Source organism: Canis lupus, chromosome X, assembly GCF_003254725.2.
Source record: "Canis lupus dingo isolate Sandy chromosome X, ASM325472v2, whole genome shotgun sequence".
NCBI lineage: Eukaryota > Metazoa > Chordata > Mammalia > Carnivora > Canidae > Canis > Canis lupus.
In genome coordinates this window covers 84,061,369-85,063,513 of record NC_064281.1, presented here as the reverse complement: position 1 = coordinate 85,063,513, position 1,002,145 = coordinate 84,061,369, and the positions used below count along the sequence as shown (strand labels likewise).

The window sequence follows — 1,002,145 nt, the reverse complement described above, 5'->3', positions numbered from 1 at the left end:
TGTTCTCTTATTCTGCCATCTAAATTTGCCCACATGGCTCCAAGTTCAAATCACATAAGCAAAGTGTACATAAAAGCTTATGTCCAACAACAAAAACAAAAACAGCTGACGTCCTTCTATTAAATGTTAGTTCCCTTCTTCATATGTTTGGGTTACAGGCTATATTGTAAAACAGTAGAAAAATCTCCAGGTTAATATTACTATTGTTTCTTGCATTGATGGTCACCAAGAACTGATGTCTCCCTCGGTTGGAAGAGTTTTTTTTATCTTGATGGACGAAATGCTCCGTATTTGAATAAATTTCTGAGTTTGAGGAATTTATGCCTATGTACATAGTAACTAAAAAGCTTAATGAAATATCAAAAACAACCATTTTAACACTGAAATTGACCCAAGGATACAACAAAATGAGAAATTCTGAACTTTAAGTAAGAACAGAGCAAGTCTATATGGTATTCTTGTTTGAATGTGATTGGTTAATTTTATGTGTCAACTTGATTGAGCTAAAAGATGCCCAGATAGCATTATTTCTGGGCAGGTCTGTGAGGATGTTTCTGGGAGAGATTAGCATTTGAATCAATAAACTGAGTAAAGAAGAATGCTAAGGTCACCCTCACCAGTGTGGGTAGACATCATCCAATCCATTGAGGGCCAAAAAGGCAGAAAAGGGCAAATTTTCTCAGCTTGAGCTGGAACTTCCTTCCATCTTCTTCCCTCAGATACTAGTGATTCTGGTTCTTGGTCCTTTAGACTAAAACTTGAATTTACATTATTGGCTTCCAGGACTTTAGGTTTGGACTAGAGCCACACCATTGGTTTTCCTGGACCTCCATCTTGCAGACAGCAGATTGTGGGACTTTTTTAGCCATCATAGTTGTATGAGCAATTGCTCATTATCATATCAGTTCCTATATATCTTTCTTTTTTTTTAAAAAAAAAAGACACATTTATTCAGCGTCATAATCAGACTATTACATTTAGCAATCAACAGCATGGGTACAAAAAAAATCTACATTAAAACCCTTTGTTGGAATGCTTTACACTTTCCACAGAACAAAAACTAAAATAACCTGTTATACAATTCGTCACAAATACAGTCCTTGAGTTTTTTGCCCATACACATGAGTATTGTCTAAAACATGTCTTCTTTGTAGCAGCTAGGCCCTGCCACCACGGTGTTTGGCTGAGTTCACAAATTTGTTGTAACCTGTAGCTTCCCTGTCACTTCTCTGGCTCTCCTCTCCTGCTAAGCTTTGTTTCCTGGCAGTAATTAAAACCTTCTGCCACTGTCATAGCTACTGCTGTTGCTGGAACCACTATAGCCACCTTGGTTTCATGGTTTGGCAAAGTATTGGCCTCCACCACCATAGGGGCCAGAGCCTCTGCCTCCAAAATTTCCTCCTTTCATGGGTCCAAAATTTGAGGATTGATTGTTGTAATTGCCAAAATTGTTATAGCTTCCGCCACCTCCAAAGTTGCTTCCATCATTACCAAATCCGTTATAGCCATCCCCACTGCCACCGTATCCACCACCACCTCGACTGCCACCAAAGCCACCTTGACCACTGAAGTTCCCTCCTCAACCAAAGTTGTCATTCCCACCAAAACCACCTCCACGACCACCACCAAAGTTTCCAGAACCATTTAGGCCTCTTTGGCTGGATGAACCACTAGCCATCTCTTGCTTCGATAGGGCTTTTCTTACTTCACAGTTGTGGCCATTCACAGTATGGTATTTTTGAAGGCCAATCTTGTCTACAGAGTCATGGTCATCAAATGTCACAAAAGCAAAACCTCTCTTTTTGTCACTGCCTCGGTCAGTCATGATCTCAATCACTCCAATTTTCCCATACTGTTCAAAATAATCTCTTAGATGATGTTCTTCAGTGTCTTCTTTACTGTCATCAACAAAAATCTTTTTCACAGTTAAGTGGGCACCATGTTTTTGAGAATCTTCTCTTGAGACAGCCCTCTTTGGTTCCACAACTCTTCCATCCACCTTATGTGGCCTTGCATTCATGGCTGCATCTACCTCCTCCTCGGTGGCATACGTGACAAACCCAAAGCCTCTGGAGCGCTTGGTGTTTGGATCCCTCATTACCACACAGTCCACAAGCGTTCCCCATTGCTCAAAATGGCTCCTCAGACTCTCATCGGTTGTTTCAAACCTCAAACCTCCGACGAAGAGCTTCCGCAGCTGCTCAGGCTCTTTGGGAGACTCTGACCTAGAAATGACGGCGGTGAGAGGGGAGACTTTAACGATGCTTATTTGGCGGCCTATATCTCTATATATCCTATTCATTCTGTTTCTCTGGAGAACCCTAACTAATACTCTGGGTTTAATTCAACTTCCTAACTAACCATTACCATGGCCACCCCCGCCCCAGCTGTATTGGCATAGTAGTTCAACGAAGGTGAGGCAGGCTGTGCAATAAAACCCAGCAGCTTTGCTGCTGCTGCTGCTGCTGCTGCTGCTGTAAAGAACTCACTTGATTTAGAGCATCAATGGTTAGAGTATTGATCTCAGTGGCAAGGAAATAAGGCCTGCTAGCCTGAGATTACAGTACTGTTTGGGGCAGGCAATGGACTAGCAGTGGATGTAACAGGGAATTCCAGGAAGTAAGATATCCATAGTGGACTTGATAAACTGTCCACATACCTTGTGCACATGTCCACACATCCCTGGCCTTCTGCACCTGTGTGAATGTACAGTGGAAAAGCAAGTGAGACCAACAGAAAGTAACAGCTAGAACAGACTTGACGGCAATTTGAAATTTGAATATGTTCTTCAGTTTGCACACAGATCCATCAGCAGATAATGGATACACAGTGGCTGGAGGTGTTTGAGGCAACCTTTAGCTGAAAGCTATGCAGACACAAATGCACCCTTAGGAAGCTAGTTTTTTTTTTTTTTAAATAATGCAGAGGAAAAAAATCTGAGCAGAGGCCTCAGTAGCCACATATTGTAGTAGAGATAGAAGTCATAAACTTGGCTCCGTAAGCTAGTAAACAAACAAACAAACAATAAAAAATAGTAACAAGCATCAGGAGGCAAAATCAGAATGGAGAGTTGTTACAATATATTATCTAAAATGCCTGATATTCACCAGAAAATTAAATAGACAAAAAGTAAAGAAATTGATTCAGCAATTTAAATTCTACCCCACCCCAAAACAGCCCAGGCCCATGTGGATTCTGTGGTAAATTTGATCAAATATTTAAAGAAAGAAAAATCACACCATTCCTTTATAACAACTTTCAAAAGTAGAAAAGGGAATGCTTCCCAACATCTATGAGGCCAGCATTACTCTGATACCAAAGACATCAGAAAAAAGAAAACCATACACTGATACCCCTCATGAATACACATGCAAAAAATCTTAAAATGTATCAGCACACTAAATTCAGTAACATATTAAAAGGATTATAAAACATGGCAAAGTGAGATTTGTTCCAGAAATGCAAGTTGGCGTAATATTAAAAAACAATTAAATGCACCATGTTAATAGAATAAAGGACAAAAGCACACAATCATCTCAATAGACAACAAAAAAGCATTTGACAAAATTTAACACCATCACGAAAAAAATATTCAACAAAGTAGAATTAGAAAGGAGGAAACCGGGATCCTTGGGTGGCGCAGCAGTTTGGTGCCTGCCTTTGGCCCAGGGCACGATCCTGGTGACACGGGATCGAATCCCATGTCGGGCTCCCGGTGCATGGAGCCTGCTTCTCCCTCTGCCTGTGTCTCTGTGCCTCTCTCTCTCTCTTTCATGAATAAATAAATAAAATATTAAAAAAAAAGAAAGGAAGAAACCTTCCTAACCTGATAAGAGCATCTATAAAAAATCTTTAGTAAATATCTTATGCAATCATGAAAAACTGAGTATTTTCCCTCTAAGATCAGAAACAAGAGTGTCCACTGTCATCACTTGTATTCAGTTCAATATTGATTTAGAGCATCATTCAATTCAATATTGAATTGAATACAAGTGATGGTGAGTCTAGCTAGTGCAACAACAAAATTAAAGCCATTCAAATTAGAAAGGAAAGGAAGGCATAAAAACTTAGTTTGCAGATGACGTGATCTTATATTGAGAAAATTCTAAGGCATATACAAAAACACATAACTAGTAAAATTAATAAAAGAATTTAGCAAGGTCACAAGCCACAAGATGCATATACAAAAATTAATTATATTTCTATACACTAGCAATGAACAATAAAAAAATACAATGAAGAAGGCACCTGGCTGGCTCATTCAGAAGAACATGTGACTCTTGATCTCAGGGTTGTGAGTTTGAGCCCCATATTGGGTGTAGAGATTACTTAAAAATAAAATCTTTAAAAAAATGCAATGAAGAAAACCATTAGTAAAACATTTCTAATAACATTAAAAATAATAAAATACTTAGGAACAAATTTAACAAAAGAATTACAAAATGTGTGTATTGAAAGCTACAAAACGTTGCTAAGATAAATTTTAAAAGATCTAAATAAATAGGAGAGACATTCTATGTTGATGAATTGGAAGTCGCAATATTCAGGTATAATTAACATACAGTTTTATATTAGTTTCAGGTGTAAATGATGTATATAATGATTCAACGATTCTATACTTTCCATCATGATAAATGTATTATTAATCCTCTTTATCTATTTTACCCATTCCCCTCACCAACTTCACTTCTGTCAACTTCCAATTTGTTCTCTATATTTAAGAGTCTGTTTTTTGTCTCTTTTTTTATTTGTTCATTTGTTTTGTTTCTTATGTTCCTCATATGAATGAAATCAATGGTATTTGTCTTTCTCTAACTGACTTATTTCACTTAATATTAGACCCTCTAGATCCATGAATGTTGTTGCAATTGGCAAGATTTCATCTTTTTATGGCTGAGGAATATTCCATTGTATATACCAAATAATCTTTATGCATTCACTTATCAGCATCTTGGGTTGCTTCCATGTCTTGGCTGTTGTAAATAAAGCTGCGATAAACATATGGGTGCATATCTTTTTGAATTAGCATTTTTATTTTCCTATAAATAGCCAGTTGTTTTCCTCTATACTGTTTTCCACAGTGGCTATAGCAGTTTGCATTCCCACCAACAGTGCACAAGGGTTCCTTTTCCTCCATATCCTTGTCAACATTTGTTATTTCTTATGAGTTTCTCTTTTTTTTAGCCATCCTGACAGGTGTGAGGAATCTCATTATTATTTTGATTTGAATTTTCTCTAATGATTAGTGATGTTGAGCATCTTTTCATGTGTCTGTTGGCCATGTGTATATCCTCTTTGGAAAAATGTCTATTCAGATCTTCTGATCATTTTTAAATTGGATTATTTGGGTTTTTTGGTTTGAGTTGTATAGATTCTTTATGTATTTTGCATATTAACCCCTTATCAAATGCATCATTTGCAAATATCTTCTCCCATTCAGTAGGTTACCTTTTTGTTTTGTTGATCATTTCCTTTGCTGTGTAAAAGCTTTTTATTTTGATTAGGTCTCAGTAGTGTAACTTTGCTTTTGTTTCGGTTGCCAGAGGAGATATGTCTAGAGCAATGTTTCTGTAGCCAACGTCAGAAAGAATACTGCCTATGTTTTCTTCTAGGAGTTTTATGGTTTCAGGTCTCACATTTAGGCGCTTAATCCATTTTTAAAAACTTTTTATTTTATTTTTAAGTAACCTCTACACCAAATGTGAGTCTCGAACTCACAACTCTCAGATCAAGGAGGCATATACTCTCCCACCTAAGCCAGCCAGGCACTGGAGGTCCTTAACCCATTTTGAGTTTATTTGTGTATGGTGTAAGAAAGTAGTCCAGCTTCATTCTTTTGCATAGTCCAGTTTTCCAATGCCATTTGTAGAAGAGACTTTCTTTTTCCCATTTCCCACTGTATGTTAACTACCTTGAATTTAGATAAAAATTTGGAGAAAAAAAACCTACAGTAATCAAGACAGTGTGGTATTGACATAAGGATAGGCATGTAGATCAATGGGATTGAACTAAGTGTCCAGAAATAAGCCCATATGTTTATGATCAAATGATTTTTTTAGTAAGGCTCCAGGACCACTCAATGAGAGGAGGATAGTCGTTGCAACAAATGATTCTATGTTAATTGAATATATCATGCTAAAAAACAATTTAGAGCCTTACAAACAAAAAAAAAATAAATCTAACTTATAGACTTAAATGTAGAAACTAACACTATAAAAATTTTAGGAGAAAATATTTGTAACCTTTGGTTAAACAAAGCTTTCTTAGATATTATACCAAAAGCATCAGCAAAAATAACAAAAAAGTAAATAGATTAGACTTCATCAAAATAAAAAACTTCGGGCAGCCCTGGAGGCTTAGTGGTTTAGTGCCGCTTGCAGCCCGGGGTGTGAACCTGGAGACTTGGGATTGAGTCCCACGTTGGGCTCCCTGCATGGGGCCTGCTTCTCCCTCTGCCTGTGTCTCTGCCTCTCTCTCTCTCTCTCTCTCTCTCTCTCTCTCTCTCTGTGTGTGTGTGTCTCTATGAATAAATAAAATCTTTAAAAAAATAAAATAAATAAAAAACTTCATTGTTTCAAAGGATACCATTAAGAAAGTGAAAAGACAACATGCAGAATGGGAGAACATATTGCAAATCATTTAACTGTTAAGAGACTTTATCTAGAATATAAAAAGAACTTACAACTCAATAACAAAACCACAAATTTAAAAATGGGCAAAATATCTGAATAGACTTTTTTTAAAAAAGCCATACAAATGGCCAATGAGCACATGAAAAAATGCTCAACATAATTATCCATCAGAGAGATGCAAATTAAAAACATAGTGAGATGCCTATGTATACCCACTAGAATGGCTATATCAAAAAAAAAATACCCCAATAATAGTATTGGTGAGAATATGGAAAAATAAGAATTTTGATACATTGTTTGTGGGGAGGTAAAATGGTATGATCTCTTTGGAAAACAATTTGACAATCTCATAAAAACTTGCAATAAACTTTGTATATGATCCCCCCCCCCAAAAAAAAAAAAACAGCTATGTGATCCAGTGATTGTGCTCTTGGGAGTCTACCCAAGAGAAATGAAAATATGTGTCACACAAAGACTTGTATGCAATATTCATAGCAGCATTATTCATAATAGCCAAAAACTGGAAGCACTTCAACTGTGCATTGTTAGTGAATAAACACAATGTGGTATATTCATACAGTGGAATGTTATTGAGCTATAAAAAGAGTGAAATAATGATGTATGCTACAACATGGATGAACCTCAAAAACATGCTAAGGGAAAGAATCCAGACACAAAAGACTTCATATTACATGATCCTCTTTATATAAAATGTCTAGAATAGCTAATTTATAAAGCAGATTAGTGACTGCTGGGCTTGGAGTTGGGAGTAGAAATTGACTGCAGGAGGAGCAGAGGACATTTTTAAGTGTGATGGAAATATAAAAAAAAAACTAGATTTTGTGATATTTGCACAATTCTTTAAAAGAACTAGAAATCATTGAGTTATACACTCACAATAGGTTGATATTATAGTATATAAATGATAACTCAATAAATCAGAAAAAAAGTAATGTCCACCAATTCCAAGGAAATAACTGTAGTAAGATTCCCTCATCAGTTCATTCATGCCTATGTCATTAATTATTGTTCCACTTGTGTCCATTGCATCTTGGATGAGCAGTTTGCCTTCATGAAATACATCTATTTCTGGACTATAAAGGGTCCTGGAGGGATGCCTGGGTGGCTCAGTGGTTTAGCGCCTGTCTTCCGCCCAGGGTGTGATCCTGAAGTCCTAGAATCAGTTCCCACATCAGGCTCTTGGCGGGGAGCCTGCTTCTCCCTCTGCCTATGTCTCTGCCTCTCTCTCTGTCTCTGTCTCTCTCTTTCTCTCTGTCTCTCTCTCTCATAAATAAGTAAATACAATCTTTTTTTAAAAAAGGGGGTCCTAGAAACTCTGACTCACTCACTCCATTCATTCGGTCTAAAATTCATCTAAGCAATGTCAGCTCAGAAACCTGTAAGCCAGAGTATATTCTTTTTTTTTTTTTTTGCAAGAGTATATTCTTAAAGTAGCAATAGTTCAGTGTCTGATAAGGTCCCATCCACAAGCCTCTGCAACAGCCCTCATTTGTTGTAGACACAAACCCCAGCCAGTACCTTACAAGTAAGATTTCAGGCATGCATCAGGAAACAGAAATCTGTTTGACAAGAGACTGAGAGGCTATGGTTAATCTATTACAGCACCAATAATATTAGAATGAAGGAGAGTAAAATCCTCTATTTGCACACAGCAAGGAATGATTTCATAAGAGTTTGATCAATGCTTTGCCTAAGTGTAAGAACAGTTTTTTAAAGATTTTATTTATTTATTCATGAGACACACACAGAGAGAGAGGCAGAGACACGGGCAGAGGGAGAAGCAGGCGCCATGCAGGGAGCCCGACGTGGGACTCGATCCCCCAAGATCACACCCTGAGCGGAAGGCTGCGCCAAACCGCTGAGCTACCTGGGCTGTCTAATGTGCCCAAGATTGCGAATCCGAGAAACGACCAAGGAGCCGACACCTATGCAAACACACAAGGGTTTATTTACAAGCTCGAGCCTGGGTCCAAGTGTACCCAACACAGCGGAGCAGGGGCTTGGACCCCGAGACTAAGAGGCTTAGCAACCTTATAGGGGCCAATGGCCAATGGGATACGCAGAAAGTTGCACAGTCATGCTGGTCAACTCTCAGGTCCAATGGGATACGCAGAAAGTTGCACAGTCATGCTGGTCAACTCTCAGGTGGCGGATTGAATTACATTTTACCCTAAAGTACCTATTTGAACTGGCCTATCACTGAGCTGATTTCTTTTTTTTTTTTAATTTTTTTTAAATTTATTTATGATAGTCACAGAGAGAGAGAGAGGCGCAGAGACACAGGCAGAGGGAGAAGCAGGCTCCATGCACCGGGAGCCCGACGTGGGATTCGATCCTGGGTCTCCAGGATCGCGCCCTGGGCCAAAGGCAGGCGCCAAACTGCTGTGCCACCCAGGGATCCCACTGAGCTGATTTCTGATTAGGGTGTGCCCTGGGCTTGACTAGGGTGGGGCAGTGCCCTAAGCAATAAGCAGGTTGGCACAAGGCGGGTACAGCACAAAATGGAGTCAGTCCTGCTCTGCTTGTCCAGGGGTAGGGGATTTTTGTTAAATTTCCTGGGTCCCACATGTAAGAACATATTTTTTTTTAAGATTTTTATCTATTTATTCATGAAAGACACACACACAGAGAGGCAGAGACATAGGCAGAGGGAGAAGCAGGCTCCATGAAGGGAGCCCGAAAAAAAAAAAATGAAGGGATCCCGATGTGGGACTCGATCCCGGAACTCCAGGGTCACGCCTTGAGCCAAAGGCAGATGCTCAACCACTGAGCCATCCAGGCGTCTGTGTAAGGGTTTCATAAATGTATAATACATTTGAAATATTTGAAGTTCATTTTAAATTTTTCTGTCATTTAGAGAAATATTAGATTTATACGAGTGCTTATTTATCTATAGATCATAGTTGACCTTTTTTCCCCTAAGATTTATTTATTTTAGAGAGAGAGAGCATGCATGCATGTGTGGCAAGGGGAGAGGCAAATAGAGAGGGAGAGAGAGAATCTCAAGCAGACTCCCTGCTGAGGTCGGAGCCAGACGCAGGGCTCACACTCAAGGACCCTGAGATCATGACCTGAATGGAAATCAGGAGTCAGAGGCTTAACTGATGCCCCATAGTTGACCTCCTTAAATAAATATTATAACCTAATTTATTATTATCCACCACAAGTAGGAAATTATTTCACGCCCATGTGAGAGAGAAAAGATTCTTAGATTTACAGAAACACAGATATAGGGAGAGCTTACTGCTTCAGTTCTGCAACTTCTACCCCAGATCAAGAGTAAACACATAAACACAAAAACTCACAGGTATGGATATGGAAGAGCTGTTCTCTTTCACAATGGGCACAAAGCTCTTAATTGACTTGAATTCACAAATAGGCAAACACAAAGCCCAAACAAACAGGATTCTCTGTTTCTCAACCAACAAAGAATAGCTCCTCACCATCCACCCAATAGAAATTGGTGACCATCTCACCAAATGGTCAGATAATAAATACATATTTACAATCATTGCTACCACCAAGGCAGAATAACTTTTTTGTCATATGCAAACAAGAAATGAAAACACAAAAATATCTAGAGAGAAGAAAATAAAACCTGTAAGAACAGAATAAACAAAGTTCAAGTTCTTTTTTCTAAGATTTTATTTTATTTATTCATGATACACAGAGAGAGAGAAAGAGGGAGAGAGAGAGAGAGAGAGAGGCAGAGACACAGGCAGAGGGAGAAACAGACTCCATGCAGGGAGCCCGATGTGGGACTCAATCCTGGGACTTCAGGATCACATCCTGGGCCACAGGCAGGTGCTCATGCCCTGGGGCAAAGGCAGGTGCTAAACCGCTGAGCCACCCAGGCATCACCAAAGTTCAAGTTCTATTGCTGCTTGAGATTCATGGTGATAGCCAAGAAAAATGTACTTGGGCTCAAACAAGCTTCAAGGGGGCATTTCTACCACAATGCAATTTACTTGTCTCCATCAAGTGGGTCAATCTGAGCTTCTTAATGGACCTCCAAAACTGTCAAAGTACAATTTTCAAACAAGTAAAATCATAACACTCAAGTAAATATAAAAGTAACATACATCAAAGATTTTATTAACTCATTAATTAATGAAGGAACCATTGTGACATCGTGACAGGGCCAAAGACCATTTAAAAAAAATATTAGTAGGAAGATAAGATTGCTGGATTAGATAGAATCTGGGTAATGTCCAACAGAGCTATACGACTTGGGAGTTATACGTCCACAAACAAAAATTATTTGCATTTAGACAGACAAAAATCTACAAGTTAACATGAAATTTTACTAAATTTGAAACCTTAAACCATCAACAGTAAGTTGAATGAGTTATCATCCTAGGTCCCCTAAACTAGGGGTTGGCAAATTACTTGTGGGCCAAATCTGGCCACTCTCTTTTGCTTACATATGATGTATGGCTGTTTTCCTGCTGCAACAGCAGAGTTGAGTATTTATGTGACCATATGGCCCACAAAAGTAAAAATACTACATGGACATTTACAGAAGGTATTTTCTGATAATTCCCTTAGACAATCCTTGGGTGACCTTCACTTTCTTATGACATTGAAAATTAACGGCCCTGCTCTTTTTGCATTATTTTTAAGTTTCAGATAATTTTTAAAGATTTTATTCATTTATTTGAGAGATAGAGTGAAAGAGAGAGCACAAAGAGGGTGGGGGCAGAGGAAGTGAGAGAAGCAGACTCCCTGCTGAGCAGGGAGCCCCACATCCCAAGACTCTAGAATTGAGACCTGAGCCAAAAGCAGACACTTAAGCAACTGAGCCACCCAGGTGCCCCTAAATTTCAGATAATTTTTCTGATACTGCTCTGATTCTACCATAGTGGAAGTGCTCTCTCCCTCTTTTGTGTTCACATATTTATTTGCATCTCTTTTATTATATTATACCATGGTATTGGATCTTCCTTACTAGATTTAAGTTTATTGAGATCATCTTATTCATCTTTCTATCTGCACTTAGCACAGTGCCTTGCAAACAGTAGATATTCAATAAATCTTTGTGGAGATGAATTGAATCAGGACTAAAGTGTGAATGTGAAGCTCAAGGAAGCCTGGAGCTTGGGATTGCTTACAAGTACCACAAGGAAGGGGAACTGACATGTGAATGAAGTCCTATGTAAAATTATATAAATACAAAATATTATAAATTCTTCTGAATTTATCTTGAAAGATATAATCCCTTATCTATAATGTATCATAGTGTCTTCATCTGTGTGATATGAATAAAGTTTGCCAGTCATTTGATTATTTGAAACCTAGCTTTCATCTTTTTTCCTAGCTTGCATTTTATTAGCATTTATTCTTACTAGAAATTAACACATTTGGTCAATAAAAGTTTATACAGTATTTAGAGTGGCAAAATTGTTGAAAACCATGTTTATGTAGTAAACATGTTGTGACAAAAGGAGTTTTTTGTTACTTTCATGTGTAACATGTAGTCTAGAAGATAATAGTTTAGATTACAATGTTTTCCGGGACATATGGATGGTTTATGCAGATAAGCAGGTTGAATGTTACCTTTACTGCCCTAAAAATTTCAGGTTACCATGAAAATTGTACTCTACTCAATAAATATCATCTAATTGAACTTGAAATATGGTTTTATTCTATCATGGAGGATTAGGAGATGGTTAGGCAGCATATTCTATTATTTTTATCCTATATATGAGAAGTTCAGGTATAACCTTTGTCTTGACCCTGGCTCATCTGACATTAGGCTAAATCTTTCTGCTAAGAAACCCTCAAAATATGAAACATACTATTTCATCTTGAGATATTTGTAAAATGTATAATTTTCTAAAGGAAAGTAAATTTAAGTAAACTTAAAATATTGTACTGCCTCTCTTTACCCAAGCCTTTATATTTTCTAAAACTTTATGTTGTGATTGTTCAGTTAATGTCAGATGACTAGCTTTTTTATATTTTAATCCAGCCTCATTTGCCCCCCGTTTTTTAAAGTAACCTCTACACCCAACGTGGGGCTTGAACTAATGACCCTGAGAGCAAGAGTCATATGCTCTACCAACTGAGCCAGCCAGGCACAACCATGAACTAGCCCTTTTTTAAAAAAAACAATTAAAATGGCCAGTTATTTCAGATATTTAAATGAGAATATGATTTGGTTGATTTCACAGTTAATAACTTAACTTCCGTAAAAAGTGACTCTTAGTTTTCTCCATAGGCTTGTCTAACACAAATGAATACCAATTAAAGTATGATCTCTACACTGGGATTTAGACTATCATTTTTCTAATTATGGTATAAATTCCTCGATGGAAAAAAAAACCTCTTCATCTGTAAAGAAATAATTCCCAACAGAAATCTTATATATTATAGAACACTAATTATTATGCCTGTCTCAACACCTTTGCCAAAGGAGTTATGTACCAGTCAATGCATTAAAATAATGGAGGTTACCCCAAAGATACAGATGCAATGAAACGCCAGGACACCTGCACCCCGATGTTTATAGCAGCAATGTCCACAATAGCCAAACTGTGGAAGGAGCCTCGGTGTCCATCGAAAGAAGAATGGATAAAGAAGATGTGGTTTATGTATACAATGGAATATGACTCAGCCATTAGAAATGACAAATACCCACCATTTGCTTCGACGTGGATGGAGCTGGAGGGAGTTATGCTGAGTGAAATAAGTCAATCGGAGGACAAACATTATATGGTCTCATTCATTTGGGGAATATAAAAAATAGTGACAGGGAATAAAGGGGAAAGGAGAAAAAATGAGTGGGAAATATCAGAAAGGGAGGCAGAAGATGAGAGACTCCTAACTCTGGGAAATGAACTAGGGGTGGGGGAAGGGAAGGTGAGTGGGAGGGTGGGGGTGGGGGTGACTGGGTGACGGGCACTGAGAGGGCACTTGATGGGATGAGCACTGGGTGTTATTCTATATGTTGGCAAATTGAACACCAATAAAAAATAAATTTACAAAAAATAAAATAAAATAATAAAATAAAATAAATAAAATAATAGAGGTTAAAGGAAAGATAACTGCATTGGGAATAAGTAAAGCATTAAGTATACAAAATAACTCATTTGGTTTTGTATAATCTTGATTTTGCATCCCTAATTTGGAGTGTTTTTAAATCTGTTTTTGAAAAAAAAATAAAAAAATAAAAAAATAAATCTGTTTTTGGCTGTTGGGCAAAATCAATGAACTTTCCCTATTTCATAAAATGCATTGGACTATTGCTCATTCTCCTTTAGTTTGATGTCTATAAGAAATGGATTTATCACTCATGATATAATTTGGGCAGTAACATAATCTAAGCCCCTAGACTATTGGCTAGGCTTATAAATTATGACTTAACCAGACATTAATAAGGCCATTTCATTCATACTGATCACAATATATTAACTATTTATGTGGTGATTTGTAAAAATGAATTAAGTTGGCTGAAATGAATTGACCTTCATGCTGTAATCCATTCATCTTATTCACATAGATACAGAATATGAGTTCCTCAATTATGATGAAAGTGTGTCACATTTATTTTATTGAATCTACTTAGAATTAGTACAAATACAATTTCTACTGTAAATACAAAGTCACATTCTGAATACAGTAAGTATAAATAAAATTCATTGATTACTATATAAATGATGATTAAAAATTTCCAAAATAGCAATTATCATATATCTCTTTAAGTCAATGCATGTTACCATGACAGAAAGCTATTAATTCCACTTATACATGTTGCTGTACTGGGTATTATTCATAGGCAGTAAGACAAAATGGTTCATGACCCTGGATGTTTATTAGCAGGAAAATCACCACCAACACAGACCTGAATGCTTCTTTACATCAAAGTGTCATCATAATGTCTCAGAATTGGAAGGGAAGTCATCTAGTCCAATTTCTTACTCATTGCAGAAATCTCACCTGTAATTGGACCGATAGGCAGTGTCATATAGAAAACAATGGGCTTCAGAGTCAGGCTTGAATTTAAATTCTAGCTTTAAAAAATAAAAATAAAAAAAATAAATTCTAGCTTTAACATTCATGAGCTAAATGACCTTTTCCCTATTCCTTAACATGGCTCTGCATCTCCTGATCTGTAGAATTGAAATGATGATGTTTACTGTGGCTGCTGTTTACTGAAGCAATCACAATGTGGTAGCACTTGTGTATTAGTCATGCTTCCTCAACTCTCATATTTAGGGTTTCCTAAGGCACAAGTGTTAAGAGTTGTCTAGCATAATCTAAAATGTTTTGTATTGGGGCGCCTGGGTGGCTCAGTAAGTCAAGCATCTTCCTTTGGCTCAGGTCATAATCCTAGGGTCCTGCATTAGGATACCAGCTCAGCAGGGAGTCTGCTTCTCCCTCTGCCCCTCACCCCTGCTTGTATTCTCTCTCTCTCTCTCTCTCTCTGCCAAATAAATTAAATCTCTTAAAAAATGCTTTGTATTTATCAGGCAGAGCTCAATAGGCCAGTGACTAAAAGATATAAGTGTTGAAGTTAGTCTTTAGCACACTCAGTTTCCCCTTCTTGCAAACAGCAAATAGGTAAGAGAGAAAAATAATGATTTTGGCCTAACAGCAGTGTTCTCTAAAATTTTCATTGCAGATCCCTAACAGTAAAAATACTTGGAGTACTCTCCCAAATTTAGTTATAATTCATTTGCACTTATTATTGTGCTGCTTTGTTCATTATAAAACAAACTCAAAAACGAGAAGTTGTAAAACATGATAAAAATAAATATAAATAGAAGGGATTGGTATCAGAATACATAAAGAACTCTTACAACTCAACAGTAAAAAGACAAATAGCCCAATTTTAAAATGGGCAAAGGATCTGATTAGATATTCCTCCAAAGAGACAAAAAATAGCCAATAAATACATGAAAAGCTGCTAAACATTGTCAGTCATCAGGGAAATGAAAATCAAAACCACAGTGTGATACCACTGCACACTCACTAGGTGACTGTAATCAAATAAATAAAAAATAACAAGTGTTGTTGAGAATGTGGAGAAAATGGAATCCTTATACATTGCTGGTAGAAGTGTAAAATGAGGCAGCCGCTATGGAAAACAGTCTGGTAGTTTCTCAAAATGTCAAGTATAGAGTTATCATATGATCCATAATTTCACTACTGGAATATACCCAAGAGAATTGAAAACTTATGTCCACATAAGGACTTCTACATGAAGAGCGGCATTATTCGTATTAGCCCCAAAGTGGAAACAATCCGAATTTTTATCAGCAGATAAATGGATAAATAAAACACGACATATCCATACAATGGACTATTTTCTGGCTTTGAAAACAATGAAGAGCTGATACAGAACCCATAATAAAAGACCACGTATTTTATGATTCCATTTATGTGAGGAAACTCCATAGAGACAGTAGATTAATGGTTGCCTGGAAATGGGGTGAAGACGGAATCAGGGTGACTGCTAATGGGAATGCGGTTTCTTTTTAGAATACTGAAAATGTTCTAAAATGAGATTCTGGCAGTGTTGCACAAATCTGAATATATCAAAAACCATTGACTTTAACATTTTAAACAGGTGGATTTTATGGTGTGTAAATTCGATCTCAATAAAATATGTAAAACAAAATAATTTAGGGATGCCTGGGTGGCTCAGCAGTTGAACACCTGCCTTTGGCTCAAAGCATGATCCTGGATTCCTGGGATCAAGTCCCACATTGGGCTCCCCACAGGGAGTCTGCTTCTCCTCCCTCTGCCTGTGTCTCTGCCTCTCTTTCTGTGTCTCTCATGAATAAGTAAATAAAATATTTTAAAAAATAATTTAAACAAGATAAACTAAAATTCTAAATAAAAATTCTCATTTTCCCTCCCATGCCCCATAGATCATCTTGTACATATCCACTTTGAAAGTCTCGTCTAATAGCACTTCTCAGTGATCCTGAAAATAATACTGTATTGAATTGCAATTACTTAAAATGTAATCCCATCTCTTTTTTTATAATTTTTATTTATTTATGATAGTCACAGAGAGAGAGAGAGAGAGAGAGAGAGAGAGAGGCAGAGACACAGGCAGAGGGAGAAGCAGGCTCCATGCACCAGGAGCCTGATGTGGGATTGGATCCCGGGTCTCCAGGATCGCGCCCTGGGCCAAAGGCAGGTGCCAAACCGCTGCGCCACCCAGGGATCCCGTAATCCCATCTCTTAATGATTGAGAGCCCAGTAGTAAATAAAGGAGGAAAAACTTCAATTTAATACTGATTTGGACCTCAATTGACATCATTTCATTTCCTCTTGTGTCTATTTTCCCAAATAGAGTTGGTGTGGGTTTTTTTTTTTTTTTGAAAAAAAAATTTTAATCATAATCAATGCTATTCTGGCCAAAGGTATTGAATGTGACCCAAGGGATAGTAAATGCATGACCAACCTTTTTACTTATGATTTTTCTAGTGGCTGCTCAAAATATTCAATTCCTATATTCGAATATATATGTATATCCTAATATTTGACATTGCATTGTACTATTCTTCTCAAAGTATCTATATTACTAATTTTCCTTTGGGTCTGTCCAGCTACAATGTTTTAACACTGAACCTTTCTTTTTTTTTAAGATTTTATTTATTTGTTCATGAGAGACACAGAGAGAGAGGCAGAGACACAGGCAGAGGGAGAAGCAGGCTCCCTGTGGGGAGCCCAATGTGGTACTCAACCCCAGGACCCCAGGATCACGACCTGATCCAAAGGCAGATACTCAAACCACTGAGCCACACAGGTGCCCCATACACTGAACCTTTCTTATTGCTATGAATGGGACCTTGCAAATTGCCAAATGAGTCTATATAACATTGTTGAAAGCTGCTAGAAGATATATTTTATAAACATCTACTCAAAGTTTCTATGTGAATTCTATATGCGACTAGTACATTATTTCATTAAAAACATAATCCCAGGGACACCTGGGTGACTCAGTTGGTTAAGTGTCTGCCTTCGGCTCAGTTCATGATCCCAGGGTCCTGGGATCCAGCCCCAAGTGGGGTCTCTGCCCAGCAGGGAGCCTGCTTCTCTCTCTCCCTTGGCTGCTCCCCTTGCTTGTGCTCTCTCCTTTTCAAATAAATATATAACATCTTTAAAATTAAAAAAAACATAATTTCATTAGGGAAATATTGTGAAATTAATTTCTTTCAACAGAGAGCTGTGCCAATTTCACTTACGCAGAGAAATAATCATTGTAAGTGTATGTGTGTCAGACATTAATTTTGTGCCCATAAAGAAAGTAACTGCTATTCAGGAGAATTATGCTCAACCACATGTATCCTGACCAAAGTCTAGGTGCCTGGCCCTTTATTATCTTTTTTCCTTTTAGTTTATGAGTCTTCCTGGAGTTACAAGACCCAACATTATCCCTTTAGCCTGGGTCATACCCAACTTCAGTTTGAGCACATAAACTATGAAGCTGTTATACATATGTACACCACTGGCATTTTAACCCTGGACAAGTTCCTTAGAGTAGACTTTGCAATTCTATCTCATACCAATCACAGCTAAGGCTTAAATTCAACAAGAATACCATTTCATTTACTCTCACAAATATTTTTGATTTTTAGATAGGTGTAATATATTTTAATGCTTTTTATTACTTACAATTATGCACTGAATTTCTAACTGTAATGCATGTAAGCAAACTTTTCAGAAGATAGAAAGTTGAGGAAAGCCTAGATTGAAATATACCTTTTATCCTTAATCTCAGAAGAGTCTAAAATTCATTTTTTAAGAACTTGTCTTCCAAAAATTGCTAAATTCTTTCTCACACATTTTTTAAAGAATGACTGTATGCTTTATTGAAGATCTACTAATTAGTAGTCATTCTCGTGTATTGTATATAATGCTACCAAAATTATAAGGAAAACTTTACTATTACTATTATATAAATGAAGAAAATGGTCCAAAGAGGTTAAATAATTATCTAAGGCAAAATAGTAAAAAAAAGGAGTAAACATAATTATTGTAAATTCAAATCTAGTTGTCTTTCTCTGTATACCAAGGAGTGAGATAAAATGGCTGCCTAATAGATAACTTCAACTGTGCACTAAAGGGGGGAAGTACAGAAACAGAAAATAAGCAACTGGGATCCCTGGGTGGCGCAGCGGTTTGGCGCCTGCCTTTGGCCCAGGGTGCAATCCTGGAGACCTGGGATCCAATCCCACATCGGGCTCCCGGTGCATGGAGCCTGCTTCTCCCTCTGCCTATGTCTCTGCCTCTCTCTCTCTCTCTCTCTCTCTCTCTCTCTCTCTGTGTGACTATCATAAATAAATAAAAATTTTTAAAAATTAAAAAAAAGAAAATAAGCAACTAACTGAGCATGTGCTATGGGGATAGGGTTATCTGACAGAGAATCAAAAAATTAGAAGACAAAAGACAAGGATTTCCCATTGAAAAGTAAATGGGATGGAAGTGTTAGAGCAAAGTGTTTTAGAGCAAAGGTTCAAACTCAAGACCTTCCTTTTTACCTCTAAGCTTATACATACCTTTTAAAATATTTTTCCTTATTTCTGGAATGTTATTTCCCTCTGACTTTTCTTGCAAAATTTTTGCCAGTCTATAAAGTGCCAGACATAATACAACCAAAAGCATTTTATGATCCATTTTCTTTTCCTAGGAGATGGGATCTTTTTTCAGCTGCAGAGTATGATATGAAAAGGCATCAGTACTAGGGTACAGGGGAGTATTGGGGTACTGGAATGGGATTGGGTTGCCTTTGGACATCTTCCTTGGTCAGCTGTCTTGATCAGCTTTTTTGAAATGCTAACATCATGGTCCAGAATCCTTGCATTGACCCTAGACTCAGCTGGCAGAACCAAAAGAGAATTGGGCAAATGTCATCTGTGCAGTCAACCAATTAGGGACCAATATGATAATTTTACATCTCTTACTATCTCTTGCTGAATGTAGATTATTTCTATTTCTGTACTCTAGAGGAAAAAAAATCAAGGCTACTAGGTCTACATAGTTCAGCCTCATGCTTGGATGTTGTTAATGTCTATGCTCCATTCACTTGTATTCCAGAATACTAATCTCATTTAATAAAGACTTATTTGAAAGAAGAAATGAGGGGTCCCTGGGTGGCTCAGTGGTTGAGCATCTACTTTTGGCTCAGGTCATGATCCCAGGGTCCTGGGATTGAGTCCCATATAGGGATTGAGGGAACTTGCTTCTCCCTCTGCTTATGTCTCTGCCGCTCTTTCTGTGTCTCTAATAAATAAATAAAATCTTTAAAAAAAAGAAAGAAGAAATGAAAAGATGAAGAAAGGAAGTATCTCAAATATTCAGCCAATGCTCCTTTATGGCTCCTATATGGAAGGGTTAGTCCTGTACTACCCACTATGATAGCAAACAGGTAATGTGGCTATCAAATACATGAAATATAGCTACTACAAATCGAGATGTGCTTTAAGTATAAATTACACACTGATTTCAAACATGTTGTATGAAACAAGGATGTAAAATCTCTTATCCATTTTTATATTAATTAGATGTTATAAGATAATATTTTCAATATTTTGGGTTATATAAGTCATTAAAACTAATTTCACCTATTTCTTTTTTACATTTTAAAAAAATTATTTATTCATGAGAGACAGAGAGAGAGAGAGAGGCAGAGACATAGGCAGAGGGAGAAGCAGCCTCCATGCAGGGAGCCCAATGTGGGACTCGATCCTAGGACTCCAGGATCACACCCTGGGCCAGAGGCAGGCACTAAACCACTGAGCCATCCAGGCATCCCATTCTTTTTACATTTTAATGTAGCCACTATAATTTTTAAAATTACATGTATGCCTCACATTTGTAGCTTGGATAATATTTCTATTGCGCAGTGCTGGTTTAAACCCTTGTTTTCAGAGTATAGTCCAAAGGGCAGCCTGGGTGGCTCAGCGGTTTAGGGCTGCCTTTGGTTGGAGGTGTGATCCTAGAGACCCGGGATCGGGTCCCAAGTCGGGCTCCCTGCATGGAGCCTGCTTGTCTCTCTGCCCCTCTCTCTCTTTCTGTGTCTCATGAATAAGTAAATAAAATCTTTAAAAAAAGTTTAGTCCAAGGACCAGCATTATTAGCATCATCTGGGAGCTAGTTAGGGTTTACCCCAGAAATACTGAATAAAAAAAAATAAAGAAATACTGAATCAGAATCTGCATATAATTTGATCCATAGGTGATTCCTTTGTGAATTAAAGCTTAAGAAGCACTGTTGTAGACACTCACAAAAAGACTGATTCTTGCCTCAACTGTAAGCCTATGAAAATGTTGTGGGCTGTATAATGGTTCATTTTATGTATCAGCACGACTAGGTTATGGTCCACAGCTGTTTGGTTAAACATGAATTGAGGGGCACCTGGGTGGCTCAGTCTTAAGCATCTGCCTTGGGCTCAGGTCATGATTCCACGGTTCTGGGATTGAGCCCTGCATCAGGCTCCCAGCTCAGCAGGGAGTCTGTTTCTCCCTCTGCCCCTCCCTGCTGCTCATGCTCTTGCTCTCTCTCTCTCTTTCTTTTTTTTTTTAATTTTTATTTATTTATGATAGTCACAGAGAGAGAGAGAGGCACAGAGACACAGGCAGAGGGAGAAGCAGGCTCCATGCACAGGGAGCCCGACGTGGGATTCGATCCCGGGTCTCCAGGATTGCGCCCTGGGCCAAAGGCAGGCGCCAAACCGCTGCGCCACCCAGGGATCCCTCTCTCTCTTTCAAATAAGTAAATAAATAAAATCTTAAAAAGAATCAGTTGAGATGCTTCTGTGAAGGTATTTTTTTATAAAGATTTTATTTATTTGAGAGAGAGAGAGAAAGAGAGCATGAGCAGGAAGAGGAGGAGGAGCAGAGGGGGAGGGAAAAGGAGGGGAAAGAATCTCAAGCAGACTCCATGTGGAGCATGGAACCCAACTCGGCTCAGTCTCACAACCCTAAGATCTTGACCTGAGCTGAAACCAAGAGTCCGATGTTTAACTGACTGAGCCACCCAGGCTCTTCTGTGAAGTTATTTTATACATATGATTAACACTTACAATCAATAGACTTTGAGCAAAGCAGATTACTCTATATAATGCGAGTGGGCCACATTTTAATCAACTGAAAACCTTAAGGGAAAACCTGAGGTTTTCCAAGGAAGAAGCCATTCTGCCTTAAGACTGAAACATAGGGGCAACCTGGATGGCTCAGTGGTTTAGTGCTGCCTTCAGCCCAGGGCATAATCCTGGAGACCCAGGATCGAGTCCCAGGTCGGGCTCCCTGCATGGAGCCTGCTTCTCCCTCTGCCCGTGCCCGTGCCTGTGTCTTTGTCTCTCTCTGTGTGTGTGTCTCTCTCATGAATAAATAAATAAAATCTTTATTTAAAAAACTGTAAAAAAAAGACTGAAACATAGAAAAAACTTTGCATGAGTTTCCTGCCTGTTGGCCTGCACTGCAGATTTCAGACTCAAGACTGCAACATCAACTGTCACCTGCATTTTCAGTATTCTTGCTTGCCCTATAAATTTTGGCCTTGCCAGGCCCCACAATAATGTGAGCCAAATGACTCTCTCTCTTTCTGTTTGCTTGGAGAACCCTAATACAGCCTGCTTCATTTATCATGGTCTTAGGTACCAAATTTCAAATCTGTTCTTTTTCTTTACCCTTTAGTTCTGGCATATCACTCAGGTAGATTTTCAGCCAAGTCTCATTCCTTTTTTTTGTTCCATCCTGGGGTTGACTCCTGAGTCTCCAAAAGATCATCAGTGTTAAAGGATAAATTTCAAAAAGGTAACATCATGATTTATACAAATATAAACACCCATCAAAGGGTTTATTTAATTCACTCATTAATGATTGAACAAGGAAGAAGTTCATAATGGTTCAAAGAAGAATCCAAAGAATAGGCACATATATAATCATAGGAATTTTTGAAGCATTGCAAAACTGATCAACACTCACAGGGAAGTAAAATGTAATGTGTGGAATCATCTCTTCTTTAATTTACTGCATCCCCAACCAGAAAAAAATTGTTTACATCTCTATGGATAAAAATAGTTTGCATTATTATCAATTTACTACACATATAGAATAGATAGATAGCTCAAAGAGAGGTGCAAAGCATAGACCTGAATAGAATCAGATAATCCCTAAAGGTCTGCTAGGCAACACCTAACGTTCCATTGAAAGGACAACTAGTAATATTTTGCCCATTTTTTTTAGTGTTTCACAGTTTTTACGGAGCAACCGGTTGATCAAGTGATGCTAAGTTTATCAGAATTGCTATGGTATGAAAGAAAAACACCATGCCAGTCTTAGTACTGTTCCAAAGTGGAGGAATTAAGGAAGGTTGTGTATATGTTGTTTTAGGGTTTTTGAGCCTGGAAAAGGTGATTTTAAGGTGATTTTGAAGACAGGAATCTGCTACAGATTGGGCAGAGTTTATGACAAAAAACTTACGGTTGGTGAGCATAGCAAGGATGGGGATCTTTTTTTTTTTTTTTTTTTTTAAGGATGGGGATCTTGAAGTGAATCTTGATGATCATGCTATTTTAATCAGCTTATCTCCTAAGAACAAATATATCCTACAGTGAGAAGCTAAGTTTTTATGCCTGGTTCCAGTTTAAGGACAGGAAAGTATGCCTGCTGTTAGTATTATTTAACAGAGGGACAAGATAATATGCCTACTCTTAGAATTGTTTAATATAGGGATGGGGAATTATCTTGGTTTCCAGTTCTCTCTAGTATATGATAACCAATGTGCCTTGCGCAGTTATTTGTATACACCCTTGCTCTGTTTCCTTGTTTTAGAGCAAAAATACATACTCTAACTTTAAATACTGGAACACAGTCCATTCCAAAATGGCTTTTTGCTGTGTGTAGGGACACACTAAGAACCCCATAGTTGGTATAAAGATTATTTTAAGCTGAAGACATTTGAAATTCAACAGATGAAGAACGAAGCCTCCTTTCTCAGAACATCCCTTACCTGCTTCCCTTACAAGCAAAAACTTCTGAGAAATGAAGACTGCCATAAATTCCCTCTTGGGGGAAGCTTCTACTGCCAGGAGGAAGACCAATAGTCAACCTACCATAAATCTCCTCTCAGGGTGAGTTTCATGCCTTCTCTCATGGAGAAGACAGAAAGACCACTCACAGCTTCATAAACAAAATGATCACAAACTTTCTCCTCTAGTATTTGTTCTTTTAGAAACTCATTTATCTTTCCTAAAGAAACCTATTTGTTCTTCCCATAGAAGCCTTTGCCCCCACTCCCTTTTCTAAGTTAGATATATAAGCTCCGAATTATAACTACCCTATTGAGTTACTTATCAATAAGTACTTCCTTGTTAGAGATGCCTGGGTAGCTCAGTGGTTGAGCATCTTCCTTTGGCTCAGGGCATGATCCTGGGGTACCAGGATCGAGTCCCACATCAGGCTCCCTGCATGGAGCCTGCTTCTCTCCCTCTCCCTATCTCTCAGCCTCTCTCTGTGTATCTCATGAGTAAAGAGATAAAATCTTTTTTTAATAAAAAGTGCTCCCTTGTATATGTACATTGTTTTTTCTCTTGCTAATCTGTCTTTTGTCAGTTGAATTCACAAATCCCAAGAGACAGCACCCAAGAGGTTAGAGGAAAAGTTTTTCTTCCCCTATGCTTGCAAATTGAAACATGATGTTACCTACTATTGTGTGTTGCTGCATTTTCCTTAAAATTCTAAGAATCAAAAAAAAAATTCTAAGAATCATTTTGGGTAAACATGTGTTCTGTGAATTCGTACTCTTACTAAGAAAGAAATGAAAATAAAACAAGTCTGAACTTTTTCTTTTTACCCCTTCTCTTACTTGTTGGTATATCTATAGTTCATTCTGTCTACACATTTTCTAGGCTATTGATTTGCAATTGCTTCTCAGTTCTGTGGTGCTCTAGGAAGCAATTCTGCCTTAGCTACACCTTTAGGCCAAATAAAGCAGTAATATCTAAACATAACCTGAGGAATTCGTGGAAAGTACAAATTCCTGTGTCTCACCTCCATATATTCTGATTCACTAGGCAGGAGTGTAAGGATTTGTAACAAGCACCCCAGGTATGAAATTTAAGCATGCTACATTTTATTTTAATTTTTACTTATTTATGATAGTCACAGAGAGAGAAAGAAAGAGGCAGAGACACAGGCAGAGGGAGAAGCAGGCTCCGTGCACCGGGAGCCCGATGTGGGACTCGATCCCGGGTCTCCAGGATCGCGCCTGGGCCAAAGGCAGGCGCCAAACCGCTGCGCCACCCAGGGATCCCCGAATGCTACATTTTAGAAGGGCTGTCAGCAAAACCAAAAATACTTAGACCAAATATATCTAGATAAGACATTCAGAAAATAAAGTCATCTTTTCTTTCTTAATCTCACTCAATGTTCTTTTGATATACCAGGGAGATTTTAATATGGTTTTTACATTGAGAATACAAAAATTAAAAAGGTCAACACTTGTTCTATTAACATCTTTTTGTCAACTAAAGTAGCTATGGCTCGTGTTGGTTTGGAATACATACCTATTTAATTCTTTTTAAAAACATTTTATTTACTTATCTATTTATTTGAGAGAAAGAGAGAGAGAGAGCATAAGAGGGAGCAGAGAGCACAAGTGGTGAGGGAGGGGCAGAAGGAGAGAGAGAAGCAGGCTCCCCACTGAGCAGGGAGCTTGATGTGGGCTCCATTCCCGGACCCTGGGATCATGACCTGAGCCAAAGGCAGATGCTTAATAGACTGAGCCACTCAGGCACCCCAAACCTATTTAATTCTGTATTCAAGACATAAAAGCATCTTGCTTATGGACCTGCTGAAGTGGGAAACCTAATCCATCACCTCACTTCAAGGGGCCGATGAAAATGTTTATTTTTTTAATGCTAATGAAAAAAAATGTACTTTTTTTTGTTGTGATGTAAACATCAGTGTTACATACAGTTTACTTAAGCTGTTCCCTCTGACGAAAATGACCCTTCCCTTCTCCCTGCTTGGTAATTCTTTGACCCTCCCCAAAAGTCTCCTCTTGGGACCAACTTCTTCCACTTTTATTATCCTTCTCTTTATTTCATCATAATCACTTCTCTCTTTGTATTTCCATTACACTTTGTGTATATCCACATTATATGCTTTATATGGTGATTAATTTCTTATATATTTATCTTCCCTGCTAGACTGTAAACTTCTGCAGAGCAGAAATCATGGTGTGATTACTTTTTTTGACCTCAGTCCCTAGCTTATTAATCAAGGAGACATGGCCATGATTTGTTATCTATACACATAAGCACCTCTATCCACAGGACACCAAACCAGCTTTGTGAATATAATCTAAGACTTCATCAGGCAGTTTCGTCTAATAGTGATAAACTAAAGATATATGCATTCTAGCAATTTCTGTTAATGACTACATAAGGGATGGCGTTCAAAGCATTGTTAGACTTCTTTGACAATTGATGAAATCTAAGAGATAATTAAGTTCTCTCTTTTAGGTTGTAAGTGCTAATGAAGAAAAAAACAAAAACAAAAAAAGCCTTATATAACAACTAGGTAGGATAAAGGGATGATTGGGTGAATCTTTTGTGTTCTTAGTCCTAATAAGGTGGAGTTCAACAATATGGCGTTTCTGTCACCTTAAATTTTCTCAAGGCTGCTTTGATTCTGCTGGCTAATGTCAGTCAGTGTTCATAAATTAGGCAGTGTTATTGTTGCTAGGGAACATAGTTACCACCTACTATTCCAATCAATTTCAAGAAAATAATGCAATATTAAAATTTACTTGTGAGTGCATGTTCTACACATTTTAAGCTGAATAAAATAATAATAAATGCTATGTAAGACATTAAGATTGTGACTAGTACATGTCAAGGATATGTGAGTCTGTATTACTCAGATGCCACTCCAATTTACTGCTACATTATGCTGTGAGAGGTCAGCCAGGAAATTGGCCAGGACCTTTTAAAAATCCCAGTGTTCAGCCAATTCTATTAGTTCCAAGTGCTTTGCTCTTTTCCTTGCTAGGATACATCAGCTTAGCATAATAGCTCCAATTTTCAAAAAAAGCTGCATTTGATTTATTTCTTTTGGAAATTCAGCTTTCAGCCAAAAATAAATGAATAAATAAATAAATACATAATGTGCTTGTATTTAAATAGCCAGATTCCCCACACCAAACTGGTAGGTGGAATTATGGAATCAGAAAAAGACTCATTACTGAAGGAGTATTTAAATAATGAACTGTGAAGGAGAATTAACGTATTTTCCCCATTATCCTGATGTTAGGAAGTAAGGTACAGAGTCTAAGGGGACCAAATTCTCTGATTGCTTAAAAACCTGCCTCATAGGCTTTAATACAGTCACTACTTTACCATCATGACTTTACTTAAGTATGCATGATTCAAAAATTGAAAACAGAAACAAGCAGTTTTTAAACATATCAAGCAAGGACGTAGCAAAATACTTGCCACTAAACAGATAATCAATCACAAAAGCTGGCTCATGACATACACAGAAATCCTATGCTATAACTAATTATCATTGCTGAAACTGAATATTTACAATAATTCTTTGGAATTTGAAAGATAAGTAGTGATAAAGGCTAATTTTTTAAAGGTAAAATCATGACAATCAGATCTTACAGATATAAAATGAATGTGGGTTAAAGATTTTACTTAACTCATTAACCAATGAAAGAGCCAGAAAGATGTTAATGGTTCAAGGCTAATTCAAAGAGTAGAAATAGCTTATGAAATGAATTTACAAAGATTCAAAACTGGCTTTGTCCACAGAGAGAGAGGGAAATCAATTTTATTTGCATGTGGAAAAATCATTTGTAGTGCTTTTAGTAGCCTACAACTTAAAATTGTAAAATAATTGAAAGACAATGAAAGGTGGAGATAACCCTGATGGGTAAACTCGACAAGACACCCAACCACTAACACTTTCTTGTCCTTTTTGATCCTTCACAATTTTTCCTGACAATAGAATTTGTATATACTAGAAATAGTTAATTTCATTAAGATGATTTGAGGCTTCCCTTCATCAAACATAATTCTTTATATTGCTATTGTAATTCATAGTTTTATAGTTAATTTTGTGTGTGTAGTTATGTTACAGAACATGCTTCAGTTCTTCTTGTGAGTGAATTGAAGAATAATTAGGAGAGTTTCTTATAATCCTTTAAAGAACCCTTCTGTGGTAGGTGGAATTCTAAGGTGGCCCCTAAGATTCCCACCATCTGGTATGTACACCTCTTGTAATACCCTCCTCTTGATTGTGGGGGGGTTCTGTGAGTATGATGACAAACTGATTTTGCAGGTGTTGCTTTTGAGTTGATCTAAATGGAGGTATTCTGGGTAGGACTGACTTCATTAGGTTAGCCCTTAAAGGAGAGAAGAAACAGCCGGGGGCCTCCTGCCAGCCTTATACACAGCCACCATAAGTTCAACAGATGCAAGGAAACAAAGTTTTCCAACACCATGGGATCTTGGAGGGGGCCTAGAACCTCAGGTGAGTTGTCAGCCCTAGTCAATACCTTGATTTCAGCCTAGCAAGATGATGGTGAGATAAACCAGCTCAGGCTGCCGACCCATTGAAATAGTAGTATTTTTGTAAGCTGCCAAGTTTGTAGTATTTTGGTACACAGCAAAAGAAAACAGACACACTTTCACTTCTTTCTAAGAGTGAAAATAAATAGATGGATGTAGATAACAAATAAATACATGGATGTAGATAACTAAATAAGCAAGCAGGCCAAAACAAAACAAAACCAAAAACAAGAAAAAAAAACCCACAGGAATAACTTGAGATCTTAGTTAGGATAACTGCATGTTTTGAATAACAGTTAAGCCTCCAATCAAATAAAAATAATCTCTGGAGAATATATGTATGTTATTCTTCTTGTTTATGATTTTTTTTGAGAATACAAAAGGAAGACATGTTCATTTTAGAAAATTTGAAAGGCACATTACCTTTTGGAAGCTTCCATATCAGTTTTGCTTGTATGCATATTTTTCACATACCACGATCATCCATCTGTGCCTGTGACTGATCATGAGTTCCTAGAATAGTGCCTGGTACACAGTGGATTCTAAGATAATATTTATTGTGTGTAGAAAAACTAGGATGAATAAACAAGATCTTTTATTACTAGTTAAGGATATTTTATAGTCCTAATTCTTGCAATTCTCTCTACATCAAATATGGTTAATATAATTCCTAAAAAAGTAGTAAGCAATGAGCTGTACAGTATACTGTGTGCAGTAGAAAACCTAAGAGCAACTCACACAAGCCTGTGGCTTCAGCTTCCTGCTAATTGCTACCTCCCTTCCCTTTCTGGTGATATCTGCTATATCGTTAAAAAAAAAAAAAACAGCCTTATGGCAATCTAATCCATATATCATACAATTCACCTATTTAAAGTTACAATTCAGAGGCACCTGGGTGGCACAGTAGATAAGGCATCTGACTCTTGGTTTTGGCTCAGGTCGTGATCCCAGGGTCGTGACATCAAGCCCCACATCGGGCTCCACACTCACTACAAAGTCTGCTTGAAACTCTCTCTCCCTCTCCCTCTGCTGTTTCCCCTGCTCTCTCTCTTTAAATAAATTGGGATGCCTGGGTGGCTCAGCGGTTGAGCATCTGCCTTTGGCTCAGGGCATGATCCCGGAGTCCTGGGATTGAGTCCCATATTGGGCTCCCTGCATGGAGCCTACTTCTCCCTCTGCCTGTGTGTCTGCCTCTCCCTCTGTGTCTCTCATGAATAAGTAAATAAAATCTTTAAAATAAATAATAAAATAAAATTAATTAATTAAAAAAATAAAGCTACAATTTAATGGCTTTTAGTATATTAACAGGGTTGTGCAACCATCACTATAATCTGTTATGTTTTTTCTTTTTTTTTTTTGCTTTTTAAAATATTTTATTTTAATTCCAATATAGTTGATATATAGTGATACAATATTTTTAGGTGTACAATATAGTAATTCTGCAATTTTATACATTACTCAGTGTTCATAATAAACATCCCCTTAATCCCCTTTGCCTATTTCACCCATTCCCCTACTCACTTCCCCTGTGGTAGCCATCAGTTTGTTCTCTATACTTAAGAGTCTGTTTTTTTGGTTTGTCTTTGTTATTTTTTCAATTAAAAAAGAGTATATTTTAGGTTCCTGTTATCCTTGTGAACTCACTCTCTTGACTGGAAACTACCGATTTCTTTTACTGAAGAATTTAGCTTTTTTTTTTTTAATAGCATTAGTGTATCTAATATGAATTGAAAGTGTTTTCCTTAAAATTGTATGGTGCTTACAATAAAATATGATTAGGCACTAAAAAGGAATAAAGTACTGATATATGCCACAACATAAATGAAATTTGAAAACATCATGATAAGTGACAAAAGCCAGCCACAAAAGACCAAGTGTATAATTTCATTTATCCATTTATATGAAATGTTCAGATAGGCAAATCCATAAACACAGAAAGTACATTAGCGTTTGTCAGAAACTGGGAAAGGGTATGTAAGCAGTGACTGCTGATAGGTAGAGGGTTTCTTCTGGGGGTGATAAAAATGTTCTAAAATTAGATTATGATGGAGTGTCTGGGTGGCTCAGTCAGTTAAGCATCTGACTCTTGATTTCAGCTAGGTCATGCTCTCAGGGTTGTGAGATTGAGTCCCATGTGGGGCTCCATGCTGGGCATGGAGCCTGCTTATGGTTCTCTCTCTCCTTCTGCCCCAGCCCCTGCTCACATTCTCTCTCTCTCTCTAAAAATAAATAAAATAAAATGAAATGAAACAAGATAAAATTAGACTATGGTTATGATTGTACAGCTGTGAATATATTGAAAAATACTGAATACTGAATTGTGTAATTTAAGCAGGTGAATTTCATGCTATATATATAAATATATACATTTGTATAAATATTTATATATATTTTATATAAAATTTCCATACAGTTATTAAAATGTATTGGGTGGGTAGGATTTTAATTCTGTCTCATTGAATACAGAGAAAACTAATGATCCTAAAGTACACATTTTAGAAAAGCTATGACTATATGTAAACATTAACCAAACCACAAAAAGTCTTTATGTTTGTTACTTGTATTTTTTATGTTAAAAAAATTATAAGAAAAAAATGTGATTACTGGTGAATTCCATCAAACGTTCAAGGAAAAAATAATATACATTATACAAAAACTCTCTCCCAAAAATGGAGGGAGAGTTCTATGAGGCCAGCATTACTGGTTCTAAGAAGTCATTTTATGAGGCGAGCATTACTCTCATACCAAAACCAAAGACATTACAATAAAAAACTACTGATCAAGGGATACCTGGCTGGCTGTCAGTTAAGCAGCTAACTGTTGATTTCAGCTCAGGTCATTATCTCGGAGTGGTGAGATCAAGCCCCAAGTTGGGCTCCACACTAGGTGTGGAGCCTGCTTAAGATTCTCTCTCCCCTCCTTCTCTCTGCCCCTCCCCCCTCTCTAAAAACAAAAACCAAAAACTAATGATCAATATCCCTATGAACCTAGAGGAAAACATGTTTTTTTTAAAGATTGTACTTTTTTTTAAAGATTGTATTTATTCATGAGAGACACAGAGAGAGGCAGAGACATAGGCAGAGGGAGAAGCAGGGTCCCGGTGGGGAGCCCGATGCAAGACTCGATCCCAAGACCCTGGGATCATGACCTGAGCCAAAGGAAGACACTCAACCACTGACCCACCCAGGTGTCCCTAGAGGCAAACATTTTTAACAAAGTTTTAGCAAAGTGAATCCATAAAGAGGGTAATACATCACAACAAAGCTGGGCTTATGCCAGGAATACTGAGTAGATTTATCATTCAAAAGCAATTGGTGCAACTCATCATATTAACAAATTAATACATACACAAACATATTATGATCTCAGTAGATGCAGAAAAGTCATATGGCACAGTTCAACAACCATTCCTCATTCAAACTCTCAGCAAAACAGCAATCAGAGGAAACTTTCTCAATCACAGTAAGAGAAAAAAATGAAAACATATTAGTAACATCATATTTAATGGTGAAAGACTAAATGATTTCTTCCTAAGACCAAGACTAAGACAAAGGCATTTGCTCTTGTCATTTATTTTCAACATTGGTACTAGATGTTCTGGACAGTGAAATCAGGCCAAATAAATAAATAAGCAAAAGACGTCCATGTTGGAAAAGTAAAACTGTCTTTATTCACAGACAACATGAAAGTCTATATAGAAAATCTGATGGAATCCACAAGAAAGCTACTAGAACTAATATATGAGGGGCGCCTGGGTGGCTCAGTTAGTTGAGCGTCTACCTTTGGTTCAGGTCATCATCTCAGGGTCCTGGAATGGAACACCACTTTAGACTCCCTGCTCAGCAGGAAGTCTGCTTCTCCCTTCCTCTCTTACTTTCCTCCCCGTTTATGCTGTCTCAAATAAATAAACAAAATCCTTTTTTTTTTAAAGATTTTGTTTATTTATTCATGAGAGACACACAGAGAGAGAGGCAGAGACATAGGCAGAGGGAGGATCAGGCTCCCTGCGGGGAGCCTGATGCAGGACTTGATCCCAGGACCCTGGGATCATGCCCTGAGCTGAAGGCAGATGGTCAACCACTGAGCTACCCACATGCCCCAATAAATAAAATCTTTAGAAAAAGAACTGATACATGAGTTTATCAAGTTTCAGGTTGTAAGATCAATATACAAAAATTGATTTGCATTTTTATGTATTAGCAGTGAACAATCAGAGATTGAAACTTAAAGAGCAATGCTATATGTAATAGGGCAGCCCAGGTGGCTCAGCGGTTTAGCGCTGCCTTCAGCCCAGGGCCTGATCCTGGAGACCCGAGATCAAGTCCCACATCAGGCTCCCTGCATGGAGCCTGCTTCTCCCTCTGCCTGTGTCTCTGCCTCTCTTTCTCTGTGTGTCTTTCATGAATAAATAAATAAAATCTTTTAAAAAAAGAGCAATGCTATATGTAATAGCACTGAGGGCACAAAAACAAGATGGTTAGGGATGAATACTTAGGAAGGGAGAAAGCTGTCAAAAGGTGTGTAAGACTGAAGACTACAAAACACTGCTGAGACAAATTAAAGATATCCTTTAATTAAAAGACCCAGTGCATGAGTTGGAATATTCAATATTGGTAATAGGTCAGTTTTCCCCAAGTTGATCTAAGATCCAATGCAATCACAATTAAAATCTCAGTTTCTTGGGCAGCCCGGGTGGCTCAGCGGTTTTAGTGCTGCCTTCAGCCCAGGGCCTGATCCTGGAGACCTGGGATCGAGTCCCATGTTGGGCTCCCTGCATGGAGCCTGCTTCTCCGTCTGCCTGTGTCTCTGCCTCTCTCTCTGTGTGTCTCTCATGAATAAATAAATAAAATCTTAAAAAAAAAATCTCAGTTTCTTTTCTGCAGAAATTGACAGGTTTATTCTAAAATGTATATAGAAATGCAGAGGATCTATAATAGTTAGAACCACTCTGAAAAAGAATAACAAATGTAGGAGATAACAGTCTCTGATTTCAAATTTTATGAAACTATAGTAATCAAGACAATGTGGTCTTAGCATCAAGATAGAGAAACAGATCAGTAGAGTAGAAGAGAGTCTAAAAACAAAGCCATATATATATGGGAGTGTCTGAGTAGCTCAGTCAGTTGAGCATCAGACTCTTGGTTTTTGGCTCAGGTCATGATCTCATGAGTCGTAAGATTGAGTTCTGGGTCAGGTTTCTTACTTAGCCAGGAATCTGCTTGCAACATTCTCTCTCTCTCTTTCTCTCTCTGCCCTCACCCTGCACTTGCTTGCTCTCTCTTTCCCTCTCTCTCAAATAAATACATAAGTCTTTTTAAAAAGCCACATGTATGGGGACACGTGGGTGGCTTAGTGGTTGAGCGTCTGCCTTCAGCTCAGGTTGTGATCCTAGGGTCCTGGGTTGGAGTAGCACATTGGGCTCCCCACAGAGAGCCTGTTTCTCTCTCTACCTATGTCTCCACCTCTGTGTGTCTTTCATGAATAAATAAATGAAATCTTTTTTTAAAAAAGTTAAAAAGCCACATGTATGGACAACTAATTTTAGATAAAGTACAAAGACAATTCAATAAAAAAGATTGAAAGAAGTGGCTATCCATATGCAAAAAAAAAAATCTTTCAATCTAAACCTCATATCATAGACAAATTTAACTCAAAATGGATCATAGACCTAAATGTAAACCCAAAAAATATAAAGCTTTTAGAAGAAAACATAGGAGAAAAATCTCTGTGACCTTTGGTTAGAGAACAGTTTCTTAGATACAACATCATAAACTCAACTCATTAAAAAATAATCAAAGACTTCATGGAAAATAATTTTTGCTCTTCAAAAGATGCTATTAAGAGACTGAAATGACAAGCTAGAAACTGGGAGAAAATATTTGCAAAGGATATTTTTCATAAAAGGCTTGTATCCAGGATACATAAAGAACACTTAAAACTTAACAATAAACAAATAAGCCAATAAAAATAAAAGCCAAAGATTTAAGAAGACATTTCACCAAAGAAGATACATGGATCACAAATAATCACATGAAAAGATGATTAACATCATTAGTCATTAAAGGTATTGCAGATTGAAACCACAATGAAATACCACTTATGCATCTATTAAAATGGTATGTATTGATAAGGATGTGACGGAACTGGGATTCTCATGCTGGTGGGAATGTAAAATGATACAACCATGAGTTGTACAGGTTCTTAAAAATTTAAATGCACAGCTCCAGTTAGATCCACCTATTTCCATCTCTAGATATATACTCAAGAAAAAAAAGCATATGTCCATATAAAAATATCCATATAAAAATTTGTACATGAATGTTTATAGCAACTCTATATGTAGTAGCCAAAAAAGTGGAAACAATCCAGCTATCCATCAACAGGTGACTGGATAAACAAATGGTGTATGCCCATCCATACCATGGAATACTACTCATTAATAAAAAGAAATAAACTGTTGATACAGTAATATGGATGAACCTCAAAATACTTTTGTTGAGTGAAAGAAGCCAGCCCCAAAAGAGCATGTTCTCATGATTCCATTTATACGGATTTTAAGAAAATTCAAACTAGTCTATATTGACAGAAAGCAGATCAGTGGCTGCTTGAGGAAGGGGAGAGTAGAGAAGATTAAGAGAAAAAGATTACCAAGGGACAAGAGAAAACTTGGGATTTTTGGATATCTTCACCATCCTGATTATGGGGATGGGTTCACATGTATACATATGTCAACTCTTAACAAATTTTTTACTTTAAAGAGACATAGTTTGTTTTATGTTACTTTTCTTCAGTAAAGCTATTCTTTTTTTTAAAGATTTATTTATTTATTTTTAAAGAGAGAGAGAGAAAGGGAAAGCACAGCAGGGAGGAGCAGAGAGACATAGAGAGAGAGCCTCAAGCAGACTCCCTTCCGAGCACGAAACATGATGAGGGGCTCAATCTCAAAACCCCACAATCATGACTGGAGCCAAAACCAAGAGTCAGACACCTAATCTACTGAGTTGTCTAGGTGCCCCAGTAAAGCTGTTCTTAAAAACCTAATTGAGCAAAGAGAAAACAAGTATTATTATCTTCACCATCCTTATTGGCATCTGCAGTAATAATACTCTTACTTTAAAATGATCTATTGCGGGGCGCCTGGGTGGCTCAGCGGTTGAGCGTCTGCCTTTGGCTCAGGGTGTGATCCTGGAGTCCTAGGATCGAGTCCCACATCAGGATCCTTGTATGGAGCCTGTTTCTCCCTCTGCTTGTGTCTCTGCCTCTCTCTCTGTCATGAATAAATAAATAAAATCTTTAAAAAATAAATAAATAAATAAAATGATCTATTGATTACAAGGCAAAGTGATTTTCTCCCTTCCTTGGAATAGCTGAACATATAGAAGAATCAATAAATTACGGACCTTTAAACATAGAACCATAAGTATTAATGAATTTTTAGCTGGAACATCTCATGTGTTTACTGGTGGCATTAATGCAGTTAAATCAAGCAAAATATTCCTAATCCTGAATGCTTAAAATTAGGGTTTTTATCAGAACACGCATATATGATGTCAATGTAATCTTCACCCTACCCCTCAGTTATGAAGTTATTTTGACATATACCAATCTATGTTCCCAATCAGTAATTTTAAGTAAGCTTTCTAGGTGTGGAAGGGTTACAGCTTTTCCTCTGAGGTGAAGGGAAGCTATTCCGTGGATAGGTTTCTTACTAGCAAAGAAAAGAATTGTGATCACAAATGGATAATTCTAGAAAATATGTTTTATCCAACAAATGAATATCAAATTAGTAGGACTTAACATGGATGCTTACCTCTGACTTCTTTTCTTTTTGATTCTAACATTATCAATATCAGGTTTAGCATTTTAGTCATGATTCTACTTCTGGCTGGTTATCCAGGTTACAAAGTTCATGATTGATTGTCCTACCAATTATTGCACTGTGCTAGAAGTGATTATTTTGCTGAAGCAACGCATCACACAGCCCTTCAGTATTCAGTAGCTTCCAAAGGGTGGCTTTCTAATTTCTTAAGCAGGGAATATTTATGAACAGCTTGTTTTGGGGAGCCCTGAAATATGGTACTTTGGAAAGGTGGGGATAAGTGGTCTCAGATTTTGAATTACATTTTCCTATATATTTGAGGTTATATAAATAAATTACCCATACTTAAAATCCAGAAAATATAAGACTATAAGCTAGTTGATATGATCACATACTTAGGAATTTATGAATATAATTTAGTCATTTATGTCCTTTTTAAAAATATTTTATTTATTTATTCATGAAAGACACAGAGAGAGAAAGGCAGAGATGTAGGCAGAGGGAGAAGCAGGCTCCAGGCAGGGAGTCTGATGTGGGACTCGATCCTGAGACCGCGAATCATGCCCTGAGCCAGGGGCAGGTGCTCAACCGCTGAGCAACCCAGGCGTCCCTTTTATGTCCTTTTTGTACTCATTCACTGAAAGATTTTCCCTTAATGGTCAGAAAACTTGGGCCAATATAGCATGAAACAATTCCTTGAATATTTCCCCAATTACACTTTGAATCCTTAACACATAAGGTTTATGGACGACTCTTACTTTGTTCCAAAATATAAACACTGGGACTATAATGTCATCATAGTACTGATAAGTCAAGCAACAGAATAGAGAGGCCAGAAATAAACCTATGCTTTATATGGTCAGTTAATTTATGACAAAAAAGGCAAGAATGTACAATGGGGAAAAGACAGTCTCTTTGATAAATGGTGCTGGGAAAACTGGACAGCTACATGCAAAAGAATGAACTGGACCACCTTCTAACACCATGAGCAAAAATAAACTGAAAATGGATTAAAGACCTAAATGTGAGACCTAAAATCATAAAACTATTAGAAAAGAATGTAGACAGTAATTTCCTTGACATAAGTTGTAGCTATATTTTCCTAGATATGTCTCTTCAGGCAAGGAAACTAAAGGCAAAAAACAAACTATTGGGACTAAGTGAAAATAAAAAGCTTTTGCACAGTGAAGGTAACCATCAACAAAATGAAAAGGCAACCCAATGAATGAGGATAAAAGTTTGCAAATGACATATCTACTAAGGGGTTAATATCCAAAATACATAAAGAACTAATACAGCTCAATGTACACACACAAAAATAATCCGATTAAAAAATGAGCAGAGGACCTGAATAAACATTTTTCCAGAGAAGGCATACAGATGGCCAACAGATACAGAAAAGATGCTCAAAATCACTAATCATCAGGGAAATGCAGATCAAGGCCACTATGGGATATCACCTTACACCTGTAAGAGTGGCTAGAGTCAAAAGAACAAGAAATAACAAGTGTTGGTGAGCATGTAGAGGAAAAGGAATCCTTGTGCACTGTTGGTGGGAATGGAAGTTGGTACAGCCACTGTGAAAAATGTATGGGTTTTTCTCCAAAAGATTAAAAATAGAAATACCATATGATTCAACAGTTCCACTACTGAGTATCTACCCAAAGAAAATGAAAACACTAACTTGAAAAGATAAAAGTACCCTTATGTGTATTGCAGCATGATTTACAATAGTTAAGATATGGAAAAAACCCAAATGTACATCAACAGATAAGTGGGTAAAGAAGATGTGGTATGCATATATGCAATGGAATATTACTCAGCCATAAACAAGAATGAGATTTTGCCATTTGTGACAATGTGGATGGACCTAGAGGGTATTTTGCAATGTAAAATAAGTCAGACTGAGAAAGACAAATACTGTATTATTTCACTCACATGGGAAGTCTAAAAAACAAAGCAAATGAATACACAAACCAGAAGCAGAATGAGACCTATTAATACAGAGAACAAACTGACAGGTGCCAGGGAGGTGTGGAGGAATGGGCAAAATGGGTAAAGGAGTGGGAGATATAGGCTTCCAGTAATAGAATAAATTAGTCGCGTGAAAAAAAAGCACAGCATCACTGGGAATATAGTCAATGATATTGTAATAGCACTGGATGGTGACAGACGGTAGCAATGCTTGTGGTGAGCATAGCATGACACGTAGAGATGTTGAACCAGTATGTTGTACACCTGAAACAGCAGGTGTATAAAGCAACAGAGAGCAAACTACAGAGATCAAGATGGCTGCTGCCCAATGGAACCAGCAGCCTGGGCCAGCCACTTTCATAAGCACTGCTGAGGAGGAATGGGGATAACAAAGCTGCTAACCCCAGTCATTCCCCCTTTTCAGAAAGAGAGAAGGAGGAGCTTACTCTTTAGATATAGTCTTGATGGTCTTGTGCTCTTTCATGGTTTTCCCCAATCTCTGCTATTGAATTTCTCCATGCCCACACTCTAGGCAGTGTGGAATGATTCCAAAGCCTCCAGGGTTTGACTGGGGAGTGTAGAAGCTCTGAATGCCACATCTCTTACAGAAACTGTGCTGTGCTTTGTTCTTGTTGTATGCGTATGTGGTTGTACTCTCAGCTTCCTTCAGGAGCTTGAAGAGGGAAGCCAGGACCATGAAGTCTTTATTCTGCTTCTTGCAGATGCTGCAGTTGTGAAGATGCGCACGTCTTCTGAGGCCCAAATGGCAAAGTGAACTGCTCCATAGTAGCAGCTTCCTATGTGGTTCACCAGGGCCTGGTATTCCAAGATGCCCAGCAGCAGTTTGGTGGTACCCTTAATAGTGAGCCTCTGCCATTTCTGGAACACTTCTCAGATTCCCACCCCCATCATTCAGATCCAGTTTGGCCACCAAAGGCGTCAGGGTTGCTAGAGATGGTATAGGTGGTGGCAGTGGCTGCTCATTCAGCCTGCCTCCTAGGCCTCTGTCAACAGACTACCTCACTTGTTTGCTGAGGGTTGCCTTAAGGTGACCTGGCTTTCACCCTCAGCCTGGCCCAAAAGGCAGGGAGTGGGGCCTCAGTGCCTTGGCAGGAGCAGGGCACCACAGGTCCCTGGGCTGCTTGGTAGTCACACTGCTCCTTGAGCATCACATTGTTCTATACAGATTTTTTTTTGTAGTACTGTAATGTATTTTCTCTTCCTTATAATTTTCTCGATAACATTTTCTTTTCTCTTATTTAAATTGTAAGAATATAGTGTATGATACATATAACATCTAAAATATGTGTTAATCAACTATTGACATTATCGGTAAGACTTCTAGTCAATAGTAGTCTATCAGTAGTCAAGGTTTGAGGAGCTAAAAGTTACATGTAGAGTTTCAACTGGGGTGGGGAAGCAGCAGCCCTCACTCACCCTAACCCTGTTCTTAAGGCTCTACTGTAGTACTGAATATAATAGCAGTAAATATTTATATAGAACAAATACCATTTTACCTGTGAACATTAATAAAAGGAAACCTCATTTAGAATGGGGCTGGGAAGCCATCAGGGGTAACCCTCATATCCTACCACTGATGGTCAATTGCAGACTCAAATAGGATGAGACATACCTTGCAGGTCATTACTACTTTAGCTACTACCTTACTACCCCAGGAGGACGAAGAAAGTTTTCCTTTACCCTGGCAACAGCCTAGCCAATGAAAGACTGTCACAACTCAACCAATGAAAAGCTATTATACTTCAAACTCCCAGTTTACTCCAATGGACTATTTGTTTTATAACAGTCTTTGCCAACCCGTCCCTTTCCTCTAGAAGAGAGGGAACCCCTTCTTTGTCCTCTTGGACACCTAGGTGGCTCAGTGGTTGAGCGTCTGCCTTTGGCTCAGGACGTGATTGATCCCAGGTCTGGGGATCGAGTTCCACATTGGGTTCCCTGCGGGAAGCCTGCTTCTCCTTCTGCCTGTGTCTCTGCCTCTCTCTCTCTCTGTGTCTCTTATAAATAAATAAATAAGATTTTAAAAAGAACAAAGTACATGTTCTTTAACAAAAAATTGGGGAGCGGGGCACCTGAGCGGCTCAGTTGGTTAAACACCAGACTCTTGATCTCAGCTCAGGTCCTCATCTCAGGAACACGAGTTCAAGCCCCATGTTGGGCTCTGCACTGAGCATAGAGTGTACTTAGAAAAATGTTTTATTGAAGTATAACTGACATATAATATTATATTAGTTTCAGGTGTGCAACATAACCATTCAATATTTGTGTACATTGTAAAATGATTACAAAAATGTTATTATCCATCACCATATGAAGTTAAGTTTTAGGATTTTCAGACTGCATGCTCTTAATCACACTTCTAAGAGAACAATTGAATCAGAAGAAATCCATGATAAAGCAAGAGGACCACGTGATAAAATAATGGTCTAAAATCTAGAAAAAAAATCAGACTGATTAAATGTAGTTCAGATGTAGTTTAGGGCAAAGAAAGACAGCCAGATTACAGAATCCTCAGGGAGAAAAAGAAACCTTAAATAAATAAATAAAATCTTAAAACAAAAAAAAAGGAAGGAAGGAAGGAAGGAAGAAAGAAAGAAAGAAAGAAAGAAAGAAAGAAAGAAAGAAAGAAAGAAAGAAAGAAACCCTAGACAGACAAAGAGCAGACTGGGGTCTGGGCACTGACTGCAGGGACTCAGTATGTATTGCCTCTTAAAATGAACAAGATTGAACTTTGTATGTGTTCTATTGATCTATAATTGTCTAAATGTTTTATAGCCATGGTTTATTATCTGGCACTACCTATAGAATTATAGAATTTTGCCATTAATTATAACTATTCTTTTTTGGTAATGTAAAAAATGTTAAATGAAGGGGATACCCTTAAAATCTTAGCCATTTCAACTATTAATAGATCAGCATGTCCCCTGAAAAAAATCATTAAATCCCTCTAGGACTTAATTTCTTTCTTTATAAAATGAAAGGTTATCTTAATGATTTATATAACTTTCAACTTATAAACCTTGCTGGGGGCACTTGGGTGGCTCAGTAGTTTGAGCGTCTGACTCTTGGTTTTGGCTCAGTCATGATCTAATGGGTTGTGAGACTAAGATTCCTTCCCTCTGCCCCTCCTCCATTCACCCACACATGTGCACGTGCTCTCTCTCTCTCTCAAATAAATAAATCTTTAAAAAATCTTGCCTGTTTTTATTTTTTTTTATTTTTTATTTTTTTAATTTTTATTTATTTATGATAGTCACACAGAGAGAGAGAGTGAGAGGCAGAGACACAGGCAGAGGGAGGAGCAGGCTCCATGCACCGGGAGCCCCACGTGGGATTCGATCCCGGGTCTCCAGGATCACGCCCTGGGCCAAAGGCAGGCACCAAACCGCTGCGCCACCCAGGGATCCCAATCTTGCCTGTTTTTAATCTGCTAAGCACATAATAGCAAATAAATCAATGTGCATATTGAAAAACTCATAATGTAACTTAGAGAAAAATATAAATCCAAAGATGAAAAGAGGAAAGAATGGGAAGAGCATACACTTAACTGTACTATTCATTTGACAATTATCATGCACCATTTTGTGACTTTACCTCTACGATTACTTGAATCATGTATTAAGTAGCTTTATTATATTCGTTTAATTGATTGAACAAACAATTATCGAGCACCTACTAGTGCCAGGAGCTGTTCTAGACACCAGGTATACAGTAGTTAAAAGTTGAGCCCATTGGTTTTGCCAAAGAGATTAAGATTACTTTGAGGATAAAGAATGTCATAGGTATTTTATATTTGCATTCAATGATGCTTAGCACTTGGTACATCCTCAATTAATTGTTTTGATGCAGTTTTAGCTTTCTGCATAGACAAAAGCTAATATTTGTACTAGAGACTGACTTTTACTAAAAATAAGCACGACAGTATGGCTTTTTATTGGAAACACTGCAACAGATGTGGTGAAATTCTAGAGACATCCTACTCTGGCACTCTGCTCTTGTGGATCATAATAAGATTATCAGATTGTCAAAAATGTCTTGACCACCAAATATGCACAGGTGATGTAGGGAATGTAAAGAAGAATAAAATATCTTCATCTTTGATGCACTTATCATAAAATGAAACAGATGTTACAGAAGATCTAATTAAAAGTGGCTAAATAGTAAAGAAACAAATTTATTTCATATTACATAACAGGAAATCTGGAAGGTGGGGCAGTTTCAGGAGTGATTGCTTGACTCCATAATGTTATTAGGACTCAGGTTCATCATGTTTTTCCAATCTGCTATCCTTAGTAAATTGGTTACTTCCCACATAGTCACAAGATGCATGCAGCAGCCTCAGATATCTTCTATTCACCAAAAATACCTACAGGCTGGAAGAGAGCAAAAGAATGCTCTGTTCACTATGTCCTTTTATAAGCATAAATATAAAATAGATAACTTCTCTATATCTCATTGTCCAGGACTGCTTCACTAAACTATGCCTAGCTCTGGCAAGGGAAATGACTTTATCATGACTGGCTTATACCACTGAATTTTAAACTTTTAAAACCAGAACCCACAGTAAGAAAATAATTTACACATTATCACATAACACACACATGCACGAACATGCACATGCATGCACACACACATAAAGCTTTACAAAATAACTCTTACCCTTAAGGCACATAATGTGCTTTGATGTTATTTATGATATTCTATTTCTTTAATTTAAAAATGCTGATAGTAACCCTTCCAAAAAAGCTGAAGAAGAGGGAACAGTTACAAACTTAATTTTTTTAATAAATTTATTTTTTATTGGTGTTCAATTTGCCAACATATAGAATAACACCCAGTGCTCATCCCATCAAGTGCCTCCCTCAGTGCCTGTCACCCAGTCACCACCCCCCCCGCCCACCTCCCTTTCTACCACCCCTAGTTAGTTTCCCAGAGTTAGGAGTCTCTCATGTTCTGTCTCTCTTTCTGATATTTCCCACTCATTTTTTCTCCTTTCTCCTTTATTCCCTTTCACTATTTTTTATATTCCCCAAATGAATGAGACCATATAATGACAAACTTAACTTTTGAGGCCAGCTTTAACCTGATGCCAAAGGCAGGCAAAGATACTAAAAGAAAACTATAGGGGATCCCTGGGTGGCACAGCGGTTTGGCACCTGCCTTTGGCCCAGGGCACGATCCTGGAGACCCGGGATCGAATCCCACGTCGGGCTCCCGTGCCTGGAGCCTGCTTCTCCCTCTGCCTGTGTCTCTGCCTCTCTCTCTCTCTCTGTGTGACTATCATAAATAAATAAAAATTAAAAAAAATAAATAAAAGAAAACTATAGATCAATATCCCTGATGAATATTGATGCAAAAATCTTCAACAAAATACTGGCTAAACAAATTCAAAAGCACATTAAAAGGATCATAGCTCATGATCAAGTGGGATTTATTCCTGTGATACAAAGGTGGTCCAATACATGAAAAGCAATCAATGTAATACACTACATTAACAGAACAAAAGATAAAAATCACATGTTAATCTCAAATGATGCAGAGAAAGCATTTGACAAAAGTCAGCACATTTTCATGATAAAAGTTCACCAAACCAGGAACAGAAGGAAACTACTTTATCACAAAAAAAGGCCCTAAGAAAACTTTAAGGCTAATATCTTACTCAAAGGTAAAGAACTGAATGCTTTTCTTTTTTAAAAATAAGGAACAAGGGAAGGATGCCCACTCTTGCCACTTCTATTAAAGTATTGAAAATCCTAACTAGAGCAATTAGGCAAGAAAAAGAAAAAGAAGCCATCCAAACTGGAAAGGAAGAAGTTAAAAAGATTTCTGTTCACAGATTATATGATCTTTTATGTAGAAATCCTAAAGACTACACAGACACACACAAACTGTTACAACTAATGAACAAATTCAGTAAAGCTGCAAGACACAAAATCAACACAGAAAAATCAGTTACATTTCTATGTACTAACAATGAACAGTCTGAATAGGAAATTAAGAAAACAATCCTATTTACAATACCATTAGAAAGATTAAAAGGGCAGCCTGGGTGGCTCAGCGGTTTAGCACCGCCTTCAGCCCAGGGCGTGATCCTGGAGATGGGGAATCCAGTCCCACATCGGGCTCCCTGCATGGAGCCTGCTTCTCCCTCTGCCTCTCTCTTTCTCTCTGTGTGTGTCTCTCATGAATAAATAAATAAAATCCTTTTTAAAAAACTTAAAAAAGAATAAAAGACTTAGGAGTAAACTTATCCAAGGAGACAAAACACTTGTATACTGAAAGCTGCAAAACGTTGCTGAAAGAAATTAATGAAGACACAAATAAATGGAAAGACATCTGTATTTATGGATTAGAAGACTTTATATTGTTAAAATGTCAATACTACCCAAAGTGATTTACAGATTCAGTGTCAACCTTATCAATCCCAATGTCATTTTTTTTGCAGAAATACAAAAAGTCTGCCTAAAATTCATATGTAATCTTAAAGGACCCTGACTAGCCCAAATAATCTTGAGAAAGAACAAAACTGGGGGTGCCTGGGTGGCTCAGCCTGTTAGGCATCTGCCATCAGCTTGGGTCATGATCTTGGGTTCCTAGGATAGAGCCCTGTGTGGGGCTCTTTGCTCAGTAGAGATTCTGCTTCTCCCTTTCCCTCTGCTCCTCTCCCCTGCTTGTGCTTACTCTTTCTTTCTCTCAAATAAATAAATAAAAGAAAGAACAGAGCAGAACTGGAGGCCTTATACTTTCTGATTTCAAAACATATGACAAAGCCACGGTAATCAAAACACTATGGGACTGGCATAAAGACAGACATACTGACTGATGGAACAGAATAGAGTGCCCAGAAATAAACCTTCACATATATAGCTAAGTGAACTTTTATAAGAACACCAAGGATACACAATGGGAAAATAGTCTCTTCAATAAGTGGTCCTGGGCAAAGTTGATATCCACATGTAAATGAATGAAGTTAGACCCTTACCTTATGCCATATTCAAAAATTAATTCAAAATAGATTAAAGACCTAAATGTAAGACCTGAAACTATAAAACTTCCATAAGAAAACATAGTGGAAAAGCTTTATGGCATTGAATTTAGCAAAAATTTCTTTAAAAAATTTTTTTAAAAGATTTTTATTTATTCACTACAACTCAATAACCACAACAAAGCAAACACACTGACTTTGAAAATGGGCAAAAGATTTGAATAGACATTGCTCCAAAGAAGATATATACATTAGCCAACAAATATATTGGGAAGATGCACAACTTCAGTAATCATCAGGGAAATACAAACCAAAAACATGATGAGCTATCCCTTTCTACCCATTAGGGTGGCCACTATAAAAAATAAATCAATTAAAAAAATAGAAAATAACAAGTGTTGTAAGGATGCAGAAAAATTAGGACCTTTCCACACTATTGATGGGAATGTAAAATGGTGCAGCCACTGTGGAAAAGAGTGTGAAGTTTCTTCAAAAAATTTAAAAATAGAAGATTGACTTCTGGATATACATCCCAAAGAACTGAAAATTGGATCTCAAAGAGATATCTTTGCACTCATGACCATTGCATTACTCACAACAGCCAAGAAATAGAAGAAGCCTAAATGACCATTAAGGATGAATGAAAAAATGAAATATGGTATATACATAATGAAATATTGCTCAACCTTAAAATGAAGAGAATCCTCTCATATGCTACAACATTGAAGAACCTTGAAGGCATTATGCAAAATGAAAGAAACCAGTTACAAAAAGACAAATATGGGGTGCCTGCATGGCTCAGTCAGTTTGGTGACTGACTCTTGATTTCATCTCACATCATGATCTCGGGGTCTTGAGATCAAGCCCTGCATCAGGTTCTGTGCTCAGTGCATTCTCCTTGAGATTCCCTTTCTCTCTGCCCCTTCCCCCATGCTCTCTCTCTAAAATAAATAAATTAAACCTTTTTTTTTTTTGCTCCCTCTCCCCTCCCTCCTCCCCCTCCCCTCCGCCCGGGGCCTGCACCTCCCTCCCGCCGCTCCCCCTAAACCTTTTAAAAAGACAAATACTACATCATTTTACTGACATAAGGTATCTAAAGTAGTCAAGTTAATGGAAATAGAAGGTAGAATGGTGGTTGCAGGTGTGGGGAAAGGGGTAAAATGGAGAGTTATTGTTTAATAGGTACAGAGTTTCAGTTTTGCAAGATGAAAAAGTTCTAGAGATCTGTTACATATTGTTAACATGAAAGTGCTATTTACCTAAAAATGTCTAAAATGGCTAATTTTATATTATGTGTTTTTTTACAAAATAAGAAACATGTTGACTGAGACTTACTAAACTGGTTTTATGACTCAATGGGTCACAGCCTGGTTTTGAAAAATCCTAGATGGATTCATTAAGATTGACCATCTGTGATGTGACCTATCTTGAGGTACAAGCCTGTCCCATACATGATCAAAATCAGGGCTCTATTAGCAGGCAAAAGGGAAAGGGAAATGAAATATTATTTGGCAATAAAGAGGAATGAAGCACTAAGCCATACTATACCTTGGGTGGACCTTGACAACATGATGCCAGTCACAGAAGACTGCATATTGTATTATTCTATATGAAATGTCCAGAACTGGCAAATCTATAGAGACAAAAAGTAGAGTAGTGGTTGCATGAGGTTGGGGTGAGGAGTCGAGGGAAATGGGGAATGACTGCTAATGGGTACAGGTTTTATTTTTTATTTTTATTTTTTTTGGAGGGTACAGGTTTTTGGGAAAAGAAACATATTCTGAAATTAGGTTGTGGTGATGGTTGTACAACCTTCTAAATATACCAACAACATTGAATTAATTGAACCTTAAATGGCAAACACAAATGCTACTCATAGCTCAGTCACTAAGCATAAAGCTCATCTTCCTACCAAGTCCTTTTCTGATCTAACAGTCTAGTCTACTAGATGGGCTCTTACCTTACTCCTTGTGAATAGGTTTCTATTTTATAGTCCAGTTCCAGTAACAAAATTCTTCTGGGGAGTCCTCACAACTAGTTCTCTTTCTTCACAATAGTGGGTGAAGAAAGTTGCAACAGGTATATTCCTCTTTTCATATTGAGCTAAATTGCTTCAAGGATTTGCATCTAAGTGGCTGGCCATCCCCCTTTATGGACTTTTATTAGTGTTCAAACCTGGAAATTGGAATCAGGTAGACTTAGTTTGAACCCCTACTCTTCGACTAAACTACATTGGGTAAAACACTCTACCTAAGTGTCCTCATTCTGAAAATGGAAATGACAATGTTCATCTCACAGGGTTGTTTGAAGAGTGAGATGCTGTATGATAAGCTCAAGCAAAGTGCCTGAAGCATAAATGTTCAGGAATTGGTAACCGTCCCTTTTTTTCAATCCAGATGAAGTTCACATAGAATTAACCATTTGAAAGTGTACAATTCAGTGACATATAGTACATTTACAGTGTTGTGAAACCATCTCCTCTTTGTAGTTCCAAATCATTTTCATGGTGGCCAAAGGAGATCCAGAGTGATAACTCATTTATAGCTCAAAAATGCTTTGAACTCTGTGGGTGGTAAGGCAAATTCATCACAACGAGAACATTAAGATCACAATCTAGGGCTAAGTACAACACTCCATTCATTGTTCTCTCATCTCTGGTGTGATGCTATTGGGGGAAAGCTCAGCAAAATAGAGATATAATTCCTAGTCTACTTGCTTTGTGGTCACTTGCAGAATTTTTCAACTCACAAAAGGTCAACCTGCAGGGTTTTTATAGCATGGTTGCCCTTTCCACCCACCATCATACCATGAAGTTTCGCTAAAGCACATTATTCAGCCAGGTTCTATGCCAACTTCTTGTAACACGATTTATCATTGACCCAGACTAGGTGTTTGCTAATTCACTCAGAATTAATTGTGCACTTTAATCATTTTCATTGAATCAGTTCCCATGTCTGTAGCCTGTAGTATGTAGCTAGCTGCATACTAATTAAAAATTTCCCATCAGTTGTATATGAGGTATGACTATAAATTTTCTTTTTAATTTTCCTTCTATGACTCATAAACTGGCTCAGAAGCAATTTCAAAAAGGAGTAAAACGTTTGCAAGTGATATGGCATCCATGGAATAAATGGTCTTTTCTTTCCCCTGGGAGAATACATAGATGTATACATTCTTATTTGTTAAAATGGTGTTGTGATACTGCAGTCACAGTTGATATTCTCCCTTTCCACGTGGCTGTTAGACTCTTCATTTTCTGTGAGCATTTTTAGCACATTTGATTTTTAGAGTATGATAGGATATAGACCTTTTGTACATTCAGAGTTTTTTAAAACAATTTTTAAAAGATGTCATTTACTTATTTACTTACTTACTTATCAGAAAGAGCCCAAGTAGGCAGAGTGGCAGGCAGAGGGAGAGGGAGAAACAGGCTCTCTGCTGAGCAGAAAGCCTGATGCAGGGCTGGATGGCAGGACCCTAGGATCATGACCTGAGCCGAAGGCAGATGCTTAACTGACTGAACCAGCTGGGTGCCCCAAAAGAGCAATTTTTAAAGGGAATCATGTGCTGCAGCGGGGAAAATATGCTTTACAAATCGGTAGTGAGAAGAGCAGCTTAGTGTCATTCATAACCCGTGTCAGTTACTTGAATGAGAGAAAACAAGACTAGAAGTCTGTTGGAAGCGTGGATTCTAGTCTTCAGCCTTAAACTAGTAACTCTGTAATTTGGGACAAGTCACAACCTGACACAGGGACAATAGTTTTCTTAATCTGTCGCATCATCATATCTGTCCTATTTACATCATCAGGATGCTGTAAAGACAAACTCAATATGTTCCATGATTACTGATTACAGCCACCATCTCTTCACTCAACCCTCCTCCCCAAATCTTGTCCTTTATGCTCATAATTATCTCATGTCTTTTTTATTCCACTCTCATTATACCAGGTCAGATCCAATTCATCTCAGTTTTCTAAACAGTTACAATAACCTGGCCAGCCTGCCCTCCTCCAAACCATCCTGTCTTTTACAAGAGTTATATACTGAAAACACAGTTTGTGCCATTCCCTGGCTTACCACTTGAAATGGCTCCCTACTGCAAAGTGATAAAGTTTACTTATTAAGTCTTGTATACAAGGTTCATTAGATACAGCTTCATTATACCTTACCAACAATGAGCCCCCATATAAGATGACCAGTATCATTCAAATCTTCAGTAATCATACTGTGGCAGGTGCTTATGGTCCACCATGCCAGATTGCCCAATCCATCTGATTTTAGCTCAGCATGCTAAGAAGCTCAGTGTTTCACTGCCAATTTCCTGCACCAAGCATGAGTCATAGCATTTCTTTGCTATTGCTTTTTTGGAAGCTGCAGAAGGCTTCTCAACCATACAGGTGCAACCTAGAAGTATGTGGAGTTAATGTCCCAGGGATGGAGGACAACTCTGAAGCAAAGGAGGGCAAAAATCAATGGATGAACGTCCCAGCTTCTCTGTTCTCTGGTGAGACCATCTGAAGCCTGTTATATATAGCTGCTCAGAGAGTTGCTAGCAGGATTGAGCTCTAGTTGCTCACAGCAGTTGCACTCTGTTTCTTTGGAGGTGATTCTTGGGACCACTTGCCAAATAAACTACCCATACTAGTCCTTGCTTCAAAGACTGCTTTATGGGTAATCCAAATTAAGAGACCTTATTTTTGTCTGCTTGATTTTTTGATAATTAATATACACATGCTAAAGTCTCCTAGCATGATAGTGATTTCTCCTTACGTTTCTATTGCATTTTACTTCTTTATTTCAAACCTCTCTTATTAGATGCCTAAAGGCTCATGACTCTTATTTTCTTGGTGGATAAAACTACCATGATGTATTCCTCTTTGTCCCGTTAAATTTATTCACCTTGAATTCTATTTTATATGACATTAATATTGATATATCTACTTTATTTTCATAGCATTTGCCTTGTGTAACTTTTTTGATTTTTATTTTATTTCAGTGGTCTCTTATAAACAAAAAAATAAGTGTTTAGATGGATTAAAATCTCCAATCTGCTGGTGAAAATGAAAAGCATTCCAACACCTTCTATTAGTAAGGCTGTGGGGGAATAGTCACTATCATATACTGTTTGTGGTCCTACAAAGTAGTACAATCTTTTTGGTGAGATGTTTGGAAATACCTAAAACTACATATGCATTTGTCTTTCAACAAAACAATCCTGTCCCCAGGAATTTACCCTGAGAACAGATCTACAACAATACAAAATACACATACACAAGATTCATTATAACATTGTGATTTCAAATTACTGGAAACAATGTAAATCCTCATGCAAGAGAGTGCTTGAATGAAGTAAGGTACATCACAGGATGAAATTCTATGCAGATGCAAAAAAGAATGAGGAAGACCTTTATGAACTGACAAGGAGTGACTTCCAGAATACAATGTTAAGTGAAAAAAAGAAAAGTGCAAAGCAGTATGCTACCTTTCACACAAGAAAAAAAGGGATAAATAAGAAAATATAAATGTACCAGCTTATTTATGCAAAAAAATTGTGAAAAGAAACTAGAAACAAATGAGCTGAGTTACCTACAGTGGTCGGGCAGTAACAAGGCAGAAAATAGGGGATATGGAAAAAGGGTAGAAGAAATATGAGTGATCCTTCTGTGAAGGATTTTCTGATTTTTGGAACCAGGTTAATGTTTCACATACCTAAAGATAAGTAAAATCAGCAAGGATGGGCAAGACAAGAAAAATGGAATAGAAATAGAAACAAATGAACCCAACTTTATTTCAAATGAATAACATGAGCACATCAAAGTGTTTGCATGTTTGTATGGGAGACGGGTCATCTAAGACTTAACGTAAGTAACTGAAATGACAAGATTTTGATGATATACTTCATGAAGAACACAGGAAAAAAAAACTGGGCTCCCAATGATGCATGATTTTGAGCCAGCACCCTCTAAGCTTTATTTTCTACCTGCGTCTGTCACCTTCTGCAGCATTCTGATAAGGTTTGCCCCTTCACCCTCACACATCCCATAAGATCATGCATCCTCTGGCTGCCTCTTTAAAATCTCACATTGTACAGGATCCTCTTTTAAATCTTGTGCCAGGGGATCTGTGGGTGGCTCAGCGGTTTGGCGCCTGCCTTCAGCCCAGGGTGTGATCCTGGGGTCCCGGGATCGAGTCCCTCATCGGGCTTCCTGAGTGAAGCCTGCTTCTCCTCTGTGTCTCTGCCTGTGTGTGTGTGTGTGTGTGTGTGTCTGTGCCAGTGGGACTTTTTTTTTAAGATTTTATTTATTCATGACAGAGAGAGAGAGAGAGAGAGGGAGAGAGGCAGAGGGAGAAGCAGGCTCCATGCTGGGAGCTTGAAGTGGGACTCGATCCCAGGTCTCCAGGATCAGGCCCTGGGCTGAAGGCGGCACTAAACTGCTGAGCCACCTGGGTTGCCCCTGGGACTTTCTTTTTATAAATGCCTGTGCAATGCTATTCATTCTCTCTCAGTTCTGGATTTTCTCCTAAAGAGCCACCCACCCTACTTTTTGCCTTGAGGTCTTCCTTACCTTTTTAAATGAAACAGGTTTGTTTTATTCATACCTAAGGACTACCATAATAACCTTGGGAGGGAGCTTTCCCACAACATGGTGAGGTTACTATAATGTAACTTAAAGATAAAGTAGAATTGGAAACAAATATTGTACTCTTATTGGTTGATTTGATTTTTACAGGGGAATGGGGTAGCAATTCTGCAATTACTTTAAGTGAGTATATTGGCAATAATGAGAACTAATAAGTGGAAACAATCCAAATGTCCATAAACTAATGGAAGGGACAAAGGTGGTATAGCTATTAAAATAGAATATTATTTAGCTGTGAAAAAAGAATAATGTCCCTATGTAGTCTATGACAGTAATGGACCTTGAAAACAGTATCCTAAGTGAAAGAACCCAGACACAAAAGACCATATATATGATTCCATTAATATGAAATGTCCTTAATAGGCAAATCCATAAAAACAAAAAGTAGATCAGTAGTTGCTTAGAGTAGGGAGAGAGGTTTTGAAGAGAAATGGGGAGTGGCTACTAAATGACTATGGGGTTTTTATTAGAGTACACAAAACCATTCTGGAATTAGATGGTTGCACAATCTTGTGAATATCCTAAAAATTATTGAATTATACACTTTAAAAGGTGAACTTTATGGTATATGAATTACATTTCAAAGAATTGTTTAAAAAATTATGCCACTGAGGCACCTGGATGGCTCTACCAGTTAAGCAACTGAATCTTCCTTTCCGCTCAGGTCATGATTTCATGGTTGTGAGATGGAGCCCTGCATCGGGCTCCATGCTGGGTGTGAAGCCTGTTTAAGACTCTCTCTCTCTCTCTCCCTCTGCCCCTCCTCCCCTTTAAAAAAATATGCCACTTATTTAGGTTTGTGCTTCAATTAAAATAATTTATTTTTCATTTTTGGTTTTTAAAAAAACAGGTGCACTAATAAACTAACAAAATAATAATGTAAAGAGTGTCTTCTTTTTTTTAGATTTTATTTATTCATGATAGGCACAGAGAGAGAGAGAGGCAGAGACACAGGCAGAGGGAGAAGCAGGCTCCATGCAGGGAGCCCGACGTGGGACTTGATCCCGGGTCTCCAGGATCACAACCCGGGCCAAAGGCAGCGCTAAACCGCTGGGCCACCAGGGCTGCCCTGTGTCTTCTTTTTTAAAATATGAAACAGTGTAGTTGGTTCATAGCTTTGCAATAACTGTTCCTATATGAAAATGACTCCATTTTTGGTTGAAATGATTCTATTATCAGTGGTAGCTGTTAAGCAAGCCAGAAACATGGCCACGTTTACCATTCCTCCATTCTTCTTTCAGGGGACTTTTCTATCACACTGCACTACAATAATTGATAATCTCTCTCCTACGAGGCTGTGAGTTTCCTTTAGGAGACAAATGAAATCTTATTATTTTTGTTTCCTTAGGGTCTAGCTTAGTGCCTGAAGCATCACAGCAATTCATAAAACATCGGTTGAATGATTGAATGAATAAGTGATGAATTATAAGCTCTATCTCAAATAGTGAAAAATTTGCAAATCTATCAGTTCTCTTTTCTTCTTCAGGAATAGCAATGACTGATGCTTCCCGATTCAAAAGAGCTCTGCCAGTCATCCAAAAGTCAGAGCCACATAAAGGTAGGCAATTTTTGCAGAACATAGTCAATTGGAACATACATGAGGCTGCCTAAAATGCCTTGAAATTACAAATATGAAATATTAGTCCTCTAAACATCAAAAAGTGGAAGTTTCCTTTCTTTCCTCATTTTTCAAAATGCACAACTCATCTAGTGTAAAGTGTTAAGCTGTTAAAGTTACTGAATGAACAATTTGGAAGCTGAGAGTGGGAGGGAGTGATCATAGCACGTATATGATAAGAAAAGCTGCATCCTGTTGGGATTCTAATTTTAACCCATGGTGATTTAGTTTGTGGTGAGGCTATTTGGTTTTTAAAAATACGATCAGAGATAAGCCATGATCTATGCCCTGAGCGGGTTTACAACCTAGTCAATTGGGGAGAATCCCTTCTTTCAGTATTTATCGAAACCTACTATGTGCCAGGCTCTGTTCTAGGACCTGGGACTATAGTGGCAAACAGAAACAGCCAAAAAGTCTCTGCCTCACAGAGCTTTCATACCTGGCTGCATCTCCTGGTTTGCTTCCTCCACCTAACCTGCATTAAACATTTTTTTCTGTGTCTCTAGCCAGCCTGCTTCTCAGTAGGGCCCTATTAATCCCTTTGATGATCAGGAACTGGTAAGAAAAAGAAAAGACAAGAGTTGCCCTTTTGAAAACAAGCCCTCTTCTCTCGATGGTACAAACACAGTATTGGGTAATTTGTCAACTAAATACTAAGAGATAAGCTGTTGGTTAAGCAACCTTTTCTTTCTTCATTATCCTCTCCCTCCTAAGAAATATGGCCCATCTGTCATCCACACAGATGGTAAACTCTGCTATTGCTCTTCTTTGATGGACTGACAACAAGAACTCTGGATTTTCATAAAGATTGTTGATATAGAGCTTCTAGAACACACCCTTCTGATTGTTCTTGTGACTGCTCTTCTAACTCCAGGGAAGTGGGTATAAATAAAGATGATAAAGGAATACCATCTCCACTATCTCTTTCAGTAGTCTAACATGCTAAATTAGAGCTATAATAGTGGAATATGTGGAAAATGTAGTACAGGTTTTGCAAGTTGGTTAGCATGTCAGGTAAAACACACACACACACATACACAGACACGTGTGTTTTATGGTCAGAGTGGGACTGTGATGCTGTTGTCATTTATTATACAGAACTGAGTATTTTTCTTAATTCCAATATTTTATGATGAAAATGTTTAAAGATACAGAAAAGATAGAAAAATTTGACAGTGAGCACCCATACTGCCACCTCCCATTTTCTATAATTAACATTTTCTTTTACTTGCTTTATCACATGTCTCTTCACCTATCCATCCCTCCCTCTATCCATCCATCAATCCAGAACTGAGGATTTAAAGTACTCTTCACAGGCTTATTCAAGGGATCAGATGCACAAATAGACCTCCCAATTGCTAGACCCTTGCTCTATCTTCTGCCTTGAATTTAATCTCTTTCATTTGTCCAATTGAATTTAGTTTTCAAATACTGATAGCTCTGTAAAGACTAATCTTTTCTATTAAGCTCTTGTCTAATTAAAGGGGATTAACCTAGGTGGAAGGTTCTGATGATTTATTTATTTAAACATTCTTGTAATTGCTCAGTGTGTGTTCAGAAACTCAGATAAAACACGAATTTCATTCATCTTAATAAGATATGCTTACAATTATTCTATTAAATGTCATTTCTAATCCCCGGACTCTCTTGATTTAATCCAGGAAGGTTCTATTGCTGTCAGCATCTCTTTGTGGACTGTACATGTTAAATTAATTATAAGATTTAAATTTAAATTATAAGATTTAAAATATGGTTATCTTTACTCATATTTGACTTAATCTTTGTCCTTTTCACCCTTTCAATTTGCTTTTGTACAGTCAGTTCTTATTCACCTCAGTGTTATCACTGAGTGTGAAAGGTGTAAGGGTGAGGATTAAACATGGGAAACTTGCAAAGATTATCAATTATATATCCTAAAACATACTTAGGATTTTTAACACACTGAACTTAGAATTTAAATAGAAAAGTAGTCATGGAAATCATATGGGCTTAGAGCATCTCTTACTCCCGTAAGTACTTAGTATGTTTTTTTTTTTTTTTTGGAAAAAAAAATAAATAGGGGAGCAAATGCATTGAGCCAAAGACTTTCCCAGGGGAATTTAGACCTTCAATTGTGGGGTATTTTGTTTTGTTCCCTGTTGTAATAAAACTGTAATATCTCCATAGCAAAGGTAACTGTTCAATTGCATAAAAAAAAAGCCATTTCAGTCAAAATGTCTCAGACTTCCTAAAGTGCTCCTTGAGTGCAAGAACCCCATCTTGTTCACTATTATACACCCAGCACCTATCACACGGAGGTAATATAGTAGGGACTCAGTGAATATTGTTTGAGTATTTTTATTTATTTTATTTTTTAAAAGATTTTATTTACTCATGAGAGACACACAGAGAGAGGCAGAGACATAAGCAGAGGGAGAATCAGGCTCCCTGCAGGGAGCCTGATGTGGCACTCAATCCCAGGACCCTGGGATCATACCCTGAGCCAAAGGCAGACACTCAACCGCTGAGGCACCCAGGCATTCCTATTTGAGTATTTTTAAATAAACAAAAACGTGACCCCTCATATTTAACTTTTTGCATATGGATCATATTTAGTCACAATGACTCTATAGCTCTAGATAAAGGGTCTGGAAACTATGGTCTATGAGTTAAAAATCTGGCCCACTTCCCATTTCTGTAAATAAAGTTCTATTGGAACATAGGCATGCTCATTTGTCTGCATATTGTCTATGGCTGCTTTCATGCTACAATAGCAGTATTGAGTAGTTGTGAAAGAGACTGTGGCCCACAAAGCCTGAAATATTTACTATCTGCCCTTTACAAAGAGATTTTCAAGTTTGCTCTAGGGGGTATGTTTCAGCAAAGGTAGAGGGGGATGTTAGGGGAATACGAATCAAAACCACAGTGAGATACTACCTTACAAATTCTAGAAGGGCTACAATTAAAAGAAAAAACGAAAATAACAAATGTTGGTCAGAATGTGGAGAAACTGGGACCTTAGTACATTGCTGGTAGGAATGTAAAATGGTACAAGTGCTGTGGAAAACAGTTTGGTAGTCCCTCAAAAACACTAAACGCAAAACAAAACAAAACAAAAAAACCAAAAAAAAAAAACAAACAAACAAAGCCCAAAAACCTAAACGAAGAATTACCAATATAAACCAGCAATTCAATTTTGAAGTATATACCCAAAGGAACTGAAAGCAGGGACCTCAGATATCTGTATGCAGCACTGTATTCAATAGCCAAAAGGTGGACACAACATGTGATGTTGTGATTTATTAGAAGCAGCATATATTTGGTCTTCTTCCAGGTTTCCAGAGGCACAGGGCTTCTAAAATCCTTAGAATTTCCTAAGCAATGAGAATCACAAAGGCATGTTTTGTTATGTTAATGACGTGACCTTTGGACTGCAACCTAAATTAGGGGCTGGTAGCCAAGAGAACCAAGCCAAGTGCTTGCAGGCTTGGAAATTTCAGTACTTGCCCCACCCCCCACCTCACCCCACCCCCCCCACCCCCCCCCCCCCCCCCCGCTCTGGGAGGGAAAGAAGCTGGAGGTTGAGTCAATTGTTATTGGCCAATGATTTAATCAATCATGCCTATATACTGATAGGACTGAGAGCTTCTAGGTTGGTGAATACTTGGACATGCCATGCCGGTAGAGTGGCCTTTACACATCCTTCTTATCTGGCTGTTCATCCTTAGGAAAGTAACAAATAGGGCAGCCCGGGTGGCTCAGCGGTTTAACGCCGCCTTCAGCCCAGGGTGTGATCCTGGAGACCGGGGATCGAGTCCCTCGTCAGGCTCCCTGCCTGGAGCCTGCTTCTCCCTCTGCCTGTTTCTCTCTCTCTCTCTCTCTCTCATGAATAAATAAATAAAAATAAGAAACTAACAAATATAAGTGTTTCCCTGAGGTCTGTGAGCTGCCATAGCCAATGAATCAAGCCTAAGGCAGGAATCCTGAGAACTCTCATCCGGAGCCAAGTCAGACAGAAGTTGTGGGTAAGGTGAAGACCTATCGTTTGTGATTGGCATCTGCAATAGGGAGGTAGCAATCTTGTGAGACAGCCCTTAGCCTGTGGGATCCCATACGATCTTCAGATAGTTAGCATTAGAATTGAGTTCAATTGTAGGACACCCAACCAGTATAGGAAACCTAGCTGTCATGGGTAGAAAATCCCACACACATTTGGTGACCTGAAGTGTCAGAAGTGAAGTATTCTGTGTGAGTAGTAAAGGAGACATACAGGACAGAAACACAGAAGATGGAAGACCGAGCTTTTTCCTTTACATAATCCAAGTGCTCATCCACAAATGAATGAAGAAACAAAATATGAAGTATTAATCATCCATTAATAAAAAAAACCCAACATTCTGACATATGCTACAACGTGGATAAATCTTGAAAACATTATGCCAAGTGAGAGAAGTCAGACACAAAAGACAAATGTGTGATCCCACTTTTATGAAATACCTGGATTAGGCAAATTCATAGAACCTGAAAGTAGATTAGACATTATGGTGGCTGGGCCAAAGGGAGATAGGGGAGCTATTACTTAATGGTTATAGAATTTCTTTTTGGGGTAATTTTAAAAAGTGAGAGGCAAGCCAAGAAACAAGACGTTTTTTTCTTGCCCCCCCCCCCACTTTTAAGAAACAGACTCTTAAAAAAAAAAGATTTATTTTAGGTGCGCCTGGGCAGTTCAGTTGGTTAAGCATCTGCCTTCAGCTCAGGTCATGATCTCAGGTCCTTGGATTGAGCATTGAGTCCATTGTCCATCAGGCTCCCTGCTCAGGGGGGAGTCTGCTAGCTTGCATCTCCCTCTCCCTCTGCCCTTTCCCCTTGCTCATCCATGGACTCTCTCTCTCAATATAAATAAGTAATGGGGTACCTCGGTGGCTCAGTCAGTTAAGCATCTGCCTTGGGCTCAGGTCATGATCCTGGAGTCCTGGGGCTGGAGTTCCACGTTGGGCTCCCCAATGGGACATGGGGAGTCTGCCTCTCCCTCTGCTTCTGCCTGTCCTCCAGATGATGCTCTCTTTTTCACATGCACACTCTCTCTCAAATAAATAAATAAAATCTTCAAAAATAAATAAATAAATAATATCTTTTAAAAAATAAATATTTCTTTATTTTAGAGGGGGGGGGCAGAGGGAGAGAAAGTCACAAGCAGACTCCCTGCTGAGCACGGACCTTGAAGCAGGACTTGATTTCAGGACTCTGAGATCTTGACCTGAGCTAAAACCAAGAGTTGGATGCTTAACTAGCTGTGCCACCCAGGCACCCCAAGACTCTTAACTACAAACAACAAACTGAGGATTACCAGAGGGAATGGGTTAGGGAATGGGTTAAATAGGTGATGGGGATTAAGGAGGGCACTAGTTGTGATGAGCAATGGGTGATGTATGGAAGTACTGAATCACTATATTGTACACCTGAAACTAGTATTACACTGTATGTTAACTGGAATTTAAATTAAAATTTAAGAAAAGAAGTTTTGGAAACAGTGACGATGGCACAGCAGGTGAATGTAATTAATACTACTGACTTGTGCAATTAAAATGGTTAAAATGGCAAACTGCAGATTATGTATTTACCACAATTTTTAAAAACTTAATGGAGGGACTCCTTGGTGGCTCAGTGGTTGAGGGTCTGCCTTCGGCTCAGGGCATGATCGCAGGATCTGGGATTGAGTCCCTCATGGGGCTCCCTACAGGGAGCCTGCTTCTTCTTCAGCCTGTGTCTCTGCCTCTCTCTCTGGGTCTCTTATGAATAAATAATTTAAAAAACTTAATGGAGTATGCCAATAAATAATGAATTGTACACACTACATGTATGAATTGTAATGGTATGTGAATTATATCTCAACAAGGCTGTTAAAAACAAACTAAAGTATAGGGGAATAATGAGTGTTTGGGCTCCTGAAAACTCAGATAAGTCTCAGATCACTCATATCACATGATTTATTAAATCAACTTAACATTAACAGTAAGACGTTAGGGCAGAGCAATAGTTATTTAACACATTTAGGATAGGATGCCAGCAGTGGGACCACACTTAGGTTATGCAATGTTGATATGTCCTGTTTCTCTCATCCACATCAGCCTTGCCCACTGATAGTATAATTAGGAAGACCAATGGTGAGGTTTGAGCAAAGAGGCTTTGTGAACGAATGAAGCCCGAAGCCAATTATATACACATTCTCTGTTGGAGAATTGTCAGGGCAAGTGTGCCTGTCCACAGCTGAAACTTGCCATAGCCCAACGGGAAGCTAGGGATTTTTTATTTCTTGTTTCTCTCTCTCTCTCTCTTGCTCTCTCTCAAGCAAATTAAAAAAATCTTTAAAAAATATACTGCTTCTTGGGGTGCCTGGGTGGCTCAGTTCATTAAGCATCCAACTCTTGATACCAGCTCAGGTCTTGATCTCAGAGTTGTGAGTTCAAGCACCGCCCAGCATGGACCCTACCTTTAAAAAAATTGAGCACAAGGGTTAGGTTACTTGTGATTTAAAACATCTCAGCGGGGGACATCTGGGTGGCTCAGCCATTGAGCATCTGCTGTAGGCTCAGGACCCCGGGGTCGGGGTCCCTGCATGGAGGCCTGCTTGTGTCTCTGCCTGTCTCTCTGTGTGTCTCTCATTAATAAATAAATAAAAATCTTTAAAAAATTAAAACATTTCAGCATACTGGAGCACCTGAGTGGCTCAGGCCTTGATCTTGGGGTCCTGGGATTGAGTCCCACATCAGGCTCCCTGCATGGAGCCTGCTTCTCCCTCTGTCTATGTCTCTGCCTCTCTCTCTGTGTCTCTCATAAATAAATTTATTTTTAAAAAGAAAACATTTCAGCATACTTTAACAGTGTGACATTGTTTTTATTAGCTGAGTTACAACCAAGATGCAACTAGTATTCTAGTTAGGAGTTCACATTCCAGAGAGCCAGATCTTTTTAATGAGGTGTTATCTACCTGGAAAGTTGCTACTACAAGTGCTTCCTTTATTTATAGAAACACTATCTATAGCCACACCAGGTGCTTTACTAATTAGCAATTGTGATTTTTGGAGGCTGTTTTTTTTTTATTTTTAAGATTTTATTTATTCATTCATGAGAGACACAGATTGAGAGAGAGAGAGGGAGAGAGACACAGGCAGAGGGAGAAGCAGGCTCCATGCAGGGAGCCCGATGTGGGACTCGATCTGGGGTCTCCAGGATTATACCCTGGGCTGACGGTGGCGCTAAACCGCTAAGCCACCGGGGCTGCTCTGGAGGCTGGTTTTTATTGGTGAAATTCGTGGCTTGTTTTTTTTTTTTTTAATTTTTTATTTATTTATGATAGTCACAGAGAGAGAGAGAGAGAGAGAGAGAGAGAGAGAGGCAGAGACACAGGCAGAGGGAGAAGCAGGCTCCATGCACCGGGAGCCCGACGTGGGATTCGATCCCAGGTCTCCAGGATCGCGCCCTGGGCCAAAGGCAGGCGCCAAACCGCTGCGCCATCCAGGGATCCCCGTGGCTTGTTAATTACGGCATTTTTCTTTAAATAAATTTCAATCTTGTAACAAAAAGTATATTTTGTGGCTCATCAATTCAAATGGTTCATAGCATTTTTCTCTACATAAATTTCAATATTGTGTGGCTGGTTAATTAGCATATCAAACGATAGAAGTGAGTTTTCACTGTTGAAATTCAGGATATTCAAAATTCATGGATTGGCTAAAAGATTTTGAATACACACCTCATTCTTATATGAGTAGGATAAAAAAAAAATCCAGGGAGGTCGGTACCTTTATCATTAGGAAAACCAGAACTGAAATCTAAATGGGATTTAGTGTCCAGCATTTGGAGAATTTCTCATTGCCAGATGCAGACTATAAGGCAAGCAGAATTCTGCCTCTGGAATGCAATCACATCTTGTGTTTGTTGTAGATTTAGTCATTTGAGAAAACATTTATATGCATATGGATTCCAGAATCACTCCTCTAGTTGTGTCCTAGGATCCCAGAGGTCCAGAGTCTACAGCCTGGAAGCCGCTGTTTCACATCTTTGGAGCTTCATTTTAGAAAGATTAATCTGACCTTGGAATGTGTGATGAATTGAATGGGGGAGAAAATCCTCCAGGTGAAAAGTAGTTTAAAAGCATGTGAGGGGATCCCTGGGTGGCTCAGCGGTTTAGCACCTGCCTTTGGCCCAGGGCGTGATCCTGGAGTCCTGGGATCGAGTCCCACATCGGGCTCCCTGCATGGAGCCTGCTTCTCCGTCTGCCTGTGTCTCTGCTTCTCTCTCTCTCTCTCTCTCTCTCTCTCTCTATATATATATATATATATATATATATATATATATATATATGTCTATCATAAATAAATAAAAATATTTTTTAAAAAAAAGCATGTGAGAGGGCAGCCCCAGTGGCCCAGTGGTTTAGTGCCACTTTCGGCCCACGGCATGGCCTGCTTCTCCCTCTGCCTGTGTCTCTGCCTCTCTTTCTAGGTGTCTCTCATGGATAAATAAATAAAATGTTAAAAAAAAAAGTGTGTGAGAACAGAGTGGAGACGTTGGGCTGGAGAGGGCATCCTAGAGAAAGCAGATGCATGCTCAACAACTAAATTAAGATAGGGAGCAAAGGGAGGAGGCAGGATATTTATAACAATCACCTCTTTAGGGTTTATTATGTGCCAGGCATCTTCTAGGTAGTTTGTGTATATTAATGCATTTATTCCTCACAGAAACCCTGCAAGTTAGATGTCTTGCAGATGAACAAAATGAGAGCACAAGTCTAAGTTCAGACTAAGGTCAGAGAGTTGGGATTTAAACCCAGGCAGGCACGCTACAAACTCCTAACTGTTCGACTATACCACTTCAAAGAATTAAATATAACACCTCGGGTTTGAGCCCCTGTGATTAGGAGAATGCTGCGGCTGCTAATCACAACAGAGAAATCAGCAGAAGTATTTGAGTGAAGGAGAAAAACCATATATATACATATGTACTGATCGGACATTCTGCTTTCTTTTTCTCTTTCTTTCCTTTTTAATCCTTTCAGTTTTATTGAGATATAATCAGTGTACAGCACTAAGTTTTTCTGTTTTTGGTTTTTTAAAATAAAAAGCCCTTATTTATTTGAGAGAGAGGGGGAGGGAGAGAAAGCATGAGCAAGGGGAGTGGCAGGCAGAGGGAGAGGGAGAAGCAGACTCCCTGGTGAGCAGAGAGCCCATCACATATCTCCATCTCAGGACCCTGAGATCATGACCTGAGCTAAAAGGCAGATGTTTAACCCACTGAGCCACCCAGGTGTCCCCAGACCTGTGTAAATTTAAGATGTATCTCATGACTTAACATACATATGTCATGAAATGATTACTAAAGTATGTGTAGTTAACACCCATGACCTCATATATTTTTTTCCTTGTGATGAAAACTGCTAATGTTCATTCTCTTAACCACTTTCAAATGTTCCATACAGCAGTGTAAACCATAGTCATCGTGTTGTGTGTTATACCTCCAGTATTTTATCCCCAACATTTATCTTATAGCTGAGAGTTTGTATCTTTTGACCACCTCCATCCAAGTCTTCCACCCTCGCTTCTGGTAACCCCAAATCTGACATCTTCTTCTGTGAGTTTGGGGTTTTTTCATGAAGGATTTGTCTTTCTCTGCCTGACTTCTTTCTTTCTTTTTTTTTTTTTATAAATTTTTATTTATTTATCATAGTCACACAGAGAGAGAGAGAGGCAGAGACATAAGCAGAGGGAGAAGCAGGCTCCATGCACCGGGAGCCCGACGTGGGACTCGATCCTGGGTCTCCAGGATCACGCCCTTGGCCAAAGGCAGGCGCTAAACCACTGCGCCACCCAGGGATCCCTGCCTGACTTCTTTCACTTAGCATAATGCCCTCAAGGTCTGTCCATTTTGTCACGAATGGCAGGATTTATTTCTTTTTCTCTGGCTGAATAGTATTCGTGTGTGTGTGTGTGTGTGTGTGTGTGTGTGTGTGTGTATTCACCACATTTTCTTTATTCAGTTCAAACATTCTAGATGTATGTTTCTTTATTCAGTTCAAACATTCTAGATAACTAAAAACTCTGGAATTCAAAAGTGCCACAAATAGGTAACTATTATTAATACTATTGACTCATACAAAGCATACATTAAAGGAGCCATTCTACTGTAAGCTAAGTGACAACACTCAGGGAATGCTAGAATGTGGAAGGAAATAAAAATGTTATCCTAAAGTATGCCCCTTTGACATAAGAAATTTTTTTTTTTAGCGGAATGCGATAAACACAAGTAGCAGTAAACATTTAACCAAAAAAGAAGCAGTAAACACTGTTTTTTCAACTCCCCCTTTTTAGAGTAAAGGCAAGAAGTACATTCTCCTTTTACTGGGAACAGATTCCAATGTGCCCAGAGATGGCAGCAGAGAAATCCATATAAACAAACCTTGTTAAACTGACCCTTATCTTCTTAGTTACTTCTTTACCATTAATTACCCTAGCCCAAACCACTTTGTCTGGTCTTCACAAACTCTTCACAAATTTGTTTCTTTGTTTAAAAGGTACCAAGAAAATAAATAAATAAAAGGTATCAAAGCTTCCTGTTCCAGTCACTTCTTAGGGTCTTCATTCTCTTGAGAGGGCTCCCATGTACATGTAAAAATTAATAAAACTTGAATGCTTTTCTGTCGATCTTTCCTTTTCTTCCTGTTAATCTTTCCCTGTAAGTTTAACTTCCAGACTCAGCCAGAGACCCTAAGCCAGTGGAGGAAAACTTTTACCTCCCTATCATGTCACCACAGAAGCAAGCCACTGAAGCTAAGACACGAAGGAAAAACAGACCCCACTGATTGCCTTTGACATATCTTATCACGATGTGTCTTAATCATGTTGGCTTTTTTTCTAGCTAAACCCCTTACCCCCAAACTAGCGTATGAGTTCCTTGAAGGCAAGAATCTCCTCTCACTCATTTCTGACCTCACAGCATACATTACATCTCATGGTGCTCATTGGTGCTCAAATATTTTTTGAACTGAAAAGTACTTGGATGCAAAGAAAATTATCTAAATTAATACATCAAGGCCTATTTCTCCCAGGCTAAACTTCTGCTACTATTTGAAAGGGTTTAGTTACAATATATTAATTTGATAATGATGGCACTCGAATCAGAGCCCACCCTATCCCACCCTGGTTATTTTCTAACTGTGATGATAAATTAATATGGAAAAGGAGGACTTTAATTCTTACCAGATCAGCACTTTCTCCCTCATAGATAGACATTTAAATAATTAGGTCAACCATAGTCACACAATTTCAGAAAGCAGCATTCATATGGATTAAGTTGGCAAAGTTTTTTGTAAAGTAAATATTTTTGGCTTTCCTGACTATAGGGTTTCTATTGCAACTAGTCAACTCTGGAACTGTAGGGGGGAAAGCAGCCACAGCTGGTATGTAAATGAATGAGCATGGCAGTGTTCCAATAAAATTTTATTTTCAAAAAAAATGGTTGTAATCTGTATTTGCCCCCCCCCCATAGATTTCCAAACCTTGACAGAGAATGCAGTGTAAATGGTACTTCCTGTAGTTATACAATGTGCTAGCTGTGGACACAATTTATATAGACTAAATCAACTCAGGAATTTTTAATTTTTCTAGAAAAGACCTTAGAGACTATCTACTTCCTACCCATTTTACAGATGTAACCCATTTTACAGGTTAAGAGAGGCATGTTTAAAGTAATATAGCTTATCTGTGTCCAAACTAGATAGGAAACCCAGGTATCCTGATTCCTAGTCCAATGCTGTATGTGGGAGAAATCCCTTACCCCAATGTTAAACTTTACAAAATATTAGCAGTAATTAAGACAGTATGGTACTGGCAGAAGAATACATATATAAATCAATGGAACAGAATAAAAACCCAGAAATAGCTAAACACAAGAATACCCAATTAATTGTTGACAAACGAGCAAAATCAGTTCAATGGAGGAAGGATCGCCCATTTAAGAAATGGTGCCAAAGCAACTGGATAGCTACAGGCAAAAAGAAAAAGATTTTTCACCTACATTTCACACCATATCCAAAAATCAGGTCAAAATGGATTACAGATTTAAATGTAAAATGTAAAACTTAAACCTTTTAGAAAAAACATGGTAGAAAATCTTTGGGGACCAGCACTAAGCAAAGAGATCTTAGACTTGAAACCAAAAGCATGATCCATAAAGGTATTTAAAAAATGAATAAATTGGCTCCTTAAAGTCGAAAACTTTTGCTCTGTAAAAGACCCTGTTGAGAGGGATAAAAAGATAAACTACAGCATGGTAGAAAATATTTGCAAACCACACATTTGACAAAGAGCTAGTACTTAGAATATACAAAGAACTTTCAGGGCAGCCCGGGTGGCGCAGCAGTTTAGCGCCGCCTGCAGCCTAGGGCGTGATCCTGGAGACCCTGGATCTAGTCCCATGCCGGGCTCCCTGCATGGAGCCTGCTTCACCCTCTGCCTGTGTCTCTGCCTCTCTCTCACTCTGTCTGTGTCTCGATGAATAAATAAATAAATAAATAATCTTAAAAAAAAAGAACTTTCAAAACTCAACAGTTAAGGGGCATCTGGGTGGCTCAGTCAGTTAAGTGTCTGCCTTCTGATGAGGTCATGATCCCAGGGTCCTGGAATAGAGCGCCCTCCTCACCCTGTCAAGCTCCCTGCTCAGTTGGGAGTCTGCTTCTTCCTCTCCCTCTGCCCCTCCCACCCTCCCACCACTTGTGCTCTCTCAAATAAATAAATAAAATCTTTAGAAAAAACCTCAACAGTTAAAACATAGACAAAAGATAGGAAGAGACATTTCACTGGAGAAGAGATATACAGGTGGAAAATAAACTCATGAAAAGATGTTTCACCATCTTTTAGCTATCAGAGAATACAAATTAGAACCACAATGAAATATCACTACACAACTGTCAGAATGGCCAAATGAAAAAAAAAAATATAGTGATCACACCAAATGTTGGTGAGGACGCATAGAAAGTGGATCTCGTATATATTGTCAAAGGTAAGAGAAAATGGTGTAGCCATTTGAGAAAACACTATGACAGTTTCTAACAAAACTAAACATGCAACTTATAACCTAGTAATTACACTCCCGGGCATTTATCCCAGAGAAATGAAGACCTGTTCATACAAAAACCTTTGTGTGAATGCTTATTGCAGCTTTATGTAGGACTGCCCCAAACTCACAACAGCCCACATGTCCTTCCAAGGGTGAATAGTTAAACAAACTGTGGTATAGACATACCATGGAGTACTACTCAGCAATCTAGAAAAATAGATTATTGAAGCACACAATTTGAATGAACCCGAAGAAAATTATGCTGAGTGGAAAAAAGCTAGTCTCAAAAAAGTTAGATAGTGCATAATTGCACTTACTTAACATTTAAGAAATAGCATCATTATAGAGGTAGAAAACTTATCAGCGGTTGCCAGGTGCTGGGGACGGGGAGGAGGGGGAGTAGTGGAACTCTAAAGGGGTAACATGAGGGAGTCTTGTGGTGATGACACAGTTGAATATCTCAACTGTGGTGGTGGTTACACAAGGTTGTGTATGTGATCATATTTCACAGAGCTCCCTCACCCCCACACACACATACCAAATTAGTGCATATATAACTTAAAATTTGAATAAGCTCAATGGATTATGCCAAAGTCATTTTTCTGGGGTTTTGATCATATATTATCAAGGTATAAGATGTTGTTAGCATTGAAGGAGGCTAGGGAAAGTGTATGTGGAACTTCACTATGCATTTCTTTTGCAAACTCTTATGAATCTGTAATTATTTCCAAATAAAAGTGTAGATATTAAAATATGAAATATATTTTATTCAAAATCAAAAGCATATATATACACACATATACACACATATATATGACAGAGAGATGTGTGTGTGAGAGAGATGTAAATGAGTGATGCTATCTTCATTTTCATAGTCATTTATTCCATGTCTTCTATAGCCAAGATTGTGGTTAATGCAAAGTTGAATAAATACATTTTCAAAGACCATCCATTCCATTAAAGAGAGTCTTCTTGAAAGGTTCCAATCAAAATGCCCTTAATCTTTCAAAGGGAAACTTACCAGCCAATAACATAAAGTAATTGATATCTATTAGGTTTCCTTTGAAATAGATTAATTATGAGGACTGCATAATTTATTCATCCCTCCACCGCTCTACTAAATTGTTTTTTGTAGAACTACCATGATGTCCTAATTTGCCGAATGCAAGCCCTAGCTGACCTCTGGGCAACATTTGTCGTTGTTAACCAATTTCTCCTTTTTAAAAGTGTTCTACTTTTCCAGCTTTTGTGACATCACTTTTTTTCCTCATTCTTTTCCTATCTCTCAAGACATTTTTATTTAGTTTCCCCCCTCATTTTATGTTTTTCCATAGCTTCAGTAATAAACTCCATGCTAATGGTTCTAACATTTTTTCCAATATCAGTGTTGTCCTTGAATTTCAGAGCCATATTATCAACTACTCATTAATGGTATCCACTTGAATATCCTCCAGAAACCTCCCATTTAACATAATTCTCCCCTCCACTCTTGCATTCTTCTTTCTTACATGTGAGATATATATATATATATATATATATATATATATATATATATATATAGTGGCTGCTCAATAAATATCTGAATTAAAATAGAAATATTCTTCATCATTTTTTGAAAGATTTTATTTTTTTTAAGATTCAATTTATTTATTCATGAGAGACACACACAGAGAGGCAGAGACACAGGCAGAGGGAGAAGCAGGCTCCATGCAAGGAGCCTGACGTGGGACTCTATCCCGGGTCTCCAGGATCATGCCCCAGGCCGAAGGCAGATGCTCAACTGCTGAGCCACCCAGGCTGCCCGAAAGATTTTATTTTTTAAAGTAATCTCTATACCCAATGTGCAGCTCAAACTTACAACTCCAAGATCAAGAGTAATATACTCTACCTACTGAGCCAGCCAGGTGCCCCAAGGTAATCTTGATCTTTTGAATGACATATGACTCTAGCATTCATGAAAATTAGAAAACTCAGTGTAATTATTGGCTTTTCCCCATCACTCTTAAATCTACTTAATTAAAAAATGCTATGGATTTTATCTTAATGTTTTTTAAACATTCCTTCCCTCTATTCTTAATAGCAACTACATTGGTCAAAGTCATCACCATCTCTTACCTAGATTATTGACATAGGTTCCAAACTGATCCTTTCAGATTCATGTCTACAAATGAATAACTAGAGATATGTGTGAGAGTGAGATATATGAAAAGCTAACCACAATGTGAAATCCTAGTCCCCAACTGTGTAGCTTGAGTTGCCAAAAACAACTTGAAAGGGCAATCCCTGGTTGCATAACCAAAGACTTCACGAGGAATATCAAGCTAAGGAAATTGAGCTTGTAAATGATTCATGACAGTTCTTGTGATAAACACTAGCTACCCAAATATCACCACACTGCCTGATGAGACAAAGCTGAACTTGCTTTCTTGGCAGTAAGGGAGAGCACCACCTCAATAGAGACTTTATATCTGTAAGTAGAGAGGGTGAAGTTAGGAGATTCATGAGCTTCTAAAAGTCTACTGTAAGGTGGGCCTTTCAGTTGGGGAAAGGGCTTGATTATGACTAAGAATCATGATACAATAGTTTTAAGATTTGTGGGCCTAGCAGTCCACCATTGGACTTTTAGGTTTGAATATATACAAGTTGAAAACTATAGTTCTTCATGTGCCCAGCTTTGCTACTGCCCTGTATATGACAACCATGGATGTTTTAAACTAACTTATCTCACACATACATTTATTAGTAAACAAGCACAAGAAAGTCTTCCCAGCCATGACAATAAGCTTGGGAAAGTCACATCCCATCTTTTTGAGGACTTTATCAAGCATGGATGAATGTTTCAATCCAAAGTAAATGTTCTCACAGTAGGTTTAGCTAATCTATTTGGGTCACAAAACAAAATCCTTTTTTATTAGCACATGTGTGTGTCTGTGTGTGTGTGTGTGTGTGTGTGAGAGAGAGAGAGAGAGAGAGAGAGTATGTAAAGAAAAGGAGTTCCAGATGTAAGTTGTGAAAGACAAAATGCACCTGACAATGATAGAGGTTATTTAATTCAGTCTATGGCAATAGGGAGAATATTCATTCATGAGGAACATCTCAAAGGAAGGGAATGAGGACTGAAGTTTTACAGAGGCAGATGGACAAGGGAGTTACCCATGAGGCATGTGAATCACAAGGAAGGATGTAGATGGGTCCTACCTGAGAATACATGAGAACAGAGTGGTCCTTTGATGTTAACTGAAATATAAAGTAGTTTATTAACTGTTGCTAAAGACAGAGTTCAGAACATACGACCACAAAATATGGTGCCTTTGCATATTGAATATTTTAAGCTGAAAGAATTTGAGAAATGGCAGGTCAGGAAGGACTCTCTGACCTTTCCCTGAAGCAAGTCCTAGGACCATCATGTGAAAGGTTTGCCATATACCCAAAGGAAAAGTGAGATCCTTATCTCTGAAGATGGAGAGAATCTGACCAAATAGGCCTTGCTAAATATCCCCTAGCTTACTATCCTCAGCTCTGTGAAAATTAATAAGAGGAAACCTAATTTAAAATGGAGTCTGGAGGCTAGAAGGTGGAGCCCTCATGACCTATTTAGACCTGTCAATTACAGACCCCAACAGGAAGAGATGTACCTCCCATTCCCACAGGAGGAAGTCTATACTTCACTACCCCAGGAGGAGGAAGAGATTTTCTCCTTGCCCAGCAACAATGCATCCAATGAGAGATTGCCACAACTCAGCCAGTGAAAAGCCACTACACTTTGAACTCCCAGTTTTTCTGACAGGCTTTTTGTATATAACAGCTGCTCTCAACTCCCCCCTTTACTCTATAAAAGTCCTTCTTTGCTTTTTAATTCAGACTTGCCCATGGTTTTGCCATAGCTTGCTTGTCCTATATTGTAATTCTCTCCTAGTCCTGAATAAACCCATTTTGGCTGATAAAATAACTGACAGTTTTATTTTTTTTAATTACATTACATCAAATTTTTTAAAAAGATTTTATATTTTTATTTATGGGGGTGGGGTAGAAGGAGCAGGAGAGAGAGAATCTCCAGCAAATTCCCTGCTGAGAGAGGAGCCCAACATGGGCCTTGATCTCATAACACTGAGATCATGATCTGAGCCAAAATCAAGAGTTGGACACTTTGCCAACTGTGCCACCCAGGTGCCCTTTAATTTTATATTATTTTATTTAAAAAATATTTATTTGGGATCCCTGGGTGGCGCAGCTGTTTGGCGCCTGCTTTTGGCCCAGGGTGCGATCCTGGAGACCCTGGATCGAATCCCACATCGGGCTCCCAGTGCATGGAGCCTGCTTCTCCCTCTGCCTATGTCTCTGCCTCTCTCTCTCTCTGTGTGTGACTATCATAAATAATAAATAAAAATTTAAAAAAATAAAAAAATAAAAAATATTTATTTATTCATGAGAGACACAGACTGAGAGAGAGAGAGAGAGAGAGAGGCAGGGACACAGGCAGAGGGAAAAGCAGGCTCCTTGAAGGGAGCCTGATGCAGAACTCGATCCCGGATCCTGGGATCACACCCTGAGCCGAAGGCAGGTGCCCAACTGCTGAGCAACCAAGGTGTCCCAACCCTAAAATTTATTTTTTAAGTAATCTCTACATCTAACATGGGGCTTGAACTTACAACCCTGAGATCAAGAGTCACATACTCCACTATCTGAGACAGCCATGCACCCCTGACAGCTGTAATTTTAAAGTCAATCCTTTTGTCCTATCATATTTTTCCATGATTTTCCATTCTTCATCAAGCCTAGTATAAAAACACCCAGGTTTAAGTGTTTTTGTTGGGGGAGGGCATCTTCATTTCCTTATGAAGTCTCTCATGTTTTCTAAAACAAATAAATGTGTATGCTTTTCTCTTATTAATCTGTCTTTTGTTACAGAGACCCAGCCATGAACCTGGAAGGGTTGAAGGAATTTTTTTCCCTACATTGCTTTCCAGGAGCACAGTGTTCAAATAAATTTCAGCATTGTCATAGGCACTCCTTAGGTGTCAGGTTGCTGGGTTCACATGGTATTTATATCCCTTTTTATGCAAGGGTAGACCTTCCTGTGGAATAATTCTAGTTTGTACATATTTTTTTGAACATCAGTGATCAGAATCAGTTGTTTTGAGAAGATTATCTTGTTTTATTTTTAATATTTTATTTTATTTATTTGAGAGAGAGAGCATAAGCAGAGGGGAGGGGCAGAGGGAAAGGGAAAAGCAGGGAGTCCAATGCAAGGTTTAATCTCGGGACCCTGGGATCATGACCTGAGCCAAAGACAGATGCTTAATTGATGGGGCCAACCAGGAGTCCCCAGAAGAGTATTTTAGATAGAACAACCAGGAGAGATCTCTTTGAGGGAAGTCATTTTGGAACCGAGACCTGAATTCATTAAGTGAACAACCCATGTAAAGTTGAAAAATATTTCAGGTAGAAGGTACAGAAAGTGCCAAGAAATTGAGGTAAAGATGAGCATGTGGACATAAATGAGATCACTCAAATGAGAACAAGCAAAGGACTGTTTATTCAAAGATTGCTATAGCAAGGGAGATAGCCACCATTACTTGTGTTTGACAGAGACTCAAAGACAGGTAAGGAGCAGGAAAGATTTATCATGGGAAAAAGGGCTAGCTTCAGGTATACTCTGATTGGAGACTATTGGCATGGGGGAGTTAGATGCGGATATTTGGCATCCTCTTATTGGTCCTTAGTTGGATGCCAGGATAAAGTTAGGGAAGCTGTCAGTTATCAAGTCCTGGCTGTGTTGGGCTGATTGTTACAGAGTATGGCTTTGCTTCCTGGACTAGTTGCTAGAGCCAGTATTATAACTTCTTACGATTCTGACTTACAGAAAGTAAGTTGGTTTCTTGGGATGGTCTTTGCAGATTGTGGGTCAGATTTTTATTTTTAAAAAATTATTTATTATTGAAGTATAATTGACATACAATATTGTATTTATTTCAGGTATACAACATATTGATCCAACAATTCTATACATTACTTGATGCTCATCATGATGGGTATAGTCACCATCTGTAACCATAAAACATTATTACAATATTACTGACTGTATTTGCTATACTGTACTTTTCTTCTCTGTGACTTATTTATTTTATAAATAAAAGTTTGTACCTTTTAATCCCTCTTATCTATTTCATCTATCCTCCCACCCACTTGCCCTCTGGCAACCATCAGTTTGTTCACTGTACTTGAAAGTCTATTTTGGGGCACCTGGGTGGTTCAGTGGGTTAAGCATCCAATTCTTGGTTTTGACTTAGGTCATGATCTCAGAGTTGTGAGTTTGAGCCCTGCTCAGCACAGAGTCTGCATGAAGATTGTCTCCCTCTGCCCCTCCCCTCAACTCTCTCTTAATAAATAAATAAACAAACAAATAAATAAATCTTTTTAAAGTCTATTTTAAAAATTTTGTTCATTTGTGGGTTTTTTTTTAGATTCCACATATAAATTAATTACATGGCATTTGTCTTTCTTTGACTGACTTATTTCAGTTTAGTATAATATCCTCCGAGTCCATCCATATTATCACAAATACAAGATCTCCTTTTCTTATGGCTAATATTCCTGTGTGTGTGTGTGTGTGTGTGTGTGTGTGTGTGAGACTTCCTTATCCATTCATCTATTGATGGACACAGGTTGCATCTGTATCTTTTCTATTGTAAATAATGCTGCAATAAATGTAGGGGTGCTTTTTGAATTAGTGTCTTTGTTTTCTTTCAGCAAATATCCAGGAGTGGAATTATTGGATAGTATGGTGTTTCCATTTTTAATTTTTTGAGGAAACTATATTGTTTTCCACAGTGGTTACACCAATTTACATTCTTACCAACAGTGCACAAGAGTTCCCTTTTCTCCAAAGCCTCACCAACACTTGTTATTTCTCGTCTTTTTGATACTAGCCATTCTGACCGGCATGATGTAGTATCTCATTGTGGTTTTGATTTGCATTTCCCTATGATTAGTGATGCTGAGTACCTTTTTATGCATCTGTTGACCATCTGTATGTCTTCTTGGAAAAATGTGTATTCAGGATCTCTGCCCATTTTTAAATCAGATTATTTGTGGTTTTAGTACTGTGTTGTATGTATTTTGGATATAGCCCCTTCTCAGGTATATGATTTGCAAATACCTTCTCCCATTCACTAGACTGCCTTTCTGTTTTGTTGATGGTTTCCTTTGCTGTGAAAAAACTTTTTATTTTAGTCTGCTCCCACCAGTTTATGTTTGCTTTTGTTTCCCTTGCCTTGGGAGATATATCCATAAATATGCTGCTAAGGTTGATGTCTAAGAGGTCACTGCCCATATTTTCTTTTAGGAGTTTTATGAGTTTAGGTATCCCATTTAGGTCTTTAATCCAACTGGAGTTTATTTTTTTTATATGTTGTAAGAAAGCGGTCCACTTTCTTTGTTTTACATGTGGTTGTCCAGTTTTTCCAACATCATTTATTGAAGAGACTATCTTTTCCCCATCATATATTCTTGCCTCATTTGGAATAGATTAATTGACCATATAGGTGTGGGTTTATTTCTGGGGTCTTTATCCTACTTTGTTGATCTATGTGTCTATTTTCATGCCAGTACCACAGTATTTTAATTACTATAGCTTTGTAGTATATCTTGAAATCTGGGATTGTGATACCTCCAGCTTTGTTCTGCTTTCTGAAGATTGCTTTGTCTTTTTGAGGTCTCTTGTGCTTCCAAAGAAGTTGCTAATAAAGCCAATTAGACCTTTAAATGTACTTAGTTAACTTTGTTTTTTAACAAAACAAACCTTGTTGAACTAACTTGTAACTTCCTAGTTAGTTTTCCACCCAGTTAAATACCCCAGTCTAAGCTTCTTTGCCTTGTTACATTTTTGTAATTTACTACTCTTTGTCCAATTCACTATATAAGTGTTCAACTGAAACCATTTCTTTAGCTCCTCATTTTTCTTGTGAGGACTCCCACCTACATTAAAAAAAATTAAAACTTGTATGCTTTTCTCCTGTTAATCTGTCTCATGTCAGTTTAATTCATAGCCCCAGCTGGAGACTCTATGTGGATGGAGAAGAAATTTTTCCTCCCCTGTGGATGATAGTGGCCTAAATCAGATAATAGCTATGGAAGTGGTGAGAAGTAGTGAATTCTGTACATGTTTGGAAGGTAGAACCATTGGGATTCATTGGTTAGGTTGAATGCAGGGTGAGAGAGATTGATCAAGAACATCTCCTTGGCTCATTCCTTTAGATGGCTGACTTCAGCTCAGGTCATGATCTCGGGGTCCTGAGATAGAGCCCTGCATCAGGCTCCCTGCTCAGTGGAGAGTCTGCTTGTCCCTGTCTGTCTGCCCTTTCCCCTATTCATGCTCTCTCAAATAAACAAATAAAATATTTAAAAAATAATAAAAAAGAACATCTCCAATTTTCTTGACTTGAGAAAATGATGATGCCATTTGCATCAAGATGAAGATTAAGATGAAGAAAAAGTCTGTGAATGCCTTAGGCTCCTTCATGAAATCTTGTCTATCCATGCAGATGACATATGCTACTTGAGGGTAAGGATGGTGCTTAGTCAAGTTTTCCTTCCACTGTGCTTACTAAAGGATTATATATTCAGGACAAACTTAAGGGGATATTTCTGACGGATTCTGCTAAATAAATTGAAAAAAAAAAAGACAGTTTTTGATGCTAGGTCACCAGGCAGTTTCTGATTGAGGTGTTTCTCTTCTATTCTTCCCCGCCTGCCCCCCCAATCCTGCTACTTGAATATAAGAAATGCAGAACAGTTAGCAAATCTACATTTTCCTTCAGGGGATAAATTGACCCGTTTATTGATGTCATTCTAGGCAAATTGGCTAGATGCTATCACCAGATCTCAAAGAATGCAAGTATTTACATTCAGTTGAATCTAGAGTTAAAAAAAATACATTGCAGGGCAGCCCAGGTGGTTCAGCCCTTTAGCACCGCCTTCGGCCTAGGGCCTGATCCTGGAGTCTCACATCAGGCTCACTGCATGGAGCCTGTTTCTCCCTCTGCCTGTGTCTCTACCTCTGTGTGTGTGTGTGTGTGTGTGTGTCATGAATAAATTTTTTTAAAATCTTAAAAAAAATACATTGCACATTTTGCTCCTGGGGGAAAGGACAGAAATTAATAACCACCAGAGAATTATTGCTGAATTGTAGATTAGATACAAATCTGTTGGTTGTGGTCACATCCTAAACTATTTGTTAAGTACCTGAATAGGAAAGATCTGCTATAATTTAAATCTAGAGTTTATTGCTTCCTGTGAATTTGCAAATGCAACATAGGGACCTTTTCTCCCCTTATTCTATCATGATCCTCCTATTAACTACAATGTTATATAGAGATACAAGGGAACAGTAATGCTCTGGTAGTGTTGGGATTTACATATGAAAAGCAAGTGATGCATATTCAATTGTCCCTGATTCCAAATCTCATCATCACATTAGTCACTGCTGTGTAACTACCTTGTTCAGATTGATCATATACATGAATCCAATATAAATGAGCACAGCTGTCATGGAAAAATTTCTTTCCATTACATTCTGAAGAAACAGTCATTAGTATATTTAAACTTTGCTTTTTAAACATTTCCTATGGTTCTTTCCCTAATTATCACATGTATTTGAATGGAAGCAAGTTTTCCTTTGTTAAGTCCATTGTCATTTCTTTTATCTTCAAATTTGTGCTACAAGACTGCGTTTATGACATCACCAATATTTCCATCCCAACCTATTATGATCACAACAGCATGCATACCATTTGATAAATGATCAAGCAAAATTAAAAACCCTGATGTAAAATAAATAGAGGGGCACCTGGCTGGCTCAGTCAGTTGGGCATCCAACTCTTGATTTTGGCTCAGGTCATGATCTTACGGTTGTGGGATAGAGCCCTATATCACTCTCCTTGAGGCATAGACTCACTGGGAAGTCAGCTTGAGATTTTCTCTCCCTCTGTCCCTCCTCCCACCCATGTGTGCATGCGTACTCTCAATCAATCAATCAATCTTTAAAAAAAGAAATTGAGGTATTCACACCCAAATTCCTACTAGCAAATGAAAAAGATTGTAAAGTGGTCCAAAGACATATGCTAGAAGGAAGCACTTGCTTTATTCCAAAATTATTATAATTATCCCTATTTTCCTCAAGTAAAGTAAAATCTCACTAATTTAAGCTCTACCAAATCAGAAATTCTCAGAATTTTACGTGTGAAGAATAGTGAGGAACAGATTTGGTAAGTAAATTAATACATAAAGAACAATGTTACTATCATATTTAGGTGGTGGAGGTGAACAACTTGTTTACTAAAAGTTACCTCCCAATTGTTAAACTAGCATACACTCTCAGTAATGACAACTAAAATGTTTGCAGTACATGTAGGTCTTTCATGTCTTTCAGGATCCAGTTGAGGGTAACCAGGATGAATCGCATCTAGTAGGAGCAGAGTAGGTGAGCCAGGTTATGGAATCAGATCTGCTCCCTGAGCAAATTCAGCTAGATGCACCAGAGAAAATGCAGTATGAGAGTCAACATATGTTATTTAGCCATGTAGTTAGCCATCCAGTGTTATTGAACATCTACTAAGTTCCAGGTTCTGTATCAGTCACTGAAGATGTCAAGATGAATGTCTTTCATCAAGGAGCTCACCTTTTTGCAAACGAATACATCACAATGCAATGATTAAATGCAAGAATATAAGCAATTATATCCACCAAGTTACACAGAGGTGATAGTAATTAACTATGTTCTTGGGGGGGAGAATCAAGAAAAGTATAATACCTTGATATTAGGGATAAATAAAGCTACTTTTTAAAAGATTGTATTTATTTATTCATGAGACACACACACACACACACACACACACACTCACACACACACAGAAGGCAGAGACAGAGGCAGAGGGAGAAGCAGGTTCCATACAGGGAGCCTGATGTGGGACAAGATCCTGGGACTCCAGGATCATGCACTGGGCTGAAGGCAGACACTTAACTGCTGAGGCACCCAGGCATCCTTAAATCAAGCTATTTTGATGCATGAATGGCAGTACATTAAAGGTACAGAGGTGGAAGGGGCTTTACAGGTAAAGGGAGCAGAATGTGATCTGGAAGGTATCATGAAAGAGAAAGTAATGGCTTGTTTTTCATTCTTTTACTGTTGTCTTTTGAAGAGCCAAAGTTTTTAATTTAGATGAAATCCAATTTATCATTCTCTTCTGTTTCAGGTTGTGCTTTTACTATTGAATCTAAGAAATCTTTACCTAATCCAAGATCACAAAGATTCTGTCCTATAGTTAATTCTGTTCAGAATTATTTTGGCTCTTCTAGGTCTTTTGCATTTCCATATTGTTGGGGCCCAGAACAGGCTACCCCTAAATACACCACCATGGCATACTGATTACTTTGAATTGAAGCTACTCAGGAAGGAGGCAGTGCAAAGACACTCAGACTCTCCTCTGTCTCCCTGAAAGTAGGAAACAAATCACCATATCAAAAATTCCCTCAGAGGTGCCTGGGTGGCTCACTTGGTTATTCAGCTTAGGTCATGATCCCAGGGTCCTGGGATCCAGCTCTACATCCCTGCTCAGCAAGGAGCCTGCTTCTCCCTCTCCCTCTGCCCCCAACTCATGCTCATTCTGTCTCTCTAGTGCTCTATATCTCTCAAATAATTAAATAAAATCTTTTAAAAAAGAAAAATAACCTCCCCATTTCAAGAAGGAAGAAGGTGGTTGCCTAGGTGGCTCAGGGTGTGGTCCTGGAGTACCCAGATCGAGTCCCACATCTGGCTCCTTGCATGGAGCCTGCTTCTCCTCCCTCTGCCTGTGTCTCTGCCTCTCTCTGTGTGTCTCTCATGAATAAATAAATAAAAACTTTTAAGAAAAAGAAGGAAGAAGGCATCCTTATCACAAGATATAGGGACTCTAAAGTTGAGAAAGCTATAGAAATAAACCTTGTTACTTTTTACTAATCTACTCCCTCAGCCCAAATTCTACTCAGAATTTCTTACTAATTAAAACTCCCAGGGTGCCTGACTGGCTTAGTTGGTAGAGTGTGCAACTCTTGATCTCAGGGCTGTGAGTTTAAGCCCCACCTTGGGTATAGAGATTAATTAAAAATAAAATCTTTAAGAACAAAAATTAAAAAAAAAAACTTCCCAAACACCTGTTTTCCTTACCCTGTAAATTCCTCACAAGTCTATTATCTCTTTGTCTAAAATCTATACAGACTGCCTGTTCTAGTCATTTCTTTAGGTCCCCATTTCATTATTAGGACTCCATGCATATGTAATAAAACTTTGATTTCTTTTCCTCTTAATCTGTCTCATGTCAATTGAATTCTTAGTACAGCTAGAAGACATTAAGGGGTTGAGAGTAGAGGAAGAATTCTCCAACAACATGAACTTTGGAATCTCCTCATCAATTTCTTAAAAAAAGGCTACCGAAATTTTGATTGGAATAGCTTTGAATTTATCAATAATTTTGGGGGAGGTCACATCTTAATAATATTGAGTTCTCCAAATCATGAACAGGAAGCATCTTTCTATTTACTTCGGTCTTCTATAATTTCTTTCAGCAATGTTAGTGTACAGGTCTTTCACATGATTGGTTATATTTTTAAAAAATATTTTATTTATTTATTCATGAGAGAGAGAGAGAGAGAGAGAGAGGCAGAGACACAGGCAGAGGGAGAAGCAGAATATATATATATATATATATATATATATATATATATATATATTCCAGTTTATCTGCTTCATCTTGAGTAAACTTTGGTAGTTTGTGTCTTTTAGTGAATTTTTCCATTTTGCCTAATTCATCAAATTAATGGGAATAGGGTTATTTAAGTTATTCTCTTATCATTCTTTTGATATCTGTAGAATCATGATATCCCTTCTCTCATTCTAGCTATTTACAAGTTGTTATCTTTTCTCTTTTTTTCCTGATTAATCTTACTAGTGGTTTTCCAATTTTTTTTTAGTTTTCCAATTTTTTAAAGATTCATTCATTCATTCATTCATAAGAGACACAGAGAATGGCAGAGACATAGGCAGAAGGAGAAGCAGGCTCCCTGCAGGAGCCTGATGTAGGACTTGATCCCAGAACTCTGGGATCACGACCTGAGTCAAAGGCAGATGCTCAACCACTGAGCCACCCAGGCCTCCCTCACTTTCCAATTTTATTGGTCTTCTCAAAGAACCAGCTTTTGGTTTCACTGATTTTTCTCTGTTGTTTATGTGTTCTAGTTCATAGATTTCTGCTTTGATTCTCATTATTTCCTTTCTTTTTCAATATAGGCATTTTGTGTTATAAATTTTCCCTAAGTATAGTTTTAGTAGGATCCTATAATTTCTGATAAGTTGTGTTTAAATTTCACTTTGTTATAATTATTATCTAATTTTCTTTTTGATTTGATATGTGCCTTATTTAGAAGCATTGTTTCATTTGCAAATGTTATGGGAATTTTCAAAGATCATTTTGTGGGATCCCTGGGTGGCGCAGCGGTTTGGCACCTGCCTTTGGTCCACGGCGTGATCCTGGAGATCCGGGATCGAATCCCATGTTGGGCTCCCGGTGCATGGAGCCTGCTTCTCCCTCTGCCTATGTCTCTGCCTCTCTCTCTCTCTCTGTGACTATCATAAATAAATAAAAATTTAAGAAAAAGATCATTTTGTTATTGATCTCTAATTTAATTCCATTGTGGTAAGAGGACAAGCTTTGCATGAATTGAATCCTTCTGAATTTACTGGCGTTTGTCTTATGGTCTAGAATATGATCTGTCTTAGTAAATATTCCCTGAGCATTTGAGAAGTACATTCTGGTGTTGTTGGGTGATGTGTTCTCTAAATGGCAATCGGGTCAAGTTAGTTGATAGTGGTGTTCAAGTCTACTATATCTTTGCTCATTTTCCATCCACTTGTTTTACTCATTATTTGTGGAGGAGCATAGAGATTCCTAGATTATAATTGTGGGTTTATCTGTTTTTCCTTTGCTGTTCTATCCATTTTTGCTTCATGAATTTTGAAGTCCTGTTATTTAGTACATAAACATTTATGATTGTTATATCTTCTTGATTAATTGACTCCATTATCATTACAAAAGAAAATACTTTATCTCTGACAATATTTTGCTCTGAAACTGACTTTGATATTAATATAGCCACTCCAACTTACTTTTGATTAATGTTCTCATGCTATATTTTCTATGTGTTGGTTGTAACCTATTTGCATTTTTTATACTTAGAGTGTGTTTCCTGCCAGTAGCAAATAATTGAGTCAATATTTTATTCTTTTTTTAAAGATGTATTTATATATTTGAGAGAGAATGAGAACATGAGCTGGAGGGGCAGAGGGAGAAGCAGAGAGAATCTCAAGCAGACTCCATGCTGAGCATGAACCCTGGTATGGGGTTGGATCTCATGACCATGAGATCATGACCTGAGCCCAAATCAAGATTTGGATGCTTAACTGACTGTGCCACCCAAGTGCCCCCTTAACTTTTTATTCTATGTGACAAATGCTGCCTCTTAATTTAGATGTTTAAATCATTTGCATTTATATTATTGCTATGGTTAGGTTTGAGTCTATCATCATCTTGTTTCTTTTTGTCCCATCTTGTGTTATGTTCACTTTTTCCTTTTTTTGTGAGTTCTTTTGCATTAACCAAATATTTTTTATGATCCCATTTTATCTTATTGGTTGGATACACTTGAGGGGAGATCTCTGAAGGTCTCTGGGGTTCCATTTCTTTCCTATTAACTTTTACTGCATTAGTCTCCCTAGACGCTCAGCTTTATATTTTCAATAGAGAAAGTCCACTGGCCTTTGCCTCAATACCTTTCCCTATGCTACAGCTTTGAAAATCTCTAAAGCTAAGGCCATTATAGGAGTCATTTCATTTGCTTCTCACATCTACAGACAAGTGTCCTTCACTCCCTAATGGCCAGTGGCTTACAAACCATTGTTTCAAGTATTTAACTTATAAAATCATTCACATATATAATTTTATTCATCATTTCATAATGTCCATTATCATGGACATAATGGTCATTAGACTTCTTGAACTCTTTCAACAATATTCTACTCTACAGAAAAAGAAGAAAGAAAGAAAACCAACCAACAAACAGAAATCTGCTGTATTTTGGGGAATCGTTACTAGAAACACAATAAACTAAAATTCTTTGCCAGTAAGCCTTGTTCCCTTTATTTTTTAATTTTATTTTACTTTTATTTTATTTTTTAATTTATTTATGATAGGCACACAGTGAGAGAGAGAGAGGCAGAGACACAGGCAGCGGGAGAAGCAGGCTCCATGCACCGGGAGCCCTACGTGGGACTCAATCCCAGGTCTCCAGGATCGCGCCCTGGGCCAAAGGCAGGCGCTAAACCGCTGCGCCACCCAGGGATCCCTAATTTTATTTTACTTTTAAACTCTACTCCCTTTAAATTCTATTTGTTGCTCCTATCAAACCATACAGATTAAGTCTCTACCACTTCAATGTGGAAATTCTTCAAAGGTTTGAAATCAATGTCTCTTATTCTCCAGAACAATCTCTACCCACAAATCAGAACTCTAGAGAATAAATAATGTTAAAATTAGCTAGCAGATTTCAGCATCACCTACCTATTGATTAGACTGGTGAACAAGTTATTGGATATTCTGGTAATTTGAAATTTTAATTTTTTAAATTGGAGTTCAATTTGCCAACATATAGCATAACACCCAGTGCTCATCCCATCAAGTGCCCCCCTCAGTGCTCGTCACCCAGTCACCCCCACCCTCCACCCACCTTCCTTTCCACCACCCCTTGCTCGTTTCCCAGAGTAAGGAGTCTCTTCTCATGTTCTGTCTCCCTCTCTGATATTTCCCACTCATTTTTTCTCCTTTCCCCTTTATTCCCTTTCACTATTTTTTATATTCCCCATATGAATGAGACCATATAATGTTTGTCCTTCTCCGATGGACTTATTTCACTCAGCATAATACCCTCCAGGTCCCTCCACGTCGAAGCAAATGGTGGGTACTTGTCATTTCTAATGGCTGAGTAATATTCCATTGTATACATAGACCACCTCTTCTTTATCCATTCATCTTTCGATGGACACCAAGGCTCCTTCCACAGTTTGGCTATTGTGGACATTGCTTAAAATGTTAAATTTTGAAGGGCTTGATATAGATGTGTGATTAGACTGTAGGCATCTAATGAGTTTTAGTATCTTAGGTTTGGGGGTAAAAGAAAGCCTTATATTTCTTTTTTTTTTATATATATATATTTCTTTTATTAACCTTTGTAACCAAGTTTTTTCTTTTACCAAATTCACCATTTTTGCTCTATGTTTTACTTTTGGTGTTTGTAGTCCATTTTCCGCCTTATGCCACCACATAAGTTGGCATGGTCCCTTCACTTACCAAAATGCTGATATTTCCAGGCAGCATGGGTTGCAGACTTCAATGAAGGTTTGGGGGTATGGAGGAGGGTTATATTTTAGGCCATCACATCAAAAGCCTTAAGATTGGATGTTAACCATTGCTGTTCTTCAAATTTCTTCTAAGGAAGAATCTTCACTGGTTCTCTCTCTCTTGCTTGGCCCCTAGCCCTCCTGCCATGTTGCTAGGTCCCCTGTCTACTTTGGACTTTCTTACCTATCGTGTCTAGTTCATGCCCAACAACCTTTCGAATACATATTCAGGGACTCCTGGGTGGCTCAGCAGTTGAGCATCTGCCTTTGGCTCAGGGCATGATCCTGGAGTCCCAGGATCAAGACCCACATCGGGCTCACTTCATGGAGCCTGCTTCTCCCCCTGCCTATGTCTCTGCCTCTCTCTCTCTCTCTCTCTCTCTCTGTGTCTCTCATGAATGGATAAATAAAATCTAAAAAAAAAAAACAACAAAAAACCCCCCAAATACATATTAACTTCTTGCTTCTAGCCCAAACCAGCTATACTCTGAGGATTATCTTTCCACAATTAAAATGGCCTATTATAGGTGTTTGACCAGATAAAGACAGTTTTCTTCCAAAGAGGAATTCTGCTCCCAGTCAGCTCCTACAGTAACACTCTACTCTCCATGCTATGCAAACATGGTATAAGGACATGTACATAATGAAAGATCTATGGCATGCATGTTTCCACTATCCTTTCTGCCATAAAACGCATTAATCAACCACAACATGCTTTTCCAAAAATGGCTCAAAATCTTTCTCATCTATGGTTGAAGCTCTTGCCAAAGAGCCCTTTCTGCTAAGGTCCCAGATTTTACCAGGTAGTGTCCTCTGCAGTCTCATGATTCTAGGGACCAAAGAGGGTCCCATCTTCAGAGTTCCCATTGTTTCTTAAACTTTAGAATTGGTGGAGGCTTTCTGCTCCTACTAATCTGTAGGCTCTTTCACTCTTCTCATTTTTCTTTTATCACGTGTCATCAAGCCCTTGCATTAAATTTCTTCCTTTGGAAAGCTTTCAAAATCTGTAGTATATTTTGTCTCTTGTCTGTGAAATCCTATGCTGTAAACATCAAGTCAGATCTTTAAGCCATCCCAACGTGGCTATTTCTGTGTTGGAGATTCCCTGCCTTCTCCACATCCACGTACAAAAGCCTTCTACATCCACTCTGCTCTTTGTTTAGGGGGCTCACTTCTACAAACTGCATTACCTGGGCTTGTGGCAGCCAGGTAGATTCTAACAGCAGAATGGAAGGTGGAGGACAAAGTGGGATATTTAACTCTCTAGCCCCCTACTGGCTTTCTCTTTATCTAAAACCATGGGTTGTTAGTTTCTTCCTCATGGCTACGTGGCATGCCAGATTCCAATCACAATTTCCTCCTCTTCCCTCTTCAAGCCTAGGAGTGGTCACAGTAGCTTTCTGCTGCTCTTTTCCTTGGGTCCTCTTCCATCTGTCATTGGCACTTAATCCAACCCACCTCTTTATAAATAGTCCCTTCTTTAAAGTTTCTTTACTCTTTCTTTTTGAGAATGCCATCTGCTTCCTGCCAGGACCATGACCAACACAATGGCATACTTGTGTCTGACAACCCACCCTTTGTCACCGCAAACTCTCAGGACCCTCTTTGTACTGTGCTAAGGCATAGAATAGGTACCCACACTGCTCCATTGGTTTCTGGCTTCTGATTATTGGCTCTATTTCCTTCTTATATATTGTCCTGCTCCTAACCTTTACACTTAATGTTTGATTTTGGTCTCCCCAGGTTGAAGACTTCCCTCTCCCTAAAGGACTTTGGCTCTGACTCACTCTCTACTTCTTCTGCTCCCAAGTATCCCTGGGCAATCTGTCCTAGTTTGAAAACCCTTAAGCCTAATCTTCTTTCCCAACCTGCTTGACCTAATCATCGCAAAGCAGGGAGGAGCATATTTGGGCCTACTCTGTGTTACATTATTGTCATTCTTTCATTGGTCTACTCTACAGCCCCCTCCCTGGGCAATCTTAACCATTTACACCTCTGAAATTTGTCTTCAGCCCTAATCTCTCATGTGAGCTCCAGATCCATATATTCAATTGTCTACTCAATACTGCATATGGACATCTCCGTAGTACATTAAACTAAACATGTCCGAAAACAAATTCACATCGCCCTTGATCCAATTTCCCTCCAGTGTTCTGTATCTCAGTGGATAAAGCCACCAGACCCTTGTTCAAACCAGTCATTCTAGACTCTTCCTTTTTACTCATCCCACTCATCACTTATGCAATTAATCACCAAGTAATGCTGCTTTTATCCCTTAAATCTATCTCAAAGCTATCTGCTTCTGCTCTTCATCCCTACCTACTACCCTTCTCCCAAACCACTGCCATAGCCTCTCAAGTGGTCTCCCTGCATCCACTCTTGCCACTCTTCAATCTTCTCTGTGCTGAAAATGAAAGAAAAACCCTATAGCATTGTCTACAAGGTCCTGTATGTTGTCCCCGTAAACTATTTCAGCCTTCAGGAGACTTCTCACTACCGTGCTTCTTTAGGTGTGACAGGTTTCTTTGATTTCAGAATCTTCTCATGTGATCTTCTCTCTATGGAAGGTTTGCCCTCTTCTTTCCTTTTACCCATCCATTAGATTTTAGTTTACATGGATGGTATCTCCTCAGTAAGCCTTTCCTGACACTCTGCCTGGCCAGGCAGCATCCCCACCATTTTATATATACCCAAGCACCCTGTACTTCTCCTTTTTTAAAAAATTTTTTATTTATTTATGATAGTCACACACAGAGAGAGAGAGAGAGAGAGAGAGAGAGAGGCAGAGACATAGGCAGAGGGAGAAGCAGGCTCCATGTACCGGGAGCCCGACATGGGATTCGATCCCGGGTCTCCAGGATCGCGCCCTGGGCCAAAGGCAGGCGCTAAACCGCTGCACCACCCAAGGATCCCTACTTCTCCTTTCTAATATTCTACAGTATTCTTTTTTTTAAATTTTTATTTATTTATGATAGTCACACAGAGAGAGAGAGAGGCAGAGACACAGGCAGAGGGAGAAGCAGGCTCCATGCACTGGGAGCCCGACATGGGACTCGATCCCGGGTCTCCAGGACCGTGCCCTGGGCCAAAGGCAGGTGCCAAACCGCTGCGCCACCCAGGGATCCCCCTACAGTATTCTTATAATGATCTGATTGGTGTTGTCTATCCCAGTAGTCTATAATCTTTACCAGGACATAGACTGCCTTGTATTCACTGCTGGCACACACAGGAGGTGCTGAGTAAATGCTGCACTTCCTTTTCTTACTGTATATATGTTCCATATTTTTGTCTCTTTTTCCTGAAGGTACAACAATTCATTTGTTGTTACTGGAGGGAGCTCCTTTAGCCAGTAATTCTCTCCATTTTAATACCATTGCATTTATTATAGAGCACAAATAGAACTGCTGCATACATTTAGAACATGATACAATATTTTAAAAGTACATTATTTTTTAAAAAGTACATTATTTTTACCTAAGAGGAAGTGTTCTCATTTCTATGGGTGAAGGGAGAGATAATCATGCATATGAGGGATTGGCATTGACTGTGGACATTAAGTCAAATGATCAGAGGATTGGGGTTTGTTTTGTGGGTGATAACACATCCATATTTCTGCCTCTTCCCTTCATTCATGTAAATTAAAGCAACAGGATCTGCCTTTGTGTAAAATTTCCTACAGCCTGTTAATAGGCATTGCTGCAACTATAAAAAATTGAAGAGACAGAGGAATTCTTATTTGTTTTGAACTTGGACACAGGGAGTTAATCATCTATAGAGCTCAATTATTGCTGGCAGAACTTGGAGTATTCTAAAATGAACAGCTTTGAAACATCTTTGCATCTTTGCTTTCTGAGCAAAGCATGGTGGGATGAGTACTAAACTAGGAGTCCAAAGACTGGCAGTGTAGTCTTGACTCGGCCTGTGTGTAACCATGAATGCCTCCCTCACCTCTGTGCTCACATAACACAGACTATAATACCTCCACTCAGATACTCACAGGGTCGCTGTAAGAATCAAATAAAGAAAGCACAAAAAGAAAGGTACATTAAAAAAAATATCCTATGAAGGGTGGGAAGTGTTGATAGATAGTGATACTTTAGATGCCTTATCTCACTTTTACCTCAGATCACCTTCACTGGAAGCTGGCATGCATTATCCATTTTTCACATCTTACTACTATAGAAACAAATGCATCAATAAGTTTGCAAGTCAGAAGACAATCAAGGCTGGGCAATCGGGGAATAAGAAGAAATAATGACACCTCAAAATTATGAATCCCACAGTGGTGCCTGGGTGGCTCAGTCAGTTATGCATCCGACTCTTGATTTCAGCTCAGGTCATGATCTCTGGGTTGTGAGATCGAGACCTACATTGGGCTCCATGCTGGGTGTGAAGCCTGCTTAAGATTTTCTCTCTTCTTCTCCTTCTGCCCCTGCCTCCCCAACTCACACACCTGTGTGCGCACTCCCTCTCTAAAAAAACAAAAAAATTAAAAAAATTATGAATACCACAAATTGGCAACTGTTCCAATTTATATCAAGATGAAGAGACTAATGTTCATTACATTCTATAGACAACAGATATGTGTTAACAGCAAACCAGTTTATTTTCCAGGGATCAAAATGACATGCTAAATAGTAATTGAAATATTAGATTTGTTTTTATACAATATGAATCTATTTCAAATATTGACAATTTCAAACAAAAGAAACCCATTTTTTTTTCTTTCACACAGGTCTTCATTTTGTTAGAAAAAAAAGATCCTTTTAGTACAAATGCAGGTGAATAAAATGTATGACTAAATCTAACCATTTAATTGCATTGAGTGGACCCCTTTGACCTACTTAGTAAGTATGGTGGGGTCTGCAGCAGTCCAAGTCAGTTATGAGTCCAAAGCTTCAGATTTGGCATGGATGGAAAGGTTAGGCTGGATGAACCCATCCTTACTTTATTAACCTTAATATTTCCTGCCCCATACATAATATATCAATCTTTTACAATATACCTTGTCTTATACAACCCATGTTTCTGAAGTGTATGCAAAGTATATTTTTAGAAATTGAATTATTTTTAAACATATTAGGTGGGTTTACCATTTAGAACATTCATGTGGTAAGTCCTTTTTCTTAGCTTAAATTACATGAAATTGCTGATAGTTGAGCACTTTTGACCTACAGAAATGGCAATTTCATATGGGTCAGCACAATAAAAAGTGAAGAATCATTCTTTCACCTTAAAACAGAGTACATCTACATATAAATAACCTATTTATATGCATTTAGGCTACTGTGCAACTTTTGGAGAATGGGGATGGGGGAAGGAATTGACAACTCAGCATTTGGATATATGGATAAATTCAAATTATGCCCACTGATTGCCCTAGCTGCCTCTTTGAGCAGTAATATATGTTAATTAATACATTGAGGGGCAGAATATAATTTAATACAAATGGAAACATTCTTGGCTTTACAGTAAGTTTGCTATGATGAAAACATTCCGTCTGTTTTCCTAACGATTAAATAGCATGTGGGTCACCATAATGACACAGCTGCTTAGATGCATCTCCATTTATGTTATCACTGGAAATTATGCATGTGTGTGTGAGGGGGGAGGGTTATGCTACTATTTTAGTGCAGCTGTGCTGTGGGTTTTGGTTAATGCTCAGTGAAGATCTGGCTCCCATGGGGCAGTTGTGATGAAAGAGGGTGGTTGTTTTCTAGGTAAGTAACCTAATCATAAACCAGGACCTTTCCTCCAAGTCAGTGATTAAAGAGCAGTTTTAAAATTCTGGAAATTTGGGTTGGGGAGGTCAGGTGGGCATGAAGAGATTTGTAGTCTGTCTGTTCATCACCGCTGGCAACAAAGCATTGAGTATCTTGCCATTCACTGCTGTTGAAAGTATAATCAGTTCCTTCATGCATCCAGCCACTGACTTCTTAACTGTAAAGTGCATTCAAATACTGTGAGCACAAACAGGAGAGCCTGGAGTGTGGGGATATGTGTGTCCTTAAGAAGTTGTAGGATACACCGCCAGCCTGTGATGAAGTCCATGTAAGGCTGCCAAGAACTAAAATTTTGAAGGGTGCACAGAGTCCGGTCATTGAATGAAGACACAACTTGAAACACCAAATGTAATAATATAAGAGTCACTATGCGTTTTGGAAAATGTAATGCCAAAAGGGAAGTACATGCCCTATCCCAGGCTTAGCCTACCTGCTGATCCCTTCTGAATGGCGCAGAATGCAGCTGACAAATCTTGAGGTCTGCTATTGTAACAGGTGCACCAGAGGCAGGCTTACTGCTAAGTTTAGCTCTGCATGTGGGGATTTCATACTTTGCAGCCCCTTGGAGAGAGGAGTATTGGCAAAAGACTGTGTATAAAAGTAGAAAGCTTTTGGGAATTTCACCACCAAGCTAGATTTAGATCAGAGTAAAGGGGACAGTCTAAATTGGTAACAGACTAGTGAGAGCTGCATGTCTGGTGGAGGTGGCATTAACCTGGCGTCCATACCACTTCTCTCTCACCACCACTGCAGTTCCTGAGGGAGCATCCTGTGAAATTTAATGGCCACCTTTTAGGTGCAAGAGAGAACAAATTCTTTTTTGATGCAGATAGAATTATTTTAAGCAGGTAGAATTGAACACATGTGTGTTAGTTCTTTGGTGGCAAGTAGATGACCAGCCTTCAAATTTCTAATTTGTAAACAATTCTCATCTGCTTTGGTTCCCTTTTGAAACGTTCATTTTTTAAAAACTCCAATTCTTTCTCCACTATTGGCATATAAGGTTCCTTCTGAGAATGGAATTTTTAAAAATATATTTCTCTTTTAGGTAATAAGCGAAACACTTCATCTTTTGGCAGGGATCAGGAAGGGAAACACATTTTCCGGGAAAGACAAATGTGACATTTGAGGACATTGATCTTAATAAGGATTTGTAGGAGGGTGGTGTTTAGTCCTTTCCTCCTTTGTCTTTTTCTCACACTCAGATCTAAAAGGAGCCCAGTGACTAAATAGCTCTCTGATCATTTTTCAGAAAGAAAAACCTGGCACCCAGAGACTTGAATGATTTGTCCAAAGCCACAATCATACAGTGACAGAATGCCAAGATCGTTTCATTTATGCTTTAAAGTATAGTTGTGCCTTTTCTGCCAGGGCCATCTTTAAACAAGATTCATATTTATGTTCAACTCAATCCTGGAGCATGACGGGGAGGAAGAAAAAGGTAAAGAAGCTGCACGTATAATGTAAGGTTCATTGTCATGAGCACATTTTGACTTAATTTTCCCTTGGTTTGGGGGAAGCTCATCATTCTGGATTTTTGCAATACATCTGCCATTCTGAATTTTTAAAAGTCCAGTAATAGTAATAACACAGATATAAAATGCACATTTTTTATCTTTTTCCCCCTCTCTAGATGAATTTGTTGACCAGAAACTTCATTCTGCAAATTTGCTCTTTAAACTGCAATAGTTTTTTTTTTTTTTTTAAATCTCATCTTTGGTTTGGGACAAACCCAATGGCCTTAGATGATAAAATCACTGCTCCTTTGGAAAAGGGTTCGTGGTCCCTTCCATTAATCTTTGACATGATTTAGCTTCAGATCAGCAGAGGCAATTCTTTGGAGTCCAAGTGCTAAATTAAGACTTGTCCTTTTCTTGGGGGTACCCTCTTTGAACAACCAGCCCCTTCAAAAGCAGATTTTTCTTGTTCTTGAAGCTTCCAGGGATCCTATGTTTTTTATGATAGCTGCATATGAATTTCTGTGGTCTGAGGTTTGCTCAAGGCCCAGGCTCTCTTTGGTTACTATGGAAACCTGCCCTCCCAACCAGCTGCCATTTCCTTTATTCCTGGCAAAGAATGAGTCTTAAACCTTTTAGATATCCCACAAGCAGAATCAAGAACACACAAAAAAATCATGAATACCTTGTTAAATAGACAACTTGTTGATTCCCTACATGGGAAGCCACATGCAACAAAATAAGCTTTCCTGGACGTCAACATGCAAGGGTTTAATGAGATCCAAGAAAGCTTATATTCATCCTGGCTTTAAGGAGTGGGGATTCGACTCTGCATCTCTACATCTGTGAATTGAGGAACACTTTCCGTGCTCTCGGAAGTGATGGGTGAGATGACATGTTTAAGCCGAAGAAGCATCGTGAAGAGCAGGATGAGGAGAATGGCCAGGAGGCTCAGGAATAAGCCCACGTACATGTAGAGGTTGGAATACTTATCCGAAGTGTTGTCAACCTCTGTCGCCAGGGTAGGGAAATGGGCCCGGCCAGTGAGATTTCCATGGTACTTGAAATGCACCTCCGTCATCACTCAACACATCAGATGGTACCTGATTCTGTTTGCTTTCTATTGCCCTCGAGGCATTCCACAGTCACTTAGACTATCTCTAAATATACTGGAAGTATTCTAACAATCTCATGCAAAGCAATCACGACCCGAACAAAGTCAGTAGTGCACAAGCCAGAAAATGGTAATGTTCTAATTTGGCAATGGCCACACTCTGTCCTCCAACACAGCACCCCTGTCCTAAATAGATTTTATCAGAAACTCTTTATCATTAAAAAAATAATATATAGATAACTTATGTTCCACAGTTCTACTCTTATACTGATTAAAACAAATATGGTGAAACTGTTTTATAATACTGGTATGGGAACAACAATCTCTGAGTATTAAATCAGACTTTTTTACTCTGTTTTGATATAGGGAAAAAGGCTCTCTGTTCTACCTACAGCTCGTCTAAGTGTGCGAGCTAATTATGTGGATTTAACTGGGTTCTTCTGTGAGGAGACTTCCTAAAAACTTTTGTACATTTCAGGCTCAGCATATCTGAGTTTTCACCCTTCGTGTTGCTCGGAATTTCCCCTAAGGATGGAGGTGGTAAGGTTCCTGCCCAGCTGGCACAGCTTGAGGGCTGTAAGTCTAGAGGACGTGTGTTGATGTGCCTCGCCGTAGGCTGGAGCCAAAGTCAGACCTGGTAATTTTCAGAAGGAGGAAGTCTCAGAGATGCTGACAGCAGTATGTCTAGGCTCAGAAGATGTGACTCTTCAGATTCTTCAACAGATTTATATTCCTGAAAATCAAAAACAGAAATAGAAGATTCAGGTATCTTAGAGAAACAGATGGCAATTTCTTTTGAAATACAAATTAACTGACATATTGCAAAATGTTTGCTAAGGGCAAATTAGTTTTAAAATGATATCCTGGGGGATCCCTGGGTGGCTCAGTGGTTTAGTGCCTGCCTTTGGCCCAGGGCGTGATCCTGGAGTCCCGGGATCGAGTCCCGCGTCGGGCTCCTGGCTTGGAGCCTGCTTCTCCCTCCTCCTGTGTCTCTGCCTCTCTCTCTCTCTATGTCTATCATAAATAATAAATAAATAAATATTAAAAAAATAATATAAAATGATATCCTGAATGCTTTTTTCTATGTGGTAAATGGCTATTAAAGAAAAGAAAAATTCAGATCACTGAACAGCAACTAAGAACTAAGCTAGATTAGTTTTCCAGACTAATTGGTCATAAGATTTACCCAAGGTACTTCATAAAATATAGATCAAGGGTCCTGCAGTAGACTTTCTAAATCATAGTCTCCACAGTAGGGGCCTGGAAACCACTCTAGAGAGTTGGATTTTATTGGTCTAGGGTGGGGTCCAAACCCTGGTATTTTTTTTTAACCCTGGTATTTTTAAAAGCTCCCAAGTGACTCTCAAGTGTGGCCAGGATGAGAAACACTGCTCTGACTTACCCAGGAGATCTTAGTGCTTAAATAAAGAAGACCTAGGGGTGCCTGGCTGGCTCAGTTGATAGAGCATGTGACTGTTGATCTCAGGGTTGTGAGTTCAAGCCCCATGTTGGGCTTGGAGCCTACTTAGAAACAATAAAATAAGGAAGACCTAAATCTAAGGACTCATTTTTCAAATTCCAGGTCCCAGTGCCATGGGTCACTTTAACAAATCATAGAATTTTTAAGAATGCAGCCTTTCCCTAATTTTATTTTTGTGTTTTTCTTTCTCATTTAGGTCTGTGGAGGGAGAATATACTCCCCACCCCAGTATTTGTAGATCGAAAGGAATTAAGAAGGTACTCTGCTCTGAGCAAATAACTGTATATTGCAATAAAGACAGAAACCTTGTCTTTATTGGCAAAAACATTCCAGTGTGTGAATAGGGTCAACTATTTACTGTTGGCATCTTACAAAATGATTTAGCTTGTCATTCTGAACATGAATTTTGAATATTGGTGACTAAAATAAACAATGTAAGCCTCCATCACCTGTCAAACTTCTATGTGCAATAGTAGCAGAGGTGTGACAATGTAGCCTAGTTCTGTCTCTTGTTTAACATACCTGAGGAAAGTTAATAGAAATAGCTCCAATGTTTAACATACCTGAGGAAAGAGAAATAGCTCCAATGTTTAACATACCTGAGGAAAGTTAAGAGAAATAGCTCCAATGTTTAACATACCTGAGGAAAGTTAAGAGAAATAGCTCCAATGATCACATTATTCTTCCAATAACCTGGAATCTTGCCCCCAGCCCTGGAGCACTTAAAGTTTATATTCACTCATCCACATTACTATACTTTCTGTACTTTCTGTAATCTGCATGATTCTTAGTCTACCTATCTACTGCTCTACTGCCCATGTAGAGCCACCTGGTTCACAAGAAACAAGGGCAAAGAGACAGGCTATCTTTTTACTGTCTTTGGAGGGATGGTCTAGGAAACATTTTTCCAAAACTTAAAGGTACATTTATTTTGATTTCTGATTCACTAAGTAGAAAAGACAATCACAGTAGATATCCTTTAGTTCCCTCGAAACGCCATCTCACAAAGGCAATGGTTTATCAGAGCAGCTTGTTACAAATGCAGATTTCAGGGTCTGTTCTTGGGAGCTCCTCCTCCCCAAACCACTTGGTTCTTGACATTGCTTGTTCTCCTAAAACCAGGTTTTCTCAAGGACATGATGCATGGACCCCCTATGTCATTTGAAATGTAGATTCCTAGGCCCTACTTTGGATCTCCTGAATTCTAGTATCTTGGATCAAGGCCCAGGAATATGCATCCTAAGTCCAAGCTTTTCAAGTGGTTCTTTGTACACAGAGCTCTGAAAGGTAACTGTAGGTCTTTCTCTCTAGATATCCCAGCCAAAGAACATAGCTAATCAGCCTTATTGGGGGTTTGGGGCCCTACTTAAAAAATATTTAAAACAGGGGATCCCTGTTTTATTTTTTTTTTTAATTTTTTTTAATTTATTTATGATAGTCACACAGAGAGAGGAGAGAGGCTGAGACACAGGCAGAGGGAGAAGCAGGCTCCATGCACCGGGAGCCCGACGTGGGATTCGATCCCTGGTCTCCAGGATCGCGCCCTGGGCCAAAGGCAGGCGCCAAACCGCTGCGCCACCCAGGGATCCCGGGATCCCTGTTTTAAAGTCAGTTATGGCTCAGTGGTTTGGCACCTGCCTTTGGCCCAGGGCGCGGTCCTGGAGTCCCAGGATCGAGTCCCGCATCAGGCTCCCGGCATGGAGCCTGCTTCTCCCTCTGCCTGTGTATCTCTGCCTCTCTCTCTCTCTCTCTCTCATTCTTTCTATCATGAATAAATAAATAAATAAATCTTTTAAAAATATATTTAAAACAGCATTATGGGTTGAATTGTATCTCTCCAAAACATATATTGAAGTCCTAACACCTTCTACCTGTGAATGTGACCTCACTTTGAAATAAAATCTTTGCAGATGTAATCAAGTTAAAATGAGGTCATTAGGTTAGTCCTCATCCAATATGAGTGGTATCCTTATCAAAGGGATGACAGAGACAGAGATTGGAGTGATCCAGCTACAAGCCGAGGAATGTCAAGGATCACCAGCAAACACCAGAAGTCAGAGGAGGCAAGGAAGGATTTTACCCTACAGACTGCAGAGAGAACATGGCCCTGCTGAAGCCTTGATTTCAGATTTCTAGCCTCCAGACCTAAGAGAATAAACTTCTGTTATTTTAAGCCACCCGGTATGTGGTACTTTGTTTACGGCAGCCCTAGGAAACGAATATACAGAATAATCACCCAGAGTCCCTAGTGTTTTGGAACCTTTGGGGCAATGTTTTTCAACGTGGTCCCAGGAAGTCCCTTCATCAGAATCACCTAGAGATGCTTATTACAAATACAGATTTCAGGGACGCCTGGGTGGCTCAGTGGTTGAGCATCTGCCTTTGGCTCAAGTCATGGTCCCAGGGTCCTGGGATTGAGTCCCACATCAGGCTTCCCGCAGGGATCCTGCTTCTCCCTCTGCTTATGTCTCTGCCTCTCTCTCTCTCTCTCTCTGTGTCTCTCATGAAGAAATAAATAAAATCTTTAATAAAAAAAACAAACAAATGCAGATTTCAAAGTCCTGTCCCTTGTTTTTTAGATCAGAATCTCTAGGGATAGGACCCCGATATCTACATTTGTGTGACAAGTTAGCCACTTCGAATTTCTAAGCACGCTCTGCAAGGAATGGTTTCTAGTCCCTGCTGCCTTCAGGATCAGTTATGAAGCTGTCTGAAAATCTATGTACCCGGGTCCTTCCACCAGACGCTTCGATTCAGTAGGTCTGAGTGGGGCATGAACATCTGTAATCTTAAAGCTCCACAGATGATTTTGATATGCAGCTAGGCCTGAGCAACACCACTCTACAGATACAATAGGGCTCTTCAGATTCAGAACTCTGATAGTCTCAGGCAGCCCCCACAGAGGCAGCACTTCTTCACTTGCCCTCCAGTAGAGAGGTGAAGGAAAATAAACACTCACTGCTGGTGCAAGCCAAGTGGGAGACGCCTCTTTACCATTAGAGTATCTTTTTAGTCTACTATGGGCCTCACATGCACATATTTGGATAAGTCATACTCCTTGGGTTATGGGATATTGTCATCATGGGTGCATCCATGGTCCCTTTTATTTGTTTACTTAATAGCACTCATGGAAAAAAATTAACATGCACGGACAAACATCTGTGAACAAACACCCACCAACTTTAAGATTGAGAACAATTAATCACTTAGATGGACATCTACCTATGCTCCTCCCCATCTCGCCCTACTACCTACGGCTCCCCCAAAATAATCAATACTCCAAATTTTTTAATAATTACCTTGCTTTTATTTATAGGTGCATGTGCACACACACACACCTATGCCTGAACAATATGTTGTTTAGTTTTATTCATTTTTAACTTCATAAAAAAGTGTCAAGCTATATGTCATCTTCGACTTGCTCTTTTTACTTTATGGTCTATTACCATATGATTTCTTTACAACTATTCAAATAGGATGAAAAATGGAGTCAAAATTTGCAGGCCAACATATTGCCTGTGGACTTCTCTTCATTCTCCTTAGCTTGGCATTCAAGGCTGGCAATGCTCTGGTCCTGGCTGATCTATATCCTTCCACTACCCTCCATTCCCAGCAAGCTGGAATGTTCACTGTCACCAGTTCCTGGCCTCCATATTTTTATTTGACCAGTTCCTTTCCTCTTGACATACCTCTGTTTGGGGAAATGCTATCATTCTTTGAGGCTCGGCTCATGAAACTGAACTTAATTTCCCATCCAAGTCCTAATTCCTACATGCTCTGTAACATTCCCAGAGAAGTTACATTTGCCTAATATTATAAATATGTATTTCATGCATTTTCCCTCAAGTGGTAATTTATAAACCCTTGAGGATCTCTTCTCAACATTCTATCCCTTAACCTTGCCCACAGTAGCCGTTGGGTAATTGTTGAATAAAGGCATGGATATGAAGAAATGCACCTGGCAGTGACAATTTGAAGAGAAGCATAGTCTTATTTCTGTTCCAATTGCTAATATTCCTTGGGGAAGAGCCTGAAACTCCTTTTTCTTTTTATTCCTCTTCCCCATCTCTTACTGTGCAAAGGAAACTAGATTCCTTATTATAATCTGGAACTAAGGAGTAATCACTTTGTTAGAAACTTTGCTCTTGAAGGACAAACTACATTGGATGGGTTTACAGCCTTAAATTTTAGGAAGTTTCATTGTGTCTATAGATGCTTTTCAGTGACAATTGATAGTACATTGTCTGCCTCCTACACAATCGACCCTGAATCTTCCTCAGTTCTCAATACTTATTAAATATTTATTAGAGTTCTGTGAAGCTTAGAGAAGTTGTAGACAACAGTGACCTCATGTACAGTTGTCAATTTCTTTACACATTCTGTCTGAGGATTTGGAAAACTAATCACATATTTCTTAGAACCTCTATAGTCTGCAGGAGACCAAACACCCCTGTGAATTCAGAGATGTCTACTGATGTTATTTCTGAAATCCATTAAGGGCTTTGAAATGAGTAAATGAAGAGTTAGGTATTGGGGAATCCTCTTTGTTACTCTGGTCCTGTATCTGTGACAACTTCTCATAACAGCTTTCCAAAGAGGATTGCCACAGCTCTCATTGCTAACTAATTAATGGGTTGCACAGATAATGTGATTGCTCTGTGAAAAGCTCTGCAACATTTGGGCAGAAAAAACACCACGCAATTTCAAACAAAATTGAAATTCTATTGATTCTGAAGAATCTGATTTTCATGGAAAGACCCTGACACAATTTTAGTAGCCTGCAGTCCTTTCTGGGCAGCTCATAAAATAATAATCAGTCTCCAGTCTTTGTAAAAGTGATGGGAAGCTGTTGAGGGATAAGGATGAGAGTGGAGGCTAGGAAAAAGAGTAAAGAATTAGAGGGAAAAGCAGGGGAGATAGAAAGTGGGAGGAAGGAAGGAAATGTGAGGAGTAAGATGATGAGGGATGTGTAATAAGAGGTGGGAGAGAATGGGTGAATAAAAAGCAGAGAAAGATAGGGACACAGGAAAACACTGGGAAAGGAGGGAGAAGAAAGAGGTGGAGGGAAGTTTGGGGAAACCACGGAAAGTGATTAATTTAATAATGGTCCAATTTCCACTATCAGCCTGAACATCTGGTTTTCTTCACTTTTAATGTAAATCAAAATACTCACAAGCGATGTGAGGGCATCTTTGGTTTTCTGATGGCATGTTTTGTCACTAACCTGGTAAATAAAACTCTTGGTAATTAAAGAAAAATTGTTGTGTTTTGGCATGAACGTCAAAATGCCAGGTCTTCGGTAATGTTCGACATCAGCACAGCATATGTAACCTCACAGAGGTAAAATAATAATGTACCCACCCAGATCATGAAAGGAATGTGGAGCTTTCTCCATCCATCAATCCTGAAAGGAAACCCTTGGGCGAAACTTGTTCCTACTAAGAGCAACAAAGTTCTGCCTGGACCACCCAAATCAGATCGGTATTTATTCAGCAAATCTTTGAGTGCCCACCAACTACCAGGCACTCTGCTGAGTGCTCAGGATATACAGAGAAATGTACCCCAATCTCTGTGTTGGTCCTCAAGGAGTTACTTTTGCTTTTTTATTTAACATAATGTTCTGAAAACAATGCACTGGTAATTTTGCATTTTTCTGCACGACACTCGCAATTCCACCAGATAGGTAAGGATAACGATCAGTGGAATAATTCAGAGGATAGAGCCAGAATTATCCATTGCAACAGCTTGCAGGAGTGAAGGCAGGCTTTCTGTTTGTATTTATCTGCTCAGTGTGGGGGCGAGAAAACTAAGGGAGGTAGAAACTGTTAGAGTATCTAGTTTCACATCAGCCCCACGAAAAAACAATTCCAGCAGCAAGTGCTTCTTCAACGGCTAGAGCCATTAAGTAATAAGCTTTCTCAAGTGGGAGCTGCTGTATCTTCTGCTGCAGATGGTGCCTATTTGTCACACCTGCCGATAAATAAGATAATACCGCTCATTTCACCGTGAATAACATCATAATATTTCCAAATCTCTCTTACCTTTCCTGGCTTATGGGATGAATGGGGCTGGCCATTTAAGTATCCCTTTTGAAGCTTGCACCGTCAGCCAACTTGTTCAGGAACATCTCTGGCATATCTGGAAAAATAGAATGAAAGCCTCATTTTGCCAGAGAAGCAGGACTACATTCGCGCAAAGAATGCTTTCTCTTTCATCCTCCTAAAGAGTCAGACCTTTCCAGCGCAAATCTGGAAAGGCACCTTGTATTAGTTACTTAAAATGCTAGTTGCCACTTACAGCTTCAGAGTGCAGTTTCAGATGCCTGCTCCTTAAAAACTCCAAAGAGCCAAGAGGAGTGCCTGTTTGGATGTGCATATACCATCTGGAACACTTGAATGCAAGCGGTCTGAACACTTAAGTCCCCAGGTCCTCTTTCGCAGGCAACAGAGTATGCAGGAAAGGTAGTGATTCAGCTCAGCTCTGCCTTAGCGGTGTGCAGCCCAAGAGGGAGGAGATAAGAGAGAAGCTGAGAAGCAAAGTTTGTATAAGCCTCCACTTTAACCCCTTCGAGGCTCCCTCATGCAGCTGTAGGATTAGCGAAGACTCCCTGTCTTTGTAAATGCTGCTTCATGTGTCATTTAAGAGGATCCGATTGCTCAAATTAAGAGGTCTTAGAGTAATATATGCATGCCAGCATGCAGTGGTATTTAAATTATTTCACCTTCACAAACAGAATGGATGCATATTATGTGTTCCCAGGTTTGGGAAACTTTTTTTCCACCAACTGAATACCTTTATTTTTAATTTTTTTGTGGAAATTTAACATCAGTTTTGAAATCTAGGTCTGAGTTTCTGACTGGGGGAGTCTAAGCATGAGGCAGAATGTCTTTGAATAAAGTGTATGTATCCAGGGTACATGTTCCATTATAAATGGCATGTCCACCTGTACTTTCAACGCCCCTACTGTGTTATATATATTGTTATGTGTGGCAGGAGGAAGGGGATTGACATTTCTTGAGTTCCTATTCTGTTCAAATGATCAATATAGAGAACTTCATTTAACCCTCACAACGATCGTATGACATGGATATTCTTATCCTCATTGTACAAATTAGGAAACTGAGCCTCAAGGAGGAAGGATCTCATGCAATTTAGTAAGCTTGGAGCAAGTGTTTGAAAACAAGGCAGCTCGAGCCCCCAGTTCTCTGCTCTTTTCTCTGGAGCAGTGGTTCTTAATCTTTTATGGGTCTTGGATTCCTTTGAGAACCTAATAAAAGCTGTGGATCTTCCCCTCCTTCAAAAACAGGTGTAGAATTGCCATGCTCTGTGGCCGGCAGGTTAAGAACAGCTGGATGGCGTCACGTTGCTTTTCCAACATTATAACATCACTAGTCCATCATTCATTCAACAACTCATGGTCACAAGCAATTTTTATTACGGAATTGATAAATAATAGTATATGATGATAATAATAGTATAATAATGGTAGTATATAATAATAACCATGTAATGCCAATCTTTAATAAATGACTGTAGTGCTCTTCCCTCTATCCCCCATTTCTTCTTAACAAGCTTTGCATCTTCTATATTTTCCTCATTCTAGTGGTTACAATGGATGGAGGCTCTCCTTCAAATCCTTAACACTTTACTGGCATAGTTTAATACCTTCTGGAATAAGCTGGGGTTGCTCAAATTGGAGTGGTATGCTCAAGGCTCATGAAACTACAGAGTAAACATAATGCATTCTTCTATAGGATTAGTTTTACTTGAAAATTCAGGTAGGGAGGGGCTAGGTAGGGAGGGGCTAGGTAATTTGAGCGATACTTTTTTTTTTTTGAGCGATACTTTTCGATATAGTTTCTATGACAATAAACACATATTGTAGAATAAAATGCAAATTTTGTATGAATTTTTACAATCAAGCGTGAGACTTAAAATTTGTACTCATGGCAGGACCTCTGCCGGCTACCCAGTCTTCTGCAGAAATATATGTTCACTCTATTCTGACATTTCGGATATTTTGGTGGAAAACATTGAAGGTTACAGTGTAACAAACACACCATGGATTTTGAGGTCAGATAGACCTGGGTTTCAGCCTTGACTTTGATCTATATTTTCCAGGCTACCTTAAGAAAGAAAGCTTCTTTGAGACTAAGTTTTCTCATCTGAAAAAGTGGGAAAGACTATCATCACAAGGGTGATATGAGAAAATGCCTCTGAAGCATACACTACATGATGCTCAGTAAAAGTTAATATTGCCATCTCAAATTTTTAGATGTCAGAAGAGAATAAGGCTACTTGAATACAAGGTTTTGCCAGGGGGAGTCTAATTTTTCTTACCTAATTAAAACAAAATAAGCCCTAGGTAACATGATATTATTAAAAGTCAAGTTTCCAGGGAGTCAAGTTTCCATCAATTGCCCCTGCAACGGATGGGAAATTCCGAAGTCAGATCATCATATACAGAATTTATAAAGGAAATGCTCCAGAACAGAGTCCAAGAAATAAAAGGAAGTCAGACTGGGGAGGGGAGTGGGAAGGAAAACTTGTGAAAACATTTCTTTAGAGAGATTTTTTGCCAGGCTTAGATTCCATGCCACCTTCCACAGCAGTGCTGCAGTAGGGGGGATATGTTACCTCCTTCATTTCAACCCTAGCAAGAGGGTGTTTCACTAGAACATGCAGAGAGCTTGACATTTGTTCCCTGCAGTAGAGGCAGAGGATTGGGGCTGTTCTCTATTCTGAGAAAGCTAATATGGCCCTTGGCAGGAGGACAGGGTTGACTATGTTGGGATTGGCTGGCATTCCCAGGTTTTGTCAGGGCAAGGGACGTTTGAATGTTTCCTGGGAATTAAATGGGGGCCATGCAAGAAAGAGAGAGAGCCAAGGTGGGGTCACCCTGGACCCTGTCTAATAGAAACACCTAGAGGGATGGAGAGACCCCAGCAAAAAATAGCTGGAGATAGCTGTCGGTTTCTTAGGGGCTGAGGAAAGAGTTGTAAACTGCCAACCCGAATATAAATGCATCAACCCAAGTCTCCCAAATTGTGCCAGAGGGGTCCCCAATGATGGGGGCCTTTAAAGAACCCAAAGAAGAGCCAGAGACCCAGAAAGTGGGAAGCCATTCATTCTACCAAGGAAGATTTGACTAATCCCTTTACTTGCTTTTCTAGTCCTGCTCTGTCCTGGTGAGGGTCCAAATAGGAGTTGGAAGTGGAGAGAAAAAGAAGAAAACCTATCACCCCTTCCTTCTCCAAAGGCCTTAGCATGGAGTGGGAGAGGGACCTTATCTCTGAGTAAGCCCGAAGAATTTCATTAATATCTTGGACTGAATATGCTCTGATTACTGAACCAAGTTCATGTTTTGTGACTTTGAGTGATCTGATGATTATTGATTCTTGAAGAAATGAACAGAAAAGTCATGTGGTCTGTCCAAATTCCTATCCACAGTCAGAAAAAAATGTACCCCAATGGAGTACGTTTTCTTTGCACATTCAAAACAAAATAAAGCTGTATTTTGATCCTATCATAAATTATACTTTAAAAAATATTGGTTAGACTAGTTAATTCATTCTTTAATTTGACAAACATCTGAATGCCTGTTATGTGGCAGGCATTGGGTTAGGAGTAGGAGACACAGTGAAATGAAAATCAGTCCTCACCTTCAAATTGCTAATTGTCTATGGCAAGGGTAAGCAAACTTTTTCTGTAAAGAACTAGATAGTGAGTATTTTAGGCTTTGTGGGACATGTAAGGTCTCTATTGCATATTCCTTTTTTTTTTTTGAACCAATTCTGTAAAAATGCCAAAACCATTCTTGAGGGCTATACAAAAAGTGGTCATGGGTCAGAGTTAGCACATGGGCCCTAGTTTGCTGGTTCTTGCTGTGAGGAAGAAACAAATTCTTAAAAACTACTACTTACCATACATTTATTATAATGGAAGTTGTGTTTAGTGCACTTGGAGAGGAGACACAGAAGAGCATTGCATAACTCTGACTGGGGAACTGGGACTTCCAGAAAGCAGCGATGTTGATTTGGGACCTGAAGGATGAGTAGGAGTTAGGGTAAAAGGAGGTGAGTGGTATTCAAAGCAGAGGGAGCTGCCCATATAGAGACACCAAAGCTTGACAGAGTTTGGTTTGCTTTAGAAACTACAGAAGGGAATAATGAGTCTTTTTATAGGGATTTTATTTATTTATTAGAGACAGAGAGAAGGGCAGAGGGAGAAGCAGGCTCCCTACAGGGAGCCCAATTCAGGACTCAATCCCAGGACCTCGGGATCATGCCCTTAGCCGAACGCAGATGCTCAACCACTGAGCCACCCAGGTACCCTAGGAGTAATGAGTCTTGCAGAGGTTAAACAGTTTGCTCCAGGTCACACAGCTGGTAAATGATGGAGCCTAATCTCTTAGCCCAGCTGTGTCTGACTTTAAACCCATGCCCTTAGCTCTAAACCCATGTATCATACTCCTGCCCTGTACTGAAGCTGTCTACAATCTCCTTCTTAGTATTTGCAAGTCAGCAGCTCTGTCTAGTTCACTCTTGATTCCCCTGGGGGTGAAAATGTCAAAGTTCCCAAAGGGCTTGAAGGCCTTAAAAAGACAGTGAATCAATAATGTCAGATTGTCTTGATTAGAACCCTAGTTCTCCCTTTTAAAAATAACACTTCCACCCAATAAAACCTAGTATACATTGCTTAAATTCAGAGTTTGCTTATTTCATTCTTACAGAAAGATGGTTATTGTGGGGTTTTTTTTGTTTGTTTTATTGGTTTTTGTTTTTTTTTTTGTTTGTTTTTTGCTGGTAGCTAAGCTCTAGCATAGTGATAATATAATTTCTTACCTTCCTATTACATATTTAGACACTTAGAAGGGATAATACCATCTGGCTTGGACTATGGATGGTGATTGGCCCAAGTACTGCTCCTATCTTCATTGCTCATGTTGATGACCTTGGACAAGTAAATTTACTCAGCACAGATTAAATCTGTCAATTTTGTATTAATTGCCTGATGGGTTTTTATTGAGGTAGCCATGCAGCAAATATTCTCTGAAAATACTCACCTTAAAGCCTCTCCTGTAATCTGAGAGTCAGCAATAATAGGGGTTTAAATGAGGAGGAATGATAATGGGAGTGGCTCCACCTTGCTGTTGCTAACCCTTCAGTGGTCAGTGTTCTTAACCAGGTCTGTGCTTTATTACCTACGGAGCTCTTTCAAAATACAGAATGTTGGCGCTATCCCAGATGTTCTGCAGGGCTAAGAACTGAGAATATGCATTTTTCTAAAATATTTATTTATTTATTTATTTATTTATTTATTTATTTATTTACTTTAAAGAGAGTGAGAATGCATGAACAGGGGGAGGGGCAAAAGGTGAGGGGGAGGGTAAGCAGACTCCCTACTGAGTGGGGAGCCCAATTTAGGGCTCAATCTTATGACCCCAAGATCATGACCTGAGTTGAAACCAAGAGTCAGATGCTTATCTGATGGAGCCACCCAGATACCCTGAGAATATGTATTTTTAACAAGCTCCTCAGGTTAAGAACCACTGCCCTGGGGGAAAAGACAAGTAGATGCCTGATGAACTGACTTTACCAAAACTTTATCAGATACCTTGGTCTATACATAGAAAATCTGCTTATTTTTTTTAAGCAAAAAAATAATAGCAAAAATAGCCAAAATCCTCCAATTAATATAGAACCACAAAATACCATGAATAGACCAAGCAGTCTTGAGAAAGAAGAACAAAGCTGGATGGATCACTCTTCCTGATTTCAAACTATATTACGAAGCTATAGTAATTAATTGGTACTGGCATAAAAGCAGGCACATAGACCAATGGAACATAATCAAGAGGCTAGAAATAAACCCATACCAGAAAAAAAAAGAAATAAACTCATACATATGTGGTCAACTTATATTTGACATGGGAGGTAAAATACTCAATGGAGAAAAGATACTCTCTTCAATAAATTGTGTTGGGAGAATGAAATTCACATGCCAAAGAATAAAACTGGACCGTTTTCATACACCATTCACAAAATTAACTTGAAATGGGCTAAACACTTATATGTAAAATCTGAAAACTCCTCGAAGGAAACATAGAGAAAAAGCTCTTTGACATTGGTCTTGGCAAAGACTTTTTGGGTATGACACAAAGTGCACAAACAATAAAATAAAAGCAGAAATGAACAAATGGGACTGCATCAAACTAAAAAGCTTCTGCACAGAAAAAGAAATGGCCAACAGAATGAAAGGGCAACCTACAGGATAGGAGAAAATATTTTTCAAACCATGTATCTGACAAAGGGTTAATATCCAGAATATATATGGAACTCACACAACTCGTTGGAAAAAACAAACGAGTAATCCAATCAAAAATGGGCAAAGGGCTGGAATAGACATTTTCCACAGAAGATATACAAATGACCAACAGGTACATGAAAACGTGCTCAAAGCACTCATTATCAGGGAAATGCAAATCAAAACGACAATGAGCTATCACCTCATACCTGTTCAAACAGCTATTATCAAAAAGACAAGAAAAAAGTGCTAATGAGGATGTGGAGAAAAGGAAACCCTCTTGCATTGTTGGTGGCAATCTAAACTGGTGCAGCCACCACAGAAACACTACAGCAGTTCCTCAAAAAATTAAAAATACACCTACCATATGATTCAGCCATTCCACTTCTGGGTATATATTTCAAATGAAAAGAAATAACTATATTCACTTGCACCCCCATGTTTATTGAAGCATTATTTACAATAATAAACATGTGGAAATGACCTCTGCTGACAGATGAATGCATAACTATATCTACATATGAAATAGAATACTGTTCAGCCATAAAAAGAAGAGAATCCTGCCATCTGCAAAAATATAATGGCCCTAAACATACATATATATATATAGGCCCTGAGGCCATTATACTAAGTGAAATAAATCAGAGAAAGACAGATACTGTATGATATCACTTATATGTAGAATCTAAACAAACTATGAACTCATATAAACATAACTTGGTGGTTGCCAGAGTGGGCCAGTGAGGAAAATGAATGAAAGTGTTCAAAGGGCACAAACTTCCAGTTATAAGATGAATTAGTCCTGAGGATGTAATGTGTAACATGGTGACTATAATTAACACTCTGTTTGTATACTTGAAAGTTGCTAAGAGTACCTCTTAAAAGTTCTCACCATAAAAATAAAAGTAACTATGTGAGGTGGTAACTATATAAAGTAATGGATATGTTAACTAACCTTAAAATAGTCATCATTTTGCAATATATATGCCTATCAAATCATCATGTTGTACACCTTAAACTTACACATGTTATATGGCAGTTATATTATAACAAAGCTGGAAAATATAAGGAAATTCTGCTTAAGAAGGGAGTATATGGAAGTTTATGGTTGTAATGTTTCATTATTCTGTATAATGGGCTTTTAGTACTAAATCAGGTGGATGCTATTGCAGTAATGAGTATGATATTCTTTAGTGCATGGTGAGAGCTCAGACTGTAATCAAAACAAGTTTATGTATTTCAATAAGTTAAAGATGGCAGACAGATTACATGTGTATATTGCCTGTACATCCCAAAGTGGCAAAGGAATAAAAAAGATATAATTTTGTAATGATGAAAAGAGAATGGGAAAGAGGCCATCAGTGGATAAAGGTTGGATGAATGCTGGAAAGCAGATGGAGGAGTGGTAACTGATAAAGCAGTATGGAAGAAGCCATGGTTTAGAATACTTACAAAGGGGTGAGACAGTGAGAAAGAGTCATTCTTGACTGCATAAATGCTAGGTTTGAAAAAGAGAATGAGTGAGATAGGCACAAGTGGGGAGAATAAATTAGTCCTATTTTTTATAGAGTTGATTCTCCCATGCCCTCCCCACTCTGGTGGACAGAATGCCCTGAAGTCAGATTTTATCTTTCATGAGCTCCAAAAAATGGAGTGTATTCTTTAAAGATATTGAGAGGTCCAAGAGAAAAGTATTTAACATTTTTGCACTTAGGAGTTCCCCCAACAAAATGGCTAGCTCACTAGTCATGTATATGAAACTCCCAATTGTTTTTTTATTGTCTCATTACTTCCATGTGAACAAAAACAACACAACAACAACAAAAAACAATGACCACCAGATATTTGAGGAAAGCTTTCAACATGAAATTTGATAAATAGAGAAAAAAAGAAATACATGATCCTTGAGAGAGGAAAAAAAGTAAAGTGAGGCAAACACTCTAATTAGTATACTCAGAGATATTCAAGAAAACATTGCATTTATATCAGAGGAATAGGATATTTGAAAATGAATGATCATAGAAAAGAAAGATCTCTTGAAATAAAAGTATCATTTCTGAGATAAAATTCAAGGGAAGAGCTGGAAGATAGAGTTGAGGAAATATCAAAGAAAGTAACATAAAAAAGACTAAAAGAAGCAAAACAAGATGGAAAAAAAAGATTCATAGAGGGTAAACCTGAGAGACCCAGCATTTGCCTAATAGGAATTCAAGAGAGAATGAAATAGAATGATCAGAGAAATAATACAGGAGATACTTTCAGAGTATATTTTTGTGGAATTTCAGAACACAAAGTATAGAGACATCCTCAAGCTTTGAGAAAGAAAAACAGATAACCTAGGAAGAAATGAGAATGATATTGACATAGGATTTCTTTTCTTTTTTTAAAAAATATTTTATTTAGTTATTCATGAGAGACACAGAGGCAGAGAAACATAGGCAGTGGGAGGAGAAGCAGGCTCCATGCAGGAAGCCCGATGTGGGACTCGAGACTCCAGGATCACGCCCTGAGCTGGAGGCAGATGCTCAACCGCTGAGCCACCCAGGTGTCCCTGGATTTCTTTTTAAAAAGTAATTAATTAATTTATTTTGGAGAGAAAGTGCGAGTGGGGGAGGAGCAGAGAGGGAGGGAGAAGGAGGGGGAAAGAATGCCAAGCAGACCCTGTGCTGACCACGGAGCTTGACACAGGGCTCAATCCTTTTACCTGGAGATCAGAGATTGTGACTTGAGCTGAAACCAACAAATCAAATGACTGAGACACCCAGGCATCCCAACCTAGGATTTCTTATCAGCAATCTCACACATGAGACATCAGAGCAATGCCTTCAAAGTTCTTTTTTTTTAAAAAAAGATTTTATTCATTTATTCATGGGAGACACAGAGAGAGAGGCAGAGACATAGGCAGAGGGAGAAGCAGGCTCCCTGCAGGGAGCCTGATGTGGGACTTGATCCCAGGACCCCCGGATCACAACCTGAGCAGAAGGCAGATGCTCAGCAACTAAGCCACCCAGGTGCCCCTGCCTTCAAAGTTCTAAAGGAAAATGACTTTCAGTACAACTTGAAATCTGGTACTGTGATGCCCCCAGCTCTGGTTTTCTTTTTTAATATTCCCCTGGCTATTCGAGTCTTTTCTGATTCCACACAAATCTTAAGATTATTTGCTCCAACTCTGTGAAGAAAGTCCATGGTATTTTGAAAGGGATTGCATTGAATGCGTAAATTGCCCTGGGTAGCACAGACATCTTCACAATATTAATTCTTCTAATCCATGAGCATGGAATATTTTTCCATCTCTTTGTGTCTTCCTCAATTTCTTTCAGAAGTGTTCTATAGTTTTTAGGGTATAGATCCTTTACCTCTTTGGTTAGGTTTATTCCTAGGTATCTTATGTTTTTGGATGTCATTGTAAATGGGATTGACTCCTTAATTTCTCTTTCTTCAGTCTCACTGTTAGTATATAGAAATGCCATTGATTTCTGGGCATTGATTTTATATCTTGCCACATTGCCGAATTGCTGTATGAGTTCTAGCAATCTTGGGGTGGAGTCTTTTGGGTTTTCTACGTACAGTATCATGTCATCTGCAAAGAGGGAAAGTTTGACTTCCTTTTTGCCAATTTGAATGCCTTTTATTTCTTTTTGTTGTCTGATTGCTGAGGCTAGGACTTCTAGTACTATGTTGAAAAGCTCTAATCATCAAGGCAGTGTTGTAGTGGCACAAAAACAGGCACATAGATCAATGGAACAGAATAGAGAACCCAGAAATGGGCCTTCAACTCTATGGTCAACTAATATTTGGCAAAGCGGGAAAGACTATCCACTGGAAAAAAAGTCTCTTCAACAAATGGTGTTGGGAAAATTGGACAGCCACATGCAGAAGAATGAAATTGGACCATTCTCTTCCACCATACACAAAGATAAACTCAAAATGGATGAAAGATCTAAATGTGAGACAAGAATCCATCAAAATCCTAGAGGAGAACACAGGCAACACCCTTTTTGAACTTGGCCACAGCAACTTCTTGCAAGGTACATCTATGAAGGCAAGGGAAACAAAAGCAAAAATGAACTATTGGGACTTAGTCAAGATAAAAAGCTGCACAGCAAAAAAAATCAGTCAACAAAACTAAAAGACAACCTACAGAGTGGGAGAAGATATTTGCAAATGACATATCAGATAAAGGGCTAGTATCCAAGATCTATAAAGAACTTCTTAGGGGCAGCCCGGGTGGCTCAGCGGTTTAGCACCGCCTTTGGCCCAGGGCCTGATCCTGGAGACCCAGGATCGAGTCCAGAGTTGGGCTCCCTGCATGGAGCCTGCTTCTCCCTCTGCCTGTGTCTCTGCCTCTCTCTCTCTCTCTCTCTCTCTCTGCCATGAATAAATAAATAAAATCTTAAAAAAAGAACTTATTAAACTCAACAGCAAAGAAACAAACAATCCAATCATGAAATGGGCACAAGACATGAACAGAAATTTCACCAAAGAAGACATACACATGGCCAACAAGCACATGAGAAAGTGCTCCGTATCACTTGCCACCAGGGAAATACTAATCAAAACCAGAATGAAATACCACCTCACACCAGTGAGAATAGTGAAAATTAACAAGACAGGAAACAGGATTGGAGAGGATGTGAAGGAAGGGGAACCCTCTTGCACCGTTGATGGGAATGTGAACTGGTACAGCCACTCTGGAAAACTGTGTGTAGGTTCCTAAAAGAGTTAAAAATAGAGCTACCCTACAACCCAGCAATTGCACTACTGGGGATTTACACCAAAGATACAGATGCAGTGAAAAGTCAAGACACCTGCATGCTAATGTTTATAGCAGCAATGTCCACAGTAGCCAAACTGTGGAAGGAGCCTCGGTGTCCATCGAGAGATGAATGGATAAAGAAGATGTGGTCTATATATACAATGGAATATTACTCAGCTATTAGAAATGATGAATGCCTACCACTTGCTTCAACGTGGATGGAACTGGAGGGTATTATGCTTAGTGAAGTAAGTCAATCAGAGAAGGACAATCATCATATGGTTTCACTCATATGGGGAATATAAAAAATAGTGAAAGAGATCATAGGGGAAAGGAGAGAAAATGAGTGGGAAAAATCAGAGAGGGTGACAAAATGTAAGGGACTCCTAACTATGGGAAATGAACTAGGGGTAGTGGAAGAGGAGGTGGGCATGGGAATGGGGTGACCAGGTGATGGGCACTGAGTAGGGCACTTGACAGGATGAGCACTGGGCGTTATACTATATGCTGGCAAATCGAACTCCAATGAAAAAATACAGAAAAAAAGAGAAAATGACTTTCAGGGCACTGGCTGGCTCAGTCTGCAGAGCATGTGACTCTTGATCTTGGGGTTGTGAATTTGAGCCCCACGTTGTGTGTAAAGATTACTTAAAAATAAAATCCTTTAAAAAAAGAAAATCACTTTCTTCAGCACAGCATGCTATAACCAGTTAAATTATCAGTCAAGTGTGAGTAGAATAAAAGCACTTTTAGATACAGATGTCTTCTGGAATTAATCTGTATCAAATACTTTCAAAGGAAACAGCCCAGCAAAAAAAGAGGAAATAATCTAAGAAAGAGGAAGACATCAATTCTTGAAAAGTGGCTCCAACTCAGGAAGCAATGACTTCATTGCTACCAGCTACCAGGATGGTAGCTGTGAAGTAAGTCTAGAAAGAAACTGGCTCACAGTGGAGTCTATAGTTGAAGGTCTGTGGGAGGGAAGTTTCCAGAAAAATTTTCCATTCATTGCTTGTGATGGAGACTTGGAAAAGAAATCAACAACCAAACTGAGAATGTGATACAGGCAAATAAAATAAGGTGGGGAAAAAAAAGCTATTAGAAACTACAGAAAAGGGGATCCCTGGGTGGCACAGCGGTTTGGCGCCTGCCTTTGGCCCAGGGCACGATCCTGGAGTCTCGGGGTCGAGTCCCGCATCGGGATCCCGGCATGGGACCTGCTTCTCCCTCTGCCTGTGTCTCTGCCTCTCTCTCTCTCTCTCTGTGTCTATCATAAATAAATAAATCCTTAAAAAAAGAAAGAAAGAAACTACAGAAAAGGGATTCCTGGATGGCTCAGCGGTTTAGTGCCTGCCTTCGGCCCAGGGGGTAGTCCTGGAGTCCCAGGATCGAGTTCCACATCAGGCTCCCTGCATGGAGCCTGCTTCTCTCTCTGCCTGGGTCTCTGCCTCTCTCTATCTCTGTGTCTCTCATGAATAAATAAATAAAATCTTAAAAAAAGAAACTACAGAAAAATGAAAAAGCTGGATATGAAAAGAAATATAACCCAATTCTTGGTCCTGAGGTAAATACTATGTATACAGTCACGATAATGTAAACACTGATAACTGGTTTTAACTTTCAGATTAGCCTCCAAAGTACAGAAGACTTAATTATGATTATAGAAAGAGTGCAGAAGAAACATACAGGCATACCTTGTTTTATTGTGCTTTGCAAATATTGCCTTTTTTTTTTTAACAAGTTGAAGGTTTGTGGCCACCCGGCGATGAACAATTCTATCAGCACCATTTTTCCAACAGCATTTGTTCACCTCTCATCTCTATATCACATTTTGGTAATTCACACAATATTTTTTAATATCAAAGAAAACTATATTTTAGTAAAATAATAACTTTAAACAAAATTTAGTTGATGACAATCATCAGAAAAACTTTAATCCAAACAAATATGCACAATTCAATTTAAATTATTTTTATTTTTCAGCCTTGGGATGATGGCTAAGTGAAGATTGCTAAAGCATGGGAAAAGAAGTGCAAATTTTTTTAAAAGATTTTTATTTATTTATTCATGAGAGACACGCACAGAGAGAGAGAGGCAGAGACACAGGCGGAGGGAGATGCAGGCTCCATGCAGGGAGCCTGATATGGGACTCGATCCCAGGACTCCAGGATCACACCCTGAGCCAAAGGCAGACGCTTTAACTGCTGAACCACCCAGGCATCCCACAAGTGCAAATTTGAGCACAACTCTTGCTTAGTAAAATCTTATGAATGCCATCCAACTTTTCAATATGCTGGATCTAGTTATGTGGATTTAGCATATTTACACTGTAATTCTCACAATACGTGGAGCCCAACATGGGACTTGAACTCACAACCCTGAGATCGTGACCTGAGCCAAGATCAAGAGTCAGGCACTTAACCAACTGAGCCACCCAGTCGCCCCTTGACAATATTTTAAATATTTTCATTATTATTATAGTTGTTATGGTGTTCTGTGATCAGTGATCTTTGATGTTACTAATATAGCTGGTTTGGGCCACCATGAACTGCACCCATTTAAGACAGGGAACTTAACTGATAAATGTGTGTGCATTCTGACTGCTCCACTGACCAGCTGGCTGTTCCCCAGTCTCTCTTTCCTTGGGCCCCCCTATTCCCTGAGACACAACAATATTAAAATTAAGCCAATTAATAACACTACAATGCCCTCTAAATATTCAACTGAAAGGAAGAGTCTATCGATGCAGAAAATTTCATTGTTGTCTTTTTTTAGGAAATTGCCATGGTTATCCCAACCTTCAGCAACCACCACTCTGATCAGTGGCAAGATCCTGATTTGAGGCAAGATCCTCCAACCAGCAAAATGACCATGACTCCCTGAAAGCTCCAATGATGCGGTGCCTGGGTGGCTCAGTCTGTTAAGTACCTGACTTGATTTCAGCTCAGGTTGTGATCGCAGGGTAGTGAGATGGAGTCCTACATGGGTTCTACACTGGGCACAGAGCCCGCTTAAGATTGTCCTTCTCCCTCTGTCCTCCCCGTCTCCCTCCTTCCCTTCTCTGGGGAAAAAAAAAGAGAAGAAAGCTCCAATGAAGGTTAGAATTTTTAAGCAACAAAGTATTTTTTAAATTAAGGTATGAACATTTTTCCTAGACCTAATGCTGTTGCACACTTACTAGACAATGGTATACCTTAAACATAACTTTTATATGCACTGGAAAGCCAAAAAATTTGACTTACTTTATTGTGGTATTTGCTTTATTGTCATGGCCTGGAACCCAACTTGCAATATCTCTGAGCAATGCCTGTAACAGATGAAAAAATTCGGGAGGTAAAAGGAAGAGAACTGAAGGCACATGAAATAAAAGCACTACACCCATAATATTTAAAATTCAAAGCAATTATGTAACTATGTTACACAAATGGGGGAGGGAAGAGAGAATGATATAAATGAGACGGAGGGGTATAGGCATTTTATGCAGAGGTAGGAGGAGGTAACTACAAGCAAAAACAGCAAAGTAGATGAAAGAAGTTATCCTGGAGAGCGTAAATATGGGACATGGCGTGGTGGAGCAGAAGCAGCCTGTTGCTTTGTGTCAGAGACCCTCCTGTATTCTACTAGGTTTTAATCCTGTTTGTGTATTACCTTGATAAATACCTCTTAGTTATTTAAGAAATTACACTATCTTTTTCAGGTTTTTGTTCAGTGAAGATGGTCACCACGGCCAAGTGAGATTTATATCAGAAAAAAAAAAAATCAGGGCAGCCCAGGTGGCTCAGCCATTTAGCGCCCGTCTTCAGCCCAGGGCATGATCCTGGAGACCCGGAATCGAGTCCCATGTCAGGCTCCCTGCATGGAGCCTGCTTCTCCCTCTGCCTGTGTCTCTGCCTCTCTCTGTGTCTCTGTCTCTGTCTCTCTGTGTCTCTCATGAATAAATAAATAAAATCTTTAAAAAAATCAGTTAACAAGTACTTGTTGGGGGCACTTGGATGGCTTAGTGGTTGAGTGTCTGCCTTTGGCACAGGTCATGATCCTGGGGTCCTAAGATCGAGTTCTGAGTCCTGCATCAGGCTCGCCGCAGGGAGCCTGCTTCTTCCTCTGCCTATGTCTCTGCCTCTCTCTCTCTCTCTCATGAATAAATAAATAAAGAAAATCTTTTTTTTTAAAGCAAGCATTTGTTGAACAATTATTATGTGCCCAGCACCTGCTGAGAGTACTTAAGACAGTCTCAATCCATAAGAAACTGACAATCTAGTTGGGTGAAACAAACCAGTCCACAAATCAGGGAGCGACATTGCATAGTAAAATGCTGAATCGTTTCGATGCTAATTTTTGCCCACTAGGAAATAATGGAAGCAGGAAGATGAAACCAGTGTAGACGGAAATTTGGGAAGGCTTCAGGTAGTCCTGGGGCTTGTTTCTGGCCATAAAGAATGAAAAAGATAGAAATCAGTTTAGAATAGAAAGGCCTTAGAGGAGACCACGTGAACAATGGCTGGGAGCAGATTTTTTTTTTTGTCCTGCTTAGTTGGTTATGTATTATTAGGTAGAAATTTTTATCCTTTCTAAATGTCACTAAAAAGCTCTTTCTCTTTAAATCTCCCTAATACAACAACTTCCTCTGAGTGGATTATTTTTTTCTTGCTGACAATGCAGTATATTTTCTGTCGCTTTGCAGAATGGGAAGTGCCATTTACTAAATGAGCTCTTCTCTGTTCTGTCCTCCTTTGGTGCCAAGTCTTAATAAAGACAGATGGGTTTCCCCCACTGTGCTGCTGCTTCCCATCTCAGGCTGATGAATATGAGACTGAGAGCCTGACCCTGTCATTGTCAAGTAATATAAAAGGCTTTGTCCTTATTTATTGCCATACTTTAATTACTAGGGGAAAAGTATCAATTAAGAAACAAAGGATTTAAAATCATTTCCACAAAACCAGGATGTCTGAGCAAATGAAAACCCTTTTTTCTTTTCCTTTTTATCTTATTTGGTGGGGAAGAGTGAAAGTGATGGGGTGACTAGAGTTGTTTTGGTTAAATTTAATTAATAGGAACTCAGAGCAGAATGTTCCATGAAGAATAAATATGTCAAAAATCATGTTGTTCTAGGGCTATCAATTCAAATATTTGGGTTCCATTCAGTGACTATTTTAGTCAAGTTATTAGACTCCACTGGTCATTCTGGAAACCCTTCATAGACATGGCTGGCGTCAGTACATAAGACTTTAAAGAGGTTTCCTGGTATGAGCCCTGAAGATAAATTTTATAGTATAGTTGTTGACTCCCTGAACTCTTTGGGAGAAGATATTAATTGCTCCCCACGTGTTGTGATGTAATGTAGGAACACCAGGAATACTCCTCACCTCCAATGCACCCGAAACGATCCCCTCCTTCTTTCTACTGCCCCAAATCTATGCCATTCATTCGTTCCTTGGCGGTAGGATTTCAAGTCTCTAGAGACTGTCTGCTAAATTGCATCTGCCCCTCAGGTCAGACTTTTAAGGCTCCACTCAACTTCTAACCCTTCGATGTGAATGAGTTAATCCGATTGCATGTGTGTGTGTGTGTGTGTGTAATGATTTTTTTTAAGGATGCTATTGATGGGATTCCTGGGTGGCGCAGCGGTTTAGCGCCTGCCTTTGGCCCAGGGCGCGATCCTGGAGACCCGGGATCGAATCCCACGTCGGGCTCCCGGTCCGTGGAGCCTGCTTCTCCCTCTGCCTATGTCTCTGCCTCTCTCTCTCTCTCTCTGTGACTATCATAAATAAATAAAAAAAAATTTAAAAAAAAGGATGCTATTGATGCTTTTTTTTCTGCTGCTTAAAATTTTAATTCTACATTTCTATTCTACATCTATACTGTAATTTATATGTATGAAATCTATCATGTATGTAGAAAAGTGTATATAACATATGTGTGGTATTTAAGTAATAAGAATAAAATAAGCACCTGTCTACTCACTACCCAGCCTAAGAAATAGGATATAACCAAAATCTTTGAAGTACCTTGGGTACTCCTTCATCCTCTCCAGCATTAACCATGGTTCTGAATTTTGCGTTTGCCACCTCCTTGCTTTTCTTTATGTATTTCTAAACAATATTATTTAGGTTGTATGCACGTTTTGGATCTTCACATACATAGACTCACCCTGGGTATATTTTTCTGAAACTTTTTTTTTGCTCAGTATTATGTTTGTGAGATTCACCCACATTGATTAGTTTTTACCACCTAAGTATTTTTGTATAGATACATCAACATGTATCCATTCTCCTGTCAGATTGCTTACTTTGGGTGTAAAACCCTTTTTTTTCAAGACAATACATATTTATTATTTAAAAAAGAACTCTAAGCAATATATAAAGTGAAAATTCTCTCCACTCTACCCCCTCACCTTTAACACTTTAGTTTCTGTATCTCCAGTTTTTCCATGCACTTGTGAGTACATGTCTATGTGTGTGTACACCTATAAGGAATGAGATTACACACATATTGTTCTGTAATTTGTTTTCATTTGACCATGGACTATGGGCAGCCTTCCATGTCATTAGTTACATATGCACCTTGTTTTTTTTTTTTTTTTTTTTTTTTGCACCTTGTTTTTTTTTTAAAGATTTATTTATTTATTTGGGAGAGAGAGAGAAAGAGAGAGCGGTGGAGGGGTAGAGGAAGAGGGAGAGAAAGAATCTCAAGCAGCCTCCATGGAGCTGGATGTGGAGCTCAATCTCACAACGCATGAGATCATGACCTCAGGCAAAACCAAGAATTAGATGTTTAACCAACTGAGCTACCCAGGTGCCCCTCACCTTGTTCATTTAAAAGTCTTCCCTTCATTCCTTATTATGTAACTTAAATTATTATTTTTATTTTTTTATTGGAGTTCAATTTGCCAACATACAGCATAACACCCAGTGCTCATCCTGCCAAGTGCCCCCCTCAGTGCCCATCACCCGGTCACCCCATCCCCCTGCCCACCTCCCTTTCCACTACCCCTTGTTTGTTTCCCAGAGTTAGTTGTCTCTCATGTTTTGTCACCCTCACTGATATTTTCATTCATTTTCTAACCAATATCCTATTGATGAACATCAGGTTGTTTTGCTGTTATAACAACACTGCAATGATTGTCCTTACATGTACCTATCTCAGCACAGAAAAATGAATTGTTGGGTTACAAATATTCCAGCTTAAACATTTTATTGATACAGCTAATTGCCTTCCAAAAGGAGTCACCAGTTTATAGTCCCATCCATACTGTTTTGGTATAATCCTTCTCTACATGCTACCTCTAGTGATGGCTAGGTGGTGATAATGAATGTCTCTTGTTTCTAATTATAAAATACTGTATTTCATTTGTAGATAAAGATGTAAGAGAGAGAAAAGAATGTTAAGAAAAAGTAAAGACCTCTTGTATGCCTATAAATCAAGAAGAACCATAATTATCCACTTGGTGTAGTTAATTTCTACTCTTCTTTACTTTTGTACATTGATGACCTTTGCCATTCAAGGGAAATATGTCCTGAGACATTGACAACTTCCCTAAAGTCTTGAATTCCTCTATAACATATTTTACTCACAAAGCACAATTTATGCAGTGCTGTAGTCCACTTACTAGAACACCATCTAATCACATTTATTTTCATATACATCATACAGTGAACTAGTTCATTTCAGAGATCTACACCATTATCAAATTTGAACAGCTCTACTACACCGTGACTTACTTAAAATTTCTATTTACCAGCTCAGCACTATCTCACATGGTTTCACTCTTTCTCTTCACCTTCCATCACCACCATTAGGCTTTTCTTTTTAGGTTTAAAGAAACTGAAAGCAATGTCTGCTGGCTTTCATTCTGTTATTCTTTTTATTCTATTCATTTCTCTTTGAACACTCGTGTGTTCTGGTATAATAGGACCCTGTAATTCTACATCCTTCCAGATTGCTCTATTCTTTCATGTAGTCAGATACATTTTTCCAAATTCCTAGACCTGAGGTGGTAATGGCTATCAACAAGCTCTTCAAATGTATGGATCATCCTTGTGTGATCCAGTAAAAAACTGAATTTTTAAAAAGATTTTATATATTTATTTGAGAGAGAAAGAGAGAGAGTGCATGAGCAGGGGGAAAGGGCAGAGAGAGGAGGACCAGGCTCCCCACTGAGCAGGGAGCCCGATGTAGGATGTGGGGTTCGATCCGAGGATCCTGGTATCATGACCTGAGCTGAAGGCAGATGCTTAACTGACTGAGCCACCCAGGCACCCCACAAAGCTGAATTTTTAAAATATCAAGTAGTTTTCTCTTCTTTTTAAGGATTAGATCTAATATGCAAATCTGGTCATGTCACTTTTCTACTTTAGGAGTCTTTTTCTTAAACTTTCATAAAAATGGTACCTCATGAGACATATTAGTGCATACTTTGATTCTTAATTTAATAATTCCTTGTAGTAATGCTTCCTATTGAATACATACAGATTTACCTCCTTCTTTTTAATAGCTGGGGAATATTCTACAAGATAATGTCCCATACTTTACTCAACCATTATCCTATTGATGAACATTTATGTTTGTTTTTTTTTAATTTTTATTTATTTATGATAGTCACAGAGAGAGAGAGAGGCAGAGACATAGGCAGAGGGAGAAGCAGGCTCCATGCACCGGGAGCCCGAAGTGGGATTCGATCCCGGGTCTCCAGGATCGTGCCCTGGGCCAAAGGCAGGTGCTAAACCGCTGCGCTACCCAGGGATCCCCATTTATGTTTTTTAACCCCAGTTTTTTGCTTACTATAATCAATATTCCTTGGATCACTAACTTTCGATTTACCTGGGATTTTTCTGGGTTTAGCCCTGAAAGTCCCACATCCTAGGAAATTTCAGTCCTGGCTAGCTGGGACAGTTGCTCACACCACCCCACATCTATTCTTACTTACTGGGACTTCTATTTCTGTCGCATACTTTCCCAGAACTGGGACTTCCAGGTCATCTGATTGCTTTTATACATGGCACTTTGTAGGAAACCGTATTGGAAGGGGGTCCAGGTAAATTCTTTAGTGAGGAATGTGGAGAGCAAGTCATGGGGTATAGTTCTGGTCCATATCAGGAGCCATAATAAAAGACTTTAAGCATTAGGCTATTTGAGTAGGAGAAGGGAGAATCAAGGATAGGGCATGAAGATTGCTGAGTGGATAAAGGAAAATGCAGAAGGTCACAAAAAACAAATCACATCGCCCCCCCCCCGCAATATTTTTGCCTAGAATGAGTGTTGCTAGGGTAGCACTTCTAGTTTAAACACACACACACACACACACAAAAACAAACAAACAAACAAATAAATAAATAAATAAATAAATAAATAAAAACATCACAGTGAATTACAAGTCTGGAGACCTGTCTTGTTTAGTATCTCTCTCTCTTTTTTTCCTATCAAATGGAAAGGACTAAACTTTCACCTCTTTCTTATATCCTAGTGGTATTAGAAAGCTAAATTCCAGCGTTTATAAAAGTACCTTGAGCTACTTAAGCTATTGAAAGGGTTATAAAAATATGAAGTACTTGTCCCAGCACTCCACAGATGTCTTCTTGGCTCATTCGCAGATGCTGGGTTGTATTAGCATCTCTTAATTAATATTGAGCAAACAAAGTTTCAGTAGGCCCATTTAATAGGTACATGTACAGCATCTCCTGCCATCTGAGGTAGTGCATTTCCGAGATAAGATTCTCAATATTGTTTGCCTCATGCTTTCAGTCAGGCAGCAATTAAGAAAGCAAGAACATGTGCCTTCCAGGACCTTGTGCTCATCTGTCACTACTAAAATAGTTTCAAGGCGATTTGTTAGATAGCACCGGCTGAATGATTGGTTTTCTTGTGATAATTGCCAATGTAGTTCCTGTAAGGCCTGAGGGAGAAGATTAGGGGGGAACATTCTAGTCTTATTTATTCTTTATGGTCTTCTTAGATCAGGTCTTCGGGACTTCTTAGCTTGAGAATACCACAAAACAACAGCAGCTAATCCACCAAACCTTTGTGGCATAACCAAAGCCTGAGAAGCTGCCTTTGAGCTACCTATTTGACAGAGGCAGGAACAGAGGCAGGAACTGGGGAAGGCTTGGCAGACTCAGTCCCAAGCCATAGGGGGGTCTCCGTGGAAAGTGGTCAGGTGGCCTGGTAGAAGCCAAGATTGAAGGACCCTAAATTGAGGTCCCGTTCCTGCTGAGTGGCTATGAGGCTTTAGCTTTTTCATCTGTTAGATGTGGTTAATGGTACCTCTTCTACCTGGCAGGCAATGTAAGACAGCTGCCAAGAGCACAGGCCACAGAACCAAAGTGCTTAGTTAGGTTCGAATCTTGGCTTATTTATCATTTATTTGCTATGTGGCCTTGGGCAAATAACTCTCTGAAGCATAATTTTTTTAAATTCTCATTTATTTATTTATTTGAGAGAGAGAGAGAGAAGGAGCAGGAGGAGGGGCAGAGGGAGAGGGAGAAGCAGGCTCCCCACTGAGCAGAGACCCCCCCAACTGGGTGCTGGATCGCAGGACCCCTAGATCATGACCTGAGCTGAAGGCAGACACTTAACCAACTGAGCCACTCAGGCACCCTGAACCACAGTTTCTTAATTGGTCAAATGGGGTTAATGATGGCACTGGTGATCAAGGGTTGTTGGATTGTTATGAAGGAATTCATGTGAAGTGCTTAGAAAAATATCTCACACATTTTGGCCTTGGAAAACTCTACCAAATGTCAGCTGCTATCGTATATGATACAATGATAAAATCATGGGCTCAAGATCTCGTTGGCCTGCCTCCAAATTCTGGCTCTACAAATAAATAACTTTGCAAAATTACTTAGACTCTCTGTGCTTCAGTATTTCTGTCTTCAAAATAGGGATAGTAATGATATGACCTCAGATGATTCTTGCAAGCATTACATGAAACCCTGCATGCAAAGGCCTTCAAGCAGTGCCTGATGCATAGTTAGTGTTTAGTAATTACATATTATTTTTTCCAAGAGTCTTGATGTAGGCCATGCTTATATCCCCTAACCTCTGGTGTTAGCCATCTTCTAAAGTCTAGTATCTTTATCATTTTTTCATCTTTATCAAAAGCTGCTTTCAGGCCCTTTGAAAATGCTGCCTAAAAGTTTAGTTGTCCTTGAGGCCTTGCAACTTAGCCAGGCTGTAAACGGGAACTAAAGGAAATTTCAGATTTCAGATTGAAGCTGATAGGTCCTATTGAGTATTTAGTATTCCACAGTTATTGTGAGAAAAACATGAGCTGTGAATACATGAAAAAAATCCAAAAGTACTGTGCACCAATGGAAGAGACTGCCCGTTACCCTCCAGCTTTTTTTTTTTTTTTCACCCTCCAGCTTTTGTTGACAACTCACAATCACAGATTGTGGGCATTATTAAATGAATGCTTTCTGGGTGCTGGGCCCTACACTATCTCAGTTATGCATTCCACTAATCCTATGCAGTAGGCATTAACTTCAGTTTACTGCTTAAAAAAGAGTATTTACTTCAAGAAATTTAAGTGGTTTATCCCAAAATCACAGTTCGTATGGATGGAGCCAGGATATAAGCCCAGGTTTATCTAATTTAAAATCCCCTGCTCTTTCTCATTATGCCATGTTTACAGAGTTTTTGTTCTCAGAACACAGTGTCACTGAGTGCAAATCACTTTGAGGATTCAGAGGTTGGTCTGGTAGCCTGGCTGAAGATGCAGGGAGACTTCTGAACATTTGTCTTATTACTGCACCTCCCTGGCCAATCTCTTGCCCTATCCAGCCAAGAGGACTGCAGTGACAAAAACCCTGATATTCATTTTGAAATGTTATGTTCTCAGAGTTCAGACTGGGTCCAGACTATAGATTAAACTGTGATTCAAAGTGCTGACGTTAAAGGTTTGGTATTTGCATGAATGTGTCTGCAATAAGGAAAGCAGAAAAGCCAACTGATGAGTGGATAGATGACTCCTCCCTTGAGTGTCCCACTAGACTAGAATAAGAGCCAGATCAGCATAGTGCTCCTCCCGACATCTGTGTGTTGGAAATATGTGGCTACTCAACTAACTTCACCTCTGGGATTGAGGCTAGACATCAATTGATTGTGAAGCTGGCTGATAAGATAGGGAAAGTTATGCTTTGTACATTTCTTAAAAATTCTTTTCCATGGGGAAAGAACAGATGTCGAGGAATAGGTAATAGACACAGACATAGATTTTAGTGGTGACTGGCTCATGTTTGAAGGGTGCATCTTAAGGTGGATTTGCTGTGCTTGCCATACAAACACTCCACTGGATGGAGCACAAGATAGTTCTTTGTTAAGTATAATACTAGTTCATAGCAGATTATGTCTTGAGAGAACTTTTTTTCCTCTGATCAGATTTATTGAACATAAGAAAATTCTATGTACAAAGTGATCTGGACGTGCTGCTTCAAAACATGATCCTTTCTTACTAATATTCTGATAAGTCAGTCCATTGAGTGTGAAAAAGCAGCTTACTCTAAAATTAATAGAAAAGTGCCCAATGCACACTAAATAAATGGCCTAACTACTGGAACTTAAGTCGTTCTACAAGATAATTAACATAGGTAGGATGGAGCCCCTATGGCAGGCTGCTGGAGACTGATGAGACGTTAAGAGGCCATTTTGTGCATGGCCACTGTGATGCTGTCATGTTTCTGGATCATAATATTCCCATTATCTGATTCTAGACATACCACTGGAATATCAGTGGGGTCTGGGGTCAGCTTAGCTGCTTGCTGGGCTAGAACAGATATCACCCCAGCATGCTCATCAGACAGGATCCCATAACAGCCCAGATTAAGTCCTTGTGAATCTGTGCACAGGACTCCAGCAATGGGTGGATTCTTCATTGTATCCTTCAAGTGCTGCTGCAAGGTGGCCTCTATCCCACCGCTATCTGCCCAGCCCGGGATCCTGCAGAGTGTCGCCTTCTCTGCTTGAGAGAACTTAGTGGCTCTGGTCCAATGCATGCTTCATCAATGGGGAATAAAAAAAAGAATGACTGTTTATCTTTTCCCCAAGTAATACGATGGGATGACAACCGCTTTGAAAATGAAGAGTTGAAGAGCCACGGGGACCAGGAAATTTCATATCATGAGCAAAGATGAGCTCACATCAGCTCCCAGACCATAAGTTGCTCACAGTCTTGTGACAGAGATAAACAGGTCAATATGCTTTGCTTAATACGAGGCAGAATGAACTGCGTGCTAGGCAGAATTACCAATACTAACTAAAGAGTCTTGAAAGTATGGAGGAGGGTTAAATTAGTTTTGCCTAAGGAGATTAGGGATAGCTTCACAGAAGAGTTAGCCCTTGACCTGGGCCTTGAAAAATAAATTAAGATTTGATAAAGAAGGTGCAGGAAACGATATATCAGGCTAAGGAAATCCTATGATCAAAGGCACAAACCCATGAAAGCAAACAACATGTTTTCTTTCTTTCCTCTTGACAATAGTGAGTTGTATCACTGTGTAGTGCAAGCACATAGTGTGTACAGCCATCTATGGAAGCTGGTAATTCTGAGTCTGGAAGTGGGAGCCAAGTGATGAACTGCAGTGACATTCATCACTCTAATTCCTGGACCTGGCTTTGGAGGCTAGTGGGGGAAAATGTGATGGAAGAGTTGGAAGCCCTTCTATTATGGACTGAATGCTTCTTCCCCATCCTACCCCCAATTCATAGATTGAAATCCTCACCTCCGTAATGTGATGATATTAAGAGGTGGGGCCTTTGGGAGCTAATGAGGTCATGGGGGTAGAGCCCTCATGAATGTACCGACTCCCCTTATAAGAACATGAGAAAAGCTTCCTTCCTGTCTTTACTCTCCATCATGTGAAGGTACAATGAAATGTTGTATTCTGTTATAGCAGCTCGAACTAAGACACTTTCTGTTCCTAGAACTGGCTCTCACACTTGGAAAAGCTGAGGATTAGGGAGCCAGCAGGCCTTCTATAGAGCACAGTGGAGTTTTGCCATAAATAAACTCTTGATCATAAAGCAAATCATTAGTAAATAGCATATATATATAGCTCTATAATTATATTTTATCTCCTTATTTCATACTCTTTCCTTACCTGATCTTTTCTGTAGCTTCTTTTTTTTAAAAGATTTATTTATTTATTTATTTATGAGAGACACAGAGAGAAGGCAGAGACATAGGCAGAGGGAGAAGCAGACTCCCCCGGGGGAGCCCACTGTGGGACTTGATCTCAGAACCCCGGGGTCATGCCCTGAGCCTAAGGCAGACGCTCAACCACCGAGCCACCCAGGTGTCCCCACTTTTCTGTAACTTCTCAAAAAAAATGCATTTGTTTCCCTTTTTTTTACACTACACCCTCTTATGCCTTTCAAATGGTGGTCCAGGGATCCCTGGGTGGCGCAGCGGTTTGGCGCCTGCCTTTGGCCCAGGGCGCGATCCTGGAGACCCGGGATCGAATCCCACATCAGGCTCCCGGTGCATGGAGCCTGCTTCTCCCTCTGCCTGTGTCTCTGCCTCTCTCTCTCTCTCTCTCTCTCTCTCTCTGTGACTATCATAAATAAATAAAAATTAAAAAAAAAAAAAGATTCAAATGGTGGTCCAGAAGGGAAACAAGGACTCTGGAAACCCACAAACTGGATATGATTGTTTGCTGATACATTAAAGGGGAGAGGTGTAGCATCCAATACATACCTGTGCCAGACCAGAGCCACACACAGTAGTGTGTCTTTGATCACCCTCCAGAGCGTTTAGGAAACGTGATGATTCTCATTGTACATGACTTATTTGCAAGATCTTTTAAATGTGGATTATTGGTATAAAAATTGATGTTAGATTTGTTAATAAAGCTGGTGTTCCTTTAGAAGGATAGACTGTTTTCATTAGCACCAACTATTAATACTTAAGTGTTACAAAGTATATTGTTTATGAAGAATTTAAGTGAAGGGGCTTATTTATTTATAGCAGTGTAGTAGTAGTTTAGATGAAAGTTTATGGCAAATTTGTAGACAGATTTATACACTGTTTTTCTTTTTTTAAGATTTTATTTTTAATATCTACACCTAATGTGGAGCTCAAACTAAATAACCTTGATATCAGGAGCCTCAGGCTAGGGGCACCTGGGTGGCCCAGTTGGTTAAGCATCTGCCTTCCACTCAGGTCATGCTCTCAGGGTCCTGGGATCAAGCCCCACATCAGGCTCTTTGCTCAGCACTGAGTCTGCTTCTCCCTCTGCCTCTCACTCTGTGATCTCTCTGGCTCTCACTCTCTCTCAAATAAATAAAATCATTAAAAAAAAAGAGTCTCAGGCTGTATGGATTGAGCTAGCCAGGCACCACTATACATTGTTTTTCTTTTTTTTTTTATACATTGTTTTTCAAACATGCTAATATAATTGGAATGAATATGACCAAAATAGCAATGAATAAGAATTTAGACCATTTCCTCTGAAAATAGTCACAATGGAATCCTATTTTATTCAGGGATAGATTCTTAATTCAGTATACAGGAAAAAATCAGTGACAAAGACTACTAATTGTCTACCCGATATCCACTTTCCCATTCCTCCTTAGTTATAGAGATTTTTCCTGGATGGTCATATGCTTCTCAAAAACTTGATTTCTTAGCTTCCAGTTTAGCTAGGGGTCGTTAATGAGATCAATGTGGAACTTATTAGGAGGAACTTCCAGGAAAGCTATTTAAGATTGGACAGACTGGGGATGCCTGGGTGGCTCAGCTGTTGAGTGTCTGCCTTTGGCTCAGGGAGTGATCCCAGGCCAGGGATCAAGTCCCACATCGGACTTCCTATGAGGAGCCTGCTTCTCCCTCTGTCCATGTCTCTGCATCTATGTTTATGAGAGATATTGGCCAGTAGTTCTCTTTTTCTGTAGTGTCTTTGTCTGGTTTTGGTATCAGGTGATGGTGGCCTCAGAATGATATAGAAGCTTTCTTTCCTCTTCTATTTTTTGAAATATTTTGAGAACAGATACTCATTCTTCTTTAAATGTGTGGTGGAATTCACATGTGAAGCCATCTGTTCCTGCACTTCCATTTATTGGGAGTTTATTTTTTTATTACTGATTTCATTTCATTGATAGTAAATGGGCTGTTCAAAGTTTTGTCTTTAAGTTTTGGAAGGAAAAGTTTCTAGGAATTTATCCATTTCTTTTAGGTCGTCCAATTTTTTGACATATAATTTTTTATAATATCTCATAATCCTTTGTATTTCAGTGGTGTCAGTGGTTATTTCTCCTCCTTCATTTCTGATTTTATTTGAATTATCTCTATTTTTTTCTTTGATGAGTCTGGCTAAAAGTTTATTATTTTTATTTAGCTTTTTCAAGAATCAGCACCTGGTTTCATTGATCTGTTCTATTGGGTTTTTTAAATTTCTGTTTCATTTATTTCTGCTGTAATCTTCATTATTTCCTTCCTTCCACTGGCTTTGGGCTTTGTTTGTTCTTCTTCTAGCTCCGTTATGTGTAACGTTAAGTTGTTTATTTGAAAATTTTCTTGTTTCTTGAGGTAGGCCTTATTGCTATAATCTCTTAGAACAGCTTTTGCTGCATCCCAAAGATTTTCGACCAGTGTATTTTCATTTTTCTCTATATTCTTAAAATGTTCTCTTTAATTTTGTGGTTGACCCATTCATTAGTTATTTTATTTTTTATTATTAATCTTTAAACAGTAGATGTGTCTAATCTATTTTGTGTGAATAACATATTTCACAATAAAAATGAAAAATAATGCTTTTATAACCCCACTTTAACTATGATAATAGTTTTTCCCTGTTTATAGACTATCTGCCCAAGTGCAGTCTTTGGCTAAGACACACTTTTTTCTAACTTAATGAAAATGATAGTTTTTAATTATTTTTATTGCCATTTAATGTTTAAATCACACTTTTCTTGTTTAGGTGTTTCTGCCAATTTGCCAATGGGCCAGTTTCTATAAATAAATGTTCTTGTTTTATATAAAGCAACAATATAAATCACCTAACTGTGCCTTTTATTTTAACACATAGTAGTGGCATGACTGACACCAACTGGATAGATGCCATTCTTTAAGTGGTTGTGATGTGTATCAGTCTCTGCTGCTAAATCACAGGTGGCCTATGAAAAATTGCATTTGTGCCATTCAACCTTGAAATTGGCCATAAGGCACAGACTCCTACGGAAGTAATATGTCAAACTTCAGAAATTACATGACATTTTGGGAAAAATATGAACAATGTCCAATAGACAGTCCTAGCAGATTAGGTCCTTGACTTGATTTTTTGGAGGATCAAGTACAATGCCCTTTGCTTTATGCTGAAACCTTAGGAAGTGTACTCTAGGAGCATTATAAAGATACCTTCTATGTGGGCAGATGGCTTGTCTGCCCTAAATCCCACTTTCCTCCTCTCTAAATATAAAGGGTTTAACTAAATGATAACTAAAGTCACTTTGATGCCAGCAAGTTTTTATTCCATAATTTGAATGACACTATTTGTCAAAGTGTCTTTGTATTATTCCATTTGATTTCCCAACAACTTTCTGAGGTAGTTAAGGTAAAATACTGTTATTCCCTGTTTAACGATGAGGAAGCCAATGCCCAGAGAGCCTGGTGACTCCAAGGCATGCAATTCAATTCAGACAAATTGACTAATGGGACAGAATAGAGATCCCAGACACAGACCAACACTTATCCTGAAAGTGTCACATAACCCTTGATATATAACAGAAATAGCATTACAAAATAGTGAGGCAAACTTGGACTATTTAATAAATGGTGCTGAAACAAATGATTATCCATATGGAAAAAAATGAAATTGGATCTCGACTTCACACTGTATACAACAATCAATTCCAGATGGTTTAGGGAATTAAGTGTAAAAGACAAAACTTCAGAATAAAATATAGGAGAATATTTTTGTGACTTTGTAGCAGGGAAGGATTTTTTTCAACAAGACAAATGATGTAAACCCTCAAAAGGAAAATATTAAATATGACTGCATTAAAATATAATAAAATAAAACCCAAGTGAATGGATTAAGAAATTAAGGCTTTCATGTATTATTTAAACTTTAAAATTCACTTATATAAAAGCTACAACTAAAGACTGTAACAGAAAGTTCAAGGGAGGGAAAAGGAGAGGTAGGATTAATGAGTTAGGCTCTTGGCTGCATCAAGAGAGAAGATGAGGGAGCCAAACGCATCATGTTTCTTAGTGGGTAGCCTCAATAGATACAGATTAAAGTTGGTAAATCAAGAACTAGAGTCATGGAATTAACATCAAAAGTACCAAATGCAGAAAAGGTCTGAAGGGATTTGCCTGGGAGCAAGGGACAGAGAGGGAACATTTTATTTTTCATTCATACTATTCAATGCTGCTTGAGTTTTTTGTTTGTTTTTTGCTGCTTGAGTTTTTAATTCACGTTCATGTATTTTCCTATATAATAAAAAACCCTTAATTAAATGAACAGGGCAAAGAAATATGACTAGGTTGGAGGCTTTGACCTCATTTTCTAACCAGAACTTTCTATGTTACACAAGAGGATCAAATTGGCAGGTCAAATCTTAAGCATTGCATCTGTTAAGTCTCTGGACAGTTGATTGCATTTTTGAAATAAGGCAGAACCAGGTTGGAAAGTGTTTAAATCCTTCTCTCAAGTCTTCTCTGTTTACATGATTCATAGCGAACAGATGGTCCAGCTGTCTGTACTTAGGAAAAGTGGGTGGTTCCCAGTTTGCAATCAATGAAGCAATAATTACAACAATTTTGAGTAAACTGGACCCCATAAAATGTTGTTTTAATTTGTGAATGAGATGGAGGCACAAAGAGAAGTTAGGTTGATTGGACTCTAATCTGCAACATATTCAGGAAAGGGTCTTTAAAGTTGAAGCAGCTACAAACCTCCCTAGCCCTCCCTCACCAATATACTGGGAAAACAAACTTTGTCCTTGAGTGCTCTTGGACATTAAACCAAACCAATGTATCAGTGTGGCTGCCATTTTGTTCAAAATCCACATATTCCCTTCTCATTGGGGTCCAGGAAACATTACTGCTGCTTAGAGTTGGCTGACCTTGAGAGGGAGAAGAGAGATCTTTATTTCTACCTCCCAATACCCTTAGCATGTTGAAATGCTTGTTCTTTGAATACTGTTAACCCACTTCCTCCTGAGAATGTTTCTTTGTGCCTTCTTTCAAATGAGTGTTGAATAAGTGTGGAGAATAAATGAGTTGCAAGGATTAAAAGCAATGATGAAAACAAATCATGGTCACTTTGTGGGGCTTTGGAACATAGGAATACATTTACACCATTCTTAAGGTGCCTTTTATTGATTGTTTAAGATGTCTTATCAATATGTTAATAGCAGTTTTAAAGGGAGGGATCCTGGTTGGTAATACTTGCCTAATGATCCAGTTTGTTCAATATGGAGCTGCATATTTTAGCTGTGTCTATGATTATAGATGATTTGTCCACTTCAGTTGACCATAGTTTGGTAGGATGATCAGCATTCTGCAGAATGAGCAATGTCAGGAGATGGAATTATGGAAGCCATCTAATTTTTCTGGACTTTCTGTCCCAGGCTGATCTTGGGATATTACAGAAAGGCCTTCTTTAGAAGGAGAGATCAGCTTTTTCCAAGGGAGAAATCTTAGTCTGTGAACTATACATGCAGAGGAGGATGACTGCCAGATAACATGAAAAATTCCTAGCCTGCCACTTCCTGCTGCCCTTCCCCGTACACCCTGTGCTCAAGCCACCCTGAGCTATCAGTGGCCCTCAGTGAGCCTGTTACAACCTTCTTAAGGATGTTTGGAAATGTATGGTAGTGATTTTGGTTGTCATAGAGCCTGGGAACCAGGGAGTTTAAACATCTTGTAATGCACAACACAGTACTGTCCTGCTCAATGGAGTGCTCCATTGAAACACACTGGACCAGTTCCCAAGAGGGTAATATGTTTAAAAGGATTTTTTTAGGGGCAGTCCTGGTGGCGCAGCGGTTTAGCACTGCCTGCAGCCCAGGGTTTGATCCTGGAGACCTGGGATCAAGTCCCATATCAGGCTCCCTGCATGGAGCCTGCTTCTCCCTCTGCCTGTGTCTCTGCCTCTCTCTGTGTCTCTATGAATAAATAAATAAAATCTTAAAAAAAGGATTTTTTTAAAAAAGATTTATTTATTTATTTGAGAGAGAAAGAGTGAGCACAAGGGGGGCTGGCAGAGGGAGAGAGAGAGAGAGAGAGAATACTCTAGCAGACTCTCCACTGAACAGAGAGCCTGACACGGGGCTCAATCCCAGGACCCTGAGATCACGACCTGAGCTGAAATCAAGAATAGGATGCTCAACTGACTGAGCCACCCAGGTGCCCAGAAGGTAATATGTTTTTTTAAAAAAGGCTTTATTCACATCTAATTCACATATTCTACAATTCACCCACTTAAAATATAGAATTTAAAAATATAGAGAATTATTTTTTTAAAGATTTTATTTATCTACCCATGAGAGACACACACACATACACACACACACACACACACACACACACACACACACAGAGAGGCAGAGACACAGGCAGAGGGAGAAGCAGGCTTCATGCTGGGAGCCTGACGTGGGACTTGATCCCGGGACTCCAGGATCAGGCCCTGGGCTGAAGGCGGCGCTAAACTGCTGAGCCACCCGGGCTGCCCAAAAAATATAGAGAATTCAATGGTTTTTAGTAAAGGCCATGTTTTTTTTTTTTTTATACCTCCACACCTCTGCTCAACTTTTTTCTGCCTATGATTTTTCTGTCCATAATCTTTTCTCCTCTCTTGTCCACCTAAAAATGTAAGACAAATTCTAAAAGTTCCAACTTACATGCCACCTCTTTGATGCTTTTTTCCTTTATTCTAAACAGGCTTAGTTTCTCTAGGGTAGGAGTGGTCAAAATTTTTCTGTAAAGATAGAGGTGGTAAATGTTTTTGGCTTTGTAGGCATGGTCTCTATTGTGTCAACTCTGCCATTGTAGCACAAAAATAGCCATTCACAATAAGTAAATGAATGGGTGTGTCTGTGTGCCAATAACATTTTATTCCCAAAAACAGGTGGTGGGCAGTTTGCACACCTCTGCACTACATCACTTTGTTCATACTTTGATTATATCCCTCAACACACTGCAGTCCATTTAGTAGTATATGTATTTGCCTTCTCTGTGACACAGAGACATCTTTTTCATCACAGTAGTCATGATTATTAGTACAGTGTCTAAAACATAGTAGGCGATAAATCCATACTGGTTCATTGGATGAACATCGGTGCAGAAAACACTGGGAGCAGTACTTCTAGATTGCTATTAAAATAACCAAATTTTTTGGCTGTGTTAAATGCAATTGCCTTGTATAAAAACTTATTCATTAGAGCAAATCCTGGGATTTGGCATCAAGTCTAAAGTCCCTGGATTTGGCCAGTTCTGGAGGAATTTTATAATATTGGCTCATGGAAACAAATCACAATCAGGACACTGCTTGACACATAGAAGTCATTCAATAAAAGTGTGTGGAATTGTATTTCACTAATGGAAATTATCCTTGTTGAAACCTTTGCTTGGGACAAATAAAACATATAACAAGCTATGTTTAACTCTCTTCTTGTTATCTCCCTTCCACTGCTTCTTGAAGAAGAGAGAGAGAGAGACGAAGGAAGGAAGGAAGGAAGAAAAAGAGAGAAAGAAAGAAAGAAAGAAGAAAGAAAAAGAAAGAAAGAAAGAAAGAAAGAAAGAAAGAAAGAAAGAAAGAAAGAAAGAAAGAAAGAAAGATTGAGACTCTAGACTGGGAAATAGCAAAAGTTTTCTTAGCATAGGACAAGGGTACTAGTTCATAAGAAATGGAGTCCTAGTTATGTTAAAGAGGAAAGTGAATTTCTCATAACTAAGAAGTGTCTGTTTAATTACCAACATTTTGAGGGGTGAACAAGCCTACAGACCTGAGTAGAAAATCTCCTTTGTGACCAATACTTATCTCTAAGACAGCCTACCCTGGTCTCTGCAGACCAATAGGAAGTGAGAAAAGGAGAGAATATATTGACATCCAGTGCATCCTCTGAGGCCGCACCATTTGCAATTTGGAGAGAGGGTTGATGGGTCTTGAGGCTTGATTATTGCTGTTGGGAAAAGTGACTGAAAGAAGGGATAAGTGGGGTGGAGGAAGCTGGGACAAAGAGAGACTGGGCTGGGGACTGTGGGAAAGGAGAGGGAAGGAGGTGAGCTGGAGAATGAGGTAAGTTCATGTGGGAAACTCTCCAGAGTCCCAGGGATCATGTAGTTTGGACCAGCCTATCCCACTTCCCAGGCCTTGACAATAGGCTCATCCCCCTGTGATGTATGAGACACTGAAGTAGCCAGCCCGAGATCACAGTGTCCAATTTCAGACCCTGACACACCAACTTCAGATGGTTTTGGACCAAGAACTGCTTAAACCTTCCCTGGGGTCCATCAAATAGTTGCTCCAGGGAAAGGCAAAGAAGGTAGCATCTCTTTCTTTCTTGGCCAAATATGGTAATAGGAGCCTCCTTGTTGCAGACTACTAGACAGAGAAGATTATCTATACCCAGACAATAACTAGCTGGAGAACATTGGTAGCTGGTTACACATGCTCTGTGGGATAAGAAAACCAACAACCTACTACAAGAGTTTCACTGGGGTTTGATAGGTTTCTAAAAGGACAACACTGACTAGAACAATATCCTTGCCTTGGAGAGGCTCACAGTATGATAGCAGAGAGACCTGCACATAGGATATTTCACTGCAATGTGGTAGGCATGACAATAAAAGTATACTGCAAAGGGTACTGGAGCAGGTGACGTTCAGTTCAAGTGGGATCTTAAAGGATGGGGAAGTAACTCTCTAGAAGAGGACATTCTAAGCCATAAAGGCCTGAAGGTATGAATTTGGACCCTTCCAATAACATTACATGGCTGAAGCATGGAGTAAGAGTGAAAGGAAGGGAGGAGGAAGAAGAGAAACAGGAGAGGAACCTGGAAATATGACTGGGGTCAGGTAATGATAAAGAGCCTTGCTGAGTGGTTTGGCTTTTCTTCTATAGACCAGACATGGAGACAAGTCTGCAGCATGATCATTTATTATATGAGCAGAATGGTTTGTTGTTGTTGTTTTTTAATTCAATTTTGAATGCCTTTAAGCAGGGCTTGCACTCTCAATTGACCACTGAACTTACCACTGAAAATTGTCTTAGCATCTCACAACTTCACATTTTTGCGTGACCTGTCTTGCCCCCAGAGCCAGTAGGTTCATGAGTTCCTGCTTAGAATGGGGAACCACTGAGGTACTAACAGCAAATAGGTACTTTTCCAAAATATTTCTAATAGCAATAGGAAGATTGGAGGGGATAATGTAGATAAGAACACTGGTTAGAATCCTATTTCAGGGATCCCTGGGTGGCGCAGCGGTTTGGCGCCTGCCTTTGGCTCAGGGCGCGATCCTGGAGACCCGGGATCGAATCCCACGTCAGGCTCCCGGTGCATGGAGCCTGCTTCTCTCTCTGCCTGTGTCTCTGCCTCTCTCTCTCTCTCTCTCTGAGTGTGACTATCGTAAATAAATAAATTAAAAAAAAATGTTTTAGAATCCTATTTCAGGGGCACCTGAGTGGCTCAGTTGGTTAGGTGTCTGCGTTTGGCTCAGGTCATGATCCCAGGGTCCTGGGATCAAGCTTCTTGTGGGGCTCCCTACTCGGTGGGGAGTCTACTTCTCCCTCTCCTTCTGGTCCTCCCCCTACTTGTTTGCTCTCTCTCTCTCTCTCTCTCTCTCTCTCTAGCTCTGTCAAGTAAATAAATAAAATCTTTAAAAAAGAAGAATGCTATTTCAGTGGTTCAAACAAGACATAAGGGGTCTATCAACTGATGAATGAATAAACAGATTGTGGTATATCCTTATAATGAAATACAATTCAGCTATAAAAAGGAATGAAAAGCTAATTCATGCTACAACATGAATGAGCCTCGAAAAACTCATGCCTAGTAAAAAAAAAATGTCTGTTACAGGGATGCCTGGGTAGCTCAGTGGTTGAGCAGCTGCCTTTAGCTCAGGTTGTGATCCCAGAGTACTGGGATCGAGTCCTGCATTGGGCTCCCTTTAGGGAGCCTGCTTCTCCCTCTACCCATGTCTCTGCCTCTCTCTCTCTCTCTCTCTGTCTCTCATGAATAAATAAATAAAATATAAAAACAAGTCTGTTACAAAAGTTCACGTATTGTATGATTCCCCTTATATGAAATGTCCAAAATAGGTTAATTCATAGAGACAGAAAGTAGATTAGTGGTGGCCAGGGCTTCAGGGAGGAGAGAATGGGGAGTGACTGCTAATGGGTGTGGGGCTTCTTTTTGGGGAAATAAAAATGTTCTAAGATTAAATTGTGGGGATGGTTGTATGATTCTTATGAATATACTAGAAACCATGGTGTTGTGTAATAATTAGTGGGTAAATTTTAGGACATGTGAATTATATCCTGATAAAGCTGTTTGTTTTTTAAACATAGATTATGTGGGCTGAATTAAGTCACTAGTGATGGGAATAGAGAGGATAAGACGGTTAAGATGGTGGATGTGTTCAAAAGATATTCAGAGACATGTAAATGAAGCAGGCACAGTACTATAATTCAGATGAAGGCACTCTAAAACAGAAGACAGCCAGAAATAAAGCAGTGTAAAGTGCTAGGCATATAATAAGTGCTCAAAATGCCTTAACCCTAATATTATTCTTCTCACCTATAACTGGAGTGCTCTTCAGAAATTTCTGGATATGGTGCTGGTTTTCATCTTTACTATATATCAAGTGTGTTATAAAGCGGACTTCAAATAGGAAATTTGATTTTTTAAATCTTGATTTATTACATGCTATGTGACCTTGGGAAAATTGAATTACTTCTCTGGGCCTTAATTTCCTCATCAGAGATGACTATAACTGCTTTTTTCATATTGTGCTATGTAGCCACTTCAAGGTCCAAAGAGATGGATCCTTTCTTGCTTTACCAGGTTCTACTGATATTTGTTTAAGACATTGGGATTCTGACTGAAGTTTTGCTTGGAGAAAGAGTTCTATGGTTAGAAAAATTTAAAAACTATTGGAACAAGTAAAATCTCTAAAATTCCTTCCAGGGGGCACCTGGGTGGCTCAGTTGGTTAAGCATCTGACTCTTGGTTGGACTCAGGTCATGGTCTCAGGGTTGTGAGATTGAGCCCCATGTTGGGCTCTACACTAAGCTTGGATCTTGCTTGGGATTCTCTCTTCCTCTCCCTCTTTCCTTCTCCCTTCTCTCTCTCTTTCTCTCTCTCTCTCTCATATAAAAAAATTCCTTCTAGAAAAAAGTATTTCATGATTCATGACATTGAAGTACCTATGCATACATGTACACATAACCCATACATGTGCAAATATTTATAATATACACCGAAAAAAGATGAATGAAGGGACACTGATCCAAACCCAAATATAAATGCGTGGAATGATCCTGCAATGACAGAGCCCAGAAAGCCAAAACCCATAATAACTCAATGATTTTAGAAACTATTAGGAACAACTTCTCCATACCGCCAAAGAAGAATATATGATTGTGGCTTGAGATCAATAATGTAATAGGATAATACTAAAAATATAAGGAAAATATAGAATTGCTCATTTTCCATCTTTTCTGTCAAGGAAAATGACTGTTAGATTTAAGAGTAGACAAACATCAATATGATACAATTAGAAACCAAGAAAGGGATAGAAACTACTAGAGAATGTAGCTACTCCAAAGGGCAAGACATCTGGTTTAAAAGAGGTCAATGTCAGAGTAGTGAGAAAAATTATGCACAGCTCATGAGTGTGATAGAGTGGAAAGAGCATGTCCTCTTCTGTCATGGGCCGGGCTTTGAATCTTAGCTTAGTGCATTTCTATTTCTGTTACTTTGGCCAATCATTAAACTTGCGTGAGCCTCAGTTTCCTTGTCTGCAAAGTGGGGATGATAATACATACCTCACAGAGTTGTTGTAAAGATAAAATTAGTCCAGGTGAGGCTAAGGCAGAGGTCTGCAACCTTGGCTGTGCCTCAAAACTCACCTAGAAAAGTTTCTTTTGAATGTGAATACTCTTATTCAGTAACTATGGGGTGGGGTTAACTCCTCTAGATTTTTTAAAAGATATTTATTTATTTATTTATTTATTTATTTATTTATTTATTTTAGATTGAGAGAGAGAGAGAGAGAGAGCACAAGTGGAGAGAGGAGCAGAGAGAGGGACAAGCTGATACCACGCTGAGCTTGATCCTATAACCCTGAGATCATGACCAGAGCTGAAATCAAGAGTTGGACATTTAACCTAGTATACTACCCAGGCACCTGCACTGAGACTTAAAAAAATTTTTCTTTAGTAGTTCTGATTCACAATAATGTATTTTGGACAGGTGAAAGAGCAGGGTAGATGTCAATGAAGAAATTTAAGAAAGCAATTATTAATAATAAATATCACTGCTTCTATGAAAGATACTAAGCAGCTAAATCCATCAGCATTAAAGACCTTTACAATGTTTTCAGGCAGTGTGCTTTGGAAGTTTTGCAATCTTTCAGTTCATTAACTTTCCCTTTCTCTCTGGTCTTGTTTGGCTGTTCTGTCATACAGAGTGATGGTGATACTTACTTGTAGGTAGTTACCACCCCTGCAAACTACAGAGTGTGTCTCTGTATGGGGGGAAGAGAGTGGTACCAATGATTGGGTGGAAACTCCAAGGGAAAAAGCTTAGGGTAGAGTGTTTCCAAAGCTCAAGCCCAGCCAGGCACTTGCAAATCAGTTAGAGGCCAGCCAGATGGAGCCTCACTGCAGAATCTGTCACTTGTTGTCTGCAGCGAGTTGGCCTGTGAATAATCCTTGCCCATTTCATGACTGTGTGTGTCAATCCAAAGCTGAATTTCACCAACCGTCAGATTGAGAAGGTAAGACAGACACCATCTTCCCAGTTGGCTGAGGCTCACAGTATACACCCAGGGGCTTTCTCTCTTTCCCCCTAAGTTTAGAGCATCTCAAGTTCTAAACTCCACTTTGATGCTTATCTTCTCTTTCATCTCTTACCTACTGCCCTCCTCAAGGAAACTCCAAGACAGGGTAACCATTAGTCTTGGCCAGCTTGCTGTGTAGATATAAAACAGAGAGAGGAGGCTTCCTCCAGGCAGACAGCATCCGGAAAGTTTTACAGGACTCAATAAACAACTTCCAAAGCTCTGATTCTCACTTTCATTTTAAAATCTAATGCTTCAAGGCTTTATGGTTCTGAGTCTGTGGGCTTCTTAAGGTTGCAACCATATTCCCTGCCATGGATGAGTTTACAATTAGAATGTAGTGAACACAGTATGGGCAGAGTTGTGTGTGATCTGAAGGTCACCAAGAAACTCCTTTTTCTCTCCTTTAGAAAAATTCATCAAAAACAGTTTCAAATTTTTCTGCGATTAGAAATTAATTTGGATGAACCCGATCTTCTTTTAAAATGCAATCCTTGGGCAGCCCCGGTGGCGCAGCGGTTTAGCGCCACCTTCAGCCTGGGGTGTGATCCTGGAGACCCGGAATCGAGTTCTGCGTCAGGCTCCCTGCGTGGAGCCTGCTTCTCCCTCTGCCTGTGTTTCTGCCTCTCACTGTGTGTTTGTCTTGAATAAATGAATAAAATCATTAAAAAATATATAAAAATAAAATGCAGTCCTGAGATCATTCGAAAGTTTTCAATCATATCTACCTTAGATTGAATGAGTTCAATCAGATTTCTTTCTACCTTGTATTTAGTTATATTTGCACTATAAAGCCCAGGAATTTTAATGATGATCAGGGGGAAGGGAAGCCTAATTTGTAAACGTTGAGAATGGAAGAACTTTTTGGTGGAAAGATATTGAAACAGATAGAAAACAATTTGGGAGAAGAGAACAAGGAGGTTGAGAGCACAATCTTAGGTTTTAAAAGAAACAAATGCAACTCTTCTCAGGGCTCTCATTAAGTTCTCATCAGCACTTACCAGCCTTTCACTCCATAAAGTATTTTTAATTATTGTCAGCAGTCAACAGAGGAAATAATTTCATCAGAATGTCTCAAATATTTGTAAGAGCATCAGAGCCTCCCTCTAAAGTTGGATTACAAGGCTCCTGCTAGTTTTCCCTGCCTTTGGCTTACTCAAACTCTACTGCTTCCACATGGCTATACCCACATCCAATACCCAGGTTGCTCTGCTAGGCAACACTTGGCCGGCACAAGGGATATGTTGCTATTTGGCTTTTCCTCTCTTGTCCTTTTGTCTCTTAGGTTTTCCATGCTGGGGAATCGAGGGATTTGAGGAGGAAAGATTTCCTATGCAGGGCTTCATCCTTTCAATTTCATTTAAATGCTCAAGTGTCCTAAAGTTCATCCCTCCTCAGTTGAGAGATTGACTAAGTTGTAGAGAGTGTAGAGGTGGGGGCCATACATCAGTTTGTTCTAAGTGAGTTTACTATAGGCCTTCCTAGAAGCTAAGGAATGAACTAGGATACGGATAGCCTGTCGAGGGCCCCTGCAAGCCCCTCAGTCTTCTGGTTGTAAGAAAAATTTCTCTGATTCCTTTCCATGCTGTTATGGGATTGGATGCCTCGATTCCCAGTCTGCTCCCGACTATAGCAATTTCAGAAATTATTTCCCTGAGCTCAAGCTTCAAGAAGGGTAGCAGACAGAATGCTTTACCAGCAATCGATCCAATGCAACCTCCCTAGAACCAGATGCCACCGGGGATCAAATTGTGTCTGAGGACACAGAGACAGGCACAGCATGGATGTACAAATACAGCTCTGACTCTCTCCCCTAGCTGTTTCTAATAAGCTAAAACCTAGAATCAGAGAGAAATAGACTCCTAAGAAAGGAAATGATGCCATGTTGTCGCACTGGTTTTCTATGAAACCATTATCCCAAGCAATCTGCATGTTTCCTATTTAACTAAGAAAGACTTTACTTTGCACAATGTCAAATGCATTTTAGAAGCCATTATTTATCCATATACCCACTCAGGGAAATTGTAGTCTCCAGCTTGCTTTGTGAGAATTTCCATTCCAGTCTAGCTTACAAAGGGGAGTCACTCCAACTCCAAGCAAATGCTTGACTTACTCAAACCATGCAAACCAAGTGACTGGAGGCCATGTCATAAGTATCTGGTTGTAAATGCCAGTGGGTATAGGGCCTTTTTTTAAAAAAAATATTTTATTTATTTATTTATTCATGAGAGACAGAGACAGAGAGAGAGAGAGAGAGAGAGGCAAAGACACAGGCAAAGGGAGAAGCAGGCTACATGCAGGGAGCCTGATGTGGGACTTGATCCTGGGACTCCAGGATCATGTCCTCGGCTGAAAGCAGACACTAAACCACTGAGCCACCCAGGGATCCCCTAGGGTGTAGGGCCTTAAAGCACTTCTATATGATGTTGTAATGATGGTTGGTATTTATTGATGCTACGTGTCAGGCATGCTTCCAAGCATGAATTAATTCATGCAATACTTACAAGAACCCTAGGAAGTAGATACTATTATCATCCCCATTTTACAAAAGAGAAGACTGAGTGCCAGAAAAGCAGGTAACTTTACTAATGGGGTATACACTGGGAATTGAAAACAGGTTGTCTGGCTCTAGAGCCTGCTCCTACCATGGAGCCTATTAAGCACCAACCACACAGTAGGCACTTTATAAATAGGAAATGTTGCTGTTAAGAAATTAAACTGGTTTTGAGATGACCATGAACTGATGTTATTAGAGTTCCTCAGAGTTATCATGTCCAGAAGTTTATAATGCTATAATATAATGCTGTCATAAATAATCCCTTTAAGAAGAATTTTCTCATTTTCACAACAACCCTATGAAATAGAATGACTATTATTATTCCCACTTGAGAAATAAAGCAGATGAGGCCCAGGGAGGTTAAGTGACTTGCATCTCATGTTTATGGATCAGAAGACTTAATATGGTTAAGATGGTAATACTCCCTAAACTGATTTACAGATTTAACACAGTCCCTATCAAAATCCTAGTTGCCTTTTTTTCCTCAGAGGTTAACAAGTTGTAAAATTCATATGGAAATGTAAAGAACCAGAATAACCAAAATAGTCCTAAAAAAAAAGTTGGAGCACTCATACGTTTTGATTTTAAAACATACTACAAAGTAACAATAATCAGGACAGTGTGATCTGGCCTAGAATATAGATATAGACACATAAATCAATGAAACAGAATTAAAAATCTAGAAATAAAGCCTTACATTTGTGGCTAACTGGTTTTTGACAAAGTGCCAAGATAATTCATTGGGAAAGAATGGTCTTTTCAACAAATGTTTCTAGGACAATTGGATATCCACATGCAAAAGAATGAAGTTGGGCCCCTACCTCACACCATATCAAAACTAATTCAAAATTGCTCACATACTTAAATGTAAGGGCTAAAACTCTAAAATTCTTAGAATAAAACAGAGATGCAAGCCTTCATAATATTGGATTAGAAATTTCTTCGATATGACACCAAAAGCATAAGAAACTCAGGGGAAAAATAGATAAATTGGATTTTGTCAGAATTAAAAACATTTGTGCTTCAATGGATATCATCAAGAAAGTGAAAGACAACCCACGGAATGGGAGAAAATATTTGCAAATCATATATTTGATATGGAACTTGTATCCCGAATGTATAAATAACAATTACAATTCAACAATAAAAAGACAAATAACCTAATTTTAAAATGGGCAAAGAATGTGAATAGAAATTTCACCAAAGAAGCTGTACAAATAGCCAAGAAGCACGTGAAAAGATGCTCAACAACGTTAATCATTAGGGAAATGCAAATCAAAACCACAAGATACCATTTCACAACCAGAAGGATACCTTTATAAGTGTCCTATACCTATACACCTATACCTATAGGTATAGGTTTTTTTTTTGTTTTGTTTGTTTTTTGTTTTTAACCAGAAAATGGCAAGTGCTGGAGGACTTGGAGAAATTTGAACCCTTGATGAAATTTGAACACATTGCTGGTGGGAATAGGTTCCTGAAAAACTTAAACATTATAGTTACCATGTGACTCAGTAATTGCACTTCTAGGGATATAGCCAAGATAATTGAAAACATATGTTCACAGGATACATGGGTGGCTCAGTTGGTTTAGCATCCGACTCTTGATCTTGGCTTGGGTCTTGGTCTCAGGGTCATGGGTTTGAGCTCCACATTGGGCTTCATGCTGGGTGTGAAGCCTACTTTTTGAAAAAGAAAACAGAGAGATCAGGACTGGCTGGGATTGCGAAAGGATCAACATACCTCTGGCTAGAGATTTGCTACATCCATCCTTGGAAGAGGAAAAGAAAAAAACAAAAAGAAATGGCTAATTCAATGCCCAAATTCCTATTTTATGGATGTAAAATGTCCAGGTTGCTACAAGATGACCACAGTTTTCAGCCATGCTCAGATGGTGGTTCTTTGTGTAGGCTGTTCAACTGTGTTGTGCCAGCTAACAGAAATAGAGTCCAGACTCACAGAGGGCTGTTCATTTAGAAGAAAGCAACACTAATGATCCGCACAACCTCTTGAATTTGTGTTACATTGCAGAAAGCCTTATCAGTTCAGTAATTACAGTTAATCTACCAAGATAATGTAATTATGTTTAATTTTGTAAGGTTTATAGCAGTGATCTCCTATTTTGGTGTCAGTTTTTCAATAAAGTTTTGATTATGGGCAAAAAAAAAGAAAACATATGTTGACAAAAATACTTGTACATGAAAGTTCATGGCAATATAATTTATAATAGCTAAAAAATGGGAAAAACCCAAATATGCATCCATTGATGAATGGATAAAGAAAACGAGTATGTCTATATAGTGGAATATTATTCAGCAATAAAAAGGAATGATAGATGCTACAACATGGACAAACCTTCAAAACATGCCAACTGAAAAAAGCCAATCACAAAAAAACACATATTGTGTGATTACATATATATGAAATGTCCAGAACATGCAAATACCTTAGTGGTTGCCAAGGGCTGGCAGGTTTGTGGGAACATGGGGGGCCATTGCTAATGGGCATGGGGCTTTTATTCAGAGTAATAAAAATATTCTGAAATTGGTGGTGATGGTTGCATAATGCTGTGAATATATGTTAAACATCGAATTTTGCACTTTATTTTTAAAAAGATTTTATTTATTTATTTGAGAGAGAGAGAGCATGTGTGTGAGAGAGGGCACGAGCAGGGGAGAGGGGCAGAAGGAGAGGGAGAGGCAGACAAACCCGTTGCAGGACTCGATCCCAGAACCTGGGATCGTGACCCGAGCCGAAGGCAGACGCTTAATCGACTGATCCACTCAGGTGCCCAGCCACCCAAAATTAAAAAAAAAAATTGAATCTTGCACTTTAAATGGGTGATCTTTATGGCATGTAAATTATATTTCAATAAAGTGACTTGTCAAAAGTCACAGAGTTAATGCACAACAGAGTTGAGACTCATCCAGCACAGCTGTCTCTCACCTGTATTTTGAATCTTCATTAGTTATTCTAAAAATACAACTCTTGTGATGGCCTTGCTCTGATCAAAATCCTCTGGAGGCTTTCTTATCAAAGAGAAAATCCTCAGCATGACACTCAGCCCTGTTTTACCTGGCAATTTTAATTTCCAGTAATAATTCATACCTTAAACTTTGGCTGAATCCTTATCATGGATACTTCCACAACGGTGGAAAGTTTGTATACCTGTCCTCAAGGATTTAAAGTGGCAGTTGGGTTTATAAACCCCATTCAAATCACTGCCATTAGTTATGTAGGCTACAGTTAAAATGAGGCTACAATTAGTGTTGTGGTAAAGGAAGAGAACTTTCTCTTTTTTTAGATAAAAAAATATATATTTATTTATTTATTCATGAGAGACAGAGAGAGAGAGAGATATGCAGAGACACAGGCAGAGGGAGAAGCAGGCTCCATGCAGGGAGCCTGACGTGAGACTAGATCCTGGGTCTCCAGGATCACGCCCTGGGCTGAAGGCGACGCTAAACCACTGAGTCACCCGGGCTGGCCAGAAGAGAACTTTCGGCTAGTATCCAAGAATATTTGTAGGTAGATGAGGTGGTAGAAGGGAAGGCTTTGTGGAGGAAATAGCATTTGCATTGGGCCTTACCAAGGAAAGTTCTCACTACCCAGCAAAAAGCATAGCCAAAGGCGGTCGATTCCAAGGCAGATTTGAAAAGCAGCAAGTTGTCTGGTTAGGAATAGAGTGGGTATAAAGAGGGGTGGCATGAGAGAAGATGGGAAGGTAAGGTGGAGCCATATCATGGAAGACCTGGATCGCCAACCTAAGGTATTTGGGCTATAGATGGCTGTGGAGTGGAGTGAAAAGACCATGGGTTTGGACACAAACCTGAGTTCAAATCTTGTCTGCATCACTGAGCAGGTCAGTGACTTTCAGTAAATTATTTTTCCTGATTTTATTTTTTTTTAAGATTTTATTTATTTGTTCATGAGAGACACAGAGAGAGGCAGAGACATAGGCAGAGGGAGAAGGAGGCTCCCCGTGGGGAGCCCAGGGTCCAGGACCCTGGAATCATGCCCTGAGCTGAAGGCTGATGCTCAACCACTAAGCCACCCAGGCATCCCTATTTTTCCTCATTTTCAAAGAAGGAATGAAAATAGCTACATCACCTGGGTTGTGAGTAGTGAGTGGAATAAGAGTATCTGTGATGTGTTAGGAGAACCAGTGGTAGATTTGGGGGGGAAGGATGGAGGATCTCTACTTTAGGAAGTCTCATCTGTCAGGAGAGGGAAGCCAAGCTTTAGTTCAAGTGAGAGATTACAGACACTGATGCCAAAACCGCAGCTGCCAAAGGATCCCTTACACTGATGAGATCCCAAAGAAGGGTGGTGATATCCAAAGACTTTTCAGAAGTTGAATCAACGAGACATTTGATGAGCTGCGTGAAGCAAGGGAAAAAGACACCAAAGAGGACCCTGGGCTTTTGAACTTAACTGTGTAAGAATTATGTTGCTGTTAACTGAGCCTGGGAAGTCAGGAGCAGAACAGGTCTGGCATAAGGGTGGAGGAGCTACATTTTGGACTTCTGTGAGGAAATAGTAATTTCATGGAGAGTTGGGGAGAAGAGGAGATTTGGTAGCCATGGGGGAACTGGAGAAGATGCTAAGGTGGTTTTAGGGAGCTGTCAAGTCAGGGGCTTAGGGTAGCCTCAAAGGCACTAGAGCCCTGCCTTGAGAAGGTGCAGAAAGGAAGGTGAGGGTTTTTCAGAAACAATTTGGCATATTGGAAAATGTGCCTCAAGCGGGCAGGACTGTTCCCAAGACAGAAGCAGAAGTTTGAAGAGAAAAACTTCTTCTGGAACTCTTTATTTCCCTATATTACATGGCCCCCAGCAACTAATACAGAATTATAATACAGAACTCCAACTACTAGTGGAGTATCATAGCTCAGCTACATTGCAGGATTTAATACGGTTTTTATGGGCTGGATGGGAACCTGAGAATTAGCGTATAACATTCATTCTACAGGAAAAATGTGTTTTGAGTTCCAAACCACTAAGCCTTTGGAACACATTTCATTTGTGGGACTGCTTGCATTAAAATAATAGTAAGAATCCTGATCCACTGGATTCAGCCTTTCTGAAAAGCTATATGGTATTTAAAGCATATAGGAACCCATCTGTTCTCCATGTGGAGGCTCCAGGATCAGCTTCATCAGCTGGTTGGTGGCTGGTCCAACTGCTCTTGATTAACCCTTGAAGGGATCGTGATTCAGTCTGTTACAGGTGTCAGCTACTTCAGTCATTGCCTCTAGGCTCCCATCTAGGCGGAGGCCCATGGGTCAGTATTTACCTCTCTTCCCCTTCTCCAAAGAAAAGTCAGTTGGTAGAAGGGTGCTTTGGTTTAGTTGCCATTCAGCAGGCCTGGGGGCATCATGGGCATTTAGTACCCCTTTCAAGACCCCTCTATACCTCGATGTACAGAATGGCTCTGTAATGTTTTCTGATTGGCAACCCACCATTTTCTACAGTCCTGCCTTGTCAATTAGTCAATTGGCAAGCACCCCTGGTCTCTCAAGGCCCTTCCTCTTCAACATTAGCTTTCTTGCCACCCAGGAGCTAATCTTAGGCAGTTAACTGATGTTGGGGATCACACTACTCCTGAAGGAAGAAGCAACATCAGTCCATACGGCTTATGTCTTGTAGAGAAGCCATTTGCCTTCTGGTGGGGGTGAGTCAGAAGAAAAACACGGGATGTAGAGTATTTCTCAGAAACATTAAAGTAACTCCTTCTGTCTGGACATACTTGTGTCCAGTTTCCCTTTTTCTTCTGCTAGTTTTACCCTCCAAAGTATATTTCCAGAGAGGTGAAATGGTGCCAGATTGGGCTGACTATAGGTACGAAAATTTCAAGGATGGGGTGCCTGGGTGGCTCCAGTGGTTAAGCATCTGACTATTGATTTCAGCTCAGGTCATGATCTCACAGTCATGAGATCGACCCCAGTTTCAGGCTCTGCACTCAGAGAATCTGCTTGAGATTCTCTCTCTCCTTCTCTATCTGCCCCTCCTCCACTGGCTCCTGTGCACACACTCTCTCTCCCAAATAAATAAATCTTATAAAATTTTTCAAGGACAACAGTAGACATCACATTAAAATTAAAATGATATTGTATTTAAGGAGACACATATCAACTGATCAAGCATCATGGGGATCCTTTGAGATTCCTTATTCTGAAACTAATCTCCTCTACTAGATTATGATTTTGATATTTCATTCATTAATTCCTCTGGAGTTACCAGGCACAAAAGGTACTCAATTCTGTTCAGCAGAACTGGTATATATAACTATATATTATATACTCAACTAAGCACCAGGGGATGAATTAGACATGGCCTCTGTCCTCAGGATGTTCATGGTTTAGTGGCAAAAGTAGAAATGAAAATGGATTTCAATATAATGTGTTAGCAACACACACGAGGTACCATATAGGTGCAGGTTAGAGGTGCTTAGCCCAACCTGGAAATTCAAGGAAGACTGCCTGAAGGAGATGACATATGAACTGATTCTTGAAGGAATATTTAGGACTAGGGAAAGAAAAGAAGATGGGAGAAGGTGCCTATGCAGAGTAAATGATGTAATCAAAGGTAGTAAGCGGGGATCCCTGGGTGGCTCAGCAGTTTAGTGCCTGCCTTTGACCCAAGGCATGATCTTGGAGTCTCAGGATCAAGTCCCACGTCGGGCTCCCTGCATGGAGCCTGCTTCTCCCTCTCCCTGTGTCTCTGCCTCTCTCTCCCTGTGTCTCTCATGAATAAATAAATAAAATCTTTTTTTTAAAAAAAAGGTAGTAAGCATCATGAAGTGTGCAAGCAACTAGAAGTCTGAATTATTGAAGTATACTATAGAGGTGCAGGCACAAATGGCAAAAGGTAGAGCTTAGAAGGTCTGTTAAAGAATTGGAGCTTTCTCCTATAATTATGATGGAGATATTTAAGAATTGAAAGCCACAGGGGTGCCTGGGTGGCTCTGTCAGTTGAGCATCTGCCTTTGGCTCAGGTTATGATCTCGGGGTCCTGAGGTGGAGTCCCAAGTCAGGCTCCCTGCTTAGTGAGGAGTCTGCTTCTCCCTCTCCCTCTGCCCCTTCCCATTGCTTGTGTTCTCTCTGTCTCTCTCTCTCTCAAATAAATAAATAAATAGTATTTTAAAAAACACAAAACAAAAAAGAATAGAAAGCCATGGATTATTTGTTATTCAGAGTCTACATATGAATTTGATGGAAAATTATTCAGAGATCTGATCTGCAAGTCTGAGTGACAGTTTATGGGGGTCAGGAAATCAAGTATATTTACACATACACAGACACATCAGTGCTGTCTGTTGGAAAGATCAGGAACATGGACAGAGACTTATGTAGGATATTGATACAGCATTATTTATAAATGGTGAAAAACTAGAAACCATTTCGATGCCCAGGGATAGGGGAATGATTAAATGAACCAAGATACAGCTACGAGGCAATGAATTAGGCTGCCATTAAAAAGTCATACTTTGGATGGGAGCATTTGAGTGGCTCAGTTGGTTAAATGTCCAACTCTTAGCTCAGGTCTTGATCTCAGGGTTGTGAGTTCAAGCCCTGCATTAGGTTCCACATTGGATGTGGAGCCTACTTTAAAAAAAAGTCATACTATGGAAGAATGGGTAGTGATATAGAAAATGCCAGTGAAATACAACCTGAAGAAAGCAAGATACAGAGCAGCAAATATGGTCTGATCTCAATTTGAGGAAACACACACATACGTATGCACATATATGAAATCCGTGGGACTTGGTCTGATAATAGGAGATTGTTTTTCCTTCTTTTTATTCTTCTATTTTTTGTAGCATGTTCTACTGTGGACATGTACTACATGCTCTCTATAAAAATAGCACTAAATAATATTATTCAGAAGATCAGAGATATAAACAGTGGAAATGGGGGAAAGCTTCCTGTAGACTCATCTTTTCTCATTTTCCTTCTTTTTTATTGTTGGTCATATTCACTCGATCCATGAGAGACATGGATGATTTGGAGAGGCTTTTATGAAGATTAACAGAGTCGATTAAAGGGCTGGCACACAGAGCTTGTTTAGGGATATTTCAAAGGACTGTGGGGAAGAAAACCCACAGAAATGGCATATGACCAGTCACAACTGGAAGAATTTCAATGGGAAGTTGAAAACTAAAGAACAGAAGATTAAATTGCAGCTGGAGGGATTTAGGCTAGAGCTATTGCAAACAGTCTTGGAGGGCAATTTGTTAAACCAGGAAGTGGGTCACCAAGAAAGGATTAGATACTCAGCGGTGTAGGGTGATTTTCAGTGTAGATTTATTTAAAGGTAGGGGGATAGATGAAATGACCTCACACAATCTTTTTTAGCCAAAAACTCCTAACATGTTGGAGCAGGAGATAATGATGGTGACATATTTTTAAAGGGAGAATGGGCAATTAGAAGTGAATGGGAATGTGAGCCGGTTATGTTTTCATTCCAATCTTCTGCCATGTACATTAGTAAAAGATCTGGGTATCACCAGGGCACCATCGAGTATTATCTATCATCAGCATGTAATGATGATAAATGGAGATTCCTTTTTTCACCTTGGTGCAACGAATGAACCTCCAAAGTGTCTTTTCAGATGAGTCCTTTACTAGCTCTTAAAATATACCATCCCCAAGGACTTCTAAGTGACAGAATCCTGCAAATGGTGAGTCTTGGAACTGGAGCGCTGGGAGATTGGCTCAGGCCCAGGGACCCATTTAGCTGATGCTATGTTCCGAAATCACCCTGATTATAAAGCAGAGCTTCTCAGTATTGGATCTCATGCCAACTCAATGACTGGACTCTGCAAAGTTAATAGGAACTCAGAAAGCCTGTTGCAGCCACTGTAAGTTATTGCTGTCGTTCAGCTGGGGAATTGTTACTGTGAGGTACGGGGCTCTGTGCCCCAGATGAAAACACTGAGCCCAAAGGGAGTGGTGATCTTTCAGCAGGGGAAAAAGACCAAGTACCCCAAGAGCACTTGCGGGTGAGGACCTTCAGTAGTGTAAACTCAGGAGCAGTGAGAAAGCCCCCCTTACTTCTGATGGATTTCTGGGAAAGATGAATGGAGACCTGAAGTCTCTCTAACATGGAAAAGGGAATTCTTTAATTCTTTAATTCTCTAACCGAGGCTAGAAATTGTTTGCAAACACTCTTGGGAGGAGGACTAGAGTGATGGCATAACTCAGCTGCACCAAGGTGAACATGTAGGCAGGGGGCTCTAATGGGTAGGCATTTGTGGTGGAAGCTCTACTGTCTCTTCAGGGATGGTTGTTCAACATGGAAGCAGGGAGAGGCACTGGGAGGGTCTGGGGGACCTATTTTCCTTCCAACATTGGCCCCAGGGCAGCACATTGGTGCAAGTGCATGGGTGCTCCTGTTTGAGTGCACATGGGCACAAACTCATTATATTGCAAGATGATGAAAAAATCATAACACTTGCTGACCACCCAAGTACGCCAGACACTGGACACATGTTCTCCCACCCAGTCCTTATAGAGTCATTATTTACCCCCGTAGTGAGAAAATTGTGGCTCAGAGAGATTAAATTGCTTGTTCATGGTTTTAGAATATAAAGGAGTCTGCAAGTAAGGCCAGGTGGGGGCTGGGAGGTGGCCTGGGCTTCCAGCTTCGATTCACAACATCTCCAGATGAGATTATGGAAATAGCAGTCCAGTTCGTGTGTGCATTAAAGGCATTAATTGGTTAAATATAATCATCTAGAATAATTTACACATTTGGTGACTTCTACTGTAATTTCTGTTGGTTTTATTACAACAAGAGTCTTAATAAAATGAACCTGAGCCTCCCTGGCCCTCTGAGAGGCTCTTCCTCTACTGTGTCGGAGGAGAATCACCACCTGGCTGATACATGATTTCTCTGGAATGCTGATCTGATCTTGTCAATTGCTTAAACTCCTTTGATGGCTTCTAATTTCTTCTATTTAAAGACTTCATTCTTTATCCTTGTCTTTAATAATCTCAACTCACCTGACCTGCCTGATCACATCTCCTGCTACTTTACTTCACACATCTTCTGCGAGCCTGGCCGAAACTTGGACTGGCTGTCCCCCCCCCAGTGTGTTATGCTCTTTGGTAACTCTGCTGACAGTTTTGGTCCCTCTGCCTGGGATGTCTCCCCCTACTTCCCCACCTGGATAACTGCCATTCCTCCTCTAAAATAGCTATTTAAAGTGCTGGAAGAAAACCATATCTGAGGGCATCACAATGCCAGATTTCAGGTTGTACTACAAAGCTGTGGTCATCAAGACAGTGTGGTACTGGCACAAAAACAGACACATAGATCAATGGAACAGAATAGAGAACCCAGAAGTGGACCCTGAACTTTATGGTCAACTAATATTTAATAAAGGAGGAAAGACTATCTATTGGAAGAAAGACAGTCTCTTCAATAAATGGTGCTGGGAAAATTGGACATCCACATGCAGAAGAATGAAACTAGACCACTCTCTTGCATCTTACACAAAGATAAACTCAAAATGGATGAAAGATCTAAATGTGAGACAAGATTCCATCAAAATCCTAGAGGAGAACACAGGCAACACCCTTTTTGAACTCGGCCACAGTAACTTCTTGCAAGATACATCCACGAAGGCAAAAGAAACAAAAGCAAAAATGAACTATTGGGACTTCATCAAGATAAGAAACTTTTGCACAGCAAAGGATACAGTCAACAAAACTCAAAGACAACCTACAGAATGGGAGAAGATATTTGCAAATGACATATCAGATAAAGGGCTAGTTTCCAAGATCTATAAAGAACTTATTAAACTCAACACCAAAGAAACAAACAATCCAATCATGAAATGGGTAAAAGACATGAACAGAAATCTCACAGAGGAAGACATAGACATGGCCAACATGCACATGAGAAAATGCTCTGCATCACTTGCCATCAGGGAAATACAAATCAAAACCACAATGAGATACCACCTCACACCAGTGAGAATGGGGAAAATTAACAAGGCAGGAAACCACAAATGATGGAGAGGATGCGGAGAAAAGGGAACCCTCTTACACTGTTGGTGGGAATGTGAACTGGTGCAGCCACTCTGGAAAACTGTGTGGAGGTTCCTCAAACAGTTAAAAATAGACCTGCCCTACGACCCAGCAATTGCACTGCTGGGGATTTACCCCAAAGATACAGATGCAATGAAATGCCGGGACACCTGCACCCCGATGTTTCTAGCAGCAATGTCCACAATAGCCAAACTGTGGAAGGAGCCTCGGTGTCCATCGAAAGATGAATGGATAAAGAAGATGTAGTTTATGTATACAATGGAATATTACTCAGCCATTAGAAACGACAAATACCCACCATTTGCTTCAACGTGGATGGAACTGGAGGGTATTATGCTGAGTGAAATAAGTCAATCGGAGAAGGACAAACATTATATGTTCTCATTCATTTGGGGAATATAAATATTAGTGAAAGGGAATATAAGGGAAGGGAGAAGAAATGTGTGGGAAATATCAGAAAGGGAGACAGAACATAAAGACTCCTAACTGGGAAACGAACTAGTGGTGGTGGAAGGGGAGGAGGGCGGGGGGTGGGGGTGAGTGGGTGGCAGGCACTGAGGGGGGCACTTGATGGGATGAGCACTGGGTGTTATTCTGTATGTTGGTAAATTGAACACCAATAAAAAATAAATTTATTAAAAAAGTAAATAAATAAAGTGCTGGGATAGAATGTGGATGGAGATGGGAAATTCAGTTTAAAGGAACAATATCAGGTTTAACTGCATATAGTCAAAACTGCCCTCGAAATTTACTGAACCATCCCAAAGCACATGTTGCATGGTTTTGTTTATACAGTCTAGTACATAAATATGTATGTGAAAACTATGTATCATTAAACACCAGAATCACATTCAGAGCAGTGCAGTAAAATGCTAAAGCTGTGAGAAGTGGGGAAGGGAGATCCCATGAGGAAACCACAAATATATTTCTGTCTTCTCATGATCACCTAACTCTGGGACTCACTGAATCTTCCTGGTAGCCTGAATGATCAAATTCTCTCTCTCTGCCTCTCTTCCTTCAATGTAGACTCACCATTGTAATGCTATCTCACTATAGCCAAATATTCTGTGAATCTTTTCCTGACTTCCTTAGACAGTATCAGCCTCATAGAATTCTTTTTAAATCCCAGTGTAATTAACATACAGCATCATATTAGTTTCAGGTGTACAATATAGTGATTCAGCTTCATGGGATTCTGTTCCTATCTCTACCAAAGTACCTATCAGGTCTTGTCATAATTATTGAAGTATCTATTCTCCCCAGTGGACTGAGAACTCCTCCAAACATGACCCATATCATCTTTATTTCTCTACTCATAACACCCAGAATGTTTCTTAGCAAAGACAGGACCAGTGAGTGTTTCTCAAAGCATATTCCATTTTGAGCATCACACTCACCTAGGGCACCTCTTAAAATGCCAATTTGTGAAAGAGAAATAACAATTTAAATTTAATTTTTATTTAAGGTTCTGATTCAGCATTCCTTGGGCTGGATCCCAGAATCCCTAGTTTCAAGGCACTTCCCAGGAGATATTGATACAAATGGCCTTTTTTTTCCTATGCATTCTCCATCTATGCCCCTGTGTCCATAGGTGTGATCTCCCCTATTGCCCATAAAGTAAGACATGGGGGAGGTGGGCATCAGAACCGTGATGTAGGGGAGTGTTGATGGCACTGGGAGAGGACAGCTGGGGAGGAATTGGAAGGATGGCTTGAATTTTGCACAGAGATTCTGCATCCTGATCTGTGCACTTGAGTCAGGGTCACTGCAAACATTATATAGTGGCAGTAGTCATCATTCTGGCTCATTCTTTGGTACTCATTTCATCTTTTTCCTATCAAATTGCAGCAAGGCAAGTTGGGAAATTGCTCTCAGCTTAATGTGTAAACCCTATTGGTCTGAGTACAAACCTCTCCCTTTTGCCAGTTATGGTTCAGACACTTTTACCTGCCTGAAATTCAAGTAAAGATTTGTTGGGAATCTTTTAGGAAACATTGTCCTTGCTTTCAAGAGATACGTTGTGGGCACCTGGGTGGCTCAGTGGTTGAGTGTCTGTCTTTGGCCTGGGTCGTGGTCCCAAGGTCCTGGGATTGAGTCCCGCATCAGGCTCCCTGTGGGGAGTCTGCTTCTTCCTCTGCCTATGTCTCTGCCTCTCTCTGTGTCTCTTATGAGTAAATAAATAAAATCTTTTCAAAAAGAGAGAGAGAGATAGGTTGTAAGCCAGAAAATACATGGCTCTGATTGCTTTTGACAATTTTCTCATGACTGTGGGGGAGAATGTAGCCTTATGATAAGAGCAGAAGATCTCTGGATAACAGACTACAGTGATTCAAAGAATCTGGGTCGTTGGTAACATTTTGAAAATTTGTGGTAAAACACACAGAACATAAGATTTACCATCTTCACACCATTTCTTCCTCTTCCTCAACTGAAACTGTATCCATTATCCATAACTCCCCTTTCTCCCTCCCCACCAGCCCTTGACAACCACCATTCTGCTTTCTGTACCTACGAATTCGACTGCTCTAGGAACCTCATATGAGAGAAATCATAAATATTTGTCCTTTTGTGACTGGCTTATTTCACTTAGCGTAATGTTTTCAAGGTTCAACCATGTTGTAGCAGATGTAAAAACGTCCTCCATTGCTAATTCTGAATAAAATTCCATTGTATGTTGATACCACTTATGGTTTATGCATTTATCTGTCTATGGACACTTGGGTTGTTTCCAACTTCTGGCTATTGTGAATAATGTTGCTATGAACACAGGTGTACAAATATCTGAGTCCTTACTTTCAATTCCCTTTGGGTATATACCCAGACGTGGAATTGCTGGATCATATGGTAATTCTACGTTTAATTTTTTGAGGGATCACCATACCAATTTTTATAGCCTTTGCACCATTTTACATTCCCACCAGCAAAAGATGAGGGTTCCATTTTCTCCACTTCCTCACCAACACTGGTTATTTTGTTTGTTTTTCTTTTCAATAATAGCCATCCTTATGGATGTAAAGTGGTATCTCACTATGGTTTGAATTTGCATTTCCCTACTGACTAGCGATTTGAGCATCTTCTCATGTACTTATTGGCCATTTGTATACCTTCTTTGAAAAAATGTCTATTCGAGTCCTTTGTCCCTTTTTAAATCAGGTGGTTTGGTTTTTTATTGTTGAATTGTACTTGATGATATTTTAAACTGCTGACTCAACCAACCTTGAAGCCTGCTCTGACATTTTGCTCCTACTTATGCAATCTTGTAAACCAACTTGTGGTCAACAGAATAATGGCCCATTGTGTTCATGGTAATTTGTTGTAGCAGCTATGAGAAACTAATACACTACCTGATTGGGTAATTTGTTATAGCAGCTATGAGAAACTAATACACTACCTGATTGGGCTTTTTATTTTTACTTTTAAAATTTAATTTTATTTATTTATTCATGAGAGACAGAAAGGTAGAGACATAGGCAGAGGGAGAAGTAGGCTTCCTGCAGGGAACCTGATGTGGGATTCGATCCTAGGACCCTGGAATCACACCTTGAGCCAAAGGCAGATGCTCAATCACTGAGCCACCCAGGTGCCCCACTACCTGATTGTTTAAGTCAGAGCAGCCCTTGGGGTTGGTTGATTCAGCAGTTGAAAGGTATCATCAAGTACAACTCAACAGTGGCAGCTGGATGGCTCGGTCGGTTAAGTGTCCACCTTTGGCTCAGGTCATGATCCAGGGGTCCTAAGATCAAGCCCCATGTTGGGCTTCCTGCTCAGCAAGGAGTCTACTTCTCCCTCTCCTGCCCCTGTTCATGCTCACTCTCTCAAATAAATAAAATCTTTTTTTAAGTCCAATTCAACAATAAAAAAAATTGCCTGATTTAAAAAGGGGCAAAGTTTTTCTGTTATTTATAGTCAGGAGCATCTTAACTGGTACATCAGGTAAATCAACCATAGAATAGCTGATCCCAGGATTTCAGTGAGTTCTAACTGCACAGCAACCATGTTTAGGGAGTTTGATAATAGGCAGTCATTGCATAATAGGGGACTGGTAAGGAAAAGAAATTCTGATGTACATTATGGTTAGAGAACAACTGGAATCACACTCTAACATTTGGTTAATGAACGAATGATTTTTTTTTTGTTTAATTTGATTATTGGTATTTATAATTTCCTCCCCAGTTTAATGATTCTGTCATACTGACCTTCGGGGGCTGTATATTCTTCACTAGACTCTAGGTTGACGTGTGTTTGAGAGTGAATATGCATAGAACTTGATTATTCCCCCAGAGGCTTATCTTATAAACTTAGACTTTTTTTCCAAACGCTCTCTTGCTTCCCTAAGGGACCTTCTCCTTCCCTGTTATTTGTTGTTCAATCACTAGGCTGAGCTTAGTGCCCAAACAACAGATCTTTCTCATCAGGTCCCAGAGGAAAGAAGCCAAGTCCATTCATCTTGGACCCCCAAGTCCCCAGATCATTAATAAAATATACACTGTGTAAGCTCCCCGGGTCCAGGTTCTGATTCCATATTGGATGGGTAGAAGTCCTTGCCTTAAAACAAACCAAAAAACCAAAACAGACAGGCTTGTTTCCCTTGCTCTCTTCATGTCTAGAATTCATGTTAAAATAGGGCTTCCTGTCTTTATTCTCAGATGAGAGTGTGGGAAATTACAGAGGAGTGCTGAAAAGATTATAAAAGACCCTGCAGCTTACTTTGAAGGGAGAAGAACAACCTTCTGGAAAACCTATAAGCCATCCCTGTGCCTAGAAATAAAGCTGTTTCCTGGAATAAGATTTTCCATTAATCAGGTATCTGTCTTCCCATGATGAGCTCTGGTCAACTGGAGATGCAATCATTTTTCTTTCCAGGATAGCTAATGATCCAAGTTGTGAAGCCTTCACACCCCTTGTGTCTCCCCAGTCACCCCAGGCTGCTGGGCTTGTGGACTCCTCACAGCAGGTCAATCACTAAAGCGAAAATATTGTCCTTGACAACTGCCACTCAAAAATCATAAGAAATTGTGTATTTCTGTGAAAACAAGTCTCCTATGACCTGCTTAACTCCAAACTCCAGGGCTCAAGAGGTAAAGCAGGCCTGTGCATGTGGGTCTGCCCCATCACATGTCCTTCAAAATGAACTTCAGATGCAGAACTTAACTATAAGTTTGTGTTTTGAAGGAAGACAGGTGTGGGTTCAAGGTTTGACTCTCGTCCAATACTAGCTGAAAGTCATTTTGAGGTTGTGTAACCATTCCAGGCCTTGATGTCATTATCCATTAAATGGGAATAACAGGATTTACTTCACAGGGTTGTTGTGAGCATTCAATGAGATCACATGTATACAAATACTCAGTAAAGGTGAAGGGAATTGGGAAAATGTTTGTTGTGGTTGCTTGGGGGAAATCATAATTTCTGACTGCAATTTTACTATAAACTCTTGATGAACAGCTCTGGAACTCCAACTCAAATTCTATAAGCAGAGAGCACAGATCTTGCTCTTATAGTATTTTACCAACTCACTGTTTTTCAGTTTTGTTAACTCTGAGTTAACAGATTATTTTAGGGAGAAAGCAGCTTGTCTGCAGCGAAGTAAGTATTAACTCTACCAGGTATCAGGTTACTATTTAATGTAGAGGATCCTACTTCTCATTTGGCCAGTCATTCCATTCCAATTGTGTCATCTCTCATCCCAGTGAACCCCAGGGCTAGCTTGACCAGGCTGGCTGAACAGGTGGCCCCTTCCTCTCCCATTGCTTCATGTGTTATTTTATATCACCTTCATCTTGTGGGAATGTTAAGGTTCAAGGGGAATATGAATCTGTCCCTGCTTGAACTACAGACTATAGAAAGATCAAGGTCTATTCCATTCTACTTCCCAGATAGTCCACTAATATCAGTTTCCTAATCCAAAAGAGGCATATGGGATCATCTAAATGATCACAACAACCTCTAAGAGTGCCTAACGTACACCCCAGAAGTGAGTGAAAAAGAGCTTGGTCTTATCATTCAATAGGAGGTATAATAGACCTTAAATCAATATCAGATCTCAGCACCTGTGCCTTTCTAGCATCACTTCGCCTTAACCTGGTAGTTAGAAAGGAATACATATATATATATATGGCTCAGATGAATAAAAAAGTAGCAAAGACATAAACCCACAAACCCCTCCTACTTGGGATGTTATTTCAGCTACTTGTAACAGAGACCCAAACTGACAGTGGCTTCAAGCAAATAGATGTTTCCTCCTCACGTTATAGTTTGGAGTGGCATTCCAGGCTGCATGGCAACTCTGCCACATGAGGTTGTCTTGGGATCCAGACTCTTACTATCCTGTGGTTCAACCGATCCTAGAGTATTCCCCTGGTCCACATGGCTCACCAAGGCTTGTCAGTCCCCATGAGACTCTTCCAATTGTGAAATCCTTAAAATCCTTTAATAGTGTTTGGTAAGTAGCTACTGTTCTGAAACTCCTACTTATACCCTGGCTGGCCCATCCCCTCCTGTCCTTCACTATACTCCCCATCATCTAGCAACTAAAGGGTTAAGGCCTGACCCTGCTCCAGGGCTAAGCCATGGTTCATCCTAATGGGTTAGAGCAGGCCAATACAGATGGTAACCTATTTTGAGTCTCACTCCTGTGCTAAAGATAAGGGATGCGCCAGCAGGAAGTGGACTCAGGATTTTTCAATTACTTGATCATATATACCTGAGACCTAGGATTAGCAAGCATCCCACAAACCTGGTCATGCCTGACATTTTCATTTCTCTCTAAAATGTGAGAGGTTTTCTTGTAATTAAGTCAGGAAGCAAAAAAAAAACAAAAAAAAAAGTCAGGAAGCTGGCAAGAAAGGGAACCAGTAACGTCATTAATCAGGTATAAAGATACAATGACAAGGAATGACATCCTGATCCAGGTCAAAGGGAAATTTAAGAGAGACTGTTCTAAAAAGGGAACTTGGAGAAGCCATTGAATGATTTTTTAAGAGTTTTATTTATTTATTCATGAGAGACATAGAAAGAGAGGCAGAGACATAGGCAGAGGGACCAGCAGGCTCCCTGAGGGAGCCTGATGTGGGATTTGCTCCCAGGACCCTGGGATCATGACCTGAGCCAAACGCAGATGCTCAACCACTGAGCCACCCAGGTGAATGAGATTTTTAAAGAGAGGATCTAGGGTGCCTGGGTGGTTCAGTCAGTTAAGTATCTGCCTTCCACTCAGGTCTTGAACCTGGAGTCCTAGGGATTTGCTTCTCCATCACCTCTCTTTATGTCTGTCTGTCTGTCTGTCTCTCTCTCTCAAATAAATAAATAAAATGTTAAGAAATATATAATAAAAAAATAATGCCAGGGTCTGGGGCTAGGGCTGGCAAAAGAGAGAGAGAGACAGTCTTCTGCAAGAAAATGTAATGAGAGAATCCAGATGGAGTCTCTAAGTGAAGATATTGGTAAACTTAAAAGACAGAATTATAAATGAGCACATTCCCTCCTCATCCAGGCACAAAGAGGCCTGCTGATTGGCCTCCTCTCTGTTATTTCCCAGAGGAATACCAAACATGCAGTGTGTGTGGAGACTCAAAATAATGTCATAAAGCTAATCACGCCCTGATGCACCCTTTGCCCCATCAATATTCTGTCCTGCCTTCATGTTCCCAAGGAAGCACAAGGAAACCGGGCTCAGGCAAGTTCCTTAGCCTCCCTGAGCTTTGACGATATTCATCTGTACAACCAGGATGATGTTAGCTACCTTTCAAGGTGGTTTTGAGATTTAAATGAGAAAATGCACCGAAGTATCCTGTGGCCCTGGTGAATGGTAGGGACTCAGAAATCTTTAGTTGCCTCTTCCTCACTTCCTGGACATTTCTAGGTCACTGGCTATTCCCAAAAATAAGAATTCAAGCTCAGCACAGACCTCCTACCCAACTTTTCATTCTCAGTCTTTTTTTTTTTTAACTTTTTTTTTAACTTAAAAAAAAAAACACAGCAGTCACTTTACTTTTAGCTTTGCACTTTACAAAACCAAAAGGGAGAAGCCCTTGAGGGAGAGAGGAGTGGGGGTGGGGGATAGTGAAGAGGGGGAAGCCCAGTGTGGGCCCCAGCCCAGCCCAGCAGGGCCTCCCATGTCCTGGCTGTACAGAGCTAGGCCAAAAGACCTCAGGGAACGGCCACAGTCCTCTAGAGACTGTCACGATTTGACATTTAACAGGCACCCACAGGCCTGAGGTTCAGGCAGCCCAAAGAAGGAGGTGGGCTTCCCACCCCTCCTTCCCCCAGGCCAGGGGAAGGCGGCTTGCGACAGGGGTGATGGCTACCCATCCAGCAGCTTTAGGATGCTCTCACGCTCCTTCCGAGTCTTCCAGGCCTGGTCCTTCTCCTTCTTGGTTGGGGTCCGCTTCTTCTGCCGGGCAGCCATGATCTTCCAGAAGGTGTCCATGACCTTGCTGTCTGCCATGCGGACCCTCTGCCTCAGCTCCTGCTGGCTTACCTCCCTTTTCCCAGCCTCAGCATGTCGTGCTTCTCCACACGGTTATGGGCACTGAGTGCCTTCAGCTCGGCCTGCCGTTTGCCAGCTCAGCAAGGATATCATCTTCTGAGTCCTCTGCAGGGCGGTCCTCAGACTCCAGCAGGCCCTGGGCAATCAGCTCCTCCTTGATGCGGCTCTCCAGGGACTTGGTATGTGGCACACTGAAGGGCTTGTTCTGATTGTGGGGAGAGGTGCTTGCCCCATCGGCTCCTGATTCCTTCCCAGACATGTCAGGAATAGGAGAGTCCTCCATAGGGGAAGTGATATTTTCCTTTACTAGGGCCTGTAGGAGGCGCTGCATCAGAGCACCAAAGGGGCACCCATCTTCAGGCTGCTCATGCTGGGCCTCAGACTTCTTCAGCAGGGCATCCAGATCTTTAGTGTGCAGTTGGCTCAATGGCCCCATAAGGCCTTTTTTCTTGTCAGTCACGGCTGCTGCCCAGGCCCCATCCTTCTGTTCCTCCAGCAGGTCCTGCTGTGCCCAACGTTGGGAGTAGTGCTTCCTCAGGGGTGGGAGCTTGTAATGTTCAGCCTCATCTTCTGGGGGTTTCAGTAGTTTCTCTAGTGTGCATACTTTCTCACTGGTGATATCAGCACAGTAGGGCTCTACAGAAGCCCAGAACCTGATCATTCTTGGGGGTCCGTGGCACGTTGTGGGACCCAGGAAATTTAACAAAAATCCCCTACCCCTGGACAAGCAGAGCAGGACTAACTCCGTTTTGTGCTACATCCGCCATCTCCTGTATGACCCCCACATGACTTGCTTATTGCTTAGGGCGCTGCCCCACCCTAGTCAAGCCGCTGGGCACACCCTTACCAGAAATCCGCTCATAACAATGTAACCCCGCCTTGTGCCCGCCAAAACTGCATGTCAATTCTGACCAAAGTCATAGGCCAGTTCAACTGGATACTATAGGGTAAAATGTTATTCAGTTGGCCACCTGCGTGTGGACCTACATGACTGTGCAACTTTCTGCGTAAGTTACAATCCCATTGGCCACTGGCTCCTATAAAGCTGCTACACCTCTTAGCCTTGGGGTCCAAGTCCCTGTTCCGCTGTGTCGGGTGCACTTGGACCCAAGCTCGAGCTTGTAAATAAACCCTCGTGTGTTTGCATCGGTGTCGGCTCCTTGGTGGTTTCTCGGATTCGCAATCTTGGGCACAACGTCAGTTCGGTCATCAGTGAATTCATATTCCTGGATCTTGGGTTGAAGGGTTTTGGATTTGGGCTACCTGGGACCAGGGCCCGGCCCATGTCCCACCTTCCCTTCCAGTTTCTGCTTCTTCAGCTTTTCATATTTGGGGGGAGCTCCGAGCTCATGGTCTCCACCCAGCTTCAGGAATCGTCGATCACCTTTCTTATCCTGCTAGTCAGTGAGGATCTGGGTTTCAGCCTAGAGAACCTGCAGCCGCTGGCTGGCAGAGGAAAGCAGGGTCTCAAGCTCCAGCTGCAGAGTGTCCAGCTCTTCAATGCTGATGCCACCATCCTCAGAGTGGGCTAGCACAGCCTTGTAGTGTGGATGGACCTTCAGGTGGTCCACAGCCTTAAAGTCATGGAACTGCAAGGGGCAGTCCTTCAGTTCACTCATGGCCCAGGATATGGACCCTGTGGAACTCTGAGGATGTTCTGAGGATTATGAAAGGATGCTTGTCAAGAGCCCAGTTCAGTGCCTGGCACTGAAGTGCACCTGTTTAATGACTGGCCCTGCCTGTGGGTCACCCCAGTGACTTGCCTTCAGGGTCCCCTTCCTCTAGGGCCTCAATCTTTCTAAAAGGCTGCATCAAAATTAGCCAAATGTCTGCCTTATAAAACCCAAGCCTGGATCAGGCCACCCCATCTGCCATCCCTGCTCTTTTCCCCAGAGGGGAGAGCTCTGCTGGACTGAACCACACCAGCAAGTCCTTTGGTGCTGCAAGATCTACAAATGATTCCCCAACCTGGGACCACCCTTTGATCTGTCAGCCTCCACAGTCTTTCAACCCCTTAGTCTCTGCCTTACTGCCAGCCTCTCTCCATCACAGAGCACCTCTTCTCTGAGTCACTAAGAAAACAGATACTGCCTACAAGTTAATTGGTATCTGGACTCCACTTTTATCTCTTTGCAACCAGATTTGGCAGAAGAGGAGTCCTGCTTCTTATCCAAACTTGACCATCCCCCTTGTACGTGGATCCCATCCATTTCAAACCTGAGGACCATATCCCATCTTTTATCCTCTTTTTCTCTTGTTTCAAACACTCCCTTTCTACTAACTCCTTCTCATCAGCATTTTAAACATGTTCAAATAGCCACCCTCTTTTCAAAAATGGCAATGTCATTGACATATGAAGTTATATTAGTTTCATGCATACAACAGAACAATTTGGTATTTGTGTGTATTGCCAAATGATCGTCACGATGTCTAGTTAACATCTGTCACCACGCATAGTTAAAATATTTTTTTCTGGTGATGAGCACTTTTAATATCTACTCTCTTTGCAACTCTTGGATATGCAATATGGTATTATTGACTATGGTCTTCCTGTTGTACATTATGTCCCCATGACTTATTTATTTTATAACTAGAGCTTTGTACCTTTTGACACCCTTCCCCATTTCACCCAACCCCTGGCCACCAGTTCAGGCAACCACCAATCTGTTCTCTGTATCCATAAGCCTGTCTTGTTCTTTAGATCCTACATAGAAGTGAAATCATACTGTATTTGTCTTGCTCTGCCTGACTTACTTCACTTTAGCATAATGACTTCAAGATCCATCCATGTCTTTGCAAATGGCAGAATTTCCTTCTTTCCTACTATCTTTAAAAAAGCAAACAAACAAACCTTCACAGTTGATGCTTTGTTCCACTCTAGCCCCTACCTTTTCTTTACAGCTAAGCCTCCTGAAAGAAGCTTCATTTCGTCCCTCAGCCAATTTCTCTTCTGCTCCCAATATTCCACTTTCCAAAGTCACCAATGGCTTCCTTGTGTTTGATCCAAAAGACAATTGTATTTACTTATTCTTTCTCTGCTTGTGATAAAGAAAAAGAATAGGAAAGTAGATAATATTCTTATCCTTATTTTATGGATGAAGAAATGCAGGCTAGCAAGGTTAAGAAATTTCCCAGAGTCCTGGAGGTATCCAAGGCACCACTGGGATTTTTTTTAAAGAATTTATTTATTCATAAGAGACACAGAGAGAAAGGCAGAAACATAGGCAGAGGGAGTAGCAGGCTCTCCACAGGGAACCTGATGTGGGACTCCATCCCAGGACCCCAGGATCATGCCCTGAGCAGTAGGCAGGAGTTCCCACCACTGGGATTTGAACCTAGGTCTGTTGCCTGGCTTTCCAACATCTCTTGCATTAGTATTGTCTGTCTCATTTGCAGGTTTCTTTTCATCATTGGAGTATCCCTGACCTCAATCCTCACCTTATATCTATCTATACTCAGTCCCTGGGTGATCTCTTCTAATTGCATGACTTCAAATATTATAAAGGGATGGCCAACAATTCTTCCCATTATGGTATGTACATGTCGTTCTTCCTATGAGGAGGTGGTGTCTATTTCTCCTCCTTGAATATGGGCTGACCCTGGAACTTGCTTTGACTGGTAGAATGGGGTGAAATGTGTCTTGCACATCTAAACCCACACTAGTATCTGCTTCTTGAAAGACCCAAATTGATCCACCTATCATGTGCTCCATTGAAGGGTCATGGAGATACTGCTAGGATCACTGGACCAACAGAGGCTTGGAAGTTGGACAAAGCCACTGAAGGCAGGAACCACTTGCATGCAGTGTATGTCAGTCCAGAAAGACCAGACCAGCCATCCTGCAGCAAAGACAAGCAGAGACAAGCAGAGTGTGATCCCACTGTCAATTGGTTATCCAAATTCTACTTTCTAGGAGCATCTGTAAACTTTTCCCTATATCACCTACATTCCATTGAGGTGGAGAGCTCCTGAACAAGATTAGTCCAACTACAGTAAATAAAGAGGCCTTATTTTTTATACTTGTTTATGTAGTATAATGATTATTCACATACAGAAAAGAGGACATGAAATAATTACTTTTCATGAAACCATCCAAACCTCTTTATGGTTTTTGGTCTTTCAAGCCAGTGAATTGAAATAAATGAGTTGAAAGATCTGGCTTTAGTCTTATCTTGGCTTTTCACTCGCTTTGAGTGCCTGGAAAACTTGCTGGCCTCAAGCTTATTTCCTCATCCATAAAATAGCATCATCTATTTCCCTGTGCACATCACATGATTATGGTGAGGACAAATCATGTATTTCAGCAGCCATATGTAAATTTATTTTGTTAATTTTATAAAATATTATGCAAGTTTGAGGTTATTTTTAAAAATCCATTATAGCCTGAAAATGTTGATCCACTCTTCAGACTGCTTTTTTTTATCCTGAGTCTACCTCTTATATAATGATGCCCTCTGCTGTTCTCTTATATATCTTTTCTTTTTAATTGAAGTATAATTTACATATAACATTATGTTAGTTTCAAGTGTGCTTTGATACTTGTATACACTATGAAATGGTCACCAGAAGTCTGGTTTCCCCCTGTCACCATATAAATTCACTATTTATGCAAAACAATATTATTACTATAGTCACCATACTGTACATTACATCCCCATGACTTACTTGTTTTATGACTGAACGTTTGTACCTCTTGATCCCCTGTTCCCGCTACTACCACCCCCAAGCCCCTCACTCTGGCGAAGATCAGTTTGTTTTCTGCATCTATGGGTTTTGTTTTGTTTGTTCATTTTGTGTTAATTAGCACAAATTGTGAATTAGTGTTTTCTTTTAGATTTCATATATAAGTGAAATTGTGTGGTATTTGTCGTTCTCTGCCTGACTTATTTCACTTAGCATGATACCCTCTAAGTTCATCCATGTTGTCTCAAATTGCAAAGTTTCATTCTCTTTTATAGCTGAGTAGTATTTCAACTGTGCGTGGGACACACACATCTTTGTCCTTTCATCCATCTATGGATACTTTGGTTGCTTCCATATCTTGGCTGTTGTAAATAATGCTGCAATGAACACAGGGTGTAGATATCGCTTTGAATTAGTGTTTTCTTTTTCTTCACATATATATATCCAGAAGTAGAATTTCTGGATCCTATAGTACTACTATTTTTAGTTTTTTGAGGAACCTCCATACTGTTTTCCACAGTGGCTGCACCAGTTTGCATTCCCACCAACAGTACACAAGGGTTCCTCTCCCTCTGTCCCTCCCCCATCTCGTTCTTTCTCTAAAAATAAATAAATAAATCTTTAAAAAATGTTAAAAAGAATAGAAGAGCTATTGGTGCATGGCATCTACCCAGTCACCCAAGAGAGAAACTCAACGTCAGTTTTAATTCTGACTCAAAGTCAGTTTTAATTCTCTCCTTTATTCACTACATAAAATATGTCATGTGATCTCATGGGGTCTACTTTCTTAATCTATCTCATTGTCTTCTCCATTTGGACTGCCCTCATTTATGCCTCCTGTCTTTTTTAGCCCGTGTTATTTCAATAGCCTCGTAAGTGTTTTAATAGGCTCCAGGTTTGCTTACCTTTCCTTCCTTCAATCACTGGAATAAAATTCTTTGTTAAATGCTGACATATCCCAGACAGTATGCTAGCTATGGAGAATTAAAAGAGAAGCAGACATAGTCTATGCATTATAAGGACTCAAAATCTAGTAGAAAGAGACGAATCTGTAAACAAATGAGGAATTCTGGTTCCTCCAAAATATCACCAAAGCAATCTGTTGATGAGACAAAGCTGAGTTTATTCTCTCCACAGTAAAGGGGAGAACTAGCTCAGAGACTTCATAGCATCTGTAAGCAGTGAAGATGAAGTCAGGATATTTATGAGATTTTGAAGCCTTGTTTACGGTAGATCGTTCAATGGAGAAGGGACTTGGTTATGATTGGATAAGAATCATGGTAAAAGAGTTTAAGATTGGTGGATCTTGCAGGTAAGGATTTTGAGGAGGGGGTTCAAAGAGTCTTTGGGTATAAACTCTTGGTTGGTGTTTTCTATTGATGAGTATATGGTTTTCTCAGTAAGTTCCTGAAATGTACAATAAGGTTTATTTGCAACTTCTGTCTTTCCAGGCAAGAATTTCCTGGAATGGTGATGATGTACATAACAAAGAGTGTGGTGGTAGAGGGGTTCACTTCTCAAAAGGAAAAGCATAATAGACACATGTGCGAGGTACTGTGAGAAATGAAGGAGGATTCAGTGATCCCTGGAGTCAGAATAGGCAGGAATCAAATAAAGTGTTATGAACTTGAACGGTCTCTTAAAAGATGAATATTCCATGGATATACCACATTTTGTTACTCATTTATCAGTTGATAGACTTTTGGGTTGTTTCTACTTTTTTGGCTATTATGAATAACACTGCTATGAACATTCTTGTACACATATTTTTTTGTGAACATACATTTTAATTTCTCTTGGGCCTATACCCAGGAGTGGAATTGTTAGATCATATGGAAATTCTATGTTTAACTTTTTGAGGACTTGCCATACTATTTTCCAAAGAGGCCGCACCATTTTATATTTCCATCATCTTGCCAGCACTTGCTATTTTTCTTAATTATAGCCATCCTAGTGGTGTAAAGTGGTATCTCATTGTAGCTTTGATTTGCACTTCCCTAATAAACTAGTGATGTTGAGCACTTTTTCATGTTCTTGTTAGCCATTTCTAGATCTTCTTTGGGGAAATGTCTTTTCAAATCCTTTGCTTATTGGATTTTTATTTAGGTTATTTGTCTTTCAATTGTTGAATTGTAAAAGATAATTACTCAGGATAAAAGTCCTTGGTCAGATATATGATTTGCAAATATTGTCTACAATACTGTGGATTGTTTTTTCCCTTTTTTTGTTGGTATCTTCTGAAGCACAGAAGTTTTACATTTTTTGTTGATATGAAAGTCACAGAACATAAAATTGACTGTTTTAAAGTGAACAACTCAAGGCCATTTGGTACATTTAATTTCTTTTTTTAAAAGATTTTATTTATTTATTCATGAGAGAGAGAGAGAGAGAGAGAGAGAGAGGCAGAGACACAGGGAGAGGGAGAAGCAGGCTCCATGCAGGGAGCCTGATGCAGGACTCAATCCCAGGACTCCAGGATCACACCCTGGGCCGAAGGCAGGTGCCAAACTGCTAAGCCACCCAGGGATCCCAAGTACATTTAATTTCTTTTCTTGACTAATTGGCTGGACTTGAACTTCTAGTATATTCAACATTTTAAATAGCAGTAGTGAAAACAGTCATCTTGTTCCTAATCTTAGGGGAATACTTTCAGTCTTTTCATGATTATGCTATTAGCTGTAGGCTTTTTATAAATGCCCATTATCATGCTAAGAAAGTTACCTTATATTCTTATTTTATTGAAATTTTCAATCAAGAAAAGGTGGTTGGATTCTATTGCTTTTTCTGCCTTAATTAAATTCATCATGTGATTTTATTTCTTCTTTCTGTTATTGTGATGTACTACATTGATTAACGTTCTTATGCTAAACAACACTTTTTTCCTGGGATGAATCCTACTTGCTCTGGTCCTTTTAATATGCTGATAGATTCAGTTTGCGAGTATTTTGTCAAGAATGTTTGAATCTATATTCCTATAGGATATTTGTCTGTAGTTTTCTTGTGATACCTTTGTGTGACTTTAGTATGGGGGAAAGTTGTCCTATAGAATAAGAGTATGTTCCCTCCTATTTCTGGGGAGAGTTTGAGAAGGATTGGTGTTTCTTTTTCTTTTTTTAAAAAGATTTTATTTATTTATTCATGATAGTCACAGAGAGAGAGAGAGAGAGAGAGAGAGAGAGAGAGAGGCAGAGACACAGGCAGAGGGAGAAGCAGGCTCCATGCAGGGAACCCGACGTGGGATTCGATCCCGAGTCTCCAGGATCGTGCCCGCGGCCAAAGGCAGGCACTAAACCGCTGTGCCACCCAGGGATCCCAGTGTTTATTTTTCTTTAAATGTTTGGTAGAGTGGTGACTGCGTGACTGAGTTGGTTGAACGTCTGCCTTCAACTCAGGTAATGATCTCAGGGTCCTGGGATCTAGCCCTACATTGGGCTCCCTGCTCAGTGGGGAGTCTGCTTCTCTGTCTCCCTCAGTTTCCTCCCCCATGCTCATGCTTACGCTCTCTCTCTCAAATAAATGAATAAAATATTTAAAAGAAGTACACATGTGGCAGAATTCACCAATGAAGGCATCTGGTCCCAGACTTTTCTTTGTTGATAGATATTTTTTTATTACTGATTCAATCTTTCTGTTATAAATATGTTCAGATTTTCCATTTATTCTTGAGTCAGTTTTGGTAATTTGTGTATTTCTAGGAATTCATCCATTTGATCTAAGTTATCTGATTCGCTGGTGTACAAAAGCTTTAAATATTTATGATGTTCAATTTTTCTGTTTTTTCTTTTGTTAGTTATGCTTTTATCATATTTACAGAACTTTTGCCTAATTCAAGACAATGAAGATTTGCTCCAATGTTTTCTTCTAAGACTTTTATAGTTTCAGCTCCTACATTTAAATCTCTGATCAATGTTAATTTTTGTATATCATATGAGATAAGCATTAAGGCTTATTTATTTCTGCTTGTGGATATCCAATTGTTATGGCACCATTTTTGTTTTTGTTTTTTTAATAAATTTATTTTTTATTGGTGTTCAATTTACCAACATACAGAATAACACCCAGTGCTCATCCCGTCAAGTGCCCCCTCAGTGCCTGCCACCCACTCACCCCCACCCCCCGCCCTCCTCCCCTTCCACCACCCCTAGTTCGTTTCCCAGAGTTAGCAGTCTTTATGTTCTGTCTCCCTTTCTGATATTTCCCACACATTTCTTCTCCCTTCCCTTATATTCCCTTTCACTATTATTTATATTCCCCAAATGAATGAGAACATATAATGTTTGTCCTTCTCCGATTGACTTACTTCATTCAGCATAATACCCTCCAGTTCCATCCACGTTGAAGCAAATGGTGGGTTTTGTCGTTTCTAATGGCTGAGTAATATTCCATTGTATACATAAACCACATCTTCTTTATCCATTCATCTTTCGATGGACACCGAGGCTCCTTCCACAGTTTGGCTATTGTGGACATTGCTGCTATAAACATCGGGGTGCAGGTGTCCCGGCGTTTCATTACATCTGTATCTTTGGGGTAAATCCCCAGCAGTGCAATTGCTGGGTCGTAGGGCAGGTCTATTTTTAACTGTTTGAGGAACCTCCACACAGTTTTCCAGAGTGGCTGCACCAGTTCACATTCCCACCAACAGTGTAAGAGGGTTCCCTTTTCTCTGCATCCTCTCCAACATTTGTGGTTTCCTGCCTTGTTAATTTTCCCCATTCTCACTGGTGTGACGTGGTATCTCATTGTGGTTTTGATTTGTATATCCCTGATGGCAAGTGATGCAGAGCATTTTCTCATGTGCATGTTGGCCATGTCTATGTCTTCCTCTGTGAGATTTCTCTTCATGTCTTTGTTATGGCACCATTTTTGAAACAAATAGGACTTTGTAGCCCATTGGCCTTGGGTCCACTGGTCCCCCAAACTCAACGTAGACTTTAGCATCAGACTAAGGATGTTGCTGGGAGTTTTAATTTGGTGTCAGTTTGGAGGAGAGGGGAGTACAGGCTTCTGAGAAGAGCCCAACCCATAAGGCGGCTGAGAACAAGGAAGGACATATTGACATCTTCCTCAGGCCTAGGCCCTAACCTGGGACAGAAGGCTAGCACTTGTCTAACACTTATCTAACATGCATCAGGCCTGAGGCTGAGGCCTTGGCTGCTTGTGGCCCCAAGCATAAATCTTTTTCTTCTTTCTCTTTTCATTCTCTCAAGATTCTACCCTCTGCTCCCCAAAGTAGCTCCAAGTAACCTGAGAGATCAACTAAGATTCCTTTTGTGGTGGTAGTGGTGATGGTGTTGGTGTAACAGTAAGAGAAGGAGAAGGAGTGGCAGCCGCCACAATAGCATTAGCAGCCATAAGAAGAAGAGATGGGGGAAAGTAAAGAAGATGGACTTGGCAGGGGATGAGAGGAATCCAGAAGCTAAAGTACCTAGGAATGAACAAGCAGGGCATCCCAAAACCAAGCAATAAAGCTTTAGCTTTTGCAGAAAGAGAAGGCAGAACGTCAGTAGCTTGACAGCTGGCCACAACAACATACAGGCTGGAGAAGAGGCAGAGGGATGGGCCAGGGAAGAGAGAGCACTCAGATGCATTAATAGAAAGGACACATTTTTAAAAGCCAACTCTCAGCTCACTGTAAAGGACATTTAAGAAGTCTGAACATAGATAAAAGACATTGTTCACGTGCTCCTGGGCCTAATCTTGATCGCTTGGACCTACTAGAAGACCAAAGCCATTCTGATACTCTCAATTCGGTATAAAGGCTGAAGAGAGTGTAATTTGCCCTTGCCCAGATAACGTGCAATTAATTAGGCACTGTGACAGGCCAGTGGAGAAAGACAATTGGGAGAAGACAGTGCATGTCCGTTGCACTATTGAAATTGTACTCTAGGGGGCAGTGTGGTAGAGTCGAAAGAGCCCAAGTTTTGTGGCCAGACAAGGGTCCAAATCTTGGCTCTGCCACTTTATTCCTTTGTGTGCCTTTGGACAAGTTACCTAACCTTTCTGAGCCTTGATTTTTCTCTCTCCAAAATGCACAATTGTATATACCTTCTGGAGTTTTGTGATGAAGTGAGAGAATGTTGGCAAAGCACCTAGAGCAGTGTCTGGTATGGGTACTACAGGGGACCCTGTTTGGGCCACTTCCTTCCCCCAGTCTCTTCTCACTGCATTCCAGGCACAAACTGTCGCCCTCTGCTGCTTCTAAAGATTTCAACCCAATAATCCGACTTCTGATATTCGATCACGGGGAAATCCCCCAAGGAACAGAAAACATTTTGTGGTCAAGGATGTTCATTGTGTTTGTTAATAGTAAAAACTGACAAACGAACAAACAAAACCCTGAATACCCCAAATGTCTAACAATAAAGGAATGCTATTATTAAAAATGACATCCATGAAGACTTTTTTTTATTTTTTTATTTATTTATGATAGTCACACACAGAGAGAGAGAGAGAGAGAGAGAGAGAGAGGCAGAGACACAGGCAGAGGGAGAAGCAGGCTCCATGCACCGGGAGCCCGAAGTGGGATTCAATCCCGAGTCTCCAGGATTGCGCCCTGGGCCAAAGGCAGGCGCCAAACCTCTGCGCCACCCAGGGATCCCATGAAGACTTTTTTTTTGAAGACTTTCAATAACATAGTGAAATGCTTACATTATAGCATGAAGGGAACAAAACCCATAGATACAATCGTATACACAAATATATTATCTTGAACCCATGAAACAACACTGAAATCAAATACTTAAAAATATTAATGATGGTTGCCTTAAGGTGGAGGGTTGTGGAGGGTTATGAGTAACTTAAAAAAAAACTGTTCTACCTTGCCCATAAGGTTGTTTTCCTCTTGAAAAACATAAAATTAATCATTACAGAATAATTTTTAAAAGGCTCTCGAGGAATGCTCCACAGCAAAGAGAATGATCCACAACTACGTGTGACAATATGGATGAATTTCATGAGCATATTTTTGAGCAAAACAAGTCAGCTGCAAAAGAGTATGCAGCACACAATTTGCTTTACATAAAGGACAAAATCAAGCAAAACTAATCTATGCCAGTGGTAATCGGGGTAATGGTAACCCTTGAACTAAGAGCAGAGAGTAATTTGCACATGGCCCCTTTTGCTTGAACAGTACATTTGTGAAATCCATTGTCTGTGGGGAGGGAAATGACTGGAAAGAGGGCTTCTGGGATCTGGTGATGTTCTGTTTCATGATCTGGGTGCTCGGTGGGCTCAGTTTGTGAAAATTCACCACCCTTATGAATAGTGTTATACTTTAATAAAGAATATAAAAGGATGGATGGACAGGTAGGTAGATAGGTAGGTAGAAAATGTACTGAGTGAATGACGATCATCATTGGTGCCTTACCTGAAGGAGAAAGTCATCTTTAGGACAAAAAGAAAATCCCAATTTGGCCGCAAGATGGCGTCATTAGTTGCTTGGAAATCAAATTCCAAGGTGCCCTTCAGCACAATTTAAAAACCAAATATTTGGTGTATTGTCTTAAAAGAAAAAAAGTTAGAGATTTTACAGTCTGGCTTCCTCTAATTTTCCAGATAAAAAAAATAAGGACGTAGAAGGATGACTTGTTCAAGATTACAGTGCTGGTCAGAAGACATAGGCTGAAAACCCAGGTTTCTGGGCTAGCAGCTTACTCTGCCACTCAAAAACTCCTATTTTCAGCTCTGTTTCCTTTCCACCATTGTCTGGAAAAAGAAATTTATCGAAAAGATGGGCCCTTCTTTTTATAACTCCAGAAAACAGAAGTTTCAAAAGGAATAGCAAATCCATGACTAGAATTGGCAGTATTGACAGGCTGCAGTGTGAAATTTCCATATATGGACATTTAGAAACATCATATGGCTGATCCTGCCTGAGCTGGCTTAGGTTTCTACTTCCTTAGATGTGAAAGATAGAAGGATAGACTGGATACTCTGATTTTTTCCCCCTCTCTGCCTCTCTGTTTCTTTCAGTCCACCCCCACTCCTTCCTTCCTTCTTCCTTCCTTCCTGGTCTCCTATCTTTATTTAAACCACAGGAGCCACTGATGCCTCTCAGAACCAAAAGCTCAGAAGCAAATGCTATGGCTTTATTAAACAGACCAGACCTCGGCTCTCTGCATTGCAATTCATTTGTCATTGTTGCTGAGGACTTGCAGGAGAAAACCCATGTGGCAAATTAAAGTGTCATGCTAAGACAAAAGATCTCTGTCCTTGCATCCTGGACCTATGAAGAGGCCCCTTAATGGATGAGGACAAGCCCATCCAGCAGAGGAAGAAGACCATCAGCAGGCTCCAAGGTGTGCACAGCAACCTTTTTTGATAACCTCTAATTAAAAGGTGAGCTCTTGGGATGCCTGGGTGGCTCAGTGGTTGAACCGTCTGCCTTCAGCTCAGGGCATGATCCTGGGGTCTGGGGATCGAGTCCTGCATCAAGCTCCCTGTGAGGAGAATGCTTCTCCCTCTATCTATGTCTCTGCCTCTCTCTCTGTGTCTCTCATGAATAAATAAATAAAATCTTAAAAATTTTTTTAAGGTGGGCTCTTTATATGGGGACCAAATGAATTGGCACAAGGTGGGGGTGATTTGTCCCCTAGGGAACATGTCGCCATGTCTGGATGCATTTTTGGTTGTCACAACTGGGAACGGGAAGAAGGTGCTCCTGGAATCGCATGGGTAGAGGCCAGGGATGCTGCTAAACATCCTATAATGCACAAGACAGCCCCCTCCCCCCTGCCAACAAAGAATTATCCAGCTCCAAATGTCAATAATGTTGAGGTTAAGAAACCCTGGTCTAGGGGAGCCATGGGTGGCTCAGTCAGTTAAGTGTCTGACTCCTGATTTTGCCCCAGGTCATGATCTTGGGGTTGTGAGATTGAGCCCCACATAGGGCTCATGTGCTGGGTGTGGAGCCTGCTTGAGATTATCTCTCTCCCTCTCCCTCTGTTCTTCCCCCACTTCTCTGAAAAGAAAAGAAAATAAAAGAAAAAAGAAAAAAGAAAAGAAAACCTGCTCTATGGAGTGCCTGGCTGGCTCAGTCAGTAAAGCATGACATTCTTGATCTTAGGGTCCTGAGTTCAAAGCCCCATGTTGGGAGTAGAGCTTACTCTAAAAATTAAATTAAATATAAATAAAGATTAGCTAGACCTAAAAAAAGAAAGAAAGGAAACCCTGCTCAATATAAAATTAGATCCTAGTGAAATAGTGTGGTACCTTAGAAGGTCTTTCTGTTTTCTTATGCAACCTAGATACAAAAGAATGAGGAAGAGAATGAGGAGAAAAAAATAAATAAAAGAAGCAGTATCTAACTCCAGTATCTGTCTCCTAAAGATGAACAATGCAGTTGGATTAGGGCCACTCCACATTTTATTATTTATTTTTCTTTTTAATTTCTTCCTAAGCCAGAAGCATTCAAGTCAGTTCTTTTTTTTTTTTAAAAAGATTTATTTATTTATTTATGATAGACATAGAGAGAGAGGCAGAGACACAGGAGGAGGGAGAAGCAGGCTCCACGCCGGGAGCCCGATGCGGGACTTGATTACGGGACTCCAGGATCGCACCCTGGGCCAAAGGCAGGCGCTAAACCGCTGAGCCACCCAGGGATTCCCTCAAGTCAGTTCTTAAAACACTAAGTGCCTGTTTGTAGAAGGAAGGCCCAACAGTGGCTCACCACAGGGACTCCAGAAGGTCTAAGTTATATAGTGGGGAAGTCAACCTTAGCCTGATACTTCCTCTCCTCTGTTCTCTTTCTAAAACGTTAACAGAGGAATTAGAATCTAAATCTCCTCAAAAGAACTACTAAACATTTCCCAGCATCACTCCTATCTCATCTATTACCTGAAGTCATTCCTGACCCCCCTGCCAAAACAGGCTTGTCACCCCACTGTATGGCCCATGGGGTATAGACTCCAGCTGCCCCAGTCCTACCTCTTTCCCCTATACTTGCTTCTGGTCCCCAGCATGCACAAAAGACACAAGCAGACAAGCTTATCAGAGAGAGAAGCCTCAGGTTACCAGAATTCTTGGTGGTGGGAGAAGGCTTCTGATTTATTCACTTTTCTGGGTAAGTAAAGGATAACTGGAAAAACATTGCTTCGATCCTTGTGGCTGAAAATCTTCCTCGTATGTATGTCTTTTTTTAAAGGTTTTTATTTATTTATTCATGAGAGACACACAGAAAGAGGCAGAGACATAGGCAGAGGGATGCGGGACTCAATCCCAGGACTCTGGGATCATGCTGTGAGCCAACAGCAGATGCTCAACCACTGAGCCACCCAGGCATCCCATGTCTCCTTTCTGTGTTAGAAAGTAAGAGAACCTGGAGGACAAGTTTGAAGCCGATAGTTTCATGGCCTCAATCATTGTCTTGCTCACTGGTGACCACTGTCTGGGCCTGGAGATAGTAATCAGAATACAGGAACGTCAGAAGTAGTCCCGCTCCTCATTTTATAAACTAGGGAACTGAGGTCCAGAGAGAAAGGTGAACTCTTGGAGGTCATGGGGGTCACAGAGCTGGAAAGACATAGAACCAGCTTCAGTGTGAGCTTGTAGTTTCTCAGATTGGGAAGGAAAATAATCTTGTTTCAGTTGAAGTTCCTGGCTAGCATAAACAGAAGGCATAAGTTCCCCATACTTCTTCCACTTCTTCTGTAAGTACCGGCCAGAACGCTACTGACAAAGTAAAGGATTGAAGCAATTTTCTGAATCCTTTGGACTGAAACCCCATCGCATAGCTTCGGCCTTTAAATATATGTGGTGTGGCTGTAAAGCAATGTGACCAGTTTCCACAAACCACACAAGAAAACTGGGCACACTATTATATATTCATACTGCATGCTCTGGATTTTCCATGAATACAGGGGACAGGAAACCCAGAAATAACCCCCAAACTTGTTTTGAAGCCAGTTTCTACCTCCACCTTTAACAAATCTGCAAAAAGCAGATTTTGCGGAGAAGCAAAATGCCATTCAGTCTGCCGTTGCCTTTCTTCTTATCTTTTCTCTTTGTGCATGTTTCATTCATCGTCTCCTGGTGCTAATAGCAAGGCAAGTGGCAGGAAAGTCAAAAAAGAAGGGGGAATTCTAAAGAGATGGCAAATGAAAGTCTACTCGTGGAGCAAAAGGCACGAAAGACAGGACGCTGGCCATGTTACTTAGAGTTCAAGAAGAGGAGGATTTATTGGCTCCTCTTCTGAATTATGCCCAATAGCCTTGCTACTTGAGGTGTAGTCCAAGGACCAAGCAGCATTGGCATCACTGAAGAGCTCATTACAGATTTGGAATCTATCTTGGGCCTCCCTGGCATATCTCACATTAGACAAGACCCCTAAGGGATTTGTGTGTGCACATTAATATTTGTGAGGCATCAATGAGAATCACCAGTGAGAATAACTGTGGATCAGAACTTGGAGAACCAGGTTTCTCTTCCTGCTTCTGCTGCTTACTGGTTTAATAAATATATCCAAATTGCGTCCCCTTTCTGAGCTCCTGTTTTCTCATGGGGACAATGAGCAAAATGGACTAGAAGACCTCTTAGTGTCTTTATGCCCTCAAATTCTAGGATTCTGAGTAATCATATACACCTGACCTTGGACACATCCTCGTAGACACCTCAATGTCCTTTGGATTACCAAAATTTATTTATTTATTTTTAAGAATTTGATTTTTAAATTTATTCATGAGAGGCACAGAGAGAGTCAGAGACATAGGCAGAGGGAGAAGCAGGCTCCCTGTGGGAAGCCTGATGCAGGACTTGATCCCAGGACTCTGGGATCATGCCCTGAGCCAAAGGCAGACGCTCAACCACTGAGCCATGGAGGTGCCCCCAGATTACCAAAATTTATGACTGAAAACCCAGATGAGAAGACATTGGCTTCCTTGGTCATTGCTAGCACCTCCTTTCAGTTTGTTCCCACCCTATTGGCCCTTCCAAGGATTCTGAGATGGGATGTCATGCTTATTACCATTCCCAGGTTTTTAGAGTGAGTCCACATGAAGTGACAGAAGGCAGCTGGGGTGATGATGGGAAGGAACCAACATCTGGAGCCCCTCCCAGCAGACAGAGGGAAATTATAAGGATAAGGAGACACAGGGACAGCTTCAGAAGCTGTTCCCACTCCACCTGGCACTTCTTTCTCACAAAATCACATAAGCAGCACAAGTTTTACCTGTAGTGCTTATTTTTTTCTCCTTCTGCTTTTCCATTTCTTGGACCAGGTCAAGTTAGCCGTATCAGTACACAGTGTTTGGCCATAGCCTTGTTTTAGAAAATGGGCTAAAATGAGGCAGAAGAGAAGCATCCCCACAAAGCCAGGGTTATGTTTCATAGAAAGAGATTTGAGTGTGGTATCTTGGGTCTTTCAAACCTCAACTAACCATCTGGAGACCCTAAGTCCTCGTTCCAGTAACAATTGCCAAATAATAAACCACCCCTAACTTAGTGGCACAGCAACAATTTTATTTTGCTCACAGATTCTGTGGTTCAGGAATTCAGGCAGAGCTTGGCTGGGTGATTCTTTTGCTCCTTGTGGTATCATCTGAGGTGATTTGAGATACTTAGGTGATGGATGGGATAGTCAGGAGGATCCAAGATGGCTTCACTTCCATGTCCATGGCCTTTGTAGGAATGGCTGGAAGATTGGATCAGCAGAGCCTATTGCTTGGAGTGCCTAACGTGGCTTCTCCAGCATGGTAGTCTCAGGGTTATTGAACTTCTTTTTTTTAAGGTTTGTATTTATTTATTCATGAGAGGCACAGAGAGAGAGATGCAGAGACATAGGCAGAGGGAGAAGCAGGCTCCCTATGGGGAGCTGGATAAGAGGACTCCATCCCGGGACCCCGAGATCATATCCTGAACCGAAGGCACATGCTCAACCACTGGGCCACCCAGGCATCCCAGTTATCGAACTTCTTATGGGGCAACTGGCTTCCCTCAGAGGGATTATCCTAAAAGAACTAGGCAGAAGCGGCATGGCTTTTTAGTATATGTGCTGCCAAAGCGAGCAGTGGCATGGCTTTTTATAACCTAATATCGAAGTCAATGTAGTGTTGCTTCTGCCGTATTGTATTGATTGAAGCAGTCACAAGGCCACCTTGATTCAAGGAGAGCCAACATAAACTCCATATCTGGTTAGGAGGAGTTTCAATGAATTTGTGGCCATTTTCAAAAATGTCTACCGCACCCAGAGGCTAAAACACCACCGACCAAACACTCTTTATTCAATCCTGGATTGGACCATGTATGATGCCAAGGACTCCTTTTATCCATCCAGTGTGGGGCCCATGTAAGAGGGAAAGCTCAACGGGATGCCGAGGATGCTCTCTGGCCCTTCTCTCCATGGCCCACCCCATACCTTTCTTCACTGGGTCTTACAGCTTGGCCTAAAAAGAGGTAGTAATTGAAGACATGGGAAAAAATGTTCTTTCTTTCCCCTTCTTTTTCACTACCCCTTCCTTTTTTAGAATACCTAGATGGGGTAAGCCTTCCACTTTCCATTTTCTTTCTCCTGGGCTGCCCCTTGATGCTGCTCGAATTTCCAAGAGCTGGGGAATGGTGTCTTACTGCACGGGGCCCTCTGGGATCAGAAAGAATCAAAAGAGCAAATTATGCAGAAAAAGGGCTCCCAGAGAGCCAAAAGAAAGCAAGGGTTTGTTTGCCTTAGGCCAGTTCTATTTATATTTCCTATACTCCACCCTAGCTGGGTGGTCTAATTGTGTGGCTCTGTGGACTCCAGAACTTCATTTTATTCTTGATCTCTACCAGAGCTCATAACTCTGAGTGGGAGGAGGCAATTTCAGTTCCCCACTTCTCTCCTCAAGAGTCACAGCACATGCCACTTAGCTCTTGTGGATTACTTACTCCTTGCCGGTTGCTGTGCCAGGTAAATCAACCATTGTCAGCCCTCCCACATCAGCCATCAAGTACAAATACTCTTCTCTGACTTTCCCAGCCTTCTATATCTATATCTGGCCCCACCTTCATCTACCAACTAGTGTCTCTCCCTGCCCTTGTCCCCAGGAATAACACTGTGATCATTCCTATTTCCTCCTGTTTGGTCACTCAATTCTCCTTTCCTACTACTACCTCTTGTGCTTGTATTGGCCAAGTTAACATGTAATGGCATTCTCAAGACAGGCACCCATTATTTCATGTTACCAGCTTTAACTTCTCAACTATATTGTGATGCTATGATTTATAATGAGAAATGTATGTATGATTTTTGTTCCTGTTTCTGGCACAGAGCTTCTAAGAGCCTTGAAATTTCCTAAATGAGGAAAATGATTAAGGTTTCTTTTGTTATGTCAAAGAGGCCACTTTGGGACCTTCATCTAAGGATCAGGCTGATTGCCAGGAGAACGCACCACATGATTAGTGAGTTGGACTGTTTAGTCCCACCACCACCCCGACCTGGAGGGTGTGTGAGGGGGAATGGCTGAGTGTTGAATCTATCATCAATGGCCAATGGTTTAATCTATCATGCCTATGAAGTAATGCCTCCATAAAAACACAACAGGACAAGGTTCAGAGAGCTTCTGGGCCAGTGAACACATGGAGATTTGGGAATAGTGGCACACATGCAAAGAAGCACAGACTTGTCTGTACCTGCTCTTAGTAAAAAGATTGAGAAAGTCCATTCTCCTTATTAAGGGGGGCTACTTTTGGCTTTACCACTTAAATGTCATGGCTCTTTTCCCATCTTTGTATCCATCTTGATTCTTTCTTATCCCTTCCAAAAAAAAATATCATTCTGTGTCCCATTCCCACAAAGCTTGATCAATCTGGGGGCAGTGGTGATGAGAGTGACTCCTCTTGGATGGGTTCTGTCTATAAATACACATGGATGCTGGCTGATTGGGCTGTGTTCGTTTCCCTCCTTGGTCAACAATCAAAGATATTCTTGATTTATGGTCTCTTATTTCTTCAACCCTGTGGTTCTTGTGTGAAATATGGAAATTAGTAATGAGAAACCTCACCAAAATGGAGTCAGGAGGTTTAGGCAGGAGGAGCTCTCACACTCAACCACTCTTAGTCAACTGTGGATCCAACAAGAACAGATATCCTTGACCTTGCATGGACTTTGACCTTGCACATAGATACAGGACTCAATTACTCCAGCCAGGGGAAGAGACACGTTCCTCATCCCTCACCCTCGGCAACAGTTCAGCCAACAAAAACCCACCTTACTTCAAACTCCTGGTTTACTCCAGTGGCCTTGTAATTCATAACAGCTTTCCTAAAATACCCCTTCTCTCCTTAAGAAAAACATACCTCTCCTTCGTTCCCAGGACTTACTGTAGTTTTGCTGCAGCTTTTCATCCTTGATTGCAATTCTCTTTTATTCCTGAATAAACCCATCTTTTGCTGGTAAAATAACTAGCAGTGTAAGCCTTAAGGTCAACAGAAATAACATTGGCTGTCACACTAGAGGACTGAGAGAGTAGGGCAATGAAACATAAATCAGGTCCAGGAAGATGGAATAGCTGTACATTTCCCTCTTCTCCCACTAAGTCCTGGTAAAACCTCTGAACCATTATATATAGAACAAACATGCCAAAATTCCAAAAGGGAGAGGAAAGAAGGCAAACTGGCCAGGGACCTGAGGACCCAAAGAATGTTACACTGCTGAGTTCCCTGAGTTTTCTTTTCTTCCCGTATTTCCCAGACTTGAAGCTGAAAGGAAACCTGGAAACACCAATGGATATGGAAAAGAAGAAAAAAAAAAAAGCAAAGCTCAGCAAAAGCCTGTTTTTTCTAGGCAAAGGACCAGGAAAGAGACAGATAACATGATAGAAAACATTCATAAAATAATTGTTCTGGGGGGGATCCCTGGGTGGCTCAGCGGTTTAGCGCCTGCCTTTGGCCCAGGGTGCAATCCTGGAGTCCCGGGATCGAGTCCCACCTCGGACTCCCGGCATGGAGCCTGCTTATTCCTCTGCCTGTGTCTCTGCCTCTCTCTCTCTCTCTCTCTCTGTCTATCATAAATAAATAAATAAATAAATACATACATACATACATACATACATACATACATAAATAATCTTTAAAAAAATAATTGTTCTACTCTGGTCAAGCACCACTGAAAAAACCATGACCTCACTTCCACCCACACCACCAAAGGTTAAGTGGGGAGTATATAGACTTTCACCCTCGTGAAGCTGTATAGAACATCCCCTCCATAACATGTCAATGTTGAGAGGTGAAACTTTCATCCCTGTCAGGCAGTAGTGAGCTCTCCTTCCAAGATGATGTCTCAGAGACCATCTGGGGGTGGGGGTCTGGACTTCTAAGCTCATGTAGCTGTAGCAAGGTGTCCCTCGCATTCTGTTCTAGGGTGGTGTCAAAGGTAGCCTAGTCGAGAGTAATGAAACCATATCTCACATTATGTCAGTTGAAGCTGCATAGAGAGCTAGAAGTCCCCTCTCCACACAGCAAAAACAAGGAGCTCCTCCCTAGCAAAGATATCTTTGAGAAGATATCAACAGAGGCCAAGTGGAAAATTTGGACTTCTATCTTCACTAATGAGGTGGTGCTCTCTCCTTCCCCTGCTGGAATGGTGTAAGATAGTCAACCAAAACAGGTTTAAATAAGATCCAGAGACTTAGAACATGATGTAGAAATGTCCACGTTTCAATAAAAGAGTTCATCATCGCAAGAACCAGGAAGATGTTGAAGTGAGTGAAAAAAAAATCAATAGATTTCAATAGTGAGATGACAGAGATGTCAGGATTACTTGACAAGTATTTTAAAGCAGCTATTATGAAATTCTCCAAAACATAATCATGAACACTCGAGTCAAATAATAAACAAAGGAATGTCTCAGTAATGAAACAGAAAAAAATCTCAGCAAGTAAATAGAAGATGTAAGGAAAAAGCACTTGGATATTTTGGAATTGAAAAATACAGTGACTGAAATTAACAGCTGCAGCAGATAAGCTCAACAGTGAAACGGTGTGGGTAGAAGAAAGACTCAGTGAATTGAGAAGTAACATAAGAGTGATCACTGTCTGAAAAAGGAAGAGAAAATGGACTGAAAAAAAGAGCCTCGGGGACATGTGGGACTCTAATAGATGATCTTACATTCATGTCATCGGAGTGCCAGGAAGAAGGCAAGGCTGGAAAGGTAGTTTAAAAAATAATGGCTGAGAACTTCTTAATTTTAGCAAGAAACATTGAGCTACTGAGTCAAGAAGTGAACCCTAAGCAGTATAAACAGAGTAATCTATGCCAAGATGCATAATAATTGAACTAAAAATTATAGAAACAGAGAACAGATTAATGATTGTCAGAGGTTAAGTGGGTAGGTGTATGAAGGAAGTGGATGCAGCTGTAAATGAGCAACATGAGGAATTGCTGCAAGGGATTCTTGCAGTGACCGAACTGTTCTATATCTTGACTGTATCAATGTCAATATCCCAGTGGTGAGCACTGTACTTTAGTTTTGCAGTATGTTACCATGGGGAAAATCTGGGTAATGGTTACATGGAAACTTTTCCTATTGTTTCTTACTAAAACAATCCCATGCGAATCTACAATTATCTCAAAATAATACAATTTAGAAAATCAGAATGCACATGAAGAAAAAAGTTATAAATGGAAATATACTATCTCTGGGTGATCAGATCATTTCTAGCTCCCCCCCACCCCAGTTGGAGCTTTAAAAGGTCTTTGAGTTTGTCTAATATGAACTGTAGTGTTTGTGTATTTATTTGTGTTGTTTTGCAGATGTGTGGGGAATCATCAAAACAGCCCTCCCTTCCTCCCTCTTCTCTTCCCAGTCCCTGCCAGGCTCCCATCCCTCCCTACCCACCAAGTCCCTATCTGCATTTAAATCTTGCATTTTCGCTGTGGCTCCCCCCCCCACCCCCCCACCGACCTAGCTGGGATCAAAGCCTTACCTTAAGGCTAGGATCTGTAAGTGGATTTTGGATTTCAATCTAGGGAAAAGGACAAGAATCGGATTTGGAGGGTTCAGAAAGGGAGCAGGAGGGCCTTTGGTACATCCCTGATAAAATACACAGTATATAACCTAGGAAATGAGAGAAGGACTCCTGGGATATTGTGCTTGTTCTTCTGTTCTTTTTTCTTTGCACTCGCCCAAACAGCTTTACAAATGAATCAGGAAATAGGCACCTGACTCCCTTTTCTTTTTTAGAAATGCTGATTCTTGTCTTCTGAGGAATGACTGTCTTCCCCCCTCCTAAACAATAAATCAAAGCCCTGAAACTCATTTGAAAGGCATCAAGGTTTACCCTTGATTAATTTTTTATTTCATCTTGTTCTTACCCAATGCTGAAAGCACGTGGTGCATTTCAGTTTTAAATGAAAGCTGCTCCTTGGATTCATGAAGGATTGTCTTTGTTTCTCTCTCTCTCTTTCTGAGGTGAAGATTCCAGTCAAAAATTTTTCAGCATTTTATTATGAAACTTTCAGAGATACAGAGAAGTTGAAAGAATGTTTCAGTGAACACTGTATACTCACCACCTATATTCTATAATTTACATTTTATTTAGCTTGCTTTATAATATACCTTTCTATCCAGCCATCTTATCTATAAATTCATCAAAGTAAGTTGCACTTTGTTACACTTCCCCCTAAGCATTTCAGTATGCGTGTCATTAGTTTGAATTCAATAATTGTGTAATGTTCTTTTTTCTTTTGATGTGAAATTTACATATGGCAAAGTGTACATACCTGAAGAGGTACAGGGGCTGAGTTTTGACATTTGACAAATTTATAATCCAAACCTCTGTTAAGATACAGAATGTGATCATCAGAAATTTCCCTCATGCCCCTTCACAGTCATTATTCACCCACAAAAAAGTTTATAGGTAACAGTGTCCTGGAATTACACAGGATGTACTTTTTATGGAGGGCTTCTTTCACACAGCATAATGCTTTTGAGAGTCATCCATGTTGGTATGTATCAGCAGTTCATTTATTTTTATTGCAGAGTAGTATTTCATTGTTTGAGTATACCACAATTTGTCCATTCTTCGACCTGCCCTGTTTCACTTTTTGCTGTTACCAATAAAGCTACTGTCATTGGTTTTTTTGCATTAATAAATATGTTTAATTTGAGGAAATACCCTATAATATTTCAATTGCAGGACTTGGGATGGGGAATGTCTCCCATATGGTGGCCTAGTGAACTGTACTGTAGCTTAGCAGCTGGTTCCCCGAGATGGCAATGGGCGCTAGCCTCCCTTCAGCCCAGAACAAAGAGATACCCATGTCTATGGCTGGATTTCTTCTCAACTCCTAAATTGCTCTGCTAGATTAGATTAGGTGGGGCTGCATTCAAAAATTGCTTTCAGTGGGGTACCTCAGTCAGCTAAGTGTCTGCCTTCAGCTCAGGCCATGATCTCAGGGTCCTGGGATAGAGCCCAGTGTTGGGCTCCCTGCTCAGTGGGGAGTCTACTTCTCCTTTTCCCTCTACTCTACCCCACTCCCCAGCTTGTGCTTACTCTCTCTCTCTCAAATAAATAAGACCTTTTTAAAAATTGCTTTCAATGTGTGACTTAACTGTCAGAAACTCCAATCAGTCAGTTTTTCTCTTTGTCCACAGGCTCCACCCTAACACTAGCTTCCACTGTGTTTAGTGTAGGCAACTGCAGCAGGCTCTTTTGGGTGCTCCATTTTCATTCTGGTCATCTATTATCACAAAGTCACCATGAAACAATTCTAATTTAAATAAATTTAAATGAGCATAAAGTAAAATTGACTCAGAAAGTGTACAGCTCTATGAATTTTAACATTTTGTAGGAAAAATGTGTATTTTAATGGAAAACTATGCATTATTTATAGCACACTCTGCTAGGCTATCTGATTCAGGCCTGTTCATGGTCTGAGAGATTCTACAAAGAGCAACATTCTTTTGTAAATTGTAGGTAATTGCTAGATATATAAACTCTGACTTACCTAGTTGAGTTTTGATTGGCTTCCCTACATTCTGTGGGAAAACCAATTTTGCCTGTATTTGCAAGTGAATTCTTTCATATAAATGTGTGCTTTTTCCACTTTTCCTTTACACCAGTTATAATATCTGCCTGTGTCCTTCCTTTGAGTACAATAAATCTTTTCTTTTAATTGAAGAATAGTTGACATACAATGTTGTATCAGTTTCAGGTGTACAACATAGTGATTGGATATTTATATACATCACAAAGTGGTCACTACAATAGGTCTAGTTACCATCTGTCACCACACAAAGCAGTTACAATATTATTGACTATATTCCCTATGCTGTACATTGTATCCTTGTGTTTTATTTATTTGATAACTGGAAGATTACACTTCTTGCTCTCCTTCACCCATTTCGCCCATCCCTCTGCCCCCAGCAACCACCGGTTGTTCTCTGTATTATTGAATCTGTTTTGGTTTTGTTTTGTTCATTTGTTTTATTTTTTTAGATTGCATTTGTAAGTGAAATCATATGATATTTGTCTTTCTCTGACTTATCTGACTCAGCACAATACCCTCTGGGTTCATCTAAGTTGTTGCAAATGGCCCGAATGCATTCTTTATTATGGCCAAATGATAGTCCACTGAATATTTACATTGCATCTTCTTTATCCACTCATCTATTGATGGACGTTTAGGTTGTTTCCATATTTTGCCTAGTGTAAATAAATGCTTTCCTGACCATGGGCATGCATATGTCTTTTCGAATTAGCATATTCCTTTTCTTCAGATAAATACCTAGAAGTGGAATTGCTGGATCATATAGTAATTCTATTTTTAATTTTTTTTGTGGAAACTCCATACTGTTTTCCAGAGTGGCTGCACCAACTGACAATACCACCAACAGTACACAAGGAGCTCCCTTTCCCCACATACTCAGCAATACTCATTATTTCTTGTCTTTTTGATAAAAGCCATTCTGACAGATGGGAGGTGTTAGCTCATTGTGGTTTTGCTTTGCATTTCCCTGATGGTGAGTGATGTTGAGTATCTTTTCATGTATCTGTTGGCCATCTGTAGGTCTTTGGAAAAATGCCTATTCAGGTTCTCTGCCCATTTTTTAATCAGATTGTTTATTTTTGTATTGAGTTGTATGAATTCTTTATAGGTTTTGGATGTTAATCCCTTATCAGATATATCATTTGCATACATCTCTTCCCATTCAGTAGGTTGCCTTTCCATTTTATTGATGGTTTCCTTTGCTGTGCAAAAGTTTGATGCAGTCCTATCCCTTTTGTTATTCTTGCCTAGAGGAAACTGATCCAAAAAAATACAGCTAAAACCAATGTCGAAGAGCTTACTACTTATGTTTTCTTTTAGGAGTTTTATGGTTTCAGGTCTTATAGTAAGTCTTTAATCCATTTTGAGCTTATATTTGCATATGGTGTAAGAAAGTGATCCAGTTCTATTCTTTCTCATAGAGCTGTCCAGTTTTCCCAGCACCATGTATTGAGGAGACTGTCTTTTCTCCATTTTATATTCTTGCCTCCTTTGTTGTAGATTAATTGACCATATAATCATAGGCTTATCCTTGGGCTATTTTGTTCTATTGATCTATGTGTCTGTTTTTGTGCCAGTACCATACTGTTTTGATTACCCTAGCTACATAGTATAGTTTGAAATCTTGGAACATGGCATCTCCAACTTTGTTCTTTTTTCTCAAGATTGCTTTGGCTACTCAGAGTCTTTTGTGGTTCCATACAAATTTTCAAATTATTTATTCTAGTCTGTGAAAAATGCCACTGGTATTTTGATAGGGACTGTGTTGAATCTGTAGGTTGCTTTGGATAGTATGGACATGAGGAAAATAAATCTTTAACATGTGTTCATTTTTATATCTATATGAGAACCAGGATTTTATTTTTCCTGAAAATTGTGGTTCTTTTCTCATTTTTAAGCTGAAATATGGTTCACATACAATAAAATTCATCCTTTTAAAGGGTGCAATTCAGTGGCTTTTGTGTATTTTAGTATATTCACACAGTTCAGCAATCACCCTAATTCCAGAACATTGACATTTATGTTTTAACATACCGCTGAAGTTTATCAAAGTTGCTGTATGTATCCGTAGTTCATTCTTTTATACTGCTGAGCAGTCTTCCATTGTATAGAGGTACCAGTTCATTTATCCATCACTAATTACAGGACATTTGTGTTTCTAGTTTTTGGCAGTTATGAATAGAGCTGCCATAAACATTCACGAACAGGATTTTTTTCATGTATTGTTATTTAATGTTTTATCTCTTAGTTTTAACATCTCAAATTGTAATTGTTTTTTGTTGGATTTTATAATCAATGGCTATTTATTTATTTTAAAGATTTCATATATTCATTTGAGGGAGAGAAAGGGAGAGAGAGAGAGAGAGCAAGTGGGTGGAGGGGCAGAGGGATAGATTCCCTGCCAAGCAGGGAACCTAATGCAGGGCTCAATCCTGGACCCCGAGACCATGACCTGAGCCAAAGGCAGACGCTTAACCAACTCGGCCACCCAGGTGCCCTTTGATGGCTATTTAGATTTATACGTGGATTAATTTTCTGCATTCCCTGTTGCAGATCATATTTTCCAAAGAGGCAACCATATCTCTAATCACACATGTTCTGTAGTGCGAACTTACCCCATTCAAGACATAGGGTCTAATTCGTCTCATTTTGAATCTGAGATGGCCTTAGCAACTTGTATTAATCAATAGAAGGTGATGGAAGTGACACTGTGTGACTTCTGAGATGAGGTCAGAGAAGGCCACACAGCTGTCACCTGGTTCTCTTGGAATACTCACTCTCTGGACACTCCAATGGAGTGACCATTTGTAGGTGCTATAGCTAACTATAGTTAGTCTCCACTAAGCAGTCTTTGATGTATCTCAGCTCACATGCCATATATATGGGTGAAGAAACCACTAGATGCTTCCAGTCCTCAGGCATCTAAGTCATACACAGACATTCAAAACTTGCCAGCTGAGGCTTCAGACATCAGAAAATGGAGATAAGCCATTCTTGCTGTGTACACAGGTTTTTGTGTGGACAGGAGTTTTCATTTTTCTAGGGTAAGTATCTGTAAGTGGGATTCTTCAGATACATAGTAAGTGTATGTTTACCGGTATTAAGAAGCTACTGAACTGTTTTCTAGAATGGCGGCACAGTTTTGCATTCCGACTGGTAATATAGGAGATCACCAGTTGCTCGCAATCCTCACCAGCCCTTGGGCTTGTCATCATTTTTTATTTTAGCCATTCTAGTAAGTGTGCTCTGATCTCTCCTTGTGGCTTTAATTTGCATTTCCCTAATGGAAAATGATGCAGAACATTTTTTTCACGTTCTTATTTGCCATCTGCATATCATTTTTAGTAAAATGCTCAAGATTTTTGCTGTTTTTTTTTAAATCAGTTGCTTCAGACTGACATTTAAAAAAATCAAATCTGATAACATCACATGTCGCTCCTTCCCTTCACAATGACCCTTATTTCTCATTTTATTTTCCAATCAGTGTTTCTCTTTGGTGTGCCTTCCCTGAATTTTGCAAATGCCTTTACCTGTGGAAACTAAACTCCCATGAAGTGATACAGTATAATCATTACCCTGGAAACTTTCCTCGTGCCCCTTCCAGTCATTCCCTGCCCACTCTTCCCCCCAGAGTAATCAGTGCTCTGCTTTTTTTTCCACCACTGATTTTGCAAGATATAAATGGAATCACACGAAATGTATTCCTTTGTGTAACCCCTCTTTATTTAACATGGTTTGGGGATTCATCCATCTTGCATGTATCGGGACATCCTTCCTGTTTATTGCTGGGTAGTATTCCATTGTCTGAATAGGCCACAGTCTGTTAGTCCATTCCTCCATGGATGAAGCCCTGGGATCTTTCCAGTCTGGGGTATTATGAATAAAGCTGCTGTGAACAATCATATACAAGGCTTTTCCTGGATATCTGTTTGCATTTATCTTGGATAAACACCTAGTAGTTTAATTGCTGGGTCATAAGACAGAGCTAGATGTCACTTTATAAGAAACTGCCATATCTTTTCCCTAATGGAGAGAAATCTTCCGTGCAAGATGCCTTGGGTGCCTCTGACTCCTGAGTTTCCCAGGAATAGAAGTGCCCTTTGTTGTGGAAATTGTGGAGGTGGAATATTCCCACCCCCTTCCTGGATCCAAATTGATTCAAGAATATATGTGCCTCTCCTAGCAGCTCTGCTCTCACAGCTGTCAGCCCTGGTCAGGGGGAGGCGGGGAGGTTTAATTATAATGCTTCTGACAGCTTCTGAGCAGAAAGCCCAGTGCCTGCTGCACCAACAGCTGAGCTCAGCCTGAAGCTGCCGTGCTGAAAACTCACCTCCCCGGTTCTGGCTCTTCTTCAATAGGGCTGCTTAATGCACCAAGAATTTCTTGTTTCCACATGCTGGGTGCTGGTCAGGTGTAGGTTGGAGGCACACTCCAGCTCAAGAGGCTCGTATCACTTCCTTCCTCTCACCATTGGGTTAGCTGCCATGCAGGCTACAGCTTAACACAAATGAAGTTCTCAGAGTTCATCACATTGGAACAGGCACCTCCTGGCTGGCTCTGCTCATGTGCTCTGGGATCCATTTATATGTCCTATGACATCTTTCTCCCAGGGCTAATTTGGAGAGCAGGGGTACAAAGATGCTTTGGGAGAGTGGGGCGGGTGTGGGGGCTGGTGGGGACGGGGAGGATCACTGATCACTTTTGTTTTTCCCTTCCAGAAGTTCTTTTTACTTCCTCTCAGAACACTTCAGCAGTGTCTCCTTTATGGCACTGACCTCTTTCTACCCTGTATCGTCGCTATTTGAGGTCAGGTCATTTGTTTACTTAATGCCCCCACCTTATTCCAGAAAGAATTTGAACTGATTTTGTAAGGATAAATCAAATACAAATAGAAATTTAAAAAGTGGAATGGGAGAAAAATGAGGGAGGGAACATAAATGGAACCAGGAGTGCTATTCTTTTTTTTTTTTTACAGTACTTGAACTTCCTGACAAATAGTGCCATAAGGAAACTATGGTTTTATCCATCTTTGTATTTCATTTTTTTAAAAGTCTACTTCTTTATTTTAGAGAGAGAGAGAGAGAGAGAGAGAGAGAGAAAATCCTGAAGCAGACTGATTCCCTGCTGAGCACAGAGCCCGACATGGGGCTTGACCCCATCACCCTGAGATCATGACCTGAGCTGAAACCAAGAGTTAGCTGCCCAACCCACTGAGCCACCCAGGCACCCCTCATCTTTGTATTTCTAGCAAGGCCTGGCCCATTCTTTTTTTTATTTTCTTTTTAATTTAAATTCAATATGCCAACATATAGTATAACACCCAATGCTCATCCCATCAAGTGCCCTCCTCATTGCCTGTCACCCAGTAACCCCACCCCCTACCCACCACCCCTTCTGCAACCCTTTATTTGTTTCCCAGAATTAGGAGTCTCTCTTGGTTTGTCCCCCTCTCTAATTTTCCCCACTCAGTTCTATTCTTTTCCCTTATAATCCCTTTTACTACTTCTTATATTCCATGTATGAGTGAAACCATATGATGATTGTCTTTCTCCGATTGACTTATTTCACTCAGCATAATACCCTCCAGTTCCATCCACGTCGATGCAAATGGTGGGTATTCCTCCTTTCTGATGGCTGAGTAATATTCCATTGTATATATAGACCACATCATCTTTATCTATTCATCTGTCGAAGGATATCATGGCTCCTTAACAGTTTGGCTATTGTGGACATTGCTCCTCTGAACATTGGGGTGCAGGTGTCCCGGCGTTTCACTACATCAGTGTCTTTGCGGTAAATACCCAGTAGTGCAATTGCTGGGTCATAGGGCAGTTCTATTTTTAACTCTTGGAGGAACCTCCACACAGTTTTCCAGAGTGGCTGTACTAGTTCACATTCCCACCAACAGTGCAAGAGGGTTTCTCTTTCTCCACATCCTCTCCAACATTTGTTGTTTCCTGTCTTGTTAATTTTGCAATTCTCACTATTGTGAGGTGGTATCTCATTGTGGTTTTGATTTGTATTTCCCTGATGGCAAGGGATGCAGAGCATTTTCTCATGTACTTGTTGGCCATATGTATGTCTTTGGAGAAATTTCTGTTCATTTCTTCTGCCCATTTCATGATTGGATTTTTTGTTTCTTGGGTGTTGTTTGGTAGGTTCTTTACAGATCTTGTATACTAGCGCTTTATCTGATATGTCATTTGCAAATATCTTCTCCCATTCTTTAGGTTGTCTTTTAGTTTTGTTGACTGTTTCTTTTGCTGTGCAGAAGCTTTTGATCTTGATGAAGTCACAAAAGTTCATTTTTGGTTTTGTTTCTCTTGCCTTCATAGATGTATCTTGCAAGAGGTTACTGTGGTAAGTTCAGAAAGGTTGTTGCCTGTGTTCTTTAGGATTTTGATGGATTCTTCTCTCACATTTAGATCTTTTTTTTTTAATTTTTATTTATTTATTTATGATAGTCACAGAGAGAGAGAGGCAGAGACACAGGCAGAGGGAGAAGCAGGCTCCATGCACTGGGAGCCCGATGTGGGATTCGATCCTGGGTCTCCAGGATCGCGCCCTGGGCCAAAGGCAGGCGCTAAACCACTGCGCCACCCAGGGATCCCACATTTAGATCTTTCATCCATTTTGAGTTTATCTTTGTGTATGGTGGAAGGGAATGGTCCAATTTCATTCTTCTGCATGTGGCTGTCCAATTTTCCCAGCACCATTTATTGAAGAGACTATCCTTTATCCAGTGGATAGTCTTTCCCTCTTTGTCAAATATTAGTTGACCATAGAGTTGAGTGCCCATTTCTGGGTTCTTTATTCTGTTCCATTGATCTATGTGCCTGTTTTTGTGTCAGTACCATACTGTCTTGATGATCACAGCTTTGTAGTACAGCTTGAAATCCAGCATTGTGATGCCCCCGGCATTGGTTTTCTTTTTCAATATTCCCCTGGCTATCCAGGGTCTTTTTTGATTCCATACAAATCTTAAGATGATTTGTTCCAACTCTCTGAAGAAAGTCCATGGTATTTTGATAGGGATTGCATTGAACATGTAAATGGCCCTGGGTAGCATAGACATTTTCACAATATTTATTCTTCCAATCCATAAGCATGGAATGTTTTTCCATCTCTTTACATCTTCCTTAATTTCTTTCAGAAGTTTTCTGTAGTTTTTAGGGTATAGATATTTTACCTCTTTGGTTAGGTTTATTCCTAGGTATCTTATGATTTGGGGTGCCATTGTAAATGGGATTAACTCATTAGTTTCTCTTTCTTCAGTCTCATTGTTAGTGTATAGAAATGGCACTGATTTCTGGGCATTGATTTTGTATTCTGCCACACTGCCGAATTGCTTTATGAGTTCTAGCAATCTTGGGGTGGAGTCTTTTGGGTTTTCTATGTACAGAATCATGTCATCTGTGAAGAGGGAGAGTTTGACTTCCTCTTTGCCAATTTGAATGCCTTTTATTTCTTTTTGTTGTCTGATTGCTGAGGCTAGGACTTCCAGTACTATGTTGAATAACAGTGGTGAGAACCATTCTTTTTTTCTTAAAGAGGTTTATTGAGATATAATTCATGTATTATAAAATTCACCCATTTAAATGTAAAATTTGACATATTTTAGTATATTCACAGAGCTGTGCAATCATCATCACAATCTATTTTGGAACATTTTCATCACCCCACAAAGAAACCCCATACTCATTAGCAGTCACTTCCCATTCCCCCTACCCCTAACCCCCGGCAACCATTAATTTGTTTTCTGTCTCTATGGATTTGCCTGTTCTGGATTTTTCATATGAATGGACACTTACAATATATGGCCTTTTGTGTCCTCCTTCACTTAGCATACTAGTTTCATGGTGCATCCATGTTGTAACACATATTGGTACTTGATTTCTTTTATGGCTGCATAATATTCCATTGTATGGATATAGCATATGTCATTCATCCATTCATCTATTGATAAGAATTTAGATTATTTCTACCTTTTGGCTATTATGAGTAATACTGCTCTGCATATTTGTGTACAAATTTCTCTGTGTATGTATGTTTACATTTTTCTTGAGTATATACCTAGCTGTGGAATTGCTGGATCATGTAGTAGCTCTACGTTTAATTATTTGAGGAATTGCCAGACTGCTTTCCATAAAGGCTGCACCATTTTACATTCCCATCACCAGTGCATGAAAGCTCCAATTTCACCATATTATTGCCGATACTTTTCATTATCTGTCTTTATGATTCTTCCATTCTAGTGGGTGTGAAGTAGTATCTCATTTTGGTTTTGATATATATTTCCTTAATGACTAATGATGCTGAAGATCTTTTCAAGTGCTTATTGACCATTTGGTCAATTTTTTCTTATTTAGAGAAATGTCTATCATATCATTTGCTCATTTTTAATTGGGTTATTTGTTGCTTTACTTTTTAGTTCAGGAGTCTTTATATATCCTGCATACAAGTCTCTTATTAGCTATATCATTTGCCAATATTTTCTTCTATTCTGCAGGTTGTCATTTTACTATCTCAATGATGTCATTTGAAGCTCAAATGTTCTTAATTTTGATGAAGTCCAAGATATCTATTTTTTCCTTTGTTGTTTCTGCTTTTGACATTGTATGTAAGAAGGTTTTGCATAGGTGGCTCAATTAGTTAAGTGGCCAATTGTTGATTTTGGCTCAGGTTACAGTCTCGAGGATCAAGCCCCACATCAGGCTCCATACTCAGCAGGTAGTTGGTACCTGCTTGAGATTCTCTCTCTCTCTGTCTGCTTCTCCCCTACTTCGGTGCTCTCTCTATCTCTAAAATAAATAAATCCTTAAAAAAAGATTTGTCTAACCAAGATTCACAAATTATCCAGCCCTTTCTTGCACAGACTAGATGTGCAAAATGTTTATTTACAACAGCTACCATTTGTTGCATGCTTGCTTTGTGCTTGACATTATGCCAGGCACCGTGCACAGGGTATTGATATCAGTAATGGGAAGAGTAGTGGCTGACTTTATTGAGCTCTTATATGAATGGTGTCATTTAATCCTTGCAACAAATCTTTGAGGTAAATAGAAATATATCCATTTTAGATACAGAAATTGAGGATTGTAGGCATTATTTGCATATGATGCCTAGAGTTGCTGTATCCATCTTATGGCTGTAAAACAAGGCATTGATATCAAGCTGTGAGGGACAGAAGGAAAATATGGAAAGGACCATCTATTGATGAGATACCAAATAAAAAGTCAAACAATAACATCAAACACCACATTAATAGCTGACATTTATTGAGCATTTAATAAGAATTATCTCAGTTAATGTCACAGCAGTACTTTGAGGAAAAAGTTACTATGACCCCACTGTGAGGCTCAGAAATGCTAAGTACTAAAGCAAACATTATTGGTCCCTTCCACTCTTCTTTGCTAATAGAACCTTGATTTTTTTCACCTTCCTTTGGGTAGTCATGATGTGTGTGTGTGTGTGTGTCTGTGTGTGTGTTTGTGTGTGTGTGTGTGTGTGTAGGAGCTGAACTCTTTCCAATCCTGAGAAGGTAAATCATGCTTAATTTTAGCCAAACAGGGATCTCATTCCTTTTGCCAATAGTTGGTTTCTGCATGGAAATGTACCTAATCCTAGCCAAGGGGACTTGAACAGAGGTCTGCTTAAGGGCTTCTAGGAAAGATATTCACTGAAAATAAAAAAAATGCTCATGGGAAGAAATATCTTTCTTGTTGCTTAAAGTGGATTGTTCTTTACACGATGCTTAGAACATCTGTAACCTTGTGTCTCATACTAGGGGGCATTGATGACAAACTGGGGAGAGCAGAGGGAGTAAATGGAAAGCACTGGTTTCCTGATGAGCCACTGAATTAAGAACCCTGTAATTGTCTGCAGATTTGTTGTTTAAGCCACTTTTCACCAGTTGTTCTTTCACTGGCAGCTAAATTTGTCCTGTGTATTTATCCAAATACATAGTAGTAAATGGCAAAGCCAGGAATCAAACCATGGTCTGTCTGACTCCAAAGCTCATGAGATTAGTTGCTATATAACATGTCTCCTTTTGAATAGGTAAACTTTCAATGCAGGACAAACAGCCAGTGATATTATATCATATAAAATCCTGTAGGGGGCAGCCAGGGTGGCTCAGCAGTTTAGCGCCGCCTTCAGTCCAGGGCCTGATCCTGGAGTCCCGGATTGAATCCCACGTCGGGCTCCCCGCATGGAGCCTGCTTCTCCCTCTGCCTGTGTCTCTGCCTCTCTCTCTCCCTCTGTGTCCTTCATGAATAAATAAATAAATAAATAAGATCTTTAAAAAAAGATCCTGTAGGATAGAAATCATTTTTTAAAAGATTTTTTTAAATTTATTACTCATGAGAGACACAGGGAGAGAGAGAGGCAGAGAGAGTAGCAGGTTCCATGTAGGGAGCCTGATGGGGGAATCGATCCGGGGACTCCAGGATCATGCCCTGGGTCAAAGGCAGACGCTAAACCACTGAGCCACCCAGGGATGCCCTAGAAATCATTTTGTTTGGGTAAAGAGTATATGTATAAATTTGGAAGAGAAACTTAGAATCTCAGATGTCTTGTTCCAAACTCCTACTAGATATAGGACTTCCCTCTCTAGCATCTCTAACTGATGATCCTTACAGTCTACTTAAATATCTCCAGTGGAGAGGCAATAATTATAATGGAGAAAACTCAAGACTTTGGAATCTGACCTGTACCTGAATCCTGACTACTGATACCTTAGCCTTTTTGAGTCTAAATTTGTAAAATGGGCACAATAATAGTCCATCAAGGTTGCAGTAATGGTTAGAACAAAAATAAATATAAAATTTATGACACAGAATACAGTGTAGACAGGTCATTAACTCATAAGGAAGTCATTCTGCTGTTGAATGTACAGTCATTTCCAATGCGAATAAGTTAACCTCTTATCTGAACACCTGGGAAGAGGAAAACACAAGCCTCATTTCTAAAGGCTAAAGAATTTTGAAGGGTGCTAGCCCATACCAACAGTAGCAATTATACTGTTCTATAGGCAGAAGAAACTTTGGGATCCCATCTGACATTTGCTCTTTGAACTTACAAATCTGGATTATATGAAAGACTGTATTTTCCTACAAAACTGCAACAGTATCTCTCACCTCATGTGTTCTTAAACTATGATCTCAATATTCCTCCCACGGATAGGTGGACTTTATGTTTCTTTCCCTCAAAATTGGGGTAGGGGCTTATGACTGCTCCAATCAATTATATACAGTAGAAGTGATGTTCTATTACTTCTGAAGCTAGTTCATAATAAAGATACTTCTTTGACACAGCCACCATGCCGTGAGATAACTCAAACTAGCCCAAGTAGGGAGACCACATAAAGAGGCTCAATATGGAGGGTACCTGAGGCCTCCAGATGACAGCAGTATCAACTCCCAGACATGTGAGTGAGCTAGCCTCTAGGTGGTTCCATTCCCAGCCTCTGAGTATTCCAGTTGAGGTCCCAGACATTTTGGAGCATCCCTGCTGTGCCCTGTCCAAATTCCTGACCCACAGAATCTATGACCATAATAGATGGTTGCTTTACACTTCTAAGTTTTGAGGTAATTAGATATATAGCCATAGTGACTGTAATGGGTGATATACACACAAAATTCAATAACATATCTATAGGGTAATTTTGAACCATAGCTCTATAAATCATTGTTATTATTTAATATTACCACCTACGGGCCCAGAACTTTTATGCATTATTTCATTTAATTCTTGCAAAATTCCTTCAGGGTTGGCTCTTTTAGTATTTACATTTTGTAGCTGAGTAAACCGAAGCTCAGTGAGATTCAGTATTTGCTTGTAGTCATGCAGTTAAAGTCTATACTTTCTTCTATGTCACATGGCTTCTTAAGAGAGAACTCTATTTTAAATATGCAACAACAACAAAAAAATAAATATGCAACAAAAGATAGAATCTCTAGGGTTTGATTACAGAAACCTTACTCAAATTTCCCATGCTTATTGCTCCCAACTTCCACAAAGCCTCTTTTCACTGTATTACAGGATTAGCTTCAAGTTAGTTTCTCTGCTTTCAGATGTTTGGGGTGCAAAGTCTTCCTGTACTCTCTAGCACATTGAGCTTCCTAAAATTCCAATATAGGTCTGTCTTTCACCCATGTCTTTGACTTACTAGCTTCATCTGAAAGCCCCTTTCTTTTCTGAAAGACCCAATGAGGAATGCCAACTCTTCAAAGACCAGGATCTTCCACTTTGTCTTCGTCTTTGCTCCCTTCAGCACCTACACAGAACCTGGCACAGAGCAGAAGCTCAAGAAATATTTTGTGAAATAAAATCTTTTGAGGATACTATTGTATAGGTCAGTTTTCTGCCTTCTTTCATTTTGCTCCATACAAGGTTATTTTAGACCAGGAACGGATCTCTTTCTAGAATTTGTTTCCTGGTACTTAAACTAGGCCAGTGACCACAGACATCCCTCATGCCATTCTAAACTACATAAGCATTCATTATTGCTTTGTTGTTATAGAAGAACGCAATGCGTTGCTTGGTTTGAACAAAATTTACAGGTAATACCTTTCACTGACTTTACACTTGCCAAACCTTCTCAAGGTTGGAGCTAGGTTGCACCTCATATTTTTAAAATGAATTTTCTAATTCTATACACTATACACAAATTATTCAGCATCGTTTCCTTAATACCATTACCTTCCACAAATTTTCTTTTTGCAGAAGTATATTCTCTAATAATTATTTTTAAGAGTTTCTGTGTTGGTAAGTGTTCTGGGCTCTTCTGTGTCCAAAATGGCTTTATTTCTCCCTCCCACTTATATAATAGTTTGATTTGGTATTAAATCTGAGGTTCAACATTATTTTCACTCAACAATTTGAAGATATGTTCCATTGTTTTCCTATGTCTGATGTTGCTAATGGAAGTTTGGTGTCAGACTTATTCTTGTTCCATTGTAGGTGATCTTTATTTTCTTTTTCAAGTTTTTTAGTATTTTCCTGTTATCCTTGATGACATGATGATATGTATAGGTTTAAAGTTTTCTTCATTTTAATTACCATTCTTGTTTTTATAAGTCCTCCCCCTTCTCACTTAAAGGGTCCTTTCAATGTGAATATTCATGACTTCAATTTTAGGAGGGTTTTTTTTCCTATATTTTTTATTGGAGTTCGATTTGCCAACATATAGTATAACACCCAGTGCTCATCCCGTCAAGTGCCCCCCTCAGTGCCCGTCACCCCAAGCCCCGCCCACCTCCTTTTCCACTACCCCTTGTTCGTTTCCCAGAGTTAGGAGTCTCTCATGTTCTGTCACCCTCTCTGATATTTCCCACTCATTTTCTCTCCTTTCCCCTTTAATCCCTTTCACTATTTTTTATATTCCCCGTATGAATGAAACCATATAATGTTTGTCCTTCTCCAATTCACTTACTTCACTCAGCATAATACCCTCCAGTTCCATCCACGTTGAAGCAAATGGTGGGTATTTGTTGTTTCTAATGGCTGAGTAATATTCCATTGTATACATAAACCACATCTTCTTTATCCATTCATCTTTCGATGGACACCGAGGCTTCTTCGACAGTTTGGCTATTGTGGACATTGCTGCTATAAACATTGGGGTGCAGGTGTCTCGGTCTTTCACTGCATCTGTATCTTTGGGGTAAATCCCAGTAGTGCAATTCCTGGGTCATAGGGTAGCTATATTTTTGACTCTTTGAGAAACCTCCACAGTTTTTCAGAGCGGCTGTACCAGTTCATATTCCCATCAACAGTGCAAGAGGGTTCCCCTTTCGCTAGGAGGTTTTTTGTTTTTGCTTTTTGTTTTGCATCTATTCTTCAGATATTGATTTCCACCTATTCTCTTAATTTTTATTCAGTGGAACTCCTATTAGACAAGGTGGAGATTTCTTGATCTGTTCTTTATGCATCTCACCTTTTCTTTACTACTTTCTATCACTCTATCCTTTATCCTATGCTTTGGGGGAATGCATCAGCCCAATTTTCCAGTTCATTGTTTTGATCTCTGTATCCATTACAAATCTTTTTTCAGTTGATTTGCTCACATCTTAATTTTACCTATGGTATTTATTTTTAAAAATCTCTAAGTTTTCGTATTTACCTGTTATTGTTTCAAAACTACTTCTTCTTTTATAGATGTGATATATTTTCTTACTATTCTAAAATTATTCTTATTTTCTACTGATGTTCTGAGAAATTTTTCTCTGAAGACCATTTGTCTGATGAAAAGTCTTCTTTATTTGTTGAGTTTATTGTCTGCATTTAATGGTATTTTCTTTGTTTAAATGTTTGATGATTTTCTTAATATATGCTTCTCTCTGTAGCTGAAATTTCTTTTTAGACTAACTGTTCCCTCTGTTTGTGCAGCCTGTTTCAGAGAATAGAGGGAATAGATAGATGATGTTTTCAATCAGAGTCAGTGAGCTGGAGAACATGCCATGATATGGGCTCCTTGATAAATCTGTGCGCCTATTTCTCATAAATGCTCTTAACTGTTTGGCCATTGCCTGTCACCCAACATACTAGACTATCTCAGTGCCTTCAGCTCCCATACTCATTGCTTTCACTTGAATATTGATCCCTTTGTTACTGCATATGGTGGCAAAAGGAATGGGCACAATTTGAGTCTTCTGGCTTTTCTTCCTGTGATACTGAGTAGTTGCCTCTAAGACAACTCCTTCGTCCTAGTTTTTACTTTCAGTCATGGAGAGCTCCTGTGATGCTTACGTCATCTATAAGAATACTCTACTATGCTCTCCTATTCATGTCCTGGACTGTAGTTTCCTTTTTAAATCAGAACCCATGTACTCACCATCTTTCATGCATTCCTCTCAGTTTTTGGCCCATCAAGAGTGATTTCAAACAAGACCATGTATTGAATCTTTTTTTTTTTTCATTGTATCAGGTGTAACAGAGGAAGTGAAGAAACTGTATATAGCAGTGGCTCAAGAAGATATAAGCTTAATTCTCCATTACATAAACAAAGTTAGTTAAGAAGTTTCTCAGGGCTGATATGGTTGCTCCATAATCACCAGGGCTCCAGTCTATCTAGCTCTGCCATTCTTAATACTTGGCTTCCATTTCCTGATGCAACATGTTTGCTTGCACACAAATCATATCATTCAATTTTTTAACCAGTAGGGAGGAGGAAAAGTAAAGAAGGGTGTCATCCCTCTCTTTGTGGATACTTCTTATAAGTTGTACATGATACTTCTATATTCTGGGAGTCTGGCAAATGTATTTTTATATATACCATGGATACTGCAAGGAACTTTATGTATGATGTTTAATTTATTCCTTAAAACAACCCTTCTATTATCCTTATTTTAGAGATAAACTCCACTAATTTGCTCAAGGTCATGCAAATAATAACTGGGATCAGAAGTCAGATCTGACCCCAATAAGGTAAACAAAGTTTACCTTATTAGGTTCTTTCCACTATGCCAGTGGTTCTCAACTTTGGCTACACATTAGAATTGCTAGGCAGCTTTAAAAAGTACTAATGTTTGGGTACTACACAAGATAAATCAAATCATAATCAAGAATAGTTTGAAAATGCCTCCCATTTGATTCTATTGTGAAGGCAGAGTTGAATACTACTGCACTTTAACTGCTATACTTTTTTCCTTTTTTTTTTTTTTTTTGGCCTGTGTATGCTTTATGTCAAATATTTTGATTACTTGATTGCTAACTCTGCTTAGGTTTTTACTTGTCTGTGTGATTTTTCATTATTTCGAAGAAATGCTTTCAATTCGTAATTGATTCAAACTAAAAAAGGCATCAAGAAATGTATCGATATGCAAATTTATACGGATTTTAAAAATCTATGTATTCAATCATATTAACAGATTAAAGAAGAAAAAAATCACATGATCAAATCAATACATGCAGAAAAAGCATTTGACAAAATTCAACATCCATTCATGGTTTTTTTTTTTTTTTAAAGATTTTATTTATTTGACACAGAGAGAGAGATTCAAAGAGCACAGACATTGAGGAGCAGAAAAGGGAGAAGGAGAAGCAGACTCTCCTCTGAGCAGGGAGCCTGACACATAGGGCTTGATCCTAGGACCTTGGGATCATACCCTGAGCCAAAGGCAGAGGCTTAACCAACTGAGCCATCCAGGTGCCCCCCATTCATGATATTTTTGAAAGGCCTCAGAAAACTCTAAGAATAGAGGAGAATTTTCTTTACTTAACATAAAACATCTACAAAAAAAAAACCCTGACAGTTAATATCACAATGATAAGAGGCTAAATGTTTTCCAACTAAAGATGGGGAAATGAGTTAGGGATGCCCATTCTCACCACTATTCTTTAATATAAAGCAATAGAAGATTTGGTCCCAGCAGTAAGGCAAAAAAACGAAATAAAAGGCATTCTGATTCGAAAGGAATAAAGCCATCTCTATTTGCAGATGCCATGATATATGTAGAAAATCACAAGATAATTACAAAAAACTTATGAAGCTAATAAGTGAATTCAGCACAGTTGCAAAACATCAAGTCAACATACAAAAATCAATTGCATTTCTAACAACGAACATGCAGAAAGCAAAATTTTAGGTACAATATCATATACAATCCTTTCAAAAACACTTAGTATATATCTAACAAGACATGTATAGTATGTGTATGTAGATACTTATAAAACACTGAAGAAAGAAATCAAAGAAGATATAAATAAATGAAGAGACATGTCACATACATGGATTGGAGGACTCCATATAGAAAGATGTGAATTCTCTTCTAATTGGTAGATAGGTTAACACAATTCCTATCAAAAATCTCAGCAAGAGGACTGCCTGGGTGGCTCAGTTAGTTAAGCATCTGCCTTCGGATCATGTTATGATCCCAGGGTCCTGGGATCAAGCCCCACATTAGGCTCTGGGCTCAGTGGGGAGTCTGCTTCTTCCTTTCTCTGTGTGCATACACAATCTCTCTCTCACACATAAATAAGTAAAATCATTTTTCAAAAATCTCAGCAAGATTTTTGATAGATACAGACCAGGTTATTATAAAATTTCTATGGAAAGGCAAAGGACCTAGAACAGCCAAAACAATTTTGAAAAAAAAAAAAAAGAATAAAATGGAAGAAATCAATTTACCTGATTTCAAAGCCTTTTTATAGCTACAATAATCAGGATGGTTTGATATTGGAGGAGGGATAGACACAAAAATCCATGGGCTAGAATAGAGAACAGAGAAATAGACCCACATTAAATATATTTAGTTGACTTTTGATGAAGGTGAAAAAGCAACTCAACAGAGAAAAGATAATCTTTTTAACAAATGGTGCTGGAGCAACCACATATCCGTAGACAAAAAGTATTAACTACAATCTAAATTTAACAGCTTATACAAAAACGAACTCAAAATGGATCATAGATTTAATTGTAAAACATACATCTATAAAATTTTCAGGATATAACATAGTTGAAAATTTTAGGACCTAGACTTTGTGAAGAGTTCTTAGATATGACACCAAAAGCACAATCCGTAAACAACAAAAGACTCCAAATAGCCGAAGCAATCTTTTTTTTTAAAGATTTTATTTGTTCATGAGAGACACAGAGAGAGGCAGAGACACAGGCAGAGGGAGAAACAGGCTCCATGCAGGGAGCCCAACATGGGACTCGATCCCGCGTCTATAGGATCTCGCCCTGGGCTAAAGGTGGCGCTAAACCACTAAGCCACCAGGGCTGCCCTAGCCAAAGCAATCTTGAGAAAGAACATAACTAGAGATGCCATGCTTCTGGATTTCAAACCATACTACACAGCTAGAGTAATCAAAATAGTTGGTGATGGCACTAAAACACATAGACTAATGCAACAGAATAGAGAGCCCAGAAATAAACCCATGCTTATATGGTCAATTAATCTATGACAAAGGAGGCAAGAATATACAATGGGGAAAAGACAGTCTTTTCAGTAAATTGTGCTGGGAAAACAGATAGCTACATGCAAAGTAATGAAACTGAATCACATTCTAACATCACACACAAAAATAAACTCAAAGTGGATTAAAGACCTAAACATGAGACCTGAACTGTAAAAATCCTAGAAGAAAACACAGGCAGTAACTTCTCTGGCCGTGGCAACATTTTTCTAGATAGGTCTCCTAAGGCAAGTGAAACAAAATCAAAACGAAACAAATGAGGCTACATCAAAATAAAAAGCTTAAAAACAAAAACAAAATAAAAAGCTTCTGCCCGGCAAGCAAAGCCATCAACAAGGGCAATCTACTGAATAGGGGAAGATATTGCAAATGATATATCCAGTAAGAGGTTAATATGCAAAAAATCTAAAGAACTTATGCAACTCAACACTAAAATACAAACGATTGGCTAAAAAATGGGCAGAGGGCAGCCCGGGTGGCTCAGCGGTTTGGTGCCACCCTACGGCCCAGGGCGTGATCCTGGAGACCCGAGATCCAGTCACACATCGGGCTCCCTGCATGGAGCCTACTTCTCCCTCTGCCTGTGTCTCTGCCTCTCTCTTTGTCTCTGTGTCTCTCATGAATAAATACATAAAATCTTTAAAAAAATGGGCAGAGTGCCTGAATAGACATTTTTCCAAAGAAGACATACAGATGAACAACAGACACATGAAAAGATGCTCAGCTTCACTAACTGTCAAGGACATTTAAAGCGAAGCTGCAATGAGATATCACCTTACACCTGTCAGAATGGCTCGAATCGAAAAAACAAGAAATAAGCTTTGGTGAGGATGTGGAGAAAAAGAAACATGCACTGTTGGTGGCAATGTAAGTTAGTGCAGCCACTGTGGAAAACAGTGTGGAGTTTCCTCAAAAAATTAAAAATAGAAATACCATATAATCCAGGAATCCCCCTACTATTTACTCAAACTGAATGAAAACAATCTGAAAAGATATAATCACCCTTATGTTTATTGCAGCATTACTTACAATAGTCAAGACATAAAACCAACCTGGGCGTCCATTGATAGATGAATGGATAAGGATGATATCACACACACACACACACACACACACACACACACTAGAGTATCACACATCCATAAAAAAGGATGAGATCTTGCCATTTACAACAATGTGAATGAACCTAGAGCATATTCTGCTAAGTGAAACAAGTCAGACAGAGAAAGATAAATACCATGTAATTTCACTCATGTGGAATCCAAAAAACAAAACAAATGAATCAACAAACACAAAGCAGAATCTGACCTATAAATACAGAGAACAAACTGATGGTTCCCAGTGGGGAGGGTGATGGGGAAATGGGCAAATGGATAAAGGAGAATGGGAGGTACAGGCTTCCAGTTATGGAATTAGTCACGAGAATAAAAGGCACAGCATAGGGAATATAGTCAATGACATTGTAATAGGGCTGTATGGTGACAGATGGGAGCTACACATGTCATGAGCAGAGCATAACATATAGAGTTGCTGTTGGATCACTATATTGTATACTGGAAACTAATATAACATTGTGTGTCAACTATACTCAAATAAAAAATCTTTTTATAAAGCACAATCCAGGGGTGCCTGGGTGGCTCAGTGGTTGAGCGTCTGCCTTTGGCTCAGGTCATGATCCCGGAGTCCTGGGATTGAGTCCTGCATCAGGCTCCCCACAGGGAGCCTGCTTCTCCCTCTGCCTATGTCTCTGCCTCTCTCTGTGTGTCTCAGATGAATAAATAAATAAAATCTTAAAAAATAAAAAGCACAATCCATAAAATAAAAAGTAAATTAAAACTTTGGTTTTATGGAAGACCGTGATAAGAGGATGAAAAAAAAAGCAACAGTCTAAGAAAATATATTTGCAAACCACGTATCTGACAAAGGTCTTATATCTAGAATATATAATAAACTCTCAAAACTCAACATTAAAAAAAAAACATGCAGGTGCCTGGCTGGCTCTGTCGGTGGATCAGGAGACTCTTGATTTTGAAGTTTTTGAGTTTGAATCCCATGTTGGGTGTAGAAATTACTTAAAAATAAAAAATCTTAAAAACAAACAAACCCCAGAAATTCAATTAGAAAATGAGCAAAAGGCACAGAGTCATCCCACTGAAGAAGATACACAGTTGGAAAATAGGCACACGAAAGATATTCAACACTGTTACACATTGGGGAAATGAAAATTAAAACCATAAAGGGATATCATGACACATCAATTAGAATGGCTAAAATAAAAAACCCAATGCCAGTGGGGATGTACGGAAACTGGATCTCTCATACATTGCTGATGAGAAAGTAAAATTTTAAGCCACTCTGGAAGAAAGTTTAGCAGTTTCTTATAAAATTAAACATACAAGTATCATATGGCTCTGCAATTGCACTCCTGGGCATTTCATTACCAGAGAAATGAAAACTTACTGCTGCACGGGAAATCTGTGTACCACCACTTACACTTAACACTCATTTATTCTATTTCACTGTATGTAACATTTCACATATGAATAACCACTAATCAGATTAGTATGCCAATGATGGGCATTTGGATTGTTTTCTTTTTCCCACATTCCAAATAATGCTTTCATAAATATCCTTGTAGCAATCTCTTTGAACTCATGTGTGAACATTCCTCCAGCATGGGTATCTAGAAATGAAATTTCTAGGTCATAGATTGAGACATGCTTTCAACTTTACTAGCTGCTGCCAAAAACTACTCTCCAAAATTGTACCAATTTATGTTTCCTCCAACATTGTATGGAGTTCCAACTGTTTTTTATCTTTGCCTATACTTGCTATGCCATATTAAAAATTTCTACCAAACTAATGGCTGCAAACTATGTAATTTCTGTTTTAACTTGGATTTCCCTAGTTATGTGAAGTTGAGCATATTTTCATGTGTTTATGGCCATCAAGGTTTCCTCTCCTTTTAATTATCTGGACTAATCCTTTGCTCATTTTTTTCTATTGGAGTTTTGCCTTTGCCTTATTGATAAAACTTTATATTATATATTTCAGGACATTAATCCTTGTTAGTTAAATAAGATTCAAATATCTTTTCTCATTTTGTTACTTATCTTTTAATGTTTTAATGCTCTCTTTCACCTTCAGAAGCTTTAAATTTTTATGTAATCAAGTTTACAAATATTTCCCTATGAGATTACTGCTTTTTCATCTTGGTTTTTAAAGTCTTTTTTTTTTCAACTACAAAGATTTAAAGAGAATCTCCCATATTTTAGTCTAATAATTGTAAAGGTCTGTTCTTTATATTCAGGACTTTGAGACATCTGGAATTTACTTTTATGTATGGTGCGAGGTATGGATCTAATTTAATTTTTTCCATATGAAAGTTAATTGTCTCAATACCATATATTGAATATTCCATTCTTCCTTTACTGAATCCACTTTTAAAATACCCAGGGCAGCCTGGGTGGCTCAGTGGTTTGGCACCATCTTCGGCCCAGGTCTTGATCCTGGAGACCCGGGATCGAGTCCCACATTGGGCTCCCTGCGTGGAGCCTGCTTCTCCCTCTGCCTATGTCTCTGCCTCTCTCTTTCTCTCTGTGTCTCTCATGAATGAATAAAATCTTTAAAAATAAAATAAAATACTCAGACCTACTGTGTGTTAGACATTGTTCTAGGCATTTTTATTTTAGTACAGTATTAAAAACAAATAGGGTCATCTGGGTGGCTCAGTTGGTTAAGCATTCGGTTCTTGATTTTAGCTCAGGTCATGATCTCAGGATTCTGGGATGGAGTGCCACATTGGGCTCTGTGCTCAGCAGGGAGTCTGCTTGAGAATCTCTCCCTCTTCCTCTGCCCTTCCCCCCACTCATCCACACATAAATCCTAAAAAAATAAGACAAAATCCTAAAAAAGTCCTAAAAAATAAAAACAAAAATATTACTATTGATATGGTGAACTGTATTTCATTAAAGCTGCTAGAATATGTCTGCCCTGGCAGAGCTTATATTCTACTTGCCAAGATATTTAATAAAAATAATAAATAGGTATATTATATAGTATGTTGGAAGATGATAAACGTTATGGAAAAAATAGAGCAGGATAAAGGAAATTGGGAATGCTTCCTTGAGAGGGAAAGTTCTAACTTTAAATAGAATGGTCTGCGTGGGTCTTGTTTTTTGTTTGTTTTTAAAAGATTGTATTCACTTATTCATGAGAGACAGAGAAAGGCAGGGACATAGGAAGAGGGAGAAGCAGGCTCCCCTTGGGAAGCTGGATGCGGGACTAAATCCTAGGACCCTGGGATCATGACCTGAGCCAAAGACTGATACTCAACCACTGACCCACCCAGGTGCCCCTTGGATGGGTCTTGTTGAAGAGTTGCTATTTGGGCAAAGATTTGACAGAAGTGAAGGAGTTGCTATGTGAATATTTGAGGGGAAAATAAAAACTAATACTTGTATCATATATATTATATGCCAGGGTTTGTTCTAAGCACTTTACATATATTTACTCCTTTAACCCTTACAATGACAGATATCTCACTACAACTGATATTTATGAATTTCACAAAAATTTCTCTTGTGGCTTTTACTGGATTTTCTTCATAAATATAGATTACTTTGGGGGAGGGCTGCTACCCTTACAACATTGCATCTTGCCATCCAGAAGCATGGTCTGGTTCTGTTTGTTTCCGTTTCTCTTATGTTCTTCAATCATTTTATGATTTTCTCAATAAAGATCCTACACGTATTTGTTGGATTTATTCCTACTACGTTACAGTTCTGTGGTCCCTGTAAACAATTTGTATATATTTTCAACTTTGCTGCCTGTTGCTTACCCTGCCCCACCCTAGATCCTACTCTCTGTGTTTTTGATAGGTAATGTGCTCTAGTGATTGTATGTGTGTGTATGTGTGATGTTAATCAGCTGAGTTTGATTAACCCAAACCACAACCTATCAAGAACAATCTAAGCCCTTCCCTTTCATGATTTTTTCAAGATACATATTCTTTTTTAAAAAAAGATTTTATTTATTCGTGAGAGACAGAGAGAGAGAGAGAGAGAGAGAGAGAGAGAGAGAGAGAGGCAGAGACAGAAGCAGGCTCCATGCAGGGATCCCGAACATGGGACTTGATCCTGGGACTCCAGGATTACGCCCTGGGCTGAAGGCAGGTACTAAACCCCTGAGCCACCCAGGGATCCCCCAAGATACATATTCTTGTCCTGCCTCCTCAATAAGTCTTCAAGCTCCTCAGGGGCAGTGAGTGTGAGCACATGGGAATTATTCCAAAAGTTTTTACTGCCACTTTTCCCACAATGGGGTTGCTGTCCTTTTTCTTTGATCTCTTCACTCCATTAAGCCCTCAACCATGATTCTCCCTTCATCTTCAAAGTTGACTTCCACACATAAAGATGCACTTTCTCCCTGGACTTGTGCCTGAGCCTTCTTTTCTGCCAGTTATTCTTCTCCTTTGAGAAAGTAGGAGAAAACTCCTGACGAGTAGCTGAGAGTTCTTTGAGAGGAAATATGTTTGCAAGATGATCTAACTCAGTTTTTGCAAAAGGTTTATCCATGAAACATTAGTCTGTGAGAAGAAAAAGAGGTTCTGAGCTCTGAAAAAAAGCAGGAAGCCCTTTATACTAAATTACCTTTTTGGAGACACATGAGATATTTTAAGTAAATTACAGGAGAAGTTTTATGGTCAAGAAAACAAATTTTGTTTATCCCACCACGTTTTATTTATTTTTTTTCCCACCACGTTTTAAACATTTTTGTCCAAAGAACCATTTTTGTTGGTTTGTTTTTAAAGAACACATTAACATCCACAAACCTCACATGGGGAAACATTGATCATGTTCACCCATCTGCTCCTTGATGTATATAAACAAATGAAATCATTTACCCTAGACTGTCTCCTAAAGTCATTCTACGGCTTCCGTAGTAGTGTTGCAAAGCCTATATCATGAATAAATGCCTTCTAAAATCTATTCTAAATCCTTTATGTTTAAGTTGTGACATCCCATCCATTTTTCTATCCTTCCCAGAAATAAAAAAAAATGGAATTCTGATACAAAACCAATCACTGTTATTTATGAAATGCTTATGATGTGCCATAAAAAATTAATACATTGACCTTGCTGGACCAGGAAGCTACAACCATTGTTCAGAATTCCCGTATTTCCCCACCCCTATTTTTTGATATTTATGTGTCTGCTCTTGACCTGAATAACCCTGATCTTTCTGGAGATAAGTGTATAAGACAGAAACAAATGGAAGAGAATACACCAGACACCTGTGGTCCCCTGAGGTACCTATTTAGAAGCCAGTAGAGCAGCAGCAAGGTGGGCAGCCTTGGCTAGGCAAGTTGCACATGGAGGCCGTGGACCCCACTAACACAGAGAGCTGAGGCTTGAACTAAGATACCTTCAAGAACTCTACCAACACCTTCCCAAGAAGGAATATCATTTTTTTAAAATCCCACTTTGAGGCTTCTTAAGTAAAACACATGCACAAAAAATGCTTACCTATTTGTTATCAAAATGCTATATCTCAAAAGGAGGGCTAATTGTATTAGGAATCGGATAGAAGATCATCACGGAGGGGTGGCTCAGCGGTTGAGCGTCTACTTTCGTCTCAGGGCATGATCCGAGAGTCCTGGGATAGAGTCCCCAAGAGGGAGCCCTGCAGGGAGCCTGCTTCTCCCTCTGCCTATGTCTCTGCCTCTCTGTGTGTCTCTCGTGAATAAATAAATAAAATCTTTTTTTTTAAAAAGATAATCGCGGAGCATTATTAATAGCTCTGAGTTTTCTGAAGCCAAGCGACAATGGAGTCACGGTCGTTCAAGACACCACCTATTAATGCGAGTAGTCTCAGTTTTGAGGATGGTAGACCACCCCTAGTTTACTCTCTCACCTTTCTCTTCTTTTGTCTCATTGCTTGGCCTGATTTCATGAATTTAAGGCGGTTGCTTCCTTCCCTTTGAGAACGTATTTGACACAAAGAAGACATTTAGAAATTTGAGGACCCATTGATATTTACCTTGTGGCCATCAGACTTCACATGGAAAGGTCTTCTGCATTGGATTTGAACTCACGAACTCTCATAGGTAAATGCCACAGATCCCATTCACCAGATCATCGCAGCAAGCTAAATGATCTTTGGGATCCTTTTTAGACATTATCCCCCATGAAATTCTGGAAGTCTTTCCTCCTGTCTTTTCTATTTCTTTCTCCCTCGCAGTCTACTCCACTGACCTTCTTTCAAAAACAGCCAGTTGTTGGATGCATGAACTAAGTAAGATACTTTAAGAACATTCAGATTTGATTGTTTTGTCTCAAGAAGGTGAAAAAAAGGGAGCTACAATTTCTAAGGAGCCTCCTGGTTTGACTGAGTCTGGTCCCCAGGCAGATTAGGCCAAGGTTTTGGCCAAGTGAAATTGCCAATTCTCTTTAAAAAAACAAAAAGGGTGGGAGGTGCGGAAGGGGGAGGGTAGCGCATTGCTCATTAGAACATTCTGTACTTGCCTGTGCAATCTTTTTGCTACCCTGCAATTTCCTGTTAGTTATAAATGAAACCTTTCTAGCTGTTAATGCAGCCTGTGAATTGAAAAAAAAAGCCATGTAATTAATCATAGGAGTTGGGGGGATTCACTAAGCCTGAGTTATAGGGGAGAAGCTGGACAAGGCACTAGGACCTAGAAGGCATCTATCCACCCTGGCAGGAATTTCTTGCTTGGAGCTCAGACAACAAAGGCATAGAGAGATTGGTTTTCTTTCTCTCAGCATCTCCACCCAAACAGCAGAAAACCGGTGAGTGGGGCTTTCCAGTGATTTTCAGGCAGAATGTAACAGATGTCAAACGGGAAAAGCATAAGGCAAAGCGCTCGCTCTAGCTATCTCTCTCCTTTTTAAAAAAATTTTTATTTTGCCTTAATTCTATCGGATTTTTTTCCCTAAGCCTCTACCTGGGATTTTTCTTTGGAAAAGTGAGTTTGCTGTTTCTTTGTTTTCACTGTCATGTTGATTTAGAATTATACCACCCGTGATCCTAAAGCAAAGCCAAGTGTTACTGGCATGCCTGAGGAAATGCTTGCTACTGTCTTGAGGAGGTGGGGTCTCTCACCACTGCAGGTTGTCTGACAGAGACAATGCTGAGCTCAGCATAGGTCATGGTGACATTGGAAGAAAAGAAGGATAGCGCCTGGCAAGCCTTCTAGGCACCAGTCCTCTTTTATGTCCTGTCCTCCTGGACCCTTGCAAATATCTCGATGTGGCAGTGTGTAGCAGCTGAGCTCTCTTCGCTCTGTGAGTCCTTTTATCTCCATCTGTGAGATGCATGTTAATAGTTAGGTTCCTAGGCTGTGGTCACTACCTTGCTAGTGCTTGAAGCTTCTGTTGTGTTTGGTTTCATGTTTTGATTTTTTCTTTATTTCTCATTTTCTTTTCCTTCCTTCCTTCCTTCCTTCCTTCCTTCCTTCCTTCCTTCCTTCCTTCTCTTTCTTCCTCCTTCTTTCTTTTCTTTCTTTCTTCTTTCTTTCTTTCTTTCTTTTCTTTTCTTTTCTTTTCTTTTCTTTTCTTTTCTTTTCTTTTCTTTTCTTTCTTTCTTCTTCTTTCTCTTCTTTCCTTCCTTTCCTTCTGGTTCAACAGAAGGGGGAAAAGCAAATCTGACAAATGACCATCTTTTGCCTTAGCTAATGCATCTGGGCAATAGATAAATTTGGGGGTGAATTGCTACTGTGAGAGGGAAAATGCCCCTTCAGTCAGGGTAGAAATCCAGAACAATGAAAGGTGTGCTTGTTTCCAAAGGTCCCATATGCTTTTCAGGAACTCACTTGGGAATCTTTCAACAATTAAATTAGTCCATTAAGAGGTGGGGCTGCCTCACTGGGGAGGGATAGAGCACATATCAAAAAAAAAGGGGGGGGAAGGATTTTGTGACCAAATGGTACCAGAGGGAAAGCAGAGCTAATAACTTGTTAAATAACTGATTTTTCTAATCCTTTTTTCCCCCAGCTTATTTCTTATGAATGTTAGATAGCTGCACCAGCTTGATGGGGAAAGGGTCTGATGAATAGCACAAAGACACTAGCTATTCCCTGGAGGCTGTGTCCCTTTAAAGGAGAATCCTGGTTTATTGGGGGTGGGGGGTGGGGTGGGGAGGGGATGCACGCATCAGAGCAGGAAAGAGGATTTGGGATAAAATGAAAAACCTTCCCCTCCGAAGTCATATTACCATATTACCGAGGCACAAAGATTGCTTCCTAAACTGGAGATGCTAACCTCAGCCAGCACCTTCTATTCTATTCTCTTCAAGGGGATTTTTGTCAGGCTATGGATTCATTTACAACTGTTAGTCATGTGGGCATGTGTGAAGAAACAGATGCCAGTTTTAATGTATTTAGCCCGAAGTTACATTTTGATAGGAGCCACTGTCAATAAGTCCCAGGATTTCAAGGGATTTCAAAATCCCTCCCTCGCCCCTGTTTGGAACAGTGCCCAGAGTGCCTCCCTCTCTATCTCTCACCCCAACCCCCACCACCGTCTGCACCTCCCCCAGCCCCTCCTTCTTTCTATTAAGATCAATATTCCTGCAGGTCAGGGGCAAGCAGCAGATGGGTCACGGGCTTTTTCAACCAGTTCTTTTTACAAGCAGCAGATTGCAGAACTGGATCTGGCTAATATTTGAATTCCTTTCTTTTTCTCCCCCCCCCACACTTCCTCCCCCGTTTCCTTTGCCTCTTTTCACCCCCTTTTGTCCACCACTCAGGTCTCTGAGGTTCCACCAAAATATGGAACTTGATTTTGGACATTTTGACGAAAGAGATAAGACATCCAGGAACATGCGGGGCTCACGGATGAATGGGCTGCCGAGCCCCACTCACAGCGCGCATTGTAGCTTCTACCGAACCCGAACCTTGCAAGCTCTTAGCAACGAGAAGAAAGCCAAGAAGGTACGTTTCTACCGCAATGGGGACCGCTACTTCAAGGGGATTGTGTACGCTGTGTCCTCTGACCGTTTTCGCAGCTTCGATGCCTTGCTGGCTGACCTGACTCGATCTCTGTCTGACAACATCAACCTGCCTCAGGGAGTGCGTTACATTTACACCATTGATGGATCCAGGAAAATCGGAAGCATGGATGAACTGGAGGAAGGTAATTCGAGGGTGTTGGCTCTCTGTGGGGGAGGTGACATTGTTTGCCCTGGTTACATTTCTTGGAGTACTCTGAAAAAGATTAGGGGGTACATTTGTCAGAATACCAGGCTGATGCAGAGACTGCCGAGGCTAGAGGCATGACAGAGCCATTAGCCATTACCCTTCAGGGCCTTCAGTCTCTGCTAGTGTTGGAGTGTGGATGGTGGTGACAATGCATTGTGCTTATCTGCCAGGGTATACAAAGGAAAATCTGAATCGTGTCATTAACTCTAGATCTTGTTCACAATTCATTCTGAGTAGCATTACAGAGGCAGACCATGAACTCGTTAGGGCTATAAAATGAGGAAGGAACTTTGGTTGGATTAACAGTAAGATAGCCAAATATCCTCTGAGCTGCTGAGAGACCATTTGTGAACTGCAAAGCATGGAAATATGCACCCTAAAAGCAGGACTTCCTGGACATATTCACAAAGGATTATACTTTTAGGTAAGTGGTCATTGCTCAGCTGTCACTTCTAAAAAACCCACTCCAGGGTGTGTCCCTAAGGCTGAGGTCATTGAGAGAAATACCAAAGAAAGCTGTAGGTATGTCTGGTATTTTAATAAAGACTATTCCTATTAGAATAGGAGCTGACTCACTGAACCTAAAGCCCTTTAAAGCCTCTCTAGACTTTGGTTTTATGACTGAATGTTATGACGAGGTTGAAAACCCAGCAACCTGCATACCCACTCAAAAATAAGGGAAGTCACAGCTCTTCCCAAAACTTGCTCATCCATGATGCTTTCTTTGTGGTTATTTAGAAAATACACCTCAGGACACATTCCTAATGTTTTACTTTGTCGAGTCAATTATATTGTGGATGCCTCCCTATGCCCACTTTTAAATGGCTAAAATGTAACCAACTGATAATGCAAATGGCCCTCCCCCAGACCGCTCCCCCCCCCCCCCCCCCCCCCCCCCCCGCTCTAGCCCTACTTCCTCACCCCCTCCATTCCCAGAGTAAAGGTGAGTTTAGAGCAGGCAGATCTCTCGGGAAACCAAATTATGAAACAGCCAACAAGGAATGAGAATCAGCACATTAAATGACTTGGTGTAGGAGTGCCCCGCCTCCGCTTCACTGCTTCCAGGTTTCTTGTGCTCTTAGACAAAGGAACATGAATGCTTCCCTTGTGCGAGACCATGTTCTCGCAAGTAGCTGCTGTTTCTAAAGTCAGATCAAGTGATTTGGGGCCAGTTACTTATAAGACATGGTGTCCCTATGGCTACCAGGTCTGGGTCTCAGGGTTCAAGTCTAAGGTTTTCCTACATAGCTGACCTTGAAAAAAAAACAGTGCTGAGAAGGCTTAGAGTATTGGATCATGTTCTGGGTGGCCAGGCAGTGGTTAATCCTAGGCTTTTTCTGAATATTGAAAGGTTGACTATCCTAGCACACGTGTTAAAGGAGAGTAGGAAAAGTAGAAGGACTTGGAGTGAGGTTGAGGGAGCTGTCCAACAGAGTAATTGAGAGGGTGTGTGTCCCTTTGTCACCGTGAAATCCATATCTTGGGCCAATTTGAGGGATGTCTCTGTAATAATTTTCACAAACAAAGCACCTTAAATCACCCAATGTGTCCTCATTTTCCTTAGCTGCAATTTTTCAAAGACTGTGACAGATGCCAGGGCAGAATTCTGAACCAAGGGATGCTGTATTCAGAGTAGGAATTAGAATATTCTTGTTTTCGATATAAGAGAGATATCATGTACGCATATCCCCCCCAAACCATAAATCCATTTTTAAACATACCTTGCTCAAGGACAAGCCCTTGGTAGTCATTTTTCTTCCTGGATGTGCGTGTGTGTGTGTGTGTGTGTGTGTGTGTGTGTTTTGTGATAATGTCAGGTCAATATAGATAATAATTATAATTTTGAAGACTGCACCCTTTCTCCTGACCCTTTTGAGTCCTGCTAGATTGGATTCCTCCCCTGGTTGCATGGTAATACTTCCTGGGTTATGTAGAATGTAAATAAGGCTCAGTTGCATTTATTCACATATCATCTACAACCACAAGCTGCAGTAGGCCTCAACGCCCTCCCAGGCCTGATTACTGCCCATGCAGTCAAGGAAATTCTGGAGTATCTCTAAGATAGTGTTGAGAAACGTGACCAATTTTCCCACTGCCACACAGTCAGATGGTAAAGGGCACTGGGATAAGGCAGATTTAAGAAAAAAAGGTCTTTTCTCTCCTGTTTTGTCCTTTGGAACTACTCTTCTAGGAATGGAGGACAGAACTCCCTCACTTTGTTCACCATTGGAAGAGGTCGAATGAAAGACTAAAAACATTCATACCCAAGAGACTTCACACTGGAAAAGTTTGGAAAGATCCCTGATGAAGAATCAGAGGCAGTGGGTTCTAGTCTTAGAGGCAGAAGGTTATTGCAGGAAAAGAAGTCTTTGGAATGAGATTTGTTGCCAATTCAAGATCTGCCGCCTGCTAGCTTGTGTGACCTGGGAGAAACCATTTAGACTCCCTAAGCTTCAGTTTTTCATCTGTAAAGTGAGAACAACTGCTTTGAGTATTGAATAAGACAATGAGTATGAAGTGTTTACTCTTATTCCTGGCTTACAGTAACACTCAGTAAAGGGTATCTACGACTGCTGAGTTGTCCTAGATTCTAAAAACTAGTTAGCCACATGACCATAGGACTGTTGTTATCATGTGATATTCTCTTTTTAAAACAGCATTTTTAAGGAAAACAGCAATTTTAAGGTCTAATTTGCATAATGTAAAATCAGCCATTTAAGCATACAATTCAATGATTTCTAGAAAAATTACCAAGTAGTACAACCATCATCATAATCTAATTTTAGATCCTTTTATTCACCCCAAAAAGAAACCCTGTACCAATTAGCTGTCACTGCCCATTTCCTTCATTGTCTCCAACCCTAGGCAACAGCTTACCTACTTTGTGTCTCTACAGATTTGCCTATTACGGACATTTTATATAAGTGGAATCATACACCATGTGGTCTTTTGTGACTGAATACTTTCCCTTAGAAAAATGTTTTCAAGGGTTATTCTTGTTGTACCATGTATCAGCACTTTCTTCCCTTTTATGGGGGGATGATATTCCATTTCATGCATGGACCACATCTTGTGTCTATGTTGTAATATTCTTATCTGTAGCAAGAGACTAGTAACACTTGGCTTCTTCATCTATCAGGGTGGTTGAGAGGATATAATTAGATAATAAAGAAACATGTCGACAAGGTGAAACTATAGCTATAAGGTACTACTGTTAATAATGTAAAAAAAAAAAGGAATAGGGATAATGATGCTAGTCAGGGGTTGGGATGACCAGAGGTTCCCAAGTCTGGCTGCCTTTCAGAAACTTTCAGATATTTAGGAATACCAATTCCTGGGTCACACCCAAGATCTATTGAATCAGAATTTCCAGAGCTAGGGCCTCAGAATCTGTTTTTATAAATCTTCCCAGGTGATAATTATGAGCACTTAAACTTGAGAAATTCTGGATTAGATGATCCTGATGGTCCCGAACTTTCAGCTAACTACAGTTGTGGGAGTCCCTAGGAGTGCAGAAGGCCTTGTTTTTGTTTTTATTTTTTATTTTTTTGCTCTGTGGATCTTAAAGGAATGATGAAGTAGAAAACATGTTGTTTCCAAATGGCCACTTTGTTAAATATTTAGACTAAACTAAAATGAAATAAACCACAATGGGTTAATAATCACTCTGGCCTGTGACACTCCTTGTCTAATGCTTCTAGTCTACTGTCTGTTGCTAGATGCTGAAAGTCGAAAGGGGAACATTTTGGGCCCAAATCGGGTTACTTATATCAGCTTTCCCACAGCTCCTTGGGTATACAAAGAATCTCAGTGAAGCCATGAAGGCTGTTGTCATAGATGTATCAGTCATCTTCCTAGTGGGTCAATGGATGAAATCCACCAGTGATGTTTCCTTTTGTCTTGCTTTCCATCACAAAATAATTCCCCTTCCCTTCCTGCCTAATTCTTTCCCCACTTTCTTGTTTGTTAGTCCCCAGGTCAATCTTAGGGGTATTATTTTGAGCACTATTACATAGGCCACAGGACAAATTATTTACAATTGGGACAGTCTTGTTGGAAAATCTGAGTGGAATGGTGGCCCTAGTTATTTATGATCCAGTTCCTTTGCCATAGCTCAATGGAGATGAGATGAGATGACATCACCTTCTTGCTAATTTATACTGTAGCTTCTAAAGCAGGCACATTGCCAAAGAGAAGGATTTAAAGATACCTGGGAGAGAGATGCATCATTAATACATATGATGATAAAATAAAGTATCATTTAGTCTCTTCCTTCTTGAGTGAGGAAGCCTTGGAAAAGAGGAGGAAGCCCAGGCAGGAGTGTCTTTGTGCTGAGAAAACACAAATGCATTTAATGTTTTTGAAAACAGAGCCCTCCTGAAAGTGAAGGGAGGTAGACATTAGATCATCTCAAGCCCACAGCTTGTTCCTTTCCTGCCCTTTCAGCTGTGCTTCCATGACTTCATTTCCTTACCCCCTCATCTTGAAGCACATTGTCAGTTCCAGCAAATTGTCACCTTGCTTGGCTCTGAAGCTAGCTTTCCTTCTAGGCTCCCAATGGGTGGGAAATAGTCCCTGGAAGCTGTGGCAGGATGGGAACCCAGCTGTGTAAAGGTGTGTAAACACACCTCATCCAGCTTCCAGTGCCAGGCAGGAAGCATGGAGCTCTGGCAGCAGATCTTGCAGACGTTTGCAAAAATCAGAACAAGGAAGTCTTGGTCTAGAGAAGCAGCACATTTGATGTCTTTCCAGTAGTACAAGTGGAGAGCCCTCCGTAGTGGGCATATATTTCTTTAACATTTAATGATCATAACAACTTTACCTCCTACAGCCTTCTGGGGAAAAGAGAAGAAAATTACCTCTTATAGACCTCTAGGACTGGAAGGGACTGAGATGTCAGCTAGTGTAATACCTTCAATTTATAGATGGAAAAGCTGAGACTCAGAGATTAGGTGATTTGCCTGAGGTCACACCATTCATAAAGGCCTGACTGGAACTGGAATTCATGTCTGTCTGACTCCCCGAGCTGCCTCCCTCAACCGCCATAAATGACCTGCCCTCTGGTAGGGGATGTTTGTTTACAGGGGAGGCTATGCACATGTGGAGACAGAGGTCATGTGGGAAATCTCTGTACCTTCCCCTTGATTTTGCTGTGAACGCAGAAGAGCCATAAACAAAAAAATAAAGTCTTACAAAATATCCTGCCCTCAGTGTGCATCAGCAGTGGCAGCAAGTGGCTTCGCTGAGTGTTAACCATAGAGCTCCCATATGTCACATTTTCAGCAACTGGACACCTCCTCTTAAGCAGCAGGAAATCATTATTTTTGAGGCCTGAGACCTGGGCAGTGGTCATGTTCTATAATGACCATAGCTCAGTTCCAAGATGGCTGCCCTTCTTCTTTCTTTTTTCTTTCCTTGGGCTTTTGCTCTCTCTCTTTTAATCTCCTTTCTCTCAACTCTTTCTCCCTCTCCTCTCTGCTCTTTTTTTTCTTGTTCCCTCTCCATTCATTCAGATTAGGGCCTTAATGATCTGTTAGGTGGAATTTATCAAGTGCTTACCAGGCTCTGGGCTCAGTGCTGAGCCATCTGACTCATGCCTCACTCCAACCTTATGAGGTATGTACTGTTATCACCATTCCCACTTCTCAGACAAGTAATCAAAGCCGGGGGGGTTAGGTAACTTGCCTACGACACACAACTAGGTATCGAAGACCCCATTCTGACTGACATCACATCAGCTGTTCTTTTTCCATTACTCTATATTGGGCCAAAAGGAGAGAGTAGAGAGACTAAAATGTACTGTTGGAAGGTGCTCAACATAGATTTGGCCGAGAGCTGGGCCCTCTGGAAAGTTCTTGGTGCCATATGATACTATAGCTGTCTGCCATCATGTTCATTCTCATCTGGGGGTGGTTAATCATACTCATAGTTCAGAGGCTTAAGAGGTTTAAGAGATGGGAGCAAAATAAGTCCAGAGTCCTAATAGGGCTACACAGCTGACTCTCCAGAGGAGACTGTAGATGAGTGAAATCATAAATATATAGCCTCACACATTTCTACACCACCAGTTGTCAGAGTTTTAAAGTACTTGACAAGTTATGGAAAACACCTGACTCAAAGGAACTAACCTCTTGGAAGGTACCTATGAATCTAGTGGAGTGCTAAGGCAAGGGTTATCTAGGGTGTAGAGGAGATTGACTGTGAATAGATAGGGGAATTGAAAGGGCTCCTTCACCATTTTAAGTCACAAGTTAAAGATCCTAGCCTTTAATCACTTGGGTTAGGTTGGATTAGCCAGCAAAAGAGCCAGAGAAATTAGGGTTTCTTTTGGCTGAGTTCTTTGACTACTCCATCTGGGGTGGGTGTGTTTATTTGTGTGTGTGTGTGTGTGTGTGTGTGTGTGTGTATGTTTGCACCAAGTGGGAGAGGATGCCCATGTTCACCTACAAACCATCCCTTGGTCCCCCTGTCAAGATAGAACACTGACAGCCTCTGGGACTCAGGGCAGTGTTGGAAGCCACTCAACCTTCCCCGTCACACATACACATAAATGTCCTCAAAAGTGCCCTAGAGAATCTGACAGAATCTTTTTCTCAGCACTGAGAAATTTATTAATTAACATGACTTAAAGGATTTGGTGCTACAGCAAAGCAATCAATGTTTGCCAAAGGAGTGAATGATTAACCCGGTGTTTCTGATATGTCCCTGTGTGGTTCTCCTGCTGAGACCAAAAGAAGAGCCATCAGACTATGATTGTGTTTAATGCTTTCTTTGCCCTGGCCTGGGTTGACTTATTTATTTAGAGTTATTACTGATGAGTTCAGCCTGATTAATTCCCGCTAGTTTTCTCCAGCTCGACCTCTGGATGAACTTCTGTATACCTTGAGGCTACTGTGTTTTGAGTAACAAATTCAACCTTTTCCAATGCTCTCTCCCCTAGGCTGAGCCTACCTCTCTTCCTCTTTTCTCCAGCTTCTAGTCCCAGGTGTCTAATCCCCCCTGCCCCTTGCCTCTGGCCCCTGTGTTTTTTCCACTGTATTAGTCATTTCCTCTAGCTCAAGGTAAACGTGAAAATTATGCTAGATTTCTCCAATCCATAAATCTGGCTGTCTAATGTATTCTCACATCTCCACCTCATTACTTGTGGCAGCCAAGGGTGATCCCTAGTGAAGATGGCCTTGAACACATACATCTAGTATGTAGCATTTAGGAAAATGGAAAGATGAGGGGTGAGTGGTGGAAACCGAGGAAAGTATTTCTCAAGCAACAGCTAGATTTGCAAACACAAGCGGTGGACTGTGTGTGTGTGTGTGTGTGTGTGCACGTTGTTATTCAGTTTTTCCACTTGGGTGTGGGGTTGAGCAGTAGAGGACAGAGTTATACATACACAACATATATATTCACCACACACACACACACACATACATGCACACACACATTTCACATTTTGGCATTCCACTGCTCAGCCATATACTCTGTGCAAAGGACAGTCTGGCTTCTTGGAAAATATGTACTGTGTGCCCAATATGCAAGGACACTGGGGTCACTTTAACTTGGAATAAAGTATATTAATTGTAAAGTTCTCCTTGGTTTATAATATAACCATGGAATGGGGCTGTGAGGCCAGAAATGGGACAGGAAGATTAAGAAATAGAGACATGTTAAAAACACTCCAGTAATGCCCCCTAGATATTAACAAACATCTGAGAAATTGACATAGGCATTTCCATTGAAGTAAAATCCTATGAAGCTTAAGAACCCTGCTTGTTAGATTATATTTAGATGTGTTCATTGTCCTTGAAATCCTTAGCTTTAGAGGATTTTTTCAACTTAGGTATGCCATCATAATGAAGAATGTTTTGCTGATGACTTGCTCTTGACTTTGAATGAACCAAGTTGTTAGAGGGAGAGCCCAGTTAGAAGTTGTGCCTACAGTTGGTTACTATCACTGTATTTCCAAAAGTCTTACGCCAAGGTCAGCGTGTGCTAGTTTGGTTAGAATAGTTCATGAATCTACTCTTGAACTAATTACCACTTATTTCTTCCCGTAGGGGAAAGCTATGTTTGTTCCTCAGACAACTTCTTTAAAAAGGTGGAGTACACCAAGAATGTCAATCCCAACTGGTCTGTCAATGTGAAAACATCTGCCAATATGAAAGCCCCCCAATCCCTGGCAAGCAGCAATAGTGCCCAGGCCAGAGAGAACAAGGACTTTGTGCGCCCCAAGCTAGTGACGATCATCCGCAGTGGGGTGAAGCCTCGGAAGGCCGTACGTGTGCTGCTGAACAAGAAGACGGCTCACTCTTTTGAGCAAGTCCTCACCGATATCACTGAAGCCATCAAGCTGGAGACTGGGGTTGTCAAAAAACTCTACACTCTGGATGGAAAACAGGTAAGTAGTTTTTTTGTTGTTTTAATAAAAGTACCTGTCTTTTCAGTTATTCTAAATACCTGGATGCCCATGCTGTCCCTGAGGCATCATTTCCAGTTGGGGGACTCTTCCTCTACCTCTCATCATCCCTACCTGTTATTTTATGTCTCACTGGGAAGAAAGGTCTTTTCAGCAGACAAAACAATCCACCAGAAATCTGAGGCTTTGAAATTCAATCTGCTTATGTCTTATCAAGGAGAATGGTCACTTAGCCTCAGCTTTCTTATCTGCTAAGTAAAGGACTGAGTACCTAGGTTTTACACATGCTCGTGAATATGAATTCATCTATGAAGTGATGCAACCTTGATTGTTCAGTGCATGTCACTCGAAGTGAGATTTGTGGGCTCCTTTCTTAGGTGGCCTGATGTTGGTGTTCAGTGTCCATTCTGGTGAAAAGAGGTTGAGGTAATCCCTCATATTCTGAGAGGACTCAGATACAGGGGAAGCACTAATGTCTCTGGTTCGTTGTCTTTGCCTCGCACTAGACCACGTTTTCTCTTTCTCTCTTTTCCATGTGACATAGCTGTCTGAATTTGGTTCCACTGATGGTTTTGTGTGAGAAAGGGACTATTTCAAGATCCTAAAATTAGCCCAAGAAAGATGCTGCCATCTGTTCCTCTCCAAATCAGGTTCTTCATGTCATTGGTTATGCTACTTAAGTACCACCTATATTAATATCTGGGAAAGAATGCAGCCAGGCATCTCCATCAGACAGATGCACCATTCTCTTGAGCATAGGGAGCTGTAAATGTATGACAAAATACTTCCAAAGGATTTGAACAGTGGCTGGTTCTGTTGGCTCTAAAGGGAATTCTGGTCCCCCATCAGCAAAGACAACTGTGAGTTATTATCAGTCCATACTTTCTACTCCTTAAAATACCTTTGGTGTTTGAACAACTATATAGATTCTAAAGAAGTGACTGATGAGCATTCAAATGCAGAACTATGCCTCCTCCCATAATTTCTGACATATACCGTGTGCCTCAAGAATTTAAATTTCTGGTAAAACCTAAACTCATGGATGTGGGAACTTTTCTAAATTTGGGACTTTTATCTGTTCTTCATTTTGTGATGTGAGTGTCACCTGGAGGCATTGGTTATACATGATGTGTGTTGGTTGTACCAAAGCATGGAGTTTACTTGCAATGGGAAAAGTCACAACTCCCAAGCATCTCTCAAAGAGTATCTCTTTCCTGAGAACCAAGTACATAAGAAACAGGCGCTTCCCAGGAATAGTCTTAATCACTGGAACTTTCAGCTCAGAAAAACAGAACCTAGGAATTTTAGGAGCATTGACAGTGACCTGAGAAGTCATGACATTTAATCTCCCACTTATGGCAGTGATATACTCTACAACCATTTCAGTGTTATGAGACAGCCTATTACACTGTTGAAAAGCTGTGAGTTTTAGAAAGATTTTCCTTATTTTGGGCGTAAGTTCCCTTCCCTAATTCATTCAGCCTCTTGAAGTAATGCATGACAAATATGAATCAAGGGCATAAGACTGGGAATCAGAAGACCTGGTTTCTAGTCTTAATATTGCAACTTACTGTGTGACCTTGGGCTAATCACTTAATTATCCAAAGCCTCCTGCTTCTTCATACAAAGGGGCTGATCACACCTGCCCTACCCATGCTCACAGGATTCTCCTGAAGATCAAAAGAAATAATGGATATGAAAGCACTCTAAATTAGAACATAAGATGTAAATATGTATGCATACAATTCATCATTAGATGAGACAAAATATGTAAATTGCCTGGTAATTTACATGTATATCAGTAAATGATAGCTCTTTTAATTCCACTTTCCCTCCATCATTCTTAGCATGAGTTTCCAACATTTTGTGGAGATATACTACATTTCGGTATGCTGGGATTGCTCTTTTGTTTTCTTTATTTTTTAAAAATAATAAATTTATTTTTTAATGGTGTTCAATTTGCCAACATACAGAATAACACCCAGTGCTCATCCCATCAAGTGCCCCCGTCAGTGCCCGTCACCCATTCACCCCCACCCCCCGCCCTCCTCCCCTTCCACCACCACTAGTTCGTTTCCCAGAGTTAGGAGTCTTTATGTTCTGTCTCCCTTTCTGATATTTCCTACACGTTTCTTCTCCCTTCCCTTATATTCTCTTTCACTAATATTTATATTCCCCAAATGAATGAGAGCATATAATGTTTGTCCTTCTCCGATTGACTTACTTCACTCAGCATAATACCCTCCAGTTCCATCCACGTTGAAGCAAATGGTGGGTATTTGTCGTTTCTAATGGCTGAGTAATATTCCATTGTATACATAAACCACATCTTCTTTATCCATTCATCTTTCGATGGACACTGAGGCTCCTTGACAGTTTGGCTATTGTGGACATTGCTGCTATAAACATCGGGGTGCAGGTGTCCCGGTGTTTCATTGCATCTGAATCTTTGGGGTAAATCCCCAGAAGTGCAATTGCTGGGTCGTAGGGCAGGTCTATTTTTAACTGTTTGAGGAACATCCACACAGTTTTCCAGAGTGGCTGCACCAGTTCACATTCCCACCACCAGTGTAAGAGGGTTCCCTTTGCTCTGCATCCTCTCCAACATTTGTGGTTTCCTGCCTTGTTAATTTTCCCCATTCTCACTGGTGTGAGGTGGTATCTCATTGTGGTTTTGATTTGTATTTCCCTGATGGCAAGTGATGCAGAGCATTTTCTCATGTGCATGTTGGCCGCCATGTCTACGTCTTCCTCTGGGAGATTTCTGTTCATGTCTTTTGCCCATTTAATGATTGGATTGTTTGTTTCTTTGGTGTTGAGTTTAAGAAGTTCTTTATAGATCTTGGAAACTAGTCCTTTATCTGATACATCATTTGCAAATATCTTCTCCCATTCTGTAGGTTGTCTTTGAGTTTTGTTGACTGTATCCTTTGCTGTGCAAAAGCTTCTTATCTTGATGAAGTCCCAATAGTTCATTTTTGCTTTTGTTTCTTTTGCCTTCGTGGATGTATGTTGCAAGAAGTTACTGTGGCCAAGTTCAAAAAGGGTGTTGCCTGTGTTCTCCTCTAGGATTTTGATGGAATCTTGTCTCACATTTAGATCTTTCATCCATTTTGAGTTTATCTTTGTGTATGGTGTAAGGGAGTGGTCTAGTTTCATTCTTCTGCATGTGGATGTCCAATTTTCCCAGCACCATTTATTGAAGAGGCTGTCTTTCTTCCAATGGATAGTCTTTCCTCCTTTATCGAATATTAGTTGACCATAAAGTTGAGGGTCTGCTTCTGGCTTCTCTATTCTGTTCCATTGATGTATGTGTCTGTTTTGTGCCAGTACCACACTGTCTTGATGACCACAGCTTTGTAGTACAACCTGAAATCTGGCACTGTGATGCCCCCACCTATGGTTTTCTTTTTTAAAATTCCCCTGGCTATTCGGGGTCTTCTTTGATTCCACACAAATCTTAAAATAATTTGTTCTAACTCTCTGAAGAAAGTCCATGGTATTTTGATAGGGATTGCATTAAACGTGTAAATTGCCCTGGGTAGCATTGACATTTTCACAATATTAATTCTGCCAATCCACGAGCATGGAATATTTTTCCATCTCTTTGTGTCTTCCTCAATTTCTTTCAGAAGTGTTCTATAGTTTTGAGGGTATAGATCCTTTACCTCTTTGGTTTGGTTTATTCCGAGGTATCTTATGCTTTTGGGTACAATTGTAAATGGGATTGACTCCTTAATTTCTCTTTCTTCAGTCTCATTGTTAGTGTCTAGAAATGCCACTGACTTCTGGGCATTGATTTTGTATCCTGCCACGCTGCCAAATTGCTGTATGAGTTCTAGCAATCTTGGGGTGGAGGCTTTTGGGTTTTCTAACGTAGAGTATCATGTCATTGGTGAAGAGGGAGAGTTTGACTTCTTCTTTGCCAATTTGAATGCCTTTAATGTCTTTTTGTTGTCTGATTGCTGAGGCTAGGACTTCTAGTACTATGTTGAATAGCAGTGGTGAGAGTGGACATCCCTGTCTTGTTCCTGATCTTAGGGGAAAGGCTCCCAGCGCTTCCCCATTGAGAATGATATTTGCTGTGGGCTTTTCGTAGATGGCTTTTAAGATGTTGAGGAATGTTCCCTCTATCCCTACACTCTGAAGAGTTTTGATCAGGAATGGATGCTGTATTTTGTCAAATGCTTTCTCTGCATCTAATGAGAGGATCATATGGTTCTTGGTTTTTCTCTTGCTGATATGATGAATCACATTGATTGTTTTACGAGTGTTGAACCAGCCTTGTGTCCTGGGAATAAATCCTACTTGGTCATGGTGAATAATTTTCTTAATGTACTGTTGGATCCTATTGGCTAGTATTTTGTTGAGAATTTTTGCATGGGATTGCTCTTAATGATAAATAAAGCAACACCTCTACCTCCCAGGTGAGCAAGCTTCAGTCCAGTGATGGATGGATTTTTATCCTACAGCAGGCCACAGAGAACAGCATGTTTTCTTTAACTCTTTCAAGCATTGGCTCCCATTTCTTTGGGGAACACATTACAAAATGCCAGTGTATGACACAGTGTGTCTATAGAAACATCGAGGAGCAGTGCTCAGGCATTAGTGCCACTCTATACAATTCATTCTCTTTAAAATGTCTCCCTTTGGGGGCACCTGGGTGGCTCAGTTTGTTAAGAGTCCGACTCCTGAATTCGGCTCGGGTCATGATCTCAGATCAAGCCTGTCTCTGGCTCCACACTGGGCATGGAGCCTGCTTGAAATTCTCCCTCTCCCTGTCTCTTGGTCCCTCCCCCCCCAAATAAAATGTCTCCCTCTGCCTACTTGAGACCCCTAGGAGTTCTCTTTTCAGGCCTGTTTCAAATAAGGCCTGTAAACTTCTCTGTCTTTACTGTGCAAAGTTAAAGCGATCTTAACCATTTTTTTAATGCTCAGCTCCTGATATATTGTGGAATCTCTATGAATGATTGTTGATTGAATCGACTGACATAAAGATATTCTCACATGGCTCAGGTAGATATTCTGAGATGTTCTGAGAAGCCCTCTACTTTCAGTGCCCCAAACACTAGCCTTAGTCTATCAGAAAAGATAGGAGTCTTCCAAAGGAGTGTGTATTCCACTTGGGGAACTCCTTCCTATTTGTTACTTATTTGGAAGTCATGAAGGGCAGACTTTTAAGACAACATTTCCCAAAGTATATTCTAAAAATTGTCCCCGTCTCTGGCTCCCCAGCAGCTTTTCATAAAAGGGTTTTGTGGCCAAATAATGTAGTGAAATGCTGCAAATTATATGCCTTTCTTAGAGATTCAGAGTGCTCATTGGCATATTAAATGTTCTGAGAAGTCCTGCAGAAAGGAAACCCATTTAATTTAGACCCAGGATTTCCCAATTTTATCTAACCACAAGCATTTTTAATGGAATATACATATGTATATGTGTGTGTACATATATTTTATTTATGTATTTCTTTTCTGCAGAGCACACTAGAAAATGCTGTTTACAGAAGATGCTGAATGATTAGGAACTAACTATCCTAACCTCACTGGTAAAATTGGTATGCCTGAGGTAACCCACAAATCAAACATTGTTGTGCGGTTACGGCAAGAACATTAAATAACAAAATTTGGGGGTACAGGGACAAACCTACTAATTGCAATATAGGTGCTGAGTACACTGAAAGTTGGCCCAACTCAAAATTTTGGAGCCCAGTCCATTCCCCAATTCTGGTGATGACAGCTCTAATGTTAACACCTGTCAGTCACTTTGATTACTGGTGGGTATTCTTACTGCTTGGGAATACGATCTTCCTCTGTGCAGGGTGAAGGCACATGTGTTGCAATGGCTTGGACTTGCTTGGATATTCCATGTCTGTCCTTAGTTAAATGTGGCACCAGGCAGAAAGGACAATGTATGGACAAGGCTATTTGTTATGGAACATTTTAATCATGAAATCAAGGCCATCACTTGGTTTTGGCCTTGCTCTGATTGGATCCCAAATAGACAAAAATCATGTGGTTTTCTCCCCCGTTGTTTAAATAATGATCAGTTCAAACAGCCCAGTTGATTATTCCAGATTTATTGTTGCTTCTGACTTTGTGTGTACCATTTGATTGATTGGCTTACGCTGATTGACAAGAAATCTGCAGACAAGGCTGTCTTGTCTTTCTATTTTTATTTTGTTTGGTGGCTTTTGGAACCCTTGGTCTTTTTAGGGCTAAAGGTTTGCCAGTGTAGAAGACAGATTTCCACACCCATTGCCTCTGAGATATTTGTGGCCTGTGTTGACAGGGAAACTAACCGTCATTAGTACAAAGGGGTCCCAATTTATTTCTCGCCTCAATAAGAAGTTGCTAATGAAATAAGGAGCAGTTGGCAGGGCCCTTGCAATTCCTGTGGGCTGTAATGGATTTCTAGGAGAGCAGGGAAGTTATGAAAGGTTAGATGATGATGCATATTAGTTAACTCTCAGGTGAGATTGTTCTTTTGATTCTTTGGCAACTGGAGTGGTTGTTGCAGTTATTTATGAAATTATCCAAATATTAATTTCTATAAGCAAGCTGCACATTTATGCTTAAAGATCACGGATGCATAAAAACTAGAACCCCAATTTCTGGCTTACTTGGTAATAGTAGCATAGTAGTCTAACCCTTAAATTCATTTCAGTAAAGCACAGAGCATGGTGCTTCCATTAAAGATTCAGAGTTTTAATAATAGTCCTTGAGCTTTTTGGCATCTAAAACAGGGGTGCAGCTGGTCTGCACACCATCCATATTCATGTTATACTCATTGGCATCTCTGGTCTCAGTTTTGTCCACATCCAAGGTCTGTGCAGTCAAAGATTTATCATTGCCTCAAGACACATGCCTAAGTGATAAGTATGGCCTTTAGTGTTTGTGTTAGCTTTGTTAGGCCAGTTTTCAAGTGGATGAATTTATTTCATGTCTTTGTCTCTGTCTTTCTAATATCAACTATTTGGATTGGGAATTGTAGATCTCAGAATAACATGAAAGGGTTTTAAGCTGATTCTGAGATTACCCATAGCCTTGGAAACTAGAACAGGAGTTTTAAGAAATGTTTTGAACCATAAGATGATGAAATAGTAAAAATGAGAGCATAGAGGATGTTTGAACGGCTGTTAAGTATTCCAGAAAAAAAACTTGCCCCATCTTGACATACTAAATAACTGGGTGCTGCAAGCACAAAGGCAATCACAGGAAATACAGGAAGACAAGTTGGATTTAACCTTGAAAATGTAGAGTGCATTTCCCAAGGTGACTGTGTCTTTACTTTGCTTGTGTAACCAGTTTTTCTCTCCTCTGCCCCCCATCATCTCTGCCCCCTCCAGCCACATCTGGTCTTACTTATATTCCCTGGCCTTTAGCTCTCCCAGAGTCAACCTCTCTCTTAGTGTTTTGACCCTTTACGCCAACATTGGGCTCAATAGAAAAGGCCACATGGCCATAAATTATGCCCCAAGAGGGAGGTCATTTACCATTGACCTTCTCTTGAGCCAATCAAGGCTGGAAAGATGTTTGTATTACTGAAAGATCCTCCTTCTCCAACCTTCCACAGATTCAATTCCTAGAGACAGGCTTTGGGAAGATTGGCTTGAGCATGAAATGAAAAAGAGCAAAGATGGGGAGCCAGGCTGGGCTCTGTGAAAGGAGACAGTTGCAAACTACCTTGCTATATGTAGTGTATACTTCAAGATATCTCACACTGAGGTAGATTTTGTGATTAAAAGAGGGAATATGATGGAGGTGGCCAAACATCAAATATGCCATCTTTCAGGAGAGAAAGGACTAAGCATAGCCTGGCAATTGGTTATTCCTTCATTAATTTATCCTCTTAGTCTTATTGTTGATGAGATGCTCTTGGCTCAGAGCAGTGAAGAGGTGGGGCTTGGCCATTTCAATCAAATCTTTGGCATAGGGAAGCCCTGGTGGCTCAGCAGTTTAGCGCAGCCTACAGCCCAGGGTGTGATCCTGGAGACCCAGGATCGAGTCCCATGTCAGGCTCCCTGCATGGAGCCTGCTTCTCTCTCTGCCTCTCTCTCTCTCTCTCTCTCTGTGTGTGTGTGTGTATCTCTCATGAATAAATAAATAAAATATTTAAAAAAAAAAAAAAAAAAAAAAAAAAAAAAAAACAAATCTTTGGCATAGAATTCCAGTCTCCCATACTGACTAGTCTGTCAGTATCCAACATTCAGCATATGGAAAGAGCCCTAAACTGAGATTCAGATACCTGAGTTCTAATATTCACTAAGTTCTCCATTAACTATGTGATATGGGGTCAATCACATCTCTTCTCTGGGCCTTAGGTTTTTTTTTTTTTTTTTTTTAATTTTTATTTATTTATGATAGTCACAGAGAGAGAGAGAGAGAGAGAGAGGCAGAGGGAGAAGCAGGCTCCATGCACCGGGAGCCTGATGTGGGATTCGATCCCGGGTCTCCAGGATCGCGCCCTGGGCCAAAGGCAGGCGCTAAACCGCTGCGCCACCCAGGGATCCCTGGGCCTTAGGTTTTGAGATAAGTACATGACTTTTAAGAATATTTCTAGCTCCATGAGAACAGAGCTTTTCATCTCCGTGTTCTTTCCATCTAGATATTTTTTGCCAAGCCACTAGTCCTCTCAATGCCCTTCAATTCTCTGTGTTCCCAGGGTCTCCAATGTGATGTAGTACTCACCTGGGTGGATATATTTTTTCCTAGGATGGTCCCTATAGTATTTGCACTGTTCTTATGTTCAGGTCTTGAAATTTATGTGATGGCATGACCAAGGAATATTTTCAAACTTATAATTTTGATTTGGCCTCTTTTTCTTTCCAGTGGCTGATACGAGGAGTAAAGGGTAGAGGAATAATAAAACAAAACAAGATAAAAGGTGGCCTGCCGAAATTGTGACAGACATTTGACAGTGCCATTATTAAGGTGTCTTCATCATCGTGGTGCTATTTTCATTGTGGTGCTGGAAGGGATCATTACCAATAGGGAAAGTTAGCATCAGAGCTATTTCTTGAGTAAAGTGTAGACAATAATCAAGTGGGTATTGATCCAGGGATGCAGACTCTTCCATTACTAGCCATTGAAGTAACTAGCCTCTTGTCCTTCACCCTTTTCATCCTTCTCATTGTCATTCCCTCAAAGTGGCAAGAAAAGCATTGTCTTAAAATATAGCTTTTAAAAATACTTTTACTGAGATATAATTCCAATACTATACAATTTACCCATTTTAAGTGTACAATCCAATGGCTTTTAGCATATTAACAGAGTTGTATATCCATCACCACAATCAATTTTAGAACAGTTTCATCATCACAGACACACATACCACACACACACACACACACACACACACACAAAGTATACCCCATGGACATCATGCTCCAATCCTCAATTGTCCCATCCCTAGGCAATTTCTTGTCTATTTTCTATCTCTAGGGATTTCCCCATTCTGAACATTTTATATAAATGGAATCATACAATTGTGTGATTTATTGTGGCTTACTTCTTAGCATGTTTTCAGGGTTCATCATGTCATAGCATAGCAGCACTTCATCCCTTGTCATGACTGAATAATATTCTATTGTACAAATATGTCCCATTTTGATTATTAATTCATTAGTTGATGGACATTTGGGTTGTTTCTACTTTCTGGCTATTATGAATGATGCTGCTATGAACATTCATGTTCAGATTTTTATGTTGTCTTCATTTATCTTGGGTAAATACCAAGGAGTGTTATTGCTGTGTTGTATGCTTAAAATTTTAAGAAAATGCCAGAATGTTTTCTAAAGTAGTACCACCATTTTATATCCCTATCAGCAATGTATTAAAATTCCAGTTTCTCCACATCCTTGTCAACAACACTGGTTATCATTTACCTTTTTATTAGGATCATCCTAGTGGGTGTGAATTTGTATGTCATTGTGGGTTTCATTTGAATTTCCCTAATAACTAATGATATCAAGCATGTTTTCACAGGCTTATTGGACATTTATATATCTTCCTTGGAAAAATGTCTGTTTAGATCCTTTGCCCATTTTTAAGTTGTTACCTGTTTCCTTACTCTTGAGGTATAAGAATTCTTTATATATTCTATGGATACAAGTCCTTTATTACATATTTGCAAATATTTTCTCCCAGTCTGTATCATGTCTTTTTATCTTTTGAATGACTCTTTTAACTTTTCAAGGGTATTTTTTTCATTTTGATGAAGTCTAATTTATTAATTTTTCTTTTATGTGGTATGCATTGGTATGCATAGCAAATAATACCTAACACGAGGCCCTCAAACATTTCTCCCATGTTTTCTTCTAGAAGTTTTATAGTTTTATCTCTTATATTTAGGTATCTGATCCATTTTGAGTTCAATTTTGTGTTTGGTGTGAGGTAAGGGTGGAAGTTCACTTTTGGTGTGGGTGTTGGGGGAAATGTATATCAAATTTTCCCTGGGGCAGCCCCGGTGGCGCAGCGGTTTAGCGTCGCCTGCAGCCCAGGGCATGATCCTGGAGTCCTGGGATTGAGTCCCACGTCAGGCTCTCTGCATGGAACCTGCTTCTCCTTCTGCCTGTGTCTCTGCCTCTCTCTCTCTCTCTCTCTCTCTCTCTCTGTCTCTGCATCTCTATGAATAAATAAATAAAATCTTAAAAAAAATTTCCCTGCACCATTTGGGGGTTTTTTTTTGTATATTTTTAATTGGATTTTGGTTTGCCGACATATAGTATAACACCCAGTGCTCATCCTGTCAAGTGCTCCCCACCCACCCAGTGCTCATCCTGTCAAGTGCTCCCCCATCCCCCTGCCCAACTCCCCTTATGCTATCCCTTGTTCGTTTCCCAGAGTTAGGAGTCTCTCATGATCTGTCACCCTCTCTGATTTTTCCCACTCATTTTTTCTCCTTTCCCCTAAAATCCTCTTCACTGTTTTTTATATTCCCTGTATGAATGAAACCATATAATGTTTGTCTTTCTCTGATTGACTTACTTCACTCAGCATAATACCCTCCAGTTCCATCCATGTCAAAGCAAATGGTGGGTATTCGTCGTTTCTAATGGCTGAGTAATATTCCGTTGTATATATAGACCACATCTTCTTTATCCACTCATCTGTCGATGGGCACTGAGGCTCCTTCCACAGTTTGGCTATTGTGGACATTGCTGTTATGAACATTAGGGTGCAGGTGTCTTGGTCTTCCACTGCATCTGTATCTTTGGGGTAAATCCCCAGTAGTGCAATTCTTGGGTCGTAGGGCAGCTCTATTTTTAACTCTTTGAGGAACCTCCACACAGTTTTCCAGAGCGGCTGTACCAGTTCACATTCCTACCAACAGTACCATTTGTTGAAAAGAGAAGACAGTTTTCTTTAGGTTTGAATTTAACATGGCACCTAGAAATAACAATGGCCCATATTCTCCTATCTGGGGGCAGGCACCCTGGCATCAAAAGTTAGCAGCCAAATACTCTGAAGTTTTCTAGAACTTCTCAGAACTGTGGGTGTAAACTAAAGCATGGAAGTTTCTCCTATATAGCTGCTCTGAAATACTAACTCACTCCAAGGCCACTGCTATCCAATGAGGCTGGCTAAGCCTCATTAAGCAGAAAAATACCGAGAGCTTGATAAAAGAAGATAAAAGGAACCATTGTTCCTTAGCCCTGCCCCCTGCCATGCTCTAGACGACTGAAGTCCTCATCCCAGACCCATTCAAACTTGCTTGTTCCATGTTCTATTTTTTAGGGTGATGCTAAGCAGGACTGGGGAAGGGATGTAGGGAAAGGCCCTGAATTGCTCAGGTTACTTTTTTCAGTATTAGCTTAATTGAGATATCAATTTACATACCATATACTTCATTCAAAGTGTACAATTCATGATTTTGAATATATTTATGGATATGTGCAACCATCACCACAGTTAATTTTAAAACATTTTTATCACCTAAAAAAATCCTGTATCTTTTAGCTATTACCCCCTACCTCATATGCCCCCTAGCCCTAAGCAACCACTGATCTACTTTCTATATCTCTAAATTTTCCTTTTCTGGACATTTAATATAAACGAGCCATACAATATGTAGTTTTTGTGACTGGCTTCTTTCACTCAGTATATGTTTTCAGGGCCCAGCCATGTTGTACCATGTATCTGGACTTCATTCCTTTTTATGAATGAATAATATTCCATTGTATGGATTTACCACATTTTATTTATCCATTCATTTGTTGATGGATGTTCGAGTTGTTTCCATCTTTGGGCTATTATTAATAATGCTGCTATGAGCATCTGTGTATAACTTTTTGCGTGGACATATATCTTCTTTTCTCTTGAATATATACTGAATAGTGGAATTATTTGGTGTTGGGGTTTCTCCTGTTCCCCTAACCACTAAGCTCGTGTTCTTAAAACATGTTCCTCAGATACTTCAAAAAATGCATTCTTTTCTCTGTGTAGAGATTTGGCCCACAGTTCTTGCCTACATAATATAGAAGGAAACATGGATATCCCTTTTGTAAGTTTTCTTAAAGCTAGAGTAAATACAAAGAAGTCATTTCTTTTTTCTTTTTACCTTAGTTTCTTCCTGGCCCTTCTAATTCTCCAGAATCAAAGATACCTTCTAAACAGAAGGGACTCTTAGTAGAAAGAGTCACAGACTACTCCCAAAGCATCAAACCTACTTAACTTTAAAAGTTTTATCAAATGGGATTCCAGAATCCCAGTTTATTTTTCCTATATTGAGACTACTTTTATCTTGGTACCATAAACTACCCTTTCCAGGTATTATAATATTAGCTCCTGAAAAAAGCCAGCTTGGGTTTAGGGAACCACAGCATGTCCCTTGTGAACTTCAACCAGGGCAGTTTTTTTCCCCTAGGGGGCATTGGGGAATGTCTAGAGACATTTTTGGCTATCATGAATGGGGGTGGGGTGCTACTGACAACTAGTTGGTAGGGGCCAGTGATGCTGCTAAGCATCTTAACATGTACAGAACAGACATCAACAGCAAATGATCTGACCCAAAATATCAGTAGTGTTATGGTTAAGAAACCCTGTGTTATAGGATAAAGAGCAAGGCATACATAGTAGAAGATGCAGCTGAGAGGCAGTCAACAGCAAGATCCAGGAACAACCTTGTAAATTATGTTACGGAGATTGGATGTTATCCTGTAGGGCTAGAAGCCCCTGAAGGATTTTATTTATTTATCAAAAGATTTTATTTATTTATTTATTCGAGAGAGAGAGAGAGAGAGAGAGAGAGAGAGAGAGCATTAGCAGGGGGAGGGGCAGAGGGAGAGGGAGAAGCAGACTCTGCGCTGAGCGGGGAGCCTGATTCTGGAGCCAATCCCAGGACCCTGAGATGATGACCTGAGCCAAAGTCAGACACTTAACCAACTGACTCACCCAGCCTCCCTGTCACACTGAAGGATTTTAAGCAGAAGAATAACATAATCAGACTTGCAGTTTGAGTAGGTCACTGTGTTGCTTTGGATTTGGGGAAGACAAGACCACTGGGACAAGACAAGACCACTGGGAGGCTACACTGTGTGGTATAGTAGAGGAAGGAGAATAGAAGGTCCCAAACCCAGGGAGTGGCAATAGACATAGAAAAAGAGAAACAGATTCAAGAAATAATTGGGAAGAAGAAACTGGAGAGCTTTGTAATTAATTGAATTTGGGTACATATTTGTTCTCTACTGCTATGTAATAGATTACCATGAACATAGTAGCTTAAAACAGCATCCACTTATTATCTCACAGTTCTATAGGTCAGAGTGAAAGCAGACTTGACTGGATTCTCTGATTAGGGTGTCACAAAGCTTAAGTCAAGAAATTATACAGGCTAGGCTTTTATCTGGAGGTTCTGGGGGTGAATCCAGTTCCAGGTTTCATTCAGGTTTTTGTCAGAATTAAGTTTCTTGGATCTTTGGATCTGAGGCCCCCATTTCCTTGCTGATTATCAGCTGGGAGCCATTTCTAGCTTCTAGAGGCTACTCACATCCTTCTCACATGGTTCTCTCCATCTTCAAGCCAACAAGGTACAGCAAATCCTTCTCATGCTTAGGATCTCTCTAACTTCTCCTTTTGCCACCAGAGCAAACTTTTTGCTTTTAAAGGGCTCATGCAATTAAATTGCTTTCACCTGGATGATTTTCCCTTTGATTAACCTAAAGTCGACTGATTACTAACCTTAATTATGTTTGAAAAGTCCCTTTTTGCCATGTAACATAATTATAGGAATGATACACTCACAGGTTCCTACCACACTCAAGGGAAGGAGATTATAAAAAGGCAAAGGTTATTCTTAGAATTCTGCCTACCACAAACAAGGGAGGGGAAGGATTTAGGCAACTCTGAGGTTTATGACTGAGGTGTATGAGTGAATGATAGAGTCATTCATTGATGTGGGGAAATCCAGAGTAAGAGGCAGAGTTTAGACATACTGAAGTTGAAATGCTCATCTAAGTGGAGTCTCCAGAAGGTAGCAGTATATATGGGTTGAAAGCTCAGGAGACAGGTCTGGGATGGAGATACAGATTTGGGAGTAATTTGCAAGCAATGGAAGTAAAACTCAGGCAAGTAGATGAACTCACCAAGGGTTCATGTATGTGTGAAGTTGCTGTGGGAGAAGACTATGGGGGATATTTTCATTAAAGGGATGGGTAGGAGAAAAAGCCCAGGAACTGGTAGAGCCATGGAGAGCTAGATGAAGATATGTCCAGAGAGGTTAAGAAAATAGTTTGAGGAAGGAGTGTGAATCTGTGTCAAATGTGGCAGAAAAAGTCTGTTTCAGATTAATATTTGGGCTATGAAGCCAATCAAATCTAGGTTATTTGAATAGTCATTATTTCCAGAAATAGATTAGAGGGCAGGGGCTGGCTCAGGAAGACCCTCAAAGGCAAACAGGCAGAGTCATGACTGGGTCAGACTGTGGGATTTGATGTTTCTTGGAGGCTCCCCATGCTCCAGATCTAGCATAACTTGCCTGTCCAGTGTCCCATTTTCCTAGGACCTTATTCTATGCTAGCTCTTGTGCTAGACATGGTTGCTAAAATGCCCTTCTGATATAGCTTATGTTATATATGCATTTTACTATGCAGATCTAATAATTTGTCCACTTGTTCTCCACCCTTTGTTATAACTTAAAGCTCTATACCCAGATAAATCAGTTCTTTTGGGGGGTCCGATTTTCTCAGAGCCTTGATCTCAATTTATGGAGTTAATTGGTAAGGCTCTAACAAATCAATTCTCTCTATATAATGTTAGCTCCTATCAGTTTAGAGCATATTTACCAAACTGAGATATATGTAATACTAGTCTGATCAAATGTTCTTTGATCAAATAAATTTAGTAACATTGTATAGTATATTCCCCTCTCAGAAAAAAAACTCCAATAAGCCCTCTGTAAAGAAACTTGATTGATTTTATTTAGTCCACTGTTCTCCAAACTTGTTTGAACACCAAACCTTTTATTTATTTATTTATTTATTTATTTATTGTTATTTTTGTATATTTTTTTATTGGAGTTCAATTTGCCAACATATAGCATAACACCCAGTGCTCATCCCGTCAAGTGTCCCCCTCAGTGCCCGTCACCCAGGCACCCCAACCCCCTGCCCACCTCCCTTTCCACCACCCCTTGTTCGCTTCCCAGAGTTAGAACACCAAACCTTTTAAAAAACAGAAACAGTGGGATCCCTGGGTGGCGCAGGGGTTTGGCGCCTGCCTTTGGCCCAGGGCGCGATCCTGGAGACCTGGGATTGAATCCCATGTCGGGCTCCCGGTGCATGGAGCCTGCTTCTCCCTCTGCCTGTGTCTCTGCCTCTCTCTCTCTCTCTCTGTGTGACTGTCATAAATAAATAAATAAATAAATAAAATTAAAAAAAAAAAAAAAAACAGAAACAGTGACCATATGGTAGAATGCACTTTGGGAATCATTGCTCTCTGCCTCAGGTATTTATTTGCATTTTAATTAAAAAATCTTGAAAAGAAAAAAACCCTTTAAGGCCCAAAGGAATAATTAAATGGAAAGAAAACAGGAACCATTACATTTTGACAGGGGTGATAAACCGGGGCAAGAGGGTCTTTGTTGATAGAGTATGAGCAATCACCATCAAGGTAACACCTATTCATCCGTGGTCTGAGTCGGGCTTGAGAGCATCTATCATGCTAGAGACTCTAGAGAGAAAAGGGGAAACTGATCAAAAGGGGAGATTTCTCTAGCAGATGCTTCAAGAATTCCCCAAAGTTGTAAAAGGTTAAGAGAATTCTTTCGATGACAGGCGTTAAAGTTTGGCTTCTCTAACCACAGTGGTAAAGAGGCAGTAACATCAGTTGCATTGCCAGGTTTAGAACCTTCACAATAGATTTAGTCCTATAGAAACCAGCACTCCTCCCACTACCCCGTGCTGTGGAGTCTCACTGGAGGAATCAGACAGGTTTACTAATTAGACTTAACTGCCATAAGTAGTGCTTGCCATGTATGTAGACTGCACACTCTCTTTTGCACCAAGTCCATGCTTCTCCAGCTGGCAACAATTTGGCAGACCCTAGGGGTCTGAATGGCTCACCCAGCATGATAATATCCCTTGAAAGAGGTTTTGGGCTAGAGACCAGTACATATTGAAGTCTCTTTGTGTCTGCATATGCATGCCTGTGCCCCTGTTTCTTTTAAGTATTGGCTGTCTCATCTGATGAAGTCGTATATAAATATTTATATGTCAGGACATTTCTGGTCTTATTCACCAGAGACATTACAGCCTTGATAAAAAGCTTCCCTCTGGCGGGCTTTGACTGCACAGTTTATTTAATATGGCAGTTAATAGGTGAACTTCCTCTTGCTCTTTGCAAGGAAGATGGAGCCTTGCCTTGCTTAGAGTTCCGAGTGTTTGGCTTGTCGCCTGCTGGGAACTGATACTTGTGCTTTCCCAGGAACTCCCCTGATTCAAAGAAGTATGGGTTCTCTAACAGGCCATCCTACCCTTTGGAGTTTAGATCTTCAGGAATAGTTGAAATACTTTCAGATGCATTATGACCTATGTGGGCCCTGGACACTATTGCTTTTGTGAACCCTTTCCTCCACTAAAATAATAATAATAATAATAATAATAATAATAATAATAATAATTTTCACTGGTTTGTATAAAGAGGAATATATTAACAATATATATTTAAACATTTTCTTCAATCTAAGTGGCTTTTTAAAATTAATTAATTAATTATTTTTTAGATTTATTTATTTATTTATTTATTTATTCATGACAGACACAGAGAGAGAGAGAGAGAGAGGCAAAGACACAGGCAGAGGAAGAAGCAGGCACCATGCAGGGAGCCTGGCGTGGGACTGGATCCTGGGTCTCCAGGACCACACACCAGGCTGAAGGTGGCGCTAAACCGCTGGGCCACTGGGGCTGCCCCGGTTTTTTTTAATTTAAAAGAAATGAAATCATTTTCATGGGTCCCTAAAAGTACAGTGGGTCCCAGGCACTGTGCCAATGTACCTAATGGATAATCTGCCGTGGATATAGTTGGCTATTTCCTGGGCTGGTTGTGAGCTCATGTGAGCCAAGCAGTGAGAAAGAATGCTGTGACTCAGAATTCAGGTCAAGAGAATAGTAGTTACTTAGGCCTCCCAAGGACTATTTGAGAAGTAGCAAGTAGAACCCTTCATTTGGTTCTAACATATTTCACTCATGGTACAAAGCATGGTAAAATGACATCAGCACTCAGGATTTCCTCTGGCTTGGTGGACTCAGAGTTGGGAAGAGGGGCCTGCTTCCTCATCATCTTTGAGGAGAGACTTCTGGGATTGATGAATGGCGTCATTCATTTCTAGGCTGAAACTGCTGCTGAGGGAAAGAAGGTGTAGAAACTGATTAGCAATGAGATAGATTACTCCAGCTCATCCAGAGTGATCAGGATGGGGGCTGGTTTTAATCCATGTCTATTTTTAGTGGCAGTTAATATAGGCACTTCTATGTCAATCCCAACCATAATCTTCTTTAGCAACAGCTACCTACCTCCAGAATGGGGTTCTGAATGCTCCTGCTATGGTTATGTTGACTGCTAAAGAGTCAATTGGCTAAAGGTGTACCCATAAGCCTCACCCAGAAGTTGGTGGTGGCTGGAATTGGGGATGAACTCATGTAGAAGGTAAGAATTTAGAGGGGTCCCCCTCATGGGGTTTAAGTTACATAGCTACCCTTGCTTTCGAATTTTCCCCCAACTGGGACTAGGACTAGGACTCAGACTCCAGGGGAAATAGCTGTCCCTGGGCAGGCTTAAACATTCACAGCCTCCCCCGCCCCACCACTTGGCTTAACAGTCCTGGCTTTGGTTCTGTCACTGAGTGGTATGGGGTTTGGCTACTCCTCAGGGACCTTGCTGAGACCTTGAGGTCAGATTGAGCAATCTCTCTCCCTCCCTTCTTGTAAATCAAAAAATCTGTTTAAATCAATATGTTTCCTTCCCCCCAGCTGAATGTGGCTTTCAAAGATGACAGCATCTGCTCCATACTGCCCTTGCCCTTGTCAAATCCTAGCCTGAGGTAGAACAGAACGGTGTGGGGTAGCTGGGTTTGTATATGTAACACATACAGCATAAATGCAAAGATAGAGACCCTGGAAATCTTCATGCAAAGGCAGAACTAGTGCGGATACAAAGCAAGAGTGGAATATAATTAGAAAGAATTAAGGTTGATCGGAGTTTACAGTGTCTAAGAAACTTTCCTTTGGAATACAAAGGAGAACTTGATTTTCCATTACTCATAATATAATGGATCAAGGGTCAAAAAACTATGTATAGGTCTAAAAAAGAAGAAAAATATTCAACAGAGACCATTTGGGATCACAAACCCTGGTATATTTATCTGAGGTGATTTTGGGGCCTGGCAAATCTGAACTATGCAGGCAGGTTGGTAGCCAAGAGACCCAGAGAAGAGTTAATGTTTCAGTCTGGTGTCTGAAGGCCCTTTATAGAAAATGTTTGCTAACCCCCAAAATGGAGGCAGGAATAATGGAGAAGATTCTTGGCAAGGGACCTGGAGACTCTTGCTCTGCCACGAAATCACTGGGTAATCTGGAGTAAACCGCTGCACCTTACTGGATCTTGGTTTCTACTTTTGTAGAGTAGATTGCTCCAAGAGTTTCTTCACAAAGCAAATATTGTATGCATTTTAGTCCTTTCTATATATAAAGTTCTATGATTCCGGGCAGCCTGGGTGGCTCAGTGGTTTAGTGCCGCCTTCGGCCTGGGGCCTGATTCTGGAGACCCGGGATCGAGTCCCACATCAGGCTCCCTGCATGGAGCCTGCTTCTCCCTCTGCTTGTGTCTCTGCTTCTCTCTCTCTCTCTCTCTCTCTGTGTCTCTCATGAATAAATAAATAAAAATCTTTAAAAAAAAGTTCTATGATTCCATAACTCAAAACTGGAAGATCCCAAAAGGTGAGTTTAAACTGCTTCCTGTTGCTGTCTGGAAATGACTCCCCACTGGCAAGAAGTGCAGGTATCAGTAAATTTTTATTTTCATGTACGGGATAAACAAAATGACTAATCTTTATCATTTATCAGTGGATTTCTTAATAGTAGTTTCAGTTAAGGACAACTATGACAGTTCTCTATAATCATTAGAGACATCTGTTATTAGCATTGTACAAGGCACTTTGGGATACTTTAAATAAGTACCAGAAAACAGAGTATCTAGTCTTGAGGTGCTTATAATTGAGTTAAGAAGACATATGCCAGGGACGCTTGGGTGGCTCAGTGGTTGAGCGTTTGCCTTCGGCTCAGGGCATGAACCCAGGGTCCTGGGATAGAGTCCCGCATAGGGCTCACCATGGGGAGCCTGCCTTTCCCTCTGCCTATGTCTGCCTCTCTGTGTCTCTCATGAAAAATAAATAAAATCTTAAAAAAAAAGATGTATGCCATTCCTAGAATTAACTCTTAAATCTTGTAGAGTAACATGTACTAACAACTGTTGGTGATGGAGGCATTGGCTTGTTCATGGATGTAGCCTTAGTGTCTAGACAGTGTCTAGTATATGGTATGCATCCAATACATATGTTGAATGAGTGCATGAGTGGAGGATGGCTTAGTGAGTAGTAGGTACTAAAGGAAGGCGTAAATAGATCAGGGCCATGTGGATGCTAATTTTGGAAGGTCTTTTAATGAAGGAGAGGGTATAGTGAACTCAACAGAGGAAAGCTCAATATCTCAAGAGTGATATTTCTGAAATGTGGGGTTTCATTTCTTTTTTTTTTAAGATTTTATGTATTTATTCATGAGAGACACAGAGAGAGAGGCAGAGACATAGGCAGAGAGAGAAGCAGGCTCCCTGGAGGGAGCCTGATGCAGGGCTCAATCCCAGGACCCAGGGATCGTGACCTAAGTCGAAGGCAGACACTCAACCACTGAGCCACCCCGCTGCCTCTGAAATGTGGTGTTTCTATACTTAAAGATACACAGGGCCAAGTCAGGGTTAAGGACCATATGGGTTTTGGACATTAAGCAAACTAAAAGCTACCTGCAACAGAGGTCTAAGCTTTGAGGTAGAAAGACATAGGCTCTATCTTCCACCTTACAACTGACTTAGCTTTTCCTGCTGACAGTCATTAACCTTTCTGTGCCTCAGTTCTATCATCTGTAAAGTACAGATGGTATCTAGACTCAGAATGTCAGAGCTGGAGAAGACCTTACAGCTCATTTGGTCTGATGAGTTTTAGTCCTGGGTGCCCATTAGAAACTCTTGGAGAACTTGCAGAGGGCTCAGTGCTCAGACCTGGCCCTATACCTACTATGTGAAGAATCTTGGAAACTGGGCCCGGGCATCCATATCAGTATTTTCAAAATCTCCCCAGGCAGGTCAATGTTCAGCCCAGGTTGAAAGCCATTGTTCTAGCACAGCCCTTTCATTTTATAGGCAGATAAACTAAGGCCCAGAGCCGGTTGAGGAACATTGTTCAACCTACCTCATGGGGCCATTAGAAGAATAATACAAGACCATAAAATTTTAGAGTTAAAACGATCTTAGGTATCAAAATATCTGTGAAAGTGTTCTATATAATGTAAGACATCATTTGTAAGAGATTATCATGCCAACAGAGCAAGGAAGTATTAATTGGCAACCAGGCAAAACATCCTCTTCATCATGAAATTACACTAGAAGGACACCAGAAGGATGAAACTTGCATTCTTTATTTTCCAGGCCTCCCTGAGTTAGAAAATGAGTAAATGTCCCGTTCCAAAAGCCAAGATAAGGATTATTAGTTTGCATTCTTGGTAAATAAAGATGGCATACATTGCCCTAAAAATTCACATTTTCTCAAGAAGAAATATTAGCATTTTATAAATATAGGAGGACATTGAACCATAGCAGCAAGTGTTGTTTAGCAGAGTTTTGCCTATTTCTAGCCTGTATCATCCATTTGGGGCATGGTCATGCCTGGAGGCAGAGGGATGAGGTTTGGAAATTTTAGCATGCTAAAATGCATTTTTGCCTAGAAGGGTCTTCCTTTGCTCCTGGCTTGAGAGACTTCAGCTTTCATTGAGCTCGAAGATGATTAGCTTTGCAGAGGATGAAAAGCCAGGGTGATTTCCTTTCAAGATACATTTCCCCATTCTCCCCTTCCTTGTTTTAACCAGATCTACTCTTTTTAATTTGTCCTTCCAAACAAGACTGTGAGGTTGGGTGTAAAGTGCATTTTCTAGTTCTCCCATTAAGCCCATTTTTGACATATATGTATTCTTTGTCTCAGCAGTATTTGTTGCATTATTTCCTGGGGAAAAAAAAGGATAAAATTGCGAGATAATTTTTATGCAGGCCGATTTTCTGCCCCTTTGGGGAAGCTTTCTGGATTACTCCAATTCCCATACCTTGTTTCAATATCTATTATACTGAGAATGCCAGAGTTTATTGTTCAACTTTATAATTATTTTAATGTGTTAGGTCTATCCCCCAGTAGATCTTGCCTTCTGCTTCCTTTAACTTTTGGCCTAACACAGGATCTAGAATATTATTTTTTTTCAAAAGCAATGCTTGAGCCATGTATCTGAGCAACTACACATTGCTAAAGGTCTTTTAGAAGCTCAGAAAAATGCTTCTCTGCTGGGGTCATTTACCACTCAGGGAAATTGTTGGGAGGATAAGATGTGTGGACGACAGTATAGAAGGTGGGGGGTTGTAATAAAAATATATTGGGATGGGGTGCCTGGATGGCTCAGTCAGTTGAGCATCTGGCTCTTGATTTTGGCTCAGGACATGATCTCGGGGTTGTGAGATTGAGCTCCGCCTGGGCCCTGTGCTGGGCGTGCAGCCTGCTTGGGATTCTCTCTCTCCCTCTGCCCCTCTCCCTCTGCTCCCAATCCCATCCCTCTCAAAAAATAATATGTTGGGATATCACTAGTCCAGAGCAATGGCTCCCAAAATTGGCAGTGTATTAGAATCACCTGGGAGCTGGAATTTCCAGGGTAGGGGCCTGAGACTATATATTTCAAAGCTCTCCCAAATAATTCTGATGAGCAGCCAGGTCAGGAAACCACCAGACTCATTGTTCTCTGGTGCTTCTCAAACTTTAATTTATACAAGAGTTTGCATTTCTAATAAGTTCCCAAGTGATGCTGATGCTGCTGGTCAGAAGACCAAACAAGGATGCCTGGTGGCTCAGTGGTTGAATGTCTGCCTTCGGCTCAGGCTATGATCCTTGGAGTCCTGGGATCGAGTCCCGCATTGGGCTCCTTGCATGGAGCCTGCTTCTCTCTCTGCCTATGTCTCTGCCTCTCTCTCTCTGTGTCTCTCATGAATAAATAAAATCTTTTTTTAAAAAAAAGATCAAACAAAGTTGTAAGGTAGTGGTTCTCAGCATGTGGTTCCTGGGCCAACAATATCAGTATCACCCAGGAACTTGCTAGATATATAGATTCTAGTTCACATGCTGGATCTACGGAATCCAAAGCTATCTGGATCCCAGTAGTCCTTGTGGGTGATGTCTGTCAGAGTCTGAGAACCCCCGCTATAAATAATACTAGTAATAAGGTATAGGAGAGTGGTGCAGTGGATTTGAAAACAATGGGTTCAAATCTCAGCTCTGTCCCTACTCTCCCTGGACCTCAGTTTTTTCGTCTATAAAATGGGAATAGAAATAATATAAATTAATTCAACAAATACTTGTTTTGCTGAGTATTTAATTAGGTGTTGGGAATATCTTAAGATGAGTAAGATACATTCTCTGTTCTTGAGGAATTCAATATTGCTTTGTCTAATGAACAAGGCTATTATAGATCTTGAATGAGATAGCATGTGTGAAAGTGCTCTGTGAACTCTGAGGTTCATTGCTCTGTGAATTTTGAGGTTCATAATATCAGTTATGGTTCTAATCAAATCTGCCCCCTCTCTTTTTTTTTTTTACATCTTGCATTCATAATAGTTTTCAGTGGTCCTTGATCTTGAGCAGACATTCCACTGGTGAAAGCTGAAAGAAGTAACTTGAGTAGTAATAAAAGTATTTGATTATGATAAAATATTTACTTTCTAATATTTAATTTTTAAATTTATTTAAACATTTTGTACATGTACTTCATGCTTTTAGAAGTTCTTTCACGTCTATTGCCTATTTTAATGATTACCATAACCCTATAAGATAACCTAGGAGGATATGATTATCTCCATTTGACAGATGCAGAATCTGGTATGCAATGAACTGAAGGAACTCACACAAAGTCACAGAACTGATCAGTGGCAGAAGTATAATTAGAACCCAGATCTCTTAACTCCCAGGTCAATGCTCTCTCACCCATTTCATGCTGACTGATCAAGTGAAAGTCCTTTCAGATATTCCCTACATGCTAATGAGGTTACTGTAAGCACAGATGTAAAAACCAACTGAAGCCCTCTTTCAAAATCTTAAACCTGTCCGGCTTTTACTCATCTGCTTGAGTTTAAGCATATAGCCACTCTCAGAGAGACATAGCTAAACTCTGTTTTGAATTTCTATCAGGAGCCTTATCAACTGCTGGCAGGCAGTTGGATTACATGTACATTTCAGGAATCAAAGGCTTGTATTAGCTACAAGATGGAATAATATTCTTGCATCATTGAAAGCCTTTTAGAATGGATTATAAATAAGAACTTATATCTTTTAGTGCAACTGATACTGGAGGCCTCCTCTCCTCTGTTGAATTTTGTTTTTTTTTTTTTGACACATAGCCCAATTTTCAGAGTTAAGTAGATGTTGGGGAGTTTCACCTTTGGACAACCATAGTTACTGGGACTTACATCTCAACATAGACATTTTCTATTTGGAAAAAAATGCTAGACCATGAAATATTTCGCTTGAGCAAAGCTAAAGGATCAAATATGCTTGTTTTCTAAAGAAGATGTTTTTGAAATATGTTCTGGGCAGAGTTGTCCTCTTCATATAGTAGGCAGAACAAATGGCTGCCTGCTGGTGTCTTGAGGGCCTTTCTGCATTCTTCCATGCTAGCTCCCCAACAATCCTATAAAAACCTTACTAAAAGGATGAGGTTTCTTTTTGGGGTGATGAGAATGTTCCAAAATTGATGTGCTGATAGTTGCATACCTCTGTGAATATACTAAAAATCCAATGAATTTTACACTTTATTTATTTATTCATGAGAGACACAGAGTGGAGAGAGAGAGAGAGAGAGAGAGAGAGGCAGAGGGAGAAGCAGGCTCCATGCAGGGAGCCTGACTGTGGGACTCGGTCCCAGTTCTCCAGGATCACGCCCTGGGCTGAAGGCAGTGCTAAACCTCTGAGCCACCAGGGCTGCCCCTAATTGTACACTTTAAATGGATGAATAATAGAATATGTGAATTATAGCTTTATAAAGCTGTATTTTAAGTTTTTTTTTTAATTTTTAAATTTTTTTTTAAAGAGAGAAGGTAGGGAAGGGTCAGAGGGAGAAGGAGAGAAATAATCCCAACCAGGCTCCATGCCCAGGATGGAGCGTGACTCAGGGCTCAAACTCACAACCCCAAAATCATGACGTGAGCTGAGATCAAGAGTCAGATGCTTAACCAACTGAGCCACCCAGGTGCCCCTAAAATTTCTATTTTAAGGACATTCAAACTTGGTAATATGGTTCATGTATGAATTACAATGTACACCTATCAACTAAAAAATTATATATCACAGCTTGTGATGCTTCCTTATTTTAAATTTTAAGCACAAAATCTCCAAATGGCCACATAGAATAATAGAAGGAAAAATGTTACATAGAGGCTGGAGATCAGAGATAGGAGAAATCAGAAAGTTTTCTCCCACTTGTGAAGTTGGGTGTAAAGTGCCGTGTGAACATGCCTGTTAGCTGGTGGCTTCTAGCAACCTGAATAAGCTTGGGAGAGAACCTGGAGCCCAAGTGAGAACTGCATTATAACTGATACACTGATTACAGCCATGTGCAACTCTGAGCAGAGGACCTAGTGAAGCTGCGCAAGGACTCCACACCCCTGAAAACTGTGAGATAATGATGGATGTTGTTTCAAGCTGCTAAATCTGTTATACCACAATAGAAAACTACTATACAAACTTACTGTGAGAATGGGACAGGGCAGCCCAGATGGAGTTAGGGAGTGATCTCTGTTTTGCATCGGAATCTGTGCATTTGCTGTAGCTTAAAGGGCTGTAGGCTAAATAAACCAAGAACAATATAACCAGGATGAAGTCTCTAAATGGGAAGTACAGTCAATTCCAACCTCGTTTCACATTAGTGGACTTGACAGGGACAAAATGGATGCTTACTAGACAGACAACTGTGGATATTGTGGTACAGCAAGCTAGCTAGTAATAACCCCCTGAAGAGGCTCTCCCTGCCCAGAGACAGAAACTGGGCCATTCCTAGTTGGACATATAAAGTTGGAAGATGATTATATGTTAGGAGAAATTGGTGGTGTGGTATGAAGAATATTACTTGATTACACAAACATTTTTTAAGAATGCTTTGTGACAAAAGATACGATAAGCTAATATTTTGCAGTGTTGCACACAGACCCCATCTTGTGGAGAGGTTGTTGGAAATGCAGATTTCCTGGACCTCACCCAAAACCTACTAAATCAGATTTGCTAGTTGGCGGGGCTCAGGACTCTGTTAGATGATTCATCAAAGTGCTACAGTTTGAAATCCACTGAGCTCATCTTTCACCTTTTGCAGCATTGAGAAGTGTTTAACACCTGGGACATTAAAAAAATAAAGATAGTAAGCCCTTGCATCTGTGTTTTTTAAGTGAGAGAGAGACATATATAGACAAATAGAAGAGAGAGGCAGAGAGAGAAAAGAAGCAGCAGCAGCAGCAGCAACAGAAGAAGAGGAAGAAGAAGAGGTGGAGGAGGAGGGGGAGGATGGAGAGGGGAGGAGAGGAAGGAGGAGAGAAGAAAAGCCCAGTAACTGAAGATGTGTATTGAAGATTAAAGATGAGCTCCATTATCAAAGAATACAAGCCATGTGCATCGCATAGAATATTTGACATCTCTGGGAAGAGACTTCATTCTCACTCCTCCCTCAACCCTACCATTTTCACACCCAGGGGTGAGTGCTGGAGCAGGTGGAGGTGACAGGAGGCTGAGCCCAGCCAGCCTGATTTCAATTGAATCAAAACAGGAAGGGGGCTTCAATTCCTGCTTATCGTCTCTTACTGGAATATAGTATTAGACCCCAAGACAAAGCTCAGATTGATTCAGTCCCCACCCCACCCTTCTCCTGGCTTCTTTTCTATAAGTCATGCTTTCAGTGTTTGGAGTCTGGCAGCTGCAAGGCTTGGTTGCTAGGTAACAATTTCCCAGCACAAAGAACCCTCAGCTGAGTAGGTCAGGTCTGTCAGTGTGAAACAGCTGTACAGAATTTTTATTTGTCTTCCTCTTGTTTTGGTTAATCACAGGGCATGGAACCAGAATCAAACTCTTCATAGAAATGAGAAATGCTGGAGGATACTAGTTCAGCTGCTGCTGCTTTTTTTGCTGCTCTTCAAATCACAGTCTTCCTACTCTGGCTCAATAGAGCCACAACAACAAGCCTGGCAGGCTGTACTTGGAGGAGGGTGGTAAAGGGGTCAGGTGTTCTTTAGCCTCTTTAGCATCTGGGCGAGAGAGGGCATAGCTGAACCATGAGCTAAGAAGTTAACTCCCTTCCTTCCCATTGACCAGCAGGTTCTTAGGATTAGTGTCGCCGGATTAAGTATAGGATGCCCAGTTAAATTTGAGCTGCAGATAAATGATGAGAAATTGAAATTGAACTGGGTATCTGGTATTTGTATTTGCTAAATCTGGCAGCTCTACCTAGTTTGCAATCAATCTGCTGTGAATTTCGTGTGGGATGGATATGAACAGACCAGTAGAAATAGGGATGGACCCAATTCTGGAGCTGTTATGGAGGATTAAACCTCAGCCCTGGCTTGGTACACTAGAGGCTGAAGTTGGAGGGAGTTTTGTATAGAGTCACACAAAGGAGAGGCTGAATCAATTTCTATTGATGTCAACTTTCCTTATAGTTATCCATCAGATGCTAGTCTACTGACTAAACCTGGGTGTGGTGCTCTGGAAAAGAAACACATGATTGGAAATTAAGAGGCCTGGGGTGTAGCACTCGATGGTTGGAATAGTAACCAGCTTTTTGATCTTGGGCAAGTCATTGCTATTTTAGGTCCTAGTTGCCTTTTCTATGCCCTAAAGAGGTTGTATTAGAGCATGGTTTTCAAAATGTGTCCCCTCCTCCATCAGCAGCATCAGCAGCATCTGGGAATGTGTTAGAGATGCCGATTACCAGGCCCACACACACCTTCTGAGTCAGGAACTCTGAGGTCAGGGCCTTGCAACCAGTTTTAACAAGCCCTCCAGGTGATTTTTTCCTTAAAACCCTGTTTCCAAAATCCCCTCCCCTGCCCCATTCCTGATTCTTCCTATAGAACAGTATAGAACCCCGCCCCACTGTCTTCATAAATATCTGATTATGAAAGGAGGCAAGCTGAATCAAGAGGAGAGACTCAGGGAGCTAATGTGCTCTGTAGCCAGTTTCTCACAGTAACTGGCAGCCTGTGGTGTTGTCCATGGTGCTGAATGCGGTTGTTTAGCTTAACGTTGTTAACAAGTCTGTGGGAAAAGTCCCCAAAAGGAGAGGAAGTTGGATTGTTGTTGTAATCTGACGTCTGTTGCATCTCCCACTGGAGACAACCTGGTGAATTTGGTAATCACATTATTCAACTTAGTTAGAGTGACCAGGGCAATTATGTTGTTTTATAGGCCAGTGCCTTTCCTCTGATGCTTTCCTAGTGGAGTAGCAAACAAAAGTGCTCCTAGCTTGAGTAACTATCTTACTTTGACACAGAGGACTGTATGTAAAGTGTGTGTTTACTTCAAAGCAATGGATCATTCCTCAAATGTAATTATGAATGAGTGTGGAGAACAGTTAGATATGAAGTTCTCTATCAAGGGCCTACAGTAGGACTCAAATCATTTTAACCATCAAGCAACCATAAGGGTAAGAAAACCCAATAGTACCTTCTAGGTTACTCACAAAAAGCTTTTTAAATCCACTCTGGCCTATGCTCAAGTGGGTGGATAGCGGGACCCAGATAATTAGAAGGGATTAGCTTGATTCTGACACTTTCCAGCCTTGCATACTGAGCCTTGGTTTTCTTTATCTCCTTTGGGGTTCTCATTATGGCATAAGCTCTTCTTCAGTAACTTTTGGAACAAAGTTTTAAGTGCTCATCTGCAAGAGCATCCACTCTCAAACTTCAGTGTACAGATGACCTCAAATTACAACGGTTTGACTTATGATTTTTCAGCTTTACAACTGTGAAGAAGTGATATGCCTTCAGTATAAACTCTACTTCTTGTTTTAAATTTTGATCTTTTCCCAGGCTAACAATATGTGGTATAATACTCTCTTATGCTGCTCCTAGTCAGCTATGTGAAGCATGAGGATAAACTACCAATATATTTACAACTGTTATATTTTTCCGTTTCAGTACAGAATTCAATAAATTACATGAGATATTCAACACTTTATTATAAAATAAGCCTTGTATTGGATGATTTTGCCCAACTGTAGGCTGATTTAAGAGTTCTGAGTGCATTTAAGGTAGGCTAGGCTAAATTATTATGTTCAGTAGTTTATATGTATTAACATTTTTTATTTACAAGAGATATTTTCAACTTACAATAGCCTTATCAATACATAACCCCATTGTAAGTCAAGGAAGGTCTGTAATTTTATGGACTCTATAGTCACTTAGAAGATCAAACGAGGAAAAGAATAGATGCAGGGAGCCCATAGCTGTCACTCTAAGGAGCCTGGGTTTGCCTGGGAAAGAACAAGGCAATTCTAGATCACTTTAAACTGTCACATTTATTTATAGATTGGAACTCAAGCAGATTAATAAGGGTCTTTGAGCCTCAGTTTTATCATCTGTACAATGGATATAGTGATAGTTGTTAGGCACTATTTATGGAGTAGTTGCTATATGCCAGACACTCCCTACTTCACAAAGTTCTTGTGATAGTTAGATATACCTGTTATAAAGTGCCCAGTAGGCACTTTATAATGGCCTCTAGTAAAATTATTATTCATTTTCCAAAAAGATTTTGCTCTACTTATGAGGGGACTTGGATTCATTTGGGCCATGCCTGGTGGATCAGACTCTTTTTGGCCAGGAGTTGATGCTATGTAATATTAGGTGATAGTATATCTGACAGATGTGTCCCAGAAACTGTGATTATTCCTAGAAACAAGAATAAATACAACCAATTCTGTCCATTTCTTGACTCAGGAAAAACCATTTCTCGTACGTGTGTACCAATAATCCTTAGTGAGGCCAGAGCAGTCCTGAAGATACTTGACTTCTTAGGTTGAGAGTCAAAGTATCCACACAAGCAAAATCTCTGAAGGACTTGGCAAATCATTGCTGGTTAATATCCACTCAAATGTCTTGTCGCTTCTGTGGAATCTGGAACCAGGGAAGGGATTTCTTGTGGCTTAAACTTGTTCCCTCTGTTGCTACAGCTCTATACCTAAATGGGGTGCTCAGACTCTCTGGGGCTAGAAGGATAATGATAGAAAGGCCAGCCCTGCTTTGTTTTGCCCACAAGTCCAGTAGCTGATAGCATCAAATAATAGTAGTGATTACTCTGGGGAGATTAACTCCATGGGTGTTGTGATAATGGAACTTTTTTTTTTAATTTTTTTATTTATTTATGATAGTCACAGAGAGAGAGAGAGAGAGAGAGAGAGAGAGAGAGAGAGAGAGAGAGGCAGAGAGAGAAGCAGGCTCCATGCACCGGGAGCCTGATGTAGGATTCGATCCCGGGTTTCCAGGATCGCGCCCTGGGCCAAAGGCAGGCGCCAAACCGCTGCGCCACCCAGGGATCCCTGTGATAATGGAACATTGACCTTCCTAACAGAGGGATTCATTTAATCACATTGTATTATCAGCTTTCCTCTATTGGAAAGAATCCCTTGATTATTGACTCCATCATAACCCCAGACCCTCGTTTGGCTGAATTGCCAGCTCATTCCCTTTTCTTCCCTGGTGTAAGGATCTCTAATAGCTTTCACGTGATTTTTAAAAAGCCTGGCATTCTGAGATTCCAAAGGAGTCACTGAGCTTGAAGGCTCAGCAGCCCTCCCCAACTTGTTCTTGTTGCTGCCTGTCCACTGAACTGAGCTTCTAAATCTTTGAAATTGATTTATCAGTCATTCATAGGTTTCCTGCTGGTGATAAAAGAAGTACTGTTCTGTTTTCAGCTGTCACCAACACTTCCTCTTAAGGCTCAGCCACAGAGTTTACGACTAGACACCCATCTGCTGCCCTGCTTAGAGCTTGCCACTCTTTTTCCTTTGCCAACCAACTAGTGTCATCTCTTTTTTGAGGGAAGGCTGTTAGAAATGAGTGGCCCAACAGGGGAGACTGAAGGGTAGGATAGCTCTGTGGGATTCTGCCTTCCTTCAGAAGAAAATGAACTCTGATGTGCATGAACAGCCACCTCGAATGGGGCGTGGATAATTGTCCAATTTAATGGGATTTTCGTTAGGGGGGAAGAGTAACATAATGTAGCTTGAGTGAGCCCTGCCCATTCTCTGGCTCGGTGGAGATGTTAATCATGCTGCTCCTGGCAAATCTGTTGGAGCTGACACCGATGATGTAACTGATTTTTCCAGCAGGCCTTTTGTCTGAATGACCACAGCACAGCTGCAGAAGAGAGCACCAGGGAGCTGAATGTGTTAATGGGAAAAATGCACTTCCCATAGTTCTTCCTTCCGAAGGGATGTTGTTACTGGAAGCTTTGTGTGTTGGTCAGCGTGGTGTTTCTTAATGTCAGAGCAGAAAGGGCATTGTTAGGAACGCAATAGATATATATGCTCATGCCAAGGTGTAGACTGGCAATGTTGGACTGCTATGATTTCGAAGCTTTGTGTCAGAGGTCCCTTGCCTTCATTTGGACTTTATCACTGAATAACTGAATAAGTTATACAAATAATAGGGATACTAATACATATTATTATATATGTTACATATATAATACTATATATAATACAATATGCATGTAATAAATATATGGCATTTTTAAAAGGAACAGCAAGTTTTATTTTCCTTTTTAGAAAGAGAGAGGGTGAAGGGAGAGGCAGAGGGAAAGGGAGAGAGAATCTTAAGCAGACTCTATGCCCAGCTCGTGAGCCTGGCTTGAGGCTTAATCTCACAACCCCGAGATCATGACCTGAGCCAGTGTCAAGAATCAAGCAACCGATTGAGGTGCACCAAATATGACATTTTTGAGCTATTACTATGTGTGTAAGGCATATAAAAGAAAGTATGGTAGTTAGCAGTGTGGAAGTGTGATCTCTAGAAAGAATCAAGCCACTTTGGGATTATATTCTGGCTTCCAATTATTAGCTGTGTGATTTGAGGCAATGTACTTACCCTTTTTAAGCCTCTTTCCCTGTCATGGGGATCATTACAGAAGGGAGGATTAGATGAGCTAACCCATGTGATTAGCTTAGTGCCTAACAAATTGTAAGCACTTAATAAATGTTAACTTGATGACTAAGTTATTTATGTCGTCTGTTTTAAATCTCTCAATCAACCTGGTATGACAGGTACTATTAAAATCCCTCTTTTATAGATGAAGAACCTGAGGTTTATAGATGTTAATTTGCCCCCAATCACACAAATAGTAATTGTTTCAGCTGGACTTGGCATCAAGGTAGCTGACTCCAGAGCTGTTAACCAACAAGCTCTACTGTCTCAATTACAAAGGGCTGGCAAGTTAGAATTGTTCTACCTCTCTTTAAGGGGTTCATTACCTTGCCTACAAATTGGAATCATCTGGAAAAAATCAGCACAGAACACTGCCTCTTGGGGGTGGAGGCGGATGTTTACCGGGAAGATGCATGAGGAGATTTTTAAATATCTTGATAAGGGTTTGTATTATACAGGTGTATGCACTTGTCAAAACTCATCAAATGGTACACTAACAATTTATGCATTTCACCATATGTTACCTGAAAAAAGAAACTTTAGAGAGATATTGAACTCTAATTAATTATATGCCTGCAAAAGTGTTTAAGGGTAAAATGGATGGATGTCTACAACCTGTTTTGAAATGTATCAAAAAATAACATGGGTTGATGGATAGATAGGTAAGCAGATGCTAATTGTAGAGTTTGGATGCTACAGACTTTATGTTTGAAAATGTTCAGGATAATATGTTGGGAAAGGAAATTAGAATCAGTTGGGGAGCTTTTTAAAAATACTGAAGCCTGGGATCCCCTCAGAATTTCAGAAACAGGAGGATCCCTGGGTGGCTCAGTGGTTTAGTGCCTGCCTTTGGCCCAGGGCGTGATCCTGGAGTCCTGGGATTGAGTCCCATGTGGGGCTCCCTGCATGGAGCCTGCTTCTCCCTCTGCCTCTGTCTCTGCCCCTCTCTCTCTCTGTCTCTCATGAATAAATAAATAGGGTCTTTAAAAAACTTTCAGAAACAAATTAGTCTGGAATAGGGTCGAGGTATGGATTTTTAAAAAATCATTCTAGGTGATTTTCTAAAGAATTTTTAAAACAGCATATTCTGGGTTCTCAAAGCCAGTTCACAGTAAGTGTCCCTGGGTCCCAAGCTGAAAGTGTCCTGATGATGACATGTCAGACAATGGTAGGCCATCCCTCCTTCTCACACATACATCTCTACCTCTTACTCTCTGGTCCTAGCCTCAAATATCTCCTCTAGCTGAAAGCGACACTGGGAAAAAATGCAATAAACAGTATCAGCTAAATTATAATGGAAGCCACTGTCCTGTCCCACTCACTCCCAGCCAACAGATTATTGCCCCAGGTTCTGCCTCACCATGGCCTCCACTTTGCAGCTCCTGGAGAGGCATACACTCATCTTTTGGCTGAGTGGTTGACCAGACAGCTAGAGCTAAATACACCATATGGGATCATGGAAGAGAGAGCTCAAGTTTGCCTGGATTTTAGCTTCTGTTTTGTTGCCTCTTGTTTGTTAGAAGCTGGTCTGGAATTATGATTTCTTTTTTTTAAAATAAAGATTTTATTTATTTACAGAGAAAGAGGCAGAGACACAGACAGAGGGAGAAGCAGGTTCCTCACAGGGAGCCCAATGTGGGACTTGATCCTGGGACCAGGATCATGCCCTGAGCCAAAGGCAGATGCTCAACTGCTGAGCCACCCAGGCATCCCTGGGATTATGATTTCAAACAAATATTATTTAGTTTTCTCCAAGACGAGAAGCCCCAGTATCCAAGTTTCAGTTTATGGGCTCTCCTAGAGCACTTACCATGTATTTTCTGCCAACCCTACTTAGGATTTCATTCTTTTTCTCTCTCTCCTCTACCCTCCCTCCCTCTCTTTCATCCCTACTGGACTGCCATAGATCTGTAATGGCTCATATGCAGGAAAAGAACTCATGCTGTAAATGACCCATGCATTAAAGTCACATCAAAATGATTCCTTCTGCAATCAATGTGCCAGGAGGCGCAGGCTACTGATTCAGCTGATTCATCATCTTTTTATCACTGATATAACTGATACAAGGGATTGTTTCTCCCCTGCATGTGGAAGGCAGCTCTGCCAGGAGAAGCAGGGACTCCTTAATTAGACTGACATATGGCCAAAAAGAAGGGTTATGTGAAATTTGTGTCAGACTACAGTGGAATCATTTTGGGAATCAGTGCAGTCACCAGTAGTTCAGAGTGAGACAAATGAAATTAGAGCCATATGCTAGCTTGAATGAAAATGGCTACTCCTAGAGTCTCCAAAATGCAGGTAGGTACATTGTCCCAATACCCAAACCTACTAAACTAGCCTGGCCAGAAATAAAGTTAGGTAGAAAAATAAAATTGCTTTTAATGGCTCTATTCTTTTTTTAAAAAGATGATTAATTAATTAATTAATTAATTAATTGGAGAGAGGGAGAGTATGAGTGGGAAGAGGGCCAGAGGAAGAGGGAGAAATAGACTTCTTATTGAGCAGGGAGCCCAATGTAGGGCTCCATCCCAAGACCCTCAGGATCATGTCCTGAGCTGAAGGCAGATGCTTCACCGACTCAGCTACCCTTAATGGCTCTATTCTAACTCTAAGCATCACATATTCTGTTAACATTCCTGGCAACTGATATTCTCCCTGTGGCTTGGGCCTGCCCTGCTCCAGAACTATACTCTGGGCCAGGTTCTCTAAAATGTGGTACACATTCCTCCTGTGGTGCATGATTTTTTAAATGACCTTCCTAGATGAGTGTTTTAAAGATTTATTTATTTGAGGGAGAGAGCAGGGGAGAGGGGTTGAGGGAGAGATAATCCCAAGCAGCCCAACATGGGACTCAATCCCATGACCCCAAGATCACCAAATGAGTGGAAACCAAGAGTTGGTTTCTGACTGTGCCACCCAGGTGCCTCAAATGTTTCAAGTTTAATAATTATGTTTGCTTTGATGTATTAGGAAAAAAATGGCACATCAATCCTATTATTTCATCAATATTATTGCCTAGGATGGGGCTAATTTCCGTAGACAAAAAGAAAAAAATGGTTGTTTTAAAAGAACTATATGTGGAGATGGCAAAAATCATGAAGGCAATACTCAAATGACTAAAAACTAGTAAAGGCTGCTCTAAAAAAAAAAAAAAACAAAAAAAAAAAAAAAAAAAAAAAAAAAAAAAAAAAAAAAAAAAAAAAAAAAAAAAGGCTGCTCTAGACCAGTAGTTATCAACCCGGGGTGATTCCCCCATGTCAGGGGACATTTGGCAGTATCTGGAGACATTTTGGTTGTCACAACTTGTAGAGAGGAGTGCACTGGCATCCAGTAGGTAGAGGCCGGGATACTAATAAACATACTACAGTGCACTTGATAGTTCCCCCAGGCCCATGAAGAAAGAATTCTCCATTCCCAAATGTCCCTAGTGCCAAAGTTGAGAAAGCCTGCTATAGACCATCACTTCTCTGCAGTGCATATGAGTTACGTAGGTATCTCATTAAAAGCGCCGCTTCTGATGCAGGAAGTCTAAGGTGAGGTCTGAGATTCTGCATTTCTGAGAAGCCTTTAGGTGATGCCCATGCTTCTGGTCCATGGACCATACACTGAGTAACAAGGACTTCTAATTTCCCTCTTGATCCCTCCACCAGATCCTGCTTATCTAGAGTTCCAACCTCTCGAGGCTTCACTCAAGGTTTGATTATTCTGAGAAACTACTAAGCAGTAATGGTTGAAAATAGATTATTGTGTTTCTTGCAATGATCAGGGCTGCTGAAGCCTTAAAACAAAGATGAACTTGGATGAAAATTTCAGGAGCTGAGCATTGCTAGATAGGTGTGTTTTGTTCTGGGATTCCTTCTGGAGAATAGGCAGAGTTCTCTGTAAAATCCAGGTAAAATCCCTTGGCTGGTTTTGGAGAACTTGTCTTGCATATTTTCCTATGTCTAGTACCCACACAGGGCCTAGCTCAAAGCAGATGCCTAAAACATGTCTGTTGAACCAATTGATACGTTATCTACAGCCCTTTAGATAATGCTAGAGCAGCAAAGCAAGGTGTCTGCTAGGGAAGAACACTAGTCAACCCCTTCAAGGCTAGAAAAAAATGCCCTTCAGCAGCTTTCCATTTGAATGGGTAGCACTAAAACGGTATGCACCTCCCAGACCACTCCCGCCTGAGGTGGCAGCAAGATCACTTAATATTGTGTTTTCTCTCTTCTTTGTTCAAAGTGAGAAATCACTGCACTCTAAGTCTGAAACTAATAATACACTATATTTTAATTGAACTTAAATAAAAAAGAAATCTACAGAGCAGGGTGAGGGTGGTAGGTATGGGGCAGGGAGTGACACTTTACCTGTTCCTTTCTCATAAAGGAAGCTTTGTGGTAAGGACTAAAGATTTAGGCCCTAGGAGAAGGAACTGGGCCAACGAGGGGAATCATCCAGTAGTACTGGGTTAATATGCAGGCAGTGTACCTCTTCCTACACTACCTTTGACTCTTGGAAATGCGTGCTAATAGATTATGTGATTAGAGGTGTGCCAGTACCACCATTGCTACACATGTTCCCTTTCATGGACCTGCCACAGAACCTGAAGGCACTTGAGGAATATCATGTTGGATCATGCAGGTTTTCTAAAGGTTCCTGCTAAAATGTATGGATTACTGGGGTGCTTTGGGTGGCTCAGTCAGTTGGGCATCCAACTCTTGGTTTCAGTTCAGGTCATGGTCTCAGGGTTGAGAGATAGAGCCCTGCATCAGGCTCCACACTCAGCACAGAGTCTGCTTGAGATTCTCTCCCTCTGCCCCTCCCCCTGGTTACATGCACTCTCGCTCCATCTCTCTCTCACTCTCCAAAATAGAAAAATCTTTAAAATATATGGATTACTGTGTATAAAGAGAATAAACTGGTTGGTTGCCTAGGGCTGGGGAGATTGGAGGGAAATGGGAGTGACTGCTAATAGGTATGAGGTTTCTTTTTAGAATAACGAAAGTGTCCTGAAATTGATTGTGGTGATGATTGCATAACTCTGAATGTACTAAAACCCATTGAATTGTACACTTTAAATGAATGAATTATATAGTGTGTGAGTTATATCTCCATAGAGCTATTATAAAAATATATAGGGGCACCTGGGTGGCTCAGTCAGTTAAGCGTTCAACTCTTAGTTTTGGCTCTTGTCATGGTCTCAGGGTCATGGGATTGAGCTCCACATCGGGCTCTGTGTTCAGTGGGAGTCTGCTTGAGATTCTCTCCTGCCCCTACTTGTACATTCTCTTTAAAATAAAACAAATAAAATCTTAAACATAAAAATAAATATAAATATGTGGACTAAATTAGGAGATACAGGCTAATTTAAGAGCTAACCGGGGAAACCCTGGAGTACCACATAGGAGGGAAAAAGATGGCCCCACCAACAGGAAAGAAGAAATACAGGGCAGGAATTGGGAATGTTCCTTAAATTTTCAATTCTTCATAAACCCATTTCTACTCTTTGGAATCCAACTGCCAATGATCCCAACTGTTATCAAGTTGTTCAATGTTAGATTTATTGCTTGGAAAAATAGCCAGGAAATATTTGTACATAGTGAACAAAGAGAGCCAGGTCCCCTAAGATAAAATGACTGTGGCATCATTAATAAAGCATAGGGTTTGACACTGTCCCCATGGTTCTGGAAGCTCTTTAAATTAGATCAAGCCACTGGGGCCATTGTTGCTTTCTATAAAGAGCTGTAAGACCTGAGGCCTGAGAAAAACTGGGGTTTTTTTCATTGAAATGGAGATTGGTTTTGGAAGAGGTGATGTGAAAACCACAATTATCTCATATAGCCTTGTGGCCAAAGTCTCCAAAGCCACAGAGGGAGAACCCTTTTCTCTCCACATGTGGCTTTCCATGAACACTGTAATTTCAGTAGTTTGGTATGGCATAGCTGGAGCATAAAATAGCAGGGCTACTTCAATAAATCTGTTTAAAAAATATAAGTGGCAGGGCCTAGGATCTGTAACCCCCATTCCCAGGCCTGAGCTCATGCTAGCTGGACATCCAAGTGGTACAGTTCCAAACATAGTAAAGATATCTTCTCCTGCCCTCCAACTTGTGGCTTGAAATGCCTTTTGGGAGGAAAAACAGCTATTATTGTCCGTGTTTATTTCCTGCTATGAATGAAGGCTCTAAGGAGTGGGACATGATGGTTTGGCCAACTTGGGAAAAAAATGGCCCACCATTAGGGGATGGGGATGCCAGCTAGGAGGTTGGGGGCTAATGAAACAAATTGGCCTTTTTTTTTTTTTTTTTTTTTTTTTTTTTGGTTTTGCTCTAGGTTTCCCTTGTCTGCAACTATTACTGGCAAGTCCTGGACTTGTGAATATAAATTGAGATGGGGCTGTAACTGGGACCCAGAATTGTGAATCTGCCCTCAAAGGGCCACTGATTTCCCTCCTGCTCAGCACATCATTTGTGATTTGTCACTCCTTTGGGCACTATTAGTGCCAGAGAAGCCCAGGACAAAGGAAGTTCTACAGGAAGACAAAGAGATTGGGTATTCCGTAGAGTTACTACATATGTATTTTGGAGTGACTAATTCTCTCTATTGGATGCCAATTGGAGCTAGTTCAGCGTTTGGCCAGTGATGAACCCTGGTTGCAAAAAAACACCCCAAATTTCAAGACAGCATTGTGGAAACTCCTCTGATTGAACTTATCTCATTCTTTAGAGAACAGTGGGTTATTTATAAGGCATAATGATATCCTGCAATGCTCCCTTTCCTGCTAAGAAGAGATTTTATCATCTCCCCAGATTTCACACCAGGGTTCGTCTCACTTGGCTCAATTTTCCTTGTGTCTGCAGATCTCAAATTGTCACGGAACATCTTGTCAGGAAAAGGCCAGATGGGCAGTCAGGGAAGTGATCCAGCCCCCCCCCCCCACCCTCTGCCCTTGGGAAATAAAGTGCTCAACCTATCTCCACCCTCTCAGGGCACTGGGGAGTGAGGGGCCAGACAGTGACACATGAGAGGGTATCTCCAACTTAGCTTAGAGCTGCAAAAACCGGGACCAGATGAGCATTTTTGGAGATTAGGGAGCAGGAAATTCAGATTTCCATGTTGTAAGTTCACATGATGAAATCTGATACCACCCTCTCCCCTGCTCTGGAAATGAACTCAGTTCTCTCCTTGAATTGGGGGTCTCAGAGCCACAGATGTTCACAATGCACTTTTCGTTCTCCATAGCCTGTGAGAGGCAAAGTGAAACGCTTAGCGCACAGGCGCAGATTGTAATATATGGTCTAATAAAGTGCTCAAAATGAGGGGCGTTCTCACTGCATTTGCATTTTGATTCCCGAGAAATGTTCTCTGGCAATTTTGTAGTAAAGAGATTTTAGACAAGGTCATTCCAGAATCTTCTTGGCATCCTCAGCACCTAGCACAGTGTTCCATAGGTGGTGCCCAGTAAATGCTTCCTTAGAGAGTGAGTCTGACATCCAGTGTTAACCTGCCCCCTTGTCACTTTGGAATTGGAGCACTGAGGTCTCTGTCTCTTGACTGCATCAGGCAGATGCCATCCTTTCTGTGGCCTGTGTCTGTGCTCTGGATTAACTGTGCCCTAGACAATGTCTACATTAAGCAGTCAGGGAAGAGAGAAGCATTGTTAGCCAAGCCACCATGCTTTTGATTCATCTTAGAGCTGATCTCAGGTGAGATCTAGTTGGCTTCCTCCTCTTGGCTTTGGGCTTTAGCTTTGTGGCTTTGACCTACAGCTGTGTCTCTGCACTGATAACTTTCTATAGCCTTATTAACTTTCCTGATTACTCTCTCTCTTCCCTGACCCACAATGTGAACATTAGTTCACAGATGTCAGGGGAAGAGGCTTGGCTCTTATTGTACAATTGCTTTTCTGGTGAGAAGTCAAGAGTATAGTTCTGGGTTGAGGAATTCTGAAAAGTAAAGTAGAGACAACACCCTGGCATTATGTTTGGAAGCGTGGGATAGGTTATGAAGATTCATATCGTGACATTATGCTTACGATGTATTCAACCAATGGTTTTCAACCAGGGGCATTTTTGCCAGAGGACATTTAACAACGTCCAGAGATATTTTTAGTTGGCGTAACTGTGCAGATGCTGCTGTCATCTAGTGGGTAGTGACCGGGGATGCTGCTAAACATCCTATAATGCACAGGATGCCCCCCACCAAAGAATTATCCAATGTAAAATGTCAATAGGGCCAATGTCAAATAACTTTGTATTAAAGACAGATACAAATTATACCTCACAACTCTATAAAACATACAGATGAAAAAAGACTGGAAGGATACACATCACAGTTATAATGGAAAGTGTCTGGGTGGCAGGATTATGCATCTTTTTTTCTCTTTCTCTGGTTTGCAAGTTTTCTAATATAACCACATTGCCTTTAATTTAGATTAATTTTCACCTAAATGATATATGAGCACATTCTGCTGGGAAAGAATTAGAGTACTGCAGACCAACCAGGCTTCTTCCACCTCAGCCTCTTTCTCAGAGGTAACCAGTTTGTGGATATGACCTTACAGAGCTTTATCAACACATTTACACATAGGTTATGTGCAGCTATAGAAAACATATATTATTGGGATCCCTGGGTGGCGCAGCGGTTTGGCGCCTGCCTTTGCCCCAGGGCGTGATCCTGGAGACCCGGGATCGAATCCCACATCGGGCTCCCGGTGCATGGAGCCTGCTTCTCCCTCTGCCTGTGTCTCTGCCTCTCTCTCTCTCTGTATCTGTCATAAATAAATAAAATATTAAAAAAAAGAAAACATATATTATTATTTTTACAGCTTTGTAGTATTTTGCAGTTTCTCTATTTCTCTGCTGGTGGACATGAGGTTGCTTCTGATCCAAGGCTATCACAACGAATGCTGTATTCATGGGACATGCCTCCTTGAGCATACTTGCCAGGGTTTTCCAAAAGTAGGTATGGAAATGAAAATTTCTGAGTTATGGAAAACACGCACTTAAAATTTTTACTACAAATTGCCCCCCAGAGAGCTCACATATTTAATTTTCTGACACCCTCACCAACACCTGATATTTTGTTTTTTCACACTTGCCAATCAGATAGTTGCAAAACAGTATCTTGCTTTTGTTTTGATCTGCATTTCCCTTGTTACTGATAAGATTGAGTGACTCTCCATTTATTTGCTGAACCTATCACATATTCTCTTCTGTGAACAGTGGTGTCTACATCCCTTGCTGACTTTTGTACTATAAGACCTTTCCAATCATTTTGAAGAACAAAAGAGCAGGCTCTGGTTTGTAAAAACACAGAAGTCAGCCTCCCGAGCTGCTTGCTTCTCCTTTCTACCTAAGATAGAGCCTGAATCCCACCCAGGCAAAAATAACCCTTTCTTGTCATTCCTGAAAACCCAAGAAAGCAGCTATATTAGGAAACAAACTAACTGGGCCCATTCTCACCACTGCTCCCTGTTTCCCTGCACTGTGAGCCTCTGCTATGCCAGCTTCCTAACACTGAGTAGCCAGCAGGTACTGCCAGTCAGATTCACTTCAGTCAGATACAAATCTGATATGTGATGAGGCATAAAGGACCATGAAAGGCAGCGTGTGAACTGAATGGTATCTGCTGTCCGTGCAAATGGCAATTAGGACCATTAAATTTCAGTTAATCTTCATTAAGAACATCTGTTGTCTAGCCCACATGAGGAAACTAAAGATGGGGTTGGGTAATTGTGACCATTGTAAATAAGTAGTTGTATCAAATGGTTTCCCACCCCGCAGGCATAAACTGAAAGAGATGTGGCAAGGAAAAATATAATATGCACTATGTAGTGGCTAAGGAAGAAGGCTAGATAGAAGGCTTCTTCAAGACTCTTGGGCATTATTTGAAACCGGGGTACCTATAAGCCATACCCTGTTGTGATAAAGAACATGATTGATTTCATCCTGGTGAATTTCAGGATCAGATGAAGGTGCCCCAAAGACCCAACCAGAGCTGGCCTTTAGCCAGGTTGGATACAGTCAAGTTGGGCCTTACCAAATCTGGCCTTTCTGGTCCCCTTTGTCTATTTTGGTTGCCCCATCCTACATACCCTCCCACTCTGTCCCCTTGGGGCCCCACTCTCTGCTGGGGGACTGTTGATATTAAGCGCTTCAAATCCCTGCTACCAACATGTTGCTTGATTGCCATCCTTCTGCCCTGCAAATGGAGGACATCTACCTCATTACTTTCCCGGTTGGCTTATGTCTGTGGTGGAGTGAACTATTCTCACCAGTTCCAGAAAGATGTTAGGGGAAGGGCAGGGACTTCTGTACCTTTGTCCGAGGTTAGGTAGGTTAAACTTTTCCTGACCACCAACTGCTGTGGTGATGGTCTTCTTTTCGAAGTGAATGGGGGGATAGCTAGGGAGGTAGATAAGATAGACAAGCAGTTTAAATCATATTCCTTTGCATATGTACACATATCTCACCTTGGTAGCCTTACCACAGTTGTGATTTTACATATGTTTGGGTGATTATTTTGTCAACATCAGTCTCCCCTACCAATCTGTAAGTAACATGGGAGCAGGAACCAGGTCTATTTTTGTTGATTACGTATCCCCAGCACCTAACACGGTGTCTGCTACATAAGTGTGAAATAGGATTTACTAACTAAAAGCACCAACAGTTGTGGCTCTGATGTTCTTAGAATGAAAGCAAGCCAGATGTTCAGGCAGGTGGGTGCAGAGAGGCATTTGTGAGGGGTAGGGCATCTCACCACCTCTCTACTCTCACACCAGGGAGATATCTCACCCTGGGAGTCTGCAATTTACCTTTGTAAAAGCTGTCCCCTGATGCAACAGTTCTGAATCTGCCAACAGTTTTCTCATTGAGGAAGGTTGGGAATGATTGAGAATGAAACTTGCCTTTGATAGTTAACTATTCCTGGGCTCTCAAAGCCACTGTCTTCTCCAGGACAGATGCTCATTAGCAGGCACAGGCCCATCTTGCTCTCTGGAGCCTGGTAAAACTGTGCCAGCCAATTGTGGAGCTGGGATGGTGGTAGGCAACCAAGTACCTCAGGGACTGTATTTTCAAAGAATTTGAAACAAGGACATAATGGTGCATCTCTTGAATCCTCACTGCTGCAGCAATCTGCCAATATATCACTCCCTTACCTCTCAAAAAGAACTGACATGGAAGGAGAGGATGAAGGGTGTTGCAAAGATGCTGGAAATGGAGCAAAGGTAGCATTGAGAGCCAACTTTGACTTAAACTTTGATTCAAGAGAATTCTGAATGGAACTGGTGATTCTTTCTCCAATTCTTCTCAACCATCCCATTTAACCTCTTTTTAAATCCTGCTCTTTTCCAAGAATCCTTCTCTTGACCTCTTATCTATTGCCCAGAATCCTTGCAAGGTCTTAATACCCCTGTTCCTCAACAACAAAAATAAGAGTTTAACTGAATCCCCAGGCTCTCCTCTATGACCCAGGATCTTGATGCAGAAATGAGAGGCAAACTAGACACATTTGTACTTTTTCTGCATCAGTTCCTCAGTTGCTACTAACTGGAATAGCTCTTATTCATAAAACCCAGAGATTTCCAGGGAGACCATTGCTAATCTCATAAACTCAAGACATAGAGCAGTTGGCTTGAGTATCACTAATTTCATTTCCATGCTTATGTTTGCTGTCATTCATTCAGAGACAAGAAGTCAGCTATGATAAGAGTAAACTATGGATTAGCATTGCATATTGTAGGTGTAAGTTTTGCTGTAAATGAAATGTACAGATGATTTAGAACCAGTTATAGAAGAAACAGAAGGGACAGATGAGCCTTTGATAGAAAATAACTTCATTATTTGCTTAGTTGGGTATTTGGGATTCATTAATTTTTCACATTTTATAAGGAGATAGATCCCAGTAGGCCCAAGAATTGGATTTATGATAACAAATTAGGAGCTTAGGTGAAATGAATAAACCCAAACTTCAAAATGTGTTGAAATGAAACTAAAGATTTTGAAGTCTAGCTAATTTTTTAGATTTATCTATTTATTTTTAGAGTGAGAGAGAGAGAAAGAAAGAGAGATAGTGTGAGCAGGAGGAGAGGCAAAGGGAGAGGGGGAGAGAATATCAAGCGGATTCCCCACTGAGTGTGGAGCCCAGCGAAGAGCTGGATCTCACAACCCTGAAATCACGGCCTGAGCCGAAATCAAGAGTTGGACACTTAAGCGACTGAGCCACCCAGGCATCTTTGAAGTCTAGCTCTTTTATTTTATTTTTTTAAAGATTTTATTTATTTATTCGCGAAAGACACAGAGACAGAGAGAGAGGCAGAGACACAGGCAGGGGGAGAAGCAGGCTCCATGCAGGGAGCCTGACATGGGACTCGATCCTGGGTCTCCAGCATCGCGCTCTGGGCTGAAGGCAGCGCTAAACCGCTGAGCCACCCGGGCTGCCCAAGTCTAGCTCTTTTAAAGATACTCACAAATTCCTTTTAGAAAGTGATCTTTTCAACTCTGAACATCTCAGAGACAGGAAACTCATTGCTGTTTAGTGTCTTTTGAAAATGCATACACATTATTTGTCCATTATCAATTTTATGTGAGTCAAACAATCCAATAGTACAAAGAGAGTATATCAAAGTCATTTTTCCCTCTTCTCCAGTCACTCTTTCCTCCTCCAGAGGTGACCATTGTTAAGTGTTCAATGTATATACTTCTAACCTTTTCTTTTATTCTAACCTTTTCTAAATAAATTTAAATCAGTGGTTCTCAACCTGAGCAATTTTGTCTTTCAGGGGAACATTTGGCAGTGTCTAGAAGCATTTTTGGTTGTCATAGCTGGGAATAGGATGTTATTGGCACCTACTGGGTAGAAGCCAGGAATGTTGCTAAACTTCCCACAGTTCGCAGGACAGCTGTTCACAACAACAACAAAAAAAAAAAGAAAGAAAGAAAAAATAGAAAGAAAGAAAGAAAGAAAGAAAGAAAGAAAGAAGAAAGAAAGAAAGAAAAAAGAGAAATCCCAAACAAAAAATACCCAATCCTCTGGGGCCCCTGGGTGGTCAGTCAGTTGTTGAACTCTTCATTTTAGCTCAGGTCATGATCTCAAGGTTTTAAGATTGAGCCCCACATTGGTCTTTGCACTCAGTGTGGAGTCTGCTTCAAATCCTCTCTCACCCTCTGCCCCCTCCACTCATGCAAACACTCTTTCTAAAATGAATAAATAAAATCTAAAAAAAATCTGATCCCAAATGTCAACTCACAAAGCTGAGAAACCTGATTTACACATAGAGATGGATATAGAGATAAATATGTCTATTATTCTTAAATAAGATCACACAATCTCCATTTTTCCATAGCCTTCTTTTGCACTATTTGAAGCTCTTTCTCTGTGGGTAGTTACATTCCCACTACATTCTTTTTAACAGCTGCATGGTATTCTCTAGTATGGATACACTGTAGTTCATTAAATAGTCCCCTATTGGTGGATATTTAGGTTGCCTCCAATTTTTGCAGTTACATAAATTTTGCAGTTATGCTGCAATAAGCATCTTTGTACATAAATCATCTATTGGATCCTAGAAGGATAATTACTGGGTCATTGATTATATATAGTTTCTGTTTTGATACATTCTGCCAAATTTTCTCCCTCAAAAGGCTTTATAAATGTTTACTCCCATCCACAGTGTTTAAGAGTGCAGTTTTCTTATACCTTCAGCAGCACTTTTATCACTCTTTTAAAATTTTACCAGTCTGATGGGTAAAAATAATATATAATTGCTGAGTCAATTTGATTGCCCTGAGGCTATAAAAATTGAGTGAGTGAGACTTTTGGCCATTTTAAATTAACTAATTAATTAATTAATTAATTGCTTGTTTATTTACTTTGCCCGTTTTCCTACTGGATTGTTTGTTCTTTTTTTTTTTTTAAAACATTGATCTGATATATTTTAGAAGGTAATCTTTCATTGAATATGTGGCCAGTATTCTCTGTCTTACAGCTTGTATTTATTTATTTGATTTATTTTTTGTAAAATGTTAAATTAAAAGCCCTTAATTTTGGCATAATCAAATTTATAACTCTTTTACTTTGTGGCTCTGTGTTTTAGAGATTGTTGAAGAAGGCCTTCCTTACCTGAAGATGATCAAAACATCTATTTCTTCATTCTTATTGTTTTATCCTCTTAGGTTCATCTCTATATTTTGCGTTTGCTTTGCGCTACAAGGAAGGGTCTACCTTTTTTCCAAAGAGATAGGCAAAGTCTCATCACAATTTATAAAATAATTAATTTTCTCCATGATTAAAAATGTCATTTTGACACTATTCATCTATGATCTCTGTTCCATGGACTTACTTCTACCTGTTCCTGGCATAATAGTACCCTGTTTTAAATACTATAGTTTTTTTTGATGTCTGATGTTGTAAATCCTCACTTGGGATTTTTCCCCCCCAAGATATACATTTTGTCTCCCATTTGAACTTTAGAAACAGATTGTCAATTTTCATAAAAGTGCTACTGAGAGTTTTATTTGGACTGCCTTGAATTGTATATCTAAGTTTAATGAGAATTGACATCTTTAAAATATCTTGAAAATGAAACTATCTTATTTTATTCAGTAAAGACTTGTATAGTTTTTCACCAACCAGGTCCAATACATTTCTTGTAGATTTGTTTCTAGATATAATCATTTTTCTTGCTGTTGTGAATAGAATGTTTCTCCTATAAATTTTTAAATAATTGACCATTGCTGGAGTATAAAACTATTATTCTGTATCTTGATCTTGTATGTGGCCATCTTGCTGAACTTTTTTGGAGCACATGGATTTTTTGTTCATATTCTGCAATTTTCTGAGTAGATAATCATCCAGTATGAAAATAGTGATTATTTAGCTCTGTACAGTGGCAGTATTGTAGTCAATGAGGTTTATCCAAGGCACAATTATTGCCAATTGAAAGTAGTCATAATTTTTTTCTTTGATTTTGCAAAATTTATACCTCATTTTTTGTTCTTATTGCAGGCTCTTTTAAAAGTTCCTTCCTATGGTGAGTCAAGATCTGTTCTGAATTTTTTTCTCCAGCAGTTCCAGTTTAGTGTTCTAGAGCTAAACAGAATAAGGCAAATCATTTTTCTGCAGGATAATCCTTCAAATGTTTAAATATGTTTATCGTATCTCCCACATCTCTGTTTTCCAGGATAAGCACTTTAAGCATCTCTATTGTCATATATATATATATATACCTTTCCCATCCTGAGTCATCTTTCTCCAAATGCACTGTGTATTGGTGATTTCCCTCTTAAAAGACAGTGCCCAGCGTGGAAGAGAGTTCAGATACTGTCTAATCATTGCAGAGTACATATAGAGAAACTAATTTTACTAATTTGCACACAATACTCCTGTCAATGTCCTGAAAGATTGCAATGTTAGAGCCACATGGTTTTAACATACTATTTTTTTGCAATGGAATTTTTATAAATGAAATCTTAGCCACCATCTTAATTCTTAAAGCAGTTAAGAGTGGAGTTTCTCTTGTTGACATGAAAGGAGGGTGGGAGTTTACAGAACCTTCATGTCAACTTCCTACTTGTTCCTCAAGGAAGCCCAAGAAGCATCCCAAGGATCTCAAGAACATAGTTTGAAAACCATGAATTGAGTCCAACTTCTTCAGAGGACAGTGTGGCCCAAAGAGGCAAAGTGACTTACTGAGGTCACATAGTGACTCAGCAAAATAGGTGGAACTCAACTTGGGTCTCTTAACTCCCATTCCAGAGATCTTTTCACTGTTTCACTCTGTTCCTCACTATTAACTCTCATACCTTCGTGACTCATATTAACCTTGGGATGAGCTAAAATCCTGAGGCTGCTATTAATATTCATCTTGCTCCATCAAATACAGTTGATATTTGGAAATAGAAATGTGGAACTTTACATTTATTAAGTTCATTAAATATAATCTCTCCTGGAACTCAAAGGAACATTAGAAATCTTTGCTTTTGGCCCGTAAGTCCTGCTCTTTAAAAAACGTCTTAAACCTTTTCTTTCTTTAAGGTTTTGTTTTCAAGTAACCTCTACACCCAACATGGGGTTTGAACTCACAACTCCAGATCAAGAGTTGCATACTCACTGATTGAGCCAGGCAGGTGCCTCAAAAAACTTTCTGAAATCTTGATTCTGCTGTCATTTAACATCAATCTGTTTCTTTGGGCAGGGCTATTCAAGTAAAGCTACAATTTATTACACTGACATTAAACCCCCAGTTCTTCAGTTTGCCAATAAATGTATAATTAAGGCCTACCTCCAAAAACTTCAAACTTATATTCTATGGCATTTTTCCTCCTTAACTTGGAGAATTCCTACTCATCTATTGAGACCCATTTTTTTGAGGGGGACCCATTTCTAATGTTACCTCCTCTGTGAAGTGTTACTAAGCCCTCATTCTTCCTCTTTGAAGCAGAATTGACAGGTCCCATGTTTATAATATACTAGAATTTTAATGACTAACATTCTTCACTATTTTATGAATTCCTTAAGGGCCTTATGTATTATCTGCATCTACAGATCATGAGCTTGGGATGGCCCAGGGACTACGGTGACTGCCTACTAAGAAGGACTGAACATCAGGGAGGAACTTAGACTAGCATGTCATGAGAGGTTAATGATTTCTGCCATGGTCTCAGAAAGGAAGTATTTTGCCAACACTGGCCCAGGGCATAGTCAGTACACAAAATATGTTTTGTAAAGTTTATTTTTATATCCCACACAGATTTCTAGAAATTTTATCAAAAGAAAAGGTAGCTGGCCATGGCTTGTGCTGACCTTTATTTGTGTTTAGTGATCCTAATTTCTCTTGAGTTCTCACAAACAATATCCTAATAGCCCTTTTGCAATATTTTTCTGGGTATCAGCATCAAGCTAATTATTGCTTTATGTTTTCTGAGATATATTTCTTTCCCTTTTTGAAAAGTAGGACAACATTTCCTTGTCTTTAGCCTTCTGGCGCCTCTTCCATTTTCCAAGAACTTTCCAGGTGGTGGTGACTCATTTGGAGAAAATGGCCCCATTCACTCGGACCTTTCAACAGCATTGTTTGTCATGGTCAGGGGCCATGACTAGGAGAGCTGTTTCTTGGAAAAAGTATATTTAAATTGGGCAAATCAGAGGCTGAAGTCAGGATGGCCAATAAATGTGTTATTGACAGAGGCCTGGCCTAGAAAGACAGCCAAGTCTAGGGAGGCAGTTTTCTCTGAACTGTGGCCCAGCAAGCATTTCAGATGGCTCTCCCTGTCTCTCTTCCCTTCCTCTTCTCTTGGCTCCATGTTCTCTTCTTGCTGTAGTTTGTCTACTCTGAGCTGAATTTGGATGGCTAAAGCATAATCTCAGCACAAACGTGACCCGAAGAATACACATCTGCCCTTGAGTTCCGGATGAGGGCCTAGGTCAGTAACTATTAATGACAGAGATAATAGGCAAAACAGGAAACAGTTTCAAGAAATTGAAGATACTAGGTTAATCGCAGATGTACTTCAGGCTGTATATATGTGAAAAAGAGATGATCAACTATGTACACACAGACACACACACACACACACAGTAAAATGGCAATTCATTGGAATGACAAAAGAAACGTTCTGTGAATCTACTATATGCCCAGTCCTGTGCTAGCCTGGGAAGGTGCAAAGACACGATCCTAAAGATGTTGCAATACTTAAACCGATTTTTCTACCTTGATAAGGGAATAACAGATAGCCAGGGTCCGAAGTTTGGTTGTTTTTTTCTCAAACTTGGCTTGAACAAAATTTGGAACCGAAATATAAGTGAATTTTTTAAAAGGCTAACCTTCAGTGACCGGAAAATGAAATTCATCCAAATGCTCTGTTCCAACCATGTGTTCAGTGACCCCCGATCTACTGTAAATGTGGAGAAAATGAGATTCAAGTGACCATAGCTTGTCCCTCACACCCCACACCAGAGGTTGCTTCGTAGGGGCTGTAACAAGCCTGGTCTTCACTGGGACTGGAAAATGTCATCAAGTGGGTTCAGCCCAGCTAAGGTACTTGTCTCCTCCATGTAGATCTTACCACTTAGGTGAGAGGGACAGTGAGAATTGTCCCTCCAAAGGGTTGTCCTGTTGCTATAAGGCATCTAGATCCTGACTCCTGATCTTAGCCCATGCAAGGGACAAGTGTAAACAGGGGCTGCTTTGCTCTCAGTGGAAAGGTTTGAGTTGAGCTCCTTCCAGGCGATCAGACTGGCTGCCATTTTATACGATCTATTTCTGTCTTCCTGTACACATCCCTCAATTTGCATTACTGCTTAAACTCACCACTAGTCCTGCCTCTCTGTGTGGGAGGTGGAATGGATTTGAGGAGGGAAAAAAAGAAAGGCCTGTTTGTAAGGAGGGGGAGAATGCAGGACTTTCACTAGCTCTTCCTCCTAGATGTCTCCAGGGAAGCATTTTGTCTCCTGGCCTTCTTTCTCACAGGAATCAGCCTTACTTCTTTGTGTATTTGACTTTTAGCTGCGTTTGAGCCACTTTGACCCATTAAAAATGGTGATTGGCATAATGGAAAGATGAATGAAAAGCATGTGGAAATAGAACTTTAAAGATGGTTTACGTGAAGAGAGTGATTTGAAAGGGGCCACCGAAGGCTCTCAGATCTCCTCTACCAAGTCATAAGGGATATGAAATGTCCACTATTAGAGCTTAATTCCTTAGGGTTTAGTTACAGTCCTCTCTAGGCATGACCTACAACCCTGGGCAGGATGCAGATTGAGCTCTGAACATGCTAGCATAAAATAATTTTCAGAAATGAGCAATCAATTCATCCTTTCCCAGCAACCAGTTGGATGGGTTTGCCAATATATTGGACTTGGATTACTTCCCCCATTCTTAAGGGAAACTAATTTATTTGTGTAAGTGTTCAATCTTAACAGGCTCAAAAAACAATTGCTATGAGTCAAAACTTGGAACCGGGAGGTGGTTTAGATGATTGTATAAACAAGGGCCAAAAAGTGAACTTTTCAGACCCTCACATGTAGGTCAGAGGCAAGAAAAGAATTAAATTGTGACAGAAGGGACTCAACCAAGGAGTTTCCACCAGAATGACAGCTTCTCAAGGACAGGAGCTTATTCTTATTCTTTTTTTAAGATTTTATTTATTTATTCATGAGAGACACAGTGAGAGAGAGACAGAGACACAGTCAAAGGGAGAAGCAGGCTCCCTGCAGGAAGCCCAATGTGGGACTCAATCCCAGGAATCTAGGATCGCCCTGAGCCAAAGGCAGCCGCTCAACTGCTAAGCCACCCAGGCATTGCACTTATTCTTATTCTTATTCTTATTCTTATTCTTATTCTTATTCTTATTCTTAGTTGCCTAATGGTTACCATGGTGACTAAATTGTCATAAATACTCAGGGAATGCTATTCAACAAGTGAATGAATTCGGAACTTTTTGACTCAAAGATCAATTCTGGAATGCATTACCAAAATAATGTTAGGGAGTCCTATCTTGTGGAGATTTTATAAAAGGAGATAGGTACAGATATGCCCAGGATGTAGAAATAAAGTGCTCTACTATAGGGGCACGGAAAGACAGTAGATTGATTTTCCTTCCAGTCCTTGGGTGCTGTGAAACAGGATGAAGATTATTCACATAAGATTCTCTGTCTCTCTCTTCCCCACCCCTGTGTGTCTCTACCTCTTCATCTCTGTCTCTCCTCTTTGTCAAACCCTGATTTACTCTACCAGCTTTGCTTGGTGCCACCGTGTCCACCTTCATTTCCTCTTAGGTCACACATCTTTTGTCAAATAATTATAATGATTTGCATCCCTACAGCATCAATGCTTTTCAAGGCACTTTCATAGACACTATCTCTTTGTTCTAAATTGAAAAAAAAAAAAAAAAACTATGATGAGGGCAGCCCCGATGGCTCAGCGGTTTAGCGCCCCCTTTGTCCCAGGGTGTGATCCTGGAGACCCGGGATCGAGTCCCATGTCAGGTTCCCTGAATGGAGCCTGCTTCTCCCTCTGCCTGTGTCTCTGCCTCTCTCTCTCTCTCTCTCTCTCTCTCTCTCTCTGTGTGTGTGTGTGTGTCTCTAATGAATAAATAAATGAAACCTAAAAGAAAAAAGAAGTCAGGATGTGGGCAGTCCTGGTGGCTCAGAGGTTTAGCGCCGTCTTCGGCCCAGGGTGTGATCCTGGAGTCCCAGGATTGAGTCCCACATCAGGAAAAAAAATTAAAAAAAAAACTATGATGAGGCAGTCAAAGTTATAGCAGTTCCATTTTTTAGATGAGGAATAAGGTGTTTGAGTGACTTGCCCATGATCATGTAGCAATGTGTGACTGAACCACGACTAGGAGCCAGTCTCTTTACACAAATATCACCCTGAGTCTCAAAATTCAGAAGCACAGGTTTGTTAGGAAGACAGCAGTTAGTCCTACTTGCCTTCATGGTTATAATCCTCATACTTTTGTGCTGTTTCAAATTTGTTGTTTGTTTGTACTCCTTCCTAGGCATATGAGGCTGACACTTGAGAAATGGTCAAATCAGACATTATCTCAACCATAGGGTCTAAATTTATCCTCAGCTTTTTTTTTTCCTTCAAACATGAAGTACGTGCTTTGATGAGATTTAAAACAACATTGTGTAGGACATCTTTTTGACTCTCCTTAAGCCAGCTGACACAGAAGTCTTCTGAAATGTGCTGCACCAGAAAGCATCTTCCCTGTCTTTCTCTTACAGATTTCTTTGACAGTCACAGAAGGAGTACTTTTTTTACTAATTGATACTTCATTGGGTCTTTTCCTTCCTGGAGCTGGCAACTTTCTCACCCAGATTCAAGAGGCAATAGGTCTAGGGTAATTACCAGCTCAAAACCCATTTGGGTTTTGGAAATGGAATGGAATGAGTAAAGCAGTGTTGTACTGAAACCATGGATGAAGTTGGACCTCAGAGCCTAGGAAAGGTGCCAGGACTAGAGGAGCCAAGGGCTTTGCAAAAACCAGAGGTCTAGGCAGGCTGTGAATCATTAACCAGACAAGCAGTGAGGAACTAGGAAATAAGCTTCTTACTGGGGTTAAAGCAAGGCCAAGGGTCAAAAACTCAATAGCAGTGGACAATAGTAACAACAACAAACCACCCGGGAAATGAGACGAATTCTGCTTTAGCCCAATAGCTTGCTGCAATTGAGCTGGCTCTAGAGAGTTGTCAGCCTAACATCCACAGGTGGAAACAAGGAGGCCATCTTTACAGCTGGGGAGTAGAGAGTATTGTGGTCATAGCAAAGGTAACATCTTGACAGTTGAGAAATGCTCTAGAACAGGGTTTCTCAAGCCTGGCACTACTGATGTTTTGGTCCAGATCATTCTTTTGTTCTTTGTTGTGTGGCTCTGTTCTGTGCATGGTAGGACATTTAGCAGCATCTCTGGCCTCTACCCACTAGATGTCAGCAGCACCCCTGCCCCCAGGGTGTGACATCCCAAAATGTCTCTGGATATTACCCAGTGTCTTTTGGTAAGTTAGAGGGAGGCAAAATGGCCCTGGGCTGAGAACGGCTCTAGAATCTATAGATCATGAAAGCTCATTGGCCTTGAACCTTCTAGGATTTACTGGCTTTCTAATTATCTTTAGAGCAAGGGATTTAACATTGCAGGCATAGGCATTTGCAATCCCATCCTTCCCAAATGTCCTTTCACATCCAGTGCCTAACTCATCTCTTCCATTCAGCACTATGCAGTTCCCAAGAATACGGAACCCTCAGAATTTTCTTCCAATCCTACGTAGTTGCAAACTCAAGGGTAGACCTGCTACTGGTTTTCGTTCTTGGTTTACATGTAAATTGGGACAAATGTGAAAATACATTTTTATTTTTTGCAATTGAGTTCTAAAAGACCTGTTAAGTTTCTGTTTTCTTATTATTTGCCTTGGGCTTTTACTTTCTTCATTTCCATCTCTTTCCTACTTTCATGCTACTACATCCTTCACAGTAGAAGTCTGTAGCTGATGAGGTGAGATATCCAGAGGCCAGAATTCAGGAAGGAGAGAGGATAGGGGAAGAACTGGGTTGAAAAATCTCTGCTCTGGAAAATAGTTGCAAAGAATATTTTACCCACTTATTTATCTTCCAACTCAGTCTGTTTTCGTTCCACCCATCATACCCTTTCTTCAAAATGTGAGGAAGAAGTCCATGCAGTTTAATTTCTCATTGTTGCCCTTGTGATGTATGTTCACATCTGTCAGTAGTAGGAGTCCTATAAAGGCCTGCCAAAGCAGCTTTGTGGACTCTGAAGAGACCACAGGATGTAGTGCAAATGGCCCTAGACTAGGAGTCCAAACCCATGTTCCAGTCTCTGTCTTCCTCTTTATACACATTTAAGCTTGCAAATTACCTTACCTTGGCTGAACTTCAGGTTCCTCACATGTAAACTAGAACTACCCATTTGCCTACATGGTAACTCTAGGGCTCAGATGAGACAATGAGGTGAAAGCAGCATGAAACTTGTGAAGGCTTTTACAAATGCAAAATGGTATTATTATTGCTTAATTGCAGTTCACACCTCTTCAATTATTCTTGCCCAGATGTCACAGGGCCTACTGGATGGATGTCACATTCAAGGCCATAATAACAGTTTGTTTCTCTTGCCTGCAGTAACAGTCCTACACTCCAGGCCTTTCTCTTCAGATTTACTCTCTACTTTCTACCCTATGCCACCCTGCTCCATACCCTGGGAGGTTGACTTATGTCAACAGGCTCCCTTGTCTTCTGAATTCTGGTTGTGTTTAACCAATAGGGAGCCTTGGCAGAGAGGAGAAAAGTAAGGTTAGGCTGTTTACCCCTGGCCCAATGCCTGAGAAGCTGCTGGGTGCCCTTTGATTGAGGGTCACAAAAGCTTCCAATCAGGAAGCTCTTTTCATATAATTTTCTTGCTCTCTCCTTCCTCTTGGTTCTGGTAACTGCTGCCTCCACTCTCCCAGGAATAAGGGTGATTATGGACCCCAATATTACTAGTCCTGGGGTACTTCAGTATCCCCTGTGGCTTCTTTGTACCCTGACCATACTTTTGTAACCAATCCCCTTTCTTAAACTACTTAGTTTATCCACTCTGAGCATGTCATGAGTTTCTTACTGGGACCCTGACTGATGCACCCACCAAATCTTTTTCTTTTCTTCTCCCCTGATCTTTTTTTGGTACTAAAATATAGTCTCACAATGGAGGGGCATTACATAAGAAGTGCAGTAAGTTTATGTTCATTATCATTCTGTGCAGCTATGTTGAGAATCAGCTCCTAAGTCACCAGCTCAGAACATCTGTAATTGAGCTGTATGTTCCTTACCAATTGGGTAGTCAATGCTCTTTGTCCTTTCCCCCAACCAACCATCGAGGCACATTTAGAGGCCAGGACTCTTGTGCCTACTCTCTCCCACAAAGGTCATATCCTTGCTAAATTCCAGCCTCCTGGGAGGCAAGCGTCTGATGCACACTCCAGTCTCTGGTTTGCTGTAAATCCATTTGCACCCCTTTGCTTCCCTTGGACTCAGTTTGCAGAGAATGAGCTTACATCCTTTTGCTTCCCTTGGACTAGAGTCTCAGGAAGCCTGGGAAGGGGGGTACAGTTAAGCCTCTGGGATTCCACCACAGCTGCCAGCATTCTGGCCCTGGTGTCTCTGCTCATTAACTGTGTCCAACTTGGAATGTTTCATAGAGTGTCAGAGCTAGGAGAGACCTTGCAAATCAACTAGTCCAAAGGTTCTTAACTTAGGATCTATAGATGGGCTTCAGAGAAATATTTAAGCCCTGAAATTATATGAAAAATTGGCTATCTATCTACACATATGCATTGCTCTGAGAAGAAGATCCATAGCTTTCATCAAATCCTCAAAAGGGCTCATGAACAAAAAAGACACAGACCTCCAAAGGCTCCAGACCAGCACCCTCACCTTACAGCAGGGGAAACTGAGGCCCAGGGAAGAAGCAGCTTATCTGATTCCACAGGGAGTCAATAGCAGGATTTAACTCAGTATCTAGGAAGACATTAACTTCCTCTTCGAAACAAACCCTTCCTTCCTCTACTGAATTCCAAATTCGTTTTTCCACTATACTTTGTGCATAGTAGACACCAGATAACTCATTTAGTGCAACTGATAACTGCAATGGGCCCTACAAATACACTCTCTTATTTTAATTGACCCCGCTCAACAGAATCTGGAGTTGTGTGGGGCTCAGGGCCAACCTTAGAGCTTAGTGGTGCCAAGGGATCAAGCACGGTTTTTCCACCCCAGTTCTCTCTGATGAATGGAGTTCTGTCTCGTCCCAGGTTCTCTGAGCCAACTTGTCCCCAGGGCCCCGTGGAAGGGCAGGTGTCGGTCCTGGGCATGGACTCAGCAGCCCAACTCCAGCGCTTCTGCAGCTGTTCTCATCCCCATGAGGCCCCCAGTGGGAGCTGACACAGAGACTCTTGGAAAATGGCAAAGAAAAGCTAAGGAAAAAACACCCTTGAGCATTGAGGGGTTGCCAGGCTTCCAGGGGAGCTGGCACTGCCTAGCTCAGGTTATTAAATCACAACCAGCTTCTGGTAAAATAGGGTAGAAAGGCTTGCTCCTTCCCGTCTCCCCTTCCTTGCTCTTCTTGCCCAGGGCACACGTAGTTTCATACTACCCAGAGTGCCCTACTAGATTTCCTCATGCAGGTCTCCCCACCTATGAAGTAAGTGCCTTGGCCGTGTAATGTAGGTATCCAGTGTGTAAGAGGGAAAGGAGTCTTGAGTTCTGGTATCAGCTCTGTAACTGACTACTAGCATTGCAGTCTTGCACAAGTCACTTAACCTGGATGGGCTTTCATGCTTCATTCATTTAAAAAGAAATGCAGCTAATGACCCAAAGGAGGTAGGAGGTGAGATCACTTGACAAATGCCAAACAACAAAGGGTCATTATGAGCTTTGGCCATTTAGAGATAAACTGTGGTAAAGGCAGAAAGAATAATTTGGAGGGCTGATAGCCCAGCTGAGATCTGAGAACCTGGATTTCAGTTTTGTGGAGGAAATTCCAGAATGAAGGTGGAAGGAGAGTCCCTGTTGGCTGTGAGGCATCCGTTGACAGAAACCCAACCTGTTCCTGAAGGTTCACATGCTACTTTACATCCCAGAGACCTGTGAGAAGGCTTCTGAGGACCAGTCACTCTTCACCAGGCAAGGAAAAAGAAAAGCACAGTCAGGTCTAGTGCTGGAGGATCCGAGGGAGTCAGCCTCACTGTGACTTGCCATAGAAATCGGTAGAGCAGATTGCACAGGGGCATAGAACTCCCAGAGGGTGGCACAAGATAGTGGGAACAGAATATCAATCTCTCCCATCATAAGCAACCAGTCAACACTGTTTCCTAAGGCCCTCGGAATGGGTCACATGCTAACCTAAGCAACTTGAGGCAAGACGAAGGAAATTAGAGACATGGTCGGTGCCTTCAAGGAGTGGATGCTTTGATGGAGAAAGAGATAGGACAAAACCTGTAGGGCAGCTAAGGTGCTTAAGAAATGGTCTTCAGTGGGGGAGCAGCTTGATATCTCATTGTTTTATACAAATAACTAGAAAGCAAACAGATCCAGAACTCAGTAAACCGGTCAATCTTCATCTTTTATGACTTTGTCTAAAATGCGGTGTAGAGGACAATGATCATTAGTGAGCTAGAATAACCTTGTCATACTGTAATATTCTTAATTATGAAACTAAAATGTAATTATAAAGATCCTTAGACTCTTGCTATTCTGGATGATACTATTTTTTAACTGTTTGACTTTTTTTACACTTGGATTCAGTGGACAAGATAGATGGGGGCTCTGTTGTTTTGGAGCTTCTGTGGTGGTGGTGGTGGTTCTAGTTGAGATCAGGAGATAAGGAAGCCCTCTCTGAAAAGATGAAAGTTGACTTCTGCCTCTGCAGTATGGCAGACTAAGTATCCTAAAAAGCCTCCCTGCTACAATACAACTAAATCCTGGTTAAATTACAACAAATTATTTTATATTTTTTCTTTTTTAAGCCACTCTGTTGATATATAATTCATATCCATTGAAAATGTATAATTCAATGATTTTTTGATATATTACATTATTTAAGGGTTTTAATTGTGGTAAAATATATATTACAAAGATTTGTCATTTTAACCATTTTATGTGTGCAATTTGGTGCAATGAATTGCACTCACAATGCTGTTCAACAATCACTACTATGTAGTTCAAGAACTTTTTTGTCACCCTAGACAGAAATTATGTAAGTATTAAGTAATAACTGTCCAATCCACCTTTCCCCTAGCCTCTGGGAACCTCTAATCTACTTTGCGTCTCAATGATTTTGTCTGTTCTGGATATTTCATGTAAGTAGAATCATACAGTATTTGTCCTTTTGTGTCTGGTTTACTTCACTTGGCATAATGTTTCCAAGGCCCAGGCTGCATGTATCAGAGCTGCATTTCTTTTGTGGTTGGATTGTATGAGTACAGTGTGATTCCTTTGTATGTATTTTGTTTACCCATCAGACTGTAGATGGACACTTGGATTGTTTCTACCTTTGGGCTATTGTAAATAATGCTCTAATGAACATTGCATACAAGGACCTATTTGAGTCACTGCTTTCAATTCTTTTTTGTATATACCTGGACGTGGATGTGCTGGGTCTTATGGTGTGATACTGTCATTTATAAGAAATATTTATATTTGGTCTTTGTCCTATTTCTGTCAAAGAGCTTCTAAAACCCTTGGGATATAGCCTAAGGGACAAGTGACAGAGGTATCTTTTGTTATGTTAATGAAGAGACTTTTGGAAACTGCCTAAGGAGAGGGCTGGTTGCCAAGAGAATCAACCAGGTAATTAGTCCTGCCCCCAGACTTCTGGAGAGGGAAAAGGGGCTGCATATTGAATGGATCACCAATAGCCAATGATATAATCAATCATGCCTAAGTAAAGAAGCCTCTGTTAAAACCCAAACAGAGTGTTCAAAGAGCTTCTCAGTTGGTGAATACATGGAGATGTAGGCAGAACCGCACACTCAGAAGGCTCAGATGTTTAGTATCCTTTCCCCATACCCTATGCATCTCTTCCATCTGGCTGTTTCTGAGTTATATCCTTTGATCATAAACCAGTAATATAGTGAGTAAACTGGTTTTCTGATTTCTGTGAGCCACTCTAGCAAATTAATCAAACCCAAGGAGGGGGTCATGGGAAGCTCTGATTTCTAGCCAATGCATTGGTCAGAAGTAGCATCTGAAGTGCCAGAATGGGGTAGTCTTGTGGGACTGAGCCCTTAACCTATAAGAACTGATGCTATTCTGGGTAGATAGTGTCAGGGGGGAGCTGAATTGCAGGCACCCTGCTGATGGCTGAGAACTGCTTGTTGGTGTGGGGAACCCCCCAGCATATACCCGTACCCATACATCGGAATTGGTAACCAGAACTCTGTAGTTGGTGTTAGTGACATGGGATTTGTTAGAAGGGACCTGGCTCATGGAAACATATGGTTTGGGAAGATAAGGGTTGGAAAAGGAGTAGATGATTAGCCTTTAATTCTTGGGTGGCCACACAGTCTGAAGGTCTGAAGCAGTCGCTGCACTGTAATTCCATACTTGGGGTGAAAGTTACCAGTGGAAAGTAAAGGTTTTTCCAACCCCTGGGGAATGGTTCACTGATGCATATGGAAGTGCATGCTAATAAGAGAAAGGCAGAGTATTCAGGCCCTTGGTTACCATTATCTATAACAGATAAACTAAAAGTAAAAGACAATAGTGCGTCAGACCTTGATGCTAGACCAAATGCAGATTTCAGTGAATTGGAGCTTGGGCCACTAGCCTCAAAGCTGCTCCCACCCCTGCAAGGTAAAAATTGTGCAAGGACAACGGAAAGCCCCTGTGAGACCTCTGGTCACCAAGAAGGTAGTCTACAGGGGGGAAAGGCAAAACCAAGAAACTACTGAAACCAGGGAATATAGTGTGAAGGGATTATTTCATTTCATGGATCGGTATCATCAGCTTCCTGGGGCGCTTTTACTGAAATGGATTATGAGAGCAACGAATTTAGGAGCTGTGTCTCTAGGTGTGGAATGCTTCTCAGTGCAAGAGCAGGTTGGGTTGATGTGGGACCCACAGCTCACTGTGGAACAATCACAGCATGAAGCAGCTGATATGCTTTGTATATATGCCATGTAGGACCAGCTTTATGATGATCAGGATATTCACTTGCTGAATATACCCATTACCCAGGTCATGGTAAATGCTGTAGTTAAGGGGACCCCTTTTATCTGGGCACCCCATATAACCTTATTGCTGCAAAACCAAAAAACAATCTGGGAAGCCTTAGCAAAAGTGTTATCTAAACCTCCCTTTGGGGGGTCTTACAGATACTAATTAATACATTAGATTCATTAACAAGGGAATAGAAAGTGGCCAAGGGGAGAGTCAAGGGACTCTTTCCACCAAAGTGGAAATTTTGAAATGGTTACAGCAGTTGCTTACCCTCCCTCCCCACCCTGTATCCGTGGTTTCAGTTATCCACTGCCTGTTGTATCATTACAAGCTCAACAATAGCCTAATGCCACATCATAATGCCTACATCATTGACCTCACTTCATCTCAACATGTTGGCATTTTATCATTTCAAAAGAAGGAAGGTGAGTACAGCACAAGGTATTTTGAGAGAGAGACCATATTCATGTAACTTTTATTACAGTATCTTACTATAATTGTTTTATTTTATCATTAGTTATGGTTGTTAATTTCATACTGTGCCTAATTTATAAATTAAACTTTATACCAGGTATGTATTTATAGGAAAAACATAGTATATATAGGGCTTGGTACTATCTGTAGTTTCAGGCATCCCCTGGGGGGTCTTTGAATGGATCCCCTGTGGATAAAGGGGGACTGCTATCCTGAGAAATAAGGTGAGCAAAGCAAATATTGATAGAAACAAAAAGAGAAAGGAAAGAGTCATAGGACTCATCCTGCAGGGTGGAAATCTTTTGATGGTTATCAAAAAGTGGGATGAATAAAATGGCATAGGGTTAAAACAAAGGTTTTCTTTTTTTTAAGAATTTATTTATTTATTTATTTATTTGAGATAGAGAATGAGAGAGAGAGAGAGCACAAGTGGGCACAGAGGGAAAGGGAGAAGCAGGCTCCCTGCTGAACCTGACATGGGGCTCCATCCAAGAACCCTAGAATCACGACCTGAGTGGAAGGCAGATGCTTAACCCACTGAGCCACCCAGGCACCCCAAAACAGAGATTTTAATGCAGTACTACCAATGGTTAGGAGGGCCAAAGGGTCCCCTTACTTGTCTGCCAGTATTAAAGGACCCCAAGCAAGTTTGCCATATTTACCAAAATTTGAGGAAATTTAACCTCTGATTTATAGTCAGTCAATCAGAAGCACAGGTAACTACCTGCACTTGAGACTTGCATCTGGTGTGGAAGGTGAGGGTGAGTGGCGGGGATCTTTGAGGACTGAACCCTTAGCCTGTTGGTTCTGACCTTACCTCTTGATAGTGTCAGAACCCTGCAGGTGTCGGAGCATTGCTTATTGGAAATGCAGAGGAACCCCACCTCTGCCTCCAGCCCCACACATTGAAATTGGGTCCAGGAACCCAATTATATGGCAGATCTACACTTAGTTTTTTGAGGAACCCGCGGCAAACATCTTTAAATGCTTTAGTAAGTTTGCAGAAAAGAAAAGCAGGAGAGGAGCCAGGAACCCACAAGCATTATGGGAAAACATGGCCTTCCCTGGAGGCAAACCCCCATAAGTGGAGCCCAGCACTTTGGATATTCATGGAAATGTTGGGTGTGCAAGGTCTTTGAAGAGCAAGGGACCTGAACCTGCAGTCTTGACATTAGGGGCCAAGATCCTGAAGAGGAGACACATTGGAAACATACCTGGAAACTTGTCTATCTTTGCATGGCTCCAGGTGGGAAACAGAATAAGCCAGAACACTGCTCGTTCTGCTGCCTGGCTGCTGCTGCGAGTCTTGCCTTGAGAGTTTGCAACATTCATTCTGACACTGGCCTGGAGTTCAAATCTCTCCTTTTCATGTCCCCAGGGAAAGCACAGTTGAGAAAAGGTGGCCCCATATTGTTAGTGCCTCCTGGCACCTGGCAGAAGCAAATCCAAGTCTCTTTTTTTTGGAGGAAAGCATTCCCCAACCTAGATCCCCCTCAGGATTTCCCAAGACTTGGTTCCACTGAATAGGAGCTCACAAAAAAAAAAAAAAAAAAAAGTATCAAACATACAAGAAAACAAGCCACCGCAAGAGAGAGTTAGCACAAACAATAGATTTGGATTCCCAAAGGACTTCAGATCCTAGAATTAATCAGATACAGGACATAGAACAACTCCAGATGGATTGTTTCGAGAAACAAAACATGTAATCCAAATGGGATAAGACAAAGAGTTTATCAGCTATGACCAGGCAAATTTTGGGGAGAAATGAAATAGAATTCAGTGAGTGGGCCAAACAGCAAATTAAACACATCTGAAGAGAGAAAAAGTGAACTGGTAGATCTGAAGTTTTTTTTTTTTCCCCAGAATGGAGCACCAAGAGATAAGAAGGTGGAAAATACAAAGGTGAGGTTGAGGCACAAAATACAGAATAGGAAGGTCTAACAAGTGCCTAATTAAAAAATGACCCCAGGGGAGAAAGATCTAAGGTGTAACAAGGAATGGTGAGCAAATGAACTGGTAGATATGTAGCTAAATCAGAACAATATTAACTGCGTAGTCATTAAGACAATAATGACTAATTTGTGGGGGGTGAAATAAATGAATTAAGAGTCTAAGAAACAATAGCCTGTAAGATGAGGGTCACAGGACTAAAATATGTGATTCTTTAGATATGATTGTCCAGAGGCAGCTAGCCCTGTGAACATCTGGGAAGATATTCCACCCTCCGGGTAGAGAAAACTTCCAGAGGAAGGCCCAGAAGCAGGAAAGGTCTTGATGTGTTTGAGTGGCAGAAAGCAGCTGGTCTGACTGGAGCCAGTAAGCATGTGTGGTATAAAAGGTTGAGGGGCACCTAGGTGGCTCAGCGATTGGGCATCTGCCTTTGGCTCTGGTCGTGATCCCCGGGGTCCTGGGATCGAGTTCCATATCGGGATCCCTGCAGGGAGCCTGCTTCTCCCTCTGCCTCTGTCTCTGCCTCTCTCTGTGTCTCTTATGAATAAATAAATGAAATATTTTATAGATAGATAGATATAGATAGATAGATAGATAGATAGATAGATAGATACTGTATAGCCCAGGTCAAAAGTTTGGGGTTTATTCTATCTGTGATGGGCAGGCTGAAGGATTTTAAGCAGAGGAGTGATATGCCTGATTAAAATTTTAAAATACTGCCTTGGCCAGGGTATGGGGAGCAGTACAAGTGTTATAGGTAGGAAGTGGTGGAGGTGTACTGCCAAGAGACTGGTTATGAGGTTCCTGTACTAGATCTTGGACTAGGACGTGACAACAGGGAGCAGAAAATATGACCACTAGTTAACAAATGACTTCCAAGTTTCTGGTTTAGGCAACTGGAGGAATTGTGGTACCTACCATTTAGAGAGGAGGAGGAGAAATAAGAGTTTAATCCTGGATATACTTAAATCTGGGATCCCCATCCCTCCATCTTGGTTAAGCAGAGCTATCAAGCAGGCAGTCGAATATATGAGTCACAAGTTCAGTGATAAGAGGGGCCTAGAGTTATTCATGTATGAGTCATTGGTATATAGATAGTATGTAAGGCCTTGGGGCTGGACATGATTACCTAGTAAATAAGTGGAAATGAAGAAGAGAAGAGATCTGAGACCTAAGCACTGGGGCTTTCTAAAATGGAGTGGTCTGGAAGAAAGAGAATCTAGCAAAGGTGGTTGAGGTAGGAGAAAACACGAAGGCTGTGGGATCCCAGATGCTAAGAGGGGCAGGTATTTAAGGGTGAGGACTTGCTCAGCTTACATCCGGTGTTGCCAGGAGGTTAAGATGAATCCAGAGATATGACCATGGGATTTGATAACATGGAAGTCATTGTTGACCTTGACAAGAGCAGCCTTGGTGAGGCGAGGGGGATGGAAGCTTGATTGGATTGGGTTGAGGAAAGAACTGGAGGTGTGGAAGAGAACATAAGATACCATAAATGTGAAGGTACTTTGAAAACAGTAAAAAATACTTTACAAATGCCAGTGGCACTATTTTATCACCAGAGATTTTATGGAAGTTCAAGACATTGAATAAACATATCTGTGCCAATAGAGGTACTACAGAACCAAGGAGCTGTTTGCCTAGGTAAAAATGTCATGAGAAACCACAAGTAAGACTTCAAGATAACTACGAAAACAACGTTGATAAGATAGCTAGGGCTGTCTCAAAAACAATGTCTCAGCTCACCAAGCCAACCTTGTGCCAACCTCTGGAGCCCAACCAGGGCTACTGGCAGGAAATGTTCCAGAATAAGAATGGTGGTAACTTTTAGAAAATGCTGTATCCATAATGTTTACTGAATCTTTCATTAACTCATTTTGCAAAGCTTTCCAGCCATGTTCTATGCACTGGGCATACCATTGGCAAGATCGGAAAATCGGTGTGGTTTGTGTTACTTCCCACAGGATTCCCTCTTCTTCACCACCAGGGCCACACCTCTTCCCATAGATGCCATCTGTCCTTCTCTTCACCCTGCATTTCACCAGTAGGCAACTGTATGCTTTGTTTGCAAGGCTGGTAGATGGGTCCCGACAATTGCGCTTTGGAGAGTGAGAATTTCTGGGACCGTAGTCAGTAAGATGCCAGTCCTTTTTTCTAGGGCTCATAAGAAAAGACACGTTCCTGCCTTTCCTCAGTTACCTGGAATATACTGGCCATCTCCATCCACCTGTATCCCACACATCCTTCAAGACTCAGATTCTTTAGCATTTCCTCCACTCTCACGTTCTCTTCCTGCTTCTCATGATCAGAATTGTTCTCTTTGTCTTCTGTCCTCGCCTTGCTCTTCTTGTCTTTGTAATAGTGCTAACAACAGTTGGCCTCGTATTCCAATTATTTGTGTGGTTCTGACTTGATTATGCTGGCAACTTGAAAGGCAGAGGCCTTTTATTGTACATGTGTGTATCTCTCACAGAGATCCTTTGCTGCAGTAAATGCTTTCATGAAGGAATATTAGTGGAATTGAACTTTCAGTGAAAATATTTTGCATGTTGCACATGGGTCTCATACATACAGAAGACCTTACTTCCTGAGATAACATTTCTTGCTGAATACTTAGATCATGAAATGTAGAATCTACTCTATAAGAACCAACTTCCAGGGATGCCTAGGTGGTTCAGTGGGTTAAAGCGTCAGACTCTTGGTTTCGGCTCAGGTCATGATCTCAGGGTCTCAGGTTGAGCCCCGCGTTGGGCATCATGCTCAGTGGGGAGTCTGCTTGAGTTTTCTCTCTCTCCTTCTGCTCCTCCCCCATCCCTCTCTCTCTCAAAATAAATAAATAAATCTTTAAGACCTAACTGCCAGCATCTGGACATGTGGAGAGTCTAAACAAGCTTAAATAAAGCCACAAAGTGAATTTGTCATTCTCAGCTAATATTTTTTTAAGGAAGAAAATTGAGTTAATGGTTCAATGCTAATATGAGTTTATTTTATTGATTTTGTGCTGGCAGTTGATTAATTACAAAGACAGGCATCATGCTTTTGTGTTCTTGTCCCTGACTTAAAGACCCACGTGTGACTTATATAAAAGCTGATGTCAGCAAGACCCTGTAAGTGGTATCATAATGATTATTATAATTACCACTTCTGTTGCCACTTAATGATGGAAATTTTATCTAAAAAACTCAGTTGCAAAATTATGCATTTGCCACCTAAGCTAAGGAGGACTTTTTTTTTTTAAAGATTTATTTATTTATTCAGAGAGAGAGGGGCAGAGACACAGGCAGAGGAAGAAGCAGGCTCCATGCAGGAAGCCCAATTTGGGACTCGATCCCAGGTCTCCAGGATCACACCCCAGGTTGCAGGCGGTGCTAAACCTCTGCGACACCAGGGCTGCCCTAAGGAGGACTTTCTGTTGCAGTTATCCCCATGGAATTTTAAAAAGCAGATGTGAGTGTGAGTTTTATTTGGAAATTATTTCTTATACTCCATTCTTCTCCTTCTTTTCTTCTTTCTTCTTTTTCTCCTCCTCCCTTCCTTCTTCTTCCTGTCCTTCTCTACCACATGCTCAGTTGCCAGTTACAGTGGTGAATAGGAATCTTGTTGTCCATAGATTCAAAATATGATTCATACAGATACTCTCTCTTTTCCTTTTTTTTTTTACTTTCTCTTTACAAGCTAGTGAAATATTCTAATGAATATCAGGCATTGATTAGGACAAAGGAGGTCTCTCCCATTTTAGGCTATCTGCAAGCCTTTGACATCAGGGATTTAGGAAAAGCATGTTCTCTCAGGCAATTGAATTGCTTTGCCTTGAATTGAATTAGAACACCTGAATGCTAGTCTCTACTCTGCCATGAGCCATCTGTGTATAACGTTGGGCCATTTTGACTCTCTGTATTGGGTTCCTCATATTTAAGACAGGAGAACCTTCTATTTCCCCAACTTTGTAACAAAGGTAGGGAGGGCTGTTGTGTCTCAGTATCCGAGGCCTTTGGGAAAGCTGGGTATTCACATGCACAGTGTGAACTTGTCTACGTTTGGGAGCCAGTAAAATGTAGGGAGGGATCATTCAAGAAACCTGATGCGGAACAGCTGGATTGCAAAATGAATGTTTTCGAAGCCAGCCACACCATTGTGAGTTTGTCAGAAGCATAGGGGGCTTTGCCTTTCTTAGAAGCTCTCCAAAGGAGGGGTTATCCAAAGGCTTTCCCCAAAGCCTGGGTGGGGACAAAAAGGCTTGGGGTTGGAGGAGGGTGGGTCATTGTAACAGCAACCCCTAGAGCAATCTGTGAGGGCTTTGTTGGCCTACAATAGGAACTCATGGTGTGTCACTGCAATGACTGCTTTAGAGCTTTTGGTTTTTCTTCTTGGGAAGCAATTTCCACAAGCACCTCCAAAATGAATGTTCTGGTGCTTTCTGGGGGCCAGGTTGATGTTTGAAGTGTTTGCTAAATTCTTTTCATGGCCAGTAGTTGGTTGAGATTTTCTAGTTCTTTTTGAACCAATCTCATTATTTACATTTTCATTTAAAATCATTCATTTCATCTAAATTTTAAAACTAATTAGCATTTTTATGCAAAGAAGAACTTCTGAATGCATAATCATTATTCCTTTCTTATTCTTAAATTTGTGTATTTGTGTTACCTTTCAAAACCTTTCAATGCTAGTTCCTATTGTCTGCCAAGATTAATTTCTTTTTTGTTCCAACTTTTCTGCCTTTGTATATCCTTACAAAGCCTCCTTCTTATTTTCTTTACATTTGGTTGAGGCAAAAACAGCCCTCACTCAATTCTCACCATGTGATAAGCACTCTACCAGGAGCCATGGGGAGATACAGAGAGAGGGATAAACTTGGTTGTTACATTCAGGAAGCCTGTGCTCTACTGGGAAGGATGAGGTGAATACTCATGAGAATACAGGCAGGTCTTGAAACAAAGTGCTATACCCTAGAGGCCACTACCAGAGGAACACCCAAGGATGAGGCTTAGCTAAGCCCATGACCAAAACTAAAGTCAGGGCCAGGGCCAGGGCCAGGGCCAACCTTGAACACGAGGATTTGGCAGAGATCTTCAGGGCCAAGGAGGTGCCAGGGGGTAAACAATTTAGAGACACATAACGTATCAGAGTTAAGGGTTCCAGGTTTTCTTGAGCCAAGGTCCAAGACATCAGTTGGAGACTGCAGCAGGGTGCAGAGTCATGTGGCCTGTCATTGGATTCGCTACCAGGACAATATGCAGGATGCTCATTGTACTAACAATGCCAGCCAGTGACTATGTCATTTGAGACTAAGAATTTGAGGGATACCAAGGATTTGATACTAAGAATACCCCATGGCACCTACAGATAACTCCTATCCCAGCATTCATGACACTACACTGAAATGCTACATCCTAGCATTCACAACACTATATTGAGTATCTTCACTCCATCAGATTGTGAGTCCATGAAGTCATGGACTGAGTCTTACACATCTCCATCTCCCCAGTGCCTGAACTATGCATGAGTGCTTTGTATTGCTGAATGGCCTAAAGCATGGGCTTTGGAGTCAGATCTGCCTTTGTTTGGCTTCGTTACTTTCCACCTTAGTAACTTACTTATTGTCTCTGGGTCTCAGCTTCCTTGTCTGTGAAACAGTGATAATAATAATATAGACCTCTAGAGTTTGGTGTGGGAGCAAAATGAGATGAAAGATTTGGAAGTACTAAGCAGAGTGCCTGTCACAGAATAAGCATTCAATTAGTGCTAGCTCTAATTGTTATTCCATGATTGCAGAATGAATGGGAAATGGACAAGTGGGCTGAAGAGGGATGTTGGTCTATTTGATGAGGTCAGGACCCAGGGCAGGGAAGGGGCTTAATAGGAGCAACCCTGGCAGTCCTCCAAGTCTCTCTCCCTTATCTTGGCATCTCCTGGATGCTTGGGAGGCTGAGACAATAGGGATAATCTTTAAGCATCTCTCACTTTGTGTAAATCTTGCAATCTTGGCTGTGGCAGATGAGGATTGAATAGGCCCTGGGTGGAGGATGATGTTGTTAATATAAACATTTTTTCAAATGTGAAATATTGCTCTCTGTACCCAGAAAGCTGTTATTAGTTTGCAAGCACTGTGCCTTTGGAAAGCCATGTTTGGCAGCTTGAATGGGTAGCTTAGAACAATTAGAAGCTTTGAACACTTTCAAGCTAAGGATTGGGATAAGAATGTTTTGACTCTATGGTTTCTCCTGGGATTTCCCTGGTGTGCTAGACTAATTATCAGATGTAATTAGGAGGCTGAGAAGTGGGAAGAAGCAGCAATGCATAGGGCACTAGGAGACAGGAAGGATCCTGGGAATGTGGCTTTACGAGAAGAGCCTCAAGCCTGTGGGGACTCATTGCTCGTGATTAAGTTTTAAGTGGTCAGGACAGCCCCCCCCCCCAGCCTCTGCCCAGCTTCCACCTTGTTCTTGAGGGAGGAATGGTATTCTGGGTCACTTCCCTGTTCTTAGTCTATTTTAGCAAAAGTCCAATTTTTGTGGATCCAAATCAGTAAGGAACCAGTGCTCTTCTTTCAAAACTCATGAAGATGAAGAGAGGAACGTCCACATCTTGCATAGCCACAGAGTCTATCTACTGTAGGCTCTAGATCTTTCTTATCTGCCTTGGCTTACACCATTGGTCCCAGATTTGGGCTAGGAGCACTCTGTCTTTGAGGCTCTGAGAAAAGGTAACATTTGCAGGGCCATCTGCTTGTGAACTTTTATTCAGAGGTGGAGACATTCCCTTTGGACATGGTCTTAAAGCTATTATTTTTCTTCTTCTTCCTCCTCCTCCTCTTCTTCTTCTTCTCCTTCTTCTTCTTCTTCTTCTTCTTCTTCTTCTTCTTCTTCTTCTTCTTCTTCTTCTCCTTCTTCTTCTTGAGAGAGTGTGAGTGGGGAGAGACAGAGGGAGAAGTTGAGAGAATATTAAGCAGGCTCCATGCCCAGCACGGGTCCTAAGACAGGGCTTAATCTCATGACCCTGAGATCATGACCTGAGCTGAAACCCAAAATCGGCTGATTAATTGACTGAGCCACCCAGGACCCATGGGTCTTGAAGTTATTCTTAATGCAATGGAAACAAGACTACCACCCATGAAACATGGAAAGACAATAGCATCCAGTGTATCTTTACTCACAGGGGCTGTGAGGGCTGTGAAGGGGCTGGTAGTTTGCAAAGTAGAGATCCCTGGGGGCTAAAGGTGATGGCCCAAATGTAAAGCTTTTCCCCCTGTCAACATGATATGAAGTTTATGGTCACAAGATAATCACATGTCAATCCAATGTTTCTGCTTCCTCCACAGGTAACCTGTCTCCATGATTTCTTTGGGGATGATGATGTGTTTATTGCCTGTGGTCCTGAAAAATTTCGCTATGCTCAGGATGACTTTTCTCTGGATGAAAATGGTAAGCGCCACCACTGGATTTTATTGTTCCTTTGTTCTCCCTCCTCCTATCCCTTAGGATTTCCATGGAGTCATATGGCCCAGAGAACATCCGTGCATGGACCCTCAAGGGCAACTATTGTTAGTCTTCCTCCTGTATGTTTGGTTACATGAGTCACTAAGTGAAAGGTTGATTGAATGTTGCAGATTCCCAGCGTCCAAACTCAGTAAAACTTACTGTCTATCCCAATAGTGACCATACTTCTTGAACCACATATTGTGTCACATGGGCTGATGGGTGCAATCAGACTATGGGAAGGAACGTTTCTGGTCAGACTTGGATATTATACATATACTTTTTTTCTAGTCAACATCCTCCAGTGACTTGGCTCACGTTGATGATTCCATTTTAGAAAGATTTTCCACTGTGTTTTTAGTGTCAAATCTTTTCCTTCTTCCCACTTTCTGGCTTGCTGCCCCATTCCCCATGCTTTGTGACTCAAGATTCCAGAGGTTGTTAATCTCAGGAAGGAGGTGAACATCTGCCCACCTCCCTTTGCTTGAGTCCAGGCTCCATGTGGAAGTTAATGGTGAATTAGCTCATACAGCAACAAGGTTAGGATATGATCCAGATGAGAAGGCATATTCAAAACATCTTTCCCAAATATAAGGGGCAACGTGTGAGAAAAGCAAACCAGGTTGTATTAATATAGACTTTACAAACCACTCAAGTGACAAGAACCCTGAAAGAGGTGGCATTTTTTCCCTGTGTTCACTTGGAGAAGAGACAAATGGGCATAAAATAGCTTAACAAATCCGAGGCTATTTCCAGTGTTCTATGCCTTCTACATCCTCAGCTCAGTGATCACTGAAGTTCATCAACCAAAACAAGATGTAAAACACACAAAAATGAGCTTTCTGCTTAACTCAATTTCCAAAATAACAAAACAAAACAAAACACCTTGGTTTACCAGAAAAGATCCCCTAATCTTTCTGGGTAATTGGTATTTCAATATGTCTTTAAGTAGGAGGTGTCAAGGAAGTGTCCAAAGACTGCCCACTCTACCTAGCATCATGGCACAGGGTTGAAAAACCTACAATGGAAAGTTTGGGACTTAGGAGACGTGGTTCCTGGTCCTTGTTCTGCTGTTCCCTTGCTCTGTGGCCTTAAGCAAGAGGCTTACTCTTTGTAGTCTCATCAGCAAAGCGAGTATGATAATTCTCCTAATGCATTAGCACAATCGGTGCCCCCAAATGACCACAATAGGGGTCCTGAGTGACCTGCATAGAAAAGGTGCCCCAAGCATAGCAGACTGAGGTTGAGGCAAGTAGCAGAAACATTTGGCAGACTCCCCTACATGCCCAAGAGCTTTCTATAAGCTCCGAGCAACAGAGTCACTGCTGGTTTATTTATTCATTAAACCAGCATACGAATTTGTGATAATGTGCATTGAAAGTCAAAAAGAGATCTCTATAAATGCATGGTGGTGGTGCTGGTAGTAGTGGGAGTGCCTATTTATAAAATGACATGACACCCCTAATATGTCCTACCACAATACGTGGCTTGTAATGAACAGTAAATGGTAGCTCCCTCTTCTTCCTTTAAATTACTCATGGATGTTTCATCTGTGTGGCTGCAGCCCCTGAACTGTCAATCTCTTCTCCGAGGAAATTAATTAATTATGTCAACAGGTGCTATTTGGAGACATGGCTGGGTCGTCCACAAATGGTCGAGTTGACTATTTAATAACCCACCCAACCTGCTTTTCAACTCCTTCTGTTGTTTCCATAATCCAGGGATTTAAACACCTGGCTTGGCCCAGATGACTTTTGTTAAGTTTCTCCCATGCCTCCCCCCTCAGAGCCGTCATTCTTACAGACAAGGACCACCTTGTAGTCTCGAGTTGTTAGGTACTTTGGCCTGTGGTGGTTATCCAGTTTCTAGAAGTTGGTAATATGCCAAGGCTCGTTTCTCCCCTGGCTTTACTAAGCTGTCTGTTCTTTTCTACCAGAATGCCGAGTCATGAAGGGAAACCCATCGGCCACCGCTGGCCCAAAGGCATCTCCAACTCCTCAGAAGAGTTCAGCTAAGAGTCCTGGCCCTATGCGCCGGAGCAAGTCTCCAGCTGACTCAGGTAACGACCAAGACGGTGAGTGCTCTTCTCCTAACTGTGCACGCTGACTTCATTTACAGAGGCCAATACCCTCTGCATGCTGGGGAATGAGTTCCTCATGAACACCACTGTATCTCCATGATATCAGTTCTATCAGTTTAGAGACTAAACAAACTTGTTTGGAGTCATGGAGACACAGCTACGACCCTGAATCTACTCAGATGGATGCAGACCAGAAATCTGGCCTCTTTGCCATGCTTGCTGTAATGCTTATTGTCATGTTTGTTTTCATAGTCATCATCTTCAGCATTATCCAGCAAAGGCATAGCCAAGGAAATAACCAAGTCAAACTTAAATTTGAAGGAGAAAACCAGAATCTAAAACAAAAATGTAAAAAGAAAATTGCCACCCGAAAGTGTCAACATAGTTGATACATTTTAGATTCAAATTTGACTTTGAACATTTTAGAAGTCAAGACAAAAAGAGAAATGAGATATTTGCATCATTCCCACAATGAGAACAAAATATATAGGCCAGGTTCTGAAAGGAAGTACAGAGATTTGTCGCACGGGATTTAATTTAATTAGTGGATAGTGAGTGATCAAAAAAAAAAAAAGTGACCTGTGGATCACTGCCAACCCATGAACTATTTATCAGTCTGTGATAAGATTAGAAGTTCGTGCCAAATGCAAATTATGCCACTAAGCAAACATTTACTTCAGCTGACTCTTTTTTCCTAGCACAAATTTTTTGATAAGGCTAGCATTGTGTTCTTAAGCTGGCACAGGAGCTTGGCACCCACAGTTTGAGTGACGGTGATCTGAAAGGCAAAAGGCCAGAGAAGTTCAAGTTTAGAAGCTCAGTAGAGCCAGGCACAGACAGTTTGAGTTCTTCATGGTAAGGAAATCATATGGTGCAGAAGAATTCCATTCGTCCCAAGGCTCAGGGCTCTCCATGAGAATTCTTCTAGCCTGGGAGTCTGGGAGCCTTGGGGCAGAGAGCACAAATGCTCTTTATCTCTTCTTCAGTTTGAGACAGCTCAGGCAACCGATTGGCTTTGAAATGCCTGTGGCCTAGAAAAACAGCTTGTCCTGCTGGCCTCACACTGCCAGGAGCATGCACATCACCAGCCATATTTTTTTTTCTTGGGAAGAAGGAACTAAATGGTGAAGAAGCAGCTCGAGCTTTTCATACTTCCATGTCTTTGCACATCCCATTTCCCTACACCTGGAATGCCGTCCTTCCAGCCTACTCTTCTCTGCTTGAAAATTTCTACTCATCCTTTAGTACCTCAACTAGAAATAGTTCCATTCTCTGCAGTATCATAGCATGTTCTTCATGTATCTGGGGTAATATTGACCACACTGTGTCAAAAAGTCTGTATTTACCTGTCTACTTCTCCCACTAAATACTGGGCCCCTCAAGGGCAAGGTGTCATGTTCATTTTGAATCCTCAGTGCTGAGCACAGTGCCTGGGTCCTAGTCAATACTCAAATAATGTTTGTGAGTGAACAAACATGTAAGAACACCTATTTCACCTAGCATGGTGCTAAGGACTTAGTTAGCACTTAGGGAATAGTTGCTAAAGGAACAAAAGTGCATGTGTCCAAAACAGCACATACATCTATCCACGCCAATTTATTTTGTTCACTCTATGAATACCTAGATTGTAACACTTGGATGAAAAGCGAAATTACTTGTACAAATTCCAGGCAAGGCCTTGCAAAAAAAAAAAAAAAAGACTCTAAATACTTGATCAAGATTCATAAAGTCTGGCAGTAACTGCTTAGCCAGTCATATTTTCAGAAATGACCATTTCTGGAACTTCTAATCTATATTATTTATCTCTTGCAATGAAACAAATCACCCCCAAACTTAGTGGGCTTAAAAGAACAAACATTATTTTATTGTTTCTGTGGGTTAGGAATTTTGGATTGCTTAGCTCTCTGATGGCAGGATCCCTCACATAGTTGAGGTCAAAGTGTTGGTTGGGACCACAGTCATCTAAAGGTTCAACTAGGACTGTAGAGTCCACTCCCAGGATGGCCCGATCTTCTCCCAGACAGTGACTCAGGAGAATGAACAAGAATTGTAGTGTCTTTCATGATCTAGTTTCCGAAGCCACATACTGTCACTTCTGTTTTAGTCTATTCATTAGAAGCAGTCACTAAGTCCAGCCCACATTCAAGGAAAGAGGAATCAGTCTTCACCTCTTGAAGAGAGGTAGACCTATTTTTACACCGCTAAGAATTTGTGGATCTAGTTTTAACCACCACATAACCTATTAGTGAAATGCTGAGGTAGCAGCAGCTTGAAGTAAATAGATTCTCTGCAGACTGTATCCAGTTGGGTTATCCAACACATGTGAACACAACCACCTGTAATTAAACATGGCTTAAACATATGTCAAATTCTTGATCACCAGCATGCTACCTATAGAATTTCCCTTCAAGAAACCATGCACCTCACTGACTCTAAGATATTAGAAATAGAGAAGGAATACATGAGGACTCAATGAATATTTGTCAAATTAAAAGGAGCTATAATAGATCCCTATGAAGGCAAAGGCAGGTAAGATCTGCTTTTGCTCCTTCAGAACTCCCTTGCTAAAGACAAGGAATGAAGATTATATTCACACACACAAGGTAAAAAGAGTAACCAATTTGAGCCAGGGAATGGGGACTTTACTTGGCAGATACTGGAACTACAAACAGCCTCTACTCCCTACCAGCAAGAAATCTAAAGTGGTATTCTCAGTAGAGAAAATTTAGGTCTTTATTTCAGATAGTTCATGAACATGAATGGAGCCAAACTGTAGTCTAGCTGGCTTAATGGCAATTTCCAGAACATTTGAGCTCATTGCAGATGATGTGTCTAGATCTTCCACATGATTTCAGCCCCAAAGTGTAAAAGGATCTATGTAATGTAACCTTGTCCATTCCATGGTGGTTTAGAACCATGCCCAGGGCATCCACTTAGTGAACATTCCACAGGGGCAAAGCTGATTTCAGGCAAAACAGTACTTTAGGTAAGGTTTGGATTTGACATACACATTTTCCTTTTCCCATTTCCATGTCACTTAGGACCATTTCAAGCTGGGAAGTGGAGGGGATAGGATATGTAAGAGGAGAGAGAGGCATCTGTGTAGGAAGGCCTAGTGATATCACTTCCCGGCTTTTTTACTTGGAACAAGTTTCTTACCTTGTCTAATACTTGGTTTCCATTTTGGTTAAGACAAAAGTTGCTTGTCTACAGGTAAAAATTATTTTCCAATATTATCAGTTATTTCCAATTTACAGAGCTGTGCGATAGCTTTCACAGAATTGGAATAGGATAACCAGAAGGATGAGCTACAGACAATGCATAATTTTGCATCAGCAAGTATAAGGTTTTTCAGAGTGGGGCTGAAATTCTTTGTTTGTTTCTAGGACACAGCAGTGCCACCCTGTTTCCATCCCGAGTTAGTGTGTCTTGGATCTGGGACTTGGGGGATGGATTCACCTTTCTTTTTTTTTTTTTTTCATTCAACCTGAGTAACTTGAGGTTGAGAAAGATAGGCCATTTCCAGGGAATTTTAACTACCTTCCTTTGAAGGCAAACGACAGCCAAAAAAGTTCCTCTGTAGCAGGGACTCAAACCAAACGAAACATTGGCTCAGTTCAGGTCAGTTAAAGGAATGTTTTGATGTTCTAGTTCATTAGAAAATATATAGGTTTGATTCTGGTTTGAGCAAGTTTGCTAGGTTTTCAAATATTTTTTAAAAAGAACAGAGCAATGGAGTTGGGAGAAAGTAAATATTTATTTAAAGCTATGAAATAAAACAAATCTTTCAGAGGAGGGTAATAGTGAATGAATAAGAGAAATTAGTCAATTAGACATCCATCCACATATATATATATGTATATATATATATGTACATCTGATCCAATTCATGGTTCAGTTCATATCTGGGTTCGGTTTGCCTTGAGGTTTAGTAAATTGATGCGATCTGGTCTGTAATTTGCGTCATAATTTGATTCCTTAGTACTTAAGTTGTCTTTTTTTTTTTTCTGTTCTTCCCATGAATAAATCCAAGTTGGTATACTTTATTCCCTTTGAGTTCAGTGCTCACTCCTGCCAATATTGAGAGTGCCCCAAATGGAATGTCTATTGCTAAGCCCTAAATGTAAGTTAAGGGAGGATTCAGTTATCTGTATACTATTGCTAGAAGGAGCTCTCATTCTCGCTGGGCAGAGCTGCTGGACTCAAAGAATCCAAGTCCCATTAGCCATGTCTGCCTTTAAAGTAGGACAGGGAACTGTGGTAAGCAGATCAAATCCGAGGCCACAGGTCTCCTATGGGGCATTTGAAGAAAGCTAGTCCAGTGCCCCCATTTTGATTAACCCAAGACTTGCCATTTTGATAGGCAAAAAAAGGTAAGCCTGGCCTCAGAGCTACAGGAATACCTTTCTAGCATGTTTCTTGCTGTTTCCATTTCAGCCATTAACGTGTTAACTTTTCCTTTGCTACAACTACCCCCCAATTGAATTGAATTCAATTGAATTAAAAGGACAAAGTAGCTAGTTGCTGGGAAGGAATCTTTTCTTTCTTTCTTTCTTTCTTTCTTTCTTTCTTTCTTTCTTTCTTTCTTTCTTTCTTTCTTTCTTTCTTTCTTTCTCTTCTTTTTTTTTTTTCTGAAGGAGTGTCCAAGGATGCTAATTACCCACCCTGGTAGGCTGAGAGAATTGTAATGTGATAATTAGTTTGCTGTTGTTCAGTAAGTCATTGTTGTAGCAACTCACTATTCCCCACCCTCCTTCCCCCAACCTATGCTACCTAGTCTTGAAAGTCAAATCTTCCCTGTTCCCAAAGCCTGGAGGAAGAATGGATTCTTACCAAAAAATACAGCCTTTGTACTGGGAGGTCAAGGGACACAACACAGCGGGGAAGGGGGTGTGTGTGTTCATGGGAGAATTGTATCCAGGAGTACTTCTCAACCCATCAGGCTGCTTTGGGTTGGCTAAGGAGAGACCTGGTTGTTCTGCCCTTCCTGAGTGTGACTCTCTGGACCAGCTCTGTCCAGTAGAAATATAAAATTTTAAATTTTCTAATAGCCACAGTTAAAAAGGTCAAAGAAACAGGTGAAATCTGTTTTGATAATGTATTTGACTCAACTCAATACATCCAAAATATTATCATTTCAACATGTAATCCATGTAAGTAACATTCTAAGGAGATATTTTCCATTCTCTGAAATCGGGTTGTATCTTACAATGACAGCACGTCTCAATTCTGGCTCGCCATGCTTCAAATGTTCAAAAGCAACATGTGACTGGTGGCTACTGAGTACTGTAGCAGCCAGCACAGTAACTTAACTCCCTAAGAGAAGTTCAAGATAACAGTCTTTGACATAGATGAAATGCTCTGCACTTTGCAAAATATTTCCAAATTCATCACCTCAGTTGTCACTCATGATAGCACCATGAACTAGATTGGGGAAGGAAAATCATCCAGTTTTTTTTTTAATTTTAGATTGGGGACTAAGATAGAAAGAGGTTCAGTATTCTGTGGTCTTCTCAATGTCATGCAACTATTTAGCACCCAAGAGACAGAGCCCCGCTGTCCTAACTTCCAGGCGGGCAATTCGTGCACTGTCCTTAAGGCAAGATGTGAAAAAGCCCCAGAGTGGTAAATAGAAAGATCCCATTTGGTTGGTCCTTGCTTCCTTGCTTCTCAGCTTCCTTCCACCTTCCCTCACCTCCAGGCAAGGGATGTGGAGAGGCTGGGGAGTGGAGTGGCATCTGTGTCCTTTGCTTTGTGCTCCATAAAACACAGCTATAAGGAATTAGGCACCTCTATTTCCAGTGCCTAGACATTCCATCGGCTTCCTTACTGTCACTCAAGGGGAAGTGATGCCCTTGGCAAAGCAATGGGAAGAGAAAATGTTTCCTCCATTCTGATTCTAAAACCACAGCTTATGTCTAGTTTCCGTGGGAGAACTACCTTGCATCTAAGGCAAGATTTCCATCATTGTTGGAGAACCACTTAGGAAATTGTGGAAGCAAACAATATAATTGGGGTCACTGAATACCCTGCAGGGCATGGGATGTGGTGGTGGTGACCCATCTCCCTGTAATAGTCGTCCTGTCAACCTGCTGTAGTCTGGGACTTGTGTTTAAATACGATTAAATCTCTATCTCTAGAATTTTGGTGCAATACATAGTAGTTCTAGGTGATATGGGGAAAAGGAAAAAATGAATTCCCTGTCACTCAGAATTGGGGAACCAGCATGCATATATATTTAATAAATTACTTACAAATACATATATAGTTCTGATTATGTGCCAAGTAACTGTTCTTATCACTTTATATGTATAAACCAATTTAATCTTTACAACAACCTTGTGAGATAGGCACAATTACCCCTATTTTGCAGATGAAAAAACTGGAGCATATGAAAGTTGAGTGATCTGCCCAAGACCACACAGCTAATCAGTGGCAGAGCTGTGGTTTGAACCCAGGCAATCTGTCTCCATAGTCCACAATTTAACCATTGCACCATGGTGCTCAATAGAAATGAACAGTAATGGTTTGTTTAAGTGCCCAGTGAATGGGAGAGGTAGGCAGTAAGTGCTAAGGGAAGCCTTCTTGGAAAAACTGAGGCTTGCAGGAGGGTTATATTTCAATCAATATGGAAATGGATTATTTCTTGCAGGGGCAAAAAGCATCAACAAAAGAGCAGGGGTGGTGATGAATGTAACATATGAGGGTACAGGGAGGTGGCTGTTAAGTCTACATTTCCAGCCCAACCTTCATCCGGATATTAATCCCATGAATGCCTATCAGACAGTCCTACTTAAATGTACCAAATACAATGTACCTAAAAACCAAAAACATTTCCTCCTCGTGCTCCCTGTCTGACGATAGGATCAATTCTATTCTATTCCCCAGGTCAAGCCTGTCTTTGAGTTATCTTTGATTCTTCCTATGCTTTAATCCTTCAAGTCCACTATATGCTGCTGTTGTTTGAAACATCTCCACATTACTCACATAAGAGTCCCTTCCTTTCCCTTATCACCTGATGCCAGGATTACTCCATAGACTCCGAAGTAGCATCTCTGTTTCAAATCTCGGCCTCACTATGCATCTGGTGTGGTGCCACCATATTTCTCATCCTAAAACACATTTCCATTGTTTCCCCCTCCCAACAACCCCCCCACCTCACTGCTGCAGAACCTTCAGTGGCTTCACATTGCATTCAGGAACCACCTCCATCTTAATGGCTGAGAGAGTAAAAAGAGAAGTGCAGAGGGCCATGTGCAAGGGCTATGTTTTCAGAAGCACAGCAATAAAATGCAGAAATCAAAAGCAAGGGGCTTCACTCCAGAAAACTTCAGTCCTCTAATGCCTGTCATGGTAGCCAAAGAAAGTCCTCAACCCAGAGATTGAAAAATCATCCCTTTTAAAAGGGGTTTCCTAACTCAGTGCCTATATATTGCATAGCTCCTTCTATCCCTTCATTTCTAGTAGTGGGGATATTAAGAGAAAAAGATATTGTTACAAAGCCCTTTCTATGTACTAAGGCACTTAGCTAAGGATTTTATGGATAGTCTGTCATGTAATCCTCAAAACAACAACTGAGACATGTATTCTGTCCCTTTAAATGTTACAGATGGTCCAATGGAAACCTACAGAAGCTAGGGGACACCCAAGACCACACATCCAGGCTAAGCCACGATTTAGAACCTTGACTGGTTCCAAAACATGTTTAAAATCAGTGCAGTTTTTTCTAGTTTCTACCCCATGAAACCAGGAGTGAGCATTGACAACAGGCTCCCTCCACCAGAAACATGTTCTCAGTAAAACCACCTTCAACAGGAAATAAATATTGTCAGCATTATCAAGTTGCAGTAAATAATCCTGGCACTTCCAGCAGCCTTCTTACAGATGTTCTCTTCTTGCGGGACATTGATCTGTGTCAAAATATTGCAGGAACGCGTGTACATATTTGTTTTGCAAATTCTTATATCTCTCCTTATTTAGTAGAAGATTCAAAGCTGCATGCTGCCCCAAGAGTCTGATGGAAATAGATTTAAAATCCCCATTCCAAGTCCTGAAGCAACAGTATCTCACAACCTGTGATTAAATTTGGCCTGGGAACCAGCCCTAGGATCAGAGCAGTGAAGAACTATTCTGTGCCCTCAGTTCTGGCTTCCCTAACGGATGGGTCTGGGGAGAGGAACACAAGCTTTTCCACCAAGCAGAAACAATTAGTCAAACCAGTCCAGACACCCATCCCAGGGGTTCTATGGAATGAATGTGTGAAAACCACAGGCTCCATCTCTTGGCCATGTTCTGAAGTAAGTTGAAACCACCTTGATTCTACTTGGATGGCCTTCCAGAAAAACTCCCTGTATATATAGGGAGAAAATGGTATGTTTGAATCGGAATGAAGGAACACTTTGAGCATCTCAATATGAGAAAAAATAAAGAAGTGGCTGAATTATGTATTGAGATCTCCCTCTGCAAGGCATTAGGGAATTAAAGAAGACAAGACAGAGAACCAATCAGAGAACAAGGTCATGGTGAGAGGCATATGATATACAAATCCAGGAGGTCACCATCCATTGAGGAGAAGCAATTTATACCCTTTAAGCAAGTCCTAGTCTCTCTGAACCTCTATATTCTTGTGATTAAAAGGAAGCCACTAATTTCTGGCCATCATTTGTTGGGCTTATCAGGAGAATCATGTGGATTCATATATGGTAAATGGTTTGAAAACAATTACAGAACTACAACTGCAATTATTAAGACGGCTCTCAAATTATTGTCATGGCCTTTTTTTAGACTGGGGTTATTTTTAGCAACCAATATTTTGAAATAGACATCCAACCAAAGCCAACAGGCTTGATTTTGAGTTGAGCTCCCGTGTTGGGACTAGAGTGAGAGGAAAAGTCAGAGCTAAGTGACTGAGCATTATCAATTTGGTCTCTTGGCAAAGGTTAGGTACAAAGCAGATGCCAAGCTCCCCCGCTTTCCTTTCTGTGCCATTCTGGCCATCCAAACTTGAACCCATAAAGTATAATGACTTGTCTAACTCACTGCCCAGCCAGTTCTATAATTGCCACACCTGGGGCTACTTACATCCACCTTACACAAGCTGTATCCCAATTTCCAGGGAATCCATAGTCTAGGAGCTCAGCATCAACTCTGCTTGGCTGGTGACCATATTTTGTCCTTGGCTGCCCATGCCAGAAATTGGACTGTCTCCTTGTCCTTTGGGCACTGACTCAACCCATCTTGTTCCTCATTCATGGGAACTCATCTTCCCCCCCTACACTTAAATCGCTGTAAATAGGTAAGTCAGCCTAGTTACCTTGCCAGCCATCTTTTGTTTGGGTTTGTCCTGCTCTGTTCTGACAGAGCCAAGGATTTGAAGACAAGAACTGGGGCAAGGGCAGGCATAATGATTCAGAGAAGCGAGTGAGACAAGCTGTATGCCTGAGCCAAGCTTGGCCATTGTGCTGCCTAGCTGAGGGGCAGCAGTTGTTTGGAGTAACAGACCTAACACAGATACCATCATCCCAGAGAGCTCAGTGGTGTGATGGAAGTTACATGCCATGCTGGCTGCTCTGGCTCTTACTGTTTCATGACATTGTCTATGATACCCAGTCTGTTTGATGAATAAAAGAAGGTTTTTGCTAAATACTTTCTAATCTAAGATAGATAAGTGGAATAAAAACCCAGTAGATGGGCAGAAGCTCTGGTGTCTACTTCTACCTTGTCCTATTCCTCTCTCCTTTCTCCACAACTTTTCTCCCCCCTTTCTTCCTCCAGCAGAAAGTTGTCATAGGAGGGAAACTGAGTGGGGAAAAGTTAGAGAGGAAAACAAACCATGAAACTCTGGGAAACAAACAAAGGGTGGCAGAAGGGGAGGAGGGTAAGGGGATGGGATAACTGGGTGACAGGCACTAAGGAGGGCACATGATGGGATGAGAACTGGGTATTATACTATATGTTGGCAAATTGAATTTAAATAAAATATTTTTAAAAAGAAAGCTGTCATACAAAGGAGTCCCAGAAGCAATTCACCTATAAAAGCAAGAGGGATATAGCAAAAACTGAAAACAAACCGAAATACACATAGACTTTGGAATCAGAAAGATGTGTGTTCAAATCCTGACTTTTGCATCCCTAACTAAAGTGAGCCTCTCTTTCCTCATTGGAAATGAGAATACAACTAAAAGAAGCTGTGATGATGATGATGATGATGATGATTATTATTATTATTATTATTATTATTATTTTGCAGGGGTAGAGGAGAGTACATACAGAGAGTGCCTGGCCTATCAGACACCAAATAAGCAATAATTATTATCTTGGTTTTTATTGATAAGATTGATAAGAAGGCCTAGGAGACTGAGAAGGCCCAGATGCACCTTGTTGTAGAGGGAAAACACTGCCCTGTACAATGAGAAGAAAGGAAGGAAAGGATTTGGACTCTGAGGAAATAAAAGGTGGCCATGGTGAGACAGGGCTATGGTTCTGAGCAGGGGAAGGAGAAAGACAGACAAATCAAAGGGGGCAAAGTCTCCCCTCATGCATCCTCAAATAGCCGCTGTGAACTAGAAGTTCAGAGACGAGCTGAGGACATTTTGTAAAGTAAAATAAAGGATAATGAGGGATGTCACAAGTGGTCTTACTTCCGGCCGCTCTCACAATGAACTATCATGGCTGTCCATGTGGATGGGCCAATGTGAGACTGTGCATGGTTCATCAGACCCTATTAGCATTTTTTTCCTGCTTCTTCTCTTACTTGACATTTATAGGAATTAGCTTCAGAGTCTATATCAAATGGCACCCTGGCAGGTAGTTTTTCCCACAGAATCCATAGAAGAAATGCACATGTGAATGTATTTTTATCTAGTCTAAAAACGTAGGGGCTCCTTCAGCTTGAGAGAACTTGACATCTGCTTGTGCGTGTTATGTTCTCTCATGTCTCTCTATATCCACCTTTGGGTTTTATTCCATCAGGAAGTCTGGGGAAGTGTTTGCATTTCCCAAAAATGCAGTGGGTGGCAGTTAAGGTATTAAAAAATAAATTTTCGGGGCAGCCTGGGGTGGCTCAGCAGTTTAGCACTGCCTTCAGCCCAGGGCCTGATCCTGGAGACCCGGGATCGAGTCCCACATCAGGCTCCCTGCATGGAGCCTGCTTCTCCCTCTGCCTGTGTCTCTGTGCCTCTCTCTCTCTCTCTCTCTCTCTCTCTGTGTGTGTGTGTGTCTGTCATGAATGGATAAATAAAATCTTTAAAAAATAAAAAAAATGAATTTTCAAAACGCTTGGTGAATGTGGATGACAAATAGTCTTTCATTATAGGTAGCTTAAGATTGACTAGCCGGGGAGGGGCAGAAATCAACATAGACAAACACACAGAGACTAGAGAGAGAGGTATTCACAAAATATGTGTTTATGTATTACCCCTAAAGTTTTGGAGTGAGAGACTTTCTGAGGATATTAAGAAAAGCACTGGGAGTTGCACAAGAACCTGTATGTGCAGGTCTATGGCCAATAAATAGGTGGAAACTGCCTCACCTGCAGACATGCTTGTGATCAGTTTTCTCAATTTTGCCAAGACCAGTGGGCCCATCCTCAGCTAGGTAAGAGTGTAGGTGAAAAAGACAGTTGGGAATATAGTAACTACCGCTGTGTAGCATGGCTGACAAATGCTGGGGAATGACAATCCATTGTTGCCAAAGGATGCCTTGATGCCTCAGAACCAAATAATCCATTGTTGCCAAAGGAGGCATTGATCCCGTGGAACAAAATTTCAGAGCTCACCTGAGGAAGTGCCCAGTGCCATGGCCAAGCCTAGCCCCCACAGTCTCCATGCTGGTTGGCACAGATCACACTTTTCTTGGGGTGGCTTACTAGTGCATGCACATAGCACTCTAAGCTTATCTGTCCTCTAGGTCTCTTCTGTTTTGTCCCTTCTCTCCCTCTCCATTGCTTTAAGTCATCATCACCTCTCACCTGGACTAGTGCATGGTCCTCTTTTTTTTAAAAAAAATTATTTTAAATAAGAATTTATACAGAGTAAGGGGAGAGGCCAAGGGAGAGAGAGAATCCCAACTTGGGACTCGATCTCATGACCCTGACATCACAACCTGAGCCAAAATCAAGAGTAGGATGCTTAAGCAACCGAGCCACCCAAGTGCCCCTGGACTAGCACGTTGTCTTCTAACCAATCTCTTTGCTCCTACCCTCACTCTAACCTACCCCATCCCCGTTTTATCCCAGCAATTGGAGTAATAGTTTTAAAATGCAATAGTGATAGTATCACTCTCAGATTTCTTTCACGAATGAAACCCAAGTAAAAGGCCCCACAAAAGGGGGCACCTGGGTGGCTCAGTAGGTTAAGAGTCTTCCCTCAGCTCAGGTCATGATCCTGGGGTCCTGAGATCGAACCCCATGTCGAGCTCCCTGCTCAGCTGGGAGCCTGCTTTTCCCTCTGCCTCCTTCCCCCTGCCCATCCTCTGTCTTTCTCTCTCTCAAATATTTTTTTAAAAAGGCCCCACAAAAGGCCCCCACAGTCTGCCCTTTACGCCATTCCCAATCTCATCTCTTAGAATTCACTGCTGGCACCTGTACTTGAGCCATTTTGAGCTCTTTGCACTTTATAAACGTACTGTATTCTTTTACACCTCTGTGTCCTTGCCCCTACTGGTACAATCCTAGAGTCTAGAATACCCTTTCTGTCCTCTGCCTAACCAGTTCTAATTCTTCTTTTTGTAATGGCTTTTTTGAGCTACAATTCACATTAGGTTGTACTCCTTCAGAATGTGCAGTTCAATGGATTTTAGTTTAGCCACCTAGCTGTGCAATGGTCACCACTATTGCCAGAATATCTTTATCCCCCCTAAAATAAACTCTGTCCCTATTATCACACACGTTTGTTTCTCCCCAACTACCCACTTCAACCCTGGCCAGCCCCTGGCAACCGTTAATCTACTTCCTGTCTCCATTGATTTGTCTCCAATTATTCCAGAGTCATCCTTCAAGATTTTTTGTTCAGGTGTTGCCTCCTCCTATGTACCTTCCAGTCTCCTGATTTCAAAACCTCTCCTTTGCGCTCCAACAATTACCTATGCATGGCTCTGCCATAGTACTTAGCCCACTGTATTCTTGCCCGGCTCACCACAGGAAGTAGTTTACTCATCTCTGGAATCCCAATGTGGCCTAGTTTAGAGAAAGCTCCCTGTAACTACTGGCTAAATGAATGAAAGAGTTCCAGGAAGCCCTGACAGGGAGAAAGGTGTCTCAGTAAGTATGTGGGAGATGCATTCACTAATACACAGCTCAAGCCAGATAAGTGAATACCTATGTGCCCATATTTTAGCTTGCTTGCACTTGGATAAACTCAGTAACCACCCCACTGGTGTCTCTTCCATCTCTATAGTTGGTAACACAGGTTCCAAAACTTAGGGAAACATTATCCTAGGTGGAAGAGAGGACATTAGATTCTCAGAAAATATTCATGATACAACAATTTTAGCTTTCCCTTCCTTCTTGTTTCTCTCCTTCCTCCCTCTCTCACTCTCTGCCCCATGTACCTTTGGGATATTTTTAAAAAGATCTCTTTATTTATAAACCATATTTCAGAGTATCTCTGATTAGCAGTGTTGGTCCTTGGATTTTTAAAAAAAAATTAACTGTAGCAGGAGATGTCTAAACATGAATCCACTCGAGAGCTGTTTAATTGTTCCATTTCCATGCACCACATTTTTTTACATGATTGGATCTTTAAAAAGCTCATTAGCAAAAGGAATATAAAACCATTTACAAACACAATGGAATATCAAGACATTGCATACTAAACCATCTCCTTTTCAGCATTTTGTTGGCCTAGAGAGAAATGAGGGTGCACCCTGCCTCTGACCACCACTGTCTGCCTTCCTCTGTCATTGTGCGTTTCTCCTGGTTTCATACTTTGGCTTTCTTTTCTTCTCCTGACCTCTTACCCTGTCTTCCTCATCTCCCTTCTCCACTCCTGATCTCTTTCTCTCCCTTGTTACTGATTTCCACTTCTGCCCCTCTCCCTCTACAAGCCTTTATGTCTCACACTATTTCTCTTCCACTTTCTTTTCTATTCTCCTTCCTGGGTAGTTTCCTTTCTTTTTTTCTTTCCTTCAGCTCTTTTCAGCCAGGATGAGGCAAGGAAGAGAGAGTAAAGTGTGTGTGTGGGAGGTGAGCAGGAAAATAGAGAGTGGGGAGAGATTGGCTATCCTGTACCTGCCACGGCATTTACCACCAGAGGGGATGCGCCCCTCGTCCCAATCACCCAGATTTCTTCCACTCTAAAGGGAAGGCACAGAACCTCTTTTTGCCTCACTTTTTTTTTTCTGCCTTGTAACATCGAAACAAAATCATATGTTCCCACACTACCTCCCAGAGATGGTGTTAGGGTCAAACTTGGGAATGAATATGAGAAAGGTTTGAAAAGAACCAGAGCCTGTAATTGGAAGCACTCAGGGGAAAGGGTGGGAGGATTACGGCCCTGCACTGCTCCAGGATCTAATTAACTGAGGATTGCTGTTCTGGCCCTTTCTGAGGAATGTGTTTCTTCTCACCTTTGTTCCGCTCATCAAATCACTTGGTTGTCTGTGTACCTTGCTTGAATGTTCTTAGTGTCTTCGGAGGGGAAGGATAACTGGTTCCTTTGTATGCTGTTGATTCTTACCCCTTCCTTTTCTCTTGCCTCGGGCTAGCAAACGGGACCTCCAGCAGCCAGCTCTCTACCCCCAAGTCTAAACAGTCACCCATCTCCACGCCCACCAGTCCTGGCAGCCTCCGGAAGCACAAGGTATTATGTCTCTTATACCTTACTAAACCCCTTTGCACTCGGACTTCTCTGAATGACTGGGTGAAGGTTTGCTCTGCCATCTACTCCAGCAATGCATTAAGGCCAGAATTTCCCTTCATCTGGTCCTTGAGCTTGAAGCCCTGGGAATCCCAGCAGGTGCCAAGCTTCTAGTCACTTTCATTTTGTTCCTTTGACCAACGTCCCCCCAGCCTAACCCCCTGCAATTCCCAGTTACACTTAACCAAAAGGAAGAGGTAACAAAGGTCCTAAATACCTGAGTTACTGGTGTCACCAAATGATGGCTCAGAGGATGAGCTGGAAAGCACTCAGCACAGCAAAGAGGGCATTGAGCACAGCTTATGTCCCCAGGCACCAGTCGGAAGAAGTGACAAAGATAGCAGTCAAAGAAAGTTTGCACTGAGTGACTCCCTTTGGATTTGCTGGATATCAAAACATGAACACACCCTAGTTTCACTATGTATTCATCACTACCAGGCAGTTTCTGGTACATTGTAGGAGGAGAGGACACATATACACCACATCAACCCTGCCTGGGAACCATTTACACCACTAAGTAATTCCAAATAAATATACCTCAAAAATAATACAAGTTTGTAAACTCTCTAGCCCCACTTTCCAAACAGATTCCCACCCAGAAATCTCTTCTGTATAGAAAATCTGGAGCAGTTACTGCCTTGGACCTCACCTCTGAGGCAATGTGAACATGGTTTCTGCTTCGATGGCCACACTCTGGAGCAGATTCCTCTAGAATTCTTTTGTCTTCTCCCTGCTCACAAGACCTGGTGTGAGATGGAAATAGGCAAAAGGCCACAAATGTGGCCAGCTCCATCACTGGACCATAGATGGTCAGAGCTGAAAGATTTTAGATGGAGATAAATTACTTTCATTTGATTGTCTCGATAATCTTGGGAGGTCAACAATTTGCAGGAGAGGAAATGAAGACCCAGAAAGCTTAAGTTAATAGGGTGACATAGCTAGGTGGTGGCAGACATAGAACTAGCACCTGAGTGACTGCCAGCAGTATGCTGGAGCCAGTTCATGCTAGCTCACAAGTGTTAATTGTGTACATCGCTTCTGAGCTCTATGCTCAGCAATTACAGTTTGGTAACAAGAACTCCATCGTGGTGGGAATATTTGCACCACAGAAATCAGTACACACTACAAATCAAGGCTGTGGTCTTCCCCCTCCCATGCCCCCCACCACCGGAAAGTTAGTTTTTACGAATGTAACAGCACACCACTACCTGACATCCATTTTCATTTCTCTACATTAGGACTCTACTTTCTTGGTTAATTGACCATTACCTGTTCCATCATTCCTACTTCCTATTCTGTTCCTGTAATGACCCATTTAGTTTCCAGTGTTGACCCCGACCAGAACCTTCTAATTGTCCTGCTCAGCTATTTGGTTTCCCCAAATGAGGATCTGCTGAACCTTCTGTGCAGCCAGTGTTACGCAGAGGTTGTAGCATGGATGAAAACTACCCTTACCGTCAGCACTCGGTTACTCTTCTGAGCAGCAAAGCTCATTAATTATGGATGCTCCGGGATCCCTGGGTGGCGCAGCGGTTTGGCGCCTGCCTTTGGCCCAGGGCGCGATCCTGGAGACCCGGGATCGAGTCCCACGTCGGGCTCCCGGTGCATGGAGCCTGCTTCTCCCTCTGCCTGTGTCTCTGCCTCTCTCTCTCTCTCTGTAACTATCATAAATAAAAAAAAAAAAATTAAAAAAAAAATTATGGATGCTCCAAGATGGGGAGTAGCCTCCTTCTGTCGTTCCACTCTCCAACAGGAGCTCCTATGCTACATTGCTTCTTACTGTCTTTGCCCTATGCATTTCTGCCCTTATCATCCTTCTGAGGAGATTGACCTACCCCAGCATCTTCATCAAAAGCAATGGGGCAGCTTGGACATTTATTTGGCCTGCTCACTTGAGTCATTCAGCTTTTCACTTGACCTGTTCAGTTCATTTAGGCTGAGGACCCATCGTCCATAAGCCTGTTGAGGTGAGTGCTGGCTTTGTTAAACCATTTCTCCTGGTTGGGTTTGTGGGCTTTTTTGTGTGGGTGTTTTGTTTTGTTTTGACTCAATTCTATGAACTAATTTAACCATTGAAGGACTAGAACAAGCGATAGATGGTGGCACTGCCAGAGCCTCTCTGTGGGATTGTCAGTACATCCTTTTATTTTTAAAATGACTCTTTTTTATGACAGTGAGACAAACACACATGAAGTAACAAATCATATGATTCTCTAGAGCAAATATTTAAAGAATTTGGGTTTTGGTGAACTTCTTACTAACTTTTTAACTTCTTACTTTTATATCATTTCAAACTTACAGGAGAGTTGCAAGAATAATATAAAAAAGTTCTGTACACTCTTTACACAGATTCACCAGTTTATATTTTTGCTCCATTTATTCCTTGTGTTCTCTCACTCCACACCCCCCCCACACGCATGCACATGCACACACACGCACATGCACACACACACACACTTTACCATTTTTTTTTAACATTTGAGATGAAGTTGCACACATTATATCATTTTACCTCTGAATGCTTGTGTGTATTTCCTAACAATAAGGATATTTTCATTCCTAACAATAGCAGAGTGATCAAAATCAGGAAATTTGTACTGGTGAAACACTGTTATATACGCTACAGCTCATACTCACACTTCAGCAATTGCCGTCCAGATTCACACATCACCTGCAGTTGTTACGTTCCTATAGTCTTCTTTAAACTAGAACTTGAGTCTTTCTTTTTGAAGATGTATGGTAGAAATGGAGAATACAGGCCAGTTATTTGGTAGAATGTCCTTTGATTTAAGTGTGTCTGATGTTTCCTTGTGATTAAGTCCATATTATGCATTTGGGGCAGAATTGCCATAGAAGTAATATGTCTCTCTCAGTGCATCTGATCGGGAGGCAACAGCCTCATGCTTGACACTACCAAGATGCAGGGTGAACTGGTTTTTCCAAATAAGCTAAAAAAGTATCTTGTGACCTTGGCTCAGGCCCCCTGGGTCTCAGGCCTCAGCTTCTTGTTCCTCCTTCTACATAGCTACCTGAACCTTAGATAGCACCAGTAAGGTCCTTGGGCAGTGGGCCCAAGCAGTTCTCATCTGAACTTCCATCCAAGTGGACCTGAAAGGTGTGAGTCATGGTGGAAACAGGAAGCAGGTGTCTGAGGCCATGACTTTCCTCCTGCGCAATTGGAAACAAATTTGAAGTCCCAGCATCCCTTTGGTAACTCTTGATGGCTGTGGCAGGGCCCTAAGCTGTAATCAGCCTCTTGGCTTCCCCTCTTAAGCAGCTCATGGAGAATCCTCTTTAATGCAGCTGTGAGGGGGTTAGCCAAAGTCCGCATACTCGAGTGCTAACAATATGGACACAAAGTAAGTCCTTGGATAGTTAATGAGAACAACATTTTGCATTTCCATACTACTTGATCCTTTTGCACATTTTCCTATTTACCCTTGTGATAACACTGCCAAAGAGATAGGGCAGGTAGGTAGCGTTTCCATTTTCCAAATGAGAAAAAGGGGGTGCCAAGGTGAAAGACAACTCCAGTATGATTCAACACTTTGGAGAACATAGTACATTTAAGATGTTCAAAAAGCCCAGAAATATAGGAAAACACTTCTGTTTATTTAAAAATGTTTTCCAAAAAAAAAAATAATAATAAAAAATAAAAAAAAATAAAAAAAAAATAAAAAAAAAAAATGTTTTCCAGGTTGGTAATTGCACTCATTCCTTTAAATTTGGAGATATTTGGCTTGTAAAGTCTTCTAGAGATCAAAGGGAAGTATATTTGACGTATTATTTGAAAATATAACCAACATAATTTAAATACATATTTTCCTCTATGTTTTCAGACCCCTTTTCTGTGGTCCTGTAAGTGCTTGGAGAGATAGTTTGATGAGTAAAGTCGGGTACTGACCCTTAAATCATAGACACCACTCTAAGTGGATTTCGGTAGTGTGATCAAGAGCGGACAAAAGGACTCTAAGAGCACAAAGAGGGGTGGGAAAGGCCTCTAATGGGGTGAGGGTGGGAGATGGAGAAAGTTTTGCAGACTAGGTGATATTTAAGTGGGGCCTTGAAGCCTGGGTAGGCTTTTGATGGCTGGTGAAGAGAATGGGCATTCCAGCATTAAAAAACAAAAAAAGTCAGCAAGAATAAAGCCACGCCATCAGAAAAGTGCAGGGCACATTTGGGAAAAAGCAAACCCAAACTAGAAGCCAGGTTTCTCAAAACTCCTCTCTGACTTCCTTTGGACTATAAGCTCCTTGGACCAGAGACCAAGATTTTGTTTTCTCTAACGCAATAGTATCGCCAGCACAGCTGTATTTGTTACAAACATTTTGTTCTGTAGGGCTCCAAGGGACTAAGCAAATGAATTTCAGGTGCAAATTATTTGTATTGTTAAGCAATATGTGTGTTTCTGTATTTCTACATATCGATCAACAAAAACACAGAGTTGAGATAATTCCTTCTCCTGAACATTGTTCTACCCACACAAGAAAATATCTTTTGAATACGATGTAAGTGGATGGAGGACATAAGTACAGAAATTCATTACTAAGCCTAGTCCTATGGGTTCTCTCCATAGCCTGCCTCTCACCTCACCCATCCCAAGTCATAATGACTACAAGTGCAGCCTCCTTGCGATTCTACCCCTAGGCCTGCACCCCCTTCCTCTGAAATATACGTCTGAAATAATCTTTTATGATTATTTCCACCAGCCAACCAACTACACTGAAGGGTCTGTTACAAGAGTTATTGAGAGCAAGGGTGAATGCTGAAGCCCTGTGGTTCAATGTGTTAGGACTCAAAGTGGCCTCCATAATGAAAAGGCCCTTCTGTGTTGCCCAAAAAATGTGCAGGGTGGTTAGGAACTTGGCAATGTCAGCCTTGTTTCCTTTGCTTTGGTGTAACTAATAAAACATAAAATGCAGTGATCTGACTTAGAGAATTTTAGAACAAGAAGGAACCTGAAAGATCTTGTACTCCACGTCTCCCTCAATATTCAGACAGAGCATCAAAGGCCCTTGTAAGGGGAAATGAAATAGCCAAGATAGGGCTAGAACCTAGGTCTCCTGACTCTTAATCCTGTGCTCTTTCTCTGTAGTGGACTTCTATCGTGTGTAATTTAGACTAATGGAATCCATCGAGAGTCACAGGAGAGTCATGGAACAAAACTACCACAAAACTGTCTTTTTACTTTTGTATACATCATTACATGCTAAATATCACTCTATGCATTAAATGTCGATGCATGCATTTTGCTGTATAGGGCTCCATGCTCAGGAATCATATAATCAGTATTCAGTTGTCAGCCTAAGGTATTTTCAAAGGTACCATTTTTTAAAAAATAACAGCTTATTGAGATGTAATTCACATACTGTAAAATTCACCTTTTAAAAGTATATGCTTCGGTAGTTTTTAGTATAATCATGAAGTTGTACAAGAATATATTCATCACCCTCAAAAGTATTCACAGTCTCTTCTCCCTCCACCCAACCTCTGGCAACCACTGATCTACTCTCTGTTTCTATGAGTTCATATTCTGAACATCTCCTATAAATTTCCCTCTGAGCACTGCTTTAGCTGCTTCTCATAACTTTTGGTGTATTGTTATTTCATTTTCTGTCTTAGAAAAGATAAAAGTCTTTTCTAATTTCCCTTGTGATTTCTCCTTTGACCTATTGGCTATTTAGCAGTATGTTGTTTAATTTCCACATATTTGTAAATTTCCCAGATACCTTTCTGTCATTGCTTTCTAATTTAATTCCACTGCAAAGAACATACTTTGTATGATTTCAACCCTTTTACATTTATTGAGATTTGTTTTGTGACCTAGCATATTGTCTATTCTGCAGAATGGGATCTTGAGAAGAATGTGTGTTCTGCTATGGTTGAGTGGAGTATTCTATAGATGTGCAGTTGTTAGTAGTGTCATTTAAGCTTTGTCTTTCCTCATTGGTCTTCTGCCTGGTTATTCTGTACATTATTGAAGGTGGAGTACTGAAGTCTTCAACTATTCTAGATGAGTTGTTTATTTCTTCCTTCAATTAAGTAATTTTCTGCTTTATGTAGTTTGGTGCTCTGTTGTTAAGGCACATGTATGTTTATGTTCTCAGGTGTATTTATCCCTTTTATCATTAGAAAACATCCTTATTTGTCTCTATCAACAATTTTTTGTCTCAAAGTCTATTTTTTTCTGTTATTAGTATAGCCTCTCCAGCTCTTTTTGATTACTTACTGCATGGTAAGTTTTTTGTCCATCCTTTTGCTTTCAATCAATTTGTGTCTTTAAATTGTGTCTCTTTCAGGCAGCAGAGAGCTGGATCATGTTGTTTTTTGTAAAATCCATTCTGCCAATCCCTGCCTTTTCATTTGAGTGCTTAATCTATTTATGTTTAATGTAATTACTGCTAGGGTGGAGATTACATCTGCCATTTTGTTCTTTTCTATATGTCTTATGTCTTTTTTGTTCCCTTATTCCTCAATGTCTGTTCTTTTTTGTGTTAGATATTTTTCTAATGTGCCATTTGAATCTCCTTGTAGTTTTACTAATTTTATTTTGAGTTATTTTCTTAGTGGCTGCCCTGGAGAGTACAATTAACATCTTAATGCAATCTATTCTGGAATAATATCAACTTAATTTCAATTGAACACTAAAAAATTTACTATAGTACAGTTTTGTCCCTCCCCCTCCTTCTGGGCTCTTATTGACATACAAATTACATCTTTATAATGTAATTAGTCCATCAGCACACTTATACAATCACTATTCCATGCAGTTGTCTTTTGAACTGGTTAATAGAAGAAAGAGTCACAAAAATAAATTTGTACTGTCTTTTGTATTTACCTATATATTTACATATACCAAGTGTTCTTTCTTTTTTATATGGATTTTAACTACCGTCTATTGTCCTTTCAGTCCCTCCACCCCCGCCCCAAAAGCTTCTCTTTAGTATTTCTTGGAGGAGATGTCTGCTAGCAATGAACTCTCTGTCTTTGTTTATCTGAGAATGTCTTGTTTTCTCCTTCATTCTTGAAGGATAATTTTCCTATATTTTCTTAAATGCTTTGATCTAATAAGTTTCCCTGCCTTGGCTGAAACACTGCGTGCGTGCGTGCATGCGTGTGTGTGTGTGTGTGTGTGTGTGTGTTGGGGATGGTTTCAGTGCTCTGTCAGGCAGTTTATAACTTTGCCTCAGCCTTCATTTGCTGCTTGAGGAGGGCCCCAAGGCCAACCAGAGGTGAGAGATTAGGACCTTCTTCGGTCTCTTCTCAGAATACACCCAGTCCTGATCATGTACCATGTCATAGAGATTCCTGGGAATATGTGAATATGTTAGAGCTTTTCAAAGTCTCCTATGGACATTAATTCTGTAGCTTTTCCCTTTTAAGGTTTTGAGCAGCTTCACTTACCCCAACAGTTTCCTCTATGTTAGGCAGCTGTGATTTTAAACAATTGCAGCTGATTAAGCTCCCTGAAAAGGCGGTTCACAGCGAGTGTGCTTTTCGTCAGGTCAAATAAAGAGTCCCATGAGTGGGAGTTTCCAAGGAGCTACTAAACAGGTCAAATAGTGACAATTCTCTGGGAATGGGGGCATTTTGGGGAGCTTCCAACTCATTCTGCACCCTCTGGTCACTGCTAAGTTGCTGTTTTTCAGATACTGTAATTGGGAGGCTGTTGGTTTTCAAAGGTACACTGTAGTTGGGGAGAGGAAAAGGAAATAGAACAAGCTAATGCACTACAAATTTTGATATTCTTACTAAAATTCAGCCATTTTTCTTGAATAAACACGTTTTGGATTGCTGAAAGCTTTTGGTTAATTTCCAGAGTTCTGAAAAAGTTGATTTTGACCATTTTTCCAGTGTCACTGCAGGAGCAGATTTTCAGTCTTTCTTTGCCATTATGGAAGTCTAGAGCTCAAAGATACTTTTGACTATGTTCGATTTTCACTTTATTCAAGTATAAGAGAACTAAAATCCCTTCAGAGATGTGACCCAATTGTGTACCAATTCAATTTTACAAGTTTTTATTGAACTCCTGTTGTTTCCTCAGCCTTGCACTTCTTACCTGTGTATCAGTTTTATAAGAGATGGGTGTTTGGTAGTGTAGAACAAGGGTGTCAAATACTGCCTATGGCCTGGTTGTTTCGGGGTAGTCCCCCGATGTGTAAAAAAAATGTTTCTTATATCTTTAAAGGGGTGTAAAAGAAACAAAACCCAAACAAACAAGACTACATGGAAGAAACCATATGTAACCAGCAAAGAGAGCCCAAAATATTTACTATCTAGCCCTTTACAAAAAAAGTTTGTCAGCCCCTACCGTGAAGGGATGGTGGGTTGATAAGAAGTGAGTCTATTTGCTATAGTTGCCTTTCTTGTGTTTTTTAATGATTAAGTAGTCCCTTGAGGGTCCAAAATAACAGACTGAGAGGTGGAGGGGGACCTTACATATTGTCCTTTCCAATACTAAATTTTCAGGATGAAGACACCAAGAGTCAAAGACTTTTTCAGTGTCACAGTATAGATTATTCAGGACTAAAAGCTCAGCTTTCCGAATATACTTAGCTCCTCTTTCCATTGAAGCTGCCTAAACATTTTCTTACCCCTTCCTTATCAGCAAAAAGTGTTCTTTTTTTCTTTAAAGATTTTATTTTTAAGTAATCTCTTCCCCTAATATGGGGCTCAAACTTACAACCCCAAGATCGAGACTCACATGCTTTACTGATTGAGCCAGCTAGGTGCCCCACAGCAAAAAGCATTCTTAATATTTAGATAAGCAAGTCCCTCTCCTCCTTTTTCTTGTCCTTCTTCCTCATCTTCACTTTTCCCTCTAACTCACAGAGAAGCTATAGGCTCCAGTTTTTTGGACAAGTCTCTACCTACGTTCTTTGTTTCTATTATACCAAGGAGAATCTCTTAAATATCCACAGTTGACCTAAGTTTTTCAGTTCCCTTTAGTATCTTGCTGATAATGTGAATGATAGCAGTGGTTTTCAAACTGCTTCATTTGGTGATGGGTGAAATTCTGCCTTCGCCATGTCTGATTCAACCACAAGAGCTACACATTTATTTATTTATTTAATGTATTGGGCTTCCAAACAAAATTTCATTTGAATAGAGGATTTAGAAGGAGAAGAGAGAGAGAGAGAGAGAGAGAGAGATTGAGAGACAGAGATTTGAAAATCACTGATTTAGATTATGGGTGAAGTAAGTCCAAGAGGAATCAGAAGTACCTCCAAATACAGTTCTGGGGACAGTGGGAAAAACCAATGCCATATCACCTCCCAATCTCCTCAAGACATATAAGCCTTGGACAGCATTGAAGCCATGGATCCTAATTCCTGGTGCAAAATGGAAGAGCATCAGGAAATAAGTTGCAAGTAGGCAAATGAGGTACATTTTCAGGGTTAGGCATTTGTTCAGGACCTGGCAGTTTTCTGGGACCATGAAATGAATTGACATTTATATTCACAACTGATTTTTGACAAAGGCACAGATTCAATCAGTGGAGGAAAGAAAGTCTTTTCAATAAGTGGCGCTGGAGCAATTGAATATCCAAAGGCCATAAAATGACTGCTAACCTAAACCTCATATCTTATGTAGAAATTAACTTTTAAAAATGGACTATAGGTATAAATGTAAAACAGAGAAAAAGGAAACAGAGGAGAATATCTTGTGATCTTTGGCTAGGCAAAGCATTCTTAAGTTTGACAATAAAAGTACCATCCATAAAATAAAAAGAATAATAAACTGGACCTCATCAAAATTAAAAACTTTTGCTTTGTCAAAGACCATGCAAAAGGTATGGAAAGACATGCTACAGAGTGGGAGAAAATATTTGCAGGGCACATATTTAACTAAAGGTATACAAACAACTGTTAAAACGTGATAAGAAAGAAAAAAAAACAGTTAGTAAATTAACAAAAGCCCTGAAGAGGGGTGCCTGGGTAGCTCAGTTGGTTATGTGTCTGACTCTTGATTTTGGCTCAGGTCATGACTGCAGGGTGATGAGATTGAGCCCATGTTGGGCTCTGTTCAGTGTGGAGTCTACTCTGCTTGAGATTCTCTCCTTCTCCCTCTGCCACACCCTCCTCTCGCACTCTGTCTCAAAAAAAAAAAAAAAAAAGACCTAAGGAAACGTTTTACTGAGGAGGAATTACAGATGTCATCTATGGACATGAAAATATGTTTAACACCAGCAGCCATCAGGAAAATGCAAATTAAAACCATAATTAGATATCACTACAAACTCATTAAGAATAATTAAAATAAAAAAGTAGCAAAATCGCCAAATACTGGTGAGAATATGGATAAACTGGATCACTAATACTTTTCTGGTGAGAATGTATGTAAATAGTACACTCACTCTGGAAAACAATACTGCAGTCTACAAATTAAACATGTAATGTCATACAACTCAGCAGTAGTACTCCTGAGCATTTATCCCAGAGAAATGTAAACTTACGTTCACACAAAAACCTGTAGAGGAATGTTTATAGCAAGCTTAATTTGTAATAACCTGCAATGCCCTTCGAGGGTGAATAGTTAACCAAACTGTGGTATAACTGCACTATGGAATGCTGCTCAGCAATATACAGGAGTAAACCTGCTGACATGTGCAACAACTTGTATGAATCCCCAGGGAATTATATGCTAAATGGGGAAGGCCAGTCCCAAAAGGTTACATACTGTATAATTCCATTTGTATACCATTCTTAGAATGACACAATTGTAGAGATGGGAAACAGATTATTGGTTGCCATAGGGTGTTTAGAGGTGGGAGACGGGGGGCTGTAGCCCTAAATTGGGGTAGCATGAGGGAGCTCTTTAGCGACAGTACAGGTCTGTATCTCATTTGTGATGAGGGTCACACAAATATGTACATGTGGTAAAATTGCATAGGACAACATATACACATGCAAGCATATGCACACACATGAGCAAATGGAAATGGCAAGATGTTACCATTGGGGGAAACTGAGTGAAGGGTACATCAGTAGAAGTATACCTCCCTATACTTCAGCTTCCTCTGAAACTATAATTAGTTCAGAATAAAAATTAGAGAAAATACTAATTAGAAAAAAAAAGTCATCCTATTTTGCCCATTTCAGAGCCCAAGATGGCAAGAAAAGGAGTTAACTTTATCTCTTATCTTCTTACAGGATCTGTACCTGCCTCTGTCCTTGGATGATTCGGACTCACTTGGTGATTCCATGTGAAGGAGAAGAGAATGTTCAGAGTCCAGAGTACAAATCCAAGCTTACAGTTACAATAGGGTACTTCTATGCTCAAGTGTCCAACAGGGCTATTGGTGCTTTCAAGTTTTTATTTGTTCTTGTTATTTTTTAAAACACACTGTAATATGTTGGGTTTATGTTCCTGTGATTTCTCCTCTGGGCCACTGATCCACAGTTACCAATTATAAGAGATAGATTGATAACCATCCTTCGGGGTAACTTTCTGGGGATGTAAAATATGCTAATCTGTGACCTTTCTATTGAAAACTTAGGCGCCTGCATTGTTTCTCCCGTTTCACTTTGCTCATACACGACAGTCTTCCTTCTGTAGAGGGTTGTTTACATACATAGCACTTAAAATGCATTTGTGGGAAAGAAACTCATTGGCAAATCCAAGAGTGACAAACACAAGTGCCCCTTGTCTCCCGATCTCAAGAATGCTGGAGGATCTTGGGAGGGCAACAAGGCAGCTCCCACACCTCGCTCTTCACTCCCAATCAAGCCCCCAGTTTATCGTCTCACACCAGTTCTGGCTGTCAAGGGGGAGAAACACCAGCAACTCCTAATTCTGACATCAGATGCTTAGATGAGCCCAGTGCAGGGCTAGACAGAATTGAGAAACACTGTAGACATTTCAGTAGAGTTTCTAAAAGCTCAGTGAATTTCTTGTCAATCTCTCCAAGTGGGGCAATTTGCAATCAATAAGCAATTAAGAGTTGGCGGTGAGGGACTTCCTATACCCAATTCCTCTAGGAGGCTGTCTAACATAGCGAGTTATTACACAAACTGTATGGTATCCATCTATCTCTGTTCTATTGAATGCCTTGTAAACAGCCAACACTGAAAACACTGTGAGAATTTGTTTTCAGGTCTGATACCTTTCAGTCACTTTTTATAGCAAGAAACCAATACCCTTTTTATAAAACTTCATGTCTGTACTTCAGGCTCCTTTTTTTATAAACTGGTGATTTTTCTTTTGTCTAAAAAACACATGCAGAAAATTTACCAAAAAAAAATGCAAAAGAATAACGTAGTTTAGAAATCATGCTGTCACTGCCAAACAGAAACCTCCAGGAGGAAACAAAATGAATAGCAGAGGCCAATTCAATAGAATCAGTCTTTTGATAACTTTTTAACAGTTCTGCTTACATTAATAATTTCAATGTGGACCAGACATTCTAATTATATTTTAAAGGAAATGTTATGGCATATTTTAAGCAACAACTCTTTTTTATCTACAATTCTGATATTTCATACTGAAGACATGGAAACCTTTCGATTGTCTTTAACACTAGAAAGGATTTCTCTTTGCTAAGGACTGATCATTCGAAATAGTTCTCAGTCTTTGAGGCACCAGTTCATAACACTGCTTTTTGTCTGTAATCATAGCCCATAATGGCAAAGACAACTAAATTTAAGGGAAAGCCATGCATGCCAGTTCTGTGTTTGCTTTTAGCAGATATGAAGATTTCCTTATTTCTTTGTAATCCTTTGGATAGTTTGTGAGGTGCAGCATTCAAAGCCAAGCCGCTGTTTGGCTGCTGAGTGACTCGCGGTTGTTTCTCCACTTGAACTGGAACGAGCTTGGGGTGTGTGTATGTGTGTGTGTACTTGCAGTTGCTTCATGATTAGGAGATGCTCCAGAATACCCCTACATGGATCCGTGGCAACCTGGTAGCATTGCTGATGTGCATATGTAGAAGGGGACTCGGTGGCGGAAGGGGTAGCTCGGATGTCCCTAGACAAGCCTCAGATACCTTAGCTATAAGAATTATGCTTCAAGAAAAGTCCTGATGACGGTACTACCAATTCCTGGTTAAGTTGGTCATCAAAGAACCCCAAATCATGAGAATCTCCCTTTGCCCTGCTCCTTTATTTGTAGGCGAGTTTGAAACCAGTATAGACAGGTCTATTTTTAATCTTCAGGACAGACCTCTCAAAGATTCCACTTTCTCCAGATCTCAGCCTGGTTCCTTCAATTTAAGGTGAAACAGAGGCTGAGGCACTGAGGCAACTAACCAAGATGCTGGTAAAGAGCAAGACCAGAGGAGGAATTTGGATTTCCTCCTGTCTAGGCCCTATGCTATCTTCACGAGCATTTCCTCACTGGTGGCGTATGTACGAAATGGACATACTTTCTTTAGAGTGGCCTTTGACCCAACAGTCTTCAGTAATAAAAGTAGATCTTCCATCTTTCTTTGAATCAATTATAGGAGAATGTTTCTGTACTGCCACTTCAGGGGGCTTGGTCTTATTCCAAATTCAAGTGTTTAATGATTACATGTTAAATTGGCCCATTTTCAAGGCAAAAGAAAAAATTGTCACTGAGCGCCTTCACCCCCGTCATTCATTCCGGATTTTGCTCAATCCAGTATTACCACTAAAGTCCCATTGTGTTACCTTCTGCACACTCAGCAAATATCAAGTCATTCAGCGAGCATCTGCCACCGCTCCCCACATCCTCCCTCCCTCTTTTACGTGTGCATGAGCTACGCACGTGCATGCGTACACACACACACACACACACAGTCTATCTGTTGCTTGTTCCTACCTCCTGATTTTTCTCCCTTACAGAAATAGAAATAGGGACAAAGAAGGGCAAAATGTATATATGGGGGCTGGGCTGAACAACTTCATAAGTAGTGTTAACTAGGGATAAATTGAGAGAAAATTTCCTTTTCTCTTCACTGTTTTGGAAAGGATAGCCATTAGCATGACTGCTTTGTGTCCTTAAGGACTTTAGTATTAGCCTAGATTGAATCATAGAGTTTTCTAGCTGGAAGGAACCTTAGGATCACATCATCTACTCCAAATTCCTCATTTTCATGCCAGGAATGGAGATGCAGAGGTAAAGTAATTTCCCCAAGGTCACACAGCTGGCTAGGGGCAGGGCTGGGATTAGAACCCACATCTCCTGGCTCTTTTTCCAGGGCCTTTTCCCACTGAACTGTATTGCCTTCCACTAGGCTCCTGAGAATTCTTTCCCAGGGTCATGTTGCATCTTGGAGCCATATGGTGCTGCCCTGAGCTCAGTGGGAAATCCACCCAGCAACCTAATACGGCCCTTTCTCCCTGTGTTCACATGGTTCCCATCTACATGGACTGCAGATGCCCCCAAAGAGAAGGAGGCATTGAGAACCCACAGGAACAATGAGGTCCCTGACCTTGTCAACTCAACACAGGGGATCACTGCCCCACCTCAAGGAGCCCTCAGGACAGCCCTCTGAGCTCCAGTCCTGTCCAGTGGAGATGGGGGAAGACTGACTTTCCCTGTCAGCTCATTTCATCTCCTACTGGTTGGGTCTTTGTAGGCTGAGAGAAATGTTTCTTGTTCTTAGAGCAGGGAAAGGAAGGAAGAGCAGAACATAGCTTTGTTTGTCCTGATTTTTTGAGATGGCTTTGCAGTATTTTTTAAATGACTGTGACTGCCATTCACTGGCCATAATTTCTTTTAAAATATGGGAGAGAGCCCAGCTAGAAAATAACGGTCTCACTGTGGTGGTTCTCAACTACAATGTTCCCATAGCCATCCTGCCCCAATGGGGACAATTTCCAGGTATAAGCAAGGGGCTTTGTAACTAAAATGCACCCTGGCTGATGTTAAACGTTGGTTCCTTGTGTTTGCACTAAAATAGCAAGCTACGTGCTCTATACCCCATACTCGTCTTCTTGTGTACACTGCTTGGTCCTGTGGCCTTCCATGGCAGAAACCAGGGCAACAGGGTCTGAACACGTGGTTTCCTCATACCATGGCTCCTCCTGGGAACTAAGGGGGGTGTTCATTAGTTCAGGTCCAAGAGACTTCCTTCTGGGCTTACTCCACTTCTCAGGAAATTCTCTCTTCTTCCTGCTTCGCCTCCCCAATTGGAAGTAACCAAGGAACCTTAAAGTGGATGTATAGTTCTAAGAAGAAGGGAAATACAAGGGGTCTGAGCCCCTAGATACTTCTTTGAATCACCCAGCCCAAGTCATAGGGCAGCAATCCACAGTGCTTGCTTTGGACAAAACTGTGTCTACTTCCCTGGTCCCTTCAATACTCTGGAAGGACATGTTCTGATCCCCCTCAGATTTGGTTCTAAATAGCTTTTCTTTTTTAAAAACACATGTCCCTCAGACAAGGGAATAAGCATGCCCATGTGCCCCAAGTGAGCTCTGGCACACTGATGGGACTGTTTTCCAGGATCAGCCTACCTCTGAAACATCTATGCCAAGAGACATCTCCAGACAGATGCCCTGGGACCATGGGGTTTGAACGACCTCCTTTGCTACCCAACTTGCTCTGGGGACTAAAAGGCATTAGAGATTCATTTTTAAAAAAGATTTATTTATTTATTCATGAGAGACAGAGAGACAGAGAGAGAGAGAGAGAGAGAGAGAGAGGAGAGGCAGAGGGAGAAGCAGGCTCCTTACAAGGAGCCCAATGTGGGATTCGATCCTGGGTTTCCAGGATCACACCCTGGACTGAAGGTGACGCCTAACCATTGAGCCACCGGGCTGCCCAGAGATTCATTTTTTTGAAGACAGCCATTGGAACCTGTATGTGGCCACAAAGGGCCGCTTGATTCTCCAAGGCAAGGCCTCAATCATGCATTGCATTAAGGGATTTGGCTCTTAGGTCTAGGCTGGTTTCATTAGTAAACTGTCAGTATTTTGAAGCTCACCTGAGATGAGGGGGCGTTAAGAGTCCTATGTTTTGGGACGTGGAATTGAGAGAGAATGAAATTCCAGACATCGATGTGCCAGAAGTGATCTGAGACCTCCTGTGTAGCAATGGAATTGTCACACTTCTGCCACTGCCCCTGGAAGGGGACCTCTTTATGTAGCGTTGTCCACTGTTCTGTGAATCCATAGAGGGTTTCCTCTTCCTTGTAAGTATGACCACCTTGAGCAAAGATAATGCATTGATTCCCCATGCATACCTTTTGGTAGAAGAGGCATCTCCAACAGGTTCTCTGGCTCTTGGTGGCCCGGACCCAGACTAGTGCTGGTAATATTCAGTGGATTGCCCTAAAGGCTGTAATTATGGGCCAAGACAATGCAGACCATCCATTTCTTAAAAGTGAATTCTCAATTTTATTCTTCCTCCAGTTAGCACTCCTCACTTCCCTAGTAGTTTACATAAAAAAAAGGCTGGAGGTTTTTGTCACAACAGCCAAGACACGGGGTGGGGAGGAAAATGCATTTCTAAACCCACAGAGTGCTGACTCCAGTGGTCAACCTACTATGAGCTGGGTCTGTTAGCAGTTCCTCTTAAGCCCCTTCCATTGTTTCTTTTCAGAGATTAGAAGGCTAACTGTCCCATCGGCTTGCCTTTCAGTATGCCTAGTTGAAGGGACTTTGCCCCTCCTATCTTTTCAGGAAAAGGAGACTGTCTCTTCTGTCTTCTCCACCCTGGTCCCTAGAGCTTATTCAGCATCCCCAAAGGTATAATGTGGCCTTGACATTCAACTTCTTAGTGTCAACATTACTTCCTACTGGTTTCTTATTAAGGATCTATGCAGACATCCCACTTTGGCCTATGTGGTGTGACAGTGGCTATCAAACGACAAGACTCTCGAATCCACTTGTGACTGCCTACATTTGTATCCCTCAATTTCATAGGCTCCGGCATCTTCCAGAATCAGATGCAATCTTATCTTACTTTAGATGCTTGGAGCTGGGGTCTGGGGAGTACAGAATTCCCTTGGGAAATTAAGGCATCTTCCTGCTTCTGATTAGGACAGGCTAGTTGGGAGAGGTTGGAAGGCACAACAGAAGTTAGAACAAACTCCTTGTGAATGAAGGCACAAACGTGGAGATGTGGGAACTTCTCATTTCTGGGTGAATAACCTGAGGAATCAATGTCTTTTTGCCACTCTCTACCTCCCCAGTGTATCTCTTTGTCTTTTCTTTCTCTCTCTAGCACACTAGATTTGCTCTCAATTTTATACTCCACTATCACTCTCTCTTTCCAGAGTACAAACGCCCATCCCTCATCCTCTGCAATTCTCTTGCTTCTTTGATGTCTCCCGTTCTATTCCTTTCTTCCTCCATGTCTAGGTTTTGGGCATATCCCTCTTCTTAGCCCTGGGATTTTGCCTTGGTGATGTGAAGTTATTTCTGGACTTAACCAGTGCTGATCCCACAGTTCAGTCAGAAGTATGGAGGTTGGAATCAATCTGATCCTGACTCTTCTTCTCCATTTTCAGTTGCGATTCCCCAAAGCAGATCTTCACAAGCAGTTTCCTTACAGCCCATCTGTTGTTAGGTCTTTGCCTTCCAAGCGCTGTACAGAAGACTCTGTGGTTCCTTTTTAGTCTGCCATTTTGTGGAGCAGTGAAGTGTGCTCAGAGAAATAATCAGCTGAACAGAAAAATCCACCCATGGATTCCTATCAGCTAAATACTATTAACAGATTTTGTTTGATTTTCTCATATTTTAAAAAGCTGCAATATAATATAATGAGAGAGCACAGGTTATTTCTGCTGTCATTTGGTTTGGCCGGGCAGGGGCGTTAGGTGTGGGGGTGGGGGAGCAACTCGTTTCAAGTTTTACCCACTGACACATTAAGCTGTCTGTAACAATCTTACGTTTGGGGTTTGCCAACTGTTGAACTGTTTTAGCTGAACTGATAGGCAATTGGGGTTGATTTAAATGGAAAGGATAATTAACAAACCCCTACTATAGAAAGAAATACTCACTTAACTAAAATGTATTTGTCCTTATGTTACTAAATTCACCTAAACATTTACTCTGGACTCCAACTGTTCCTATCTCTGTACAGGCAGTCCACATTAAGAGTAATTAATGGGCCTCAAGAAGTCAGCTTGTAGGTGCTAATTTATTCAACATGGTGCACAGCCCTTGGGGATGTCACTGCTTGGCAATGCTATATGGAATGCCCTTTCCAATGGCTTTTCCTTATAAGTTCTCTTAAAGGGATTCAAGCAAGTAAGAAGTTATACCAAAACGTCTCTCATGTATGGTCCTGCAATATATTGCAGCTTGAAGCCAATGATCCCTTATGACTTACACAACTAATGCATGTTTTGATTGAAGTTTGCATTGCTCATGTGTGGTAAGTTCTTTAAAAAAAGTTTTGGGTCACCTTTTTGTGCCATTAAACTTGTACAGAAAATGCTTTTATGGCCATTTTCAAAGGGAGAAAGTTTAAAATGGAAACAGCCCACCCTTTCTGCCCTATAGCCGTAGTTAGAACTCAGTTAAGTGTAGCAAAACAGCTGTAATTGGTGGTTGTAGTATTAGAGGCGTTAGCTTGCTAGTGACTAGCTTTGGAGAGTAAATGCATGGTATTGTACATCACATTTCTTAAATAACTCATTTTAACCTCTGAAAAGAATATATTCTTCCCTGTGGTCCCCCTTCCCTCCCCTTCCCCCTGCTCCCAGGTGTCTTACAGTTGTAAATAACTGATTTGGGGGCCTGATGCTTTTTGCCAAGTAAAGTCAACAAAGAACAAACAGACCAAAAAGGGGGGAAAGGCAATTTCTCAGTCTCTCAGCAGCTAGCAACCATTTCTCAAGGGGTGACATTATGATCAAAGACTCAACTTCCCTTTGCGTAAAAAAATCAGTGGCAGCTTGGGAATGTCTTTGACCACTTGCTTGCATGGCAGAGTTGAATAGTTCTCGGAATTGCATATAATTGAAAGACAGTGGACAATGATGTTCCTTTATCCCTGCAGCAGTTTTGAGGTATTTGGAGACCTCAGAAGGCTCTGCTTGACCAACAAGCAATACTTATTAAGAAAGAAAAAGAAAAATGGAGAAAGACGGCAGATAATTTAGGGACTTTTTAGCTGCCCCCTCAAAAGAGTTACAGCCAGAAAAGACAAGGACATGCATGTATATGCATTGCTGTTGGTTTCCCAGGCAATGCCTAGACCTGCTCTCAGACTATGATTCTAAAGTGGTGTTCCAAGAAGGCACTCTCCTTTTTGGTTTGCTGTTCCTACTTGGACTGGCAGGTTTGATGAGGCCCATGTAAAACCAGCTGGAGCAGACCCTTTTCATCTCCCGTGCCTGTTAATATCCCCCTCCCTCCCTCCACAATTTCATGAGGGCTTTCTTTGGTTAGAGGACTTCAAAGTCTAGAGAAGTTCCCCATGTGTGTAACGTGTTGTGAACTGTGAATGCTGCAGATTCACGGCATTCAATACCAGGCGGCCAAAGAGCTGCTTTTGCAATCATTTTGGCTCTCAAGCTCTGTTCTTCATCTCATTCTCATTTCTGTGTACATTTGCAAGATGTGTGTATGCCATTTTCCAAAAATAAAATTTGATTTCAATATTTCTGGCTGACATTGTATTTTTTGAAGCATTGAACTGATGATCATAAAACCACAAAATGTCCGAGCTAGGAAAAAACTTAGACGTTCATCGGTCCAACCCCTTAATTTTATAGATGAGGAAGCTGATGATCGATGCTCCCTCCCAGAGTCGACCAGGAATCAAATGGCCTCTTTTTATGTATGAGATGCTTTGACCAAGGTTAATCTTGGTTATCAGCATAGGTGGCCACTTCTAGTCCTCTGTTTGCAGAGGCCCAAGAAAGACTTCATGTGGGTTCCATGCAAATACCTCTACCTGCAGTCCCTACCTGCAAATTTTCAACCTGTTGATAGTGCAGCTACTCTCGGGGAGAAGGGATACCTAAATATCTCATCCTCAAGCATAAATGACTATTTTTCTCAGATAAACTTTTATTAACAGGGAGAAAAGGCACTGGGTTTGTGAAGAGGTTGATTGAAAAAGATGGAGAAAAGGTTACAGAAAGAGGAGGCTGAGGTCTTGGAATATAGATTGAGCAACTCACAATGAGGGCCAGCCCTTTAAACACCTGACCTGTGTTTAAAGAAGCAAGGATGCCAGCATCCTGAGTATTCCCAAGGACTGAGATGGTTAAGATTTTTCCTTTCCCCAGCTCAGTATTTTATCAATTAGCTCCAATGCCATTAATCTGGTTGAGACAAAAAAAAAAAAAAGGAAATAAAAATGGGAATTTTTAGTGTTCCTGATTCAAAATATATATATTGGCTACAATCAGACTAGCCCAGGTCAACCTTCCAGCCCACTATTGCAAGACCCTCCTTCTTGCTGATCCTACATGATGTTGCTTTCTCCCAACTTGATCTGTCCTGGTCTCCACTGCAAGTAGAACTTTTCTAAAAGATTTGGACGTTGTCATTCCTGTGACTGGGAATTTATGACAGTTGTCTACTGCCCATCAGATCAAGTCCAACTCCTCTATGTGGTTTTCATCAAGACATATCTGGAGCACTATGTTCCAGGTCCTCTGCCAATTGCAGGGCCTTGGGTTTAAGAGTTTCAGTCCAGGGAAGGCAGACTTGTAAATAAATGAGTCTGTACTACAGGAACACCAATGATGGGATCATTAATGTCCTGGGATGGTCAGGAAAACTTCACGGAACTGGCAGCATTTGAGAAAAGACTCATTTTCGAGGTGGGCAGGAAGTGTTCTCAGCAGAGGGAAGAGCACAAGGAATGGCAGAAAAAGCAAGACCCTCTCTAAACACTGAAAACTACCTGAGGTGGCAAGGTTATAGTTCCATTATATAGGGTTCTGGAGGAAAATACAAGGGCATCATCTAGAATTACAGTTTGGGTGGTTGACCAGTGGTTCCCAAGAGTTGGTATAGCAACCAATGGCAGTCTGTAATAAAGTTTTTACCAGACTGTGGTGAAAAGAGAGAACTAAGGATAATATGGTGTGGAGTATGTTTGTTTTTCATAGAAACAAATTACTCCATGTAGAGGACTAGAAGACAGATGCAGGTTGGTTTTTTAATGTCCTAACAAGGCAAAATAAAAAGTAAAACCAAGAGTGGCTTACATTCAATCTAGCTATCTTAATTTCTTTTCTTTTCTAATTTGATCATCTGTGAAGTTTGGAAGTGTGGCAGCCAATGGTTTAGACTAAAAGAACAGACAAATGGAGAAACCAGTGGGGGCCGAGTTGTAAGGAAAAAGATGTGTGGAATTTGAAGGGACTTCTTTCTCTGAGCCTAAATAGTCTCTCCTGTTAGCCCTCCACCTTCCGCACTCTCCCTTCCTCCCTCTCCCTTCTTCCCTCTCCCCTCCCCACCTCCCTCTCTTTTTATTCTTTTTATGATTTCCTTCTTTCAACAGTTGCTGCTGAAAGCCTTCTCCACCCCAGGCTCTGTGTTAGGGGCCTGCAGATACAGAGATGACACAGGATTTCCTGCCTTCAAGGTGCTCACATTGCAAAGCAGTGCAACAGAACCACCTAGGAACATGTCAGAAATGCAAATCTGTGGGGCCCACCCCACTACACTGGATCAGAAACTCTGGGAGTGGGGCCCAATGATTTCTGTTTTAACAAGCCCTCCAGGGGATTCTGAGGCCCTCCCTCATTTGAGAACCCCTGCTCTTGTGAATTCTACTTCCTTTTCCCCCAGGACTCAGTGAGGACCTAAATAGTATATATGATCTCCTGGTCCATTTGGATTACAGTTTGCATCTTGCCCAGAAGAACAAAGACTCAAGAGGCTAGTGATTCTGGTAAGATCTCTATATGTTTAGTTTTCTGATGAAAGACTGCTTTTTCAAGCTTGAGAAAAATCTTGCATAAGTAAAGACACTGAGAGTGAGTCTTTGCGACTGCTGCAGGAGTCTGGATGGAGACATGAGGGGGCCCAGAATTAAGGCCAGAACAGGGGTGGTAGAGAGGAAGGATGAAGCCAAGGTGCTGTTGATACAGAAGTGTCAGGATTTGATGGACCAGCTGGATACATGGAGGAAATGTGAGAGAAGGGAAGCCCCGACTTGAGTAATTCTGTCCTAGCTTCCTTCCCCTGTTCCTAGACATGGTCCTGTGCTCCGGACAGCTCAGTAGCTTCCCTCTTATCCACCTCCTCCCCTGACTTGGGCCCTGGCTATGCAATGCTCATTCACACTTCACTCTTGCTGACAAGAGTCTACCCTTCTTTCTCTGCCCAGAAAAATACCCTCTGAATGCCCTTCCACATTCTCTTCACCTGTCTAAATCTCAGATGTAGCCAAAACCTACCAGCAACGGAACTTAAGGCATATTTATAAGAAAAACAAATCCAAACATGGAGGAAAACTGGCAATTTTTCTCTCCTGAACTTTTCAGGGCAGTCCTGATCTTATGTAATTTCCCCCCTTTTCCAAATAAAGGTGATTTTAAACATATAACTAACTCCAACTTCATTTTTAGACCTTTCTTAAAATTTTTTTGTATAAATACACTCAAAAATTGGAAAACATCCCTTGTCAGGACACACATCCATACTGAGGGTTTGGAAAATGTGATTCCTTTCTGAGACAGGCTTTCCCCAGGCTTCCTTGTCAACTTGTCTGGCTCCCCTGGCCCCCATCCTCTTGCCAGTGTCAGGAAAGACACTGCCCTTCTATCTCTAATCCTCGCTTTTCGGTACTCCAAGAGGGAATTTCAGATTGTCTGATTATATCAAGACTGATTTCATCAAGGAGACAGTCTTGAGTAAGCAGGTAATTTCTCTTTGAACCTCGGAGACTTGATTTTCTCCAATCAAGAAGACTTGGCTTAAATTGTTGTAATCCCTCTTCCTCTTCCCCCACCTGCATGGCCCTGGATGATTCTGAAAATACTTTACCCAATTTAGAGAGGGCTAAGTCCTAGAGGCCTGCATTATGTACTATTCACTATCGCCAGTAATGAACCACTTGCGCACAGAATTGCAGAACGTCAAAGGTGGAAGGGCCCTTATAAACCACTTGTCCAATGTTTCCCAAACTTCCCCAGGGATGTGAGTCAATTGGGCTCCTTGCTACAAATACAAGTTCTGGGACCCCATCCCATTCCCACTTCATTAGCCTGTCCAGGACAGTGGCCAGGCAAGGTATGTTTAACAAGAATCACAGTGATTCTTTTCATCTGGGAAGTTCATAGCGCTCCCCAAACTTTACTGTGGATGGAATCACCTGAAGATCTTGTTAAACTGCAGCTTCCGATTTACAAGTTTTGGGGTGGGACCCAGATTCTGCATTTGCAACAAGCCAACATGCTCTATGCTCCTACCCTGGCAGACCAGATTTTCGGTAGCAAAGCCTGAAGTTCATTATTCAGAAAAGGAGGAAACTGAGGCCCAGGGCAAGAAAGAAAGATGCCCACAATCAGATACTTGGCCAAGGTAGACTAGCATTGAGGACTCTAGACTCCCAGGCCAGTGCCTTTTCCATATTGACCAGGCTGCCTATCGCCAGCAGGCACTAAAAGCAGCCCAGCTGCAATGGTACTGTTTCCAATCAAAGGCTAATTGGAAAAATGATGTTTCCTGAAAGGGGAGCAGCCCTGGCTTGTTTCAGTAATGAGTGGGCACACTGGCAGGGTGTGTGTGGGGGAAGACAAAGGATGGGGGAGGGGAGAGAATTTACGTCTCCTTTTAATTGAAGAAATGAGCCAAGTTCCCCTCCCCTCACAAGGAGGCCAAGGGTTTAAGGTCACACCATGTCCTCCACGTCCTTCAGGAAAAGCACTAAACGGAAGGAAACTACACCGAACCAACCAACTAAACAAAAACCCATCATCTAGGGCCTCGGGAAAGTGCTGGAACAGAGGTCCTGCAAGGAGCCAGGAGAGCCAGGATGGAGGAGGGGCAGTCTGGCCTCTGGGCTGGGGTGATGAAGGCTGCTAGATATTAGAGTTAGTATAATAAAGCATTAATGATGAAAAATGAGCTAAGAATTACCCTGCCTGGAATAAATCTTCATTTTAATGGTTCCCTTCAGGCCCAGGCTTCACTGAGGAGATGTAACCTGAGCTGAGACTTAAACAAGTTGGAGTTTGTTAGGTGATGAGGGAGGAGGGGAGGATGGGGGGGCATTGTAGCCAGAAAGGCCAGCGTGAACAAAGACAACGAGATGTGAGCTGTGTCCACTGTGTCTGGGGACAGCAAGTCCTCCAGTGAGGTGGAGGGAGCATGGGTGCAAAGAGAAGGGGCCGGGAGCAGATGAAGAGCACGTTGCGAAGGTGAAGCACCTTTCTGTCGTTTGACGGACACGCTCCACGGTCTATGTTGGTCACTGTCCGGGGCTCTGGTGCGGAAATGGGCTGGGTCCCTGACCTCCCAGAGCCCCAAGGCTAGCTAAGGAGGGCAGTAACTATACCAACACCCCCCCCCCCATTCCCAAGTGCTGTGACCTGGGGAAGAGCAAAATGGCAGAGGAAGCATGCAGTCACCTAATTCAGCTTGTGGGATGGGGCAGTTAGAACTTTCCAGAGGAAGTGACATCTTCACTGAGACTTAAAGACGAATACGAGTTAGCCCAGAGGTGGAAGAATGTTCCAGGTCAGAGGAAGAGAATATGGTAAGGCCCTGAGAGAAACACTGCTTGTCGGAGCAGCAGAATGAAGGCTGATATGGCCCAAGTGTGGGGGGTGATGGAGGAGAGGTGGTGAGAGGTGACACCAGAGAGGCAGGCAGAGGCCAGACCGTGCAGGGCCTGTAAGCCACATTAAGGAGTTTGAACTTCCCTCCTGAAGAGCACCCAGGGAGTCATTAAAGAGTTTTAAGCAGGAGAGTGAGATGAGTAGATAAAATGTGGCTAGATCACTCCTGCCGCTGCCAGGAGACTGGACAGGAGGGTCGCAAGAGCCAGAGAGGAGCAGAGCATGGGGGTTGCGGTGGCCGGCGGGGATGTCCTGATCCAGGGACGAACAGGTGACAGCTTGGACAGGGGTAGTAGGTAGCAGTGTAGTTGGGAAGGAGATAAAAATTGGCTCTCTCAAGAGGTGGAATCTACAGGCTTGGGGAAGGATTAAATCTGAGGGAAGGATTAAATCTGAGGGAGAAACCCTTCAGTTCTGGATGGAGGGGGGTGAAAGGGGGATAGGAAAACTCTGGGCCAGGAATAGCTAAGGGTCTCTGAAAGGTGTCACTGAGGGAGGGACATTTGGGGACCTCTCGCCAGTGGCAGACTCTCATAGAGCCTGGGCTTCTTCAAGGCACAGGTCTACCAGAGGTTAGGGGCCAGTGAGAGACTTTTGTTTTCGAGGCCCCTCGGTACTATGTGGCCTCTGAGTAGAATGGGCCCCTGCTGGGCGTACTTCCTTCTGGCTAAAGAGTCTGGGCCCAGAGGGAGGAACTACCCATTGCTGGCCTCTCCCATTGTCTGTCAGACACTGAGTTTGGCACCACACATGCTTTATTCCGAACAAGGCTCACCAAACCCCAGCGAGGTGGATGGTGCTATCTTCATGTTTGCAGATAGGAAGCTGGCTCAGAGAAGTTAAGTGACTTGTCAATAATCACACAGCCAGGAAGTGATGCTCTGATGGTCTTTCCACTCGACCAAATTGGTTCTCAGAGAAATGGTGACACAGCAAATGGACTCTATGCTCAATCCTGCCACCATGGCTACCACAGAATTAGGGTTGAAATGCATCTCTGCCCAGGGTGGCAAAGAGGTTGCAAATGTATTTGAGGCTGTCATGTCACAACATCCAAAGCTGGAGATGCTGCAGGCTAAAAAGGCAGTTCTCACAGCCATGAAGAAAGCAGGAAGAAAGTCATGGGATGTTAGAGGTGGATGGTACTTAGCATAGAGCATGTTCTCTCCAGAAGCAGCCTGGAACTAATAGGGTAAACGCAGTGCAGTATACACGAAACATGGAGCTTGGATGCAGTGTGCACAAAGCCAGAAGGATGGGAACTCAAGAACAGAGAGCTCAAAGGACTTGGAGAAATCATCTGATGTGGCCCCCAACCTGTTAGCTTCATTCTTGCTGGGTTCTTTCTCCATTTTAGCACATTGTCCTTGTCTTTCAAAATGTGGGCCAGAGCACCGAATGGCACAACCTATAGCATGGGAGAAAATCTTTGCAAGTCATGTATCTGATAACGGGTTAATATCCAGAATACATAAAAAACTCCTACAACTTGACGACAACACCAACAAAAATGATCCAGTTAAAAATGGGGAAAGGACTTGAATAGACATTTCTCCAAGAAGATACATGAATGGCCAATGTGCATGTGAAAAGATGCTCAACATCACCAATTATGGAAATGCAAATGCATAACACTAGGAGATATCACTTCACACCTGTTAGGATGGCTGCTATCAAAAAACCCCAGCCAATAACAAATGGTGATAAGGATGTAAGGGAATTATAACCCTTGTGCATTGGTGGGAAGCATGTAAAATGGTGTGGCTACTACAGAGCACGGTCTGGCAGTTGCTCAAAAAATTAAAAGTAGAATTACCAGAAGATCCAGTGATACTATTTATGGATATGTACCCCCAAAGGACTGAAAGCAGAGTCTCCATGAGATATTTCTACACCCATGTCCATAGCAGCATTACTTACGATAGCCAAAAGGTGGAGCAACCCAAGTGCCCACGGACGGACAAATGGATAAACAAAATGTGGTACCTACATAGAATGGAATATTATTCATCCTTACAAAGAAGAAGATTCTGATGCATGCTACAATATGGATATGCGCAGAGGACATTATGCTAAGTGAAAGAAGCCAGCCATAAAAAGGGCAAATACAGTATGATTCCATTTATATGAGGTATATAAAGTAGTCGAACTCACAGAAACAGAAAGTAGCATGGTGGTTACCAGGAGCTGGGGGAGTGGTTGTTTAGTGGGTACAGAGTTTCACTATGCAAGATGAAAAAGTTCTAGAGACCTGTGTTACAACAACAGTGTGAATATACTGAGCATTACTGAACTGTAGGCTTAAAAATGGCTAAGATAGTAAATGTGACATGTATTTGATCACAATTAGAATTTTAAAAATTTTATTTTTATTTTTTTAATTTAAAATATTTTTTTTAATTTTATTTATTTATTCATGAGAGACAGGGAGAGAGAGAGAGAGGCAGAAACACAGGCAGAGGGAGAAGCAGGCTCCATGCAGGGAGCCCGATGTGGGACTCGATCCGGGGTCTCCAGGATCACGCCCTGGGCTGAAGGCAGGTGCTAAACCGCTGAGCCACCCAGGGATCCCCTGAATTTTAAAAATTTTAAATGCAGGCTGGGATCAGTATCTCTGAGAGTTGCTTCTGTCTAGAAACCTCAGCTCCCCTCTCTCCTGTTTTCCTGAGCTCTCCCCAAGCCTCCTCCAGAACACTTTTTCAGACAATGGGAAGAGTGGGAATGATTCTCAGACCAGGCCACTTCCAAACCTCCTCTTCTGTCCCTCCCTCCCCAGCCTGCAGGGTCCCTCCTCCTTTGCTTATACCCAATGGATGTCCTTAGCCTGTTTCCAGCGATGCCATGGAATGTGCCTTCTCAGAGGTCCTGGATGAAGGCTATTGACGAGAAGGAGAAAGGTGTGGACAACTTGTTCTAGCCCTGTAAGTTACAAGGAGCTGTGCGCTTGTCCAGCAATAGCATAGCTTTGTAGATTTCAGGCAAGCATATGCTTCCTCTGAAGTGTCCTTTCACTGCAGGTACAACACAGTAAACCATGATCCAAAAAAACCCTGTCCACCCGTGAATGGCGCTTTGTAAGCCGGTTAATGTATAACACTTTAGAAAGCCGGGCAGGGAGCATGTTTGCTTTTCCAACAGGAACCACATCAGGGGTGTCAGATGCCAATAATCCCAGGATTCTGTGGTCATAGGCTTTGAATCTGCAGCCAAACTTTGGCATCCAGACGTGGAGGCCAGTGATTTCCAACCTTTTCACCACCAAGGATCCCTTTTATTACTTTTTCCCCTGAGGGCCCCATGTTTGGAAAGATTTTTATCTAGCAAAGCTGTTTTATTATGGAATAATTCATTTCCCAATTTTTCACTCCCTCAGAGCTTCTTATCCACATGAGATAACCACACCAAGCTAATATAATTTCAGTCAAAAGCAAAGAAACATGATATTGTACTTAGCTCTTTGTGGCTTTGTCTTGGCTGAATGTACAGTTTCTATTAGCCTTTTTTTCAATATTAAAAAAAAAATCTTAAGGGCACTAGTCACTGCCTTTGGAGACCTCCGTTTCAAGAACTGCCAGTACAAGCTAGTGGGGACAATGACAGGAAGACTATCAGCTTTAGAAGCTTTGAAACCTATGAACCACAAACAGGACAGGATCTACTCTTCAGGAGGCCTCCCTGCTTCATTTATGCATGTTTCATTAGCTTAAGTGACTTTTTGCCATGCAGAGGGAATGATGAAAGAGATCATTCCCAAAACAGAAATAAGCAAATGTTTACCAAGCCCCTACCTAGGTGCCTGGCATGGTGATGGGACAAGTCTCAGACACAAGAGTTGGCCTCCTCCTAGACCCTCTGCTTCCCAACTCCAGGCACACTCCACCTGGATCAAAGATCTTTGGTCATAGGGCATTGGAGAGGTTCATCTAAGCCAAATGTCTCTTGCCACACTGAATACAAATGGACATGTCTACGCTACGGTACGGAATGCTCTTAAGGTCACGGATCTTGTCCTGTTTTGCTCTGTATCTCTGTGTCTCCATCACCGAGTGCAATGCAGTGGCTGGCACTCAACACGTGCAAGTGGAGTAAATGACAGTGAGTTCTAGGCTGGATGAATTGTTGAGCAACTGAAAATGGAAACGAGCTCCTTAAGGGCAGACACTGCATCTCATTTATTTCTGTGTCCCCAGTGCCTGACATAGTGAATGACACAGTGTGGTCCCTCAACAGGGACCTGAGTGAATGAATGAATGGATGGATTCCATAATGCGAGAGCTGGTCCCCTGTGGCTGGACACCCAGTGATGACACATAGACCAGTTATTACAGGCACACAGGTCAGGGGCCACAGGTAGAAGCCTCTTTGCATCACATATTCTTGTAAGTCATCACCCAGTGCCGCCATGTCTCTGGCTAACCCTCGGCTACCACACTCACTTCTGCAAGATGCAGCATATCTCCCCTGGCTCCCTCCTCGCCCTCTTACCTCATCACCCTCCCATCTTGCCATTGATTGCATATATAAATCACACGTGCTCATCTGATAAAAGAACGCGGTTCAGAACCCTGGCACCCCATTTTGGAAAGGGCACTGACTCCTGCTGTAAAAGAAGCTCAGAAAGGACAGAGAATGAATGCAGCCTAGACATGTCTCTCCCTGTGGTGTCACTGGGTGTAATTTAAGCAGAAGCATTCCTGCAGTTGTTACACCCAGGCAAGTGTGGGGAATGAAACAGTTGTCTGTGACTGATTTAAACTGTGGTTTTTGACAACTGTGCCCTGGATTGAAGTGTCCCATCTGTTAAATTTAGTGTCCAAGGGAGCTGTGAACATGAGCTCTAAGAGCAGCAGCTTCAGTTCTATAGGGTCCTTGACAACTCAGGAAGAGTTTCTATCCCCAAACCAAATTGGGCATTTTCTCTGCATCTGAGGGTTGTTTAATTAATACAGTTACTCCTGGCAGGTTCCTGGAATGCAGGAATAAGGTGGGCAGAACGTGGAGGGGGGCAGCAAGGGAATGACTAGAGGGGCAGGGGCAGGGGCAGGGAAGAAGCCTCTTTTCAGACATTTAAGAAATAACCAGGACTATCCTCAGGCAAACGTCACCAAAAATGCTCTCTTTTCAAGTTCCCAGCTCTACCTCCATCTTCACTCCATCCATGTCCCCCTGATCTCTAAGCCTGAAATCCTCCGACAGCCTCTGCTTCTAGCAAAGCCATTGTAGGTTCCCATTGACATTTAAGATTAAGATGTTATCAGCAGCTAACGTTTACTCTGAACTTGCTTATCAGATTTATACTAGTAACATGACAGAGCCCTGAGAAAAAGCCATGTGGTTTGGATGGAGGAAGGAACGGGGAATTAGTAGTGAGAAGAAAAGATACCTCCTTGGGAAGGTGATCCTGGGTGAGACTGCAGGTGAAGAGACCCAAGGCACACGGTTTTGCCATCAGTGGGCCCTGGCTCACCATCTTCATTCCAGAGGAGCTTGATATGAAAGAACTTTCAATATTACCCATCTCCAGGAGCAGCCTTCCAGCTGCCCCAGTCAACTAATCCATGACTGTCTCTACAGCTATATTTGGACAGGCAGGCTCCTGTGTCTACACATACCAGCTTGCGGAACTCACGTAAACTCCTAACTGCTCCAGATTTAGGCTCTACCCAGTCTGCTCTTCCACTGTTTGCTAGCACGAACTCTGAAACTCAGCCCCACCAGTCCCCTTCACTGTTCTTCCCCGAAGCACATTCCCAGCACACACCACATTTTCACTTGACTGACTCAAGGCCTTAATCTCTGTAGATCACTTCCCCCTCACCCCACCCCAAATGCCTACCTTCTCTTAGAGCGCCTTTATCCTTCCAGGCCTAGCCAGAGTCTCATCTATGGCACAGATAAGTTCTTCACAACTCTAAATTCTATAGAACGGAAACAAAAATGCAAAGCACAACTAATGGAGGATATAAACAATAAAATAAACAACATAAAAGTATGATCAGTGGAATACCTGTGCTCAAATTCTGGTCCTGCTACTTAGTAGCTGCGTAAGTATGGATAAATCATACAACTTCTTTGAACCTGTATCCTCATCTGTAAAATGGGGTAATTAGCAGTACTTACCTTACTGGGCTAATGGAAAAATTCAATGAAATAATGCATATGAAGCATCTGGCACAGGGCCTTCTGCTCTGGGACCTTAGACATGATCCAAAAGGCAGTAAGGGTTTATGGAGGGGTTTGTATCTTTCTTTAGGCTCCAGATTCTGTTCGGAACACTTCTGACAGAGAAGCAAAAATACACAGCCTAAGCAAAGTGCCTCTGGGGTGGAGGAGGAGAGAGTGTCTATAGGAGTTTTGGGAAAGGAAGAGGCCTGACTTCCTAGTGGAGATGAACCACAGGGGCTGTTTGAAAGGAACAGTGGGAGTACTATATTGGTTGAAGGCCAAGCTGGGAAGCTCCTTAGATGCCTTCAAAAACTGATATCCTTCACTCTAGGTATTTGGCTTCTTGAGTGCTCTTGTTCCTTGGCTACTGACTATCTTCTCATGGTTCTCTAGCTTCAGGAGGTTTCAGTCTTTAAGTTGGGTTCTAGTTATAGAGGAACAACTCTGCCAAGAATCTTTTAGTCAGAGGTAGCAGCAACACCACCCATCCTTTAAAAAAAAGATTTTTATTAATTTATTCATGAGAGACACACACAGAGAGAGGCAGAGACACAGACAGAGGGAGAAGCAGGCTTCCCGTGGGGAGCCCAATGTGGGACTCAATCCCAGGGATCTGGGATAATGACCGAGCCAAAGGCAGATGGTCAACCACTGAATCACCCAGGTGCCCCAACACCATGCATCCTTGAAACCTACAACTTGACCTCTCCCATGGTCCCTGTCTTTGAGCATAGCCCCTGAGTGGCACCAAGATACAAGAAAACCTGCCTGGCATACGCCTTTGCCTGACCTCACCACTGAGCTTCACTTGGCTCCTAAGGGGTGCACACCAGCCTGTTGCAGGCAGTTTCCTTTGCTACCTTCTTAAAGGAGCCAAGATTTAAACAAACCTTGGGGTAGGAGCAGATCATGAGGCAGGTCTCAGGTCTGTACTCTTTGGGTTTTGGTTTTCTCACAGCCTGATGAGTGTACGGCTCCCCCTTATCTTTTTCCACCCCCCACCTCCCTTAGCTGCTCCTCCCTCCCTATCATATTAAAGCCAGGCTTATCCTTCAAGGCCCAATTCAGACTCCTCATCTGGTGAATCCTCCCACCCATGCTCTATCATTAAGACAGCCTGCACATATTCATTTAACAAACCAGGTTGTAGGAAATGTCACTGTTTCGTTTCTATCTGGCTTGCCCCCGTCCCAGGCAGAATGGAGGCAATCTGAGAGCCAGGGCCAGTCATACCTTCTCTTTTTTGTTTTATATTGTTGCATTTCTTCCAGGAGGAAGCACTATGCTAGCTACTGGGGCTAAAGAGATGAACTTGACACAGTCCTTGTTCTCAAAGCCGGTTAAGTACCTCGAAGAAAGGTGTGAGAGGAGTGCAATGCCATTTGAAATAGCTGGCCAGGGGAAGGTGGCCAAGGTAAAGAAAAGAGCATGTGGAAGGGTCTGGGGAAAGGAGAAGACATGTCTTATTCCAGCAATGATTTGAATGCTGTAGAGTGGGAGCTTTGGCTACACAGTAGGGCATACAGCTGGAGGCAGAGAATGAAAGTCTGGTGTTTGAAATGAAAATAGTATTCATCATATGCTGTAAGTAATGGGAGTCAAAGGAGCTTTCTTGATCTTATCAGCGAACACATTTTATATAAACTCTCTATCCACTTGTCCACTTATGCTACAACAGCGGTTTTCAACCAGAGCCGCCTTTGCCTCTTAGGAGATATTTGGCCACGTCTGTGGATATTTTGGGTTGCTGTGACGTGGAGGATGCTACTGGCATCTAGTCAGTAGAAGCCAGGGATGTTGCTAAACATGGTACAATGTACAGACCGGGCCTCCACAACAAGGAGTTATCCAGCCCCAAATGCCAAAAGTGTCATGGATAAGAAATCCTGTCCTACAAGAATGACTATCATCTGTACGTCTAAGACCCAGCAGGTTCTCAGACATCATGAGTGCTTGAGTGCTTAATATTGAATTGAATGAATGCATGACTGACGTAAGATCCTTTTCTGGGACAAGTATGTATCTAAATAGATATTAGTATATTTAATTACTCTCTTTCCCAACTCATTCTCTGTGTGTCTGTCTTCATCTATTAGAAGGTACCTCCATGAGGGCAGGGACTCTGGCTTGCTCACCATTGTCTTCCCAACAGCTGGCTGAATGCCTGACAGATATTAGGTGCTCATAAATGTTTGTCGAATCCGTGAATGGTAGACTTGATGGGTGGGGTTGGGGATAGAGACCAGAGGAAGCCATGGTTGGAAGTAGTTGGGATTCCTTCTCCTTCCTTGGTTAGATACAGAAAGGGGAGAGTCCTGAAGATCTGTACTGAATTCCTCAAAACCTACTGTCTCTTTTGGACTATGACTTCCAGTTTGGGGAAGTTTCATTATGCTGTTTCTCAGCATGGATTTCTTTAGGTTTATTCGGTTTGGAGCCTACTCGGCCTCTCGAATTTGTAGCTTTATGTCTTTTGACAAATTTGGAAAGATCCTCAGACACTATTTCTTCAAATATTTTTTCAGTCCTATGCTCTTTACTACATCTTTCTGGGACTCCAAAGGTATGCATATTAATACTCCTGTTGTGTTTTTTTTCCTAAGTACAATTTTTATTTAACTCTCCTGTTATTGTTTCACAGATCCCTGAGGTCCTGCCAACTTACTTTTTTCATTCTATCTTGTACCTGTTATTCAGGTTAGGTAAATTCTATCCATCTGTCTTCACATTCACAGAGTCTATCCTCTCTCCACTCTACTATTGAGCCTATTCAGGGAGGTTTTTTTTTTCAGTTACTGTTTCTCAGTTCTATAATTTCCTATTGGTTCTTCTTTATATCTTCTGTGTCCTTGCTGAGATTTTATTTTTTTGTTTTTGGTTTCATGGGAATGCATAATTGCTTGTTGAAGCCAAGGAGCGTCACCTCACATTGACTTATTCAGTGTCCTTGTGACAGGATGGGGTTGGAGACCCAGCACAACACTGCACTGCTCTGAGGAGGGCATTGGAACCCTGATTGTTTCCGCCAGGCAGAGCACAGATGATCAGCTGCCCACTCAGCCCCTCTGAAACCCCAGGGGAGTGCTGTACAGTGGTTGCATTGGTTTTTAGTGGCAGTAGGGTAGATAGTGCCAAAAAATAATATAGGTGACCATTTTCTTAGTCCTTTGGCTAGGGTGAACAGGCTTTCTTGAAACTTTTTATTGTCTGTTCCTTTTGGAAGTTCTGGGTTGGGGATTTCAGTTGCGTCCTATCTGGGATATAGGGGAGATAATAAAAGAACCCAGAAGGATGCCTGGGTGGCTCAGTGGTTGAGCATCTGCCTTTGGCTCATGTTGTGATCCTGGGGTCTTGGGATGGAGTCCCACTCAGGCTCCCTGCAGGTAGTCTGCTTCTCCCTCTGCCTATGTCTCTGCCTCTCTCTGTGTGTGTCTCAACAATAAATAAATAAAATCTTAAAGAAAAAATAACAGAACCCAGAGAACACAAGGCTGTGTTGTTCCTCAGGTCCTAAGGTCCTTGGGTTGTCTGCCTTCTTCCCACCTTTCAGTCTTTCTATGATTGTTCATGGTATCAGGTCTGGTGTTTAGCGGTAGGACGGAGCACCCAGGCGGAAAGAACAGGACTTCTCTAGCTTGGCCAGAATGGAAGATCTGGGGCATGAATTTTACCCCTATTTCTTATTCCAGGCATTAGATCAAGTCAGTCACCACCTGCCAGGAGAGACTTTGGGATGTATATGTCATGATCATGTCTTACATTTGTATAACTCATGAGAGCTTTCAATAATGTGTTCATATCCACGATTTCATCTGGTCCTCACAATGCAATAAGCATATTGTTATAGGATCCATTTTATAGATGAGGAAATGGACACACCCAGAGATTCATTCATTGCTCCAAGAGTAGCAGAGCCCAGGCTTCAAGGCCATAGTATAGTGTTCCTTTCACCATATACATTGGAACGGCCACAAGCTTGATCTGCTTCTCCCTGGCCCAGCCTCCCTCTGCCAGTCGGAACCCAGGGCCTTGCCCTCTATCTTCTGCCTCTGGACTCTCTTGTTCTATCTGGTCTAAGCCCCAGCAGTGCAGCGTCCAGTTCCATGACTTTACAATGAATAAGTCCTGAAAGGCCACTTGGGCCTCTGTCATCTCAGTCAGTCCAGGCTAGCAGGGAGGGGTCAGAAGGGGTGCTTGTCTGAATTCTCTAGATGTTGAAACTGTGAAGATTTAGCAGCAATGTTCCCTGGGGCCAGGACTCATGCAGTCACATGGGCCCCTCCCTGAGGGAGGCCTGGTGCCTGGTTTCATGCTTTGTAGTCACCGTCTTAAAATTCCTTGTACATTTTGAACAAGGGGCCCCTCATTTTCATTTAGCACTGGGCCTCACAAATTAGGTAGCCGCTTCTAGCTGAGGCCTGTCTATGTCAGGTCTCTGGGAGCAGGGTTCAGTCTCCCAGAAAAGAGCAGAAGAACCCGCAAAGTTATGGCCTTGAATGAGAGGCCTCCAAGCGTGAAATCTGTTCCTTCGAATTTCACACCACACTCCCATTCCTTTGCACTCGGTCAGGCTCAGCAAGCCGTGTGAACTTTCTCCCTGAGCTGAGAGTCCCACCACCTCCAAATCTTGGCTGTACTGTTCCGATCTACCAGGTTGCTGCAGCTTCATCTTCAAAAGTGATTTCTGTGTGATTAGATTAATGTATTTGATGTACCTACCAACCTTCCCCCTGCATGTACTCTCTTTTCATATTGAAACATTTGAGATAATTGTTGATTCCCATGCAGTTGTAAGAAGTAGTACAGAGACATCCTATTGATCATGTCCCCAGTCTTCCCCGAAGGGAGCATTCTGCAAAACTCTAGTATATCACAACTAGGATATTGATATTGATAAACTCCACCAATCTTATTCAGACTGCCTGCTTTACTTACATGCTCATCTGTGGGTGGATTTGATTCTATACAATTTTATCATACGTGGGTTCATGTATTCACCACCACGGTCAAGATTCTGAGCAGCGCTGTCACTTCAAGGATGCTTTGTGGTGTGATCCTTCCAAAACCACACCCACCTCCCTCCCGCGACTCCCTTCCCCACCCGCAGCACACACTGGTCTGCTCTCCATTTCTGAACTTGGGGCATCTGGGCTGGTTGTAGGTGTTGCTGTCACAAAATCACCTCTGTTTCTGCCCATGGGTTCTTCGTGGCCTTTTAAATGAATTAATAAAGCAAGATGTACCAAGAAAAGACTTCACATCCCCATGAGTCAATGGTTATTTTCTTCTTTTTAAAGATTTTATTTATTTATTCATGAGAGAGAGAGGGGCAGAGACACAGGTAGAGGGAGAAGCAGGCTCCATCCTGGGAGCCCGACATGGGACTCAATCCCGGGTCTCCAGGATCACACCCTGGGCTTAAGGTGGTGCTAAACCACTGAGCCACCCAGGCTGCCCAGTTATTTTCAATTTTAGAGGCAACACGGTCCAAGGGAAAGCTGGAGGATTTTAGAGTTGGAAGAATTGTCATTTCAAAATAAAACAACAACAAAACAGGGCTCCATTATTTCCTTCCTGTGTGGCCTGAGGCTGGATACTTAATACTCCACCACCATCACCCCACCCTCCACCCAGCATCTCCCCTACCTCTGCAAACTGGGAAGAAGAATTCCCTCCACACGCAATTATTTTTGTGAAGATTAAATGAGATAGCACCTGAAAGCTCCCAGGACTTTGGGGCTTTCTCTGTGGTCCCTTCTTTCTTGGCACCAGCTGAGGTGGAGGGAATGGCTCTAAAATAGCGAGAAGTCGAAATTGTTTTTTCTAAATGCAGTTTTAATACTCGCAAGTATTTACAACAAGGGAAAAACAGGACAAGAATGACTATACAACTGGGACTTATAATTAGCTTAATGAGACTTCTAAAGAGCTCTGGAGGGAACTGGGGAAACTCCTTTTAACTAAAAGCCAAACAAGACCTCGTCCCATCCCCCACTCCCTCTTCCACCATCGACGAGGGCTTAATTAGTTTAGCAGCTCTTTTCTTTCAAGATCTGGCTATAACAAGCTACAGCCTCCCTTAGTTCAATTTTTTCCCCAAAAATCCTAAATTAGCGGAGGCCAGATGAATGACATTTTCCTGGGATTGAAAAAGATTCCTCTCCCCCATGTTGGAAATGCTTCATAGTTCTGTTTGTTTCCAACCCCCTCTCAATCTTTTGCTTCACTCTCAGGCTCAGTGACAGCTCAAGGCTGTCTCGGTCCTTTTTGTTCTAATTCTATAAGCTTTCCCAGCACTTAAGGGGCTGTTTATGGATGTGTAGCTCTGACAAAGAGATACTATCATTTCCTTCAGACCTCCCCTGTTTCTCAAGTTTTGAAATCCCAGGAGACAGGTCTACTTGATGTCCTAAGCACTTTTTGTGAGTTGCTGATGGACCCATCTCGGGGTCTCTTGCTGAGTTGCCACTGACTTCCATTCTGAGTGTTTCTGGAATCCACCGACAAGTGTCTACTGCACTGTGCCTTGCACCAGGAAGGGTGCCAAAGCCAGAGCTGCTGCCTTCAAGGAGTCCACCATGGAAGAAAAACTCTAGCATATACATGAAACAGTTGGACAATGATCAACTAGAACTCTGTGTGAGATGATGCTGACTCAAAATGAGATGGTTATTCGATGGTTGCACCTCAGGAAGGAGGTGTCACAGAGAAAGTAAGGTTGGGGAATCAAAGGATAAGCAAGACTTGGATAGACGGAGGGGTCAGAAAAGGGAATCCCAGTCAGGGGACATTTTGAGCAAAAATGTGGGAGTAGGATTGAATCGTGCCATGCATCCAACACCCAGTTAGAGTGAGTACCTGATCTCTGACATTGCTCTCAGCCTTTGCCTTGCACTATCTGGCTCCATTCCTTCACCATGCATGATACTTCCCAGTCTGTGAGCCCTAGATCATCTCAGTTTCTGACTCCTTGTCCTTCCTTCTGTTTGTGACCTTGCCTACTCTCACTTGGTACCTAATGCTCAATTCTTTGGGGGCTTAAGTCATGGATGACATCTATATCCAAAGCATCATGCCTAGACAAACTTCCCCAGCCCTAAGGTTCCTACCCCAGCACCAGCCAGTGGTGGTTGCATTCCTGAAAATTTGTCTGGTCCTAAGAAATGGAACACAGAAGCAAACTAGACCAGCACCAAGGAGTAGTGGTGAAACCAGTCATGGAAAATGGCTAAAATGACGTCTCTTGGTGGAGGACGGGCCTTGGTGACCAAGTACAGGAGTAAAGATTTGATAGTCAGAGATTAGGAACCACTGTAACCATTTATTTGGGGACAGAGGTTTCCTTTGACTAATATTGAGAAACTAGAGCTCTTTAGTTGACAAGGCAAATGAGTTGCTTCCCTTAATTAAAGGAAGTTCTGCCAACAGCCCAGTGAAACTTATTTTTGTGTTAACCAGACCAACAGGGAAGGCGTCCAATTTGCCCCCTCCCAAAATCTTGGTTGAACTCCACCCCACACTGGCCCAAGGCTATTTGGTTTGGAAGCTGCTGGTCCATCCTCTTCCATGGCTTCTGTTCACACTCTCACTGGCCTTGGGGGATTGTAATGTCAGAATAGGCAAGAACTGCAGTTGGCTGGCCCAGACCAAGGATGCTGCCCCACACTGCCGCCCTGCACTGCACTAATGTGCCACCCCCGCCCCGGTACACACACACACTGGGTGAAGCTGACTTTTCCCCTCAGCAGAACTCAATTTTACAGTCTAGCGTTGGAAAATGCCCGAGAGAAATGATTGGGCTGGGAATGTGGTCAGAGGATGCAAAAAGGCAGAACCCAAGACCTAGGTGAATGCAGAGATGGAATTAGACTCTATAGCATCTTGGAGAGAGTTTTTGGTGACTTGCTCCACAGATCCTGGGCTCTTGGATCAAAGGCTCCTTCCCACTGTCCCCACAAACTCTTAAAGGAGGTCAAAACTTTAGAAGGAGTAAGGAAAACATACCGCTTTACACAGAATATGAACCCCCTCACCCCCCAAAAAAATAATAGTACAGACTGAAAACTTTCACAAAGTCTACAGATGGCAGACCTTTAACTCACTGAGAGCTGAGATCATGTTTCTTTACTGTTCACTGTTATATCTCCAGGTCCTAACATCATATCTGGTGCACAGTAGGAGCTCAGTAAAAGTTTGCTGAATGATAAATGAATCTCAGTAATAATAATAATAATAACAATAATAATGACACTATTAAGATTTATTGAGTCTCAGCCTTACATCAGGCAGTGTTCTAAGTACTTCACATGCGTTAACTAGCTGATGGAATCTTCACGACAACCCTCTAAAGTAGGCCTACTGTTGTTCCCATTTTCTGGAACAGGAAAGCCAGGTTTAGGGAGACTGTGCCTTGCCCAAGGGTATACAGCTAGCAAGCACAGAGCTCTTGACCTTTTGTGGCCTCTTAGTGTTCATAACAATCAACCAAGTGCACTATGAGGCAAGACCTCAGGGAACTATTCTTTATCATTTTCCCTGCCTGAGATGCTATCCTCCATTTCCTCTTAGCATTCTACCGCACATTGCTCCCTTCTTCCTATTCGAATCCTACTCATTCTGAAGGATCCAGCTCAGATTTCACCTCTTTTACTAGGCTTGTGCTGACGACCCTTGCTAGATCTCTCTCCTGCTTTGGAACTCATAGAGCACCCATAGGCAATACCACCCATTTGACACTTGAAAGCTAGGTAGCATGCTGGTTAAGAACCAGACTTTAGAATCAGAGCAAGATTTAACTTCCAGCTCTGCCAATTTACTAGGTGTGCGACTGTGGGCAAGTTACTTAACCTCTCCATCCAGGAGCATGATCTTTGAACTGGAAAGCGAATTACAGCTCAAGATAGATGAAGAGATAATAAGGGAGTATTTAGCTGCCTTCAATGAGTTCAAGTTTCCAGGCCCAGACAAATTACATCCGAGGCTACTGAGAGAATGTGCAGATGTGATCACAGAGCCAGTCTGAGTAACCTTTGAGAAATTATCGCAAAGGGAAGAGGTGAGAGATGCAAAGAGGGAGACAAACGTTCTCCTTTTTAGTGAAGGGAGGAGTGGTGTTTCAGGACGCAAGATGTAGAACCTGGAAACTATAGACCAGTGAGCATGGCATTGGTCTTTGGCCAAAGTATGGAATGCACTATTAAGCAGATGATTTTTAAGGCTTTAGAAAGGGAGCGGAAATCACTAGGGGTAAGCATGAGCTCACTAAAAGCAAGTCATGCTTAACTAAACCCATTTCCTTTTTTGAATGGGTATCTAAAAAGGTAGATGAAGGGCATACTCTAGCATAATATATCTGAATTTCAGCGAGACATTTGAGAAAGCCTTATGATATCCTCACAGAGATAGATGGGAAAATAGGAGCTGGATGGTGGCAGAAACTATATGGACTGCTTCAAGTTTGGACAGCCTTATTGTTTAAAAGATTTTATTTATTTATTCATGAGAGACACACAGAGAGAGGCGGAGACATAGGCAGAGGAAGAAGCAGGCTCCCCGCAGGGAGCCCAATGTGGGATTTGATCCCAGACCCTGGGATCACGCCCTGAGCTGAAGGCAGATGCTCAACCGCAGAGTCACCTGAACAACCGTATTAAACGTGGTTGTTAGTTAAGGGGAGGATGCCAAGGTCATGATGTGGTGTTCTGTCCTGGACCCTAACTCATTCAATAATTGTATTAGTCTGATTGATCAAACATGCTGATAAAAGAATCTTGGTGATATAGATTGTGCACTGTCAGTGGGGGTGATATTACCCCCAAGAGGGAAAATCTCATTCTTGGGGAATGAAAAAATATTTTAAAAGAGAGCACAAATATGCATAGAATACATAAACATGTACAGCATATCCATGCTATGAAACTCTCATGGGAAAATATTAGGAAAATAATGTCTAAAAAGGGTCTTTAGAGGTGTGATCATGAAAAAAAGGGTTAAGAGAAAAAATGGCATAGAGAATATGTTTTATACCAAGGACTCAAGATCTAAAAAAATTCTAAGGGATACATTGAAATAAAAAATACACTGGTGATGGTTCTTGGGAATGTGTGTAACCCAACATCTAGGTTAAAATCAAAGTCAATTGCATAAGCATGGAATCAGGCAAATAATAGTCCATACAAGAAACAGAAGGTGGATTTAATTGAGCTACAAGCTGCACACTGAGCAGATCTGTGCTCAAAAGACAACCAGAATGACAAAGGATCTGGAAAACCGTGTTCCATTAAGTATGGTTTAAGTGAACTGAAGATATTGCACCTGGAAGACAGAAGACTTGGGTTGGTGTGACAAACACTGTAGAAGTCTATCATGTAAAAGAGGAATTCAAAGCAGTTTGTGTGAAGCTGATTTTTGCTCAACGTAAGGAATAAGTTTTTAACAAGTAGGGGATGTTCAAACGCGGAGCAAGCTGTTTTCCAGAGCTTCTTAGATTCTATGATTCCTTATTCATTTGAAAATTACAGAGATGGAAAAGATGGCTGAGGAAGATGACCCCAGAAAAAAAACACACCCCCACCATGCTTGGTTTCAAAGCCCAAATCCCACAACATGGGGGATGCTTGCATGAGAAATCTGTCACTCAAGCACCAAATTGGTTGCCACTATTTAAAGCCAAAATTCTGCTGGGATTTGGCCTTTTGTATTGCCCCTTACCTCTGGCTCAGTTTCCATCTTGGCATTGAGGAGCAGAAGGCACAGAAGGAATTATGGGGAGATGCCAAGAGGAAAGTGTCAGAGACCACAGTCACAGAATTGCTCAGATCTGTTTCATGAAAATACCGGTATGGGGCCGGTGAGGAGAGAGAGCACACTTTCTTTCCTGCTTGGAGTCTTTGCTTGCTTGTTTTTTTTTTCTCCCTCTCTCCCTCTTCCCCTGTCTCCCTCCCTTCCATTAGCCAGGAGGAGACCTGGCACAGGGATAGGGGCAGGGAGTGATAATTTCAGGTCAAGAGGTTGGCACCACATTGGTTAGGCGAGCTGGAGAAGAAATGAGACAGTGAGTCTTCATAGGTTAGAAAACTGAAACAAACAAAACAACGTGGGAATTGTGTCCCTGGGGACTGTGTCCCGGTGATTGTCTCAGGGAGCAGGGCCTTGACAAGGATGCAGCAGAGCATTTTACAGGTATTCCCCTAAAGTATCCCCCTGAAGCCTCATGGTTGGCCTTTCAGAGCAGACACTTACTTGTTCTACTTTATGCCGAACATGGCCAGGTAGAATTGCCATGGCCCCCTTGCTTGAAATCCCTACAACTGCTTTGGCATCAAACCCCACTTGCTTCCCTCTTCTTGCTCCCTTCTCTCTGCCCTTGGCCAAAAGTGACCTGTGGCTTCACAAAGCAATCTTTTCTTCCCTATACCCCCATCAGCTCTGCGTTCTCTCCCACTCACCTGCAGAAGCCCTCACCACCCTCAGAGATCCGTGTACAAGGGCCATGCCTGCAGCCTAGCCCATAAGAACTTTGTCGACACTTCAAGATTTTTCTCTCCATGTCCTCTCTCGAGTAATGTCCACATCTGCACTATTCACCCCGGGACAGAAAAGTCAGAAATCTTGCAGACCTCTCCCTGAAAGTCCTGTTTCTCCTTGGAACAGGAGAGAGCTTTCAAACGTGGCTTCCTGAGTTTTCCAATTTGCTGGTGGGTGGATCTGGAGTGGGCATCCCGTCTGCACATCTGGCAGGGGAGCTTTCCAGATTTTCCTCATGACTCAGGATCAGTTTCTGACTGCTAGGCGGGGCAAAGGCTCCTGAAGTTTCTGCGAGGCACCTCCCCCTGTGAGCAGAGCATGGTACAGCCCAAATAGTTTTCAGGTTAAGAAAGCCTGAATCTTTGTTCAGCCACACTCACTGAACAGACTTTGTAGGGGTTACCTGGTTAAGAGTGGCAGCGGCGGCAGCTGCAGCAAGGCTCCTGGGATAACTCAGGTGAGTAGAGAGGACATTTGCAGCCTTATCCTGGAATTTTATTTGCTGAATAACTTGGAGGCTAGAAGACGTGAAAAAACTTGAACTTTATAGTTAATCAAACTCTGCAGCTATAAGTTTCTGATGTGTCCGAATCCAATATGTGTGCAGAATAGTTTGAAAACTTCAAAATGAATGGAATGATTTTTGATTGGGGGATTGTGTTTGTCTGGCAATGAGATTTTTTTCTGGTGATATCGATCAGTTGTGTGTTGGTTTTTTGTTTTTGTGTGTGTGTGTGTTGCCTTCCATGACCCAAAATACCTGATAAGGAAGAACAAACCTGGAAAGGAGGCATGGAGGGAGAAACCAGGCTGATGGGACTCCCTTCTAGCTTCTGCTGACCCACAGCCGTGGGCAAATTATTGAAATTCAGGCATAATTTTGGATCTACTATGTACAAAAGGTCTTTAAAAGCCCTGGAAGTGGGATGTACAGGCTGCGCACTCTTGCACGAGAGGAAATGGCAGCAGAGGTTGTCCTTTCCACGCAGCTGGGGGTCCTCCTGCCCTGCTGACAGGTATATCTGGATCTTTCATTATTAGCCCCTGGCCAGCATGCTTTGATTCTTCTCCAATTTTTGCTCTAGCTTAAACTTTGATTTGCAGTCGGGGCTCTGTCCCCTTCTTCCCCACTACACTGCCACTCACGAGTTTCAGGGGCTTACGTGGGCTACTTGGCCAGAGTGGGCTGAGTGGGGCGAGGGGCAGGGGCAGAAAAATGTTCAGGGTATTGCAATTGAAAATTAGTTCTGAGGATTTGGAGCTTGAAGTTTGGTGAGAATCATATAGGAAAATGAAACAAATTCTAACATCCTGACAGGCACCTCCTCCCACTTCAGGATAAAGCATCACGGTTTGTATGAATGTTCTATTGGAATATGGCTAAGGTCTCATTTACTAATCTTTGTTGTGAAATTAAGGATATTTTACAGTGTGGAGGAATTAAAAAAAAGATTCTTCTGGTGGGTGCGTGGGTGGGAGACTGCTAATTAACTCTTTCATTCCTCTGGCAGTTTGTGTGCATATGCACGTGTCCACTTGTGAATACTTGGAATTTAAATACTGTTCTTTATTTATCCTTACTGAGTCCCTAGAAAGCCAGGGAAAAAGTCAAAACACTTGCTGTCGTCAGGAATAGGTTAAAAAAAAAAGTCTTTCCATGTCCTTGGGTGTTTTCAGTTCCTAAATTAAAAGCAGAAAAAAGTCCCTTTGTGACCCCAAAACAGTGTTTCTTTGATTAGCCTTGATTTGAAATCATCTCATCTTCTGACAGCTTGCAATTCAAACACAAAACTCCTAAGTGCATTCTTGTGGAGAAGAAGACAATGAGAATTCTCAAAAGCAAGAGGTCTGAGTTTTAGCACCAGCTCTGTCACTAACTGTGTATGTGTAACCTTGGGCCCGTACTTTCACCTTCTTATGAGAGTGAGGAGTGGGGTGTTGTGATTTCTAAGAGTCCTTCCAGCCTATAACATTCTATAAAAATTGGAATTAGATTCTCGCAAAGCTGTAAAATTAGCATTAGAGGATGGGCTTATTAATCCAAGAGGGGGAAAAAACGGGTAGTGGGGCAAGCCAGCCAAAAAGGAGAGGTGGAAGAGAAGGAGGGTATTGAATAGCAGAGGGGCCATTTTAAATCGGTCTTTTAAATGTCAGTGAGTGTCATAGTTAAGGCAGGTGATTTAAAAAAAAATTTATTGGAGTTCAATTTACCAACATATAGCATAACACGCAGTGCTCATCCTGCCAAGTGCCCCCCTCAGTAAGGCAGGTGATTAAATCTCATTTCCCGCTAAGACAGAAGAGAGATTTAATTTGCTAAAAATGAATGCTTTCTAATACTGCCACTGTACATCTTATATTTAACAGTTAAAGGTATGTTTACAAGCTTAATTTCATTAGATCCTCCCAACATGGTTCTCTGAAGTATACAGGACAGCCATCATATTTCCACTGTGCTTATGGGGAAACTGAGGGACAGAGCTGTTACTGACACTAAATGGTGGTATTTGGGACTTGATCCTGGATCTGCTGACTACTTGTGCTCTTTTTATGATTCTGAATTGTTTTGTATTCTTTGATAAAGTTCTTCAACAATGGAATTAAAAGAAATTGTGCACTCTTTTTTTTCTTCTTTGAATTTTTTTGAACTTCTCTCTGGATGGAGTAGATATGTCCGAGATAAGACCAGATCAGAGGACTTTTATGGTCCCGTTCAGACCTCAGGATATCTGGCCAACAACTGGAATCTGGTCAGTTATATGTTCCCTGGTAGATGCGTGTGCATTCATATGGTCTATGACTCTGCCTGTGTAGACATGGACAGCACTATTCACTGGGTCACGTGCCTGTCACACTTGTGCAGGGGCCACGCTAATCTGCTTTGTATCGTCCCAATTTTAATGTATGTGCTGTGGAAGTGAGCACCCTGTGTAACACGGATGCTGAGTTACTCTTACTTCTCCCTCTCCACACCACCCGGCAGGTTCACGTGAGGCTAGAGTGGCCCCTACTTCATGCTTGGACAGAATCCGATCCTTTGCATTCAGTTTGCTCCACAAACTCCTAATTGCTGTTACCTCCTATTTTGCTTCAAGTGCAGCACAAGGAGGAACCAAGGGCAGGGCTGGGGGAGGTGTGGGGGAGAAACCAGCTGGGGACAACACCTCAGGCACCATGCCCCCCCCCACACTTTAAGTGCCAGTCCTTTCTCTCCCACTCACCCCCCAGGGCAAAAGCAGTTTGTAAACTGCAGACTGAATTTCCTTTATCAGAACAGTTCTCTTTAAGAAACTGAGGCAGATTTCATGTTTTAGAGCAAAATCTGGTTTCTACATTAAGGCTGACCCACAGGTGAAGAACAAGTGATTTCTTTCGTAAGCTTTTGCCCAGCTCCCCATGATTTCCAGTTCAGTGAGTAACAAAAGCTCCAACCCCCAACTGAAGCCTTATAGTCTACGTGGCAGGCTCCCTCTACTTCTCCTGGCCATTTCCAACTTTACCCTCCTCTGGACCCATCCCTCCCGCTTGCCTGCATCCACACAGCCTTCTTCAGACTTTATCTCTAAGGCAGTGGGTCCTAATTGAAATAGTACTGCTTGAGGCCGTTGTCTCAATGCAAACCTCCCCCCACTCTGTTTCACCCAACCACTCATGATAGGACCCTCAGGACACAGCGGGAGGAGGGCCTCATCTTAGATGTGCTCATTCCCTTTGTTAGCCGGAGGCACTCTTTGGTTGATTCCCAAAGCCCTAGCTTTGATTCTGTTTACAGACTTTTCTCAATACGCGGTCTTTAGACTAACCCTCTTGTCTTCACAGTTGGGTGCAGTAAGATAGCCAAGAAGGAGCATTCCCTTCTCCACTCTCCTAGGTTCTAGCAGGGCAAGTTGTTTATGACAAACCCAACTAACAAATTTCTGGGTTTCCAGAATTTTTTTTTTAAGACTTAACTCATGAACCCGCAGATGTGAAGGGTTCCAATTCTTTTGTGATCATCAGACCGTGGAAATAAAGAACCTTTTCAATATCCACCATGGCAATAAATCCTAGGCAGAATGCCTCAAAGTTAGGCATCATGTTTGCTTTGGAGGGTTTTCCTCATTTTAGCTTAAAAAAAAAATCCCTTCCTTAAAAAGGCAGTGACCAAAAGAAGCAGTGTAGTGTGAGGGGATGCTGCACACTACATCTGACATTACACAAATCCGGGTTTGCGTCAGTTTTGCCAGTTTCTAGCCACCTCTTCTTCGAGTTGCCATTTCTGCAGATACAAAAGAAAGGACACAGATAATACCTAAGGAACGCAGCTGCCACGAAGAGATTGTGAACCGAAATGTGCTTTTCTTTTTTTTTCTTTTCTTTAAGATTAGTTATTTATTTATTCATGAGACACACACACACACACAGAGAGAGAGAGAGAGAGAGAGAGAGAGGCAGAGACACAGGCAGAGGGAGAAGCAGGCTCCTCTGACATGGCACTCGATCCCGGGTCTCCAGGATCACGCCCTGAGCTGCAGGCGGCGCTAAACCACTGAGCCACCGGGGCTGCCCCCAAATGGGCTTTTCAAATGAGAAATTGCCATACAAACATGAATTGTCTACTTAGGACATTCTTTTGTTCCACAGAAATATCCTGAACGACGGATGCGTGCCCCGCTCTGTGCCAGGCAGTGAGAACACTTAACGATGTGTATCTTGCATTTACAGAGCCCCTTCTACTTATTCAAAGTACTTTTACACTAACTGCCTCATTAGGTACAGGCACAGCTTAAGGAGGGCAGGATAGATAACCCCACTCCCCTGATGAGAAAATTGACTCACAAAGGAACCAAGGTCTCAGCAAATGGAACACAGTTCCCCTGTTACCTGCATTCCCAGAAATGGGGCTCAATTCTGCTCTGTAAGTCCGAGATGAGACTGCAATTTTATTCTAACGAAAGCCTGTCAAATTTCAGGCCGATAGCCTGCTATTCCATATTTACCGTGCGCCCCCAAAATGCAAGTGCCCTCATCCAGAAAGCTTGCCCTGTACGTATCAGCTCGATATTCAGCTCGATATTCTGCCTCGATATTCTGCCCTGTACGTATCAGTTCAATATTCTGCCTCTGAAAGAGTCTACTGGGATCATACTGGTTTTCAAATCAGACCCAATTTTCTTTTCAATTGATGCAGCTTCTGTCTGTAGACAGGCCCTCCTTATATAACAGGGATTCCTTTTGCAGACTCCCGCCTGACTCGCCATTTGACTGAGTAGCAAGGGAGACATGGGGCAGAGGGCCTTCCCAAGAACAGGAAATACCCATTTATCCAAAATGTTCAAGGACTAGTAGGTTCTGGCAAACTAAATACCCTAATTGCCCCAGACTGTCCCCCATTTACAATCCCCAGCTTCTGGCAGTCCACCAAACTTTCTAGGGAAAGCTAGAGGCACAGTAGTGTTTGTTATAAGTTAGAGCATACGTGAAAATTAGGGCCTATTTGTAACAGGCTCCAGAAAGGAGACTGGGCATACATTCAGATTGGCTCTGATACTGCTTAACGGAAAATTATTACTGATACCTCTCATGACTTCAAATACAATGAGATACATTTTTAATATTCAAAATATGTGAACAGAATTAAATCTGATGACTAAAGGCATTTTGGTATTTTGCAGTGTCCCGTAACCTTCAATTTGAAAAACGATTGTCAATAAATAAAGCCATATATATTTTATATATATATATAAAACTTATAGTTCTTTTCAGCTTCTTATTCCTTGGATTCAGAGAAATGGCAAGTTTGTTTTTATATATTGTAGTTTCCAAATAACACTGAATTCAATTTTTTTATGGTTTGCAAATAGGAAGACTTTTTAATATTTTTTATTTTTTTGGAAGACTTCTTTATCAGTAAGTCACTTCAATGTAATACTGAAAGGATATGAAGTAAGACAGTAGAGAGGTCTGATTATTATTTCACTTCTTGTAAAATAGTGGCTCCTTCTTTATTAACTGGAATTTGAGCTGTGTTACCTAAACAGGCACTCTTTAAAGCGCTAATTAGTTTTTTTTTCAAACTTTGCCCACTTTTCAGCACATACTGTGACCTTAGTCAGATTTTCCTGTTCCCACCCGCATGTAACAATGAAATATAGATACAGTTATCAGTAAACTGTATTTTTGAAATATGTAAATTTCACAACCTTCTGCTTACTAATAATCGAGTGTCAAGAGAGAATCATTAAAATCATTATGAATCTATCTTAGTGAATCAAGCAAAGGCATTGAGAACCCTATTATCACCCCAAAACTATTTAAAATCAAAGTTGCCTTTCAAATTATCTTCATAAAAACCAGTTGTTAGGGACATCTGAGTGTGGGGCACTCAGATAGATCATTGCTTGAAGAGCTCTATATTAATTCTCTATTTAGCCATTGCAAATTTTTTTTTTAAAGAAAAGAAAGCAACAATGTAATGTATTGCCATGGGATAAGAATCTATAGTCCATCAAATTAGTGTAATTGAATTTCATAGTCTGCCTTTTAAAGCGGGCTAATGATTGCATGTTAGACTTTGAAGAAGAAAGACACATACAATCTTTCTATCTTTCCTTGTCTTTGGAGGCCATCTGCTGAGCTCTGTTGCTTGCATTAGCCTTCCTGGCCAGTAATAAAAAAAAAAAAGCAAAGCTCTTTAAATGATAAAAGGGAAGGAATTGTGTAAAAAGGCTCCTTAGAAGTGAAAGGGGCCGCTTCTCCTCTCAAGCACAAAGTGTGTGGCCCTTCAGGCACCAACTTCTGAATATAGTAAAACGATTTTTCTCTTTTATCTTTGAATTTCGAATTTTGATTGTCCTTTGCCTGAAACTCCTGTCAATGTAAATGGAAGATTGCCCTTTAAGTGACAGTGACTCAGATTTACCGAGCAATCTTAACATTTGTTATCTATTTTTCAATAATATTGTTAAGGCCCATATCGCCCCATTTGGCAGAGGAAGAAACTGAGGCCCCAAAATGTGTTAGGCACCTAGCCAAAGCCCCATGCTAAACTAATTATTTGCAGAGCCTGGACCCTACTTTCCCTGAAAATCTTCACTTTTCTTTTTTTATTTAAAAATTTTTTAAAAATTATTTATTCATGAGAAACACAGAGAGAGGCAGAGACACAGGCAGAGGGAGAAGCAGGACGTCCTGAGCCGAAGGCAGACACTCAACCAGTGAGCCACCCAGGTGTCCCTTCACTTTTCTTTTAAAGCCAAGCTCCAAGTTCCTAGCTCCAGGAATAAGTCACTGGGATGGCTACTGTTTGTCTAATTTCAGGTCATCTTCAAAAGACTTAAGGTCTTCTTCCTTCAGTGACCACAAATTTTCTCATTCTCAACATAGTTTGGCACTATGGGTCCTCCTCTGAAGCTCTTCAAAAACCAGAAGTACCAGGAACTGAAGCAGGAATGCATCAAAGATGGCAGACTTTTCTGTGACCCAACTTTTCTGCCTGAGAATGATTCACTTTTCTATAACCGACTGCTTCCCGGGAAGGTGGTGTGGAAACGTCCCCAGGTAACTTTGTTGTTTGTTTGTTTTCTACTTTCTGTCTCCCTCTCCATCTCTTTCATCGTAACTCTGCCTGGTCCACTGCGTCTCTTGCACCACCTACTACGGGTAAAGCAATTCAGGAGACAGCTTTAAAATGGCAAGTTTTATGGATCTGTGCTTCTGACTCTAGCTTGAGAAATCTTGTATTTCAGTCATATTGGGTCAGATAGCAATTTTAAAAGAACAGCAACAAAAATAAATGCCAGGCATGTTTTCTTTTGGAAGCGTATTTGAGTAAATGGAGTACCTCGAAAAGCAATTATACTCTTGTCTCTTTTTGAGTTACCTATCATAGCAACCTCAAGATAATCTGAGACCAGTGAGGATGAAAACTCCTTACGTGACCAGCATAAATGAAATGAACTCTACAATGACAAGATGGAGTTTGCACTGGGGAGGGAGACTGCTTTGCTGCTCTTTGCATACCATCACCTGGATCCCCTCACTGTTAGCCAAGTGGGATCTAAGTAAAATGTAGCTCTTTCACTACCTATTAATAGCCATTATGGTTCTCTGGAACAGCTATAGATTGTGTCTCTAAAGCAAGTCTCAGGACCTCTTCGCAAGCCTTGTGTGAGTAGGAGCTCAATGTATAGAATGATAGGATGATGGAATCTGAAGAATAAATGGCAACCTCTCCCTCTCTAATGGGTATAACTGGAAGAAGGATATTATACCTGATCTCCTTCCCAAAGTGGGTGACCAGGGACAAAGACCACAGAGGGTGTTATGAAATGCACATCCTTAGGGGCACCTGGGTGGCTCAGTCAGTTAAATGTCTGCCTTCGGCTCAAGTTATGATCCTGGGGTTCTGGGATCCAATCCCATGTCTTAGGGCTCTCTACTCAGCAGGGAGTCTCCCTCTCCCTCTGCCTGCTTGTGCTCTCTCTCCCTCTCTAATAAATAAATAAAATCTAAAAAAAATCTTAAAAAAAAGAAGTGCACATTCTTGGACCCTCACAATATCCTGAAGGCCTTCTGATCTCATGTATTGATGTATCTTTTTATGCACTCTTATGCAACCACCTCCTTCAGCAACTGGAGGTTTGCTTTCTTCAGTGAACAAACTTTTTAGTTGCAATTTCCACAGTTTACACTCCTAAATGAACTTCTCTCAAGAGCCTCTTCAGTTGATGTAGGTTGCCACCAGGTGGTGCCAAGATACATTGGTCACTTGAAGGCTCTTGTTTTTCCCATGTGACTCAAAGGACATGTCTCAGTGTTTGCCCACAAAATATGATAGCCATTGAGAGTATGAGACTTGGAGAAGTTCTCTCCATCGGAAGGAAGATTACACTCCTGACTTTCCGTGCCTCCAGTTGTTGACATCCCTGCAGATCACTGACCTGCAATAAAAATCTGGGAAACATGAGCAGAATTCACTAGCCACTAATTCGGTATGCAAAGAGGTAAGTTTTGTTTTGTTTTGTTTTGTTTTTTGCAGAAATACATGGTAAAATAGAAATACGTTGTTTGAATGCCACTCTCATGAATGGATGATGAAAATGAGGGGCATCACTCTTTTTTGATGCCTGGATCTGAAGGAAAAGACTGGATGGGGCAGAAATAGCTGAAAAGGAGACAGGAAATTGAGGAAGGTTTTCTGGGGGTTGGGGGAAATAGCTTTTTAAAATAGGACAGACTTGAAAGTATTTCTAGGCCAAGGAGTAAACAGTAAAGAAGAAGAGGTTGAAGACACAGAAGAGAGAAGGAATGATTGATGAGGGAGAGGTCCTGGAGGAGATAGGAGGAGACCCAATGGGCCGCAAAATCGCAAGCTACATGAAGCCATTTCCCAGATGTGAACCAAGCTGACAATGCTTCCTGTACTGGCCGGTCTTTAGGCATGTGCTTCCCACTCTGTCTTGGCTCAACCCTCTGTCCTTTGCCTTCTTCTTCCAAATTCTGTAGACTCAATCCTACATGGATAAGCAAGGAAGGAAAAAGACTTATTAACCATGGCAAAAGTCCATCTTGCCTCTGAAGCAAGCAATGCTCCTTCTAGGGTGAGGGGATGTCAGAAAGAAAGGGTGAATTGGGATGGGTGGGAAAAGAAATCAGCACTTATATCATGCCTACTCTGGTCCTAGAGGCTGTGTTTGGAGTTTTCCAAACATTTTTTTCGTTTCATCTTCATTTGCCATGGCTTGGCAAGGTAGGTATCTTATACATTTCTCTGATGTGATTCTTTTTTTCTGGTTTGAAAAATAAAGGTAAATATTACTACGTCCATTTTATTGATGATGAAACTGCGTCTCAGAGAGAAGGTAAGAATTTACTCGGGGGTCAGACTGCTGACACCCCAGGATTTGAATCCAGGTTTAACTCCAAAGCCCATGTTGGTTTTCATGCTGCCATGCTGCTGTTTCAAGGAGACAGAGTTATTTGTGTGTCTTCGTTTGCTAAAATTAATAAGTTTCCCACCAGTCAGCTCTCACATTCCTCCTCCCTGGGTTGATGCTGTATGTCCATGAACTGATCCATATTCTCCCTTTTGAGAGCATACTGTGAGCCTAGTGTTAAGCCCAAAGGGAGGGTCTTGAGAAGCATTTATTGAGAGCCTATTCTGTGCAGTTTGTAGACACAGCCTGGGGTGAGGCACTCCCATTGTATCTGGAGAGATGGATATGGAGCTATCAAAGAGTTAAATAATAAATTAATGCCTGATATAAGAAATGCTGTTTTCAGGCACACAGACAGTAAATCCTGGAGGGGTTTGAAGAACGGGCAGATCAGCATAGATTGGAGTGGCTGGGGCAGGGGCCTCTTGTGGAAAGTGAGGGAAAAACAAGGTTCTGGACCACCATCTGAGGCTCAAAAAGCTGTGGATTCCTTTCCAGCCAGAATGGAGGCCAAGCCTGTGGTCAACAACCACGTCAAAGTTCTCTGGCCTCCCATCAGGAAAGCCGAGAGACAGCCCTGGGCCTCTCTGAATTGGCTCAGGAAGACCAGATGGGTCGTTGGCCTCACCCACTTCATTGGCAAGGTTGAGAGCCTGGTTTGCAGGGAAGCTTGCAGACATCTTGTCCCTTGGCATGCCACACTGCTTCATCCCCAACCAGGACTATTTTCTGAAGTCTCTAAGATGGAGGAAGCGTGATTAACCTAATAGTTTCTGTTTCTTTTCTTTCCTGTGTTCAAAAGGCTTTATAAGCCTCCATGCCTGTAAACCCCACTGCTTGTTGAACCAAATGACTTCAGCCAAGCCCCCAGTATCCTCAGGCAGGACTGAATTTCCGCTTCTTCCCAATTGCTACCTCCTTTCTGTGTCCTAGGGAGCCACTTTAGATAGAACGGGATTTGGGGAATGTTTTGTAGTTATTCAGGGCCAGCTCATATGCCCATACCCTCCAGAAAAACATCCTTCTCCTAAACTCCTCCACTGGTCCAATGGCCCCAGCTGTTGTCCTAGCTTCCTGGGCACACGAATATATTGCTCAAGATGTGTACTACTAAACTTCCCTGCCCTCCTGGAGCTTCAACATATATAGTCTTAGTAAATTCTAAGTTGTACCAATTTACACTGACTTACAGTGTAAGGCTTCAGGTGAAATTTTTAGGCTAAAATCTGGCTGCCAAATTCCCACAAAAATCCCTTTTCTTGCTTTCTCCAGCCACTCTCCCCTCTTACCCGTCTCTGGCTTTTTTCCTGACTGACTCATACCCAGCTACAGCAGTGTCTTAGAGTCAGACACATCTAATCCCTAACTAAAGTGCAACAAGCCCTCATGGGGATCTGCACAGCCAGCTGTGGGGAAAGCAAGGGCACCTGCACAAGATCTTCTGTCAGCTCTGGTCGAGTTTTGAGTTCGGTTTCTACTCACCATTACCCTTGCCCAGGTCCTTCCATGAGGAATATCCACCCTAGGAGCCATTTCACTACACGGGGTGGGAGGAGGGTGATGAGGGTCTGGATGAAAGGCAAAGTGGTAGGAATGGAGGGAAAGTTTGATGAAAGGAGACATTAGAAGCAGAATGCATAAGCCTCTGTGACAGATTGCCTGGGAGGAAACAGTAAAGGAGAAACACTTTTCTCTGTGATGATAGCAGTTTCCAGCTACCCACTGAATGTGGAACCTCTGTACAATAGTTTTGGCCTAGACTGGTCATAAATTTCTCATCCTCCCCAGAGATCATGACCCCAAACTAATTAGGCCTAATGTTTGCCACTGGTGACACAGTCGAAGAGAGTTGAATGGGCCCATCCTGTTTATCTCCATCTGTCCTGTTTCTTTTCTTTTCTTTTATTTTATTTTGTCCTGTTTCTTTTAAAGTGTGCCTTCTACCAGCTTTATCACAGCACAATTTATATACCCTAAAATTCACCTGTTGTAAGAGTACAATGCAATGATTTTTAGTTGAACTCACAAAGCTGCAAAAACTTCATTACGGTCCAGTTGTAGAACAATCACATCATCCCGTAAGACCTTTTGTGCCCATTTGCAGTGAGTAAACACTGCCTCCCTGCATCACAGGCACTCACTAATCTACTTCAAGTTTCTATCTAGCTTCACCCAGCTCTAGACATTTTACTTGGAACAGAAGAGTAAAAGTAACTGGTTTCTTTTGCTTAGCATAGTGTTTTCAAGGGTCAATCATTTGGCAGCATGTAATCAGTTTGCCCCTCCTGTGGCTGAACAGTATTCCATTACATGGATATGTAAATTCTTCCCAATAAAGCAGTTTAAGATTTATACCTGGAGTCTTCTATCTGAAGTCTAAAGGTTCAAATCAGAAGACAACTCTGTAGTTACTGGTTGCCTACACTGGAAGTGGAAGTTTGGCTTAAGGCCTTAAATCTCAGGCTTCATATTGAGTTTTCCTTGGAGAGGTTATTTTACTGATGACAAACTCTTCATGCAAAAGCGAAATTCCCCAATAGGTAAAGTGAGCTCCTTGAGAGAGGCTGGTCCAACATGGGTCTCTGAGCCCAGCTCCACCTACGAATGCCCTGCCTGGAGATGGTTCAATTTTCTAAGGCTGCTGGTTTTCTCAGCATCCTTTCATTTTACTGTGGTTCTTGAGGTTTACCTGGGACCTCAGTGTGTATTGCCTGCAAATTTCACGTGTGCAAAAAATTGCAAAAGGTACAGATGTGGTAGGTGTAAAGGGAGTCACATAGAATGACATGTATGGGTCTTCAAGGCTTGTAATCGTATGCCTCCTTCCCCCTCAATCTTTCAGAGGTCTCTATGAAGGGAGATGAAGTGAGAACATTGGGAAGGACTCTCAGTGCTCAGCTAAGAGAACATATTTCCTAGAGAAGCTGTTTTGCTTGTAGAAGGCTATGGCTTGGGGATGGGGATATGCAGGGACCATTCCTGGCTTTACTCTTGGTGTCCAACTTCCTAGTTGTGTGTGTTTCCCCCTAAGAAATTATTTTGCCTTGACAAACAGCCCAGTTCAAGGATCACAGCAACTGTGCCAACACAGCTGGGAGCCATTAAGGGCCCAGCATCTCCCCTCCCTCTCAAGCCACCCAAATATGTGAATATGTGAGCTGTGACCTCTCCCCAACTCCATTCCTTACCAGTCCAGCAGAGCTAAGGCTGAAATATCCCATCTGCACTCTTCATCTCAGCTCTGAGTTACAGAAAAATTTCTCCCGCCTTACTTCCTTGCTTCCAACACGAAGACACCCCATTATCCACAACCAGGGAAAAAGTCAATGAATGGCCATTTCATTATTTTCAAATGTGACACCCAAAAGTCCATTTGGCCACTAGATCCACACTGGCTTGTTACCCTTTACCCTTTCTCCCTTCTGAGCTTTCTAGTCTCTGACTTCCTTCAAGAGGTAGAGGATGTGGCATAATAAAGATTTTCCCCCTAGTTTCACGTCAAGGTACTGACACACATAAGAGATTGATTCACATTCAGTGGATTAAATTCAGGAGTTGAAAGACTATTGGTGGTATTTAGCCTGGAACCAAAAGCTACGCTATAACTTATAACTATAACTTTTTGGCAAGTCTTCCAGAAGGATGAAGAGCTTTTGCCTAAAAGGGATAAGCAGAGAGACATGAAGCACTGGAATGGATAACTGACAGAGGTGGTTGCAGTTCTGTTTCTGAAGAGCTGCACAACATTGCCCTTTGTGTGGTGGCCATCGATTAAAATAAAGGCAAAGCGGTGGACTAGCTGAGGTCTTGAGTGTTCTTTCCTAACTATATGTACTTCTGAAGAACCTAAAACTCCAATCCTCAGTCTCCTGCTAACTTAGCCGCATGCTAAGGGGGGAGTTTCTGCCCTTCCCTGAGCCTGTTTTTTCCTTTGTGATAGATGGGTTTAGTAAACAGTCCCCTAAATTTCCTTCAGCTTTGATAACCTATGGCCTGTTAATTTTTCATGCTTTAAAACCTATTGTTAAATGGCCATCCATCATGTATTAAGAAAACAGGCATGGGTCAGTTTACAAAGGGAAATGGAAAATAAGGAACTCTTTTGTCCCAAATTTATATGCTTTCACAATGACATACAGCTACACACACACACACACACACAAATGACCACATTCAGCTTAGATCTACAGGAGAATATTGCTCAGTTTCTCAATTTGAGTTCTGTTTACTGGTATTCACTTGTTTATGTGACCCTTTAGGTCTTGAGTAAAACCTGGCATGCCAAAAGTGTTAGCTGAGCCTGAATCCCTGCTATGAAATGAGAGCCACGTGGAAATCCAAGACACTGTAATGTAATGCCAACCACTAATAACTTTATATAAAACCAGCAAATAATTTGCCTTAGTAATCTAAAAACACACTTTTCCATACATCCATGTTCACTTTATTATTTTTCCATGCTAGGCAACTATTATTTGCATCATCAAAACCCAAGAAGTCATTGTAGACCTTTATGTCTCGCTCCCAATAAAATGGTGACACCTGACCCACAAAGGAAAAGCTGTGTTTAGTTTCATCTTAAAAAGGCCAAAGAAACAATTATAAGAGAAAGAATATCAGGGACTAATTCACCCAACACACCTGCTCTATATTGAGTAAGTGGAAAAACAGGCAACTCTCAACCCATAAATATATATTAAGATAGAAGTCTTCTTCTAAGACCAAAAAAGTAATGATGCGACACTAGGTATGCATCTAAAAAAAAAGAGAAAAGACCAGAAAATCCCAAACTGAAAACCCACCTAACCCTCTCCTTTTGGCAGAGGGATGCCCAATTAATCTTCAGTTTGGATTTGTCCCTGCCTAGAATGCTTATTCCTTTCCAGAGCTATTTTGGCTTTTAAATAATATAGGGAATGTTTCATTCTGTAGACCAGACCCTTCATCAGGGAGAATTATGTCCATTAAAAAAAGAGGTTTGAGAACCAGGAAAATATAGCTGTCTCTATTTAATAAATTTTAAAAGGATATATGTCTAGATTTTCTTTCCATTTGAGACTAGGATTTATTTCTGCTGGGTAAGCAGAATGTCAAGGTACCGGCCAACAGCCTCTTCCACAAAGCTTTCTCCAGCTACTCAAGACTTCATTGGTATTTCCTGCCTTTGAACTCTGCAAGTGCTGATTCTCTGAGTCACACAATCATGTCTTCAATTATGTGATGTTATGTATGCAGCTCTGCCTTTGTCCACCCCTGTCTCTCTACCCATTATGCCTCCATATCTCTCCCTTGTCCAACTGCCTAACGCTAGTCACCACTAAGGCTTCAACTCCAGTATTACTACTGCTATTCAATTTATCCTATCTATCACCAAGGAGACTTTGGGGATCCTTCCTCTAGACACCTATCATACTTGGAAAATTACTCCAGTGTGCCCTCAGACATTTTGTCATCATTATATTATTTGTGTCTCATTAATGGCACAGCTGCTGACATGTTGAGGGAAGAAACACACATATGCCCCAAACAAATGCTACCCTCACTCTGTCTGCTTCCCTCAGAACATCCTCTGTGGGGGAAAAAAAAGTGTGTTGAAGTGCTCCTGTGGGTAGTCTATTACCACCTGCTATTAGTACTGCTGCCATCTTATATTCATCCAAAGATGTGGAAAAATCTAGTTGCCATGGAGACTGCCATTGCCTTTGCTTTATGTTGGGAAGGGGCTTTCTGTACAAGGTCTCCAAACTCATTTTCCCAGGGAGGGAGAAGCATTCATCTCCATAGGGCCTTGTCTTTTGAAATGCAATTACCCTTCCAGGCCCAGGTGCTTCAGAAAATCTCCTCAAGACCAATAGGACCAGAAAGAAATGTGCTAATCTCTAGTTCTCTTCAAAAGCTCACTAATTGAGTGAAAACTCTTCCAAACTGCAATGCTAGCTCTAAGGGCCCCCACTAGCATATCTCAACCTGTCCCATTACATCCTCTTCTTCCGTTTGTCCTGCCACTTCCCCACATAATCCTTTCCCTGTGGCCAGATGATCTCCTGCTTTGTATTTCCACCCACAGACTGCCTCCTGCCCCAGACCTTCCCTTTATCCGACTTATGGAAGTTCTAGTCGCTATCTTCGACCCCACCTCTTCTGTAAAGTCTGCCCTGCCTACCTCAGCTCACACTGACTCTCAGGAAACACTTTTCACACCCTGAGAACCAATTATTGTATCCACAGGACATCTGTGATGACCCCCACCTGATCGTGGGCAACATCAGCAACCACCAGCTGATCCAAGGGAGACTGGGGCACAAGCCAATGGTCTCTGCATTTTCCTGTTTGGCTGTTCAGGAGTCTCACTGGACAAAGGTATCTCCTTCTCTTGTGAAACCTCACTCAGTTTCCACTTTCTTGTCTTTCTTAGTAATTTTGGGAAAAGCCAGGTCGTAAGTTTATTTAGATTTTTAAATTCCTGAATCATGAGAATCTTCTACAAATTATGAGCATTTTTACAAATACAGAAAGTTGAAAGAATTTTGCAGTGAACACCTATATACTCACCTAGATTCTTACCATTAACATTTTACTCTATTGGCTTTTTCACACATTAGTTGTGTGATTAATTTTCTCATTTGCAGCACTTTGACTTATTAGCTCTGCATACTTGTGTTCTCTGCACCGATTGGGGTATAGAGCCAGCAGGGGCCAGGAAGTCACAGATATGAATAACAGAAAAGACATGAAATGTAGAAATAGTTCCTTGAAAAGGTCCTAATAAATTATTGAGTACAAAAATTCCTTTGGCATTTAGGTAGAGTTGAAGGCAAAGAAGTGTTGACTTAATTTGACTTGATTTTTCTTCAGAAAAATAATTTTAGAAGATTAATGTGTAATTGCATATAAAAAGGACGGTTTCCTCAACATAATTTTGTTCAAGGTGTGAATAAAATCTATGTAGAATCTACGTAAAATCTCTAGGATGGACCTTTAAAAACTGAAAGTACAAGGGTCTTGTATTTTCAGTGATTTTATCTTTTAAAATGCCTTACTTAGGTGGTTAAACATACAAGCATGAATATGTTTGTGTAGATGGTTTCTCATGATCGAGTTTATAGTTTACCTGTGGGAAATAATTTAATCCCTAACTGGCTTCCCCCAGTCACCCTGTGTTTATTCAGGGCAGGCATGGTAGTATTATCCTCAGCAAAATTGAACTAGGGAAGCAAAAATGCCCAACCTAAGACTTCCCTACCTAGACCCAAACCAGATATATTTGGTGTGCTTCCTGTTGCCTTATAGATTTGCCGAAAGTCAACCGCCACTCAGTATTTGGATATGGTCTGGTGAAAAACAGTTGTATGAATGTTCTTATATTTCCAGACAATTCCCAACCATAAGGAACAGGAATGGGACCCTCGAAAACTCGATAAATATGCTGGGATATTTCGCTTCCGTTTCTGGCATTTTGGAGAATGGACTGAGGTAGTGATTGATGATTTGCTGCCCACCATCAATGGAGATCTGGTTTTCTCCTTCTCCACCTCCATGAATGAGTTTTGGAATGCTCTACTGGAAAAAGCTTATGCAAAGTAAGGAGGGGAGTTGACCAATCAGTGGTCAGGGTACACAAGGGAGGGAAGGTTACCTTTGTCCTGGGGAGCTCATTCTTTCCCAGCTGGGCCCCTTAGTTTAAATTGGGTAGGATATCAGTCAGATCCAAGGCATTGCTTTGGGCATGGAAATGGCTTCAGAAATCCTGGATGATAGAGAAATTAGCTCTTCTTGTTCCCATTAAAAACCTTCCCTGCTCCTAGGTAGCCCTTCCTGCTTCTCATCTGCAGATCACATGGCATTATGGCCTCACATTTTCTCCTTCCCTAATATTCCCCTGGAGAAGGAAGCTTCTTCATAGACTGTCCTTGTTCAACATAACCTAAGCCTAGAAATCTCTGACTATAATCTCAAAATAAGATATCTTCATTTCATACCTGGAAGAAAAGTCAGCTGGTAAAGGCTGGCTGGGTGGGGACTGTTCTAATTCTTGGGAACAAGATGTACTTGACCTGGAAAAATCATGTTACCAAGATAACCTTGCATATTTGCCCCCAGACTGCTGGGTTGTTATGAAGCCCTCGATGGTTTGACCACCACTGATATCATTGTGGACTTCACTGGCACATTGGCCGAAACCATTGACATGCAGAAGGGAAGATACACCGAGCTGGTCGAGGAGAAGTACAAGCTGTTCGGGGAGCTATACAAAACATTTACCAAAGGAGGACTGATCTGTTGCTCCATTGAGGTTTGTGGTCACCGAAAACAACCACTCTTTGCTCACACTACAAAATTAGTAGGAAATGTCCCCCTTATCCCCAGAGACTCGGGAAAAGGCATTATGGGACTCAGAAAACTGACGTATTGAGTCCTGGATCAGAGGCCCCAGAGCTCTGTACCTTTTCATCCTTTTGTACCAACCACCCTGTTGGGGGCTGATGCAATTTGTGAGCTGGTGTCAATAGCCTCTGCCAGATAATTCATCCTGCCTCTGCCCCTGGATGTGGAGGGTATAGCTGCTTGCTCATACATGGAGCCAGCCCCACCAAAATGTTCCAGTTGTTCATATCAGTGTACTACTGTGGGTAGTTTCAAGCTGAATTGTTTGAATTCTTATATGAAGCTCTTTATTTCCTTTCTTTCATTTGCTTTGTGTCAAGTAAGGTTTCTGGATAAAATTTCTATCTGCTTAGGGATAGGACTAGCTTCCACCACACTGGGGTAAAACAATCAAGGAAAAGGTTGGACCTCCCAGGGATCCCTGGGTGGCGCAGCGGTTTGGCGCCTGCCTTTGGCCCGGGGCACGATCCTGAAGACCCAGGATCGAATCCCACGTTGGGCTCCCTGCATGGAGCCTGCTTCTCCCTCTGCCTGTGTCTCTGCCTCTCTGTCTCTCTCTGTGTAACTATCATGAATAAATAAATAAAATCTTTAAAAAAAAAAAAAAAGGTTGGACCTCCCAGGTCTTGTGGCCTTACATATCTTTCTTTGCTTTCAGTCTCCCAATCAGGAGGAACAAGAAGTGGAAACTGACTGGGGTCTTCTGAAGGGCCATACTTACACCTTGACTGATATTCGCAAGATCCGTCTTGGAGAAAGATTGCTGGAAGTCTTCAGTACTGAGAAGCTCTACATGGTTCGCCTGAGGAACCCCTTAGGACGACAGGAATGGAGCGGCCCCTGGAGCGAAATGTGAGTGACATTTCACTCGGACTGCCACATCTCCAAACCCTGTAGTTCTCAAACACATTCCTCCAGACTGTAAGTGGGCTGTCGATGTTTAGTGACATCTGTGGGCTCTGGGACCCAGCCAGAGGTGAAATAAAGTGGGCCCAATCCTCATGTCTTGTGGTTCTTCGGTGTCCTGCTTACAGGAAGTCAATGGTAAACCTAACGGCTTATCCTTTCATTCGTTTGCCTTCAGTTCTGAGGAGTGGCAGCAGCTGACTGTGGCAGACCGCAAAAACCTGGGGCTTGTTATGTCTGATGATGGAGAGTTCTGGTGAGGATGGGGTCTTCTGCGCTCAGGGCATTGGGGCTCCTGGGTGGAACTACAGTGGTAGGTATTCAGTACCATCTTCATTTTCCTCCTGCCCTCCTCCCATACAAGGATGAGCCTGGAGGACTTTTGCCGCAACTTTCATGAACTGAATGTCTGCCGCAATGTGAACAACCCTATCTTTGGCCGCAAGGAGCTGGAATCGGTGGTGGGATGCTGGACGGTGGATGATGATCCCCTGATGAACCGGTCGGGAGGCTGCTATAACAATCGTGATACCTTCCTGCAGAATCCGCAGGTTAGATTCGTTTTTTTTTTCTTTGCCTCCAACTTCTCAAGGCAATAGGAACTCAGGTCCCACCTTACAGTATTTCTTTGACCTCAGGTTTTCTTTTTTTTTTTTTAGTTTAATATAGTTTTTATTGAGATATAGTTGACATATGACATTGTATTAGTTTTAGGTGTACACAGAGATACACCTGCCAGCTGTCTGGGATCTCTTCTCCTAGATTCTAGATTCTAATAATGCCAACTTCATGCTTCTATTCCTCCAGCTATAGGGTTAGTAGCTTCCTAAACTCAGGAAGCTATGTTAACTCAGTGTACCCTTTTGCCCTTAAATACTTAAATATCTGTTTAACAAATTACTTTTATTAGACCTCAGTTTTTCAATTTGTGTAATATTCAGCAACCAACGTGCCTAGGGATTGGCTCTGACGCTGCAAGTCACGGCAGACTGTGTCCCTTTGCAGAGAAGTATGTTGGCAGCAGTACTCAATCACAGCTATCTCCTCTGGTTGCCTCTCCCCTGGTGCCACATCTCTTGGTGTGGCTCTTTGCAATTGTCCCTCATTGGACAGAAAGAATCTACTCCCAGACACCCTCTTGATTCTTTTTCATTTCTTGGCTGATCAACTGTTCTCTGGGGTGCACATTTACAATATGTATCTTCTTTCTCATGCAGTAAATCTTCTGAATGCCATCATCATGCTTCCCTTTTCTCACCCAGACCCAGGTCATTTTGCCCAGGATTTAAAGCACTACCCTGTCAGTGACCTCATCCCATCCATCTTCCATTACAATGTGATTCCACATGATACGTGATGGGTCAAGCCCAGGCATGCCCCAAAGGAAAAAATCCAGGCATCCAAAGCCCAAATCTATAATTATCTTGACATACTGATGAGGTAACCCACAGGACACAAGAATTCTGACTGTACTGCCACCTTACATAGGTGTGTCTTTTCTTTCCATGGGCTCCTTAGCCAGGCATTTTGAAGGACACTAAGACTAGTAGGCTGATTTATTTAATGCATACATTTCCCCCCATTCTTTCCATCCTAATTCTCTTTAAAGAAAGGAAGGGGAGCTACTGGGTGGCTCAGTGGTTGAGCATCCGCCTTCGGCTCAGGGTGTGATCCCGGAATTCTGGGATCGAGTCTCGCATCAGGGAGCCTGCTTCTCTCTCTGCCTATGTCTCTGCCTCTTTTTCTGTGCCCCTCATAAATGAATAAGCAAAATCAGAAAGAAAGAAAGAAAGAAAGAAAGAAAGAAAGAAAGAAAGAAAGAAAGAAAAGAAAGAAAGAAAGAAAGAAAAGAAAGAAAGAAAGAAAGAAAGAAAGAAAGAAAGACAGACAGACTCCCATTGCGCCACCTCATCCCCACGTACAAACGTGTAAATGTTTCAAATATCAGGCACATCTACCAAGCTAGGGAAATGGGCTTTTGTCTTCACTCTTAACTGTCTGCGTAAGATTACGGGCCTTGTGAACCTATGGTTCTGAATTTATTTTATTTATTTATCTTATTTTCTGCTTCTTGCTAAAGGGAGGGAGAGGAAAAAAGCAGAGAGAGAGAGAGAGAGAGAGAGAACAATCAGATGCCTTTTAGTTTTACTTCCCAACAGCACCATGACTCCCTCAGATGATGTTTCAAAGTCTCAAGCACAGGTCTGCAGCTTCCCTGAAGAGGTGGTAGTGAAGTATCAGTTCTCTGAGGAAGTGCCAGCTCCTCTGGGCTGGCTATAAGAGACTAGCAGAGGGTGATGCTATAGTGTCAGTTTAAGTCAAACAAAAGGGACTTTTCCCTTTATAGATTCTGGAATTTTTCTGCATGCAGCTTTTAAGAGCAAGGGATTTAATATAAAATAAACCCAAGATCTTACCAAGATGTATACCCTCTTTGGCATCAAAGACCTAGGCATGAAGTTGTCTCTCAATCCATGCTAAATGCTATAGGGAGAAGCAATATATGATCTATACTTAGTAGTCCATGAATCATCCGAGGCCTCATCCATTGTCAGGTCAGTGGCAAGGCCCAGAAAATAATCTATTTTTCTTCCCTGAAATCTGAGCTGGCTCATCTGAAACAGAAGTGCTAACTAAGCTCCTTGGTGGCCTTTTTTCCCTTAGTACATCTTCACTGTGCCTGAGGATGGGCACAAGGTCATTATGTCACTGCAGCAAAAGGACCTGCGTACTTACCGGCGCATGGGAAGACCTGACAATTACATCATTGGATTTGAGCTCTTCAAGGTAAGAATGGGTCTCTGGCACAGAGAGAAGAATAGCAAATAGGATCACAGGATGGCCTAGGATTCTGGGGCTGACGATAGATCCCAGGATAAAGAAAGCCGAGGACCTAGGATCTCCTAACACAAACTGTGATTTGAGCAGAATGCAGCATTTCATCCTGTCTCATTTTCAGGTGGAGATGAACCGCAGATTCCGCCTCCACCATCTCTACATCCAGGAGCGTGCAGGGACTTCCACCTATATTGACACTCGCACCGTGTTTCTGAGCAAGTACCTGAAGAAAGGCAACTACGTGCTTGTCCCGACCATGTTCCAGCATGGCCGCACCAGCGAGTTTCTCCTGAGGATCTTCTCTGAAGTGCCCGTCCAGCTCAGGTTCAGCTCCCTGGGCCAGCCCTGCAGACTCCTAGTCTCTGCTTTGCCTCCACTTTTAACCCCCTTGGCCCAGCTCCTCCTCTGCAGATGTACAAAAGGACAACCAGTTCGAGTCAGACTTTGCTGAAATGATGGTGGTAGCAATTTTTCTCAAAATGGTTATGTTCCTAACCATGAAAAATTCCCCAGTAGAGGTCTGAGCTTCAGAGCTCTGAGCTGCCACTTATCTAACCTAAGCTTTTCCATTTATACCTATCTTCCATTCTCTCTGGCGGACCGTATTTTTCTCTTAAACAGCTGGCACTCCTCACTGCTCCTCTATTACGTTCCAAGTGCTGGGTCACCAAAGCTACCTTTTCACCCCAGCCCGGCTTCACTCTTAACTGTCTGTTTCTGATCTTTATCTCCTGGTACTTAATGCCAGGGGAAAGCAAAACAGACTCAAAATACAAGCCATGTCTGAGAAGGAATAGGCTAGGTCACTCAGCATTTCATGCTTTTCAGCAGCAGTGTCTGTTTTGGCAGGCCTATCCTCTCATCGGAGGGCATCCATCATCAGCGGCATGTCTTCTTTTTGCTGTTTCAGGGAACTGACTCTGGACATGCCCAAGATGTCCTGCTGGAACCTGGCTCGTGGCTACCCGAAAGTAGTCACCCAGATAACTGTTCACAGCGCTGAGGGCCTGGAAAAGAAATATGCCAATGAAAGTAAGAACTGCAGAGGTGTCTAGGAAACCAAACTCCAGTTTCCTTTACTGTATGTATGGTTAGAAAAGGCAGTCACGAAGAATTCTCTCCAGGGGTAGTTTCAGTCTCGGGAAGTCAGGATGGCTGTCAACCTGGAATGAGAACAGGTTGTAAACTTCTTTGGGCAAGGCCTATATGCTCTTCGTTTTTATAGAGGATGGAAAAGAAAGGGAATTGGGAACAAAGGTTTAAGGTCATTCTGGTACCCAGGTTTTAGGCTCAAAGTCCCAGTGAAATAGTTTCTCGACTATCTAGGAAGAGAACTGTAATCACTATGTTAAGAGCGGCTGTTGCTTTGTTCCAGCGGTAAATCCATATTTGGTCATCAAGTGTGGAAAGGAGGAAGTCCGTTCTCCTGTCCAAAAGAATACTGTTCATGCCATTTTTGACACCCAGGCGATTTTCTACAGAAGGACCACTGACATTCCTATTATAGTGCAGGTAAGCGTGTGAACAGGGACACCACCTGTCCCTCACCCTGGGATGGCTCTCATTCCATTTCAGATGCTAGCTTATCCCAAATGCCTCAGCTATCCAGGATAGAGAGCAGGGGTCATCCTGGTCTTTGGCTGTTTATTTTTACTCAAAGACACCTCCCACTAAGCACAGACACTGACTTCCTTATTAATTTCCATTGTAAATATCCTCTTCTCTGGAGGTCCCTTTCATTGTGGACGAAAGCCTACATGCTCACAGGCACACATGTTGACATGTACTATGAAATCCCATGAGGGGAAACATAGGCCAGTTCAGGTAACCCTTATCCTGCTGGGTCAGGATGGACCATTATAGTTTGGCTGTTTCCCTGACTCAATGCTTCTGCCCAGCTGCCTTTACAAAGCCATCTCACAGCCTGAGGCTGATCTTGAGCCCTGCTGGCTTGCTTTTCACCTCTACTCTTTGAGGTATCTTCCTGTTAGCCAGAGATGTATTCAGGAAAGATAGTCTCCTGGTTTTATTTTTTTGTTATTTTTATTTTTTTAAAGATTTTAAAAATTTATTTATTCATGAGAGACACAGAGAAAGAGGCAGAGACATAGGCAGAGGGAGAAGCAGGCTCCCCACCGGGAGCCCAATGTGGTACTCGATCTCAGGACCCTGGGATCATGACCTGAGCCAAGGGCAGACACTCAACCACTGAGCCACCCAGGTGCCTCAGTCTCCTGGTTTTAAAACAGACCTTTCTAAGTACAGTGCTGGGTTCTAGATGCCGCTGGGCAAAGTCTGGTCTCACAGAGGGTGGTTCATATTCGCTCTCTCGATTTGTCTTTCCAGGTGTGGAACAGCCGAAAATTCTGTGATCAGTTCCTGGGGCAGGTGACTCTGGATGCTGACCCCAGCGACTGCCGTGATCTGAAGTCTCTGTACCTGCGCAAGAAGGGTGGCCCAACTGCCAAAGTCAAGCAGGGCCACATCAGCTTCAAGGTTATTTCCAGCGATGATCTCACTGAGCTCTAAATCTCCAGCTCTAAGGAGTCCTGACAGAGCTTTCCATCCTTTATATTTTCTGTCAGATGCCAGGTCTTAACTAATTCATAATCTTTTGAAAGAAAGAAACTCACAGTAACTCACTTTTCCTTTCTTCTGAGAAATTCCCCATACCTCCCGATCCAAGTAGCATCAGTAGCTACATAACCTATATACCTCCAGCAGCTGGACAGGGGCAGGTGACAGTCCTATGTGGAGATCATACAGATGTTTGCCATCCAAAGATCGCTGGGGCTTCCGGGGGTGAGATTTCAGCAGGACAACAACAGCATGGATACCCTACAGATGTCTTTGCTGCTTTCAGGTGCCCAGTGTTATCTCTCCTGTAGGGCATGTTAAGGAAGGAGGAGGGGTGATCAAGGCCAAGCTGGTCTAGCCTGACATCCCAGCTCCTGACTTAATACTACAGACTTCCCAGCAACATTTTCACCAGCAGCTAGAGCCTGCTTCTAAGTCCCCAGCCTTTATCACCACCAACACCAGTGCCACCTCCAACCACCACCACTGATCACCACCACCATCACCACCTCCGGAAAGTGTAGTCCTGCCCTAACCCAAGTCACCCCCCACAGTAGGTTTCACCTTCATGTTGAGGAAGCTTCCTAGGTGCTTAATGACGAGCTGAGAGTTCAGTGAGGCCTAGACAGCAAGCAGGGCCTGAGCTCCAGCTCTGTGGAAGCCAGCTGTGTGCCGCAAGAGGGAAAAGTGGAAGAAGCTGCAGTGGGAGACAAAGCCTCGGTCCCCCACCCATCCACACACACCTACACTCACACACGCGCACATGGGCGCGCATGAACTATGGTTCAGGCAGTCAGTGGGCAAGAGGAAGGATGAATCAGTACCACACCCCCCCCCGAAAAGATGAGAAAAATCCACCCAGGCGTAGTCTAGCCAGTTTGGGGCCCCTGACTGCAATGTGAAATCTCCTGCTGCTGCTAGGTTTACAAACAAGCCCATTGTCCTGTGCCTCCTAATATCATTGGTACTGAAGCCCCATTTGGGGGCTTGAGATTTTGGGTCCCAGCCCCGGGCCCCTCAGCTTTTGCTCCGAGTTGGGTAGCTTCACTCCCTGGGGGCGTTTGTTTGCCCTCTTGTGTTTTCAGTATTTCTACAGAATTTCTCTAGAGTCAGTCATTCTAGAATGTTCTTCCCTCCATCTCATCTATCAACAGTCTACCCCTCCTTCAAGGTCCAGCATAAATGCCACCTCCTCCATGAAGCCTTCCCTAACCCATCCCAACCCCCCACCTCTGACAGTTATTTCAATGCTTCTGCAATGATGAAGATAAAACATAGTTGTAGTACTTAGTCTAGTCCAGCACGCATTCATTTACAAATATATTTTGTAGTTTTTTTTTTTTTAGCTCACTCATTTCCTACCATGTTTTTCAGTCTGTGTAACTTCTGCAGTGCCTTCACCACACTGCCTTACATAATCCAAACCACAATAAAGTTCACATTCAATAAAGCGACCAGTCTTGACTTGATTTGTTGGCATAGGAAAGACAGCAGAAATGACCATTTCTTGAGGCTTGTTTTGGAGCCACTAGAGTTGGGAGTGGGGATAGGGGAATCTGTGCAATCTAGGCCTAGCAGGGTGGTGGTGGTGGTGGTGGGGGAATGGAGAGGTTTGGATGATGGGGGGGCTCTTCTATTCCACATTTAGGGATATTTGCATGGTATTTGGGGTTATACGATTTTGAAACCCCTGTGGGATTGGACTCCAGGCCAAAGCCACAGTGGCCATATCTTTCAAGGGCAGACCTCCCAATGGAAGAAAATACCAACTCTTTCCTCCCGGCATCTCCTTTAGAGCCAAATGGACGAGAATATTTCACTCACTTGGTTCTACCCTCATTATCTCATCTGGCAATCTTAGGGTAGCATATGGGGGAAGCTCCTCTCTTTTTCCTCGATCCCTGCCTTTTGACAGGCAATGGTACCGAGGCAGGGGACAGGTCTTCCAGCTCAGCAGAACAGTCCTTCCCTAAAGCCCTCAATCCCCATCCCTACAACACTAGTCCCAAACACACTAGAAAGGACATTTTAAATACAGGTGTTCAGATGCCACTGTAGGGCTTTGTCAGAAACAAACTCTGCAGTACAAGTAATGTAATAGTTCTATGTGGTCAACAGATGGCACTAGGATATTACAATTAAGCTCAAAGAAGCTATTCTTTTTTTTTTTCACGCTGAGAATTTCCCCCTCCTCCCCACAAATCAAATGGTAGAAAGGAAAAGGAACTGACACCTTTTGATGGTTTGCTATGTGTCAGGCTCCCCTCCCAATGCTTTATACTATTCATCTCATTTTAAAGCCCATAACAACCATATAAAGTGCTGTCATTGTCCCTGTTTTCTTAAAAGCAAGAAATTTAAGCCACTGAGAGGCTAAATAGCTTACTTGAGGTTGTTCAGTCAATAATCACATCATGATTATTAGGCAATCATGTCTATTGACTCAGACCTCAAGGTTTTCTAGGAAAATATGCTGGCCCTCAGAAAGTGGAAGTATCTTCCCTACATTTGTAATACCAGCTGTATATCCACAATATTATACCAAGAACTATGCAGTCAGCATATACAAAATGCATCTCTTGGAATCTTTACCTCTCTCATGTATGTGTGCACATAGGTACTTACATGTGCACAGATATAATTTGTCAGTGCACTTTGTCTTCCCAAAAGGGATCCAACAGACTAATGCATGCCACTATGTATTTGATAACACAAATTCATCTCAAAATCCTTATGCTGAGTGAAAGAAGCCAGAAAAAGTGGGCATAACCTGCTTGATTTGATTCATATAATGTCTTGAAAATGCAAACTGCTCTCTGGTAACATGAAACTTATCATTGGTTGCCTGGGGAGGCAAAGAGGGGAGAAAGAAAAGGAATAATACAAAGTGGCCTGAGTCAGCTTTGGGGATTAATGATCACATTCATTATTTTCAAACTACACAGGGCTTGATCCCAGGACCCTCAGATCATGACCTGAGCTGAAGGCAGATGCTTAACCGACTGAGCCACCCAGGTGCCCCTATAAACACATTTTCAAAAGATTTGAGAGAGAGAAAGACTGAGCAAAGGGAGGAGCAGAGGGAGAGGGAGAGAGAGAATCTCAGACTTCCCGCTGAGTGCAGAGCCTGACTCGAGGCTCCATCTCATCACCCTGGGATCATGATCTGAGCCAAAACTAAGAGTCAGATGCTTAAGTGAATGAGCCACACAGGCACCCCTGTAAATACATTTTTAAGAATTAAAGCCTTACAACCACTTTACTCCATGACTGGTCCTTTAAAGTTTCATAGGTGTTATATCTAAATACATTAGAAACTCTCCCAGACAATGTTATAATTTTATTTTTTGCTTTTGGTCATATATATTTTTAAAAACTTATGAGGAGGAAAATTGTCTTTTATATTTGCCATTTTATATTTGTTTCTCTTTATTCCTGAAAGTTCCAAGATTCTCCTTGGTATCATTTATGTTCAGCCTAAAGAACTTCCTTCAGTATTTTATTGAGACCAGTTTTCAAATTCTCTCAAGTTTTCTTCACCTCACAATGTCTTTATTTTGCCCTTATTCTTGAAGGATATTTTCACTGGATATAGAATTCTGGTTTGGCAGTTCTTTCAGCAATTTAATCTTTTTAAGTAAACTCTACCCTCAAAGGGGGCTTGAACTCATGACCCCAAGATCGAGAGACATGCTCTACCAACTGAGCCAACTAGGTGTCACACTCTTTTGGCAATTTAAAGACATTCCTTTGTCTCCTGCTTTCCATGGTGTCTGATCAGAAATCTGCAGTATTTCAGTTTATTATTATCATATGTATTATGTCAATTTTTTCTAGCTGCTCTCAAGATTTTTCTTTATTCGTGTTGAGCAGTTTCATTATCTTCCTAGGAATGATTTTCTTTAATTTTATACAGTTTGGAGTTCACAGAGTTCTTAAATCTGTAAATTTATGTCTATGAGCAAATTTTGGAAAATTTGAAGAAATTGTTCATTCAAAAATTACTTTCTGCACCAATCTCTTTTATGCTCCTTCTGTGCCTTTAATTACATAAATTTTGGACTTTCTTTGTCTTCTGATATTGCCTCAGAGATCTTGGAGGTCTCTTTAATATTTTTTCATTTTTCAGTTAGCATATATGTTTTTAATTTAAAATTTCATCTTAAAAATGTACATAGTGTGAATGATTTGATACACTTAATCCCCCAGGGTCAGGAAAAGCTGGTGGAAGTGATATCTAAGCTAATCTTAATGGGCCAATGGAATAAACCAAATGAAGAAGAGAGGGACCAACAATCGCAGGCAGGAGAATGATGTGTGAACCTGACTTTCAAGGGAGCATGGGATGTTTGGAGAAAAACAATTATTTAGAATTGAAACATACGAAGCCAACTTGGGAATGATGAAAGATGGCGTTGGAGGAGTAAATGGAATGAATCGTGCAAGGTCTTTTATTTCAGGGTAAGCACCTTTAACTCAATCCTGAGGAAACTCTTAGGAGTAAGGATTGTCCTGAGACAACTGGAAAGTGGAAAGTTTTTTTTAAAAAGGTAAATTGAGTTTTTTTCTTTTTACTTTTCTGAATTTTTTCCTGTTTCTACAATGAATATGTATCACTTTTGTATTATAACTGCCTTAGTGAAATATAATTCCTATACCATACAATTCTCCAATTTGAAGTGTGCAGTCTAATGGCTTTTAGTGTATTTACAGAGTTGAACGACCACCACTGTAATTAATTTTAGAACAAGTTCACCTCTTCCAAAAAGAAACCCTGTACCCATTAGCAGTCACTTCCAACTTCCTCCCAGCCTTCCTCCCTTCCACTCTAGGAAACCACTAATCTACTCTCTATAGATTTGCCTATTCTAGACGTTTCACATAAATGGGATCATACAACATGTGGCCTTTCTTGGTCCGGCTTCTTTCATTCAGCATAGTATTTTTAAGTTTCATCATTCATTCATGCATTCATGAATTTTTAAGATTCATATTGTAGCATGAATCAATACTTTGTTTCTTTTTATTGCCAGATAATATTCCAATGTATGGTCATACCACACTTTATTTATTCACTGACCAGTTGATGGAAATTTGAGTTGTTTCCATTTTTTGCCTATTATGAATAATGCTGCTGTGAATATTCATGTACAGGTTTTTGTGTGGACATACGGTTTTAATTTTGTTGGGTATATATAACTAGGAATGGAATTGCTGGATCACATGGTAACTCTATGCTTAACTGAGTAACTGACAGATTATTTTCCAGAGCAGCTACACCATTTTGAATTCACACCAGCTATATATAAGGATTCCAATTTCTCCACTTCCTTGTTGATACTTGTTATCTGTCTTCTTTTTTTCAGTTTTATTGAGAAATAATGGACATATATCACTGCATACATCTGAGGTATACAACATGATGATTTGATGTTTAAGATATACAGTGTGATTTGTACATATTGTGAAATGATTAGCATAATAGGTTTACTTAACATTCATAGTCTTATATACAGTAAAAAGAAAAGTATTTCTCCATGTGATGAGAACTCTTAGGAATTACTCTTTTAACAACTTTCCTTTATATTATGCTGCAGGGTTAACTATACTGTGTTGTATATCACATCCCTACTACTTATTTATCTTATAATTGGAAGTCTGTACCTTTTGACCACTTTCATCCAATTTCCCCTCCCCCAACCACTGCCTCTAGTAACCACGAATCTGATCTATTTTTCTGTTTTTAAGATTTTATTTATTCATTCATTTGAGAGAGAGAGAGAGAGAGAGAGAGAGAGCTGGGGTAAGGGGAGGAGCAAAGGGAGAGGGAGAGAGATTCCCTAGCAGACTCTATGCTGAACACAGATTCCGGTGGGGGGATTGATCTCACGACCCTGAAATCATGACCTGAACTAAAACCAAGAGTCAGATGCCCAAATGACTAAGCCACCTAGGTGTCCCTGATCTTTTTTCCAATGAGATTTGTCTTCTTCATAATTTTCATCCTAGTATGTGATGTTTCATTGTGGTTTTGATCTGCAATTCTTGGATGGAAAATAATGTTGAACATCTTTCTATGTACTTATTAGACTTTGTGCATCTTTTTTGGAAAAAATACCTATTCAGATCCTTTGACCATTTTAAATGGAATTATTTGTCCCTCTATTTTATTTTTTAAAATATTTTATTTATTTATTCATGAGAGACACACACACAGACAGAGAGAGGCAGAGGCATAGGCAGAGGGAGAAGCAGGCTCCCTGCAGGGACCCCGATGTGGGACTCAAACCCAGGACACCGGGATTATGCCCTGAGCCAAAGGCAGATGCTCAACCGCTGAGCCACCAAGGTGTCCCTATTTGTCCTTTTATTAATAAGTTGTAAGTGTTCTTTATATATTCTGGATCTAAGTCATTTAACATATAAGTGATTTGACTTGCAAGTTTTCTCTCCCATTCTGTAGGTTGTCTTTTCTATTTCCTAATGGTGTCCTTTGAAGCACAAAAAATTTTAATTTGATGATTTTTAATTTATTTTTCTTTTGGCATGATATCTAAGAAACCATTGCCTAATCCAAGGTCACAAGATTTATGTGTATATGTTTTTAAGAGTTTTGAAGTTTTAGCTCTTATATGTAGATCTTTGATCCATTTGAATTAATTTTTGTATGTGGTGTAAGGCAAGGATACAAGTTTATCCTTTTCCATGTGGATATCCATTTGTCCTAGCTCCCATTGTTGAAAAGACTATTCTTTCCTCCAGGTGAATAGTCTTGACACTCTTTTTAAAAACGAACTGACCACAAATGTATGGGCTTATTTCTAAGATATCAATTCTATCCCATAGATCTGAAAGTCTATCCTTATGCTAGTATCACACTACCTTGACTATTGTAGCTTTGTATGGAGTTTTGAAATCAGGAAGTGTGAGACTTTCAATTTAGTTCTTTTTCAAAATCGTTTTGGCTATTCTGGTCTTCTTGCACTTCCATATACATTTTAGGATAAGCTTACAATTTCTGCAAAGAAACCTGCTGAGATTTTGATAAGAATTGTACTAAATTTATACATCAATTTAGTGAATGCTGCCATACTATTATAAAATAGCATTTAAATTAATATGGGACATGTATTAATTTCTAAATAAAAGTAAAACTATTATTTATTTACAAAATGATATACTACCCTCCTTGCAGGGCTTTTCTCTCAATGAGCACCCCATATCTCCCTATAGTTTGTCCTTTAGAAACAGAAACAAAGATTTCACTGTTAGAACTGGGCCATATCAAAAAAGGGTAGGTCTAATCCTGAGAATTCTTGGTTTTGCAGACTCACTTTTCATGCAGTCTCAAGCTGGAGAAGAGTAGAGGAAAACTATCATTGATCAAGAGGATACTGTTTGCCAAGTCTTGTACCCTGCATTTCTTCACAATATAGTCTCAATCAATCTTCACAACAACATTTTACATGGGTATAAATATTCCAGTTTTACAGATAAGGAAGTGCAATGCTAAGGAAGTTCACAGAATTGGATCAAATTCACAGGATTGTTAGGTGGCAGAGGTGGGATTTGAATCAAAGTTATTCTAACTTCAGAGCCTTTGATATACCCATTGCTCCCATGATCTGAGACCACCGACAGTCAGAAAGCATCTATCCAAATACCTTTCTAACCCTGTTGCCCAGATCTGGCATAGAGTCTTTTCTCCTTTCTCTGGACTCTTAGGCAATTGAGTTGTTGCCAGAAGTTCTTTAGAGATGTTGAGAGTCACAAGAAAAGTTCATAGTCTGTGCCAGGTTCCTTATCCAAGTTGACCTCGCCCCTGGCAGTGTCCATCTCTCTGCAGGAGCTCTACCCAAAAGAGCATTACCTTTTATCCCAAGGCTGAACTTATAACCAAACTAACAACACTCCTACTTTTGAATTTAGTACAGAACTTCTCAGCTAGTAAACTATTTAGGATGAAGCTCTCAGTGATAATTGTGTAAGAACATTTTACTACATAGTGGAAGATTTCTGTATTTATAGCTCTAGGCCACTATAGGGCTATTTCCAAAAGTTCTGAATATATCAAACCCATCCAGGTTATTTTTCAAGGATCATGCCTCTCAGAGCATCAAAATAAGAGGAGAGTTAGCTTACTTTTCAGGAGGGAGGTTAACCTTCAGCAACAGGAAGGACAAAACCAAACACCATGGAATGGGGAACACTGTATGATTCCTCTGAATGATGCTCACTGCAAAAATGTCTCCTCTTATTCCTAATCAATTTGTGAGTTCTCAGCCTCAGAACTAATTACATCCTTGGGTTTATATATGTTTCCTATGGGATTATCATACAGGAAGAGTTTAGAGTCACAAATGATAGCCAATGTTCTTCACCATTTCTTTTTTTACTTCCTAGTAGCTTAGGGGTCAGTAAGTTTGATGTCATGATGTGACTTTCATATGTGGTTCCCATATCTCTCCAGGGATCTATAATCCAGGGTCATGGTTTCTTGTCAGGGAGTATTAAGTGAGCTCTTGAACTTAAAAAAAAAAAGATTTTATTTACATATTTGAGAGACAAAGAGAGCACGAGTGGGGGGTAAGGGCAGATGGAGAGGGAGAGGAAGACTCCCCGCTGAGCAGGGAGTCTGATGTGGGGCTCTATCCCAGGACCTCAGCTGAAGGCAGACGCTTAACTGATGAGCCACCCAGGTGCCTCAATAAGCTCTTGAACTTTGTGTGAGGACCCACATGAAGGGGATACTCTGAAGAGCAAGAGGTCCATTCTGATGGTGCCAGATAAAGGATTTAAACAGGATTATGATGTAGTCAGATTTACTTGTTAGAAAAAGCCATCTAGCAACAACGTGAATCAGAAGAATGCCAAAAGTGGAAGCTGACTGACCAGTTCCTAAGGCCTTCATTATTTATTTACCTGGATAGCTGCAATATTCCCCAGTAGTCATGAGGTAGAGAGGGTAAAAAGTAAGGGATAGTTTAAGAGTTACTTAACAGAAGGAATCAAGAGAACGTGGTAACTGAGAAAATAGTAGGGAAAGTAAGATGAGGAGAAATTTAAGGATGATGCCTAGATTTCTGACTTGGGTGGTGGTAAGAAAGAGAATGTAAGGGGAGAGAATCTGATATGGTGAATAGGAGATAATGCATTCAGTTTGGGGCAACTTGAGTATCAAATGCTTTTGGGCACATTACTGGAGATTTCAAGTAAGTAGATGGATTTATAATTAGAGTGTGAAGCTCAAAAAAGACATCTGGACAGGAGATAATCATCTGAGAGTTAAGGTATAGGTGAGAGCTGGAGACCTGGGTGTAAATTTAAAAAAAATGAAAGAATCCTGGGGGGACACTTATATGTAAAGGATTGCTAGAAGTAGGATTCTGGAAAGAGAATTGGAAATGTGACAGAGAGGTGAGGGAATGATAAGGAGAGAGTGTTCACAGGACCAAGAGAAGACTGGTTTTCAAGAAGAAAGGAACAGCCAGGCCCCTAGGGTGGCTCAGTTAGTTGAACCTCTGACTCATGGTTTTGGCTCAGGTCATGATCTCAAGGCCCCAGGATCAAATCCCATATTGGGCTCCACACTCAGCACAGTCTGATTGTCCCTCTCCCTCCTCTTTTCCTCCCCCCTCCCCCAACACATGCACAAGTGCATGCTCTCTATCAAATAAATAACTAAGATCTTTTTAAAAAAGAAGAAAGGAACAGTCAACATTTGCTGAGTCAGCTAAGATTTACTGAGTGCCTACTTTGTGCCTGGGGATGCCTCAAGGAATTCAAAAGAAGATACTTACCCTGCTGGAGCTTACATTCAACTAGGAAGAGTTAGGTAATGGAGAAAATAAACAAACAAATGGTAGAGTGTGAAAGAAGTTAATAGCTGTCATGGAAGAAAGGACCAGGGAAAGCATACTAAGAGTTTTGGTCAGGGAAAGGCAGTTGAAATGGGGTAATCAGGGTAGGCCTCATTGAAAAGGAAATATTTGAGCAAAGACTTGAAGGAAGTGAGACACGAGATGTGGATATTTGAAGGGAGAGTTTTCCAGTTAGAGAGAGAGCCATCACAGAGGCTCTGAGGCAAACACATGCTTGAAACATTTGTGGAATAGCCAAGAAACCACTGTGTGTGGAGCTGAATGAGTGAAGGAGAGAACAGAATGGGATAAGATAAGATGGGGATGGTACACACAGTAGAGGGCCATGGAAGTCATTAAAAGGATCTTGTTTTTAAAAGGCATGTGGATCTTCTAGAGAGTTTTGATTTATGTTGAATGTCATGTCAAGACTACAGTTAGGCATGTAACATGCAAAAGGGTAGAGACCAGAAGACCAGTTAAGAGGCTTTTACAGCAATCCAAGCAAGAGATGAAGATGACTTGGATCAGATTGGTAGCAATGAAAGTAGGGAGAAGTGATCAGATTATATATACATACACACATTCACACACGTACACACAGATGCTTACTCACAATCATGTCGCTTCTTTTTTTTTTTTTGAGAGAGAGAGGGAGGGGGAGAGAGAGAGAGAGAGAGAGGCAGGAAAGGGCAGAGGGGGAGAGAGAGAGAGAATTTTAAGCAGGCTCCATGCCCAGTGCAGAGCCAGACCTGGGGCTTGACCTCATGACCCTGAGATCATGACCTTAGCCAAAATCAAGAGTCAGACACTTAACCAACTGAGCCACTCAGGTGCTCCCATGTAGTTTCTTTTTTAAAAATTTTTTATTTATTTATGATAGTCACAGAGAGAGAGAGAGAGGCAGAGACACAGGCAGAGGGAGAAGCAGGCTCCATGCACCGGGAGCCCGATGTGGGATTCGATCCCGGGTCTCCAGGATCACGCCCTGGGCCAAAGGCAGGCGCCAAACCGCTGCGCCACCCAGGGATCCCTGTAGTTTCTTTTTAATCAGCTTCATAGAAGTATATCCTGCCACACTACCAAATTGCTGTATGAGTTCTAGTGATCTTGGGGTGGAGGCTTTTGGGTTTTCTAGGTAGAGTATAATGTCATCGGCGAAGAGGGAGAGTTTGACTTCTTCTTTGCCAATTTGAATGCCTTTAATGTCTTTTTGTTGTCTGATGCTGAGGCTAGAACTTCCAGTCCTATGTTGAATAGCAGTGGTGAGAGTGGACATCCCTGTCTTGTTCCTGATCTTAGGGGAAAGGCTCCCAGTGCTTCCCCATTGAGAATGATATTTGCTGTGGGCTTTTTGTAGATGGCTTTTAAGATGTCGAGGAAAGTTCCCTCTATCCCTACACTCTGAAGAGTTTTGATCAGGAATGGATGCTGTATTTTGTCAAATGCTTCCTCTGCATCCAATGAGAGGATCATATGGTTCTTGGTTTTTCTCTTGCTGATATGATGAATCACACTGATTGTTTTATGAGTGTTGAACCAGCCTTGTGTCCTGGGAATAAATCCTACTTGGTCATGGTGAATAATTTTCTTAATGTGCTGTTGGATCCTATTGGCCAGTATCTTGTTGAGAATTTTTGCATCCATGTTCATCAGGGATATTGGTCTATAATTCTCCTTTTTGGTGGGGTCTTTGTCTGGTTTTGGAATTAAGGTGATGCTGGCCTCATAGAACGAATTTGGAAGTACTCCATCTCTTTCTATCTTTTCAAACAGCTTTAGGAGAATAGGTATGGTTTCTTCTTTAAACGTTTGATAGAATTCCCCTGGGAAGCCATCTGGCCCTGGACTTTTGTGTTTGGGAGGTTTTTGATGACTGCTTTAATTTCCTCCCTGGTTATTGGCCTGTTCAGGTTTTCTATTTCTTCCTGTTCCAGTTTTGGTAGTTTGTGGCTTTCCAGGAATGCGTCCATTTCTTCTAGATTGCCTAATTTATTGGCGTATAGCTGTTCATAATATGTTTTAAAAATCGTTTGTATTTCCTTGGTGTTGGTAGTGATCTCTCCTTTCTCATTCATGATTTTATTAGTAGAACTTTTTTTTTATTGGTGTTCAATTTACTAACATACAGAATAACCCCCAGTGCCCGTCACCCATTCACTTCCACCCCCAGCCCTCTTCCCCTTCCAACACCCCTAGTTCGTTTCCCAGAGTTAGCAGTCTTTACGTTCTGTCTCCCTTTCTGATATTTCCCACACATTTCTTCCCCCTTCCCTTATATTCCCTTTCACTATTATTTATATTCCCCAAATGAATGAGAACATATAATGTTTGTCCTTCTCCGACTGACTTACTTCATTCAGCATGATACCCTCCAGTTCCATCCACGTTGAAGCAAATGGTGGGTATTTGTCATTTCTAATGGCTGAGTAATATTCCATTGTATACATAAACCACATCTTCTTTATCCATTCATCTTTCGTTGGACACCGAGGCTCCTTCCACAGTTTGGCTATCGTGGCCATTGCTGCTATAAACATCGGGGTGCAGGTGTCCCGGCGTTTCACTGCATCTGTATCTTTGGGGTAAATCCCCAGCAGTGCAATTGCTGGGTCGTAGGGCAGGTCTATTTTTAACTCTTTGAGGAACCTCCACACAGTTTTCCAGAGTGGCTGCACCAGTTCACATTCCCACCAACAGTGTATGAGGGTTCCCTTTTCTCCACATCCTCTCCAACATTTGTTGTGTCCTGCCTTGTTAATTTTCCCCATTCTCACTGGTGTGAGGTGGTATCTCATTGTGGTTTTGATTTGTATTTCCCTGATGGCAAGTGATGCAGAGCATTTTCTCATGTGCATGTTGGCCATGTCTATGTCTTCCTCTGTGAGATTTCTGTTCATGTCTTTTGCCCATTTCATGATTGGATTGTTTGTTTCTTTGGTGTTGAGTTTAATAAGTTCTTTATAGATCTTGGAAACTAGCCCTTTATCTGATATGTCATTTGCAAATATCTTCTCCCATTCTGTAGGTTGTCTTTGAGTTTTGTTGACTGTATCCTTTGCTGTGCAAAAGCTTCTTATCTTGATGAAGTCCCAATAGTTCATTTTTGCTTTTGTTTCTTTTGCCTTCGTGGATGTATCTTGCAAGAAGTTACTATGGCCGAGTTCAAAAAGGGTGTTGCCTGTGTTCTTCTCTAGGATTTTGATGGAATCTTGTCTCACATTTAGATCTTTCATCCATTTTGAGTTTATCTTTGTGTATGGTGAAAGAGAGTGGTCTAGTTTCATTCTTCTGCATGTGGATGTCCAATTTTCCCAGCACCATTTATTGAAGAGACTGTCTTTCTTCCAATGGATAGTCTTTCCTCCTTTATCGAATATTAGTTGCCCATAAAGTTCAGGGTCCACTTCTGGATTCTCTATTCTGTTCCACTGATCTATGTGTCTGTTTTTGTGCCAGTACCACACTGTCTTGATGACCACAGCTTTGTAGTACAACCTGAAATCTGGCATTGTGATGCCCCCAGTTATGGTTTTCTTTTTTAAAATTCCCCTGGCTATTCGGGGTCTTTTCTGATTCCACACAAATCTTAAAATAATTTGTTCTAACTCTCTGAAGAAAGTCCATGGTATTTTGATAGGGATTGCATTAAACGTGTATATTGCCCTGGGTAACATTGACATTTTCACAATATTAATTCTGCCAATCCATGAGCATGGAATATTTTTCCATCTCTTTGTGTCTTCCTCAATTTCTTTCAGAAGTGTTCTATAGTTTTGAGGGTATAGATCCTTTACATCTTTGGTGAGGTTTATTCCTAGGTATCTTATGCTTTTGGGTGCAATTGTAAATGGGATTGACTCCTTAATTTCTCTTTCTTCAGTCTCATTGTTAGTGTATAGAAATGCCACTGACTTCTGGGCATTGATTTTGTATCCTGCCACGCTACCGAATTGCTGTATGAGTTCTAGCAATCTTGGGGTGGAGACTTTTGGGTTTTCTATGTAGAGTATCATGTCATCGGCGAAGAGGGAGAGTTTGACTTCTTCTTTGCCAATTTGAATGCCTTTAATGTCTTTTTGTTGTCTGATTGCTGAGGCTAGGACTTCCAGTACTATGTTGAACAGCAGTGGTGAGAGTGGACATCCCTGTCTTGTTCCTGATCTTAGGGGAAAGGCTCCCAGTGCTTCCCCATTGAGAATGATATTTGCTGTGGGCTTTTCATAGATGGCTTTTAAGATGTCGAGGAATGTTCCCTCTATCCCTACACTCTGAAGAGTTTTGATCAGGAATGGATGCTGTATTTTGTCAAATGCTTTCTCTGCATCCAATGAGAGGATCCTATGGTTCTTGGTTTTTCTCTTGCTGATATGATGAATCACATTGATTGTTTTACGGGTGTTGAACCAGCCTTGTGTCCCAGGGATAAATCCTACTTGGTCATGGTGAATAATTTTTTTAATGTACTGTTGGATCCTATTGGCCAGTATCTTGTTGAGAATTTTTGCATCCATGTTCATCAGGGATATTGGTCTATAATTCTCCTTTTTGGTGGGGTCTTTGTCTGGTTTTGGAATTAAGGTGATGCTGGCCTCATAGAACGAATTTGGAAGTACTCCATCTCTTTCTATCTTTCCAAACAGCTTTAGGAGAATAGGTATGATTTCTTCTTTAAACGTTTGATAGAATTCCCCTGGGAAGCCATCTGGCCCTGGACTCTTGTGTCTTGGGAGGTTTTTGATGACTGCTTCAATTTCCTCCCTGGTTATTGGCCTGTTCAGGTTTTCTATTTCTTCCTGTTCCAGTTTTGGTAGTTTGTGGCTTTCCAGGAATGCGTCCATTTCTTCTAGATTGCCTAATTTATTGGCGTATAGCTGTTCATAATATGTTTTAAAAATCGTTTGTATTTCCTTGGTGTTGGTAGTGATCTCTCCTTTCTCATTCATGATTTTATTAATTTGGGTCTTCTCTCTCTTGTTTTTAATAAGGCTGGCTAATGGTTTATCTATCTTGTTAATTCTTTCAAAGAACCAACTCCTGGTTCTGTTGATCTGTTCCACAGTTCTTCTGGTCTCGATTTCGTTGAGTTCTGCTCGAATCTTTATTAACTCCCTTCTTCTCTTGGGTGTAGGATCTATTTGCTGTTTTTTCTCTAGCTCCTTTATGTGTAAGGTTAGCTTTTGTATTTGAGTTCTTTCCAGTTTTTGAATGGATGCTTGTATTGCGATGTATTTCCCCCTTAGGACTGCTTTTGCTGCATCCCAAAGATTTTGAACGGTTGTATCTTCATTCTCATTAGTTTCCATGAATCTTTTTAATTCTTCCTTAATTTCCTGGTTGACCCTTTTATCTTTTAGCAGGATGGTCCTTAACCTCCACGTGTTTGAGGTCCTTCCAAACTTCTTGTTGTGATTTAGTTCTAATTTCAAGGCATTATGGTCTGAGAATATGCAGGGGACGATCCCAATCTTTTGGTATCGGTTCAGACCCGATTTGTGACCCAATATGTGGTCTATTCTGGAGAAAGTTCCATGTGCGCTTGAGAAGAATGTGTATTCAGTTGAGTTTGGATGTAAAGTTCTGTAGATATCTGTGAAATCCATCTGGTCCAGTGTATCATTTAGAGCTCTCGTTTCTTTGGAGATGTTGTGCTTAGAAGACCTATCGAGTATAGAAAGAGCTAGATTGAAGTCACCAAGTATAAGTGTATTATTATCTAAGTATTTCTTCACTTTGGTTAATAATTGATTTATATATTTGGCAGCTCCCACATTCGGGGCATATATATTGAGGATTGTTAAGTCCTCTTGTTGAATAGATCCTTTAAGTATGAGATAGTGTCCCTCTTCATCTCTCACTACAGTCTTTGGGGTAAATTTTAGTTTATCTGATATAAGGATGGCTACCCCTGCTTTCTTTTGAGGACCATTCGAATGGTAAATGGTTCTCCAACCTTTTATTTTCAGGCTGTAGGTGTCCTTCTGTCTAAAATGAGTCTCTTGTAGACAGCAAATAGATGGGTCCTGCTTTTTTATCCAGTCTGAAACCCTGCGCCTTTTGATGGGGTCATTAAGCCCGTTCACATTCAGAGTTACTATTGAGAGATATGAGTTTAGTGTCATCATGTTATCTATTCAGTCCTTGTTTTTGTGGACTGTTCCACTGAACTTCTTCTTAAAGGGGAATTTTAAGAGTCCCCCTTAAAATTTCTTGCAGAGCTGGTTTGGAGGTCACATATTCTTTTAGTTGCTGCCTGTCTTGGAAGCTCTTTATCTCTCCTTCCATTTTGAATGAGAGCCTTGCTGGATAAAGTATTCTTGGTTGCATGTTCTTCTCATTTAGGACCCTGAATATATCCTGCCAGCCCTTTCTGGCCTGCCAGGTCTCTGTGGAGAGGTCTGCTGTTACCCTAATACTCCTCCCCATAAAAGTCAGGGATTTCTTGTCTCTTGCTGCTTTAAGGATCTTCTCTTTATCTTTGGAATTTGCAAGCTTCACTATTAAATGTCGAGGTGTTGAACGGTTTTTATTGATTTTAGGGGGGGATCTCTCTATTTCCTGGATCTGAATGCCTGTTTCCCTTCCCAGATTAGGAAAGTTTTCAGCTAGAATTTGTTCAAATACATATTCTGGCCCTCTGTCCCTTTCGGCGCCCTCGGGAACCCCAATTAAACGTAGGTTTTTCTTTCTCAGGCTGTCGTTTATTTCCCTTAATCTATCCTCATGGTCTTTTAATTGTTTGTCTCTTTTTTCCTCAGTTTCCCTCTTTGCTATCAACTTGTCTTCTAGGTCACTCACTCGTTCTTCCACCTCGTTAACCCTCGTCGTTAGGACTTCTAGTTTGGATTGCATCTCATTCAATTGATTTTTAATTTCTGCCTGATTAGCTCTAAATTCTGCAGTCATGAAGTCTCTTGAGTCCTTTATACTTTTTTCTAGAGCCACCAGTAGCTGTATAATAGTGCTTCTGAATTGGCTTTCTGACATTGAATTGTAATCCAGATTTTGTAACTCTGTGGGAGAGAGGACTGTTTCTGATTCTTTCTTTTGAGGTGAGGTTTTCCTTCTAGTCATTTTGCTCAGTGCAGAGTGGCCAAAAGCAAGTTGTATTGGGAAAAAGAGAAAAAGAGAGGAGAGAAAGAAGGAAAGAAAAGAGAAAGAGAAAAAAAAGGGAAGAAAAAAAAACGAAAAAAAAAACGAAAAAAAAAAAGAAAAAGAGAAAGAAAAAGAAAGGAGAAAAAAAGGGGGTGGAGGAAGGAAACAAATCAAAAAGCAAAAAAAAAAAAAAAAAAAAAAAAAAAAACCACGGGGCAGTATCTTCTGATTCTGTGTACTTTTAAGTCCCTTGGCTTCCTCTGGAAGTTGTCAGTCTAGCTGGTCTTCTGGGGGAGGGGCCTGTTGTGCTGATTTTCAGGTGTTAGCAGTTGGGGGAGCTGCTGTGCCCCTGCCTGGTGCAGGGCTCAGTGGGGGTTGTTTACCCCGTGAGGCCGCAGGAGGAACAGCCCCAGTGGCGGGGCCACCTCTGGAGCCCTGGATTCAGCCCCCGCAGTAACTCCGGAGCTCTCCGTCTGCAGGGCCTGGAGGCTCCGGGGCGGGGCCGCTGATCTGCTCAGCTGGGGCAGGAGCGTCCTCGCTGTCCTGGGCCCTCCCGGCCTCTGCCTGTCCCGGGGGAGGCGGGATCCTGGGCTGTGTCCCAGCGCCCTGTGCTCCGGGGCCTGCGCTGTTGGATTCGCGCTCCCGCCCCACAGCCCCCTCCGCGGAGCCGCCGCCCGAGCCCCTCCGAGCTGCTCCGGGTCCCGCCGGGTCCCCCGAGCGTGCTGCAGCCCTTAGGGAGCTCGGCGCACTCTCCTGGGCGCGCAGTTGCTCTGTTACTGTCTCAGGGAACCCGAGGGCATCCTCGCCCTCCTGGGTCCTGCTCTTACTCCCCACGAGCCCCTTTCCCCCGGGAAGGTCGGTGCAGCTCCTGCTCCTCCGGGACGGGGCTCTCCTGTCCTGGGGACACTCGCCCCGGCCTCAGCCCGGCTCCTCGCGGGGCCCCTCCCCCTTGGAGGCCTTTGTTTCTTTACTTCTTTTTCCCCGTCTTCCTACCTTGATAGAAGCGCGAACTCTTCTCACTGTTGCATTCCAGCTGGTCTCTCTTTAATTCTCAGGCCAAATTCATAGATTTTCAGGATGATTGGAAGGTTTTCTAGGTAATTTGGTGGAGACAGGTGATTTGGAGACCCTGCTCTTCCGCCATCTTGCTCCTCCCCCTCCTAACTTTTTTTTTAAAATTTGTATTTATTTATGATAGGCACACAGTGAGAGAGAGAGAGAGAGAGAGGCAGAGACATAGGCAAAGGGAGAAGCAGGCTTCATGCACTGGGAGCCCGACGTGGGATTCGATCCCGGGTCTCCAGGATCGTGCCCTGGGCCAAAGGCCGGCGCTAAACCGCTGCGCCACCCAGGGATCCCTCATTCATGATTTTATTAATTTGAGTCTCCTCTCTCTTCTTTTTAATAAGGCTGGCTAATGGTTTACCTATCTTATTAATTCTTTCAAAGAACCAACTCCTGGTTTTGTTGATCTGTTCCACAGTTCTTCTGGTCTCGATTTCCTTGAGTTCTGCTCGAATCTTTATTAACTATCTTCTTCTGCTGCTTGTAGGATCTATTTGCTGTTTTTTCTCTAGCTCCTTTAGGTGTAAGGTTAGCTTTTGTATTTGAGTTCTTTCCAGTTTTTGGATGGATGCTTGTATTGCGATGTATTTCCCCCTTAGGACTGCTTTTGCTGCATCCCAAAGATTTTGAACGGTTGTATCTTCATTCTCATTAGTTTCCATGAATCTTTTTAATTCTTCCTTAATTTCCTGGTGACCCTTTCATCTTTTAGCAGGATGGTCCTTAACCTCCACGTGTTTGAAGTCCTTCCAAACTTCTTGTTGTGATTTAGTTCTAATTTCAAGGCATTATGGTCTGAGAATATGCAGGGGACGATCCCAATCTTTTGGTATCGGTTCAGACCCGATTTGTGACTCAGTATGTGGTCTATTCTGGAGAAAGTTCCATGTGCACTTGAGAAGAATGTGTATTCAGTTGAGTTTGGATGTAAAGTTCTGTAGATATCTGTGAAATCCATCTGGTCCAGTGTATCATTTAAAGCTCTTGTTTCTTTGGAGATGTTGTGTTTAGAAGACCTATCGAGTATAGAAAGCGCTAGATTGAAGTCACCAAGTATAAGTGTATTATTATCTAAGTATGCCTTAACTTTGGTTATTAATTGTTAGATATAATAAAATTGCCTGATTTTAATTCTGCAATTCAATTATGGGTCAACCATGTATTAGATGGATGCTATAACGTCTCCTGCTAAATAAACTGAAATAGCTGGGTTTTCCCTAAGAGTATTGTCTTAAGGTTTTAAGAGTATTACACAAAGTCTTTGGCAATATAAGAAGGGACTTGGTAATTAAAAAAAAAAAACTTGATTTCAGCCAAAGATGGATGAGGCTTGAAATACAAATGGGAGGCATGGGCTTGCTCTGCACAGCACAGGACTTTACCAATACAGAAAGCAACTGGTTGCTATACCCACATGCAAGCCAATGATGTTAGTGAGCAAAGATTTCTTGCTTTTGGATATAGATGGGAGAAAAATTGGGATGTTGTCACATTGTCTGCACACTTCACCAACTAGAACCAGCTGCCTGTCCTACACAGGACCAGGTCTCCAACAATGGCTACATGGTTATGGAAGAAACATTTCTCTGCATTTGGACTGCCAACCAAAATTCACTCAGAGTAGTGGCTACTATTGAAGGTGCTTTGGTTGGCCAGAATTTTTTTTAAAGTCTATTAATAATAGTTGCCATTTATTGAGTACCTACTCTATGGCCAAATAAGCATTTTGATAAGTTAACTTTCTATTCTTCACCACTTTGTGATGTATATTTTGTCCTCTTTTTAAAAAAGATTTGTTTATTTATTTGAGAGAGAGTGGGGAGGGGAGGAGTGGAGAGAAAATCGCAAGCAAACTTTCCCCACTGAAGGCAGAGCCAAAGTGGGGCTTAATCCCATGACCCTGAGATCATGACTTGAGCCAAAATCAAGTGGCTTAACTGACTTAGCCACCCAGATGCCCCTATTTTTGTCCTCTTATAATTGAACTTAATGCTTAGAGAGAAGTGAAATGTAGTTCTAGCTCTGAAACCACTGAAGCCTCAACTGTTTATCCCATATGAGCCTAAGGGGGATCCATCATTTAAGGAATTTAAGTGAATTGACAGCACATGATTGAGTCTTGCTGAGGCAAGAGAACAAGAGGTAGTGGGAGCCAGGATGGAGCACTTTGGGTACAGGATTATGATTCTACTAGGTATGATGATTTTACTCTTGTTATTTTATTTTTGGTGGGAAATTCTGCTGCTCAGAGACTTCTTCTATGGGGGAGGAAGTAGGTGGTATGAAGATTTAGGAAGCTGATAAAATATGGAGCTAGATTGAAATGGAAGCTATTGGAAACACACAGCTTGGTCCCCCACAGCATTTTGCAGCCAACTTGAATGGAACTAGCACCAATGCAATGTTAGAATGTGATGACAGGAGGTACATGAAGGGTGCTGAGTGATGTTGCAGAATGTGGGCCATGTTGGTGAGCCCAAAACGATTGCCCTTTCAGGGCAGGAAGAAGAAAAATGGGGTAAACCTATCACAGTGTGCCACAGTGTATACCCCAGCCAATAAGTAATTAAGGGAAAGCCACTGGACCACTGTCCATATGTTGGCAGGCAAAGTAAAGACTCTTCTGGGCAGGGCTCATTCCTTTACCCACTAGACACTTAGAGGCTCAAGAGCCAAACTTGTTCTTGGCCTGGCTCCTGTAGCTGCAGGTGCCAGCTCAGTTGCAAACAAGTACCATGACAATGATGAGGAACAACATGATTGGAAACTATTCATTATATGGCGATGGAGGAGGAGGCAGAAGGCTCCTTCAATTGTGATGTCAAAATGGCAAAGGAAATGTTGGTGGTAAACCCGAGGACCTGAGGAAGACTGAAATGGGTACATGGCATCTTACAAATCATTAAACCTGTGACCATGTGCTGAGCCTCACCTTTACCATAAGAGGAATAATGATTTCTGGAAAGTTAGAGAGAATGCATTGGCCCAGCACAACCAACATTGTGCCCTGCATAGTATAGCTATTAGTGCAGGTGACATCAAGGATTGGGCTTCTTTAATAACCTATAAAATGCTATTGTTGAGATACCATTTAAAGGACGGCCTAAAGTAGGTGTTTATAACCCTCAAACTTATACAAATAATGAGTTAAGAAACATCACAGGAGTGTACCATGGAGCTAAATAAAAAAAGGTTTCATTGGTCCTGGAATGCCTTTGCTACTCTTATGAACAGGAATAAAAGGCAAATGTTCTAGATTATAGATATTTATCCTGATACCATAGGCTAGCTCTGATCTTGATACACATGCCTCTGTCTTTGGTAAACACATGAGTCTAAGTAGAATCTATGTAATTCTGCGATGGGAGAAGCATCTTCCACGAAATTGAAAAATTCATGAAGGTAGCTTCTTGCATGAACCTCTTAAGACTGTCTCCCAATGTGGGAGATAAAACATTGTATTGTTCAGGATTTGGTAATATGGGCCTGCATACTAATGAGCATTTATATCATTTTGATATTAGATGGGCTGGTGTTGGTAAGATTGATGGTAACATACGAAATTCAGATAGTATTTATCTGAAAGAGTTTGAAGACTCTAAATGACGAATGAACAAGATTGGACAAGATTGTCTTTTCCACAGTTGGGTCCTATGAAAGAAATGCCCTGAAAGCAGATTATGACACACACACTTCTGCTTCAGGTAAAAAATAAAAAAATTTACCAAGCACAACACACCCAATATCAGAAAAGAATCATTGCTGAGGGCAGTGATGGACTGATAACACTAGGGATAAAGATCTTCCTGAAGGGAAATAGTTTGGTAATCCCTGCTCTCTACTTGAATGCTAGGGGAGTAACTGTATCACTTAAGTGATTAAAAAGTTTTTTGAATTATGTCACACAACCACTTAAACATGAACAGGATTTAAACTACCATTTGCTAATGTCTGCTCAAAGAGTTTAGAAAGAAAATGTGGAAAAACAGTAGGGCTAATCATTTGTGCCTCTTGCAGGGTTTCAGGACACAAGAGCCTTATTCTGTAGTATGGCACTGCAGGAACATCACACACACACACACACACACACACACACACCGTATTTTAAAGCACGGCAATTCAGTTTTACCTGCTGTAAAATTAAACGTTGTTTCTTGTTATGAATTTTATTCTCATGTGACACCATAGGCTGATGAGCCAACTGATGCCCACGGGGAAGAACTCATAAGCAATGATATCTGAGTTCCCTGCTTCCCTGGTGAGGCCTCAGAAGTGCCTGAAGAAAGAGTGGGAAGTCCTACTACCCAAAGTGAAATGAAATGAGGGAGGAACTTCTTGATACAAGGTGAATGGTCGTTGGCGGTGGAAGTGGGCTGGGGTATGATATCCAGCTGGCATTCTATCTCCTTGCCATGACCTCTGAAATGTCATGATGGAGGTATTGTGGAGTCCATTGTTTTTCTTATTGGAAATTTTTATCAAGATCACTGAAGATTCACACGCAGTTGTAAGAACTAATATAGAGAGATTCTGTGCACCCTTTACCCCGACCTCGCCAATGGTAACAGAGACTGTTTGTTGCTTCTTACTTCATGGAATGTATATCCCTAGGAAATAGGACAAGAATACTGTAGTTAAAACATGAAAGTGCATGTATAATGGGGCCAAACTGCCAATTTCCTTTTCACTCCAAAGTGGGTTGTTTGGGAGAACATGGAGAACTTACAAGTGCTGTTCCTTGTAAAAACTGTGACTCTGAGCTATTCCATGTAACACCAGATGGAGTCCCTGGTCTGAGTTACTTAGTGGCAGAATTCACATGACATTTTCTGCACTGCTCACAAGGCTGGGCATTTCCCTGTGAGCTAGGCAAAATGGCTAGTGTCAAGGGGGTGGGCAGGAAGGAAGGTAACAGAGGACAGAAGTACCAGCTCGTTGATGTTTGTCATTTTTATTTGCAATACTTTAGGTCCAAGTTTCAAACTGCAATATTTTTACACTCAAGACACAGTCATGCACAATCCATAATTCAATTTTCTATTGCTTCAACCACAATTTAAAATAACAATATTGGAAACAAAAGTTTAAAAAAAATCAGAAGCTGAGGTCAGAAGGATGGAACCATACCATCAGCAGGTCTACGAAAGAAATAACTTACTGAAAAAACTCAAACAAACAAAAAGACCATAAATACCTTTAATCCAAAGTTACAGAAGAATTTCACTACACATGGGTTTTACAGGTAACACATTTTAACAAAAGTGATGCACAACCAAATGAGATACAATTCTGATAAAAAAGGAAAATATAGATCCTCCTCAACTTGTTTTGTCTGGATATCATGAGTACAATCCCAGTAGATGTCAGCACCTTGTGATCTGACTCCTCCTGGCTGATGTACTGAGACTTAAAACTCAACCCACTAATGGTTATAGGATTCTGTGAAAGGTCTTATCACTAATGAATATAGTATATGCGGGTCCATAAAGCACACCACACACAAGCACACATACTCAACTTGAATTTCACACTCAGGGCTAGTTGGCACTCTGTTAAGAGGCAGGGCATCGGGACTAGGTGACTTCCAGTTTACCCTCTTTCTGGCAGTCTACTCATAAACTGGCCGCTCACTGTGGGAGTTGTCATCAGAAATGCTATCTTTGGTTCCCAACAAGTGGATGTGTCAACATTCCTTGATGCTAATAGCACATACTTACTTTTTCACTTCTTTGTCTGCAACCTACAAGGGCTTATGTCTGCTCTTACTAGTCCTAGCCATTGAAATGCATGGGTTCTGCCATCTTGTGCCATTTACAAAGTAAAGTCTATAAACCCAACATCACTTTGTAGGAAAGGAAAGGCCCAAACATCGTTCTGTTCTAGCAAGTGTGACAGTGTATTTCTGTTCTAGTAGCACATATTGGCCACAGCTTAATGAAAACCAGACTTCACATACAGAGCATATGGAAAATAAAAACTGGGAACACATCACAGAAAAAGGACATTAAAACAACAACGAAACAAAATGCGAGGATTGGGAAGGCTGCCATAAGTTTTATCAACATTCCCTAGTGTTATTTTCATTTACTTAAGGTTTTTTTCTTCCCCCATCATCTTACATATTTCTACAGTTTAACGGCAACATAAGAAACCCAGGCTTAAGCATGCAATATTTGCCATCAATCACTTTAGCAGGTTGAATTTGCAAGGCAACCTATAGTACCACAGAATGATAGAACTTTTGGAAAGACCTTGGAGGTCATCTGGTCCAATAGCCTTATTTTACAGATGAAGGAACAGCCATGAGAAGGTTAAGTGGCTTGCCCAAGGCCTCAAACGAAGTGAGAAACAGAGCCTATGTTAGAATCCAGGTCTCCTTACTCCTAGGCTGGTCCTCCTTCCACCACGTCTGCTTGCTTCTTTATAACTCCTGCTGACTTCCTCTTAGGTACTAAATCAGGTGAACACAATACTTCCCTCAACTGCTGGTAGGTATTATGGGGCAGCATTCACCTGACAGCAGCTTCCAAAGGAGACTCTGACAGCCTCAACCTGTTTCTATCAGTTTATCCTGCAAGTATGACTGTATTACGTGGCAGTAAATGCTATATGTACGGTAGTATACTTGCACATAGACGTGTGCATGTGGAGGTGACAGCTCCGTTCCCGCATTTGCAGATTCAGTTAGAGATTGTTTAATAATAAACAGACATTCTCAATGCATGAGGAGTTGGGTGATATTCATTTGGCCACTACAGGAGTGTGGGATCAGGAAAGGAGTGACAAAATTAAAGCTAACCAACAGAAAGATGATATCAGAAGCAAATCTCTTATGAAAAATTCTTTCTTAGGGTAAAATATTTCCACTGTTTCCAAGGTACCATTTATTTCCTTCCCAAGCCACATGCAAATATGTTCAGAATTGTGTGTTAAGTTCACTCGAAATCCCAGGCCTATTAGACCATCAATTTACGAATGCTGAGTTGTGGTCCTCTTGCTTAGAGGATGGGAGAAGCTTGCATCACTGGCCATGCCTGTGTTTAACTGAATATTAACTGCGAGTAGCACAGAGAAGGACCATGAGATTTGACCGGGGATGGCAGGGATAAAGAACTCTAATTAAGTATTATTTTCACATTGAGAATGGCAATGAAAAGTGGGTTCTCTCAGTATAAGGTCTGCTCTTGGGGAAACTGAGTCACATCTGAGCCCACTGCATTATAAAACTCATCATCTAAAATTTCTTTGGTGGTTAGAGGAAAATTTTTCTCTCTTGGTACTCTCCCTTTGCCCTTTAAAAATGACAGTAGTTACTGCAATCAACCTATCATCAAGCAGCACAGAATGCACATGGAGGCCATCTCCAGCCAAAGCGAATAGGAGCTGAAGACCAATAGGCAAAGGCAGTTCTAAATATTTGTCTTTATGTTTTCATAGTTGGCTTTTAATTGCAAGTCCTAACTTCTACTGAAATCAAAGGGACTTGTCTACTCATCACTAAAAGGAGCATTGTACCTGAATGATATAACATCTGGTGGAACAAGGACACGGTGGAAGTTGGGGGGAGTCCTCCTTCTGTTCTTCTAAAATCCAACCTGAAAATTTGCTAAAATGAGCCAGAAAGGTGATACCTGAACATCACCCCATCCAATCTAAAGTAACCAAAACATAAACCTCTGCACCATGTCAAAGCAGAGGGCAGCCAATTTTAAAGCAGAAGGATGTGTCTGGAGATCTAATGGCGACATCTCCCTAGCTTCCACTTAGAGATAATAGTCTGCTAAGAAAGCATGTGCCATACCCGAGCGTGTGCCAACCTCAGCACCCAGGCAAATATAAAGCCTATGGAATAATTGTAACTAGCAAATATCTGTGCCCTGCATGCTCTGGGCTCTGGTCAGAAGACATCTGCTTCTGGTGTCTTTTCTATGTTTCTACAGTCCCCTTTCCAATGTTTATTTATTATAAAGCAATATTATAACAGTATCAAAGAAACTTTTTAAAGGAATTTTTTTTTGCATAATCCCACCACTGTAACACAACTGATTTCAACAGTGTTCCCAGTCTTTGTCCGTTATGCACACTTATTTTTCCATAGTTGTAATCCCTCTTTGTGTTATTTAAAAGTGATTTGATAGATTCTCTCTGAGAACTGGCAGCCTCACTAGAAATAAACACGCCACTGTGCAAAGGAATATAGTTATTTACACGATCTTTGAGTGGAGAAATATCCTTTATAGACAAACATCTCAAACTATCAAAACAGTTATACAGACGACAGGAAGCAATTTCATATTTCTTTTTCTTTTAGCAATGGAATGTGCTTCACAGGGGAGGGATGGATGTGGGGGATTAGGTGGTTAAACTCAACATCGGGGTGCAATTCACAAGCCTGAAGAAATCTGAGTAACACAATTAAAGAATAAATACTTGAGTTAAATCTTCTTACATGACTTGGCCATCCAGTAGCCAAAACGGAACATGGACACACAAATATTTACAATGACACATAGACGAGATCAGCAAGAGCGAAGTCATTACCCAACACGGTGACTGATTTGGGGGGATTGTGTCATCCAAAAATCCTCATGGGATTATGACAACGCACCGGATCCTTGCTACAACATTAATGTTCTCTTCTCTCTTAAATAAATAATCTCTACTGTGCTTCTTACCCTTCCCTGACTTTCCCTCTGCCCCATCCCTATCTCAGGACATTTTGCCATCAACACTCCACAACGTGCCTTCATTATTTCTGGGCACACTAGCAATTTTAAGGATCTGGATAGATTCATCTGTGTCAAGATGAGCTTAAAAAAAAAATCCAGAGAAAGGGAATAAACGACCACCTGGAGTCCAAGTTGTTCAAGTGTACCCAATGTGAATCCTTCAGCATCATTTTGGCAGGAGAAACAGCTTCTTGCTAATACTTATTAGAAATATACATAACTCTCCAACGTGGGGGAGGGGTTTTAGAAGCTATTCTCATTTAAAAATTTACATAGATATAAATTTGTAAGAGTAAAGCCTACTGCACTATATTACCATAAAATCTTGGTACAATGGGGGCGCGGCGAAGAAGTACCTGGCTCCTCATTGGTAATATGCAGAACCGAAAGCATAAAAGAGCAACCATTTTTCTGCCTACAGTGATCTCAGGATCACTGCTCCAGGTCTCTCCCCACCCAAAAGGCCTTTAAGACATATAAGAGACGCTAATCAACAACTAGGGCTTCCCAACCAGCTTTGTGATTCTCTCCACTGGCAGGGGCATAGTTAGTGTACTGAATTCTACTCGCACCCCAGGTATTATTTCATTGAATTCCCTGGCACTATGAATGAAACATTAAAAAAAGAACATTTAACTTTAAGTGAAATAAATATTAAGGCCTCTCTCTCTTTCTCTCTTTCTCTCTCTCTCTCTCTCTCTCTCTCTCATTAGAACAGTGTGGCTTTCAAAATTTCAGGCCCAACCACCTTTTTGCCAAGTATAACACAACATGTTTCAAATGAATGTAACCATTTGATCTTCTTTTTGCATGTGTTGTTTTATCTCACTGTGGGTATTTTCTAGGGGGTCAAGCCCTCCCAAATTTTATCGTAAAAGAAAACAATAGGAAAATAGGAAATCCACCAGTGGTGCCATTTCCTAAACATAAACACATGCACTATATGGTTAGCAGAAACTCTCTAAAGAAAGTGCTTGCCTTTTAAGGAACAGATGGATGGTTAAATGGACAGATGTACCTTGGCAGAGAAGAGAGGCTCGGGCCACCAATCTCCTTCTCCTTCTTGCTGAATGTAGATATGTAACATATTGAGAATCTGAATAGAACCTATCAAGAAGCCTTCTATTGAACAGACTGTTTCTCAAAGGCATGGAGAAACCACTTTACAGAGTTTATGAAACTGACAATACATTTGAAAGAGAAGCATACCCATTTTTTCTACACAGACACCCTCCAGATATTTTTCTACTCTAGAAGATTCAGGAAGTGCCAACTGTTGAATTGTTAAGAAGTAGCTACATGATTGGGCTGATACTTCTTGGGATATGATCACAAGCCCTAATTATTTTTTTAAATTTTTTTCCTAATTATTTTTCACTGGAAAATTTCCAGATCTTTCTGAATGCAGTTTTGGAATTCAAAAGCTGAAAGGACAAAGTCTGGCCATACTATATCCTGAAACAGAAACTGATGAGACAGGGAAAATGGGAACAAGTACTTAGAGCCAAATGTTGATTGGGATGTAGTTGTCATGGACCCCTTGTTTCTGACAGGTTTGGATGCTTAGAAATATCTCTGTTCCCCAGTTCTTTTAAGAAATTTAAAAAATGTTATAACTTGTCACATGATTCTGATCGTAAGCAAATGTTGGCTAAGGGGTCTGTTTCCTCCAAAGGTGCTTATTTTACAAGCAAAAGAGAGGATTAAGTTAGGTCTCCTGATCTTTGTTTCCTTTGTCCACCAAAGATCTGTGTCACACACTCATCTTGCTTCCCTTTTGGCTCTCAGAGAAAGTCCCATCTTTGTCTAAGAATGGTTTCTCCCATTGGGATTTCCTAGGTTGAGGACCTGGACCCACCCAACGGGAGTACCACCACTTTCAATGTGTCCTTTGTCAGGCGCCATGAAGATGAATGAGCCAGTTTCTAGAAATGATACATCAACTACCTCTGAAGCGTCGTTGTGAAAATGTGACAGGATTTCACCATTTGAGCTTTATTTAGATAGACGGTTTTGAAAAGCCCTTCCTGAACACACATATTCCTCTCTGCTTTTGGAAAAATGCCTTAAAAGAAACCTTTTCCAATACAAATGCAGAAAAAAAAAAGGCACACAAACCAAGCCACCACTATAGAAGAAGAATAAAAAATTGCAACTCTATTAGGGCATGGACTTCCACATGTTCACACAGTACTTGCTCTGGGGTAATTTTTGTTTGTTTCATTTTGTTTTTGTGTTTTTTGTGTGTGGTTTTTTGTTTTTGTTTTTTGTGTTTTACTTTCTTTTTTTTTTCTTTAAAAAAAAGTTTCGACATCTTTTTTTTTTTCCCCTGGACATCTAATGACAATGCAAGTGAAAAACATCACATTGGGCAAGGAGTTTTGAAGGAGGTTCGAATGCAAGAGGGACTATTCTCTAACTTAAAAACGAACACGACACTATGAAGAGGGAGTGTGCATCTTTGAGAAACCTCTTTTTCTTCAAAGTGAATGCACAAAATGAGGGGATTCACTACTGGCTCTTTCGCTTCACGGTAGAAGTGACCACTTTCTGGCCACGTCGACATTGCTGCCCTGGTCGGGCTGCGATTCGGGCTTACAAATAAATTACATAATCTGAGGGAGTAGGAAAAAGGCTTATAAGAAGTTTCTATTCATTTGAAAGTTAAAGATCCCCCACCCCCTTTGACTGTATTTTCTTCCATGTTTCCTGCAGCAGAATATCAGTTCAGTCTTACTCAGGAGGGAGATGGTGTGGGGTAAGGCTCGCAGTCCTAGCGGCTGCTGTTCTTAATCGCTTCCTTTGCAGCAATAATCAGAGGAGTCAGGCTGGAGAGAGGCTTGGCTAATTTTAAAAACGGATGCTGCAAAAGGAGGGGGAAAAAGAAGAGGAATTACTGGAATCCTTTCCTCCAACAGGTATATCACCTTACATTCTCAAGCAGCCCTTTTTCATTCAAATGTGTACCTTGAGCAGCCAATTAAACACAACTTGATTAAAAATGGTGCCAGCTTTTGGCCTTCAGATGTCCTTGTCATTCGGTGTCATGAAATCCTCTGGCCGCTGACTGGCAGAGCCAGGAACTCAGAGTAGGGGTCACTATGTTTGTAAACAGTCTCATTTTCTGATTTTCTCAAACAAATGCATTTATCTGGAGCAGCTCTTGTGCTTGAAAACGTGTCTTTGGTGGCCTCTGACCCTGAAGCCAATGGTTTCTCAACTGCTAAACCCGGTAGCTGCACCTCCACCATTTCTCTTTTGGCTCCTCTGTAGTACTTAACGTAAATGGATATCCCTTCCTTTTCTGAAATGTTTTCCTCATTGGGGGCCTGTAATATTCTCCCATCCTGGTTCTTTTCCACATGTATGCTCACCGACTCCTCCCCTTCTATCTTCTTCCCTGCTTCCCTTTCCTCTTCCCACCTCCCAGATCCCAGCACTCAGTACTCATTATGTTCTTTTTCTAACTTAATTCCTCTGAGAGCTCACTTTTTTTTTTGAGAGCTCACTTTCTTTCATGGTTTGGACCTTTCATCAGCTTTATGGGGATGACTCCCAAACCAATATGGTATGACCTGATGTCTTCCCTGAAGTCTGCTCCTATTTCTCCAATTGCCTGCTGGGTATTTCCTTCTGAATGTCCTTCTGTCCGCTTGAGTCCAACATTTAAAGAGCTATGTTAAAAAGTCTCCCAAATAGGGTACTCTTGTGTGATGTAAGCTGCAGAGGCTTTGGAATCTGTGCACCTACGTTCAAGTCTCTCCTCTCCTTATTATAATGGTTAGGCGAGGTGACAGTTCCTTGTAAGCTACACAGAGGCAAAGAAATGTTAACCAGTGTATTATCCTTCATCATTTCTGCTTTTCCTACATGCTGCCATTGGTTTGATATTCTGAAATTACTTTTGTCTTCTTCTCTCTTATATTCTACATGTAAGCAGCTACCAAGTCCTTTCTTCTCAATGCCTTCTACCATTATCTCTTGCCTTCCCTGCTTCAGGGCTAATCACCAAACCCTCAACTATAACCATAAATTCTCCCTGATCTTCCTGCTCCCATTTTTTCCTGTTGCTAATTCTTATTGCATACCACCAGATTCACCTTCCTAAGCAAAACTATCACCATGTGTCGCTCAGATATGGTCAGGGTTTCCCCACTGGCTACAGCCCCAATTCTATAGCCTGGTGTTCAAGGCCCTCTATGACCCTATCTCTTACAGCCTCTTGACTGGATGTGTTTACTTCGGCTGTCTGCTTTATTTTCTGTTCACTTAAACTTTGCCTTCATGGCTTTGCTCACACTATAATCCTTCCATCTGAAATCCCTTCCCCTGTTTGTCTCAACCAGTTAAACCTGCTCTGTCCTTCAAGACTCAGAACAACTCTTTCCTGTTTGCAGATAGGTTCTGATCACCACAACTCATAGGAACATTTCTCTAATCAACCATGGCATTTATTGTTTGAATAGCCACTTGGTTTGAATGAGTCTTTAAAACACCCTGTGGTTATTTCTGCCACATACCCAAGGACATTGTAAACTTTTGGAGAGTAGGAATCATGCCTCTAAGGTCTGTATCACCCACTGTAGTGAGCCTTGCAAACAGAAGTTGCTCAAAAATATATCAATCGATGGACAGAGACTTGACTTGGGCCATACAGAAATACACATAAATACTGAAGACCTGTGTCTTTTCTCAAGCCTTCTGGGTGTGTGTGTGTGTAGGGGGTGAATGTCATGCATCCCTCTATTTTCTAGCCCCTGATATGGGCAGTTATAGGCTAGAGTCAGAGAATAGCATTATATGGACTTCAGGCAATATGCAGGATATTGGTAATGTGTAAAATGAAAAGAGGCAACAAATAAATGATTCAATTTAGACTCCAAATATAGTTTTGCGTTACTTATCTGACTGCTTTAGATCAAAGAACTGTCAGGGAAGGAAGCAACTAGGTAGCTGAGTTAATGATCTACCTAGCTGTATAGCTACATTGAGAACCCGTCTCATCACTTATCCTTGGAATGTGTATCAGGATGTGTACGTGGGTGGTGGGAGGGGTGAAGAGATGTGGGAGCGAGGCACTCCAAAGTTCAGGTTTTTCATCTGTAATTTGAAACTGGGTTAAATCGAGGATTACCAAAGAACCATTGCAGATTTGAAATTCTAAGCCCTAGGGAAGCCTGTGAAATGCTCACAGCAGAAAAGGGAGGTGTAGTCTCTTTGATTCCTGGAAATCAGTTTATCCCAGGAGTGATTTGGGTTGGGGTGGGGTATTTTGACTAGGGTGTAGCTCTCCATCTCTGGAGGGGGGGTTCAGGAGCAACAGGAATTATTTTCTTTCTTTCTTTTTTGCCTGGAGCAGACTGAGTCTGTGGGTACCACACTAGATAACCAAATGTTGCACCTTTTGTTTAACTGGATTAAGTGTTCAAAGTCACTTTTCTTAGATGTTACAGGGCTTGATACACGTCCCCGAGAAACAGTCCTCAGCACTGAAGTTGTATGTGTAGTCCCAGGCATGTGTTACTTTATCAATAGAAGTATATATTTTTGTCTCTAAATTGGTTTGTGTGTTTGTGTGGGGGAGAGTCAGACAATCTAGGGCTCAGATCTCAATTCTGTCACTCGATGGCTGTGTAAGCCTCAATTTCTACATCTGTAACAGGAGATAATCACACCTACCCTATAGAGTTGTTTAAAGAATTCAATGAAATAATGTGTGTAAAGAATGTGGTCCACCATTGGTACTAATGATCATCAGATAGACTAATCCCTGAGAGCCATGAAAAGGACAAATGGTTACAGAGGCACTCACCACTGGATGGTACTCACCCAGGCAAGCAGGTGCCTGCCATTTGGCATCACAAGCAAAGGGGCTTTGACCAGTAAAGCATTAGAGTAGCAAATGCCATGGAAATAATTGCATAGTTATGTAGAGAATTACCTCCGGCCAAGAGCACCTGCACACAACATCCAGGGGCACAAGTAAAGTTTAGAACAAAACAGCAACACCAGAGGTTCACAGTTTTCTTTTTCCTCGCAAAATAAGACTCCAGGAAGAACAAAAGAGATTTATAGATTAAACCGCCAACTTCTCAGAAAAAGGGCAACATGCCAGTCAATCATGTATTAGATGCATGCCTATACTTATGTGCCTGCAGTCTAGAATCAAATGGGTTACAGCCCAACTTGAACTAGACATCTCTTGACACAGCTAGACTCTTACTGTCACACGCTGAGATGGAAAAGCTCAATATAATCACTCTCTCTGTGAAATCATCCTATTTTATTTTCACCTGCAAAAGCTCCTTGGCAGATCCTCGCCTGTCCACATCCATCTCAAGACAGCGATTTAAAAAGTCACGGAACACAGCTGACAGTCTCTCAGGATTCTGGAGCTCTGGGGTTCCATTAGTGGCTATCAGATATAATGCCTACAGAAAAGATAAAAAGAAAAAAAAAACAGAAAAATCCATTCAGTGCATACAAATTAGGATCGTGAGTTGGCACAGAAGGTACAGCTCCAGTTTCTTCCAGTTTATACCCTGGGTCTTCAAAATTCCATTTTATAGAATGACACTAACATACATTTCAAAGTTTCTATAACATTTAGAAGTCATTCCTCTCGGCAGTAACTGAGGTGAGATTGAGGGGCCCCACCCAGAAAAACTTGGTAATAAAGTCATAAGGTTGTCCTTTGACAGTTAAGTACGGAAAAGTCCATTTATAATGAGTGCATGATTAACCACCTAGGAAATTAAGCCTAGGGATTGTCTGTGAATCTGTGACTCTGAAGACTTGGAGAACATGCATACACCCAATCACACTGACCTGAGTACAACCTCCAGAAGGTGCGCTTACAAAAGTGATTGTAATTTACTAAGTGTTCATCTTGTTTGATGAATATCTGGGAGCAGATCAGTCATGAACAGAATACATTATAGAATTAGAGAAGCACAAAGAACCAGAGGATGGTAGGGCCTGGATAAGAAGTAACCTGTGAGACCCAAGGACTCAAGTACTTTTGTCCTGTGGCAGGTGTATCCCTGAGTAGATTTCCCATGAAGGTCTACCTATGTGGAGAGAAAATATGTGAAAAGTTGACATTGGTAGTCTTGGAACCTGATGATGATTATGTAGCCTTCTGTAAAAGAACCAGTAGCAAATATATCTCTGAGATCTTTGTTCTGTAAGGCCACCACTGAGAGACCTCGACTGGGTCATTGTGTGCTGACAGAATCTAGGGCCTCCATGGCAAGAGCTAGCCCCAGGTCCCTGGTGAATTCACAAAGGTAAACCCATCTTTTGAAGGCTCATGAGAGGAAAAAAAAAAAAGAAGGTGGCCATTCCTCATGCCTCCTCCTCTAAGGGAACAATACAATTCTAAGTGCATTATGTATCAGGTATTGTATTAGAGACTGGAGACCCAAAGATGAATAAGAGAATGTCCTGCTTTCAAAGATCACACAATTTAGTGAGGGAGTGAGACATAAGTAGCTACAATACAGTGGGACAAGAGCTAATGGAGGGATAGAGCCAGTGTTAAGTAAATACAAGGAGGAAGTAATTTACCCTAGAGCTCAGAGGAAACCTCACAGAGGAGGCTGGTACCTGAACACAGTTTTGAAGTAATAAGTAGGAGTTTTCCCTATGGGTACTGCCACCAGTGTTATGTCTGTCTAGGTGACCAACCCCCTGTTATGAAGACATGCTCTCTCCTGAACTTGCTTGGGCTTTGTAGCAAATTATTACCCCCCACAACTCCTTTTCCCTTGGCCCACCATGGCTCCTACTATAATTATTATAAATATTTCTATCAAAGTCCTTTCCTGGACCAGTTTTCATCAGCTGGTAGGGAAATCTCTCTTGCCTAGAAACTTCCACAGGTGTACTTAAGAGGGGGTTAGACTATATGTTGGCAAATAGAACTTCAATAAAAGAGAGTTAGGAAGGGCTGCTTAATCCAGTGGCTGTCGGGATCCCTGGGTGGCGCAGCGGTTTGGCGCCTGCCTTTGGCCCAGGGCGCGATCCTGGAGACCCGGGATCGAATCCCACGTCGGGCTCCCGGTGCATGGAGCCTGCTTCTCCCTCTGCCTGTGTCTCTGCCTCTCTCTCTGTCTCTCTGTGACTATGACTATCATAAATAAATAAAAAAATATTAAAAAAAAAAATTAAAAAAAAAAAATCCAGTGGCTGTCAACCTCTCACATGCAACAGATTTCTAGATCACCCCCAGAGTTTCTGAGTTAGTAAATCTGGAAGGGGCCCAAAGAATTTGCATTCAAGCAAGTTCCCTGTTAATGCTGAAGCTACTGGTTCCAGGACCACACTTTGAGAACCAGTTTAATCCACCTGGGTAATTAAAGCAATGGACCAAACTAGAGGTTCTCAGACTTGCTTGCACACAGAAATCACCTGGGGAGATTTAAAAGATCCATGTGCCCAGTTCTCACCTCCCACCCCAAACCAATTAAGTGAAAATATCTGGGGGTGGAAGGCAGGCATTGGTATTGTTTAAGGTCCCCAGGAGATCCCAATTTATAGCCAATACTGAGAACCACTAGCCAACGACTTGTGGCCCACTTAACCCAGAATCTCTACATTGTCAGTTCACCAGACATGATATACACAGAATCCCAAAGAGTGAAATTCTCTTACGTGGTGATGGTGAGAATTTCAGTGCTACATGTTTCTATGGAGTGCAATGAAACTTTCTGGGTTTTCCCCCAGTACATTAAAAAAAAAAACCCTACATGTATATTACAACCCCCTTCAAACTAACACCTTCTTTCTCACTACCCCTCACTACTATCTGATTTTCAATTCCGTCATTGCTGAACAGCAGATGCATAGGACAGCTATTGGGACTTCCATGCCAAAATAAAAGTAACTTGCACATCTAGCCTTGCCTTAAAACAAACAAACAAACAAACAAACAGCACAAAAAACCCCAACCAGTATGAAAAAGGAATGTGCTTATAAATTGCTTTTTGGAAATCATCAATCAGGCTGAAATCAAATGGTGCACAATCACAGCAGATACATTATATTAAGTTCAAACAGGGTGTTTTAGTTCTTGGATGATTAGTGCTTGAAGCACCTGTCCTTACAAACCGTCTTTGTTCCCTTAAGAAAATTGCTCACTGCGCGCCTTACATTTGCTGTCTCCTAAAACTCTTATTTCCGTTGGCCACAATTCCACCATGCTCACTGTCCTTTGCTTACTTTTTTTCTGCTCTGTAGACAAACCCAGTCCTAAGCACGCACACGCGCGCACACACACACACACACACACACACACACACCTCTTTGCTCCCTTTCCACGCTCCCTGGATCTGCCTGGATGCTTAGTGCTTTCATTTCCCCAACTTCCTTTCACCATTGTGGCTCAAAACATTCTCCTCCACGTAATCTCATTGCTCATGAGTATGCATAATCCTCCTCACCTCTCTTTAGTTCATGCCTCATTACCTCAGGAAATGCATGCCCCTCTTTCCATTCCATTTAGTAATATACAAATGACCTTCATCATAGCTGTGCAGCCTGAGTAGGGCTGGTGATGCATGGAGGCAAGGGAGCAGAAAGCTCTGTAATCTGAAGGGGAATCAGCGTAAGGAGCCAGTGCCATGAACCTCTACAGCACTTCAGAGAGAATGGATGTCCTCTTCCAAATTTCTACAAAAAGAATAAATCTGGTGTTTGTTGGGGGGTGGGACTGATGTTTGGAGGAGGCAGGGGTCTCAATCGGTAGCCTAACAAGAGGACTCCTGCCTGGTTGATTAGTGCCGATTTGCTTACATGCCCTTACCCCCCATCTAGGTATAACGCACCACTGCCTTGTACTCAACACTAGATCATAAATATTGTTTGATGTTTTACCAAGTTCTTCAGAAATGTCATTTTAAAGGCTGCAGAGTAGTGCATCCTGTGGCATATACCACAGTTAAATCTGCTGGCTCGATTACAAAAATACACAGACTCAGGAAAAGGTTGAAAGGAAACGCACCAGTATGTTAACAGTGGTTCTCTCTGGGTGGCAGGATTACTCGTGACTTCATTTTTCAAGCATATTTTTCGATTTTCCAAATTTTCTACAATGGATATGACTGCTTTTTTACTTAAAAAAAAAAAACACCTCCAAAACATTACTTAAAAAATAAATGTAAAAAGCTATGTATGCCAAACTTACACAGAAATCCTCATGTATGTCTTTTTGTCTTCAGAGGATTAAACCTGCTTTTCATCAAGTACTACCCCTTGAGGGAAACAAAAACCCAGACGATTTTTTTTCCAGCCATTGTTTTCGTTTTAATTGCAACAGTATTATTTCCAACTAATTTCCATTGCAAAAAATCCACACTTTCAGTTATATTAGGGGCTAAACTGGCCTTTGTGGAAGTGGCCTGGGAACCTAATCACCACACATAATGCAGCTTCTATGGGAAAATGCACTCTGAGTTCCAAATGATTAACTTAAAAATGAACTTATGGAACACGTCCTGTGTGTAAGCTGGGGACTATCTTTGTAAAAAGAAAATTGCTACCCACTGCCCTGCTAATGGGAGACAAATACAGTTACAGCCAGTACAACAATCACGGCAGAAAGTGTTTTACTAAAAAAGTCAAGTCTTGCATGAAGAAAGATCAAGGAAAATAGATCTAGGCGTGAAGGATCACATTTTGGTTTTATTTGAGTTAGGGAAAACTGAAAGGAAATGAGCTGGCGGTTAGATCAGAGCTTTTTGTTGGCTCCCCTGTAATCCACGCATGTGGTTTGCAAATTGGACTCCCTCTTCAATCCCCTCAAGGGCAGCTGAGAAGGAAAAGCAGCAGGACAGCGAGATACACGTAGACTCTGAGAGCCTGCGCCCACACCTATCTGTTTCAATTAGAGACATGTTTCTTTTTTCTTTTTTCTCTATTTCTCCATGCTTCCAAGCAAGGTTTCATTTGAACCGGGGGCTCGCTGCAGTCGTCTGAAAACCAGTGGGCCACAGGGCACAGTGATGATCCCTGGGCATGGCATGTACAGTCCTCCATGATTGGGGCCCGTTGTTAGCTTTGTAGTCCTCACTGGGTGCCCCTCTTCCCCTGCCCCCATGTACCTACACAACGGCTGAAACTCACAAACTGCTCAAGCCAATTTCACTCTAGTGTTAAATCTGCTGGCCCCACTTCCCTTTAGTGCCTGGTGGACTCCTGCTTGCCTTTTAAGCTCTAGTTTACATGGCATTTCCTCTTTAAGGCCTTCTCCATCTCTCCAGACAGGGCGACCAACCGCCTTGGTTTTCTGGGGACTGTTCTAGCTTTTAGTATGGAAGCCAAGCAAACCAGGACAGTGGGTTACCCTGCTTGGGAGAGTTAGCCAATGCCTCCTTTGAGCCACCGTGGCTGTTTGTTCAGACATCTATTTTCACATTGTATTGGGAACACCTGTTGCCTGTTTCTAGGCCTGCCTTCCTGGACTGTGAAGGGAGGATTGTGTCATGGGCATCTCTGGATTTTACGGCCACTGGCCCCACACGGGTCCCCAGTAAACATGTTTGTTACTGAATGAGATGAGAGCCTAAATGTGTGAATCAATTTAACTGAGCTGGGAATATCACAGACTTGGATACACAGAGTAGTAAATCTCAGAGCCTAAAGTGAAGTATTAAACATATAAGAAGATATACAGGGGGGATCCCTGGGTGGCGCAGTGGTTTAGCACCTGCCTTTGGCCCAGGGCGCGATCCTGGAGACCTAGGATCGAATCCCACGTCGGGCTCCCGGTGCATGGAGCCTGCTTCTCCCTCTGCCTATGTCTCTGCCTCTCTCTCTCTCTGTGTGTGACTATCATAAATAAAAATTTTAAAAAAATAATAAAAAAAAGAAGATATACAGGGGACGCCTGGGTGGCTCAATGGTTGAGCGTCTGCCTTCGGCTCAGGTCATGATCCCACGGTCCTGGGAACAAGTCTCACATCAGGTTCCCCGCCGGGAATCTGCTTCTCACTCTGCCTATGTCTCTGCCTGTCTCTGAGTGTCTCTATGAATAAATAAAATAAAATCTTTAAAAAAAAGATACACAAAGAATGAGCAAAACACCTTTCCTGGCACATGGTAACTTCTGATGCCCACCCCTCGGTGTGGCAGAAGGAAAAGAGCTCCAGGAACAAACTATGGAAGAGGATGACATCAAAGGGAGGGAAAACTGGAAAAAGGTGGCCATAACATGGTAAATGGGAGGGAAATGGGAGGGAATGATGGTCTCTGGAACTTGAAACATAGTTCAGAAATGGAGACTCCTCTGACCAATCTTGCAGGGGAAAGGCGCTCTTGATTAATCTTTTGCTACATCATTAACCAAGGTCCGTTTGATTCCTCCGATGAGGAAATGCAGGCCCTGTGACCTACTGACCTTGTTTATAATGTTAGAAAGTCCACCTTGGGGCAAAATGTGACTTTCTTCATGGTGATATTCAAATTACCTAGAAGTTTCTGAAGTTTTGGAATTTTTTTAAAGATTTTATATATTTATTTATTAGAGAGAGAGAGAGAGCACACACCAGCAGGAGGGGCAGAGAGAGGGAGAGAGAGGATCTCCAGTAAATTCCCCACTGAGCAGGGAGCCTGACATGGGGCTCGAACTCACGACCCTGAGATCATGACCTGAGCTGAAACCAAGAGTCAGACGCCCAACTGACTGAGCCGCCCAGGCACCCCTTATGTTCTGGGATTTGGAATAATAACTAAATCTTGTGGCGGTAACATAAAAAAATCACAATTTTTGCTGACCCTGATGTGCAACTAAAATTTACCTAAGTACTCCAAGAAAAACTACTCTACCCAGTTGAAGGAATAATTCAATTTACCTTATTGGCAATTTCCTCAGTTAAAAAAGATCAATGCAGTCATCTTAGAAGTTACCACATTTCTCCAAAGAGGTCCCCAAACAATCCATATGTGCCCAATAAATTTTCATTAAGGCAGTTTTGCAACAGGACTAACCATTTAATTAAAAAGCTTCAGTTTGTGACTTAAGTTCATTATAACACTTTATAAAGTTTGGATTAAGATGCTAGAAAACAAACCAGAGGGCTTAAATGGCAATGTGTTAGTAACCATGAGAGGCCCCAGCACTGATATAAAGACTCAATTTACAAAGACAATAGGGTGTGGCACAAACATTTCTTTTGAGGTTTAGTATTTGGGACCCAAAACAATTTTCCCATGGAAATTGTGTTATACATGGTGAACAGGTTCCCAACCTCGCCAACAAAAATCTATTTAACAAAACAATGTAACCAATAAGACCAAGAGAGCTATTCAACTGTGTCTCAGTATCTCTAGAAATACTATGTCCATGGAAAGTATTAATAGTGAACATTTATTTGGTGATTACTATTAGGTGACCTAATCCATATGACAATCCCCTGAGGTAGACTTGATTATGACCCCCAATGGACAGATGAAGGAACTGAGGGCTGTGGAATTAATGTAACTTTGTCCAGTATTGCACAACTAGCAAGGGGGAAGTCAATATCTGAATCCAGGGAATGTGAGTCCAGAGTCTGTGCTCTCGACCACTGCAAATATCGCCTCACACTGTTCCCAGTCTCTGAGGAAGGAATTCTCCTAGCAGGGGCAGACAAGGGCTCTTCAATGAGGCACAGTGAGCAACTTCACCTCTACCACTACAGGGGAAACAGACCCTCCTGAGGTCAATCGTTCTCCACTTGTTTGGAAATGGGGAACAAGAGCAAGACCCTAGTTTAAGGGTTTCACAATATATTCCCCCATGTCTATGTCTGAGAGTTTATAGGCAGCTTGTACTCAGGTTGTTGCCTGCAACCTCCTGTTGTCCTGGTTCCTTTCTCATTTTAGAATTTCCAACTACTTTTGAGTGTTTTATGAGAGTGATTTGGCAACTAGTGACTTGACGCCTTATGGCTTAGTTTACTTGTGACCTGAGATTTCAGAGGTCAGAGGCCAGAGTGTCCTGCCGCCTCTGATGTGTTTATGGATTTCATGAAAGGCCCTGACTTTTCTTTCTTTTTAAGAAGAAAGGGAATGGGACTAAATGTGCAAAAAGAAGTTACTGTAACTAATGTTTTCTTTCACATGTTGACTTATTTGTCCCAACAGTCCAGTGTGACAACTGAATAAGCAGCATGGGATAATTTTATTCCCTACTTGTCTTGCATAGTAGTTCTCATCTGTCACCAAAAAGCAGTGCAGGGGGAGGGGTTCTTGTTGTTGTTTAATCCTTAAAAAGTCATTTAAAATGAACCTATTACAGATCTAGCTCCTTACAGGTTGATGGCAAAGAGTAATTAGGTACCACTGACTGATTAGGTGTCAGCCTAGCTTTAGAGCACCCTTTTCAAACATAAAGGACTGGCCACTGCCAGAAAATAAAGACCAGATGACTCTGACAATGGATTTGCTCACTTTAATCTCTCAGGATTAATAGTGCTTGTCAAGAAACGTGGAGCAGGCTCTGTGTGCTCAGAATGAAACCCTGGGCACCCCAGACAGCAACCCAAGGTTGAGTATCAGAGGGGATCTGGAAGTGGGGATGAGGGAAGGTATAGACTCAGAAAAGATCCCAGAGTGTAGACTACGGATCCCTGCAGCAGTTCTATCACTGCAGTGCTTTTTCCAGGTTTCTCCCCAAGAGTCCTATCAGAGTGGGGAAGCCTGGTTCTACATGCAGCAGGTTTCATTCACATCATGATCAAGTATCTTTGCTTGGTAGGAAAAGGGGGAATCTCCCCCTTCTTTCTGGGATACAGATTTAGTCAGGAGATAATGAAAAAGACATCTCTGAGATGCTTCCTGAAGATTATTTCCCTGAAAGCACTCCTAAAGACAACACACGCTCAAATCATGGCTCTTTTGGCACTCAAGGAAGGCCATAGCCTATTTATAGCCTAAGAACACAGAGTTAGAGATCCACAAGTTTCTCCTTTTACTTAAGTAATGCTCATGTGGAAGCCCAACAGAAAAAGCTAATTAAAGAGGACCTGTTCTGGTGGAATCAAGAGCCATGTGACTTCCCCCTTGGGTTCTTTAAGCCCAAGACACTCCATAGAATTCTAGGGCTTTGTGAATTCCACTGGCAACCAATAATCTCAACAACTTCCACTTGTTTGAAGTAATAAGGAGGTGGAGGCTCAGCAAGAAGTAACCTATGCAAGGCCATGGAATTCCAAACTGGCAGACCAGGGAGTAGAATTCACTCTTCAATTCACATAATGTATACAGCTGGTAGAGATGATAGAAAGCTCTTTGTCTCATCCTCTCACATTTACTGGCCACTCCTGGATGAAAAGCCATGATGAATTTTGCTATCTAAGCACTGGGGCGATTCCTTACAGAAGGAGGAGGAGGAAAAGGAGGAGAAGGGGAAGAGGAGGAAGAAAAAGAAGAGGAAGAGGTGGAGGGAGGGAGGGAGGGAGGGAAGGAAGGAAGGGATAAGAAGCAGCAAAAAGATCAGCCTGGTTCTTGGGATAATGTTAGCACTTTGCCTCTCCCAGCTACAGAGGTAAGACAGCCTTCATCATGTTAAACTTTCTCTGCTGTGAGGCTCACATAAGACATCTCAGAGTACCCTTTTATCAGAATGCAAAGGGTCTTCTAAAATCATGCTGTAACCAGGTTGGAAAATGTGTATTTCCAAATGATGACAAAGGTTAGAAAGGATCTTTAGGTACCAAGAAAACCCTGATTTTCTTGGTGAAGCCATTTTTCATTGGCAAAAACACAGATTTGAAAAGCCATAGGATAAGACATGCCAGTGGGCATTTCACGAGGCAAATGCCCATCATCACACTCTGTATTTGTCTATTTAGAAGGGACTGTGATTTCTAGGGACTTAACTACGTAGTTATAGGTCTGGTACCCATTAGGGCAATAGGCATATGCATCATTGGCTTATTCCCAAGTCATGCTTTAAGGATACTGAGAAATGATAAGATGATATTAGGATAAGGGCATAATTAGTCTTGGCCAACAGTAGGCCAACAACAATTCCACCACATTTCTAATCTTTCTTTCCCTCCTCTTTGCCTGGTCAGAGTCTCAGGTTTTAGATTGCTGTGGAATCAATTTCTTCTTTGGCTGTCTTCTGGGTCGTAACTCACCAGTTTGAACTGTCTGCTTCTGAATTACAATCTAAATGAGACTTGCAGCTTTCCTATGGCTGGGTCCCATTTTCCTATGCTAAATTCCTGACAACCAATGATTCTTAAGAGCTGTCTATCCTTTGACAGGCAATATTTTTTTCTGATTAAAAAGAAGCCTTGTTACTGTTCTATAATTATTTTAGTTGCAGTTGTCCCAACTGCCCCTCCTTCCAGGCATAGGTTTGCCCTCAAAGTAGGAGGAGTGTCAACAAACCATCAATAAACCTTGCTGTTCCATAGTGGTTTATGGAAAAAGAAGGGAATGCTCCCAGCTCTTCCTGAAATACATTCAAAACAATATTGACTGAGTGCTAGCAAAGTATGCTTGCTTCTCTGGCGCTCAGGAAGTTTATGTCTGACTTTAATTCCAAATGAGCACGCGCCATCAAACCCAGACATTCCAATCCACAACACAGGTTCCAGTGGTTGGAGGAGCTAGGAGCACTTTGGCTCTCAGTTGCTGTTTTTTAGTTGCTGGAGATTCTCTTCTGCTTAACTTCCTTCCCTAGACATATAAGCTAATCAGAATTTCCTTAGTTCTATAGTAGTAACTAACATTTGTGTAGTGCTTTAAGTGTGGGGAAAGGGAGAATAAGAAGCCTCGGTAGTGTAGACAGCAGGGCTGATGTTAGATTCCTGCCTTCCCTTCTCTCTGGTCATACAGGTCACGCACACCTAATCACGAATAGCCAGACTGACAGCTTTATTATCACCAATATGTGCTATGTACTCAGCGGTTAGCACGTTTTAATGGTAAACTCCATTTTTTTTTTTAAGGAGAAGTAAAATTGAAAACGAAATAGTATCTCATGGATGTCCATGCTGAGATAATGCCATTTCTTTTTTGACAGTGTTACTGGACTGGTAAGCCAGAAAATGCCATAGAGTGCATCTGGATTTCAACAAGACTGTAACAGAGTGATAAATATGTATGTATGTGTGTGAGTATATGGACAGAATAAGAGTGTGGTCTTTTCTGGTTGAACAACCATGCTCAAAGAGGGTTGCCGAAGAATCATTTCCAGTCTAGACAACATTCTAGATAGGGTGTGCCATAGAGCCTTGTTTCTGGTTTAGTCCTCGGTGTGGGAACCTGTCATCATTGGTTCTTAAAGCTCCAGAGGTGATTCCAGTACAACACCAAGGAGTAGATCCACTGGTACAGGCTCAGTGGTTCACATACTGTGCTACTGTTTTGAGCATTCAGATGTCTCTGATTAATACCAGTAACTGTCTTCCAAATATCCAATGTTTGCTACAGTTTCATCAATGCTTAAAGCAAGGTCAGAAAGACAACATGAAAGTTCCTTTCAATTAGGATAAAGGTTTGGAAAAGTACATATAAAAAAGGGGATCCACCCATAATCCAGTAGGGACATTAAGTAGATGTCAGTGAGACATATCCCAAATGCCAGATTCCATCAAAACCCATTGACTAGAACAGCTCCATTGTGTGTGACTGCGAAGTTCATAAAGAGGCACTGTTTTGGTGTGGAAAAAAAAAACAAAGATTCGTTTTATGGAAATGATTATCCCTTTTTATTGAGAATCAGGTCATTATAATCACAGGTTTTAGAAAACATATCTCCACCTAACAAAAAGGTTAGGGAGATGAGCAGAACACTAACACTGATTTGCATATCCACAAGAGATGTTGGATTTTAACCCTGGTCACTTTGGCAGACAGAAAGAACAAGGCACTTTATTATTGGAGAGCACACTAAAAATGTCCATGGGTTATAGAACAACATGTTCAAGGCCAATTATTTTAAGTGCAAAGACTTCAGGCAGTGGGGGACAGTAAGAAGCTTGTCTCCTCTCTGTCTCTGGAAGAGTACCAAACTTATAACATCAGTACAGCTAATAACTCTATGACCTTTAAAATGGATTTTATGAGCAAATTAGATAAATTAGTACAGAGCAATTTACATTAAAAAAATCTCAACCACTTTACAACTAGCGGGGAGAGTAGCTAATTCCTTGCATCAATGATATGTTAAACTGGCAGCATTCACAAAGGGCTTGCTCAGTTGCAACGGACACAAAAAAGACACACACATAAAACCACAATGAAAGGCAAACAGCCTTCAACTGTATAGTCCATCTTCACCTTTAACCTGTCCTGTTCGGTGTTACCTGTTCCTTGTAATTTTACTGGACGCTGCAGATCCCTCTACTCTTTGCAGGGATCAGAGTATAGCCAGTGAGAAGGGGAAGCTTTAGTAGAAGTGGGGAATCCAATTTCCCTTTACACAGATCCTTTTTTTCTTTTCTCACCCTTCTCTTCATATAATAAATCTCTCCCTCCCTCCCTCTCTCTCTCTCTCTCCATATATATATATATATATATATATATATATATATATATATACCCACACACACACACACACACATATATATACATATACATATATACATATTTCCTACAATGAGCTAGACACTGTGCTAGGTGATTTACATGCATGGCTTTATTTAGTTTTGTTTTGTTTTGTTTTGTTTTGTTTTTGTTTTTAGTTTTTGCAAGACAGGTATTATCCTCATTTGATACAAAGGAAAAATAGGAGGATGTCTGGGTGGCTCAGTGGTTGAATGTCTGCTTTTGGCTCAGGTCATGATCCTAGGGTCCTGGGATCAAGTCCCGTTTTTGGGCTCCCCACAGGGAGCTTGCTTCTCCTTCTGCCCGTGTCTCTGCCTCTCTGTCTCTCATGAATAAATAAATAAAATATTAAAAAAAAGAAAAACAGGTTTATAAAGGTTTTAAGTGACTTGCTGAAAGTCACAAACCTTGTAGGTTCTGGAGTCAAGTCACACCCAGATCCACCTGACTGCATGGGCCGAATTTTTTCACAACAACATGCGACCCTCTCCTCTACTGCGTTGTCTTCCTTCCACTGAATTCTTTCTTTCCTCCCCAAAGCCCAAAGAGGTGGGTGGATGATAGCATTGGAAGGTTTTCAAGGAAAGAAGGACTAACTTGCCTCTCTTTTATACCTCTTCCGAAGCTCTGCAACTTTCCACTTCCCCACACACAGCCTGGTCACCAGGATCCAAGAAAACAGAGGCTCCTTACAGGCTCAGGTTAGATCTTTTTCTCTCCATTCCCTCTATGGGTTCAATGACTACATTTTTCAAATCCCAAATAAGGACATAAAGCCTGAGACTCTGTTTTCTTTAAGTGAACACGAGGGAAACATATCTGAGACCAAAACTAAGAAAGTACTTGGGGCGCCTAGCAGAGAGAAAGGGCTTGTTGATTGATTCACTGGAGGTTGATCACACACGGAGAGTAATGAGCAAAGTTAGACTAAATCTTTATCAGTGGAATTCAACAGGGTGGTCTTTCTGACAGGTCTTTTTCTTACAGCCTTAATGTAGGCTTCCTGAACCTGGTGGCTTGTTAATCTGCAAGTACTTGTTTAGATACAAGACTGTGGATTCTAAGAGACAAGCTGTTCATTATGAGTTCTAATCCTAGGCTAGGAGATGCCTATAAAGATTAGAACTTGTTTCCTTTTTTTCTAACAATTAACAGCCCCGCTAAAGAGCGATCAATTGTAATTGGGGAACTGAAGAAGGTAATAAATGCATTACTGAGACCAGTTGCTTTACAGCACCATTTATTTAATACTTAAATTTTTCAGGTTGTAAATTACTCATTAGAAGGCAGAAAGCAAAATAGTTGTAATCCATTTAGTGCCTCCAAACTCCGAAGACTTAGAGGAGGAAATCCATGGAAAGAAGAGGTCTGATGTGTTCTTTCACTGCTATTTCTTAATAGGCAAAGGTGGTTAAACAATAAGGATAAGCCTCAGTAATTATCCTGATGCGCTTGGTCCATAGGTCAGGGGTGGGCTTGATTAAATTCATGGAGGGCTGACCCATAAACGGTGGGAAAATGTTCCTTCTTTTCCACTCAGCCCCGAGGGCAGCTAATCAATGTGCACATCTCACTTCCAGATTGTTTCATGAGACCAGAGCAATAGCCCGTAGCATTCATTAGGGCATTCAGTCCTATCTGTTGTTTCCTAATTAGTACAGGGACTGGGACAAGAGGCCAAGTGGCAAAGAGGACTTAGGAGGAGGCTGTCCCCTTCTCCATCCATGGGGGCTGCAGCTCCCAATTGCAAAATGTTCAACTGTGAAAACAACTAGATAATCTGTGGGTAGGTTGCTTGACATATTCAGAAAGCCACATATATCTGGTGTGAATATAGATTGTATAAGCTGACCGTGTAAACACTAAACCGTTTCCCAAGGACGATTCTTTTTATATTAAGGATAAAATTCAATTTGAGACTCAGTGGTAATAATGCAAACAATATGCGAGATGCCTTCGGCACTGGCATGCTACATGTGTCCTGAGAGTAGAATGTGAATCTGTGCATATTTCCTTTTTCAGAAGTGGGATGCCCTTTAAATATATGACACAGCTTCCGGCTCATGCTTAGGCAATGCACCCCAAAAGAGGTACTGGCTCGCTTCTGTGCTGAGTAAACATTTCCCCCATTCTCCTTTGCCTTTTACTCTCCCAATCCAGGGCAGCCCGGGTGGCTCAGTGGTTTAGCGCTGCCTTCAGCCCAGGGCCTGATCCTGGAGACCTGGGATCAAGTCCTACGTCGGGCTCTCTGCATGGAGCCTGCTTCTCCCTCTGCCTGTGTCTCTGCCTCTCTCTCTCTCTCTCTCTCTCTCTCTCTCTGTGTGTGTGTGTCTCATAAATAAATAAATAAAATCTTTACTCTCCCAATCCATGGCTTATCTATGAATAAAGATGGTGGGGGTTAGGCTATGACATGGAGCTTCTCTCTTGGCAGAGGTAACCAGACCACATAAGGATCAAACCTCTGTTTCCGCAGTAGCAAATCAAGTTACCCAATAGAAACTATTTCCATTCATTTTCTACTAGACGGTCTAATTAACTTTGTGATTCCACCAGGCTGTGCTGTGTCTATCTCACGCTCCATTCAATACCCACTGCATTGCTGCTGTTTAATAAATCATTACTGACAATGAGACAAAAATCTAATTTAAAAATTATAGGTGTCCTGGAAATGCATTTATTCACTTTGTTAAAGTAATTACAAAGCAAGTGTTTCCTAGATAGATCATTTAGCTATGGCATGTGATAAAAATACTTTTCTTCTCTACATCTTGCTTTAAGAAAGCTGAACTAAAGAATTTTAAAGACCCCTGCCATTAGAAATTCTGATATCGGGGCACTTACAAAATTTCTGGAACACCTGAGAAGATATTGAGGATAACTCAGAGTAATTTGGAGAATCATAACTTGGAGCTTCTATGTCACTTGTCTCAGGAAAAAGCCCGTTCTGGCAACTTTCGGTAGAGATGAGAAATGACACTTGGCTTGGTTCCTGGGGATGAAGTATTTGAGTTTTCTTCTGACTTACCCTGAGTGGATTTTCATTAAGGTAAGGGGGTTCACCTTCCACCATTTCAATTGCCATAATCCCCAGAGACCAGATATCGACTTTCGGACCATAAGCCTTTCGAGTTACAACCTCAGGTGCCATCCAATAGGGAGTTCCCACCATAGTGCTCCGTTTACTTTGCTCGGGGGTGATCTGGGCACAGAACCCAAAATCAGCTGCAGAGAAGAAAAAATTAGTTACAATCAATTCAGATTATTTTTTCACAGTAGGTCACTTTCAGATGTGGCCGTACCTTCCTCTGTCAGACACTGAGCCTCCCCACCTCCTTAGCTCCTATCTATTATTACCTGATCCCTCAGGTGGCCCTGATTTTAAAAAGGTCTGAGATAACTGATTAATGTGATGTCATTTTTACTAGTCCTCAATCTGGTTCCCTCCCCATTACTGTTCCCTCCAACTTATAGGATCTTTTGTTTTTCTAGTTATGTGTTTGTCATCTAGCAGATAGAAGTTCCTAGGAATTCTGAAATGTTAAACCCCCAGAATCAGGCCACGATCTACAGGAACACAGCATTAGAAAAAATTCTTTACTTCAAACTGGGCTCTAACTGCTTTCAAACCAATCACTTTCAATAGGCACTATCTTCTCAAGATAGACAGGAAATGAGCAGAAATCCCCCGATACTCTTTCAAACACCATCTGAACCAAAATACCTACTCAATTTAACAGAGCCATCCATCCCAAGAAGAATATTGTCACTCTTTATGTCTCTATGGATCACTTGGTTTGAGTGCAAAAAATCCAAAGCTTGGAGGCACTGTTGAATCAGAAAACAAGTTCTAATTATATCACAAAGAATTTAAAACAATTTAAGTTTCATTTCTAGATGAATTTCGGGCAAAGGCTTAATTTTACATTGTCAAGTAAAATAGACTACTGTTGTCTTATCATTTTGAAATCATGTTACCATTTACTTAGTCCCGAGTCAGACTAGGACATGAAGATTGAGGGTGTAATAATTGGCACTAAGTCATTAATACAGCCAAACTAACCAATTAATAATCATACTTTGACCTCATTATCTGGAGGGTGTGGATTCAGTTTGATCCTGTACAGGCACAGTGAGCTTCTGCCTCCACCATATTTGATTTGGTAGGCCTAAAGAAGGACCAAGGAATCTGCATTTAAAATGAGTGCCCCAAGCTACCTCTGATGGATGGCCATGGTTGGGAACCACTTCTGGGCTATGAAGTAGCTTTAGCAGCTTGCCTGGAAATGGCTTTGCATTGTGCAAAATGGAAGCCACAGGCTCCGGGTAGAATGATCTCCTACATATTAGAAGTTTGATTCATTGCATGAAAAGAAAATATATATGTTTGGTGGATACGTGTACATGTTTCGGCAGGAGGAAATGGGGACAAGAGGGAAACAAGGCAGGAGGAGATTTAAGCAAACAATTTAAAATTAAAAAACAAGCAGACTACCTGAAGTTATTTATTTTTGTCTTCCGGTAATTGGTTTTAAAGTTTCAGTGGGTCAGAGTCTCTAGACAACCTTACCACAACGAATGGGGTAGATGGTAATTCCTCAAGATGAGACTCCAAAGAGGAGCGTGTTTTTAAATATTGGAAAAAATATAATAAAATGTCCTCAGTTTAGCTTGAAACTAGGGATAGGACATTGTTATGGGACAAGAGACAGACACTCAGAACCACAGGAGGCTTATGAGGGATGTCCAGATTATACTGGAAAAGCAACTACTATCTGGGCCCAGGGAAGATCATGCATGCTTAAATTACCTTCTCAAAAAGGATGGGATAATAATAGTTTTGTATTTTACATGGCTCATGATGCACATGCAGGACAAAATGATTATCATGTAAAAATCCCCCAAATCAGGAAGAACTTCCATAGCACCATCACTATTTCCCATGTTCGCTGAGACTCCAACATGCTTGCTTAGATACGGCACCTAGTGAATGGTGTAATAGAATTCAAAAGAACCAGAGCAAAGGAATTAAATAAACAATGGGCTGGGAAGGGAGGGGTGGGGAAGAGCTAGGAGGAAAGGATGTGAATTGAAGTTAGGCTGTCCAATTTTTGTTCATAGAAAAGATGTGCTATCGTCACTTAGATGTCACACGCATTCTGGATAATCAGAGAGAAAGAACTGCCAGTTTTGTGTCCTCACCAGCTAGAAACGCTCGATTTTCTTACCTCTCTGCAGACAGCTGCTATCTGGCCTTCATCCATGCAGGTCTCTGTGACCACATCAGTCAGAGAGCCACCAGCCAAGTATTCCATGACTACCCATAGTTCGTCACCCACTAAGTAGCTATAAGAAAAGAATAAAAAACACTTTGACTCAGGTCTGAGAAGTGAGGACTCTCCCATATTCCCATTAAAGATGGTAATTTGCCGTTAATGTGCATTTGACCATAAAACAGGAGGAAAATATCAATGACAGTGATATCAAGAAACTTTTGTTAGCATTAGAAGACAATATGCATGAAAATCAAAGGATTGTCATATATAACTGTGCACCATGGAGGAAGTCATTTCACTGTAAAAGCTACTTTCAATGAACAGGATCAGTGACTAGCCATTTTGGATAACTCAAGCCATCGTGTTGATTTCTTGCACTGAACTGGCCCATGGCATACAGATTTATAAGATATTTGTTCAGATCTCAGCATTATTTTTGATGTTACTGAATTAATTACTTAAATGTTTTCAAGCAGTTTCTGAATCAAAGAGAGTCATGTTTGCAATGGATTTACTGTGCTGAGGACTTGGTCCTAATAGAAATCAGTAGTGACAGGTTCATTTTCTTTAGGTAATTATTATTTTTTTTTTAGATTTTCTTTAGGTAATTATTTTTTTTAGATTTATTTATTTATTCATGAGAGACTCAGAGAGAGAGGGAGAGACACAGGCAGAGGGAGATTAAGCTCCCTGCGGGGAGCCCGATGTGGGACTTGATCCCAGAACCCAGGGTTCACGCCCTGAGCCAAAGGCAGATGCTCAACCACTGAGCCACCCAGGTGCCCCTGTTTACATAATTATTGAGGAACATACTCTCAGGTGATCAACCATGAGAAGGTCATCAGAGCCCTACAACTGGGCAAATTCAAAACATCTGGAACCATCCTAAGGCACATTAGCAGCATGATCAGGTCTCTCTTTCCCCCTGCTCAGCAAGAGAGGAATTACAGTGAACAGAATGACCCCAATGATTCCACTGTGCCCTAAGTTCCACATCAATATGAAGCAATACTTTCTATCCAATGTGCTCAAACTACAGCACTTGTGAGATTCACCTGGGAAGCCTATTAAAAATGAAAATTCACAGGCTATACCTTATTAGTAAAGAAAGCATCTGAGAAATCTATATTTTTTTTACGAAGACAATTTTGACAAAATTAAAAAAGCAGAGAAGAGTCACTCTACTACAGGTAGCCCATAAATGGCACTTTAATGAAACTTAGATTTCGACTGTAAAATTTGACTACTTTTTGTTTCTTTGGGTTTGTTTTGTTTCGTTTTCACTCCCCCTTTCCTTTCTCTGGTCCACCTGGCACAAACACAGAAAGCATGATTTTAAAGCTCATTGAGGTTGGAGACCTAGTCTTATTTCCTTTATATCCCCCCAGAGTACACAGCACAGTGGTGCTAAACAAACACTGAAATTGAATGAGACAGATGTTAACCACAAGTGAAGAGTTAGCGCTCTCTTTAAATGCCTATTTATAACCCACTGCTAATACCACTGATGAAAGAGACATTAATTACCTGGTCCAGGAAAAAGGTTTGAGATTAAAGTCTCAATTCCCTAGACCTCACTGTCAGCTAATCACAAAGCACCCATTAAAGTGGGGCCGTTGCAGCCAGCCTTCTTCACTTAGACACCCAGAGACTGCATTGGCTCCAATCACTTGGTGAAATGTTTAAAACACCCCAGCTCTCCCCTATATGCAACGGTCTATTTCCTGCTAACACGGAGTCACAATCCTCAAAAGGAAATTACACAAGCTGCTCATGCTTAGAAGCAGGACCATAAAATGTGTCTTCAAATGTGTGATGTGTGGGCAAAGTTCAGCAGTAGATGTGAGCATTCGAGAAGTATTTGTAGAATGGCTGCCACCCGAATGGATCCTAAATAAAATAATTGTCAAGAAAATGACATTGCATAAAGGAAACCCGTACATGATGAGAGAAAGCACTTACCTATCTAAATAATTAACAATATTGGGGTTCTTATTTTCCCTCATGACCAGAATTTCATTAATAATTAATTCCTTTTTGGGCTGCTGTTGAAGGTTCATCTGCTTTATGGCCACCTGAAGGATGATTAAAATGCAAGAATGAGTCACAGTCATTGAACACGCACATCCATGGGATTTTTTTTTGTTTTTTTTTTCTTTTGGTACACAGGGTAAGGCATGAACATTCTTTATCTTATAGGCTCTTTCTCAGTGCTGCAAACCCATGCCCTTTTCTTTGGTCAATCATGAGTAAATCATCCACTTCGGATAATTGGGACATCAATGAAATAGATTCCCCATGTCAACCCAGTGCCACTCATGTTGTCAAGCATAGCTGCCATCAAAGAAGAAATGTAATCAATATGAATGAAAGGACAGTAAAAATCAGGATTGAATGTGAGCACTCACCTCTTGTCCTGTGGCAATGTCTAGCGCTGTGTAAACAGTACCTGATGCCCTGTGGAGATGAAAGTTAGCAAATGAATAAGCAATCCAAGTGTTATCCATCTACTTTATTTGAAATAAAATGTGTTTATTTTTAGGAAAGGGAAATCGGCGAACTTGAGATTCAAGGACGAAAATAACAGAGGAACAACCCTTTTGTATGATAATTACACTTGAAGCAGTCTCAATGTATCCCTTTTGGTGGGCTAGGAATGCCCATCAGACTTTCTGGCATCAGTCCATGTGCCATGGCATTATACAGTAATGAACTGAGCAAAATGGCCTTGCTCCTTTTAGGAAACTCCTGGAATATTCAGAATCCTTCCTGGATGTTGCAACAACCAACATAGTTTAGGAAAGAATATATCATCTCTTGCTTAGGTAACTATAAATCTATCTTTCCTTTTAGCATATGAACAGTGTGGCTTTTTTCCCATAGATTTCTAATTCTTAAGAATATTTTCACTTAGGGGCACCTGGGTGGCTCAGTCAGTTAAGCATTTGCCTTTGGCTCAGGTCATGATCTTGGTGATCCTGGGATAGAGCCCCACATTGGGCTCCCTGCTCAGTGGGGAGTCTGCTTCTTTCTCTCCCTCTGTCCCCACTGCTTGTGTGCTCTCTCTCTTTCACTCTCAAATAAACAAACAAACACATCAAAGCAAAACAAAACACCAAACCAAACCTAAAAAAAGAATATTTTCACCTAACAATCATTCACACTCAGGGCTGTACTTACCTATTGCTGTCACTATGCAAAGCAATTAACAACATTGGTTTAACGGTCTTTTTTTTCCTTTTTCTAAATTTCTCAGCAGCTTCTACCATGAGGTTTCCCTCCAGCCACCATCCTTTAAAAATATATCATTTCTTAGTCCTTGGTAGTACTCATATTTCCATTCTACTTCAATTACAGGGGTCCTTTGCTTTGCAATTAGCAATGGACTAGTGAAGCTGAAGTCACAGTAAGGTTCTGTGAAACACACATGCATTCTGCTACCTCCCCACCTTATTCGCCAAGAAAAAGGAAAAGCCTTGACAATTTCATTGAAATGTTTGTGGTGAATAAAGGAATAAGGATGGAGATGAGTCCTTGTGATTCACCAGACATTGTAATGCTCCAATATTGCCATTTAAAATTTCTAGTAACTATTGTTTCTCCTTTGCTCTTTATCCCTTGCTCTTTTGATTCCTGGGTCCAGGAATTCTTTTCTTTCTTGTTTCTTTAAAGATTTCTTTATTTTAGAGGCAGGGTAAGGGGGTTGGGCAGAGGGAGAGAGAGAACCTCAAGCAGACTCCCTGCTCAGTGCTCAACCTCATGATTCTGAGATCATGACCTGAGCTGACACCAAGAACCAGATGCCTAACTGACTGAGCCACTCAGGTACTCCTTGAATTCGTATGTCAGCCATTTCTTTGCCATTCTTCTCACTCCTTCTACCAGGATGAACCAAAATATTTCTCACAAGCCTAGAAAGTTTACATTACCTGCTCCAAAGTCATAAAGTGAGTGGAGTAGTATAAGGAATGCTTGACTACTAAGAGAGATTTGAGTTCTAATATGTTTTCTAAAATCAATAAGCTATGTGACCTTGGGCCAGTTACTTCCCCTCTCTGGGCTTTAGTCCCCTCAACTCAGAAAACAGCGATCATAACACTAAAAATATATTGAGCATGTTGTGCATGTTAGAAATTGCACTAAGAATTTCATATAAATCACCTAATGCAATTCTTACCATATTTCTATAAGGCAAATACCATTATCCCCACATTATCTATGAGGAACCTGAGGCTCAGAGAGGTTAAGTGACCTGTCCTAGGATAAACAGTTTTCAATACAAGTCTGACTCTCTGACCTGTAAAATATAGGACACAGACCCCTTTATTTATAAGATTCTTTATTTTAATTATTTTTTAAAATTTCTTTTAATATTTTATTTACTTATTTAAGAGAGAGTGAGCAAGAAAAGGCTGGCAGAGAGAGGGGCAGATGAAGAGGGAGAAGCAGTGCTGAGCAGGAAGCCTGACATGGGGCTCAATCCTGGGACCCTGGGATCATGACCTGAGCCAAGGCAGATACTTACTGACTGAGTATCCCAGGCACCCCTTTTAAATTTCTTTTTAAGTAAGCTCTACGCCATCATGGGGCTTGAACTCACAACTCCAAGAGTCCCATGCTCCACCGACAGAGCCAGCCAGCGCCCCAATTTCTATAGTTCTTTAATTTCATGATATACAATCTACAAATTCTACTGTTTTCTTCGTTCTGCATAGGTATTTAAATATCCATTAGAACAAGACTAAAAAAATTGCCCTTACTCCATAGGTGCCACCTAAAGCAGGACTTGCAAGTTTCAGCAATTCCTCACCATTGAGGCTTATGTTAAACAAATCAGCCTCTCAATTTTGTATGTTTGAGATTCTGGGTTCAGAGCACACAGTTGGTGCTCATTGAGTATTTGCTGAATGAACAAATTAGTAAAAGTCTTGTCAAACAAACATGCAGTTGCAATAAAACCTTTCCTTTCTGTGAACGACACGTGTCTTCTACTTAAATCAGAATAAAACACTTCCCGTGTGAAATAAGCTGTCAGACATTCCTGATTTCAGGGGCCAGTCCGTGACTGGTCCCTCTGAACTCAGGATCCCCTGGGATCAAAGGAACAGATCACCTCGACTCGTTGTGTGTTTCAGCCACAGGAACCCGGAGTAACCAGTTAAACTCTGTTTGCAGAATAAGATTCACAATTGCCTCTACTTGGTTTATTCCTATATATGTAGGCCATGTACACATTTCCTTCAAGTGCCAAACAAGTGACAGTATCTGCAAGATGAGATAACAGTATCTACCTCGTGGGACTCCAGAGAATCAAATTGGCACAATCCATATCAGCATTTTGCCCTGTGCCAGATCAGAGCTGATAATGGACACAGTAAATGCCATTATCATTTGTTGTTGCTGCTGTTATTGGTTTCAGAGTAGAGAATGCCTGATGTCCTCAGTGTTAGCTGGCCCTTCCCAATCTCCCAGCCCAAACATCCCTGCCAGGGTTGTATCTTCTTTCCAAAACGCCATAGGCCAAGGAGGGACCTACTAGAATACCTCTTTTTGAATGAGACCACATGTAAAAACCCTAAATATAAAATGGGAGCTGCTCCAGTTAAAGTGAGTGGGGGGAGGCTCAAACTTCCTGCCCCAGTGGCCTCCCTCTTATTTGCCACCCTGCCCCCCACCCCCAATCCCATTTCCCCTGTCCCAGGGGCTAAAATCGTGATTGACTTGGAGTGCCAAGGGGATTAGTGTTTAACATCTCCAGAGATTTACCTTTCAAATCCTTGGGGGTTTGGCTCCAAACCTCCCTCGGCATTTCATTGTCTTAAATTGCTAGAGTCCTAACCCTTGAATCCCAATATCCTGGGTTTTGTGGCATTCTGTGGTATAGAATTGCCACAAAGCCCTAACCCACAGAGGTTTAAAGGCCCTGAAACTCTAGAAGATTGTTTATTAACTCAAAAATGAACTTTTCTTCTCATTCTCTCTTCTCCTACCTTATTGCAATCATGCAATTGTCTAGCTGGACTCTTGTTCCCAGCCTTAAAATGGTGCTATCCTCCTCTACTCTGCTTCCTGCACTCCACCCATCCCCCCCACCAAACAGGACAGGCGCTTGGAATTTACCACTCTGACTGACAAGTTATTGGTTGGTTCAACTTCTAGCCTTCACAGAATCCTCCACTCAAATGCACAAACTCGAGTACTAACCTATAGAGTGCCCTGTCTCCAACTCTATCTTTGTACCGTGAACACTTCTCCATACCACAGCGCCAATGCCTTCCCATATTCAATCAATTTAAGACTCAACTGGTATAAATGCCAATGTCTCTCTTCTTACTCATTTAACAAAGTGTTCTCTCTGCCCACTGATAGGTTATGAACAGTAGTCCTCACCCTCCTCACCCCCCGTCTACTCAAACCTCCTTGGGTTAAACTCCCACCAGTTCCTAGTTATATGACCCTGGGTAAGTAATGTTACCTCCTTGTAGCTCAGGAATAAAGGATTAAATGTATACACTGGTTAAAGCCAATTCTGGCACAATACATATTAGCAATAACAATCATCATCAACATCCACAGACTACCATTTGGGAGCTTAATGCATATATTAGAGGACAGTCAACCTAACAATAATTTATATAGCCATTACTATTATTAGGTTATTAGGTTGACTGTTCCCTAATATATGCATTAAGTTCCCAAATGGTAGTCTGTGGATCACTAGACATCCCTTTTAAGCATTTGGGAGATTCCAAGATGCTTGATTTCCAAATTCCTAACAGAAATTTTACATTTACCTAAGGTGGAGCTAATTAAAATATCATGTACATTTCTTTTTAGCCAGAATAATACCAACTTTTGATTCCATTGCATAGCTCACTGATCAAAAGCTCTAAGTAGAGGTTACATACTGTTTGCTTAACAAAGTCTGAGAAATAAGCTATTATTTAATAAATATAGTATAAGAGTTGTTATTATTCACAACTTGGAGTTCATAATAAAGACAAATGATTGAAAGGATCCTCGTGGATCTGGGAAGCACTCTCCTTGTAATAGGTGAAACACAGTACTGTATACTCCTAAAGAAATTATCTTTGAGCCAACAACATATCACACTGATTTCCCTAAAAACCGGGCCTTGTAATAGCCTGGGGTATGCCTAAGTATCTCAATGGCTATCTTTACAAAATCAATCGCCTGAATTAAAAAAAAAAGTCAGTATCATGCAGCACTTTAGGACATAAGGATGGCAGGAATCGAACTAAAAAATGTAGAAGTTAAAACTCCCAATTACCTAGTAATATTGGGCTGGTATGCTAAAATGGTCAACATTGTCAATTACATTTTTATGCCATTTAATTATATTGATCTCTATTATCTCTCCATTCTAGTTATACTGAAGCCAGATTGCTGTGGGGAGCACATTTATTTATGATGGGGATTTTGTTTATTCCAAACCTCAGTCACTCAGATGTTATAAAGAAATCATGCCTTATCAGGACTCCAGAGAAAATAGAGATCATCCAGTTTAACCTCATTGCAGATGAGAAATTTGAAGCCAAAAGAGGAGGGGGAATGTGCCCCAAGATGACACAGCTAGTAAGTAACGAAAGCCTCCTAATTTTGAGCAAGGGATATTTCAGTGAACCTACACTATGCTTCAAGAATATTAAACCAATAGATCACTCAACCGTTAGGCCTCATCATCAGTTACAGCATGATAAATACTGCTGGGTTCTTGGCATCACGTTAGATACTTTATCAACAATTTCTTCTTGACCTGGCCAAGCATTAATACTCAAATGGAAACACTGGCATCTAGCCTAAAGGGTCTAGAAAGAAACAAACAATTCACTATTTCTCCCTTTTCATCCCAAGACAAGTTCGTTTAATTATCAGCAATCTTCATCAGGTTTTGATGTTTCCCGCTAAGAGCCAATGTCAAGCCATGATCTTGAGTAGTTGCCAAGGCAACAACCTGGTAAGACTTAAAATTTCGATAAATCACTCCAATTTAAGCATTGAAATGGATTACAGGAGGGAAAGAAAGGCAGGCAAGTGGGGCTAGAAGGAAGCTCACAGACTTGAGAGAAAAGGGAAGAGGGCAAGAGGACTAGAGAGCTCAGTGAGATCCAAGGAGAGCCTTGTGGTAATAAGAGTAGGGAAGGCAGAGCGATAGGGCAATATCCACATTTAAGGTTTTATAAGCAGAAATCTGGTGCTAATGAGGTCACAATCCGGGATCTAATCCACACTGAGGAGGGCTGTTTTTCAGATGTACTCCTACTTCTGCTCCTGCGAGAAAAGGCTATGTCATTTATTGAAATGCCTTACTTTCCATCCTCTCTCTCTAAACTAGGGGATCTCACTTAACACTCGCCCTATTCAATTTTATAAGTGGAGCCACTAGAAGTGGGACAAGGTAAGTAGCCTGCCCAAGGTTACACAATTGGTCAGCAGCTGAACTCAAAACTGCATGAGAGTGACTCCATGGCTCATGCTCTTGACCACCATTTCATGTTCTGTTACAGACCTGTAGCATTTTTACATCAATGCTATGTGCAAGCAGGGTACTTCCGAGAGTCCATGTTTGCATCTACCGTGCTAAAGTGCCTCCCTAAAATATTGCTCTTGTCCCTAATTTCCTGCCCAAATTAGCCCATGTGCCCCTCTGTAAGGCATTTACTTTGTCCCTGGATGTGATATGATTGGTCCCTCTAGCATAACCATAGGAGCCAGTTCTTCTATCTTCTGACTCAGTTAAGATTGCTCATGTGGCCAAGAGTCAACTAGTTCTTAGGATTGGACTTTATATTCTTTTTTTATTATTTTATTTATTCATGAGAGACACACAGAGAGAGGCAGAGATATAGGCAGAGGGAGAAGCAGGCTCCCCATGGGAAGCCCAATGTGTGACTCGATCCCAGGATCCCGGGATCATGACCTGAGCCAAAGGCAGACGCTCAACCACTGAGCCACCTAGGTGTTCCTGGATTTTATGTTCTGTTGAGTATTTAAGATCCAGTTACTACTTGAAGGCCCTTATCCTGCTATATTAATGCACTTGACATAAAAATACCTTGCTATCATAGCGTCCAACACTACCACACTTCTACTTGTTTTGTGGAGGCATCTGTCCTCTGGGGGTTCAGCAATGGTGATGAACAGTGTCACTACTGCCTGCAGTAACTCTTTCAGAGAGAGTTCTGGCATTTCCTTTTGTATCATTTGCCTCAAATGTAAAAAAAAAAAAAAGTATATAGATAAAAGTGTATCACTAAATTTTAAAAAATTACATAAAGGGGGGGAGGAGCAAGATGGCGGAAGAGTAGGGTCTCCAAATCACCTGTCTCCACCAAATTACCTAGAAAACCTTCCAATCATCCTGAAAATCTATGAATTCGGCCTGAGAATTAAAGAGAGACCAGCTGGAATGCTACAGTGAGAAGAGTTCGCGCTTCTATCAAGGTAGGAAGACGGGGAAAAAGAAATAAAGAAACAAAAGGCATCCAAGGGGGAGGGGCCCCGCGAGGAGCCGGGCTGAGGCCGGGGCGAGTGTCCCCAGGACAGGAGAGCCCCGTCCCGGAGAAGCAGGAGCTGCACCAACCTTCCCGGACGGAAAGGGGCTCCCAGGGAGTTGGAGCAGGACCCAGGAGGGCGGGGATGCCCTCAGGCTCCCTGGGACAGTAACAGAGCAACTGCGCGCCCAGGAGAGTGCGCCAAGCTCCCTAAGGGCTGCAGCGCGCACGGCGGGACCCGGAGCAGCTCGGAGGGGCTCGGGCGGCGGCTCCGCGGAGGGGGCTGCGCGGCCCCGGGAGCAGCTCGGGGGGTGGGGGGCTCGGGCAGAGGAAGAGGCTCCGTGCAGAGGGGGCTGCACGGTTCCAGGAGCAGCTCGGAGGGGCTCGGGCGGCGGCTCCGCGGAGGGGGCTGTGGGGCGGGAGCGCGAATCCACCAGCGCAGGCTCCGGAGCACAGGGCGCCGGGACACAGCCCAGGATCCCGCCTCCCCCGGGACAGGCAGAGGCCGGGAGGGCCCAGGACAGCAAGGACGCTCCTGCCCCAGCTGAGCACATCAGCGGCCCCGCCCCGGAGCCTCCAGGCCCTGCAGACGGAGTTCCTGCCAGAGCTGAATCCAGGTTTCCAGAGCTGCCCCGCCACTGGGGCTGTTCCTCCTGCGGCCTCACGGGGTAAACAACCCCCACTGAGCCCTGCACCAGGCAGGGGCACAGCAGCTCCCCCAACTGCTAACACCTGAAAACCAGCACAACAGGCCCCTCCCCCAGAACACCAGCTAGACTGACAACTTCCAGGAGAAGCCAAGGGACTTAAAAGTACACAGAATCAGAAGATACTGCCCCGTGGTTCTTTTTTTTTTTTTTTTTTTTTGTTTTGCTTTTTGATTTGTTTCCTTCCTCCACCCCCTTTTTTTCTCCTTTCTTTTTCTTTCTCTTTTTCTTTTTTTTTTCGTTTTTTTTTTCGTTTATTTTTCTTCCCTTTTTTTTCTCTTTCTCTTTTCTTTCCTTCTTTCTCTCCTCTCTTTTTCTCTTTTTCCCAATACAACTTGCTTTTGGCCACTCTGCACTGAGCAAAATGACTAGAAGGAAAACCTCACCTCAAAAGAAAGAATCAGAAACAGTCCTCTCTCCCACAGAGTTACAAAATCTGGATTACAATTCAATGTCAGAAAGCCAATTCAGAAGCACTATTATACAGCTACTGGTGGCTCTAGAAAAAAGTATAAAGGACTCAAGAGACTTCATGACTGCAGAATTTAGAGCTAATCAGGCAGAAATTAAAAATCAATTGAATGAGATGCAATCCAAACTAGAAGTCCTAACGACGAGGGTTAACGAGGTGGAAGAACGAGTGAGTGACATAGAAGACAAGTTGATAGCAAAGAGGGAAACTGAGGAAAAAAGAGACAAACAATTAAAAGACCATGAGGATAGATTAAGGGAAATAAACGACAGCCTGAGAAAGAAAAACCTACGTTTAATTGGTGTTCCCGAGGGCGCCGAAAGGGACAGAGGGCCAGAATATGTATTTGAACAAATTCTAGCTGAAAACTTTCCTAATCTGGGAAGGGAAACAGGCATTCAGATCCAGGAAATAGAGAGATCCCCCCCTAAAATCAATAAAAACCGTTCAACACCTCGACATTTAATAGTGAAGCTTGCAAATTCCAAAGATAAAGAGAAGATCCTTAAAGCAGCAAGAGACAAGAAATCCCTGACTTTTATGGGGAGGAGTATTAGGGTAACAGCAGACCTCTCCACAGAGACCTGGCAGGCCAGAAAGGGCTGGCAGGATATATTCAGGGTCCTAAATGAAAAGAACATGCAACCAAGAATACTTTATCCAGCAAGGCTCTCATTCAAAATGGAAGGAGAGATAAAGAGCTTCCAAGACAGGCAGCAACTAAAAGAATATGTGACCTCCAAACCAGCTCTGCAAGAAATTTTAAGGGGGACTCTTAAAATTCCCCTTTAAGAAGAAGTTCAGTGGAACAGTCCACAAAAACAAGGACTGAATAGATAACATGATGACACTAAACTCATATCTCTCAATAGTAACTCTGAATGTGAACGGGCTTAATGACCCCATCAAAAGGCGCAGGGTTTCAGACTGGATAAAAAAGCAGGACCCATCTATTTGCTGTCTACAAGAGACTCATTTTAGACAGAAGGACACCTACAGCCTGAAAATAAAAGGTTGGAGAACCATTTACCATTCGAATGGTCCTCAAAAGAAAGCAGGGGTAGCCATCCTTATATCAGATAAACTAAAATTTACCCCAAAGACTGTAGTGAGAGATGAAGAGGGACACTATCTCATACTTAAAGGATCTATTCAACAAGAGGACTTAACAATCCTCAATATATATGCCCCGAATGTGGGAGCTGCCAAATATATAAATCAATTATTAACCAAAGTGAAGAAATACTTAGATAATAATACACTTATACTTGGTGACTTCAATCTAGCTCTTTCTATACTCGATAGGTCTTCTAAGCACAACATCTCCAAAGAAACGAGAGCTCTAAATGATACACTGGACCAGATGGATTTCACAGATATCTACAGAACTTTACATCCAAACTCAACTGAATACACATTCTTCTCAAGCGCACATGGAACTTTCTCCAGAATAGACCACATATTGGGTCACAAATCGGGTCTGAACCGATACCAAAAGATTGGGATCATCCCCTGCATATTCTCAGACCATAATGCCTTGAAATCAGAACTAAATCACAACAAGAAGTTTGGAAGGACCTCAAACACGTGGAGGTTAAGGACCATCCTGCTAAAAGATAAAAGGGTCAACCAGGAAATTAAGGAAGAATTAAAAAGATTCATGGAAACTAATGAGAATGAAGATACAACCGTTCAAAATCTTTGGGATGCAGCAAAAGCAGTCCTAAGGGGGAAATACATCGCAATACAAGCATCCATTCAAAAACTGGAAAGAACTCAAATACAAAAGCTAACCTTACACATAAAGGAGCTAGAGAAAAAACAGCAAATAGATCCTACACCCAAGAGAAGAAGGGAGTTAATAAAGATTCGAGCAGAACTGAACGAAATCGAGACCAGAAGAACTGTGGAACAGATCAACAAAACCAGGAGTTGGTTCTTTGAAAGAATTAACAAGATAGATAAACCATTAGCCAGCCTTATTAAAAACAAGAGAGAGAAGACCCAAATTAATAAAATCATGAATGAGAAAGGAGAGATCACTACCAACACCAAGGAAATACAAACGATTTTAAAAACATATTATGAACAGCTATACGCCAATAAATTAGGCAATCTAGAAGAAATGGACGCATTCCTGGAAAGCCACAAACTACCAAAACTGGAACAGGAAGAAATAGAAAACCTGAACAGGCCAATAACCAGGGAGGAAATTGAAGCAGTCATCAAAAACCTCCCAAGACACAAGAGTCCAGGGCCAGATGGCTTCCCAGGGGAATTCTATCAAACGTTTAAAGAAGAAATCATACCTATTCTCCTAAAGCTGTTTGGAAAGATAGAAAGAGATGGAGTACTTCCAAATTCGTTCTATGAGGCCAGCATCACCTTAATTCCAAAACCAGACAAAGACCCCACCAAAAAGGAGAATTACAGACCAATATCCCTGATGAACATGGATGCAAAAATTCTCAACAAGATACTGGCCAATAGGATCCAGCAGTACATTAAAAAAATTATTCACCATGACCAAGTAGGATTTATCCCTGGGACACAAGGCTGGTTCAACACCCGTAAAACAATCAATGTGATTCATCATATCAGCAAGAGAAAAACCAAGAACCATAGGATCCTCTCATTGGATGCAGAGAAAGCATTTGACAAAATACAGCATCCATTCCTGATCAAAACTCTTCAGAGTGTAGGGATAGAGGGAACATTCCTCGACATCTTAAAAGCCATCTATGAAAAGCCCACAGCAAATATCATTCTCAATGGGGAAGCACTGGGAGCCTTTCCCCTAAGATCAGGAACAAGACAGGGATGTCCACTCTCACCACTGCTGTTCAACATAGTACTGGAAGTCCTAGCCTCAGCAATCAGACAACAAAAAGACATTAAAGGCATTCAAATTGGCAAAGAAGAAGTCAAACTCTCCCTCTTCGCCGATGACATGATACTCTACATAGAAAACCCAAAAGTCTCCACCCCAAGATTGCTAGAACTCATACAGCAATTCGGTAGCGTGGCAGGATACAAAATCAATGCCCAGAAGTCAGTGGCATTTCTATACACTAACAATGAGACTGAAGAAAGAGAAATTAAGGAGTCAATCCCATTTACAATTGCACCCAAAAGCATAAGATACCTAGGAATAAACCTAACCAAAGATGTAAAGGATCTATACCCTCAAAACTATAGAACACTTCTGAAAGAAATTGAGGAAGACACAAAGAGATGGAAAAATATTCCATGCTCATGGATTGGCAGAATTAATATTGTGAAAATGTCAATGTTACCCAGGGCAATATACACGTTTAATGCAATCCCTATCAAAATACCATGGACTTTCTTCAGAGAGTTAGAACAAATTATTTTAAGATTTGTGTGGAATCAGAAAAGACCCCGAATAGCCAGGGGAATTTTAAAAAAGAAAACCATAGCTGGGGGCATCACAATGCCAGATTTCAGGTTGTACTACAAAGCTGTGGTCATCAAGACAGTGTGGTACTGGCACAAAAACAGACACATAGATCAGTGGAACAGAATAGAGAATCCAGAAGTGGACCCTGAACTTTATGGGCAACTAATATTCGATAAAGGAGGAAAGACTATCCATTGGAAGAAAGACAGTCTCTTCAATAAATGGTGCTGGGAAAATTGGACATCCACATGCAGAAGAATGAAACTAGACCACTCTCTTTCACCATACACAAAGATAAACTCAAAATGGATGAAAGATCTAAATGTGAGACAAGATTCCATCAAAATCCTAGAGAAGAACACAGGCAACACCCTTTTTGAACTCGGCCATAGTAACTTCTTGCAAGATACATCCACGAAGGCAAAAGAAACAAAAGCAAAAATGAACTATTGGGACTTCATCAAGATAAGAAGCTTTTGCACAGCAAAGGATACAGTCAACAAAACTCAAAGACAACCTACAGAATGGGAGAAGATATTTGCAAATGACATATCAGATAAAGGGCTAGTTTCCAAGATCTATAAAGAACTTATTAAACTCAACACCAAAGAAACAAACAATCCAATCATGAAATGGGCAAAAGACATGAACAGAAATCTCACAGAGGAAGACATAGACATGGCCAACATGCACATGAGAAAATGCTCTGCATCACTTGCCATCAGGGAAATACAAATCAAAACCACAATGAGATACCACCTCACACCAGTGAGAATGGGGAAAATTAACAAGGCAGGACACAACAAATGTTGGAGAGGATGTGGAGAAAAGGGAACCCTCATACACTGTTGGTGGGAATGTGAACTGGTGCAGCCACTCTGGAAAACTGTGTGGAGGTTCCTCAAAGAGTTAAAAATAGACCTGCCCTACGACCCAGCAATTGCACTGCTGGGGATTTACCCCAAAGATACAGATGCAGTGAAACGCCGGGACACCTGCACCCCGATGTTTATAGCAGCAATGGCCACGATAGCCAAACTGTGGAAGGAGCCTCGGTGTCCAACGAAAGATGAATGGATAAAGAAGATGTGGTTTATGTATACAATGGAATATTACTCAGCTATTAGAAATGACAAATACCCACCATTTGCTTCAACGTGGATGGAACTGGAGGGTATCATGCTGAGTGAAGTAAGTCGGTCGGAGAAGGACAAACATTATATGTTCTCATTCATTTGGGGAATATAAATAATAGTGAAAGGGAATATAAGGGAAGGGGGAAGAAATGTGTGGGAAATATCAGAAAGGGAGACAGAACGTAAAGACTGCTAACTCTGGGAAACGAACTAGGGGTGTTGGAAGGGGAGGAGGGCTGGGGGTGGGAGTGAATGGGTGACGGGCACTTGGGGTTATTCTGTATGTTAGTAAATTGAACACCAATAAAAAAAATAAAAAAATAAAAATAAAAAAAATAAAAAATTACATAAAAATCATGTTATTGAAGTATCACTGGGTTTATAAATCAGAGCAGGGAACTTTCACTTCTTTAGCTAGGGCAGGACTTTTCCCAGAGTGTCCATGCTCATTCAACTTTAAATGGAACTGTAACACATTATGAGTGTGGGGCTAGGAGCTCCATGGGTTATAGTCCAGTGAGAGTGAGGTCACAGTTATAGGGCTTAATCCCTGGAAAGGCGAAATAACTCAATGACTCACTCCAACATGAAGTCTAAGCAGCTGTTTCACAGTGCGTGCCACTGGTTTCAAGAGGGCCTAGGTAGGCAAGGGGGGCAGGCAGCTTAATGCAAGCTCATTACTATGGCCTGGAAAAACAAAGTGCAAACTCTGCTAATGGTAGTTGATTGAGTGGCACCATCTTTCTTTGCAAGAGAGCGCACAACACGGTGCAGTTAAGAGTATTAAGTAGAACAAGGAGCATCTTCCGTTGCTCTATAAACATTGTTCTCCACAAATGCTAATATATTTTCAATCTCCTTCATCCTAAAGCCTATTATAAAGCTCAGACGACAACTATTTAGTGCCTTGTAGGAGTGCTCTACCTTGTATGGCCCCAAATAGATCTGATGAGGAAGCAAATACTTTTTGGGGGGGGTGGTCCTACCCAAAGAATCACTGCTGTAAGCACACTAGACACCACTTCTGCTCTTGCCCATAGTTTCTTGAACAAAGAGAAACAAGTCAGAGGTTTTATTCTCAGCACTTATCCCTGAGTTCCATGCTGTACACTCCTTTGTCAGGTTCTCTAAACAAGCTGTTATTCATTGAGTCCTTTAAGAAACAAGTTTCAAAACTATTCATCTTCAATATGGGAACTTCAGGTCAGAGTAAGAAGAAGAGGGATCCCTGGGTGGCGCAGAGGTTTGGCGCCTGCCTTTGGCCCAGGGCGTGATCCTGGAGACCCGGGATCGAATCCCACATCGGGCTCCCGGTGCATGGGGCCTGCTTCTCCCTCTGCCTGTGTCTCTGCGCCTCTCTCTCTCTCTGTGACTATCATAAATAAATAAAAATTAAAAAAAAAAAAAGAAGAAGAGGGGTCCTCAATGAGTAGCAAAGAGAAGTCTGAAAAATACCTAAGAGGACAGATGTACTTTCTCAAGCCTTAAAACAAACTAATTTAGAGGAACAGGCCTGAAGGCTTGCAAAAAAAAACAAACAAAAAAACCCCCAAGTTTGTCTGCAATTACTGATGGATTGATAGTATCATTATTCCATTTAATTATATAATTGGCAAAGATGCAGATGGGAGACAAAATGCCTTTGGCCAAATGTGTTATCTTTAAGCGCAGGAGGAAAACGATTTCCAGAAATGTTCCCATTGTCACTTTCTGACAAATTGAGCTGTATGGTTGGTCTAATATATGAAGAGATGCAACATACAACCAAGGTACTTTGGTATAACACAGATGTGGACTGTGCTGACCAACAGATCCTTCAGGAGAGCCTTTTGTTTGCTGTATAATTTCTTGTTAGAGTTCCTTTCTTAAACATTTTCCCTTCTGAAAATCAGTGTGGTGATGAGTTTTTATCATAATCTTAGGATACCAAAGAAATGAATACAGCTATGGCAGTAAGGGTGTGGGCAAACCGGCACTCCCGTACCTTGTTAGTGGGCAGGTCAAATGGATCGAGCTCTATGGAGGGCAACTTGGAAATTAAAAATGCACATATCCTCTCATGTAATGATTCCACTTTCAGCAGTTTAACTTAATGATCAATTTGCATATGTATGAAGTGGCTTATTTGTAAAGATCTTCACTCCAGCCTTGTTTATATGAGCAAAATAATGGAAACAAACTAAATAGATGTCTATTGATGGGGGCCTGATTAAATATATTATGGTCCATCAAACAAAAAACACTGCATCCGTTAAAAAGAAAGAGGCACTGATATGGCACTGTCTCTAAGACACAGGCAAATAACAAAATAAAAGATTTATAGTATGTTACCACTTGTGTTAAAAAATAGAGCCACGACACAGAAACACACACACAAATACACACATACACAGAAATGTACATGTCCCCAAATACAAGGTAAGGTAGTTACTCCCCCATCCCTAATTTTTTCCTCAGGAAAAAGGAAAATTGCCTTATATTCGAATCCTTATAAAATCTCTCATGTAATATGGTAAGTCTCCATATTCATTTATTTTTTTCCATGAAGTACTATTTGGGAAAGACACATTAGGTTAAAATGTTCACAGTCAATGCTAGTTCTGGATGCTCATAGAGAGTATCTGTCAGATTTGGAAAGGATGTAAATAAATTATTTCTGAAGGTATGAGCAGAACCTCAAGTGTTAGATGTCATAAATAAGCTTTCTAAAGGTTGCTTTTGAAATTAATGCAGTGAAAAGGGAGCCGTTAGCCAAAGATAGGACAGCATGACCATCAAATACAACAGTGAATACAGCTGGTTGAAACATATTGAAAATATAAAGACCTATGAGCTTATAAATTTTTTAATAAAAGAGGATGCCTCCTTCCCTGACTTAAAATAAAATAGAACACCCCTCATTGGACACTTTTGGAAGTAACTTGGGTATCAACTCCTTTCACTGAAATTGGCAATTATAAACTTAAGCATTTATCTTGTTTTGCCTGTATGAACTATTATTTCAGGGTAACCAAAGACCTCCAGTTGATGAGGCAAAGTTATTTTCAGTCAAGAAAGTGTGGAAGGTAATTCTTAGAAAAGGTAAGTTTTAGAAAAATCACTACTTTGTAATTCCTAATTTCATAATTGATTTGGGCAACAGAGTCATTAATAGACAAAACCAGTAGATGAAAGGCTAATGAGGATCTTTACATCGGAGGGGACAGGAAGTCCTCAAACTTTTTTTATGATTTTATTTATTTATTCATGAGAGACACAAAGACATAGGCAGAGGAAGAAGCAGGCTCCCTGTGCGGAGCCCAACGCGGAACTTGATCCCAGGACTCTGGGATCATGACCTAAGGCGAAGGCAGATGCTCAACCACTGAGCAACCCAGGTACCCCCTACTGAACCTTTTGATCAATCTACTCAGCACTAAAAAATAGAGTGATCAGACACTGTATGCCTTCTGATATAATATGAAATACACAGCACCAACCTGTGAAGAAGGCTTGCCAAAGCTGCACCTGAATATCAAGCTTTTAGAACTAACTTCCATTTATAGGAAATACAGGGAGGGAATAGAGCAGCAACTTAAATGATATCAAATGAAATTAAGAGACAAATCCAGAAAGTAGTAGCTTCTACAAGACAATGACAAGTTTTTTCAATAAGTCAATGGTAGTAGAAAAATCAAGGGGACTGTTTTAGAGTACAGAGATTTAAGACACACGACCGAATGCCATATGTGGATCTTCTTTGGATGCTGATTTGAAGGAATCAACTCTAAAGACTGTGTTTTTGAGACAACTGGGGAACTCTGATAATAGATGATATCAAGCCATTATTGAATTTTGTAGGTGTTATTATGGCATTGTGATTATATTAAAATATTGATCGATGTTGAATCAGGGCAGTAACAATATGCACATTTCCGTACTATTTTTTCTGCTCTTGTATAAGTTTGAATATTTGTAATAGAAGTTTTATTTATTTATTTATTTATTTATTTATTCATTCATTCATTCATTCATGAAAGAGAGAGAGAGGCAGAGACACAGGCAGAGGGAGAAGCAGGCTCCATACAGGGAGCCCTACGTGGGACTTGATCCCGGGTCTCCAGGATCATGCCCTGGGCCAAAGGCGGCACTAAACCGCTGAGCCACCCGGGCTGCCGTGTAATAGAAGTTTTAAAAAGTGATATAGGAGAGAGTTATGTTGTGAAGATGTAAATATACACCTATAAAACCGATTCAGAAAGCAATCCTCTTAATGTTATAGGAATGGGTAACTGCAACCAGAAATAAAATATTTAGGGACAGAATAGTATGTAGATTCAAAAATATTATATTGAAAGATGTTAGATGAAATTCAAATGATGCACTTGGATAACTGTTGGGTGATTCAGAACGGGGCTCTAATGATTACAAAAAAAAAAAAATATGTTGGGATGCCTGGGTAGCTCAGTGGTTGAGCGTCTGCCTTCTGCTGAGGGTGTGATCCCCGGCTCCGGGGATTGAGTTCCGCATTGGGCTCCCTGAGAAGAGTGTACTTGTTTCTCTACCTATGACTCTCATGGATAAATAAATAAAATCTTTTTTAAAATAATGTTAAAGATACATAGGAAGATTTTGAATTATACTCCTCATGAAATGTGAGAGTAGAAAAATCTCTCCCAATCTACACATTACTTTATATAACGTGTGGTTTTAAATATATAAATGAGAGTGATTAACACATTAAATATCATATACATTCATCATTTGGGTATCTAACAGTTTACATATTCAGATAAGTCAAAAACTTGTTTTAAAAGCTATGTCATTGTGTGACCATATATTCACGCACAAATGGTGTGTGCACGTGTGTGTGTGCATGTATGTGTGTGTGTGTGTGCAGAAAATCTATGAAAGCTTTACTTAAGAAGCCAGTACCAAATCTTTTCTGGAGCTTTCCTTTATACAAGATTATAGAGATGGTAAGGCACAAGGCTTGGAGGGACATTTACTTTTCGCTGTCTATTCCTATGACCCTCCTGAGTGTTACACCTTGTCCAAGTATTACCTACTTTATTTTTATTTTTTTAAAGATTTTATTTATTCATGAGAGACACAGAAAGATAGAGGCAGAGACACAGGCAGAGGGAGAAGCAGGCTCCATGCAGGGAGCCTGACGTGGGACTCGATCCTAGGTCTCCAGGACCAGGCCATAGGCTGAAGGCGGCGCTAAACTGCTGAGCCACCCGGGCTGCCCAGTATTACCTACTTTAAATAAATTAAACAAATAAAAATTACAATTCAGCTTGTATCTCTCACTTTGTTTCATGACACAGTCCCAACAGATCTTTATAGCATTATTTCCTGTTATCTCTCCTGCCAAACTGCAGGTTTGTCTATGAGGCAGGTACTGCTGATTTCACTCTTTTGATCTTTTTGATACGCATTCATCAAAAAGTTATTAAGGATTTCCTTTATACAGAAAGGATTAGACGCTGTTGCAGGCCCTAAGGATACCAAAGCAAATATAATCTACAGTCTGAAGGAAGTGCTTATTTGGTTTCCTTCCAGCAAAACTGCCCATAATCCCCACATGTTAAATCCTACACCTCAAATCACGATTCAAATGTACTTTTCTCTAAGGATCCTTCATCATACCTTCTCCCTGGCTATAAACAATCTGTACCTCCTCTCCGTCCCCATGGCTCTTTGTAATTATGTCATGCTACCTGCCTTATTCTGCTCTATAAAATAGTAACTGTGAGCATCTTTCCCCTCTGATGATACTTAGCATTTACCCAGCACTTAGCCATGTGCCATGTTGTGCTAAGCACTTTAAACACATCCTCTCCTTCACTTCTCACAACCTGATGAGGTATATACCTTCTGCTTACTATGAATGAGGAAATGGATGCTCTAGGAAATTAATTCATTTGCCCACAGACCTCTGAGCTCAGAATCTGGGCTCTTTGGTTTTCTTCAATTTTTCCAAAAATTATCCCTTTCTTCCTCCATGGTTTTCTAAGTTTCAAGCAATTTTACATGGCTAGACAAACTAACTTATGAGTGGTTTATGTATGCTGGTGCAGATAGACACTGTAAGGTTCAGGACAGAAGGCAGAAGAGATCAGTTAGGGCCAAGGCAGCCAGGGAGAGATTTGTGGAGTGGAAGGCAGTGAAGAATAGTGTGTGGATAAAATTATGGGAAGAAAGTGCATATGTGTTTGGGATGGAGGGGGGGTCCCCACTGATTTCTTGGTGTAATTTTCATTCTCTTCCTGTTGGATGTTCATAAAGGCAGCAAGCATAGTGATCACTGTGACTCCCAGGGCCTGGTTCTTAACTATGATTTTATGTTCTGTGAATTATATGTGGTAGGCAGTCAGTAAAACTTCACCGATTTAAACAGTCATTCATTAAACTGGATCCAAACTCTCCCTGAACTGCGTCCTCAAAAATAGTTGTCTATTACAAAGTGGAAGAGAGAGCAAGCACGAAACCAGAAGAGAAAAGGGGTCTGTTTTTCAGTGCATTCTCATTGAAGGAAAGGCCTTAAAAATGAATCCAAATACATTAATGAGAAATCTGTGAGGACAGCTGCCGACGCTAGTCAACTCAGCCCTCCGCAACCTCACGGCTACTGCTTCGTTGAGAATTACATAGGATTTGCCAGACAGATTTCTGACAAACTCATGTTGTCAATGATAATCTGGAGGGTGCTAGGCCTTTTTTCTTTCTTCCTTTCCTCTTTTTTTTTAAACTTTACATACATCTGCTCAAAATATCTAGATTTGGTGGCCAATTACAGAATACTTTTCACAGAAATCTGGTGAAATAATGTCGTTTTTTAACACTCGACTCACAGCTATGGCCTCAGATGATTAGACACGCAATTCTGAACTTGATTTATGGAAGATGGAGGCCAGTTCTCTGTCCCTGGGCCTGAATGCTGGGATGGCAGAAACCAATACTGGAAAAATTTGGCTTTCCAAGTAGATGAGGGTGATTAATGGAGAGGTTCTTCTCAAATACGGCTCTCAAGAGTAAGCTACTGTGCTCCCTGAAGCTGAAAAAAGGAATATGGGGGCTGATTATTCCTAGCACCAAATAAATGATTACAGACCCAGGTTTGAATTTCACCATTGTGATAGGTAAAGCAAAACAATAAAAAAAACCACACAGACTTAATGAAAAGAAAATAAAAACTCTATATACTGAAAGCAAAGATGAGTTTGTCTGAGGACAGTAATTCACGGATAAATCCACTGGGAGCAATTTAAATAAAAGGAAAATTAATTTAAGTGGTTTTCGTTTTTGATCTAACAAGAAATAAATCAATATTTTGCTCATTCACTTTAAAAATTATGAACAGAGAGCAAAACTCCACTAAGAATGAAAATACAAAATCAGCAAATTAAATACAAGCTAAAATCACAGTACATAAGTAGATTTCAATTACTAGATGATATCTTAAAAGCTTTCAGAAATGCATCTTGATTTTATATCACAACCATTTGGGTCGAGGGCATCTGTGAAAACGGGCAGTGCATGGTGAAGCCAACACAATGAAAAAGACAGCTGTGCAGCACACACAAGTACCCAAGTGATAAGGAATCAGATCAAGTCACGAGAACAAAAGGACGAAGATATACTGAGACAGAGAGAGAGAGAGAGAGAGAGATAGGGACAGAAAGAGCAAGACAGGCATGTATATACACATGAAAAGACAGGGCAGAAAAGGAGAGCTAGAAAGACAAACATTTTCTTGTTTGTTTCATAGATAGTTCTTGAGGCAAAAACAGATCCAGAATGATGGGAGAGGCAGACAGGAGAAGCTCTGTAGGTCTTTGACCTTGGCCAGGTAAACTCTTGCTGTTGACCGAAATTGTAAAAAATTGTTTCCTTTTTTGGGGGGAGGGGGTAGCTACTAAGCACAAAAGCACCGGAGGGAGGAAGAGACTCCTTCCCCTCTAAGGACTTGTTTATTTTTTATTAATTTTTAAAAAGATTTTATTTATTTATTCATGAGAGACATAGAGAGAGAGAGAGGCAGAGGGAGAAGCAGGCCCCATGCAGGGAGCCTGACGTGGGACTTGATCCCGGGACTCCAGGATTGCGCCCTGGGCTGAAGGCGGCGCTAAACCTCTGAGCCACCGGGGCTGCCCTCTAAGGACTTGTTTATTTATTTATTTATTTATTTATTTATTTATTTATTTATTTATTATTTTTTTTATTTTTATTTATTTATGATAGAGAGAGAGAGAGGCAGAGACACAGGCAGAGGGAGAAGCAGGCTCCATGCACCGGGAGCCCGATGTGGGATTCGATTCCGGGTCTCCAGGATCGCGCCCTGGGCCAAAGGCAGGCACCAAACCACTGCGCCACCCAGGGATCCCTCTAAGGACTTGTTTAAAAGGTGAATTTGGCACATGAGTGAACTATCTATGGGCTTCAACATTCTTTTTTTTTTTTTAATGTTTTATTTATTTATTTAATTTTTATTTATTTGTGATAGTCACACACAGAGAGAGAGAGGGGCAGAGACACAGGCAGAGGGAGAAGCAGGCTCCATGCACCGGGAGCCCGATGTGGGATTCGATCCCAGGTCCCCAGGATCGCGCCCTGGCCAAAGGCAGGCGCCAAACCGCTGCGCCACCCAGGGATCCCTTCAACATTCTTTAAAATGATGAACTAGCTGGGAATTTAAAACGGACCTTTCTGCAGTGGCAGGCAGGAGTTCTGCTTTAACTTTTCAGTTCAGATTATAAAGGTTTTACAAAGTTATGAAGAAATACAACTTTCCTTTTGCACCTTCAGAGGTCAGAGGCATAAATAACCAGGAGGGGAAATCTCTTTGGTATGCAAAGTTGCTTGGCGGCCTAATATTTGTTCTTGGAGAAATCAGTCTTGCTTCATTACCTGGTATCTGGGAGATATTTGAAACCATCTCTTACTTTTTTCTTTTTAAAAATTCAGTGCTCGTTTGGCTCAGTTGGGTCTTAGTGGGAAAGCACGATCAAAACAAAATTATAACATCTTCTACCTCGCACTCCCCAAAACACAACTCTTGAAAAAAAACCCTACTTTTTAAATAAATAAATAGCTTCCATTAAGACCTACAACCAGAGCAGTGCTGCCCATTAGAAGTATAAGGTGACCCATATTTTAAATTTTGCGGAGGGAATAATATTCTAAAAAGGTTAAAAGAGAAAATTAATTTTAATAATACATTGTATTTAACACAATACATGTAAAATATCACTTCAACATGTAACCAAGACATAATTTATTAATGAGATATTTTGCATCATTTTTTCATCCTAAGTTTTTGAAATCAGAGCATATTTTATACTTGTGGCATATCTCAATTTGGAGAAGCCACACACATCAAGCGCTCACTGGTCACAGGGTTACCATATTGAACAGCAACGATCTTAACTGCTGTTTCTCTGTGGATTGTGTATCCCTTCCTATTGTTAGTTCTACCCAAAAACCAACCAGAAGATGACAGTAAGATCGAAAAGGCAACTTTTGCTTTCTAAAGTCCCCTTCATACTGTGTTGTTTTAAGTGGCCTTGAAGTGTTTACCTTTTGGGCATTAAGAAAGCAAATTTAGGTGTATATACGGACTAGAAGGGTACAGCTTCCTTACTTAGAAGTTAAGAAGGGGGACACCTGGGTGGCTCGGCAATTAAGCTGCTGCGTTCGGCTCAGGGCGTGATCCTGGAGTCCTGGGATCGAGTCCCATATCCGGCTCCCTGCATGGAGCCTGCTTCTCCCTCTGCCTATGTCTCTGCCTCTCTCTCTCTCTCTCTCTCTCTCTCTCTTTCTCCGTGTGTGTCTGTCATGAATAAATAAATAAAATCTTGAAAAAAAAAAAAGAAGAAAGAAAATTCCTGGTGGGAAATAATGGCTACAGAAGCCTACCCTGCCCTGCACTCAAGTGGAGTGAGTAGACTTGTCTCAATGTATTTCTTGTACCTTATGTATCCCTCTATCAAGCATTTGCCACTATAGACTCTATGTTCCCCAAGGGCGCATATCATTACCTATCTCTGTCTCTCCAGCACTTAGAAAAGTTCTGGCACATAACTGGCACTCAATAAATGCATGAAAGGCAGATAAATTAAATACATAGTTTTTCATTTGCATTAGACACATTTCAAGTGCTCCAAAGCCACACATGCTACTGGCTACTGTATGGGACAGCACAGATATAGAACATCTCCATCATCACCTAAAGTTCTGTGTAGATAGCCTCGTTCTAGAGCAATGGGCAGAAATACGATTTGACTGGTTAGGTGATGGGGGTCCCTAGAGAAAAAAAACTCTTTTTTTTCCATGAGCAAATAAGAATACCAGTGATAGGAAATGACAAAGAAAGAAGTGAAAGCACAAATAGGTATGTATCTTACCCCCTAGAGAGTCCAGATGCAGCAGCATTATGGTTTCCACTGGAAGAAAAGACTTGGCTATATCTTTCTCCCTGAGCTTCTGCCTCCCTCTTATGATTTTCCTACCTAAGAAAGAAACCAGGCACATTCCCCACAAGTGCCCCAAGACTCTTACTCTCAAGCCAAAATATCTAATGAATGCTTTCCCTTATTTTCTGAGATAAGTCAGCAATTTCAAAAGAAACTTAATACAAAAATCCAAGAAAAAGCAATGAAGTACCTGAAGAAGAAATTTACCATTCCTTTATCTGAAAATAGATTCCACTGGCTGAAGGGCTAGCATAATTCTGTAGGCACATTGGCTGCATCCCTTCCTTCTCAGCCAGGAGGCCTCTGGGGTATTATCTTGGTTCCTGGCATACAGTAATTGATCCATCTAAATATCTTGTCTCCTTCCCCATTTAAGGACACCTCTTAAGAGCACTTCATTTGATTTTAAAAAACAACATTTCCCCGTTTCTAACACTGTAGCCTACTCTCAGTTTCATACTGAGATCTGAGAAACATGCCTAATTAGAGTTGACTTAGAGAACTGATGACTCCCACCCTTAGCTCTAGTGAATGATCTGGCCCTTGGTTCCCTTGTCTAGCTGAGGATCAGGATTTTCTGAGGAACTTTTCCAAAGTTCTAATTCATGGGCCCCACTCCAGACTTCTGAATCAAATCTCTGGCAGTCAGGCCTGGGGATCTTTATTCTTAACAAGCATGCTAAATGAAAATGACGAATTCCATATCATTTAGGGATTATTGATCTGTTTCCTCCTTACTTGAATAGTCAACTCTGCCCTCCTCTGGACTATTCAGTAAGGACTTTCCCTGCCCCTACTCTGTCACTTTACAGTTTGACAATGAAACAGGATCTTAAGCATAACATCCATAGAGATATAGGGGAGACAGGGATAAAGGGGATTTTCATACAAGTTAGAGGTTTTAAAAATAATAAATAAATAAATAAATAAATAAATAATTTATACATGTGAAAAAAAAAAAAACAAGTTAGAGGTTTTTATAACCCTACTACTTTTCCAGGGAAATCAGTGTGAATCTTCTAACTATATAGGATTAAAATGTCCCTAAACAATTTGCTCTTGGTTCAACATTAGTGCAGATTCCAGCAGGATGTGTTCCTCGATTAATTACCATTCTGTCAGCTAGAAAGACCAATATTGAGAACGCAGAACATAAATATAACCTAGGCTATTACTGAATCTGAATGTATATCTCTGGTGCTTATCTTTCAATAATCACTTACCCTTGACCTATTTTTTCAAATCTTGTGTATTTTTTCTTTGGGTCACCGACACTCACAATGCTTCCTGAATTTGGGGGGGTGGAGAGAAGAAGAGAGAGAGAGATTTAAATTGATTGGTTCATTTCCCTTTATTTCATACTAAAATTTGCAATGCTAGAGTCAATGACAAATAAAACACTGAAGCAATATTCCCATGCAATTTCTATAATTTATATGGCTAATAATACATTTTATTAAAGTAACAAACAGTAATATATTAATTAAAGTAGTAGTAATAACCCATGCTGCTTTTATAGTCAAAATTGATGATGTTTGATCAACAAAAAGGACTGGACACAACTCAACATTTAAAAAAGTTCCCAAAAAAGGATACTGTAGATTTGGAGATAAAAACATCTAAGATCTTATATGCACTATTTAATAAAATCACTATCTTGCCTGAATCGGAGCAAAATTGAGCACTACACTACATTTAGTTCTGCTGGACAAGTACCTCTTCAGCAATTACCATGAACCCAGTACTGTGCTAAGGGTGATGGGGTCTAATAAAGAACAAAGTTGAATCATAAAGTAATGAGACTCATGCTTTCTGAAAACCTGCATCCTCAAACCCAGGAGCCTACCTGCACTCCATGTATTTTTTAACAACTTTACTGGAATATGATTTGCACACCATGAAGTTCACTCATTTAAAGGGTACAATTCTGGCAGCCCAGGTGGCTCAGCAGTTTAGCACCACCTTCAGCCCAGGATACGATTCTGGAGACCCGGGAGGGAGTCCCACGTCGGGCTCACTGCATGGAGCCTGCTTCTCCCTCTGCCTGTGTCTCTGCCTCTCTTTCTCTCTCTCGTGAATGAATAAATAAATTATTTTTAAAAAATAAAGGGTACAATTCATCAGTGCTTCCATATATATGAAGCAAACATCGACCAAAGTGAAGGGAAGTATTGGCAGCAATATAAAAATGGTTGGCAACTTTAATAGCTCACTTTCAATAATGGATTGAACAGCCAGAGAGATCAACAGAGAAATGGAGGAAGTGAAAAACACTCTAGATCCACTGGAGCTAATACATATACAGAAACGCTTCACCCACCAATTGAAGAATACACATCCTTCTCCAGTGCATATGGAACATTCTCCAGGGTAGACCACCATTTGCTAAGCAAAACAAACCTTAGCAAATTTTACAGGATTGAAATCGTATAAAATGCCTTTTCTAATCATAATGGATATAAACTAAAAATCAATAACAGAAAGATGATTGGAAAATTCCAAGATAGTTAAATAAAACGCGTGAAAGAAGACACTTCAAGAGAAATTTAAAAATAGTTTGAACTAAATTAGAATCAAATACAACCTATCAAATTGCTTGGGATGCAGCAAAAGCAGTGCCAAATATTTTTGATAAAAAGGAAAAAATCAAGTGTACAATGCAATGGCTTTTAGTAAATTATCTGAGTTGTGCAAATTTATTAAATTTCACCATGGTCTAATTTTAGGACATTTTGGTCATCCCAGAAAGAAACCTGTACCTGTTCGCAGTCACTCTTCATTCCCTACCTGTGCCTGCACCCCACCCTTGGCTTTCCAACCCATTCCTAGGCAATGACCAATCTACTCTGTGTTTCTATAGACTGTTCTAAACATTGTAGAGTAAGGTCATAAGCAAGAAAAACATTAATTTATCATGTGTGGCTCTGGGGGAAAAAAAACATTGGTTTTGTTAATTCAAAATAACAAATCCTGTAGTCAGAGGATGAATCCTTGCCACCACTCAGGACAAATCTGAAATAAGTGCCATTGACTCTTCAACGCAGTGCTCAAATAGGTGCAGAAAAATTCCAGGCCACAGCAGCATCATGGGAATATGGGTTCAGCTTCTCAAGTGGACTGCCTTGAAGGGAATCATTTATTTGGATGCCTGTGGCTCTCCCTTCCTTTTTTTTTTTTTTTTAAAGCAAACATATCAGTATCACTACCTTTGAGTTATATCTTACTATCATGGCTCCTGTTCTAAAGAAGCATAGAGTCAGTAGGGTAAGATTTACACCACGAACTAATCAAGAGAAGGTCTGTAGATTCTACCTTCTCATTGTCGCTCTTATTCATTCCCTCTTCTTCATGCCATGGCTACTGCCATAGCTCCAGGCCCTTGACATTTCTTGTCCAAACAATTGCACTAGTAATTACCTACCTCAACACTCTACCTTCTCTATCTTCTGCAACACTTTTGGAATAGGGTAACCATGTAATTCCCAAAACCAAGACTTTTCCTGGGTAAACTGAGATGTACAGTCGTCCTACTTCAGAGTGATTTCACTCTTAATTGTGATTTCTCAAAAGTTCCTCCTCGCTACAAAATCAAGTTCAAATTTCTTAGTCTGGCATAGAGGGCTCTTTACTCTCTACCACCAACCAATCCCTACCTAACCATACTAATCTCATGTAATTCCTCTACTCCTCATCCCTCCTACTTTAAGTCCTAGTAATGCTATCACTATCCAAGGCTTAGGTCTTTGCAGATGCTCCCCTTTTCCCTTTCCTGGCTAACCCACGAATTCCTATTTATTAAACATTATCTCAAGTCATCCTATTTTGTGAATTATTCTCTCATGCCTCTGAGATTCTCATGTTTCTTCTTGAGGGGAGGAACCTTGTCTTTTCATTCAAGTAACTTTAGTGCCTAGAATAACAGCCATCACTGAATAGGTATTTGTTGACCAAATAAATGAGGACAAGAAAGTATGTATTCAAGTGCTAAACTGTGTGCTACAAACAATACCTGGTGTTGATTCAGAACTACCAGTAGATGGTATATTTTGTTTTTTAAATTTTTTTTTATTTATGATAGGCACACAGTGAGAGAGAGAGAGAGGCAGAGACACAGGCAGAGGGAGAAGCAGGCTCCATGCACCGGGAGCCCGATGTGGGACTCGATCCCGGGTCTCTAGGATCGCGCCCTGGGCCAAAGGCAGGCGCCAAACCGCTGCGCCACCCAGGGATCCCAGATGGTATATTTTGAATTAAAAAAATAAATGTTTCAGTCCTGGGGGCACCTGGGTGGCTCAGTGGTTGAGCATCTGCCTTCCTCTCAGGTCGTGATCCCGGGGTCCTGGGATCGAGTCCTACATCAGGCTCCCCGCAGGAAGCCTGCGTCTCCCTCTGCCTGTGTCTCTGCCTCTCTCTCTGTGTCTCTCATGAATAAATAAATAAATAAACTCTTTAAAAAAATTTCAGTCCTGTACTGTTCATCAAGTTGTTAGATTTGTTGTTGCTGTTGGTAGTGGTGGTTTGTTTTTTACAACAGTAGTCCATGTTTCAGTGAAGTTAAATAAGACATATACAATATGTGAGTTGTTATAATTCTTTTTCTCTTGCATTTCCAATCTCAGTCCATGGTACTGCTATCTGTCTACTCAGTAGCCAGAGTATGAAATCTGGAAGTCACCTCTGTCTCATCCCTCACCTTCACTGACCCCCACGCAGTTGTCCACCAAGTCCTGTGCTTATATCTGTTCACCTCCTAGAGACCTTCTCATTTTGTCCCTTCCTTGTGACTACTATTCTAGTTGGGCCCTCATCATTTTTTGTCTGGGCTATCCCAACATCCTCCTAATTGCACTCCCAACTGCCAGCCCCTTCACACTCTAGTCCAGACTCCACACCTCTCTCTGGTAGGATGCTGTTAAGTGCAAACCCGATCATGAGATTCTCTGGTTTAGGAGTCCTCGATGGCTCTCCCAATGCCTACAGGGTAAAGCTAAACTCCTTGGCATGGAGTACAAGGCTCTTTATATCTGACTCTTGTTTTATTCTCCGTCTCTTATCCTATCCACCCCTTCCCCACTAGACCTTCACTGCTTTGACCATAACAAATTGCAGCTCATGAACAGCTAGCTCTTGCTTGACAGTTGAGCTTCTTCTCTTACGACTCCAGTCCCACCACCTACCACCAATTATATATTCAAGTGATGTTGAATAATTTAGCACTCCTAGACATATGCCTTCATACCTTCTATACTTACTATTCTCTTGCCTGGAATGTCCTTCTTAAATTTCCAAGTTCCTATTTATGCTTCAATTCAGCTTCAATGGTGCCTCTTCAAGGAAGCCTTCCCTGATTTTTTGGAATAAAGTTAATAATTCCTGTTCTCGGGATCCCTGGGTGGCGCAGCGGTTTGGCGCCTGCCTTTGGCCCAGGGCGCGATCCTGGAGACCCAGGATCGAATCCCACGTCGGGCTCCCGGTGCATGGAGCCTGCTTCTCCCTCTGCCTATGTCTCTGCCTCTCTCTCTCTCTCTCTCTCTCTGTGTGTGTGACTATCATAAATAAATAAAAATTTAAAAAAAAAATTCCTGTTCTCTATACTACTGTATCTTCTCTCTCTCTCTCTCTCTCTCTCTCTCTCTCTCTCACCTTTGCACTTACTCTGCTTCTCTACACTTAATACACCATGTACCCATCTCTACATATTTGACATCCTGTTACAGATTGTGTCTTAAAGACAAAAGTCAGGTCTCATTCATTTCTGTATCCTCAGTACCTCCTCAAACAATGTTATGTGAGAAATACATGAATTACTCAATAAATGTCTGTTGAATTGAACTCAAATAAAATTAGGCATTTCCTTTGGTAAATGCCCCATATTTTAAGAGAGAGGTTGGAGAATGTATTTTAATTGAGTTACGACTATAGAATGCCACAAATTTAACAATTTCTGAATTGCCACTTCATCTTTCAAATTGTCTTATAGATTTCTACATCACTGAGAACCGTTCTTACTCAAGTCAGCTATTAATGGATAGGGGCCTGGACACGACGACTACTATTACTACTACTTCTTTGTCGTTGTTGTTGTCGTCTTCTTCTTTTGTAACAAAATGACAATTTTAAAGTCCTTTGAAACCATTGTTTTATTAAGGAGTTTATAGTCTTCTAAGAAAGTTCTACTATTAAGTTGCTGAGCAAATTCTTTTCCATAGACTGAATAAAAGCAAATAAGCTTTAGCCCAAGCCACTTTCTGAATTATGACCAATTTCAATTGGCAGGGTTCAGTCAATGAGGTTTTGTGGTAGTAAATTACTTAACCTTTATTTCCTTGGAATGCAGAATTTAAAAAAAAAACAACCTGGAAATAAATCCTTTCATGAAGATTACCAAAAGACAACAATTTTGATGAGCTTCTGCCTCTGAATTTAACTGCTGTACAAATAAAATGGCGTCTCCACGTCCACTACCCTTCACAGGAGAGGGTGTGCTGCCATCTACTGATGTAAGGCAAATGCACAGGAGGTCTTGTTTACAATTCCCAATCACAAAATAAGCTTTTCAAATGACCTGTTTCATCAGGACCATTGTAATTTGTTTTTATAAATTACACGAAGGAAAGGAGGAGAAGCCACCATGACACAATAGTAGAAAACAGTGACAAGAGGCAGCAACTCAAAATCAAAAGGGGGGAAAATAGCAATGCAAGAACAATTTCCTACTGGGGCAATTTGTTCAATAAGAAACCAACTATTCATTTAAAAGTGTAAGGATTTAAGAAATGACTAAATAGCAGTATTTGAAAATAGGGTTCATGATGCAGTTTCAGTGGCAGAAGAGTCTATCAGTGTCTCTTCCTACGTATGAAACTAAGTTGAACTCTGATCATTAAAAGGATTCCTTTAGCGCACTGAGAAAGTTTTGATTCCTGAGAAAAAGCAAAATAATTCTCTAAATTAGTATTAGTCCTATCTGAGTGGGAGATTAGAAGAGTTCTGAGTGGAGAATGCTGGAGAAAGGGAGGGACAAAAAGAGGAGTTGACTGTGGGACCCAAGACAAATTTCCTGCCTTGCACCATTTTGCTGACAGCGCCTTTTGGAAATTTTCTCTAAAATGTAGGGGTTTCTTTATTTTCCAATAGATTCAGACAGACCACAATGAACAAGCCAGACCCAGGCTATCTGTCTGTATAAAACTGAAATATGATCTGTTTATTTCAGCTATTAATGATCCCATGGTCTGGCCCCCACAATCAGCATTTGCATGGAAGAGGAGTAGCTTGGCGGCTCTGTGGTCTGGGCTTCCAATCTCACAGTAATGGGATCTCTGAGCCTAGGATGATGCTGCCCTCTCCTCTTCACCATGATTATGGTGGGTTCCACTTGGGTATGGGATGTAGGCTATTGCTCTACCTCTGTCTCCTATCTTCCTCTCTTCTGCCTCTCAGTGCAGGCTCCTTTACTCCTTCCCCGAACTCCAACGGGGGCCTTGATTCACTCGATGACTTTCGTATAGGAACCATACATCTTGGCTTATTCCTGATTTCAAATATTGTGTCCCACTGGAAGACTCCACTTTTTTATGTTGCAAAATATGGTTGCTCTCATTTGGCAAAAATTACATAATAAATTTATACTACTATGTACTGTGCTAGGTGCCTTACATACTTTATCCCATTTAGTTCTCGTGAAATCCCTATCACATTGGTACTAATATTATGTCCACTTTTCAAATGAAGAAACTGAAATTCAGAAGAGTTGAGTGATTGGCCTAAGAACACACAGCTAGTCTGGTCCTATGACTAAGACTCCCTTATGATTCATTATAAAGCCTGGCCTAGTGTGTTATCTTACTAAGGCTTTATACTCATGTAGTCATCACCATTTACTGAGCACCTACTGTGTACCAGGGACAGTTTTTATATGCCCTATTCTCATTTAATTACTATTATGCTATGAGGTTGGTACTATTAATATCTCCACATATAAAAATATATATAATAAATTATACATTTATAAAAATAAATATATATAATAAATATATATGTGTGTGTATATATATATGTATATATATATATTTTTTTAGGTGAGGAAAAAGAGGTCAAGGAAAGTTAAGTAACTTGCCCAAGAAACACAAGCAAAGGGCTTGTCATTTGAATCCGGGCCTTTCTGACTCCAATACTACTCTTAGTCATAGTTTGAGCTACATAAAATCTATCTTATAGACAGAGTGCAGTTATGATTCTTATCTCTGTCAGACAGATAAGAAACTGAGGCTCAGAGGGGTGAAATAAATCGTCTGATGTCATACAGTGAGTCTGTGGCAGAGAAGAGGGCACACAGAAGGTGCACACACAGAGGTGCAGCAGAAGCAGGAAAGAATCACTTTGTAGACTTGATGGTATAGCTTTGCCTGGACCTGCTTCATGAAAAGCACTCCCCCATTTTTCTACAGGTTCTCCCTGTCAAGATCTGTAAGTGTGAGGTCAGGCTGGCAGTTACAGGTGGCTTACTGACTGGAGAGAAAAATGAGTCTCCGGAGGCCCGAGCTTTCTCCACTGGAGAAGAAAACACCCAATTCTTAATTTAAAATGTAATCAAAGGCACTTTTCTCCTCTTCATCATGTTGCTCAGTGCAGGGCAGAATAAACAAGCAATGAGAGAAACCATGGATCCAGCACCGCTAGGATTTGCAAGCAAAGCCAGATTTTGGCCCAAGAGAAGAATGCTTCTCTGTCAGTGAATGTAAGAAAAGCATTTTCGTTTTAACAAATCGATTGGGATTTGAAACATACCCATAATAGTCATTGTTTTAATGAAAGCAACACTGTTAGAATTTTATTTTATTTTTTATCCTATTTTGTTTTCTATTTTTTTAAAGATTTATTTTTTTTCATGACAGAGAAAGAGAGACAGAGAGAGAGAGACAGAGACATTGGCAGAGGGAGAAGCAGGTTCCATGCAGGGAGCATGATGTAGGACTCGATCCCAGGATTCCAGGATCACATCCTGGGCTGAAGGCAGGCGCTAAACTGCTGAGCCACCCAGGTGTCCCTGATTTTTAGAACCTAATACAATATCATAGGTCATGTCTACATGGACAAAATAAAGAAAAAAATTGAGGTAACTGTCTGAATAACTGACAGAAATCATCCAGGCAATTCTTTCTTTTTTCCTTCTCTTTTCCATATAGAAACAGATGGGGATACACAGAAGCAAAGTGCGTAATGGAACTAGTGTCACACCTTTGAAGCAAACAGATTTGAGTTCACACTGTCACTCATTAGTTTGGTGATCTGGTCATTTTAGTATTTTGAGGCTTACTTTCACTGATCTGTAGAATGAGGATATTGAAATCTAATGAAAGGTATTATTCTGAAAATTAAACCTCATGGTGTATGTAAAGTGGCCAGCACAGAAAGTGCTCAATAGATGCGAACTATTACTACTGTTATTCTCACTAGAGTCATATTTAATCACATAGAGTCAGTTGGCTGAAGTCTCAGTGAACTCAATTCCAAACACTCACTCCCAGCTGCAGCCCAGACCTTTGCCTTTCCAAATACCTTTACCCCAGAATGTCTCAACCTCAACACTGCTGACATTCTGTGTTAAAGAATTCTTTGTCACAGAGGGGAAAGGAGGGGATTGTCCTTAGCATTGTGAACATTTTAGAAGCATCCCTAGCCTCTATCCACTAGATGCCAGCAGCACTCCCTGTGCTCAGACTATAAACATGTCTTCAGGCATTGCCAAATATTTCCTGAAGGGCAAATCGGCCCCACCACCACCTATGAGTCTCCCTGTGGCTCTCTTCCTTTCCTGAGGTCTTTTAGTTGGAAATTTGCATGAAACAAGACAGCTTCCTGTTCTCTAGTTGTATGACATTACTGAAATTTGTCATCCAAATAAAATTGTAAGTTTCTTGATGGTTGGAAATTGTTTTTCTATGGTTTCCTCCAAAGATTCTTGCATAGAACATATGAGGAGAGACTCATATTTGTTTTGCTCGTTTTTTCATTCATTCACTCAAAAAGCATGTGTTTTTATGCAGCACTTTATCAGAAGCTGGACATAAAGGAAAAGGAGACTCAGTCCCTTCCCTTGAGAAGCTCACAAGTCTAAGGGAAAGAGATCGGACTAGTGTGGTGTGATTTGCTACCATAAAGGCAGTAAAGAGAATAGCCCTTAACTCAGACTGGGAGGGGCAAAGAAGGCTTTCCTGAGAAGGTAACTTTTGAGTTGGGTTTTGAAGGATGAATAGGAGTCAGTGAAGGATGAATAGGGGCACTGATTGCAGATAACTAGCAATTTGTTAGATGTTTCTGTAGTATGAGTTTAATAAATATGCTTCACAGACCTTTGACTCATTTCAGCAATGTATTTTTCTTAAATCTCCTTGGCTCAGAAAGCTAACTGAAAGAGGACTATTTCATGAAACTGGAATGAGTGTGTGTGCACACGATGTACACAATATGATACCGTGGGAGGGAGGTTGCTAGCATTTGCTGGCCCTGCCCCCCTTCTCCACATAGAAATACTCCTAAATTAAGAGAAAAGATGGTATTACTGTGGTTGCTGGTTTTGATTGACTGTGTTGGGCTTTGAGGTTGACTTGTCTATCATGATTGATCAGTTGGGAGACCTTGGGGGATGATCAAAATATATATCATCAGATTATTTTATTCCTTTCAGAGTGTCATCTTAAAATAAAACTCACTGTTTAATCATCGTGTCAAGTTTTCACCTTAATTGACTTTTTCAAGTGAAAATACTTAGTTTCTGTCAGATTCGGAGTGTGGGGGAAGGAGTGATCTGGAATACACAGCAAGTTCAAACCTTTACACCTTTTGACTTCAGGAAGCCTGGAGTTTATGCAAGGAGGCCCAAATTTTAAAGGCTCGGTTCCCATTTTATTTATTTATTTATTTATTTATTTATTTATTTTTAAAAAGATTTATTTATTTATTCATGAGAGAGAGAGAGAGACAGAGACACAGGCAGAGGGAGAAGCAGGCTTTTCTCAGGGAGCCCGATGCGGGACTCAATCCCAGGATCACAACCTGAGCTGAAGGCAGCCGCCCAACCACTGAGCCACCCAGGCGTCCCTCGGTTCCCATTTTAAATGGTTTATGAGACCATCCTATGAAGTAAGTAACGATGGCAAAAACAAAACCAAAAAACAACCAACTCACTTAGCTTTTCTAGGATCTCCTCGTCTGTCATCTTGGATTTTTTCCGTTGCCGATCTGTGTTTCTATACAAAGTACTGGAATTGGCGTTCTCAGCAGAAGGTGGTGTGGCCTCTTTATTTGGTGCTGCTGGTGAAGCTATGGATTCCAGCACAGAGCGGGTGTAGATCTTAAAGATAAGGGAAAAAGTTCTATGATGAAAACAATAGGCCAAGCCTAGATGCTGCCATGTCAATGAGGTTTTATTTTGTAAATTAAGACAAAATTTTAAAGCAGTTTTAGGTTCACAGTCAAGTTGAGAGGAAGGTACAGATTTCCCATCTACACCCTGTGCCCATGCATCATAGCCTCCCCCATTATCAACAGCCCCCCGACCTCAGAGTGGGACATTTGTTACAAGTGATGAACCAACACTGATGCGTCATAAACACCCCAAGTCCATAGTTTACACATAGTTCACTCTTAGGGTAGACAGTCTATAGGTTTGGACGAATGTATAATCTGCCATTATGGCAGTGGAGTTCTGTCATTACTCCAAAAATTCTCTGTGCTCTGCTTACTCATCTCTCCTCCACATCCCAACCCCTACCCCCAATAAGTCTGTAAAGACAAGTGATGAATTAATTATTAAACAAGAACTTTAGGTTACCTCAAATACCCTGTGCTTGAAAGCTGTCAGGACCCAGTCTTCTGAGGTCCCCATACATGTTGTGCTCATTCTGGTCCTGGTGTCTCTACTTAGGCAATTCTTCCTACTTGATTCATGTGGATTTCTTTCTCTAATTTAATTTCTGCAGCAATTCTATACTTTAGCACTTACTTATATATTGTTTGGTATTATTCTCTAATTGTCACATGCTATCTCATATCCCTGAAGAGCAGCCTCAACCAAGGTTGTATCTTATATTCTAGATCTGGGAACATAGTAGATACTCAATAGGGTGGGAGCTGATTCACTAGACTTTGACTCTACAATTGCTCCAGATGACATTTCCTGAACCACTGAGGAGTAGTTATTTGAGACTTACTGATTTTGTTTTGTTTTGTTTTAATTTTTATTTATTTATGATAGTCACACACACACACACACACACACACACACACACAGGCAGAGACATAGGCAGAGGGAGAAGCAGGCTCCATGCACAGGGAGCCCGACGTGGGACTGGATCCCGAGTCCCCAGGATCGCGCCCTGGGCCAAAGGCAGGCGCCAAACCGCTGCGCCACCCAGGGATCCCGAGACTTACTGATTTTGTATGCTCGGGTCTTGGTGCAATGACTGGTGGGGGCTCATTGTCATCTTCTTCTTCTTCCTCTTCTTCATCTTCTTCTTCAGACACAGGAGGAGCCAAAGGCGGCTCTGATGCTGTTTTTGTACTCTTGTGACAAAAACAAAGTTTAGAGACCAGGTATTAACTCTTCATTGTTTTTCTTCAGAAACAAGAAAAGGGAAATAAAATATTTAATCATGTAGGGACATGAGAAAACCGCACCTTTTACAAATGAGCAGAACCATCTACAGTTTGGTGATCAGGACTGCTCACATTCAGAGGTAAATTCAGGTCATGGTTTATAAACATCATGAAAATTTTAAAGATCTTTTCATTTTCCACTGAGCTCAGAAACAGTGAGCTATTCATTTAATATTTGCAAGTTCAATGTTTTTGAAATCAATGAATAATATCTTTTTAAAATGCTATGAAAGCCTTCAATTTGTACTGGGCAGATTGTCAATTCGCTGATTGATAGTTTGTCAACCAGAAAAGGGCTATTTTGTGCCTAAAGATCAGAGCATGCATATGGATATGGTATTAACACAGCTCTGCAAATACTCACTAAGTACAAGCAAGCCCATAAATGTTGCTTCCCTGTTCAGCCTCCTGGAAAGAAGCACTCAGAAAGTAACAGACATGAAGATCTAAGGAATATTCATCAACATAATTATTCAGTCTTAACCAACAGGTATAAATGGTGATTTGCAATGCTAAAAACTGCTACACCACCACCACCACCACCAAAAGTAAGAACGATCATAGTATCTAGGATGGATTCTTATCATTCATATTTATGCAGGGCTTAAATTGTCCCAAAGCTGAATTTTGAAAGAACTATGACCACAGTTCTCAAAGTGTGGTCCCCAGACCAGCATCATCACAGGGAACTTGTTAGAAATGCAAATTCTTGGGTTCTATCCACACTAATGAATCATAACTCTGCGAGTGAGGCCTGATAGTATGTTATGACAAGCCTTCCAGGTGATTCCGGTTCAGGTTCAAGTTTAAAAATCACTGAACAATGACACAGGTCTGTGCTGTCCAATATGGCAGCCACAAGCTGTCCATAGTTAATGAGCAGTTACATGCGCTATAACTTAAGTGGGTACTAAGTTTAAAATACATACCAGATGTTAAATATGAAAAAAAGTTGTAAAATAGTTCCTTAGTGAAAGACATTTCTTTTATGTTGTGTATATGTTGAAATGACAGAATTTTGAGTACACTGGGTTCCATAAAATATCATTAAAATTAATTTCACCTTTTTCTTTTTACTTTTTTTTCAGTGTGGCTACTAGAAAATGTAAAGTTACATATATACCTTTTATGACATTGATTCTGTTGGAAAGGACTATTAAAGATTTTTTAATTTTTATTTTGTGTGTGTGTGTGTTTATATTTGTATTCTGTTGACACCTTTGGGTATACTGGCTCAAGCTAATTCTAAAAAGAATTTTCATTTCTTGAGGACAAAGCTCCTGAGGTAGATACAGGGAGCCTACTAATACACTATTAAATCAAAGGACCTCAGCCTATGATTAAAATTCAACATGGATTTTCTACAATCATGTATAAACTGATGGAAGATCCATAAGGTGTAATCATATATCTAATCAGAGACAGCAAGATTTATCTACTGTAAAAAGGAAGATAACTTAGAATTTATAAGAAAGTATTTGAAAGAATATTTGCTTGCCCTGATATACATACTGAATGGTTTAGACTGAAATTTATATGCTTAGTTAATATTGGTTTTCTTATGTATACACCTATATTTATTCTTAATTTGGCCAAAATACCTACACTATTATATTGTACTGTGGCTGTGTAGAAAGAAACATGTGTTAATGACATTGAGGTTTTAGAAAAAAAATCCATTTCTTCTTTGAAAGACTAACTCTTCAGAGCATTTCAGTGGGCACACTTAGAAATTGCCTTTAGGTTATTGGTGTTTGCTTTGAGATTATTCTGTTCCAGAAAGTTCTGCTTTCTTATGCCAGCGGGGATCAAGAATGCACCTAATCACTGTTCACTGGTGGAAGGGTAGAACCTGCATATAAACTGGCTACCTTTTATATGGTAAAGCTATCTTACAGGCAAGTATTATATAATACTATATATTATATATAGGCAGGCAATATAAACCATGCCTAGAGTAGTTAGCTTTACCCGGGCTTATGAAAATATCTGAAGTAAGAAATAAATCATTGCCTCCAAAATGTGACAAAAAACTATAAAGTCTAAAGCAATTAATGTCTAATTACATGTCTATGAAGAATAACTATAGGTCAACTTCACTTAGTGACTTCTATTTAGTAATTATGGAAATTTCATTAATTAAAAACCAAATTGTAGGGCAAGCCCAGGTGGCTCAGCGGTTTAGTGCCGCCTTCAGCCCAGGGTGTGATCCTGGAGACCTGGGATCGAGTCCCACGTCGGGCTCCCTGCATGGAGCCTGCTTCTCCCTCTGCCTGTGTCTCTGCCTCTCTCTCTCTCTATCTCTCATGAATAAATAAATAAAATATCAAAAAAAAATAAAAACCAAATTGTAGATTAGATTGTCTTCTTCAGCAACAGCTCTTGAGTTGTCAAAATGATTTCCAATAAATTATACCTAACCAAAAATTTAGTGTTACTTATAATCAAATAATTTCAAAATCAATATTAAAAATCACTTAAAAAGTTCATAGCAAAAAATTATTTGGGGTAGAGGAGCCCTTTAATATATTTGATACAATGCATCATGTGGCCTCCATAAATGAGAGTATATGTATTGCCTATAAGGATCTGAAAATTGCCCTGGTGGCAAATATAATGGGCCTAGGTCTAGGCTTCTCAGACTGGTACAAAAACCAATCAGACTGGTACTACTGACCAAAAGGTAACCTGGCACATCTCAATTGTTGCTACTTCACTAAAGAAGATCCACCTGCAAAACTACACTGTTTAGTATTCGTTACTATCCTCACTATTCTCATTTCATATGGGAGACATTCTGCATCCCCGAGGATGGTCTAAGGGACTGTTAGAAAAACTAACATCTTTCATCTTCTGAAGGTTTGTAGGGGAGGAGGGAGACCAATGTTTCTGTTTATCTAAGACTAGACACTATACTGTCACGTTGGCTGGTTGGTTGGAAAGAATGCATGGCCTTCAGTGGACATTGTGTTTTGCATGGTGGTCAGGCCAGAGAGCATTAGCTTATCTAGAACACACCTAGAACACCAGGCGTTGGCACTGAGAACTGAAATCCGCATTATTTCCTGGCCCCGTATTGAGTAAGACCTGGACCAGCATACTTCTCCATCCCTGTGTAAATAATACTGGGGCTAGGCATACTTTCTTTTCCCTGTGTTACACAGCATCAAATGAGAGTATATTTTCCTGTTTTTATGTTAATACTGAGAAGAAGCAAAAATAGCAACTTCTTACTCCATGAAATGCTTGTTCTTGGAAGATAAGACTGAACCAGCTGAAGTATTTTACTTGGTACGAATAACAGCTTGCTCACCAAGACTCTCTTGAAGTCTCTCACTTCACCAATCTAAAGTGATTTCATCATAAACACTGCACAATCCTAACCTGTTCCTTGTCTTGTAAGACCTGCTTTAAAATCACATAGCCATAGGGCAACTGGGTGGCTCAGTCGGTTAAGTGTCTGATTCTGGATTTCCGCTCAGTTCACAATCTCAGGGTCCTGAGATCGAGCCCCGCGTGGAGCTCCACACTCAGTGGGGAGTCTGCTTCTCTCTCTCCCTCTGCCCCTCCCCCTGCACTCTCTCTCTCAAATAAATAAATGAATTTTTAAAAATAAAATAAAATCACATAGCCATGCCCTAAAACCCTGTAAAGTTTCTCCCTGGACATCTCCTTTTTAAGACACTGCTAAAACCCTCTAAAGGGAGGGCTCTTTCTTGGTGCTAAAGTTTAATAAACAGCTTTGCTTATTAACAGGTTTTGCTGGTGGTCTTTTTGGGAGCCACAAGTATAATATTGCTACACTCTTCCTTCTAGGTTGAGATTACTATATCTGTCTAAGCTTGAATACAGATACTTTGGTTGCTCTTCAGATGATAACCAGAGGGGAGGGTGGTGGGGGATGGGTGAAACAGGTGATGGGAATTAAGTAGTGCACTTGTCATGATGAGCACTGGGTGCTATATGGAAGTGTTGAATCACTACATTGTACACCTGAAACTAATATTAATTACACTGTATGTTAACTGTCTGGAATTTAAATAAAAATTCAAAAATAAATCAAAAAAGCCCAAAAAGGAAAAAATAGATGAACAACAAGTAAAAAAATTTTTTTGTCTTATTAAAAATCTGGGATACATTTCTTGTGCCACACAGTGGGGCAAAGGAGGTGATTCTCTACTTGAGCAGGATCCTGGGGTCTTTTAGAATTCTGAAGTGTTTGGACAATCTCTTCAGAAAAATACAGGTAGGTATATGCTTTTCCATATAACTTCAAGGGTTCATAGATTGTAGGAAGCCCATCCGTACAGACTATAAGTTATTAAACCCTGCTCTAGAGCATATACTAGCTAGAGGAATTACCTTAGGAAACTCTTCTTCCTTTGAGCTTCATTGATAATGGCCAAAGGAATTAGAAGTAAGGACCTTGGAGGCTCTAGATAATGCAAAGTGTGGTCTGTGGGCCACTTTTCAAAGGAGGTTAAGATACAGATTTCAGGGCTCCATTCCATTTTGACTTGCACACTGTCCAGGCAATTTTGACACACACTGAAGTAAAAGAACCACTAATATAGATGAACAAAATAAATGCGTACTTCAAATCAAAAGCTCAATCTGTGTCAACTGTACAAGTAGCCTAAAATTGAAGAGTAGGTCCCTGAACAGTATTTAGTGTTTAATACACTCATACCAAAGAAACTACCATGAGTGAGCAGTAAACTAGATGTCACAGGATTATGGGAGGTATTGCTGAATTCAATATTAGTTATGTGGTCATTAGTTTAAAATATCTAGTGAATAAACTGCTTCTATGTTAATTCCCACACAGGCCACTAGAGGACACCAAAACTGATCGGTTTAGGCTATGTCGATTAGGGATAGTCCAATCCTATTAAATCAGATCTTATGGGATAGCTAGGTCTACTTAGGAGTGTTTATAATGCAAGAAAGCATAAGCAGTGTCAAGTGCAATCTCCCCCTGGAACCATAAGGAGAGCACAAGGTGCTTTCAATTGTCCATTCCTAAGTAGCTGAGTCCCACTGAAGAGGTCCAATCTAAATTTGAGCATCTAATCCAGTTCATTCGATCAATACAAACCCAGCCTTAGTTAAACGGTTTAGTGAACAACTACACCTGGAAATCCTGCCAGCCCTTCAAACTCCAAACTGGCCAATAGAAAACTCAGCATCTGCTCACAGAACTTTGTAACTCCTGAAAGATAGCATCCTCACCCTTTTGGCCACCGTCGTACCATTTTAGGTCTGCAATCAGCTTCGACCTTGACCTTTCCTCCAGCATCCCAAAATCCAATCAATAACCTAAACATTTCTGCAATTTGAACCTCATCTCCACTCCTACTGCCACTATCTCCCTCAGGACCACCTTACCTATGGGCCTGGATGCCTGCGCCACTCCTCCAACTGGTCTCCCTTCACCCAGCCTCACCTTCCTCCCCCCCTTTTTTAACTGAGGTTCGATTTGCCAACATACACAGTAACACCTAGAGCTTATCCCATAAAGTGCCCTCCTCAGTGCCCATCACCCAGTTACCCCATCCCGCCGCCCGCCTGCCCTTAAACTACCCTTTGCTCGTTTCCCTGAGTTAGGAGTCTCTCATGTTTTGTCACCCTCTCTAATTTTTCCCACTCATTTTCTCTCCTTTCCCGTAAACTCCCTTTCACTATTTCTTATATTCCCCATATGAGTGAAATCATATGAAAGATCTAAATTAAATGTGAGACAAGAATCCATCAAAATCCTAGAGGAGAACACAGGTAACACCCATTTTGAACTTGGCCACAGCAACTTCTTTCAAGATACATCTATGAAGGCAAAGGAAACAAAAGCAAAAATGAACTATTGAGACTTAATCAGGATAAAAAGCTTCTGCAGAGCAAAAGAAACAGTCAACTAAAAGACAACCCACAGAATGAGAGAAGATATTTGCAAATGACAAATCAGATAAAGGGCTAGTATCCAAGATCTATAAAGAACTTATTAAACTCAACACCCAAGAAACAAACAATCCAATCATGAAATGGGCAGAAGACATGAACATAAATTTCACCAAAGAAGATATACTCATGGCCAACAAGCATGTGAGAAAATGCTCCACATCACTTGCCGTCAGGGAAATACAAATCAAAACCAGCCTCACCTTCCACCCTTAATTCACTCTGGACATGTGCTGTCAGGTAACTGTTCCCAAGGCGTATGCTTTATTTGCCTAATTCTCCTGTTCCAAAAAACTCCAAGGGCTTCTCTGGGAAAAAGCCAGATTGATTGATTGACTGATTTCTTTCTTTCTTTCTTTCTTTCTTTCTTTCTTTCTTTCTTCTTTCTTTCTTTCATTTATTTATTTATAGTTTAAGCTTTACTTAGTTAACATACAGTGCGATATTGGTTTCCGGAGTAAAATTCAGTGATTCATCACCTCCATACAACCCCCAGCGCTCATTACAACATATGCCCTCCTTAATACCCTTCACCCCTCTAGCTGGTACTCCCTGCCCACCTCCCTCCATTAACCCTGTTTGTTTTCTACCTTTAAGATTCTCTTATGGTTTATTTTCCTCTCTCCCTTTCCCCACCCCCTTTCCCTATGTTCAGCTGTTATGTTTCTTCAATTCCACATAGGAATGAGATCATATGGTATTTGTCTTTCTCTGAGTGACTCATTTCACTTAGCATAACACACTCTAGCCCTATCCACATCATTGCAAATAGGCCAGATTTCTTAGAATACCATTTAAGGGCTGCTATTGATTTGGCTCCAAATTAATGCTCAAGGCTTAATTCCTAGGATTCCTTTTCTTGCATCTGTCTTCATTCAAACCACCTTTTTGTCCTCGTGCTCTCCTTACTACTGTGCCCTTTATATGTTTTTCCTTTTGCTTAGAATGCCTTCCTTTCACAGATCCAAATCCTACCTGACCTTCGCAATCTAGCTCAAATGTCACCTTTTCTATGAAGCCTTTTCCTTTAAAAAAAGATTTTATTTATTCATGAGAGACACAGGGAGAGAGTGAAAGGTAGAGACACAGGCAGAAGGAGAAGCAGGCTCCATGCAGGGAGCCCGATTCAGGACTCAATCCCAGGACTCCAGGATCGTGCCCTGAGCCCAAGGTAGACACTCAAAAGCTGAGTCACCCAGGCATCCTTATGATGCTTTTTTCAACTCAACATTCAACATTCAACAAATATGTACCATGTAAGTACCCATGTTGTACCAGGCACTGAGCTTAAGCCCTTCGAGACCAGGGCTTGCTTCCTTTTTCCTCCCCAGCTGAAAGTAATCTCTTGTCTCTGAGTTCTCAAAGCAAATGGACGTATTTTACAGTATGTAACATGGTCCATATTGTATTATGTTTTTTTATATACACACTTCTCTTTCCTTACCAGAATGAGCTCCAGATTTCCTAGTGTTTGTAAGAAGGCACTTGATAAATATATGTGAGAAAAGTAAATATCCAGTTGTTTTATTTCCCAACAGTGAGAACATCATTGTTTTCTGATTTGGTGGAATATTTTGATCATTATGTAGATTTAGTTTAAATTCCACAAACAAAACCAGTAGAAGCAAGCTCAAAAGAAAGGGACAGTATTTCGGGAGATACGAACTATTGACAAAAATAAATATCAATCTAAAGACTGTCCTAGCAGATTAGTGTTTAAAATAACTGACCTACCTACCTAAAAAAATACCAACTATTTCTTTGCCAGAATACCCAGCTAGTATTTATTATACAATAATGATATTAATTAAAGCAAGGGCAGTAAGATAAGTGTAGATCATGTAAGGTTGGCAGTTTTGCTTTAGCTTACATTTAATAAACATAGAGTATGTGCTAGGTGGTATACTAAGTATATTTATGCATTATCACATTAAAAATTCATACAATAAGACTAAACATCTATGTACAGAGCCTTCATACTTTTTTATTTTTATTTTTTGATAAATATTTTATTTATTCATGAGAGACATAGAGAGAGAAGCAGGCTCCCTATGGGGAGCCTGATATGGGACTCGATCCCAGGACACCGGGATCACGACTTGAGCCAAAGGCAGATGCTCAACCACTAAGCCACCCAGGCATCCCTATTTTTATGTTTAATTGTGGTAAAATATACATGGCATAAAATTTACCATCTTAGCCATTTTTATTCTTATTTTTTTAAGATTTATTTATTTATTCATTAGAGACACACAGAGAGAAGCAGAGACACAGGCAGAGGAAGAAGCAGGCTCCATTCAGGGAGCCCGACGTGGGACTCAATCCCAGGACTCCAGGATCAGGCCCTGGGCTGAAGGTGGTGCTAAACTGCTGAGCCACCCAAGCTGCCCTTAGCCATTTTTAAATGCACAGTTCAGTAGTGTTAAGTATATTCACAGTATTGTGCAACCAATCTCCAGAACCCTTTCCATCTTGCAAAAATTGAACTTTGTATACAGAGTAGTCTGTAGATCATATAAATAGAATCATACATTTGTCTTTTAATAAATGGATTATTTCACTTGGTATAATGTCCTCAAGGTTCATCCATGTGATAGCATGTATCAATGTGTCAGAATACCCTTCCTTTTTTTTTAAGGGTGGGCTCCATGCTGAGCATGGAGCTTGAACTCATGACACTGAGATGAAGACCTGGGCTGAGATCAAGAGTTGGACACCCAACCAACTGAGCCACCTGGGTGCCCCAGAATGTCCTTCCTTTTTAAGGCTAAATGATATTCCATAAAAAAATGATATTCCATGGTATGAATATACCACATTTATTTATCCATTCATCTGTTGATGGCCACATGGGTTCCTTCTACCTTTTGTATACTGTGAATAATGCTGCTATGAACACGAGTGTATGAAAATATGTTTTAAAACCTGCTGTCAGGGCACTTGGGTGGCTCAGTCAGTTAAGTGTCTGCCTTCGGCTCAGCTCGTGATCCCAGGGTCCTGGGATCAAGTCCTACATCAGGCTCCCTGCTTCTCGGGGAGCCTGCTACTTCTCCCTCTGCCTCTGCCTCTCACTCTCTGTCTCTCATGAAAAAATAAAATCTTTAAAAAAAAGAGAGAACTTACTGTCAATTCTTTTGGGTATAAATCCAGAAGTGGGATTGCTGGATCCCATGGTAATTCTATTTTTAATTTTTGAGGAACTTCCCCACAATTTCATGGCCTTTACTCTTTACCATTAATGATCTACTACTATCACACTTGTCACCCAGGGTGACATTAAGCAGGCCAGCATCTGTCCTCTATAAAAGGTTGTTATCCATGACTCTTCAAATCAACAGTTAGGAAACTCTCACTGATGTTAATTATTTCACAATAAAATCACACAAAGGTTAGCCTTGTCTAAGATAATTTTCTGTCTCATGTGTATGGATATTCTTGCAGATACTCTATCACTTCTAAGAACTTTGAACTCAAAAAAAAAAAAATAAAAAAAAAAAAAAAAAAAGAACTTTGAACTCAGTTACTTATTTTCTAGGCTCTGATAAAACTATATGAGTTTGGGCAAAGTCACTTCCCCCACTGGATCTGTTTATCAGAACAGGTGACACTCAAAAGTACAGTGATATGACCTCAGATGAATTATTTTACCTCTCTGAAACTCATCTTTAAAATGGAGACAGTGATTAAGACTTACCTAATCTGGTGGCAAGAAAGGTTAAGTGAATGCATACTGTTATTATATCAGTGCCTGGCACATTGTAAGTGTTGAGTAGAGAGAAGCCACTATCATTATGATTATTATTTTCAAGATTCTTTGTGTAAAAGAAATAGAAACATTTATTTACATAAAGATTCATACATGCATGTTCATAGTAGATTATTTACAATAGCCAAAAACTGCCAATGGTCCGGAGAGCCTTCCATGGGTAAATTGTTAACCAGAGTGGCACATCCATTCCATGGAGTACTACTTAGCAATAAAAAGGACAAATTACTGATAACACACAACTCGGATGAACCGTAAGAGCATTATGCTGAGTGAAAAAAAGCCAATCCCAAAAGGTCACATACTATATTATTTCATTTACATGAAATGTCCAGAAAAACAAATCCATACTACCAGATTAGTAATAGCCTGGAGCTAGGGGATGGGGATGGGATGGGGAATAACTGTAAGCAGGCATAAAGGAACTTAGGAGGTGATAAATGTATTCTAAAACTGGACTGTGGTGACAGAAGCACTGGTATATACATTTATCTACACTCATCAAACTGTACGTTTAAAAATGGGTGAATTTTATAGATCTAAATTATACCTTTAAAAACTGTTTTTTAAAAGAGTCTCTATCTAAACTGAATCTGTACAATGGTATCCTATTGGACTGCCAGAAACACTGATCACCCCAAACCATTTTCAATTTTTCACTTACCGAGGGATGGGCAGCTATGTATCCATGTGCGCTTTTATCTGAAAAGAAAAGATAAAGATATCACATTTATTTTATGAAGTCTGCCTCATTTAGAAACCAGACTTAATAAACAATTAAGTTGTATTAATTATTTTGTATTTTGTATTAATTAATTAATTTGACCAGAAGGAAATTCTCCTATTCAATATTGAATAGATGCTATGACAAATGACATCATTGTTCTGAAAATAACTCATATCCTTGCAAGGTTCACCATGTCATTTTATAGACCTTAATAAAGGCCTCCAGCGAATCTCATCTATATGTGTAATATTGAGATTACTTACTCAGATTTAATTTATTTGAGAGAGTGCATGTGTGCATGAACGTGCATGCAAGCAGGGGGAGGGACAGCGGAAGACGGGAGAGAACCCTAGAGCAGACTCCCCACTGAGCAGAGAGCCCGATGCAGGGCTCTATCCCAGGACCCTGAGATGGTGACCTGAATCGGAATCAAGGGTTGGATGCTTAACTGACTGAGCCACACAGGTGCCCCAAGATTACCTACTCCTGATTGGTATGAGTCTATACATATCCAGAATTTCTCCCTTACTTCCTCCTTCCCTCTCCTCCTCCCTCCCTCCTTCCTCTTCCTTCCTCCCTTTTACTGTCCCTTTCTTCCTTTCTCTTTCTCCTCCCCTGCGCTCCTCCCACCCTATTCCTCAGTCTCAACACTAGAACATCCACAGAATGTCTGGTGAGTTTCACTCAGCTCAAATACTAGAATGATGCATTTTTGGTTCTGGTCACCTGTGGTTCTACAGTGGGCCCGGAGGGCAGTTCTAGACTTCTTCACATTAAGCACTGTTTGAAGTATCACTAGGATCTCTGAGACATTTCACTCCACACGGAAAACGAAATACCTAAAAAGCTCTCCTTGATGGCTTTTTTTCCTTTTAGGTTTTCTCCATTAGAGAACAGCCATCAAGCAAAGCAATCTCAGTCAAAAACATCCTGTGGAGCACATGAATTACTATACATTTTAAGTTTGGGCTTTGACATTTGTTAGAACCAAATGAGACACTCCTCCCTTTCTAAGTAAGTCCTTGCACTATTCCTGAAGATATTTCAAGCCTACTCTATATTAAAACCAATGCTGAGAGATAGGGGCACTTTACAGCTGGGGCACTAATGATAGGATTCTCTTCTTTTTTTAGATGTTAAATAATAAGTTGTTCTAGAAAGGCAACCCAGATCATCTTTCTCAAAATGCAAAAATGTTTGGCATATATTTTTCAGTTGCTTACATGGCAAATGTGAATGTTCAAGCTTCAAACAAGGGCTGGGCCTACATGCTAGTAAATGAAGTCAAGATTTTGCCAGAACACAGACATTTTAATTTCTTATAAATAGCCAGGCATAATTTCTTTTTTTAAGCTTGATTTTGAGGTTGGAACAAAATGGCAACCACAAAATGTGTGCTGTATCATCACAGTATAAGTCAATGAATCAAAAGGATAAAATACATTTCAGGAGACCATGTTTTGATTCATACACCTCTTATTTCATGGTCACTTCACAAGGCCTGATTCTAAGTAACTGTCTTCTTCATTCCAGTGCAGAGACAGAACAATTGTGATTGAAACTGACAACCACTGCTTCACTGAGCAATCCCCCTCCTTGAGTTCTAAACACACCCAAGTAGTAAACCTCCTAATGTCAACTTCAACTTCCAGAACATCTTTCAATTTACTGATGTTGATGTCATTTGGGGAAGGAAGTAGAACTGAGGGCAGCCCTGGTGGCTCAGTAGTTTAGCGCCGTGTTCAGCCCAGGGTGTGATCCTGAAGACCCGGGGTCGAGTCCCACGTTGGGCTCCCTGCATGGAGCCTGCTTCTCCCTTCTGCCTGTGTCTCTGCCTCTGTCTCTCTCTCTCTGCATCTTTCATGGATAAATAAATAAAATCTTGAAAAAAAAAAAGGAAGTAGAACGGACTTCAGATGCCCTACAGGCATTCTGTTCTAATCCCAAGGTCCTGAGATAAGAATTACTTCTCTCTTTGATACTTTGGATTTACTCTTACCTCCTGATGTAAAGCTCATGTATTTCTGGTTGTTGACTGTTTCTTTGGAATCATAGAATTTGAGAACATCGAGAACAGCTTGTGGGTTCTTCTTCTGTTCCAGTTTTGTTATGTTGGAGGTTTGGAGTAACCGTGCCCACTGCTCAGGGATCCCCTGTGGACAACCAAAGAGAAAGAATGGAGCTCAGAACATTCAGCAGCTGCATTTTTATGTTCCAGTAAAGTTCTTCACCAAGAAGCCCATGCTACCTGTAGGATTACACTTGGGAAACTGAAGTGACACTCTAGATTTAAAGTTAGTAACTTAATAATGCAATCATTCTCTTTTCTAATTAAAACACATAGGTAAAACTAGGATCCAACTTAAAAAGGGTGGGTAGGAGTATGACTGTGATAGAAAAAAAAAAGCGCATGAAAATCACCTCCATATTAATTCTGCTCATCCATGAAATGATGTTTACGGCTTAGCTTATTTTTTCTGGCGACTCAGGGCAGACATAGCAAGACTTCTCTAAATTTGTGCACAGTGTAGTATAGTGCAGATCAATGGATTTTATATGACTGGAATAACAGAAGCTGTTTCTGGGCATGTTATTAATTGGGGGATCATTCCGAATAAAAGAAAAGCCTCACCCATGGTCAGTTTACACTTTGTGATTACAAAATGCAATTTGGCGGGGTGGGGGTAGGGTGTCAAGGGCTTTAATACAGAGGGGGACTGAGAAGAGACCAAAATAGAATAGTGGAGGAGCCACAGGCACGGAGATGCTAAATAGTCTCTCCTCTCCTCCCTCCATCCCCTCTTTGTTCATTGGCCACATAGAACCTGGGGACTATGACGACCATGCCGAAGCCTGGTGAGAATTGGCAATAATCCAAAGCATTTAGAGCAGAGAGGAGGGAGTATTTGGAAATCTGACCAAGGACAATTGCACGAATTCCACCAGAAGGTTAAGTTTCACATTGAGCATTTAGCATTCTTTCCCTACGTGCTCAGCCTACGGACGTCCCCATTTTGTAATTGTACAGACTCCAAGAGCAACTTGGAGTGAGAAACAGACACCCCATTCCTAAGTGCATCTAGACACAATTTATGTGGCCTGGTCCTACGAAGTCTCGGCAAGACAATGTGTGACGTGGGCCTCCAGAGTTTGGGAATGACAACAAAAAAGTGAGATAAGCCAAGCAACAATTCTACTGCACACACATGAACCTGCTGCTGCAGTGCTATGACATCTCAAAGAAGCACTTTGATGCAAGCTTCTTTTGGGCCTGTGACGCACCTCTGGGAGCTTCCCTGGGCACATCTGTGAGCCATAGAGATCTGGCTGTAATGGACGTAAATAAAGAAAGAAAAGAAAGTTAAAACAGAATGTGGGACAACTTAGAAGGTGGGAGGAGATGAAACCAATGGGTCTGAATGGGGAGGGGGGTTAATCCCTTCTAAAGTGGGGCGGTTATGAAAATAGAAAGGTTTTAACTAACGCGGGGTGGGGGCAGGACAGGATACAGGACAACGGATTTAAGAAAACAGAAAAAAGACAACTTTCTAATGTTTAGACGCATAATTTCCACTTTGGGCCAGATGCTTCCTCCAGAAATACACAATAAGAATTACTGTTAAGTGAGTGACCAGAGAAATTACCAGAAGGCAGAAACATGACTTTGGAGGAAAGAAGGATGGCATCATGAAAAGCTTGGACAATAATTTGTAAGTCTGTATTTACGACTGGGTAATCACAAGTAGCCAATGGCCATGTGATGAACTTACAAATTTCAATTCCCAATTCTGGTGAACCATTTCCGGTTTCACAGTGGAAGTGTCTGTGTGGCTAAAATGGACAGGATGGCAACATGGTGATGCTAAATTTAACTTCATTCTCATTGATGCGACTCTTCCGCATGTTGCACCTAAAGTCGTGACTGGTCTAGGGAAAACTAGATTATTAAGGATTTCCCACGCAGCCAGACTCTACCTTTAAAAAGTTTCTTTAGGCCAGGGAAAGGGAAACCATTTCATTTCAAGCCATATATGAACAATTTCCATTTTAATGCTGCAGTTCTAAAGTCGCACTTCCCACAAAATAAGATCGGATATAAGATAGCAGCTTTGTCTAAAGAAAGATACTGTCTCCAAAGCTACAGAGACATGCTTCGACCCAACTGGTTTGATTTGGGATATAGGTCTTTGATTTCCTGGCATTTGGGGTCACTCCAAGCACAGTGAAACGACACTTTGACATGCATTAATCACGCAATTTGATGCTAAAGCCTTAAGCCACATATTTGAACTCAGGAGCCCATGCATGATCCCAGTTCTGATTCTAAGTGCAATTAATAGCATTTGGTTAATACTGTAATGGCCAAAGGAGTTATTAAGTGTTACAAAACCAGGTATGCGTTGCACATAACCACTAGAGCAGACATCACTGGCATGATCATTACCGTAATCATTAGAATATTTGCAGTTATACATTCTCATGGCACTTCTAAACTTTTGTGATACATAAATGTCTTGTGATCACTAGACAGCAGGAAGACATTCTGTCAATTGCAGAAGATCCTTCAGACAACTATACTTACCACATGACTACACTGCTGACATAGTCTCTTTTTTCTTTGATAAGTTGAGATAAACTAGTCCATCAATAAGACCTGACGCTTAAATTTGAATGTGTGCCACAGAGGCACTTAATCAGAAAGCCATCTCATTGCTCCAAATTGAGGTACAAATCCCAAAAGTTAAGACAGCTAATGGAGACCTAGAAGTATGAGCATCAGAAGCAGGAGCACATATCAATGCCTGACCACATGTACAAAAACAACCAGATGTACAACAAGCTGGGGATTGTCCGGTGTAGCCCAGGAGAATGGCAGCATGATACAACAGGCCAAGCATTTATCTTATCATGAGAAATGATCATTTATATCACTCATACCATTTTTCCCTCTGATTGACTTGAAGCGACCGTCACAGGTCTAGAGGTCTGGAAGGGGGAGTTCTGAAGTATTTAGGACAAAAATGGCAATATAAAGGGTAAGGACTTTTAATACTTTAGTATCCCAAATCTCACCTCCCAACCTACTTTGAATCTCAGGGCCCAAGTGCATACCCAAGCATACAAGGTCATATGGGCCAACTAGCCATAGGACAATCACCAAGCGGCACACCAAATTGGAGTCCAAATATTCACAATGACAGGCCCTTGGAAGACAACTGAACAAGACAGTTCAACAAATTGCTCAAAATGCAACCTAAGCAACAGCAATAATCAAATTTAGTAATACATCCCTCCCCCTCTGTGCACACATTACATTAGTGGTACCGTGGCAAATAGGACCCGATTTTTTTTTTTTTTTTTTTTTTTTTTTTTTTAGGACCCGATTTTAAATGCTACCAACAACATGATTTTAAAAGCTTATTACCATTTGGCATTTTTTAAAGTCTGTAAGTGTAAACCATAGGTAAAAAGAGTTAAAAAGGGCAGAATGTGGCATCTTTAAATATAATGTACGGACAAGTAGTTTCTTTCTTTCTTTTTTTTTTTTTTTGGACAAGTAGTTTCAAAAGACCATCATGAGGGCAATAAGTGCATCAGATTTCCAAATTTAGCCTATGTCTGTCTGTATATTCAAAGGATTTCTAACAACTGCCTGCCTCCAAACAGCTGCTTTATTTTAAATTGGGTGTCAGGGAGGAGGGGGAGCACAGGTTTTGGTTGGATTTGGGTTTAGTTGCATCAAACTGTTGTTCACAATTGGAAAGAGTGTCCATCACATATCCCACCCTTCTAGTTGGTTCTTTAGGTTCTAAACAACAGCAAAGTGAAAATGCAGTCAGCAAGATGATGGTGATTCACTTTTTTTCATTTCCATTCAGAACCCAAAAAGAACAAAGCAAGAGCTAAAGATAGATTAGATCATGAGATGTCAAGCAAGTTGGAAAGAGCGGAAAAAATAAAAAAATTGGAAAGGAACCAGAATGTCACACAAGAATAGTGGAGGAGAAAACTTTCACGTCAGACCACAAAAAGGAAGGAAAAAAATGGTATGACAGCAATAAAATATAAGTTAAAACAGAGAAAAGACACATAGAAAATAAAGAATGTCAAAACTGGAAACATAATGTTCTTAAAACAGGGAAGAGTTATTGGACAAAATTTATAAATTTTAAGTGCTCTTACTGTTTCAAGTGTCAAAAAAGTCATAATATCTTTGCTCAGATTATAAAAACTATTTATTTATTTATTTATTTATTTATTTATTTATTTATTTATTTATTTATTTTGGTGGTGATGGTGTAATGGTAGTGGTGACAGTACTCAAGGCCATTTGAATAAAGTCTTTGACTCTAGTGATGAAATTTGTTAAATCTTACCAGTGTCTCAACTTTATCAATGTTAGTACTTCTTTACATTCTCTTCTGCTTGTTACTGAGAGTACAGAAATAACCAGCTCACATCACTTTACAAGGCCAAGATGTTTAGTCAATTGTGATTTTATTCTCATATTGCGTACTTCCAGAATTGAAAAAAAAAGGGGGTATCTTGGCTGTCAATTCAGAGACATGGTTTGCTTCTTCAAATCCAGTTGATTTGTCCCTTGCCCCCTTTTGGTTCACTGAATCATAGGAGTTTACTTACTAATTGTCAAGTTATGAGACGGAAAATTTAATTATTTAACATCTAAAAGTATCTCTTACACCAAGAACTCAAGAATCGGTGGTGATATTATAGAAGTTTTTTTTCCTGAATGCATTAAAAATTACTCATTATCTCAGAATGTACATTTTTATTGAGATCCTTACTAGTATGGAAAAAGGTAGCTGATCCTCCTGGGGACATATTTCTAGCCACATCTTTTCTTTCATCCATCTAAAAACAAAGATGCCAGATCTTAAAACACACACACACACACACACACACACACACACACACAAAATGACTGAGATCTTGCACTATTTGAGCACTACAAATATCCAAAGAAAGGCTGACTCTATAGCTATGGTCTTTCTGGAGAATTCTTATTGGATTGTATATATGTAAGCACATAACCACTAACGCACACATGACTATCCATAAATATTCTTCCTGAAACATGGGGTTTGTTGTTTTGAAGGCCTATAAAATACACCTGTTAATAAGCCTGAAAATAAGCTACATTCTTAAAATCAAAGGGAAGAGCAAATCAATTTTACAGAATTTTGGTTAGAGTGGTTAGCTGATCTGAGTAATCCAGGTTCCAATGTAAAGCCTGAATTATTCAGATGGACTGTCTTCACTGGCATTCAGATGGACTGTCTTCACTGGCCAACTCGAGTCAATGATTCTCTGATTTCACTTCAAACAATAAAGAAGCTCAACAGTCTACTAGGACTACCTCTCCTGTGCCATGGAAAATTCACATTTTCAACATCAAGTTGAAGACTAACAATGATCAGACATTTTTATGATGGACAAAATAATTTTGTCAGTACTTTTCGTGTGATTGACTAGGCATAGTCCATCTTCCTTGAAATCATCCAAAGCATCAAGCCTGACATTCTGGGACATGGACATGATTTCTTGAAACCTGTTTTCACAAAGGAATTTTTTCATGGCTTGCAAAACACAATAAGGAGCTTACTTACAGTGAACTCCCCGGTGACTGCGTCAAACCCCACATGAATCGTATGTTCAAAGTCTGAAGGAAGAGAGATCTCTGGGCGTTCTTTCTCCTTCTTCTTATTGGCTAAAGGCAAAATGTTGACATGTATTTATTGGGCATATAATTTTATCTTCACTAAGTTGTACAATTAGGTTCATCGAAACAATTACAAAGTTTGAATAATTGATTCCAACACAAGCTTAACAGTATTTAGCTCCACAAATTATAATTTCATCTTGCAGAAGTAGCTGAGAGTTCGACAAAACTGTTACATCCAAATAATTTATACATTTCCAAAATTTGGTTCAAACAAAATTTGTGGTCACACGGATTTATGTCCTTTACCAGTCTAATAATGTAACCAATGGGTACCTAAGTGTATTGTGTTTAATTGGCTTTGTCGGATCAAACAGGACTTATTAAAGAAGAAATTCATTATGCTCAAGTCAAGCTAAGGCTTACTATTAGAATGAAAAAATAGAAAAGTGCTTAAGCTATGTATAAAAGTGTTATGAATTGTTTCCACATTAACCATACTGAAATATCAAGCAGCTAGAGCTTATTTAATTTACATGTGTACATTATGAAGCATATATTAATAGACTCTTGGTCTTCTTTCAGTGAGAATAGCATTGCTAGCCAATAATGTTACACATCTTTCTTTATCATTAAAAATGTTTTTAATCATTTCCTTTGCTAGCAAAAAAAATACAAATTGCTGCTTTTTATTGAATTAATTTTATTTAGTTCTCAGTAACCTCAAATCAATGCCTTGGCTTAGTCATTCCAGTTAGTAGCTATTTTTCCGTGTCTCTAATATATTTTGTCATATTAGCCATTGAAAATCATTGTCCTCAAGTAGCAGATTTTTCATAGTGACACAATTATGAATAAACACATCTATAGTTAATATGTCAAAAGCCTTGAAAGATATTATCACTGGAGAAGTTAAGTTGGGAACAGTATTGAAATTAGTCTATCTTGGAACAGATTCCAGGAGAAAGTTACTATGGAAATGTAAAATGGCATCAAGTAGGTTCCATAATAGACATAGAAGCAGATCAGAGCACGTATCACTGATCAGGGTACATTTCACACTCCAAAGACAATAATAATAACACTCAGTCTCCCAATAATGGGAAAGTCAGCATGATTTGCCCAAATGAAACCAGTCAACCTCAGAATTGCCGGGGCGGCCAATTTAGAACATGCTGGTTCAAATAGATGTTTTCTTGGCCTGAATTTTGGACAGCATTCAATGAACCATATATGGATTACTGGTTTTGTGGGTTATCCAGGATAAATTCTAATTCAAAATCTTTCACGTTCAAATGTCACTCTTATGACTTCTTTTCTCTTTCTATCCTCTTTCACTGCTCCCTATTTCCAGCCAGAAGACAGAGAGATGGGGCAGAAATATGGATGTTCAAGGAGTAAGAAGATTAGGATACAGGATTAGGAAAGAAAGATTCAGAAGTGGGGTTGGGGGTGGAAGAGTAGACAAAGGTCACTCAGGGCCTCTGCCTGGCCATAGAACACATTAGGATTCATTTTGAAAAGTACATGTGTGCCATTCAACTTCACTTCCACATAGATGCGATTATTACAGTAAACCTACTTTACTGAGTATCATCCTAACTGAATAGGGAAGTGCAGAGTTTTTTGTTTGTACTACTACCTCCGCTGTTTTTTTTTTTTTTATTGAAAAGACCTAATTTTATTGCCCATTTAGTAACATGTTTGTTCCACAAACTAATTTCTCATAAAGCAAAGCACAACCTTTTCTTATAAATAATATAAATTATTTTATTTACAGAAACTTGTTACAAAACAGACTATTTATTTCTTCTCTTTTAAATATCTAAAGTAATTTTCTATCCCTTGACATTTGTTCATGTTCTATACAGCAGCCAACACAAAGTCCAGCTGAGATGCCCTTGATTATGTGTACAAATTATCAAACTATTCACACATTTTAACACAGGAGATTGCTTTTATAACCAAGCTCAAAAAACAAAAACAAAAACAAAACCGCAAAATGCTTTTCAAGGCCCTACATTCACACTGACAGTATGTAGTGCTCACTTAAATGATCTGAAAATGTAGAATGTTTTGCACAAAATGTAAAAATGATTATTTTTCTGCTAAACAACGAAACTTTAACAATCATTTTCCAAAGTTTCCTCCCCCACCCCCGCCCTCTCCCTTCCCCGGACAGAATGAGAGATAGTAAGCTATCATTCATATATTGGGTGGCCACCATGCAGGTATCCTAGCTACTCCTGGAACCGTGCGTATCCTTGTTTTTCCTCTCCCCTGCTTTCCCATCCATGTTGGATGAAGTTGGCTACCTCTCTTTTTACTTCCTTCACAATGTGATCTCCTCCTCCTTTGGTGACTGTTCTTTATTTGATTGGCATTTGCTTCTCCTTCTGCCTTTATTAATGCAGTCGTTGACTTTTAATAATCCTTTCCTCATGCTCGTTACTCTTGGAGGGCATCCACTCCCAGATACCAACCCATGCTGGGTAATTCACTAATCTGTGGTTGGCAGGGGTAGATGCAGGTACTGTGGGACCAAACACTTTATACAATTTGAGAGGTGAATGCTCCCTTTAAGGAAAAACAATGCAAGATGGCTAAGGTCCTTTTGAGGGCCCTGGAAGAGCCCCAGGCCAGTGAGGAGCTCTAGGGAAGCTTTATTCGCTTCACAGTTAATATACTCCTAGTGATCCTGACTTTCTTGGGGTCAAAGACTGCTCTGAAAATCTGAAGAAAGCTGTGGAACTTCTTTTTTTTTTTTTTTTTTTTTAATTTTTATTTATTTATGATAGTCACAGAGAGAGAGAGAGAGAGGCAGAGACACAGGCAGAGGGAGAAGCAGGCTCCATGCACCGGGAGCCCGACGTGGGATTCGATCCCGGGTCTCCAGGATCGCGCCCTGGGCCAAAAGCTGTGGAACTTCTGCCCATAAATTGCACTGCACACATCTACACAATTTTGCATATAATTTCAGAGGTTCAAAACTCCCCCAAACTCCAGGTTGAGAACCTGTAGCTCAACTTGCATTCGTGATCTCTCTTGCCAGTAAACAGTCTTTCCTTACTTTCCATTAGTATTGGCTGAATGTTTGAAGCACATTGACTTAGCCATAACCATTCCACTTGGGCTGAGTGGATGGAATCTCTCTAGAAGGCTACCTGATTGCCAGTCCCTTACCAGCCTGATCATGCCATTCCCTTCACTCAGGGCTAAGTGTAACAAAGGCAGGAAGCCCAAACTTGCTCTTCTTCCAATGTCCACATACTCTCAGTGAAATGATACCACTAACCATCCAGATCAGAGAAGGATTCAGGCTTTACACACCTCTTCTTTGGGAGGCCCTGAGCAACGAGAAGATTATAATCCCCTTCCCCAATATATAATTCAAATAAAAACAATACTAAGGCTTAAAAAGGTAAGCAGATCCAAAAAGCTCCTGTACTCCATTGGTGATGAAGTTTTTCTAAAAACTCAATATATAAAGTAAAAATGTGGCCAGTTTTGGGGGCGCCCTGATTTGTGAGGCCTGTAGCACACATTTACTCTGGCTATGGGGTAATTCAGCACTGGACCAACTGCCCAAGCTATAAATTTGGGAGTGTCTTTGACTCCCACTGCATTTCTACCTTAATTGGTCCCCAAGTTCTATTCTATCTCCCAAACTCGTCTTGAATCTACCTTCTTCCTTTTGTCCCCCAAAACCATTACCTTAGTCTAAGGTACCAGTATTGCTCACCTGGTCTTATTGCTTCCAATCTTGTCCCTTACTATCATTACTTTGTGTCCAGAGTAATCTTTGAAGTCTACAAATCTGACCATATTCCTGCCATTAAGATCCTTAAACATGGGGATCCCTGGGTGGCTCAGCGGTTTAGCGCCTGCCTTCGGCCCAGGGTGTGATCCTGGAGTCCCGGGATCGAGTCCCACATCAGGCTCCCTGCATGGGGCCTGCTTCTCCCTCTGCCTGTATCTCTGCCTCTCTCTCTGTGTCTCTCATGAATAAATAAATAAAATCTTAAAAAAAGATCCTTAAACAGCCCCCCATTCTACATATGGCAAAAGTTCATACTCATTAGCATGCTACCCAAGGACCTACATGATTTGCCCCCAGCTTACCTCTCCATTGTCTATTCTTGCCATAGCCCCCACTGTCCCATACCCATGTCATGCTTTCTAAACTGCTGGATATTCTCTTACTGCCAAGACTTTAATGCTAAGCCAAGGCCTGGCAAGTCTTACCTCTTACCAAGATCCCTCATCCCACACTTTGGGTGGGTAACTCCCATCAGTCTTTATTCTTGAAGACTCATTCTTGGGCTTCCTCTTCTTTTACAAGTCTTGTCCTGTCATCCCTCTGCAGACAAGGTTAAATGCCCTTCTCTTCATGCTCTGATAGAACTGTCTGGTACATACTCTGATCTTCGCATATATCAACACTAGATTGTTATTTCTTCTTTACATACCTGTCTCTCTAGCTAAAATTTGAGATACCTGACAGCAGAGACTGTATCTTACTCATTCTTATATTCCCTAGCACCTGGCTTATGTCCACACACTTAATGATTATCATTTATGGAACATGCCCCATGTGCAAAAAGTCCTTCTAGGGTCATCTCATTTCATCTCCACCACAATCTCATTAGGTAAACTTTTTTAGTATTTTATTATTGCTTTATAGATAGGTAAAAGTGAGAGTGAGGTTCAACCACTTGCCCAGGGTTACACAGCTGGCAGGCGTCACAGCCAGAATTTGAATGTAGGTCCCAACTGCATCTATAGAGCCCAAGTTCTTAACAGCTACACCATTTATTATTCAGTAGCATTTTAAAAAGCAACATTTTTGAGCTCTAGACTTCAGTAAATGTTTAGTGATTGAATGGAGCTTAGATGAGAATTTTTTTTGTCTTTCTTTTCCTTTTCTGGAATACTAAAATGTCTATCTCCCCACCAGAAAATTCTGTTGAGCACTGGTTGTTTATATTAAGATTCAGTCTAACTTGAATCTTGGCTTGATAAGACTCAGTCTGATCAGCTCTGGGTTGATGTTTGCAGAGAGCAAAAGCCCAAGTGAGTACCACTTTCTAAGTGTTATCACCCATACCTTACTGGAACATAGAACAAAGGTCACAGATTGCCAACTAGACCACAGACTGCAAAGTGTTTGGCCTTGGGACCCTCTGGGTGTGCATGAGTTCTGGTTATAGCTCTAGGGGCCAGTGAACCTCCCTATAGTCTCTCATCCTGACAGCTTTCTCCATCCCACTATATGTTAAAGAAAGAAAAGTCTCCACCCCAGTCATCTGTTATCTCCTCTATGCCCTACCCCAATCAATGTTCTGCATTTCCCCAGTGGCTGCAGCTTATTCCATTACCAATTCCCTTACAATTCTTTATATAAGATAGAGAGAACCTCATCCCCAGAGATTCAGATTCAGTTAGTCTGGGGCAGACCCCAGCACCCTTAATTTTTAAAGCTCTTCAGGTAGTTCCACTAAGCAACTGGGGTGGAGAAAAACAACTTTTAGATCTACTCTCCAATGAGGGTACCACTGCCTCAGATAATCCTGAAAGATACTGCTTATTCTTCCCCATCCCAAGTTCTTGGGCATAGAGGAATAGGGAAGGGCAGGGTTTTCCCCTTTTAATTCCAAACTGTTGATCTGAGATCAGTACTTCTTCATTTGCCTACAAAAGCCCCTCCTTTGAGGTTACTGCCATTCAATGGTCTCACCCAAGTCCCCTTATCTATTGAGGACTCGACTCCGGCTCCCAGTCTTTCTTCCTGCCCTCAATGCTGCCACCACTCCGTGAAATGTGAGAGATAAATGGACATCGCTTCTACACGTTCTCCTTTTACTTCCTTGACTTCCCTCAGTTCTTTTTTTAAAATATTTTATTTATTTATTCATGAGAAACAGAGAGAGAGAGAGACAGAGAGAGAGACACAAAGAGAGAGAGGCAGAGACACAGGCAGAGGGAGAAGCAGGCTCCATGCAGGGAGCCTGACGTGGGACTCGATTCCGGGTCTCCAGGATCAGGCCCTGGGCTGAAGGCAGCGCTAAACCGCTGAGCCACCCGGGCTACCCAACTTCACTCAGTTCTAATGAATTTCAGCTCCCTTCTACTTCAATCTGCTCCCATGGCCACCACTAACCCAGGGGTTCTCAACCAGTGCTGCTCATGAGAATAATCCATAGAGTTCTAAAAAAGACCAATGCCTAGAGCCCACCCAGAACCTACTATAGCAGGATTTTTAGGGGGTGAGACCTGGATAAATGATCTTCTACGCTCCACAGATGATGTGCAGAGTGGAGGACCACAGGTACCCCAGGCCTTTTCATGATCTGGAATGACCCTCTGCCCATTGCCAACTTCCTTTCCCATTTCTCTCACTGAACATTCCAGAATTTGTCCATTTTGCTCAAACTTCTGCAGCACCCTCTCCTCCTTGACTTTCTGCATATGAAATGTTTTCACTTCACTGAGAAATGGAGGCCATCCATTTGGAACTCCTTTGACTTCACTTCCTGTCCTGCTCCAATTGCATTTTTCTCCAAGAGTAACATCTCATGTCTCACCGGAAGCACTGTCCCCTCCTCTGCCTAAGGTTTATCTTTCCACTGGTACTCCAGCTGCCAGTCCCTCTCACTTCACCAGGGGTCTCACACCACCAGTTATTGTCATTTCTTCCTGTATCTTCAATTTCTCCCTCCCTACTGACACTTTCTATCTGGCCTGCAAGACCTACTGAGTTCTCTTTTGTCCTTAAAAATGAAAACCCTCTGCCATCTCATATCATTTGCTCCATGCTAAATCTCAGCCTTTCCTTCTTGAGCTTAAACTTCTTGAAAAGGCAATCCAGACTTCCTTAATCCTCCCTCCTCAAAGTAGTGCAATGAGTCCCTGAGGTCTCAAATTCATCTCCTACTTGAAAATGCCCACTTTTCAGTCCTTATGACTGTTGATCCTTCAGTCAAAAGCAACATTGCTGACCATGAACTTCATGAAACCAAATCCTTTCTCCCCTCTTTCATGCAATCCTTTTCTGGAGCCTGTTCCTGAATTTCTGGGTCTTCTTTTGACTCTTTAGTATTTCTCAGGAGTTGTCTTCAGTCCTTATCTCTTACCAACATGCCTCTCCCTTCTGCCACCTCATCTACTTGTATGGTTACATTAGTGGCTCTCCGTGTGTATGTCCAGCCCTGACCTCTCTGGGGTACCCTGACCCCATGGGGTTGCCTTCTGAACCCCTATATTTCAATATTTTAAAAATTAAACTAATTTTCCACTGCTTTCTTCCACATAAAACAAGAAATTGCAACTCCTCCTGTGTTCCCTACCTTATCCTTCTGTTTCTCATCATCTGCTTAGTTTCCTAGCTCTGTTCATGCTTCCTGATCAATATTCCCTCTGTATTGTCATCTTCTGCTCTTACTGATACTGGCCCTGAGGCCAGGGTACTGTTATTTCTCACCTACATAACCCCAACAGCTTGATCTGCCTTCTTCCATCCCCCACCCCTACACGATCCAGTCTTCTCTTGTGGCTAGAGTGATATTTTGAAACACAAATATGATAGTGTTCCTCTGCTCCAGTGCATCCCCAATGCCTTCAGAATTGAATTCAAAGCCCTTAGCTTGGAATATATAAGCCCTCTAGGATCCTGTCCCCGATTACTTCCATGGCTCCATCTCCCACCCCCTTCCACTCTCACTCTCTGCATAGCTATTCAGAACTACTTGTGGTTGTATTCACAGAACCTCAACTAATAATGTGTCATGCCTACTGCCTTCATAATGCTGCTCCTTCTATCTGGAATACCATCCATCGCTTACATGGCTAGCTCTATTCCTTCTTTAAGACTCACCTCAGTTCAGGGGTCACTTCCTCCAAGAAGACCTCCCTGACTTCCCCTCAGTCTTGAATAGCTGTCTCTCCCCAGTGCTCACTTCTGTATTGCACTTAGCATGCTCAACTCTACTCAGTGACTGACTTGTCTGTGTCCATCACTGTGCCATCAGTTCCTTAAAGGCAGAAACTGGGACTTACCCGCCTCTGTATCCCAACATCTATCTAACACAGTACCCAATTCAATAAATATTTGATGAATAAGCAAATGAACAAACAAATGAATGCATGAATGACCTTCATTATGTGAAATGAGACCTGATATATGGAGACAGGTCTTGCCTATGTGCCATTATGTGTTCAAGGGTGAGGAGACTATGATCCAGGTTCTCTAAAAAGGCCTTGGGGTGGGAGGGTATGTTTTAAAGTACTCGTTACAGTTGAAGATGTTGATAACAGTACTGTTGCTGTCTTTTCTCAACAGCAGGGATGACTCTGAACTCATTCAGGCATACCTCTTGCGAGGTGCCATTTTGTGGCCAAAAGCATATATTGGCAGTACAGCCGGGCAGGGTTCAAGGTATAGCAAAGTGATCAATTCTCCCTCACATGAAATCCCTGGATGGTGCTATTCTTGCCTTCTGAAAGTGTTTCAGAAAACAGTCACCTGCATCTTCCTTGTAGAAATTCCACTTGTCATCTTCCCCTAAAATTCCTGGAAGTTTTGTTGGGCCTCCTCATTGGATGATGTCATATGGTCACATCCAGAATTGTAAAATACAATTCTCTAAAATAGAGCACCTTCTAGCTCCTTGAAAATAGAGCATGCAGGAAAAGAAAGGGAATGACAGAGGACAGACATAGGAAAATGCTTTCTTACATAAATGTAGCCTAAAAGCACAGGATAATGATGATTTTTTAAAAAGCAATGGAAAGGATGCAAGGTTATAGCATACAGCATTTAAAAAGTGACATTTAAAAAAAAAAATAAAAAGTGACATTTAAAGCCACATTAATACAGAAAGCTCAAAGCAAAATATGGTGTAAAATGCAGAAATAATTTTTTCCAAAGGGACAACAAAACAAAACAAAACAGCCACACACATGGGCTGGCTAGTTCTAAGCAGCAAGCATTTTACAACCGTGGCTGTAAGGAACAACTCTGTCCTGCTACTGTCCCACCTTCCTTTCCTTTGAAAGTATGCACAGAATTGTGGATTGGTATAGTGACAGATTGTGCTGAAGGAACTGAAGGAATATTCTAAACTTGCAATCTGATTAGGGAAACACACCTAGCAAGGAAGAAACAGCAATCAGGGGCACCTAGGTGGCTCAGCAGTTGATCGTCTGCCTTTGGTTCAGGGTGTGATCCCGCAGTCCTGGGATGGAGTTACACATTGGGCTCCCCACAGGGAGCCTGCTTCTCCCTATGCCTATGTCTCTGCTTCTCTCTGTGTGTCTCTCATGAATAAATAAATAAAATCTTTCTGAAAAAAGAAATAGCAATCAATACTGCCAGCCCAAATAAAATTCAGTGCTAGGTTGAAAAGAATAGAGTATAAATGCTGTAGCATATCAAAAGAGGACAGAAAGCTGTGGTGGATGGTGAGGGCTCACTGGAGTAGGTAGGACTCAGGAGATGGTCTTCAAGAATGGAGAGGCAGGAAAGGGTAAAGCACCTAAAGTAGAAAAAAAAATGAAAACAGAAACAAAGCTTGATAAAAGGAACATATAGAGCATATTGATGAGGAAGTGGGAAGACACAAGGGTAAATAGTTAGGGTATAGCTTTAGAAAGCAGGAAGGAAGACAAAATTAGAGACAGCAATAAAGAATGAGCTAGAAAAGGTTTTTGAGCAGGTGGCTGATATAATAGAGAAGGTACTTTCTGGAAGACAAGCCAGGGAGCTATGTGCTGCATGTAAGGCATGGTGGGGGCGGGCTTCAAAATGGTAGCTTACTTCATGCAGGCTGAGACGAAAAATATACAGTGGGGATGGAATAGGGAGAACCTATGTGCTACTGCATGGTTGCCTCTGAGATCACCTACTAGTCATTTCCTATAAACTGTGTGTGTGTGTGTGTGTGTGTGTGTGTGTGTGTGTGTGTGTGTGATCTCTGCAACTAGATTGAAAGTTACAATCCAGGGGAGAGCATAGGGACCTTTGTCTTCCATGTAGGATCCCCCCAAAACACTCAGCACAGAGGTAGGCACATAAAAAGCAGACAGAAGGGACACCTGGGTGGCTCAGCGGTTGAGCTTCTGCCTTTGGCTCAGGGTGTGATCCCTGGGTCCTGGGATCCAGTCCCGCATCGGGCTCCCCACAGGAAGCTTGCTTCTCCCTCTGCCTATGTCTCTGCTTCTGTGTGTCTCCCATGAATGAATAAAAAAAATTTTAAAGCGGACACAAATCTTTTCTGAGTGAAGTGTACAAGTGTACAAGTGCTCCAGGGATGCCTCTATTAACATCCAGTATGACAGTATGACTTGCAGTACTTATATTCCTGGCTTGGCTCTGGGAAAGCCATATTAGGAAGATATGGATGTATTTTTAAAGGGCTACCCACCTCCTTCAGGCAACAACTTTTTCTTTTCCTAATAGATTATACTTAGTGACTTGGTCACCCTTTAGCTGGGTGATAGGTGTTTTCTGTAGTTCATTAATTTCTCTAATTTACTGAGAGGCTGCGAGTCAATGCCCACAAAGATCACTTACAGAATGCTGCCCTTGGGGGATCCCTGGGTGGCTCAGTGGTTTGGCGCCTGCCTTTGGCCCAGGGCGTGATCCTGGAGTTCTGGGATCGAGTCCTGCATCGGGCTCCCTGCATGGAGCCTGCTTCTCCCTCTGCTTGTGTCTCTGCCTCTCTCTCTCTTTCTCTCTCTCTCTTTCTCATGAATAAATGAATAAAATCTTTTTTTAAAAAAAAGAATGCTGCCCTTGTGGCCTTCAAAAATTAAAATGCCTTAGTGCCTACTTAACTACTAGTAAAGTCAAATAGGTATGGGAGTTGTTGCTTTTTTAATTTAAAAAAGTGCCATTCTGCTCCATCCTCTGATATGTGGATCACAGAGCCCACTGTGCCATAATCCCCCAGAGGGAAGCTTTCTGAAGCCTTATACTTGGTAAAGTAAGAATTCCAGAGCAGTTCTGGGATTACAGCTCCTCCTATGGCAACAGCAGCCCTGCAGGTGGTATGAAAGAGGGCAATGGATCCAGAGGGACTGATTTCTGCAAAGATGGTGTTCATCTCTGACACTTCTGCTCTGTAAACAAATATTGTCTGTGGGCATATTACGAGAGCGGATCTGTGATAATTTCTTATTAGTTTCACAAAATGTGCATTTTCCCTTACATGGGGGAGGAAAAAATTCTCTAGTTTTCCTCTATTTTTTTGGGGGGGGCTGGGGGGTGGAAAGAATGTCATTTGTGGGTTTTCAAATTTATTTTTCCCATTGGAAATACCTGAAAGTACTATGTGGTAACTACAGCAGACATTTAGGCTCAAAAACAGATTTTATTCTTGGCCCTGAGTATTTAAAGAAATTGACAGCGCAAGGTGGGTAAAAGATTTAAAAAGAGGTTCTATGTAACAGATGCATTTGTGGCTTAAATCTAGCATCTTGGGCAAAATATATGCTGATCCTGAGCAGAAAAGGAAATTGGTGTTTATTAAACGAGGAAAAAGACCCAAATCTTTAAATACTGGATTATAAGTGAATCGGAAGGAAGGTATGAGAGCTAACTCTCATGTTTTATTTTCCTGTGATTCTTTCATAGCTTAACTGTAAAAGCATGAGTTCTTATTTTTGTAATAGAAAAAGATTTAAAAGCCCCCAGAAGAACACTGGAGTCAGGGAGAAGTAATTAACAACGTTCTTTCTGACAAAGGCTGTTACTTTTCACTAGCCAGTCAGACTCTCAGGAGCAAGTTGTAAAGACAAAGGTAAGACCAGGGCCATCATTGCAGATTGAGAAAAGGGGTTAGATTCACCTGGGTTTCACTCACTTCTGTAAAAATTCCATTTTTGCATATTCCATGTGCTGAAGCCCTATTTTGAAAACAAGTTAGGTAACTCCCATTTTATGACAAGCAGTAGGATGTTCAACCACCACTGGGTAGGAGTTGGGGAGGATGTAAATTCCAGGACTGCCTTGCTTTGTAACTAGTAGTGGGGCAACTCTGTAGAAGTCATTTGCTTCCAAGTCTCTAACCTTTTGCCTTTCTCTATAAAATGGAGGATAATCCTTGCTTCTGTTGTAAGAGACCTGAAGGAGGTAACTAGTATGAAAGCACTTTCAATGCTGTCATATCCCTCTAACTGCCGTTGCAAATACATCATTTTCTTAGGAAATAGTAACAGGGTGACTCCATTTGCTAGAGAACTAATCTGTCACTTTTTACCTAGCACTTTCCATCCTATAAGTGATGTCTCTAAAAACATAACTACCCATAAAGAGGATTAGACTGGGCTGTTCTAAGCACCCACTGCTCTTATAATCTTTTATTATATTAGCAAATCTCTAAGTATACAGTCAGGGAGGCCCAGGGTAGAAGGTTCATTGTCTTGCTTAAGGTAGAACCTGCTAAAGCCATGAGATGGCAAATAGAAGAACCTAGTAAATTTCACCCTTGGTAATTTATAGCATTTAATTAGCACATCTGGAATTTCTTTATGCCTAGTTCATTTCCTCTGGTGAAATAGTAAGCCCGTTTCCTCCCGCCAGGTCTTGGGCGGCTATGGAAAACAATATATATACTCTTTGTAAATTAGCTGCCTTTAATATACAGATTAAAAACTCAAAAGTGGTATTTGATTCTGCAAGAGCAGCTACAAGCCCAATGCATAAGTTGGGTGTTGCACAAGGATGATGGAGGAAGGACATGATGGTCCCATGGGAGTGCTTCCAGTGACCTCCATTCCCACACAGATATCACCTTCAGTGGTATCATCTTTAAAAACATTCAGCAACAGTGATCACTCTGGCAAATCATTAGGACTCTTACCATCTCCTTCCAGGCAACACACCTGCCTCCACTCTCGTTTACACCTGGTTCACACATGCAACAATTTCAATGGAAAATGTTTGAAACAACAACAAAAAAAGAAATGAGTATGAGGCAGTGTCCTAAACCAGACACTCCTGATCATGTGGATAATTATACAGGGCACAAATTTGATTGGGGGGTGGGGAAGGCCTCATTTGCTTTAAGGAGGAAAGGAACTTCATATCCCTTGAGACCCTTCGTTTTCATGTTTGAAACAACTCCCTCATTTTCCCCTCTTCTCATCTGTCCCCAATATCCTCTCTACCCCCTAACCTCCCATCACACTTCCTCTTCCAATTTCAATCTCCCTGTTGCTTCTTTCCTCCAATGGATAAATCTCCCAATCCAGCATTCCACACTGCTCTTGAATCTGACCAGTCTGCTCATTTTATCAGGCCACCATATTGGTGTACCCATTTACTGGCCTTGATGTAGCACCAGCCCTAGCAGACAGAGGGCAGCCCTATCCTGTCTGCTTCCCATTTCAACCATAAGGCCCTTCTAGGGTAAAGGAGGCTCTTTTCCTGGGGCACAGCACTGACCTCTGAGGACAAGCAAGATGCCATGTCCTCCAGGCTTCCCAAAGGGCAGGACTGTGATCTCCAAAGAGCACTCTGCTAAGCAGTTATGGTTTACATTTGCAGCACCAAGAGCAATGTAAAAGCCACTCAGGATGTAGCAGTCTCTGACATCTGGCTGTCTGATAACAGAACCCTCAATTAATTTGGATTCCCAATCATTGCTGTTGCAATGATCATAACCTCGAGTACTGCAAGATCCCAAAGGGTCTCCAGCATCACCAAAGAAAGGTGGCATACTGTTCAGTCTAGTTATCACACTAAGTGTTTTTTATTGTGCATTAATTAGATGAAAGTTAGTAACGTGCGTTGACCAGAACATTTGATTAACGAGACCATAAAAGACAACTGAGAGTCTTCTTTAATATCATTGTTACACAGTCAAGCTTTCCTGTGTGATGTGTATAGAGATGATAGCACACTCTAGGAATCAAAACAACAACTATATATATGTACAATAATAAAACTATATGGCACTTTAAGAACTTTTTCACATATATGAACACACTCATGTACAGCCTTGACTTTCTAAAGCAAGCAATATTTAAGCCCATCAAGTACACACATCAAATGGGAATCTAACCCACAAAACACCCAAATTAAATGTTAGCACATCTCTATTGTCAAGAATATTTTCTCACCATAATTCCTTTGAAAATAAACCAAAACAAAAAAAGAAAAAAGAAAAAGCTTTCTTTCCTTCTGAGCAGTGATTTAAAAAAGTTCCCTTTTCCAAAATTCAGATTATGTTTCAAAGTGCACATAAGGAAAAAATGCCATCTTAAGGAAAAAATGAAAGCCATTGTTGGCTGTTGGGAAGCTAGGAGCATAGGTTACCACATATTTCCTTTGTCCTGTTGCAAGGCTGTATGATGGAACAGAATAAGCATCATATTGGGAGTCAGAAAGACCTGGGAGACTCTTGACTTCCATCAGCAACTACATGATTTTAAGATGTCTACTTAAATGCTCGGAGCTTAAATGACCTCATCTGCAGAAAGGGGATAATACAGAGCAGTTGTAAGGATTAAAACATTCAATACATGGAAAGTGCCTGGCACAGTTTGGCACCCAGGAACTAGTCAGTAAATGGTAGATTACCTCTTGTTCATCTTGACTTGATTTATATCCAACTATCCCCTCGTACTCCTCCCTCCTCCAGGGAGAGGGGCCTTCATGTCATTTCCCAAATCTCTCTGGATCCCCTACAAACAGAGGACATGTAAACTGTGCTCTCTAGTGACCTGGCCCTTCACACAGCATTGCATGTCCTCTGAAACACACAGAATGCTCAAGTGCAGCACGAGACACAGCACACATAAAGCATGCTTCAGAAGACACAGACATCACACAGAACATGTCACCTCCAAATGCAGCCTCACCTGCTTCTTTCCCACACGTTCCTCCAAGCTTCAAGTCCTTAACATTGATTATTTTTAGAGGCACCATGCCATCTGAAGAGTCCTGGCTGATTCACTGGCCTCATTGCATTTGCCCTACTGGTTTATTTATCCATGTGTTTTCTCATATACATATTTATTCATCCACGTATTTAGTCCCCTCCTTGTTCCAAATGGATATAAGACAGCTTACAAGAATACACAAAATGCAGCATGATAGCATAAATTCAAAGTAGGTGAGAAAGTACGAGGGGAAAAAAACCAGTAACAAAGACAGAAACATAAAATAGAGACTGGAAGAAAGCTAATACAAAGTGCATACATACCGTAGAGTCCCATTACAAGCACTACGCATAGGCTATACACTGGGCCCCAAGTTCTCTAGGAGCCGACAAACCTGATTTGTCTCACCCTTCATGGGGACCATAAAATAAAATCAAACCACTTTTCAGGATGTCTTTTTCCTGCTCTACATTCTGCAAATTCTTCTATTGTAAAGTATCATCAAATGGTGGCCAACTGTCTCTCCTAATTTGCTCTGACACAAAGATCCAGCTTCTGGAACAGTCTCCAACAACGACAGATCCTCAATCCTGAAATTACAGCTACAGCTTCTTATTTTGCTTCTGCCTGTCTCTTGAAGCTCTCTTTGGTCAGTGAAATGTAGCTATCAGAGAGAAATTTCTCAAACAAGCAAAAACTTCTGCTGTCCCCAAAGTATTTTCAGTTAACTCAAGAGATAGACAATGTAACGCTATTTATAACAGAAATTTGGAAAGGACCCCAAATGACCAACAAAATAAACTGGTCAAATAAAACATGATGCCACTATATGGTGAAATATTACACACTATCAAAAACGGTGTTTATGAAAACTTTTTTAAATGTAGGAAAATATTCATGATAAAAATTTTAAGTATACATCAATTAAAAAATTAAGATATAAAATTGATTAGGATTTTAACTATGTAAAAAACTGTATATAAGGACTTACTGATATTATATCTCCACAAAACACAAAAAATGTCTGGAAAGAATCCACTAAAACATTAACATTGTTTCTGAGATTTGTGAGTATGGGCAACTTTGATCTTTTCTATCTGTTTGTCTTTAGTTTCCATTTATTATATATGGATAAACAAGTTCTATATGATATGAAGAAGGAGGGCTAGGAGGTAAGCTACCGATCCAGTTGGTTATTTTTAGCTTGTAAAATTATGGACAACTTTCATTTTCTAAAATTGACATGTAAGTTCTAGTTAGGGACAAAGGTACTTAAAAAAAAAGAAGTAAGAGTTTAAAAATCTGTTTGGTTGTTTTGTCCGTAAGGTCCAGAATGATACAAATGTAATAACACCTCACAATTATCTAGCACTTTTTAATTTTAATAGCTAATACTCAGAATTGCATTTGGCTACCAGCGGATCTCTTGTGAGGTAGCCCGGGTATGACTCCCTGCCTTTAACAGGTGCTGAAGCTCAGTGACTGGCCCAAAGTCACAATAATCAGTGGCAGAGCTGGACTCAAACCCGGGTTCTTCAGAGCCCAAATCCAGTGCCCCTCCCATTCATCCAACACTGATGGTGCTATAACCCAAGCAGTCACCAAGAGCAGAAACCCCTCCTTACCTATCGGGTCAAGTTCCCGAACAGCCCCCAAGGTAGCAGAGTTCAGCTGAAGAAAGTACGATTATAGGAGGTTTGCAAAAGAAGGGGGCAGGGGAAGTCAAGTCATGTGCAAACTTTTGAAAGCCTTCACGAATGATTTTTTTGCACAGTAAAACAAAACAATAATAACAGCACATTACATACAAAGAATGAGAGTTTATATAGCTTAAATTTGTAAAAGGTTCTACAGAGTTTCCATTTAGATCCTAAGATGATTTCCAGAGGTGATGAGGATGTGGTGCTCATTATGGTAGTGGGACAATGGGGGTGACAGTGAAGTGATGAACAGAGGTGAACTTTTTAGTTTAAATCATGGATCTTCATATTCTCCCAGTCATCAGAATCCAATCCTGAAATCAGAGCAGCTTGCTTGTGCTTTTAGCCCTATCAAGCAAATGTATTTAAATAGTAAAACTTCATGACTGGCTTTTCTGAAGATGCTGTTTCCTCAAGTCTTTCCTGAAGATACTTTTTAGCACTTCTGTACAGAGTTCAAATTGAATTGTTCACGTTTGGCCCAAAAGTGGCTTCCGAAGTGTTTAGTGCGGGTACTTAAATGGCACTACTTGGAGATTTAGGCTCTTTGGAGGGTGGTTTTTCCTAATATGATAATGTAAAAAGACTCTTAGCACCTCCTTAGAGAGTTCAATGAAATTCATATTTGGTGGGAAGGCAACTTATCAGCTGTCCAATGATATTAAATGGTCCTCCTTCATGACTCAGGTTCTGTGAAAGAGGATTTCTGTCCAATGTGGTATTCTGAAGGCATCACAGCACCTCTTCACAGAGTTCTTCTAAACCACTCAAGCTTTGAACAGTTTACAATTTGATGTGTAAAGGTATCGATTTGCATTACTTTCTGGGAGGAGGTTTTAATCCTAAATTCTAAAGAATCTGCACTTGTTGCTTGTAACTATATTTGTCTCTAGTCCCATGGCTTCCTAATTACCTTCACCATCTCTTAAGATAATCACCTCTGGAGTACTGGAAGCTTCCTTAGAGTCATCCTCTAACAGCATCTTATCATTTGAAGGAGTAGCAACAGGTTCACATTCAACTTCAGCCCGTGAATGCTCCTGCACCAAATGTTCCTCCTCATCTATATAGTCTTCTTGATCCGAAGAGTCTCTGTCTTCAGAACAGATGAATTGAAAGGTATGTCACCATCTCTAGCCAAGTTTTTCATCAGCTTACGTTACCAACAGGCTCTATTAAAAACTGTCTAATGCTTCTTTTATTAAGACAATCTCAGTGACAGTGTCACAATCCCATGCATTAGGATATTCAGACAAAGGAACCTTTGTGAGACTGTGAAGAACAAAGTTATGCATTAGTTTGGCATAAGTCTTCTTGAATGACTAGATCAAGCACTGATCAAGGGCTCAAGGATCTGAAATATGCAACTCGTTATAAAGACAACCTCAGCATCAAGGAGGCACAGTGGCAAATGTATCTGAGGTACCAAAAGGACTGGGGAGAATCAGCAGGACTTTGAATTCACAAATTTTTTTTGTCCTGAACTTCTGTGAGAAAGCACTATTCAACTATTTCAAACCATTTCTTAAGGAGCAAAGGAGTTATCCAGGCTTTTCTGTTTGTGTGTCAGTATACCAGAGACTTGGCTTGAAATTTTTCCCCCCTGAGATGATCTGAGCATAGTTTTGGATCAAGCAGTAATGGTTTCACCATGAAGTCACCCCAAGTATCGGCACAAAACAGAAACATCGGCCTGTTTTTGCTGACCTCATGTTGGCATTGGTTGGCTCTTGTTCTTCAAAAGGGCAAGTAAGGCTAATCAAAGGCTTCCAAAGAAGGGCGGTCTCAACAGCACCAATGACTGGGGCAGGCACATAATCCCCTTCTTCAATCACTTCCTGTAGTTGTGGCAGGTGCAATACAGGAGCTGGAGGATCTCATGGTTCTTTCTTCGGCACCACACTCACTGGAGACCTGGTCTCCAGATCACGGCACACCAGAAATTTCTCAAACTGTCCCTGACTCCCAGCAGAAAATTTTCTGGACCTACTTCGGTGTCTGCAAACCACATCTTTAGAAATCCCTCGTGCATGTTCACAGACCGCATGCATGGAAAGTGATTCATCATTCTTTTGCTTGTTTAAATGCATCGGTTTAACATTGCCATCCTTGGGTTACCAGGGATAAAGCACCTCTTAGGTGACACAGGGGTACAAGAGGCAATCCTGGTCCTAATAAGAGTTTTGCCTTTCTTTATGGTACAAACTGTGGACTCATTCACACCAAGTACTCTCACCTGGAAGGAACAGATGGAGAATGTCCCTTCTCTAAAGAGATCACCCTTCTTGCTTTTATGGCAGCCTGCTATGGTACTTGCTTCATGTTCTTCCACCTCAATAGTCACATGTATAGAAGCTTTGTTTAAGTTTACCCTAATTAATGCAACCTGACCATTATTTACTAGAGATTCTCTTGCCACACCCTCGCCGACCGGTATCACAAATGGTTTTAGGAACAACACATGGGTAAATGTTAATATACTGTTGTGATGTCAGTGCAAATAGGGCTGATGGCTTAGGGGACAACTGGCAGAGGAATGAGAGAAAACAAATGACTCAGAAGGGTCTTCCCACCTTGTGATATGGAGTCAGAGGGACAATCACGTGATGGCTTGGACTGACCATGGTATATGCAATTCAGAATTTTCACAGTTGTCAGAAAGGTACACAGCAGGAAATCCACCTCTACTCAAATTTCCAATAAGGACAAGAAGGGATTACCGTAAATTCCCTGCTAAGTTATCGGAAAGAAAGTCACCATTCACAGATTCAAGACAGTACCATTGCTATGACTTCCCTTGGTGGAACACTACAAATTCAATTTTATGTGAAAGGCAAACACAGCATACATGTATTTTCTGCAAACCTGCCATTAAGTCAATCAAACATTATCCTCTGATGAAACACAACCTCTAAAGGTATAGACAGAAAGGTCAGCCAGGCCCTGCATGCCAATGCTCCAGAAATGACTACCCAAGAAAGAGACAATGAAAAAATAAACTAGCCCCTTTTCAATGCCCGGCCACTGATACTTTACTTTTATCCCCTCCTCCTGGGAAGATAGAGCGAAGCCTGGCTTTCTTATTCTTCTCTTCAGGGGCCATGGGAAGTGGTTTGGAGCTGTGGTTGAGTGCCGAAGAATCTCGGTTGTTACTGTTCATTCTCAGCGGGGGAGCTGGAGGTTTCTCTTCATTATCCAAACTGTCAGACATTTTCACTTATGACTGATTGCACAGCTCCTACAGAACAGGAGGAGAAAACAGGAATTGAGAAAGCAGCAGCCTGAAAAAAAAAAACAATCTGGTAAAATGGGGGTTCTGACGTCTTGGACACCAAAGTACTGGGGCTCGCGCATCATCTCAGGTTTTGTGATGACCATTTGGGGGAGGTTTCTTTTCTAGGGGGAGAGTTTCTACCATTTGCCTCTCTAAAGACCAACGGTATCATTTCCCAAAGAGGAAAGCAGGGGCAATAATTCGTGGCTTTTCAACACATAAACACAAACACAGAAAGTCCCTTCCTTTTCTCAAAGTGAGACTTTATTCTCTGCCATCTGCTCATTGTCTTTTTTTTTTAAGATTTTATTTATTTATTCATGATAGTCACAGAGAGAGAGAGAGAGGGGCAGAGACACAGGCAGAGAGAGAAGCAGGCTCCATGCATTGGAAGCCCGACGTGGGACTCGATCCCGGGTCTCCAGGATCGCGCCCTGGGCCAAAGGCAGGCGCCAAACCGCTGCGCCACCCAGGGATCCCTGCTCATTGTCTTTTAATGAACAATTTACAACCTTCTTTAAAAATTCTGCCCTAGGGGGCACCTGGGTGGCTTAGTGATTGACTATCTGCCTTTGGCTTAGGTCATGATCCCAGGGTTCCGGGATCAAGTCCCGCATCTAGCTCCTTGCAGGGAGCCTGCTTCTCCCTCTGCCTATGTCTGTCTCTCTCTGCGTCTCAAATAAATAAATAAATAAATAAATAAATAAATAAATAAATAAAATCTTTAAAATAATTTTTTAAAAAAGTTCTACCTTGATGTTAGCAATGCTCAGGAAGCACAGCCCCCTCAAAATCTGGAGTTGACAGGTTTGGCTATAGATTTTTAACGCCCCCCAACAGTAGTTTGTTAGCTGCTTTGGCACTGGGATGCCACTGGCATCGGATTCTTACCTGTGCATACAGGACACATAGAACATACTCTACTGTTTTATGAGAAAAAACTGGGGGCTCAATCAAGTGGGCCTGACAGTTTTGGCAGGCTTCGGGTGTAGTGACAGGGAAACAGTGCCCCATTTTCAGGTAGCAGGTAGAAGATAAAGCTGAGCCAGATATCACCATAAGCAAAGAGGAGCTAGCTCCAAGGAAACGACCAGCTCCTGAGAAGACATCATAACCTGACTCCTTGTCATGTTTTATGTCCTGAAATGGGGAACTAGGGAGCTTGGCAAGGTAGTTAACAGGGTGGTCAGAACCAGTCAGGGTTTTGGCAACTTACCTGCTCTTAATTTCATTACTTGTTAGTAGCTTGTGCTTAGGGCTGAATACATTCAGGTTTCATCCCACTGGAAGGTAAAGTGACCTGGAAAAGCAGGGACTCCCCAAGGAAATGTTTCTGCTTCCAACTGATATCCTACTCTAATTCAAGTCCCTCTACTCAGACCCCAAGGAGGCTTGCCATCTCAAGTCATGTCTTAAGGGCATCTTCAAAATGAATCTCCAGTTGGAACACAAGGCAAGTCCAATCCCAGTGCCACAATAATCTATGTAAATTCATCAAGTATTAACTGGAGCTAATTTAGGCACATCAGAGCTCTCCAAAAACGACTTAGCAGATCACTTTATTCCTACAACATTTACTATAAACAAACTTAGGTACAAGAGCAACAAAGGTCTCCTCATCAGCTGCTGTAATGAGAAATAACATGTCATAATGATTTTTATACCTTTGGTGGTCACAATGGGTATATCATTTTCAGTAACAAATTGTTACATCACGTGTAATGCAAAATGCATTAATGCAAAATGCAAAAATTTTCAAAATTTTTCTATGCTCTAAATTTTTCTCCAGTTTAAGTATTCAAGCATAGGGGAGTGCCAACTAATAGTTTCTCCATCTGCACAGGTGATGGCCAACTAACAAGGAGTGGTCTGATCTTCATCTGGGCAAGAGATCTCTTTTCCTTTGCCGAAGTGTCACATCTTGCATTGTCTTAATGAATTTAAGACCCACTGTATTTTTTTCAGTAACCATTCTAGAGGAAACACTCAGTAATAAAATTTTGGTTTTCCAAGACAACTTGATTAACCTCACATTTTCCTACATAGGTGAAACCACACAGAACAAGATAAAGTGAAAAAATTGCAATCAAGGATAAAGTATATTCACAGATACCACTGGTACTAGTAAATATTTTGACTAATATATGAAACTGGGGCCAACGGGTCTGCATTCCCTTTTGCCTTTTAAATTTGGTCCGTCTAAATGCACTGTTTCTCCAGAAGAAAAGTGAGTTTAAGATCGGCTTCATTAGCGGCATTATTCTGTATTGGACAAAAGTTATGAAAAACAGGCATGGGCTCTTTAATAGGATATAAGAAGCTTACCTTACGTAATAAGGCAAGTAAGGGTCTGGGCCATTAGGGTTCTAGTACACCTACGTAATTCAAAATACTAGGCTCCTTTGTTCTTGATAATTAGGTGTGGCTAATGGAGTGTTGTATTTTGTTCCTTTTTTGTTCTCTGGCTAGACTCAACAGGTAGATGCCCTGCTTCTTTTCAAGCTGCCTGATTATTCTGACCTTATTTGGCCAGGTTATATTTTAGGCAGAGGAAAAAAGTGCTACTTGGGATAGAAAGTTCCAATTATACTCCCCTTTATTACACTAGAAATCCCTGATCAAAATTTCACCACCACATGCTTGCTGGTCCATAATACAGGCATTCTGCAAAGGACCCAGCTTATATGGTACCCCTTTCTACTGCCCAGCAAACTGGAATTGTTTTAACTCTATTCAACTCACCCCAGGACTGTATGTAAGAGGTACTGGAAATACACCTTTCAGAGATGGAAAATTAATGGAGGAATCTCTGTCTAGTTCCACACTGAAAATGGGAAGTGTGAAGCAAATCATCATTTGGTTTTACCTAGCCATTTCAGATTTGGCTTTGCTGGAACTGTCCTGATATTACTTCAGGTTTTTATTACTCTTTATAAGGTACAACCTATCTTCATCTCTTACTTATTCCACAGAATTCTGATTTGGTGAAAAAGAATAGTGCAGGAGGCTCTTGTGATCTTTAACTTACCTTCAAAGCAACTGCTTCAAAGCATGCTTCCAGAAAACCAATGGAAAAAAAGTATGGACTTGTAAGGAAGCTCGGGTGTTAATATGTTTGTTTCCCAAGTGGGAAGTGTCTCTGATTATTCCATAAACGTAGACGAATGGGGGATTCTATTATGTTATGTTTGTAAACAATGCCAATTTACTAAACCAGGTCCCTCCCCTGAGGCAGCTTTCTACAAAGGATACTATTAATGGATTGCTGGTTCAATCTGCCTATGATGTCATTATTTCCAAGATCTTGAAAGAGACTATTTTGTTCAGGGTGGCTGTAGGCTCTATTTCAAGAATTGTACAAAAGCACCATTATTCTCCAGGAACCCAATCAAAAAACTGTTTATCTTTAAAGTTTAACTGTTGTTCACTTCTGTGACAGACCAGAAACTGGCAAGTGAGTGGCACACTGGATCTAGCCACAGCCCATTCATGTTACTTCAGAACTTGCCCCTTAGCATTGTGAAGAAACAGCTAACTTTTAATGGACAACCAGCAACAGTTTATATCTACTCACAAATTGATTTACTGCTTGGCTACTAGGTTTTGCAGAGAGAATTGAAGTGGCTTCTGTAGATGGTGTATATTTTTGATGCAGCCCTTCAGACTTAATGTGGCTTACCAATGCTCTGTAATTACAATTGAAATTCATTAGCAATAAGAAATGAGCCTGTTTCAGGAGAGCCAAGGAGCCTGGACACCCCATTTTTCAGAGTGCTAGAAAGGATTACTTCTCTTTTTCCATTCTTTCTTGTCTTTTTTTTCTCTCTCTACTCCACACTCCACCCTGCCCCATCCCAAGTGTGAGGGCAGGCATCCGCACACAGACACACACACATAAACACACATACATACACAGCCTTTTGCTGACTTGCATTTTAACACAAAGATTTGGTACAAAGCACTTTAGAGGAAAACTTTTATCAAGATTGATGGCAATTTTAGAGGAAACGATGAGGCATTACAAAGAATTATCATTAATCTCTCATTCCTCAAAAATGAGCTATCTTAATCAGCACAGCGCTACACCAAACACTCTGTGAACACTCAGTAGATCAAAAGAGAAAGCCACCAACTTACATGTTGCAAGATTCAAGAGGAAGAACAGATGATCAATTAGCTAATGTGGCCAAAATCCATACTTGAACATAGGTGTTAAATTGGATACAATAAAAAATGCCCATTGTGGGACACCTGAGTGGCTCAGTGGTTCAACATCTGCCTTCCACTCAGGGCATGATCCTGGAGTCCCAGGATCAAGTCCCACATTGGGTTCCCTGCATGGAGCTTGCTTCTCCCTCTGCCTATGTCTCTGCCTGCCTCTCTCTCACACACACACATGAATAAATAAATAAAATCTTTAAAAAATGTCCATTGTGCCCATTTGCCATGGGTGCTCTAGCCAGGTGTGTGAAGGGTGAGAATTCAGAAACACTGGCCCTTCAATTTTCAAGGCCTTCTATTAAGTCACAAGCAACTGAAATACATGTTTTCATCAGATCGGGTGCCATCAGAGACTGCCCACATGCTGTATCATTCTGTCGGCTTTCAAAATCTAAATAACTGTTTATTTGCATATTTCCCCAATGAGAAACAAACTAATTCTGGCCTCCCTTCAAAAATAAAAGCCCAGGCCAGCAAATGCATAGCGGTGATCTAAAAAAACCCAGAGGTAGATCTTTCAAACCACCAGCCACACAAGGCTATTACTACAGATCAGTGAGCACACCAATATTTCTTAATACCCTCTTCATACCAAACTACAGGAACTAACATAGAAATGAGATGTAGCCTAGGAGAAATTTTCAGGGGGGAACTTCCTAATGTTTCTTCTGTACATGAAGAATAAGGTTGCAAGATACCTCGAGCTGATCAGATGACATCCAAGCTGACAAGAACACTTAGGAGAGGAGATGATTTTAGAATCCCAAAAATATAGTAAGCTAGTCACAGAACTCTATGTTAAACATGTAATGAGACAGGAGAGTATTTCAAATTTCTAGAATTTGGGAAACCTTGATTAACAAGAACTAGCTCTACAGATCAAGAAATATTGAGTTTTTGATGACAGCTTCCAGACGTGGAGGTATTACGTACATATAGATTTAAAGTCAGCCAATGTCTCCTGAGACAATGGTATCGATGCTGAGCTGTTCTCTGTATTTGCAGATGAGGTTGTTGCTTTTACCTACCAGATGAATGGTGTACACACGGAATTAATACTTTGGTGGTGGGGGAAAAAGGATCCAAGAGTTACCTGCTGGCTCTTTTCCTTGGCTCCCTTGTAAACACAAGCACACATTTTCAAGATGGCTAGCTGAGCTTCCAGGTATGCTTTGCTAACTAGCTTACGCTGATACGAATGAAACCCACTCATCCTAGACACATTACTGGCAACTGGACCAACCAGCTTATGACTGACGGCATAAGAAGATGTAGGGGACTGTTTGTAATTGCCAAAGAACAAGAAAAATCACTGAGTCTTTCACAAAGGAAACAGGGTATTAGACTCTAAGACATTGCTTTGCATTTCTACAGCAATCCGCATTTGAAGGTTTCTAGTGACTTCTCTGAAATTAATTCCCATAATATGCTATGATGACAAAGAGGAGGGAAAGGACATACACCTCATTTGACAGGGAGAATGAGCCACATCTGAGTCTCCCAGCAGCTCCAAACCCACCCTCCTTGCATACCCAAGCTAGGTGGACAAGGGATGGCCCAACCACTAACTAAATGCAGCCAGTGGGCCCAATTTAGCATATTTGTCACCTTGTCTGGAATCGCACATAGTTTTGATATATGTCATTTCCCCCACTCAATCATAAGCTCCTTGAGGATAAGGACCCCTCAGTTATAATTGTATGCTTTCACACTGCCTACTATGGGGCCTTGTTCCCAGCTGGCATTAAATACACATGTGAGGGGGATCCCTGGGTGGCGCAGCGGTTTGGCGCCTGCCTTTGGCCCAGGGCGCGATCCTGGAGACCCGGGATCGAATCCCACGTCGGGCTCCCGGTGCACGGAGCCTGCTTCTCCCTCTGCCTGTGTCTCTGCCTCTCTCTCTCTCTCTCTCTCTCTCTGTGACTATCATAAATAAATAAAAAAAATACACATGTGAAATAATAAACAGAACTGTATACATTCTGTGCATTTATTGTGGCTCTGAGTAAGTTTTTCATAATGTTGCAAAAGTCCGTATGCCTACTCAAAGCAGGTCTGAGTCAAGAAGCCATGTTGGGAAAAACTGACAGTAATCTAACTACCAAGCCATTGGCTTCAGTGTAGATGTCAGCTACCAACTGATGATCCACACCTCATTTTTTTTTCTCCGCAAATGTGTAATGCCCAACAAGTTTCCACGCTTAGTTGAGCTGAACACCATCATGTGAACGAGGGAGTACCATCCCCATCTTCACCAGGAGGAATTTATGGAGCACAAGGGTTGATATACCCAGGGTCACAAAGTGAAAGAGTGGAGATGAAAATCTCAAACTCTCCTCAATTCCCCTTCCGGGACACCCAAATAAACCATCCCCACACGCATACTCCTCATATATACACTTTTATCCTCCCCAAATAGTCATATGACAGTTCCAGCTTTCTCATTCCAACCTGCTGGAGGCCAGTACTTACTGATTTCGCCTGCTTTTTTCATCCGAAGACCCAAGGCTAGGTGATTTACTGACAGAACTCCAACAGGTTGTGTTGGCCAGCAGTACCCATTCTTAAATGGCCTTGTTTTGGAGGTTTTCTGTTCTGGGGCACTCACCAAGGGAACTCTGCTATCAGAGACAGGGGTGTGCTGTTTCAGGGAGCCTCGCCTGGGAGATACCATTACAGTGTGCAATGGAGGGAAGCCATTTCTAAGATCATTTGATCAGGAGGAACTGAGCTACTTGTTAGGCAGATTTGCGGAAGCAGCCGGACAAGCAAGAGAGGCACTCGCTCTTTTTACAGCTGCCTGGTTGCAATCTTAGATCCTGCAAAAGATAGCTCGCTGCTGACATACATACAAGCACAGTCACACAGAATACATTCGTGTTCGCTCTCATACACACAAGCAAACGAGGTCAGTTCTGCTCTAGTCCTGTTCTTTGTTAACATCTTTAATGAGTGACTTCCATTGTTTTCAACAGGAACTTGACATTAATTAAATCCAATAAGCCAGCCTATTATGGTTGCAAATTTCAAAGATGGGCTGCAAATAAGGAAATCAATAGGTAGACCCCAGCATCCAGACCTCATATACTGCGTACGTTATATGGAACCAATAGTCCTTATTTAAATGACTTCTTAAGCTTCTAAATGTATGCAGTGCCACACTTTAATATTCACTGTGTATGCTGCCATGAGCTAATGCCAAGAAAATGCTAATGATCATCTGATGTGTATTTATATTTGCAAACTAATGCATTATTACAGGTTTCAGCTTTTACATTTCCAACACTGATGCTTCTAAGAAGAGAAAATAAGATGCATAAAGAACAGAGGCAGACAATTTCTTAAGCATTAAAAAAACAAAACAAAACAAAACAGAACAACCACCCAAGGTGAATACCCTCAAAGATGCCTCAAAGAAGGAAAAGGAAAGCAAAGCCTAGTAATAAAACATTTCCTAATTCTCAAAACAGAATGTAGTTTACTTGGAAGCATTCAGATGGGGAAAATTAGATGTAGACGGATAGCCCCAGTGAACAAGATATGGTAAGCCAATGTCTTGAGTCTCTGGGGCTTTAGCTGCTCTCTGTTACTATGCCTGGGTGATAATTACACCCTTCCCTGTTCCACTCCAGCAGAAAATCCACAAATTTCCTCAAATTCAGGCCTAAAAATTCAATTCCTGAATTTGCTAAGGCTTTCCATATACCAAACAGATGCTTGGATGTTGTTTTCCAACCCATGTGCCACGGCTCTTCATCCTAGGTCCTTGCTCTGTTATCAGTCTTTCTGTCTCCAAATCGGTTTTCTGCAAGAAGGTAACCACTGCAGGTTTGAAGAGGGGGAGTACAGGAGGTTGACTGAGACCCTCATATCATTTCTTTTTTTTTTAAAGATTTATTTATTTATTCATTCAGAGAGAGCGAGAGAGAGGCAGAGACACAGGCAGAGGGAGAAGCAGGCTCCATGCAAGGAGCCCGATGTGGGACTCGATCTCCAGGATCACACCCTGGGCTGCAGGCGGCGCTAAACCGCTGCGCCACCAGGGCTACCCCTCATATCATTTCTAAAGCAGGAATTTAGATCCATTTTGCAAAGCTCGTATTTCACCAAAATGACTGAACAAATGTATGAATGGCATCCTGTCAGAACTGGAGGTCAAAGCAGTTGAGCTGGCATAAAATGCAGCCAGCCTTTTTTTTAAAGATTTTATTTATTCATGAGAGACATAGAGAAGCAGAGACACAGGCAGAGGGAGAAGCAGACTCCCTGCGGGGAGCCTGATGTGGGACTTGATCCCAGCATACTGGGATCATGCCCTGAACCAAAGGCAGACGTCCAACCACTGAGCCACCCAAGCACCCCACAGCCTGTCTTTTGCAAGCTTTTGCCCTTGACCTAAGTTTCTGTGCCCACATTTTATGAGAGCTGAGCATGTATCTCACCATCTTATTTGGGAGCTATCGTTAAAGAAGAGGAAATGCTATCTATTTAAAAGAAAAGGCTTCCCTCACCGTTAGAAGAATGGGATGTGACAAGATCTCCTTTCCATCTATCCTCCTTCACAGATCAGAGGAGACTAACATCCAGTTGGCCAGAGCCTTGAGTGTTAGAACCCCCCATCTCTTCTCCTTCAACCAAAGACAACATTTTGGTCTTCACCAAACTGGCCATGAGTCTACGAAAAGATCATAACCAACCTGCCCAGAGAAATTCCTCTAGGATCCAAAAACCTGATCTGATGGATGACCTCACAACTAAGCATTCTGCTTTTCCAACTGAACACAAATTCTTCATTTGCAAGTTGTTAGATCTACCAAACAGTTCGTTTTCCGTGCTATCCATGACTCTACCACCTGGTGGCAACTGCCATGGCTCACCAGTGGCTCATGCTGGAGCATATCTGCCCTCCAACACGTGTGGAGGCTTCGTTTCCCCAGAGCTTACAAACATGGAAAAAAAACTACCCCTGTGCCTAAGACTTTCTGTGACACGGGGAAGCTCCTGGGTTGATATCATAGGGCGTGGCCCTCACATCAAGGGAAGATATGGTATCTTGGGAGGAAAACTGCAGATAAAGCAGAAGCAGGCTTTGGTGCAGGGAGCTGAAGTCAGCAGGCCTGAGGGGGGAATCAGGTGGTGGTTCCTATATTCCTCCTATGGGGCCCAGACTGTGGCCTAGCACACATCCAGGACAAAAACTTGGGTAGGATAAAGGGGAAGAAAGCGGGTATTCATAATAAATTATGGAACTCTGTATTATAACTCTGCATCAGACAATGTGTATCTCACAGTGTTCCTTCTGCTTTAAGACTGAGCCTAATATATTGCCTGCATCCGTGGTCCCATAAGCCAACCACCACCTGGTTTCAGCCTTTTGTGGTTTGCCTAGGCATACCCTATCCTATTCTGTGCCTCTTAAGAATGAGGGTCTACAGGTTATACAGCTGTATAAAGACAGTACAAGAAAAGATCTTCCGTCAGCCTAACACTGCTTTTTCAGTTTTCATTTTTTAAGATTTTATTTATTTATTCTTGAGAGACACAGAGAAAGGCAGAGACATAGGCAGAGGGAGAAGCAGGCTCTGTGCTGGGAGCCTGATGTGGAACTCGATCCCAGGACCCCGAGATCACAACCTGAACCGAAGGCAGCCGCTCAACCACTAAGCCACCCAGGCGTCCCTAACACTGATTTTTCTAGGAGAAGAAAATAATTCCACGTGCTCTTCTTGTTGATTTCTGCTTGACTCTTATTTCAAAGAATCCTGAGACCAAAACAGAAACTGACTACCCTTTGAGGGGTCCCATAGTAACTCTAAGAATACACCTCTTAAGTAACCCATCTGTGCCTGCATTCATGTACTGAAACAACAAATACAGATTTAAGCTTATGTGCCAGGTGCCATGGTAGGTGTTGGGAGTGAGATTCTAGGATTGAGCAGTGGGTCTCATCTCTGGCTGCACGTTATATATATAAGACATATATTAAATATGCAAGTAAAAATACAACTACAAACCAAGTCAGGGTGTGTGTATGGCAAAATGAAGAATGCTTTAAAAAAAGGGAGGGACTACAACAGTTCACAAGAAAGCAAGACTCTTTGACTACCATCTTACCACATGAGAAATCAGGGCCAATAATTAGAACTCCGTATGTCAGGGGACTATAGGATATAGGATATCCAGAGAACATCATTGCATCGCCTTTTATCCCCATGCCACCAACATCCATAGGCACCAGGTGCTATGTTAGGTACAGAGGGCATATAAAGAGAAATTAAGAGCAGTCCCTGTCTTCAAAGAGCTCACGGTCCAGTGAGGATGACTGACATTCATAGTAAAGTACAATGCCATGGGACTCTAGGAAGTTTTGGAGGGTCAGAGCAGGGAGGATAGTATGTCCTCAGAGGAGTCAGAGGATACAGCACTTGAGCAGGGTATTGAAGGGTAAGGAGGAGTTTGCCAGAATGTGAAAAGTGAAAAGCATGTGGTTGGTGTGGGCCTTTATTCAATAGTATATTCCAACAAACAAGTATACCCCAAGCATGCTAGAGTAGCCAAATATACCCCAAGCATGCTAGAGTAGCCCTCTTTGCATTAGGCTTCTGTTTCTGATGAGCTAAGTGATGCTGTGTAAAAAAAAAAAAAGCTATGTAAGAAAGAGAACAGGTCTCAGACCTCTGGAAAAAAGGAACCTGGATGAGACTCTTAAAAAACCAAGTGACAATGGGGTACCTGGGTGACTCAGTGGTTGAGCATCTGCCTTCGGCTCAGGGCGTGATCTCAGGATCCTGGGATCAAGTCCTACATTGGGCTCCCCACAGGGAGTCTGCTTCTCCCTCTGCCTATGTCTCTGCCTCTCTCTGGGAGTCTCTCATGAATAAATAAATAAAATCTTTAAAAAAAGCCAAGTCACTGGCTTCTAACAAAGTACAGAAGAGACAGGTATGGTCTGATAAAAAGCATTTTCTAGACCTATAACCATGTATGAGCAAAATGGACCTCTTCTGGGGAATGCATGAAAAAGAGGATACTTGGAAAAAGAAAAGCCTTCCTTTCATAGTTCGTATAAGAACTAAGTTGCACTCTGTCATGCAGTTTTAATTTCAGGGGTTGATTTTTAGCTAGGTCTTTCATAAACCCAAAAGAATGCTCTCCAACAAATGAAGAGTAGCTCATTCCAGTTCTACTGCTGGATCATTCTGTGATCTTGAGGAAATCACTGAATATTCATAAATAAATTCATTCATTCAGCCTTTACAGAGTGTATGCCTAGTATGTGCCCAAGTAGGCAGAGGATGCTTTGGAGCTACAGTGGAGGAAGGGTAACTAATACTGCCCAGAGAAGTCAGAGGGTATAGCACTTGAGCAGGATATTGAGGGATGAGTAGGAGTTTGTTAGCTCCTAGGGCAAGCCGTGAGCAAGGTACAGTCCCTGCCCTTGAAGAAACTTAAAGTGTAATGGGTGCTAACCACGGCAGCTCAGTAAAGGTTAGAGAAGGGGGCACTCAAAAGCATGGAGGAGGCTTCACAAAGGAAGTACACATGAAACATTATGGCATAAGAAACATTATGGGTTAGGGCCTAGAGGAGATTAGAAACAATGTAGTGGACTACAGGAACTAAAGATAAGTTGGCCCAACCACAGTAAATTGGAAGGATAGAAAAAAAGATCAGCAAAGACAAAATGAAGAAAGGTTTTCTAACCTTTTTTTTGGAGTTTAGATTCCTCCTGTCTAGACAAAGATGCTTCAAGCAGTGAGATGGCATGACTAGCTGTGAATTTCAGAATTCTTCCTTGGGTGACAAGGTTGCAGATGTCTAAGGCTGAAGACTTGGGGCAATTTTCCGCCACGGGGTGGGATGTTCTAGGTAGCGACATGGGAATAATTTGGGAGAGAAGACACTGAGAAAGTGAGCCAGGGAAGAAAGCAAGCACATGAGCATGGGACTAGAAAGACAAGAGGAGGGACATTTCAAGAGGGGCCTCTGTTTCGGACATTGGCCAAAGATGACAGGGATGTTAGGCCTGCTATGATTAACTGGTCTCAGGACCCTGAATGGAAATACATTTCTATCCCCAAAGGCCTAGAAGAATGTGGGAGGCCAAATTCTTTTTTATATAAGTCTTTGGGGGGAGGTTTCCAGATTTGCTGGAGGTATAATTGACAAATAAAAATTGTATATGTTTAAAGTGTACCATGTGATAGTTTGACATATGTCTACACTGTGAAGTGGTTACCACAGTTCAAATTAATTGATACATCCATCACCTTACATAGTTACCTTTTTTTGGTGCCATGAGAACATGCAAGATCTACTCTCTCAGCAAATTTCAAGTACACAATTTGGTATGATTAACTATAGTCGCTATGCTGTGTATTAAGTCCCTGGTTTAACCTTTAGTTTCTGTTTGGGATTCCAAATAAAACTGTGTCTCAGTTTCTTTTTTGTTTGGGTTTTATTTGTCTTGGAGGGGTCTTTTTTTCTTAGAAGATTTTATTTATTTGAGAGAGAGAATGAGAGCACAAGCAGGGAGAGTGTCAGAGGGAGAGGGAGAAGTAGACTCCCTAGACTGAGCAGAGATCCTAGAAGTAGACTGAGCAGGGATCCTGGTGCGGGGCTCAATCCCAGGACCCTGAGATCATGAAACGAAACGAAAGTAGATGTTAACCAATGGAGCCACCCAGGCGCCCTAGAGGTCTTTGCAAATAAGAGTAAATGACTAGCTTAGAATGGTGGGAGGAAAAACTAATGAATAAGATGGTATGCTGAAAACAAATATGATTATGTTGGAAGCCCCTCGTACTAGCAGCCATTAAAGCACCAATAATAACCGTATTCCTGTAAGAATAAAAACAAACTGTTCTAATGTTTTTGGCCAATATGACAGCATTTATGATTTTAGAAAAATGTCTTTCAACTTTTATATGAACTCTACTAACAAATCTAAAAATTCTACAAAGACCAATAAGTATTGGCAAATGAACCTCAATGGGTGACTTTTGTAAAAGTCAATATACAAAGAAAAGAGAACACACAAAGTGACAGGTCTATCACAGCAAAATTAGGAATATCTGGTGGAAAGCAAAACAAATATCTAAGCATCTTGACTTTGAGAGGCAGAAACCACATAGCAAGCCATAAAAAGCAAGAGGACACATCAATTCACAGGTGGTGGAAAAAATGTCTTCCTAGCTATCTAGCCCTCTCAATAGAGACACCAAGATTAAAGACAATACATACAAATGTAGCAGCTGTTCTAACATATTGATTTGGCATCATGAAATGGTTCAAGAGAGCTGGGCATGTGTGCTGTAGATATGAATTTGAAGATCTAGAAGAGTACAGAATAAGAGAGAAGAAAAGACTGTTGGGGAACACCACCATTTAGGGGCTAGAAAGGGGAAAGGAACCAGAGATCCCTGAGGAATGTGGTTAAAGAAGTGGAGGAACTCACTAGAAGATTTCATGGAAGCCAAGAGAAGAATACTTCACTTCCGAGTATGGCTATGAGGCCAAAAAAAAAAAAAAAAAAAAGGCTACACAGAGGACAAAAATACTCCACTTTATGTCCTCCCATCTTTTCCCTAGAGTTTACTAAGGTTGATGTCATGTCATCTTCACATCAAGAAAAATGGCCAAGTGGCACCAGAGGTCTGTGGACGTATTTCAGAATGTTTTAAGAAATCCCACACTGTGGACATCTGGTGTTACTTGAGCAGCATGAACAAAACCACACAGCATGCCTGGAGAAAGATTTTCCTTATGGTGGTGAACAGCAGCACCATGGCCATATATTATTCAGCCTTATTGCAAAGCATACTCTTATGAGATCACGTTTGTTGCACTCTTGCAATGTGTCAGACGTAGCACAGGAGACAAAGAAAAAATACAATATGGTTGGGCTAGCAGATAAACCGTAGCTAGCGTTCAACTTTCTTTTTCCACAAGAAGGATTATGCTCAGTTCAAACAGCTCTTATTTGTTCGACGTAGTCTCCAAAGGCTTTGCCAACCAAAGATGCAAATGTTCAGGGTGGACAGGTCCCATCTCAGCCTATTTCTGCTGCAAATCAGCTTCATGATCTTGGATACATCTGTCCCTTAGCCCCTCTGAACCTATTTCCTCATGTACGAAATGTGACTACCTAGCCAAGAAAAAATAAAATAAAATGTTATACCTAGAGGAGATGCTTACAATTACTACCCTAGATTTCACGAGCCATAAACAAAATTGTCAGCATCCATTGAGATCTTATGTCCCAGCCGCTCTGCTGAAAGCTACACCTGCACAAGTGTGTGCCACATGCGTAACCACATTAGCTATTATTATTTCTGTTTTACAGACGAAATGGACATCCAGAGACATCAGGCTGCCTGCTAAGGTTGTAGAGTGGAAGATATGACCACAACTCCATGTCTGTGGGGCTCCAAAGCCCATACTCTGATGTATGCTTCCACAACCACACAACAGTTTCATTGGACATGACGTGTTCTCAGTTACTCACAGCCTTTGCATGGACATGAACATTCTGAGGGATTCACAGTGAACTGTGTCTCCACTGTGGTGCTTGGGACCAAAGCCTGGAAATAGGCAGAACATCTATCCACAAAGCAGACATTTCAGTGTTAGAATCAAGGCCAGAGGAGTGTCTGTAGTTAGACACCAGACTTCTGACTCCACCAGGATCAGGAGCCTCTCCTGTTCCCTTCTTTGAAGTTTCTATACCAGCAAATGGAAGGTGACATCATGGAGGACTTCATCATTTCAAGGGAAAAGTTGTAGGACAAGAGGGGACATGGACACGAACCAGAAACATTGTGGCAATGCCCAGGTAAGCATGTCCCAGAAGGACCTGGGAATGGAGGCAACTCTCCATAGGATAATTCTGTTTTTTCCTTCATCTTCTTAAGTGGGGATGAGCACTACCTCCTAGCTTATGTTTAAGCAGAAATGTAAGGAAAGCAGGCAACAAGTCCTGTGAAACATAGCTCCTTGGTTGCAAAGAACCATCTCCTTTCTCTGCTGTCTCAGGGTCCCGTTCCTTTGAAGGCACCTACCTCATAGAGCTGTGGTAAGGATAAGATCTATCATCTGTTGAGCACTTACTGTGGACTGGACTGTGTGCTACCTGCTTAGATAATCTCATTCCACCCACATAACAACTCGGTGAGGTAGGAAGCTATTAGTGTCCTCCCATTTCAGAGATGAGGAAACTGATCCTTTTTTTAAGATTTTATTTTATTTATTCAAGAGAAAGAGAATGAGAGAGAGAGTGAGAGAGCGAGAGAGAGAGAGAGGCAGAGATACAGGCAGAGGGAGAAGCAAGCTCCACACAGGGAGCCCGACGTGGGACTCGATCTCAGGTCTCCAGGATCACGCCCTGGGCTGAAGGCGGCGCTAAACCACTGCATCACCCGGGCTGCCTGAGGAAACTGATCCTTAAGAGGGATGAGTGGGATCCCTGGGTGGCACAGTGGTGGGATCCCTGGGTGGCGCAGCGGTTTAGCGCCTGCCTTTGGCTCAGGGCCCGATCCTGGAGACCCGGGATCGAATCCCACATCGGGCTCCCGGTGCATGGAGCCTGCTTCTCCTTCTGCCTGCGTCTCTGCCTCTGTCTCTCTCTGTGTGTGTGTGACTATCATAAATAAATAAAAATTAAAAAAAAAGAAAAAAAAGAGGGATGAGTAATTGACTCAAACACGATTCCGCAGCAAGGAAGTGGCCAAACTGCCATTCAAATGCTCATCTACGGACTCCAAAGCTGGTGTTCCTAATTCCTCTATCATAATGGATGAATGGGTTATTAACTGTTTTGAAAAGCAGAAAATACCATATAAATGCACGGGGGTGGGTCTATGCACTTAGCACTTCACAAGGATTTCAAGTGAATTTAGGCAGGTGCATTTTTTTTCCTTCCTAAAATTCACCCAGTCCTCTAAAATTATATAATTTGCTTTGGGTGACTCTCAGCATATCCACAGAAACGACCAAATGTAAACTTGCCAGGCTATTTCTCTAAAGCCATCCCTTGGAGGAGGTGGTGGCTAAATTTTCACTCAGTACAAAACTTCCATTAAGGTCTACAGCTCACTTTCATTCCTCTTCCTTAGGTACAGAGACAAAGGGCTCCTGGAAAGATGGCACATCTCTGGGCTGCGCAAGAGGTCTACGAGGAGGTTTGCCTTGGGAAATGACTCCCCCCACATCCTGGCTGCTGTTCCCAACTACTCATGGACCCTCAAGTTCTCGGGAACCTAAAGAGGACTATAAAGATTCCCCCAATCCCAAGCTTCAAGACTGTTGCCTTGTGCTACTGTTGCATGGTGACGTCCTTTTCCCCACTAGAATAAAAGTACCTCAAGGGCAGGATATGTTTCATACCTCCATCTGAATCTCCTTCTGGGTCTAGCACTCGATAGGGCCCACAGAAGATCCTCAACCTAGGCTGGTAAGGCCATTGGAATTCTGGGATTGAGGAAGACAGGCACTGGATCTGTCCTGACACATTGCGGTCCACCTACCTCTTTCAGTTTTCTTACTGGAGTTTCATAAGTAGATGCTCTGGGCCTGGCATCATGGTAGACACTGGGAATCCAAGATAAGTTACACGATATGGTCTCTGCTTTCAAGAAGGCCTCAATCTAATCACAGGTGTAGAGGGTACTACGTGGTATTTCAGGCTTTTCCCCATGGTGCCAGAATCCATATCAAATGGCCGTGTGGACATATTTTGCACCCGTCTTTACTCCATAGAGACTCCAGCAGGGGAATCTATGGACTAAGGAGGCTTCTGCAAGGTGCTCTCATGTTTCTAATTCTCTCATAGGGAATTGGGGTGGAGCCTGACCCTGACACCAGGTTCTTGATCTACTAGTTCGCTCCTGGGATTTGTGCTTCTTTTTACCCTCTTGCAGGGAAGTCTGCAGTCTGTTTGGAGTGCAAGGAAGTTTTTTCAGTTTGCCTTCATCCGCGCCTACTGAGAAATTTCCTCTGTTAACTTGCTAGTAACAGCTGTTGAAATTCCAGTGGGGTCTATATATGCGCATGCATGCTCACAAGAGAAACTTACTTTATCATCCAGCTAACTCATGAACCTTTCTTTTCTCTTTCTTGAATACCATGGAGTAACACATTCCAGTGTAAACAGGGAAAAAGTAGACCTGGCTAGACTAGAGGTGGCTATGGGAAGCAATGTGGAATTCCAGATCAGAAACAGAAAATAAGAGACACATACTTCTGCCCAGGAGACCACTGGGAGTGCCTAAAGAAACACACACATTTCTTACCTTCCCCTCCCCTTGGGAGGGAAAGATGAGGACAGGTTATGTCATCATCTTCCAGAAAATAAACCATCTAAGCCCCAACCTCCTTTGGATAGGCTGGCTAAGATTCTACTAGAGATGACTTCTGTAAAAGAGAATTATGGCAAAAGGATATAATATTTGATCTGTGGGGAAAAATTAAAAAAAATTGATCTGTGGGTTTGAGCTTTTTCTTTTTAATCCTAGACATAAATTCCACTCCTTTTTGCTCTGGAAAGATCTAGTCCCACTGGTGCCCTGGCTGAGACCAACAGTCTTCCTTTGGCCACAGGTTGCTGTTAACCTTCTAGCAGGTATGAGAAGAGCATTAGTGACAAGTAGGGGAAAAAAGTGACAACTTTTTTGTGATTATGAGCTACCACCTGCAGTGGGTGTGAGATGGTGTGTGTGTGTGTCAGTGAAAAAAATGAGTGGATACGGCAGTATTAGCGTGGGGCCACATGCAAGAGTTTGGGGATGTGTGAGTGTGTGCGCATGTTTGGGGCCACTATAAACACGTGTGAATCACAGATGTGGGTTAGTGGGATCATCTCAGCAAGGGAGCATAGGTCAGTGTCAATGCGTCCGTGTGTGAGTCCAACTAAGAGTTCATGGCCATTCAGGCAAGTATGTTGAGCTAGAGTCAATGTATTTATGCCTTGGTGACTGTGTGGGCACATGAGCCAGTGTGAACAAGTATATCAACCTAAGCGGGGGGGGGGGGGTACTGCAGGGTGGATGAGAGTCTGAGTGTAAGTCTACATGGCCATCTACGGCATCAGTAGCAGGTTGTGTCTAAGTGCATGAGTGCATTTATGGGAATTGAGGGTGACAGTGTTCAATTGTGTGGGTCAGGGTGGTGTGTGCCAACATAACTGCCACTCAGGGACCCTGCAGATCACCACATGTGTACTGGTGCAAATGCATGTAGCTGTGTGAGGGTATGTCAGTATGAGAGTACAAGAGTGAGAATAGGCAGGAATGTAAGCATGCTAGCACCAGTGTGAACACGTGTACTATAGAAATGATAGTTGGACAGTGTGAAGATATACATGTGAATGTGCATGATTGTGACCGTGCACCCCTGGGAATGTGTGGGAGTGTAGGATTTTGAGCATGTGTCTGCAAATGTGAGAATATGGAAAACTGTGCAAATGTATAAACATCAGTATGTGGGCATGGGCATGCCCTAAGTGTGACTGTGTGATGTGAATTAGCATGAGAACTGAATGGGCATATGGACATGTCAGGGTGTGTCGGGATGACTGCATCAGTATGACTCTGAGTACGAACATAGGGTGCTGGGTGTTAGTGAAAGTGTCTAAGTTTATGAAAAGGAGAGTGTGAGACTGTATATCAGGATGCATGCCTGTGAGCTGGAGGAGTGCGATCAGATCTCAGCATGAAGGTGAGCAAATAAACGGGAATGGGTGTCATGATGAGCGTGTTTCCATGTATAAGGGTGACTATGTGTGAGTGTGACAGAGGCAGGGGGGTTACGTCAGTGCTGAGCATGTAATATTGAGGTTAAGATTGTAAGAGGGTCTAAAAAGTGGAAATGAGGGGCAGCCCGGGTAGCTCAGTGGTTTAGCACCACCTTCAGTCCAGGGCCTGATCCTGGAGACCTGGGATCGAGTCCCATGTCAGGCTCCCTACATGGAGCCTGCTTCTCCCTCTGCCTGTGTCTCTGCCTCTCTCTCTCTCTCTCTGTCTCTCATGAATAAATAAATAAAATCTTAAAAAAAAAAGTGGAAATGGGTGAGACTGTGTTCATGGTGGGAGCGTGTATGCGCATGCATGTGTCCCTTCAATGAGTGATGATCTGTGTGTTTTACTGCAAGGAGGAAACCATCCATGACAGCGCAAATGTGTTACAGCATATAACATTGAGGGTGTGTATGGCTATATGAGAAATAGGCAAGGGCAAGTCAGCATGGGTCTGCGTATAAACTACTTGCGATCGTGCAGGAATTTGCAGGTTAAATGTGATTCTATCATTTCTGTGGATGTGAGAAGGTGTGACCAAGAGTGTGTGAGAACATAAGAAAGTATAAAGGTGTGAGTGGGTGGGAATGTGAGGCTGCAGTGTAGGGCGAGTGCAAGCATGTGTCAGTATGAAATGTGAATATAGAAATGTAAGTGGCAGTGTGTGGCAGTATGAGTGTATGCCGGCATGCAGTGTGTTTGTAAATATGTGTGTGAGGGTGAAGGGGTGGGCGTGATGGTCACCACAAATGTGTCCGGTGGGAAAAGTGTGAGCCAAGGAGGCCTAAGGATTGTATGAATGTCCAAGAGTACAGAAGCATGCTTGAGAAAGTATATGTGCGTGTGTGCAACCAGGGAAGAGTACTGATGTCATCTAGGATGCTGAGAAACTCTCCAGGAAGCGTCTTTCCCCTCAAAGCCACCGCATGTGTCCAGTTACAGGCACATTACTCAGCCCCTCCCAACTTCTGTCTCTTTGTGGGCAAAGACAATGATTCTAGTACCTACCTTGAGCTAGTCTCACTTATAATCAGAAACAAAAACAGGAACTACTGTGGGATCAAACGGTCTCCTGCAAGTAAAATGCCTAGCCCAGTGCTGGCAACAGTAGACAATAGATACGGGTTATTATTGGAGCTGTCACAGAACACCCGGAAGAGATCCCGGGGCTCCCTTCTGACTTGAGCGAGTTCTAGTTACCTTCTGTCGCTCCAGGTCTATAGAGGATCCCCTACCACAGCATCTCTAGAAAGCTGAATACATTAGTATCAGCAGGGTTGTAATTTCATACCCTCAATATCATGGCTGAAACTCTGGAGCTTCCCCTTCATGAGGAGGCACCCTAGAAACACCTGCCACTGAGCTACACTTTTCCTTTGTCCTGGGGCCTGGGGCAGACTTTGTGAAAGGGAACTGCACTGTGTACTCCTTATTTTCTCTTTGTTATTCTTGTTGTTAGAAGTGTAGACCAAGAGAAAGAGGGACATTAAGATACAAACAGGTAGCTGGACAGTGACATATGGCAACAGAAGGCTGGAGGGAGCAGCTGACAGCAGAAGCCCTAAAGGCTGCCCGACAGGGAAAGAGGTACATGATCAGAGGCGGGCCACGGAACCTGAAAGAAGTGGAGAGGAAGAGAAGAGCTCAAATTGAAAATCTGCCGGGCAACTGTAGGGCACTCGTGAGAGAGACCAGAGACCTGTAAAATTGAGTCCCTATCCCTAGTTTCTGGTCTAGTTTACCTGCCAAGATGAACACTCCAGAAACCACGCAAGAATTACAGCAGGCAGCAGAGAAGCAAGGGCTACGCAATACTCTACGCACTCAAGTGTTGTTGGAAAGCTGGGGGAGAAGTGGTCCTTGCTTGGATGGGAAGGCAGAGGGAAGGTTCTGGAAGGTTTAAGCCCACCAGGCCCGGAAGCTGGGACAGATGGGGTGGGGGTATGTCTTGAATAGGAAGGTGAAATGAAAGTTGTGGAGCAGGAGAAATTTCAGGAACTGACTGGTCAGACAGTGGCACGTGGCTGAAATGCCACTGTGACATCTGGAAAGCAGGAAGAAAGAGAATAGGCAGCTTGATGGGAAGCGCGTTGGTGGTTACACGGAAGCTCTTAGGTGGTGCTTGATGTTTGTAAAGGACTTGGCCCTATCCATTCTGTTGTTTCTCTTACTCCACAATGTAAGTCACAGCTATCATTCCCATATCAGCAATGGCAGGGAGGGACCAAGAAACCAAGGGTAACTATACAGCCACAGGCCCCCAGAAAGAAAGGGCTATATCCCAAGACCCAGCTAGGGAGGCCTAAGCAGGGTCTGTAACATTGGGAGCTCTTATGAAAAGGTGGCCTTTACCTGGATTTGGAGATGTCTGACTCCCTGCCCTGGAATCCATTACTCACCTCTTACTGCCACCACTGTAGGACCTCAGCACAGATGGGTGCTGCCCATGAGAAGGGGCTGGGCTGCCTTCAGCTCCGACGGACTCGGTGCTGGGCACACCTGCTGCCACAAGATGCAAGGACTCAGATGCTCTTTCTTGGGGACAACCTGCCAAGACAAGCATTGTGGGGGGTGCAGGAACCCCTTGCCCCTCCTGCTACTACTCCCTTAGCCACCCCCCCAAAACCTCACATACACCCTACAGTGGATTTCAGAAAACCCCTTGAGAAGGTAGAGCATCAGAGAGGAGAGAAGCATACAAAGGGCCTTGGGAGGTCAGAGCCCATTTGGGTGCTGGACTGGGGGCTTCAGGTTGAGAGCTGTTGTCATTTCACCACTCACTCTGGCTCTGCTTGCTTGTTGGCAGAGAAGACCTGCCCTAGCCACCCCAGACAAGTGTCAGGAGGACGAGATCAAATAGGACAGATGGGAAATAGCCACATATTCTTAGGAGGTGGTATAGTCCCACGTACAACAGAAAACTGAGAGATCATGGCAAACGCACTTTGGCTCTGAGGACATCTGAGCTTCCCCAAACCCTGGCAATGCTGTTTCACTTCCAAGCTGCCACCTCTACCTCCTCCCCTTCTCAGCAACCCCTTCACTGGGTGGCTGTGGGAAGCACTTGGAGAGTCCCTAATTGGCTATCATCTCATAGCTGTTGAAGGTTGCAGTCTCTGATCCTAACTGGGACCTCCTTCTGCCTCCCCACAATGTCCACTATGGGGAGGTCTGCCACAGTCTTTCTCAGACTTCTTAGGGTGAATATCTACTGGTGTTTTTCTGGGTGATAGTTTGCCCTATTTCCCTACAGAGGTTTCCATGTTCAACTGTGGAGGCAAGGTCTTTAACCCTTCTCTTTTCTGCCTTCACCCACAATCACTCAAGCCTCTCGAAGGAAGCCCACTCTTCCATCCTTCCTACCCTGCCCCCAGCTTCCCTCCATGGTGTCTGTTCTCAAAGAAAAGCAGCACATATATGTTCAATTCCAACAAAGCTGGACCCAGGCTAGTACACGCTCTAATGGCCGATAATGGAATGCAGAAGGTCCTAATCCAAAGACACAGATGGCAGGATATCTAAAGGCGGAGACAGTAAAAAACTGAAGCCTCAGGGAGGCAAGAAAAGCCCCAGGATTCTCACTTTCCCCTTGGTGAACAAGAAGACCAACCCATATCCCAGGTATGCCACTTGCTCTTGGCGAGACTCCAGAACACGGCCACCCATCTGTCCCCCAGGGGCCCTGGCATTCCCTGAGTGCCTCCCACTCGCATCCTCCAAGCAGCCTTTCCAACTGCCACCCACTGAGCCACTAAGTGGTGTGCCAACCAGGTCCTTGGCTGCATGAGCTCATCCTGCAAGGGGGTGGGGTGAGGGTAGGTGAGTAACAGCCACCAAAGCTCCAGAGAGGGGCAGGACTGGAAGGGGGCTCAAGAATGATGGCCACTAAAAGTCTCCTGAGCCTGGGGATGGCAGAAAGCTCCCATGGAGGTGGGGAACAGTGCTAGAACGCAAGATTGAGGGGGGGGGCAGTGGATGCACCAGCCTGGACCAACCAAGCACTTCCAGGTTCCTGTACAAGATTGAGCTTTCCTTCCACCTGTCTCCACCTTGCTTCAGCCTCCCATTAACTGCATGGCAGCCTGCTTCCAATCCACCAGTTACACAGCCCTAGCCAGTGGGGGGAGACTGGCAGGACACAGTGCTCCACCTGGTGGTCTCACTCCTCCCACCCGTTGGGGATGTGTTTTGTTGGGAGTGTGGAGATGTGGCCCTGTGTTTGAGTACGTGCAGGGTGGAATCTGTGCTGCTTCCTGCATCCCACAGTAGCTGTGTGCCCTGCGTGCCTGTGCCCGGTCGTGTGTACGCCATGTCATACTTATCGCTATTTTGTGTGTGTCAAGTCTGTATCATGTTGGGTGTGTGTGTGCAGTCATGTTTTTGTTATCAGGTGCACATATACGGGGTCTGTTATGTACTGTGGATGTGCTGTGGTTCTGAGTATACATGTAAGTGTGTGCCATGTTTCTAATCCATATTCTGTAACACATGTCTCTGCCATATTATGTGTCTGTATCATGTTGTATGTTTATCACACCTTGTGTCTGCACCTGTAGCTTAGCCTCCTACTGGGGCTGGGGTAGGGATCAGTGCACCCATTGTGTGCCTACCAGCACCCCAGCTTTGCTGCATTCCAGCTTCCTGTCAGCATCTCTGACTGGAGACTAGGGTTGCCACTTTTGGGGGAGGGGGCAGGAAGCTATGGCCAACCACTCTCTCTACCGCAGGCCCTCCCACAGCTGGTGCCTGGCCCAGCACTAAAGATTGCAGGGAAAGGAATTCTGGAACCTTTGTGAAGCCCAAAGGAGGAAACTAAGTGCTAGGGAGATGGCACCCTTGCTAAACCCCCGGCCTCATCCATATATGAGAAGGGCCTGCAGGGAGCTGCAGCTGCCTCAGTTTCTCCTTCAGGACATCTGGAAGAACTGGTGCCCTTCTCCGCAGGGGCAGGGAGTTAACAACTGCCCAAGGGATTAGCGCTGGCAAAGGGAGCCGGGCCAGGGGACACATGGGAAGCTCTGCCAAAGGTGTTCCCGCAGAGGCCACTAGAGGGGGCGATTGTGCAGGCAGTTAGGGATAGTGTCTCATAGATGCAGAATTCCAGAAAGTCCACCTGGCTCACAGAGGAGGGAGAAAGAAGAGGATACACATCCTAAACAGGCCTTCCTTCACCCTCATCTGGGCCCTTCGGTTTTGAGGCTGAATCGGGGAGTTGGCACCACTAGTACCTATCTGCACCCCCAACCCCCCCCCCATAAGATCTATATAAAATCCCCACAGAGCTTCTCAGAGGCTGGTTATAGGTTCCCTAGCAGATTCTCCACCTGGGCTTCCCTTCTCCCTCCTGTTTCCCATTGACATGAAATCAAAATAAAACCACGCTGCTCAAGGAGATGGAATGTGTGTCGTGGTTGGAGGTTCATTTTGTATGGATTTCCCCCAGATTGGAGGGTGAGATTTAAAAGGGTAAATGGATTTTTTTGGGGGGGATGTCCTATGGTGGGCCTGCCTTCATGACCAAGAACAAACAGACCCACTTTCTAAAATGTCATGACCATCTCAGAAACCACTTCATCCAATCGCATCATTCAAAAGCCAAGGAAAGTAAGGCTCAAAGAGGGGCAGAAGCAGACCAGACCACCAGCCTCCTGACTCCCAGGGTTTTTGTTCTACCTCAGCTCCCTGTCCTCTAGTCTCTAAAAAAAAACAAAAAACAAAAAACCCCCCAAAACAAAAAACCTTCTTTCTCCAAATACAGCACCCTCCCAGCGTGGCAAAAAAACCTTGCCTCCCTCTCCACTGTGTGAGCTCCAAGACAGTCAGTCAGGCTCTGTCTCAATGATCAGCGCCCCAGGCTTTTCTGTGGCCACACCTTGGGAATGATCTTCATTCCCCACCAGTAAATTGTTCATCTCTTTCGGGCCTTCAAGGTCTACCTCCCCCATTTTGGCTTCCCACCTGCAGCCGCAGCTGGAGTTATGCCATTTTGCCCCTTGTCACGTCCCTCGGGTACAACACAGATTGCCCCAACCTGCAGATAATTGACTGAATGTGCAAATCAGACATGGATCCATTGTCCTGATTAACATTTCCAATTAAACTCTGGGTTAGGCTGTGGGTATTAGTGACTGGAGTAATCACTACTTGAGATGTAAATGCAAATGCCTTCCAAAGTCCTGGGGCCCAGGAGGAATGGAAACAGACTACCAGGCCTGGGGGGAGGGGAGGAGGTGTTCTTTGGTCCTCTAGTACCCCAAAATCAGATTTGAAACGTATGGCTGTTAGTTCATACGAAGGCTCCAGCTTCACACCAGAGGAGGACTCTGGCCCTGATTGCACACCCTTTCCTGCCCCCTGCTGGAGAAATCACATCGTGCAGAGTTGGCAGGCGAGTCCACCCCAGGCCCTGCAGGGGGAACCGCCTAGCCTCTGGCAGTTGGGGAGGTTGGGGCACAACAGGGTACCCCCAGAAGCCTCAACAGCTACACTTACCTTCTAGGGCAGTGGTTTTCACCATCCCTCGCCTGCACGGGGTCCCATGGGCCCCTGGGAAGGAGGGCATTTTTGGAACACAGGCAGATACTCCTACGGCTGCAACAGGGACCACAGACCTGGCCTTGGCCCTCCCCATGTAAAAATAGTCAACCTACCTGTCTTGGGCAGATTCAAAGCTCCCCAAATCTCCTTTGGGGTCAGGCCCAACCCCCGCCCCAACCCTGCCATTCCTTCTCCTTACCCAGCAGGAAAGAGCCATTGTGAAGTCCACTGCTCACTGAGTTTCTTCCCCTTCCTATGACCAAAGCTACTAGTTCCCGAAGGTGGGTTATGCGGATGGGAATGCTATCGATTCCCTACATATCAAGAAAATCATCCCCCTAAGTCTGGGATGAACGACATGTGCCTCGACCACCAAAATTTCACCATCTCACCTGGGAAAATCGGGGCCTTTGGGTTCCCAGTAAGACCACAGCTCTCTTCTTGTTCTCTATGGCTTTGTTCCTACCTGCTCCATCTGATCTTACCTCTTTCTAGATTTCTAGTTCTGACTTCTTTTTGCCTTGGCCACCCTCTTTGACCTCACAGTAGCTTAGTCTCTGACCTCAGAATAACAAAGTCTCTGACAGGGGCAGCACTTCCCCATCCCACCCCATCCCTCCAATTATTCTTCATTTTTCTCACTTGTCACATCTACTATCCTCTCCCCAAAGACCTCAGCATGCCTGTTTGCTTTGTATGCCAATTCTGCCTCCAACCAGAAAATCTGCAACCTGTGGTAATAGTCAGCTAGTTGGCACACCTTTGGGGTGTTGTGACCCGTTGCCTGCAAGTGTATCACAAGTGAACCTCCCTACAAGGCCCGCTTATCTGCCTGGAGGTTGGGGGGGGTCCACTCCTTGACATCTCAAGGTCCTTCTGGCCTCGAGATCTTCAGCTGTTGGCTTTTACCCAGCAAATGTGCCAGTCTCTTTCCATTTTGCCCCATTCATGGAGAAGGGAGGTATGACATTTATATCTAGAAAACAGAGGCTTCCATGGCTCTCCCTCTAAGCCCCAGGCTATTAATCATCCATTACCAGATTGGGCCCCTCCACCCAGAGGTGCCCCTGGGGTAGGGGCCTCAAGTATGAAATCACAGACCTGCCCAATTATAATTTTGCAAATGGCCCAGTGAAAACTGCACTGACCTTTACACCTCAGTCATCCCAGAACAGGGCCACAGTGTTGTCACCGACAGGAATGGACCTCCTTCTGTTCCAACACCTCAGACAGCCATACAGCTGGCCTGGATTTGAGTCTGTAAAACCATGGGGGGAGCAAGACTAGCATGGCTAAAGGCTTCTCTGATGAAAGCCATTAAAAAAAACCCAAAAACACTGCAACCACCCCCTTCATGCTTCCCAAAGCCAAGCCACTCACCCTTCTCTCCTTTGCTTCTACAGACCACAGCCTAGAACCCTCAAGTCCAGAGTCTGCCACTGGATTCTGGAAGGTGGGACCAAAAAAATCAAAAGGGGTCTCTTGCTCCCTCCCTGGGCACCGCCCTCCCACCCCGTCCCTCAAACACCACCTAGGGAAGGAAAACCTACAAGAGTAAAAATCTAAAATGTTCAATCTGCCCCAAAGTGTGGCAGTCATCTTGCCAGAGCCAGTTCACAAACTGAGGGCAAGGCCCACTGTAAGCTGAGGACAGGGTTGGGGGGCAGGGGACCTGATGACCCCTAATGACCCCTGCGCCTCCCCAGACAAAGACAAAGGCCAATGAGGGGTCCCAGGCTTTTTAGGGAGAGTACTGCATCATTCCAATCTTCACATGAAAAGAAATAAGTCGTCCTGTCATTACCCTCCCCCCACCACCACCAAAAAAGAGGAGGAGGGTAAAGAAAAAGAAAAGAAAGGGCGCCCAGAGAGGAAAATCGTCACTTTTTCTGTTTGTTATAGTTGGGCTCTTCCCTCTCCCCTGGACTTGGCCAGGCCGCGGCCACACCTCCTCCCCTTGGTGGTTTTTTTTTGGGGGGGGGCGTCGCTACTGTGGCTGGGGGAGGGGGCGGAAAGATGGTGTAAGTCTAACCGGCTTATGTTGATTTGGGGGCGGATTTGGCCTCCAGCGGCCCAGGCCCCGGCCGGCGAGTCCAGGGCTTGCCCCAGCAACGGGGTCCGGGCCCTGCAGAGAGTGGCCCTGACACACCCACTCGTCCGCGGCCGCCAAGCGCGATCGGGCGAACTGCGCGCCGGGTCTCGGGGCCCCGGGACGCCACGGAGGCGACCCAAGGCTGAAGTGCCGCCGAGAGTGGGAGAGGGGCCCCCGGGAAGGCAGAAAAATTTGCCCGGCAGCGCCACACCCTCCCCCGAGCGAGCTGGGCGCCCTGAGTCGCGGGATTTACCTGCCACTGGTCCAGCCACCCTGTCCAGACCTTTCCTCTACCTCCGAGCGCTCGGGCTGGCGGGGCTGGCGGGGGGGGCCGCAGCCGCAGCCGCAGCCCCGGGCCCGGCCCGCTCACCCCGCCTCTCCTCCCGGCCTCGCACACCTGCCCAGGGCCGGGAAAAGCTGCAGCCCCCCGCGCGAGCCCCCAGACGGTGCGCTGCCGACAGCTGCCCGCCCGCGGCAAAGCCCGGCTCGGCAACCGCTCCCTGGCTCTTGTCTGCTATGACGTCACCTGGGCTCTGCATCGCACGCGGGCCAATCAGAGGGTGAGCAGAAAACTAAAATCGCCCTGAGTGGGCTGCTGGGGACCAATCTTTTGTTTCCAGGCAGGAAGCGCCTGGGAGGGGAAAAAAAAACCTGAAGGGGAGGGAACAGAGAGAGGGAAAGGAAAAGGAGATGGAAACTTCTACACTGTCAGGGTTGTCTAGAAAGAGGTGGGGCCATCGAGAGACAGAGAGAGAGAGAGAGAGAGAGAGAGAGAGAGAGAGAGAAACAGGGACAGGCGCACCTGACAGTGGGGAGGGGTGGGGCGTTTTGTGCATCTTCCTTAAACGGCTCCCCTCAGGAAGATTGGAATTTCAGAATAATTTCCAGGGGAGGAAATCCGTCCAGCTACATGGGCACTCTTTACTGGGGAAAATGGTTTGGGTTTGGGAAACCACCTGTCAGGCCAACAGGTTACACTGATAAGAGTCTCTGGAATACAAAGTAGACTCCGGCAGATATGGCAGTGGCGTTCAGAGATGACAATTTAGACAGGAAAACTACCTTTCTGCTCATGAAACACACACTTCAAAACACGGAGAGTTAGACAAAATAATAATAGTAATAAAACTACGTCAAGTAGTTTATATAGATATATACATATATTTAATTTCATTAAAATGTGGCTCTCCCTAAAACCTTCGGTGTGGCCTCTCATCTTTAACAATAAGTACATGTTTTTACCCATGTGCAAACCTTAAAATGTAACTCCAAAAATCATCCCTTGCTAATCCAAAATCCATATCCACCTCCCACCACCAGGATTTGGCTACATTATATAAATTATGGTAAATTCCAGCAAGGAGACAATAAGCTCTCATCAAAAATGACCAAAAATTGCAAAATACTAATTACATTCAAATTATAATGATGTAAAATACACCCATAGAAATGATCAGAAGAGAACATAAAATTATCACAATTGGGTAAAAGTCTACGGGTAGCTTTCCCTCTCCCCTTGCAAATTTATTTTTATGAAGATATCCTGACATACTTAAATGGTCAAAATGAGTTATGACCCTCCACAGTACACTTTCCTCCACATTTCTCAACACCCCATAACATCTGGCCATCATTGCTTCATAATGCTAGCAAAACAAGTTTCAAGATGGAGGGTGAACTAATTAATATATTTGCGAAGGTCCTTCTAGGAAAAGTCACACAACAGACCTCTAGGTTCACAGAGAAGACATCTGGGGAAGTTGAGAGAATGGGATACCTCTTCGGACTTATTAATTTAGAATTATGCTCATGCTGGAAGTTGAAAAGAGAACAACCATGACCCTTCCAATCTAAGACAAGGCAGGAAACAGGGAGGCAAAGACTAAATAAACTATATACTCCAGATTTTTTAAAGGATCACTTTGCATTTTATCTTTATTTTCCTTAATTGAAAATATGTTTATGCATACATGACTATTACATGAACATGGTAAGAAGTCGCAGAGCTGGAATTTGTATCTGGATCTGAGTCTAAGGCCCATGCTTTTTAAAAATATGAGACACAGTATTATGGGTTTTGTTTAAATACACATTTGCTTTGGGGGGAAAAGGGGTATACTAGATTGGTAATTTTTAAAAATCAGGCATTTTTAAATAGCCTTTTTGTGTGTGTTTGGTGGTTGCCTTCCCAGTGCAAAAACACCCCTCACCCTCCTCCTCAAATCCCTAATAGGTTGAAATCACGATGGTTCTGCTTTCCATGATTTTACAGATATCTTTTTTTTTAATTTATTTATTCATGATAGTCACACGGAGAGAGAGAGAGAGGCAGAGACACAGGCAGAGGGAGAAGCAGGCTCCATGCACTGGGAGCCTGACGTGGGATTCGATCCCAGGTCTCCAGGATCGCGCCCTGGGCCAAAGGCAGGCGCCAAACTGCTGCGCCACCCAGGGATCCCTTACAGATATCTTTTTAATTAACTTTGGGGTTAAAGAAAGTAGCCCATCAAATTGATTTTTTATTTTTACATCATGGTTAAAGTAATTTAAAAATCACTGATCTAAATGAATGAACATTTACTTAATATTACATCTCTGATTTGTAAAGTGCACTTATTTGGGTTATTTTAAACAATAAGAATGTTTTTTTTTTAAGACATAAAACTGGATTTTTTTCTGGCTCATGATTTAACTTGTTCTTCTGCGCTATTGATTTAAATTGTAATTAAAAGGTATTTGATTTCACTCTAATCCTCACATATACCTCAGCAATAACTCAGAGCTATTTATGCAGTCACCACACATGGTTATTTAAGCATTTCGTGTGTGTATTTCTTCTCTCACTGGTGATTATGGAAAGTAGCACAGGGCCAAAATCCTATTAGGTGCCTGACAAATTAAAGCATAGAGGTGTCATAGAAAGAGGACTGGGGGACAGCCCAGGTGGCTCAGCAGTTTAGTGCTGCCTTCAGCCCAGGGCCTGATCCTGGAGACCCAGGATCAAGTCCCACATCAGGCTCCCTGCATGGAGCCTGCTTCTCTCTCTGCCTATGTCTCTGCCTCTGTGTGTGTGTGTGTGTGTGTGTGTGTGTGTGTGTGTCTATCATGAATAAATAAATAAAATCTTTAAAAAAAGAAAGAGGACTGGGCTTAGGAGCCAGGCCCAGCATAGAAGACTTCAGTCTTCCCATCAAAGGGCAATATCCTATATTCTTCTTTTTCTTTTTAAGATTGATTGACTAACTGATTTTAGCGAGAGAGAGAATTCACACGTGTACACAAGTAGAGTAAGGGGCAGAGGAAGAGAATCTTCAAGCAGACTCTCCGCTCAGCACAGAGCCCGACTGGAGGCTCAATCTCAGGACCCACGAGATCAGCCAAAACCCAGAGTTAGATGCTTAACCAAATGAGCCAGTAAGGTGCCCCAATTCATCTTGACACCATAAAGCAGTCTTTGCTACCAATGTGATTTATTCTCCAAGAATATAGGACAATTGCATGGGAACTTTCAGGGAAGCTAAGAATGTCTTAAAGATTTCATCTGTGTAATGTTTCCTACTCAACTCCCACTTTCCCGTTTCCTTCTCCAACCTCACTGATTGGAGAAAGGACATAATCACCACACTAGTTGAATAACCACTTGGCATGTGTATCCTGCTTCTCGGGTTACAAACCACTTTTGGACCTCCTGGCTTGATCCTCACAACAAACACAACATTGTTCTGCCACAATTATGATCTTCATTTCGTTGATAATCAAATGGACAACCACAGGTTTAAAGTAGCCTGTCCAATGCCTCAGAGACATGGTCCTAGAAACTAGATCTCCTACTCTGTTTTGTATTCTTTCTACCACCCCACGTGGCAACTTAAGTTGTATTGCTCCTTTGGCTCTGACCAACCTGACCAGCCTCTAGAGTCACAGAAGAAGCAACAGGCTCTGGGATGGGGCTTATAGCAACAGAAGTAAACTATGACTATCTTCCAAGTCTTCCAGTCAAATCTCAGAGAAGAGGAGCATTGTTCATATACCATGATGGGAGTATAAAATCTTAAAAAAGATTTTAAGTGGCACAGACTTTTTGAAGGGCAAGCTGGCAATACTAGGAAATTTTAAATGCCTGTGCCACTTGACCAAGCAATTTCAGTTCAAGAAATTTGATGATGAATACACTCATTAAAACAGGACAAGATGGGTTCAAGTGTGTTCGTTGGTGAATCTTATGTAAGAAAGAAACACTCATCATATAAAGGCCAAACTAAATGTCCCTCGATAAGGGAACTGTTAAGCAAGATATGGTATATACGTTATCTTAGAATATTATACACCAGCTAAAAAGAATCAAGTGGATTCTTACATATTAAAATAGAAACACATCTTGACACAATCTTGACTGAAAAAGTGGCAGAACAGCATGTGTACTATTTTATTCTTGTTAAAAATGTGCATGCACTTGCACGCATGTGTTTGTGTGTGTGTTTAAGTTGGAATTATACACATCAAACTGCTAATACAGTAACTCTGGGAATTAGAAAGGTGTGAAGGAAGACAAGTGGGTATGTGTGTATGGTGGAGGTCATTAACTGTTTTCTGTATATACTTCTGCATTGTTTCTACATGTTTTATTGTATTTTTTTAAGATTTTATTTATTCATGAGAGACACAGAGAAGCAGAGACATAGGCAGAAGGAGAAGCAGGCTTCCTGAGGGGAGCCTGATGCAGGACTAGATCCCAAGACCCCGGGATCATTACCTGAGCCGAAAGCAGACGTTCAACCACTGAGCCACCCAGGCGTCCCTGTACATGTTTTAATAATAAATATACAGAACATGTAAAAAAAATGAAAATATACCCTTCTTTGGATGGAGACAGAAAGAAAACCAAACAAGCAAACAGAATGAACAAACTGCTACCGTGAAAGGGATCTGAATGTGAGGCGAACGATTCAGATGTGGCAATAGAGCCTCTGCTGCAGCAGGCTGAGCCAAGCCATACCTGGGCAGGCACGCAAAGCAGCCTGGATATCAGGGCTCCCTTCCCACGCCTGCCTCAAGTCCTACAGCCAGAAATCGCTCCCAGTGGTGGACTCTTGAGTATTTGTGGCTGTCTTCAAGGCTTTTGCTAAAGCAGCTGCATTTAAAACAAAAACAAAAACGAAAAAGCTCCCCCTCCTGCTGTGCATACAAAAGAACTCAGCTGGGCAGCTCACGAAAAAGGCATTTGTTCCTTAGCTGAGAGCACCGAGAGCACCATGCCCACTCCTCCTTGGTTGGGCTCTGCTCACTGCACTTTGTGGCCAACATTGCAGGCAGACCCAAATGTGCCCCTTCCTTCCTGCCCCCCAGCTCCCACTCATTAGGGGCTCCAGCTTTTCCGTAGGAGGCAACATGGTAGGGAGCCTGCTAGGCAAAAAGTGAGGAGCCTCAGAATCGCCAAAAAGCTCATCCTAGTTCCCTTAAAAACTGGAGGCGAGAGAAGAGGGAAGACCATTGCTAGGAAATCACCATCTTGGGGCTTCAGAGTTCTGGCCTGGGAATGAGGAGACCCAGATTCCAGTCCAGCTTGTGGTCAGGAAGCCCTGAGCAAGACTCAAATTTCCCTGGGCTTTTGTTTTTTCCCTCTGTGAAACTTGACTTGCTATCCCTGGACTCTTGTACGAATGCAAATGGCTAATGGAACAACAGTGGATTTAACAGATTTCAGAGCTACACAGCTCCTTAATAGACTTGATGAGTCTCCATTTACATATGCTCCCTGTATTGTGGGACCTTGGGAATGGGGTGGGGGTGGGGGAGGACGTCTCTCTTCACCTTCCTTCACTATAATTAGCACTCGTTAGGAACCTGCCCTGTAGAACCTACAAGCTTTCAGGAGCTCGCAGCCTCTGCCCTCCTCCCTTCCACAAGGGAGTTAGCGAAGGAAAAGCAGGAGCCAATTAAATGCAGGTGGCCCTGGATGAATTAATATGAGAATTAGGAAGTTTCTCTCCTCTGACGGTTTTAATTAGCCCCACTTCCACCATGGTCTTACATAAAAAAGCACATTATTTAATTGAGCTGATGCTGTTTGATTTTGCTCCTGAGCGGATCACATTATACATTTCTTCCCCGCACACTCCGATCACTGCACTGCCTGAACTGAAGTCAAACTGCAGAGTAAAGTGAATTTGAAAAGTTAGTTTCGTTGCTCTCACCGTTTCACTAGGAAGAGAAAGGGAGAGAGAGAGAGAGAGAGAGAGAAGAAGAAGAAGTAGAAGAAGAAGAAGAAGAAGGAGGAGGAGGAGGAGGAGGAGGAGGAGGAGGACATGGAAGACCAAATCTAAGGGACAAAGAACCAAGGAGAGAAATAAAAAGACAAATCTTAATTTTTTTGGACCGGTTGGACTATGATGTCATGCTTTCCCAGCTCACCTGTGATTGGCTTCTCAGTTCAGCATCTGCTGAATGCTAAAGGCTGATTATTTGCCAGAGATACAGACCTTTCACAGAAGCTTTGAATCATTGCTGGTTGTCGTGACAACCTGGGCAGTGTCTGTTCCTGATAACCACATAATGAGGTCGTCAGGAACAGAAGTGCCCCCATCCCCACACCCAACCATCCGAGGTGGTAAGCAATGTAATACTTCTTTCAGGAGGTAAAAGGGGGAAAAATCATCAACAGGCATGGTGGAGATCCCCTTCAATAATATATGTCAGCCAGACCCTGGAGAAAATATCCTTCTCAAAGAGTTCCTTACCTACTACCTCCAGGTCCCATCTGAGCCACTGTACTCGCTATAATTCAGAAAACTGAAGGGCAGGTGGTGGAGAGGTAAGGCATCTCTGCAAACCCCCAGCAAAGCTAAACAGAGGGAAGTGTGAGTGGAATGCTAAATTGATTACAGCAAGGCACATTACCTCTTTTCAAAGGATGCCATCATGGCATGGACCAGGAGCAACAGGGGGAGATGTGTTACAGGGCATCGCCATACCCAATCATCAAAACCAGACACAAGGAGAGCCTGAGGGGGATGGGTTGTGTGCTTTTCTGTGGGCTACATTCACTGCCCGGCGGGTAGACACCTCAAACAACGTTATCTCGGGGCTCCAGATGTCATTGAGAGAGAGTATTAATTACATCTTTGTGATATGTTATTCATTCTTAGGACAATTCTATTAGCGCCTAATAAAGTGCTAACAACACTTAAATGCAAAACACACAGCTAGATGCTACAGTTGCTATACAGATGAATCAAACTTAGGCCATCTCCTTAAGGAACCTGGAATCTAGTTGGGGAGAAAAGATGCATATCCAAGTAAGTGGGACACAAGGCAGATAAAGTAAGTACTGCAAGAGAAGTCCAAAGTCCTTAATTTCAGAGAGGAAATCACACCAGACTACCACATTCCAGCTCCATCCCATCTTTCTAGGTTGTTCTCCCACAACTCCTCCCATATGCCCCAATCATCAGCCCCATCAAACTATTGTTTCCCTGATATACTTTGATTTCCGTATCTCTGTGCCTTTCTTTCTGCTGTTCCCTTTGCCTAATACATCTTTCTCCCTCCTTTCCCTACCTGCTGATTTTTTTAAATTCAAGTATTATTAACATATGGTGTTATATTAATTTCCCATGTATACTGTAATGATTCAACAAGTCTATATGTTTATTGCAGCATTATTTACAGTAGCCAAGATATGGAAGCAGCCCAAGTGTCCCCTGATAGATGAAGGGATAAAGAAGATGTGGTATATATATATGCAATGGAATATTACTCCGCCACAAAAAAGAAAGAAATCTTGCCATTTGCAACAATATGGATGGAACTAGAGGGTATAATGCTAAGTGGAATAGGTCAGCCAGGGAGAGGAATACCTACCTAGTGATATTAACGGTTATTTCCAGACTCTACTCAAATGGCATCTTGTGGATGCACAAACTGATCCCAAATTAGTAACCCCTCAGGGATCTATATACATGGTAGACATGGGTATTGACTGATATCACTACTGGTTGCTGTACTCAAATCCAGCAGATTTAAGTCCAGCAATATCTAATAGAACATTGGTACAACAAATTTTGGATTATTCAGGGAAGAGCATAGGTAAAGTCAGACTGCTTTTAAAAAGTCTTATATAGCTATTCAACACAAATCTGTTTTCCCACTGAACATCTTCTGTATTTTTAAAAAATAGTTCAAGGCTCACAAGAAGCTGCAGAAATAGTACAGAGAATCCTTAGATATCTTCCTCAAGTTCCCCCCAATATTTTGATATACTGTATTACTTTTTTATACAGCCACAGCACATTGTCAAAACCCTGGAAATTGACATTGCTGCAATACACTAACTGAAATCCAGGCTTTATTCAGAATCCCCAAGTTTTACATACACTCTCCCATTAAATAATTTACCAACACAGCTGAAAAGGAGCAAACTATTAATAGTTGATCTGAGCACCTTTTTTTTTTTTCTCTCATGTTCATCCCTGCTGAAAAAGGCCAAAACCTGGAAGAGTCAAAATTTCCCTGGGACTGAACGAGAGAAAATCAGCTTGGACTGAGAATAAGCAGCCCTGTGATTAATCAGGCTGAGAGGGTAGACTGACAAAGCCAGTTGCAAAGTTATCAGAAAGCACTGTCTCTCCCAAGGTCACGTGGCCGTTGTAAAATGCCAGAGGGACCCCCACCTCCTTTGAGTGACAATTGCTTTCTTCCCAGTGATGCCCTAGACCCACTTTGCTTTTTCATTTATCCCTGGGGATACCCGATTGTAAGCCACCCCTGCCTCATGACAGCCCCCGATACCTAGTTAATACCCCCTTCTCCGGATCCCACCTCAGAACTGCCATCAATCCAGAACTTATCTCTGCTTTTTTAGATGCTCCTCAGAATCCTTCAGCAGGAACTCAAGTGTTATAAAAGATGATCCCTCCTCCCTCTTTTTTCAAGAAGGGCATCCTGTGGTTCCTCTGGAATGCAATTCCTCCATGCATCAAATCAATAAATTTGACTCTGTCCAACTACAGTTTTGTCTCTGGTTATTTTTGGCTGGTTAAGCTTTGACATGATTGACAACCAACCTACACATATCTGGAAGGTCCCTTGAATTATCCGGACTTAGCCAAGTTTCCTTGAATCTACATAGAATCACACGCTGTGTCTACAACTGTGATTTACAAAGTAGGTACCTAATAAATTTTCACTGAATTGATGTAGGATTATCATGCACCGGATTTGTTGGAACAGTGCCAGATACAGGGACAAAAGCCCAGAGAGACAGCACTGCATGGAAGTTCAACACAAAGACTCTGAAATTAAACTGCCCCTATTCAAATTGCTATTTAACAGCTTTGGGAACTTGGGCAACTTATTTAATAACTTCTCTGAACTTTAGTTTTCTCATCTGTGAAGTGGGGATGAATAGCACCTCCTTAGTAATTGAGAAGATGAAGTTAAACTGCATGTGAAGCAGGAAAGCCTTAAGGCAGTGGTGTTCCCCATTTGCTACACTTGCAAATCACCTTGTGATCTTCATGAATTGCTGGTGCCTTGCCACCCCCACTCCCACCCTGCCCTCAGACATCACAATTTCATTGCCTAGCATGAATCCAGGCATCAGAGTTTTAAAAAATCTTCTCAGGTGGGGGCACCTGGGTGGCTCAGTCAGTTAAGCATTCAGCTCTTGATTTCGGCTCAGGTCACAATCACAGATTTGGGAGATTGAGCCCCGAGTTGGGCTCCACACTCAGTGAGGAATCTGCTGGAGAGTCTCTCTCCCTCTCCCTCTGTCCTCCACTAAAATAAATACGTAAGTCTTTAAAAAAAATCTCCTCAGATTGTAATGTGTAGCAAAATTTGGGAACTACCAGATTAGGAATTTCATCACCTAAAGATTATCTTTCCTCCTCAGGTTTGTGTGAAGTAGAATAGGGAGACTGAGGCTTCCCCCGGCTTTTTCCTACAATCCTCACCCCACGGGCCATATGGTTTGTTCAACTTGTAAAAAAAGAACAGCCTTTTTCTTCCACGTGCATAACAAAATGATGGAGACACTGGGTATTTGGGTAAAGCTGCAGCTGTATTCATCTCTCTCTCTTTTTCCCCTTTCCAAACAACTCACACTTCAAATTAAGTGGTCTCAAGTGTGAATTTGGGAACAGTTAATATGTGCACAAAAGATTGGCTGACCATCACAGATGTGTTTAATAGATGTAGATCTCAATGTGCTTTTGTTCTGTATAATTAAGCACCTGTTGAGCCTCATAATCAATTCTTATTTTGTTATAATCCAGGAACTCGTTACATTCAGTGTTCTCTGGTGTTCACTTGATCAGGTCACTTATGGGGATAGAACATTCGAAACAGGTTGTCCCTCTTCCCTTTTTAAAATATTTTATTTATTTACTGAAGAGAGAAAGTGAGAGAGAAAAGGGGGGCGGGGGAGATGGAGGAGAGAGAATCCTCAAGCAGACTCCCCGCTGAGCAAGGAGCTGGACTAGGACCCTGAGATCATGATCTGAGCCAAAACCAAGAGTTGACCACCCAACCGACTGGGCTACCCAGATGCCCCTACCTCTCTTCCCCTTTTTACTCATCCTAGAGAATACATCCCCCTCCTCAGTAAATAATAGTGAATTCACTGATGAGTTTTAAAGTTAACGTCTAGTTATATAGAAGTTTAAAAAATGGTCATGTTGATTTTTCAATTTTCACAATTTCATCTCCCCACCCCACCTCCCCTTGCACCTCCCCACCCCTTCCTTATTCATTCCAGCTGCTAATATGGAAAATTGAACAGATTATGACATGCTAGGGTAAAATTTACTGCCAAAAAGGAAAGGGGTCAGGTTGCTAGGCAAATTAATACCATAAATATAAGAAAGTGACAGCCTGCTAGGGGAGTGTGCTAACACGCAATTTTAAGCACCACTCTAACTGCTCTTTGCATTCAAATGACCAATATGCTAATTACAGTCCTTATCTGTTTGTTCAAGGCCTTAAGAGTCTCAGTGGCTCAGAGCACAGACCCCAGCAGGCAGTTTGCGGGTTTTTGGAAATAATAACATGGCATTTCTTTAAACATATTTTCAAATTAAAGCTTCTTACTAATCAAGATTGGCCTTTCCCCCATTCAGGGGATTAGTGAGGCTTAACTGTGTTCACTATGGTGCCGGCCCCCACAAACCCCTGCTTATGAAGTCTCTGACTCCTACTCGAGCACTGCCTATTGGGGCAGATTTCCATGGCAATTTGCTGGCCTTCTCTTGAAAGATACAGGGCATCTCTGTAAATGGGAGGGAGGTGTACATTCCCACTAACCTTGGGATCATCATTGACCTTTTTAAATTTTCGCCACCCACGTCAGACCAGAAAGAACACTCATCTCGACTTTTTTTTTTTTTGTAATTTGAAGGAAACGCCCCTAATTCTGTTCTTAACGGAGAGGGGTGGAAAGAGCATCATTCTCTCTACACTCCAGTTGAAATTTTCAGACATTTATCAAAGCTAACTGCTGAGGGCGTGAGGAGCTGAGGATTGATCGCTCCTCCCCCCAGGATGTATTTTGCATTTCCCCAGAGGAGGGGGGCAAAGGTGAAAGTTTCCTGTTCTGGTTATACCCCACAGCCTTCAAATTCTGCAGATTTTTAGTAAAATCTAAATGGTCTAGCATCTTGAAAACAGAAGCCTCAAGTAATACATTTATTTGTTTATTATATTGTACTTTCAAGCACCCCTATACACACATGCATGCACACACTGACATCTGAGTCTTCTCTCTACAGTTTAAGACACTGATCCATGACACAATTACGAACTAATCTTAATACGTCCTCTCCTTTTCTGTGTTCCATCCTTCCTTTCAGCGACTTCCTTCAGCCACCCAGAGGCGTGGTGAACTAAAGGTGTCACCTGTTTCCTTCCTGGGTCTGGAAAGAAAGAAATCTGATTGATTGACTTCTCGGTACAGTCTAAATGATTTCTTTATTGCTAATTTTTGATATCTGTATTTTAGGAGGACCCTTCTGGCATGGGCAATGCTTGAGCCCAAGGAATGAACTGCAGAGATGGATATGTAGAAGCCACTGTAGGCTTTGGGGGAAGGATGAGAAAGAGACTTTGGTGGAGAAACACTGCAAATCACACTGCCGAAAAACTCTTCCCACACAGAGGTTTGGCTCTGCTGCACGCCACCACCAGGGTTCTCTAGGTCATCAGACAGTAATCTGCTCCCTGATTTCAAAGACTCCATATTCATACATGTAAGCAAGACTTTTCATGAACTCCAAGAAGCTTAAGATCAATTCTTTAAACAGAAATTTAAAATACCTTATAGTACTGGTGATGCTCAACTCTCTGGTTAATTGCAATCTGACCATGTTAGGAATCAAGACCAGTCCCTGTCTCAGAGCATCTTTCCTGGCTGCTCTGGATTTTATGTACATTGACTTAGAAGGCTGGGGGTGACAGGGAGTTGGGGAGCAACGTCATGGCTACTTTAGCCTAGCTTTGGGATAACCTGGATTAAAGCAGACTAGCTAAATTGAAAAATCATTTTCTGGTCTGGGGATTTTGTTTGGCTACAATGCACTGCATTATTTTTCATTTTTAAACAATCACACTCTCTTATTTTAAAAATAACATTTAAAAATAAGTCAGCACTTACAGGTAAGTTGGATGCTTTCTGCAACTTTTGGAAAATCTGCTTGTATTACCACTACTATTAATAATAATCAAATATGTTTTCCTCTAGAAAAATTCTCTCTGGTCCATTCTGGATGAACTGTGAGCCCAAAGCTATTTCTACACTGGCGTAGAGAAATGGACCAGACCATTTACCCAATGTGTCACATGCAAAGCCCCTAGAGAAAGGAGTAGTAGTTTTTCAAATAATTTACCATGCCAAAACACACAAAAAAGAAAGGCACAAAAGCCAAAACAAAACCTCCCACAACCCTCAGAGTTAGTAAAGAGATAGTTTCAACATTTCTGAATCAGAAAGATAAATACATTTTAGAAAGACTTAGAAGCTCAATAACTCAGCTGTCAGGGGCACCTGGGTGGCTCAGTTGACTAAGTGGCCACTCTTGATTTTGGAGTGGGTTATGATCTCAGGGTCCTGGGATTTAGCATTGAGTCCAGCTCCGTGCTCAGTGGGGAGTCTGCTTGGGGATTCTCTCTCTCTCTCTCTCTCTCTCTCTCTCTCTCTCTCTCTCCCTCTGCCTCAATAAATAAATAAATAAATAAATAAATAAATAAATAAATCTTTAAAAAATAAATTCAGCTGCTGGACAATATAGTTTGAAACTACTCTGGACATGGGGCACCTGGATGGTTCAGTCAGCTAAGCATCTGCCTTCGGCTCAGGTCATGATCCCATGGTGTTGGGATTGAGCCCTGCATCAGCAGGGAGTCTGTTTCTCCCTCTCCCTGTGCATCTCCTCCCTCTAATGTGCTCTCTCCTTCTTTCAAATAAATAAGCTACGCTGGGCATGAACCATCTCAAGCTTGATACCAAGACTTATCATTTACTCTGCTCAACTAAAAAACGAATGAGTGCCATCCATCCACACCATAGCAAGGGAGGCAGGCCCCAATGAACCAACCTGGAGGAGAACATGATATCTGACTCATAGCTAGAGCTGAGGGGAGAATATTTAAATCCAGAAAGAAGACAGAAAAGAGAAGCAGCCCATGATTAGAATCCACCTCACCACTGGGCTAAATATTTATAGCCTGTGATTAGTTTCATTTCATTTCATTTAACAGTCACAGCTTCTCTTATAAAGTACAGAAAAAATAAAATGAATTAAATCTGGTAAATTGGTAACATCTTGCACACATTATTTTATATGCAATGGAGCGACACGGCTCTGAGCTAGTTTCCCTATGAATCAAGGCAAACAGATCTAGTTCCTGCCCCCCGGATGCTCACAAAGATGGACAATCCAAGAATCAATAGAAATGTATGTGCAAGAAATACTGGACAAACATTATGCAGTATCCCATGGCCCCTTATGAATATTTCATGAACAATTTGAAGGGACCAGCTAGTCAGTTCTCCAGCACACTGTAGGGTTGTTGAATACTACTATATCTCAAGAAATGGGAATTAATTTTTAGCATGAGATTAATCAGGATGGGTACGTCTGCAATCAAAAAGATAAAACATGACTCTGAAGTTGCCTTTATCCATGTAATGGGTAAAAGAGTTGAGTGTTCATAAATGAAATAAATAAGATCAATGCTAGATGGTAAGGCCATGTTCACTGCTGTGTCTGCCATGCTTAGCACTCTGCAAGGCATCAGGAGGTGTGCAGTATTTATGAACCAAGTGAAAGACATGCTGTATAAAGAAAAGAGTTATAAGATCTGAAACCATAAAATTCCTAAAAGAAAACGTAGGCAGTAGACTTAACATAGGTCTTAGTGATTTTTTTTTTTATATCTATCTCCTCGGCAAAGAGAACACAAGCAAAAATAAACAAATGAGACTACATCAAACTAAAAAGCTTTTATGGAGTGAAAGAAATTAACAAAACAAAAAGGCAACCCACTGAATGGGAGAAGATGTTTGCATATCTTACACCTGATAAAGGCTTAACATCTAAAATATATAAAGAATTCACACAACTCAATATTGAAAACACCAATCTAATTAAAAAATGGGCGGAGGACCTAAATAGACATCTTTCCAAAGAAGACATATAGATGGCCATCAGGCACATGAAAAGATGCTCAACCTCACTAACCATCAGGGAAATGCAAATCAAAACCACAAATGAGATATCACCTCACACCTGTCAGAATGGCTGTTATCAAAAAGACAAGAATTAACAAGTGTTGGCAAAGCACCGGTGCACTGTTGGTAGGAGTGTAAATTGGTGCAGCTTTATGGAAAACAATATATGGAAGTTCCTCAAAAAAAATTAAAAATAGAACTAACATATGACCCAGCGATTCCATTTCTAGGTATTTATCCAAAGAAAATGAAAACACCAATTCAAAAAGTCATATGTACGCCTATGCTCATTCTTTACAGCATTATTTACAATAGCTGAGATATGAAAGCAACCTAAATGTCCATTGATAGATAAATGGCTAAAGAAGAAGTGGTACACACACACACACACACACACACACACACACACATACACACACTGGAATATTACTCAGCCATTAAAAATGAACGAGATCTTTCACTTTGTGACAACATGGATGGACCTAGAGGGTATCATAATAAGTGAACAGAGAAAGGAAAATACTGTATGATTTCACTTATATGTGGAATCTACAGAACAAAACAAAGAAACAACACATAACAGAAAATGACTCCAATCCAGAGAACAAACTGGACTCCTGGTTGCTGGAGGTGGCCTGGCAAGGGTGGGGTGGGGTGGGGAGGATGGACAAAATAGGCATAAGGGATGAAGAGGTGCAATTTTCTAGTTATAAAATAAGTAAAATATAGACATGTAATGTACAGCATGGGGAATATAGTCGATAATATTGTAACAGCTTTGTATGGTGATAGATGATAACTAGACTTAACTGTAGTGACCATTTCATAATGGATATAAATACTAAATCGCTATGTTGTATGTCTAAAACAGATATAATATTGTATGTCGAGTATTCCTCAATTGAAAAATATAAATTAAAAGAAATTCTAAGTGAAGTTAAAAAAAAAAGAAAGAGATGGCATACGTGGTGGGGAAAGCACAGGGTGAGAGTGGATACTGCCTGGGTGGGGAATCCCTCCCTCGCTCATTGTCCAAAGCACAGTGTTGCACCTTCCAGAATGAAAAATTCAGAGATGAAGTCTTTTGTGTAGCATCTGATCAAAGAGTTCAGGAGTTGGTTGTGATGAAAATAAAAGGAGGAAGGTGACAAACAAGAATATAATTCTTCAGTTCAAATGTTTAGAGTGTACCTAGAGTGGCAAAGGAAGAAGGCCAGGCACCACTTAGGAGATCAGAGAGAACAGAAAGGGCTCATGTGAATAAGTCAGGGAAAAGAGAAAGAGACCAAAAATGAGCCTTGTAACAAGTGAGAGAGGATATAGAGTGAGTAATGATTCAAGCCTACAAGAGTGGAGCCTTTGTAAAAGTCAGCTTGCAGACAAATGAATAAACTAATTTAGGCAAGTATCAAGTCACAAAAAAGCATCATAAAAAGAGCCATCAACCAGGAGGATGAGGTGAGGGAAAACTTAGGAAATGTGAACCTGCTAAAGCCAGCAGCCACAATATACCAAATTGTATGAAGGAAAGGCTTATTTTTTTTCTTCTCTGGGCTATATTCTGATTTGTGGGAAAGCACTGTCAAAAGCCATGACAAGAAAACTGGGACAACCTCATTCATTTGGTTTCACCCAATTCAGCTTTGAGATAATCCAGCCCTAGGGTAGAATAAAATTATCCTGTGTGTTTTCTACCAAAGAACTGTTTGCTAAGCAAATTATGAGTGTCGATATCAGATTTAATCAGTTTGGGAGAAGATAATTTCTTGTTTTTTGTTTTTAAGTAGTCTCCACACCCCAGGATGGAGCCCAACACAGGGCTTGAACTCACTAAGTTCAAGACCTCAGCTGAGATCAAGAGTCGGATGCTTAGCCGACTGCACCACCCAGGTGCCCCGGAGAAGATAATTTCTTTTAATTATTTCTGTGGCATTGATTTGTGTATCCATGTCCTAATTATCAACGTGTCTCATTCATTTGGTGGACAACTTTTTTATTATTATTAACACCTATTATGTGTAGGAAGCACACTACAGATATATATATATATATATATATATATATATATATATATATATATATAACACTATCTGTATTCTCTCCCTTCAAAAAGCTCATGGTCAGGGATCAGAGGCAGAGAGGGTTTAGTAGGAATCATGATCCATTTAAAAGTCACTATTAAATGTCTACCATATGTCCCAAGAAATGCTGTATATTCCAGATATATGTAACTTGCATTTCCCTACAGTTAGCCAGCACATGGGAGCAAATGAATTTACCTTAAGTATAATAACTCAGGTCAAGCCAGTTTCCTCTTGGTATAATGGAGAACAAAAAAAAAATAATTTCTCTTTTCCTTTTCCCTACAACCAATTACTATTGCCTCTCCCTTCCTCCAAACTAATATCACAAGGGCCAATGGAGTAGCTAAATCCCAAAAAGAACCTGCCAGAAACAGCCCCTGCTCCTCCACCCTCAACCCACCTTGAAGGTCCTCTTTATAATTAGAAAATTTCCAATAGCCACTTGGTGTCTAGCTATCTAATATCCAGAATGCTCCAGAAAATACTCTGAACCTTTGCAAAATGTTAGGTCTCAGGTTTTCTCAAGGCCATACCTGATTGTGACAAGTGAAATCACATGCACTTTAAAACTTGCATATCACTGACTTGTGACCACAACTGCTCAACAGAGGGCCTCCGTCTCCATAACCATCTCTTCAGTTATTTCTGAGACTCCTCAAGAAGAGTCCTTCTATACTATTTTTCTATTCCCTCTCCCCTCATGCATGTCAACTACCAACAAATTAGCTGAACAAATGTCTTTTAGGCATAGATCATGTGCCAGACACTTGCCTGGAGATCCAGTGGAGACCATGGCAGATAAGAGTTCCTTTTCTGAGGGAGCTTCTATTTTCTTTTTTTTTTTTTTTAAATCTTTTTTTTTAAATTTTTATTTATTTATGATAGTTACAGAGAGAGAAAGAGAGAGAGAGGCAGAGACATAGGCAGAGGGAGAAGCAGGCTCCATGCACCAGGAGCCCGACGTGGGATTCGATCCTGGGTCTCCAGGATCGCGCCCTGGGCCAAAGGCAGGCGCCAAACCGCTGCGCCACCCAGGGATCCCGGGAGCTTCTATTTTCAATGAAAGGAGACCAATGGCAGCCCCTGTGCAAATCCACAAAGGGCCGGAGAGTTGCTGCCCTCTCTGCAGGAAGCTTTGGCTGAAGCCACCAATGGGTCTGCCCAGAAGGGTGGAAAAGCCCCCTTTCTGTTCTTTTATCTATTAATTCATGAGAGACACAGATAGGCAGAGACACAGACAGAGAGAGAAGCAGACTCCCTGCAGGGAGCCTGATGCGGGACTCACAACCTAAGCAAAAGGCAGACATTCAACCACTGAACGGCCCAGGTGCCCCGCCCCCCTTCTGTTCTGTTCGACACATTGCCATGGGGACACTGGAGTGACAATGCTTCTACCCTGTGTCTCAGTGGGGCCCCCGTGTAATAAGAGCAGCTTCAGCAACACTCCTCACCCTGAGCCCCCACCATGCTGGCTCAGACTTTCCAACTTGGTCCCTGTGCCTGAAGAACACACTCTGTTGTGTCCTACCAGATTGTTCCTCCACCCCCACAGCCCTGGGTTTCCAACACAGCCCTCCTCATTGCATCTTTTCCTTTCCACAGGTCATCTTCAGCAAACAGACATGCAGGCATCTTTACACACGCATTTGTGGAATCTCAATTCAGGGTCCACGGGGCCCCCTGTTACACATACTGTATGTCACACAACCCTTACAGTGATTTCATGGGGTCAGGTATGATTCTTCAGTCCATCAATAGTTGCGAATTCCAGAAAGCTCTAGGAGCCAGTGTTTTTATAAGTTGTACCGAAACTCATTTTTTAAAAAGATTTATCTATTTATTCAAAGGAGAGAGAGACTGACAGAGAGAGATAATATGAGCAGGGGGAAGGGCAGAGGCAGAAGGAGATAAGCAGACTCCCCGCTAAGTGGGGAGCCTCATGTGAGGATCAATCCCAGGACCCCGAGATCAGGACCTGAGCCAAGATCAAGAGTTGGGACACTCAACTGACTAAGCCACCCAGGCGCCCTTGCCCACCGAAACTTATATGGTGACAAACTCTGTGAGGCTCTTCCAGTGCAAATATCTATATATCTCATGGCAGAGATACTGATGAGATTGATTAATGGATTCTGCTTCAAATTCCACTGAAGGTATCATTATGCACCGTGCAGTCTTTTTTTTTTTTTTGCCTTTTATTTTTTATTTTTATTTATTTTAATTTTTTATTGGTGTTCAATTTACTAACATACAGAATAACCCCCAGTGCCCGTCACCATTCACTCCCACCCCCCGCCCTCCTCCCCTTCTACCACCCCTAGTTCGTTTCCCAGAGTTAGCAGTCTTTACGTTCTGTCTCCCTTTCTGATATTTCCCACACATTTCTTCTCCCTTCCCTTATATTCCCTTTCACTATTATTTATATTCCCCAAATGAATGAGAACATATAATGTTTGTCCTTCTCCGACTGACTTACTTCACTCAGCATAATACCCTCCAGTTCCATCCACGTTGAAGCAAATGGTGGGTATTTGTCATTTCTAATAGCTGAGTAATATTCCATTGTATACATAAACCACATCTTCTTTATCCATTCATCTTTCGTTGGACACCGAGGCTCCTTCCACAGTTTGGCTATCGTGGCCATTGTACCGTGCAGTCTTTATTTTTATTATTTTTTAAAGATTTTATTTATTTAAAAAAAGATTTTATTTATTTATTCATGAGAGACACACAGAGAGACAGAGACACAGGCAGAGGGAGACACAGGCAGAGAGAGGCAAGACTCGATCCCAGGACCCCGGGATCACGACCTTAGCCAAAGACTCAACCACTGAGCCACCAAGGTGGCCCCCCCGTGCAGTCTTTTTTAGATGAAAAAATGCTGAATTATGAAACTTATCTGGCCCCCAAAGCTTTTGGATAAGAGAGCGGGATATCTATATTCTATACCAGTTTATAGATCAAGAAACTGACATTGAAAGACTTGGCCAGGGTCACAGAACTGGCAAGTGGTGAAGACTGGAGTAGAACCAAGGTCTTTCTGACTTTTACCCCCTTGTGATTTCCAATACACAAGCCTGGCTGGGTGTTTATGTAGGAGGTAGGATATGTGGGTGGATGCTGAAATCAAAGAAAGGTTGAGAAAGAGTAATCAGAGCACATGTCAAAATTTTTCCTTGCAAAATTTGTGGATCTGTTAGTCACTTTCATCTTATCATTTGTCACAATTCTACTTGCAAAAGAAATTATTTTCTGAGAATACATTTAGGACCATTTTTAGATAGAGTTACAATGAAAACTCAGAAACATGATTCATTTCTAAAGGATTCCCTGGCCTTTCTCACTCTACTCTCTGGCAGCGACATGTGAACCTGCATTAAAAAAAATTGAATGGTGCTATTGGTTCAAGGTAAACTACCTGTGTGACCAAATAAGCCATGTTCCAGCAATGTGACAGATTGATGGTATGTTCCCAACACTTTAATAACTGTAATTGTAAGAGTTGCTATTTTTGAGACTCTACTAGGAATAAGAAATTCTGCTACATAATTTGTATCATTTTATTGAACAATCTTATGACACCCCTCAAGTGTATTTAGAGATTGTGACAATGATGATGGTGGTGACAATAACACTGTATTAAGTCTTCACAACATGGCAGGCCTTGTGTGGGCGAAATTCTTTATGTAGATGATCTCAATCCTCATAGCAAACTTGTGAGACAGGTACTATTATTATTCATTATTATCCCATTAAAGATAAAGAAATTAAGGCACAGAAAGCTGATAGCAATGTATTACGAAAAGCTAGTTAGGTAGTCATGAGGCTCAGAATCCAGTTCTATCGATTTCCAAAGACCAATATGACCTCTGTGAACTTGTTTTCTCAGTGGGGTATATGAGAATTGCCTAAAAACACTTGTAACATGCAGTTAAATGGTATAACATGCAACAGGCTTCCCCACTAGGTTGGGCTGCTTACAGGGATTCTGGAGTCTGATATGCAATCACTGATTAACTATGAGAGCCACCTGATAACTACATGCACCCTATGAAAGATCATCGGAGAGAATATTTTAGTACAGACATCAAAGGGTTGGGCAAATGGCAAGCTGCACGTGAACGAACCACATGTGGCTTGGGAGGCTCAAGGAAGAGTATCACTGCATTAAAGGATACAACAAATCTCTACAGGCAAACAAGAGTGAGTCAGATCTGCCCTCAATTACGTGAGTCGGGAGTGAAAATTCCCCCCACTAGGTGCCCAGCATGTAACAACATGGCCAGACTTTTTGGAGAGCACTGCCAGATCAAAGCAGTGATCAAGGCAGAAGATCACAAAGTAGACAAAGTGCAGACAGCGGCAGGTTAAGTATAATGCCTCCAGATGATCCTGGGATTACAGACGGGTATTTTCTATGGGCCTCATTGCCTCGCCTATAAAATGGACATCCTAATAGCACCCTAATAGCTGTAGGAAGCTGCGTGTGTCACCAACATTAGATAGCAGCAGGGGCCCTTCTAGCTCTAAGCTCTGTGATTCATTCCCAAGAGCCATTTGTGAGGCACAGTGATGACTACAAGTACACAAAATCCCTAACATTCTAGTAGAACATTCTTGTCCTTCTCACTCCTGCCCCTCAGTTTAACCTGAATTACAAAGAATTCCCTGCTGTGAAGGAATTGTGAAGATTTTTCTGAAGCCAATGAACATAGCTCAGTCTCAGAAAGGCAAGATGACTCCGAGTGAAGTACACTCTGACCTAGCCATGTTGACCGTGACCATTTTGAAGTCACAGAGTATTGGTCACTTCACTCGGAAACACACATAGTTCAAGACTAACCTGCTTTTCTCCATGGAGCCATGGAGGTGATGAAATTCAGCAGCAGAAAGACAAGGCCTTTACAACAGCTCTGGAAGCTTGGGGTTAGTACAATTCCCCTGGCATCTCAGACGATCTGTTCTTTTGTTTCAGGGTTACCTTGTGCTCATGGAATGCAAAATCATTTTGTAATGGCTTCAACAAGTAGAAAATTGATCAGAAAAAAAAGAAAGATCTAATAGATAATTTAGTGCACTGCTTAGGGATATCTGGCAGGGAGGTTAGTAGAATGCAGTGTCAGGTCCCATTTTATGTTGCACTATCATTAATGATACAGAAGTGGGGGGGGCAGGCAGTCACATTTGGTCTGCAGAAGAGCCCAATTAAGGGTCATCAGGAAACACAGACATCAAAAACAATGGATGTGGGAATGAAGACATAACACTGTGCTGGGGTCTAGTGGGAAGGAATCGGCCCTATTCATCTGGAAAACAAATTAAAAGCCACCATTCTCAGGTTGTATGGATCAGGCAGCAGTGGGGGTTGTATGGGCAGTAGCAGTGCAAGGAGGGAAAGAACAGGCAAACAGTCTGAAGGAGGCTGCTGTCCCAAGAGATGATATACAGACCTGTGTCACCAGGCAGTGAGACTGTGTTCTTGTAGATAAGGTACAGAAAGAGATGAAACGCCCATCCAGACTGTTAAGCAGGAAAAAAGATGTATATTGTCAGGGGTTTATTTTATTTTGCTAAGAATATCTGCTCTGAATTCATCCATCCCATTTATTCTTCCAACGTCCATTTACTGACACATTTGTTCTGCTTAGCTCTGTAAAAGTACTTGAGGGGCTAGTGCGGAGCCAGGTAAGTTGTAGTCCTTGCCCTCAAGGAGCTTAAAATGTTGCGTGGGGAGAGAAGGCAACCACAGAAGAGTTATAAACACAAGGAATATACAAATTATCCCTTTTGCTGTGGACACCATGGATTTGAAAAGTAAGAAGGCAGTGATGCTGAGTAAGAATAAAAATTCACAAGGAGTCCTGGCCCCCACAGACTGATGGATTATTTCTTAGGACGGGGCTTTGATGATCCCACCTCCTCAATCTTGCATGACCTGTGGGATGTGCCGATAACCAACCAGCCAGAATTTTTCAGCATAGCTACAAACCACCAGAATTGGTTGAGTTAACATGGTCAAGTGTGTTCTGCCTGGCAAAGAGGGCTCATAAGGCAAATCCCTACTTTCCAGCCCTGAAGAGAAAGCTTTAGCTTTCCTGCCCCTCTCTCCGTGGATCAACTGATTTTTTGGAGCTGACATTCAGTCTCATTTCTCACATCACCAAGTGCTCACTCCTAGGTGGTGCTGAATATAAAAAAGCCAATATCACACTGCCTCCAGATTGGGAAATGGGCAGAGACACACACTGGGATAGACAATTACTGTTTGTATTGATTGGGAATACAGACTTGAAATCCAGCCATACGGGACTCCAAAGCAATTAAAAATCAGCAATAAAAAAATAACCAACCAGCCCACTCCCATAACATAGACATAGACCCAACGCAATGCATACCTATAAATTAAAAACAAACACACTTCTAAATAACCCTTGAATAAAAGAGGAATTGAAATTGGTATTATAAATGCATTAGGGCTGAATGATGTTGAGAGCAATCAAAGTCTGTCGGATGCAGTCAAGGTAATATTTAGAGAAAAATATACGGCCTTAAAGTCAAATGTCAGAAAATAAAACCAAATGAAAAATAAATTAAGCTATCAACTTCAGAAAAAGTGGAAGATAAAATCAGAAAATGGTAAAATAGTAAATAAATTTATAAAAGAGAAACTTTTTAAAAGTCAAACCCTCATTCAGTAAGTACTGATAAGAAAAAAAGGAAACCAAATAGCAGCATGAATACAGCTACCAAGGCAATATTAAAAATAAGACAACACGGGATCCCTGGGTGGCGCAGCGGTTTGGCGCCTGCCTTTGGCCCAGGGCGCGATCCTGGAGACCCGGGATCGAATCCCACATCGGGCTCCCTGCATGGAGCCTGCTTCTCCCTCTGCCTGTGTCTCTGCCTCTCTCTCTCTCTCTGACTATCATGAATAAATAAATAAAATCTTAAAAAAAAAAAAAAAAAAAAAAAGTCCTAAAAAAAATAAGACAACACTAAAAAGACAAAAGACAATACCACATGAAAATTTAAACAGATGTTTCAATGGGAAAATCTCTAGGAAAAGACAAGTTACTAAAATTTACCCAACAAGAAGTAGAAAATCATAGACAAAGAACATAGAATGGATTGAAAGGATAAGCAGTTTTATCCTTTCAAGCCTTTCTTAAAAAATATTTTATTTATTTATTTGAGAGACAAGAGAAAGAGAGAGCGTGTGCACCAATGGGGGTAGGGGCAGAGGGAGAAGCAGACTCCCCATTGAACAGGGAGCTTGATGTGGGGCTTGATCCCAGGACCCTGGGATCATGACCTGAGCCCAAGGCAGATGCTTAACTGACTGAGCCACCCAGGTACCCCAGTCCTTCCAAGTCTTTAAATCACAGGCAATTCCCATTTTATATAAATTGTTCCATAGCATAGAAAAAGATGAGTTGCTCTCACAAATCAGACAGATAAGACTAGAAAGGAAAAAAATTATTGACTAATATCATTTGTGGATACAGATACAAAAATCCTAAGGCAAATGGAATTTAGCAGGTCACTAAAATGACACATTCTGCCCAAGTAAGGTTTATGTCAGGAATGTAAGGCTAGTTCAACATTAGCAAATTATTAATATAATTCACTACAAAGATGGATTAAAGAGATAAACCACAATCATCTCAACAAATGGAGAAAAAATATCTGACAAAATTTATAATACCCACTCATGATAAAAACCCATAGCACACAAGGAATATAAAGAATTTCCTCGGGACACCTGGGTGGCTCAGTGGTTGGGCACCTGCCTTCAGCTCAGGTCGTGATCCCGGAATACGGGATCGAGTCCCGCATCAGGCTCCCTATGAGGAGTCTGCTTCTCCCTCTGTCTATGTCTCTGCCTCTCTCTCTCTCTCTCTCTCTCTCTCTCTATGTCTCTCATGAATAAATAAATTAATCTTTAAAAAAAGGAATTTCCTCAACAAAGCTTTAAATAACTACCAGGGGATAGATTTGATTATGAGCACAAGAAGCTTTGCAGTCAGACTGCTCAGGTTTGGATCTTGGTTCCATTATATATAATGTATATGTTCATGGGCAAATTGTTTAATCTCCCTGAGCTTCACTGTCCTCATCCACAAGAGTGAGGGAAATAATAGCACCTTCCTCATAGTGCTGGTATGAGGATTAAATGACATAAAATATATAAAAGCACCTTACCAGAGTGTCAGGCAATATTAAGTACTCAGTAAACCTTAGTTGTTACTGGTAGTACTTACTGAGAAAACGTTAAGATGAGAAATAAGACAAGGATGGCCACTATTCCCACTTACTATTCAACACTCTGATGTCCTAACCTATACAATAAAGTAAGAAAAATAAATAAGAGAATAAGTATTAGAAAGCAAAAGACATAATTGTTGTTACATGCAAACAATATGGCCATATAGAAATCTGAGATAGTTAACGGATTAAATATCAGAACCAATATGGAATTCCAGCAGGATGGTTACATAAAATACCAGCTTACTAAAATCAGCAGCTTTCGGGATCCCTGGGTGGCGCAGCGGTTTAGCGCCTGCCTTTGGCCCAGGGTGCGATCCTGGAGAGACCCGGGATCGAATCCCACGTCGGGCTCCCGGTGCATGGAGCCTGCTTCTCCCTCTGCCTATGTCTCTGCCTCTCTCTCTCTCTCTCTGTGTGACTATCATAAATAAATAAAAATTTAAAAAAAAATAAAAATAAAATAAAATCAGCAGCTTTCCTATACATTGGCAATAACTTATTAGGATATCTGATAGAATAATATCTCATTTACAACAGCAATAGCAACAGAAACTCTAAAATACTAGTTATAAGATCCTGAGCAAGTTCTTGAGGCCTCTCTGGGCCTCAATTTTCTCTTATGTCACATAGATAAACAATAGTACCTGCATCATAGGATTCTTATAAGGACAGAATGAGCCAAACCATGCAGAGTATTTAGCAGTGTTTTCCCTGACACAGACTATATACTCATTAAGTGGTAGCATTATTACTGCTCTTGTTATTATTGTTGTGGTTTTAAACTTGTCTAATTCTCTTCCTCACAAGTCCTGGTGGAAGAGGTCTGACTCACAGTGTCATCCTCTTTCTAGAAGTACGAAATTGTTCATACAGAGTAGGGGAATGGCTTAGCCAAGGCGAGAGCATGTCAGAGCCCAAATTAGATACACCATCTGGTTTCCCCTTTAAACAACCAAGGCACTCTGATGTTCAGAGCAGTAAACAGACTAGCACAGTTCAGGGTGTGTGGGAGGGGTCCATAGCCAAGAGCAGTCCTGGAATTGTGTTCTTCGCCTTGCTAGCAAAACCCCTGGAAAATAAGGGCAAATCATGCTATTCAGGGATGAAATCAAGTCAGTCCCAAGCTAATCTTGAGCAGTGTTGAGGAGTTTAGAGCTTCTTTTCATGTCTAAGAAGTCACTGCTTTTGCAACAAATGCCCAGTTTCATGTGCTCACCCTTCCCATGAAGAAATGGCTAGTCTATAAGCAGGGGGCTTCTGAAAGCCTCTTTGGGGGAACCTTGGTCCTCTTTAGTTAGGTTCAAATAATTTAGTGAGTGTCTGCTTGCAAGTCACTGGAGATGGATAGAATAAAATAGAATCTCTCCTCTTTCACTCTGAGGCTTTTCACAATTGCATTCCACACTTCATTCTTGCAGATAATATTTTGTGAATGTTGAATATTGCTAGATTCTTCAGGAAGCATCTTACACATCTCCTTTAATCATCACAATGCCTTTTGAGATAGATACTGTTTCATCCTCCTTTGGCAGATAGGAAACTGAGGCATAGAGAAATTGAATGATTTGTGCCAGCTCATAGAAGTAATGAGTAAAGGGGCTAATACTAGAATCCAAATCTATGAACACCTAGCCCCTTCCACTTGACCATGACCTGACTAAAGAATTCTCTGTTCCATTGTGCTTTTCAGGTATTTCCCAAAAGTATGAAGGAGAGAGGTTATTTGGAGGAAAGCACCTGTTAGGCATTTGACTTCAACTACCAGTTCTTCCAAGCTAGGGTAAGAAGCATGAGTTTTTCTTCAGATAGCAGGACCTGACACTGTCCTATGGCACTGAAAATAGTATGGTATGGAAAGAGCAAAGTCAGTAAGCCCTAAGTGGTGGCTGCCATGATGACAGGATGACAGTCTTCAAGGTAGTGGCCTTTCTCTCCTGAGGCAGTAACAAACCAACAAAAACATGAACAAAAATAGCCCAATGGCTCTACACTTTGATGGAGGTGTAACAAAGCACAGTTCCCATTCTCTTCTGTTCCCAATTGGCTTGATGACTAAGGCAGATAGGCAACAGGGTCTGCAGCAGAAGTAATCTGCTTGGCCTGAACCCCTCCAGGCCAGCCTCTTTTGCCCTGCTTGTCTCAAGCAAGATCCTGTTTCCTAGTGAGCCTGAGGTTGCATGGTATGAACAGAGCCTTCCCTCTGAGAATATTTTCATTTCTAGGAGATTCCATAGATGTCTAGCTTCAATATGCAGGGTCCATCTGCCCAAGTTCAATTCAACCCAAACCAATACTCTGCTGTGCAGAGAAGTCCATGCTGCCTATGCGATTCTTTTGTAATGAAGATGGAACTTGGCCTCAAGCTTGGAACTATATTTGGTATACCATACATCAATGATTTAACAAGTATTTTAGTAAAGTAGGAACTTATAAACTTGGCAAAAATTATCTACTAAAAACCTACAGCAAGCATGCTTTAATGATGAAAATTTTGAAGCATTTTCATTAAAATGAAAAAGAAAAAAGGATGATCATTAACAACCACTATTCCATATGGTATTAGATAGCCTAACGTCAAAACAGTAAGAGATACAAAGAAAACAGGTTTAAACACAAAGTGGAAAATAAACTATTTAGAGTTCATAGTGCTTTATAAATTGATGGGGTATATGGTTCATAGGCCAAAATCAATAGCTTTCTGTATATCAGCAATAACCAATTTAAAAATGTGATAGAAAAAAATCACATTTGTAATGGGAAAAAAAGACTGATACAAATAGGAATAAATCTGGCCCCCAAAATGATCAAAATTTTAATGGAGAAAACTCTGAAACTTCACTGAATGACATAAAAAAGGACCTGCAAGACATGATGCTAAGGATACAAATTCTCACAAAAGTAATCTTGTAAAAGCAACACAATGTCAATCTGAATCCTAAAAAATATTTCATAAGATTTGACAAGCTGAGTCTAAAATTTAAAAATAAAGTAAATATGCAAGAACGGCCAAGATAATTTTTATATTTTCTTTTTTAAGATTTTATTTTTAAGTAATCTCTATACCCAATATAGGGCTCAAACTCACAACCCTGCAATTAAGGTTCACATGCATCACTGACTGAGCCAGCCAAGCACCCCTAGCCAAGATAATTTTTAAAAGAATAGACAAGATACTTGCTCTAATAGATATCAAAGCATGTGATAAATCTGAAAAATTAAAAATATATTTGCATAAGACTGGATAAAAATAAATCAGTATAATGAAAAATCAATAAACTGATCCATGTTTAGATGGGAATTTAGACTATGATAAACGTGGCATCTCAATTCAATAGAAAGCCTGACTATTCAAAACTGCATCTGGACAATTAGTTATCATTTTAAATAAATAGCATACTTATCTAAAATACATCATTTGCAAAAAACAAATTTCTGGTGAATTAAAGACCTAAATAAAAATACATATACAATAGTCTAGAACATATAAGAAATACCTACAAAACAATAAGACAAAGATAATCAACACAATAGCAAAATAGGCAAAGAATAAAAACAAGGCTACAGAATAGTAAGCCCAAATGGCCAATGCATCTGAAAATAGATCCAATCTTCCTAGTAATTAATGAGATCCCATGTTTATCCATCAGACCATCAAAATGTAAATTTCTTAAAACATTGAATATTGGCAAGAAAAATGTTTAACCTGACCACCAGATGTAACTTCCAGGAGGGAGAAAATACAAAGGAATAAGAACATTTTAAATGACACCATGATAAAACAATCACACATATATATAGAGACAAGACAACAAACTCATTGTCTTTAAAAATCAAGGTCATGGGGAAAAAAGAAGGAAACACAGTTCTAGAATAAAAAGTTTAAAGAGCCATAAAAAGTAAAGGGTTGCACAAATGACCAAACTGGCTAAAAAGAAATTTAAAAATCTGAATAGACCTATATAAAGAGATTGAATTAATTATCAAAAACTTTCTACAGAGAAAACCCCAGGGCAAGAAGGTTTCACTGGTGAATTCTACAAAATGTTAAAAGGAGAAATAGCACTGATACTTTGCAAACTCTTAGAAAACTAAAAAAGGAGTGAATACCACCTAATTCTTTCTATGAGGCCAGTGTCACCTTTATACCAAAACCTGACAAAGACCTCACAAGAATACAATAGACCAACACCCTAAAAATCTCAACAATACAGTGGCAAAGCAAAGCTAGACGCATGTGAACAATATTATATACCATGACCAGTGGAATTTATCCCAAAAATGTAAGATTGGTTCAACTTATGAAAATCAATCAACATAACACATAGCATTAGTAGAATAAATAATACCCCATGTGATCATCTCAATAGATACAGGAAAAACATTTGACCAAATTCAATACTCCTTCATGAAAAAAACACTCAACAAACTGGAGATAAAAGGAAACTTCACTAATCTGATAAAGGGCATCTATGGAAAACCCACAACTAACATCATAATAATGAATAACTGAAAGTTTCTCAAAAGACATGAATGTCACCTCTCACTATTCCTATTCAACACTGTACTGGAGGTTCTAGCCAGGGCAATTGGTCCAGAAAAAGAAATAAATGATGTCTAGATTGAAAAGGAAGGAGTAAATCCATCTATATTTACAGATGACATGATATTATAATTAGAAAATCTTAGGGAATCCACTAAAAAAATCTATTAGAAAAAAATAAATGAATTCAGCAAAGCTGCAGAATAGGAGGGCAATATAAAAATTCTATTTCTACACATTAGGAATAGAGAACCTGAAATGAAATTAAGAAATCATTTCCATTTAAAATAGGATCAAAAATAATAAAATACATAAGAATAACATTAACCAAAGAAGTGAAAAAGTTTTACATTGAAAAAAGTAAAACGAAAAAAAAAGAAAATAATAATACCTTGTTGACAGAGGTTTAAAAATAAAAGGAAAAACCTCCCATGTTTGTGGACTTAAAGACTTAATATTATTAGATGGTATCACTCCTCCAAATGATTTATAGATTCAATACAATCCCTTCCAAAACTCCAGTGGCCTTTTTTTTTTGCAGAAATTAATAAGCTGACTCAAAAATTCATATGGAAATGCAAGAGTCCCAGAATAGCCATACGATCTTGAAAAAAGATTTAAGTTGGAAGCCTCGCACTTCTTAGCTTCAAAACTTACTATAAAAGTAGAGTAATCAAGACAGTGTGGTACTGGCATAAGCATAGACGTACAGATCAATGGGCTAGAATTAAGAGTTCAAGACCATTTAGAGAGAAAAGAATGGTCTCTTCAACAAATGGCTCTTCAACAACTGGATATCCAGATGCAAAACAAGCAATTTTTATGTCAGTCTTACAACATATACAAAAATTAACTCAAAATGGTTCAAAGACCTAAATACAAGAGCTAAAAGTGTAGAACTCCTGGAAGGAAATAGAGGGGCTGATTTTCATGTATTTGAACTGGGCTACATTTTCTTAGCTATGACACCAAAGGATGAGCAACCAATGGGAAGGAAAACAGATAAATTAGACCTCATAAAAATTAAAAAGTTTTATGTGTCAAATGACACTATCAAGAAAGTCAAAAGACAATGCACAAAATAGGAAAACATATTTATAAATCATACATATGATGAGGAACTCACATCTAGAATATATGAGAAACTTCTACAACAATAATAAAAATTAATAAAGGATTAAAATGGTAAAGAATTTTAAAATGGTAAAGGATTTAAGCAGAAATTTCTCCAAAGAGGATATACAAATGAACAATAACACAGAAGGAATCTCAGCAATACATTAAGGAAATTCAAATCAAAACCAGAATTAGATACCACCTCATGCCCAACAGGATAGCTATAATTTTTTAAAGGTGAATAACAAGCGTTGGCAAGTATTTGGAATATTGGAACCCTTATACACTGCTGGTATGAATGTAAAATAGTTTAGCCATTGTTGAAAACAGTTTGACCGTTCCTCAAAATGTTAAACATAGAGTTGCCATATGACTCAACAATTTCACTCCAAGGTATATGTCCAAGAGAAATGAAAACATATGTCCACGTAAAAAAATTGTATAGAAATGTTCATGGCAGGGCACCTGGGTGGTTTGGTGGGTGAGGTGTCCAACTCTTGGTTGCAGCTCAGGTCATGATCTCAGAGCCCTGTCACAGGCCCCTCTCTGAGCATGGAATCTGCTTGAGATTCTCTCCCTCTCCTTCTGCCCCTCCCCTTCTCTCTCATAAATAAATTAAATCTTTTTAAAAAATGTTCACAGCAGCATTGTTTATAAAAGCCCCAAAGCCAAATGCCCATCAATATGTGAACAAATAAACAAAATATGGAAAATCAATCCAATGTACATTTATACACTTTAGTGGGATTTAAATTTGGAAAAGCCATTTAAGTGTTCAATTTTGCAGTATTTATGACAATGAAAAAAGTGGGAGGGGGCATGCACTATGACCCAGTGATTCCCAGTTTCAAGGCTCCATAATTGCAGAGTCCACTCTGGTGGAGAGCTGACTTGCCTCGCTCCATATGTATCACAGCTAAGCTGCGACCTCAAAAAGAAAGCTCTTACTTCATGCACTGCTAGAGTATGGCTGCTCATGTGAGCAAGGGCTGCTTGATGGTACGTGGAGTATGGATGGGTGCCAGGAGGGCTGCCTTGGGGTATGCACTGTAGTGGTATGGATCCTTGGTCTGAGAAGGTGCTAGGTGGGACTATCCTGATCAGTAAGCAGGGGCCTTCAAAAGCTCTGTCAAGGAAAGAAGAAAGAGCTCTGGGCTGGATGGGGCCTGCCCAATGTGGTATGGCACAGTCATGAGAGTCTTAGGTAAGGCAAGAGTTATCCTACCATATGTAGCTTGGTCGGAGGGTCTCCATTTTGGCAAGATTTCACCTAATAGTATGTAGTGTGCCAAAAGTGCCTGGGGCCGAAATGGACCTTTTGGCAAATTATAGCCATACAATTAGAACACATAGGGAACGAACACTCTAGAAAGGTCACCAACTGGTGACTACTCAATGGCCTATACATTTCCATCACTTACTCTAGATGAAGAAACAGAGACATCCTGACAGTTGTGTCAGTTCAACCTGACATATCTGTTCCTGGAATCACAAACTTATATAGCCTTGTAATCTGGAAGACACTAAGCTTTCAACCCACCCACCCCCTCTGCACTACCAGACACTGGTAGTTAGCTGACAAAAAGTATTGAGAACCTCAAGCTGTTAGAAACTATTGGGACCTCAACTATGTCATCTACTCCTGGGCCACTGATAGCAACTCATTCTTCAACTAGGCACAGCTCATTCCATCAAGGATATCTGAAGCCTCCACTTCTCTATATCGAATCTCAGTTCCCTCCTGGAAGTTAATACATGGGAAAGCACTGCCTCAGATACCATTCACCTCAGTTACAGGGGGGTGTGTTCTTGAATTTGTCACATATCTCAGAAGAACCTATGGGAACCTTATACAACTGTGTGCATGAGATACCTGTGCTATGCATCCATCAAGTGTTTCCACAGTGAAAACCTCCACTGTCTGTTCATAGGTTAATAACATCTATAACATGGCTTACTATTTAACAAAGTGAGATTAAACTATACCACAATACCCTTATCTTTTGAGCTTTGCTAACATAGAACAAGGTTATGGCAATGTTATGAAGTCTCTTATTCCATGAAAGAAGTCAAAACCTTTACAAAATCATCTACTTACAGGGTTCCTGGGTGGCTTAGTCAGTTGAGCATCCGACTCTTGATTTAGGCTCAGGTTATGATGTCAGGGTCATGAGATCAAGCACTGCGTCTGACTCTGTGCTCAATGGGGAGTCTGCTCAGGATTGTCTCTCCCCCTTTCCTCTCTCTCTCTCAAATAAATAAATAAATGTTTTTAAAAACCCACAAAAATCATCCACTTTCATTGCCACTGTATCAGCTTAAGACTTGATAAGATTATCACGTACTGTAGAAGAGTCAAAGAAAGGAACACATATACGATAATGTATTGGTTACTAGATCTGGCTCTGAACTTAGAGAGCCTTGCTTCCAATCCTGTCTCAATGACTCAGTAGCTGTTGACCCAGGAGAACTTCTTCACCACTCTAAGCCCAGGCTTCATCATCTAAAAACTGGTGATAACACTAATAGTACCTGCTTCATGGGAATCACTGAGGATGAAACAAAGTGGTGACATAATGTGTTTTTGAGAATTAAGGCAAAGTTGGGTACAAAGTCAACGAAAAATGTTAGCTGCCATTGTTAGTAACCCCACAAGGTGGAGGGACTGGAAGCAGAGGTTGCTGACCATGACCTTATATTCTCTGTAAGACAAAACAAAGAACACTTTTAAGCTACCCAGCTACACGAAACCTTTTCCAGGGACCTTCTGGTTCATGTTCCAGTGTGTTGTTGTCTTAAAGTGATTCATTCTCCTGTGTTGCTGACCTAGAGATTGTTCATGACATCTGACACTTGCCTGCTTCTTCAGCTCATGCCCCTTCACCAAGAAGGAAACTAAGCAATTTCTGGAGATGGTGGGAGAAGAAGCTGGGTGGAGGGCCGAGAGTACAGGGCTCTGGTTTCTAAATTAGACAACACTAGGAGTTTGGCTCAGTCCAGGCCAGGGGAGTGGGGTAGATGGTATCTGCTGCCTCCAACACCCCCCTCTTAGGCAGGTGGACATACTGTTTACAGCCTGCTTGGCTTCCAAACCACCCAGTCTCTTACTGTACCATGACCTTGGAACTGCCCAGAGTTAGTGGATTCTTCATTAGGGTGTTTTTCGAAGGCCCATCACTACCTTGAACTGTGAGAGCTTCACCTTGGGGTCTATTGAGACTTAGTACCTAATGAAGTGTCTTCCTGTCTAGTGCTTATAATGGATCAAGAGACAGCCTTAGAAGCTGTTAATCATCAGCCTCCATCATTCTCCTTAGTTCTTCTTCTCCCAAGCACTTAAAATTGCTACCATGTATGTACACACATGCGCACACACAGACACATGCATTTTCCATAAGGACCATGCACTGATGTCATACAAAACAGAGATCACCATGGAAATGGAAATCCAAGTTCTCACAGCCTCAGATTGCAGCCACAACCCATGACGGGGGAGGAAAAATGGAAGCTTCCAATGATTATTAGCTAAAAAGAAAAAAAATCTGAAAATGTTCAATATGGAATATTAGGTCTAGAGAAAAACACAAAAGGGAAGAAATGGGCACAAGAACATTTTTAAAAAAGCAATCTCTGTGGGCTATTGGCTTATAGCCTAGAATGTTACAAATTAAATTCTTCCACTGAAAGCTACAGAAATTTTGCCACTGGACAAGCTGAGTTTATCAATAAAATTTTAAGATTTGGGATTCATGTTCAAATCTCTTTTCATCCATTCATATATTCAACAAGTGTTTATTGCACATTACTATGTGCCAGGTACTCTCCTGGACCCTGGGGACATAGAGGTGAATAAGTCACACAAAGTCACTGCTTCCATGGAGCATACATCTTTTTTTTTTTTCTTCAATGAGAGTAGAATTTTTTCTAGAATCCAAATTCAGTCTGGACCCTGGGGACATAGAGGTGAGTAAGTCACACAAAGTCACTGCTTCCATGGAGCATACATCTTTTTTTTTTCTTCAATGAGAGTAGAATTTTTTCTAGAATCCAAATTCAGTCTGTTTAGTCTTGTTCACAAGAAAACCCACCTCTCTTTGCTTAAGCTCAAGGCCCAAGGCCCAGAATGAAGTTCTAGGTTTCGTTTCTATAGCAGCTGGGAATCTTGGGCCACTTGCCACCTTGGCCTGTGAGTCTCTATTTTATAGCCTTCTCCCATCCTACCACCCACCCCTCCTGCCATATAGGTTTGTGTCGTTGGGTCTAGAACAGACACAGGACAAATAGGCCCTTCGATCAAAACAAAATCCTCATTGTCATGTCCTCATTAGGAACCCTGTTATATACTCTCTGCACAAGCCCTGACACTGGCTGGTGCCAATCTGCCAAGGGAAGCAGAACAATCAATCTCTGATGGGTTTTGGCTCCCCTAGGGGTTCAAGACGAAGCCCAGCATGGAGGATGAGGCCTTGCTTAGTGGCAAAGGGAGAGGGTAAGGTAATGGTCTGAGATTGTTGCCAACAGCTCCTTGTGAGCTGAGAGGGTCTGGGTCTAGAGCCTTGAGGACCTCATTCCAGCCCTGCTACTCAGATGACCTCCTTCATCTTGCCAAGTCACGTGTTGGCAGTGAATAAAAACTATAATAGCAAAAACAAAACAAAACAAAACAATAACAGCATTTCCACTGACAGTTATTAGGCAGACTTACAAAAAACTTTACATGTCTGGGTGAGATCATTGATGCCCTTACCATTGACTATGTAGTTTCTGGTGGGTAAAGAGATCAGAAAGTATATTTGTATAGGGAGAGCAGAATGGTGGCCATGACTTTACAGCCAGGCCTTTTCCCCAGAAGATCTCAGTCATTCCAAGATCTTCTTCTCCATTGCTTATCTCAGTATCTGCCCCTGTGAGTAGTGAGGAGCATATATTGGGAAGCTGACATCAGGGAGGATGACAATGCCTCCTCATAGTCCATGCCTGGGGCCCCCTGCCTAGGAAGGAATTCACAGAACTGTTCAAAGGAGGAGGTGGACCCCAGGCAGGAGGAGGCTGGGGAATTTGGAGATTACTATGATCCACGCTTTCTACTTATACTTCCTGAGAGCTATGAGATGTGATGAACAGATCCCTTGAAATAAGGATTTCCTTTATCCTTCAGTTGCTTTGTATACATCAAGGGCCCCACTCCCAATACTTTAGACTCTCATCTCATCTGGCGATACCCTCCATTTCCATCTCTTCCCAAGTCCTTTCTGCAGAATCCTAGACCCACATTTAGAGTCTCAGCCAGAAACATTAGGCAATGAGTAAGAATCAGCCTGCTTCTAAACCCAACTTGTCACCCTCCCTTCAAACCCACCAGCAATTCTCCCAAACTCTCTACTTTGTTTTAATGGAAAGAAATCATGGAATCATCATTTATCTCTTCCTTCCACTCCTATAATTTCCAGATAGCAAGTTGTACTGATCTATTCCTTTATTTTTCTTTTTTGATTAATTGGTGGATAATTACTTACCGCCTAATTGATTTGCGGTTCCAGTTTTGATACTCTGTAATAGAAATTGTGACCTAGGAAGAATCTTCTGTTGTTTCCAGTATTTAGTATACTTCGATGAAATCTGGATGGGTTTGGTCTAATGCTGGTTTTTTTCCCCTCCATTTTGCTTCTTTTTTAAAAAATATTTTATTTATTTGTTCATGAGAGACACAGAGAGAAGCAGAGACATAGGCAGAGGGAGAAGCAGGCTCCCCACAAGGAGCCTGATGTGGGACTCTATCCCGGATCCCGGGATCAGGACCTGAGCCGAAGGCAGATGCTCAATCTCTGAACCTCCCAGGCGTCCCTCCATTTTGCTTCTTACTGCCACCGATTTAATTAAAGGTTTTATTGCCTGTTGTCTATATTACTGCAGTGACCACTGTGCTGCCAATTAATTTACTTAACATTCATTTAATATGTATTTATTGGTCATCTACTACATGCCAGATACTGTTCCACACATAAAGGGATGCAGTGGCAAACAGGCCAGAACGGGTCCCTACTCTCACAGAGCTTACATTCAGGTTGTATTAGGGAGCAGCAGATGCTTAAGAACTACCTTTAACACTTAATAAGCACTTAACAAGTTATCCTGATAGAGATAAATACTCTGAAGAAAATAAAACAGCCTGATGTATCGCAAAGTGATGGCAAGGAAGGGAAGTTACTTTAGGGGGTCCAGACAGGTCTTTCTGAGGAGGTGACATGCTGACACCTAAGTGACACAAAGCAGCCCATTGCATGTAAAGAATCAGGGAAACAACAACCCAAGAAGAGAGAATAGTTGGTGCAGAGGTTGTAATTGACTTGTTTACAGAACAGAAAAAGTAGCAAGCATGTAACACAGTGAGCAAGAGAGGGTTTGGCACAAGTGGCTTAAGAAACATGCGAGGCCAGGGCCTGTAGGGCCCCTATAAGCAGCAGTTAGGAGTTTGGATTTTATTGTAAGCACAGGAGAAGCTATTGCATAGTTTCAAGCAGATGAGTGACATGATCTTACATTTTTAAAAGTTCTCTCTGGAGGTTCTCTGGAGAATTCATTATAGACCCTATAATTAATTATTATATAACAATAATATATAATAACACAGAAGAACTAAAGCGTAAGTGGGAAAACCAGTTAGGAGACTATTACCATTGCCTAGGCAAGAGATGATGATGGTTTGGACCCAGATGGGAGCAATAAAGGTAGAATGGATAGTTTTTTTAAAAGATTTTATTTATTTATTCATGAGAGACACAGAAAGAGAGGAAGAGACATAGGCAGAGGGAGAAGCAGGCTCCCTGTGGGGAGCCCTATGCGGGACTCGATCCCAGGACTCTGGGATCATGCCCTGAGCTGAAGGCACACGCTCAAGCACTGAGCCACCCAGGTGCCCCAGAATGGATAGATTTTTTAAAAATATGCTTTGGAGGCGGTGCCAATGAAATGTGTTGATAAATACATAAACATGATGTGTTAGGTGACAAAGTAATAAGAAGCTTAGATTTTGGTCTTGGACAAATGGTATCACTTACTTGGATGGGGAATCATGAGGTAGGAAGAATTTTGTGATGGGGTAGGAGGGGCATGGATCAAGAGGACTGAGGAAACATGACAAGATTCTGAGAGGCTAGTAGACCTCTACGTGGAGATTTAAGTAGATACTAGGATATTGGAGTCTAAAGCTGAACAGAGAGGTGAAAGCTGAAGACATAAATAAGAGTCTCATCAACCTGTAGAGAATTTTTAAAACTACGAAACTGGGTGAGGTCATTTTATGAGAGTCTACTGATACCCAGGACCGAGAGCTGTGTTCTGGGGGCATTCCAGCAGTTAGAGGTGAGGTAGAGAAGAAATGGTCAGCAAGGGAGGCTGACAAAGAACGGATGGAGAGATCTGAGGGAAACTGGAGAGTGGGGAGTTGTAAAAAACAAGAGAAGAGAGTGTTGTAGAAAGAGGACAGAATTATGACCATCGGCTATGACTCCATGGAGGTCACTGGTAACCCTGACATGAGTGACCATTGCTCACTGGAGGAAAGAAAGCTATCTAGAGCCAAGTTGAGATGTTGAGAAGAGCGTGGTAAGTGAGGAAGCAGAAACAAGGGTATAGACACTTTTTTTTCTAGAAGTTTTGCTATCAGGGCAGTTGAGAAATAGGGGGGAGGATGGAAGAGAGCGTGGAGTCAGAGGGGGGTTTCATTTGTTTGGTTCTTGGTCTCTTTCTTGTTGTTGTTGTTGTTCTTCTTCTTCTTCTTCTTCTTCTTCTTCTTCTTCTTCTTCTTCTTCTTCTTCTTCTTCTTCTTCTTCAGCAGTAAGCTACCATTGCATATCCAAGGAGAGAGAAAGATTGATGACACATGAGAGCAATGCAAGACAGACTTCCTTGAAAGGTAACCAGAGGGGGTGGCATCACCTGTGCCCCGCTGTCAGAGTGCCTTCCAAAAGGGCAATTTGATGATGTAATTGCTCTGCTCCAAAATTTCCCATGGCTCTCCACTGTCTACTATATAAACTGAACTTTCTATAATTGCATTTAAGCCCAGCTCCAACCACACTTATCAGCCTTGCTATACCTCTCAAATCTCTGTCTGTATCCAATGTGAAAGCCAACACTGGCTGCTGGGACCTTCAGACTCTTCACCTCTCATCGCCAGGGCTTTTCTGGTATGCTTTGCCTTCAGTTCTGCCTGTTGGAAGCCTCATACTTCAGTGCCCTCCTTGATGCCTCTGGCACTCTAATTCTTAGAGCTTGTACAAAAAACCAGGAACCATTAGCATTTATATACTTTCAGCTCATAAAGGGTATGAGAATGTTCTATTTTGCATCATCATTAATTTTGTCCTATCTTATAACATGTTGAGTATGAGTGTGTGTCATTTCTGCCACAAAACCATCAATTGTCTGAAGTCAGGGACTAGGCCTCAGTCCCCCATTTATCTCCCAAATGGTACAAAGGAGGTGCTCACTAAATGCTTTAGAGTCACAAAATGATGCTGGATCTTCCTCACTATATAGTGCATCTCCTTACACATGTTTCTGAAAGTCCAAAGGAACCTTGAATTTATGTAAGTGAATCCTTTATGACATTCACCTTAGAGGCTGTCAGTTTGTAAGCGGCCTGCCTCTCATCCACTGGGGAGTATAGAGCATCCACCCCGTTATTTAGCCAGGTGCTGTGGCTCACGTATGTTCTAGGGCAGGGTTATGTGTTATGCCCTAGCATGTGGAGAGCTGTATACAACGTATATGGTATTGCAGCATCAGCCAAGTTCTGCTGCTTTAAGGGTTATTTTTTTAAAAGATTTTATTTATTCATGAGAGACACAGAGAGGCAGAGACACAAGTAGGCTCCCCTCAGGGAGCCCGATGTGGGACTTGATCCTGGGACTCCGGTATCATGCCCTAAGCCGAAGGCAAATGCTCAACCACTGAGCCACCCAGGCATCTCGCTTTAAGGGTTATTAACACTGAGAGAGCGCATATGGGAAAGACAAGGGAACAGGATACTTTATAGTATCTACTATTTGTAATAATAAATGTACTTACATCACTCTTACTGCGTGCCAGAACTATTCTCAATGTTTTTTATATATTATCTCATTTTCTCTTACAAAACCCAAATGAACAAGTACTATCCATATCCTCAGTTACAGATGTGGAAACTAAGCCACACAGAGGCTAAGCAATTTGCCCAAGTCACCCAGATGGCAGGTTGCTGGGCTGAGATTTGGAATCCCCCACCCTACCTGGATTCTGGCTCTGTATGCCTCGCATGATTTTATTGAATCCTGTATACCTTTCTAAATCCTCTAATCTCTATCACTGTGTCCCCACAAAATTATATGTGGTAAAGCTAAGCAAAGACTCTGTGACCATTTCACAGAGGGGTAAACTGAAGCCCAGTGAAGGAAGTGGCTCATTTAAAGACATATGCTTGGGCATCTGGGTGGCTCAGTGGTTGAGTGTCTGCCTCCAGCTGGGGTCATGATCCTGGGGTCCTAGGATTGAGTCCCATGGGGAGCCTGCTTCTCCCTCTGCCTATGTCTCTGCCTCTCTCTGTGTGTCTCTTATGAATAAATAAATAAGAATCTAAAAAAATACATAAAGTCACATGCTTGTTTGACTGCAAGACTCTTTACTCCTCACAGAGTAATCCCTTCCCTACATAGTTATCATCACCTCATCTATTGCAGGGAAAACAAGCGGGCCCCCCATCCTTTAGGACTGAGCCATTTTGACCCTTCCTTTTGTGGACAGCAATTGAATACTATGAAGGTATATAAAGCACCCATAACGGGGTGCTTTATATAAGCAGGAAATGACAGTTCCCTGCTTGCCTTCCTCTGTCTCCACTCCTGTACAGCTCTATCTGCCCACCATCACTCAAGGCTCTCTTCTGGCCCACGATTGAGCAAGTTAGCCAGGGTGGCCCTTGTTAACAGGAGGAGCTGAAGTTACAGAGGGAAACTTTTTTTTAATTTTTTTTAATTTATTTATAATAGTCACACAGAGAGAGAGAGGCAGAGACACAGGCAGAGGGAGAAGCAGGCTCCATGCACCGGGAGCCTGATGTGGGATTCGATCCCGGGTCTCCAGGATCGTGCCCTGGGCCAAAGGCAGGCGCCAAACCACTGCGCCACCCAGGGATCCCTACAGAGGGAAACTTAGATCACAGATGAGAAGGCTCAGCTTAGTGGACTGGCGGTGGCAGAAACAAAAGCTGGGGAAGTGGGGTCAAATGGAAGTGACCAGTTTTGAAAAGTACCTGCCTGCTAGAGGCACAGACCAGTGTCACTGGTGCACCTGAGAATCACCCTTCACCCACACACCCCCAACCCCAGCCTGTCTGCCTAGCCCAGCTCTGGCCCACAGAAAATGTAGACGGGATGGAGTGAAATCAGCCCATGGAGGCAGTCATCTAGAAACATGAGACGTTAGCTTCCTAGAGGAAAAGAGATGCATGGCTCATTACAACAGAGCCTCTAGAGCTGAAGGTGTGTGACTATGCATGGCTGCTGGCAAGACACATGGCCCTCACTTAACAGCATAGATCCAACTTCTGTTTCATGAATCCCAGTTTCCAATTATCGTCCTTTCTCAACTTTCCAATTATCTTCCTTCTCATTATCCTGGGAAAACATCAGGCGTTCAGTGCAATCACATCACACTTAGGGGGATAGCAATTTTAGTGAAAGTTCATATTTAAATGAAAAAGAAATCCATAACAGTGTGCTAAATTATCCACAGTTCTCCTCAAATATCAATAGCAATACTGTGCTCAAAATGTCAGAAAATATAACTGTTGAAAATAAAAATATAACATAATCCTGGCAACCAGGCAGTATCTGCCCATAATATATTGGAAAGTGTTATATATTGTGGGCACTCTTCCCATTGCTTGCCCTTGTTGGCCTCTTTCCAGACACCTGTGCCTGATTTTACCTGTAGCATCCGCTGAGAGTTTTTGGGAAAAAGACCTAATAGCACCTGAGCTTGAAAATGGAAGTCAATTTCACCAGGTAGGGGAGGAAAGTAGGAAAAATCTGGGCAGGTCTGGGGCTGAGGTGGTCTGGATGCTGGGCTTCCCTTCCAAAGGCTGTGATCACTGAGAGCTTTCATGTCATGGGCCACCACCTGTTTCTTCCATCTCATTTGAGTCTCCTCTGTTAGCCCCTCCTCCAAAAGGCACAACTTCAATGATCCAGCTTAGATGGGCAATGCCAGTATGGCAGGCTTTCTTGGTGTTTTTGTTCTACTAACCTGCTTAAACACATTCCAAGATCAACTGCTGCTAGTCACAGATGACAGCACAGATGGAGAAATTAACACGCGTGTGTAAATACACTTCAGAACTCTGGTATGTAGATTCCCCAGAGGTGCACCTGAGGGACTGATACTACAGAGTGAGAGGTGATGGTAGATAGTAGTCAGGCCACCACAGTAGCCAAGAAGGCACCCATGTGCCTTCCACTTGCCAATGGTCAGGCCCCACTGCGGCACCCATCTCCCTATTTCTAAGGCAACATCCAGGGTGTGACCAGGGTATTTAGATAGAAAGGAAAGGAAAGGGCCAGGATCCTTGACATCATGGCTTTGGAAAAGTGGCCAGCCCTTTCCCTAGGGCTTCCTATCCAAAGCAGGGTGGCCAAAGACTACATGAAGAAAACACAACTCGCCCTTATGGAATGCTGCCATTGGAAGCCATTGAAGGAACATAGGAGGTAAAGCAGAAGCTACCAAGGGCCATCCTCCCAGCATTTGTCAAGAGGAGGGGGTAGTACATTGGGGAATAACACCTCCTCCATTGTTTGGTAATGTGACAGTGACACAGCAGAGTGCAAGGGATATGTGGTAGAAGCCTAGGTCTTCCTGTAAGCTCTGTCATTAGTACACTGTGTGGCTCTGGGCAAGTAAATTCAAGAAGTTTCCTCATTCACAAAGTATATATATAGCTTTAGCCTCCCAGTCCACCTGTCTACTTCAAAGCATGATGACAGAATTGCAGGTTTCCTTTCTTTTTTTTAAGGTTTTATTTATTTATGAGAGAGATAGAGAGGCAGAGACCTAGGCAGAGGGAGAGGCAGGCTCCCTGCGGGGACCCTGATGTAGGACTCGATCCCAGGATCCTGGGATCACAACCTAAGCCAAAGGCTGACACTCAACCACTGAGCCACCCAGGCATCCCTGCATACTTTGGTTTCTTATTAAGTGTTGAAACCACCAAAAATCTCTGGACAAAGATTTTGCTGAAAATCTTCTTTAAATAATTAACAAGGTAGTGCATATTACAGGACACAACTGTAGTGATAATGGGGACCTAGAAATATGAATAGGAATGGAGGAATCTCCTTTTGCCCTGAGGGTATTTTCCAGTGCTAGCAAATTGCAACTTTCAGGTTAAAAGCCCTGTGGAACAAGCCTTCAAGGGGAACAGAAATCAAAGGCCAGAGCCAATAGAAGATGAGAAATCTGGTAAGAAACTCTCCCCCAAAGAAACGTAGGGCTCCAAATAATTATACTTGCTTGATAAGGGTGAACCACCCATGAACCATGTAGACTTGCAGCCTAAGTTCATTATTGTCAGGAAACCTCAAGTCTCAAGATTGAATGTTTGCAGATGAGCAGTGCCCCAGGATCCTGGCAAAGCAAACACGAATTCTCCCTCCAAAGATAACTTTATCCTGGGCCTCAAATTATTCCTCCAAGTAATTTTTCAAATACAATGAGTGGCATAGGAAGATAATCAGATACATACAGAAATAAGGTACTGCATTCAGGAACCTGCTAGAGAAAAAACAAACAACAAACAGACCCACAGGGACTTCAGATATTGAACATATCAGAGACAGATTATAAAATGATTCTGCGTTTAAAGAAATGGAGTTAGACGGTTCTAAGTTACCCATGTTATCCATGAACAGCATAAAAGTATAATCAGAAAACTATAGCAAATTAAAGATGCATGCTCTAATTTTCAGATAATGACTAAATACATATAAACAATGTTTATCTTCCAGGGGTGCCTGGGTGGCTCAGTTGGTTAATGTTTAACTCTTGATTTTGGCTCAGGTTATCATTTCAGGATCATGAGATCAAGCCCCATGTTGGGCTCTGCACTCAGCCTGGAGTGTGCTGGAGATTCTCTCTCCCTATGCCCCTCACCCCTCTCTCTCTAAATAAATAAAATCTTTTTTTTTTTTTAAAGAGTGGTTATCTTCCAAACCAGTAGAGGGGAGAGATAAAGAGATAAAAAAAAATCAATGCCAAAGAAGGCGAGAAAGAAAGAAAGAAAGAAAGAAAGAAAGAAAGAAAGAAAGACAAATAGAAAGCACAAAATAAGTTGGTAGATAGTCACAATGGAGAGGGTACATGGAAGTGCTACGGAAAAGTCCTCAATGTTTAATGAAGGCAAGAGATTCTCTTGATTTGAAAACTTATTCACACTAAGCACCGAAGCATCCTTTACTATGAGCTTTTACTTCTTGAATGTTCTATGAGTGGGATGTGGGGTGGTGAGGTGGCTATTCACTTGAGCCTCAAAATAAATCATGACTGATTCAAAAGAAATCAGAATATGGAGACAAAAGGGACCTGAAATAGATGCAGCCTTTCCTTACAGTCCAATTTCCTGAGACCCAGGGGAGTGGGAAGCTGAGACCATGGACACAGGTATAGTCAGGGGCTGGGCAGGGCCTGGGCAGGGGGCTAGGCAGGACAAAATAAAAGCTATCCTAGGTATGACAAATTGGTCATTTGGACACTTAGACATTCGGTAATTTGACGTTCAATAAAGTCATTTTTAAAAAAGATTTTATTTATTTACTCACAAGAGACACAGAGAGAGGCAGAGACATAGGCAGAGGGAGAAGCAAGCAGACTCCTTGAAGGGAGCCTGATGTGGGACTCGATCCTGGGACCCCGGGATCACACCCTGAGCCAAAGGCAGATGCTCAACCACTAAGCCACCCAGGTGCCCCCAATAAAGTCATTTTTGAAGAACTGGCTTCTAGTACATTACTCCAGAACCATTCGATATGGATTTGCGACATGTGGATTTCCCCTGTTTCTTGTTCCAGGGACTTGGGGGAGCAGCACAAGGGACCAGGGATGCATAGCAGGGTTGGCTTCATAGTTGTGCCTATATAGTGGGGCTCTGCTGTCCCTGTCTTAAAATTCTTGATTTTTAAACCAGAGGCTTCACATTTCTATTTTTCACTAGGCTCTGCAAATGATGTAGCTGGTCCTGAGAGCTCTAGCAGTACGTGGGCAGCAGAAGGTGAGGGTAAGGCCAATGGCCACTCACTGAGTCTTCCCAACCTAATGACTCATGAAAGCTCCAAGCCTGAGGCTCAACGCATGTCCCAAGGGTGCCATATGTAGCTTGAGATGTGTTGAATGGAAGTGGTGACTCAGGCACCAGGGTAGCCATCAGGAACTATTTGAGGGTATTTTAATAACACCACACATCTCTTCAGCACTTACCCTATTCCAGGCACTGTGCTAAGCCCTTTGCTTATCTTGTCTAATTAATTCCTTAATGATGAGCAGGGTACTCTAGTAGGTGCTGTGGGAAAAATAGAAATTCTTTTTCCAATTCCCTTTCAGGGAGGAGCTCACAGTCCAGCTGGATGGAGACCGCTAAGTAGTGGTAAAAACTTGAATAGGCTGGGTTTTTGTTTTGTTTTGTTTTGTTTCTCTTTTTGAAGATTTTATTTATTTATTCATGAGACACAGAAGGAGAGAGGCAAAGACCTAGGCAGAGGAAGAAGCAGGCTCCCTACGGGAATCCTGATGTGGCACTTGATCCCAGGACCCAGGGATCACAACCTGGGCCAAAGGCAGATGCTCAACTCCTGAGCCACCCAGGCATCCTGAAAAGCCAGATGTTTAAGCATTTAAATGGGTGATGGGTCTGAGTAGTAATGCCGTCGGACTTCAAAGAAGAGTTGGAGTTGGGGTGGTCAGAGCAAGTTTCTTGAAGAAATTGAGGTTGAGGCTGGCCTTGGAAAAAAGGAAAGTCATGGGTACATGGATGAGAGTTTCTGGAACTCTTAGCAAGGAGAACTATATGGGAGAGAGAGGAGGGGAGTAGAAACACTCTCGGTATGACAAGGAGTGGAGGTAGGATGGGGTGGAATCTTGTTGAAGTAGATGGTACAGAGAGTAGGGCAAGGAGAGCAGCCAGAGCTTCTGGAAAGAGAAAAGTGTGGAAGGCCTGGAATGCCAGGATTTTGACTTGATCATGGGGGGAGGTGTAGGGGGAGGCAGCAAAGGTTGGGGGCAGCAAAGGAGTGGCAGAGCAGAGGGGGGATGTGTGTGGAAGCTGAATCTACAGGCAAAGATATGGGGTCTTGGGTGAGGCAAAGGGTTCTGGGGCTGCCAGAGGAGAGTTCAAACTCTCTCTGAGGGCATCTAGTCAAACTGTGCCCTAGAATATTCCCCCAGGACTGTCCCTGAGGGCTACCACCCAAGAGGGCAAAGAGAATGATTCTGGACTCTTCAGGCCTCTCCTCTCCTCATCCCTTTCCAGCAAGGGCCTGTCTGGACCGCTGCTCTTGCCTCAGTGCCTATGCAAACACTAATAAGTGCCAAAGCGTTGCCATAGAAACCATTGCTTCATCTTTCTTATGGAATGCTCTGCAGCCTCAAGGCTTCCTACTTTGGGAAGCTTTTTGCAAATATTTGAAGAAAGTGGCAAATGCGTCATCCCTGAGTGTACGTGTAGGACTGGCTGGTGGGGTGGGGGGCTATAAGGAAGGAGCCATATCATTGTACGGGCTCCACCAGGGAAGTGACTCAGCCACAGGGCCTCTGGAAAACAATTACGTTTTCCTTAAAGATTTTATTTATTGGGGCTCCTGGGCAGCTCGGTCGGTTAAGTGTCTGCCTTTGGCTTGGGTCATGATCCTGAAGTCCTGGGATTGAGCCCGCGTTGGACTCTCTGCTCAGCAGGAAGCCTGCTTCTCCCTCTGCCTCTGGTCCTCCTCCCTGTTTGTGCTCTCTCAGAGAACTAGGGCAGGAGGAGATGGGGCAGGAGGGAGGGGGGGGAGAGAGAGAGAGAGAGAGAGAGAGAGAGAGAGAGAAACTCAAGCAGACTCCCTGCTGAGCGCAGAGCTGGATGCAGGGCTTGATCTCACAACCCCGAGATCACGACCTGAGCTGAAATCAAGAGTTGTATGCTTAACCTACTAAGTCACCCAGGTGTCCCCAAATAATTTAAATCTACAGAGACGTTAGTTACTAGGCTGGGCTCCTAACAATGCTTTACCTCTTTCCACTACCACTGGATTATACCCTAGGGCCTATTTTTTTTTAATAATGGTTTTATTGTGAAATATAGCATGGATTAAAAAGTGTACAAAAGGGGTGCCTGGGTGGCTCAGTTAGGCATCTGCCTTCAGATAAGGTCATGATTCCAAGGTCCTAGGATCGAGCCCTGTATCAGGTTCCCTGCTCAGTGGGGAGCCTGATTGTGACTCTCCCTTATCCCCTCAGCCTGCTCATGCTCTCTCTCACTCGCACACTCATTCAAATAAATAAATAATTTTTTAAAAAGTATATGAAAGTATTTCACTGATACCAAGTGATGTTGAGCATTTGTTTGTGTCTGTTATGTGTATGTGTTTTCTTAGTTATATCTATTTGCCTCCAGTAATTGATCTGTAATGACGGTGATGATGATTACAATAGTTAACATTCACTTGGCAATTAGTTTTTGCCAAGAAGAGTGCTAAGTGCTTTACCTACATTCTATCTGACGTGATTCTTGCAACAACTCAATGAATCAGGGACTTTTATCACATCTATTCCAGAGAAGAGGAAAGAGGCTTGGAGAGATTAAGTAACTCATCTGATGGAACTTGGCAAAGCAGAGACATGAACCCAGGTCTCTCTGATTCCAAGGCCATACTGCCATTTACAGGGGCTGAGTAGCATTCTCTCTGGACCTAGTTTGAGATGTCTGGTGCAGGCAAATCTCCACCCTTCACCCCTCTGGTGGCATCTTGAAGACAATTTTCCCTACATTCACTTTTCCTGGAATGGCTAAGAACTCTCGGGGGCCCAGACCTACTATAACATGCAGGATAGTTCCCTGGATTCTCAGGGTCTCCAGATGTGCCTCAGCCAAGACCCCTTCTCAGCCATAGTGCACCCCCCAGACTAGCTACTTTAGGGAAATTCATTCACCTATGCGCTTATACATTGCCTCGCCTTCCTGGTTTGTGTTTCAGCCCAACTCAGGGCTGGGTAGACTGACATTCAACCTCCAATCATTCAGAAAGCTGTATCTATGTGGGCTACAGTCTAATCTGGTTCTCTAAGAGAGAAATCATCTGTGCTCCAGCTCTCCCATGGCCCTTGGCCTACATGGTCTATGAGCTGAGAGTAACTCCAGCATCCTCTGAGCAACCTCTGCTGGAGGCATACTTCTTCTGGTTTTTAGTGAGTGGCGGGTGGTGGAGAGCAGATGAATGGATGCTATTTTCTGCCCAAATAAGAGGCTAGAGTCAAATGGCATATGCAGATACAGCTAGGTCAAATATAAAACTGACAAGCTGGTGACATCAGTTTTATGACATGATTCCTCTCATTTAATAGCAACAGGAACCTTACAAATGAGAAGATTGTAAATCAGCAAGTGACATCCAGCACATTAATGAGCTGGAAAAAGCCTCTTGTCAATCAAAGCTGTCCAGGATCTTCCTGTCCAGGTGGCAGGAAGTAAAACTGGCTTGCAGAGGAACAGTTGCTTTGTGAACATGGGAAGGGTGGCTGGTTGAGCCTGCCCTCCACACTGCTGTATTTTGTGGATTATTAAAAACATCATCCAAGGAAACACGAGTTTAAATGAGAATTAGAGAGGCATAGGAGAAAGAAAACTAGAATGTTCTGGCTTACCCTGGGTTTATCTGAGGCCTTCCTTGCCACTGACCAGCTAAGTGACCTGGGAAACAAGTCATAGATCTTCTGATCAGAAACTAGTGGTAAAGTCCACCATGTCCAATCCTCTCTTGATACTTGAATATATTTAATACCTCTAGCTTCTAGTGGCACCCTGGGAGTGACAGGGTCACTATCCATCAAAGCATTTCTTCTAATTCTTTTTTTTAAAGATTTATTTATTTATTTATTTATTTATTTATTTATTTATTTATTTGAGACAGATCAACAGAGAGCACAAACAAGCCAGGGGAGGTGCAGTAGGAGAGCGAGAGAGATTGCAAGCAGACTCCCCACTGAGCATGGAGCCAGACGTGGGGCTTGATTTCACAACTCTAAGATCATGAACTGAGCGGAAACCCAAGAATTGGACACTTAACTGACTGAGCCACCCAGGCACTCTCATTTCCTTCAATTCTTAAAGAGTTCTCAATTTTATCAGTTTTGCTACTTAACAAGCACTTATATTGTGCTTCATGTATGTCAGATACTGATGTAAGCAAATCACAAGTATCAAACTATTTAATCTTTATAACAATCCTATGATGTAGGTACTATTGTTATCGCCAGGATACAGCAGAGGATGCTGAGTGCCAGAGAAGCTAAAATATTCAAAGTCACATAGCTAGTATATGGTAGAGTCAGGATTCTAACCCAGGCGATGTGGCTTCCAACTGCATATGCTTAACCACTGCACAATGGAAAGCTCTTTTATTGGGCTGAAACTTGTTTACTTTTTTGTAACTTACACCCTATTGGTCCTAGTACTTACTCTTTCTGGAGCCCCATAGGCCACATATTTAACCTCAGAGAGGCTTCTTACATGCTAGAATACAAAGCAGATTAGGATGCTGAGGCCATTGCTCTAACAATGATGGGGCTAGGGGTGCATGGGTGGCTCAGTTGGTTAAGCCTCTGCCTTCGGCTCAGGTCATGAGCCCGGAGTCTCAGGATTGAGTCCCACATCCGGCTCCCTGCTCAATGGGGAGTCTGCTTCTCCCTCTGCCCCTCCCTCCACTTGTGTTCTCTCTCTCTCTCTCAAATAAATAAAATATTTAAAAAACCCAATAAAACAGTGATGGGGCTAGTACCCCAGCCCCAGCAGGCAGAAGATGACAGGGTACTTTACTGTCAGAGAACTAAACCTACAGAAGGAAAGGAATTACTCTGAAGTCAAAGAGTGTGTTCATAAGAGTTTGAACTTGAATCTGTGTTTGGACTGCATGTTAATGTCGTTTATGCTACCGCCCTTGATGCTACATCTATCCTTGCCTCCTGTCCCACCGACACATATTTTATTATTGTTGGTATAATCATAGCTATCATCCAACGGGTGCTTACTTATTCTGTGACTTATGCTCTGCATACATTATATCACTTAATCCTGAGAACCACCTCTACCCTGTGAGACAGGTACTACCGTCATCTTTATTTTACAGAAATGGAAGTGGAGGCATAGGGAGGTCCAATAATTTGCCAACAGCTGACCATCTAGTAAATTGCAGAACTTAGATTTGAATTCAGATCTTTCTGTCATCAGAGTCTGGACTTTTAATTACTGTTTTACAAGGCTCTCCAGAATACTCAGTAGAAACCTGGGGCAATTTGTGAACCCCTTGTTGAAAGGGAGATTTTTTTTAATTTTTATTTATTTATGATAATCACAGAGAGAGAGAGAGAGAGAGAGAGGCAGAGACATAGGTAGAGGGAGAAGCAGGCTCCATGCACCGAGAGCCCGATGTGGGATTCGATCCCGGGTCTCCAGGATCACGCCCTGGGCCAAAGGCAGGCGCCAAACCACTGCGCCACCCAGGGATCCCTGAAAGGGAGATTATTAAGGTTGAAGACCTATGAATACCTATAGATAGCCTGTTCCTGATATAATCAGACTTTTTTTTAGTAGTAAAGAAGAATTTGAGAGGAAAAAAAAAAAGAAAGAAGGTAGTTTGACTCCTAACTCAGGTGATAATACATGAGGCTATAACTGATAATACATAATTCTTTTTTAAAAAAGATTTTATTTATTTATTCATGAGAGACACACGAGAGAGAGAGAGAGAGAGAGGCAGAGACACAGGCAGAGGGAGAAGCAGGCTCCATGCAGGGAGCCTGATGTGGGACTCTATTCCGGGTCTCCAGATCACGCTGAAGGTGGCCCTAAACCGCTGAGCCACCCGAGCTGCCCGATAATACATGATTCTTGGAGGGAAATTCATACTTGCTTTAATGTTACAACAAAATGTTTCTCAGCACCTATTGTGTACCAGGAAGTATATTAGGAATATAGCTGACTTGCTCTGTCTGCTACTTGACAAGCTTCATTTTGTTTCTTGCCAGAGTTATGCTATGATTAAGAGGAAGACAATATTCACTCTACTTCTGCCCAGAATTGAAATACCTGCTTTTCCTTGAGTGGTAAGAGCCACAATACCAAGGAAAGACCAGTCTTTTAACAAACAAGAGATGTGGACGTGGGAAGATTTTAAAAGTCATCTACACCAACCCAAACCCCAAGTGGAAATTCTCTCATTTTCAAAACACTTGCAGGGAATAAACAAGATTCAAAAAAATAACAACCACCAGAAATATCACAGAGGGTTGGTTGGTTGATTGCTTTCATTATAAAAAGCTTGCACATTTGTTAAGAAATACTAAGACTTGTAATGGTTAAATGGGCAAAAGATACAGTTTTTGAAGGAGGATCTATAAATGGCTAAGAAGTTCATGAAAAATCTTCAACTTCACCTAGTAATAAAATATATAAAAATGAAGCAAGTCAGATACGAATTTTGCCCATCAAATAAACAAGTTTTTTTAAAAAAATAGAGGACTCAATGTTGGCAAAAGTGTACAATGGACACCCATGCATGGCTGATAAAAGCCGGAAATGCTTTCTGTAAAGAAATTAGGTAATAAGTATCAAAAGCCTACAACAGGGCACTTGGGTGGCTCAGTGGTTGAGTGTCTGCCTTTGGCTCAGGTCGTGATCCCAGGATTCCGAGATCAAGTCCCACATCGGGCTCCCCACAGGGAGCCTGCCTCTCCCTTTGCCTGTGTCTCTGCCTTTCTCTCTGTGTCCCTAATGAATAGATAAATAAAATCGTTTTTTAAAAAGCCTACAACACGTGCCGACCCTTAACATATTATGGTTTGCTCTAGGCCTATGTGAGGGAGCCTCTATGGCTCATAGGCCTACCTACCTATCAATGCACACTCAGCACAGCCTTGGGCAGTCAAGGTTAGCTTTGTGTAACTCTTGATGTCTCAACCAAACTCGACTGTGGTCTATGTCCAGTGACACCTCCTTCAGTGAGGCTGCTGCAATGAATAAATGTTCAAGGAATGGCTGCCTCGAGATCATTGAACTCATGGTGATACACTGGCAGCCAAAGGTCCATATTTTATATTGTGCAGATAGGAAGCATTGGTTCTGGAATCGACTCTTCCATTGGCTGGCCATTTGACTTCAAGGTGTTACTTAACTCTGTTCCAGTCTCCTGACCCGTGGATCAGAGCTGGTTTCATTCACCTCTTGAGACGACTTTGACTGAGGCTCTGCCAGTTCCAAGCTGTTTGATCTAGAGAAAGCTACTTAGTCTCCCTCAGGACTTCAGTTCCTCAACTATTTAATACAGCCCTCAAAGGCCTGAAGTAAAAACACGATGACATGCTTCATGGAAAGAGCTTAGCGCTGCTGTGCCCAACACAGAGTAAGAGTAATAATTAATGAGGGAGGCTAAAGCGTAATGCCTTACAGTTGGACAGCATTTAAAATTCTATTTTTAAAGCATTTTCTTTCCATTTTCCCCCTCTCTTTCTAGGAAAGCCTGCAAAAGTCTAGCTAATAATGTCTCACAGCTGTGACCACAACCTCTGCCTGCTGGCACACCACACCACCTCCACCCCACTCGCATGCCAGGCACCACTCAGTCCCCAGCGTGGCATCAGCTACCCACAGTACAGAACAACAGGTGGCTTGAGAAAAGTCAGCCAACTGCTTGTTAAGCCCCTCTGGGCATCAGAGTGGCTATTTAATGGCAAATAAAGTGAGGCGCAGAGATTTGGGTGAGTCTCTGCAGCGTGCAGAAGTTGGAAAGAGAGGTAGAAAACCTTACCCCTTGTTGACCACAATTACCTACATTAGCATAGCACTCTGTGTGTTAGGACACTTTCCTGACATCTCAGTTGAGCCTCTCAACAACACTATGCCACTGACAAGGCAGATGACATCGCTGCCAATGAAAAGATGAGTGAGGCTTAGGGAAAGACAGCCTTGCCTAAGGTCAGATGGTTAGTTAGCAGCAGAGGAGAAATTAGAATCTTGGTCTCTCTTCTTTCTACTACAGTCTAAGTCCTGGCATAGCTGTCAAGGTTAATTTCTTTTTCTTTTTTAAAATATTTTATTTATTTATTCATGAGAGACACAGAGAGACAGAGAGAGAGGCAGAGACACAGGCAGAGGGAGGCAGAGAGACACATGCAGGGAGCCTGACGTGGGACTCGATCCCCGGTCTCCAGGATCAGGCCCTGGGCTGAAGGCAGCGCTAAACCACTGAGCCACCTGGGCTGCCCTCTTTTTTTCTTTTTAAAGAAAGAGAGCATGCACAAGCAGGGGAGGTGCAGAAGGAGAGGGAGAGAGAATCTCAAAGCAGGCTCCATGCTCAGTGCAGAGCCCAATGTGGGGCTCAATCTCACGACCCTGAGATCATGACCTGAGCTGAAACCAAGAGTCAGACGCTTCACCGACTGAGCCACCCAGGCACCCCTCAAGGTCGATTTCAAAATAGTGTGGCACCTCGTACAGGTTGTCCTGGGAAAGGAGTAAATTACTGATGATGGTAAGCCCACACTTTGGCCCCACTATAAGCTACTTGCCTGAACCTGGGAAATGGCCAAAGGATGGAAACAAACAGCATCCATGGAGTAATAAATGGTTGTCTGAAAGATCAGCCAAAGAAGCTTATGTAAAAATTGGATTTTATACATTGTTGGAAAGGGGGAAGTAGAGAAAGAGCAATATGATTGTTGAAGCATCTGGCCATGGTCTTGTGTTTATGCAAGGTGACCTCCAATTGCTCACAGGATCATTTTTTAAAAAAATCTCCTCTGGCCTTTTTGCCTTCTCTCCGTTCTTAAAGGCTTTCTTTTGTGTGTGTGCTCACATGGGCTGTCTCTCTCCTTCTCTGCTAAATGACTTATAAATATTATTTTATTTATTGCTTATGACTCTGTGAGGCAGGTATTATCAGATGGGCAAAAGGATGCTTAGAGTGATTAAATAAGTAGACCAAGGTCACATAGTTAATGTCACTGCTCAGATTGAACCAAAATACCCAGCTCCAGAAGGCTCTGGAGCTATGACTTAAACATTGTACTACATTCTTATGAATGGATACAGGAATATGAACGCCCCCTACCCCCAAATAAGACATACTACTTACTAAAAGTTCTTCAGAGTATTCTTATACTTTTTGCTTTGTTTCAGCATTATAGCAGGTATTTTTTGTTCCCATCCTATCAAGGAATGGGAAAGAAAGGAGAATTCCTCAAAGTTCCACAGCTAGCTAATGGCCAAAATTAGAAGACAAAATTCTAGGCTCCCAGTATCATGATCTTTCCATTATACTATGTCTGTTCAACAGCTTCTGACATGAATCCTGATGCTCCCTCCCTGGGTATCCACAGCCGTGGAGCAAGGGGTGGACCCAGTGACTTGCTTCTGTGGGACAGAATATGATAAAAGTGATGGGCTGTCCCTTCAGTGATTATAAAAGACAGTTTTTTAAAAAAGATTTTACTTATTTATTTATGAGAGACACAGAGATAGGCAGAGACATAAGCAGGGGGAGAAGCAGGGTCCTTGCGGGGAGCCCAATGCAGAACTCGATCCCAGGACCCTGGAATCATGCCCTGAACTGAAGACGACACTCAACCACTGAGCCACTCAGGCATCCCTAGGTTACAAAAGACTCTTAATACATCTTGCCAGCACTGTCTCCATTGCGTTTTTGGCTTAGACACATTGATGAAGTAAACCGTCACATTGAAGAGGCCACATGCCAAGGACTGAGGGTGGCCTCTGCCCAGCAGCTCAGCAAAGAACTGAACCTGCAGGGAACTGAATCTTCCTAATAACTATGTGAGTGAGCTTAAAAGTGGACCCTTCCCTGGGATGCCTGGGTGGCTCAGTGGTTGAGCGTCTGCCTTTGGCTCAGTGTGTGAACCCAGTCTGGGAATCGAGTCCCACGTCAGGCTCTCTGCAAGGAGCCTGCTTGTCCCTCTGCCTATTTATTTATTTATTCATTTATTTATTATTTTTCTAAAGATTTATTTATTTATGATAGACATAGAGAGAGAGAGAGAGGCAGAGACACAGGAGGAGGGAGAAGCAGGCTCCATGCAAGGAGCCTGATGCAGGACTCGATCCTGGGACTCCAGGATTGTTCCCTGGACCAAAGGCAGGTGCCAAACCGCTGAGCCACCCAGGGATCCCCTCTGCCTATTTATTTAAATAAATAATAAATAATTAATTATTTATTTCAATAAATGCCTATTTAAATAAATAAATAAATAAATAAATAAATAAATAAATAAATAAGATCTTAAAAGAAAAAAAGTGGACCATTCCCTGGCTGAGCTGTGACATGATTACACCCCTGGCCAGCACTTTGTCTACAGCCTTGTTCGAGATCCTGCTAAATTACACCTGGGCTCCTGACACACAGAAACTTGGAGATAATAAATGTGTGTCATGTGAAGCCACTAAGTTTTAGGGTCATCTGCTACATCGTAATAGGTAATGAACACAATATTATTCTAGAGAGCAGCTTCATTGATCTCCCACTTATTCACAGCCAAACAAATCCATGGACAACCCTTGAGAGGGCGGAGAAAAATGATCTAGGAGAGTTTTGTAAATGCATAGTAGAGCTGTGAATCTGAGACTCGCCTTTTGGCCTGCTTCAATGTCTCCTCTCCCTGTAAGTTTTGATAGCCATGGCCCAAGGTGGTGCATGTAGATCTAGGGCTTCTCATTCTCTACTGCACACAGAGTCCCAGATTTCTCAGTGCCTAGCTTGTCTTCAAACCAAGTGGTTGGTAACGTCAGGTCAGGTTCTCTTCACTGTCAGGTTGGGAAGCCCCGTAATTCCCCCCTTAGGGCTTCATACAAGGCCCAAGCTACCACACCAAGCTGTCTCCATCCTAGCAACTATAGCTGCTCCCCAGCCACTGCCCCAAACACAGTGCTATTTTGGAATTCCTAACTGAGTGTGGGCTGGAGTGAGGGGTTTTGACAGACTCCCTAAAAGCAATTAGCCAAATGGGAATCACTTACGCTCAATTTTCAAATGGCTAATTTGGTGTCGGGGAATCTTCTTCAAAAGGCGTGGGTAGCAGACATCCCAGCGTATCCTCTAACTATGTAGCTAGATAGCTTAGCCAGGGGAGTTGCATTCCCATGTGCTGAGAAAAGTCTTACCAAGGGATCCACCTAACTTCTTCCTCTGCTAGCTCAGGGGTCTCTAAAATATTAGAGACAAACCAGGGTGAATTACTTATCTCATGTCAGTAGTAACAGAAGGTGAATGGAGGCCAATGAGGGCCTTTGCAGATCCTCTGCAGTACCTATGAGGTAAGGGTCCTCCACTCCCAACCTTTAGGCCTGTGTCTCATGAATGCCTATGTGTGTTTTAGTGTCCATAGGTATGGGGAGAGGAGGAGGGCTATCGCACATTTGGGAATGTGTACTCCCCACAGACACATAGGCTTGAACAAGTATCAACTCTTCCAGAAGGAGGTGATGGGTCTAAAGATTTGGCTCTTCACAGCTCCGTGGGACACACATGTGTAGAGGGCTATGGCCGTGAAGACTGTGTATGCGTATGGCCCCTTCATGTGCAGAGGGAGGCTGTGAATAAGAGAGCTCCACCGAGTTCTCACTATTTAGAATTGGGATGTTTCAGGGTCAACATACCTAAATCTGGTGATAAAAAGTCAAGTCACAATGGGACTTCCGTATTTATGTATAGCAAGTCTCAAAATCTCAGTGTGAGTCATTCACTGACGTGTGTGTGCATCAGTACACCTTCCTGCACGTTAGTAATGGGGGAAAAGAAGACAAGTACATGAGCACAGGAGACAGAAACTGACAATGAGCCTGTGAAGAGCCCTTTAAGAAGAGGATAAGGAAGAGGATCTGGCTCATTAAGTACCTACCTCATTAGGGCCTGAGCTGTCAGAGAGCTGAACCCAACTACTTCATTTCCTTGACAACTGAGCCAATCCCCCCCCTTCTCCCTCCACTTCTATAATCAGGAGAAAGGGAACTGGAGCAAAATTCAGCACCCCCACCCTACCCCGTGAAATGTACATGTCCTCCACGCTCCTTTCTTTTCTAACACGCATCTGTGAAAACCTGCCTAGCCTGCACTGGGAAAGTCTTGCATTTGTTTTTCACTATTTTCACTTGATCTACACAAGTACATTGTTCATAGAGGCATCCAGGGCAGAAGAATGGTTAAATGCAGTACTGTGCACCACCCAAATCTCAATTTCTGCCTGTTCCTACAATAACAAGAGCACTGGCTACAAGTCAAGCAGTAAATGAATTATCTTGTACCCAGAGATCTGGTGTCCTAAAAAATCAGGCTTGGCTGAAAACCAGAGTTGCTCACATCATGTTCCTTTTTTGCCTGGAGTTACACAAATGCAACCTGGTTTTAATGGTCTTCAAGAGCACTGATCCAAATGTTTACAAGCTTAGGCAAGTTTCTGGATGAAAGATGCCAACATGGTGGTTAAAAGGAAACGTGTTATTCCTTACTGTCTAAAACGATCAATTATAGCAAATCCAATAATGGGCCTCTTAATCATTTTTGTGCCACAGAGTCCCATGGCACTTTGATGAAACAGATAGATCCTTCTAGAAACAATGTTTTTAAATGTATGAAATTAAATATATAGGATTACCAAGGAAACTGACAATATTGAAATATATTATAAATATATTATTATAATTTTTTTAAAATGTGGACTATAGTCATATATGAGCTTCTTTGTTAACACACTGAACAAGTTTTGCAGAAGGTCTTATAACTAATGTAATTCCAGAAAAAGCTACCTTTCAGTTAAAGATTAATGAAAGTACAAATGTACTTTTTTCCCCAATCCAAGTTCACGGATGCCCTGAATTATTCCATCCACATATCACTATATGGTTAAGTTCTCTTGTGGGGGATAAGGAGAGAAGGAGAGACAAAAAGAGAACACCAAAGCTGAAAATAAGGTTGTGTTAGCAACCCCTAAATAAGAAAATGTTCTGACCACTGCTGAAAAGTCAAAGGAGGCTGAGAATGATAGTGATCGCATTAGAGGCAAAAAGAAATGATGACAAGTGAAAAACCAAACAACAACAACAAAGGAAACGCTGACCCTTTCTCAGTTCAGCTCTCCATCCAACCATCTATCCATGCAACATCTCCTCAGCTCTACTTCCAACATCTATCCATCCACTCATCCATAATCTATGCACACATCATCATTTATCCACCCATCCATCTATTTATTTAGCCAACGTAGATTGCCAGGAAGTTTAATCTTCTTAGAATCTTAAAGGCAAATGAACTCTACAGTGAATCTAGCCCTCAAACTGAGTGTCATGTGAAAATTCTGGTGGGGAGTATGGAAATCTAATATTTAACAACTTTTGAATCGAAATAAGCAGCCCCTCTTTTAAAAAGCTTTCTGGGGATCCCTGGGTGGCTCAGAGGTTTAGCACCTGCCTTTGGCCCAGGGCGTGATCCTGGAGTCCCGGGATCGAGTCCCACATCGGGCTCCCGGCATGGAGCCTGCTTCTCCCTCCTCCTGTGTCTCTGCCTCTCTCTCTCTCTCTCTCTCTCTCTCTCTCTCTCTCTCTCTGTCTATCATTAAAAAAAACTGGGTTAACATTTAAAAAAAAAAAGCTTTCTGGATCTTCTCAGTCTTGCCCTTCCATCTCCCTGCAGATTCCCAATAATTTTCACATATCAATCCTGTCACCCTTCTACACAAAATTTCTCCTCAGTGAACAATGGTAAGGATTGGGGGGTGGAGAGGGGAGGGTTCCTCCTCACCATGCAGGTTGGAATTCTGCTACAGTCTTTTGAAAGATGTGGAGAAAAGAGAAGATTTTAGAGAGGATGTGACAAAGCTAAACCTTACCTTAAAACTCAGCTCCTGCCCAGGGTGCCCAGGTGGATCAGTTAAGAGTCTGACTCTTGATTTTGGTTCAGGTCATGATCTCAGGGTCGTGAGATCCAGCCCTACATTGGGCTCTGTGCTGAGCATTGAGCCTGCTTGGGATTCTCACTCTGCCTCCCCCCCCCCACCGCTCCCCTCTTTAAAGATAGATAGATAGATAGATAGATAGATAGATAGATAGATAGATCCTTTAGAAAATACAGAGTGGAGTTACAAATCAAAATTACAATAATAATGTTTTTGTATTTGCCTATGCATTTATTTTTACTGGAGAACTTTCTATTTTCCTACAGTTTCAAACTGCTGTCTAGCATTCTTTCATTTCAACTTGAAGGATTCCTTTATCAGTTCTTTTAGGGCAGGTCTAGTGAGAATAAACTCCCTCAGCTTTTGTTTGTCTTGAGCATATCTTAATATGCTCCTTATTTTTGAAGGACAGTTTTGCTGGATATAGAAATCTCAGTTGACAGTTTATTTTATTTTATTTTTTTTAAAGACAGTTTATTTTTATTTCAGCACTTTAAATATACCAATCTCCAATCTTCTGGCCTATGAAGTTGAAGTTTCTGCTGAGAAATCTGCCCTAATAATCTTATGGAAATCCCCTATATATTACAAATCACTTTTCTCTTGCTACTTTCAAGACTCTTTTTGTCATTCTCTTTTTACTGTTTGAATATAATGTACCCTCATGTGGGTATATTTAGGTTTATCCTTTTTGGAGTTTATTTAGATGCTTTGATTTGTATATCTATGTCCTTCCTCAAATTTGTGAAATTTTTACCATTATTTCTTCAAATAATTTCTCTGTCCCTTTCATTCTCTCTTCCCCTTCTGTGATGCCCATAATGTACATACTGGTCTGTTTCTTGGTATCCCATAAGTCCCTTAAGCTTTAATGACATTTTTTCATTCTTTTTTCTCTTTGTCCTCTTCAGACATTTTTTTCTTTTCCTTTTTTTAAAAAAGATTTTATTTGTTTATTCATGAGACACACACAGAGAGAAAGGCAGAAACACAGGCAGAGGGAGAAGCAGGCTCCATGCAGGGAGCCCGACATGGGACTCGATCCCAGGTCTCCAGAATCAGGCCCTGGGCCGAAGGCTGTGCTAAACCGCTGAGCCATCTGGACTGCCCTCTTTTCCTTTTTTAAAAAAGTAATCACTACACCCAATGTAGGGTTCATCTCATGACCCTGAGATCATGAGTCATATGCTCTACTGACTGAGCTAGCCAGGTGCCTCCTCAAACTTTTCAAATAACATCAAATAATTTGTCTTCGGGTTTGCTGATTCTTTCTCTGCCTGTTTGATCCACCTTTGAAATTCTCTAGTGAATTTTCAATTCATTTATTTCATTTTTCAGCTTCAGAATTTGTTTGGTTCTTTTTGTAATTTCTATGTCTTTGTAGATATTCTCATGCTGTTCATATATTGTTTTACTGATGTTTAAGTCTGCACACATTGCCTTAATAAAATGCCATAGAATCAGTGGCCTAAACAACAGAAATTTATTTTCTCACACCTCTGGAGGCTAGAACTTTGAGATCATGGTGCCAGCAAGGTTGAATTCTGATGAGAACTATCTTCATGGCTTTCCTTCTTGCTGTCTACATAGATGGCAGAGAAGCAGAGAAAGAATGTACAAGCAAGCTTTTTGGTGTCTTTTCTTATGAAGGCACTAATCCCAGCATGAGAGCCATACACACATGATTTCATAAACCTAACTGCCACCCAAATTCCTCATCTCTAAACACTACCACATTGGGGATTAGGACTTCAATATATGAGTGTGGGAGAGGGGACACAATTCAGTTCCTAACACTTTATTTCCTCTAGTTTTTTGTATTTTCCTTTAGCTCTTTAAGTGCATTTAAATCACTGTTTTAAACTTTTTGTCTAGTAAGCTTGATGTGTGTGTTTCTTCAGGGACAGTTTCTAGAGATGTATTTTGTTCCTTTTAACAAGCCACTTTTTCCTGTTTTTGTATGGCTTGTGAACTTTGAAAATTGGGCACTTGAAAAGGCAGCTACCTTGTCCAGTCTCTGCAGACTAACGTGGAAGACTTTCACAAGTAGCAGCCCCTTGAGTCTTGAAATCAATTCATTGTGAAGGCTTTCAGATTCTTCTCAGGTCTCTTCTGGGCCTGCATCCTGTCTGGGCTTAGTGTATGTATGGTTTTATTTTTTTATTTCCTCCAGGTGTTTTTAAATGCCTTAATTTCTCAAAGAATCTCATCTCTGTTTCTTCCTGGGCCCTTAGATGTTCACTGCATTCTTCTGCCCATAATCTATTGCTCCCAGGCACTCACAGGTCTGTAGTTCCTCAGTTTTCACAGCTACTATCATTGCCTCCATGGCTTCCAGCCTGAGATCCAAACTACGTTGCCATTCACCTGAACTCTGAGTTAGATGAGACAGGAACCAGTTCCTTGCATAGCCTACAGGCATCATAGGACATTGCAAACAAGTTCTACTCTGCTCTTTCTGTCCCAAGGGAGGGAACCAGGAATTGAGCTGATTCCTCCTGACCATTCTACACCACACTGGGGGGTGGAGGTGGGAATAGGCAGGAGTGAGGAGAATGAAATTTTCTGCCATGACATTTTCATGTCATGAAATTTCCTATGATTTTGAATGTAGATTTTTTTCTTGATTGGGCCTTTGTTTGGTTGCTATTGACCTCTGATTGGTTTCTGAATTCCTATAAAGTTATTTTAGTCAGTCCTCAGGTGCTTATTTGACATTTCCGTGAGGCCTGGAGCTTCCTAGTCCACTATCTTGCTGACATCACCTGTTTGCACTTATTATTAATCATTGAATCTACAATGCATGGCACATAGCAAGTGCTTAACAAATGTTTGCTGGATTGAATTTTAATCTGACTTGCATTATTCATTATTGCTTTAGGTATATTCGCTTTGAGTTCTCACCTAGATTGTTAAGCTCCCTAGGGTAAGGAACCATTCATAACTTCTGCTGTGTTTACATAGAGTGGGTACTCAACATTTGCTTATTTTGCTCAAAGTAGGTGTTTAATAAATATTTATTGATTTTATATGCCTGAATTGGCTTTTAGCTCTTATCCTTGCCTTTACCCAGAAGAGCAGACTTGGATCTCATTAGATGGTATACAAAATGAATGGATTAGAGCCATATGCTGCCCTCATTGCACTCTCAGGAGGTAAAAATAAATCCAGGTCTAGCCTCTACTCTTTCCCATGCCAAACTCCTATTCTTTTCCAGCCCAAATCAGGGACTACTATCTTTGTTGGATTTTCACTATTCAGTATTGTGAGTCCCAAAAGAAACACTAATTTTAAGAATAAAAGTAACAGGTCATAAACGCCTATTTATCTCCAGGAGTCCCTGGGGCAGATGTTTTAATCATCATCTCATAATTCTCCTTTCCTTCTTTCCTTCCATAACTATACATTAAACAACAACTATTGAACAAAAACTGATGATGTGCATACAAGATGAGTAATGGACCTTGCCCCAAAAGAGTTCACTGAATAGAAATATCTGTGATCCTCCTTTCTATCTGGAATAATGGTTATTCACTGAAAGAATCCAAACATTTATCTCCCTGGTAACAAAACCAATTTGGATCTTGTGACCTCTCCCTTTGTACTCTAGCAACATGTGCATGCATGTGCAAATACATACGTGTGTGTGCACATACACTCTTAAGTAGGTGAACTATCAAAATTTCTCTTTTTCTCTTTTGGCTTTTTCCACGCTTCCATTCAGTTATCCTGGCACTACTTCTCCCTGTCCCAGGCTGCTAAAACACTCTTAATGATACCAGCTAACATTTATAGACAGGCACAATGCCCCCACCTGCTGCCACAGAAGCTCTTCTTCCTGACAGGGCTCCATGCTCTATATTTACCCCTCCAACATATTCCGTCTTATGGCCCAATTCCTAATAGCTATCCTTTTACCTCCTAGTAAACTGGAAAAACAATTTTGCTAAGGTAGTCATGGTTGCTAAATTCACTGAATTGCTGAACTCAGTGAGAATTGAGCCTCACTGATAGGAGCCTTGGGGGAACCACCTCATTGAGGTCCTTCTCCACCTGGTGATGGAGCAACCCGTTTCACCTTCCACTGGTTGTGTACTAGTATATCTTACTCTGTGTACAATTCCCTCTGCCTTTAGACCTCCTGACAACTCTACCCTCAGCAGATACCCACTACCTCTGCCTTAGCTCAGATCTTCATCACTTCATGTCTATTATTAGCCTAACAGCTAATAATTATCAATGACTGACTGATATTTATCAACTGCCAAACACTGTGTTAGGAGCCTATCACAATTTAATCCTTAAATAACCATTTGAGATGAGTACTATTATTGCTCCCATTTTACAGATGAGGGACTTGAAGCATGCTAACTAGAATCATACCACTAACAACTGGCAGAGCCAGGACACAGAATCAGGGAACTTTGGCCCCACATTTAATGACATACCATAAAGCTTCTTCAGCTGAACAGCTTCTGTCTCCATTTTTTTGTTCAGAAGATAATTTATCTTAGCCCCAGAAAGTGAGTCTCTGTGAAACAAGGTAGCCTGGGAAGGGTTCATGAAGTCAACAGGATGAGAGCTGGTGCTTAAAGGGTGAATGCAATTCAGACAGGAAGAGAAAAGCAGTGGGCATTTTGGACATGGAGGCATGATGTGTGCAAAAGGTAAAGAGTGAGTAATGCTGGGTTGTAGGTGGGAGAGAGAAAAGATCAAACTGCTGGAGCAAAGGGTTCCTTTGAGGAACAGTTGGAAGTCTGATGGGAAAGGCAAGTTAGGATCATGTTAGTGCAGTCTTGAATGCCATGGTAAGGGGTATGAACCTCATAAGTAGGCTGGTGGTCTCCATGCTGTGCATCCAGAGGCCTTTGGAAGAACGGAGGCTTTGAGCCCTTCCTCCTCACTTCAACCAAAGCATATCTACATTTTAAAAAAGATTTTATTTCTTGATTTATTGTAGAGAAAGAGTGTGCAAGCAGCAAGCATGGTGAGGAGAGGCAGAGGGAGAGGGAGAGAGAGAGAATCCTCAAGCAGACTCTTTGCTGAGCCTAACATGGGACTCGATCCCAGGACCCTGAGATCATGACCTGAGCCAAAATCAAGAGATGGACACTTAGCAGACTGCACAGCCAGGCATCCCAGAAGCATATGTACATTTTTAAAAGTATGTCTACTTCTATCTGTTTTTCATTTTAGGGTTTTAAGTACTTTGGTTAAAGGTACCTACCTACCTAACATTTTGCTTAAAAAAAAAAAAACATTCCCCTGCTACCTGGAAACCAAAGAACAAACAAATGAATAAACAAATGAACTGTAAAAAGTACTTCTCCAGGAACTGGAAAGCCAGTTATCGTTTTTGACCAAGGTTCTGACATACCCATAACAGTGTTTCAGAAATATAATTCAGCTGGAAGAATTTTAGGTAGACTAGCAGGGATGATACTCTGTAGGGGGGCGGGGATCTGCTGAGACCTTGTTCTAATGGTTTAAGGTGACAAGGCCAATGGCAGTAGCAATGGTTAAAAAAAAAGATAAATGTTCCAAAAATTCCAAAGAACATACACAGAGCGTGGTCAATATAGCATAACTGACAGGATGTGAAGGTCAGGAAGGATTCAAGGGGTCACAGCTCTGTAAAGGGCATTTCAGCCAATAAGGAAAATCTGTGGGGCCAGAGAGACCATTCCAACGTGCCCCAAACCATTCCATGTTGGGTGAGCTGCACTTCTGACTCCTCAGAAGAGAAAATTGGCCTATATTTGTTATTCTGGAAGAGAGCACAAGTTGACACATTCATCTTTAAGAGAACAAGTTGGGCAAAATAAGAAGCTATTTTTTCAGTTCTACTCAAAGACAAGTTACCAGATATTCCTATCTGACAACAAGAAATTCCCTTGGGTGTCCTAAGGAAAAAATGGCAAGAAACAAGCTTAGGAGAAATGTTCTCATAAGCCTGTACTGTCTGTGCAGAGCAATAACTATTTTAGATTAGGCTCCAACAAATTGAGATTGGGAGCTAGAAGGCAGCATCCAGATTTAATTCAATGGTCTCTAGAGCACCTAGCACATTACTAGTGCTCAATCAGTGTTAATCAGCCATGGGAGGAAGCATGGATCCATATGCCTAAGGTAAAAGAGAAATTAGGTTGGGCCAAATAAGACTCAAACAAAGGCCCAAAGAGAAATGGAATTAAGACCTCATGTTATACCCCTCAACCCCAAGTGGAATGAACACTGGATGGGGATTCCCAAATTCAAGGCTTAACCCTTTTGCCAATTATCTCTGTGACTTTAGACAAGTCATTTACTTCTCCAGACCTAATTATCTCTGTTGTCAAATGAGGAGAGTGGATCCTGCCATACAAGGTTGCTGGAAGGGTGGAATTAAATAAACTGCTTTAAAAAGCATCAAGTATCATACATGCCAAAGTATTTTTTTAAGATTTTATTAATCTATTCATGAGAGTCACAGAGAGAGGCAGAGACATAGGCAGAGGGAGAAACAGGCTCTTTGTGGGGAGCCTAAAGCAGGACCCCAGGATCATGACCTGAGCCAAAGGCTGATGCCCAACCACTGGGCCACCCAGGCACCCCTTTGCCCAAGTATTTTGATGATTCTTATATACTTTGAAAATGGTCTGGGCCCAGCCAGGATTTTTCTAAAACAAAACCACCCTGGTCTGGGATTCCATAGAGGAGAAGGTCATATCTTTAGATGCCTAGTCTTTACAAATCTCTCTCAATTCATACCCTTTACTATTGGGAAATACATTAATTATTGAGAAGGCAAATGAAATCTGCTTAACAGATGAACAATACACTTTGATAATAAAATGAGAATCAGAATGCTATTTATGAATATGAGTCAAGCAATCCTGACATGGGTAAATCAAAACCCTCTGACCCAGCAATCTTTCCTCTCCACACTGGTAAATATGCACAGATTAATGGGGATGCTACCCTTTTTCAGGGGGATGACAACAAAGTTCTATACCACTTGAGTGCTTATCAATAGGTGAATGGCTGAATAAATCCTGGTATATTCATATTATGGACTATTATGCAGCCACTTGGAAGAAATGAGCCAGATCTATTACTACTGATGTACTGTGAGCTCTGTGATGTACCCTTAAGAGGAAAGCCCAAACTGCAGAGAAATGTGTATCTCATGATCCCATTAGAGTACAAACAGCACAATCCCCAACTGATACATTCCATGCCTCCACATATTTGCATGTGCACAGGAAGGTTGTGGGAGGATTCAGACCCAGGCTGTACTACTGCTTACTCTGCAGGGAGGGAAAAGAGTAGCATATTGCTTACTTTCCTTTAAATGGCTGTCCATTATTTCACTGATGGCATCGAGTATGTGCACCATTTATAATTTTTGACTATGTATAATAAACTTCACACGAAACTTCAAAGACTATTCCCTTCCACTGCTTCCCTAGCTTTTCTGGTCCTGTGTCCTTCATGTCTACATTTCTTGCTCAGAGACTCTGCCTGCTTTACTGCTAAATCGTTTGCATGCCAGAGAGCTAAGGAGTGCAGGTTAATGGAACAAGAAGGCCTCGAACCAGGCTTTATCTCCTTGCCCCTTTCCAACATTTCTGGAATATATAAGTAATTTTTATGGGAAGTCAGACAAAGCCCTGTGTATAAAAGAGTCCTGTGAAAAAGAGGCAGCCATGTTTCCAAATTATGCCTTCCTTCAAGGAATCAGGAAATTGGCAAGCCCCGTGGCCGAGGAGTTCCAACTGCCCAAAACAGCAGAAAATGTCTGGCCCCTCATTACCCTTTTTCATTCTGTCCCATCCTTCCTGAAGAATAACTATCCAAATCCCAAAAAAGTCATCACCATCTTTTGAGCACCCATTTACGAGGCAGACACTGGCTGGCACTGCACTAGGCCTTTTCAGACATGCTGTCTCAAGTTAATCTGCACCATGGCCTCTGTGACAGGAAGGCTGTGACTCTGCAAATGTGGAATAGGCTGGAATCTTCTTAGAAAGCTGTCATTGGGATTCTTCAATCCCTTGATGTACCAAAGGCTAAGAACTCCCCCAGGGCTATTCCAACTATACTTGATGAAAGACAAATATGGAGTTCAGGGAAGGTGGCTAGTACTTGAAAGGTCCCACACCCATGAAGAACAGAAATGAGAATGGCTTGTCCAAGATTTGAATTAGCCAAAGGAATCTGCAGCTTCCCATGCTTATGGTGTCCATGAAGCCATTATGCATGATATTCATTCCTGATATTGGCACGGCAGTTTCAATTCTGCAGGAATGTCCCTGAATGATTATCTTATACTCGTGAATCTGAGGGAGATAAGACAAGAAAGTAGCCCAAAGTATAGTTTCAGAGGGGTTAGTTGACTTGTCATAAAGCAAGAACTAAAATCCAGGTAGTGAACGAAGGAAGCTACTGTATGTGGTTGCTACACATTATTTTTTTTCTGTTCAACTAATTAACATCCATGCTGAGATTTATGGAGACACGATATTACTTAGTGAGGTAGAACATGAGTTTTGTTACTGACACACTATGTGGCCATTGAGTAGCTATGTGCCTCAGTTTATTAATCTATAAAGAGTAGGCAATAACAACGCCTGCCTCCCAGAGACACTTTAAGAACTCTTCTTTGATTAAATGAAACTGACATAGAGCATTTTTTAAATATTTTCAAATTTATTTTTAATATTTTCAAATTTGAATTCAATTTGCCAACTAGAGTAGTGCTCATCCCATCAAGTGCCCTCCTTAATGCCTGCCACCCAGTTACCTCGTCCCCCCACCCACCTCCCCTTTTGCCATCCTTTGTTTCCCAGAGTTAGGAGTATCTCCTGGTTTGTCTCTCTCTCTGACTTTTCCCCACTCAGTTCCCCTCCTTCCCCTTATGGTCCCTTTCACTATTTATTATATTCCACATATGAGTGAAACCATATGATGATTGTCCTTCTCCAACTGACTTACTTCACTCAGCATAATACCCTCCAGTTCCTCCACATAGAGCATTTAGCACAGCGCTTGGCACACAGAAAGAATTCAGTACCTATAAACTATTCTTATCTTTGAAACTACTCAAGATGGGGCCCTTGCTCACAAGTACAAATACACAGCAGATCTTTGTGAGGCTGAGGAGTCTGCCAAGGTTATTCTGTAATACATGCTTTGATATAGAGCAAATTTATTCATAAGGGCAAGGAGTCCAAAGATGGAAAAGGTGGTAACAAAAGGAACCACAGTCTTTAGAGGCCATAATTGGTCATAATCCCTTTCATGCTGTCTGCTGCCCCTGGGGCCACCAGAAGGCAAGATGACAATGTGCAGCAGCCACTGTGATTTTTGCCTGCTTTCAGCCATGGCAAAAAGTGGCTTTGCCAGCCCTGACCCACACTCTGCCAGCGCCATCCTTTGGGCCTGGCATCTCCCCAGGGGGCCAACAACCCCACTCTCTATAAATGTACATGCCAGCCAGAGACATTTACCTGGTTGCTCTAAAGAGCAGAGGGGTAGAAAGAAGTAGAGCACCTAGGAAAATAGGGAAGAACAGTGTAGGGCATGAACCATGACAGGAGGAGAGCCAAATGAATGAGTTCTGCCTTCTTCTAGATACAGCCTGCTTAAAGGTGCGTTAAACGCATGTCCTATGAATTTTACCTCAATATAAAAAAAGAACTCAGGGGCTCAGGCCACCACAGTTTCAAAGATAGTGTAATGCAGACACTGGCCCTGGCCTGGGGTTCAAAGAGCCTCTTAGAGGCAATGAATGCTTATTTGGGTCTCCCTTGGAACTTGTCTTCTCTGTGCTGCCGCTCATGGTGGTGGCCTGTGAGTGTGTGTGTGGGCGTGTGCCTGTGTGCCTGTGTGCATGAGAGAGAGATTTCTTAGAACAGTTCCTGTGATCCTTGACTGCAGGAGTTTTCTCAGATAATAATGACAATAATAACACTTAAACATTATTAGTTTCCCAGTAGATGATGTGGGCCTTAGTCCCTACAGTGAGCCCCAGACGGAGGAATGACTCTCACACCTATTTTACAGATGAGAGAATGGAGGCTCAAGAAGTTCCAGGAGTTGCTACAAAGTTACTCAGTAACTAAATGAAACCAACCTGCTAAAACCCAAACCCATGCAGAGTCCTCTGCTCCATGTACTAAACACCTACTCTCTGCCAGATTCCATGGAGACACCAGAGCAGTGGAAACAATATGACCTCCACCCTTGAGGTAATGATAATGGAGATCAGGGAAGGTCTCCTGGAGAAGATTGCAAGGATCTTGTTAAGAGTGCTTGGCTGCTAAGTGAAGCAACTCATAACAGGAAGGGCTCAGAGAAGAGCTGATATTGACAGTAACCACAACAGTTATAATTCACTTTGGCCAAGTGCTTTCTATGTGCCCAAAATGTGTTTGCCATGCCTGATCTTATTTCTTCCTTTTTTCTTTTTTAAAAAAGAAAGATTTTATTTATTTATTCATGAGAGACACGGAGAGAGGCAGAGACATAGGCATATGGAGAAGCAGGCTCCCCATGGGGAGTCCGATGAGGGGCTCCACCCCAGGACCGCGGGATCATGACCCGAGCTGAAGGCACTCAATCAGTGAGCCACCCAGGCTCCCCTTTTATTTCGTCCTTACAGCAATCCCGAAAGTTACGAATTGAAACCAGCCTCACTGCAAAGCACGGGAACTCAAGAGACTCAAATAGAAGCCAAACGAAGTAATTCATGCAAAATCTGTACAACTAGCAGGTAGGACCGGACTAGATTTGAACTACTCTTCAACTATACGCAGAAGAAATTAGAGAAATGCCCATCAAACAAATGGCTGTCTTCTATCTCTTGAACACCTACTATATGCTCTCTGCCTCATTTAATGCTCACGACCCTCTGAATTTAATACGAATATTGGCGCCAGCTAACAGATGAGGAACCTAAAGCTCAGAGATGTTAACTAGCCCATGCTCATCAGTGATTCAGTGGCAAAATTATGATGAAACTCAGGTCTGACCCATTCCAGTCATTTGTCTTCTGTGGTCTCCTGTGGGGCTGAGGGCTGCAGAAAGCCCCATTGCCTCTTGCTGTGCATCTGTGTCAGTTGACCTTAATTTGGACACAAATAAGGGAGCTACAAACAACAAGCTAGCCTCTCATTCAATGCCTGGAAAAAACATGACAGCATGCAGGCAGAGGGGAAAGGAGCTAACACCGGGACGGGAGGGAGGTGAAGTCTAGAAAATTCTGATGGAGGCAGGGGCTGTTCTCCATCTGCTCCCATCAGGGGAGAGACATTTGGGCTCCTCTCACAGCAGAGCATGCTACAACCAGCAGCCTGTACCTTGACACCTCGTCAGAATTACGTTGTTATCTGCAAAAGCCTTAGCTAGGCGCCAGATGCCACCCGCCGGGAGGGGCTAAATTTCTCCCATGACCTGTATCATGGGCTGGCTTTTGAATAGACTGCTTCACACCCCCTTCCCTTTGCTGCAAGCCTTTGTTTATGCTTGTTCTGTTCAATGGATCAGAGTGACTCTCACAGGACCAGATCATGTGGCTGGCAGGGAGTCACCAGGGTCAAGAGGTCAAGATGATGGGCTGCCAATCCATGGAGCTTCACATGCCCACCCTAACTCATCTGGAAAATTTCTCCTGCAGAGTTGAGCACCAACTACATGGTTCCAAAACACTTGCTGATTGACAGATTTATGCCCGAGTAATTCAGTCCTAGAGCTCTGCCACTCCAAGTGTGGCCCGTGAACCGGTGGCACTGGCATCCCTCGGGAGTCTATGAAAGAGGCAGACTATCAGGCCCCACTGCAGACTTTTTGAATCAGATTCTGAGTTTAATCAGATCTTCAGGAGATTTGCATGCGCATGAAAGTGGGAGAGGCACTGGTTGGTAGGGAGACAGTCGCTCAGAAAAGCTTTCATTATTACCTATCCATAGTAGGTCCCCATTTCCGCTATTTCTCTGAATCCAATGGTTTCCAAATCTGGTTGTACATTATTTTATCTGTGGAGCTGGGCTTTTTTTTTTTTTTAGATTTTTTTATTCAGAAATAATCTGAAACTAACAGAAGAGTTCTAAGAATAGTACAAAGAACACTTGTCAGCAGGGTAAGCCCTCACCCAGATTCACCAAATGTTAGCATTTGCCATATTTGCTTTATCCCTCCCTCCCTACATTTCCTTGTGGTTTTTTTTTTAAATTTCTGTTTCATCCGAGTAAGTTGCAGGCATCATGCCCTTCACCCCTAAATACTTAGGTGTATATTTCCTAAGAATAAGGACAATCTCTTACATAATCATAATACAGTTATCAAGTTGAGAAATTTTAACACTGACATGATGATATCTAATAAACAGCCCATATTCAAATGTGGCCGATTGGTGATGTCCTTTATGGCAATCTTATTTCCCATCTGGAGAGTTTTTAAGAAGTACCAGTGCTGTGGCCCTAAACCCATACCAATTACGACAGATCCTCTGAGGGGGGCAGTTGCACATACACACTTTGAGGCTCTCCGTGAGATTCTAATGTGCAGCTGGGACCAAGAACATGTGTGCTCTAGGCTTTTTCTGTGAGTCCTATATATCATAGTGGTAGGAACTCTTGGCAGCACAGTAAACGCTAAGTGTAATTTGTCTAGGCGGCTTACTCCTTTAATATGAGTTCTGACATCACTAACCACCTATGAGGTTTGCCTGTGCCTTTCCTCGCTGCTTCTGATGCCACCTCCTTTTTTTTTTTAAGATTTTATTTATTTGTTTGAGAAAGAGACTGATACAGAAATAGCGAGAGAGCACAAGCAGGGAGGAGTGGGAGAAGCAGACTTTCTTCTGGGCAGGGAGCCCGAAGAGGGGCTCAATCCTGACCCTGAGATCATGACCTGAGCCAAAGGCAGATGCTTAACCAACTGAGCTTCCCAGGCATCCTCCTCGATGCCACCTTCTTTAATGGAAACAAAACATTCATTTTCCTATCCTGCTATGTCCCCTAATAGCTGCTCAGTGTGGCCTCTTTTTCTTCAAGAACAAATGAAGCCTCGAGTGATATATGTGCTGTGCTGTGTTCGCACAGCTTCATCTAACAAGTTGAAAAAAAAAAAAAAAAAAAAAAAAAAAAAAAAAAAAAAAATAACAAGTTGGCTACATCGCCTTGGATTGCAGAGGAGTGAGGGCAGATGGTGGGAAAAGAACAATAGGGACACAGCAAATCAATGAAGGTGAGAGCTATCTTTCTCTCTGGTCTGGCCATGGAGTTTCTCTAGGGCTGGCCGATTGCTTTCTCATAATGAGACTGTTCTGGGATTCTCTTGGCTCGGAAAGCCGGCTACCGAGGTGAGCAGCTAGAGCAAGCTGGGGCTGCAGAGGACAAGAAGGTAATGTGCAGATGCGGAGTAACTGCAAAACTGAAGCTAATCCCATGAGCCAGCGGGCTTTTGCATTTCCTTAAGGAATCTGGGTCATTCCAACTGGTCAGTTTTAACTGCTCCGTGGGTCTGTTCTGTTTTCATCAGGGAGCAGGCAAAGGGGAAGCCTGGCAGGCCTGAGAGGGAACTGACCAACAGTTGAAGGTCTTTAGCTGGCTTGGTGCAAAATTGTTTCCCTAGCATGGAACCAGCATGGCCACACCACTCCCGCACCGCCTCCCACCCAAATGTCTGTCTCCCGGCAGCCCAAGAATGTCAGCTGTCTTTGAGAATGCTCTGACCAAGGAGGCCAAGTCCACCCTCATATGTGTTGGTGAACAGATTCTGGAAGAAAGGTAAAAGCAGGAAGGAGATCGTTTGGCTTCAAAACTGCTTTGTAAATGTCTGACAAATCGACTTGCTCTTAGCTGGTATTGAAATTCTTTAATATTCGAGGCAACTAGCCTGCTCAGATGGATTGCTTTAACAGATGCATCTTTGCAGTTAGTCAATGGCAAAATATTTGTGAGCGGTTAGTGTCTTTCCTCTTTGCAAGCACTCAATAACGTGCCAAATGAGATCATTCCCTCTGGCCCAAGACTCAAGAACATTCTGAAGTGTAGTTCATCCTGATGGGGGAACCAAAGAAGACTCTGGTTATCACCAAAGTCCAAATGAAGGTTACCTAAATACCCAGACCACCATTAGAAATGTCCTGAAATTCAGACCCATGCGCACTTGCCATTGCTGCTTCTGATCGTCTGTCATCAGAGAACTCTGTGTCTTATTGCAAATTTCTGTCCCTGCCAGTAAGACAGAATGTGCTTAAATTTATCAAGTATGTGTGAATTGCACAGATCTCAAGTTTTCTTACAAAAAGGCCAGCTTTGGGAAATGTTTTCATCGAATATGATGTTTCACATAGTTTAACCCAAGCTAACAAAAGGATTGTCTTTCACATTAAAACTATAAAAAAACAAACTGGCCAATATTCTCTCCAACCACTGATTTTCACTTTCTAGTTATTTAACATGCATATTAAATATAATGTATATACAGATATATATTTTATACATCTATACATTTTGGGGGAAAAGATTTATTTGAGAGAGAGAGAGAGAGCAAGCGAGCACACATGAGCAGGAGGGGCAGAGAGAGAGATAAAGAGTCTCAAGCTGACTCAATGCTGAGCGCAGAACCCGACATGGGGCTTGATCCCACAATCCTGAGACCATGACCTGAGTCGAAACCAAGAGTTGTACTGTAAACTGACAGCACCATCCAGGCTCTCCTACACATCTCTACATTTTAAAAATATACATTTAATGTATACATTTACACATTTTGAGCTCCACCAACTTCAACTCAATTTGATATGTAATAGAGGAGTTCAGACATACACTAACTCGAATATCCCAGCTCTGAACCTGATTCTTCCCCCATCCTTATTGGATGGAGTTAGGCCCCTAACTCCCCCACTCCCCTATCATCCTGCTCTAATTCATCCTCCAAATATACAAATCTTCTGCTTCAGAATAAAAGCCCCAAATCCTTAGTTTGGCATTTAAAGCCCTTGCCAAGACCTGGTCCCAAAGATTACCTCCACCATCCCAGTCCTACATCCAGTGGTCCGGGCAAACCATCTTGTTTGCTACTATATATAAAGCAAAGTAGTCATGTCTGTTTTGGAGTGCTTGCTATGTGCCAGCCACTGTGGTGGCTACTTCCTGTCATTATCTCATTTACTCCCTTCCCCAACCCAATGACATACATTACTTTCATTTCCCAAGTAGGGAAAAACAGAGGCCGAGAGAGGAGTTCAGTACCTTGCCCAAGGTCAGGCAGCTAGTAGGGAGTCTCACTCCTGAGCATATCGTCTTTACTAGACCTGTCAAGATAGGTTTCACTGAAAGTGTCCTGTGTTTTTGTGCCTCCACATTTTTGTTCATGGAAATATGGCAACAACCTTCTTTCTGCCTCTGTTGGGTCTGCCTGCTGAAATCTCGTCCAGCTCAAATAGCGCCTCCTCCATGAAGGCTCCCCCGACTTTCCAGTGTTACAATTCATTCCTTCTGGCTCAGCGTTCTCATGGCCTTCAGCTCTAGTGCTTATACTACTTTTTATTTTTATGTTGTTACCTTTACGTGTTTCCTCCTCCTATCCACCTCCATCCTTCCTTACAGGAAGCTGAGCTTGCCATCACCGTGGCCCTGTAATGCTGAAGCCAAAAGAGTGCCAGTCAGGTGCATTGCCAGGGATGCGGTAGAGGTGGGTGGAGGGGTAGGTAATCTCTGAACTCCCTCCCAACTCAGAAGACCCTGCACAATGGTTCTTCCAAGGGCCGCAATGCACAGTCCATAGCAGAGAAGCTGGCGTGTCCCTGGAACTGCTGAGCTGGCAAAACTATCTGTCACTGTCATGTGTGTTTGAAGGTGACTCTGCTATGCAGATGTGGCTTGAGAGCTGCAGGCCTTGTCTCATTCCTTCCCTACAAAGACTACTCTTGGTGCGGTGCCAGCCAATGCTCTGAATGCATATTGACATCTGTAGCACTTGGCACTTTGGCTTTCCACCTAGGCCAGTGGTTTTCAAACTTGAGCATACATGGGGCTCACCAAAAGGGCTTGTTAAGGCACATTACTGGGGCCCAGGCCCAGGAAGTCCAGGGTAAGGCCTGAGAATTGGCCCTTTTAACAGGTGCACAAATGATGTCGATGCTGCAGCTTCCAGGGCCACACTGAGGGCCACTATCCAGACAACGGCTTCACTTACAAGGAGATGGTTCCTCTCTGAGTGTTGCCCATGGAATCTGGGGGGCTGGTGGGTGTGAAGTGGAGGGAAAACCCTGAACTGGGAGCCTAAAGATCAGGATTCTACTGAAGCTGCCAGCTCTAACGAGCTGTGTGACCTTGGGCAAGTCTCAGCACCACTCAGGATCTCTGGCTTCCTCACTGGCACATGGACAGGGTGAAGTTGGTGATTGCTATTCTGGGTATTTCTGGAATTCAGAGTTGTTCTGTCAGTCTCATCTTTGGTCCAGCCTTTCAAGCTGGGAAGCCAGATATTGCCACGGCACCTCTTCAAACAATCAAGTGCCCACTCCTGCCCAGCATCACTCCAAGCTGGAGTGGCCCACTTGTTTGAGGTTTTCCTTCTTCAGCCATCCTTATACATGGAGCCTGAAGAAGGAAGTTGATGCCCTCCCTCTTGGAAACCCAAAACTGCCATGTTGGGGCATGTGCATCTTGTATTTAAAACGCACTTTAGCACAGAGATAAGGACACAGAATCCCAGTGTTGGTCTCCTGCGCATAAGTGGTTCTAACTACTTACTGTGCAACCTTGCATGCATTAACATCTCTGAGCCTCCCTTAGCCAACTTTGAAACAGAAAAACAGTACCTGTTCCATGGTACAGGGTTGTTGTGAGGACTAAAAGAGATAATGCATGCAAGGCATTCACTCATAGTGCCCAACACATAGTAAGTGCTTAAAATGGTTAAGTGTTGTTTCTATTTTTTGAAAAACTTATTTATTTATTTATTTATTTATTTATTTATTTATTTATTTGAGAGAGACAGATAGCACAAAAGCAGGGGGAAGGTCAAAGGGAGAGGGAGAAGCAGACTCCCTGCTGAGTAGGAAGTCCGACATGGGGCTCTATCCCAGGAACCTGAGATCATGACCTGAGCCAAAGGCAGACATTCAACCAACAGAGACGCCCAGGTGCCGTGGTAAGTGTTGTTTTTAAAAGGAAAGTAACTACCCTCTATAACACTGGACAAGTAGGGAACCAGAGAACACTATGGCTGTAGGTCTATCCTCTTTATACCTCCCCATGGTACACAACAAGAGTAGTAACACCTTGCACATATGTGATACACTTTGTAGGATACTACCCACTAAGTCTTCTCATCCAGTCTTTGTAATGCTGGAAGGACAAAGCAAACACACTTCTATGGACCTCTGGGAGGCTTGCAATGTTCCAAATGACCACTGCTGTCTACAAGCCTCCCATGCAGCCAGTCTGGCTTTCCCTGTGTGCATTTCTGTTCCTGTATGGTTGGAAGAGGAAGCATCCTGGGCTGTGGCTGCCAGCTGAGGAGCCTCCAGGGAACCCCTCTGGTACTCGGCCTGTCTTTTTCAGGCACACATCAGACTAGGGGGCTGCTTCCTGTGCGGCATCACAGCCTGCATTCTGTTCAGTGCATATGTTCCCAGACCCCAAACATCCAAATGATGCTAACTGAATGACTCGGGGACTTTCGATAACAAACATAAACCAAACCAGAAATATGTTCCAGGTTTTTGATCAGTCCCACTTATTAGTCCAAGAAAAATCAGCCCACCCCTCTATGCTACAAATTACACTTCTCAATTAAGGCGAAAGCAGAAAGATGTCTTAGGCTGTGGTATTACTGCCACACTCAGCATTAATTAGAGTTCAATGACTGGAGAGGAAAGAAGAACGGGAGACTCAGAACCTTATCATGGTGCTTACTAATGATGTGGTTCCTCACCAGAAATTGGACAGGTATTCTAGACTCCAGCAATTTCACTTCCTTGCTCTTCCCTTCCCTTTGCATTTCTGTCGTCTGTGACTCTGCTGGAAACCTTGATTTAGTGTCTATTGTTTGACTCCCTTGATCCTTCCTCTGTGGCCAGGTTCTGTCTGTTATGTTTAGGACCACGGGAGGAGGCACACTGATCTTGCTTACCTTGCTCTAGGTCCATTGGGTTTCCTACTGCTCCTTAACCTGGTCAGGCTTCAAGGCCTTTGCACTAGCCACTCCCTCTGACAGGTGCCCTCCTTTTTGGGCCTCTTGCTCCCTCTCTTCTTTAATGTCTTTTATTCAAATGTCATCTTCTCAGTGAACATCTCATTTTAAAGCTACCCTTCTCCTCCTCCCTACCTGCCTTTCCTCTTCCTTTCTCTTCATAGTGCCCCCTGCCTTCTAATATACAATATAAATAATATAATTTATACAATATGATAACTTCTAATATCTGATACAAATAACTGATTATTTTATTTATTGTCGCCCCCATCTCCCTTCCTCCTTCTCTCCCTTTTACCGTCCCAAAACGTAAACCCCAGGAAGGCAGGGATATTTTTAACTTTTTATTTTGAAATAATTTTATTGAGCAGTCTTTTTTTTTCTGGAGGATGGGGTGATGATCTTTTTCTTTTGTAACTTCTATCATAAAATGGAATGTTTAGGGCTGACATTTCTCTTTTACTTCAAAAGCAGGTTCCCCTGCAACTTCTTTAATAAGAAGAATAAGTAATAATACATAATTAGTGGATCTAATTGACAGATGAGGACACTGAGATTCAGGAAGCATAGCGGATACTGTCAATGTCCAGCCCTTATCCTTCTGGCATTTCTCATATCTGTGCCTGACAGGGTTCAAAATGCCTGAAATACTTTTAAACCTTAAAGGAAAATTGTAAACCCAACACGGGGAGTTACTGTATATCCTTTACTCGACTTCCCTAATGTTAACAACTTACATAATAATGGTAAAAGTATTGGGGCGCCTGGGTGGCTCGGTCGGTTGAGCACCCGACTCTTGGTTTTGGTTTTGGCTCAGGTCATGATCTCAGGGTTGCGAGAGCTAGACCTGGGGTAGGCTCCGCACTCAGCATAGAGTCTGCTTGCGATTCTCTCTCCCTCTCCCTCTGCCCCTCTTCCTGCTCAATCTCTCATTCTCTCTCTTTCTCTCTCTCTCTAAAACTAAATAAACAAAATCTTTATAGAAAATAATGGCAAAGGTATCGAAGCCAGAAAATTGATGGTGATACAACACTATCAACAATCCACAAACTTTACTCAAATGTTCCCCGTTTTCTCACCAGTGTCCTTTTGCTAGGCAAGGATCCAACCCAGGAGCTCATTCTATTTGTTGCCATGTCTTGTTAGGTTCCTCTAACCTGTGACAGTTTCTGTCTTTCATAACCTTGATGATTTGACAAGTACAGGCCAATTATGAGACCGTTTCCTTCAAAGTTTGTCTGCTGTTCTCTCATGGTGAGACGATGACTGTGCATTGGGGCAAGAATACTACAGAGGTGAGAGGTTGGAGAGGCTGGGGTTTTTTGTCCATGGGCTGCAGGTTCGATTTCCAGTTGACTGGAATGGAGCTTACCACATCGGAAGTACTCAGTATTTGTGAAGATACAGACCAGACCACCAGAGACTAGACCACCAGGCACCCACACTCCTTTCTGGTCATGGGAGATGATGTTTTGTGGAATATCATGTATGTGGGAACCTCTTGTGGCTTTGAGGAGGAGTAGGTAAGACAACTGAGGTAGGGTGAGAGTCCCCTACCACAAAACTAAACAGTAATAGGCAAAGGACTCCACGTAGCATGTAGCCCAGTGGGGGAAAAATGGTCGAACGCTTGGACAAAATGGTAGCCATATTTTTTTACTTGAAAAAGTACTACCCTCCCCTCCTGCTAGAGACTGAACGTTTGTATCCGCCCCAAATTCCTATGTCAAAACCTAATCCCCAGTGTGATGGCATTTGGATGTGAGGCCTTTAGGAGGTGATCAGCTCATGAGGCTGGAGCCCTCCTGAATGGGGTCAGTGTCCTTATTAAAAGAGACCCTACAGAGTTTATTTGCTCACTTCCGCCATGTGTCGCTATAGTGAGAAGATGAGCATCTATGAACCAACGAGAGGTTCTCATTAGACACTGTATCTGTCAGCACCTTGATCTCAGATCTTGCTAGCCTCTACAACTGGAAAATATAAAATTCTGTTGTTTCTAAGCCAGCCAGTCTATGGTATTCTGTTATAGGAACAGGAACAGACTAAGCGACAGCCCGAAAAAAGCACACTAAGGTTTTGTCTGAGGACTGATATGGAGAGAATACATGTGAGGAGCTTGGAGCAGGATCTGGAATATAGTAAGCACTCGAGAGGCATTGTGCAAATTTCTGTACCTTCCAGAACACTATCCAATAAATCATCTTAAGATACTCAAAACAACGCCTTAGGGGCAGAGACTATTACTTTCATTGACTGATAAGGAAATCGAGGCTTAGAGAACTGAAAGGATTTATCCAAGGTCTCTGGGCTAGCAAGGGAGAGAGCTGGACTGAGATGTAATTCATATGTGTCTAGTCCAGAGCCGTTCCCATACTCCCCTCGACATACAGTACTGCCTCACCAAATGCCAGCAGTCACGGAATGAGAATATGGGCTTCAGCTCATCTCTGAGCATCTCAACCTTCTTGGTGTTGGACAGGGTCTGGGGCACTGTCAACCTTCTATGATCTTACAGTACACATGAGAGAGGCAGTACTAAAACTATCCCAACAAGTATCCGTGGAACAACAGGTGTACTGCCAATCATTAGGCAGCTTCCACCCTTTGATACAGGGCTTTGGAGATGGTTGTTTGGATGTTGGGAGGCATCTTCCAAGGGAAGGATCACTGTAAGCAGGGGTAAGCACCCAAGTCAGCCTACCAAATGTGAAGATAGAGCACTGCTTTGGCTCCAGAGCCTTCTCCGCAGGTTTTTTAGGGCAAGAGGAGAGAAGAATGAAACAAGGCCGAAGAGGCAGGCAAAGGCTGGATGCCGCCAGGCCTTGATGGCCTAGGATGAAAGTTGGATTGAATTCTCTGTATGGATGGGAAGCCACTGGAGGCTTTTAAGCCAAAAGAATGATATCACCTGTTTTACATTTTTAAAGAGAGCACCCTGATGCTATAATAGAGGACTATGGAGAATGTGATTCCATAGTCAGACTGAACCAGGCTTGAGTCTCCACCCTTCCCCTACGTAGCTTGAATCTCTTCTGTTCACTGGAGACAACAGTAGTATTCACCTCACCGAGATGCAATGAGGAGTACAACCGACAAGGTATGTAAAGTGCTTAGCTCAGTGCCTGGCCCATAGTAGGCGCTCAGTATCTGTTAGCTGCAATTAAGAGTAGCAATAGTACTACTACTACTATAGTAGTAGTAATTATTGGAATATTTAGTACTACAGTTACAACTTTGAGAAAACACACAGGATGTGATCCAGATCAGGTATTAGGTCAATGCTGGTTGAAGTTAACTTTCTGGACTCTTAAGACCTAACACTATGGTGGAGTCTTTGGGTGCCAGGTGAGAAGATGGAAAAGGTCTGTCTGGGGTTGCTGCCAATTAGCCAGGGGGGTTGCCCTGTGTCTTCTGCCATGTCCAGGACCCGCACTTGCCACTGGCTTTGGCCCCACATGGCGCTGTGTCTGGGTGTAAAGTGTGGCAGCAGGGAAGGCATGGAAAAGGAAGCATTTTTTTCCTCATTTTTTTTGTGTCAATTCCCAGAGTCCCCAGGGGTTCATTCATCCAAAAGTTGTCAAGTGCCTTCTGTGTACTAGCTCAGTGCTGGGCCGTGCCATCTTCCTGGCGACAGCCGAGTCACAGGCCCCATGGGGAGGGCCCACTGCGCCAAGCCATCACCTTACCCTGTGGAAGTTGTGCAATGCAGCAACTGGGAAAAGCCAGGTGCCAAGACTACCAGGCACTGCATGGGCATGCGCCTCTCCTTTGTGGACTCCAGTTTTGCTGTTCCTTGGCCTGAGCTACAGGATGTTATTAATTACCCTCCAGCCAGCAAGGGCAGGCAGGGTTGCTGGTGTGGCACGCATCTCACACGCGCCCAGTGCCGCAGACAGACAGGCCATGCCTGGAGAACGGTGATGACGCAAAGTGGTTTCGCCTCTGGCACCCTCCTGAGCTCTGTGGTCTTGTCTGACCACACCTGCTTCTTACAGTCCCAGAGCCTGTCCTCTCCCTGGAACAGATGACTACAGAGACATTGTATGCCCTCTTGGCAAAGAGAGTCCTGCCACACCAACCCCTGCTTTGGCTGTCTGGCCCCAGGGCAAGCTTGGTATGCCAGGAGCAGTACAGGAATGACTAGAACTGAAACTAGGGTGCTGCTCCATTCACCTGCCACTTTCTCCTGCTACTCAGCTCTTTGATATTTACTCTCCTGCATGTCTGCAGTCATTTGATCATTAACTTATTCAGCAATATTTGCTGAGTGCCTACTCTGCACTGGGCACTGTGGGAGGTTATGGCCCAAGACCAAGGCCCTGCCCTCACCCAACTGACATTCTAATTTGGGGGTCTCGGTCATTTTCTTTAGAATATTATTTCTCCCATCCCCCAAATTAATAAAACTCTCTCTCAAGGCTAATCCCCCTGAGATACTGCTTCTACCCCATTTCTGTCCTCCTCTTAATACTAAAACTTTGGGGCGACTGTTTATGCTCATTGCCTCCAAATTCTCTCCTTCTCTCTCTTGAACTCACTGCCATCACAGTTCTGATCAAGATCACCAGTGACCTACCTGTTACAAAATCCGAAAGTCAGTGGTTATCTCTGTCCTCATCTTACTCGAACTCTTGGCAGTGGCTGACACTAAGTGAGCCCTCACTCTTTCTTAAATAACTTTCTTCTCTCGGCTTCCAGGAAACCACATTCTGTTGGTTTCCTCCTTCTGCTCTGACTGCTTCTGCTCAATCCCCTTTGCTTGTTTCTCCACAACCCAACCTCTAATCTTTGGAGTGCTTTAGGTGTCAGTCCCTGGGCTTCTTCTCTTTTCTACTTGAGCTTACTGTCTAGGAGATTTCATCCAATCTCATGGCTTGCAAAGTTCTGTCTCCAGGCCAGACCTCTCCTATAAAGTCCAGGATCTATCTTGCTACTTGACATCTCCAAGTGAAGGTCTAGTGGGCACTTCAAACTTAGCAAGTTCAAAATTAAGCTCTTGATGTTTCCTCCTAAAACCTATTCTCCCGCTGCTGCCCTACCCATCTCAGTGTAATGGCAACTCCATTCTTCTAGATGCTCAGGCCCCAAAGCAAGTTGTCCTTCTTGACTGTGCACTGTGTCTCATGCCCAACATGCAGTCTGGCAGCAAATCCTGTATATCTTAACTCCCAAAATGCAACCAGATTTTGACCATTTCTCATAGGTTCTCACAGCAGTGCCATTCCTACCATCCTTCTTCAAGCCACCATCGTCACTTGTGTCTCACCTAGATTATTGCAGTGACGTCCTTGCAGGTTTTGCTGCTGTTACCCTTTTCCCGATTCAGTTCTGTATGGAAGGAAGAGTGAACCTATTAAAATCTCAGTCAGCTTATACTACTCTCTGCTAGAAATTCCTCAGTGATAACCCTTCTTACTCAGAGTAAAAGACAAAGCTCTTAAAATAACTTCTAAGGCTCTATATTATCTGCTCCCCTCTATTAAGTTTCTAAATTTATCTCCTACCAATCTTCCCCTTGTTCTCAGCTCTCTAGCCACACTGGCCCCCTTGCTGCTCCTCAAACACACCAGGTATAATCCAGCCTCAGGGCCTTTGCATTTACTATTCTGTGCCTTGGATGCTCTATATTCAGATAACTGCAGATCTAGATCTTTCACTTCTTTCAAATCTTCACTCGAGATTCACCTTTCCAGGCCATTCTATGGAAAACTTTTCTCCCTCCCCCCCCACCCAAACCCCCCAATACCTCCATTTTATGCTGTAGATTTCCTCCTGATCACTTATCATAATCTAACATACTGTATGTCTTAGTCTGCTCGGGCTGCCATAACCAAATACCATAGAGTGGGTGGCTTAAACAGTAGAAATGAATTTCTCACAGTTCTGGAGGTTGGGAAGTCCAAGGTCAAGGTGCCAGCAAGGTCAGTTTCATTCTAAAGTCTCTCCTCTTGCCTTCTACATGACTGCCATCTTGCTGTGGGCTCACACAACCTTTGTGTGTGTGTGTGTGTGTGTGTGTGTGTGTGTGTGTGTGTGTGAGGGAGGGAGGTGGAATCGGGGAGAGAGCAAGCTTTCTGGTCTCTTGTCTTATAAGGGCACTATTCTCATAAGACCAGGGTCCTACCGTCATGAGCTCATCTAACCCTAATCACCTCTCAAAGGCCCTGTCTTCAAATATCACATTGGAGGTAAGGGTTACATCATATGAATTTGGGGTGGGGGGAGTTATAAACATTCAGTCCATAATACTATATATATATATACATATAAAGCTATATGACTATGCGTATTTGCTGATCTTCTTTATTGTTTGCCTTCTCCCACTAGAATGGAAGTTTCATAAAGGGTTAGAATTTGTGGTTTTTTTTGTGTGTGTGTTCATGATTTTAATCCCTGTGTTTCGAGTACAGCCAGACAAAATAGGCGCTCAATAAATAATAAATGAATGAATGAAAATAATTACACCTGGTGATAAGGACTAAGAAGAAAATAAACAAGCTCATAGGTTAGAATGGAGGCTGTGAACCTTGCCTACACATTAAAATTACCAGGGGAACATTTAAAAATAGAGATAACCCAGGCCTTATTCCCAGAGGTTGTGATTTCTGTGGTCTAGAAGGGACCATTTTTTAAAAATGTTCTCTGGGTGATTCTTAAGGTGAAGTGAGGGCTGAGAACCAGTGAGTTTGAGGTTAACAAGGAGGTACATGAACCATCAGGAAGCTACTTGAGATAGGGTGAGCAGGGAAGAAGGCTTAAATAAATGATCTTGGTTTGAGATGGTATCATCTAAGCGGTAACCTGAAGGACAAAAGGAAGCTCTGGGAAAGTTGAGGCATAGGTGGGATCCAATTCCTGGTGGTGGACAGAACAAAAACAAAGGTACCAAGGCAGGAATGAGCTTGTCATGTTCTCACAACAGAAGACCAGTGTGGGTGGTACAGAGTGGGCAAGAGGAAGAATGCATCAAGATGACTTTGATATGCAGGAGCCAGATTATGCAGGGCCTTGGAGACCATGAGGAGACTGGACTTGATGCTACATGAAATGGGAGCCACTGAAGGGTCTTGAGGAGGTGAATGATGTAATCTCATTTTACTTCTTTCTACTGTGCAGTGCTGTCTGGACTACAATGGGTGAAACAACTTAGAAGACTATTTTGTGGTAGTTTAAGGGGGACTTGGTGGTGGCCTGAACTAGGTTCTTGCCTAATATCCATTTCCATGTAGACAGCAGAAGTCTTAGAGTGGTACACAAATCCAGTCTACCCAGATGCAAACACACTCAGGGCCACTGTTTTCTGGAAAACTTTCCAAAGTTAAGATACCGTACATTGCTAATTCTGTGATCAGTGGCTCAGTGGTTGGAATGTGTATGCTATGGCCTGCCCTAGGGACAAGGTCCCGTTGATCAGTTAATGGGAGAGATGCTTTCAAACTAGAAAACAATACCATGATCAAGAGGCTTAGAAAAAGTAATGGCAACATTGACTCATCTAAATTTTCAAAGGCCACACTAATCACCAGCATTGGGTCTTTTATGCTTCCTGCGCAGAGAGGAAGAGAGACTGGAAGAGAGAGAAAGAGAGAGAGAGAGAGAGAGAGAGAGAGAACTCTGCTTTCAAGGGAATTTAACAAATTGTAGGAAGGGATCAAGACTTGAACACAAACAGAAGAAACATAAGACATAATGAGGTAAGTATCCAAGGGGAGGTATAAATATAATAAATAACTGTTACCAGTTATTTAGTACTCAATTTATGCTGAAAACCATGTTGAATGTTTTACGTATGTTCTCACTTCATCTTCACAACTCTATGGAGTAGGTAATATGATCACCCATAATGGTGATGATGATGATGATGGCAGCTAACTTGAAGTGCTTCCTAGTGGCCAGGCATTGGGTTTGGTGCTCTGAAATCTCTTATATAGGTACATCTTCATTCTATAGATGAGGATAACTAGGCCCAGCAAGGAGTGACATATCCAAGATCACAGAGCTGGGCAGGTACAGCGGTGATACTTAAATGCAGCCTTGACTCTCAAGCCCATGCCCTTAAAGTGTTCTAAAAGTTCAGAGGAGGCAGCTCCTACCTTTCTCTGGGAGGTGCACCTGTGCAGGGATGGAACCCCACACACACACCACGGAGGAGGAAAGGTGTGAAGATGAGAAAGGAGGAGCCTATTGAGGCTCAGTAAGTGGCCTTACTTGCCAGAGCTTGTGTGTGATGGGGTATAATAGCTCTATGGCAAGGCAGTTCTCCTTCCTGTTTTGGCTCTTAACCACCTCACCTACTCCAACCAGGGCAGAGACTCCCATCAAGCCTGTCTGTCACTCAGGGTTTGATCTTGGGGTGCTTCGGTCTTCCAAAGGCCCCCAAAAGCTCCAACAGTTTTAACTTCACTCCAAGGGAAAACAAAGTATAGATTTTCAAACACAAACCCTGGTGAGTAGGGAGTTGGCAGTTCCCCCCTAGTTCTCTCTTAGTAGAAAGTAGCCCTTGGAATTTAGAACATTGACAACTAGATCCAAAAAGGACAGGGAATCCAGAGGATTCAGAAACCAGCACCCAACACAACATCTCAAGCCAGCAAAGAAAGTTCGCCAAGCAACACTACTTGCAACAGCAAAAATTTGCCAATGATGTGAATTCCCCTCGATACAGGATTGATGATATAAATTAGGAAATATCCCCAGGAAAGAACACTAGGTTGTCATTGTAAGGGATGTTCTGACAAAGAAAGACGTTTCCAAAAGATTGTAAGTGAAAAAAAGCAAGTTACACAACATTCTCTATCATATGATACCATGTAAATCACAGATCTGTTTATGCACACCCAAAATCATTAGCCACCATTATCCGGCAGGGTGTTGGCACGAAGAATTACAGAAGGACTCACACTTTCTAATTCATACACTTTGGTATGTTTTTAACACAACAAGCCAATACTACTTTCAGAGTTGGGGGGAAAACCCTAATAGTCTCCATTTTACAACCCAAAAGGTGCTACCTTAGATCATCCTTTATCCACACTGCCTTTTGTAACCACAACATATCTTGGATTCAGCAGTGCATCTGAAGTTGTCTCCTGTAACTTTCTCATGAATGGGCTAAGACAAGACAGCAACGGATTAACCAGATTATAACACGAGTCAAATGGATTGGCAACTGATGAAAGAATTTTACCCAACGCACGGATGACTACCAACAGAAAAGTCTCTAAAGGCCATGGGGCTTTTCCACTTCCATTAATAACTTAGATGACACAGAAAATACACTTACCACGTCTGAAGATGACCCAAAGCTGGCAGGGATATCAAATACGTTGAAGAACAAAGCTGAGATTCAATACAAGCTCAGATGGGCTGGAATACCAAACTAAAATTAAAAAAAAAAAAAAAGGTAAAATGTGTAAGATAAAGTAAAACTCCTCAATTAAAATTTTGAAAGTCCTTTTTTGTGATGCCAGAGTAAGGGAACCATTACTTGGCAGCAGCTTACATAAAAACAAACAATTCAAAAAAGATCTAGGGGTTTGAGTTGACCCACAGTATAATTTGAGCCAACAGTTAGTTTACTGTCGCTTAATCATTTAGCTGTTAAAAACGGAGCAGAAGTTTAGGGTGTATTAATCAAAGCAGTGTTTCTAGATCCCAGAATAGAAATGTGGCACTGCGATCTCTGCTGTTCCCTCCTGAAGTCTCCTATTCAATTCTAGGCACTACATTTTAAGAAGGTCACTGACAAAGCGGAGCACCTCCAGAGGAGGGTCACGAGAGTGATGAACAGATTTGAAACCATCCCAGAGCAAGAGTGGCTCTTGAAAGGACCAGAGATACGGGGCCGGAAAGAGAGAAAAGTCTGGGGATGCATAGTATCCCCACCTGCCTTCGCATCTCAAATAGTGCTTTCCTATGGAAAGTGGGCACTTTTTCTGGGTTGCTCCTGAGACAGATCTAAGACTACTGCCACCCAGTGGTGGCAAGAAGGCCGACTTTTAGTAAACCTGTCAGAAGGCTTTCTGACCTTGAGAGGCTGAGCGGGATGGTGGGGTGGTACGTACTGTAGGTCAAGGCTGGGTGAACAGAAGCCCAGTAGCAGAATCACATTAACTGGGTCCCTTCCCTCTCTAAAAGGTTCCAATGCTTCCTCCTATTCTCTGTGTCATCACTTCCACTCCGTGTCCTCTGGACCAAAGAGCCTTCTCTCTGCAGTCTATAGAGTGGTTAAGGACAGCTCTGCAAGAACTACCAGGGCTGTTCCCCCTTAGTCCTTATCATGCAAAGCCTGTGGATGCAAAATCCACTGCTTATGGGAGGGCCAAATGGTCAATGGAAGTCAGATCACGTCCCTCCCTGAACAAGATCCTCCCCCATGCCTTTTCCATCTCACTCCCTGTAAATGACAGTCATCACATAAGCCTACAAAGCCCTGAACCAGCCGCCCCTATGACCTCTTTGACATCCTATTACCCTTCTCCTTGTTCGCTCTACTCCTGCCACAGGGCTTCCCAGTTCTTTCTTAAATGCCAAGCATGATCCTAAATCACATCACATCGTGCAACATAACATTTTATATTTTTATTCTATCTCCCTCCATGTGTCTATACATTGCTTAAATGCGGGAATCTGCCTGTCCCATTGTTGCTCGTGAACTCCCACCCCTGGAGCACCAGCCAGCCCACAGGAGGTGCTCAGTAACTGTTTCACACAATGATCTCTAAACCCCAAATTCCTGCCATCCTCTTCAGTCTTGATTTCCTTGACAGAGGAGAAATTTCCAATTTAAGAATTGGATCTCGGCAGTGCTGCCAACGCCCTGGAGGAGAAGCTGAGGTCATCATTGAATTTGAAATATTTAAAGTGGATACAAAACTGTTTCAGCAATGCAGACAATTAAGTGCATTGTTGTGGGCAGGGGTGCCATTGGTAAAACATGTCTCCTGATATCCTACACAACAAACAAATTTCCATCTGAGTATGTACTATGTACCAACTGTTTTTGACAAGTATGCAGTCACAGTTATGATTGGTAGAGAGCCATATACCCTTGGACTTTTTGATACTGCAGGGCAAGAGGATTATGACAGATTACGACTGCTGAGTTATCCACAAACAGATGTATTTCTAGTCTGTTTTTCAGTGGTCTCTCCATCCTCATTTGAAAATGTGAAGGAAAAGAGGGTGCCTGAGATAACTCACCACTGTCCAAAGAGACTACTTTCTTGCTTGTTGGGACCCAAATTGATCTCCGAGATGACCCCTATACTATTGAGAAGCTTGCCAAGAACAAACAGAAGCCTATCACTCCAGAGACTGCTGAAAAGCTGGCCCATGACCTGAAGGCGGTCAAGTATGTGGACTGTTTTGCACTCACACAGAAAGGCCTAAAGAATGTATTTCACGAAGCAATATTGGTTCTGGAGCCTCCAGAACTGAAGAAGAGCCTCAGGTGTGCACTGCTATGAACATCTCTCCAGAGCCCTTTCTGCACAACTGGTGTCAGCATTGTACTAAAAGCAATGTTAAATTAAACTAAAGATTAAACATTAAAATTCATTTTTGCAATAATGACAAATGCCCTGCACCTACCCACATGCACTCGTGTGAGACAAGGCCCATAGGTATGGTCCCCCCTTTCTCCTCTCAGTACTAGTTAATTTGAGTAATGGTGTATTGTCAAAAAGTGATTAGTACTAGTTTTTGTTCTGTCGTTTCGAAAAATTTTTTTTTTGTTTAAAAGCAAGGCATGCTTGTAATGACTCTGTAACAGTTGAAACTGCTCCCGGCCTCCATCCACTCTGGAGAATGATCCGGGACATTTAGGGTTTTTTTTCCTTTTTTTGTGGGGGTGGTGGGGTGGTGGTGCAGGAAGTGTGTGTGGGGTTTGTTTTTATTTAGTCATGTTTTTTAAATTCATTAACCATTGGACAGCTCTTAAGGGGAGGAGGACGGATTGATTCCACATTCCACTTCCTAGATCTAGTTTAGAAAACTTATTTCCCACCTGGGGCTCTTAGGAAGGAGTATAGTAAATGCCTCATTTAATAACACACTCCTTTTTTAAAGTTGCCTTTTCTCTCCACCCTTGAGTAGGTCCAGTATTTGATGAAACTCATGAAAGTGGGTGGAACCTATCTTGCCCCTCCTCTTTTCAAGTATGCACTATATATGTGACTGTGACTTTCAAGGAACTTTGCCATTTGCTGAATTTTTTTGAAGTTAATTTCTAACTTCTTTCACGGATAAACGAAGAAAAGTATTGCACGTTTTGAAATACATCAAATAGATTATGTAATTAAAAAACATTTTTCCCGGTCAGTCATTTTCTTATATGCTTAGCATAGGTGTCTAGCTTAATAGTGTATGATACGGTGTTCCTAGAACACAACTGAAGACCGGGTAAATCAAAGAAATGTGAGAGGTGGCACTAGGAGACAGATGTCTATGGAATGATGCACATCCTCTTTTAAGCTGGGAGGATGGAGACCTGCTTCATGAAGAAGCTGGGGGTGTGGGTGTGGGTGGGGAGAACATTTAACAGCATGGGGACCAGTCAGGGGAATCCCCTTATTTCTGTTTTGCATATGAGGAACCCTAGAGTAGCTAGTTAAGGCTCTCTAGTTTAATAAAAAAAGTCATGGAGTCTTATGAAGACTCTTCACAAGTGTTAATAGGGATTTTATCCACTTATTTTGGTCGCAGTTTCCAATTTTTAAAAATATTTAGGTAATCTTCTCCCCTTCCCCAAATCGTAATTCTTGTAGATTCATTAGTGTTGAACCAATGCTTTCTCATGTCTCAATTCTTTGTATATGCATTCTTTTCAGATGTATTAAACAAACAAAAAAGCCCTTCAAAAAAAAGAATTGGATCTCAAAATAGGCACAAGGACTCGTGTCTCAGTAGTAAGCTTTGGGGTGTCCATGATTTTATGTTCCTCGAGTTCTTGCTGTGCAGCCATATTACATGACGATTACCTGGCTATAGGAGCTGGAGTGGCTGACATCTACTGTGGACATACCCTGTGCCAGACACTTGACTTGAATTCATTCATTGAATCCTTGTCGGCTGCACTGGTAGTATTCCCATTCGGAAGACCAGGAAACTGAGAAATAGGGAGGTGATCTGACTTGGCCAAAGCAATACAACTAACATCAGGCAGGCTCCCACGTGCCCTGACTTCACTGTAAGATAAAAACAGATGATGATGATGATGATGATGATGATGATGATGATGATGATGGCAGCTAGCCCATCTTTAGGACTCACCACGTATCAGGCACGGTGCTAAACGTTTAAAACCTATTGCCACCTGGGGCACCTGGGTGGCTCAGTCGGTTGAGCATCTGTCTTGAGCTCAGGTCATGATCCCAGGGTCCTGGGATAGAGTCCTGAATTGGGCTCCCTGCTCAGCAGGGAGTCTGCTTCTTTTTCTTTTTCTCCCTCTGTCACCTCTTCACTCGCTTTCTCTCTCTCTCTCTCTCTCTCTCTCTCTCTCTTTCTCTCTCTCTCAAATAAATAAATACATACAATCTTAACTAAATAAAAAAATAAAACACATCACCATCTTGCATGCTCAGAATAGCCCTATGAAGTGGGAACTGTTGTCAGGGCCATTTTACAGTACTAGGCTCTCCTGTCGTGTCATCACCCACACCCACCATCCCACTTGGACTCTTCTTTGGTTTCATGAAAGGCATGTTTTGACTCTGTCTTCTGGCCTCATGGAGAAGCTGGAGCAGCGATCATCTGTCGGGTACTACTTGAACCCTCTACTCCATGCAGATCATCCCACAATCAGCCCTTTCCACCATATTCTCTCTCACTGTATAGTCTGTACATTTCACTCAGGCCAGGTCATTTCCAGCTTTGCAGCGCTGGCTCTTTCCACTCACATATGTCGCCCTTTGTCTGACTTACCCTATAACTTATGAAAGGTAGCTAGGCCTTAATCTCCTCGAGTTGCCCTGAGCAAATGGTACATGGTATTCGCTTGCACATAGTAGGTGCTTAATAATGATTCTTGTAATAATGATTACAATTCGTGATTTTGTAAAAATACTATGCCCTCACCGTTGTAACATGTTCTCTTCAAAGGGCACTCATATGTATTATCTCGGTTTTACCTCACAGTAGCCCTGGGAGATAAGAAAGGCAAATTGTATTTCTCTCAGTTTTACAGTGAAGGAAATTGAGGACCAAGGAGGTTAAATAAGTTGTCTCAGGGCATGCTGAGTCCCGCCCTCTGGACTCTGAGCCCCAGATTCTTTGCACTAGACCACACAAATTCTACCCGAGAGCCCTGCTGGCTGGGAGTAATGCTAATAACACTGTACTATAAAGACCCTGTCTTGATTCTATCACTGGAGCAAAAGTAATAAAGAACACAGCAAGAGGCAATATCCATGGTTGAGATGGGGAAGGCAGGGAAATTCATACACTCTGTGGTGAGAAGTGCCTGGGGCTTATCAGATGGGTGGTGATGACTCTGTTATGTTCTTTGTGAGGAGGGCTCTGGGACTGAACCGAAGGCTGGCCTCTACACAGGGCAGCTGAGCTCTTCCCTCAGCAGAAGAGAGGCAGCCTCACAGGCAGCAGGGGAGCTATGAGAGAGCGCTGGGAAGCAAGAGAGCTGGGTTCAAGGTCCAGCTCCGCTATAAGTTAGCGTGTGACCATGGGGCAAGTACCTAACCTGAGGCTGCACTTCCGTAATAGAAAACAGCAATTTTCAAGACTTCAAGTGGCCCAACTGTCCACAGATCTATGACAGAGGTCCCAAACTGGTGATCCGAGGACCGAATCTGCATCACAGACATATTTCCTTTGGCCTATATAGTGTTGGTATTTTTTTTTCTTTTTGATCTGGTGACCAACACATTTACGTAAATGTTTGGATTTCCGGGCTCTCCAGAAAAATCAGAAGATCTAGCCACATTTAAAATTTGGACGACTCGGGATCCCTGGGTGGCGCAGCGGTTTGGCGCCTGCCTTTGGCCCAGGGCGCGATCCTGGAAACCCAGGATCGAATCCCACATCGGGCTCCCGGTGCATGGAGCCTGCTTCTCCCTCTGCCTGTGTCTCTGCCTCTCTCTCTCTCTCTCTCTCTGTGTGACTATCATAAATAAATAAAAATTAAAAAATAAAAAAAATAAAAAAAAAATAAAAAAAATAAAATTTGGACGACTCAAGACGCCTGGGTGGCTCAGTGGTCAAGCATGTGCCTTTGGTTCAGGGCATGATCCTGGAGTCCTAGGATCGAGTTCCACATCCGGCTCCCCACAGGGAGCTTGCTTCTCTCTCTGCCTATATCCCTGCCTCTCTCTTTGTGTCTCTCATGAATAAATAAAAATGTTTAACATGTGGAAGACTTCACATAAAATTTGATTTCCAGTTCTTCCCCCCCCCCCAAAAAAAAAAGATCTGGATGTATGGGATTATTTTTCTCATTGTGTTTATTATTTACAACATGGTGTGTTAGGTTGTGATAAGCACCATGGGGAAAATATAAAGAAGATGGAGGGTTCTGAAGTGGTAGGGGTAGGCGGATCCTGCACGGCCTACAGTTTATAGAGGGTGGTCTGAGAAGGCCTTGCTGGGGAGGTGACCTCATCCCTATATGATGGAAGTGTGCTGGAGCCCTGGAGTGACTGCTCCTTTTGGAGGGAGCACGGCCATTCCTTTTCTGTTTTTTTGATACAGGTCACCACTTCTAAATTTATTTCCGGAGCAGTAGGTAATAATTGGCAGCTTGAAAAACACTGCTCTAGACCATTGGTTCCCAAATTTGGCCCCACATCAAAATTCCAAAGGAAGACATACATATTCTTATGCTCCATTCCAAACCTATGGAATCAGAATTTCTTGAGGATGAGGCCTAGAAAGGTTTAGGAGTGCTACTATCTTCAACACACCAAGTGAGGAGTCAAAAGACACTGATGTGGGTTGGCATGCAGTGAAACAAATTTATGCAATTTCACAAAGGCAAAAAAAGGGTTTTCAAATGCTAAAATGAATATCAAAGTCTGGGAGAAGGAGAGGTGCCTGGGTGGCTCGGTCGGTTGAGCGTCTGACTCTTGATTTCAGTTCAGATCATGATCTCAGGGTCACGAGATCAAGTCCCACATGGGGGCTCCCCACTCATCAGGGAGTCTGCTTGAGATTCTCTCCCTCTCTCTCCCTCTGTCCCTCCACCCTCTCTTAAATAAGTAAATAAAGAAAATCTTCAGAAATAAAGTCTGGGAGAAGGCAGAAAGCTAAGTGTGTGTACAAAGTGCTCACTAATCAAGAACAACTGAACACCCCAATAAACCCAGATACGTTTTCTGTCTAATGGGGTCAATGCAGTTAGCCTGATACCTGTAGCAATACCCTCACTTGCCCTTCATCTCAGGTCAGGCCCATTACAAGGTATTAAAACTCATTCTAATTAGAGAACAAACCAATTCTGTCGACCCTAGCATAGCAGAAGATAGATGGAGAGAGAAGAGAAATGGATCCTACTCCATTATCTCACTGGTCATTTCTTCTTGTCTGAGCTGGGACTTGCCAGGTTATTTCTCTGGACACCAGTGTCTCCAAATGGAAGATTGCGTTCTGTGTGGTATTTCAAATACTTTTCACCATGACTTACAGTAAGAAATACATCTGCCATGCATACAGCATACATTACTGAATTATATATATAAGCATACGGCAAACATTTCTGAAGCAATACTTAACCCTTACCGTGTGCAGTGCACACTGCTTTTTCCTATTGCATTCCTTTTCTGTTTTTTAATGCAGGTCCCCACTCGCTAAATTGATTTCCCAAGCAGTAGGTAATAATTGGCAGCTTGAAAAACTACTGCTCTAGACCATTGGTTCCCAAATCTGGCCCCACATCAGAATCCCTTGGAGTCCCTGTTACATGCAGTGTTACACTCCATTCCAAACCTATGGAAGCAAAATGTCTTGGGGATGAGGTCCAGAAACATATATTTTACCAAGGACTAGCCATGCACTGGCATTAAGGAATCCCAGTTCTCCTTGGCACACAGAAGTAGCATCACTAACAATAATAATTATTATCAAAAGTCTGCCCCATGCTAGTGCTGCTGGCATCTAGCTTTCCACTGATTATTTAACTCATATCTTCACAACAACCCACTTTACAGATGAGAAAAGAGGCTGAGAGAGGTTCGGTAAGCTGCTGAAAGACATACACGCAGACAGTTTAAGGAAGTGGTAGGGCTGTGACTCATGGGAGATCTGTTCCTGTCTTTCCTGACTCTTTCCACCCTCTCTCCTCATTAATTCCAGGGACTTTAGACCTCTTTTGGAATGTTCTTTACCAATTCAAATTCCAGGTTATACACCAAGATGTCCAACCACCAGAGGCAAAGAGCACACTTAAAACAACAATAATACTTTGCATTCATATGTGGTTTTAACTGTTTCCAAATAAATGTGTGTCTGTTTTCTCCACACTTATACCTTCTGGCTATCCTGTGAGGCAGGAGAGGTGGATTAAAAAAAACAGAGACCAAAGTGGGCAAGTGACAGATTCCTAGGCCTCACAAATTCACAGCCAAGCTTGTATCACTCTGATTCCCGCAGCCAGGGTCTACTGGCTATACTTAGGCTAGCTTTTTCCTGAGCTCCCAGCTTCACTGTTTCAAGTCTACCTTCCTTTAAGGCAGGAGAGGAAGGGATGGCTTGCTTTCTGCCTCCCACCCTACAGGATTAACATCCAGTTCTGAAAGGAGCACATTCTGTATACATACTGCCTGAGGGGCAGGTTGCCCCGAACCTCCTCCACACCACTATGCTGAGGACTGGCTGCATTTCTATTTTTGCCATGCAATTTGTAAAAAGCTCTGTACTGTGCTTCAAAGAAAAATAACAGATTCCATGATGAAAGAAAAAGGCCCTATCCCTCCCACAGAGGTTAAATGCAACCAGCTACTAGTGAAGCAGCGTTTGAAAGTCTCTGCTGAGTAAAATATTGAGTGCCCACAGAAAACCTAGGTGGTGGATTGGACCAATCTTGACCATGGCAGAAGGAGCTGGAGGGATGAATGACCCTCATTTAGCCTCCTCAGCTGAAGCCCTCCCTCTGTTGAGAACAACCCCTCTGTTTCTGCCACAGAGAGGCTTGTTGTTTGTAATGTGTATATATTTATATGACAAATGACTAGCTATTTATCAAACACTATATCGATTCTAACATTTTTCTTCGCCCTTTTCCCTTGACAATGCAGGTCATTCTGTCTCTCCCCTTAACAGCTCCCGAGGCAAATCTAACACACACACACACACACACACACACACACACAGAGTAGTGATGGATGCTTGGTGAAAATAAAAGCAAAACATCCTTCTGGAGGCCTCAGTCTTTCTGTCTAGCAAGTAAGTGGGTTGAACAAAATGCTCTATTAGGTATTTTCTTTGGTCCTAGGATTCTGATATAATAATTTAGGGAAAGTCCCAAGTATAGCCCACAAACCTGTGCTTCAGGCTCTGAGCTCCAAGGGGGCAAACTAACTTCAAATTGTGTTTTAAACAGTTATCTTTTGTTAAACGGTGTCTAAAATGTGGGTTAAAGGGGAAAAAAATTGTATTATGCCCCTGAGCCAGCCGACATCTTAACGACGAGGATTACTCTGCCTTTTGCCTCTCCTGCTTTAGTTTTCATTTATTGTTCCCGTGGTCAGGGCTGCAAAGCCCATCTTGTCAGTTGCTCCTCCCCGTCCCGCCTTGTCAATTTCTTTTCCGGGTGTGAAGGCGGGTCGCACAATCCAACCCTCTACCAGCTGAGGTTTCCCCCGCAGAGCTTCAAGTTAATGCCATTCGCACCTCAGTGGAAGTGCTCCGGAAGTGTCAGAAAAAAATTGGAAGAAGTGTTAAATTTGCTTTGTGACTGCAATTCCCTTTTAGTTCGGTGAGGCTGGCTGAGGATTTGATGGGTTTTATAGATTTCAATATCAAGAAAGTACAAAATAGCTCAGCTTTTTAATTTACATTGTCAATCACCGAAGTGCCTCCTGCCCCCGTGGGGCCGCTAACTAGATCCGTGCTTGCTGCTGCTTGCCAACTAGGCGGCACTCCCTCTCCTACCTGCTTCACAGGGCTGGGTTCAAGACCACCAGAGTGTGCAAGGGAATTGCTCCCCAGGCACTACCAAGAAAGAAACTGGAGGAAATGAGTATTTTCACTCTTCCACGGTACAGCAGATAGACTCTGGTCAAACTGCTGGAGTTTAAATTCAAGTTACTGAATCTCCTGGGTCTCCGTTTGCTCATCGTGGGACAGGAATAATACAAGGTTATACTTCATAAGGTGGCTGAGGAGATGAATCGGGTGAAGTGCTGAGAACAGTGACCACCGCATGTTAATATCGAAATAACTGCTGGCTAGGCTCACTACCATTCCTCCTTGCCAAACCAGTCTTGCAGCTTTCTGATGTGTAACAGTCTGCATTTTCTGGCCATCTCAATTCACCTGAGGATGTGTATGCACACTATAGAGATGGGGCTGAGCTGAGAGTTTCATCTTAGAGCCCTTCAGGTGGGTCCAATGTGCCCATTGTCCTGTTCATCTATTTATTCAGTCAGCAAATATTTACTGACCGCCTGATATATAGTAGGCGCTGCATAAGTGATGAAAATACATGAGTGAATGAGCCAAAGTCCCCACTTAATAAAGCTAATGCTCCAGCAGGGGATGCAGGCTCTGGATAGACAAAAAAAAAAAAAAAAAAAAAAAATTACGGTGAAAGAGACAGGAAGGGGCCTGTGTGTTCCAGGGACAAAAAGTCAGTGTGGCTGGGATTAGGAGCGGGGCATGAGAGACCTGAGGCTGCAGAAGAAGGCAGGGGCAAGATCGTTCGAGATTTGTGGGCTAGGTAAGGAGTTCTGTCTTCCTCCTAAGAACATTGGGAAATAGGGCAGCCCAGGTGGCTCAGTGGTTTAGCGCCTCCTTCCACCCAGGACGTGATCCTGGAGACCCGGGATCGAGTCCCACGTCGGGATCCCTGCATGGAGCCTGCTTCTCCTTCTGCCTGTGTCTCTGCCTCTATCTCTGTGTGTGTGTGTATCTCATGAATGATTGAATAAAATCGTTTTTTTTTTTTAATTTTTTTTATTTATTTATGATAGTCACAGAGAGAGAGAGAGAGGCAGAGACACAGGCAGAGGGAGAAGCAGGCTCCATGCACCGGGAGCCTGATGTGGGATTCGATCCCGGGTCTCCAGGATCGCGCCCTGGGCCAAAGGCAGGCGCCAAACCGCTGCGCCACCCAGGGATCCCGATTGAATAAAATCTTAAAAAAAAAAGGACATTGGGAAATAAATGAAAGGTTTCCACCAAAGGATGGATACATTTGAATGTTTGATAAGGTTCTTAATGACTGTTAGGTGCAGTTGAGATTGTAGGGGGCAGGGCTGCCACTATCTGATACGATGTCTTTGTGAGCATTACAAAAAGATGCCCCTTCCTCAAGTTAAAAACAAAACAAGCAAAAATAGGTGAGTCTTTTAGTGTACAGCCTAAACAGCTTTATGTCCTGCCCTGGGGAGTTTGCCAGAGTCCTGGCAGGCAGTAGCCTTGGCTGTGTGTGCCCACTTTTTTTTCCTTTATGCATTTCTTGCCACGGGAATACTTGTACCATCAAGAGGACTTTGCACCCCATTGTTCCACCACTGCTCCCCAACCAGAAGTGATACCTGTGGGTGGGAGGGATGGTATTATAGACTATTATATTGGATGGTATTATAGACTATTATATTGGATGGTATTATAGACTACTATTATAGATGGTATTATAGAGAGCATTGGGTGGTCAGTAAGAGAAGTGAACTCAGGGAACACCCAGGGCTTGGGCGAGACAGCACCCACTTATGTGTGTCACTGTGTGTGTATGCATGTGTGTATGAGTGCACATGCATGTTCTCCAGAGTCTGTGCATGACCCTGTGCACTGGTACAGGTTTATGTGGAAACAGGCTCTCTTCCTATGCTCTCAGACTTGGAGCCAAGAAGAGCAGAATGCGTCTACCCATCTGCACACTCTCTTATGTAAGTTGGTATGTGTCTGTGATAAAAATGGCACATCCATAGCTATAGTGCCCTTCCATAGTGTACAACCTGAACATCCATGTGTGGCAACCCTGGCAGCAAAAGTTGATACAAGGAGATTGGTTAGGAGGCAGTTACATTGGTCCAGGAGAGATATGATGGCTCACACCAAGTAACAGAGCTGAGGAGGTGGTGAGAAATTGGCAAAATCAGGATATATTTTGAAGGTAGGTCCATAGGATTTGCTGGTGGCTAGGAGTTTACCTGTGAGGGAATGAGGGGAACTGAGGATAATGACTAGAGGCTTGACTGAAGCAACCAGGTGAAAGGTAGTGCCATTTACTAGGTGGAACAGACAGAAAGAAGAACACTGTAGGAGAAAAATCACAAGTCCTTCTTCAGGCAGTTTGCATCAACTCCAGCTGTCCACCTAAGTGGCAGATCTATCAGTTCCAGTGTCTTTAAGCTCCTTCCCACTGAGGATCTCAAAGCCCTCTGGAAAATCTGTAATCCCTGATACGTATCTTTGCCTCAGTGGGTTACTTTCTCTGTCTCTTTGACCTGGGATGAAATAATGATTGCAAATTTTTCCTACCAGTTTTTCAAGATTCCTTATTTATTTACAGGATTCTGATGCCTCTCATACAATCTCAACCTTTCTCTCTCTCGTGCTCACACACAGACACAGATGCACACACATACACACACTCCATTTCCAAAGGTCCCTTTCTGAGATTGCTTTTTATCGAAACCCCAAAACTTTCCTCTTTAGGGAGTTCACCTTCGTTCAAGGTCAGGAATTCTCCATCTGCCCCCACCCCCAGGCTGCCCAGACACCTGCCATTTCACCAAACCCTCTCCCCAGTATGGGGGGAAAAAGGTCCTTGGAGCATGGAGCAGAGCCAAGTGAGTGGAGAAAATGAACCAAGTACTGAGAAATTAAAGTCATGCTGACAAGGGCGTGGGGAAGGGAATTAATCAGGAAATCTTAAGGTGGTTATGGTCTCATTGATTGCATTAACATCTAGCCGCAGAAGACAACAGATTGATTAGGGCCACAGTGGCAGCGAGGAAGAGGGGACAGAATTAAGCTAAAAGTGTAGCGCCCAGGGCCATATCCTCCATACAGAGAATTAATGCCATCATGCGAAGTCCAATCTCCTTATTTCCTGGCCTGGCACATTCCCATAGAACCCACTTCTTCCCTGGACATACGCCAGGCAGCCTAGGCACCACACACTTCACAAACATCAACTGTCTCCCCGAGCACTGTGCCCATCCTCCCCACTAGATTGTGCTATCCCTCTCCCCCAAATATCCCTTTCTTGGGCTGGCCTAGGGGAGGCCTCTGATGAATGAGCCACTACTAGTGATCCAGGCAGGTGTGTGGGGTCTGCCCTTGCACCATCAGTGCCAGCTCTCTCACTTCCGGTGCCTTCCTCTAAAACTGCCCATATTGGCACAATTGGAAAAAAAAAAGTCCTCCCTTTCCGGGGATAGGTGGTGGGCTTGCCTTCCCTCAGTGAAAGAACATGCCATGTTAGCCTGGCCTCATTCTGGCCAGCAAAACATGGTAATCCGAACTGCATGGGCCCTAATCCAGATGAGCACATGAAAGAAAATAGCAATCAATAGCAACAACCATGGCTCTAATTTCTTTTCTTCAGCTTTAGCCATGTGCTAAGCGATGGGCTAAGCACTTTATATGGCTGATCTCATTCAGTCCTCGAAGCAAGGCAGGTGTGATTAGCATCATCGTTTTAGAGCTGAGGAAACTGAGGTGCAGAGACATTAAGGGAACTGTTTATGGTAACACAGTTAGAAATGTGCAAAACCACAATTTTAAACCCGGGCCAGTCCAACTTCAGAGCAAGCGTGCATCACTACCCGGGTGTGTGGTGGTGAACCTAGAAACATCCCTCTACATTTCCATCCTCTTTCTTCCCTTTGTAGTAGGTGCAAGAATCTCCAAAACCATTGTGATGACTCCCAACACTCCGGCTTCAGCCCTGACCTCTCTCTTCAACTTGAATCTTCAGCCAACTTCTCTCTGCTGATGGACCCTATTAACTCAAACTTCTCTAAAACTTTTTTTTCCCTCCCAATGAGCTCTCCCTCTAGATTTGCCTCTCTCTGTCCATATTATCCCAATTTTCAAGCTCCTAACTTTAGAACCATCCCCAACTCTTCTCTCTGACCACATCTATCCAAGAAAGTGCCAAATTGTGGTGATTTTTCTCTTCTTCCATTTCAAATGTTACTTACATACCTTTTGGCTCACTAAAATACACACACACACACACACACACACACACACACACACACACACACACAAACTTCTTATCCCACAAGTTCCCATGGGTCAGAAGTCCAGGCACAGTATGCCTGAATCAGGGACTCACTGGGCTGAAATCAAGGTGTCAGTGATGGTTGTGATTCTCATGTGAAGCTGTTAATATAAAACATAAAAGTAGAGTACAAAGAATGTCCATCTGCCCTTCACTCACATTTCCCAAATATTAACATTTTTCATTTGCTTCATCCTTTGCTTTCTGTTCCTAGTTATATATACACATGCTATTTTTTTTCCTGAACCATTTGAGGGTAAGCTGTAAACATCATGCCCCTCTATCCCTAAATAATTCAGTGTATATTTCCTAAAAAACAAGGGTGTTCTCTTACATAAGCCATCGTACAGCTATCAAAACCGGGAAGCTGGGCAGCCCGGGTGGCTCAGCGGTTTAGCGCCGCCTTCAGCCCAGGGCCTGATCCTAGAGACCCGGGATCGAGTCCCACGTCAGGCTCCCTGCATGGAGCCTGCTTCTCCCTCTGCCTGTGTCTCTGCCTTTCTCTCTCTCTCTCTCTGTCTCTCATGAATAAATACATAAAATCTTAAAAAAAAGAAGCAAAACCGGGAAGTTAATATTGACATAACACTACTAAATAATAAAAAGACTTCTGTCAAATTTCACGAATATCCCAATAACATATTTTAGAATGACAATAACAAATGTATCTGGTATAGGACTTAAACATAGATCAATCCTTGAATTTAGTTATCATGTCTCTTTAGTCTCTTTCTCTCTTTCTCTTTTAAAGATTTTATTTATTCATGAGAGAGAGGCAGAGACATAGGCAGAGAAGGAAGCAGGCTCCCTGTGGGGAGCCCTATGTAGGATTCAATTCCAGGACCCTGGGATCACAACCTGAGCCAAAGTTAGACTTTTTTTTTTTTGAGCTCAACCACTGAGCCACCCAAGGGCCCTCTAGTCTCTTTTCATTGGAAGCAATCCCTCAGTCTTGTCTTTCACGACCTTAACATTTTTAAAAAATACACTGGCTTCTGGCTTTATCTCATAGCAGAAAGAAGAGCAGACTACTCCATGACTTCCTAACTACAGAGTCATAGAATGTGGAAGGAACCTAAAAATGAACTACTCCCCTGAGTCCCAGACTGTTTCCAAGCACTCCTCAAAATTTTGCCCATATAATTTACCCAACGTTTTTCTTTAAATTGGTTCACTTTTTAAACTTAATGACTATGGTAGGCAAAATTCCGAATATGACCCCCCACACACCCAATCATCCTGGCTTTTTGTAAAATTCCCTCCTCTCTGAGTGCGGAGAGTTATATATACAATCGACAATATGATGAGAAATCACTCCAATGATTATATTATATAGCAAAAGGGAGATGATCCGGGTGGCCTTAATCTTTTTTTCAAGATTTATTTATTTATTTATTTGAGCAAGAGAGAGAGCAGACACATACAAAGAAGTGGGGGAAGGGTAGAGGGAGAGAATCTTTAAGCAGACTCCCAGCTGCACATGAAGCCTGCTGCAGGGCTTAATCCCATGATCTCGGGACCCATGAGATCGTGACCTGAACTGAAACCAAGAGTCAGATGCCTAACCAACTGAGCCATCCAGGCACTCACAGGTGGGCTGAATCTAATAATATGAATACTTTACTTATTTATTAAGATTTTATTTATTTATTCGTGAGAGACACACACACACACACAGAGACAGAGACACAGGCAGAGAGAGAAGCAGGCTCCATGCAGGGAGCCCAATGTGGCACTCGATCCCGGGACTCCAGGACCACATTCTGGGCCGAAAGCAGGCACTAAACCGCTGAGCCATCCAGGGATCCCCCCATATGAATGCTTTAATAGCAGTTTTCTCTAGCTAGTGGACAGAGAGGAAGTTAGAGTTATTTGAAGCATGAGGATCTGACCTGCCCGCTGACTCTGAATATGGATGGGCCACATAACAGAGTGTAGCAAGTGACCTCTAGGAGCAGAGAGTGACCCCAGGCCGACAACCAGCAAGGAAATGGGGACTTAGACATATACCCCAAGAAAGTGATTTCTGCCAAAAAGCTGAATGAACTTGGAATTAAAGCCATCTGCACAACCACCAGATAAGAGCCTGGCCCAGGGGACACCTTATTCAGAAAACCCTATTAAGTGTACCAGGACTTCTGATCTACAGAACAGAATGAAAATGAAAATACAACAGGATACACTGAAAATCAACTTGGCAAGGGCTACATGAGAAAAATGCTATGGTTATGCCAGTTGAGGCAGGAAAGCATTTGACAGTATCCAACATCCTTTCATGATTAAAAACAAAACTCTCAGAAAACTAGGATTAGGGGAGAACTTCTTCAAGTTGACAAAGAACATCTACAAAAACAAAAAAATCAAGAAACAAGACTCCCACAACTACCGAATCAGACCAAGCGATATCTAAAAAGGATTATACACCATGACCAACTAGGATTTATTCCAGGAGTCAGAATTAGAAAAATCAACTAATGTAATATACTACTTCAGTAGAGTAAGGTACAAAGCCACGTATTCATTTAGATACAGGAAAAAAGCATTTGACAAAATTTAACACCCTCTCATCAAAACACTCAAGAGACTATAAATAGAAAGGAACTTGCTCAACCTAGTAAAGAACATCTATAACCCATAATAACCCACAGCTAACACCATACTTAATAGAGAAAGACTAAAGGCTTTTCCCCTAAGATCTGGAGTAAGATAAAACTGTCCACCATTGCCAATTCTAGTCAACATTATACTGCAGGTTCTAGTCAAGGCAATTAGGCAAGAAAATTTTTTTAAAGGCATCCCAATTGGAAAAGAAGAAGTAAACTCTATCTGATCACAGATGACATTATCTGCATCTAGAAAATTCTAAGGAATCCACAAAAAAAAACAAAAACAAATTAGAACTAATGAACTAGCTCTGCAAGGTTGCAAAACACAAGATCAATATAAAGAATAATTTTATTTCCACACAGTAGCAATAAGCAAACCAAAAAAAAAAATCAAGAAATCAATTCCATTTATAATAGCACCAAAAAGAAAAGAATAAAGTATTTAGGATTCAATTTAACAAAAGAAATACAAAACTTACGGTCCGAAAAATACAAAACATTGTTGAAAGAAATTAAATACATAAGTAAATGGAAGAAATAAATGGGACCTGACCCTGAATAAATTAAAAGACATTCCATGTTAATGGACTGAAAGCCTTGATATGGTGAACTTAGTAATAATCCAAAAATTGATCTATAGATTCAACACAATCCTTATCAAAATCCCAGTTGCCTCTTTTATAAAAATTGACATGGTAATCCTAAAACTCATAAGGAAATGCAAAGGTCCTCCAAAGAGCCAAAACAACCTTGAAAATTAACAAAAAAAATTGGAGGACACATGGCTCCCAATATCAAAACCTACTACAAGCTACAGTAATCAAGATAAGTGTAGCACTGCCGCAAATATATACATATAGGCAAATGGAATAGAATTGAAAGACCAGATATAAACCCTTACATTTATGGTCAACTGATTTTTTACAAGTGTGTCAAGAAATTTCAATGGGGGAAGATTACTCCTTTCAAAAAAATGGTGCTCATACAACTATGTACCTACATGCAGAAGAATGGAGTCAAACTCCTCCTTCACACCATATGAAATATTAACTCAAATGGATCAAAGACATAAATGTAAAACTAAAGCTGTAAAACTTAAGAGATAACATACGTGTGAATCTTAGAGACCTTGGATCAGGCAATGGTTTCTTAGATACAACACCAAAAACACAACCAACAAAAGAAAAAATAGATAAACTGGACATCATTAAAATTAAAACCTTTAGTACTTCAGAGGACACCATCAAGAAAGTAAAAAGGCAATCCATTGAATGGAAGAAAACATTTGCAATTCATATACTTATATAACTGATAAGAGACTTGTATCTAGAATATATAAAGAACTCTTACCCAATAATAAAAAGACAACTATGACTATGACAATGAAGAAGTGGAAACAACCCAAATGTCCATCAACTGATGAATGGATAAACAAAATAGGGCATGTGCATAATGATATATGATTTAGCAATAAAAAGAAATAGAATTGGGGATACATGCAACAACATGGATGAACCTTGAAAACATAATGCTAAGTGAAAGAAACCAGTGTCAAAGACCATATGTTGTATGACTCCATTTATATGAAATGTCTAGAACAGACAAATCTACTGACAGAATGTAGAGAGACATAGGAGGGGGGCTGTCTAGGGCTGAGAGAGATAGGAGGTTGGGCAGTGACAGCTAGGGGGTATATGTTTTCTTTTGCAGGGAATTAAAATGTTCCAAAATTGATTATGGGCTACCTGGGTAGCTTAGTTGCCTAAGCGTCTGACTTCAACTCAGGTCATGATCTCAGGATCCTGAGATTGAACCCTGTGTGAACTCCCTCCTCAGCAGGGAGTCTGTTCCTCTCTCTCTCCTTCTGCCTCTCCTCCTACTTGTATTCTTTCTCTCTCACAAATAAATAAAAATCTTTAAAGTTGTAGTCATGAATGCAAAATTCTGTGAATATATACTAAAAGACATTGAATTGTACAGTCTAAGTGGGTGAATTGTATGGTATGTGAATTTTATGTCAATAAAGCTGATAAAAAGGTAAACCTATAGCTAACATCATACTTAATGATGAAAGACTAAATGCTTTTCCCTTAAGATTGTGAACAAGGCAAGGATTTCTGTTCTCATTGCTGCTATGCATCAGCAAATTACTACCCAGTGCAATAAGGCAAGAAAGGAAATAAAAGGCTTATGAATGAGCAAAGAAAGAAAACTATATTTCTGATTACATGATCACTTACATAGTAAATATCAAAGAATCTGTAAAAATTCTCTTTGATATAGTAATGGACTTTAGAAAGGTCACTGGATACAGTATCGCTATGCAAAAAAATGATTGTATTTTTATATACTAGCAATGAATATGTGAAAACTGAAATTAAAAATACAATAGCATTTATAATCACTGCGAAAAAAATGAAGTACTTAAGGGCACCTGGGTAGCTTAGTCAGTTGAGTGTCCTACTCTTGGTTTTGGCTCAGGTCATGGTCTCAGGGTTGTGGGATTGAGCCCTGAGTTAGGCTCCCAGCTTGGTGGCGATTCTGCTTGAGATTCTCTCTTTCCTTCTCTCTCTGCCCCTCCCCCATTGGCATGTGCTTGCATATGCCCGCACACTCTCTGTCTCTAAAAATAAATAAATAAATAAGTAAATAAGTAAATAAGTAAATAAATAAATAAATATTTTTTAAAATGAAGTATTCAGGTTTAAATCTAACAAAACTTGTACCAGACTTGTATCCTGAAAACTTAAAAAAAATCAAAGATCTAAATCATTGTATAGACATATTGTGCTCATAGATTGGGAAACTCAATGTAAGTAAAAATGCTAATTCTCCCAAAACTGTCTAATGGATTCCTATCAGAATCCCAGAAAGGCTTTTGTAAATTTAGGCAATTCTATTCTACAATATATTTGGAAAGACTAATGACAAAATAGTTAAAAATTTTTGAAAAAGATGAATAAATTTAGAGTAATTGCTTTACCCAATATTAAACCTTACTATATAACTACAGTAATCAAGACAGCATCATACTGGCAGAGAGAAAACACAGAGATTAATGGAACAGAACAGATAACCCAGAAATGGACTCCCACAAATATGCTAAGCTGATTTTTGACAAAGGTGCAAAGGTAGTTCAATAGAAGAAAGCCTTTTCAACAAATGATAATGGAGCCATCTGACATCCATAGGCAAAAATAAAGAACTTTGACCTAAACCATCATTAGATGTTAGGAAAATGTAAATTAAAACTACAATATAGCACTAAACACCTGTGAGATTGGATAAAGTAAAAAATCAGTGACAACACCAGACGTTGGCAAGGATGCAGGGTAATTGGATTACTAATACATTGCTCATGAGAATGTAAAATGGTGCAACCACTCTGGAAAACTGGCAATTTCTCATAAAGCTCAATATGCACTTATGTTATGACCCACCAATCACACTCCTGAACATTTATCTTAGAAATGAAAACTTTCATCCACACAAAAACCTGTACACAACTGTTCATAGCAACTTCATTTGTAATACCCCCAAACTGGAAACAACAAAACTGCCCCTCAATAGGTGAATGGCTGAACAAACTGGTCTATCCATACCATGAAATACCACTCAGCATTAAAAAGGAAAGTATTATTGGGGCATCTGAGCAGCTCAGTCGGTTAAGTATCTGACTCGACCTCAGGTCAGGTCTTGCTCTCAGGGATGTGAGTTCAAGCCCCCACATTGGGCTCCACCCTGAGCATGGAGCCTACTTAAAAATGAATGAATGAATGAATGAATGAATGAATGAATAAATAAATGGAAAGTATTATTAATATATGCAGCAACTTGGATGGTTCTCTAGGGCATTATGCTGAGTAAAAAAGCCAGTATCAAAAGGTTACATATTATATCATTCCATTTATACAACATACTTGTAATGACAAAATTATAGAAATGGAGACTAAATTAGTAGTTTCCAGGGGTTAGGGATGGTGGAGAGAGACATCAGTGTGACTATCCTGGGATAGCAGGAATGAGATCTTTACAGTAATGAATATTTCTGTATCTGACTGTGGTGTTGGATACATAAACCCACACATGCGATAAACTGACACAGAACTGCTCCCACACATTACAGCAATGTCCGCTTCCTCATCTGACATTGTACAATGGTTCAGTAAGATCTAACCATTGTGGAAACTTGGGTGAGCTATACATGGGACCCCTCTGTAATATCTTTACAAATTCCTCTGTATCTGTAATGATCTAAAAATAAACAAATCTAAAAAGTCGTGGCTTACATAAACATTTTGGCCTGTGGTGTCATAGCATTAAAAAAAAAAGTTGTTGAGAGATTTTCTGTAAATATCTGGATTTTTATCTTCTCTTGCAAAGTCCTAAGACATGGAAACCCGAGGCCCACATTCCCAGGCTGCTTGCTGCTCTTTTACCTAGCAATTGCTCTCTCCAGCCATCACAGTCCTCACCCAGGTCCTGTGGTCATTTATGCTACCACCTTGGTCCTTAAAGGCATGTGAGTTTGTCCCCTACCCTACACCTGCCTGAACTTGTTTTGCCCATTTCCAACATAGCCATGCCCCCCAAATAGCACAAGCCTGCATGAGAACTCTTGAGCTTAGTAGGCAAGAACACCAGGTCTTCTTCCTTCTGTTTTCACCTCTGACCATCCCCCCGCCCCTTCCTCATTAGTCCCTGATCTGTTTGCTTCTGTCCCCCTAGCCCTGTTCCAGGTTTTGCCCCACATGGCAAGCCTGTAGGATGCTAACTGTACCACTGGTTTCTTGAACAACTGTCAGGGACACAAGGTGTCCTAAGTGGGTACATCACAGGTCAGGGCTCTCCACCTTCTACCTACTTGTCTGAGCACGAAGATCAGACACTCCCAGGGCCGACTGAGAACTGAGCATGTGCCTCAAAGCTCTCTGACACACTGATGAGTAGAATAGCATCTCTCTGTACACAGGGAGTGTGCGGCACACACAGGACACAATCACTGCTATAAAGGATGGGGCATTCTTGAGAGCAGTACCCGCCCCTGACACAGATCGTACAGACATATCCTGTGCCTACTTTGTTCTGTTTCTTAGAATTTATTTGCAAAAGTCATTCATACTTGAACATTCTAAATTACAAAAAAAAAATTAAAGGAAATCATTTGCAGCTTCTCCACCTACAGATAATTACCATTTACCATTCTTGTGTGTTTCCTTCCAGTCTTTTTTCTCAATTTGCATACTGGCACACACACTCCAAAATGGTGTCACACTTGATAGATTTTTGTCACACTGCTTTTCTCACTTAATCTTATATTATGGCCATGTTCCCTTGTCAATAAACCTTATAAAACAGCTAATTAAGATTAGATTTGAATGGTCCCAGTGGCCCTATTTTTTTCCCTTCTCATTTAAAAAAAATATTTTATTTATTTATTTGAGAGAGGAGAGAGAGAGAGAGAGAGAGAGAGAGAGTATGAGTATGAGATGGGGGAGAGGCAAAGGAAGAAGCAAATGCCCACTGAGTGGGGACCCCAACGTGGGGCTCACTCCTGGGACTCCAGGATTATGACCTAAGCCAAAGGCAGATGCCTAACTGACTGAGCCGCCCAGGGGCCCCTTCTTCTAATTTTTAAATAGAGAGTTGCTCTTTGATTTCTTTCTCTTTACCTCTCTTTCTCTTTACCTCTCTTTCTCTTTCTCTTTTTCTTTCTCTTTCTCTTTCTCTCTGTCTCTCCCTTTCCTTTCTTCCTTCTCTCTCTCCCTCCTCCTCCTCTTCTCTTTCTTTGACATACGACATGAATATGATGTGAACCAAATTTACAGCAATAGAGACTTGAGGGGGAAGCAGTGGACCTCAAGAATGTGTAGACTAATGAAGAGGAATAGAGTGGAAAAGCTCCTCCAGAAATGAAAACTGGTCTGCTGAGCCAAGTGGCGAAATGAATTGTCGTACCTCCTTTGTCTGCCAGTGAATGGACCTGGAGCCTGAGGCCAACAAAGACCCCCATTCTTTCCATTATGGAGACTTCAGCTGCGGAAACCCACTCACCACATTAGAAAAATATATTCCTTTTTTAGGTTACATATATTTAGCCATTCACTGAAACAGCTGAGGCTACATCAGGTTAATGAACCATCTGTAACCACGCTCGCTTACCAACAATTTACATGTGCCGGGCGCTGTGCTCACCCTTCCACTTACCAGAGTTTGTGCAGGAAAATAAAGCTTAGTACTTAAGAGGTGGCCTCTGGAGCAGCCCCCTGGGTTCAATTCTTAGCACTTACTAGCTGGGTGACCTTGGGCAAGTGCCTCAACCCTTTTGCTCCTCGGGTCCCACATCTATAAAATGGGAATAACAGTACTGATCTCATAGGGTTATGTTGAGGATTTCCTGAATTCCAGCAGGGGAAAGGCTTCAAAGAGTGCCTCTTGCTTGGAGAAAAAGCAAGTGGTGGCCAGAGCTCAGGCTACCTCACTCTGAAGCTAGGTATAACAAGCTCAGTATAACCACGGTGCTATAAGGTCTCCTGCCTTTCTGTGAATGAAAGCTGATTCCCTTGTCCCCAAAGTTTGGTTCTGAGGCTGAGCAGAGCAGGAAGGGGACAACCGATAACCGGCTGGCCTTCCTGGGCCCATGGCTCCTGCAGCAGGCCTCAGACAGGGGGTTCAAGGCAACCGACCCCACCCAGAGGAGGGGAGTTCAGGGGATATCTCAATAGGTTTCGATCTCCCACCTGGGGATTGTGGCCTTAAGCTCCCAGCTCTCTGACTCAGACAATTTGACCTGTCCCCAAAGAACTGCTACCTGGATCTTATTTTTCCTCTGTCCCATTTCCACTTCAATCTCATCTTCCTGGAGGCCTGCATGGCCTCCGGGGCAGTCATGGCCCCAGTCCGGCTAGAGAGACAGCTGTCTCGAGGCCAGCCCCTTTGTTCAGGAGAAGCTGGTAAATGAGCAGTAATCCCTGATTTGAGTGATAATCAGCTCCCTGTCTGGATGGTGTGGGCTGTCCAAAATAACAAGTGGGGCTGCACCTGTTGTGGGGGTCTGGCACTTGTAAAGCAAGCTGCTCTGAATGGCTCAAGCCTCTTCCCCAGGCAGCAGCTGCAGCCTAGAATCGGGGCTTTGTTAGCATAAGAATGGAGCTGGCCACGCCAGCCAGCCAGCCAGCTACATTTCCTCCCTCCTCCCTATCTTGCCTCGAACACCAAATGGGCGACCCTCATTGTGAGCAGGCTGGCTTTGCATTTCTTTTCTCAATGGCTCGATCAATTTTTGATTTGTGGGAGAAAGGCCACTCTCCTTTCCTCAAACTTGGCCCAGGTGGAAGAAGAGTATGTAGATCTACTCGTTATTCATCAAGTTCTCATTCCAGGATGGGGGGGTCCGGAAGGGGAGCCCCATGGAACACAACCCTGGGAGGCACGCTGCACAGAGCGTATAATCCAAAGGGTGTCTCCAGGAATTGTACAGGGCACAGCCCAGGTGGCCCTGCCCCAGGGGCAAAGGTAGACCGGGGGATTCCTATAGAAATGCTTCAAGCCTCTTGCCACCTAAAGTATGGGGTCTGTGGACCTGTTACCTCAGAATCTGGGAGCCTGTTAAAAATGCAGAAGCTCAGGCCTTATCCCAGACCTACGAATCAGCAATCTGATTTTAACAAAAGCTGGTAATTCATCTGCACATTAAAGCCGAAGACGCCTGGGTGGTTCAGCAGGTGAGCATCTGCCTTTGGTTCAGGGCGTGATCCGGGGGTCTTAGGATAGAGTCCCGCATCGGGCTCCTTACATGGAGCCTGCTTCTACTCCCTATGCCTGTGTCTCTGACTCTCTGTGTGTCTTTCATGAGTAAATAAAATCTTAAAAAAAAAAAAAGCCAAAGACGTACTGGGCTACGAAACAAGGCCCTGAGTCTCGAAGTTTCACATTTTTGAGAGTACTCAAGCTGTTGAATCAGAAACTCATGGCTCAAATTTTATCTCCCATCCATCCCTGGGTAGATGACTTCAACCAAGCTCCTTAACCTTCCTTACTCTGCCTCCCCATCTGTAAAAGGGGAAAAATAATGATGATGATGATGATAGGTCTACTATGAAGTTGAATGAAGAAATGCTAATAGAAGTCAGTTATCAGACTGCTGGCATATGGTTGCATTTCAAGAAATAATAGCTCTTATTATTATTTTGCTCCCTGGTAAACAACACTAGACTGCCAATTCAGATGATTCAGGTGTTGACTTGCCCAGTGGTACATTCATCACGAAGACCCCTTTCCTTTTCCTCTTGCTGCATGGGAACTGAAAGCAGGAATAACACCCACATCTCCATAGCGCTTTGAACTTTTCAAAGCACTTTCACACCGATGATCTCTCCAGCATCAAGGACTCAGGATAGCAGAGCTGGAGGGGATCCTGGAGATCTAGCCCCACACCCTCCTTATTCAGGTGAAGATTGTTCAGTGACCTGCCCAAGGTCACACACAGTTGGCATTAAAACCTGATCCCCAGCTGAATGCGCTTACTTAATACCAGTTTTGACATGAATATTTGCATAGGGAGAGATGACACTAGAGGCTCAGGTCAAGCCAGGGCATGGCTATAGATGACTTACTCGTGAACACTATCTAAGCTGGACAGATTGAGACTATTTTACAGGCAAGAATTCAGAACCCCCAGATCTGTCAATGCCAAAATTCGATTTTTATAAGTCAGAGTGTGCCTTTTCCCCTTTCCCAAATGCAGATGAAAAGTCTACAGCCCAAGCTCAATCGCAGTCTGGAAGACAGAATAAGGGCCACTGTCCACAAGGTGCTCTGAGGACTAAGCTCACAGCATGTGGGCTGCTCAGGGCCTCCTAACATTCTCCCTTTCAATTCTGAGAAAAGGACAAGAATATGTAACAATCTTCAATTCAGTGGACTATTCTGACACTTTCAAGAAGACTCTTTAATCACTCAGAAGGATATCAGAGATATGTCCAGTAAAAAAATCAATACAAGTAACAGACAGTGTGTAGCTTGGTATTTGAGGCTGACCCACAGTGACGCCTTCATCAAGGCCATGGGTGTTCTTTAGGCAAAGGTCTTCCATCTTTATGTCTATGATGGGGACAAGCAACCCCAAAGGAAAGAGGAGGGGCCTTAGAATACTCGCAGAAAGTCACATCAGATTGTGAGGGCCCTCAGTCTGGGCCCTGGCAACGAAATGTATCCATCTGAAGGGGACATAGTTCCTAAACCACAAGCTATCTGAAGCTTTCCCCCTCTTGATGTAAGAAATACTCTTCTATTCCTGATAAACAGTGAACTTGTTTGTTGTGGGTTTGTTGTGAGTTTGTTGTGAAGACAAAGGTCAATGGCATTCAAATTTTTTGTCTGGCTTCAGAATTTTCACTCTAGTGGAGAATGTCCTCAGATGCCCAGGATGATAGACACAAAGCACAACTGCCCTAGTTAAATAGAGGAGTTTGGCCCTGGTATGTAGTCCAGTCAGCCCACTGTCCCTCACCTTCACTCCAGAACACACCTAAGGATCCATGAAATAGAACATGAAAACTACCTGCTATAAGTAAGTCCCTGGGAGTCATTAATGGCATGTGAGCAGAGAAATAACAGGGCAAGTTTTGCATGGTAGAAAGATTCAGAAGATGGCTTAAGGAGTCAGCTACAGAGCCAGGCACCCCATGGAGATGAGAGCTGGTGAGAATCTAGAGGAGTGGTGGTCAGGATGCCAAGGAACAAACAGATAAGGAGTGCTCTTGAGATTGAGTTGGAAGGAACTGACAGTCGCAGAAAGTGGGAGAGAAAAAGGAGGAATCTCGGATGACTCAGGTTTAGGACTTAGAGGAGTCAGAGTATATAGAAGGTCATGTTCAGTTTTGGCCATGCTGAGTGGAATTTCTAGGCTGAGACAGCCCACAGGCAGTTTCGTAAACACATCTAGGGCTCAGGAAAAGAGATCTGGGGTAGGAGTGTTCTCTACCTGGGAGCTATAAACATGTAGGTGATTGGTGAAGTCACAGGCATGGATAAAATTTCCAAGAAAAAAAATGTGAAGTAGGAAGGAGAGAGAGAGAGAGAGAGAGAGAGAGAGAGAGATTGAGATTCCTGGTAACACATTGTAGGTCTGGGATGAAGGAAGAAAAGCTCAGGAAGCAGTCAGACAAAAGTAGGAGGTTATTTGAGAAAGAAGAGTGTCGTGGAATCCACTGGAGAACAAATTTTCAGGAAAGCTAGCAGTATAAATTAATGGTTCAGAAACAACAAGTAAGGTAAAAGACTGAGAAATTTTCACTAGATCTGTCAGGGGGGAAATCATTGGTGTCCACGGCAAAAGATGTCCAAGAGAGAACTATGAGAGCAGAAACCAGATTCTGAGGGAAATAAGTCAATCAGAGAAGGACAATCATCATATGGTTTCACTCATATATAGAATATAGGAAATAGTAAAAGGGATTATAAGGGAAAGGAAGGAAACTGGGTGGGGAAAATTTAGAGAGGAAGACAAACCAGGAGAGACTCTTAATGCTGGGAAACAAACACAGGGTTGTGGAAGGAGAGGTGGGTGGGAGGATGGGGTAACTGGGTGACAGGCACTAAGAAGGGCATTTGACGGGAGGAGCACTGGGTGTTATACTATATGTTGGAAAATTGAATTTAAATAAAAAATAAAAAAATAAAATTCTAGTGGACTGTGGAAATGAGTGGAAGGAGAAGGAATGGAGATAGGCGAAGGAAACTCATTTTTAAAGAAGCTCGACTGTGGAGGCACCTGGGTGGTGCAGACAGTTAAGTGTCCCACTCTTGGTTTCGGCTCAGGTCATGATCTCAGTGTCATGAGAGGAGCCCCATGTTGGGCTCCACACTGAGCACGGAGTCTGCTTGATATTCTCTTTCCATCTTCCTCTGCCCCTCCTACTCGTGCTTGTGCATTGCTCTCTCTCTCTCTCTCTCAAATACATAATTAAATCTTTTTAAAAGAGATGCTTGACTACGAAAGGAAGAAAAGACATAGAGTAGTAGCTAGAGAAGGAAGATACAGGGGGTTGAAGAGAAGGTTTTTAAAGATAAAAGGGACTAAACATTTTGAAGGGAACCAATGGTAAAGTAAGATGTTGAAGACTCATGAAATACAGAAAGGTGTTGGCAGGAGCAAAGGAGACTTTAGGATACAAATGGACACACAGACACTGAGGTTGGAGGCAGCAGGGCAGAAGAGTGAGGCCCTGGAAGCTTCTATTTTCTCTATGGAATGGAAAATGAGGCCGTCTTCTAAGAGAGATGGGGACAGAAGTGGGGTTGGAGGCTCGGGGAGGGCGATGAAGTTTGGTTTAAGCAGTGAGAGGAGGGTAAGATGTAGCCCACTAAGGTCACTTTGTAAGATTTCCAAGTACTGTAAAGGGAACAACTAAGATTCTTCCTGCCCAGCTGGCAAAATACAGAAAGGGAAGAAGCAGGTGCTGGATTCATCCAGGAGGTCTCTATCTGGTTGCTCATTAGAATCACTGAAGGGGCTTTAAAAATAACTCCATGATGTGCCCCGCCCCCCTACACCAATGAAACCAGGCATCCACAGATTTTAAAGTGTCCCAAGTGATTCTAACGTGCAGCCAGGACCAAGATCCACTAGACTGTCTATAGTTTGGGCTTTGCTGAACTACCAAACTATAAGAATAACTAGGCAAGAAAGTTGACGCATAAGTTATAATTGCTGGGAAAGATGCACTATGGAGTTAAGGAAAGAGAGGGAAGGAAGAGAAATCTGAAGGACTGATGACCATGAAGACCTAAGTAGAGTCAAGAAATGGAAGATTTAGATGAGGTGATGAGAAAGTAATTGGAATGAGGAAGCTGGATGTACAAGCTCTTGCTATCGCAATACCCATGTTTACAATTTCAGAGGTGAAAGAGTTTGGGGAAATGACAAAAGAGAGAGGTTGGCAACAGGAATAGGTGACCAAAGTGGAGTAGAGATGAAGGTAAATGAAGATAAGTGAGACCAAGGAAAATTCAAGTATAAGTCAGACTCTGTCCTGTGGCTCACCATTTCATTCAGTGTAGGAGCCAGAGTCCTTCTTACAATTTCCTACAAGGCCCAATAAGACCTAGTTCAGTGTTGCCTCCCTGACCTCATCCACTCCTCTCCCCTCACTAACTCAGCTTCAGCCACATTGCCCTCCTTCCAGCCAGGCACATGCCTGCCCCAGGACATTTGCACTTGCTGTTATCTCTACCTATAATGCTCTCCCACAAGATGTTTACATGATAGCTCCTTCCCTTCCTCCAGGTCTTTGCTTAAATACCATCTGCTCAATGAAGGCTACCCTTGTTGAAAGTCTTTGCCTTATATGGAAACTTGATTCCTTTCTCCTAGCCTTCTGTACCTTGACCCCTGCTTAAATTTCTTCCATATATTTATTACCATTTGACATCCTAAATATTATTCTTACTTATTTGTGTACTAATTGATGGATCATCTCCCCCATTCCTGCCCCCCTGAGCATAAGCTTCTTTGAGGGCAGGGATTTTTATCCCTTTCTTCACTGCTACATCTCTCGCACCTAAAACCATGCCTGGTACAGAGTGGGTGCTCCAGAATTATTTGTCAAAAGAACGATGGCATCATGATTCCAGGATATATAGTGGAGTGTACATTGGGCACTAAAGTCACCCACAATAACAGCAGGACTCAGGTTGGAGAGGAAGATAATAAACCACGTATTAAAAGTCCAGGAAAAAAAATAAATAAAAAAAAATAAAAGTCCAGGAAAAGTGTGGGTGAATGAAGACAGGAGTTGATGAAAAGAAGGGCGGGTGGTACAGATGGCATATGCCTCAAGGACTGCTTGCTTAATTTTACTTAATTGCATTTAATTTCATTTTTAAAACAATCTTATTTTAAAGATTATTTATTTATTTATTTGAGAAAGAGAGAGCACATGATTCAGGAGGAAGGGCAGAGGGAGAAAGGAGAAGAAGCAGACTTCCTGCTGAGCAGGGAGCCCAACAAGAGGCTGGATCCTAGAACCTTGGGACCATGACCTGAGCCAAAGGCGTCTATGCTCAACCAACTGAGCCACCCAGGCACCCCACAATCTTTCTTTTTAACAATAAATGTATTTTTAAATTAATTTTGTTATCTGTTCTTCTGTTTTCCTCTTTTTTTTTTTTAGGATGGACACAAAAGGCCTAAAAATAGTGCCAGGGAATAGAAGTGGTCAGCCATCACCCCTCAGCTCTGTGGCATGTGCACCCCAGGAGAATGAGCAGCCTACATTTGATAGAGTTGCTTGAGAAATGATGTGTCTGGTAAGGCAAGCAGCAGGTGTCAACTGGTTCATAAACCTGGCCATACATTAGCATCACCTGGGTGGCTCCTAAAAAGTTAAGGCCAGGGGAACCTGGGTGGCACAGTGTTTAAGTGTCTGACCCTTGGTTTCAGCTCAGATCATGATCTCAGGGTAGTAGAATCGAGCCCTAAGTTGGGTCCTGCTCAGCATTGAGTCTATGTGAGGTCCTCTCTCCATCTCCCTCTGCCCCTCCCACTCCCCCCACTCATGTGTTCACTCTCTCTCTCTTTCAAATAAATAAATATTAAAAAAAAGGAGTTTAGGTCAATTGAATCAGAACCTCTAGGGACAGGGTCCAGGCCTCAGTCCTTGTTAAAAAGCTCCCCAGCTGGGCAGCCTTGGTGGCGCAGCGGTTTAGTGCCACCTGCAGCCCAGGGCATGATCCTGGAAACCTGGGATCGAGTCCACGCAGGGACCCCGCTTCTCCCTCTGCCTGTGTCTCTGCCTGTCTCTCTCTCTGAATGAATAAATAAATAAATCTTTAAAAAAAAGGCTCCCCAGCTGATGCTTCCACTACCCAACACTGTGATGTGTTGAGGCAGATGACATTGCAAGAGCGGAAGGCCCAGGGGAGTTTGTTGAAGGCAATATGGGCCTCAAAGGACGTGGAAGAAAAGCCTGGGAGACAAGATGGAGCGTGAAGATAATACACAAACATGTATGGGAATGGAACGCCCCAAGAGCCATAAAGAGCTTACATTTAGGGTAGTGGTGGAGGATGGCCTGAGTGGAGAGGCATTAGGACAAATTAAGAGGTCTCAAAAGTTTGAGTAGATACTTTCTGGAAGGAAATTGCTGGGGTGAAGCTGTCCCAGACTCAAAACTGATTGAGAAGGTATGGGTTGCCACTGTAGGCCAGATCCAGGGTCTAAGAGGGTGGAGATATGACCATTGCCTGCAGATTTCTCTTGGTGGCCTGGGAAAACAAAAACTGAAGTGGACCCCTTGAAGTACACTGCTACAGACTGTGTATTCTGCAACTGAAGAGTAAGTCAGTGTTAGGTCTTTGCAAGAGAGGTGGAAGGCAGGAGAAGTGTTGAGCAGTGACAATGGAGCTGCTTAGAATGAACTGCCTGGATGCTTGGGAGAAAGTGGCTTCTGTGCTGTCCAGACTACTGGGGATGGATGCAGAGCAAGTTTTGGTTAGGTAGGCAACTGGGCTGGCTAGACCAGGATTGCACCTAGAGACAGGGAACTGTTCGGGGCCCTTAATTCCACTGAGATTCTAAGTCCATGCCCATCCCCCCTTCAACAACCCTGGTTGGGTCCCAGAGTACAGGGTAAAGCCCAATTGGCCTGGAAGAACCAATGCAATCTTGAAAAAGAACAATAAAACTGGGGGTATCGCCATTCCAGACTTTGAGTTATATTTCAAAGCTGCAGTGATGAAAACAGTATGATACTGGCACAAAAATACCCACATGGATTAACAGAACAGAATCAAAAACCCTGAAATAAACTCCCAATTATATGGTCAATTAATCTTTGACAAGGAAGAAAGAATGTGGTTAGGGAAAAAGTCTCTTCAACAAATGGTGCTGGGAAAACTGGACAGCCACATGCAAAAGAATGAAACTGTGCCACTTTCTTACACTATACAAAAATAAACTCAAAATGAATTGAAGACCTAAATGTGAGACCGAGAAATCATAAAAACCCTAGAAGAGAGCACAGGCAGTAACATCTCTGACATGGGCTGCAACAACATTTTTCTAGCTATGTCTCCCAAGGCAAGGGAAACAAAAACAAAATTAAACTATTGGGACTACATCAAAATAAAAAGCTTCTATGCAGTGAAAGAAACAACCAACAAAACTAAAAGGCAACCTACTGAATGCAAGAAGATATTACCTAATGACATATCCAATAAAGGGTTAGTATCCAAAATATATAAAGAACTAACACAACCCAGCTCAGTTCCTCTTTGAAAAGCAACCTCAGAAGTGAAAGGGTACTGGGCAGAGTGCTGCCTATGCAGACTAACTCATCATACGGCACCCCCTTGAGGCCTTTCCTAAAATGGACCTGTAATACCAGTCGGCTCCCAAGCACTGCTGAAATGTTATGGACTCTCCTCACCCTTCTCACTGTGGTGGTGAGGATAGTTACATTTTTTTAAAGGGACTAATCTGGGCATCCGAGCATGTCTATGGCTATGTGAGAAATTCCTTGGGTACCTGAGAATAATTCTGAACTTTCTCCTGAGAAGGGACCAGGGCTGTGCTGGGTCATACCCAAGGAACAAGCTGTATCTGATTTCATTCCAGGGCTGATCTCTGAAGTCAAGAAATCTTCAGGTGTGATCCGTGGGTAACCTGCACCAGAATTTCCTGGGATACTTGTAAAAATTCAAAGTCCTGGGCTCCTACCTCGGCACTGCAGGATCAGACAGCTCTCTGTAGAACTGAAAGAATCACATAGAAAAACAACAGGGGCATCTCCTTTTTGTTTGATCTTATCCGGACTTCCTGTCCTCCCCCTTGGCCCATCCTGAGCTAGCCGACACACACGCATGAGGCCATTCTTGTGTAAACACTGCTGAAGTATGCTTTGAGTACCAAGGTTATGTGTGCCTGGTGTATCGTGCTGCCATGGCAGAAATTGCTTAAAAGGCAATTTATGATTGAATGGAGCTCAAAGTCTGTATCAAAGCACATATCTCTTCAACGCTGTGTCATATTTTGTTTTAAAAAGAGCCTAATCCAGAGTCAAGACTGATTTCTTAGTGAGAGAAGAGTCAAAGTTGAGAGGAATGAGTTCCTCCCCTAAACTGATCAGTGAGTCTTCAATACATTGTTCTTGGATGCTTTGGGGGAATCCAGACATGAGTAAGACATAGCCAGTGCCGTCAGAGTCTAAAACCTATTTATGGAGACAACAAATACACTCGTATTAACTATCATGGAAATAAAGTATTACAGGATCCATGCTAAATGCTCATTAGAGATGAAAATGTGGCACAGGGAGGATGAACTCAGAACGTACATCCCCACATCATCCCTCGGCAGTACTGCCAGACATCTTGCTGAAGCTGGACACACAGAAGTCTTCCTCTATGGCTCCCTCCCCTCAGCACCCCCACAATCCAGTGCCTTAGCAAGTCCTTTTGGCGCTAGCTGCAAAATGTATCCTGAATCTGCTCACTTTTCTCCGTGGCCACTGCCAGCCTCCTACTCCAGGCTACTGGCAATCTCTTTTCCTGGCTTCCTCTCTTGCTTGCCTTCTGGCTTGCCCTCCCCACTCTTACTGCTACTCTCCAGTCCAATTTTGTGTAGCAGTCAGAGTGCTATTTTAAAAGTAGAAATTAGATTATTTTGATCCCTCACTTAAACACATCAGTGACTTCCCACTGCATTCGGCAGAAAGAGTGAGCCCATTCTTGTGGCCGGGGAGGCCCTGCATGGTCTCCAACCTCACTGAGCACCACTTTGTCCCCTGGCCCACTGTCTCTCTTAGTTGCTTGAATATGGCAAACACCCACCTCAGAGTGTCCATGCAAGCTGTTCCTTCTGCATGGAACACTTTCTGTTAATATTTCTTCATTGTTCAGGTCTCAGCTCGGGTGTCACTTCCCCCAGAAAGGCCTTTCTTGATTTTCCCTCCCATCTAAATCAAGTCTCTCTTCTTACTGTCTCTCATACTGCCCTGTTGTTTAGTTGCACAGCACTTCCTATAATTTCTAATTATATAAGCCTCGGTTTATTTATGTAATGTCTATCTACTCCTCTAGACTATGAGCTTTGTGAAGGCAGGGCATAGGTCTGCTTTGTTTATAACCAGGTTCGAAGTACCTAGCACAACATCTGATACATAATAGATGCTCCAGGGACGCCTGGATGGCTCAGCGGTTGAGCATCTGCCTTTGGCTCAGGTCATGATTCCAAGGTCCTGGGATCAAGTCCTGCATCAGGCTCCCCACAGGGAGCCTGCTTCTCCCTCTGACTGTGTCTCTACCTCTATCTCTATGTCCCTCATGAATGAATGAATAAAATATTTAAAAAGAAATAATAGATGCTCCAGGGGCTCCTGGGTGGCTCAGTCAAAGCCCCTAGCATCCGACTCTGGGTTTTGGCTCAGGTTGTGATCTCCAGGGTCGTGACATTGAGCTCTGCGTCAGGCTCTGCGCTCAGTGTGGAATATGCTTGGGATTCTTTCTCTCCCTCTCCCTCTGCTGCTTCCCCACCTTGCTCTCTCTCTCTTAAAAAATACATCAATACATCAATCTTTCAAAAAAAATAGATGTTAAATATGTGTCCTTGTGCTGAAAGGATGAAAGAATAAAGGTGTAAGGAAGCGAGTTAGTCTGAGAAGACTTTCTGGAGAAGAACTAGCTGGAGGACACCATGGGCAAAGCCAAGGAAATGGGTACTTTTGCACAAGGTAATTTCTGGGGATGGGGCAGGTATAACTGGAGTACGGGGTCTGTGTGAAAGAAATACTAGTGGAAACATATATTAGAGTTATCTGTCGTTATATAGTAAAGAGTCTGAAACCCCAGGCTAAGCAGTGGGACCTTTATTTGTTCCACTCCACTATCCTAGTCTGGTCCCAAGTATTCCCAAAACAACTGGGGGTGGGCAGGAAGCACCACTCCTCCTAAGCTGCCAGCAGTTAGGGGTGGCAAGGCCCTTCTGCTCCCATCTCCAGCCACAGCCAATGGCCCAGCAGGATTTGGAATGAGCAAGCCAAAGGAGTGGTTGAGGAAGGACTTGCTGTCAACGTACATCATCCATTCTCTCGGGTCATGCAAATCCTTCTGAATATTCTGTAGGTGTCCCACTTCCCATCTTGATCCTTCTTACTCAAGTCGACAGAGACATTTAGTAGTAACAATGGTGCCTGCCTCATAAGGTTACTGCGAGGATGGAAACAGGAAACACATATCAGGTCCTTAGCTTAGTGCCCTGCACACAGTAAAATGGGATAAATCATAGTACCTGTGCCCACAAGATTGTTGGCACTATTAAATAAGATAATACACGGAAATGCCCGGCATGTAATAAGCACCCAGTAAATGTTAGCTATCATTGCTGTAGTGCATAGCACCGCCAGCAGCAGCAATAATATTGACTGGTTCAGGGAGGTAGAATAGCATGGACTGCACTAAAGGCACACCACTGGGGACTCCATGGAAGGCAGTGCGTGCCTGAAATAGTCACTCCAGAGCTCCAGACGTGGGGATGAATTTAGAAAGAAAGTCTCAGAGACTGTTACACAGCCAGAGTGGAGGGTTAGGGAGGTAAGGAGGCCAGATGGGTTGCTTAGTCACCAGGCTGGGACAGGCGATGCCCTGGGAAGTGGCCCCCCTCTCAAGGCAAGGCCTGTCACCAGGGCCCAATTCCCAGCTCTATTGATCAGGTAGGAACCATCACTATGGTAGCATCTGGTTGCCATACTTGATGTATTACTTGGGGAGGAGACGCCTGGGCTCTCCAGTCTGTTGTCTTGGAGGAATGCCAGAAGGGAATACATGGCTGGCGGGGCTGCCAGGGGAGGCTAGGGAGGGCCAGCTAACAGAACTTTGTGCTTCCCAGGCTCCTGTGAGAGTTGCCCAGCGGGGTCGGCCTCATCCCCATTTTTGTTACTTTGTGAACCATCTTCGGGCCTGGGAATCAGCTGCTGTCCCGAAGCGGCCCCTATGACACTGTGCAGTATGCTTTTTTTTGTAAAAAAAAAAAAAGATTTTATTTATTTATTCATGACAGACACAGAGAGAGGCAGAGACATAGGCAGAGAGAGAAGCAGGCTCCCTACAGGGAACCCAATGTGGGACTTGATCCCAGACCCTGGGATCATGACCTGAGCCGAAGGCAGATACTCAACCACTGAGCCACCCAAGCTCCCCAAGTGTGCTTTTGCAGGAAGCCCTGTTAGCCTCAGGAGGTCCCCGTGCAAAAAGGCCCTCTCTCCTGCTTATCCCAAACAATGTGTACCACACAGGCATCAGAAACCCCTGCTGGGGTGGGAGCAAGGCCCAAAGGGGGCCCAGACACTGAGAAGCTAGGGGCCAAAGGGCCTACAAGGGTCACTGAAGTTGGCAACTGGCTGACAGTCACAATACCTTTCAAGCACTTCTATGTACCAGGCACTGTGTTAAGAACTTTGCAGGAATTATCCTGTTTATTCATGAAGAAAAAAAAATACCCTAATAAGTAGCTACTCTTTTATTTCCATTACACAGTGAAGAGACTAAAGATTAGAAAGGCTAAGTGACTTGTCCAAAGTGCCTGGGCCAGGACCCACACCTCTCCATGGGGCTACATGTGCTCTTGATTAAAAAAAAAAAAAAAGTAAGACGTTGGGGCATCCAGGAGGCTCAGTCGTTAAGCCTCTGACTTGAGCTTAGGTCATGATCCCAGGGTCGTGGGATCGAGCCCCCCACACTGAGCTCCCTACTCAGCGGGGAGTCTACTTCACTCTCTCCCATTGCTCCTCCCCTTGCTTGTGCGCTCTCTCACTCTCTCTCTTTCAAATAAATGAATAAAATCTTAAAAAAAATAAGCTGCCCTTTATTGAGCACGAACTCTACGGCAGACCCCTTATATATATTATTGCTTTGAGTCCTTCCCTAAACTCCATTAAGTGGGTACAAATTATTACTCTGTCTATTTTATGGAGGCAAGGCAGTAAGTGGTTAAGAAACTTTCTGAGATCACACAGCTAGTAGGATATAGGCCTGGGATTTGGGCTTGGGCAAGTGATTGCAGCTCCTGGCTTAACCTTACGCTCGCCTTCTCTTTTTCTTCAAAACAGCTCTTCTGCCAGGGAAAACCTGAAGACAACCACAAGCGCATAGCTTGGCCCATTTGATTTTGCTCAACTATCTCCACAGACAAGAGAGAGTCAGGATGATTACAGATGGGAGACCTGAGGCCTCCTAAGACCCTGATGCCTATTGACCCTCCAGACTGGGAATAACAAAGAAGAGAACAGACGCCATGGAAAATGTGTGGAAGTCTTCATCTGAGGGCTCCAACTGAAAAGAGATTTTTAGAGAAATTATAGCCAATACAAGACCCTGCCAGGAAAGAACCAAGAAAGAGGGGGGAAAATTGTTTTTGTGCAGCAGTGTTAAGTCAATGTATAAAGTCAGGCTTCTTCAAATGGGGCATTTTTAAGGTTTGAGGATAGACTCCTTCCCATGGGCATATTCTGGAAATTTCTGTGCATGGATATATTGTGCTCACAAGTTTGAGTCCCATCAATTCTAGCTCAGTGTGTCTGAATTGGTGGCTGCCAAATACCCCTTGCTATATACTGCCAGTTTGATAATGACAATCAGGCAAGAAGGACCCGGATGAGCTAGGAATCCATGAATCTAAGCCTATTCTGGGCCCTCTCCGGCCCGGCCGTCTCCCCTTATCTCATCCCCCATTAGCTGAGAGCATCCCAGAAGTCACTCCTGACCTCTAGTCCCCGCTAGCCTTGGCACCAGCTTCCTGAGGGATTGGGAGGAGAAAAATAGCTGATAGGTTTCCCATCCCTGCAATCTATGAAACTCACAAGAGTCACCAGGTCTCGGGAATTTCTCTCTCGATGCCAGTGAGTCTTGGTCGACTCGGTGACTGATGTGCCAACATAGGAACCTGTTTCCTAGCCCGGGCCTTCCGACCACTCATAATGACCCTGGCCAGATCACTCTGCCATTAAAATGAACTTTCCTCTCTTTTCCTGGTGCTTGAAGGTACTTGGACTTTTCAGGGCTTGGGCTTCACCGCCAAGGAAATCTGTTGCTGCATACATTTGCCTTTGGCATAACCACTTTATTATCATGGGGGAGGGAGGCGTGTCACAACAAAATATTCCGTTTAACCATCCAGGCCCCCAGACTAGCCAGACAGACCCACTCTGCTACTCACCAGTCGCGTGAACATATTGTTGTGCCAGTCACTTAGCTGCTCTGAGGCTGTTTCCTCCTCTGTAAGATGAGAATAGTGCTAGTCCCTTACCCGACGGGGCTATGGGAGGGAGTAAAGGAGACAGCCCATGCCACGAGAGCCGCACAGTACCTGGCGCAGGGCTCAATAAATGGTGGCTATATATAAAAAAAGAAGACTTGCTGTCTCCCAAAGTTTGCCTTGGAGAAGATTCTCCCTGGCTCCAATTTCCTCTGCAATGAAATGAAGGGCTGAAGGGTGAGCCACAAAAATGTAAAGTGGGGTAAATGAGTGTACACTGACATTGATGCCGACTCCTTTCCTGGCAGTATTTATTTTTTTTATTTTTATTTTTTTATAAATTTATTTTTTATTGGTGTTCAATTTGCCAACATATAGAATAACACCCAGTGTTCATCCCATCAAGTGCCCACCTCAGTGCCCGTAAACCAGTCACCCCCACCCCCCGCCCACCTCCCCTTCCACCACCCCTAGTTCTTTTCCCAGAGTTAGGAGTCTTTCATGTTCTGTCTCCCTTTCTGATATTTCCCACTCATTTTTCTCCTTTCCCCTTTATTCCCTTTGACTATTTTTTATATTCCCCAAATGAATGAGACCATATAATGTTTGTCCTTCTCCGATTGACTTATTTCACTCAGCATAATACCCTCCAGTTCCATCCACGTCGAAGCAAATGGTGGGTATTTGTCATTTCTAATGGCTGAGTAATATTCCATTGTATACATAGACCACATCTTCTTTATCCACTCATCTTTCGATGGACACCAAGGCTCCTTCCACAGTTTAGCTATTGTGGACATTGCTGCTAGAAACATCGGGGTGCAGGTGTCCCGGCGTTTCACTGCATCTGTATCTTTGGGGTAAATCCTCAGCAGGGCAATTGCTGGGTCATAGGGCAGATCTATTTTTAACCTCCACACAGTTTTCCAGAGTGGCTGTACAAGTTCACATTCCCACCAACAGTGCAGGAAGGTTCCCCTTTCTCCACATCCTCTCCAACATTTGTGGTTTCCTGCCTTGTTAATTTTCCCCATTCTCACTGGTGTGAGGTGGTATCTCATTGTGGTTTTGATTTGTATTTCCCTGATGGCAAGTGATGCAGAGCATTTCCTCATGTGCTTGTTGGCCATGTCTATGTCTTCCTCTGTGAGATTTCTGTTCATGTCTTTTGCCCATTTCATGATTGGATTGTTTGTTTCTTTGCTGTTGAGTTTAATAAGTTCTTTATAGATCTTGGAAACTAGCCCTTTATCTGATACGTCATTTGCAAATATCTTCTCCCATTCTATAGGTTGTCTTTGAGTTTTGTTGATGGTATCTTTTGCTGTGCAAAAGCTTCTTAGCTTGATGAAGTCCCAATAGTTCATTTTTGCTTTTGTTTCTCTTGCCTTCATGGATGAATCTTTCAAGAAGTTACTGTGGCCAAGTTCAAAAAGGGTGTTGCCTGTGTTCTTCTCTAGAATTTTGATGGAATCTTGTCTCACATTAAGATCTTTCATCCATTTTGAGTTTATCTTTGTGTATGGTGCAAGACAGTGGTCTAGTTTCATTCTTCTGCATGTGGATGTCCAATTTTCCCAGCACCATTTATTGAAGAGACTGTCTTTTTTCCAGTGGATAGTCTTTCCTCCTTTGTCAAATATTAGTTGACCCTAAAGTTGAGGGTCCACTTCTGGCTTCTCTATTCTATTCCATTGATCTATGTGTCTGTTTTTGTGCCAGTACCACACTGTCTTGATGACCACAGCTTTGTAGTACAACCTGAAATCTGGCATTGTGTGCCCCAAGCTATGGTTTTCTTTTTTAAAATCCCCCTGACTATTTGGGGTCTTTTCTGATTCCAGACAAATCTTAAAATAATTTGTTCTAACTCTCTGAACAAAGTCCATGGTATTTTGATAGGGATTGCATTAAACGTGTAAATTGCCCTGGGTTACATTGACATTTTCACAATATTAATTCTGCCAATCCATGAGCATGGAATATTTTTCCATCTCTTTGTGTCTTCCTCAATTTCTTTCAGAAGTGTTCTGTAGTTTTTAGGGTATAGATCCTTTACTTCTTTGGTTAGGTTTATTCCTAGGTATCTTATGCTTTTGGGTAGAATTGTAAATGGGATTGACTCCTTAATTTCTCTTTCTTCAGTCTCATTGTTAGTGTATAGATATGCCACTGACTTATGGTCATTGATTTTGTATCCTGCCACACTTCCTAGCAGTATTTATTTATTCATTTATTCATTTATTTATTTTTGAGAGACACAGACAGAGAGAGAGAGAGAAGCAGAGACACAGGCAGAGGGAGAAGCATGCTCCCTGCGGGTAGCCTGATGTGGGACTCAATCCCAGGACCCTGGGATCCCGACCTGAGTCAAAGGCAAATGCTCAACCACTGAGCACCCAGGTGTTCTTCCAGTGGCATTTAGACAGCAGAAGAGTCCCGAGGCCATGCCTCTGGTTGGAGGAAATAAAATCAGTGTTGTGATAAAAGCAGGGTTGAGGGGCAGGACGAGGTGCAGTGGGAGCTGGGGGAAGGTTAAGGCATAAAAAGCTGGGGTGATGAGATCCCATCAGGCGAGGGAACCTGCTGCCACACGGGTTTGTTAAATGAAGGGAGGAGAAATAAGAATTTAAAAAGTCAAAGGAGGGGTGGAACCATCAAATAGGATTTGAGAGAGACCTTGGGCAGACAGGGTCTGAGTTCTGGAAACCACTTTGTCCTTTCTCAGAAATGCTTCTACTGAAGATTTTATGCCAAAGGGCCTGAAATATGCTCATGACTGAAGAGCTGGTCAGTCAGTTAATCCAGGCCTGCTCTTATTCAAAAGAACGTTCTGCTGCCCACTTACCAAGGCAGAAACCAGCCCCAGGGAATTGGGTTAAAAAAACCACCCTCCTCAGATTCGGTCTCGGTCCTAGGTTTCTTTTTCTTAAGATTTTTAAGTAATCTTAATTTTTTTAAGTAATTCTTAAGTAGTATCTTAAGTACACCCAACCTGGGGCTCAAACTTACAACTCTGAGATCAAGAGCCACCTGCTCTACTGATGGAGCCAGCCAGGTGCCCCTGCTGTCATAGGTTTCTCAGCCAGAGCTACTGGAAGGCCAGGACTTTCTCACTTTGGAGAATGGTTTTCATTCCCTCAGGCCAGAAAGCTCAAGGGGCTCTTGCCTCTTGAAAGTTACCACAGGAGGGGGCTACAGCCTCCCTGAATCACCTAAGAAGCTGGCTAACACAGATTTCCTGGGTCCACCCTTGGAGTTTCAGATTCTGTGGGTTGAGGTGGGGGACTCCAGATTTTAATGGGCCCCCAGGTGATTCTGTCACAAAAGTACGCTCTGGCTTTGGAGATGAGTATGCTTTATTCAAATGGAAGGTGCTACAGTATAGATATGCTATTCCTAACCATGTCCTTATTTTATATGTGGAATCTGAGGCATGGAGACACTGAAGCACTTGTTTGAGGTCACACAGCAGATTTGTATCAGAATCAGAACTGGAACCTGGGTCTTCTGCCCTCCAATTCACTCTATAAGCTCCTTTTACTGACTACCTTTGCCTCTCAATGAGATTTTTCCTTTCTAATTTTAGTGTGCAGACAGATCTCCCTCCTGGTTCTAATCAGAGTTCCAAAGCAATGCTACCACTGGGTGTTATGCTATATGTTGGCAAATCAAACTCCAATAAAAATATACATACATATATACATACATAAAATTATATTTTGTATTAAAAAAAAGCAACACTACCTTCGGGGAATAATTCAGTTGAGAAACATAAAGATCCAACATAGTTGGCACCAAACATAGTTTTTCAAAGAAAAGAAAACCTGGATTGTCCCCCTTATGACCATCCATAAGGAGAAACAGGACAATGATTTGTGTAGAGGCCATATTTGTGGCTATAATGCTTCAGTTTTTAATTATTCAGCACTCTGAAGAAGAGACGCCCTCACTTTAAGATGGGACACTTATGAGTTTAACAACCAAAAACCATTTTTTTCAAGGCCGTGAAGATGAATAATTATACTGTCTGACCATTGGTTCCCCTGTGAACTATCCTTACTGTATTCCAAACCTCTAAAGGAAAAAAAAAAAGAAATCCAACAAATATCAGTTAGGATCCAAAGCTATTTGCCAAATACCAAGATTTCGAGGTAAGTGGGAAACCATAAATCGTAGGTGTCAATAGTTCAAATAACCTAAAGGATTCCTCTGGGTACAATAACCCACCCATCTTCTGACAACTCAAAAGCATCCCAGTGACAGGCTGTGTTTGTGGCACGCTAGGTGAAGTGAAGGATGGATAAGTACAAAGGGCATTCTTAAATCTGTCTGATGGGGAAGTAGCACTTCAAAGGCACTTATGTCCATCCCTAGGGGAGACTAGGTGCCAGATTTTTAGCTAGCAAGTGGTGGGGTTAGGTCATAAGCCTTTTCCAGCGATGTCCAACTTGGAGAGCACTGTCCCCTTTCCAGCTGTGTCTTCGAAATCTGTAAAATGCGTAACCACTGTCACCATCCAATCATGCTCTTCATATTTCTCTGCCACCACCCAAGGGATTTGAAGGTTGCTACCTGTCACTCTAAAGACAAAACCACACAACCGACCCTTGTGACTCCCTTCTTCTCCTAATCGGTAGACCCTACCCATGGCCTGGAGCAGACACCAAACTCCCCGTGGCTATATCTAGATATTGGCAGAAAGGAGAGACAGAACAATGAAGGAAGCCGCAGCAGGGCAAGGGGAAAAGCTACACCTGTACCCATTTGCCACTATTCCCTTTTCAAAGGGTGATATCACTGTTTATTTCTGTTAGAATCCCTTCTCATGGGAGGGCCTCAAACTTGTCCTCTTTGCAGGAAGTCAAGTTGGATAGAAGTGGACTCCTACTCAGCATTAAGCCACTGGAAAATTCTGGAACCAATCTAGCTGACCTCAGAGGTCGGCGAAGATGCAGCAGCAGCTTTTTTTTCCCCCAAGTGTCTTACAGATAGATCTCTAAAGTCAATTTGCCATTGTCCAATGCCGCAGCTGCTGTCAGCAGAAATGACCCTGAATGGCCACTCACATTTCACAGCAAATTTATAGGGGCTTGATGTTAAGGAAATGCGTTCGACACAGTTCTATTTGGAAATGAATTAAAAAGCATGTTTGCTTAAATAATTGAAGGTGAAGAGAGTATTACATATATTTTGTGTGCAGTTAGGGATTTCTGCCCCAAGCCCTTCCTGATGCCAAATATGAATTCCTTCCTTGCCCTTGATTGAAGAACCAAAATCTTAATTATCAGAAGGCATCAAGAGGAGGAGTGAAGTATACTTTTATGCTTTGGGATTGGAGTGTAAACTGGTAAAAAATAAATAAATAAAAGAAAAGAAATGGAAAAAGAAACATGTTAGAGAGTAATTTGGCAAGATCTAGAAAAAAAATTACCTGAACAAATCGAGTCTTCAGAATTTATCTTAAGGAAATAATGAGCCCAATGCATATAATACAGTCCAAGGGTATTCACTGTGGCATTGTTTCAGTGCTCATAAAAAACAGAGTGCCAATTAGGATTTTTCAAAACTTCAACATTTCATACAACTGAAAGACACTTTAAAATCTAGGTGAAAGAGTAAGCAACAAACTGCTTAATATGCTTACAATAGAGGTGATGGTTAGCTGCTGTCAGAAATATGTCAAGAGATTGCAGTTATCAGGATGATAAAGAACAACTGAATAGAAAAATAGGTCAATAAACATCTAAATAAGTGTTCAACCTCTCTCGTACTAAAAAAAAATAATAAAGCAAAGAAAATAGGGATTGTTTTCAGCTACCAAATTGTCAAAGATTCAAAAGGTCAAGAGTATGTGAAATTGTCGAGGAAGAGCCCTGCTAGAGAACTGGCCATTGTCGGGAGTGTAAGTCGCTATAAGCTTCCTGGAGGAAAATCTGGGCAGGGGGCTCTATTAAAATCAAAGATGTGCAGACTAAAGTCTTTAAGCTAGCAGTTTCACAACTGGGAATTTATTCTACAAAAACACTTGCAAGAGTATGCAGGGGTGCAGGTAAAAGGAAGTTTGCTGCCCCAATATTTAATAATTCTTTTTAAAAATTAGAAAATAATATAAAAACCCACCAATGAAAGCTGGATTAAAGACATTATGTCACAACCACAGAAATTAGAGTACTATGCCGCTCTTAAAAAGAATGAAATAGGGCAGCCTGTGTGGCTCAGCGGTTTAGCGCCGCCTTCGGCCCAGGGCGTGATCCTGGGGACCTGGGGTTGGGTCCCGCGTCGGGCTCCCTACATGTGGCCTGCTTCTCCCTCTGCCTGTGTCTCCGCCTCTCTCTCTCTGTGTCTCTCATGAATAAATAAATCAAATCTTAAAAAAAAGAATGAAATAGCTATAGGTATACTGGCGGGAAAAGACCTCCAGATACACAGAGTTCCATGAAAAGCACGTTGTAGAACAGTATGCAGAACACTGGTGGCATCCTTTGTTATTTTACCACATGAATCCGTATATGAATATTTATTAAAATATACACAAAATGCTATGTAACAAATGGTGAACGGGGCAGAGATCGGTGGTGGAGAGGCCTGGAATGTTCTGCTTCATACTTTTATTTTTTGCAAGCATGATCGTGTATTATTTTAATCATAAAAATGCTTTTTTGAAACAAGAAGTAAGGCAAGCTGTGCCACTCCCCACAATCTCCCAGCTTCTAAAAATGTCCTCTTCAAGGACATGGTGTTCCTGCATCTAAGTTAATTTCTAATACCCAAAACTTAGGATTTGCTACTTAGAAGTTAAGAAACACCGGGAAGAAGGGCAATGGTTGCCTCATTCTTTTAGGAAAGTTACCTTTCATGCTATTACGGTCTAACTGACACCCTTTCTAGGAGGACCTCCCTCTCCTGCCTTTTCAAATCTCCCGCCATTCTTTCTGTCCTACCTCCTTCTCTTCCTCACCTCCCGCATGTTTCTCATAAGGTTGGGAGAAGGAGACATGGTTCGTTCATTTCAATTCCTTTTCTGTTTTTACCTCAAGAACCGGATCCAATCCCAAAATTTCATCCTAAAGAGATTCCACACTAACTCCTCTTCCCGAAGTCTATTTGGCACAAAGCTCATCGCAGTATTTCCAATCCCTTCCATCCCAAGTTAAGGTTGACAATTGCAACTCTGGGAATCTTGCGTATTTAAGGAGTGTCTACAAGTGACCTAGGCTGTAGGGGATGGGAGCCCTGCACCTACATGGTTCTGAAATTCTGTGCCATTTTGAGGGGGAATGCATCAGCAGCTTCCATCACACTTTCAAGGCAGTCATCGATGGTCTACAAAAGAAGTGAATCACCACCAAGGAAGAGGGACTGTGTGATTGAATCATCCACTGAGTATCTACCCAGAACACCCAGTCCTGAGGTTTCCAACTGGCTGCTTGGCTTGGTGAATCAGACAATTGGACACCCAAGAGGAACCAGAAAGAGAGAGGGGAAGCATGGCTTTTTCTGGCTCCACTAGAAACCTGTTTCTCTGCTAAAAGCTGCCACACAGAGCCCACACAACTCAGGCTTGGACATGCCCTCCAAGTCCCACTGAATGAGCCAACCAACCCACACTGCCCTGCAGTGCAGAAGAAGATGGCTGGGTCTAGTGGGAAGAGCTTTAGGAGGCAGTGGATCGGAGTTTAGCCTCTAGGATGACTTCTGTTCTGTCACATGATAGCTGTGGGATCTTAGACAAACTCACTTCACTTCACTAGCATTTTGCTCACCCAAGCAGAAGCTTTGCACCAGACGAACTTGAAAAGGCAGTGCTACCATTCTATGAACCTCCCCTACTGGACCGGTATTTCCACTGAACTCTCCCCACCAGAGAAGGCCTTCACTCTCACTGTCCGGTCGGTCATTCGGCCTTAAAGCCACAGCGTTTCCTCTTCCGGCTAACCCAAACCCTTCCTACAGCACATGAAGCTTGTTGCTTCCATGTGGAGAATGGCCCATGTGGGTAAGATGCTCTGTGGAATGGGTAACTCTAAGGCCTCCACATCTGTCTCCACCCTAGGCCCAGCTGGCAATGGTTATTAGCTGTTCCTTCTCAAGAAAGGCACACTTCTTTCAAGGTAGTTTGTAAAAAAGAGAGGTTGAGGGAATTAAATGAAGAGCCAAGGGAATCAGAGAGGGTCAATAGTCTTTCTCTTCTGCCTTTAAATTTCCTTAAAGATGGCCACGCCTTCCTATTGACCACCCAGACTGCACATGGGGGCCAGTGAACGTGAACCTTCCAGCGGCTGCGTCCAAGATGGCCCCCTGGAACTACTCCTGCAGGAGAGGGAGTCTGGAGGATAAAAGCAACTTTCCAACTGAGCTTAATTCCCACTTCCAGGGTTCTCTGGTCAGGAGGCTGTTTTCAAATTGACGGGACTTCTCTTAGGGCTGTACTGATGATACCTCTGGCCCAGGAAATTAAAGGCCACACTGGAATCTTCAGGAAGGCAAAGGAAGTAAGCACAAAGAACTGAGTCACCCAAGGTTGAGTGAGAATAGGTCTTTGCAGTCGAAGCAGAGCAGAGAACTGAGGCAGTCTGCCCAGCAGTGCAGAGGAAAAACAGGATTGGGCCTAAATTATCAGAATAACTGCCTTAATTCTGTACTTCCCTTTCATAATAACCTCGAGTTGATATACAGCCTTTCTTGTAAAAAGCTCAAAATACTTGCAGAGATATTATCTTGGTTGTCATCACACCATCAGAGACGGTGAGAGCAATGATTATTATCAGCCTCATTTGATGCACGGGGGAAGGAAAGCCCAGAAGGTGAAGGAGGCGCCCTTGTCTCCCCAGCAAAATACCTACAGCCTCCGAACTTGGTGGGAAAGGCTCTTGCCTGGCATTGCCAGAGAATATTCTTTTCAAGGGCAGTCTGGCCAACTGCTTGTTGGAACACCAGGTTCTGTGGGCAAATATATCTGGGAGACACTGCTGATTCTCTTCTGGAGAGTCATGATGTACATTAGCCTGGTAAAGGCTTTTAGAAGCCCTGAAGTAAACAAACCTGTTTTTGCTTAAGCAAGAATTTCCCAAATTTAACTTGACCACAAAACTCTGTGTGTGTCTGGATGTGAGTGTGGAACACCTACTAACATCCGGTGGAACAAGTCTGGGAAGCACTTGGTCCAGGCACTTAGGCTTACCTGAGTACCCGCACAGCATCCATTCCTTTTCAGCCCAAGCTGTGGGGGAATGTGCCTTAGATATGCTGCCTGATACTTTCTGGTACTGACAGCCAATGAACAAAGGACCTCCATGTGCCCAGAGGACCCCAGGCCATCATTTCTTCTGCCTCAGGGCATTGGCCAGACTAGGGTGAGGGGGGAGTCAATTCAAGTTGGACCACCCCTGCTGGCATTCCTTTCAAAGAGAACCCAGGGCTATTTTTGGCTTTCATTTAAGGGAGGAGATGATGCTCAGGATGCTGGTTCAAGCCCTCAAAGCCCACACTTTTAACTAGCATAATTTTGTGCCCACCAGGCACTTCCAGCAGAAATCATTAATCTCTTAGGTTCATTTCCAATGCCATTTATCAGCCCACACAATCGGCACCAACAAAACAGAACAGGAGACTCAGAATGTGCCCCTATTCTGGCCTAACCGCATGAATGTTACAGACAGTCCTCATACAGCCATTCCTGACTACGCACTTAACACACAGGACAGAAATCCTGTGCTATTATTAATTACCAGTGACACTACTCACAGTATCTAAAATGTGAAAGTCCCTGAAGACCCTGTCCCGGTTAATTTGTATTTTACATACAACCCAAATGATAAAAGATAACAGATAGTGGATTTCATATTTATTACCACCATTTCCACACTTTCAGTATTTGGTATTTATTAAACACCCACACCCTAAGGGAAAGTGCCTGCACTGAAATTGGTGACTTTTTGCCCACAAAGTAAATGCAATGCAGGTCTATCTTTCTTTATCCATCCATTGGCTATGCAAAAAAAAAAAAAAAAATCTGGTTAAATGGATTTTTGGTAAAAATCTTCCCTGTAAAGGTCCAAGATGGTCTGATTATGAAGCCTTTTGTAAAGCAACAAATTCCACAATTTGTGTACTGTACTGTCCACCTAGTTCATTTTCCTTGTAAATACATGCTTACCCATAGCAGATTTACTTAAGGCAAAACACTGACATTTAGAAATGAGCTGGACATTTCTTAAGATGCAGATGTGTGCTAATCTTTACCAATCTGCAATACTGTCTCCTTTTGGGTTTACCATTAATCATTATCCCTGTCCAGGGAGACTCATTCTGAGTTCATGATAGTAATAGTTCTGAGGACTCCTTGCAGTCTTACTTAACCATGACCCCTCTCTGCCTTTATATATGCTGTTCCTTCAACTTGGCCACCTGGTGAATTAGTTTTTCAAGACTCACTCAAATGTCACTTCCCCCATGAAGCCTTTCTTTCTTTCTTTTTTTAAAGATTTTATTTATTTATTTATTTATTTATTTATTTATTTATTTATTTAGAGGGGGGAGACGTAGAGAGAGGGAGAATCTTAAGCAGCCTCATGCTGAGCATAGAGCCAGACTGTGAGATCATGACCTATGCAGAAATCAAGAGAAATCAAGCTTAACTGAGCCACCCAGGAGCCCCAAAGCCTCTCTTGATCATACCGCCTACCCCCACCCCTCCTCTCTGCTCTCACAGTACCCTGCCTATCTCTTGTCATACTCTATTGTAATCATCTGTTTACACACTCTGTCTTGCCTACCAGACTGTGCCTTCCTTGTGAGCTGAGATGATGCTTTATTCATTTATTCGTTTATATACTTCCAAAACGTAACATTACTATTGGCATGTAGCAGGTGTTTAATAAATGTCGGTTGTTTTACTGAACAATCACTACCCTTAACTGTACATTTTTGGCCCCTGACAAATAATGCTTTCTTAAAACCTCAAGTAAAAAATAAATAAATAAAAATAAAATAAAACCTCAAGTAAAATGTACAAAAGAAAGTCTAGCAGTTTTGTTCATTTCTGTTGATTTCTTCTTTCTTTGATTAAAAAAAAAGACCATACCAATTCACATCTTATGGTTCCAGGAGGGAAATAAAGAAAACCTTTAATCCAAATACACCACTAATACACAGGTGCATCCAGTATGTTCATTTTTCTCCAAATGAACATACAGCTACAGGCTAGCTCCAAAGTAAAGACTGCAGTAAAGACAAGAGGAGCATCCACTAATTAAAGGGGTGCAGGGGAAGGCTCTGCAAGGATCACTGTAAGAGCTTTGGATCCTCATTGGCTGAGAGAGGGAAACCTGCTAAGAAAGTTGGATGTCTTTGGGGTAACAATAATGATGTCCAATAAGACTTGGTCAACCTGGCTGGAAATTCCACAATCAACATGTTTTAAACAACAGCCCCAAGTTGGGGGGATTTCCATCACTTTGAAAACATCATTACCCTTACAGTGTAGGCAGAACAGGTTGGACCTGATCTGCCTGCATGTTACTGCAATCTGGCTTGGCATGGGATGATACCCAAGGACATGGAATGCCAGGAGTAACTCAGCCCCATGGCGCAGAACTACACACACACACACACACACACACACACACACACTCGACACCCCACACTCCAACTCATACTCACTGCATCCCACACAAAACCAGCACCATCACACACACACACACACACACACACACACACACACCATCGCATTCCTGTGTGCCCAGTCACACACACAGGGAGTGCCCCCTCGCATTCTCTCACTTCCCCAGTGTGCCCGGCCCACACCCCACACTGCCAGCAGACTGCAGCCTAGCCTGGAACTGGAAGCTGGTGCGGACTGGTTTTTGTTGTATGTAACAAAGCCCATGCACCCAGGTGCCCCGCTGGATCGGCTCCATCCATCTCTCCCCGCCCCCATCCACGAGCTCCCAGAACAAGAGAAAGCTCAGCTCTGGGACATGGATGCGGGGAGTGGGGGTGCACAGAAAGAGAGCTTGAGGGGTGGGCGGTGGGGGCAGGACTCCGAGCAGCTCGGGGGCTCCTTCGCCACGACGCCGGAGGGACGGCCACTGGCCAAAGGATCAAGCTACCCCCTGGCACCCCGTCTATTCATAGAAAAAGACCCAACGCGGAGAAATCGTAGACCCCGGCGCCCGCCGCGTGCCCTCCCGGTGGCTCCGGGAGCCAGGGACGCTCCAACTGCCCGCAACAAAGCGCCCCCCGCACAGACCTGTTCCAGGCTCTTGGCGGCCCAAGCGCAGGCAGCCGCTGCTGAGGGTTCTGCCCTTCGCCGCCGCGGACGGGAGGAGGAGCAGGAACTGGGGGAGGAAGGAGGACGAGAGGGGAGAGGAGACGGTGTAGGCGGTGGCGAGAGGAGGAGGAGGCGGCGGCGGCTGCGTCTGCCGCCCAAGCCGAGGATGCTCCGGCAGGAGGCAGGGACGGGCGCGCGGGGCGTGGGCTCACGTGTGCCCCGCGGCCCCGGGATGCGCGCGCGGCTGGGCGTGTGAGAGTATCTGGGTGGATTTTGACTGTGATTATTCGGAATTCCGACCTAGTCTGGAACTTGTGGTTCCTGCAGCCAGGCGGAAGTGAAACCCTTTCACTCTCCCAAGCCTGATTGTGCAGATCGGGTGATGGGGGTGGGGTGGGGGGGGTGAGGCAGCGAGGGCGGGGAGAGAGGCTTCAGTACGAGGGCTCCGGGCCTGTCGTCCACGCCTGTACCTCTTCTTTCAATGTTTCTAGGCACTGGTGGCTTGCGTCTGCACGTATCTCTGGAAAGCCTTCCGCCAAAAAGAATAACAGAGAGAGACCCAAAGACTCAGGACAGTCACCATCCACACCACATTGTATTGAGTGAGCACCCACACTGCTCAGCCAGCTGTCTCCACTACCCAGAAGACAATTTTCTGTTCTAACTTGGAATTGACTTTCATGAGTTTGAGGTGCCTATAACTTTGCACAGGATCTACCTCCATTCCATTTTTCCTCCTGTCTCTGATGTTATTGCAGTATCTCTGCATTTGTAACCAAGGTGGCATCCAATCAGTCCTGTACTTTCTAGTCTGCTTACTTAGGCAGCATTATCCAGGTCCCCGGCTTCACTGGTGTCAAGGAGTCTTTTATTTATTTATTTTTTTAATCTTTTTGTAGAGTTTATGTTCTCTAATTTATTTATTTATTTTTTATTGGTGTTGAATTTACCAACATACAGAATAACCCCCAGTGCCCGTCACCCAATCACTCCCACCCCCCGCCCTCCTCCCCTTCTACCACTCCTAGTTCGTTTCCCAGAGTTAGCAGTCTTTACGTTCTGTCTCCCTTTCTGATATTTCCCACACATTTCTTCTCCCTTCCCTTATATTCCCTTTCATTATTATTTATATTCCCCAAATGAATGAGAACATATAATGTTTGTCCTTCTCCGACTGACTTACTTCACTCAGCATAATACCCTCCAGTTCCATCCACGTTGAAGCAAATGGTGGGTATTTGTCATTTCTAATAGCTGAGTAATATTCCATGTATTCAAGGAGTCTTTTAATCCTTGTGCCACTCCCTCTCTAGGACTGGGATTTTCAGTTTAGATGAGAACCAAGACTGGTTTCCTGGAGGTCACATAATTGAAGATCATCATGGATCCAGCTGGAGACCCCATTTGGGTTTGGGTCCCTAAAGCTAAAATAAGGGGAAAGCCATTGAGAAGCACAACTTTTCCCCATGATTCACTCCTTGGTGAAGCCCTTGTTTAGAGCTCTGCTGAAAGTCTTCCTGGTGGCAACTTTTTGAGCATTTTACTTCATCTTGCCAGTGACTTATGCTTGCTGAGTACTTTGGGATTTATAAAGCACTTCCTTATAATGGGATCCCTACCATATCATCTCTGTGAATTAAGCAAGAAAAATATCATTATTTGTATTTTGCACATGAAGATTCAGCCAGATGAAGTGGTTTTGCCTAACATTGCAGGCTTAAAAATGGCACATCCAGAATTGAGACCCAGATCTTCAGATTCCCAGGCCAAAATTCCTTTTTACAATTACATCTTAGAAAAAATAAAATTCATTTATTGATCTCCATGTTGGAGATAAATGGTTTAGTGCCTTTGCTAAGTTGAAATTGTTAACTAAAATATTTTGAAAAGGTATTTTCAGTTAGATCAATACATTCAGGTGCAGCCCACAGATTAGTGGGCAAAAATGAGTCAAAGACTTTAAGGCCTCAGTTTCCAATCATCAGGCATAATTATTCCTTTGATTCTGTTGCCAGCTACTGCAAGCAGAATTTGAAATGAAGGTATAGAAAGGACAATAGAAATAGGGTTTGTTTTAATTTCCTGGGGTGATAATCTTGTGAATGTTTCCCCCACAAACTAGATCTGTGTCCTCTAACTCATGGGAGTGAATCATTGTTTGCCACCGGGGTGGGGAGGGGAACCTGTCTCCCACACAGCAGCCTGGGCAGTCCCAAGAGCGTGCAGATGGATATCCAGCAAAGTAGGCTAATGCAGGCAAAAAACTGCACTCTGGAGTCAGGCATACCTAGCTTGAAAATCTTGGGGAATAACTCCACATATCAACAACCCTATTGTAAAATAGGTGTAGAGGTGTGAGAACAAAATGCAGTGACTCAAGTGCCAGGGATATACAAGGTTCCATAAATGATAGGTATTATTATTCGAGAAAAGTGACAATTGCATTCATGGGTCTTTCTCCATTAAAGGCAGAACTCCTTTTATTACTAGTAGGACCTTGACATTGAGTTAAGGCAGAGAGAGATTTATTTTCCCCAGGATAGGAAAGATCAAGTGCAGATGATGAGAGGTAGGCATGATAGACAAATAGAGATGAGGGATTCTCTGTTAACTACTGAGGCCCAGCATGGAACTGAGAAGAGAAGAGGATGATGAAGAGGCCATTTAGGACTGGGCAGAGGATTGTGATCTAGATTCTTGGTTCTCAGAATGGGTTGAGAGTACATGCCTTCTAGCCGTTTTGTAACAATGTACATGATTTACTCAAAGGGACGTTTTGGCTCCTTAAAACAAATTCCTATTTATCAAAAGACCTAATAAAGAACTGCATCCAGAATGTATCAGAAATACCTGCATCTGACATTCAGCTCAGTACTCCCTGTTCTGATTTGGTACCAAACAGAGACTACCCTTGTCTGAGCCTTGCCAAGCACAGGGAGGTTGAGTCACAACAAAGAGCCAAGATGCAGAAAAATTGTGAAGGACATGAAATCTGTCTCTGACACCCTTCCAGTCTCTGTATTGCATGCTTTCCTTCCATCTTCTAATATCTGGACATCAAAATCCCTGCCTTTTCCAACCAGGAAAGAGTGACCCGACCTCTTCACTTATAAGCAGGTACCTTTGTGCGCTTCTCTTCTCACAAGGAAGATAAGAGGGCAGAGACAACGCTAAGCCCAATAAAAGAGATCACTGATGTTATATAAAAGTTCAGGCATTCGGTGTAGTAAAAATACCTTGCGTGCCCTCAAATTATTCTGTTTTCTCGTCGCAAATTATTTTTTCCCTGATAACCAGGTCAAATAAGACAAACATTCAGAGTGGTCTGTGTGATGCCAGGCACCTAAAACTAGAAATGAAATTAGTTATGAGACTAGACTGGGGGTTGTGGACAGAGTCCAGGTCGCTCCCTGAAACTTTTTATTATTATTATTGTGGCAGGAATATTTATTTATTTATTTATTTATTTATTTATTTATTTATTTATTTATTTATGAGAGACACACAGAGAGAGAGGCAGAGACATAGGCAGAGGGAGAAACAGGATCTCTGCAGGGAGCCTGATGTGGGAATCGATCCCAGGACCCCAGTATCACACCCTGAGCCAAAGGCAGATATTCAACCACTGAGCCACCCATGTGCCCCTTTTTGATTTTTTAAAGATCTCATTCATTTATTTGTCAGAGAGAGAGAGAGAGAGAGAACATAAGCAGAGGGAGTGGCAAGTAGAGGGAGAAGCAGACTCCCTGCTGAGCAAAGAGCCTGATGTAGGACTCAATAGCAGGACCCTAGGATCATGGCCTGAACTGAAGGCAGACACTTAACTGACTGAGCCACTCAGGCGTCCCTGTGGTAAGAACATTTAATGGGAGATCTACCCTCTTGACACATTTTTAAGTGTACAATATCCAATTGTTAACTAGAAGAGCAATGTTGTACAGCAGATCTCTGGAATTTAGTCATCTTGGTAACTGAAAATTTATATCCACTGAATAGCATTTCCCCCTTTCCCCTTCACCCCAATCCCTGGCAACCATAACTCTCCTTTCTGCGTCTATGAGTTTGACCATTCTAGATACCTTATATAAGTGAAATCATGCGTTATTTGTCCTTCCATGACTGGCTTATTTTGCTTTGCATGTCCTCAAAGTTAATCTGTGTCCCATATGGCAGGATTTCCTTTTTTTTTTTTTTTTGAGGCTGAATAATATTCTGCTGTATGCATAGCCCGTTCATCTATTGATGGACATTTAGGTTGTTTCTGCATTTTGATTAATGTGAATAATACTGCAATGCACACAGGAGTGTAAGGATCTCTTCAAGATTGTGACTTCAGTTCTTTTTGATAAATATCCAGAAGTGGATTGCTGTAACTTTTTGAGGAAATGCCACATTGGTTTTCATAGCAGTCATACAATTTATATTCCCACCAACAATGTACAAGGGTTCCAGTTTCTCCACATTCTCATCAACATTTACCTTTTGCTTTGTTTTGATATTTTCATTTTCATTTTGGTTTGACAATAGCCATCCCAACAGGTATCAGGTGATATCTCATTGTGGTTTTGATCTGCATTTCTCTGATGATTATGACGTTGAGCATCTTTTTATGTACCTCTTGGCCATTTGTATCTCTTTGGAGAAATGTCCACTCGGGTCCTCTGCACATTTTAAAATTAGGTTGTTAATTGTGGTTATTTGCTCTTGAGTTGTAGAAGTATCTTCCATATTTTGAATATTAACCCCTTATCAAATAAAGGATTCACAAATATTTCCTCCCATTCTGTAAGTTGTCTTTTCACTCTGTTAATTGTTTCCTTTCCTGTACAGAGGCTTTTAGTTTGATTCAGTCCCACCTGTCTGTTTTTGTTTTATTAATTATTATTATTATTACTATTATTATTATTATTATTAGTTTTTGTTTTTGTTTTTGTTGCCTCTACTTTTGGTGTTATATACAAGAAATCATTGCCAAGACCAATGTCATGAAGCTTTTGCTCCATGTTTTCATTCTAAGAGTTTAATAGTTTCAGGCCTTATGTTCAAGTCTTTAATCCATTTTGAGTTGATTTTTAGGCATAATACATGATAAGGGTCCAATTTCCTCTGCATGTAGATATCCAATTTTCTCAATACCATTTGTTGAAGAGACTATCTTTCCTTATTGTGTATTCTGGACATCCTTGTGGAAGATCAGTTCACGATACATGCATGAGTTTATTTCTATACTCTGTTCTGTTCCATTGATCTCTATGTCTGTCTTCATACCAGTACCATACTGTTTTAATTGCTGTAGTTTTATAATATAGTTTGAAATTAGAAAGTGTGATGCATCCAGATTTGTTCTAGTGCTTTGTGTTTCCATATGAATGTTAGGATTGTTTTTTCCAGTTCTGTATAAATGCCATTGAGATTTGAATCTGTAGATCACTTTGGATAATATGGACATTTTAACAATACTGAGTCTCCTAATCTATAAACATGGGCTATATTTCCATTTATTTATGTCTTTTTAAATTTCTTTCGTTAATGACTTGTAGCTTTCAATGTACACATTTTTTACCTCTTTGGTTAAGTTTATTACTAACTCTTTTATTCTTTTTGTAATTATTGTAAGTGGTATTTTTTTCTTAAATTCTTTTGGATAGTTCATTGCTAGTGGGTTGAAATGCAATTGATTTTTGTATATTGATTTTTGTATACTGCAGTTTTCCTGAATTTGTTTATTAGTTCCAACAGTTTGGGAGAGTTTTTAGGATTTTCTACATATAAAATCATGTCATCTACAAACAGAAATAGTTTTTTTTCCTCCTTTCCAATTTGGAAGCCTTTTATTTTTTGACCTAATTGATCTGACTAGGGTTACCAATATTATGTTGAATAAAAATGGTGAGAGTGGGCATACTTGCCTTGTTTCTGATCTTAGAAGGAAAGCCTTCAGTTTTTTACCATTGAGTGTGATGTCAGCTATGGACTTTTCATATATGTGCTTTATTATACTGAGGTGATTTCCCTCTTTTTGTTTCCAGCTTTATTAAGTTATAATCAGCAATAAATATTGTATGTATTTAAAGTATAAGATGTGATGTTTTGATACAGGTTTACTTGATGAAATTATTACCACAATCAAGCCAATTAAAACACCTATTGGGATGCTGATCTGACTCAGTTAGAAAAGCATGTGACTCTTAATCTTGGGGTGGTGAGTTCAAGGTCCATGTTGGGCAGAAAGCTTACTTAAAAATAAATCTATCAATACACACAGTTATTTTTTTTGTTTGTGTGTGGTTAGAACACTTAATATCTACTCTCTTAACAAATTTCAAGTATACAATACAGAATTATTGATGGTAGTCACCATGCTATACATTAGATCACAAGAACTTATTCTTCTTGCATAACTGAAACTTTGTATCCCTTGACTGAGATAATTTCCTACTATTCTTACCTTGTGATGAGGTATTTTTTTTTATTGTGAAAGGATTTTGAGTTTTGCTAAAGTTTGTTAAATGCTTTTCTCTGCATCTATTGAAATGATCATGGGATTTTTATCTTTCATTCTTTTAATTTTTTCCTTCCAAGTTTTTTTGTATTTTTTATTGGAGTTCGATTTGCCAACATATAGAATAACACCCAATGCTCATCCTGTCCGGTGCCCCCCTCAGTGCCCATCACCCAGTCACCCCATCCCCCCATCCCCCCATCCATCCCCTTCCACTACAACCTTGTTTGTTTCCCTGAGTTAGGAGTCGCTCATGTTCTGTCACCCTCTCTGATTTTTCCCACTCATTTTCTCTCCTTTCCCCTATATACAAATCAAAATCCTTCCAAGGTTTTATTTAAATTCTGGTTAGTTAACATACAGTGTAATATTAGTTTCAAGTGTAGGATTTAGTGATTTATCACTTACACACAACATTCAGTGCTCATCACAACAGGTACCCTCCTTAATACCCATCACTCATTTAACCCATTCCCTCCACCCACTCAGTTTGTTCTCTATAGCTAGGAGTCTGTTTTATGACTTGCTTCTTTTTTTCCCCATGTGTTCATCTGTTACATTTCTTTTTTTAAAGATTTTATTTATTTATTTATTTATTTATTTATTCATGAGAGACACATAGAGAAAGGCAAAGACATAGGCAAAGATAGAAGCAGGCTCCATGCAGGGAGCCCGATGTAGGACTCAATCCCAGGACCCCGGGATCATGACCTGAGCCAAAGGCAGACACCCAACCACTGAGTCACCCAGGTATCCCATCTGTTACGTTTCTTAAATTTCACAATTTAATGAAATCATATGGTATTTGTCTTTCTCTAACTATTTTTCCAAACATAATACTCTCTAGCTCCATCCATGTCGTTGCAAATGTCAAGATTTCATTCTTTTCAGTGGCTGAGTAATAGTCCATTGTACATATATACCACCTCTTCTTTATCCATTCATTATTTTTTTTAAAGATTTTATTTATTTATTTATAGAGACAGAGAGAGAGAGAGAGAGAGAGAGAGAGAGAGGCAGAGACACAGGCAGAGGGAGAAGCAGGCTCCATGCAGGGAGCCCGGCGTGGGACTCGATCCAGGGTCTCCAGGATCATGCCCTGGGCTGCAAGCGGCGCTAAACCACTGCGCCACCGGGGCTGCCCCATTATTTTTTTTTAACATGGCATATAGCACAAATTGATTTTTATATGTTTAATCAGCCTTGTATCTCAGGAATAAATCCCACTTGATCATGGTATGTGATCCTTTTGATGTGCTGTTGAATTCGGTGTACAAGTATTTTGTTGAGGATTTTTGCATTTGTGTTCATCAAGGATATTGGCCTGCAGTTTCCTTTTTTGTAGTAATTTTTTCTGGCTTTGGAACCATGGTAATGCTGGGTTTATAAAATGAATTTGGAAGTTATTCCTCCTAACTTTTTTGGAAGAGTTTGAGGATTGACAATTTTTCTTTAAATCTTTCATAGAATTCACCTGTAAAGTCAACTGGTCCTGGGTTTTTTGTTATTGTTGTGAGGTTCTCAGTTATTGAATCAGTCTCCTTACTAGTTAAGAGTCTGTTTAGATTTTCTATGTTTTCATGAATCAGCTCTGGTAAGGTGTATATTTCTAGGAATTTAGTCATTTCTTCTATGTTATACAATTTTTTTTAACATATAATTGCTCACAGTGCTCTCATGATCCTTTTTACTCTTGTTGCCTTGGTTGTAATGGTTCATCTTTAATTTCCTATTTTATTGATTTGAGTTCTCTGCCTTGTTCTTAGTCTAGCTAAAAGTTTGTCAGTTTTGTTTATCTTCTCAAAAGACCAACTTTTAGGAACCTACACACAATTTTTCCTGAGTGGCTGTACCAGTCACATTCCCACCAACAGTGCAAGAGGGTTCCCCTTTCTCCACAACCTCTCCAACATTTGTTATGTCCTGTCTTGTTAATTTTCACCATTCTCACTGATGTGAGGTGGTATCTCATTGTGGTTTTGATTTGTATTTCCGTGCTCGCTTCGGCAGCACATATACTAAAAATTGATTTGTTTTTCCATGATGGCAAGTGATGCAGAGCATTTTCTCATGTGCGTGTTGGCCATGTGTAGGTCTTCTTTGGTGAAATTTCTGTTCATGTCTTCTGCCCATTTTATGATTGAATTGTTTGTTTCTTGGGTGTTGAGTTTAATAAGTTCTTTATAGATCTTGGATACTAGCCCTTTATCTGATAGGTCATTTGCAAATATCTTCTCCCATTCTGTGGGTTGTCTTTTAGTTTTGTTGACTGTTTCTTTTGCTGTGCAGAAGCTTTTTCTCTTGATGAAGTCCCAATAGTTCATTTTTGCTTTTGTTTCCCTTGCCTTCATAGATGTATCTTGCCAGAAGTTGCTGTGGCCAAGTTTGAAAAGGGTGTTGCCTGTGTTCTCCTCTAGGATTTTGATGGATTCTTGTCTCACATTTAGATTTTTCATCCATTTTGAGTTTATCTTTGTGTATGCTATAAGAGAATGGTCCAATTTCATTCTTCTGCACGTGGCTGTCCAATTTTCCCAGCACCATTTATTGAAGAGACTGTCTTTTTTACAGTGGATAGTCTTTCCTGCTTTGTCAAATATTAGTTGACCATAGAGTTGAGGGTCCATTTCTGGGTTCTCTATTCTGTTCCATTGATCTATGTGTCTGTTTTTGTGTCAGTACCACACTGCCTTGATGATCACAGCATTGTAGTACAACTTGGAATCTGGCATTGTGATGCCCCCGGCTCTGGTTTTCATTCCTCAAAGAGTTAAAAATAGAGCTACCCTACCACCCAGCAATTGCACTCCTGGGGATTTACCCTAAATATACAGATATAGTGAAAAGCCGAGACACCTGCACCCCAATGTTTACAGCAGCAATGTCCACAATAGCCAAACTGTGGAAGGAGCCTCAGTGTCCATCGAAAGATGAATGGATACAGAAGATGTGGTCTATGTATACAACGGACTATTACTCAGCCATTAGAAACGACAAATACCTACCATTTGCTTCGACGTGGATGGAACTGGAGGGTATTATGCTGAGTGAAGTAAGTCAATCAGAGAAGGACAGTCACTCTATGGTTTCACTCATACGAGGAATATAAAAAATAGTGAAAGGAATTATAGGGGAAAGGAGAGAAAATGAATGGGAAAAATCAGAGAGGGTGACAGAACATGAGAGACTCCTAACTCTGGGAAATGAATAAGGGGTAGTAGAAGGGGAGGTGGCAGGGGGATGGGAGGACCAGGCAATGGGCACTGAGGGAGGCACTCAATGGGATGAGCACTGGGTGTTATACTGTATGTTGGCAAATCGAACTCCAATAAAAAAATACACAACAAAAGGTCAACTTTTAGTTTCTTTTTTTTTCTACTCTGCTTATACCCTCTATTTTGTTTATTTTTGTTCTGATCTTTATTATTTCCTTCCCTCTGTTAATTTCAGGCTTGGTTTGTCTTCTTTTTGTAGTTCCTTGAAGTATAGATTGTTCGTTTGAATTCATCTTTTTCTAAATGTAGTTACTCATCACTGAAACTGTCCTCTTTATATTGCTTTTGCTACATCTAACAAGTTTTGGTACATTGTGTTTTCATTATTTGTCTCAAGATACTTTCCAATTTCCCATTTGATTTATTGTTTGACCCATTCATTCTGCGGCAATTGTTCCATTTTTAGAATAAATGCTTCTTATGAGTATATTATAATGAGCCTCTTTTCAAAATAGAATAGCAGGAAATAATCTAGTTAGTGGAAGTTTCCAGTTTGTTGGAGTCCTGTTAATTAAGACTTTGCTGTAATCTCAAAATACAGAAAGATTTAAAATAATCTGGCCCTTTAAAAATAGAATATAAAACCTAACTTTAGGGATCCCTGGGTGGCACAGCGGTTTGGCGCCTGCCTTTGGCCCAGGGCGCGATCTTGGAGACCCAGGATCGAATCCCACGTCGGGCTCCCGGGGCATGGAGCCTGCTTCTCCCTCTGCCTGTATCTCTGCCTCTCTCTCTGTGACTATCATAAATAAATAAAAAAATTTAAAAAAAAATAAAAAAAATAAAACCTAACTTTACTTAATCTTTCTTCCTTCTGTTTTATTGCCATGTTTCCTGTCGTAAACTGTTGACATTTACTTGGTATTAAAAAGTTTCCACAAGATTTATTAACTATTTCTAAAAAGGTTTAAGATTTTATGTAATACAATTGTAAGAAATAAAAGGTGTGTTCCCTGTCCTCTAAGAACTGGAAGTGACTAAGTATTTAATTGATCATAGATTTTAATTATTGCTATATGTAAATTAGTACAGGTTCTCTGGAGGGCCAGGTGGCGAGGTGTATCAAAATTTTTAAAAATTAGGGACCCCTGGGTACCTGCCTTTGGTTCCGGGCATGATCCTGGAGTCCCGGGATCAGGTCCCACATTGCATGGAGCCTGCTTCTCCTCCCTCTGCCTATGTCTCTGCCTCTCTGTGTCTCTTGTGAAAAAAATAAAATCCTTAAAAAATTTTTTTAATTAAATGTGGAAAAAATATTTCCCACACAATCTTCTGAATTTTATAATTGGAAAAAATAATCAGGAGGACTGGTTTTCCTCCTGATTAGATGAGTTATTTCTATGGACAATTTTTTTGTTTTGTTATGTGACCCAATTTCTTGATCTACGAAATCGGGTAATAATTTTTTAATGTGTCTCCTTCCAAAACTGGAAAAGATTGAAGGCTTGTGGGGAGAGTGCTATATAATCCATGGCTTTCAAATATTGATGCTGAGGGCAATACATGGTGAATATGGGTAATGTAGCCCTTTTGAAAGTTAAAGAATAAAAGAAATGGAAAATGCATAATTCAAGACATTTTACAGTATGCATGTTAAAATAGCAAGAGTAATCAACAAAAGTATATATGTGAAAAATATAATTTTCAAATCAGCAGAGAAAAAATGGAAAATAAAAAAGCTTAACCCAAAAGAACTCAAAATAAGAGAGGGAGGAAATTTAAACAGTAAAAGGGACAAATAAAAAGCATATAATAAGAGGGTGGGGATAAATCCAAATATATCAGTAATCACTCTAAATACAAATGGACTAAAGTCCTCGATGAAGATGTCAAAGATTTTCAGAATGAATAAAAGAACAAATTCCAGTTATATACTGCCTATAAGAGAATACTTCATATATATTTCAATGTAAGAACACAAAAAGACTAAATGTCAAAGAATAAAAAAATATATTACTGTGAAGTATAGTGTGAAAACTGACCAAAAGAAAGCTGAAGTAGCTATTTTATTTTTTAGTTTTTTTTTTAATTTTTATTTATTTATGATAGTCACACAGAGAGAGAGAGGCAGAGACACAGGCAGAGGGAGAAGCAGGCTCCACGCACCGGGAGCCCGATGTGGGATTCGATCCCGAATCTCCAGGATTGCGCCCTGGGCCAAAGGCAGGCGCTAAACCGCTGCGCCACCCAGGGATCCCTGAAGTAGCTGTTTTAATATCATATTTTTAAAAGGTAAGGCAAAAGCATTACTAGAAGTGGAAAAAAACACATCATAATGGAAAAAGTAAATTCAACCAGGAAGATATAATGTTCTAAATGTGTAATTGCCTGTTAACACGGCCAAAGTTTTTTTTTTAACAAAAATTGACAGGTTTACAAGGAGAAATTGATAAACCCACTATCACAGTGGGAGACTTTAACACAGTTTTCTCAGTAACTGATAGGTTACACAGAAAAAAATCAGTAAAGATAAAAAAATATCTGAACAGCATAATTAACAAGCTGGATATAATAGATATATATATATAGAAAATTTTAACAGAGAATATACATTACTTTCAAGTACATTTGGAGCATAATACAAAAATTGACTATATGTTAGTTTCAGTAAATGTCAAAGATTTGCTCTATTAGCCACCTATTCTAATTACATACAATTAAGTTATAATCAATCTAAAAATATGACTAGAAAAAAATCCATATATTTGGAAACTTAAAACAACGTATTAGACAACTTATAGATAAAAGAAAGATCATATTGAAAATCAGATTTGGAACTGAATGCTTAGAAGTAAAAATAATGTTGCATGTGAAAATTTGGGGGATGTGCTAACGTGATATTTAGGAAATAAATAGAATTAAAAGCTTTCACTGGGAAAGAAGGAAGACACAGAATTAATCAGTTAAACATTTAATTTAAGAAATTAGAGAAAAGGGGCATCTGGGTGGCTCAGTCAGTTAAGTGTCTGCCTTGGGCTCAGGTCATGATCCCAGGGTCCTGGGATCAAGCCCCGCATCAGGCTCCCTGCCCAGCAGGGAACTGATTTCTTCCTCTCCCTTTGCCTCTCTTCCTACTCTCTCTGTCAGATAAATAAAATCTTTTAAAAATAAATTAGAGAAAATATATCAGAATAACCTTCAAGAAAGAAGGAAATAATAGATATGAGTAAGATGAAATGAAATATAAAACCAACACATACTACTATCAACAAAACCACAAGCTATTTCATTGAAAAGACTTTAAAATACACAACTCTCTGGCAAGATTAATCAAATGGAAAAAAGTGCAGGTAGTGCAAATACACATTGTGGAACAAAATAAGCAGGTAATAATTACAGGTGCTGCAGAAAATAAACAAATAATAAGATAATATGAAGAACTTCATGTCAATACATTTGAATACTTGTATTTAAAAATTGACACATTCTTAGGAAAATACAATTTACTGAAAGTGACTTAAGAAATTGGGAAATGAAAAAGTCCTCTATCCACTAAAGAGAATGAATCAGTACATAAAATTGTTCCCACAGAAAAAGCCACCAAATCCACAGTACTTGACAGGCTAGCTCTACCAACCATTCAAGGAAAACATCATTCCAATATTATCTAAACTCTATCTTATCTGATCATAAAAGGAAATTAGTAACACTCCTCAAGTTATTTTGGTAACAAAATCCAACGAGGAGTATATATAAGAAAGGAATATTGCAAATCAGTCTTGCTCATGGTTATAGATATAAAAATTACTTTAAAAAATATTAGCAAACTAAATTCAGTGACTTGTGAAAAGATAATATTTATCAACTTGGGTTGATTCCAGGAATGCAAAGTTGGTTTGGAGAATTAAGTAACATAACTCATCATATTAACAGATTATAGAGGAAAACAAACATGATAATCTTACTAATATATAAAACACATTCAATAGCAGTTAATATCCACTCATGATTTAAAAAAAAAACAGCCCCATAGCTAACTGGGAATAGAAAGGATCTTCCTATACTTGATGAAGGGCACCCATAAGTACATGATTACTGTACCAATAACTAACAGCACACATCATATCCTTAAAGTATTTTCTTGAAGTATTCCCTTTAAATTCAGAAACAAGAGAAAGAGGCTCCCTAGAAAAACTTCAGTTCATCATTATACTAAAGGTTCCAGCCAGTGCAATGAAACAAGAAAAAAGATTAGAAAAAAATAGAAATAAATGGTAATTATTTAAAGTTTGTGTAGTGTATTTTATGGCAATTATACCTCACTAAAGCAGTTTTAAAAAACCTTTCTGTCTTGATTCTGGCCCAACCTGAGCCAACCTGGTCCTATGTAATTTGAACTGACACTCCCAGTATTGAGATAGAAGTGATTCTATGATAAGACCACAACCCCCTCGCCAAAAGAAAAGACCACAACCCAGCTACTTTCACCCATATGCCTCCCTCTCTGGGAAATGGCCCAGGTTGAGGTTAACTACTGGGTGTAGTGATAGGAACTGTTGGTAATCAGAGTACCTTTAAGGCAGGGGGGAGGTCTCTGCACCTATAATGGTACAGCTCAAACTGCATCATGCTTTTATTGAAACAAAGCTAAAAGCTCAGTTTTGCCAGAAGAAATGTCATTGTTCTAGAAAAGGTAGAATTTTCACATCCATGGAGTCCCATTGTGTTGATGCCCAATCATGGGTGCTGCCAAGGCCTCACCCTAAGAGATCCTCTGTCCTGGGAGCTTTACCGTCATTACAGTCAATTGCACCTGACTGAGGCAATGAAACAGACATAGGCAGATGCCCCTACTCAGGAGCCCTGGCAAGGGGCCAGAATATGCTAATGCAATGGAAATAGCATATAACTCTATGCTGGCAATATATCCTATTAGAAGTATTGATTCTGTCACAGTGGCCTATTAAAAATCTTGAGTGCAGGGACATATGGTGGCCCCACATCTGCCATAATGCCAGCCAGTGATACAGCACTTTGAGCCCTTGCACTCTGATCAAAAATCGATCTGGAAGGCCCAACAGACTAATTTATCCATTACCAACCCTTGAACATGCTCTTGACAGCATTACATTACCAACCATAAACCTACTCCCTGTTTTGTTTATCTTGGTTGTAGTGGATAGATAACCTTACCAGAAGGCCATCACAGTTGGCAGTCCAGTGTGATGATTAAGAGACTGGACTTTGGAACTTGACAGCAGTCGTTTGAATCTAAGCTCTCTCCTTTATTAGCTGTGATCCTGGATAAGCCACTCAACTTCCCTAAGCCTGGTTTCCTCATCTGTAAAATGCAGCTTATCATAGTCCCAACCTCATAGAGCTGCATGCAATAATATGTGTAAAGTATTCTTTATTACATGTTTAATTTTTATGCAAGTAATATATGAATATATTTTCATTGTAAAAAATTGGAAAAGTTAAGAAATGCATAGCACACACACAAAATTTGTATGTATTTATAGTAACATTATTTGTGATAGCTAAAAAATGAAAATAACCCAAATGCCCATCAAGAGATGAATGAATAAAAAGTGGTATATCCATACAATGGAATATTATTCAGCAATAAAAACAAATTACACACTGGTACATGGATAAGACTCGAAGACATTAGGCTAAGTGAAAGAAGTCAGTAACAAAGGACCACATATTGTAGGATTTTGTTTATATAAAATGTTCCAAATAGCCAAATCCATAGAGACAGAATGTAAATTTATGGTTATCTAGGGCTGGCCAAGGAGTAGGATTGAGGGGAAATAGGGAGTGACTGCTAATGGATAAAGAGTTTCTTCTTGAGGTGATGATAATGTTCCAAAATTGGTGGTGATGGTTACACAACTCTAGGAATATAATAAAAAACAAAGAATTCCACATTTACATGTATGAACTATATTTTATGCAAACTATATCTCAATAAAGCTATTAAAGAACATATAGCATATAAAGCAAATGTCCCTTTTATAATCATCTGTGTCCACCTTTCCCTCCTTTTTCTGGGAACTATAGTACATGTCATCTCAGATCATTTAAATGAGATTTCATACATATGTGTACATATACGAGCACATGGTTTTTACTTCATTTTAGGATAACTTCGAGCATTTGTTCTGCAGCTTGCTTTCTATATCTACCAATGGCGCTCAAATTCCTTTCATGTCAGGACACACAGCTCTACCTCATTCACTTAATTGATGAATTATAGCTCAGTGTAATGAAAATGATGGATGAATCATGATTTATTCACCAATCTTCTTTGCTGGACACTTAGATGGTGTCCAATTTTTTGCTATTTTAAACAAGGTTTCAGTAACATCTGTGCACAAGCTTATTTGTGCACACAGAAAGTAATTTTTCTAGCAAAATTCAGTACTTCTAAAAGTCTTGCTGTATTGAAGAGTGAAGTACATGAAATTTTTTTCAATTCTGCCAAATTGGGCTCCCAATGAGTTATATCAAATTACATATGAACAATCAGCTTATACAAGTATAAATTTCTTCTCACCTATTGTCTGTTTTGGAAATGAGTTGATTGGTTTCTTATCATTGACATGTGAGAGTTCTTTATGCATTCTGGACCCAAGTCATTTCTTAGATACATGATTTGCAAAGGCTTTTTCCCAATCATTCTTCTAAAGGATGTTTCTTTGAAGGGTACCTGGCTGGCTCAGTAGGTGGAGTGTGTCTTTTCATCTCGGGGTTGTAGGTTCAAGAATATTGGATGTAGAGATTACTTTTAAAAAATAAAATCTTGGGATGCCTGGGTGGCTCACCGGTTGAGCGTCTGCATTCGGCTTAGGGCATGATCCAGGTCCAGGGATCAAGTCCCGCGTTGGGCTCCTTGTGAGGAGTCTGCTTCTCTCTCTATGTCTCTGCCTCTCTTTCTGTGTCTCTCATGAATAAATAAAATCTTTAAAAATAAATAAATAAGTAATAAAAATAAAAAGTAAAATCTTTTTTTTTAATTTTTTTTTAATTTTTATTTATTTATGATAGGCACACAGTGAGAGAGAGAGAGGCAGAGACACAGGCAGAGGGAGAAGCAGGCTCCATGCACCGGGAGCCTGACGTGGGATTTGATCCTGGGTCTCCAGGATCGCGCCCTGGGCCAAAGGCAGGCGCTAAACCGCTGCGCCACCCAGGGATCCCTAAAAAGTAAAATCTTTTTAAAAAAAAGAATGATTTTTTTGAAAAGCAGGAGTCTTAAATTTTGATGAAGATTAATTTATCAATTTGTTCTATTACATATCATGTCTTTGGTGCTGTATCCAAAAACTCTTCCCCTAACCCAAGGTCACAAAGATTTTCTCCTAAGTTCTTTTATACAGCTTAAATATTTAGATTTTACATTTAGGTTTGTGATCCACTTCTAATTTTTGCATATGATTTGAAGTTCATGTTTTGCAAATAATATCAATGATTTCAGCACTCTCTGTTGAAAAGACTATCCTTTGCCCCTTGCATTGTCTTTGCACCTTTGGAAAAAAATTTAGTTACTCATAAAAATGTGGGCTTTATTTTTTTAAGATTTTATTTATTTATTCATGAGAGATACACAGAGGCAGAGACATAGGCAGAAGGAAGGCAGATGCTCAACCACTCAGCCACCCGGGTGCCCCAAATGTGGGTTATATATCTCAACTCCATTCTGTTCCATTGCTCTATTTTTCTTTATTACAATACCACATTGTTTTGATTAATATGGTTTAATAATAAATCTTGGAGTCACTTGGGGTTAGCCCCGCAACTTTTTCACTTTTTAAAGTTATTTTGCCTATACTCGGTCCTTTAGACTTCTGTATCAACTTTAGAATTAGCCTGTCAATTTCTACCAAAGAAAATCCTGCAGGAATTTTGATTGGAATTGCATTTAATCTATAAATCCATTTGGGAAGACTTGAAATCTTAACAATAATGAGACTTCAAATCAATGAAGAAGGTATACTTCTTCATTTAGTTAATCATCTTTAATTTCTCTCCACATTGATTTGTAGTTTGTGGTTGCACAGGTCTTTCATATCCTTTATCAGATTTATCTCTAAGCATTTCATATTTTTGTGCTATTATAGATATATATCTTTGAATTTTTAATTACTGATTGATTTAGTTGATTTCTGTATGTTTATTATCTGGAAGCATTGCAAAATGTCATTAGTTCTAATAGATTTTTGTAGATTTTATCAAATTTTCTAAACAGATAATCACATCATCTGCAAATAAAGACAGTTTTTTCTTCTTTTCCAATCTAGATGTCTTTTATATCTTTTTTTCTCTATTTGCACTACCCAGAGCACCCGTACAATGTTGAATAGAAGTGGTGAAAACAGACATCCTTGCCTTGTTCCTTATCTCATGGAAAAAACATTGCCTTTCATCATTATATGTGATATCAGATGTAGGGTTTTTAGAGGCACTTTTTCAGGTTGAGGAAGTTCACTTCTTTTTTTTAAAGATTTTATTTATTTATTCATGAAAGACACATAGAGAGAGAGAGGCAGAGCCACAAGCAGAGAGAGAAGCAGGCTACACGCAGGAAGCCTGATAGAGGACTCCATCCGGGAACCACGGGATCATGCCCTGGGCCGAAGGCAGGCAATGAACCGCTAAGTCACCCAGGCATCTCAAGGAAGTTTGCTTCTATTCCTGGTTTTGTTGATAGTTTTTTTAAAATTTAAAAATTCGGGGAGGGATCCCTGGGTGGCGCAGCGGTTTGGCGCCTGCCTTTGGCCCAGGGCGCGATCCTGGAGACCCGGGATCGAATCCCACGTCGGGCTCCCGGTGCATGGAGCCTGTGTCTCTGCCTCTCTCTCTCTCTCTCTCTCTCTCTCTCTCTCTCTCTCTCTGTGTGTGACTATCATAAATAAAAATAAAAATTAAAAAAAATTCGGGGATTTTGTCAAGCACTTTTTCTTCATTATTGAGATGATGATATGGTTTTCTCCCTTACTTTAATATGGTGAGTTACATTTATTTTTAAATGTTAAACCAATCCTGCATTCCTAAAGTCCTACTTAGCAATGACGTTTATACTTCTAATATAATGTTGGATTGGATTTGCAAACTTTTTTTTATTGGAGTTAAATTTGCCAACATATAGCATATCACCCAGTGCTCATCCCGTAAGGTGTGATTTGCAAACTTTTTAAAGACATTTTTCATCTATATTAATGAAAAACAGTGATTGGTAGTTTTTTTTTAACATCTTTTCCTGGTTTGGGTATCAGGGTAATGCTTATAAAATGATGACTTGAGAAATAGTTCTTCTTCTTCAATTTTCTTGAAGAAAATTTGTAGTGGATTTGGTATTATTTATTCCTTAAATCTTTAGTAGAAGGGAAGGCATCTGGGCAAGGAAATATATTAATGGGAAGGCTTTAAACTACAAATTTGATTTCTTTAATAGAATTATGACTATTCAGATTATTTCTTTTTGAGGGAGCTTTGACAGTTTGTGTCTCTTTTTAAAAGATTTTTTTTTAATTTTTATTTATTTATGATAGTCACACAGAGAGAGAGAGAGGCAGAGACATAGGCAGAGGGAGAAGCAGGCTCCATGCACCGGGAGCCCGATGTGGGATTCGATCCCTGGTCTCCAGGATCGTGCCCTGGGCCAAAGGCAGGCGCCGAACCGCTGCGCCACCCAGGGATCCCTCTTTTTAAAAGATTTTTATTTATTTTTTTTTTAAAGATTTTATTTATTTATTCATAGACACAGAGAGAGAGAGGCAGAGACACAGACAGAGGGAGAAGCAGGCTCCATGCAGGGAGCCCGATGTGGGACTCGATCCCGGGTCACCAGGATCACACCCCAGGCTGCAGGCGGCGCCAAACCGCTGCGCCACCGGGGCTGCCCCTTTTTAAAAGATTTTTAAAAAAGTAATCTCTACACCCAACGTGGGGCTTGGACTCACAACTCTGAGATCAAGAGTCACACTCTCCATGGACTGAGCTAGGCAGGCAACCCTAGTTTGTCTTTTAAGAAGCTTATCCATCTTATCTAAGTTGTCAAGTTTATTTTTTTTTAATTTTTATTTATTTATGATAGTCACACAGAGAGAGAGAGAGAGAGGCAGAGACACAGGCAGAAGGAGAAGCAGGCTCCATGCACCGGGAGCCCGACGTGGGATTCGATCCCGGGTCTCCAGGATCGCGCCCTGGGCCAAAGGCAGGCGCCAAACCGCTGCGCCACCCAGGGATCCCAGTTGTCAAGTTTATTGGCACAAAGTTATTCATAATATTCCATTATTACCTTTATTAACAGTGGCAGAATCTGTATTTCAGTGCCCTTTCTCATTTTTAATATTATCAATTTGTGTCCTTTTTTTTCTGAAAAGTTTGGCTAGAGGTTTATTCATTTCTTTGGTTTTCTCAGAGAGGCAGCTTTTTGTCTCATTGTTTTTTGTTATTGTTTTTCTCTTTCCTATGCTGTTGATTTACAGTTTAATCTTCATGATTACTTTTTATTGATTACTTTGTTTCTAATTAATTTGCTTTTCTTTTTCCAGTTGTTTAAAGGTGAAAACTGAGATCATTGATTTGAGATCTTTCTAACCCACTTCTAACTACTAACCACAAATTCTGAAATATTGTATTTTTATTTTCACTCGGTTTAAAATATTTTTGAATTTCTCTTTTGATCTCTTTGACTGATGGGTTATTTAGAAGTGTTTTGTTCAGTTTTTAAATACATGTGAATTTTTCTCAAATGGTTTGGTTACTAATTTCTAATTTAATTCCATTTTGCCCAGAGTATATATTGTGTCATTGATTCCTTTAGAATTTATCGAGACTTGTTATGTTTAAGAACATGATCTTAATAAATATTCAATCTGCACTTGAGAAGAATGTGTCATCTGCTATTGTTTAGTGCACTGTTCTATATACGTCAATCAAGTCAAGTTTGTTGATAATGTCATTCATGAACAATTGTGTCTTTGATGATTTTCAGCCTACTTTTTTTTGAAGAATTGCATAATTATATTTCATTTTCATTTTGAAAATCTTTTTCTAATTTTTTACATTTCGTTTTTTTGTGTATTTTTATTGGAGTTCGATTTGCCAACATATAGCATAATTTTTTATCAATTATTGACAGAATATTGAATTCTCCAACAATATTTGTGGGTTTTCATATTTCTTCTTATAGTTCTATCACATTATGTTCCATGTATTTTTTAGAGGCATAAACATTGAGAGTTGTCATGTCCTCTTGAAGAATTGACCCTTTTATCATTATGAAATGCCATTCTCTATCACTGATAATAGTATTATTCGCTTTGAAATTCATTTTGTCTGATGTTAACACAGCTCTTAGCATCAGCTTTCTTTTGTCTAGTGTTAGCATAGTGTGCCTTATTTCATCCTTTTACTTTTAGGCTATTTGTGTCTTTACATCTAAAATGTGTATGTTGAATGAAGCATATAGTTGCACTTTGCCTTTTTAAAATCCAGTCTGACAATCTCTACCTTTTAGTTAGATTAAACAGTTTACTTCTAATATGATTAAAGACAGGGTTGGTTTTATTTTTTTTAATTTTTTAAAAAAGATTTTGTTTATTTATTCTTGAGAGAGAGAGAAAGAAAGAGAGAGAGAGAGAGAGAGAGAGAGAGGCAGAGATACAGGCAGAGGGAGGAGCAGGCTCCATGCAGGGAGCCCGATGTGGGACTCGATCCCAGGACTCCAGGATCACGCCCTGGGCTGAAGGCAGGTGCTAAACCACTGAACCACCCAGGCATCCCACCGTTGGTTTTAAGTGTATCATCTTATTATTTGTTTTCCAATCGTCTCATCTGTTCCTTGTTCCCATTTTCCTCTTTTTCTATCTTTTTTTGAATTCATTTTACATTTTTAATTATTGTATTTTATCTCCTTTGTTGGCTTTTTAGCTATAGATTTTGTTTTGTTATTTTAGAGACTGATTCAGGGTTTACAGAAAATATTTTTTAAGTTATACAGTCTAACCTCAAGTGAATTCATACAACTAACATTTTGTTTCTTCCCTTCCAGCCTTTATGCTATTATTGCCATACATTTGATTTTTGCTTACTTATAAACCCCACAATTCATTTTTATCATATTTGTTTAAAGAGCCAGTTATCCTTTAAAGAGATTTAAATATATAAAAATGTATATATTTACCCAGGTACTCATCATTTTCAGTACTTTCATGCCTTTGTGTAGATCCATATTTCATGTGTTGTCATTTTTCTTCCGCTTGAATGATGTCCTTTAACATTTGTTATAGTGTGGGATTGCTGATATAAAATCTTTCAAACTTCTATATATCTGAAATATCTATATCAAATCCCTTTTTAGCGATATTTTCTCTGTATATAGAACATTAGATTGACATTTCTTTTCTCTCAGTACTCTAAAGATTCTGCTCCAGGGGTGCTTGGGCAGTGCAGTTGATTAAGCATCTGACTCTTGATTTCGGCTCAGGTCATGATCTCAGGGTAGTGGGATCAAGCCTAGAGTCAGGCTCTGTGCTCAGGGCCGAGTCTGCTTGAGATTCTCTCTCTCCCTTTCTCTCCTTCTGCCCCTCCAACTCATGCTCTGTCTCAAATAAGTAAATAAATATTTTTTTAAAATTTAGATCTTATTTATTTATTCATGAGAGACACACACAGATTGAGAGAATGAGAGAGAGAGAGAGAGAGGCAGAGACACAGGCAGAGAGAGAAGCAGGCTCCATGCAGGGAGCCCGATGTGGGGCATGATCCTGATCATGCCCTGGGCCAAAGGCAGGCACTCAACTGCTCAGCTAGCCAGGCATCCCTCTTTTTATTTATTTATTTATTTATTTATGATAGTCACAGAGAGAGAGGCGCAGAGACATAGGCAGAGGGAGAAGCAGGCTCCATACACCGGGAACCTGATGTGGGATTCGATCCCGGGTCTCCAGGATCGCGCCCTGGGCCAAAGGCAGGCGCCAAACCGCTGCGCCACCCAGGGATCCCGGCATCCCTCTTTTTAAAAAAATTTAGAAAATAAAGATACTGCTCCATTCTCTTCTCACTTGTACCATTTCCTTTTCTTTTTAGTAGGTTCCGTGCCCAGCAAGGAGCCCAATGTGGGGTTTGAACTCACGACTGTGAGATTGAGACTTGAGCTGAGATCAAGAGTTTGGATGCTTAACCAACTCAGCCATCCAGGCGCCCTCACCTGTACTATTTCCAATGAGAAATCTGTCATTCTTATTTTTTTTCTCAGTACATTACTTGTTTTTTTCCTCTGGTTACTTTTAAGATGTTCTCCTTATCACTGGTTTTGATAAATTTAATTAAGATGTGGTTTGGTATAGTTTTCTTCATGTTATGTGGGGGGTGGATTTTCTGAGCTACTTCAATCCATGGGTTTATGTAGTTCATCAAGTTTGGAAATTTTTCAACCATTTTTTTCCTCAAATGATTTTTCTGTTGTCTTTTTGCTGTCCTTTGGGGGACAGTCTAATTACTCATGTATTTGACTACATGAAGTTGTCTCACAGCTCACTGATGTGTTTTGCATTATACTGATTCTTTTTCCTCTATATTTTTTTTTCCTCTATATTTTTTCATTGTTAATAGTTTTCATTGCTGTATTTTTTAATTTACTAATATTTTCTCCTGTAATGTCTAATCTTCTATAAATCCCATCTAGTACATTTTTAATCTCACACATATTTTTCATCTCTAAATTTCTGTTTGAGTCATTAGAAAAATCTTCCGTGTTTCCAATTAACACTTTGAACATGTGGACTACAGTTAAAGTAACTGTTTTAATGTCTTCGGTAATTCTAATATCTATGTCAGTTCTGGGTTGGTTTTTAATTGATTTATTATTCTCATTAGGAGTTGCATAATATTACATTGTATGAATGTACTATAATTTATTTTGCCAGTCCAGTACTGATGACATTCTGTTCCTTCCAGTCTTTTACTAATACAATTAATGCTGCAGTGGACAGCCTCATATTTAGGCTGTTGTGTCAGTATATCAATAGGATAAATTTCTGAGGTCAAGTTGCTGAATCAGAGAGTATATGCACTTTTAAAAAATTATTTATTTCATTTATTTGAATTTATAATTTGACAGTCATTCTTGCTTCTATAAAGGACTTGGGTCCATTCGTGCAAGTAATATCTGAAGCAGGTATAATCTTAGCATCACTGGGTAAGTTTGGTATCCATTCAGACACCATGCATTTGGTTTGCCCACTCTGACCTGCTTGATGATAACTTCCTAGTTCTTCCCATTTGGCACTGCCCTTCAACTTGTACCACTTTCCTAAGACTCCCTTGCATGACCACTGATTTTAGATAGAATTTTCTTTTGGACGTAATTTTGCTGTTTCCTCTCTCAAAGGACATGACCAGGGACATTGGGAAGGAGTATCTTTGGTTTCTGGTTCTGTCTTGCAGGACTAATTCACCGGACTACCCTTCTTTCCAGCCTCCACATTATGGGAAGAGGTTCAAATAGTAGTTAGAGGGCTACTTTCTCCTTGGGCATAGATTTAGGGCTGCATGCTTATGTATCAACTACTAGGAAGAAGCTTTAGTTACTGTGTTGGCACATGCCCTAGCTTGATAGAGATCCATGCTACCGACTTTGGGCTCTAAATACTACTATATATGAAGATATTCAACTATCCTGCACAGTGAGATCACAGAAAGCTCCTCTCATGTCTTCCTTGTCTCCTGCATGCCTAGAAACATGAGTGAGTCAGGTTAATGCCTCTTGTAAGTTCAGAAACTACTTGGATCTCTTAACTAATCTGAGAAATATATTTGGTGGCCCACCTTGCAAAGGGGAGCCAATGCACTCTGTCACGACTTGAGGGTAAAATAAACTCAAGGCCCTTAAATTGTGTGGTAGACCAAATCCTCATCAAATGAACCCAGATGCCCACTCAATTCATACTCATCAGTATGGATACTCATCAGTATGAATGGAACCACTACCAATGAGTTTTTCTGATTGGGACACCCTTGACCCTTAAGGTCACCTCATATGTAAATATATAGGAGGTGGTAACTAGACATTGCTGCCCATCACCCACTACCTAATCCCACTTGGTCCTTGACTTTGCTTTCCTGGAACCTGAAGACCTAGCCATTGATACAGGGAGAAGTCTCAATGGGTTAGCTAGCGCAAAGAATGGTGACATATAGGGTGATTCACACAAAGTGGTTAGCAGGAGTCAAAAACTTATACTGATAATGTTCATTACTTTAAAGTGTCCTATATAGTGGTGTTTGGGTATATGTGATTATCTCCTATGTTGATGCTGTCCTCAAGGGCCCAGCATTCAACACACATATTGTCCTGACCTTCAGCATTCTGGTAGCTGACAGCTCATGTCCAACATAGCTTGGGGGAGTATAGAAAGCAGTGGGGTGGAAGTCATAACTACTGTAAAAATAAGTATTTCTAGATGGATTAGTGTGACAAGTTGTGGGAAAACTCAGGCATAGTAAGGAAGGGGAACCAGTGTAATGTTAGCAAATCAACTTAGTTTAAAAAGGTGAAACAATAGAGATACTCCTCTAGTTAGTATTTGATTTGGTTGGTATTCTCAATCTGACCTCTATATCCATGAGCAGTAGGCAGTTGACAAATAGATACTAATGTGAAGGGCCTTGAACAGGGCCCTCCAAAATCAGGATGGCAATTGAAGGCCATAATTAAAGACCAAATAGCTGGATAATTTGGAACCAGAAGACTCTTTTGACAAAATAATCATAGCTGGAGTAGATACAGAGCTGGTGCTGAGTATGCAATGAATGATTTTTTTTTTCAGGACATCTGCCACTATGAGGATTTTGTGGAGTTATGAAAAGGGAATATGCTAGAAATAGTTTACTGTAAAATGGCATCTTGGAGGTGTTTAGAGATTCAAAATGGATGAAGAATTCTCCAGGATCTACTAGTCTACTTTTTGAGTTGGAAGCAGCTATCATAAGTGATGAGTCATTGAAGATATTGTGTCAGAGAGGGAGCTACAATAACAACCATATTCAAGGTCTTGACTTCAATGGGCCACAATAGCCAGCAGGGTGGGGTCATAGTACAAGAGAATTACTTTTGTGTGAGCTTCTCTATCTGGGAAATAAAATCACCCACTCTAATAGAGTAAGTAATTCCAACATTCTCTGCCTCTTGGGGCTGTCACTGCATCACCTAAATCTCATCCAGGTGCTATCATAAGTAGGCATCTATCTGCAGCCTGATCTGGATCATGCCAGTTAGTTGTAGAGTGTAGTGGGGTAGGACTTGACGTCTAAGAGATTTAAATCCAAAATCTGGGCAGCTCAGGTGGCTCAGCAGTTTAGTGCCACCTTCAGCCCAGGGCATGATCCTGGAGACCCAGTCCTGCATGGAGCGTGCTTCTCTCTGCCTATGTCTCTGCCTCTCTCTCTCTCTCTCTCTCTCTCTGTGTGTGTGTGTGTGTGTCTCTCATGAATAAATAAAAAATATTAAAAAAATAAATCCAAAACCTAATTCTTCAAACTTAGACAAGTCACTTAATCTCTTCACACATTAGTTTCCTTATCTCCAAAATAGTAATGGTAATAGTACTACTGACCTCAAATAATTTTTGAGTATTTTTTTTTTAGATTTTATTTATTCATTCATGAAAGACACAGAGAAAGAGGCAGAGACATGGGCAGAGGGAGAAGAAGGCTCCGCACAGGGAGCCTGTTGCAGGACTTGATCCCTGGATCCCAGGACCATGCCCTGAGCCAAAGGCAGTTGCTCAACCGCTGAGCCACCCAGGCGTCCCTCTATTAGTATTTAAATGAAATAATTTGTATAAAGCATTTATCCCAGTGTTTGGAGCACAGGTTTAACATTAGTCATTATTATTTTGCTTGGGGTTGGGTAACCCAGAAGGTCTGTTGAAGAATCTACCAGAGTGAGTCTGCCTCCCTCTTTCCACCTTACTCCAGTTATTTTTGAGGTAATGTTGGATCCCTCCTTCCAAACAAATGAAGCTCTAGAACACTGGATTTAAACTAGAATGTAATGCCACTGGAATCTGTGTTGCCCACAGGGATAGGTCTGAGCTGGACTGCAGCCTGGGGAGAATGGAATGAAAGTGGGCAATCCAAAATGCAGCATTCTGAGGAGAAATTGAAACCAAAGCCACAAGAAAAGTAAAATCTAGATGTTTCTCCAAATAAGCAGGTAAGGCAAAGAAATCTGCGATCCAGGCTACAGAGTAGAAAGTGGGAAAATTACTTAAGAGCTAGACAGGGCTTGGTTATAATTCAACTCCACCATATACAAGGTGAATGGCTTTGATCATCCTAACTAAACTTGATTTATATTTTGGATCAGCCATTTCCTTAGCTGGTGGCCTTGAAGGAATTACTTTATTTCTATTCTATAGTTTCTTCATCTGGGAAAAATAGAAATAAAAAGAACATGTTGAGTCTTAGAGTGCTTGCAAGAATGAAACATGGTAATCTTCATAAAATGCTTAGTTTATATAGTGCCTGGTGCATAGTAAGTTCTCAAAGAATTTTCATCATTGTTGCTAAACAGAGAGTGAAGGAGGAGCCTGGGAGCATTTCCTGGGCTAAGGAATAAACACACAAACAAATTTTATAGGGTGCTTTTGACCACAGCATAAGCAGGAGATAGAAAGGGCATTGACTCAGCTTGTACAGACAGTATCCTCCTGGCTGTCCTTGCTGCTTGATATATAAAAACTACAGATAGGAACAGTTCAAAATGTGGCCCACTATATCCACCATGGAGATGCTGAACTACTCAAAAAAAGATAATTCTGTTCATCTTGGAAGTCTGAGCTGCTGGGCCTATCTCAGTTGCTCTAGCCTATTGTAGTAAATGAGTATCAGTCATGGGTGTTGTTTACCCTTGAAGTAAAGCCTCTGTTTTTAGGTTTGCCTTGACGGCTAATGGTTCTTACACCTTCACAAAGTTGATGGAACATGTGCAGGGATGTTTCCTTCCTGGAGAAGCAGGCAAAGAAAAGGATAGTGATGTAGCCTGGATCCTCTTACATTAGATAGGTGTCCATAGTAGTTTTTGATGGCTTAGGCTTCAATTGTGTAGGGGCATCTAGGGTTAGGATACCAGAGTGAGGAAAGAAATGAAAAGTAGCTCCAGTTGCTCAACTATGACCTTGATAAGAACCAGATAAACTCCTTTCTCTTTTGAGAAGGTTGACCTGGAGGTAAGTGTGGTAAAAGGCGGTAGAAGACAGCAGCGATATTCCACAAACTTCAGATATCGACAGACCACTTTGATTGACCAGAGGGATCCCAAGCTGGTATGGTTGGCACTTTGTCAGGCACCATGCTGACAATTTGGGTGGCCAGGCCTTAGTTTAAGAAAGTCACCTCTGGAATTTCTTTTTTTTTAAAGATTATATTTATTTATTCATGAGAGACACACACAGAGAGAGAGGCAGAGACATAGGCAGAGGGAGAAACAGGCTTCCTGTGGGGAGCCTGATGTGGGACTTAATCCCAGTGCCCTGGGATCATGACCTGAGCCATGACCACTTAGCAACACAGGCGTCCCACCTCTGGACTTTTCAAGGTTTTCCCAGAGGTGGTCCTGCTTCAGATGGCTCAGAACTTCCCAGACGTGAGGTTCTTTGGCGGTCAGATCATGGGGAATAAATTAGGATATCCTCCAGGTAGATAACAAACCTCCTTGTTAATGAAGTTATGTAAAATCAGGGGGTCAGCAAACCGTGCCTCATGGGTTAAGGTCAAGCCACTCTTCATTTTTATTTGGTCTACGAGCTAAGAATGGTTTTTATAGCAAATATTTGAAATTGATTTAATGGTAGGAAATGCTAATTTTGAAACCCAATTAAGTAAAATGTTATTCTGAAAAAGAATTCCAATTTCTCATTGGTAGGTCTGTATTATCAAAAATTATACTCAATCATTATTATATTTAGAATTTTGTTAGTAAAAATTTGTGGAAATTCTTTTTCTTTCTTATTATAAAAGCATCTATATAATATCCTGAATTTGCACTCGACCCATAAAGCTTAAAGTATTTACTATCTGGCCCTTCACAAAAGAAAAAGTTTGCTGACTCCTTTGTAACATAATAAAAGTAATGACAAATAATGTTAGCTAATATTTATTTTTTATTATATGCTCAGGCAACACTCAGAGTTTACATGGATTATCACATTTATTCATCATAGTAACCTTATTGCCATTAGTATAATTATGTTAATTTTATAGTCATTAATATGAAAGAGGAGAAAATTTTTGTAATCTGACCAAGAATGCAGGAATGCTGGGGCTAGGATCTGAATTCAGTCTGCCTCTGGAACCCAAACTATCAACTACTGAGCTATATACATAATGGATCACTCAGGTCCAAAAGCTGAATAGCAAATTCAGACTGGTCAAGACACATGTACAAAGGAAGCTTCCATTTCTTATTCTCTTTGTCAAAGATGTAGGCCTCCCAGTGCTCAGCCCTGTGTTCTCAGAGGGCAGTGATCAGAGGAATAAACATATTATAGCTGTACGAATCCTGGCAGAAATGTAGCATCCCGTTTTTCTTCCTCACTAGGAGCACCAAAGCTTTTGTGGGGGTTAGGAGGCTTGGCGAATCTCTCCCACAAATCAGCTTCTGTAGACATTCAGGAGACCAGGGTGTTGGGTATGTGTTTGGCAGAGAATGAGCCCTGAATACTGGGATGATTTCCCAGTCACATTTATAAGAAGATAACAATTATTCTTCCTCCATGCCCCCAAATGCTTCTTGGCCCATGCATTCGGGTGACAGATGAGTTAGGCCCCAGAGGGTATGAACAACCCTGCAACATAACACAGGATAGCAATTCTCAAAGTGACAGGAATGAGATGGTGGTGGGGAAAATGGGATATGGTTTTCCAGCCAGCAGAAGCCAAGGACCAAGGGTAATTCTCTCTGAGAAGCTGAATTAGCAGAGACTCAAAACCTCTGACCTAAGAAATATAAAGCTTTCTAGGCCCACTCTTGTTATTAGAGACAACCTCGCATAGACAGCAGGTCAGAGATTTGAGGAATGCCCCTGGAGCTCTTAGGGTGAAGGAAGACTTGTCCATAAGTCTTCTCTATAATGAGTTTTAATGTTTTTGAGTCAGAGACATATCTTCTGGCCCCAAAGGCTACTCCAGCAGATTTCAGTAGCTCATTCACTACCCCAAACACAAGCTGCATGGCCCTCTTCTTGCCTTACCTCCAAAGCAGCAGTCTTCAGTATTCCCATACAGTAAGAACTATGACCAGGAGGGAGAGATCTATGTGCTTTATGACACTGTTAAGGACTTCAACTCTGACCTACTTTCCTTTTTTTAAGATTTTATTTATTTATTCATGAGAGACACAGAGAGAAGCAGAGACATAGACAGAGGGAGAAGCAGGCTCCCTGCAGGGAGCCGGATGCAGGACTCGATCCTAGGACCCCAAGAGCAGGACCTGTGCCAAAGGCAGACACCCAGCCACTGAGCCACCCAGGCACCCCCTGGCCTCATCTTTTATGAGTGCTTCATGTAACACTGTGACTTACTTACTGACTTACTTTCCTCATAAGACCTCAACACAACAACAATAATAACAAAAAAGACTTCGTAGAGTGCTTAGTATGTCCCATGCACTTTTTTCAGTAACATGTGTATGACTGTGTGTTCCAACACCATCCTACAAAACTGGCTCTTTGCTTCTCTGTCTCAGGGGCCCACTGGGAGTAGCCACCTCTACTCCATTCACCCTGGGATCTTCTATCCTTACAGACTACCTTGAAAGCAGATTTGGAATCAGTTTGTATCTGAGTCCCAGCTTTGTTACTTTATTAGCTGTATGACTTTGGGGAACTTACTTAAGCACTCTGAACCTGTTTCTTCATCTAGAAAAATGGGGATACTTTATAGGGTTGTTATAAGGATTGGATTAAAGATGTTAATTTGTCTAAAGCACTCAGAATAGTGCCTGGTACATTGTAAGCTCTCAACATATTAGTTTTTGTTATACAGTGCATAAGATGCTATGTCAGGCATAGATACTAGCATATCTACTTGGAAGTATTTCCTACCAGACTGTGAGCAATAGTGAGCTGATAGATGCTTAACAATTAGCTCTCCCAGAAAAGAAAAGGGAGGGGAGACCCCTGATTTATAGTTTCATAATTTATGTGAAATAAATACTTTGACCATGGACAATGTCAGGTTATTAACTTGATGTCACTGAACCAAAGCTGGGAAGGAGTGCTATCATAAGTGACTTGAAGAGAGAGAGTCCTGTTTTTAGCATTGAAAGTTTTAGTACCCAGTGTCTCACATCTTGAGTAAACTGGGATGATAGGTCAACCTAGGCTGATTCTAGTTATTTTGGTAGTAGATCCAGTTCCTAGCACAGTGCCAGGGCAGAGAGTAGCTGTTCAAGAAATTATGGATGAGGGGCACCTGGGTGGCTCAGTGGTTGAGTATCTGCTTTTGGCTCAGGTGGTGAATCCAGGGTCCTGGGATCAAGTCCCACATCAGGCTCTCCACAAGAAGCTTGCTTCTCCCTCTGCCTATGTCTCTGCCTCTCTCTCAAATAAATAAATAAAAAAATCTTTTTTAAAAAAGGAATATGGATGAATTGCATGACTGCAGGGCATTTTGTAAGATACAGAGCAGCAGGTACTCCCAGCTCTACCTCATGTCTGGTGGCTCAGTCTATGGATTTGGGCTTTAGACACTCGCTTTGCCACTTAATAGCTGCTCCTAGCCTCAATTTCCCCATCTGTGAAATCAGGATGAAAGTACTCACCTCCTAGGGGTGCTGGGGAGGGCTAAGTAAGGTGAGGAATGAGACAGTGCCAAAGGCATTTTCTGATTGAAGTAATTGCTCAGTAAACGCAAATTAGCAAACAGTTCCCATGTGCCCTTCTATTTACTTCCTTCAGGCCTTACATTTGGTGATTTATTTTACTCTTCTAGTTTCTTTGGACTCCTTGCACTTGGATTAAAAGAAAAAATGAGGTATAGTCAAGGATTGGACATAGCTAGAGGACCCAGAGTGTGATTTGCTCTGGGAGTCAAAGCCCTACATGGGTTTGGCAAAGTGGGCAACATCTAGGGTAATCTAGAGGGCCACCTTGACCCTGGGGGGCACCCATGGTCACACAGAATCCTTATAGCAGAATTCTCCCATCAGCTATCAAGTTGTTTGGGAAAACAGATCTTAAAGGGGCTACACCTTAATTTATAAGCCTGGGGGTGCCTGAGTGGCTCAGTTGGTTAAGCCTCCAACTCTTGTTTTTGGCTCAGGTCATGATCTCATGAGTCATGGGATCGAGCCCCATACTGGGCTCTGTGCTCAGCACAGAGTCTGCTGGAGATTCTCTGTCTCTGTGCCCCCTGCCTCTCTCTGAAATAAATAAATAAATACAATCTTTACAAAAAATTATAAGCCTGCATCATAAGTTTAAAAAAAGAATGAACAAAGATTAAGGACTTGTGGGAATAAATCATGGAATTCCAGAATTCCGGAGAGAGGTGGGAAATGGAAAGAGAAAATGAAAAGCAGCCAAAGACACACTTCTCAACTAACTCTCAGCTTTGCTGAAAGCTGGCCCTGTTGACACAAATACAGAGCTTCTTTTTTTAAGCAAGAAATAGTTTTCTGAAGAGCAAAAGAAAAAAAAAATTCTCAACTCTCCAAAGTTAGCAGACTGCGCCGCTGAAATAAGATCCGACATGTGACTCATACCCAACCTAGGGGAACATCTGGAAATCAGCTTGCCACCCTTTCTTTGCTAGAGTAAATGTCTACCAAGTGAGGAGAGGAGACCCCAGCCCAGAAGGAGAAAAAAGACGCTTCTCAAATCAAATCTTCCTCACCCCATCGCCTGCCATATGGCATGTGCTAACTGGAGTGAGAGCAAGTCCTGTTTGAGGATGTGACACAGAGAGTTCTCCCTAGCCTCTGCCTGTCAATTCCTGGGGTCCCTTGGGATGAAAATACAACATTCGTTGTAAAAGCAGCAGTGCTTTATTGTGTAATGTTGGAAAAAATTGTAGAGCAATAACAACAACTAACGTTGATAACATTTATGTAGTGCTCACTCTACACTGGGTACCTTAGTGCTTGTCTTACTCAATCCCGACAACAACCTGGGAAGATATTATTCCCGTTTTACAGAAGAAGAAAATGAGGCTCGGGGGAGGGAGAGCGGTAAAGCTGCCTAGGGTTGTACAGCCAGCAAGCAGTAGATGTGGGATTTCAACACGGCTAGTCTGACCCTAAAGTCTAGCTACAACACTTTTACGCTCTCCTTCTCCACCAATGTCAACCCAGGGAGCTCATTTCTCCACACTCTCCGGGAGCCTGGTCTGACCTTCATATATGGGGTTGACAATGTCCTCTCCTGGGCACAGAGGAAAGTATTAACATTCTTCAGCTTCTTTCTGGATTATCTTAAATGGCTAAAAATAAGGCTAGGAAAGTCCCAGCATCCACACTTTTGGCTACAGGCTCACCCCGGCCACCACAAATAGATGTACATTTCTTGCATTCCATAAATGCCCCCAGCCAAGTTGGAATGGGCAAGTTGGAACAAAAAGCCCTTGCTCTACTTGTCAGGCTCCTCAGAAGGGGCTCTTCTGTAATGTGTCCACGTAGGGGGAAGAGTCTTTGTCATTTGCAGGAAGGCGCACTAGGGATTAGGGTGGAAACAAAACCAGCTTGGTGATGTGCTGATATTCGCTCTGTCAGAATGAATTCCCAGTGTTGGAAAGGCTGCCTTTGTGAATCTGTAAGTCTGCACTCCATCCCTCCTCAGGTTGCAGCTTCCTGATTGTCCCAGCTGTGTGTCCCTTCACTTTTTTTTACTCTGAGCAATTCAGCATCTGTTTCCAGGCCAGGGTCTCCACCAGAACATATGACATCATTGAGTGAATGACAAAAAGGCAGCCCCATTGGGAGGACAAATTAAGAGAAAGACGTCCCATCCTTAGGGCTGATGCAACCCTAAGCCAGAATACACAGCATAGGATGGGAGTCCAGAACGGTGTCCATCTCTTTGCCTCACCACTCCCCAGCCAGGTGTCCTTGTGGTAGAAAGATCTACTTAATCTTCTACAGTGGCCCTATTCCATCTTCCCCAACCCACAAGGGTCTTTCCCCTTCCAAGTATACTTCATATATTCAAGACCTAGAAAATTGATTACTTTGAAAATAAGGCTACTGAGAGTGAGATTGACCAGGTATCTATTTTCTGCTTATATCTTGCCACCCCACCACACCACACCTGTTGTGTAACACACGGCTGCCCAGCCTTCTTATATAACCTGTCTCCCCACTTCATAGGGAGCCAAAAAAAAACCCTCATTTAAAGGCAAGTTCTCCCTGGGAGGCACAGAGGTTACGATTTGACCCCACTTTCACAAAGTGGATTTGAGTGCCCTTTGTTGTTCTTTTTGGAGCCCACGGATGAGTTATTGGAATTTTGTTAATATCCAAAGGAGCCTTAGCCTGCCAGGGCCCGTGTAACGCAACCACTTCTGCTTGCACTCACTGTAGCAGGAGACACAGGCTGCTGTCTATAAAACAGGAGAATACCTTAGGGAAATGAATACTCCAGAGAATGGCAAGGTTCATATCTTGAACTACATTCACAGGCACTGAGGAAATCTATATTAATCAGCTGAAATGGAAGGCCATTTTATTTCAGAGTTAGACTGTAGTCAATAGCTGGAAGGACTGTCAAACATTGCATTCTATTAAGCACTGAATTAGGTACACAAGTGCTAGAGATTGGTGGGATACCTAGTCCTGCCGTGAGAAAGAGTCAGAGTGTTCTGAGATGTTTAAAGAACTGCTGAGGAAAAGAGAAGAAACCCTTAAGGCCCTTCACCTCTAATTGATGTTGAAATTCTTTCTTCCTTGGGATTTTTTAAGAACTGTGACAAAATACACATAATATAAATATATCATCTTCACAATTTTTAAGTGTATAGTTTCGGAGTGTGGAGTCATTTACGTTGTTGTACAGCCAATCTCTAGAAGTCTCTTCCTCTTCCCAAACTAAAGCCGTGTGCACATTAAACACTAACTCCCGCTTCCTTTCTCCTCTCCCAGCCCCTGGCAACCACCATCTGCTTTCTGTTTCTACGAATTTGACTGCTGTAGGTGCCTCATATAAGTGGAACATACACTTCCTAAGGATTTTGATACGCACAATAGAGAACATTTCTTACAAACATTTCTGGTTGCAGTGTCCAAATTTGAGTCATAAAAAGACTCCATTTGGCCTATCCCTACCCATAATAGATTCTGCCTCTAAGACTTTCTTCTTTTGTCCCTTAAGTGTTAGTGATTCTTGGGCCTTTGTCTTGGGCTCTCTGTTCTTCTCACTTCCCACAGTCTTTCTGAGCAATTTCACTTTACTCCCATGTATCCATGTGCTAAAATCTCCCAAATTCATATTCTCTATCCCAGGTTTCCCTCCTGTGATCTTTGCCAGGTTGTTCAACTGCCTAGTTGGCATCTACACTTGGATGTCTCCTAGGCACCTCTAGCTTGACATGTCCAAAAGTGAACTCATGACCCAGCCCAGTTGGCTCCTTCTTCTGGGTTATCTAAGTCAGTGAATGGCACTACCATCCATTTGACTGCCCAAGCAAGAAACTTAGGACCATCCTTACCTCCCAACTGCTCTACCTCCCTGAGCATCCACTCAACCATCAAGACTTATAGATCCTGTCTTCCCAAAGTCTTGCTTGTCTGCAGCATCTAAGAAGGATGGTACAAAAGATAACATAATTCACTCTGCATGGGAAGTGGGCAGAGAAAATCTCACAGAGAAGAGTCTTCAGCCAAGTATTGAAGAATGAGTAAGAATATGCCAGAAAAACAGGTGGCTGGATCATTCTAGGCAAAAGTAGTCCCTGTAAACATGCATAGAGAAGAAATAGCACTTGGGAAGAATATCAAATAGTTCAGTGTCACTGGAGCATAAAGAGGAAGTCGGGAAACATGAAGAGAAAGGTTAGCATGGAGGTTCAAGGAGGGCTTTGCACACTGTGCAATGGAGTCACATTTTGCAATGCAGCAATAGTAAAATATTTTACAGAGCATTATCGGAATTGTGATTACAGATTTCTGGAGGCAGTGTGGGGCGTGAGTTGGAGGGGAACATCATGAAACCAACATTCAATAAAAAATGACATCTTACATCTCTGGTATTTTCACTACCCATACCCTGAAGGACTTCTCTATGACCTCTCTTATGCTTCACTTTTGAGCTTGTGCCTCATTTCCTTGGCTCCTGCCACCTTGTCTTGTCTCCTATTGAGAGCCTTCCACTATATCCTTAAACCTGATGCTTAATAATATCCCTAGGGTCCTGGACTTGACTTCTTAAGTAGGATTAGCGTTCCCAATTGTTGAAATCAACCCCCACCCCAACATATACTCCAGCACAGGGAAGTCCAGAAGTAGCCTAACTGGGATGCCACCAAGTGGTTGACGAATTAAGCACCAAGTCCAAAGGATCAGAGTTAAGATAGAAGGAGGTATACAAAGAAAGGGTTTCAAAATTAGGCTGAATTACATTTTTTAATTTAAATTCAATTTGCCAACATATAGTATAACACCCAGTGCTCATCCCATGAAGTGCCCTCCTCAGTGCCCGTCACCCAGTTACCCCATCTCCTCACCCACCTCCCCTTCCACAACTCTTTGTTTGTTTCCCAGAGTTAGGAGTCTCTCGTGGTTTGTCTCCCCTCTAATTTTTCCTACTCAGTTCCCCTCCTTTCCCTTATGATCCCTTTCACTATTTATTATATTCCACATATACGTGAAACCACATGATGATTGTTTTTCTCCAATTGACTTATTTCACTCAGCATAATACCCTCCAGTTCCTTCCACGTTGAAGCAAATGGTGGGTATTCGTCCTTTCTAATGGCTGAGTAATACCACAGCTTCTTTATCCATTCATCTGTCGAAGGGGCTCAGTGATGAATTCAAATGTGCTGCACTCTCATGAAATGCCATCATAAATGGTTTTACTTATTTCTTTCAATAAAACTTTAAATTTTGCCTAATATACTTCTAGCTAATGTCCTTAGCAGAAATAATTTATTTACAGATCAAAAAACAAAAATAAAAAAAAAACCCAAAACCCAAAATTAGGCTGAAATGAGTTCAAAGCAAGAGTAAATTGAAACATAATTGAGGCAAAAGATTGGGAGAACATAAATGACTGGATGTTGAAAACATTTTTTGGTGTTGGGCCTTGATTTTAGAGTCTGGTTGGTGATTGAAATGGATGGGTGAATTTAAAAGGAGAAAACTGGGCAAGGTCTTTCAACCCTCCCCCACAACCAAACCCTTTTGCTAATAAGGGCAAGGGCTTCTTGGGTATATCTGGTGGAAGGCAGGGTACTACATTAGCTCTTTGGGCCCCTCTTTGTTTCTTGTCTTCCCTCTCCATTGCCTTTTAAGCCAACCTAACGCATCCATACACTGTTTTCCCGCTTGTTCAGTTAAAAGCAAGCCGCAAACCACTACTAGTTTACATAGAAATCATGCTTTAATCCTGCTTACTCATTTCAAACCTTGTCCTTGATTTAATTCTACTTCTACCAGTTCCGAACTTTTGCTGGAACCAATGTCTTGATTTCTGCTAAGTATCGGCCCTGGTCTCTGTGACATTAAACCTTCAACTCTTCCTGGTGAGTGGTGGTTTACCTTCCCCTCTAGTTCTTGGGACACTGGGTTAGCTATAAAAGATTCCATTTGTACTTGGGCCCTGCAGAACCCAACCCAATTCTGAACACATGAATAACTAGCTTATAAACCAGACCAGATATGTATTATCTCTCCATTCAACCTCCCAATAAAGGAGGATTTGAGTAAAAACCCTTCCTAGTAGATTTAGTATTAGAGCTCATAGGGTCAACAAGAGTCTATGATCCTGCCATATTGGGATATTGGGATTATAGGGCAAATATGTGTGTGTGTATGTGAGTGAGCATATGTGTGTGTATTGGTGGGGAAAAGGTACAGGAGTGAAGAGTGGAAAAATAATTCTTGGTAAGCAAGGAATATATGAGACAGGGTGAATGTGCACAAACTGTGATCAAGACCAAATGGCACAGTATTGAATAATGATATTAGAAAGCCTAGAAAAAGAAATTAATTTGGGTGGTTGTACAGCTATAGCAGGAAGAGAGGCAAACATTGTCTCAAGTTTGATTATATCTCCAGATGCCCACAGTGGTTTAGGATTTATACCATTCCTTGGAATGTTAGAGGTGGTCCTGTGGTACTGCCCAGGTATTCAGAGGTAGTAGATGTAGAAACTATGGTTGGTGTAGAACAGCATGTTCTTTTTTAAAAAGCCAACTTTATTGAGGTATAACTTTCATATAATAAATATAATAATATATATTTCATATGCAATATAATGAAATACACCTGTTTTAAGCATACAGTTTGATATTCTGACAAATGCACACACCTGTGTAACCACCACCAAAATCAAAACATAAAACATTTCCATGATCCAAAAAGGTTCCCTCATGCCAATTCTCAGCCCCAGGCAACCAATAATTTACTACCTAGACTATAGATTATATGTGTATTTTCTAGAGTTTCTAATAAATATCATGCATATATGGCTTTTTTGTCTGTTTTTTTAATCAGCATAATACATTTGAAGTTCATTTCTGTAACATGTATCAGTATTATATTCTTTTTTATTGCTGAGCAGAATTCTATTGTATGTATGCACCAGTTTGTTTTTCCATTTACCTTTTGGTAGACATTAAATCTATTTCCAGTTTTTGGCTGTTATTTAAAAAAAGCTGCTATATATTCATGTACAAGTCTTTGTGTGGACATATCTTTTTACTTCTCTTGGATAAATACTTAAGAGATAGAATTACTGGGCCAAATGGAAAGTGTATGTTTAACTTTATAAGAAACTGTCAGATTGCTTTATAAAATGACCATTTTATAAAGCATTTTATATTCTCACCAACATGGTATTATCAGTCTATTTTATTTTATTTTATTTTATTTTATTTATTTATTTTATCTTTTTAGTCTTTTTCATTTAAACTGTTCTTTGGGTGTGAAGTGTTATCTCAGTGTGGATTTAATTTTTATGTCTCATGACAAATGATATTGAGCATTGTTTCATATGCTTAATGGCCATTTGTATTTTTCTGGTGAATGTCTGTTCCACTCTTTTGCTTATTTTTTAAATTAAGTTGTCCTCTTATTTGAGTTTTAGAAGTTATTTATATATTCTAGATATATACAGCAAATATTTTCTCCAGGCTGTGATTCACCTTTTAATTTCCTTAACAGCATCTTTTGAAGAGCAGAAGTTTTTAATTTTGATGAAGCCTTATTTATCTATGTGTTCTTTAAGGAATTATACTTTTAATTTCATTAGTTTTCTTTATTATGTCCTGTATTCAATTTTAATTTACTTGTTTTTGCTGTTTTTTAATTCTTTTCCTTTGATTACTTTTTGTTTAATTTGTTCCTCTTTTCTAGCTTCCTAAGGTAGAAGCTGGGATCATTGATTTATGAATTTTCTTCTTGTATAAATTAGGCATTTAGTACTCTGAATTTTCTCATAAGTACTGCTCTAGGGGCACCTCACAGATTCCAATGTATTATGTTTTCATAAAATTCTTTTAATTTCTTTTTTGACCTATGGACTATTTTGAGGTGTGTTATTTAGTTACAAATATTTGGAGATCTACCAGAGGTTTTTCTGTTTTGGGTTTCTAATTTAATTTTATTGTGACCAGAGAACATACTTTGTATGACTTGAATCTTTTTAAATTTCCTGGCACGTGTTTTATGGCCAAGAGAAGCTTTCTTTTGGCTAGAGTTACCATCATATATCTTCATCTATTCTTTTATTTTAATCCTTTTGTGCCTTTATATATAAAGTCTTTTATATAGGCAGCACATATTTGGGGTTTGCTTTTTTATACAATCTGAAGATCTCTGCCTTTTGATTAGAGTACTTAGGTCATTTATACTTAATGTGATTAATGATATGAATAAGTTTAACTGTATCCTCTTGCTATTTGTTTTCTATTTGTCTAGTCTGTTCTTTTTACTCTCTTTTCTTTCCTTATTTTAGATTAATTGTGTATTTTTCTGATTCTAATTTATCTTCTTTATTGGCTAATTAGCTATACTTTTTTGTTTTGTTAATTTATTGCTTGTTTTAAGGTTCATGATATACATCTTTAAGTCATTACAATCTATTTTCAGGTGATAGTATACACTTTGCATATAGTATAAGAACTTTATAATAGTAAACTACCAATTCTCCCATCTGTGTCTTTATGTTATTATTGTCATGAACTTTTCTTCTACATATGTTATAAACCCATAATGTTGTATCATAATATATTGCTATTATTGCATGAATAGTCAATTATTTTTTTAAACAATTTAAGTAGTTTTCAAAAATTTATATATTTACACATACGGCAACCATTCTTGGTTGCTCTTCATTCTTTTGTGTGAAATCATATTGCTATCTGCTGTCATTTTTCTTTTGCCTGAAAGAGTTAAGAATGATGTTAGCTGTGGGTTTTTCCTAGATGGTATTTATCACGTTGAGGTATATTCTCTCTAAACCTACTTTGATGAGGATTTTTAAAATCATGAATGGATGTTGTACTTCATCAGATGCTTTTTCTGTGTCTATTGAAATGATAATACAGTTCTTATCATTTCTCTTATTGATGTGATGCATCACATTGATTTGTGAATATTGAACCATGCTTGTAACCCAGGAATAAATCCTACTTAATCATGGTGAATAATTTTTTTCAATGTGTTGTTGAATTAAGTTTGCTAGCATTTTGTTGAGGATTTTTGCATCTATGTTCATCAGGGATACTGGCCTGGAGTTCTCTTTATTAGCGTTGTCCTTATCTGGTTTTGGTATCAGAGTATAGAAGCCTCATAGAATGAATTTAGAAGTTTTCCTTCCTATTTTGTTTTTTTAAATCATTTAAGAATAATAGATATTTACTTTAAAGAAAGAATATAGGTATTAATTCTTCTTTAAATGTTTGATAGAATTGGTCTGTGAAGCTGGCTGTTCCTGAACTTTTGTTTGTTTGGAGTTTTTTGCTTACTCATTCGTTTTTTTGCTGTTTATTGATCTGTTCAAATTTTTTATTTATTTCTGTTTCAGTTTGGTAGTTTATACATTTATAGGAATTTATCCATTTCTTCTAGGTTGTCCAATTTCTTGGCCTATAATTTATCATAATGTTCTCTTATAATTGTATTTCTGTGGTGTTGGTTATTTCTCCTCTCATTTATGATTTTATTTATTTGAGTCCTTTCTCTTCTTTTCTTTTTTTTTTAAAGATTTATTTATTTATTTATTTATTTATTTATTTATTTATTTATTTATTTATGATAGACATAGAGAGAGAGGCAGAGAAACAGGAGGAGGGAGAAGCAGGCTCCATGCCAGGAGCCCGATGTGGGATTCGATCCCGGGACTCCAGGATCGCGCCCTGGGCCAAAGACAGGCGCTAAACTGCTGAGCTACCCAGGGATCCTCTTTCTCTTCTTTTCTTGATAAGTCTTGCTAGGAGTTTATCAATTTTACTGCGTTTTTTGTTTTTTGTTTTTTTTTTTACCCGAAGAACCAGCTTCTGGTTTCATTTATCTGTTTTATTGTTTTTTAAGTTTCTATATCATTTATTTCTGCTCTAACCTTTATTATTTCCTTCCTTCTGCTGGTTTTAGGTTTATTGTTCTTTTTCTAGCTCCCTTAGGTATAAGGTTAGGTTGTTTATTTGAGAGTTTTCCTGTTTCTTGAGGTAGGCCTATGTTGCTATATACTTCCCTTTTAGAACTGCTTTTGCTGCATCCCAACGGTTTTGGATCATTGTGTTTTTGTTTTCATTTGTGTCCATGGAATTTTTTATTATTTTTTTCCTGATTGACCCATTTATTATTTAGTAGCATGTTACTTAACCTCCATGTGTTTGTGGTCTTTCCAGATTTTTTGTGTGGTTGACTTCTGCTTTCATAGGGTTGTGGTCAGAAAAGATGCATGGTATTACTTTGGTCTTCTTAAATTTGTTCAGGCTACTTTTGTGGGCTAAAATGCAATCTATTCTGGAGAATGCTCTTGTGCACTTGAAAATAATGGGTACTATACTGTTTTAGAATGGAATGTTCTGAATATATCTGTTAAATCCATCTGTTCCAGTGTGTCATTCAAAGCCATTGTTTCCTTATAGATTTTCTGTTTAGATAATCCGTCTATTAATGTAAGTGGGATATTAAAGTCCCCCATTATTATTATATTATTATCAATCAATTCCTTTATGTTTGTTATTACTGTTTTACGTTTTTGAGTGCTCCCATATTGGGTGATTAAATATTTATAATTGTTATATCTTCCCATTAGATTGTTTCTTTTATTATTATATAGAGTTCTTCTTTGTCTCTTGTTACACTCTTTTTTTAAAAAAAAGATATTATTGATTTATTCATGAGACACAGAGAGAGAGAGAAAGAGAGAGAGAGAGAGGCAGAGACACAGGCAGAGGGAGAAGCAGGCTCCATGCAGGTAGCCTAATGTGGGACTCAATCCCGGGACCCCAGGATCACACCCTGGGCTGAAGGCAGGTGCTAAACCGCCGAGCCACTCAGGGATCACTCTTGTTACAATCTTTGTTTTAAAGTCCATTTTGTCTGATAAAAGTATTTCTACTCTGGTTTTCTTTTGACATCCATTTGCAAGATAGATATTTCTCCATCCTCTCATGTTAAATCTGCAGGCATCTTTAGGCCTAATATGAGTCTCCTGTAGGCAGTATATACAAGAGTTTTTTTTTTTAATTCATTCTTTTATCCTACGTCTTCTTATTGGAGCATTTAGTCCATTTACATTCAAAGTAATTATTGATGGATATGTATTTATTGTCATTTTATTATTTGTTTTGTGGTTGTTTCTAAAGATTTTCTCTGATTCTTTCTTGTCTTTCATGGCTTGTTGGATTTCTTTAGTGACATATTTGGATTTATTTCTCTTTATTCTTTGCATGTTTATTAGTTGTTTTTGATTTATGGTTAACTTTAGCTTTGTACACAACTTATTCTGCATATGTCAGTCTATATTAAGTTCATAGTCATTTGGGTTTGAACCCATTCTTTTATTTTCAACTCCCTATTTTGGGTATATGTTTTCATACTTTACATCCTTTTATTTTGTGAGTTCTTTTACTGATTTTTTTTAATTTTTTTTAATTTTTAATTTTTTTTATGATAGTCACAGAGAGAGAGAGAGAGGCAGAGACACAGGCAGAGGGAGAAGCAGGCTCCATGCACCGGGAGCCCGATGTGGGATTTGATCCTGGGTCTCCAGGATCGCGCCCTGGGCCAAAGGCAGGCGCCAAACCGCTGCACCATCCAGGGATCCCTCTTTTACTGATTTTTTTAGAGAGATATTAATTTTGCTTCTTTTGTGTTTCCTACTTTCATACTGTCATTTTTGGTCTCTCCATTCCACTCAGAGTCTACATTAATATTTCTTGCAGAGATGGCTTAGTGATCATGAACTCTTTTAGTTTTTGTTTGTCTGGAAAAGTCTTTATCTCTCCTTCTATTCTGAATGAGAGCCTTGCTAGATAGAGTATTCTTGGCTGCAGATTTTTCCCATTCATCATTTTGAATATATAACTCCATACCCTTCTGGCTTGAAAAGTTTCTGTTGAGAAATCTCCTGCTAGCCTTGTGGGGTTTCTCTTTGTAAGTTACTGTCTTCTTTTGTCTTGTTGCTAAAATGTTTTTCTTTATCACTATTATTTTGCCAATTTAATTACAATATGTGTTTTTGTGGATCTGCTTTTGTTGATTTTGATAGTTCTCTGTGCCTTCTGATCTGGATATCTGTTTCCTTCCCCAAATTAGGAAAGTTTCCAGCTATTATTTCTTCCAATAAATTTTCTGCTCCTTTTCCCTCTCTTCTTCTTCTGTGACTCTTATAACATGAATGTTATTATGTTTGATGGAGTCACTGAGTTCTCTAAGTCTATTCTTGTTTTGCATAATTCTTTTTTTCTTTTATTCAGCTTTATTACTTTCCATTACTGTCTTCTAGGTCACTAATTTCTTCATCTGCTTCTTAAATCCTGCTGCTCATTCCACCCAGTGCGTATGCCATTTTCTTTATTGAGCCCTTTATCTCTGCTATGTTATTCCTTATCTCTGTGATAAGGGTATTATTCATGTCTTACACTCCTTTTTCAAGTTCACTGAGTATCCTTATCATCATTACTTTAAATTCTTTATGAGGCATATTACTCAGTTTTGCTTAGTTCTCTGGCCATGGTCTTGTCCTGTTTTTTTCATTTGGGAGAAATATCTCTGTCTTCTCATTTTGTCTAAGACTCTGTGACTGTTTTTCTGTGTTAGAAAAGTCAGCTATGTCTCCCTTTCCTAAGGGCAATGGTCTTATAAAGAAGAGGTCCTGTAGTGCCCTGCTGTGTAGTATCCCCTGTTTCCCAGGGCCTGGTGCTTCAGGAAGCATCTCCAATGTGTGGTGCATGTGCTCTGCTGTTGTGTCCTGGCTGCTTTGTCGTTCAGGCCAGTTGTCTTCAGAGGTACTCTTTGCCTGTTGTGGGCCGTATTTAGTCCCTGACCTAAATGTAGCACATTTTAACTAGGTATGCTGTGATCTCCTTGTGAAATGAGATCTGTTGCCACAGCCACCTGAACCAAAGCCTCACAAAACTCCTGGGCCAGGAGATGTAAGGCAGAGCTTTGGGCCAGTCTTCTGGAGGAGGGTCCCTGCCATGCTGGGAATGAGGCAAGCAAGACTGGGAGGTGCGGTTCCACTGGATCCTTGTTGGGGGACAGGGCTTGGTTTAAGCAGGTTAGGTAGTGTGTGCCTGTGCTGTGCTGGTTGCTGTAGGTAGCCCTGTGCTTATGATGAGGGGCAGGGGAGAGAGATGGTACCTGCCAGTTACTTGTTCATAGGGGTCTCTCTGTGAATGCTGCCTCTCTAGGACATGCTCCAAGAGAACCAACTAACCTTACTGGGTGCCTAAGGTGCTCTTCAGATCACTGTTTCCATGTTGTATGTCTACAGATTGTTTGCTTGCCTTCTTTCCAAGAGCAGCCCCAATGCCTCTGGGAAGTCCCCAAGCCAAGCCCACTGACCTTTAGAACTCCAGGTTTTAAGTTTTGCTGGTTGCAAAAACTCATAAAATGTGGCCCCTCTCACTTTCCAAGCCAATTGCTATGGGGACTTATTTTCCCCATGTGCTCCTTTCTGTGCTAGTCTGTCTCTCACCCTTCTCTGAGACCATGGCTCCCTTCCCACTGCAGTGGCCATGATCTGTTTCTCTCCCAAACTGCATCTCCTCACTCCCTACCTTCTTCAGTGTGGCCTCTTCTCTACCTTTAGATATGGAGTTTGTTCTGCCAGTCTTCAGGTCATTTTCTGATGTATTTAGGATGATTTGACAGAGTTATCTAGTTGTATTCATGGGACAAGGTAAGCCTAGGGTCCTCCTACTCCATCTCCATCTTCCTGTCTCTTCCGAAACATGTATATACTCTGCATCTGTTAAGTTTTAGCATCATAATATGTTAATTTTGTCTAGAATGAAAGAGAGGGTACATTAAATAGTCTTATATACAAGTGAATTTTGATTCCTAAGTATTTAAAATAGCTTGCATAGAAGGTCCAATTCTAGGAAGGTCTCAGTGGACTGCTAAATGAAGACAATGTGCTCAAGTTGCTCAGCCTCTTGGGCATTCAGAGACTTTTACATGGTGGCATTTTGTTGCCCACCAGTAACTTTTCGCTGAGCCATAATACCTACTAAAAGAGTGAGCAAGAGATGGGTTACTATTAGCCTATGAGATTGGTTGGGCCTAATCCTTTACCATTCCTGCACCTTGCTTTGTTTTTGTTGAGTTGTGAGCAGTGGCACCTCCCTTCATGTCTGGGTAAATTTTTGAATGAAGACTTGATCCTGCTAATCACATAATCCAAGTCAATCTTGAGTTGCCATTAATATCCCTTTGCCATGGGAGCTGGTTTCTTATGAGACCTCACTATTGAATGCAGATAATTCTAATGGTAAAGAATGCTGTTATTCAAGTGCTGTATTACTTACTGCCTTTGCAATAGTACTCCAGCTGTACCAAGCCACTGCTACCAAAATTATGAAGGAAACTTTTTGTCCCCAAGGACTTGACATCCACTCGATCTCTCATTAGAAAGCCAGATTTGGATTCCTGCTTTGGAGGATGCTATTAAAAGCTCTCCATATTTGCATCTACCTGTCATCATCTGCAGATGCGTGGCCAGGTACATCCTTTACATGAGCTCTTGGAGTCATCCCTCTGTGCTACATCTCCTACACACAGCAAGTACATTTGTTTACCAACCTAGTGGGCATGAGATTCAGATAGAGAAAGCCACTGCACACCTTCCAGAGGCACATGCCTGTTTAGAGCAAGTAGTTTTCTCTATTTAGACTTCTGTAACTCCAATTGCTGGGCAGAACCTAAAGGATATACAGACCAACCAACAGAACTTCTAGACTCCCCTCTGGTGGGCCTATGATGAAAACAAGAGGGATATTGGCCAGTTTCTGAGTCCACAGGGAACTTTCCTATTGTCTGTGCCCTAAACTGAAGTATGGCTACCTGAAGCCCTTAAAAGAGGTGATCAGCTTAATAGCATTTCTACTCTGTCTGCTCCCTGCATATTTTACCATTCTCAATTTTTTCTGGGTCACTGCTCAACTGGCCCAATGACCCAAGGCAGGAAGAAGAATGTGTTGTGGAAAAGGTAATTGCCCACTCTGTTGCCATGGCCTTTAAAAGCTTCTTGCAAAAAAAAAAAAAAAAAAAAAAAAAAAAAAAAAAAAGCTTCTTGCATGCCCATACTGCTGCAGTTTCCTGTCTTAGGGCTTGGGAATAGGTCTAGGCTTTACTGCCAGCTCCTGGTCTCTCTTCTCCTTGGCTGTTTCCAGACTCCATTATTATTGAGTGGAGCCAGTTACTCTTGGATCTTGAGAGCTAAGACTGCATATATCTCTCCAATTCTGCATTTAGTGACGTAACATTGGTGCCTTTAAATTATCCATAACAGGAGTATTTTTACCATAAAAATTGACAAACACTACAAATCACAGCCCCACCTCCCCCAGCCAGCTACACATTGACCAGCAAACCACTGCTTGTACCTTACTTCTCCATCTTAGACAAATCTTATTGGGTCTTATGGCCTGGGAAAGATACTTCTCTTTTCTGAACCAACAATATTTGAGGTATTTTCTTCAAGGAACTTCTTTTTGATTTGAAATGATCATATCAAGGGACAAAAGGCATCCCATCTTTGACCTGTCTAGGTATAAGGAACATCCATCCCTCTGATCAGAACTACAATAATCCCTCTGGCTCAACTTGTTGGAAGCAGTGTATCAGACAAACCTTAGAGTCCATCAGGCTTCTTGGGGTTTCTACTTGCATTTGCCAGAGGAGGACTGTGACAGTGGTGTTATATAGACACCCTGCCAAGTGACACCCAGCATCAGAACTATGGAGTTTCAGCATCCAATCCTGAGTCTTTGCTGCCAAAACTCCCACTCCTGTACAAAACTACTGGTGATTGCTAGTGGTAGTCCTGTGTTGCATGGAAGACATTCTGTTCTAGGTTTGCAGGGAATGTGGGACATATTACATAACTGGCCTCTTGACTAGCAGATAACAAAAATGATAACACATGCTCACATAGTACTTAATATGTACTAATCACTATTCTAAGTGTTTAACATACATTAACTAATTTAATTCTCACATCATCCCTAAAATGGGTACTACTATATCATCACTTTATAGATGAAGAAGACACTAAGACATACAAAGGTTAAATAATTTGCCTAAGGTCATATAGCCACCAATTAGTAGAATCAAGATGTAGGCCCGGACTGTCAATTTCTAGATCTTATGCTCTTAAGTACTACATTAAGCACTATGTAACAACTACATTGTTGCCTACTAACACAATAATGTTAGCAAGTCTCCTGCTATAGCACAACAGTTGACCCCTCAACAGAGCCAACATGTGCTTGGCTCCAATCAGGAGGATCTTTTCTGAGCAATGGTTTTGGTTCTGGTAGTGAATTTCAGTTCCTGGCTTGGGGTTGGAATGAAATGATTTTTCCTCACGAGCTTAGTTCTGAGATGATCTTAAGGTTACACATCTCAAGCCTCACCCCCTGAATTTCAAAGCTGGCATATCCAAGGATAGAACCCATCAAGAGTTGACCTGCATTTTCCAATACAGCTGTCAACATTCCCCATCCAACACACACTGAAATCAGCTGCTCGCATATATCACTCATTGGCAACTGTGAAGAGTATGTGTCCAAGGGCTGGGAAAGCAGGTGTGCCTATTTTCCAGAGGGCCTGGTCCAGTCGTGTACTAGACCTGGCTTGTACTTGCTTATGCGAGCCACTGTTGGATTTTTAGGAATGTTGCAATTGTGAACATAGCATTACAAATTAAATCATACAAACTTTCAACTAAAATATATAAAAACAAAGGTAATAAGTACTCAAAACTTACCACTCCCTAATTATTTCATTACATTTTCACCATCTATGCTCCGAAGTTTATTATGGCTATTATATCCATACAGTGGAAATAGTATATAATACTGTGCTATAGCATACCTCTTCCCAACTCCACATGCAGTGATGTCATGTTGGTAGCTTGAAGCATGATGGCTCAAGATTGGCAATAGTGGGAATATTTATAAAAATCAACAAATACAATAAATTGGGGCTCTTCCTTATGGAGAGCTAGTAATTTTTTAAAAAATATTTTATTTATTTATTCATGAGAGACACACAGAGAGAGAAAGGCAGAGACATAGGCCAAGGGAGAAGCAGGCTCCCCACGAGGATGCCGATGTGTGATTCAATCCCAGGATACCAGGATCCCAGGATCATGACCTGAGCCTGAAGGCAGATGCTCACCCACTCAGCCACTCAGGCATCCCCTGGAGAGCTAATTATTAAATATTTACTAGGACACCACTAGTCCCTGTTTTCTGATCCGCAGTGGAATTGCCCCCTCTCACCAGAGACATGTTCACTTGAACAGTATAAAGCTTATAAGGCCCATGTGTTATAAAATATGAACTCAAAGTAACATGTGGGCTCAAACCTCCAGATCAAGACCTTGAGGCCCCAACCTCCCCAACACGAAGCTTCACTGATCTGAGATGACATCACAATGTCAGTTCACGAATATCTACCTGCTTTCTCCCATATGTCAGCCTCTGTTTTCAGGGCTAGTGATATAACTGAACAAAAAAGACTAAATTCTTCACCTTATTAGGGTTTCATTCTGGGCTGTGATGGAAAAAGATAGAAAATAAGCAAGTAAGAAAATAAATAAAATAATTTCATAGTCATGTGATGGACATAGGTTTGAAGGGTTGTGAGGCAGTTACTTTAGAGAGGGTGGTCAAGAAAGTCCTCTCTAAGGTAGTGACATTTAAGCTGAAATCTGAATGATAAGAAGGAGGCATCCATATAAAAATCCAGGGGAAAGTGTTTCAAGCAGAATAAACAGCAAGTGCAAAGGCCCTGAGACAGGAAAAAGCTATGTTTCCTTCCATCCTAGTGCTTAAGAGTACAAGTTCTGGACTCAGTCTGCTTGGGATTGTTACTGCCCCAGCCATCTGCTCTGTGACCCTTGGAAAATCATTTAATTTCTCTGTACTTAAGTTTTCTTATCTTTAAAATAGGTATAATAATAGAACAGGCATCATAAATAGCTGTGAGGCTTAAATGAAATACTGCATATAAACTGTTTAGTATACTCCCTGCCATATAGTAAGTAGTCAATAAATGCCACCTATGATTACTATTTTTTCAAACTTTTAATATTTATTAATAATTTGATTTTTTGAGCCACTCTATTGAGGTATGATCAACATAAAAAAGCAGTGCATATTAATGTATATAATTTGATGAGTTTGGAAATATGTATACTCTGTGAAACCATCATAACAAGGCCATAACCTTATTCATCACCTTCAAAAGTTTTCTTATGCCCTTTTTATTTTTTTATATATTTTAAAAATTGTTGGGGGCACTTGAGTGGCTCAATCTACTAAGCGACTTCCTTCAGCTCAGGTGATGATCTTGGGGTCCTGAGAATGAGCCCCACATCGGGCACTTTGTTCAGCAAGGAACCTGCTTCTCCCTCTCCCTCTGCTTGCCGTTCTGCCTGCTTGTGTTCTCTTTCTCTCCCTCTCTTTCTTTCTCTCTTTCTCTCTCTCTCTCTCTCTCATTCTCTGTCAAATAAATAAATAAAATCTTTTAAAAAATTAAATATTGTTTCTTTTGTGACAAGGGCACTTAACATATAACTTACACTCTCAGCAAATTTTTAAGTATACAATAGTGTTCTTAACTCTAGGTCTTATGGTATACAGTAGATCTCCAGAACTTATTCACCTTGCATTATTGAAACAGTGGACCTTTGACCTATACCTTTCCATTTCTCCTTCCCCCAGCCTCTGGTACAACTATTCTACTCTCTGGTTCTTTAAATTTCACTATATTAGATTCCTCATAAAAGTGGCATCATGCAGTATTTGTCTTTCTCTGTCTGATTTATTTAACTTCATTCACATCATGTCCTACAGGTCCATCCATGCTGTCACAAATGGCAGGATGTCCTTTTTCAAGTTAAATACTATTCCACTGTATGTATGTACTCCATTTTCTTTATCCATTCATTTGTTGACATTTAAGTTGTTTCCGTATCTTGGCTGTTGTGAATAATGCTACAATGAACACAGGAGTGTGGGTATCTCTTCAAGATCCTAACTTCAATTCCTTTGGATGTATATCCAAAAGTGGAATTGCTGGATCATATAGTTCTTCTATTTTTAATATTTTGATCAACTTCCATACTGTTTTTCATAGCAGCTGCACCAATTTACATTCCCACCTAATTACTCTTATCATTAACACTACTGGTGGGCACTGCCTGTGGTGGGGATCAATAACTCTGGAGACATTCCATGAAACAGTGAATGGGAGAAAGTTCCCAGAGTTTGGTGCAATCTATTACACAGTGTCCACCCTTCCCCTGGGCCCTCAGCTTTTATTGGCTACAAGTCCTCAAAGTACTATCTGCTTCAAAACTCAGGCTTTCCAATTTATAATGGAACGACACAGTTACCCAGTGCTTCATGTGTCCTTGCAACCCTGCACCACACAGAACACTGTCCACCCCTGGGGTTTCGGGGCAGCAGTTAGAGAAACTGCCTTCATACTAACTGTATAGGAACATGGCTGTTCCTTTCAGCCTGGACTTCAGGACTCAGGTTACTGCTCCGCTCATATATCTTGCCTTAGAGTCCAGGGATAAGACACCAACTTGCTGTAGGGATTCATTTGCTTCCCTTAACAAGACCCTACATTTCTTTCTAATTTTGAAAAATGGAGAGTTCTACCCCTACTTGAATGGCAATGATTACCACATACACATGCTGACTTCCAGTCTCTGGGACCAGTTCTGTGAGGCATCACTATGAAATTGGGGGCCTGTAATTGTGTTCATTTCCTGGAAGGTGACAAGTAGAAGTTGCAACTCAGCCAAGACAAATTTATTGTAATATGATTTGGCCTAAGCAATGTCTTAAATATCTTTAGCACCTAGAATTATAGAAGAAAGCATAGCATTTGAAAGTGGTTTAACACAGATGCTCAGAGTGTGGGCTCTATGGTCAGGCTACCTTGATTCAAATTCCAGCTCTTCCAATTACTATATGACTCTTGGATAAGTTACCTAAGTTTTCTGTGTTTTAGTTTTATAATCTCTAAAATAAGGATAAGAACAGGACCAGGGACATAATAAGTGCTCAGTAAATGTTGGCCATTATTTTAATGATCAATGTCTTATATGACCTCTTACACAGTCTGTTCTCTATCTGGATGGCATTCTATTTTATTTTCTGATTGGCTTTCAAAAACAGAGCAAAACAAAACAAAGAGAAAACAGTCTGGCCAGTCCAGAACAGCAGTGGCATCACCCTTGAACCCGTACTGCAAAGTGCAGATTTCAAAGGCCAGAGGTGGAATTCTTTTCCCCCCAGCTTTTTAAGATATAATTCACAAATTAAAATTGCATATATTTAGGATGTACAATGTGATGGATATATATATATATATATATATACACACATATATTATGAAATGATTACCATAACCAAGTAAAATTCACACATCCATTACCTCACGTAATTATCTTTTTATTTATTTTTTGGTGTAGTGAGAACACTTAAGATCTACTCTCTTAGTAAGTTTCAAGTGTGCAGTACAGAATTATTAACTATAGTCACCATGTAGTACATCACATTCCCAGAACTTATTCATCTTGTAATTGGAGGTTTGAATCCTTTGACTAACAACTCCTATTTTCCCCACCCCCAGCCCCTATTAACCACCATTCCATCCTCTGCTTCTATAAGTTCTACTTTTTTAAAACCCAGAGGTGAGGGGATCCCTGGGTGGCTCAGTGGTTTAGCGCCTGCCTTCGGCCCAGGACGCGATCATGGAGTCCCGGGATCGAGTCCCACATCGGGCTCCCTGCATGGAACCTGCTTCTCCCTCTGCCTGTGTCTCTGCCTCTCTCTCTCTCTGTACTCTCATGAATAAATAAATAAAATCTTAAAAAAAACCCAGAGGTGAATTTCTTGAATAAGCCCCTGACTGGCCTAGATGCCAACCATCCAGGTATAACATCCCCTTAGGTCAGTCAAGGATGTTTATAAATGCCTGAAGTTTACCAGATTCTTCTGAGCATTTATGTACCATTTCTCCACCCTAACACCACAATTGTGGACCTTTATCAAGGGGAGTGAGTTCCTCTAATCTTCAATCATAGCCATAGCCATGAGCATGGTTCACCTCTGTTCAGGTTCTGGCCTATCCAACTAGACTATACCCTAGTGAAGCTGATTCCTCCAGTCCCAATAGGGGACCATTCTGTCACAGAAATATCCCAGTGCCAGTGCCCATTGTCCCTGTCTGATTCTCCAGGAAGCTCATTGTGGACATCATCAATGTCTTTGCAAAAGAAAGCTACTAACCATCAAAACTCTTTAAGAAGTATGTTGTCACTTCCTCAAGAGTCCCAATGTTTGGTGACAGAATTCTCAGACTGTGGAAGTCTAGAACAGCTTACACACAGTGGCTGCTTGCTGCTGGTTTACCCTCTGGACACATGAGGTATAATCTTAGGATACCAGCAAAGCAGAGGTTCCAATAAACTAAGGAATATATTTCAAAAATTTTTGATATTTTTTTAAAAAGCACCAAAATAACATCTGAAGAAAAATAGCTTTGCATTTCTCTAACGCCTATTTGCAGTTTAGTATTGTTTGTATTTTCAAGTATAGATGCAAAATATATACATTTCTGTGCTCAGGGCTTCTAAAAGTTTACAATCTAGCCGCCATGTGTCACATTACTCAAGTGGTTAGCACCTGGCATCTGCTATATCCTAAGCAGCCAGAATTTCTAAGGGGATCTTAGAATCTGGAGTATTATGAGATGGAAAAGCAATTTCACCCAAGGAAATTTAGGTAATAGGGAATTTTGTTGTTATCAAGATCTGGCCACAATGAGCAGAAGTGGTTCAGCACAGGTCACAAAATTTGACTATGTAGAGTGGTACCTCACTGAGTTTCAGGGTCACACATATTTGGTCTTTGGTGGTGCCCACTTCCTGACACTATTCCAGCTGTCCAGCTGTTTGTGGCTCAACTTAATCCTTACATATAGGGCTTATGGGAATCCTGGCAACTAATATGACCCTCTCCAGAACACTGTGAACTCTGACACCTGTATCCGGGTCAAAGATAAGTCCAGGCAACTTTTGGACCAGTTTCTTTCACTCCTGACACCAAAATGCTCCTGGGACACCATCACATTCAAATTCATTCCCATTCTGGTCCTTTCCCATAGCTACAAAGCCATCCTTGTGATGGCAGTGGGTGTCCTAACAAAAAATTTCGTGTTTGTGTCCTGACTCCATCCATAGCATCCATTAATTTATTTGTTCAATAAATACCTATTAACTGCCTAGCATTCTGAGTATTGTGGAAACAGTACTGAAAAGGAGCAACAAGGTCCTTGACCACATAGATGTAATACTTTGGGAAAGAGGAGACAATAAACAAGTAAACAGATAGCTAAGTCAATCAATCCATTCTGCAGATGTTGATAAATTCTACCACGAAAATTTATGGAATAATGTGAAAAAAGTCATTGGTAATGTGAAAAAAGTCTAGATAGTCTTATCTAGAGTCAACTTTAGATAATGTGATTAGCAAAGGCTTCTTTGAGGAGGTAAAACTAACTGGAAGGACGAAAAGGATCAAGCCATTCAAGAAACATGAAGATAGAAGGAAGAGCAAATGCAAAGACCCAATGGTAAGAAAGGTCCTCAGTTTCAGGAACAGGAAGAAAAACCTGAAGCAATGGTGGGTTAGTGGGAGATTGGTTTGAAATGAAGATGTAGGCAGAGTCCACCACCACCTTATTTATCTTACAAGATCCCCTGCCACTGTGGACTTCCCAACCATCTGGCCCAGCTTCATCCATCTGTGTACTATCCACCTACAGACTGAGTCAAAGAGTTTAATCAGTCCAATGCTAGAAGAAGTTCCCTGCTGCTATACCGCCTACCAGCCACATGACTGATCCACCTACTCCACCATAGCAGAAATTGCCTGCAACATCTCACTGTACTCTTGCTTTGCAAACACCTCCTTCCATAGCAACTGTAGTCTTTGCTTCACTATTTTTTTTCTCTTCTAGTATCAAGGACGTCCTTGTTGCCAGTTTGTACCCTGGGGGAGCTACAGGATGTCCAGAAAAACAGCCAGGGCACCTTTTGGTGAGCTGAAGTCTAATACAAAAGATAAACTCACTGGTACTGGGCACAGGGTGGAGGAAGATTAATGGGAAACTTGATATGAAAGACAATGTCTGGGTTGCTGCTCAGCACATATGCATCACAGAACTTCAGGGATCACTGCCTGGCAACTTTTAAGATCTCTTTAACCCTGGAACTCTCTGACACCAGCATCTCTCTGACTCCATGCCCTTTGGTGAGCATCAACCCTCATGTCCGCTGCTACACCTGACCCACTAAGATCTCTTCTTCCATTCACCACTTCACTGGCCCTCTCAGATGACCTAGGCTGAAAAATAATATGTCATGGAAAAGGTATAAGGCTCATGTTGACAGTAAAGCTAGATCTATACCTGCCCTGATGGAAGGGTAACAGCCAAAGGACCGGTCTTGAGAATTTACCTTTCACCTTTGATCAGCAACAGGTCAGAATCCATAAGGCAAGTGTAGGAAAATCCCAGAATACACCACTTGTCACAAGGAGTTTGGAATAGAATAGTGTCTGCTCTGTTGTCATCTGTTTTAATGCTTCCAGAAGAACCATTACAGTGGTCATGGGACCTTAATCCATTAAAGTTACCTGCGTTCTGACACAGTCATTACTCCAGGCCTCTCCTTCCTCTCCACACACTACCCTCTCCCCTGAGCTGTACAACATCTCTTGATAATTTCCTTCCATTTCAAACTCCCTTAAATTCATACCTTGACTCCTTGGCTTGGTTTAGACCCATGTCAATTAGAAACTTGATTTTGGACTGTATTCATAGCTCTAACCTGGAATTTCCTTAGGACACTGTTTCAGGTAACTTCCCCTGTACTCCATTCAACGCAATAATCCCAATGGGGAAAAATAAAAGTTGAAGGAGAGGAAGAGCTAATATTTAATTGGGTTATTACTAAGTATCAGGCATTGTGCTAAACATATGTTCATTATCTCACTTAATGCTTGAAAAACTCTATGAAATACTATCATTATCCTCATTTTATAGACAAGTAATGTAAGGCTTGCTAAAGTTAAGTGTCTTGTCAATATCATACTGATGGAGACACACAGAGCTAGGATTCCAACCCAAATGCGTTTGACTCCAGAAGCCCTGCTCTTAGCTCTTCTGTCCCTGCCACATGCCAAGTGAGGTTTGCAGCAGAGGAGATGAGTCAGACATACCCAGCCACCCTTTATACTGCTTCTCCTCTAATTGTGGCCAGCATGATTATACCAAGGTCATAGGTGCTGCATATATGGCTGCTACTGAGTAAGTGAAAGAAAATTCTTCCAGGCTTGCCTTCTGAAAACTTATCTCTGCCCCTCTTCTGGCTACCTATGTGTCTTGGGTTCCAGTTTTCATCCAGACCAATTTCTGTTTAGTTACCTTGTAGCACTAGATATTACCACTTCCAGTTACTGGTTGTAGACCAAACCTCTTAAAAATAGGGGACAAGCATTATTGCCCCAGCACCTAGCCTAGGCATAGAAGATGACTCTCACCCACATGCTCAGGGGTACCATAATTTGCACTGCAAAATCCATTGGAACCAAGGAACTCATGTGCCTTCTGCCGACACTCACTGAGGCTGAGAGTCTGTGCTTGTGGTGCAGTTTGTTTGTCCATGTCTTCTGAATGTATCTAGAGCATGGCTGCTATTTCTACTATCTATAAATTAATGACCTATTCCTCCAGCTGCCTTATAAGGTAATAGCAGTGACAATTAATACCTGATGGCCATATCAAGACGAATCCAGAGGAGCACATCAAAAACATTTTTCATGTCTAATTTTTATCAAATATGGGTAAACTTTTGATGAAACATACACAAATTGGGAGAAACTGCCGGGGGGAGGAGCAAGATGGCGGAAGAGTAGGGTCTCCAAATCACCTGTCTCCACCAAATTACCTAGAAAACCTTCAAATTATCCTGAAAATCTATCAATTCGGCCTGAGATTTAAAGAGAGACCAGCTGGAATGCTACAGTGAGAAGAGTTCACGCATCTATCAAGGTAGGAAGACGGGGAAAAAGAAATAAAGAAACAAAGGCCTCCAAGGGGGAGGGGCCCCGCGAGGAGCCGGGCTGAGGCCGGGGCGAGTGTCCCCAGGACAGGAGAGCCCCGTCCGGGAGGAGCAGGAGCTGCACCAACCTTCCCGGGCGGAAAGGGGCTCGCAGGGAGTTGGAGCAGGACCCAGAAGGGCGAGGATGCCCTCGGGCTCCCCGGGACACTAACAGACACCTGCGCCCCGGGAGAGTGCGCCGAGCTCCCTAAGGGCTGCAGCGCGCACGGCGGACCTGGAGCAGCTCAGAGGGGCTCGGGGGCGGCTCCGCGGAGGGGGCTGCGCGGCCCCGGGAGCAGCTCGGAGGGGCTCGGGCAGAGGAAGAGGCTCCGTGCGGAGGGGGCTGCGCGGTTCCAGGAGCAGCTCCGAGGGGCTCGGGCGGCAGCTCCGCGGAGGGGGTTGCGCGGCCCGGGAGCGCGAATCCACCAGCGCAGGCTCCGGAGCACAGAGCGCCGGACACAGCACAGGATCCAGCCTCCCCCCCGGGACAGGCAGAGGCCGGAGGGCCCAGGACAGCAACGACGCTCCTGCCCCGAGCTGAGCAGATCAGCGGCCCTGCCCCGGAGCCTCCAGGCCCTGCAGACGGAGTTCCTGCCTGCCGGAGCTGAATCCAGGTTTCCAGAGCTGGCCCCTTCACTGGGGCTGTTCCTCCTGCGGCCTCACTGGGTAAACAACCCCCACTGAGCCCTGCACCAGGCAGGGGCACAGCAGCTCCCCCAACTGCTAACACCTGAAAATCAGCACAACAGGCCCCTCCCCCAGAACACCAGCTAGACTGACAACCTCCAGGAGAAGCCAAGGGACTTAAAGTACACAGAATCAGAAGATACTCCCCCGTGGTTCTTTTTTGTTTTGTTTTGTTTTGTTTTTTTTTGTTTTGCTTTGCTTTTTGATTTGTTTCCTTCCCCCACCCCCTTTTTTCTCCTTTCTTTTTCTTTCTTTTTCTTTTTTTTTTCGTTTTTTTTCTTCCCTTTTTTTTCCCTTTCTCTTTTCTTTCCTTCTTTCTCTCCTCTCCTTTTCTCTTTTTCCCAATACAACTTGCTTTTGGCCACTCTGCACTGAGCAAAATGACTAGAAGGAAAACCTCACCTCAAAAGAAAGAATCAGAAACAGTCCTCTCTCCCACAGAGTTACAAAATCTGGATTACAATTCAATGTCAGAAAGCCAATTCAGAAGCACTATTATACAGCTACTGGTGGCTCTAGAAAAAAGTATAAAGGACTCAAGAGACTTCATGACTGCAGAATTTAGAGCTAATCAGGCAGAAATTAAAAATCAATTGAATGAGATGCAATCCAAACTAGAAGTCCTAACGACGAGGGTTAACGAGGTGGAAGAACGAGTGAGTGACCTAGAAGACAAGTTGATAGCAAAGAGGGAAACTGAGGAAAAAAGAGACAAACAATTAAAAGACCATGAAGATAGATTAAGGGAAATAAACGACAGCCTGAGAAAGAAAAACCTACGTTTAATTGGGGTTCCCGAGGGCGCCGAAAGGGCCAGAGGGCCAGAATATGTATTTGAACAAATTCTAGCTGAAAACTTTCCTAATCTGGGAAGGGAAACAGGCATTCAGATCCAGGAAATAGAGAGATCCCCCCTAAAATCAATAAAAACCGTTCAACACCTCGACATTTAATAGTGAAGCTTGCAAATTCCAAAGATAAAGAGAAGATCCTTAAAGCAGCAAGAGAAAATAAATCCCTGACTTTCATGGGGAGGAGTATTAGGGTAACAGCAGACCTCTCCACAGAGACCTGGCAGGCCAGAAAGGGCTGGCAGGATATATTCAGGGTCCTAAATGAGAAGAACATGCAACCAAGAATACTTTATCCAGCAAGGCTCTCATTCAAAATGGAAGGAGAGATAAAGAGCTTCCAAGACAGGCAGCAACTAAAAGAATATGTGACCTCCAAACCAGCTCTGCAAGAAATTTTAATGGGGGCTCTTAAAATTCCCCTTTAAGAAGAAGTTCAGTGGAACAGTCCACAAAAACAAGGACTGAATAGATATCATGATGACACTAAACTCATATCTCTCAATAGTAACTCTGAATGTGAACGGGCTTAATGACCCCATCAAAAGGCGCAGGGTTTCAGACTGGATAAAAAAGCAGGACCCATCTATTTGCTGTCTACAAGAGACTCATTTTAGACAGAAGGACACCTACAGCCTGAAAATAAAAGGTTGGAGAACCATTTACCATTCGAATGGTCCTCAAAAGAAAGCAGGGGTAGCCATCCTTATATCAGATAAACTAAAATTTACCCCAAAGACTGTAGTGAGAGATGAAGAGGGACACTATCTCATACTTAAAGGATCTATTCAACAAGAGGACTTAACAATCCTCAATATATATGCCCCGAATGTGGGAGCTGCCAAATATATAAATCAATTATTAACCAAAGTGAAGAAATACTTAGATAATAATACACTTATACTTGGTGACTTCAATCTAGCTCTTTCTATACTCGATAGGTCTTCTAAGCACAACATCTCCAAAGAAACGAGAGCTCTAAATGATACACTGGACCAGATGGATTTCACAGATATCTACAGAACTTTACATCCAAACTCAACTGAATACACATTCTTCTCAAGCGCACATGGAACTTTCTCCAGAATAGACCACATATTGGGTCACAAATCGGGTCTGAACCGATACCAAAAGATTGGGATCGTCCCCTGCATATTCTCAGACTATAATGCCTTGAAATTAGAACTAAATCACAACAAGAAGTTTGGAAGGACCTCAAACACGTGGAGGTTAAGGACCATCCTGCTAAAAGATAAAAGGGTCAACCAGGAAATTAAGGAAGAATTAAAAAGATTCATGGAAACTAATGAGAATGAAGATACAACCGTTCAAAATCTTTGGGATGCAGCAAAAGCAGTCCTAAGGGGGAAATACATCGCAATACAAGCATCCATTCAAAAACTGGAAAGAACTCAAATACAAAAGCTAACCTTACACATAAAGGAGCTAGAGAAAAAACAGCAAATAGATCCTACACCCAAGAGAAGAAGGGAGTTAATAAAGATTCGAGCAGAACTCAACGAAATCGAGACCAGAAGAACTGTGGAACGGATCAACAGAACCAGGAGTTGGTTCTTTGAAAGAATTAATGAGATAGATAAACCATTAGCCAGCCTTATTAAAAAGAAGAGAGAGAAGACTCAAATTAATAAAATCATGAATGAGAAAGGAGAGATCACTACCAACACCAAGGAAATACAAACAATTTTAAAAACATATTATGAACAGCTATACGCCAATAAATTAGGCAATCTAGAAGAAATGGACGCATTCCTAGAAAGCCACAAACTACCAAAACTGGAACAGGAAGAAATAGAAAACCTGAACAGGCCAATAACCAGGGAGGAAATTGAAGCAGTCATCAAAAACCTCCCAAGACACAAGAGTCCAGGGCCAGATGGCTTCCCAGGGGAATTTTATCAAACGTTTAAAGAAGAAACCATACCTATTCTCCTAAAGCTGTTTGGAAAGATAGAAAGAGATGGAGTACTTCCAAATTCGTTCTATGAGGCCAGCATCACCTTAATTCCAAAACCAGACAAAGACCCCACCAAAAAGGAGAATTACAGACCAATATCCCTGATGAACATGGATGCAAAAATTCTCAACAAGATACTGGCCAATAGGATCCAACAGTACATTAAGAAAATTATTCACCATGACCAAGTAGGATTTATCCCTGGGACACAAGGCTGGTTCAACACCCGTAAAACAATCAATGTGATTCATCATATCAGCAAGAGAAAAACCAAGAACCATATGATCCTCTCATTGGATGCAGAGAAAGCATTTGACAAAATACAGCATCCATTCCTGATCAAAACTCTTCAGAGTGTAGGGATAGAGGGAACATTCCTCGACATCTTAAAAGCCATCTATGAAAAGCCCACAGCAAATATCATTCTCAATGGGGAAGCACTGGGAGCCTTTCCCCTAAGATCAGGAACAAGACAGGGATGTCCACTCTCACCACTGCTGTTCAACATAGTACTGGAAGTCCTAGCCTCAGCAATCAGACAACAAAAAGACATTAAAGGCATTCAAATTGGCAAAGAAGAAGTCAAACTCTCCCTCTTCGCCGATGACATGATACTCTACATAGAAAACCCAAAAGTCTCCACCCCAAGATTGCTAGAACTCATACAGCAATTCGGTAGCGTGGCAGGATACAAAATCAATGCCCAGAAGTCAGTGGCATTTCTATACACTAACAATGAGACTGAAGAAAGAGAAATTAAGGAGTCAATCCCATTTACAATTGCACCCAAAAGCATAAGATACCTAGGAATAAACCTAACCAAAGATGTAAAGGATCTATACCCTCAAAACTATAGAACACTTCTGAAAGAAATTGAGGAAGACACAAAGAGATGGAAAAATATTCCATGCTCATGGATTGGCAGAATTAATATTGTGAAAATGTCAATGTTACCCAGGGCAATATACACGTTTAATGCAATCCCTATCAAAATACCATGGACTTTCTTCAGAGAGTTAGAACACATTATTTTAAGATTTGTGTGGAATCAGAAAAGACCCCGAATAGCCAGGGGAATTTTAAAAAAGAAAACCATATCTGGGGGCATCACAATGCCAGTTTTCAGGTTGTACTACAAAGCTGTGGTCATCAAGACAGTGTGGTACTGGCACAAAAACAGACACATAGATCAGTGGAACAGAATAGAGAATCCAGAAGTGGACCCTGAACTTTATGGGCAACTAATATTCGATAAAGCAGGAAAGACTATCCCCTGGACAAAAGACAGTCTCTTCAATAAATGGTGCTGGGAAAATTGGACATCCACATGCAGAAGAATGAAACTAGACCACTCTCTTTCACCATACACAAAGATAAACTCAAAATGGATGAAAGATCTAAATGTGAGACAAGATTCCATCAAAATCCTAGAGGAGAACACAGGCAACACCCTTTTTGAACTCGGCCACAGTAACTTCTTGCAAGATACATCCACGAAGGCAAAAGAAACAAAAGCAAAAATGAACTATTGGGACTTCATCAAGATAAGAAGCTTTTGCACAGCAAAGGATACAGTCAACAAAACTAAAAGACAGCCTACTGAATGGGAGAAGATATTTGCAAATGACATATCAGATAAAGGGCTAGTTTCCAAGATCTATAAAGAACTTATTAAACTCAACACCAAAGAAACAAACAATCCAATCATGAAATGGGCAAAAGACATGAACAGAAATCTCACGGAGGAAGACATAGACATGGCCAACATGCATATGAGAAAATGCTCTGCATCACTTGCCATCAGGGAAATACAAATCAAAACCACAATGAGATACCACCTCACACCGGTGAGAATGGGGCAAATTAACAAGGCAGGAAACAACAAATGTTGGAGAGGATGCGGAGAAAAGGGAACCCTCATACACTGTTGGTGGGAATGTGAACTGGTGCAGCCACTCTGGAAAACTGTGTGGAGGTTCCTCAAACAGTTAAAAATATACCTCCCCTATGACCCAGCAATTGCACTGTTGGGGATTTACCCCAATGATACAAATGCAATGAAACACCGGGACACCTGCACCCCGATGTTTATAGCAGCAATGGCCACGATAGCCCAACTGTGGAAGGAGCCTCGGTGTCCAACGAAAGATGAATGGATAAAGAAGATGTGGTTTATGTATACAATGGAATATTACTCAGCTATTAGAAATGACAAATACCCACCATTTGCTTCAACGTGGATGGAACTGGAGGGTATTATGCTGAGTGAAGTAAGTCAGTCGGAGAAGAACAAACATTATATGTTCTCATTCATTTGGGGAATATAAATAATAGTGAAAGGGAATATAAGGGAAGGGAGAAGAAATGTGTGGGAAATATCAGAAAGGGAGACAGAACGTAAAGACTGCTAACTCTGGGAAACGAACTAGGGGTGGTAGAAGGGGAGGAGGGCGGGGGGTGGGAGTGAATGGGTGACGGGCACTGGGTGTTATTCTGTATGTTAGTAAATTGAACACCAATAAAAAAAAATAAAAAATAAAAAATAAAAAAAAATAAAATAAAATAAGTCAGACAAAAATATTACATGACCTCATATACATGTGGAGTCGTAAAAAAAACAGTATATATATATATATATATATATATATATATATATATATAGAAAATAAATTGGTGGTTGCCAGAAGAAGGAGGGTGGGTGTGGGTGAAATGGGTGAAGAGAGTCAAAAGATACAAATTCCCAGTTATTAAATAAATCACGGAGCTGCAATGTACAGCATGGTAATTATAGTTAATAATAGTGTATTGCATATTTGAAAGTTGCTAAGAGTAGGTCTTCAAAGTTCTCATCACAAGAAAAAAATTTCTGCAACCATGTATAGTAACGAGTGTTAACTAAACTTACTATGGTGATCATTTTGCAATATAGATAAATATTGAATCATTCGGCTGTATACCCAAAACTAATATAATGTTGTATGTCAATTACACCTCAATTTAAAAAAAGATTAAGAGATGGAGTCATAAAATATCATCCTTCTGGATTTTTGTAGCCCATTCATGTAATTACCAGCTGTACTTCTGGAGGTGGTCTTGATTTAGGGGAGGTTCTCCATTTTGATACATATGGCTTAATTCCAACAGATTGACATGTGGCATATCCATGAGATTTTAGAGTAGGATTTCCCAACTAAGATACTATTGTTATTGGGGCCAGAAAAATCTTTGTTGTGGAAGGTTGTCCTTTGCATTGCAGAATGTATCCCAACATCCTTAGCCTCTACCCCCTAGATGCCAGTAGCCTTCCCCCCCGTCCCCGCACCCAATTTATGACAACCAAAAATACCTGGAGACATCTCTAAATATACCCCAGGGGGCAAGATTACCCCTAGTCAAGAAACACTGTATTAGAAAGATAGTTCTTCTGCCATGTCTCCTACCAAAACATGACTTCCCTCAGCACAACAGAGATGCACTAAAATCACTGCAGTATATCTCTCAGAACACCCTTAGGAAGCAGTTTCCACTGCTACTATTCCATACTCACTATCTCATTTGGAGCCAGATAATCCTTGTAGGAACTAGGGGCTGCTCAAAAAAACTTCCCCCTTTGAAAACATTGGTAGAAGGAGAAGGCCAACTAGTACCAAACCACAAGGAATTACATGTGAATGAATCATACTATATGGCCCTCTTCCAACCACTAATCTCTACCTGTTTTATTCTAGAATCTGGAGGGTTACTATTCAGAACTGAGGTGACAGACTTGGTCAGTCCCAAGGTCTTCCGGCTCAAGCAGATGTCCTCTATGTACATGTAACTAGTCTTATCTTGTTGGCGTGAAGATGCTAATACCCCAAACACTGCACTTCTAACTCCTATCCATCTTTAATGACTCAGTTTAAAGATGACCTCCTCAGAGCCTATCCCTGACCCCTATACCTTTTCCTGTGGCACTTACATTCATTTAGGTTTGTTTATTTGTTTATTCTTTCTTTCGCTAGATTGAGCTCCATGAAGGAGGGGATGATTTTTGTTCAACATTGTATTGTATCCTCAGTACCTAGCACAGTGCCTGACACATGATATGCTCTCCAAAATGATTTTTCCAATAAATGAATGTGTATAATTTGAAGTGTCTTCCTTATGACACATAGATTAAATTAGCTTGAGCATTTAGTTTTGAAAAGATCAGCTGCCAATCTGTATTTAATTTGGTTCCAACACCTTTTTCTATGGCTAATTTGATCTAAGATGGTTAAACCTTTGATGAAACACAAATTGGATCATGTCATTATCTTGCTTAAAATCTTTCAGCAGCTTGCCATGGCCTATAGGAAAATGTCTAAACATGTTAGCAAGGTTGACAAGCTCCACTGTGACAGTGGTTTTCCAACACTATGACAGTGGTTTTCCAAAATTTTTGACTGTGACCTACTATTTATTTTTTTTTAATTTTTTTTTTAAATTTTTATTTATTTATGATAGTCACAGAGAGAGAGAGAGGCGCAGAGACACAGGCAGAGGGAGAAGCAGGCTCCATGCACCGGGAGCCCAATGTGGGATTCGATCCCAGGTCTCCAGGATCGCGCCCTGGGCCAAAGGCAGGCGCCAAACCGCTGCGCCACCCAGGGATCCCCATTGACTGTGACCTACAGTACAGAATAGAACTTGCATTGCAATCCAGTACCCATCTGTAAAAATATGTATATAAATAACCTAAAAATTATTCACAAAAACCTATAATCTTTACTATGGGCAATGGATTATATTTTCTACTCTTTTATAGTCCATATAATTTAGTAAAATGTTGGTCATGACTCATCAAATTGATTTCACAACATGGTAATGTAAAGAAAGTGACAAGCTGTGCTTTAAAACACTGCTGTGTGATTTGACCTCCATTTCCAGCCTCTCATATCATGCTGAGCTCTTTACAGATCCTCTCATGTACCATACCATCATACCTTTTTTCATATTGCTCCCACCACCTACAGGGCACTTAGCTTTTTTTTTTTTTCTTTTTTCAAAACTTGTTCAAGACTCAATGAAGCATCTGGATATCCCCAAAGAAAAGTGATATCCCCTTCCTCTGGGTCTGCCCCACCCCACTCTTTAGCACCCTGTATCAGCAGCCTTTATCAGAATCCTTATCAAAATATGGTATATGGGATGTCTGGGTGGCTCAGCGGTTGAGTGTTTGCCTCCGGCTCAGGGCATGATCCCGGGGTCTTGGGAGCGAGTCCCGCATTGGGCTCCGTGAGAAAAGCCTGCTTCTCCTTCTGCCTGCATCTCTGCTTCTCTCTCTCTGTGTCTCTCATGAATAAATAAATAAAATCTTTTTTTTAAAATGTGCTATATGTTTCATTCTCTGGTTCCTTTTCAGCACCAGGTTGACAAGGGTGCAGGTATAAATACCTTGAGTAATGGAAGGTTCTTCATCCTTTCCTGTGTTGCAAAGATATTCAGTGATCCTTGAGAACCACTAGGTACCCTCATTCTGAATCCCATTTTTCATTCCTTACTACCTTGTTAACGAACCACTCATGAAAGGGACAGATTTTGTTTCGGTTCAAGTGGATGGACCTATGGCATTCCCTAGCATTACTGGAATGGAAGGTGAGTTCCTTCACTTTTTCTTCTATATTATACATTTATCATTGAGTCTGCCATTCTTCCCCAGATGGTTAGGGGCTGGAGAAAAGATGGGACAGACCCAAATAGTGGTGTCCTCGGGGTTTGGGTTGGACATTATAGTTGGCTTAAGTTTGCTAGGTCAGTACCATTTTGACTTTGGACACTATTTCTTGGTTTTGCTTTCATTCTTACCCTTTGTGATTGAAGTCTGCACATGGTTTTACCTTCTGTGTTCCATAGATTTTTATTCTCTGCTTTGGCCTTTTATGTTCCTGGCTGTCTTGGGGCGAGGGGGCCAGTGCCTTCTGCTCCTCATGACTCCCTAGCACTGGTTCACTTGGCTAACACTCCCTAGGCTGGGCTCACCCCAGCACCCTGAGAGTGGAAGCTCACCGATAGGAAAATGACTAAGACTCAGTTCCTGTCCTCAAGAAGCATATGGTTTAGAGAACATGTTGAGCATCTAGAACTATCCTTAACCCAACACTCTCCTTTTGCTAATTAGCTCTTCCTCACTGGAAGGCATTGTCACTAATGGATCCTAGGCTCCTGGACCTTCAGCTTTTTGCTGTGGACTGTGCACACAAGTCATCCATGATGGTCAGAATCTATCTAGCCAGGTAGAAATGCAGCTCCCCAGAGATCTCCTTGGAACAGCAGTGGTAAGTTCCCATAGCCCTTCCCTCTGTCTGGAGATAAGATATTAAACCCCTTTCTTTCTGAGGTAGTACAGCATCAAGGCAACCACAGACCTGTGGTTTTGGAATAATTGAAGTAAACCTATGAATGAGACTCTCTACTTCCCCTTCCCAAACCCTACTACTTTTTATGAGAAAGAAGAGAATAAAACTGAGATGTGCTTGAATGCCCCAAATATCAAAGTAGTGATAACAGAATCACAACTTTTTTTGCTCAGCCTCAGAGTTTTTTTTATCAACTTAGAAGGTTGTGTATTTATCATCCTGAACCTAGTGGGGAGCTCATGATCCCATCTAAATTAGGGAGAAAATGAATGAAAGGTAGACTTTTTGGACTTTCTTAGAAGTAATTAAATTATTTAATTATTTCTTTGAAATATGCAATGCCTTGATGACATATCCACACCTTATGGCCCAAAGTCTCATCTATGAGACTGTAACCCTTTGGTTTCTTCAAGAACATAATTGACATATTCCAAAGATTGGTCTCCCATGAGATACTGGTATAGGCAGTTCTGGGGTGACTACAGAAGGCCCCCAAATACATGGGAGACAAGATGACATCATTACACTCATACCTTTGATGAGATCATTCATTATAGTAGCTTCTTTTTTAAATTTAAATTAAGTTTGCCAACATATAGCACATCACTAGTTTCAGATGTATTTTTTAATAATTCAGGGCAGCCCAGGTGGCTCAGCGGTTTAGTGCCGCCTTCAGCCCGGGTTGTGATCCTGGAGGCCCGGGATCAAGTCCCACGTCTGGCTCCCTGCATGGAGCCTGCTTCTCCCTCTGCCTGTGTCTCTGCCTTTCTCTCTCTCTCATGCTGTCTCTCTCATGAATAAATAAATTTTTTTAAAAAATAATTCATGATGGGATCCCTGGGTGGCGCAGTGGTTTGGCGCCTGCCTTTGGCCCAGGGCGCGATCCTGGAGACCCGGGATCGAATCCCACGTCGGGCTCCCGGTGCATGGAGCCTGCTTCTCCCTCTGCCTGTGTCTCTGCCTCTCTCTCTCTCTGTGACTATCATAAATAAATAAAAATTTAAAAAAAAATAATTCATGAGTTGTGTATAACACCCAGTGTTCATCACATGTCCTCCTTTATGTCCATCACCCAGTTACCCCATCCATTCACACACCTCCCCTTCAGCAACCCTGTTTGTTTCCCAGAGTTAAGAGTCTCTCATGGTTTGTCTTCCTCTCTGATTTTCCTCATTCAGCTTTCCCTCCTTCCCTTATGATCCCTTTGCACTACTTCTTATGTTCCACACATGAGTGAAACCATATAATTGTCTTCCTCTGATTGACTTATTTCACTTAGCATTATAGTAGCTTCTAATTCTGTCTCTGTACTATTGATTCTCAAATTTGATTTGCAGCCTGGACCGCTCTTGTCAACACCAGACTTATATTTCCAACTGCCTCCTTGGCTATTTACTTGGATGTCAAAATAGCATCTCAAACTTAACATGTCCAAAATAGAACTCAATCTCTCTCCTCCAAAAAATGATTCCTCCCATAGACTTCCCAATACTGATTAATGATAACTTTCAAGATGCCCAAGCAAAAAACTCCAAGGCTCACCTTGCATTCCTCTTTTTTTAACCCCACATCCAGCATGTCAGCCAATCCTACCTACTTTGCCTTCAAATTATATCCACAGTGAAATTACTTCTCACCACCTCTACTATTTTCACCGTGGTCTGAACCTCCATTATCTTTTATTTTTAAAACAGCTTTATTGAGATACAATCCATAGACTATACAATTTAACCATTGAAAGTACACAGTTGAATGGTTTTTAATGTATCCAGTGTTTTGTTAACCATAACCAACATCAATTTTAGAACATTTTCATTAACCCCAAAAGAAATCCTATACCTTTGGCTATCACTCACCTATTTGCCTATCCCCTCACCTCCCATGGCCTTAAATAACCAATCATCTACTTTTTGTGTTTATGGTTTTGCCTCTTCTGAACTCTTCAATTAGAGTCATACACTATGTGAACTTTTAAGACTGGCTTCTCTTATTTAGCAAAATATTTTCAAGATTCATCCATATATAGCATGTAGTAGTACTTAAATTCTTTTCATGCCTGAGTAATATTCCACCATATTCTAGTATGGCAAGACCACATTTTGTTCATCCATTCAACAGTCAGGGGTGCCTGGGTGGCTGAGTTAGTCCAACTCTTGATTTTGGTTCAGGTCATAATCTCAGGGTCATGAGACCAAGCTCCACATCACGTTCTGTGCTGGGCATGGAGACTGCATAAGATTCTCTCTCTCTCTCACACCCTCTGCCCTTCCGTACCCCCCTTTCCCCTCATGTGTGTTCTCTCTCCCTTTCTCTCTTAAAAAAAAAAGTTGTATCTATTCAATGGGTGGTTGATGACATTGAGTTTGTCTCCACTTTTTGACTATTGTGAATAATGCCACTATAAACATTCAGGCACAAGGTTTTGCATGAACACATGCTTTCATTTCTCTTGGGTGTATACCTAGGAGTGGAATTCCTGGGTCATGTGGTAACTCTGAGTTTAATCTTTTGAGTAAGTGCCAGACTGCTTTCCAATTCCATCTTCTTTTGCTTGAATTATTTCAATAGCTTCCTAATGGTCCTCTCTACTTCTGCCTATACTCCCCTTCATTTTATCATTGCACAGCAGCCAGAGCAATTCTACCATAATGACATTTAGATGGCACTTCTTAGTCTCATGTAGAGTAAGAGACAAAGTCCTAGAAGCTCTATATGGTCTGAGCTCTCAATTACCTCACCTGACTTCATTGGCCAGCACTCTTCATTGTATCACTTTGCAGGACATTGGCTACGTCCTTATTTCTCCAATATGCCATCTCTTCCCATACCTCAGCATTCTTGTGCTTGCTATCTGTCCTGCCTTAAATGCTCTTCTCCCAGATAACTCCCTGGCTGCTCTACCGCTTCCTTCTGGATGTTGTTTCAATGTCATTTTCTCAATGAGACCTTTCCTGGCCACCTCATTTTTACCTCCAAACACATCATATCACCGCTGTTCTGTTTATTTTCCTTTGGCACTTAGGATTATCTCACATACTATACACTTCTTTATCTAGCTCATTGTCTGTCTCCTGTATTAGAGTGAAAATTCAGTGACAGCAGGGATTTGTATCTGTTTTGATCGTGTTCACTTCTGCCTACCCAATAACCAGACCATGTCTGTACCATAGTATGAAGGGATACAACAAATATAGCAATCAATAAAGTAACAAACGATGGAGTGAATGAATGAATAGTTAAGACCATGAGCTTTGGAGTCAGACAAGCCTAGTTTTAAATCTCAGCACTGCCACTTGTTAGTAGTATAACCTTGGGCAAGTTTCCCTGAGTCTCAATTTCTTGTATGACTCATAGAGCTGATGTAAGAATTTTAATGAGATAATCTATGTAAAGCCCTCAGTGTAGTTCTTGGCATACAGAAAGTATAAGTGACATATAAAACTAATAATTATGAAATATCTTTTAAAGTGTGGTTTGAAAACAAAGAGGATGAATTCCTAAGCCATGTCTGCTTGAGGGTGGACATGGCATCCTCAGATATAAATCGTCAAGATTCCTGAACCAGGAAAGAGATAACACACTTTGGGGGGTTATAACGTATTACTGGGGATCCTGTCCATTTCCCAGCTTAAACACCCCTCTGAATGACCTCTATAAGAAGAGATGAGTAGAATGCTCAGTCAGTTATGCATTAGACTGTTGGTTTCAGCTCAGGTCATGATTTCAGGGTGGTGAGATCAAACCCCATGTTGGGCTCTGCAGTCAGCGCAGAGTCTGCTTGAGATTCTCTCTCTCCCTCTTCCTCTGCCCCTTTCTCTCTCTCTTAAAATAAATAAATCTTAAAACAAAAAGAAGAAATGAGGCTTCCTCTGACTCCAAGTATGTTTGAAGCCTGTCCCTTCCACACAATCCTTGCACACCCTGACTTAGCTCACCCATGATTCATTCACCATAGTGACCAGCCTGCCACAAGAGATTCCCAAGAAGGAGCAGCCCAGAAAATGCTGTAAGTCTAACTTTGCTGGAATCTCATCAGGAGGCAGCAGTAACTGACTTCTATGCCCAGCTGCAACCAGTGGGAGCTCAGAATCATTATGATGTGGCAGTGGAATGAGGGGGTGGTGACTGTCAAACTTGAGTCTGCATCAGAATGACATGGAGCACTAATGATCAAGCCTGGAAAAACACAAATGATTGAGTTCCACACCCAGAGTTTCTGATTCAGTGAGCTAGGGCCCAAGGTTGTACATTTCTGACAAGTTCCCAGATGATATAATGCTGTGGGGAACATGGGATGAAGACTTTGAGAATCACTGCTCCAGTCCGACCACATAATCATCCCTAAGCCTAAGAATCTGGGGCCCAGTTCTAGGAATCTTCATTTCAAGCAAGCCCTCTGGGTAATTCTGATGCAAGTGTTCTATGGACTGACCACACTTTATGATGCATGGTATGGGTGCCCAGACCCTATCCCTGAAGATACTGGTTAAGTAAGTTCTAGGGGGAGGCCAGAGAATCCATGAGCTGAGCAAGCCCTCAGATGGTTCCAATGCACATTACAGTTTAGAGGTCATTGATTTATCCAGTTGGATGGATTGATGAAACAGCTCTCATCTGTCCTTTGTAAGTCACATCCAGGAGATGGAAAGGATGTTTGAGAGAACTGCTTTTGAGAGTAAGAGCCATTGTGTAGGTCACAGTAGTGGGGAAGAGAAGGCAGTTAAGTAGCTGCAAACCTCAACCAAGGTTTCCAGGTGGGCCAACTTTTGGTCAATTGAGCAAGAACTTCTCTGATAGCAGTAGATGCGGGCAGAATCTTACTCACCCTTCAAGACCCTCTCTGAAGCATATGTTGTCGTCTGCCTCAGCAGCTTCCCGAGGGCCAACTCAAAGTTGTCCTTTGGAAAACTCATGGAGAATTCTAAGATGGCAGGGTTGAGAGGAATCTCAGAGATCCTGCCCCTAACTTCCCTGTCGTTTCCTCAGACAGTGGCATTAGGGTGTGGAGACAGGCCCAGAGAGAGGAAAAGGGATCCTGCACAAAATCTAGTAACAATAGCTAGGAGCAGTGCTAGACATTTTATATACATTGTCTCCTGTGATAATCACAACAATCTCATTAACTGAGCACTCTTATTATTCCCCTTTATACTATCCCCTACGCCTTGAGACCTAGAGAAACTTCTGCCCCTGGGTGTATGTGTACACTAGAGTAGAGGTTGCTACAAGGGCATGAGGTGGAGAAAGCAATAGCCAAGTAAACATTACCATCTCCCTGGTGGCAAATTGCAACCACCTAGCAACCATGCTTGGGGAGGAGGATTGGCAGCTCTTTCATGACAGGGGCCTGGGGAGGAAAGGAGGCAAAGTGGCTGCCCACCTGAAAACTGCGCATGTGCAGTAAGCAGGAAGGAGGGGGCAGATTCACACGTGGAGATGGCCTTTCTTCTGCCCAGAGTTAGGGAAAAGGCAGCTATACAACTGAGCATGTACAGTTGGGACAAGGTCATCAAAAGGGATCCTGGGACCCAAGCAGCGAGTTGACTGTAACATGTGTGAGGGGCAAGGGCTTCTACATGGCTAGGGAGTAGCTGGACTGAGAGTTGAGCTCAGGTCTGTCTGAAATAAAAGCTTCATTTTCATAACTTTTATGTCAGTGGATCTCACTGGTTAGTGTGCCTTGGTGAGATCTGGAGAGCTAATTACAAATACAGGTCCCTGGGCCAAACCCGCAGATATTCCGATGCAGAAGATTCTGAGGGGTTCAACCAGGACCTCTAGGAGGTTTTGCTGCAGCTGATCCACAGCCCATAATTTGAGATTTACTACTTTGAACATTCTAATAGACCAACACCATTTCCCGGCCACAAAAAACAGTGGTCATTGTCCACGCCCACACAAAGATGACCCACATCTTCCCTTGCACTCTGTGCCCAGATGTGTTCAGGCTTGGCCACTACCACACTGTTCATCAGAAGAGTGCTGCATCCCAATCTTCAGCACCAAATGTTCTGGCCAATGGTCCCAATTCATGGCCTCCCCACCCCACCCCGTCCCTTAATCCAAAATGTATAAAGTGACCACAGGTGGTCCCTAATTACTGACTACCCTTTAGTAGTTCTTGAATTTTGTAATTCACACGGGGTAAAACAAATACAAGAAGGTCAAGAAAGCACAAAATTCATTGTAGGGACTTCTTTCTCATCTGCCGTCCTTTATCCCTAGTCATTCCCTCTAAAGGAAACCACTATCAATAATATTTTGTGTTTTCTTCCCATTTTTTAAATCAAGTACTGACTTTGAGGGCCACTCTTCAAATCTACCTGTTTGCCATCCACAGGTCAATACTTAGAGTTAATGCTGAGCGAGTTTGTGCCAGTCACTTTGCACAGGGTAGCCTACATAATCCTCACAATGATCCTGGGAGGTTAGGTAGTATTATTCCCATTTCACAGATAAAGAAACTGAGGCTCAGAGAGAACGAGTTGTTTTCCTAAAGTCACACAGAAAATGCATGGCAGAGCACTAGGACCTAACTTTCTCCAAGCCGACATGTCCAACAGGATATTAGAATAAAAGCTGATAAGTACTGGATTCATACTGTGTGCCAGGCACTGTTCTGAGCACATCACCTGCCCTGCCTAATTTCAACTTTCACAATAACCAAATGTGTTGGGTATAATTTTCATTCCATTTTATAGATAAGGCAGGAGAAGTGCAGAGAGGTTAAATAACTTACCCAAGACCACACAGCTGGTAACAAGCAGAGCTGGGATCCAAGCTGAGCAGTGTGGCTTCAGTGTCTGCCTGTTCATACTTGAAGCTCTGTCGTTTCCTCAGATAGACGGAGCACATATATGAGTCTAAAATCCTCAGATTTCAGGATGTCTTGGTGGCTCAGCAGTTGAGCGTCTGCCTTCGGCTCAGGGCTTGATCTCAGGGTCCTGGGCTCAAGTCCCGCATCAGGCACTCTGCTTAGCAGGAAATCTGCCTTTCTCTGTGTGTCTCTCATGAATAAATAAATAAAATTTTTAAAAAATAAAATAAAAGCCTCAGATTTCATACTGCTAAATTCACACACAATTACTCCTGGTGTCCCCAAGTCAGAACACCCCCTGTAGTGGCAACTTTGATGTCCCCTTCATGCTTTCCTGCACCCCCAGGCTCCCTCATGCTAAACCTCCAAAGCCAGCAGATGTGCCTGCTGGTCTGCAGTGGCATCACCCAGATGGCATCAGGATTACCCTGCAGACTGCTCTGCTTTAGTGCTGCCAGATTGTGGCCCTCTGGCTTCTCAGATCCCTTGGTTGGGTACTTTGGGCAATCCCTGGACCTTGAATGTGGGTTTGGGACTGAGTCTTTTTAGCATCCCCCCTTTATTTTTCTCTGATGGCACCTGCCTTGGATGGCACTCCAGATTTTGTGGCCTGGCTTATCTCAGCAGGAATGGCCGCTCTTGCTCTCATCCTGCAGGACCAAACCTCAACAGCAGCTGCTTTTTCCTCCTTCTGGCTGGGCCAGCCTCCGCCTCCAGACCCCCGCTGTTTGTGGGAAGTCAAACAGGTTGCCTCCAACTCAAGATTGCTCCGCAGAGCCGCCACCTGCCGTCTGGGGACAGGAAAAGGCTGATTGCTCTTGGCAGGTGCTCATTCTGGCAGCCAAGTTAGCCACAGATTGGCCAGAGCTGCTCCTCTGTGGGTGATGATGCCTCTGGGTACAGCCGCCACAAGATCTCCAGCCCTGCCTCTACGCCACCATCTGGAGAAAAGAGGAAGCGACCTCAGGAAAAAAAAAAAAAAAAAAACCCTAGGAACTACAGCAATATCTGCTCCCTTCCTACCCTTCCCTGCCCCAAATCTCTCTTCCTACAGGAGTCTGAACACAGGGGAGTGGGAAGCAGAGAGGGGGCGCTGCTCTAGCAGCCAATCAGCTCCCTCGCTGGGTCTTCTAGGGATTTCCTGACCACTGTCCTCTGGAACTTGTCTGAGAGGGGTGAGCCAAGGCTGCCATCTGCAGCCCCCTGGCCTGGAGATGCTCTAACGGCTCACCCACAGAGAGGATGTGGGAACTCAGATACCGAAAAACACATCCTTGTCTTAAGTTCTAACTTCAGTTTCCTTCAATTCAGCGTAGCATTTCCTTCAGTTAGAAGTATAAGCAACAGCCTGAAGTGGTCCTAACAGTACCTGTGACTTTGTCATCAAGTGGAAGTCACAGATGGTTGCATATCACATTGAAACAGCTGCACCCATCTCCAAGTAACGTTTCCGCTCATCGCTGCTTTGAAATGATGGCAGTAATGAGACTTGCCACTGGATCTTGTCATTTTATGTGTGATCAAGCAGCACATAAATTACACTATCACAAATTCACTTTTATTATTTTGAGAACCATGTTTCAGTATAATGCGTCCCCTTTTTTATTCCTACCAGCTTGTTTTATGCAGTTAAAAATGTGATTCTAAAAAGGGGGTGCTGTCTGTTTCAATGGCCTTCCAAAGGGCTCCATGCACCCCAAGGTCAAGCATCCTAGCTCCTAGGAATTCTGTCTAGCTCTGGCCCATAAAACTGGAGGGATTGGGTCTGCATTTTGAGCCACGCTGGGAAGTTTGGGTTTCTGGAAGGCTGAAACTGCAAGCAGAATACAACAGAAACTTAGGTAGAAGCTGTCATACCATGATGCCAGCCCTCACCTCTCACCTTTGCCCCAGGAGCCCACCCATCCCTCTCCCAGGCCAGAATAGCTCTGCTTCAGTAGAAAACACACACTGCAGGCATATACCACCAGATGGCACCATTGTATGAGCTGGTGGTCAGGAGGGGACTCTGAAAGGAGCCCAATCCTGTGACAGTCACTATTCTGAAGTTGGGGTGCCTGTCGGCAAGGCCAGGCTAGGACCCTCAGAGGCCTGAGAGCACCGAAAAGACTACAGTGTCCCCCTCATGGGAAACTAAAAATAAAAGCAAAACCGAAGTGCATATGATTTTGCTGAATTTCCAAGGATGTATTTCTAAATTTCCCGATTGCAAAATTCTGGATAAGGTCCTTGAAGTTGAATGTTTCCTGTGCCCCTGATGTGCATTTTGTCTGCCTATCCATCAGGAAGCCCAACACTGCCTGTTGGTGAAAGGGTAACCACATAAAATCCTGCTCTGGACCCTAACTGAGCCTTGATCTCCCCCACCCTGCCCCCAGTCAGTGTATTGGACCCTGGCAAAAACCCAGGATGCCTGGTAACAACCTCAAGATTCTTGGTGGGCTAAGGGACTTTGGAGAACTCTGGGGACCCTGCCCCAGCCAATTCACATGGTTCAAGCCAGCCCCAACATGGGTGGGCCCCAAAACGTGATTTGGAAAATGAATAACCCCTAAGTACACATAAGAGTCCACCATGTGAATGTTCTGGCCAGATATAATGTCGCCTACAAATCTTACCTGTCAGTGTTACCCTGCCCTTTGCAACCTAGGCATCTCAGGATTTTGCTAGCAGTTGCTTCTACAATCACTCCTGCATGAAGTTCTACCAAGCCTCATCAAACAGGCTACCTGCCCTCCCTCCCCCATCCACCACCAAGGGACCCAGTACTCTGTAAAAAGCAAAATTGAGAACTTCAGGTATGGCAGGACTCTGCAGTGCATTTCTGTGACCATATGGAACCCTTCACAATTCCAGTAATTCCCAATCTCTTGGATGAACTCCTGGGGAACTCAGGCCAGTTCAAAGTTGGAATTCCAAATCACGTACATCCCCAATCAAATTCAGGAGCGTGACCAAAAACAACCCCACCATTTTACACCTGTTCCAGGTTCCTGCATTTGATGGTGGCCTGCAGCTTGCAAATAATCTCAGCTTTTCTAAACAGCGGCTGCACCAGATCCCACAGGACCCTCTGTCTCTGGACTTCATTGTGATCACGCCTGTACTCCCATTAAGTTCAGCCAGTCCCGGACCTGCTGTAGCGGTACTTATACCACTAAAATGAACATTTTAGAAGTGGAGGGGTCCTTGGCCTCTCTCTACCTGTCTGAGTCAGCTTCATGGAGTCAGGCAAGAAAGAAATCCACTGATCAGGAGAAGGATCCTTCTGGACCCTTTGGGATAAACAGCAATTCCTGCTTTCCCCTGGGCACTGTTTTAGTTTTCTGCACTTGCTGTCCTACTGCTGCTAAGTGCCAGAGAACAAACAATTGGGTAGAAATAAAGGTCCACTGCCGACGGTTGTAGCCTTATGTCACATAAACCTGAAAAAGGCTGCCCTTAGGAGGGCTGGGGCTGGTGGGGGTGGGGGGAATGGCAAGAGCGAGATCTAGCCCATTCCTGCCTGGTGCCTGCAAGCCAGCTGGCTGCTGCTGTTCCCTGTGGGCCACCGTCAACCATCAGAAAGGCCAGCCCAGGCCTACAAAGTGTTCATAGTTGAGTTCCATCTACCTCCTCATAGCTCTGAGCTTAACCCTGTCTGAAACTTTTCAAACTCCTTTAACAAATACATTTTACGATTGCTATGCACCAGGTACCATTCTAAACTATTTGCATGAAACAAATTATGTAATCTTTGCAACAACTCTCTAACATAGACACAATTTTTCTTTCCAGTTTAGAGATGAGGGAACCCAGGCACAGAGAGATAAAGTAACTTGCTCAAGGTCAAACAGCTGGCAAGCAGCAGTCAGAATTCAGACCTGAGAAGCCTGACCCCACAGTTTGTGGGCTTAATCCCTGTGCTTGAGTCCCTTATGCCATGTGATGCCTCTGACAACTCCCTTGGCTTCTCTTTTAAGTTGTAGTCTACAGTCTCTACTGTGTTTATTTTTTATTTTTATTTTTTTACTTTATTTGAGAGAGAGAGAGAGAAAGCAAGTGGACGGAGGGTCACAGGAAGAGGGAGAGAATCCCAAGCAGACTCCACTCAGAGTGCAGAGCCTGATGCAGGGCTCAATCCCACAATGCCAAGTTCATGACCCCAGTGGAAACTGAGAGTCGGATGTGTAACTAATGGAGCCACCCAGGCACCCCTGTGCTGTGTTTCATTTGCTCCCCCCTATTCAGCATCAATGTCCTGCCTGTTGCCACCCATCCACCAAGACTTCACCCAAGCAGAATCCCAGGAGGATTAGTTATTCCCCCCCACCCCCTCATGGTATAGTGAAACTCCTTGGGTGGGCTCCAAAAACAGATGGCAGTGGTGGGGGTGGTGGTGGTGGTGGTGGTGGTGGTGGTGGCAGTAGTCAGGGGATGAACGGGAAAGCCTAGCAGTGAGGATGAAGGAGACGCCGCCAATGCCAAAGAAATTTTGAAGGCATAATCAGCGGGATTTCGATGCTTGAGAAAGAGGAGGTTGGAGCCCGTTTCCAGGCTTCTTCAATGATAATCATCTGGCTTGCGTGGCTGAGCAGGTGGATGACAATGCCACTCAGTGAGATATGGGCACAGAAGAAAAAGCAGGTTGGCAGGGAAGGTAGTAATAACAGCTGGCGTTTATGACACACACACACCACTCAAGTGAGAAAGCAGTTGCTGATCAGTATGCTCACTTTAGAGATGAGGGAATGTGAGCCTCTGAGAGTTGAAGGAATTATCTTCAAGTCACACAGTAAGTAGCAGAGCTGGGATTTGGACCCAGACCTGTCTGACTCCAAGTCTGCGCTTTTCATCAGCTGGACAGAAGACAATCTGCCTGTGTTCAGACCTTCCCTTGTTCTGCTTGTTATTTTAATCCTGGTTTTTGTCCCACCTTTGTGCTTCCTATTTTGCTGCTTTTCCAGAATCTTCATTTTGGCTTCATTCTGGGTGCCGACCTGGCAATGACTCCCAGACTTTCTACAGTCTTCAGTGTCTAAATAGCTGCTCCCCCTTCACCATTGCTGCTCCCCCCTCCAGCCCCCTCAAGCCCCACTGCTTCCTCTTCCAGGTTCATGACTACAAATCTGCAGGTTTTTAAAAATTTTTTTTAATTTTATTTATTTATGATAGGCACACAGTGAGAGAGAGAGGCAGAGACACAGGCAGAGGGAGAGCAGGCTCCATGCACCGGGAGCCTGACGTGGGACTCGATCCCAGGTCTCTAGGATCGCGCCCTGGGCCAAAGGCAGGCGCTAAACCGCTGCGCCACCCAGGGATCCCAAATCTGCAGGTTTTAAGCCCCTTCTCCATGTCCCACCCACAGCTGAGCTTCCATGCCTGCATTTCTCTCTTCCAGACTAACTCTGTGATGAATATCAGAGCTCTGACTCAGTGTCGCCCTTGAAACTATGTGTCTGCATCTGGGGGCTCTCCAAGCACGTGTGTTTTGGGTGCATGCCTGCGTGTATAAGGCAGGGATTGGTTCCACTTGAGGGCGCCCTACTGGTATTTATTGGGCAGAAGGCTAGACCTCACCCATACCCTGAACAGTCCCACACAGTGAAGAAAGCTCTAGATTCTGCCCAACTTTTGAATGCCCACCCTTCTCAGTTAGTCATGTAGGTAAAAAAAAATGTTTGTAATGATCTGTGCCTAGAACATCACTCTGCTTCACACATCGACACAAAGTGGGTTTATTTGCAGGGTTTTAGTATATGCTGAAATCTCTAGGAATATGACTACCGTCTAAACTGAAGGAAAACTGTACGTTGTTTTCCTCAGAACTCTCCCAAGAGTTGTTTCATATTTTTGAAGGCCACGTGGCAGACAGTAATCCTGCTTGTAGTAATTAAATCAATGCCCCAGGGTGGATGTGCATTTGTAGCATTTGCTTTCCCGGTGTTTCTACACATACTGGAAAAATTCTGTCTGTTCCCTTAGATATTCTAGCGTGGTGTGGCCTGAACATCTGCAGATGGACTCATGATTAATCACAAATACTTTGATTTCTCCTTTGCATTACAGGTAGGTCTTTTTCTCTCTGTCTCCTACACACACACACACACACACACACACACACACAGATGCATGAACTTACCTGTACAGTAGATACATTATATTGCCTAAAAGTTTCATTTTTCATTTCAGGATAGTAACGCTGTGGTAGTAAGTTATTCATCAAAAATGCAAGCAGTTGCGAACCATAAATCACGCAGTTTCGGGTTCACTATATGTATACATCATTTAATTCTCACAAAAACTGAATGAGCTATGGATCATTTTCACGTGTATCTTGCAGATGAAGAAACTGAGACACACAGAAGTTAAGTAATTTTCCCCAGGCCACACAGCTAGTAAGTCACTGAACAGCAATACCAAACTAAATCTGTTTGACCCCAAATGGAGGACATATTCAGCTGCTGGCATACGTGGTAGATCACCTATAATGTTTCTTACTGGTGTTAGAACAGGCTCAGGATGATTACAAGGGCCATATATTTTAAAAATGTTTGAGGGTTCATAGAAAAAGTCTACACAGCTCCAGGATGACTGCAAACTCTCGTGTACACATTTGGATATATATTTTTTAACATACATGACACCCATTCAAATGCCTTGAGTCAAATTTAATGGTATCTCATTCCTTAATTGCTTCTTGCAGCCAATCAGATTGTATAAGGCCTGAAAACAGCTCTTTGGCAATGATCCTTTCCATTTGAAAAAGTAAGGTACGTTATCTGACAGTGATTGTAGCAGTGAGACCTGAAGTTTCCATCTGGACTATCCCGGCAAACCCCTGCTTCATCAGCAACTGGCCACATTCATAGGACTTGGTGTGACTATCAAGCGAGATACTCAAATCTTTACTGTTCCCAATTAGCGAGATAGATCAGGTGAAAATGCATATCCCACACCTGCCTTTTTCCCAGAAGTTGTTCTTTTACTTGTTTGGCTTAGCAGTGCCTCTGCTAAGAGACCACAGGTCTCTTTCTCTGAATTCCAATCACTAGGTGTCAGCCTTCTCAAGGTTTTGAGTAGCCCGAGAGGCTAGTTTGGTTTAATGCCGGTTTTTTTTCCCCCTTGTTCATGAATCATAGGTCAAGTTCACCATTGTTTCTACTGCCGGAAGAATGCCCAGATGTTTTCCACGCTGTAATTTCAGAAAAGGTAACTTGTCTTTGGCAACTTGTTGACATTTTAACAATGATCTTAAGCCTGCTCTGGTACAGCTGGATCTCCTCAGTCAGGTTCAAATACTCCTTGAGCCCCTTGTCCGTCACAAGCACTGTGCTAGATGCAGGGGAGGAGCGGTATAGCAATGAAGCCAAAAAGGCTTGGCTCTTAAGAAAGGGGAAGTCTAGTTCGGGAGACTGATGTCTAAACAAAGCAAAACAAAATCTTATATGACAATATCCTAAGCACTGTGATGGGGTGAGCACAGACTAGGACACCCACTTCAATCCAGCGTCTCAGAGGAGTCCTGGATCTGGTGACACCAAAAGCTGAATCTTGACAAATGGGCGGGTATCACCCAGGAAAGAATGGGGGAGAGGATTTCAAATAGAGGAAACTAAGCAGAAAGCTCACAACTATGTGGCATGGGCTGGGAAACCAGATGGGAGATGTTGGGCATGGTAAGAGAACAGCTGTATGAGGTGCACGGGGTAGGGAGAGGTCAAGTCAAGGGATGCAAGAATCATGTCACAACCAGAAACCACTATGTAAACCATCTATTCCTCTCAACTGCTTCCTGAGAGAAAAGCATCGTGATCTTCCCTGGAGAAGGAACCATCTTCTCTTTTTTCACAGTCCTGTGGTGGCAGGTGAAAATGACCTTTGCAAACCATTATGGAGCCTCTGCTAAGTACTGAGCACTGTGCCAAGGGCTTCTGCATGCAGCGCCTTCTCTTCTTCTGAACCACTGTATTTTACACGTGAAACTTATAGAACACTGTATATTAAGTATGCTGGAATTAAAATAGAAACTGAACCCAAAAAATATTACCTCACTTAATCCTCTTGACAGGGGACTGTTATTATCCCCATTTCACTGATGAGGACACTGAGGCACAGAGAAGCTAAACAGCTGGCCTAAGGTCACTTGGCCAATAAGTAACAGAGCTGGGATTTGAATCCAGGTAGTGTGGCTTGGCAGCCACGAGGGAATGAGCTGGGGAGCGGTGGGGGGGGGGCAGGAAACAAGCAGGGACATCTCAGGCAGGGGACACAGCCACAGGAATGATGCAGCACGGAAGGCTGGGGGAGCCGCTGAGGGATTGTTGGACTGTAACGTGGGGGAAGCTGAGAGGTCGGAACTCTAAGACTAGAGAGGCCTGCAGGGGCCCCTGGGTGTAAAAGGCCTCTGGTGCCCTGGAGGCAGCGGGCACATGGCAGGCAGACACTGCGAAGTTGCGAGCAGGGGGCAGATCTAATGCTAGTGGTACCACAATCGGCTCCCTTTTGAGATCTCCATCAGGTAACAAATTCCCCCTGCAACACAGGCATCACCCCCAAAGCTTGTACACTGCAGTTCCAGATGTGTTCGAAGCCAGAGTCTCACCATGAGGTTCCTGGTGGGCAGTAGCTACAGCACCTGGATGGCAAACTTGTTAGAAAGGCCTTTTCTCCAGCTCCATCCTGGACCCACTTGAACTGGAAATTCTAGAGGAAGGGCCTGGTGATCCGTGTTTTGACAAACGTCCAGGTGTATCTGAGGCCTGCTGATGCTTGAAAACCACTGTCTGAAGCTGTTGCTTCGATATTGTGTGTGTGTGTGTGTGTGTGTGTGTGTGTGTGATTTCTTTCTTTTCCTTGCTCCCTGAGGGCAAGAAGAAAACTTTCTCTTTCAGCACCGTGCCTGCCACCTCTCCCTCCTGCCCTTGGCACAGAGCACCATGCAGATCCCCGCTCTGGCACTGGATACCTGCGCAGAAGTCCATCATTCTTTCTAGGCCTCAGTTTGGTCATCTGTAAAATGGGAAGAATAGTAATAACACCTACTTCGTTCCTTATTGTACCAAGAATTAATACAAGGGGCACCTGGCTGGTGTTGTTGGTTAAGCAATGACTGGTGATTTTGGCTCAGGTTATGATCTGGGGGTGGTGACATTGAGCCCCAAGTCAGGCTCCAAGCTCAGTGTGGAGTCTGAGATTTTCTCCCTCTGCCCCTCTCTCCATTCATACTCTCTCTCTCTAAAATAAATAAATAAATAAATAAATAAATAAATAAATAAATAAATAAATAAAATAGTTAATGCAAATTAAAACTATGAGCACAGCTGTTCTTTTTTCTTTTAGCACAGCTCTTCTTGAGGCATATTATTTCATATATTATTTCATGTATTTTTATATTATTTTATAAATTGTATAACATCTGATGCTCTACTTTTACATAAATTATATTTTAAATGATTATATAATATATAATATATACATATAATTGCATAATAGTTATACCAATATTATACAATAATTAAATAATAATCATATAATTACAGCGATCCTACAGGTCTGTCCTAGCACTCCAGGAGCCTGACTTTGCAGGGAGTCAGAGAGGAAGAAGGGGGAAAAGGATAAGAGGCAAAATAGGCCTGGTCTCATTATATGAATTGTCCAGAAGAGGCAAATCTATAGAAACAGAAAGTAGATTAGTGGTTACCAGGGGGTGAGGTGGGTGGGAATGGAATGCGGGTATGAGGATTTCTTTTGGGGGTGATGAAATTGTTCTGGAATTAAAGAAGGGTGATGGTTTCACAGCTCTGTGAATATACTTAAAACCACTGAAATGGGTACACTTTACAACATGTGAATTATATCTCAAATTTCCAAGGCTTAAAAAGAAAAACCCAACCTGAGTCAATCAGATTGGTCAATCTGAGAAAAGAAGTCGGGACCTTTGCCTTTTTTTCTCCCACTAAGCCTCAGGAAGCTAGGCACAGAGCAGGTGCAGGAAAAGAAAGTCTTTGGCTGGATTTTATTCTAATTTATTTGCTTACCACATAGGGGCACCTAACTCATTTCCTGTGTCATTATTTCAAAAGATATTTTTTAAAAGTCTGACGTTTTCATTAAGATCCACCTTATCAATGGCATAAAATTAAATTGCAAGAGACAGCACAACCCAGACTGGCACATAATGGGGTATCTCGCAAACATGTGTCATATGCATGAGTTCAACTTGGGTGAAAACAACAACCTTTTTTTTTTTAATCTCTGAGGCCTCAGGCAACATAACCTATTCAAATAGTCCTGGAAGATCTAATTATATCCCCAAATGACCCAAACCACTTAATTTTCCCTTTCTGCTTTTAGAGTTTCCAAGAAAATTGTTCAATGATTATTTTACGGAGTGATAAAAGCAGCCTTGTACCTTTGTAATACAGAATGGATGAATCAGGGCTTGAGGAATTGTAGAGTTTAAGTAGACGCTCAACATTGTTAATTGTGGGGGGAGGCCACTTTATTTTATTAAAGATAGTCTAAACATGTCTGCCTTAGAGAGTCTCCCTGTAAGACTGCTTGCTTGCTGCCAAGAGAGTTCTACCAGGAAAAAAAATTTAAGACCAAAAAAAAAAAAAAAAAAAAACCCAGCTAAATATGCATGAAACAATGAATGCTGGCAAAAGTAATTGAAATTAAGGCAAAAGGGAGCGGGTACCACTATCTAGTGGTTAGAGGCAAGGATGCTACACGCCACAGACTTAACTTTATTAGGTCTCAAAGAATAAGCCAATCTAAAGAATGTGACTGTGTATAGTACAAGGGTTGAGCATGCAAGTTCTAGAATTAGGCTTCTTGGGTTCGAATTATTGACTCTGTTCTTGGTTGTCCCAGCTTCCCTAAGACATTATTCTATTTCTTTCCTTCATAGTACTTTTCACAATCTTTATTGTTATGCCCTGACTCCCACTAGATTATAAGTTTTATAAATAAGGCAAGGAGCCATATCTGGCTTGGCATACAGGAGGTTCTCAATAAATACTTGTAGAAATGACTAGAACCCTTAGCTTTGTGTTCTTGGGCAACTTGCCTCTCTAAGCCTCAGGCTTTTTTACCCCTTATTTGTTAATTGAGGATAGTTATAATATCCACTTAAAAGGGTTGTTGAAAAAAAAAAAGGGTTGTTGAGAGGAATCTACGTAAAAGTACAGTGCCTGGTACCTAGTAAAAGCTCAAAAAATAATACATATCATTATCCTCCTCCTCCTTTTTCTCCTCCCCCCTCCTCCATCTTCTTCTCCTTCTCCTCCCCCTCCTTCTCCTTCGGGAGAATTTCTGGATAAGCAGCATGCAGATACTGAAATCAGCAACTCAATAGATTCTCCTTTTTTAAAAGTGACATTTTGTTGGTTTAAAAAAATCATCTGAAATAAACCTAGCAAGAATATTAATGCATACATCTGATTCATGAATAATTGGGTGGTACTTTTTATTATTCCTAAATTTTTATATCTGTGACCGTTTTAAAATATGGCCCCACAATCTTTGACACTTTCCTATACATAGGTGGGTCTCTCCCCAGTTGTTGAATTTTCTGTTGTTGGTATTTGGTTTTCCCCCAGCTTCATTGAGGTATAATTGACTAGTAACATATACATTTCAAACAAAGTTGGTGATGATTTGATATATGTATACATGGTGACATGATGACCACAGTCAATCTAATTAATACATCCATTACCTCACATAGTTGCCATTTGTGTGTGTGTTGTGAGAACACTTAAGATCGACTCTCTCAACAAATCTATTTGTCTCTGTTTATTTTCCTTAGCATAATGTCCTCCAATTGCATCCATGTTATCATGGATGTCAGGATTTCCCTTTTTATGGTTAAATAATATTTCATTGAGAGAGAGAGAGAGATGTTTTCTTTACGCATTCATTTATCAACAGACACTTAGGCTGTTTCCATTCCTTGGCTATTGTGAATAACTCTGCAATAAACATGAGTGTACAGATATCTCTTTGAGAAACTGATTTTGCTTCCTGTGGATATAAACTCAAGTGAGACTGCTGTCTCACAGGTTAGGTCTATTTTTAAGTCTCTGAGGAAGCCCCGTACTGTTTTCTTTAGGAGCTGCACCAGTTGTTGTTCCCACCAACCGTGCATGAGGGTTCCCTTTTGTCCGCATTCTTACCAACTCTTCTTATTTCTTGTCTTTTTGCTGATAGCCATTCTGGCAGGTTTGAGATGATATCTCATTGTCATTTTGATTTGCATTTCCCTGATGAGTGACATTGAGCATCTTTTCATGTACCTGTTGGCTATTTGCGTGTCTTCTCGGAAAAATAATTATTCACGTCCATCCCCCACTTTTAATCAGATTAATTTTGGCTATTGAGTTGCATGAGTTCCTTATGTATTTTGGATACTTCTCTCTTATTGGATATAGGGTTTGCAAATATTTTCTCTTATTCCATATGTTGCCTCTTTGCTCTCTCGATTCTTTCCTTTGCCTCACAGAGCTTTTTAGTTTGTTGTAGTCCCATTTGTCTATTTTGCCTTGTGGATTGCATTTTTGTTGTCATATCCAAGAAATCATTGCTAAGACCAATGTCAAAGAGCTTTCCTCCACGTTTTCTTCTGGGAGTTTTGTGGTTTCAGTCTTCCATGGAAGCCTTTAACTAATTTTGAGTTGATTTTTTGTGAGCAGTATAAGGGTCTCATTTCATTCTTTTGCATGTGGCTGTCCAGCTTCCCTGATACAATTTAGTGAAGAGACTGTCCTTTTTCTATTGTCCATTCTTGCAGTCAAAGATTAGTTAACCATATATGTATAGGTTTATTTCTGGAGTCTCTATTCTGTGCTATTGGTCTGTGTGTCTATTTAGTGCCAATACAATACAGTTTTGATTATCATAGCTTTGTAATATGCTTTCAAGTCAGGGCATGTGATGCCTCCAACTCTATCTTTTCTTCAGATAGCTTTGGCTGTTTGAGGTCTCTTTGCACTTCCATAGGAGTTTTAGGATTTTTGTTGGATCTTGCAAGCTCACTTGTATCCCATAAGGTGTTGTAGAAGTAACACTGTGAATTCTGAGGCCAGATGAAGAAAGTGATTTCCATTTTCACTGTGCTTGCTCAGGCATTCACTCTTGGAGCCCTGAGCCCCCATGTAAGAGTTTTGAAAACCTTGAAGCCACTGGACACAGTGAAAAACAGTCATGTGGACAGGCCAAAAGTAGGATTTCTAGTCTTTGAGTCCATCCAGGCACCAGGGAGGTGGGTGAACAAGACTTCGATGAGTCCAGCCCCAGGCTATCAAGTCAAGCCCATCCTTCAAGTTTTCCCAGCAAAGCGACCAAACACTGTGGAGCAGAGAGAGCTCTCCCCATTGTGTCTTTCCAAAATTCCTGACCCAGTGATTCCATGAGCATCAGGGCTATTTTAAGCTGCTAGATTGGGCAGTCATTTGCAATAGTGTGTTTGAAATATTTCATCTTTTTTTCAGTTTATATTTATTTTTTTAATTGAGACATAATTGACATGTAGCATTATATTAGTTTCAGGTATACAGCATAATGATTCAATACTTGTATATATTGCAAAATGATAACCACAATGAGTCTAGTTAACGTCCATCAGCATATATACTTAGAAAAGTTTTTTCTTATAATGACACCTTTTAAGATCTACTCTTGAGAGCATGCAACCCAGCAAATATGCAATACAGCACTTTAATTATAGTCACCATGTTGTACTTTATATTCCCATGAATGACGTATTTTACGACTGGAAATTTGTACCTTTTGACCCCCTTCAGGCACTTTACCCATCCCCCACTCCCCGCCCCTCACAACAACTCATTTGTTCTCTGTATCTATAAGCTCAATTTTTCTATCATGTCATAATTTTATTTAATTTTTTAAAGATGTTATTTATTTATTCATGAGAGACGCAGAGAGAAAGGCAGAGACACAGGCAGAGGGAGAAGTAGGCTCCACACGGTCTGATACCGGGAAAGGGGTGCATGCCTGCCTGTGGCCCATTCATTCCCCGCAACTCTAACCCGGCCTCCCCAACTCCCTAAGCCACTAGGCAGGACCGGCCAGCAGAGGGCGCTAAACCACCCCCTGTAGGGCCTGCAGACTGCCCTGAGGGGCTTCACTCAGTTGCTGCTGCCACCTTGTACCCTGGGAGGAAGAACAATTTTTTCTTGAGAGAGTAGCTCCCCCTTTCAGTGAGAGAAACCTCTCCCAATAAACAGAGTGGCTGGCTTGACTGTCTCCCACCGCCCCACCTCTACCTAGCCACCAACTGGCCCAGGGTCCCCCAAGATTGCTAGGTAGGGGCTAACCTCTTCTACGTATCCTTCTCTTCTGTGGGCTTGCTTTCACTTCTCTCCTGTCTTCCCTGCCTCTTTTTTCTCTCCTCCCACGTTTCTCCTGATCCTTTTTCTTATCTTTTCCCTGCCCACTTTCTGCTTCCCCTTTACTTCTTGGGCTTCCCATAACGCCCTCTTTTATTGCCCTTCATTTGATCACTCTTTAGTTTCTTTTTTTCTAAGATTTATTTATTTATTTATTTATTTATTTATTTATTTATTGGAGGAAGAGAAGGAAGAAGAAGAAGAAGAAGAAGAAGAAGAAGAAGAAGAAGAAGAAGAAGAAGAAAGAGAGAGAGAGAGAGAGAGAGAGAGAGAAACTCAAACAGACTGCACCACCCTCTGATCATGACCTGAGCAGAAACCAAGAAGTCTGGGGCTTAACTGACTGAGCCACGCAGGTACCCCTAGTTGCTTCTGTTTTTTTTTTTCTTGAAATCTCTCTCCTTTTCTCCTGTTTTCTCTTTTCCTCTTTTTCTTGTTCTCTGATTCTTTCTTTCTCTCTTCTTCCTTTTTGGTCTGTAAACTAGGCTCTATCTGCCATTTATATCCAGAGGTTGCAAAACTAGTGGCCGATGAGCCTGATTCAGCCCATAATTGGGTTTTGTTTAGCCTACAGGGTACTTTTCCCCCTAATATATATATATATATATATATCTTTTGCTAACATTGAACAATAATGAGATTTCCTTTAAAAAAAAATCTGAATCTCAAGCTTTACTTGAAAAACATTATCTGGTAAACCTGATCCACATTTCTACCAGAAGATAATCAGTGGGAACAGAGTTGGCATTGCCTTTGACCAAGCTCAGAAGCCTCCTTCCAGCACATACACTACCCGGTTGGACCTTGCAGGTATGAGGATTTCAGCTCCTTCCCTGCATCTCTTCTTTTTTCTTTCCATGGCTTTTCATGGGAGGCGGCGATCCCACTGGTTAAGCTCCCAACCTTTGGGGTCGTTCAGATCTGTGGTCAAATTTCAGTGTGTCAAGCTGTGTGACCTCAGGTAAGTCTCTCAAGTTCTCTGAAGCTCATTTTTCTCATCTGTAGAATATGGGCCTGTCAATGCTGATCTTGTTTTTGGGTTTATTGAGGATTATTGACCGGGGGGGGGGGGAGGCGGGGGGGGGATCAAATTAAATAATGCTTATAAAGTACATAGAACAGTGTCCTGCACAGGGTAGGCCCTCAAATAATGATATTAATTTTCTTTCCATTCTTATTTACATATTTTTCATTGCTTTTCAGCCTCCTTTCTTTGTCCTTATGTCATTCCTTCTTTTTCTCTCTCTTGCTTCTACATCCATTAGTGTATGTATGTGTATAGACTCTATTATTCTCCTTATTTTTGCTCTCATTTCCTCTTATTTCTCTCTCTTCTCCTTCTCTTGATCTTTGGGCTTATTTAAGTATTGACTCTCTCTCCAGGCTTGCTTTCTTTCTTACCCTCCCCCTGGTTCCCCACCTTGCTCCCTCCATATATATATGCCCCAATTCCTCATAGATTTAAAAATATGAAGTTCCAAGGGCACCTGGGTGGCTCAGTCGGTTAAGTGTCAGCCTTTGGCTCAGGTCGTGATCTCAGGGTCCTAGGATCGAGCCCGGAGTCGGGCTCCCTACTCAGTGAGGAGCCTGCCTGCTTCTCTCTCCCTCTCCCTCTACCCCTTACCCACCTCCTGCTCATGCTCACTCTCTCTCTCCCTCTCAAATAAGTAAACAAAAATCTTTAGAAAAAAAGGAATATGAAGTTCCAGGGTTATGGAATATGTGTGCAGTTAACCCTTTGGCAATGCAAGGGTTCAGGGCACCCACCCCTATGCACTTAAAAAAATCTGTGTATGGCTTTTGATTCCCTCAAAATTTCACTACAAGTGACCTGCTGTTGACCAGAAGCCTTACCAATAACATAAACAGTCCATTAACACGTAATTGGTATGTTTTATGTATTACATACTATATTCTTACAAGAAAGTAAGCTAGAGAAAAGAAAAGTGTTACTAAGAAAATCAAAGAAGAGAAAATATATCTCCAGTACTCTAGTGTATTTATTGAAAAAAATCCATGCAGAAGTAGACCTCGCAGTTCAAACTCACTTCAAGGGTCAACTGCATACATAATATTAAATTGTTTCTCATGGCCCAACCTTGAAAAGATTTAGGATGGGTTAAAGGAAGTAAAAGCTACAAATCCAAAGATCCTTCCTTGTGAGGCAAAAGTAAGAATGATGCATCCCCACTTCTAGATTCTTTAGGCCCTAGTACACCACGTTCAACACCGTAGATTAAGCTCTTCCCTCTGTACCAGACAGTGCAGTTTCTAGGAGCCTTTAAAAAGAATCTTATTGTGGGGCACCTGGATGGCTCAGTCAGTTAAGCATCTGCCTTTGACTCAGGTCATGATCCTGGGGTCCTGCCTAGCATGGAGTCTGATGTGGAACTTGATCTCATGACCCTGAAACCATGACCTGAGCCAAAATCAAGAGTTTATGCCCAATCAACTGAGCCACCCAGGTGCCCCTAAATACAAGCTTTCAATTAGTTATAGTGAAGGGCAATTGTTAGGTAATGAAGGTGGAAGCCTTCTAACTTAGGCTTCAACCAAGAGAGGCCTCAACTAGATACTGAGTAGTTGCTGAAACTCCAAATGGGAGGAGGCATTTCATGGGTCTGGGTGAAATTGACCTAAAGTAGGAGTAGTTTGGGGCCTTCCTTATTCCAATTGGTGCCTTATAAACATATTTATTCTTGCAAAGTAATTTCTGCAGAATCCTCTGAATTTACTTCTAAGGGTACCTTTCTGATAAGAGCTTGGGGATTTTGCTATAAAAAGATGATACTGGGGATGCCTGGGTGGCTCAACAGTTGAGGGTCTGCCTTTGGCTCAGGGTGTGATCCTGGGATCCGGGATCAAGTCCCACATCGGGCTCTTTGCATGGAGCCTGCTTCTCTCTCTGCCTGTGTCTCTGCCTCTTTCTCTCTGTGTCTCTCATAAATAAATAAATAAATAAATAAATAAATAAATAAATAAATAAAATCTTTTAAAAAAGATGCTGTGATAACGTCTATGCAATGATAACAAAGCAATTTTAACCCATCCCTCTTTCCCTCCCTTGGAAAAAAAAGATCAAGGGGCCCTGGTTAAGTGTCTGATTTTGGCTCAGGTCATGATCTCGGGGCCCTGAGATAGAATCCTGTGTTGGGCTCCCTGTGCATTGGGGAGTCTGCTTGTCCCTCTACCCCTCTCTCCACTTGTGTGCTCTCTTTCTCAAATAAATGAATAAAATCTTTTAAAAAGAATTTTAAAAATTAAAAAATATATCATCTACAAAGAACAACAAAAATAGAAACAAACCATGGATTTGTCCTAATTTAATGCTGTAGACTTCTAGGTCTGATTCTGGGAGCCTGGGAGTATGGTGGTGCCCCTGATGTTCACAGAAACATTGAATCAAGGAAGCAATTGAGAGACAAAAAGTAGGAAGGCAGTTGCCCATTCATTAGTTGATGAAATAAAGGTTCAAGTAAAGGAAGCTGTTTGCTCAAAATAAAGAGCAGCAGTTATTGGACTTTAGGCTGCATCACTTGGCCTTACTAGGGTTCAGAAATCCCATCTTAAATAGTCTTGTAAGTGGCTCTCTTACAGGAGGTCTTTGTACAGAGCACACTTTCGAAATTTCCATACATGCTGCGATGGAGGGAGTTCATCATGTGTTAGGAAGAGGTGATAGTCCCAAAATAATGCAAAGACAAGGTCAAAGACCAATCTGGGCAGCTCCACACAAGTGTTTGCTCAGGAGCAGCCCAACCCAACCAGGCCTTTGGTTGGTAAGTGGGTCAAGATCCTTCCTTCCATTCCAGTTCAGTGTTCCCTGCCCTGACTGGGTAATAGATCATGTATTTCCTTGCACTGTTATATTAGGGTCTTGGCTTTGGTTGTTGGTATCTGGCTTCGGGGATATGGGGATATGGAGACTAATCAGTAGTGGGGTACAGGGGAGTGGTCGGTGCTTTGGGATAGGGCAACTGAGATGCACACAGAGATGAAGGCTCTGGGTTTTGCACTGAGATTTCACAGTTCAACATGAGTTGAGCTTGCCACTTTGAAAGACATTGACCCAGGACATAGGGCAAAAGATCTGTACTATAAAGGTACATTTCAGAGTTACGAGTATAGATAAAGCATACCTCCACTATGCAGAATGAAATGATTTGGTAAGTATGCTGTTTATTTGTCAGTATAGACAAGTGATCCGGACAATTCAGGCCATCCGCAATGACTACATGAACTACACAATTGCCAACTCACCCTCTCATTTTGGATTATTGTAAACATGGTTCCAGTTACCACTTGGGAAACTTGCCTTGAGAAAGATCAAGTGAAAAGTGAAAAGATCCAGATAAAGAGAGCTGTGCTTGAAGAGCCATAGAGCTGAGGATTCCTTTGAGATTGTAAAAACCAAAGGAATACTTGGCCAAAAGAGACATAGACTGGGGGAGGACAGCTTGAAGCTGTTTCAATTTCTGGAGAGACCAATAAAACTAACTGACTCCTTTCTTCCCTCTAATCCACAAACAAAGGTTACTCAATGAAGCCAATGGCAAATAAACACAGGAGAAGTAAAGTGGATAATGTCCTCCTGCAGTATGTCACCCGTTTGTGGAAGTCACTGCTGCAAGGAGCTGGAAATGCTAAGGCCATCCTTTCAAAGTGGATGGGCTAATTCCATAATTGGCTCTAGTAACATTTGCATCTTTGGCCTCAGTTAGGGAGAATTCATCTTTATGCCTCACGTTCTAAGCCCATAACTTGGTGGGGTCGGGGTATAGCTTCAGATTCATATTTCCTAAGAGAAGCAATATACAATTAGCACACACCAGGAATTTTCTTTGGCTGGTTTGGATCAGTGGTACAGGAAGCTGGATCCTGGATCCATTTGGCTCTCTCTTCTCTTGGAGCCTTTTTGTTTTTGTTTTTGTTTTTGTTTTTATTTTGAGTATAGCTGAATTCATGATTCACAGAATCACAGTATCACACAATTTAGAGTGGGAAGCATAATTTAAAAGGACTTAATTCAGCTGTGTCATTTTTTAGATGGGATTTGGAGCCGGGAAATGACTGGCTTAAGGTCACAAATCTAGTTCTATGCAGAGAAAGGGAGAATTGTAGTCAAACCAGTTATTTGGTGTGGTACAGATGAAATACTCGGATGCTTGTCTGAATTGACTAGATCAGTGGTTTTCAACTCTGGCTGCAGAAGTGGTATTCAAAATATTTAATAATGGGTACAGTGCTTGGCGCTGACTAATTACAGTGGAATCTGGCTATCTGCTCAAGCAGGGTTCTGGAGGACTCCTGCTAGGCCAGTCATTAACCCTTTAGTTACTGATTGTAGGGAAGTCTGGGGGTTCTGGGTAGGAAAAGAGGAAGTGTCCAGGACACTTGGGTCTCAGAGGATTTACCAACTTCATTGAAAGCATCCTTGTTATCTTCCCAACTGGTATGGCTATACCGGTGAATACTGACTTATTTATTCACCTTGCTGGGCCTGCACATTAGAATCATTTAGGAATCCTTTAAAAATATCAGTGCCCGGGAAATTTTCATGTGCAGTGAAGGGTGAGAACCATTGGAATAGATGTTCTGGCATCTAGTTCTGGAGGTTTGGGAGACCTATTTCCTTTTAAGCTTAGCTCACAACCATTATTCAGAAAGATAACTAGAATGAGAACCAGTGATCAAGGTTGTTGGACTTCTTCTAAGACCTCTGTACTTAATCTTGTTTTCCAAACAAAAGTATCATGTGAGGGAAGGCCTTGATGACACTGCCTGGGCTCCACTTTCTGGACAAACTGTTTTTGCAATAAACTGAAGTCATCATATTTGTCCCTTATTAGAGGACAGTCTGAAGTGGCATTGTAGTGGAGTTAGAGGATCCAGGGTGTGGAAGTGGATAAGAAGTGTGAGGAGACAAACGATAGCCTGGAGAACAAAATTTGAGAAGGCGAGTCAAATGCTAAATATGGGTGAGCATGGGGAAGTCAGACACAGGAAGAGATGCGGGGAGAAAAGGGATGCTTTTAGATGATCATAACTACCATTGCTTTTGTTCTCCAACATTTTATTATCAGTATTTTAAAACATGCAGAAAAGGTGAAAGAATTTCAACTTCATCTCCTCATCCTTCTACCCACGTTCATCATCTTATTATTTTGATACATGGTGAAGTAAACTGCAGACAACAAACTTCTTCCCAAATACTTCAGCATACCTAATCATGAACCAGAGTTCAGAATTTGTTTATGGCACATTTTTCTTTTGAGATAGAAGTTACATAAAATGAGATGCACAAACCTGCACTGAAACACCAGTGAGTTATGCAAAATTAATACATATGTGTAACCCAAACCCTTTTCCAGATACACACCACCACCATCACCTCAGAAAGTTCCTCATGTCCCTTTCCAGTCAATCTCTACTCTTAGCCCTGCCTCGAGCAACCACTGTTTTTTTTCCTTACCATAGATTAATTTTGCCTGTTTTAGAACTTTCTATAAATGGAACCACACAGTTCATATTTGTGTAAAGATTCATTCAGCATAATATTTAAGATTCATTCATGTCATTGTATTAGTAATTCATTCCTTTCTATTGCCAATTAGATACATTCCATTGTATGACTATACCACAGGGTTGTTGTTGTTGTTGTTGTTGTTGTTTTTAAACCATTCACCTATCAATGAACACATGAGTTATTTTCAATCTGGAGGTATTATAAATAAAGTGTTATAAACATTCATATACAAGTTTTCATGTGAACAAATGATTTCATTTCTCTTGAGGAATACTGAGGAATAGAATTTTTAGGCATTAGGGTTGCTGTAAATTTCGTTTTAAAATAGCTACAAGATATTTTTCCAAAGTGGTTATACCATTTTACACTCTCAGCAAAAATCTATGCAAGTTCCAGTTGTTCCAAATGCTTGCTAACATTTGGTGTTGTCATTCTATTTAATCTTATTCATTCTTTCTAATGTGTGATGGTATCTCATTATGAGTTAAATTTGCAATTCCCTAATGACTAATGATGTTGAATACATATTCATATGTTTATTAGCCATTCATATATCTTACTTTGTGAAAATTCTGCTAAAATATTTTGTCCATTTTAATTAGATTATTTGTCTTTATATATCCTGGATACCAGTCCTTTATTAGATCCAAGCTTTGTGAATATTTTCTCCTATTATGTGGCTTATTTACTCATTTTCTTAATGGTGTCTTTTGATAAAGAGATTTTTTTAATTTTGGTAGTCTCATTTATCAATTTTTTTATTATATGGCTATTATATGTGTCCTAAGAAACTTTCATCTACCCCCCAACATAGAAATATGCTCTTGTGTTTTCTTCTTAAAGATTTGCCACTTAAGCTTTTATATTAGGTATGTGATCCTGCTAAAAAAAAATCAAATTAATTTTATATGATTTGATATAGGGATGAAGGTCATTTTTTTTCCAATTTAGATATCCAGTTTTACATCACCATTTATTTAAAAAACTACTTTCCCAGTGGATCATGTTGGTTCTTTTGTCAAAAATTAAGTATGGGTCGGTTTCTTGGCTTTATATTTTTCTTCCATTGCTCTGTGTGTCAATCCTTATGTTGATACCATACGGTATAGATTATGATAGTTTTGCTATAAGCACTGAAGTCACATAAAGTCAGTTTTCTGATTTTGTTTTTTTGAAGTTTGCTTTAGATATCTATGCCCTTTGCATTTTGAAATAAATGTTGGAATTAGCTTGTGCATTTCTACAAAATGCCAGATGTGGGACTGAATATTTTTTAGAATTCCATTCTAAATTAAAATATGTTTATTGGCATTTTGGTTGTTATAGTTTCCTTGTGTTATACTTTTAGTGGTTGCTCTAGGGATTATAATATACATTCCCCACTTTTCTTTATCTACTTAATCTCTTACCTTTTCACATATAATATAGAACTCTCTCAGTTGTTTAAGTCAATTTACCTCCCTATCTATATGCTGTTGCTATCAGAGGCAATATATCTATGTACATATTGTTTTTTGAATATTTATTTATTTACTTATTTATTTATTTAATTCTTTTAGAGAGAGAGAGGAGGGTGAGTGTGTGTTTGGGGGGTGGTGTGGGCAGAGGGACAGGGAGACAGAAAATCCTAAGCAAGCTCCACACCAAGCTTGGAGCTCTACATGGGGCCTGATCTCATGACCCTGAGATCATAACCTGAGCCAAAATCAAGAGTCAGATTCTTAGACAAGTGAGCTACCCAGGCACCTCATATCTACTTTTTAGCATTTTAAAGATATTACTCCACTGTTTCTACACTCCATGTTTTTCTACTAGTTCCAACATTTGGATCATTTCTAGATTGTTTGAATCATTGTTCACCTGGATAATGTCTCATTTTCTCTTTTCTTGTTTTCTCTGGCTTTAGACTTGAGAACTTGAGACTTGAGACTTTAGACTTGTTTGACTGTGATTTGCCTAAGTGTGGCATTCTTTGTATTTATCCTATTTGGGATTCCTTGAGATTCCTGAACCCATAAATGTGTATCTTCCACCAAATTTGGGATATTTTCAGCCATTATTTCTTCAGAAAGCTTTTTGACTTCAGTGTCTCTCTTTCTTCTTCCCTTCTGGAACTTCATTTGCACATAAGCTAGGACTTTTGATATTGCCCCAGTGTTCTCTGAGGCTATGTATTAGTCTTAGGGGTTTTCCCCCACTTTTTTTTCTTTTTTCTTCATATAGTATCCTATGGATCTATCTTTAAGTTCACTGATTCCTTTTGTCATCAACATTTGGCTGTTAAGCCCATTGGGTATATATATTTTTAATTTCAGATATTGTACTTTTCAGTTTTAAATTTTTCATCTGTTTTTCTTTTCTTTCTTTTTTTTGAGAGAGAGAGAGCTCATTTGAGTGGCAATAGAGGGGGAGTAGAGGGAAAAGGATAGAGAGAATCCCAAGTACCCTCCATACCCAGTGTGTAACGTGACATGAGGCTTGAGTTCACAACCCTGAGATCATGACCTGAGCTGAAATCGAGTCAGATGCTGAACCGACTGAGCCACCTGGGTGCCCATCATCTATTTCATTTTTATAGTTTCTATTGCTCTTCAGAGGTGCCCAATATTTATGTTCATTTTAGGCCTATTTTCTCTCATTGAGCACATTTACTTATAACATTAGTAAGCAATATAGTTACAATCGCAGCTTAAAAGCCTTTGCCTGATGATTCCAACATGAATCATTTCAGATTTGCTCTTCATTGGATGTTTGATCTCTACAGAATAGGACATAGTTTCCTGATACTTCATTTATCACATAAGTTTTGGATTGTCACCTGGACATCATGAAAATTACATTGTGGGAACTCTGGGTAATGTGATATTTCCTTGGGGATTGTTGATATTTTTGTTTTAGGAAATTAAATTGGTTGGACCCAAACTGCCATCTCTGATTCCTGGGTGGCAACTTGATCTCAGATCAATTGTTTTATACTTAGCTGAAATTCTTGGAGTCCATTCTGTACCTCTAAAGTTCAGAGGTCAATAAAAGTTGGGGAAGAATTTGTAGGCAGAATTCATACCTTCTCCTCTTTGCTGCTTTCCTTTCTGAGAGTCTTTCTTCACTTCCTAGCAGTTGTGGTTGCCTCAAATCCTAACTTGTGGTTACTCGATCCAGAAAAATTGTCAGTTTTCTGTCAGAGCATTAGCTTCCTCCACGTGGCAAGGACAAGAGTCTGCCTTCTGCCAAAATACTGTGAAAAAAGTAAACGTACCCTTTGCCATTCTCTTTTACCAAGTGTTGACTCCCCTCCAGAATCAGCCTGCTATCTGTTGCTTTCCAGTCTCTTGAAGGAGTTGCTTTTCAAATTTTGTCCAGAGTTTCTATTTTTTACCTTCAGGAGGATTGGTCCAATAGATGCTATGTTGGCCATTATCAGAAGTAGAACTCAGTAGCTTATTTTGAAAATATTTTAAGTTACAGAAATAATTCATGGCTATAGTCTTTATTCTATGTATTAAAATTTCAAATTGTATAAATGAGTAAAGTGTCTCTTGGCTGACATCATCTCACTTTTCTGCCCGAAGATAAGTATATGACGTATAACTTACTGTATAAATCACCATTATCAGTTCGAAACACATCCTTCCAGATCATTGTTTACAAAATAAAATACATATACATGTATACTAATACAAAATCCAGGGGGGTGCTTTACTAATGTAATGAGATAGGTGGTATAATATGGAGGTTAAAATGATAGGTTCTAGAGTAAAACTGCCTAAATTCAAACATCCATTTTAAAATTTACCATCTATATGTCCTTAGATAATTTTCTCAAACATTCTTTGCCTCAGTTTTATCACCTGTAAATAAGGATAATGGTATTACCTACCTCCTAGGTTGGGTTAAAATGATGGTAATAATCAATTAATATATGTAAAAGACTTGGAACAATGTTTAGCCCATATGAAGCCCTCAGTAAATGCTAGCCATCATTGTTATGCTATAAATCACTTCCGCCTTTATTAATGTCTGAACATATCTATATAATTTTTATCCTGCTGCATAATATTATATATTACAGCTGCATCCAGATGTTTTTTGCCCATTACCCTACTTATGGATATTTTTCCACTCTTCTCTGTCTTTCATGAAGTACACCACAATGAATATCCTGTTATGTGCCCCTTTATGCACACAGAGGAGCATTCTTCTAGGGATAAATACCTAGAAGTGAAATTGCTGGGCCAAAATATATGTACAGTTCAATTTTGAACATAATGTGGAATAAAGCAGATGGGTAATTGAGAAATACTCTTAATTCTCTCAACACTACCATACTTGCAAACAAGTATTTCCAGTGTGGGAAAAGAGGGAAATAGATGTAGTGTAAAAAGAGATTTAAAAAAAAATCTCATGTCATCCTGAGTATGAATTGGGATGGCTAGCATAAACAAATCAATAGGGTATTTTACTTAAATAAAAAACAATGCTCAGAGATTGGTCTTAAAATAACATTTTTCTGTGAAAACTGGACTTCTGGGAGAAACAGCTATCAACATCCTTCCAGTGGCCTGCAAGACCCAGCATGATCTGGCCCCAACATAGTCCTGAACTCCCATAATACTTCCCCCCTCCCTCACTCTGCTTTTGCCACACTGATCATTCCATTTCGTATGGGAAGTCACTCCTGGAGACATTGGCACTCCTGATCTCCCTTACACTTTTACTGTATTTTTTCCATGTATATAGTTTTTTACATATATATGTATATATAGTGTGTGTATGTGCATACTGATACAATATATAACTTACTGCATAAATCAAGTACTGAAAAAATAATTCTGCATTAACAAACTATCCCAAACCTCAGTGGCTTAAAAAGATTGTTTATTCTCAATCACATATCTCTGGGTTGACTGTGGGTTGGCTCTAAGTGGCAATTTGGGTCTGGTTCTCCTCCACCTGCCTCTTGTCTTCTTTGTGTCAGTGGGTTCCCAGGGACACATCCTTCTCAAGCCTGTGGCAGAAGCACAAGAAAGCTAGCCCCACTGTAGAGGCACATTTCAAGCCTTTGCTCGTACCACCTCCACCAACATTCCATTGACCAAGGCAAGTCTCATGCTCAAAATCAATATTAATGGGCTAACACAAACTAATAATATACTCTGTCTCTTGTAGGAGAAGTTATAAAGTCACTTGGCAAAGAGGACAGGTAGAGAGATGGTACAAGATGGTACAATACTTAGCTAACACATGAATTGTGTTTATTGTTTATCTTCTGTCTTCCTTGACTGGACTAAGATCCACAAAGGCACGTTTTTATTCATTGATATATTCCAAGTACCTAGCACAGTACCTGACACCTAATAAGTGTTTAGTTAAACACTTCTTGAGTTAATAGACAAATGAAGTATTCCAGTTGGAACGAATGTCTCTTCCCTCCTTGCTTCCCCAGCACCTGCTTTAGACCTTCCAGGTGATACTCAGTGCATCTGCCTTAAATGTGGCTTCTTCAGGGGATATGATGGGACTTTGTATCTACTAGTACATCCACCCTCCCAGTAGCAAGGGAAGAGGGCAGAGACCTCAAGCCTTAGCCTCCTACTCTGAGCTGTGAGAAGACACTCTAGCTTGGCGGGGGAAGAGGGGGCGGGGAGGGCGGGGGCTGGGGAGCATGGCCTGCTGCTCTATCCCACATGCTATGTCCTTACAATGACAAGTGAAAAGCCAAGGTCGCTTATGACTCAAAAAGAACAACTATGATCATGATGTAGAATCAAAGGAATGAGACATGAGACTTTTTATCCCCAAGCAAAAATTATTTGTGCTTTCTCATCTCTTCCAGGTCCTGTATGACACTAGTAACATTCTGAAAATTTTCCTTTAAGATGTTATTGAATCAGGCATAATATTTTACCTTCTTGGGGGATCCCTGGGTGGCTCAGCGGTTTGGTGCCTGCCTTCAGCCCAGGGTGTGGTCCTGGGGACCAGGGATCGGGTCCCGCATCGGGATCCCTGTGTGGAGCCTACTTCTCCCTCTGCCTGTGTCTCTGCCTCTCTCTCTCTCTCTCTCTCCTTCTCTGTGTGTGTGTCTCATGAATAAATAAATAAATTCTTAAAAAATATATTTTACCTTCTTTGCAAATGAACAGGACAGAACTTTAACCCTAAGGATCTAGAAGGTGGGAAAGAAGCTAGGTGGGGACAAATGACTTCTTTTTTTGTTTGTTTGTTTTAAAGGTTTTATTTATTTATTCATGAGACACTCACACAGAGAGAGGCAGACACACAGGCAGAGGGAAAAGCAGGTTCCATGCAAGGAGCCTGATGTGGGACTTGAACCTGGGAATCTGGGATCATGCCCTGAGCCAAAGGCAGATGCTCAACTGTTGAGCCACCCAGGCAACAAATGACTTCTCTAGTGCTCATTGAGTCATCTAGCAGCAGGCCTGGCCGACAATAATAATTTTGCACACACATACACACACACACACAAATCTCTGAGCCCCAACTACAGAGATTCTGATTTAATTGATCTGGGCGTTGAGATTTTAAAAAGTAAAGCTCCCGCAGGTAATTGTAACATGTCACAAAGCTTGAGAGCCACTGCCCGTGGCTTGATACAATTGTCACAAACTAGTGAACACCTGATGGATGGGGATGCTAAGAAATTTCTCTTTACTGGATCTTTCCTAATGGCATTAAAACATGTCATTAGTCCATCTTTAAACTGAAAGCCTCTTCTCGACTCCACTTCCCCCCTCTAGCTATGTCTCTGTCTTTTCCTTTTCCCCTTATAAGAAAACTCCTGGAAAGGCTTCTCTGTACTCTAAGTTGCCCACTTTCTTCTTCCTATTCCCTCTCGAACCCACTCTAAGCAAGTGTTGGCTTTCCACCACTTCTCCAAAATTGCTTTTATCAAGGTCACCAGTGACATCCACATGAGTAATCCAAGGATCAATTCTAAGTCCTCAACCCACCTGACCCATCAGCGTACATTTTCACGGCTGATCACTCATTTCCCCTTGAAATAGTGTCTTCACTTGGCTTCTAGGATGCTACACTCACTTCTTCAGCCTCTTACCTCTAAGGCCACTTGTTCTCGGTCTCCTTTGCTGATTTGTACTTGTCTGCCTATCTTCTAAATGTTGGAGTGTCCGGGGCTCAGTCCTAGTACCTCTTCTATCCACACTCAGTCCTTAAAAGATCTCATTCAGTCTTAATACTAATGATATTATATTTAAGGAGGCATTTGAGGGTTCGTGTGTGTGTGTGTGTGTGTGTGTATGTGTGTGTGAGAGAGAGGGAGAGAGCCTGCATACATGCAAGCAGGGTGCGGGAGGGGCAGAGAGATAGAGATAGAGAGAGAGAGAGAGAGAGAGAATTTTAAACTGGCTTCATGCCCACCACAAAGCCCAACATGGGGCTCCATCCAGAAATCGTGACCTGAGCTGAAGTCAAGAGTCAGACACTTAGCCGACTGAGCCACCCAGGCACCCCTAGATGTCTGTTAGGTATTTTAAACATTGACACGTCCAAAACTCAGCTCCTGATCTTCCTGCCCCAAACCTGCTTCTACTGCCATCTTTCCCATTTCAGTAAATGGCAACCCTTTACTCTTATGCTAAGACCCGAAACCTTGGATCTTTACCTTACATCTGATCTATCAGAAAATTATGTCAACTCTACCTTCAAAGTTTACCGACAATCTGGCCAACTTCTCAGCACTCTGCCACCGTAGCCAAAGTCACCAGCGTTATCTTTCATGGATGATTGCAGTAGGGCTTCTAGCTGATATTCTTGCTTCTGCCCTGGCCACCTTAAGTCTACTCTCAAGGTAGCAACTAGAGTGATCCTATTAAAATGCAAATTAGATGACACTCCTCTGATCAAAATCCCTTAACAGTTCACCATCTCACTCAGGTCTTAAAACCAACAACTCAACTGTGACCTTCAAAGTCCTATATGACCTTGCCCTGTTCCCTCTCTGACCCCATCTCTTTATTACTCCCCTCCTCAGCCCATCCCCTCCAGCCACATGGGTCTCTGCCATTTGCTGACCACACCAGGCACAGTCCCCACCTTATGGCCTTTGAACTTGCTGTTCCTTCTGCTTGGAACACTTCTCTTCCAGACGTCCACATTACTCACTTCCTTGGTCCCTTCAAATGTCACCTTCTCAGTGAGGTCATCCTATTCCAGAATTGCAAAGTCCACCCCCACCTTCATCATATACACTCCCTACTTCCCTCTACTTGATCTAACATAATATATATTACAAGTTAACATATTAGATATTTTGCTTATTTGTCTTGTTTATTGTCTTTCTTCCCAGTCCCCACTAAAATGTATACTTTGTAAGAGTGATTTTTGTCCTTTCTTTTCTAATTAACTGATGTTCCCCAGAGCCTGCAACAGTGTTTGGCACATAGTTGGGGCCCACTAAATACTTGTGGAAAGGATGAATGAATGAGAGTAGAAGCTAAGTTCTTTATTAATAGCATGTATCATTCCTGGATGAACTATCAAGGCAGTTATCAAAGTGGTTAAAGGCATAGGTGCTGGAGTGTGATAGTCTGCATTTACAAGCTGTATGACTTTGAGCAAGTACTTAACTTGCCTGAGCTTTAGCTTCCTAGAGACACAAGCCCCTCAAGTGAGACACATCATTGAAGTGATCAGCTTATCTGCAAAATGGGCCAAAACAGGCTCTGCCTGATTCCATGTATATGAAGTATCTAAGATAGTCAAACTCACAGAATCAGAGAGTAAAATGGTTGACAAGGGCAGAGGAGGAGGAATCAATGGGGGTAATGTTTCAGTAGTGCAAGATGACTAAGTTCTAGAAATCTGCTGTACAGCATCGTGCCTATAGTTAATAGTATTGCTACTATACACTTAAAAAAATCTGTTAATGGGAATTGAATGGGGAAAAACGAGAGAGGAAGACAAACCATGAGAGACTCTTAACTCTGGGAAATAAACTGAGGGTTGACAAAGGAGAGATGGGTAGGGGGATGGGGTAACTGGGTGACGGGCACTAAGGAGGGCACATAATGTGATGAGACTGGGTGTTATACACAACTGATGAATTATTGAAAACTACATCTGAAACAATTGATGTACTATATGTTGGAAAATTGAATTTAAATAAAAAAATAAAAATAAAAAGAAGATAGATCTCATGTTAAGGGTTCTTGCCCAATGAAGAAAATTTAAATTAAAAAACAAAGACAAAACTAAAAAAAAATTGAAGAGCCCCGTAACTGTGAAATAAATTGATTTCTTAATTAAAACTCCCATTATCACACACAAAACACAGGTTTTGCATGCATGAAGAAACTAAATCCTCAAGGAGGTTCAAAACCATTAGGACCATGGGCCTTAACTTCGATGCCAAGTTGAATGAACATCTGTCCTAACTCGAAGTAGATATGCTGACAGAAGCCAATATGTGAAATAGTGAATAATGCAGGAAGTTTACCCATGATCTGGATTCAAATCTTAGCTTCATCATTATATGACCTTGACTTAATGATAACTTAGCTCCTTTAAGACTTAATTCCCTCCTCCATCAGATGGAGATAAACACAGCACTGGCTCATGAGGTTGTGAGGAGTACATGAGATAAAGCATACTTAGCTCAGCATGTGGCACATATTACTATTATAATTATCATTATTTCAAACACCATCATTCATTGATTTGGGCTTTCTAAATTATTTATTATTATTTTTATTTGTTTGTTAAGATTTTATTTACTTATTCATGAGACACACACAGAGGCAGAGACACAGGCAGAGGGAGAAGCAGGCTCCATGCAGGGAGCCCCATGTGAGACTCGAACACGGGACTCCAAGATCACACCCTGGGCCAAAGGCAGGCACTGAACCGCAGAGCCACTCAGGGAACCCCTTTATTTGGGGTTTTAAGAAACTTTGAAGCCTAATAAATATTAGATGCTGCATAAATGTTTATTTAACATATGAATGAATTAGAATCTGAACCAGGTTCATCTGCTTAGTAACCCATACCTATCGCTCAGCCCATCAGCGGATTGTTTTCTTTTATAATTACGGACTGCAATGAAGACCCCAAATGCACCTTTCAGGAGCATCAGGCAAGCGGTGATGATCATTTAATTAACATTGTTAACATTTATACTTATGCTTCTGAAGCAGCTGGAAAATCAATGAAATCTTTAACATTTCAGGAAAAAAGATAAGACTGAGAAAGTGCAAAAGAGGATCAAATGGGTATTTTGGGGTAATTAGAATATTTTTAATTAAAATGAAATCTATGTGACATCAAATATATGTTGAGAATGGAAGAGGGGTCGCTGGAGTCCATTTTCAGCTGGAATTCCTAGTGTCTCCTCGATGTGTTAATATCCAACTGTACACAAATGCAAAAATTGATGTAAAATTGCTTCTGAGGCTGCCCTCATAATTGTCAAACAACTAATGAAAATGTCACTTTGAAGTCTGCTTGGTTACGCAGTTGAAACATGTGGTTGGTTTAATTTTTCACTTCTCACCAGGTTCTTTGGGGGGCAAGCAGACAAAGCCCAAATTTACGGGCTTTTTTTTTTTCATTTTTTGTCTGATATCATGAGTTTAAAAATGGAAATATCTGAGCCCTAATAGGTCACAATCAATTTGTCATTGAAGCACAAAAAACAGAAAGCGAGAGACATTTTGCAAGAAACCAAGAATGCCAAGCAAGCTTCAGCTTTGAGAATGGTTATTTTTTTAAAAAATTATTTATTTATTCATGAGAAACACAGAGACAGAGAGAGAGGCAGAGACACAGGCAGAGACGGAAGCAGGCTCCATGCAAGGAGCCCGATGCGGGACTCCATCCTGGGCCTCCAGGACCATGCCCTGGGCGGAAGGCAAGCGCCAAACCTCTGAGCCACCCAGGGATTCCCTGAGAATGGTTCTTGATGGAAAATCAGTTGACTCTGGTTTTCACACAATCACATTCTTATTTTTATTAATAAGGGTACCTTGTATCTGAGTCACTTTTTGTCCACTTTTCCTCAAAGGACATTATCTCATTTGCTCCTCCAAATAACTCCTCAAGATGAATGGAGTAAGTAAAACTCCGTATTCATTTTAGAGATAAGAAAACAGAGGGAGAGAATTGGTTGGTGAATTCCAGGTCACATAGATGTTGAATGATCGTATATAGACTGGAACCCAAATTTCTCCCTGAGGGTCAAAAACTTTCATTATACCACAGCACTTCCTTCTGCCCTCACTGCTTTACACATTTTCCTGAACTCATGAGGTGAGCATCATGGAAAGAAAAAGTTCTGAAAAAACTGTCCAAAATTATTTGAATCTTTTAAAAGCCTCCTAAGGGGTTTCTGGGTAGCTCCATAGGTCAACCTTTAGCTCAGGTCATGATCTTGGGTTCCTGGGATGGAGCTCCACATCAGGCTCCCCGCTCAGCGGGGAGTCTGCTTCTCCCTCTTTGTCTGCTCTCCATTCATGCTCTCTCTCTCTCTCCCTCTCAAATAAATAAATAAAATCTTTTTTAAAAAACCTCATTAAATTAAAATGTATTCTTCCCAGCCTTGCATCACCTTCTTTTCCATATTGTCATTTCCTCTAAAACTCATGATGCAACTGCAAAATCTAATAAGGAACTTGCTTTAGGCATTACGGGCCTTTTCTCAAATGTCTCTAATTTCATTGGTTCTTCTCATTTAAAAGATAATTCCCTAAATAAAATGTTATTTTCTGGATGGAAGCCTAGGACAGAATAAGGATGTGAGAAAAACGCGAAATCTGAATAAAGTGCATAATTTAGTTAATAGTAATGTACTAGGTGTTAATCTCTTCAGTTTGAAAAGTGTGCTAAAGTTATGTGAGATGGTAACATTAGAGGTAACTGGGTGAAGGGTATACGGAAACTCTCTGTATTATTTTTGCAACCTTTCTGTAAATATGAAATTTTCCTAAATGAAAACTATGTTAAAATATAATTGCAAGGTACAGTAAATTTGAAATTCACCTTTAGTATATCTCACTTGGAAAGATATATATATATATAATATATATATATATAATATATATAATATATATATATATATATAATATATATAATTATATATATATAATTATCAGTACCATATTTTTACTTTCCCCTTTACTCTATTTAACTTCCATGTTGGTGGGCAGTGGAGGAGGTGAATCAAGAAAAATATAGTCTCCAGAAATAATTTTCAACCTTGATTTCTCCTTTGAAACATCTACCCAGCTTCCAGCAAATGCTTCTTGGAGTTGTAAGCACATGGCATCCGTCTGAAGAATAAGCTTTGTATTGACATTGGAAGTTAAAGGAGTAGAAAGCTGCCCACTGACTCATGAAGATAAACAGTGAGTATCACATACCCTCCCACCTGCCAACAAACTGCGTGATCTTTTCCCTAAATCAAAGTTCATAAGCCATACACCGATGGATTGAAAGGGGAGACGATTCTCAAAGCAAACCCCATCTTTAAATAATGTTGTAAACCATATAAACCACCTTCCTTCTTCTTCCAAACACACTTCACACCCAGAATCTCCAGTAAAATTCTCTATTTCCAGCATGTTGCCTCTAAGTGGCACTTGTCAGTATCATAAAGTACTGAGTTGTGACAAAGAAAGGGAAATATGTTAAGAAATCTAGATTGGAATTGCGTTGGCACTAATGGTGCTGTAACTTTAGCAGAGTCCATGTTCTTTAGTAAATGGTGAGATAATCTAAAACATGAGTAGAGGAATACCAATGGTAATGTTGAGCCAGGAACCACATTCTTTCTTAAATTTTCCCCACCCCACCTATCCTGTCTTTCAAGCAAAACTATCAGGAGAAAGAAGAAGAGAAAAGAGGCTAAGTGCTATACCATGTTTTTACCATACAGACAATGCCCCTACAAAACAAGTCCTTTGAGATTCTCTTTTTTTAAAAGATTTATTTATTAGATAGAGAGAGAGAGCATGCGAGCAGGAGAGAGGGGCAGAAGGACAGAGAGAAAGAATCCTCAAGCAGACTCCCCACTGAGCTCGAAGCCAAAACCGGGGCTCTATCCCAGGACCCTGAGATTGTCACCTGAGCCCAAATCAAGAGTTGGCCACTTAACTGACTGAGCCACCCAGGTACCCTACGGTCTCTCTTTTTTTTAAGTGAAATTATAGGCATATATGTTTATTGTGATTACAGATATACTTAGATTTATTTCTATCACCCTTTTGGGGGACATTTTTTCTTTTCTTTTTTTAAAGTTTTTATTTAAATCCCAGTTAGTTAACATACAATGTAATATTAGTTTCAGGTGTATGATTTAGTGATTCAACACCTGCATACAACATGTGGTGTTCATCGCACCAAGTGCCCTCCTTCATCCCCATCACCTATGTAACCCATCCTCCCACCCCTCTAGTGACTATCAGTTCATTCTTTAGAGTTAAGAATCTGTTTCTTGGTTTCTCTCTCTCTCTCTCTCTCTCTCTCTCTTTCTCTCTCTCTCTTTCCCCCCTTTGCTCATATGTTTTGTTTCCTAAATGCCACATAGGAGTGAAATCATATGGTATTTGTCTTTCTCTGAAAAACTTATTTCACTTAGCATTATATAGTCTCTAACTCCATCCATGTCTTTGCAAATGGCAAGATTTCATTCTTTTTATGGCTGAGTAATATTCATTGTATAGATATACCACATCTTTTTGCTTTCATCAGTCAATGGGCAGTTGGCCTGTCTCCATAATTTGGCTATTGTAGATAGTGCTGTTATAAATATTGGGGTGTGTATATCCCTTTTAATTAGTATTTTTGCAGTCTTTGGGTAAAAAGTAGTGCATTTACTAGATCATAGGATAGTTTTCTATTTTTAACTTTTGGAGGAAGCTCCATACTGTTTTCCACAGTGTGTGCCTGGCCTCAGCTGCAGGGAGCCATCCCCATCCTCCCATCTCCCTTAGACTTCTTTTGATCTTTGAGCGACATGCTTAGGATCTGATTATTTAAAAGTCTTTGAGTTTATATCTGTGTAATTCTTTTCTAGAGAGAGAGAGACAGACAGACAGAGAGTTTAAGCAGAGGGAGGGAAGGAAGGAGAGAGAGACTCCCAAGTAGGCTCCTTACCAGCACAGAGCCAAAGTGAGCTCAATCTCACAACCCTGAGATCACAACCTGAGCTGAAATCAAGAGTCAGACACTTAACCAATTGAGACACCCAGGTGCCCCTTTGAAGTTCTTGATATATTAACCAGTGTATGTTGTCCTTCTAAGCATTTCCTTTTATTCCTTTACCTTTCCCCCATTTAAGCTGATTCATTCAGAATCAGCATCCATTGCCTCAGAGTAGGGACATCAAGTATAAGTAATAGGAGAAAGAAAGAAAAGAGTTAGTTGTTGGCTTTTAGAGTTCAAATACCTATCAGCGTGAGCCTGGATGAACAAGCTGTGATATCTTCACAGGGTAGAATATTGTACAGCCATCAAAATGAATGATCTAGAATTATACACAACAATGTTGATAAGGTCAGCAATATGATCCTTGGGGAAAAAATGAAGTCCTGACTTTCATAAGACATGATACCCCTTTAATAAAATTAAAAACAATCATGATTTTAACAATTAATTTTGTAGGATATACTGATTCAATAAAGCAGTATAAAAAGAAAACAAGAGAATGATAACATGGGACTCAGGATAACAGTTACATCAGGTAGGGAGGCAGGGGGAGGGAGGGGTATGATGGGGTGGAACACATGATTAGAGGTAGGTTACTGTAAAACTTCTAACTTTCTAGCTTGTGCTTTGGGTTGTTTTGAGTGTCTATCACAATTATTGGGGATAATAACTAGTTAAATCAAAGGGGGTCACATGTGGACCAATGATGAGGGTGTATCTCAAAACAAGGATTTTAATGAATCCATTTCTTCCAAGTGGGGGAATCAGCAAGGAAACTGGTAGTGAGTCAGCAAAAGGAGCCCTGAGTGGAGGTTCTGTGTCTGAAACTTCACTTAAGAGGAGTCCTGAGAGCAGGAGGAACCATTGCCTTCCCAACTAGTTTAGGGAACCCAAGAGAAGACTGATCTTGTGGGTTCAGGAAGGACACAGAAATAAGTACCCACAACCCAGAGGTATGTGAGATCAGAAGGAATGTCTACAGATGGGCCTGAGGCAGCCCCATTGAATTTCCTGCAGCTTCAAAGGGACAGACATAGAGGAAAATGCTGTGACCCATGAGCAGAAGGATCCTGGATCTCAAAAGAGAGCTGTACATGGAGTACCCTCATGGCAGAGAAGGGACAATGCAACAGGGATATGCTTGAATCCACTGCCAGGGACCAGGCAGAAGGTATCACATGCAAGCAGACTCTGGTATCTCCCCCTACTAGACCCCCACTCACATCTCCCCAACTCCATTTGGAGCAAACTCTGGAAGTGTCTTAGAACTTAGATACAACTCAGGAGAAAGGGGAGGTACCCAAAATGGAGGACCAGAAGTGGTGAGGATTGAAAGTTTACCAAGAGCTTGAAGGAAGACTTGATATAGAAATTAAGTTTTGTTGTGGAAGATTTAAGAAAATTTCTTACACAACTGAGCCAGTAGCCTCACATACGCAACCCCTGCATGTATATACATTGTCTAGTCAATCCCAATGGCTAACTGGGAATATGAGATATGGCGGCAAAGCATACAGATTTCCCTGGCCTTTGTGCCATAACGGACTGTGCAAACTTTGGCAAATCTCTGAGTTCCCACTTCATTTATATAAAATAAGGGTGGTGGGTAGAACCTAGGTCAAGCTCTGACCTTGCCAGTAACTCACTGTGTGACCTTGGTCATGTCTTTTCCCTTCTCTGGATCTCTGGTTCCTCATTTGTAATACAAGGGAAATAGATGAAGTCTACACCTTCCTTTTTAGCTCCAACCATCTATAACTGAACTTTCATGTGGTATTCTTTGGACTTTGAATATACTAGATGCAACTAATATTCTCTGCTTTCACAAACTATTAATGTGAAGGTAATTCTTACTTTCTTCTAAAAAGTTTAGAGCCAAATTGGGTTTATAGAGGGTCATTTATCCAGATCTATAGCCTGCCACTCAGGTGGCCAGAAACAGTTGGGATGTTAATATTAGACCATGAATAACCGGCAGGATTCCTCTACAGAGCTAAATATAGTCCATTATTTTAATTTTTCTATATTATTGGCTTGGCTGTCTCTGCTTGAGAACTGTTTCTAGGGTCATGAATACAATCAGATAGCCTTCTTCTCCTAAAGCAACCTCTAAAAAGGGAAGGTGGGTCTACTTATTTTTTAGGAGTCTGTGTATTATTTTGGCCCCCTGCCTATTTTATTTATTTGCCTGTGAAACACCACTAAGATGGGGAGGTGGATAGAATGAGACATGGTATGCACAGATCTGATGAGCTAGGTATCTGGAGATGGGGAGCCAGGGGATTCACTGTTAGGTGGATGGGGAAAAGGAAGAGAGGCAGTGGTACATACCAAGCCATGTGTAGACACATGACCTACCATCTTGAATGCATGGATACACAGATGAGTGGGATAGTGAGGGGTTAAGAGCACAGGCCTTCAATTCAGCTAGACATGAACTTGAGTCTTGACTTACTAGCTGTGCAAGCTTCCTGACTCCTAAAAGATAGGATGATAGTAATAGTGCCTGCCTCAGACGGTAGTTCTGAGGCTAACATAAAAGAATGCATGTAATGAGTACCTAATAAATAATAGTGGCTTGATTATTTTTAAAAAGAATTTATTTACTTACTTACTTATTTGAGAGAGAGAGAGAATTAGAGAGTGAGAGAACATGAATGCAGGTGGGGGAGCAGCAGGCAGAGGGAGAAGCCAACTCACAGCTGAGCAAGGACCCAATGCAGGGCTCCATCCCAGGGTTCCAGGTTCACGACCTGAGCCATACGCAAATGCTTAGCCACTAAGCCACCCAGGTGCCCCTGGTGGCCTGATTATTAGGAACAAACAGCAAGTCCACAGAATTACAAAATGAGAAGGGATCCTCAAGACCACTTACCTCAGCCCTTCGATTGTATAGATGAAGAAGCCAAGACCCAGAGAGGTTAAGGAACCTGTCTGAGGGCACACAGCTGCCTAATGATAGTGACAGCACCCGGGACCATGGCCTGGCCTCCTAAAGTCTCTTTCTGAGATCTTTCAAATCACAGCACGGACTGATATAACTTGCCAGGATTGCGATGAGGCTCACTTCGCTCTTCTGGTCCAAAGACAAAGGCCTGGGTAGATTCTAGTCCATGGGAACCAGCTGGTCCCCAGGGAATCTTGAGGCCAAAAAATGGGTCAAGAGCAGCTCCCTCAGCAGCCATGAGCAGCTGCTTCTGTGCCCCCTGATGCTCGACCCCCGTGGGTCGGCTCTAGTACTAGACGCCTCACTCTCTCCCCAGAGGGTACTGCAGCAATGGAGCCACTTGTGGCTTCAGCAATACCTGGAGGAGTGAAAACAACCTGTGGTTTTTCTCCTGAGAAGTACGTGGTGCTTTGCCCCACCAATAAGTTCCTTCTCACCACCACCAGAAGAAGCAAGAGAGATACCATTTCATGATGTACACAGGGTGATATCCAAAATAGTTAGTTTCTGGCCCAGCGTGGGCAGCTTGCCACGTGGAGAAGACGCCAGAAGGCCCACAGGTGCTGGGCACCGAAAGCTTTTTGCTGTCCCAGCCATTAACCCTCTAGCCGTGGATTGTGTGGAGAGCCCCAGGGTCCCAGAGGAGGGGCAGGAGGTCTAGAGGTTGCAGTCGACCCTTGAGGGATCCATGATCTAATGGTGGTACAACTGTACTGGAGCCAACTGCTAACTGTTAGCCTGAGTGTACTCAGGGAGGGCTTTTAGGCCTGTGGCTGACAGAGGGTACCAGCCAGAGCTGGGCCCAGCCCTCTAGAAGCTCATGTGTTAGAAAGTTGTGCCCATGCCAGGGTTCTAAGACAGCTGGGCAGAAGCATGAAACCCCAATCTGGGATCAAGTGAGCAGTTGACAGCAATGCATTCATTGTTCCCAAGTCTGAGAAGGCTCCTTGCGGCCACTACCTTGGCCTTCAAAGGCTTAAACTGGGGACACCTGGGTGGCTCAATGTTGAGCGTCCGCCTTTGGCTCAGGTTGCGATCCTGGGGTCCTGGGTTAGAGTCCCACATCAGGCTCCCTGCAGGGCACCTGCTTCTCCCTCTGCATATCTCTGCCTCTCTCTCTGTTTCTTTCATAAATAAAAAAAATAAAGTCTTAAACCAAAAACAAAACAAAGGCTTCAACTGACGAAAGAGTCAGGAGCCTTTAGACACTGTGCTCTAATTTTGAGATGACCTATCTGCAAGGGATTGATCTAGTATTGTTCTGAAGAGGAGCTAAAGGAAAAGATGCTTGCTCTGTAGACACCTATATATATATATATACAACATATATATATGATATATATGATATATATGTTATGATATATATGTTATATATACTCCGATGAATTTGCCAGGTAGTCACTCTCCTTATCTCCTGTGGTGAGGTGTTCCAGGAAGCTGCAGGAGCACTGGATCTCAAAGTGACTCTGCAAAGGCATATTGAGCCCATGTTTTTTGGAAAAAGTCGAACTTGTCAAATGGGCTGCCTGGAGATGATAATTAAATTAAATTAAATTAATCCCAAGAACTACTATTATAGGATTGGCTGATTACATAGGTAGCTAAGACCCACTAACTACCATTTTCCCTGCTGGACAAAAAAAAACAAAAACAAAAAAACAAAAAAAAAACACGGCATTTTTGTTATGTACGAAGAAGTAGTGAGAGCGGCACAACCCTGTCCACAGAAGGAGCTCCTCTTTTCATGTAGTGTAAATTGAGGGCTAGGACAGAGGCCCCAAGTGTGCTCTGGCCTGATGGCCTCCCCGCTGAAAGCACTTGCTGTGCTGTGCCACAATTAATCAAGCTTTCTAGGTTTTAGTTAATTTCAGGACCCCAATAAATTGGTTTGTACTGGCATTAGTCCAGCCCTGCTAATTTCACAGCCGTATTCTTGGAAACGTGTTGCAAGTTTGCACAGGACTTAGCAAGCAGGAAGCCGGAGCAAAAAGCATAAAAGAAACTCTTGTTTGGCTTAAGTTCCATTAATATTGGGGAAAGCTGCACTCTAAGTGACAGAAAACATGGTTGAACACATGGACTTTGTAGCTGGGAGTGGGTTTCTCTGTGTTCTTTATATCCTCCCCAACCCGTGGTGGATTTGAAAACATTAAAATTAAGTAAACCCAAACCTTCGCTTGACATTTCTCTTTTTCTGATTGTTCTCAAGTTTTTGTCTCTGATTTCACAAGAGTCCCTTGAGGAATAAGCACTGGAGCCCATAATCTAGCAAAAGGTTCATTTGGGTTTAGGCTTTTTATTTTTAAAGATATGATTCTTGGAGATTTTTTTCTGATTACAGGCGGCTTTTATGACTGAGAAGTTACCAGAGAAATTCAAAAGCAGCGAGAGCAGGGGTCCCTAAAGGAGAACAGACATTTGGGGCCCCATGTGTGAATTAGCTGCTATGGAGCATAACCCCAACTACCAAGTCTTTCAGGCTTTCAAGAGGCTCAACGATATCTCTGGCATTGCTGGCATTGGGTTCTAGAATGTCCTGCTGCCAGAGAAAAAAACACAGGTTGGAAGGGGCCAATAGGCTGAGTGGATAGGCACCTGGAATATGATTTGACCGGGACTACTTGAACTTGAAGGAATCCGAGATCAGTTCTACTCTTCCATTTTACAGATGGGAAGACTGAGGCCCACAGGAGGCTTGGATACCACCCATCCAAGGCAGAGACAGGACTAGAACCAAGAGTCCTAGTTCTCAGTTCAAGGATCAGTCCAGGTTCTGCTGCTGCTTCTCTTGTGTCAAGAACATTGTATTTTCTCCCCTATGAAAAGGGGGGAAAAGACATGGACACTTGGTTATTAAGCCAACATGAGAGTGGCTGTTTAGATTTTCAGATTGTCTTGGCAAAGCTCTCTGGACGTGCCTATTCCTTGCTAGGTTTTAAAATCATCTAAACACAGAGAACACTGGAGATGAGTGTTCGACATTGTCTACATGATGCCTAAACAGACAGTTGATTCAGTTAAAAAATATTATTCAAGTTACTGGTTTGGCAAATACAATCAGTCGGTGGACTGAATCTTTTACTTTTTAACTCCTTGAAAGGCAATATGGGGTAGCAGAAAAAGCCCTTGACTGGCTGTCAGAAAACCTGGCTTCCAGACCCAAGAGAGCCACTTACTCGCCTACCCGCCCGCCCCCCACCCCAGTCCCGGGCCTCAGTTTCTCCCTTTGTAAATTAATTGGATTTGGACTAAGTTCTCTCTAAGATGCCTTAGAATTTTTGTCTTCGAGGGGCCTTTATCTTTTAAAAAATATTTTGTTTATTTATTCATGAGAGATGCAGAGAGGGAGGCAGAGACATAGGCAGAGAGAGAAGCAGGTTCCCGGCAGGGAGCCTGATGCAGGACTCGATCCCGGCACCCCAGGATCACGACTTGAGCCAAAGGCAAATGCTGAACCACTGAGCCACCCAGTCATCCCTCAAGGGTCCCATCATATACAGACTTGGTTATTTTCCAGTATGGTATGGGAGAGGATGATGTCCCTGCCTGTGGTCTTTGCCATCTGTGTGAGGTCAGCAACCCTGTTTCCAGCATGAGCAGAGTTTTCTGGATGTAATTCACAGCCTATTTCCATTTCACTCCCAATATGGTTTCTAAATAAGCAGCTCACTGCTATCCCTGGTCCTCTCCCTTAGTGTCCTTCTGAAGAGAAAGGGGTCCAGTATTCGGTTGACAGGAAGGAGTCAGCAGTACTGTCAAGAGGGTGTGTACTTTGTCATCTGAACTCATCAGACTAGAGCCAGCCCTTTGTCAGCCCACACTTCCTTCTCAGGTCACCCAGGACCAAATGCCTGTGGAATTTTTAAAAAGAGATGGGGAACAACGAAGTAATGTTGACTTAATGATGGGTTCCATGTCAGGTGCTGAAGCCGACTCTTTCTGGTTGATTTCTGATGCTCAGCCTATGAACAAGATCTCCTGGCTTATGCCCCTGACCCTCCCCATTTACTTGCTGAAGGTTTTCTGAGTGGATTCAAGCCCATGGTGTTCTGGTGCCAGCTCCCACCAACTTGTGAGAGGCAATTTTGCACATCTCTTACTGATTCCACATTAAGTGACAACCATCAGGAGGTTGAAATTGGCCATGTTGGGAATATTTACATAACAGAAATTGGAAATTGCTACAAATCTGGATTCCCCCCACAAGGAGTCAATTGTTAGACAGTTATCACTATATGGCATGGTTCAAACTCAAATGCTTCCAGGAACCAGAAAGGTCACTTGAATGGCTACAGCAGGCCTTCTGGTAATGAGGGGAACACAGTCAGGAGTGATGGGGACTATGACAATTGGTGACCACTCATGCTGTGTAAAAGCAGCAGCCAACTTCTGGCCTATGTTACTGGGCAGAGATGTCAGCCCCACCTTGTCAGCAATTCCAATTTTTATAAGAGGAACCAGAAATCAAGGGGTTTTTTTGTGTGACATCTCTAAATGACAAAAATTAAAGATAGTTTGGAACCAATTCAAATTTCGAAGAAAAAAAAAAATCCCTGTTTGATCCAGGCAAAACCTGCGGGCTGGCTCTCCTCGACCTTTGGGTTAACAGCTTGCCATTTTGGCTTTTGGGACCCTCTGTTTCTTGCTCTTATTCCCTGGGTAACAGCTCTGATGCTGAGTGGTTGGTGTCACAGCGTAATAGAAAACAAACTTTCTTCCGCTCTTCGTGAACTGAAAGAATAAGAGAATTTTGGAGCCAAGAATATCCAGGTGGTTTCTTATGATTCTACTCAGGCCCATGTCCTGTTTTCTAGTTTATGTGCCATGAAGCTGGAGAAAAGGATGTGAGGCCCAAATCTGCACCTAACATTTTGATATTTTCCCAGCACCAGGAAAATACCTGGTGCTTGTGTGCGAGGAGAGCATGACTTCCATCTTGGCATCAGCTTCTCTACTGTTGCACTCGAAGGCACGTTGGCGTTCTACTCTCCAACTCACTCCCTGCCTAGAATAGGGTGGGAAATTGGGCTAATTATTGGTTTTCTCTTCCTGTTTTTTTATCCCTACTCTCTTCTAAAGACAGGCAAACTGAAGCTTGAGTAGCTAATAAAGGACGTTCCTGAATGTGGAGTAACTCTCACATTTGGACTAAGTAGATGGGAGTAGGGAGGGAAAAGTAAGGATGGAAACAACTAATGAGCACCTACTGTATGTCAGGCATCATGCCAGGCACTCCACATGCATCAGGATACTGAATCTCCACAGAAACATTGTTGTCCTCCCCTTTACATATAAGGAAACAGACTCAGAAAAGGTATATGGCTTGGTGGGATTCACATTCAGGTATGCTTGATTCTAAAGCTTTAGTTCTTTTGAGGATATCATGCCACCTCTCTGAGGAGAGCTAGATGCTGTGCTCAAGACAATGAGATAGTTACTTCTGTTTGTTCCCCTGAAAAATACTAGTGGATAGCTCTGCTACTTTGCTTGAGTAAAGACAGATACCCTGGGATGCACCCTGGTGGTTCTAGGAAATTGTGGGAACCTGGGGGGTCCTATAATAAGCTATATCTCAACCAAGGCGATCTAAAGCAATTAAATGCTCTATAGCAATAGAGCTTCTAGAAAGGCAGTTTCTATTCCACCATATGGCATTTTTCTATGTACAGTATAATGCTTGGACACATTATATCTTGTTTGTTTTAATGCCATCCCTGGTTAACAAGTTTTACACACCTTTGTAAGACTACTCAGAAATGCAGTTAAACTATGCGAAACCAATCTCTGATCAGAAGTGGGTGTATGTTATGCTCTGTCCATTTGACTCATTCATGGTAATTGTGAGCACCCTACAATTTTGGATGAAGGGATGCACCTCCTTTCAGTTTTTGGATATTTACTACAATCCTGCACACTATGATGAACTTAACCTTGAGTTTTAAAATAAATATATTCCATGAAATTTTCAATAAGCCAAATCTTGCCTTTTTGATGGCCTTTATAATTAAACCTGGAAGTGTGCGCGATCCTGGAGTCCCGGGATCGAGTCCCACATCGGGCTCCCTGCGTGGAGCCTGCTTCTCCCTCCTCCTGTGTCTCTGCCTCTCTCTCTCTCTCTCTCTGTCTATCATAAATAAATAAAAATCTTTAAAATTAAAAAAAAACCTGGAAGTGTGCTCCTTGAGAGTGTTTCACTTCAAATTCTTCCACAAAAATCTTTAAATCACTTAAAATGAAAATAATTTCTATAAAAACTCCTTCAGACATAGTACAAAGCACAAAAAAAAAATACCTTGGGTTCTTTTTGTTGGATACAAGCACAAGTGGAAAATGACAGCTTGACTAAAAAGAATATACCAAACCAAAAAAACATAACTGCTTCTATTAACTCAGTTTCTGAGATTCTATAAGCTACTCTGTTTGCTTCCGTAGTTTTCATAGAGTTCGAGGAAACAGAATTGTTTTTACTGGTGCTATCAGTCAGGATTGGCCAAGTTATGCTGCAAAAATAAGCAACCTCCAAATCCCAGAAGCTTAATTCATAAAGTTCCATTTATTACTCACTTCAGATAGCTAAAATGAGTCTGCTGCAGGCTGTATTCATCTTTGTCACTCAGAAACCCAGGCTTTAAACACATGTATTCAGGATTCCTATGGTGGTGGGAAGGGAATGGGGCAAATCATGCAGTGGTTCTTAAAGCTGCCACCCAGAAGTGACACATCACTTTTGTTAAGATTTCAACAGCCAGGGACGCCGGGTGGCTCAGCGGTTGAGCACCTGCCTCTGGCCCAGGGCGTGATCCTGGGGTTCTGGGACAGAGTCCCACATCGGGCTCCCTGCAGGGAGTCTGCTTCGCCCTTTGCCTGTGTCTCTGCCTCTCTCTCTGTGTCTCTCATGAATAAATAAATAAAATATTTAAAAAAAAGATTTCAATGGCCAACGCAAATCAGATGGCCATTCTAAACCCCAAATAGGGAAGGGGGGGGGTAAATTTCGACCACGAACCTGAAAGGAGAAAAGCTGGAACTCTCAGAAGAACCACACCAATGATCATGAATTCTGTATTCTATCACTTTTTAGGAATGACATGCAGGAAGAAAATATAATAAAGAGACAAAAATTTGGTAACAAACAAGAATACATGCAAGTAATAAAGAGGCTCATATTAAAATATAACTGAAAGGCCCTAAAAAGGCTTGTAGAGTGAATTGTCAACTTTTAAATATTGAATCGAGGATCCGATTAATACATACTCAAAGTCAGTCTGTTTTCCTGTATAAAGAAGCAAACCTATACCATAGTACACTCCTCATCAGTCTTTATGGGTCCTGCCATTTTTTGGAAAAGTAATCAAATAACCCGAGTTTTCCAAGTTCAGATAAGACCAGAAGCATTTGAAAGGCTGAAATTTATATTATCAGAACATTGTTCAGTAGGCATCATTCTGAATACCTCTACTTTCACATTCATTTCTGCCATTTGTTACAACACAGAAAGACCTTGAGTGTACTAAGATAAGTGAAATAAGTCAGATAGAGAAAGACAAATACTCTATGATCTTACTTCTATGTGGAATCTTAAAAAAAAAAATCCAAACTCAGAAACAGGGAGTAGAATGGTGGTTGACAGGGATGGAGGGGTGGGAGAAACGGGGAGATGTTGGCTAAAGGGTACAAACTTCCAGTTATAAGATGAACAAGTTATGGGCGTGTATTGTACAGCATGGTGACTAGTTAACAAAATTGTACGGTATACTTGAAAATTGCTACAAGAGCAGCTCTTATTTTTTTTTTAAATTTTTTTTTTTTTTTTTAACTTTTTTTTTATTTATTTATGATAGTCACAGAGAGAGAGAGAGGCAGAGACACAGGCAGAGGGAGAAGCAGGCTCCATGCACTGGGAGCCCGACGTGGGATTCGATCCCGGGTCTCCAGGATCGTGCCCCGGGCCAAAGGCAGGCGCCAAACCGCTGCGCCACCCAGGGATCCCAAGAGCAGCTCTTAAATGTTCTTACCACATACCCAAATTGTAATTACATGAGGGGATGGATGTGTCAACTAACCTTATTATGATAATCATTTCAAAATATATAAGTATAGCAAATTATCATGTTGCCTGCCTTAAACTTATATGGTGTTATATGTCAATTATATCTCAATAAAGCTGGAAAAAAATAAGATGAGTATGAGTTCTGCAATACACAGTATTGTGACACATGACAGTCAATTGGATCAATATATACTAGCAGCAAATACTGGAAACCAAAATCCAAAACACTATAATATTATGTTGTACAACTGAAAATAACGTGACATTGTGTGCCCCCTATACATCAATCAATGAATTTTTTAAAAACCACAATAACATTTGCAATTGCTCCAAAGAAAATAAAGTATGTAGGTGGGAACCTAACAAAACATGTACAGGATCTATATGCTGGAAACTGCAAGCACTGATGAATGAAATAAAGGAAGACCTAAGAAATGGAGAGACATACTGTGTTCAGGAACTGGAAAGATCGAACACATGAAAAGTTGTCAATTCTCCCCAAGTTCATTTATAAGTATAATGCAATTTTGATCCAAATACAGTCATGTTTTTTATAGACATAGATAAGCTTATTTTAAAATTTATACAGCAAGATATGGGACCCAGAATAGCTAAAACAATCTTCACAAAAAATAAAATGGGACAAATCACTCTACCTGATATTAAAGCCTCTATGTGACTACGATAATTAAGACCATGTGTTGTTCGTGGAGCTCAGACACATAGATCAATGGAACAGAGTAGAGAAAGTAGAAATAGAGCTGCACAAATATGCCAAACTGATATTTGACTAAGGTGTGAAAGCAATTCAATGGCAGGAAGATATTTTCCAACAAATTATGCTGGCGCAATTAGATATCCATAGGCAAAAAAGCGAACCTTGATCTAAATCTCAAACCTTGTGTAAAAATTAACACAAAATGGATCATAGATTTAAATGTAAAACTTAAAGAGTGGCTGGCTGGCTCAGTCAGAAAAGTATGTGACTCTTGATCTTGTGGTTGTGAGTTCCAGCCCGTTGAGTGTAGAGATTAAATGAATAAACTAAGTTATATTTTTTAAATGTAAAACTTAAAGCCAAAACACTTTTAGAAGAAAAATATAGGAGAAGATGTTTGAGATCTAGGGCTGGGCAAAGAGTTCTTAACATCAAAGCACGATTAACAAAAAGAAAAATTAAAAAACAAAACAAAATAAAAAGAAAAATTAATAAATTGACCCTCATCAAAATTAAAACCTTCTGTTCTATGAAAGCCCATGGGAAGAGGATGAGAAGAGAAACTACAGACAGGGAGAAAATATTTGCAAATCACCTATGTGACAAAGGACTAATATCTAGAATATATAAAAACTCTCAAAATTCAATTGTGAGAAAACATTCCAATGAAAAAAATGTGCAAAATACAATGAGGAAACAGTTCACTGAAGAGGATACACAGATGTCAAATAAATACATGAAAAGATGGGAGATATCATTAGATATTAGGGCAATGTAAAATATAACCACAATGAGCTATCCCTATACACCTATCTGAATGGATAAAATTAAAAATAATGGCAACCATTGGGCCTTTATCCCTGGGAAATGAAAAGTTATGTTCACTCAAAATCTGTAGACATATGTTTGTAGCAGCTTGATTTGTAACTGCCAAAATCTGGAATCAACCCAGTGTCTCGCAATTGATGAATGGTTGAACAAACTGTGATACATCCGTACCACAGAATATTAATCAGCCATAAAAAGGGAATGAATTATTAATATATGCAACCACTTGGATGGGTCGCCAGAGGATTTTGATGAGTTAAAAAAAAAGCCAGTCTCAAAAGGTTACGTAGTGCATGATTCCATGTAAAACTCCTAAATGACAAGATTACAGAGTTGGAGAACAGTTTAGTGGTTGGCAGGGAGTTGGATGACAGGGAGAGAAGCTAGGTGGGACTGTGAAAGAGTAACACTGGGAATCTTTGTGGTGCTGGCATTGTTCAGTATTCTGACTGTGGTGGTGGCCACATGAAGCAATACATGTGATAAAATTTCATATAACTATATACACAGGCAAATGGATGCATGCAAAACTGGTAAAGTTGGAAGAAGGTGGATGAATTGTACCGATATTGTACTACAGCTAAGCATGATGTTACCATTGGGGATGAAGGGTATTCGGGATCCCTCTGAATTATTTCTTACAATTGTAAATCTACAATTATCTCCAAATAAAAAGTTTTAAGGAGTAAGTCATGATCCGTGCTCATTTGATAGGAAAAAATTAGGTATGGAGAAAATCCTCAGTTTAGTTTAAATAAGACCTGGTAGGAAGTATAGGTTTGGACTCACCCAAATTGGAGTTCCCAATTCAGAAATCCAGACAAACTAATACAAGGACCACCAGCATTTCCAATAATCAAGAACCTTTCAGAAAATTCTGGCAGCTGCCTTATATAGTTTTCAAGTATGTAAGAGATGATAAGCAAAAACTGCCCAGTTGGTAAGAACCATTTGATCACTCTATATTGTTTTAAGCTTTTTAAAAAAATTTTTAAGCTTTTAAGCCACTAGGTTTTGGGGATGTTTTATTATGTATTAATCAGAATATTACATCAAGCAACGGGGAGTGAGTGAGTGGTTGTAGCCAGATAGATGAGTTCTATTTTATTTTATTAAAGATTTTATTTATTTGACAGAGAGAGAGAACATGAGAGAGCACAAGCAGGGGGAGAGGCAGAGGTAGAGGGAGAAGCACGCTCCCCACTGAGCAGGCAGCCCAAGTGGAGCTCCATCTCAGGACCCTGGGATCATAACCTGAGTCAAAGGCAGACACTTAACCAACTGAGCCACCCAGGTGCCCTCAAATAGATGTTTTAAATTTCAGTAAGTCTGCCGATTTTCAATGCTGGGATTATGTTTGTCTCAGGCTGTTTTTCCTGAGACCCATTTTCCTGAATACACAGTCTCTCATCAGGTTGGCAGTGATGATGGGTGTTGGGGAACGTAGATACAAAGGAAATCGAACACCAGTCCTTGACTTGAAGAACTCACAGTCTTGTGAGACAAAACATCAGCACATTAAATGGCATGAGAAGTTATAAGGCAACAAATCAGCAAGTTCAAACTAATATACTACAGCCCAAAATTGAATGCATGTGGCAATGTATGGCTACTCAAACAGGGGGATGGAGCTAGACATTTTCAACCCTGAAGGCAACACTTTAGAAAGGGCCCCTTTTTCTTTGTTAACAGTGAAATAAACATCTCCAGCAATGCAGGGGCTAGCTGAATGATATTAACACTTCCAAAGAAAGAAAAAGGAGGTAATTTCCAGAGACAGTTATTCTTGTTTTAATTTTCCTTTGTTCTGTGTCCCTGATATGTGATTTGGGGGCAAGTTACAATTTCCCTGAGCATCCATTTCCTCATCTCCAGGCTGGAGTAACAATCAGAGGGTGTGGGATGAAAGTCAGGAAACCTGACTTGGAATCTCAAATATGTCATTTACCAGCTGCATGACCTTGGATACATCATCTCCCTCCAACCGGCTAATTTCCTCATCTATGACATGGAGATATTAAGCTTCATGGTTCAGAAGATCCCCACACGGATTCTGACACCGGAGGCCACAGACAGTTCACAGTTGGTCGTGAGGGGTTAAAAAGGAATGATGATGTATATGAGAGTACTCTGTAAGCTGTAAAAATACATAGATGTTAGAAATATCAGTATGATCCAGTTCTATGAATAATAATAATAATAATAATAATAATAATAATAATAAAAAGCCCCGTAGTTCTCTTCCAAATTTAGGAGCTTAAAATATAAATGGTACTGTCAATGCAGCGCTTTGGGGGCCCTTAGAGGATTCTGAGAATTCTTTGTAACTGCCACTCATCAAATAAACACAACTTTGCAGTAGTCTGTCTCAGGCTCACCAAGGCATCTGCAGTGCTATTGTGATTTCAAGGCTGGGTCCTTGGCTCAACTGGAATCCTAGGGACTGCTACAACAGTGGTGGCTGTGGTGGGCTATTCCGAGAGTTTTCTTCAAAACCTTTGACAGTAAAGGCCCTTTTCAGGGAGCACGGGGACCCTCTTTGTGGGAGAAAGCAGATTTCTAAATCGTCCCCTCTCCCTACACACACACACACACACACACACACACACCCATCTTCACTCTGCTTTTAAGGACACCAACACTTTGCCACTTTTCTAGCCCGTAGTGTGGATTCGGGAAACTCCCCAAAATGATAAGCAGTTTGCTGGGGCATAATCTGCGAGGCCAGCTCATCCTTCGTCCCGCGCACCGGCTCAGGACCGGACCACGTGCACCAGAGGGGCCCTGTGCGGGAGGAGAGGGGTTGCGGGCTTCCAGACACGGAGGTCGGAGGGTGGCCGGGGTCTCCAGGGCCCGCGCGAGTGGTGGGGAGCTCCTGGGTGCATTCCAGCGCAGAGGGGGAGGAGGGGCCGGAGGAGAGGTGCGGTCCCTTTAAGACCCCAACGCTGGCTTAGCCAGAGGAGGGGGGTGCAGTGGGGGCGTTGCGTGATGGGAAAGTCGCCGGCTGAGCCTCACACTTTCTCCTGACTTCTTAACTTTTGGGCCTGGGGAGCAGGAATAAAGCGGCCGTGCCGGGGTGGGGACGGGGTGCGGGCTGGCGGCGGCTGCGTGCCCGCGGACTTCCCGCCTGCGCCAGGGCGGCCGGCCTTTCCGGCCAAGTGGGGAGCGAGCGGCGGGCGGCGGGCGGGCAGGTGGCCCCGGGCCGCCGCCGCGCCCGCGCCTTGGCTCTGCCTCCAGGAGCCGAGCGAGCCGCTGCTCCCTCGTGGTGTGAGGGCGGTGATGTTTTTCCTCCCACCCACTTCTGAGTCCCCCCTCCCCCCCTCGTGCGCACTCTAGCTCTCGCCACAACCTGCAAGCCCCAGACTTCGGAGGAGCGCCCCGGGGAGCTCGGAGCGTGTGCACGCGTGGAAGACGGAGCAGGCCAGTGGCCAGGTCAGTGAGCAGTGCCTGATGCCCGCTCCCCCTGCCTTCCTTTCCATGCTTTGCACAGGTGGGGTGACTTCTTTTGGCCCAAGCCGCCCCTGGACGGTCCTCCCGGGGTGCCCCCAAGTCGCTCTGGGGTCCAGTTGCTGGCGCCGGGCTGGAGGTGGGCTCGCTGGCTACGGACCCGCGCAGATTAGGGACCTCGGATTCGAACTCATCACTTGCCGCTCCTCGCTGGGCTTACTTATCTTCATGCTCTGGCGCCCAGGGGAGGCCATTTGGGTAGCCACCCATTGGGTTCCGCAGTCCTCTTAGTTACTGCCCGTGTCCGGAGCCTTTTTTTCTGGCTTGCTGAAGTGTCCTGGACCAGCGGGTGATTAATATGTGCTAAAGTTAATGAAACAGGGCAGTCGGGCGAGAGGCTTCTCTGTCCTCTGGGTATGTCTCATTTTCCGGCCCAGACCTCTGGGGTCAGAGCTTGAGACGCTAGGCTCAGGAAGCAAGGGAGTACTGCCAGAGATTAGGGCCTGGAAAGCCTGCCTTCCAGACCCTCCCTGCTGGCCCTGCCACTAACTCTGTGAGAGTGGGCAGTTGAGTTCTCCGAGCTCCAGGGTGCCCATTTTGAAGGTGGAGTTGTTGTGGGGCATAAAATGAAATGATGGATATAGCAAGGTGTTTTGCAAGTCAAATGCAAGGCATTGTTTGTCAATCATAAGCAGCAGTGAAGGCATTGACTCTGAGACACAAACACCCTGGGCTAGATAGGGTTGCATTTTTTGGTGGAAACCCACCACCACCAGTGAGCTGAGCTTTTCTTGTTGGGTGGTGGAGTGGGGAGAGGATTTCAGCAGATGGACGGGGGCCCGAGACCCCAGGGTCTTCTTGTTTGTCCCAGAGAGAATGCTCTGTACCAGGGGGCTGTACCACAGGAGACAGTGAATGTGAATTTACAAGGTCAGTCAGGCCTCTCAGGAGGATTAAAGAGACACTGTGGACCAAGAAGAACTGGCTGATGTGCCCATCCCTTAGCCTTCCTTTGGGAATGCCTCTTTGGTTCTCTTCTATCCAGGAGACCTCTTCTAAGAAGGTCTGGACTTCTGACAACTTGATGGCCCTGATGGCCTAGCAGTCCCAGCCCCGCAAGGAGCCTTTGGTCCCTTTGCTTGATGCAAATGAATTATGTGAATGCTTGTTTCATGGAGGTACCTTAATGGATTACACTTCTTTAGGTTCTGACATGTTTCTTGTTCTCTTGCAAAGCCTCTGCCTTCCCACACTCCTCCCCAGTGTTAGTTGCAGGATTTTGTTTTCTTACTTGCTTTCTTCTGGGGGAGGGGGCCTGGATCCCCCAAAACATGTAGGTGGCTATGTTTCTAAGTAAACTGTAGAAGAGTCAGTGCAAGTTCAATGGCACAACAGCCTGTGTGAAGCAGAGAGTTAATGCAGAAATAACTCCAGTTAACTGGGTCAAAGTATAATTTGAAAAATTAAGGACACTTTGGCTCTTTGCAAGTATAAGAGTCGGCATGTTTGCTGAGCAATGCTTGCTTAGGTTTATTGCTTTCTGCCCAACAAATGTCTGAAGAACCTCCCTCCCCCAAAAGAAAAAGTTAAAGGGATCAAGAGAAATTGAATGGGGCGGGGCGGGGGGAGGTCCTAGGGAGAGAATTCTCCTCAGTTTATATTTCTGCACGGAATACAAAGACAGGACTTCAGATCTTGTAAATCAAAAGTGAATATTTATAAAGCGATTCATTTTCTGATGTTCTCCGTCACAGCCTGGGAGGCCACATAGATGACAGGAACGCCAAAAGAGATTAATTGCTCTCTCGTCACCAACTTTTCTATTTGCTCATTACATTAGTTGGGACCCAAGAAAAGCAAAAAAATTCTGAGAGCCGTTTTCTTGCCAGCTTGAGTTATGAAGCAATGCTACTGTTCGCCAAATTGCCCAGCCATTGTACAAGAAAAACAACCCTGTTGGTTCTTGCTTGGGGAGACCCGCAAATTGCAGTTTGAGAACTACTCCCTGAGATCCATATGTGATTGTGATAAATTGGATTTCAGCAGTTAGAAAAATCTTTCTGGTTCGAAGGCTTGGGAGATAAGCTTATTAAATGAGGCTCAGAAAGAGCCTCACTGGGGTGGGCAGCTGTGTTAAACTGTTCATGGAAATTATTTGCTTCAAGGGAACCTGGTCACCCTCAGAGGACAGAGACATTCTGAGTGATTGAAGCTGGATCACAATCTTGGTAAGGAGGTAGAGAAGACAGGCGGGTTCCACAAATCAATCGTGGCATGTGATTCTGTATGATCAGTTTTTCTTTGGCTGCGTAGCCATAGTTTCAAACAATGGCTTTCCAGTTATCCAGACAAGTTAGTAACGTTCGAAGTAGGAGCTATGGCATCCACATCACGGCCCAAAGACAGTTCAGTTTTCCAGAATGATCATCTTGCATTTCTGTCAGATCTTTATTCTTAAGATTTAGGTTGGCTCCTCAGAAGATATCAATGCGAGGCACCTGGGTGGCTCAATCGATTGAGCGATTGAGTGTCTGCCTTCAGCTTAGGTTAGGGATCCTGGGATGCAGCTGTGAGTTGGGCTCCCTGCTCAGCGGGGAGCCTGCTTCTTCTTCTCCCCCTGCTTTTGCTCTCAAATAAATAAATAAAATCATAAAAAGGGCAATCAGTGTGTTCTCTTCCCATCTGGGGTTAACCCCGAATTAAAAGGTGGTGTTTCTTGAACGTTTAAATATTTTCAGATCATCTGTTGGAAGGGTGTTGCAGACTCTGAAGTCTATGGAAATGACCTGTGGCGGGACCTGAGCTAGCAATCTTTCTATGTTCTAAGGCTCAAAAGGTTGAAGATTTCCACCCCTTCAACTAGAAATGCAAATATCAAACTTTTAAGAGTGGTCGCTGTTTTGATGGTCTTTGGCATGGTGGTGGAGTGTGAACACATTGTCTATTTAAATTTGCCTAATGTCTTTTAAAAATGGCCCACTGGAAATTTCCATTTCTCAGTAGATTTCATGTGAGAGCGGTATGTCTGAACCATCAAAGTGTTTAATTGTATCCATTTGCTAATAACATCCATCTTTTCCATCAAAAGTAACCAAACTGCGGATCTTTAAAGATCTCATAGAAGACACAGGAGAAACATTGACCGATTTATGCCTCACCCCTGAAGGATTAATCATAGCAGTAGTCTTGAAGCTGAGATGAGTTAACTTTTCATTTCAGGAAGTATTTGGGTCCCATGCCTATTATTTTTGTCTTAGTTACCAAAGGAGCCATTTTGCAAACCCATTTTCCTTTTCTCCCAAAGAAAATCTCTTGAGAAATCAACTCTAATTCTGTTAGAAAGGATGATTTCAATATTCATTTTTATTTTCCTACGACTTGCTTGTAAGGATTTTAGCCTTAGCAGTGGATAAGAATGCATGCTCATCTGCTTGAATTTCCCCCCAAACTTTGCAAGACAGGAGAGGCAAGTTCTCTTTCTTACACAGGAAAACAGTGCTTACACGTGCATAAATTCTCCAGCATATTTTTCCCCCTGACAAGTTAAAAGCATAAGCATTGGTGATCTTCAATCAGTTTCAGAGGACCTAAGTCTCTTTTTTCTGCTTTTTTCCCAGCAGCTTGAATACACCGGGCCCTGAAAGTTTTAAGTGGCCTTTTACAGTGGACAGGATGAGAAAAAAGTGGAAAATGGAAGGCATGAAATACATCTTCTCCTTGTTGCTGTTCTTTCTTTTCCTAGAAGGAAGCAAAACAGAGCAAGTGAAACGTAAGTATCTTGAGTTTGAAAAACAGGATACTTTCTTGTAATTTCTATGAAAATGTGGTTATAATCTGTAGGGATGGTGATTTAGCTCAAATGTGGCCATACCATTATTCTAGGAGGAGAAAGTCAATGTTACTGGTTTATGCACGAGTTGATAAAAGAATAAGAGCTTTGAATTGGGCCAACTCAATTTGGGGCTGTTTTTCTGATTATCATATAGTTTTCATCTCCTAGAACACATGACACATTAGCCTATTTTCCTTTTCCTGTTCTAAACTGTACAAATATCATTCCATTTTACGTAACTCTAGAAATATCTGACAGATGAGCTGGATTTTTTCCCAAATTTCAGACTCTTCAGCAAAGGTTTTTAGTTTATGAAAAAAAAAAAAGACTCAGAAAAGAAAAAAAAAAGAAAAAGAAAAAGTCAAGCAGGCTCTGCCTATTCCCTTATGCCACAAAATAAAGAAGGAAAAAAATCTTCACATGAACTGGATTCAGATGAGAAATCCTTTGAGGAAATTGAGATTCCAGGGACCGTGAACAAATTGGATGCCGTTTATTGAAAGAACGTCCCCGCAAAGCCAGGGAATATTTCTAGAAAGTCAGCGATCCGTGTGATGGGCTAACACATTGGAGAAAGCTGAGTGGCAGCAAGGCCAGGGGGGTGGGGGGATAATTAAGCCTCCTGGCCGCCACATTTGGGAGATTTATGCGTAATCGTTGACATTGCTGCTCTGGTTAGGAGCTTTCTGCTTAAAGGACGAGCCTCACCTTCTTGGGGCCACTTGCAGCCCTCTCTGGGGGTGGACACTTGCTCTAAACTGGAAGGAAAAGCGACAGCTCCAGTTCCCGTCTTTGGCTGCATCAAAAGAAGCTCAAAATGGAGCTGGTCCAAGAGGGGCATTCATTCTCTGCTCCACTGAACTTATTCATGAGGAGGAACTGGGAAAATCTTCTTGGTCGGAGCTAAAGCAGCATCTGAAGCCCATCACTTAAACATTTCTCTCCATTATCAGCAGAAGTTGAATGTTGCAGGCATGAGGCTTGGCGGCAGGAAAATTGGTGCCGGATTCATACCACCATTAGGTGTCTTTCTGACCCGCAGTGCTTTTCATAGTAATCTCTGTCTTCTGCCTGGGAGAAGGGGTGCTCTTGATGGGGTTCCTATGAATGAATGACCTATGGTGGTATCTAGAGCAATGGGAAGGAAATTTGGCAGGGTACAATTATTGGCAAGGAAACCTGCATCAGTCTCCCTTCCTCTTTCTCTCTCCTCTCTTCCTTAAATTGACCTCCTTCTATCAGGAAGCTCTTCTTTGAGAGGCTGTGATAGAAACATTGTCCATCCATTCTCAGCTCTGCTTACAAGCCATCTGGGCCAAAGATCCTTGCTTTCTTCTGAAGAAACTTCCCTTATGACCTATTTCTGATGGCATCACGGGGAAGCTTGCAACTCTTACAAGCCATCTCTTCTGGGAAGTCTTCCATATGTATGAAGAACTGAGGAATGCAGTCCATGCAACTTTGAGCTTAACCGACAAACCGAAGAAAAATAGGACTTCAAAAGCATTTACAGGCCCCAAGCTATCACTTTCTAAAGTGTCCTGCTACCTATGAATTTGTCCCAAGCCCTTTTGTTACTCAGTTGGTGTCAAAATAATTATATAGAAGGTGGCCTAGGGCCCCAGTTCTGTTCTAGTGGCTCAAGTTCACAGTCAGATGATGAGGCTAAGGGCATAATTATTCCCTGAATGAACAGCTCATTCAGGGCCACAAAGTGCCATTCTGTGTGGCCATGCCCAAGCTGTCTCGAGGACATGTGCTAAGTTATCTCCACTAAAAGGGAAATCTCAAAGCATATGATGTCTGTATGTTGCCTTGATACACACACACACATACACACACACACAATCATACACACACACAGTGCATGCACGGAGATTGTACTGCAGCTCTAACAATGAGACATTAGAAGCAATGGAAATGTCAGTCTAGTGGGGAATGGTTACATAAAAGATCCATGTAATGTACTACCATGCTACCATTAAAAACATCACATATTACAAATTTGAGAGCCCTGCTAAATGCCAAATTAACTCCTTTTTAAATTTCTTGAATTTTATTTTTTAAAAGATTTTATTTATTTATTCATGAGAGACACAGAGAGAGAGAGAGGCAGAGACACAGGCAGAGAGAGGGAAAAGCAGGTTCCATACAGGGAGCCCAATGCGGGACTCGATCCCCGGACTCCAGGATCACGCCCTGAGCCGAAGGCAGACACCCAACCTTTGAGCCACCTAGGCGTCTTGTATTTCTTAAATTTTAAAATTAATAATACTTATGCAAAATGATCTGAGAGTATCTGGGCTTTATGAAGAATGCGTGTCCCTCAGCTATCAACACACTTCCCAAGGGTAGCCATGACTAATAATTTGCTATGTATTCTTCCAAACTCTTCTTTCTCTCTGTGTCATAAAAATACACATACATGTTTGTAGGGTTTTTCCTTTTCCAAAGATGGGGTATGATATGTAGTGTTCTGTAACCTTTTCTTCAGGTACGGTCTACGACATCCTTCCGTGTCAGAACCTTGCCACATAATGGTGCCATATTCTTTCTCATGCATACGTGCTATCTGGTTGTATAAGCATGCCATGGTTTAATTAACCAGTCGCTAGTTGTATATATTGAGGTTGTTTCCAGGCTTTGCTCTCACAACTAAGGCATTGATGAACACCTTAGGGCACTTAGGCCAGTATTTGCGAGGAATTGTTTTGTCAGAGTGGCTGTTTGGTTTTCACCTTGGTAAAGTGCCATCAAATTGTCCTTCAAAAAAAGTTGACGTCAGGTCACACTTCCACTGTCTGTGTATGAGTGTCCTTTTTTAATTCCTTCACCAAAAATTACAATTAATCTTTGTATCTTGGGGCCCATTTAATAGGGGGAATTAGATTTCAGTTTTGCTGTGATACTTTTCCTATTACTAGAGTATCTTTGCATTTAGTTTTCCATCCAATCGTATTTCTTCAGTGAGCAACCTATTTTGCAGTTAGGTTGCTTGACTTTAGTGGTTGGGAAAAACTTATTTATTAACATGTTGTTATTTCGAACCTTGTTAGTGACTTTTGGTATTTACTTTTTTTTTAAAGAAAAGATTTTTTATTTATCCATTAATGAGAGATATGGAGAGAGGCAGAGGCCTAGGCCCAGTGAGAAGCCCAATGTGGGACTTGATCCCAGGACTCCAGGATCATGCCCTGAGCTAAAGGCAGGCATTCAACCACCGAGCCACCCAGGCATCCCAACCTTTGGCATTTAAAATACTATTTTTCCCCTCTGCCGTTTGCTTTAAACTTTAATTTGGATTTTCCCAAATGGAGGTTTTAAGTTTTTGTGTAGTCAGGACGGTTATGTATTTCCATTATGGCTTCTGAATCTCTTCTTATTCCCAGGGAGGTCTTTACCACTTACTCTATTATATTTTTTTACTACTGCTTCCATAATGTGGGGTTTTACCCATAGTTCTCCATTCCACCTGAAATGTATAGTCATCTATGGTGTGCTATGGGGAGCTGACTTTTTTTAAATCTGTGGGTGGAAGGTTCATGACTTCTTTTTGCTCATCCTTGTGCTTCTGTTCATTCTGGAATTTCCACAGTTGGCAAGCATGACTTTTAAAACATGGATAAAAATCTGCAATAATTCCAGGAAACATAAAGTGTAAGGGCTGTAAACCCTCACATCTCTCCTTGCTGCCTGATGCCATTGTACACAAGGAAGCCAAGGCTTTTGACTCTTCATGGGTTGGTTTCAGTATAAGCTTCTGTATCAATTCAGATGCTCTGCAGCCTGCTTGCGCCCTCCTGTCTAGGGCATCAGGGTGGAAGGAGGAGTCGTGCCTTTGGTTAAAGATGCTCACTCAAAAAAAAAAAAAAAAAAAGATGCTCACTCCATTGGTATAGAGGAGTCTAAAGAGGTCTGGAGAAAAGGCCATATTTGCAGAAAGCTGTTTCACCAGGAAAGGGAGGGCTGGATGCTGCCACTTGCTAGTGGCTAATTAGCTGTAGTTATGTTGCTCTCTCAGGAGACAAGATGGGTTCAGGAACCCAGAGAATCCTGATGGTTTATTGCAATGGATGACGGAGCCGTGTGTGGTTTATCGAAAAGTCTGTGTCCAGAATCAGCAAGGTTTGAGGTCTGCAGCCAGGGGGAAAAAGTCTTTCTGTAACTGCATTATGCTCTGTTGTTAAAGTTGCAGTCAAAGAGGCCAGGAAGCTCTTTTGAAGTTCAAAGGAGCGGAACATTCAGCGCATAATAACTCATGCAAATATGGGACAAACGAGCTGAAGAGTTTGCCTCTTTTGGCAGTTCTAACGTGGGTAATGAGCGATCAATCAAAGTGAGGTGGAAGAAGTGAGTTGTTGGGAATGTTCAGTGATGTATTTCCAAAGGACCAGCCTGTGCCAGGACTGGCAAAGGTTCTGGGGAGAGGGATTGTCCGTGTTATTTCATGGAGTCTGTTCCTGCTGTATAAGGTGACTTAGCTGAATCTTCCAAGGGACTAGAATCTCACTCATTTTTTCTCTTCAGGAAAAAAGCATCCAACATTCACATTTGGCCGAAAATGGGCCTTTTATGTGAACCTACCCAGAGCTTCTCTGTTGTGAAAACCAACCTGAGAGGCTTGAGTTTTCCTCTTCCAGATTCTCACTTGGAGATTTGAGGTGATTTTCGGACAGTAGAAAGAAGCAAGCAAAAGAGTTAGATATCTTTGCCTCTTGGAGGCTTTTGTAGGTGGGAGCAGATGAAAGGAAAAGCACCTTAACTTTGGATACCTTAACGCTTTGCAAAGTACATTCTTAATTATTCTTTATGTTGGGAGTGCCACCGGGGTGTGGTGTAGAGGCTCTGGAGTCAGCTTAGATCCCAACCCCCGGTTCCATGGCTGGCTGGCTGGCTTTCTTTCTTTCTTTCTTTCTTTCTTTCTTTCTTTCTTTCTTTCTTTCTCTTTCTTTTCTTTCTTTCTTTTCTTTCTCTTTTCTTTTCTTTTCTTTTCTTTTCTTTTCTTTTCTTTTCTTTTCTTTTCTTTTCTTTTCTTTTCTTTTCTTTCTTTTCCTTTTTTCTCCATGGCTTTCTTATGGGCTTTGAGAATATTACCTAAGTTCTCCAGCTTTAGTTTCCTTATCAGCACAAGTAGGGGAAATTATAGCTTGACAACCATGAACATGGTCACTAGCAAAATCATTGGTATTGTGTGTGCCAAGTGCCTTGCCACAGGGGCTGGCATGTAGTTAGTCTTGAATGAGCAGTAACCAGTAGTGGAACTCTCTTGCAAGCCAAATGATATTATGCTCTTAATTTTTCAGTAAGAGATTTGAAACCCAGTGAGGTCAAGTGCCTTGACAAAGACAGACAACAAGTCCGAGCCAGGACTAGAACTAAAACCCAGGTCTTCAAAATCAGTGTTGGGTTCACAACCCCACTTTGGTTCTAGCAGGTCTCTGGGGGCAGCCAGTTCATTCTCTTGAATAGAAGCCCATTCCTTTGCTTATGGCAGCCCCTTAACACATAATGGATGATCCAAGTGTATGAAGAGAGAACTTCGTGACCAGAATTCTTGAGAGGCAGTATACTGTGGGAATTATTATTATTATTATTATTATTATTTTATTTTATTTATTTTACTATGTGGGAATTAAAAGGGACTCACACAAACGTTATTCAGGAAACTAAATAAGCTAAGCCAAAGCAAATTTGTGAGGAAGGGTAAAAATATGTGCCTTTATGTCCGTGCTTCTTAGATTTCCCTGACTTCTCAGTAGGATTGGAATGTCCTCATAGTCCAATGGGAAGAAGGCTGTCCTGACTTTAAAGTCAGGAGACCTGGTCATTTCTGTTGCTTGCTATGTGGTATTGGTTGAGTCATTCAGGCTCTCTGAGCTAAGAATTTTCTACTTATAAGTGAGGGTTCTTGCTTTCTGGACAGCAGAGTAAAAGACACCAGAGTAGGCACTGAGGAAGTGGGGTAAGGGAAGTTGAAGCCCTGCCTTTAGGTCCTTGGAGCACACCTGGACTTTTATCATTGTCACGAGGTTATTGCAAAGGGTATTATTCCCGTAAGCTTTATAGGCTGCCTGCTTCTAAAAAAGATTTAGATACAGGTTGTATGTGAAAGAATAGCTGCAAGCTAACAGTTTTAAAGATGAAATAAAATAGAGCACATCTGAAGAAAGTAGAAAGTGTAGATGTTTTTAGCACCTGGTTTGGTGCACTATGGTATTCACACTCTAAATTTGGCTTGTGCTTCTGAAAAGATAAAAAGAGGCAGTTTGGGTTGGCTGGCAAGAGGAAATGACAGTTTCATCTACAGGGACTGGTCCCTACCTCCCACCCACTCAGGCAATATCAATCATGGGATGTTTGCATAAGGCACGTTTGAATAGTACAAGGATACCATCAGTAACCTTGGTTTCAGAGAAGAAAGAATGGCCTTTCTTTATTGACTCTGTAAAGGAAGAGGGCAAGTAGTAAATCATAACTCAATAAAAGTCCTTCTGTAAGTGCTAAGGCAGTGTGGTCCAGATCCTTTTAACTTCAGAGGATCTCGACGTAGGCTAGGTTGTCAATTATCAGACACCCTAAGCAAGCTTTATATCAAAATTATTTTTTAATGATTTTAAAACATGCCCAGAAAGAAAGCTAAGTTGCCTCCAAAAGATAATAAAAAAAATGAAATAGATGCTCGCTGTTAAACAATCAAAAGACAAAAATATAAGAAAACAAAAATCACTGGTAATCTCAGTGTGTAAGGAAGACCATAGCTAATTAGTATATATGCTTCTAGTCTTTTTTCTTCATGCTCATTTATACATATTATCATACATATACATCATTTTACAGAAATGAAGCCCTGCTTCAGAATCAGCTTGGTTTATTAAGTCAATTCACAATCTATTCTCTGAAATGCACTTGCAATGGTGATAGATCCTATGTGGTTTGAAGTGAAAGCTGGATTTTCTCGATTATCTGTTGCAGGGCAGGCAAAGTTGATCCCGTTGTGAAAAAAGGTCGAGAGCGCATCTTGAATTCTTGACCATAATGGATAGAAGGCAAGCCTCCTTTAGCAGAGACTTGCGCTGCCACCAAGGTGCTGATAGGAAGGACAACTTGTTTGTCCAAACAAAAGCTTTGATTTTTACCCAAAGTTCTGTGCCAGATGACATGTAAGAGATGATTTTTAGCCAGAAAAATAATCAGGTCACATTTTACCAGTCTAACAGCCTTTCTGTAAAAGATCTCCACATGGCCTCATCATGAGGCCTGATGAGAATACCACCAACTCCCAGTTATCCATGCTAATGGCAGGGAAGGTCCTAGAAGAGCCCAGTAAGTTGAGATTTCATGGAAAATCTCAAATTCTCATCTGAGCCAGTGGTGTGGCCTTGCTCACTGTCAGACCTCTTCGAAATATGGACTCTCCTCTTCTCATTGAGTTTGCCCACCTGCTAGTAGAAAATTGAACTAGCCACAAGGCAGATAGTGGAAGGGCCATGATGGGTTTAGGCTGCTCAATATATATTAATTTGAATTAATTGGGGCCAAATGATCTAATAAGTAGGAGTAAGGTAAATAAGACCAATACAGAGGAATAAGCTACACGTACAGGATGGAGATTTTGGCTTTTTCCTGGCTTTTCTTTTTCACTAGCTTCCATAAACCTGGAAATGAAGTCTTAAAGCCATGAGGAAACCTGATAGAGATTTCAATCCCAAAAACCCAGTTGCCAGGGAAATAGGAGACTTTTACATCTTTAACGATGCTATGGTGTCTTGCCCTTCCTCTACTCTGCTTCAAGTTTGATGAATAACAGAAGTAGTTATGCTTTTATTTTTTTCTGCCTTATTATAGTCTATAGTAGTCTTTTAAAAAATAATTAAAAAGGAATTGGGTTACTTGATTTGTCCACTTGTGTAAGGAACAGCAAAGATTCATCGCTCATTTCACTGGCTGTATGTGTCATAATAAAATAAATATTATTGCAATACTTGCATGATGATGTGTCTACAGTAATAGCTCTTATCAAAAACAGTTCCTAAGAATGTTTTCTTGCTTTTAGCCTGGCGATGAAGTTATCAGCCTTACAACCTAGCTCTGGGTGCTAGACAGTAACAATTGGGCAAAATATTGATGGCATAGTGGCACATCTCTGTTGTTCACTTTTAATCATCATTATATCTGTTAACCGGGGCCCCTAAAGTAGCAGGGATTGCCACTGCTGATTAGGGCCAGCCACACCATTTGAAAATTAGCTCTGATGATGCAGGTTGAAGGTCCATCTCAAATGTTAGTTGCAGTTCCTTTGGGACCAAGTTCTACTCACAGATATCATTAATTAGTGGTAAGTCATGCATTCTCCAGCTGGTATCTGTCAGCTACTGGCAAGTGATAAGCTTACTTTTTCTTGCCTGTGTCGTGTAGAAGTTGGCGAGTTATTGTTGTTTTAATAAAATCAGCTCACATGTGCTTCTTGTCCAAAATGATACACTGGGATTTTAGGCGTGGTCGATTATGTGTGCAAGTCATTAAATTCTCCCATGGGCTAACGCCAAAATTTTGTAAAAGTTCAGACTTAGAAGCATGTGTTGAAATGGACTTGACCATAGTTTCTTAAAATTGATAATGGTTCAGCGCACTCATCGAGCAGTCGGCTGGGATTGTGCCAACTGCTCAATCCTAGACACCCATGGTAAAACATGTCTTAAAGATTATAATGTTTACTCTCATTATGTGCTTTTAAAAAATCAGTGTTGGTAATTGTAGAAACTTTGTTTAGTAACTCCAGTGGCATTACTGTTCCACTTCCTGTCTGCCTTCAATTCCTGAATTTGCTCCTTCCAATAGTTTGTGGGTTTCTATCTGGGGCATAACTGGACAAATTGCTGAGATAATAGGACCAATGAAAATGATAGCGCTAATTCAAAAAGATATACCTACCCCTATGTTTATCACAGCATTATTTACAATAGCCAAGATATGGAAGCAACCCAAGTGTAGATGAATGGATAAAGAAATGTGGGACACACACAGACACACACAGTGGAATATTACTCATCCATAAAAAAAAAGAATGAAATCTTGCCAATTGCAACAACATAGTTGGACCTAGAGGGCATTATGCTAAGTGAAATAAATCAGACAGAGAAAGATAAATACCATGTGGTTTTACTCATATGTGGACTGTAAAGAACAAAACAAGCTTGGGTACTATTTTATAGTTTGTGCCTTTATCCCAGTGCTAGATACAAAAAATGCATAATAAAGCCTGCCAGCTGTACTGTTTTATACAGTCTGATTATGACTTGACTTTACTGTGGCCAACACCTGATTCTTTAAAAGGTGATCAGAGCTTTTTCAAAGGTCTGGTGGAAGGTTAATTTGAAAAAACATCAGGCAAGAATGTGTAGAAGCCTTTTCCAATTTCTCAAAGTGGGTGACCTGTACCTGACAAGTATGTCGCTGGAAAGGCAGAATCTTCTAGTGGTTGCAGCCCTTGGGTCTGAAGCCATACTACTTAGGTTTGAATCCCAGCCCCATACCCTGACCAGTCACATTAACTTGGGTACATTACCAAATCTCTCTCTTCCTCAGATTCCTTGTCTGTAAAATGAGACTAATAATGGAACCTACCTTATGGAATTGTGGGAATTTAGTGAATTTGTCAATGTGAAACCCTTAGAACTGAGCCTGGCTTATAGGCAGGTGTTCAGCAAATACTAGTTGCTGTTTTTGCTCTTGCTGTTATGACCCTTCTCATCTGATTCTGTTGTTTAGGGCTGGGTTCCCTGGCTGCTTTTATATTTACCAGCTACCTCTTAGACTTTGAGCCACATTTAGAGCAGGAAAATTCAGATTGATTAGTTTTCACATGTTGTCCAACAACGCTATTCATTTTATTTAATTTCTTAAAGATTTTATTTATTTATTTGCGAGAGAAACAGAGAGAGAGGCAGAGACATAGGCAGAAGAAGCAAGCTCCCTGCAGGGATCCTGATGTGGGACTCAATCCCAGGACTCCAGGATCATGACCTGAGCCAAAGGCAGACACTTAACCACTGAGCCACCCAGGTGCCTCCCAGCAACACTCTTTAGCGACTGACTTTGGGGAAAGTGGAATCTGTTGACTGAAATAAGTTATTTTTGATAGATCTATGGATTTCATGAATATACGAGCTCTGGTATATTGAAAGGATCCATTTTAATAATAGTGCCTGTGAAATAACCCACCTTAAAGATATTTTGGAAATGAGATGGCAACTTGCTTATTATATAAAGGATACCCTCCTGTAGCACAAGTGAATACTGTTCCTTTGGAAACAGACTTTCCTGCAAGCTAAAACTTTTCAATAATTTGGATGTGAGTTTTAAAAATATGTAAATACACTTGAAACCCACACTCTGATGGCTTGTCTTATTTTAGTGTTTCCTGAGTCTGTCATAGGCCTTGATCTTTTATTTATCCCTTTTTTTTCTTTCATCTATTAAGGGGTAAATCACCCAACCATACAGACACATAGCAGATAGTGAAAGCTCATCCCCTTTCATATTTTAAATAGGTAGATTTAACATCAACCTCTGAGGGAGCTAATTCAAGCAAGTACAATAATCTGGAATTAAATGCATAATGCACAAGGTTTCATCTTACTTTGCAATATGGATTTTTTTTTCCGGACATCTGTGTCTCTGTGCCTTCCATCTCTACTTCTGTCTCTTGGCTGCAATATGGATTTAAATCAACAAACTAACTTGTAGCTTAGCTCCATTTATGTCTTAGTGGCTGCAGGCCCATACGAGTAGAACTATTTATGCTAAAGTACTAATGTCCCTTGAATAACCCCCTTCATGGATTTGCTTCTAAGTGTATACCCATATTCTTTCTGAAGTGTCTAGATAAATTGTATATGTGAAATGCAAATCACCTAGGTGTTTGAGAGTGAGATTATAAATTTACTGTAGACAAAGTCACTCGCCTCTCACCCACATGTGGGAGGTAGCAAAAGATGCCTCATTTAGATATTGTTTTGGAAAACTCATGATCACTTCTCATCAGTTGAAGATGCTGGAATTGTTAACATATTTAAAATACTTCTACTCCATTCTAGAATATTGTGGACCAAGAGTCTTAATTTGTGTCTATACCAAGAAAATTGTATTTCTAAGACTTGGCTAAAAAGCATGCAAGTTCTGCCTAAAAAGTAATTTTGATTTTCTGAGTTCTTCCAGTTAATAAATGGTTTTGAGCAGGACACCTGGGTGGCTCAGTGGTTGAGTGTCTGCCTTTGGCTCAGGGTATCCAGGATAGAGTCCCACATTGGGCTTCCTGCGAGGAACCTGCTTCTCCGTCTGGCTATGTCTCTGCCTTCTCTCTGTGTCTCTCATGAATAAATAAATGAAATCTTTAAAAAATTCTCAAAATATAAATGGTTTTGAACACCTACCCTTAGCTCAGAAATGTAGATTAATATAACAATAATAGTAATATTACAAAAGGGGAAATAAAATACTTATTAAAAATGAATATATATTCAACTTCCTGATAAAGGAAAATACTGGTTCTGTTTTCCAGTACCAAATTGGCAGTTTCACTTTAATTTTGATTAAATTTTTAATGATGATTCTAGTATAGTTAACATATACAATATTATATTAGTTTCAGGTGTGTAATATAGTGGTTCAACAATTCTGTACATTACTCAGTGCTCATCATGATAAGTATACTCTTTAATCCCCTTCATCCATTTCACCCATCCCCAAACACACCTCCCCTCTGGCAACCATCAGTTTGTTCTGTATAGTAAGGGTCTGTTTTTTTGTTTGACTCTCTCTTTTTTCCCCTTTGTTCATTTGTTTTGTTTCTTAAATTTCGCATACCAGTGAAATCACATGGTCTTTGTCTTTCTCTTACTTTGCTTAGCATTATACTCTCTAGCTCCATCCATGTTGTTACACGTGGCAAAATTTCATTCTTTGTTCCTTCTGAATAATATTTCATTGTATATGTATACCACAAACTATTGGAACTAAACCAAGTAAGAATTGTCTACACAGTGAAGGAAACAATCAACAAAACTAAAAGGCAGCCTACTGAATAGGGGAAGACATTGGCAAATGACATATCTGATAAAGGGTTAGTATTCAAAATATATAAAGAACTGATACAACTCAACAGCCAAAAAACAAATAATCTAATTAAAAGTGGGCAGAAGACATGAACAGATATTTCTCCAGAGAAGACATCCAGATGGCCAGCAAATACATGAAATGATGCTCAACGTCATTTGTCAACAGGGAAATGCAAACCAAAACTACGATAGTACCTCATACCTGTGAGAAAGACATAAATCAAGAACACAAGGAACAAGTATTGGCAAGAGTGTTAAGAAAAAGGAACCCTCACGTGTTGTTAGTGGAAATGCAAACTGGTGCAGCCACTTGTAGAAAACAATATGGAGGTTCCTCAAAAAAGTTATAAATAGAACTACCCTATGATCCAGTAATCACACTGAGTATTTACCAAAAAAATATGAAAACACTAATTCAAAGGGATACATGCACTGCATGTTATTTCATAATTATTTACAATAGCCAAAATATTGAGGCATCCCAAGTACCCAAATTGGCAGAGTTTTATTCAATTAAACCATCCAGTGTTGGGCATTCTCATGTACTGCAAGTGGGAAGGTAAATTAGTATAGCTTTTCTGGAAGGCAGTTTGACAGTACAGGTCAAGAACTTGAATACACTCAAAACCTTTGACTAATCTACTTCTAAGAATTTATATTAAGAAAATAACCAGTGATGCATATAGAACTTTATATTCTAAGATATTTATCATGGAGTTTGTTTTTTAAAAAGAGAATGAGACAACCTAATATCCCCAAATAGGGGATTCGTTAATAAATAAATCATGGTTCAATTATGTTGGTGTAGAGTCATGACACTAAGCAGGAAGTATAAGGGAATATTTAATGGCACAAAAATACTCACGTTAATTTTAGAATATGGCTCACAAAAATGCATTACTATATGCTGTTAATTTTGCGATAAAACCTTTTTACACGAAATGCACAGAAAATGAGCTTGTGGTTACTGGTCTGAAATGTAAAGGGCTTAGAAGTCATCATTCCCATTGCCACACAAAAAAAGCAGAAGGAACAATTTTCATAAATCAATTACAACATTGACATCATAGGGCAAACTGCCCTGTTTTTTACTCTAAAATCTGAAAAGCCTGGTGAATGCAATCACCACTGTTGGATCCTAGTAGGAGGAAGGTGAAGGCTGATGTACTCCCTTGAGAGAAAAACTTTTTTGTGAGTTTCATCCAGGTTCTCAAGATGAAGACTGGAGAAGAATTCAGTGCTGCTCCAGACGCAGGAGAGAAAAAGTAACCATTCTGAAATAAGCCCAAAGCTCTGAGTTCTCCTTAATTGACGCCTGCCCTCAAGGGAAATGATTTTACTAGAGTTTAACTGATTTGCATTTTGTTGCAGTCTAACCAGCTGGGGAGAAAGGAAATACCCAAGTCTACTAGCCTTCCTGTCTTATCTACACTAGTGGAGGAGAGCAGACCTAATCAGCACTTTGGAGGTCACATCTCAGAAGCACAGACCCAGTAAAAGACTGAGAACTGATCATATTATTGTAGAATGTTTCTCCCTCCAACCCCTGCCACAATTTGCCACCACATCAATAGGGCCCTTGTATAGTAACAGGAGATTATAGCTTAAAGAACTGCACACCTCAGACAATATTTAAGAAAGAGTATCTAGGGAAGCCAAAACAACAAGAGGGAAACAAACAAGGACATTAGAGCAAGTTTTAGCTCTGATATCACATCTATGACAAAGAGTAAAAGTACCCTAATTCCTAGCTAGGTTAACATAAAACCTCATGCCAAAGGCTTATTTAACTTAGTTTCTTTTATTCGGTACATCATGTCCGACTTTCAACAAAAAGGCAAAGGCAGGTTAGAAGGCAAAAGACACAGTGTGAAGATAGAAGTCAAGCATCAGAATCAGCCTCAATTATAGAATTTACTTTGGAACTATCAGACTGGGAATTTGTAATAACTGAGTAATATGCTTAGGACTCTGATAGTGAAAATGGATAATATGCAAAAATATATGGGGAATGGAAACAGGGAGATGGAAACACTTAAAAATGAATTAAAAGGAAATGTGAGAAATCCGAAAAGCTGTAGCGGGGGTGCCTGGGTGGCTCAGTTGATTGAGTGTCCAACTCTTGTTCAGCTCAAGTCATGATCTCAAAGTTGTTAGGTCAAGCCTTGTGTCGGGCTCCATACTCAGTGGGGAGTCTGCTTGAGATTCTCTCTCTCCCTCTGCCTCAGCCTCTCCCCTCCTCAGGTAAATACATCTTTAAAAGAAATGTGGGGGTGCCTGGGTGGCTCAGTCAGTTGGGCAGCTGCCTTTAGATCATATCATGGTCTTAGGGTCCTGAGATGGAACCCCATATTGGGCTCCCTTCTCAGTGAGGAATCTGCTTCTCCCTCTCCCTCTGCCCCTCCCCCTGCTTATGCTTTTTCTCTCAAATAAATCAATAAAAATTTAAAAAAATAAAAAAATATGAATGGTCTATACATATCAATTAAAAGAGACTAATGTAGTAGGTAAAAAAAATAAATCAAGACTCAACTAAATGTTGTCTATAAGAAACCCACCTTAAATATAAAGGTCTATGTAGATTAAAAGTAGAAAGATGGAGAAAGATATAGCATGCTGACACTAATCAAAAGTAAGTAGGAGTAGCTATATTAATTACAGATAAAGTAGACTTTCAGAGCAAGGAAAATTACATGTATGCACTTAACAGGTGCATAGTATGTGTGGCAAAAAACAGAGCTTCAAGGAGAAACACAAATCCACTATTATAGTTGGAGATTTTTACATCTCTTTATTAATAATTAACAGATCCAGAAGACAGAAAATCAGTAAGGATATAATTAAACTGAACAGCACCATCAATCAACCAGATATCATTGACCTCTATAGAATATTTCATCCAACAACAGTAGAATACACATTATCCTTAAGCTTATGTGAATCATCCATCAAGATAGACCACATTCATGGGTCATAAAACACACCTTACTACATTAGATATAATAGACATTATTATACAAAGTATCCTCTCAGACCACACTGGAACTAAACTAGAACTCAGTAACAGAAAGATAGCTATAAAATCCCCAAATATTTAGAGATTAAATAATACAATTTAAAAGAGCACATGGGTTGGGGTGCCTGGGTGGCTCAGTCAGTTGAGTTTCCAACTCTTGCATTCTGCTCAGGCCATGATTTCCTGGTTATGAAATTAAGCCCCAAGTCAGGCTCTGTGCTTATCAAAATTTACAGGATGCAGCAAAAGCAGTGCTTAGGGGAAATTTGTAGCATAAAATTAATATATTAGAAAAAGAAAGATATAATGTAAACAATTTGAGTTTCACCTACCTAGAAAAATAGGAGCAAATCAAATCCAAAGTAAGCAGAGAAAAATAAGTCAAAAAAATTAAAGCAGAAATCAGTGAAAATGAAATGAGGAAACAATAGAGAAAAATCAATGAAACCAAAACTGGTTTTTGAAGAGATCCATATAATAAATCTCTAAGCAGGTTAATTAAGAAAAAAGGGAGAAGACAGAAATTACTAATATCAGAAATGAAAGAAAGGCCATCATCACTGTTGACCCATTGACATCAAAAGGATAATCAAGGAATATAATGAACAACTCTGTGTCCACAAATTTGATGACTTAGGAACTACGAACCAATACTTTGGAAGATACAATTCAACAAAACTCACACAAGAAGAAATACTCTGAATAGCTTATATCTATTAAATAAATTGAATCAACAATTTGTAACCTTCCAAAACAAAGTACCAGGCCCAGATGGTGAGCTGATGAAATTGACCAAATATCTAAGGAAGAAATAATACTGACACTCTTCAGTCTGGTTTAAAAGATAGAAGCAGGAAGAATACCACTTAACACATTCTATGAGGCCAACATTAACCTAATACTCAAATCAAGAAGAGATGTCACAAGAAAGAAAAACTACAGGTCAATATCTCTTATGCAAAAATCCTCAGCAAAATATTAGCAAATTGAATCCAACAATGTTTGAAAAATCCACAAGTTATGGAGTTTTTTTTAAGCATACTAGGCTGTTTCAGCATTCAAAACTCAATTAATGTAACCTATCACATTAACAGGCTAAAGAAGAAAAATCACATGATTATATCAATAGATGAATAAAAGGCATTTGATGAAATCCAGCACTATCCAGCAAACCAGGAATACAGGGAAATTTCTTCAACTTCATAAAGCACATCTATGAAAATAATCTATGACTAACACCACACTCAATGGAGAAAAATTAGGTGCTTTCCTCTTAAGATCAGAAACAAGGCAATGATGTCTCCTTTGACCACTCCAATTCAACATTGTACTTGAAATCCTAGCTAATGCAATAAGATGGGAAATGGAAACAAAGGGTGTAAAGGTTTAGAAGGAAGAAATAAATCTACCTTTGTTTATAGATGAAATGATCATCTATGTAAAAAGTCCTAAGGAATCAATAAAAAACCCTCCTTAGGGATCCCTGGGTGGCGCAGCAGTTTGGCGCCTGCCTTTGGCCCAGGGCGCGATCCTGGAGACCCGGGATCAAATCCCACATCAGCCTCCCGGTGCATGGAGCCTGCCTCTCCCTCTGCCTATGTCTCTGCCTCTCTCCCTTTCTCTCTCTGTGACTATCATAAATAAATAAATAAATAAACAAAAAAAACCCTCCTTAAATTAATAAGCAATCATAGTAAAGTTGAAGGATACAAGGTTAATAAGGAAAAGTAAATTGCTTTCCTATATATCAGCAATGAACTATTGGAATTTGTAATTAAAAACACAATGCCATTTACATTAGCACCAAAAAAATACTTAGGTAAAATCTAGTAAAATGTTTACAAGATCTCTAAGGAAAACTATAAAATTATCAGGAAAAAAATCAAATAAATGGAAAGATATGCCATATTCATGGATAGGAAGACCCAATATGGTCAAGATGCCAGTTCTTCCCAAGTTGATATGTAGATTCTATATAATACCAATCACAATCCCAGCAATTTACTTAGTGGAAATAAATGAAGTGATTGTAAAGTTTCAGTGAGAAGGCAAAAGACCCAGAGTTTCCTACACAATATTGAAAAACAATGAGTTTGAGGACTGACACTACCCAACTCGTATGTAATAGCCAGAAATAGACCCACACAAATATAGTCAACTGATTTCTGACAAAAGGAGCAGTGACATTTCATTGGAAAAAGAGTAATCTTTTCAACAAATGGTACCAGAAGAACTAGATACCCACATGCAAAAAAATGAATGTAGACACCAACCTTAAACCTTTCCCCAAAATAACTTGAAATAGATCAAATGTCTAAATATAAAATACATAAATATAAAACTTCTAAAAGATAACATGTGAGAAAATCTAGGTGACCTTGGGTTTGGTAGTGAGCTTTTAAATGCAACACCGGAAGCACACTCCATGACAGAAAAAAAATGATAAATCAGACTTCATTAAAAGTAATAAGTTCTGCTCTGCAAAAGACACTGTTGAGCAAATGGAAATACAAGCCACAGACAGAGGGAAAATACTAGCAACACACGTATCTGGTAGAGGACTTGTGTCTAAAATATGCAAAGAACTCTTAAATCTCACACAAAAAAGAAAAGGAAATGACCAAGCCAATTAATAAATAAACGAAGAGCTAAACAGACACCTCACCAAAGAAGATATACAGGTGGTAAATAAGTATATGGAAAGATGCTCCCCATCATATGTCATTAGGAAATTACAAATTAAGTCAGCACACCCATCAGAATGGCTGATACCAGAAATACAGAGAACACCAAAAATACTTGTAAGGATATGGAGCAGCAGGACCTGTCATTCATTGCTGGTGGGAATGTAAAATGGTATAATCACCTTGGAAGACAGTTTCAAAGTTTCCTACAAAGCAAAGCATTGCTTCACTATGTGATCTAGCAGCCATACTCCTAGGCATTATCCAAATGAGTTGGAACCATGTCCACATGAAACGTGTACACATATGTTTATAGCGGCTTTATTCATAGTTTCCAATAATTGGAAGCAACCAGGATGCCCTTCAGTAGGTGAATTGGTAAATAAGCTGTACGCCCATACAACAGAGTATTACTCAGTGACAAAATAAATGAGCTGTTAAGTAATGCAAAGACAAGGAGGAACTGTAAATGCATATTTCTAAGTGCAAGAAGCAAGGTTAAAAAGACTTCACATCCATATGTCATATGGTGATTCCAACCATATGACATCTTGAAAAGATGAGACTATAAAGACAGTAGAAAAAAATCACTGACTTTCAGGAGTTGGGGGGATGGGGGAGATGAACAGACAGAATACAGGGGATATTTAGGGCACTGAAGCTATTCTGTATGATACCATAAAGGTCGCTATATATCATCATGCATCTGTCATAACACATACAACTACGCAAAACAAAGTGCATGCTCACATAAACCACGTGCTTTAGTTAATATATCACTAGCATCACTAGCGGTTCATTAATTGTAACAAAGGTACCACTGTCAATGTAAGATGTTAATAACAAGGGAGTTGGGGGTGGGGTCAAGAGAGGCCATATGGGAACCCTCTGTACTTTCTGCTCAATTTTTTTTGTAGACTTCAAACTGGTATAAGAAATAAAGTCTATTAACTAAAAAAAAAAGAAAAAAGAGTAGGAGTGATCTTCTGAAAATGTTAAAAGTGGTGATCTTCTGGTAGTGGAATTAATATGTGATTTCTCATTCCTCTCTATATTTCTTTTGTTTTATTAAGGTATGACTTACATGCAACAAAATTCACCCTTTTTGTAGGGTGAAGTTTTCTGACTTTTGACAGAGGCATTCTGCCAGGTAGGCACCACCATAATCAAGATACAAAAATGGCTCCATCATCCACATTTCCTCTGCGCCCCTTTGTAGTTAAGATTCTTCCCCCCTCCCTGGGCCTAGATAACTATGGATCTGTTTTCTCTCTCTGCAGTTTTGCCTTTTCCAGAATCAAAAGAAGTGGAATCATACCACATGTGGACTTTCAATCGGACTTTTATTCATTTAGCATAATGCCTTTGAGATTCATCTATGTTTGTGTGCTTCCGACTTTCATTTCTTTTTATTGCTAATATTCCATTGTGTGGATGTTTATAAATTCATGAGTTGAAGGACATTCTAGTTGCTTTAGGTTTTGTGGATAATGAAAAGAGCCATTCTAAACACATAGGTATACGTTTTTGTGTTAATATATGGGTTTTTTTGGGGGAAATTTGCATACAGCTTAGTGACACTGTGTCAACAATATTTCACTAACCAGTTTTTAAAACCTGCATTAGCTGACTAAAGTGCCAGGGTTTTCATGAACTGCATATATGTTTTTATTTACCTAGGAGTGACATTGTTGAGTTGTGTAATAAGTAAGTGTTATGTTTAATTTCATAAGAAACTGCCAGCTTGTTTCCATGTGGCTTTACAGTTTTGCATTTCCACCAGCAAATATGAGGAGAGTCCCAGTTGTTTCACATCCTCACCAGTACTTAGCATGGTTTAGGTTTTTTGAGTTTAGCCATTCTGATAGGTGGGTGATGATATCACATCGTGGCTTCAAGTTGCATTTCTCTGCTGATTAACTATATGTTTGATATCTGTATATCCTCCATGGTAAAATGCCTTCAAATTGTATTCTCATTTTAAAAATTGGATTGTTTCCTTATCCTTAAGTTTTGAGATTTCTTTACATATTCTAGATAAAAGCCTTTAATTAGAAATATGATTTGCAAATAATTTCTCTCAACCATGGATTTGCTTTTTATTCTCTATGCTTGTTTTCTAAAAAGAAGATTTTATTTATTTGAGAGAGAGAGTGTGTGTGTGCACAAACAGGGGTAGGGGCAGAGGGAGAGAGAGAGAAGCAGATTCCCTGCTGAGCGGGGAGCCACTCAGGGCCCCATCCCAGGACCCTAAGATCATGACCTGAGTGGAAGGCAGAGGCTTAACCAGCTGAGCCACCCCGGTGCCTCTCAACACTCTTTCAAAAACAGAAGTTCTTAATTTTAACAAGGTCCTATTTTCTATTTCTTTTATGTACTGTGGTTTTGGTGTCATATCTCAGAAATCTTTGCCTAACCCAATATCACAAAGATAGCCTTCAATAATTTCTTCTAGAAATTTTATTTTTTATTTCTTTAAAGATTTTATTTATTCATGAGAGATACATATAGAGAGAGGCCGAGACACAGGCAGAAGGAGAAGCAGGGTCCCCGAAAGGAGCCCAATGTGGGACTCGATCCCGGACCTTGGGATCGCACCCTGAGCCGAAGACAGACACTCAACCAGTGAGCCACCCAGGCATCCCTCTTCTAAAAGTTTTGAAATATGAAAGTTTACATGAAAGTCTATCTATGATCCATCTTGAATTAATTTTTGTATATGGTTTGAGTTACAGATTCATTTTAGTTCATGTTTTGTACATGACTGTCCAAATGTTCCAGCAGCATTTGTTCAAGAAGACTGTTTCTCCGTTGAATGGTCTTTGCACGCTGGTTGAAAATCAATTGAATACATAAGTGTGGGTCTATATTTTGACTTATCATTCTGTTCTGTTGGTATATTTGTCTAACCTTTTGCCTTGAAAACTATGATTTTACATTAAGTCTTGAAATCACATCATATATGTCCTCCCAAATCTTTCTTGGTCAGAATTGTTTTGGCTATTCTAATTCTTTGCCTTTCGACATGAACTTTTGAATTAGTGTACCAATTTTTACAAAATATCCTGCTAATATTTGGTCTTAGGTTTCCTTGAATCTATAAATCACTGTGGGGGGAATTGACATCTTCACAATATTGTGACTCTTGATTCACAAACAAGACATACCTATCCATTTTTAAGCCTTCTTTGATTTCTTTTATCATCATCTTGTAGATTTCTGAGTACAGATCTGGGACACATTTTGTTGGATTAATAAATACCTCAGTGTTTCCATGTTTAGAGGGAGCTATTTCAAGTGGTAATTTTTAAAATTTCAATTTGTTTGTTCTTTATAGAATATATAAATGTGATCGGATTTTTTTCTATTGGCCTTGTGTTCTGTAATCTTGCTAAATTCTCTTATGATTTATAGCAACTTTTTAATTTATTATTTATTGAAGTTTGATTTGCCAACATACAATATGACACCCAGTGCTCATCCCATCAAGTGCCCTCCTCAGTGCCCATCACCCAGTTACCCCATTGCCCTGCCCGCCTCCCCTTCCAACTTTTCCCACTTATTTTCCCTCCTTGCCCTTATAATCCATTTTAATATTTCTTATATTCCCCGTATGAGTGAAACCATATGACGATCGTCCTTCTCCAATTGACTTACTTCACTCAGCATAATACCCTCCAGTTCCATCCATGTTGAAACAAATGATGGCTTTTTGTCCTTTCTAATGGTTGAGTAATATTCCATTGTATATATAGACCACATCTTTATCCATTCATCTGTCGAAGGACACCCAGGCTCCTTCCACAGTTTGGCTATTGTGGACATTGCTGCTATAAACATTGGGGTGCAGGTGTCTCGGTTTTTCACTGTATCTGTATCCTTGGGGTTAATCCCCAGCAGGGTAATTGCTGGGTCGTAGGATAGTTCTATTTTTAACTCCTTGACAAACCTCCACATAGTTTTCCAGAGTGGCTGTACCACTTCACATTCCCACCAACAGTGCAAGAGGGTTCCCCTTTCTCCACATCCTCTCCAACATTTCTTGTTTCCTGTCTTGTTAATTTTCCCCATTCTCACTGGTGTGAGGTGGTATCTCATTGTGGTTTTGATTTGTATTTCCCTGATGGCCAGTGATGTGAAGCACTTTCTCATGTACTTATTGGCCATGTGTAGATCTTCTTTGGTGAAATTTCTGTTCATGTCTTTTGCCCGTTTCATGATTGGATTGTTTGTTTCTTGGGTATTGAATTTAATAAGTTCTTTATAGATCTTGGATACTAGCCCTTTATCTGATATGTCGATTTGCAAATATGCTTTCCCATTCTGTAGGTTGTCTTTTAGTTTTGTTGACTGTTTCTTTTGCTGTGCAGAAGCTTTTTATCTTGATTAAGTCCCAGTAGTTCATTTTTCCTTTTGTTTCCCTTGCCTTCATAGATGTATCTTGTAAGAAGTTACTGTGGCCAAGTTCAAAAGAGGTGTTGCCTGTGTTCTCCTCTGGGATTTTGATGTAATCTTGTCTCACATTTAGATCTTTCATCCATTTTGAGTTTATCTTTGTGTATGGTGAAAGAGAGTGGTCCAGTTTCATTCTTCTGCACGTGGCTGTCCAATATTCCCAGCACCACTTATTGAATATTCCCCTGGCTATTCGGGGCCTTTTATGATTCCACACAAATCTTTTTTTGTATATTTTTTATTGGAGTTTTATTTGCCAACATATAGCATAACACTCAGTTCTCATCCCATCAAGTGCCTCCCTCAGTGCCCATCACCTAGTCACCCCCACCCCCCGCCCACCTCCCTTTCCACCACCCCTTGTTCGTTTCCCAGAGTTAGATGTCTCTCATGTTCTGCCACCCTCACTGATATTTCCCACTCATTTTCTCTCCTTTCCCCTTTATTCCCTTTCACTATTAGATTCCACACAAATCTTAAGATTATTTGTTCCAACTCTCTGAAGAAAGTCCATGGTATTTTGATAGGGATTGCATTGAATGTGTAAATTGCCCTAGGTAGTATAGACATGTTCATGATATGTATTCTTCCAATCCATGGGCATGGAATATTTTTCCATCTCTTTGTGTCTTCCTTAATTTCTTTCAGAAGTGTTCTGTAGTTTGTAGGGTATGGATCCTTTACCTCTTTGGTTAGGTTTATTACTAGGTGCTGTATGGCTTGGGATGCAATTTTTAAAAAAAATTTATCTATTTATTCATGAGACAGAGAGACAGAGACACAAGCAGACTCCACGCAGGGAGCCCGACATGGGACTCGATCCCGGGTCTCCAGGATCAGGTCCTGGGCTGAAGGTGGTGCTAAACCGCTAAGCCACCAGGGCTGCCTTGGGGTGCAATTATAAATGGGAATGATTCCTTAATTTCTCTTTCTTCAGTCAAATTGTTGGTGTATAGACATGCCACTGATTTCTGTGCATTGATTTTTTATCCTGCCACACTGCCGAATTGCTGTGGGAGTTCTAGCAATCTTGGAGTGGAGTCTTTCAGTTCTCTATGGACAGTATCATGTCATCTGCAAAGAGGGAGAATTTGACTTCTTCTTTGCCAATTTGAATGCCTTTTCTTTCTTTTTGTTGCCTGTTTGCTGAGGCTAGGACTTCTAGTACTATGTTGAATACCAGTGGTGAGAGTGGACGTCCCTGTCGTGTTCCTGACCTTAGGGGAAAAGCTCTCAGTGTTTCCCCATTGAGAATGATACTTGTTGTGGGCTTTTCATAAATAGCTTTTAGGATGCTGAGGAATGTTCCCTCTATCCCTACACTCTGAAGAGTTTTGATCAGGATTGGATGCTGTATTTTGTCAAATGCTTTCTCTGCATCTATTGAGATGATCATATGGTTCTTGTTTTTCTCTTGTTGATGTGATCTATCACATTGATTGTTTTACGAGTGTTGAACTAACCTTGCATCCCAGGGATAAATCCCACTTGGTCATGGTGAATACTCTTCTTAATGTACTGTCAGATCCTATTGGCTAGTATCTTGTTAACAATTTTTGCATCCATGTTCATCAAGGATATTGGTCTATCATCTCCTTTTTGGTGGGGTCTTTGTCTGGTTTTGGAGTTAAGGTGATGCTGGACTCATAGAACGAATTTGGAAGTATTCCATCTCTTTCTATCTTTCCAAACAGCTTTAGTAGAATAGGTATGGTTTCTTCTTTAAACGTTTGATAGAATTCTCCTGAAAAGCCATCTGGCCCTGGACTTTTGTGTCTCGGGAAGTTTTTGATGACTGCTTCAATTTCCTCCCTGGTTATTGGCCTATTCAGGTTTTCTATTTCTTCCTGTTCCAGTTTTGGTAATTTGTGGTTTTCAGAAATGCATCCATTTCTTCTAGATTGCTTAATTTGTTGGCAAATAGCTGCTTATAATACATTTTTTCAAATTGTATTTCCTTGGTATTGGTTGTGATCTCTTTCATTTATGATTCTATTAATTTGAGTCTTTTCTCTTTCTTTTTAGTAACGCTGCTAGTGGTTTATTATATCTTATTAATCCTTTCAAAGAACCAACTCCTGGTTTTGTCAATCTGTTCTACAGTTCTTCTGGTCTCTATTTCATTGAGTTCTGCTCGAATCTTTATTATCTCCCTTATTCTGCCTGGTGTAGGTTTTACTTGCTGTTCTTTCTCCAATTCCTTTAGGTGCAAGGTTAGCTTGTGTATTTTTTTCCAGTTTTTTGAGGAAGGCTTGTATTGTGATGTATTTCCCTCTTAGGATTGCTTTGCTGTATCCCAAAGGTTTTGAACGGTTGTATCTTCATTTTCATTAGTTTCCATGAATCTTTTTAATTCTCTGATTTCCTGGTTGGATCTGTTAGTAGGATCGTCTTGAACCTTCATGTGTTTGAGTTCCAAATTTCTTCTTGTGATTGAGTTCTAGTTTGAAAGCCTTGTGAAAAAAAAAAGAAAAAAAAAAGACAGCCTTGTGGTCTGAAAATATTCAGGGGACAATCCCAATCTTTTGGTATCAGTTGAGACCTGATTTGTGACCCAGTATGTGGTCTGTTCTGGAGAAAGTTCCATGTGCACTAGAGAGGAATGTATAGCAACTCTAAATCTTACTATTTATAGTAACTCTAAATCGATTATTTTGGGATTTTTCTTTGTAGACAGCCATACCATCTAATATTAGATCAGTTTTGTGTTTTATTCTCTAATATGTATGCCTTTTCCTTCTTTTTCTTATCTGATTTCACTGGCTATGCTCTCCAAAGTGGTAGAGCAGGCATCCTTGCATAACTCTCAATCTTAGGGAAAAAGCATTGTCTTTTTCCATTAAATATGTTATTAGCTGCAGGTTTTTTGGAAGATGCTCTTATTAGGTTGACGAAGGTCCTTTTCTACTTCGCTGAGAGTTTCTGTCACAGGTTGATGTAGAATTTTGTTAAATGCTTTTTCAGCATCTATTGTGTTGATCACATGATTTTTCTTCTCCAGATTGGTGATGAATTATGGATGAATTATGTTGCCTGAATTGTGAATGTTGAATTATCCTTTAATTTTCAGGATAAAAACCACTTGCTCATAAAATATTATCCTTTTTATATATTGTTAGGTTTAAATTACTGAAGTTTTATTGAAAATGTTTGTATCTATGTTCAGGAGGGATATTGGTCTCTATTTTCCTTCTTTTTTTAAAAAAAAATTTTATTTATTTATTCGTGAGAGACACAGAGAGAGAGAGGCAGAGACACAGGCAGAGGCAGAAGCAGGCAGCCTTCAGGGAGCCTGATGTGAGACTTGATCCCAGGGCCCCAGGATCACAACCTGAGTCGAAAGTAGATACTCAACCACTGAGCCACCCAGGTGCCCCTCTATTTTCATTCTTGTAATACCTTTAATCTTGTTTTTCATGTCAGTGTCATGGTTACATCAGTGATTTAGTTAGGAAGCAATCTCTCCTCTTCATTTTTTCTGAAATATTTGATATAATGATAGAATTCACCACTGAAGCTATCTGGCCTTGAAGTTTTCTTTGTGACAGAGTTGTTTTTTTTTTTTTTTTTTTTTTTTTTACTACTAACTCATGTTCTTTTTTTTTTTTAATTTATTTTTTTATTGGTGTTCAATTTACTAACATACAGAATAACACCCAGTGCCCGTCACCCATTCACTCCCACCCCCCGCCCTCCTCCCCTTCTACCACCCCTAGTTCGTTTCCCAGAGTTAGCAGTCTTTACGTTCTGTCTCCCTTTCTGATATTTCCCACACATTTCTTCTCCCTTCCCTTATTTTCCCTTTCACTATTATTTATATTCCCCAAATGAATGAGAACATATAATGTTTGTCCTTCTCCGACTGACTTACTTCACTCAGCATAATACCCTCCAGTTCCATCCACGTTGAAGCAAATGGTGGGTATTTGTCATTTCTAATAGCTGAGTAATATTCCATTGTATACATAAACCACATCTTCTTTATCCATTCATCTTTCGTTGGACACCGAGGCTCCTTCCATTGAACTCGGCCATAGTAACTTCTTGCAAGATACATCCACGAAGGCAAAAGAAACAAAAGCAAAAATGAACTATTGGGACTTCATCAAGATAAGAAGCTTTTGCACAGCAAAGGATACAGTCAACAAAACTAAAAGACAACCTACAGAATGGGAGAAGATATTTACAAATGACATAACAGATAAAGGGCTAGTTTCCAAGATCTATAAAGAACTTATTAAACTCAACAGCAAAGAAACAAACAATCCAATCATGAAATGGGCAAAAGACATGAACAGAAATCTCACGGAGGAAGACATAGACATGGCCAACATGCATATGAGAAAATGCTCTGCATCACTTGCCATCAGGGAAATACAAATCAAAACCACAATGAGATACCACCTCACACCAGTGAGAATGGGGAAAATTAACAAGGCAGGAAACAACAAATGTTGGAGAGGATGCGGAGAAAAGGGAACCCTCATACACTGTTGGTGGGAATGTGAACTGGTGCAGCCACTCTGGAAAACTGTGTGGAGGTTCCTCAAACAGTTAAAAATAGACCTGCCCTACGACCCAGCAATTGCACTGTTGGGGATTTACCCCAAAGATACAAATGCAATGAAACGCCGGGACACCTGCACCCCGATGTTTCTAGCAGCAATGGCCACGATAGCCAAACTCACATTTAGATCTTTCATCCATTTTGAGTTTATCTTTGTGTATGGTGAAAGAGAGTGGTCTAGTTTCATTCTTCTGCATGTGGATGTCCAATTTTCCCAGCACCATTTATTGAAGAGGCTGTCTTTCTTCCAATGGATAGTCTTTCCTCCTTTATCGAATATTAGTTGCCCATAAAGTTCAGGGTCCACTTCTGGATTCTCTATTCTGTTCCACTGATCTATGCGTCTGTTTTTGTGCCAGTACCACACTGTCTTGATGACCACAGCTTGGTAGTACAACCTGAAATCTGGCATTGTGATGCCCCCAGATATGGTTTTCTTTTTTAAAATTCCCCTGGCTATTCGGGGTCTTTTCTGATTCCAGACAAATCTTAAAATAATTTGTTCTAACTCTCTGAAGAAAGTCCATGGTATTTTGATAGGGATTGCATTAAACGTGTATATTGCCCTGGGTAACATTGACATTTTCACAATATTAATTCTGCCAATCCATGAGCATGGAATATTTTTCCATCTCTTTGTGTCTTCCTCAATTTCTTTCAGAAGTGTTCTATAGTTTTGAGGGTATAGATCCTTTACATCTTTGGTTAGGTTTATTCCTAGGTATCTTATGCTTTTGGGTGCAATTGTAAATGGGATTGACTCCTTAATTTCTCTTTCTTCAGTCTCATTGTTAGTGTATAGAAATGCCACTGATTTCTGGGCATTGATTTTGTATCCTGCCACGCTACCGAATTGCTGTATGAGTTCTAGCAATCTTGGGGTGGAGACTTTTGGGTTTTCTATGTAGAGTATCATGTCATCGGCGAAGAGGGAGAGTTTGACTTCTTCTTTGCAAATTTGAATGCCTTTAATGTCTTTTTGTTGTCTGATTGCTGAGGCTAGGACTTCCAGTACTATGTTGAACAGCAGTAAGCCTCTAACTCTTGATTTCAGCTCAGATCGTGATCTCAGGGTCTGAGATCCACCCCGTGTTTCAGGCTCTACACTCAGCGGGTCTGAGATTCTTTCCCTCCTTCTCCCTCTGCCCCTGCCCCTGCTCATGTGCTGGCTCTCTCTTAGAAATAAATAAATAAATAAATAAATAAATAAATAAATAAATAAATAAATGGAACATTCCTGTTATATAGTTTTTCTAGATTTAGCTTTGGTAATTTGTGTCATTCAATGAATTCATCCGTTTCATCTAAGTTGCTAAACTAAGTAACATAAAGTTATTTGTAATACTCCTTTTTTATGCTTTTTAAAAAATGCCCTCTGTTGTCCCTAATATTGAGAATTTGCATCTTCTATCTTTTTTCTTTGCTTGTTTTGTAAGAAGCTTATCCATTTTATTAATTTTATTATAAAACAGGTTTGGTCTCACAGCTTTCTTTTTCTGTTGATTTTCTGTCTTCAATTTCACTGGATTATTTTGCTCTAGTTTTTCTAGTTTCTTAAGGTGTTGGTTTGAGACTTTTCTCCTTTTCTAATATAGGTATTTTAGTGATATAAATTTCCCTTTAAGTACTTCTTTAGCTGAACCCCACTGATTTTGATATCCTGTGTTTTTATTTTCACTTAGTACAAACAGTTTTCTAATTTCCCTTTTGATTTTTTCTTCGACCCACAGGCTGTAAGATACCGGTATATTACAAGTGGTTGTCTCCTGCAGGAATTGGTGTCATGTTTTTCATATATATACATTGACGTTATTATTTTATTCTTTTTGGAACTTTGTGAATGTATTCCAGTTTTCTACATTAAGTACGCATCACTTTTCTAAAAATAAAATAATCAGTTAACATAAAATAATGCTCTGCATTTTGTAGTACTTTATAATTTACAGAGAGTTTCATTTAATCCTGCAATCTCTGCTTGAGAAACAGATAATCTATATTCCACAGATGTTGAAAACTGAGATTGACAGTTTATTTTTTTATTTTATATTTTTAAATTTTATTGTTTCTGAGGAGGGAGAGGAGAGGAGAGGGGGGAGTGGCAGAGGAAGAAAGAGAATATCAAGCAGACTCTGCACTGAGTGCAGACCCTGGCACGTGGCTCAATCTCATGACCCTGAGATAATGACCTGAGCCAAAATCAGGAGTTGGATGCTTAACTGACCAAGACACCCATGCACCCCTATTTTTAACTTTTTTTTGAGATTGACAGTTTCAATAATTTGCTGAATGACACACAGCTAGAGCTAGCTAAAATGCAAACCCAGATTTTCTAACAGTTCATCATTCTGAAGAAGTTGAAAATCAAGATTTGAAAAGTAAATTGGAATTTATCTTGTGAGTAGCTGGAAAAAAAAAAAAACATTGAGCGTCTTTGAAGCAGTGATTGACCTGAGACAAGGATCTCAGTGTTGTTTGCATCTCTCCTTACTAGTGAGGTTGAACATCTTTTATGTTTATTGCCTATTTTCCTTTTTTCTTACCCCAAATTTTTACTCATGTCCTGGATAAATAGATCATCTTTTTACTGGATTGGTTGGTCTTTAACTTATTAATTTAAATGATCAGAAAAGGTTCCCGATACTAACATTTTATTTGTTGGAAATATCTTCTCCCAATTTCTTGCTTATCTGCCTTTCCTTTATTTTAAGATTTGGATCATCAGAGAAATGGTGTACTGCAGAATGGGGGAAACTAATGTGTTTGTTACAAGAACAGTCTTGGTTTGCTTTGACCTTGTATGATGGGATGCAGGAGGTAGATGAGGATGGGATGCAAAGGTGAATCATGTGGTTTGGAAATTCATTTACCAGTCATTTGCTAATTGATTACATTTATCAGCCACAGTATGCTAGGCCTGCTAGCAGAGAGTGAAGAATAAATGCTGCCTGCTTTTAAGGAACTTTTACTTTAATGGAGAAATAAGACATGAAAAGTAATGCAAGTAACATAGTATGTGCTCAAGTAACTGTAGCACAAGATAAGCTGTGGCTATGAAAATCTCTGTTCATCAAAGAAGAAGGAGGCATTGCTTTTGAGTAAATTGGGAGTTGCTTATATAAGAAAAAGTCTGTAAGTTGGAGGAAAGCAAGGACTATGGGTATATTTGCTCACCATTTTATCCTCAGCAGTCAGCAGAGTGCCTGATAATCAGTAAGTGTCCAAATATTGTTTAATGATTTAATGATATTAGCATGCATGGGCAAAGCCATTTACAGGAACTTAACATATTGTGTTTAGTTCATTACTCCTACACCACCTCTGGGCAACTCTGAGAAGGATTGATCAGCATTTCGGATGTTCGCTTGCATTTCAAAAGCAAAGGAGTACAACTTCTTTCAGGAAGGACACATGACAGGCTCCCTTATCCTACTGTTGTAACAGAGCAGTAACCAAGATCTGTGCTTCACTCAGGCAAAGCTGGGTCTGAATCTCCTGTCAGTTACTTACTGGTTATATGACTCTTGATTTCCCTCATCTATGAAATGATTCTAACAGTGCTTCCAACCTTACTGGATCATGGTAGGATCACATAAGCACAGCACTTAAAAGCCTGAGCCCATAGGAGAGCTTCTGTCAACATTCCCTATGCCTCTGCTCCTGATATACACTAAACCAGGTAGAATGTGTGATTGCCTTTGGGTTTAACGACTTTGTCCATGGTGTCTAACAGTCATATTTTCCATCTCCTTCCTTGCAGATTCAGAGACATATTGTGTGTTTCAAGACAAGAAGTACAGAGTGGGTGAGAGATGGCATCCTTACCTGGAACCTTATGGGTTGGTTTACTGTGTGAACTGCATCTGCTCAGAGGTACAGTGCCATACCCAATTTTGCTCCTCATCATGCATTGGGTACTTCCAATGCCCAGGTTGGCTGGGAAGCAGGCATGGTTAAAGCCTAAGAGGAGTTAGGAAGCAGTTTATAAGGAGAAATATACGTCTCCTGACTAATTTTCCCCTTGGTGCCTTTTGGTTGGATTTGTGTGTGTGTGTGTGGGGGGGATCTCTGAGTATTTTCTAGGGACATATATTTATGGTCTCTTAGGCAGATGATGTGGCACGTGGTGGGAGAATGTAGAATAGTTTGATAGTGGGAATGGGGAAACAAAGACAGACCATTGTAGTGCCTGGATCATAAGACAAAATCGTTTTGAGGATCATTTTCAAGGCTGGCCTTTGGAGAAGAGATTAAGACAGATCATACACTGGTTCATTGGGAGAGAGTGTATTCTATGTTGTCTCAGCCAGTAGGGGTAATTAAGATCGAGGCTGTGAAACCTTGGCCTGTACCTGCTGATGACTAGAGTTCTCTTGGCTTGGCCTTGGCCCCTGGCCAGTCATTCAGAGGGGCGTTTGGACACCTTAAATGCCATCTTTGCAATAGGCAATGCAGGAAGTCTCGTCTTCTTTCCATGGCCTTGACTCAGGACCATAGCTACGGTCCATCTTTCTCAAGAAGCCCCCTACCATCTTACCCTAAGCCAGGGTTTCTCAACCTCTGGACTAGTGACATTCAGGGACAGATCATTCCTTTTTGGTAGTGGGGATGGGAGGTTGTCCTGTACATTGTAGGAAGTTTAGCAGCACACTTGGCCTCTACCCACTAGATGCCAATAGCACTGATCCTGGTTGTGACAACCTAGAATGTTCTGAGACAGGGCCAAAGTGGCTTGGGGATCAAAATGACCCCTGGGGGAAACCAAGTAGGTAAGGCCTTGAGAATGGAGAACTCTGAGCATATGGAAAGAGTTTTTAGTACTGGCCTCTCACTTGAGACCTTTTGGAATTCCAAACTATAACTCCTCCTTAGTGCCCAGGTAGAACAGAAGCAGTCACTTGCAAGCCAGATTTCTTTTGCCATTTACACAGAAAATTGGGCTCTGGAGTAAAGACAGACCATGTTTCCAACCCTGGCTCTGCCACCTGTGAGCCCTGTTACCTCGGACAAGTTACCTAAACTCTCTAAGCTCCCTTCAGCTTCTTTTTCTTCAAAACGGGATAATGATACTGTGTATTTCATATGACTGTGGGAAGGATTAAATTCACTAATACAATTCAGCTACTTGAAAATGGGCTTGGTCAGAGTCAACATTTAAAAGATGTTAACTGCTGTCAGTGTCATCATCCTCACTATCATTATGGCTATTATTTTTATTAATCTGTTAACTCTAGAGCAGAATTCAGTTTAAAGCCTTAAGGAGGCATTGGAGTAGGCCCCAGCCAGGAGTGGTTTCTGATGTGCTTTGTTGATTTCACTTGAAGATGATACTACTTGGCTCTGATGAGAGTGGCACATAAGGAGGCTCTGTGGTGTTTCCAAATGCAACAATCCAAAAAAAGGTGTTCTAGGAAGTCCATGAGAAAAGAAGGAGGTTTAGGGTATGGGAATTCAGATTTGTATAAAAGAAGCCTGCCTCTTTAAATGGCTAGGGTAGGTAGTAAATAGAGCATCTGGAGACTGATTAGCTGCCTGGTATGACATGATTGTGTCAGATTCTTGACCCAACATGTTGGAAATGGACAGCTAACCCTTGGGGGCTGAGCTTTGCTGTCTGCAGGGCTGTGAAAATGTTAATATGATCCCAGGGCCGACAGCTCAAGTGCTAGGCATCTTCTCTTTCCCTATCCTCTTTGTCACCCTCTTCCCCCACAAGCACATGATAGATGCAAGTCACCCTTGTTTGGAATGAATTATGGATGGAAATGCTAATTATAAATTTATTTCCAAAGGCTTCCTTTGATCTAGCAATAGTTGAGAGCTGTCAGAGCTGGGGATCTTGTAATTGTAAATCAGGCAGGGACCCAGTCAGTCACCCCGTCCAGGCATACTAGGTAATCAACCCAATTCCAAACCCTAACCTGTTCTCAGAAAGCTTATGACTGAAATGGAAAATGAGGAGAGAAGGCAACCCAGCCTGCTGGACCAAGGCAGAGTTATATGGAATCCAGGACTCATGTGCCAGTGATGTCTCCTTGCCCAGGGTTGGCTAGCAGCTCAGAGGACCCACCACTCATTGTCCCTTCCTTCCCATGGCATCAGGCAGGTGATTGTGTAATTAGACTAGGCTCCTGTCAATGTGCAGCTGGACGAGGAAATGGTGAAAACACTACATAAGCAGGCCAGGAGGTGCCTGCCACAATTGGTGAGAGGCTTTGATAACTGGAGCAAGAGTGACCCCAGCTTTAGAAAAATATGCCAGTAAACTATCAACCAACCCAGCAGAGGGACTAGTGATGCGAAAAGGGAAGAAAATGCTGATTTCATTCAGCTTCTTGGGAGTGCATCATTCATTGTCTGGGTGAGTCCCTGCATGACTATTTCCCAAACGGGCATGAGCACAGGTGACCTGTGAAAGACCTTAACGTTTTTTTCATGGTTTGCCCCTTCTCTTCCAGAATGGGAATGTACTCTGTAGCCGAGTCAGATGTCCAAGCCTTCATTGCCTGTCCCCCGTGCATATTCCTCATCTGTGCTGCCCACGCTGCCCAGGTAAACTGGATTTCCTCTTTCTTTCCCAGCTGTGGTTCTCCTTCCTCCCACTTCCACCCAACCCACTCCATCTGCCTAATTCCCCAGAAGGGAAACTTCCAGACAGAAATTACAATAGGACACTTTTAGGCAGCCTGCGCTGGCCCCTAAATACTGTTTATAGCCCAAGTGGGGCATATTTTAGGCTCTAATAAGTTATTGGTCACCCAGTAACAGATTTTCATTGGGCTTTTAATCATTTGAAGGTGGATGTCAGTTGGGGGAAGGGAATTGTGGCCCAGAAAGTCTGTGCCATAAACAGCCTCTTCCTGCCGTAGGCAGCGGGCACCAGGGGAGTTGTAGCATGGCGGCACGTGTCTTAAGCAATTAGTACTGGGATTGCATAAATCAAAGGAGCTGAACCAGTAAGGTTTATGACAGTATAAAGCTGCTTGCCCGCTGAATAGTCACCTCCTCCAGACTTCGCAGTTATTATGTACACATTGTTAAGAGCAAATCCCAGGGGAAGGTGGGCAGAGACTTTTTCACAAGGCTGTTAGGACATCTACTTTGATGGTTTGCGGCTAGGGTGTGTGTCTGAGGCAGGGGCTCCCTCAATGACACTTTGTTCACGTCTGACTGGGGCCTGGCTCCCACACCAGAGGCATGCAAGCGTGGAATGATTAAGATGATGTCTGAGGGCTGGACTGTGGTCCTAGGAAAAGCTAAGTGACAGCCTCAGGATCTGGGTAGTAGAAGCCTTATACTCCTATAAGTTGATCTTGTTTCCCTCTAGGATGAAGATTCTTCAGCTGAAGTCTGTGGGTGGGTTTTATGGGGTCAGTGAACCCTTTAAAATTGTTTTGTTTTTGGTGTAACTATGTATACATGTAAATTCCTTTAGAGAAATTCCATAGCTTTATCGGTATTTGTTAAGGGGGTGTACATGACCCTAAAAACATGAAGAACCACTAGTCTGGGGCATTGGTGGTGCTTTTTTAAGTAGTAAGGAACCTCCAAAACTTAGAGAAACGAAAAGTGTCCAGGTAGCAATGATAGGAATGGGGCCAGGAATAAAATTCAGTGAAAATTTGGCTAACATTTCAGTTACAGAAATGGAGGTGTTTATTTTTTTATTTTTTAGGTATTTTATTTATTCATGAGAGACACACAGAGAAAGGCAGAGATATAGGCAGAAGGAGAAGCAGGCTTCCTGTGGGGAGCCGGATGCAGGACTTGATCCCAGGACCCCAGAATCATGAGCTGAGCCAAAGGCAGATGCTCAACCACTTGAGCCACCCTGGCATCCCAGGGAATGGAGGTGTTTAATGGAGAAGAAGCCCCCAAACCATTTTGGTCACTACCTTTGTGAACTATACTTTTCTGCATCAATAAATACACTCTGCTGAACACAGGGGGTTCTTTTTCCCAGCTGGCAAAAGATCATGCCATGTCACATTTATCATTCTGAATATTGGTGATGATAGTATATGCTTTAAGATGTAAGAGACTGATTTGGCATAAGATCTACCTGAAAGTTGGCTTTTGGAATAAATCCCCAAATAAGGCTTACTATTTTTATATGTGTTTCTTTGTTTCTTCTAATTAAACTGGATTATGGGGATGCCTGGGTGGCTCAGCGGTTGAGCATCTGCCTTTGGCTCAGGGCATGATCCCAGGCTGGGGATTGAGTCCCACATTGGGCCTCCTGTGAGGAGCCTGCTTCTCCCTCTGCCTTTGTCTCTGCCTCTCTCATGAATAAATAAATAAAATCTTAAAAAAAATAAACGGGATTATGAAGGAAGGATTTGGTAGATGGGAGCGAAATTTCTGATTAAAAAGGCCAATCTGGAGATTTTTTTCTACCTTTTTACCCAAGAAGTCGCCAAAAGTGCTCTAATGCCATAGAAATTTATCTAAACTATGAAGATATTGTTATTTCCTGGGAAGGAAGTGACCCAGATGCGAATCACAGGGTAGAAGAGCGTACAGTGCATTATGGCTATCACCTACCCAAGCTACAGAATAGGAAGCAAATTTTAAGAAAAAGGAAAAGTATAAGCCAGCAGGTTTTCTGAGTGAAGAAGAAAGCGTTAAAGGAATTGAGGTCATAAATAGCAGAAAAAAGAGAGTTGCCTTTAAGACTTAAATAAAGCCAATTTTGTGAACTATAGAAAGGAGGTGTTCATTTTCTTTTCCTTCTTGTCCTTGCAGGTCATGTCCTTGTGAATTCACTTTCCTTCTTGTTAACTCTATAACCTTTACCAGTTCTTTCTTTGAGCAGTGGTACCAAGGTTCCTTAATCCTTAATATGCAAAAATGTCTTTATTTTGCCCTCATCCTTGAGTGATAATTTGGCTGGGTATAAAATTATAGGTGCATGCTTGTTTTCCCTTAGCATTTTGAAGATACTAACAAATGGTCTGTTGACTTCCTCCATTTGTGGATAAGAAGTCTGCTGTTTGATTGTAGTTCTTTTGTAGGTAACTCATTTTCTCCTTCTTCTAGCTTTTACGTTTTCCTCTTTTTCTTTGGTGTACACGATGAGGTGTACAGACATGTCATTTATTTTTATGCCTGTTAAGTACATAATTTTTTCAGCTAAAGGACACAAATTTCTTTTCAATTTTTACTCACTGGTTTTCTGAAAATTACATCTTACCTTTTTTTTTTCTCATTTTCAAAGTTGCCTTTGGCATATATTTTTGCAGCTCATTTAACTTATACTCTGTGTGTCTCTCTCTCTTTTTAAAAAATGTATTTATTTTAGAAAGAGAGAGACCATTGCAGGGAGGGGCAGAGGAAGAGGGAAACTTAAGCAGACTCTGAGCTGAGCATGGGGCTCAATCTTATGACCCTGAGATCATGACCTGAGCTGAAACCAAGCATTGGAAACCTAACTATACCACCAAGATGTCCCTATCCTCTGTGTCTCTTAATGTGTCCTTTATTTTTTTTTTCATCCTGGTACACTCCCCATAATGAAATAATTCTTCAGTTCTGTCCTCCAATTCATGAATTCTTTCTCAAGCCTTTTCATGCCTACTTTTTAGGCAGTCTGGTTCTGTTTGTTCTTTTATTTTCAATAACTGTATTCCCCCCCACACGTTTTTGGATTACATTTTAAAATATCTACATATTGCTATCTAATAGACCCATGTTAGTATTTCTTGGGATCTTATTTTCTTTATTTCTTAAAGGTATTTAACTATCTAATTAGAGTCCATTTTAGATTGTTTCAATGTGTTTTTTCAGGTATAAATTCTCACTCTAACTGGGTTTCTTGACTTTCCTGGGTTTCTTTTCTTAGTTCTGAGTTTCTCCTTGCTTTCTAAAATCTTTGTTCAAAAGCTCATTGTCTGTGTGTAGAGGGATGGTTTCTCTTGCATATGTCCTTCCTTTCTTTTGGGAAGGTTATTCTAGGCCATGTAGTTCACTTAGCTCTGAATCAGGTCATATATTAGTGTCTTAGCTTGGGCTCCTTCATACCTGGATGGTCTATTTCTACCTCTATTTTCTTTTCTTTTCTTTTTTTAAATATTTTATTTATTTATTTATTAATGAGAGACACGGTGAGGCAGAGACATAGTCAGAGGGAGAAGCAGGCTCCCTTTGGGGAGCCCGATCAGGACTCGATCCCAGGACCCCAGGATCATGACCTGAGCTGAAGGCAGACGCTCAACCACTGAGCCACCCAGGTGCCCCTCTATCTCTATTTTCTTATACAGTGCTAGTCCCTGATGATGATCTTAGACTGGGACCTCAGTTGCAGCTGCGTACCTTGGGCAAGTAGTCCATTTGAAGGAGCTACTCAGGTGGGAAGAGCTATGTCAGCCCCTGGTTACATGTGAGGAGTGTGTCCTTCATCCCCATCTTTACATGAGAAGCCACTTGGAGGCCATAGTTCTTGCCTGGCCTTCTGGCCCAACTGTCTGTATCCAGTCCCAGGCGCCAGTGGACCATATGATTTTGGCCCTTCATTCTTTGCTCTGCTTTTCCTTCTGTGTTTTATTCCACAAGGAATCTTCTTTTGTTTCTGAGCATGATTTTGCAGTTTTATTCATTCATTTTTTTAATTTACTCACCCTTTTAATTACTTATTTTTTTATATAACTGTAAGTTTTACATTTTATCCCTCACTCTTTGGTGAGAAAAGAGCAGGGCATTCTCTCCTGTGTTCAGCCTGCCATATTGACCTGGAATGCAAACTGGCTATTCTTTCTGTTGAAGATCAAACAAGAGTAAACAGGTTTAAACCTTAAACCATAGCAGAGAAGAGTGGAGTTTGGTAAGAGGATGAACTGTGGGACACAGTAGCTGTTAAATCCTAGTATAAATGTCTAAAGAGAATTTTAGTCTCTGTACAGGCATATTTCTGTAAGGAAAAAGATGCCCACCCATCTGAGATAGAGTTGTCACAATTCTGCTTTGAGACAGAGCAATGGCTGTGATGACTCCTCTGTACTCCTTCCACCCCAGTGGTTATTAGGCATGAGGAAACTCATGCCTTCAGGGCCACAGGAATGTTTGGTCAAAGGAAGGGGCTCCAATTTTCTGTCTTAACCCAAAGGGGAAGGCACCGTGATGAAAATGTCCTCATTTAACAATAGGAGCTTTATAGCCAGAATGAGTCCTGTATTAAAAAAAGAAGACAAGCAAGGAAGCCATATACCCAAGGTTTGGGCTCTACACACTGTCCGATAGCAGCGTGGACTTCAGGGAGCATTTATATGGACAGAGATGGATTCTGTAGGAGGATCCTGCTGGTCATGTCTAGAGCTCATCTTCCACTGAAGGAGACAGAGGAACCAGCACCCCCCATTTGTTTCTATGTTTCTCCTGGTTCTTGCTCTCTAAACTCTGTACCCTAGACATTTCCAAGGTTCCCACTTGCATTCGAGGTTGTCTCCTGCAGCTCCTGCTGAACCGTGGGAATCAAAGTTTGCAGACTGCTTTTCCAGAATTCCCAGAGAGAAATCCACACTGATCCCCATTAAGAGAAAATGAAAATTTTTTCATCAGTACTTCCTCAAGTGTCCATGGCAGAGGTCATGTCTTGGTTACATACAACAGGGTGCTCTACTGAGCCCAAGGAGGCTGATACTGCATGGAGGTTGGAACATTCTTAATGGAAAAGTCAAGACTGCACAGAAGTCAGAAGGGTCACTAAATCTATCCCAGTCTATAAGCAGGACTTTCTATAGACCCTGATAATGGGAGATTTATAGGAATGAAATTCTATATCTTCTCTTTTGGAGAAGTGGAGTGGTAAAGGGGGAAGGAGAAGAGAAAGATTATGACTTCTTTCCTTTTGTTCTTTATATACAATTTTATGAAAAGACTCATAGTGACCGGGAGCCTAAGTCCTGATATTACATAAGATTTTTTTTAAGTAGGCTCCACTCCCAGCATGGACCCCAATGTGGGGTTCAAACTCACAACCCGGAGATCTAGACCTGAGCTGAAATCAAGAGTAAGAATCTCAGCTGACAGAGCCACCCAGAAACCCCTACCTAAGGTTTTTTTAAAAATGGCCATTCTTAATGAATTTGCCACTCAGAATTCATAAATTTGGGTTCCTTTGGGGGTATTCGGACATTCTTGGCTCATTAAAGAGCTGTTTTAAAATTGCCAAAATATCTCATTTTGATCTCTTACCAGCAACCTAATCCACAGCATTCCCTTTTTGCTGGGTGTGAAAAATGTAGTTCTGTGAAATGGTTTTAAGGACAGTGATGGTGTGGTTTTGCCAAGAGAGGCAACCCTCACCACAGACTTTTAAATTCAAGGGAGATTAAAGAAATGACCTCTCCAGTGATGCTTTCTAGTCTGTGTGTTTGTGTAAGGAGAAGCTGGAATCCCCATGTCACTTGTCTCCTGACAGTAGTTGGATTGTGAGCTAGCTGGCAAATACAGGCATTTCTGCTATAATATGATCCATTCATTTCTTAATTTTTAAAAAAGATTTTATTTATTTATTCACGAGAGACACAGAAAGAGAGAGAGAGAGAGAGAGAGAGGCAGAGACACAGGCAGAGGGAGAAGCAGGCACAGGCTCCATGCAGGGAGCCTGACACGGGACTCGATCTTGGGTCTCCAGTATCACGCCTTGGGCTGAAGGCAGGCACTAAACCACTGAGCCACCCAGGCTGCCTGCATTTCTTCATTTTAAAGAAGTTTTTTAGAAGTTTTAAATTCCAGTTAGTTAACACGGAGTGTAATATTAGTTTCAGGTGTACAATTTAGTGATTTAACACTTATGTGCAACATCCCATGCTTGTCACAAGCCATCCTTAATCCCCATCACCCATTTAACCAGTCTTCCCACCCACCTCTCCTCTGGTGACCATCAGTTTGTTCTCTATAGTTAAGAGTCTATTTTCTAGTTTGCCTCTCTTCCCTCCTCCCATGTTTGTTTGTTTTGTTTCTTAAATTCCACACGAGTGAAATCATATGATATTTGTCTTTCTCTGACTTACTTTGCTTAGCATAATACTCTCTAACTCTATCCACATTGTTGCAATGTACAATATTGCTCTGTGCAACATATAATATAATATATTACATATATATACATATATGTGTGTGTGTGTATCCTCCAAATCTTCTTTATTCATCCATAAGTCAGTGGCCATTTAGGCTCTTTCCGTAATTTGGCTATTGTTGATGAGGCTGCTATGAACATCAGGGTGCATGTATCTCCTTGAATTGCATTTTATAGTATCCTTTTGGGTAAATACCTAGTAGTACAATTGTTGGATGGTAAGGTAGTTCTATTTTTAACCTTTTTTTTATTTTTAACCTTTTAAAAAATATTGTATTTATGTATTTGGGAGGGAGAGAAAGAGAGTGAGTGAGAACACAAGAGCAGGGGGAGGGAGAAGCAGACTCCCTGCTGTGCAGGCAATCCGATGTGGGACTCGATCCCAGGATGCTGTGATCATGACCTGAGCTGAAAAGCAGATGCTTCACCGACTGAACTACCCAGGCACCCCTATTTTTAATTTTTTGAGGAACCTCCATACTGTTTTCCAGAGTGCCTGCAATATATGCATTTCTGAAAATCCTCACATTCTACAAAATCACACACTGAAAAGTAACAAGGCTTAAAGAACAAACAATATTGGAGAAATAACTGGAAAGTTATACAACTTTGTAAAGAAGTGGGGAGCCTACTTCTCACTCTCCCTCTGCCTCTCTCCCCATTTGTGCTCTTTCTCACTCATTCACTCACTCTACTCTCTCTCTCTCAAATAAATAATAAAATCTTTAAAAAATGAACTATACTAATAAAAAGCTAGCATGATTTAAGAATGTATCTTAGATATCTAGTAAATAAAAGAAAATTACAGTAAGTGCAGACTTCACCTTTTCAAATGGTGATACACCTCATCTTCTTTTTTAGGGGCACCTGGGTGTCAGTGGTTGAGCATCTGCCTTTGGCTCAGGTCATGATCCTGGGATCCTGGGATCAAGTCCCGCATCAGGCTCCCTGCAGGGAGCCTGCTTCTCCTTCTGCCTATGTTTCTGCCTCTCTCTGTGTGTCTCTCATGAGTAAATCAATAAAATCTTTTAAAAAAAAATAAAATAAGATAGCAACACTAGCTTGAGGGAAGAGGGAATCAGGAAGGGTTGAAGCTGCTGAGTTGTAAAGATAGGAGAGAAATGCCCAGAGATCAGAAAGAATCATGTTATCAGCACTTATAGAACAGAGCGTATGGCCAAACTCAGCCAAGACAAAGAATGGGGGGTGGGGTATGAATGGGAATTGGAGATAGTACTGTATCTTTTCATAGTTTGCCAGTTTCAGTTGAGTTCATGTACGTGGCCTTCAGCTGCTATCCTCAATAGAGTAATGTACTGGGATAAATAATAATGTGCTGGGAAAAATCATGTATGAACCAATGCAGTTTCTACTTTATACCAATAGCGTTCTCTTATTTACCACTTGAGTTTGGACAATTTAGGATGACACAAATCTATACCATAGGGGAAATCGCCTCCATAAGATGAGGTAGATATACATCATTTAGCCTTCGACAATTTCCAGTGAGGCTTGCTGGTCACTCGACCACTCTGATTCTGGTTTTTGGCCTTTAATCACTGACCTAACTACACAGTATGTTCCCCTTCTTGTTCTATGACTGTGTCCATGTCTGTGACTTTTACTGTTACAACAATTAAGTAAACAGGCCTGTTTTGCTCTCTCCAGTGGTTAAAAAAAGAAAAACAAGGGGGGATTTCTTTAATTTCTGTTGTGGTAAGGTAGTAAGGTACGCATGACCTAACATGATTTCAGAGTATATGACTCAGTGGCCTTAAGAACAATCAAAATGTTGTGCAACTATCACCAGTGATGTAGTTCCTGAAAATTTTCACCACCCCAAAGGGAAACCCCGTGCCAATTAAACAGTATATTCCCTTCCTCCACCAGCCCTGAGTAACCACTAATCTGCTTTCTGTTTCTATGGATTTGTCCTTTTCTGGACATTTTATGTGAATCAAATCATGGAGTATGTATGTAGCCTTTTGCCTTTGGCTTCTTTCACTCAGCATAATATTTTCAAGATTTATTCGTGTTGTCACATGTATCTGCATTTCATTCTTTTTTAGGGCTACATAATATTCCACTGTATGGACATGCCACATTAATTCAGTAGCTCATGGACATTTGGGTTGTTTCCACTTTTTGGCTATTGTGACTAGCGCTGCTTCTGTTAACATTTATGTGCAGGTTTTTCTGTGGCATGTTTTAAATTATTTGGGGTATCTCCCTAGGAGTCGGATTTCTGTGTCATATGGTAATTATCTTTGTACCTTACCGAGGAATCTTGTCTGATTTTCAGCCACCTCATCTTCTTTTGGTTCATCTCTTTGAGTATCTGTTGATGGCCATCTTCATGGCTGCTAAGTGCTGCTGTTGTCATCCTCTGTGTCTGATCTCCATTGCTCTCTCCTGTCTTCTTTTGTTCTTTTCTGAATTCTCTATTCACCTCCCCCTTGGATTTTATTGAAAAGAGTCAATTCCTTTTAAACAGTAAAATAACAGCCAACTATCATACTCTTCTTCCTTTAAGGCAACTACAGTAATTATAGTATGCAAGATGATCGTTGGGGGCCATTTCCTTACTTGCAAAAGTATTTTCAAAAAACCCTTTTCTGACTCCAGAGCTATCCAAAATCCTCAGGATTTTAAAATATTAGTCTTCAGATAGCAAGAGTTTTACTTTATTATTATTACTGTTGTTGTTGTTAGTTTTCTTATACCAATTGTTGAGAGGTATCCACAGAGATATGCACTGCTAATCACTAGCCCCTCCATGTCTATGCTGTCTGCTCTCTTACATCTTAGACCCTTTCACTGTCTTCCATGCTTTATTTCTATTATCTTTCTCATGCACTCAGTCCTTGAACACTGTGCAGAATACAAAGTATTACAGCCTTCTTCAGAAAAGTGGCACCCAGCTTGCCTCCTGCCAAGTGAGGTTATCATTGTCTCTGGTAAACCCTGGGGATTTAGTGGTTTTTGAAAAAGAATGTGGGGATGCCTGGGTGGCTCAGTCAGTTAAGCACTCGGCTCTTGATTTTGGCTTAGGTCATGATCTCAAGGTCGTGAGCTCGAGTCCCATGTCAGGCTCTGTGCTCGTTTCAGTCTGCTTCTCTTTCTCCTGCTGCTCCTCCCTGTTCTCTCTCTCTCTCTCTCTCTCCTTCTCTAAGAAGTAAATAACTAGAAAAAGGATTTGATTTCCTGCTAGCATGTTAGAAGCCCCTATGTCATATAAGAACAAGACTTTTAGGATAACTATGACTTTGCTTCATGGTAGAGTAGAACCCCTCTATTTCAGTGGACATTAAGCAAAGCTTGCCCCAGAGAAAGGTAAAGAAGGTGACACTTCATTGAGGGATACTGAGAAGCTCCATTTGTCCCAAAGAAATCTTTCATTTGTTTTCTGTATTTAGGAAACCTCCACCATTACAGTCACTCTTCTGGGTTAAAGTTTGTCTCCAGGAGCACAGTTTTATGAGATGATAATAGAATCTACTAAGGAAGCATTTATATAGGCAGGTAAACTTGAAAGTTTCTGGGCAAATAAACTTTCTGGATAAGACAAAGTTAAATAGGTAGCTTTTAATGCAGGACTTCTCAGAGCCTTTAATATATTAATATACATTATGAATCTATGAGACAGGTGTATGGGATGCAATCTTTTTCAAACTTATTCAGCTGAGGTTTTTTGTAAGGCACTTTGAAAAATTAGTGTGCTTTAGTATGTGTTTTAAGAACTCTTGGATTATGCCATTCAGTTTCCAGAAGTTATTTATATAATAGCAATAAGTTATTAGTATATAGAGTATCTTAGTTTGGAGAAGTTCATTAGGGTGTCAGGCCCTTTTATTTTTTTTTAATTTTTTATTTATTTATGATACTCACAGAGAGAGAGAGAGGCAGAGACACAGGCAGAGGGAGAAGCAAGCTCCATGCACCAGAAGCCTGATGTGGGATTCGATCCCGGGTCTCCAGGATCGCGCCCTGGGCCAAAGGCAGGCGCCAAACCGCTGCGCCACCCAGGGATCCCTGTCAGGCCCTTTTAAAACAAGTCCCCAGACTAATGTGGCTCAAACTTTTGTGTGTTTAAGGACTACCTTGGGAGATTTGATAAAATGCAGACTCTCAGGCCTTACACTAAACATTCTGATTCAGTTGAGCTGCAGTGGGCATTCTGCACTTGAAACAAGCACCTCAGTTAATTCTGATGCAGTTGGACTGGGATGGCACTTCGGTCTCAGGGAAGATCTTGGTAAAGGAGATCAAGAGCGCTGCCTACAGAGAGCAGTGCTGGGCAGGGTCTTGGAGGAGAGGACCCTGTGCACACGCCAAGGGCAACAAAACAGCATTGTTTCTCTGATAATGGGGAGCATAGATACAGCATGACTACATGACACTTTCCCAGGACCAGCCCTAAAGTGACATGTGCATAGTGTTGCGTCTGGCCAGGCAACCTGCTTTCCCAGAGTTCCCACCTAAAGCCTTCCTCTTCTGCTACTTTCCACATTCAGAGCCTCTGGCTGTCATGTCCAGAAAGAAGGACCCTCCGTGGGGGAGCTCCCCGCTTCTCCCCGCCCATTGTCCGTGACTTGTTGTTGGCAAGAAATGAATGGCATTTCTCGGAATTCGCCCAGGAATTTCTGCTGATAAACAAATGAAACTCTCAAAGGGAAAAGCAATCAACATAGTTTGAAATAAAATCAGTGTTTTCAGCTTAGTCTGTTTTCAACTGCCTCTGAATTAAGAGTCACATCTAGGGTGTTTTAAGGAAAGGCTTAGTAAAATGCCCTTTAGTGAGCGTTCTTCCTGGTTGCGGGGCTGCCTCTGACCTCTTAAAGCAGGACCTGCTTTCAGAGGAAGCAGAGCAGGTGATTATCGCCTCAATTTCCCATCACCTGTGCCTGTCCGGCCAGCAGGGCGACAGCCTCCATTCTCTTCCCCTGTGTCCCTGCCAAGCTGCCTGACCCCTAAAATGCTATCATTATTACAGCTTCATTGTCTTTATTTTTTAAATATTTTTAAAAAGATACATGTATTTATTTGGGAGAGAGAGAGAAAGAGAAGGGGGAGAGGCAGAGGGAGAGGTAGAGAAAGAATCTTAAGCAGACTGCACACCCCATTGCGGGGCTCGATCCGTGACTCTGAGATCATGACCTGCACCAAAACCAAGACGCTTAATGGACAGAGCCACCCAGTTTTATCTTCTTAATTCAGGCATTGGTCTATCTTTGAAAGTGGTGACTTAACTCATATTAACCTTCTCAGTTTCCTCTGCTCAGAGGATCTAGTGAGCAGGAGTTGATGGTAGAACATCATGGATGGGGGTGGGGGGAGGCCACTAGCCTGGGTACCCAGAGGAGTTTTGGGGGATGGGGGCTTAAGGGGGAGGCTGGAGAGTCAGGCTCTGTTTTCCATGCTCTTGTGGGGCACCAAACCTCTCTGTAATATCAAGGATAAATTCTTTATTTGTGGCAGAGGACACAATAGTTTCTAGGATGAGTTGCCAACTCTCAAGTTTTTTACTTTGGGATTGTTAATTTAAAACCAATATGTTCTAGAAGGAACCAAATATCCTTGCTATCTGTTGCCTAGAGCCAAAAGGTTTCACTCCAGGTTTTGGATGCAAAATCACTATGACCCAAAGGTTTACCAGATTATTTGCAGCCACTAAGATAAATAACAGTCTTTATTAGAATGATTTTCATCTGATTTTTGCGTTTGGAGTTTTACACTGTCAGCTATTCCCTAAAAGTGATTTTAGAAACTGGCAGACATAGGGTGTCAGTTGTTGCAATCTGTTCCAAAATCTACCTCCTCACAGGACTCTTTTTTTGGCCATCAAAATAGGCTATTGTATAAATGTCTTGATGTGTTGTCGCTTATCTTTGCCACATACATGCTAAGACCCAGAGAGTGGGAGGTGGTTCAGCAGTGCGTGTGTGGCTCCTGAAATAGTTTTTTTTCCCTAGGGCTATACTCCCTGAATAGGAGAGAAGCTATGAAGGATATGTACTGTATCTTTAAAGAAAGGAATAAATCAAAGTTGTGGGCAGGACGGGGAAGAAGAAGGTTGGTTGGATTTTTTTTTTTTAATAATTGGAGAGAATGGGTAAGACCTCAAACTTGGGAGTAGAGGTTACTTTTAAAACATCAAGATAAGGTACGTGTCCTTGCAAGCTCAATTTTTCTTTCTTTTAGCAAATTCCTACAGCTTTGATTTGTTTTTTCCCACATTTGCAAAATCATGCCCTCAAAGAATCTAGGGCCAAATCAGAGTCCACAGTCACCATCATATCCTCTGTATGGTGTATTCTATTATGACTGATCGGACAGAAATGGGGGTTGAGAAGGAGGGGCAAGGAAATTTGGCTTGCTTTTTTCCTTGCTTTTTCTTTGTTTCCCTTTTTATCTCTTCCCTGCCTCTCTCCCTCCCTTCTTTCCATTCTTCTTTTTATTTTTATTTTTTTTTTATTGGTGTTCAATTTACTAACATATAGAATAACACCCAGTGCCCGTCACCCATTCACTCCCACCCCCCGCCCTCCTCCCCTTCTACCACCCCTAGTTCGTTTCCCAGAGTTAGCAGTCTTTACGTTCTGTCCCTTTCTGATATTTCCCACACATTTCTTCTCCCTTCCCTTATTTTCCCTTTCACTATTATTTATATTCCCCAAATGTCCATTCTTCTTTTTAAATGTCTTTTAGTTTTTTATTTTTATTTTTCTTAAAGATTTTATTTATTTATTCATGAGATACACACACAGAGAGAGAGAGAGAGACAGAGACACAGGCAGAGGGAGAAGCAGGCTCCATGCAGGGAGCCTGACATGGGACTTGATCCCAGTTCTCCAGGATCAGGCCCTGGGCTGAAGGCGGCGCTAAACCGCTGAGCCACCCGGGCTGTCCTAAATGTCTTTTTATTTAAATTTTTTTTTTTCTGTAGCCTGGGTGGCTCAGTCAGCTAAGCGACCGACTCCTGATTTCCACTCAGGTCATGATCTCAGGGTCCTGAGATCAAGCCCCATGTCGGGCTCTACGCTGATCAGAGTCCTCTTGGGATTCTCTCTCTCCCTCTCCCTCAGATCCTGAGATCATGACCTGAGCTGAAATCCAGAGTTGGATGCTTAACTGAATGAGCCACCCAGGTGTCCCTATCATTTTAACCACTTTTAAGTATACAGTTTTGTAGCATAATGTACATTTGTATTGTTATGCAACCATCACCACTATCGATCTCAGGGATGTTTTTCGTCTTCCCGGACTGAAACCCTGTTCCCATGAAACAAACCTGCATTTTCCCCTCCCTCAGCCCCTGGCGACCATCTCTTTCCTTTATGTCTCTATGAAATGGACTGCTGTAGGTACCTCCTGTAAGTGGAATCAAACAGTATATTTCCTCCTGGGACTGCCACCTTTCACTTAGGGCAATATCATCAAGATGCAGCCTAATTGTGGTGTGTCTGTTTCTTTCCCATTGGGGAAGTGAGCAGAGGAGAAATTTCAGAAGGGGATGGTGGTACAGAGGAACAGCTGAAGTTGGAGACAACCAAGGGTTCCTAGAAGAATCTAGCAAATGTCAATTTTCAGAGCACACTTTTCATAGGCTGAGGAAGACTCCAAAAACCACTCTGTCTTGAGCAGTGACAGCCATGACTGGTGGTAACTGGTGCTAATGACTGTGTGAAGTCCTGGCTTTTGAAAGACATTTTCATTATTAACGTTTCCTGGGGAACTTCAGACCGTGTCATCTATTAGCAGCTGATGACCAGCAGGTCTTGTCATTTTTTGGAGAAATACATAGAGATAGAATGGTGTCCTTGTTTCTCTTTATCTGGAGAAGTTATATTTCCAAAAGGGCCTCCTCTGAGATTTCTTTCTGAGGGGAAGAACATCTGGGCCATTCAGTATGGTTCGAGGAGAAAGATTATTAAAGGATCAGAGTAGCAAACCTAAGAGGCAATGTTGGAAGAAAAAGATAATTAATGAGCCCCGTGAAAGAAAGATTGAAGAGATTTCAACAATTTTCTGAAAAATAAATGGACCCTCGAGGATGCTGATCAGCTTTCTCCTTCCACCACCAAAGATGGGGAATGGGAAGAAATGGACTTTAGCACAGTTGACATGGAACAATGGACTTGGGCAGGGCTTAAGGATGCTGATGCCCCACAGTTTAAAATCTGTGTATAACTTTTCGACTCCCCCAAAAACTTAATGACAAATACCCTACTGTCGACTAGAAGCCTTACTGATAACATGAATAGTCAATGGATACATATTTGTGTGTTACATGTATTATATACTGGATTCTTGCAATAAAGGAAACTAGAGAAAAAATGTTATTATGAAAATCCTTAGTTTTTAAAAAAATTTTTTTTAATTTTTTATTTATTTATGATAGGCACACAGTGAGAGAGAGAGAGAGAGAGGCAGAGACACAGGCAGAGGGAGAAGCAGGCTCCATGCACCGGATGCCCGACGTGGGATTCGATCCCGGGTCTCCAGGATCGCGCCCTGGGCCAAAGGCAGGCGCCAAACTGCTGCGCCACCCAGGGATCCCTATGAAAATCCTTATAAGAGGGACTCCTGGTAGGCTCAGTCAGTTAAGCATCCAACTCTTGGTCTCAGCTCAGGCCTTGATCTCAGGGTCATGAGTTCAAACCCCATGTTGTATTCCATTCTGGGTGTAGAGCCTACTTAAAATCATAAGGAAGAGAAAATACATGTATGGTACTGCACCGTATTTATTGGAAAAATAATCAGCCTATAAGTGGACCTCACAGTTCAAAGCCGGGGTTGTTCAAAGGTCAGCTCTACTTCTAGGCATGGATAAGGGGAGCAGGAGTCTTTTAAAAGTCAGCATATAACAACTCAAACTTAATGCTGAGTAAAACCCAGACACATGTATATGCACAAGTGCATACAATGCATTTCGAGTAATATGAAGTTCAAAACAGGCAAAATTAAACTATATTGTTTACAGAGGTACATAAATGTGATAAAACTATAATAAACAACAAGGCAATGGTTATCCCAAAAGGCAAGATTGTGGCTCCTTCCAAGGGGAGAGAACAGGCCCCCTAGGGTGTCGGCAATACTGACACATTTTCATTTGTTTTTGGATGGTAATGATTGGAGGCAAATGTTGACCTGAAAACCTTTAAATGTTAGAGTTAAGCATAGGATTGTGTTTACACATATGGCTGTTTAGGACATGTTATTTTTGTGTAATTGTTTACGTTATTTTGATCTTTTTGGTGTTTGGTTTGGTTTCCTTTGGTCTGGTCTGGTCTTCCTGCACCCCCCACCCCGCTCCCCACTCCCACATGCGCTGATCAGTACCAAAGCCTGGACAAAGGCTGTGCCCTCCGTCCTCCGGGTATGCCTTTGGAATTAATAAGAAGGCATCTGGGGGCATTTGGCCTTTGTCCTCTGAACCGCAGAGCCCAGCAGTATATGGGCTTTTTAGATGAAGCCACCTGGCTCAGGTCTGTATCACTGACCAGAGGGCTTTCAGAATCTAGGCAAAATTTGGGAAGAAGAGAAAGCTTTGGTTCTATGGGTTCCACATTCCCTCCCCACATCCCTTGAGGCTGTATTGTGCTATCATATGTTGGGGGGAGGCACAGGGCCAGAAAAGATATGGGGTCTTACCTTGCTTCTTCCCCCCAATTCACTGTGGAACGTGAATAGAGCTGGCTGACCTCTTTGCGCCTGTTTTCTCAACTTGTAAAATGAGAGTGATAATTCCTCCCTTCCACTAAGGTTCGCATTGGCAGGGAAAACAAAGTTGATGTGGGAAATTGCTTTGAAAAGTATAAAGAGGTGTGTATATAAGCAAGGCAGTATCTGGCAAGGGAAAGAAGGAATTTGAACCCCAAGTCCCCGGATTACATCATTAGTAGGGAATGTGGGCAAAGCCTGAAACTCAGGCATTTTCGTATATGTTCTCATAGATCCCAGTGACAGCAGGCCCATAAACAGGCACTGGCCATATGTCTCCAGCCTTAGGGAAAAGTTGTGGGAGGCTTAAAGGTGACAGGTTTAATGAGTGTCAGGCGGAAGGCATAAAATAAATGGCATCATCTCTGCCTTTTTACAAAAGATTTATTTATTTATTTATTTATTTATTTATTTATTTATTTGAGAGCGAGAGTGGGCATGCATTAGCAGGGGGAAAAGCAGAGGGAGAAGGAGAGAGTCCTCAAGCCCCAACATGGGGCTCCATCCTAGGACTCTAGGACCATGACCTGAGGCAAAATCCAAAATCAGTCAATTGACTGAGCCACCCACATGCTGCTCTGCCCTTCCTTTCTTTTTCATTCTGAGTAGATATTTAGAAGTGCCCCAAGTGAGCGCGCTGCTCAGTAATGCTCATGTTCCCAAGGCCGAGTGAGCACTTAGCAGAGACATAGGGTAATGCCCAGAATTGCATTGGGAGATAAGGTAGCAATCTTTGGGGTTGCCTTGAAAGCTTGACTAATTTTTTTTGTTTTTTGTTTTTTGTTTTCCTTTTGGCTAGGCCTGCTCCTGCCCCTTGCCTCCAGTCATAAAGAACGTCGAGCAGGATTCTTCGCTCTGCACTGTCAAGTGCTGATTAGGCTGCCATAATTCCTGTTAACAGGCCAGGAGTGCTCCAGTCCCTAATGTCTTACAAATTCATGTTCTGGCTGGCGCCTGTCATCCTGCACCTTGTCTAGCCACACAGCATGACCCTGTTGCAGGAGGCCTATCAGACCACCAGGATCAGGCAAAAGAGCTATTGCCATAGTGCTGCCTCCAAACCTGGGCAGATCAGGGCCTCCCTACCTTTCTCCTAGGGCTTTGGAAATGTTGGGGGAACTCTTTTGGTCATCACAGTGATTGGGGAATGTCCTTGACCTTTACTGGGCAGGAACCAGGGATGCTAAATGTTCCACAGGGGGCAGGAACACAGTGCTGTGAAGAAGTGTCCCATCTGAATTCTGGCAGTGACCCTATCGAGAAACACTGGACAGCAGCCTTATTCAGAGAAGCCTAGGGAAGGGAGTCTCCACCCAACCAGAAGTTGGTGGTTCGTGTCCATTCACTCACTCACTCGCTCACTTGTTCGTTCTTCTCACAAATGTTTACTGAGTACAGGCTTTGGGCCAGGTCCCATAAATAGTGCTGAGGGCTCAGTCCGTGCCTCAGAGAGCCCACAGGCTAGTTGGGGAGACAGGCTTAATGAGATGACTAGACATAATGTGATGAGTTCTTCAGTAGAGGTGTGGACAGGGATAAGCAGAGAAGGGAGGAAGGGAAACACTCTCCAAGAACCAGGAGCCAGGCTCTTCAAGAAATCAATACTCAAGCTGAGTTCTAACAGACTTTATGTTTATGGAGCTTTTCCAGGTGGAGGAGGAGGGAGGCGGAGGGCACGTGCAAAAGCAGGATGGGGCCTGGAGTGGGTGTGGACCATGAAGGAGGCAGTTTGGAAGGTTCGTTGGTGGGCACCCAGTCTCAAAGGGCCTCGTGTGTCCTACAGTCAGACTTTATTTTGTAGAGCCAGCCTGCTGCAGACATCGGAAATAGATGAAGTTTGTCTGTCATGCCCCCAGACATCTTTTTGCACCCCCTTTCCTGTGTCTCGGTTCCCCCACAGCCTCACACCCATCCCCGCCCCTCAGCTGTCATGCAATCACTTAGCATCTGAGGAAAGGGAGGCTGGGTGACCCCTTCCAGGGGCGTTCAGCCTGCAGCAGCACAAAGGCCCACCCTTCCCCAAAAGAACCCACCACAGATAGAATTCTAGACACCAGGGGGAGCGACTTCTGGGAAGACTTGGAAGCTGAGCCCTGAGGAGATAGTGCAGAGGGGGCTTCCCTTTAGTGGACACACACTCCATGAGAGCGTGAGCGTACTTAAGGTGTGTGTGAGAGCTGGTGAGCTCCTGTGCATGGGAGCAGCTGCGAAGGGGAGGGGCGGGCAGTGATGGTTCCCCACTCAAAGGACCAGTGTGAGGATTCACTGAATTAATACACTGAACGGGCTTAGCCCCAAGCCAGACCGCAGCCCACCCTCAAACAAATGCAAAAGCTCCTTTTATTATTTTCTTTTTTAAAAAAATATTTTATTTATTTATTCATGATAAACACACAGAGAGAGAGGCAGAGACATAGGCAGAGGGAAAAGCAGGCTCCTCATGGGGAGCCCAATGCGGGACTTGATCCCAGGACCCCGGGATCACGCCTTGAGCCAAAGGCAGATGCTCCACCACTGAGCCACCCGGGCGTCCCTCCTTTTATTATTTTCGAGGGTGGGGCCTCACAGTTGGGTCTGAGAGAAGCAAGAATGTGCCAGCCAGGAGGGAGATGAGGACTTGATGCAGAGACCTCATGGCAGTCTCTGGCTGGTTCCGAGTCTGTGTGTTAGCGGGGCCACGTCATTGCCTCCCCACCAAACAATATGGTGCTTTAGGACACGGCTTATCAGAATGGAAATCTCCAGTGGAGTCAGAGCATTATTCAGTGTATGTTGGGGTTTGCCTTCTTACTCCCCACCCCGCCCCCTTGCAGAGCACATGCAGGTGGGAAGCTGCAGTTTCCCAAACAGTGCAGACTTGCCTCTGCCATCTGCCCCACCACCATGGGAACACCAAGATGGGAGAACCACAGCACCTAAGGCCAGAGCCTGGGAGAGACGCATTAAAAGATATTAACGTGAGAGGGGCTGGATGAAGGAATGAAAGTGTTAGCTAGAGAAGGGAAGCAGCAAAAGGGGGAAGAAAAGAAACTGGGACAGGATACATAAAGATCATCCAGCTGCCCCCCAACTGAACTTATAATGTTTTCTGTGTTCTCTTTGGAAGGCAGCTTGGCTTGTCCAGCATCAGTGAAAACTTGTTGATTGACACTGCGTTGGGCACAGGTTCAATAGGAGTGTGCCTTCAGCTATTTATTTGATTTTCGTACAATTGCACCCTTTGCAGTAAGACCATTCTGATTTTCCTGGCACTCTGGGGGCAGCAAATTTGATTGTGCAAATAGGTCCGTGTAATGACACTGTCCTCCCTGCCCCCCTTCGGAAGAATGGGGCGCATGAGGTTGCATGACAAAAATTAAACTCTCCTCTCCCCACCAAGAGAAGCAGAGACTCCTCCTCTTAGTCAGAGGTTTGCCAGAGCGCCCTTGCTCTGCAAGCCTCCCAAGTCAGCCCACACCCGGCCCCCACCATCCCCGCTCACATGCATGTGACCCTCACAAACAGTCTCACCACCCTCGCACTCACACCCACACCCATCCCATGAGCTAGAGGAACCCTGGGGAGCCCTTGTGCCTGTCTTGCTCTTCTTTTGTTTTGCTTTCCTTCATTTGCTTTGTTTTGATTTGAAATCAGTCTTTGGGATTACATTGGATGATCTTTTTTTTCATGTTATTAGTAGTGCTGTGAAGGGAGCATGTAAGGACTTTATCCTCAGTCCTGGCCATGCCTGCTTCTCCCAAATAATAAATACGGCGCTGACTGATCAAACTGGTCCTCGTCAGACTTTGCCCACCATACCTCTTGGAAAAATCACCCGAGGGAGCTCTGAAAGATGCATGTGTTGTTGGATTATCTAGATTATTCACAGTTCTATTTAAAAGGGAATTTTTCATGAGATGACTTCTATTGGCTTTTCTGAAGGCCGTGGGAAAAGATCAAAGGAGAAGAGTCAGTGGAAGAAGTGTGGAGTGGCTGAACTCTCTGAGCAAGGCGGTAATGGGGACCAGAGCACAGCCCCGCCATCTGGGAACATCAGCATTGGTCACAGCTGGACAGCCATGATGAGCCCAGGCCTAGAGGGCATGGAGGGGGAAAGTTGTGTGTTCTCTGGTTAGCTTTGGTGCAGGTTGTCTCAACAGATGCTGCCCAATGGAACTTTTTGCAACAATGGAACTCTTCTATATTCACACTGTCCAATATGGCAAGCCACTAGCTCATATAGCTCTTGGGCTTTTGAAATGTGACTACTGTGATTAAGGAACTGCATTTAAAATTTATTTAATGTCAGTTATTTTGAACATACACAGATACACGTAATTAGCACCTACCATTGTGGATAGCATGGCTCGGTATCATTCGTTGGATACTTTCCTGTTGCATTGAATTTAATTTTGTCTCTTCCAACCCGTCTTCTTAGTGTCTTACAATTAGATTGTAAACTTCTTGAGGACAGGAATGATATATCCTACAACCACAGAAAATCCTGTCTTGAAGGGATTTTTTTTTGTCCATTTCTCTCCCTCACATTTTTGTGAACTGGGGGGATGGAGGAAGACTCTACAATTAGCCTGAAACCACAGTGCGCATTACAAGTAGCTAAGCCTGGAGCCCAGATCTCCCAGCCACTTAGACTGTGCTTCTGCCACATCTCTCTCGCGGATGAGTTTCAAAAATAGTAAATACCCTCTTCCTTCTCTTCACGGTTTATGACTGGGATTAATGTCCTGATATTTGGAAATAATTTGGATCCCAAGTCTGTCTTTATCTCCTCATGAGCCAAGGCACAATGTAGGCTCTGGACAAATCGAATGTTCGTGGAACGGATTAATTCGCTAAGTCCTTTCTGGTGTCTCTTCTTTTTTAGGCTATATTTTCCAAGAAAATGAGGAGCCCAATGTGGGACTTGATCCCAGGACCCCGGGATCACGCCCTGAGCCAAAGGCAGATGCTCCACCACTGAGCCACCCAGGCATCCCTCCTTTTATTATTTTCGAGGGTGGGGCCTCACAGTTGGGTCCGAGGGAGGCAAGAATGTGCCAGCCAGGAGGGAGATGGGGACTTGATACAGAGACCTCATGGCAATCTCTGGCTGGTTCCGAGTCTGCGTTAACACAGACTGTCTCATTCAGGGTGTTTGAGTCGGCTGGCACTCATGCTGTCTTAGCCCGGGGAGGCAGGGGCTCTGCTCTGTGGACGTGGCTGTGGCCCGGGCAGGTACTCACGTATAAACTAGAGAACCTCTGGAAGCTGCCTGGCAGGCTGATGAAAATGTTGTAGCGCTTTGTGCCCTAAGGACCTATCTGCATTTCGAATTCTCTAGAATTGATGGTAACCAGGAACAGCAAGCATAACTCTCTCCCTTCTCCACTTTTCTCTGGCAAAACATAATCACCTAGAACAAAGGTACCACAGGCAGGGCATAGGAGCCAGAGCTTACTAGTCACCTTGGAAATTGAGAGGAAACACCTGATCCACAGTGCTCACTTGAAAACCAACTGCTACAAGAGCCAAATCAACTCATAGGTCCAAGTAAAGTATGCATTTTCATCTTTCTTTTCCTCTCTCCATTTCCTACCCCAGGCCTTTGTCCCCACCCCAGAGCCAAGCAACAGTAACTCACAAATAGCTGAATTGAAGCAAAACCTGTTAACAGCCACTGAAGGCTGAGTTTTAGCCAAGCAGCTGGCTCCTCCAGGCGGCCCTGCCAAAAGCCAGGCTGAAGCAAGGAAGCAAATGGCCTGCATCCCATCTGAAGTGGAATGGCCAGCTCGTTTGTTGGTACCACCTAATGAAGGAGCGATCTGGTTCTGAGATAGAAGGCTTCCAGGGACCCGCCCAGTCCTAAAAATCTTAAGCCCAAGTATAGTCATTGGATGCCAAGGACACTGGAGAAAATCTTTGGAACATGTAGTACACCAAGCCAATTGGAGTGCCTGCTAAGCCAGTCCAGGATTCCTAGCATTCCAGCCACGCCATATACACCCCCACCCCCAGAGGGCAGCCAGTGGCCACAGTGGAGGTTAAGGTCCATCCAGCAGGCTGAGACCCTCATGGGACCCTCCGAGAGTCTGCTCCCTTGCTTAGGGTCTGCCTGCTTGCTTTATGCTGAGTTCGGGGAGGTGGACAAACTGTACCACCCAGTTTAACCTAAGAATCTCATTTGCCATGGAATCTCTAGGCAGTGAATCATTTCGAGCAAGCACTTAAGCAACTTTCCACTGAGTCATCCTGAGAACTGTCAGGTTCACTAATCCTGACATATACTGTGTATATCCTTTGTTCAGATCCTGTCCCCATCCTGATAATGGGAGAGAGGGGTTGGTAAACAACAGAACTTTAAAGATGTACTTTATTGGAACTCACTTGTAGCAGAGCTCCCTTTGCCTATCTCTGAAAAGGCCTGAAGCACTAATTAAAATCCTGCTGGTGCCGACTCTTAATTGGTGTGTGCCCTTTCTTGGCTACATGGCTACCAAGAGTGTGTACTCTTTACTCTGGTGGAAGCATGTGTTGGATTTCTTTTCCAGACACTCCATGGATCTCTTTTCACTTGGCTTCTTCTAGACCAGGAGTCAGTACTTTTCTTTTTGCTGTAAAGGTCAGAAAGTAAATATTCTAGGTGTTGCAGGCCATACAGTCTCTGTTGCAAAGACTCTTCCACTGTAGTGTTGAAGCAGCCATAGACAAGATGTAAACAAACGATCATGTCTGTGTCCCAGTAAAACTTTATTTACAAAAACAAACTGCAGGTCAAATTTGGCCCATGACTGCTCTTCTAGACATAATGTGCTGATTCAAATTAGTTGGCAGGACCTGTTTTTGGCTGCTACTGTGTTTAGGAGTATCTCTTTGGGGAAGAGATGTAAAAATTGTGGGAGTATTTTTCATCTTTCCCATTTTGAATGTGAAAGCCCATTCTTCATTAAATGTTGGATACCCTATAATAATCCGAATAGGCTAAATTATGATTCAGTCACTACTTAAAAATCTCAGTGGCTTCAAACAAAGATTTATTCCTTACTCATGCTGCCTGTACTCCTCAGACTGGCACATGTCTTTCTCATGCAGGGACCCTGGCTGACTGATCATTGCCATCTGGAATTTAGTTCCAGGGGCATGGGAAGGGAACCTAGCACATTTGGCCATGGCTCTCAAAGACTTCTGCCCATAAGTGACACAGATTACTTTTGCTCATGTGTCGTTGGCCACTGCAGGTCACATGGCCATGTTTTGACTTTGAAGGGACAGGGAATCGCAATGCTATCATTGGGTCTGTCTGAAAGGAGAACAAGAACATTGATGAATAGCCCTGATGACTATCACACATTCCAAAAACCTTTTTTTTTTCCAGGTTTCTTCTTCATATCCTTTCTTGCCCAGCTGATAGATTATCTGTTTATCTCTTGCCCAACTCTGCCTGGCTTTCTTAGTCCTGCTAGTCTTTGATATTGACACATGAGAGAATAGCTTAGGAACTAAAAGGCATTGGGACAGTACTTATTCCTTAAAATGCTATATTGACCAGCCATGAAAATAAAGTCAGGCCTTCGAGCTGGGTCCTCCATGCCATTGGATCCAAGGATTGATTATTGCTGGGCAGCAAGCCTGAGAACAGTTGGACATCTCATGCCTCTGGGTTTGATTTCACTTTGGTTTGCTTTTAATGGGAATTTGAATCATAGGGGAAGTTCTAAGCATATTGACTCTAGGCAGTTCCTGCCCTTAGAGCTATGGAGGGCAGTTGTCCAAATGGAAGCAAGAGGTCAAAATGAATGGTGGAAAGTGATGTTAATGCAATGTTATAGGCTACAGAGAAATTTAGGGCCCATGATTTTGGAGGAGGGAACATATTTGTAGGGACAAAGGAATAAGCTAATTGCTCCAAATCCTAATATCTCAGTGACTCAACACCATGGATGGGGGGCTCTGCTCCTTGTAGTCACTCAGGGATCCAGGCCCTGTCCAGGGTGGTGGCTTCACCATCCTCTGGGGCCTTGGCATCCTCCATGCACATGGCCCTCAGTCTAGGGAAAAGAAAGGAGGGTTGTGAATTAGGTTTTGCCAGTCAGGCTTCTGATACATGTATATCACTTCTCACCACACTCCATTGACCTGATTGCATTCCTATAGCCCCATCCAATTGCACACAAGACTGTGAAATGCAGTGTAGCTGGGTGTTGGGGTGGGGGTGAGGTAGAGAGGAAGAAAGTGGGTTTAAGGACCACACACCATTGTGTATATTACTGAATAGCTGCCTTTAGCAAGTGTGACTTTTCCTAGTAAGAGCTCCAGCTTCTGAGTGTCCAACTGAAGTTTTTACTCACATCCTTTCAATATTGAAATGTTTGCCACTCACAGAGCATTGTAGGCTTTGGTGAAGTAAGAGTCTAGTCTTGCCTTCAGAGAATTTGCATTATAAATAAATATAAAGGCAATCCCCACCCCCGCACCCACCCCCGCCAAATCTCACATTTTGCATTGTACTTCACATGGCCTCAACTCGTAGGTAAAAGCAGTTATATTCTTGCTGGTACAGAGGCTTGGAATGTGTGTCCTAGGGGCAGAAAAGTAAAAAAAGATGACATTCAGTGAAATGATGATCAGTGACCATGGGCAACTCCTTCTGAATCCTAGACTGTTCACAAATCATTCTAAGAAACTAAAAGGCAGGCATTAAAAGGAGAACTTTTTGCCCTGGCTACCAGGGTACTCAGTCTTTAATGCTCACATTCAATAATTATATTAACTCTATAGGTTGGTATTTATTTTTTTAAAAAAAAGATGTTTTATATTTATTTATTTGAGAAAGAGAGTGAGCAAGAGGAAAAGCATGAACAGGGGAAGGGGCAGAGAAAGAGAGGGAAGCAGACTCCCCACTGAGCAGGGAGCCTAATGTATGACTAGATCCCAGGAGTCTGAGATCACAACCTGAGCCGAAGGCAGACACTTCACTTACTGAGCCACGCGGGTGCCCCTGGTTGGTATTTCTTACAACTACTTCTTCCTTCATGTTTTTTCAATTTACTTTGTAATTACTTCATGGTATTTGCCTTTTCTTGTAGAAATAAAGAGGAAAAAAAAGAAAGAGGTAAAAGGTCTTTTTTTCTTGTTTTATTTAATGCTGAGTTTGAAGATTAATATTTGTGAAAGAGATATTTGGTATGTATTGTGGCTTCTGTGCAGTTGATTTTACATGGTGTAGTTTTGGAGAAGAACCTCATGTTGAAGAAAGGCTCAACTCTCTAAACCAAAGGGGTGTATCGCTACTCTGAGGGCAGCTAGAGCTTCTGTGACTAGCCCATAGCTGTTGGTCAGAATGTAGAAAGCCCTTTCAAGTTCCTTTTCTCTGTAGCTTTATGTTGAATATTTATGGGTCAGATCATTTGTTTTTATTATTTCCTCTACTCCAGAGTTTCTAAACCTCTTTGGGAGCCAGGGAATTCTTTCTGGTCAGTTGCTGTCCTGTGCACTGAAGGATGGTTAGTGGCATATCTGACCTTTACCTGCTAGATGCCAGTAGCACCGCACCCTCCTCTACTTGCGATGATAAAAAAAAATATGCCTCCGGACATTGCCAAATGTCCTCTGGGGGAAGCATTGCCCTCAGTTGAGAACCATTGCTTTAGTCTGAAAATATTTATGGTCTTGCATAGATACCCTCACATCCCCTCAGGATCCCAGTCTTTAATTCAATGTATTTTGCCATTTACCATACAGATGGCAGTTGGAGACAGAGGTTAGGGGTGGCAGGGAACAAAGTTCTAAGATTGCCTGCATTTCTACTCCCATGGGGCAGAGGATGAGGCAGTATGGAAGAAACATCACGTGTGTATGTCCAGAACTGGGAATTAAAAAAAGGCCTTCTCAATACTCATGAACCTGTAAAAAGCTGACTCCATTTCTAGGATATTATCAAAAGTTTGGAAGAAGATGAGCTCTAGAATCTGAAGCCCTAAAGCAGTACCTCTCAAACTTTAATATGCCCATGAATCACTAGGACCCTTGTTGAACTCCACATGCTGAGTTGGTAGGTCTGGATGGGGGTCCAAGATTCTGCATTTCTAACTGGCTCTCAAGTTGACACTAACACTGCTGGTCCCCCTACCACACTTTGAGTAGAGGGTATGTGGTCCTGGAGAAGTGGAGCTGGCTGATCGATTCAGTTTTTTGGCTTTGTAGAGGGAATGGTTCTGTTCCAGATTGTCATTGGCCCAGTAACTAAGAAGGTAATCTGCAATTTTTAAACATTCCTTCCTTCTTTTTTTAAAAATACTTTATTCATTTATTCATGAGAGAGACACACACACACAGAGGCAGAGAGAGAGAGAGAGAGAGGCAGAGACACAGGCAGAAGGAGAAGCAGGCTCCATGCAGGGAGCCCGATGTGGGACTCGATCTCAGGTCTCCAGGATCACGCCCTGGGCTGAAGGTGGTACTTAACCGCTGAGCCACCCAGGCTGCCCACATTCCCTCTTTCTACCCCTCTTAAAAAATCACAGACCTAGGACGCCTGGGTGGCTCAGCAGTTGAGCGTCTGCCTCTGGCTCCAGGCATGATCCCAGAGTCCTGGGATCAAGTCCTGAATGGGGTTCCCTGCAGGAAGCCTGCTTCTCCCTCTGCCTGTCTCTGCCTCTCTCTCTGTGTCGCTCATGAATAAATAAATAAAATCTTTAAAAAAAAAGAAAAGAAAGCAGAGCCCTAGGTTATAGCCTCCCCTACCCACTTTCGCACACTCACCCTAACCATTTGGGGCTCATAGGAAGTGAGGTGGTCATGTGCTTCCTTTCGATCCCTGTATCTTTTTAGACCACCTCTGTGAGAGAGAGACAGAGACAGAGACAGAGAAAGCACAAGTGAGGCAGGAGGTTCTTTTCAGAGTGGGGAACTTAGGAAAAGCAGTTCAGACAGGATTTTGTGTGAGTGGCTATGTTAACCAAGCTGTGCTTTCAAATAATGCAGTGTTGATCTTGACAGCAATAGAGTGTAGCTCTACTTCCAGGACCAGACACCACCGTGGTTCTGGTTCCAGCTCACTTCCTTGCTTTAGTGTCCTCCCCTGAGGAGGGAGATAATGATGACCCCTACCTCCTGGGGTGGCTCGGGAGAACAGAGCTAAAGCCTATGACATACACATACTGTGCTGAACAGAGCCTGCTCAGCAGAAGCATGAGTCAGTAAATCCCAGTTGCTAATGATACTGATGCTGTCTTTGTAATTATCAGAACCAGGGCTGTCAGATCTCTTTCTGCCTCTGGAGTATCTGTGTAGACCATGCTCCCACAGGTGACATCTGGCATTATGTTCAGTGTTTCCCAGTTTGAACTGGGCCAGTGTGTGAACTTTGAAACCACTCCTGCCAGAGACCCCAGTCCTTTTGAGAATGAAGAGACCCCACACACACACACACACCCTGCTTTTGAGAATGACTGGCCTAGAGCAATGATCGAATCTTGTATTAGATTTCCAGTCCTGGTAAATCCAAAAATGGCAGCACACCTTATCTACCTGCTTAATCTCTGGCCCCTGCAACCACTGCTGCCCATAATCATTTCACTTGAAAGTGGGGAGAAGGGCCATCCTGTGAGCATCTGGCTGCTGAAAGAAGAGTCCCAGTTTCAGGAAATCAATATTTTTTTTGACTATTCATGCCTCCATTTCCTGAGGGATAGTCACAGTCCCATGGCAATCAGTGGTAGGATTCTTTTGAATCCACATTCCCTAACCCAACTTGCTTTTCATTCTCTGTAATGTATGCTCTTACCTGTGTTACCCTTTGCCCAGCAGGGACTTCGGCTTCCATACTTAAAGGTTCTCCTGTCATGGCAAACACGATATTTGTTGGTATCCATATTCTATGCTCACAGTATCCCTTTTGGCGGGTTAAAGGATATCCGAAGTGCATGAGAAGGCAGAGGAACTGCCTCTTTTGGTCTCCAGGAAGAGGTGGACTGACTTTTCCTAACAGCACTCGGACTGCTGCAGCAGCCTGGAACCTTTGTCTGCCATCGCCTTCCATCAGCCTCTACAAGTGGCCTCCAGGGACCACTTTCTGAAGCCTGCCACTAACACTTTTCCAAACACAACAAAACGCTGTGTTGGGGGATATGTTTTCTCAATTAATCCTTAAGTCCTGAATGCCTCTTTTCTTCCTTGAGTATGTAATGTGGTAACAATGGGTTCTTTCTCTAGCCTCCTGACAGATCCTGCCTCCTACCCCACGGCTTCTTGTCCAGTCATCTTAGACCAGCCTCTCCGAAATATTCATCTCACTAAATAACTTCATTGCTGAAATCATTTCACTGGCTTCTCCTCCTCTGCAGGAAAAATCCAAACTCCTGGGCTGGACTTCTTTCCTCCCTACAGCCTGATGTCACTGGGCCGCTGTTGTTGCGAGTGCCAAACTGTATGGTTCAAGTTAACAATGTTTTATGGGGGATGTTTTCTCTTGTTTTACAGGGCTGGCTAATGAGAAAAAGAAAAGAAGGGAAAGGAGAAAGAAAAGGTTCAGGAAATGCCCACAGCTACCTAGGGATAGAAACACGTTAGGTCTTAGCAGAAGCTTGAGTGATTGAGGGTGGAAACAGGGTCCTGAATTCAGTAGTGTCTAGTGTCCACGAGATGGCAGATGTCCAGATCCTCAAGGTATCTAGTTAGGAGTCATATTCCTAATATCCAGGGATTTTCATAGCTATCATATCAATGGGAAAAAAAGTGCAGTGGTTTAGTAAAATTAGTCAGGGGAAATGCAGGATTTTAGTTAAACAGGACTATTTACTATGGGACTTTGGATATCCGTTAACCCACCGAAAGGGATATTGTGAGCATAGAACATGGATCTTTTCCCAACTTTAGTTGAAGCACAGCATTTTGTTTGAACAAGGCATCTTGTGGACTAGGAGTGCTCTGCCTAGCGGACTTGGGAAATGCTGGTGTAGGCAATACAAAGGAATGCTTGACTACACTCCCCACTGTCTCAGCCAGATGCCTTGCATTGTTTCTGTAAATGCTGCTTGAGGGTAGTGACTAATTTGTCCATTTCAAAGGGTCGTTGACCTTCAAAAAAAAAGCCAAGTTCCCAAAGGATTAGAACTGAGTAATAGAACTCATTCTTTATTTAGGGGAGAAGGGGAATGACAGTGAGTGACACCTGTTACTACAAAACCTGTCTATTAACAATCAGGTGTTATGCAGAATACTTGATTTCTCATTCCCATTTCAACTACAAATGCATTTGTTATTACATCATTGGAAAATTAGAAAATTTTAAAAACCCATTGTGTAGTAATTTAGGAATGAGAGAATTGGTGCCACTGCAGAAGGGGATTCTTGTTGTTGGGCTGCATAATCCAAGTTCGGATGGAGACTTGGGATTCTGAACTTGGCCCGTGAAAACAGAAGGATTTGTTTTATCTTTTCCCCAGCTGTTGGACTGGATTTTAGTGGGCTTCCCTAGCCCTCACGTTTTGTAGCTCCGGGTAAAATTAAGTTTGAGTCCTTGCTTTGGCACTAAATTAACAGAGCCCTCTTGGCAACTCTGGCCTCACCTGCACCTGTCAAGAGAGGGAGGCCATTTCCAGTTTCCTCTTGGAGATATACACAGGAAACTCTAGAAGGTTTATGTGACGAGAGTGGAATGGTCCATGAGCTGAATAATGGAGCTGATGATAAAGCTATTCAATAAAGTGGAAGAAGGCATTTTGACAGAACGGAACATAGAGGTTCCCTCTAAAGACTGGATTATGGGTAGTTTTCGCCAGTGCACAGAAAGCTGAAAATGAGCATGAGGGATCCTGGAACCCTAGAACATGGACTGAATTGCCAGCAAAATCCCCATGGTGCTAAGGTGAAACCCACAAGCTCTTCGCTTTATATTAAACTAGTGGAGGCACCTCTTTGGGTTCATGGAACATTTTGAGAAGCTGGACCCTCTTCTCAGAAGAATGCACCTACCCTCATGCACTCAAAATTCTGTAACTCACTTCAGAATCCCTTTCAAGAGTCATGCTTCTAGCACCCCAGCTCTCTGGAACTTCAGTGAAGAGCAACCTTGCCCCTGGTTGTGCACATAACTCTTCATGGAATTAATAATAAACTCTCAACGTTTGAGCTTGTATTACTATGTGAATGTTTCTTCCTCTGCTCCAGTGCTAGAGCCAGCAGAAGATGGAGAAGTCAAGACATAAGCCTTGCCTCCTTTACACTTATGGGTTCCTTAGAAAACAGTACACTTGTCATCAGGTGTTAGACTAAACAAACAGACTATTAGAGTTGCCACAGGAAATCAGAGCATGTGGGATGGACAGTGAGGGCTGGATAAAATATGAGTAAGCAAAGGATAGTCTGTGGGAGTGGTTGGGTCTAGCATGAGCCAAGGCAGAGTTGCCAAGGAGCACAGTGAGGCCAAGGACCCGCTGGTCTGAAGTGGAACATTCTTTAGCCAAGGGATGTCTCTTTGAGGTGTGCTTCATTACCCTGGCTGGGCCATGCCACGAAGGTGCTCCCCACCTAGAGCTTCAAGCCTTGGATGCTTGCCCACAGGCAGGTGACTGACACCACAAGGCTAGAATGGGCATCTGAAAGGCAGCGGGTCACAAACTGAGGGGACTATTTTGAGTTGGCAGAACCATCATGAGATGTAGTAAGCTCTGGATCCTGTACCACTGGAGCAGACTCAGTGATCATTCTCCTTCTACCTTCGGACGAAGTGCACTTGGTAAGCCAGAGATAATCATAATCAATGGGCTCTGTTGGGTATAGCTTCTTTGTTCCCAGAGCCTTTTCCAAAACTGGGATCTTGGGCATTCTCACCACATCCCCATGAAGTAGAATCAAATGAAATGATGGTGCCTGACCGATACTTACTACCTGCTTGCAAACGCAGAACATTCTTTAGAAACCGAAGCACAGAGATGCGGACTGACAGAGCAAATCAGTGGCACAACCCAGCCAAGAAGGCATGTGCTTCCCCCCAGCCCAATCCCCAGATCTAGTGCTGGGGCTGCCAACAGCGCTTGTCTGCAGAGAGACGTGGTCTTTTCTCTGGCTCAGACTCTCTCCTCAAGCCATCCTTCCCAGCATCTGTCTGACAAGAGGGCATATCCAGGCAGGGTCAGCTACTGACTGCCAACAGCTGAAACATTAAGGGAAGTGGGATGAAAAACAGTCCACAGATGGGTTCCGGGTGAGGAGGGAAGAAGCAGGATTATACCAGGGTGTGAGCTTTCAGCACTTTCTTGCACTCTGCACTCCAGCTGGACGGGCAGATGACTGTTTTCTTTCACTCAGCACCTTCTTGCTTTGGGACAGAGTGTTGTGTCTGTCTGTGGAACTGCAGAGTGATCTGAACCTGCTGCAGGAATTTCCTGGCCCGGGTCCCCACCAGGGAGTTAGGCTGGGGTGCGAGTTGGGAGGCCACGAGTCTTGTGGAAGGTGTGGGCCTGAACACAGTCTGGAAGATTCCGAGCAGGAAAATACTCCCTTGCCATCAGCCCCCTCTTTCAGCTCAGCTGTCTGGCAGACCTATCCCATCTCCCAAGTGGGGGTACCCCGTGGCATGGCCACGGAACACCAGATAAAACTATGACTTGGGATTGACCACCCCACCCTACCTTACTCCCACCCCTTTGTGGGTTCTCCCTTCCTTTTTCATCTACCTTTCCTTCTTTGCCTGCCTCCCTATCACTTTACACAGCACCTTCATTTTTCCCAGGCCTGCCCCACTCTGATACTCAGCCCCTGTGTCTGCATTTTAGGATGTTGAAGTGGTTTAGTTTAATTGGTAACAGTTTTATTGAGATATAATTCACATATCATTTACTCTTTTGAAGTGTGCCATTTATTTGGATTTAGTGCCATCAAAAGATACTACCGCCATCACCACTGGCCACTTCCAGAATATTTTCCTCAACCTCAAAAGAAGCCTCATAGCCACTGGCAGTCACTCCAGCCCTCCTCCCCACAGGTCCTGGCATCTGGTGACCTACTGTCTGCCTCTGTGGATTTGTCTATTCTGGACATTTCATACAAATAGAATCATAACATTATGTGAACTTTTGTGTCTGGCTTTCTTCTTTAGCCTAATGTTTTCAAGGTGGATCTAGGCTAACTGAATAATATTGCTACTATGTGGATATACCACCTTTTGTTTATCCTTTAATCCATTGATGGACACTTGGGCTGTTCTCACCTTTTGGCCATTATGAATCATGCCGCTCTGAAGATGCGTGTACATCTGTTTGAATCCCTGCTTTGACTTCTCTGGGTACATGCCCCACAGTGGAATTACTGGTTCATGTGGTAACTCTGTATTTACCTTGGATGAACTGCCAGACTGTTTTCCAAAGCAGCTGTACCATTTTACATTTTTACACTCCCACCAGCAGTGGAGGAGGGTTCCAGTTTCTCTACATCCTCGCCAACACTTGGTGTTACTGACTTTTTTATTATAGCCATCCTAGGTGGGTACAAAGTGGTCCCACACTGTGGTTTTTTCTCCCCTACACCAATGCCCTACTCTTTATCGGGGGACTCCTTTCCAGTCTTTGGGACTCACTAGTGTGAATTTATTAAACCTCTGGGAAAGGTAAAGCCCCTAACTAATGTTGGAACCTGGGGCTATGTCAGGCACTCTGGCAGAGCAGAAGAAGAGAGTTTAGGGACAGAGTGGACTTGCCACCTTTGGAAGCTCTACTGTAGCAGGAACAGTCTGCCCTACCAGTCAGCTGAGAACAAAGGCATAAAAGGATTCTTGGTGAATGTGATGGCTCAGATGTGACTTTCTAGTCACCACTCAGAATCTGGCAATTTTTAAGTTCTACGGAGCAGTGGAATACAGTTGTTTCAGCGTGGTCTGCTAGAACAAAAATACCATAGATTGAGTGGCTTCAACAACAAATATTTATTTCTCACAGTTCTGGTGGCTGGGAAGTCCAAGATCAAAGTGCCAGCAAATACTGTGTCTGGTGAGACTCCACCTCTTGGCTTGCAGACAACCACCTTCATGTGTTTCCTCACATGCTGAGAACAGAGATCATTTTCCCCCGTCTCTTCTGATAAGGGTACTAATCCCATTCATGAGAGCTGTGCTGTCTTCACCTAATCACCTTCCAAAGGTTCCATCTCCCTTTTTTTCTTTTTCACATTTTTGTTTAAATTTGAGCTAGTTAACATACAGTGTAGTATTAGCTTCAGGTGTACCAATATAGTGATTCAACACTTCCACGTGACACCTGGTTGCTCATCACAAGGGCCCCTCTTAATCCCCATCACAAATTCCCCCCATCCCCCCACCCACCTCCCCTCTGGTGATCATCAGTGTGTTCTCTAGAGTTGAGTCTGTTTCTTGGTTTGCTTCTCTCACTCTTTTTTCCCCCTATGCTAGTTTGTTTTGTTTCTTAAATTCCACATAGGAGTGAGATCATATAGTATTGGTCTTTCTCTGACTAACTTATTTCATTTAGCATTGTATTTTCATGTTGTTGCAAATGGCAAGCTTTTGTTCATTTTTATAGCTGAGTTATATTCCGTTGTACACATGTATCATTTCTTCTTTTTTTTAAATGATTTTATTTATTTATTCATGAGAGACACAGGGAGAGAGAGACAGAGAGAGTCAGAGACACAGGCAGAGTTCGGAGAAGCAGGCTCCATGCAGGGAGCGTAACGTGGGACTCCATCCTGGGTCTTCAGGATCAGGCCCTGGGCTGAAGGCAGCGCTAAACCACTGAGCCACCTGGGCTGCCCCCACTTCTTCTTTATCCATTCATCAGTTGATGGACATTGGGGCTCTTTCCATAATTTGGCTATTGTTGATAATGCTGTTAGAAATATCAGGGTGCATGTGTCCCTTTGAATCAGTATTTTTGTAGCCTTTGGGTAAATACCTAGTAGTACAATTGGTAGGGTAGTTCTATTTTTAACTTTTTGAGGAACTTCCATACAGTTTCCCAGAGTGACTGTACCAGTTTGCATTCCCACCAACAGCACATTCCCCTCTCTCCACATCTTTGCCAACACCTGTTGTTTCCTGTGTTGTTCATTTTAACCATTCTGACAGGTGTGAGGTGATTATCTGTTCATAGTTTTGATTTGTATTTCCCTGATAAATGATGTTGAGCATCTTTTCATGCATCTGTTATCCATCTATATGTCTTCTTTTTTAAAAATTTATTTATTTATTTATTTATTTATTTATTTATTTATGAGAGAGAATGCACAAGAGCAGGGGGAGGGGAAGAGGGAGAGGGAGAAGCAGGCTCCCCGATGAGTAAGGAGCCCAGTGGGGGCTTGATCCCGGGACTCTTGGATCATGACCTGAGCCGAAGGCAGACACTTAACCAACTGAGCCACCCAGGCAACTCTGTCTTCTTTTTTTAAAAAGATTTTTATTTATTTATTTATTTATTTATTTATTTATTTATTTATTTATTTAGGAGAGAGATGGGGTGGGGAGAATGCAAGCAGGAAGAGGGGCAGAGGGAGAGAGAATCCCAAGCAGACTCTATGCTGAGAATGGAGCCTAACTGGGGGCTCAATCTAACGACCCTAACATCACGGTCTGAGTCGAAATCAAGAGTCACATGCTTAACTGACTGAGCCATGCAGGCACCCCAACCATCTGTAAGTCTTCTTTAGAAAAATGTCTCTTCATGTCTTCCACAAAGGCCCCACCTCCTAATAGCATCTCATTGGAGATTAGTTTTTTAATATATGAATTCGTGGGGGAGAGAGGACACAAACTCAAGTGTACTGCAGGCACTATAAAGATTAGGCAGGCCCACATCTCTTCCCTCACCAGCCTACTTTCTACCTTCCAGAAGTTCTGTCATTTATAGCTAATAGTAACACAATGTTAGTAACAGCAGTTACTAAGCATTAATATGTACCCAGTAGTATGGCAAGCACATTATTACGCATCTCAAATTGTTGGTTCCTCACAACAGCCTATGAGGTGGGTCCTGTTATCTGCTCCATTTTTTGGGTGGGGGAACTGAGGCTCAGTAGTGTAAAGTGATTTGCTCAGCTAATAATGGTAACTAATTAATAGCGAAGCTGGAATTTGGACCCGAATGGGAAACTCTTCTCTCTCTTCTCAGTTGGACAGATCTTAGAGGCTGTATTTTCAGTAATCTCCTCCACATAAGCCCTAAATTCTGGAAAGTTCCACACCCCTTGCCTCTTGCTCTACAGCTTCATTATGGTTAAAGCATCAAAGGCCCCTGTAACAATTTAATTATCTAGAAAAATAACCTGTTTGCAAACATTGTCTTCCATTGGCACCTGGGTATGAATGGAGATGAATCCCAAGCCTCCCTACCAGGATCTCAGTGTGGTGGGCCAGAGAGTTCAGCTTTTATGGAGGAGGACAGTTTGGGAAAGATCTGGAAGTCTTATGCACTGAAAGGAAGAAATCTAAATGGTAGGCATCCCTGATGTGGCTGCTGCACCCATCTGAAGCAGTACCTTTGCTCTTAGTGAGCATCCCAAAGAAAAACTCATCTGAGCCCACATGGCCTCAGAGGCTGAGCACTGTTCCTTTTTGGAAGGGGGCTATAGGCGGCCACTGTTCAGGATACATTCATTCTGCAGGATTTTTTGCATCCTTGCTTTATGAGCACCCAGCTGTCCCACTGCAGCTGCGCTCCTTGGAGAAGCCTAAGTGGTTTCCCACGAGCACCCTCAGGCTCAGGCGTCTGCTTTCTTGCTGTCCGGCCAAGACCTAAAAGTGGCCGGAATTTGCATACTTTAAAACAGTTTGTTTTAGAAAGCAGAAAGCTTTAGAAAGCTCCCACTTTCCGCGGAGGTGTTGAATGGTGTCAGGAAGAAAGAACCATCTCACTGTGGTTGGGCTGGGGATACAGAGTTCTAACTAGGGTCTGTTCCATGAGTAGGAGTAGAGCTGTGACCAGCTTTGTAGGATTGATTTTCTATTGTTGGAAAGGACCTGAAATAGTCACCTAGTCTAGCCTTTGGCCTTCAAGTAGAATTTCTTTCCTCCAACAGAAACTCTTCAAACTGAATTTTGAGAATTTTTTTTCCAACCGAAACTCTTCATACAATTTTAGAATGAGAAATGCAGCCTTCTAGTGTCTAACCTAAAATTGTTCATGATGCAGGTGACATTTCTTCCCATTTGCCATAGTTCGGCAGTTTGCAGTAATCTGACCTCTCTTCCAACCTTAACCCATACGAGTTATCTAAACATGTTATTTTTTAACATCTTTTAATGCCAGCCCCTCCAACAAGAGTAGGATTTTCCTTGAAATCAGGGACATGTCTTATTTATCTCTGTAGCTCTAACCTAGCATGGTGCCAACTATTATCAAGATACAGTCAAGGACCTGTTTGCTCTAGGTATAGTCAGAGACCCCCATAAGTAGAAGTTGAATGAAGAAGGAAAAAAAAAAAGTAAAATAGTCTCTTAATAGTCTATAAATAGTCTTTATTCCCAGAGTACCAAGGTACACATAAGCACAAAGCACACATAAAATAGTCTTTATTCCCAGAGTACCAAGGTACACATAAGCACAAAGCAAACGACATTTAATTTTTAAAGATTTTTTAAAAATCTATTCATTCATGAGAAACACAGAGAGGCAGAGACAGAGGCAGAGGGAGAAGCAGGCTCCCTGCAGGGAGCCTGATGTGGACTCGATCTCAGGACCCCGGGATCACACCCCGAGCCAAAGGCAGATGCTCAACCACTGAGCCACCCAGGTGCCCCCAATGCCATTTAATTAATTGCCCAGTTATCCATGGAAACAAGGAAATCCCTCTATGTTTTTCAGGTTTAATAGCATTCCTCTGTGGGCCTTCTTTCTATACCATTTACTGTGCACTGTTGTTACATACCAGATACTTGGGGGCTTTTTCAAATAAATGATCTCTAAACCTCACAGCCATGGAAGGTAGATGATATAGTTAGTTTGAAGATGAGGAAACCAAGATGCAAAGAGATTAAGTAGCCTTCCCAAGGTCACTGCTCAAAGAAAGGCCAAAACTGGGATTTGTACCTAATGTTCACAGACCTCAGAGACCAGGCTCAATTCTGTTTGTTTGCATCGATGTGAGACAGGGCTGAAAACACTGCCTATAAGCAGCTCCCTATCTCAGGACTTCGTTCCTTGACACTTCTGCCTTTTCCTTCTCGGGTTTCTGAGGTCTAGGGTCAAACTCTTTGGACTGTACAGTTGTGTGTCTGTGTGTGTCTGTGTGTGTCTGTGTGTGTGTCTGTATATCTCATCATAATTAAATTACTCCAAGCCTTCTGTCTTCATCTCTAAATTCCCCTCTGCCACACCTCCAGCATGGTCTGCAGATGTGCTGGGATCACACCAATAGAATGACAGAGAACCAGACTGGAAACATTAGCACCAGGCTAAGCCATCAGAGTAAAGTAGGAACCCAAGTAACAGTAGCAATGGGCAAGAGAAGGGAGGGACTTGGAGTCCAGGAGATTGGCAACTGATCCCTGGGAGCTCTGGAGAGGTTTGCATTTCTCTCATAAACACTGGGAGTTGATTGGTCTCCTGACATGCAAGCAGCCTTTCTGACTTGTCAAGAAGTGGCCCACCAAGAAAATAGAAATTGGAGGGTAGGGGGAGCAACCCTACCCTCAAAATAGAAATCAGCAACCAGCATGAGGACGTTGGGTTCTGGAGGGTGGGAAGGAGGCCAGTGCCAGGAGGGGAGAGAATGGTGTACCAAAGGAAGTGGGATAGGACCACAGACTTCTTGGTAGGATTTGCCTGTTTCTCTGAAGAGAAAAAAAAACAAACTTGTGGCAAAGTTACTCATACTGAGATGTTCTTGACAATGTATAACCTCTCACAGAAATACTAGGATTATAAAACCTGATGGCAGAAAGGCAACCTTTTACCCCAAAGGAGTAGACTTGTAGGGATGGCATTTTAGGCACCAGTGAGATCAAAGAAAGAGATATTTAGACTAGGGGAGCATTTTTCTGAGCCCCCCTCCAGAAGTCATGGTTCTGTTGCATATAAGACCATCCCTAATGTGGGGGGAGGCCTGGAAGAACAGCTTCTTTTCCAGGCACAACTATAGTCACACAGCTTCGTGCTTGTCGGCTACCCCATGATCCTCCTCAGAATAGCATTCCTCTGAGGGGCCCTGAGACCAGCTCTGCTTTGGACTATTTTTTTCTGCCAGTTTCCGGCCAGGAACACCGAATGTGTTCCCAGGACCGTTGGTTTAGAAGCCCAGTCACCTTGGAAAATCTAGGAAGGGAGAGGGCAGAGAACCAGGTGGCCTTCTAAAGATGCAAGAGGAGATTTGAATCCCATGTCCCATTTTTTTATGCTACAACTACCCATTTTCATTCGATAAAACTGCAGATTACAAGTCACTTCTCCCACTTATTTATTTCTGAGACTGTGCACCCTTTACTTCACGTTATAAATTCGGAATGTAAGGACCCTGCTGTTCCACTGTACTATGAAGCTAGCATTTGCATCCATGCCCTAAATAAACTAATTTATTATGATGATGAGTTTTGATTTTTATGGTTTTTAACCATGAAGTTTGGGGGTGGCTTTTTCCCCATATATATATTTACATATTAAGATAAATATATATATTTAAAATAAATGTATTTATAATATATAAATAAATATATATTTTAATTCTAGTATAAGTAACATACAGTGCTGTGTGAGGTTCAGATGTACAATATGGTGATTCAATACCTCCATACATCTCATTCTTAGAAAGAAAAATGGAGGCCAAGAGGGGTGAAGTGGCTTGTGCAATGTTATGGAGAGCACCCCAAGCTGGCATTTCTGACTCAGTGATCCTACCTCCCAGTTTTAAAAAAAATTATTTTCTTTAGTAGAAATTGGTGTGCAACATCCTGCTTTGATATATATATATGACTACTACAGCCACGTTAATTAGCATCATCTCTTCACATAGTAACCATTTACTCTGTGGTGAGAACACTTGACATCTGCTCTCTGAGCAAATGTCCGGTATACAACCTAGTATGATTAATTACAGTCATCATGCTCTCTATCCATTAGATCTCTAGACATAATTCATCTTACGGAACCTCAACTTTGTGCCCTTTGACCAACATCACCCCATTGCCCCCGCCCCTGAGCCCAGGTAACCACCATTCTACTCTCTGCTCCTATAGATTTGACGGGTTTTTACATTTCACAAAAAGTGAGGCCATACAAGTTTTTTTTTTCTTTCTGTATCTGGCTTATTTCACTTAGCGTGTTCATCCATGTTGTTGCAAGTTGGGGAAATGTCTTTTTTAGGGTCAAATACTATTCAATTGTATATGTACATGTACCACAGTTGCTTTATCCGTTCGTTGACTGACAGGATGTTTCCATACCTTGGCTATTGTGAATAATGCTGTAAAGAGCATGGGATGCAAGTAACATGGGAGCCCAGATCTCTTCCAGGTACAGATTTCATTTCCTTTCCACACGCCAGTATTAACACCCACTCTGTAAAAAGAGCACAAATTGTGAGATGGGAAAACTCTATTTTTGAGTCGGCTTTCCTGTTAAATAGCTAGGTGTTGTGGGCGGAATCTTTTTGGATGTCAGTAGCCTCGTTTCCGTAATTCTCCCATCACTCCATTAAGGCTATTAAAAGAATGAAATAAGAATAAGTGGAAAGATATTTAGATAAGTTTGTCGTGTAAAACTAGCAGTAAGCATGCTTATAATCGTTTTTTTTTCTTTGATTCTCTTTTGTCTTTTTCTCTTTTGCTTCCTCCTCCATCTCCCGTTGAGCTGATTAATAGATTCAATGCTAGGCAACTCTGAAGACCGTTGCAAGAAAGACTCTCAAGGAAAAAAAAAAAACCTCACCCTGCAGTTGCTTCCCCATTGACCTTTTAGCAGCAGACTCAATTTGAAAGAAAATCAATCCACATTATTTTGAAGCAAAATAATTCCAACCTTCTTTTTCCTTTTTTGGCATTCCAAAGATCTGTCAACTCCTGTAAGAGTCATGGTAGATATTCTTTTGTAGGTCATCCCAGTTTTCCTTCACCACAAAATACTGAGATTTGGTATAATTAAAGCCCAGGGGAGTGAAGGGGCTGGCCTCTGTCCTTTCTCCAGTGAGTTTCACTCCTGTCTACCAGCTGCAGCTATCTGGTTGCATGTATTTGTGGGCAGGAGCAGGGGCTTAGGGTCAAGTGGTATGAGTTAAACATTCTCTAGGAGCTAAGGTTTCTTCTTTCTTTTTTCTTTTTTGAAAGATTTATTTTACAGGGAGCATGTAAGCAGGGGGAGGGGCGGGGGGAGGGAGAGAGAATCTCAGACTCCTGCTGAGTGTGGAACCTTAGTTGGGGCTCAATCCCTGGATCTTGAGATCATAACCTGAGCCAAAATGAAGAGTTGGATGCTTAAGCAACAGAGCCATCCAGGTGTCCCTAAGGCTTCTTCTTGTTAAGGAACTACTTTTGTATCCTGTACAGAGTCGTTAATAAGTAGTGAGTTACTCAGAAATTGCAGCCAGATCAATGTATAAAGCAAAGTGTAGAGTTGAGTTAGTTATGCAAATTGCTGAAGCCAAAGTAAGTGTAATAGCAGTTTTCTGGTTAATGTAGGCCAAAACATTGTAGAGAGACAACATAGCCTTCCTGTTCCATTGGTTTTGGTTTTAAAATTAAATGGTCCCTTCCTTGTTACAGGTTTGATGTGATTGACACCGCCCTTGGTGTAGTGGTAAGGTTGGAAGATTCTAAAATCAGTCCGACGTCAGTTCAGATTTTGGTGCTACCACTTGCAAATTGTGTGACCTGGAGCAAGTCAGTTAATTTCTTAAGCCTTACTTTCCCCGTCAGCAAAATGGGCATAATCATGTCCATTTTAGAATATTATTGGTAAAAGCCAATGTGAGCATGTATGGAAAAGCACTCACCACTGTGCCTTGCATATTAATTAGGGCTCAGTAAAAGTTAGCTATTATTTTATTATTATTATTACTATTACCATTAGCCTTTATCATTTTCACCTACATCCTAAGGAAGATTTCTTTTTTTTAAAAGATTTTATTTATTTATTCATGAGAGACACATAGAGAGAGGCAGAGACATAGGCGAGGGAGAAGCAGGCTCCTTGCAGTGAGCCCAATATGGGATTTGATCCCCGGATCCTTGGATTACGCTGAGTCAAAGGCAGACGCTCAACCACTCAGCCACCCAGGAGTCCCTCTAAGAAGAATTTTATTCTGTTTTTTCAAAGGGTGAAAGATTTATACGATCTGAAGGGAAAACAGAGTATCATTGTTTTTTTTTAAACAGTTGTATTTAGGGATCCCTGGGTGGCGCAGCGGTTTGGCGCCTGCCTTTGGCCCAGGGCGCGATCCTGGAGACCCGGGATCGAATCCCACATCAGGCTCCCGGTGCATGGAGCCTGCTTCTCCCTCTGCCTGTGTCTCTGCCTCTCTCTGTCTCTCTGTGACTATCACAAATAAATAAAAATTAAAAAAAAAATAAACAGTTGTATTTATACTGAGGTATAATTAACCCATAAGATGAACTCATTTGCATTATACTTTTGACTCATAGGAAGGAAGGGATGCTGGTCTAATGTCTAAGCCTTCCCCTAGTGAAACACACAACTCCCCTGATTTCTCTTCTTCCACTGTTCTACAGAGGGCACTTTCCAAGCCCTATTTAGATCTTTTGTTAATTTGTACATCAGTGATGAGTTTAATCTGGGGGCTTGTTCATTGTTGGGTGTGTGTATGCACGAGTGCGTGAGTATGTACACACAAGTACATACACCATGCATTTTAAGGAAGCCCTGTAAAAAGAGTTCTTGAGACCATTCACTTAGAGCCAAGTCCCCAGGTGCATTGGTACATTGACTTTTTGCTACATGGCCACCCTGCACTAGATGCCACAGAGAAAAGAGACCTGTAAGGTAGAGTCCTGGTCCTTAAAAAGCAATACATCTGCATGTATACAGAGGTTGACAGAAAAAAGATGGAGTTTAGGGTCATCACATACTACATCTGGGACTTCAGAGAAGTCAACCTCAAATGAAAAATGAAGTTAAGCCTTACTTGATTGATAGGGTTGTTATGAGGCTCCCTGGTAATAATTTATATTAAATCTCTTTGTAAATTTTTGGCTAGGTGACTATAATTCACAAATGGGAGTTATAGTAACATTCAGGTGCCGGTTTGTGCACTTTGGAAATGACATGTCTTTCAAGGTCCAGATTATGGGCTGGAGCTATGTGGGGATGCTTCCTAGAGGAAAAGGAACTTTTCCCAAGCCTTTAAAATCAGGACTGCAGTAGGTGGAAAAGAGTGGGAGGAGGGGGGTGATCTTTGTGGTGGTATTTAAAATAAGCAAAGACTCTCTGTCAACTATATATTAAAAAAAAAAAAAGCAAGGACTCCAGAGGCCGGAATAAGCATACAAACACATGCCAAGTGATACAAAACATGGGAGGAGGTAAGGTTACCAAGGTAGTTGTAATAGATTATTCTTCTTCTGAAAGAACTCCCTCCTTCGAGCCAAGTTAACACGTTATTCGCCTGGTCTCTTAGCTCAGTGCTGGCAGGGGTCTTGTCCTTCTCCGATTTCTCTCTAGCGCCCATCACAGAACCTGGCACATAGTAAGCATTCAATAAACGCTCAACAAATGAAAGAATAGATGGATGGTCATGTCCCTTCCCATTCTTGTCTGGTTGCTTTCATATTATCTAAAGTCATCAGCCACTGAATCGGGGGTTATCTTGAACTCCCTCTATGTGGTACAGCCCCCTCTGCTGTTGGGATTTATGAAATTCTCTGCAGTAATGCCAATACTCGGTGTGGTTTTTCTCCGCTCTGTCCCAGAAGACTCCCTACCCCCAGCGAACAATAAGGTGACCAGCAAGTCCTGTGAATACAACGGGACTACTTACCAACATGGTGAGCTGTTCGTGGCTGAAGGGCTCTTTCAGAACCGGCAACCCAATCAGTGTACGCAGTGCAGCTGTTCGGTAAGACCCAGCGTCTTCTCATTCCTGCTGGCCCCTACCCCAATACCAGAGCTTCTCCAGTGCTTATACCTTTTCTTTGAGCCTACACAGTGAGTTATTTGAAAGGAAGACAAATTGCATTTATTTTTTTAAAAGATTTATTTATTTGAGAGAGAGCGCGAGTGTGTGCACAAGTAGGGGGAGGGGCAGAGAGAATCTCAAGCGGACTCCCTGCTGAGCGTGGAGCCCCCATGGGGCTCAATCTGACAAGCCCTGAGATGACGACCTGCGCTGAAACCAAGAGCTAGACACTCAACCAACTGAGCCACCCAGGTGTCCCAAGACGAATTGCATTGAAATCCTCAGCCTCCCTGTTAATCTAGACTCCCTGAATTTCACAAACCCTGAACAACCCTGACCTCTGTTAAAGAAATCAGACCCTGTCATATCCTGGTCTTAAAGCTTTAGGACTGTTTAAATGGATAGACATGACCTGATGGTCTTGATCTGCCATCCTTTTCACAATAGTCACCCCAGCAAAGCCTTCATCAGAGGGACTCAACTATTCGAAGCTTTGGGGATGCTGTGGCTAGAAAAGCCATTGGCACCATTGAAGGCCACTCAGTCCAATTCACAAGAAAATGGGGGATCTCTTGGTTCCCATCTCCGATGTCTTCTCCCAGCCAGTTTGCTCTGGATAACTTGCAGTGAGAACGCTCTCAGCAAAACATGATTGTTCCTGTGATATCACTTGTCAGAAGAACCGTATATACCTTAGGAATAAAGTGTACTGATTATATCTTCATGGAATTGTGCAGTCCAAAGAATGTAATAGGTAGGACCAGAAAATGGGATAAAATGGTTGTTTCAACTGAAGTGTGAAGCAATGAAGTTAGAATTAGGATTTTTTTTTTTCTGTAAAGGCATTAAACACTGGATTGCCAAGGGAAGTTCTAGAATCCCTTCCCTTGGGGACTTACAGTAAAAATATGGTATCTTGGTGGTTTGGGAGAATTTGGTTGTGGCCTTGCCCTACTAATGACTTTTTAGGGAGCCTTCTAGCCCCAGAATAATATGCTTATAAGAACAAGTTTTAAGGAAGGATGTTTGGAACATAGAACTTTAGGGAGTGGAAACTATGTCAAGACAGACATAATAGCAGGTAAATTTGATCCTCTCCCTTGCCTGGTGCTGAACTGGGGAATCCATTCAGATCGTCTTGTGTAGTTTTGTATTACCCCAGACAGCCAGTCTCCCTGGTTTGGAGTGTTATAAAAGATGGCTGTCATACAAATCTGCGTTCCCTGGAATCCTAATATCCATCTGGGGTGTGATGTGGACCAGGGAATACAGTGAACAGAGAAGACAGGAGCAAGACCATATTTCGGGGTTTGGCAGGCCAGTGGCAGCCCTAACACTGACTGCTTTGTACCATCTTAGACCAGGATGTCCAACAAGGATTGCCAATTCTTTGGTAACATAGTCTCTGATGTGGAGAAATAGTAAACAGAAAAAAAAAATAAAGCATCATAACATTTAGGAAGCTCTAGAACTAACTATGGGAGAGCTCTGGGAATGGGTGGCATGTTTTGGATTCCTACTCATCCCAGATCCTGAGCTAAGAAGACTTTATGCTTCTACCCAGATCCTTCTGACCTTAAATTCTGTTTCTCCTTGGCAGGAGGGAAATGTGTACTGTGGTCTCAAGACTTGTCCCAAGTTAACCTGTGCATTCCCAGTCTCTGTTCCGGATTCCTGCTGCCGGGTATGCAGAGGTATGTGTCCCATATCACAAGACATAGGGGTGCTGCCATCCTGGATAGCTGTCCAATGTCGTAAGAAAGGGATTTTTTGTGGAAACGTTAGGTTTTAGCTGGGGTGGAGAGGGGGGCAATCCATTCAAAAAAGGGAGGAAAGAAACACTGATTTTAAGGGCCACCACCTGAAAGAAACTGCCCTACATGTGGCAGAAGAATAAGAGTGAGTGTCATCTACTGAGAAAGTGAGTGCCTGTATCTTTTCTCCCTTGATCACTTTTAGCTGGGCCTCTGTGTTATTGAATTGTGAAACATAGGCCATTTCCATGAATAGCCTTAACAGGAAGAATGGGCCTTGCAGAGCCCTGATGTGACCATTTTGAAGACTCTGCAGGGAAAATCTAGGTATATTCTTTAAAGCCCCACAGTCAAATGGTGACAAACTCAGTAAAAGCAAAATGGAAGGCAGAAGGTGTCATCTTCTCAGATTATAGCCAAAATGGCATCATTGTTCTCAAGCCAGTGTTTTTTTGTTTGGTTTCCATTTCTTTGATAATGACGCCATTTCTATCCTCTCAGATCGAGCATAATCACCTTTAATTTATCCTTTATTGCCTCTTCGCAAATTATTAAATCTATCAGCTGTCTTCACTATCCCTTTCCTTTCTGGCTTTCCCTCTAGCAGCATTCTGATTTTGTCTTCTTTCCTTCCATCCAGTCGACATATTTATTGAGCATCTACTGTAAGCTCAGCCCAGTGCTAGAAGCTAGATACGTATCGGTAAGTAGAGTAACCTACAGGGCACTGCTAGACTCTAAGGCATCTTTATGCAAATTACAAAGAGAATTATTTTTTACTTAAGAGACTTTACTGCCATTTTCCAGAAAGTCCTTGTTAATGCACCCCTTCTGTGCAGCACATTTATGCAGTACATACCCTCTACAACCAGATGTGGCATACATAGCAGCAAAAACCCATTCTTCACTCTTGTGGAACTCACATTCTACCAGAGAAGACAAATGATAAACAAATAAATAAAGATTGAAACAGTGTACTTACATTTTTCTTCTCTGGACTGTAGTAATTGTAGTCCACACTGGCTGGAGATGAGGCTGAAGAAGTGAGCGGGGGTCAGACCATGCAGGACCTTCAAGGCCATGGGATGGAGTTTGCATTTCAGTTTCTAAATACCTTGGGAAGCCACTGGAAGGTTGTGAGCAGGGCATGACATGAACCAGTTGATGCCTTAAAAGATTTCATTGGCTGTTGTATCCATACTAGATTGGAGGGAGGCCGCAAAGCAAGGGGAGAGCCCAGGAAGAAGGCGAGTGTAGTAGCCTGTCTCGTGTGAAAGGGCAGGTGTCTGGTTTGGGGACACAGTACAAACTAGTGGTTCACACTGGAGCCTCTGGAACCAGCTGCCTCGGCTCTGAGCCCAGTCTTGCTACTTTCTAGCTGGATCATGAGCAGTGCATTCAGCCTTTCTAACAATCTCTAAAGGGAGGATAATGTTAGTACTTACTTCCAAATGCCTGTGAGGTTTAAATGAGATCTTGCAGGAAAAGGACCATTTAGAATATACATCAATCCCCTGCCTCAGACAGTGAAGGCCTCTCACACTGTAGCTTCAACTTACCTTTCTAGCCCATATTCTTCCATTCCCGCACCTCAGGTTCTTCTCTCAGTGTTCCTGTGCTGTCTTACCTTTGTGCTTTCACTACCCGCCCCCCTGCCAGCAAGATTTTTCCAACATTAGTGTGCTTCAGAATCACCTGGAGAACTTTCAGATCCTCAGACAACAATTGCAAGATTGTGATTCAATGGCTTTGGGGTGGGGTCCCGGCATGTACATGTGGGCAGGCCCCATTGTCCACTTGGAGGCAGATGGCCCGTAGACTCTGCTTTAAGAACCTATTCCTAAGACCATGTAGATGACTGGAGGCAGCCCTAACAATGGTTCATATTTGGGTTTAGTGCACTTAAACTGAGCACATTAAAAATCTGAAACCTGGAAGCAGTAGAAAAGTAACAAATGTCATTCTGACTGGCCGGAGGATCTAATTCCAACTATATGGCAACTGACTTTGGGATGAATGAGTCACAGCCATTTCATGATAGGGAACTAGGAGGTCAAGGGAACAAAATGGATGCCTAGGTACAAACTGACATGGGCAGCAAGATCTTGGAGGAGGGAAACTTGCCTTTTTTCTGGAAAATCCTTTTCCTTTCATCTCTGCCTATGGAAATCCTACAAGTTTCCCAAGACGTAGCTCAGGTACAACCTCCTCAGATTCTGATGCAGGCAATCCTCTGGCCACATCTCGATAAATACTAGACAGAAGGCCTTTCTCTCTCCTCTGCCTTCCCCCTGCCATCCTTAATTTCTCCATCCTGAATTCCCGCTTATCCAAAGGCCAGCCCAACTGCCACTTCCTCTATGAAGCATTTTTTTTAAATCTATAAGTGAGGAGTAAACCACCTTCCTTTCTGAGACTCCACAGCACTTCCTGGGTGCTTCTCTAGTAGCATTTATCACTTCATTACCTTTTGTTTTTTATTATGTGTGCCCATGTCCTATCCTCCCTATCAATTATGAGCTTCTTTTTAAAGATTTTATTTATTTATTTATGACAGAGAAAGAGAGGCAGACACCTAGGCAGAGAGAGAAGCAGGCACCCTGAGGGGAGCCCGACGTGGGACTTGATACCAGGACCCCGGGATCATGACCTGAGCCAAAGGCAGATGCTCAACCACTGAGCCACCCAGGTGTCCCCAATTATGAGCTTCTTAGGGCAAAAGCTATTTCTGGTTCATCTTCTTCCCCCTGCACTGCTCTAGGTACAAAGTAGGCGCTCTTTGAATGAATGCACACTAGCTTGGAAGTACTGCCAGAAAGTGATAGTTTGAGGGATCCCTAGGTGGCGCAGCGGTTTGGCGCCTGCCTTTGGCCTAGGGCGCGATCCTGGAGACCCAGGATCGAATCCCACATCGGGCTCCCGGTGCATGGAGCCTGCTTCTCCCTCTGCCTGTGTCTCTGCCTCTCTCTCTCTCTCTCTCTCTGTGACTATCATAAATAAATAAAATAAAAAGAAAATGATAGTTTGAATTAGATGCACCTGACATATGATATTATTGCTGTGTTTTCTGCCTCTGAATTACTGACAGGCTGTGGTAGGGGTGGTGCTGGCTGTACATTGATTCATGGTAGGTAAGAAATCATTTGGTGTCATTTCTGATGACCAGGTACTTTTCCAACCCCATCACACTTCAGGAAATGACCTCGTTCTGAGTACCAGTTTATGCTCATCCCTTTTCTTATGCCCTTTCTAGTGGTCCTCACAAGTCAGCGTGGATTTCATGACAGCCTCATTTGGTTTGCCTTGTATCTTTCTATGACGCTTTCTCACAGTGAGGGTGTCCATACATCCATACAGCTATGACATTTAAGCCAGAAAAGATGAGCATTTTGTTCCTCATCTCCCTACCTATCTTTGCCCCCACCTTAATTTGAGTCTGCTCCAAAGGGAAGAGAATCCGCACAGAGTACACGTGTTTGCTCACATCACCAGCTAGTTGCTATAATCCACTTGTCAGATTGAGATTATATTGTTTGAAGCAAAGGAAACCACGAGAAATCTAAACTGAAGAACAATGAATAAAAGAAAAAAAAAAAAAGAAAGGCAGATGCCAAAAGACATACTATTGCTCCTGAGAAAAGGCGTGGTGCCACGGACATAGGCTTTGAAGCCAGAAGGACGGAGATTTGATGTAACTGAGCTTCCGCCTACTAGTGATACCTCTGGCAAGCTGCTTACCTACATGGAACCTCATTTTTTTTTCAGCTCTGAAAATGGAGCTTATAATACCTAACACCTATGGAAAGGTAAAAATTAACCAAGGTGATGAAGAGAGCTAGGAAAGTCTTTTTCTTTTCCTTTTTAATTTAAGATTTTATTTATTCATGAGAGACACAGAGAGAGAGAGGCAGAGACATGGGCAGAGGGAGAAGCAAGCTCCCTGTGGGGAGCCCGATACGGGACTCGATCCCAGGGGTCCTGGGATCATAACCTGAGCCGAAGGCAGATACTCAAACACTAAGCCACCTCAGCTTCCCTAGGAGAAATTCTGATACAGAGTTATTGCTTCATATGAAATAATTATTATATTTCACACAATATTATTATATTTATTGGCTGGAGTTAAGTATGATTGCACCCTCTCCTCTATGTCTGATAGTCTTGCCTTTTTCTTTACTTAATCTCCACACACAGAACTTAATTTCTCATCCCTCTTGTGGTAACAGATCCTGGGGTGCACCATCTTCTCAGTGATTCTCTTGTCACAATTTAAATTTCCTTTCTTAAAAAAAATAAATAAATTTCCTTTCTTTTATCATGTCCTCAAAAGCAATGCATAAAAGCGAGCTGTGACGGATCCTGTGTTGTCCCTTCATACACTTGACAATTCCCAAAGTTCTTTCTCTACCATCTCTCCTCCAGCCTAAATAAACCCTTCTCTTTCATCTTTCCCTATGAAGACTAAATCCCACACTTTCATAAAATTGATGCTTTTCTCTCTGCCTCGAATTTCTTTCCATCTTTCAATTGCATATAATGTGATTGAATCTCCTTTGAAGTGCTAATGTTGGAAGCACCTTGTTATTTTTTTTTCCTGCTGCGATGGTGTTTTTACAAAGGTATATCTTGCATAAGCGTATTACTCATACAGCTGGGAATGCAGACACACTTCTCCCCTATGCTGACCACCCTAATTGCAGACAAAATACTGCAAGAGAAATACCCTTTTAAGTGCTGAACTCACAAACGTTAATATAAAGGGCCCTATTTGAACGGGTTCTTTCTCTGCGCTGTCACCCAACACAGGTGTGTGCTCTCTTCCTGGGTCACATGGCAGTATTAGCCACAGACTGGATCTCAACCCCAGCTCCAGGGCTTTCGACTGTCCCTGAGGCTAGGAGTCAGGAGAGCATTGGCATGTCATTGCTGGCACTTCAGCAAACCTCATCTGGACTGGAAATGGAGTGCAAACAGCCACTGGAACCTTTAGAGAAACTTGATCAGAACAAAAATCTCATACGACTACCACATTCTGGGCAGGCAGGCCTCAAACTTATACCCATTCCCAGCTTCCCTCTCCCACTTATCATTTCTGCTTCCTGTCTCCTGCGTATCTTGCCAAAGCAAAGGGGAAGGCTCTGTACTTGAACTCTAGACGGGAGAGGTTTGGTGTTGTTGACTGTATTGAGAGGCAAGCTTGCATAGACAGAGTACATATGTGGCACTTACTATGTGCCAGGCAGTGGTGTAAGCACATATGTGTGTAATACCTCATTTAATCCTCATGACAGGGATGCCTGGGTGGCTCAGTGGTTGAGCATCTGTCTTTGGCTCAGGGTGTGATCCCAGGGTCCTGGGATCAAGTTTCACATCAGGCTCCCTGCAGGGACCCTGCTTCTCTCTCTGCCTATGTCTCTGCCTCTCTCTGTGTGTCTCTCATGAATACATAAATAAAATCTTACTTTGTGTGTCTCTCATGAATAAATAAATAAAATCTTTTTTAAAAAGTTAGGGCATAGCAATGGCAGTCTTACACTCCCAGGATCTCACCAGGGAGTGGAACTGGCCACCTGATGCTGTAGGAGCGTCTATAACTGTCCTTCCTCTGTTTTACGTGTGAGTAATACCCTAGTCCAGGCTTTTCTTCTTACAGAAATACTTGATCCTGTTGGTCAGTGCCTACCATATCTTACCACATTATACAGTGTCAGTTCTTCAGATGGTTTTAAAAGGTGATTTATAAAGCAATCTTCCCCTTCCTTAACCTACTACTCATCCTCATTCCTCTGACGCCAACACGCACACCTTATACTCTGGGCTGGCTGTTCCCTTTGTCCTAAAATATGCTCTGTTCCTTCCCACTTTTGTCTCCTGCTATGTGCCTCTCTTAGCTCTCACTCCCCACAAGCTTAGAATAGCTTTCCTCCTCTCTCCTACAGATTACAATCCTAATCCATCTTTCAAGAGCCCAGCTCATGTCCCACCCTTTCTAAAGAGCCCCACCTGATAACTCTAGTCCTCCTTGAGCTCCTTGGACCACACTTGGGGCTTAGTCTGGCTTGTAGAGTCCAGTATTTAAAACATTTTCTTGTATTGTTCATCATTTCATTGGTCTCAGCTCCTTACCTGGGGAAGGGCCACCCTTTTCCTCTGTTTACCCTAGCATAAAATTACGCATTTCTTGTGGTGGATATATTAAAAAGAAAGAGCTACAGCTATGAAAATCTCTTGACAGCATTCTAAGTGAGTCCTAGGTAGGGAGGCCAGAGAGATGACTGAACTTACAACTTAATCAATCCAAGCTCATTTATCCAATACATTTCCAAAGAGCCAAAGGAGAAAATTGAATCTTGCTTTATGAAATTGGAGCTATTTCTACAAACTTCCACAAATGACTGAAAACCAGAAGCAACTGTCTAAAAGCAATTTGTCAGTATTCAAGACAGCTACCATTTTACCTAAGGCTTTTTATTTCTCTTTCAAAAACAAAAACAAAAACAAGCAGCAAAATTACACGTGAGGTGCCTTCTTGGCTGGAACCCAGAGGTCTTGAGGGAAGTGGTGAGCAAGGTAGTTCATTTTGTAATAATGTCAAAAAAATCTCCCCAAGTTTTCAAACTTCTCAAAATCAAACAGAACTGGGGAAAATAACAGCACCTCCAAATATAGATCCTCGTGTATTGGCCTAGCATTGTTTTGGGTTTTGTCCACATTTTCTGCAGAAACACCACCATCACCAGGTCATGATGAGGAAGAAGACATCGTTAATGAGACACACTGCTCAAAAAAGATAAAAATGAATTCAGTCATTTATGGTTTTTGAGTTGCTGTGCTCTAACTGAAACTTCAAAATGTGCTGAAACACTCTGACCTCTTCAGTGACAGAAGAGTCTGACAACCATTAATAAGCCCTGTTCTCAGGTGAACCATTCATGTTCATGAAGATGGGGACCATCTGACAGCCCACCCTTGGCCTTCCTCTTCTAAATCTAAATCTAAATCTCCACTGGAAGCTTCCTTTTTCCATGGAAACTTTCCAGCTTGCTTTTGTTCTCTCTCCAGCCCTTGTGCTCAGATTTCATGTTCAGGTACTTACTGACACTCCCAGGACTCTCACTCCTCTCTGGTCATCGTGTTCCTACTTGGGATATCTCTTATGTCTAGAATGTTTCTTTTTTATTTTAAAGATTTTATTTTTATTTTATTAGAATGAGAGAGAGAGAGAGAGAGAGAGAGAACAAGCAGGGGAGAGAGAGAGAAGCAGACTCCCCACCGAACAGGGAGCCCAGTGCAGGGCTCAATCCCAGGATCCCAGGATCATGGCCTGAGCCAAAGGCAGACACTTCACCGACTGAGCCACCCAGGTGCCACTTAGAATGTTTCTTCTTAGACAGAAAGCCCTTCAGACGGTGGATGAGACAGCATTGACATTGACTTTCATTCTGAGCTTAACAAATGAATAACACCGATTCCTAATTGGCCATGTCGAATAAACACCCCCATCCTGCTCTGGGATTGAAGGGTTTCTCATATGTATAGGGATCTGGTTCTATAATAAAAATAAGGAATTTCCAGTGAAGTATTTCAGAGCAAGTACTTCTTCACAGGTTAAAGCTACTCTTCCTTCAGCCCTGTCCTTCTGACTGCTTCAAGGGATGCCATGACTGCCCAGAAACACACCACCACATATGTGCATTATTCTCATTGGAATAATCTTCGTGAGCCTAGACCCCAGTATTTCTAGAAATTGGTCTGATTTGTTGACTGACAGCATGAACAAGAAAAAGAAATGTGAGCAAGACAAGCAGTGTCAGGCAGGGGGAGTCACATTTGAATATTATCTATGTTACAACAAAGTCCAAGTCTCTTGTAGCCGAGGCAAAGTGGACAGTGAATACCACTTATTCAAGCAAATCACTAGAATGACTACATCCACTTACCCCTTGGATTTAGCCATGAAAACCAACCCCATGTCCCCTACTCCCACCAGACATCCCAGTCCTCTTTGGATAAGGCCGGGGAGCTAATGCAGTATTTGTGAATTGAAGGACTTTAAATGGACTGCTTTCCATTAATTCCCAGGTTGACCAGCAGTAAACATTGATAGATCTCTGAGCTTCCCTTCTCCATCTATCTGCTTGTTATTTTCCCTGTATGGATGTGGTATCATAGGACTCTCTTTATTTGGGTCCTTGGACTGTTATCACTCTGCTTTATGACTACAAGATTGCACTGTCTCCCAATGAAGCAGGTATCTGCCCTCTTCAGCCTCATCTTAAGTCAAGAGAGAATAAGGGATGGCATTAAAACTCAAATGCCTCTTTGACAAAGATGACAATTAGGAGAGGACTAGCATAATTATGAGAGAATCTAAGCCAGTTCAGAAGGAATGGGGCTAAAAGAATCTCTGTGGCCTTTTTTCTTTCTTTTTTTCTTTTCCTGCATCCAGGATCCTGGCTTTCAAAATGGAATGAACAAGGGGTAGTGGAAGGGGAGGTGGGCGGAGGATGGGGTGACTGGGTGACAGGCACTGAGGGGGGCACTAGGCGGGATGAGCGCTGGGTGTTATGATATGTGTTGGCAAATTGAACTCCAATAAAAAATAAAATAAAAATAAAATAAATAAAATAAAAAAGAAAGGGAAAAATATCTATACAAAAAAAAATCAAAATGGAATGATTTTAAAATGAGATAATTCCATTTCTATGAGCAGGCATAAATGTTTTTCTTATTGTTGGGCTTCATTTTTTGTTTAATCCAGAGCCTTTCCTTGTTAGATACTTCAAATGCTCACGGGAGTCCTTAAGTTGGGTTTTCCCCATGGGTAAGCTACTCTTGAGGGGAATGAGGGAAGAAGAGGAGGGAAAAGATGGGAGGAATAGGAGGAATAACACTTGCTGTGCCAGGCACTGCTCTGAGCTCTTTACTCACACTAATCCATTTCATCCCCCACTACTCTCTGGGCTGGATTTGATTGTCTCCATTTTAGCCATAAGGAAGCTGAGACTCAGAGAGGTTCATCACTTGCCCAGAGTCACACGGGTGCAAAGGGGCAGAGCCAGGACTTGGACCCAGGTAGTCTGGCTGACGTGGGTGGTTCTCTTAGCTGTGACTGCTATGTTGCCTCTCAACTTGGGGATGTGGAGCAACTTTGAGGACTCTGAACTCTGAGGCTACTGGGAGGAACAGACTTTGTGACAACTCTGCTCCCCGGGGCTGGACATGGTAATTCTTCCAGCCGAGTTATTGGGATGAGACTCAAAGGCCCCATTTCTAAGTATCATCTTGGATATGCATAAACACAATGCCATTGGAAGAGCAGACTGGGTTGTGGGTACCATCTAGCTAATAACTTCTCTGTGCCCTCTCCCATAATTCCCTCTCACAAGCACATGCAACTTTCACAATGCCCTTTTTAAAAAGTATGTATTTCTGATTTTTCTGGATAAATGCTTTTGTATTCTTCTTCAGATTTGGCTTGCTCCTCTTGGCAGGATTCCCCCTTGTCTGTGCCTTTGTGTGTCTCAAGCAGATACTGTGTTTAAAATGCTAAGAGCTTGTATTGACAGCCCAAACAATAAAGTGCTTTGACAGTGAAGTATTTTCTAGAAAACATGACTGTCTACAAAATACTGGAGGACTTCCTGTGGTACTGTATATTGTTGTTAGCTCCAAGGTCTAACAGTGGAGAATCCTTGTGACCCAGGTTCTTTAAAGCTTCACTTAAATTTCAGCATGCTTGCTCCCTCTCAACAGAATTTGTAGAATTAGATGTTTGGCAGAGGCCCCTGAGTCATCTGCTTCCACTCTCTCATCTCCAGCTTGGGTATTATCTGCTGGCCATCAAGTGGCTCACCCCAGAACCTGGCACGTAGTAGGTGGAGATGTCACGATCGATCACTTTCTTCCTCTCCGCCTTCTTCCGGTTTCCCCTCACAAAATCCCTTTAATAATTTGCCCTGGTTCTGCTGATTTTGACATGTTGCTCTGAAAGTACAGAGATCCCTTTCCCTTGTCACAGAGATCACCATCCAGCCCCCACCCAGTCTCGGGGATTCATTTCATTTCCATGTGCCTTATGATTAGAGCGACTACATATCTTATCATCCAAACCAAGACACTTTTGAAAGGGAGAGGGCTCAGTAATTATGCCTGTAGAAAAAGAGGCATGAAACTGGGTTGTCTCAGATCCATCAGGACCTATAGGCACGCTCTTTATGATGTTGTGTGTGGTTCAGAAGTGGCCACATGCTGGCGTAGTTTTGCTTTCTGAGGCTTATCTTCATGGGTATCTAATAATCTCATTGTACACTTAGTCCTTTTGAGAGGACAGGGTTTACTTCTGTGACCTACTCAAGCTAACCAGAGATTAATGGAAGCCACGGGAGTTATAAACAGTCCGAATTGTAGCCCAGCTCTTGACTGTATTTCAAATGCTTGTTCTCCATTTCTCCCATTACCAGAAAGCCAAGCCATTTTAGCTCTATAGGGTACCACTCAGATTATAATTGAGGTTTAAATAAACAACACATGTGGCTTTTAAGGTTAAACGAATATTGTTTGACATACAGTACACTAGAGTTGTTTTTCATTTTGGTTTTAAAAATTGGTTAAAATTACATCTTGTTGCTTCTCAGAATTAACTAGAATCCATCTGTCTCCATTAGAATCACTGGGGGGTTTTTTGTTTGTTTTGTTTTGTTTTAAGTAAGGCCTTGGCTGAAAAAAGAAGCTCCCTCTCACTCAAGATAATTTACCAGTGAATCGGATGGGGGAGGGAGGAGGGAAAGGAACAGGTTTTAGAGTATTGGTGCTTGCTTTTTTCTTTTATGCATTTTGTCTCTTAGATATATCTAAAGTGTAGTATCTAAAGTAGTAAATGGATAACTATTATCACCTCTCCAGACAGATTTGGCCCAAGTCTAAGAGAATCACTCACAGTTGAACAAAATGTGGACGTCTGAGAAGATTCTTCCAATTTAACTATGGTTCAAATTATATCGAATGACTCCTTGCTTACAGAACATTCCAACTTAGAGAATGCCATTTTGACGATGTCAAAAGCTCAAAAGCAACCAAAATAGTAGTCATTCCTACTTGAGATCTATACAGAAGTAATGACTCCAGTAGTTTTTAATGAGGTGAAATGATTCCGATTGAGGCACACATGCCTGTCTGCAAATGCTTAGGTGTTGCGACACGTTGTTGTTACAAGACATTAATAGTCCACTCCCATGCTTGATCCCGACTTGCCTCCTCATTGTCTTGCTATCTTACCTATCGGCTCACTTAACAGGGACTACTTGCTTCGAGATTCTGCTTAGACGCTAAGTATTTCAAGACACTATCTAAAAGCCCTTTGAAGACTCTAGAGTCTAAATGCAATAAATTGACCTTCTCAGAAGGTCATGCTAAGTAAACATTGCATGCCAGTACCAACCGTTAAGTCTACATTTGCAAAGGGCGTTTGGGGAAGAGAGCTCTTCTCTCATTTTTCTTTTTTTTATTTTTTAAAGATTTTATTTATTCATGAGAGACAGAGAGAGAGGCAGAGACACAGGCAGAGGGAGAAGCAGGCTCCATGCAGGGAGCCCGATGTGGGACTCGATCCCGGGTCTCCAGGATCATGCCCTGGGCTGAAGGCAGGCGCTAAACCACTGAGCCACCCAGGGATCCCCTCATTTTTCTTTTAAAATTTGTTCTTTTTGGGCTACTTAGATTAGAAAACATATCCTATAGCTTTGACATTCTGTTCTGCCATTTGCTGGTGAATCTCTTCTGGTTTCCAGTCTTCTCTCCGGTCCCACATTTTCATCTGGCTCACGACAAAGCTTAGACCTGCCACTGCCAGTGAAAACAGAATGAGTACATTTAAGTTCATCCCACCTTACTGTCAAGGGCAGTGCCATTTCCCAGCTGGTCATACTTGCAACCCTTAGCATCTTTTTTATGTAAAAAAATTTTTTTTTAAGATTTAATTATTTATTTGAGAGTGAGATCATGAGAGCAGCAGGGAGGGGCTGAGGGAGAAGGAAAGGGAGAATCCTCAAGCAGACTCCCCGACGGACATGGGGCCCGATCCCAGGACCCCAAGATCACGACCTGAACTGAAATCAAGAGTGGGCTACTTAACTGATGGAGCCCCCCAGGTGCCCTCCAATCCTAACATCCTTTTATACTGTTTTTTCCCTTACCACCATTCTCTGTTAGCAAATATCCCCAAGGGATCTTATCATTTCCTTTTTATCTGGAGTAGTCTGGTTTGTCCCTCCTTCATTGTTTCATTGTTTTAGAGATTCTCGGGACCTGTCACATGTTACTACAACAACCTCTTGGTTGGCCTCTCAAGATTCCACTTGCTCCCCAGCTAGGTGACACTCAATTGCCAGGCAAAGCTGCCACAAGTCACCTCTTTCTTTAACTGTAGGAACTCTACATAAAAATCAGTAACAGGATAAAATGTGAATTCTTTAGCCTCTTTCTGAAGTCTACACAGCAATTATTTACTACCCTTACTTAAGTCTCCCTCCCCTCTTTCTCTTATTCCCCTTTCCCTCTTCCTTTCTTCCTCTCCACCATCTCTCTTGTTTCACATCTGAACTTTCTACTACAGCCACAGCCACATCCTGTTGGCTGTTTCCATATGTTCCTTACTGTTTCAAAGCTCTGCTCCTTTGCAGTTACTTATGTTAAATCATATCACCGTGATGCCTACTTCTAAAAACATGACTGATTATTTTGGGAAGCTTTCCATGATTCTGTCTTACTGATCACTTACTCCTTCAATCTCTCCCAAGCACCTCTTGACGAATCCTAATTTTTTCCCCCATGAAATGATCTTTAAATCATGAAGGGCTAAAGTCATAACTTTGTTATATGTCACTGCCAGATAATATTGCTTTCAAAGGAATTTCGAGGTCTTTGGCACATCCTAAAAGCCAATGATATTATCTAATTTTCCCTCACAGGACTACCACATCCTTGAACCAGTAACATGTTACTATCTCCATGTGGGCTTTGAAAGCTCGAGGGATAAATTCAAACAGAAAATCCATAAATGCTGATACTTTTTGGTATTTCCTGTTACCCTGCCAAATACATGGTTGAATTGATACTGAGAGTAAGACCAAGCTCTTCCCAGTGACTTGGTTGGTCATAGATAACACGAGGTAAAATCCTTGGAAATTGTCCTGTGGTTGGTGATCTTTAATCAGTAGAGGAATATCACTGTCTGTAGTGTGTTGTTCTCAAGACTAAAAGTCGGATCTTCCTCCTCAAACCAGTTACTCTGGCAGTGAGGCAATGATAAGTAGTTTACTGTTCAAAGAATGGACATACAAACCAGGGGAAGTGATCTCAGGCAAAAAAAAGAGGAGTAAATCTTGGATATCTGTTATGTAAATATTCCAGCCACCACAAGTCTTACCTTAACTTTCAGACCAGGGCCTAACTTTCCAGAGACATAATGGTGATTTTAACAAATTATGACAGCCCAAATCCTCGAATCTCTTATTTTGTAAGGGTAGTTTAAACACAGGTTAAATATGACCTACAAAATACTTAACTGTCACTGGATAAGATAAGCAAAAATGAGGCTGACAGCTCTATTACAGTGGAAAGTGATTATTTTGTCTTTTGTTTCCCAAATTTTGTGCAATGTGAATCGATCGGCTCTTTTGAAAAGTGGCAGCTTTCTTCAGAGTTGTTTTGAAAAATGAGGCAGGCCCAGAGAGGAATCTTTCAGGGTCACTTTATGAAGGAGAGCCATTTTTTTGAGAGAGAGAGAGAGAAGGGAGGGGGAGCAGAGATAATCTTAAGCAGGCTCTGCACCCATCACAGAGCCCAATACAGGGCTCGATCTCATGACCCTGAGATCATGACCTGAGCCGAAATCGAGTCCAACGCCCAACCAGCCGAGCCCCCCAGCACACAGAAGGATAGCCATCTTAACAACAGTTAAAATGTCTGGAGAAATTTGGGATCATAGAATCAAAAATGTTGCTAGGTCACAAGGGTGACGGTTTTCCCTTCTATGTTTGTATGACTCTTTCTTTATTTTGCAATAAACAGGGGATGGAGAATTGTCGTGGGAACATTCTGATGGTGATATCTTCCGGCAACCTGCCAACAGAGAAGCAGTAAGTGTGAATAGCTCAAATAATTCAACACCCCGCAGCACCAGGCCAAACTTTTCTCCTTCCATGGCTGTTATCCTAGGAACTCCATAAAAGGGCCCATTTATAACACCATTTCTCTTTCCCTTGCCTTAGAAAACTAAACGATATTATCACCAATCTCAAAACATGTAAGTCCACTGTATATTTGGTAACTAGAGCCAGGACAGGGGCACAAAAAAAATCACAGCCCCAGCACCTAAGTATCCCTTATCTAGATTGGAAGTTGGTAGCCTTTCGGGCTAGCTTGCCAAATCTTTGCCTTCTGGATGGAAGGCAGGTCACTGCCTCTGTCCTCAATAGTCCTTAACAGAGGAGCTTCTGTGGGATTATAAGGTGGATCTGTCCATTCTTTAGGCAGAGGTACTGTGGACATGTCTCCATAAAGCCTCTCCTAAGCCTTAGGCTCTCAGTCATACAGCAGCAAGAGAAAAAAAGGTAGCAGCTACACACTCCTTCCCCACCCTGCAATATCCCATTTGTATGTTCAGTGTATAGCAACAGCATCTCTTGTTCCTGTGTATTTCAAAGTAATTGGCAAAATGCAATCCCTCTCTCCAAAACATATGTCTAAGTACAGCAATACCTTGAACTTCTTAAAATCTGAAAAGGAGATGTTCCAATTCAAAGAATCTCATCATACTGATGGATTATAAAAATATACAAAATGTATGAAGGCATTCATGGTACATAAATGGGTACTGATTGAACCCCTATACAAAAAAGTATACGGGGCATTCAGTGCAACATTATTTTTATAAGAGAAAAGCCAGTGGAAGGAACCCAAACGTAAGTAATAGGGGCTTGGTTGAACACACCCAATCTGTGGGACATGGTACTGTTGTTAAGTAGAATGCAAGACATCAAAAGTGTACTCAAGTGGAGGGATCCTCAAGATAAAGATTTTATTTATTTATTTAAAAGACAGAGAGAGGCAGAGACATAGACAGAGGGAGAAGCAGGCTCCTCAGAGGGAACCTGATGCAGGACTCGATCCCAGGACCCTGGGATCATGCCCTGAGCTGAAGGCAGATACTCAACCACTGAGCCACCCAGGTGCCCTGATCCCCAAGATATATTATGTAAACAAACCAAGGTGCAGGGTGCAACTCATACTGTCATTTCCTGTGTGCCTGCACAAATTGAATGCATATGAAAAGATCTGGAAGGTCAGATACCAATAGGTTACGAGTGATAATCTCAGAGGGGTAGAAGCAGCAGGGGGAAAGGGAGAGCCTGATTTTTTTCCTTATCTCTTCTGTATCATTGGATGTTTTTCAATGAGCGTCAATTTGTTGTGCAGTATATAACGTTTAAATGATTGTTTAAAACCTGTGGTATTAGTTCTCAACAAGCATTGTATAGAAGGCCAGAGTCTAGGGAATTATATGGCAAGCCTGAGGATGGGGAGGGAGGCAGGTGTGAGGAAAGTGTTGATAGGAATGTAATAAAATAGCCAGTCTAAACATCCCGGCGTTGCTTAGTCCATGTGTCCTGGTTGTCTCATGTGCCACTTCTGACCTGCATATACCCGGCTCACCAGCACACCCTCAGTAGGGAGTTGAAATGATGTCTGCTTTATTCTCTGCTCCTACTATTTTCTAGACCTTGCTGTTTCTGAATGAGTGTGGAAGGATTGTGGGTTGGGGGAATGTGAAGAACAATACTCTGGATATCTCAAAAAAAAAAAAAAAGCAGCATTCCTGCAAGAGAGAATGGGCTTCCCAGTTTCCCAGTGATTCTGGATCCCCAGGATGGGTGAAACAGGAGATGGAGATGAAGGAGGGCACTTGTGATGATCTCTGGGCATTGTAGGGAAGTGTTGAATCACTATATTGTACACCTGAAACTCATATTGGGCTGAAAGTTCACTAACTGGAACTTAAAAAAAAGTTTAAAAAACTTAAAAAGATTTTCTCCACCTAGCTCTATCTGCTAAGCGTTGAGGCCAGGTTGGTGGTCCTGCTGGTAAGGCCATTAATTCGCCTTTCTTCCTGACTTCATTTTATGCTGCCTCCAGCTGCACCCTTGTCTTGCAGTCTCGTCTGTCCTTCTTCCGAAACTGCCAGTGATGGGACTGAGCTTAATCCCATACTTCCTGTAGCAGAAAGAGGTCAGGTATAGAATGCAGGGCCTTGAAATAGTTATTGATTTTCAAAGGAGTTTGAGACCTATCTTTAGAAACAAACATTGGGGCCCGGTAGAACAAAATGTCCAGATGGTTCCACTTTATTATAAATAAATATTTTCCTTTGTTCTAAAAGTGGGTAGATACTGTGGGATATGATTTGAATAATAAAGAGCATCTGTAGTACTAGAAAAATACGTACCTGGCACACAGTAGGCCCCCAAGAAATTCATTTTGAATGAATGGGTATGGAAGGCAGGGTGAAATGTATGTGAGGGGCTTTTCATGAATGTGAATGCACAGAAATTTGTCCCAAATCAGAGAGAGATGCTTCTAACTTGTTGCTGGCTCTTGACCAGCCGAAAATTAGAAGGTAGGAGAACCCATTCTGAATATCCTTTGCAGGCCTAATGCTCTCTATGGGATCAAGAAATGCAGCACTGGGACACCTGGGTGACTCAGTGGTTGAGCAGCTGCTTTTGGCTCAGGACATGATCTCGGGGTTCTGGAAACGGGTCCTGCATTAGGCTCCCCACGGGGAGCCTGCTTCTCCCTCTGCCTATGACTCTGCCTCTCTCTGTGTCTCTCATAAATAAAATCTTAAAAATTAAAAAAATTTAATGCAGCACTAACAGCACATTGCCAATTCAGTAGACTGTCACTTTAATAGACCATTCATATTTACAGGAAACCATCAAAAACCTTAGTTTGACAGAAACACAGAGGATTGCTTTATTTTGCCAAGTGGGCTGAAAACCATCAGTTTACCAAGTTTTATGAAGTCCACAGGAAGGAGAACCCGTCACCAGTGGCTCAATTACAACTCCTTTATAAAAACCTGAAGTGGTTTCTGTTTGGTTTCCGGATCATAATTTCATATGCACTGGTCCTAATACCATGGGTGTGTGTGTGTGCATGTGTTTCTGTGTGTGTTACAGGGAGGGAGAAGTAGACACAGGTCATAAAGCCAAAACATGAAAGCAAGCCGAATTTTGTTTTGGACAACGGCCAAACTCTGACTTTGCCCCCAATAGATTACTCAGAGATTTACCATTAGAAAAGGGAAAGATTTAGCGATAGAAACAATATTAAACAGATAGAAATCCATGTCTCACTCACATTGTCAGAACAATGGTTTGGGAAGGAAACTGGCCCAAGGGTCTCTCAGGTGGGGATGGTCCTAGAGTGCCAGTGATGAAGATATAATGTGCTCATGGCTGTGTGAATCATGACACATTCTGAAGACATTTTTAAAGAGTTACTTATTTATGACAGACAGCACAGGGTGGGGGTGGCAGGGGCAGAGGGAGAGGGAGAAGCAGACTCTCTGCTGAGCAGGAAGCCCAAAGCAGGGCTCGATCACAGGACCCTGGGATCATGACTTGAGCCTGAGATGAAGGCAGACTCATAATCTACTGAGCCACCTGGATGCCCCTGAAGACCTTTTTTTAAAATTAAACTTTTTATTTTATGGTAACTTTAGATTCATAGCCCTGAAGGCCCTTTGAAGGCTTTTCCTGAACTGTCCTATTTTCCTATCTCTGCCAATAAAACCCTCCCATCTTAGACCTAGGACAAGTAAGGAAAAAGTTCCTGGGGAACTTTCTATAATGGGATTTTCCACCACCAGAAAAGAAGTGTGTGAGAACTACTTCAAAAGCCTGAGATAGAGGTACCTGGCTGGTTGGTAGAGCTCAGTCAGTGGAGCATGTGACTCTTGATCTCTGGGTTGTGAGTTTGAGCCTCGTGTTGGGTATAGAAATTACTTCAATCAATCAATCAGTCAGTCAATCAATCTTTAAAAAAAAATGCCTGAGAGAGTTACCAGCACTGAAGTCAGGAAATCAAATAATACCAAAATATTGAACAGAATAAAACAAAGCATAGGCATATGGCCATTTCTACCTTAACCTGCTCTCTCAAAGCCAGATCTTCACAGCTGGGTTTGAAGATAAGGTCCAGTTTCACTTAGAACTCCAAGGCCTTAATGTCTTTTTTCTCCCTTGCATTAAGTTACAAGGTCAGAATGGTCCCTGGTAAGCCTCCTTCATTCCTTTGTTTAGGGGAGCAACTCTAAAAGAGCCATTACCCTTAAATCAAAAAACCCCCACCCCCAGGTTGTGAACACTGTATTTTAGCAGACTTTTTTCTTTTTAAGATTTATTGATTTATTTGGGTGGGAGAGGGCAGGGACAGCGGAAGAGAATCTCAAGCAGACTCCCCACTGAGGACAGAGACCGACATGGGGCTCAATCTCACAATCCCGAGTTCATGATCAGAGCTGAAACCAAGAGTTGGATACTTTACCCGACTACACCCCCCAGGCGCCTCTCTCTTAGCAGACTTTGATATTTTCTTTGGAGCAGCTTTTAGCCAACCATCTGCAGGCCACTGAGCTTGACCACACATTCCCTCTCTCACTTTCTCTTTCCTTTCTTCCTGTCTTCTCCCCCAATCCTCACTCTCCTGCCATCTCCAAAAACTCAATCTTCACTGTCACCCTGAATAAAAAACCCCACTCCTCTCTGGCCTCGGTTTCTCCATCTGTAAAATGAAAGACTTGAATAGGGGGATGTTCTGGAGAGCTAATCAAAATCCTTAAGGTTTTTTTGTGTTGTGTTTTTTGTGATTTTTTAAAAATTTGTTTTGTTTTGTTTTTTGGTTTTGAATCTCTCTCTTTTTTTTTTCTGCCCTTACCCAATGTCCAGGGTCTGAGTGCCTGGTACCGAAGAACAGCTTTTCACTTTGTTTTCACCCTCATGAATCAGAGAACTTCTTGTACTTGCAGCTCATTTTGGGTCAGCGACCTTTTCTCTCTCAAGTTCTAGCCCCGGTGAACTCCCTTCCTTCGGCATCATTGGTAGGACACCCACCAGCCAAACTGTCCTCTCTGTGTTCCTTTGGCAAAACTTTGCTAAACTCCAGAAAGGACAGAACAATCTGTAACGGTCTTGGTGGAATGTGAGTGAAAAAGACACATGAGCCATTGTGGGAATGAAAAATATTTGTACTAAGAATCCCATCTGTGTACATGATAATCAATAGATGCAAATTCTTATTTGTGTGAGATTTCATAGCAATGCACCAGCATGGACTCTTCCTAGATTGACAGAATTATGTTCTCTTTCTCTTACGCCAGCTCCTGTTCTCTCCCCCCTTCTCCCACCAGTGCCTCCCTCCACAAGAGAGTAATAATAATTCCGAAAGCTACATTTGCAACATGTGTGTCTATGGGACATAACTGTAATACATGTTTTCTGGGATGGTGGGGTCAGAGGATCTTATAACTACCTTCCCAAGACCCCTTGCCATTTCTAACACTGAATATAAGCATCTTTCTAATTGCCTGTGGAAGATTTTTAGTGGGTCTCCTGTCCCACTAGTGTTACCCCTAACACTTGCCCCTAAAACAAAATGTTATATGGTTTTTCGCTTGAGGGTCCAGTCTTCATCTATTCCATCCTCCTCTGCCTTCATGCTCCCTTAGCTCCTGGGAAAGGGGTGGGTAGCAGAATAGTGGGCTCATCATGTGTTGAACCCTCACTAAGAGAGCAATGGTTGCATCATTTGGACTATAAGATTTTCAGCTTTCATTAGGGACCATGGCATTCATTCATTCATTCATTCAGCAAGTGTTTAATGAGCCCCGTCTAAATGCTGGACACTGTTTGGGGCCCTGGAGATATAGCAGTGAGCAAAACAAAGTTCTCACCTCTGGCTCACATCCTGGTACTGTCATATACTGTCAATTCTACAAGATGTCTAGGGTATCTCTACTCTGCCGTGTAATCTCATGCCATTGGCTGCATTTAATGTCAGTGCATCTAATCTGGACTATCCTAGGGTCCCATCTCTTCCTCCTGCTCAGTTTACCCTATACATGATCCGGAATCAATGCTTGGAAACACAATTCTGAGGATTTCCCTACCTTAAAAAAAATCCCATAAAGGCTCCCACACCATCACCTCTGTTGCCTACCACATAAAGTCTTCACCCCTTCGCCTGTCATGTAAAGTCCTCCCTGATCTGGCTGCAGCCCACGTTTTGGAATGTTATCCTTCAACTGTTCCGTTTTATGGACTCTATGTTCTCTGCTACACCTTCTCAACTTGGAATCACTGCCTGGAATATTCCTCACCAGCTCTGCCTGCAAAAAGTCTGTCCAGCCTTCTTGGTCCAGGTCACAAACCGTCCCCAACCAGTTCTCTTTCTCTTCCTACTTTGCACAGCAATTCCTACTTCTGTGGCCTGTGTCCCATTCTGCCCTTGTGTTGCACGCTGCTACCTTAATTCTTACGTATGAGATTCTCAGGAGCGGGAAGGACATTTTATTGACCGTTCTTTGGCTCTTTGCTCCCTCTGAGGTTTGTCTATGAAGCTAGCCCAGTCTTCTGCAAGAAGAGAGGGAAATCTCAGTCCATTCTCAAGGCTGCTCTTATTTCACATCCCTGTGTTGCTACCAGTGTGGGTGGATGTGTAGTTCATTTAAGATCAGAGCTAAGCTCATTGCTAGAAGTCATCAGATGGACTCTAGCTGTGTATAAGTCCACTCCTGCCTTCCCTCTGGCAGATTTGGGGAGCTGAATGTGCCCTGTCATTTTACAGAGACATTCTTACCACCGTTCGCACTATGACCCTCCACCAAGCCGACAGGCTGGAGGTCTGCCCCGCTTTCCTGGGGCCAGAAGTCACCGAGGAGCTCTTATGGATTCCCAGCAAGCGTCGGGCACCATTGTGCAGATTGTCATCAACAACAAACACAAGCATGGCCAAGGTAAGGAGCATGCTCCTTTTGTACCACATCCACAGCAGTTCTACCACAGCGCACCCCCTCCTCTGCCCCGTATTTGGAGGGCTGGACCTGGAAAGGGCCTTGTCTCCCATGCATATCAGAAAGTTACACAAGCATCACTTACCATCAAGCCTCAAAGCGAGTCTGTCTTTATTTAGGACAAAAGGCAAAAAAGCAGGGAACTAATGCAGTGCCCAGCGTTTTCTCAGTTGCCCTAGGGGGTCGCAGGGCACTGGGGGAAAGTGTGTCGGATTGGATTGGCTGGTTAATAGAATGAGAGGTTGGTTGTTTTTCCAGTTGGGCACTTGATATTCACAGATACTCAGTGCCAGACACTTCTGAAGCTCTTAACCCTGTGCCTTAGAAGCAGTAATTCTCATACCTCTCTGTGCCCAGGATTCTCCCCCGGCCTCTTGCTAAAGAGACATATTCTGGGCCCCAGGCTCAGAGATTCTAATTCATATGAGGAGATTGTCGTTAGAAATGAGTAATCCAGTAAGAAATCCAGAAACATCCTGGCCAAGCACCAGGAGAACTGACATTAAGTTAACAGGGACACGCAGCCCACTCAGCCAACCAGCTGGCTGCAGCAGGCACCCACACACGTCCGTGGCCCAGACCTTCCTGAGCCTAGTTCCCCAGTCCCCACTTCCACCCCAGTAGTGGGGGTAGGGGGAGGAGAAATTCAATCAAACAATTGACTGCTTCTTACTTTTTTAGGCTCTTTAGAGCAAGAGCTCAGCTGGTTCCTTTTTATGAAACCACAAACATGTTTTGTTTCCTTTAAAGGAGAAACAAATCAAAGCTGGTTCTCTGAACGGGTTAAAAGTAATAAATTATTAAACCAAATGATTGAATAACATGGGTGAAAACCAATCCGTTACAAAGAACCCCTACTATAAATCTCAACAAAGCTGGTCAAACCAAAGCTAGTTGATCACATCTGTTACGAGTTAGATGTAAATTTCAGATTACAGATAAAAAACATTGAATCGCTTTGGAAACTAACAGGCTTAAAAGAAGAACATGCAAAATAAAACTCTTAATAAAAAATGGTGATGTATTAGAAGAATTGGAAGTATTTATTATCGATCTGGGTTTGATTTGAAGTGTATTATTTTTAAATTCTGAGGCATTCTGATACAAATTTATGAAATGCGGAGGAGTAGGAGGTAAAGATGCAGTTTGATTTTCAATCCTAAATTGCCTCCGGTAGATTCCATTTGCCCTGAAAGTATTTCAAAGCCTTAAAAAAAAAAAAAAAAACCTGTGGGCAAATGGACTTTGAAAATCCTAAATCCCATAATTTCCAGAGGCCTCTTCATTTCAGGGCAAAGGCTCATCCCTTGATTTTCTGTGTGTCCTACAAAAGGCCCAGCTGGTTTACATTTTTTTATTGCTCCCATTGATTTGGATGCAGTGGTTCTTTCCTGACCTATTATAGGTTACTGGAGAATCACTTGCCCCTACTCCCAACCCTCAGTGCCCCAGCTGGATGATTCAAAACCATCTCGAGAGTTTGTTGGTGGGAGAAGCCATCTTTTCCCACTAGAGCATTGACCTCCCACTCTTAAATCTCAGAGTGTAGGCTCTCACCCAGTCTAGATTGTTCCCTTAGCCCAAATGTTTAGAGGAGAGTGATCCTGGCAATATAACACTGGAGGTCCTACCTGCCCTTCTCCGTAGCTTTCGTGTTAACAGACATGCTCCACTGAGACACATCTGCTTGGTCCCTTGCTTGAGTCAAAGAGGAGTGATAGGACTCTGCCATTTTGAACTTGACCCCTGCCTAAATTTGCTTGAAGCAGACTAGGTACCCACTTGGTCACATGGTCTAGAAGGGAGTGTCACTATCTTTGGAGGAGAGAGAAGGAGTAGGGGCAGGAGAGAGAACACATCTGGCCTGTCTTGTCACGTGATTCCATCCATGGCTCTGAGCCTCAAAGTCCACGTGTCAAGTCCCTGTTCTAGCTCCCTGTATGGTTGGGAGCTTCACTGGTTTAGGTTCTTGGTTCTTGGAAATCTTTGCATGGATTGACCTGTGAGAGCACCTAGTACTCTAGCAGTACTTGCAAAGGACAGGAAAAGGCAGCCGACATCATCCATATTTCCAAAAGGGACCCAGTGGACTTGATGAGAAAGAACTAGCCCAATGATTCATCATTCTGAGGCCATTGTCTCACAGCCAGATCAGTTCCTAGAAAGGCCCCAAGTGGGGCTGTTTCTCCCACACCAGCCCTGCCTTAAGTGATACAACCCACCCTAGAGACGTTGTTGATCAGGATGCCGACAGGTATCCCTGGGTATGATGAGGTGATGGGAATAATGAGAAACACACCCAGTCCCAGCCATGGATTAAAATCTCCAGAATGTCTCAGCACTTTCAAAAAGGGAGAGAACTTATTCTCAGCCCTCCCCATTTGCAGCCCAATATAGTTCTTATCCTGGAGCCTAGCCCCATGCCTTACAGTGGGAGCTGGATATGTTTTGGTTGGTTTGCATTGGCAGATGTTCCTATGGCCCCTTCCCTTCATAGGCCTCTTTGCCTGCAGCTTTTAGGATACTTGCTCTTGCAAGGCCCCTTAGAAAACATGGCACCAGTGACTTCACCTCCTACCCAACGAATGCGAGACCACCAAAGTCTACCTGTAGGACAGGTAGTGATTCACTGTAGTGGAATCTATAGCCACTGAGGTGGGCAACAGATATTGCCTAGAGATTAGAGGCATGAAAGGCTCCTTCATGATCCTTTCCCTCTTGATCCCATTTTAGTGCCTTCCTTCCCATGCCAGACAGAAGGCCATCGCCATTAACTCCATATCCATCTGTGTTGGTGGATCAGATTCTCATAACATTTGATATTTTGAAAGGATTTGCTTCAGGATATGCAAATACTGGCCCTTTGTGAAGAGCAATAGTTTCTGCAACTGGCCTCCCTGGCAGCCAATATCTCTGGGAAATTTTTATACCAAGAAGCATATCCACTTGGGCCATACAGATCTTTTATGAAATTGCAGGTATTTTTTTTTTTGAAATTGCAGGTATTGACATTAAATTCTACTAGAGGTTCCTTTGCAGATAACCAGGGCAGATGGAACTCTGTTTTCATGCATTGTTTCATTCCTCCACTTTCAGAGCATTTAGTGACTGCTCACCATGTGCTGGGCTCTTGTGAGCACCCAGAGGCTGCTCCTGAAGGACCTGAATGGTTGCTAATGATAAAACAGGAACTGAGCTGGGTTTTTTTGTTTTGTGGGGAGGTTGTTTTTGTGTTTGTTTTTGGTTACAGGGGCTGCTCTGTAAACATATATCCACAGCATGAAAAGGACAAAGGATGCTTGATGTCTTGAGGGGTTCAGGGCTTACATTCTGAGCACAGGGGCCCGTTTCAGCTCCCTAGCCTTTAATTTCCAGTCCTATGTTCTCTTTCAGTGTGTGTTTCCAATGGAAAGACCTACTCCCACGGCGAGTCCTGGCACCCAAACCTCCGGGCATTTGGCATTGTGGAGTGTGTGCTGTGCACTTGTAATGTCACCAAGCAAGAGTGTAAGAAAATCCACTGCCCCAATCGATACCCCTGCAAGTATCCTCAAAAAATAGATGGAAAATGCTGCAAGGTGTGTCCAGGTAAAAAGGCAAAAGGTGCGTTGGTTGGAAGCCCTGCCTTTGGTTGACTGAGATCCCCACAGAGTCCTTCTCAGTATTCATTGAGCATCAGAAACCTAATCAACCTGACACATCATCTCAATATTACTAGTTCTAACAATGAACTTAATTCCCCCCTCTTTTGAAGGGCTGATAAGATGGTTGATTAGAAGAAATTTACTACTCAGAAATAGACTGGGAGGGGTGCCTATGTCTGCTAAACTTTTGGCCCTATGTAGCCCTAAGCGCCAGACTTAAGCCTGGCTTTTCTAAATTGCAGAGAAATTGAGTTATGAGGATTATACAGAAGAGCAGTAGCACCTGTCATTGATGTCACTATCTAACTGATCAAGCACAATCACATCCATGACCCTTTTGAGACAGGATGGGAGGCAGGTGAGGTAGAGTGGAAGGAGAGTGGGTTCTGGGCCTGAGTGAAGTTGTTGTGTGACCTTGGAAATGTGACAGATCTGCTCTGGCCTCCATCAGCTTTTCCTTAAAATGGTATGCTTAGAACAATTAATCTCCAAGCACCTGTCCTAATGCTACAGTTTTATAATGATACTATTATTGCTCTATAAAATTTAAAACTGAAGCATATTGAGTGACCTGCCCTGAGTCCACAAATCGATAATAAAATCAAGGTTTGGATGTCAGGTCACCTACAGCCCATTGTCTTTTCCAGGGCAGTAGAAGATATGAACTGATAACAAAAAAAGCAAGTGGATTAAATAGTGGTTTTAACGCATACGAAATAGATAAAAACATAGTCTGTAGTGTTGGAGTTGACAGCATAGGGAATTGGTGATCCAGCATTCTAATCCTGGCTCTGCCACTGGTTTCCTGTGTGACGTAGAAAAAGTCACTGCACCTCTCTGAGCTTCAATTTCCTTATCTGCAAAATGAGAGGGTTAGAGTGGATGATTTCTTAGGGTCTTTCCAGCTCCCAGCATTCTAGGAGTGAATGAATTCCATGTACATGAATTAATCTATCATTTATTATGCCTACCTGCATTTTTGTAAACACAGGTGAAAAACCAAAAACTTTTTCAAGGTAGGCAGAGAGCTAAATCGTATATTCCTTCAACTTAGGCAATTCCTTATGATCAGCAGGCCAACATGAACTTAGTCAATGCATATTTTTTTGAGCATCTTCATGTAGGCCAGTCATTCCCAAACTCGTATGCACATTGGAACCCCCAGGAAAGCTTCTAAAAATACCTGTGTCCCATTCCCAGAGATTATGATTTCATTGATTTCAGGTGTGGGCTGGGAGGGAGCCCTTTGAAAACATCCCCAGGTGATCCTAATGTGCAGACAGGTTTGGGAAGTTCTGACATAGGTAGTTTATGGCCTTGCTCAAGATTTGGTTTGTGGACCAGAAGAACTTGGAAGCTAGTGAGAAATGCAGACTCAGGTCCCACCCCAAACCGACTGCACCAGAAATCAACATTTTAACAAGATCCCCCAGTTGATCCCCATGCACGTTAAAGTATGAGATCTATTTGTGGCAAAAACAAAATCTTTCTTAGTGGAATGGCCCTCATCTTCCACAGTAAACAGTGGGTAAGATGTAGATAGGGAAGACAGGACCTATCTGATCTGGAGTAGAGAATTGGGGCATTAGATCTGATGAGGAACTATACTCATTAGGGGTAGGGAGAGAGTACAGTCTGAGCATGATACAGACATGAGGGCTACCAAGCCACAGTAACCTATCACAACCTCCAAGTGTGCAATCTTACTGGATCCTCAAACCTTTTAGTGCCCCTTAGGAGTAATTCCACCAACACAGTTTTCTCTTTGGTCAAGAGTGGAACATCTACAGTCATATAAGTAATACAGCATGATAATTTCAGACAAAAGCTAATCATTATCTAAACTACCACAGGTAAGGTAAATCCTTCCCACTATACAGTACTGCAATTTCAACCTCAGACCTTCAGACCAAATCCCATTTCATTGTATGCTTAGGCCTTTAGGGATGCGGGTGATTCAAACAAGAAGTGAACACATCAACTGAATATAGAAAAAGAATTGTTAAATAAATACTGTGCTGTATACTACGACCAGCAAAAATCATTGTAGGCCAAGATTTAATTGCATGGAAAGATGTTTGTGACATCTGATAAGTACAAAGAGCATGCTACAAAACAATATTATGATTCCACTTGCGTTAAAAAAGCAAGCCTGTATAATACACTTAGACAAAAAAAAAAGTCTGGAAGGGCATATCACAGACTGTTAACAGTAGCTGTCTTTGGATGATTGAACTATAGGTAGTTCTCATTTTATTCTTTTGGTTTATCCATATTTTCCAAAATTTTCAACAATGTCTATTACCTTTGTAGGGAGAAGAATAAGTTATTATTTAAAAAACTGCCCTTCAGAATCCCAATCCACAATATGTCAAAGAGTCTGGTTGATCCAACCTTTCTCTCTAGAAGAGCTACTTTCCCACCCTGCTCAGGGGGTAGAGATAGATACAGGACTTAGAGAGCAACATGGAAAGTGAGAATCTCTGTCCCATTCTGTGTGCCTGTCTCTCAGTGAGCCAGGCAGGAGTGTCGGCAAACTGAGTGACACCTGATAGTCACATTGCCTAATGGAGTCATTATCCACAGATGCCAGGGCACCTGCTCCAGCTACTCAGAAACCTCAGAGCATTAGGGAACGTGCACTCACTTGTGCCTTCAATCTGAAAATACATATTATGTGCCTACTATCTGCAAGTAGAGAGAGAGATGAACAAGCCAAAGGCCCTTTGCCAGCCTGATCCTTACATCCTATAGGGAAAAGAAAGACAATGAACACAAACAAGGTGATTTTACATTGTGATGGGTACTGTGAAAAAGACCAAGCAGGATCAGGTAACAGTAAATGGGGGTGGTGACAATGAATGGCACTTTCTTTTTTTAAAAAAAAAAATTTATTTATTTATTTGAGAGAGACAGTGAGCCAGCACAGGTGGGGGAGAAGCAGAGGGAGAGGGAAAAGCAGACTCCCTGCTGAACAGGGAGCCCAACATGGGGCTTGATCCCAGGACCCCGAGATCACGCCCAACCAACTGAGCCACCCAGATGTCCCTGAATGGCACTTTCAAAAGAATGGTCAGGGGAGGCTTCTCTGAAGAAGGGATACTTGACTAAAGTCCCGAGCAGTATAAGGAACGAGAAAGGGAAAGATCACAACATCACCAGCCTCTTAGAAAACAACACATGACAGAGAAAAGGGGACAAAGAGTGAAGAGGGAGGAAGATAGATGGAAAAAAAAACAGTAAAGTCAGTTATTTGTGTTGAGAAGGGAAAAGAGAGAAATAGAATTCACTGATGACCCATCCAAAAGCTTCATTATAACAAATGATCACAGGCTCCTCCAGTCACAAGCAAAGGCCAAAATAAAGGATGTGAGTTTTTTTCTCTTTTGCCCTTGCTCTGGTAGAGGCCAGCCTGGCGTTGCACAGCAGTGGTCACCTACAGTGTTGTGTAGGACTTCTACTCCTTGAAGGCTCTCCAACTTCTCTCCCGCCCTCACTACACCTCCCTGATGTCTGGAATACCCAAAATTACACACTTCTTTTGGTTTATAGCAGAAAACACCTCTTTGAGACTTAAAAGTTACCTAGGTGGGGATAATACATCGCCAGTCCTCTCCACTTCCATAAGGAAATGCTTTCTCAGTTTCTTAGTTCTGGAGTGCTCGGGATACAAGCATTCTTCAGGGAAGCGGAAATGGATGGAAATGAGACATAGCAGGCTTCCTTGGAAGGAAATGAAACGAGGTGAACATGAAGCAATTAGAAAACACATTGAAGTGAAGGGTGTGGAATGAGGAGGATGTTGCCCACTGGGTAGCTTGAAAGACACACTTGGTTTACTCAATATTTTCAAATGCCAACCGAGGTTGAGTCACTGATGGGGTTTCTTGTTTGTAGAGCCCTTCTCCTGAACAAACTAAGCTCTTGGTGGGATGTGTAAGATGACTCTTCAGGACACTGGGAGAACTTTCAGTACATTATGGGTATTTACAGTGCCATCAAGGATATCACTTAGCAGTTATAGCTGTAGCCAATATTAAGCTGGTGCAAAACTTTTTTTTAAGGTTTTATTTATTTATTTGAGAGAGAGCACATGGGCGCGGGGAAGGAGCAGAGGGAGAGGGACAAGCAGACTCCATGTTGAATGCAGAGCCTGACGCCGGGCTCTATCCCATGACCCTGAGATCAAGACCTGAGCCAAAATCAAGAGTCAGATGCTCAACCGACTGAGCCACCTAGGCACCCCGTTGGTGTAAAAAAATTGAAAACTGAACTCAGCTCTCATTCTTTTTTATGATAGTCACACACAGAGAGAGAGAGAGGCAGAGACACAGGCAGAGGGAGAAGCAGGCTCCATGCACCGGGAGCCCGACGTGGGATTCGATCCCAGGTCTCCAGGATCGCGCCCTGGGCCAAAGGCAGGCGCTAAACCGCTGCGCCACCCAGGGATCCCCTCAGCTCTCATTCTAAGTGTGATACATACATAGAGGTCCCTGTATACCCAGAGACCCACTTCTCCCACGTTATGAGAAGTGCCAGCACACATCCCTTAATTACGTAACACATCAAAAAAGGCTGGCCCATTGAGCAATTAAATAATTAAAAAGGACAAAAGGAGAAAGGAAGCTTGGCTCTAGGATGACCTGCAAATGGAGTAGTCCAACTTGGAATCATCAAGAGAAGACTGATTTTGTCCTAAACACTGCCAGAATACTGGTGAGGGTGGGAAAGCTAATCAGGTCAGTGAGAGATGCACGATAGCAATTTGATTCCAGTGTCTGGTTCAAATGCATCCAATTGGCTATTAACAAGTCTCCCTAATTGAAGTCACAGATCCAAAGCGCCCAGCTCTCAGGGGTTTCCTCAGATAATCTTACAGGTGACTTCTGTACATACTCAAAGTTTTCAGGCTGTCCATGGCTTCTCTTTGTTGTTCTGACTTGAGTATACTTTAAAGACACAGCTGAAGAGGGTGCTGACCATGAAGCCAGCAAGGAAATTGAACTCATGGATAATCCAACTAGGAGAGAAACTTTTTATTTTTGGTTGGGGGCTGAGGAAAGAGGAGGGTGGAGCAGAATGGGAAGGATGAGGGGGCTGGTATCTTTATGCCTGGAAGCTGAAATACAGCAGTTTAGTTTATAATTTAAATGATCCATAGTTGAGGGATTTGACCAGTCTTTGTGCGTGTGTGTCTGTGTGTGTGTGTGCGTGTCCCAACCATTCATTTGGCATAGCATACATATGACTAATCTGACATCTAGGTTTTGGCACTGGTGTTGATCTGGTATTATCTTTCCCCTTACAAACAAATCAAAGAGCATTCACAAATGTCAAGCCAATTTGAATAGATCCTTTGGGCAAGTATATGCACATAAATGAGTGTCATAAATGTTTTCTAAGTATACCTAAGTGATGTCAGGGAAGTTAACCAAAGCGCTCTGTCAGCCCATTCCCTGGGTCTCTGTTGGTAACACCGAGCTAAACAGACCATGACCTGGACCCAGCATGGAAAATCCTATATACCCTGAAATGCCTAAGAGATTTGTACCTGGCCACATTCTTCCTCCTCATGAAGGCCTACTCCTCTGTGGCGGGCAGGGGAGCAGCGGCAGGGGATGGATCCAGTATACTTTGTGGGTCAGTGTTCTGCAGAGCTCTGGATTCTGTCACCATATGGCCTTAAATGGAAGGTCATGTGTTCCTTTGTGATTTGGTGGCTGTTACAGGGTGGCCTAAACTGAGCCAAGGAAATATAGGTGGGATTTCTATCCCCGTGAGAATGCTCTTGTTGACTGTCCACGTTTGACAAGTGCCAGGTGTTCCGAACAACGAGATACCTGAATGCAGATGTTTGTTTCTAGTTTTGGAAAGCCATTGTGAACCTCTGCTTGCTTCCTGATTTCAGAAGAACTTCCAGGCCAAAACTTTGACAGCAAGGGCTACTTTTGTGGAGAAGAAACGATGCCTGTGTATGAGTCTGTGTTCATGGAGGATGGGGAGACCACCAGAAAAATAGCCCTGGAGACAGAGAGACCACCTCAGGTAGAGGTCCACGTTTGGACCATTCGAAAAGGTGAGCAAGACAATATTAATTTCTTGTCATTTTTTGTAAGGGGTTGGAGGAACAGGAAAAGAGGGGAAGACTTACCTTGATTTTTGCTTCAAACTATTCTTCTGTTTGACTCAGTTCTCCTGATTGCTCAGAGACTAACACATGACTAACACGTTTGTGATTATGACCTTTCGTTTCAACTAGGACCTGTCCAAAAATTAAAGTATCGACCCTTGGGGTTTATTGTCTTTCTCATACCAACAAAGGCTGGAGGAGTCTTCCTCCTCTCGGAGTGCACATCAGAATCTTCTGGGAGAGGTTTTTGTAAATACCAAATGCCTGAGCCCTATCCCCAGAGATGCCAATTGATCGGCCAGGAAGGGGCCTTGGCATAAGCATTTGTTCATAAGGCTCCACAGGTGATTCTAATGTGTAGCTAAGATCACAACCTACCAGACTATAGCCTACCATTCTTTCCGACACGAAGCTCAACCAACACGAAAATTCATTCATGTGGTGCGAGGCTAATCTCTCAAAGCATGCTGTGTTCTCTGGAGTAAGACACATTGAAAACATCATCCCCACCCTCAAAAAGATTTAGAGTCTCACCAAAGGGACAATCCCAGTCTTTATGTCCCTCCAATTCCTTTTCTGCTTACTCAGCTGACTGCCATAGCAAGCTCTTCAAACCATCCCACAGATATGAGGCTAGTGTTGATCTAGTCTGGTCAAGTTTTCTAGAAATCTAAGAGGTAAGATTTCAGTTGGGAAATAAAGCACATCCTTTTTCTCCTGGCTCCTGCATAAGGCTTGAGAGTGCTCAAACTTTACTGTGCTTCGACATCATACAAGGGAGCTGGTTTACAACATGTTCACCTGGCCCCATCCAAGAGCTGTGAATTCAGTAGGCCTTGGGTAGTGCCCCAACATGTCACAAACAGCCAGTGATTCTAATTCAGGTGGCACTTGGACCATACTTTGAACAACAACTGCTCGAGTGTTAGTAGGGCTTCTTTGGCTCCCTTTCCCCAACTTTTCTTACCCAAAAGAGCGAGTTCCTCCACACCCCTTAAAAATATGCTTTAATGCACCTATGTTTCTCATCCGTGTTTATTTTTGCTCTATACCTAGGAATGTTGGTTTTCTGTCTCTGATTCCCTAGCTCCTCTGTAACTGGTCACCTAGGACTAAGCCCTCTTCTTTTGGCTTCCCTAGCAATGGACCTGGTATTTTTTGCTCCACATCGCTCACCCCCTTGAAGCATGCGGGTGTCTTTCAGCTTGCTAGCATAGCATCTATATGACCTCTTGTTCAGTGCTTGGCTAGCAGAGAAAAATCCAGGCTTCAGTTATGTTGCCCTCTCTAGACATGAGGATGAAGTAGGCTGGTAGCTTGTTGCTCCTTAACTGCAAGGCCATTTTTCCAGCTTGTGTGTTACGCCGATAAAAGCTTTTCAGGCAAAGTTGAGACCGGGTGCCCTCCCCCCCCACTTATTTTAACTTTCCCCATTTTCTATAAGGGAACACTGAAGGAGCTGTGAATATTTCCCAAAGGGAAATACGCTTTTCAGTGAATTTGGGAACAGGGATGGCTTCTCCATTTACACAAACAACCTGTCTGCAGTTCCACTGCTGGCTCTCACTGCTGGCCAGAAGGGCAGCCCAGTGGTTGGCAAGAACATCATCTACCTAGACTTGGGGTGAGGGCAGAATTTCCAGTCCTGCCTTTGGCTCTAGAAGCTCCCACCAGCACCCATGCTCGATTCTGTGTGGCTCTCCCCAGGAGGGGGATCCCATGGTCAGCAACACTATCTTCCATATCTCTATCCTCCGGAGAACCAGAGGGGGAGGCCAATGAGCCAAGGAAACAGATGGAGTCAATTATAACCCTGAAGTCATCCAAGTTCCTGGTTAAGCACATTACACAGCCTAGCTCGATGCTCCTAAGCCCCTGTAATGAGATGATATGCTCAACCCAAGCAGAAAAAGGGGTGGTGGTGGTTCCAGTTAGAGAGGGCCTGACCACCTGCCGCACTTTTCACTTGGCCCCAGGCATCCTCCAGCACTTCCATATTGAGAAGATCTCCAAAAGGATGTTTGAGGAACTCCATCACTTCAAGCTGGTGACCAGAACAACCCTGAGTAAGTGGTACCTGCCTTTCTTTACTCCTCCCCAGAAAACGCCTCCAGCCTTCGATGTAGCGTAGCCCTAAAGAAAGTCCCTTTGCCTTGTCCATTAATTTTCTCTCTCTTCTCTGGAGGACCCTAGCAGCAGAGGGGGTGTCTGAACGTGAACTGAAAAGCTTAGACCTGGGGAATACAAATCCAGATGCAGTCTGAGCATAAGCTACCTTGAGTCAAGGTTCCCCTGATTATCTTTAATGAAAACTGCTAAACCTAGAGTCTCAAAAAGATCAGAGAAAGTTCACAGGATTCCTGGGTTGGTAACATTTGTAGAGACTTCACATCCAGAAGGCTACATCCTTCTGTGGTGGGGATAAGAGACAGAGAGAAATTGAACGCATCCCAATTTGTCAAAGCTCTGGTCGACTCTTTGGAACTGCCTCCTGAGCGGTCATGTTTCTCTAAAAGCATCTGGCCACTCAAGCATACATGCAGGGCTCCCTCTTTCTACACAGGATGCAGCCTAAGGACTAGATACTTCTAGGCCCTGGTGGGTGGGGAGCACTTGTGAAGGAATACAAGGCCCAGAATTTCTATCCACAGGGATTGCCAGTGGGCAAGAAAGAACACGAAGATGCCTTCTCTATGAATCAATCTAGGTCTGAAGAGTTAAATACCTAAGCACTCAGAGGAAATCTGCAAGGAACAATGAGATGAGAGCCAGGTGGGCTTAGGCAAGGAAGGCTTCCTGGAGGAGGTATATTTTGAAAGACAAGGGTGTGATGGGGCAACAGGTCAGGGCATCCATTCAGGAAGAGGGAGCAACTTAACTCAGGAGCAAACAAATGTGTGAGTGGGTGGCCCTGGAAGAAACTGGAGAGACGTTCATGTAGAAGGCAGGTGGCATTGATAGTTGCTACAGACTTACAAATGGCCTCATAATACGAAAATGGTGCTTTGGAAAGATGTCTCTTGGCTATCAGATAGATTTAATACAAATTTACTTTGGTGAAGCCATATTCCAAAGAGCCCAGTATGCCATGCTGAGAAGTTCAGCTTGCTTTCCAGACCAGAGAACCCCAAGGGAGTGTTTTAAGCAAGTGCACGATGCATGCAGATCTGTTTTTTTTAGAAAGGAGTCCCGCTGTGCAGAGTGAAAAGTGAACTCCCATGGTGAGTAGCTGGTGGTACACTGAATTAGGAAGCTCTTATACCATTAAAAAGGAAAAAAAAAGCTCTTAACACTGTATTAGGTCAGTGAGACAGGGAACAGAGGTCACTATGAGGGACAACTCTGGGGTTAAATCATCAGGATCATTACAAAGAGAGAAAGGAGTTTGGAATGACTCCAGGAGTAACAACTTTATAGACCTGGTGAATAGTGGTAATTAGCTAATGGGAAACTGGAGAATAAGCAGGTACTGGTGGGGGGGGGAATGCATTTCACTCAGAACATGTTTAGATGAAGATACTTAAAGGCCATCTGAGCAGAATTTATCCTATGGGCAGCTGAAAATAGGGTTGATGAGGTCACTTGTTTATTCTGTAGGGGACAGGAGACCATAAACTGAATGGGAGGAGAATTCAAATGAGGTGGGGGTGGGGGTTGGGAGTCCTTACATGTGAGTAAGGAATAAAGGGGGCAGAATCTAGGATTTGGTACCAATGATGTGACTTTTGAAATTACCAAGTAATTTCACAGAACACGTTTTTGTTTGTCCCATGAGCAAGGCACTGTGCTGGGCACCAGGAGGGCAGGCGGCTCAAAAGATGATTGAAATAAATTCTTTGTCCATAATAGAATTTGGGGTATATAACAAATGTAGATGGCATGTACCTCCACCTGTGTGCAGCTGAAGGAAGTGGGGAATGAGATGATCCTGTGGGGTCACCTAGGGACAAAGCAAAATAAGCCTGATCCTTCCTCCCATGTAGCTATCAGATCCTGACACACAGCAGGGCTTCCGTGGAAGCCAGTGCCTTGCTCAACTCTTCTTTCCTGTTGAGTTGGAGAGAACAGAGAAAAGTGAAGGATCCCAGGAAGAAGGGAAGGAGCAGAGGAATTGAGTCTGTAAGGGAAGAGGGTCATGATCTCCTGTGGCCTGGGAAAGAAAAGAGGTTCGAAATAGGTTCTGGATTAAGAGGAGCTCGCTGACCTTGGACCAGGAGCTCCCCAGCTTGTAACACCATGAGAGCAGGAATAAAAAGACCACAGAGGATATCCAGGGTGGGCAGTTTGTTACAAAGATTATTTGCCGTGGCAAGATGACAGCAGGACAAAGGAAGACCTTGCCACCCAAGGATCAGGAAAGTCAGAAAAGGGATGGTCCAGAAGAGAGAGGATCTAGAGTAGTTTCCAATGCTCAGCACAGGGTGTGTACTCCAAAATGTTTGCTCAACTAGCATGACGGAATGGGGAAGAGGCAAGTTGGTAAGGACATGCTGGATGCATAGACATGTCCATGGAGGAAGAGGAGAAAACAGGGAATGGAAGAGAGAGCCACTGGGGGGAAGAGTGAAGTGAGAGGTGCAAAAGGGGTTGGTAAAGACAGCATCTGAGCATGGAAGAAAACAGGTGGACAGTTTTTAGCCAGGGGTGGCACAAATAGAGAAAAGAGCGGTAAATAATCAGGTCCCCTAAACGAGTATCTGACCCCGAAAAAGTAAGCAGAGCCTCAGTAACACGCAGGTACTGCTTTATTTGACCTGAGGCCAAATCAGCCACCTAAATAGCTAATGACCTGATAGAGGAGCATTTTGCAAATGCTAAACATACTGGAAAAATTCCAAGAATACTACTTCGGTTCAACTTGTGAGGCAGTTATGTATTATTCGTGGCGTTCTTAAAAATACTGAGTGTTGAACACTCCTCGGCCCGTTGTCCGTATCTGTTCCCCAAAAAGTGTTTTGGGGGCTGTTCTGCTTGAAACCACATGGCATTTGTAAGGATGGGGTAGATTGGTTACACTCCTCATTGGCTCTGCTCTCTCCTCTTTCATCTCTGGGCTGCTTTGTGTTTGCTTTGTAGGCCAGTGGAAGATATTCACCGAAGGAGAAGCTCAGATCAGCCAGATGTGTTCAAGTCGTGTGTGCAGAACAGAGCTTGAAGATTTGGTCAAGGTTTTGTACCTGGAGAGGTCTGAAAAGGGCCACTGTTAAACGAGACAGATGGTGTTGGAGAGGGTGAAGCAAGAAAACTGAAGCTGCAGCTGGACTGCGGGCTTATTTTGCTTAAGTCACCAGTGCCCTAAAACCCCAAATTCAAATGCAGTTCATTATCCACGCCATGCACAGTATAACTTGCTCCTTTATGTGGAGTGGTGTGTCAGTCCTTAAACATCTCCTCCAAAGAGACTAGAAGAGTCTCGAATTATTTGTGGGAGGAAGCAGGATAGAACACCACAGCACTGCTCTAGTTTCTGGGAGAATCACATTTCTTTACAGGTTAAAGAGTAAACAAAACCCTAGGGTTTCTATCTAGAAAGTCACTCCAGTGAAAGAAAAAGACAAGAATTTGCTTAGCAGGATTTGTGTAGTACAGAGAAAATATGTGTATGAAATTATACTCTTCAACTTTTAGGATGTCTTGTGTTTTTAAGAAAAAATTAATTCCCCCTCCACATCCACCCAGAGACGCATGCATATGCACACACTCACGCACACATGCGTGCACACACACACACATACACCAGACACTAAACTGCAACCTTCCTTCTGAGGCAAAGCCAGCACAGGCTCTCCCCTCCTTGCCTGGCTCCCAGGTAGCTTGGAAGTTGTGGGTACCCAGGAGGAGAAAGAAGGAATTGTGAGCAAAAGGCTCTGCCCTTGGGTCAGTGGTGTGGTTGCCACCGTCACCAACTATGGTGGCAAGGTGAAGAATAAGAACACCGTCTCGTGGCCACATTTACTTTGAAGCTCTAAATAACTTTTCCCTAGTGCTACACTTCTCTTTTTTCCCTGAGCCCGTGAGGCCTCCATAAAGAAGTTAGAACTGGGATAGAATCTTCTGAAACTGAGTCCACACAAGACAAAATAAATGTTGAAGAAAATGGTGGCTCAGGGTCCACAAGGCAACATTCTGTGTTTTCAAGTCCATAGAAATCACCGACGAATAGCTCAATATTCATTCATTTTCTTGATGCCAGAATCTGTAGTCCAAAACTTTAGGTTAAACGATTACATTCTAGAAGCTCCTTAAAAGGGCAGGGTTCCTTCTTCTCCAGTTACAGGAGTTCATTTTGACTTTGCAAAAGGGCTCAGTCCCCCACAAGCTTCTGATTATTGGCTCTTCAGTTAGAAGAGTTATTGCTCATTAGGGGAGGTGGACATTCTGGTTAGGATCTTTGTTCTAAGCTTTGCTGCCATTCTCATCTCATCCACCAAGCAGGGGTTTGAATCATGAATCCTAGAGAAGGCTGCTCCAAAAATGTCAATTTGCAGCTGGATACCAGAGTGGAACTTATCCATTCTGAGGCCTGGCTTTTAGAAATCATTTTTGTGGCAAAACTCTAAATTCTCCACCTGGCTCTCAAGTGGGCCTTCTAGATTCATCCCTTCTGAGAGGCATGAATGAACTCTAATGAGTACTCAGAAGTATTAAGGAGGCAGACATCCCATATTCCCACTCCATGACTGCAGGAAAGAGGAACAGTGTTTTCCTTACAGTAGCTGTCACCAAGAGGGAAAAATGCAGAGGTCTTTATGGCAACCTGGCATAAAGGAATCTGTTCTCATAAGAGACGGGGGTGCCTCATGGCCAGGCCTTCAAGAGACAAGTCTCTTACCAACCCTTCCTACATAGTCTCTGTGGGAAAGGGAGGGAGGACACCCAGGGCTGAGAGGCCACAGAGCTTTATTGCAGAGGCTGCTTAGTAGCTGCTGCCTCCCTCCCAGAGGTGGCAGTATTTCCATAGTGTGGAAACAAGTGACTGGATCCTGAAGCAAAGTGGTGATTTCCCCTTCTGGATGACTCACCCCAAAGCCTTCCCACCCAGGTGTTCTCTGAAATCTCAACCATAAGGGAACACCCAGAGAGCTTCCCTAGATAGACTTCTGCCCCCAGGGGCTGGGACACACCTTTACAAAGTACTGTGGGAAGCAGGAGCTGGGGAGCTGTGCTAGGCCAATGGAGAAACCTTTCAGCGTTTGGTGTAGGCAGTAGGACAGTAGAGAGAAGAGGCCGAGCCACCTGTAGCTAGGAAAGGAATGGATGTGGTTCTTCTTGTATTTATTTGTATCATAAACACTTGGAACAACAAAGACCATAAGCACCATTTAGCAGTCGTAGCCATTTTCTAGTTAACTCGTGTAAACCAGAGTAACGTAACAGTATTAGCCTTTCGCTCTTCTCACAGGACAGGTACCTAAATAGGGTACTTATTTATGTAGTCGCTGTATTTCTGGATTTTTAAATTAATAAAAAAGTTAATTTTGAAAAATCATCTGCAGGAATGCCATGTGAGTGATTGTCTCTCTGGCTTGGTATTGACCTTGGACTGGGTAGCGAGTGATGGGTGGGCCTGTTTTGCATGCAGCTCGACACCCTCTCTCTCCCACTGTAGCATCCTCTGGTAAGAGTGGGGACTCTGGGGTCAGCATGCCAGCAGTTTTAATCCCAGCTCTGGGGGCGCCTGGGTGGCTTAGTGGCTCAGATCCTGGGATCGAGTCCCGAATCAGGCTCCCCCCGGGGAGCCCGTTTCTCCCTGTACCTATGTCTCTGCCTTTCTCTATTTGTCTCTCATGGATAAATAAAATCTTTTTAAAAAATTAAAAATCTCAACTTTGTGCTTCCCAGCCATGTCAGTCTCCCCATCTATAAAATGGGGATAATTATGGTACTATCTTTCGCCTGCAATTGCACGGTGAGGCTTTTAGCCAGTGCACATCCAGTGAGTAGCCTATGTTCATTTATGACCGTGGATGAGTTCAAGAAGGGCATGGCATTGAAAATGGCCATTGATTTCTGGCATCCCCTTTAGGCAAAGACATTTAAGGGACTGGGGACAGTAAGCCACTGACTTGGGTTTCAGGAGGGCCTCAGTTTCAGTCTGCTGCTCCGTAGCAGAATTGTATAGGGAGCAGGTTAAGAGTTTTGCCATCTATGTTGATCCAAAATAAGTTCCCTCAAACCCCTAATACCGGTTATATGTGTGCTATCACAGAAACCAAGAGCACTAAAATGTCAGATAATGGGACAGAAAAGTGTACACTGGTGTGAGCCAACACAGAAGTCACTGGTGGTGACATGTTGGGGGACTGATGGGGGCAGAAGCCAGAAGTGAGTGGGGAGATGAGGAATTGGAGACAGAAGTTAGAGCCACTCTTTGGAGAAGCTTCATTACAGAGAGTAGAGAGATTACATGGAAGAAGTAGCTGGAGGATTATGGGGTCAAAGGAAAGTTTTTGGGTTTTCTTTTTAGTTTTTATTTTATTTTAAAGATTGTATTTATTTATTCATGAGAGACAGACAGAGAGAGAGAGAGAGAGAGAGAGAGAGAGGCAGAGACACAGGCAGAGGGAGAAGCAGGCTCCATGCAGGTCCCCGATGTGGGACTCGATCCCAAACCCTGGGATCACTCCCTGAGTCAAAGGCAGACACTCAACCGCTGAGCCACCCAGGCCTCTCTCGTTTTTGTTTTAAAGACTTATGTATTTATTTCAGAGAGAGGGAGGGAGTGTGCGTGTGTGCAAGCAGGGGGAAGGGCAGAGAAAGGGGATAAGCAGACTCGCCCCTGAGCAGGGACCCCAAGGCGGGGCTGTATCCCACAACCCTGAGATCAGGACCTGAGTGGAAACCAAGAGTCAGATGCTTAACCGACTGAGCCACCCAGGCACCCCTAGAAAGTTTTTGTTTTAAATATGGGAGATACTTGGCCATGTCTGAGCACTGAAGGGTGGGACCCTATAGAAAGAGAAAGATGAAAGGTAACAGGGAAAGGAGTATACCCTGGTGTGGGAGGTACATGAGAAGCCATTTCCCCGTGCTGAGCCTCGAAGCCCCCAATTCTTGACCTACAACCTGGACTGAATTTTGGCCGCTGGTTGCCAACCCCTTACTGTGCATTAGCTGTTATCCTTCATCTCTGTTAGCTTGTCCTGCCCCACCCTTATACCCAGCAGAGTTTCTTCTAGAATGAAAGGCTCTAGATTCCACCATTACCTGACCTCCAGTGGGATAACCACATGGAACTCAGACCAGACACTCTGGCTCCCTCTGGCACGCTGCTCTCTATCCATTATCACCCACATTCCAAATTTCACTGAGCCCTAGCAATTTGGTCTCCTAGATGTGGCCCATGTTTGCTGCTGTTTGCACATCTCTCCTTCTGTAGGATCTTTTTCTTTGTAGTCTCCACTTCCAGGTGATTCCCAGGAAGTCCCAAAGGTCATCTCATGTAGGCTCAAGGACCAGTCCTGCCTACGACCACGTGGTACCCACCCTTTCCATTCCCTTCTTCCTCTGGCCTCCCTCTGTGATGGGCACTGCTGAAGTACATGGCCACCAAATGCTTCCATCACCACCCATCTTCTGACACTCACCACCATTGCCCGCTGTGACATGGCAGGCAGGGGCTCCTTCTGCAGGCCCAGATTTGCCAGCATGGTGGTGGCGCTCTGGGATCCTCAGTCATCTTCCCTGGTGGCACCTTATCCTGTGTGCCAGTGGAGAGAATGCCTCCTTCCCTACCTGTGTTTTGTTTTGTTTTAAGATTTTATTTATTTATTCATGAAACACACACACACACACACACACACACACACTCACACACTCACAGAGGCAAAGACACAGGCAGAGGGAGAAGCAGTTCTATGCAGGGAACCTGATGTGAGACTCGATCCCGGGACTCCAGGATCATGCCCTGGGTCGAAGGCAGGTGCTAAACTGCTGAGCCACCCAGGGATCCCCCCTACCTGTGTTGTTAATACTTTGCCACCTTACGTGAAACCAATTTAACATATAGCTATTGGTGGTGTATTACGTGGACCAAGGCAGAGGTCTTCTTGTGTCTCAGAGTCTCCTGGACTTCTGTATGGAAACAAATCCTTCATGCTCCACTTCCAGCCCTTTTGACCAGAGTGCAGAGACTGTGCTGAGTATAAGCCTCCAAGACAGACAGACATTCCGGTCTGTCCTCCTAATCCCTCTTCCTTATGATTCACATGTTCAGCCTCTTTCCCCCACTGACTCCCTCAGGGGATCAGTCATGCAGATTGACTTTAGGAGGCCCACACCACCAGTCAGCCAAACAAGCTCAGATTCCTCTGAAATAACTATGTGGGAGACATGAGTCCCTAAATGCAGAGCTCCAGCTCCAGTACATGGTCTCCCAAATATTTCATACACATTTACAAAGTTGTGCCTTTGTATATGCTCTTCCCATGGGATAGAATGTTTCTTCCCTCTCCTTCACCCAGCAAACTCCTATTTATCCTTCAAGGCCCAGTGGAAATGTCACCTCCTCTGTGGAACCTTACCTGCTCCCTTCCTAATTGACTACCATTTATCCTTTCTCCTTATGTACTATATCCTCCCACCATGCCAACTCCATTCTCTTGGAACTTATTGTGTAGTACAAAGTCCTTAGTACTAGGAAGTACTAAGAACAACTTAATACTTAGAAGTCCTTAATACTTATGTGCCTTTGCACACAGCTCCCTTTGCCTGAAATATTCATCCCCTGGTGTCTCTACTTAACACCTACTCATCTTTTAAAACTCATGTTGCTCATCTCCGACCTTGTCCACCTCTTTCAGGCATGGTTATTAGTTCCATCCCCCGTGCTCCTAAACAACCAAAGCACTTAGCTCATGCCAGTCTCTGTAGTACAATCTAATGACATGCATGTTTTCTTGGCTAATCCTCAACCACAGCCCTGTGTGGTAGGTCCCATTACTAGCCCTATTTTAGAGATGAGGACATTGAAAGCATTCACATTATATGCCATTACAGTGGACCCTTGAATATGTTGGGGGTTACAGGTTTCAGCCCCCCACCATGGTAAAAAATTTGCATATAATTTTTGACTCCCCGCAAACTTAACTATTAACAGACTACTATTGACCAGAAGCCTTGCCGATAACATAGAGTTGATTAACTAATATTTTGTATGTTATATGTAGCAGATACTGGATTCTTACAATAAAGAAAAGGAAATATTATTAAGAAATGCACAAGGAAGAGAAAATACATTTACAGTACTGTACTGTGCAAAATTTTCATGTTTAAGTCGACCTGCCCAATTCAAACCTGTATTCTTTGAGGGTCAATCATGTGCATAAAAATGACATATTTGCCCAGCCCCAGTCTCCATGATTAGACTGGAGGGTTCTGATAGGGCAGAGACCTACTGGCCAGCCCTTTAGGCATTCAATAAATATTTGCCAAGTGCATGGTCAATCTAATAAGATTCTTTCTCTGCTTGAGAAAGAAAGCAGTCTAGAGATTACTATATCCAGGGGCTATGCAGCCCTTAGAACAGCTTTTCTGTCAACCTCTCTTAGGAAAAACTAATAAAATCCTGGTTAACAAATAGAAATGAAAAAGTGCTTGTTTGTCTCACAAAATGATTTACCATAAGGCGTCTTCTAAAATAACTCACAGATACCAGATTTACATAGCGACTTTCTTTTGCAATGCTTAAAGCAAGATGTCCACATTTGTGGCATAGGCCTCACAGCTGTGAAGGATTCTTGGTAAGACTTCAATATCGTGTATGACAAGTAGTAGCTATATTTCTGTATAGACTATCTGTGTTGTAGTATTTGGAATAGCTGTAGTGCATATTACAATACTTACATCTCTATCCGTGTGCATGTGTGAGCATGTGTGTGTGTGAATAATTAGACTCTGACATGGTGTGTTGTTGTGCCCAAGATTGCGAATCCCAGAAACCACCAAGGAGCCGACACCAATGCAAGCACACGAGGATTTACTAGCAAGCTCGAGCTTGGGCTCAAGTATACTCCATACAGCGGAGCAGGGACTTGGACCCCGAAGTGGGTTACAGCTGTTTTTTTTTTTTTTTTTTTTTTTTTTTTTATAGGCTGGTCTAGGGGATTTTCAGAAGGGGTGGAGGAATTTCTCAAGTTCTGTTTACATTCTGATGTGGGGCTTTCAAGGGCATTGCACTCTGTTCTCATTCTAATATGGGACTTTCTACCACGGGCGTGGGCTCTGTTGTCTTTCTGATATGGGATTCTCTGCCGAGGGCAATTCTGAGTTCTGTTGTCTTTCTGATATGGGATTACCTACCGAGGACATTGAGGACATTCTGCAGTTTTTCCCATAAAGTTCAGCTCTTATTCACAGGGGCCTAAGATGGCTGTGCTTGTGCTAATGCTAAACTTGAGGTGAATGGCTTTGGTTTTTCTCGGCCTCCACAGTGTATGGAGCTTTCACAAAATGGACAAAATACAAGATACCCAAAGCCTGGTTTCAAGTTAACATAGACAGGAGTTCTGAGCTGCCTCCAAGTACAAGCAGTCTTCAATCTGGGAGTGAAGTGTTGGCCTGCAAATTAGAATCCAGCATGCATTTTCTTATAGAAAAATCATTTTAGGGACACCTGGGTGGCTCAGTGGTTGAGTGTCTGCCTTTGGCTCGGGTCATGATCTCGGGGTCCTGTGATTGAGTCCTGCATCAGGCTCCCTGTGAGGAGACTGCTTCTCCCTCTGCCTATGTCTCTGCCTATGTCTCTGCCTCTCTCTCTCTGTCGCTTATGAATAAATAAAATCTTTAAAAAATATCATTTTATTTGGTGCTTGAATTCCTGGGCCAGTCCCCACAAGCCTCTTGAATCCTGAACATAACCAAGTAATAATATATATATATATATATATATATATATATATATATATATAGTCCCTGCTTAAGCTCAGTCCCAGGGGCAAGGGTGGGTGGTGAGGAGAGAAGAGTGAGCAGAAAGTTTCACCTTTCTGGGCGGGGCGGCTGAGAGGTGGGTGAAGAGCAGGCTGTAGGCAAAATGGCAAAGGCAGCGTTTGTACTTGACAGCCTCCTGTTTGATCACGCACGCTGCTGTCCACTGCTGCCACTCCACCCTTCGCACTCGGTTGTCCCAGACCTAGTCCTGCCTGGCCTGGATGACGGATGACCACAGGTGGCAGGCTCCACGGTTAGGGACCTCACGGGACACTCAGAGCCTGAGTCCCGCCCCCCCACTCGGGGCTGCTGTCTGGGCCTTAGAGAGGAAACGCATTTAGTGAAGTGAGTGAAAGATAACCCTCAGATCCTTTTTCACCTTGAAAGACTTCATTACTCTTGATTATTCTCACAATGAATTCCCCAATTACAAAATTACAGGCAGAGGGCTGGAGGGAGTGAAAACCTTCTGGGAATGGAGACAATAGGAGGGAGGTGTGTGTGTGTGTGTGTGTGTGTGTGTGTGTGTGTGTGTGTATGTTGGGGTGGGGGGCTGGGGGTAAAGTTTAATATTGGGGGGCAGGGGAAGTAGGCAGCATCAAGTAAGGAAGCCATGCTCACCTGTCCATCTGAGTCTCTGCTGATCCACCTCTACCCTTTGGAAAGATCCTTTACACTATTCCTCTTTTCCAGCCTTCTCCTTTTACTTCTTTTAGTAGTAGTAGTAGTAGCAGTAGTAGTAGTAGTTTCAGCGGTAGGATTTAGTGATTCATCAGTTGCATATAACACCCAGTGCTCATCCCATCAAATGCCCTCCTTAATGCCCATCACCCAGTTACCCAACCCCCCCTCCCCTCCAGCTACTCTCAATTTGTTTCCGAGAATTAAGAGGCTCTTATGGTTTGTCTCCCTCTCTACTTTCATCTCCCTTTATTTCTGAACCTGCTACTTCTTTAAAATGCCCAGATTTGGGTTTGTTTATGGTGGGAAATAGCAACTTGAGAGGGTGCAGTGTGTGGAGGCCTGATGAGGAGGGAGGGGCTGCTCCTCTACTAGCTTTGTTGACAACTGTCTGCGCTGTGTGGGCTGTCTAGCAGCACTCAGAAGGCTGTGGCCATGTGCTAGCCCTAGGAGGGGGCGCTTAGAAGTGAATCCTGAAATTCAGGAATGTATCCATGGAGAGAGATGGCTTCATCAGGAGGGAGTCTCAGAAAAAGAAAACACTGCACAAGGGCTCTAACCATTTTCAATCTGGTTGTCAAGATATTCACCTTTGTTCAAAGTATTACTGCAATTTATAATAAAATCACATAAGAAGTTTGGAGTCAGGGCACCTGGGTGGCTCAGTGGTTGAGCCTCTGCCTTTGGCTCAGGTCATGATCCTGGTGTCCGGGATTGAGTCCTGTATCGTGCTTCCCGCAGGGAACCTGCTTCTCCCTCTGCCTATGCCTCTGCCTCTTCTGTGTCTCTCTTGTGAATGATAAATAAAATCTTAGAAGAAGAAGAAGAAGAAGAAGAAGAAGAAGAAGAAGAAGAAGAAGAAGAAGTAGTAGTAGTAGTAGTAGTAGTAGTAGTAGTTTGGAGCCAAACCTAGCAAGGAGTCCGGTCCTATAAGGAAACCCAGAAAAGGCAAGGAATTAACACATGCAAACAATTCACATTTCTCTCCCTTTCTCTCTCTTCCCTACATATCTTTCTCTCTCTTTTTAAAAGATTTATGTTAGAGAGAGAGAGGGTGGGCAGAGGGAGAGAAGCAGACTCCTCACTAAGTGTGGAGCCCGAGACAGGGCTTGATCTGGCAACCCATTAGATCATGACCTGAGCCAAAATCAAGAGTTGGACACTTAACCACTTACCAACTGAGCCACCCAAATGCCCCCCCTCACCCCATCTCTTAATCTCTGATTCCCTGTCTGTAAAATTCTATAAAAATAGTCTCTGCTTCTGGTGCCTGGGTGGCTCAGTGTTTGAGCATCTGCATTTGGCTCAGGGCATGATTCCGGGATCCTGGGATCGAGTCCCATATCAGACTCCCCCCAGGGAGCCTGCTTCTCCCTCTGCCTATGTCTCTGCCTCTCTCTGTGTGTCTCTCATAAATAAATAAATAAATAAATAAATAAATAAATAAATAAATAAAATCTTTTTTTATTTTTTTTATTTATTTTTTAAATTTTTTATTTTTTATTTATGATAGTCACACAGAGAGAGAGAGAGAGGCAGAGACACAGGCAGAGGGAGAAGCAGGCTCCATGCACCGGGAGCCTGACGTGGGATTCGATCCCGGGTCTCCAGGATCACGCCCTGGGCCAAAGGCAGGTGCGAAACCGCTGCGCCACCCAGGGATCCCTAAAATCTTTTTTTAAAAAAAGAATAGTCCCTGCTTAAAGGGTTGATGTGGGACTTAAGTGAGATAACACTGTGTTCATGATATTGACAGGTACATTAGCAAATACACAATAAATTCCATTTTTAAAAATTTGATGAGCTATTTGTCCTCGAGCTCCCATAGTTCAAAGAAAGGGGAAAGCAGCCAAGTCTTGGCTTCTTCTAAGCAAAACAGTAGAAACTGAGCCTGGTTTTAAGGGAAGTACCAATCTGGGACAACTAAAAAGGAGAAGGCTACTGGGGGGTCCTGATATAGAAAAGGAGAGGGTATGTCCCCATAGAACTTCAGCCAGGCTTTTGTAAGAGCAAGAATCTGATTTCAGTGCCAAGGAGAGGAGGAATAAATCTCCCCACCAGAATCTGGGAATTGTGGCAACTGCCGTCTGTTTTGAAATGTAACCACATGACTACAAGGTAGGAAACTCTGACTGACCACTTCTCTTCTGAAAAAAAAAAAATGACCTGGAGGTGGTTGTTGACCATAATTTCAATAAAAGCCCCCTAGTGTGACATGTGACATGGCTATTTCCAATGTTCTTTTACTTATAGGCTGTAAGAATAGAAACACTTCCATTTATTCATTCACATGTGGAATGCCCAGAGAGGGCCACATACTAGACTTGGTTCTGGGGTTCCAGTGGCGGACAAGATAGAGATGGCATTTGCCTGCATGGAGGTCATTGTCTACCAGAGAATAATCCTAAGAGTGGCAGGAAAGGGCAAGATGACAAGGGGCGATGACAGTGTAGGTCAGAAGCTCTTGTCCTTAGCATTCAAGGACAAGGAAGATGTCCCTGAGGAAATGACATTGAAGGGGAGGCTTGCAGAAGGCTTAGGGGTTGGGGTTCCACACCATATTTTGCTTGCAAACAGGGTGTCCTTGTTTTGAAAGAGTTCAAACAAGCATGAGACTGAAACCCGGATTTTACGAGTGACTCCCATGACCACGCAGGTGCACCTGGGAGAGAGAGAGAGCTGGGCATCCCCTGTACGAGCTCTCCTATAAAGAAATCACACCAACGAAAGTAGACAGCAGAGTCCTAAGGGGATGGAACACAAGATGGAAATGTCAATGGAGGAAAGGGCTATGAATCTGAAGTCTTGCCTGAAAGCTCAGCCTGAAGGGTGACCCTCCCAAGGGGATGAGGGACCCACAGAGGTGCTGCTGCAGAGGCAGTGAGGCACCCAAGCGAGTAGTGTTCAACACTGCCACTGTTTAGAATTACTGGAACATGGTGATTATCCAGGTCTGACTAGTTTTTATAGTTAGTCTTACTGTGGTTTTACATTCCCTATGAACACCATACCTGCTTAACTGACCACAGCCTGTGGACCACTCTGGCCCTCCACCCCAGCCCCATCCTTCCACCCCTGCTCTTCTCACCCTCACCCCCCACATCTGCCATTAGGTGGCAGTCAGAAAGAGGTTGGAGAGTGGCAGATGGGAAATTTTCAGCCCAGTTTTCAAGAACCTTTTCCCCTGCAATTCTAAGAAAAATCACTCTAAGAAAATAAGCTGTCTCTTGGGATATGGCCTCCTCTCAAGCAACTGAAGTCATCATGCACTGGCCTTATTAGTGCCAAAGAAAGTAGTTTACTTATGGCTCTGAGGTCATGTCAGGTAGAGAGGAGGATTGAGGCAATTGGGTGGTTTTCAGGCAGCCCCGAATCCCCTTCTGTGGGGACTGGCCAATTGTTTCTTCAAATGTCTCTTTTGCTTTGGCTAGTGGAGACCCAGTCTGAGTGTGATTACTCTCCTGGATCTGAAACAAAGACACAATCACATGGGGTGGGATTGGAAAGGACCAGATATTAACCCCAAGCCACAGGCAGGGGGATGCCTGGAGCAAGACAACAGGCTTGAGAAGGCTCTGATGCAATGCAATGGGGACAGAGGAGGGTGTTTGGTTGAAATGAAAAGGTCAATGTGCATTTGAAGTCAGAACTGTGGTTGATGGGAGGCCCTAAAGTTTTGGAAACTGAGGACAAGCTCCAAGAATATTGAGACATTCTGGCAACTTTGGAGAGGGAACCCCTCCAGAAAAACACAAGACAATTCAAGCTGATTGAATGGCTTTGGATAGAAAGTGAGACTCTGGGTTGGATGGGATCGGGAGGGTTTGCAAGCAAGTATGGGGTGGGGGAGTTTCTGGGAAGAAACAACAGGAAGAGAGAAGCTCCAAAGAAAAGGAAGCCTGAAGTCATCTAACGTTTGGGGGATAGATGTTACTGTCTCTTTGCCCTCCCAACAAATGAAGAAGTGGGCAGATTTGGTCTTGATCGCAAATTTGGCAGCCCCCTCCTTCCTTTCAGACTCCATCCCTGATGCTCGGCACCCTCTTTTTCCCCCTCGAGTATCTTCCAACACTCAAGAACATTCAGGGTTTGGCTCCGTGGAGTGGTACCAGCCAAACAATAATCCATCAGACACTGACTACTGACATCAGTACAAAAACCATCGATTTCCCCAAGCCCACGTGGCACTCCAAATACTGGAGCTCCTTAGCCCACTAGACCTGCTCGGGGCCATTTCTGATCCCCACTCTGGTTTTAGGATGGAATTATTTAATGGCCTACACAGAAGCAATCCAATTAAACAAGACCATTGTGTTAATGACTGCTGATAAGTTGACACCCTCCCAAGTGAAAATTTTATACCCTGTGAAGAAGTCTTGTACTTAACTCAGTGGTCGCTCCACTTTTTTGAGTCCACATGACCTCTTTTGTCAATCAAAATGTTCTCTGATTATCCCATAATAGTAGTTGGATTTTTTGTATCTGCTGATTGAGAAAATATAAGAGAAAAAGTTACTAGGAATTCAGCCACATTTAGAAGGCATTGTGCTTTTAATCACATCAGCCATGTGTGTTTTAGAAGTAGTAATGAATATATGTGTAAGACAAAATGCCTCATTCATAATAAGTAACTGGTTAACCTGGTTGTGACCTCAGATTAAGAACCACTCTTTTAACCAGAAGAAATGATTGAAACAGAAAGTTTAATCTCTTTGAAAGGTTCATAATGAAGATACTTTTGTGCCTGCAGGGTAGGGTGGAGCCTCTCCCATGTACCTCCCAGAGGTATTTTCTGTAGGAAATCTGGGCAGGGTTAATTAATAGCTGACAAAAGAAAAATGAAAAAATGCTCATGTTTCAGGGAGCCACCCTAACTGCTCCTTTGAATGATTTCCACAAAGACCAATGCTGGGGGAAGCTGGTGGAACACTCAGGGTTTGACTTGTTGGAGCGGAGATAGCCAACAATAGGCTATTAATCAAAATTTGACCAATGTCACAAATACAAAAGAATCAATTTCCCCAACCAGGGCTAACAGAGAAGCGTTGCACAACTCTGAATATACTAAAAACCACCTAATTGTACATTTAAAGGATTGAGTTTTATGGTATGCAAATTATATCTCAATAAAGGGGTTATGACAAAAAACCTCAACCACAGGTGGTGTCAGGAATATTGAGGTCAACATAGTTACCATATTAAGCTCTCCATAACTGAGCCCCCTGGTATCCCTACTATCCAGGGACTGTAAATTTAGCCTGTCCTCAGCTCTGCAGAAGGTTGATTCCTATTGATATTATCTATCTGACTTTGTATATTCCAAGGAGATTATTAAAAACATCAGGCAGTGGGGGGCACCTGGGTGGCTCAATTGGTTGAACATTCAACTCTTGGTTTCAGCTCAGATCATGACCTCAGGGTTGGGAGATTTAGCCCCACTTTGGGCTCCATGCTCAGCACAGCCTCTGCTTGTCTCCCTCTCATTCTGCCCCTCCCTCTGCTCTCTCTCTCAAATAAATAAATAAAATCTTTAAAAAAAACCCAGCAGGTAGTGGAATGGAGTGGAGTGGTTAAAACACCAGCACGGAAACCAGGCAGTCCTGGTAACTTGACCTTGCTGTGTAACTCTGGATAAGTAATTTCATCTCTCTGAGCCCCACCTTACTCACCTTATTGTTTTATCATATGACTTTGTTTCTGTCCCCTAATACTGCTTTGAAAAATAAATGAGTTAATGAACACAAAATTCTTAGCATAATACCTAGCTAATGCAAACTGACCTAAGTCACTTGATCATGTACAATTATGATTTGATACATAGTGATAGCGGGCAAAGAAGTTTGAGGTGGTGAGAGATCTAGCTACACCTCTGTGTTCTCCCTACGAGGTTACAATAAAAACAAGGGGTTCTATAAAATTCTGCCTCATACAGACATTATTCATTAGCAAAGTAAGTACAGCTCATCATAAAACCTCTTCTATATGCTTGTTGAAGTTCTAGATCTCTATCCTTTTAAGTGCTCTGAGCACATGCCTCCATGAAAGATACAGTACATAGTTTTCTCGTTAGCTTCATAGCATCAGAAATCCTCCAAAACTAATGGCAGAACACAGGAACAGTTGGGGATCAAATCACTAGTGTTATTCTATAGAGTAAAATGTTGGGGTATTCTTACACCCTGTTCATGTGAAGCTATTCAGTGTCTTATATTTAACTAATATACATATATTGAATACTTTTTTTTTTCAGAGAGAGCATGCAAGCAGTGGTGGTGGGGAGGAGCAGAGGGAGAGGGAGAGAAAGAATCCTAAGCAGGCTTCACACCCAGCACAGAGCCCAACATGGGTCTCAATCTCATGAGATCACAACCTGAACCGAGATCAAGAGTCTGATAATTAACTACTGAGCCATCCAGGTGCCCTTATATTGAATACTTTTAATTTTACAAATAAGATCCCATTTCTAGTATTCATAACAACAGTATGGCATTAGTTTCACCAATAAAAAAGGTTTGATGTACAACCTGCCAGTTAGCAAAATATCAGTTCTTGAAAGGGATGGCAAAAGGACTTGTAGTAGCCATTTCTGTAGTATAATCCTTTCTTTTTTTTTTTTTGTATAATCCTTTTTAATAAATTCTCTCTGACCACCCTGGATTATGCACTAATTGTATGCTCAATTCTTTAATGAAAATAGGACTATTTGAGATCCATTTTATCTAAATTGCAGAATTAAAGGCATAGAGTCCTTTATAGTTTTCTTTTATTTTCTTTTTCACGCTTATAGGTCCTGTGGTAAGAGTCCATTGTTCATGACTGATATTGATAATTTGTGTCTTTCCTCTTTCTGTGTTGGTCAATCTGGCCAGAGATTTGTTAATTTTATTGATCTTGTCAATAAACTACTTTGGTTTAATTGATTTTCTCATGCTTTTCTGTTAATTTAATTGATTTCAGGTCTTATCTTTTCAATAATTTATTATGCTTCCTTTGGGTTTAATTTTGATCTTCCTAGTTTCATGAATTAGAAGTTGAGATTACTGATTTTAGACCATCCCTAATTCTAGTATAGGCATTAACTGCTATGAATTTCCCACTGAGGGATGCTTCAAATGCATCATACAGCTATGACATGTTGTATTTTTATTTTCATTCATTCAGTTCAGAATATTTTTTAAAATTTACCTTGAGAGTTCCTTTTTCACTCCTCAATGATTTAGAAGTATTTTCTGTCATTTCTGAGTATTTGGAGGTTTTCTAGGTATCTTTGTTATTGAATTTTAGTTTGATTCTGTTGGGATTGTTGTATTATTTCTATTCTGTTAAATTTCTTAAGGTTTGTTTTGTGCTACATAATATGCTTTCTCTTGGCATTGTTCCATATGCACTTGAAAAGGATGTATTCCCCTGTTGTTGGATGAAGTATTCTATAAATGGAAATTAGATAAAATTGTTGAAAGTGTATTCTGGTCTTCTCTGTCCTTACTGATTCTCTGTATAATTGTTCTATCGATTGCTGAGAGAGGAGTGTTGAAGTGTTCAACAGTAATTGTGGATTTGTCTATTTCTTCTAATTTTTATCAATTTTTGCTCAAATATTTGAAGCTCTTTGCTAGATAAATTACACATTTTAAAATATCATATCTTCAGGGAGAATTGTTGCCTGCATAATTATGGAATGTCTTTTAGTACCAGATAATATACTTTATCTGATATTAATATCACTATTCCAGCTTTCTTTTTAGTGTTTTCATGGTATATCATATTCCATGGTTTTCCTTTTAACCTATGTGTCTCTTTATACTTAAAGTGGTTTCATATAGATAGTATAGAGTTGATGTATAAGTCAGGCTTCTCCAGAGAAACAAATCCGATAGGATATAGAGATATGTCTCTCTGTGTGTGCTATACACACAATAATTTATAGTATATAATAAATATATATTTATTATGAGGAATTGGCTTATGTAATTATAGAGATTGAAAAGTCCCACAATCTGCCATTTGCAAGCTGGACACCTATTAAAGCTAAAGGTGTAATTCAGTCTGAGTCCAAAGTCCTGAGCACCAAAGCAGCCAATGGTATAAAACCTGGTTTTAGGATCAGACAGAGGAGATGAGATAAAACGTCCCAGCTCAGGAACAAGACAAGGATGTCCACTCTCACCACTTTTATTCAACATGGTATTGGATGGCCTAGCCATAGCAATCCAACAATAAAAAGAAATAGGCATCCAAATTGGCCAGGAAGAAGTTGACACAGAAGCTGATGCATGATACTATATGATACTATATGATACATGATACTATATGTAGAAAATCATAAAGGCTACACACACACACACATAAATATATATATATATATGTAATAATTAAAGAAGTGATAAAGTTGCAGGGCAGAAAATTAATACTTAGAAATCAGTTGCATTTCTATACACTAATACTGAAGTAGGAGAAAGAGAAATTAAGGAAACAATTTCATTTATAATTGCACCAAGATGAATAAAATATGCAGGAATTAATTTAACCAAGCAGGCAAAAGACCTATGTTCTTAAAACTATAAAACACTGAAGAAAGAAACTGAAGACAACACAAACAAATGGAAAGACATTCCATGCTCATGGATTGGAAGAATTAATATTGCTAAAATGTTCATACTACCCAAGTCAACCTACAGATTCAGTGCAATCCCTATCAAAATACCAATAGAACTTTTCACAGAACTAGAACAAATCATCATAAAATTTGTCTAGAAACACAAAAGACCCGTAGTAGCCAAAGTAATCTTGAGACAGAAGACCGATGCCGGAGGTATCACAATCACAGATTACAACATATCTATAAATCTGTAGTAATTCAAGTAGTGTGGTACTGGCACAAAAATAGACACAAACATCAATGAAACAGAATAGAGAGCCCAGAAATAAGCCTACACTTATTTGGTCAATTAATCTGCTACAAAGGAGGCAAGAATATAAAAAAGAAAAAGATAATCTCTTCAATAAATGATTCTGGGAAAATGGACAGCTACATGTAAAAAAATTAATTGGATCACTTTCTTACATCATACACAAAAATAAACTCAAACTGGATTAATGACCCAAATGTGAGATCTGAAACCTTAAAACTCCTAGAAGAAAATATAGGCAATAATTTATTTGACATCAGCCATAGAAACATTTTTTCTAGATATGTCTCCTGAGGCAAGGGAAACAAAAGCAAAAATAAACTATTGGGACTACATCAAAATAAAAAGCTTTTGCACAGTGAGGGAAAATATCAGCAAAACAAAAAGGTAATCTGCTGAATGGGAGAAGATATTTGGAATGATAAGGGGTTAATATCCAAAATAAAGAACTTATATAATTCAACACCAAGAAAACAAAAAAAAATCCAATTAAACATGCAGAGGACCTGAATAGATATTTTTTCAAAATAGACATACAGACGGCCAACAGACACATGAAAATATGCCTAACATCACTAATCATCAGGGAAATGCAAATGAAAACCACAGTGAGATATCATCTTACACCTGTCAGAATGGCTAAAATCAGAGACAAGAGATAACAGGTGTTGGAAAGGATGTGGAGAAAAAGGAACCCTTATGCAATATCAGTGGGAATGTAAATTTGGTGCAGTCACTGTTTAAAACTGTATAGAGGTTCCTCAAAAAATTGAAAATAGAAACACCATATGATCCAGTAATTCCACTATTAAGGATTTACCAAAAGAAAACAAATACACTAATTCCAAAAGATATATGCACTTGTATTTATTGCAGCTATTTACAATAGCCAAGATATGGCAGCAACCCAAGTGTACATCAATAGATGAATGGATAAAGAAGTTGTGCTACACACACACACACACACACACACACACACACACTGGGATATGACTCAGCCATTTAAAGGGATGAGATCTTGTCATTTACAACAACATGGATGGACCTAGAGGGCATTACACTAAGTGAAATAAGTCAGAGAAAGACAAATACCATATGATTTCACTTATATGTGGAATCTAAACAAAACAAATGAATAAATAAACAAAAAGCAGAAACATACCCAAAAATACAGAGAACAAACTGATGACTGCCAAAGGGGAGGGAAGTGGGAGACAGATAAAATGAGTGAAGGGAAATGGGAGATGCAGGCTTCCAGTTATGGAATGGATAAGTCACAGGGATAAAAGATACAGCATAATGAATATAGTCAATGGTATCGTAATAGTGTTTTATGGTGAAAGAGTTTATCTACACTTGTGGTGAGCATAATATAATATACAGAGTTGTTGAGTCACCTTGTTGTATACCAGAAATTAACGTATCCTTGTGTGTCAACTGTACTTCAGTAGAAAAATAAATAAGTAAAATAAAATGTCCCAGCTCAAGCAGTAAGGCAAGAAAAAAGAAAGAAAAAAAGAAAACTACTCCTTCCTCTACGTTTTGTTCTATTCAGGTCCTTAGATTGGATGATGCCTACCCACGTTGGGGAGGGCAATTTACCTTACTGAGTCCACGGATTGAAACACTAATCTCAAGTGGAAACACTCTCACAGACATATCCAGAACGAATGTTTAATCTGGGCACCCTAAGGTTAATAAGATTAATCATCACGGTTGAGTTTTGTGTTTCTATGTAATCTGTTAATCTCTGTCTTTTGGACCATTTGAATTTAATTTAATTATTGGTATGCATGGATTTAAGTCTGCAATCTTATTTTTATGTTTGTTTCCCTTTTTAAATCCTGTCCTGCTTTCTTTTGTGTCATTTGAGTATTTTTAGTGTTACATTTTAACTTACCTATTGAATTTTAAGTAGATCTCTAAATAATTTTAGTGGTTGCTCTAGGGATTAAAATATACACCCTTGATTTTCAACAGCTCTAGGGTTATAATTAATCTTTTATCACTTTTACTAGAATGTAGAAACCTTACAGCCAAGTGAATTGAGTCCCTATGCACTCTCTGCTATTATGTTGTAGTCATTATTATATATATTACATTTACATATAGTGGAGTCTCCATCAAATAATGTTATAGTTTTTACTTTCATTCATCATAACAGATTTTTTTACTTTAAAAGGGAATAGTCCATTATATTTACATATAGATATTTATCATTTCTCTTGATCTTCTTTCATTCTTGAAGATCCCAGTTTCCATCTGGTATCATTTCCTATTTGCCTCAAGATTTTACACTTGGTTTTTAGAAATATTACTATGATGTGCCTGTGCACGGTTTTATTCGTATTTATCCTAGTTAAAGTTCACTAAACTGCTCAAAATTTTCAACAAATTTCGGACATGTTTAGCCATTATATTAATTTTTTCAGATTTTATTTATTTATTTGAGAGAAAGAGAGAAAGTAGGAGAGCGCAAGCATTGGAGAGGGAGAAGCAGGCTGCCCATCCAGCAGGGAGCCTGATGTAGGACTCGATTCCAGGACCCTGGGATCATGACCTGAGCCAACGGCAGCTGCTTAACCAACTGAGCCACCCAGGTGCCCCTATCTTTAATTTTTTTGCCCCTCTCTTCTCTCTTTCTAGGATTCCAATGACATTTAAGCTAGAACTTTAGGTGTCATTCTATAAGTGTCTAAAACTTTACAGTTTTTTCCCAATATTATTTCTCTCTTTGTTTCAGATTAGATAGATATAATTATTTTATCTTCAAGTTTACAGATTCTTTCTCCTCTCATTTCCATTCTGCTATTAAGCCTATTCAGTGAATTTTTATTTCATATGTTGTATTTTTTTATTCTGGTATTTCCATTATGTTTTTTTAAAAGATAACAATGTATTTTTTCTACTCACATTTTCCATCATATCATTGATCACAAGCATAGTTTTCTTCGTTTCATTAAACATAGCTATAATAGCTGTTTTATAATCCTTGTCTACTCTTTCTGACATTATGGTAATCTCTTGGCCATTTTTCTATGTCTTTTTTTCTTGTAATTAGGTGATACTTTCTTGTTTCTTCATGTGTTAAGCAGTTTTGTATTATCACCTGGATATTCAGAATGCTTGGTTGTGTAGGTTCTAAGATTCTGATAAGATTCTGAATACCCTGAAGAGTATTGATATTTTTGCATTGGTACCAAATAAACTTAAACTGCCAACTCTTATTATTTAGCTGTGCTGGTTTGCATCTGTCTCATATATGCATGGTTTAGCAGTAAGTTAGAAACTTAGGCAAAATTTAATGCTCTTCTTCTCCAGCTCTATACTTTCTGGAATTTCTCCCTCAATTCCCAGTGGCTGTGGTTGCCAAAAACTGTCCTCCAATTCTTCAGGCCAGAAGGACTGCTAACTTTCTATCAGAATATTAACTACTTCACATTCTTGGGGAAGATAGTGAAGTAGGAAAATCATAATCTTACCTCTTCCCATAAATATAGATAGATAACACTCACATCAGTGTAAATAACCCAGAAAAGGAACCAAGATTGTCAGAACAGACTCTCCACAGCTAAATATAGAGAATAATCTACATCAAAGAGGGTAGGAAAGGCAGAGACACACTTGGAGTTAAGCAGACCAGTGAGACTATCCTCAGGAGGAAGAGACCCCATGAACACGGAGAGAGGCGAGAAACAGCCAGGTACCCAAGGCACAGAGAACTCACATGGGGAAGACAAATCCCTATAACATTTGACTTTGAAAACCAGGGCCTAATTTCACAAGTTCTTACAATGAGCATGGCTTAACACCTGGAACTTTAAAAATCATCACCCTTGGCCCTGCGAGAGCCATGAGGACTGTGAGAAACTGAACCCTACCTTTAAAAAGACATCACAACAAACAGCCCCATGGAGATAGAGCATAGAAACAGCAGTTTGAAAAACACTCGGGGTATACGGGAGACAGATTTGTTTACTAGTCTCAGAGCATGTATTGGAGGGGCAGGGATCTTTGGGAGACTTCTCCATGAACAAAAGAACTGAAAGGTGCCATTTTCTTCCCCCACCATCCAGTCTAGATACATGGACACCTGTGGGGACAAGCACAGTGCCAACACTCTCCACCTAACTTGCCAAAAACAGTCCTCCCCCACGTTCTCGTATGGAAGTGTTGAATTACTATATAGTACACCTAAAATTAATATCACATTGTATGTTAACTAACTAGAATTTAAATAAAAACTTGAAAAATTACTTTGAATATAAATGGATTAAATGCTCAAATCAAAAGACATAGGATGATGAAATGGATTAAAAAGGGGTAAGATCCATCTATATTCTGTCTATAAGAGACTCATTTCAGACCTAAAAGCACACGCATGTTGAAAGCGAAGTGATGGAAAAGCATTTATCATGCAAATGGAAGGAAAAAGAAAATCAGGGTAGCAATTCTTATATTATATAAAATAGACTTTAAAACAAAGACTGTAGCAACAGATATAGAAAGACACCATATTATCATAAAGGGAACAAAGAACAAGATATAACAATTATAAATATTTATGCACCCAACATGGAAGCATCCATATACACAAAGCAGCTAATAATAAACATAAAGAAGTAATAGATGGTAATACAATAATAGTAGGACTTTAGCACCCCATTTACATCAGTGAACAGATCATTCAAATGGAAAATCAACAAGAAAACGAAGGTTCTGAATGACACACTGGACCAAATGGACTTAGCAGATATATTCAGAATATTCTATCCTAAAACAGCAGAATACACATTCTTTTCAAGTGCACATGGACTATTCTCCAGAATAGATCACAGATTAGCCCATAAAACAAGTCTCAACAAACTCAAAAAGACTGAAGTGATACCTTGCATCTTTTCTGATCACAATGCTATGAAACTAGAAACTAGCCACAAGAAGAAATCTGGAAAAAACACAAAAACATTGAGGTAAAATAACATGCTACTAAACAATAAATTGGTCAACCAAGAAATCAAAGAAGAAATTTAAAAAATGCTTGGAGACAAAGGAATATGAAAACAAAATTCTCCAAAATCTTTGGGATATAGCAAAAGCTGTTCTAAGAGGGAGGTTTATAGTAATACAGGCCTACTTCAAGAAACAACAAAAAACTCAAATAAACAACCTAATCTTATACCTAAAGCAGCTATAAAAGGAACAACAAACACAAAAAAACAGTAGGAGGAAGGATATAATAAAGATTAGAGCAGAAGTAAACAAAAAAGAATCTTAAAAAAAAACAATAGAACAGATCAATGAAACCAGGAGCTGGTTCATTGAAGAGATCAACAAAATTGATAGAAATCTAGCCAGACACATTAAGAAAAAGAGAGAGAGGACCCAAATAAATGAAATCAAGTCAATGAAAAGAGATAACAACCAACATCACAGAAATACAAAGGATTAAAAGAGACTATTATGAAAAATTGTATGTGAACAAATTGGACAAACTAGAAGAAATGAGTAAATTCCTAGAAACATATAACCATCTAAAACTCAATCAGAGAGAAATAGAAAATTTGAATAGACCAAGTACCACCAATGAAATTGAATCCATAATCAAAAAACTCACAACAAACAAAAGTCCGGGACCAGACAGTTTCACAGTTGAATTCTACCAAAGTTTTAAAGAAGAATAAATATCTGTTCTTCTCAAATTATTACAAAAAATAGAAAAGGAAGTAAAATTTCAAAATTCATTCTATGAGTCCAACATTACCTTTATACCAAAACCAGATAAAGACACTACAAAAAGAGAACTATAGGACAATCTATCTGATGAACATAGATGCAAAAATACTCAGCAAAACATTTGCAAACTGAATCCAACATTACATTTTAAAAAATCATTAACCATGATCAAGTGGGAATTACTCCTGGTTTGCAAAGGTGGTTTAATAGTCACAAAGCAATCAGTGTGATACATAACATCAATAAAAGAAAGGATAAGAAACATATGATCCTTTTAATAGATGCAGAAAAAGACCTTGACAAAGTATAACATCTGTTCATGATAAAAACCCTCAGCAAAATAGGTTTAGACAGAACATACCTCAACATTACAAAGGCCATCTATGAAAATTCCACAGCTAACATCATATTCAATGGTGACAAACGGAGAGCTTTTTCTCTAAGATCAGCAACAAGACAGGGATATCCACTCTCATCACTTTTATTCAACATAGTACTAAAAGCCCTAGCCACAGCAATCAGACAACAAAAAGGAATAGAAAGCATTCAATTGGTAAGGAAAAGTAAAACTTTCACTATTTGCAGGTGACACAACACTACATATAGAAAACCTGAAAGACTCCACCAAAAAACAAAAAACAACAAAAAAAAACTACTAGAACTGATAAATGAATTCAGTAAGGTTGCAGAATACAAAATCAATATGCAGAAATCCGTTGCATTTCTATACATCAATAATGAAGCAGTAAAGAGAAAACAATCCTCCCTACAATTGCACCCAAAATAATAAAATACCTAGGAATAAATTTAACCAAGAAGGTGGAAGAACTATACTCTTAAAAGTATAAAACACTGATGAAAGATATTGAAGACAACAATAACATATGGAAATATATTCCATGCTCCTGGATTGGAGGAACAAATATAGTTAAAATATTCATACTACCCAAAGCACTCCACAGATTTAATGCAAGCTCTATCAAAATACAAATAGTACTTTTCACAGAATTAGAACGAATAATCCTAAAATTTGTACAGAACCAAAAAAGACCCTGAAGATCCAAAACAATCTTGAAAAAGAAGAACAAAACTGGAGGTATCACAATTCCAGATTTCAAGATATACTACAGAGCTGTAGTAATCAAACCAATATGGTACTGGCACAAAAATAGACACAGAGATCAATAGAACAGAATGGAGAACTCAGAAATAAACCCATGATTATAGGGTCAATTATTCTTCCACAAAGGATGCAAGAATATGCAATGGGAAAAAGTCACTTCAACAAATGGCGTTGGGAAAACTGAACAGCAACATGCAAAAGAATGAAAGTGAACCACTTTCTGACACCATATTTATTTTTAAAAATTTTTTATTGGAGTTCAATTTGCCAACATATAGCATAACACCCAGTGCTCATCCCGCCAAGTGCCCCCCTCGGTGCCCATCACCCAGTCACCCCAACCCCCACCCACCTCTCCTTCCACTACCCCTTGTTCATTTCCCAGAGTTAGATGTCTCTCATGTTTTGTCACCCTCACTGACATTTTCACTCATTTTCTCTCCTTTCCCTTTATTCCCTTTCACTAATATTTATATTCCCCAAATGAATGAGACCATATGTTTGTCCTTCTCTGAATGACTTATTTCACTGAGCATAATACCCTCCAGGTCCATCCACGTCGAAGCAAATGGTGGGTATTTTTGTTTCTAATAGCTGAGTAATATTCCATGGTATACATAAACCACATCTTCTTTATCCATTCATCTTTCGATGGACACCGAAGCTCCTTCCACAGTTTAGCTATTGTAGACATTGCTGCTAGAAACATCGGGGTGCAGGTGTCCCCGCATTTCACTGCATCTGTATCTTTGGGGTAAATCCCCAGCAGTGCAATTGCTGGCTCATAGGGCAGATCTATTTTTAACTCTTTGAGGAACCTCCACACAGTTTTCCAGAGTGGTTGCACCAGTTCACATTCCCACCAACAGTGCAAGAGGGTCCCTCTTTCTCCACATCCTCTCCAACATTTGTTGTTTTCTCTCTTGTTAATTTTCACCATTCTCACTGGTGTGAGGTGGTATCTCATTGTGGTTTTGATTTGTATTTCCCTGAAGGCAAGTGATGCGGAGCATTTTCTCATGTGCGTGTTGGCCATGTGTATGTCTTCCTCTGTGAAATGCCTGTTCATGTCTTTGGCCCATTTCATGATTGGATTTTTTGTTTCTTTGCTGTTGAGTTTAATAAGTTCTTTATAAATCTTGGAAACTAGCCCTTTATCTGATACGTCATTTGCAAATATCTTCTCCCATTCTGTAGGTTGTCTTTTAGTTTTGTGACTGTATCCTTTGCTGTGCAAAAGCTTCTTATCTTGATGAAGTCCCAATAGTTCATTTTTGCTTTTGTTTCTTTTGCCTTCGTGGATGTATCTTGCAAGAAGTTACTGTGGCTGAGTTCAAAAAGAGTGTTGCCTGTGTTCTCCTCTAGTATTTTGATGGAATCTTGTCTCACATTTATATCTTTCCTCCATTTTGAGTTTATCTTTGTGTATGGTGTAAGGAAATGGTCTAGTTTCATTCTTCTGCATGTGGATGTCCAATTTTCCCAGCACCATTTATTGAAGAGACTGTCTTTTTTTGCAGTGGATAGTCTTTCCTGCTTTGTCAAATATTAGTTGACCATAAAGTTGAGGGTCCACTTCTGGATTCTCTATTCTGTTCCATTGATCTATGATTGACACCATATTTAAAAATAAATCCCAGATGGGTTAAGGACTTAAATGTGAAATACGAAACCATAAAAAGCTTAGAAGAAAGTACAGACAGTCATTTCTCTGACATCAGCCATAGAAACCTTTTTTTTCTGTGTCTCCTGAGGGAAGGGAACAAAAGCAAAAATAAACTATTGGGACTACATCAAAATAAAAGCTTCTCTACAACAAAGGAGATACTCAATGAAACTAAAAGATAACCTATTGAATGGGAGAAGATATTTGCAAATGACATATCTGATAAAGGTTAGTATCCAAAATATAGAAAGACTTATGTTGTGTGCCTGGGTGGCTCAGTCCGTTAAATGTATGACTTTTGATTTCAGCTTGGGTCACGATCTCAGGGTTGAGAGATCAAGTCCTGCATCAAGCTCCATGAGCCTGTTTAAGATTCTCTCTCTCCATCAGTAAAAGAAAAAAAGAAAACACTTATGCAGCTCAACACACACAAAAAACACCCAAATAATCCAATCAAAATATGGGCTGAAGACATGAACAGACATTTCTCCAAGGAAGACAACCAGATGGCCAATATACACATGAAAAATCCTCAACATCACTTATCATCAGGGCGATGCAGATCAAACCACAATAAAATATCAACTTACACCTGTCAGAATGGCTAAAATCAACAACACAAGAAACAATAGGTGTTGGCGAGAATGTGGAGAAAAAGGAACACTTGTGCACTGTTGGTGGGAATGTAAACTGGGACAGCCACTGTGGAAAACAGTATGGAGGCTCCTCAAAACATTAAAAATAGAATTACCATATGATCCAATAATTCTACTGCTGGGTATTTACCCCAAAAAATACAAACACACACACACAAATACAAAAACACTAATTCAAAGGGATACATGCACCCCTATGTTTATTGCAGCATTATTTACAATAGCCAAATTATGGAAGCAGCCCCAATCTCCTTCAACAGGTGAATGCACAAAGAAGATGATATAAATATAATGGAATATGTATTATATTATATATATAATACTATATATATATAAATGTTACATTTGTAATGGAATATTACTCAGCCATAAAGAGAGTGAACTCTTGCCATTTGCAGCAACATGGGTAGATCTGGAGGGTAAGGGAAATAAGTCAGAGAAAGAGAAATAGCATATAATTTCACTCATATGTGGAATTCAAGAAACAAAACAAATGAACAAAGGAAAAAAGAGACAAAGCAAGAAACAGCCTCTTAACTATAGAGAACAAACTGATGGTACCAGAGGGGATAGGGATGGGTGATGGGTGAAGTAGATTATATGAATTAAAAGAACACTTATCATTATTAGCACTGAGTAATGTATATAATAGTTGAGTCACTATATTGTACACCTGAAACTAACTTAACACTGTATGCTAACTGTGTTGGAATTAAAATTTTTCTAAATAAAATAAAAATTAGAAAAAAAACATTAACTGCCTCACATAATCCCATCTTTCATCTACCCTCAAGTTAAAAGGAATAAAAAATAGGAAATATATTCTTTACTTTCCTTTTGTTCATGTGTCAACATCCTTTGTTCACTCATCAATGCCTTCGTGTCATCATTTGTTCTGTTTTGCCTAGAGCAGATGATGGCAAGCTTTTTCTATAAAGGGCCAAATAATAACTATGTTAAGCTTTGTGGGTCATATAGTGTGACACAAGTAACCAATTCTGCCATTATAGCATGAAAACAGCAATAGAAACTATATAAACCAATTGCTGTGGCTGTGCTCCAATAAAACTTTATCTACAAAGACAGGTGGCTGGCTAGATTTGACCTATGGCCCATAGTTTGCCAAACCCTAGGCTCCAATTTACAAGAGGGTCAAATCTAATAGGAACTTACTTGACTACAGCAGTAGCTGAAACTTATCTATATAATATTTTCTGTTTTAGCTAATTCACTTTAGGATACTTCCATGTTAATTGACTAAATAGAAGGAAATTCAAATTAATAAAATTTAAAGTGGGGGGTGAGTGTGAGTGACATGGTTCAAATAGTCAAAAGGTATAAACATCCAGCTATAAAATAAATAAGTCATGAGGAAGGAATATACAGATAATAACTATTAACCACAGTTAATAATATCGTATCATATATCTGAAAGTTGCTAAAATAGTAGATGTTAAAACTTTTTGTTACAGAGAAAAAATTGTAAATAGTTTTGGTGATGGACATTAACTAAACTTACTGTAGTGAATATTCTGCAATATATATAGATATAGATACATTGATATATATATATATATATCAAATCATTTTGTTGTACACCTGAAACGAATATAATGTTATAAGTCAATTACATCTCAGTTTAAACAGTTAAAATAGAAGAATATGAAAAAATACAAAAATGTCAAAAAATTACAAGAAGGATTATAACAATCTTACTATAAATGATCTGTAAATTTAATGAATTGGATTTACAAGTCAATGCTAATTAAATTTTTTGGTTGTCTGACTTAGCATTAGAAAGGACAAGATCCATTGATTCATCCAAAAAACTTTACTGAGCATAAATTTATTATGTGTCAGGCATTGTGGTAGGTACTGGGGATGCAATGGTGAGCAAAACATCATGGAATAATATTTGAGAGCATGGACAGGAACAAGCTTCCATGGGTTTGAATCCTGGCTAAGTAATTTGTTTAGTTTTCTGAACTTCAGCAAGCTATTCTGCCTCTTTGGGTCTCACTTTCCTCTATGTGGATGATAATGATAATGCCTCATGGAGTAGCTATGAGAATTAGGTGAATTAATATTTATAAACTACTAAGAAAATTGCCTAACACATAGTGAGTGTTTGTTAAATGACAAAGACTTTGATGATCTCTGCTCCTAAAGAACCTGGAGTCTAGTGGGAGAACTGACTTGAATTTAAAAACCACACCAATAAATGTTAAATTCGAGTGTGGTCAGTGCTACAAAGAAGACTTACACTTGCTTTATGGCGATTTGACCAGAGAAGGCATTTCTGAGGAAGTGGTATTTGAACTGAGGATAAGTAGGAGTAAATTAGGCAAAAACCATATTTTTGGACAAGCAAGATGAGTGATTCTGTTTCCTGTCTTACTAAGTACTCTGTTAGATGAAAGCACAACCCGAGTCTCAAACCTCTGTAGACTCCATCATGCCCGGTAAGCATGATTGGCATCCCAGACAAGTCTGATGATGTTTATGACAAGTAAGAACCACCATTCTGGAGGCTGATTCTTCCCTCTTACCTGGCAGCCCTCAATCTGGAAAAATCTTCACAAACCAACTGTGCAAAGAATGTTTGGGAGTGTTAAAGCATTCTTTCTAGAAAAAGTCAAGGCCGGTGAGGGGAAGGAGCAGTTTGGATGCTGAATGTTAACTCCCTTAGTATTTTGGCTGCTGTATTATTATGGAGCATTTGCTCCATAGACTCAGCCCTGGGAATCTAAGAAGTGCTAATCAAAGGACACTGTAGGCTGAGTTTCCTCTTGCCTCCCTATGGCATTCACTTCTGAACCCATGATCCTCTGGGGGGGGCATTCTTTACAAGCTAAAGTCTCCATTCTATCACATGTGGCCAAAGAATCAGAATCATCAGGCACCTGCAACAATTTTATTTCCAGGATTCTTTCTCTTGTCAACTATAGACCAGGAAACAAATGTATGAAAGCAGATATCTTTTTTCCTCATCCAAAATTGGAGCAGATGACATAATTTGCAGTCTGGAACTGCTGAAAACCTTGAACAATCCATTTCAGGGCACTTTGAGGAGAATATTTCCATCCAGTGTAAAGATTGTACCAATTTAACTTCAGGATCCACCCATTTTGCTTACAGCTTTGCAGTATTTTAAGAGGTTTTGTGTCTACTTGTAAAAATAAAAAACAGATAACAATAAACAACAACAATACATCAGTTAGGATTGGACTCTGTTTGCAAGCCACTGAAGACCCAATCTGAATGGTCTTAATCACCCCAAAAGGGAAATTATTGGCCAATGTCACTGTATAGTTCATGGATAAATTCAGTTTTAGGTGAGTTTTTATTCTGCTCAGTTGCTTTCTCTCTCTCCATCTCTTAGCTCCACTTCCTTGGTTAGATCTCTATTGTCAGGTAGACTCTCCCTTCGTGGTCTGAAGATGGACTTAGCTGCTATTTACAGGGCTGCATACTACTTACCCCATTTATGTCAAACAAGGAAGGAGCTTACTTTCCTCAGTATTCCCAGCCAAAGTCTTAAGATTAGGTCTCATCTGAATAGCTTGGATGATATGCCCATCCCAAAACAATCACTATTGAGACTGGGGATCAAATGAATGGCTTATCCTAGGTCATGTGTTCCACCTGGGATAGAGTTGGCTGCCTCAAAATTGCCTGTATCCCTAAATGGGAATCAGAATTGGTGGGAATGGACAAAATGGAAATGCGTGGTGGGAAGGCAAACGAGAAACTGCCACTCTGTGCAACAATAATTGTTGCTTATATTAGATAAGTGTTTTCACTTTAAACTTCTGGAAGTCCTTTTCTGTTCATTAGCATACGGGAGCCTTACAACAATCCTTGAAGGGAGCTAACGCTGGATATAGTAGGAAACTGATATGTCAGATATGTCAAGTGAATTGGATAAGTCTGCACAATTGCAGAGTGTTAGAGACACTTGACTCTCAGCCTGTAGAAATCTGGATTTTAGGAACATCAAATCCATATGTTGGGTTGTTTGTATTTCATCTTATTTTTTAACTCCATAACCCATTCTTATGCCCCTCTTACTCCACATCCCCAGTGCCATTTTAGTATGTTTAACATGTAGGGTTTTTTTTTTTTTAGACTATGTTTTCAAACTCTGTATGGTTGTTTTGTGTGCATGTATCCTTGATCTATATAAGTAGTTCCATGCTACCTATTTCAATGTTTCTTATTTTTTTCATGCCACACTGTTCTTAGATCATTCTATGTTGCCATGTGTATTTTTAATCTGTTACTTCCAGTAGTTGTGTAATACTTTATGGCACACATCTACGTTTTATCTATCCACTCTCTCAAGTCAAGAATTCCCACTGGAATTCCGCTAAACTGCCACCAGCACAAGTAACAGCTCCATGAACATCTTTATACATGTCTCCTTATGAGCTTATTTTGGGAATATTCTCAAATATTCAGTAGCAGAATTGTTAGGTGAGAGGACATGTATATATTTAATGTGACTACATTAACTATGTAACCCTCAGGCCAGTGGGGCTTTCCTTGGCCACTCTTTCTTCAATTTCAACCTGTCAGTTTCATAGTTCCCTTTCCTGCTTTAGTTTCTCTGCTTGCACTTACCATTATTGAATAAATGAAATATTTGTATGTTATCTTTATTATCTTATAACAATTATCATAATAAGATTCCAACAGATTTGTGTCTGTTTCATTCACTGCTTATATCCCAAGCACTTAGAAAAGTTCTTGACACATGAATGGTGCTTTATAAACATTCATTGAGTGAATGGAGTAGTGCCAAATTGTTCTCCAGAATAGCTGATCCAGTCTACATCACGCAGAATGTAAGACTTCTTATATCCCCATGTCCTTATCAACACATTATCCACTTTTTAAATTTTTGCCAGCCTGAGAGCTGCTTAGTTAAACTTGTGTTTCTGTAATTACTAATGAGCTTTAGCACTTTCTCATGGATGTCATTCTATCTAAGTGCTGCCTTTGGTAGTAAGCTCTTTGTTACCAAAATGGCAAATCAAGTACTAGTAGATTCCCAGAGAAATGCCATGGGCTATACATCCACATCCCTAGCTAAAAACAAGCGTAGTCAGAATGTCTAACATCCAATTTACAAAAAGCACTCTAAAACCCAAAACAAGTATTCAGAACATCAATTTCAACTCTACCTCCTAAATCATGAATCTTTTGGCTGCTACAAGCACATCAATAGAACCTGTGGAAGAAGTAGAATTCCATGGCATGCTTCACTTAATGGACATAAAATTATTGGAATAGCCATTTTTTTTCCTTCATTAAGGGAAATGCCACTCACCCCCCACTTATAGACCTTTTCTAGATTGTCTCAATCCACAGGAGAGAGCAGGTTTTAGCTTCATCTTCTGCTCTGATCTAAGCAGCTTGGTGTGCCAAATGGGCAAAGACTTAGGGTCAAGGAGACAAAGTTCTAAGCATTCACTCATTCCATCTTTATTAAGACTCTATGATGTGCCAGAAAGCATTCTAGGCCCTGGGGATACAGTCCCTGACCTCAGGCAATTGCAATCTTGTGGGCAAAGAGTCACACTGTATAAGCAATTATATTCAGGGACTATGATAAGGTTTATGCTGGAAGGAAGAGCAGAATGTTGGTGTGCACAACAGAAGGTCATTTGACCTGGCCAGGGAAAGGAGAAACAAAGGGATGAAACAGAAGGAAGGTTCCTCAGAGGCATATTGCTTGAACTGAAACTAGAAGACCAAGTAGAAGCTTACCAGAAGGATTAGAGCAGGGGGCAAAAAGAAAAGCATGTGCACATTCCAAAAATCTACAGACAGCTCACTGTGGCTTAAAATGAGGGGAGAAAAGTGTGGTAGATGTTACTAATTTTTGTCAAATATTCCAGTTCTCTGCCACCCCATCTTTCTGAGTATATTATAGATAGCAATTCCTTCCCCCTCCTTGTGCCCAGGGAAGGTCGATGAATTAGAACAGAAGTGATGACTGTCATTTCTAGGTTGATCATTTCACTACCAGAGTGAGAGCCACCAGGTTATCTTTCTTTTGCCTCGGCGATAGGCAATGGGCCAGGTGCTGGAAACTCCATGAGCCTTTGTCCCAGAATGGAGAGGAGGTGGCCCAGAGTCCCTGTTGACTTGCAATTGGCAAGTAGCTGAGAAATAAATGACTGTCACTTTCTTTCACTAAGATTTGGTGTTTGGTTGTTATTGCAACGTAACCTAGCCTATCCTGATTAATATGGAAGGCAAGGGAAGCAGGAGTGAGGAATGGAGCCACAGAGGTAAACACAGACCTCATCATGATTTCACTTCTTAAGCCATGTTAAGAAGCTTTACCTAGGGATGCCTGGGTGGCTCAGTGGTTGAGCGGCTGCCTTCAGCTCAGGGCATGATCTCCAGGTCTTAGGATCAAGTACCTCATCAGGCTTCCCACAGGAGGCCTGCTTCTCCCTCTGCCTGTGTCTTTGCCTCTCTCTCTGTTCCTCTCATGAATAAATAACATCTTTAATAAAGAAGCTTTACCTTGTGGGATTAGTGGTTGCTATTTCCTGGTCTGCAGAACCCTTAGTGCCTCAGGGAGTATTCAGTGATCTAGGCCTCTGACCCTCACTTCCATAAGACACTTCTGCTTTTATCCATTATCTATTAGGACTTATTTAAAATTCCATTTTTAAAACAAGGTTTCACTAACAACAACAAAAAAATGAGCTAAAAGCCCAAATGAATCATGATCAGACTAGATTTTAGAAAGATTGTTGTAGATCTGGAGATAGGATTGCTAATAGGCAGACTGGAGGGAAAGAGATCACTTTGGAGGTTGCTACAAGAATCCAGATAAGAGATGATGGCCAACTGAATTACGGAGGTGGCAGTGGGGGTGGAAAGAAGTGAATATATTTAAGAAAATATTTAGGAAATAGAATCTATAGACTTGGTGGCAGATGGACTCTGAGGGTGAGTGAGAGAGAGAAAGAAAGGCGTCAAGGATGACTTTAGGATTTCTGCCATGGACTGAATGTCAGTGCCATTCCCTGAGACGGGAATCACAGGAGGAGAAGCAGGTTAGGGGAGAAGCTGATGAGCCCGCTCCTGAATATGTTGATGGCTACATGCCTCGAAAACAGTCAGGTTGGGAGTACTCTCAGGAGAGAGGTCTTCGTTCAAAAAGTTCCAGTTCTACAGTCAACAGAAAAAAAAAAAAAGAAATCTGGGACGCCTGAGTGGCTCAGTGGTTGAACGTCTGCTTTCTGATTATCGTGATCTTGGAGTCCTGGGATAGAGTCCACATTGCACTCTCCTGCTTCTCCCTCTGCTTACATCTCTGCTGCTCTCTGTGTCTCTAGGAATGAATAAATAAATAAAACTTTTAAAAAAGGAAAGAAAGAGGGATCCCTGGGTGGTGCAGCGGTTTGGCGCCTGCCTTCGGCCTAGGGCGCGATCCTGGAGATCCAGGATCGAATCCCACATCGGGCTCCCAGTGCATGGAGCCTGCTTCTCCCTCTGCCTGTGTCTCTGCCTCTCTCTCTCTCTCTCTGTGACTATCATAAATAAATAAAAATTTAAAAAAAAAAAAAAAAAAAGGAAAGAAAGAAATGAAATCTGACCATCTGCAAAGACCTGGATGGAACTAGAGGGTTTTATGCTAAGCAAAGTAAGTCAGAGAAAGACAAATATGATTTCACTCACGTGTGTAATTTAAGAAACCAAACAGATGAACATAGGTCAAGGGAGGGAAAATTGAAATAAGATAAAATCAGAGAGAGAGGCAAACCATAAGAGACTCTGAACTCTAGGGAACAAACTGAGGGTTGCTGGAGGGGAGGTAGGGTGGGAGGATGGGTAACTGGGTGATGGGCATTAAGGAGGACACTTGATGTAATGAGCACTGGGTGTTCTATGCAACTGATGAATCACTAAACTCTGTCTCTGAAACTAATAATACACTATAAGTTAATTATTTTATTTTAAAAAAAAAGAAGTCTGGGACGTCTGGGTGGCTCAGTGGTTAAGCATCTGTCTTCGGCTCAAGGTGTGATCCTGGAGTCCCAGGATCGAGTCCCACATCGGGCTCCATGCGTGGAACCTGCTTCTCCCTCTGCCTATGTCTCTGCCTCTCACTTTCTGTGTCTCTCATGAATAAAGAAATAAAATCTTAAAAATTAATTAATTAATTAATTAATTAATTAAAAAAAGAAGTTCCAGTTCCACTACTTAGTAGCTATAAGAACTTGGGCAGTTCCAACCCTCTGAGCCTGTTTTCTCATCTGTAAAATGTGCTGAAAATATCCAGCTTCATCATGTTGTTAGTTTTATTAAATGTAAGAGTTTGTGCAAGAAGGCACTATGGAAATTCTAAAATGCAGGTAGATGGTAATAAGTGGTGCTTGGCCATATCCATGCCTCCAGTGTGGTGTGCCTTCTTTCTGGCAAAGGTGTGAGCTCTGGCTCTGACATTGGCTGCATTCCCTTAGGGGTGGTGAGATCACCTAATTGCAGATATGACTGAGCCTGAAGTAAACCCAAGGATCTACCCCCTCACAAATGCCCTCCTCACCAAGAAACTACTGGCCCTTGTTCAGCAGTCATGAAACTATAAGCAGCTTCGGCAAGGGGTCAATGAGGCACCAAAACCCCCAACAGGGCATCTCTGAGTTCAGGAAAATGGCTGCAGACCCTGAGCCCCTAGAGATCACTCTGCACCTCCCACTGCTGTGTGAAGAGAAGAATGTGTCCTACATGTTTGTGAGCTCCAAGCAGGCCCTGGGGTGGGCCTGTGGGGTTGCCGGGCCTGTCATCTCCTGTTCTGTCACCACCAAAGAAGGCTCCCAGCTGCAACAGCAGACGTAGGTCAGTTCAGCCATCCATTGAGAGGCTCTCAGGCTAACCCAGTGGCCTCTGGCCCACTTGGCACAGAGTTCTCCCCCTGGGGTTGTGTACCATATTGTTCACATGTAGGGTCTCCAGCTACCTTCTCGACGTATGTTCTAGTACTAGATCTGGTTTCTGCATTTTTGTACTGTTTTCATTTGGTTTTACAGGTTGTTATCCATACATGACTCCTGCACCTCACCCCAGTCTCCTATTCTACTCTCCCTGGGGCATCTTGTCCTCTCTTTTGAAAATAAACTAATGCCAAAACAGATGGAAGCCGAGTGGGGACACCATTCAAAGGCAGGGGAGAGCTAGGATAGAGATCTGCTTCTGGCTTTCAGTTGCTAACTTCCTGTTTGTGTGAAGGACATGATGGAAGTAAACAGCATTCTTTGTCACCCTTGTGCCTGGCAGACATAATCGCTCTGTGCGTGTTTTCTCTCTAAGGGATTATGTATCATTTGGGGAGAAAGCACATATTCTGTGAGGTCGTCGGGTATATGTCCAAGTGTCATTTGCTAATATACCCTTGCTACTTGCTTTGATAATGTGATCTTATTCCCTCTGTTCCCTAACTCCCAGTCATGCCCCTGAGGGTGGCAGGGCAGCAGCATTCCAGAGATGTGCTGCAGAATTCTAGAGGCTGCCTGGGTGAGTTAGACATGGGGTAGCTGATCTAGGTTATGAAGGAGTCCAGAGTGGCAAGAAAGGGTGCCAGCTGATGCTGGAATGAAGAAGTCTGGGCAAGTCATGGAGACCTGACTGGAAGCTACATTTTAGAGATGTTGGAATCTAGGAAACATCCTCCCTGGTGAATGGAGATGTCTTCAGTGGACACTTGGTACCAGCTCTGAGAGCCCTTACCCCTGTTTCCTGCCACGATGTGGGTATATATTTTTATAACATCATAAGGACAGTGTTAGCATGTTATTCTTGTGAGCATCCTAATAAATAAATATATTCATATCCCTCCCAAATGGTAATAAGTATTTTCATGGGGAACAAAATAAATGTAAAGAGGAGGGGAGAGTTTTCAGGGGACATTCAGGAATTCTTTGGCCTGAAGAGAAACTACAGAGTTTTGTCTGATTCATGGTGGCATCACCAGGGACTTTCCAATTTCTGGGAAGCTTATCCCTACAAAGAAATTATTTCCAGTGGCTTGGTGTTGTGGCGATTTAGCTGACTTGAGCCAGAAGTAGGGGATTTGGAGGAAGTCTGCCTAATCGCGGGCAGTGGGAAACTGGGATGGAGCCAATGTAAATGTGGCAGGCTGGGAAACATTTTTGCAGACAGAAAGCATTTAAACAACTTTTTATTGTGGTGAAATATACATAACATAAAATTTACCATTTTAACCATTTTTAAGTATACATTTCAGTGGCATTAAGTACAGTCACATTACTGCACAACCATCACCAATATCCATCTCCAGAACTTTTTCATTATCCTAAACTGAAACACTGCATTCATTAAGCAATTAACTCTTCATTGCCTCCTCTCCCCCACCCCTGGAAACCACTATCCTACTTTCTGTCTCTGAATTTCATGATTCCAGGAACCTCATATAAGTGGAATCAAATAACGTTTGTCCTTCTGTATCTTGTTTATTTCACTCAGTATAATGTCTTCAAGGTTCATCAATTTCATAGCATGTGTCCAACTCTTATTCCCTTTTAAGGCTGAAAAATATCCCATTGTATGTATCTACCACATTTTGTTTATCCATTCATCCATTGATGGACACTTGAGCAGTTTCCATCTTTTGGCTGTTGTGAATAATGCTGCTATGAACACTGACATACAAATATCTGTTCAGGTTCTTGCTTTCAATTCTTTTGGGTATATACTTAGAAGTGGAATTGCTGGATCATATGATAATTCTATTTTTTTGAGGAACCACTATACTATTTTCCACGATGGCTGCCATTTTATATTTTCACCAGCAATACACAATGGTTCCACTCTCACCACATCCTTGCTGACACTTGTCATTTTCTGTTTATTTTCTTTTTAAAATCATCATTCTAATGAATGCGAAGTGGCATCTCATTATGATTTGGTTCATAATTCCCTAATGATTGATGATGTTGAGAATCTTTTTATGTGCTTATTGGGCATCTGTATAACTTCTTTAGAGAAATGCCCATTGAAGTCTTTTGTCTATCTTTTAAAGACTTATTTTATTTATTTGACAGACAGACACAGAGAGAGCGCAAATGGGAGGTGCAGACGGAGAGGGAGGGAGAATCTCAAGTAGATTCCTCACTGAGTGTGGAGCCTGACAGAGGTACATTCACAATCCTGAGATCATGACCTGAGTTGAAACCAAGAGTCAGATGCTTAACCCACTGCACCACCCAGGTGCTCCCCACACCCTGCCTATTTTTTAATTGGGTTGTTTATTTTTTATTGTTGAGTTGGAGGACTTCTTTATATATTCTGGATAATAATCCATTTTCAGAAAAAAATAATCCATTTTCAGATATAGAATTCTCAAATATTTTCTCTCTATTCATAGATTGTTTTCTTACTCGTTAGTATCCTCTGTAGCACAAATTTTTTAATTTTGGTGAAGTCCATTTTTTTCTTTTGGTGCTTTTGGCGCTTTTGGTGCTTTTGGTGTTATATACAAGAAATCATTGCCATATCCAGTGTCATTAAGCTTTTTCCCTATGTATTCTTCTAAGAGTTTTATAGTTTTAGCTCATATGTTTAGGTCTTTTGATACATTTCATTTTTATGTATGGTATAAGATAAAACTCCATCTTCATTTTTTTTTATTTATTTATTTTTTAATTTATTTTTTATTGGTGTTCAATTTACTAACATACAGAATAACCCCCAGTGCCCGTCATTTTGTTTTGCATGCAGATGTCCAGTTTTCCCAGCACCATTAGTTGAAGAGACTGTCCTTTCCCCATTAAATGGTCTTGGTATGTTTGTCAAAAATCATTTGATCACATATATTAGAGTTTATTTCTGGGCTCTCTGTTATATGCCATTGGTCTATATGCCTGCCCTTGTGCTAGTACCACAGTTTAATTACCATCACTTTGTAATAAGTTCTGAAATCAAATATGAGACATCCAGCTTTGTCTTTTTCAAAATTATTTTGTCTGTTTGGGATCTCTTGAGATTCTATATGAATTTTAGGATGAGATTTCCTATTTATACACACACACACACACACACACACAACATAATTGGGATTGTATTGAATCTGTAGATTGCTTTGGAAGAAAGTATTTTTTAAACTTATTTTCACAGGGCACTGGGTGGCTCATCGGTTAAGTGTATGCTTTTGGCTCAGGTCATAATCCCAGGGACCTGGGATCAAGTCTCACATTGGGCTCTTTGTTCAGCAGGGAGCCTGTTTCTCTCTCCCTCTGCCTGCCGCTCCCCCTGCTTGTGTTCTCTCTCTCTCTCTCTCTGTGTCAAATAAGATAAATAAGATCTTTAAAAAAAGATTTTCACAGTGATTTTGTATTGTTAAACCAAATTTGTGTTTTATTTGCTGCTTATTTAAAGCACATTTTAATTTTTTTCATTTATTTTAATTGAAATATAGCTGACATACAATATTATATTAGTTTCAGATGTACAACGTAGTGATTTGACATTTACATACATTATGTAGTGCTTGCAATGAATGTAGTTACCATCTGTCACCATACAAAATTATTAGAATTATTGAATATATTCCCTATGCTGTACTTGCCATCACTGTGACTTATTTTATAACTGGAAGTTTGTATCTCTTAATCCACTTTACCTATTCCACCCATCCCTCCAACACCCTACTTTCTGGCAACCACCAGTTTGTTCCTTGTATTTATGAGTCTTTTCTTTTTTGTTTGCTTATTGTTTTATTTTTTAGATTTCACATATAAATGAAATCATATGGTATTTGTCTTTTTCTATCTGGCTTATTTCACTTAGCATAATACCCTCCCGGTCTATCCATGTTGTCACAAATGGCAAGGTTTCCTTTTTTTATGGCCGAGTAATATATATAGTATATATAATATATATTTATAAATATATATTTATAAAATAATATATAGTACATACTTATCATTTTCTTTATCCGTTCATTTATTAATAGACACTGAGGTTGCTTCCATATCTTGGATATTGTAGATAATGCTGCAATAAACATAGGGATGCACATATCTTTTTGAATTAGTGTTTTTGTTTTCTTTGGGTAAATACTCAAAAGTGGAACTACTAGATCATATGGTATTTCTTTTTTTAATTTTTTAAGGAACTTCCATATTGTTTCCCAGAGTGGCTGCAACAATTTACATTCCTACCAGTGGTACACAAGGATTCTCTTTTCTCCACATCCTCACCAACACTTGTAGTTTCCTGTATTTTTGATACTAGCCATTCTGACAGGTGTGAGGTGACACCTCATTGTGGTTTTTATCTTGATTTCCCTGACGATGAGTGATGTTGAGCATCTTTTCATGTCTGTTGGCCATCTACGTGTCTTAAAGTATACTCTTCAGTAAAGAATTTCGAAGAAGCAAATAAAATAATAATGATAAAAATATGAAGAACGGAGTTCAGGGAAGAGAGAGCATTTCAGTTCTGCAATATGGTGTGGATGCAGCCTGTGTCCTTTTGCAAGCCATTTGCGTTCTGTGCCTTGGTTTCCATCCGATCTCAGACCCAAAGGACATTAAAATTATCTCCAAATCGCCTAAATCAAGAATCTTGATATCAGATGTACAGCTATAGGGTATACACAGATTTCATAGAAAAGCTTTACTAATGATATAGTTATTGTTAAATTAATTACTCTAGTTGAAATCAAAGGAAATCAAGTAATCATATGTTTATTGAAATTATATATCTGTCTTGGATGATGAAGGTATCTACAAGACCTTCAGGATTATCCAGAAGGAATAGCTTAAAAGGCTGAGAAGAAGTTTGGAACAAATATGCTGCCCCCAAAAACCTAACTCACCTATTCCAAGCTTCCTGTGCCTAGACAAGCTATTTCCTCTTGACCATATTACTTGCTATTGACACTACAAACATTTATAACACCAATCTAAAGTCAAGTGGAGCCAGAAGGCAGACGATACCTCCACCTTACTACCACTCAAATATGGACATTCCCTACTTATGGGCAGAGGAAAGGCCAAAACCCTTATCTGTAGATAACTTCTTATTATTAGCTATATGAGTCCTTGCCTGTCCAATTCCTGTATTAGTTATCTATTGCTATGTAACAAGTTATTACAAAACTTTGTGGCTACAAACAAACATTTATTACATTACAGTTTCTCAAGGCCAGGAATCTAGGAGAAGCTTATCTGGGTGATTCTGGTTCAGGATCCTTTATGAGGCGACAATCAGAATGGGAGAAAATATTTGCAAGTCATATATCTGACAAGGGATTTATAGCCAAAATATATAAGGAAGTCATATAACTCAGAAGTGAAAAACAAATAATCCAATTTTAAAATGGGCAAATGATCTGAATAGACATTTTTCCAAAGACAATATCCAGATGGCCAACAGGCACATGAAAATGTGCTTCACATCACTCGTCATCAGGAAAATGCACCTCAAAACAATGAGGTATCACCTCACCCCTGTTTGAATGGTTGTCATCAAAAGATAAGAGGTAAGTGTTGGAAAGGATGTGGAGAAAAGGGAACCCTTATACAGTATTGATGGGAATGTAAATAAGTGCAGCCTTTCTGGACAACAGTATAGAGGATCCTCAAAAAATATTAAAAAGAGAACTACCGTGTGATCTGGCAATTCCATTTCTGGGTATACATCCAAAGGAAACTAAATCACTGCCTTAAAGATATCTGCACCTTTGTGTTCATAGAGGCATTATGTATGATAGCTAAGACATGGAAACAACCTAAATGTCCATCAACAGATGAATGGATAAACAAAATGGGATGTATACATTATATAAATATGAATACTATTCAGTCATAAAAAGAAAGGAATCTTGCCATTTGTAATAACATGGATGAACTCTAAGAGCATCGTGCTAAATAAAACAAGTCAGAAAAAGACAGTGTATTATATCACTTACATGTAGAATCTTAAAAAACATACTCATAGAAACAGAGAAGAGATTAGTGGTTGGCAGAGGTGGCAGAAGGAGGATGGGGAAAATAGGCGAAGTTGGTCAAAGGGTAAAAACTTCCAGTTAGAAGATAAATAAGTTCTTGGGATATAATGTGCAACATGGTGATTATGGTAAACAAATACTGTAAAGTTGCTGAGAGAGTAGATCTTTAAAAGTTTTCATCACAGGAAAAAAGTGTATAGCCGTGTGAGGTAATGGATATTAAATAAACTTATGGTGGTGATCATTTTGTAATATATATGTATATCAAATAATTATGGTGTATACCTTCAATTTGTACAATGTTACATGTCAATTCTATGTCAATTAAACTGGGGAGAAATAAAGAAATAATTATATTTGAAAAAATATGTTCTCATGCTCGAAAAGTGACCTCACATCTGACTCTGTTTGTGAAGCATGGACAGTGGAATTGGCAACCTTATGGAATGAACTTGAAATTCTTGTTCTTGGAGAGAAATGTCACTCTGATGCCGAACACAGGTGTAGGTTGTACAATTACTACTGTCAAACCATTTTCTCTTTAATGATACTAAATAGCAGACATTCTAACCCCTCTGGCTTGCCTAGGCTAGAGTGAGAGAATGGTCAGCATGGCATCTTGGTGTCTCTTTTGGTTCCCAGGTTTCTAAAATATCAGTCTTCCTAACCTATCTCTAGGGCAAGTAGCAGCAATGAAGTTGGGGTGAGAAGAGCTCAGTGGACAGAAACCAGTTCCTCTGGAGCATCTCCTCAGCAGAGCCTCTAAATGTTGAAATCGATCATTCCCAAAGGGCAAGGCCAGCTCTGAGGTGGAAAAAGGCAAGTGCACCCTTTGTGTCCATATGGCCTACTCATTCTCTGAGGAGCCTTGTAAAGGGAGGAAATGGTGAAAGGGCCCACTCGCCACAGCATAATTATCCAGGCTGATAAGGAACAAAGAGACTACTGTCAGTGGGGTTGGCAACCATCAAGCAGGGACTTGGAGTTGGATTTCCTCCAGCGTCCCAGGGCTGCTGAGAGATGGGATTATTAAGAGTTTATGGCTTCATGGAGCTATTTTAAGCCTGTTCCATTGCTTGATGCTGGCCTCGAATTCAAGCTGCTACAGACTCTTTTATCCCCCAGGAACTGTGGCTGGGGCTAAACAAAAGAGAGGCTGCTCCTTTGGAGGGAGGAGGGCATGGGGCCAAGAGATGGGCTTGTTGGGCCTAATGAGCTGCCTGTGGTGCTGCTGTCCCTGCTGCGGCTACCACAGCTGCTCCTATGCTGTTCCCGTTCTCAAGCAGCTGACTGGATAGGGCGTGCTCACATAGAATCAAAGACAACAAGAGCCCTCACTACTCTGAGGAAGGCAAAATAAAAAATCTATGTCCTAACCTCCTTGTTTGGAGGGAAGATGAGTGGAGAATGAGAAAGATAAGGCCTCTCCAGGGGCTAATTGGTCATTCCAGAAGCAAAGTGTCACATTTGACCTGAGGTATCTAATAGGAGACCATTGTGCCTTATGCTCAGAGACCTCAAGTTCTAGGCTTTTTTGTTTGGATGCTCCCTTTTCAAGGTGTGTAGAACAAGTAGCTATCTTGGGGGAAAAAAACCATGGTAATTACGTTAGTGAGATTTCCCAGAGATTTTCAAGATCCGTGAATCCCCACTAAAACCTAGCTTCCAATAAGTCACTCAACAAAAAAATTTTTAAATTCATACTATATGCCAGGAACTGTCCTAGATCAATTGAATATAATGGTGAACAAAGCAGACAAACATCTTTACTCTCACAGAGCTTATCTCCTAATAGAGGGTGACAGGCCATAAGCAAGATAATTAAATAAATGTGGTGTCAAATGATGATGAATGTTATGAAGAAAAGAAAACCAGAGTTGGAAAGGATGGGAAGTACAGGCTGGCAGTGAGGGTTCACAACTTTAGATAGGTCAGGGATGATCTCATAGAGATGGGGATATTTGAACAGAGATTTAATGGAAACGAAGGATCAGGATAAAAAGCTTCTGCATGGCAAAGGAAACAATGAACAAAACTAAAAGGGAACCTATGGGATAGGAGAAGATATTCACAAATGACATTTCAGATAAAGGGCTAATATCCAAAATCTATAAGGGACTTATAAAACTCAACACCCAAAAAACAAAAAATCCAGTCAAGAAGAGGGCAGAAGACATGAACAGACATTTCTCCAAAGAAGACATACAAATGGCCAACAGACACATGAAAAAATGCTCATCACTCAGCATCAGGGAAATACAAATCAAAACCACAATGAGATACTACTTCACACCAGCCAGATGGTTAAAAATTAACAACTTGGGAAACAACAGATGTTGGTGAGATTGCAGAGAAAGGAAGATGCGGAGAAAAGGGAACCCTCTTACACTGTTGGTGGGAATGTGAACTGGTGCAGCCACTCTGGAAAACTGTGTGGAGGTTCCTCAAAGAGTTAGAAATAGACCTGCCCTACGACCCAGCAATTGCACTGTTGGGGATTTACCCCAAAGATACAGATGCAATGAAACGCCGGGACACCTGCACCCCGATGTTTCTAGCAGCAATGTCCACAATAGCCAAACTGTGGAAGGAGCCTCGGTGTCCATCGAAAGATGAATGGATAAAGAAGATGTCGTCTATGTATACAATGGAATATTACTCAGCCATTAGAAATGACAAATACCCACCATTTGCTTCAACGTGGATGGAACTGGAGGGTATTACGCTGAGTGAAATAAGTCAATCGGAGAAGGACAAACTTTATATGTCCTCATTCATTTGGGGAATATAAATAATAGCGAAAGGGAATAGAAGGGAAGGGAGAAGAAATGGGTAGGAAATATCAGAAAGGGAGACAGAACATAAAGACTCCTAACTCTGGGAAACGAACTAAGGGTGGTGGAAGGGGAGGAGGGCGGGGGTGGGGGTGAATGGGTGACAGGCACTGAGGGGGGCACTTGACGGGATGAGCACTGGGTGTTATTCTGTATGTTGGCAAATTGAACACCAATAAAAAATAAATTTATTATTAAAAAAAAAGAAACGGAATCCTCTTACACTGTTTGCAAACTGATTCACCTGCTCTAGAAAACAATATGGAGGTTCCTCAAAAAGTTAAAAATAGAGCTACCCTACAACCCCGCAATTGCACTACTAGGTATTTATGCAAAGGATACAAACACAGTAATTTGAAGAGGCACATGTACCCCAATGTTTATAGCAGCAATGTCCACAATAGCCAAACTATGGAAAGAACTCAGATGTCCATCAACAGATGAATGGATAAAGAAGAAGTGGTTATATGTATATACAATAGAATATTACTCAGCCATTAAAAAATGGAATCTTGTCAATAGTAACGACATGGATAGAACTAGAGGGTATTATGCTAAGCAAAAATAAATCAGTCAGAGAAAGACAAATATATGTCTTTAAATGTCTCAAATATGACTTTAAGGAACAAAACAAATGAACATAGGGAAAGGGAAGGAAAAATAAAATAAGATAAAAACAGAGAGAGAGGCAAACCATAACAGACTCTTAACTCTAGGAAACAAACAGGGTTGCTGGAGGGGAGGTGTGGGGGATGGTGAAACTGGGTGATGGACATTAAGGAGGGACCTTGATGTAATGAGCACTGAGTCTTATATGTAACTGATGAATCACTAAATTCAAAGGCTAAAACTAATACACTAAATGTTCAATTTAGTTAATTGAATTTAAATAAAAATTTTTTTTAAAAAAAGGAAGTGAAGAAGACACTCATGTGAATATCTGTGGGAAGATTGTCCCAGGCAGAGGGAAGATCATGGGCTAAGGGGTCTGGCATAATTGAAGAGAACAAGGAAGCTAGTGTGGCTGAACTGATAGAAGAGTGGTGTGAAATGATAAGAGCTGAGGTTGAAGAGATAACAAAGCCAAATAGTGGAGTGCCTTATATATTATGGATTTTAATTTTATTATAAAATGGGAGGCCTCTGGCAGGTTTTCAGGAAAGGAGGAGTAACATAATCATATTTATGGTTAAAAATCATTTTGGCTGCTGTTTGGAGGATAGACTATAAGGAAGAATGGGTGGAAGTGGGAAGACCTTTAGGAAGGAGCTGTAGTAATCTGGGCAAAAGAGTATTTGGGCCAGTGAGGCAGTTATAGAAAGATAAGAAGTGGTTAAGCTCTGGTATACTTGAAAAGTAGAACTGATTGAATTTGCTGATGGATTGGATATGGGTGATGTAAAGACAGAAAGATGAGGTCAAGAATGACTGCAAGGCTTTGGCCTCAGCAATTGGAAGGATCAGATTGCCGGCAGCAAGTTGGGAAGGACAAGTAGAGGAATAGCTGTGAGAGGTGAAAGAGCATCAGAGTTTGATAATTAATGGACTTGGGTTTGCCCAAATCTGGAGGCACTAGAAAAAAAGATAGTAGCTGGTGGCCACACTGGATGGGTCATGATGGAAAATGGATTGAAACAAACCTCGGTATAACTGCAGATGAAGCTAGTTGGTGGTGGTTTGGGGAACTGGACCCAGTTGGACACGAGCTGCTCTTCCTCTGCCTCTCCTTTCTCCTGCCTGGAATCCAGTGCCTCTACAGCCTTGCTGAACTCCATCCTGCTTGGTCAATCCCTCATGTCTTGTTTTGGGGATGATAAGTTTTCTAAAGATCCAAATTAAAGCTTAAAGATTTTAGATCCAAAGCTTAAAGATTTTAAGATCCAAAGCTTAAAGATTTTAAGATTTGTGGGCCAGTTGGGCACTGTTGTAGTTACTCAACTCTGCCATGTAGTGCAAAAGCAGTCATTGACAATAGGTAAAATGAGTATGGCTGTGGTCCAATAAAAATCCTATTTTTAAAAGCAGACCATGACCTGATTTGGCCCGTGCATGGGTTGTAGTTTGTCATTCCCTGCTCTAGATGTGTGAAGAGCTATCCACAGAAAGGCAAGTCTCACATGGCCAATGGACCTTGTAACACACTTATAATCAAACTCCAATATGAAATGTTAGAGAGGTATCTCTGGGTAGCTATCTCTCAAATACAGCTATATATTAATATTTTAGTGGCTGAACAAGTGGTCTCATTGGCATTCTTTTTTTAAAAGAATTTATTCTTTATTCTTTTAAAAGAATAAAATTTATTTTAAATTTTATTTATTTATTCATGAGAGACACACAGAGAAAGGCAGAGACACAGGCAGAGGGAGAAGCAGGCTTCCTGAAGGGAGCCCAATGTGGGACTCAATCCCAGGACCCCAGAATCACAACCTGAGCCAAAGGCAGATGCTCAACCACTGAGCCACCCAGGTGCCCCTCACTGACATTCTTTTACTCTATAAAGTGACTAATCCAAGTTGGAACTCAAAACTCCCTTCATTTGGAATAAGGAGAAACAAAGGTGGCTGGTAAACATTTTAATTTTTCCTGAATTTACCCTTATTACATTTAAAAAGCAAAGTTGCTGGCCACTGCTCTAAAACTGTCTCTGTTCTCCCCAAGCCAGCCAACATATCCCAGGCCCTATCCTTCTCAGGGTCTTGCCGGGTGACAATCTAATCCAGTTATAAATTATTAATGGCTTCCACCTCCCAGACAATTTAATCCAAAGCTTACTTTTGAGGATGGGGCACCAAATGGCCTGCTTTTTCTGAGGTCTGTACAAGGGTCCTGGTACAATTTTCAGTCTATAGAACAGTTCAGCTCACATATGCATGATCTTTGGAATTTAGTGGACCTCTGTCAGATGGGCTATAGCAATGAGCATATTTGGAAGAAGCTTTTTATTTATGAAAAAATTTTGGATATATTTAAAAGAAGTAAAGAAAAAATGTAATGAATACATGTATATACTCAACACCCAGCTTAATAAATAAAATATTATAGATCTAGTCAAAACCCTTTGTATACACCTCCTTGGTGTCATTTTCTTCCCTTTTTTTCCCAAAGTAACCTCTATCTTGAAGGCGGTTGTGTCCTTTCTTTGTACTTTTACTACATATGAAGGGATACATGTGAAAACATCCCTAAACAATATATAGTATTGCTTTGAATGCTAGTAACCTTTGTATTAGTGATATAATACCATAAAGGTGTTTTCAAGTTGGATCCATAATTGATAATACACTTCTAGTTCATTCATTTGCACTACTTCTATTGTAAGAATATACCATTCACCAATCAATGATTTCTTTTTTTAAAAGATTTTATTTATTTATTCATGAGAGACACAGAGAGGCAGAGACATAGGCAGAGGGAGAAACAGACTCCCTGCGGGGAACCCGTGTGGGACCCGATCCCAGGACCCCAGGTTCACACCCTGAGTCAAAGGCAGATGCTCAACCACTGAGCCACCCAGGCGTCCCCCATCAATGATTTCTTAGGCTGATTACAATTTTATACTATTTCAAAAAATGCCGCAGTAAACATTTTGGTTTAATCTCCTGGTACCATATTTGAGGAATGAAGTGCTGCTATTTTTCTGAGCTCTCCTCCCAATGTCCTTGGAGACTTACTCTATATAACAGCAGCCTATGTAGAAAGATAAAGTCCCCTCTTGGACCAAAACACTAAAAGGCCTTCAGAACCTCTTAACTCACTGTAGTTGGGTAAAGAGTTTCAATCTAAACCAAAATGACCAAGCCAGGAGAAGCTAAAGTGACAAGGTCACGGTCACCTTCTCCCTTGATTCTCAATTTGGTATCTTGGTTCCTGAGAATCAAAGCAAAATATTTTTGTTTGGCCAAAGACTCTTCTGGCCTGGATTCACATGTATTCATGATGGAGGGAAATTTTTTTAAGATTTTATTTATTTATTCATGAGAGACACACAGAGAGAGGCAGAGACACCGGCAGAGGGAGAAGCAGGCTCTCCATGGGGAGCCCAGTGCAAGACTTGATCCAGGATCACACCCTGAGATGAAAGCAGACATTCAACCACTGAGCCACCCAGGTGCCCCATGGAGGGAGATTTTAGTGGTCAGTAAGAATCAGGTTGCAATGTCATTCTGTCAAGTATCACATGTAGTGGAAGGCTTCCAGATTGTGGAGTCAAACCCAGAATGTCTTATGGCACAAAGGCAAAAGGTAACCAAATAGCCAGCCACCCCCAGAATTTCCAAATTGTTCTCCAGGTGTTTCCTGCTATTGCTCTGTAGAGCTGGACAAAAGAGTATCTGAAGTTTATGGATTTCTACCAAGAAGACTCACATTATAAGTCAGTGAGAGACTCAACAGTTTGGACATTAATGTGAACTGTTGTTGGTTTTTTTTTTCCATAGAAGAGTTCCTGAAGATTTTTTGTTCCTCACTGTGTTCACATTTACCCCCTTTATAGAGCTGCCCGTAGAGATTGTCAATTGTCAGGATCTGACAGAAACAGGAAAAAAAATTTTGAAGCATCAATGGAGATATCATTTGACATCATTTAGCATATCACTTAGAATCAACGGATATTATCATTATATTATCAGGTTATAATAGAAATACTTTCTACCTTTTTGTCTCTGTTCATTACATCCATTATTTTATAAGTATCTGATGCCACTGTCCTTAAAGACCCAAAGAATCACCGCAATTCTTTTATCTACATAGCATCCCTGCATTGAGGTTGGTCTGGAAAAACTAGTTTAAAAAAAAGATTTTATTTATTTATTCATGAGAGACACACAGAAAGAGGCAGAGACATAGGCAGAGGAAGAAGCAGGCTCCCCACAGGGAGCCCAACAGGGAACTCGAACCCAGGACCCCAGGATCACGACCTGAGCCAAAGGCAAATGCTCAGCCACTGAGCCACCCAGATGTTCCTGGGAAAAGTAGTTTAAACACTTACAGACATGTTTACTTTCTTAGATTAAGTCTTTCACTGCTACCACCTACTTTCTCTGTGAATTCTTTCTAGCTACGTAGCCTGAAGCCAAGTCGGCAACTTCAGTGATCCTAAGGACTTATGTGCCCCATTCCACATGCAAAATCTTTTTCCCACTCCACATTCCAATTCTTTCTCCAAAAAAGTTAAGATGTTTCTACGTGATACAAAATCAAGATGTAAATCAGAGTAGCTCAGTATTGCTTGTAAAAACTGTCATGTAATCATACAAAACCAAACCAAACCAAAAGAAAACTCATGGTTCAAAGGATTTCTTTGGATTGTGGTCAACAATTTTGGTAAGTGTGATATTTATTACCAATAGCAAATGCAAAATGAAAGCCGGTAAACAGACTCACTTTGGGTTTTTTATTTTAAAAATGTATTTATTTTAACACATGTTAGAAAAACATAACTATTACATCAGATTCATGATTTCAGAAATATTATTGCTTAGGATGAGGACACTTTTTTTTAAGTGAGTCAATTTGATGAAAAATATTAAGTGAAAAACACGAAGTGAATAGGGCAGGTAGTGTGTAGCTACAGCAAAAATAGTGAAAGTCATATGTAAATGAGCACTACTTGAACAATACTGATGCAAGCAGATGTTTTTGTTTCCTTCCAAGGTCATTTCTTGATAAATGACCCAGGAGTTCTAAAGCTAATTAGAGTATTATTTAGGGGGAGGAGCAAGATGGCGGAAGAGTAGGGTCTCCAAATCACCTGTCTCCACCAAATTACCTAGAAAACCTTCCAATCATCCTGAAAATCTATGAATTCGGCCTGAGAATTAAAGAGAGAACACCTGGAATGCAACAGTGAGAAGAGTTCGCGCTTCTACCAAGGTAGGAGGACGGGGAAAAAGACGTAAAGAAACAAAGGCCTCCAAGGGGGAGGGGCCCCGCGAGGAGCCGGGCTGAGGCCGGGGCGAGTGTCCCCAGGACAGGAGAGCCCCGTCCTGGAGAAGCAGGAGCTGCACCGACCTTCCCGGGCGGAAAGAGGCTCGCGGGGAGTTGGAGCAGGACCCAGGAGGGCGGGGATGCCCTCGGGCTCCCGGGGACACTGACGACACCTGCGCCCCGGGAGAGTGCGCCGAGCTCCCTAAGGGCTGCAGCGCGCATGGCGGGACCCGGAGCAGCTGAAGGGGCTCGGGCGGCGGCTCCGCGGAGGGGGCTGCGCTGCCCCGGGAGCAGCTCGGAGGGGCTCGGGCAGAGGAAGAGGCTCCGTGCGGAGGGGGCTGCGCGGTTCCAGGAGCAGCTCGGAGGGGCTCGGGCGGCAGCTCCGCGGAGGGGCCTGCGGCCCGGGAGCGCGAATCCACCAGCGCAGGCTCCGGAGCACAGGGCGCCGGGACACAGCCCAGGATCCCGCCTCCCCCGGGACAGGCAGAGGCCGGGAGGGCCCAGGACAGCAAGGAAGCTCCTGCCCCGAGCTGAGCAGATCAGCGGCCCCGCCCGGGAGCCTCCAGGCCCTGCAGACGGAGTTCCTGCCGGAGCTGAATCCAGGTTTCCAGAGCTGCCCCGCCACTGGGGCTGTTCCTCCTGCGGCCTCACGGGGTAAACAACCCCCACTGAGCCCTGCTCCAGGCAGGGGCACAGCAGCTCCCCCAACTGCTAACACCTGAAAATCAGCACAACAGGCCCCTCCCCCAGAACACCAGCTAGACGGACAACTTCCAGGAGAAGCCAAGGGACTTAAAGAACACAGAATCAGAAGATACTCCCCGGTGGTTCTTTTTTTGTTTGTTTGTTTTTGTTTTTGTTTTTGTTTTGTTTTGCTTTTTGATTTGTTTCCTTCCCCCACCCCCTTTTTTTCTCCTTTCTTTTTCTTTCTCTTTTTCTTCTTCTTTTTTTTTTCTTTTTTTTTCTTTTTCTTCCCTTTGTTTTTCTCTTTCTCTTTACTTTCCTTCTTTCTCTCCTCTCTTTTTCTCTTTTTCCCAATACAACTTGCTTTTGGCCACTCTGCACTGAGCAAAATGACTAGAAGGAAAACCTCACCTCAAAAGAAAGAATCAGAAACAGTCCTCTCTCCCACAGAGTTACAAAATCTGGATTACAATTCAATGTCAGAAAGCCAATTCAGAAGCACTATTATACAGCTACTGGTGGCTCTAGAAAAAAGTATAAAGGACTCAAGAGACTTCATGACTGCAGAATTTAGAGCTAATCAGGCAGAAATTAAAAATCAATTGAATGAGATGCAATCCAAACTAGAAGTCCTAACGACGAGGGTTAACGAGGTGGAAGAACGAGTGAGTGACCTAGAAGACAAGTTGATAGCAAAGAGGGAAACTGAGGAAAAAAGAGACAAACAATTAAAAGACCATGAAGATAGATTAAGGGAAATAAACGACAGCCTGAGGAAGAAAAACCTACGTTTAATTGGGGTTCCCGAGGGCGCCGAAAGGGACAGAGGGCCAGAATATGTATTTGAACAAATTCTAGCTGAAAACTTTCCTAATCTGGGAAGGGAAACAGGCATTCAGATCCAGGAAATAGAGAGATCCCCCCCTAAAATCAATAAAAACCGTTCAACACCTCGACATTTAATAGTGAAGCTTGCAAATTCCAAAGATAAAGAGAAGATCCTTAAAGCAGCAAGAGACAAGAAATCCCTGACTTTTATGGGGAGGAGTATTAGGGTAACAGCAGACCTCTCCACAGAGACCTGGCAGGCCAGAAAGGGCTGGCAGGATATATTCAGGGTCCTAAATGAGAAGAACATGCAACCAAGAATACTTTATCCAGCAAGGCTCTCATTCAAAATGGAAGGAGAGATAAAGAGCTTCCAAGACAGGCAGCAACTAAAAGAATATGTGACCTCCAAACCAGCTCTGCAAGAAATTTTAAGGGGGACTCTTAAAATTCCCCTTTAAGAAGAAGTTCAGTGGAACAGTCCACAAAAACAAGGACTGAATAGATATCATGATGACACTAAACTCATATCTCTCAATAGTAACTCTGAATGTGAACGGGCTTAATGACCCCATCAAAAGGCGCAGGGTTTCAGACTGGATAAAAAAGCAGGACCCATCTATTTGCTGTCTACAAGAGACTCATTTTAGACAGAAGGACACCTACAGCCTGAAAATAAAAGGTTGGAGAACCATTTACCATTCGAATGGTCCTCAAAAGAAAGCAGGGGTAGCCATCCTTATATCAGATAAACTAAAATTTACCCCAAAGACTGTAGTGAGAGATGAAGAGGGACACTATATCATGCTTAAAGGATCTATTCAACAAGAGGACTTAACAATCCTCGATATATATGCTCCGAATGTGGGAGCTGCCAAATATATAAATCAATTATTAACCAAAGTGAAGAAATACTTAGATAATAATACACTTATACTTGGTGACTTCAATCTAGCTCTTTCTATGCTCGATAGGTCTTCTAAGCAAAACATCTCCAAAGAAACGAGAGCTTTAAATGATACACTGGACCAGATGGATTTCACAGATATCTACAGAACTTTACATCCAAACTCAACTGAATACACATTCTTCTCAAGCGCACATGGAACTTTCTCCAGAATAGACCACATATTGGGTCACAAATCGGGTCTGAACCGATACCAAAAGATTGGGATTGTCCCCTGCATATTCTCGGACCATAATGCCTTGAAATTAGAACTAAATCACAACAAGAAGTTTGGAAGGACCTCAAACACATGGAGGTTAAGGACCATCCTGCTAAAAGATAAAAGGGTCAACCAGGAAATTAAGGAAGAATTAAAAAGATTCATGGAAACTAATGAGAATGAAGATACAACCGTTCAAAATCTTTGGGATGCAGCAAAAGCAGTCCTAAGGGGGAAATACATCGCAATACAAGCATCCATTCAAAAACTGGAAAGAACTCAAATACAAAAGCTAACCTTACACATAAAGGAGCTAGAGAAAAAACAGCAAATAGATCCTACACCCAAGAGAAGAAGGGAGCTAATAAAGATTCGAGCAGAACTCAACGAAATCGAGACCAGAAGAACTGTGGAACAGATCAACAGAACCAGGAGTTGGTTCTTTGAAAGAATTAATAAGATAGATAAACCATTAGCCAGCCTTATTAAAAAGAAGAGAGAGAAGACTCAAATTAATAAAATCATGAATGAGAAAGGAGAGATCACTACCAACACCAAGGAAATACAAACGATTTTAAAAACATATTATGAACAGCTATACGCCAATAAATTAGGCAATCTAGAAGAAATGGACGCATTCCTGGAAAGCCACAAACTACCAAAACTGGAACAGGAAGAAATAGAAAACCTGAACAGGCCAATAACCAGGGAGGAAATTGAAGCAGTCATCAAAAACCTCCCAAGACACAAGAGTCCAGGGCCAGATGGCTTCCCAGGAGAATTTTATCAAACGTTTAAAGAAGAAATCATACCTATTCTCCTAAAGCTGTTTGGAAAGATAGAAAGAGATGGAGTACTTCCAAATTCGTTCTATGAAGCCAGCATCACCTTAATTCCAAAGCCAGACAAAGACCCCGCCAAAAAGGAGAATTACAGACCAATATCCTGATGAACATGAATGCAAAAATTCTCAACAAGATACTGGCCAATAGGATCCAACAGTACATTAAGAAAATTATTCACCATGACCAAGTAGGATTTATCCCTGGGACACAAGGCTGGTTCAACACCCGTAAAACAATCAATGTGATTCATCATATCAGCAAGAGAAAAACCAAGAACCATAAGATCCTCTCATTGGATGCAGAGAAAGCATTTGACAAAATACAGCATCCATTCCTGATCAAAACTCTTCAGAGTGTAGGGATAGAGGAGACATTCCTCGACATCTTAAAAGCCATCTATGAAAAGCCCACAGCAAATATAGTTCTCAATGGGGAAGCACTGGGAGCCTTTCCCCTAAGATCAGGAACAAGACAGGGATGTCCACTCTCACCACTGCTATTCAACATAGTACTGGAAGTCCTAGCCTCAGCAATCAGACAACAAAAAGACATTAAAGGCATTCAAATTGGCAAAGAAGAAGTCAAACTCTCCCTCTTCGCCGATGACATGATACTCTACATAGAAAACCCAAAAGTCTCCACCCCAAGATTGCTAGAACTCATACAGCAATTCGGTAGCGTGGCAGGATACAAAATCAATGCCCAGAAGTCAGTGGCATTTCTATACACTAACAATGAGACTGAAGAAAGAGAAATTAAGGAGTCAATCCCATTTACAATTGCACCCAAAAGCATAAGATACCTAGGAATAAACCTCACCAAAGATGTAAAGGATCTATACCCTCAAAACTATAGAACACTTCTGAAAGAAATTGAGGAAGACACAAAGAGATGGAAAAATATTCCATGCTCATGGATTGGCAGAATTAATATTGTGAAAATGTCAATGTTACCCAGGGCAATATACACGTTTAATGCAATCCCTATCAAAATACCATGGACTTTCTTCAGAGAGTTAGAACAAATTATTTTAAGATTTGTGTGGAATCAGAAAAGACCCCGAATAGCCAGGGGAATTTTAAAAAAGAAAACCATAGCTGGGGGCATCACAATGCCAGATTTCAGGTTGTACTACAAAGCTGTGGTCATCAAGACAGTGTGGTACTGGCACAAAAACAGACACATAGATCAGTGGAACAGAATAGAGAATCCAGAAGTGGACCCTGAACTTTATGGGCAACTAATATTCGATAAAGGAGGAAAGACTATCCATTGGAAGAAAGACAGTCTCTTCAATAAATGGTGCTGGGAAAATTGGACATCCACATGCAGAAGAATGAAACTAGACCACTCTCTTTCACCATACACAAAGATAAACTCAAAATGGATGAAAGATCTAAATGTGAGACAAGATTCCATCAAAATCCTAGAGAAGAACACAGGCAACACCCTTTTTGAACTCGGCCATAGTAACTTCTTGCAAGATACATCCACGAAGGCAAAAGAAACAAAAGCAAAAATGAACTATTGGGACTTCATCAAGATAAGAAGCTTTTGCACAGCAAAGGATACAGTCAACAAAACTCAAAGACAACCTACAGAATGGGAGAAGATATTTGCAAATGACATATCAGATAAAGGGCTAGTTTCCAAGATCTATAAAGAACTTATTAAACTCAACACCAAAGAAACAAACAATCCAATCATGAAATGGGCAAAAGACATGAACAGAAATCTCACAGAGGAAGACATAGACATGGCCAACATGCATATGAGAAAATGCTCTGCATCACTTGCCATCAGGGAAATACAAATCAAAACCACAATGAGATACCACCTCACACCAGTGAGAATGGGGAAAATTAACAAGGCAGGAAACCACAAATGTTGGAGAGGATGCGGAGAAAAGGGAACCCTCTTACACTGTTGGTGGGAATGTGAACTGGTGCAGCCACTCTGGAAAACTGTGTGGAGGTTCCTCAAACAGTTAAAAATATACCTGCCCTACGACCCAGCAATTGCACTGTTGGGGATTTACCCCAAAGATACAAATGCAATGAAACGCCGGGACACCTGCACCCCGATGTTTCTAGCAGCAATGGCCACGATAGCCAAACTGTGGAAGGAGCCTCGGTGTCCAACGAAAGATGAATGGATAAAGAAGATGTGGTTTATGTATACAATGGAATATTACTCAGCTATTAGAAATGACAAATACCCACCATTTGCTTCAACGTGGATGGAACTGGGGGGTATTATGCTGAGTGAAGTAAGTCAGTCGGAGAAGGACAAACATTATGTGTTCTCATTCATTTGGGGAATATAAATAATAGTGAAAGGGAAAATAAGGGAAGGGAGAAGAAATGTGTGGGAAATATCAGAAAGGGAGACAGAACATAAAGACTGCTAACTCTGGGAAACGAACTGGGGGTGGTAGAAGGGGAGGAGGGCGGGGGGTGGGAGTGAATGGGTGACGGGCACTGGGTGTTATTCTGTATGTTAGTAAATTGAACACCAATAAAAAATAAAATAAAAAAAATTAAAAAAAAACTGAAAAAAAAGAGTATTATTTAAAGATATTTGGAAATAGCTCAAAGTTTATAACTAGAAAAAGTAACTAAAAGCAGTGCTTACACTAAAGAATGTTATATATGCCAAATTTTTACATATTGAAGGCAAACAATGCATTAAGCTTAAGCTGCTCTGTAGATTCATTTATCATGCAGAAGTCAAGATAAACTTCATTTGCCATTCAGTTTAATCGAAGAATATAATGTAACTCAACAACATGCAGTTGGTTAAGAGAATAAAAGCAATTACCATTTGTGGGCACCCGGCTGGCTCAATCCATGGAGTATCAAACTCTTGATCTCTGGGTCGTTGAGTTTGAGCCTCACGTTAGGTGTAGAGATTACCTAAAAATAAAATCTTTAAAAAATACTATCACTTTTTGCAAATACTTATCTTTGTGGGTCAGAATAGTCTTACTACTGTGCAACCAAAATCAATTACAGATATGGATTGATACCACTGCATTATAACTCCCAATTTCAAGTGTTTGTGTTTATCAGAACAGTTTTAGTTTGATTAGTTGTTCCTTTTAATAAGTAATTATGTGTTCGGGTTATCAAATACCTTTATATGAATAAAATACTGCTTTTAGCTGTTTTAATGTATTATAGACTGTATAGAACTTTATTTGTAAAGGCTGCTTTATTTTTTAAAAATTTGTTATTTAAATTAATTTAATTAACATATATTGTATTATTAGTTTCAGAAGGGCAGCTTCATTAATAAACAGGCTTGAAAACTATTGAAGATGAAGCAGTCAGTTGAATTACTAAATTTGTCAATATCACAATGTACTAAGATTTTATATAAAATGAGAGAGAGGGGGGATCCCTGGGTGGCGCAGCGGTTTGGCGCCTGCCTTTGGCCCAGGGCGCGATCCTGGAGACCCGGGATCGAGTCCCACGTCGGGCTCCCGGTGCATGGAGCCTGCTTCTCCCTCTGCCTGTGTCTCTGCCTCTCTCTCTATCTGTGTGTGACTATCATAAATAAATAAAAATTAAAAAAAAAATGAGAGAGAGGAAAAAAATAAAAACAATAAAATAAAATAAAAATAAAATGAGAGAGAGGAAGATTCTGCTTAATAATGAGTTAATATTTATTTAGCACCTTTTATATCATCCAGAATAGAGGAGATTTGCTACAGTAACAAATAATTCCAAAATCTTAGTTGTGAACCACAAAGGGTTATTTCTCATTCATACTATGTGTCCATCATGGCTTGGTTGAGCCTCTGTTCCATATTATTTTCACTCTGGGACCCAGTCAAATAGATTAGCCTCTACCTGGAGCATTGCAGTTAACATAGCATAGGGGAAAGGAAATATGATAAAGCATACCCTGGCTCTTAAAACCTCTGCCTGTATGTTACTCATGCCATTTTTGCTCATATTTTATTGACCAAAGCAAATAATTAATTCAAGCGAAGCCTGAATTCAACAGGACAGAGATATACATATAAATCATTCAACAAAGAGAGGCCCTTCAAAAAGGATTAAGAAATATAGACAAACAGTACTATAATCTACCATTCGTATTATACACAAGGCTCTCTTCATCTATATTTACAACAATCTTATAGGACAGGTGCTATAATTACCCCATTTTAGAGATGAAGAAATGGAGACTCAGAGATTCATGACTTTCTTGAAAGTCACAGTTGAAAAGTAGCCAAGCTGCGATTTAGAACCCAACCAGTGTGACTCCAGAGCTTGTGCTCTTAAACACCATACTATTGCCATTTACGTTGGGCTTCTCATCAAACCCTAGGTACTACACTTTAACCCTAGCCCCAAATGGGTATTTTAAATAGGTCATGAAAAAATTGGTTATGCCAAATGCTATGACTCCAGAGGAGACTTCAGTATAATTCCAATGTATTGGGACACCTGGGTGGCTCAGTGGTTGAGCATCTGCCTTCAGCTCATGTCATGATCTTGGGGTCCTGGGATTGTGTCCCACATCACGCTCCCTGCAAGGAGCCTGCTTCTCCCTCTGCCTATGTCTCTGCCTGTCTCTGTGTGTCTCTCATGAATAAATAAATAAAATCTTAAAAAAAAAAACCAATTCCAATGCACTAATGTATGAATTCCACAAAAACAACAGTTCCGGTCATATTTCAACATAAAAGTCAAACACATTCAAAATAATGATAGTTCATTGCCACTCAGGTTTTGTAACCAAATATATATATATACATACATAAACATACCTCTGTGTATTTATAAAGATCACTGCCAGTCTTGGAATTAAGCATGTGCTTAATCTACTTTTCCCCTTTCCTAGGATAGAAATGAGCCACCAATTACCTGGGGTCACCTAAGCCTGCCTTCAGGGTGTGTTCTATTTAAACTCAAAAGAAAGGGGACCCCAAAATCAAGGATGCTCACCAGGAAGACCCTAGAACTAAACTCTAATGAAAGAAGGCTCCATGGGTCTTAGGATCAAAAGAACCATACTTTTTGGAACAATACCACTAATATTGCAGCTTCTGGAGAGGGCCAGGACCTGAGTTTTTATTAGATAGGATGCCCCCAAAGACCCTAGTCGATCAGGAAACAAACAACTAAGAGGGAAAAGGTAGCTGGAGTTGTGAAACTGTGAAATTCCCTAACCAACCAGGGCAATAAATTACTGGTCACAGTCTCACCAAATTCACAGGTAAATTCCTATGGATGGATTCCATATTCATGTGTTTTCCTAGAACATTTATAAACTTTTAAGCAGGTAAGCGAACAGAGAAATATCTGGTCTTAATTTAAATCTGCAAAGTATTTCAGTGGAGCATGTCTGAGCTTTAATTCATTTTGTCCTTGTAACATCCCCATGAGGCAGCTACTCCAATGAACTGGACTTTATAAATGAGTGAACCTATACTTGCTAAGCTATGGTAACTTGTTCGTGCTCCAATAAGGCAGAATTTGTCTGTGTCTCTGCATTTCCAGCACCTTACACAGTACCTGATGTGCAGTGGGTGCTGAGAAAGTAGTTGAATGAATGAAAAACGGAGCGAGCAATAGCCTCTTTGTACATGTAAGCCATTGTGATTCACCCCGGTCGCATAGTCACCTTTCTCATCCTTCACCACTTAGATGGGGCCACCATCACTGTCTGACCTTTTCCAAGGCTAGAGGTGGGATGGCAGTGGAAGGAAGAGGTTGCTTAGCCAATCACATTCAAATTCTTTGTTCCCACATTTGCCTTGAAGAGCAAACAAGCTAATGCAATCCTGAAGGAGGTAGCTCTTGGGAAAGTGTTTTGCCTCAAATATTTCCAAACACAGTCTCCACAGGCCCCATACATTTTTTCTAATGCAATTTGCACTTCCCATCCAAACAAGGCAGTCTAAAAAGGGCACCATTATGTATTAAAATTTTTGGTCTTGATTTTCAGCCATCAATGGAATGAACCACATTTTGAACTTGAAAAAGTTTCATTTCTGATACTCTCTGCCATCTCACTTATAAAGGCAGAGAAGGGAAGTGGGGTGCCAGGCAGAAGGCATCAGCCTGGTGTCTGTGGCATGAACACTCCAGAAATTCCATTCTCTGCAAAATCCACATCTCCTTCCTGTTCATCTTGTGGCTAGGGCCCACAACTTGGGACAGAGGCCACACAGCTGCTCTACTTTTATCCCCTTTCCCTACCCTTATCAAAGGCAGAAAGGTGCCGAGGCCCAGATAGTCAAGGGGACAGAGATCTAGAATCTCCTTTCCTGAAGACTTTAAGGGTGAGAGGCATTTCGATTGACTGGGGCAGTGGTTTTCAAATATTTCTTGGCTATGAAATGGCTTCTAAAAGTGAACCTCAATGTATGAAATAGACCCAAAGTGTAGTTACTCTGGACAACATAGGGAAGGGGCCTTAGACCTCTGACAGCTTTGTCTCCCCCTGCATCAGGCTCTGAGGACTACCCATGAAACCAAGAGGGTGTAGAACACAATTCAAAGGTTACTGCCCTTAACTGTAAGCTCCATGGCAGAGGAGTGTGGACCGCATCTGGCTTACTAGCCTCTCTATCCCCAGCTATGTGATCCATACCTGGAGCATAGTAATAGCATCATAATCAGATATGGAATATGAACAGGAGGTACTTGTGTCTTGTGGGGATCGTTGTCAGTTAGCAAGTGACTCCGCCTCCTATGATGTGTGTGTGTGCCTGTGCCTGTACAATGAAGGGAAGACAGAAGAGCTGAGTGTTGGAATGCACTGGAATTGAAATGAATGACCAAGTCTTTGATGATGAGCTTGCAACAGTTGCAGTGTGAAGAGGAGCTGCATAGTGAGTGATGAATGGCTAAGCAGGCTACTATGTCCTGCATATTTGCCAGCAATGCTTGTCGGTTTGCTCCTTCATGTGTTAGTGATCTCCTGCCATGTGTTGGGTTAGTTCCTCAGAGACAACACTGACTAAAACACAGTCCCTCCCCTCCCAGGGCTTACAGTCCTGGTGAAGGATATATGGAAACAAATCAGTGCTGACAAAATAGTGTAATGACTATAGCCATTTGAAAAGTGTTACAATGATATATCTTTCATTCTCTGCAAATCTTGATGCCCCAAGAGTCACCAAATCTGTGAGTGAGAGTGGATTTCAGCTAGAACAAGAAGTCATTACTTAGCTCTGACTTAGGCTTTGGGTTTTTAGCCTATAGCCACATTGTTTTTATTTTTATTATTTTTATTTTTTGTACTTTTATGGTTTTATTAACGCAAATATGACATGCACATAAGCTGTCTATTCATTTTCTTCGGTACACAGCCTGGCATTGGGATTGGTGACTCTGATGGCCAGCTGGGCTGCTCTTTCCACAGCGGTTCTTGAAGGGTACATTGTGAGCAATCTCTGCACAATAAGATTTGTTGCACATCAGCAGCACTTCAAGCTCCTTGACATTGTGGACTAGGAACTTCCAGAAGCCACTGGGCAGCATGTGCTTTGTTTTCTTGTTGCTCCTGTAACCAATGTTGGGCATCAAGATCTGGCCCTTGAATCTTCTGAGTATCCTATTGTCAATGCCTCTGGGTTTCCGCCAGTTGCGCTTAATTTTGACATATCGGTCTGACTGGTGCCGGATGAACTTCTTGGTCCTCTTTTTAACGATCTTGGGCTTCACCAGAGGTCTGAGGGCAGCCATGATGCCCAGCAATCAATGGCTGCCACCTCCGCAGGCAGCGCCAAGGAAGAGAACCACATTGTTTTTAAACTTGAGATCCCCAGCTAAATAAAGTAGACAAAGGACAAAGTTCATCTTAATGTTTATTAATCTCTTGCCAAAAATTAGCTTTGACTTTCATTATAGATGTAGGCAACAGACCACAGTTATATTAGCCATACCTGTGACTTGGCCATCAGTAGCTATCACAGACACTTTCCTGTCATATTAATAATGTAATAGTTCTTTCAAAATATTAATGACCCTCATTATTAGTTTGAAATTGTGGTGGTTACTCGATCTGACACTAGATCTTATCATTTAAGCCATTCACAAAGAGGCACAGGTGCTATTCTATCACGATTTTTAAAAATATATTTTGATAATTGTGTTTTAGTATCATTGGCTTTCTTTGTAATCCTATGCACTTTATTTTACCTATTTAAGCATATTATTGAGAGAAGGGACCCATAAGGGGTCATCAGAGTGATGAAGGAGGTCACTGTGTTCTGGCGAAGAACCTCAGTTGGATAATAATTTTAGGAGTGAGGTTTCATCAGGGAAAAAAAGAATTTGCAAACACCAACAGCTCCCTTTACATATTCAAAGCAAAGCATGGGGTTTTACTATATATAAGATGTGATTATGTAAGACGTGATTAACTCAGTCTGTGATGCAAAGGAAGGTTCCGCCTGCTTAGGAAGTGAAGAGATGTGGAGCTGTAAAAGACAGTAGAGAAGGAGAGTAGCAAGTGGACAGATGCCAGAGGGACCGGGTAGAAACCCCCAAAGCAGTGAGGGGAGTTCCTCAGCCAGAACAAACTGGGAAGATGTGAATCCCCCTTGGAGACAACCTGCATTTACCTTGGTGCTGGAGCAATCTGGCATCCAGATGGTAGGACAGCAACAGGTGTGGCAAGTCTCTAAGTTCATGGGCCTGATGTAACACTTGTTTCTTCATAGCTGGCCTTGTGGCATGTAGAACATCCAAGGTTCGAAAGAGTAGGGAGCCCCTAGTGGGCCACCAGAGGCCTATGTTTGGGATGAAGAGGTTACAAAATCAGGGGGCTTTGCAAACAGAAACAAATAGCTAGGGCTATGGATTTAACAACAGGTACAACCAATGAAGTCCCTAAAAGGCCAGAAGGGATCCACTGCACTTCAGTAGACATATTAGCACAGGGGTGTAGTGACTGTTCCAGACCAGAAATTCCATAGCCAAAAATAGTGAGTACCCAGAAGAAGGAGCGTGGATCCAAGGCACTCTTGTCTTCAACCCACTGCTTCCACACCCAGTGTTTTGTAAGGGAGGAAAAATGAAGTTAAAATATGCAAGACTCAGCATTTATCCAGATTCTTTCTAGCAGATTCTCTCAACTGACACAATGAATTGTGTGTGTGCATTTCCTCTCCTCTCTGCCCAGCAGGATGGGAAGCTCCTGGGGGTAGTTTAGCTCAGCTCTAGAGAACATTTTTGCACATCTGAGTTGCTGGGTATACATTCCAACTCTGCTGTATGTGTTTTGGCACTATGATATAGAAGTCAGTTCAAAGTCAAGAAGAGGACAAAGGGAGAAGTGTTCAGTTCCAGGAGGGTGGGGTGGTGGGATAGGTGGGTCAGGAAAGGTTGCACTGAGGAAGGAATGCTTGAACTGTGCCTTGAAAGATGAGCAAATTTTCCACACCAGAGGTACCAGGAAACACATGTAATGCCCCGCAAATAGCCTCTAGAATACCACTATTAAATATCTATTCTTTTGGTCTTGAATGTCTTCTAAACTAGTGTTTCTCGAACTGTCATGTGCATATGAATCACCTGTGGATATTGTTAAGGTACAGAGTCTGATGCTGTAGGTCTGTATTTCAGCCTGAGACTCTGCATTTCTAACATGCTCCTAGGGGATGCTGGTGATGTTGCTCTATGGACCACACTTTGTGTTTTGTTTTGTTTTTAAATATGGAATGCTTCACAAGTTTGCATATCATCCTTAAGCAGGGGCCATGCTAATCCTGTCTTGTTCCAATTTTAGTATATGTGCTGCCAAGGTGAGCACTGGACCATGCTTTGAATAGTAAGGTTCTAGAATACTTTAAGAAATGTAGCTAATTTTTAAAATTTAAATTCAATTTATTTTTATTTTTTATTTTTTAATATTTTATTTAAATTTAATTTGCCACATATAGTATAACACCCAGTGCTCATCCCATCCAGTGCCCTCCTAAGTACCCATCACACAGTTACCCCATGCCCCCACCCACCTCCCCTTCTGCCACCCTTTGTTTGTTTCCCAGAGTTAGGAGTCTCTCATGGTTTGTCTTCCTCTCTAATTTTTCCCCACTCGGTTTCCTTCCTTTCCGTTATAGTCCCTTTCACTATTTATTATATTCCACATATGACTGAAACAATATAATAATTGTCTTTCTCCATTGACTTATCACTGAAGTATCACTCAGCATAGTGCCCTCTAGTTCCATCCATGTTGAAGCAAATGGTAGGTATTCATCCTTTCTGATAGCTCAAGAATATTCCATTGTATACATATACCACATCTTCTTTACTCATTAATCTGTTAAAGGATGAATGGATGAACCGTGGTTCCTTCCACGGTTTGGCTATTGTGGACATTGCTGCTATGAACGTTGGGGTGCAGGTGTCCCATCATTTCACTACATCTCTATTAAAAAAAGAGAAATGTAGCTGATAATAGCTAACATTTACTTTGTCCTTTTGATATGGCAGGCATTATAAAAGCCCTTCATATACTATCAGTGCATCTGATACTCATGGCAACATATAAGGGAACCAAGAATTTTTTGTAATTTGAAAATGACCAAAATCTCAATTTCAGAGAATTCTCAGTCATTTTCCCAAGGCCACTGCCATGATGAAACCGGAATCATATGCAGGCTGCCTCATCCTGGACCCTAACTTGTAGCTCCCAGACTCCATTCCCTCCCAGAAGGAGTAACACCTTAAGATAACAATTTTAGTTTTGTGTGTGTGTGTGTGTGTGTGTGTGTGTGTGTGTGTGTGCATGTGTGTTTAAAGAAGCTGGACGGGGGGCCCTGGATGGCTCAGGTGGTGAAGCATCTGACTCTCGGTTTCAGCTCAGATCTTGATATCAGGGTCTTGAGATAGAGCCCCATGTGGTGCTGGTTGCTCAGCCAGGAGTCTGCTAAAGTTTCTCTCTCCATCTCCCTCTGCCCCTTCCTGCCCTCACTCTCGTGCGCTCTCTCTGTCCCTCTCTAAAATAAATAAGTAAATCTTTAAAAAAAAATAAAGAGGGATCCCTGGGTGGCGCAGTGGTTTGGCGCCTGCCTTTGGCCCAGGGCGCGATCCTGGAGATCCGGGATCGAGTCCCACGTCGGGCTCCCGGTGCATGGAGCCTGCTTCTCCCTCTGCCTGTGTCTCTGCCTCATTCTCTCTCTCTCTCTGTGACTATCACAAATAAATAAAAATTAAAAAAAAAAAAAAAAAAAAAAAAAAAATAAAGAGCTGGACCTTTGCCTAGCAACCTGTATGTATAACAGACACAAATATAATTTATCTGTTTAGCAAAACTGGGGATCCCAGAGCCCACCTGCTCAGCCTTCCCTACTTGTCTGCCACAGCAGCTCCTAAAGCATCATCTCAGAACCCTGGGACCCTGGGGAACTCAGTTTACAACCCAGTGCTTAGGGATGTTATGGGTTACTCTTTTTGGTGAGATTAGGAGACCATTGATTGAGAACAAACTCAGCATCGGGATGGAAGCTAAATGAGGGGTGCTAGAAACACCTCTCATTTAGGGGTCCTAAAAGGGGGACAAACACAGCCACTGTTGACCTCCATGTTTGCTCAGAGTTAGTTCTATTTAGGTACTATCTTCCCTGAGGCCTCTTTGGGTTTACCTGGTTTCTCTCCCTATCTCCCCACCACTGGCTTGTGCTCTGGCTCTAATGAGTAGAAGTGGCCTTCTGGTTTGCTCCTCTCATCCTTTCAGTTAGATGCTCCCTCAATTCCCTGACAACCAGGGCTTGTGCCTTCCTGGGGCAGGCTTTAAAGTATCTAGTTCCATGGTTTTAAAATGTTGCTCTGTGTAATGTGGAGCTCATCCAGATCTTTCTGTCACTGTATTGGGTGAGTAGGGTAAGGGTACAAAGGAAGAGTAGAGGAGATTAGCAGGGGCAAATAACTTCTCCAGCAGAAAGCCTGAGAGGCTGAGGAATTGAGTCTCAATGCTGAGTTTTGTTCCTGACCCAGGCCATCCTGGTATGGGCATTCTAAGTCTTTGTCTGCTGTGGCCTGAGTGATGCTCTGACTCTTACTTTCTGATATGGGCTGTGAAATGCTTCCTGCTACTTGCCTGAACCTGGTCATCTCTCCTTCTGGAATCAGGGGAACCTTTCTGCCATGAGTGGCAACAAATTCTGGAAATTGATATGAGGTAACTATTTAAAATACATTTCAGCCCCAGGATTGCCTCTGATCATGCTCTAGTCTCTTCCATTCAGCTACCTGCTCAAGTGTCAACTGATGTTAGATAGTTAGTTAGGTTCTAACAGAATACCTGGAGATCAGCAAAGAGGAAGTCATGGCCAGGTATCAGAAGTCAGAGGCCTCTTTTGGGCACACTTCACAAGAACCCAGAGCAAATCAAGATGGCAGGTGCCATGATGGAAAAGGAAGAAACCCAACCTCAGGGCATGCAGCTCTCGTTCTCTCTCTATCTCTAGAGTATACTTTCATTTTAACAAATTTCCCCACTTGTTGTTGCGTCTGTCCTTGAATTCTTTCTCCTGAGGAGAACAAAAACCTTCAGTAACATCTTTAGGACAGGCTCCAGGACCTGGGGTCTCCCCAGTGCACCCAGCAACAAGGAGAAAAGCCTTCCTTGACTATCCCATCTAAAGAAGCATCCCATACCCTGCTCTGTTTTCTTCATAGCACTTACTAGTGCCTGGCTTTATATTACTTATATATTGCCTTTCTCTCCGCTAGAATGTAAGCTCCAGCTCACTATTTTTTTAAAAAGATTTTTATTTATTTATTCATGGGAGACACAGAAAGAGAGGCAGAGACATAGGCAGAGGTACAAGAAGGCTCCCTGCAGGGAGCCCCATGCGAGAGGCTTGATCCCAGGAACAACCCCCTCCCCCACCCCCAGCATCAGGACCTGATCCAAAAGCAGACACTCAACCACTGAGCCACTCAAGTGCCCCAAACTTTTTGTTTCTTATGTAGGAGGAGCTGAAGGCAGGTTGCCCCAGGATGGGCCACTTTGGCAGGAACACTATTTTGAGTTAAAAGTAATCAAAACCCAGCATATGCTAGAAAAGCTCTCTTCCAGGTCCTCAACAGCCCAAATTCACCTCAGAAAGGAAAGCCTATGCTCTCCCTTTGACCTAAGAAAATTATCTGCATAATAGGGCAACCTTTGTTTTTCAAAATATCACCTTTTGCCTTACTCCTCCCCTTAGCTCATATAAAGCTTCCTTGCCTCATTGCCTTCAGACTTTCCTTGTCTGTCTGGATTCCCTGTAAGTACGCCATTAAATCTGATTTCCTCTTGTTAATCTGTCTCCTATCAATTTGATTCTTAGTCCATCTATAAGGACCTGGAAGGGCAAAGGAAGGTCTCCCTGACACTGGAAAGGTTGGCATGGATTTATAATGGTCGCAGCAGCATGGGGCTGAGTCCCTAAAGCCCCCCTCTCTTGAAAATTCTGTGATTCTGAGCCTGTGCACCTCCGACAGCACATGACCAGCTGTAGGACATCTCTTTTACTAAGGAGTGCCACTCATGGAAGAAACTCCTGCTCAAACTGTTTTCCCCATCATAAAAAAGAAGAAGCAGCAGCCATGGAAATTACCAAACCACAACAGAGCTGTGGTCAAAGCAGTCTTGAATCAGCATTAACAGGAAGAGGGTGCCATGAAACAAAAGCAAATTTTCCCTTTCCTTTCCTCCCCCATGCTGATCACATTCTATTTTTCAAGACAATGGCAGCTATCCAGTGGACATTTAATTTATGCAAATCCACAGCAGATCATAGGTGGACTCCACACCTCAAGGGGCCACAGAAGGCAGACCTTGATGCTCTAATTGAGATTCTGTCCCTGGATGGCTGTAGAGAATGTAAAGTGCCTCATATACAATCTGGGCAACATCCATTAGTGACCAAACTCGCTGCCAGGTGAGGCCAATCAGACACTGGCAGGCTTCAACGTTTTGAAATGACTGTTTAAAATTACACAAATAATACCTGCTCATTGAGAACAAAATGAGTAGAATATAAATAACTGGGAGGGCATCAAAATGATCAACAGCCCAGGGAAAGCTAATGTTCATATATTGATATTCCAGACCTTTCTTCAAGCATGAAAATACACATATTTTTCAAAATTTTTTTTTTATTATTTTTATTTTATGATAGGCACACAGTGAGAGAGAGAGAGAGGCAGACACAGGCAGAGGGAGAAGCAGGCTCCATGCACCGGGAGCCCGATGTGGGATTCGATCCCGGGTCTCCAGGATCGCGCCCTGGGCCAAAGGCAGGCGCCAAACCGCTGCGCCACCCAGGGATCCCCAAAAATACACATATTTTTCAAAACAAGGGATCATAATGTACTATTTTATGGCCTGAATTTTTTCCCTGAGCCATACATTGTAAAGATTATTCCTTGTCAAGACATGCAGGTCTACATTATTTAGGACCTCCAGTTTTTTGTTACATAAACATAGTTGCAATGAACATACTTGTAATTGAGCATGTAATTATTTAAGAAAATTATCTAAAAGTGGGATTTCAGGGTAGGTACATTTTAAAATTTATGCTCCTGTCTCTTCCCTGGCAACATTCAGTATTTTTGTATGACAATAATTATTATTACTACAACTACTATTATATAAGCAGCAAACACTTATTTAGATATGCCAGAAAGTGTTCTAAGCATTTTATACATATTCATCCATTTCAATCCTCTGTACAAGTCCATGTAATAGGTATTATGATGCCCATTTACAGAGAGGGGAACTGAGATAGAGAAAAATTAAAAATTAAGTAGCTTGATTGAAGCTAGTAAGCAGCAAGGTCCTTATCCACCACACAGACTTAGTCAGTTTGATAAAGTAAAAATCAACCTTAAGATTTGAAGTTCTAGAGACACCTGGGTGGCTAAGCTATAGAGTATCTGTCTTTGGCTCAGGGTGTGATCCTTGGGTCCAGAGATAGTACCCTCATCAGGATCCCTGCAGGGAGCCTGCTTCTCCATCTGCCTATGTCTCTGCCAATCTGTCTCTCTGTGTCTCTCATGAATAAATAAAATCTTTAAGATTAAAAAAAGAGGGGTGAGGGGCAAGATGGCTGAAGAGTAGGGTCTCCAAATCACCTGTCCCCACCAAATTACCTAAAAAACCTTCAAATTTTCCTGAAAATCTATGAATTCAGCCTGAGAATTAAAGAGAGAACACCTGGAATGCTACAATGAGAAGAGTTCGTGCTTCTACCAAGGTAGGAAGACGGGAAAAAAGAAAGAAACAGAAGGCATCCAAGGGGGAGGGGCCCCGCGAGGAGATGGGCTGAGGCCGGGGCGAGTGTCCCCAGGACAGGAGAGCCCCGTCCCGGAGAAGCAGGAGCTGAACCAACTTTCCGGGCAGAAAGGGGCTCGCAGGGAGTTGGAGCAGGACCCCAGGAGGGCGGGGATGCCCTCAGGCTCCCTGGGACACTAACAGACACCTGCGCGCCCAGGAGAGTGCTCCGAACTCCCTAAGGGCTGCAGCGCGCATGGAGGGACCCGGAGGAGCTCGGAGGTGCTCGGGCGGCGGCTCCGCAGAGGGGGCTGCACGGCCGGGAGGGCGAATCCAACAGCGCAGACCAGGAGCACCGGGCGCCCGGACACAGCCCAGGATCCAGCCTCCCCCGGGACAGGCAGAGGCCGGGAGGGCCCAGGACAGCAAGGACGCTCCTGCCCCGAGCTGAGCAGATCAGCGGCCCCGCCCCGGAGCCTCTACCCTGCAGACGGAGAGCTCCGGAGTTACTGCGGGGGCTGACTCCAGGGCTCCAGAGCTGACCCCGCCACTGGCGTTGTTCCTCCTGGGGCCTCATGGGGTAAACAACCCCCACTGAGCCCTGCACCAGGCAGGGGGCAGAGCAGCTCCCCCAAGTGCTAACACCTGAAAATCAGCACAACAGGCCCCTCCCCCAGAAGACCAGCTAGACGGACAAGTTCCAGGGGAAGTTAAGGGACTTAAAGTATACAGAATCAGAAGATACTCCCCCGTGTTTTTTTTTTTGTTGTTGTTGTTTTTGTTTTGTTTTGTTTTGTTTTGTTTTGCTTTTTGATTTGTTTCCTTCCCCAACACCCCTTTTTTCCTTTCTTTCTTTTTCTTTCTCTTTTTCTTCTTTTTTTTTTCGTTTTTTTCTTCCTTTTTTTTCCTCTTTCTCTTTTCTTTCCTTCTTTCTCTCCTCTCGTTTTCTCCTTTTCCCAATACAACTTGCTTTTGGCCACTCTGCACTGAGCAAAATGACTAGAAGGAAAACCTCACCTCAAAAGAAAGAATCAGAAACAGTCCTCTCTCCCAGAGTTACAAAATCTGGATTACAATTCAATGTCAGAAAGCCAATTCAGAAGCACTATTATACACCTACTGGTGGCTCTAGAAAAAAGCATAAAGGACTCAAGAGACTTCATGACTGCAGAATTTAGAGCTAATCCGGCAGAAATTAAAAATCAATTGAATGAGATGCAATCCAAACTAGAAGTCCTAACGACGAGAGTTAATGAGGTGGAAGAACGAGTGAGTGAGTAACATAGAAGACAAGTTGATGGCAAAGAGGGAAACTGAGGAAAAAAAGAGACAAACAATTAAAAGACCATGAAGATAGATTAAGGGAAATAAACGACAGCCTGAGGAAGAAAAGCCTATGTTTAATTGGTGTTCCCGAGGGCGCCGAAAGGGACAGAGGGCCAAAATATGTATTTGAACAAATTCTAGCTGAAAACTTTCCTAATTTGGGAAGGGAAACAGGCATTCAGATCCAGGAAATAGAGAGATCCCCCATAAAATCAATAAAAACCGTTCAACACCTCGACATTTAATAGTGAAGCTTGCAAATTCCAAAGATAAAGAAAAGATCCTTAAAGCAGCAAGAGATAAGAAATCCCTGACTTTTATGGGGAGGAGTATTAGGGTAACAGCAGACCTCTCCACAGAGACCTGGCAGGCCAGAAAGGGCTGACAGGATATATTCAGGGTCCTAAGTGAGAAGAACATGCAACCAAGAATACTTTATCCAGCAAGGCTCTCATTCAAAATGGAAGGAGAGATAAAGAGCTTCCAAGACAGGCAGCAACTGAAAGAATATGTGACCTCCAAACCAGCTCTGCAAGAAATTTTAAGGGGGACTCTTAAAATTCCCCTTTAAGAAAAAGTTCAGTGGGACAATCCACAAAAACAAGGACTGAATAGATATCATGATGACACTAATCTCATATCTCTCAATAGTAACTCTGAACGTGAACGGGCTTAATGACCCCATCCAAAGGCGCAGGGTTTCAACTGGATAAAAAAGCAGGACCCATCTATTTGCTCTCTACAAGAGACTCATTTTAGACAGAAGGACACCTACAGTCTGAAAATAAAAGGTTGGAGAACCATTTACCATTCCAATGGTCCTGAAAAGAAAGCAGGGGTAGCCATCCTTATATCAGATAAACTAAAATTTACCCCGAAGACTGTAGTGAGAGATGAAGAGAGACACTATATCATACTTAAAGGATCTATTCAACAAGAGGACTTAACAATCCTCAATATATATGCTCCGAATGTGGGAGCTGCCAAATATATAAATCAATTATTAACCAAAGTGAAGAAATACTTAGATAATAATACACTTATACTTGGTGACTTCAATCTAGCTCTTTCTATACTCGATAGGTCTTCTAAGCAAAACATCTCCAAAGAAACGAGAGCTTTAAATGATACACTGGACCAGATGGATTTCACAGATATCTACAGAACTTTACATCCAAACTCAACTGAATACACATTCTTCTCAAGTGCACATGAAACTTTCTCCAGAATAGACCACATACTGGGTCACAAATTGGGTCTGAACCGATACCAAAAGATTGGGATCGTCCCCTGCATATTCTCAGACCATAATGCCTTGAAATTAGAACTAAATCACAACAAGAAGTTTGGAAGGACCTCAAACACGTGGAGGTTAAGGACCATCCTGCTAAAAGATGAGGGTCAACCAGGAAATTAAGGAAGATTTAAAAAGATTCATGGAACCTAATGAGAATGAAGATACAACCATTCAAAATCTTTGGGATGCAGCAATAGCAGTCCTGAGGGGGAAATACATCGCAATACAAGCATCCATTCAAAAACTGGAAAGAAAGAAAGAAAGAAAGAAAAAAAAAAAAAAAAAAAAAAAAAAAAAACTGGAAAGAACTCAAGTACAAAAGCTAACCTTACACCTAAAGGAGCTAGAGAAAAAACAGCAAATAGATCCTACACCCAGGAGACGAAGAGAGTTAATAAAGATTCGAGCAGAACTCAACGAAATCGAGACCAGAAGAACTGTGGAACAGATGAACAGAACCAGGAGTTGGTTCTTTGAAAGAATTAATAAGATAGATAAACCATTAGCCAGCCTTATTAAAAAGAAGAGAGAGGAGACTCAAATTAATAAAATCATGAATGAAAAAGGAGAGATCACTACCAACACCAAAGAAATACAAACGATTTTAAAAACATATTATGAACAGCTATACGCCAATAAATTAGGCAATCTAGAAGAAATGGATGCATTCCTGGAAAGCCACAAACTACCAAAACTGGAACAGGAAGAAATTGAAAACCTGAACAGATCAATAACCAGGGAGGAAATTGAAGCAGTCGTTCAAAACCTCCCAAGACACAAGAGTCCAGGGCCTGATGGCTTCCCAGGGGAATTCTAACAAACGTTTAAAGAAGAAATCATACCTATTCTCCTAAAGCTGTTTGGAAAGAAAGAGATGCAGTACTTCCAAATTCGTTCTATGAGGCCAGCATCACCTTAATTCTGAAACCAGGCAAAGACCCCACCAAAAAGGAGAATTATAGACCAATATCCTGATGAACATGGATGCAAAAATTCTCAACAAGATACGCCAATAGGATCCAACAATACATTAAGAAAATTATTCACCATGACCAAGTAGGATTTATCCCCGGGACACAAGGCTGGTTCAACACTCGTGAAACAATCAATGAGATAGATCATATCAGCAAGAGAAAAACCAAGAACCATATGATCCTCTCATTAGATGCAGAGAAAGCATTTGACAAAATACAGCATCCATTCCTGATCAAAATTCTTCAGAGTGTAGGGATAGAGGGAACATTCCTCAACATCTTAAAAGCCATCTACGAAAAGCCCACAGCAAATATCATTCTCAATGGGGAAGCACTGGGAGCCTTTCCCCTAAGATCAGGAGCAAGACAGGGATGTCCACTCTAACCAGTGCTATTCAACATAGTACTGGAAGTCCTAGCCTCAGCAATCAGGCAACAAAAAGAAAGAAAAGGCATTCAAATTGGCAAAAGAAGTCAAACTCTGCCTCTTCACCGATGACATGATACTCTACATAGAAAACCCAAAAGCCTCCACCCCAAGATTGCTAGAACTCACACAGCAATTTGGCAGTGTGGCAGGGTACAAAATCAATGCCCAGAAGTCAGTGGCATTTCTATACACTAACAGTAATACTGAAGAAAGAGAAATTAAGGAGTCAATCCCACTTACTATTGCACCCAAAATCATAAGATACCTAGGAATAAACCTAACCAAAGAGGTAAAGGATCTATACCCTAAAAACTATAGAACACTTCTGAAAGAAATTGAGGAAGACACAAAGAGATGGAAACATATTCCATGCTTGTGGATTGGCAGAATTAATATTGTGAAAATGTCAATGTTACGCAGGGCAATTTACACGTTTAATGCAATCCCTATCAAAATGCCATGGACTTTCTTCAGAGAGTTAGAACAAATTATTTTAAGATTTGTGTGGAATCAGAAAAGACCCCGAATAGCCAGGGGAATTTTAAAAAAGAAAACCATAGCTGGGGGCATCACAATGCCAGATTCCAAGTTGTACTACAAAGCTGTGGTCATCAAGACAGTGTGGTACTGGCACAAAAACAGACACATAGATCAATGGAACAGAATAGAGAACCCAGAAGTGGACCCTCAACTTTATGGTCAACTAATATTCCATAACGGAGGAAAGACTATCCATTGGAAGAAAGACAGTCTCTTCAATAAATGGTGCTGGGAAAATTGGACATCCACATGCAGAAGAATGAAACTAGACCACTCTCTTGCACCATACACAAAGATAAACTCAAAATGGATGAAAGATCTAAATGTGAGACAAGATTTCATCAAAATCCTAGAGAAGAACACAGGCAACACCCTTTCTGAACTTGGCCACAGTAACTTCTTGCAAGATACATCCACAAAGGCAAAAGAAACAAAAGCAAAAATGAACTATTAGGACTTCATCAAGATAAGAAGCTTTTGCACAGCCAAGGATACAGTCAACAAAACTAAAAGACAACCTACAGAATGGGAGAAGATATTTGCAAATGACATATCAGATAAAGGGCTCGTTTCCAAGATCTATAAAGAACTCAACACCAAAGAAACAAACAATCCAATCATGAAATGGGCAAAAGACATGAAGAGAAATCTCACAGAGGAAGACATAGACATGGCCAACATGCATATGAGAAAATGCTCTGCATCACTTGCCATCAGGGAAATACAAATCAAAACCATAATGAGATACCACCTCACACCAGTGAGAATGGGGAAAATTAACAAGGCAGGAAACCACAAATGTTGGAGAGGATGCGGAGAAATGGGAACCCTCTTACACTGTTGGTGGGAATGTGAACTGGTGCAGCCACTCTGGAAAACTGTTTGGAGGTTCCTCAAAGAGTTAAAAATAGACCTGCCTTACGACCCAGCAATTGCACTGTTGGGGATTTACCCCAAAGATTCAGATGCAATGAAACGCCGGGACACCTGCACCCCGATGTTTCTAGCAGCAATGTCCACAATAGCCAAACTGTGGAAGGAGCCTCGGTGTCCATCGAAAGAAGAGTGGATAAAGAAGATGTGGTTTATGTATACAATGGAATATTACTCAGCTATTAGAAATGACAAATACCCACCATTTGCTTCAACGTGGATGGAACTGGAGGGTATTATGCTGAGTGAAGTAAGTCAGTCGGAGAAGGACAAACATTATATGTTCTCACTCATTTGGGGAATATAAATAATAGTGAAAGGGAATATAAGGGAAGGGAGAAAAAATGTGTGGGAAATATCAGAAAGGGAGACAGAACGTAAAGACTGCTAACTCTGGGAAACGAACTAGGGGTGGTAGAAGGGGAGGAGGGCGGGGGGTGGGAGTGAATGGGTGACGGGCACTGGGGGTTATTCTGTATGTTGGTAAATTGAACACCAATAAAAAATAAATTAAAAAAAAGATTACAAAAAGAAATAACAGACTCCATGGATAATGTACTTGATTTGATGGATGAAATGGTGAGGACAAGTTTAGAAAATATTGGGAAATACTTTACAACTTCAACTGTGGGCTAGAACTTCAAATCTTTTTTTCTGTGGGATTCAATCCCTGTGCTCCAGGATCACTCCCTGAGCCGAAGGCAGATGCTCAACTTTTGAGCCACCAGGAGTCCTGAGCCACCAAGTGTCCCCTGTCATTTATTTCTTACCTGAAAAATACAAAATATCAAATGTAACTGTTAATTTTTAAAACGTTTTTTGGAGAGGGAGGGGCAAGGGGAGAGGGAGAGAGAATCTCAAGCAGTCTCCATCTCCAGTGTGGAGCTCTATCTGGGGCTTAGTCTCATGACCCTGAGATCATGACCTGAGCCAGAATCAAACAGTCTGATGTTTGAGCCACCCAGGTGCCCCTGTAACTTAACTTTTTAAAACAGTAGAAACCATTTTGAAAGTGAGTCATTGCTTCTGCTTTAGCAACAATGACAGCTGATGATGATCCAGGGGAAATGCATTCCAATTTGGACAATGTTCTACTTATCTACTAAAAAAAGCCCATCCCCCATGTCACTGAGTTCCACCTAAACCTCTCAGCTAATTTTGCATTACTTTTTTAATTGCAGTTATTTGCAAGCAGGTGTCACTGAAAATTCAGTAGGGTGGAGGCGATCCTGTTTCTTGTAGCTTTTATTACCTAAGTGTACAGACTACTTATATGTATTGTTTTCCCTTCCGTTTCTACCATTGAAGTTGCTTGAGCTCCAGCTCTGTTCCCAAGAGCATAGGGGTGAAGTACGCTTCACCAGGTTTTGCATCTTAGTCTTGCAGATACAAACCATGTGACCTTGAGTAAGTACTTAACCTTTCTATGGCTTAGTCGCTGAATCTGTGGGATGGAAGGGGATAAAATAATACCTAATTCATTGGCATTTTTGAGATGAAGTCAGGAAATGGGTATAAAACACTCAGAATGTGAGCTATTATCTATTATTAAAGAGGCCTATTGTCTATTTGTCAAGAGTATACATTTTAGGGTCAAACTTCCTAGATTCAAGTCTTGGCTCTGATATTTTTTAATTGTGTGAGTTTGGGCAATTTATATTTCTTCTCTGTGCCTGAATTTATTCATCTGAAATAAGAGTTCCTATGTCATAGAGTTCTATGAAGAATTAGTAAGTTCATTTACATAAAGTACTCAGAAGAGTATCTGACACAAAGGGAATGCTGGCTAATAATATTGTTGTTATTATTATTAAAGTGCTATAAAGACTACTTTAAATAGGCTTATAAAATGTGGTGAGAGGGGCACCAACCTGGTGGCTGGTGCCCTGGGTGGCTCAGTGGTTGAGCATCAGCCTTTGCCTCGGGTCGTGATCCCGGGGTCCTGGGATCAAGTCCTCCCCTGCAGGGAGCCTGCTTCTCCCTCTGCCTATGTTTCTGCCTCTCTCTGTGTCTCTCATGAATAAATAAATAAAAATCTTAAAAATAAAATAAAATTTTGGTGAGAATGTGGAGGAACTTGAACATACATTGTTGATGGGAATGTAAAATGGTGGAGCCTCCATGGAAAAACAGTTTGATAGTTCATTAATATTTTAAGCATAAAATTAACACAGAATCAAGTAATTCCACTCCTAAATATCTATCAAAATTAAGAATTGAAACTGACTATCCAAACAAAAACTGGTACAAAAGTTTCACAACACCATTATTCACAATAGGTGGAAATGACCCAAATGTCTGTCAGCTGATGAATGGATAAATAAAATGTGGTAAATCATACAGTGGAGTTTTATTTGGCCATAAAATAGAATGAAGTACTGAATTATGCTACAACTTGGATAAATGTTGAAAGCGTTATGCTAAGTAAAACAAGCAAGTCACAAAGCGTCATATGTTACATGATTCCATTTATGTAAAATGTCTAGAATAGGCAAATCCATAGAGGCAGAAAATAGATGAGTAGTTTCCTGGGGTTGGAGTAGAGAGGGAGGGAACAGCAGGAATGGAAGTGACTGATAATGTTTATGTGGTTTCTTTCAAAGGTGATGAAAGTGTTCTGAAACTGGATTGTGGTGATAGTTTGCAACCCTTGGAATGCACTAAAAACCATTGGGTATATATTTAAAATGGGTGAATTTTATGATAAGTATTTAAACCTCAATAAAAGTTTTCTTAGAGGCATGTACACCTGAGAAGTGTTAAGTCCCTACCATAACACTTTGATGTTAATTTTGCTCAAATGTGATTGGGTATTTTGGGAGTCCTAACAAACGAATGACCAAATCAGATGATTAGTCCTTCTCCAGACCAATGTTAACCAGATCTTACCATTCCTCTCCAGGATCTTTACAATCAAGTCATCTGTTTGAATCTTACTGCAGCCATGGGGATGCTTATTTTTTTTTTAGATTTTATTTATTTATTCATGATAGACACAGAGAGAGAGAGGCAGAGACACAGGCAGAGAGAGAAGCAGGCTCCATGCACCGGGAGCCTGACGTGGGATTCGATCCCGGGTCTCCAGGATCGCGCCCTGGGTCAAAGGCAGGCGCTAAACCGCTGCGCCACCCAGGGATCCCCATGGGGATGCTTATTGTCCTGTGGCCTACCATATTTAGGATAATTTAATACCGTAAAAAACCCATGGAGGATGCCTGGGTCACTCATATGGTTAAGCATCAGCCTTTGGCTCAGGTCATGATCTCTGGGTCCTTGGATTAAGCCCCATATTGAGCTCCCAGCTCAGTGGGGAGTCTGCTTCTCCCTCTACTTGTACCTCTCCCCCTGCTCCTGCTCTCCCTCTATTTCAAATGAATGGATAAAATATTTAAAAAAAAACATGATAGAGAGCAAGGATCTTGTCTATTTTTTAAAATATTTATTCATTTGAGAGAGAGAGCGAGAGAAAGAGCATTAGCAGCAGGAGGGGCAGAGAGAGAGGGAGAAGCAGACCCCCACTGAGCAGGGAACCCAATGTGGGGCTCAATCCCAGGACCACAGGATCATGACCTGAGCCAAAGGCAGACACTTAACCGACTGAGCTACCCAGATGCCCTAGATCTTGTCTATTTTATTTCCCACTGTATCCACAGTGCCTACCTGGCACATAGTGGGTGCTTAATAACTATATGAGAAATAAATTGATGGATGGATGGACAGGTAGCATGAGCTGTGGAAAAACTTTGAAACAAGAAGGACTTAAATTCCAATCTCATTTCCACTACTTACTAGATAAGCAATATCGAGCAAATCATTTCCATTCTCTCAAACTTATTTTCTTGTAAAAGGGAGACATAGCATCTCCTTCATAGGTAGTAAGTTTCAACTAAGATAATATATGCTATGTGATAACTCAATGAATGTTAGCCTCCTTCCCTTTTCTTCCACAAAAAGGAAAAGCTCTGGGGCATAGTGAGTTCTCTACTGATAAATAGCTTTGTGTTAAGTCCTATTGTGGCAATAAACATGAGCATTGACACTTTCCTAAGCACAAACTCAATATCATGTGATATCTGTCCTCTATCATGGAAACTGGCAGTGAAATATGAGCCCATAAAATGTCAGAATTGGGAGGGCTTTTAGTAAGAGATGATCTAATCCAAGCCCTATGCTTGATAGAGAATCCTCAAATACCACAATATTAGTGGCCCATTTGGAGACTCTGGCTTAATAAAAGAGTGGGCAAAGAAATAGCTGGATGGCAGACATTGGGGGACCATAAGTGAGAAATTCCAAAAGTGATTCATTGTCCTCACCCCTGAAAAAGTTTCCTGTGATATCTGACAGCTTAATCACCATGTGTGTATTTATATGGGCGAGGCAAAGGTCACTGTACAAAAGAGAACCACTAGAGAAACAGGTGTTCATCTTCAGTCCTCTAAATATATTAGTCAAAGCAAAATGTCCACAGCAGGAATAAACAGCATATCTATATAGAATCCTGCTTACACTCTAATTTTAAGAACGAAATTTTAGTTTCTTCATCAAACTTTAGGCCTTATTTATGTAAAAAGGAACTGTCTGAATTTGGCACCCTGGTGTCCAGTGAAAGGTAATTTATAACTAATATAGTAGGTGAATGTCTTCATTTATTAAGGTCCTGAATAAAAAAAAACAAATTATTAGATAACGAAGGAAATAATCGGCTCATTTGGAAAGTAAATGAAGGATAATTAATTTGCTAACTTGTTTTCCATACTTGCTAACTTCAAATGTGACAGATAGGTTTATTTATACTATATAGAGAAAGTGTATCTCACAAATTCTGGCTCTTTATCTATAAAGTGCACAGAAACATCAAGGATAATATTGGAAGCCTAATAGGGAAAACAACACTGGCAGGAGTAGAGCCTAGTGGTTAAGAGCACAGACTTGTTTTTCACTTGAGATCAAAGCCTTGGCTGATGTAGGAAGTAATCCAACATCTCAGCAATACACACAGACATGCATATACATATACCACAAACTTATACATTCCAAATTTGTAAAAATGCCAGATATAAAAGTATTAATGCATACCTGATCTTGAGAAGAAGAAAAGAAATCTCCAGGCACCAGAAACAGAGAAAATATCCAAAGTGGTAGGTAGGATTTGAAGACTTGTGTCACAAATAGATAAGTGAACCAGATATAGGTCTTAGGATCTAGAATTTTAATGCTCAAAAGAAGATAGAAGTCAGGGTTGTAAATTCTGGGTATAGCAGAGTTAGATATGATGTAACTGGGGAAGATAAAATGCAGAGAAATGGAAAAAGTATATTCTTTGAAAAAAGCCTAGTTACTGGCCTGAGGATAGCAATTATGTGGTCCCCACTCCAAGTCAACCTGAAAAACTCAATGCCCTTAAATAGTGTGACATGAAAGAGAAGGGAAAAAAGCAGAGCAAAGGAAAAACCTGGTAGTCAGAAAACACAAAAGTACTACATCAATAGTCACAATAAATGTAAATGGATTAGAAATGCCTATTTGAATTCAGAGACACTCAGATTAGATATTAAAAATTCAGCTATGTGTTGTCTATATGAAACACACCTGGGGATCCCTGGGTGGCGCAGCGGTTTGGCGCCTGCCTTTGGCCCAGGGCGCGATCCTGGAGACCCGGGATCGAATCCCACATCAGGCTCCCGGTGCATGGAGCCTGCTTCTCCCTCTGCCTGTGTCTCTGCCTCTCTCTCTCTCTCTCTGTGACTATCATAAATAAATAAAAAAATTAAAAAAAAAAGAAACACACCTAAAATATCATTAATCAGAGAAGTTAAAATAAAAGTGGGGAGGAGATGGAAAAAGAATACACAAAAAGGAATTTAAGGTGAAAAGCATTAATGAAGACAAAGAGACATACCATTTAATTAACAAATAGTCATCCACTGAAAGACAACAATTTCAGTGCATCTAAAAATATAGCTCCAAAATATCTGAAGTGAAAGCTGACAAAATTCAAATGCGAAATAACCAAGTCCATAATCACAGTGAGAGATTTTAACACAGTCCAATCAGGAAGTGACAAAGTAGACAAAAGTTAACAGGGATATGTATATAAGATTTGAATAAGATAATAAAATTGAGCTAATAAGTACATATATAAAAAAAAAACACTGACCAATCTGATGAGGCCACATACTATATGATTTTAACTATATGACATCCTAGAAAAGGCAAAACTCTGGAGACAGTAAAAATGCAGTGGTTGTCAGGAGATTGAAGAAAGGGACAAATGAATGAGTAGAGCACCAGGGATTTTTATGGCAAGGAAACTTTTCTGTACAATACTATAATGGTGAACACATGTCATTATATATTGTCAAAACCCATAGAACCTATGAAACCAAGAGTGACCTCTAATATAAACTATGGACTTTGGGTGCTAATGTGTGAAAGTTGGTTCAACGATTGATTAACTCTAACTGATTGATTGATTGCAACAAATTTAACACTGGTGCAGGTTGTTGATATTGGGGGAGGATGTGCATGTCAGTGGGAGGGAGTATATGGGAACTCACTGTACATTCTACTTAATTTGTTATGAACCCAAAACTTCTAAAAAACATAAAAGCTATATTTTTTAAAAATCCTGCATCTACCAAATGAAAAACAAAACTTTTTAAGCACATAAGGGAAACTTGCAAAAACTGAACACATTCTAGGACACAAAAATTTTGAAAAACAAAATGTGAATATAGTACCTCATTCTTCAACCATAATGCAATAAAATGAGAAATAAATAACCAAAAGAAGCCCCTCAAAAAGTCATAGACTTCAAACTATAAATATGCACTTCTAAATTCTCAGGTATTAGGAAATACACATTTTTGAAAATTATCAAATGTTTATAACTGATTGATAAAGAAATGCTACATATAAGAAGCTATGCCATATAGCTTATTAGCAGTTGACAAGAACTCCTTTATACCAGCTCCCAAACCTTGGTTTTAAATATTCAGGAATTTTGCCAGCAAGTTGTTACATAGCTTGAAATCAGCCATGGTGGGAGCATTCATACTATTAAAATCAGCAAATGCTGCAAATCAGGGCTTCCCCCCCTTTTTTTTCCTTTAACTTTTTTTTCAGAGTCTGTTTACCAGCACACCACTAGCCAAAGTGGTAATTAGAAAGAAATATAAAGATATAAAGGCATTTATTACAAAACAAGAAACACTGAAAATTAATAAGTAAAATGTTCAATTCAAGATGGTAAAAGAATAAGAGAATAAAGCAGCCCTGTGCTGGTAAATGTTTAACAATCAGATTTTTTAGTGTAGTTCCACCATGAATATTGGTTGATATTTTCATTTATGTTAATGATCAAGACAGAAAAGAAACAACAAAAACTTATGTAGGAACTTCACTCACTTGTCAGTAATAAGAGTAACTTATTTGTTGACTCAGATAATAGTTTTCAAATACTGGAAGAATATTTCCTCCATATTTTGTGCTATTCAAAAATGTAATAGTTACAGACACAGCACAGTTTTAACTTCAATCTGCATTATTAATGTTTTCTTTATCACTTTCTTAAGTCTAGACAATCACCAACACAATAAATCAGACCCTAATTGACAGCATATACAAATTACTGTGATTTAAATTGTGGTCAATTTCAAGCTGGCAACATAACATCACTGGGAAAAGATGCATAGTAGTAGCACATCTACAGCATCTCCTTCATTCATGTGTAATAGAACTAAATAACCTCAAGAGCATGAATAATAGTAAAATGTAGTAAACTAAGTGACAAGTTTGGAATGTTTATTAACTTTATTTTTAATTGTAATTTTATATAATTTAATTTTTAATAATGGCTGTCTTTAACAACCAGATGGCAAATTTCATGAAAATGTTACAATCAGTTCTCATTAGCTGATATGAGCTGCTTCCAGCACACAACCGGTAAACTCAAAGAATGTAGAAGGAGAGAAGAAATGAAGATGAAAGCAGAAATTAATAAAATATAAAATACACAAAATAGCAAGATGAGTAATGAAACAAAAAGCTGGTTCTTCACAAAGGTTAATGTAATAGTCAAATATTTGGTAAGACCAATAAAGAAAAAAGAAAAGGCACAAATAGGCAATATTAGGAATGTAAACTTGGAAAAATGTATACATATAGAGAGTTTTTAATCATTAACGAATACTATATATGTTAATGATTTATGCCAGTGAGTAGAAGGAATGGACAGTTTTATAGAAAAGTGTATAATTCAACATAATTGACTCAAGAAGAAATAAAAAATATAAACAAAAATATAAATATACCAACAACCATGAAAGAAATTGAAGTTGTAAATGAAAATGTATCTCCAAAAAAAGATCTGTCCAGACAGTTTTGGTAGGTGAGATTTACTAAACCCTTAAGGAACTGATAATTCCATCTTTTACAAACTCTGCTATAAAATAGAAAAAGAGGATAAGGAAGCCATCTCATTTTATTAGTTGGTATAACTTTGATAATAAAATTAAACAAAAACAAGTAAGAAAAGTGTAGATCAGGGACACCTGGCTGGTTCAGCGGTTGAGCGTCTGCCTTTGGTGCAGGTCATGATCTAGGATCCTGGGATCGAGTCCCGCATAGGGCTCCCTGCAGGGAGCCTGCTTCTCCCTCTGCCTATGTCTCTGCCTCTCTCTGTGTGTCTTTCATGAATAAATAAATAAAATATTTTTTTGAAAAGGGGAGATAAGTCTCACTTATGAACAGAAATGAAAACAAAACCCTAAATTTAAAAAATGTACAAATCAAATCCATCAGTAGAAACACACAACAAAAATCATTCTAACCAAGTTTATCCAGGAATATAAGGATAATTTAACGTTAGGAAATCTATCAAGTCTGCAGTAACAGATTCACTGAGCATTTACAATTGCAGTTGCCATGTTGGTCAGTTATCTTTACCAGAACAGATTAATATGGCCTCAGGTATAAGGTATGTGGCCAATGATTTAGAAAATGTGATTTTTTTCTATTCCATTCAGAAAAGGGTATCAGAGAAACAGATTTCATTCATACAAAAACATATATTTATTTTACTTGTATATTTCCATATATTTACAGGTTTATGTTTGTTAACTCCTCTGCTCTCTATCTACACAATTTGAAGATATTTGGATTGTGCACACATTTCAGGACATCACACAGAAATATGGCATTGTTGACATTGTGCTGATTAGGCAGAATAAACAAAGAGGTGACTAATACACTCGAGGACTTGTCAAGACCATGTACTACATGCCATGAAAGACAAATCCTAGAAAGATTCAGAGACTTGCCAATTTGTTAGTTTTTAGGGGTTCAGTGGTAAAGAACATGCCTAGATATCCATTCCATAGCACAAAAAAATATGTAGCATCCTGCATTCTTTATCACAAAAAAAAGGAAGCACAATACTTGATAGGGATTTTTGGGGCTCTAGAGCCAGCGCATTCCACAGTGGCCCATACAGTGGTGACATAAAAGGCTTCCAGCTTTGAGTGGAGCTTGGGGAAAAATAGGGCTTTGCAGCACATCAAGGCTGTAGAAAATCAGCTCCTCTTTTTTTTTTAAGATTTTATTTATTTATTCACGAGAGAGAGGCAGAGACACAGGCAGAGGGAGAAGCAGGCTCCATGCAAGGAGCCTGACGGGACTCAATCCCCGGTCTCCAGGATCAGGCCCTGGGATGAAGACGGAGCTAAACCGCTGAGCCACCGGACTGCCCAATCAGCTCCTCTTCTGTGGGAGGCCTATGATTTGAAAGACCCTATGTTACTAGAGACGCCAATGGTGAGAAAAGCTTATGGCAAATTCCAATGGCAAAACCACAATGCAGGGCTCTGAAGTTCTGGAGGAAGATCATAATGCATGTGGACTAGAAGATTGCCTACATTAATGAAACATGTTGAGAAACATCTCTTAGAATTTTGCTGAATCCTGGTAGAGATGGAATGCTTAGCTATGGGACATCAAGTGACAAAGTATCCAGAACTGCTTATGAGCTGAGTTCTGTCATATCGACAAAGTCATAAAGTCAGTAAGATCCAGCAGGTGTCCAACATAAGACAGAAATTGTATTCTGGGATTGAGACAGAACAGGAACAAAGGACAAAATTAAGCTGCATTAGCAGGTATAGCAGACCCTCATGTCACCAACCAGAGTTATGGCATTACTCCCCCTTTAGTTTGCTCCCATGACAGGCTGGGTGTAGATACCTTAATGATAAATATATCACAATATGTACAACATCTCTATGCAAAGTCTTATAAAACTTTACTGAAGGATTTGCAAGATCTAAATAAATCCGAGGATACATGGCAGTTCTTTCAAAACTCACCCATAAATATAAGTCAGTGCCAAACAAAATTCCAATAGTACTTTCTGGTATCACTTGACAAATTTATTCTAAAATTTAATATGGAGAGATAAATGTCCAAAATAGCCAAGAAAATTCTAGACTACCAAAGAAGAACTTGCCAACAAAATAGCATGAATTTTTATAAAACAAGAGCAATTAAAATAATGTAGTTTGGCACAAGAATAGTCAAATAGCTCAATAGAACAGAAAAGAAAGCCCAGTAATAGACTCATGTGTATACCAGAATTTCCTGTATCATACAGATGGCTTTACACATCTGAAAAAGGACAAACTATAAGTGGGATTCAGATCATTGGCTTTACATATGGAAAAAATCAACTAGACTCCTTTCACCACACAGGGAAGTAAATTCTAGATATATTTGAAATCTACATTATGAAAAACAAAATTTTAGTGTTGACTAGAATGAAAATAGAAACTTAAAAAAAGAAAACCAAAATTTTAATTAATTAAAATAAAATATGAATGGATGAAAAGATGAATATTGTTATGACCTCAGGATTACTTAAAATACAGAAAACTCCACAGATTAAGGAAATATTGATAGATTTGACAAATCAAATTTAAAACTATATAGGAATAGATAGCACATACTAAATACAAAGTCAAGCAACAAATAGAAAGAGGTATTTGCAACATATGTAATAAACAATCAGTACCCAAAATAAATGAAGAACTTCTGATCAACAAGAAAACCACAAGTATCTCAATAGAAAAAAAAAGATGAACAAAGGTTATAGATAGCTCAAGCTCACTTTAGAGGAAATCTGACTGGCAAGGAGGAGGAGAGGGAGAGAGAGATTCAAATTTATTTGTAATCAGGTAAAATAAATTTTAAAAAAGCATAAATGGGATGCCATTTAACACCCATCAGATTAATAAAGATTTAAAAATCTGATGATATAAAGAGGATGAGAATGTAAAGCAGTACAGCCACTTTGAAGTATAATTTGGCATTGTCTAGTAAAATTTCAAAATATGCATCCCACACAAATCAGCAATTCCACTTCTGCATACATAACCTAGAGAAACTCTGGTACATATGCACCAGAAAAAAGTGTAAAAGGGTGTTTACTTCAGCACCATTTTAAATAGTGAAAAATAAGGGAAAAAACATATCAGTATAGGAATACACATATGAATTGTGATATATTCATAAAATAAAATGAATGAGTTAGATCTGTGTATATTGACATGTACAGATCTCAAAAACATAGCGTAGAAACAAACAGTATCACTATTATATCAATTATATTATTTAAAAACATTTTTAAGGTAAAATTTACACAACGTAAAACCAATTATTTTTAAGAGTACAAAAGACAATTAGTATGTTCTCATTATTGTGCAGTTTTAACCTCATTCTAGCTCTAAAACATTTTCATAACTCCAGAGGGAACCCCATACCCATTAAGCAGTCACTCCTCATTTCCTCATCCCACCAGACCCCTGAGAACCACTATTGACTTTTTAAAAAAAGATTTTATTTATTTATTCATGAGAGACACAGAGAGAGAGGCAGAGACACAGGCAGAGGGAGAAGCAGACTCCATGCAGGGAGCCCAACATGGGACTTGATCCCAGGACTCCAGGATCATGCCCTGGGCCAAAGGCGGTGCTAAACTGCTGAGCCACCTGGGCTGCCCCACTATTGACTATCTGACTCTATGTATTAGCCTATTTCGGACATTTCATATATATAGAATCATATAATACATGACATTTTGTGTCTGGCTTCTTCCACTTCACATAATGTTTTCAAGGTTCATCCATGGTATAGTATGTATCAATTGATCCCTTCTATGGATGAGTAATATTGCATTGTATAGATATACCACTTTTGCTTTTCTATTCATTAGTTGATGGTTATTTAGGTTGTTTCCACCTTTGGGCTTTTTCAAATAATGCTCTTTTGAACATTCATGTACAACTGTCTGTTTGAACACCAATTTTCAATTCTTTTGGATATATATACTTAGGAGTGGAATTGCTGGATCATGTGGTAATTCTGTGTTGGACTTTGTGAGGAATCAAATTGATTTCCACAGTGGGTGCACCATTTTGCATTCCCACTAGCAATGTAGGGTTCCAATTTTTTCCAAAGTCCTGCAAACACTCGGTATCCTCTTTTCCTTTTTTGTTATTAAGCCTTCCTAGTAGGTGTGAAGAGATAGCCATAGTGGTTTCCATTTATATTTTCCCAATGACTACAGATATTAAATATCCTTTCATGTGATTTTTGGCCATTTGTATATCTTCTTTGGAGAAATGTCTATTCAAGTCCTTTATCCAGTTTTTAAGTGAGTTGTTTGTTTTTTGTTGTTGTTCAGTTATATTTCTTCATATATTCTATATACTAAAACCTCACCAGATAGATGATTTACAAATATTTTCTTACATATTGTAGATTGTTTTTTTCCCTCACTTTCTTGATAATGTCATTTGATGTACAAATGTTTTAATTTTATGAAGTAAAATTTATCTGCTTTGTCTTCATATCTTCTGTTGCTTGAGCTTTGGAGGTCATATCTAAGAATCCATTGTCAAATGTAATGTCATAAAAATTTGTTTTCTTCTAAGAGTCAACATTTCAGCTCCTAAACTTAAGCTGCTATTTTGAGTTACTTTTGTATATATTTTGATTTAGGGATCCAACTTCATTCTTTTGTATGTGGATACCCAATTGTCACAGCATCATTTGTTGAAAAAGTAATTACTGATATAAAATATAACAGGTATAACAATATACTATACTAAAAGTTACATAAATGTGGCCTCTCTCTCTTAAAATATCTTATTGTACTGTACTTACCCTTCTTGTGATGATGTGAGATGGTAACATGCCTATATGATGAAGACAAGTGAATGACATACACATTATGACATAGCATTAGGCTACTATTGACCTCTGACAGCACATCAGAAAGAGGATCATCTCCTTCTGGACCATGGTTGACCATGAGTAACTAAAACTACAGAAAGCAAATCCACAGGGAGAGGGGGAGACTACCATATTTGAGTATAATGTGCCTTAGTGTAGATCTCTTCGAGTTTAACTTGCCTGGAGCTTATTGAGCTCTTAGATACCCCTTAATGTATTTTATTAAATCTGGGAAGTTTTTGGCCATCATTTCTTCAAATATACTTTCTTCCTGTTTCTCTCAATCCTTTCCTTCTAGGGCTTCTATTACATTCATTTTGGTGTACTCTATGGCATTCCACACGTCTCTTAGACTCCGTCCATTGTTTATTCTTTTCCTCAGACTGGATAATCTCAAATGGCCTATATTCAAATTGGCTGATTCTTTCTTCTGTCTCCTCAAATCTGCTATTGAATTCCTCTAATAAATTTTTCATGTCTTTTACTCTTCCTGTCAGCTCTGAAATCTCTATTTGGTTGTTTTGAATAATTTCTGTTCCTTTGTTGATATTCTCTTTTTGGTGATACTTTGTTGTTCTGGTTTTCTTTAGTGCTTTTTCTATTATTCTCTCTAGCTCTTTGAGCATACACATGGTTGATTTGAGGTCTTTATTATTAAATCTTTTTGCCTGGTCCTCATCTGGAACAGTTTCTATTAATTTCTTTATTCTTCTTGTGAATGGGCACATTTTCTTGTTTTGTTTTGTTTTGTTTTGGCATGTTTCATATTTTTTGTTGTTGTTGAAACCTAGAAAATGTTTATGTTGGCAACAATGTTAACCAACAGTAACATTCATCCTTTGCTAAAAGGAATACAAAATGATGCAGCTACTTTAGAAGACAGTTTGGCAGGTTCTTACACAACTAGACATACTCTTACAATACAATCCAGCAATCACTCTACTTGTTATTTACCCAAATGAGTTGAAAGCTTATATCCACACAAAAACCTACATACAGATGGTTATAGTAGCTTCATTCATAATTGCCAAAATATGGAAGCAACCAAGATGCCCTTCAGGCAGTGTGTGGATAAATAAACTGTGCTACATGCAGATAATAGAATGTTATTTAGCACTAAAATTAAATGAGCAACCAAGTAATGAAAAGATATGGATGAATCTCAAATGCACTTTACTATGTGAAAGAAGCCAATCTGAAAAGGCTACATACCATGTGATTCTAACTATATAACATTCCAGAAAAGGCAAAACTATGGTCACAGTTAAAGGATCTGTGGTTTGGGCAGCCCGGGTGGCTCAGCGGTTTAGCGGCTGCCTTCCGCCCAGGGCATGATCCTGGAGACCGGGGATCGAGTCCCACGTCGGGCTCCCTGCATGGAGCCTGCTTCTCCCTCTGCCTGTGTCTCTGCCTCTCCCTCTCTCTCTGTGTCTCTCATTAATAAGTAAAAATCTTAAAAAAAAAAAAAAAAGGATCTGTGGTTGCCAGTGGTTGAAGACAGTGAGGGATGAACTGGTGAATCACAGAGTATTCTTAGGGAAGTAAAACTATTCTGTATAATACTGTAATGGTGGATTCATGACATTACACATTTGCCCAAACTCATAGAATGTACAACAAAGCGGGAATATAGAGTATGGACTTTGGATGATAATGATATGTTGATGTAGAGCTATTGATCATAACAAATATACCACTCTGGTGGATGTTAATAGTGAGAGAGGTTGTGTGTACATGGGAGAAGGGGGTATATGGGAATTCTCTGTTCCTGACACTCAATTTTGCTATGAACCTAAAACTGCTCTAAAAAATAGTCTATTTTAAAAAAATATTTAAAATACAGAGAAAAGAATGAACAGCTTTAGAGTCAGATAGGCCTAGAATTCCAGCTCAGCTTAGTACTAAGCCATGTAACCTTGGACAATTTGATCAAGTTCCTTGAGCTTGTTTTCTTATTTTGAAATGAAGATACCTCATAGGGTTTCTATGAGAATTAAATAAGATAGCATCTGCACAGTGCCTGGCACACAGTATATTAGCAGTCATCGCAATAATCAGAGATTGACGGAGCTAAGTATGTCCTCAATTTGTTCATGGACCTGGAACTACAACCTCTCTTCACAGCTTAATCCAGGATCTAGTTTCTCATCCAATTAAATGCTTTCTCTTTACAATATTGAAGGCTGTTTACTCTAGCTTGGACCATCCTAGAACTAAAGAATAAGTTTACCATCCTTGTACTAACATTTCAAGAGCAGTGGACTAAGTGTCCTTTAGTAATTCATTTTTTTAGTCATTTATTTTGTACCTCGTGAAAGAGGATAATTCCTACTCTACCCACCCACCTCCCAAAATGGCTGTAACGACTGCATAAAGTGATTTGACTGATCACTGTTTGATTGCTTAAAGGGCTCTATAAATGTAAGGGATTCATAGTTACTTGAAGAAATGTGTTAAATTATCTCTTCACTGTCTCCATTTGAACCTAATTAGTCTCTGACCTTGTCCATATTACTCTGAAGATGTGGAGATCAGTAAAATATTATTTAATAAATTCCTTTGTTTCACAAAAAAAAGAATTGTGAATCAGCCACAGATGAGTGGAGGGCTGACTTTGTGTTAGGCACATGATTAGTTGCTACTAGGGGAACAAAGATTAATAAAGCATGGTCTGGGCCACCAAGAAGCTTAAAGTCTAATAGAAAGACAAATATGAGAAATAAATATGTTATAATATGGTGGGTGTTTGGGGGCAGATATACATATGCCAAAAGAACACAGATGAATAAAAAATTAATTCTAAGGGATGTTAAGAAAGACTTCACAGAGAAACAGCATTAGTGCTGGACTTGGAAGGAGATGGAGAAAAGAAGAGTATTTTAGGTAAAGGTAAACCCATGAGTAAATGGAAGGAGGCATAAAATCACATGGCATGTATCATGAGGATAATATTTAGGCATGGTGGCAGATAAAGCAAATGAAGTAGACAAGGAAGGGGGAAGCAATGAATTACATTTGGAAAATATTGACTTTTTAAAAAGATTTTATTTATTCATGAGACACACACACAGAGAGAGAGAGAGAGGCAGAGACACAGACAGAGGGAGAAGCAGGCTCCATGCAGGGAGCCTGATGTGGGACTCGATCCTGGGGCTCCAGGATCATGCCCTGGGTCAAAGGCAGGCACTAAACCACTGATCCACCCAGGCATCCCCGAAAATATTGACTTTTAAGATGCCTATGGAACTTCTTTTTGAATGTTATAAACCAATAGGAACAGAAATATAGAGAGATTTGAGACATTGGTATACAGGTGTTAGCTAGATATGATAGGAGAGAGAGAGTGATCATGAATAAAACTTACGTTCTTGTTTGGGCAACTGGGTAGGCAATGGTGCCCTCAAAGAGGTAAGGAACATATAGGAGAAGGAGCACAAGGAGGAGGAAATAATATGGTCTTTGGGGCATGTTGATTTTCAGATACCCATGGGACATCCAAATCAATATGTTCAGTAAGGATTTGGATATATAGATATGATGTTCTAGGAAGAGATTTGTGTTGGAGATATAGAGGTAATAGAGTAATAGAAATGTGTGAAATTATTCAGGGATAGTGTGCAGAATCAGAATAGGTGGCAAGACAGAGCCACTGTGAATACCAACCATCAACAACTAGGCAGAGCTAGAATATCCAGCAAAAGAGATCAAGGAAGAACTAGAGAGATATGATGAGAACCAGGAGAAGTGTCACGGAAGTCAAGAAAAGAGGATATTTCAAGGAGAGGAGGCCAACTGTGTGAAATGCCAAGGACTGAGAGATCAAGTAATATAAGGACTGACAAGTGGCCATTGAATATTTTTTGAATAGCTATTTTTCACTTGCAATTTTCCGGATGCAAAGGACTCTGGAAATATCAAACCTGAAAGCTAGAAAAAAGCACTGACAGTGCCTTGTTTTCTACTCATGTGGTCTGTAATATGCCTTCCTCAAATTTACCAATTACCATATGTGCTTGGTTTCCTCCTTGCCCCTGAACTGCCCAAACAAGAAAATCACCTGGCTACTTGTTGAAATGCTTGTAATCAATTCAAGCAAAATAAAAAAAAAAATCAAAAGCTTAGCCCCCTACTGGAACTGACCACATAGGCCTCCCCAGGGTGCAAAGGTTTATGTGCCATGCCTGGACTATGTTAAAAAAATTAAAACTGAATTTGTAACAAAAGGGCCAAAGCATCAAGTCACTAAAAGCAGAAAATTCCACTTGCAACACAGATGTCCACTCTCACACTGGTTTATGATGAGAGAAAGTGAAAATTTATAATATGCTTTCCATCAAGTCCTACAGCCATTGAGCAGGGACCTCTGGGAGCCAGTCCCAAAATTCTACCTCATTATCCAGGGAGAGGGCAAAGGGAGAGAATGCTTAGTCACAGAACAGGCTTTGTCTTTAAGAAGGCCACTCCTCACACCTGTAGTTCTTGTGCTCTGTGATTTGGACTTTTTCAATATCTATACCAGAATTGAAGCAAAAATAAGTTGGTCCCTCAGTCCAAGCTCAACAGTTGTTATGTACCAACTGCAGATGAATTATTTATATACTGCCAGCCTTCTCGCATCCTCGGAAGTGAAACAAGGTAGGGTAAGCTAGATTATGCTGGAGTAGAAGCAATCTCAATATTTTAGTGGCTTATACTAAACATTTATTTCTTGTTCATACATGTCCAAAATAGGTTGGTAGGAGAGCAGTGAGGACAATTCTACTGATCAGTAGATCTTAGTTGTCCTCACTCTGATATCCCAGCTGATAGAAAAGGAGCCATGAAGGCGGGGCAAGATGGCAGAAGAGAAGGGTCCCCAAGTCACCTGTCCCCACCAACTTACCTAGATAACTTTCAAATCATCCTGAAAACCTACGAATTCGGCCTGAGATTTAAAGAAAGAACAGCTGGAATGCTACAGTGAGAAGAATTTATGCTTCTATCAAGGTAGGAAGATGGGGAAAAAAATAAAGAAATAAAAAAGCATCCAAGGGGGAGGGGCCCCCACGAGGAGCTGGGCTGAGATCGGGCGGTGAGTGCCCCCAGGACAGGAAAGCCCCATCCCGGAGAAGCAGGGGCTTCACCAATCTTCCCGGACAGAAAGGCATTCGCAGGAAACTCGGGCAGGACCCCAGGAGGGGCGGGGATGCCCTCAGGCTCCCAAGGGCACTAATAGAGGAACTGCACCCGGGGGGAGAGCACCCCACACACTGTGGGCTGAGCTCCCTAAACGGCTGCAGTGCGCCTGGTGGGGCCTAGGAGCAGCTCCACGGCGGCTCAGGCAGCAGCTCCAGCGGAGGGGGCTGCGAAGGGGAGTGCGATTCCAGCAGTGCAGACCCTGGAGCCCAGGGCACAGGGAGACACAGCCTAGGATCCTGTGCTCCCCCCGGAACAGGCAGAGTCCAGGAGGACACAAGGCAGCAAGGATGCTCCTGCTGCTGGGTGCCCCCGAGCTGTGCAAGTCAGCGCTCCTCGCCCCCGGAGCATCCAGGCCCCTGCGGACTGGGAGCTGCGGTAGTTACTGCGAGAGCTGACTCTAGGGCTGGAGACCTGGCCGCAACCACTGTTGTTGTTCCTCCTGGTGTCACCTTGTACCTGGGACTGACCAGGGGCCTCACAGGATAAACAGCTCCCACTGAGCCCGTGCACCTGGCAGGGGGCTGGGCAGCTCCCCCAGGTGCACACACCTGAGAATCAGCACAGCAGGCTCCTCCCCTAGAAGACTAGCCAGAGGGACAGGGTAAAAGCAAGTTATTGACCAAGCAGCACTGGAAAGTTCCAGGGGAAGTCGAGGGATTTACACTATATAGAATCAGAGGATATTCCCCCTTGTTTTTGTTTTCTGTTTGCCCCCCCCTTTTTTTTCCTCCCTTTTTCTCCCTTTTCCAGTACATCTTGTTTTTGGCCACTCTGCACTGAGCAAAATGACTAGAAGGAAAAATTCACCACAAAAGAAAGAATCAGAAACAGCACTCTCTCCCACGGAGTTACAAAATTTGGATTACAATTCGATGTCAGAAAGCCAATTCAGAAGCACAATTATAAAGCTACTGGTGGCTCTAGAAAAAAGTATAAAGGATTC

General features: G+C 41.3%; 7 protein-coding genes, 3 non-coding genes and 6 pseudogenes across 38 annotated transcripts; 8 read left to right on the top strand and 8 right to left on the bottom strand.

Moving 5' to 3' along the window:
* Positions 1-1,008: 1,008 nt before the first annotated feature.
* Positions 1,009-2,302, bottom strand: LOC112649111 (heterogeneous nuclear ribonucleoprotein A1-like; annotated as a pseudogene).
* An 85,138-nt stretch (positions 2,303-87,440) lies between these two features.
* SERTM2 (serine rich and transmembrane domain containing 2) lies at positions 87,441-103,837 on the bottom strand. Of its 2 annotated transcripts, XM_025431777.3 has the most exons (4): positions 103,724-103,837; positions 102,582-102,701; positions 98,700-98,796; positions 87,441-91,911 (listed from the first exon to the last, which is right to left on the bottom strand). In XM_025431777.3, exon 4 carries the CDS (start codon positions 91,143-91,145, stop codon positions 90,873-90,875), a length of 273 nt encoding a protein of 90 aa, XP_025287562.1. In that variant the 5' UTR covers positions 91,146-91,911; positions 98,700-98,796; positions 102,582-102,701; positions 103,724-103,837; the 3' UTR covers positions 87,441-90,872. The 2 variants fall into 2 exon arrangements, with proteins under 2 accessions (XP_025287562.1, XP_025287560.1); XM_025431775.3 differs by lacking the exons at positions 102,582-102,701; positions 103,724-103,837 and adding an exon at positions 98,956-99,123.
* Positions 92,621-92,693, top strand: TRNAN-GUU (transfer RNA asparagine (anticodon GUU)). The gene has a single exon. It is a non-coding gene; the product is annotated as a tRNA-Asn (tRNA).
* Positions 103,838-122,349: 18,512 nt separating the features above from the next.
* LOC118353784 (ragulator complex protein LAMTOR5-like) lies at positions 122,350-122,709 on the bottom strand. Its single transcript, XM_035712319.1, has one exon. It carries the CDS (start codon positions 122,707-122,709, stop codon positions 122,350-122,352), a length of 360 nt encoding a protein of 119 aa, XP_035568212.1.
* Positions 122,710-132,648: 9,939 nt separating this feature from the next.
* LOC112649112 (40S ribosomal protein S27-like) lies at positions 132,649-141,451 on the top strand (annotated as a pseudogene).
* Positions 141,452-158,626: 17,175 nt separating this feature from the next.
* Positions 158,627-160,435, bottom strand: LOC112649474 (transcriptional adapter 3-like; annotated as a pseudogene).
* Positions 160,436-186,246: 25,811 nt separating this feature from the next.
* Positions 186,247-326,526, top strand: DCX (doublecortin). 12 transcript variants are annotated; one of them, XM_049107509.1, is made up of 8 exons: positions 186,371-186,502; positions 208,344-208,488; positions 211,149-211,534; positions 219,651-219,991; positions 289,919-290,021; positions 292,012-292,149; positions 306,859-306,953; positions 308,764-308,982. In XM_049107509.1, the coding sequence occupies exons 3-8, from the start codon at positions 211,171-211,173 to the stop codon at positions 308,965-308,967; spliced, it is 1,245 nt and encodes a 414-aa protein (XP_048963466.1). In that variant the 5' UTR covers positions 186,371-186,502; positions 208,344-208,488; positions 211,149-211,170; the 3' UTR covers positions 308,968-308,982. The 12 variants fall into 12 exon arrangements, with proteins under 12 accessions (XP_025287188.1, XP_025287187.1, XP_025287186.1 ...); XM_025431403.3 differs by lacking the exons at positions 208,344-208,488; positions 308,764-308,982 and adding an exon at positions 318,164-326,526 and having other exon boundaries at positions 186,247-186,502; positions 292,012-292,134; XM_025431402.3 differs by lacking the exons at positions 208,344-208,488; positions 308,764-308,982 and adding an exon at positions 318,164-326,526 and having other exon boundaries at positions 186,247-186,502; positions 292,012-292,134; positions 306,859-306,956.
* LOC112649559 (U4 spliceosomal RNA) lies at positions 266,843-266,973 on the top strand (annotated as a pseudogene).
* Positions 326,527-349,678: 23,152 nt separating the features above from the next.
* On the top strand, positions 349,679-375,439 carry CAPN6 (calpain 6). Its single transcript, XM_025431537.3, has 13 exons — positions 349,679-349,819; positions 356,728-356,901; positions 365,508-365,639; positions 366,651-366,859; positions 367,380-367,572; positions 368,323-368,516; positions 368,749-368,826; positions 368,935-369,121; positions 371,235-371,357; positions 371,530-371,732; positions 372,319-372,440; positions 372,784-372,920; positions 373,755-375,439. The coding sequence occupies exons 2-13, from the start codon at positions 356,737-356,739 to the stop codon at positions 373,935-373,937; spliced, it is 1,926 nt and encodes a 641-aa protein (XP_025287322.1). The 5' UTR covers positions 349,679-349,819; positions 356,728-356,736; the 3' UTR covers positions 373,938-375,439.
* On the bottom strand, positions 352,179-352,287 carry LOC112649594 (U6 spliceosomal RNA). The gene has a single exon (XR_003129655.1). It is a non-coding gene; the product is annotated as a U6 spliceosomal RNA (small nuclear RNA).
* A 21,501-nt stretch (positions 375,440-396,940) lies between the features above and the next one.
* PAK3 (p21 (RAC1) activated kinase 3) lies at positions 396,941-968,204 on the bottom strand. 17 transcript variants are annotated; one of them, XM_049107805.1, is made up of 22 exons: positions 528,803-529,054; positions 527,838-527,903; positions 527,606-527,715; positions 522,320-522,467; positions 512,836-512,996; positions 500,673-500,874; positions 481,001-481,101; positions 478,311-478,373; positions 476,655-476,699; positions 475,372-475,525; positions 473,310-473,347; positions 462,700-462,831; positions 461,455-461,620; positions 451,488-451,551; positions 426,962-427,010; positions 426,516-426,628; positions 424,506-424,623; positions 423,006-423,105; positions 422,306-422,502; positions 407,028-407,165; positions 406,564-406,691; positions 396,941-403,597 (listed from the first exon to the last, which is right to left on the bottom strand). In XM_049107805.1, exons 6-21 carry the CDS (start codon positions 500,845-500,847, stop codon positions 406,593-406,595), a joined length of 1,752 nt encoding a protein of 583 aa, XP_048963762.1. In that variant the 5' UTR covers positions 500,848-500,874; positions 512,836-512,996; positions 522,320-522,467; positions 527,606-527,715; positions 527,838-527,903; positions 528,803-529,054; the 3' UTR covers positions 396,941-403,597; positions 406,564-406,592. The 17 variants fall into 17 exon arrangements, with proteins under 17 accessions (XP_048963762.1, XP_035567370.1, XP_025287197.1 ...); XM_035711477.2 differs by lacking the exons at positions 512,836-512,996; positions 522,320-522,467; positions 527,606-527,715; positions 527,838-527,903; positions 528,803-529,054 and adding exons at positions 533,546-533,680; positions 610,977-611,038; positions 614,994-615,089; positions 665,224-665,492; XM_025431412.3 differs by lacking the exon at positions 512,836-512,996.
* Positions 616,562-617,178, top strand: LOC112649245 (cell division control protein 42 homolog; annotated as a pseudogene).
* CHRDL1 (chordin like 1) lies at positions 789,675-910,514 on the top strand. Its single transcript, XM_025431431.3, is given in 13 exon segments — positions 789,675-789,725; positions 789,727-789,842; positions 793,478-793,626; positions 824,285-824,397; positions 826,983-827,076; positions 870,162-870,304; positions 871,965-872,058; positions 886,189-886,256; positions 893,026-893,194; positions 896,645-896,839; positions 902,804-902,971; positions 905,002-905,091; positions 908,102-910,514. Coding segments are annotated over 13 exon segments (1,566 nt in total). The 5' UTR covers positions 789,675-789,689; the 3' UTR covers positions 908,233-910,514.
* Positions 943,237-943,622, top strand: LOC112649113 (NHP2-like protein 1; annotated as a pseudogene).
* Positions 968,205-969,298: 1,094 nt separating the features above from the next.
* Positions 969,299-969,776, bottom strand: LOC112649277 (60S ribosomal protein L32-like). Its single transcript, XM_035712076.2, has one exon. It carries the CDS (start codon positions 969,707-969,709, stop codon positions 969,314-969,316), a length of 396 nt encoding a protein of 131 aa, XP_035567969.1. The 5' UTR covers positions 969,710-969,776; the 3' UTR covers positions 969,299-969,313.
* Positions 969,777-971,677: 1,901 nt separating this feature from the next.
* LOC112649577 (U6 spliceosomal RNA) lies at positions 971,678-971,780 on the bottom strand. The gene has a single exon (XR_003129638.1). It is a non-coding gene; the product is annotated as a U6 spliceosomal RNA (small nuclear RNA).
* Positions 971,781-1,002,145: the final 30,365 nt, after the last annotated feature.

Coding starts and splice junctions, on each gene's coding strand:
- SERTM2 (XM_025431777.3), bottom strand. CDS start 91,145: ATGACGGAGGTGCATTTCAAGTACCATGGAAATCTCACTGGCCGGGCC.
- PAK3 (XM_035711477.2), bottom strand. CDS start 500,847: ATGTCTGACAGTTTGGATAATGAAGAGAAACCTCCAGCTCCCCCGCTG. Junction 478,374..481,000: donor CAGTCACCGGGGAGTTCACT/GTAAGTAAGCTC, acceptor TAAATACTTCAG/AACTCCCCCTTCCAGACCTC. Junction 475,526..476,654: donor GCCCAGGGAAGCTCCCAGAG/GTGCGTCACAGG, acceptor GGTTGTCCACAG/GGGATCCCTGAGCAGTGGGC.
- LOC112649277 (XM_035712076.2), bottom strand. CDS start 969,709: ATGGCTGCCCTCAGACCTCTGGTGAAGCCCAAGATCGTTAAAAAGAGG.
- DCX (XM_049107506.1), top strand. CDS start 186,360: ATGCTTCCAGTCCTCAGGCATCTAAGTCATACACAGACATTCAAAACT. Junction 211,535..219,650: donor CATGGATGAACTGGAGGAAG/GTAATTCGAGGG, acceptor TTCTTCCCGTAG/GGGAAAGCTATGTTTGTTCC. Junction 306,954..308,763: donor GCAGCCTCCGGAAGCACAAG/GTATTATGTCTC, acceptor ACTCTCCAACAG/GAGCTCCTATGCTACATTGC.
- LOC118353784 (XM_035712319.1), bottom strand. CDS start 122,709: ATGCATTGGACCAGAGCCACTAAGTTCTCTCAAGCAGAGAAGGCGACA.
- CAPN6 (XM_025431537.3), top strand. CDS start 356,737: ATGGGTCCTCCTCTGAAGCTCTTCAAAAACCAGAAGTACCAGGAACTG. Junction 367,573..368,322: donor TGATCTGTTGCTCCATTGAG/GTTTGTGGTCAC, acceptor CTTTGCTTTCAG/TCTCCCAATCAGGAGGAACA. Junction 369,122..371,234: donor CCTTCCTGCAGAATCCGCAG/GTTAGATTCGTT, acceptor TTTTTCCCTTAG/TACATCTTCACTGTGCCTGA.